The 827,360-nt window shown below is 40.5% G+C and overlaps 266 protein-coding genes and 8 non-coding genes across 274 annotated transcripts; 132 read left to right on the forward strand and 142 right to left on the reverse strand.

The window, feature by feature from the left end:
* Window positions 1-1,043: 1,043 nt before the first annotated feature.
* ATC70_001735 (uncharacterized protein) lies at window positions 1,044-2,054 on the forward strand (the record flags this gene model as incomplete). The annotated part of the gene is made up of 1 exon (XM_064821128.1): window positions 1,044-2,054. One exon carries the CDS (start codon window positions 1,044-1,046, stop codon window positions 2,052-2,054), a length of 1,011 nt encoding a protein of 336 aa, XP_064680814.1.
* A 33-nt stretch (window positions 2,055-2,087) lies between these two features.
* Window positions 2,088-4,117, forward strand: rga1_1 (Rho-type GTPase activating protein Rga1; the record flags this gene model as incomplete). Its single annotated transcript, XM_064821129.1, has 3 exons — window positions 2,088-2,090; window positions 2,170-2,197; window positions 2,250-4,117. 3 exons carry the CDS (start codon window positions 2,088-2,090, stop codon window positions 4,115-4,117), a joined length of 1,899 nt encoding a protein of 632 aa, XP_064680815.1.
* A 1,699-nt stretch (window positions 4,118-5,816) lies between these two features.
* ATC70_001737 (uncharacterized protein) lies at window positions 5,817-6,848 on the forward strand (the record flags this gene model as incomplete). The annotated part of the gene is made up of 1 exon (XM_064821130.1): window positions 5,817-6,848. One exon carries the CDS (start codon window positions 5,817-5,819, stop codon window positions 6,846-6,848), a length of 1,032 nt encoding a protein of 343 aa, XP_064680816.1.
* Window positions 6,849-7,732: 884 nt separating this feature from the next.
* On the forward strand, window positions 7,733-8,977 carry ATC70_001738 (uncharacterized protein; the record flags this gene model as incomplete). The annotated part of the gene is made up of 1 exon (XM_064821131.1): window positions 7,733-8,977. One exon carries the CDS (start codon window positions 7,733-7,735, stop codon window positions 8,975-8,977), a length of 1,245 nt encoding a protein of 414 aa, XP_064680817.1.
* A 3,898-nt stretch (window positions 8,978-12,875) lies between these two features.
* SDH1_1 (succinate dehydrogenase flavoprotein subunit) lies at window positions 12,876-13,592 on the forward strand (the record flags this gene model as incomplete). The annotated part of the gene is made up of 2 exons (XM_064821132.1): window positions 12,876-13,031; window positions 13,098-13,592. 2 exons carry the CDS (start codon window positions 12,876-12,878, stop codon window positions 13,590-13,592), a joined length of 651 nt encoding a protein of 216 aa, XP_064680818.1.
* A 1,312-nt stretch (window positions 13,593-14,904) lies between these two features.
* Window positions 14,905-18,221, reverse strand: SDH1_2 (succinate dehydrogenase flavoprotein subunit; the record flags this gene model as incomplete). The annotated part of the gene is made up of 8 exons (XM_064821133.1): window positions 14,905-15,247; window positions 15,325-15,999; window positions 16,077-16,591; window positions 16,658-16,786; window positions 16,855-17,008; window positions 17,100-17,583; window positions 17,661-17,909; window positions 17,966-18,221. 8 exons carry the CDS (start codon window positions 18,219-18,221, stop codon window positions 14,905-14,907), a joined length of 2,805 nt encoding a protein of 934 aa, XP_064680819.1.
* Window positions 18,222-18,673: 452 nt separating this feature from the next.
* ATC70_001741 (uncharacterized protein) lies at window positions 18,674-19,734 on the forward strand (the record flags this gene model as incomplete). The annotated part of the gene is made up of 2 exons (XM_064821134.1): window positions 18,674-18,905; window positions 18,962-19,734. The coding sequence occupies 2 exons, from the start codon at window positions 18,674-18,676 to the stop codon at window positions 19,732-19,734; spliced, it is 1,005 nt and encodes a 334-aa protein (XP_064680820.1).
* Window positions 19,735-22,461: 2,727 nt separating this feature from the next.
* On the forward strand, window positions 22,462-23,773 carry ATC70_001742 (uncharacterized protein; the record flags this gene model as incomplete). The annotated part of the gene is made up of 3 exons (XM_064821135.1): window positions 22,462-22,601; window positions 22,679-23,429; window positions 23,489-23,773. The coding sequence occupies 3 exons, from the start codon at window positions 22,462-22,464 to the stop codon at window positions 23,771-23,773; spliced, it is 1,176 nt and encodes a 391-aa protein (XP_064680821.1).
* Window positions 23,774-27,248: 3,475 nt separating this feature from the next.
* On the reverse strand, window positions 27,249-27,893 carry ATC70_001743 (uncharacterized protein; the record flags this gene model as incomplete). Its single annotated transcript, XM_064821136.1, has 1 exon — window positions 27,249-27,893. The coding sequence occupies one exon, from the start codon at window positions 27,891-27,893 to the stop codon at window positions 27,249-27,251; it is 645 nt and encodes a 214-aa protein (XP_064680822.1).
* Window positions 27,894-28,239: 346 nt separating this feature from the next.
* Window positions 28,240-28,557, forward strand: WBP1 (oligosaccharyl transferase glycoprotein complex, beta subunit; the record flags this gene model as incomplete). The annotated part of the gene is made up of 2 exons (XM_064821137.1): window positions 28,240-28,414; window positions 28,472-28,557. 2 exons carry the CDS (start codon window positions 28,240-28,242, stop codon window positions 28,555-28,557), a joined length of 261 nt encoding a protein of 86 aa, XP_064680823.1.
* A 279-nt stretch (window positions 28,558-28,836) lies between these two features.
* Window positions 28,837-29,183, forward strand: ATC70_001745 (uncharacterized protein; the record flags this gene model as incomplete). The annotated part of the gene is made up of 3 exons (XM_064821138.1): window positions 28,837-28,881; window positions 28,964-28,971; window positions 29,033-29,183. The coding sequence occupies 3 exons, from the start codon at window positions 28,837-28,839 to the stop codon at window positions 29,181-29,183; spliced, it is 204 nt and encodes a 67-aa protein (XP_064680824.1).
* Window positions 29,184-29,421: 238 nt separating this feature from the next.
* On the reverse strand, window positions 29,422-29,964 carry ATC70_001746 (uncharacterized protein; the record flags this gene model as incomplete). Its single annotated transcript, XM_064821139.1, has 1 exon — window positions 29,422-29,964. The coding sequence occupies one exon, from the start codon at window positions 29,962-29,964 to the stop codon at window positions 29,422-29,424; it is 543 nt and encodes a 180-aa protein (XP_064680825.1).
* A 326-nt stretch (window positions 29,965-30,290) lies between these two features.
* ATC70_001747 (uncharacterized protein) lies at window positions 30,291-30,596 on the reverse strand (the record flags this gene model as incomplete). The annotated part of the gene is made up of 1 exon (XM_064821140.1): window positions 30,291-30,596. The coding sequence occupies one exon, from the start codon at window positions 30,594-30,596 to the stop codon at window positions 30,291-30,293; it is 306 nt and encodes a 101-aa protein (XP_064680826.1).
* An 839-nt stretch (window positions 30,597-31,435) lies between these two features.
* Window positions 31,436-32,942, forward strand: ALG6 (Glucosyltransferase-like protein; the record flags this gene model as incomplete). The annotated part of the gene is made up of 6 exons (XM_064821141.1): window positions 31,436-31,571; window positions 31,628-31,732; window positions 31,789-32,015; window positions 32,071-32,150; window positions 32,202-32,775; window positions 32,835-32,942. The coding sequence occupies 6 exons, from the start codon at window positions 31,436-31,438 to the stop codon at window positions 32,940-32,942; spliced, it is 1,230 nt and encodes a 409-aa protein (XP_064680827.1).
* A 324-nt stretch (window positions 32,943-33,266) lies between these two features.
* ATC70_001749 (uncharacterized protein) lies at window positions 33,267-34,644 on the forward strand (the record flags this gene model as incomplete). Its single annotated transcript, XM_064821142.1, has 7 exons — window positions 33,267-33,553; window positions 33,613-33,645; window positions 33,771-33,786; window positions 33,854-33,878; window positions 33,921-34,185; window positions 34,239-34,376; window positions 34,428-34,644. The coding sequence occupies 7 exons, from the start codon at window positions 33,267-33,269 to the stop codon at window positions 34,642-34,644; spliced, it is 981 nt and encodes a 326-aa protein (XP_064680828.1).
* A 404-nt stretch (window positions 34,645-35,048) lies between these two features.
* ATC70_001750 (uncharacterized protein) lies at window positions 35,049-35,724 on the reverse strand (the record flags this gene model as incomplete). The annotated part of the gene is made up of 4 exons (XM_064821143.1): window positions 35,049-35,082; window positions 35,151-35,498; window positions 35,563-35,607; window positions 35,669-35,724. 4 exons carry the CDS (start codon window positions 35,722-35,724, stop codon window positions 35,049-35,051), a joined length of 483 nt encoding a protein of 160 aa, XP_064680829.1.
* Window positions 35,725-35,968: 244 nt separating this feature from the next.
* On the forward strand, window positions 35,969-37,953 carry ATC70_001751 (uncharacterized protein; the record flags this gene model as incomplete). The annotated part of the gene is made up of 10 exons (XM_064821144.1): window positions 35,969-36,396; window positions 36,506-36,577; window positions 36,640-36,711; window positions 36,768-36,839; window positions 36,904-37,047; window positions 37,106-37,177; window positions 37,229-37,300; window positions 37,357-37,428; window positions 37,484-37,555; window positions 37,617-37,953. 10 exons carry the CDS (start codon window positions 35,969-35,971, stop codon window positions 37,951-37,953), a joined length of 1,413 nt encoding a protein of 470 aa, XP_064680830.1.
* A 2,475-nt stretch (window positions 37,954-40,428) lies between these two features.
* On the forward strand, window positions 40,429-42,166 carry ATC70_001752 (uncharacterized protein; the record flags this gene model as incomplete). The annotated part of the gene is made up of 4 exons (XM_064821145.1): window positions 40,429-40,477; window positions 40,533-40,688; window positions 40,749-40,838; window positions 40,899-42,166. 4 exons carry the CDS (start codon window positions 40,429-40,431, stop codon window positions 42,164-42,166), a joined length of 1,563 nt encoding a protein of 520 aa, XP_064680831.1.
* An 844-nt stretch (window positions 42,167-43,010) lies between these two features.
* On the forward strand, window positions 43,011-44,754 carry ATC70_001753 (uncharacterized protein; the record flags this gene model as incomplete). The annotated part of the gene is made up of 7 exons (XM_064821146.1): window positions 43,011-43,103; window positions 43,163-43,215; window positions 43,276-43,325; window positions 43,390-43,407; window positions 43,469-43,533; window positions 43,599-43,661; window positions 43,720-44,754. 7 exons carry the CDS (start codon window positions 43,011-43,013, stop codon window positions 44,752-44,754), a joined length of 1,377 nt encoding a protein of 458 aa, XP_064680832.1.
* Window positions 44,755-44,801: 47 nt separating this feature from the next.
* On the reverse strand, window positions 44,802-46,043 carry ATC70_001754 (uncharacterized protein; the record flags this gene model as incomplete). The annotated part of the gene is made up of 2 exons (XM_064821147.1): window positions 44,802-45,582; window positions 45,667-46,043. 2 exons carry the CDS (start codon window positions 46,041-46,043, stop codon window positions 44,802-44,804), a joined length of 1,158 nt encoding a protein of 385 aa, XP_064680833.1.
* Window positions 46,044-46,403: 360 nt separating this feature from the next.
* Window positions 46,404-46,683, reverse strand: ATC70_001755 (uncharacterized protein; the record flags this gene model as incomplete). Its single annotated transcript, XM_064821148.1, has 2 exons — window positions 46,404-46,447; window positions 46,509-46,683. 2 exons carry the CDS (start codon window positions 46,681-46,683, stop codon window positions 46,404-46,406), a joined length of 219 nt encoding a protein of 72 aa, XP_064680834.1.
* Window positions 46,684-46,751: 68 nt separating this feature from the next.
* Window positions 46,752-47,640, reverse strand: IZH3_1 (inc metabolism membrane protein; the record flags this gene model as incomplete). Its single annotated transcript, XM_064821149.1, has 5 exons — window positions 46,752-46,890; window positions 46,947-47,220; window positions 47,344-47,427; window positions 47,481-47,523; window positions 47,587-47,640. 5 exons carry the CDS (start codon window positions 47,638-47,640, stop codon window positions 46,752-46,754), a joined length of 594 nt encoding a protein of 197 aa, XP_064680835.1.
* Window positions 47,641-47,937: 297 nt separating this feature from the next.
* Window positions 47,938-48,420, reverse strand: ATC70_001757 (uncharacterized protein; the record flags this gene model as incomplete). Its single annotated transcript, XM_064821150.1, has 1 exon — window positions 47,938-48,420. One exon carries the CDS (start codon window positions 48,418-48,420, stop codon window positions 47,938-47,940), a length of 483 nt encoding a protein of 160 aa, XP_064680836.1.
* A 369-nt stretch (window positions 48,421-48,789) lies between these two features.
* ATC70_001758 (uncharacterized protein) lies at window positions 48,790-50,126 on the reverse strand (the record flags this gene model as incomplete). Its single annotated transcript, XM_064821151.1, has 5 exons — window positions 48,790-49,258; window positions 49,325-49,428; window positions 49,487-49,762; window positions 49,832-50,014; window positions 50,073-50,126. The coding sequence occupies 5 exons, from the start codon at window positions 50,124-50,126 to the stop codon at window positions 48,790-48,792; spliced, it is 1,086 nt and encodes a 361-aa protein (XP_064680837.1).
* Window positions 50,127-51,639: 1,513 nt separating this feature from the next.
* ATC70_001759 (uncharacterized protein) lies at window positions 51,640-53,916 on the reverse strand (the record flags this gene model as incomplete). Its single annotated transcript, XM_064821152.1, has 3 exons — window positions 51,640-51,713; window positions 52,560-53,708; window positions 53,772-53,916. The coding sequence occupies 3 exons, from the start codon at window positions 53,914-53,916 to the stop codon at window positions 51,640-51,642; spliced, it is 1,368 nt and encodes a 455-aa protein (XP_064680838.1).
* Window positions 53,917-56,638: 2,722 nt separating this feature from the next.
* On the forward strand, window positions 56,639-58,190 carry ATC70_001760 (uncharacterized protein; the record flags this gene model as incomplete). Its single annotated transcript, XM_064821153.1, has 5 exons — window positions 56,639-56,748; window positions 56,808-56,944; window positions 56,997-57,204; window positions 57,257-57,603; window positions 57,658-58,190. The coding sequence occupies 5 exons, from the start codon at window positions 56,639-56,641 to the stop codon at window positions 58,188-58,190; spliced, it is 1,335 nt and encodes a 444-aa protein (XP_064680839.1).
* A 181-nt stretch (window positions 58,191-58,371) lies between these two features.
* ATC70_001761 (uncharacterized protein) lies at window positions 58,372-60,374 on the forward strand (the record flags this gene model as incomplete). The annotated part of the gene is made up of 4 exons (XM_064821154.1): window positions 58,372-58,395; window positions 58,633-58,893; window positions 58,949-59,127; window positions 59,180-60,374. The coding sequence occupies 4 exons, from the start codon at window positions 58,372-58,374 to the stop codon at window positions 60,372-60,374; spliced, it is 1,659 nt and encodes a 552-aa protein (XP_064680840.1).
* A 796-nt stretch (window positions 60,375-61,170) lies between these two features.
* ATC70_001762 (uncharacterized protein) lies at window positions 61,171-62,604 on the forward strand (the record flags this gene model as incomplete). Its single annotated transcript, XM_064821155.1, has 1 exon — window positions 61,171-62,604. The coding sequence occupies one exon, from the start codon at window positions 61,171-61,173 to the stop codon at window positions 62,602-62,604; it is 1,434 nt and encodes a 477-aa protein (XP_064680841.1).
* Window positions 62,605-63,718: 1,114 nt separating this feature from the next.
* Window positions 63,719-64,210, forward strand: ATC70_001763 (uncharacterized protein; the record flags this gene model as incomplete). Its single annotated transcript, XM_064821156.1, has 3 exons — window positions 63,719-63,888; window positions 63,950-64,035; window positions 64,095-64,210. 3 exons carry the CDS (start codon window positions 63,719-63,721, stop codon window positions 64,208-64,210), a joined length of 372 nt encoding a protein of 123 aa, XP_064680842.1.
* A 499-nt stretch (window positions 64,211-64,709) lies between these two features.
* On the forward strand, window positions 64,710-65,133 carry ATC70_001764 (uncharacterized protein; the record flags this gene model as incomplete). The annotated part of the gene is made up of 2 exons (XM_064821157.1): window positions 64,710-64,898; window positions 64,957-65,133. 2 exons carry the CDS (start codon window positions 64,710-64,712, stop codon window positions 65,131-65,133), a joined length of 366 nt encoding a protein of 121 aa, XP_064680843.1.
* A 670-nt stretch (window positions 65,134-65,803) lies between these two features.
* ATC70_001765 (uncharacterized protein) lies at window positions 65,804-69,698 on the forward strand (the record flags this gene model as incomplete). The annotated part of the gene is made up of 8 exons (XM_064821158.1): window positions 65,804-65,971; window positions 66,027-66,465; window positions 66,527-66,622; window positions 66,682-67,031; window positions 67,097-67,493; window positions 67,577-68,704; window positions 68,765-69,051; window positions 69,108-69,698. 8 exons carry the CDS (start codon window positions 65,804-65,806, stop codon window positions 69,696-69,698), a joined length of 3,456 nt encoding a protein of 1,151 aa, XP_064680844.1.
* A 2,669-nt stretch (window positions 69,699-72,367) lies between these two features.
* Window positions 72,368-73,422, forward strand: ATC70_001766 (uncharacterized protein; the record flags this gene model as incomplete). Its single annotated transcript, XM_064821159.1, has 2 exons — window positions 72,368-73,126; window positions 73,309-73,422. The coding sequence occupies 2 exons, from the start codon at window positions 72,368-72,370 to the stop codon at window positions 73,420-73,422; spliced, it is 873 nt and encodes a 290-aa protein (XP_064680845.1).
* Window positions 73,423-75,093: 1,671 nt separating this feature from the next.
* Window positions 75,094-78,612, reverse strand: ATC70_001767 (uncharacterized protein; the record flags this gene model as incomplete). Its single annotated transcript, XM_064821160.1, has 9 exons — window positions 75,094-75,785; window positions 75,846-76,001; window positions 76,063-76,237; window positions 76,300-76,801; window positions 76,860-76,978; window positions 77,032-77,127; window positions 77,187-77,203; window positions 77,265-77,642; window positions 77,700-78,612. The coding sequence occupies 9 exons, from the start codon at window positions 78,610-78,612 to the stop codon at window positions 75,094-75,096; spliced, it is 3,048 nt and encodes a 1,015-aa protein (XP_064680846.1).
* A 143-nt stretch (window positions 78,613-78,755) lies between these two features.
* Window positions 78,756-79,475, reverse strand: SMC5 (Structural maintenance of chromosomes protein 5; the record flags this gene model as incomplete). Its single annotated transcript, XM_064821161.1, has 1 exon — window positions 78,756-79,475. The coding sequence occupies one exon, from the start codon at window positions 79,473-79,475 to the stop codon at window positions 78,756-78,758; it is 720 nt and encodes a 239-aa protein (XP_064680847.1).
* Window positions 79,476-79,558: 83 nt separating this feature from the next.
* On the reverse strand, window positions 79,559-80,951 carry ATC70_001769 (MFS domain-containing protein; the record flags this gene model as incomplete). The annotated part of the gene is made up of 4 exons (XM_064821162.1): window positions 79,559-80,614; window positions 80,663-80,748; window positions 80,824-80,839; window positions 80,913-80,951. 4 exons carry the CDS (start codon window positions 80,949-80,951, stop codon window positions 79,559-79,561), a joined length of 1,197 nt encoding a protein of 398 aa, XP_064680848.1.
* Window positions 80,952-83,705: 2,754 nt separating this feature from the next.
* Window positions 83,706-84,176, forward strand: ISM1 (isoleucine-tRNA ligase; the record flags this gene model as incomplete). The annotated part of the gene is made up of 3 exons (XM_064821163.1): window positions 83,706-83,756; window positions 83,815-84,015; window positions 84,084-84,176. The coding sequence occupies 3 exons, from the start codon at window positions 83,706-83,708 to the stop codon at window positions 84,174-84,176; spliced, it is 345 nt and encodes a 114-aa protein (XP_064680849.1).
* Window positions 84,177-84,206: 30 nt separating this feature from the next.
* KCTD18 (protein homooligomerization) lies at window positions 84,207-84,888 on the reverse strand (the record flags this gene model as incomplete). Its single annotated transcript, XM_064821164.1, has 4 exons — window positions 84,207-84,257; window positions 84,317-84,481; window positions 84,548-84,706; window positions 84,778-84,888. The coding sequence occupies 4 exons, from the start codon at window positions 84,886-84,888 to the stop codon at window positions 84,207-84,209; spliced, it is 486 nt and encodes a 161-aa protein (XP_064680850.1).
* Window positions 84,889-85,220: 332 nt separating this feature from the next.
* On the reverse strand, window positions 85,221-86,768 carry NSA2_1 (Ribosome biogenesis protein; the record flags this gene model as incomplete). The annotated part of the gene is made up of 6 exons (XM_064821165.1): window positions 85,221-85,517; window positions 85,576-85,981; window positions 86,033-86,307; window positions 86,366-86,408; window positions 86,473-86,606; window positions 86,667-86,768. The coding sequence occupies 6 exons, from the start codon at window positions 86,766-86,768 to the stop codon at window positions 85,221-85,223; spliced, it is 1,257 nt and encodes a 418-aa protein (XP_064680851.1).
* A 1,184-nt stretch (window positions 86,769-87,952) lies between these two features.
* ATC70_001773 (uncharacterized protein) lies at window positions 87,953-89,534 on the forward strand (the record flags this gene model as incomplete). The annotated part of the gene is made up of 5 exons (XM_064821166.1): window positions 87,953-88,115; window positions 88,171-88,281; window positions 88,348-88,840; window positions 88,896-89,043; window positions 89,109-89,534. 5 exons carry the CDS (start codon window positions 87,953-87,955, stop codon window positions 89,532-89,534), a joined length of 1,341 nt encoding a protein of 446 aa, XP_064680852.1.
* A 403-nt stretch (window positions 89,535-89,937) lies between these two features.
* On the forward strand, window positions 89,938-91,752 carry NAS6 (putative ankyrin-repeat protein; the record flags this gene model as incomplete). Its single annotated transcript, XM_064821167.1, has 7 exons — window positions 89,938-90,279; window positions 90,333-90,479; window positions 90,535-90,589; window positions 90,651-91,031; window positions 91,085-91,186; window positions 91,242-91,340; window positions 91,400-91,752. The coding sequence occupies 7 exons, from the start codon at window positions 89,938-89,940 to the stop codon at window positions 91,750-91,752; spliced, it is 1,479 nt and encodes a 492-aa protein (XP_064680853.1).
* Window positions 91,753-91,814: 62 nt separating this feature from the next.
* On the reverse strand, window positions 91,815-92,524 carry ATC70_001775 (uncharacterized protein; the record flags this gene model as incomplete). Its single annotated transcript, XM_064821168.1, has 3 exons — window positions 91,815-92,280; window positions 92,340-92,459; window positions 92,514-92,524. 3 exons carry the CDS (start codon window positions 92,522-92,524, stop codon window positions 91,815-91,817), a joined length of 597 nt encoding a protein of 198 aa, XP_064680854.1.
* A 2,738-nt stretch (window positions 92,525-95,262) lies between these two features.
* On the forward strand, window positions 95,263-97,179 carry ATC70_001776 (uncharacterized protein; the record flags this gene model as incomplete). The annotated part of the gene is made up of 3 exons (XM_064821169.1): window positions 95,263-95,479; window positions 95,542-95,787; window positions 95,843-97,179. 3 exons carry the CDS (start codon window positions 95,263-95,265, stop codon window positions 97,177-97,179), a joined length of 1,800 nt encoding a protein of 599 aa, XP_064680855.1.
* Window positions 97,180-97,249: 70 nt separating this feature from the next.
* Window positions 97,250-99,063, reverse strand: ATC70_001777 (uncharacterized protein; the record flags this gene model as incomplete). Its single annotated transcript, XM_064821170.1, has 6 exons — window positions 97,250-97,453; window positions 97,506-97,854; window positions 97,918-98,316; window positions 98,376-98,615; window positions 98,679-98,841; window positions 98,907-99,063. 6 exons carry the CDS (start codon window positions 99,061-99,063, stop codon window positions 97,250-97,252), a joined length of 1,512 nt encoding a protein of 503 aa, XP_064680856.1.
* A 2,313-nt stretch (window positions 99,064-101,376) lies between these two features.
* Window positions 101,377-103,250, forward strand: MgSsk1_1 (Two-component response regulator SSK1p; the record flags this gene model as incomplete). The annotated part of the gene is made up of 6 exons (XM_064821171.1): window positions 101,377-101,568; window positions 101,620-101,757; window positions 101,820-101,905; window positions 101,967-102,375; window positions 102,435-102,676; window positions 102,734-103,250. The coding sequence occupies 6 exons, from the start codon at window positions 101,377-101,379 to the stop codon at window positions 103,248-103,250; spliced, it is 1,584 nt and encodes a 527-aa protein (XP_064680857.1).
* Window positions 103,251-103,556: 306 nt separating this feature from the next.
* On the forward strand, window positions 103,557-105,382 carry ATC70_001779 (uncharacterized protein; the record flags this gene model as incomplete). The annotated part of the gene is made up of 7 exons (XM_064821172.1): window positions 103,557-103,793; window positions 103,851-103,969; window positions 104,034-104,086; window positions 104,140-104,668; window positions 104,719-104,784; window positions 104,878-104,921; window positions 104,979-105,382. The coding sequence occupies 7 exons, from the start codon at window positions 103,557-103,559 to the stop codon at window positions 105,380-105,382; spliced, it is 1,452 nt and encodes a 483-aa protein (XP_064680858.1).
* Window positions 105,383-105,518: 136 nt separating this feature from the next.
* ATC70_001780 (uncharacterized protein) lies at window positions 105,519-107,897 on the reverse strand (the record flags this gene model as incomplete). Its single annotated transcript, XM_064821173.1, has 4 exons — window positions 105,519-105,527; window positions 105,597-107,370; window positions 107,427-107,692; window positions 107,757-107,897. The coding sequence occupies 4 exons, from the start codon at window positions 107,895-107,897 to the stop codon at window positions 105,519-105,521; spliced, it is 2,190 nt and encodes a 729-aa protein (XP_064680859.1).
* A 1,717-nt stretch (window positions 107,898-109,614) lies between these two features.
* On the reverse strand, window positions 109,615-110,694 carry TIF32 (eukaryotic translation initiation factor 3 subunit A; the record flags this gene model as incomplete). The annotated part of the gene is made up of 3 exons (XM_064821174.1): window positions 109,615-110,350; window positions 110,410-110,618; window positions 110,671-110,694. 3 exons carry the CDS (start codon window positions 110,692-110,694, stop codon window positions 109,615-109,617), a joined length of 969 nt encoding a protein of 322 aa, XP_064680860.1.
* Window positions 110,695-111,340: 646 nt separating this feature from the next.
* On the forward strand, window positions 111,341-112,444 carry ATC70_001782 (Homeodomain-like protein; the record flags this gene model as incomplete). The annotated part of the gene is made up of 3 exons (XM_064821175.1): window positions 111,341-111,370; window positions 111,433-111,641; window positions 111,706-112,444. 3 exons carry the CDS (start codon window positions 111,341-111,343, stop codon window positions 112,442-112,444), a joined length of 978 nt encoding a protein of 325 aa, XP_064680861.1.
* A 159-nt stretch (window positions 112,445-112,603) lies between these two features.
* YUH1_1 (ubiquitinyl hydrolase 1) lies at window positions 112,604-115,820 on the reverse strand (the record flags this gene model as incomplete). Its single annotated transcript, XM_064821176.1, has 5 exons — window positions 112,604-114,676; window positions 114,733-115,040; window positions 115,115-115,297; window positions 115,352-115,379; window positions 115,437-115,820. 5 exons carry the CDS (start codon window positions 115,818-115,820, stop codon window positions 112,604-112,606), a joined length of 2,976 nt encoding a protein of 991 aa, XP_064680862.1.
* A 10,341-nt stretch (window positions 115,821-126,161) lies between these two features.
* On the forward strand, window positions 126,162-127,877 carry ATC70_001784 (uncharacterized protein; the record flags this gene model as incomplete). Its single annotated transcript, XM_064821177.1, has 1 exon — window positions 126,162-127,877. One exon carries the CDS (start codon window positions 126,162-126,164, stop codon window positions 127,875-127,877), a length of 1,716 nt encoding a protein of 571 aa, XP_064680863.1.
* Window positions 127,878-128,185: 308 nt separating this feature from the next.
* Window positions 128,186-129,511, reverse strand: ATC70_001785 (uncharacterized protein; the record flags this gene model as incomplete). The annotated part of the gene is made up of 5 exons (XM_064821178.1): window positions 128,186-128,260; window positions 128,317-128,417; window positions 128,489-128,957; window positions 129,015-129,144; window positions 129,243-129,511. The coding sequence occupies 5 exons, from the start codon at window positions 129,509-129,511 to the stop codon at window positions 128,186-128,188; spliced, it is 1,044 nt and encodes a 347-aa protein (XP_064680864.1).
* A 2,331-nt stretch (window positions 129,512-131,842) lies between these two features.
* ATC70_001786 lies at window positions 131,843-131,914 on the reverse strand. The gene has a single exon. It is a non-coding gene; the product is annotated as a tRNA-Glu (tRNA).
* A 129-nt stretch (window positions 131,915-132,043) lies between these two features.
* Window positions 132,044-133,387, forward strand: VMA4 (V-ATPase V1 sector subunit E; the record flags this gene model as incomplete). The annotated part of the gene is made up of 1 exon (XM_064821179.1): window positions 132,044-133,387. The coding sequence occupies one exon, from the start codon at window positions 132,044-132,046 to the stop codon at window positions 133,385-133,387; it is 1,344 nt and encodes a 447-aa protein (XP_064680865.1).
* A 32-nt stretch (window positions 133,388-133,419) lies between these two features.
* ATC70_001788 (uncharacterized protein) lies at window positions 133,420-137,076 on the forward strand (the record flags this gene model as incomplete). Its single annotated transcript, XM_064821180.1, has 1 exon — window positions 133,420-137,076. The coding sequence occupies one exon, from the start codon at window positions 133,420-133,422 to the stop codon at window positions 137,074-137,076; it is 3,657 nt and encodes a 1,218-aa protein (XP_064680866.1).
* Window positions 137,077-137,728: 652 nt separating this feature from the next.
* ATC70_001789 (uncharacterized protein) lies at window positions 137,729-143,608 on the reverse strand (the record flags this gene model as incomplete). Its single annotated transcript, XM_064821181.1, has 1 exon — window positions 137,729-143,608. The coding sequence occupies one exon, from the start codon at window positions 143,606-143,608 to the stop codon at window positions 137,729-137,731; it is 5,880 nt and encodes a 1,959-aa protein (XP_064680867.1).
* A 1,090-nt stretch (window positions 143,609-144,698) lies between these two features.
* On the forward strand, window positions 144,699-149,645 carry SEC6 (SNARE-binding exocyst subunit S6; the record flags this gene model as incomplete). Its single annotated transcript, XM_064821182.1, has 1 exon — window positions 144,699-149,645. One exon carries the CDS (start codon window positions 144,699-144,701, stop codon window positions 149,643-149,645), a length of 4,947 nt encoding a protein of 1,648 aa, XP_064680868.1.
* Window positions 149,646-151,453: 1,808 nt separating this feature from the next.
* On the forward strand, window positions 151,454-152,419 carry ATC70_001791 (Phospholipase D; the record flags this gene model as incomplete). The annotated part of the gene is made up of 1 exon (XM_064821183.1): window positions 151,454-152,419. The coding sequence occupies one exon, from the start codon at window positions 151,454-151,456 to the stop codon at window positions 152,417-152,419; it is 966 nt and encodes a 321-aa protein (XP_064680869.1).
* A 3,014-nt stretch (window positions 152,420-155,433) lies between these two features.
* On the reverse strand, window positions 155,434-157,147 carry ATC70_001792 (uncharacterized protein; the record flags this gene model as incomplete). Its single annotated transcript, XM_064821184.1, has 2 exons — window positions 155,434-156,586; window positions 156,663-157,147. The coding sequence occupies 2 exons, from the start codon at window positions 157,145-157,147 to the stop codon at window positions 155,434-155,436; spliced, it is 1,638 nt and encodes a 545-aa protein (XP_064680870.1).
* Window positions 157,148-157,354: 207 nt separating this feature from the next.
* TPO5_1 (polyamine transporter tpo5) lies at window positions 157,355-158,185 on the reverse strand (the record flags this gene model as incomplete). Its single annotated transcript, XM_064821185.1, has 5 exons — window positions 157,355-157,648; window positions 157,718-157,842; window positions 157,923-157,943; window positions 158,006-158,075; window positions 158,126-158,185. The coding sequence occupies 5 exons, from the start codon at window positions 158,183-158,185 to the stop codon at window positions 157,355-157,357; spliced, it is 570 nt and encodes a 189-aa protein (XP_064680871.1).
* A 205-nt stretch (window positions 158,186-158,390) lies between these two features.
* Window positions 158,391-159,048, forward strand: ATC70_001794 (uncharacterized protein; the record flags this gene model as incomplete). The annotated part of the gene is made up of 3 exons (XM_064821186.1): window positions 158,391-158,522; window positions 158,589-158,695; window positions 158,745-159,048. 3 exons carry the CDS (start codon window positions 158,391-158,393, stop codon window positions 159,046-159,048), a joined length of 543 nt encoding a protein of 180 aa, XP_064680872.1.
* A 354-nt stretch (window positions 159,049-159,402) lies between these two features.
* ATC70_001795 (uncharacterized protein) lies at window positions 159,403-159,840 on the forward strand (the record flags this gene model as incomplete). Its single annotated transcript, XM_064821187.1, has 1 exon — window positions 159,403-159,840. One exon carries the CDS (start codon window positions 159,403-159,405, stop codon window positions 159,838-159,840), a length of 438 nt encoding a protein of 145 aa, XP_064680873.1.
* A 274-nt stretch (window positions 159,841-160,114) lies between these two features.
* Window positions 160,115-161,146, forward strand: ATC70_001796 (uncharacterized protein; the record flags this gene model as incomplete). Its single annotated transcript, XM_064821188.1, has 1 exon — window positions 160,115-161,146. One exon carries the CDS (start codon window positions 160,115-160,117, stop codon window positions 161,144-161,146), a length of 1,032 nt encoding a protein of 343 aa, XP_064680874.1.
* Window positions 161,147-161,242: 96 nt separating this feature from the next.
* Window positions 161,243-164,931, reverse strand: AKR1 (palmitoyltransferase akr1; the record flags this gene model as incomplete). Its single annotated transcript, XM_064821189.1, has 6 exons — window positions 161,243-161,388; window positions 161,443-163,935; window positions 163,997-164,237; window positions 164,298-164,426; window positions 164,489-164,686; window positions 164,749-164,931. The coding sequence occupies 6 exons, from the start codon at window positions 164,929-164,931 to the stop codon at window positions 161,243-161,245; spliced, it is 3,390 nt and encodes a 1,129-aa protein (XP_064680875.1).
* Window positions 164,932-165,338: 407 nt separating this feature from the next.
* On the reverse strand, window positions 165,339-169,366 carry MRPL2_1 (54S ribosomal protein L2 mitochondrial; the record flags this gene model as incomplete). Its single annotated transcript, XM_064821190.1, has 12 exons — window positions 165,339-165,489; window positions 165,551-165,990; window positions 166,054-167,217; window positions 167,271-167,487; window positions 167,562-167,683; window positions 167,739-167,900; window positions 167,958-168,069; window positions 168,134-168,498; window positions 168,553-168,592; window positions 168,644-168,713; window positions 168,773-169,092; window positions 169,146-169,366. The coding sequence occupies 12 exons, from the start codon at window positions 169,364-169,366 to the stop codon at window positions 165,339-165,341; spliced, it is 3,384 nt and encodes a 1,127-aa protein (XP_064680876.1).
* Window positions 169,367-171,193: 1,827 nt separating this feature from the next.
* On the reverse strand, window positions 171,194-172,840 carry ATC70_001799 (uncharacterized protein; the record flags this gene model as incomplete). Its single annotated transcript, XM_064821191.1, has 2 exons — window positions 171,194-172,572; window positions 172,630-172,840. 2 exons carry the CDS (start codon window positions 172,838-172,840, stop codon window positions 171,194-171,196), a joined length of 1,590 nt encoding a protein of 529 aa, XP_064680877.1.
* A 2,791-nt stretch (window positions 172,841-175,631) lies between these two features.
* On the forward strand, window positions 175,632-179,349 carry ATC70_001800 (uncharacterized protein; the record flags this gene model as incomplete). The annotated part of the gene is made up of 15 exons (XM_064821192.1): window positions 175,632-175,850; window positions 175,906-175,978; window positions 176,034-176,103; window positions 176,160-176,223; window positions 176,289-177,048; window positions 177,100-177,280; window positions 177,337-177,425; window positions 177,479-178,111; window positions 178,165-178,274; window positions 178,329-178,410; window positions 178,465-178,724; window positions 178,775-178,875; window positions 178,929-179,014; window positions 179,069-179,170; window positions 179,228-179,349. 15 exons carry the CDS (start codon window positions 175,632-175,634, stop codon window positions 179,347-179,349), a joined length of 2,952 nt encoding a protein of 983 aa, XP_064680878.1.
* A 119-nt stretch (window positions 179,350-179,468) lies between these two features.
* On the forward strand, window positions 179,469-181,064 carry ATC70_001801 (uncharacterized protein; the record flags this gene model as incomplete). Its single annotated transcript, XM_064821193.1, has 9 exons — window positions 179,469-179,766; window positions 179,819-180,010; window positions 180,064-180,089; window positions 180,139-180,229; window positions 180,282-180,379; window positions 180,432-180,463; window positions 180,517-180,560; window positions 180,620-180,664; window positions 180,724-181,064. 9 exons carry the CDS (start codon window positions 179,469-179,471, stop codon window positions 181,062-181,064), a joined length of 1,167 nt encoding a protein of 388 aa, XP_064680879.1.
* A 108-nt stretch (window positions 181,065-181,172) lies between these two features.
* SEY1_1 (Dynamin-like GTPase that mediates homotypic ER fusion) lies at window positions 181,173-182,150 on the forward strand (the record flags this gene model as incomplete). The annotated part of the gene is made up of 4 exons (XM_064821194.1): window positions 181,173-181,175; window positions 181,241-181,308; window positions 181,377-182,050; window positions 182,113-182,150. The coding sequence occupies 4 exons, from the start codon at window positions 181,173-181,175 to the stop codon at window positions 182,148-182,150; spliced, it is 783 nt and encodes a 260-aa protein (XP_064680880.1).
* Window positions 182,151-184,324: 2,174 nt separating this feature from the next.
* Window positions 184,325-185,429, forward strand: ATC70_001803 (uncharacterized protein; the record flags this gene model as incomplete). The annotated part of the gene is made up of 2 exons (XM_064821195.1): window positions 184,325-185,104; window positions 185,172-185,429. 2 exons carry the CDS (start codon window positions 184,325-184,327, stop codon window positions 185,427-185,429), a joined length of 1,038 nt encoding a protein of 345 aa, XP_064680881.1.
* A 472-nt stretch (window positions 185,430-185,901) lies between these two features.
* ATC70_001804 (uncharacterized protein) lies at window positions 185,902-186,970 on the reverse strand (the record flags this gene model as incomplete). The annotated part of the gene is made up of 7 exons (XM_064821196.1): window positions 185,902-186,157; window positions 186,213-186,280; window positions 186,339-186,369; window positions 186,420-186,507; window positions 186,572-186,599; window positions 186,717-186,818; window positions 186,875-186,970. The coding sequence occupies 7 exons, from the start codon at window positions 186,968-186,970 to the stop codon at window positions 185,902-185,904; spliced, it is 669 nt and encodes a 222-aa protein (XP_064680882.1).
* Window positions 186,971-187,792: 822 nt separating this feature from the next.
* On the reverse strand, window positions 187,793-188,242 carry ATC70_001805 (uncharacterized protein; the record flags this gene model as incomplete). Its single annotated transcript, XM_064821197.1, has 1 exon — window positions 187,793-188,242. One exon carries the CDS (start codon window positions 188,240-188,242, stop codon window positions 187,793-187,795), a length of 450 nt encoding a protein of 149 aa, XP_064680883.1.
* Window positions 188,243-188,426: 184 nt separating this feature from the next.
* ATC70_001806 (uncharacterized protein) lies at window positions 188,427-190,184 on the reverse strand (the record flags this gene model as incomplete). The annotated part of the gene is made up of 1 exon (XM_064821198.1): window positions 188,427-190,184. One exon carries the CDS (start codon window positions 190,182-190,184, stop codon window positions 188,427-188,429), a length of 1,758 nt encoding a protein of 585 aa, XP_064680884.1.
* A 2,659-nt stretch (window positions 190,185-192,843) lies between these two features.
* Window positions 192,844-194,217, reverse strand: ATC70_001807 (uncharacterized protein; the record flags this gene model as incomplete). Its single annotated transcript, XM_064821199.1, has 1 exon — window positions 192,844-194,217. One exon carries the CDS (start codon window positions 194,215-194,217, stop codon window positions 192,844-192,846), a length of 1,374 nt encoding a protein of 457 aa, XP_064680885.1.
* Window positions 194,218-194,717: 500 nt separating this feature from the next.
* AMN1_2 (Antagonist of MEN (Mitotic Exit Network)) lies at window positions 194,718-199,511 on the reverse strand (the record flags this gene model as incomplete). Its single annotated transcript, XM_064821200.1, has 4 exons — window positions 194,718-195,785; window positions 195,836-195,960; window positions 196,023-198,297; window positions 198,351-199,511. The coding sequence occupies 4 exons, from the start codon at window positions 199,509-199,511 to the stop codon at window positions 194,718-194,720; spliced, it is 4,629 nt and encodes a 1,542-aa protein (XP_064680886.1).
* A 179-nt stretch (window positions 199,512-199,690) lies between these two features.
* On the reverse strand, window positions 199,691-200,521 carry PRE7 (Proteasome subunit beta type-6; the record flags this gene model as incomplete). The annotated part of the gene is made up of 6 exons (XM_064821201.1): window positions 199,691-199,783; window positions 199,838-199,970; window positions 200,030-200,157; window positions 200,233-200,294; window positions 200,347-200,395; window positions 200,456-200,521. The coding sequence occupies 6 exons, from the start codon at window positions 200,519-200,521 to the stop codon at window positions 199,691-199,693; spliced, it is 531 nt and encodes a 176-aa protein (XP_064680887.1).
* Window positions 200,522-203,544: 3,023 nt separating this feature from the next.
* ATC70_001810 (uncharacterized protein) lies at window positions 203,545-205,008 on the reverse strand (the record flags this gene model as incomplete). The annotated part of the gene is made up of 2 exons (XM_064821202.1): window positions 203,545-203,861; window positions 203,910-205,008. The coding sequence occupies 2 exons, from the start codon at window positions 205,006-205,008 to the stop codon at window positions 203,545-203,547; spliced, it is 1,416 nt and encodes a 471-aa protein (XP_064680888.1).
* Window positions 205,009-206,238: 1,230 nt separating this feature from the next.
* ATC70_001811 (uncharacterized protein) lies at window positions 206,239-209,399 on the forward strand (the record flags this gene model as incomplete). Its single annotated transcript, XM_064821203.1, has 2 exons — window positions 206,239-206,290; window positions 206,353-209,399. The coding sequence occupies 2 exons, from the start codon at window positions 206,239-206,241 to the stop codon at window positions 209,397-209,399; spliced, it is 3,099 nt and encodes a 1,032-aa protein (XP_064680889.1).
* Window positions 209,400-210,611: 1,212 nt separating this feature from the next.
* On the forward strand, window positions 210,612-211,700 carry ATC70_001812 (uncharacterized protein; the record flags this gene model as incomplete). The annotated part of the gene is made up of 2 exons (XM_064821204.1): window positions 210,612-211,547; window positions 211,614-211,700. The coding sequence occupies 2 exons, from the start codon at window positions 210,612-210,614 to the stop codon at window positions 211,698-211,700; spliced, it is 1,023 nt and encodes a 340-aa protein (XP_064680890.1).
* A 675-nt stretch (window positions 211,701-212,375) lies between these two features.
* XDJ1 (DnaJ-like protein xdj1) lies at window positions 212,376-213,425 on the forward strand (the record flags this gene model as incomplete). The annotated part of the gene is made up of 7 exons (XM_064821205.1): window positions 212,376-212,441; window positions 212,502-212,513; window positions 212,571-212,622; window positions 212,678-212,905; window positions 212,959-213,089; window positions 213,151-213,279; window positions 213,336-213,425. 7 exons carry the CDS (start codon window positions 212,376-212,378, stop codon window positions 213,423-213,425), a joined length of 708 nt encoding a protein of 235 aa, XP_064680891.1.
* Window positions 213,426-215,315: 1,890 nt separating this feature from the next.
* Window positions 215,316-217,151, forward strand: IMP4 (snoRNA-binding rRNA-processing protein imp4; the record flags this gene model as incomplete). Its single annotated transcript, XM_064821206.1, has 4 exons — window positions 215,316-216,099; window positions 216,160-216,261; window positions 216,312-216,851; window positions 216,907-217,151. 4 exons carry the CDS (start codon window positions 215,316-215,318, stop codon window positions 217,149-217,151), a joined length of 1,671 nt encoding a protein of 556 aa, XP_064680892.1.
* A 2,840-nt stretch (window positions 217,152-219,991) lies between these two features.
* On the reverse strand, window positions 219,992-223,366 carry ATC70_001815 (uncharacterized protein; the record flags this gene model as incomplete). Its single annotated transcript, XM_064821207.1, has 13 exons — window positions 219,992-220,369; window positions 220,432-220,589; window positions 220,649-220,750; window positions 220,816-221,060; window positions 221,119-221,368; window positions 221,421-221,558; window positions 221,613-221,739; window positions 221,801-221,909; window positions 221,980-222,143; window positions 222,218-222,409; window positions 222,466-222,585; window positions 222,653-222,879; window positions 222,940-223,366. The coding sequence occupies 13 exons, from the start codon at window positions 223,364-223,366 to the stop codon at window positions 219,992-219,994; spliced, it is 2,637 nt and encodes an 878-aa protein (XP_064680893.1).
* Window positions 223,367-225,921: 2,555 nt separating this feature from the next.
* On the forward strand, window positions 225,922-225,994 carry ATC70_001816. Its single transcript has one exon. It is a non-coding gene; the product is annotated as a tRNA-Phe (tRNA).
* A 1,634-nt stretch (window positions 225,995-227,628) lies between these two features.
* Window positions 227,629-228,285, reverse strand: ATC70_001817 (uncharacterized protein; the record flags this gene model as incomplete). Its single annotated transcript, XM_064821208.1, has 2 exons — window positions 227,629-227,978; window positions 228,087-228,285. The coding sequence occupies 2 exons, from the start codon at window positions 228,283-228,285 to the stop codon at window positions 227,629-227,631; spliced, it is 549 nt and encodes a 182-aa protein (XP_064680894.1).
* A 5,020-nt stretch (window positions 228,286-233,305) lies between these two features.
* ATC70_001818 (uncharacterized protein) lies at window positions 233,306-234,326 on the reverse strand (the record flags this gene model as incomplete). The annotated part of the gene is made up of 6 exons (XM_064821209.1): window positions 233,306-233,456; window positions 233,522-233,839; window positions 233,918-234,000; window positions 234,066-234,092; window positions 234,154-234,207; window positions 234,267-234,326. 6 exons carry the CDS (start codon window positions 234,324-234,326, stop codon window positions 233,306-233,308), a joined length of 693 nt encoding a protein of 230 aa, XP_064680895.1.
* Window positions 234,327-234,783: 457 nt separating this feature from the next.
* On the reverse strand, window positions 234,784-237,672 carry GLG2 (glycogenin glucosyltransferase; the record flags this gene model as incomplete). Its single annotated transcript, XM_064821210.1, has 4 exons — window positions 234,784-235,217; window positions 235,273-237,093; window positions 237,151-237,542; window positions 237,596-237,672. The coding sequence occupies 4 exons, from the start codon at window positions 237,670-237,672 to the stop codon at window positions 234,784-234,786; spliced, it is 2,724 nt and encodes a 907-aa protein (XP_064680896.1).
* Window positions 237,673-239,402: 1,730 nt separating this feature from the next.
* ATC70_001820 (Aminoacyl-tRNA hydrolase) lies at window positions 239,403-240,986 on the reverse strand (the record flags this gene model as incomplete). Its single annotated transcript, XM_064821211.1, has 5 exons — window positions 239,403-239,509; window positions 239,569-239,732; window positions 239,795-240,056; window positions 240,112-240,257; window positions 240,319-240,986. The coding sequence occupies 5 exons, from the start codon at window positions 240,984-240,986 to the stop codon at window positions 239,403-239,405; spliced, it is 1,347 nt and encodes a 448-aa protein (XP_064680897.1).
* A 278-nt stretch (window positions 240,987-241,264) lies between these two features.
* On the reverse strand, window positions 241,265-243,559 carry ATC70_001821 (uncharacterized protein; the record flags this gene model as incomplete). Its single annotated transcript, XM_064821212.1, has 2 exons — window positions 241,265-243,208; window positions 243,266-243,559. 2 exons carry the CDS (start codon window positions 243,557-243,559, stop codon window positions 241,265-241,267), a joined length of 2,238 nt encoding a protein of 745 aa, XP_064680898.1.
* Window positions 243,560-245,262: 1,703 nt separating this feature from the next.
* Window positions 245,263-248,407, forward strand: ATC70_001822 (uncharacterized protein; the record flags this gene model as incomplete). The annotated part of the gene is made up of 13 exons (XM_064821213.1): window positions 245,263-245,468; window positions 245,534-245,594; window positions 245,655-245,666; window positions 245,732-245,833; window positions 245,901-245,976; window positions 246,032-246,146; window positions 246,210-246,322; window positions 246,378-246,454; window positions 246,529-246,795; window positions 246,861-246,936; window positions 246,993-247,167; window positions 247,231-247,867; window positions 247,925-248,407. 13 exons carry the CDS (start codon window positions 245,263-245,265, stop codon window positions 248,405-248,407), a joined length of 2,400 nt encoding a protein of 799 aa, XP_064680899.1.
* Window positions 248,408-261,861: 13,454 nt separating this feature from the next.
* MSS4_1 (Phosphatidylinositol-4-phosphate 5-kinase) lies at window positions 261,862-264,185 on the reverse strand (the record flags this gene model as incomplete). The annotated part of the gene is made up of 9 exons (XM_064821214.1): window positions 261,862-262,356; window positions 262,416-262,660; window positions 262,719-262,835; window positions 262,896-262,952; window positions 263,011-263,266; window positions 263,323-263,470; window positions 263,532-263,591; window positions 263,660-264,026; window positions 264,077-264,185. The coding sequence occupies 9 exons, from the start codon at window positions 264,183-264,185 to the stop codon at window positions 261,862-261,864; spliced, it is 1,854 nt and encodes a 617-aa protein (XP_064680900.1).
* A 3,521-nt stretch (window positions 264,186-267,706) lies between these two features.
* On the forward strand, window positions 267,707-269,702 carry ATC70_001824 (uncharacterized protein; the record flags this gene model as incomplete). The annotated part of the gene is made up of 8 exons (XM_064821215.1): window positions 267,707-267,751; window positions 267,806-267,945; window positions 268,004-268,218; window positions 268,280-268,653; window positions 268,716-268,764; window positions 268,851-268,883; window positions 268,939-269,291; window positions 269,355-269,702. 8 exons carry the CDS (start codon window positions 267,707-267,709, stop codon window positions 269,700-269,702), a joined length of 1,557 nt encoding a protein of 518 aa, XP_064680901.1.
* Window positions 269,703-272,681: 2,979 nt separating this feature from the next.
* APL2_1 (beta-adaptin) lies at window positions 272,682-274,877 on the reverse strand (the record flags this gene model as incomplete). Its single annotated transcript, XM_064821216.1, has 2 exons — window positions 272,682-273,703; window positions 273,758-274,877. 2 exons carry the CDS (start codon window positions 274,875-274,877, stop codon window positions 272,682-272,684), a joined length of 2,142 nt encoding a protein of 713 aa, XP_064680902.1.
* A 1,562-nt stretch (window positions 274,878-276,439) lies between these two features.
* On the reverse strand, window positions 276,440-277,522 carry ATC70_001826 (Phosphotransferase; the record flags this gene model as incomplete). The annotated part of the gene is made up of 1 exon (XM_064821217.1): window positions 276,440-277,522. One exon carries the CDS (start codon window positions 277,520-277,522, stop codon window positions 276,440-276,442), a length of 1,083 nt encoding a protein of 360 aa, XP_064680903.1.
* Window positions 277,523-282,646: 5,124 nt separating this feature from the next.
* On the forward strand, window positions 282,647-283,844 carry ATC70_001827 (uncharacterized protein; the record flags this gene model as incomplete). Its single annotated transcript, XM_064821218.1, has 3 exons — window positions 282,647-282,824; window positions 282,880-283,037; window positions 283,086-283,844. 3 exons carry the CDS (start codon window positions 282,647-282,649, stop codon window positions 283,842-283,844), a joined length of 1,095 nt encoding a protein of 364 aa, XP_064680904.1.
* An 81-nt stretch (window positions 283,845-283,925) lies between these two features.
* Window positions 283,926-286,381, reverse strand: ATC70_001828 (uncharacterized protein; the record flags this gene model as incomplete). The annotated part of the gene is made up of 7 exons (XM_064821219.1): window positions 283,926-284,500; window positions 284,548-284,660; window positions 284,711-284,775; window positions 284,834-285,030; window positions 285,084-285,339; window positions 285,398-286,149; window positions 286,210-286,381. 7 exons carry the CDS (start codon window positions 286,379-286,381, stop codon window positions 283,926-283,928), a joined length of 2,130 nt encoding a protein of 709 aa, XP_064680905.1.
* A 4,907-nt stretch (window positions 286,382-291,288) lies between these two features.
* On the forward strand, window positions 291,289-291,886 carry MCA1_1 (Ca(2+)-dependent cysteine protease; the record flags this gene model as incomplete). Its single annotated transcript, XM_064821220.1, has 3 exons — window positions 291,289-291,403; window positions 291,476-291,642; window positions 291,701-291,886. 3 exons carry the CDS (start codon window positions 291,289-291,291, stop codon window positions 291,884-291,886), a joined length of 468 nt encoding a protein of 155 aa, XP_064680906.1.
* Window positions 291,887-291,950: 64 nt separating this feature from the next.
* On the reverse strand, window positions 291,951-295,316 carry ATC70_001830 (F-box domain-containing protein; the record flags this gene model as incomplete). Its single annotated transcript, XM_064821221.1, has 5 exons — window positions 291,951-292,523; window positions 292,579-293,138; window positions 293,196-293,666; window positions 293,729-294,717; window positions 294,784-295,316. The coding sequence occupies 5 exons, from the start codon at window positions 295,314-295,316 to the stop codon at window positions 291,951-291,953; spliced, it is 3,126 nt and encodes a 1,041-aa protein (XP_064680907.1).
* A 647-nt stretch (window positions 295,317-295,963) lies between these two features.
* On the reverse strand, window positions 295,964-297,027 carry ELO2_1 (Fatty acyl-CoA elongase/Polyunsaturated fatty acid specific elongation enzyme; the record flags this gene model as incomplete). Its single annotated transcript, XM_064821222.1, has 2 exons — window positions 295,964-296,508; window positions 296,568-297,027. The coding sequence occupies 2 exons, from the start codon at window positions 297,025-297,027 to the stop codon at window positions 295,964-295,966; spliced, it is 1,005 nt and encodes a 334-aa protein (XP_064680908.1).
* A 437-nt stretch (window positions 297,028-297,464) lies between these two features.
* On the reverse strand, window positions 297,465-299,702 carry ATC70_001832 (uncharacterized protein; the record flags this gene model as incomplete). Its single annotated transcript, XM_064821223.1, has 8 exons — window positions 297,465-298,122; window positions 298,185-298,400; window positions 298,466-298,514; window positions 298,575-298,711; window positions 298,761-298,810; window positions 298,862-299,320; window positions 299,378-299,500; window positions 299,553-299,702. The coding sequence occupies 8 exons, from the start codon at window positions 299,700-299,702 to the stop codon at window positions 297,465-297,467; spliced, it is 1,842 nt and encodes a 613-aa protein (XP_064680909.1).
* Window positions 299,703-301,014: 1,312 nt separating this feature from the next.
* On the reverse strand, window positions 301,015-301,085 carry ATC70_001833. Its single transcript has one exon. It is a non-coding gene; the product is annotated as a tRNA-Gly (tRNA).
* Window positions 301,086-307,533: 6,448 nt separating this feature from the next.
* Window positions 307,534-310,752, reverse strand: ATC70_001834 (uncharacterized protein; the record flags this gene model as incomplete). Its single annotated transcript, XM_064821224.1, has 12 exons — window positions 307,534-308,037; window positions 308,092-308,318; window positions 308,374-308,512; window positions 308,564-308,688; window positions 308,748-309,117; window positions 309,173-309,353; window positions 309,409-309,527; window positions 309,579-309,696; window positions 309,757-310,173; window positions 310,230-310,376; window positions 310,431-310,444; window positions 310,636-310,752. The coding sequence occupies 12 exons, from the start codon at window positions 310,750-310,752 to the stop codon at window positions 307,534-307,536; spliced, it is 2,478 nt and encodes an 825-aa protein (XP_064680910.1).
* An 835-nt stretch (window positions 310,753-311,587) lies between these two features.
* On the forward strand, window positions 311,588-314,342 carry ATC70_001835 (uncharacterized protein; the record flags this gene model as incomplete). Its single annotated transcript, XM_064821225.1, has 12 exons — window positions 311,588-311,731; window positions 311,794-312,054; window positions 312,108-312,229; window positions 312,295-312,407; window positions 312,472-312,609; window positions 312,670-312,836; window positions 312,905-312,973; window positions 313,048-313,141; window positions 313,194-313,696; window positions 313,763-313,894; window positions 313,976-314,161; window positions 314,226-314,342. The coding sequence occupies 12 exons, from the start codon at window positions 311,588-311,590 to the stop codon at window positions 314,340-314,342; spliced, it is 2,046 nt and encodes a 681-aa protein (XP_064680911.1).
* Window positions 314,343-314,869: 527 nt separating this feature from the next.
* ATC70_001836 (uncharacterized protein) lies at window positions 314,870-316,354 on the forward strand (the record flags this gene model as incomplete). The annotated part of the gene is made up of 2 exons (XM_064821226.1): window positions 314,870-315,072; window positions 315,130-316,354. The coding sequence occupies 2 exons, from the start codon at window positions 314,870-314,872 to the stop codon at window positions 316,352-316,354; spliced, it is 1,428 nt and encodes a 475-aa protein (XP_064680912.1).
* Window positions 316,355-321,644: 5,290 nt separating this feature from the next.
* PRP46 (pre-mRNA-splicing factor prp46) lies at window positions 321,645-322,566 on the reverse strand (the record flags this gene model as incomplete). The annotated part of the gene is made up of 2 exons (XM_064821227.1): window positions 321,645-321,907; window positions 321,960-322,566. The coding sequence occupies 2 exons, from the start codon at window positions 322,564-322,566 to the stop codon at window positions 321,645-321,647; spliced, it is 870 nt and encodes a 289-aa protein (XP_064680913.1).
* A 2,368-nt stretch (window positions 322,567-324,934) lies between these two features.
* ATC70_001838 (uncharacterized protein) lies at window positions 324,935-327,096 on the reverse strand (the record flags this gene model as incomplete). Its single annotated transcript, XM_064821228.1, has 6 exons — window positions 324,935-325,306; window positions 325,373-325,582; window positions 325,634-325,709; window positions 325,775-325,859; window positions 325,928-326,007; window positions 326,066-327,096. 6 exons carry the CDS (start codon window positions 327,094-327,096, stop codon window positions 324,935-324,937), a joined length of 1,854 nt encoding a protein of 617 aa, XP_064680914.1.
* A 5,190-nt stretch (window positions 327,097-332,286) lies between these two features.
* Window positions 332,287-334,351, forward strand: CDC15_1 (Protein kinase of the Mitotic Exit Network; the record flags this gene model as incomplete). The annotated part of the gene is made up of 8 exons (XM_064821229.1): window positions 332,287-332,410; window positions 332,467-332,585; window positions 332,643-332,727; window positions 332,793-332,932; window positions 332,989-333,088; window positions 333,162-333,217; window positions 333,281-333,696; window positions 333,763-334,351. 8 exons carry the CDS (start codon window positions 332,287-332,289, stop codon window positions 334,349-334,351), a joined length of 1,629 nt encoding a protein of 542 aa, XP_064680915.1.
* A 337-nt stretch (window positions 334,352-334,688) lies between these two features.
* On the forward strand, window positions 334,689-335,942 carry ATC70_001840 (uncharacterized protein; the record flags this gene model as incomplete). Its single annotated transcript, XM_064821230.1, has 1 exon — window positions 334,689-335,942. One exon carries the CDS (start codon window positions 334,689-334,691, stop codon window positions 335,940-335,942), a length of 1,254 nt encoding a protein of 417 aa, XP_064680916.1.
* An 826-nt stretch (window positions 335,943-336,768) lies between these two features.
* Window positions 336,769-337,579, forward strand: ATC70_001841 (uncharacterized protein; the record flags this gene model as incomplete). The annotated part of the gene is made up of 3 exons (XM_064821231.1): window positions 336,769-336,845; window positions 336,914-337,103; window positions 337,154-337,579. The coding sequence occupies 3 exons, from the start codon at window positions 336,769-336,771 to the stop codon at window positions 337,577-337,579; spliced, it is 693 nt and encodes a 230-aa protein (XP_064680917.1).
* Window positions 337,580-337,670: 91 nt separating this feature from the next.
* Window positions 337,671-338,096, reverse strand: ATC70_001842 (uncharacterized protein; the record flags this gene model as incomplete). The annotated part of the gene is made up of 1 exon (XM_064821232.1): window positions 337,671-338,096. One exon carries the CDS (start codon window positions 338,094-338,096, stop codon window positions 337,671-337,673), a length of 426 nt encoding a protein of 141 aa, XP_064680918.1.
* A 235-nt stretch (window positions 338,097-338,331) lies between these two features.
* Window positions 338,332-339,552, reverse strand: TRM9 (tRNA methyltransferase, has a role in tRNA modification; the record flags this gene model as incomplete). Its single annotated transcript, XM_064821233.1, has 4 exons — window positions 338,332-338,602; window positions 338,654-338,965; window positions 339,017-339,264; window positions 339,328-339,552. The coding sequence occupies 4 exons, from the start codon at window positions 339,550-339,552 to the stop codon at window positions 338,332-338,334; spliced, it is 1,056 nt and encodes a 351-aa protein (XP_064680919.1).
* Window positions 339,553-339,719: 167 nt separating this feature from the next.
* On the forward strand, window positions 339,720-340,350 carry SNU23 (U4/U6.U5 snRNP associated protein; the record flags this gene model as incomplete). The annotated part of the gene is made up of 4 exons (XM_064821234.1): window positions 339,720-339,722; window positions 339,795-339,901; window positions 339,966-340,036; window positions 340,160-340,350. The coding sequence occupies 4 exons, from the start codon at window positions 339,720-339,722 to the stop codon at window positions 340,348-340,350; spliced, it is 372 nt and encodes a 123-aa protein (XP_064680920.1).
* Window positions 340,351-340,462: 112 nt separating this feature from the next.
* ATC70_001845 (uncharacterized protein) lies at window positions 340,463-341,943 on the reverse strand (the record flags this gene model as incomplete). Its single annotated transcript, XM_064821235.1, has 4 exons — window positions 340,463-341,569; window positions 341,658-341,702; window positions 341,763-341,777; window positions 341,872-341,943. 4 exons carry the CDS (start codon window positions 341,941-341,943, stop codon window positions 340,463-340,465), a joined length of 1,239 nt encoding a protein of 412 aa, XP_064680921.1.
* A 653-nt stretch (window positions 341,944-342,596) lies between these two features.
* Window positions 342,597-343,774, forward strand: ATC70_001846 (uncharacterized protein; the record flags this gene model as incomplete). Its single annotated transcript, XM_064821236.1, has 6 exons — window positions 342,597-342,599; window positions 342,659-342,767; window positions 342,826-342,906; window positions 342,959-343,356; window positions 343,443-343,608; window positions 343,674-343,774. 6 exons carry the CDS (start codon window positions 342,597-342,599, stop codon window positions 343,772-343,774), a joined length of 858 nt encoding a protein of 285 aa, XP_064680922.1.
* A 362-nt stretch (window positions 343,775-344,136) lies between these two features.
* On the forward strand, window positions 344,137-345,130 carry ATC70_001847 (uncharacterized protein; the record flags this gene model as incomplete). The annotated part of the gene is made up of 5 exons (XM_064821237.1): window positions 344,137-344,232; window positions 344,287-344,382; window positions 344,441-344,762; window positions 344,822-344,908; window positions 344,970-345,130. The coding sequence occupies 5 exons, from the start codon at window positions 344,137-344,139 to the stop codon at window positions 345,128-345,130; spliced, it is 762 nt and encodes a 253-aa protein (XP_064680923.1).
* A 210-nt stretch (window positions 345,131-345,340) lies between these two features.
* Window positions 345,341-347,746, forward strand: ATC70_001848 (uncharacterized protein; the record flags this gene model as incomplete). The annotated part of the gene is made up of 5 exons (XM_064821238.1): window positions 345,341-345,436; window positions 345,502-345,540; window positions 345,599-345,649; window positions 345,706-347,573; window positions 347,671-347,746. 5 exons carry the CDS (start codon window positions 345,341-345,343, stop codon window positions 347,744-347,746), a joined length of 2,130 nt encoding a protein of 709 aa, XP_064680924.1.
* Window positions 347,747-347,894: 148 nt separating this feature from the next.
* SVF1_1 (putative cell survival pathways protein) lies at window positions 347,895-350,026 on the reverse strand (the record flags this gene model as incomplete). The annotated part of the gene is made up of 3 exons (XM_064821239.1): window positions 347,895-348,914; window positions 348,976-349,839; window positions 349,895-350,026. The coding sequence occupies 3 exons, from the start codon at window positions 350,024-350,026 to the stop codon at window positions 347,895-347,897; spliced, it is 2,016 nt and encodes a 671-aa protein (XP_064680925.1).
* Window positions 350,027-352,565: 2,539 nt separating this feature from the next.
* On the forward strand, window positions 352,566-352,648 carry ATC70_001850. Its single transcript has one exon. It is a non-coding gene; the product is annotated as a tRNA-Tyr (tRNA).
* Window positions 352,649-353,600: 952 nt separating this feature from the next.
* On the reverse strand, window positions 353,601-354,587 carry CTI6_1 (Histone deacetylase complex subunit; the record flags this gene model as incomplete). Its single annotated transcript, XM_064821240.1, has 1 exon — window positions 353,601-354,587. One exon carries the CDS (start codon window positions 354,585-354,587, stop codon window positions 353,601-353,603), a length of 987 nt encoding a protein of 328 aa, XP_064680926.1.
* A 329-nt stretch (window positions 354,588-354,916) lies between these two features.
* Window positions 354,917-359,527, reverse strand: ATC70_001852 (uncharacterized protein; the record flags this gene model as incomplete). The annotated part of the gene is made up of 7 exons (XM_064821241.1): window positions 354,917-357,227; window positions 357,317-357,458; window positions 357,534-358,176; window positions 358,237-358,569; window positions 358,629-358,812; window positions 358,876-358,978; window positions 359,056-359,527. The coding sequence occupies 7 exons, from the start codon at window positions 359,525-359,527 to the stop codon at window positions 354,917-354,919; spliced, it is 4,188 nt and encodes a 1,395-aa protein (XP_064680927.1).
* Window positions 359,528-360,987: 1,460 nt separating this feature from the next.
* Window positions 360,988-361,908, reverse strand: NOT5_1 (general negative regulator of transcription subunit 5; the record flags this gene model as incomplete). Its single annotated transcript, XM_064821242.1, has 7 exons — window positions 360,988-361,037; window positions 361,094-361,206; window positions 361,275-361,342; window positions 361,407-361,460; window positions 361,526-361,579; window positions 361,648-361,773; window positions 361,831-361,908. 7 exons carry the CDS (start codon window positions 361,906-361,908, stop codon window positions 360,988-360,990), a joined length of 543 nt encoding a protein of 180 aa, XP_064680928.1.
* A 1,780-nt stretch (window positions 361,909-363,688) lies between these two features.
* On the reverse strand, window positions 363,689-363,919 carry ATC70_001854 (SPX domain-containing protein; the record flags this gene model as incomplete). Its single annotated transcript, XM_064821243.1, has 1 exon — window positions 363,689-363,919. One exon carries the CDS (start codon window positions 363,917-363,919, stop codon window positions 363,689-363,691), a length of 231 nt encoding a protein of 76 aa, XP_064680929.1.
* A 468-nt stretch (window positions 363,920-364,387) lies between these two features.
* ATC70_001855 (uncharacterized protein) lies at window positions 364,388-365,958 on the reverse strand (the record flags this gene model as incomplete). Its single annotated transcript, XM_064821244.1, has 5 exons — window positions 364,388-364,494; window positions 364,549-365,180; window positions 365,238-365,268; window positions 365,327-365,416; window positions 365,487-365,958. 5 exons carry the CDS (start codon window positions 365,956-365,958, stop codon window positions 364,388-364,390), a joined length of 1,332 nt encoding a protein of 443 aa, XP_064680930.1.
* A 258-nt stretch (window positions 365,959-366,216) lies between these two features.
* ATC70_001856 (uncharacterized protein) lies at window positions 366,217-368,322 on the forward strand (the record flags this gene model as incomplete). Its single annotated transcript, XM_064821245.1, has 8 exons — window positions 366,217-366,707; window positions 366,775-366,805; window positions 366,862-366,941; window positions 366,995-367,109; window positions 367,194-367,349; window positions 367,399-367,809; window positions 367,861-368,169; window positions 368,227-368,322. 8 exons carry the CDS (start codon window positions 366,217-366,219, stop codon window positions 368,320-368,322), a joined length of 1,689 nt encoding a protein of 562 aa, XP_064680931.1.
* A 201-nt stretch (window positions 368,323-368,523) lies between these two features.
* On the forward strand, window positions 368,524-370,556 carry ATC70_001857 (uncharacterized protein; the record flags this gene model as incomplete). The annotated part of the gene is made up of 6 exons (XM_064821246.1): window positions 368,524-368,737; window positions 368,804-368,817; window positions 368,879-368,951; window positions 369,034-369,186; window positions 369,236-369,403; window positions 369,496-370,556. The coding sequence occupies 6 exons, from the start codon at window positions 368,524-368,526 to the stop codon at window positions 370,554-370,556; spliced, it is 1,683 nt and encodes a 560-aa protein (XP_064680932.1).
* An 846-nt stretch (window positions 370,557-371,402) lies between these two features.
* ATC70_001858 (uncharacterized protein) lies at window positions 371,403-372,781 on the forward strand (the record flags this gene model as incomplete). The annotated part of the gene is made up of 2 exons (XM_064821247.1): window positions 371,403-371,681; window positions 371,729-372,781. 2 exons carry the CDS (start codon window positions 371,403-371,405, stop codon window positions 372,779-372,781), a joined length of 1,332 nt encoding a protein of 443 aa, XP_064680933.1.
* Window positions 372,782-373,474: 693 nt separating this feature from the next.
* ATC70_001859 (uncharacterized protein) lies at window positions 373,475-375,075 on the forward strand (the record flags this gene model as incomplete). Its single annotated transcript, XM_064821248.1, has 4 exons — window positions 373,475-373,658; window positions 373,730-374,146; window positions 374,198-374,830; window positions 374,882-375,075. 4 exons carry the CDS (start codon window positions 373,475-373,477, stop codon window positions 375,073-375,075), a joined length of 1,428 nt encoding a protein of 475 aa, XP_064680934.1.
* Window positions 375,076-375,205: 130 nt separating this feature from the next.
* Window positions 375,206-377,078, reverse strand: KIN2_3 (Serine/threonine-protein kinase; the record flags this gene model as incomplete). Its single annotated transcript, XM_064821249.1, has 3 exons — window positions 375,206-375,666; window positions 375,721-376,798; window positions 376,854-377,078. The coding sequence occupies 3 exons, from the start codon at window positions 377,076-377,078 to the stop codon at window positions 375,206-375,208; spliced, it is 1,764 nt and encodes a 587-aa protein (XP_064680935.1).
* Window positions 377,079-377,996: 918 nt separating this feature from the next.
* Window positions 377,997-379,614, reverse strand: GCN1 (translational activator of GCN4; the record flags this gene model as incomplete). The annotated part of the gene is made up of 4 exons (XM_064821250.1): window positions 377,997-378,446; window positions 378,503-378,671; window positions 378,731-379,263; window positions 379,318-379,614. 4 exons carry the CDS (start codon window positions 379,612-379,614, stop codon window positions 377,997-377,999), a joined length of 1,449 nt encoding a protein of 482 aa, XP_064680936.1.
* A 270-nt stretch (window positions 379,615-379,884) lies between these two features.
* ATC70_001862 (uncharacterized protein) lies at window positions 379,885-381,780 on the reverse strand (the record flags this gene model as incomplete). Its single annotated transcript, XM_064821251.1, has 8 exons — window positions 379,885-380,331; window positions 380,394-380,492; window positions 380,544-380,633; window positions 380,698-380,731; window positions 380,833-381,073; window positions 381,129-381,233; window positions 381,304-381,427; window positions 381,484-381,780. 8 exons carry the CDS (start codon window positions 381,778-381,780, stop codon window positions 379,885-379,887), a joined length of 1,437 nt encoding a protein of 478 aa, XP_064680937.1.
* Window positions 381,781-383,754: 1,974 nt separating this feature from the next.
* MOB2_1 (Maintenance of ploidy protein mob2) lies at window positions 383,755-384,630 on the reverse strand (the record flags this gene model as incomplete). The annotated part of the gene is made up of 1 exon (XM_064821252.1): window positions 383,755-384,630. One exon carries the CDS (start codon window positions 384,628-384,630, stop codon window positions 383,755-383,757), a length of 876 nt encoding a protein of 291 aa, XP_064680938.1.
* Window positions 384,631-385,877: 1,247 nt separating this feature from the next.
* Window positions 385,878-386,942, forward strand: ATC70_001864 (uncharacterized protein; the record flags this gene model as incomplete). Its single annotated transcript, XM_064821253.1, has 4 exons — window positions 385,878-386,034; window positions 386,089-386,400; window positions 386,466-386,539; window positions 386,610-386,942. The coding sequence occupies 4 exons, from the start codon at window positions 385,878-385,880 to the stop codon at window positions 386,940-386,942; spliced, it is 876 nt and encodes a 291-aa protein (XP_064680939.1).
* Window position 386,943: 1 nt separating this feature from the next.
* On the reverse strand, window positions 386,944-387,720 carry ATC70_001865 (uncharacterized protein; the record flags this gene model as incomplete). Its single annotated transcript, XM_064821254.1, has 1 exon — window positions 386,944-387,720. The coding sequence occupies one exon, from the start codon at window positions 387,718-387,720 to the stop codon at window positions 386,944-386,946; it is 777 nt and encodes a 258-aa protein (XP_064680940.1).
* Window positions 387,721-387,855: 135 nt separating this feature from the next.
* Window positions 387,856-388,925, reverse strand: ATC70_001866 (uncharacterized protein; the record flags this gene model as incomplete). Its single annotated transcript, XM_064821255.1, has 6 exons — window positions 387,856-388,218; window positions 388,274-388,422; window positions 388,482-388,529; window positions 388,579-388,665; window positions 388,716-388,768; window positions 388,846-388,925. The coding sequence occupies 6 exons, from the start codon at window positions 388,923-388,925 to the stop codon at window positions 387,856-387,858; spliced, it is 780 nt and encodes a 259-aa protein (XP_064680941.1).
* Window positions 388,926-389,065: 140 nt separating this feature from the next.
* On the reverse strand, window positions 389,066-390,072 carry ATC70_001867 (uncharacterized protein; the record flags this gene model as incomplete). The annotated part of the gene is made up of 3 exons (XM_064821256.1): window positions 389,066-389,750; window positions 389,807-389,963; window positions 390,021-390,072. The coding sequence occupies 3 exons, from the start codon at window positions 390,070-390,072 to the stop codon at window positions 389,066-389,068; spliced, it is 894 nt and encodes a 297-aa protein (XP_064680942.1).
* A 369-nt stretch (window positions 390,073-390,441) lies between these two features.
* SRO7 (Lethal(2) giant larvae sro7) lies at window positions 390,442-391,020 on the forward strand (the record flags this gene model as incomplete). Its single annotated transcript, XM_064821257.1, has 1 exon — window positions 390,442-391,020. One exon carries the CDS (start codon window positions 390,442-390,444, stop codon window positions 391,018-391,020), a length of 579 nt encoding a protein of 192 aa, XP_064680943.1.
* A 1,437-nt stretch (window positions 391,021-392,457) lies between these two features.
* Window positions 392,458-395,458, forward strand: ATC70_001869 (uncharacterized protein; the record flags this gene model as incomplete). The annotated part of the gene is made up of 5 exons (XM_064821258.1): window positions 392,458-393,089; window positions 393,158-393,330; window positions 393,389-393,418; window positions 393,481-393,651; window positions 393,774-395,458. The coding sequence occupies 5 exons, from the start codon at window positions 392,458-392,460 to the stop codon at window positions 395,456-395,458; spliced, it is 2,691 nt and encodes an 896-aa protein (XP_064680944.1).
* A 1,422-nt stretch (window positions 395,459-396,880) lies between these two features.
* ATC70_001870 (uncharacterized protein) lies at window positions 396,881-398,323 on the reverse strand (the record flags this gene model as incomplete). The annotated part of the gene is made up of 1 exon (XM_064821259.1): window positions 396,881-398,323. One exon carries the CDS (start codon window positions 398,321-398,323, stop codon window positions 396,881-396,883), a length of 1,443 nt encoding a protein of 480 aa, XP_064680945.1.
* Window positions 398,324-399,229: 906 nt separating this feature from the next.
* Window positions 399,230-399,944, reverse strand: ATC70_001871 (uncharacterized protein; the record flags this gene model as incomplete). Its single annotated transcript, XM_064821260.1, has 3 exons — window positions 399,230-399,592; window positions 399,659-399,741; window positions 399,803-399,944. The coding sequence occupies 3 exons, from the start codon at window positions 399,942-399,944 to the stop codon at window positions 399,230-399,232; spliced, it is 588 nt and encodes a 195-aa protein (XP_064680946.1).
* A 656-nt stretch (window positions 399,945-400,600) lies between these two features.
* On the reverse strand, window positions 400,601-402,154 carry ATC70_001872 (uncharacterized protein; the record flags this gene model as incomplete). Its single annotated transcript, XM_064821261.1, has 2 exons — window positions 400,601-401,127; window positions 401,200-402,154. 2 exons carry the CDS (start codon window positions 402,152-402,154, stop codon window positions 400,601-400,603), a joined length of 1,482 nt encoding a protein of 493 aa, XP_064680947.1.
* A 1,855-nt stretch (window positions 402,155-404,009) lies between these two features.
* ATC70_001873 lies at window positions 404,010-404,083 on the forward strand. Its single transcript has one exon. It is a non-coding gene; the product is annotated as a tRNA-Asn (tRNA).
* A 5,478-nt stretch (window positions 404,084-409,561) lies between these two features.
* On the reverse strand, window positions 409,562-414,731 carry RIB4 (lumazine synthase; the record flags this gene model as incomplete). The annotated part of the gene is made up of 11 exons (XM_064821262.1): window positions 409,562-409,937; window positions 409,994-410,520; window positions 410,577-411,346; window positions 411,405-412,916; window positions 412,975-413,106; window positions 413,164-413,808; window positions 413,863-413,994; window positions 414,064-414,201; window positions 414,257-414,355; window positions 414,408-414,442; window positions 414,493-414,731. The coding sequence occupies 11 exons, from the start codon at window positions 414,729-414,731 to the stop codon at window positions 409,562-409,564; spliced, it is 4,605 nt and encodes a 1,534-aa protein (XP_064680948.1).
* Window positions 414,732-414,986: 255 nt separating this feature from the next.
* Window positions 414,987-418,937, reverse strand: ATC70_001875 (uncharacterized protein; the record flags this gene model as incomplete). The annotated part of the gene is made up of 8 exons (XM_064821263.1): window positions 414,987-416,362; window positions 416,418-416,535; window positions 416,589-416,741; window positions 416,799-417,694; window positions 417,748-417,879; window positions 417,942-418,668; window positions 418,721-418,803; window positions 418,862-418,937. 8 exons carry the CDS (start codon window positions 418,935-418,937, stop codon window positions 414,987-414,989), a joined length of 3,561 nt encoding a protein of 1,186 aa, XP_064680949.1.
* A 146-nt stretch (window positions 418,938-419,083) lies between these two features.
* ATC70_001876 (uncharacterized protein) lies at window positions 419,084-419,488 on the reverse strand (the record flags this gene model as incomplete). Its single annotated transcript, XM_064821264.1, has 1 exon — window positions 419,084-419,488. One exon carries the CDS (start codon window positions 419,486-419,488, stop codon window positions 419,084-419,086), a length of 405 nt encoding a protein of 134 aa, XP_064680950.1.
* Window positions 419,489-420,118: 630 nt separating this feature from the next.
* On the forward strand, window positions 420,119-421,008 carry ATC70_001877 (uncharacterized protein; the record flags this gene model as incomplete). Its single annotated transcript, XM_064821265.1, has 4 exons — window positions 420,119-420,369; window positions 420,428-420,518; window positions 420,574-420,821; window positions 420,882-421,008. 4 exons carry the CDS (start codon window positions 420,119-420,121, stop codon window positions 421,006-421,008), a joined length of 717 nt encoding a protein of 238 aa, XP_064680951.1.
* A 1,744-nt stretch (window positions 421,009-422,752) lies between these two features.
* RCY1 (F-box protein: endocytic membrane traffic, recycling ReCYcling 1) lies at window positions 422,753-423,575 on the reverse strand (the record flags this gene model as incomplete). The annotated part of the gene is made up of 4 exons (XM_064821266.1): window positions 422,753-422,928; window positions 422,983-423,096; window positions 423,160-423,493; window positions 423,549-423,575. 4 exons carry the CDS (start codon window positions 423,573-423,575, stop codon window positions 422,753-422,755), a joined length of 651 nt encoding a protein of 216 aa, XP_064680952.1.
* A 382-nt stretch (window positions 423,576-423,957) lies between these two features.
* PCL7_3 (cyclin-like protein interacting with PHO85) lies at window positions 423,958-425,937 on the forward strand (the record flags this gene model as incomplete). The annotated part of the gene is made up of 1 exon (XM_064821267.1): window positions 423,958-425,937. One exon carries the CDS (start codon window positions 423,958-423,960, stop codon window positions 425,935-425,937), a length of 1,980 nt encoding a protein of 659 aa, XP_064680953.1.
* Window positions 425,938-426,399: 462 nt separating this feature from the next.
* Window positions 426,400-428,301, forward strand: ATC70_001880 (uncharacterized protein; the record flags this gene model as incomplete). The annotated part of the gene is made up of 1 exon (XM_064821268.1): window positions 426,400-428,301. The coding sequence occupies one exon, from the start codon at window positions 426,400-426,402 to the stop codon at window positions 428,299-428,301; it is 1,902 nt and encodes a 633-aa protein (XP_064680954.1).
* Window positions 428,302-429,811: 1,510 nt separating this feature from the next.
* Window positions 429,812-431,027, forward strand: RPT1 (26S proteasome regulatory subunit 7; the record flags this gene model as incomplete). The annotated part of the gene is made up of 3 exons (XM_064821269.1): window positions 429,812-430,729; window positions 430,785-430,879; window positions 430,946-431,027. 3 exons carry the CDS (start codon window positions 429,812-429,814, stop codon window positions 431,025-431,027), a joined length of 1,095 nt encoding a protein of 364 aa, XP_064680955.1.
* A 2,009-nt stretch (window positions 431,028-433,036) lies between these two features.
* ATC70_001882 (uncharacterized protein) lies at window positions 433,037-434,142 on the reverse strand (the record flags this gene model as incomplete). Its single annotated transcript, XM_064821270.1, has 3 exons — window positions 433,037-433,150; window positions 433,211-433,505; window positions 433,559-434,142. The coding sequence occupies 3 exons, from the start codon at window positions 434,140-434,142 to the stop codon at window positions 433,037-433,039; spliced, it is 993 nt and encodes a 330-aa protein (XP_064680956.1).
* Window positions 434,143-440,644: 6,502 nt separating this feature from the next.
* On the forward strand, window positions 440,645-441,932 carry MET1_1 (uroporphyrin-III C-methyltransferase; the record flags this gene model as incomplete). The annotated part of the gene is made up of 3 exons (XM_064821271.1): window positions 440,645-440,657; window positions 440,726-440,954; window positions 441,029-441,932. The coding sequence occupies 3 exons, from the start codon at window positions 440,645-440,647 to the stop codon at window positions 441,930-441,932; spliced, it is 1,146 nt and encodes a 381-aa protein (XP_064680957.1).
* Window positions 441,933-442,356: 424 nt separating this feature from the next.
* ATC70_001884 (uncharacterized protein) lies at window positions 442,357-445,691 on the forward strand (the record flags this gene model as incomplete). The annotated part of the gene is made up of 2 exons (XM_064821272.1): window positions 442,357-443,098; window positions 443,164-445,691. 2 exons carry the CDS (start codon window positions 442,357-442,359, stop codon window positions 445,689-445,691), a joined length of 3,270 nt encoding a protein of 1,089 aa, XP_064680958.1.
* A 196-nt stretch (window positions 445,692-445,887) lies between these two features.
* On the reverse strand, window positions 445,888-447,626 carry ATC70_001885 (uncharacterized protein; the record flags this gene model as incomplete). The annotated part of the gene is made up of 5 exons (XM_064821273.1): window positions 445,888-446,801; window positions 446,863-447,128; window positions 447,183-447,330; window positions 447,387-447,557; window positions 447,623-447,626. 5 exons carry the CDS (start codon window positions 447,624-447,626, stop codon window positions 445,888-445,890), a joined length of 1,503 nt encoding a protein of 500 aa, XP_064680959.1.
* A 2,101-nt stretch (window positions 447,627-449,727) lies between these two features.
* On the reverse strand, window positions 449,728-453,298 carry ATC70_001886 (uncharacterized protein; the record flags this gene model as incomplete). Its single annotated transcript, XM_064821274.1, has 9 exons — window positions 449,728-450,482; window positions 450,541-450,695; window positions 450,752-451,761; window positions 451,823-451,993; window positions 452,051-452,533; window positions 452,589-452,754; window positions 452,815-452,917; window positions 452,982-453,224; window positions 453,292-453,298. The coding sequence occupies 9 exons, from the start codon at window positions 453,296-453,298 to the stop codon at window positions 449,728-449,730; spliced, it is 3,093 nt and encodes a 1,030-aa protein (XP_064680960.1).
* Window positions 453,299-454,621: 1,323 nt separating this feature from the next.
* Window positions 454,622-456,856, forward strand: URA7_1 (CTP synthase ura7; the record flags this gene model as incomplete). The annotated part of the gene is made up of 9 exons (XM_064821275.1): window positions 454,622-454,643; window positions 454,708-455,279; window positions 455,336-455,383; window positions 455,442-455,544; window positions 455,604-455,717; window positions 455,776-455,922; window positions 455,980-456,176; window positions 456,234-456,433; window positions 456,499-456,856. The coding sequence occupies 9 exons, from the start codon at window positions 454,622-454,624 to the stop codon at window positions 456,854-456,856; spliced, it is 1,761 nt and encodes a 586-aa protein (XP_064680961.1).
* A 2,261-nt stretch (window positions 456,857-459,117) lies between these two features.
* Window positions 459,118-460,833, reverse strand: ATC70_001888 (uncharacterized protein; the record flags this gene model as incomplete). Its single annotated transcript, XM_064821276.1, has 1 exon — window positions 459,118-460,833. The coding sequence occupies one exon, from the start codon at window positions 460,831-460,833 to the stop codon at window positions 459,118-459,120; it is 1,716 nt and encodes a 571-aa protein (XP_064680962.1).
* A 595-nt stretch (window positions 460,834-461,428) lies between these two features.
* RPL16A_1 (60S ribosomal protein L16A) lies at window positions 461,429-463,818 on the reverse strand (the record flags this gene model as incomplete). Its single annotated transcript, XM_064821277.1, has 2 exons — window positions 461,429-461,533; window positions 461,587-463,818. The coding sequence occupies 2 exons, from the start codon at window positions 463,816-463,818 to the stop codon at window positions 461,429-461,431; spliced, it is 2,337 nt and encodes a 778-aa protein (XP_064680963.1).
* A 7,362-nt stretch (window positions 463,819-471,180) lies between these two features.
* Window positions 471,181-471,532, reverse strand: ATC70_001890 (uncharacterized protein; the record flags this gene model as incomplete). The annotated part of the gene is made up of 2 exons (XM_064821278.1): window positions 471,181-471,356; window positions 471,412-471,532. The coding sequence occupies 2 exons, from the start codon at window positions 471,530-471,532 to the stop codon at window positions 471,181-471,183; spliced, it is 297 nt and encodes a 98-aa protein (XP_064680964.1).
* A 1,998-nt stretch (window positions 471,533-473,530) lies between these two features.
* Window positions 473,531-475,038, forward strand: ATC70_001891 (uncharacterized protein; the record flags this gene model as incomplete). The annotated part of the gene is made up of 4 exons (XM_064821279.1): window positions 473,531-473,614; window positions 473,685-473,750; window positions 473,810-474,008; window positions 474,071-475,038. 4 exons carry the CDS (start codon window positions 473,531-473,533, stop codon window positions 475,036-475,038), a joined length of 1,317 nt encoding a protein of 438 aa, XP_064680965.1.
* Window positions 475,039-475,740: 702 nt separating this feature from the next.
* On the forward strand, window positions 475,741-478,766 carry ATC70_001892 (uncharacterized protein; the record flags this gene model as incomplete). The annotated part of the gene is made up of 6 exons (XM_064821280.1): window positions 475,741-476,174; window positions 476,228-476,311; window positions 476,364-476,490; window positions 476,546-476,877; window positions 476,936-477,720; window positions 477,775-478,766. The coding sequence occupies 6 exons, from the start codon at window positions 475,741-475,743 to the stop codon at window positions 478,764-478,766; spliced, it is 2,754 nt and encodes a 917-aa protein (XP_064680966.1).
* A 327-nt stretch (window positions 478,767-479,093) lies between these two features.
* On the forward strand, window positions 479,094-479,777 carry ATC70_001893 (uncharacterized protein; the record flags this gene model as incomplete). The annotated part of the gene is made up of 3 exons (XM_064821281.1): window positions 479,094-479,409; window positions 479,472-479,527; window positions 479,580-479,777. The coding sequence occupies 3 exons, from the start codon at window positions 479,094-479,096 to the stop codon at window positions 479,775-479,777; spliced, it is 570 nt and encodes a 189-aa protein (XP_064680967.1).
* A 143-nt stretch (window positions 479,778-479,920) lies between these two features.
* ATC70_001894 (uncharacterized protein) lies at window positions 479,921-482,692 on the forward strand (the record flags this gene model as incomplete). The annotated part of the gene is made up of 5 exons (XM_064821282.1): window positions 479,921-480,178; window positions 480,245-480,551; window positions 480,652-480,987; window positions 481,053-482,216; window positions 482,271-482,692. The coding sequence occupies 5 exons, from the start codon at window positions 479,921-479,923 to the stop codon at window positions 482,690-482,692; spliced, it is 2,487 nt and encodes an 828-aa protein (XP_064680968.1).
* Window positions 482,693-484,974: 2,282 nt separating this feature from the next.
* Window positions 484,975-492,490, reverse strand: MCM6 (MCM DNA helicase complex subunit mcm6; the record flags this gene model as incomplete). Its single annotated transcript, XM_064821283.1, has 5 exons — window positions 484,975-489,927; window positions 489,986-491,370; window positions 491,425-491,987; window positions 492,086-492,284; window positions 492,346-492,490. 5 exons carry the CDS (start codon window positions 492,488-492,490, stop codon window positions 484,975-484,977), a joined length of 7,245 nt encoding a protein of 2,414 aa, XP_064680969.1.
* Window positions 492,491-496,317: 3,827 nt separating this feature from the next.
* ATC70_001896 (uncharacterized protein) lies at window positions 496,318-497,941 on the forward strand (the record flags this gene model as incomplete). The annotated part of the gene is made up of 3 exons (XM_064821284.1): window positions 496,318-496,900; window positions 496,954-497,379; window positions 497,442-497,941. The coding sequence occupies 3 exons, from the start codon at window positions 496,318-496,320 to the stop codon at window positions 497,939-497,941; spliced, it is 1,509 nt and encodes a 502-aa protein (XP_064680970.1).
* A 457-nt stretch (window positions 497,942-498,398) lies between these two features.
* On the reverse strand, window positions 498,399-499,371 carry ATC70_001897 (uncharacterized protein; the record flags this gene model as incomplete). The annotated part of the gene is made up of 5 exons (XM_064821285.1): window positions 498,399-498,646; window positions 498,706-498,833; window positions 498,892-498,985; window positions 499,043-499,284; window positions 499,349-499,371. The coding sequence occupies 5 exons, from the start codon at window positions 499,369-499,371 to the stop codon at window positions 498,399-498,401; spliced, it is 735 nt and encodes a 244-aa protein (XP_064680971.1).
* A 2,542-nt stretch (window positions 499,372-501,913) lies between these two features.
* On the forward strand, window positions 501,914-502,300 carry ATC70_001898 (uncharacterized protein; the record flags this gene model as incomplete). The annotated part of the gene is made up of 1 exon (XM_064821286.1): window positions 501,914-502,300. One exon carries the CDS (start codon window positions 501,914-501,916, stop codon window positions 502,298-502,300), a length of 387 nt encoding a protein of 128 aa, XP_064680972.1.
* Window positions 502,301-504,842: 2,542 nt separating this feature from the next.
* On the reverse strand, window positions 504,843-507,093 carry ATC70_001899 (uncharacterized protein; the record flags this gene model as incomplete). The annotated part of the gene is made up of 2 exons (XM_064821287.1): window positions 504,843-506,596; window positions 506,658-507,093. The coding sequence occupies 2 exons, from the start codon at window positions 507,091-507,093 to the stop codon at window positions 504,843-504,845; spliced, it is 2,190 nt and encodes a 729-aa protein (XP_064680973.1).
* A 689-nt stretch (window positions 507,094-507,782) lies between these two features.
* ATC70_001900 (uncharacterized protein) lies at window positions 507,783-508,950 on the forward strand (the record flags this gene model as incomplete). The annotated part of the gene is made up of 5 exons (XM_064821288.1): window positions 507,783-507,819; window positions 507,876-507,954; window positions 508,012-508,070; window positions 508,132-508,865; window positions 508,924-508,950. 5 exons carry the CDS (start codon window positions 507,783-507,785, stop codon window positions 508,948-508,950), a joined length of 936 nt encoding a protein of 311 aa, XP_064680974.1.
* An 11-nt stretch (window positions 508,951-508,961) lies between these two features.
* Window positions 508,962-509,685, reverse strand: ATC70_001901 (uncharacterized protein; the record flags this gene model as incomplete). The annotated part of the gene is made up of 4 exons (XM_064821289.1): window positions 508,962-509,126; window positions 509,208-509,295; window positions 509,352-509,626; window positions 509,683-509,685. 4 exons carry the CDS (start codon window positions 509,683-509,685, stop codon window positions 508,962-508,964), a joined length of 531 nt encoding a protein of 176 aa, XP_064680975.1.
* Window positions 509,686-509,872: 187 nt separating this feature from the next.
* Window positions 509,873-513,775, forward strand: ATC70_001902 (uncharacterized protein; the record flags this gene model as incomplete). The annotated part of the gene is made up of 8 exons (XM_064821290.1): window positions 509,873-510,013; window positions 510,092-510,164; window positions 510,227-512,081; window positions 512,134-512,216; window positions 512,274-512,429; window positions 512,481-513,231; window positions 513,285-513,451; window positions 513,504-513,775. 8 exons carry the CDS (start codon window positions 509,873-509,875, stop codon window positions 513,773-513,775), a joined length of 3,498 nt encoding a protein of 1,165 aa, XP_064680976.1.
* A 1,912-nt stretch (window positions 513,776-515,687) lies between these two features.
* On the forward strand, window positions 515,688-519,793 carry GUA1 (GMP synthase (glutamine-hydrolyzing); the record flags this gene model as incomplete). The annotated part of the gene is made up of 3 exons (XM_064821291.1): window positions 515,688-515,751; window positions 515,809-517,390; window positions 517,453-519,793. 3 exons carry the CDS (start codon window positions 515,688-515,690, stop codon window positions 519,791-519,793), a joined length of 3,987 nt encoding a protein of 1,328 aa, XP_064680977.1.
* A 3,966-nt stretch (window positions 519,794-523,759) lies between these two features.
* On the forward strand, window positions 523,760-524,479 carry SEN34 (tRNA-splicing endonuclease subunit; the record flags this gene model as incomplete). The annotated part of the gene is made up of 1 exon (XM_064821292.1): window positions 523,760-524,479. The coding sequence occupies one exon, from the start codon at window positions 523,760-523,762 to the stop codon at window positions 524,477-524,479; it is 720 nt and encodes a 239-aa protein (XP_064680978.1).
* Window positions 524,480-524,953: 474 nt separating this feature from the next.
* On the reverse strand, window positions 524,954-526,467 carry ATC70_001905 (uncharacterized protein; the record flags this gene model as incomplete). The annotated part of the gene is made up of 3 exons (XM_064821293.1): window positions 524,954-525,836; window positions 525,902-526,032; window positions 526,090-526,467. The coding sequence occupies 3 exons, from the start codon at window positions 526,465-526,467 to the stop codon at window positions 524,954-524,956; spliced, it is 1,392 nt and encodes a 463-aa protein (XP_064680979.1).
* Window positions 526,468-526,608: 141 nt separating this feature from the next.
* SNX3_1 (Sorting nexin-3) lies at window positions 526,609-528,320 on the reverse strand (the record flags this gene model as incomplete). The annotated part of the gene is made up of 12 exons (XM_064821294.1): window positions 526,609-526,658; window positions 526,719-526,956; window positions 527,009-527,061; window positions 527,116-527,286; window positions 527,340-527,378; window positions 527,440-527,511; window positions 527,577-527,643; window positions 527,698-527,882; window positions 527,938-527,988; window positions 528,046-528,119; window positions 528,171-528,211; window positions 528,270-528,320. 12 exons carry the CDS (start codon window positions 528,318-528,320, stop codon window positions 526,609-526,611), a joined length of 1,092 nt encoding a protein of 363 aa, XP_064680980.1.
* A 1,952-nt stretch (window positions 528,321-530,272) lies between these two features.
* ATC70_001907 (uncharacterized protein) lies at window positions 530,273-531,770 on the forward strand (the record flags this gene model as incomplete). The annotated part of the gene is made up of 6 exons (XM_064821295.1): window positions 530,273-530,356; window positions 530,411-530,740; window positions 530,820-531,009; window positions 531,065-531,143; window positions 531,197-531,323; window positions 531,408-531,770. 6 exons carry the CDS (start codon window positions 530,273-530,275, stop codon window positions 531,768-531,770), a joined length of 1,173 nt encoding a protein of 390 aa, XP_064680981.1.
* A 130-nt stretch (window positions 531,771-531,900) lies between these two features.
* ATC70_001908 (uncharacterized protein) lies at window positions 531,901-532,634 on the forward strand (the record flags this gene model as incomplete). The annotated part of the gene is made up of 2 exons (XM_064821296.1): window positions 531,901-532,083; window positions 532,230-532,634. The coding sequence occupies 2 exons, from the start codon at window positions 531,901-531,903 to the stop codon at window positions 532,632-532,634; spliced, it is 588 nt and encodes a 195-aa protein (XP_064680982.1).
* A 2,237-nt stretch (window positions 532,635-534,871) lies between these two features.
* PUP2 (proteasome component pup2) lies at window positions 534,872-536,117 on the reverse strand (the record flags this gene model as incomplete). Its single annotated transcript, XM_064821297.1, has 2 exons — window positions 534,872-535,846; window positions 535,998-536,117. 2 exons carry the CDS (start codon window positions 536,115-536,117, stop codon window positions 534,872-534,874), a joined length of 1,095 nt encoding a protein of 364 aa, XP_064680983.1.
* Window positions 536,118-546,526: 10,409 nt separating this feature from the next.
* On the forward strand, window positions 546,527-547,507 carry ATC70_001910 (uncharacterized protein; the record flags this gene model as incomplete). Its single annotated transcript, XM_064821298.1, has 1 exon — window positions 546,527-547,507. One exon carries the CDS (start codon window positions 546,527-546,529, stop codon window positions 547,505-547,507), a length of 981 nt encoding a protein of 326 aa, XP_064680984.1.
* A 626-nt stretch (window positions 547,508-548,133) lies between these two features.
* Window positions 548,134-549,313, forward strand: ATC70_001911 (uncharacterized protein; the record flags this gene model as incomplete). Its single annotated transcript, XM_064821299.1, has 5 exons — window positions 548,134-548,221; window positions 548,278-548,528; window positions 548,604-548,706; window positions 548,774-549,214; window positions 549,279-549,313. 5 exons carry the CDS (start codon window positions 548,134-548,136, stop codon window positions 549,311-549,313), a joined length of 918 nt encoding a protein of 305 aa, XP_064680985.1.
* A 245-nt stretch (window positions 549,314-549,558) lies between these two features.
* On the reverse strand, window positions 549,559-552,715 carry MMM1 (ERMES complex subunit mmm1; the record flags this gene model as incomplete). The annotated part of the gene is made up of 11 exons (XM_064821300.1): window positions 549,559-549,817; window positions 549,884-549,946; window positions 550,008-550,330; window positions 550,387-551,035; window positions 551,091-551,161; window positions 551,214-551,471; window positions 551,535-551,682; window positions 551,734-551,846; window positions 551,902-552,000; window positions 552,063-552,382; window positions 552,439-552,715. The coding sequence occupies 11 exons, from the start codon at window positions 552,713-552,715 to the stop codon at window positions 549,559-549,561; spliced, it is 2,580 nt and encodes an 859-aa protein (XP_064680986.1).
* Window positions 552,716-553,238: 523 nt separating this feature from the next.
* Window positions 553,239-553,958, forward strand: PRP40 (U1 snRNP protein; the record flags this gene model as incomplete). Its single annotated transcript, XM_064821301.1, has 2 exons — window positions 553,239-553,661; window positions 553,719-553,958. 2 exons carry the CDS (start codon window positions 553,239-553,241, stop codon window positions 553,956-553,958), a joined length of 663 nt encoding a protein of 220 aa, XP_064680987.1.
* Window positions 553,959-555,807: 1,849 nt separating this feature from the next.
* Window positions 555,808-556,881, forward strand: TAO3 (Cell morphogenesis protein PAG1; the record flags this gene model as incomplete). The annotated part of the gene is made up of 1 exon (XM_064821302.1): window positions 555,808-556,881. One exon carries the CDS (start codon window positions 555,808-555,810, stop codon window positions 556,879-556,881), a length of 1,074 nt encoding a protein of 357 aa, XP_064680988.1.
* Window positions 556,882-560,150: 3,269 nt separating this feature from the next.
* ATC70_001915 (uncharacterized protein) lies at window positions 560,151-561,843 on the reverse strand (the record flags this gene model as incomplete). Its single annotated transcript, XM_064821303.1, has 7 exons — window positions 560,151-560,168; window positions 560,222-561,083; window positions 561,143-561,377; window positions 561,455-561,536; window positions 561,614-561,651; window positions 561,714-561,755; window positions 561,816-561,843. 7 exons carry the CDS (start codon window positions 561,841-561,843, stop codon window positions 560,151-560,153), a joined length of 1,305 nt encoding a protein of 434 aa, XP_064680989.1.
* A 1,757-nt stretch (window positions 561,844-563,600) lies between these two features.
* PRF1 (peptide chain release factor 1) lies at window positions 563,601-564,864 on the forward strand (the record flags this gene model as incomplete). The annotated part of the gene is made up of 5 exons (XM_064821304.1): window positions 563,601-563,783; window positions 563,854-563,963; window positions 564,154-564,206; window positions 564,271-564,326; window positions 564,382-564,864. 5 exons carry the CDS (start codon window positions 563,601-563,603, stop codon window positions 564,862-564,864), a joined length of 885 nt encoding a protein of 294 aa, XP_064680990.1.
* Window positions 564,865-565,648: 784 nt separating this feature from the next.
* On the forward strand, window positions 565,649-567,289 carry ATC70_001917 (uncharacterized protein; the record flags this gene model as incomplete). Its single annotated transcript, XM_064821305.1, has 1 exon — window positions 565,649-567,289. One exon carries the CDS (start codon window positions 565,649-565,651, stop codon window positions 567,287-567,289), a length of 1,641 nt encoding a protein of 546 aa, XP_064680991.1.
* A 746-nt stretch (window positions 567,290-568,035) lies between these two features.
* ATC70_001918 (uncharacterized protein) lies at window positions 568,036-568,371 on the forward strand (the record flags this gene model as incomplete). Its single annotated transcript, XM_064821306.1, has 1 exon — window positions 568,036-568,371. One exon carries the CDS (start codon window positions 568,036-568,038, stop codon window positions 568,369-568,371), a length of 336 nt encoding a protein of 111 aa, XP_064680992.1.
* Window positions 568,372-571,496: 3,125 nt separating this feature from the next.
* Window positions 571,497-571,569, forward strand: ATC70_001919. The gene has a single exon. It is a non-coding gene; the product is annotated as a tRNA-Gln (tRNA).
* Window positions 571,570-573,806: 2,237 nt separating this feature from the next.
* Window positions 573,807-576,844, reverse strand: SCT1_2 (Glycerol-3-phosphate/dihydroxyacetone phosphate acyltransferase; the record flags this gene model as incomplete). The annotated part of the gene is made up of 2 exons (XM_064821307.1): window positions 573,807-575,971; window positions 576,022-576,844. The coding sequence occupies 2 exons, from the start codon at window positions 576,842-576,844 to the stop codon at window positions 573,807-573,809; spliced, it is 2,988 nt and encodes a 995-aa protein (XP_064680993.1).
* Window positions 576,845-576,990: 146 nt separating this feature from the next.
* On the forward strand, window positions 576,991-578,657 carry ATC70_001921 (uncharacterized protein; the record flags this gene model as incomplete). Its single annotated transcript, XM_064821308.1, has 4 exons — window positions 576,991-577,031; window positions 577,087-577,694; window positions 577,752-578,203; window positions 578,256-578,657. 4 exons carry the CDS (start codon window positions 576,991-576,993, stop codon window positions 578,655-578,657), a joined length of 1,503 nt encoding a protein of 500 aa, XP_064680994.1.
* A 190-nt stretch (window positions 578,658-578,847) lies between these two features.
* Window positions 578,848-580,603, reverse strand: ATC70_001922 (uncharacterized protein; the record flags this gene model as incomplete). The annotated part of the gene is made up of 2 exons (XM_064821309.1): window positions 578,848-580,376; window positions 580,435-580,603. The coding sequence occupies 2 exons, from the start codon at window positions 580,601-580,603 to the stop codon at window positions 578,848-578,850; spliced, it is 1,698 nt and encodes a 565-aa protein (XP_064680995.1).
* A 2,593-nt stretch (window positions 580,604-583,196) lies between these two features.
* Window positions 583,197-584,066, forward strand: ATC70_001923 (uncharacterized protein; the record flags this gene model as incomplete). Its single annotated transcript, XM_064821310.1, has 1 exon — window positions 583,197-584,066. One exon carries the CDS (start codon window positions 583,197-583,199, stop codon window positions 584,064-584,066), a length of 870 nt encoding a protein of 289 aa, XP_064680996.1.
* A 93-nt stretch (window positions 584,067-584,159) lies between these two features.
* On the reverse strand, window positions 584,160-585,173 carry ATC70_001924 (uncharacterized protein; the record flags this gene model as incomplete). Its single annotated transcript, XM_064821311.1, has 3 exons — window positions 584,160-584,611; window positions 584,940-585,078; window positions 585,156-585,173. 3 exons carry the CDS (start codon window positions 585,171-585,173, stop codon window positions 584,160-584,162), a joined length of 609 nt encoding a protein of 202 aa, XP_064680997.1.
* A 1,069-nt stretch (window positions 585,174-586,242) lies between these two features.
* ATC70_001925 (uncharacterized protein) lies at window positions 586,243-588,250 on the reverse strand (the record flags this gene model as incomplete). Its single annotated transcript, XM_064821312.1, has 10 exons — window positions 586,243-586,380; window positions 586,441-586,669; window positions 586,734-586,891; window positions 586,943-587,026; window positions 587,085-587,201; window positions 587,269-587,360; window positions 587,423-587,692; window positions 587,766-588,004; window positions 588,055-588,088; window positions 588,142-588,250. The coding sequence occupies 10 exons, from the start codon at window positions 588,248-588,250 to the stop codon at window positions 586,243-586,245; spliced, it is 1,470 nt and encodes a 489-aa protein (XP_064680998.1).
* A 398-nt stretch (window positions 588,251-588,648) lies between these two features.
* Window positions 588,649-590,478, forward strand: ERG2 (C-8 sterol isomerase; the record flags this gene model as incomplete). Its single annotated transcript, XM_064821313.1, has 6 exons — window positions 588,649-588,679; window positions 588,742-588,783; window positions 588,851-588,989; window positions 589,061-589,074; window positions 589,142-589,179; window positions 589,234-590,478. 6 exons carry the CDS (start codon window positions 588,649-588,651, stop codon window positions 590,476-590,478), a joined length of 1,509 nt encoding a protein of 502 aa, XP_064680999.1.
* Window positions 590,479-590,782: 304 nt separating this feature from the next.
* ATC70_001927 (uncharacterized protein) lies at window positions 590,783-591,619 on the reverse strand (the record flags this gene model as incomplete). Its single annotated transcript, XM_064821314.1, has 1 exon — window positions 590,783-591,619. The coding sequence occupies one exon, from the start codon at window positions 591,617-591,619 to the stop codon at window positions 590,783-590,785; it is 837 nt and encodes a 278-aa protein (XP_064681000.1).
* Window positions 591,620-591,940: 321 nt separating this feature from the next.
* ATC70_001928 (uncharacterized protein) lies at window positions 591,941-592,495 on the reverse strand (the record flags this gene model as incomplete). Its single annotated transcript, XM_064821315.1, has 1 exon — window positions 591,941-592,495. The coding sequence occupies one exon, from the start codon at window positions 592,493-592,495 to the stop codon at window positions 591,941-591,943; it is 555 nt and encodes a 184-aa protein (XP_064681001.1).
* Window positions 592,496-599,149: 6,654 nt separating this feature from the next.
* On the reverse strand, window positions 599,150-602,932 carry DPH2 (Diphthamide biosynthesis protein 2; the record flags this gene model as incomplete). The annotated part of the gene is made up of 7 exons (XM_064821316.1): window positions 599,150-599,913; window positions 599,977-600,271; window positions 600,327-600,666; window positions 600,726-600,803; window positions 600,861-602,076; window positions 602,129-602,807; window positions 602,864-602,932. 7 exons carry the CDS (start codon window positions 602,930-602,932, stop codon window positions 599,150-599,152), a joined length of 3,441 nt encoding a protein of 1,146 aa, XP_064681002.1.
* Window positions 602,933-604,829: 1,897 nt separating this feature from the next.
* On the forward strand, window positions 604,830-608,013 carry ATC70_001930 (Homeodomain-like protein; the record flags this gene model as incomplete). Its single annotated transcript, XM_064821317.1, has 8 exons — window positions 604,830-605,065; window positions 605,128-605,307; window positions 605,367-606,537; window positions 606,594-606,986; window positions 607,113-607,274; window positions 607,339-607,651; window positions 607,723-607,850; window positions 607,912-608,013. The coding sequence occupies 8 exons, from the start codon at window positions 604,830-604,832 to the stop codon at window positions 608,011-608,013; spliced, it is 2,685 nt and encodes an 894-aa protein (XP_064681003.1).
* A 488-nt stretch (window positions 608,014-608,501) lies between these two features.
* Window positions 608,502-608,927, forward strand: DIS3 (exosome catalytic subunit dis3; the record flags this gene model as incomplete). Its single annotated transcript, XM_064821318.1, has 1 exon — window positions 608,502-608,927. One exon carries the CDS (start codon window positions 608,502-608,504, stop codon window positions 608,925-608,927), a length of 426 nt encoding a protein of 141 aa, XP_064681004.1.
* A 4,286-nt stretch (window positions 608,928-613,213) lies between these two features.
* Window positions 613,214-615,482, forward strand: ATC70_001932 (uncharacterized protein; the record flags this gene model as incomplete). The annotated part of the gene is made up of 4 exons (XM_064821319.1): window positions 613,214-613,223; window positions 613,284-613,900; window positions 613,958-614,051; window positions 614,116-615,482. The coding sequence occupies 4 exons, from the start codon at window positions 613,214-613,216 to the stop codon at window positions 615,480-615,482; spliced, it is 2,088 nt and encodes a 695-aa protein (XP_064681005.1).
* A 218-nt stretch (window positions 615,483-615,700) lies between these two features.
* On the reverse strand, window positions 615,701-616,496 carry ATC70_001933 (uncharacterized protein; the record flags this gene model as incomplete). The annotated part of the gene is made up of 3 exons (XM_064821320.1): window positions 615,701-616,212; window positions 616,274-616,310; window positions 616,374-616,496. 3 exons carry the CDS (start codon window positions 616,494-616,496, stop codon window positions 615,701-615,703), a joined length of 672 nt encoding a protein of 223 aa, XP_064681006.1.
* Window positions 616,497-617,637: 1,141 nt separating this feature from the next.
* Window positions 617,638-619,108, forward strand: ATC70_001934 (uncharacterized protein; the record flags this gene model as incomplete). Its single annotated transcript, XM_064821321.1, has 8 exons — window positions 617,638-617,893; window positions 617,963-618,041; window positions 618,099-618,213; window positions 618,268-618,348; window positions 618,417-618,428; window positions 618,492-618,719; window positions 618,789-618,812; window positions 618,884-619,108. 8 exons carry the CDS (start codon window positions 617,638-617,640, stop codon window positions 619,106-619,108), a joined length of 1,020 nt encoding a protein of 339 aa, XP_064681007.1.
* Window positions 619,109-619,325: 217 nt separating this feature from the next.
* On the reverse strand, window positions 619,326-620,066 carry ATC70_001935 (uncharacterized protein; the record flags this gene model as incomplete). The annotated part of the gene is made up of 1 exon (XM_064821322.1): window positions 619,326-620,066. The coding sequence occupies one exon, from the start codon at window positions 620,064-620,066 to the stop codon at window positions 619,326-619,328; it is 741 nt and encodes a 246-aa protein (XP_064681008.1).
* A 1,765-nt stretch (window positions 620,067-621,831) lies between these two features.
* On the reverse strand, window positions 621,832-623,039 carry ATC70_001936 (uncharacterized protein; the record flags this gene model as incomplete). The annotated part of the gene is made up of 5 exons (XM_064821323.1): window positions 621,832-622,059; window positions 622,114-622,198; window positions 622,256-622,672; window positions 622,735-622,805; window positions 622,875-623,039. The coding sequence occupies 5 exons, from the start codon at window positions 623,037-623,039 to the stop codon at window positions 621,832-621,834; spliced, it is 966 nt and encodes a 321-aa protein (XP_064681009.1).
* Window positions 623,040-623,255: 216 nt separating this feature from the next.
* On the reverse strand, window positions 623,256-624,284 carry ATC70_001937 (uncharacterized protein; the record flags this gene model as incomplete). The annotated part of the gene is made up of 4 exons (XM_064821324.1): window positions 623,256-623,658; window positions 623,714-624,000; window positions 624,057-624,095; window positions 624,168-624,284. 4 exons carry the CDS (start codon window positions 624,282-624,284, stop codon window positions 623,256-623,258), a joined length of 846 nt encoding a protein of 281 aa, XP_064681010.1.
* A 2,616-nt stretch (window positions 624,285-626,900) lies between these two features.
* ATC70_001938 (uncharacterized protein) lies at window positions 626,901-628,568 on the forward strand (the record flags this gene model as incomplete). The annotated part of the gene is made up of 2 exons (XM_064821325.1): window positions 626,901-627,314; window positions 627,384-628,568. The coding sequence occupies 2 exons, from the start codon at window positions 626,901-626,903 to the stop codon at window positions 628,566-628,568; spliced, it is 1,599 nt and encodes a 532-aa protein (XP_064681011.1).
* A 3,706-nt stretch (window positions 628,569-632,274) lies between these two features.
* On the reverse strand, window positions 632,275-633,036 carry ATC70_001939 (uncharacterized protein; the record flags this gene model as incomplete). Its single annotated transcript, XM_064821326.1, has 3 exons — window positions 632,275-632,702; window positions 632,786-632,923; window positions 632,976-633,036. The coding sequence occupies 3 exons, from the start codon at window positions 633,034-633,036 to the stop codon at window positions 632,275-632,277; spliced, it is 627 nt and encodes a 208-aa protein (XP_064681012.1).
* Window positions 633,037-633,409: 373 nt separating this feature from the next.
* ATC70_001940 (uncharacterized protein) lies at window positions 633,410-634,840 on the forward strand (the record flags this gene model as incomplete). Its single annotated transcript, XM_064821327.1, has 9 exons — window positions 633,410-633,491; window positions 633,552-633,582; window positions 633,653-633,698; window positions 633,758-633,811; window positions 633,870-633,882; window positions 633,942-634,255; window positions 634,319-634,436; window positions 634,497-634,614; window positions 634,669-634,840. The coding sequence occupies 9 exons, from the start codon at window positions 633,410-633,412 to the stop codon at window positions 634,838-634,840; spliced, it is 948 nt and encodes a 315-aa protein (XP_064681013.1).
* Window positions 634,841-634,977: 137 nt separating this feature from the next.
* Window positions 634,978-635,460, forward strand: GDA1_1 (Guanosine-diphosphatase; the record flags this gene model as incomplete). The annotated part of the gene is made up of 2 exons (XM_064821328.1): window positions 634,978-635,077; window positions 635,135-635,460. 2 exons carry the CDS (start codon window positions 634,978-634,980, stop codon window positions 635,458-635,460), a joined length of 426 nt encoding a protein of 141 aa, XP_064681014.1.
* Window positions 635,461-635,677: 217 nt separating this feature from the next.
* On the reverse strand, window positions 635,678-636,470 carry gsk3_1 (glycogen synthase kinase 3; the record flags this gene model as incomplete). Its single annotated transcript, XM_064821329.1, has 4 exons — window positions 635,678-635,795; window positions 635,853-636,172; window positions 636,291-636,356; window positions 636,420-636,470. 4 exons carry the CDS (start codon window positions 636,468-636,470, stop codon window positions 635,678-635,680), a joined length of 555 nt encoding a protein of 184 aa, XP_064681015.1.
* A 714-nt stretch (window positions 636,471-637,184) lies between these two features.
* rrb1 (Ribosome assembly protein rrb1) lies at window positions 637,185-638,147 on the forward strand (the record flags this gene model as incomplete). The annotated part of the gene is made up of 1 exon (XM_064821330.1): window positions 637,185-638,147. One exon carries the CDS (start codon window positions 637,185-637,187, stop codon window positions 638,145-638,147), a length of 963 nt encoding a protein of 320 aa, XP_064681016.1.
* A 151-nt stretch (window positions 638,148-638,298) lies between these two features.
* On the reverse strand, window positions 638,299-639,344 carry ATC70_001944 (uncharacterized protein; the record flags this gene model as incomplete). The annotated part of the gene is made up of 5 exons (XM_064821331.1): window positions 638,299-638,566; window positions 638,625-638,683; window positions 638,813-638,923; window positions 638,981-639,175; window positions 639,249-639,344. The coding sequence occupies 5 exons, from the start codon at window positions 639,342-639,344 to the stop codon at window positions 638,299-638,301; spliced, it is 729 nt and encodes a 242-aa protein (XP_064681017.1).
* Window positions 639,345-639,671: 327 nt separating this feature from the next.
* Window positions 639,672-640,353, reverse strand: ATC70_001945 (uncharacterized protein; the record flags this gene model as incomplete). Its single annotated transcript, XM_064821332.1, has 3 exons — window positions 639,672-639,920; window positions 639,988-640,195; window positions 640,259-640,353. 3 exons carry the CDS (start codon window positions 640,351-640,353, stop codon window positions 639,672-639,674), a joined length of 552 nt encoding a protein of 183 aa, XP_064681018.1.
* A 295-nt stretch (window positions 640,354-640,648) lies between these two features.
* Window positions 640,649-643,088, forward strand: ATC70_001946 (uncharacterized protein; the record flags this gene model as incomplete). Its single annotated transcript, XM_064821333.1, has 5 exons — window positions 640,649-640,736; window positions 640,793-641,028; window positions 641,111-641,345; window positions 641,399-641,504; window positions 641,564-643,088. The coding sequence occupies 5 exons, from the start codon at window positions 640,649-640,651 to the stop codon at window positions 643,086-643,088; spliced, it is 2,190 nt and encodes a 729-aa protein (XP_064681019.1).
* Window positions 643,089-645,074: 1,986 nt separating this feature from the next.
* Window positions 645,075-646,319, forward strand: ATC70_001947 (uncharacterized protein; the record flags this gene model as incomplete). Its single annotated transcript, XM_064821334.1, has 4 exons — window positions 645,075-645,272; window positions 645,322-645,657; window positions 645,716-645,853; window positions 645,915-646,319. The coding sequence occupies 4 exons, from the start codon at window positions 645,075-645,077 to the stop codon at window positions 646,317-646,319; spliced, it is 1,077 nt and encodes a 358-aa protein (XP_064681020.1).
* Window positions 646,320-646,431: 112 nt separating this feature from the next.
* On the forward strand, window positions 646,432-648,746 carry AVO2 (Target of rapamycin complex 2 subunit avo2; the record flags this gene model as incomplete). Its single annotated transcript, XM_064821335.1, has 7 exons — window positions 646,432-646,470; window positions 646,526-646,618; window positions 646,675-646,894; window positions 646,949-646,994; window positions 647,049-648,363; window positions 648,428-648,598; window positions 648,663-648,746. 7 exons carry the CDS (start codon window positions 646,432-646,434, stop codon window positions 648,744-648,746), a joined length of 1,968 nt encoding a protein of 655 aa, XP_064681021.1.
* Window positions 648,747-648,993: 247 nt separating this feature from the next.
* ATC70_001949 (uncharacterized protein) lies at window positions 648,994-655,834 on the forward strand (the record flags this gene model as incomplete). Its single annotated transcript, XM_064821336.1, has 6 exons — window positions 648,994-649,257; window positions 649,327-649,566; window positions 649,622-649,752; window positions 649,812-652,815; window positions 652,874-653,007; window positions 653,068-655,834. The coding sequence occupies 6 exons, from the start codon at window positions 648,994-648,996 to the stop codon at window positions 655,832-655,834; spliced, it is 6,540 nt and encodes a 2,179-aa protein (XP_064681022.1).
* Window positions 655,835-655,939: 105 nt separating this feature from the next.
* ATC70_001950 (uncharacterized protein) lies at window positions 655,940-656,436 on the reverse strand (the record flags this gene model as incomplete). The annotated part of the gene is made up of 4 exons (XM_064821337.1): window positions 655,940-656,033; window positions 656,090-656,193; window positions 656,250-656,302; window positions 656,355-656,436. 4 exons carry the CDS (start codon window positions 656,434-656,436, stop codon window positions 655,940-655,942), a joined length of 333 nt encoding a protein of 110 aa, XP_064681023.1.
* Window positions 656,437-656,561: 125 nt separating this feature from the next.
* On the reverse strand, window positions 656,562-657,266 carry ATC70_001951 (uncharacterized protein; the record flags this gene model as incomplete). The annotated part of the gene is made up of 3 exons (XM_064821338.1): window positions 656,562-657,003; window positions 657,072-657,145; window positions 657,210-657,266. The coding sequence occupies 3 exons, from the start codon at window positions 657,264-657,266 to the stop codon at window positions 656,562-656,564; spliced, it is 573 nt and encodes a 190-aa protein (XP_064681024.1).
* A 753-nt stretch (window positions 657,267-658,019) lies between these two features.
* On the forward strand, window positions 658,020-658,487 carry ATC70_001952 (uncharacterized protein; the record flags this gene model as incomplete). Its single annotated transcript, XM_064821339.1, has 1 exon — window positions 658,020-658,487. One exon carries the CDS (start codon window positions 658,020-658,022, stop codon window positions 658,485-658,487), a length of 468 nt encoding a protein of 155 aa, XP_064681025.1.
* Window positions 658,488-661,352: 2,865 nt separating this feature from the next.
* ATC70_001953 (uncharacterized protein) lies at window positions 661,353-663,125 on the reverse strand (the record flags this gene model as incomplete). Its single annotated transcript, XM_064821340.1, has 5 exons — window positions 661,353-662,224; window positions 662,293-662,569; window positions 662,635-662,666; window positions 662,741-662,801; window positions 662,982-663,125. 5 exons carry the CDS (start codon window positions 663,123-663,125, stop codon window positions 661,353-661,355), a joined length of 1,386 nt encoding a protein of 461 aa, XP_064681026.1.
* Window positions 663,126-664,857: 1,732 nt separating this feature from the next.
* On the reverse strand, window positions 664,858-666,418 carry ATC70_001954 (Aa_trans domain-containing protein; the record flags this gene model as incomplete). The annotated part of the gene is made up of 7 exons (XM_064821341.1): window positions 664,858-664,999; window positions 665,051-665,113; window positions 665,165-665,240; window positions 665,299-665,537; window positions 665,591-666,105; window positions 666,172-666,286; window positions 666,339-666,418. The coding sequence occupies 7 exons, from the start codon at window positions 666,416-666,418 to the stop codon at window positions 664,858-664,860; spliced, it is 1,230 nt and encodes a 409-aa protein (XP_064681027.1).
* Window positions 666,419-666,717: 299 nt separating this feature from the next.
* ATC70_001955 (uncharacterized protein) lies at window positions 666,718-668,878 on the reverse strand (the record flags this gene model as incomplete). Its single annotated transcript, XM_064821342.1, has 5 exons — window positions 666,718-667,117; window positions 667,169-667,477; window positions 667,534-668,491; window positions 668,548-668,662; window positions 668,723-668,878. 5 exons carry the CDS (start codon window positions 668,876-668,878, stop codon window positions 666,718-666,720), a joined length of 1,938 nt encoding a protein of 645 aa, XP_064681028.1.
* A 3,675-nt stretch (window positions 668,879-672,553) lies between these two features.
* Window positions 672,554-677,560, reverse strand: ATC70_001956 (uncharacterized protein; the record flags this gene model as incomplete). Its single annotated transcript, XM_064821343.1, has 1 exon — window positions 672,554-677,560. The coding sequence occupies one exon, from the start codon at window positions 677,558-677,560 to the stop codon at window positions 672,554-672,556; it is 5,007 nt and encodes a 1,668-aa protein (XP_064681029.1).
* A 692-nt stretch (window positions 677,561-678,252) lies between these two features.
* ATC70_001957 (uncharacterized protein) lies at window positions 678,253-683,259 on the reverse strand (the record flags this gene model as incomplete). The annotated part of the gene is made up of 1 exon (XM_064821344.1): window positions 678,253-683,259. One exon carries the CDS (start codon window positions 683,257-683,259, stop codon window positions 678,253-678,255), a length of 5,007 nt encoding a protein of 1,668 aa, XP_064681030.1.
* A 575-nt stretch (window positions 683,260-683,834) lies between these two features.
* On the reverse strand, window positions 683,835-684,190 carry NSP1 (FG-nucleoporin nsp1; the record flags this gene model as incomplete). Its single annotated transcript, XM_064821345.1, has 2 exons — window positions 683,835-684,038; window positions 684,104-684,190. 2 exons carry the CDS (start codon window positions 684,188-684,190, stop codon window positions 683,835-683,837), a joined length of 291 nt encoding a protein of 96 aa, XP_064681031.1.
* Window positions 684,191-685,601: 1,411 nt separating this feature from the next.
* On the reverse strand, window positions 685,602-690,698 carry ATC70_001959 (uncharacterized protein; the record flags this gene model as incomplete). Its single annotated transcript, XM_064821346.1, has 1 exon — window positions 685,602-690,698. The coding sequence occupies one exon, from the start codon at window positions 690,696-690,698 to the stop codon at window positions 685,602-685,604; it is 5,097 nt and encodes a 1,698-aa protein (XP_064681032.1).
* A 5,659-nt stretch (window positions 690,699-696,357) lies between these two features.
* ATC70_001960 (N-alpha-acetyltransferase 40) lies at window positions 696,358-696,713 on the forward strand (the record flags this gene model as incomplete). The annotated part of the gene is made up of 2 exons (XM_064821347.1): window positions 696,358-696,444; window positions 696,510-696,713. 2 exons carry the CDS (start codon window positions 696,358-696,360, stop codon window positions 696,711-696,713), a joined length of 291 nt encoding a protein of 96 aa, XP_064681033.1.
* A 2,573-nt stretch (window positions 696,714-699,286) lies between these two features.
* On the reverse strand, window positions 699,287-699,961 carry ATC70_001961 (uncharacterized protein; the record flags this gene model as incomplete). The annotated part of the gene is made up of 1 exon (XM_064821348.1): window positions 699,287-699,961. One exon carries the CDS (start codon window positions 699,959-699,961, stop codon window positions 699,287-699,289), a length of 675 nt encoding a protein of 224 aa, XP_064681034.1.
* Window positions 699,962-700,201: 240 nt separating this feature from the next.
* On the reverse strand, window positions 700,202-703,342 carry ATC70_001962 (uncharacterized protein; the record flags this gene model as incomplete). The annotated part of the gene is made up of 8 exons (XM_064821349.1): window positions 700,202-700,989; window positions 701,040-701,408; window positions 701,467-701,738; window positions 701,831-702,134; window positions 702,200-702,549; window positions 702,605-702,716; window positions 702,779-702,924; window positions 702,981-703,342. 8 exons carry the CDS (start codon window positions 703,340-703,342, stop codon window positions 700,202-700,204), a joined length of 2,703 nt encoding a protein of 900 aa, XP_064681035.1.
* Window positions 703,343-704,503: 1,161 nt separating this feature from the next.
* ATC70_001963 (uncharacterized protein) lies at window positions 704,504-705,653 on the forward strand (the record flags this gene model as incomplete). The annotated part of the gene is made up of 4 exons (XM_064821350.1): window positions 704,504-704,728; window positions 704,800-705,046; window positions 705,109-705,596; window positions 705,648-705,653. The coding sequence occupies 4 exons, from the start codon at window positions 704,504-704,506 to the stop codon at window positions 705,651-705,653; spliced, it is 966 nt and encodes a 321-aa protein (XP_064681036.1).
* Window positions 705,654-706,189: 536 nt separating this feature from the next.
* ATC70_001964 (uncharacterized protein) lies at window positions 706,190-708,299 on the forward strand (the record flags this gene model as incomplete). Its single annotated transcript, XM_064821351.1, has 8 exons — window positions 706,190-706,536; window positions 706,587-707,263; window positions 707,313-707,482; window positions 707,556-707,608; window positions 707,668-707,752; window positions 707,804-707,915; window positions 707,973-708,062; window positions 708,151-708,299. The coding sequence occupies 8 exons, from the start codon at window positions 706,190-706,192 to the stop codon at window positions 708,297-708,299; spliced, it is 1,683 nt and encodes a 560-aa protein (XP_064681037.1).
* Window positions 708,300-708,898: 599 nt separating this feature from the next.
* On the forward strand, window positions 708,899-710,011 carry ATC70_001965 (uncharacterized protein; the record flags this gene model as incomplete). Its single annotated transcript, XM_064821352.1, has 1 exon — window positions 708,899-710,011. The coding sequence occupies one exon, from the start codon at window positions 708,899-708,901 to the stop codon at window positions 710,009-710,011; it is 1,113 nt and encodes a 370-aa protein (XP_064681038.1).
* Window positions 710,012-710,292: 281 nt separating this feature from the next.
* On the reverse strand, window positions 710,293-713,746 carry RPS3_2 (40S ribosomal protein S3; the record flags this gene model as incomplete). Its single annotated transcript, XM_064821353.1, has 11 exons — window positions 710,293-710,843; window positions 710,900-711,068; window positions 711,122-711,669; window positions 711,725-711,850; window positions 711,907-712,202; window positions 712,254-712,798; window positions 712,858-712,955; window positions 713,011-713,148; window positions 713,203-713,258; window positions 713,318-713,475; window positions 713,531-713,746. The coding sequence occupies 11 exons, from the start codon at window positions 713,744-713,746 to the stop codon at window positions 710,293-710,295; spliced, it is 2,901 nt and encodes a 966-aa protein (XP_064681039.1).
* Window positions 713,747-714,031: 285 nt separating this feature from the next.
* ATC70_001967 (uncharacterized protein) lies at window positions 714,032-717,656 on the reverse strand (the record flags this gene model as incomplete). The annotated part of the gene is made up of 2 exons (XM_064821354.1): window positions 714,032-717,009; window positions 717,083-717,656. The coding sequence occupies 2 exons, from the start codon at window positions 717,654-717,656 to the stop codon at window positions 714,032-714,034; spliced, it is 3,552 nt and encodes a 1,183-aa protein (XP_064681040.1).
* Window positions 717,657-718,053: 397 nt separating this feature from the next.
* On the forward strand, window positions 718,054-718,854 carry ATC70_001968 (uncharacterized protein; the record flags this gene model as incomplete). The annotated part of the gene is made up of 1 exon (XM_064821355.1): window positions 718,054-718,854. The coding sequence occupies one exon, from the start codon at window positions 718,054-718,056 to the stop codon at window positions 718,852-718,854; it is 801 nt and encodes a 266-aa protein (XP_064681041.1).
* A 431-nt stretch (window positions 718,855-719,285) lies between these two features.
* Window positions 719,286-719,594, reverse strand: ATC70_001969 (uncharacterized protein; the record flags this gene model as incomplete). The annotated part of the gene is made up of 1 exon (XM_064821356.1): window positions 719,286-719,594. The coding sequence occupies one exon, from the start codon at window positions 719,592-719,594 to the stop codon at window positions 719,286-719,288; it is 309 nt and encodes a 102-aa protein (XP_064681042.1).
* A 356-nt stretch (window positions 719,595-719,950) lies between these two features.
* ATC70_001970 (uncharacterized protein) lies at window positions 719,951-720,368 on the forward strand (the record flags this gene model as incomplete). Its single annotated transcript, XM_064821357.1, has 2 exons — window positions 719,951-720,287; window positions 720,340-720,368. 2 exons carry the CDS (start codon window positions 719,951-719,953, stop codon window positions 720,366-720,368), a joined length of 366 nt encoding a protein of 121 aa, XP_064681043.1.
* Window positions 720,369-720,670: 302 nt separating this feature from the next.
* On the reverse strand, window positions 720,671-721,243 carry ATC70_001971 (uncharacterized protein; the record flags this gene model as incomplete). The annotated part of the gene is made up of 1 exon (XM_064821358.1): window positions 720,671-721,243. One exon carries the CDS (start codon window positions 721,241-721,243, stop codon window positions 720,671-720,673), a length of 573 nt encoding a protein of 190 aa, XP_064681044.1.
* Window positions 721,244-721,654: 411 nt separating this feature from the next.
* Window positions 721,655-722,176, forward strand: PRO1_1 (Glutamate 5-kinase; the record flags this gene model as incomplete). The annotated part of the gene is made up of 1 exon (XM_064821359.1): window positions 721,655-722,176. The coding sequence occupies one exon, from the start codon at window positions 721,655-721,657 to the stop codon at window positions 722,174-722,176; it is 522 nt and encodes a 173-aa protein (XP_064681045.1).
* A 4,208-nt stretch (window positions 722,177-726,384) lies between these two features.
* Window positions 726,385-726,915, reverse strand: ATC70_001973 (uncharacterized protein; the record flags this gene model as incomplete). The annotated part of the gene is made up of 1 exon (XM_064821360.1): window positions 726,385-726,915. The coding sequence occupies one exon, from the start codon at window positions 726,913-726,915 to the stop codon at window positions 726,385-726,387; it is 531 nt and encodes a 176-aa protein (XP_064681046.1).
* Window positions 726,916-728,010: 1,095 nt separating this feature from the next.
* ENO1_1 (phosphopyruvate hydratase) lies at window positions 728,011-730,230 on the forward strand (the record flags this gene model as incomplete). The annotated part of the gene is made up of 1 exon (XM_064821361.1): window positions 728,011-730,230. One exon carries the CDS (start codon window positions 728,011-728,013, stop codon window positions 730,228-730,230), a length of 2,220 nt encoding a protein of 739 aa, XP_064681047.1.
* A 1,788-nt stretch (window positions 730,231-732,018) lies between these two features.
* Window positions 732,019-732,339, forward strand: ATC70_001975 (Aldo_ket_red domain-containing protein; the record flags this gene model as incomplete). Its single annotated transcript, XM_064821362.1, has 1 exon — window positions 732,019-732,339. The coding sequence occupies one exon, from the start codon at window positions 732,019-732,021 to the stop codon at window positions 732,337-732,339; it is 321 nt and encodes a 106-aa protein (XP_064681048.1).
* A 218-nt stretch (window positions 732,340-732,557) lies between these two features.
* On the reverse strand, window positions 732,558-734,044 carry ATC70_001976 (uncharacterized protein; the record flags this gene model as incomplete). Its single annotated transcript, XM_064821363.1, has 2 exons — window positions 732,558-733,837; window positions 733,897-734,044. 2 exons carry the CDS (start codon window positions 734,042-734,044, stop codon window positions 732,558-732,560), a joined length of 1,428 nt encoding a protein of 475 aa, XP_064681049.1.
* An 884-nt stretch (window positions 734,045-734,928) lies between these two features.
* AUR1_2 (Phosphatidylinositol:ceramide phosphoinositol transferase (IPC synthase)) lies at window positions 734,929-736,442 on the forward strand (the record flags this gene model as incomplete). The annotated part of the gene is made up of 6 exons (XM_064821364.1): window positions 734,929-734,983; window positions 735,058-735,257; window positions 735,317-735,400; window positions 735,468-736,010; window positions 736,065-736,251; window positions 736,309-736,442. 6 exons carry the CDS (start codon window positions 734,929-734,931, stop codon window positions 736,440-736,442), a joined length of 1,203 nt encoding a protein of 400 aa, XP_064681050.1.
* Window positions 736,443-736,662: 220 nt separating this feature from the next.
* On the forward strand, window positions 736,663-738,294 carry ATC70_001978 (uncharacterized protein; the record flags this gene model as incomplete). Its single annotated transcript, XM_064821365.1, has 4 exons — window positions 736,663-736,852; window positions 736,914-737,113; window positions 737,175-737,280; window positions 737,339-738,294. The coding sequence occupies 4 exons, from the start codon at window positions 736,663-736,665 to the stop codon at window positions 738,292-738,294; spliced, it is 1,452 nt and encodes a 483-aa protein (XP_064681051.1).
* Window positions 738,295-738,565: 271 nt separating this feature from the next.
* On the reverse strand, window positions 738,566-740,465 carry ATC70_001979 (uncharacterized protein; the record flags this gene model as incomplete). The annotated part of the gene is made up of 4 exons (XM_064821366.1): window positions 738,566-739,535; window positions 739,592-739,831; window positions 739,896-740,394; window positions 740,447-740,465. 4 exons carry the CDS (start codon window positions 740,463-740,465, stop codon window positions 738,566-738,568), a joined length of 1,728 nt encoding a protein of 575 aa, XP_064681052.1.
* Window positions 740,466-741,023: 558 nt separating this feature from the next.
* Window positions 741,024-741,818, reverse strand: ATC70_001980 (uncharacterized protein; the record flags this gene model as incomplete). Its single annotated transcript, XM_064821367.1, has 3 exons — window positions 741,024-741,142; window positions 741,193-741,674; window positions 741,727-741,818. The coding sequence occupies 3 exons, from the start codon at window positions 741,816-741,818 to the stop codon at window positions 741,024-741,026; spliced, it is 693 nt and encodes a 230-aa protein (XP_064681053.1).
* Window positions 741,819-742,105: 287 nt separating this feature from the next.
* ATC70_001981 (uncharacterized protein) lies at window positions 742,106-743,157 on the reverse strand (the record flags this gene model as incomplete). The annotated part of the gene is made up of 2 exons (XM_064821368.1): window positions 742,106-742,632; window positions 742,692-743,157. 2 exons carry the CDS (start codon window positions 743,155-743,157, stop codon window positions 742,106-742,108), a joined length of 993 nt encoding a protein of 330 aa, XP_064681054.1.
* A 174-nt stretch (window positions 743,158-743,331) lies between these two features.
* On the reverse strand, window positions 743,332-747,551 carry ELP4 (Elongator subunit elp4; the record flags this gene model as incomplete). Its single annotated transcript, XM_064821369.1, has 13 exons — window positions 743,332-743,419; window positions 743,482-743,591; window positions 743,643-743,733; window positions 743,789-743,869; window positions 743,923-744,131; window positions 744,180-744,306; window positions 744,357-744,702; window positions 744,751-745,438; window positions 745,491-745,644; window positions 745,696-746,678; window positions 746,740-747,098; window positions 747,147-747,327; window positions 747,393-747,551. The coding sequence occupies 13 exons, from the start codon at window positions 747,549-747,551 to the stop codon at window positions 743,332-743,334; spliced, it is 3,576 nt and encodes a 1,191-aa protein (XP_064681055.1).
* A 143-nt stretch (window positions 747,552-747,694) lies between these two features.
* On the forward strand, window positions 747,695-749,049 carry SNC2_1 (Vesicle membrane receptor protein (v-SNARE); the record flags this gene model as incomplete). Its single annotated transcript, XM_064821370.1, has 6 exons — window positions 747,695-747,809; window positions 747,864-747,939; window positions 748,000-748,090; window positions 748,146-748,361; window positions 748,418-748,525; window positions 748,582-749,049. The coding sequence occupies 6 exons, from the start codon at window positions 747,695-747,697 to the stop codon at window positions 749,047-749,049; spliced, it is 1,074 nt and encodes a 357-aa protein (XP_064681056.1).
* A 166-nt stretch (window positions 749,050-749,215) lies between these two features.
* On the forward strand, window positions 749,216-749,857 carry ATC70_001984 (Rab-GAP TBC domain-containing protein; the record flags this gene model as incomplete). The annotated part of the gene is made up of 1 exon (XM_064821371.1): window positions 749,216-749,857. The coding sequence occupies one exon, from the start codon at window positions 749,216-749,218 to the stop codon at window positions 749,855-749,857; it is 642 nt and encodes a 213-aa protein (XP_064681057.1).
* Window positions 749,858-750,441: 584 nt separating this feature from the next.
* Window positions 750,442-753,710, reverse strand: ATC70_001985 (uncharacterized protein; the record flags this gene model as incomplete). Its single annotated transcript, XM_064821372.1, has 2 exons — window positions 750,442-753,657; window positions 753,702-753,710. 2 exons carry the CDS (start codon window positions 753,708-753,710, stop codon window positions 750,442-750,444), a joined length of 3,225 nt encoding a protein of 1,074 aa, XP_064681058.1.
* Window positions 753,711-753,785: 75 nt separating this feature from the next.
* On the reverse strand, window positions 753,786-754,724 carry ATC70_001986 (uncharacterized protein; the record flags this gene model as incomplete). The annotated part of the gene is made up of 1 exon (XM_064821373.1): window positions 753,786-754,724. The coding sequence occupies one exon, from the start codon at window positions 754,722-754,724 to the stop codon at window positions 753,786-753,788; it is 939 nt and encodes a 312-aa protein (XP_064681059.1).
* Window positions 754,725-754,945: 221 nt separating this feature from the next.
* Window positions 754,946-755,018, forward strand: ATC70_001987. The gene has a single exon. It is a non-coding gene; the product is annotated as a tRNA-Ala (tRNA).
* A 2,291-nt stretch (window positions 755,019-757,309) lies between these two features.
* ATC70_001988 (uncharacterized protein) lies at window positions 757,310-758,149 on the reverse strand (the record flags this gene model as incomplete). The annotated part of the gene is made up of 1 exon (XM_064821374.1): window positions 757,310-758,149. The coding sequence occupies one exon, from the start codon at window positions 758,147-758,149 to the stop codon at window positions 757,310-757,312; it is 840 nt and encodes a 279-aa protein (XP_064681060.1).
* Window positions 758,150-763,764: 5,615 nt separating this feature from the next.
* ATC70_001989 lies at window positions 763,765-763,847 on the reverse strand. The gene has a single exon. It is a non-coding gene; the product is annotated as a tRNA-Tyr (tRNA).
* Window positions 763,848-766,097: 2,250 nt separating this feature from the next.
* Window positions 766,098-767,270, forward strand: ATC70_001990 (uncharacterized protein; the record flags this gene model as incomplete). Its single annotated transcript, XM_064821375.1, has 1 exon — window positions 766,098-767,270. The coding sequence occupies one exon, from the start codon at window positions 766,098-766,100 to the stop codon at window positions 767,268-767,270; it is 1,173 nt and encodes a 390-aa protein (XP_064681061.1).
* A 4,889-nt stretch (window positions 767,271-772,159) lies between these two features.
* ATC70_001991 (uncharacterized protein) lies at window positions 772,160-773,755 on the reverse strand (the record flags this gene model as incomplete). The annotated part of the gene is made up of 5 exons (XM_064821376.1): window positions 772,160-772,761; window positions 772,835-773,284; window positions 773,344-773,382; window positions 773,445-773,603; window positions 773,677-773,755. The coding sequence occupies 5 exons, from the start codon at window positions 773,753-773,755 to the stop codon at window positions 772,160-772,162; spliced, it is 1,329 nt and encodes a 442-aa protein (XP_064681062.1).
* Window positions 773,756-774,490: 735 nt separating this feature from the next.
* Window positions 774,491-774,742, forward strand: ATC70_001992 (Inositol-1,3,4-trisphosphate 5/6-kinase; the record flags this gene model as incomplete). The annotated part of the gene is made up of 1 exon (XM_064821377.1): window positions 774,491-774,742. The coding sequence occupies one exon, from the start codon at window positions 774,491-774,493 to the stop codon at window positions 774,740-774,742; it is 252 nt and encodes an 83-aa protein (XP_064681063.1).
* A 1,640-nt stretch (window positions 774,743-776,382) lies between these two features.
* On the reverse strand, window positions 776,383-781,422 carry RPS4_2 (40S ribosomal protein S4; the record flags this gene model as incomplete). Its single annotated transcript, XM_064821378.1, has 7 exons — window positions 776,383-779,163; window positions 779,225-779,350; window positions 779,437-779,478; window positions 779,549-780,661; window positions 780,722-780,911; window positions 780,991-781,291; window positions 781,380-781,422. 7 exons carry the CDS (start codon window positions 781,420-781,422, stop codon window positions 776,383-776,385), a joined length of 4,596 nt encoding a protein of 1,531 aa, XP_064681064.1.
* Window positions 781,423-789,915: 8,493 nt separating this feature from the next.
* ATC70_001994 (Methylmalonate-semialdehyde dehydrogenase (CoA acylating)) lies at window positions 789,916-790,212 on the reverse strand (the record flags this gene model as incomplete). Its single annotated transcript, XM_064821379.1, has 1 exon — window positions 789,916-790,212. The coding sequence occupies one exon, from the start codon at window positions 790,210-790,212 to the stop codon at window positions 789,916-789,918; it is 297 nt and encodes a 98-aa protein (XP_064681065.1).
* A 1,516-nt stretch (window positions 790,213-791,728) lies between these two features.
* ATC70_001995 (uncharacterized protein) lies at window positions 791,729-793,648 on the forward strand (the record flags this gene model as incomplete). Its single annotated transcript, XM_064821380.1, has 5 exons — window positions 791,729-791,732; window positions 791,791-791,853; window positions 791,912-792,793; window positions 792,854-793,122; window positions 793,175-793,648. 5 exons carry the CDS (start codon window positions 791,729-791,731, stop codon window positions 793,646-793,648), a joined length of 1,692 nt encoding a protein of 563 aa, XP_064681066.1.
* A 131-nt stretch (window positions 793,649-793,779) lies between these two features.
* On the reverse strand, window positions 793,780-794,364 carry GGA2_1 (ARF-binding protein; the record flags this gene model as incomplete). The annotated part of the gene is made up of 1 exon (XM_064821381.1): window positions 793,780-794,364. One exon carries the CDS (start codon window positions 794,362-794,364, stop codon window positions 793,780-793,782), a length of 585 nt encoding a protein of 194 aa, XP_064681067.1.
* Window positions 794,365-794,694: 330 nt separating this feature from the next.
* On the forward strand, window positions 794,695-795,549 carry ATC70_001997 (Ubiquitin-like domain-containing protein; the record flags this gene model as incomplete). Its single annotated transcript, XM_064821382.1, has 6 exons — window positions 794,695-794,736; window positions 794,794-794,891; window positions 794,947-795,129; window positions 795,182-795,303; window positions 795,360-795,399; window positions 795,456-795,549. The coding sequence occupies 6 exons, from the start codon at window positions 794,695-794,697 to the stop codon at window positions 795,547-795,549; spliced, it is 579 nt and encodes a 192-aa protein (XP_064681068.1).
* Window positions 795,550-795,584: 35 nt separating this feature from the next.
* On the reverse strand, window positions 795,585-796,642 carry ATC70_001998 (uncharacterized protein; the record flags this gene model as incomplete). Its single annotated transcript, XM_064821383.1, has 2 exons — window positions 795,585-795,725; window positions 795,782-796,642. 2 exons carry the CDS (start codon window positions 796,640-796,642, stop codon window positions 795,585-795,587), a joined length of 1,002 nt encoding a protein of 333 aa, XP_064681069.1.
* Window positions 796,643-800,927: 4,285 nt separating this feature from the next.
* RSM19 (mitochondrial ribosomal small subunit component) lies at window positions 800,928-801,731 on the forward strand (the record flags this gene model as incomplete). The annotated part of the gene is made up of 1 exon (XM_064821384.1): window positions 800,928-801,731. The coding sequence occupies one exon, from the start codon at window positions 800,928-800,930 to the stop codon at window positions 801,729-801,731; it is 804 nt and encodes a 267-aa protein (XP_064681070.1).
* A 261-nt stretch (window positions 801,732-801,992) lies between these two features.
* On the reverse strand, window positions 801,993-803,102 carry LYS2 (large subunit of alpha-aminoadipate reductase; the record flags this gene model as incomplete). Its single annotated transcript, XM_064821385.1, has 3 exons — window positions 801,993-802,136; window positions 802,194-802,778; window positions 802,833-803,102. The coding sequence occupies 3 exons, from the start codon at window positions 803,100-803,102 to the stop codon at window positions 801,993-801,995; spliced, it is 999 nt and encodes a 332-aa protein (XP_064681071.1).
* A 204-nt stretch (window positions 803,103-803,306) lies between these two features.
* Window positions 803,307-804,083, forward strand: ATC70_002001 (uncharacterized protein; the record flags this gene model as incomplete). Its single annotated transcript, XM_064821386.1, has 1 exon — window positions 803,307-804,083. One exon carries the CDS (start codon window positions 803,307-803,309, stop codon window positions 804,081-804,083), a length of 777 nt encoding a protein of 258 aa, XP_064681072.1.
* Window positions 804,084-805,986: 1,903 nt separating this feature from the next.
* ATC70_002002 (uncharacterized protein) lies at window positions 805,987-806,547 on the reverse strand (the record flags this gene model as incomplete). Its single annotated transcript, XM_064821387.1, has 1 exon — window positions 805,987-806,547. One exon carries the CDS (start codon window positions 806,545-806,547, stop codon window positions 805,987-805,989), a length of 561 nt encoding a protein of 186 aa, XP_064681073.1.
* Window positions 806,548-806,971: 424 nt separating this feature from the next.
* Window positions 806,972-808,136, reverse strand: ATC70_002003 (uncharacterized protein; the record flags this gene model as incomplete). Its single annotated transcript, XM_064821388.1, has 4 exons — window positions 806,972-807,356; window positions 807,428-807,637; window positions 807,697-807,803; window positions 808,107-808,136. 4 exons carry the CDS (start codon window positions 808,134-808,136, stop codon window positions 806,972-806,974), a joined length of 732 nt encoding a protein of 243 aa, XP_064681074.1.
* Window positions 808,137-809,478: 1,342 nt separating this feature from the next.
* LYS21 (homocitrate synthase lys21) lies at window positions 809,479-810,148 on the reverse strand (the record flags this gene model as incomplete). Its single annotated transcript, XM_064821389.1, has 2 exons — window positions 809,479-809,755; window positions 809,817-810,148. 2 exons carry the CDS (start codon window positions 810,146-810,148, stop codon window positions 809,479-809,481), a joined length of 609 nt encoding a protein of 202 aa, XP_064681075.1.
* A 1,974-nt stretch (window positions 810,149-812,122) lies between these two features.
* MVP1_1 (Sorting nexin mvp1) lies at window positions 812,123-815,842 on the forward strand (the record flags this gene model as incomplete). Its single annotated transcript, XM_064821390.1, has 3 exons — window positions 812,123-812,547; window positions 812,630-815,717; window positions 815,771-815,842. The coding sequence occupies 3 exons, from the start codon at window positions 812,123-812,125 to the stop codon at window positions 815,840-815,842; spliced, it is 3,585 nt and encodes a 1,194-aa protein (XP_064681076.1).
* Window positions 815,843-819,155: 3,313 nt separating this feature from the next.
* On the forward strand, window positions 819,156-820,704 carry POL30 (proliferating cell nuclear antigen; the record flags this gene model as incomplete). Its single annotated transcript, XM_064821391.1, has 6 exons — window positions 819,156-819,226; window positions 819,293-819,361; window positions 819,420-819,515; window positions 819,578-819,591; window positions 819,656-820,398; window positions 820,453-820,704. 6 exons carry the CDS (start codon window positions 819,156-819,158, stop codon window positions 820,702-820,704), a joined length of 1,245 nt encoding a protein of 414 aa, XP_064681077.1.
* Window positions 820,705-820,730: 26 nt separating this feature from the next.
* On the reverse strand, window positions 820,731-822,690 carry ATC70_002007 (uncharacterized protein; the record flags this gene model as incomplete). The annotated part of the gene is made up of 6 exons (XM_064821392.1): window positions 820,731-821,911; window positions 821,965-822,128; window positions 822,189-822,279; window positions 822,336-822,401; window positions 822,460-822,525; window positions 822,588-822,690. 6 exons carry the CDS (start codon window positions 822,688-822,690, stop codon window positions 820,731-820,733), a joined length of 1,671 nt encoding a protein of 556 aa, XP_064681078.1.
* Window positions 822,691-823,243: 553 nt separating this feature from the next.
* ATC70_002008 (uncharacterized protein) lies at window positions 823,244-826,997 on the reverse strand (the record flags this gene model as incomplete). The annotated part of the gene is made up of 6 exons (XM_064821393.1): window positions 823,244-823,888; window positions 823,945-824,417; window positions 824,486-824,709; window positions 824,765-825,019; window positions 825,077-825,366; window positions 825,423-826,997. 6 exons carry the CDS (start codon window positions 826,995-826,997, stop codon window positions 823,244-823,246), a joined length of 3,462 nt encoding a protein of 1,153 aa, XP_064681079.1.
* Window positions 826,998-827,360: the final 363 nt, after the last annotated feature.

Below are 827,360 nucleotides of genomic sequence, written 5' to 3' on the forward strand. Positions count from 1 at the left end.
AACCTAACCCTAACCCTAACCCTAACCCTAACCCTAACCCTAACCCTAACCCTAACCCTAACCCTAACCCTAACCCTAACCCTAACCCTAACCCTAACCCTAACCCTAACCCTAACCCTAACCCTAACCTTAACCCTTACCCTATCCCTATCCCTAACCCTAACACTAACACTAATGTTGATACCTCACACCAACACTAGTGCTTTAAAAATTTGACCATGAAAGACCCCTCTTGGCCTCATGAAGAACAAATTTTTCACTTACCTTACCCTTACTTACACTGTGGACATTCCTGGTTGTAAGATCCTGATCATGCTTTCTATTAAAAAAAAGAAAACTGTCAGAATAACTCCTGAAATCTGCTCATATTTTACCTTGTAATTACCTCGGACTTGTTCTGTGGGACAGCGGCTTCTCTTATGGGAAGGGTTATAAGTAATAAAATATATAGAGTGTTTTCAAAATAAAAAATGTGGGCGATAAAAATCCCCAATTTTTTCCAGGGTATTTATATTTTTTCACCATTAGTCTCGGCACTTAACACCGAGTCTAAAAAAAGGATCTCGGCACTTAACGCCGAATCTCGGCACATAAACGCCGAATCTCGGCACATAACGCCGAGTTTAAAGGGATCTCGGCACTTAACGCCGAGTCTAATCTTTCCTTAAATTTCCGGATCACGTCTTTCACCCGACTTATTCCGACTTTCGTGTGAAAAAATAATTTTTCAAAAAGATATATAAAGAGCTAGTATAATGCACCTGAAGAAGCTACATCTCTTGTAGCGAATAGATTCAATCTAAGTGTTTCTAGACTCTCTCCTTTGTTGCTTCTTTGGTTTTTGGATATATTTTCTATTATTATCTCTCTAACCCTAACCTCTCTCCAACAATCTGCTCTTTCTGGTCACCGCTCTCTCTTGCCGTCACCACTACAACTATATCTCTTTTGGATCTCTCTGTCTCGCTCGTCAAAACTTTTTTTCTCTCTCTCTCTCAAGTCAACCTCTTTTTTCTCCTGAACTGTCTTTTTTGGTATAACAAATGAACAATAATTCTGATAACTCATTGTATTCCAAGATTAATGAACAGGGCTTCCCGATTCTCATCCATCTGGATAATCTTCGCGTTGCCACTGAGGCTTTGATTTTCTTTCCTGCTGTTGCTTCTGTCTGGTCCTCGTTTCCCAAGTGGTGTCAAGAAGCAATCATGTACAGTATGAATGATGTCTTCAAGATCCATCATCATGCTCAAGTCGGTTTGGTCAAGGCTTTGGATAGTCTCAAGGCTCACCTGGTTAATGGTACCTTTCCACAAGTCGTTCTCGCTGCTGTTCCGGGAGTTAAGAATCTGCATATGGACAATTCCCTGTCTGATGCAGATAAATCGCTTTTTTCTTCTTCCATTGAAAATGCGGTACTTTCGGCTCGTTCTGCTATTCTTAAAACCCTTATAGAAAGCAAAGAACGTGCACTACAGGCTCATCAATTGCAAGCATCACCCGCTTTTGTCCTAGCACAATGCCGTGATAGAATTTTTGAGTCGATTTTGGCCATGGGTGGTTCGATTGAACATCTTACCGATACCCAGATTCATGATGTGGTTCGTTCCCTGTGTCATCTCAGACACAACATGAATAATGTGCTCGAAACCCAGGCTTGGGCTAGAGTACAGGCCGAACGTAAACAGCAAAAGGCCAAATCTGCCGCTGATACCGTTATGGAATCTTCCTCTGACCTCTCTTCTGCCCAGCTCACTGACTCCATCACCAAGTTGGTTAACAAGACTGTTCAGTCAAAAATCTCGGCTCTTGACAAGAAATTGTCAAAACTTACTGTCTCTGGTTCCTCTTCTCGTCCGTCTTCTCGTCGTCCTGCTGCTTCGTCTTCGTCAAGAAAGCAAGGCAACCCCAAGTCGTCCTCTTCTTCGGGAAAAGGCTCTCGACCTTTGTCCGGCCCCACCAAGGGTCGAATCCAGAAAGGGGCCCCCAACCCCAATCGTCGTCTTGCCCCCGGTCCCACCCCCTTCAAAGCTTTGAAGGGAAAAAGAGGTTAAACCCTCTTAGTGGGCGTCACTACTCTTGTGAACATGGTACGTATAGATCTCCTACTACTTGTAGACACTTTGATGTTCGTAGAGCACACACTTATCCTCCTTGGTTTTTTCATAGTGCTCGCCTCAAAGATCGTATCAACTTTGTCATAAAGCATTCGTCCCCTCTATGGGCGGATACTTATATTTTTAATAAAGCTGTTCACAATTATTCTTCTATAAATATTCCAACTTCTGTTAGAAAATATTTAGGATTTGGTACAAAGTTTGTTCCTAAACCCAAAGCAAATCCTCGCTTAATTTTACCAAGCGTAGAAGACTTTACAAGACGCATTCGTATTAAGGAAATTTTCAAAGATACTCGTGATAATCCTGACTTTGATATTAGATTCCATGTCAAAACCTCGACTTGGAAACCTAATCCTTCCTCAAATACCTTGATTGAAAAAGGGCTTAGACTTGTAAAAAGTAATGTCATGCCTCTTAATCATCCTACACATTATCAAGTTTATAATAATAGACTTAATGATATTGTACCCAAGTTCTTTAAGGATTTTATTAATAATCCTGATATACTCATTAAAGCTTCTGATAAAAATCTTGGACTTACTGTTCTCGACACTAGCTGGTATATTCAAGAAGGACTTCGACAATTAAATGACCCCCGCTTCTATAAGCAATTAGACAAAAATTTCTTTTCTCCTGAAAATTTTGATTCTAATATTCAGAACATTGTTAGTACTGCTAATAGTTTATTATCTTTACTATGTTCTCAATGGGGTACATCCATCTTTAATAAACAACATGAGAAATATCTTAGGCATCGACTCCTTAATGATAGAAAGTTACCTACCTTTCATCTGTTGCCAAAGATTCACAAGACACCTATGCAAGGTCGTCCTATTGTTCCTTCTCACAGTTGGGTCACGACTGGTTTCTCTACTTATATTGATACAGTCTTACAAAAAGTACTTCCACACTTGCCCTATATTATTAAAGATACTAAATCCCTTGTTAAATCACTTGATGGAATTTCTATTCCTCAAGACGAAAGACTTTTATGGCTAGTTACTGGTGATGTGTCTTCAATGTACACTAATCTACCTACTACCCCATATGCTTTCGATGTTATTGCTAAAACTGTTGACAAATATCTTCCTCTTTCTCCAAATGATACTACCCTTATCAGAGAAACACTCAAGTTTGTCATGAGCAATAACTATTTTACTTTTCAAGGAATACCATATCATCAGGTCTCAGGTATTGCTATGGGTACTGCATGCGCTCCTGCTTATGCAAATATCTTGATGCATCATTTCGAAGAACGTTTCTTTGAATTTAATCCTGATTTTACTCTGATCTTTTATGGTCGATATATCGATGATATCTTTTTCATGTTTAAAGGTTCTGAACAAGAACTTAAAACTTTCTTGACTACTTTTGATACCAAACGTGCTTTTAGTAATCAATTAAAGATATCTTGGGATTATTCAACTACCTCTGTTAGTTTTCTTGACCTTCAAATTCATGCAAAACATAATAAAGTTGAATTATCCACACATCAGAAAATGCTTAATAAATACTTGTACATTCCATTCTCTTCTTATCATCCCAAAGATAATAAAGTTGGTTTTATTAAAGCTGAACTGATCAGATATATTCGTAACAGCTCTTCCTATCGAAGTTTTGCTAACACTGCTAAACAATTTTTTACTCGTTTACGACTCCGTGGTTACCCGCCACGATTCTTAATCTGGGTCTTTAGCCAAGTGCGTTACGATGACAGACCGAAATATCTAGAAGATGCTCCTCTTAGTACAGATAATACTCTTGTTCCTTTTGTTACAATGTATAATCCTATTTGGGAGACTCCACATCTTCGTAAAGGACTTAGGGAATTTTTTACTTTAAATCCACACTACAGACCAGTAGTTGCTTTTAAAAGAAATAAAAACATAGCTGATTTATTAAATCGTGCCAATGTACGCAAGTTAACGGGAAAACAGTTCCATTCATTACAACAGGATGGACTTTGTTGGATTTCGTCTAAAAAACGTAAACCATAACCCTTACCCTATCCCTAACCCTAACCCTAACACTAACACTAATGTTGATACCTCACACCAACACTAGTGCTTTAAAAAATTTGACCATGAAAGACCCCTCTTGGCCTCATGAAGAACAAATTTTTCACTTACCTTACCCTTACTTACACTGTGGACATTCCTGGTTGTAAGATCCTGATCATGCTTTCTATTAAAAAAAAGAAAACTGTCAGAATAACTCCTGAAATCTGCTCATATTTTACCTTGTAATTACCTCGGACTTGTTCTGTGGGACAGCGGCTTCTCTTATGGGAAGGGTTATAAGTAGTAAAATATATAGAGTGTTTTCAAAATAAAAAATGTGGGCGATAAAAATCCCCAATTTTTTCCAGGGTATTTATATTTTTTCACCATTAGTCTCGGCACTTAACACCGAGTCTAAAAAAGGATCTCGGCACTTAACGCCGAATCTCGGCACATAAACGCCGAATCTCGGCACATAACGCCGAGTTTAAAGGGATCTCGGCACTTAACGCCGAGTCTAATCTTTCCTTAAATTTCCGGATCACGTCTTTCACCCGACTTATTCCGACTTTCGTGTGAAAAAATAATTTTTCAAAAAGATATATAAAGAGCTAGTATAATGCACCTGAAGAAGCTACATCTCTTGTAGCGAATAGATTCAATCTAAGTGTTTCTAGACTCTCTCCTTTGTTGCTTCTTTGGTTTTTGGATATATTTTCTATTATTATCTCTCTAACCCTAACCCTAACCCTAACCTTAAACCTAACCTTAACCCTAACACTAACAATAATGTTGATACCTCATACCAACACTAGTGCTTTGAAAAATTTGACCATGAAAGACCCCTCTTGGCCTCATGAAGAACAAATTTTTCACTTACCTTACCCTTACTTACACTGTGGACATTCCTGGTTGTAAGATCCTGATTATGCTTTCTATTAAAAAAAGAAAACTGTCAGAATAACTCCTGAAATCTGCTCATATTTTACCTTGTAATTGCCTCGGACTTGTTCTGTGGGACAGCGGCTTCTCTTATGGGAAGGGTTATAAGTAGTAAAATATATAGTGTTTTCAAAATAAAAAATGTGGGCGATAAAAAATCCCCAATTTTTTGCAGGGTATTTATATATTTTTTCACTATTAGCCTCGGCACTTAACACCGAGTCTAAAAAAGGATCTCGGCACTTAACGCCGAATCTCGGCACATAACGCCGAATCTCGGCACATAAACGCCGAATCTCGGCACATAACGCCGAGTCTAAAGGGATCTCGGCACTTAACGCCGAGTCTAATCTTTCCTTAAATTTCCGGATCACGTCTTTCACCCGACTTATTCCGGCTTTCGTGTGAAAAAATAATTTTTCAAAAAGATATATAAAGAGCTAGTATAATGCACCTGAAGAAGCTACATCTCATTGTAGCGAATAGATTCAAATCTAAGTGTCTCTAGACTCTCAACTTTGTTGCTTCTTTATCGGTTTTTGGATATATTCTTATTTTTATTCCTATCTAACCCTAACCTCTCTCCAACAAACGCTCTTTTTGGTTACCGCTTCTCTCTGCCGTCGCCATCTCTACAAATATCTTTTTGATTCTGCTACTACTGTACTCTTACAAGTTTCTCTCTCTCTTGTCTCTCTCTCTCTCTCTGATCTCTCCTCTTTTCGTACTTGACTGTCTTTCTTGGTATATATAAATGAATAACAATATTAGTAACTCATTATTTGCCGAGATTAATGAACAGGGCTTCCCTATCTTGCTTCATCTTGATAATCTCCGTGTTGCCACTGAGGCTCTGATCTTTTTTCCTGCTGTCGCTTCTGTCTGGTCCTCGTTCCCCAAGTGGTGCCAAGAAGCCATCATGTTCTGCATGAATGATGTGTTCAAGCCACATCATCATGCCCAACTTGCCTTGACCAAGGCCCTGGACTCTCTTAAGGCCCATCTCACCAATGGTAGCTTTCCCCAGGTTGTTCTCTCTGCTGTTCCGGGAGTTAAGAATTTTCATATGGACAAAACCCTGTCTAGTGAGGATCAAACGATGTTTTCTACTTCCATTGAAAATGCGTTACTTTCGGCTCGTTCTGCTATTCTTAAAACCCTCATAGAAAGCAAAGAACGTGCACTTCAGGCTCATCAATTGCAAGCGTCACCAGCTTTTGTCTTAGCACAATGCCGTGATAGAATTTTTGAGTCAATTTTGGCCATGGGCGGTTCGATTGAACATCTTACCGATGCCCAAATTCATGACGTGGTTCGTTCTTTGTGTCATCTCAGATACAACATGAATAATGTACTGGAAACCCAAGCTTGGGCGAAAGTACAGGCCGATCGAAAACAGCAAAAGGCAAAGTCTGCTGCAGATACTATCATGGACTCCACCTCTGATCTTCCCTCTGCCCAGATGACCGAGTCAATTGAGAAACTGGTCAACAAGACTGTCCAGTCTAAAATCGCGGCTCTTGATAAGAAATTATCAAAACTTTCTGTCTCCGGTTCTTCCTCTCGTCGCTCTGCTGCTTCCGCTTCCTCTTCCCGCCGTCCTCCTGCTTCCTCTTCTGCTTCGTCAAACAAGCAAGGCAAGTCCAAGACTTCTCCTTCGGGAAAAGGTTCTCGACCTTTGTCCGGCCCCGCCAAGGGTCGAATCCAGAAAGGGGCTCCAAACCCTCCTCGTCGTCTTGCTCCCGGTCCCACCCCCTTCAACACCCTGAAGGGCAAAAGAGGCTAAACCCTCTTAGTGGCCGTCATTATTTTTGTGAACATGGTACGTATAGATCTGCTACAACTTGTAGACACTTTGATGTTCGTAGAGTACACACTTACCCACCTTGGTTTTTTCATAGTGCTCGCCTCAAAGATCGTATCCACTTTATTATAAAACATTCATCACCACTTTGGGCTGATACATATATTTTTAATAAAGCTGTTCATAATTACTCTTCTATAAATATTCCTACTTCTGTTAGAAAATATTTAGGATTTGGTACCAAGTTTGTTCCTAAACCCAAAGCAAATCCTCGCTTAATTTTACCAAGTGTAGAAGACTTTACAAGACGCATTCGTATAAAGGAAATTTTCAAAGATACTCGAGATAATCCTGACTTTGATATCAGATTTCATGTCAAAACTTCTAATTGGCAACCTGATCCTTCCTCTAATACTTTGATTGAAAAAGGACTTAGACTTGTCAAAAGTAATGTTCTTCCTCTTAATCATCCTACACACTATCAACTTTATAACAATAAACTTAATGATATTGTGCCAAAGTTCTTCAAGGATTTTATTAATAATCCAGATATACTTATCAAAGCTTCGGACAAAAATCTTGGACTTACTGTTCTTGATACAAGCTGGTATATTCAAGAAGGACTTCGACAACTAAATGACCCCTGCTTTTATAAGCAACTAGACAAAAACTTTTTCTCTCCTGAAAACTTTGATTCTAGTATTCAGAACATTGTTAGTACTGCTAATAGTTTATTATCTTTACTATGTTCTCAATGGGGTACATCCATCTTTAATAAACAACATGAGAAATATCTTAGGCATCGACTCCTTAATGATAGAAAGTTACCCACCTTTCATCTGTTGCCAAAGATTCACAAGACACCTATGCAAGGTCGTCCTATTGTTCCTTCTCATAGTTGGGTCACGACTGGTTTCTCTATTTATATTGATACAGTCTTACAAAAAGTACTTCCATACTTACCCTACATTATTAAAGATACTAAATCCCTTGTTAAATCACTTGATGGAATTTCTATTCCTCAGGATGAAAGACCTTTATGGTTAGTTACTGGTGATGTGTCTTCAATGTACACGAATCTACCTACTACTCCATATGCTTTCGATGTTATTGCCAACACTGTTAATAAATATGTTCCTCTTTCTTCGAATGACCCTACACTTATTCGAGAAACACTCAAATTTATTATGGGCAATAACTACTTTACTTTTCAAGGCTTACCATATCATCAGGTATCAGGTATTGCAATGGGTACTGCATGCGCTCCTGCTTATGCAAATATCTTGATGCATCATTTCGAAGAACGTTTCTTTGAATTTAATCCTGAATTTAAACTGATCTTTTATGGTCGATATATCGATGATATCTTTATCATTTTCAAAGGATCTAAACAAGAACTTGAAACCTTTTTGTATACTTTTGACACCAAGCGTGCTTTTAGTAACAAATTAAAGATATCTTGGGACTATTCATTGACATCTGTTAGCTTTCTTGATCTTCATATTCATGCAAAGCATAATAAGATTGAATTGTCCACTCATCAAAAAATGCTTAATAAATATTTATATATTCCATTTTCATCTTATCATCCCAAAGATAATAAAGTTGGTTTTATTAAAGCAGAATTGATTCGATACATTCGTAACAGCTCTTCTTACCGAAGTTTTGCTATTACTGCTAAACAATTTTTTACTCGATTACGACTTCGTGGATATCCCCCTCGTTTTTTAATTTGGGTGTTTAGTCAAGTATGTTACGATGACAGACCAAAATATCTTGAAGATACTCCTCTTAGTACAGATAATACTCTTGTACCTTTTGTTACAACGTATAATCCAATTTGGGAGACTTTACATCTTCGAAAAGGACTTAGGTTATTTTCTGATTTAAATCCACACTACCGACCAGTAGTTGCTTTTAAACGAAATAAAAACATTGCTGATTTATTAAATCGTGCCAATGTACAAAAATTAACGGGAAAGAAGTTCCATTCACTACAACAGGATGGACTTTGTTGGACTTCGTCTAAAAAACGTAACCTGAACCCTAACCCTAAACCTAACCTTAACCCTAACACTAACACTAATGTTGATACCTCATACCAACACTAGTGCTTTGAAAAATTTGACCATGAAAGACCCCTCTTGGCCTCATGAAGAACAAATTTTTCACTTACCTTACCCTTACTTACACTGTGGACATTCCTGGTTGTAAGATCCTGATTATGCTTTCTATTAAAAAAAGAAAACTGTCAGAATAACTCCTGAAATCTGCTCATATTTTACCTTGTAATTGCCTCGGACTTGTTCTGTGGGACAGCGGCTTCTCTTATGGGAAGGGTTATAAGTAGTAAAATATATAGTGTTTTCAAAATAAAAAATGTGGGCGATAAAAAATCCCCAATTTTTTGCAGGGTATTTATATATTTTTTCACTATTAGCCTCGGCACTTAACACCGAGTCTAAAAAAGGATCTCGGCACTTAACGCCGAATCTCGGCACATAACGCCGAATCTCGGCACATAAACGCCGAATCTCGGCACATAACGCCGAGTCTAAAGGGATCTCGGCACTTAACGCCGAGTCTAATCTTTCCTTAAATTTCCGGATCACGTCTTTCACCCGACTTATTCCGGCTTTCGTGTGAAAAAATAATTTTTCAAAAAGATATATAAAGAGCTAGTATAATGCACCTGAAGAAGCTACATCTCATTGTAGCGAATAGATTCAAATCTAAGTGTCTCTAGACTCTCAACTTTGTTGCTTCTTTATCGGTTTTTGGATATATTCTTATTTTTATTCCTATCTAACCCTAACCCTAACCCTAACCCTAATCCTAATCCTATGTCTAATATTGATACTAACACTAACAGTGACATTAATACCATTCCTAATCCTAACCTTAATCATTATTCTAACCCTTATCGTAACCATAATATTAATCCTAATCCTATTATAACTTTAATCTATCTTTAACCATATGCCCGACTCTAGTTCTGACATTATGTCTAATTTAACCATATTCATCTTCAATATCTTAACCCGAATCTTAATCCTATTCCCTGATCTTAATTCCCATGTCATAACCCTAATCTTGTCCTTAGATGTAATTCTAACTCTGGCTTATCCCTATTATTATTCTCTAATCCTAATCCTAATACTATTCATAATTCTATCTTGATACTATTTCTAATCGTAATATTATCATTAATCCTATTTTAATCATAATTCTAATCATATATATATACCCTTAAACATTAATATTAACTGTGTCCTTATTCCTTATTATTAATTCTAATTTTATTATTATTCATATCCATAATTTTATATAGTAAATATTAATTTTAATCTTGTTTCTATCCTTATTTCTATATGTAATATTAATCCCCCTGTCATAATCATGACTATCTTACTATATTTAATCCTACTACTTTCCCTAATTTTAACTTTATTCATAATTCTAATGTTATCCATATTATAAACACTAAATATAATTTTATCCATAATCCTAATCCTATGCTTATCATTGGTTCTAAACTTATCCCTGGCTTTAATAATATCTCTATCTCTAATCGTAATTATAATAGTATTCAAAATTCTAACCATAATTATAATCCTTATCCTAAATTTAATCATATCTTTATTTCTAATTATAATCCTTTTTTTTCTTATAATCTTATTCCTAATTATCCTGTTTTATAATTTATATATATATATATATCCCTATTATTATCTATTATCCCTTATTTAAGTATATGTATTATGTGTATTCCTTTATTGTGTCTTCGTGCTTGTGAAATGTTGTTGTGCATTTATGTGTTCTATTGCTATACGAATATCATCATGTTCGCTCTATAGCAGTAGTTATTTTTCTCTGCTATGGTAATGTATTCGCTCCGCTATGGTAATGTATTCGCTCTGCTATGGTAATGTATTCGCTTTTTATTTTCTTTTATTTTATTTTTTTTCTTTACTGTTCTTATTCTCTCTTGTTCGTTTTTTTTTCTTTATTTCTGTTATTATTGTTATTATTTCTTTGTACTCTGTCTGTTTCTTTTCTCTACCCCTCTCCCCTTTTCTGTCTTTTTTTGTCTATTCTTCTCTCCTTTTCTGTGTATTTTTTTTCGTAGTTTCTTCGTCCTTTCTCTTTCTATAATTCTTCCTATTCCATTTCCTCGTCTCTGTGTATTTTATCCCCTATCCCTTTCCTTTTTTCTTGTTTGTTTCCCCGTTCTCTCTGTATATACTTTCTCTGTTTTTGTTATTCTGTATTTCCGTTCTTTCTACCCCCCTTTCTCTGTCTGTGTTTTTGTCCATCTTTCTTTTTTTCATATATCTTTTCTCTGTTTATATTTGCGCTTTTGCTTCTCCGTTTTTTCTTTGTTTGCTTGTTCTCCCGGTCTCTTCCTGTGCTTTGTCTTCATATTTCCCTTTTCTGTTCTGCTTATATTCTTTATCCTCCTTCTCGAACCTTTTTCTTTTCGACTTTTTTTTCTCTATTTATTCCTTTCTGTTTCTTTATCGCATTTTTCTTCCTTGACATTGTTTCTTTCGCCTTTCTTTTATCTTTGTCTATTTTCTTCTTTCATGTTTATTTTTTTTTTGATTTACTTCTCCTTTCGCGTTCTTTACTTCATTTCTCTTTTTTTTTCTCAGTTTATTCCTACTCTTTTCTTTACTTCTTATTCTTTACATTACTTCCATTTCTTTTGTCTCTTTGCTTTCCTACCATCTCCTGTTATATGCCTTTTTTTCTTTGTCTTATATATTACATTCTGTCTTTTCAAGGGTTTCTTTGCCTCCCTTTATTGATATTGACTATTATTTGTACTTTTGTTCCTAACTGTCTCAATTTTTCTATCTGTTTTGTTTTATTTACTCTTTTGCATTCTTTTCTGTTTATTTGTTTTGTTTAATTTCTCTCTCTTTCTATGTATTTATTTTTTATCATTTTAATTACTATTTTGTCGGGTCCTTGTTTATCCAGTATTCGTTCCCATACTTGTTGTTGCTTCTTTTCTTATTATCGCAGTCTTATCTTTTCCCTTCTTTGTTCTTTTCTTAGTATCACAACCTTTTCTTTTTCTTTTCATTGTTGCTTTGCTCTATTCTGTTTTGATTTGTTTCTTTTAATTGTCACTATTCATTTTTTTATCACATTCCCTCTTTTATATATACTTTGTTTAATATCCCAATCTCTTCTTGTGGTGTTCTTACATTTTGTCTAATCCCTCCTTTTTTCCCTTTGTTTATTCTTCTGCCCTAATATATCAACAGTTGTTTTGTCGGGTATCATATTGCAAGCCCATGATAAGTTGTACCTTGTTCATCATTTTCCTCAGTTGCTATTTTTCATTATTGATGAGTGATGTTGATGACTTATTTGAGATTTATGATAACATATCAAGGAAGTGAAATGCTAATTAACCATTGACGCTTGATAGCATATTTATAAGTTGGCTGGTGCTCTCTTACTACTGTTAAGAGCTTTCTATATTTTTTTTAATAGTAAAACTGAAATTGATTATAACGGTTTAATGATATAATGATTTCATTTTTTTTACTAATTATTCCAGAGCACGTTCTATGTGGTGGTATATATGAGACCGCTCAGTGAAGCAATCTCTGATGAGATAATTACTGGATAACATTTTCTATAAGTTCGCATACGCGAACTGAGCTATCTTCGGCTATCTTAGGCTACTTTCCCCTATTTTTCAAACACCGAGGTGCTCCGTGTTTGAAAAATGTTATTAGGAATAATACCTCATGTATCAAGGTATCCAAGCACCGTGAGTCTTGCTTCTGATTGGCCATTCAAATGATACCTGTAATAATAGGATATCCTATTCTTATGTATCACTTGCCTTTTGTTCTGATCGGCTTTTAGCATGATGCCCATGGTACCCATGGTACCTAAGGTACCATTTCTCGACGACTCACGCCGTGAGTCGCCCAAAAATGTTATTAGGCAATGGCGACAGGCGATCTTGTAGAAGTATCACATTTGATGTTGCATGGAGGAGTCTCCATTCAGTTTGGCTGTATGAAGTGCCTCATAGACACACAAGGAGGCCAATGCTTTACTCGCACAATCAGAAATTTCCAATACAGAACTCTCGAACAACTGAAAGCACCACTGCCTGTTGGCGTAAAACATGTGTTTGTAAGTGAAGCGATTTCATTAAACAATCATGTATAGTTCTTGTACCAACCATCATCTCTTCTATAGAACATCAAAGGACCATCCATGTTTACCATTCTCAAGTCTTTTCCTGCCAACCCATCGTTCTACGGTCTCGACACACTTCACCTACTGAGCATTGGATTAGCTAAGCATTTGTACGAGCTCTTGTCTTCTCCATTCCATCCATCCAAGTTCGATAACCGATACAAGCCCTCTATCGAAGAACTGAAAGAAGCAAAGCTTGATAAAGCAAGTGCCTGGCCTTACACCTTTGATTTAGATCCCAAAGTTCTGGCAAAGATCGGTCAGTATGTGGCTCAGTCAAAGAAGACCATTCCAACTACCTTCAATGCACCATTCAACGACATTCACTACGGCGAAAACCTTGGTGCAAATACACCAAGTTTAGAGCAAAAGCACCAAGACTTAGATCATTTGCACCAAAATTGGGGTTTTGAAGGTGCATTGGATTTTTTTTCAATAAAGAATTATCAGTGGTATCACAAAAAATGGAGGTACATCAAATGCTTAACCATTTGAGGAAGTAAGGACAAAATATATTACACAAAAACACATTTTTTTGAGTATATAAAACTTTGAAATAAAGATTGCAGCACGTATTGTTTGTTATAGCCTAACGAAGGTTTCAAAATCTATCTATAAACATATGTAAAAAGAAGCAAATTAGGCATATTTTTCGAGTAAATGTCAATTTATGAATTCCCAAAGGGTCATCGGGTGCTCAAGAATAATAATACGATTGCCCAATGTTTCCTCTTCTTATACATCTAGTTTGTTATATACGTTTCCGGAACAAATCTAAAGAGAATGGCCTCTAAACACTTTATCTCGCAGTTGAAAATTGATTGTTGCACATGCGGTGTTCAGGATAGTTTTTTTTTGTGTTTATCAAGGTGTCTAGTTCTTATATAGCTTTTTTGTTCTGCATGTTTAGGCAGGAAATTAAGCACAATATCAATATCTAAAGTTTTTCTCGGTTTTTTCGTAATACCTTCCTATGTGTACAATTGAACGGCAGATCTATCACTATTCTATCAAAACTAAGAGAGATCAAGTAAACATTCATTGAAGAATACCGTATAAACCATGAAGGAAAGGGGAAAACTGAAATTTATCAGAATCATATTTGCGTTGGATCTTGAAAGTCTTTTGTATTTAAAATACCGCTTCAAAGTAGGAGCTAGCAGCGTATTCAGCGCTAAAAGCAGTAGGAAACACCTATTTGATGCTAAAAGTGGTAAAAATCATCTTAGAGATACGGGAGAAACAGCTCAATAGAACCTTTCCGGTTTACAAGAGCAAAAAGATTGTTGTGGGCGGAATTTTAACCATCGTGGCCCTTGTGTTTCGTTGATATTTGCAAAAAATCAGTGTTCAAAGCCTTAAGTAATAGTAGGACGAGGGGAAAACAGAAGGAAGAATTCAATAAAGAATGGAAGGTGAGGGAGACGGCAAAAAAGAAGACATTTGTCGGAATCTGTTTTGTATACACGCTTAGGTTTTAATAGCAAGGGTGAGAATAAAAGCATTGGCAATTGAATGAAGGAAAAATAGGAATTTCATACAATTTTAAGATGCCATTGTCTGGTAACAGTGCTATTCGCACTAGTGTTTTACTCAAGTTAAGGTTGGGGCACCTACTCCGCAATTAATGGTGCTTTTCGGCACATACTAAAGGAACTGAGCGTTGTGTAGTGAGATGAATGGGATGTCTTTGATGTCAGAAGCTAAAAGGGAAGAAGCGAAGAAGAGGAGAACGACATCATGAAGCTGAATGTCTGTTAACTTGTTGGGGGTAATAATACGATGATAAAATCTATATTTATCTTTATTATTGAGGTAGCACAAATGAGTTTTTTCCAGGTTTATAAGTCTCTATCGAGGCCCGGAAAACCTTTTCCTTCGTTATCACTTTATATCTCTTGTCATTCTCGCTAAAACGCATCAGACCAACTTGGCAAATGACCTGCTCAAATGTGCACACCAGATATGCGGATGAATCCTGGTCATCATCCAGCTCCACTATGGGCATCGTCTTGTCTTTGTCGTCAACAGCATGAGTCTTTCCTAATCGAATAAGCAAGAACAACTCATCGCCAATCCCCTCAATTTCGAGCTTGAACATGAAAATAACAGCCCCTACATAGAAAGCTTTGACCTTGCGACGAGAGTTACTGTAGGAAATTCAGACGTCAATGTGGGTTTTGATGAGTAACGATAAAGGCAATAATGAACCTGTGAATTGGCATACCTCAAGTGTTCTGCCCATACCATGATGTAGTGGCTTCCTCTAGAATTAGCACCGGTGAGATCGCGATAGTATTCTGAACGATAAGTGCAGTTGTAAGCCCAGGCACTTCCAGAGACGACAATATCCAGTTGATCATTGATATGGACATTCTGCAGAACATTAGTTGAGTATTGCCGGTCGTAGTAGGACTGTATAGCCTTGACAAAAAGAGGTGTGTTGACGTTGATGGAGGTTGGGATACTTGAAACCGTTGTGTGGATGACTGGATACCAGAGCTGACTTCCGTTGCCATTGTCATTCTTTAGATTTACGAAGGTAGTTGGATCGTATCGTCGAGGCACTAAGAGATTGATTCGAGCATCCAGATCATTCAGTTTGTCTTCACCATCGCCTGTACCATCACCAGTTGTAGATGCCTTGATGGCTCGCATAATTGCCAAACGATCAATGATGTTTCCGGCATTTATACCAACATTTGTGCGAGCACTTATCAAGCGTTTGTACCTGCCGATGGATCTTTCGATAGATCGACTGGAAGTGGAAGCCGGTAAACCTTGCGCTTTGATCATGTAAGTCAAGTGTCCTAAATAATGGGCGTTTGGTCGAAAGGTCTTGATAGGAAGGCGTTTGGCTTTGATTTCAGTGATCAGCAGTTTGTGCCAATCGTTAACCTTACTGTGCAGAGATAGAAAGAAGTAAGTTTTTAGTCTGTGGATAAAACGGGTTTTGTTATTCAAGATGCCAATACTTACGCTTCTATGAATTGTAAGTCTGAAGCATGCAATTCATTCTTCTGCAATACCAAAGCTGCCACTTTAACGATACCCAGAAGAGGTTTTCTGATTGAGTCAGGATAGTGTGGTGCTATCAGGGCTGGAACAATGAAAATCATGAACTCTTCATAGTCAACTGCTCGGTAGTTGGTAACTCCTCCTGGTGCAAAAATGTCGTTGAATGGTGCATTGAAGGTAGTTGGAATGGTCTTCTTTGACTGAGCCACATACTGACCGATCTTTGCCAGAACTTTGGGATCTAAATCAAAGGTGTAAGGCCAGGCACTTGCTTTATCAAGCTTTGCTTCTTTCAGCTCTTCGATAGAGGGCTTGTATCGGTTATCAAACTTGGATGGATGCAATGGAGAAGACAAGAGCTCGTACAAATGCTTAGCTAATCCAATGCTCAGTAGGTGAAGCGTGTCGAGACCGTAGAACGATGGGTTGGCAGGAAAAGACTTGAGAGTGGTAAATATGGATGGTCCTTTGATGTTCTATAGAAGAGATGATGGTTGGTACAAGAACTATACATGATTGTTTAATGAAATCGCTTCACTTACAAACACATGTTTTACGCCAACAGGCAGTGGTGCTTTCAGTTGTTCGAGAGTTCTGTATTGGAAATTTCTGATTGTGCGAGTAAAGCATTGGCCTCCTTGTGTGTCTATGAGGCACTTCATACAGCCAAACTGACTGGAGACTCCTCCATGCAACATCAAATGTGATACTTCTACAAGATCGCCAAATGAACGCTTACTCGGGCAACTTCACCACCATTCACTCGAACCAGCATGCCATGTTCACTAAGATCACGAATTTCGTCCACAAAAATAGCCAAGTAGCTTTCAAGATCCACTGGAGCCTTCTTGCCGGGTGCAATCATTGTCTGAACAGTCCAGTCATCCAAGTATCTGTGGGTTGGTAGACATAAATGCAATATCGTTGGTGGTTAGAATCCGGTACTAATTGGATATTATACCCATACAAATAGAGATAACTCACCTGAGGTGTGGAGGGGCTGACAAAATTACAACGTGGAATAGCGTTAAGGTATCGCCAGCAAAAGAGTTGCTTTGGGGTTTGAAGCCGTCGACATACAAGGCAAGCAGAATAGGTTCCTCATCTACGTTGGTGCCATGTCTTTTCCGTCTTTGTTGAAAGTTAATGTACTCTTGACCGTCAAAGTAGTCTCGGTAAAAATGTGGATCATGTTGGTAGTTACGTCGATACGACATGAGCTCACCTCGTTTGGACTTGTCACTCAAGACTCTTGCTAGCTGATCACCGATGCTCAAGACCTTCATATTTTGTGCTTCGCTTTTGGGAGTTCCACAGTGATTGCACACTCCTTGGACTGATGTATCGTTCTTGGGATAAACTTTGCAGCCTTGAGGACAGACCTTGTAGATGAATGCTTGTACGCTTGTCTTCTTTCTCATGCGCGCCTCTAGAGTATCGAACTGAATCAGCTTTGGAAATACAATGCCTTTGTGCATTAAAGGGAGATGTCAATATGGTGAGTGCGTTTGAAGATACAATGCATAGTGGTATTCATATGCTTACCTCTTTCAGTGCCACCTCCTGCCTCTGCTATATTCTTAATGATTGTATTTGTAAAGTATATACTTTCACGACTCATTTCTCTCGATGCTGGATACTTGTCGAATATGTCACGGAGCTTCAATGAAAGCAATTCACTTTCATTAAAATCAGTGGCGTAAGAGAGGGTGTCAAGATCATATACATGTCGAAGGCCTTCCTTTTGTTCAAGAGTGAAGCTACTGTAGTATGAAAAGGACTCAATTGATGGCACTTAGATGGGAGTTAGAACGGTACGTCATGCATTGCTTATAGTTCACACAACTCACGTTCTATTCTTTGCTCTGCAGCATGCTGCTGTAATGACTGATTTCCTTGATTACTTGTGGTAGCCGTTGGAGTATCGTCTTGTGAATGCATGCTTGCCTGGGATCGTTCTTGACTATTCGATAAGGGAGTGTCTTCTGTTCTTGCTTTCTTGGGCTCGCAAAAAGTCGAGTTTGCATAGTGGGTCCTCAATGCTCTAGCAGAATTGTAAGGCATGTGGCACTTTTCGCAGTTTCCTGAAACTCGTCGTGCAGGCATTTTGAGAGGATAAGGTGATGTATAAATGAATGACAACAAGACCAAAGTGATGTGTAGTGAAGCTTAAATAGTAGTTTGATCGTCTCTGTGGTACATAGTAGCACCTATGACTAATAGTGATTTTTGACTCTTCAAGTTGCACAAAGGTGTCGGTTGTGTCTCAATGTTTGGATGTTTTGCTACTGTGAGTTTAAAGATGATTGACAGTTGACATTACACGAACTTACAGTCGCGTTATTACAGAGGGTGCTCACTTTGAACTGACTTAATGACTCATGAAGACTCTATCAAGTCCAAGTAATAAAGACAAGTAGTGAGTCATTAAGACACTTGGAATGGCAAAGATAGAATTCAAGAGCAGGATGGAACGTATAAAAGGGCAACATGTGTCTTGGTTTTCAGGAAAGTATCAACTATTATTTATAAGTTAAATTTATTATTTTTGCACTAAAATGGACAATAACTACAGAACCATTCGCACCCAAGCTTCTCCCCTCGATGCTATCAAGACAGAGATGCTGGAGCTCAAGGCTTTTGTTGGTGAACTCAAGGAAGAGTCTAAGCTTAATCGTGATCTTTTATTGGAACTCATCAAGCAGTTGTCTCCTACCTTTCCTCCCGTTCAACCCACGAATGATGGTGTTTTTGGCAATAAAACTGATGTCGGAAGAGTGATTGCTACAGGTAAACACTGATGTGCATTGAATTGAAATAGACATTGACATTGTTATTTATTTTAGCGCGTAACTTGGCTCCTGCTCCTGTAGGAAACCCTAATTTGCGTGGCCCTCGCGATATAAATCCAGTTGTCCCTGAGATTTTGGAATACTGGATCAACTCTGGCAAGGTTAACTCCCAAGGAAATGCCATTTACCCTGATGCCAGAACTCGTTTGCTTGGCCTCATTAACTTTAGTATGAAGTCAAGTGGGGACGTCAATGAAAGGGGTTACGCTTTCAATCATCCGATTGTCGTTGCTCAATACAAAGCCCTTCGCAAGATGTGTCTAGTTTATCACCAACGTCTTCTTGATGAATACTATTATGTCAACGATTTGGCCGTAGATGACAAGGTCGTTCCAGCTTGGAGTCGTGTGGATGAGGCATTAATCCTGAAGCATGCTCTGTATTTTGAAGCACATGCGCAGAAGTATGGGTTCATCTTGCATCGTTGTACCAACAGCTGGGGTGCCACTGCTCTGTTGGCTTCTGTCCACAAGACTCGCCGCCGTTCTGCAACAAGAGCTATTGGTAGTACTTCTGACAGTAGCTCTTTTGATGGTTTCTCGTCTTCTTTTTCTCTTTCTGGTAATGGAGCTACTGGCAATTGTCCTGGTGGTGATGATGGCCCAGATGAGGGTGAAGATGACGATGATAATGAAGATTTCCGCAACTCTACTGCTGGTCGCTTAGCTGCATCAAGAAGCGTACACGCAACCCCAATGGTTCCAAGAGACCCTAGTGAATCTTACCTAGACTATAGCTGGAGTTCCTGTGGAATACATCCACTATGATCTGCATTCCGACAGTTCATCCAGTTACCAGATTTAGATATAAACTGTATGTACACTGGATTAGATGTACGATATCGATTTATACTATGATCATGAGAAGATATGGACTTCAGATACGCTAGTACTATAAGATTCATACTATATAAGATATAGGCTATAGATGGCACCACGGACATGGATGGCACTATAGACTTATACTTGTATTCCGACATTGACTACGGATGTTTACCATATCTGGATAGGCACCAAGATTAATGCAATATGAGCTTGTTGCTTCAGATGTGCACTTCATGATCCACGCTATAAGACACATGCTTATATCCGTGATACTAGCTACAGATACTTTATGTACTACAGACTTGTACTATATATGAGACATGCTATAGACATGCATACGATATGCTATAGACATGCCATATATCCAGATACATGCTAAAGATGTATGCTTAGCGATATACACTCAGATATGTACTATTAATATAGACTAAGAAGACTGTACCTATCGGATACATGCTACTAGATCGATATTAATTATCCTTATGGAAAGGATAGATCAGGGTACTTCGGATGAGAGTCTAATTATTCATCCAGACAGAGCTAAATCATGATTAGCTTGCTGGAGTTGTCTTTTGGCATGATTAGACATTAGTTGATCTGAGTTGACTTATTTGTCAATCTAATTAATAGAACTTTTATCCATTGTTATAGTATATAAGAAGGATCATCTACCTGGCCAGTAGAGAGACTTCAGTTTACTTTACACCTGTCAGTTTGATAATAAAATATACCTTTATCAAGTTGACATTACTGTTTTTTTTATTCTTTTTTTTCCGTGAATTTTAGTCTGTAAAGCCTCAAATTCCACAGTTCCTGTTCCTCTGCAGATTTGATGAGGTTAGAATAGAAATAATACGTCATGCGAGTTCTTTGAATAAAGTATTAATTATCATTGCACATCTGTCTGTAGCACTGTAAAGCGCTTCGTTGAATATTACAAGTATCGCTTTGGACCTGCGCTTGATATTGAAAATAATCCAAGCTATCATTTCATGTACTACGCACGAGCTTGTGATTATGAAAGAGTGCTAACGAAGCGTTTGAATGATGCCAGTCTGGAAGGAAAAAGCAAAGTCAGTTATACAATGATGCAGTGTGTCTATTCTTCTCTTATAGTAGCAATGTGCTTTACAATGGAGGGGGAACACGTTGATGACTTTCAAAAGCTTTCGGATCGTTGGATAACGTATGTTTGGGGGGAGTGGGCTTTGAATGATGATGCTGATGACTATTACTACTCTGATGGTTATGACATGCTGTAATAAAACTTTAAATTTTGTCTATAAAAAGAGTATTTTTTTCGTGAATTATTTTAAATCCTTTTTCTTTTCTTTTCTTTCCGTAATTTCAATTCATTTTCTGGTACAAAGTAAGTAATTTATCTGACCAAATGTTTCTGTTGGTGGCTTTCTTATTAAAAACATATTATCGGCAGCATACGCCAGATGATAACGCAGTAGGTTCTCCTCGAATGTGGCTGTTGCCTATTAGTATCACACCGTTTTAATCATCTCTGTGGGAATAACGGTAGGTAAGGAGCATCATCTGAGAAGTATGGCAGTGACTAAACATTGAATATAGAATAGAACATCCTCCCCTGGTGCTGCTGCTGGAAGATCTTCGCTAATCAGCATATACTAAAGTATATTTGTAAGTTGTCAATCACTCTGTGCATCTTACATCGTGCCGTACCATCGTTGCTCACATTTCCTATCATCTCTTATAGTTTCTCATGACCGCCTCCTATCCTGTTGTTGTTGTTCTGCTTGTGTGTCAAGTTTACGATGATGGTACGTGGCAAATGTGGTATGCTGTTAAATATTTTTCAGGATTGAACTCTATGACTAACATTAGTTTTGCATTTAGATACTCGTGTGGTGGGTGCCAATCAACTCTAATCTGGCTGCTTATCTCCATGTCAATCCTCATCTCTGTTACTCTTGTATGGAACTCTTCGTAATGGGTAAACATGTATAGCTATTGCCGCTTTATCTTTAATACAATCAGGAGGCTCTTGAATGACAGGGTAGCTAGCTAACTGCTGTATAACGAGTCAAAGGAATTGCCTACCCAACGGAGCAACGTCCCATTACCATGTGTATAGCACGCTGCATGTATTTGAAAGCAATGATTCTATATTCTGCTATATTTCCATCAATAAAAGACAATTTTATCCATCAATAATCCTGCTTTCCATATCATTCTATCCAATAATCGCACGATTGCTGCCCCAACAATTGCCCCAGGAGTAATATATAGCGCATTCTATTAATAAAGATCCACCAATTATATCATTCCAATGTCATAATCCCCATGAGCAACTATTGGTCTTTTAGCTGAACAACGTTGCACGGTATAGGATTCAATTGTTGTGTAATGCAGTAAATATCATCGGCTATACAACAGTTTCTATTTTCAATAAGGTTTACTTTTGTGCCGCAATGTTGATGGAATATTTTCAATTTGTACCACTTAGCGCATTGACGCCAAATTTAGAGTGTTTTAATTTTGAAGCCTGTACCGAAAGCACCAACTTTTCCAAATACTTTGGCTGTAAAAAAGCACCAACAAAAACACCTATTTTAGAGCATTTCCGCTAAGTTTTTCGCGGTAGTGATTTTTGCACCAGGAGGAGTTACCAACTACCGAGCAGTTGACTATGAAGAGTTTATGATTTTCATTGTTCCAGCCCTGATAGCACCACACTATCCTGACTCAATCAGAAAACCTCTTCTGGGTATCGTTAAAGTGGCAGCTTTGGTATTGCAGAAGAATGAATTGCATGCTTTAGACTTACAATTCATAGAAGCGTAAGTATTGGCATCTTGAATAACAAAACCCGTTTTATCCACAGACTAACAACTTACTTCTTTCTATCTCTGCACAGTAAGGTTAACGATTGGCACAAACTGCTGATCACTGAAATCAAAGCCAAACGTCTTCCTATCAAGACCTTTCGACCAAACGCCCATTATTTAGGACACTTGACTTACATGATCAAAGCGCAAGGTTTACCGGCTTCGACTTCCAGTCGATCTATCGAAAGATCCATCGGTAGGTACAAACGCTTGATAAGTGCTCGCACAGATGTTGGTATACATGCCGGAAACATCATTGATCGTTTGGCAATTATGCGAGCCATCAAGGCATCTACAACTGGTGATGGTACAGGCGATGGTAAAGACAAACTGAATGATCTGGATGCTCGAATCATTCTCTTAGTGCCTCGACGATACGATCCAATTACCTTCGTAAATCTGAAGAATGACAATGGCAACGGAAGTCAGCTCTGTTATCCAGTCATCCACACAACGGTTTCAAATATCCCAACCTCCATCAACGTCAACACACCTCTTTTTGTCAAGGCTATGCAGTCCTACTACGACCGGCAATACTCAACTGATGTTCTGCAGAATGTCCATATCAATGATCAACTGGATATTGTCGTCTCTGGAAGTGCCTGGGCTTACAACTGCACTTATCGTTCAGAATACTACCGCGATCTCACCGGTGCTAATTCTAGAGGAAGCCTCTACATCATGGTATGGGCAGAACACTTGAGGTATGTCAATTCACAGGTTCATTATTGCCTTTATCGTTACTCATCAAAACCCATATTGACGTCTGAATTTCCTAAGGTAACTCTCGTCGCAAAGTCAAGGCTTTCTATGTAGGGGCTGTTATTTTCATGTTCAAGCTCGAAATTGAGGGGATTGGCGATGAGTTGTTCTTGCTTATTCGATTGGGAAAGACTCATGTTGTTGACGACAATGACAAGACGATGCCCATAGTGGAGATGGATGATGACCAGGATTCATCCGCATATCTGGTGTGCACATTTGAGCAGGTCATTTGCCAAGTTGGTCTGATGCGTTTTAGCGAGAATGACAAGATATATAAAGTGATAACGAAGGAAAAGATTTTCCGGGCCACGATAGAGACTTATAAGCCTGGAAAAAACTCATTTGTGCTACCTCAATAATAAAGATAATATAGAATTTATCATCGTATTATTACCCCCAGCAAGTTAACAGACATTCAGCTTCATGATGTCGTTGTCCTCTTCTTCATTTCTTCCCTTTTAGCTTCTGACATCAAAGACATCCCATTCAGCTCACTAAACAACGCTCAGTTCCTTTAATATGTGCCGAAAAGCACCATTAATTGCGGAGTAGGTGCCCCAACCTTAACTTGAGTAAAACACTGGTGCGAATAGCACTGTTATCAGACAATGGCATCTTAAAATTGTATGAAATTCCTATTTTTCCTTCATTCAATTGCCAATTCTTTTATGTTTTATCCTTGCTATTAAAACCTAAGCGTGTATACAAAACAGATTCCGACAAATATCTTCTTTTTTGCCGTCTCCCTCACCTTCCATTCTTTATTGAATTCTTCCTTCTGTTTTCCCCTCGTCCTACTATTACTTAAGGCTTTGAACACTGATTCTTTGCAAATATCAACGAAACACAAGGGCCACGATGGTTAAAATTCCGCCCACAACAGTCTTTTTGCTCTTGTAAACCGGAAAGGTTCTATTGAGCTGTTTCTCCCGTATCTCTAAGATGATTTTTACCACTTTTAGCATCAATTAGGTGTTTCCTACTGCTTTTAGCGCTGAATACGCTGCTAGCTCCTACTTTGAAGCGGTATTTTAAATACAAAAGACTTTCAAGATCCAACGCAAATATGATTCTGATAAATTTCAGTTTTCCCCTTTCCTTCATGGTTTATACGGTATTCTTCAATGGATGTTTACTTGATCTCTCTTAGTTTTGATAGAATAGTGATAGATCTGCCGTTCAATTGTACACATAGGAAGGTATTACGAAAAAACCGAGAAAAACTTTAGATATTGATATTGTGCTTAATTTCCTGCCTAAACATGCAGAACAAAAAAGCTATATAAGAACTAGACAATTTGATAAATCCAAAAAAAAACTATCCTGAACACCGCATGTGCAACAATCAATTTTCAACTGCGAGATAAAGTGTTTAGAGGCCATTCTCTTTAGATTTGTTCCGGAAACGTATATAACAAACTAGATGTATAAGAAGAGGACACATTGGGCAATCGTATTATTATTCCTGAGCACCCGATGGCCCTTTGGGAATTCATAAATTGACATTTACTCGAAAAATATGCCTAATTTGCTTCTTTTTACATATGTTTATAGATAGATTTTGAAACCTTCGTTAGGCTATAACAAACCATACGTGCTGCAGTCTTCATTTCAAAGTTTTATATACTCGAAAAATGTGTTTTTGTGTAATATATTCTGTCGTTACTTCCTCAAATGGTTAAGCACTTGATGTACATCCATTTTTTGTGATACCGCTGATAATTCTTCATTGAAAAAAAAATCCAATGCACCTTCAAAACCCCAATTTTGGTGCAAATGATCTAAATCTTGGTGCTTTTACTCTAAACTTGGTGTATTTGCACCAAGGTTTTCGCCGTAATGTCTACTTGCTGAGTGGATACAAATTGAACACTGCCGGCATTGTAAAGTATGGTTTTCTTCCCAAAGCCAGTGGAAAGTAAAATATCCCGGAATTCCACATTTTTCCTGTATCCGGAACATCTGAAACTTCTTCTTTTTGATATATTCGTACTGGAAAAGACCAGATTATTGCATATTTTTATCATAAATCGATTCATCTCGTTGCGTGCTATCACACTGTCTACTTACAACAGTATTTTTATTTGTATAATATATTCTTATGAAATCAAAACAGCACTCTTGCGATGCCATTTTTACATCAATAGTTTTAAAGTCAGTTTAATTTTGAACCCCGATTAAATCGGCTTAGCAGAGTCATTGTCTTTGAGGGAGTATTGTGCCGCGAGATACTTATAAACATGGTTTTTTTTGACATGGAAATCTTTTTTGAGACTTCAAAGTATTTTTATTCAAAAAGTCTGAGTCAAAAGATGCAGGATTGGGGTATTTGTAAGCGTTCAAAAGTAAGCAATTATTCCCGCCTGTCTGCTCAAATGCTTGATGCTTTTGCGTATTTTGAATGTTAATATCATTTGCACCACTATTAGGTGTAATAATTCTTTCTATTTATGCCTACAGTATGTGCAGTAAATAACTGATAGACGAACTTAACCTCTAAAAGTATAATTAGATTGCTGGTGTTAAGCACAAAGAATAAAAGGATTATTATTTGTAGCTTATAAAAAATGTTCAATATTATAAAAACAAGAAAAGACTTATTTGAATAAGATCAGACACAAAAACTAAAGATTTATTGATGAAGACAAGAGTTATTCTATTTATACTAAGTTCTGAATGCCAAAGTAGCAATTTATCTTGTACAACGCTTATCACATCTGGTGAACCTCAGTATTTAGATAGCTGAGATGCACTTCACTTATCATAGCTTGTCCATGTTGTTGCACAACACAGACATATCTACCCATCAAGAATACCTTAATCTTTAAAGACAGTTGTAGCCCTTCTGGCACAACAGCTGGTTCAGATTATTAATTCACAAAAAAAGCTATCGTGAAACGAAGAAATACCTCGAAATTCCGAGTGAATGAACTAGAAGACTAGATTCCCATCATAAAAATATCCAAAATAAATGTCATCTCAATCTAGCCACGCTGTCGTCAGCAGATAAGCATACATAATAATAGCATTAGCTTGATGATAATAAGGTGAAATACTTTGAAAGCAAGAGATGACAGATACTGAGCTGCAGTAAATGTCAAGGGTATTGTAGTGTGCTGTAACACAAATAAACGTTAGTAAAATACATGCTGTGGAATACATCCACTATGATCTGAATTCCGACAGTTCATCCAGTTACTAGATTTATATATAAACTGTATGTACACTGGATTAGATGTACGATATCGATTTATACTATAAGAAGATATGGACTTCAGATACGCTAGTACTATAAGATTCATACTATATAAGCTATAGGCTATAGATGGCACCACGGACATGGATGGCGCTATAGACTTATACTTGTATTCCGACATTGACTACGGATGTTTACCATATCTGGATAAGCACCAAGATTAATGCAATACGAGCTTGTTGCTTCAGATGTTGTGCACTTTATGATCCACGCTATAAGACACATGCTTATATCCGTGATACTAGCTACAGATACTTTATTGTTGTGCCAGAAGGGCTACAACTGTCTATAAAGATTAAGGTATTCTTGATGGGTAGATATGTCTGTGTTGTGCAACAACATGGACAAGCTATGATAAGTGAAGTGCATCTCAGCTATCTAAATACTGAGGTTCATCAGATGTGATAAACGTTGTACAAGATAAATTGCTATTTTGGCATTCAGAACTTAGTATAAATAGAATAACTCTTGTCTTCATCAATAAATCTTTAGTTTTTTGTGTCTGATCTTATTCAAATAAGTCTTTTCTTGTTTTTATAATATCGAACATTTTTTATAAGCTACAAATAATAATCCTTTTATTCTTTGTGCTTAACACCACCCTTTGAATTATTGATGATTGTCGAACTTGAAATTTCTGTCCCCCTTGTTGGCTGACCTGCTTCGATGTGAATAATGGTGGCCAAGAACTTGACATATTGCTCGCATTGGTTTAGCCATCCTTGTAGCGTTAAATGATTAGGCGTGCTGCCGTCCAAGCCAAAAAATCTCTCTCTAAGCTCTCGATTTGACAAGATATGGCGTGGGATGTACCCACTTGTCTTTGAATCGACGAGCGCTTCATTCTCGACATCGTTCAAGAAGGAGTACCCAATTCTCTCTGAACTCATTTTATCGACGTACTCGGTGTTGTCTTCGTCGACGGGATCACCCAAACAAGGCACATTGGCACCTAGTAAAAGATCATCGTGCATGATCAAGTTTGCCTGGTCTTTCAGCGAAAGTAGCAATCTTGAGATACTGTTGATGCTGATTTCATGGCCGTTATAAAATAACGACCTGTAATTGCTGGTGGCAGACCAAATAATCTTTGGGATCGTTGGTTGGTCGGCCCCAAAAACCTCTGCCTGACGCATTATACCGGTAAGCCTGAAAAACGCATTGTCTTTTGTTACCTGGACATACTCTAACGCTTCTTTTTCAGAGTTTGATGTGGGTGTCATTGTATTTAGACGTATATTTGGAGTAAGCGAAAAGACGGGGCTCAACCAATTAAATATGATATACTAATTAATTTTAATATGTTACACTCAGTTACCTCCTTGACACTCTGTTATTATCATGTCTGACAACTCTAACAACAAACGTTATTATGACCACATCAGATTGAAGTTGGATCATAAGAGAAGAAGTGTGCAGTACATGAGCTCGCACATGGACGAGGACGAGAAAAAAAAAGCTGCAAGACGTCGCTGACACGCTTGCTTCTATGGTCACGCGAGGTATGTCAAATTTCATATATATTTACAACCATGTCTTAACTTGAGATCTATAGAGAACGCGAAGGACATGTACCTGTTTCTTTACGATACAGAGACTTTGCCAACTGCTACTACAACCGCAGAAGACAACGATATTGTTGGTAACGACAATGCCAGCATAGTGTCCGATGAAACGAGATCAACCAAACGCTCCAAAACAATCAGGGACGGAAGGGAGTTCTTTACCAAAAAGGCTCTGAAGCGTATGTTTTTATTGTACTTCAAATCACATGCTAGTTTGACTCATGTTTGTTCTATAGAGATTGACTCCTGGAAAGCCGAGATGATCACGGCAAAGGAGGATCTGGCTGAAAGAGCTGCTCTTTGTACTGGCGATGATCGCTGAACTACTTTAGGCACCACCACAGAGTCCAACAGTACTGTGTCTACCGACTTGAATAGGGTATTCAACATATACCAAAACTACTCTGTCGAGAAAAAGTCTGGCATTAAGCAATATCTTGCCCTACATGCTGCCTACAATGCAGGCAAGATTATTCGCCGTGAAGTGGCTCGCCACAAAGATCCTGCTGCCAAGAAGGCAGAATTAATATCGATCCGTGTGGGTTTGTTTGTTAAGCATAAAAGTGTCTTTATTAATCTGGAATTTAGCCATTCAAATTCAATGTTCATAGGTAACAACAAAAATCGAGGAGCAGAATTTTTGAGGGTATGTGAGCGCTTGGTGCTGTTATCTCAACACGCTGGCCATTATGCTTTGTTAATTCCTGAGGTAGTCCCTTTATCATTAGTACGAAGAGTAAGTATGGGTATATTTCAAGTGTGGCATCAGCATTCTCTAAACAACATATATAAATTAGGCACATAAGCTTGAGATCCCTTTTTTTAATCGATCAATTGAACGATGAATTTGGGGATGAATTTGATGATATCAAGTTTGCGGATTATAGCTCTGATGAAGAAGAGTTGGATAGCCTTGATGCAGACGAGCTTTCTTCAGATGACGCTTAAATCCAATACAGATTAGGCTCAACGCAGTTACCCTACCTGCTGATCTTACAATACAATCCATAAACGTTTTAAACCAATTTAAAAGTACAATTTCATACATAGTGTCTTTACTCAATCATACCAGCCTAATCTCTGTTCACTGTGCTATATAAGCCCCACTGTTCATATAGTTTGCCGCATTTTATCAACACATAAACCAATTGATACTGTCAACAAAATACAAGTTAATTTCTATTATTCAATCATCTTCCAGGAACGCCATATCATCCTCCTCAAAACTGCCTTCGTCCTCATCCTCGCCGTCATCTTCTTCTCCATCTTCAACACTAGTTGGCACAGCCTGACGTTGATCGGCAAAATTCAGTTGGTTTGATTTAAGCAAAATGTCGTATAAAACAATACTACGAAAGCAGTATTTCAAACGGGCAGGAACAGACTTGACATATCTAACATTTTTCCATTTGCCGTGCATGTCGATTTGTGAACAGGCAGTGAATATTGTGATTGTTGATTTGAACTCTTCGTTTGCTTTTGGTGCCTCCTCATTGATCAAAGACATAAAAAACTCGTGCAATACAGGGTAAATATGCTCTGTCACTCTGTATCCATCCCAAGCTTGTGTCATTTCTGTAATTCTTCTGGCTATTTCCAAACCAAACGCCCGCGATGTAGATCCATTTGTGCCGTTAAAGATGACTTGACCGTACTTACGATATGTTGCATGCTTATCATCCCATTCATCTGTTGATCCAATTGAAGAAGTGCTAGCCATCACCATCATTTGTACATATTTTGTCCACAAGTCCCACTATTTTTTTCGAGATGATATTTCCAACGGATTTAGGCCACGGGTAGGCAATGGTTCGCTCCTGAGACGTAAATACCATGAGTTGCATTCTCATTTTCGTCTCAAATTCACATCTCTTATACTTACGGGTCCGGATGCTTAACCTCCAATCTATACATGTACATTGACGTTGAGCTGTCCCCAAGCTTTTCTTGCATGGAATCAAAATAATGACGCACCAATAGTTTCAGTCTCAAGTTGAACTCTATAGTCTCAGGAAGGGGGTCATCCACAAACGTATTTACCCATCGGCACAAAGATTAGCGAGTTTCGCGGTTGTCTTCACCTGCCACTGTAGATACCAAACCAAACCAATTTACTTGAATGTAGAAGCGAGAGTAGAGCCTTGAGTCTTCGATGTTGTCGTCTGGGTTGAATGTTATATGATAATCTTGATTTTGCTGCATAAATTGTTGAAATAATCCCTCATCCTCTTCAGTGATTGTTGATTGGAAGTAAGCGCTAGATGAGAGCAATTGTTTGGTACTATTCTGACCACCTAAAACGGCCTTGAACGCAAGAAAACGCAGCTGAAATGCACTCACATTTTGCTGTATTAGGCACATTCTTGACTAAAAAAGGATAATATCTGTATGATACTTGCCCGTATATGAAATAGCTACGTGTATATGGATGTAAAGCATTACATAAGAATCAGATCCACATATAATATAATGGGTTTTTATGTGTAAGTAGAGGATCAAAATAAAAGTAGCAGTATTTTGTTAAGATGGGCAAGGGTAATCGGTAGCGCGAGTTGCTGCTGCACAGGTTGGTTCTCACTGAAGCGAAGCAAAGGTAGAGAGCCATCCGAAGCATAAACACACTCGTATATTTACTGATGTTATCTACTACAGCTGAGACGATACAAAATTGTCTGTCATTCAGCAATCTTTACATGCTGCTAAATTGTTTCAATAAAATGGCCAAGTTTTTATCACTGTGTATAGGAAGCAGCCTATTCTCACAACCGAAAAGGCTCGTAGATTCAATCATGGGAGCAGATGTTGTGCTAGCGCATGAAACAGAGAAGCGATCAATAAATTGAGTAGATATAGGTTTTCTGTCGTTTCTCACGCCTTGCATATATTCGTTTAGTAGGACATAAGGCCGTCTTTCGTCTTTTGAAGGATTCGTGCTGACTCTGCTGTTTCTTGTTACCTATTACAACGCAAAAAAGTACTATTAGTTTGCATGGGATATGCGGGGCAAACTTGCCTTAACGATGCTGCATCCCCAATATTCCAAAAGAATATGTATTATGTTCATGAGATTGACAGAAAGGTACAAGACTACTGTATATGGTTGAATCCCAGTCAGCTCTTGTACCATGAGTCATGACATTTATATAAAAAAAAATAAAAAACTGGATACGTTTCTTTTCCACTTTTCTCACACAACTATCATGAGTTCAGACCGTGCCGCCTGGAATATCAAAGCTTCAAGAACTGCTAATCAAGCACACAACCCCATCAGAGCCATCGTCGATAAGCTCAAGTTGAATCCAAATGCCACAAAGCCTCTTATCAGCTTATCCATTGGTAAGATGACATACACACAGAGACAAAAAGAGTGCATTTTTTGACACAATACACAGGTGATCCAACTATCTTTGGTAACTTCAATGTGGATCCCAGTATCAATGATGCAGTTGCAAAGCAACTAAACAGCTTCAAAGCAAACGGCTATCCTCCAGCTGATGGTAAGTGTTCATATCCAAGCCGCGATGGTGGCATGAGATAAACTCTATGTTTTCAGGTACATTGGCTGCCCGTACTGCCATTGCTCAAGCCAACAGCGACCCTGCGGCACCTTTGACAGCGAATGATGTTATTTTGGCTAATGGTTGTTCCGGTGCTCTTGAAATGTGTATCAATGTTCTATGCAATGAGGGCCAAAACATCCTTTTGCCTCGCCCTGGATTCTCACTTTATGCTTCGTTAGCTGCTACTCGTTTTGTCGAGCCCAAGTATTACAACTTACTGGTAAGTGGATAGCATGGATCGTGTGTATGGTTTGATTGCTGATTCATCCATCTAGCCTGAGCAAAACTGGGAGGCAGATTTGGCACAAATGGAATCTTTGATTGATGATAAAACAAGCGCCATCCTTGTCAACAAGTAAGCACACACTACTTTCAGCGTTACTGTTACTAATTTACTGTTCATCAGCCCCTCCAATCCTTGTGGCTCTGTATATTCACGTCAACATTTAGAGGCTATTTTAGCCTTGGCAGAAAAGTACCATGTTCCAGTGATTGCTGATGAAATCTACTGCGATCTTGTATTTGAAGGAAGCAGCTTCTTCCCCATGGCCAGTTTGACATCTACAGTACCTGTGTTAGCAGTGGGCGGCCTTGCAAAGAAATGGTTGGTGCCTGGTTGGAGAGTTGGATGGATCATGATTCACGATCGTAACGGTGCCTTTGCAGAAATCCACAATGGCCTCCATCAATTGGCTCAGCTTATCCTTGGTCCCAATTCTCTGATCCAAGCAGCCCTTCCAGACATTCTGGAGAAAACACCAGCCTCCTTCTACCAAGAGACCATCAAGCAACTGGAAAGCAATGTCGAGCTAAGTATGAGAGAAGTCGCCAAGATTGATGGTATGGTCCCAGTGAATCCCCAAGGTGCCATGTACATGATGGTTCGCATTGAAGTCGAGAAATTCAAGGATATTGAGTCCGATGTTGATTTCAGTGCCAAGTTGTTGGATGAAGAAAACGTTGTTTGTCTTCCAGGAGAGGTAAATTGTGCTTTGTTCGGAACATGTGAAAAGAATGGCGACTAACAAAACCTCTATAGTGCTTCAACTATCCCAATTTTGTCAGATTTGTCATCACTCCCACTTACGATCGCCTTGAAGAAGCCTACAAGAGAATGAACGAGTTTTGTATTAGACATCGCAAATAAATTTGCCCTTGATAAACTGCACAGACCACTGAATAAAACCTTGAATAACACGATGCTTACAATGAGGAGCGTTTTGTTCGTATTCAGCTATTTTTGGGTTATAAAACAAAACCAAGGAGATCTCCCTCCTAATGAGTGAGAGATCTCGTAAGCCCCCCCCCCCTTTGAAGTGTCAGCTACTCCTAAGCTAAACCATCTTCAAATTAACTTTATGCACAGGAGTAACAACAAAATGTACATCAGTTTGAAAACAATCGTTATATACCTTGGATTCGTTTTCTTGGTTCTCTCTTCTTTTACTCTAAAATTTATTTGAAAAAAGACATGAAATTCTATCCCATCACAGTTGTTGCTACTGCTACTGCTGCCTTTGCTAGCTTGGCATGTGCGCAATCTGAAGGCAATACAGTGCAACCAGGTGCAGCAGCTTCTGCTGGCACTTACTCTTGCGATCCCAATGTCTGCAAACTTGCTAGTGGCTGTGTATGTGCTTCCAAGAATCCACCTAATGGATTAGCACCAAGTGACACACCTCAGTTTGTTACAGTGACATTTGATGATTCCATTCAACCTCAACTGTACAAGACAGCAAAGCGCATGCTGAATGTCACGTAGGTTGCCTTTCTTTGCATATCCGTACTATATATCTAATCACTATTATACCGTCTAGTAACCCCAATGGCTGCTCAGGTCGTGGTACATGGTAAAGTGGTCTAATCATTTCTACAGAGTGAGACACACACACACTCAATAATGGACTATACACAATGAGGTATGTCTCCATGCAGTATACAGATTTTTCCTTGGTACAACAATGGTATTCCTCAGGCAACGAGATTGCAGAGTAAGTGTCTTGTTCAAGTCTGATTCAAATGGACACCATTCACTTATACTTGCTCTATATATTATAGTCACACGTTCTCGCACGGTCTGCAGGTTAGATAGAGTGGTATACTTGTCCCAACAACGCATTCATAGCTCATTTGACTGGCTATCCTGGTTCGCCCGATCGTGCTCCCAAACTGGATGGTCTAGTGTCTTTAATCAAAACACTCTTAGAGAAGCCTGACGTATGGTTTGTGACAAATCAGCAATTGCTGCAATGGATGAAGAATCCTGTCAAAGCATCTGAACTAGGAAAGCAAGACTACATGCGTTGTGAACAGCCTGTTATCGCCAAAGGGATTTGTAACGGTCTTGACGATGATAACAATGCCAATGTTGACGATGGCCTTTTAAACAGGTAAGGCTCGTTTTCTCAGAGAATGTTCCGATATATTAACACGGATATGACAGCTGCAACTTTGGTACAACTCCCTTCAATACATGCTTCAACTGCTCAAGCACGGCACCTACATTAGATACACCCAAGCCTGCCACGGCAGCTCAAAATGGCTCAGCTGGGTTCCGTTATCCTCTTCCCAATAACTGCAAGTTGTCTTTCAAACATTGTAGGAAATCAATACTAATTACATGTATACATAGCACAAAATGGTGGGATCCTATTGGAAATTCCTGCCTCTGCACATCCACCGAATGTCAATACAAGGACACTGCTGTACCTGTCAACCGGACAGACGGCAGTAATGGCATTGCTACCAACAAATCAGGCTCGTCCAATGCTGCCAGTAATGGCATGCATAATCAACTGGAAAATGCCATCTTTGTTACCATTGCAATTGTAGTGTCATTACTATTTTAGATACAGGCTTTTCTAAAAAGCCAGCAAAAACAAAAGGCGGTAGGCCTTTATAGCACTTAATATTATAAATATTCTCTCTGTTATGATGTATTTGCAATGCTTGCCATGTGCTTGTCATGTAAGTTCTAAATACAAGCAGTCGTTTAAAAGCTCCCACTGTATGATAGACACAATACTCTCCACCATTTAGCCAAAACGTCTAAACTCTGTTCGATCCATTCAGGCACTCTATCGTGAAAGCGGTATTCCAACATGTAAATTGATTTAATCAACTGAGCTGCAAAGCCTAATGTGCAATGATGGTTGTACATTCAGCTCTAAAAATAATCAGGGAGGGTGTGATATACAAGTAAAGAGTGATAGAGGTATAAATAAGTGATATCTAAGCATGTGTATATGGCAGTCTAAGGATTCAATAGCTCCCAAGCATCAGCATATCTAGACAAGATACGGGTTAAAGCACGGCCCTCTTCTCATCACAACACTGCACACAATGGGCAAATTACCTTTTGACATCTCCAATGTGATCTTCCAGTATGCCAAACTTTAGGCAAAGGTCTCCCGAGACATTGTTCTTTTCACTCCTCTTTGCCAACTGAAAGTAGGCTTCGTAATTGCTGGGATCCTTGTAGTTTCGAGGTACACCGTCTGATACACCTTGGTTGTTTCTATCAAAAATGTTCTTGAATGGAATTGTCACTTCGCCGAGGAAATCTCTGCCAAATGTGTCCTTGTCCCAAACGGTGAATGACAACAAAGTAGGCGTCTTTTTAGGAGAGACTTTGATGTCAAAGTGAGCATCCCACACTGGATCCAATGTCTGTTTGATGGCTTTGGTCTTGTACTTTTTGTGGCTATCGACGAGTTGATTTGTTGAGAGCCTGATTTCTCCATGTGGAGTTGTGAGATGGGACTTACTTTACTCGCATTACAACATATGGATCTGAGAATCCAGTCTTATCACTATAAATAAGATAAACAAATAAGCATACAATGAGATAGTGTTGTTTGATGAATGCCTTACGCTGCAGCAAGGTTTTTAGCATTAAGAATACCAACTCGGATGATGATTTCGGACATTGTAATAGGGTCAAAGTGAGTGTTTGAAGAAAGAAAAGAGGTGTAGAGTTTTGGTGATTTGCTTGATATAAATAGCTCCCAGATCAAGCTATTTTCAGCACGTGTAGCCAGCTCGTCCCGGTCACAGGCTGGCTATTTTGATGTTTTCAGTTCCTGAATTGCCTTTCTCTGTTTAATCCCCCTTATAAGTTGTGTATCACTTGCTTTCTTTCTGATTCTCTTTTTTCCTAGTTCATTTCGCACAATGAAGAGTAACATTTTGCTTCTTCTGCTATTCCTAGTGGCATTTGCCATCTGTCAAGAGGACGACTCAACTGGAGATGAAACATCGGCATCAGACACATCCTCAGCCATTGCATCAGAGACGTCCTCAGCCATTGCAAGTGAAATCACTGCCACATCCACAGCCATCGACAATGAATCATCAGCAGTTTTAACAGCCACATCTACCGTATCATCAGACGCAACGTCGCAACCTACCTCCATCGAAACTGACCTCCCCACAGTGAACAAGACAGTAAACCCTACTGTATGTCAGAATTTGCAGCAATTGTACAATTCGCTGAATGGAAACACATGGATTGTCCGCACTGGATGGGATTCTACAAACATGTCAACTTGTTGTAGCTGGTATAACGTTCATTGTAACAGCATTGGACAAGTCTTGAAGCTGTAAGTTTCTTCGTTTTCTTTATCTCCACATGTAAAGATGAGCCCCCCCTTGCATTCGACACTAACAACCCCTCTTTCGCTCTTGTTTTTTTGTCTCCTTACGATACAGTGATCTTGCATACAATAACCTTGTTGGACAGCTCCCAAATAACTTTGACCAGTTTCCAGATCTCCAAAACATGTAATATTCGAAAAAGAATTCATAGAACCAGAGTCTAAAAAAATGCGGTCTATTTATAATAGTGATTTGAGTAACAACAACATCTCTGGATCTGTGCCCGCCAGTATTGGAAAACTTGCCAGTTTGAAATCCATGTAAGTGTATGCTTTAGGTTATTAGACAACCCACTCATAAGCTGATTTAAATGCAGTAATTTAGATGTCAATCAGCTCTCTGGTGGCCTTCCCGCTGGCCTCAGCACACTGGTCAATCTCACCAACATGTAAGTTATGGGCGTACATGACATAATAATGGACGATCCACTCACATAGTTGTGCCACATGCAGCCATCTTAAAAATAACTCTTTTAATGGCACCATCCCAGATGCATGGGCAAACATGAAGTCGCTTCAAAATCTGTATCTTAGCAACAACAATTTGACAGGTACATTTCCTACCGTGGTCACTCAAATGACATCGCTGCAGTCTCTGTATGTATATCAAGTGTGTAGATGTATGCATGATAAGCTGGTATTCATTTTCATATAGCTACCTAGATAACAATGCTTTGAATGGGTTTTTGCCCGCCAATTTGGGTAGTGCCTCTAGCTTGGTACAATTGTGAGTGAACTCTATACACGCATATGAATGAAATACTCATATCGTACACAGAAACATCAAGGACAATCATCTCCTTGGTAATATTCCTGCCTCGGTCGGCAATATGACAAATTTGCAATCCTTGTAAGTCGTATATAATTAGATTCTCGTACGCATGTAAGTTTATTAATCGAGTGCAGGGTCATGTCGCACCAAATGCTAAACGGATCTATTCCTGAAGAGATTTACTCGCTGCTAAAATTGGAAGTATTGTAAGTGTTGGCCTATGTCTTCGAGTATTTGGTGTCTAACAAATCCACACCACAGGGATCTGTCCAATAATAGACTGACTGGCAATCTATCTCCCAAGCTAGGCCAACTTGTCAATGTAAAGAAGCTGTAAGTGAAGCGCGTGTCATATGGAGTGTAGCACCTGAATATTAATCAAACACATCCTTAGTAACCTCGGACACAATGCCATCACCGGCCCTATACCCAGCCAAATCGACCAGCTCACCAAGCTCGAAAGTCTCAATCTCAACTACAATGCATTGAATGGACAGTTCCCCTCTTCGATGGCACCTCCTGCTCTTGGTTACTGCTACATGATCCCAAATCAATTCCAATCCTGTCCCGATCAGAGCATCATCAACAATCCTCAAAGTTTGGCGTTCCAATGTTCTGTTGATTGTGTGGTAAAGACCAACAAAAAGAAAAACAACGCCGTGGGCAACCAAACCAATCTATTTGTGGCCACTTTGATCACAATGATTGCAGCAGCTGAACTCTTGATGTAATTTTTTCAAAACCATTCATATATACAAATTAAATTATTGCAGTATTGCTTTTTAAGGACATGCATGGTTGGTTTGAAATTTTGGGGTTGTCTTTATTAACGCTTATAAAAAGCGCGCGTGGCAAAACAACTTGGTAGTGAGCAAATGCTGATAGATACCTGCCGTGATGTTTGAGAGAATATGATGCGCTATAGCAGACAAGAACTGTGACAATAATAATTCTGGAAAAGAAGAAATATCAAAGCCATCAATCAACCAATTGTTCACTGGAGCTTCATCCACATTATTAAGACCGGCATCATTTGAGATCAACCGCATTGCGTTGATTCAGGGATCGTAGTCAGACGTTCACACATCGATACATTTGCTCATTATCATAAGCATGCTGTGGGACATTTTATCAGCGTAAAGGATGAGTATTAAAGATTTTGTAAGCTAGAGTCGCTAGCATTTGGTCAGTACTTCAATCAATGCCCATTGGATGGCAAACAGCCAATTCTCATTACATTAACATGATTAATCTTGCAAGCTCATCCTACTAATAAACGCTGTCCGCATTTCAATCTTCCATTATCAAGTAAACAGCCTCCATAAACTACCCGTCATTGTGGCTCTGGCACTCCTGGATGTTGCACATCTGCTTGAATGAAAACAGTTCAAATACATGCGGATAATCGACTCGCATTGCCTCCAACTACCCAAGAGTAAGTAAAACACAGCGAAATTTAGATGCACTTGAGTCGCGTTTCCTCGCGTTAAAAGCCGTTTTAGACTTCCAGAATAGCAACAAACAGTTTTTCTCGTCTAGCACTTGCTCACTGACACCTCTGCTCAATTTTTATGGGATCGCCAAAAATCGACTCCAAACCATGAGAGGTACCTCATAGTTTTCATCGAAAATCAAACGATCGCGTTTTTGACTCCAAAAATGAAGACTTCCACTAAGGCATATATGAGACTAAAATGTTTCTCCCAATCCAACGCAACTCCTAAAAGTGTGTTTGTGAGACTTTCGTATTCAAAATCTCGACATTCTTGGCAAAACCCTCATTTCATGTTTTTACGAATTACTTGATAAGCTTTTTCAAAACAATTCTTTTGACCAGTACCGCTGGAAGCGCCTTGATAAGTACTTTCAGAAAGCATAAGGGCATATAGCACGATCATTGCGATTTATATAATCAAATCTGGCAAAATAGGTCTAATAGTGTCCAAAAAGTTTAAAAATTAGCAAATAAACAACAAAACGTCGAGCGGAATGTTAATCAATTTCTGGCTGGGGGGCTACTGCTATGCAGACAGCATGAATATTGCTTAATCTACGAAAGCAATCGATGTATTTGAAGCTAACAAGAAGAAATTAGGAGCTGTACTTTGGTTTTGCTACTTGGTCTTAACTTTCTCAAGAAATCTCATATCTGGTAAATATACTATTTGCAAAAAGTACATCTTCAAATGCTGGGTCAATGCAAAATCCAACATTGCCAACCTATCCACAAATGCCGTAAGATATCTTGAATGCAAAGCCTTTTTAGATAGAAAGTATTATTGCACTGGTAAGCAGGAATACAGTAGTTGATGAAGCAAATGAAAATTTGTCGCCATTTATAGTATCAGTACATTCATGAATGATGGCAACGCTGAATTTGAGAACCTCAAGTGTGATCTTTTTTTTTTTTTTGTAAACCTCAAATGTGATCCCTAGAGTTACCCATTCCTTGGATTTGCCACTTACTATATAGTTCCACGTCTTGTAGACGAAAATTACATCATCGACCAAAGGAGATGCCGCAATCACTAGTAGCAAAACGGCCGAAGTCTAAGCATAGTGTACAAAGAAGCTAAAAAAAAATGAATGTACTGCTTAGCAAATGCGATGATCATAGATATATATGGACACATCGATTCCTTCAAAGCCAAAATTACATGCCTTTGTGGCACAGTTGACACAATAGGCCGCCGTTCAAATTACCGAGCATTTGTCTGTGCGTAAACAAAAGCATGTTTGTCAGGTTGAGATGTTGTAGCTGGTCAATGTATTAGGTCACTATGATGATATGGCTCTTTAATAATATCCTTGACCGAGTACATCTCGCACAAACTAACTCTTACATTTCAAACTGTCAGTTTTCATTCTAATTTCAATTCAAATGCGTCCCTCACAGTATACACAAACAACTGATGCAAGTAAAGCTGTTACACATTTCACCAGCCTTGTGCAAAAAAAAAAAAAAAAAAAAAAAAAAAAAAAAAAAAAAAAAAAAACTTTTGCCGCTGCTCAGCATATCTCAGCTACATGCACAAAACGCAAAATAAAGGTACGAATCTTGACCAAGAAGGCAAGTGACACACGCAGCTTGTTCTTGGACTTCTTTTTACACTGTTTCTTGAGAGAAATGGAGGATTATAAATCTATTGGTTTTTCTATCCTCTTTTTCTTCTTCTCAATTGATACATAGAATTTATTCCTAAAAAATGAGATTGATGCTGAAAACAAGCATTGTGCTGATATATTGCACACTGTGTAAGTTGTTGTCATTCCAGAAAAAAAAATCTTACTCACATGGCAAGTACAACAGCCGTCCTTGCTAAAGGTGGAGGCGGTGGTAGAGGTGGAGGTGGTGGAAGCTCAAGTGGAGGCTCACGAGGAGGATCCAGCGGTGGATCCAGTGGAGGTTCTACAGGCGGCCGTGGTACTGGCAGCACAGGAAGTACAGGTGGCCGAGGTGTAGCAGGTAAACAGTAGACACACTTGCCAGCAACAGCATTCAGAGACTAATCCAAATGGTGTACAGGCACAGGATCTACCCCCAACAGTGTCTCGTCCAAGGGTGGAAGTGGAGGATTTGGTGGAGCACCACCCTCCTACTATTCTAGCACACGATGTAAGCCATTGCATCCCACGAGCGCATATTGCCATATAGACACTAATGACATTTTGCTAGCATCCTACACCAACTACCCTCCCGCTTATTCAGGTGGATACAGCCCAGCCTCTCGGTACGGATACACAGGTTTCTACAATCCAGCACTCACCTACTTTGCCATCATGCCGCCCTTCTTGTTTTATGGCTATCATTCAGCGTATCATCGTTACAATCAAAATAACGGCTATTACTACGCACCACAGCTTACCGAACAAGGTAGCAATACAAACAATGTCATCATCAATGGCACAGCCAATTCTGGCAAGGACGACAACTACCATATCTCGTTCAATATAAGTACCAACAACCAGTATCCTATGGTGGATCATGCATTCTTTGCCTCGTCAGATCACAATGCTCGCAATGCTGATTTCGTCTACCGTTTGCAGTTTTCTCAGGTCATTGAGTTTGAGGATGCCAACCAGAATGGATTCTACGATGCCAATGAGCAAATTTATTCAGTGACCTCGTTGCAGAACCTAGCATGGCAGCCATTCCAAGTGACCAACCTGACTGTGCCCAACAATGCCACTCAATCCTATCTCCAGACAGGCACCGCTGCTACAGTGGCATACAACAACACGGCAGGCAACACTACTGGAAGCCCCAATTTCACTGTTCGCATCACTTACCGCACCAGTAATTTGCAATTGAATAATACAGCACCTATCATTATGCAACCCAACTCGTTACAATACGATTTTAGCCTAGAAGGATTCCCTACCACAGTAGCCAATGCTCATCCCAATGCTCGCTTGGGCGTGGCTCAATTGCTGTCCACTCACGCTAATGAGCCGGTCAATTTTGATGTCAATATGACCACACCTCTCGATGTCGCTAATCAAATCAAGACCAACCTCACCTACGGCTTATCCATTGGCGATTACACAGAGGGCCGCTCAGAGTATCAACCCACTGTCAACATCTCTGACGCCTCCGGTGGTGTGGCTGTTGCTTGGACAAATGGTATCGATGCTAATACAGTGGCTGCTGCACCTGCCTACAGCACGGATGATTGGATTTGGGGAGCAGAGTCTGCGCCATCTACCAGAGTCAACAAGCTACTTTTGATTACTATGCCTGGTTACACTGCCAGTGGTAATACAACGGCAGTCGGCAGTGCTACTATGAACACCACCTTCTCTGGCTTTGGCTTTTTGGATACAGATGTCATGAATGCTTTGGCCAGTAGTGGTGGCTCATCATCATTTGGACTGATGACTACATCTAAAATTATGAACATTTTGGTGGTATCTACCATTGCCACCTACTTTATTGTACTTTAAATCAATTTATCACTACCATCTAATGTATATCGTTATTAATTAAATTGCATCTATGAAATAATGTATGTTGCCACGAGCGATTGGCCCTATAGCAAAAAGATCTGTGTATATGAGGTGAGAGCCATCACCTTACAACTATTATTTTAGAATGCATTAAAGTTGTTTTTTGAATCCTATTGGCATATAAACATTTGTCAACTTTGGCATACAGAAACCGCCAGATGAAAATTTTAAATGGTGGTATGTGGCAAACATATGGATTTTATTGAGTTAGGAAAGGTTGAAAGAAGGCCTTGCTCTACTGATCAGAGTAGACGTGAGTACAACATGGAAATATCAATGATTCTTACGTAAAAAGAAATTGCAATGCATCTATGCTCTTGATTTGACTCCATGCGTCTTGAAAAGATACCTCACATATGTACTCACATCATAGTATTATAGTAAAAAAAAAAAAAAATACAAATACTATGTAATTTCACATGACGCACAGTTGGCAAAGCTACGGCATTTTACCTGGATACAAGCAGGTGTTTGCTTCTAAATGAAGCAGGTTACACATCAGCCACTGCTTGCAATTTCATAACGTATACTGTTAGTTAAAAGGCATAAAGAGAGCAGATATCATCCTCTCGAGCAACACTTGCACATGCAAACCTTGGCAAATGAAGTGATACGTAATGGGATGATGGCAAGGCGTCAATACAAACTAATAATAAAAGAAAGCCCAACATGATATTGAATGGCCGCGCAAGGTCATGTAGTTAAAGTTTGAACACTGCTCAACAATTCACTCTTTTTTCTTTCTTTTACTCTTCTACTTTTCTGCAGAATTTGGTTGTAAATGAGTAATACGAGTATTTTTCCCGAAGGATATTTCTATATCCTGTCTCGCAAGCACGGTTTTGCTCTCGATGTATATGATGGTCAAACAAAGGTAATCTTCCCATTGTCAATCTTGTTTTGCCAAGAACTCAACGCTGTTTATTGCTATAGGAAGGAGCCAACTTGATTGTGTGGCCACAAAAGTTTCAGGACAGCGATAATCAGTAAGAACGGCAATGGAGTGTGTGCGTGTACATGGTAGTAATTCATGTTTCCTCGTCTAGATTGTGGTCTTTTGATAGTGGAAAATTGACCAACAAGAAGTCGGGTCACGGTAAGTAAGCATTGTGTGAACAGAGAATGATATCATCTATACTCAAGTATCACACAATTCATAGTGATGGACATTAGCTCTAGTAAGTAGAAAGCCTTTGCTGCTTAATTCAATGTTGCATGTATTCAAGTCTGTTTGGATAGGCGCTTTCAAATCTGACAAGACAATCGTGCAAAAGAAGCGTAAGGCCAGCAAGCAATCTCAAGAGGTAATGACATTGGATGCGTTGGAGAGCAGTGTTGTGTCAGTTATTAATCACCGTTCTATGTAAAGTGGATCTACGATCAAGGCTTTATTTGTTCTAAAGAGTATCCCAGTCTTGTGCTTGATATTAGAGTAAGCAATGCCTTGCTTTGCCACTCGCTCAAGAGACTAACATTATTGGCTTGCATAGGGCGATAGTCCCAAAGGTGGAGCTCAAGTATTATTGTACAAGAGAAAGGACACGGACAACTTGAATCAATTATGGCAATTTGAGCCTTATCAGCAATTTGAAAATGCACTCAACATGGCAACTACCAGTGTCCCATTGCATAAGAAGGAGGGCTTTGGTCAACCCAGACCTGGTTATGCTGCTGAACCCGGCGTCCCTCCAGAGTTGAAACAGGTACCAGAGAACAATAAGATTGCTGGCGTTGGAAACAACGTAGCACCCACTGCCACCACCAATGCTGCTGGCAATTCGCGCATCGATCCAGTGTTGGCCAACTATGGTTCTTTCTATGGTGGCACTACCACTGCTCCTCCTGCCCCCCAGCCAGGTCAAGCGCCTTCATCAGGCAACTATCCACCTCCACCTCCGCCCAGAAATGACAATTATCCTCCTGCCAATGCTCAACCAGGACAAGCACCTTCACCCTCCAGCTTCCCTGAGCCTATTCCTGCTAATGCGACATCTTCTTTCTCGCCTCCACCCCCACCACCTGCTAGCACCGGCGGATATCCACCTGCTCCAGGCTATCCACCAGCCCCTCAATCTCCCTCCAACTACCCACCAGCCCCTCGATCTCCACCCAGCTATCCTCCTCAGCAAATAGGCAGCAGTGGATATCCACCTTCGTCGCCATCCAATTACAACAGTTATCCAGGCAGTCAACATCAACAGCCTTCTGGCTATCCTCCTGCTCCATCCAGCAATCCAATGCCTACCTCGCCTCCAAGCTATCCATCCTATCCTCCCAGTAATGCCAATTCTGGATACCCACCACCATTACCACCACCATCAGCAGGCGCACATGGAGGAGCCCCTGGATTCCCTCAACCCGCACAAGATGGAGGCAACCATTTTTACCAGCAACAGCCTGGGATGCCTGGTAATGGTGGCCATTCCAGCCAAGGCTACCCACCTCCACCTCCATTGCCTGGAAACAGACCTAATAACAACCAAAGCCAACACGATCAATATGGTTATCCTAGTTATCCTCAATAATCACCATGTCTAGTACTTTTTAATGAATAAAATTGAAATACAGTAAATCAAACTGCAATAGAGGACCAGGCAGCATCAGCTACAATGCCAGACCACAAGATGGCACCAGCCCATGTATTGCTCTTGAATTTAGACCAGCAGCTAGCCGCGTCGTTGTAGTTGACCGTCTTTAGTTGCCATGCTAAATGACTGGCTGTGCCCAACACACTGATGGCGTAGAAAGGGAGTCCCTGACCATTCATGTAACCAGCAACAGCTGTCAAGCCAATGAATGCAGTGGAGAATCCTGACAGCCATTGTGGTGTCTTTTCTCCAAAACGAAGAGCAGTAGACTTGACACCCACCTTGATATCGTCCTTCTTGTCTTGATGGGCGTAGATGGTATCGTACACCAATGTCCAGCAGACACCACCGAGATAAAGTGGCCCAGCAACCGAGAGATCGAGGGCTCCAGTCATGGCAGACCAACCTAGCAACGCACCCCAATTGAACGCCAAACCCAACACTGTTTGTGGCCAGTAAGTAACACGCTTCATCAGAGGATAAGTGACCACCAACGACAATGAGCTGGCGCCAAGCAGGATGCTGTACATGTTGAGTTGCGTCAAGACAGCCAGACCTGCCGTTAATTGCACACCAAGAAAGGCAATGGCTTGTTTGGGAGAAATGGCACCCGAGGTGATGGGACGAATCTTGGTTCTTTCTACCTTGTCATCGATGTCTCTGTCCCATAAATCGTTGATGGTACAGCCAGCACCACGCATGATCAATGCACCGGTACCAAACAGGGCGATCATGGAGGCGGCATCCATGACGGAGGCACCTGTACTGTAAGCAGCCATTGAAATGCTCCAAGCTGGATACAGTGTCAGTTGTTGTGTGGTGCGAATCCGAGTGTATGCTCCTACTTACCACAAGGCCAGAACAGCAGCCAGGTACCAATGGGTTTGTCGATACGAGTCAGAAATGCATAAGGAGCCAGGAGCCACTTTCTTGGGCAAATGATCAAGCCAATTGTTGTAGGCCACTGGCTGTTTGCTTTTCTCGGTGGCTGTAGTGGTAGTGGCACTGGTTGCAGTAGATGTCCAGTGCTTTTGTTGATACTTGTGGCATAAAGAAGCAGACAAGAGGCGTGGTGTTGATTTCAATAATTGAGGTCGGGCGACAGACTGTAATGTGACATGGGTGAAGGCCAGAGACTGGAAGCGACGAGCATGTACCATTGGACTGACATTGGCTCGACATGGCACTCGTTTGAGTAGAGAGGCAATGGCAAATGAAGCAGACATGTTGACTTGGTGGATGAAATGTTCAAATGACAGGCAAAAAGAGAGTTGATATCAACAAAAAAAGGTGGGATCTCAATGTCTACATTGTCCCAGACGTCACAGCCCTAGCAAAATCAGGCACCACATCCTGCTACCGTATGTATGACAAGCTAAACAACGGACTATGCTCATGGTGGATCAATGAGATACTGGCACTTGCATGCTTGCTTATTAGGTTTGGTGGCGAATCAGTCATTACAAACTGAATGATAAAGTGGATATAGAACTGATGGATATATTTTATACCTAATAAATGGATTTGATGATGTCCTTCATCAAAATGATGGATATCCACTGGTTTATTCATTCAACATGCTATCATCAAGTATATTTTCTGGCAGTACCAACAACTTCCTTTGCATAATCTACATCGAGTCAGGTACATTAGCTGAAATGCTGTAAAATCAATTATTTACTTGTATTTACCCAATTGTTTGTGTATAATGTCAATCCTTGTTGATATATCAAATCTGGCAGAGATCTTGTTGACATAGCCCTCTAATTCAGGTTTTGCCCATTTCAAATCAGATGTACCCAGCAATCCATCTCGAGACCCTTTGACCACCCTTTGCTGAATGGACAGCAATTTTCCTACTAGCATTCGATTGTCCAATTGATTTCCATTGTATTCTTTATGACATAATGATGCCGGTATGCTGGCAATCTCTGTCAGATAGCTGTTGAGGGATTGCTCGGGCTACTCAGTTTGGCTGCTCGTCCAAGTCCATGCGAAAAGGCATTTTTCGACAAATCAACAGATGGGATGTATGGATCCAAAATCACGATATCACCCTTCATATCTGTCACCCTATTCACCCATGTTCAGCACAAGCATTCAACTAAAGGGCTTCTAATAACACCTACTCGTCCTCGTCAATTGTGTATTCTACCACTTCCTTTGATTCAACGGCTTTTGATGTAGATTGCTGCTGTCTAATGAAATGCAAAAATCCAGCCTGCTTCCCCTGATCACTTCCCCAAAATACCACTGTACCATTGCTGAACAGGTAGACATCCCCACCAGATTGTGCATTTGAGATGTGGAGCATGTCCTCGTAGTTGTTTTGTACAAAATAGCCGTCTATAGGAAGCTTCGTGCAGATACCATCCAACTCATATTCGTCTGCCAAGCAATAAGCTGTTCAGGTTTGTGTCTACATGGTGGCATTCAATAAATAATCTTCTTGGTGGTATCCCTGCTTACATTTGGCTTGAAATCGGCAACAGGTGTTTGTGTAATATCAGCATCAATTTCCATTACTCTGCGAAGTAAGTCCTGCAACGCTCCAGCATCCTTGTCTGTTCCAATCTAACGAAAGTTGCTTTGCTGTGACCTCGTAGTAACCTATCATGCTGTCCTGAGTCGTGTTGATCTCTAAGCGGGCAATGACAACTTACCCCTGATGATACATAGCGTCCATGTTGTAGAACCGCGAAAGCACTAGAAACAATCTAACATTCAGTCACTAACACACCCATTGAACAGTGATTTGCATTGTCTCACATGTTTGCTGCTGAAGGATGGCTTGTAATGAAGCCTTGCAAGGTGTCGCAGCATATATAGAATAAAAAAGCACGAACCTGGGAGGGAGCTTGATTTAAAATAAGAGCGGGACAGGTTAGCCCTTCTGAGAGAGCAGTGTCAAGAATGCCTTGTAGTGAGATTTCCCAAATAGCACATTTCATGATCTCTCTTTATTGTATTCAATGCTACTAAAGCCCTGAACATTTTTCAAACTGTTCACTAAACAGCCTTGCTCTTTATTTATTCGGTATCAATTTGTTTACTCGTAGATATAGGGCACAATTTATGAGCAGTGAGGCATGTACTATATATTTGTCATAAAAACTGGAATCAGTTGTTCACCGCTTGTCCTCGATGTTTGCCTTTGCTCCTTTTGCTGGTAGATACATTGCTTTTGGGTTGATGTTTAGGTTTTCTCTTGTGGCCTGGATTGTCATCGACTGTTCGGTTTGACTTGCGTTTCATTTTGTTAGAATCTCTAAGATTGACTCGCCTCTTGACCTTGGTCCCATCAGAGAGGATAGACACAACGAAATCAACTGTTTCCTTGGGCTCGGCTGTGCTAGTTGGTGCTATTGGACTTGTCAAGAAATGTTTTGGAAACAGAGCTGACCCAGTTGTTGGGATTGTGAAGGTTCCACGTACCCAATCTTTTACGTTCGCGCCCTGCTTTTCAAATGTTTCTTGAGCAAGGTTGTGCTTGCGAGGTGGACATGATATGGCTGTACAGATTGCGCTGTTTTTAAGACACATTGATCTTAACGATTTGAGCTTTCTGCACCAGATTGTCATTTCTTCACCAAATAGAGCCATGTTATTTGGGAGCGAGAGATTGAACATGACTGAGGTGACATACAATCCATAGTCTACAAGCGCAAAGCTGTTTGCTTGTTGTTGAGTCTGTAGCGGTTGCGGACATTCAGTAAGTCAGCAAGAGTCGGATCATGATTTACATTGTTTCTCACTGTTTACATTAGGACATTAGGTTCGACACAGAAGTGAATCATGTAATCGATTATGATGGTCTCTGATAGTGAAGGATAATGATGGCTACAGATCGTATCATCATGGCTGATTGAACGAATCGGATCCTTCAATTGACTGATATTAGATAAACATGATACGATGTATTGACTCAGTTGAAACCAGAAGATAGATTGATGATTCATCAGTAATGATCTCTTATAAATAGGATGTGTTTGAATCAGTTGATAAATCTTCAGTTTTTCGTATCTGGTTACTTTTTATAGTCTTCCTTTTTTTGAAGGTTGGGTGAGTTGATTTTGAGATAATGCTGTCTAGTGAACACTTGGTTTCAATGGCCAACTTGACTTTGTCATTTTGTAGTTTTGATTCGGTGCATGCAGTCTTTGACGCTTCTATGTGACATAAATCTATTGATTGATTGTCTTTATAAAGAATGCGACCGTCGATCTTGCAGCCAATTGTATGCGACTTGTTGTTGTTGTTGAGGAGCTCAATGGCAGTTGTTGCATCAGGAACGGATTCTCCCCATTTAGGATGTAACTGCGTAGTGCCGAACATGAGTTCAAAGACTTCGTACCAAAGTTTGGCCATGTAGTTACATTCAGTTGTAGTAGGATCGAAGCTGGGCTGAAAAATCTGCGCACGTTCGTTGTAGCAATTTATGCTGTGGAGAAAAGGATTGATTAGTTTCACATGTTCCAATTCATCTGTTGTAAAACTATCTACATACACATGTGCTAACACCTTGAAAAGCCATGTATCATCAGTGGATACTTTGGTAACATGCTTGAGACAGCGATTGTAAGCTTCGAGGAATTGGCCAGACGTTGTTAGCTATCAATCCGGTAAGAGTTTAGCTATGGGGCTCATTGATAAAATACAAAGCACTCACTTTGACAAGACCGAGGATTCTTCCCTTGACATCTTTAGACAGATGTGGAAGGTGATCTCTTTCTTTGAAACAATCTTGAATGTAACTCCATTCATTCTCTGTGAACAGTTGCTTTTGTAAAGAGGTTGATGATATATCGAGAATGCCGTTCAGGCAGTAACTACAGAGATTCTTTTGAAAAGCATCCAGTTTACTGTATTCAACAAACAGGCGTTGACCCTCTGTTTTGAGAATAGAGGCGAGTGATTTGCCATTGAACGATAACAATGTATCTAGCTCCATCACAGCCCAAGTTACCATGTGTTACTAGATGTAAAAATTAGTTGCTGACTATTTGTAACTTACATTTTGGTCTTGATACTTTTGCAGACTTGTAGTCAACGTTGACGAATTTTGACTTTCTATTATAGAGTGCATATTGCCTACGTACAGTGCCTTGCGACTGGCTTCCATAGTAGCCGCCATCACCACCTGTCTTTGCTCTTCTTGGGCAAACCAAAAAGCGTCCACAGCAGCCGTTTTCTCCAACTATCACAGATTGATTACTACTACATGATATATAAGCATGATGCCCTGATAAACTTACGGGAATACCGTTCTTTACTTGCTCGTCTAACCATATCTTAAGTTCATTGTTCATTGTAGATCTTATATCAAACACGCACTCCTCCAAATCTTTCAAGAGTTTTGCTTTTGTTTGGGAACGAGAGAACCCTTGACAAAAGTTCTGGTAGTAAACCTGATAACCAAAGCTTGAATTTGAGAGTAGCAAGTACTCCATGGAACTGGCACAACCATCTAGAGAAATAAGTAGAAGAAGATCATTAGATGGCTTTATATGGAACCTAACAAGCGTTGATACATACGGGGTAATGTCATTGTAAATGAGTGATAAAATTGAAAAGAGAAGAAAAAAGTGTGCTTACTGCTCAAACGTGTTTTTTTATATCATTGCAGGGTCAGTCACCACAGTGATTTGAAATATGTTTACAAACCTGTTTATCAATGAACGCCAAGCATCTTATACTGGCGTCTTGTAGCAAAACAAACTCATGTTGACCTTTTTAAGTTATGCTCTTGATTAGCACAGAAGCAAACGGTCCTTAGAAATCTACCAGCTAAAATATTTCTTCTTCCAATTGAGTGCATTCCATTCAAATTCGACATATAACTCATGTAACTCACACCACAGTGAGGTTCATCGAGATGTGCATATCATTCATGCAAATCAGTTGCTGGGCAGCAATTTTCCTGTGGCACCTTAAATACAAACTCCACGCGTATTTTTCATGCCTATATCACCAAAGCAACAATTAACAGCTCTTTGTTTCCAAGCGATTATTCACAATTCAAATTGATTGCATTAATGGTGTATCTGTTACTCAAGCTATGATTTTGCGTTGAACACGCTGAAACACTTCTGGTAGTGAATAACGATAGGCGATGATAACTTATGATTAACCTCCAGTCTTTCTCTTGTATCGCAATTTGGCGTTGAAAATTAGTGTCTACTTCATGGGCGTAATCCTCTGGCGCAGCGAGCCTCTTTATAACGAAACTGGTTCTTTCGATGCAAACATATTGCAGTTGGTATGTTTACTATCTGTAAAATTGTCAAATCCGAATCGCTAATTTCAATTTTATTATGTGTACACTGGTGCCTTGGAAGGCTAGCAAGTAGTATCAATGGCTGTTATCAGATTTAGCGGTATTATTCAGGGATTGGCCGTTGATACGCTAATGTCTTCATCTGATGAAAGGTTCCTCATGCCTAGAATTACCTGTTAATCATATCCTGGCGCGGACTGACCCCAGGCTTTGTCAATACTTGGTATTGACATAGAACTGTATGGTATATTCGGCAACTATTGATGCTATTTGCTATGGATGCTATGTGCTCTCTATCTATGAATTACCTGCTATTTTGAAGAGAATGTGTAGGGATAGCTATTACATGAGGGCAGCTATCTTCGTAAATAAGAGGGTATTTTGCATGGTATTGTCTCTGCTGGTCTATGTCTGTTGGTCTATATTTGTTTTTCTCAATCAATATTTAAATGTTGAAACCAAGAACTTGAATTGTCAAATGGACATTAATAAAGATGAGCCCTCTATTCTGTTTGTTGGGATCAAGATGAAAGCATGTCAAGCTTCTAGAGACTTTTGACTTGAACCATTTGTTGGCTAATGTTGAGTTCAGCAATAATGTGAGGTCTTGTAGCTGTAGCTTTTAGTAATCTATTTACGTCAACTTTAACTATCGTAACATGATAAATTTATGGTCCCTACTAGACACTTTCAAAGCCTCGAAAATGAAACTTGATCTTACAAAGTATTTTGGTGGACTGGCATTATTAAATATAAATCTTCGTATAAAAATAGCACTTCTAGCAATAATACTATATAATTTTCCACCTGCTATCCATTAACTTGATACTGCATCTATTTATTGTTGTCTTCAAGGTTAGAAGAACATTTTTTTTTAAGGAAGATTGTTTTATTAATAAAATTCTTTGTCTAAAGTCCTATTAACGTACCCGAAGTGGGGAAGAGGATAGTAAGACTGGATATAAGGTGCTTTGCTATAGAAGTGAGTGAACGTTGTCTTGGGAAACTAAAGTATATAGTGCCCTGTCTATGCAGAGCATGACTTGGAGGGGTTCAAAATGAAAGGAGTCGAAGATGGATCTGTAGTGGCAGCTCCAAATTGCTTGAAGAATGCAAGAAAATACTTGGTACGTGGTGAGAGTGGGGTAGGGTGAAGATGTTGAGACTGTAAGGGGGGAGCGAAGGAGGAGAAGTTCTTGAAATTGCTCATAAGTGGGAGATTGCAGACCTGGGTCTATGTATGTGGAGAGTGCTTGGGACCAGACAGTGTATTTGATGGGACAGGAAAAGAGAAAATATGTTGTCGTTTCTATGTTGGTAGTTCTAGAAGGGCAGATCGTGCAATGAGGAGCGAATTTATCAGATATACGAAGGTGTAGGAGTTTTTTGGTGGCTATTTTGTTGAGGAGGATTTGGTACCAAGTATTACGTGCATTCAGAGCTATTCCGAGCTTCCAAAACTGACGCCATTGAGTAGAAGAAAGGATAGAACTCGGGGTAGGGGGAGAGGAAGAGGTTAGGAGGCATTTGAAGTATTTGATAGAAGTAGCTTTAGTAGTTGGACGAATATTGTTGGGTTCTGGAGGTATAAGAAGAGTGGTGACAAAGGAGTGGAGAGCTGAAAATGAAGGAATGTTGGAATTTGGAAGGTTGTGAACCTCCAAGGCGTTGTGAGGTCGCGGTACATTGGGGAGAAAGTTGTAAAGGACAAAGTTGTTGAGAAGTAGTTGGTTAGAGCAAAGTAGAGAGATAGTTTTGTTGATTGATGGGCCGTGTGGCAGAGCTGGGGAGAGATGATTATATTCTAGGCAGAGTCGGTTGGGGTTGAAGATAAATATATCGGATCCTTTGAGCTGACGGATTGTTGGTTGGTTCTTGAGAACGTAGTGAGGGGATTGAAAGAGGTGAGCTATTGGGTGGGTTGGTGGGAGATTGTGGACGAGGAGTTCCATCAGTGGTAGGTGAAGGCATGTGGACATGGTGGCATGGCTGAAATGGTAGTTGTGGGGGGGGATCGAATCTACGGCTCGTAGTAAGTTGACTATGGGACCAAAAAGGCGAGGAATGACCAGTCGACAATGGGGAAATAGGAATGACCAATGATAGGAAGGATATTCGGCGGTGGAAAGAACAAAGTTGAGAGTGTATCTAAGGATGGGAATGGACGGCATAAGTGAAGGTGAGGCTTGTGGGGGGTGAATCAGGAAGTAGAGCCACCGCCATTGTAAGGCATTAGCTTGAGTGGCTGGATCGAGGAGTTCCAAGCCCCCTTGGTTGATGGGTTGGGTGAGGTGATCAAAAGCGAGGCGAGAGATTTTGGATCCGCGATTGATGAAGGTGGCGGCGAGTCGCTGGAGCTGTTTGAGTTCAGGGGATGAAAATGTAAAGAGGCGCATAACGTGCCAAAGTTTCGAATATAAGAGCGCATTGATGACGGTGACCCTACCTCGGTATGTTAGTGCGCGGGTGGAGTGAAGCTGGCAATAGGCACGAATCTTGGAGATGATGGAGAGGGCATAGGTTGCGCGTTGATTGGCACTTGAGCATATGGCGAATCCTAAGTAGGTGAGGGGTTCGGTAGCAGTGCGGTCGTGCCATGATGTGATACCCTGATCTTATAGGAAAGAAATCCAGGGTGGGTGTGGTTTACCGGATAACGAGGGTGCTTGGGTTTTACTGTAGTTGAGAGATGCATTGGATGCGGCCATATATTGGTTGATGATGTCTTGGAGGTGTTCAAATTCTGTGGGATTCCGGAGGACCACAAGAGCGTCGTCCGCGTATGCTAAAACTTTGATGGGAGGAGGGGAGGGCATAGTCATAGATTGATTAGTTTCCAGGAGTAAATGGAAACCAGTGATGTTGCTGTGATTGTTTATAGCACGAAGCAGTGGGTCGAAGGCAATGTTAAAGAGTAGTGGACTGATTAAAAGAACATTAAGTTTGCCAGCCGGCCCCACCAGCCAAAACTGATTCCAACCCAGACTTACAGTCTGTTCTAGATTGGCCAAATTTTGATAATTTTGGACTCGATCGAACTATTTCTGAAGATTCGACTAAGTAATATATGATAATTATCCTTTGCTTCTTTAAGCTGTCCCTGGTGGTAGGGCGAAGTGGTAGAAACTCCCGTATGCCAACGGGAGGATCCTGGTTCAAATCCTGGTGAACGCAAGTTGTTTGATTTTTTGAAGTAGTACTGATGTCCTCGTTTGGTGTTTTGTACTCTATCCATTATCTATATTTTGACGATTTCCGCAAGACTGTTTTGGCTCTAGGTGTCGCACCTTATTAGTAGTAGATTTCTTTCCCAACTTAATTCAAAAATATCTTATTCCCCTTCTTTGCAGACATTGGGTCCACCAACAGTCTTTTCTATCTCTCAGTATGACATTTAAAGGACTTTAAATAAAACCTGGAGCTCGACTCCCCTACAAAAAAAAATTGCTTCTTTAAGCTTTCTTGGAATGCTTTTCAAGACGCATCTAATAGTATCAAGTAAGATAGATATTTTGTGTAAAATTATTGAGCAATTTATGAAAGTATGAAAAGAGGTTTCTAGCCAAAAAGTCGAGATTTTATATATCAAGGTTTCATAAAAGTGGGTTTTGGGGTTGCTTTAGGTCGAGAGGAACATTTTGATTTAATACATGCCATAGTAAATGTCTTCGTTTTCAAGGTAAAAAAAAACCGCGATCGTTTGATTTTCGATGAAAATCATGAGGTACCCCTCATGCATTTTGGTCGATTTTTGGCCATGTTTTTTTTTGGCCCAAAAAGTTGAGCAAAGATGTCAGAAATTAACTGCCAGATGAGAGCAACTGTTTGGTGCTATTCTGACCATCTAAAACGACCTGAAACGCAAGAAAACGCGGCTCAGATACACTCAGACTTTGCTGTACCAGGGACACTAAGGACTGAAAAGGGGAAATACCAGTATACTACTTGCCTGTATATGGTGTAGCAAGATGGATATGGATATAGAGCATTACATAAGAACCAGATCTACAGATAATATGAAAGATATTCATGTGTAAGTGGAGGGTCAACATGAAAGTAGCAGTGTTTTGATAAAATACACAGGGCAATCGGTAGCGCAAACTGCCACTGCGCAGGCTGGCTTTCACCGAAGCCAAGCGAAGGTAGAGAGTCATCCTAAGTATAAACACACTCGTATTGGATAAAAAAGCATTCAAATAACACGAAAAAAAAAACTATTAATTTAAGCTATAATTACATTTACGCATAGATATAACATACTGTAAATGTATTAAGAGCACTTTGCGATCAGTAATAAACTATTCTAGATTTTATATTTCGAGAAAAGGGCCATTTTGAGGGGATATGCTAATACCTTGTTTATTTTTTGCCCTCATCACCTAGGAGAATCCTCAAGTTTTGGGGATTCCCAATAAATTGCTCCAAAAAAAAAACTCGCCATTTGGTGCACCTGGTTTCTGGCTACACATATTACTTTACTGATAGAGTTTGTTTACCTGATAGCTCTAGAGATAATGAAAAATTTTGAGCCTCAAAGTGTCATATTTGACCTGAAGTTGAGAGCTTGTTTCAATGATTGATTTCTCCATATCCTTCCTCTAAAAAAGACAACGGAAAGAATGTATGCTTCTTGAGGCATTAAGAGGCATAGTTTGATGGTTGCAGTTGGTTGAAAAAGCTATATTACTCAGCGTAAAAAGCTCTTAGATTTACCACACAAAAAAGACGGCGTATAAAGATCGTATGTGCAGCTCTCTTCACTTGATTTGCTTCCTAGTATCGTTCCAAGCTATCACATAAGAGTAGACTTCAAGGCATGAGGAAATATATATTAAGGGACATCAATGGGAGTTTAGGGTATTCTAAAGTAATTCTTTAAGAGAATAGCAACTGGTACTAACAGAGACTTTGTGATTTGTATCTAGAGGGGGTAATAACATTGGCGGGCATGCGTCGCTTTATTTCTGTTGATTTATTCAATATTATAACCTCTGAATTAGAGAAAGATGTACTTGGCTACCACAAGTAAAGTGCTTGCTAAAAGATTACCATTACATTCTCCAACAATGTGGTAATGCTGTCAAATAAACCAAATTTTACTATTTCCATGTACCGTAATCTTTGGCTCTGAATGCCTTTGTCGATTTGTATTGCAATGTTTTACAACAATGTATGCAGAGACCTTATGACTTCATGTATAGTGTGTGCACAACTGTCAATTCAAGAATATTATAAGCGCATATCTGGATCAAATCACTGTGACGACGACTAGGCTGTATCGTTTTTTGTCCATTTTTATTACCAAATGTATTTGAATAGATAATTATCAAGGAATACAATTAGTAATGTATGAATTTCCTTGCGGTAGGCTCACATACCTTATCAAAAGTCATTCATTTTGCATGAATCACGAACGCAATAAGCCACTAGCTTTGCCAGATGTTCTGATCTGCAGTAGAAGCGGTCACTGTTATTATACATATATGCTTGCCATTTTTTTTCTGAAATTCCAACATTGGTATATTTCTTGCCATACAATTCAACATGACTGAAGTAACAAAGTACGAAGACGATGATTTAATACAAGCACAACAAACTGTGATCATTCAAATGCCCAGTGGAAATGCTAAAATTATTTCTTTGAAGCCTGATACGTAAGATATACAGTGGCAGTGTTGGTTTGAATTTCTCTAAATTGTCTTTTTCTCGATAGGATGGTCAATTTGGGCAAATTTGGCTCCTTTCAATCAGATCATCTAATCGGAAAGCCTTTCGGTCTGTCATATGAAATCATTAGCAAACAAGGTGAGATTCGCCCTGTTGGCCATGTATCTAAGAACAACAACATTGGTAAGTGATAGTGTACCAAAATTCGAATCGACACTTACATGCGCAAAATCAGAGGAAACGGCTGCCAATAATCAAATGATCATTGACGACGCTTCGAACCAAACATTAACACACGAGCAAGTGTTGGCATTGAAAGAAAAGGGATTGCAAGGCGAATTGGCCACTGAAGAAATCATTAAAATGATGGTTGATTCTCACTCTGGCTTCTCCAAAAAGACCGAATATTCCAAGGCCAAATACATTGAGCGCAAAAAGAAAAAGTGAGTCTACATGCACATGAGGTGAAACAGCAAGCTTATCGCCACCATCTAGGTTCATGAAGACATTTACACCTGTACGACCTACTATCAGCACCATCAACGACTATTTCTTTTCCAAAAACCCTGATAAAATCAAGCACATGCGCATCGACACACTCTCTCAGCTATTAAGCATGGCCAACGTACATGCGAATGCAAAGTTGCTGGTTGTGGACGATACTCAGGGTCTGATTGTGTCCTCTTGTCTGGAGAGAATGGGTGGATTCGGTCAATTGGTAGCTATTCATGAAGGAGATCATCACAATTACGACATTTTACGATACATGAACTTTTCGAAATCTGTGCAAAGTGTATTCCACCCTGTGCCAATGACCATGATAGATCAAGGCATACCAAATGGTGAGTAAAAGTGATTGTGTCTGTCTGCGCAAACACTCAACAGGCATTGTATAGATCCGTTCGAGATTTTGACAGAAGAACAAGAGGCAGCATTGTCAGAGAACGACACAATTTCTTACAGCAGACGTAAAGCAGCCTGGGAGGCTCGAGTCAAGTGTAGAAAGACGTTGCACGAAGGCAACTTTGATGGACTCATTATATCATCCTCATTCCAACCCGAGACAGTGATCAAGGAATTATTGCAATATGTCAATGGATCACGACCCATTGTGGTGTATAGCTTCAACAAGGAAGTGTTATTACAAACAGCTTATTGGATGCGTAGATCAAGCAACTTTTTGAATGCAGAGCTGACGGAGAGCAGCATGCGTGAATACCAAGTCTTGCCTGGACGTATGCATCCCAACATGAACATGAGCTGTGGTGGTGGCTACTTGCTGTCCACACTCCGCGTCATAGATTGCCCATTTGATCCCTCTCTTGTCAAGAAGAGCGCTGCAGACAGCAATGATAGACGATTCAAAAAGAAGAAGGTGTCGCCTGCTGCCCCCCAGACATCTACCGAAGAAACAGCAAACGTGAATTAGAGCTGAAATCAATAAATGTACCATTATTTAAACCCTTCATCATTGGGTGCCTAGCTCAAAGAACAAGCGAGAAGGATTAAGGAAGTGACGATGTTTTAATTGATGTCAAATATCAAAATTTTCGACTTGAAGTTCACCTTTGTTCCCCTTACTTTTCTGTTTAAACTTTATATCATACACCATGGCACCTCCTTCATCCATGATGGTAAATATGCGTTGCAACGGTATAGCGCATGTGATGCGAGTTGGCAAGAGATACGCAAAGAGAGCAAGGCCTGACACCAGACTTATACGGCCGCATCATGTCACATTGCAACAGAAGCCTTCACGACGCGTTTGATGAATGCCTCGTGGATTGTCGTAGAGTCTAGCTTGATGATTTGCGTGCCTCTTGCCGTATGTATATATCGACCGAGTATTAACATGGTGTTGATTCCTGTAGCAACCACAAATCATCCTTTTAAAAGAAGGCACTGATACATCTCAAGGCAAAGGCCAACTTCTCTCCAACATCAACGCCTGTGCTGCCGTTGTGGACACTGTCAGAACTACATTGGGCCCCAGAGGTATGGATAAGCTCATGGTCGACAGCAGAGGCCAAGTGACCATCTCCAACGATGGTGCCACCATCATGAAATTACTGGACATCGTTCATCCCGCCGCAAAGACCTTGGTTGATATTGCTCGCTCTCAAGATGCTGAGGTACTAAATTAAGAAAATCAGAATGAGATTGTATATATTAAACGGCAAGTGATAGGTTGGCGATGGTACTACTAGCGTTGTTTTGCTTGCTGGTGAATTATTAAAGGAGATCAAGGGTTATATCGAAGAAGGTGTCAGCCCTCACGTCATCATCAAAGGCTACAGAGCTGCTGCCCGTTTGGCCATTAACAAGGTAAAGGAGTTGGCTGTCAAGATTGACAAGAACAATGAAGCGTAAGTGTCGCTTTGTGTATGTGCTGTTTGAATAGAGACTAATGCTAAATAGTGAATTCCGTGATTTACTCTCCAAATGTGCTTCCACCGCCATGAACTCCAAATTGATCTATTCCCAAAAAGACTTTTTCACAAAGATGGTTGTTGATGCTGTCATGTCTTTGGACCAAGAAGCCTTGAACGAGCGTTTGATCGGTATCAAGCGTGTTCCTGGTGGCGCTATGCAAGATTCCGTGCTTGTCAAGGGTGTCGCTTTCAAAAAGACCTTTGCCTACGCTGGTTTCGAACAACAACCCAAATCATTCAAGAACCCCAAGGTGCTCTGTCTCAATGTCGAACTTGAATTGAAGGCTGAAAAGGACAATGCTGAAGTCCGTGTGGAGGAAGTGTCTGAATACCAAGCCATTGTTGATGCTGAATGGCAAATCATTTTCCAAAAGTTGGAAGCCATCGTCGCCAGTGGTGCCAAGGTTGTCTTGTCCAAGTTGCCTATTGGTGATTTGGCCACTCAATACTTTGCTGACCGTGATATTTTCTGTGCTGGCCGTGTTGCTAAGGACGATATGGATCGTGTTGTTCAAGCAGTGGGTGGTTCTGTCCAATCCACCTGTTCTGATCTGCGCTCTGAGCATTTGGGTGAATGTGAGTCATTCGAGGAGAGACAAGTGGGTGGAGAGCGTTTCAACATCTTTGAAGGCTGTCCTCAGGCAAAGACCTGTACTCTTATCCTTCGTGGTGGTGCTGAGCAATTCATTGCCGAGGTGGAGCGCTCTCTTCACGATGCCATCATGATTGTCAGACGTGCTATCAAAAACAACTTGGTTGTTGCTGGTGGCGGTGCTACCGAAATGGAACTCTCTAAATACCTTCGTGTTCATTCTCGCACGATTGAAGGCAAGCAGCAACTCATTATTGGCGCTTACGCAAAGGCATTTGAAGTCATTCCCAGACAGTTGTGCGATAATGCTGGTTTCGATGCTACTGACATTTTGAACAAGTTGAGAATGAAGCACGCACAAGGCGGTCTTTGGTACGGTGTTGATATCAATAATGAAACTATTGCAGATAATTATGAAGCATTCGTTTGGGAGCCTGCACTTGTCAAGACCAATGCCATTGCTGCTGCTACTGAAGCTGCTTGCTTGATCTTGTCTGTCGACGAAACTGTAAAGAACGCTCAAAGCGAAAAGCCTCAAGCAGGCCCAATGCCCGGTGGTGGACGTGGCCGTGGTATGCCCAGACGATAAATCCTCAAAATTCTATTCTTGCTGTTGTATTCTTTATATAATTCTTCTTCTTCTTCTTCTTTTTTTTCTTTCAAACGCAAAGAAAATAGACCATTCCCTTCCTTTTTATTATTTCGTTTGAACATTAAACCTTTTTTTTTGAAATAACCACATCGATTGTCTTTCCAATGCAATAATTTTCATGCAACATCAGATCATGCAAAACTCAGCAGTGTCCTAATCTTTTGTCGATAGAGGGATCTAGTTGTATATGGAGCGTATATGTATAAAAGGTGTAGATACCAAATGATTTCCTCTGCAATAGAGATCATTAACTGGCTTAGAAGATGAGTGTTGTAAGCCATAACAAATACAGCAAGTCAAAATTTCCCTGTAAAGTGATAAAAATAAATCTATTTCATACAGCACTAAAACAATTAAAATTCAAGCTTCTTATACTGCAAACGTCATGTCTATGTATATGAACTTTCACGAGCATCATCTACCTTCATGATGAGAGCAACTGCATTGATGTTGTCAGGAACCAAGCAAGTGAAGACGGCAGACCCGATTAAATCGCCGCTCAGCATTCTGTCCTGATTTGTTCTCCTCTGTCCTTTTTAGACTTGATTCGATCTATTTTGCCAGATTCGACTATGTAAGTTGTGATGATCATCCTTTGCTTCCTAATACCGCTTTCCAGCAACTCTACAACAATATCCAACAATGCATCCATATTCACTCCCAACGGAACCTCTCCATTCGTGGAAGAGCTACCGTTCTCAACACACTCATTTTCTCGAAACTCTGGCATGTCATGCGCAACTTTATTTTCACCAAAGCTCAATTACTCTCCTTACGCAGCCTTGGGTCCTCCTTCATTAACTTTCGTATCTTCCCCAAACTTTCCTTTAGAACCCTTCAACAGCCTCGCCATCATGGCGGCCTCCAAGTTTTAGATCCCATTGTCCAACAACAAGCTCTCCAATGGCGCTGGATTTGCCCCCTCATTTTAGCCGCCTGTCATTCACCACTATTACCGACATACACCACCCCAAGCATTCCACTCCTCCAGTACTCCCTGCAATGGTATTTCCACTCTACCGCTTTCTCTGATTACTTTTACTACTTACTCTTTCCTGCTGCTCGACAAACCATCTGGTTCCAACATCGACCCAGTCCACACCAAGCTTTCCTTAACATACTCACCAATGTCATTACCACCATGGATCGAATACCTCGTTCCTTCACAACCTGTCACTTAGATTTTCATACAGGTTTATCATTACCTTTCCTTGAAATTATCTTACATACCCTCCCTTCTACTCACCCCCATTTCTCTTCTTTCACAGCTCCAGATCAACTGTTTGACCGACATCACGCCGTCCAGAAACTGCTCGCAATAGATGTGTTTACCTTTGACTTCGACTTACAAGTGATCCGTCTTAGAAACTGGACCTTCCTTGAGTTTTGCCATTATCCAAGAATATCTCATCGAGTTGCCCGTTGGATTGAGGAAGGCCAAATCTACCTCCAACCATTCTTTCTCGCTCTCTGCCGTCAGGCCCCTCGCCATTCATTTACCAGTGCCTCCTTTGGTGCTAACCCTCACAACATCCGCCCACTCATTCGCCGTCTTATCAAACCTATAACACCACTACCTCCAACAGTGCCACTCAACAGTATTCAATACTACAAACACTTGGTTTCCACTGAAATGCCCACCATCAACACCTCACCTCTTTCCCCATCCCAATGGCGCCTCTTTTGGAAACTACCTATTCTCCTTCAATCCCGAACTGTATGGTATAGACTTATCCATCGAAAAATTCCCTCCAAATCGACCCTCCACCACTTCATCCCCACAACTCACCCTTCACCTTCGTGTCCTCTCTGTTTGACCCAGAGCCCGGAGGATATCCAACATTTCTTCTTTACTTGTCCTCTCAAACTCGCTGTATGGCGGTTCCTTGCCACTACATACCTATCCCACACACCGATGACCGACGACGTCCTTCTCCCATTCCTCCACGGCATTCAAACTCTATCCATAGCTGAACCCACTCGCTCTGCCTCCTTACCTTTTCCAGAGCTTACCGTTTACCAAGTTTTCGCTACCAGTCTACTCTGTATATGGCAAGCCCACTGGCGCTCCATCTTCGACCATGTCCCTTTTGTCACCCTCAACGTTAACACATCTATTGCCCGTTCTCTGTCCCGCTTGGAATCGGAATTACAGTTTGATTTGTAAGTATGTATCCCCACGTATTTTATGGTCGTAATCCACTTCCTTGCTTCCCTTTTTCATTTCCTTGCCTTTAAAAATATATCCAGTCTTCTTCTTCCCTCATCATGACATTTAGAGGACTTTAAATAAAAAATGGAGTACAACTCCCCTACAAAAAAAAAAATTGCTTCCTAATACAATCTCAAAGTACTTTTCAAGACGCATCCAATAGTACCAAGTAAGGTAAATATTTTGAGTCAATCTATTGAGAAACTTATGAAAATATGAAATGAGGTTTTTAGCCAAAAAGTCGAGATTTTACATATCAAAGTCCCACAAAGATGTTTTTAGAGGTTACGTTAGATTGATAGAAGCATTTTGATTTAATATATACCATAGTAAAAATCTTCGTTATCAAGATGAAAAATGCGATTGTTTGATTTTTGATGAAAATCATGAGGGGGGTACCTCATGCTTTTAGGTCGATTTTTGGCCATGTTTTTTTTTTGGTCCTCAAAAAGTTGAGCAAAGGTGTCAGAAAGTAACTCCTAGGTAAGGGCAATGATTTGGCGCTATTCCAGCGACTTAAAACGGCTCCTAACACGAGAAAACACGGTTCAAATGTATCCAAATTTCGCTGTATTTTGCATAATATCGAGTAGTAGACAGCAATGCAAGTAAGCTATCTGCCCATTTTTGGCTTTCTGCTATTTATACAGGCTTGGGGTGCCTTAAAAGAGCCAGTTTTACAGTTACGAAGGCTTTTCATATGATAATGGAGATTGGCAGTAGGTTGATGAGTGGACGAAAGCAATCGGTAGTGCGAGCCTCCAAGTTGTGGACCCACATGGCGTAATCTAATTTAAAGGGGCTTGGATATCAAACAGCAGACGACGACAGTAATTAATCAAAAGCAGTTATATACATCTCTTGATTGATTGCTCTAGCTGCCTTCTTCCAGAGCGAGGATTTGACAGTAAGCGTGAAAAAATGACAGAAATGTCAAACAGCCATTGGGCTTATACGTTGGTAGTTGTATCCAAAAACCACAATAGTTCCATGAAATCTCCTCTTGAATAAAATCTACTTTTTTTATTTCTCAAAGTTTTTTTCTTGTTGGTTCAACAATCTACATGGTATGATTATAGGCGTAGGAGTTGACATTGTGCATTTACCACGCATTGCTGCCTTGATTGCACGACGAGGCAGTGATGGGCTTGCCAAGCGCATACTAAGTCCAACAGAATACACTGAATTCACCGCAAAACACAAGGATGATCCAAGCGAATTGAGATATTTGGGATCCAGGCAAGTTTGCGTGCGGTATATGTTTTAGTGATGAATAAGGCATTGACGGTCAGATGTGTAGATGGTGTATGAAGGAAGCAGTGTACAAGGCATTGTATCCAGTGCACAAACTAGAGTGGAAGCAAGTGTCCGTTATCAAGAAAGCAGGTAAACATAGTGCTGACGAGGGATCCCATGTGAGTAAACTAAATCAAACACGACTTTAGGCAAGCCCCATTTATCCATCTTAAACAGCAATTTATACGGCATACAAAAAACACATGTATCACTATCGCATGATGGAGAATACGCCATAGCCCAAGTGATTCTGGAGGGAGCATGAAGGATATCTCTTTATTGCATGCGCACATGTCTGAATAAACATGTGGCTAGTACTAGATGCTACCATCTTTAAACCATCCTTGTTTCAACTGCAACAGTGTCCCCCCTCATGTGTATACCTGATTCATGTCTCTGCTGCTGCCACTCTAAGGAAAGAGAGAGGGTCATCTAGACGAAACTTTGGATTTTTTTTTGCTGTCAAAGAGCTCGTTGACAGCGAGAATTTATATATTTTTTTTTTGGAACGATGATGAATACAGAGGTTGTAGATGTAATATGCCTATACATATGGAGGAAATGTCCAGGCTTTTCGCCAAATGAGTGTTCCAAAGACTCCAGCATGATTTATGCAATAAACCCGTGTCAATAATGATCAATTCATCATGGCGTTCATGCTTCAGTGTTGATGAGACGCTAAACCTTCTCTTTGCAGATAATTGGGCGGACGTGAACAAGGTCGTGGATGAGTTTTGGAAGGCTCCCACTCTGCGTGTCAATCCATGCCCAACAAATTCATTGAATGGCGTGTGTTGCGCATGAAAACTGGAGAATCTAGTCCTGCTCAAGGTATTGTCGGTCGCAGGCGCTCTTGCCGTGACGCTAGAGTTGGATTCAAGGTAGATTTGCGGCTGCTCCATGATTCATATGAAATGAACACGACCTATTTACCCTTGAAACTGCAAAAGAAGGTAGCTCTTCCAAATTGAGCCAAGATATTTGCAAACTGATGCGTGAAGCCAAGGATAGTTTCGATGCGACGTTACAGCACATCTTGAAGCACTACAGGCCTCTAAACAGGAATTCGTTATGCCCGTCTTCATGGTGTTTGATTTAGAACGAAATGCACTTGTCCCTATGCCATTTCCCGCCTGTTATCCACTAGACCAACCTGTTACGACCCTCCAAGAGACCAAGTATCAATAGCTGTTGTTCCTGATGGCTTGTTTGGCGTTGCAAACACAACCTCGGTACCCTCTCTATGCTGTCACCCCCCTCGCCGCACAGACGTGAACCTGGTGAATATGGTTGGGTCGCCATGGAGGATGGCTCGTTCTATAGCGTACACATGGACATCACTGCGGATGGCCATCCTTTTGACCAAGAAGCATGAACAGCTCCTCCAAGATGAATCAATATATACCGCATTTCCTTCCCTCCTCCTATTGTAGCAAAAAACATGTCTAAATAAGTAGGACCTACTATTCTTTCTTTCTGGTGAATAAAGTGTATATTCAGCAATTGGCACATTATTTCTTGTGCCAAAAAAGAGCGTACAAGACCGCGAGCTAGATTTGAGGAAGCGTCCATTTGGTACTAAAGGTTAGTGGGCTCGAGTTACAAGACCATTTTAGGTTATTTTGCGTTCCTTTTTGCACATAATAAAGCAGTTTGCCCTGCTTTTCCACCACTCGTCAAATTAAGTGCACATTTAAAAAACCCAATTATTTCGTTTTCCTTCTCTCTTTCTTATATTAAGTGATTTCCCCTATTTTCCCTCCTTTTTTTTCTCTCTCTTCTTTCTAGTCGGCATCTTTCTCTCACTCATTTATGAACCCATCTTTACTGTAGAAACCAGCAGCAAATCACATACATCATGTCACAACAGCAAGATTCACCTCCAACACCTACCACACCTACAGCAAGCTCCACTACAGACAATGCCAAACACGCACTCGTATGCTCAAAGTGTAATTTGCCTCTGGGCGATCAACTTGTGAGAGCACTCGACGGCGCATTTCATCCTGAATGCTTTACGTGCTGGGTAAGTTAGCACCGCTACAGTGCATTAAATATGGGCACTGAAACCATCTATACAGGACTGCAACACACCAGTAGCATCCAGATACTTGCCTCACCCAACTGAAACAGGCCAACCACTATGCGAGAGAGATTATTTTAAGCGACTGGGCCTCGTGTGTGCTCAATGTAACGAAGCATTGCGTGGAACCTACATCATTGCACTGGACAGAAAATACCACACAAATCACTTTACTTGCAACGATTGCTCAACAGTGTTTGGACCCGACGACTCTTACTACGAGCATGATCATAAAGTATACTGCCACTTTCATTATTCCACTCGATTCGCTGTTTCCTGCGCTGGCTGTGATATGTCGATCTTGAAGCAGTACGTGGAAATAGAGAGAAATGACATGGTTGACCACTGGCATCCCGAGTGTTATATGATTCAGAAGTTTTGGAGTGTTAAAATTGCGCATCCCACACAGAAAGAGAATGATCCCATTATCCCTCGTGGTACATATTTCACATTATTAATGTCAATTAATTTAATGTGTTTAACCCGCCTTCATTATAGAACACAAGCCGCAATCCCCACTGGAGCTGCTCAAGACACAAAAAGAGATGGAAGAAAAGGTCATTAGCATTTGGTCTGTACTGTCAGCCTTTGAAGGTAAGCTTATTTTGTCATTTCAGAATCAGGCACATTATGCTGATCCGCTCAATGCGTAGAATCCTCGGCTGTGTGCATCTCTGAAATGCTATTGCATGTGTCCAATGGCGCCTATATTGAGAGCATCTGTCTGTCTGAGCGATTTCTGGTGCATGTGGAGGCCCTGTTTGCGGGCATTGACAAGATCCAGTCCATCTACCAAGAATACAAGCAGCCCGAGTTCAAATACACACGAGAAGCCAAGATGCTGTGCAAAAAGATCATCAACTTCTTTTCGCTGCTCTCAAGAACGGGCGACATGGAAATGAAGAAGCTAGGCATCACGCAAGAGCTGCTGTCACTGGTAACTGGTTTGGCACACTATCTCAAGATTCTGATTCGTTTGGCTCTCACTTCTGCCTTGCGCTTGGTGCGTTTTGTTTACATGTATACACACAAACACACAATAGAAGCTAACTGTGTTACTATTTATAGGAAATCACTGTTGGCAAGCCTGTAGTGGTGTCTCGTTTACTTGCTAAATTGATGGAGATTCCCGGAAAGGAAAGACACAGTAGAGACTGCCAGCGTCTGATCAAGGCAAAGAACACAGATTTCTGCTATTCATGTCGAAACACCATTGAGGATCAGTGCATGCGAAGTGGCGACTACAGATGGCATATGACCTGCTTCAAATGTCGACAGTGCGCTCGTCAGTTGAACCACGATGATGCTGTGTTCAATACCGCCTCCTGTACCATTCACTGCGTTCAATGCGTTGGCGTGACAAAACGAGAAGCAACTCCATTTGAATACATTACAAAGCTTACTCAATATAGTTTTTTACTGAGAGTTGCGCTTAGCAGACTCTGTAACTTGCTTCAGATTACAGGTACAGTAGTCTATTTTTGACTCGATTTTTCTTGTTTCCACTCATTCCCTTTTTTTCCTCTCTTTTTGAAACAACCATGCTAGATACCCAACTTTCCTCTGTAGACTACTCGTCCAAAACCAAGCCAAATGCCTCCAGCAACAGCAACCATCTGATCAAAGACGCCGTGCAGCTGTCTCCTTCCGCAGAGAAGCAGCTTACCATCATGACGGACGACAAGTTCTATCCAACAGAGATTACGGATGCCAAAAATACAGTGTCTTCCTCAACAACGCACCTAGACAGAAAGGTCTCTCGATCATTCAAATCAGCAAACAAACGCTCCACCATCCTCGGTAATGCGGATCTGGCTGCTTCACTTAAAACACAGCCTCAATCTTCTAGCTCATTAAACAATATTACCACAATGAGGTCCATGCCACCCGCTCGCATGGACAGTCTGCAACGCACACGAGCTGGTCCAGCAGGTGCCGATCAACACAAAGACTTGCCTCAGTTGCCTGCCTCTCGCACCATAGCAACCAACAATGCCACTCGCCATAAGCCCACTCGCAGTGTTGGCCTGGACGATTTACCGCAACTCGCTGCTGCTGCTGTAGCCTCCAAAAAGCACATGATGACCAACTTGCCTCACAACATCCACATCACTACAGGCCCGTCGGGCAAACCACGCATCTACTTTTCTGAGCTCTCTGCACTACAATACATGATTATCCGCTACGTCGCTGTAGTACAGATCGAGCAATACGTCAAATCCTCCTTCTCATCCAGCGAATTGCTCAACCTGATCGAGTTCAAGAAATCATCCATTTGGGGCAAGTTCTTTATTCCGTTCAAGGCCAAAAAGAATTATGGGCCCAAAGCCAAGGAAGAGGGCACGTTTGGTGTGCCATTGGACATACTGACAGAGAGAACAGGTGTGGAATCCAATTTGGGATCTGGTCATTCTCCCCTCAAATTAGCCTCTTTTATCGACGATGCCATCACAGCCATGAGACAGATGGATATGACGGTCGAGGGTATCTTTAGAAAGAATGGTAACATCAGACGTTTGAAGGAGCTGGCAGATGCACTGGACAGAAATGCCAACGATGTGGACCTGACCCAGGAGAATGCTATTCAGGTTGCTGCCTTGCTCAAGAAGTTTTTGCGGGATTTGCCTGATCCGCTATTGACGCATCGATTACATCCTCTCTTTATGTGCGCAGAAAGTAAGTTGACATGTCATCTCGTTCAAGACACACATACTGATATACTCTACCACGGTATAGGAATCGAAAACCCGGTAGAGAGACGCCGTGCATTGCATTTGGCATGTTGCATGTTACCCAGATGTAACCGCGCGACAATGGAAGTGCTGTTTGTGTTCTTTCGATGGGTGGCTTCCTTTTCGCATGTCACTGGAGACGTTGGCAGTCGTATGGACATTCCCAACTTGGCTCGCGTCATTGCGCCCAATATTCTGACAGCCAACTCAAAGGATCCTCTTAAGGACGACTCATTTGCTTCGATCCGTGTGGTGGAGGTGTTGCTGGAATCACATGAAGAGTTTTGCTTGGTAAGTTGTGCAGGGAATCTTTGGCGTGTTGGATATTCATACAGCGTGTCGCTTAGGTACCTGATGATTTGGAAGTGTTTTTGCAAGATCCCAATCTGAGTGATGTGGATATTTCACCCAAAGAGTTTCTGAAAAGGGTGGAGCAAACTGTAAAGCACAAGCATCCTAGCAGTAGCAGCAACCTCACTAGTGGCGCTGGAGCAGCGTCTTCCAAATCTAGCATGCATTCAACCAACCCTGCCCCCACTCATGTGGAAGGAGTCAAGCTCTTTGATGGCACTGTCACTGATGGCCGCCAGCATCCTCCCACATCCATCTACGCACAGCAACAATATCTACCTTATACCAACAATCACCCTAATTCTGATTTCGTGCCACAGCAATTGAACATGAGATACCACCAGCCTGGCAGCCCTATCCCTGCTCCTCCTCGTCGCATGGACAGCCATGAATCCTTTGCTTCTATGAACTCGTATTATCCAAATAACCACATAGACCATCATTTGCCTTCACCGCAACATAGATTCGTGCCTCAGCATAATAACCACCAACAGCAACACCATCATCACCATCAGCAATCGCCTCTCAACACTGTCCCCACGTCTACTTCTTCTCCTGTTGCTAATGCTATTCCTTCGCCACTTTAAAAAATCGTTATTGCATCCATATTCCCCAATTCATCTTGTTTTTTCCTGTACAACTACATTTAATCGCTATTCTTAAACATGAATGATAGACAAGGAGATTTTTTTTTTTTTTATAAATACTATTAATTTACCATGGGTTTTACTTGGTGAGTGGATGGAGCATGTGTATTTTGCGATATTGACAGAGTATTCAGCTAAATTTAACTCGATTTGGCGTGTGTCTTTTCCAGAATGACACTGGATTTATGTAGCATTATAGAGCAGCCATTCAGAACGTACATTGACTACTTTTGAGACGTTGCAAACTGCAAGGACCATGTCAACACGCTTCATTAATTGAACAACATTTGACAAGTAGTCGATAAAACGGCCAACTGGATATTCAGGCACACAATTGAATACCCAATCATCATCAGTGTGTTCCACCTATGAAACATCAAAGCAATAGCACACAGTTCATGTCTCTTGACTTCAGTGAATGTCAAACAACACACAAATATAAAATGTGCCTACTTACTACAGCTGTGACCTCCTTGAAAGCGGGAAACATTAAGGAAGAATCGTATTTAGAAAATGATAATAGGTAGTGAAATGAACCAGAGCTCCCGGCTAGCCGGTCAATCAACCTGGAATATGAAAAAGTGGCCAGCTGCCATGTGGCACAAAGGAATCTTATTAGAAATTCAATACACAAAGATCGGGATGTACAAGAATTCAAAGCAAGATGTTGGAAATAATCTTATCAAACATGAATGTGATCAAATGAGCACTCTCAAAATGAAACTATACACATGAATCAAGCCAACGCCTGCTAGTTTCTGTCCCAGACGACAAGGTATCCTGAACGAACAAACGATGCTATTGATATAGGCCGCATTATGGTGTGATTTGGCTTTCATTTCATCCAACATAATACAAGTAAGGTTCATGGTATTTTGCAGATGGGAAAAAGTTGGTTTACACAGTTGATTGGTGTGTAATACGCTAATTTCGTTGGAAAACAACGGGCAATAATGCAAATTAGTAATCTCCTTAGAGCCACATTCATGATTTTCGTGAGTTGTTGCACATGCAATTGACACTTGATCAGTTTCACCCTATAGACTCGATAGTTTGGGAATGAACAACAACTTGATACTCGGCTCTTGTTGAATGACGCCCGCCATGTACATAGCATGCCTGTACGTCCATTCATCCAACTGACTGTTGAGCTATACATGGATTGCTCAAAGAGCAACCATGGCTTCCGCCGTTACTCAAGCTTGAAATCCACCAGTCTTAATTGGATTTGTAAACTTTATATAAAAGGTCAAAATATGGCATGTCGCACAGCAATTACATGTTGTCTAACAGCACAAATCGACATGTTGAACTTGCAGATGGTGCTTGCAGTCTGTAGGATGCTTGTAGTGGGTAGTTATTCAACGTTTTGCAGAACCAAACCCACTTTTAAACGCAGTTGATGTTATGTTGGACCACGAAATGCCTTTTCTCGGTGTTTAAGCAGCAAGTTACATGGATACAATGGCTGTCGGAAGTTTTAGGTTCATCATGTCCTCTGTGTTCCCCCCCTCAAATAAGCCCATAAAAATTGCGGGGAAGCCAGGAAATGTAGACATGATCTGACATAGTGTAGCAAGGTTGGCCGAGACATCTTTGAATTCAAATCTTGTTTGCTGTAACGTATGCTTATCTTTATCAACCGCTGGAACCAAGTGGTACTTGTTCAACAGCACACCTTTGTATACATGTGATAATCCTGTAGGGTTATCAGGGAAAGTTTTTTCAATTGAGACAAATGTGGGGTAAAATGGATGAGTCTGATTTTCTATCTTTTGTTTCCATTTAGTTTTAGCCCTGAATGGTACAATAGATAATAAGGGCAACAGGATTGATTGGTTTGTTCGATCAATTTTCGTGCAAGTGGCTAATCGTTTAATCGTTGGACAATAAAACTATGGATATACGTTTAAACATGGCATTTAAATGGAACTCAAGAATTTGAAATGTGTTTAGCTAAAGGCGCTACCGTAGCTTGCAGACAGACAGAGAGAAAGATGAAAGATGAAAAAACTGCGTCAATATCATATGTTACTATTTACTGTTTGTAATTAGCTCTACAATCACATGAGTCATGTTAAATGATTACAGTGCTGTTGCGAAGGTATGGCAAATTGCGGCAAATATTGGGTAAATAGTGATATTTGTGCCCAGCTAAAATGGAGAGGGGAGTTTGTCAGGGCAAATGTAAAATATAAAGAAGGTTTGAGTTACCCATGTGATACTAATTAAACAGTGGTAACTTGTATAGTATGATTTTTGAAGGAATGTGTATGCGTGTGTGTATACATGTATGCTCAAAATGCTGGCCATGAGCATCGTTTTCATCAAACAGCCAGAGAAATGTAGGCCCATGGATACCGTTGCTATGGAAACGCATCCATGATCAACAGCCTTTCATTGCCATTATACAGATCAAACTTGTATAGACAAGTCTATAAATCTGATTATAAATAAAAATTATCATCTTCTCCGTGGAAATTCCGGGTTTTAATAGAGTTGTGAGCCCCCCCGCGAAATAACCATAAAAAAGGGAGGCAAACAATTTGAAATGTATAGATCCATTCTCTTTTTTTTTCCTCTTTTCCACATTTTTCATCAAGCACATCATGACTGACATCACTCCAAATATCAACTTCAAGAATGACCCACCACTCTATGATCTGCAAAAAGTCATCCAACAATATCAATCACAACCTGAATTACTCAAATTGATCCTAACAAGCAAAGTCGAAGAGGATAAAAGAAGAGCTGAAGAGGCTAAATTACGTGCAAAAGAACTCGATCTCTACTTTCAGCACAAGGAAAAGAAATCACACAAAATACTGCCTTCCATCTCATCTTCATTAAGAAAGAATCGTTCCTCATCATTGTCCTCTCCATATGCCATTCCTCCTCTATCGTCTCACTCATCGCACCAAACATCTGCCTCCTCCGCTGCTGCCTATCGCAGTTACCACTCTTCCATCTCGTCTACATCTTCTTCATCGGGCTCAGTGTCATCTCTCTCTGAACTTGAGGAGGAAGAGGAACAAGACATCCACATGGATCATCAACAACGTAGACATTCTGCTGCTGCCGCCATGCTGGCCATGGGAGGTTCTGCTGCCAATGTTGAATCCTTCTCGAATGCCTATCCATCTCCCATAGACGAGCATTACAGTGATGAAAAGGAAGAGACTACAGCAGAAGAAGACGAAGACATGAACAAACCTCGTCGCAGAAGAGAAATGCAAGCCATCACCAAGATTGTTGAGACCAGAGAATTTCCCTACGTCGACAACTATTTCTGGAAGAACAATGGCAATACGGTGCAGAAAAAGACTGGCTGTAAGAGCATCTACTACAAGTGCTCTAATAGTAATAAGGTACGGTACACACAGTTCAAAGAGACGGGATTTGGCGGGGGGAAGTTGGATTAGCGGGTTTGCCCGTGAGACATCTCATTGGTCTTGTTGACATATGAAATTCATGCTTCAACTTGCCCTCTCTTTCAATTTCACACGATTTCTAATTGGTTGATTTGACTAATGTAAATTCATTTCTATAGGGATGCTCCGTTAATAAAACTGTAACTGCTAAACCCAATGGCGAGTATCTCATCAAGTACAGAGGCTGCCACTTGCAAGAATGTGGTAGAGTTGAGAGAATCAGAGATCTGTAACCAGATCCATCACCATGAAAAAATCAATTCCATATACCTGAATCATCCAATATGTTCATCAAGCCCAAACAAACAACACTGTATTTTATCTATGCTTCCTCCCTTTTTGTCTTTATCTATGACTAATATATATTCACATAATAAAAAATTACCGATCCACAATCTATTTTATACTTGTTGTTATTTGTAATCATGTCGTTGAACGATGGCCAGAAATTATCGAGGCTTCCGGGCTCTACGTTGGATCCTCAGATCCAGGTGATTTTGTTTGATAGTAGCACATCAGCATCTCGTACAGCATCGATATTACATATCCAACCAACCAAGCGATCCAAATCGCTTAGACGTCAAAATAAACCGTCGACCATCTTGACTAGCAGTGAAAAAGAGACTGGCCAAGCCAAGGATGAGATCTATTCGCCTTGGTCTGGATGACTGTACAGCCTTTAACTTGATTTAATCTCTATCGCTTCCAAATTAGTAAACTTAACTTTCGCACGCTAGCGAACATTGCAGAGCAGCATATCATTACACAATAAAGTGAGTCTACCAAAATAATAGCAACCCCTCCCCCCGCCTTTGTGCTCTATACAATTTTATTGCATTATCCGATTTGTGCTTCCGGGTGAGATTTAATGCGGAACATGCTATGCTACAGAGAGTACGTTTTGCAACGGAAGATATGATATGGATCATCTAGGAATTTGAACTACCGAGCTACGAGCCATCTATATTTCAGCTAGTTTGATAGTATAGTTTGTACAGGTTATTTATTGTATCTGAAATGTCCAGCGTGCCTTAAAACCACTAATAAGCTGTATCACTGTGCTATGGTGCAGCGACACAACAGTGCCACTCAATCTAATATCTCCAGCTGAATTTTTGGATGTAACAGCATGCTCTAAACCTAGATTTATGCATGCAATCTTTTTACGTCTTTCTATCATAACAAAAACGCGTCGAATGACAAGCAAATATATAAAATACAGATAAATTGGACAGCTTTTAAGCCCTAATATCTTGTCATGTAGTCCTTTCTGAGTCACCGGAATAACGCTCAACAATTGTACTCGAATTGGGATAACCTCCTGACACCTTTGCTCAACTTTTTGGGGACCAAAAAAACATGGACAAACTTCGACCAAAAAAAAGCATGAGGTACCCCTCATGGTTTTCATCGAAAATCAAACGATCGCGTTTTTCACCTTGAAAATGAAGACTTTTACTATGGTATATCTTGAATCAAAATGTTTCTATCGATCTAACGTAAGCCCTGAAATCATCTTTATGGAACTTTGATATGTAAAATTTCAACATTTTGGCCAGAAACCTCTTTTCATATTTTCGTAAATTACTCAATAAGTTTATTCAAAACATCTATCTTACTTTGTACCTTTAAATTCGCCTTGAAAAGCACTCCAAGAAAGCTTAAAGAAGCATAGAACGATCATCACATTTTATATAGTCGAATCTCACAAAATAGTTCAATCAAGTCGAAAAACAACAAAATCTGGCCAATGTTGAGCAAAAAAAAAAAAAAAAAGTTCTGAGTTTGAACCAACATTCGCGCTGCTGGCTGGCCCAAATGCCTTTCAGATTATGACAACGATGATTGAGATGCTAATACGTCCATCAAACTCTTATTGTACGCATTGAATTTATTGAAATAAACTATACTTGTTGTGGGAAGCAAGTGGGTCCATCATGACCACCACCATTGACCATCAATACACGTGCTCCAAATTCAAAAGGATTGCTATTATAAGCAACAAAATCAGCTTTACCACCCTTCTTTAGTACACCTGGTCCATTCAAAGTATCGTCATTGATCAAACCAAAGATGTCTGCTAGATTCCAAGTGATCAAACCAACAGCCTCCTGCGCAGTTAAATCAGCATTGTGTGCCAGGTTCCATCCAGCCTCCCAGATCAGATTACGAGCATCGCCATTATCCACATCAGTGCTACCCAGTCCAACACGCACTTGGTGTTTCAAGAGCACATCCAGCACGGTGCTAGGTGTCACGGGTGGACCTGTCAAACAAAAGCGAGATTGCCATGTTGTAGGGAAACAGCGAGCAGGCATCAATACCACAGGAACGTCCAGTCGACTCAAATGGTCAGCGACGAGATGCGATTCAGCGCCGCCCAAAATAACAAATTTGACATCGTGGCTGTGTTCCTTGGAAATCCATTGTTTGATGAGAAGGATTGATGCAATCTCATCCTTGTCGTCCACCTGAACAACCACTGGTATCAAGCCTCGAGCAGCACGTGCAAAGACATTATGAGAAGGATCTTTTTTGATGTTGGAAATCAATAAATCGCGAATGGTTGCAATTTGTTTAGATACTGTCATTGATCCTAGTAGATAAAATTAGTATAAAAGTGATAAGCAGGCTTGATGGAGAGTCATGCTTATACCCGAATGGTCAATTACAAAATTCAAGGCTGCCTCCTCCTTGACCAAAGCATCCACGGTGTCCAATATTGTATTTTCTACGCCTGTGCGGAAAGCAACAGAGATGCCAGCAAGTAAATCAGAGCCAACTTGAGGCTGTGATATAGCAGTAGTAACGCCTGAATATCATATATTAGCACATGCGTTTCTTTTTTAATCTGACATGTCCTATCCATTTACCTGCTTTGTATGCCTTTTGCAGATGCTGACCATTGAATTTAAGACCATCGACAGCACGCACAATCTTCTTGTACAACCCATCATCAGTAACATCATTTTTGGCATAACCATCTTGTGTTGTTTCCTCTGCTTGAATTTCATAAAGGCCCAAAGGGACGCCCATAGACACGATACCCTGTTTTTTTAAAAAAACGATATGAGCACTTGATGGCGAGCCCTCTAATACGTTCAACTTACTGGTATAACAATAGCACCTCCCATTTCGAAAACAGGACTCGAGTTTGGCCACTCTACATGATCGCGATCACAGTCAATGCCAATGCAAGCGACCTGCCCTTCTTTCACCACGATGTAGAGCCCTTGACCCAATTCACTGGCACTCAATGTCTGGCTGGCATTCATGTAGATTTCGCTAATGTTTCTCAACACAAACGAATCAACACCACTCGTACAGGCATCGTTGAATGACTCGGGATTGTCCAAACCGTGATCTTCTAAATGCATGACATTGGGCGAAAAGGGTGGTAAGTAGTGTCTTTCTTTTTCGGTAGATGCCTTCTTTGTAGATTCAGCTGCCATCATTTGCTTGAGCACAGTGTCTTGCTCAGTAACACTCTTTCCCCATGATTTCTTGAAATCAAGCTGTTCACCATCGATAATGACATGCTTTGGACGAGCACCCAAGCGCAGAGGATGGCGTTCCCAAATGACAATATCAGCATCTTTTCCCACCTCAATACTAAGCGTCATAATATGAGTTGCTTTGCCTTGGTAATGTAAATCAAGCTGGACTTTACCTTCCAATACGGTGACCGAGTTTCAATGAATCGGCTGGCACAGTTGTCAGTGCTTGCAGCGCCTTGTGTTGATCAAAACCATAGTGATAAGCCTTCTGTGCTTCGTGCATTAAATCACGCTATGTAGATGGTGAGTCCTCGGTCAGCAGCACTCCATGACAATTCAACTTACAGCGTTTGTCACTGGGTGATCACTCTTGAATGCAACTGGGATGCCCGCAGCATCGAGGATCTTTGGTGCGTGGACATTTTGATCCCAAGCCTCTGCCTATTGAAGCACAAATGAGTCCATTTCTGCCTTCCAATGCTCATATAAAAGACGCTCACCTTGTATCCCCACATGTCTAATAAAAGAAATAAAATCATAAATACTAGCACCACACTCCAAAAGAGCTCACTGCTTACCTGCAAAAGTAGCAATGGTGATGTTGTTCTTTGCTCGCTTGATGATATCAGGCACTTGCCAGGCACTCAATGCATGATGAAAGGCGGCAATTTCAAAACCAAACTCGAGTGAATGATGCACCATGGCTTCAATGTCTTGCGGCAAGTAGCAATGCACATTCAAATTGACCTGCTTTCGTAAAAGTGCTACCAAGCTATTCAAGTCGAGATCCTCAGGATAGCTCTCTGTGAGACGTGTGATCTTGTACTCATCGACAGGCTTGTTGGTAGGAAAGGTTTTGTGGATGCGAGTAGCAGCATCACACCAGTCGTCTTGCTTGTGCATGAGATTTCGTGCCTCTTCAAATTTGCGTCTAAACAAGTAGTTTTCACCGAGACCTTGCCAAAGAAAATAAGTCGATATATCATTTTGTCTGATTTATAGGCTTTACTTACGAGTCATGGGCATCTTGTGGAGCTCAGCACCGTAGTAGCCTTTGGGATTCTCACCGCAAGCCATCTTCATGTAACGCCAAACAATCTCTTGATCCTCCTCCGATACGCCGGCCCCAATCAACATGTCCTGATTTGAAAGTGTCGATACAGGACGAAGCTTGATCACAGCGGCCTCACCACCCATCAAGTTACCAGATCCAGGCAAGATAAGCGATGTTGTAATACCTCCACTGGCAACCACCTTGAGGCCAGGATCAGTAGGGCTGAGGGCATCAATGACACGCACGTAAGGTGTGGTGGGCGAAGTCATTTCATTCGTGTCATCTGAAGCAGTTAACCCCCCTAACGAATCTACGGTCATATGCGAATGCATATCAATGATACCAGGTGTAACAACGCGACCTTCAGCATCCAAGATGCGCGTATCTTTGGGCACCTTGAGATCTTTACCTACAGCTGCAATCAATCCATCCTTCAAGTAGACTTGACCTTCTTCAAGATAGCTGTTGCCTAACCAAACGTGACCGTTGCGAATCAGGATATCAGTGGCCTCAGGGGCTACTCGAGGGTTGCGATGCCGGGTTCGAGTGTTGTTTGTATAGGCTTGGTCTCTATCTACCACCGCTTGACACTGGGCCAAACCTTGTTCAAAGGAATTCAACGAAATTCCGGGAGAAATGACCTTGGCCTGGCTGGTACTGTCCCATAGTCCTTGTGCTTCTGCTGGGCTAGAGGTCAGTGCAATGGCTGGTAAATGGTGCGAAAGATAGACACAACTAGAACCAAAAAAGGCCAATGCGGACACCGTCAATAACAGCCGAGTTCTTTGCTGCTTTCTATTATAAGAGGAAGGGAAATCAGGAAGCAACAAGGGCTGAGTTTTGCCCTTGCTGTTATTGCTATCGCTAAACATGATGTTTATAAGAGAAAAATTAAAAAGAGGAAAAAAAAGACAAAATAGGATTTTTAAGCTATTTATGTGAAACGTGAAACTGACAAATAATCTTGTTGCCATGGAGATCAATTGCATAATATGCTATCACTTTAGTTATATGACTAATAGACACGAGCAAATGGAGGCACAGGCTTGCACTCCTTTTCATCCAAGGTTGTATCTGTGACATGGCGATACTTGATAGTGACATCGCCCTTGTCTTGATCTTGCCATGTCAGCGTGTGCTTCATCCAATTCACATCATCACGCTCCTTGAAGTCATCGCGAGCATGTGCACCGCGAGATTCAGTACGTACAGCAGCAGCATGCATGGTTTGGCTGGCACACGTCAAGAGATTCTGAAGCTCCAATGTCTCTACCAAATCCGTGTTCCAAATCATGCTTCGATCCGTTACTCCCACATCCTTGAACGAGTCCCACACCTGGTCAATCTTGCCGCGACCTTGATCCAATGTCTCTTGCGTGCGAAAAACAGCAGCGTCTGCTTGCATGACCTTTTGCATGTTGAGGCGGATCTCAGAGGTACGTTTGGGCCCTTGCGAGTTTCTCAGCTTGTCAAGATTGGCAATACTAGCAGCACCTGCATCGGCTGTCAAGGGTGTTAATGGAGTACCAGGTTCCAATGTGTCTGCAATATGATGCGCAACAGCGCGACCAAAGACGACGATATCAAGCAACGAATTAGCACCAAGACGGTTGGCCCCATGGACCGAAACACAGGCAGCCTCTCCAGCAGCATAAAGACCGGGCACGACCTTATCATCACCATTCTCGTCTTGAGTGATTACTTCACCTGTGTATTTGGTAGGGATACCTCCCATATTATAGTGCACTGTAGGCAGAACAGGGATAGGCTCTTTGGTGACCTATTTTGAGACGTTAAAACCATGATACTCTTAATTCACTACAGTTCACTTTCATCAATCCCTGCAAAAATTGCAGCAGTTTCTGAGATACCAGGCAAGCGCTCCTGAAGCACAGCAGGAGGCAAATGGTGCAGTTGAAGGTGAATATGATCCTTCTCGGGTCCAACGCCACGGCCAGCCTTGATTTCCAACGTCATGGCACGAGAGACAACATCACGCGAAGCTAAATCCTTGGCAGTAGGCGCGTAGCGCTCCATGAAACGCTCACCAGCAGAGTTGACAAGGTAGCCACCTTCGCCACGAGAGCCTTCTGTGATGAGACAACCAGAGCCATAGATTCCAGTAGGATGGAACTGTACAAACTCGGGGTCCTGCAGAGGAAGACCAGCACGAGCTATCATGGCATTGCCATCACCAGTACACGTATGAGCAGATGTACAGGAGAAATAAGCACGACCATAGCCACCAGTAGCAAGCACCGTCTTGTGAGATCTAAAACGATGCAGTGTGCCATCTTCCATGTTGAGTGCAATCACACCTTTACATTCACCATCCTCCATGATCAGATCCAGTGCAAAGTATTCAATGAAATAGTTGGTATCATGACGCAGGGAGTAACCGTACAGTGTATGCAGAATGGCATGACCCGTGCGATCAGCCACAGCGGCACAACGATACGCTTGTCCTCCCTTGCCAAACTTCAAGCTTTGACCACCAAAGGCACGTTGATAAATCTTACCTTCGGGCGTTCGAGAAAAGGGCACACCGTAATGCTCCAGCTCAATGACAGTGTGCGGCGCTTCACGGCACATGTAATGAATTGCATCTTGATCACCCAACCAATCAGACCCCTTGACAGTATCATACATGTGCCATCTCCAATCGTCCTCCGTCATATTACCCAGTGCTGCATTGATGCCACCTTGAGCTGCCACCGTATGCGAACGAGTGGGGAACAGTTTAGTGATACATGCTGTGTTGAAACCTGCCTCTGCCAAGCCAAACGCAGCGCGAAGACCAGCACCACCAGCGCCAACAACGACAGCGTCGTATTCGTGATCAAAGATGGGATAGTTTCCTGGGACATGCAATCCCTATGGCATCCCTGAGTTTAAATGGAAAAATTATGCTGTACTACTTACCTTGGCCTCTCTTGCGCAAAGGGGTTGATGAGCCATCACTTGCAACGCTGGTTTGGAAGAGTGCAATGCTCTCACTGCCATGGTGCCTATATAATTGCATGAAACATGAGTTGGAGTTTGTGTGCATGTGTATTCGGAATTCACATTTGTTGGCTACTTACGATCTGTTGAACGCGACTAAAAAAGATCAGAAGCACGAAATGGTGAGTAACACGTCAATTCAATGTGTATTCTTCCAAGTAGTATTTACCAATAGCTTCCTTGCGGGTGAGCCTATGAATCTCAACATGATTATATTTAGTGCAAGAATAAAGTGAGAAAGAAAGAAAAGAAAAAAGAAAAAATGTTAATCCTCTTGAATGTATTTCTGAAAAGCGCCGCCCACTTGCGCGATTTCGTTGATTTGATCTTATACAGTACACTAGTGTCCATTAACGTTGGCAGTAGTACTTTATCGTACATATTTTATGATGGTAAAGAGTTGATCGTTCTTGGTCGACCCGTCTAGACTATGAAATATTTGATTCATTAACGAGATCTATTTAGATCAACCCGCGTAGGCCGGCCAGTTGCTCGAAAAACAATTATAACACTATAAAAGAGGCCGTGAGATTAAACCTTGTCAACCATGTACACGGCATGGCACCTATAACGAACCAAGCAAAGAGGAAAGCTAAAGATCCCAATTAAAGAAATACGAACGTCATATTCTACCTAAGAATACAAAAACAAAGCTTTAATCCAGGTTTGCTGGGCACATATCATGTGCTACTACTTAGAACCAGACTTTGATAGATAACTTGAATAATAATTACAGACTGCCTTCAAAGAGACAATTAAATTCTAGGCATCTTAGTCTTTACAGTATAGAGAGAGACCAATGACCAAATAGTCTAGTATCCAAATAGCTTCAGCTCCATAGGCTGGCATCGAGAGAGGTTCATCCAAATAAAACTAATGAATCATAAGCATCTCGACCGATACAATATAGAGAAACCCCACTGACTAAAGAGTATGTCGTTCAAATGCTATTCAATAACAAAAGACGGTACCAGGGATAATAAAAACTAACAACTGTTACTTGTGACGAAAGCAGGCCATACAACTGTTGCTGTAGCAGCTTCAGAAAGGCACTTGGGATAGCCAGCAGCGCCAAAATTGATTCAAACTCCATTTATTTGCTCTGTTCAACATTGGCCAAATTGTGTCTTTCTTCGACTTGATTGAACTATTTTGCTAGATTCGACTATATAAACTGTGATGATCAGCCAGTACTTCCTAATACATTCCTGGAGTACTTTTCAAGGCGCTTCCAATAACGCTAATCATATCAGGTATTTTGAATAAACTTATTGAGCAATTCAGTAAGATATGAAATGAGGTTTTTGGCGAAAATGTCGAGATTTTTCATATGAAGGTTCCACAGAAGTAATTTCAGGGGTTGCTTTGGATCAATACAATTATTTTGCATCAGTATATACCATAGTAAAAATCTTTGTTTTCAAGGCGAAAAACGTGATCGTTTGATTTTCGATGAAAACCATGAGGTACTCCTTACGTTTTTTGGTCAATTTCTGGCCATTTTTTTTGGACCCCCAAAAAGTTGAGGAAACGTGTCAGGAAGTTACTACTACTCGAGTACAATTGTTTAGCGCCATTCCAGCGCCTCAGAAAGGTCTTTACGTCAAGATACTAAGGCTTCAAAGTTGTCCAATCTGGCTGTGTTTTGCTTTTGTTGGGCATTTTCATATCTGACAACGCTAACCCACCTAGCTCACCACCAAAATATATGCAAGAGGTGAATATGAGTAGCATTGGGGCCGTCCCTTGCAATTGCCTGCTTTAACTATTAATAACATTGTTGTTGATAATTAAAAGACACGAGGGAAAGAGGGTTATGAAAAGGATCAATATGAACAAGGGCAAGGGGTCGTTGAATCTCTCTTTTACTATTGATTGATTGTTAAAACCCACTTGATACAACAACTTATTATTGTGTTTCATTCGAAACGAGTTCAGTAAGATCCCGGAGGGCGACGTCGCCATCGAACGTAGCGAGACGAAACGGTTAGTTTATCTGCATTTATCTGCCATATATCCATCTGCCTGTACGAGCATCATGTCTGGCAAACGAGGAAATGGTTCTGAATAAGGCAATAAACGATCAACATGGAAAATGCATCCTAACCGCAGATGCAGAATCGTGCGTTGCTAGTACTTCCACATAGACCAAAGAGTTTTCTCATTCGATACGACCAGCACAATCGCTGGCAAGGACATACATGGTATAGAACTATCGTCTAGAGCCACATTGAGGAGCCAGACAAAGCTTGATTGATCAATGAGATCAAATCATGGTCCAAAACTTACGACTGTACTGAATTTTGGAAATGACGGGAAAAGGTGATAGCGAACATGACGATAGTGTCACCATCTTCTCACAAAGCACCAGTACAAGTACTGTCGCATATATCACTACTGCCGCCGACAACAACTAGCATGTCACTGACAGCAACCAGGATGCTGTTGACGCCAACCGCCTTCAAATCGACACCAATAAAGCCGCTATCATTTCAGCAACTGAAGAGAGTGGGGATACTGGATGGAATCGACAATTGCGGGCTCTTCAAAGACTATACCAAGCATTCGGATGCAATCCAAAAGCCTATGAATTTGGAAACTAACCTGCGGGAATACTGGTTTTGGCTGGGTGTTCTGTTTCTTGCACCTGAGCAACATTCGAATGTCGAAATGGATTTAGAGAAGCTCTTCAGAAAATTTTAACCCAACACCAGATTGATGCTTTGCACTGTCGTATTCCTGACATACCTAATTTCGACTTGTTGGAGCTTGCCGACATAATATCCGTCATGAACCGAAAGAGCATGAATCCCAAGGATGTATATGATTGAAACAGCATCCGTAGACTCGTTCTGTGCTGGCATCGGCCAACCAAATATTAGATGAAAATAAGCCATCCGTTGATCACACCTTCATTAATTCCTTTCTCTCCTCTTGTATTTTCTGCACACAAAAACCCATCATGTATTCCAAGCTAGTGGAAGATACCACCAGAAAGAATATTATTGAAGAAGTAAAAAGCGGCACTGGATGTAAGCAGGAGAGCCATGCGTTAATTCATTGACATCTAGGTCAAGGTGTTTGCCCCATCAGAGCAAGGTGAATTATGGAAATGTCCATTCTGTGACCCGTCAGAAACTGTATATAAATTATCTGTGCCGCCTGCCAAAGAAACAGAGCGATTATACCACATAAAAAGACTGATCAGAGAACATGTAGAACTGCATCAGAAAGATTTGCTGAGCAAAATGGACAGCAAAGACTATGATAAGGTACTTGCTCAACTAATGCAGATTCTTTCGAATGTACATGCTCACCCCTACACCCTCATTTAAACTAGTCAAGGGCAGAGAGCATCAAGCGAGTAAGATTATGGATTACGGGAACAATAGCAGATCGTAAATTATATGAGGAAAATCCACTTCAGCAATAAAAAAATCTATATACACACATCGTTTATTTCTTATTCTACGGGCACAAGGTTGTTCTTGAGTAATTCGACATCTGGCCAGACCTAATTGCACAATCAGTACCGTTTGATTCTCTAGACAGACAGCCTAGCAGCACACATACCTTGGCAAACACTCTTCCTTTGATCAATCCCATCGCGACCGGCCCATATGTTCGTGAATCTGTTGAATTGCTCAGATTGTCACCACCAACCCAAACATGGCCAGGAGGCACATTGACGTATTTTCTATCTTGTACTGTTGGATCCTCGCATATATTATCTCCAGGCTACGCATATCCATCATGTCATCAACACTGTGTCTCTGTTGTTTTGTAACATAGTATTGTACTTACTAAGCCTATCACTCGCTTTAACACAGATCTACCTGGTTTCGCTGGTGACATGCAAATAACAACATCGCCGATCTCTAAATCTCTAAAGTGATGTGTAATATGCTCTACTGCCACTATGCCTGACATGTTGAAACTAGGTAGCATAGAAGGTCCAACACACTATTGCAATGGACATCAATATCAAGCCTGTTGTCACAACCACTGCTGCCGTGGAGAGATTCGAATTTTACCCAAGTTACTTCGGCTACATAGGAATTGAAGCAATGTGCAAAACATCCAAATTGAAATGTGATTTTGGCGAATTTTAGTACGGAGGGTCCATGACGTCTAAAGAAGCTCATTTTGAATTAAAAGTAGGGGTATACAGAATATGGAAAAAGAGAATAAAAAGAGAGAGAGCATTCATGTGGCACCAGGACACCTTGAATGTCATGACAACGCTGATTTGGATCTCAGTTACAGAGGGTTGACTTGACATTTGCTAGCGTATCCTGTGTTGTATAGTCGTCGCTCTCGACAGGATATACCAATGCAATAGCGGAACAGTAGCTTGTATATTTGATTATTCACAATGCTGTTCTATATTTACATTATCTACAAGAGTTTATTTGTTCTCTACTAAATATATATGATATGGGAGGGTAAATGTTACAAAGAAGAAGGATATGCTTGATTAACGGTGAGCACTGAGCGCTGATGCATTGCTTGCTCGTCTAGTGTTTTGATTTGGACCCGAGATACTAAGTGCTCTCGCCATTCTACGTTGATTGATCTCTGTATTAAGCTCGTCAAGATCATCGTCCTCTTCCAGCCCGTCTACTAATTGAGATGTCGATTTCTCATCCACATCGTGTAATGTGGCCATGTTCACTACAAAAAAACCAGCAACCACCAATGTTGCACCAATGGCATATTGGAGTCCTGGCATAAAATGTTTGAAGACAACATCACCCACTAACGCTAATGGAATCTATAGTGTTGCGTCAGACATATCGAGAATGACGCTATGCCATGATCTGTGTTCTTACCGTCAGAGATATTCCCAATGTAACCACCAGGGGCGATGTCATTAACATGGCCAACAGCCACAGGTAATCTGATAAAAATGTACCCACAAAGGCATTCAATAACACCATGATCCATAGTGAGGGACTGAAAGGCAGTTCAAATTTCTCCAAACCCAAAAAATGCAGCAATGGAAAAGCTGGCCACATAAACAGCACATTGAAGGCCCCTACAAACCCAAAAAACAATGGCATGTCGACGCGAGATTCGTCTCCAATCTTGAGCTTGAGTAGGGTGGTATAACATCCATAAAATACAGCGCCACAGAGTGCTAACAAGTCGCCAATCAGTGGTGTCGGAATGGTGTATCCATTGGCATCATGTCGAGTGAGTTGATCCGAGTACGATACAAACACGACGCCCGCAAAACTTTCTGTATAGTTAGCTTTTGCTCATCCCCAACTGATCCAAGCGCTATACCTCAAACAGACGGATATCACCTTAACAACACTCAATTTCTCGACCTTGAATATAGCACCAATGCCTAGTGTAAAGAGTCCCGACATGGATGATAAAATGGTGCTGCTGGCGACGCTGGTGTATGCCAGACTGGCGTTGGTGGTGTAGTTGGCAAAGAACCATAGAAAACAGAATGCAAGACTGAGCTTTACTGTCTCCATGGTCGTCAGTTTTTCGGCATGTGTGCCTGTCGTTGTTTCTGCCAATTCATCCATTTGCTCCTCGTCATGATCAATCTAAGCCCATAAGAAATCAATATATACTTGATCAAATCCAGCACGTTATCCGCCCTACATCATGATCCCCTAATAGCCTAGCTTCCGTTTCCAGATGGACGCTATCAAGAAAGAAGGATTCAATATCTGCTTGATTTTCCATGTCATTGTCCATTTTCTTCTTACTCTTCTGGTGAAAAATCTTTGGGTTTCTTCTTTCTCGAGGTCAACAGCAGCGGTAGTAGGTATAGCGAGAATGTTGCTGTATTTACATATGTTACAAGAAACGGCTTATTGTATTTTAGGTCTGCAAAGATGCTCTACATGGCGAGAAAAAAGTTTTAGCAGTGGCCCTGTGATGGTATCATGACTCTGCTTACATTCATCACAAAGGAGGATGCCACCCATATGAACACCACGGCTAACAGAGCCAATACACCAGCCAGGTACCTTCTTCTCGGCTGATTAGGTGTTTCTGGCATGGTTGTTTAATCAAAAAGGGGTAAAAGGGTTCTCGCCAAAGATGGATTCTCTCTAATTCATTCTTGGATGGTAAGGTGACTGCTGAGATTCCTTTCATGTGCATGGATCTAGGTATCAGATGAAGGATGAAGACGCAGCAATGTCCAGTTGCACACTTATCTTTCTGTGTTTATGTATTTCAGACTGTCGATTGTAGATAGTTATCGTTTTCAGTTGTTGTGGGAGAGCGACGATTTTGTTGCTTGCTATAGTCCAGGGCGTGTAACCTGATGTTAATAGCGTCTGCATTACATTTGATCTTTCTCGGATCGTCAAAGTTTCAAGCTCGAGCAACACAATGCCAAACCAAAGGCGCGCACACTCCATACGGTTGTGTGCCTGAAATTGAAGTTTTAGTAGATATTAACTCGAATAGGTGCTTGTATACACAAGCCAGCAAGTTTATCCATCCATACCGCCTACTCGCATCATTCATCACCAGGAGTATCTCTTGCATGTTACAATTGCCATGAGTACCGTATTAGCTGCAAATCCACAACCATTGTCACATCTCGAGTGCTACATCCATCAATCATCATAAGCTTACCAAGCCCCTTCATAGACAGCCACACGCTTTTATAGACATGAGAACCTTTAAAGTGTACAGTATGCATATTTCGATGGCTAAAAAGGCTAATATGACTTGAATTACTACAATTCCAGAAGACTTTGTTACCTTACAACCGACGCTGCGTTTTCTGATGTCAATGGCATCAGAGATTGAGTTTTACAATTGTTGAATACTTTACTGCTGTTTATTCGGCTGTGAATAAGGCAAAAAAGAGTCTAAATCAATATGTTCATCAATGCCACACAGGTTGCCCTCTTGGCAGGTAGTGTCCTCCTGATCAATATCTACCTCTGCCTCTTCATTGCTGTCTTCAGTCATGTCTTCAACGATGCCATCGGCTACCTCCTCTTTGTCAATTGAATCTTCGCGGTCATTCCTGCGAGACTTATTTAAGCCAAAACTTGAAAAACCTACTTATGTAGTAAAAAGTACCATATATAGATGTTGGCAAAGTGTTGAATACTGAAATCGTCCTTGTGACACTCAGAGAGGTTTACACATGCTGGCTTTTCATTTGACTAAATACAACGCCATATTAATTGGCTCTCTTTTTCATTACAACATACTTTCATTATGAGAGGAATATACTCATTAACAACACTTGTCGTGTCTGGTTTAGCCTTGCTATCTTCGGCTGTTGTTGATGCCAAATCAGCCACAGGGGGCCGTGTTTTGGTCTTGTTGGACTCTCTAGCCGAAAAAGACGCATATTCACAATTCTGGCAGCAACTGGAAGGTAGGTGCAATGTTGCAGTATCCATTCGCGTTGTTGCTTATGCTTCTTGTACCAGATCGCCAGTTCCAGCTTTTGTTTAGAGAGGCACAAGATCCCTCTACTACATTGAACTACTTTGGTGAATCTCTGTTCAATCACATTATTCATTTCGCACCCAAAACCTCGCGTAAATAGACGGCTTCATCACTTGCTCTCTCTCTTTCTCTGCTTTGTACTCAACTTTTTTTCGTAGAACTAGGACAACACGCTTCTTTGAACAACATTCAGCTCGTAGATTTTGTAAAGAAGGGTGGCAACATTCTTGCAGCATCTGGTGTCGATGCCAGTGACAGCATGCGTGCTCTTGCAGCCGAATTTGATATTGAATTGGATACTGATGCCGTATTTGATCATACCCACTATGGCGATGAGCATGATCAGGTCGCTACCAGTGAATTTGTTGGTCCTGCCTCTATCATTGATGCCACTCAAGTTGGCGCACCTGTCTTGTATTCAGGCACAGGACTCACAGTAGGTCAGTTGCCTCTCTCCACTGCCATTTTAGCAGCTGGATCAGATGCTTTTGTTGCCGAGAGTTACAACAAACGCGCCAAGGCTTCAGACACTGTTACTTTAGTAGGTGCTTTGCAATCCCGTAACTCTGCCCGTGTTACCTTTGTTGGTTCTCTTGACGTATTCTCTGACAAATACTGGAGTGCCTCTGTCAACATTGAATCTGATAAATCGTAAGTCTGGTTTGATATAACGGGATTTCATGTTTCTAAATTTACAATCATTTAGTTTCAAGAAATCCGGTAATGAGGAATTTGTAAAGCAGTTATCTCAATGGACTTTCCAAGAAAAGGGCGTGTTGAAGGTGGTAGGTCATGCTCATCACAAGCAAAATGAGACTGAGCAATTGGATTGGTACCGTGTCAAGGATGACATTGTAAGTGTAGAGAAAGGAGAGGCTTATTGGCAATATGGTAGCTCATGCTTTCCTTTATGAATCAGACCTACCATGTCGACATTTCAGAGTACAGGAACGATCAATGGGTGCCTTATCATGCCAACGATGTCCAATTAGAAATTATCATGCTGGATCCTTACATTCGCACCACGCTTCACCAAGTGCCCACTGATACTAACTTTGGTCGATTTGAAGCCAATGTCAAGCTCCCAGATGTCTATGGTGTGTTTACCCTCAAAGTGAATTACAAGCGTTCAGGTCTTAGTTATGTGCTGGCCGAAGATCAGGTCTCTATCAGACCCTTTAGACACAACGAGTACCCTCGTTTCCTGACTGCAGCATACCCTTACTATGCATCCACAGGCTCCATGATTATTGGATTCCTTGTCTTTAGTGCAGTGTGGCTCTCCACCTGGGGTGGACGCAATAACAGCAAGACAGTAGCAGCATCCAAAGCCAAAGCAAGTTAAAAATAAACAGAAAAGTATATTTTAATGATGTATAAGCACGGGTTGTATGACGGATATTGAGAATGTAGCTTTTTTACTAGGTAAATAATAACCTTATATTGTACCATATGCATTTATAATTAAACGCATACAATTATGATATGATGGTTGCTATCGCAACGCTAATTCCTGTACAAAGCATGATTATTGTAGACCAAAAGTTTTTCCTATTGGCAGATGGCATAACTTCCCCCTATGTAGTCCGGGAATCTATCCGTCAAGATACTACAGTAGTATTACATAGTATATATAAAATGTGGGGTAGCAGATCAAACACATATAAAAGGGCTGCTGCTTTTTCCTTTCTTCTTGTCAAATGCTGGTTTAAAACAACATACTTCGACTCACTCAACTCACGCATAACATGAAATTTATTACAGATAAATTTCTCGGCCGAAACAATAAGGATATTGTTATAAATGATGACCGCTCATCAGAATCGGGGCGCACCACAGTCGTAGATCCATTCGTATTCCCACTAAAAACATATCCTCAAGCATGGATCGCTCTGCTGTTTCTTGTCATCCTTCGAACTGCCATTTCTGTATTCCAATTCACGTTCAGTGTGGTACCAACCCTCACTGGTGAAATATTTAATGTATCGCTCACAGCTGTCAATTGGCTGGCCAATGTGCAAGGTGTCATGTACGTCTTTATGAGTTTCTTTACTGGCTGGATCTTTCAAAAATTAGGTGTTAAACGATCCGTAAGTGCCTGTGATGCGTCTGTATAGCATTGTATATCTCACTGTATGTATAGCTCATACTGGCTGCTCTATTAAATGCAACTGGATCTGCTATACGTTCTGTTGCCGTCAAACTCAATCCGCCATCATTCATTATCACCATGCTTGGTCAAATCATTGGCTCTGCATCTGCTCCTTTAGCACTGAATATCATGACCACCGTAAGATGTGGATATCGCTGTTGATTTTGTGATTTATGCTAACATTTGCTCATAGTTTGCCGCTACCTGGTTTACCGATAACATGAGAGCTACAGCTGGCATGTTTGTCGGTAAGTTGATATAGTTGAAAATGTACTCATATATTCTATATCAACTCATTTTTTCTGATAGCCTCTAACTATGGTGCCATTCTAGGCATGTTTTTGATCCCCAACTTGGCTAGTGGGCTTGATAAAATTCCAATGGTAGTTCATATTGTATCTGGCATTGCAGTCGCTGCACTGATCCCTATTCTGCTAATGCCATCAAAACCACCTACACCACCTTCAAGAGCTACTTCTGAAGGCACAACACCGTCCTTTTTTACTGGTATTCGCATGCTATCCAAGAATTACAACTTTTGGATCTTGTTCTTGGTACATGGCTTTAATGTGGGTCTCAGTATTGCATTTGGGTCTATTTTCACTCAAGTTATCTCGCCCTACGGATACACGGATGCTCAAGCGGGCCAAATGAACGCAGTGGCATTTTTTGCTGGCACGTTGGGTTGTTGTAAGTTGCCGTAGCTATTGTCATCGTATAAATGAGGTAACACTTTTCCATAGCTATTGCTGGGCCCGTACTGGATACAACAAAACAGCACAAACTGTTCCTACGGCTAATTGCACCCATGGTGTTCGTCACAGATATTGGATTCATCTTTATCAGTAAGTCGAACACTGTACATCACATACTGGCCACCCATTTAAACTGCTATCTTAGTTCAAAGAGACTCTTACGCTGCTATTTTGTTTGTGCTGTCAATGAACCAGTTCTTCCTATCATTCCTTGTCCCTGTAGTGATTGAGCTTAGTAGTGAGAGTAAGCCTCTATAGCTCTGCCAATGACCACAGGCTGTAACTGACATGCACTTCATATAGCATCCTATCCTGTCGCTGACGCTACCACCAATTCCATCATGTGGCAAGGGTGCCAAACATTTGGTTTCCTAATTGTGCTGGCCATGGATCTATTAAGAGATTCAGAAGGAACTCCCAAAGATAACATGTACCGAGCATTGATACTACAAGCGGCATTAGCCGGATTAATGGTGCTGCTCTGTTTCGCATTTAGAGGGCGCATGTTGCGTACAGAAGCTATTGAGAAAATGCTGCAACTAGAAGCCGAGAATGAAAAAGGGACTGAATCACAGCAGCATCAAATCGATGATGTGCAAGATGAAGAGCTTCTTCTCGATATCCACACTCACACTACTACTCCTACTAGATCTTGATAATATTATTCTACTCTTATCTATTATATATATATATAAAAAGCACTCTTTTATTCCTATTACTAGTCGTCTTCCAACTCGGAATCAGTGTCATTGGATTGAAAAATAGATTTCTTTTGTTGACGGTTGGCTTCCTCCTTCTTTCTAACGACACCAGCATGAAGTAGTTTAAGCTCTAGAGCGGCTGTTTGGAAACTATCGGTACTTCCCAATTCATCAAAACCGACAATTTTAGTTTGTGCGTACCCGTTCACCCATGCCATCACACATGGCAGTACTTTGATTTGCAATTTCTCCACTAAAAATGGCGCATTTTGTACATCAATCTTGATGAAACGGGTATCATAGTACTTTTGCGCCAGCTTCTCCATATGTGTGTCCATAATCTTACATCTCCTAAAGTCCTGATGGTAGAAATGGCCAACCACATATTTCTCTGAAGTGGTGATGTCCATAAATTCCTTCTCCTTGGTGATATCGGTATAAAGTCCATGCTGATTCTCTACTCGAGCATGACGTCTTTCAAGTCTACCACATGTCTTTGAGTATCTATATCTGATTTAACAGGCATTGCACGCCACGCTTACTCGTCTTGAATCTCCTTGATTCTTCTCTCACGAATAGCAGAGGAAACATCGTTGTCTTCTTCGTTTTCGAGCTCTGCGAAAAGCGCCTCGTCGTCTGATAAGCTCTCTAAATCACGTACTCTGCCATTTGGCATGAGTTCATGTCCATGTTGCATATTTCACCTTGTACATTACCCTGATGACATTATTCTATAAAATGACAAGTCTAGAAAGGAAAAGGAAAAGAGAAGGGACAAGAAGAAAGCTTCATATGACTGGGTGTCAAAATGTCACTGCCACATTGGATACTTATAATGATCCGTACCTGATCCACTTTCTGAGTGAGCGTCGCAACACGAGCTACCTAATAGAAGAATTGAAGATCAAAGCAGAGTTTACACTATGATCTCTAGCAGTGTAACTTCTTTTTTGAGATAACAGAGCCATTGAATGTTGAAAGCTGTTTGAATGCGATCGGTCATAATAGCTATATTCTCCATGCGCTCTTATCAACGTCCTAATATATTGCGAAAACCCTTCATAAATGTAGATCGGGCTTTTTCCGAGTACTTCATGTCTAAATCCATGGAAATAATTTATCTGACAGCATATACGCTACTATCATTGCCTTTAATCACTCAAAAGTATGCCAAAATACAGCGAAATTTGAATGTATTTGAGTAGTGTTGTCTCGCGTTGAAAGTCGCTTTAGACCGCCAGAATAAAATCAAGCACATGCTCTGACCAAGCACTACCTTCCTGATACTTTTGCTTAGCTTTTTTTTTGAAATCGTCGAAAATCGACTCCAAACCATGAGGGTACCTCATGGCTTTCATCGAAAATGAAACGACCACATTTTTGACCTCCAAAACGATGACTTTTACTGTGGCATACAAGTATTTATGTTTCGGATGGCTCTCTACCTTTTCTTCGCTTCAACATGAACCAACCTGCGCAGCGGCAGCTCGCGCTACCGATTGCCTTTGCGTATTTTATCAAAGTACTGCTGCTTTCATTTTGATCCTCTACTTAGACATGAAACCCCTTCATATTATCTGTGGATCTAATTCTTATGTAACACTTTACATCCATATACACGTAGCTACTTCATATACGGGTAAATATCATACAAATATTATCCCTTTTTAATCAAGAGTATGCCTACTACAGCAAATCTGGTTGCATTTGAGCTGCGTTTTCTCGCGTTCAAGGTCGTTTTGGACCATCAGAATAGTACCAAACAGTTGCTCTCATCTGGCAGTTACTTTCTGACACCTTTGCTCAACTTTTTGGGGATCAAAAAAGCATGGACAAAAATCGATCAAAAAGCATGAGGTACCCCTCATGGTTTTCATCGAAAATCAAACGATCGCGTTTTTCACCTTGAAAATGGAGACTTTTACTATGGTATATCTTGAATCAAAATGTTTCTATCGATCCAAAGCAACCTCTGAAATCACCTCTGTGGAACTTTGATATGTAAAATTTCGACTTTTTGGCCAGAAACCTCCTTTCATATTTTCGTAAATTACTCAATACGTTTATTCAAAACATTCATCTTATTGGGCACTATTGTATGCGCCTCGAAAAGTACTTCAAGAATGTAATAGGAAGCATGGGAACATCATCACACTATATATAGTCGAAGTTGGCAAAATAGGTCGAATCGCGTTCATAAAATTCAGAAATCAACAAATCATAACAGAATGTCAAGCGGAGAGTTAATCGATTTTGGCTGCTGGCTAGTGGCAAAATCAATGCCACTCATCATGAAGTCTATCGATGATTGTGAAGCTAATAAGAAGGGGATTGCAAATCAAGTACTATTATACACAAGGCTAACTTTTATTTTTTGCTTTCATTGCATATACTTATATTTAATTAATTTGATTGTTGTAAATTATTCATCCATATGCAACCGTAATGCGAAATGCTATAGTGTGTTCGAAGTTGCCTATGTTACTTCCAGCGTTAGCCCTAGCCTAAGCATGGCAAACGCGATTTCCGATTAGCTATATATGACCCTTTCATCACTTAATAAGTCAGCCTTTCCTTATAACTGAAGAACCAGTAGGGTAAGGCTCATTAGTAAAACAAAGCATTTCTCGGGACGGATGCGAATAGCAGTTCGAATGATTGGTAATCTACAAATCATACCAACATGGCTCGGTGAACCATAACAAGCCCAAACTGTACAATTGTTTCCCATCGTATTGAAGAGCAAGTAGCAACGGTCATCTTGATTCGATCACATTTGAGTCGCATAAAGCGTATGTAGTCTGACGGACTCGTTGCAGTTTTGAAAAGTAGCGCATGCAATGTGTTGCTGCCAGGGCAGAAAACATCAAAATCCAATGGGTTGTATATATTGTATCAGTGCAAAGATAGTAGAGCTTCTAGGTCAATTTTCTTTTGTTTGAGCAAGATGTGTTACCGCAGCGATTCATGCTTTAATTTCGTGGCTGAAATCAAAGTGTCCCTCACAAAAATATCATTTTGCTACTGTAGCGCATCTCTGACGAGACTTTGAATAGCGTCCTGGTAGGATTTGGCGTGAATATGAAGTCAATGTCCTTTAAAGGCCACCTCATTCACCTTGCAATGACTGCCGTGATTTCAAGAAAATTTTCTGAATCCTGATGGTTGCCATGACGACCGTTTGCACTACCAAGGATTACTCGTTTTGGAATTCGCGAAAATGGAACAGACGCAGAATCACAGTAAAAGGAAAGGTACAATTATGTCGCAGCAGTAATAGAGAGTGGGTGTGTTGCTTAATATAGCTCATCGTTGGTGCTAATGCAGCAAGCCACGATTACTGCTGCGCCGTGCCTTTGAGTCTATTTTTGTATATAAACACCAATTTGTTTCGTTTCTATTCTTGCTTTCTTCATCTTTGCTTTTCTTTTACATTCACTCATAAAATAGAAAGCTTAATCACACATGCCTTCTACACATCTTACTAGAGGAATTGCAGCTACAACACCATTAGCAGGCACAGGTCGTTTGAATACATTGGCGGATCGCATTTTATGCTTGTTGGAAAAGGTGTCTGATGAAGCCTTTTGGAATGGTTTGTTTGGTGAACGAGTCTTGAATCTGATGAAGCGTTACTTTGGAAGCGACGTGGTGTTCTTGGGTTTTATTGTCTATCTTGCTCGTAAGTCTTGCCTATGTGGATGGGGGAATATCGGATTTGTTTACTGATTGTATGGATGATAGCTATTGTGGGCTATCAGTTGCACAGCTTGTTCTATTACCTTCTCAACTATGTCAAGGAGAGAATGTATGTGTCTATTCAAATCGCCAAAGACCAGACTGGATATGATGCCATTCAGCAGTTTGTGGCAACCAAAACTGCTCATATTCGTGATTTGCGTGATGTAGAGGGTCGATGCATTTACGATGATGAAGATGATGATGACATGCAGGGGCCTAGTCCTCCTCCCAAGCTTCATCTCTATCCTTGTAAGTAGCAGCATTGTAATTATGGATATACATATACTCATATTGTGCCTGATAGTGGATGAGATTGAACACAAGATTGTATACAAGAACCACACACTCTGGGTTACCAAAAAGAAGAATGGCGGCGTAGGCAATCAAAATGAGGGCTATTACAGCAACAACATCAAGGATCTTCTCGGCATGATGAACAGCAATCCCTGTATTCAAATTACAATGAGAGGACAAGACATGAATTTGCTAAAGACTTATGTGCAAGAATGGATTGACACCCATTTCGAAAAGGAATCTGGAAAATTAACCATCTACAAGTGCCAACCTACCCGCTATGAAGGCTTTGACTGGAAAACCGTTGGATCCAAGGAGCTTCGATCCTTTGAGTCTGTCATTCTGAAGGATGGTCAAAAAGAGCGCATTCTCAAGGATATTCAAACCTTCCGTCGTCGTGAGCACTGGTACTCCATCCGTGGTATTCCTTATCGTCGAGGCTATTTGCTCTATGGCCCTCCAGGTACTGGTAAAACCTCGCTTGTTCAGTCTGTGGCTAGCAAAGTCAACATGAATGTCGCCATCATCAGTCTTTCTGGCAGTATGGATGACGAGCAATTTAACGTGCTCTTGCAAGAAGTGCCTCGCAACAGTATTCTGGTCATGGAGGATATCGATCACTGTGTTATCAAGGACCCCAACTCTGAAAACGACACAAGCAATGCAAAAATTTCCATGAGCGGTTTGTTGAATGCTTTGGATGGTGTAGTAGCTCAAGAAGGATCCATGGTGTTCATGACTTGTAACAATGTCAACCGCATTCAGCCTGCTTTATTGAGACCCGGTCGTATCGACATGAAGATGGAGTTAGGCTATGCCGACAAGACTCAAATCAACAAGATGTTCTGGCGATTTATGGGCGAGGATGATGTGGAATTCTCTGATGACGAGATGGAAGAAAAGGATGCTGCTGAAAAGAAGAGAGCCAAGATGTACTCTGAGGAACTCAAGGCGCTTGCACAAAAGTTCACTGACATGATTCCCAATCTACATGTGACTCCAGCAGAGCTCCAAAACTTCTTTATCATGAACATGATGGATCATGAGGACTTTGATGTGGATGATAGTGAAAAGACAACCGACTATAGCTACTTGCTGGATGCTGTACCTGCCTTCCTGGAAACTGTCGCAAAGGATCGTGCACAAGCTTTGGAACATGTTGCTAACAAGGGACAAAAGTCTACCGCTAATACTATTACTACTTCTGCTGATGCCAATAATGATACCACCACTGTAAATAACACTGACGACAAGACTGAATCCACTGCTGCTGATGAAGAAGATAGTAACACTGTGGTCGATGATGTAGCAGCTACTGTCAAATCAGATACCCCTAAACCCGTTTAAAAACATAGAAAATCCCCTTCATCTTTGTATATATATAAAAAAAAACATATTCCCAATAAAAACCGCTTTATTACTGAGCTTTTGCTTTTGGTAAATTAGATGCTTGAATGAAGGGTGTCACTGTAAGTTGACGGTAAATGTAATATCCAAACAAGAGAGTGAACAATCCACAACTGATCAATACATTCAACACAGTGTAAATATCGGGTAAATTGGCTGGTGCCTCTATAAATTCTTCTGCGACATGCCAAATGATGAATATAAGGTGTACTCCCTAAGCGACATAGATTAAATAGCTAGATCCAACATTTGTTAAAAGAACTTACCAATGTACCGAGTCTTGTAGCCAAACATGTTGTGGGGCCATATCCGCCTGCAAGCCAATTCCACATAATGCTTGTAATAAAGTAAGGCAGGACCAGACCTTCTCTTTTGAGTAAGGGGAACATACTGAACATGGCTACATTCATAAACATGGTAGTTGCAATGGGCTCCTCCAAGACAAGCAGCGTAACAGGCATCAAGGGCAAGAGGATGGACTTTTCATGCACCTGGAAAGAGAACAAAAAGAACCCCAAGGACGAGTTGATCATGGCATAGAGAAATCGTCTTCTGGATGGTGCCAGACCCAAGTGAATACCAACAGGGATCACCACAGCCAGTGTAGCCAGTAGACTAGCAATGCAATTAACGCTGTCAATGGTCCTCTTTGCCTCCATGTGTATCTGTCTATCTTACCTCAATTGAACAGTGGATTCTACCGTCATGATTTGTCTCAACTTGATCACTACATTGACAGCACACCATACATTGGCCACCTTGTCCTCATACAAGCCACGCGCTACAGGGAATATGCGAGTAAACACCTGCTTGATATCATCAACAGATCCCAACCAAGGTGAAAACAACAATCCAAATGTTGCAATGACGGACGCTCCTAGTTTAACAAACAAGACGATGCCATTCTTCTCTGTAAAGCATCTCCCCAACAGAAAGGCAAACACGGCTGGTGCGTAATACAAGGCCATCTGCTTGAATCCCAATGACAGGCAGAAGAAGATGGATCCCAGTACAAAGTGCTTGGTCATGAAGCAATTGATAGCCCACAAGGCGAATCCTAGCATGACACTGTTGAATCTACGCAATTTAAGGTGAGTTCGCTATGCATCCTCTAGTTGGATCTCATTCAACATTACTGGAAATGAGCATGATCAATCATGATCAAGGCAGGCTGCATCAGTATCAGCACAGCAGCCATGTGCTTCTTGAGATAGCCGTTGGATCCATACACAATTTGGCAAAACACAAGTACAGCAGGCATATAGATCAGAGCTTCTGATACAAACACTGTGGATCTCATGAATAATTTACTTGATTCCGTCTCAATACCCCTTGATGTATCCAATGCAAACCACGACGCGTCTATCTTTGAGCCACTGTTATAGAGGTCAGTTGTTGAGGGCCTCTCCTCTCCTCTTCCATCATTTTTTGCTGCTTACATGATGCCGCATAGCCAGCTGTGGAAAGCTGTCAAAGGTGGATAATCCAACCCCCACCACTGCAAGTCGTACCTGTACCATTTGGAGGTAGGTAAATGTGTAGTGATTTCCATCCAGTGACGCTGTGCTTCATAGTCTCCAAACATGGGTGGTATGTTGAAGCCTAACAGAGATGTATGCGTGTTCAATGTGTGCCTATTAAGCGTATACAAAGTGCGTGCTTATTACCAGAATATGGGTTTAAAGCAACTATCCAACGTATCAGCGAAGCAAACAAAATGGCAATGATGGGCGCTGTCCATAGTGTCTCATTCTGCACCAGTCTTTGCAAAGATCGTCTCACAGGGCTGTTGACAAACAAGGATGGTGTGTTATCCTTTATCATGGAAATATAAAATAGGCTTTTAGCGAAAAGAGCATTACATTCAATGTTGAAATGGAGTAACATGAAAATTCAGCTTGCGAAACACTTGCAATGTGACTCTGTCAATAAAAGGAAATGGTGCTCAAGAGAACAATGAAAGCATTGGTGTGCTTGAGAAAGGCAGTGTCTCCTGTAGATTGCCTTTGGTCAATAGTAATAGTGCTGCGTAAAGATTACCATCTTAAAGTGTCACTATGTGCAAGGTAAAGCTCTTATTTTTGCGGCATCTAATCCAAACCGAGGTGGCAATCTCTGTGAAGGATATGATCCAATGTACAGATGTATACATACATTGCTTGCCGTAAAAGATGCTATGGATTCTGTTGCCATGGCAACAATCTTTGATATTTTGAGAATAAAATCAGGTCAACGACTTGGTGTTGCATCCAAACATGGCCAATTGGCATGGAATTCTGCTACTATTTGATCAAGCAGGTAAAAAGTTGCTGAATAAATATGATATACAGTACATCTTTTGCTCTTATTCGAGTAGTCCTCGCTTACAATGAGCCCACATTGTGCACCCAAGAAACTCTACCTGATTCGATTCAAAATCACACCGTTCAGGTTTGAAAGAGTGAAGCAGTTTGTACAATGGAGGAAAGATGACTTTTGCGTGTGCACATCGCATCTCGCAGCAGGTTACATTGTAGCCGAGTTGAATAATCCACCTCGCATTGCCAGAAATGCAAATCAGGCACGTAATATTGTATGTCCATAGCTGTCTATCTGTCGACACGACTCTACCATAGTCAACATGCCCAGTGGTGCACACGAATTGGATTATTGACAGGTGATTAATACTGACATTAGGCATCGGTATTCTATCCGATACCATTTATTATGGCAGCCTCTGCTCAAACAAGCTGCTAGATACAGAGAGATACATGATAGATGTATCAGCGGCGAGAACCGCTGATCTGCCATTGCCACATTAACCTCTCCCATTGGCGCTCCAATGCGACATCTCAATCGATCCATGTCAGGATTGTAATACTAAAATAAGTAGAAAAATAGGGTTGAGAAGCTATTATTCATGAAGAGAAAAGTTTTGTATACAGTATATTGTTCAGGAACATGAAAGATAGTGATGATTCAGAAGAGTATATGCCACCAATACAACGTCCACTTCCATGCTATACATCTATATTCAACCCAGCCGCCATCATGCATGCATTGTCTTCAATGCCTCTGCGTTCAGTAGATCGAAAACTCCAAGTCAATAGCAAATGACAACCTAAATGGAGAAAAACAGCTTTTAGAGTATGTATGTTCTCCAAGAAGTAGTGCGTTGATATGAACTAAATGCAGCTGTATCATTCGAGACATCCAGATGGATAACCCAAGGTATATTCAGTGGCTGATCTCCTCCTACCTATCAGAGCACTTCCGTATACTGATGGGGCTCCATGACCCGAGCATCATAGAGTGTTCAACCATCAGTAGCCAACTACCAGCGATAGTTGACCGGACGCAAGACCCAAAAGCTGCATTTAGAGAGAATCTGACCAGCCTTTCTCTCTAGCACTGCCATCTCCTATTCAACATCTCCAACGAAATATTGATCCGAAACGATGCGTACAATAATCGGTTGCACTGGCATGCAATATCCATATCATTGTCCGTACATCAGCAATGTACAGACGCACAGCAGCTGTCAGCCTCCTTTGTTGACCAAGTTTGAATATACCTTGATTGACCCAGTGAATGAGACAAAACTAACAACTGATTCAGCTCGTTTTGAACTTTCCTCCGTAAATGGTTCAGCTTGTCGTGTTGGTCCAGATTCAAGATGATATCCAATGGCTGATCTTCTCCTACCTATCAGAGCACTTCCGTATACTGATGGGGCTCCATGACCCGAGCATCATAGAGTGTTCAACCATCAGTAGCCAACTACCAGCGATAGTTGACCGGACGCAAGACCCAAAAGCTGCATTTAGAGAGAATCTGACCAGCCTTTCTCTCTAGCACTGCCATCTCCTATTCAACATCTCCAACGAAATATTGATCCGAAACGATGCGTACAATAATCGGTTGCACTGGCATGCAATACCCATATCATTGTCCGTACATCAGCAATGTACAGACGCACAGCAGCTGTCAGCTTTCTTTGTTGACCAAGTTTGAATACCATTGAAAACTGAAAAGAAATATTTGCTTGGACGCGCATCCCCCATTTATGTGGATGTGTCTGCTTAAAAGCAGTCACCTTGTTTGCAGAGATAGAAGCATGATTTCTCTCCTCTTTTGAACTTGGATCACACCTTCTTCATGATGAATTACTTTCTCAAAACACCCTCCAACGAGTGGGATGCAATAAAGGCATTTAGTGATTACTTACAGTTTTACGATGGCGATGAAATACTGGACAAAATGAAACAAGACCTCATCCAGCTGAAGAATTCTCAGAATGTAGGCATCAACATCAAACGCAAGGCAGAGAATTTTATTCTTACGTTGGATGTATGTATTTCGGTTTTACAGCGCAGCATTGCTCTTACGCTGTTTCGTTAGAAAAAGAAAGCGCAATTGCGTGCGGGTGAAAGCAGCAGTTCTGGAACACACAACATCTTCAACCAACAGAACAGCAGTGGCGTCATAAACAACCATATGGGAACTGTCAACATCAACAACAAGCGTGAATCAGTTACGGTAAGTGCTTTCTTCTTGATTCATGGGCACCAAAGCATTGCCCTTACTCATTGATCTTGAAGCCCACCTCATCCAGCAACACTAAGAAGAAGCAGAAGAGTACTTGCACATTGGATGTTCCTACTGGCACCCACGAAACTGAAATTGAGTAAGTTTAATGGCGATTGGCGATGCCACATTTATTTGAGTTTAACCACTGGATAATATAGGGATTTATTTAACCCAAGAGATGCCTCTGCCTCGGCCTCTGCTTCTGATCTCACCCTTTCGCACCTGCCAACTCGAATTGAGGACTTGGACCCTTCAGATTTCCTAGAAAATGTGACGAATCCCTACATGGTAAATGGCAAGAACATCAGCAGCTACTTTTGCCAATATCAACGAGCAGTCGTCTTAAAAAACAACAAAGAGGGGCTTCTTGTCGAGTGCAACACCTATGAACTACTAGCGCTAAACAACATTCTGCTTATAAAAAATGGTCAATGCAGCAATTTGATGAAAAAGTACTTTTCCAAAGACATTATATCTGAAATCAAAAAGGACCTGAAGAGAAAATTCAAAATCAACAATCAAGGCATTGACGCTACTATCAAAACCGGTGTTGACACTGTATTGAAGGTAAGTGCTGTACAACGAGGCTTTGACTGGCGCATCTAATGGTTATCATTGCTGGATAGGAGTACAAAGATGGAGACATCTCTTTCCGAACTGCAGCCAGTCGTGTGGGCAAATACAGATCTGATAGCACTCAATTTCACCCTCTTGACTCTATTCTTTTCGGCATCGAAAGTCTAATTCAAAAGATTCCCAAGCAGAAATTCAATGGACTGATCCGTGAAAATACCATCTCATGTTCCTATGTCGAGCCAGTGCTTGCTCCCATGTTTACGGACCCGGATACCAACAAACACTTGCAATGGTAACTTGTGACAGAATCAAACGCTTTGAGTCACATTAACATGAGCACGGTGCTTAGGCTTAACACAAAGGTACTGAGTGATAGTAGCAAGCAATTTGATTTCGCTGTTCGAGAGCTTGCAGGCTCTAACTGGATTGGTCCCATCTTGGTTGGGGAGGTGAAGGGTGAAGATCAGCGAGATGACAAGTACATTTGCTTATTAGATCTCATCCGCATCGGCTCGACTTCTGTAGACAGCATCAACTTTAATCTATATGAAGCAGTTCTGGGTGTGCATATCGTTGGTCTCCAAATGACGTTTTATATCACTACCTTGCAAGCAAGCGGATTGTACATCATGCTGGAGATTTGCACATTTACTTTTCCAAGAGACGCAACTGAACTCAGATCTTATCTGGCTAATGCAGACGAGTTGCTTACTGTTGCGCAATATGCCAACCATTGCAAAGTATCTGACGATAAGGAAAGGCTGCAATCCATGTCTGCTACTACTATTAGCACCCCCGAGTTTGAGAGATTTATCGCCTCGTCTCGCGATCGACAACGAGAGTGCCCTATAGTCTATCATCATTGATCAACAAGTGTATAGAGTATGAAACCGACAACCGTTCTTCATTTGATCTATAAAGCGCAACAAGCGTCTAGTTGTTTTTAAGAATGCGCAACGAACTGCAGCTTGCCATATACCAGAGTTATCACTGCTCTCATGTCTTTATTGTTGTCAATCAAACTGTGATTTATCCAAATTATGTAAATGTGCCTACGCCCAGTGCATGTTCATGCAGCAGATACACTGTTTATGTAATATCATACAAATAGCCATTATTGAAGTTTTTTTTTTTTTTTTTTTTTTTTTTTTTTGCTTTATTCCAGTAATACCATGTTCACCTCAACCTACTTTCTAGAACGCTTTCAAAAGTCCCGTTTTAACAAAGATCCCATCTTACCTGTAATAACAGTGGCTACAGCGGCTACTCTAATCTACACCACATGCAAATTTATTTCACACAAACAGCAGCAGAAGCAAAACACAGCAGTAAAAGAGATTCCCTCTCCCAAATGTGGTTACCCTTATATTGGCCACATGTGGTCTTTTGGGCCCTTGCCAGGCAAGACTGTCAGTGAATGACATTGAGAACTGGGACCTATCATCAAGCTCAAGCTAGGCAGACAGTTGTGGATTGTTGTGGATGATCCTGAACTGGCTCACAAGATATTTGTAACGCATGGTGCTGATACATCATACCGCCCTTATACAACCTACTCGAGCAAGTACTTTAGCAATGGAGCAAGGTAAAATGGATGAAATACATGAGTCAGTATTTCGGCTGTCTCACCAATACTGATATATACATAGAGATATCGCATTCAGTCAGCCAGGTAAGCATTGGGACAAAAACCGAGTTGCAGGTAGGTGTATGGCCATGTCTGCAGGCTAGTTTTTAACAGCATGATCCGTGTAGCTTTATCCGTGCTTGCGCCCAAACAGATCAAAAACTACCTGGACTCTATTTACCGCGAGACATCTGACCTGACCACTCGATTACTGGAATCAACCAAGAAGAACGGCTACACAGATCCCTACAAACACAATGAATTATGCTTCCTCAATGTGGTTTTCAAGATTGTTTATGGAAAGCGCTTTGATGCAGTGGATGACGCCGAATTTCTTCAGGTCATTGACATGATTGAGACCAGTATGACGTTTCTAGCCTTGGAAAAGGATATGCCAGACTTCTTACCCATTGTCGCTGTCTTTGATTATTTCGCTGGTACACAGGCAAAAATGAAGCATTTCACTGATACCATTCGTAATCCTGCATTTACAAGATTTGTAAAGGAGGCTTTGCTGCGAGACGGACCCAACGTTGTGAAATCGTTAAAGGAAGATGGCTTTGATTTACCAGATGAGGACATTCTTGTGTTGCTGGATAAAGGGTTTAATAATGCAGCTTTGCTCACTTATCTCTCTCTCTCTCTCTCTCTCTCTCTGTAGGTGATTTTGTCACAGGTGGCACTGATATTCTCTCAGCGACATTCAGTCGGAATCTGGCCATCATGTGTCATTATCCTGACTTGCAAGAAAGGGTCTCTCATGAAATTGACAAGTACATTAAGGTACATCGCAAACTTCCCACTTTTGATGAGCGAATCGAGATTCCATTGTGTGTTTCAGTGACCAAATAATGCATGAGATATAGGCCCACAACCTACTTGGGACTTTCTCACACGGCAGACAAAGACAGTAAGTTTTCCAAGAGATGGGTGTCAGGCGTCTTGTATTCACCGCAATAACATGCAGTTGAGGTTGATGGCTACGTCTTACCCAAAGGCTGCACCATCATTGCCAGCATGGACAGCATGCACGAAAATCCCAAGCAATATCCAGTGCACCCTGAATCCTTCTTGCCAGAGAGATACATGAACAATATGAAGACCATGCAAGCTGCCGTGAATGGAAAACTGGATCAACGCGATCACTTTAATTTTAGCTTTGGAAGACGCCTTTGCATAGGAATTTATTTAGCTGAAGTGGAGCTGTTCAATGCATTTATCCAAGTATTCGCTCGATGCAAAATCGAGCCCATCTCTAAAGATGAATATCCCGATATCTCAACTGCAAGAGAAAATGCGGGTTTGAACATCCTGCCACCTTCGTACAAGGTCAAGTTTATTAAGCGTCAAGATGCTCTGCTTCATGTATAGCTTGTCTATTCAAAAATCAAGCCTATAAAACTTCAAATCTATTGCGTTGTCTACTCATAGTATCATAATTTACAGTCAAAAGTTTATTGTATATACTATATATATATATATATATATATATATATATTAGTCTTGATTAAGCCCACTATTCGAGAAAAAAGAAATTAGCCTGATATACGCCAACCACAAATCATACTTGGCAAACTCCACTTACCAAATCTCTAATATATTTCTTTGACGAGATCCAATTCACCAAAGTCTTGTTTGCCTCCAACAGATCCATCTTTTGGTGTTCTACCAGCATCTCTGCCAGAGCATCTTGGACACCCTTTGCCATGCCCTTGGCATCACCACAAATGTAAATAGCTGCATCCTTGTTTACAATCAAGTCGTACAATGCGGCGGAATCTTTCTTGATCAAATCTTGAACGTACACTTTGGGTCCATCAGCAGCACGACTCTCTGCAATTCTCAAAAGTGAGATAGTGCCATCCGTTTCGAATTCACGGATTTCCTTTTCAAACAAAAAGTCCTTGCTCTTGTCACGGAAACCATAGTAGACATAAATGGGTCCAAACTGATCACGAATCTGTTGCGTGGGTTGATGGCCAAGACCGCCCATAGAGAGGCGGATATTGCGCTGTATTTGACGATGCTCCAAGAAGCCAATGAAGGGTGCAATGCCAGTACCAGGGCCAATCAATACCAAAGGACGCTCTGTTTCTTGAGGCAAAACAAAGGCATTTGCGTTTTGGCGGATGTACATGGGCACCTTGATGTCTTCAGTAACAGCGACTTCAACATTGGTAGGTGTGGTTCGACTGGGAATCAACTTGGTAATCTTGTCCATCCAAGGTGTGGCAACACCCTTACGCTCAGCCTTGCCAGCTGTAATGTACTCCACCACGTTGAAAGCAAATCGTACTTTGCCTTGACGCTTGAGAGGAGAGCTTGAGATAGAGTAGAAACGAGGCATATGAGCAGGCAAAAGATCCAAAAGACGGTCAATGGGAGGGTGGCAGCTAGGAAAAGTCTCCAATATATCGAGCAATGTGGGTGATTCATCACGGATAGCATTGAAAGCAGCAGCACCTTGCTTGCTGCAAATGTACATTAATGTCAGCTTTTCTTTGGGATCTGTAGTGTGATCAGCCAGCATTCTAAACAGTGCTTTACGAGGATGGCTAGTCAAATCCACTGCGTAACGGAACAGTTCAATTAGTGATGCTGAGGCGGCCTTTTGTAAATGAGTAGGCAGATTCTCGCCTTCGACCTTGTAAAGATGGTGGAATTCTTCTTCAGGTATATTTAGTCTGCCCAAAATAGACTCCACCAGATCCTCGTCATTAGGAGCCAACACACCAAATGCATCTCCAGGTTCAAAATGATTGTCCTCGCCAACATCAAGCTCCACTTCCAATGTTCGTTTAACAGCATTCGGGGCAGTCAAGCAAGACACCATGGTAACTGGAGCATAGGTGATGGGCACAGGAGTAGACACAAAATCAGGTACCTTTCCTGAGAAATCTTCTGCCTTTTGACCTTCTAATTTGGTCACCTTGGCAACAGGAACAGATACTCGAGGCAATCCAGTCAACTTGGCACCTGCTTCTAATCCAGCCAAGCTGATGGCAAGAGGGAATCCACTCTTGAAAATCTTCTTTTTGCCATCTACAAGTGTATTGTCTAATTGTGTATAATCAGCTACTTTGCTAGGCAACTTTTCTCTTCTAGCTTCCATGGTGAAATTATCGACTAATGTGTTTTCCAAGTCGGTGTACTTTTCCACTAGATCAGGGAGATTCTTTTTGCGATTTCTCATCGAATAAGGTACATCGATGGGATCGATAGCCAGTTCTGACATTTCCTTTTCCAATTCCTTTTCATGAGCAATCGATGATTCGATGGACGCATTTCCCTCTTGCTTTAGCACTGTAGGTAAGACTTCCCATAGCTTTTCGATCCAAGGATCTACCACATTCTCCAATCTAAAAAAGCCTAATTTAGTCATTTTGCTGACAAATCCACCCTTTGTCATAATCACCCTTCAGCATCGTCAGCTAAACCCTTTTCATAGAACACCTGGCCTCCCAAATCCTTGAATTTCTTTTCCAGTTTTTTACCACTGTTGTTGAAGTTGGAATAGTTGCTGTCACCCAAACCCAATACTGTAAATCGAGTGTTGGCAAAATAGGTCTTATCCTTGTTGCGGCGCAGAAATCTCCAAAACTTGAGTGCATTGTCAGGGGAATCGCCATCTCCGGTATTGGAACTGACCATAATAATCACGCCTGCCTTCTGTAAAGGTGCCTAGCATATTTAAATGTGTGAGTATCGATCATAAGGCAATTGAGAAAGCGAGCATAAATCGTACCACAGCAAACTCATCCATGACAAAGCATTCGCCCTTGTATCCCTTCTTTCCAGCCTCGGTATGGATGTTTTTGGCAATCCATTCAGCGTTACCAGTTTGTGATGCCCAAAGAATGAGATATTCTGAAGCAAGATCTGTCATATTATAAAGCGAGTAATAGAGGAACAAAAGAGAGGCTAATCAGGTTTTTTTTTTTTTTTTTTTTTTTAGATGCAAACTGATGTATTTAGATGAAAGATGATGGGTGCGATTGAATGTCAGTCATGACTGTCCAACAAAAGATAGCTCTGTTCCTGAAAACTTCAAGTTGAAGCATCTCTACTTGTACAGCAATACTGTACAGCTAGATTTCTATCTTTCTTATGCATCACAGCAATTCATCTGGCTCCAACTATAGTCTAATATAACTTTTGTCAATACATCAGCTAGTTGCTTGTAATTTTATTATGTTGTGAAAGTGTCCTCGACAAGTTTCGAAACAAATTACCCATTCTTTGTGAAAAAGTAGCTTCCATCAATGGCGATGAGATTCATGATAGAAATCGTACACATGCTTTGTAGAAATGAGCATAATGAGAGAGGTCCTGCGATATCAGCTCAAATTCTTAAAGGCTAAGTATTACTTTTAATACAGAGAAACAGCAAAGACAAACATGTAAGAGAATTGCTAACAGTAAGAATACATGCTGCAGAGAAGCCATTATAAGCACCAGCAGTACACAAATAATTAACGCCAAACCAAGTTTATAGCATGGACACCTACCTTAGGTCAAAATGTTGGTCAGCATGTATTGCAATGTAGTGCTACAATAAAAGCAATTATGGAAGAGATGTTCTAGAGTTCCTATACCATACCTTCAGTTCAAAATCACTCTTTTGCCGAGCTTCTACTGCAGCCATTCAGAGCAAGAGCGGCAGCTTTCAAAGCGCTTACTTGAGCAACACATTGAACCCAAAATCAAGTTGACGATTTTCTCCAACAGGCATTTCCAACTATACTTGCTTCATCTGAATGAAACATATTTTAGGGATGTGTTCCACATAATAAGTCTTTAAGAGCTGCAAAAGACACCCATTTTAATTCTGTACAAACTTATCATGGACTGGAAACAATGATCACTGTTGAAAATAGTACGTTTGAGTCTTAAAAAAGCTTAATCACTCATGATGCTGGTGTCCAGTCAATGACAGCTCGAAATGTTAGTCCCATCAAATGTGTGATGGACACTGAGCTTATTGTGTGCCACAATATCTTTAATAATTTGCTGTCATACCAGTTTGACTGTAGTTCTGCAAGAGATTTTATATCCATGTATTCCTGATCAGTAGGGTCAAGCTTTAAACGTACCATAATTCAATGTTGAGGTCCAATGCTCCTCATTTATCTTCAAATTTACATCAACATTAGCTTTTGTTGCTAATGGCTTGTTTGTCAATCCCACAGTTTTTCTTCATGTTGTGCTTGATTTTAGTAATGTTTATTCATTAGAACAACCCTTCACACTAGTGCTGCATTAGCCGTTTTTAACATGCAAAATGTTGTTCAGCCGTAGTAATCCTTTGATATTCTAGGCATGCGCATAATGTTTGTTTAGTGGCCGTCTAGCGAATTTTTCTTTATATTCTGTAAACAATCCTTACGCGATCTACTCTGATACTCCGTCAGCTTGAGCTTGCAATAAATTAAGAAGAAACGAGTGAAAAGCGGGTTTATACATTAGCTCTTGATAAATTTGCCAGTGGTATGAAACTGCATCCTGTTGCTGATTCGATACAATGGACGATTGAATATTCTCTCGCAGCAACATGTATTTCATTCATAATACATAGTGTCTTTTATTATTTGGTAAATAGTGCATTAGAGCTTGGGGGCTTGAGGCAGAACAACAAAACCAATAACAGGAAAATGGGTGTATGATGTAAAGCCATACTCATCTTGCTTATTCTCAATGACAGTTTCATGGATAGTGCTATGTACCAGTGTGCCTAAAGCAGGCACCATGCCAGTATCAGTAGGCAGAACGGCAACCACTTGGCCCAATTTCGCCTTCAAGGAGCCATCGTGCGCAGCATTTTCGAGCTTCCATGATTGCTCCTTGGCGACTACAAGTGCTTCTTCTTCATCTAATTGACTCAGCTTCTCAAGGTCGTTGAAACGGACAGTGGCCAAAGTCTTGGTCAAGTGTTCACTCAGAACAGGAATCTTGGATTCAAGCCATTTGCTGCCCACAAATTGACTGAGGAACCAAACATTCATGGCAATGTGAAGGTCAGCCAATGACAACTCCTTGGTACCAAGAGCCCACAGAGATCCATTTTGATGACGAGATTTGACAAGCTCTTCGACAGCTAAAAGCTCTGCAGTTAAACCTTGTAGCATGTAAGGGGCGGCGAATTTGAGTGATTCCGGATTAATTTTACGACCTGAGAATTGAGAGCGATCCTTGACAAATGCTTCGCCTAATTTACCCATAGGGATTTGGGTAACAATAGCTTGAAATACTGAGCTCTCGGTCCATCTTGCTAATGATAAGGTTGAATGTTCAGTCGAGTTTCCTTGAGCATCAAGCGGGTAGAATGTTGGTTCTGGGAATCTATCATAAGGCAAATGACAGTCAATTGGTATTACTCATGCAAACTCACAAGCATTTACCTCTTTTCAAGTTCAGCAAAGATGATCTTGGAATCACAGTAGGTATGATTACCAATTTGGAGCACAGGCGTCTTGCGGTATCCAGCATCAAGGGGTCTGCGAAGAGGACGAGGCTCAATGGGTGAAATCGTTACAAGCTTGAAGTCGACATTCTTGTATTGAAGGGCCCATGCAACTTTTTGAGCGAATGGAGAATTAGGATACCAATGCTGTTGATGTGTTAGATTAAAATTTGCAAAGAAAATCACTGATTACACATACCAAGATGAATTGAGGATTTGACATGTTTTCGAATAAAGTGAAATAAAGGGGAAATTTGATTTGAAATCTGATTCTTATGCTTTTCCTTTTGTCTTGACTCCGTGACCATGTTTCTTTTCAAGATGATCAAGCATAAATGACAATTTAGGAAAGAAGCGTAATTTTGCAATGGTTATAAATTAAACATTCATAGAAAAAGCTAAAAAAAAAAAAAAAAAAAAAAAAAAAAAAAGGAGCGTATTTGATGACAATCTATAGATTTAGCATTAATAATGTGGAGATAGTGCAGCATGCTGGTCGCAGCTGTCTCTAGAACGTTAATCAGCAAATGTTACATGTAATGGAGCGTCAAGAAACAGGGTTACTTTTCATTGAATGAAAACCAAGAATAGAAGTTAATAATTTTGAGTTTGTTCTTTACTAATAACCAGGCCTACACATCATGCAAAAGCCTGTCTTGCGCTGTGTGTGGGAAACAGACATCAGCTATTACTGCACTCAACTCCTGGGCTCCATCTCGTCTCGATATAGTAAGATTCGTCTGCCTTTGGGCGGGTTGCGTTTTGAATTATCAATCAGATAAACGGTGATTCAAAGACATGCTTATACATAATCTGTCGATCGATGAAACTTTTCATGACATTGCTCTCCTTTTCTCTCTGTTCATAAAATGTCAACTACTGTCCAAGACGTGATTTTGGTAAGAATTATACACAAGCGTGAAATACACCAACATGTTGTTAACGCCACGCATTTTAACAGCACTGGTATCCCGAGTCTCCTTTCTCCCAAAAGGTTGCTTGGGTCTTGAACTACAAAAAGATTGATTACAAGGTCGTTTTGATCGACAGATGCGAGCCTCGTCCTTTGCGCAGACCTCTTGATGGTGGCTACAGAAAGACACCTATTCTGCAAATTGGCAACCATGTCTATTGCGATACCAAGGCCATTTTCCTTGCAATAGAGAAATAGTAAGTACTAATCCCACTACCTTTTTTTGGGTTCAAGCTGTAACCTTTCCTGTATCACGCATAGTTTTCCCGAGAACAGCCTCTATCCCAAGCTTACCACTAACCCTGATGTCTCTTCCGAAGCTGTTGCTAGAGGCTTGACTGTTTGGATGGACAATACCTTGTTCTTCAATGTAGTCTCTCAGATCCCTCTTAAGGCACTTGATGAGACTTTTATCAAGGATCGCAATGATTTAGTTGGCGGTAGATTCAATGTGGATGTGATGGCAGCCGCTGCTCCTTTTATGAAGGCCACTCTCAAAGCTGAATTCAGTGTTGCTGAAAGCATCCTTGGTGACAAGACTTGGGTTTTGGATACAGAGACCCCGTCTCTCGTGGACTTCAGTCTCTCCATGCTGACCTTCTTCTGTTTGAATTTGGTAGGTGAAAAGTGGGTTCAAACCAACTTGAAGAGTATTTATGAGCATATGGCTCGAGTGATGAGTACTTCTAGTTGGGATGCAACCGAATCTCGCCTCAAGCTCACTGAAGAAGAGGCTGTTGAGGTTTTAAAGCGTCATGAGTCTGATACTCTTGCTGAAGGCTTCGAGATCCACAGCAGCATTCTCCCCATCGAACTGGGTCAATTGGTGTCTGTTACACCCTTGGATACTGGAAAGATCCCTGTGACTGGTACGCTGATCAGAAGCACCGTTGACGAAACTGTCATTTCCTACAAGAATACTGAGCACAACACCACCAGCATCATTCATTTCCCCACCATTGGCTTCATTGTTGTCCCCGCTCAAGCTCAAGCCAAATAAGAAGCGCTTAGATACGATTTGTTTATTAATTGATTGATTAGTAGATTAAATAAAGGAGGGGGGTTTTTTTTTTTTTTTAGTAAATGCAAAGATTAGTGTGATAGGTGCAATGCTGTATATGAAAAAAGTACTTGCTGTTGTATATACATGTTTGTTTTTCTAAATGTTGAATGTTTCTTCATACATGTTGTTTAGCCACCAAAATCTAGCATTGGCAGGCAGCAAGTTTAACACAATAGGCGCTTCTGTAGAGGATCCTGGACCACCAGCTGACGATGGTGGAACAGGACTGAGTGGTATATTATTAGCACCTTTAAGCATGTTGGGCAAAAAGTCTTTACTGAGATGGCTGATGTCTAGCGAGCCTATATTAGAAGGAAATGCGAATTTGTTGCGCTTGACGCGAGGTGGAGGAGGAAGAGACGAAAACGCCTGTGGTGGGGGTGGTTGAAGCGGGGATGGCTCTCCCTTTGGAGCAGGTCGATATGCCGTCAACGCGTGTTCGTTCAAGTGCTCATGTTGATGTTTGTTATCATCCTCATCCTCCTCGGTCTGGCCGTCTGACAATGCATCTTCGATATCCTCTATTTGTTGCAAATCCTTATTACGAGCAGCTGTGGACTGGTAAAGACGCTGTTGAGTGAGATAGGAGGCTGGTGTCTTGCACCTGCTTTCTTCAGCACGGTACTTTTCTAGTGCGATTTGAGTGATGTGGTGTGTGAAACTGCGGTACATGGGAAACGGCGTGCATTTGATGGTTTCTGTCAGTGTTTGGTTGATGGCAAATCGCGTGCCTGGTGTAGTGATGTGTGCTCTAAACAGGATCAGTTGACACTGACCTGCTCGCAATGAAAATGCTGGGATATCCAATACATCGCCATACAATTTTGCAGATGTAGCTAATGGCTTGCCATAGCTTGATGAGCTGATCAATGATTTCGCTGCAGCTTCCAATGACCGAATGAATTGCGCATTGGCATCTTCGATGTCCAATGTTGGTACAGTAGATCTACTAGAATTCGAGCCAAATGCAGGAAATGATGCATTATTACTGCTGAGAGACGTCGTGTCAATCAAAGTTCTGGCAGATCCTACACTCTGCTGCGTCGACACAGGCGAGAAGTTATTGCTATCTTGGGTGTGATCGTCTTCCGCAAAGAATTGCTTGCTCTTGTTGGGATTCTTAGAATCTATGCTGGATATATTCGCTAGCGATTGCCCACTCAGACTCAAGATGGTGTTCTTTTGTTGCCTAGTCAGCGTAGTGGGTTTGCTGCCGTTATCTAATGTAAGTTGGACCATGGGGAATGTGTATCTCTTTTCCTTGTCCACAATAAAATAAGGCACTTGATTCGAGGTTTCTTGATCTTCCACTAGTGCAAACAGACCCACAAAGACGCCACTGCGAATTTCGCTGTTTTTGAGGTCGAGTTGCTTTTTAAATGTAGGTGAGCTGTACATGGAGTAGCCGGATGATTTGATCGGGGTGTACATGGTAGCTGCTGCCTCTGTCATTTGCTGCATATCGCGAAAGTAATTTAGCATGTACTCTGAGGGCACTTTGAGCTTCTCTCCCATCGTCTTTGAAATGAATACAGGCTCTGCAAATCGAAAGCCTATCGACAGTAGATTGACGAGATCCTTGTTGGAATCAATCTTTTTGACCAGAAAGATATGGCGATCCTCAGAGTTAGCATCTCGTACAGTCAAGTTATTGTTTGCTGGCGATACTTGGTCTGAAGACGCGTTGAAAATATCAATGACTGTGGCATTTTCAGGAGTAGAAGCAGAGTAAGATGATGTGCGTCTTTGTTGTTGCTGTTGCTGTTGCTGCTGCACATTGGACTTGTGTGCATCTTTTGGATTCAAACTTGTGAGTAACCATGATGCTGTGCTACTCGTTCTTCGAATAACAGGTAGCTTCTTGGGTTCCTGAGAAAACATGCTCTTTTTTGATATAGTGTTTGTATTCATGACAGAATCAAACAAAAATCCAAGATCTGACAACTGTTGAAACCGCAATTCCTCCACTAGTTCATGTGCTGCTTGGATGAATGAATCGTTGATGGCGTTGTAAGCAGCTAAATTAGCCGTCGGCTGAGTGTCTTGAAGGTGATGGTCTGCATTGCTGTGCTGATAGTCCGCTTTATTCTCTGATCTCGACCATTGCATGGTAGTTTCGAATAGTCGTATGAACAGTGGATGGTTCGACGTCAAATTTTCCTGAAAATCCTGTAGATGGCGAGGTCAGCGACGTAAAATAGTAATTGTTCCTGACAAAAAGTTACGTTTTCAGGCAGTTCGCTCAATATTTCCTTCATTGGCACCACGCCATCGACTTTGACGAGGATTCTACCATTTGTATCAAAGAATATGGTATCCAAAATGAGTCGCTTTTGAGGTTTTTTTTGAAAGGGGAGTTTGCTGTTCTCCATCTTAGCTTTTGCCACAATAACAAACAAAATGATGCAGCCTGCTATAACAATCGCCGAGATGATGCCAATGAGAGCCGCTGTTGGGAGCACAGGCGTAGGTGGCCCGGTACGAGAGTCTCCAGGGTAGTACATTGTTCCTACCAGCGCTGTGTAATGCATGCCTATAAAAGGACATGTGGTATAATTTGATGTGAGCCAATTACATACATGTTGATGATGGATTTTGCATTCGTACCACAAACCGCAACGCCCATTAACATTGCGCACCCAAGACGCTTGTACCATTGGTTCTCCCACTGTTCGCGCAGTTTGAAGAAGATGAACAGAGCAGCTGTAACAGCACACACTGCGATGATTGAAGCGCCAATGACAAAAGCAATCTTATTCCTCATCTGAAAAAAATCGATCGCAACTTGACCTAATTGAAGAGAATGAGCACAAGTACCAGTTCATAAATACATCGATCATATACCTAAATAGTGCATAGACACAATACCAAACTATTAAAAATGGTATCAGTACTCCAAGGCTATCATCGAATAGATATTTAGATTTACCCCAGCTATGATACCACTAGGTATAATTCGCGCTATTCTCGCTTCTTCGGTAATACCGACAAATGCAAATGCTAAGAACATAGTGAGAATAGCCACCACCAGACTAGCAAACGTAAATCCAGCTGAATATGATAGTTGGTATTGATCCCCATTATTCAAAGTGATTCTCAAGCTGTTGTTTCCAATGAAATGCATTGACCAGATGCCAACACCACCCATTGAACATGCTGCAGCAAACAGTAGAAACCAATTGTAGTATCCTCGAATGTGTGTGCGCCTTTGTAGTAATTCCAACGTCGTCAGCGCACCAATCACTGCAATCAAATAGCTAACAAAGATGATGCCACCATTGTATGTTTGTAATGCTTCAATACTTTGATCCATTGATGTAATCGACTCGATTCAATGAATGCAGTTTTTATGTACGAGCGAAAGAGGGAAAAGAAAAAAGTAAGAGAGAAAGAGAAGTGTGAGTTACAATCGAGACTCTACATGCCAATATCCTGTATTCGATGAAATGAGAAAAGCTGGGTATATAAACTTTTTAGTACAGGAATGGTGCATTCAGGCGGGACAAATAACCTTAATCAATCATATAATTATCTGATATGTGGTAGTTGTTATCAATAGGTTTGGTGACCAAAACGAATCACGCTTTTGTGTGTGAGGAAGCGTATCACTTCTGTTAATTCAATATTTACAAGTGATACATTTTAAATTGAATGCTAATGAGACAATCTATTCTGCTCTGATTGTTCGGATCTATGAGGTGTAAATGAAGATCATTTTTCTTTCTTCTCCTTAATAGATGGTTTATTTTTTTTTTTTCTCGATGTTTATAATCACGGCTAATTCTTCGTGTCATTTTCTCGATGAATGAGCATGAATACATGGTTACACCCAAATCGTCATGGTGCACATTATAAAATTTTTATTTGTGTCACTTACCAAGAACAATACATGTATACGTTTCCCCCTATTTTATAACTTTTTTTAGGCGCATTTTCGATTATCAAAAGAATCGATCATCGCATGTCAAAATGTGCTGCCAGAAGATTTGGTTTGTGGGTGAGCAGTTACTATAGTGATGTAATGTACCTGCATATTTTCTGCATATCATTTGCATATTGTCTGCATATCATCTGCATGTTGTCAAATTTTTGCTTGTTTGACATAGTACCTATATTGTATTTTTGGTGTTAGTACAATATGATTATGAAACAACTTGTCTAAATGACAATCACATGAAGTGTTTCTTATTGAACAGTTTTAAATTAATAGTTTATTGTGAGGTACAACTGTGTTTTACAATGAATTACCCAACATTTTCAGTCTGTATATCATCTCATTTGGTTTTTAAGTAAATGCGTTATTTACTGAACCTACGCGTTTTTTGCACCAAATTCTTTGTGGTATATCATAGAAACTGAAACATCAAATGCCTCTCTCATTAGCAACAATGTATATTTAGAACCATTAAAGTTGGACACTCGTTGCACAAGAGCAATCCACTCATAACAGAGAATCAGTACCACATTACCAGTTATCGGGGCAAAGCTAATCATTCCTTCATAAAATAAGATAGCTTCTTCCTGCCCTTCCTGGCTCCACAAAAGAATACTCTATATTGGTTATAATTGGGTTTAGTCTAGTTTAATGGTTTCAGACATATTGCTACTGCTTTGTTTATTATTGTTGAGAGGGTGCGGTAACGGGATGTAAATTACCTGTGCTTTTAGTAAAGATTACGCTTATTCAACTATAAAGAATTTGGACACGTCAAGTAGCTATTACGATCAATACTACTTCTCTAGTGTACAAAATAAAGACTACACAGAAGAACAAAACTAAAAAGAGGGGATTTTTTCTCTCTGTTTATTGATATGGCATACGAGGGATATTTATATATAACGGCTTTGTTTACTTGCTTGCTTACTGATTTTGCTAACCTCCCAGATGTAGTCTCGATGCGGACATCACCGCTCACAACATTATCATACAGTCAGGCTTATGGAAATTGGCGTTTTCTAAAAAATAATTGACCGAAAGTCAAAAAAAAAAATTGATCGGCTTTTAAAAAATAAATGTCATAAGGTCAAATTATTTTTGGCACAAGTTGGTAACTAAAATTGGCATTTAATTGGCAGATGTTTTTGGCGGTTTTTATCAACATGAAACTCAATTGGGCCAGATCGAAAAGTGGAAAAAAGGGCATCGTAAAGCAACCACAAACCAGAGCACCAACACATACAATCATTGGTGCCATTCACTCCTCTAGCATTATTCACGTTGCTATCAGAAAACCACCACCAAAAAAAGAAATTGAGGCTGCTAAAAAAAAAAGAAAGGGAAAAAAAGAGCACTAACTGAAATTAGTGGAGAGAATACAGAGGTTAACGACGTTTCTGCTGATAATAATTCAGTAAAACAACTGCTCACTTCGTTAAGTTCATGAACAAAGTTCTTGCTGTACTGGATGCCGAAGAAGCTTTTAGAGGAAGTTATATAGTTCTAGATAATGCTTCTATTCATAAGTCTAAGCCGATGATAAGAAAGATTGAAAGTAAGGGTTATAGAGTAACGTATCTGCCTCCCTACTCGCCTGAATTGAACCCTATTGAACAGTTTTGGGCAATAGTTAAAGGAAAGATGAAGCGTGACAGACTAATGAATGAAGAAAATCTGTCCAGTAGAATTACTAATGCTTGTAATGATATACTCATCAGTGACCTTAATGGTTTCTGTAATCATTCTAAGCGCCAAATTGTTAATTGTTATAATAAGACACCTTTCTAATATACAGTCGTTCCAATGCCAAAGGGCAGTTTTTTTTTTTTTATATTTGGGAAAGTTGTGAACCGGGTTCAGTAAAAAAATGAACCGGGTTCAGTAAAGAAATGAACCACGTTCAGTGAAAAAATGAACCACGTTCAGTGAAAAAATGAACCGCGTTCAGTAAAAAAATGAACCGGGTTCAACTAGCTTCAGAACTAAACAATTGATCTGCTCTTTACTCCAACACCAGATGAACATAACTCGTGATCAAGCTATCTGTAGGTTTTTTGTGAAGATTACAGCAAAGAAAATGCAGCAAGATTGTCAAAAAAGATCGAAGAATTTGGCTCTTTTGATGTGTGTTATGAAAACGATCCTAAGCGACCTGTTATGGTGAATCTGAGTGTGATTCGGAACGATCCCTCAACCTTTAAACGTTATTTAACTGAAGAATCAGCTGTGGACATTGAGGAAGCAGTAGAAGCAAAATCTGAACTTGGTAAGCACTGAAAGATTATGTGTTATTCCTCGTATTTTGACACTAAAATTTTAAATTAGTTTCGGAACGACAAGTGGCTACGTTTCTGAATGAGGTTTATAAACCTATCGATCCTCAAAATGAAGCTGTCTATTGCCTTCAAGAAGTTGAAAACAAAGAAATATATAAGTCAGTTATTTCGAAAACTGAATGCATGAACAAGAAGTCTGAAATAGCGTTTGCAACTTGGTGTTCGAAAAGAAAAGTTAGCTTTATGGATCAGCCATTTACTAGGAAGAGGAGTAAAGGATCGAATAAGCGCTATAGGAGACTTTATGTGATGAAGAATGAATTTAGAGGTAATATACTATTTGAGTTTCTTAGAAATATCATTATTTATTCTCTACTGTTAGAGGGTGTTGTTAAATCCATCACTATTTCTATTCCGAGCTATCAAAACCATATAAGCTCTCTAAAAAAGCAAGGATGCACCATCATTGGATATGCTAGGAAGTCTGCTGGTCGCAATGATGAAGAGGACAGAAAAAGGCTTTTGAATAGCATGGTGCAGTGCTTAAAAGAAAGATCTTTATGTGACGAATGCAGTGAAATCAGGTTTCATGGATTTCACAAAAAAAAATAAAGCAAAGGTAAAATACAATAGAAATCAACTGTATTTTATTTTGTGTATAAAATGAACTGAAGATCCTCGAATTGAGTAAAAAAAAGAAGAGTATTTATACATTTGCATCTGGCTTGTAGGATTAGTGATGATAGAGAGCAATAGGTGCTGCTATTGCGATATCTGGCAAATGTTGTTGATGTTTGATTTAAAGTGGTAATCAATGCAGGAGCACTGGCCATAAGGGTCGATTTGAGTAACCTTGATGGGCTTGGGTGAGCTATCGTCATAGCATGATTTAATGTAACCTTGATGGTTTAAAGTGTGATGTTTGTTATTGAAGCATGGAATCCTTTATCTGGGATATTGTGCAACTATGGCAGCAGGGCATAGTTGTCATATTTGAATATGCTTATTATTGATTTAATTCTATTTGGATAAAGATACCATCACCTATTACGACCATCATGGGTGTGATTGAATACACTGTGATCAGGAGTGATTCATTCACACGATGTGCGATATAAGCGTGTATCTTTACTTTAGTATTTTAAATGGGTTTTTTGATGTACATTTGAGCGCTTTCATTAATAGATCCAAATAGCATGAATTTGAATGAGTGCTATTTGATGAACTTTGGTTTTCAATTAAGTTGCGTTTGGGTGGCTATTTCATTACAACGAAGTCTTTGTGTCATGGTCTTCTTCGGCCGCCGCCAATATCGCCTCAAGAGACATGAATGTCAACCCTGATTTACTCACTGATTTGATAGGTGTAAAAGGAGACACTCAATGTATTTGTTAATATGTGAATGATTATCAACAACAACACTGATACTGATATTTTTCTTAGTCATGATTTCGTATATCAATTCATCAGTAACAGTCATTTGCCTTGTAGCAATCGATTTCGCAGGACTGTCTACCAATGTTGGTGATCTACAAAATTTTTTCAAGCAAGTTAAATTGCATACAAACAAACCAGCTTTAGCCACGCTTCTAATACATCTTTGCTAGTACTCATAAGAATTTGAAGACAGTCCTCATCGACAAATTAGTTTATGACAACGAATTCCACGAATTCAAGAGAGAGAGGCCGTTCTGAGTGATCCAACAATTTTATCGTCTTTTGATTGCAGATCAAAACCAGTACAAAGATCCAGAAAAGTTTAAATACTCAACTGTCGCCCTATATTTATCATCAAGCTTGGCAGATATTTATGTACTAGCCGAGTTTTATTCATACCAAATACATCATCTTATTCAAAATTTGCATATTTTTATTGATCTTCTATGACTTTAAGCTAAATCCCGTCCCTATTGGGTCAATAATAAATTGGATGATAAATATAACAGTGTTAATTTTATAAGGCTGTGGTTAAGTGTAAAAAGAGTAAAAGAGTAAAAAGAATAAAATTAGGTAATAGTAAGAAAAATGAGCACCAGTTCCTGTTTTATAAGTAGAACGACTTAAGGAATAAAATAAAATAAAAGATTTAAGTAAAAAGTACAATGGAAGGTTAGATCCAAGGGAATTCAAGTACAATATAAAATAAAGTTAAAAGATAAAATAAAAGAGCTTGATTTAAAGGTCTTTTATAAGTTAAGAGAAGTATAAGATTAAATTGTTTAAAAAAAGTGAATTACATTTTATTATTGAAAAGATGTGAAGTATTTATACTATTTTTTAAGGTATTTCTATAACCCAGCCTCAGGCTTGATCATTTTTTATATTTTTTATCAAGTCTTCGACTTGACATACAATTATTTTTCAAATTTGGTAACTGTTAGTGTAACAACAGAAACTAGTGGATATAAATAACAAGTATAGTGCGTGAGGATTAAAACGGACAAAAATGTAAGTTGATTTATTTAGCCGAGCTACTAAATGGCATCGTCTTGCCATTACATGCTTCTTCATTCGAAGATTTGTAAAATTTATAAATTGAAGATTGAGAATGTACGTTAGCGAGATTGAGTAGAACAGGTCGCTTAGGATCGTTTTCATAACACACATCAAAAGAGCCAAATTCTTCGATCTTTTTCGACAATCTTGCTGCATTTTCTTTGCTGTAATCTTCACAAAAAACCTACAGATAGCTTGATCACGAGTTATGTTCATCTGGTGTTGGAGTAAAGAGCAGATCAATTGTTTAGTTCTGAAGCTAGTTGAACCCGGTTCATTTTTTTACTGAACGCGGTTCATTTTTTCACTGAACGTGGTTCATTTTTTCACTGAACGTGGTTCATTTCTTTACTGAACCCGGTTCATTTTTTTACTGAACCCGGTTCACAACTTTCCCAAATATAAAAAAAAAAAAACTGCCCTTTGGCATTGGAACGACTGTATATTAGAAAGGTGTCTTATTATAACAATTAACAATTTGGCGCTTAGAATGATTACAGAAACCATTAAGGTCACTGATGAGTATATCATTACAAGCATTAGTAATTCTACTGGACAGATTTTCTTCATTCATTAGTCTGTCACGCTTCATCTTTCCTTTAACTATTGCCCAAAACTGTTCAATAGGGTTCAATTCAGGCGAGTAGGGAGGCAGATACGTTACTCTATAACCCTTACTTTCAATCTTTCTTATCATCGGCTTAGACTTATGAATAGAAGCATTATCTAGAACTATATAACTTCCTCTAAAAGCTTCTTCGGCATCCAGTACAGCAAGAACTTTGTTCATGAACTTAACGAAGTGAGCAGTTGTTTTACTGAATTATTATCAGCAGAAACGTCGTTAACCTCTGTATTCTCTCCACTAATTTCAGTTAGTGCTCTTTTTTTCCCTTTCTTTTTTTTTTAGCAGCCTCAATTTCTTTTTTTGGTGGTGGTTTTCTGATAGCAACGTGAATAATGCTAGAGGAGTGAATGGCACCAATGATTGTATGTGTTGGTGCTCTGGTTTGTGGTTGCTTTACGATGCCCTTTTTTCCACTTTTCGATCTGGCCCAATTGAGTTTCATGTTGATAAAAACCGCCAAAAACATCTGCCAATTAAATGCCAATTTTAGTTACCAACTTGTGCCAAAAATAATTTGACCTTATGACATTTATTTTTTAAAAGCCGATCAATTTTTTTTTTGACTTTCGGTCAATTATTTTTTAGAAAACGCCAATTTCCATAAGCCTGACTGTATCATGACATGCGACGCATGATATGTTTAACAAACATACGTTTATGCTAATGACAGGGTCCACATTTACTTTTATATCGCTTCATCTAACCATCAATAGAATTCGGAGTTGTCTCCTCACATTATACCCACATCTCTGTAAGGAAAAGTGTGATATGTTTGTATATAGTGTGTCCAAATGAGTTAAACTTCTTATGATTCTGTTTTATTTTATCGTACGATTTTATTTCGACAGCTTCTTCGTAACATCAATTAATAAAATGATCGAAAGAAAGCCAATTTTTCTGCAAATTAGTTTGCATTAGGCTTGTATTTCATTCCCTGTGTCCTTTCTTGTATTCTATGACATGTCCATAATCGTATACATGGCCGAAAAGACTATATTCCATATTCAAGCTAACTCCATGACAATTCTGTCGATCACTCTAGGTATAAATAAGTTTATCTTACTAATATGTGCTGAAATTTTACGTTTAGCTTTCGACTGCCCCCTGCTATTCCTCCAAAAACGACCTGTAACTGTGGTTCTGGCTCTTCCGCGATGCTCCACGTCTGTATGGATAAAAACAATTAATATACGAGCACACAGCTACTTGCAATAGCTCTCACTACTCAAAAGTACGCAGACCACAGCAAAACTGGATGCATTTGAGCTGCGATTTCTCGTGTTTGAAGCTGTTTTTGGGACAAAATAGCATCAAACAGCTGCTTTCATCTAGTACTAGCTTACAGTCATCTTTGCTCAATTTGGGGCCCAAAAAACATTGCTAAACACCTTGAGGGGTATGTCGTGGAAATTATCAAAAATCAAACGGTTGCGTTTTTGGCCCAAAAAATGAAGGCTTTTACTATGACATACGAATGTTTATGTTTTGGATGGCTCTCTACATTCGCTTCACTTCGGTAAGAGCCAGCCTGCGCAGCAGCAGCTCACGCTACCGGTTGCCCTGGCGTATCATTAAAATACTGCTACCTTCATTTTGACCCTCCACGTACACATGAAATCCCCTCATATTATCTGTGGATCTGATTCTTATGTGATGCTCTACATTCATATATACGAGCAAGCGGCATACTGGCACTTCCCTTTTTTAGTCCTAAGTGCCCCTGATACAACAAAATCTGAGTGTATTTGAGCTGCGTTTTCTTGCGTTCAAGGCCGTTTTGGATCGTCAGGATAGCACCAAACAATTGTTCTCATCTGGCAGTTACTTATTGCCACTATTGCTCAACTTTTTGGGGATCAAAAAAACATGACCAAAAATCGACCAAAAAGCATGAGGTACCCCTCATGGTTTTCATCGAAAATCAAACGATCGCGTTTTTCACCTTGAAAATGGAGACTTTTACTATGGTATATCTTGAATCAAAATGTTTCTATCGATCCAAAGCAACCTCTGAAATCATCTTTGTTGTTGTATTCAAAGATACAGTATTAACAAATTAAGATAGATTTCAAAAAAGGAAGACTATAAAAAGTAACCAGATACGAAAACTTCTGATTTATTAACTGATTCAAACACATCCTATTTATAAGAGATCATTACTGATGAATCATCAATCTATCTTGTTGTTTCAACTGAGTCAATACATCGTATCATGTTTATCTAATATCAGTCAATTGAAGGATCTGATTCGTTCAATCAGCCATGATGATACGATCTGTAGCCATCATTATCCTTCACTATCCGAGACCATCATAATCGATTATATGATTCACTTCTGTGTCGAACCTAATGTCCTAATGTAGACAGTGAGAAACAATGTAAATCATGATCCGACTCTTGCTGAGTTACTGAATGTCCGCAACCGCTACAGACTCAACATTTGTGGGACTTTGGTATGTAAAATTTCGACTTTTTGGCCAGAAACCTCTTTTCATATTTTTATAAATTGCTCAATAAGTTTATTCAAAACATCTATCTTTTTTAGTACTATTGGATGCGCCTTGAAGAGTACTCCAATAATGCATTAATAAGTATAGCATCATGAGCACATTTCTAATAGTCGAATAAGGCAAAAAAGATCAAATAAATCGTTTTATAATCAAAATCAACGAATCGAGACAGAATATATAGTGGAGATTTAATCAACAATTTTAGCTGGCAGCAGCAATATTGCTGTTACCATGAAGGCAATCAATGTTTGTTAAGCTAATGTAAAGGGGATTGCGAGCTAAAATAATATAAATTCTAGTAGGTTTACTTTATTTACAGCGTTTTTGTATGTTCTCTCTATTTGATAGGTTGAATTATTTCTGACTATCCATTTTATATGCGAAATTCAAAGCGACATGCACCATTGTCATTCTATTCTAGTTACGTATGGTATCTTGAGCTCAAAGTCTACTTTATCTTTTAAGAGCATTTTTCTAAGCCCCCCCCCCCTTTTTTTTTTGTCCATTGTGGTTTTTGATCGTTGAATGGCGATATTTCCATTGTGAGATGTTTGTATAGTGTTTGTGCTGGAGGATCCGGCATTTGATGTTGGATTCCTCGCTTTGCCATTGTTTGACTAGATATACATATTGATCCATAGACTCAAGCTATATAAAAGGATGTGAAGATTTGAGAAAATGCTGCATTCAGTCATCACTTCTCGAATGCACAAACAGGTTTGTACCAGACCCAACGGCCGTTGAAATAAAATCAGGTACGCAGGAAATGCAAGATCATTGTATTTCATCAGCATCTGTAGTGAAATGAGAGCATGTTGTTGATCTTGCTTTGATTGCAATCGATGCGTAACATATTGTCTTACTTTCAAGGCATCTTGCTACTGTTACATAACTTGAGAACCCTTGAAAGTTTGAGTCATAGATGAAAGGATATCGGAATGCGGCATTCTATGGTAGTACATTTCCAAATTCCACAGATAAAAACATCTGCAATCTCGTAGGCGGTATGCGCAAATCATGAGTGTCAATCTGCAACACTATTCACTCAAGCTCGATGCTAGCCTTTGCTGACAAGTGCAGCTAATAAAATATTTGACAGTATTATTCATTGGTATCTCATCTGTGTATAGTTTATAAGCGATTGAGATCATGCTGTGCCAGTTACCCCTATAGCCTAATTCCATGTGTCACACATGTCTTGGCTATATTAAACACATTTGCAATCTTCCTCCTTATTCATTGAATCGAATAAAACAATGAAATGAAACCAGTACTATAATTGATCCAGGCTGTTTGATCGATTCATTGGTTTGCAATCGAGATCAATTGACGAGTAGCCTATCAGAACGATTCGCACTGTGCCTATTTAAGATGCAAACCACTAATTTTTATTACATGGGCGTAAATAATCCATGAGCCTAGTTTTACTTACATGTTTATATTAACATGCAGAGAGAAGAACCAACAAACCATTCCCTGTGTAAAAAAAAAAAAAAAAAAAAAAAAAAAAAAAAAAAAAAAAAGAGCTTTGGAGGGGAAATTATGTAAAGAATCTTTGTACATTTATAGCATTTCTTTTTTTTTTTTTTTTTTTGTTTAATGCTCTCTTAAAGGCTAAATCATGCAATTTGTATGCACTTGATTGGACCTAATCCCTTTCTCTCAACCTACAAAAGGTCTAGAGATCACGTCACATGGTAGTGGGGAGAGAAGGGAGAACACAGACTACTTAAAAAGGTGCAACTTTTTTATCTTTTTCTCTCATCCTTTCTTGTTTTTGATTTTATGAAATTGCGCACTATCCAAGATGCTACGACCATCAAAGATATTTGTGCCGTTTCACCAGCTCCGGCATTACATTGAAGCAAGGATATCAGAGCTGGTGGTCATAAAGCAGCCGCCACACATGAACCATCAGCCGGCTATTAAACGATTTATTACAACGACTACGCAACAGCAGCAGCAACAATCTATCGCATTCTTCTCTGACTTGCAGCGATCTCTTGTTCAGAAAGCTTATCTTCAACAATCACCACCATTCATCAAGCGAAATGCCGCCAATCAAAAGCTACTCCTCAAAGTGATTCAGCATCATTTTCCTGTCGTTAAGGTGTTTTCTGCACCTTCACTTCATGGACGAATGTGGGCTACCGCTGCGTCCGGTAATGGACAACAGCAATTCCGTACAATGATGTCTGGCACCTCGACATCCGGCGGTACTTGCACTGCTTCATCCTTTATGACATGGGGATTCCCAAGAACAACAGCTGCCACCGTTGGTTTTGGCCGTAGCCCAGCGTTTGCTCGGCAGTTTTCAACCACCAAATCACCCTCTTGTGTCACATTGTTCCAAAACACAACAACAAACACCACTTCAGGACAATCTAATGTATTTGCCCATATCTCATCCCGCATCTTTTCACCTGCTGGCACCAAGATGAACCAGCCTGATTTGAATGAAAAGCAGCCAAAATATGCCTCATTTCACCCTGCTTCCTCTGTTTCCTCGTACGATAGCGACCAAGAGTCATCATCCTCATTGAGCAAAAGCCGTCTCTTTGCTGTGCAGACCAAAGGAATGGGTGAATTAGTGGATCAAACTGAAAACAACGACCAAGAATGCTTTGTCCATGCCAACTTGGTGCGCCGTGAATCTGTCTCTTCTTGCAGAAGCAGATCATCCAAACAAAAGCTCACTAAAAAGCACACCAGCACCACCACCATCAATTACGATGACCTGGAGTCCATCATTCGCCATGACGATCTCTCTTCGTTGTACACCACCGATAACAGCATGTCAAGCAAGTCGTCTACTCTATCCAAACGCTCAAATAGCAGTAGCAGTAGGCCACATTATTTGAAACATCAACGACTAAAGCATCCGCCTGATCAGCAGCACCACGTGAGAAGACAAGATGACCATCCATTGACCACAGTGAAAAATGGAGGAGTAACGAAAAAGAAATCACCATCTCTCTCGACATCCATCTCATCCACCAATACGTATTTGTTGATCACGTTGGATACATTGCAGTTTCTGGACAAGAGAAAGGAATGGTCGACGCAGAGTCTCAGTACACCCTTCATCGATTCCATTGAGCTGATGGCGTATGATTACCAGGTACACATCAATTATGTATTGAAGCTGTTGGATACTTTGCAGAAACACGGCAAATTTCGAGTAGTTGCTCGTAAAAGCGAATTGCGCATCTACTTTCCTGTTCCTCCCAAGTCCAAACAAGAAGCAATTGAATTTTTACGCTCGTTCAATATTGTAGATTCCATGCTGAACTATTTCACTATTGTTGTAGAAGATCGTCAATTTATGCTTTCGCCTAGCGACTACAATGACGATTATTTCTCTTTTGTTCCTTCTTCAGCAGCAACAACAGTAAATGATACTATTCACACCAACACAACAGACGCTACCATTGGGCCTGACTACTTTAAGGATCTACAGATGTTTCTGGATCGCACTGATTATTTGATTGAAACGAGCCCTGCTTTTCGCTCATCATCCTAATCACTTTATTATCATTTAACGTTCATTTACAAGATGTTTACTTTCATTTATCCATGTTCGTCACTGTCTAATACAAACTTACTCTATACTAGTTTACTTTATCTATTAACGTCACATGTATACAATAAATCAGGATTTATATATGATAACACCAAGCATTCAGGGGCACACATGTTGGGTCTTGTATATCGAGAGATGTAGTAATCAGATCAAAGAGCATAATAGTTGATCATTTATTATGTGTATAAACAGTTTAAGGTTGTATCATTGGAATTTTACAAGGTGCAACTGCTGCACTCCTGGGTAGATTAATTTCTGGATATCATGTTACAGCCGTATGTATATCTATTGGCGTAGAAGCGCAAGGACGCCAGGTAGTGGAACTATGCATTGTGAGTACAGCTGATCAAAAAAAAAAATAGCCATTGTATACACTTACAAATATACCCAAGCATACAAATACATGCCAGATAGCATGACTTGTTAGACCAGCGAAATCAAACCTTCCTGGAAAGAATTTCTCAGGAAACCTGTTTGCATCTATTTATATACCCAATTTAATCAAATATACCCCAAAAAAAAAACCCCCCCGCCCAACATGGCATACTTACAAACAATGACACCAAGGATATACATGGCAACACTCACTGCAGCCAATTCAAAAAAGTGCCATGTCGATTTGAATCCATTGAGATAGGCCAAATGAAACACAGGTACGGCACTCGATACGGCCATCGACACAAACACGGCAATGCGGAGCGGACGCAGCGCTTTTGTGTCCCATTTCGGTAAAAAGGGTGCCAACACACCAATACTCCCCACAATCGTAGTGAATACCATATACCGACTCTTCATCATGGGTCTACAATAATATCCGTAGTATTCTGTCACGAGAACGGATGCAGTAATCAGGAATGATATCCCCATATAGTCCAGTGTGGCTGTAAATGATTTCACCTGTCGATGCGAATGGCATATGAATGTGTGGTATATTGATGAGCAGAACAAGCATTTCAATGCTGCTATGCAAAACGTCATGAATACGGTTCGATCGTTGAATGTTGCATCTGGAAAATGGCTCTAATAGATCAATACTTGTCAGAATGTGTAAAGTTCCATATGGCTCTGACGACATACATTAAATCCGTAGATGCTGAGACAGCTCATGAATATAAAGCCAAGCAAATGGCTCCAAATGTTCATGGTTTCATTGTGAAGCATGAAGATGGATCGAAGGCATGCATTGCTGCTCTGATAGAATCGGTACCTAGTGGATTATGAGATGAGTAATTCAGTTGATTATTAAACGGGGAAATTTTGAATAAGCGAAGGATAGAGAGGGGAGGAGGGCCAATGCACACATACCCAGTCAATACATATTCATTCTCTTGCCACTCTCTAGGCAGTTCATGGAATTGCAGTAGTCTCTGTGCTCCCACCATGGCTGCCTTTGCGTTATCCCAAGTGTCATGGACCTGATCATCCACGTATTGCAGAAATCCCGTTGAGTCTGCTTGTTCTATTGCCTTAAATTTCTCGCTGATTGTGTCTGTGATGGACTGAGATCGACCTCGTTTTTGACATTTAGGTGATGAAGGTGGCCTTTGCTTTCTATGGCGATTTGTTGATTTCATGATCTTTGGCAAAGAAAAAAAAAAGAGGGAAAGAAAGCAAATCGAATCTCAATTTAGATGAAAGAAACCTTGATTTAATCCATTACTACCATCGTCTATTGTTATACCACCTTGGCCAATCGGACATGGATGCAGAAACAGTCCAGGTGAGTTCACCCAGTTTTTGAGTAGTAAAGGGCTCATCACATGAAAAGATGTGCCAGTGTCCCTGAATCGTTGGTATTGTGAATGATATTGTTGTTGGCTAAACAATATGCTGAAAATGTTTGGAGCTGGCATGACGCAATGAGTCGAATGGCACTCTCCTGGAATTATAGAAATGTGGCCATATTAAGAGAGAATGGTTTGCGGTATTGTTTTCGCCTTGATTATATATTAGCTTCCAATGTGTTGTTGTAAATCAAGTTCCCATGAGTTATTCAGCCGCACTTTGATGTATGGAAGCCTGAATCCAAACATATAGCACTTTTTTTTGCTGTAAATTGACACATTGGATAATTCATTACATCAATTATACCATGCTTGTCTAAATCAGTGACAAAAACATCATCATTCACTAACATGTGTTTGCAGTAGCATATACAAAAGCAGCCTAGTCCGCTTAGATGTTTTGGATTCTGCTAATTTCAAAGTAAACATCTAGTTATCATCTGACTCGCTTCAACTTCATCATAGAAACCGTTTTTGCCACGAACGTGGTATATTTGCTGGATCAAACAGTTGATTAGGTAGTAATTTACGCAGGAAACAAAGCCTAAAGCGCAACTCGTAGCTATTACCATGTAAAAAAAATACAAATGCTACGTGAGTCCGAGAATAGACATACTTGATTATCTCTAATTTTAGCCATTGGTTACATCAGAAGGAAATTATTCCATTCAGGTTTTCATAAACGTAACTATAACTACTTGCTATTTCTTGATCAAAATTACTCAAAATATTACTGGGAGTGAGATACTTGCATGTAAAAGACGGAAACAATTGATTGAGCAGTATATTGATAATAAAGCTTTAATTTACTCGCGTTAACAACTATCAACATAAAATTGTTGAAAAAGAAGCTCATATCTCACATCTTAGCAGATGGTTGGTTAGTTGACAATCCTCATCATTCTCATATCGTAAGAGAATTGCGAATGAGAAAGATCTTCCCTTTGCAGATCAGAAATTAGCAGGATATTGTAAAACCAACTTTAAAAGAAACATGTGTAATCATCGCTCAATTGGCTGGGCAAGTATACCTTGGATCTCGAGCGTGGTTGAAGGCTTCGATAGATCTCTGATTTGCATAGTTTAAACATTGCATGCGAATCAATTTTGAATCAAGTATCTCACCACGACAGATGATAGCTACTGCTACAGCAGCACTAGCTTACCAGACAGGTACGTTGATTATGTTGAATTTGTGAATATTTTACGTTTTGGCAATCTACGTCTCAAAGTATCGTAGAAAAAATAGGAAAAAAGCTTGAATAGAGATAGTAAATTAGTCAAAGCAGATTCGTCTATAGAAATGAGCACCAGGTTTATAGTTGTCCAACTAGTAAAGAATATAGAAATAAAGTGATAAAAGTAAATAAAGTACAATGAATCGAGGTGTTAATGTATACAAAGGATTCAAGGGATCTTATAATTGATATGTTCAATGAAATAACAAAGACAATGAACTATAGGGTTATATGGATATGGATTTAAGTAGGAATAATATTCTATTTTATTGTTTGATATCATTTGAATATTTATATTAAATTGATTCTATGGATTATGTTTCCTGAATTCTGTTTCTATATGATATAATTTGTAATGAAGGGCTGATCCTTCTATAATTGATTTTGATACACTTAGTAATCCTAAAAGCTTGAACGATTTTTATAGCTGGAAAGCTATATTTGTTGTTGAAAGATGGTGAATGTTGATATTCATAATGTTACTGGAAGATGAAAGGTTGGATAATGTGGAGTTGCTTCCCATTTGTGTGCTTCCATTAGTAAAGAGAGATGTTTGAGAGTTTGAGTTGACATTTGTCAAAATAACACGAGACTGAGTGGTAACTGATTTGTCATTCTTGAGATAGGGTTCAGAGTATATTCGAATATAGGAAGCATTTAAGAGTTTAATGTCAAATTGTAATAACGGAGTAGGATCCAATATAGTAAGCAGTGAAGCGTAGTTTATTCGATAGTGTAGGCAATTTACAGCAAAAAGAGAGATTCAGTTACAAAACCAAAGTCGATTTGTAACTGTATAAAAGAGACAAGCAGGTTTCCAAAACATGAAATTCTAAAAAAAAAAAGGACTAGGTACACTATGTACCATAACAAAAGTAAAATGTTCCCCAACGGGGAGTCGAACCCCGGCCGTATCGGTGAAAGCGATAAATCCTAGCCGTTGGACCATTGAGGAGGAGATACTATCGACTCTACGCGTGTAGATATCAGCAGTATTTATACTTTTTCGGAAAAACCTCTTGCCATTCAGCCGCATTTTTAGCCGCTTAATCACCCCAACCATCTCAATCTTTCGCTTTTCCGAATGCCAGGTTCGCCGATCCCGCCGAATCTAAACTCTGCTCCACCGAGTTCTACCGGTGCAGCACAATCCATCGAGGCACCATCCTCCGATTGGACCTCCACTATGATCACCACCTCTGGATCTGCCTCAGCTTCTACCAATGCATCCACCTCCACCTCCAATAAGCGCCGCCGCGATTCAATGCAGCAAGACATTGCCGGCCGTGATTATTACAATAACTTGAAGCAATCAGAGTTGATTGATCTGGTAGTCAAGCTCCAAGAACAGAATCTGATTCTCACCCGTTTACTGGAACGATCCACCCTCACTGCTGCTACCAATAATACCTCTGCTGCCTCAGCCACTCGTCTGAATCTTACTCCAAATGTCAGCTTCACACGTACCAAATCTGGATCTGCTGCATCTCGTTATGCATCGGAAAAGGATTTCCCAACCTTGAATTCAGGTACCAAAAAGGGATCTGCCAATGCCAAACCTACTGCCAACTCTGCCACCACTACTGCCAACTCCAAGAAGAGCTCTGGTTCTAACAAGAAAACTTCCAAGAAGTCTTCTTCTAAAGCCAAAGTCCCCTCTGATGCTGCTGAAGCCAAGAAATGGGCTTTACGTCTATTTTCTACTCCTACTGCTGCTGACACAACTGATGGTGATGATATGCAAATGTCTTCCTCCTCTAATACTGCCACTTCAACTCTGCCTCCTCCTGGTTATACTTGTGTCTACCTTCCTTGTAGCCACAAAACCAAGCACGCCGATCTTCGCACTCGTTTAGAGTTGCTCAAAATCAACCTCAAACGTGTATATGCCATCCAACGTCCTGCCAAGCATGTTGTCTCTCTTCTGGTACACTCCCACTATGCTACTGAAATTCTTAAGATCTGTGAAAAGGACGAACTTTATCCCATCACTGATTTCAATCCTATCTCTGGTAAAAATCTGGGTGATCCCCATCTTTTGAAGACTTTTAATGCTCAACAACTGGATGATAAAGCTAAGGCCATCTACTACAACCGCATGCTCCAAGCTGCTACTCAACTTCGTGAATCCCGTATGGGTCTGATCATCCTCAAGTTCTTCAATGCCCTTGACAGTGCTGACAATCACTTTGTCCCGCCTGTCATTATTGATGAGTTCATCAAGCTGAAGCCTGATTGCGTTCGCAAAATCGGCGCTGCCAACACTGCTCGCTCTGTTCTCAAAGGCTTTGATGCCTCCAACTTGTTTGCCTCTCTTACTACCTCCACCAACAATGCCGATGCCAGCATTTCTCAACCTGGTTCAAATCCTCCACCTCTGACTGCTGCTAGTAACGCTGGCTCCAGCCCCATGGATACGAATCAATGATTGTAGACTCACAACCTACTCTTAACCTTGCAATGCTTAATGTTTCTGGTATCTCTACATCCTTGGATTTAGTGATACACTATATAGAAACACATCACATCGACATTTTACTACTCACGGAAACCTTCTTGCTCAAAGGCGATCTATTCACTCAATGGGCTCAACATCATCAATATGCTACCATCTCAGGTGATGCGTCCAAAGGCAATGGTGGTTTGACATTTCTAATTCGACCTCATTTTCCTCACTATGTTCACCGTAGCACTGATCCAACAACCACACAACACAACAAGCTCAGTATCGTGATTGGTAACTCGCTTACTGTCCATGGCTTCTATTTACCACCAGCGCTATCCTTTGCAGACTATCAAACTGTATTGGGTAGTGTTGACTTCAACTCTTCATCGTCAGTTATTTGTCTTGGTGATTTCAACACTCGTCTTGGCTCATTCACTGGTGATACTCGTAGTACGAACCCTCGTAGCAACTATCTCCTCAATTGGCTTACAGTCTATCAGGCTAATCTCTGGAATCGTATTTCTACATTTGGACAACCTACATTTGAGTCTAATCGAGGCACAAGCATCATTGATTTCGTGATTTCACGCCCCAATATATTCTCGGCTAATCCCTTGTTATCTATTGAAAGTGATATCAATCTCAACTCGGATCATCACCTTGTGCAATTCTCGTTTAAGCTACACCAACAACCTCAACTCCTCCCAACATCGACTTTGGCTGGCAACCGTCGTCTTTGGAACTTGCAACGTTTGGAAGAAAAAGACGTATTTGAATTATATCGCAAAAATTTCTTTTCCAACATTTTCAAACTGCAACAAGAGGTCAAGCACTTTATGGCTTTTCAACAACAGCAACACCCCAATTTGTTTGTGCTCTCTGGTGACACAGCAACTAAGCATCGGAAGGAGGCTACTATCAATCAACGGATCAATGCTACTAATGGTTTCTATTTCGAGGTTGTGGAATCTCCCAAGGATTTCATTAACCGTGTTGGCATCGAAATGATCCAAGCGATCCACTCAGCACTTGATAATTCAGTAACACCAAGAACACCTAGGCCTAAAACCTGGAAATTCTTTTGGGATGCAGAATTACAACATTTGGCTGATATTAGACAACAATGCTACACTGATTGGAAACAACACAAGCACCACAGAAGATCATTGATTGGCTCAACACACCTCTGGTCTCTCTATCAACAAGCTTGCAACAACCTCAAGAAGGCTATCAAGGCTGCTAAACGAAGACATTGGAAGAAATTTTGTAATGACATGAGTGATTCCTCTTCAAATCAGGTGTATTCCGTTCTAAAACGCTTAAGAAAGAAACACACTACTAATCATTGTTTTTCGCATAGTGAAGGACCTGAAGTAGCTGCAAATGTAATGGCAGATTATCAAAGACACATTTTTGGGGGAGATCAATTGGATTTTTCAACATGGAGAGCCAGCAGATCACCACTCCACCAGCACACCACTAAACCAACATTCTTTTCTGCTTCAGCAATCAAGCAACAACTATCAGCAATGGGTAATCGTAAGGCACCTGGAGATGATCATATTGTAAAGGAGATGCTCATGCCTATATGGTATCCTCTTTGTAATTTCCTCTCTGAGTTCTTTACTTTGTGCTATACATTTGCCTGGACACCTGCCTCTTTTCGATCTGGTCTTATTGTCCCTATCTTCAAGAAGGGTGATCCCAACTCAGCTGCAAACTATAGGCCCATCAGCCTCACCAACACTTTCAGAAAGCTCTATGAACGATGTCTCAAATTCTGTCTTTTGACCCACATGCCGTCTCTTGATGTTGCTCAAGGTGGCTTTCGAGCCGCTCGCAGTGGAATCAGTCAAGCATGGAATCTCTTGGCTTTACAAAAGCAATTTGAGCAGCAATACGGTGTCTCACCAGCACTCATCTTTATGGATATCAGCAAAGCATATGACAGTGTCACTCGATCCAAGATCTGGCAACTACTTCATCCTCATCTACCAAAGGCTCTGTTTTACACCCTGCGGCATCTTTTTGATCATGTCACTCTCAATGTAGTCATTAACAATGCTACATCACTGCCAATCCATCCAAAGCGTGGTTTGCTCCAAGGCTCCATCTTGTCTCCATTTTTGTATGCCATCTTTATCAATCAACTGCCTGCTCTGTTGCGTACTGCGCCTGTACGTTTTCCACTCTATGTGGATATCGCTACTCGTGCTCGTACTGATGGTGATGGTCCTTCAGCTGACATTACTGAACCTAGTTTTGCTCTTGTGAAATACGGTGCAGGTCCACGTTTGTCTGAAACTGCCAGCAGCTGCTCTCCTCGTCTTGGTATTGTTCGTCAAAAAACAGCTATCCACTCTCTCTTGTATGCTGATGATGTCTGTCTTATTGCCCATCGTCGTGATATGCCGTTACTGGTTCAACTGTGTGAGGAGTACTCGTTGCGATTTGATTTCAAGTGGAGTCCAACCAAGTGTGCTCTTGTCAACTATCACTCTAGGCGTAGGCCTATTCAATTGTATGGTATCAATGTCCCTATTGTTCCTAGCTATGAGTATCTCGGCGTGCCCTTCAATGCCTCTGGTATTGATAACATTGCGTTCCTCAATGCTAGCACAAAGAAGGCCAAGTCTACCATGGCTCTCTTTCGTCGTCTTGGTGTCCATCAGTATGGCTTTGGTCTCATGTTGGCACTTCAAGTGTATCGGGTGTTTGTACGCCCCATCATGGAATATGCTCTTGCTCTTCTTGGTCTGAATGCTACTTCTGCTATGGCTATTGATCGCACTCAAGCTAGCTGTCTGAAAATGACTCTCAATCAATCTGAACGGCACAACGCCCCGTCCATGGTTCTCAATATGATGGGCAATCTGCCTACCATGTATACTCGTGCCCAGATCTTGACTTTCAAGTTTTGGTATTCGCTTCAGTTGAAAGCTCGTCCTTTTACTTTGATGGAATGCATCCTGTATACGCATCAGCGTCTTAAAATTGCTCCTGCTCTGTGGCGTCGTCTTAGCTCCAACAAGATCTGGAAGTTGTACAAATCGTCCCCCACTCACACCACTCCCCGTCTCATCTGTGAAGAGTTTCAAGATGCTCAAATGTTGAGATGGACTAGTCAAAAATCATCGTGTTTGCGTGCTCTGCGTGAAGACACAACTGGATATGACCCTCTCTTGTTTTATCCGTGTACTCGGTTGGAGCGATTGCGTCTGATTCGATGGCGTTTTCATCATCTCCCAAGTTTCCCTCTCTCAGCTTGTCGTTGTGGCGCACCTAGTGCAAATAGATTTCGTTATCTAGCCGCCTGTCCTCTGGTTCAAAACATTGTCAACCGCATCCATCTCAATCTGCCTGATGACTCCATTCCTTTGGATGAATCCTATGATGACCAAGGTATCGCTACCACTCATATTCTGGATCGTATTCTGAATTCGCTACCTTCTAATCTGTCTTTCTGTCTGGGCACACACTGGGAGAGAACTTGGCCTCTTGTTCTTGAGCTGATTACTCAAATTGACATTGCAAACCATCCTGCTGGATCTTTTGCTGAGGAACCTCCTTCTGGAGAGCTTTTTGAACATTATTTGACTCAACAACATCACTTTCAACAACAGCAACGACAGCAACAGCAGCAACAACTCATTCAACATCTACAACATTGATCTTCTCCTTAAATTTACGCTTTGTATATGATGTCTAACACATTCTGTAGTCTATTTTTTGGAAATTCGCTCCCTGTGATTCTCATTGAGAGGTTGGGTGTTTTGATCCTACTTGTTTATGATATGTTTCGCTCGAGATGTTGAAGTTTCATGATTGGAAATTACTCTATTTTCAACCCTTGTTCTTTTATTAGGTGGTCGTGCTCTACCTTGTTTGTAGTACAAACCCTATTTTGGCTATTTCTTTGTTTCAGATCAAAGATATATCTTTCAATTTCTTTTTTTGGGTGTGCTCTACCCCACATTTTACACAACTTTATTTTGACATTTCTTTACTTTTTGGATGCAATTTTTCACTTCTCTACTAGTGTTTTTTTTTCATTGCTCCACCTTTTCAACTCAATTATCTTTAATTACTGGGATGGCCATTGTATTGCCCTACAGGGACGAAGCCTAAAATCCTCTCTTTTATAATAAATTAACATTTAAACTGGACCATTGAGGAGGAGATACTATCTGTCAGATGCGAATACGTAGAAATAGTATATGCAATCTGAGATCTGATCGAGATAGATATAGATATAGATGTAGGGATTATGCAGGAATGTATATAGCCTTTTAGTTGAATGGATAAAAAGGTACTTTATTAATATTAGATTTGAACATTGATTTTATCCAATATAGTTTGTGTAATGTTGTGCGCTATCCAGGTTAATCGCTGTTTAATGTTCCTGGTAGCTGGCGCTCTAGGTTTAAACCTGCGCTTCTTATTCTTGTTTGTGTTTAGTCTGTCAATGATATCCTGCAGATCTAAATCACTGTCAGAATACCCTTCAACCCTGACATCACCCCCCTTCGAGACAAATGTTCGACCCTGAACATCACTTGAACTTGATGAACCAGTGGCAGTGTTTGGCATGTGAGAAGAGAGATCGACGTTTTTTGCAGGTTGGGTGGTCTCATTTTGCGTGTGAATCTTTGGAATGGCAGGAGTTTTGAAGACAAAAGTACTTTTTGGTGGCCCAGGACGAGAAGTAAGTACAATGGGGGTTTGGTTTGTATCAGTAGGAGGGAAAAAATTCACAATAGTAGTGGAATCAGGTTCTGGCGTAGCTTGACTAACAGAAGGCGGGCTAGCAGGAGGAACAACATGAGGTTCATTTCGAAGATCTGGCACCATATCTGTATTTTCTGGCTCTGACACACGTTCATCCAGTTCGAGATCTGTATCCACACTAACTGTTTCGTTGATTGCGGCGTCATCACTTGTATTTGACACTGTAGATTGTGATGACATATAAGACGATGTTGTAGAGAATGACGATGATGGAACCATGACTGGTGGTGGAGATGGTGCTGATGGTTGATCTGGAATTTCAATATCGCTATCAGCCAACGACGAAAAATCGTATCCATCCGTAATCTGATCCAATCCATGCTCGTTGTCCTCGATTTCATCCATCACACTGCTGCCATGTAGAGAACTATCCTCGTCTGATATCTGTTGCTGTGCGACTATATGATGATACTGAGTGTTGTTTGGTGATTCCGTTGTAGTGGTGGTAATGGCGGTAGTAGGTGGTGTAGTTGAACTGTGTGTTGGTGTGCTGTGAATTGGGACAGGCATATCGATAAAATCATCTTGAGGCTGATTCAGACCTAGATTTGAGGGAAAACCCGGTGTTGATGATGAGGCAGTAGTGGTAGTAGTGCCATTGGGATCAATGGAATTGGTGTTTGAATCAATACGAAGACGATCAGCTTCACGAACCGCACGACGACTAGAAGTAGGATCATACCATGGCTCTGTTGGTTTGTCACCTTTTGCTGCTTTCAATCTGTCCACATGCACCAATGATTGCAATGGTTCACCAGTAACAGTCTCTAGTTGATAAGTACCAAAGTCAGGGAACACCTTTGTCACTATGTAGGGTCCTTTATAGCGAGGTTCCAAACCAAATTTGCCTTCATGAGTTAGCATAACCATGTCACCAATTTCGAAATTTGTAGGCTTGATCTTGGCATCCCAACGTTTCTTGTCAGCTTCCCCCATGGCTTTCAAACGGAATTCTGCAGCAGCACGATGTTGACCAAGTAATTCTAGTTCACGCGAGGTCAGGTCAGCTACAGTGCGTTTATTCAACAGCATTTCTTTGGTAATATATGGCCTCAAAATATCACCAGGCAGTCTAGGTTCGCGTCCGTACACCAGATAATAGGGTGAAAAACCAGTTGTTGAGTGCACTCGAATTCGACTTGCCCACAAAGCCGCATGTACAAAATCATCCCAGCGATGAATAGCACCATTGACGTACTTACGAAGCATTTGCTTGATCACGCCATTGTATCGTTCAACTTTGGAGTTGGTGCGAGGGTGGAATGCCGAGGTCAGCTTGTGGTTTGTTCCAACACGCTTGGTATAAGCTGCTACAAGGCCACTAGTAAAGTTGGCACCTCGATCCGTCACAATTTCAGAGGGACAGCCAAATCGCATGACAATCTCCTCATAGATGAAATCCGCTACCGCTTCCGTAGATGCTACAGGTACTGATCTTGCGATAGGCCAGTTTGTGAGGTAATCCACAGCCGTCAACAACCATTTGTTTCCATTTCCAGTTGTAGGCAATTCACCCACAAAATCCAAATGCCAACGATCAAAAGCTTGAGGTATTTGTAGAGGGTGCATGACATCTTGATGAACATGATCACGACGACTATTCAGCTGACAAGCAGTACAAGTTTTCAACCAGTCTAGAATATCCTTTCGCAAACCTGGCCACCAGTACCTTTCCGTGAGCATTTTCAGCATAGTCTTGATACCAGCATGCCCAAAAGCTTCATGATACTTGAACACTAAATCAGCACGATCCGAAAATGGGATGAATTTGACTTGCTTCACTGATCCCTCCTCGGTCTTTATTAATCTATATACTGTCCTTTGACGTACTACAAACTGATCCTCTTCCTTTTCCATGCGCTTCCTCAACACATCTGATTTCATCTTCTCATAGTTCTTGTTGACGTACAATATTGGCCAGTCCGATTTGATGGTGTCAGATAGCTGACCCCAAGCAGCATACAAGTATTCAGGTGCCAAAGAAGGAATATCCTCACCATTGTCCACAAGCAAATCTGGCTTTCTTGAGAGAGCATCGGCCACCTGGTTGTCCTTTCCGGCTTTGTATTCAATGTTCGGTGAGAATGCTTCATAGTCTGCAATCCAGCGAACAAGACGGGGTGTGGGGTTCAGTTGAGATTTGAAGTAGATCAGAGGCTTGTGATCACTATACACAGTATAACCACCTTGACAGCCATCAACAAAACAACGCCAAGTTCTCAAAGCATGAATAATAGCAATCAGTTCACGTTCTTGGGCAGGCAATTTCTGTTCAGCCGGAGACAATTTCTTTGATTCATACGCAATTGGCAACCAAGCAGAAGAATCAGAATCCTCTTGTAAGAGCACTGCGCCTACTCCAAAATCACTCGAGTCAGTTTCAATACGGTATGGCTTGCGCATGTCAGGTAGTTTCAATAAAGGAGATGATGTTAGCATTTGCTTGATGGCTTTGAAACTAACTTCACATTGATCATTCCAGACAATAGCGCGCTTCTTAGCACCATTACCATGGGTTAATTCAGTAAGAGGGGCAGCCACAGAAGAGAAATTCGGGCAGAAACGGCGATAATGCTGTGCTAATCCAACAAATTGACGCACCTCTTGAACATTGGTAGGTCGTGGCCAGTCTTGAATAGCTTTCACTTTTGACGAAGATGGCAAGATGCCGTTTGCCGAGACCTTGTAACCCAAGAATTCCAGTTCACGCTTACCAAACTCACACTTTTTCAGGTTGACAATGAGCCCTTCCTTTTCAAAGATGGATAATACTTGACGAACATGCTTGATATGGTCTTCTTTCGTTTTGCTAAAGATACAGCAGTCGTCCAAGTAAACCAGGGCGAACTTGTCAATGCAATCCTTTAAAACTCCGTTCATCCAAGTTTGGTAACTGGGTGGGGCATTTGAAAGCCCGAAAGGCAGCACAAGCCATTCCCATTTACCATATCGGGTATTAAATCCAGTAAGTGGGATATCAGAGTCTTTTAGCCTAATTTGGTGGTAGCCTGAACGAAGATCCAGGCAAGTGAACCAAGAAGCACCTTGCAAACGATCCAGACATTCGTCTATACGAGGTAGAGGAGTAGAATTACGGATAGTAACCTTGTTCAGCGCACGGTAGTCAATACACATTCTCATTTCACCATTTTTCTTCTTGACGAACAATACAGGAGCACCCCATGGTGACGACGATGGTCGAATGAGGCCCAGAGATTGCAATTCGGTCAGTTGACGCTGTAATTCATCAAGTTCAGCTGGACTCATACGAAAAGGAGGTCTATTGATGGGATTGACACCTTCAGGGACGTTGATCACATGCGAGAAATTTTGTCTGTTGGGTGGTAGGCCAGGTAATTTGTCTTGAAAAACCGTTGGAAAATCCTTCATCAGTTGATCTGTCCATACCACGTTCTCTTGAATAATTCCAGTGCTTGCGCCATCCTTCTCTCCTTTATCCATCATGTACAAGAAACATGCATTTGTGCCTTCCTCCTTCAACATTTTTTCTGCTTGAAGATGAGATACCAGATAGTTTAGTTCAGGCGGTTGTTGAGTTGGTGTGCTTGCCACACAGGAAGACGACGTAGGTGAGATAGTGGTTTTACCAGAACCACAACAAGACAAGGTCCATGTATCATCAAACCAATCTGCAACAGGTTTGTGTTCCTTGAGCCAGGATCTACCAAGAATGACATCAAACTTTGTATCAAAGACGAATGCTGACATTGGACTTGTATGACCTTGCAAATTCAAATCGTAGACAATCTTTTCATTGATAGGAGATACATTCCCACCTGCAGTTTCAACCTCTCTACCGTGGATCACGCTACGATGGCCCTCAATCATCCTTGCAATTCTGCTTGAGATATAGTTTTCACTCGCACCATTGTCAATTAGGCACTTGACATTGACTACACCCGGAGATCGGTTGAGTCTGATAGTTGCTCCATACAAAGGTAGAGTTGAGGTATTTGCTGCATTCAGTAGGTTTGTCAGGTACACCGAATCAGTGGTGAGATCAACGGTAGTTGACATATCCAAGTCATGAATTATAGGGGTCAATTCCACAGGACGACGGGCATTTGAGTTGACAACCACGGGGTTTGAGTCTACCTTCTCTTCCACGGTATTCGATACTAAGCCCTGATCCAACGAGGGTGGCGAAACGACATTTACCACTTTATTGTTGTCTGGCACAGGTACAGAGACATTATCAGGGGGAATAACAGGCACAGAAACCAAAACAGGAGAAGAAACAGCAGAGGCATCCATCATGGCAATGACTTGATTCAAATCATCCATCTGTGCATTTCTTTTCTCATCTGCAATTTTATCACATAAAGACAGCAAGTAAGAGGAGCCACTAGCTTTATTACTACTTTGACATTGGCTGCAATCACAACCATGGTTTTCCTCTTCCATGTATTCAACATCCAGAATACAGTTCAAAACACCAACATTCTTGAATAGCTTGCGTCTAGTGTCCAGATCCAATTTGTCGAAAGCATGCATGATTTCAATGGCACGAATGTAGCAGTTCTTGGTGGTGTGTCCAGTTTTCTTGCAGTGGAAACAAGTGAGACTGGGGTCATGTTGTCTACCACGGCCACGGTTGTTTCTGTTGTTGTTTCTGTTGTTATATCTGTTGTTGCTGCTATTGTGGTTGTTGTTGTTGTTGCGATGCATGATGGCATCTAAATCCATAGGCTGTACGTCGCTGTTGATGTTGTATCTGGTGTTTGTCTGAACACCAGCACTGATCTCCGGATGATGCGCAAATTCATACGCCAAAGCATCAGAGAACAGTCTCTCCAAAGTACGTGATTCGATAGGCATGGCACGCATCGAAGCAATCAAATCCTTGTCCTTCAAACCTCTCATAAAACGATCACACTGTTCACGTTCACCGATATCCTTGATGGGAATGACAGCATCCATGAAGCGATCCACATAATCACGAATTGAACTTGTTTGGCGAATGGTAACCAGAACATCACGAGCCAAATCTTGGTCATTGGAGGGACGGAAGTTGTTGATCAAGATTTCCTTGAGTGCGGTCCAAGTGGTAGGTGTCGTGAAATGACTGTTGGGGTCTTCATGATGAGCCACAATGGTGGCAGCACGCCCAGATAACAAGGAAGAAGCAAAATTGTAGGTGCGTTCGTCAGTCCATTCATTGTGCAGCTTTTGTTTATCAATCAAACGAATCCAGGCATCAATCTCGCTTGCATTGCGATTTCCACTGTAAGTAGGTGGTGTTGGCAACTTGACAGTAGGTGCATGATTTTGTGCCTGAATGAAAGCTTTCATCATGTTGGTGAGCATGACCTGGTTTTGTTCCATAAATTGAGAGTAATCTGGTGAGATTTGAGGTTGTTCTCCTTGAGGATTGGGTGCTTGCTGATCAGCCATGTTGGGTAATATGTTGGATGTTTGATCGAGAATGAGGGAGAGTATTGATTTGAGGTGTGAAATCTTGGTTGGTTGTATTGGTTGTATAGTAGTGTAGTTTGCTGAATGTTTGTGTCTGTGGAATACATCCACTATGATCTGCATTCCGACAGTTCATCCAGTTACCAGATTTAGATATAAACTGTATGTACACTGGATTAGATGTACGATATCGATTTATACTATGATCATGAGAAGATATGGACTTCAGATACGCTAGTACTATAAGATTCATACTATATAAGATATAGGCTATAGATGGCACCACGGACATGGATGGCACTATAGACTTATACTTGTATTCCGACATTGACTACGGATGTTTACCATATCTGGATAGGCACCAAGATTAATGCAATATGAGCTTGTTGCTTCAGATGTGCACTTTATGATCCACGCTATAAGACACATGCTTATATCCGTGATACTAGCTACAGATACTTTATGTACTACAGACTTGTACTATATATGAGACATGCTATAGACATGCATACGATATGCTATAGACATGCCATATATCCAGATACATGCTAAAGATGTATGCTTAGCGATATACACTCAGATATGTACTATTAATATAGACTAAGAAGACTGTACCTATCGGATACATGCTACTAGATCGATATTAATTATCCTTATGGAAAGGATAGATCAGGGTACTTCGGATGAGAGTCTAATTATTCATCCAGACAGAGCTAAATCATGATTAGCTTGCTGGAGTTGTCTTTTAGCATGATTAGACATTAGTTGATCTGAGTTGACTTATTTGTCAATCTAATTAATAGAACTTTTATCCATTGTTATAGTATATAAGAAGGATCATCTACCTGGCCAGTAGAGAGACTTCAGTTTACTTTACACCTGTCAGTTTGATAATAAAATATACCTTTATCAAGTTGACTTTACTGTTTTTTTATTCTTTTTTTTCTGTGAATTTTAGTCTGTAAAGCCTCAAATTCCACATTTTTTTCAACTCAAAGGTTATCACTTTTACACTATCCACTTTACAATCTTATTATATTATATTTTATCTTATTTTATTTAAATCACTATGAACCCTGAACAGCAAGATATCATCATGAACGAACCTACTGAAACTGGTCAGATCACTGTTGATGAGACCACTAACTCTGTTGTTGGCTCTACCACTGGATCGTTTTCTGGAATCAAGACTCCTAATTCATCCTGCCCTGAATCTGCTATCGAGAGATTGCAAGCCAGAATCAAGGATGCAAGAAAAGAGCTCGAAAATATTTATATTGGTGATGCTGCTTGTCCCGAGGAAACGTTGGAGGCTGCTGATAGGATCTCTAAAAGGATCTCCAGTTACGAGACCCACTTGAGTGCTCTTACTGACAAGGCTGAAAAGCAATTGAGACCTGTCAACCTGAGAGATATTCCTCGTTTTCAAATAGTCGGTCAAACCAAGCACTACGAAGGTTATCCAAGCTATAGTTCATTGGAACACTTCTTCAGCTCTTTTGAGACTGTGATGCATGCTTCGAGCAATGATGTAGAGCAGGTATGGAAGCAATACATCCCCGTTTCAATGCACTTTACATACAAGACCTGGGTGAATAATGATCTTCTCAAATGCTCCAACTGGGAATCTGCCAAGGCTCTTTTTGTCAAACACTATGGTGTCCCTGTCAACTCTATGGACCTGATCTCCAAGCTCTTCAACATGAGGATGAAGACTTCTGACACTCTTCAGAACTACACAAACAGATTCATGAAGAATGTGCAAGAAGCTGGTTTCCCCCTTGAAAGCAACACTCTGGCCAAGTTTTACCAATGCTCACTACTCAAGAAAAACCAGCAGATGATGGTGAATCAAATGTTGGTGAAGAGGGACTCGAATCATCGTTGGACTATTAATGAGATCTACGAGTGTGTGCTTCCTTTGTTTCTGGCGGATGAGCAAGCTCGCGGTGAATCAGAGGTGGTGGATCTGAAAGGAAAGCGCAAGGCTGATGCTGCTGGTATATCTCAATCCAAAAATACCAAGATGGCCAGCACTGGTTATTTCTGTCCGAAGCATGGTGGCAATGCTGCTAACCACAACACTGCTGACTGCAAATCACGATTGAAGCAATTTGGCTCTGAAAACAAGCCCAACCGGGCCACTACTGCTGCTCCTCGCACTGTGAACTCCTTACCTTCTGGTCCCAAAACCTGCAACTTTTGCAATAAGCCCCGTGCTTATGGCCATCGATGTCAAGAGTTCTACGACTGGAAGAAAGAAAGAGAGTCAAGAAGGAACATTGAAGTTCATACGGTGAAAACTACTGTTCCTGAGGACAACAAGTCTGGTTCTGGTTCTGGTTCTGGTTCTGTGACCAATGATGCTACCATTGAAAGTGGCACTGATTCTGACATTGGTGATGCTATTGGAGATGTCACCATGGAGGAGATAGATGCTTGCTTGGACGAGATTGAAGCAGAGGATGCCTCGCTCAACTGTAAGTCTAATGTGAAAAATGTACCTGAAAGTTTCAATCCATTTCAGTTACTGACTCCTATTATTTTAGAGAGCAAAGAAGGAAAACCAGTCCGTTTGATCGCGAAAGTAGATACGGGATCAGATTCCACCTTCTTAAATAAAAACATTTTTCACAATAAACTACTATTCACTTCCCAAGATATTATTTCTGTTGAAGGCAATTTGAACTTTCTGAGTCATTCAGTAAAGAGATTGGGTAAAACACCAGCTATCAAGATAAGATATCTTAATGACATTGCATTTGATCACTCGTTTGAGCTATCCAATTTTATTCAGGACCTAGGCGATTTTGATGTGCTACTGGGTGTAGACACATTGAGTCGACTTAGAATTGGGCTAACTGGCGTTGCTCACAAGTTTGCTGATATTGGACATCTTACAGAGGAAGAGAAATCAGAGCTTCTTGAAAGCATCGATTTCGAAAATGTCAATTTCGATACTAAACATTCTATTGATCCAGAAACCGCATCAATCTTTGAATCCCAAGCTGAGGAGAATAAGTATATGAGCAACATCCAAGATGCTATTGATGAGAATCAGAGAATCAAGCCTGGAACGTTTTGTAACGTGCCTGAATCTGAGATCACTATACCAATCAAGGAGAATGTTGATTACTACGTCAAGCAATATCCGATCGCACATCATGCAATGCCCGAAATCGAAAAGCAATTGAATGAATGGCTGGATGCAGGAATTGTAGAACAGTGTAGACCTAACGGCTTATTCAACAGCCCTCTCATTGCAGTATCAAAGAAGGACAGTGATGGCAAACCCACCAAAACTCGAGTTTGTATGGATGTGCGGAGGATCAACCAGCATATGCCCAACAATACAAACCAATTTGAGATACCAAATATACAGGATATCTTCACCCGGATCAAGCAGAAGGGGACAATATTTTCGAAAATCGATCTGAAAAACGCATATTTTTCATTTAGAATTTCTGACATATCAAGAAATGTGCTTTTGTTCAATTTTAGAGGAAAATCGTATAGATGGTTAGGCTGCTGTTTCGGGTTGCGCCCAATCACATCTGTCTTTAGCTCTGTCATGAACATTTTGTTTTCTGATATGCCCAACGTGGAGGTCTATGTGGACGACCTATGCCTCGTATCTTCATCCTTATCCAGTCATTGCGAATTGATTAAGGAGGTGCTGAGACGCTTGACACATGCCAACTTAAAGATTGGTGTTGAAAAGTGCTCCTGGTTTCGATCTAGCATCTACTTGCTAGGCTTTGTAGTTGGTCCTCATGTTTCCAAGGTTGACATGCGACGTCTCTCTGACATTGATCATTGGGGTCCATGCAAATCTGCCAAACAGGTTAAACAACTAGCTGGTGTTATTTCATATTTGAGACCACACATCCCAAATCTGTCAAAACTGATGGCGCCTATTGATGCTCTACGAAATGATCCAGATGCTGGTAGCAAATGGACTGATGAGCACACCAAACGACTTGAGATTATCAAGAAGGTCTTGTTATCTGAAGCTTTACTGACTGCACCAGACATGAATAAGAAATTTTATCTTGAATGTGATGCTAGCTTATATGCAGTTGCAGTCATTTTGACGCAGCGCGACGATCAAGGACGCACAGTCTATGTGGCGATGTTGAGCAAATCTCTGACCAAATCCCAACAGAACTGGCCTGTCCTCAGACGAGAACTGTATGCCGTGTTATTCGGTTTAGTTCGTTTGCGACCCTTATTGTACGGGCATCCTGAGATTGAGGTTATGACAGATCATCGAGCTCTGATTTATATCTACACATGTAAATGTCCTACTAGAGTCATTCAAAATTACATGGAGATTTTAAACGAGTATCCCCAACTGCAATTTACTCATATCAAGGGCTTAGACAACATCTTACCTGACAAACTTAGTCGCTTGTATGAACCTTTAGAAGATCATACAGAGCTGGCGGGAGACAGTGATAAGAAAATTGCTAAATTACAAAAGAATATCATGAGAAGCAAAGGCTCCAAGAAACGATTCATTGGCAACAATAAGCAAACAAAGCATTATCTAACCAAGAACAAAGTAGTCTATAACAAAGACAAGCACTTGAATGTACTTGCTATGAAGATCAAGGAGGGCAATTATGAAAGCGTTGCTTACATTGCACCACCTGACAATGAGAGAGACCAACTGCTTCGTGAAACTCATGAATTTGGACACTTTGGTGCCGCTAGTATTGTCAAGAAACTACATGAAGAAGGTATTCATTGGACAGGTCTATATGATGATGCAAAGGCAATTTGTCAATCATGTATGGAATGTGCAAGACACAATGTAGTTCAAAAGGGTTACCATGAACTGAGAAACGTTGTAGCGTATGGTCCATTTGATCACATAGGCATTGACTTTCTTGGTCCGTTAACTCCAACCAACAATGGCAATATATATATATTAGTTGTATACGACATTTGCACCAGATTTATTATAACTCGTGCATTGCCCAACAAACAAACCGATACTGTCGCTAGAGCTCTGACTACCATCTTTGGAGACTTTGGCGTAGTACAAATACTACAATCTGATAATGGACGTGAATTCAAGAGTGCTTTGATGAGCGAGATCGGTAAAGCACTTGGCATCAATCAAAGATACTCTACGGCTTTCCACGCTAGGGGCAATGGTGCATCCGAATCAGGTGTTAAAAATATTCTTAATGCACTTCGTAAGATGGTCAGTGAACACATCTATGACTGGGACTCGGTTCTACCTGGAACTCAACTGGCTATAAACACAAAAATTAGGTATCGCACTGAGAGTGCACCTTTTCAATTGATGTTTGCTAGACCATTGAATAGATTCGTAGACTACGATGATCCTAAGATCAAGGACAACTTACCAAAGAAGCCTATGACTCTCGGTGAGCTACGCAAGAAGGCAGAGATTATGAACCAGGTTGTCTTTCCAGCTATTAACCAAAGAACACAACGCATTATTGAAGAGCAAGCAACGCGATTCAATAAGCATCACAAGATTACACACTTCAAAGTTGGTGATTGGGTTATGGTAAGACTTCCGCATAGAGAAAGCAAACTTGAGGCCGCTTATGATGGACCTTATCAAGTTGTTCAAAAGAAAAGATCTACATATGTGTTGAAAGACGATATGAATGAACTACTACATCGCGACTATGTGCCATCTGAATTGAAGCTGGTAGCAATCGACGAGTCTATCATCGAACAAGAAGTATATGAGGTTGACGAGATCAGAGCGCATCGTGGTCCTGAACACAATAGAGAGTATTTGGTAAAATGGAAGACATTTGGAGAAGCTTCCAACTCCTGGGAAACTGCTGCATCGTTCAACAACCCTCAAACCATTCGTAAGTACTGGGCAAAGATCAAGGAATATGAGCTGCTTGAGAAGAGAAGACAGGCACTAAATAGTGACACTGCTTCCTCCAAATCAAAGCGTAAGCGTGATGATTCTGACAAGCGTTTGAGAGGCTCTAAGAGACTCAACGTTGCAGAACAGTAAAGTGATGTTTGTCATGGGATATATCAGGGCAACATGCAAATTGCAGTAGCACCTTTAGACTATCACATTGCGTTATATCTTTGTCAGCGAATGCGAAATACAGATCATTGATCGTTTACATAATTCTTTGAATTAGTCAACATGCGTTGAAACTGGTGGGGGCAAATGTGGAATACATCCACTATGATCTGCATTCCGACAGTTCATCCAGTTACCAGATTTAGATATAAACTGTATGTACACTGGATTAGATGTACGATATCGATTTATACTATGATCATGAGAAGATATGGACTTCAGATACGCTAGTACTATAAGATTCATACTATATAAGATATAGGCTATAGATGGCACCACGGACATGGATGGCACTATAGACTTATACTTGTATTCCGACATTGACTACGGATGTTTACCATATCTGGATAGGCACCAAGATTAATGCAATATGAGCTTGTTGCTTCAGATGTGCACTTTATGATCCACGCTATAAGACACATGCTTATATCCGCGATACTAGCTACAGATACTTTATGTACTACAGACTTGTACTATATATGAGACATGCTATAGACATGCATACGATATGCTATAGACATGCCATATATCCAGATACATGCTAAAGATGTATGCTTAGCGATATACACTCAGATATGTACTATTAATATAGACTAAGAAGACTGTACCTATCGGATACATGCTACTAGATCGATATTAATTATCCTTATGGAAAGGATAGATCAGGGTACTTCGGATGAGAGTCTAATTATTCATCCAGACAGAGCTAAATCATGATTAGCTTGCTGGAGTTGTCTTTTAGCATGATTAGACATTAGTTGATCTGAGTTGACTTATTTGTCAATCTAATTAATAGAACTTTTATCCATTGTTATAGTATATAAGAAGGATCATCTACCTGGCCAGTAGAGAGACTTCAGTTTTACTTCACACCTGTCAGTTTGATAATAAAATATACCTTTATCAAGTTGACTTTACTGTTTTTTTATTCTTTTTTTTCCGTGAATTTTAGTCTGTAAAGCCTCAAATTCCACAGTGTCAATGTATATAAACAATTCAGTATCAGGTTTGGGTTCTCCGAGCTGGTGGAATAGAAATCAACACGAGCGAGATGTATAGCAATGTATAGTGTTCAAAGATAGAAACTAGGAACGACTATGAATATAGGAGGGTTGACTATTATGATTCAGTAAATGCAAAGATCTAATATATCTGTTTCGATCTTTCCCTTTAATGAATACTTAGCCGGCGTGTCTTGCTGTTCAACTTTTGTTTACTATTCTGCTGTAGGCGACAGGATAGAAAAAAAGGAAATAAAAAAGTACGAAAGTTGCTACCAATTGTCAGATGCGAATACGTAGAGATAGTATATGCAATCTGAGATCTGATCGAGATAGATATAGATATAGATGTAGGGATTATGCAGGAATGTATATAGCCTTTTAGTTGAATGGATAAAAAGGTACTTTATTAATATTAGATTTGAACATTGATTTTATCCAATATAGTTTGTGTAATGTTGTGCGCTATCCAGGTTAATCGCTGTTTAATGTTCCTGGTAGCTGGCGCTCTAGGTTTAAACCTGCGCTTCTTATTCTTGTTTGTGTTTAGTCTGTCAATGATATCCTGCAGATCTAAATCACTGTCAGAATACCCTTCAACCCTGACATATCGACTCTACGCGTGTAGACATCAGCAGTATTTATACTTTTTCGGAAAAACCTCTTGCCGTTCAGCCGCCTGTTTAGCCGCTTAATCACCCCAACCATCTTAATCTTTCGCTTTTCCGAATGCCAGGTTCGCCGATCCCGCCGAATCTAAACTCTGCTCCACCGAGTTCTACCGGTGCAGCACAATCCATCGAGGCACCATCCTCCGATTGGACCTCCACTATGATCACCACCTCTGGATCTGCCTCAGCTTCTACCAATGCATCCACCTCCACCTCCAATAAGCGCCGCCGCGATTCAATGCAGCAAGACATTGCCGGCCGTGATTATTACAATAACTTGAAGCAATCAGAGTTGATTGATCTGGTAGTCAAGCTCCAAGAACAGAATCTGATTCTCACCCGTTTACTGGAACGATCCACCCTCACTGCTGCTACCAATAATACCTCTGCTGCCTCAGCCACTCGTCTGAATCTTACTCCAAATGTCAGCTTCACACGTACCAAATCTGGATCTGCTGCATCTCGTTATGCATCGGAAAAGGATTTCCCAACCTTGAATTCAGGTACCAAAAAGGGATCTGCCAATGCCAAGCCTACTGCCAACACTGCCACCACTGCCACCACTACTGCCAACTCCAAGAAGAGCTCTGGTTCTAACAAGAAAACTTCCAAGAAGTCTTCTTCTAAAGCCAAAGTCCCCTCTGATGCTGCTGAAGCCAAGAAATGGGCTTTACGTCTATTTTCTACTCCTACTGCTGCTGACACAACGGATGGTGATGATATGCAAATGTCTTCCTCCTCTAATACTGCCACTTCAACTCTGCCTCCTCCTGGTTATACTTGTGTCTACCTTCCTTGTAGCCACAAAACCAAGCACGCCAATCTTCGCACTCGTTTGGAGTTGCTCAAAATCAATCTCAAACGTGTATATGCCATCCAACGTCCTGCCAAGCATGTTGTCTCTCTTCTGGTACACTCCCACTATGCTGCTGAAATTCTTAAGATCTGTGAAAAGGACGAACTTTATCCCATCACTGATTTCAATCCTATCTTTGGTAAAAATCTGGGCGATCCCATCTTTTGAAGACTCTTATTGCTCAACAACCTAGATCGATATTAATTATCCTTATAGAAACGATAGATCAGGGTACTTTGGATGAGAGTCTAATTATTCATCCAGGCAAAGCTAAATCATGATTAGCTTGCTGGAGTTGTCTTTTAGCATGATTAGACATTAGTTGATCTGAGTTGACTTATTTGTTAATCCAATTAATAGAACTTTTATCTATTGTTATAGTATATAAGAAGGAGCATCTACCTGGCCAGTAGAGAGACTTCAGTTTTACTTCACACCTGTCAGTTTGATAATAAAACATACCTTTATCAAGCTGACTTTACTGTTTTTTTATTCTTTTTTTTTCCGTGAATTTTAGTCTATCAAGCCTCAAATTCCACAGTTGTGGTAAGAATTGGTAAGTAACTGTTTTTTCTTGTGGTCGCAATGTTATAAAGCTTCTTTGAACGTTTGTACTATTGCTTCCTTTCCCGCGATAATGCATTCATGCTGTTTGCTTTATTATTGCCATTTCTTTCTCTTTTGTTGGCTGTGATATGATCAGCTCAACAAATACTAGCAATGCTGTTGCTTCATATTTACGAACAACAAGCATGACACACTGCTATAAAATTGTATTGCCCTTGTAATACTTTTTCATATAGCTGTGGATTGTTAGTGTTGCCTCTGTCGCTTCACATGAAAACAACATTGGTCTTCATGTTGTATTACGCACTTATACTGCTGCTACCGTTGCTCCTGCAATTGTGCGCGTTTGTGTTGTTTTACATCATGAGACTGTTATCATGCACATTGCTCATGTATGCATTTTTGTTGCAATGACAAGAATATAATAATGTGAAAATTTTTAATAATGTTTGTTATATCAAATGTCATAGCAAGGTCTCACACTAAAGGTTTTAGGCTATTCTTAGGTCCTTTGGGTAAATCATGCTAATCATGATTTACAAATCAATTGTTGGGTAGATAGTATACCTATTTGTATTATAGTTCATCATCATGCTGTAAACCCTAGCATAATGAAAAGTATATAAATGCATCCTTGGGATGCATTCTCAATAAAAGTGTAATTCTTTGGCAGATTCAATTTTACATTGTATTTTGACATAACAGTTGTAGCTATAACATACTTTTCTTTGACTCACTTCGTGTGAGTATTCTTTTTTTCTTTTGCCTACATATATACTACTATACTCCTATAGTATTATTATGTTCGTTTCTTTTATTATTCTGTTTCTTTTGAAGCATACCTCTTTACGTTGTGTGGATGCGCCTATCCCTGAAGCTCAACAAGACTCTATCCGAGGCTAGGAGGCGGATAGGCTGCCTCCACTTGGTTATCGCTACTTACTTTAGTGACGATTCAGGGTCTCAATGCCAGTATTTAAAGCTAGGTGGTGTGGTAAGGCATGCTCTAGTACCTGGGAGGAAGTTTAATGATAGCACAGGGCTAGATTTGGTATACTTAGCGGTGCTTAAAATTTTGCCTCACATCAAAACAGGGGGAAACCCTCGCAATTTTTTTTAAGTCAGCGGAGTTTTCAAGCAATCTGATTGGCTCGGAGGATGAGGCACTAAAGGGTTTTAGCTAGTTGATCTTCTATTGATCCGTCATTTTTTAAGATTTCATGTTTGTGATAAAAAGGCGTCCACATAGTTACGACTTAGATTCTTCTTTATTCAAAAGTATAAGTCAACGTACAATCATTTAGTCTACCCATTCATGAAACAATTTCATGTGAAAGGTATTTTTTAAATTTATCCTCAATGTTTTTATGCCTTTGATTACTTTGATTTGTGCTCCAGCAGTTTATCCAATTATTACCTGTTTTACTATGCCTTGCAGCTGTATGCGTAATGTATTTACGAAAACGAGCAAAGTGCCAGGTATAAACTTGAAATGTATTAAAAGTGTCTAGGAGGGATGTACAACATGAAAGATATAGGCATAGACGTGTTTAGAATAACAAAATATAGACAGAGGAAATACAATTAGAACTGAATATATTTATTATGTTATTCCAAGATTGAATGAGGAACAAAACTAGTGTAGATTTCAAAGGTAGTATTTATAGTTATTTGACAGTGCCGCAGCAATAGGACCTTGATCTTGAATGCGGGATAATTGTGTAAGCCTTGAAGCAGTTAACGAGAATGTGCTGCATAAGAGCTCATGAACCACCAGTCAAGGATAAACAACAAAGATAATCCAGGATAGAATGTTCTTCCTAATAGCTTTGACGGAAGAACATTTGTCGGGATTGAAACCCACTTCCAGGGACGAAAGGCCATAAGCTACCACTCTAGGAACCAAGATATAGATTAGCCATTTGATGGCACCACTCATGTTCCTTCGTGCTGCTTGAATAAAGACCTCTCACTTCTGCTACGCATCTCTGCTCATTCTCAGATCCTCTTATGTAATATACAACGCCTAATACATCTGCCTCTCAGAGATGATCTATATCCTAAACAAGACGGAGCCATTTTATTAGTAAAAATGCTGATTTATCGAAAGGGTAATGTATATTAAACTCAAAATGGGACATATTATTTCTTATAATCAACAAAGAGATATGAATGGCCAGCTATTCGTACATTGGAACCACAGGAACATGAGTTTTTAGGAAAGGACTCTTTAGATGTGGCAGTAGACGAGTAATAGATGTCAATGTACTCTATAATAGGCGGAAACGACAGTTTATTAGCTGTATGTATATCCAATTGCTGTAATTAAGGTGCGATGATCTGTCAATCTTCTTTAAAATGCAGATGCTCGCCGATAATCATGTAATGTTCTTGATTTTATTTTGGGAAACAAAGGTTTTTGTGTCTAGCTGATGTGTTTAGCAATATGTTTCGACTTGTATATTTTTAATGAACAGTTTCTTATTAGTGTACAGCGTGTTTTACTTGTTATGAAAGAACAAGGAGTAGGAAAAATGAAATCATGTATATAATTTAGAGATTTGTTAACATTATGAGTAAGGCCGCGAGGTTTCTAGTCTATGTAGAGTAATATCTCAATGCAACCGATGATTTTTCAAGAAGAGCGAAGTGTTATTTCGAACCTTGAATCGCCATCGTTTTGCAGCGGAAGCAGGGGCATTAGCAGCAGTTGTAGAAGATGATGAAGATGTTGTTTCATTCGTTATACTGATCGAATACTGCTCATTGACCTGTATCTGCTGTGTAGTCGCTGATAGCATCATAATAGGCGGTGCATTGGCAGATGCTGATCTTTGCTGATTATGGAAACACGATCTACGTGTTGCTAAAGCTGATGGGGTAGATGTTGATCCTGTCACTGCTGTTACCGCTGCTGGTGATGGTGATGTTTGCCCAACGACTGGAATTTCAAGTAGAGGCAGCCTTGGCTTTGATTTTATAAACGACGTTGTTATTGCTACCGTTGCTGAACCCTTTTTACCAGAAACAGAGGTTGATGATGGAGACGCAGAGAACATGGCATATACTCTATCGGATTCGGCTGACCAGTGAGCCGAACATAACCGGTATTCCAAAGGAACCCATACATCATTTCTTTCAATCCAACGGCCTCTTTTCACATACGACTCAAAGTAAGGCCCTTGGCAATGGCTACACGCACTAAAAGTGGAAAGATACTGGTATAATGGATCCGTAATCAATGATCTCAAAGCCTCTGCAGCCATGGCTTTGTTATCAACTTGCTTCTTCTTACTCATGACTGATGACAAGATCTGATATTCATTTTTGATGATGTATCTTGCACATGTCTCTAATAAGCTCGGGGGGTTGTGGGTTAATTCAAACGGTTGATCAAGTGATTTGGTGAAGGGGCAGCCGTCTAACCGAAGCCGGCGCAGGAGCGGTAGTTGTGTGATCTCGGCAGGCAAGACATGTATGGGGTTGTAAGAGAGATCCAGCAGCGTTAAGTTGCCAAGGTGTTCCACAGATACCGTTAGCTCTTGCAGTTGATTATGTCCGAGTTGCAGTGTTTGCAGTCCTTTGAGATGGCAGATGAATGGGGTGACATGCTCTAATTGATTATGCGATAGGTTGAAATCAGTTAAATGTACAAGATGGCAGATGGTGTCAGGTATAAAGGTGATCTGATTGTGTGCTACAGATAGATTTTCAAGTTGCTGCAAATGACCAATGGCTTCTGGTATCTCTTTTAGTTGATTGTGTGATCTAGAATGTGGGTAATTAGTTTACTCCTTAAAAAAATTGCCACCCAACATTGTATGTATGAATGTGTTTATCTTACAAGTCTAATTTTCTCATCATTGACAGTAGTCCAATATTGGGGCTGATGAAGCCAACTCCTCTTCTGGTAAGATCAATGTCTTGCATATTGTTTTGGGACATACAATAGATATCTTTGAATGTCAATGTGTCTCCAATCAGTAAATCCTCTATCTCGGATTCATATGTCGCTTTCTGTCGTTCATCTGGGTAATACGTCTGATCTACATACATCAAATCTTTCCAAAGCTGACTATCTCTTCCAGTAAGCAGGAACCCTGAATCCGTTCTGCCTTGATTTTCTGTTACTGAATCAACCGAATGGTTTGATCCCGTAGACTGCAGACCGTATAAGAACGGCTTGAACAGCACATTGTCTTCTCGTTTGTCTTGATCCGCCTTTTTAATATATACTGGTGGAGCAGTTACTTTTGTGGATGTTGTATATCCAAATACAGTGGATCCAAGCTTGGGTTTACAGTTGCGGTGACTGATAGTTTGACCCATAATATGTCAATGTTGATTTCAGAAAAAGAGAGAGAAAAAAAAAAAGCAAAAAAAGAAGGGAAGAACAGTAGTAAGCGTATACGCTTGTTTATATATAGAGGCTATGTATAAATAAACGCAAAATGCGCACAACAAGCCAAAAAAAAAGGAGGCCAATCTGTCCATCATCACATTCATATATATAAATTTATTATAATGAGCCCACTTTTAGGCTGCTGGGTGAACAACCACGTTGATCTCGGCAGTTTCTTGACCAATTTGAACAAACACTTGATGTTTACCTAAAGATTTAATACGACCACCCTCGGACTTGACCTCGATGGTTGATTTATCTACATCCAAGCCAAATTCCTCCTTTAATTTACTGATCAAATCCTCAGCCGTAACTGATCCGAATGTGTGATCACTATTCGGCACAACTGCTCTATTAAATTCGAGTTGACGGACACCTTCTAAATGGCCCAGTAATTCCTTCTTTTTCAAGTCGAGTTGTGCGAGGTGCTGTTGATGTCGTGGTGGTTCAGTCAAATGTCAATGCGCGCGCAAGTCATGTCAATCAAGATGATTTACCTCTACTTTGGCGGCATTCTTTTCTAATGCATCTGCAACGCTGGTATTGATAACCTCGTCTTGTTGTTGTTTGGCAATGTAAGATGCTTTTCCAGTAGGATATAATATATTTCGCATTAATCCAGCTAATTGTGCGTATACAGTGTGTATTAATTTCATTGAAATCAAGACCGTTATTTAACTCGAGCAGCAGAAACCAACTTACGTCTGACGGCAACTACTTGATCTATTAAAGCGAATGATTAAACGTTAATTTCAGCTCTGTGTTTGCTTGATGTGGCATGTTACCTTGAAGACCAACACCTTCCACAAATTGATTCAATTTGACTTGGATATTGGCCTTTTTATGAGCTTGTCTCTAGTGCAGATGTTGGCATTTGGTAAATATTTGAAGCCATGTGGTATTACCTTGATGATTTGAGTGCTGCATAAGATGGCTCTCGAAGATGGACGTAAGATAAATGACATTTTTCTTTCTCGTAATGTGCGGCAAGCAAGCAAGGGGGGAGAGAGGAAGAAATGTCAAAAGAAGTAGTGGCACCCAGGTTAACACATTTAGGAGTTTCAACAAATCAAGCAACTGGGGTATGATGGCTCATTAGGTTGGATCTCTACAGTCGACAATCAGTGGCTTATCGATTGGCCCTTTTTCTTCTCCCCTCTCCTATCTTCCATGATATTTCAAAAATTAAGAAGCAATCCATACACTGCTTCGGTAATCACTGCATTAACCTGGGTTCCTGCTGCTATTTTCTTTGTAGATCATGGATACAGCTATGCTACCATCAGTGGCAGATCAATGCAGGTAGGGTTTGAATCTCGGGGTTGACATCTCACACAGTGTGCAGCGTATTCACACATGTCGCATCAGCCTACCTTCAATCCAGACTCCAGCATGATGCGAAAAGATGTCGTATTACTAGATAAATGGTCAACGACAAATCACAAATTTGAGAGAGGCCAAGTAGTGACACTCAAGTAAATATGCACCATCCGATTGAAATCCCTGCCATCTAATACGCAACAGATCTCCAATTGACCCAAAATGCATCATCACTAAGCGAATCATGGCATTGCCTGGTGATACGATTGTTCCGCTTCGAAAGAAAGACCAAGCTGTGCCAGTGCCTGAAGGACATGTGTGGATAGAAGGCGACGAAGCATTCCATTCTCGAGACAGCAATTCGTTTGGCACAGTACCCATAGGCCTCATTGAAGCCAAAGTAACCTACATATTATGGCCGCCCTCACGATTCGGCCCTGTAGACAAGAAGCCTGTAGACAAGGATCGTGTCAAGATGAACGCATTTAGACCAAACATGGTCGAATAAACACTTTGGAACACAAAAGTGCATAAAGATCTTGTGTTATTGGTGCATTTACTAACAGACTAAATAAGCTTTCCAAAGACATCCATTGGAAAAGAAACAGGGCATGTCTATTCTTGTTGATTTTTCCCTTTTGCCAAACTGCCTTTCTTTCCATCTTCCCTCGCCAAATGATACTGCCAAGAGAAATACTCGAGCATATCGCTGAATACTTGGATTCCAATGACCAATACAGCTGCTTGACAGTCTGCAAAGCGTGGCATCCAGCATATTTGTAGTGTTTGTATAGATACATTCATCTCTTGTCTAATGAAAAAATTGAGCCAGTTACAATCCACACTGCACAGCCATTGCCAGATGGGCAGTCTGGTACGACATGTCTCTTTTCAGAAGACAGCATCACTCAGATTGGGTCTGGGCGTACGCATCGTGGAGCATGAACAGTTGAAAGTAACTCAGGAAATGCTGGATACTCTGGATCAGGCTTGTCCGTGGATGGAAGCAATGAGGTTTGATCAGAATCAATGGGCTTCCAGTTCGCTGATGCTACCTAGATCTCTGCTGCTGAAGCTACGTCAGTTGCCCACGCTCAATTTCAGTTTATTCACGCACATCATGGCAGAAAATGGCAGTAAGCTGACTCAGCTCACACATCTACACATCAGAGGCAATGCGGACATGATCCAACATCCAACATCGGCTATTGACTTGCTCGCTTACACACCGCACCTCACTCAATTGATCTTTGAACGAGACGAACTGCACAACAAATACAAGACGCCAGTGATTTCTTAAGAGCACAAGGATAGATTACATCGACATCTACCTTGTCTGGCTGATCTGCAGTTCATCAATCACTTTAATTTTGGATTAAGCAACTCCTACATTCACCAGATACAGCCTGCTATTTCAACGATACCGCCACAAAAGAGCTTGAAGCATCTCAGACTGGAGGGTACCTTGCAATCGAATCAGTGGATGGTATATAAGGCACACATGTGCTCTTAAGAAATCCCTGACCTTGGATTTGGTCCATTCTCCTTTCAGTGGAGTATTTGCGCCCCCTCCCATGCAAGTGATAAACCACAGGATCAGAGAGTCCTTCCAGACGATATCAGAACAGTATCAGCATTTGCATGCCTTGCGTATTCGTGGCTTGAGTACACCTCTCTGGCTTACTCCTAGGTTTGTAGCAACACTGAGGAAGAAACCCTTCTTGACCGAAATCGATGCTCAGCTGTATGGCCTAGACTGTGAAGGCGTCGAGAAATCAATTCAGGCACTCACATCAGAGGAGAACAGCGTCAACTTGACTGGCATACGATTGCCCATCTGGCCAAGACACAACCACCATATGAACCCATTAGGCACGTGGCGAGATACCATTAGACCTCTGCATGACTTTGAGGGACTCACTCACCTGGAATTGGATGCTGTCAGCTTGTCTTATGTCAGTACGTTAAACGAAGGCGATGGCTTTGATTTGGATACAATATTTAATATCCTTCCGACATGGACAACTCTTAAACTGAGTGGATCTACCTTGCAACTATCTGAACAAGCATGTTTGCAGCGAAATCTCCCAACATCCACCAGACTACATGAGCTAGCCTTGCACAAAATTGCCTTTTCGACGTCCATCACGGACTGTCTGTCTCGGCACTGCCCTAAATTGAAGCGACTCATCATGTATGATTGCCAACAACAGCAGAGCCACGATAACCAACAGCTCAAAATCAGTATAGATTTGCAGCCCCTCGATCTTGATTTATTAGTACTCTATCGAGTACGACACCCATACCAATCGGCAGAAAGTCGTGCATCTTCTGGTGCTCGCTATTTGTGTATGAACGGTCAAGATTGGTTGCATCTTTCCGTCAAGCACGACAATGACACTTGCGAAGCGAGACCAGTGCGGGACCAATCCAAAATCAACCAAATCACTGGTTACAACGAAATCTCGCGGGAAAAATGGAATCCAAGCCGTGCAAGATACTACACCGAGGAGGGATGGCTGCAGGATGTGGTCTTTGGTTATATCAATGTGCGATGCAAAAGTGCGAACAAAGTCTTTTTGGACGAGAGCCGTGTTATATCATAAAGAATTTACATATTATTGTTTTGATATTATATAGCAAATTTTCCTTATATGGTAATGCTATGTTTCAATTAAATACAGCTTGTATAATATATACATTTAGTTGCTTCCAGTTGTATAGTAATCGAGATACACTTGTCCTTGCTGTGACTCATAGAAATCGATGGGTATGGCTGGTTTGAGATAATCTTGTTTTTGCTGTGCTAACTTTCGTCTTGCATTTTCACTGAATGGATTAAAGACATCTTCATGAGCAGTTTAGTATTACAATGACTGTCATTGAAGCATAGCAGACTTACCTCCAAACTGGACAGATGGATCCACCTTCATTGACTCCTTGAGTGCGATACACTCTTCCACTTCCTCCTTTGTCATGGACTTCTTCCACTGACGCAACAATGCTTTAGCCATAAGGAAGCCCTCGTTTTGCATTTGATGAAGTAAGCAGTATTTCAGCATAAACATCTTTAACTGGATATTGGAGTGATGCCAGCAATAGCTTCCCATAGCATCTACATCGCTTTGTGAAAGAGTGTCCAACTCCACATTCGTAGTTCCAAAGCAGAATTCCAACATGGTTGTGTAGGCTACTTCATTCTCATCCACAGGCTCTGGTTCAGCTACTGCAGGTTCTGGCTGTGTTATGGTAGTGTGAGAGGGAGTAGTGGCATACACATCAATATACATAAGATCACTAGTAGTGTCTTGCTCCGTGTTTAACAACCTCAACAAGTCCTCGTCTCTCACAGGGATATAGTCGATGGTATTTGCTGTATGGGGTTGAGGCAGTTGTTGCTGAGGTGTACTGCCATTAGAAGACTCATTCAGGTCCGAGAGTTCGCCACCAGAGACGAATTTGATGCTATCCTCCTCATTCAAGAGATCCTTGTCTTGAATAGGATCTTTCTCAAGAGCACCGCTGTCGTGGATTTCATCGTCTCCTTCTTCAAGATATGATGCTTCTCGCACATCTTGATCTTCATGAGTGTCGCTTTGAGTAGGATATGAAAATGCTTCTTCTTGCTGCTCCTCCTCCTGATCACCATCTTCCAGCTCGTCTATATCTTCATTCTCATCCTCGCTTCTAGCAATGACCATAGTAGTAGGCTCTTCCTTTTGAAATGCATCGTATGCTGCTTGGTTGAACATTCCTCTATTATCTTCTGCTTGATCGGCATAGTCCTGGCCATCACCATCTTGGTCATATTCAGGTCGCTCCTTGTCCTCATCCAGCATTTCAGTTTCACGAGTTGTCATGTCTGCATTTTCCTCCTCTTCAATGGCCATCTGACTATCTCTCTCTGCATGATCGTCGATAACAAGATTACCGTGATTATCCTCAATAGTAATGTCAATTGGAGATGCGTCTGCTGTCTTTTCTGCTTGTTCCTGGTCAGGCTGCTCGACGACAATATCACTCATAGAATCGTCGTGTTCTAAAAGTGCGTCCTCATCCATCGAATTCGTACTAGTTTCATCCTCCATTTGTCGTTCAAGAGGCAGATTCTCAGTAAGCATGACTTCTGGAATATCCTTTCTGTCGATCACCACATAGCCATCTTCAATTGCACTGCTTTCTTCTTCGTTGGACTCCTCCAATACCACATTCTCCAATATGGTCACTTCTAATGCGGTCAGTTGTTCTTGTACTTCCTCGCCAGCTTTGATGATATGCGTTTCCTCCATCTTGACGACAGCAGCCCCTTCCTCCTTGACAAGCGTATTGTCCACAGGCTCCTCCTCCACAGCAGCAGTGCCTGATGCTTGCTTTGTTGCCAACGTTGCAGTTTCTTCCAGTGATATGGCCAACTTCTTTTCAAGTAAGATGGTCGAGTTTGCCGCATTCTTGTTATTAGCGTCATGTAACTTTTGTCGCTTTGTACTCGACTCGTCAGCAGAAGTATTCTCACTCTCTCTTTTAGCGTTGGCCCCAGTATGAATGGGATTCTCTGCTACGACGCTCAGATTGTCTACACCTGTCGTCTCTAGCGGTTCTGTGCTTTCATCTACCGTATGCTGACCTTGCTCAATCTCTTCTAAATCTTCTACGATATTCTCTAGCGTATCTGTCGCTTTTTCTTTTTCGTCCTCGTCAGGCACATTCAAAGCCTCAGTTGCAACTGCATCCAACACTGCTACAGGTTCTTCAGGGGCTGATATATCCTCATCCATAGTGGATGGTTTCTCTGTATGCTGGTCAGTACTGGCTGTGTTTTCGGTAGCATGTGCCATGCTGTCGTCAGTAGCTGCTGCATTCTCGTCAATCACCAAATGACTGGTACTGTTGGTAGCTGCAGTATGCTTCACATCATCATCCTTGTTTTCCTCCAGTATAATATCAGCAATCTTTTGAGGCACATGATTCAAGTAGCCGTTGCTATCCAATTTGAGTGATTTGACGGTTTCTGATTTAGCCATGGTATCAATGCAGCTCTGCTGATCCATTGCCAGTATCAGTGCTTGATTGATCTTTGTTGGCGACACTTCCCAGATATTCAAATCATAGGTCTTGTCCCCATTTTGGAAAATAATAGAGAGTTGTAATGTGCTGTCTTCAACAGTGGTGGTGGAGGGTATTAATTTGGTCTCGAGTATTTTGGCGTGTGATTGAATACTCTCGGGTGGATTAATGATGGCTCGTTGTCTTCGTGTAAAATCGCCTCGTGTCTCTACTACTTTGATGTAAGATCGACGGTACTGATACTTGATCTCGTCTGGCTTTTCTTGAGCAAGAGCGACATTCATCAACAAGCTGTTATAGGAGCGTGCGCAGGACAACTGTGTAATGGGATCTGGATGTGTATTTAGTATCAGATACGTTGGCATTCGTTGCTAAACCCTATTTATACTTACATCCGGGAAATTCGGTGAACTCTGACAAGTCAACTGGCACTCTGATTCTGGAGGCCTTGTATGAGTACACATGGGCTCTGATTCTGTAGATCAGAATGGCACCTTGACTGAAGCCCAGCAGGATCTGAGGATCACTATGGCCCATGCGCTTATCTCCTTTATCCGCTGCCAGTATACAAATGGCTGTGATATGGCCAATGTCTGGTTTGTCTTTTCCAATTGTCTTGAAGGTCTCTGTCAACTGCGTATATATCAGTGTGGGTATTATTTGATTTCTATCGAAGCCCACGTATCAACTTACCTCAACTTGCATGACATCCTCTGCTGAATTTAGTGTTAATAATACCAAGGTAGCATCATCCTTCTTGGTACCAATCACCATGGCAAATGAGGGTTTAGTGTCTATTGTGTTAATTCTATCCACATAGGCCTATAACAACAGCAGGGGTATGTGAGAAGTTACCAAAATTAACAATCAATCATATACTGTACCACTGTAAATGGTGAGCATGTCATGTCTGTATGTGTTATATCACCGTTGATAGGCTTATTGTACTCCACAGCCTTGGATACCTTGGTTTTGACGTTATGGCTAAACATATAGTTGTTGTGGTTGTCATCACTGCAGATAATCAGTAAATAAGGATCCTGATTTGTTTTGCAGCACAAGACAGATTCAATTTTACGTAGCTGGTATGGCGGTTAATGACAATCGTAATTGTATGCTTGCTTGTCAAGATGCTATACTTTACCTCTGGCGAATTGTCAAGCGAATTCAGGGCGTTCAAGGTGATTGTGTCGTTTGTCTCGCGCACTCGATTGGCTTCTGTGTAGACATACTCGACAACTTGACTATCAAAGTTGAAGATCAAGTCAGGATCCAGCTCATAGTTGTATTTATGATGATTTATAGATATTTGTTGATAGTCGCTCATTGCTGGTATCAGGAATTTTTTTGTGTTTTCTAAATGAAAGAAAAAGAGTAATTGGAGCCTATTTTGCAAATTGTGACTAAATGTTTTGTTCATGCGTTGCAAATCTCACTATCGTCATTCCCATGTTGTCTCGTGTCAAGCACACATTACAGTCTGACGAAGGTGCTTTCATATTTTGAGCGTTCAGCAGAAAGCTCTTTGTTGAAAAAGGTGCATGCGCCTTACTGCAAAGCGCATGGTACTTCTCCATCGAAGCTCGCAAGGTACACTTTGAGCTGATTTCGAGGCCAGATTTCATAGCATCTCAATGAAATGTTGGTATACAGCGTTTTTATCATTAAAATTCGCAAATAAAGAGATGAAAAGAAAAAAGAGGGGAGAGGGAGGGGGGGGGTATACTATTCGAATCACAACACTCCAGTGGCTTTTGCATGATCTAGATAAGCTTGCAATGGCTTGATCTTCTCGGGCAACCATTCACTGTTATAAATACAAAGCACACGCATTCTATCATTGTAGAACAGATCAGGCAATAATTTGGGTGTAATCAAAAAGTACCTAAAGCAAGTGATGGTTAGCATAGGGTTGATTTTGCCTTCCATCCAACAAAGCTACTTACTGTGAGGTTCCTTCACGAGTGGCACTTTGTACAATTTGCTCATGAATCATACGTTCGTTACGAGGGTCCATACCCTGATTGATCTCATCTACCACACGGAAAGGAGACGCAGCCAAATCTTGCAGTGACATCAAGTAGAGAATAGTAGAAACGGATCTCTCACCACCCGATTGTCTTTGGCCAGTCAAGAGTTGCAGTTTCTCTGCATCTCTGAACTTGACAAGAATGTTGATACCCCACTTGTCAAAGTCTTCTGACTCTTCCAACTGAATGGCACCAGCACACTTGATACGGCTGAAGGCAGCAGAGAACTTTTCATCGATACGAGCGACCAGTTCCTTGATGAGCGGAGCCCATTGACCCTTGAGGGTTTGAATTTGATTACGCATATTCTCCAGAGTAGCTCTCGTCTGTTCTGCCTTGGCCTCATATGCTTCAATCTACGTATACAGTATGAGTGAATAATCAAGCCAATGACTAGGTTTCGCTGGATAGACACTTACACTCTTCTTTCTGTCTTGATAATGGTCCATGGCATTTGCATTAGCAAAACGAATACCAGCAACCTTGCCCTGTTCCTCTGCAATACGACTCTCTAATTCTATAAGGGTTGTCTGCAACCCACCTTCGGCTTGTCTCCATTTAAGCACGATTTCGTTATACTCTTCTATCAGGTCTTCAGGCAAATCTCTTCCAGCATTCTTTGTGGCATTCATGCACTCTTTGGTTTCTCTTTGAGCTTGCAAGAAGGCGTTTTTGAATATGTTCAAATTTCTTTTAGCTTCTTCCAGGTTCTCTGTTTGAGATGATGCGTATGCATTGATGGCATGGTCCTTGGAGTCCATAAAGTGGGACAGCATAGCGGCCTTATTGCGTTCTTCAAACAAGCCGATGACCTTGGTAACGTATTTTGCGTGATTCTTCAACGCAGCATCCTCTTCTTCAATCATGCGTTCCACCGATTGCTCCAATTGAGCGATTGCCTCTTTGTCTTCTTCGGGTCGCTTTCTCATCTCCACCAACTCTTTCTTGTATGTCTCACATCTTCGAAGTGCATGCTCATAAACCTGGATTCTCTTTTGCACATCTCTCTTTTGTGATTGTTGGTCTTCTTTAGCGTGTCTCTTCTCTGCCATGGCGGCTTTGATCGTGTCGTGCTCACGGCTGATTTCTTTGAGATTAATCTCACCTTGTTGCTGACTAGCTTGGATACCTCTCATTTCTTCCTTTAGAGAAGCCAGGGCTTCAGTGTCGACAGAGTTACCGAGAAAGTGAGGGGGTGGGATGACGCTGGTTTTTGTTTGCGTGGATTTTCTGCCGTACAGACTGGTCTTTACATTGTAAAATGTGTCACCAGTAGTAAACTTTTGAAAGAGACCACTATCAACGATTGCCTTTGCGTCAACACGATTCAAAGAAACGGGTATCTTGTCAAGATGACACTCTAGACACATTGTATCCACCACATATTTTGGCCCTTCAAGTATTTCAGAAATAAAGTGCTCCAAACCAGTTCTAGCTTTGAGTTGGTCTATATTTGCACAGGGCTTTTGATAATCATGATTAGGATCGAGGTCAGGCCAATTGATGTTGATCTTGAGCTTCATCTGATCGAACAAAATACTGGTCATGAATCTGTAATCGTCTTCTTGTTCGCAGATGAACGACTATCAAAATACGTCAAGCTGTGACACTCAATCAGGCACAAAATCAAGCTTACTCTAAGATGGGTACTTCTAGGGCCGCCCATAGCAAATTCAACCTGGCGAGCATATCTTGGATCCTTGAGATTGAGCAAAAGAATAGCTGGTTCATACACCCGACCTTTCAATTTGTCTCTGTTTTGCTTTAACCAATTGTACCCCTTGAGAACATCCGGATAGGCTGCGACCAATTTTTTTAAACGGGCTTGTTTAACATTTTCAAGCTTTTCCAGTCTATAGTGATAAAAAAAAAAAAAAAAAAGAATGAAATGTCAAATCACATATTGTGCAAAACGTCATTGACTTACTCTGCTCGCATGTATTTCATGCGTTCTGCAAGCTGATTCATTTTTCTCTTCTCGTCGTCACCTCTGCCATTAACGTCGTTCTGTTTCATGTTTAACTCTGAGAGTTCCTTATTGATCTTGGCCTATAACAGCAGTAGAGTCAGTATCCTTGGAGATGTACCACGGGAATGAGCTTACAATGGCATCTTCAAATTGGCTGGTGTCATCGTCGGGTCGATTGGCTAGTTGCTCTTCCATGTGTTTGATCTTTGCTTCGAGCCGTTCAATCTCACGTTCTTTCTCGGGAACTTTGGCCTTGCGTTCTTCGATAGAGCGCTTGGTACTGTTGATTTCAGCTCTCTATGAACTTTGTGTGAGTACATGCTTTTGCTTGGCCTCGATGCTTTGCAGCTTTACCTTTGTCTTGATCGACTCCATCACCTCTTTTACTTTTCGCATACCCGTCCTGTAGGCATTCTCTGCTTTATCCAACTCAATGCCCGCTTTTCTCTTTTCTGCTGCAACTTGGCTGCATAATTTCATCATGTTAGCTTACACGAGTCTCTATTAGATGTACAAGATGGTAGACCTACTCGAGTAGACTCTTGATGGGAGCAACTTCGTCCTTGGCACGCTGATAAGTGTCCTTTGCTGCCTCGTAATCAATCTGTGCTCGGTCATATCTAGCCTTGGATTCAGTGTACTTGACAAGAGGGATTTGTGATTCCAGTAGCTTGATGTTCTTTTGGAGTTTCTCTCGTTGTTGCATTCTTAACACATCTCTTTCTAACTCTTGGTTCTTTGCTTTTATTGACTTGAGATGCAACAGGTCGGATTCATGAGACTTCATCAATGCCTTTTCATCATCACGAAGTCGAACGAGCTTTTGTTGCATTTCATGTAATTCGGCTTTACCAGCTGCTGCTTGGGTTCTTTGCAAAAGTAAGGGAGGTGTCAACTAGTAACGGATGTTAGATCAAGCAAACAATTTGTTATTCTGTGGCAATTTTACCTCTGCAAACTCGGCAACACGATCCTGAGGCAAGAATTGACTACAAAAACAAATTCAGTATCTCCCACTTGAGCATCTAATGTCTAGTTACCATAAATTGTCCACCTGAATATTGAAACCGTTGACGATAGCCTGTACCTCTCTGGAGGGACAGTTTTTACCTAGTCAATCACACTATCAGGTGCCAACCCATATCATCCTGCTCCATCACACTACATACCATTAATTCTCCATATACTCGAATTACCACTCTTCTTGAAAGAACGAGAAATGGTGATATTACGGGTGCCTACTTTCTTGAGTTCAATCATGATGGTGGATTCATCTTCACCTGTCTTGACAAATTCATTGATATCCCTTGCTCTTCCTAACAAAGCAGGGGTACCACCCAAACCCAAAGCAATAGCACAGACAATAGTGGATTTACCAGTACCATTGGGGCCAATGATCATGTTCATGTGAGGGCCAGGTGCAATCTCACAATAGTCGTAGGTAACAAAGTTGGTTAATGTGAGCTTGACAATAGAACCCTCAACGAATCTATAGCAATATACTTAGCATTGGATCATAGGCTATGTTTGCAAAGTTTCTACCCATCCACATCGGCTTCCAAAGGCTTCAGATCCAAGTTACGCATCTCTGGTGCAGGCTCAGAAGGAGAAGCGTTGGCTCCCTCAGCGTCGTCGTTGTCGTCTCCAGATTCCATGCTGTCATCTCCATTCATCTCTGCATCGCCGTTGGTGATTTTGATGTGCTTTGCAGATGGGGCCTTCGTCTCATCATCACTGTCGCTTCTTGCTCTTCTGATCGTCATTGTTGAATGATTGTGCAGTAAGGATGATAAAAAGACTAAAACTTTTTTTTTTTTTTTTTTTTTTTTTTTTTTTTTTTTGCCTTTTTTGATTATTTAATGTGAAAGGAATACGCGATCTTTGACACCCAAATCTGGTGTTTGACAGTCTCCCATGCAATCCTCATTTCGCTTGTTCAATTCCTGTCAAATGACAATAGATGGTCTGACAGCAAGGCTATCATGTAAAATTTAGCAATTGTTGCGTGAAAGAACCTCATTTAATAAACACGTTCAAAGGTATGGCCTGTGTTATACGTCAGTTTGAAATCTGTTGCTGTGTTTACTTGCTGCAAACACCATCTTGTCATGTCGGATATTTGAGAACAATCATGCCATATTCTATGTCAGTGATACTGAGCTATAGCGTTTTTGAGGAAGAACCTGTTACCAAGTAACTAGGCGCAAGCCAGTATTCACTTTGGCAAAGCACCGACTATCATTTATGATAACAAATACACATGCACTATTACGCTCATATTTGGATTTGGATCAATGGTTTCTCTGAAAATAATGACCAGCTGCAAAAGAAGCCTCTCGAATCACACATACATGCTTCATTTTATGAGACAATATGCAGTATAGAGAGACATTGAATCTTTGGTTATGTGAGCATTATTCACTGCGTACAGTCAAATACGGATGCTATTTGCAAGAACCATAGTGGAAAAGTAGCTCTTGAGCTGCCCTCAGCGACTAGCTAATGCGATCTGGGCACGGATAATATTCGCTAGGGCTAAAATCTCTCCAGTATCATGTAAAACTCATATATATATACAGTCTGCAGCTATGGATCTAGCTCTTTTAGAATGCTCCCAGTTCGCACCATTGAGAAAACCTTATATACGGGTATATAGCATACTTGCATCACCTCTTACTACCTGAACGTGTGCAAAACACAGCGAATTGGTATGCCTTTGAGTCGTGTTTTCTACCGTTAGAAGCCGTTCTAGGCCACCAGAATAGCACCAACCAATCACTCTCAGATAGCACTAATTTTCTGACACCTTTGTTCAACTTTTTCAGGATCGTCAAAAATTGACCAAAAATTGATCAAAAAGCATGAGGTATACCTCATGATTTTCATCGAAAATCAAGTGATAGCGTTTTTGACCTCAAAATCGAAGACTTTTACTATAGTATATATTGAATCAAAATGTTTCTATCGATCCAAAGTAACCACTGAAACTTTGTTTGCGGGAATTTTACATGTAAAATCTAGACATTTTGGCTAGAAACGTCAATTCATATTTTTTGAAATTACTCAATAGGTTTGTTCAAAACGTCCTCAATAAATACCACCATTAGATGCGTCTTGAAAAGTACGCCAAAAGACAATTAGAAAGTATGGCATGATCAGTGCACTTTGTATAGTCAAATCTAACAAAAGAAGTCGAATCGAATCCAAAAAGTTCAGAAATTAACAAATCAAGACAGAATGCAGAGCGGGCTTTGAACCATTCTTGGCTGGATGGCCATTCGTACTATGCTTTTTGTATCTTGTGAGGGGGAATTATCAAGCCAAAAATATACAATGAATGAGTCTTCATTAAGTATTTTTTTTCTTTATTTAGACAAGAGTTGGGGTAAAAAAATAAAAGGAAATTAGATTGTATAATAAGTTTAGGTAAATTAAAGCAGAAACAGCCAGTGTTCTTGTGAAAGAGGATGAGTGTGAAAGAGAAGGGAGTATTTTGTAGTAATGTGTGTTAATGTAATGAGGAATAATGCAAATATACATAATATAATTTTGATAGGTGGTAATGATGATAGCATGAATACTGAAAGCGCTTATTTACCGTGAATGGAGTAAACAAAGAACAATACCCAAGCAGTGATGAGGGCAGCGGCAAAGAAACCGACGATAGGATAACTGAACTTTCTGACAGGAGTCTCAGAGTAAGGATCCTTGCCTCTTGATGTGAGCTCAAGTTCCTTGTCATTGATTTCTTGCATGCGAACAGTACGCTTAGCACGTCCAATTTCCAAAAGGTTACCATAAAAGTAGAATTGATTCCACCAGAGAGCACAAATCAAGACGAAGCCGAAGCCAGCCAAGATAATGAATACCAGCATGACATTGACATAAGATTGACCGGCGGTTTTGTCTTGAACAACACCAATGGCAACATCAAGAATGGCAGTACCAATATTGTTGGAACTCTTGTAGATACCCAAACCAGTACCAATGTACTCTGAAGGCAAGAGCATGCCAATAGAGGTAATCATAGCAATAGGACCGAAAGCAAGGGAGATGGAGTAGAATACCATACCGACCACAGCATCAACATAGGTCCAACCCAATAAACCAGAACTGAGAAGCAAGAAGATAGCAGAAACGAGCAAGATCACAACACGTTGACCATAGAAATCCATGATGAAACCAAGGACAGGTGTGGCAACGATGGGAACAGCTTGAGATGCACTAGCTTTATAACCGGCTAAACGATCTTCGGTACCGAAATGCTTTTGAATAAGATCAGTAGCAATAGTTTGGAAGGAAGACCAGACAGCAGCGTAGATGAATTCAATGAGGATAATGTGCCAAAAAATGAGAGGGAACTTGAAGATGGATCTCCACTTGAAGGTCTTTTTCTTCTTCAAGGCTTCCTTTTCCTTTTCAGTCAATACAACTTGTCCCTTGAGATGCTTCACTACAAGAGCATAGACCAAATTCATGGCAATGGAGAAACAACAGAGGATGAATGACAGCCAGAAAGCCCAGACCCAATCGCCAGTGGCAACGGCAACAGAGTTGGCAACCAATGTACCCAAGAAGGTGGACAAACGACTGATGGAGAGTTGAAGACCAATAGCAATGGACAAATGTTTGGTACGGAACCATTTAGAAAGCAGAGATTCCTGCATGGTGACAATCAAGCCACTACCAATACCAAATACAACACGAGCAACTACCATGAGGGCATATGATTCATACTTGGCAGCAAGAGCAGTGAGAAGAGAACCAAGAATAATCATGAAATTGATGGCAAGAGTACCCCAAACTGAACCAAAGACATCGATAAACACACCACCAGCAATAGGGAAGATTGTATTAATAATGGATACGGAGGCAGAGATGACACCGTATTGGGTATTAGAGATGGCAAGATTGCTTGTGATCTGCTTCTTCATGGCAGAGAGAGCACTGGCAGAGAAGTGAGAGCCAACTAGGATGGAAGCATGAGTATACTGAATCAATTGACGCATGTCTGGGCATTACTTACATGGAAACAACAATGCAGTGACCAAGGCAATAACCTTATACTTCCATGGGGCATTAGCAAGAGCAGTATCGCCACCATGTGTGATGATCTCCTCGCTTTTATCGTCTTCTTTGAAGCTTTCACCGTCTTGAAGGTATTTCTCAGATGCTACACCGGTAGGATAACCTTCATTGGAAGCAACTTGTTCCTTTTCACTTGGTTTTTGATCCATATTTGAAATGATGAAAAAAAAGAGGCGAAAACAAATTGGAAAAGGAAAAAGAAATGTTGCAAACAAAACAGAGCTTATTTAAATTCGAAAAAAAGGCTTGGGCATCAATGGACCCTATATTAGCAGTAGAGAGTAATCTGATCCAAATGCTAAATATACATGCCCTTGATATGGTGCCTCCAAGGGTAACTCCAAATTTATCTGATTGCAATTTTTTTAAATGTACGACCCTAGTCCTTTTTCTCCGTTACCGTTGTGTTGTACTCCAGCTTCATGATCCCCTACAACAGATGAGACATTTTTACATTGGAGTACTCAAGATCAACGTAAGGGAAGATCCAACACGAAGTTGCCGTCGTTTAAATTTATACTTTTTTGGAGCCATTGTCCTTGGATCAGATAAGTAAACCTGCAACTAGTGTATATCAGATTGTCGTGAAAATTATTTTGTATTTATTTATATCAGCTTTTGTTCTTATTCTAAATTATCGGTGATAGCCAAGTATATCAGATCGTACTCCGTTTACTCGAACTTTTTAGGTTTAAGCTAACCATCTTGTAGCACATCCAAGCATGTAAGTTCTGAGTGCGGAAATACGAGAGCATTTCAATCTGATATGTAATCTTAATTGGACACACACATGTGTATAAATATGCAACTAGTCCTTTTCTCGTGCGGTTTCCTGGTAATCCCAAGCGAGACGAGGTTTTAAACATATAAATGGAAATTAGACAGAAAATCATTGACAGCAACCTAGTGGATGATCCCTCTGTTAATTCACTATAAATGTATCTTTTAGTCATGCTTTGATGGAATTCCATTGCATGATGTTTGTCCAAATCTAAATTCTACTTTTTTGGTCTATTCACTTGAGATTTTCATACTAATCGAGCGGGTGTCCGAATAGATGGAATCCTCAGAAGACATCTGTATCATGTAACCACGGCTATTGAAAGCACGAATCTGATTCTCATGTCCTAAACTATAACCAGACAATTCAAAATTGCGGGGCGAAAACTGATAACCTGGTCATTGCTGACTACAACGGATGACTTTATTTCTAAATGTTGCCTTAAATGCGACCCCTATTAAGGAAGCATACTAATCAAATCAACAGGATTATACCTTTTAGATATACAAAGAACTGTACATGGTATTGTTCGTTTATCTACATTGACCAAGTGCCAATCTAACATTTATCCGTCTGTAAACTTAATTTGCTGCCCTGATTGGAAAAAAGGTGAGTTTAGTTGCATGGCTAGATGTTATACAATTTATCCAAGGCGAGCAACTTATTCTGATATGCATGCCATTGACTGGGAATATCTAGAATGCGGCTTTCCATATCAACAAAAGGTGGTGCAAATTGAGCATATACAGTACACTCAAGTCAATCGATTACCGCTGTTGTTACACACACACTTTAAATGTAGCTGAAGCATTTCAACACACTGCTCCTTGCACTCCATTCTAATTTTGTTGGTTAAATAGATGAAAGCTTACTTGGTATACACTTATTCTGTTTGTTGGACATGAAGATGACAATTTCGGATGATTCAGCACATGATACCTCTCTGAAATGGTGCGAGATGAAGCAAGTGATCGCCTAGAGTGTACAGCGAGCGTATGACTCTTCAAGTTCTACTGATGAAGAGGCAGTTCTCATCCGTCGTCACGGCATATGAACACAATTGGCTTGTTTACAATGCTTGGAAATGCCTAGACCTTACATTAAGGAAGCATCCTCATCAGCTCACAGCTTTAATAAATGACAAATGTTGACGTTGGCATCGGGTGATTTAGGCTCTGTCTTTGTGATTAGAAATCAGAAGCAAAAAGACGCAAACAACGGACAGATTGTCATATCACGTTGATTTCCATGCTTTCTGTTACCTAAAATCATATCCAGGTTTCGCTTTTCATAGGGAGAGAGATCGCTTGTCTGTTCGGATTGTGTAGACTTAATCTAACAGACCATGGAATGCGCAGAAACTGACCCTTTCTGCCGTTTGAAACATTTGATTCCATTAAGTATTGATGACCTGTTTTAACCGTTCATCCTCGATCTGTAGTGTGTTTGATATGAGAGAACTATGAGAAACCCAATCGTTTTCAGTTGTTGAGAACATTCTCGTATTTGAATACATGTTTTTCAAATGATACCTGAAAGCACTCATTTTAGTGACTGATCAAGCTCTAGAGCCATTTTACATGGCGTGATACAGATTGCCTTTAAGCAGACAAGATTGTGATCAGAACTGTGTACCTTTAAGGAATTTATTGAGCACAGCGCTTGCGCTGGCACGTTTCATAGTTGGAAATTTAGGATCCCACTTTGTGCCGGTGGTTTAAAGCGTCATCTTACTCTCTGATACAGCTTTAAAACGCACCAGACCCTATTTGATGAGATGCTACTGATTATGACTTATGCCTGCGTGCAATCATTTGCTAAAAAGATATATCACGATTAAAACTGGTCTTTTGAGAGAACTTTGAAGCTATCCAGCCATAACAAAATATCAATGCCGCAAGATCAAGACTGCCGTAGGAATTTCTGATTGCAGTAAGCATTAAAAGAATCTTTAAATGAGCAAAACTAACGAAATGAAATAAGGCGTGATAGTAACATACAACAGTGATCCATAACCTCCTTCATAAATCATGAGGATGTCTCAATGCCAGTGTATGCTGGGCATAATACGACCAATTAAACCCATCCAAAGTGACTGATCAGTAACAATTCAAAAGTTCGAGTCCCTGTCAATTGAGCTCATTTCACCACTTTCTGTCATGCCAACTATTCTACATGTGCGCACAATGCGCCTTTCTTCAGGGAGCTTCAGTAAGCGTAGTTTCTGGAATTCTGCCATCCTATCAGCCAAGGCATCCGAGAACCCATACACCAAGACAATTTTATTGCCCAAAACCAAGTTTCCCCTGAGAGCAGAAGCAGCCAAACGAGAGCATTTGTTTAGAGATCGATGCACAGAAGATTTGTATACTTGGCAGGTAAATAAACACATGGACGTCCAGGATTAGCGCATGCTTAGCAAGGTTTGTATAGCTGAAAAACAACCCAAAAGATCTGTTCATCCTTCATGATGGACCACCCTTTGCGAACGGAAATGTTCATTCTGGTAAAGCCGTCCTTTTAATTGCATGATTCCAAGCGCTTATGTTTTGTATTGACAGGCCATGCTATGAACAAGATTCTCAAAGATATCATCAATCGTTACAAACTACTCCAGGGCCATAAGGTCTAGTAAGTGCAATACAATTCATTAGTAGGAGGATTAAATGATTCATGAACTGCGTTAGTTATCGACCAGGATGGGATTGCCATGGCCTTCCAATTGAGATCAAGGCATTAGAGCAAATTCGTGTAAGTTTCCAGGCTGAAAATCAGTTTTTCTGCATGATTGATGGCATTTTTTTTTTTGCGATTAGAAAAAAGGAAAGGAAGCAACCCTATCACCCACGGACATTCGCAAAATTGCTCGAGAGAAAGCCCTGTTTGAAGTCGACAAACAACGCCATAGTTTCAAGAGTTGGGGCGTCATGGGCGACTGGGAAAACCCCTACTTGACACTATCAAATGATTATGAAATCCGCCAGTTACGAGTGTTGACAGATATGATCAAGAACGGCCACATTTACAGACAATTGAAGCCAGTATATTGGTCGCCATCATCCAAATCCGCATTAGCAGAGTCAGAATTGGAGTACAGGGAGGACCATGTATCGAAATCAATTCACGTTCGCTTTTCGTTGAGAGAATTAGCTCCTGCCCTGAAGAAAAAGTGGGATTCACACCTCAGAAACCAGAATTTATACGCATTGATTTGGACCACAACGCCTTGGACCATTCCATCCAACAAGGCCATCTCTGTGCATCCTGAACTGAAGTATTCGTTAGTGCAAGTGGCTGATGGAGACAAGAAGGGAACATACATTGTGGGCACGGACCGTGTAGAGGCTTTCAAGCAGGAAATAAAGGCCGCTGATGTCACTGAGTTGGATCAAGTAGTGGGCCAAGAGCTGCTAGGTTCAACATATCAACACCCCTTAAATGGTGCTACTATGCCAGTCATCGGCGGTAATCATGTTACTGCTGAATCAGGTACAGGTTTAGTTCACACTGCTCCTGGCCATGGTATGGAGGATTACGAAGCTTGTTTGGAACACAATATCGAGATGATGAGTCCAGGTACGATCAATGTCATTTATATGGTTTCAGTAGGCTGACTGGTTTGTGTAGTGGATGACGCTGGATGCTTCACAAAGGAAGCCGGCTCTGAGCTTGAGGGCAAGATGGCATTCACGGACGGCAATGATACTGTCATTCATTTGCTTGAAAAGAACGCGGCACTTGTGATTGCGCAAGACTACACACACAAATATCCCTATGATTGGCGTACAAAGCAGCCTGTCATGCTACGGTAAGTAAAAGGCGCCAAGGCTGTTTAGCATGGTAGTTAATTTTGACCTAATACAGTGCTACTGCTCAATGGTTTGCCAATGTTGAGCATCTACAAAAGCAAGCTGTGGAGAATTTAAAAAAGATTCGTATGGTTCCTGAAGTCTGTAAGTCGCCGCTCCACATTTATGTATGCGCCTCCTTCTCATTTTCGTATTAGCTATTCGTCGTCTGGAACAGTTTACCTTGTCTCGGAAGGAGTGGTGTATCTCTCGTCAAAGATCTTGGGGTGTTCCTATCCCAGCCTTGTATGATCAGGACGGCAAGGCTCTCCTGACCGAAAATTCGGTGGAATACATTATCAAGATTCTTCAAGAAAAGGGCACTGATGCTTGGTGGGAGGAGCAGGACGACAGTATTTTTGTTGCGCCTGAATACAGAGATAAAGGAAAAGTATACAAGAGAGGCTATGATACGATGGACGTCTGGTTCGATAGTGGTACCTCCTGGACGATGCTTCAGAATATGCCAGGCAGAGATCCTCAAAAGCCTGTTGCTGATGTCTATCTCGAAGGCAGTGATCAGCATCGTGGATGGTTCCAATCCTCTCTGTTGACCTCTATTGCTGTCACTGGTAAAGCACCCTACGGAACGCTTGTTACCCATGGCTTTGCCCTGGATGAACGCGGACAGAAGATGTCTAAAAGTATTGGTAATACACTGGAACCCATCTTGATCACAGAAGGCGGGAAAGACAAGAAAAAGAACCCTGCCTATGGTAGTGATGTGCTTCGTTATTGGGTTGCCAACTGTGAATACACAAGAGACGTCAGCATTGGTCCTTCCATTATCTGTAAGTATCGCTGTGCGTTTTGTGGTTGAATCGAGAAGCTTATTGTGGAATAGCCCAAATCTCTGACAATTTGCGTAAGGTGCGCACTACAGCAAGGTTCTTGCTCGGTAATCTTCACGATTTCAAGGAGGAACACTATGTTGACTATAGCAAACTGCAACAAGTAAGTGACATTGGCCTGCGCGTACTTGAGGAGCGGTTTTGCTTATTCCAGTAGGTAGATAAATACATGCTTCATGAGCTGTACAAATACAACGATCGTGTAACAAGTGCATACAATGATTTTGCTTTCAACAGAGGTAAATAGTGTGCTTCACATGTGTGGCATCTTGTTATTCAGCATCCATCTTTAGCTGTTCAAACCATCCAGAACTTTACAAACACCACCTTATCGTCCTTTTATTTCGACACCATCAAGGACAGATTGTATAACGAATCTGAATCATCAGATTCTCGTAGAATGGCACAAACAGTGCTATACGAAGTGCTGAAATCATATACCACATCGATCGCACCTTTCGTGTGCCATACAGCTGAAGAAATCTATGAAAACTACAAGGCAATCACAGCCAGTTCTGAATCGTCTGTATTCAAGGCAGGATGGCTGAAATCTGTAAGTACCTTCTCGGCATCATTCACACTGGCGTATTAACAGAGTACTAGGAGGAGCAATGGTGTAATGAGGATTTGAATGCCAAGTGGTCGACATTGCTGCATCTCAAGGGAGAAGTGAATCAAGTCCTGGAAGCAGCACGCCAAGAAAAGTAGATGGCACTCAATGATATGCAATTGCGCCAACAACTCACTCTTTTCATAGACGCATCCGAACATCGCAAGAGGCTGATATCTCTATATACTTGGACAGCAACTCAAAATTAGGAAAGTTGGTGGATTCCGTGGATGGTGAGTGTTTTCAAGATGCTAGCACTATACTGGATGCTGACACATTGCAACTAGCTTCTGAGCTATCGTCCCTGTTCATGACAAGTCAGGTGAATATAGTGAATGGACAATCAGGTTCCATCCAAGGAGAATCTGAGAGAGATGCTGTAGTGGAAGGTACGTTGAAAGAGACATTTACATCACACACAAAGATATTCATAGTACTGCTTACAGGCGACAAGTGCAAAATTGTGCTCTCCAAATCAAAGCATAGCAAATGTCCTCGTTGCTGGAACTATCATTCCACTCAAGAAGATAGTCTATGCTCAAGGTGCTCAAACGTATTGAGTAAATAAATAATGAAAGCATGACCTTGTTATTGCTCAAAAAGGGGTAACACATACATTTATATAAAGCATTTGTTTTGGTTTTTGTATGCTCTTTCTTTTGCACTTTTTTTTTCTCTATAATAAACATGTTGAACGATGATATGGACCCTATTGCTTTTTTCGATCATCTCGCTGCTACTTCACAGTCTTCCAATGAGGATGAGATGCAGTTATCTTACGGAGGAGTAGCTGATAAACAGCAGCATGATCACAGTAAACAGCTCTTGAACAGTCGTTCGCTAGAAACTATCAAGCCACTCAGAAAAGAGGAGGAAGAGCAAGAAGAAGACCCAGTACGGCCATCGTTATCACTTCAGCAACATCCAAACAACTTTGCTTCGAAATGGCTCGAGTTGGTATCAAGCTATAGGCTAGAAAAAGAAGGTAGGTCATCGTCTACATCAACTGGAAGAGCGCTAATGGTACCGACATATAGCTCTGAGTCAACACTTGAAAGATCAACTGATTGCATTAGAGGAAATAGAAGAGCATTTCGACAAAGCCAACATTGATTTACATTCCAAAATAGAGAATTCATACCATCAACTATCGAAACACATTGCTGATCATCAGCAACACATCATCGTTGAGAAGCAGCTGTTTCATAAAGAGCAAAGCATCATAAAAGGTAACAGATTCATCAAGTATGATGATTGCAATGATTAAGTGCGAACATATTAGAGATCAAACGATTCCAGGATGAAAAGGTACAAAAGCGTGCTGTAAATGCAACAACTGCTGACATTACAGTGATAGATCAAGCTCAATGTTGGAGGACAGTTGTTTGAGACTTCACTGACAACGCTACGGAAAGATCCCAATTCCATGTTGGCCTCCATGTTCTCTGGTATGGCAAAGTTATATTACATGCAACCTTACACTGACTCAGAAAATTGCAGAGGATAGGACTATTCAGCCCGATGCTGATAATTCATACTTCATAGACAGAGATGGCACCTACTTTAGATTAGTCTTGAACTATTTGCGTGATTTGAGGGTATATGGCACATCATCCTTTTAGGTATTTTGGATACTAAAGTACATTGTAGATACCTGCGGGCATTATTGATGACCCCAAAATGTGAGGCACAAACCGTCATGGTCGTTCATATCAGAAGCTGATCTAATTTATAGTATGGATGAATTGATGCAAGAGGCAAGGTTCTACAGACTGAATGGTAAGTTTAGCTTTTTTTTTTTTCTGTGTGATGTGGAGTATTGACCCTGATTTTGATAGATTTACTCAAATTAAAGTGGAATAATCTGCCTGTCATCACACAAGGTAACCCTGGATCTGATGCTTTCTGTATACATGTGAACTGACTTGAACCATCGCTCTAGATGAATTGCACCATTTGTATCCACCTCCGCCGAGAAATGCCAATGAAATCATGATTTACAGACCTACCGTGTTCCAACTGCAGAAGACGAACCTCTCTAACCTAGACTTTTCGCATTACCATATAGATCCGAGATCTTGCTTCAAGGATAGCTACCTGGAGAACTGCAAATTCCACAATGCCAAATTTGGATTCGATTTTGATCATCAAGTGGATTTTACGTACACGTATCTAATAGATGCGACATTTCCAAAGGAAGGAACAAACAACAGAGCATCAGGAGTAGAAATCAAGCTGGAGGGAGCGATCTTGAGCGAGCATGTCGAGGACATGTTTGTTTAATGATTGGTGATGCTCAGTGACCGGTTTCACTATTTTTTCACTATACCATGCCGCAAATTTTTATTAAATTCAAATCTCTCTCCTTCCCTTATCTACACATTAAGAAATATGGTACTAAATAAACATGGCGATCCTCAAGGAATTGGCAAAATACTGACCCATTGTTCATGAATTAGCCTCAAAACGAGCATATTGAAGAGCACATCAAGCGACATGGTCGTCGTCTCGATTACGAGGAGAGAAAGTAAGTGATTTTAGAATTTGACACACTCGAGATCTCAAAGACTGATGTGCAAATTTCCTTGATGACAGACGTAAGAGAGAGGCACGTCAAGCTCACAAGGCTTCACAATATGCTCAAAAGGTGCATGGTCTTAAGGCCAAGATGCTGAACAAGAAGCGTCATGCTGAAAAGATCCAAATGAAGAAGACCATCAAACAACATGAGGAGAAGAATGCCAAGCAAAAGTCAGCCGATGCTATTCCTGAAGGTGCTGTGCCCACCTATCTTTTGGATCGTGAGGGTGAAGATCGTGCAAAGATTTTGAGTAATATGGTCAAGCAGAAGCGTAAGGAGAAGGCTGGTAAATGGTCCGTTCCCTTGCCTACTGTGCGTGGTATGGCAGAAGACGAGATGTTCAAGGTTGTAAAGACTGGTAAACACAAGACAAAGCAATGGAAGCGTTTGGTCACAAAGGCTACCTTTGTTGGTGAGGGCTTTACTCGTAAACCACCAAAGTATGAACGTTTTGTTCGTCCCATGGGTTTGCGTTATAAGAAGGCACATGTTACACATCCGGAATTGAAGGCTACTTTTTGTCTGCCCATCATTGGTGTCAAGAAGAATCCTCAATCCCCTCTTTATACCCAACTTGGTGTCATTACAAAGGGTACTGTACTCGAAGTCAATGTCTCTGAATTGGGTTTGGTTACTACAGGTGGCAAAGTTGTTTGGGGTAAATATGCTCAAGTAACTAATAATCCAGGTAAGATTGTAAAGTGTGTTGGGCAAGGTGTGTATTGTGTTTCTGATGGACTTTGATGATAGAAAACGATGGCTGTATCAATGCCGTTCTACTAGTCTAAACTCTTGAATTCAGGAAAAGAATGGCTCTCTTTTTTGTACATTTTATCTGTCGTTTTTTTCTTGGTTTTTTTTTCATTCGTATCTTTTCATCCTTTTTTTATTCTTTTACCAACTCATGATATTAATAAAAAAAAGGTCTGTTTGTTTGCTTATTGTGTAGAAAAGCAAGGTGTTCTTTATTGTTTTGGGTTGTATCATCAAGTTGAGCTTCACCATTCACCAGATGTCGTGCTATATCTCGAAATCAAGACACCAATGATTGGCATTTGGAATTCAACTCGCATTTGATCGCTACTATCTAGTGTCATTTTGCAATTATCATGCATCACTCCTGTCAGTTGTAGCAACTACACACACTCACACAGCCCACATTGCACAAGGTAATAAGCCGAAGATGTCTGTCGCTAGCCAGCCTTGGCTACAAAAGAAGCTTATCAACGGCTCACTTATTAAATATCATGTGATCAGTCAATATTATCAGTCGATCAAACAAAGATAAACTTGAAATTTTGTATCAAACTATTAGCCACATGTCAAATGCTAGTTACAACAAAGGAGGCGTCTCTTCAGTTGAGCAAAATAAGCTTTATAGAAGCACAAATGGCTCTCTCCGCCAGAACGACACCTTGGTAGCTAATTGATATTTTTCAATATAAAGTTTGAAACAGTTCAATCTTGTAATATTGGCAAAGTTCGCAATGATGGTAGCGTGCTGATGTTTACACATCCCATTGACAGTAGGCTGATTACCGGCGTACATACAAAAATGCAGAGTGTTTGAAAAGCTAGCTATCATGACGCTCTGTTTCGAAGTTTTGTACTAAAGGACTTGATGTAAAACATCGCGATTCTTCAAATGCAAAACGTATGTGCATCTAGGTGAGTATTGTACATGGAAAAGGGCCAATAATTGGGAATTTGCAGGCATGTAGACATACAAAGATGCTTTTATAAAGTATGACTAAAGCAGGTGGTTGAGAAATGCAAAGGGATTACATTTGCAAATGTACCATGTAACGCATGAGTACCATGAATCAGACTAAGCTTGTATTTAAAGCTGCATGTGCAACGAAAGCTTTCGTTTTCATTGCTGCTTAATTACATTGATTCAGAGAATAAACTGCTGGTTTTCGGTAAATTCTGTTTTTTTTTTGGGGGGGCTAAACGGTAAATCTGGTAATCAAGATTACAGAAAACTATTTCTCCGTCCTTTTTTTCTTTCATACCAACATGGAAGGCCTGTTAGACGCTGTGAGATCAAGACAAGCAAAGAAAGCTTATGCCACATAAACTTGTCAGATGAAAGAAAGCTTAAACAAGAACATGTGCTAGCATATTTATGGACAGCAATGTGGTTTTATTAATGTAAATCACAATCCAACGTGTGCACCATGAATTCTGACGACGATCTCCGAAAACTGGCATCCACCTTCCGGATATGTGTGTGTTTCCTGACTAAACGGCGATCTTTTTTGGTTTGCAAATGTACCACGCACTACAGAAAAATCACCAATTTTATATGATGGTGATACAGAGGAAAACCCTATGTAAAAGATACGGTTTTTTATTGTAAAATGGACCGTCTTCCCGTTTTGAAAAATCGTACAGATGTTGATGAGATTTGGCTGAGGGGAGCTGTTCGGGTCAACATATTTACGGCCAACTATAATTCAGAACAACATGAGGTTCTCTGTTATGTTTGTGTATTGTGTGGCTGAACCGAGGGATGCGGGCTTTTTCTTCCTCCCAATCCCCCCCCCACTTTCTGCAAAAGAAAGACTCATCAACCAAATGTAATGTATAAGATCCTATTCTGCTTCCCTCCCCCCCTTTTAGACATTTCATGTTGTAAATGTGAATTTATTTGTTCTCCTGAAGGGATTTGAATATGAATAAATAAGCAATATGCTCATGATTGGACGAAATCTACATCATCGTCGTCATTTTACTACAGGATCTTGGGTGCCCAAGGCCCAAGGTGACCCGCATTTGCATTTGTGAAACTCTCCTTACGTCATGGACAGTTACTCCGATTATTATTATCAAGTATTTCCTGGTTTGGCCCCCCTTAAAAAAATAATAAATAAGAAAAATTTTATACCTGATTAAATTGATTTCCTGCTCTTTCCTCTCTTCTTCTTCTTCTTTTTTTTCAAGAACGCATCACTAAAAAATGGCACAACCTACCACAGCATCAGCTCCCACATCATACAATAACTTTACAGATCAAGCATCTCTCCTGGAAAGAAGACAGCAGAATGCTCCCTTTCTGCAGCAACTAGAATTGCCATCATTACCGCCTTTATCGCAGTTACTGACATCTGATTCTACCGCAAACAAAGACCAACCAACACCCAATACACAGGCAGCAACTGAAGCCGCTATCGCAGCTGCTACAGCAGTGACAGCATCCATGATCACATCTACCACACAGCCCATCATCCAAGAAACATTTTTACCTACTCATCAAAAACCTACAACTAATAATCTTCTCTACGGTTTCCAACAACAACCTACAACATCTACATCTCCCATCATGACATCCAACGCTCTTTTAAATGACTCAGTGGCTATCTTCCCAACTACAACGGATGCTTCATTAGATCAAACACTCATGGCTAGTGATCATCACTTTTTGGATCCGCAACAGCAAATGTTTAATGCAGCAGCTGCAGTGGCAGCAGCCACCGCGGGCCTGACCGATCCACATGGAGTAAATCCCACCATGAGTATGCCACCTTCTTTTATGGAGAGACAAAGACAATCCTCAGTATCGTCCACATCATCTGATAAAGTATATTCATTTGTAGCTATTCCTGGCACTAATCAAAGAAAGAGACCTCGCAGAAGATATGATGAAATTGAGAGACTCTATCACTGCAATTGGCTTGGATGTACCAAGGCTTATGGCACTTTGAATCACTTAAATGCACATGTGAGCATGCAACAACATGTAAGTAGAAATACACATTTTGTTATCGCATCCATGACTGATCCCTCTTTTCCGTTCCATTTTCCAGGGACCTAAACGTCATCCTACTGAATTTAAGGAAATGCGCAAAGAATGGAGACGTCAAAAGAAAGAGCGAGACGCAGCAAAGAAGTCAGCAGAGCAAGCTTATCGTAATCAACAAGAATCCATGATGCAGCAGCATGTCCAGCAGCAGCAGCAACATCAGCAACATCACCATCATCCTCAAACTCATCATCAAGCCATGCCATTCCCTTTTCAACAGTCCTTTATGCCCAACAACATGGCTCTTGGTAACTTTTATTAAGATATATGAAAAACTGGCTTTTTTTTATACATTCAACAACATATATATATATATTCTGTACATTTTCTTGTGTTTCAAAACAAGGAGAAACTATAAAAAAAAAGGGGGAATTTTTCCGCAAAACAAACAATTCACACAATACTCGCTTCCTCTTCTCCCTTACCTTTCCCCTTATATTTATTCACTGTATATTTCTCTCTTCAAAACCTTTACATTTTGATCTCTTTTTTTTTTTTTTTTTTCTTCTTTTTTTTCTCCTTAAATGTCATCAACAAAATCTTATAATAATAAACATAATGTTATTACATTTATTCTCACAAGCATCTTGTAGCACACAAACACAAAGAAAATAAAATTTTACTAAAAGAGGGATCACCATTAGCTGTTTTTGTTTTCTGAAAAATAGATAAGATGACGTTTTTTTATTAATGTTGTACGCCTCCAGGTGAAACTGTTTGTACATATCATCATTTTAGTCTTGTACAGCGTTCAAAATGAAAGATTTAACTTGGTTTGTTGGACACAGTTCAATAGGTGATTTGCCATCTGCGTTGAGAGTATCCAGATTGCCATTATGTTCGATCAAAAGTAACGCGCAATCACCGTGTCCTTCCTCACATGCATTGTGCAAAGGTGTATTGCCTTGAGAATCTTTAGGGTTAACTCTTGATTTCGCATCTAATAATAGTTGAATAATCTTTATGTATCCTCCGCAGGCAGCACGATGCCTGATACGATGATGAGTATTATGTCATGAGGATATGTAATCAAGTAGATACTCACAACGGAGTTTGCTTGTATCTGTTCAATTGATTCACGGGCGCTTGATGTTCAATCAACAATCTGGCAATCTATTGGGAATGATATCAGGTTTAGGTCCATACATCATCAAACAATGAATCGACTTGCCTCAATTCTGTTCTTGGATGCAGCGTAATGCCTAGACATGCATGTCAGTCCCGATCCAAGCATAAAGTTTACAGAACTTACAATACAGATTGCTTTGTCTCATTCTCCAACGATGGATCTGCCCCATTTTGCAATAGCAATTTGACAACTTCCAAATGACCGGCAGACACTATGACGTATAGACAGTTAACTTCATCATAGCTTCTTTTTTTTTCTCTGGTCAGTTTCTATACCAGCAATCATCAATGGTGTCCATCCCGCCTGTTGTAATGTATGGAAGGAGAGAGAAAAAGAGAGAGATCAGAAATTTGGTTAAATTAAATATATATATATAAAACAGATTAACAATGCACAGATACATGTAAGTCAATCACCTACCTCTTTATCTTGGCTGTTTACAACGGCTCCCTTCTTGATTAAATAATCTGCGATGTCTGCATGCCCTCCTGAAGCTGCCCAATGAAGAGCATTACGTCCATCCTATAAGACATAGTTTTACTGGAAATCCGAGATTCCAAGCACTGCATATTACGTACCTCATCAAAGGAGTTGATTAAACCTTCTTCCTTCTCGAGCATTTGTTGAACGATGAATAGCTTTCCCTCATATGCTGCTTGATATATGGACAACATTTTGTTTTATGCGAATTGAGGTGTGAATGCGTCGAAGGCGACGTAATTTCAGCCTTTTCCCATGATAAAAGAGTCACCCTTCCCTTGGGGGGGAGCTCATCTAATAGTTTATCCGTGTAATAAATCTGGTGAGGAGTTTCTACAATTTCAAAGTACGTATTAATAGGAAGCTCTTTAAGCTTTGGTATTACACAACCAAACCCATGAGTCATCCTATTCAAAGATAGCAATACGGTTTACTGCTACTATGCGGATTTATAACAAGGTTATTGAATAGAGTTTTTGTATATGACACAGTTGGAATAAAATTCTTTATACATTCATTGAAAGCAAAAAAAAAAATAAAATAAAATAAAATAAAAGCGATTACTCAAAGTATGCAAGTCCGTATGCAGAATACCAGAAATAGAAGTTCGGTTCCTGAAATAAGCAAGATCGGCATACTTTAAACCCAATCAAATAGGAAGTTGTCAAAATTAGTTTCCAAAAATAGAATAGCCAAAAAAGACAAATTGCGAACTAAGGTGTGCATTTTGAAATTTAGTTTTTTTTTTTTTTTTCTTCGAAAAAAATTTCACTGGTCAACATGCTGCTGTCAAGGTTTATTGGCTGCATTTCGCAGTAATGTAATGTATGGGACAATGGGAAAAAAAGTTCATTTAATTTGCAGAAATGGTACATTCGTTATTTACACTAATTTGTACAAGTTTTTTTTTTTTTTCTTGAATGAAAAAAAAAAAAAAAAAAAAAAAAGAAAAATAAGATGAATCTATATACGGTTATTTATATTTAGACAGGGAGGTGAGAAGGGGAATACTTTTTTCAATTGAGGTGGACTTGCAGTTGGTGCTGACACATTTTTTTTGTGAATGGATTGGCTTCTTCGAAGTCATATTCAGCAAAGATGTCATCCTCAAACTTTCGCTTGTTTGCTGTAGAATGAGGTTTAACAAGATATTCTTCTTCGCCTTCTGATAATTCCGGCATATCGTTCCAATCCAGTAGAGATAACTCATTGACAGGTGAGTTAACGGTGGTAGAGGCGGCACTGCTTGACGCAGATGCTGGCAAGCCCAAAATAGCCAATAATTCGTCATCATCGATGACATCGATGGGTGATAGTAATGCAGGATGCTGTGGCTGTGGTTGTGAGAATGGTTGCAATTGTATGGGATGTTGAGATAGCTGTGGTTGTGGCTGGTCATCTTCATCATCAATATCTTTGATGACAATATTAATATCATCGATTTTCAGAGGTTGAATCAACAGCATGCTTGATGTTGGGTGCAATGACATTGACGTGAGAGGAGGGGCAGGTAGGTGAAAGAAGGGTATTGAGATTATTTTTTTTTTTTAGTTTTAAATTTTTATTTAATTTTTTTATAACAAAAGAAAAAGATATCTTTTATTTATACTAAAAAGTTAAGCGGCCAATTCCTATTTTTCTATTACTTTTTTAGTTATTTGTGGTTGGACGAGTTGAACCTGATGGAATCGGCACACCGCGACAAAGTGGACACCTATTTTGGCCTTCCGTCAGCCATTTATCAATACAACCTTTGTGAAATCCATGGTGACATTCCAGTACACGGACATCATCTTCTGATTGGTAATTGTCCAAACAGACCTGACACCCTTCTGTATTTCCAATCATACTTTGTTTCAATTGTTGGGTATATTTCACAATTGGGGCGTAATTGTCGATCGCCTCTTGAGTGACAGTGGGTAATATGGCTGGGCCAAGCAATTCTGCTAACTGGATCAAATCTTCGTAGGTGGGATTGTCACGCATGAAGTTCCGTACACGAGGACCACTCAAAACCCATACAGTCCACTGTTCTCCTCCAGTTGGTGAAGTATCTGTTGATGTTGTTCTTGAGCGCTGTTGCTCCTGTCCTTGCTGTGCTCTCTCTTGTTGTCTTTGTTGTCTTTGTTGTCTTTGTCTTTGTTGTCTTTGTTGTCTTTGTTGTCTTTGTTGTCTTTGTTGTCCTTGTTGTCTTTGTTGTCCTTGTTGTCTTTGTTGTCTTTGTTGTCTTTGTTGTCTTTCTCTGATTCTCGCGCTTGATCTCGTACCTGGTCTCTGTGTGCTTCTATTGGTGTCTTCATTGGTATTCAAGAAATCTGGCAGAGGCATGGTTGTGGATGGATTTTCAACATTGGATGTTGTAGTTGGACTTGCAGATCTTCTTCCACATATCAACATAGGCAAGAACATCAACCGACTCACTTGACTACTTCCCCTATTCAATGTTGGTGCCTCTCCACCTGCATTTACAGCTGTTGATGTCGCAGATCTCGTATTATCGGCGCTGCTGTTACTATTGCCTGATGTGTTTCCAGTTGTGTTATTTGTAGATGCGTTATTGCCAGTATTCTCTTCATCTGTTGACGCTGCGATGGGAGTAATTAAAATAGGCAATCCAAGGGGTCGCAAGAATACATCTTCTGAACGTCCAGGTTCCATCAGACGAAACAAGTCTGCTGGTAAATGAATAGTCAACCGTTGCCTTGCTTGTGGATATCTGGATGCAGGAATTGATATTTGACCACTACGAACGGACGATAATACTGCTTCAGTCATGACTTGCGTAATCATTCGAGCAGACGAACTATTCACAGACTCTGCTGATTCCTCTGATGTAGTGGTAGTGGTAGTGGTAGTTATGTTTAATATATTGGTTGGAGAAGCAGAGGTAGGTCTATTTCTTGCTAATGCAGTCACAGCATCCTGGGTATCTATTTCAAAAGACACGAGTGTTGTAGAATCTGCTTCTTCGTTCTCGCTTTCCCCTTGTTGTTGTTGTTGTTGGCGTTGTTGTTGTTGTTGTTGCTGCTGTTGTTGTTGTTGCTGTTGTTGTTGTTGTTGCTGCTGCTGTTGTTGTTGTTGCTGTTGTTGTTGTCGTTGCTGTTGTCGTTGTTGTTGTTGTTGTCGTCGTTGTTGTCGTTGTTGTGTAGCCGCATTGAGATGTTCTTCTCGTATACGGGCCCTTCTCGTTCGTCTTTCGCTTCGGCTTTGGCTATCATTTAATGATCTCGAGACGGGGTTGTTTCGTTCGACGTTCAATCTAGCACTAGGTCGAAAGATTCTTCCACGTCTAGGTGTACTCTCGTTGGTATCATTAGTATTGTTGTTGCCGTTGATTTCGTTCATGATTATATCATTGTTGTTATTGCCAGTGGGGTTTGATGATTGAGAAGACTGTCTTTGACCCATTGTATCGTGCTACTTTCTTTGTTATGGATAAAATGTACAGGTAGTATAGAAAGCTAAGCAAAAAAAATAATATAAATTTTTGCTGCGTGCTCAATCAACATCCAATTGCCAGCACCTTCTAGTGGAAATGCACTCCAATTGGTTGATAATTATTGAAATACAGACATCTCTTGGCTCGAAATGAGGAGACCCAAGCCGGATGAGTCGAAGTGCTACATTCACTCACGACTCCCACCCTAAAATTTCAATGGATGATTCTCTTCTGAAAATATACCTGCATGAATGGGATAGCAAAACTCTAATATTAATATAGGGCATTTCACGGTAAGCTGAAATTTTAAGCTTTTTACTCTTTCGCTTAGCAACCATGGGTATTCAAGAACAGAGTATACAGTTTTCTTTTATGAATAAAGGTACTTTTATTCAAGAGGACCAAACTATATATCACCATCAACACTTATACAATTCATTTGAGGTAATATTTGTTTTCTTTTCTTTTCTTTGATGATGGCTTTGAGGTGGAAGCTGTTTCTGTTGAACTACTTGCTGCTGGCATTGGGGAAGGATTTTTGGCTGTGTAAAGCATATTCAAATGCCAATTGCACGATTCAAATAAACTGTTCTATACCATATCATCATAACGTAATAAATTTATCGTCCCTAGACACTTTCAAAGCCTCAAAAAGGAAAGAGGTTGATCTAACAAGCATTTTGATAGACTGGCATTATAAAAAAAATAGAATGCAAGGAGAATAGCATGACTAACGGTAATGCTATGTTTTGCCACCTACTTTCCATACGCTTCAAAAGCGTCTATTACTGTATTGCCTTCACGATGAAAAGGGCATTGGGCTACACCAGCCAAAATTAATTCAAACCCAGGCTCATAGTCTGTTCCAGATTGGCCAAATTTTGATAATCTTTGACTCGATTGGACTATGTTGCCAGATTCGACTATATGAAGTGTGATGATCATTCCATGCTTCCTAATACATTCTTGAAGTGCTTTTGAAGGCGCATCCAATGGTACCAGGTAAGATAAATGCTTTGAATTAACTTGTTGAGCAATTTATAGAAATATGAAAACAGGTTTCTGGCCAAAATGTCGAAAATTTACATATCAAAGTCCCTCAAAGATGATTCCAGGAGTTACGTTAGATCGATAGAGACATTTTGATTCAAGATATACCATAGTAAAAGTCTTTATTTTCAAGGTGAAAAACGTAATCGTTTGATTTTCAATGAAAACCATGAGGGGGGGTACCTCATGCTTTTTGGTCGAATTTTGTTCATGTTTTTTTGATCCCCAAAAAGTTGAGCAAAGGTGTCAGAAAGTAACTGCCAGATGAGAGCAACTGTTTGGTCCTATTATGACAATCTAAAACGGCCTTGAACGCGAGAAAACGCAGTTCAAATGCATTCAAATTTTGCTGTATTATGGACACTAAGGACTAAAAAGTGGAAATACCAGTATGCTACTTGCCCGTATATGAAGTAGCTACTTGTATATGGAGGTAGGGCATCAGATAAGAGTCAGATCCACAGATATTATAAAGGGTTTTCATGTGTAAGTAGAGGGTCAACATGAAAGTAGCAGTGTTTTGATAAAATACACAGGGCAATCGGCAGTGCAGGCTGCCACTACGTGAGTTGGTTCTCGTCGAAGCGACGCGAAGGTAAGGAACCATCCGAAGCGTAAACACGCTTGTTAGGTTAGTTGTATTGATCTGGGGTTACATTTAACTGCAAACGACAATGAAATTTGGTCGAGCCAACCAACACAGACTGTGTCCCTGCAAGATGACAACCCCGTTAGGATGTCGAGATGAGACCTTACTAATCACTGTTTCCATGCAACCATGATGATGAAATTATCCATTTAAGCGACTACCTCGGTAAATCACAAATAGAAACCATAGAAGTGCTTACATGAAATGTTTACAATGGCCGATTGACTGAAATCGAGGAACAAGGATACTTCTTGAATTCAATTGCATCTGCCGTATTCCATTTCCTTTTTCCAAATTGAAGTGGCATGACAATAACACAAGCTTTTTATTAGATTGAAACGTGCTGATTAAACTAAAACCTTGCGCTGTATGTCATCTGTTGGTTCATTCCTTGAATTTAAATGCATCGCTTTTGGGCTCAATAATACACCTCGTGAGGATTCAATTGAGAGCTTGTATAGCAAGTCCTGACTCCTCGTTCGTTTTCGTTAAGAACTGGACGTCTTATTTGCGCGGTCGTCTTCATACGATAAATAACAGGTGGAAATGTAGTATCTGAAACACATGCCCATTGACGATCAGATCTGATCAAGTTTCTTCATCATTGCAATACTAGTCATATCTATGACACGTAGCATCATTAAAATCCCTCATTAGCAGTAGTATCTCAAGATCTCTCAGATAAAGATCCAGCGACTGACTAAACCTTTCCAACGTGTGTGGCATTTTCACATAAAACATTACCTCACCTTACTACATTATAATATGTTATGATTATTTAGGTTTTAAAACATCTCACATATGACAGTTGAAATAACCATGAGATGTTTAGATAAGGCGTGTGTTTATTATAAGATTAAGAGTATTAAGAAAATTACAAGATGATATATATATATATGTATAAGAAATGCGAAATAGAGAGTGTTGATTTACTCTGGTAGTAAGGCAATACGATCGTTCAGCCAAAGACAATCACCAGCCCATCTGTCTCTCTCTTTGGCCAGTTGCTCCTTTCGATCATCCGATTGACGTTGATGAATAGCCTTTTCCAATTTGAGACGGCATTGTTTCTCTTCTTCCAGTTGAGACTTTAGCTTCATAATCATAGCGAGCAAGACTTTAGCATCTTCCGTATCCTTTATGGTAACAAGAGCAGGTCCTGATGATAGAGCAGGTGGACATGAAGGACGTCGAAGACGATTGCCTGTAGCAGCTGTGATGGGTTGGCGGCAGTGAGGACAGGCTTGCTTATCTGCTGAAGTGCCTGTACTGGAACCAAAAGACGCTTGCTTGTCAGTTTCGTCGTCAACTTCGTTTGTAGTTTGCACTTGAACATGTCGAAGTCTGACTGACCTCCTTTTCAAAGCTGCTTCAGGCACAGAGCGAATATGCGCGCTGGTGCTTGTACCACCATCAGAAGAGCACACGGACGTTGCAGTTGCGATGGCAGCAGATGCCAATGCAGGTGGCAGTGGTGCAGGGCGACGCGGGTTGTTTTGTTGCTGCTGTTGGTAATTATTAGGTGATGTTTTAAATGCATAAGGTGGGTGTGGAAATTGCAGCTCGCTCATGACAGTTGTGAATGGTGGTAAAGGGGGGAGCGGCCCATATGCTGTTGTTGTAGATGTTATAAATGAATCCTTTTCAGAATTTGTTTCGCTGTAGATGCCAGAATCCCTCAATGCGTTATTTACTTGCTGCTGTTGCTTCTTTGCCTTGCTCGCTTGATGACGAGAAGTTGTATTGGTGGACGTACTGGTTGTATTGGTGGACGTACTGGCTGTATTTGACTTTTTGCTGGATTCCTTCTTGGGCTGTTGAGGTGTATCAGCAGGATAATAATCGTATACCGGCAGAGGAATATAATTCATCTTTTTTTCTACTTGAGTTTGCAATGTTGTAGCGTTGTTGCTGGTAGGGAGTGCTGCTGCTGCTGCTGCTGCACCACCAGTTGCAGACCTGAGCACGGGCATTGTAGGTCTTTTACGCAATCTTTTTAGCAGACGAGATGCTCTTTTAAGCTGCTGTTGCTTCTTGGTGTCTTGCTTTTCATATTCCTCAGGGCCGGTGGTGGACAGGAACTGTGCCAACAACATGGATTCATTTCTCGAATCATGTGCTATAGCTGCCATTGTCCCGCTATAACTACTGCTGCTGTCATCCATGAAGGTCTCCTCCTCCAGCTCTGCATCCGTATCGTCTTCCTCCAGCTCTTCCTCTTCAAATATGGCCACGTTTTTCATTGGTTTTAGCACTGCTCTTTGCTGTGAATAAACCTTGCTGTTTGTATGGTTGTTGTTCATTAGTTTAAACATGATGCTTAATCAGAGCAATAAAAACAAGACGAGGAAAAGAATACAAGGAGAAGAAAAAGAAAAAGAAAGATAAAAAGATCCCAAGAAGCCATGTCCTTTTTATAAAGATACATGTCTCCATGACCTCCCTCCCTTTTTTTTTTATCAAAATGACAATAAACCTTGAGACATCATACACACATCTTTTATGGTATGGTTCAAGGAGGCTTTTCTCTAGATATGTGCGCTTTGATATGGGTTACACATCATGGATTCATATAAAATTCAAGGAGTAAGTTTAATACAACAACCCTATAATGGACGGATAGATGAATGAATAATGATGTGTGTGTGTGTGTGTGTGTGTGTGTGTGTGTGTGTGTGTGTGTGTATGTGTGTATGTGTGTGTGTGTGAAAAGAATCCCTTTTTTATGATGGCTCCTATAGAGAGCATGCTCCCCTTCCATGGACATTTGCATCTACTTTACATGTGGCATGGTTTATTAGACTCAAGGTTCGCTGCTATTAGTACTCAAGTCGTCATCGTCTTCCTGTTCATGTTCCCATTGCTGCAGCAGTCGCTGTTGTTCCAAAATACGCTTGTGTTCACGCGCTTCCACTTGTTTGGGAATAGACATCTCATGAGTATACATGTCAGGGTCAGAGGTTCTTTTGCGCAATCGATGATGGCCTGAATGATGAAATGTTGTCCTAGTAGGTGAAGCAGACAAGGGTGGTTGATGCTGCAATGGTGGTGTGCTGCTTCTACTGCTGCTATCCGCCCTAGTGATTACTATCGATCGATCGTCAAACATGCTCGTGCTGCTGCTCACTACTGTCGACATCCTACGCTTGTGAATGCCAACCAGTATAATGCCCTTGGATTCGTCTTTAAGCATCTCTTTCGTGCGCAGTGCCAGCATTTCCTTTTCGTGGGCCATGGCTTCGGTGGCTTCCTTGGTCATGATCTTGGCTGCCAGCCCATTCTTTGTCGCTGCAGTAGCTGCTGCAGTCGCTGCAAATGCCGCTTGCTTGGATGCTTCTGCTACGGCTGCTGGATTACTGCTTTTAGCACTCTTTGTACTAGCTGCAGAGCGTTTCCATTTTCGCCATCCCTCGAAATCAATTAAAGCTTGCATACAACCCCATTCCATAATCTTCTTTTCCAGCCATTCTAGACTAACTGGCTTTGTTAAAAAGTCGTTGCAACCAGCTGCCAATGCTGCTTGTCGATCTGATTCCAACGACGATGCAGTGAGTGCCACAATGATGACAGGTGACTGGAACGAAGACACATTGCTTGGCGAGGAAGCAGACGGTGTAGGTGATTCTTTCTCAATGTCCTCTTTCTTGATCTTTTTCTTCTCCTCCTCTTCATCCTCCTTTTTCTTGCTGGGCACTTCTTCTTCCTCTTCTTCTTCTTCTTCTGGCACGGCAGCCATCTCTGCTGTGTCTTGGTCTGCTGCCATTGCTGTGGTAGCATTGGATGGTAGCACGCCAATCTTTCTCTCCTTTTCAATGCTTCGGATCATTTTAGTAGCTGCGATACCATCCATGACAGGCAATTGAATGTCCATCTTGCAATCTGGTTAGCACATGTAGACACGCTTATCGACCGCTAACTTACCAAGATGAGGTGGAAACTTCCTCCTTTCCACTTTTCGACTGCCTCCTTGCCGTCTGAAGCAACAGAGAACTTGATGCTGTGCTTCTTCATCCAGGTTGATAAGATGGCTTGGTTAATCATATTATCTACAATCACACAAAAATAAGGAGTATGTACTAAAAGCACTCGTACCAATGTGTTACATTACCTTCGACAATCAACACAGTAATAGGAGGACTCTGTTTACCAGGCGAACTAGTTTTTTCCTTGCGCTTACGATTGCTGATCTTGAAGTTGAACTTGGACTTGGGTTTGGTCGTCGTTGTGGTAGCAGATGGTGGTGGTGGTGTGACAGCAGCAGAGATGGGTGTAGACACTGCTGTTGTTGTTGCATTGGAAGCGATAGAGCTTGGTGAGGCTGTGGGTGGCATTGATTCGTCCGTTATTACTGCTGAGATGGGTGAAGCAGAAGGAGGAGGCAATGGAGGGGAGAGAGTCGCTCTGGCTGCCTTTAATGGTTCGACCACAGACGCATTGCTATTTTTATTTGATCTTGATGTTAGTATCTGTGCGTGGGTTGGCATCACAGGTAATTCCATCGAAGACTGCTGGCCGCTTCCTCCCTCTTCGTTGGTTGATGGTGTCAATTGATCTTGGTTGATGCTCTTGAGAATGCTAGAGGGTGAGACAAAGTTCAGTGGCGGTGATGCTGCTGCTGCTGCTGCTGCTGCATCAATGGCGTCTTGCTCCTCCTGTTCAGTGGCCTCTGTCACAGGTGATGAAGTCGTCTTACCGGCAATGCCATGAGGTGACGATGTAGGAGATAGCGAGAGATCGACCAACGTGCGTCTTCCGGAAGGCACCATAAATGTACTGCTATGCGATCTTAATCGCCGTTTAATCTCGCTTGGTGTAGCGTTACTTCCTGCTGAACTGCTACTGCTGACACTGCCTTTGGTACCATTCGCACTACCAGGCGTAGCGAGTGGCGGATTGCTGACAGGGCTGGATATCATGTTGTTGGTATTCACGGCTGTCAATAGCGGTGATGTATTGAGTTTGGCAGGTAAATTGGGACCAGTAGGGCGAGAAGAGTCGAAAAAGTAGTTGGTCTTTTCAGATTCCATCTGAAGGTTACTAGGTGAATGCAATCCGCGTGCTGTAGAGATAGTTCTTCTGCCAGGAGAAAATCGGTTCATGTCGTGTGGTGTCATGAGCGGTGGTTGTGCGCCTATGCCAGGCGTCACGGCCGTGCTGGTGCCCGTAGTGGAGTTGCTGCCTGACTCTGCTGGTGAGTAGTGATGTTGATGATGGTACAAACTGCTCATACTGCCAAGACTAGGGGCAAACGGACTTAGGGGCGACGTCGCAATGGGAATAAACTGGGGATCAACAATAGCGTTGTTCCATGCTGTGTGAAGCGCTGTAAGGAATCGTCGAGGGCCAGCAGGCTTAGGCACCACGACCACGCGAGGCATGTAGGGCGTCTGGGTGAGACTGGAGAACCAATGGATGGTATCGCGCACACGCTTGTAGTTGTTCAATGATGTGAAAAAGATAACAGCCACCGTGCCATAAGCGCTCAAGTTCTCTGCTGTTCCACCTTGACGAGACCTTGATCTACGGTGTCGACGGGATTGTGAAGGGTGATGATGTTTTTCAGTCGCTGGTACCACAGGCTTATCACGGAACTCTCGCAGCTTCTTTTCCAGTGTCATGATATCATCATCAATCAAGATGAATGTGGGTGGGATGGAGTGAATATGGTCTTCCTCGATAGCTGGTGAAGGTACCTTTTTAGAGATATCGCTGCCAATGGACCGATTGGACGCAGGAGATAGATTCGCTTGTATGGTTTCGAGTGGTGTCTTGATGGGTGGCTGTTGAGAGCTTACAGAAGATACTTCTGAATCTGACCCAAATACGGTTTCGTTTTGCTGCAGTGTCTCCTCCTCGTCTCCATTGTAGGTCATCAAAACGGGCAAATGGCTGATGTCTGTGTTCCAACCGGTTAAGCAACTAGTTAAATGCTTTGCGAAAATGCTTCTCTCGGGAGCATACAAAATGATCTTGACGCCCTTGAGATTGTTGATAAACATGGAGAGGTCCTCCAGGGTGGGTTCGTTGGAGAAGCGAATGTTGGACAGCTGTTTCTCCAGAATTTGTGAGGGCTTTTCAATCAAGAGCAGCTTCTGGTCACTGTTGCGTCCAGGATATAGTTCCAGTGATACTTCCACTCTGGTTTTGTTTTTGCCCAAATCCTCTAGTTCCATCTTTCCCCCAATGTAATCCAATAGTCGAGCTGTGAAATTGGCGTTGGGTATCAGCGCACCAGAGGAGAGGCCCGCTGGAATGGCAGGTGAAGCAACCTGCACAATGTCGAATATTACTTTGACTTTGGGTGTTTCAGGGATCGAGGCAATGTAGAGTCCTAGTTCGATGCGGGCACCTGGTGTGCATCCTTCCAACAAATTTCGTAGTAACTATATAGAGCATTAATCAATGCACATTTCACCAGTTGCTATATTTGACTTACATTGATCAAGGCATGTTTGATGGCATCTTCATCGCCGATCACATTTGGATAGTACAAGCCATTGTCCATGTGGTAAATTATGAAATGAACACCCAATTTAGCAGACATACCAGCCAAGGCATCACCTACATTTTGCAGCAATTCTCCCACATCAAAATCTTGGCTCACATTGGATTTTACTCTCTCTTGTTCTGGTGTGTCATCCAGCGAAGTCGAGTCTCTCAGCATACGGGCTACAAGGTTCAAATGCGAGCTAATGTGGCAGGCTTGTTTGATGGTGGTATTGATGGCAGAGATGCTGGCAATGGGAACAGCGATAGAGCAAGCGCTCAGCAGTTCATGTGTGTTGGACAGGATGGAGCAAGGTGAGAACTGTTCTAATGTGGCTATGACCATCAATGCCGCATCTCGCATCTCCTGGGATACTGTAGATAAAAACATCGTTCTCTTGTCACTGTAGTCCTCCAATGCTCGGTCAATGGCCTGTTGTGTTGTTGTTTGCTGATCTGTCTGTAGTTGCATCATTTCAGTCTGCAATTGTTTGTATGCAATCGACAGTCGTTCTCCAATGTAGAAGAGGACACAAGAGAGCACGATTGGTAATGCTGTTTCGTTGTGTGACCAACCAGTTACGACCAGCATAACTATTGCACTATATCGAAAATACACAAGCGAATGGACCATATTATCGGATCGACAATCGCCCAACATGAACCACACCAACAACAGCATCCAGCCTCCCAGCAATAGTGAATGGAATGCGCTGGCTGTGGGTTTTAGCAGGGCGAGATAGGCTGCACTGGAAACACACAGCAGGGTAGCCACTGTCGCAAGCACTGATATCTCTCGTAATACCGACGTATATTTCACAGTGAGGGTGGGTATCGAGGGTAATTGGATGTCGATGACTTTGTCGTCTGCAAAGGCGTCTTCTTCAAAGCTCTGTTGTGATAGCCAAATGGACCGTAGATTGGACAAACGAGGCCTTGTTGCTGTAGCAGCTGCCTTTTGTTTGTTGGTAGCCAATTTGTCGTTAAGATTGGATGGCAGAGAAAATGTGGGCAAAGGTGCTGCTGTGGTTGCCTTCATGAACGCGTCTTGCGCCTTGCTGTCTATAAATCGAGCTTCGTTTTGTGATGTTGCCTCTTGTGGCTCAAGCATGTGGATTTTAGTGTGAAGAAACAAGAAGGAGAGAAAAAGGGAAATAATAAAATAATAAAAAAAAAAAAAAAAAAAAACTAACTAGCGACAACAAAATTAAACAGAAAATGATACATCGAACAAATTGGAAGAATGGGTAATGATGATGCTGTTGATTTTTTTTTTTTATTATTATTATTTCATAGGTGAACCTTGTCAAGCTGAAATCCTGGTTGCAATGTGTCGCCTTGTTGAACTACATTCAAATCGTGCTTGAGAATCGTCTTTTGATCCTAATGGCATCATCATGAGTCTTACATTCAGGGGGGGTTTGTGCTTGAATTTACCTCTCCAAAATGAAAATGACCACTAAAATGTTGATCATTCAAAACGAATGGGAACCAGTATCTATCGTCTGACCACATCTGATCAAATGGAATCTGGTCAAATGCGTACCATTCGGGCCGCATTTCCTCAGTTCTGTATATAAAGTGGAAGCCAAGTTTTTATGATTTAGATGAGGATGCTGTCAAACTTACTCTGTAGGTGTGCCCTTGTAGGAGGTGGTAATAAATACATGTGTCTCTAACCCAACAAGGTCCTTTTCAAATGTAAACATGAGCATGCCCACTCGCTCCATGTCAATAGCTTCGATCTCTGCCTCTTCCTGTGTATATATATATATATATATATATTTATGTTGAGACATTTGATATCAGTCTCCACAGCATAAATGCCTTACCACCAGCTCACGACGAGCTCCCTGTTCAATGGTTTCTCCCTTTTCAACCTTGCCACCAAATCCTACATCGACAGTGAGCAACGAATCCAGCTGGGCATGCTTCTTTTGACGTACCATTGAATTTTCCTGCCCCAAAACCTCGTTTCTTCATACCCAATAAAACCTGTAATTCAGGTCAGTGTGAGATTTTTTCACTGCTAAAAACTAAATCCAGCATATATACTCTGTGTCCATCTTTGTCTATTGTAAGGACCAATGTCAATAACTTTTTGCTTGTAACCAGCGCCATATTGGGTTGAAGAAATGAAACTGAATCCGCAGTGAGCCTATTCGAGTGTGGGGCTAAACAGGCCATGTTGACAGCTGACTGCCTTTTTGATCTGTGGACATGCTATCAAGGTATCGAGGTGCACCTCAGCCATTCATAGTATTGGTATTTATCAGATATGCATGCTTTTCTTCAGCTGTCAAACACTTTGAGGATGGTATCATGAGCATCTACTGAAGCATTGTTGATAAGCGTATTATTCGTAGTTATCTCGTCGTCTCTTTTAATGACACTAGAGCTTGGCATTTGGCATTTGCAATGTTACAGTATTATGAATGTTCACAATAGCGTATTAGCAATGAGCTGTTTTGATACACAGAAATTCAGTAACAGAGTAATGACAGAAAGCTAGCGTTTTAATCTAATCAAGCACCAAAGGTATTCCTCCACCCGTGTCGCTTTTGGATCCTCCATTGCGACTTCCCATTTAGATATAGAGTCAAGCTCGACATCATTAAGGATTTGGTCTAAAACGTGCTGCAAAATGGAATAACTGTTGTGAATGGAGAATTTGAATCTGTAATGAGGCATTATTTTTAATGTATTGATCATTTCATTGAAAAAGCTTTGGTTAACGTTGTCCTCGAAATATACTTCAACTGACTTCAAGTTGTTGAAATGTGGTACAATCAATTTGACGCAGGCTCCCAGATTGGTACATACTCTCGTCTTTTTTAATGGTGCTTGTGATTGATTGCTGATCCAAGCTTTGAAGTCTATTAATCAATGTATTCGAGCTGTTGTAACTGCTTGATATATACAGTGTGAGCTCTTTGATCTTGGGCAATTCAACAATGATATTCAGCAGAGTATTCAACATATCAGCATTGCCAATGTCTACAGCAAATGAAACCATGTTTTGAAATTGAATCAAATATTTAACAGCCTTTCTCATACTATTTGAGCCTGTCCACAAAGTGTCGTCGAGATAAAGATTCCTTGAGCATAAACACAACTTCTTTGTATATAACGGCGTTCATTGCGGGATGTGGTATAGCCTGTAAACTGCATTCGCCATGCAAGTCATTTTTTATGATATTGATCATGATGTCCAAATAGAAATCATTGCAGCAATGGTGGCCTAGATGCTGTTCATGTTTCGGGTGAAGACCAACCTCAAAATACGTTTTTTCAATTCAGCATTAAAAGTGCCAGCACGTCCAAAGTCAATACTCTTGATTTTTTCTCTCGACGAATCCATTAGCAAATATTCATGAAATTTCCAAGCTTGTCCAACATGTGAAATGTCTATAGCTTGATTGGACATGGCGCTGATTGCGAACGTATTCCACAGTTTGCAGACTCCTCTACATCTGGCAAGTGTTCCTGCTGAACCAATAAATCGGAAGATGCTGATCAAGGCTTCACTTTGTAATATTGACCTATAAGGGGGGGTTTACCTTAGCGAAGCGAAGATACAAAACTATAGCATCCAAGCAGCCAATTCAGCTTTTTATTTCTATTATTATTAAGCCTACCAACAATATAACGCATCAAAATTTGCATGAATTGGCTTTACCAAAATCAACACAGCAAAAACACAACCAAACTTGACAACTTTGAAGCCTTCATATCTTGACATGTAGACCTTTATGAACCACCGGAATAACGCCAAACAAGTGTACTGAAGTAGTAGTAACATCCTGACACCTTTGCTCAACTTTTTGGGCCGAAAATCAATCAAAAAGGATGAGGTACCCCGGGGGTGGCTAACGTACCAACAAAAAATTTCCTTTTTTGCTTAACGTACCAACAAAATATGATTTCCTATAGACACACTTTGGTCCGGCAGCGCTTGTTTTGCCTGGCATTCTCTTTTTTTTTTGGATAACGTACCAACAACATATAATTTCCTATACACACTTTGATTAACGTACCAACAAAGTGTTCTTAGCGTACCAATAAAATATTCTTAGCGTACCAACAAAATAGCATTTCCTACTACAGACACACTTGGGCTAACATACCAACAAAATATCCTCTTCATTCGCCATACATTTTTTTTTCGATCCTGACATGTCAACTAAATCTAACAATGTATTTGATCTCTTGCATAAGACAAGTAGCCGATCGATCTAGCTACGCTGGATGACGGCGTTGCCTTGCGGGCTCTCGCCGAAGACATTTCAATTCAGAGACATCACATAAACCTTGGACATTCAATTAATAGTGAGAGATTATTGTCATTGCAAAAGACGCTTTTACAGGGAAAAACTCTGAACAAAAGTAAATATATACATATATTTGGACCAAGTAACTGTTCTTTCAAATATATGGTCTCCATTGGGTCAATATCGCAATTATCATTGTCATCATCAGAAAGGCATTCGGGTAAGCCTGCATCAGCGAAGCCTGCCAAAATCGATTCAAACTCAGCTAATTCTTTTGTTCAAGATTGGTCAGATTTTGTTCTTTTTCGACTTGATTAAACTCTTTTGCGAGATTCGACTATATGGATTGTGAAGATCACCCTACGCTTCCTAATACATTCCTGGAGTACTTTTCAAGACGCTTCCAATGGCACTAATTATAGTACGTGCTTTGAATCGAGAGAAACGTTTTGAATTAATATCATAACATAATAAAGGATTGTTGCTATTGGTGGTGAATTGGGTGAAGTTTCCAAGTTTCGAGTAAGATGAAGGGAAGCCAAGATAAATCGACCCCCATCAATGCCTTCTGAGATGTATTTGAGTGTGTAATGAGTGTTGAGGGAAATGATGCCGCAATGTTGAGTCCAAAGACTCGACTTGCAAGTAAATTGAGTGTTGAGTATGTCTATAAATGTGTTGTCTGTTGCATGTGTTTCTTGAAGCACTAAGATGTCATATCCTAATGTTCGAAGATATCTTATAAATTGTTGTCTTTTTTTGGTGTTATCTGTTTTTTTTAGGCCACGGCAATTGAGGGTGGCTATTTTCACTGTATTTTGCTGATTAATCATATTAATGTTGGGGAGGTGAAGGAGGGCCTGTCAAGCCGAGTTAGTTTCCAGTCTCTACTTCATTAGATGCAGCTTGTTGTTTGGCAGAACTAACATCATCCGCGCCATTAAATTTACCGATCTTCTTCGCAGGGCGTTCAGGGCGCTCCTCTCGTTCATTGGCAGAATGGGTAGAAGAGTCGTACATGACAATAGCATTGGAAGCCCCTTTCCCATCGACTTCTTTAACTTGGAGTTCTGGGAGATCATCCATTTGAACATCTTTATCCACTACCTGCTTTCTAGCACCTGTTTGATTATCAGCGTCACCTTGAGAGCTACCTTGCTGGGTAGCAGCAGCTCGATTATCGGAATCACCTTGGGGACGACCAGATGCACCATCTTAGCCTTTTCTTTGGGCACCACCTTTGTTTCCAACTGGAGCACTACCAGGAGTTACTTTGGAGTCACCTTGAGTACCCTTTTTACCCTCTTTGACCACCTGAGAGCCCTTTCGGGGTTTGGCAGGAGTGTTTTCCACCGCACGGACCTTGTTTGGGTTGTCATTGCGACTGCAGTTCTTCACCACATGTCCAGTTTCATTGCAATGGTGGCAGCGAACCCACTTCTTGTAGTCAGGACAATCAGCCCGACAGTGTTCAGAGCTCTGACAATTACGACAGAAAGCCGGTATTTGATCCCATTGGAGTAAAACTTTTCGTTGATCCGAAGCTGTCAAATCCCAGACAATGACACGGCTGAGTTTCTCCAAATGGCGATGACCAGGGCAAGATTTACCATCGAGATGTAACTCTTGACATTCATAACCAGGACTGGAAGGAACCGTTAGGTTAAGAGTAGCATAACCCTCTCCTTGATAGATCCCATCAGTTCTCGAGATGCCGTGATCCAAGACATCCCCGAACGCAGAAAAACGGGCAGCCATTTCCTCCTTCAACTGAAGGGCAGGCAAAAAAGGGAGATTCTCCAGAGTCAGTTTCACAATCGTAACATCAGCATGGTACGAGGCAAACCCTTTCACAAAAGTGCCATCTTCTAGAGTGATACCTTCTTCAATGAGAGTCTTACGACCTTCGCTGTTGGGCAGCCACATGGTTTCCAAGAAGGCATGGTTGAGGTAGTGTCGAGGTTGTTTCCTGTATCCAAGAAATTCTTCATACATGTCTTCAGCATTGGAGGATTCGTTGAATTGAAGAAGAGCCTTGTTCAAGAGATTGAGATCCTTGATAGGTGTCAGATCGACGAAGACGGAATCCTGTTCCATGCCTTTGAGGAATGGACGGATGACCGCCTGAGGTGGTGGCAAAGTATCCCCATTGATGGCCTGTTGCGAGGCTTCTGCTTCAGTAACAGGTCGTTTGGCGATGGTGGGGTTGAAAGAGACGATGGATTGTTGTTGTCTGTTGTTGCCTTTGCGGCGTGAGTTAACCACATGAGTCCACCACAGTGGAGCCGCAGTATCAGCTTGCGAGGAACATGGATGTACTTGACTAGTGTCTGACATGCGATAATTGCTACAAAGTAGATTAAAGAAGTCGACAAAAGACAAAATCTGACCAATCTTGAACAGAAAAAAAAAACTGAGTTTGAATCAGTTTTAGCGGGTGGCATTGCTGCTGGCTGACCTAAATGTCTTTCTGTTGATGACAATGATGATTGCAATGCTGATTAAATGGGGATCATGGAATTGAAAAGACAATTGCTTAGCACAAATGCTTAGCACAAATGCTTTTTTTGGGCTGATTTGCCTCATGAAGGCGTCTTTTGCAATGACAATATCTCAAAAAAGTCGCTGTAGATCTTACACAAGTCCTGTATGTACTTATGACCAGCTTTATTTTGTCATCTTATTAAGAGCATCAGCAGCAGTGAATGATATGACAGTTCTACTATCAGAAAATGGTAATTGTGATGTACAAATGCTGCATAAATCTTGAGTTTTCTTTCACATTGTCCTAATAATAGGCTTTGTTTGATATTAGTGTGAGCAAAAAAGATGCTGAGGAAGGTGCTTCCTCTCCTCCTCCTGATGGCTCTAATATAACTTTTCTTTTACTAGCTAATAATTGGTTGTTTAGAATCTACTTGACATACCAAAATGTTATAATATCTGACTTAACATGTCTTTGGCGAGAGCCCACAGGGCGACGTCGATATTGAGCGTAGCGAGATAGATCGATTAGTACTTTGTATACTCATTTATGAACTTTTCTCAATGATACAACGTGGAGCTTCGTACATGAGTCAGAACTACACAGATAAGTTGTTATAGAGAGCTTTTAGGTGGTACTGGTAGGTTAAAATGTGAAATGCTTGTGTATACCAGTGGATCTACACAGTTCTATGTACACCCATCAACACATACATTGTGTATCAGCACTACCTTTCCCTCCAATCAACAAAAGTTCAAGGCAATTCTAGCAATTACCGAGTCAGTCCCCAAACTATCTTGTGTCTACTCAGGTTACATGACTTAAGGAAGCATTAGATGCCACTCCCAATTCTGCACGGTGGCATTTTCTGATCTGATTCTTGTGATCACGGACCAGTTGCAACTGGCATTTTGTTTGATCGGCGATAATTCATATAAGAACAATAAGCTAGCCCGGCTAACTTTACCACCGGATTATACACATACTCATCGAGCTCTGCGTCACACACGCTCAGGTGTAGTAACAACACTACAACAAAATCAAACTGCATCCAGCATAGTCAATTCGATACACTTTATACAATGGCACCCTTCTACGCTGTAAAGTCGGATAACGTCCTCAAAAGAGTTGAAGGTGAGACGACTAGATGGATGGATGGATGGATTAGATGAAATTAACATTTGGGATTACGTTAGAACTTCAATCTGTTGGACAAGATGAAGCTGCTTTGCAAGCTCTTCACGAAGTCGTACTCTCCAAGCGCTCTCGTAGCAACCCCATCACAGTGATGGAGCCTATCATGCTCAAGTACGTTGAGCTCTGTGTTGAGCTCAAGAAAGGCAAGATGGTTAAGGAAGGTCTTCACCAATACCGTAATATCGCCCAAAACACCAGCGTCAACTCTATTGAAACCATCATCAACAAAATGCTTTCTCTCGCCGAAGAAAAGGTCGCTGAAGCTCGCGCCAAAGCTGATAAGATTGCTGTTGATGTCGATGATTTAGAAGCCTCCGAGACACCTGAATCCATCATGTTGAGCACCGTTTCTGGAGACCAAAGCAAAGACAGAACTGATCGCGCCGTTGTCACTCCTTGGCTCAAGTTCTTGTGGGAAGCTTATCGCACTGTGCTCGATATCATGAGAAACAACTCTCGTTTAGAAACACTCTACAATGCTGTTACACTCAAAGCTTTCCAGTTCTGTTTGACTTACGATCGCAAGACTGAATTCCGTCGTCTTTGCGAGATCCTTCGTAACCACTTTTTGAACGTTGCAAAGTACTCTCACCAACCTCATGCCGTCAACTTGAACGATCCCGAAACCCTTCAAGCTTATTTGGAGTCTCGTTTTGCCCAGTTGAATGCTGCTGCTGAATTGGAGTTGTGGCAAGAGGCCTTCAAGTCTGTTGAAGATATCCACACCTTGTTGACCACCTCAAAGCGTCCTCCCAAGCCCGTCATGATGGCCAACTACTATGAAAAGCTCACCAAGATCTTCATGGTCTCTGATGACTACTTGTTCCACTCTGCTGCCTGGAACAGATTCTCAGCTATCGAGCGTGTCGTCAACAAGAACTTGACTGATGATCAACAATCCCACATGGCTTCCATTGTCCTGTTGTCTGCTCTTGCCATCCCCATCATCACCACCACCAAGACCCGTCCTGGATATGTCGAAGCTGATGAATACCGTGTTCAAAAGTTGAACCGTCTCTCCATGCTCATGGGTTTGAACGCTCATCCTACTCGCACTGGCTTGTTGAAGGAAGCTCTCAACAAGAACATCTTGTCTCGTGTTCGCCCAGAGATCCGCGACCTCTACAACATCCTCGAAGTTCAATTCCATCCCTTGTCCATCTGCAAGAAGATCAACCCCATTATGAACAAGATCTCTGAAGATGCTGATTTGGCCAAGTATGTCCGCCCTCTTCACCAAGTCATCTTGACCCGTCTTTTGCAACAACTCTCTCAAGTCTATACCACTGTCAAGTTGGACTTTGTGTTGAATCTTGCTTCTTTCCCTGCCCCCTTCAACTATGATGCTGCCACTATCGAAAAGTTCATCATGAATGGTTGCAAGCGCGGTGAGCTCAACATCCGCATTGACCACGCCTCTCAGAGTCTCATCTTTGAGACTGATCTCTTTGCACCTCCCAAGGATACTGTCACTGAAGGCATTCAATTACAGTCTTCTCCTGCTGATTTGATGCGCACACAACTGTCTCGTCTTGGTGTCAGCTTGCATGCGGTTGTTCAAATGATTGATCCCTCTGTCAAGGAAAACGCTGTCAAGGCCAAGCAACAAGTCGTCCAACGTGCTTTAGCTGGCGCTGAGGAGGAACACAAGCAAGCTTTGGCTCGCAAAGTCATCATTGAACGTCGTAAGGAAATCATTGAGTCCGAGATTGCTCGCAAGGAAAAGCAAGCCGCACAAGAAAAGGCTGCTGCTGCTGCCAAGAAGGCCGAAGCTGAGAAGAAGCGTGTTGCTGAGGAAATGAAGCGTCGCGAAGAAGAGCGTCTCAAGCGTATTCAGGATGAGGTTCAACGTGATCAAGCCAAGCGTATTGCTGAAGAGATCAGCAGCAAGACTGGTCTCCAATTGAAGCCCGAGGAAATTGAGCAATCTGACGTCAAGACCTTGTTGGACTTGAAGGTATCTCGTCTCCAAACCGAGCAAAAGGAATTGAGCGATCGTCTCAAGCAAATCAGCAAGCGTATCGACCACACTGAACGTGCTTACAGAAAGGAAGAAATTCCTCTTTTGGAGAAGGATTACGAGCAACAACAAAAGACTGACAAGGCATTCTATGAAGCTTCTCGCAAGGCTGAATTAGCTGCTTCTAAGGCCAAGTTTGAAGAGAACATGAAGCTCAAGACTCGCTTCTCTCGCATCATTGTCGATTATAGAACCTACAAAAACAAGATCGAAACTGCTCGCAAGGAAGCAACTGATGCCAAGCGCAAGGCTGCTGATGAGGCTATCGAAAAGGAGAAGCAAGAGAGAATCGCTGCATGGCGTGAAAAGAAGGCTGAAGCTGATAGAATCCGTGAGCAAGAGCAAGCTGAAAAGATTCGTCGTGAGCAAGAGGAGCGTGAGGCCGCTGAGGCCGCTGAGAAGGCTCGTCTTGAAAAAGAAGAGAGGCTCGCCAAGGAGAGAGAAGCCAATGCCAAGGAACGCGAGAAGCTTGATGAGATTGCCAGAAAGCAACGTGAGCGTGATGAAGAAATCGAGCGTAAACTTGCTGCTGAGAAGGCTGCTGCTCTTGCCAAGGTCAGCGCTCCACCTGCTAGAGCTGCTTACACTCCTAGTGCTCGTAATGCTGAATCTGGTGCTTCTGCTGGTGGATGGAGATCTCGTGAAGCTGGTCGTGCTGCTGCATCTGGTGGTGCTCCTAGTGCCTCTGAAGGTGGTGCCTGGCGTAGTGTTAGCCGCCCCTCCAACAATGATCGTTTCGGTCGCGATTCTGACCGTCGTGATGGTGGCAGTTTTGGTGAGCGTCGTGGATTCGGCGGTGAGCGTCGCGAAGGTAGTGGCTTTGGCGGTGACCGTGAGCGTCGTGATGGCGGCAGCTTTGGCGGTGACCGTGAGCGTCGTGATGGTGGCAGCTTTGGCGGTGACCGTGAGCGTCGTGATGGTGGCAGCTTTGGAGGTCGCCGTGAGGGTGGCAGTTTTGGCGACCGTCCTCGTGGTGGTAACAGAGGTGCTGGTGCAGGCTCTAGTAACACTGACAGAAAGTGGTAATTCCTTTTCTCAGTCATCCGTGAAAAATAAGTTGGATAGACATAAGCTCTATCTTGCTCTTTTTGTTACAATTTAGTACATTTTGTTGTTTTTTCTCTTTAATAAATCGATTCCATTGTATTTTTTACATTTAATACTAGCTGGCTTGGCTCATGATAATAGGGAAACGGAGCACATTGATGCAGCAGGGTCCATGCTTTAGCGTAGCATCGTGTTAATGTTCAATTCCCAGAGAAGGCCACTGAATCCCCAGGGTCGAGCACTAGAGCAATGTTACGTCAATGTACAGTAAGAAGGATGGCCGTTAAGCTATTTATGTGAACATGGACTAAACGTCATTCAATACAATTCATTACACGAAGAGGAAGTGGATAGTAGAGAGCATATAGAAAGATGTGTTATGGACGGATTTATACCACAAATAAATGTATGTTGTATCACAGTTGCTTGTCATACAAGACAACAATGAAATGAAGGCATTATTGTATACATATACGATAGTATGATGTCTAAATATCTGAGCTTCCCCGCCTCCCTTCTTTTTCAGCATACTGCCACAACAACCCCCTTAAACACACACACACACTCTCTCTCTCTCTCTTTTGCCAATACCAAAAGCCATTTGCCATGCAATTGTTCTTAATCACATATAGCTTGTTTGTATTGCTGTCTAGTCCAAACGTCAATATACAAGAGAAGAGGGCAAACGTGCCCCCTTGAATCACACAATTACACAGAAAAAAAGTTACTTGACATTGGCTGCTCCCTTCTCCTTTGCTTTTTTGGCTTCAACTCACCCCTTGAAAGTCAAGATAAGCCCATTCAGATTGATTCTAGATTGTCTTACATCTGAACAGAACGATCGCACGATGGCAGAGAATCTTTGTTATGAATGCAGTCTACTGGATTATTAGATTCAGTCATGATAGAGGCAAACAAACGTTACAAAGTTTCTCTCCTGACGTGAAATTCCCCTTTTACCTATTATGATCTTTTTTTGATTTGAACCCCCCCCCCCACCTCCTTCTCCTCAACATTCCCAATTCATTCAAAACCGAATAATTAGTATTTTACAGATCACATAGAAATCATTGTTTATAAAAAGGATGATCGCTTTGATTTATTTAACTGCATTTCTTTCTTTCTTTTCCTTTTTTTTTTTTTTTTTTTTAAAAAAAAACAAAGAATAGACATCAACATTGAAGCACCAGTATGTCACAGTTAGATAATTGCCGTATCCGGAAGTCATCGGGAACAAATCCGAATCAATATGAAGACAACAGCAGCAGCAAAAACTTTAGCCCAAACTTTTACAATCCTTTCGAAGTCAAGCACAGAAGACGCACTTCTCGCACTCAATTCAAAATTCTAGAAAAGGCATTTAGCAGCAACCCAAAGCCCAACAGTAAGATCAGACAGGGTTTGGCTGAGAGTCTGTCAATGACACCTCGAGGTGTGCAAGTGTGGTTTCAAAACAGGAGAGCAAAGGAAAAGCAAGTGAGCAATCATGTCAAAAAAGAAGCCTCTCATCCGCCCAAGCAGCAACATTTGAACTATGCGCCAATTACACTGTCTGCTTCCAACATGGTTCATAGCAGATCACAATCGTCATCGTCTTCATCTACAAACAAGCCTTGGATCAGCGACAATTCAACTGTAAATGATGAAGAAGAGGAACTCACAACCATCAATACTCCACCAAATAATCAATCTTCCCAGATCCCGTTGGAAGGAGATACTGAATGGTGGCTAAGTCATGCTGGTAATACGGCACCTTTCATCCATCACCAGACCACAGCGGCAGCAGCAGTGACTAAAGCTGATCCTGTTACTACAACCATGTCTTCTGCTGACAGCGCTGTTAATTTGAATGCATGGCCAGCTACCAGTACTTACTTTAGTCAGTCATTTTTGCCAATGACAGATATTCATAGTATGGCAAGTCATGATTGCACCATGAGATCTGTGCCTAATAACAGCAATGTCGTTGATTGGATCCAATCCACACAAGTGATGAATGACAACTTGATTTTGGATGATATGCTGAATGACAGTAGCAGCAAAAACTTCAACATGTCTCACAAACGATACTCTTATCCTCTGTCAATGCCACTTCAACAGGACGAGACATATTGGACCGGGCAGCAGGTAATCTTCATCAGCTTATGCTGTGCAAACATGGGCTAATTTTTTTTTTTTTTTTTTTTTTGATAGATTATGCGTCGCCTTTCCGAACCTAGTCAAGAGACATCCGAGCTTGAACTGATGGACCCCTATAACAACACTAACATTCAGCAATGATAATGTGAATATCATCTTATATGCTTCACCCCTTACTTTTTTTTTTTAACAGACAATATGCCACTTTTGATGAATCTCCTTTAACGCAAACTTTATTTCTTATACTTTCTTTATATACATGCTTATGCTACTTCATTTGCCACAAGCCCCGGCCGGGTCCTTCAACTATGTGTATTCTCAATTTTACCGAGCATCTATTCTGTCCCCTTTATTTTTATTTTTTTTTTTTTTAGTATGATGTGCTGTAATTATTCTTTCTGAACTGTGTATTGCATAGCTATATGCAGTGTACTCTGTCTCTCTCTTATTATTTCTCTGCTTTTAATTGAATACATTTGAATAAAGTGAAATATATAATCATCGAGTTGTGATATGACGTATTTCAATGTCAAGAATCCACAAAAAGGGTACAAGTTGCATCCATGGAACACATTTAGGAGTTACATGCTATACTAAGAAGTCCTTCTCCTTATCCCTTTTACAATAACTGAAGAAACCAAGTCTAAATCAATATTTCAGCTGTAGATGCTGTTTAACATTGGACTGTATACTCAGTTGATTTTGGTTTTCATGCAATATACCTATTTGATGTGGTACCAACTCCAAAAAAAAAGAGTCAAATAATACGCTTGCGTGTTCCAACGAGCACCTAGTTTCCTTTTCATTTCATCCAAAATGAGCATTTCAAACGACACCAAAAAGCAACAACTTCGATGGATCCCCCTTGAGTCCAATCCTGAGGTAAGCGGTTCCCTCCTCGCATCTGAATATGTCAATTGAAGTATCGCGCCATCAATATAGATATTAAACAAGGTAGACGTTGCGCAGTACGTAAGACGCCTCTATCTAGACTAATTTATGCCATCATAGATGATTCATAATCATGGCGTTGATTGCAAATGGGGGTTTATAGACATTTATGGTATGTAAAACGCATGACTTGTGTACAAGACAGACTATTCTCATTTGTTCAACAGGATTTGACGATGATGCATTGGCTGTGATCCCACGACCTGCCACAGCCATCATCTTCTTGTTCCCAGGAAGTCCAGCATATGATGAATTCCGGGCAAAAGATGAAGCACGTCTTGCGTTGAACAAGCAAGCCATCAGTGACAATGTCATTCATTTCAAACAAACAATCGAAAATGCATGTGGTATGATTGCACTGTTGCATAGCTTGTCAAATAATCGCCAGATCAACGGTTTGTTTCGTCTCCTTAAAAAAGCTCCTCTTTTATAATCATAAAATACGTAGGCGATGGATTGTTTAAACGTATCTTTGATGCAACTCGCGAAATGACATATGATAAACGTGGTGAATATTTGGAGTCTTGCTCCGAATTGGCAAACCTTCATCATGAAAGCGCTTGCTCTGGTCAGAGTTATGTGAGTTTTTTCGAGTGTTACCTTTCCCTTTTAGTAGACTGAAGCAATTTGAATCATGTAGACTCCAGATATTGCTGATCCTTGCTCAAATCACTACATTAGCTTTGTAGAAGTAGATGGAGAAGTTTATGAATTGGATGGTGGTAGACCGCTTCCTGTGAATCACGGAAAGTGTAATGATTTTATACAGGTAATCATAGAGCTATGAAAGTGTAGTGATAGTATATTCAATTTGTTTGATGATAGGACACTGCCAAAATCATGCAATCATTCATCGAAAGGGACCCAGAATTCAATGAATATAGCGCAATTGCACTTGCTAAATTGAAGGAATAGGTACTGAATAGTAGCTGTAACCACTGTTTTAAGCGTCAATTTTTGCTGATATCAATAATAAAAAAGGCTAGTATTACTGAACCCCGTAAGGTCCAATATAGCAAGCACCCTTTTCAATTATGATAAGCATTTGAGTGATTGACTCAAACTATATGAATGAGCTACAAGGTATCCACACAGTTTTCATATCATATGAAAATTGACCGCTCCTTCTCTTCTCTTAAGGTAAAAAGCAAACTTTTGATGCCTTTTCGGTGGAACTGTGCTTAGAATGGTTCCTTGATTTCAGGATTGAGTATTCAATTCTATTTGAATCGTGACAAGAGTTTACATAGTAGCTAATTGAATGTTATGATTCATTTCGCATGTTTTATCAATTGTATCGCAAGACAATTAGTGAGGAAAACGCAGCTCAAATGCGCTCAGATTTTGTTGTATCAGGGACTCTAAGGACTAAGAAGGGGAAAATCAGAGTGCATTTGAGCTGCGTTTTCTCGCGTTCAAGGCCGTGTTAGATGGTCAGAATAGCACCAAACAATTGCTCTCATCTGGCAGCTACTTATTGCCACTATTGCTCAACTTTTTGAGGTCCAAAAAAACAAGGACAAAATTCGACCAAAAAGCGACCTGTTGCGTACCACACTGTACTCAAAAAGAGTTACATGTTACATTAAACAAAGTGCGCAAATTTAACTATTACAGAGTTCAATCAGATTTCCCCCAACATCATGGATTTTTAGTCCAATGGAAACGTTGTTCATTTCAACCCATGAATACCTTTCTCGCCTACATTCATTTACACCTCTGCCCACTTTTATATACATCTCTGCCCACTTTAAGATACATCTCTGCCTACATTTAAATATATCCCTGCCTACTTTTATATAAATCTCTGCCTACGTTTATATAAATCTCTGCCTACGTTTATATATATCTCTGCCTACGTTTATATATATCTCTGCCTACGTTTATATATATCTCTGCCTATTATCAAATACACCACTGCCTATATTTATATATACCTTTGTCTACATTTATATATACCTTTGCCCATATCTAAATACTTCTCTGCCTACTTTCTGCCCACTTTCATTAACATCTCTGCCTACTTTCATTAACATCTCTGCCTACGTTTATATATATCTCTGCCTACGTTTATATAAATCTCTGCCTACGTTTATATATATCTCTGCCTATTATCAAATACACCACTGCCTATATTTATATATACCTTTGTCTACATTTATATATACCTTTGCCCATATCTAAATACTTCTCTGCCTACTTTCTGCCCACTTTCATTAACATCTCTGCCTACATTTAAAGACATCTCCGCCTACTTTCATATGCATCTCTGCCAACTTTCATATATGCCTCTGCCCACATTTAGATACATCTCTGCCCACTTTTCTGTGTGCCTCTGCCAACTGTCATATATGCCTATGCCTACATTTATTATGGCTTCGTTGTATTATTCGTCAAAGTAGCTGCTTAGTACAGTGATTGTCGGCATTTAAGCTGCACTTCTTAAATAAGCATAGGTTTTTTGCCATTCAGAACCTAGTTGATAATTAATGTTGGACAAAAGCGATGTTACGCAACTGTGGAACAACTCAAATTCTTATAGAACATTTTCAAGGAGAATGACGAGGTGTTGTCTGTTTATCATAAGGGAGAAGCACAAACGGGTTTGTACCATTTTTGAAATCTTCGCATGCTTCTATTTATGAATTGATCTCGCTTCATGCATGCGTTGTTAAAGCTGTGGATCATATTTTCTGTTGATAAGCCGTTGCAATTATACAGTTCTCGTTAAGAGCAAGCCATCTTTATAAATACATTTGAGATTTTCTTTGCTTTTGTTCTTTCTTTCTTTCTTTATACATTAAAATGAGTAAATTGATTAAAAACTATTTTGGCGCCTTAGAAGGAGAGATGGATTACGCGAGCCAGCAGACTGGTCGTGGTTCCGATGATGAATCAATCATTGAACAAGATGCTGGGGACGTTTGGAGTGATAACAGCGACGGCACTCGCCTAACTGTAGAGCCTGAAGATGAAGATGAAGATGAAGACGCAGATGAAGACAAAGATGAAGACGAAGATGAGGATGAAGACAAACACAGTCATACTGAGTCGTTCTTCATGTATGGAAGTGATGATGAAATCTTATTAAGACCATTATTCCAAAAAGTGGATCTCTTGATAAATGATTTCGCTGAAACAAATGCAGCCTTCACCAAAGACCAAGTGAAGCGATACCTTGGAGCACATGTGTGCTACGAGCATCACACAAAATTCATTGGAGAGTTCAAGCCTCCCCAAGCAATCAAGACAAAGCTCAGTGGCTGGAGTATGTATCAGAAGGAACATACTCAGGGCAAAAAAATTCTGAAATCAGAGCGCAAAGCCCATTTGCAGCAACTTGGAGCCCAATGGAAGGCGCTTAGTGCAGAGCAGCAACGGCCATACAAACTAGAGGCAGAGGAAGAGAAGAAGCGGTCCTCGAACATTGACATGTTGGCCAAGTACAAGTCTTTTGATAGACATTGGAAACAATTTCGCAGAAGTGCAGATTTCTTCAGAGAGAATTATCGCACACATTTGATGATTTACCGAGCAACTGACACCATTTATGATAAACTCTACGTACCATTGTATCAGCCAAATTCTGGTACAGTAAATCATTTTTTACGGTCGGTTATAAGGACATTCGTTAACATGTATGTCATAGATGAATCAAAAGAAGCCTTTAAACAAATCGATGAAACGCTGCCATCGATGAGTATCATCGGTTTTCTGGAAAGAGAGATGCGAAAAACTCGTATTACCCCAGGTATGTATTACACTGGTTTTTCAATGTCTAAAATTGATAATTTTTGGCAGGTAATACGAAGGCTCCCCATGCTGCTCACACTCCCCATGCTGCCCACGCTGCCCACACTCCTCACGCTGCCCATGCTGCTCACACTCCCCATGCTGCCCACGCTGCCCACACTCCTCACGCTGCCCACGCTGCCCTCACTCCCCTCGCTGCCCATGCTGCCCTCACTCCCCACACTCCCCACACTGCTACTCGCAGGTATCCCAAAATCCTGAAGGACTCTGATGACGATTATGACTCTGATGGCTCGTTCCAGGATGGTGATGATTCACGAGAGGATAATGAAGCACGAGGTTCTCAAAAAAGGCCTGCTGCAGCAATTTCAACACTGGACGATACACCAACGATCGCTGGATATTTTGCAGCTATTGCGCCTGTTCCTTCGAACTTTTCTTCCAAATCATCGAATGCTCTACTGGCTGCCTTTGATCCGAGCAATAATGCCATTTCAGCTGACCTTGTTCAAAAATCAAACAAGAAGCTTCGTGGAAGCAAAGAGCAAGATATCAAAGATTTACGAGTCGTAGCCAAAGATGCCTGGTGTGAGTATCGCACATCTAACCAATCCATGTAATTCATTTCTAATAATTTTTATAGCAAAGGCAATTGGCTTGTCTGACGAAAAAAAAGTGGCTCCTAGTTGGAAGAAGGTGTTTACGAAAACTAAATATCGTGATGGTCATGTGTATGGTCTCGTTGGATGGCCAGAGGACTTGCCATACCCAAAAACAAACCGCAAGGGCAAAGTTGATCATGATATTGAGGGTTTATCTACTGATGATGCAAAGAGGGTTTTAAAAGGCTTTCGCGATGGTGTTATTGACTTTAAAAGGCTCAATTGATGTGGTTTGCGTGTAATGGTCATTTGTAGTTGAAGTTGTATATCGAGTGTCGCCATCTTTATTTTGTTAATTGAATAAATGCTTTACAAAGACAGTTGATTAGCTTGGATGTAGTTTTGTATATGTGTTTATAAAGTGGTAAAAAGACGTAAATTCGAAAAAAAAGGGGGATTGTTAATTTAATATTGCGTGTATCTATATATACTTTGGGCCAGCACTCCTTTAATAAATGTTGCACAGATTATTAAAATGTATCACCTTGCTGATCAAAAGTGAGGCTTTCTTCAATAATTGCAGTCAACTGTTTTCATCTTTTTTATCAACGCTTCATTTCCAATTTACTTTTGATTGATCAAGATACATCATAAAATCAGTAGAGCAGCATTGCCATCCCATTTCATCATCCTCTTGCTGTCTAGCATTCAATTTCGGCGGTGTTGTATGGTCACGATATACGATTATTTGGTATGAGCTTTACCTAAAGCATAATGCGAATTTTGAAGTCAATCAACAAATAGACCACAACGTATAGATATTTTGATAGTCGCTGGAGGAGCTGGCACTTGAAAAACAGATCATACACAATATAGAATTGAACCTTGATCAAGATTGACGCATCTACAAAAGGGATTTCGTACTCGAGTACTTGTTCCGTGTGTTACACTTTTTAGTGTAAACAGATTGCTGATTTTATTAGCTTTATCCATTCCACGTACAGTATCAAGAGGATTTCATTGGACTTCTGGGGCGAACACAAAATGAAGCATGGGAATTATAGGCATTGCAGTCAAAATACCCTCTGGAATTCGTCATTTTCATGTTCGTTCCTAAATTTCATCATTCGATTTCAACAAAAGATTGAACTCAAGAGAGGGTTGTCTAATAAGACGAATAAAAAACTCTTCTGAGACGAAAGCTTGCCACTTTAAATCAAGCTATATGTGGTTGAACAAGAGTAAGTATGAGTCTTCCTTCAAAATATATACAACGAAAGCCGAGACAAGGGTATAACATCACAAACAGTGTCACCACTACCGTCTATATGACAGATATTACTATATTGCTTTATTAGCCAATTTATGGACCCTGCTACGACAATTCCATTGACTATACAGGTTGTTCAGTGTTTGAGACCATTAATCATTAAAAACTCAAGAAGCGCGTCGAAACCAAGTGCTGAATTTTGCTCTATTACTACATTATACAAAGACATAGATTCCCGTCAGCAAAATATACATGATACAAATTGCAAAAGCTGATTAACGCACAAAGGAGAAATTCAAGTATGGACAAGGCAATATTTCAAAAAGGACATTTCAAGCCTCAAAGTAAACCATCGCTGAATTACAGTATGGCAAAAACGGTGCTCACACAGAGCTTTTCTACTAGCAGTATGCTATATACAATAAATTATTGTGCCATTCATCATACACGAGACTAGTGGTAGCTTAACTTGACAAAGTACGAATGACTTTTGACTCATGACAAAGCAAGCGTGAATGCCTCTATGACTATGATTGCTACCTCAATTATATGACTATAGCCCACTTTGATCAGTTGTACTGAGAGCAATAGCAGCTAGGTACAAGTACTAAAAATATTTGTGTATGCAATAAAAGAACGTACCTTTATTGTTAAGAGGTGATAGTCAGGAGGAAGTGGAGGAAGAAGAGCTAAAGATAAAACCACTAGCTTGAATTGATTTGCTTTATCAGTGTATTGATATGACTAGGAAGCAAATGCATTCAGTTATTGGAATATGAGGATGTCAACTATGAAACGGTTTTCATACATCACAGTAGCTTTTTCATAATAGCGTTATAAATAATATATAATTGTACGTCAAATTATCTGCGAAATAGAAAACAAACGGAAGCACCTAGCAGCAAAAGTAATGTCAATGACGAGGTTCAGTTATAATACAACAGTGCTCTGTAATTCATAATCATATGTTGAATATATCTTGTTAGATAGCGTTAGTCACTGTTGAGGCATAAAACAACAACAGCCGTTCGCTGTCGTTACAGTACTTGTTCTTAATCAAACGCGATGAATGACACACGTGGCAAATGTATTCAATACTAGAAATGTTATTTCAAATAAAGAGAATCGTTGGAAACAGCTAATATTATTAATTCAATGATTTTATAGCAAAGTACAAAGCAAACAAGAAAACTTAGCATTACAGTAAGGTACCACATAGAAGCTTTCTGTGACAAAGTGTACTCACTACATTAATATATTATATGATCCAGTTCAACAAATACGCCATTTAAAAGCTTTTTACCATTTTATTGCTGTATTATTGATATGATTTAATACGATGCTATGTTGGGCTGACTGTATTAAAGATGATTCAGAAGATTCATAGTTTATTATTAGCTTATCGTTAGTTTAAGTCAATATGATCACTGTTTCTACATTTCTGATACATCGGAAATACCTTTGAGAAGCTAAAAATATTAGATTTATGATACTTTTACAAGAATACAATTAGTTTTGTATACATGTAAAGCTAGTAGACAATCAAGTTGATTCACATCACGTGAGTAGTAGTACAAAATATTGTAATAACTATAGTATTACCTAGAATTTTTGAAATTTCTTAAATTTTTGCTTTGCGAAATGGTAACTTTTTGTCGACGGAACAGACAAGATTACGAGTTCAAGTCCCTGCGTTCTCTTTTTTAGAGAAAATTGCCATTATTAGTGTTTGTAGCAACGTTCATTTAATTCAGGGATAATTTGATACAGGAACATATATGTTGAGATTTTTTCATACGATAAAGTTTTACTAGATAATATATATATATAAAATAAAAAAATAGGCACTTGATGCTTTATGATCCTTCCTCAATGTCTTGAAATGTGAGTAGAATTTCGTCTTCTGGGTTTGGCTCACCGCCTTCACCAGGATCTGCATCGTTTGGATCACCGGCGTCAACCACATCATCCTCAATGTTGTCGAAAATTTCATTCCCGTCATCGCTAAGATCCACCTCAGGAAAAATAACGACATTGTTTAGCAAGTCAGAGGCATCTCTGCTTGCAAGCAATACCGGAGGTTTGGATCTTGAAATATTTTTCAACAGTGACTTGGCACTGCGTTGACGGCGAGCAACGTCCAGAACTCTCATTCTGACAAAATGATTGTTCTGTTTTCCCCTCAACGATGACAACTCACTTTCGTAGTTGCCAAGAACCCTCTTTGCTTCACCCTTCATCGAAAAGTATCATTAGTATACATGCTTCTTATGCTATTGAGTTTACTCGAGCCTACTATCAAAATAGAAATTTCTTCGACGTTTCTTTTCAATATATGCCAGTTGTTCAAAGGGGTGGGCAAATCCAGACCATTTTCGGCAGCATACAGTCTGATCCGTTCCACTTCTTTTCCGACTGTCTTCTTCTTTCTTCTGTCGATCTCTGCCTGCGTACCTTCATACCATTATACACTAAGATATTGCTCTCGCTTGCGATTCAAAATTATAACTCACTGTATGAGGTTTCTACAAATTTGTTGATCATCGAAATGATCGCCTCTGCTTTCTTCTTCAATATTTCAAGCGACAAAATAACTCTGGCCGCCTTTGCAGTGCCTATCATTTGGGTTAGAGTTCAATCTAAGGGAAGTTTTCGTTCTCACAAAAGGCCAAGCCATTACCAAATGAGCCAGGTTGAGATATCTTGTGCTCTTTCATCAGAATTGCAAACAAGAGGTGTTTTACAAATGTATTCATTACATTGTATCGAACTTCAATGATCCGTTCTCGATGTTCTTGCAAGGCTGGATCATCTAGGCTGTTGATCATCGCATACCCATACACAGATTGTAATTGCTTGATTTGATCGACCAAAAAATTGTTTCTATTGATATCTTTCTTGGTAGTGATTTCAATTTTTCTTCCACTACATTTTAAAAATGGTTCAACAGTAATATTCCTCTATGCACATGTTTAAAAGTTACCTTTCATCTCTCAAGTCATTCAACAGCAAATATTCAACGGTTAATTTTAGGTAGTAAGAATACCTACTGACATGGGTTTCTTGTTCTGCCTTATCTATAAGGATTTGCACACCGGCAGGAGTTGCTGGAATCATCACGATCTCTACATGCTCACTCCACTGTTCTTCCAGTGCAAAAAATTTCTCATTTGTAATGTTGAGCTCGCTCACCTTCTTCATTGCATTGGTGTACTTTTTTAAGATTTGTCCCGCTGTTATAAATAGATTAGTAAGACAACAATATGAAAGCTATGTATAGCTTACGAATTTCCAACATTTTGTTCTGTCTAAAATGATATACGACATCTGTTAACAATGATTTGCGGTTGAATTTGCTCATCTGTCTGATCATGGAAATGAAGCGATTTGCTGTGCTCCAGAAGCGCTCTACACCTTCGCCATCTGATTATTGAGTCAGTATTTTGTTCTCCACTTTTATTGTTCATGCTTATTTACCGGTATTGCCACTGCCATTGACAACTCGTGGATGGTGTTGGACTTGACAATGCATGCTATGGGCATAGGCGTGGAACACTGTCACGAGATATAAAGGAGCCCTCTCCTTTAGCCCTGGTATACACGACTAATAGTTCGTTCTTGTGTTGGAATCGATGTATGCAGTCTCTGAATATGTATATGCCTACCTCTAATTTGCCCTTACACAAGCAAATAATGTCATACATAATTAGTAGTTTCTGAGAGTTACCCAATAAACTCATAAGATGACTGATAGCCGCAAGTGCGTACTTACGCCTGTTACAATCATTTAGGGGAATCAGAAAGTTGTTAGTCTTTTTTTTTAGCATTACCAAGATCTACTTACCCTTCGCCATTATAAATATCGTATAATCGAATAGGCACGCCATGTCTTGCACAATTCATAGAAAAAACTCCTTCTTCGTCAAAACGGTTACTCACCTTTCGATTTTTCTCTGAGCCAGCTTTGAACGTAGGGTTGTTGATGTTGTCTAGTTCTTCAAGACCACACTTGATGAAAATGTGATTAGTATGCACCATCAAGTACAAACATTTTAGTGCATCTATATTGTCAATATGCTTACCAGCTCTTCTTTCGCATCATCTTTTTCATTAGCAAACTTTTCAACTTCACCTTCGACTTCCCACAGCTGTGCAATGTCGTAGCTTGTTGAAAAGATACTAGGATAGAGATCTACATCATTTCGGTTTCGCTTGTTCATCTTTCTTTTTAATTGGAAGTTGCCATCCATTACAACTCCAACGGTATCACCATCCTAAAAGAAAGCCTGAATCAGTTTTTGCTAACGAGATGCCTTGCAACGCAACTCACAAAACACGCATGACAGTACAAAGAGTGGTTGACCAGTCGTAAATCATCCAAGGCATGGCTCTTCAAATTTCGATATATTACTTGTAGTGTGTTGAACAAGCCGTTATTCAAATTTTTAAACTAAAGAGAAAAGAGAACGGCGAGATATTGAGATAAACAGCACAATGGTCTGCAGCATTTAACTTACGTCGTTTTCACCATAGTTACTCAACAAGAGATTATCAACATTCTGCGTCTTCACGAATGCATAATTTGTAATGCTTCCATGTAGCTTCAAGCTCATCAGTTTTTCAAAGACGGCGAAATGGACCGCAGCTTTTGGTTGAATTGTGCTGCTTGGCAACATTTGCATCAATACCAATTTCTTTAGGATTGGTTGATGCATACAATAATCAACTTTGATTTTTTGATGGTCTGCAAATCAAGTGTCAGTTTAGCTTGTGTAATATTTGGAGTTTCACTAAATTTACTTACTGTGTAGCATATAACAATATACCTCCAATGTTTTCTTATTGCTGCAGTCGCATTGATATGTGCTTTTCAATTGATTTGGGACTTTGAGGGTAGGGTCAGCATGGCCATGAATCTCGTGAGATTCAAGATACCACTTCTTGAGCGAGACACTTTCTTGAGCCCAAAAGTCTTTTCTAATTCTCCTTTGTTTTTTTTGTCTGAAAATGGTTGTGAAACCATAACGCTGGTTAGAAGGCTCTATGTAGTCGAAGCCATGGTCGATGCTGTCATCGTCAAAATGAAATGCTCCGTTTGCATGGACAAGTTGTTTAGTGTTGTCGTTCAGCGAAGCATTAGGCTGGGTTACAGCTTGCCTATTCCGTTTCTCCAGCTCATTGATGTACTTGATGGCTTTCGCATGTGCAGTCTTTGCGCTCTTCTTCATCATCTGAGACTTTGTTATAGAGCGGCTACGTTGTTTGCGTGCTTTTTGTTTTTTTTCTTCAAGGCTATCTCCTCTGCATTCGTTGGCATTTTCTTGATAACCTTTTTGTTTGATTCCTTGTTTGCCTCTTCTTCAGTGGCTTTCTTGGCTCTCTTAGCAATTTTATAAGCTGCGTCGTTTTTCAACATTTGATGAATAGCGGACGAAAATAGAAAAGTGATGCTGGCTTCCTTATAAAGAGTATTTGGTGAGTCGACTCGATTGTTCCACAACCTACACAGTTACACAGTTGGGGAAGATGTTTGTGCTCTTTTCTAAACACCAATTTGCTGAATTACATACCAGCAGATGAAAGTGCTTTGCGTTGACTGCAATCAGAAATTTGTATTTGATGCGTGCTCATCAAAATTATTTGCAATGTTTTGAGGAGGTTGCGCATCAAATGCTTTCGCAAAAGAAACTACTGATAAAAACTGCCAATAGCATGCTTGAAACTATTGTTACAAAAATAATGCAGCGTAGAGAATGAAGCTAGGATTAGATAGGCAGGCAGGGCAATATAGTTAAGGGAAGAAGCTTCTGCATCAGTCGAAAGAGAAAGCTAAACCAAGCGCAACTAGTAGCGTGGGGGTACAAGTGAGTTGTGGAAGGCATGATAGCCTACTGGGATCAAATGATATTTAGAAGGTATTCCCCAATGATTGCGATCAATAAACAATTGGCAGCAAGGTATAGTAGAGGGCAGAACGCATTATAGGCAGCCATGTATAGGCAGCTAGGTATAGGCAGCTAGGTATAGGCAGCTAGGTTTAGGCAGCTAGGTATAGGCAGCTAGGTTTAGGCAGCTAGGTATAGGCAGCTAGGAATAGGCAGCTAGGTATAGGCAGCTAGGAATAGGCAGCCATGTATAGGCAGCCATGTATAGGCAGCTCGGTATAGGCAGCAGGGCCTATTAAGCCCAACAGCATTGGATTTTGATATTACATGTAATTTCGATATCATCTGTGATTGGTACAAAAATCCCCCAAGTGTTAATGGAAAAATATATAACTCTGAATGAGTACAAATAATGCTCATTTTTGTAGTGACACATGCAACTCTTTTTGAGTACAGTAGTGTGTAAGAGCTGAAAAAGCATGAGGTATCCCTCATGGTTTTCATTGAAAATCAAACGATCGCGTTTTTTACCTTGATAATGAAAACTTTTACGACGGTATATATAGAATCAAAATGTTTCTATCGATCCAGCGTAGCCTCCGAAATCATCTTTGTGGGACCTTGATATGTAAAATTTCGACATTTTGGCCAGAAACCTCTTTTTATATTTTCATAAATTATTCAATAGGTTTATTCAAAACATCTATCTTACTTGGCACCATTGGATGCGCCTTGAAAAGCACTCTAAGAAAGCTTAAAGAAGCATTTTTTTTGTAGGGGAGTCGACCTTCAGGTTTTATTTAAAGTTCTTTAAATGTCATACTGAGGGATAGAAAAAACTGTTGGTGGACTCAATGTCTGCAATGAAGGGGAATAAGATATTTTTGAACTAAGTTGAGAAAGAAATCTACTACTAATAAGGTGTGATACCTAGAGCCAATATAATCTTGCGGGAATCGTCTGTGTGGAATACATCCACTATGATCTGCATTCCGACAGTTCATCCAGTTACCAGATTTAGATATAAACTGTATGTACGCTGGATTAGATGTACGATATCGATTTATACTATAAGATATGGACTTCAGATACGCTAGTACTATAAGATTCATACTATATAAGATATAGACTATAGATGACACCACGGACATGGATGGCACTATAGACTTATACTTGTATTCCGACATTGACTACGGATGTTTACCATATCTGGATAGGCACCAAGATTAATGCAATATGAGCTTGTTGCTTCAGATGCGCACTTTATGATCCACGCTATAAGACACATGCTTATATCCGTGATACTAGCTACAGATACTTTATGTACTACAGACTTGTACTATATATGAGACATGCTATAGACATGCCATATATCCAGATACATGCTAAAGAAGTATGCTCATCAGCGATATACACTCAGATATGTACTATTGATATAGACTAAGGAGACTGTACCTATCGGATACATGCTACTAGATCGATATTAATTATCCTTATAGAAAGGATAGATCAGGGTACTTCGGATGAGAGTCTAATTATTCATCCAGACAGAGCTAAATCATGATTAGCTTGCTGGAGTTGTCTTTTAGCATGATTAGACATTAGTTGATCTGAGTTGACTTATTTGTTAATCCAAATAATAGAACTTTTATCAATTGTTATAGTATATAAGAAGGATCATCTACCTGGCCAGTACAGATACTTCAGTTTACTTGACACCTGTCAGTTTGAAAATAAAATATACCTTTACCAAGTTGACTTCATTGTTATTCATACTTTTTTTCCGTGAACTTTAGTCTTATAAAGCCTCAAATTCCACACACTAAGCATTAGTTAAGCTCTATTTCTTTGTTAACTTTATATATTACATTTATTTTACAAGGCGACGAAATATAGGAATTGCGGGTATAGCTCAGCTGGGAGAGCGTTAGACTGAAGATCTAAAGGTCAGGTGTTCGATCCACTTTAGCCGCATATTTTTTATCATTTTTCTCAAATGTAGTGTCAGTAGTGCTTTTGTTTTGTTTAATGTGTCAGGTACACACAGACTTCGTGAGTAACTTTTTAATTTAGTGTTACAAATCGATTTTGGTTTTGTAACTGAATCTCTCTTTTTTTGTTGTAAATTGCCTACACTATCGTATAAACTACGTTTCACTGCTTACTATATTGGATTCTACTTCTGTTACTACAAATTTGTTAAGCACAAAGAATAAAAGGATTATTATTTGTAGCTTATAAAAAATGTTCGATATTATAAAAACAAGAAAAGACTTATTTGAATAAGATCAGACACAAAAACTAAAGATTTATTGATGAAGACAAGAGTTATTCTATTTATACTAAGTTCTGAATGTCAAAGTAGCAATTTATCTTGTACAACGCTTATCACATCTGGTGAACTTCAGTATTTAGATAGCTGAGATGCACTTCACTTATTATAGCTTGTCCATGTTGTTGCACAACACAGACATATATACCCATCGAGAATACCTTAATCTTTATAGACAGTTGTAGCCCTTCTGGCACAACAAAATTGACATTAAACTCTTAAATGCTTCTTATATTCGAATATACTCTGAATCCTATCTCAAGAATGACAAATCAGTTACCACTCAGCCTCGTATCATTTTGACAGATATATATTCAAACTCTTAAACATCTCTCTTTCCTAATGGAAGCACACAAATGGGAAGCAACTCCACATTACCCATCCTTTCATCCTCTAGTAACATTATCAATATCATCATTCACCATCTTTCAACAACAAATATAGCTTTCCAGCTATAAAAACTGTTCAAGCATTTAGGATTATTAAAGGTATCAAAATCAAACATAGAAGGGTCAGCCCTTCATTACTAACTATAGCATATAGAAACAGAATTCAGGACACATAATTCATAGAATCAATTTAATATAAATATTCAAATTGTTTAGAATAACGAAATATAGACAGAGTAAATACAATTAGAACTGAATATATTTATTATGTTATTCCAAGATTGAATGGGGGTCAAAACTACTAGTGTAGATATCAAAGGTATTTATAGTTATTTGACAGTGCCGCAGCAATAGGATTTTGATCTTGAATGCGGGATAATTGTATAAGCCTTGAAGCAGTCAACGAGAATGTGCTGCATAAGAACTCATGAACCACCAGTCAAGGATAAACAACAAAGATGATCCAGGATAGAATGTTCTTCCCAATAGCTTTGACGGAAGAACATTTGTCGGAATTGAAACCCACTTCCAGGGACGAAAGGCCATAGGCTACCACTCTCCAAGAACCAGGATATACTGTAGGGGGAAAAACTGTCCCGTTCGTTTAAAATTTTGTCTTTTTGCACAAGTTTTTGGTCATTTCTTTGTATACAAAGTCGAAATATATATCGTTTGAATGAGAGAAAGTAGTGCTATCTATACATAATTATAACTTTTTCAAAAACTAAAATCCAATGATTTTATTGGTTAAAAAATAAATATAGAAAAATGTACATTTTACTATAAAATCATTAATAGTGAGTTGAACCACCTTTGCTCTTGATGACAGCCTTGATTCGGGCAGGCATACTATCAATATATTTCTGGCACTCTTTTTCTGTTATTTTTTACCACTGAATGTTAATACGCCGCTCTAATTCTTCTTTTGTTGAGGGCCTAGTGGGACACTTATTAAGACGAAGCTTTAGGAGATGCCAGACATGTTCAATGGGATTAAGATCGGGACTTTGGGGTGGCCAATCCATAATTTCGTCTAGGTTAAACCCATTGTCGGTGAACCATTGTTTAGTAATGCCCGATGTATGCGGTGTTGCTCCGTCTTGTTGAAATCGCACATCAGATGGTGTCTTCCCAAAGTGCTCAAGAGTATCGTTCAATGATGTCTTCGAAATATCGACATACAAGCCCGAGTTTATTGAGCCTTCAATAATGGTAGTACCATAACCAGGACTCTCCGCTGTTATGCAACTCCAGAACATGACCCCACCGTCATTTCCCTGCAACTGAGACTTGACTTAATACGACTGCATGATTCGGCCACCATTCATCCAGTAAAAAGAATTACCATCTGAGCCCCAAAGGTTTATTCTTGTTTCATCCGAAAACACCCAACGACTCCAATCAGCAATAGTAAGATGCTTATGCTTTTTAGCCCACGCCAATCGAAGCCGCTTGTTTGTCTTGCTAACAAAATTGGTCTTTACTTTTCTACGAGATTTAAGTCCATTTCGTCTCAATGACTTGCGGATGCCATTAATTGACATATCATGCCCCATCAATCTTAAACTTTCTTGCGCTGCTCCGGGATTATCTAAAGCACCTGATCAAAGTCCTCTTGACACTAGGGACATAGTTTTAGCACCAAGTTTTTTCGGTCTTCCGCCAACAAGAGGTCTAGCTGGGTCAGGGCAATAGAGTTTTCTGAGCCTTGTAAGAGTAGAGTTACCCACTCCTGGATACAAATTCTTTATCTTTGAGAGCGAAAGACCACGTTGGAGCAAAGATTGGAGAACGTTGCGCAAATCTTGTGTTAAACGAGCAGGCAAAATGAAAGTTTTGAAAAAAAATAAGAAAGCAAAGAAATAAAGAAAAAACATGAAGAAACTAGCTTCTTTTATACTTTTAGAGTGCTCCTGGAATATTAGATATCCTGAGCATACCGCGAGTAGTTTTTTAGATTTCTTCAATACGTCTATTTGAAGTAAAGATATCAACCATTTTATATCATCTAGAATTACCCACCTAACATTTTTGCCACGTCTCACTTTAGCTGGTTATACTGAGATTAAAATATAGTCCAGCCATAAAATTTTTATATTGCTGTAATCCCTATAGGCTGTTCTATCGAACGCAGTATGGGGTGGCTTTGTTTTCTGAGTTTTGGCAATATACTAGGTAAAAGTCAAGATTATTTGAACGAACGGGACAGTTTTTCCCCCTACAGTAGATTAGACATTTGATGGCACCACTCATGTTCCTTCGTGCTGCTTGAATAAAGACCTCTCACTTCTACTATGCATCTCAGCTCATTCTCAGATCCTCTTATGTAATATACAACGCCTAATACATTTGCCTCTCAGAGATGATCTATATCCTAAACAGCCAGAAGAGTCAATAAATTACACTTCTGTCTGGTGATCTAGAAATGCTCTGCATTGTACGGGGCACAATTCGCAAGTGATGGACACTTTTATTCTAATTCTAAGTGTGGAATACATCCACTATGATTTGCATTCCGACAGTTCATCCAGTTACCAGATTTAGATGTAAACTATGTGTGCACTGGATTAGATGTACGATACCGATTTATACTATAACAAGACATGAACTTCAGATACGCTAGTATTATAAGATTCACATTATATAAGACATAGACTATAAATGGCACCACGGACATGGATGACGCTATAGACTTATACTTGTATTCCGACATTGACTACGGATTTTAGTGAAATCGGGTTTAAATAGATTTCACAAAAAAATAAAGCAATAGTAAAATACAACAGAAATCAACTATATTTTATTTGTCTATAAAATGAACTGAAGATCTTGGAATTGAGTAAAAAAAAAGAAGAGTATTTATACATCTGCAACTAGCTTGTAGGATTAGTGATGACAGAGAGCAATAGGTTCTGCTATTTCGATATCTGGCAAATGTTGTTGATGTTTGATTTAAAGTGGTAATCAATGCTAGAGCACTGGCCATAAGGGTCGATTTGAGTAACCTTGATGGGCTTGGGTGAGCTATCGTCATAGCATGATTTAATGTAACCTTATGGTTTAAAGTGTGATGTTTGTTATTGAAGTATGGAATCCTTTATCTGGGATATTGTGCAACTATGGCAGCAGGGCATAGTTGTCATATTTGAATATGCTTGTTATTGATTTAATTCTATTTGGATAAAGATACCATCACTTATTGCGACCATCATGGGTGTAATTGAATACACTGTGATCAGGAGTGATTCATTCACACGATGTGCGATATAAGCATGCATCTTTACTTTAGTATTTTTAAATGGGTTTTTGATGTACATTTGAGCGCTTTCATTAATAGATCCAAATAGCATGTATTTGAATGAGTGCTATTTGATGAACTTTGGTTTTCAATTAAGTTGCGTTTGGGTGGCTATTTCATTACATTTAGTAATGCTTAACAAAATGTTCTGATGACAGATACTGATTAATCGTTAGAAAAAAGTCAAAAAATTGCAAAAACTATCGCATCATATATCAGTTTAACAATGTACACCAGACACTTGAAGCAAATACCATTGTATTTGTGGAATTTGAGGCTTGATAGACTAAAATTCACGGAAAAAAAAGAATAAAAAAAACAGTAATGTCAACTTGATAAAGGTATATTTTATTATCAAACTGACAGGTGTAAAGTAAACTGAAGTCTCTCTACTGGCCAGGTAGATGATCCTTCTTATATACTATAACAATGGATAAAAGTTCTATTAATTAGATTGACAAATAAGTCAACTCAGATCAACTAATGTCTAATCATGCTAAAAGACAACTCCAGCAAGCTAATCATGATTTAGCTCTGTCTGGATGAATAATTAGACTCTCATCCGAAGTACCCTGATCTATCCTTTCTATAAGGATAATTAATATCGATCTAGTAGCATGTATCCGATAGGTACAGTCTTCTTAGTCTATATTAATAGTACATATCTGAGTGTATATCGCTAAGCATACATCTTTAGCATGTATCTGGATATATGGCATGTCTATAGCATATCGTATGCATGTCTATAGCATGTCTCATATATAGTACAAGTCTGTAGTACATAAAGTATCTGTAGCTAGTATCACGGATATAAGCATGTGTCTTATAGCGTGGATCATGAAGTGCACATCTGAAGCAACAAGCTCATATTGCATTAATCTTGGTGCCTATCCAGATATGGTAAACATCCGTAGTCAATGTCGGAATACAAGTATAAGTCTATAGTGCCATCCATGTCCGTGGTGCCATCTATAGCCTATATCTTATATAGTATGAATCTTATAGTACTAGCGTATCTGAAGTCCATATCTTCTCATGATCATAGTATAAATCGATATCGTACATCTAATCCAGTGTACATACAGTTTATATCTAAATATGGTAACTGGATGAACTGTCGGAATGCAGATCATAGTGGATGTATTCCACAGTATTCTCCTTAAAATTGTCCACAAGTTTTTCATAAGCTTGAAGGTGTGTTTACTATTAAGAAACGTGTAATTTTAAGGTCGATAGATTTTGGAATCCCATGGATCCTCATTCAGAATATTAGAAATTGGATCTCCGTTGACCTTCCGCATGTGTACGCCATACAAGTATGAATTTGACTGAGCATGTTAAAAATCGAAGCGTACGAAGAGAGCCATATTAACTTGTCATCTTCCAGTTATCAATAGATACTAGACATGATGAAGAATCTTTGCTGTCGAAGCTGAACTGCAATTTGGGTGCTGGAAAGCGTTTTTCAAAGGAAGCATGGCAAATGACAAAACAAGGTCTCATTTTGTAGAGCAAATAAAGGGAAACATAATTTGATTAATGGAGAAGCCAGCTTGAGTTGACCATTGATCAAGATATAGCGTCCAAATATTGTTTTATATAAATATATATTGGTTTCGCTACAGCTTTGTTACCTAATTATCAGACAACCAATGTAGCGACTGAAATCCGTTCATATATTTAGTAACCTCTCAAATTGGGTATATACTGGTGATGACATAAAGGCTTTAGTATCAACATACAACTTGGAATAGCCGTTCCTCCCTTTCAGTAAAATGTGCAGCAAACCTTTGATCCTTTGCCAGATTAAAACGAGGCAAGTTTCTACCAAGCGGTTTTAAATACAACATTTTCCAAGATCTGATCCGTCAATCAATAATACGTAAACACTCGTGACTAACAAGTTCTTATATGAAGCTTATTACTCAAAGTTGGCTTGCTTCCAAAGTAGCTTATTTCTCTACAACAACCCCATACTGTCTAGAGTCAATCTACTACTACATCATCGTTTTTATCGCTCTAAAGTGGTATAGGAGTATGCTACTTTCAATGCTAGAATTTTAAAATCGAAATTCAAAGGGAAATCAAAAGAGAAACAAAACTCGAATAGAGAAAGGCAACGGGCGATGATTCCAAGGTATAGCCTCTGTTGCTAGCAATTCATATGTTGGACCGTCAAGTATTGCGCAAAATTCATGACCATAGCGAAGCCTAACTCTCTTTATTATGGTTGCAATCATGATACACTGTGTTCATAACTAAAAGACGTCTTTGTCTATGATAAATTTAACATAATTTTTTACCTAGAATCATCGTCTAGTTAGCCATGATGAATCAATCGACAAGAACGATTTTTGAAAGGTTGAGGGGTGCTTGGGTTATGGATTACGGATGATAGCTCTTTTTCGCTAGTCTTAGCCGCCTTGAATGATTTCAGAATGAATCGTTTTGTTTACAGACCTAGCTGTTATTGACTCATCTAATTTACCATGGAAAGGAGGCAAACTAACGTACATGTTGAATACATTTAGAGTTCGATGGGACACTTAGTCGCTTTTAGTATCATTGGAATTGTTTGATTAAACTGAGCAAATGACAAAATTAAAATGGTTTTGTAGACCATCTGAGAGGGACTAGTCTGTTATATTCGAATAGCAGAAGATTCAGTAGAACAGGTATGCTTAAGGGGTTTAAGCGGATTGATCTGAGGACAGCACACCAGATGCATCCAATGCTTTATAAACGTAATCGATTATTTCCCTACCTGACATTAGCAGTTTGGTTACTTTGCCCTTTATCTTCACTCCATTTCTTGGAATAAAATCCCTCCTAAGTTGCTTAAGCATGCATTACGTCTTCTATTTGAACAAATAGAGAAAGAATACAACTAATGCAGCAGCTACAAATACATTAAAAAGTATGAGACGTTTTCCGTCTGACAGTTTGTATGCAAAGACTGGTCAAGAGAGGTGATCTGAAACGCGCAGAAAGCTGACAGTCCTGAAGTAGCGCTCACCATCTCCTACAGCAATTATAATATTGCTCAACAATAGCCCCTCCCCTCTCACAGCGACGTCTTTGAAAAAAATCACGTACTATGCTTTATTCGAACCTGATTTCTTGATAAAATATCCATTTCCCTAGCATCAAGCATCTCCAAACGATGAAAGAGAAATGATCTGATAGGAAAAGTGGTTGTGGGGGGGGGGGGTAAAAAAAAAGAAAGGAGAAGGAAGAGATAGTTCAAACGACAAAAATATAGACATTTAGTTGAAGAAGGTTCTGTTGGGAGAGTGGTCAAACAAAGCAACACGAATTTGAGGCAGCATCTCTTCCTTGGCAATATCCAAACGAGCACCCAGACTATTGTCAACAGTAATCTTACCATTCAGACCAGTCATGATAACACCACCAGCACTATATAGATTTGTTAGCATGAGCTCTATATATATATATATATATATATCGAGATGTTTTCTAACCTTGATGCAGGAAGATATTCCTCGCTAATCTCGAAATTAGGCTTGGATTTCATGGTTTCCTCATACTTTTCAGCAGCACGTTCCTTGGCAGAATTTACTTGATCGACATCTTGTTCACGGCACTTGATAACAACGTCATCTTCCATAAGAGCATAGGCACCTTGAAGAATAAGGCCTTCCATCAAAGTAGCATATTTATCTTCGTCCTTTGAGATTTCATGAATGAGCTTATCTGTTTCTTGAAAGAGATCATCAAGCACTTGTTGGCGTTCTTGAAGGATTCTAAGACGAGCTTTGTTGATGTGGTTTGACTGGGCACTAAAATAGAGGGTGAAAGTAACGTGTTTGTTAGATACCATTTGGATTAAGGGATTTGATGTTTCATAATTTTCTTACATTCTCTTCTGAACCTCAGCTTGCTTAATCTTGCGCTCAAAGACGGCTTCAATGTTTAAGGATTCTTGACGAACGATCTTTGCCTGTCATGTAGTTTGAGTGGACTGAGATAAAGGCGCGTGTGTTTGTAGAGTGTTTCATGAGTTACCTTTTCAATATTGAACTCTTCATCGGCCTATAGCACATATGAGTCTACTGATGAAAAGGGTTTGCCAACATAATCTGCGCTTGCTTACCTTGACTTTGATTTCTCTGGCCTTTTCTAAAGCTTCTTGCTTGATGAAGGCAACCTAGACAAATAGGATTTAATCAACCCGTTTCGTCATTAGAAAGCTATCATCATGTATACCATCTTCTTCATCTCGTTGAAGACTTCATCATCGTTAAGGGGTCTAGCTGTGGAGGACATTGTATACTGTATGGAGCCTAGTCAGGTTGTGCAATCAAGAGATCGAGATGTTACTTACGAGATGTTTCTTTTGAAAGTAGAAGAAAAAAAGGGGAAAGGGAATACGTGAAAAAAAAAAAGAGTTTTAAAATACCAAAAACATCCGTCGAGAGATATCTGGAAACAGAAAAAGCATCATACACACACATTGCGGTTCTCCAATTGCAGATGACGTTGGTTTTGTTTGTCTCTCTGTTTCGATTCGATGATCACCATCTTTCACTTGAATACAGGGACACGAGTGCACTCAAGCGAAGGTTATATGGAAGCACTCATGAGAATAGCATTTACATGTCATGGACAAGAACAGTAAACTCATCTCAGCTGTATACCCAATCTTGTCGGATGTCATCCCGCCGCTGTAAATATATGCAACCACTGATGTGCCTGACGACAATGCAAACGAAAATTAGATTTATTAGAACTTTTCCAAGCGTATAGCGTCTCTCGGCAGATGATTAAACGCAGTAGGACTCGGTGTAGGTGCTGATAAGCGCAGCTGTGGTTGTGTGCGCTCTGTTTGCAGTCTGCCTTCTACGAGGCGGGATGTGATGGATATAATGGATGGAGGCTCTTCTTCAATGAACTCTCTTGCTGTGGATGACGCTGTGGATGTGGTGCCAAGATTGAGGTTGGGGAGCACCAGAGATGAAAGCGGCGGATGAGATGGCTCTTGATGCTGCTGCTGGATACTGCTTTGACAGCGCGTGCTACTAGTACTATTACTAATGCTGCTTTCTTGATCTACAATACGGATATCAGCTTGGCTATTAGCGCTTCCAATAAAGAAAGTAGATGCAAATTGTGTCACTCGATTTCGGATGGTTCTTGCAAGAGAGGGTTGTCCAGCCACTGTTCAAGGAGTGTGGTTAGTCAATATATCATTTGAATTGAATCCTGCATTTACTTGAATAGTCATCGCTGCTGGTGGAGTCCGATAGTGTCGTGGCAGTGGTCGATGATGAGGAGGATGTAGATCTGGATCTTTGCGTCAGGAGTGAATCGTGCTCTTGGTCATGCTGAGAGACATCGTCGTCATTTTGTATGGTGCCCAGAGTGCCATTTGTTTGAGTGGAAGCACGTCTCGCATTACTGCTGGAAAGCCCTACATGCCAGTAGTTCGTATTGACAGAAGGTACACTTTGAATGATGCGATTGGCAGTAGAACTTCTAGTGGCAGATGGTGGTGCTTGTGGCGGTGCTTGTACTAAAGTTGGCACATTGGACATTGGATTGACAGAAGGTAGGAGTAAAGTAGCATCGATATGGGCCAAGGACTGTCGTGTATGCCAGTCCATGGTGCTTTGGTACAGCTTGATGACCGCATCCAGAGTACATTCAATGGAGCACATGTGGAACCGAACTGGAATTTGCAGACGATTATTGCACAAGCGAGCGAGGTAACCTATCTGAAACGCAGATTGTGTATTCCAAGAATGACAGTAGTCGCATTGTCGTGCCAGTGCTTGTGCGTACTGGTTGATGTAGCTGGGCACGATGGTTGTATGTAAAGCACTGTCTATAAAATCGTAGACCTTTTCGGTATACTGATCGATGCGCTTGTTCGTCTTGAGATACCTGTGTGAGTGTGTCAAGTGGGTTCGTAGACATGTTTCTCGTAGGCTTGCTACTTGGGTCAGAATACGCTGTGTTTCTTTTTTGAGTGCTTCTTTCTCTTCATCCATGTCATCTTCATCACCACTAATAGCGTTTTCCTCATCGTCAATTTCAGAAAGCAAGTTGGGCATGGGATGATCTGATCTCCTGAATTTAGCATCACTGCAGTAAGGGATGTTCCTCTTGCTGTATAATGCATCACGCAACGCCTTTTTGTTGTTGGTTTGAGCTGTTTGAAGTACACTGTACGCGCTGGAGAGTGACATCACCTGTACTCCTTCAATACCGTCTTCTTCATCCTCAAAATTGTCCAATTCGCAAAGTATACCGTCCACATGTTCAATCGTGGTGTTCTCATAGAACAACAATGTGCGCAACGACCCACCATAGGGATGACAATCGGCACCAAGTTGGTCATTGCTGTGGCAGGGAGGGTTGGACAGCGTACTAAAAACCAAATGAGGCACAGCCAGATCTACATGAATATCCACCTCTTGTCTCGGTGCCAGTGCCAGGATGGAAGGAGGCATGTATTTCAGTTGGTTGCGACGGATATCCAGTTTTTGAAGTTCCAGCATGTGCAAAAACATGAATGGAGGCAAGATTTTGAGCTGATTCTGCACCAAGCCCAATTTCACCAGATGCGTCAACGATGATATGGTGTCTGGCAAGTGCGTAATGCGATTATCATTTAAATTAAGCCACTGCAATTGAGAAAGCAAGCCAATTTCAGGTGGCACCTCGGCCAGACGGTTGATGGCCAGGTTGAGTCTTCGCAGGTCTTTGCATTTGGATAGACGCTCAAAGAACTTGCTTGGAACTCTGGTCAATTGGCATGTGTGCAAGTCTAGACTGACTAGCTTTGAATATCCACAAGATAAGAATTTAGGTGGCAATTGTCCAAGCCTGTTGCCTGAGAGATGTAAGTGTGTCAGCGCATCGGGTGGTTGGTGGAGTAGCGTATTTGGAACTTGAGTCAATGTGTTAAATGCCAAGTTGAGTGTATGTAAAGTAGGTGGAAAGTTATAATTTGGAGGAATGACTTTGACCTTGTTTTTTTGAAACATGAGCACCTCAAGGCGAGTCAAATAAAAGATGATACTAGGAAAAGCTACTTTTTGTGTTATTCACTCTCTTTCAATGACATATTCAAAGGTTGTTTGCTTACATGAAAAGTTGTTGCTCTCTAGATCCAATCCTCTTAAATAATGACAGCAAACGATATCCACTGGAAGCTCTGTCAGTCGATTATGAGCCAGGTTGAGCCATTGCAGGTTGGGTAACTGCGACAAGATATCTTTATGTATTACTTCAAGCTGATTGTTGGCGAGCGATAAGGATGTCAAGTTCTTTAATACTAGGATTTCAATTGGAAATTGACTGAAGTTGTTCTCTCTCAGCGATAACTCTGTCAAATGTTGTTTGAACTGTAATAGTGCTTTGGCATACGTCTGCAGTGAATCCAATTGATTTCTTCGCAGCAATAATTGCTGTACGCCAGGTGTGGTTTGCTTGCGATTAAAAAATGAGTTTCTTGGCTGAAACAAGTTGGATGGAAGGCTTGCACAGTGTCAGTTAAGATCAAGGGTGCTGCTATATGAGGATATACTTACTATGAAGAACTATCTGATAGATCAAGTTTAGTGCAAATAGTAGGCAAAGTGGCTGAAGCACTGCTTGTGGAAGCCATTTTAATAGAAGCGAAAGAGTGTGATGAAATGTTGCTAGAGGCTAAAGCTTACGCTAATTCATTTCTTGATTTATAGGCGAGGGCCTAAATGTTTTTTAACAGCTTCGATTCAAACAAACATTGGCCATTCAAATTTGTTGACGAGGCGATTTTTCAAGCTTGGAGGGTAGGAGTGCCTTGTTCTCGATTTGAAATCGAATTTCATGCAAATCATGATATTCTATTGGCGAATTGGCATAAATTGGCATTTCAGGTAGCATGTATTGTTATTAGTCGCAACTATGAAGCGCTTAATCAAAGTCATACAAGTGTGTTTATGCTTCGAATAGCTCTCTACCTTTGCTTCGCTTTGGTGAGAACCAACCCCCGCAGTGACAGCTCGCGCTGCCAATTGTCCTTGCTCATTTCATCAAAATATTGCTACTTCATTTCAACCCTTCGCTGACACATGAGAGCCCATTATATTATCTGTGGGTCTGACTCTTATGTGATGTTCCACATATCGTATACATTTAAATGTTTCATATGCGGGGCAAGCAGCATACTGGTATTACCCCTTCCTAGCCTAGAGTACGCTTAATACAGCAAAATATGGGCGCATTTGAGCAGTGTTTTCTCGCGTTAAAGGCCGTTCTAGACCGCCAGAGTAGCATCAGACAGTTGCTCTCATCTGGCAGTTACTGGCTGACACTATTACTCAACTTTTTGAGGATCAAAAAAAAATATGACCGAAAATCGACCAAAAAGCATGAGGTACCCCTCATGGTTTTCATCGAAAATCAAACGATCGCGTTTTTCACCTTGATAATGAAGGCTTTTACTATAGTATATATTAAATCAAAATGTTTCTATCCATCTAATGCAACCCCTAAAATCATCTTTGTGGAACCTTGATATGTAAAATTTCGACTTTTTGGCCAGAAGCCTCTTTTCATATTTTCATGAATTGCTCAATAAGTTTATTCAAAACGTCCATCTTATTTGGTACCATTGGAAGCGCCTTGAAAAGCATTGCAAGAATGTATTAAGAAGCTTTTTTTTTTTTTTTTTTTTGTTGTAGGGGAGTCGAGCTCCAGGTTTTATTTAAAGTCCTTAAAATGTCATACTGAGGGAAAGAAAAGACTGTTGGTGGACTCAATGTCTGCAATGATGGGGAATACGATATATAATGAACTAAGTTGGGAAAGAAATCTACTACTAATCAGGTGCGCCACCTAGAGCCAATACAATCATGCGAATTGTCAAAATATGGGTACTGGGATAAGAGCACAAAACACCAAACGAGGACATCAATTCTACGTCAAAATAATCACCAAAAATGCATTCACTGAGATTTGAACCGGGATCACCCAGATGGCATGTTGGATGCTTAACCACTTCGCCCTACCACCATGGGCATATTAGGAAGCATCGGATGATCATCATATTGTATATAGTCGAATCTGGAAAAAAAAAAAAAAACAAATCAATCGAGTCGAAAATTATCAAAATTGGCTAATCTAGAGCAGACTATGCGTCTGAGCTGAAATAAATTTTGGCGGCTAGTGGGGGCAGGCTGGCAATCTCAATGCTCTTAGTTTTACATCTAATAACGCCCAGTTCATCGAAATACTTTCAAGATCAATTTTTTCCGTTTTGAGGCTTCGAAAATGTGTAGGGATAATGAATTTATTTAATTTATGATATAATGGCACAGGTTGAATGGATATGAAATCCTATATATAAGCAGATCAAAGCCGCTCCCCGATTATGGATTTGGCAAACTCATATATGTCATTGATGGATTGAGGCGACACTATTTTCAATAAATTCATTGTACAGCTGTTTGAATTGAAATCTAGTCAAACTGCAATTAGATAAACCAAGAAAATACACGCATTTTACTCGACAACTTACTGTAATTGTCCATGTAATCGCAGGAACATGTTTCCAACAACGACTTGCTAAGGGGACAGTGCTGAATTGACGATCGACTGTATCCAACCTCATTGAAGAAATGAACATCCTCCTTTCTCAAAAACATGGCAGCAGCTATCGATCTCACTGGCCCATCGCCCCACCTATGCATGCAAGCCTCATGTCAGTAATAGGGACCAACAGTATAGTGTATGTATATCCTCACCTCTCATAAAAGAAACCACCCACCAGATCAAGATAGTGAAAGAAGGACGTGTACTCTTGTGATCGCAAAAATGCCAAATCCACAATTTCAAAGTCTGACCACATGTAGCAAAAGTTGTATTCTCTCTCCTTTGTCAATAGCCAAGGCATGATGCTAGAATCTGCTTGTGTGATAAGTTGAGGATTCATTCGAATGAATTGCAGTGTTGCAGGCCATAAGCTAAAGCTTGTTGCTGAGTCTTCCTTGCTTGTGATGGTAAAGCCTATGGTAAAATGATGAGTTGTGTGCTGGTATATTTGGATAGAGGCTGAATTTACCCATCTTTTTGTTGTTGGCCTTCATTGTTTGGAATGGATCGTCCCCTTGAAACATATCGCAAGTATATTCGGATCCAGGCTCCACGCGCCAAGCATAATCGACCGTATTGAATAAAGAATGGTGCTGGAATAAGCCCGCCTTGTATCTAGACGTATTCAAGTAATGATAAATATATGCCTTGATAATCTCGCTCCAACAGAGCATACCTCATTTCTTGTCGCTCATAGAGGCTGTGCGATTTCTGGACGCGCAAAGAAATCATGCGTCTTATTGCATTTTCTGTTCGTTTGACATCAATCCACTCTGGGTAGGTAAATGCCTTCAAATCAATCTGGCCAAAGTACACTTTCCCGCTAGCTACTTTACGAATGTATTTTTTAAAGTCATGTGTATACTGCTGGCTGTTCAAGAGAACCCAAGGATAGCTGACATTATTGTGGGCATTGAATCTGTCCTCTATGCTACGTATTGCAGATCGTGCTGATTGTAATTCCTCGTTCTTTACAATCATATAGAATGCTCCCTTCACCGGTAACCCATCCCACACATCGTCGTCCATAAAGAGATCAGGTTGAACCGAGTCCCTGTATAAATGGCTGGCATGATCTCTCTCGGTCATGTAAATACTATCGACGGCAGCATTGCTAGGCACCCATTGTGGTTGCTTCCGAGAGTCCAACTGCAGAGGCTGATATGGTTTCCAGTTTTCTCGCTGATTACAAAACTTGCTCATCAAATCAAGATCTTGCAGGGCATTGGACGCTGCTGCTGCATTGGAGAGATAGACGTGTCTACATATGAATGTGATAATGACGCTGCTGATGATGACTGCAATCACCTTTCTACGATGCTTGTGAAGAAAGAATGATTTCATGAGGCTATAAAGAGAGATAAAAGAATGAAAGAGAAGCAAATTCTCTCTCTCATTTTCTTTTTACGTATTTATTAAATCAAAAAGTAAATAGTAACCGTAGTGATAATAACACAAATATAGTAAAGAATGTTGAATATGCAAAACAAAAGCACGGTTGTGTCGTCAGTATCGGTCTAAAGTCTATGAACATATACAGTAAGCCTACTTTTCACCGTTTGCCTCTTCATGTTATATTGACGAGCCATAGAAACTGCTTTCATTAAAATAGATCAGGGTGTCTACCACTTTATTCTACTAAAAATGGTTGGAGGGGTATTTGCATCAGGTTCATATTCACGGGCTTTGGCTTTAATGCCTTCCATGATGTCTTTGAGAGCCGATTTATCCAAATCATCACGTTTACTCAATATATTCTCAACAAAAGCCAGCGGCACATCAGGATACGCTTGTCTCAGTGTGTAGTAATCCACGAAAATCATGCGACGGTTACTCTCCAATAGTGTGTGCACCTTTTCAATGACATCGAAGCGCTCTTCCATTTCTTCCACAGAGGTGTATTTGGCGAAAAAGTTGAATGACAGGCGAACATCGTTTTCAATGCGTTCCAAGCAGGTTTCCATGTGAAATTTGGCATTCTTGTGTCGCATGGCTTCCAGATACAACATCAGAAATCTGTCCAGCATGTCGTGGATCAGTTTGTCAAAGATAAACTTGTTCAAATGCTGAAAGTCGTTGCAGTAGTCTTTCAATGTTTCAATGACGGATGGGATCAGAGGCTGTTCGTACCAGCGCGAGGTGAAGAGATCGGCAAACACGGGCTTGATGTCTGCAAATGTCACTTCTAACAGCGCTTCACGGGCACTTGCTGCGATTTGTAGGTAGCCATCAATGGCTGTGGAAAGCTTGTCCTCCACTTGCATCTTGTAGTTGGCGTCCACAATGGGAGGCACGCGCATCAGTATATCGTTGGCGAAATCAGAGCACTTGATTTGATCGTTTGCCAATGCCATGACATACTCGACCAGGCCTTCAGGCACATCCTCTGGCTGCTCCATTTGCTTTTGCAATTCTGACATGAGCAGTTTTTTCCAAAACACCTGCGAATCCTTCATGACCTTATGACACTCATTGACTACAAGGTAGAGCAACTTGCCCTGATTGGCGTCTGCGGCCACATCAATCTGCTGGTTGATAATTTGAAACAGATCCACAGCACCGGATAATCCAAATTGACCGTCTGGAGACATCTCGGGTGGATCTTGACGAGTGACGAAATCCTTGGATTCAGATTGCATCAAGTTGGATGTCCATTCAACCAGCTTTCTACGGACCAGCTTGAGATAATCATCGACAAGCGATTGCTCCTGACCATCCAGTAATTGAGGTTCCAGCAGTTCTTCGGTAACGCCAAGTCTTGTGCTCATGGTGGTATAGTAATCTCGCACAAACCTCAGCAATCTCAGTATAGTGCCTGCGTCCAGATCCTGTTGTACCATTTGATTCAGTAGGTCGTATGTATGGCGATGATACTCTAGTACGAAATAAGGAAAGATCTTGTACTTTTTGGGGAACTTGGGCACCACCTGATCATATACCAATTCCAGCTCATTGAAGATAAAGTCGGTTGAATCCAAAGCACCTTGCCAATCTTCACTGTCCTTGAATGGCGCAAATTCCTCCTCAAAGCGTTCTCTTAGTGATTGATGCAGTTGCTCGTAAAACTCGACTCGATACGACTTGATGGTGCGAGGATTACCTTCTGCTAAACGCCATTTCTTGTGGCCCTGTAAGTCTTGATGATTCGACTGTGCTTGTCTCGCGGCCAGGGCCTTTTCATCCGCTGTTTCTTCGCATTCGATAATCTTGATCAATTTGACAATGGTTGAACCACATCCGTTTTCCACCAGAGGGATCAGATTTCGAGCCAGCAGCCATAAATGCTGGGTAAAGTCGTCTGACAGCACATCAACTCGACGAAAGTATGTTTTGAGTGTAATAATCACATCGTGAGGCGAATCACGGGCTTGATGCATGGTTTGATCACGAAATTCCTCCAATTTAAACAGGTGATAATGCACATGTAATAGTGCTTCGTGTGGACTGAAAATATCGTTTTGCATTGGTGCAAATGCATCCTCTAAATCATCCAGTTGTTGGTATAGTTCCTGAAACGCTTGTACCTTGGCTTGCGTCGCCACAAAGTTTTGATGCACTTGAGATATCTATTGGTCTTGTTAGTGTACAACAAAGGGGCTGTTGCTTTCAGAGGTTCTTTTTACCATGTTGATTCTTGGGAAATCATGAATCATCGACTGAGCATCGTAGCATAGCTTGTCAATGTTTTGCATGTTGTCTTTGACTCTGTTGATGTTTCTGCTGGATATCGTCAGCGTCTCTAAACCTTCTTGTACATGGTCAAGCTGCGACTGAACGCCTGAATTGAGTTGGGCATCGATGGAGGCCTTCTCCTTGGCTAGTTTGCGAGTGAGAGGTCCCACTTTACTGGTGAGATCATCTGGGTGTTTGAGCAGTTCAGAGAGTTTGTTGATAGCAATTTCTCTTGCATCCTCCATGGTGTATACAAGTCGATATGTAAAGAAAAAGGAAAAGAAGGAGAGGAAAAGCTCGACATGGAACAACACCTTTAATTTCAAACACCATTCATAAATTGTAGCAAATCAGAGGCGCACAGTAGCTGATTGTTAGCCAAAGAATGCATTAAGCAGCGGCGCATTGTATTTGAGCTGCTCACCTATCCATCAGACACAAGTGATTGATATATAGTAAAAAAAAAAAAAAAAAAAAAAAAAAAAAAAAAAAAAAAAAAAAGCGACCAACATGAACATTTAGTCAGTGTGGATTGCTATTTCTATCATTTCAAGATTGTGATTTCACTATCAATGTGCCTCGATCACTCAGCATACAAGCAGTGGGTGTTTTTTGCAGCTCATATTTCTCGTTCTGTTTTGCCTCAAACAGTTACAATAGAAGCTGCTACATGCACCAGCAAGTAGGCGACTTATACAAATAGCAAAAGATCAATAAAAAATGATGCTTTTTAGCTATATATAGGCCCTTGATGGATCCACAAGAAAACTGACCTGTCTGAATTCTTGAATGAGTATATAAACCAAGCTACTCCCAGATGATACGATCGGGTACCCTCCAAACAGAACCTCCTAGGAAATATCAGTTCATCAAAGGGCTCAAGGATCTCGAAGACAGTGAGTATAGAGTGATGCGCCAAACTGCAACCATCATAAAGCCTTTCAGCCCAACAAGAGACGACCACAACGCTCTTCCTTCTGGATAATCCATGAACGAATGTGACATAAATGTTATACATGGCCAATGTATCAAGGCACTTTTTTTTTTTTTTTTTTTTTTATCATCGAGCCCACAGCCATGCATTCAGCACTTGTAAGCACCACCATGTCGTATAGAAGCCCTTTCTACTCAAGATCATATCCACATCAAATGGTTCACTGCAGCTTTCAGAACCAAGCAATCTAGCAGATCCCTACAAAGACGCTGTGTTCAGTGCATTTTTTGATATTGAACGGTCTATCCAATGGCTACGATAACCAGTTTGTGAATAGGCAGTGCCTTCTACCAAAGCTCAAAGCGGTGCACAATGGAATGCATTCATACAATCAACATAAAGCGCAAGAACCTACTGGGAATTCCATTGGAAACGTCGATAAATAAGCACAGCAAAAAGAACGAAGGGTGTTGCTATGTGTGAACATACTAAATTGCTTTTTTTGGAGCAAATAACTGACGTTGAGCTTGATAATAAATACCAAAAGTGATATAATCTTGGCGTCTGAATCGTCATCTTGACAAGTGCCAATCATGGAATACATTACTCAAACTTGCTCTTCGCAGACAGTGATCGTTATCAAAGCACTAGGACATGGCTGTATCTATCATCCATCATTAGACTTACTGATGAAGCCCAACAAAACCACACATATTTTATGAAAAAAAAAAAAAAAAAAAAAAAAAAAGTGAAAAACCAAATCTCAGTCTTTGCATTTTATCCTGTTTCATGGCACCTAAAATATACTCAAACATAAGGTTTTCTATAGGTGTAAGGTGTGTAAGGTGATGCGTCTGTTGATGAGTTGCACAACAATCTCAATGTCTATTTGAATAGGCGATTGGTTGCATCAAAGGTATATAAACAAGCCCAACTTGCTGTCTGTCCTCTGCTTCTTTTTTCTTTTTGTGAATATTAAAAACATTTTAGTCCCATTTTCTTTTATAAAGAGTAATGCCTATTTTGAACCATTTAGCCAACAAGGTCAAGCACAAATTGCGCCATGGAGTCAACAATGTCATTAGACCCAACACCTGCGAGGGAGGAGAAGACGATCGTGAAGAGGAGTACTTGATGGAGAAACACCGCTATGATTCATTCGCTCCCATCCGACAGGAAGCCATGGTAAAGTACTTTATCGATGGCCATGATTACTGCTGGTAAGCCCCATAATGCCTAGACGCCTCTTTATCGGGCCATATCGAGGCTAAGCATAGTTATTCAGGGCTGTTGCAGAGGCAATTGAAAGTGCTCAAGAGGTGATTTTTATCGAGGATTGGTGGTTGGTAAGGTTCCAGAGTTGTATAGAAATGTTCTCGGGCTAACATGATTCTTTTGCTTTGCAGTCGCCTGAATTGGTAAGTGGAGTGTGTGATGGCATTTCCATGGATTGGCAAAACTGATACAGAACAAACCTTAATAGTACCTTCGAAGACCTCCAGCCAAGTTTCCAGAATATCGTATTGACGCATTGTTGAAAAGAAAGGCCGAAGAGGGCGTCATGATTTACATTGTTGTGTACAAGGTAGGACAAAAAAAGGGCTTGATTGTGTTGATGACGTTTTTAGCATACCAACACACACATATCATAGGAAGTGGAAATGGCGCTTACCTTGGACAGTGCTCATACCAAGAAGGCGTTGCAAAATTTGCACGAGAACATTGTTGGTAAATAGTTGGGCCTTGAGAGAAATATGCACATTATGTAATTGACGCATTACAGTGCAAAGACATCCTGACCATGCAGTGGGAGGCACTTTCTTTTGGTCGCATCATGAGAAGTTTGTTGTCGTGGATAATCGCATTGCATTCTTGGGTGGCATTGATCTGTGCTATGGGTAAGTGGTCTCTATTGTTTCATATCAAAGGGATCATGTGTATGTAACTGTTTACTTTTGTAGTCGATGGGATACACATGCCCACCGATTAGCCGATTTTAATTACGCTGACCCTCACTTGGAAATCTATCCAGGTCAGGATTACAGTGATGCCAGATTGCGGGATTTCGAGAAAGGTGCGTATCAGAGTGTGTCTTGTGCGGGTATGTACATTGACACGATGCTATATAGTCAAGCATTGGGACATGAGACTGATTGACAAGACTGTTATCCCACGTATGCCATGGCATGATATTTCCCTGTGCATGGTAACATATATTCCTTTTTGTTTTTTACTTTTTTTTTTGTATTGTATTCCCCTTCTAATGTGCCCTTATTTTAGCTCGGTGAACCCGTATTGGATGTCGCACGTCATTTCTGCGATAGATGGAACTTTATCAAGCAATCCAAGTCCTTGGATAAGCAGCAGGCTCCCTTCTTAAAGCCCCCACTTGGCGGCTACAGCAATTACCAAAGCTTCAAGATCCCTCTTGAAAGCAAGATGCTCCGTTCCTACCACTTTGGACACAATACCTCGGGTATTCATGGTACATGCAAAGTACAGGTGCTTCGTAGTAGTGCAGAATGGAGCAGTGGTATTAACTTAGAGGTAGATTGTCTGGACAAATCAAGATTGTACATCCATGGATTGAAACACTAACCTTGTTTTATCAGCATTCTATCCAAAATGCCTACATTGATGTCATCAACAATGCACAACATTACATCTATATTGAGAATCAGTTCTTTAGTAAGTCAGTGATGATGTATGGTCAGGCAGCTCGCGCTAAACACATGTTTCAACAGTTACCACCACCGAAGACGACAGCAACTATATCTTGAAGAATCAAATTGGCGCTGCCATTGTGAATCGTATCAAGAGAGCATTTGATGAGCAAGAAAAGTTCAAGGTCTTTGTCTTGATCCCCTTAATGCCTGCATTCCCTGCCGAGTTGAGCTCAAAGGATGCTGCTACTGCCAGGTAAAGATATAAGACTGATCAAGCCATAGATGATATCATGCTCACACAGCACTCCTGCTCCAGGCTTGTCATGTATTACCAATACGTCTCCATTTGCAGTGGTCAAAAGAGTATTCTGGAGAAGCTCAAGGCACACAACATTAATCCTGACGACTACATTCGATTCTACAGTTTGAGAAGCTACGATCGCATTAATCGTCCCATGGTGGAGGAAATGCTGGCCCGTGATGCTGGTTACACGCCTCACAAGAATGGCGTCCCTTTGAAGGAACATGACGTTGAAGCAACTCAAGTGGGCCAAAACACTCCTACCCCTCCTGCTGGATTTGTCTCGCCTGAAGAATTGGAGCGTCACAGACAGCAATACCAGAGTCAGGAGCACCATAGCCACTATATTGCCTCTGACTCTATTGCACCTGACGCCATGAACAACCACCGTAACTCTGTTCGTGACGAACCCTGGGTCAGTGACACTGCTGACAGTGCTCCCCGCGATGAGATCTCTGAAAGGGAAGAAGTGCGTGATTATGTTACTGAGGAACTGTATATCCATGCTAAATTGCTCATTGCGGATGATCGTGTTGTCATTATGGGTTCTGCTAATCTGAATGATCGATCGCAATGTGGTGATCGTGATTCTGAAATTGCTTTAATTACCGAAGACAAGGACATGATTCCTTCTCGCATGAATGGCCAGCCTGTAAGTTGTAATAGAGAATGAATGAATTTTGTGCTAATCTGTGTACCTTGCTGTTAGTACCAAGCCAGTCGTTTTGCTGCCACGTTACGTCGTCAACTGTGGAAGGAGCATTTGGGTTTGATTGACGAGGAGCCCATTGATCAGGTCAACGATGCCATGCTGCCTTTGCCCGTGTTACAAATTGATAACACGCAAACCAAGGAGGATCACTGGGTGATGGATCCTTTGGATGACGAGACCTTGGGCCGTTGGAACCATACTGCTCATACTAACACAGTTTCCTTCCGCGAGGTGTTCCACTGTGTCCCTGACGACACGATTCTGACCTGGGATGAATACCACAAGTTTTACCCTCATCCTGAAAAAATTGAATTGGGCCATGTCCATGATCCCAACATGTCTGTAGATCAAGTGCGTCAGCACTTGAACAATATTCGTGGCCATCTGGTTGAATTTCCCACCAAGTTTCTGTCTTTTGAAGACCTTCAAGGTCAATCTATCCCTCTTGTCAGTGCTGCTACTCAACATTTGTACACTTAATCTGCTTATTTTCAATTCCCCCCTTTTTTTTTACCAACATTTATATAACTTTTAAATACATTATACTAATTTCACAACATGATCTTACATTATAACAACAACTGCATCAAGTGCTGCTTATTGAATAAATATGTCTTATTTTACCAGTATACATACACAGTCAAATTGACAGCTTTCAGCCTTCATATCTCGACATGCAGACTTTTCTGAGCCACCAGAATAGCGCCAAACAATTGTATTCGATTAGCAGTAACTTCTTGACACCTTTGCTGAACTTTTTGGGGACCCAAAAAAACAAGGACAGAATTCGACAAAAAAGCATGAGGTACCCCTCATGGTTTTCATTGAAAATCAAACGATCGCGTTTTTCACCTTGATAATGAAGGCTTTTACTATAGTATATATTAAACCAAAATGATACTATCCATCTAACGCAACTCCTGAAATCATCTTGATGGGACCTTGATATGCAAAATATCGACTTTTTGGCCAAAACCCTCATTTCATATTTTCTAAAATTGCGCAATAAATCCAATTAAATCATCTATTTTACTTGGCACCATCGGAAGCGCCTTGAAATGTACTACAAGAATGTATTAGGAAGCATAGGATGATCATCACAGTGTATATAGTCGAATCTCACAGAATAGTTCAATCAAGTCGAAAAAAGACAACATTTGGCCAATCTTTAGCAGAAAAATAAACTGAGTGTGAATCAATTTTGGATGCGGGCAGCGGCGCTATTGCTGGCTGACCAAAATGCCTTTCTGATGAAAGAGATGTAATAGAAGAATAGAATAGCAATGAATTTAAAACTAACAGAACTAGTTGAAAGTTACTGAAACTAACAAGTAGATAGAAAGAGCTTATATATTTATTTATGCTACTGCATTGGTTTAAATATAAAATATGATTCCTGAATGTGGTATTGTGATATTACGGAGAGGTCTAGTCACTCACATGCCACTTTATAATATTATAGTAGAAATACCATTGAAACATATCATCGTATAGTATACTGCCATCTTTTACTCATTTATTGTCACACTTAAGGAGTTCCAATCCATTCATTATTCTTATTACCCTGAATCCATTATTGTAATATCCACATCATATCCATCATAATAAACTGTACTTTTTATGCTGATGATTCAATTCACATTTTGTCGATAAATCATTTTCGAAATTTGCATTAGTTTTAGTCCTCATTCATTATTGGAACAGCAATAAATATATTCAGTTCTAATTGTATTTTCTCTTTCTATATTTCGTTATTCTAAAAAAGAAATCAATAATGTACATCGTATGCTTGACGGGGAATTTGTTACTGCTGAGAGAACCCTGTGTCCAGTATACTGATGTAGTACCTATTATACACTCGATACGAATTAGTCACCGTAACTGAGCTCAATTTTTTTTTTGGCATCAAGTAATTCATTGATCTTCGACATCAAATCATCATTAATAAAACATCGTAAGAAGTACATGAAATTTGGATATATGATATTTACAATAGTATTTTATTTATATTCAATGCTTTTAGTAGCGTGTTATTCCGCCTCTTGCATTTATTACAGCTTGACATCCAGATGGCATACTTGCAACTAATCTCTCCGCCAGATCAAGATCCAAGTTATTCCACTCCTCATGGATACACGCAAGCAATTGTTCTGCATTATCAATGCGATGCCTCTTGCTCTCAGTTCGGTTCTCCATAATGGCCCACAGATGTTCGATTGAATTCAAATCGGGGCTTTGAGCCGGCCAGAAGCTAAAACTGTTGACCAGTGGTTGATCCTCCTTCCAACTTGTAGAGATTCTACCTGTATGACAGGAAGCACCATCTTCTTGAAGAACGAAGTTGCCTTACTCATTCTTCATCACATCAGCTATCCGTGGCAAGTAGCTCTTGTCCAAACACTCGATGTATCTGTCCTGATTTACTCGGTCATCAAGTGCTACTAACAGTCCGTAGACTTCAGCCCAAAAGCATTCCCAAAACATCACAGAGCCGCTTCTAAACTTCTTGGTTTTGATGAGGTGATAATCATTGTAACTTTCACCTTCTTTTCGGATCATCCTAGAGCCACCATCATTACCGAGAACCATGAATTTGGACTCATCGGACCAAACAACCTTTCTCCACTGTTCTGGCCCCCATCCGACTTTGTCCAAGCACCAGGAGAGTCTTTTCAGCTTGTGCTCAGGTGTCAATGCTGGTTTGTGTGCAGTTTTATATGATTGAAAGCCAATTAGCTTCATATACTTCCTGAACGTATCCATTGAAATTGATGGGTCGGCGTCACACCATAACTTCAAATGATTCTTCATTGCTAACAACGGTGCAGAGCGAAGCTGACGTGCGAGCCGTCTCTGATTTCTATTATCCATCTTCAATGGTGCTCCAGAACGTTTTGGAAGCAATCCGATGCCTTTAGAGCCTGCCCTCTTGATCACGATGCTTACCGTAGACGGGGACAGGTTCACGGTCTTGCAGATCACACTTTCTTTGACGCCTGCTCTGCGGCAGTTTACTATACCACCAATTTGCCATTCTGAAAGACGAGACTTGGTTTGTCGATTGACCTGATCTTAATGTATACTCATTTAAAATTTTAAATTAGGTTAAGTAGCGAGATCTATGATTTTGAAGCATTCAAACATTTATTGGGATTTTTGAATTTCTTAAAAATAAAAGCAAACAATGACCATTTCGGTGACTGATTCGTATCGAGTGTATAATCATCCCTACATAAGAGATTTAATGAAACATTCCTCAAATAAAATTATTTAATGGATGATAAATCCAATGAGTGCACCTTATATTACTTTTGAACAAAGAAGGTTTTAGATTGCATCCATTTGGTTACACTTTTATTTTGCAAAAACAAAATTATATTAGGTGATAGATCAACTAGTTGAAACCCTTCGCCGTTTGGACCCCTCAGCCAATCAAATCGCTTGGAAACTCCGCTAACCTAAAAAAAAATTTGCGAGGGTTTCCCCTTGTTTTGATGTGAGGCAAAATTTTAAGCGCCGCTATAATATCAATATAGCAGATGCTATCATCAAACTTCCCTCAGGTGCTAGAGCATGCCTTACTTACACCACCTAGCTTTAAATTCTGGCATTGAGACCCTCAACCATCACTAAAGTAAGTAGCGATAACCAAGTGAAGGCGGCCTATCCACCTCCGAGTCTCGGATAGAGTCTTGTTGAGCTTCAGGGATAGGCACATCCACACAACGTAAAAAACGTATGCTTCAAAGAAACATAATAGAAGAAAGAAATGAAAGAACAGAACATGCTACTGTACTATAGACGTATAGTAGTATGTAAGCAAAGAAGAGACACTCACACGAAGCGAGTCAAAGAAAAGCATAACAAGCACAACATCAAAGATGTTCAGAACAGCTTCGCTGTTGTTGCAACAGAAATGCATACATGAGCAACGTGCATGATAATAGTCGGATGTAAAGCAACACAAACACGCACAGTTGCAGGAGCAACAGCAGTATTATAAGTGTGTAATGCAACATAATGACTAATGTTGTTTCATGTGAAGCGACAGAGGCAACACAAACAACAATCCACGACCATATAACAAAGTAGTATTACAAAGGCAATACAGATATATAGTAGCACATCATGCTTGTTGTTCATACATAAGAAGCAACAACATTGCAGGCATCCGTTGAGCTGATCATATCACAGCCAACAAAAGAAAAAAAAGCGCAACAAAGCAAACATTACGAATGCATTATCACGAGAAAGGAAGCAGTAATACAAACGTCCAGAGAAGTTTTATATCATTGCGACCACAAGAAAAAAAGGATACTTACCACTTACCACAGCCACGGATAGACCAGAAGAATATAAGCAATCATCAGAGATAGACCAGAAAACGAGCAGGCACCAAATACAGTAGACCAAAACAGACCATATTAGCAGCAGCAGCAGCAGCAGCAACACCAGCACCATAGAAAAACTAAAGAATGAACGCCATCAGCAGAGAGCAGACAAAGACCAAAGAAGTTACTTACCACTTCTCACCATCACAGACAGACCAGGAGAGTACAGGCAATCACCAGAGATAGACTAGAGAACAAGTATACAGCAAACGCAGTAGACCAGGAAGGACCATATTAGCAGCAGCAGCAGCAACATCAGTAGCAATAACAGCAGCAACGCCAGTAGCAATAACAGCAGTTTAGAAAAACCGGACAACGAGCGATACCAGAGACCAGGCAAAGATTAAAGAAGCAACCGCCAGAAATACAGACCAAAGAAGCAGCTACCGGACATAATAAACCAAAGAAGCAAACAGCAGAGATGTAATGGAATCAGCACCCACTTCAAACAGTCAAAAAAAAATTATCGAAACCTAATAGACAAATCCAATTAATGCTAATTCTACGTCTTCTAGTGCTCCTTATTGCATGGTACTTACTATATTTCACTTCAAAGAAGCAGTATCAAGTCTTTCTAACAATGCAAAACAGAGTTATAGAAGTTAGAGTGTTATTATCAACCAGACGGTTTCCAAAACGATCATGGTTTAATGCTAAACGCGTTTTGCAAAAGGGAAAAAAAATAAGGGTATGGAAAAAGGAGAGGTCACCTTGTCAGACGTCACCGCCTGTAGATTTAGTCTCAGTATTGTAATATAGCAGTGGTAATTGCGGCCATTTAATTTGAAATTGTGCAGTGGCATTTTCGTGTTCAAACTTGACTTGATTTCACATCCTTCTAACGTTTTTCCTAAATTTGATTATGAAAACTGTCATTATAACACCCAACTTTCTAGTACATCTGTAATGAAATAGCCACCCAAACGCAACTTGATTGAAAACCGAAATTCATCAAATAGCACTCATTCAAATTCATGCAACTTGGATCTATTAATAAAAGCGCTCAAATGTACATCAACAGCCATTTAAACATACTAAAGTAAAGATACATACTTAAATCGCACATCGTGTGAATGAACTGTTGAGGATATAGATCATCTCTGAGAGGCAAATGTATTAGGCGTTGTATATTACATAAGAGGATCTGAGAATGAGCTGAGATGCATAGTAGAAGTGAGAGGTCTTTATTCAAGCAGCACGAAGGAACATGAGTGGTGCCATCAAATGTCTAATCTATTTCCTGGTTCTTGGAGAGTGGTAGCCTATGGCCTTTCGTCCCTGGAAGTGGGTTTCAATTCCGACAAATGTTCTTCCGTCAAAGCTATTAGGAAGTGCAGTGAAATCAGGTTTAAATAGATTTCACAAAAAAAATAAAGCAAAGGTAAAATACAATAGAAATCAACAGTATTTTATTTTGTGTATAAAATGAACTGAAGATCCTGGAATTGAGTAAAAAGAGAAGAGTATTTATACATTTGCATCTGGCTTGTAGGATTAGTGATGATAGAGAGCAATAGGTGCTGCTATTGCGATATCTGGCAAATGTTGTTGATGTTTGATTTAAAGTGGTAGTCAATGCAGGAGCACTGGCCATAAGGGTCGATTTGAGTAACCTTGATGGGCTTGGGTGAGCTATTGTCATAGCATGATTTAATGTAACCTTGATGGTTTAAAGTGTGATGTTTGTTATTGAAGCATGGAATCCTTTATCTGGGATATTGTGCAACTATGGCAGCAGGGCATAGTTGTCATATTTGAATATGCTTGTTATTGATTTAATTCTATTTGGATAAAGATACCATCACTTATTGCGACCATCATGGGTGTAATTGAATACACTGTGATCAGGAGTGATTCATTCACACGATGTGCGATATAAGCATGCATCTTTACTTTAGTATTTTTAAATGGGTTTTTTGATGTACATTTGAGCGCTTTCATTAATAGATCCAAATAGCATGAATTTGAATGAGTGCTATTTGATGAACTTTGGTTTTCAATTAAGTTGCGTTTGGGTGGCTATTTCATTACAGGAAGAACATTCTATCCTGGATCATCTTTGTTGTTTATCCTTGACTGGTGGTTCATGAGTTCTGATGCAGCACATCCTCGTTAACTGGTTCAAGGCTTATACAATTATCCCGCATTCAAGGTCAAGGTCCTATTGCTGCGGCACTGTCAAATAACTATAAATACCTTTGATATCTACACTAGTTTTGATCCCTATTCAATATTGGAATAACATAATAAATATATTCAGTTCTAATTGTATTTACTCTGTTTATATTTCGTTATTCTAAACATGAACCACTCCTGATCACAGTGTATTTCAATCACACCCATGATGGTTGTAATAAGAGATGTTATCTTTATCCAAATGAAATTAAATCAATAACAAGCATACTCAAATATGACAACTATGCCCTGCGGCCATAGTTGCACAATATCTCAGATAAAGGGTTCCATACTTCAATAACAAACATCACATACACTTTAGACCATCAAGATTACATTAAACTATGCTATGACAATAGCTCACCCAAGCCCATCAAGGTTACTCAAATCGACCCTTATTGCCAGTGCTTTTGCATTGATTACCACTTTAAATCAAACATCAACAACATTTGCCAGATATCGCAATAGCAGAATCTATTGCTCTCTGTCATCACTAATACTACAAGCTAGTTGCAAATGTATAAATACTCTTCTTTTTTTACTCAATTCCAGTATCTTCAGTTCAGTTTTATACACAAATAAAATACAGTTGTTTTCTATTGTATTTTACTATTGCTTTTTTTTGGTGAAATCTATTCAAACCTGATTTCACTACTGCAACAAGAGCCATGCCAGAGCTTCAAGCAATAGGCCATTCGATAGGAAATTTTTTAGTCTACAATGTTTAGTAATGCTTAACAAAATGTTTTGATGACAGATACTGATTAATCTTTTAAAAACAGTGAAAAAGTCGCAAAAGTTATCAAAAATCAGTTGAGCAATGTACACCAGACACTTGATATGTATACCATTGTATTCTCCTTTGAATCTTTCACAAGTTTCGTATAAGTTTGAAGGGATGGTTACTATCAAGAAACGCGTAATTTTAAGGTCAATAGATTTCGGAATCCCATGGATCATCATTCAGAACAATAGAAATTGAAGCTCCGTTGACCTTCTGCACATGTACATCACACAAGGATGAATTTGACCGAGCATTTTAAACATCGGAGCGTACGAAAAAGGCCATATTAACTTGCTGGTTTCAAGTTATCAATAGATACTTGACATAATGGAGAATCTTGCTTTTAAGGTTAGATAGGTGTAGCTTGCTTTGTTCGATTATAATAAGACTTGCAATTTAAAGCATGCATATTCCCCCGCTTAAAAGTAGCATCTCTGATTTCAATTAACTCAAGAAATAAGCATTTCTAATACTAGGTTTCCCCTTAGAGGTTGATCCAATATCATTACTCTAAAACATATTTAAGTTTGACGAGATTCTAATTTTTCTGCCTATGAAGTCTTGGACGATCGAAAATCGATTTTTGAAAACGTAACGTTAGAGCCTTGAGACTAGCATGTTCCTATATTAGTTTCTTGCTAAGATGACGATGATGCAACCCAAATTTGCGTAGGTAGCATGGTTGTTGAGAAATCGGTGGTTTTAGAAAATGGTTAATTTTGAATAGATGCTGCTAGTAAAACTTTTTAAATTACTATACGAATGTGAGAGGTACGTGTAGTAGAAGTTGTCGAAGATGCTTTGGTTGACTAGGGTATGTTTGATGTGTGGTCATTGAGGGCACTGTCGATGAGTAATGAGGGAAAATGTTCCAAATGACCGATTTTCAAATGGCCATACCGTCAGATTTTACTAAGTGAACGAGAGCTTCAAGCTTAATAGCTTCTGTGGAATACACCCACTATGATCTGCATTCCGACAGTTCATCCAGTCACCAGATTTAAATATAAACTGTATGTATACTGGATTAGATGTACGATGTCGATTTATACTATAACAAGATACGACTTTCAGATACGCTTGTGAAATTTGAGGCTTGATAGACTAAAATTCACGGAAAAAAAAGAATAAAAAAACAGTAATGTCAACTTGATAAAGGTATATTTTATTATCAAACTGACAGGTGTAAAGTAAACTGAAGTCTCTCTACTGGCCAGGTAGATGATCCTTCTTATATACTATAACAATGGATAAAAGTTCTATTAATTAGATTGACAAATAAGTCAACTCAGATCAACTAATGTCTAATCATGCTAAAAGACAACCCCAGCAAGCTAATCATGATTTAGCTCTGTCTGGATAAATAATTAGACTCTCATCCGAAGTACCCTGATCTATCCTTTCTATAAGGATAATTAATATCGATCTAGTAGCAAGTATCCGATAGGTACAGTCTACTTAGTCTATATTAATAGTACATATCTGAGTGTATATCGCTAAGCATACATCTTTAGCATGTATCTGGATATATGGCATGTCTATAGCATATCGTATGCATGTCTATAGCATGTCTCATATATAGTACAAGTCTGTAGTACATAAAGTATCTGTAGCTAATAGTATCATGGATATAAGCATGTGTCTTATAGCGTGGATCATGAAGTGCACATCTGAAGCAACAAGCTCATATTGCATTAATCTTGGTGCCTATCCAGATATGGTAAACATCCGTAGTCAATGTCGGAATACAAGTATAAGTCTATAGTGCCATCCATGTCCGTGGTGCCATCTATAGCCTATATCTTATATAGTATGAATCTTATAGTACTAGCGTATCTGAAGTCCATATCTTCTTATAGTATAAATCGATATCGTACATCTAATCCAGCGTACATACAGTTTATATCTAAATCTAGTAACTGGATGAACTGTCGGAATGCAGATCATAGTGGATGTATTCCACAACGCTAATACTATAAGATTCATATTATTTAAGTTATAGGTTGTAGATGGCATCATGGACAGAGATGGCCGATAGGCTTATACTTATATTCCGGCGTTGACTTCGGATGTTTGCCATATCTGGATAAGCACCAAGATTAATGCAATATGAGCTTGTTGCTTCAGATGTGCACTTCATGATCCACGCTATAAGACACATGCTTATATCCATGATACTATTAGCTACAGATACTTTATGTACTACAGACTTGTACTATATATGAGATATGCTATAGACATACGGTACATACGATATGCTATTATAGACATGCCATATATCCAGATACATGCTAAAGATGTATGCTCAGCGATATACACTCAGATATGTACTATTGATATAGACTAAGTAGACTGCACCTATCGGATACATGCTACTAGATCGATATTAATTATCCTTATAGAAAGGATAGATCAGGGTACTTCGGATGAGAGTCTAATTATTTATCCAGGCAAAGCTAAATCATGATTAGCTTGCTGGAGTTGTCTTTTAGCATGATTAGACATTAGTTGATCTAAATTGACTTATTTGCCAATCTAATTAATAGAACTTTTATCCATTGTTATAGTATATAAGAAGGATTATCTACCTAACCAGTAGAGAGACTTCAGCTTACTTTACACCTGTCAGTTTGATAATAAAACATACCTTTATCAAGTTGACTTTACTGTTTTTTTATTCTTTTTTTCCGTGAACTTTAGTCTTATAGAGCCTCAAATTCCACACTGATAATTACTAGTGGTTTTCTGATGGTCATCTCGTCCCAATTAAACGATATGTTACATTCAAATTTGTATGATATTATTGATGCTCAACATTTAAGTCATTTTAATTGAGCATTTGAAAAAGAAAATCTAAGCCTTAAAACTGAAATAAAAGTGTCCATCACTTGGAAATTGAGTTCTGTACAATGCAGAACATCTGGATCACCAGACAGAAGTATATCCCACTTACTTGTATGGTAACACAACCGACTAAGCCTTATTTTTAGGTCGAATTCTGTTCAAACCTAGCCATTTTCAAGCACGAATAACTCATGCCACAAAGCCTTCTGAGCGCTTGGAATAGGGCCACACGCCTCCTCTTGGCCACGCTTTACTTCCTGATGCTTTATCTCAATTTTTTTTGGGTCGTTGCAAATGCATGGAAATCATCATTTTTTCATGCGTATTAGCAAGGGAAAATTCTCAAAAATCAAACGATCGCGTTTTTCACTCCAAAAATGAAGACTTTTTCTATGATACATATTAGATCAAATTTATCGTAAAGATGAAATGCAACACTAGAAGCTGTTTATATGAGACTTTTATATGCTAGAATTTGACATATTCACAGAAAACCTGTTTTCGTATTTTTGGAATTTTCTCATTATTTTCGGTTTAGAAGCTGAATGAAATTAGCATCATTCGATGTGGCTTTAGATATCCAAAAATGTATTAGGAAGTTGGATGTGACAACGACAGTTTTCATTGTTAAATTCGATAAAAACGTTCAAAGGATGTCAAATCAAGTCAAGTTTGAACACGAAAATACCACTGCACAATTTCAAATTAAATGGCCGCAATTACCACTGCTATATTACAATACTGAGACTAAATCTACAGGCGGTGACGTCTGACAAGGTGACCTCTCCTTTTTCCATACCCTTATCTTTTTTCCCTTTTGCAAAACGCGTTTAGCATTAAACCATGATCGTTTTGGAAACCGTCTGGTTGATAATAACACTCTAACTTCTATAGCTCTGTTTTGCATTGTTAGAAAGACTTGATACTGCTTCTTTGAAGTGAAATATAGTAAGTACCATGCAATAAGGAGCACTAGAAGACGTAGAATTAGCACTAATTGGATTTGTCTATTAGGTTTCGATAATTTTTTTTTGACTGTTTGAAGTGGGTGCTGATTCCATTACATCTCTGCTGTTTGCTTCTTTGGTTTATTATGTCCGGTAGCTGCTTCTTTGGTCTGTATTTCTGGCGGTTGCTTCTTTAATCTTTGTCTGGTCTCTGGTGTCGTTCGTTCTTGGGTTGTTCTATGGCGCTGGTTTTGCTGCTGCCGCTGCTGCTGCTGCTGCTAATATGGTCTCTTCTGGTCTACTATATCTGGTGCATGCTCGTTCTCTGGTCTATCCGTAGTGATGATGAGTGGTAAGTAACTTCTTTGGCCTTTGTCTGCTCTCTGCTGATGGCGCTCGTTCTTTAGTTTCTCTATAGTGCTGGTGTTGCTGCTGCTGCTGCTAATATGGTCTTTTCTGGTCTACTGTATCTGATGCATGCTCGTTCTCTGGTCTATCTCTGGTGATTGCCTATTCTCTGGTCTATCTTTGGTTGTGGTAAGTGGTAAGTAGCTTTTTTTCTTCTGGTCGCAATGACGTAAAACTTCTCTGGACGTTTGTATTATTGCTTCCTTTCTCGTGATAATGCATTCGTAATGTTTGCTTTGTTGCGCTTTTTTTTCTTTTGTTGGCTGTGATATGATCAGCTCAACGGATGCCTGCAATGTTGTTGCTTCTTATGTATGAACAACAAGCATGATGTGCTACTATATATCTGTATTGCCTTTGTAATACTACTTTGTTATATGGTCGTGGATTGTTGTTTGTGTTGCCTCTGTCGCTTCACATGAAACAACATTAGTCATTATGTTGCATTACACACTTATAATACTGCTGTTGCTCCTGCAATTGTGCGTGTTTGTGTTGCTTTACATCCGACTATTATCATGCACGTTGCTCATGTATGCATTTCTGTTGCAACAACAGCGAGCTGTTCTGAACATCTTTGATGTTGTATTTGTTGTTATGCTTTTCTTTTGACTCACTTTTTTTGTGTGAGTGTTTCTTTTTTGCATACATACTACTATACGTCTATAGTACAGTAGCATGTTCTGTTCTTTCATTTCTTTCTTCTATTATGTTTCTTTGAAGCATACCTTTTTTACGTTGTGTGGGTGTGCCTATCCCTGAAGCTCAACAAGACTTTATCCGAGGCTAGGAGGTAGATAGGCCGCCTCCACTTGGTTATCGTTACTTACTTTAGTGATGGTTGAGGGTCTCAATGCCAGAATTTAAAGCTAGGTGGTGTAAGTAAGGCATGCTCTAGCACCTGGGGGAAGTTTGATGATAGCATCTGCTATATTGATATTATAGCGGCGCTTAAAATTTTGCCTCACATCAAAACAAGGGGAAACCCTCGCAAAATTTTTTTTAGGTCAGCGGAGTTTCCAAGCGATTTGATTGGCTGAGGGGTCCAAACGGCGAAGGGTTTCAACTAGTTGATTTCATGATCTGTCATTTGACATTAAACTGTGTTTACAATAAAAGGGTCTCCTAGTAAATAATTAAATTTAACTCGCTCTTATATAAAAGTAATATGAGCCTTAAGGTTGAACTGATTTGCTAACAGAACATCGATGTGCTCTTCTGAGAACCCCTTTATTGTTGAAAGCACAGGGATGTTCTCATTTGATAAGTTGTGATTCTTCCTGTTGATCAAAAGTCTTCAGCAGCTCAAGTACGTTTTGTGGGCCACAAAACACGCTTTTTATCCGTGAGATTCTAAAAAATACCCAACGTTTTATAAATAACACGAGAAAATGGCAATTTAAATGCTTTTACAACCAAGTATTATCAGCTTAATAACAATAATCAATGACAGTTACAGAGAGTAGTTTATATGAGATTTGAGGTACGAGAAGCACAAATATGGGAGAACAGACACAGAAATAAATCTAGCAACAAATTAGCTTATACACTTCGACAAGAGACAACCAAGGCAACTGAAAAACCTACTTTCTGTATGTAAATTCTTGAGATTTGCACAGTATGATAGAGTAGCCAAGTACTCAACCAACTTCAATGTTTTGTATCAGAAAAAAAGGATGATGCTTCAGTATTCAGATTTGCAAGTCTTGAAGTATCTTTTGAAAAGTTAAAATGAGTTTCTAATCTATTCTCTAACCAAGTTTTAATTGAAGTACTCTACCATCTAACAGACATATTGTTGTGTCAATTGTAAAGGAGGTTGTATTTTGGCGTGTTGTTCGTGATAGTGGAAGTTACTAGTATTAGCGTTTCAGTTTTGGATTAAGTTGTACCGACTTTCTGCGTTGGACGTTACTTCATTGATGTGATGAAGTCCGTGATGCTAATATCTCGTTTTCTTAATTCAATGTCGATGATTTATGAAAAAATATAGGTGAAACGGTTAATTTTTTGTTGAAGTTCAATATATATTATGGCAATTACATATGCTGACAGAGCTTAGCTTTGTTTGGATTGTGTTTTTACAAAGTATTTAACATCTTGAAATGTTGAATATATGTTTCAGGCAAAATCAACCTTGAAATGATGAAATACTGCTATAACTGTAAGCATTTTTTGATTGTTTTATACATGGTATTAAGTTAATGTATTAAGCGCATCTCACTACTATACCTTCACTTTCCGTGATTGCATTCATTACTCGTCAAGTAAAATATATTTCTGTGCTTTCGAACTTTTAGATGCAGTATCTGAGTTGGACATTATCAATTTTGAAGCAAGGGAAATACTAAAGCTATAGAGTGTTTATTACATAGATACCAAAAATTAAGCGCCATCAGGTTTTGTTATATAAGTGATAGGCTGCTGGTTATCATGACGAGGAATATCTGGAAGATACGATTGTCGTAACAGCGTATCATTTGGGGAAAGAGGAGTTGCTAGGTTCATTAAAGGTGGCGACACAGCAGTGACAGTAGTTGCAGTTTGAGATGACACTTCGTATTTTGAGGTATTGTTGTAATCCATCGCTGGCGATTTTTCTCCTTGGCTAAATTCATTAGCAGAGGAATACAGATGGCTGTTTTCCAGAACAATATTACTATTGTTTATGTTGTTTATGCCATTGTATGGCACCATGTTCTTGCCGCTATTGTTCAATGGAAGGTTGGTTTCAACGAAGCCTCCCTCAATGGCATCCCAGTCTACAGATAAACGCTCCTCGTGTTCATCAGCATCTTGCCCTGCATTTTGTTGATTATGGTCATTGGATCTTTTACGTTTGTGCAGGAAGAATGCAACCAAGCCTATCACTAGAATACCCTAAAAAAATGAGTCAAAAATGTGTGGGTTTGATCAACTGTATCCAAAAGATCACTTACTCCAATGGTGCCTCCTACAGCACCTCCTATTGTTGCAGAGTTAATTCCGTTCTTAACGTCAGCTAGAACAGTTACATTAGGCGAAGAGTTGGGGTCAATCATAGCTTGTTGAGTGAGATCAAGGAAGGCTAATGCTGAGGGGCTTGACACATTTAATGCAATCAATGGTGTGTTTTGAGGTCCTAAGCTGTTGTCATAGAATCCAAACAAAATATACAGTCGATTGGTGATAGCGTCTAGCACAGCTTAAGTTATATTATGTGAGATGGTGAAAATTCAATCAAACATGATACTTCACTATACCTGAATGCCCCGCTCGAGCACCGGTTGCTCCATTGGCATTAGGTAGTTTCAGAGTGGCAAATTGCGCAGTCCAGGTAAAGTTTTGTAGATTTGCAACATAGCAAAAGTCATTCATAGCTATACAAAAGAGGCGCTTGAGTGTTCAGGTGTTTAACAACCCCTTTCAACAATAAATACCTTTCACGATGTCTCCAGAAGCGCCACCATACAAGAGCACATCCTCGTTGGAAGGCACTAGATGCAATATATTGTTAGTCTTGTCATCTAAAGAACTCTGATCCCGATACGTTACAGAGTGTTGCTGTATGGCCCATTCTACCGATAGGGACAGCTGAACCTGTAAACATCTGTGTGCCCCAGAACATATTTGATGTGTTAAAGGTCGTTACTTGACTGAATGAAGTCGTTGCCAAATTAAAATTGATCAGATCACGCACATAACCACCAAAGTAGAATATTGTAGTAGTACGAGGGTGGAATACAGCTGCGTGGCTAGATCCTATCAATCCTTTTTGAAAGTTGCCCAAGGGTCTCAGTTTGCTCCAAGACTGAATGCAACTGTAAGTACATACATGTTATCCTGAGAGCTTCTATTCATCCTTACATCGTAACCAATGATGGTCTCACTATAAGTAACGGCCTCGTAATATCCAATAGCAGAATCATTGAAGTTGCTATCTGTCAAAAAGAAGTTGACGAAGGTTTCGTTGGTATAAGAGTCGGTGTAGCGGATGATGTTTTGATTGCTAAAACTGTGGTATAGATCACTGTGTGTGAGTGTAGCGTGCGTTGGTGCTGATAGCTTCTACTTACGTCTCCTCGCCGCCATAGAGATAGTACTTTCCATTTACATCCACAGCACTGCCCTGGTATCTGTATCATGGTCAGTTATTAATTAAGTTTGTACTCTTTTAGATGTAGAGTAAAACTGATATCCTTACATTTGTCTTGTACCACCGAAACCAGCATCCGTGTAATCAGCAGCCGGGGTAGACCAAGAGTTGTCAGACGCTGTGTAAATGATTGTTTGATTCCTCAATTTGTACTGAGACAATCCGCCATGGATGAATAGACTGCTACCGTCAAACGATACGGCTGAAAATGCCCGTTCCCTTGCCTCCAAAGCAATGTTGCTGTTTGCTGCTGTGTGTGTAATGTTTTCCCATGTATTGCTGGCTGTAGCATTGAAGTCCATGATATCCAGTCGCATCAATGTTGCATCCCATTCGTAGTCTTGCTGATTCGTCTTGATAACTCCGCCATGACAGTAAATCCTTCTGTTGCCATTAGTCGATAGCAACCCGCAGCCTAGAAACAAGGTGAGTGTAAAATCAAGCTAATTAATGGGCCTGATCTACTTGGATATCTTCGAAAGCTTGGATTAGGCACTACACTCTGTGCAAAGATAATGGAAGCTAGGAAAGAAACTACTGCCCACAGCGAGATAGCGCGCTGATTTTTGTTCATTTCAGTTACAATTGCAAGTGAAAAAGAAATGTAACAATAAACAAGCAATTCATGAATTTTTATATGGATCATATTACTCTATTACTGTCAGTGTAACTCATGAACAGACACTACAAAAGCCACGTCTGGGTGAATCAAGATATTAACCTCAAATGATCTCATCTTAACCTTGTACACATTTGTAAACAGCCCAATTTTACAATGTATTTGTCGCCTTGCTTTAGACATTTAAAATCTTAACTCAAGATTCATGGTTTGTGTTAATGGCTAACATTCCTATACTCATGATAGAGATAAGAATTATGGGAAACTGCGAGATGGCGAAGCCCATTCAGGTTACACAGTGATGTGCTAGACAAACCGAAACAAGCATTTTGCTTACTACTAGACAGGTCGTACGTACATTGATGTCTAATTTTAGCTTCTGATCAATTGCAGCCCATGGAGTGATGTCTACTGTATATCCAGAGTTATGCGCTTTTTGCTTCAGTGTATGGAGAGTACCTGAACAGTGCTAAAGCTGTGATTTCAAGGGTGTATAGGCGTCTTTCTTGCTCAAGACCATCCTGAGCCAATGGAAAGATATTTTTTGTAGTTAGGTCAGTTGCGTTGATCTTGTTGATTTATCCGATTTGTGTCTTCTGCCGCGTCGACCTTTCAGGATAGGCGATATAATCATAGCGAAGTGAATCCTCTGCGGAAGCATTTGCGTCTATTCTTAATTTAAGGTCAATTGCTGACAAGTAGCTGCGTGGTGCGATCTTGACTTCTAACGGGAATGTGGCTGTAGCCTTCAATACTTCTACAAGAGATACAAAAGAATGCAGACCTGATATTATTGCAACGTTTATCTTGCAGGATAAGGCTGCATTAACGTTCTCCAATTCGGCTGTCATTAAGGCAAGCAATTTTATGAACTAATATGTAGTTATGACTGAATGCCATCATAGATGGGATAGATTTCTGTATCATATCGTATTAACTCGCTCGCTTCACAATAGGCTTGGATGGCATATTCTGGGTCAATGGCAATATAAAGCTTCTCGTCGATTGAATACTTTGCTTTCATTCGGTAAAAAAGGGGTTGTCAAAATCAAATTATAGTCTTGCTCTATTGATGAGACTTCGACGCAAAAATCTTCTTTAACCTGGTGTAATTAAGAGTTGTATGCACCGTAAGGAGTTATAATCAAACGATCTCACTTGCTGAAGACCTCTTGGTACTTTTCCAACTTGAAAGTGTTGTACTCCAATATAGTAGACTACTGCATCATTAAATGTACACGCAATTGCTTGTTATACAATTCTGAACTGATTGCTTTCTGGGGTTGACTCTATATGAATTATCAGCTTATTGAGTTTGCTTTCTCCAACCATTTGTATAAAAATTTGCCAGTTACGAGTAGACATGGTATCTTGTAGTTTTCCAATACTGCGATGGTTCTCAAAGATGCCAATGGCAGTTACTGAATTTACATCGCGCATTTTTTCAATAAGTTTGTTTTACAAAATTTTATTGTACACAACGCTGTGTACAAGGAATAATTATACTCTTCCTCTGTATTTTCGCTGGGAGGAGAGAAAAATAGAAACCACGTCAAGAAGAGATGATTGTTAAGTATCACCAAGAGGTGAGCTTCGTTGGCATCCCTGTGTAGACACAAACTCATATATTTACGGTGGCCAATCATGCAGTGGCACCAATTCTGCAAATTCAGGTATACCCTCACAGTGTGAGCATTGCAGCGTATATGCTAAAAATACCATGGATTCCGCATGTACATGATACTGCACACAGATGTCTTGTCTTAATGCCTGCAAAGCGACAATATAATGCAATGCAAATCTTCTCCAACTTTGTCAAATTCATCAAACAATTGGTTCAATCAACTTCAAAATGCGTGCCTTCTTCACCTTCATCATTGCTGTTACCTTTGTCCTCTCTGCTAATGTCGCGGCCCTGGGCAAGAAAGCTGTCTCTGCTCCTGTCTAACTCTGTATTGACGATATCAGCTCTGTTGCTGCTCATCTAGCAATTGTCAAAGCTGATGTAAGTGCCATGTTATATCTTAAAGTGCTGTTTCCCTAACATACAACCTACACATATTTCAGGCTGATAGTTTCGCCAGATCCGCTAGCTACTTGGGCGCTTTAGCTGCCTACAACAAGGTACAAGTTCTCGACCCGTCTTAAGAAGGCTGGTACTGACTGCCGTGCACGCTGGTACTGTTGGTGCTGTCACTGCCGAATAAGATGATGCTGTTATCGCTACTGTCAGCATGCTTGCTCATCAAGCAACTGATGCTGTGTTTTCCATCACTACCAAGAAGCCCAGTTTGATACCATTTTTTTAACTACTGCTTTGGTCACCCAAATCAGCAACTCCTTTACCTATGCCTTGACCGCTTATGGTATTTAAATGGTGCTATATTAGGAACCAATTTTGTATCATTATGAGATGATGAATTTATTTCTTGTTTAAATGTACTTGGTTCTAGCTTTACCTCTCATATTTCTTGTGTTTGATATAAATGATCAATACTTAGATGCATGCTTAACCGTCGTCGTAAGAGCCAAGCAAAAGGAGAGATGAATGGTATTGTTCTTGATTTGGATATTCCTGCTGAAATTTACGACAATATGGGGCAAAAAGCAATCGTAAAACTTTTTTGCTGGTGATATATTTGATGCTGATGGAAATGGCAGTCTGATATGGTGGTATGACACAATTGAAAATGAGTACTATATCCATTATCACAATGAAGCAGTCGATATGTAAGTGTGTTCTTTGGTGCAAGCATCAAATTTCTTTTCAGGTAGAATACTTGGAAACATTACCACACCAGCTAGAGATCATCTACATTACCAAAGCATTTGATAAGCCTTTTTCTGTTATCTCAATTGCGTAAATAATATCAAATGGTACAAATTAACTAGATCTGCTCTTCTCATATTGCAGAAAAAGATAAAGATAGCAATTCCACTTTCTCGGATTACTCTCGTTGTGGTACACTGCTGTCATCAAAAAGAGCTGTTGATTCACACGAGATCAACGCTTTGATACAAAAATAAATATTTACTCCACATCTCCATGCCACTATTATATGTTGAATCAATCGGGCCTATCTATGATTGGTATTTTATCAAGAAGAACTAAACATTTTTCACGTATGACGGAGCGTTTTTAGTATTTTGCTTTTGGCATACAACAACCCACGTCTATAAAAGATGTCCTTGAGCATCTCTTTTGGAAATAATCTTTGTCATCCAAGGTTACACGCAGGACATATAAAGAAGGTATATTAGCCAAAAAGGGCAATTTTCATACAGTGAACTTATGCCATGGACATTTTACGATTAGATACGAAAACTTGAGATATGCGAGGTTGAAACTTTATAGTTTATTCTACTGTGTGTATGTGAGTTTTTATCATATTACGGTATGTAATGTGAGATAGGAAAGTGGGAAACCACATATAAAAAGACTACTCTCTCTTTCTTTCACAAACTATACACAAAAAATGGTTGAGCACGATACAGCAATAGCTGAAAATAGCACTCAGATTGTAAATATACCATCTAAGCATTCAAATTACAATAGCTTAAATTTTATATCATAGAAAAATGAAAAAGACGGTCAATTAGACATCCAACATGTAGAATCCAGCAATCTTGACTATGATGCTCAACGTTTACATGATTTGGGCTACAAGCAAGAGTTCAAACGTGAGATTAGTCTGCTTGTTCAGACGGGCTTCAGGTAAAGAGACATTAGCAGTACATCACTCATCATGGTATATTAACAAAGCTTTTATCAGTATGGCCACTATGGGTGTGCTACCCAACTGGATGGTTGGTTTCGGTGGCAGTATGGTAGCAGGAGGTCCATCATCATTGTTTTGGGGCTGGATTGTTGTGGTGCCATTTGTATTATGTATAGCATTCTCAATGGCTGAGGTCATTTCTGCCTATCCGCTGGCCGGAGGCGTGTATTCTTGGTCATTTTTATTAAGCAACAAGAAATGGAGTCCATGTGAGCCTATTGCATACAAGTTGAAGTATATGTAGCGTTTGTACTGAAACACTTCCTGTAGTCATGGCATGGATCACTGGGTACGTCTATTGTATTGGCCTTGTTACAGCAAATATTACTCTTGCTTGGTCGAGTGTTGACTTCATATATGGAATTGCAAACGTTCTAAATGTCGCCCAAATTACCTCTAAAGGAGCCTATGTTGGGCTATATTGTGGCATTTTTGTTTTCGCTACATGTTGTAACTGGTTTGGCATGAAGTTTAGTTCCATCATGAACAAATTCATCGTCTTTTGGACCCTTATCGGAACACTGATTATTGTTTGCTGTGTGCCCGCAATGGCACCCACTCATCGCAGCGCAAAATGGGTCTTTCTTGAATTCCTGAATAAAACTGGCTATGACAACAAGGGAATGGCATTTCTGCTCGGATTGGTAAGTCTTGATGTGCTTGATTGTATAGAGATAGAACACTGAAACTTGCTCAACATTATTAGCTTCAAAGTGGCTGGACATTAGATAAGTATTCACGCAATTTACATGGCGGTCCATTGACAAATACAAAAGCATAAAAGGCTAACATTTCTTTTTGTTTCTACTGGGTTACGAATGTGGTGCTCAAATTGTTGAAGGAACCAAGAGAGCAGATGTTACAGCTCCTCGTGGTAGGTGGCAATGATAGCACAATCAACGCTTATATATTCTAATTTTACCTTGTAGGCATTATCATTTGTATTCTCAGTGCAGTTGTTCAAGGCTTTGCTCTCATTCTCATCACACTATTCTCTATCCAAGATGTTGAGGCCATTATTGAGTCTAGCATGCCTATTGCAACTTTCTTCACTCAAACTACAAATGACAAACTCTGCGTATTCTTCTTGGTCATTATGCTTGTCGCTCAATTATCTTCTCTTTGCAATTCAATGCTGGCAACAGTTCATATCTTTTGGGCTCTCAGCAGAGATGGCTGTTTTCCCTACTCTAAGGTTTGGTATAAGCTGAATCCCAAGACAAACGTCCCCACCAACGCGTTGATCTTGCAATTAGCCATTTCAATTATTCTCATTATGCCCGTAAGTATCATTATTGATGTATTGATTATCTACATGAGACTGATTTGACTGATGCATGCTCAGAGTTTTGGATCCGAAGTCTACTGGCAAGCTATCATGAGTGCTGCTGTTATTTCCATCAATGTCTCTTACGGTCTGCCGCTATTGTGTCGCCTCATTTGGGTGCGTCGTGACATGCCCAAGGGCCCTTTCAGCTTGGGCAAACTAAGCATCCCACTCAACATTATCAGTTGCATCTGGGTAGGTTTCTTTGGTGTCATCCTTTGTATTCCATCCGTCTCTCCTGTTACTCCTGAAACTATGAACTGGGCATCTGTCATGATTTGTGGAATCATGGGATTCTCAGTCATTTTCTGGTTTGTTTCTGGTCGTAAATCATACAAAGGACCCATTGAAACTGCTGATGAATGATCTTGCCCTTCATTCAAGGTGTATTTTTGATGCACTTATTGTAATTATATCCCATACCACTCGTCTTTCTTATATTATACATTATCCTGAAGAAATAAATTCGTATTATAGTTTGTGAGCACATATGCAAATCCTTTATAGTTGAACTGTGTTTACTAACTAGCATCCGCAGAAATAAGATTTTGAGACAAAAGCAGATAAAAGGGAATTAGGCTGAGCGATACTAATTATTAGCATGCAGTTCCCTCCTTGTGAGTTTTCAAAAGCATCGTTTTCATCCTTGTTCACAATGGCCAGCCAACGGCCGCCGCCAAAATCAACTTAAATTTCGTCTGACAATGTGTGTTCTAATTTGCTTTTTCGACAAGATTTGACCTATTTTGCCGTATTCGACTACTAGCCGATCTATCTCGCTATGCTCAATGTCGGCGTCGCCCTGCGAGCTTTCGCCGAAGACATTTTAAATCAAATATAGTATAATTTTGGTGTATATCAGAGCCAGGAGGAGGAGGAGGAGGAGGAGAGGAGATATCTCCCTCAGCACCCTTTTTGCTTACACTGATATCAAACGAAGCCTATTATTGGGATAATGCGATAGAAAATTCAAGTTTCATGCAGCAATTGTACACCACAATATCCAGTTTATGATAGTATAATTGTCATACCATTCACTGTTGCTGATGCTCTTAATAAGATGGCGATATAAAGCTGGCCATGCGCAAATATAGAAGTTGTGTAAAATCTACAGCGACTTTTTTGAGATATTGTCATTGCAAAAGACGCCTTCATGAGGCAAATCAGCCCAAAAAAAGTATTTGCGCTAATCAATTACCCTTTCAGTTCCATGATCCCCATTTAATCAGCATTGCAATCATCATTGTCATCAACAGAAAGGCATTTAGGTTAACCAGCAGCAATGCCACCGGCTAAAATCAATTCAAATTCAGTCTATTTTTTTCTCTCAAGATTGGACAGATTTTGTGCTTTATCGACTTCTTTAATCTATTCTCTAAGATTCGACTATATACACTATGATAATCACCCTACGCTTCCTAATACATTCTTGAAGTACTTTTCAAGGCGCTTCCAATGGTGCTAATTGTAATAAGTGTTTTGACTGAAACTATTGAGCAATTTAATAAAATATGAAATGAGGTTTTTAGCGAAAATAGACATATTTTGAATATGAAAACCTCATTTAAGTGGTTTCAGAGGTTGCTTTGGATTGAGAGAAATATTTTGAATCAATATATACCATAACAAAAGTCTTCATTTTCAAGGTGAAAAATGCGATCGTTTGATTTTCGATGAAAACCATGAGGTACCCCTCATGGCTTTTGTTCGATTTTTGACATGTTTTTTGGGTCCCCAAAAAAGCTGAGCAAAGATGTCCGCAAGTGAATGCTAGATGAGAGCAATTGCTTGGTGCTATTCTGGCGGTCTAAACCCGCTTCTAAAGCGAGAAATCACGGCTCAAATGCACTCTGGTATTGCTGTATTTTGCAGTAAAATTACATTGCAACTATGCTGTGCACCCATATATAATTTGTTACAATCAATACATACATAGAGTACCCCAAAAGAGTCGGACCCACAGCTATGAAAGGCTCACATGATAGTGGAAAGTTAAGAAACGTACTCCAGTAGGCTAACTGGTTTAGTCTACAGTCCTTAAACGAAATAAATGAGATAAAAGAGGGCTGTCAGCAGCAAGCTGCTGTCGTGCACGTTGATTCTCATTTAAGCAAAGGTTGAGAACCACCTGTAGCGCAGAGGCGCTCATATAATAAAACACCTGCCCACCTCCAGATCACAAATGACAGTTCTCATTGAGCTTTGTTTGTAAACCTGGATTCCTTTGCCTTTATACATGTACATGCGAAATGTGTAATCCAGTAAATTTCTGACTTGCCTCAAAAAATAATTTAATGATAGAGCTTGTAATAATGAACATCATAAGGCTACCAGCATGAATATCTCTGTACAGAGCTGATCTGAACCACATTATTGGGATAATGTTTACTTGAAAGTTAGTTTAACAGAGCTCTTTCAGATGACTACTATGCAGACAATCAATTCCTTTAGACTATCGTAGCGGTGGTAACTGTGCAATTTAACTGATTTATGGTGTTTTTTAAAAAATTAAATGCTGCTATCGTGATTCGGCACCTGTCAGAATACTATGTATATCTTTAATTAATACAAGAACGCTTGGTAAAAGTTTATTTTTATTGAGATAATTTGACAGCTTGAATCCAGCATTAATTTAATAGTTAGAGGGCCAAGCTATAGCCTATAAAAGCAGCAAATGCTGTAGCATGACAATATGGTCAGAAATCAACAACCCTACGAGACCATATATGGAATTCACTAGAGAGCTGTATTAAATATTGTGCTCGGTGGAAAATTTTATTCTTTCAGCAAGCTAATTAAAAGATCTATTTATACTTTACAAAAGAAGTTTGAGTCTGTTCCCAAGGCACTATAAGTATGTGCATGTAGTGTTCTAAATATGAGTTTTCTATAGATATACAGTATCTATATGAGAGATTGCAGACTGCTACGCATCACTGCCCCCAAATAAATACATCTAGCAAGTTTGGCCAAGGATTTACATCACATCTGTACGACTTTTTGGCTCCTAAACTACCTAGCCGTATCTTTAAATGAATACATGACGCCGTTTGGTATGTCTGCTGCTACCAGGTCCAACAAAAAACAGGAAATATACAAACAACTTGCAAGATATGAGGCTGGTTATGGCGCACAACCAACTTGTTTTTCTTCCTGGATCAGACAAACGATGATTTAAGGAGGTGATCTTGTTTTTAATAGACAATATTTATATTGTTTGTTTATTCGAAAAAGAAGAGAAAGAAGATATAATACACTACAAAGAAAATAGGAGGATTTTTTCTTGTGAGGGAGAATTGCGTGTAAGACAACACAACTACAGCATACAAATACACATACAAGATTTTAATTCATGTACAATTCACAAGCAATGGGCTCGCTGACGGGTTGACTGGGCCAATACATGTTGGGATTCATGAAGCCAGCAGCAGCAGCTTGCATTAATAAATGATCTTCGTTGGTGGGCGAATGTTGTTGAATGTGATGATGCTGATGTGGTTGATGTTGAATATGATGAGGGTGTTGATGTGCGTGATGATGAGGGTGTTGATGAGGATGAGAAGATTGTGATTCGACGATAGGCTGATACATCAAGTTGTATTGTTGGGGCTCAATGAAATGGACAAGACGTCTAGTTTCTTCGTGATTGTGAATTAACGCTAAAAGTTCTTGTTTCATGTGGTGAGCAACTCCTTTCAATGTATGTCTAAAGAATCTAGATGCTTGTTTCCCTTCTGTAAAGTCAGAACACTGAACCCACATAGGAGAGGGAATCTCAATTATCTTTTCTTGCTCGGTTTCCTCGGCTGTGGCAGTATCGTCTTTCTCATTCTTTTTGCTGTTGGTCTTCTTTTTGGTGGATGGTTCATCTAATGGTATAGTTGTAGTGGTGGTAGTAGTGGATTCCATGTAGAATAAAGGTGGTTCACTGATATCGAAATGAACATCAACCAAGGCTTCGTTTTCGTCCAGCACAAATTCTATGCTGGAAACTGCATTTTGAGCTACTTCCATCTTGAAATGGCAGCCGCCATCGACGATATGCCAAGCAAATATTCTGGTATCAGGTCGATATACACAGACGAGATCTGTTTCATGCATCTTGAGACGATGCCATGTACCAATAGTTAATGTAGTGGCACTGAGGTATAAATCTTTGGGCTCTTCGTCTTCTTCTTGTTGCTTTTGCTGTTGCTGCCCTGCTTCCACAGATTGCTGCTGTTGTTGCGAGGATTCATCTTTAACACTGGAATTATCAGGTGTTGCTGATGACTCCTTCTTTTCATTACTCTCATCTATTGAGCCAGCAGAAGGCATCATCAGATTAGAGGGATCAACAGTAGATAAGCCTAGGTTCGTTGTAGCTTCTAAACGTAACATTTAGTATAACAATACGTGAAATACAAGGATTATACTATTACCAGGTGATGTGGAGAGAGTAGCAGCAGGAGTTGGACTATTGTGGTTGGAAGCAGTAGTAGATTGAGTCAAACTAGTAGCCAAGATAGCGGTGGGACCAGCATCAGGGACAGAAACCAAGGTAGGAATGGTTGCGTTCAACTTTTGCTGTTGGTGAAGAGGACTGGGAGAGGGAGACACTTGGCCGTGCAAATATTCAGGGAATTCTATACCAATAGAAGAGGGCTCTACCGAGGAAGAATTAAAGTCGTAAGGATAGACTTGGGGAGGCATGCTTTGTCTGGTGAGTGGCAAGTCATCTTGGAGATGAGCAGGCCAGGAGGAGGAAGAGGAAGCAGCGGAACCAGGTTGATGATGACCGTAGTATTGAGGATATGACATTGGAGGAGGAGTGGCGCTGTATTGAGTGCCTGTAGTGGTAGAGGGAGGGGGAGGGACAGAAGAAGCAGGTGTAAACAGCATGTCTTGAGGCTGTGGTTGCGCTTGCTGATGTAAATTCAACACTCTAGCATTACTGTATTGGACAGCATCTACACTTTGAGCTCTGGTAGGGATCGCTAAACGAGTAGCAGCATTGGAGTAATAGTAGGGATGTTGATAGACACCAGCAGCAGCAGCGGCAGCAGCAGCAGCAGCAGCAGCGGATGAGTTGGGCTGCATTGGCAGTAATGGTTGGCCATACTGCTGTTGTTGTTGCTGATGATACTGATACAATTGAGCACGAATAGAGGCTTGATGCATTTGCATTTGAGCTCTCTTTTGCATATGCTTTACTTTTGCTCTTCTGTTTTGAAACCAGATTTGGATGGATCTTTCACTCATTTGAAGTTGCTCGGCTAATTGCTTTCTCAATTTAGAGTTTGGACTGACATTTACTGCAAATGTGTCTTCCAAAACGGATAATTGGTCAGCAGTAGCTCTTGTTCTTTTACGAACAGGCGGGGTCGAATTAGTGCCTGAGTTGTTATCTGGTTGATGGATGTCGTCTGCATCTTGACGGTCTGCTGCATCTTGATGTTGATGTTGATCAGCCTGAACCACATTCTCATCAGATAATTGCTGGGACCAAGACTGGTGTTGGTGATGTTGTTGTTGTTGTTGTTGTTGTTGTAAGGATGTCATTTGATATGTATGTATTGAAAACGAGAGTAAGAATAGTCAGGATGTGTAAATGTCTCTGTAAGGAAAGTATTTGAGTAGGGGACAAAGAGGAGGTGGAAAAGAGAAAAAGAGGTGACAATTAAGCAGAAAAAGAAAAAGGGAAGAAAGAAGGCAAATGTTTAAAAATATACAAGATAAAAGAATGGAGATATGAGAAAAAGCTTAACCGTTTTAAGCGATCCACTACCAAGAGCAGCGCGCAGAAAAACAGTAACGATAGGAGTAAAGAAGAAAGTGTACTACAAGGAAGATTTTTGTTTCCGCTTTTCCATCACTGAGTCGCTTCCATGATTGCATTTCGCAACCAAATGTAAGCAATGTATAATTTTCTATTTTAAATCAAGTCAAAAGCTTTTGTTTGGTTTTGAGGATTCCAACTCCCTAACAAAGCACATTTCGTAGCATAGATCCAGAATTGCTGTCTTGATCCACTATCAAGCCATTTTTTTTAAATGAATACATGTCATGATGTGAAATGTTGGTATGTGATGCACCGAAACGCTTGTTTGTATATGCCCGTAATTTATCTCGACTTATTGACCCAGAATAAAAAAAAAAAAGTGTCTGCTGACTTTTTTTTTCCATTTTTTTTTTTTTTGTTTTTTTTTTGTTTTTTTTGTTGTTGTTACAGTTTGAAGCAGCCTATATCCAATGAGATATATGGATAATTCTTGATTATCAGATTTATGGTCAGGATTTAGCGTACATTCAATCAATCATCTCTAGTCCGCGGTATATTCTCCTGTTTGCTACGCTACCAAGTTTTTCAAATGCTCTTCACACGAGCATGAAAAAGTCACAGGCACACAGAACATACATGTTTGGCATGTCAACACGTTGCTATGATACAATTTAAACTTTCCTTTTTTGAATTGGAGTTTATATTGTGCTACCCCTGAAGCAGATCTTTTCCATAAATAGACGGCGGTTTCTATTTTGGGCAAGTGGGTCAAATTATCTTAAAAGCCTGTTTTTTTTCTGGTTCCCTTTTGTTTGCGCGGAGGCAGCGGCGAGATAAAACTAACACAAATGGCGGCGGATCTTTGTTCTCTGTTGTAAGCTGACAAAATTCTACGCAAGAACAGGGGTCGTCATGTTATCTACCTCAATTTTTTTGTGGTTTTGTATACTCTCGTCATTTATCTCCTGAAGAACAAACATTTCAAAAAACCACGTTGCAGCTCCTTAATCATTCTTGAAACAAACAAACAGATATTTCGAGGGAAACCTGAACGCTTCGTTTATAGTTCTCTTTGATGTCATTTAGAATACGAAACTAAAAAGTTTATCGCATTAAAGTCCTTGATTGGACATTTAAAAATACTTGCCTTTTGGAAAAGGCAACTACTCATTAGCAGTGTTAGGCTCTTTTGTTGATAGCATATATAATATCAAATCAAATCAAAAGCACGGACAATTCATTTTTTTCTTTTTTTGGTTTGATGTGATCTTGAAGATGGGATGCAGATTATTTATTAAATTATTTACAATAAGAGGAAGAATGCAAAATTGAAATTGAGAGTTTATAAATAAGCATAAGAGGGAATAGGTGGTGGTTGAGATTTTGGCGGAGGCAATTGTGGAGGTAGCACTGTTGGCATAATTGTGTAATTTGATTGTGATGATATATTTGGCCTGGCAAGTCTCAGGGATGATTTCCTTGAGCCACTGAAGCTACTGTTTCGTTCCATAGGTGAATATTCTGATGAGGAAAATGACAGCACTGAATCATTTTCAATGTAATTGGTGTTGATAAATTGCGTTGGTGTTGGTGTTGCTGCAACCGCAGTTGCAATGAATGACGAGTTTAATGAGTGTGGCCAACTGTTGCTATCGCTCAAGGAGACGTTGCTCTGGCTAGATGCTGGAGAGCTGTAGATAGCTTGCTTTGCGTTATTCGCGATACGAGAATACTCTTCGTCTTCAGTAGTGATTTTTGTTAAACTGCCTTTGGTGATAGTACCACTAGTCCCATTACGGAGCCATCCAATAGTTCGTTTGATTCGATCTAACCAAAGCTTCATTGATTCTGCATCATCTGCTTGTAAAAACCAACTATACGTCTCGAGCTGGCCCATCTTTTTGATTTCAATGCAGTACAATTGACCAGCAAATTGATCCGTAACAAATGCGTGCGTATCCTTTGTCAATTCAAAGAATTCCCGATACATATCTGGCGTCTCTGACTTGAATGTATAAAGCAGGCGATCAACAAGCACAACATAGCGTCTTTTAGTGCTTTTCATGAAAGAAAATGTGGGTGCAACGTGCTTTGTCAACCAGCCTGAGCATGTAGCTTGCTGCAAAACCGCATCTACATTGATGCCATGCGCTTTGGGGCGAAATGTTCCAGGGTCATTCAAATCTAACATGCTGTCACTAGTTTCTACTTTTTTTACAGGTGTTGGTGCTAGGTAGTCGTCTTGATCAAAGAAAGGTATTGAACCTGACATTGGAGCTGTGTTGGAAACAGAAGCAAAAGCGTTTGTCAAAATTTTCAGTGGTTTTATATGGTTTTCTCTCTCCTGACGCTTATTTGATGGAGATGTTGTGGAGGACGAGGAAGAAGATGTTTGTGACTGAAATGAAAGGTTACCAAAAACCATAATGTGTTTATAATTTAGTGCTACGGGAAAAGGGGAAAAGAACAAGTAAGAAAGCAAGTGAGAGGATGAGAGAGAGAGAGAGAGAGAAAGATGGCTATTTCCGAGGTGATCACCATTCTTTTTAGTAACTATTTTTTTTTTTTTTTTTTTTACCCTACAGCCTGTGGAACGGGCCCCAGAAGGGAAGTTAAAATGAAACACAATCTGTCATCAAATGCTTTTTATTCAACAAAATACCTCGATTCCCACAGAGTTGATTTTGTTCCTCTGTAAACGGGTTCTGCACTTACCTGTTTCTATGTGTTTTACATGTATTACATTACCGGGAATGCTTTAAAACGAGATAATGAGTAACGCGTTATGTATCGATCCTTGACCCAGCCAAACCAAACTATAAAAAAAAATGATATTTAGCTGCATCGCATACCATTGGTACCTTACTTCAGTCTACTAACGTCAACAGAGCAATGCAGATGTTGTATATCGAGTTTTGTACTACGAGAACCTCGGTATTCTCGACATTTTTTATGAAAATTATTCGACATTTGGAAATATTAACCTTTCAGTGTTCATCATTTCAAACATCACAGATCAAGAATCCAATCATGGCCAACAGCCTTGTGTCAGAGGTCATGTGTGAAAACAGAGAATATGAAACCTTATTCTACCACACTGGTTTGTTTGTTATCACTGGGTATCACCAATCAGTCTCCAATGTCCTATAATCAAATACATCGATTGTCAGTGTGGGAGCTTCAACTAAACAATCTGGGGAAGCAACGGATCAAGTTCCAACTCCTAGCATGTGAGAAAAGCATGGCCAGAGATGTGGTACACATTAAAAATGCTTATGTTATGGTATATGTGTTTCAGATGCTGCCACGAGGCAGAAGACTCTGCATTAAGTAATGATTTGAGATCCTTCAATGACCTTTTTACTACTGAATTTTTGTGCTAGTTTCCCGATATGTGTTATCAATTATACAATATGGAGTACCCAGGAAGATCAAGAACTTCTAGAGCTTGGCGAAGCCCTATAGTCAATGATCCGTCCTTGTATATTATCTTGGATGTCAATCAAGTCAGAGCCATTGATAAAAATGAAGAAGATGCCATTGAGATGGATGTCATTTGCTAGCGAACAACCCAACTAAACAGTATCTGTTATGCACTGGTGAATGGTCCTTAAGTAGATGATGGAGAAGGACAGCTCCACAAAAGAAATGTCCCAGCCGCGTATGCTCATGAGTTACACTGACATAATCCATAGTGTTTTAAGCACAAGTTGCGCCTTGTATTCGACATGATAATGGCGTTCGATTTCCCGAAGCATCTATTTCATTTCATTGCATCGATATTACTGAATGATTGCATGTTTTATTTGAATAGGCCATCTCATTCAACATAAGCATTTGTCATACATTGATACCATATAAGCGTATCCATCCATCTTATCTTCAGCTTTGGCTTCATTACTGTACTTTCACGCAGTCCATTCGTGACCTACCAATAAATCTAATTGGCAGCCAAGATCTTATGATGCGGTAGTCTCTGTAATGTACATCTCATTACCTAAACAATGCTTGATGCTTCTCTAAATATCGGGATATGAACATTAACGGGAGACACCACGCATTGTTTGACCAAATCTATGTTTCATCCGAGGTAATTGATAAAGCTCAGTTGTGTCCAGCATTGGATCACTTATAACTGTACACAAGATTCTTATCTTTTCATCTGATGGTCTGTGTTTCGTACACTTGTTGTTCCCAATGCTAGCTTGGCCAGCTGGTAAATCAAGTTGTACACTAATTTCCTGATTCTGCTAAAAAAAAAGGGCTCGCCACTAAGACAAGCTAGGTTACAATAAGAAGGCTGCCAACAAACACTGGATACATTACTCCAGTGGTAGTGCAAATGATAAGCCTAAAGACAGCGTAGTATCCTCCAATTTTGGAGACTTTACGATGTTGTGAGAGTGAAATGTTGTATAATGAAGAAATCGACACCAAAGCATTTGCTTTAGTTTAACAATATACATCTCGTGTATTCATGCAATTAGGCGTATTTGAAACGATCATAACTACTGTAAATCTGTCAGTTATTGTCACATTGATTAATAAACAGAAGCTTTTTATTATCATACAAAAAACGAGGATCACTAAAGAAGAATCAGTGGTTTCATCGTCTGAATCAAAGGTAATGACAGGATTCGCAGTCTCCAATTCTTAGATTATTATAAAGAGATGGCTGTCTCTTGAAGGCAATTTTGATGAAGGAGTAACACAGGCAATACCAGTATCTTATTCTTTAGTTCGTGGGACAGCTCAATACTCTCCTTTGCCCTCTAATGACTTTTTGATGACTAGAAACTAGCGTCAGTAAAGTGCGTTGCCTGACAACTGTAAGCGCTATTATGTCGCATACTTTTTTTCTCGAGTTTCTGTGCTGCCGCAGTGAGCAACACAACTCGAGACATTTGACACAAGAGCACGAAGCAGGACATGACCGAGCGGCTTAGTCATGATGCAACGAGATATAAAAGTCTTCTTGGAACAAGAAGCTGAAATTACAAATGTTGATGGCGCCTTCTAGTAGCTCTACAAGAGTGTTGGTAAACAACATGTATTCTTTCAAGAATTTAAAGAATTGAGTACCATACAAGGTGAATAAACCACCGGTAAAGCCGGCATAGGTGAGGGGGTTTGGAGGAGGAGCTAAGCCCATCCACCAAGAATATAATTCATCAAATTCAACATTTGGTAACATTGACTTATGCGGCGGTTTTACCGTAGCATAGCAAAAGTGCAAAACCAGAGTATTCAACAAGCAGCAAATTTGGGTTTTCATCTCCATAACGCATCAAAATTTGCATGAATCAGCTTTACCAAAATCAATAGCCCTCTTTATTCGAATTAAAAATTGCTCAAGCTACAGAACTGTCTTTCCAGTAAATTGCGGCTACCAAAGGTGTGATTTATGCCGTATAAATAAACTCTACAAAGTAATACATAACCAAATTTGACAGTTTTCAAGCCTTCATATCTTGATATGTAGACCTTTAAAAGCTACCGGAATAACGCTAAACAATTGTACTCGAGTAGCAGCAACTTTCTGGCACCTTTGCTCAACTTTTTGGGGCCCAAAAAAACCATGGCCAAAAATCGACCAAAAAGCATGAGGGGTACCTCATGGTATGTGGTCCAGCAGATCAAGAACGAGCTCCTTCAACTACATGCCCAAACTGAAATTCACAAACAATTGTAATTCTCTAATCACAATTGTCATCTATCATCTGTTCCTGTCATCTATCGCTTTATCCTAAATATAATTGAATATCATATCAATTGCGCCCGCCTCTTGGTAGTGCCCTAGGGACCTACTTACACGGAGCAATCAATAAAAAAACAATTTTTTTTAAAAAAAAAGATACCTCATGGTTTTCATCGAAAATCAAACGATCGCATTTTTCACCTTGAAAATGAAGACTTTTGTTATGGTATATATCAGATCAAAATGTTTCTCTCGATCCAAAGCAACCTCTGAAACCACTTTTATGAGGTTTTCATATTCAAAATATGGCTATTTTCGCTAAAAAAAAACCTCATTTCATATTTTATTAAATTGCTCAATAGTTTCAGTCAAAACACTTATTACAATTAGCAACCATTGGAAGCGCCTTGAAAAGTACTTCAAGAATGTATTAGGAAGCGTTTTTTTTTTTTTTTTTTTTTGTAGGGGAGTCGAGCTCCAGGTTTTATTTAAAGTCCTTAAAATGTCATGCTGAGGGAAAGAAAAGACTGTTGGTGGACCCAATGTCTGCAAAGAAGGGGAATAAGATATTTTTGAATTAAGTTGGGAAAGAAATCTACTGCTAATAAGGTGCGACACCTAGAGCCAATACAGTCTTGCGGAAATCGTCAAAATATAGATAATGGATAGAGTACAAAAACACCAAACGAGGACATCAGTACTACGTCAAAAAAATCAAACAACTTGCGTTCACCAGGATTTGAACCGGGATCCTCCCGTTGGCATACGGGAGTTCTACCACTTCGCCCTACCACCAGGGACTATTAGGAAGCGTAGGGTGATTATCATAGTGTATATAGTCGAATCTTAGAGAATAGATTAAAGAAGTCGATAAAGCACCAAATCTGTCCAATCTTGAGAGAAAAAAATAGACTGAATTTGAATTGATTTTAGCCGGTGGCATTGCTGCTGGCTGACCTAAATGCCTTTCTGTTGATGACAATGATGATTGCAATGCTGATTAAATGGGGATCATGGAATTGAAAAGACAATTGCTTAGCACAAATACTTTTTTTTGGGGGGAGCTTTGCCTCATGAAAGTGTCTTTTGCATTGACAACATCTCAAAAAAGTCGCTGTAGATCTTACACAAGTCTTGTATGTACTTATGACCAGCTTTATATCGCCATCTTATTAAGAGCATCAACAGCAGTGAATGATATGGCAGCTCTATTATCAGAAAATGACAATTTTAATGCATAAATGCTGCATAAAACTTGAATTTTCTTTCACATTGTCCCAATAATAGGCTTTGCTTGATATCAATGTAATAATAAATTGTTTAAAATCTACTTGATATACCAAAATGTCATAACATCTGATTCAAAATGTCTTTGGCAAGAAACCACTGAGCGTCGCCGTCAGCGAGCGTAGCGAGATTGATTGGCTAGTGATAAAATACTAGATTCGCGTCGCAATATAGACGTTGTACAATGGACATTTGATGATGTCCCAAATTATGCACTTCATAAAATCAAATATTCAAATGGGATACTCATGATGCAATACGGTGTATGCTTCAGTATACTGAATTTGTTGGACCGGAAATGATCATCACTGATTGACAAAGTTACAAGAAGGAACAATATCAGTTTGACCAAACTTAATGGATTAACATACCTCATTGTACCTTACTGCCGGGCATTCAAGAAGCCTCTGTGTTTCATTGTCTTCTACATACACCCTCACACCAACGAGTCTTGATCAAATATATCAAGCAAGCTTTTCCTTCTTTACTTGATTATTATAACAACGCATCAACCACACACACACACACACACACACACACACACACAAGTGTCTCAAAAACATCATGAGTAGACGCGACGACATGGAGTTCATGGACATCGATGGGCCCGAGTTCATTGCCGATGTCAATAATCAAATTGCAGACATTCGTGCCAGCTATTCTTCTGTGCTCAGTCAAGAAACTAACATCAAAGCTTCAGCTATCTTGGAGTACACAAATGCTCAAGACGAACCACAGAATGGTAAGTAACATGAATATAGATTGCCAGATGAGATAACTGACGCAAAGAGCTACAGTGCTGGGGGCATTTCAGGAGATTTGCGTTCTAGATACCAATTTCTTGCTGTCAAAACTTGGCTTCTTGGATACTGTATTGGATTTAGCAAGCGAGAACCCAGGAAGCCTGTTGGTGCTGTTACCCTGGGTTGTGATTCGAGAATTAGATGGATTAAAGGTATGTTGGTGTGTTCTGCTTGCAGTCTTGGTGACTGACACAGAGTAGCAAGGAAATCCAGACATCAGTGCAGGAGCAAGGAAAGCCATGCGCTTCATCGAGTTGCGTTTGCGAGATAAGATTATATCTTTGAGAGGACAAAAGATGAACGAAGTGTGGAGTAAAGACATGCTCAAAAATCAAAACGTCAAAGGCGATGATCGCATTCTGGATTGTTGCATGTATTTCCAGCAAGTAACGCATAAACGAGTGACATTACTATCCAATGACCGGAACCTCTGTATAAAAGTCATGGTTCATGATGTGGATTCGATCTCGGCAGAGTCAGTGCCCAAGATGGAGGCATTACTAAATCGTATAGCCAAGAACTCTACCTCTCATTCGACAGATAACCCTCTTTCTAGGTACGCAGCAACTTCATGGAACCACCAAGCACCACAATTACAGCAACAGATACAGCAACCTACGTTGGGCGAGGATTATACCATGGAAATAGACGACGTTTACCCACCAGCAGCAACTAGCAGACCACCACAGCAACCACACCACAACACAACGGAAGAGGATTATGACATGATGGTAGACGACGATCTGGTAGCTTTTAACAACACACAACCAACAACAAGGCCATTGAAATTAGGAGGAACACAAGACAGCAAGTGGGCCAAGGCAACAACACCACGACATTCATATAGAGATACAGCATTATCGACCCCAGCATACCTCGACGACGATCCCACATTGACAGCACCAACAAGACCCTATCGCCCTCAACATACATCCATTTACAATTACAACCGCAACTAAACAGAATAACAATAAAAATGGCTCAATTTATTCATAAAGTACATTAATAGGGGGGTATTTTTATTTCTTTACAAGTATTTACTACACATCCAATGCTTGCTGTTGATGTTGTTTTTGCTTATAATTGATTTGATGAATGTCATAAATTTCGTAATAGTTGGTGCCACCTCCATCTGGTGCCCAGAAATCCATGCAATTGTTCCAACATCCATGATCAAACACATTGCCAGCCTTATTCATGTTGCCTTGTCTATTGCGAGCCTTATGTAGAGCTCTAGCGCCTGCAACCAATTGAAGGCAAGGACAAAATCCACCTTGTCCATGACCATGGCCATGATGATGACCAGGTTCCCCAACAGTAGCTGACGGGCCATCACTGCCTTCAATGCCTCCCACAGTCAGATTGGTGATCACGCCTTGATTCGCATTCATATAAGCATATCGATTGACATTGGCACTTTCATTGGTTGTCATGCCAACGGCCACTTGATAGAGCTGCACACCCAGTAAAAACATGGACCAAGTCAGTTGGAATAAGACCCAGATAGTCAATGCCAATGTCCATGTGTCATAGTCAAAATAGCCGCAGACGGTGGATCCCAATAAGCAAGTGCTGTCAGGCCCATGATCGTATATGGGAGCAGTGATAGAGAGATCTATCTATCGGTCAGTAGAGAACAACGCCAAACAGAGATCCACTTACAGTTGACAGACAACATGGAGAATGCAATAATGGCAATCACCATGTTGATCAAAAATACTAAAAAGGGTCTATGATTGTTGACACCAATGCAGTTGAAAATCCAGGGACAATGACTAGATGCATAAATTACTACAAGTAAGAAACACATGGAGGGCGTACTCACTGATCGAATTTGGCCACACAGCGATTGCATACTTTGCAGTGCTTGGATCGCAATGGTTTCTTGATCTATCATCCCCATATGTCAGCCTATTATCCATTTAGCCGCTCTCCATTTGCAACCTACCAAACAAGTCAAGCAGAAATGTCGAACATCCAGCATGTTTTCATCTGCCAATTCCTCGACTGCTCTGTGCTGCTTTTCTCTCGAAGAATCCTTCTTGATGAATCCAGGGTCTGCTGCCACTGCCTTGAAAAATGCAAACATGGCAGTAAAGAAGGTGGTCAAAAATATCAGATTGGTAAACAGTAAATGTGAAGTAGCTATTTGACATCAATCAGTTGCTGTTGCGCACATTTTACAGGACGGAACTTACATGGTACGAGCACAAACATCCAGGTAACAACGACCCAAAATGCCGAAGATTGGAATATACTCGAGAAATAGGGTGTCTTCCACACAGCGTCATGGCTGGGCACTTGAATCAAGTATTTGATAATGCCAATGTGTGTAACTGCAAATGACATAAGTGCTAACGGTAATCCAGCATACCAAGGGAACATGGCAAGACATTTTAGCGCTAATCCCAAAGAGAAGAAGGGTGCTAAATATGCAACAGTATTCACAGTGCGCTTCTCCATGTGTCAGCCCACCAGCTATCTCACTGACAAGTCATTGTTTCCAACGTACCTTTGATAATGGCTTTCCTTTTGATCCGGGGTATTTACCAATACGAGCCTCTTGAGCTGAATTTCCTTCTGCCAGCACATCAAATTCCAGTACAGCTCTGTCCCAGGTACGCTCAAACTTCTTTTCGTGGATGAAATCCATGACGGATTTACCCGTCTGATCGCGAGCATTGACATCTGCATCGTACTCGAGCATCTTGCGAATGCACATCTTGTTGCCTCGAACAACAGCCCAGTGAAGTGGCGTCAATTGCGAATGATCTGTGGCTGTAACACTAGCTCCAAACTTGAGCAATAAATCCACAGATTGTGAATGTCCCTGATAAGCAGCCCACATCAGCGGTGTATGTCCACCCACATTGTCCGATACATCAATCTCGATATCCAGATATAGTAGATACAGCACAAGCATAGCATGCGATGAGTGCACTGCTAAATGGAGTGCGTTGAAGCCTTGCCCATCCTTGAGAGAAGGGTTGGCTCCCTCCTTGATGAGACGGTGAACAGCACCCAAACGTCCCTGTCTACTAGCCCAATGCAGAGGAGTTGCTTGCAAATCACCAGCGGGTGCGTCCACAACAGCGCCCTTATCGATCAAGTATTTCACACAGACATCGTTGTTTGCCAATGTAGCGTAATGTAAGGCAGTGGCGCCTTGGTTATCCACGTCATGTACCGTTGCGATTTTGTTATCCAACAGATAGCGTATCGTCTGAAAAGAGCCTCTTTGAGCTGCGTCGAATATACTAACAGCTAATGATGATGGGTCTGTGAGTACACGCAACTACCTGTGTCCATGCCATTTACCCTTACATTCGGTATTTTCAGTGCCTATTTCAGCAGTAGCTTGCTCTGTGGATACAGTAGCTGTCGGCTGTGGTTGACTTGATTGCTGCTTTGAAATAGGTGGAAACGAGCTCACTGTAGCAGCTTGTGATTCAGTCTCATTCAACAAGGGTTCTTTTTGATCTTCTTCCAACGTCATGTTGCTGAGGAATAGCAGATGAAAAAGAGAAAGAAAGAGGAAGCTTGGCAAATAAGATTGCTAGGCAGATGTGATAATAAATGCGGAAAAAAAAGCCAATGGCCTTATTCTTTCTTCACTCAATTGGCTTTAAATTATCATCGCATCCCCTTTTCGAAACGGACACAAACATTACACAAAGAATTAGAGTCTCGGATAAAAGCTTACATGGCCGAACGTTGCTTTGCTGTGGATGTTGTTAAGCAGCCATCCTTGTTTTGTGCTTTGTCTTGAAAGAAACTTTGGAAGGACCCTTTCTCTGGCTGAGCCAACCTACTTGGTATGTACTCCTTGTCCAGTACAACATACACCATGCTCCTCTTCCACTACACCACTTGACATTGCTCATAGAATGGATACCAAGTAATGACAGTCATCTGATTTCAACAACAGCCTTTCATGGCAAATGCGTGTATAAAAGCCATGAAAATTTTTCAAATGTTTTAGTTTTCTTCTTTAACACAACGAGACTCTTTAACTATTTGTGCCTTACCCCATGGTACCTTCAGTCACTCAGTACTCGAATATAAACTATGCTTTGTCAGACAGCGAATCCTGATTTTAAAGGAGGAATACTTGTATTCTTTCTTTAAATATCTGAACGATTCGTTCGCAGACGAAACTTCATTGATCACATCAATCTTTTAAAACCAAAAATGAAATGAAAAAGGAGCATGTAGCACTAGATGTATTGTCTGATGGCTGATCTGCCTAATACTGGATCTGCATGCCTGCTGCTATTCAGTGCAAGCACGATTACTTTGTAATCGCCATGTTGCATCTGACATGTCGGGATGTTGCAAGATCTAATTGTATGGTATGGTACAGTACGTTGCTCTGTTGAAATAATTGTTGGCAAAAGTAGGAGGGGCGTTTTGCAAATGAAATAGTGTTCTGATCCTCGGTTGAAATATCCATACTGATGAATTCGTCGAGAGAGACTTATGCGTTCTGTGAGATAGAGTCTACTTGCTTTCAACTTCACGCGTTCCACCAATGAAGCTCTTTAGATGAACAAAAACCTTTTAGCAACCTTTCGAGCTGCTCAATTCTGTCGTCGACATTGTTGTCAATGTAAATATATTGCTGTGTCACACACTTGAGCTAGAGAATGTAAAAACTGACAGCTCGTGATAGAGTTTGTTTTCCGGACGATTGCGAGGAGCGTCTAATCCAACACTTGGTAACATTGATCCATATGAGGGCTTGGTCGCAGCGAAGCAAAAATGCAAGCCTATGACAACTAAGCATCCAATCCAGCATTTGATAGCATTGATCTATACAAGTGCTAGATTGTAGCGAAGCGAATATGCAAAGCCATAGTATCTAAGCAGCAAATTCGGTTTTTCATTCCCATTGTTAATAAGCTTACCAGCAACATAACGTGTCAAAATTTGTATGAATCAGCTTTACCAAAATCAATAGCCCTCTTTATTCGAATTAAAAATTGCTCGAGCTACAGAACTGTCTTTCCAGTAAATTGCGGCTACCAAAGGTGTGATTTATGCCGTATAAATAAACTCTACAAATTAATACATAACCAAATTTGACAGTTTTCAAGCCTTCATATCTTGATATGTAGACCTTTAAAAGCTACCGGAATAACGCTAAACAATTGTACTCGAGTAGCAGCAACTTTCTGACACATTTGCTCAACTTTTTGGGGCCCAAAAAAACCATGGCCAAAAATCGACCAAAAAGCATGAGGGGTACCTCATGGTATGTGGTCCAGCAGATCAAGAACGAGCTCCTTCAACTACATGCCCAAACTGAAATTCACAAACAATTGTAATTCTCTAATCACAATTGTCATCTATCATCTGTTCCTGTCATCTATCGCTTTATCCTAAATATAATTGAATATCATATCAATTGCGCCCGCCTCTTGGTAGTGCCCTAGGGACCTACTTACACGGAGCAATCAATAAAAAAACAATTTTTTTTAAAAAAAAGATACCTCATGGTTTTCATCGAAAATCAAACGATCGCATTTTTCACCTTGAAAATGAAGACTTTTGTTATGGTATATATCAGATCAAAATGTTTCTCTCGATCCAAAGCAACCTCTGAAACCACTTTTATGAGGTTTTCATATTCAAAATATGGCTATTTTCGCTAAAAAAAACCTCATTTCATATTTTATTAAATTGCTCAATAGTTTCAGTCAAAACACTTATTACAATTAGCACCATTGGAAGCGCCTTGAAAAGTACTTCAAGAATGTATTAGAAAGCGTAGGGTGATTATCATAGTGTATATAGTCGAATCTTAGAGAATAGATTAAAGAAGTCGATAAAGCACAAAATCTGTCCAATCTTGAGAGAAAAAATAGATTGAGTTTGAATTGATTTTAGCCGGTGGCATTGCTGCTGGCTGACCTAAATGCCTTTCTGTTGATGACAATGATGATTGCAATGCTGATTAAATGGGGATCAAGGAATTGAAAAGACAATTGCTTAGCACAAATACTTTTTTTTGGGGGGAGTTTTGCCTCATGAAGGCGTCTTTTGCAATGACAATATCTCAAAAAAGTCGCTGTAGATTTTACACAACTTCTATATTTGCGCATGGCCAGCTTTATATCGCCATCTTATTAAGAGCATCAACAGCAGTGAATGATATGGCAGCTCTATTATCAGAAAATGACAATTTTAATGCATAAATGCTGCATAAAACTTGAATTTTCTTTCACATTGTTCCAATAATAGGCTTTGCTTGATATCAGTGTAAACAAAAAGGATGCAGAGGGAGATACCTCCTCTCCTCCTTCTGGTGGCTCTAATATAACTTTTCTTTCACTAACTAAAATAAATTGTTTAAAATTTACTTGATATACCAAAATGCTATAATATCTGATTTAAAATGTTTTTGGCGAGAGCCCACAGGGAGACGCTGTCATCGAGCGTAGCGAGATAGATCGGCTAATATTTGTATACTCTTGAAACACTCTTGTCTCTGTCAAGTGTCACTTTCTGGATCACGGCCCTCTCTGCGACGAGAAAATATTTAACCAAACTTCCAATGTTAAGCAATGTCCATTAGACATCACTGTACACGACCAAACCTGTTATGAACAAAGATAATCAGAGAAAGAATGCCCTGCAAATCAGAGCTCTAATCAATCAAAGTCAAAGTTTGCCACAATCAGAGCAGCTGCTCCACATTCGATACACACGATTGACTCTGCAATAGCAGATCATTGGCGTACTGACCTAGCTCTGTCTTACTATTAGGACTTTGCATAAATTACGAGCCTATATAACACAAGACTTTTCAATAACTTTACTATGGTATGAACCACCTGTTGTATGGGTTGATCGAGATGGCATTGATGCTGCCAGCAGCCGCCAAAACTAGTTTAATCTCCGATAGACATTCTGTCCTGATTTGTCGATTCTCAAGCTTTTTGGATCCAATTCGACCTATTTCATCAGATTCGACTATACAAATTGTGCTGATCCTACTGTGCTTCCTAATATTTTTTTGGAGTACTTTTCAAGGCGCATCTAATGGTAAAGATTCTGATAAATGTTTTGAAGAAGCATTTTGAGCAACATTGAAAAATGTAAAATGAGGTTTCGGCGAAAATGTCGAAATTTCACATACCAGGGCTTCACAAACAAGCTTTCAGGGGTTGCTTTGAAACGATACAAACATTTTGACTTGATAGATGCTATAGCAAAAGTGTTCATTTTTGGGGCCAAAAACGTGATCGTTTGATTTTTGGTGAAAACCATGAGGTACCCCTCATGCTTTTTGGTCGATTTTTAGCCATGTTTTTTTGGGCCCCAAAAAGTTGAGCAAAGGTGTCAGAAAGTTAGCGCTAGACGAGAGCAGTTATATAGTGCTATTATGCCCGCTTAAAACGGTTTCTAACGCGAGAAATCACGGCTCAAAATACCCGAATTTCGCTGTGTTTTACATACGCAAGCGCAGTTAGGGCCAATACAAGTATGCTGCGCGCCTGTATATGAGTTATTCTCATTGATACAACCACGAAATATCGTGGAAGAGCCAGATCCACAGTTATAGGCCTTTCAAAGCTAGTGGTCATGGGATGGTGAAAGGTTAGAAAGTGCAATGATAATAGTATTTGAACTACAAAAGAAAGCACCGCAAAGGATCCAAACAACAAATGCTTACGCCTGCTTCTATACAGCATGCATTTGTTTGTTGGATTGCACTACGGTGCTACTCATTACATGCCGAAATAACCAAGTCGACCTCTGTAAAGGTCCAAGCTTAGGATATGACACTGACGGGACCTTTAGTCGCATCGATTTCAATTGGTACTACACATATCCGTTTATTGTCATTTGGCGTTATGATTATTACTGTCGTCGTCAAATTCCAAATCAAATTTAATACCAGTTATATCACCCTTCAACATTTGCAAGGATTTGCATTGGATAGTGATGCCAGCTAAGGCTTCGGAATACGATACATTATTCTGTTGAGACAACTGTAAAGTGATGGAGGAATGCATTGCGATGAAGTAGTGTTCTGATTGTCCAATCAACAGATGAAGTTGTCAATCTACACTGGCCATCCCAAAAATTGACATCTACTCCACTCTAAGAGCCTCCTAGAAAGGAACCTCATCAAATGCTTCGAGCAAAAGACGCTTTTTGACCAGTTTGAACAATTCACGTACTTGTTGAAAGCACTCTTCTATGATCTTGACACTCTCCATCTCGACTGGACATGTCAAAATGTGGGGGGTGTGGGGGCTGTTATAGGGAGCAAAGAACTGGGATCCAATGTGACTCCTTGAACCTTTTCTCTGGCCATGTTCACCCTCGTTTGAATTGAACTCAAACATTAAAACCAGGTTCAAAACTTTTTTTCTCCTCTACGTTATTACCAGCATGTCATTATTGAACCGCACATTGACACAATTTAGTGCAACAACCATCAGAACAAACGCATGGTCAACTACAACTCGACCCATGCTGACACCTCTTTTACAAAATACAACAACAGGTTGGTAGAATTGTGACAGACAGGACCCCTAGCACAAGTAAATAATAACCCTCTTCCCATCAACAACAACAGAATCCGTCCAAGTGCGTTGGGCTACAAAGAAATCAGGTGGTTCCTCGCGTAATGGCAGAGATTCTGCTGGTAGAAGATTAGGTGTCAAGAAATTTGGTGGACAAGAAGTGATTCCCGGTAACATTATTGTGCGTCAAAGAGGCACCAAATTCCATGCTGGAGACAATGTAAGTGTGTGGATAGAGAGTATATTGAGAAGAGTATGTCTTAACGCTGGATATACAGGTTGGCATGGGTAAAGATCATACACTTTATGCACTTGAACCTGGATACGTTCGTTTCTACAAAGATGCTCAACACCCCAAGCGCAGATTAGTCGGCATTGTTCATGATCGTGAAGCAACACTTCCTATTCCCATGGATCAACCCAAGCCAAGAAGATTTGATTTGGTCGATTTAACTACCTTGTAATCTTGAATTGGAATAAAACGGAAAAAAAAATAGATGTATATATAAAGTGAAATCAAGCGTTTATTTACAAAAATGTCATATCCCAGCCGAGAGCAGACGATTCATTCTTTTTGATATGCCACGTTGGCCAGTAATGTCTGTCTAGTTTGATGGCTTTCACTTGCACCATGTTGTTTGCTCTCACAAACTTGATCTGTATGTGGTTGTCATCATGGCTCAGCTTATCGTCTTCTATTTCGTCTTGAGTGGGGAGTGCAAGCAGTGATGCAGCATGGCCATCTTGCTGCTTTTCAAATACACCTTGCTTGACTTGATCCTTCTGTAGTTTCTTGCTTTGACGGATCGCAATGCTGGATGGATCTACTATTTGCAGGAATTCTTGCAGTGTCTTTACTGGTGTTTGGCCAACCTCTGTGATCCAGATGCCCGGCATTAAGCTAGCTTGAGCAGGTGAGCCATACAGACAGCAGGACAGGTATACCCCCTCTGGCACTTGTTTCTGAATTTGTTCCTTGGCTGATGCATACGTATCTTGGATGACCATGCCCTGCCAGCCAATAACCTCAGTAGTTTCCTTGCCATCAAAGCTTGTAGTAGGCACCACGAGATTCAGCTCTTGTCCATCTCGAAGAATAGTCTATATCATCTAGGTTAGTCATCTCGTCGGCAATGTACGGCCAGTTCCATCATACCAATCTCAATGCTTCTTGATCATGAAAGTAGCCAATGTCCGAGATATTGGTCACGATTGTGTCGTTGATTGTCAATAGTATATCGCCAGGCTTTAGCTGTTGACCAGAGAGACTGGAAATGTCAGTGATGCCCAAAACGTACAAAACAGAAGGCTGCTTGTCGGTTGCCTTGCTTTTTATCTTGGTAATCCAGTCATGAGAGACGCCAATAAGTCGAGCATGCGATATTTGCAGTGTACCAATCTCTACATCTAGTCCTCTCACGATAGGCGCCTGTCCAGATTTCAGCTTGCGGATGACGGGCATGATCAGTCTTGAGGATAATCCACCTAGCACGCTTGACAATTGTCGTTGTGCGTTTTCAATGGAGAAGCTCATCCAAAGCGCTCTCACTCCACCCGTGTGATCTGCAAAAAGCCCACCTTGACTAGCTAGCGTGCCATCGCTCACTTTGAATGCCTCGACGTTGATAGCTCTCCAGCGTGGAGGAGATGTCTCAGTGGTTCGAATGGCTCCTAGACTTGAAATGGTGGTCTTTTTGATATCAATATCACTGCGGCCTATGCAACATGGCTGTTAGTGCCATCCCAAACGATACCACGTGATGGAATACTTACCAGACAAGCCTACATACGTAACCTGATCCCCTACTTGAAAGTCTTGGTCATTCAGAGTCGCCGCCTTCATCTTGATACCCGCTTCGATAACGGGTGTCGGATCAAATTTCAGTACAGCAAAGTTGTAAAAGGGATGTAGGAATACGAGGTCTGCAGAGATAGTGAGCGAATTGTCAAAGGTGAGTGAAATGACATTAATGCTAATAGGTACTGTATCGCGATCACACACAATCAGCGGAGGGTTCAGGGACACAATTACACCCGCACCGTAAGAATGAGGGTTCTTGGAGCCATCTACAACAAATGGAGGGTAACAATCTACAGACACAATGCTCTTTTTCAGTGACTCGATAGGGTCTTCTAGTTTATCGTCTACTTGTTTGCACAGCTGATCATTGCGCATCAGACTGGCTGCAGAGGAGCGATGTAGAGGTGTCTCCAAGACCTTGTAGTCCCAGTAACCCGTGGCATCTAGAATATACACGCAGAATGAATACATGGATTCATGAAACCAAAAGCAACATCCTACTTACCATTTCGTGTGGCCATTTGAAATTTATGCCACCTCCAATCCATATGAACGATCATTATCCTCATCTTCATCGGCCTTGCCAACGTATAGAATCGAATGGGCACTCGCTTTCCTTGCTCAATCTCTGATACCACTGCAACAAAATCATCCAATGAGGTCACTAGTCGATTGTTGATACCCACAATGATGGAACCCCTTAAAGCACGCGCACTTCCCAGCAAGAAGCCTGCAGTGCCGACATAAACACCGGGATCCTTTAGTGATATTCCATATGATCTTGCCATTTGATACGATACATCATTCAGCACACCACCTCCAAATTCCAAAAATCGCCATGGTGTAATTGCGTGCAAATCCTGGACCGCAACAGTGATTTCTTTGAGCTCTCCTGCTCTACTCACGACCAGATGAATGTCTAATTGGCTCTCTATACAGTTGTCCAAGTGTTCCTCTAGATCAACAAAGAGTCGAGGCAGGAGTTTTCCATTGCAAGTCAACAAGATGTCACCTGGTTCCAAATGACCATACGCTGGGCCATCCAATAGCACTGACTTGACCACCAATAGCCCCTCATTGACCGTATTCTTATTTTGTTGTTGCTGTGATTGTGATCTTAGCCGTTGTTCTAAATGACGACTGAGACCTAGTTGTAGTAGGGCGTCGTATGATTGATACTCGAATGTGGTCTGGATCGTACCACGTGGTATTGTATTGCTGCCATCCTGAATCAAAGAAAGTGCGCGCTGAGCACGGTCGAGTGGCAAATAGTAGCTGGACGATGATGTTGATGCGCCGCCTGCGTTCAGCGCAATAGCTCTCCCTTGAATGTCCAGCACAGGACTCCCGCTTGATCCTGTACTCGTACTAGAAGCAGCTTGATAGTAAAATGTATTGAGATCATTGTATTCACCTAGACCATAACTAGGCGCATCTCGATCCAATCTCGCCAATGTGCCCGATAAAATGCTTAATTTCTCTCCAGCATCGTTTCTGTGTATCAATAGCAATGAGTCATTGTTATGACAAAATGACATGAATGACCACATGAATACTCACCCTACAACACGGATATCTTGCCCTACCTTGGCCCCTTTTGGAAATAGGTCAATACCGGGAATATCCAAGAATCTGACCTTGCAAGGATCATAGCGAAAGAAGCCAAAATCATGCTCAGGATCTCGGTAAATGGGTGTCAATTCAATCTCTTCATAGTTGCACAACACGGCATACGCTTTGATAGGAGATACAGAGACGACATGTCGGTTGGAGAGAATGATACCTTGTTCAGGGTCCACAACAAAACCAGTTGCTGTAAATGAGCCCGGTAGCTCTGTATCGAGTCCTCGAGTACGGCATGATTTGATAGAGACAATGCTCTTGATACACTTTTCAATCGTAATTTCCCAACTGACTTGTTGCTGTGGTTGCACGGGGGATCTCTGTTGTAGCTCCGGTCGAGGTAGGAATGAAGGCTGCTTTGACAAGTCTATTTTACCATCTAGTTTGAGATTGGCAGCTGGATAATGAGGGTGGTGGTGGATCATCAAAGGGTCTCTTTCAGTTAACACAGGTTCAAATGGTCTAGGCATTGTTTAATGAAAAGAAGAAAAAAAAGACAAGATGAGAAGAAAGAGTTTATATAAATGTGTACTATAAATGTGATGCAACAATGAGGTGTGTTCTAATTCAAAAGCTCAAGATTCAAAATTTCCTAATTGACTATTTTGATACAACCCAAGCATCACTAATTCAGACGTCCTTTTTTTCTCCGTAAGCTCTATTTGTATGACAAGAGATAATTCGGATGGCATCATGACGATAGGATACACAACAACGTGACATTGCGAGCATTTAGCTTGGTATATATGATCTACGCACACATGAGTCATTCTTGATGAACTATACATAGAGATAGCACTACCGTTTGCATAAAGGAAATAGTGTGACAAACATCCTCAACACACACACACACACATTGTATTCTTGTTTAGGAGATTCTCTGGTAAACAAATTGTTTCTCTCTCAGTCATTAGCTTACCATTGCAAAACCTCCAGGGGGGGGGGGATCATCAGATGAGTACATGAAAAACGTAATGGAACGACTGTGGAAAATGCGCTTATTAGCTAAAAGCAAGCAATATGAATTTAGCAACAATACGAATTTATAGAGAAATAGATTAGTGTGTGTCAATTTTTTGAAACTAATGTTATAAGACAAGGGAGAAAGATGGGTTTACTAGCCAACAAGGTCAATCAAGCCATACTCTTCATCATCATCATCATCATCATCATCATTACCGTCGTCATCGTAGCTAGAACTATCGTCGTTAAAGTCGAAACTGTCCTCATCATCGTCTTGATCAAACACATCCCAAATGTAATCAATCTCTTCAAACAGCTCTTGATGAATATGAGCAAACACAGTAAAGAATTCATCAGAGAGACTGACAAGAACGGTTGCCACCAAATTACAGTAATCTCTGAATTTCCAAAGGTTGGTGTATGTTTGGATAGAATTATCGCCATTGATAGTCATCCATTCAAAGTGGTTGCTCTTGTTGCTCAATAAGCTGAGATCTTCAAGGTTCGGCGACGCCTTTTCAATGAATCGCAGTACCTGGACGTCCATACAGGGCAAGTAGATTTCCAGCTTTTGAAGGCTCTCGACTGGGTTGATACGATAGACACGCTTGCTTGTTAAATTTATACCAATGCCCGCCAATGAAACGGACTCGAGTTTTTGCTGCTGGCTGTTCAGTATATCCTCGATGAAGACATCGGCTGGAAAGATGTTGGACTATCTTGCTGTGATTTTTGAAGCTTTGGCATGTCATATAAACGATCTTTGAGCGTAGAGTTGTTGCGATAAAATCCAGGAGTATTGATAAAGTCCAACACCACATGCAAATGCTTGATTGAGCTTCGAAATGCCGCAATGTCGGCACAGATCACACTGCTGGTCGACATGGATTCCAACGAATACACCTCATCAGAGTCGTCAAACTTGAACTCTTCAATGTAGGGTAAATCGTTGGCTCGTCTTATGTTTTCAGCTTGTAAAAGTAACTGGTAGAACTTGATGTAAAATAAGCTCTGTCCACCTAAATCCAACGCATTAAGGTTTGAGCAGTGACAAAGGATGGCGATGAAATCCATATAGTAGACTTTGCTGCGTACTGTAATCTGGTGAATGGTCGAGTTGAAGTTTCTGTTGTCTTTTTTCAACAGCTGCAAAAATTGCTTGGATTGGCGCTTGCTTGTCAAAGAGACCTTGATGCCTCGAGTACTCAAGATTTGCATACACAGTATGTTCCATTGCTTACAAACAGACCTGCAAGCTGCAAAATGGCTCAGACCCTCCTGATTTACATAGGTAAGCACCTTGGTCTGCAACTTTTGTGGAAGGCTTTCAAACTTGAATATAAGGTATTGAGAAAAGAGTGCGCTTTCATCAGTGATTTTTCTGGTGCGTTGTATATATACGCTACTAGCCATCAATCTTTTATGTTTCGTAGAGTCGTCATCGCACTGTGGCTGCATTAAAATGGATCCATCAGCTCTTTTTGTATGTGTGTGAATTGAAATAGACCCATGATACATGATATAGGGGAAAGACATTCTTAGCTTATTCTATCAGTTGGCTTGAATACACTTTCTTTTATTGATGTCTATATATAACCTAAATATATGCTAGTTTCTAGTCGCTTCTATCCTCGTCTTCATCTTTCTCCTCGTTATCATGATTCTTTTTTGCCCTCTTTATGATAGTGCTTCTTTTCCTCATCGTCATCTTCCTCATCTTCATCACCGTCTCCTCCCTCTTCACACTTCTCACCAGGTCCGTGATGGTGGCCATGGTAGTGACCATGATACGGCTCATCGGTGCAAGTTTCTATGCCACCAGTAACAATGGCAGTGGCGCAAATGTTTCCATTGCATTCAGTCTTGGTTCTGGTGACAGGCCTCAGCATAAGTTGTCTTCTTGTGCTTGTTGTGTACTCTGCAACAGACAAAATATTGTCCGTTTCTGTCGTTATAAAAATGTCTATTGTCACTATAACTGTGGTGGTATGAGCTGCTTCAGTCGCTGTAACGAAATCAGTAATTGAATCAAAGGTCTCTGTCTTGGTGGAGTCAATAGTGACAATATTCGTGTTGTCCTCGAGACATGTGGTATCAGAGATGGTCTCCAGAACCTCGGTTTCAGTGGTTGTCACTACTTTGGTTGTCTCGGTCGTCAAGATGGTGATGGTCTCGGCTGTTTCGCTGAATGTGGTGATGGTTTCTGAGTCAGATGTGAGAGTAACAGGCACACTTGTAGTTATTTCAGTAGTAATATCCGAAGTGGTTGTTAATGGTACGCTAGTGGTGATAATGGTGGTCTCTGTCGTGGTGCTTTTTTCAACATTTATAAGGGTAGCGCCAATAGTTGGGACCATAATGCCTTGATAGGTGACCGTGGTCGTTTGGGTTTGAAGGTTGGCAATCTTGTGAATGGCCAGATACGGGTTCTTGATTCGGTGATGGATGTTTGCGTAGGAGGCACAACAGGAGAAGGTGTGGTTGTTACATGATTAGGCACACAGCCTTTATATTGATCGCAATTTCCGCCTGCACTCTCGTATGCGTATATCTCGACTCCAGCCCCAAGGTTTTCCCAGGTATAGTCCAGACTAATTTAGTTCATCAGTTAGTTACATGTTCGTTAGTATGTGATATACAAGACTCATTACTTTACCCTAAAATGGTACCAGCAAAATTTCCAGTGGAACCATCAACAATGTGAGCTTGAAAATAAAAGTAAATAGGCTAGCGAACATAAAAGACATTTAAAGCAACTAAAGTACCTCTAGGAGCCAGAGAAAAACCACCAAGTTGACTTGCAGATTTACGCAAAAACGTAATTTCTCCTGCTGGCATATCATTGCCATTTTCCTCAACAGGATATACGTTCAGAATGACATTGCAAGGATTAAAACCATTACTGCGTTTGAGTTAGTATCGCCATTCTCTTTTGATTCTATGCAACACACCTTGGGTTATTCGATGTCAATTCAAATGTACCACCATTGGTAACAAGAATCTACAAGGTAATGTTATGATTCTGAAGGAAGGGCCTGACATCTGCACTTACATTCAAGACATAGGTCTTGGCAGGATTCAGCTCAGTGCCTTGTACCCCATTCCAATTACCAATGTTGAAAAAGATGGCGTTTGGGTCAGACTCAGTATCTCTGTCGGCACTGCAAGAAGCTGTTGAGCAAGTGTGGAACGTAAAGACTTCATACAAGGCAAGTTGGTGATCGCGGAGCTCAGTAATAGTATCATCAGATTCCAAAATAACCGTAGCAGGATGATTGGCAAAGTTTTGAGAAGATAATTGAAGCAAATCCTTGACCAAAGCAAAGTCAAAAATACCTGTATCTTTCTCGGAAGTAACAAAGCAGCCGTCATCCAACTGCAAGATTTCTTCAGTCGATCCACCACCGGCAATGTAGGCGCTTCCATGCACATGCGTGTTAAATGTATCGATATGGCCACCTACGACTAAACCGTACGAGTCCAGCGAATTGACGTTGCTACAGTCAGATCCCTAATTTACATTGACACAAGTCCATTAGCTATCCCATTTATACATATTATACCATACGTGGTTGGTATTCACAATATAATTAGGAGCGTGCATGTTGCCTTCAACAGCAAGAGCGCCCAAGATATCTTGAGAACCACCGGTATAGAAATCGCCAAAGAAGATACCAGTAAATCGGGCCAACTACAATATAGATTTAGGTTTGCCTTCATTTATTTCAAATAGGTTAATTTACCATGTCATTTTCCCAACTGACGCCTTTACATTCATCAAAATCCTCTAGCACATCTCTAAAGAACAAACGACTTCTTCCATCCAATGCACCAACGAGGGTAGTGGATGATACAAGCAAGACTGACAAAAGCAGCGATAATGCACGAACCATGGTATTTCGTGAAATAAGAAACAGAATGTTGTTCTTGCATTCCCAGAAAGTGGCTACTTTTATAATGTTTGTTGTATTTGGAGCGTGAAGATTAAGCAACTTGCAATATCGCCTGTCATTACAACAACAGAAACTATATACAATAGCCTTTTAAACCGAGAGTTTTGTCAGGCATCATTTTCATCCAGGAATGCCATTCCAAAATCAACCATCCACATTGTTATTGTGCTCAAATACGGTTTTTTATCACGATTATGAACGCTCACCAATGCAAACTTCAGCGGCTGGTGCATGTGGTCATTCTATACTGTATTCAATTCATTTACAACAACTTGATATATTGTTACGGGCGAGCCGGTAGTAGTGTGTATAGTTTTGGTAAAAAAGTTTGAATAGAGATAGTAAATTAGCCAAAGCAGATCTAACTATCAAACGAGCACCAGGTTTATAGTTGTCCAACTAGAATAAAAAAAATAAACAGAGGAAAAAGTAGAAAATAGAAAGTTATACAGAGTTGTATATAAAGAGTTTATAATGAATCGATTATAATATGGGAAATACAAGGGATCTTACAAATAACAGATGTTTAGTATAAGAAGTAAATATAACAGCTAATGAGCTTTACAAAAGATATGTATTGGAATATTGGTAAAGTATAAGATGATTTTATTAATTGATTTTGAGAGTTATGCATTTTATACTATTTTGCTATTCTTTAAAGAGGATTGAATTGAGATTTGATAATATTTCTGTACTAATATCTTTCGATGAACGAGGAATAGCTTACTTAATTTCCAAGGGTTAATGCATATAGTTTCATACGATCTGCTCATGTAATTTTATTTCATGTATTTAAGATGTAGGGGTTGATACATGGTTGTCCTTTTGGGTATAAGATACGCAAGGCATTGCAGCGCTGATCTGGGCCATTAATTCATGCCCGCTTGATATGCGGCATTTTTGACTCGAGATTGGGTTGTGGACAGAGTGTATAATTTAAGCGATACCAAATGTGATTTATTCTATTTGTTTAATGGTGAAGAGCAGAATAGATGATTTTATACAGTGACAGAAAAAGTGGATATTACGATTCGTAACAGTATCTCAGATGCTATCAGCATGACTGAGACATGTCTTTGATAAGCGAATGTTAAAAAAAACCTTAATTTTTGTTCTCAAAATCTCTTTTCGCAGCAATTTTGATGAAAGTTAATTCCTTGCTTTTCCTTTCACGCCTCTTCATCATTTCTTCTTTTTCATTCAAAAACAAAAAACAAAAAAATGCCTCTCTTCAAGAGAGGCAAAAGAGAAATGCGCGGTCGGGGAATCGAACCCCGGCCCTTCGCGTGGCAGGCGAAGATTATACCACTTAACCAACCGCGCTTTCATGTTATTGTCAGATGCTAATACATAGAGGTAGTATATGCAATCTGAGATCTGATCGAGATATAAATGGAAGTAGATATAGAGAGTGTGCAGGAAGATGTTATAGCCTTTTAGTTGAATGGATAAAAAAGTGTCTTTATTACTATTAGATTTGGATATTGGTTTTATCCAATATAGTTTGTGCAATGGTATGTGGTATCCAGGTTAATCGCTGTTTGGTATTCCTGGTAGCTGGCGCTTCTTATTTGTATTGTTCATCAGGAATAATGGGACCACTATAATATGTAGGAAGAAGAAAGACTCACGTTTATTGATGTGGATCCTTGGATCTTTATACCATTGATATGGCGTTACACAACATATTCTTGTTTGTGTTTAGCCTGTCAATAATATCCTGCAGATCTAAATCACTATCAGAGCACCCTTCAACCCTGACAGTTATGATACGTGTGTATTTTTCTTTGGTCACTTGGCTTAATCTCGATCATCATGATGATGCAATGCAATTGTTGTGCCAGAAGGGCTACAATTGTCTGTAAAGATAAAGGTATTCTTGATGGGTAGATATGTCTGTGTTGTGCAACAACATGGACAAGCTGTGATAATTGAAGTGCATCTCTGTTGCATACAAGCATGCATCTTAGGCTACATTCACTTTCTCCTCAAGCCACCTTTTACAGTGTAGCAGCATAGATGATGTTTATCGTATCACATCACATCTATGTTTACAAGTCCAGTCAATTGTGTGTGCACAGGTGCCTCAGGAACTACAATACATTCAATCTCCCCAATGTCAAGATATCGAGATCCACCTGTGGAATACATCCACTATGATCTGCATTCCGACAGTTCATCCAGTTACCAGATTTAGATATAAACTGTATGTACACTGGATTAGATGTACGATATCGATTTATACTATGATCATGAGAAGATATGGACTTCAGATACGCTAGTACTATAAGATTCATACTATATAAGATATAGGCTATAGATGGCACCACGGACATGGATGGCACTATAGACTTATACTTGTATTCCGACATTGACTACGGATGTTTACCATATCTGGATAGGCACCAAGATCAACGCAATATGAGCTTGTTGCTTCAGATGTGCACTTTATGATTCACGCTATAAGACACATGCTTATATCCGTGATACTAGCTACAGATACTTTATGTACTACAGACTTGTACTATATATGAGACATGCTATAGACATGCATACGATATGCTATAGACATGCCATATATCCAGATACATGCTAAAGATGTATGCTTAGCGATATACACTCAGATATGTACTATTAATATAGACTAAGAAGACTGTACCTATCGGATACATGCTACTAGATCGATATTAATTATCCTTATAGAAAGGATAGATCAGGGTACTTCGGATGAGAGTCTAATTATTCATCCAGACAGAGCTAAATCATGATTAGCTTGCTGGGGTTGTCTTTTAGCATGATTAGACATTAGTTGATCTGAGTTGACTTATTTGTCAATCTAATTAATAGAACTTTTATCCATTGTTATAGTATATAAGAAGGATCATCTACCTGGCCAGTAGAGAGACTTCAGTTTACTTTACACCTGTCAGTTTGATAATAAAATATACCTTTATCAAGTTGACTTTACTGTTTTTTATTCTTTTTTTTCCGTGAATTTTAGTCTATCAAGCCTCAAATTCCACACCACCTACACTACATGAAACATATCGACTTAGGTGGCCTCTCAACAAGCTATACCAACAATCCATAAGGCCCCAGTGGCCTGCTATTTATATACCATCTCAACGTAGTAGTCATTGACCAGGGATCTACCATATTTAAGCAAGCTAGATGCCCTGTAATAAAGAAGCTCTTTGCTTTTCGTTTTAGATACAGTTGACAACTGATTATTATCATCGACTTATTATTACGAATTCATCAATCTCAGCTATCTAAATATTGAGGTTCATCAGATGTAATAGGCGTTGTACAAGATAAATTGCTATTTTGGCATTCAGAACTTAGTATAAATAGAATAACTCTTGTCTTCATCAATAAATCTTTAGTTTTTGTGTCTGATCTTATTCAAATAAGTCTTTTCTTGCTTTTATAATATCGAACATTTTTTTATAAGCTACAAATAATAATCCTTTTATTCTTTGTGCTTAACAAGTTCTAATTGTATTTACTCTGTCTATATTTCGTTATTCTAAACACTGGCAACACAACCCACTATGCCGCAGTTTTAGGTCGAATTCTGTTCAAACCTAGCCATTTTCAAGCACGAATAACTCATGCCATAAAGCGTTTTGAGCGCTCGGAATAGCACCACACGCCTCCTTTTGGCCACGCTTTACTTCCTGATGCTTTATCTCAATTTTTTTGGGTCGTTGCAAATGCATAGAAATCATCATTTTTTTCATGCGTATTAGCAAGGGAAATTTCTCAAAAATCAAACGATCGCGTTTTTCACTCCAAAAATGATGACTTTTTCTATGATACATATTAGATCAAATTTATCGTAAAGATGAAATGCAACACTAGAAGCTGTTTATATGAGACTTTTATATGCTAGAATTTGACATATTCACAGAAAACCTGTTTTCGTATTTTTGGAATTTTCTCATTATTTTCGGTTTAGAAGCTGAATGAAATTAGCATCATTCGATGCGGCTTTGGATATCCAAAAATGTATTAGGAATTTGGATGTGACAACGACAGTTTTCATTGTTAAATTCGATAAAAACGTTCAAAGGATGTCAAATCAAGTCAAGTTTGAACACGAAAATACCACTGCACAATTTCAAATTAAATGGCCGCAATTACTGCTGCTATAATACACTACTGAGACTAAATCTACAGGCAGTGACGTCTGACAAGGTGACCTCTCCTTTTTCCATACCCTTATTTTTTTTCCCTTTTGCAAAACGCGTTTAGCATCAAACCATGGTCGTTTTGGAAACCGTTTGGTTGATAATAACACTCTAGCTTCTGATAACACTGTCTTGCACTGTCAGAAAGACTTGTTACTGCTTCTTTGAAGTGAAATATAGTAGGTACCATGCAATAACGAGCACTAGAAGACGTATAATTAGCACTAATCGGATTTGTTTATTAGGTTTCGCTAATTTTTTTGACTGTTTGATGTGGGTGCTGATTCCATTACTTCTCTGCTATCTCTGCTGTCTGCTTCTTTGGTTTATTATGTCCGGTAGCTGCTTCTTTGGTCTGTATCTCTGGCAGTTGCTTCTTTAATCTTTGTCTGGTATCTGGTGTCGTTCGTTCTTGGGTTTTTCTAAACTGCTGTTATTGCTACTACTGGCGTTGCTGCTGTTATTGCTACTGATGTTGCTGCTGCTGCTGCTAATATGGTCCTTACTGGTCTACTGTGTTTGCTGTATACTTGTTCTCTGGTCTATCTCTGGTGATTGCCTGTACTCTCCTGGTTTGTCTGTGGTGGTGAGAAGTGGTAAGTAACTTCTTTGGTCTTTGTCTGCTCTCTGCTGATGGCGTTCATTCTTTAGTTTTTCTATGGTGCTGGTGTTGCTGCTGCTGCTGCTGCTGCTAATATGGTCTGTTCTGGTCTACTGTATCTGGTGTCTGCTCGTTTTCTGGTCTATCTCTGATGATTGCTTATATTCTTCTGGTCTATCCGTGGTTGTGGTAAGTGGTAAGTATCCTTTTTTTCTTGTGGTCGCAATGATATAAAACTTCTCTGGACGTTTGTATTACTGCTTCCTTTCTCGTGATAATGCATTCGTAATGTTTGCTTTGTTGCGCTTTTTTTTTCTTTTGTTGGCTGTGATATGATCAGCTCAACGGATGCCTGCAATGTTGTTGCTTCTTATGTATGAACAACAAGCATGATGTGCTACTATATATCTGTATTGCCGTTGTAATACTACTTTGTTATATGGTCGTGGATTGTTGTTTGTGTTGCCTCTGTCGCTTCACATGAAACAACATTAGTCATTATGTTGCATTACACACTTATAATACTGCTGTTGCTCCTGCAACTGTGCGTGTTTGTGTTGCTTTACATCCGACTATTATCATGCACGTTGCTCATGTATGCATTTCTGTTGCAACAACAGCGAGCCGTTCTGAACATCTTTGATGTTGTATTTGTTGTTATGCTTTTCTTTTGACTCACTTTTTTGTGTGAGTGTTTCTTTTCTGCATACATACTACTATACGTCTATAGTACAGTAGTATGTTCTGTTCTTTCATTTCTTTCTTCTATTATGTTTCTTTGAAGCATACCTTTTTTACGTTGTGTGGATGTGCCTATCCCTGAAGCTCAACATGACTCTATCCGAGACTCGGAGGTGGATAGGCTGCCTCCAATTGGTTATCACTACTTACTTTAGTGATGATTGAGGGTCTCAATGCCAGAATTTAAAGCTAGGTGGTGTAAGTAAGGCATGCTCTAACGCCTGGGGGAAGTTTGATGATAGCATCTGCTATATTGCTATTATAGCGGCGCTTAAAATTTTGCCTCACATCAAAACAAGGGGAAACCCTCGCAAAATTTTTTTTAGGTCAGCGGAGTTTTCAGGCAATCTGATTGGCTCGGAGGTTGAAGCAACGAAGGATTCCAGCTAGTTGCTCTTCTATTGATCTGTCATTTAACATTATATTGTTTTTGTAATAAAAGGGTATCTAACAATTACAATTTAAGTTCTTTTATATATGTTAAGCACAAAGAATAAAAGGACTATTATTTGTAGCTGTGGAATTTGAGGTTTTATAGACTAAAACTCACAGAAAAAAAGAATGAAAAAAAACAGTAAAGTCAACTTAATAAAGGTATGTTTTATTATCAAACTGACAGGTGTAAAGTAAACTGAAGTATCTCTACTGGCCAGGTAGATGATTCTTCTTATATACTATAACAATGGATAAAAGTTCTATTGATTAGATTGACAAATAAGTCAACTCAGATCAACTAATGTCGAATTATGCTAAAAGACAACTCTAGCAAGCTAATCATGATTTAGCTTTGCCTGGATGAATAATTAGACTCTCATCCAAAGTACCCTGATCTATCCTTTCTATAAGGATAATTAATATCGATCTAGTAGCATGTATCCAATAGGTACAGTCTACTTAGTCTATATTAATAGTATATATCTGAGTGTATATCGCTAAACATACATCTTTAGCATGTATCTGGATATATGGCATGTCTATAGCATATCATATGCATGTCTATAGCATGTCTCATATATAGTACAAGTCTGTAGTACATAAAGTATCTGTAGCTAATAGTATCATGGATATAAGCATGTGTCTTACGGCGTGGATTATAATAAAGTGCATATCTGAAGCAACAAGCTCATATTGCATTAATCTTGGTGTTTATCCAGATATGGCAAACATCCGAAGTCAATGTCGGAATACAAGTATAAGCCTATCGCGCCATCCATGGCCGTGGTGCCAACTACAACCTATATCTTATATAGTATGAATCTTATAGTACTCGCGTATCTGAAGTCCATATCTTCTTATAGTATAAATCGATATCGTACATCTAATCCAGTGTACATACAGTTTATATCTAAATCTGGTAACTGGATGAACTGTCGGAATGCAGATCATAGTGGATGTATTCCACAATTGTAGCCGTTGCTTTTGAATTTACTATCTCTCTAATCAAACGTCAACAACATTTACCGGACGTCGCAATAGCAGCACCTATTGCATTCTATCATCACTAACGCTTTAAGCTAAATTCAAATGTGTAAAGACCCTTCTCTTTTTACTGAAATACAGGATCTTTTCATTTTACATACAATTAAGACACGTTGATTCTATTGACAGTAATCTACCATTGCTTTACGTTTTACTTTGTAAAATCATTAAATTTCAATTGCTATGTAATAGTTTGTAGAACATGTCAGTATTGGTCAGATTATCATTTCGAATGCTGTGGCATCCGAGTTCCTTGCGGTTAGCTTCCTTGGGGGGATGAAGTGTTAGGTGCAAATTCAGTAACAATTCCAGACGGTATCCTGCTTGGCTGAGGCGTGTTTGACTTAAAGGTTACTGAGAACGACGTCGATGAGTAATAAGGAAAAATAGTAGAAATGATTAAATTTCAAAGAGCCGTACCGCTAGATTTTACTAATTGAACGAGAGCTTCAAGCTTAGTAGCTTTTGTTTCGTTTTCAATTCTCTTTGTGGGAATGCTTTTACTTGTTGCCTTTTGACGATCTGCATTTCAATGATACATTGACTAATTATTTGATATGACATGAACTACAGAATTCAATTCAGCTTGCTTAAAGACAACACCTCTCAAAAAGAATTGATATTTCGTCGTAGATATTTTGCAAAGAGAATGAAAATTTGATAGTACCAGTAAGCGTTAGTACGTAGAAATTCAGTTTTGCTACGAAAAATATCCTCTACTGTTTATTTTTTACCAGGCTATTTATGTATCTTTAATCTACTGATCCTTCTTTTCGTTTATTTTACTGCTGTTTTTGCCTTGCTGTTGATGATGTGTTTGTTCTTTTGCGATTTCTACACCTTCTGCAATGCACTCCTTTGCAATTCTTGTTGCCTCGCCGACAACAGTTGATATAATACGTTCCAATGGACCCCACAAATTCAAAGCGAAGATGACATAACCAAAAGTGATGCACAATACAAACAAGATCATATACAATGGGTTTCTGATAACTGTCATAAACTCGTTCCAACCCAAAAATACCATGGCTGCAATTGCCCAGGTAGGGATTTTAGCAGTTGTTGAAACGACAGATCGTTTGGCTTCCAGATAAAATGCATCAGATTCTCTCTTGAAACGATTGGAAATGTCGATTTGCTTGGCTTCACTTAGGACGATGAGTGATTGTTCGAAATCGAAATCTTCATCATCCGATTCAACCTTGAAGTCTGGGTCATCTTTCAAATTGATTTTAGCAAATAAAGCGATGAGTGTCAATGTCTATCAGTCGAATAAATCAGTAACTGTTTAGGTTGCAAACAATGTTGAGCTTACATCTTCTTTCGCTCTCTTGAAAAAAGTGTCAATATCATCTTCTGGTTTCCAAACTCGGGGAAGTCCATGGTCGTCATATCTAAACTTTTCTTCAAACCTTGAGCGAAGCTTCAACAGAAGCATTGTATCAGCAAGCTCTTCGTCCACTTTCTTACGAAGCACAATCCATGCTTGCAGTCTGAGGTCAGCGATTGACTCTTGTATCTCGGCATCAGACGAGTTGAAACCTGTGCGGTTTGCTATTTGAACGTTTGTGCAAGAATCTTTTCCAACTATACTTACTTTCAGCAATCTTGTTGAGAGTAGTTTGGCCATGTTCAACTGTTTTTGAATAAGCTTGGAGGATCTTGTGCCATGGGTTGGGCCCTGGGTTGTTCAATGCCAATGTAATAGGCTCAGAAAGCTCATTCTCGACTTGTTTCTATATTTATGGATGTTAGAGCATTCCTAGTGAGCTCACAAAGCAACTTACTGTCAGAGATTTGGTCATCTTTCTGAATTCGTCCGTACGGGCCTTTGTAGACACTTCAGTGAACTCTTCTTCAAGAGAAGCATATTCACTGTCGTAAGACCAGTCAGTTTCAGGCAACAAGATAGCTACTCACAGTAAGTACTATCAGCCTTCATGTTCAGCCTTCGTTATAATGCACACAAACCTTTAGCACCTGTCAAAAAATAGTCAGTTGCAGCCTTCAAACAGTTTTCCACAGCAACTGCGAAATTGTAATTTGGTCTCTTCAATTCAGCCTTGAGATTCTCATCAAACATAACGACTGCCTTCTTGTGTAAATTCTTCAGCTGTCCAACAAACAATACATTGAGCTGTATGTTCAGTTTAGTTAACATTTCTGCTCGCTTCTTTTGATATACGCCTTGGTGATAGCGGGATGCGTTTTTGTCAAATGCAGCAACAGCTTCTTGTCGAATTTCAAGCATTTGTGGACCGAGGTTGTCGATGGTTTGAGCTTTTTCAAGAATGGGCTGTTTGAAAGGAGCAAGTTTGTTGGAAAACACCTCAAATGCAGCCTGAATATTGTATGTGGATCAGAAAATGCGTAGCATTAGGATATATGCAACTTACACTGGAGATTTCATCACATCTGTATTGAGCGAGCAACTCTTGCTGTGTGGGAAGATCCAAATCTTTGTTGGTGAGCACTTTGTCCCAAATACCAGAAGCATAGATATGATAGCCATCAGCAGGAATACGCTTATGATACTCTGGCTTAAATACAAAGTCGGGGTTTTGAGGGTCATTGAATCTATGCATCGCCGTTAGATCATTCGAATCGCTTATTTTCAGCCACGGAAAGGTACCTGGTACGCAGCTTGGCTACTTCTTCATTGAATTTCTCAGGCAAGAGCACTTTGTGAGGTAATCCAGTGTACATGAAGTCAAAGTAATCATGAATTTTGCAATCTTCAAGACCTTCAGGCTACAAAATATTAGCACTGAATGCCATTCGGCTTGATATGGCATAAGTTACCTTTGATAAACCAACCCATATTTTCTCCAAATCAGATTGCAGTGTCTTTGCCAAGTTAGCCAATGGTGTAGACCCAACATGGTCTCTAATCACAATCAACAAGAGTGTCTTTTCCTTGCTGCAAGATCCAAACACGTCAATATTTGCATGGTTTCAGCAAGTTTCAGCAGATACTAACCTCTTTTGTGTCTGAAATAACTGCAGATTCACTTCAAATACGGTCTTTAGTAACCCCATGTTTGCACCTTGGTAGAGACCCACTTGATGTTCCCATAAATTGAGAATGATCACTTCACTGGTAGCCATGGAAAACAAGGCTGATTTGCGCTCAAAGTCTTGATCTTCACCGCGTTCACGACCGTCTGTGCCCTCTACATCCATTACAAGCACATGCATACCTCTGCCACGAGACATCCAGATACCTTTGGTTGTTTGGCTTCTTTGGTTCTCATCCATCACATCGAACGAGGTGCCAAATAGGCCGTTAAGCAAGGTGCTTTTACCTGTGCTCTGAGAACCGAACACGGCAACTACGTTGTATTTGAATCCTGCTTCGCCCAAGTGCCACTTTGAAAGATAGTTTGGTAGATCATCGCTTTGTATCCGTATTAGCATCTATGCCTAGCATATGCGATAATGTGCGTTGCTTACGTGAACTTTTGATTTTCATCCACAATCTGAAGACGTGGAATAGTCAAGGTGTCTTGATCCCAGTTTGTAGTGGAGATGGAGTCTTTGTTGGAGTTGGAATGAGGTGGTGTGATTTGATCAACTGGAGCTTCAACCTCTTCAATAGTCCTGCCGATGCATGTGTTGGCTGCAAATCATAACATAGTTGCTTATCACACTTACATTTGGTATATTTTCTAATCAGAAAGAAAGGGGTAACAAAAAGAAAAGTGAGGAAAGAAACAAGTAAAATATATGAGACGATTAAAAAGGAGGAGTAAGTACATGCAATAAAGCAATTTCCTACACAAAAGTGACGACACGGCGAAGCTCTGGATATGTTCATATCGCAAGGAATTCAATTAAGCATGTGAAATTGCTGTGTCACCTGGATTGAAATCACAAACAGGCTGATTAAAAGCTTTGTAGAGATTTTTGGTACGAGTATATCATGACTTTTAAGCAAGGAAGTAATCTCCCAAGGGTGGTATTCAGTATTATCCATCAAAGATAGCTTTATATAGACTGTTCCTGAGCATATGCAATGACAATAAGGTTTCGAAATCGGACAGGGGCTTAGTGCGTGTCGAATATGTTGTTTGTGTCTCGCGTGTGGCAACATATCTTGTAATCAATATTTCATGCACGCCTCCAAATACGTTTCAGGCACAGAATTATCAAGCAGTTTGTATGCCTGATCAAAGGGCACATTTCTTTCGGTTACTTGCCAAAAGATCAAGCCTATAGATGGATTACACCCGTGCAAAAGGAAATCGGCGTTTGAGGTACACCAAGCGCAGTTTACAGACACTGTTTGTTTATGGATGTGTCGATCCCATTCATTTTTGAGCCAAAAAAAAGCTGACCACGGAGACACAACCGATAGATTAGACAAACAAACAATTGAAATGTGGTTAGTAAAAAAATAATCAACGAAGGGCCATGTCCTCCATCCTATATAGCAGAGCTTTGCGTACTCCATTCCAGTCGCTTATTGTGCAAAACTACGGCCTCATGGCTCGGGATTCCTTGCTTCATGCGCTGTGCCAAATTCTGGTGATCATGAACAAAATTCATAGTCAAGTATTGGTAGCTTACTGTGAGAGTTCATCATACGATAGCACACTATAGCAAACACTGCTTGAGCACTGAGCATATCTGAATGTGGTCCTGTGCTTTTCATCCACATTCACGATGAAGCAGTAATGAAGCAGTGATGGTAGTCAAATTCGGCTGCATGACCCGAACAAGCCACTGAACTATTTTTTTCATTCCAGGTGAAATATCAAAAGTATCGTGCTTTTAATCAAATACAATTTCTACTCTTCATAGATACTACTATGGGCAAGCTAAGACAAAAGAAGAAGAACAGCAGAAGACGCATCAATCCCATTCAAAGAAAGGGCATCCAAGCTGGCATCAACGAAGCCAATGTCAATATGCCAGTGCCAACAAGTGAGCAAGTTGCGCCTGTCGTAGAAAGAGTAAATATATTTGTATTTATGCAAAAAGCAGAACTACGAATGTCTAACACTGTGATCGATAGCTTTCATCTGAAAACCCTACTGAGCGTGCTTGGGCAGCAGCATGTATTTCAAATCTCATCCTCGCAAATGGTAGCACCCGCAAACTTTTGCTGTCCAAAGGCATTGTGCCCATTCTGATCCAAAGATTAAGCGATCCTCAGCAAGAAGTTCGAGATGAATCATTGGGCGCCTTGAGAAACATTGCTTCAGTGGACAATACAGTAGCAAAAGAATACTACACTCGAAATATTATGGAACCGCTATCCGCATTGCTTCCTCAGGTTTGTTACAGGACCCCTTCACACTTATGTTCGTCATCTAATCTTGCAAATAGATCACTCGCACGATTGATTTGGTATTGAAAAGAGCACCACTCGAAGACGAAGCAGATGGAGATAGAAGAAAGTCGATTTGGGATGTCACTGAAAACTTCATCTACATTATCTGGTGTATATGGTAAATGTCAAGGAGACACAGAATGTGCTGCACACGGCAAATGGACTGATAGGACGTTGGATTAGCGAGGCATCTGATAAATACATCAAAGCCATCAACAGGATGAACATTGTAACGTTTTTATCGTCATTTCTTTTATCTGGAGAGCAATGCCCAACCCGGGTTATCATTGCTGCAGGTGAGTTTCACGATTCAAAGCTTAGAGAGATAGCCAGATCACTGATAATAACCGCGAATCAAAGGGCAATGTTTGAATACGTTGACAGATGACAACAAGGACCTCTTGATTGAATTCCAAAACCACCCCGAGTACACGCAATCTCTCTTGAACATCATCAATCATCAAAACGACAACACTCTGATACAAGTTCTAGCATGTGGTAAGTTGGTGATTAGATGCAAATGAGAAAAGGACCCTGGATACTGACGATAATAATTAGCCATTTTAATGAATGTCCGTGATGTGGTACGTTTATCATCCTCGTGGGATGACGAACAGCAAGATATGGGCGAGTTGAACAAGCTATTGGTTCCTGTGCTTATCAAAGCATTAGATTACGACATCCAAGATGCTGCGACGAATACGATTTCCGCAGTGCAGAGTGGGGTATGGTTATCTAATGAGAAAAAAAAAAAAACGAGAAATTATCTAATTGACATACAAACAAATACTAGAACGTTCATACACAAGACGAATCAAACGAGATTACACCCAAACCAAAACAACCCTTGACGAACGAGGAGGTACGGGAAGGGACCAAAGAAGACATGGAAGAATCCAGGGTTCTAACTTTAATTTCTTGTCATGCGAACGATAGATTTATGTCCAGGGCGTCGAGGATAGGTTATCTATTACTCAATTAGCGCTAGAATTGTTGGCTGATATTTGTGTCCAAGATGACGATTTAGACGGTAATAGAGAAAGAGTAATGGAGGTTGCCATGGTAACTCACTGTGACATTAGACGGCTTCCAAGAGTCAGATCAAGTGATGCAAGACGATGAAGACAACATGGAACAGCAGCCTGATGAAACGGACAACGACAACGAGGACGACATAGACCCTGCCATTTTCAACAACTCAATTCAGGAAGACGAAGCCCTGCAATCGAACCCTGTTTTGCATGCTTACATACATCAAATTTTCCCACAACTGATCCGTCTTGCCACTGCTACTCCGATTTCGTATCATCAAACAAACCTTTGTCCGATTGTATCACATCATTTGGTAATAACACATCAGCGTTCGTTGGAATGTCTCAATAATTTCTTATTGGCCATGCACGATATTGGTAACAAATACTGGTTTAAGCACTACAGACAAGACGCTGTTCAGCTGTGGCGATGGTTGTTTGACATTGCCAATAGCGTGGCCGCTGCCAACACGGTGGAATGGGCGAGAAATGCCATTTTGGAGGTGGTAATTGGTTGTCTATGGGCATTAGGTCGAGGTATTATTCAGGATATCGTAAGTCTTACATCCATTCAGGGTTATTTTAAGGGTAACTATGAAGCTGATTTAATAATTCTATAGCCGTTGGATCACATGGATGTGGGAGCCTTGTGTGGGACCTATGAAATGATCCCACTGGAAACCATGCGAGTAAAAATAGTCGGCTGTTTGGGTCCAATTGCGATGCGAACAGGAGCTGTAGAGACGAATAAGGTAAGTAACACACACCTTGTGCAATTATCTAATTACGTTTTTATTGTGTTTGTTTTACTAACCTTACCAAAAACCATAAAGACAATTGGTGTATTTATCATGAAGCTGCTCGAATCCAAGGCGACAGAGGCCAGCGTCGTGGTGGAAGCATTGAACCTCATATTTGATGTGTACAGCGATTGCGCATTTGATTATGATTTCCCTGTGTTTGTTCAGGGCGGATTCTTAAATGGATTGAAACAGGTGGTTCCTCGAGTTCGTTCCATGGTAGGTTTTTATAGTTTACCCCACATATCCAGCGTTCCATCTTACGAAACTGAGTTATTTTTAGGTGAAATCCATTGATCGAAGAAAGAATTTCGACTTGAGAATGCGGGCAGATGAAGCACTTGATAATCTGAATGCGTTTATAAAGTACAAGAGAATAGAGAATAATAAAAAAAAGTAGACATGTAGACATGTCGCCTTGAAAAATCAGAGAGAGAGAGAGAGAAAATGATACAGTGCTCCATGTACCAATCAATGGTTTTCCATGGAATTATTTGCACTGAAAAATGTATACAAAATGTGCAATGTGTGTAGCATTCTTCTGACGGCTGTCTCTTTTCTGACATGTTGTGTAAAAATGTATCAAAAACTATATCTGTATTATATAATTTCAGGGTTCATTTTTAGACATTTTCATGAAAAACAGGGTTGTTTGATACAGCACAACAATTTTTTTACAGTTGCGTGGGAATACAAGCAAAAAAAAAAAAAAAAAAAAAAAAAAAAAAACATGAAACTTTACAAATCGAGGGTTACACTTATTAGAGGAAAAGAGGGAACCCTTTTCCCTCCTCTTCGTCTTTTCTCTCCAATTAAACTCCCGTGTATTTGATATAAAAAGGCCCTCTTTTTTCTCATCATTCCTTTGATATCATTACCTTATCTTTCTTTCGCTTTTTCTGTCTTTTTTTTTTTTTTTTTATATATATGGGATTCAAATTGCCTTTTCGCTACAGTGATCCAAATGTCCAAGTCTTCTTGGTCGGCTTCATTTGTTTCTGTTGTCCTGGTATGTTCAATGCCTTGAATGGTATGGGCGGTGCCGGTCAAGCTGATCCAAAGACTACAAACGATGCCAACACTGCTTTGGCTGTTACATTCACTGTCTGTTCCTTAATTGGTGCTCCTGTGTAAGCCGATGTTGACATGTCATGTATACCACAAATATCCTAATTTGATTACTATAGTTACAACATCTTTGGTCATCGTATTCTCTTGCCTGCTGGTCTCGCATATGTCTTGTATGTTGGCTCTTATCTCACCCCTAATCCCGCTTTCACTATCGCTACTGGTGCCATCCTTGGTATTGGTGCTGGTTTCTTATGGACTGCTCAAGCTGGTATCATGATGTCCTATCCTGATGAAAAGGATAAGGGTAAGGCATTCTCTATCTTTTGGATGATCTTCAACCTTGGTGCTACTGTTGGTGCTGCCATTCCTCTTGGTAACAACTGGAGCAACAATGGCACTGGCACCGTCAATCAAGGAACTTACATTGGTTTCATGGTCATCATGGCCTTCGGTGCTTGTTTGTCTCTTGTTCTCTTGCCTGCTTCCAAGGTCATTCGTGCCAACGGATCTCCTGTCTCTCTTCACAAATTCTCAAACTGGAAGCGTGAATGTATTGAAGTTTTCCGCTTGTTCATGGACTGGAAGATGCTTATCTTGATTCCCCTTTTTGCTGGTTCAAATTGGTTCTACACCTATCAATTCCAAGTTTACAACGGTGGTGGATTCTTCTCTCTTCGTGCTCGTTCTTTGAACAATCTCCTCTACTGGCTTTGTCAAATCGTTGGTGCTGGTTTCTTTGGTTGGTTGCTTGATTGGAGCAAGCTCGGTAACCGTAAGATGCGTGCTCTTCTCGGCAACACCTTCATTCTCGCTGTCTTGGTTGCCTCTTGGATTGGTGCTATTTTCGTCCAAAAGAAGTTTACTTTTGAGAGCGTCAAAGAGCCTGGATTTGTTCAAGTTGATGTCTATTCTCCTGGATTCGCTGGCTATATCATCTTGTATGCCGTCTTTGGTTTGATTGATGCCATCTATCAAGGTTTCATCTACTGGTTGCTTGGTACAATGACCAACGATAACGAACGTGCTGCTCGTTATGGTGGTTTCTACAAGACCATTCAAAATGCTGCTGCTGCCATTGCTGCTCAAGTTGATGCCATCCACACTCCTTTCATGACCCAAATCTACATCAATTTGGCTATTGAAGGTGCTGGCTTGCTCTTGGCTTACATTGTCTGCTTCAGAGTCTCTGATGTCACTGTTGAACATGTCGACAACTTGATCGATGGTCAAGCTTCTGAAGTTATGGTCGGTGGCCAAGTTGATACCATTGAAGATGGCAAGAGAGATGTCAAGGTTGAACATGAAGAAAAGGCCTATGCCATCTCTCATACTTCCTCTTAAAAAATGCCTAATTATCCTCTTTCATTACTTGTATACTATCCCAATTCACTATCACTCTTTATTACCTTTTTTTTTCTGTATAATAATCGTATTAATCCTTAATAAATCACTTATTCCCTTGAATCAAAACACAAAGCTGGACCCTTCCATTGAAAAAATCTAATTTTAGATGAGGAAAATCTCTTTCAAATGTTTCACAGAAGCAGAGAATATCTGAGTTGAACCACATTTTAAGTTCTTTGATTGTGCTACAACAACAAACCGCCATCGTTCCTACATTCAAGCGCCGTGCTCCGAGGAACAAGCAGTAAAAATAAACCATCTTGAGCGCGCGCTGTTGGGTTTGACTACAAAAGTAACATGTCTTGGTGCCATGAATTGATAAAAATGTCATTTTCACACCGAGGAATATGAACCGGCTTTAGAATATCTCCATTCTGATGGCCAAAAGATCAGAATCACAGATCAGAAAATGGGTCGAGTTTCAATGGTAGTGCCTTATTTGAGGTATGGTTGAAATTTACTGCATCTAATAATTGCGTGCTGTGTACAGATGCTACTGCAGCAATTAATGTTAGTTTAAACAAAATGCTGTGGTGGTAAAATGTTGTAATACCTTTTTGTATCGTTTTAGAAATGAAGCACAATTTTATCGAGGTGTTACAGATCTTGGTAAATATTCACCTTTGGTGCGTGTGGCAAGCATTGCAACGACTATAATTCAATAACGGAGTTGAGTGATTATATGGTAATTACAGTTCCTTTTTCTTGAATGAAAGCACACACCCGAAAAAGTTGCAATCCCGTGATTGTTGACTGATACTAAAGGATATTGTGTTAAGTGTTTTGCCTGCAGTCTGCATCACTGAAAAACCAGACAATTACAATGGTTCATAAGCGCCAATATTAGCATTGCTTGCGGTAGCATATTAATCTTTACAAATTGATCGGAAAAGACCAAATTTCGCCATTATCAAGTAGATCAGAACCCAACGGGTAATGCAAGCTGACTCATCTGCAAAGAAAAAAATTATCGAGTGAAATGCAAATGCCATCTGATCTACCAACTAACTGGTTTACAAATGTATTATGGTACCTCATAGTCATTGAAACGGAAATCCAGAATACTCATCTAGTATGCGGTCTCCAGGAGATTGGAAGATATCTGAACGCAAATCATACGCACACATGTGAAGCTACAAACACGCTATATGTCGTAGATTTGACCCGAGCTATAAACAATAGCTTTGATTCATATGTATACGCCGTATACCTAAAGACTGAAAGAAATGATCACATTACGAGGCGAAGTATTCCAATCCGTACAATAAAACTAGAAGTTCAGAGTGATTCGAACGACAAATGAGCCTCTAAATGGAAAGTGAAGCAATATTGATGGACAGCGCACTTCAAGTTACAAGAGCATAATTTTCGATATACTACTATATCCCTGTTTGTTAGAAAGTTATAATTTGTTATCGCCGTAAGCTGGTGTTATTGTACACAATCCGATTTTTGTTACAAACATGGCTGATTAGTCATTTCTTTGCAAATACATCAGCTGCACAGGTCTTTTAGAGTTTGATTACATATACTATCATAAGCTCATGAATTGTGATACCTTATCAATTAACAATGGCTATAGTAATGCAGTAAAGGAAACTAAGACTCACATTTGAAGTATATCAAGAGTGGACAATTCTACATTTTGTATTAGGATTCGCTTTAAGAGGACAATGCAATCTGCCACACTTAAACCTCTCAGCGAAAGCATTTCACAACAAAATACAAAAACAGTAACCAGACCAACTCAGAGTACCTTTTTAAATTGCAGTTGTCTTTCTATGAGCCTCCATAAGCAGCGTTATCTTTATGAATAGAATAGCATTGATTTCGCCAGCAACCACTAAAATTGGTTAAAAGTCCGATTGTACATTTCTGTTCTGATTTGATGATTTTTCAATCTTTTTGGATTCGATTCGACCTATTTTGCCAGATTCGACTATATAAACTGTGATGATCATGCCATGCTTTCTAATGCGTCCCTGGTGGTAGGGCGAAGTGGTAGAACTCCCGTATGCCAACGGGAGGATCCCCGGTTCAAATCCTGGTGAACGCAAGTTGTCTGAATTTTTGACGTAGTACTGGTGTCCTCGTTTGGTGTTTTGTATTCTTATCCATTCTCTATTTTTGACGATTTCCGCAAGATTGCATTTGGCTCTAGGTTTCGCACCTTATTAGTAGTAGATTTCTTTCCCAACTTAGTTCAAAATTTCTTATTCCCCTTCATTGCAGACATTGGGTCCACCAACAGTCTTTTCTATCCCTCAGTATGACATTTAAAGGACTTTAAATAAAACCTGGAGCTCGACTCCCCTACAAAAAAAAAAAAAAAAAAATGCTTTCTAATGCATTCTTGCAGCACTTTTTGAGGCGCATCTAATGATGCTAGTTATTGACAGTGTTTTGAATGGGCATTTGGAGTAATATCTAATAATGTGAAATGGAGCTTTTGGCAAAAATGTCGAGATTTTACATATCAAGGTTTCACAAATGTGATTTCAGGGGTTGCCTTGGATCAAGAGGAATAGTTTGATCTAATATATGCTACAGTAAAAGTCTTCATTTTTGGGGTCAAAAACGCGATCGTTTGATTTATGATGAAAACCATGAGGTATCCCTCACGGTTTTTGGTCGATTTTTGACAATCTCAAAACAGTTGAGCAAAGGTGTCAGAAAGTTGGTGCTACTTGAAAGTGATCGTTTGGTGCTATTCTGGCAGTTTAAAACGGCTTCCAACACGAGAAAACACGCTTCAAATGCATCTGAATTTTGCTGTTTGCACACTTTTGAGTAGTAAGAGGCGATTCTATTATGCTGTCTGCCTGTGTATAATTTGTTCTTGTTGATACAACCACGGAGCATCGAGGCAGAGTCAAATCCGCAATTACAGGAGAGTTATAAAGGACTTTCGAGTAGTAGTAAAGTTTCAAAAAGTGAATTATCAGTAATTGATAGCATGGCATATTCACGGCTCAGCTTCTGTGAGACTAATACAAACATATGAAGCTTGGCTTTTGTCCGTATCATACGACCAATAAGCAGTACCAGACTGTCAACGACTACGCCTTTGTTGGATCACACCTAGAATCGCAATGTCACAATGGTTACCTCTCTCATCAGCAGCTCACTAGAGCTGAATCGATAAACACATGGAATGATCGACGATCATATATTATATGAAAAGTCTTTCGAGCACCTAAATATTCTACCAGCTTCGGTCTCACATTGAGCAGCTGTCCATCCAAGCTGAATCTAAAAAGCATTGTTGTAACCTGAAAACAAATCAAAAGCCCCACGCATTACAAACAACACGAACATTCATTGTTTGATCGATCCAATAGTCGATTGTCATATGAAATGCTGCACTATCCAAGAAAACTGTATAAACATTGTGTTTGTGCGTCTATTTTGAATAACCAAAATACCTTTGTTACATATTGTGTCATGTATACCTAACTTTTAGGATATGTGGTAAAAATAACGCAGAGGCTTCCATCGATCCTATCCAAAACTGCCAAGTAGACTGTACGTTGGCATGATTGTGAGTGAGTACAGCTGTGTGCGGATGTAAACAGCATGTCATGAGGCTGTTATGCAGCCAAGAATATCCAAATGTGTCCCTCATTGTGGTACAGAAATGATCAGAGGCTTTTTAACAGCAAGAAATGCAGCAGCAAGAACAGCAAAAGCATAGTGGTTTATCAGCTGCGGTGATTACGTGTATTCTTAAAACAAATGCTATCGTCGACTTGTTATTCGTACGTTATTTGTAAAGAAATGTAAGCGCTGATGATCCAAGTTAATCAAAGCTGATCGGTAGAGTTTAATGGTTGCGAACCAGTTGAAACTTTTTTACATGCATTTTTTTTTGGGTTACTTCAAAGCCCAAACGGCTTTTTTTTTTAAAGTTTTCGCTATATCATATATGCGTGTACGCTAAATTTAGTTGGCAATCTCGATTGGTTATGGTCATGATGTAGCAATTTCTTTTTCCTTTCATTTTTGAGTAAATGAATGCAAATTCAAACGACATTTGTATTTTTTTTGAGTAAAACAAATTATTATCTTGTCACCTCATTCTATATCTTATGCAACAACAGAAACGCACCCAGACAAATGACATTTTTCAGGCACAGTCATTGTTGTGAAACTCTTTTGCATCAAAATTAGCTTATGTTTTTAAACTCTCGGTAGTACTAGAGAAAAAAAAAAGTAAAACTTCGCATTTAATGCAGTTTTTAGACTCTTGCGACCTCAATTGGCCGGAAATACTACCTTTTAATAGAGATTTCTGGCTGCTTTGCTGCTGCCCTGAAGAATATATGGTTAGACAGTCGTTCCTGAGATCTGTTTCGGAATTTGAATCATTCAATGCTTTCTCTCCTTTCTTCCTCATGCATGTATGCAACCTAATTATTTGCAAAATACGATGATAAACAACATTTCAAAAAGAGGAGGGTATTGAGTGAGAGAAAATATAAACAAGGTCAATTAATCTTTGTTTATAAATGAATTACGACCATCATGGTGGTAATGTATTTATTTATTTAAGTATGTCGCACCCATAGTCTGATCTCCGTTTTCCGAAGATTTTTTTTTAATCTTATTAGTAGTGTGGCTGTCTGTGATGTTAAAGAATCCTCGTACGATGATTACATATAAAAAAAAATAATAACAAGTGAAAATTTATTACAACCTTATCCAGTTACACATGAGGAAAGTTTAATATACACTGTGTATTCAGTCGTTGATAAAGAGACCAAATGTAAATAAGAATCGAGCAGATATTAGTTGTAATTAATTTGTATCGTGCTGTATATTTTATTTATGTATGTATATATATATAACACATATACAGTACATGACCCTGTGACATTGGACGTGCTTAGTTTGATCTCTGTAATTTTTTCTTGCGTACGTGATGAAACAAAACAATATGACGAATGAGTTTTATGGTTGTTAAAATGACAAATTAAAACACATTTTCTTTATTAGTAGGAAAAAGGGGGGGATAGAAAAAAAGGGCAATAAGAGAAGAGATAGATAAATTATGGGTGGAAATAGTGAGTAATAGGGTAAGATAGATAATTTTATATTTTCATGTTGGGTTTTGGTTCTTTGCACAGGGGAGCGAGGAGGAGAGAGGGGAAGGGGAATAGTTATATAAGTAAGAATAAAGAGGTATACATAGTATTTATATATATAGTATAAACATGATTGATTTCATTCAGATGGGACCATCAAACCAACCCAATTGACCAAAAGCTGTCCAAAGAGCACTTGTCTTATTGACATCTACTCGACACAACTTTTGTGCGACCGATTTAGTAAAGGGGATCTGTTGAATTTTCAGTGTTCTTGCAGCCAAGATCAGAGTACGTTTGCACCTCAAGTATTGCACAGGTGATAGCCTTAATACAGAAGCCATTGTAGATTCAATTTGATGTAAATGATCAAAATAAGGTTGATCATTGATAGGCAAAGGGGCACCTATTTTCAAGTTAGTTTTTCGAGTTTAACAAGAGATCAAAAATTCAATTACCTTTCCAGTTGACCTTCACAGGTACATGATCCAATGCTTCATTATTGGGTGCCCAACCTTCAGGATAGAACAAGATGTCGATAGTATCGATATCAATAGCATCAAATGCTAATGCAGCGTCTTTTCCAGAGGGTAAAACGGATGAAACGCGCTTTCTTTTAATACCATCCTCTGCCACCATCTTTCTCTTTTTAGTATGTGGCACGACATTGTCCAACCTAGCACAATGATTATACTTGGGTTTTTCTTGCTGTTTCTGCTGCTGTTGTCGCTGTTGCTGCTGCTTGAGTAAGATATCTCGATACACATTTAATGCAAATACGCCATGAGCATTTCTCTTGTTTTTACGCAATGAAGGGACCATACGAGCATAGTTTTTGATGAATTGCTTTCTATCTTTTCTTGTAGCTTCAATTAATGGCATTGGGAGTTCTTCTACAGAGGCATTGTAATGCCATAAATCATTCAATGGAGCATCCGTTGGAGTTAAAGGGGGTGACATTAGGGAATCATCTTGATTCTTTGTATTTGCTTTTAAATGGGTATAACTGTCTTGCATGATTCTCAATTGATGAGATGAGCGTTGGCAATGTTGTTGGAAAGACATTTTAATATTGTAATAATTACAAAAGAAAGAAGGAAAGAAAAAAGTGGGATCACATAAAAATCAAGTTTTATACAAACAAGAACTAATTTCTCTTTGTGCATCACACAAAGGAAGGGATGAGACCCGATACGCTAGGCGGTCTCAGAAACTAATTAGGTTTTGGTTGATTCACATTTTTGTGCTTGCTTCTATTTTGCAAGCTTATAGTGTGTCATATTCCCAATTACCAGCTGCAATCTCAAGATGGATACGCTCTATGATCTTAATTCGAGGCATCGTTGTTACCATGGTAACGAAATCCATTTCATAGATAGATTGGCGCAAAAAAAACTGTTGCTTGGTAACAAAACGTCATTTAGTTTTTTTATGGTTTCTTTCTGGGTTACAGCGAAAAAAGTAACATGACTCAAGAGGGATCACAGGAACCCAAGGTTTATTTATTTATATACACGATAAAAAATCAACAACTACTGTAACTAACAGCAATGGTAGGCCAACCCCATGCACGTACTATTCCACGTCGATCGGTAGTAATAATTGAGTTATCTATGTATACAACATCTACATATGGATCAGGGCGTATAGTTTGCTTTGCGATGGGCTGCAGAAAAGGTACCTGACATTTCTTTGGTGCGGGATGAATAGTCGGGAGTTTTACATGTTGTGTAGCTTCAATGGGCTGCAGTAGCAAGATAGGTTCGTTATTCCTAATCTTTTTTTGCATTATTTGGAGGATGAAGGTGATTGTAATGGCTCGTTGGATACGAAATCTCGGGTAGGTATCTGGCAGATGCTGGAATGTTTGCGCAATATGACAATGTGTGCTATTCTTTAATGCAATTTTACAGTGTGAGGTATCCATCTGTACACAAACCAGAAGGAATGGGTTTTACCTATTTAGGTTTATGTAACGCGTTGCCTGAAAAGTCCTATAACAAAATCTTGCAATCTTCTCCAACAGTTGCATAGCGATAATCCTTATCATCACAATGCAAAAGATCAAATGCAACACCTGTCAGCTGCTTAACATGCGTGTGTGTTTATTTTAGTCCTGATTTATGATGATTACAGTTATAAAAGGATTCATACCCATGATCTATGACCTTGACACCAAGCAAATAATCTTAATTTCTTTTAAAAGACCAGATAGTAACCAAATCATTCTGTCTTTCCGTCTTTTGGGTAGTTGATTTCAACTCAATTGCATTCCAATGGCACGCATTACTAGTACATATTCATCCATCAGGGCTCTATGCCGGCTACAGTCGCTTTATAAAGCATCCAACGGATACATCACTTCATCTAGTTTATATAACAAGAATAGTTCTGTGCAACAATGACAATAATCACTCGATAATATGCACCTTTCATTTGTGTAATCAACTGTTCTCAATAGCCCATCCCTTCCAGCTGTCGTAACGTATTGATTACTCGGTGAGAAAGCAAAGGATAATCATATATGCATAAATTTCTCTGTCTGGATCATGGCACATGCATAACCCCTTTTTGACTTTTTTTGCCAATGCACTGCTGAATTGTGCTTGCTATTCTGGCTGGATTTTGTGATCTGATTGCGCGACATTTAAAAGAGTTGAATATCAACACCATACATATAGATAGAGCAGCTCGTTTGTCCATAATTGCGGCTCCAAATGAATAAAAGTCTGATCATTTATGACTTTATTAAAATTCAAAACAGAGCCATCATCAAATGAGGCCATAAATATATCTCCTGAACCGGGTCTCCATCTCGCCATTGTTACACTTGATCCATTCAATATGCCACTTTCAATCAGCTCTAAACATTGATTGCAGATACCAGATAGAATCAACCAAAAATGACATACAAGTGATTCATATTGTAAGTAATCATACTGGTTATACTCTAGAACGCTGCGTTTCATGGCTGGTTCACGTCATCCTTATATGTTTCTCAAGCTAATTGATTGTCTAGATTTATTAATGTGCTTTATTAATTTGCTTTATATATGCTTGCTTTACTAGGTGATCAGTAGTTTGCATGGAGACAGTTATTGCTTGTTATCCTGTCCATTAGTCCACGGGTCAGGCTATTTCTTCTGATAAACGGAAACGTAGCTCATAGCGTTCCGACTACTTCACTTGAAAAAGAGAAGGGCTGGTAATGTACAGAGTTATTGAAATACCAGTTGTCTAAATAACTTGATGGTTTAATGGCTTTGAGCTAAATCTTGTCACCAAAACTGTGAATTATATGCGTGCCTTTATAGACCTGCACCGTATACATATAGCTCCCACAACGACATATCAATACAAAGAACCTTTATTTGATGCGAAAAAATGAACTGCTTTTATTCAAAAATTAGATGACATCAAAATCAGCAATCATTCAGCTAGAAACAGTATTGCTAGGTCGACTCCACACACGTACTCTACCGCGTCGATCGGTGGTTATGATTGAATCCTCTCTATATACAATATCTACACATGGATCAGGGTGTATCGTTTGCTTGACAATGGGCTGCAGAAAAGGTACCTGGCATTTACTGAGCGCGGGATGAATGGTTGGAAGTTTGACATGTTGTGTAGGCTCAACTGGCTGTAGTAGCAACGTGGATTCACTGCTTCCAAATATGCTGGATCTCTTTCTAAACTTCTTGAGAGGTGAAGGGGGTTGTAATGGCCTGTTGAATAAGGAATCTTGAATAGGTATTTGATGGCTGCTGGAGTGTCCAGGCAGTGTGATAATGGATGCTCTTCTCTAATAAAAACCCATAGGACATTAGATATTGATTTATGCGCAAACGTAGTGAGATGGAGGTTTTACCTGCTTGGGTTTATGTAATGCATTCACTGAGAAATCCCACAGCAATATCTTGCAGTCTTCTCCTACACTTGCAAAGCGATAATCTTTATCATCACAGTGCAGAGGATCAAATGCAACACCTGTCACCCATGATCTATGACCTTGGCACCGAGCAATGATCTTGTTTTCTTTGAATGACCAGATTGTCACCAAATCATCTTGTCCGCCCGTCTGTTTCTACGGTTAATTTCAATTTACTGACACTTTTATGCCACACATTACCAGTATATATTTGCCATCAGGACTCCACGCCACACACAGGAGTCGGCCAAAGTATCCAACAAACACATCGCACAATCTACGTGCAAGCGTCTAAGTTAGTTCTGTGCTACAATGCCAATAATCACTCTATAATATATATACCTCTCATTCGTATAATCCACCGTTCTCATTAGCCCATCTTTCCCAACTGTCGCAACATATTGATTATCTGGTGAAAAAGCAAAAGCTACAATCATATATATATATATATATATCAGTTTCCCTGTGTAGGTCATTCTACATGAAAACACTTACCGGTAACCCCCTTTTGACTCACTCGCCAATGCGCTACTGGGTTGTGCTTACTTAATTTGTTGGGTTTGGTGATTTGAAAGCTATACATTTTAAATAACATGAGTGGCACTGCATTGCCTCAAGCGCACCCACACTTACTGTTCTTCTGCCCATGATTGTGGCTCAGGCAGTATGAAAGCCTGGTCATCTCTGTCTTTGTCCAGGATCAAAATAGAGCCATCATCGAATGAGGCCATAAATAAATCTTCTGAACCGGGTATCCACTTTACCATTGTTACACTTGATCCATTCATGATGCCGTTCTTGTTTACTCTTGTGTATCGATTACAGACTGCATCATACCAGACGAAATCACCTGAAGAGAATCCAATAATGACATCCAAATGGTCCATACTGCTTGTCACTGCATTGACATCATGGCAAGTAGGGTACGCTTTGCCAAATGTAATTTTGGACAATGCGTCTCTTGGCTGTCCCTTTTCATCCTGCCAGATTAGGTTCAATCCAACGTTGTAAAACACATTACAGTTCTGTGGCGTGCGTTCGCTGAGCATCTTTTGTAGTTGCTCATGCGGCGTCATATATTCAATGAAGCCAGACTTGAGCTTTGACAAGCTGTTCTTGGGTTTTTTGTGATGGTGATGGCCTCGACCGGAATGCCAGAATGAGCTTAGTGAGCTAGAGTTTGTTGAGGAGGTAGGTTCAATGGCGATGTCTGCTGTGGGTGGTTTGGGCGAGGGTGGCCCTGATCGGGTTGTTAACGAAGAAAAGAGCTCAATTGGCACAGAGAGTGTATCTGACGGACTATTCTGAGTGCTGTTATTACTGCTGCTGCTGTTGTTGTCTAATTCTTCCTCCTCGACAGAGCTCAGGAAATCGCCACCATCTTCAGAGATGGAAGATGTGGTTGTGCTACTATAGTTGTAAGAGGGTATTGATAAAAACTGTGTATTCTGTTGCTGTTGTTTAGGGGTTGCACTAGATGCAGTAGGACAGAAAAGCGAGACATGTGTACCCGAGTTGAATTGAGGCTGTGTGTTTTCCTGATACAATTCATGCAGTAATGTATAAATCCCTTCTGGTGTGTGTATTTCTGAGCAATGACAGTCTGGATTTGACGGTGGACATGGCTTGACAAGCTTTTCTGGGTAAAATCGTTTGCTTGCCATGATGATGAAAAATGACCAAAAGCAAGAAAAAACCCAAATGTTGATTGATTAAACGTCAAATCCTTAATCAAGGGAAAATGTGGAAATAGAAAAAAAAAAAAAGGTTTTAAAAATGTGACCTCCGTGGAAACCACTGAAACTTTGATGTCGACACAGAAGAGATGTGTTTCAAACAGAAGAAAACAAGATAATTGCCTCCAGTATCAGTGAGTAACACAAATAGAACAGCAATGTCCCTGTCATCTAGTGATCACTGTTCCATTCGAGATGTCCATGTCTTTTTCCATTTCCATGGTTAATTTCCATATTTGATTGGTTTGTCATTTTGGATCCGTTCATCCTGAATTTTAGAATTTTGAGTTTATTGACTATAGTGCATATGTGGCAAACAATAGAACAAGTTTTATGGCACCATTTTCTTACCAATACAACGTGGGCTCGCCTGCGTCAATTAGCATAATCATGAGCTTGTTACTGTAAAGCTTATTCGCCTGCTTTAAACACAAATAATTTGGAACTGATGAAAGCGAGCTGCTTGGGCAATACGGTCCCTACCTGAAGCTGTGGTTCCCCAATGAATTCCTCTTCAGAAATGCTTACAAAGCTTTGATGTCTTAATAATACTTGAAGTAGTGCTATCTTTGTTTTAAGGTATACATGGCATAAGGTTGGAGAAGATGTCCTTGAGTTATGCTGAATTCGATTTGTTGAGAACCGTATTTTCCAAAAACTCAGGCTTAAGCGTTTTGATCTATCGTTCTGTTCTGATGGTTGCTGTTGCTGTTTCAAGTTATTCGTGCAGAATTGGTTCAAGCTGATACAGTGACGGAACACTTCGCTCAAGACTACATATATATGTTGTGTTTATTCGTCATACTCAACAATGCATTTGCATAAACGACGGAATTTGACACCTTTAAAGTGTATCCTTCCTTGATAGATGCATAAGGTAGGATAATATGCCCCTGATCATTACCTGTGGTTGTGGTTGTTGCTGTACCTTTTTGCGGCTGACACTTGACAGTTAACCCTGTAAAAGTGCAATTGTTGATTGTTCTTGAAAGCCTTTGGAATATTATCAAGCTCGGTCAAAGAGCTGATCAAACACTTTATAAAGATACTATCCCGACAGCCCATTTGATCAAATGATTGAGCAAGAGAGTCCTGCAAGGCATCCCTTGATTTTTTTTCATAACACTACTAAAAGGGCCGTGCTCTGATATGAAGCTATCTGTATAGCTGTTTCAGACCATCGCAAGTGGATCTTCATCGTCTGTGCCATAATCAGCACACATTTTTCTGTTTAATTAAATCCTCAGACAACGTCCCATCTTACGTTTGCACTTGTACTCCAACCAGTTTGGATCCTTTTCTGCCGTTCCTCTACTATAACCCTCCCCCCCCCCATTCATTGTCAAAATCTTTCTCGTCTGAGGGCGATATCACATCATTATCCTCCTGATTTGAATTGTCGACGTCCATCGGATCACTCTTGTCGTCACCATCTAACAGGGCCGCAGGTGGTTTCCTGTAGCTATAGTCAAGGGCACCATCAGCAGTTTTGATGTACAGATAATGAACAGGATTCCTGATCTGGATTTGGGTTAAATTGTTCATTTTTCTGAATGTTCTCTTTTGAGAGGTAGATTGTTCTAGTTCCACGAGTTTGACTCGGTGAATTTATGCGATGTTGTACTCGGTTAAAAGGTGGCTAGCGCATCAGTTGCAATCTGACATGGTGGTCTCCATCAGCGATGGGGCTGATTGAATGAACGGCAAGGCTAATGAAAGCTTTGATTCCGCTTTATGGCACTCTGAGTTGTGCTTTCTCTTCAATTCGACTCAATGCATGTTAAGTGTTGATAGCAGTGGCGTATGTACCTCAACTAAACGAAATTAGCGGCATCCTTTGGCAGTCAAATATATCAAGTGATGGTAAAAGTATATATGCAGTGCTGCGGAAAATGTGAGTGAATGCTTTATTAGTGCCATGCCTTACATGTAGACCTTTTCACTGATCAGTTTAGTCTATTTATATGGAATGAGTACTAGAAAAAGTGTAAAACAATGTAGTAGAAGAAACTGCTCTATATTGAGCAGGCGTGAGTTTTCAGTAATCCTTGGTGGCGCCTTGTTTTGCTGTTAAGATTTTACTAAATTAAAACTTCACTTTTTCACACTTCATCATTCGATGAAAATCCTTCATAAATGATCTGTAGCTGTAAGTTCAACTCTCCTGCTATGCTCCGTGTCTGAATCGTTGAAAACAACTCACAGAGTATCTAACAGCATAATAGAATCGCCTCTTACTACTCAAAAGTGTGCAAACAGCAAAATTCAGATGCATTTGAAGCGTGTTTTCTCGTGTTGGAAGCCGTTTTAAACTGCCAGAATAGCACCAAACGATCACTTTCAAGTAGCACCAACTTTCTGACACCTTTGCTCAACTGTTTTGAGATTGTCAAAAATCGACCAAAAACCGTGAGGGATACCTCATGGTTTTCAGCAAAAATCAAACGATCGCGTTTTTGACCCCAAAAATGAAGGCTTTTACTGTAGCATATATTAGATCAAACTATTCCTCTTGATCCAAGGCAACCCCTGAAATCACATTTGTGAAACCTTGATTTGTAAAATCTCGACATTTTTGCCAAAAGCTCCATTTCACATTATTAGATATTACTCCAAATGCCCGTTCAAAACACTGTCAATAACTAGCATCATTAGATGCGCCTCAAAAAGTGCTGCAAGAATGCATTAGAAAGCATGGCATGATCATCACAGTTTATATAGTCGAATCTGGCAAAATAGGTCGAATCGAATCCAAAAAGATTGAAAAATCATCAAATCAGAACAGAAATGTACAATCGGACTTTTAACCAATTTTAGTGGTTGCTGGCGAAATCAATGCTATTCTATTCATAAAGATAACGCTGCTTATGGAGGCTCATAGAAAGACAACTGCAATTTAAAAAGGTACTCTGAGTTGGTCTGGTTACTGTTTTTGTATTTTGTTGTGAAATGCTTTCGCTGAGAGGTCTAAGCGAGGCATATTGCTCATTCCACTGCAAATGCAAGGTGTTCCGTGTCCAGAATTGTATATATGGACCCTAGGTTTTACAATATGACTTGGCTGCCTGCTCGCACAAATTATCGACAGGCTGCTCACATGTCTTGTTACTGTCAGGTTGTCTCTTAATGGCAAATGAACATCATAACATAATAAATGTTCAGTCCCTAGACACTTTTACGACCCTAATATGAAAACTGAGTTTCTAGGCATGTGTCTGGCCTGGCTCATATATGATTAATGATTTTACAATCAGTCAACAAAAGCCACTGTTATGTATACCCTCTTTCCTTTGCCCAATGCTGCCAACGTTTTCTTTGAATGACGACCCGAAACCTCAGAGATTTCACTGCTTACTGTAGACATGTTATGCAGCCCGTGAATCGTCAGTGTCCAGACTAACGTAATTAAATATAGAATGCAAGTAAATAGCACAATTAACGACAGTTCTATGATTTACCACCTACTTTCTATACGCTTTAAGGGCATTTATTACTGCATTGCCGTATGAAAAGGGCATTGAGTTTGCCTGCCAGCCCCACCAGCCAAACTTAATTCAAACCCAGACTCATAGTCTATTCCAGATTGGCCAAATTTTGATGATTCTGGACTCGATCAAACTATTTTATCAGATTCGACTAAGTAAGAAATGGTGATTATCCTATGCTTCCTTAAGCTGTCCCTGGTGGTAGGGCGAAGTGGTAGAACTCCCGTATGCCAACGGGAGGATCCCGGTTCAAATCCTGGTGAACGCAAGTTGTTTGATTTTTTTGACGTAGTACTGATGTCCTCGTTTGGTGTTTTGTGCTCTTATCCATGATCTATATTTTGACGATTTCCGCAAGACTGTACTGGCTCTAGGAGTCGCACCTTATTAGTAGTAGATTTCTTTCCCAATTTAGTTCAAAAAATATCTTATTCCCCTTCTTTGCAGACATTGGGTCCACCAACAGTCTTTTCTATCCCTCAGCATGACATTTAAAGGACTTTAAATAAAACCTGGAGCTCGACTCCCCTACAAAAAAAAAAAAAAAAAATGCTTCCTTAAGCTTTCCTGGAGTGCTTTTCAAGGCGTATCCAATAATACCAAGTAAGATGGATGTTTTGAATAAACTTGTTGAATAATTTACGAAAATACGAAAAGAGGTTTCTCGCCAAAAAGTCGAAATTTTACATATCAAAGTCCCACAAAGATAATTTCAGAGGTTGCTTTGGATTGATAGAAACATTTTGATTCAAGATATACCATAGTAAAAGTCTCCATTTTCAAGGTAAAAAATGCGATCGTTTGATTTTCGATGGAAACCATGAGGGGTACCTCATGCTTTTTGGTCGAATTTCATCCATGTTTTTTTGATCCCCAAAAAGTTGAGCAAAGGTATCAAAAAGTAACTGCCAGATGAGAGCAATTGTCTAGTGCTATTCTGACAATCTAAAACGGCCTTGAACGCGAGAAAACACAGCTCAAATGCGCCCAGATTTTGCTGTATTAGGCACACTCTTGACTAGAAAGGGATCATATCTGTATGATACTTGCCCGTATATGAAATAGCTACGTGTATATGAATATAGAGCACCACATAAGAATCAGATCCATAGATAATTTGATGTATAAGTGAAGGGTCTAAATGAAAGTAGCAGTATTTTGATAAAATACGCAAGAGCAATCGGTAGCATGAGCTGCCACTGCGCAGGTTGGTTCTCTACCTTTGCTTCGCTTCGGTGAGAACCATCCAAAGCATAAACACTCATATGGCTAGTGATTATATATCAATCAACAATCAGGATTCTTCTAACATTTTAGCTATATTAATTTTGCGATATCAGCCAAAGGGCTATACACCCTAATGATGGTCATAGCGTATAATGTATCTTCTCTAAACATGAGTGTATCATTCCCACTTTACGGAGAGTTCAGATTATCACTAGCAAGGAAAAGTATTTCTCCCTTGACTTTTTTTTTTTTTCACATTCACAGTTTTCCATTGTAGACTGATTTCCATGACAAATAAATTATCCCACGTATTGTACTCTCACTGTAACACCCGCGTTGTCATTTAAGACTTTCAAATGCGGGATTTGATGTGTATTGTACCTTTTTTCCCTTTTCCACTCTACAAATGTCTAAATTGAGCATATTGAATGAAAAGAACGAAGCCATCGTTGGTATTCTCGAAAAGAAGCCCGAGATTGATGAGGGCAGACCTCAGCCGAGAGTGGTGTTGATTGTGCATGGCATCTTGGGTTGGTTTGCATGCCTGTTGAAACGTGTTGGATTTACAACTAAAAGCGTACAACAGGACACAAGGATTATCTGTTCCAAAGAGTACTTGCTGAAACACTCCCCATCACTTCATTTCGATTTGATTTTAGAGGAAATGGTGAGAGTGGTGGCTCGCCTGGATACTGTAACATTCTGGTATGTGTGTGATATACGTTGTCATTTATCGTTGCCGCTTCTCACACTCTATCACAGGAAGACACAGACGATATCCACACTGTTGCAAAGTATTTCGAAGATTTAGGGTACGAGATTTATGCAGTGATTGGGCATTCTCGAGGTACGTTGTATAGACATCTCTGGCGTGCAAACAGTTTCCATTAATTTGACATTGGCTATGTATAGGCGCATTATCAGCACTCAAGTTTGCTACTACCTGTGAGAAACCATTGCCGATCGTAGTCAACTTATCAGGAAGATACAAAATGAATGACAACCAATTAAAGACGAGTCGACCTGAAATTGGGAAGGCCTTGGAAGAACATGTAAGCTCATTTGATTTTTCATTTGAGCAACAGGAATTCATTAGATTATAAATTAGGGATACTTTGATTGGCATGTAAAGCAAAGGGATCGCATTGCTACTGTCAAAGTGACTCTGCCCGAAGTTGAGAAGTTTTACAACTGGTCAAATGAGCATGGTATTGAATAGCAAACACACACACACACACACAAAATATCAATGAATTGCATATCTAACGCTCTCGCCTATAGTCTCGAGAATGCCACTTTCCACCTGTGTATTGACATGCCATGGCTTGAAAGACAAGGTACATTTTATATGAATGCTGCTGAAATTAATCACCCTTCATATTTTAATTTACCATTTATAGACTGTACCCCCTTACAATGCCGCCATGTTTGCAAACAAAATTCCTAACCATACACTCGTTCTGTTACCTGAGGGCGATCACAACTTTAGAGGCCAGTTTGAACAGGTGACAAAGGTGGTGGTGGATTTCTTTGCCCAGCATGAACATAACAATTACCAGAGAGCACTTGCCATGGGACAAACCGCAAGTCTCGTGCTTCCTCGCTGGGTGGACATTGATGGTGTCAACAACTTTCGCGATATCGGTGGCTGGCCATTGAAAGACGGCAGTGGCTATATTCGAGAACGGCTCGTATTCAGATCTGGTCATTTGTCCAAGTTATCGTCTCAGGGCAGCGCTCAATTGAGTAAATTAAACATCAAAGCTATATTTGATTTTAGATTGGATCATGAAATCAAACGAGATGGTGTTATGCAGTAAGTACATGTCACCCCCCCCCCTCTACGGACAAGCTAAATGCTCATTGGCATTTGGTCACATAGAGAACTGCCTGGTGTCACTCGATTCGGATATAACTTGTATGAAGATGTTGTCAAATCGGATGGCGATCTTTACAGAGCAATGATAGTATTCCTGGAGGGCGAAGAGGGATTTGCCAAAGGGTACATGACCATCTTGGAATCTGGTAAAAAGATGATTGGCGATGTCTTTAGATACATGATCAAGGAGTTGTCTATTGAACAGAGATCTGCCATGATCATTCATTGCACAGCAGGCAAGGATCGCACCGGTGTCTTTGTCATGATACTGCTGGGCTTGTGTGGTGTCGATGATGAAATCATTGCCAAAGAGTACGAGTTGACAAACCTGGGCTACTTTGAATTCGAAAAGCACTTGACAACAAGAGCAAGGCAGCTCAACATCACAGAGGATGCCATGCGCGCATCATTGTCGGCTTCAGTAGGCGGTATGCGATTGACCATCCGTCAAGTCAAGCAGAAATATGGATCCTTTGAAGGCTATGTTCAAGATGCGTGTGGGCTATCAAGCAGTGAAATTCAAGAAATTCGAAATTTGATGATTGTACCTATTCGCTTTGAGGAACGTCAGCTGTATAGACCTAAAATTTAGAAATTAGCTGTAGCATATATGAATAGGAATGTGGATGAAATGATATGAAAAACCTCCGTATATTATCATCTTTCCCCCCCCCCCCAAAATAAAGTTGAAGCACACACACACACACACACACACACACACACGCACACACACACACACACACACACGCACGCATAAACAGAAACTCACGCATTGTAATGCCAAACAATAAGAAACACCCCTTTTGTGATTTATACATATTTAAATATAATTTAAACCCTTCTTTCATATTTGCTTGTTTTTTTTTTCTCTTGTCTCCATCTCTCTTTTTTCTTCTTCTCTCAATTCAATTCAGTACACATAGATATCAATGGACTATCAATACACACAGCAACCTCATTTGGCAGTATGCTTACCAGAGATTGTCAGTCATATCCTATCATTTCTTGTGCCCGCACACTGTCAAGAGGAGCCCAAGAAAAAGAGTTGCGTCGATCTCTATCCCTGTTTACTGGTAAATCGTTTGTGGCATGACAGTGCTTCTCGAATTGTTTGGAGAAAGGCTTACTTTGAGGACACCAAGGAGGATCTGGCTACATTTCTCAAGTTTGCTTCTGTAATCTATGATGTACCCATTCCAATGCTATCTCCGTCTACCTCCTCCTCATCCACAAGTGCTGCACAACTAGCCATTGGTCAGTATTCAGATATGCTTGCCTTGGTGAACTACCCAAGTAGATCCTCCTCTCTATCCAGTGTGTCCACCATTGATACACCCACTGAATATGCTGCCGACGAGAACATATCAAAAATAACAACTGACGATTTGCTTGCTGAAATGGATGTCCGAGCTCAAAAACACATGGACACAACGGCCCGACTCTCAACCTACCGTAATGCATTGCGAGTGCTATCCATTCGAAAGATGAAGGAAAAAACCATCAATGAACCACTGTCGCGCATTGGACAAAACGCAACCAAATTGGAGCACCTGGACATATACATCTGCGACCACTTTTCCAACGAAGCATTGAATCCCTTCCTGGTGCATTCAAACCTCACCTTTCTATCGCTGGCAGGCTGTCATCATATCTCCGATAGTGCTATCCTCAAAGTAGCAGAGTATTGTGTTGGTTTGGAGCATTTGGATTTGCGTGCATGTGGGCTAGTTTCAGATGTCTCCTTGTCCGCTGTTGCCATGCAGTGCCCTCGCTTGAGACATCTCAATGTGGGTCGTATCCGGGATCGTGACAAAGTCTCTATTAAATCCATTGCTCTCATTGCTCAGTATACACAAGCGGCTGTATTGGGCCTGGCTGGTTGCGACATTGATGATGCTTGTATGCAGGTGCTGGCAAAGTATAGAACAACAGGCTTAGAACGAGTGTCGGTCAACAGCTGCTTCAAGATATCGAATGAAACCGTGTACGCCTATATCAAGTATTGTCCAAATCTATCGGTTTTTGAGATGAAGGAATGCCATAATGTGAATGATTGGGAAGCAGTGGCTGAATTGGTGCAGAGAAAGGTGCTGTTGACTCTGTGCGATCAACAGAACAAAGCCTGTGCTGATTGGGCGAGGTTACGTGGAAGAACCTTGGATGTGAAAGCACCTCTCAAGTAAAGAAATTAGAATATGATACCCAACGCCACTTTGTATATATACAATAATACCCTTTCCTTCCTAATTCAACCCTCATATGCGATAGTCCTTTGGTGTTTGGTTTATCGAACGGATTCTTTTTTTTTTTTTTTTTTTTTTTTTTTTTCTTTTTAGTAAATGGGAATACCTTTCAGACATTGCAGCTTTAAGAATGTGTATTCATCATGTCGGTCATTGAGCTGGATTTCGAGTAAATAATGCAGCCCCACAGCTCAGGCAAAATGCACATGTAGAATTTTTGATGCTTGTTCGAGTATGTGCGCGTTAAGGTTGACCTAGAAAAGAACTGTAAATACAACTAGAGGTCCACACACGTTGATTGAAATACCAGACTACTGAATAATGTTCATCTTTTCAAGTCAATTCATTGAATCATGCGGTCTTTTCAACGGTCTATTCACTACAACAGAGGCTTTGGTTCGAGTAAAGATGCTTTTACAGGCACACACTCAGGCCAATGTCGAATGAAATGGCGTCACTATGCAACAATCCATCTGGATAAATCCACATAACATCCCATTCAACACTAACAGCAGATGATGGTTGGTCGTCTGGTGGCTACGCATTTGCTGATCCAGAGATCTTGCTGATAGGATACATTTGACAGCATACATCAAACTGGATTAGCAACTCAGTGATGTTCATCACTTAGATGACGTACGCGGCTCTATACGTCGGAACTTGCACTACAGAAAGTCGTAATGTAGAGTACTTTGGCTGCCGCGCGTCCATACTCTTTTTCTTATTTTACCTTTTTTTTTTTCTGTATCCCATATCAAACATCAATATGGAATTTGCCAACCCAATGGAAGCTACTTCAGTACCTATCGAACACAGATTTGAACCTTATGACGATAATGGAGGGTAAATGCAACATGTGGATTTGAAGCTGGACATCTCGAGCTGTGTGTCATTAACTCTTATTCAAACAGTACCTCTTTAGCTATTGCGGGAAAGGATTTCTGTGTCATTGCTTCTGATACCAGACAAAGTACTGGATACAGCATCAACTCTAGATATGCACCCAAGGCATACAAGCTGTCAGAGACATCTGTGATTGCCATGAACGGTTTTCATGCTGATGGTTTAACTTTAAAGAAGGTGCTTGATCAAAGACTCAAGGTAAGTTCATACTACAAGCAACATACTGAGATGACTTAGGTTTGATATAGTGGTATAAATTCAGCCATGAAAAGGACATGTCTGTTACTGCAGTAGCACAAATGTTATCCATCACACTGTATCAAAAGCGTTTCTTCCCTTACTATAGTTTCTGTGTATTGGGAGGTGTTGATGAGAACGGTAAAGGTGCAGTCTATTGTTACGATGCTATTGGATCATTCGAGCGTGAAATGTGTCGTGCCAACGGTTCCGCATCAGCACTCATTCAACCTTTCCTGGATAACCAAGTCGGCAAGAAGAATATGGCAAATAGAAAGTTTGAAGATATGGAATTGGATGAAGTTCTCAAGATTGTGAAGGATGCATTTACTTCAGCTACGGAACGTGATATTTATACTGGCGATAACCTTCAAATTTTTATTATTCGTAAAGATCAACCTGTTGAAGTACAACTTCATCCTTTAAAGAAGGATTAAAGCAGGCAGAGCAAGATGGAGAAATAAAATACGTGAAAAAAAAAAAAAAAAAAAAAAAAAAAAAAAAAAAAGTATAGTGAGGTGGAGCTTGTCAGTAATCGTACATGATGTTGTTGTCCATGTAATCATACGGTTTTGAAGTGAATGTGTATGAGCTCTTTGGCTGGGATGTGGATGCGGATGATGATGGCAGTGCATTTAAGGATTTCTGTCTTTTGGATGGCATGCTTTCATGGACAGATAAGGGCCGCTTTGTGCTGGGTGGTTTGATGTCTCCAAATTGGTTATATTCATTGCCTGCATAGAAGTTGTTTACATCGTCATGGATATGGCTATCAAACGGATAGCATGGTCTATTTTGCAAAAGTGGAGGAGGAGGAGGAGGAGGAGGAGGAAGGTTGCTATGATTGTTGTTTATCAGTAAAGAAGGGCTGTGCTGGTAAGCTGACGATAGCGGTAATGGTGTAGCGGGTTTGACGGATATAACATCAACCATCATTCGCTCTCGTTTCCACATATTGCTTGTTGGTAATAGGTATCAAAAGAAAAGGACGCAAGATGCTTGTCCCTGGGTTTAAATAGCCTGTGAGAGGCCAACCCAAGCTACAACTAATCAATGAGTGTCATTTGTCCATTACTAAAACTCTAAATCCTAAAGCATTGCTCTGCAGAGGCCCTACTGAATCTGATTTCATATAGGATGGATTTGTTCACTGTAGTGCAGCCATACTTTATTACATGAAAGCCTACATTTATTTCAGCATATTCTGTATTTCATCACGAGGCACCCAACAGACCAAAGGCGTACTCCCACCTCGATAATGTGCTTGTCTGTGATAAAACAAAAGACCATCAATGTCATACGAGAAGCCTTGGCTTTTCACGTATTGCTCAGGATCTTCAACGACTTGCTGTGTATTGGTTGTCAATACTGGTTTTAGAGGTATAAATTTGTAAAACTGATTGTGTCCATCAGATCTATCTAATTCATTCGGTTCTAGTTTGGTTTGGAGCCAAAAATGTCTGCTAACGTACTAAGTATCATGTTAAAAGAGTTCCATCAGAGGAATGTACCTGAAATTTGTATCACAATCAAAAATGGGGTATCCTCGCCAGCACATGATATCCAGTACGTAAAATGTCCAATGCACTGCATCATAGACACAGTCCAGAATACAGAAATCAGATGTACGGTTTGTTCTTGATCCGTTGGGCAATCGCGACTGAAAACGGGCCAAAATGTTGCCAGCTCTGGACCGTGCAATCGTCTCTCCACTGCCTGACGTTACCATGCATCGCTTGCCCTTTGGACAGATCATCAATACCCAGTCTGTCAACAAATCTCGAGGCACAGACTCCATTGTTTCCGAGTACATGATTTGATTCCTAAAGTAAAGTGAATAAGAGCCCACGTGTGGTGAAAGAGTATATACCTACGCATGAAGGTTCTTTTTCTTTTTATGCTTGTTCTTGCTCTTCCTCTTTGGCATAGTTTTGACGTATTTACTGACTTCTTCCATTTCATCGTCTGAATCTCTCAAACGCTTAGCATGAGCGACCACTGTTTCCTGCACTTCCACTTGCTCCTCCTCTTCTTCTTCCTCCTCTTCATCAGATGTTGATTCATCTTCTTCAGCAGTATTTAATGCAATCTGTCGAGCTTTGTTGATGGATGTCTGTCTTTGCTAACCAACAATTCTATAGGTAAATTACACATGCCACACACGCACAATGGACCCAAATCCTACTTGTTTCTGTAACTCCAGTGCTTCCAGTCGTCGCTTTTCTTGCGCTTCTGACCGGGAGCGACTTGCAATAGGAGAGCGAAAGTTCTTGAATGAATCAAGTCGACTACCATTGTCGTCTGTCGAGATGCGATTGAATTTCAAAGACAAGTTTGTCAGATGTGGATCTTGGGATTCACTGTCATGCTTGATGGGCTTCTCAAATGTGAATCCTTTGAACTCTGACATTGCAGCTAAAGCAGAAAGAGATTGAGAAAAGTGCAAAGCAAATATATTTAGACCGCCTTCATTTTAGTTATAGGCTCAGGTGTGCATTTAGTACGCTTGTTGAACTACAAATAGTGGGCCAAAGCTTCCATCCAAAGTGAAAAACTCTTTTTCTTCTCTAATACACAATGGTAAGTGCAAGGGCTCTGTTGCTCAATGTGATTGACCCCTAGGATAACTCATATCAACATTGATAAAATCAGGGTAAAAGAAAGACCAAGAGAAAGCCTCAAAAGAAGCTCAAGGACAAATTAGACACACAATTCAACTGTCTCTTTTGTAATCATGAGAACAGTATTGAATGCAAAATGTAAGCTGTCAAAATGATCATACTCTTGCGCGTTGTATGTGGCTAACCCATAAGCTCGCTACAGTGATTCTCCCAACAAGGTCGGTATCTTGACTTGCAAGATCTGTAGTGTGTCATGGCAATGTCCTGTTACATGTAAGTTGTCGTAGTGTGTGTGTGTGTGTGTGTGTGTGTGTGTGTGTGTGTGTGGAACAAAAAAAAAAAAAAAAAAAAAAAAAAAGAACGCATCTCGGATATATTAAGTTTGCTTGACTACAGATTTGGATGAGCCTGTGGACGTCTATTCAGCCTGGATTGATGCTTGTGAAGACGTAAATCAACAGAGACGCATGAAGACAGCACAAAAATCAAGAGAAAGTAGAGACGATTCAAGATCACCACCGCCTCAAAGCTATTCAGAAGATCGACTGGATCCCTTTGACGAAGACGACGACGATGATGATTACTAGCTTTTTTACAATAAAAACTTCTTTTGTGTGTGTGCATTTATTCTTAATTTTGTTCGTAAAAGGGAGGGAAAGAGGGGTAAAAAAAAAACTATCTATATAAACACAGGCTATTTTACTGTTGAGCACAACGGACACCACCATGGTCCTCTTCTTCACTGTCATCCTCATCATAAGCATTGCGTGATTGACCTGAAGCACCAAATGCTTCCATACTGGCATCCATCAGACTGCATTCGTCAATAATTTCTTGCTTGGAAGCCTTATTTTTGCGCTTTGGTAAGATGGATTCTAATGAAGCGAAATCAGCAGTAAAGTTGTCAACAGGGAATTCGACGTCAAACTTGATGTAGAGATCACCGCGACTATCAGGACGCTTATAAGTGGGCATACCCTCATTGGGAATACGCTTGATCATGCCAGGCTTGATAACTTGACCAGCAGGTTGTTTGACTTGAATGCCACGGCCATCCAAATGTGTAACAATGACCTTGTCAAAACCACAAAGAGCTTCAGTCAAAGAGATCTTGACCTCGACAAGCAGGTCATTGCCTTCGCGAGTAAACGTAGCATGCTCCTTTTGATTCAGGACCAAAATGACATCTCCAGGCTCGACACCAGGCTCTTGATCACCTTCACCCTTCATGGCAATCTTTTGACCATCTTCCATACCCTTCTCAATAAAGACCTCCAAGTACTTCTTCTCGACTGTCACCTTCTTGCCCTTACACTTCTTACACTTTTCCTTTGCGATTTCACCAGTGTGATCACATTCACCACAAGGCACTTGCATTTGCTGAATCATGCCCATGCCAACTTGACGCATAGCAACTGAATAGCCTTTACCCTTACAAGCACCGCACTTTCTAGTAGCACCTGTCTTGCCACCCCTGCCTTCACAATTGGAGCAAATGACATTCTTCTCTAATGCCAACTTTGTCTTTTTACCGAGATACAAGTCTTCCAGAGTAACAGTGAGAGGATATCTCATGCTTTCACCCTTACGAGGACGACGAGGCATGCCATGACCATGGAATTCACCACCGAAATCAAAGCCCATGCCTCCACCTCCACCACCAAACAAATTGGCAAACAAATCATCAGCAGACATGCCATAACCTCCACCAGCTCCTCCACCAGGTCCATCTTCACCAAATCTATCGTAGCTGGCACGGCTTTCAGGATCAGAAAGGATCTCGTAAGCATGAGAAATCTCTTTGAACTAGAAGTCAATAGAGAAAATGGCGAATATTAGATATATATCCATCTACTAGGGGGGGGGGTTGGAATCGTGGGAGATTCGATCTTACTCTTTCGCCTTCATCAGGGTTTTTATCAGGGTGATACTTCATGGCCTATGGAATGGGTTAACAACATATGCTTTGGAATGAGTGTATGTCATTGTCATTGTGTACCAATTTTCTGTAAGCCTATATCAATGAGGAAAGCATGGTGAGTGGAAAAAAAAAAAAAAAAAAAAAAAAAAAAAGTTCATACTGCCGATGGCTAGAATCAACAATTTACCCTCTTGATCTCATGATCGGAAGCGTCAGCCTCTACTTCGAGAATCTCGTAATATCTGGTTTCGACAGCCATATTTGATTGCAATATCTAAATCAACTACGCAGAAGAAAGAAGGAAAAGAAAAAAAAAAAAAAAAAAAAAGATTTTACCATTTTTTATACTTAAAATGTGTAGTAGCGATGCTTCTAAATGAAGCTAGAAGAGAGTCACTGCACTAGCATTGAAATGTAAAATTCAGGACAGGTTCACTGTAGACTCATTGTGCTCCATTCAAGGGCGATTGTGATGGCAGTATGGAGCTACTGGGTCAATATGATACTGGGCGCATGAAGGAAATACCCTTTTTTAAGCGACCCTCTCAAGATAGCAAGTGCCTCGCTTATGAATGCGAGCATCATTGGAGATGTCATTTCGACATTTGCCATTTACTCTATGCCAGCGATGCCTGGATATCTTGGATATACATCTGCTTAGACTTCCTGATCCAGCGACTCATCAGAGCATGTCCTGTGCATAAACAGGGAGGGCATCTTGAGCTACCTCTAAACATGATTGGATACCTACATCCCAATGCCGTGCTCACCTCCAAATTGATACAAGCAACCTGAAGAACAAAGAGTCACTTTTTTTTTTTCGGTTGAAATAAAACTGGAAAAAAATTGCTATCCATCAACTTGACATTTTCCCTCATTAGAAGCTTATAGATCCATACATTAGAAGATACAATGGTAAGACGCATTACAGCGTTGCACTCATCAAAGAATAGCTGCTAACTCGAGGTGATTAGATCCGCAGAAATACTCGTCTTCGCAGAGAATATCTATACAAGAAATCCTTGGAGTCCAAGGAGCGCACCATCTATGATCGCAAGCAAAAGATCAAAGAGGCCATTGAACGTAAGTGACTACAAAGATCAGCAGATGTATGTAAACTTGTACTCATGACACATAATAGAGGGAAAGGCTGTGCCCACTGAATTGAGAGATATGGATAAAGCAAGCAAAGAAGATCTCGGCTACGATCAAGCACAAGAAGGTAATTGGACATGCTATACAGGGATCACTTGGGTATTGACTCTATACACTAGCACCATCTACTCACGAGGACGATGAATATGCTCGTGGAGGTGTCTACGATCCCAAGATTTTGATTACAACATCCAGAGATCCCAGCAGTCGTTTACAGCAATTTTCAAAGGAAATGCGTCTTGTATTCCCCAACTCTCAGCGCATCAACCGTGGTGGACATGTGATGAAGGAAATTGTGGATGCTTGTAGAGCCAACGAGGTGACAGATCTGATTGTGTTGCACGAACACCGTGGCCAGCCTGATGGTATGATTGTCAGTCATTTCCCTTACGGTCCTACAGCTTATTTCTCCTTACACAATGTGGTGCTTCGTCATGATATCAAGGATCAAGGCACTGTGTCTGAAGCATTTCCTCATTTAATATTCGAAAATTTCAACTCAAAATTAGGTGCTAGAGTGAGTATACATTGGGTAGGGGGGGGGGGTGTGGGAGGGGGGGATCATATAATAGTGGATGGTTTGACTCATTGGCCTCTTCTTAGATTACAAACATTTTAAAATTTTTATTCCCTGTTCCAAAAGATGACACAAAGCGTGTGATGACATTTTGCAACGATAACGATTACATATCATTCAGACATCATGTGTATGTAAAGGCAGCTAATCAAGTGGAGTTGGCTGAAGTGGGTCCTCGTTTCGAGATGCGACGTAAGTGTGCCTTGTTGATTTGTGTAAAGAGGAAACAGCCAAGACTAACTGCAAGGAAATATTAGCATATGAAATCAGACTCGGTACAGTTGATTTGACAGACGCTGATGTAGAATGGCAATTGGCCTCATTCACCAGAACCGCAGCCAAAAGAATGGAACTTTAGATCAATACATACTCACTCTTTATCTTGTACAAATAAAATCATACTGAAATACAATCATGCTGTCAGACATATAAAACTTGGTAGGGAGTATGAGGTGTTGCACCAGCTAGCATCACTGTGAAGGTTCAGTTGAAGCTCATTTAGCATAAAATGCGTAATCTCGGCTCCAAATTCTAAACGGCAACTCCTGAGTTACCATTTGTAGCGAACAAAAGAAGCATGCTACCTATATATATATATATATATAAGCAACTGAACATTAGATTGCTAAATCATACTACATCTTTTTCACAGTCTTACTATGCTTATTAGCGGCTATCTTTTTATCGTTACTGGGGGGTATGTTTTGTACACAAACGTGTATGTTTCGATGCATCAATGCCAACATATCATCTAGAGCAAGAGGATTAGGCGAACAAGTCGTCCGCTCATTGATAGAGCATGGCGCATTTGTATCTGTTAGTATCCCTCCTTGGGCTTACACCAACAGCCATATTAACTTTGATGACTAGATTTTAGATATCAATGTTGAACTAGCCGAGAAACTAGTTGAGGAACTAGGCCATGACAAATGCTACTTTCATGGCTCCACCGATGTCTCTAAAGAGGTAATGCTAGCATCTGTATATCTGTGCATTACTGGAGAAACTGAACATTTGCATCTAGTCTGATGTAGACATTGCTTTGGCTAAAACGCTGGCTTATTTCCCAAAGGCTACTGTAGGAGGCGCTATTCTGTCTAGCGGTATTGTCACACCCCCATCATCTATCAGCGGCTATGGACCTGATTTTTCGTTGACCAGCTACCAACAGTTTGAGCGTGTCATTAAGGTTAATCTGCTGGGTACATACTGCGTTGCACAAAAGGTTAGCGAATTGCTCTTGAAAAACGAACCAATGAATCAAGATGGTGAGAGAGGTATCATCATCACTATATCGTCTATACTTGGACTGGATGGCTTGATGGTTGGATACGGTACATCGAAAGGTAAAGTGCCATGTACAGGACCATAATCAGCACAGACATCATTGATGCCATCTTTGCAGCGGGCATTGCTGGCCTCACTCTGCCACTTGCAAAGGAATTGTCTCCGTTTGGTATTCGAGTTATGAGTGTAGCGCCTGGTGTATTTGGTAAATCATAAACCACACATTTGCAATTTGTCATTTGTCATTCACGTTTTCCAATCTATAGATACACCTATTGTCGATAGATCCTCTAATACCACACCTTTGGGTTTGTTTCCCAAAAGACTAGGCACGCCAACTGAATTCTCGGATCTCGTATTACAAATCATTCAAATGCCCATGCTGAATGGCTCTGTGATAAGGCTGGATGGTGCGTTGAGAGCTTAATAGAGTGTGCACTGATGTTCACATGTCGGACTTGCGCTTTCCCCAGCTTTTTCATGACTAATAAAATCTGCGTATTTCTCACAATCGTGAGCCACTCCTATTTAAACTTGGAAACGGTAAACGACAAGCACTTGAGAGTGTTTTCCTCTTTTTCTTCTTCTTTTTTTTTTAAACTTTTTCTTCACTACTTGTATTATATTATCAAACGGCATGTCTTTTATGGGTGAAGCAAGTGCTGACTGTGGACCAGTCAATCCAATGGCCGGCCTCATGAAGCAGTTTGGACAGGATAGATCGCTTCAACAGGTATAAACTTAAGCAGACAACAGAGACAGACACCAAGTACTCATTCGACGATATGGTGTATTTAGGATCGTTTTGGCCCTGAGCAAAGAGGAGAAAGCTCCAAGGTAATGGATCCAAACACCTTTAATTTCATCGAGAGATATTAAAGTTTTCCTATTTTAGCCATCGTTTCGTACTAGAAATGCAAACTTTGCGCCAGGAGCAGGCTCTTCGGTAAGTAGAGAATATGGATGATAGAGAGACCGCGGCGCTGATAGATCTCAATGCAGATGAGCGAAGAGTTCTTTAGAGATGGCGCTAATATGGAGAGACCAGACACCAATGTCTTTGAATTCAACGGTCTCAACCGAGAATTAGAAATGATGCAACCTCATCAACCACCACCACAAGCATTACAAGCACCAGCACCAGCAGCGGCAAATTGGGCTGCAGATTTCATGCAACATCAACCTATGAATCATGGCTCACAACAATTTGATGAATTCGAGAAAATATACCAGCAACGAGGCCATCCACGCCAACAGATTGTGCACGGTGCCAACTGGAACGAGGAGTTCGAGGCATTTCAAGCAAGCCATCCAGGCCATGTCTTGACTCATCACGAAAGAGCTGCTTTTGAAAGAGCCTTTGACGAAGCAAAACAAGGAGCACCACAGGCAGTGAATTGGGAGCAAGAGTTTGCAGCACAGGAATCATGGGCCACCGAATTTGAGCAAGAGAACAAACCCACAGTAGTCAATAACGATAACGATGCACTTGCCAGAACAGCTGCCATGCTACTGGATTCCGTGGATACAGAAACCAACCCCAAGTTTAAAAACTCACAATTCATGAATTTGATGCGAAAATTACGAGACAGTGAAGTGGCCATTGAAGGCGACAAAATGGTGGAAACTGGTAAATCAACAAACGGTGTTGCAGGCAATGATTGGGCCAGTGAATTTACACAACATGCTGGCTCTGCTCGTAGTGGCAACATGTGGTCAAATGAGTTTGCTGCCAAAGCAGAACGAGGCTGGACATCTGAATTTCATCGTGAACAAAATCAGCACCAACAGCCTGGAGATTGGGCGTCTGAATTCTCTGCTAAACAGCCTCAAATGCAACAGGTCTTTGGCAAAGGCAGTGAAATGGACGACTGGGTTCAGCAATACAACCAAAATATTGCTCATCTAAAAGATGCTCAAGATCACGAATGGGACTCTATGCAAAAGGATTGGGAGCGATTCAGACCTGAGCAAGGCATGGGATACCGTGCCACGAATCCTGAATACAACATCTACAACTTTACCACCAACAACCCCTATTTATTGAACCCGAGTGCCATTGACAGTGTGGATCACAGCAATTTGGCAGTGTCCATCCTGGCTTTAGAAGCTAAGGCTCAATTACAAACATCCGATGCTGGTGCTTGGAAAATGCTGGGTCTCCGACAACAAGAAAATGAACGAGATGGTGCTGCTATTGCTGCTTTACGAAAGGCATTGGAAATGAACCCTTCTCTGTTAGATGGCTGGTTGGCTCTGGCTGTCAGCTATACTAATGAAAACTGTCGTGCTGATGCATACGACGCCTTGGAGCAATGGATTGCTAATCATCCTCACTACAAGCATTTAGCCAGTGGTAAAGGCAAGATGGGACCAGAGGGTCGCCATGGTTACATTACCAACATGTTTTTGGAAGCTGCTAGAAGCTCTCCTGGTGAGGAAATGGATGCTGATGTTCAAGTCGGTTTGGGCGTCTTGTTCAATGTCTCTGAGGAATACGAAAAGGCCATTGATTGCTTCAAGGCTGCTTTAGCAAGTAAACCACAAGACTACCTGTTGTGGAACAAGCTGGGTGCTACACTGGCCAATTCAAGAGACTCTGCTGGCGCTATTGAAGCTTATTTCAATGCTTTAGAGATCAGTCCTACCTATGTCCGTGCAAGATACAACTTGGCCATCAGCTGCATCAATCTTGGTCAACACCGTGAGGCAGCAGAACATTTGCTCACTGCATTGGCATTGCAGCAATCAAACGATGGTAGCAACGGCGCTGGTGGATCAGTCATGATTGATGAGCACGGTAACCAAGTCAGTGTGCCTGGTGGTATGGGTGATAATGTATGGGGCAGTCTTCGTATGCTCATGTTAAAGTAAGTCTATTTTAATGAACCTACCTTGTCTTTTTTTTTTTTTTTTTTTTTTTTTTTTTTTTTTTTTTTTTTTTTTTTTACTAACTCTACCTGACAGTATGAACCGTGAAGATTTGGCTAGACACTGTGACAATCACAACTTGAACGCCTTTCGTTCAGAATTTGAGTTTTGATCAACCGCACCTCACAGCGACGCCAACACACAATAGAACATACCAGCTAACAGCCACTCAATCGACAGCCAATTACATATGGAAGCCACCTTTTACATGTATATTTCCAAACCATGATTTTGTTTGAATAAAATCCCTTTTGCTTTTTTTAATACAAAATTTGCTCTGGATCATCGCTGGTGAAAATGGTATAAATCTTTCTGGACATGAGTCTATTGATCTTTCTATCTCGTTGTCGAAGCGCACTTCTTTCCACCTCTAATGCTGCCAGCAACAATTCGCCATCTGATGCGTTTTTACGTTGATATGCTCGATGTAATGACTGCAATGTTGGATAGGCCCAAGCAACACTATCAGCAATGGCAGGTGTACATAACTGAATCTCTTGTAGCATTTTCAGATACGTGTCTTTGGGATCAGATCCAGATTTGCCCACCTTGTATGAGTCGTTGACATTTTTTGATTTGTATCTTCCTAGTGCCAAATCCGTTGTTAGGCTCTCGATCCAGCTTGCAGTGTCCTCGTCGTCTTTTGTAGGCACCAACATGACACCACGCACTAACTGCAAGTAGTTTAGACATTCCTCAACATCGCCCGGCTCCAGACCATCATCGAGATTGGCTAAATTGTTCTTTCGCTTGCTGGTATTTGTTGTATTAGAGGATCCCTCGTCTGCATTGAAAGCGTCGCGAACCTCTGCATCAAATTGGCGTCGTTTCAAGAGCATTTTCTTTTTGTAATACGCTTCCAACCCTTCAATCAGCAACATGATTTGACGTCCATCACAATCTCGTTCAATGACATCAATGTATTTATCAATAGTTTTTGCTTGTATGCGTTGGGTAAATTTGGGTATATCCACATAGACAAGTACAACGGGCTCTTGAATAATTTTGGTTTTACAAAGGGGAATAAATGCTTGGCTACTTGGATCCCATTCAGAATTAGTTTTGCGTCTCCAGCTAAGTGTATAGGACGGATCTGGATGTTGCAGCAAGAGATTTTGAAATTCTACTTCTTTCTTTGTCAATACAAGCTCCAGCAACTCCCCAGGCTTCGTCTTGAGGAAATTTGGGTGAATATCGACAATGATCTCCTTTAAAATCTCATTCCTATCCGCTCGAATCCTATTCTCTTTCTCAAACAATGTCTTGCGCTCCTTTTCCAACTAGATAGGATGCGTGTATCAATGGCTGTAAAATGGTCTACACAAAAAGCTTGATCCGTACCTGCTTTTGCTCTTTTTGTCTTTGCTTTTCCTCTAATGCCTTTGCCTTTTGTCGCTTTTTTTCTTCAGCTGCTAACTCTCGTTGAAGTTTCTTCTCTTCCTTTTCCTTTTCTCTTCTTTCCGCAGATGTCGTGGGTACAGCATCGTCAAGAGGGTCCTCATCTAAACGGCGGCGATTGCTGGGAGGAGGATCAACAATTGTATCAAAATCAAAATCGTACTCGTAAGCTCGTCGTTTTCCCTTTCGATCTATTGATGAAGATTTGTTTGTTGGAGGCGATGAAATAATCTCAATCGCATCATCGTCATCGTCATCGTCAAGTTCTACTATCGGTGTTGCAGGTTTCTTCAACAAAAGTTCGTCGAAAAAGTCTGTAGCAGATGGTAATTCATCTACATCATCATCATCATTGTCAAAATGTGCTCCAAAGATGCTATTCGTCTTTTCTTCTTTACGCATGGTGAGTTGAACAGGTGAAAGTGGTGTCATTTTATCATCATCGAGTGATAAGAAGGATGGTGATGATGATGGTGGAGGTCTTCCAAAGTCGTTTTCATCATCATCCTCCAAAAGTAAGAAAGTATCCTCTTTATCAGCAGGTGGTGGTGTATTGAAAAAGTCATCAAGCTCATCCCTCGTTTGCGGTTTCCTTTTGGGCGTTGGCATTTGGCTATCGTTGCTATAGCTTGCTTTGGGAGAACCCCTATCAAACGACAATTCCTCAAAACTGTCTTGTAGTGTAACTGCTTGAGGTGATATTTGCCTTTGCTTTGGCGGCTCTTGATCCAGAGTATCGTTGTCATCATCAGAATCTATGATAAGAAAAGCTGATTTGGAAAGATCGCGCTCTGTGCCGTTTAGAAACTATAAGTTTATCATGTCAATTCACTGTAGCAACCTAGTACTCTCTTGAGCTTACATCGCCATCGAAAATTCTATTAATTGTTGTCTCCACACTTTTCGTATGCTTCAAATCGATTAAGATATCAGATCGGCTCTTGGAAGAGTCAATTGCAAGCACTTGATCGACGAGTTCGTCCATATTCTCCATTGTGCGATGATGACAGTAGAGAAAAAGAAAGAGTAAAGTCCAAGAAACTTTTCATGGCTGCGAATGAATGGCGCATTGCAGGTGTAAATAGTCACCCATTTAGGTAAATCACTGCCTGAGATCTGGTCTGCAGGAAGTTTAGGCACAACTTTGATAAATTTCTGGATCTGGTATCCATGTGTTGGCTACTGCAACAAACGTTTGTAAAGAATTGTTTACTAAGGTTATACGCTAAACAACATAAAGTCGCCGGTCTCATTGAACTAATTAAAGCTCTTTTTTGATGATGAAATCACGGATGAGAAAAAGCCGCTACAACTGGTATAAATTATGCTCGCTTGAATTCATACATGGCAACACTTGAGGCAATGAATGGTAAAGCAAAAGACAACATTCAATACAATCAGACTTGGCTTCAATTACTGCAAGAAAGACAAATTGAATTGAAAAGAATATCAAGAGCTGTCGCTATATTCCTGAAAGACAAGATATCGCAAAAGATAAAACCGAGTATATAAGCGTCAAAAAAGATGTCTTCTAGCGCTATATACGAAACGTCAAGTGTGCTGACTAAAATTGCCAACAAAATGCACTTTAGATGCGAACAATGCATCTACATAAAGGATACACGATACTTGTAGATTATATCATTTCTTCTATATACTCTGAAGCCCTTAGTCCTCAATAACTCTAATAATAGACGACAGACTACAGCTGAATCTATGGTTCATTTACTCAAAAACCAATGTTGTACCAATTTTACTTCTCATCTGGAGAAGCTCTTTATACGTATTAACCAAGTATGAGATGCTTTTTTCACGAAATCACGGTGATTCTTATTGATAGATGTTCTTCCAATGAAATATAAGAAATCAGAGATTTTAAAACTCAGATACCGGAGTTTGTTTGATTTGATATCCCGCTCCTGCCAAGATGACGATGGTGCAAACCAAGTTCATTTTGAATAGATGCTGCTAGTAAAACTTTTTAAAATTACTATATGAATGTGAAATGTATGTGTACTGAAAGCTGTAGAGGGCAATCTTCTTGACTAGTATAGGGTATGTTTGATGTGGGGTTATAGAAAGTGATGTGAATGAGTAATGACGGAAAATGTTTCAGATGACCGATTTTCAAAGGACCATACCGCTAGATTTTACTAAGTGAACAAGAGCTTCAAGTTTAATAACTTTCAATTCTCTATACGATGGTATGGTTATTATACCGTGACCCACAAAACTGTCCTAATGTTTAGCAGTTTTTACTTTCAGACCTTACCACCGGACGGGGCGTTATCCAATAATAATGAATTTAGTATTTTCTAAAAGCTAAAACTGTTTTCTTTATATCGTTTAATTTTTATAAGCACATAGCTGTAGAATCACAAGCTGTAATTGGCCAAAGTCATAAGGTACATTGGGACAGTATTGTGAAATATTTGGAAAAATCAAGTTTTATTATTTTATAAGACTTTAATACTCTGTCTATTTCCCTTTTGCTTTGATAACGGCCGCAATACGTCGAGGCATACTTTCTATAACCTTTTGGCACTCCTCCGGCTTCATCTGGTCATACCAAATATCAGTTACTCGCTCATAATATAATTCATTCATACCCTTGGTTGCGGCTTCATACTCATTGAGACGCCTTTTCAACAAAGCCCATGTTGTGCCAGAAGGGCTACAACTGTCTATAAAGATTAAGGTATTCTTGATGGGTAGATATGTCTGTGTTGTGCAACAACATGGACAAGCTATGATAAGTGAAGTGCATCTCAGCTATCTAAATACTGAGGTTCACCAGATGTGATAAGCGTTGTACAAGATAAATTGCTACTTTGGCATTCAGAACTTAGTATAAATAGAATAACTCTTGTCTTCATCAATAAATCTTTAGTTTTTTGTGTCTGATCTTATTCAAATAAGTCTTTTCTTGTTTTTATAATATCGAACATTTTTTATAAGCTACAAATAATAATCCTTTTATTCTTTGTGCTTAACAATACGTAATCTGAGATCTGAGCGAGATATAAATAGAAGTAGATATAGAGAGTGTGCAGGAAGATGTTATAGCCTTTTAGTTGAATGGATAAAAAAGGTCCGGCTTTAGCTCAGTTTAATATCGGTTTTTTTATTTATTTACAAATGTAGTCAACAGCGGAATCGGTATGATCATATATTGCAAGACTAACAGTGATTCGGCGGGAAAAAGCATGTTTTTAAATTAATGGTTAGGGGAGTTGCTAAAAGGGAGGGGACCAGTAGAGTAAACGGCATCAAAACCCACCAGAGAGGAGGAGAAACAGAGGGAGGAATGGCAATGGCCGTGCCGCAAGACGGCGGAGACGAACAGGACTCAAGGTAGAAACCGGCCAGACGCACCGCAGCACACCTAAACGTGCAAGCACAAATACCGAGTAACATGCCAGGTTAGAAAGGCGGAAAATATGAATGTGAAGGTGGGATTCGACTCACGACCTTTCGGCATAATCATTGCTTCCGCATAAAACTTTAATCAAATAAGTCATTTAAGCATCAATCCGGCTTTAGCTCAGTTGGTAGAGCGGAAGACTGTAGTGAATCTGTCATCTTTAGGTCACCTGTTCGAATCAGGTAAGCCGGAAATATTCTTTTTGCTTTTCTTCGGAAAAGCAGTGCTTGTAGTCTTTTTGTCTGGTTGTTTCGTTGTTTTGAATGAGATAGATCAACTTATTTTCGCATTATTTTAAAATGTCATGATCTGCACTACGTACTGAGGTATTGTTACGGGCGAGTCGGTAGCAGTGTGTATAGGTTTGATAAAAGAGTTTGAAGAGAGATAGTAAACTAGCCAAAGCAGATCAAACTATCAAATGAGCACTAGGTTTATGGTTGTCCAACTAGAATAAACAAATAAACAGAAGTAAAAGTAGAACATAGAAACTTATACAGAGTTGTATATAAAAGAGTTTATAATGGATCGATCATAATATGGGAAATACAAGGTATCTTACAAATAACAGATGTTTAGTATAAGAAAAGAAGTAGATATAACAGTTAATGAGCTTTATAAAAGATATGTATTGAACTATTGGTAAAGTACAAGATGATTTTATTAATTGATTTTGAGATTTATGCTTTTTATAATATTTTGTTATTCTTTATATCTGAAATAATGTCCTGGTTAACAGAGGATTGAATTGAGATTGGATAATATTTCTGTACTAATATCCTTCGATGAACTAAGGATAGCTTACTTAATTTACAAGGACCACTGTATTTAGTTTCATATGATTTGGTTATGTAATTATATTTCATGGACTTAAGATGTAAGATTTGATATATGCTTGTCCTTTTGGATACAAGATACGGAAGGCATTGCAGCGTTGATCTGGGCCTTTAATTCATGCCCGCTTGATATGCGGCACATTTGAGTTGTGGACAGAGTGATATTTAAGCGATACCAAATATGATGTATTTTATTCGTTTGATGGTGAAGAGCAGAATGAATGATTTTATATAGTGACAGAAAAAGAAAGTCGATATTACGATTCGTAACAATATTGAGCTTTATTGGTATAATACATAATTGTGATTTAGCTAAGGCTCATTGAAGGATTCAACGCCTTTGCTATAAGTTTCTCAGAAAGATCCCAAAGCCGCTTAGCCATCTCCTTGTTGTCTGCTTGTTCATTGAGAACCGTCCTATTGATCACATTATCTGCATAAAACTCGCCCTTCTTGACATCTGGAGACACACAGCAATAGATACTAGTAGAGGCACCTATCTTGACATTTTTGTAACTCACCACCTCTTTCACGAGGCTAAAAAAATCTCTTGCATGTCGAAAACTATCCCAAGCGGCAGACAGATTGATATGACGGCCTAAATTAGATACAACAGCGCCTGGATGAAGACTGGTTACTGTAATGTCTACGCCTTCAGCATCGAATCGTCGTTGTAGTTCTTTTGCAAACAAGATGTTGGCAAACTTGGCTTGACCATAGGCAACACTTGGACTATAGCTTTTCTCTGCATTGAGATTATCGAAATCAAGACCTTCTTTGCCCAAAAAGTGATAATTAGCAGCAGAGCTGACACAAACAACACGAGCACCAGTGGAAGCTTCGGCTTGGAGTTTACCAAGTAGGGATTGTGTGAGGTAAAAATGGCCCAAGTGATTGACCCCGAATTGAGTCTCGAATCCATCTTCAGTGAATGATTTAGGGCATCCCATGATACCGGCATTATTGACGAGTAAATGAAGAGGCAGATTAAGTTGGTAAAACGAGTTACTGAATTCACTGATGGAGGATAAATCAGATAACTCTAATTTCATCGGAACCAGGTCAGCATTAGGTACTGATTTCTTGATGGTTTTAATTGCATCCTCAGCCTTTTCAAATGTTCGACAGGGAATAATAACTTTGGCTCCAACTGAGGCAAGCACACGCGCGGTTTCCAAGCCAATACCAGAGTTTGGGCCAGTTACTATAGCGATTTTGCCAGTAAGATCAGTTTTGTATAGCTTGACAAGGTCTTCTCCAGTTGTGTTCCATAGAATTTGATTATTATCTGCCATTGTGTGTAAGAAAATAAAAGGGGAAAAGATAATGAATTGGCTTTTGGCCAGAATCTTTTACTGCTTTTAAGCGAATCCTGTACTCGATTCCCGGTGTTACACTCTTCACTCAATGCGTAGTTATTCGGATTTATCCTCAAATATGGTGCCATAGATAGGACAATAAAGCTGTTTTTGAGTTTATTTCAAATACTGAAAACATTTATATCTATATTTTTTGCATCAAGGACATTTTCGATTTACACTAGGTAGCCACACACGTATTATGCATGAACATTGGTGATACTAGTTTTTATTATGTCAGAAAGAGGGAAGAATTACAAATACATTTATTTTTTACTGGTTCTATTAGATAGAGAAGAGGCATTGCTTTTTTTGGTGGTTGTTTGGGATGCTTCTTTTGTGGATGTTACAGTATAAGATGTGAATGAGTGTCTAGATGTTGTAGTTGAGCTGCTAATGTTTGAGGTAGATAAGGATGAGGATGCTTGATGAGTGAGAGTAGGCTGCTTTTTGTTGACCGTTTGAATGGGAGTAGGTGACTCAAGAGATATAATGCCAGTGTTGGCAGGAACATCTGGGATTTCTAATGTATTAATTGTCAGTGTAGACTCTGTGGCCTTGCTCTTGTTCGACTTGATGATGTCTTCAAGGTCTTTCGTAGGTGTTGTAACAATTGTGGTAGTGATTACAGATGAGTTATCTTCGCTTTTGCTTTCTTTCTTTGGTGGGTTATCTGACTTGCAGAGAACAGAATCAATCTTGGTTTCATCCAGTGTTAAGTTGGCATCATCAATGTTGGCTTTAGCATTCTCCTCGTCCTCCATCTTTTCCTCTGACAATCTCTCCTCCTCTAGCTTTTCTTGCTCTGCCTTTAATTTTCGCTCTTCCTCCTCCTTTGCAAGTCTATGCTTCTTCGTATAGGGATCTTCCTTTATAACAATTTCAGCACTCAAAGACTTGATTTCTTCAGCAACATCTTCGGCTGGTATCAAATCAGATTGGTAGATGGGTAGCTTATGCTTTGCGTCAAAGCCAAAATTAGATGTATAGGATTGACTGTTCCATAATAAACTCAATGGCTGAGGCTCCTTGGCTTCACCGTATTGATACATATGAGATGGTCTCTTGCTTTTCATGTTGTCGTTGTTGTTGTATTTAGGTCCACCGATGGGTTCAGGCATCTCTGTGGAAGTATCGACTTCCTCACCAGTGACCAAGGCTCTCAGTCTCTTTTGCGCTTCTTGGATCACATAATCGTCATAATAAGCAATGAAATCAGTAGCATCTTCCTCATCATCGCTTTCGCTTTCAATAAGCTCACTTGTTTCTTGCGTGATGCGTTCAGCTGACTGGATGGCATTGACTTGATGATCGTTGGAAGCATCATAGTAACGTCTCTTGAATAGTGTACCTCGAGATAAGTCTAGTTCAGCTTCCAGCATGGATGCAACAGCAGCTTGTGGTTGAGCCAACATGAGAGAAGCACGTTGCTGCTTGTAACGCTCCTTTTCCATTTCAATTTCCTTGGTGAGGTCCGAGGATGACATACTACGAGCAATAGGAGTGCGAGGAGAGGACTCACCAGAAACAAGCGCACTGGGTAGATCATATTCTTCATCGTCCCAGGTAGATTTGAATGCGTATTTTTTCTTTTTGCTAGGTGTCTTGTTGATGGGAATGAATTCAGAGGAGGCAGGAGCTTCAGTAGTAGTGGCAGTAGTAGTGGTTGCCATGGGAACAAGCTCGTCAGCAGTAGCAGTAGTAGCAGCAAGCTCTGCTTCTTCCTTTTCTTGTTGTTCCTTGGCTGTTTTAACCAGGGCCTCTTGCAACGACTGGCGAAGCACCATACTCTCGCTATGTTCCTTGAGCTTGTTCAATGCGTTTAAGGGATCCCATTCTTCACTGGTGGTAGATTCAAACAAAGATTCATTCAAAGAGTATTGAGCCTCGTTCAAAAAATCAGGCATAAAAGTGAAATCTTCTTGCTCTCGTCCCTCTTCCTCTTCTGGATCATCAAAGTAGCCATCAGCGCCAAATTCTTCGGGTGTCAAGCCAATGGCCGGTGTAACAGCAGCAGATGTGTAGGGCGTTTTACGACTGAACATGGCAGATGAAGCAGCAAACAGCTTTTGTGATTGTTGAGCAGTAGTATCGTTATCATCAGGTATCGTGAATGTGGGAGCAGCAATGATACTGCCTGACAAGAATTGTTGTGGTTGTGTCAGAGAAGGTGATGGCTTATTAATGGCAATGACCGAGTTGCGCCTACTACTGGATACACTGGCTCGTCTACTGCCACTTCGACTATTGGATCGACTACCTGCACGACTATTCACTCTGCTTCCAGAGGGAGATGGTGTAAACATGCCAGACAAACGGCTTGTCGGCTTGAACTTGATGGGAATCAAATCACGGTCAGAGATTTCTTCATCCTCGCCCTCACTCAAAGATGCAATAAATTCATCGATTTTGCTTTGAGCAGATGGACTCATCATAGCATCGATAGCAAACGTGGGTTGTTCATTTTCCTCCCAGAACTCCTCATCTTGCTGTTGTCGTGGTTGTTCAATAACAGGCGATGGCGTCTTTTCTTCCTCTTGTGCTCGTGCATGGTGATGAGTTTCAGATGCTTGTTGACTAAGAATGTATACAGTAAACATTAGTGATCTCTGTATTTTTTTTCCCTTGCACCACAAGCGCCACCTTTTTTCAGCAACTAAACTTACACTGCATGTTCAGTATCCTGTCTGTCATGATGGTCAATGACAATACTAAGATTGTGCTGTTCGTGATGAGGTTCTGGCGGTACCTCTTGGTGCTCTTCGTGATGCTGTTCTTGATGATGATGGTCTTCATGGACATGATTATCTAAACATGGTAAACAATAAGATAAAATTAAGATTTTTCCTTGTGCAACAAGAAACATCTATGGCAATAGCTTACCATGATCTTGATGATGATTAGGTTCTTCTGGTTGGTGATGATACACTGGTTCCTCTGGCTGTGGCGGAGGTTGTTCATCTTGCCAAACACGAGTAGGAGGTGGGAAATGTTCAGGTTTGTTGTCCCAGGGAAAACAAAAAGGATATTGAGGCTCTTCATAGTGTTGATGATGATGAACCACTGGCTCTGGTTCAGGCTCAGCTGGAGCGGGAGGAGGATTAAATTCATGGTGAATGGGAGCATAATAGGCATCAGGGGCGTAATCATGAGGGTTGTAGTGAGCATACTCTGGCTTTGTCATGATTCGGGGTTCAGGTAGATGCAGTGGTGCTACCCAACGACTTGGCTGCTCGTTACGAGGTTGGTCCCACACATTTCTAAATGATGATAAATCGGGAATATCAGCTCCAAGACTTCCCGTGTTGGGTGGTTCCTGATGTGCGGGATCCCATTCAATCATGGAGTATTCTTTAGGTGCTTGATGCTCTTGATGATGATGATGCTCTTCATAGCGGTGATGATGCTGTTGGTCTTTATGGCGCTGTTGCACATGTGAATCATCTTCACCCTGGTAATTGTCATGATGATGGTCGTGATGATAATGCTCCTCGTGGTGGTGGTCGTGATGATGCTCATGGTTTCTCTAGAAAGATACAATCACTATCAACACCTGGTCCCTTTGTGCTTGATATGTTTGACGTACCGTTTCTTGTTCTTCCCGAGATCTTTCCTCTTCCTCCCGACGTCTGTTTTCCTCTTGATGTCGTCTTTGCTCTTCAGCTTCATGTCTAGCCTGTTCCTGTTCCTCTAGCTGTCTTCTGCGTTCAGCTTCCTGGACTAGCCAATCTGGTTGACCAATGGTGATGGATGAGATGGGTGGCATAGGCTGAATCTGTCTACGATGATGATCCCAATCCACTGGCTGATCATCCCAGGCATTCTTGACGTTTTCGTCGAAAGGCACAATAGGGCGAGTCTGAAAACCATCATCAAACGTGTCATCTAATTCACCGGAGAGTAAATGGTAGGGTGAAGTCTATCGCATGATGTGAGCTGAGTTGCCTTTGAGCAAGACATCCAAGTTTCAACACTTACTTGACCGTAATACGTGTCCCATGTGTTCCACCATGCTTGGATCATATGCTTCGTCCCCTCCCAAGTGCTCCCCAAGGGCAATACTCTACCGTCCGCAAATCTCTGGTACTTCCAGGGCTTGTTTTCTCCAATGAAATGCACAATGGATATGTTTTGACCAAATTCGTTTTGGGCAGGTGCATATCTGTTGTCATACAATGAGTAATCCCACCACTTTTTTTCCTTTAACAGTACTACATTATCTTACCCATATTGCGATGTTGGCGTTGTGTTGAACGTGAATGGCAGACGATGCTCCGGCGACGTTGGCCATGTACTGAAGAAACTGTTTAAAAGTCCTTGATCGCCGCCTAAAGGGAAAAAGGAGGACAAGGTGTAAGCACGTACGATTCCTCTTCAAGTGTGGGATGGATCATGAAACATTTACCGTCAAAAGACCCTTTGTCATTAGCCAGTTGACACAATCCATTATAAACGGCATCACTTGGTTCCGCAACAAACACGCCACTGTTGAAGCAATCAGGCCATCCAGCATCAGGTGCAGCTGAAAACGATGGTCTCTCAAACAACTGATCGATATTTTGAATTGGGTATGTATCCGCATCCAGAAACACAATCTTCTTGTACTGTGTCAGCTTCCACAGCTGTATCTTGGTGAAGGTAATGTCCAATTCAGGTCTCCCAAGCAGTTGGAGGTTCTTATGGTCGGATGAGCGCAATGTGTCTACTTGAACAAGCGTGCAGATATTTGACAATATCTTCTGAACTTGACTCGAAATAGTGGGTGTCACCAGGCAGACGATTTCCTTGCTTGAGCCGAGATCTCTCAATCGATGAGCCAAAACGAGTGCTCCAGCAGCGTACGAATCAGTAGCTACTAGAGTGACATAAGCTTCCATGTTCTCTGGATATTGGTGTTCAAGATGGATTAGAAAGGAGAAAAAGAAAGAGCGAAAAAGAGTGAGATAAACAAGAAAGAGAAGCAAGTTATATTTTTCGGTTTGTGTTACTAAACGCTTTTATTCTGTTTGCGTGTGTGTCCATTTCTGTTTGTGTGTGTGAGGCCATCTTTGAATCATTCAGAAGAGATCTACCCGCAACCCAATTTTACCCGCCTACTTTGTGTCAATCAGATTGGGCGTTAAATAAAGGGCGTTTGTCACCTGCTTTAAATTCTGTTGATCTGTCTCTTGTACAGGCAGACTGGAATGTTACTAGGAAAGATGGCATATCCAAGCTGCTAAGACAATATCGGAATGGCCTAGCTCGTGAGGTGTCTGTCATCCCAATCTCTATATGAGAAAGCAGTCCCGCAGGCTAAGTGTGGCCAAGAGATATGCAATTGCAATGACTTGAATAACATAATCAACTTGACCAGCCACAGTTCAGACAACCATGGCAATGCCAGCTTTTTGTACAGGAAGAAAGGGAAATTTTCAGTGCTAGATGGAAAAAAGATGAAAAATGGGATGAACTGGATGATAAAAAAAAAGAAGCAGACTCGAGGAAATCGGAAGAATTGCGTTTTCGCATTAAAGAGCTTTGCGTTTACGAATGAGACAGCATGCTACTATATATGCTCTTGTGTCAGCAGCTGCGGGACGCAATCTATTTTATTATGGTGTGAGTTTTATCTCTGACAACATCAAGCCTTTCATTATTGCACAAGAAGCAAGACACGATGATCCGTCCACCAGACAAGACATATAATGAGGGTGGCTACATGGCAAATGCATGGTATGTGTCTTTAAGGCGACCTCTGAGGACCTCGAGCATGCAAGTGGTTTGTATCTGCAGAAGCTTATCAGTGAAAACAACCTAAACATCAACATATATCTATACACGCAATCGCCACAAAGCTCTGCCAATGAAAGCCCCTCCAAGGACCAAACCACAAAGGAAGAGTATGCAGCATGGGTTCGTGGCGATTGGCCTCCTCCTTCACCAAAGCAAGATATTGTCTATAAGGGTGCTTGATACGATTATCTCTTTTTCTAGCCATCAAAGACAATGGTATGCTTGCCTGGGATTCTGTGAAGAAGCTCAAGTTACAAGTGTCTTTTTTTTTCAACGTTAGGGTCAGACAGCCTTACAACACTCTGAGCCATTTACTTGAGCTTTTAATAACAATCTTCATGGATCTACACTGCACCCATCCAGTCAATTCACCTTTTTCAGTAAAGTCGTTTCTCATTTTCTTCAATTGACGTCAATCTGACTTGGTTCACGATGACAAAGCGATACCACAACTGTTATTCTCGGTAGAGCCGTTTTATTTATCAGAATGAGCACAATAATTTAACAGAAAAGATCTCCTGAAACGTGTTTTCTGGATGATCTCCGCGAAAATGTCTTGCATCTATAACAGTTTCAGACTTCCAGTAACTTGGTCAATCAATTCAGCAGGTCCTGATGATACAAAAAGAGGCATTAGTATGTATTCCATCCAAATAAGAGCATCTTACCTGGTCCAACGCCGAGAACTGTACGAGATCCAGGGGCAATCTGTGTACGACCAGCATCTTGAATGGTCTGAGCGGGTAAACCGAGGCTAAGAGCGATTGCTTGCAATTCCAATCTACGAAAACGTCGTTTTTTTAAGATTCTATTATACCACGTTGTGCCCATTACCCCTTTCAGACTTACAGTTTGTCCTCGCTATCACATTTCAAGGCAACTTTGGCCTGTCCAGATGTTTCCCAAGCTCTCAACAACTAGATCAACCATACAATGAGACGTCTCGGCAAACTACTTACAAGTTTGCATCTCAATACTTACCATAGGATTCACCTTTTTGGCTGCTTTATAACATGCCAATGTCGCATGTCCGCACTATTGCATCCCGCTTTAGTCAAGACGCACTTTTGAAAGAGATGAAACCTTGTTATCAAATGTACCTGAGCTGCAATTTTGCCTTTAGTCATACCAAGATCTGAGCGAACAACCAATGTCTATCATGAAAAATGTTGCATGTCAAAAACTGTGTAGATTTAAACAAAGATGCTAGATAAGCACTGACCAATTTAAAGTTGTCGTACTTGTTGACATCGATTTGGCCTTCAGGCAAGACATCCAACTCGTCATCGCTTTCCTCATTCTCTTGCTTGTTGATGGCCATCTTTTGAGCAGTGGCAGGAGCAGCTTCCTAATGGTCATCTAAGTTGAATAGCATGTTGTTGGCTTTTTCAAGATGTGATTTTACTTGTTGCGAGGTATATTTTCCAACCAGATAACCTGTAATGAGAGAGGCAATGGTGGTGATGACTGTAGCCGAGACCATGATTCTTTGCTGCTTCATGTTTTAACTGATATCAGACAAAAATGTGTAAATGATTGAACGCCTGAAAAAATTGCAGTAAATGGTGCAACAACGGGGCCTAAACCGTCACAGAGATGGCATTGTGCAAAGGTTGATCCGATAGTATTATTGCATTTGGAGTATTGGTAGCATAAAGATTGCAAGAAGATATTGCCGAATCAGAACAGATCAGTATGGCACTGGATCACATACATTTTCCTGTAACCTTCTCATTTAAGATCCCTTCAAACTTAGTCATGTGTGGTTTAAAATGGCCATATGACTATGTCAGTAGTGATCTATCAAATGAATATAAATGGCACTTTTTTATCATTCTGATACGTTCTTTTTCTTTTGTTTTATCTTCGCTATATGTACTGGGAAACAATGTTTTTAAATAATAGACAGGTCAATCACATTCTTTCAAATATAATTCTAAAGAATTGAGAGCTGGACAAAGGTGAACAAAACCACCGGAGAAGCCGACAATGGGGAGGGGGGTTACCATAGCGAAGCAAAGGTGCAAAACCTATGACAACTAAGCATCTAATCCAACACTTGGTAGCATTGATCTATATGAGGGCTTGATCGCAGCGAAGCGAAGGTGAAAAACCATAGTATTCTAGCAGCAAATTCGGTTTCTTATTTCCATTATTATCAAGCTTACCAGCAACAAAATCCAACAAAATTTGCATGAATTAGCTTTACCAAAATCAATATGCCTCCTATTTGGATTAGAAGTTGCACGGGCTGCAGAGCTGCCCTTCCAGAAGATTTCAGCTATCAAGGATATGATTCATGTCGTGTAAAAAAAAAAGCCATAAAGCAAAACATAACCAAATTCGACAGCGTTCAAGCGTCCATATTTTGACATGTAGGCTTTTCTGAGCTGCCGGAATGACACCAAACAATTGTACTTGAGTAGTAGCAACTTCCTGACACCTTTGCTCAACTTTTTGGGGACCCAAAAAACATGGCCAAAAATCGATCAAAAACCATGAGGGGTACCTCATGGTTTTCGTCGAAAATCAAACGATCATGTTTTTGACTCCAAAAATGAAGACTTTCACTATAGTATATACTAAACCAAAATGACTGTATCGATTCAGGGCAGCCCCTGAAAACCTGTTTGTGAAAATTTGATTTGAAAAATCTCGACATTTTCGCCAAAAACCTCATTTTATATTTTCTGATATTACTCAAAATGCTTGTTTAAAACATCTATCAAGAAAATTACCATTAGATGCGTATTGAAACGTACTCCAGAAATGCATTAGGAAGCATTTTTTTTTTTTTTTGTAGGGGAGTCGAGCTCCAGGTTTTATTTAAAGTCCTTTAAATGTCATGCTGAGGGAAAGAAAAGACTGTTGGTGGACCCAATGTCTGCAATGAAGGGGAATAAGATATTTTTGAATTAAGTTGGGAAAGAAATGCATTAGGAAGCATGGCATGAGCATTACATTTTATATAGTCGAATCTGGCAAAATAGGTCGAATTGTGATCAAAAAGTTTCAAAATGATCAAATCAGAACAGAAACTGTCAGCGGAATTTGAAATAATTTTGGCTAGTAGTTGGTATCAGCTTTAATACCATCCTGATTATGAAGATAATAAGCAATGCTTGGAGGCTCATGAAAGGGGATTGCGATTTTTTTTTAAAAAAAAGTACTATAGCATAGCTTGAAAAATTTATTTTTCCTTGCAAATATACGTTTATTGTTTCATGATATCATTACTCAAGGCCAACAATAAAATATGCTCATTATTTGGGACCAGGACCTGTCTGCATAGTAGCACTCTCGCTGGATCCACTAGCAGAGCTCATACCGCCACTGCCGTTTAGTTCAGAGCCTGGGTTTCCACTACTTTGTCTCTTGATTTCTCTCAAAGTAGTTCTCTGGGAATAAGTTTGTTTCTTTGTAGCAGATACCAAGTGGAAGCAGTTCATGGAAAAAGTAAGTACTGCAATGGCAAAAATGGCACTATTTCGCATTTTATTTTCATAAATTGCAAATGCATGAATGATCAAGACATGTTGGCTTCTACTACTCCTTGAATTCTGCAAAAATCGTTATAACAGAAGCAAAAAAAATTGCAGATCCTTGTCGATTTCTGTTGTAGGCTAGGTTCTTGCAGCCATCATACATGGCGCTTCGCCTTTATCTCTATGGTTAATTGTACAAATATCATTTATTTGTGCTATTCCGTTATCATCGGTGCTGTCACTGGACAATCGACTCTATCTTGTCTCTCTTTTCTTTGCATTCTCCATACTGGACCATATTTAAGTTCTATATACAAGCAAATTCTCGAGAGAAGAATAGCAATAGAGATGATGGTGAATGTTAGGCCTACGCCTATCGCCTCTGTACCTGGCGCCACAGTTAAAATTGCCAAAGCTGCTGTAAAGCATCTGGAGAGGGTTTAGATAAATAATTATTAAAGGTATCTAAAGCAGCGCTTACCTTGTAATGTTATTCAATGCTACAACAGATGCTGAGCTCTTTGGAAATAGATCCACCAAAATTGTACTGGTTACGTTGAACAACAAGGAAGTAGCAAATGCCACTATAAAACTGATGTAAGCGCTAAACATGCAATCTTGTCAATAAAACCACGTACGCGCAAAACTGATGATAATGGGTATAGCCATGTGCACCTTGTAATACAAACACCATCCATAAGCAATTAACAACACATTAAATGCAATGCCAAAATACCACGCAAGACTCAATCTCGCCTTTTCAATAGGAAACTCTGGATCCAAATCACTTCTTTTCAGCTGTGTCATGCCCATGGCCATTGCTAGCTTTTTGAACTTCCAGTCCATCACTCTGCCTGAAGCATAAGAACCCAAAAAGGCACCAAATCCAGGCGATAAAAAGGTTAGCCCTATTGTCAGTTCATCCAATCCGTATACGGAAGCAAAAAGAGGGCCAATGCTGGACAGCACACAATGAAGACCAGCAAAATCAGCAGAGTTGCAAACAAGTACACATAGCACATCTTTTTCTTTAATATAGATCAATGATTTGCCCATTTGTCTGAGCACAGCGAGCATTGATTTTTTTGGCTGATGGCGAATTACCACATGTTGCTTTTTGCCTTTCTTGAGATGGTGGATGAATTGAGTCGGCGTAGGGTTGGCATACAATGATCCATTGCCAACAAGCGATCTCAGAGTCTCTGGTAAAAAGAAGATTTGTGCAATCCATACAGTGGAGGCCATAACGACCAACATCCAGAAGATCCATCTAAGTAAACAGTTCAGCATGTGATGTATGGCATATGCAGGTGGAGCATTCACTCACCTCCATCCAAGCTGAGATGTCAATACACCCCCTTTCAATCATGCAGCATATCAGAACATACTCAACGAGATGGATTTACCCCCACTTACCTAGAAATGGCCCTAGTAATGGACCAAGCATCATCCCCATGGACAAAGTACCCATGTAGCCACCTCTTTCTGAAGGCGTTGAAATGTCGCCTATAAAAAATATGATCACCATTTCAATACAGAGCCATTACGAAATTTCAGTTGAGTAGTCCATATCTACCAATTGTGCCAGCACCTACTGCAATGGCAGAACTAGAGCCGAATGATTGCAGCATCCTCAGTATCAGCAATGTGGCGTAATTCCTGCTACAAGCCAGCCCAATACAGGCAACAATGTAGACAAAGAAGGTGGCAATAAATACAGGTCGTCTTCCCCATAGATCAGCAATGCTTCCCCAAAATGAAGGAGATATGCCCTGAAATACCATATACATTGTGATGGTGAGGTTGATCATGTTGATGGTGGTGTGCATTTCCTTTTGAATCACTTGAATGGCTGGATAGTAGACATTGGAAGAAAGTGGGCTGAAGAGAGCAGAGCACGATGCAATCCCTACAATCACAGCCTTTTTCCGCTTTGTGAATATAGAATATGGTTCTACAACGGATGGTAGAGCTTCTTCTTGTTCGTTTACTACTTGCTCGATATGCACATTTTCTGATAGAACGGAATCTTTGGTATTGCCAGACATAGGAAAAAGAAGAGAAAGAAGAAAGACACTAGGAATCATGAGAGAGTTAACAAGTCATAATACATATGCAGTGCATGATCCACCGGATCCAATGTTCGGCAATTTCGTTTAACCGTTTGCTGCTTTATCAGATTGCTTGTCCCTCCAAACGAACAATAGTCACTTGCAATGGCTAATGTAGACTCTCCATCCCATCTCCTTTTCCTTCTCTCTCTCTCTCTCTTTCTCCTATATACACTGATTGCAAATAATCAAGACATGTTTGCAACAACATCGATATCAACAGCAGACGAAGCACAACTCTCCGGCGCTGTAAAATCCATTGGCAATGACATTGGGCCACTTGATATGGAGTCAGCATCACCCACAGGGTTATGGCCCAATTCTAGAAAGCCATCTATACCTGATTCGCCCATGCTATACCCACTGGAATGCATACAATCCAATCCATTACCACCGGCACATCATAGAAGGTCATCCATAACCTCGGATATTCGACTTCGACAACAGCCTTCACAATATCAAGCACGACGTCGCACAACTACACCTGATTTAGGAACATTGAATGCTGAGGAACAAGCGGCATTGGAAGCAGAGATCACAGCGAGAAGACAGGCTCGTCGTGCCTCTAAACGATTACAGAGTGGATCATATGTAGATTGTGATGGTTACAGGGACAATGATGAGGATGAGGATCAAGTAGTGATTGGTACTCGTGTGTCAGAGGGCCATCGTAACTACCAACTGATGTGAGTGTATTTCGTCGTCGTCGTTGTCGTCGTCGTCATGGACTGAATCTAATGTGTGTTGCATCAGGTACGACATGTTGACAGGCATCCGAATAGCAGTAAATACTAAGTTATGAGATATACAAATACACATGGCGCTAATACACTAATTTAGGTTGGTCGCGTATCTGCAAAGATACGTAAAGAACTAGTCAATGATGATTTCTCTGCAGCGCATAAACTAGTGTTTGATGTGTAAGCTGCGTCTTTGCTTTAGAGATGGAATCATGTACTGACGCTTCTCGTAGCACTGGAAACGAACTAACGCCAGGTGTCAAGTACGATTTTAAATTCAAGGATTATGCTCCTTGGGTATTTCGATATCTTCGAGAAAAGTTCCATATTGATGCTGCTGATTACATGGTAATTACCAGCTTTTTTTTTTTTTTTTTTTTTTTTTTAGAAAGGAATCTTGTGTGTACAAAACTTACTAATATATAAAGATAGATGTCCTTGACCAACAAGTACATTTTATCAGAGCTTGGCTCTCCTGGAAAGAGTGGTAGTTTCTTTTACTATTCTAGAGATTATCGGTTCATCATCAAGACCATTCATCATTCGGAGCATAAGTTTATGCGCAAAATACTAAAGCAGTATTATCAGGTAGTAAGCAAGAAAAGTAGAAAATAATTGTTACTGAACGTTCAAGTAGCATGTCTGCGAAAATGCCAACACACTGCTCTGTCGCTTCTACGGCTTGCACAGAATCAAGTTGCCGCATGGAAACAAGATCCATTTTGTAGTCATGGGCAATGTGTTTCCTAGCAACAAAGATGTCCATGAAACGTACGATTTAAAGGGATCCACATTCGGTCGAGTGACAACAGAGGAAGAGATACAAAAGAACCCGCATGCTGTCTTAAAAGACTTGAACTGGGTGGAGAGAAACAGAAAACTGGAGTTTGGCTCCATCAAAAGAAACTTGTTTATATCACAACTACACAAGGATATTGCATTGCTGGCAAGATTGAACATTATGGATTACAGTTTGCTGATTGGTATCCACGACAATGTGAGAGGAAACACAGAAGGCATTCGAGATACGCACTTGCACGTTGTGATGGTAAGCATATGGATGTGGGTTATCTTGGTTGTCTACTTATCAAAATAGCAGCCTCACACCAAAAGCCTGGAGAGATCATTGCCCACTCGCAACGGTCGAAGGGAGAGTAAAGCGGATATTGTAAGAAAGGCCATTCGACAGGCTAATCCTGTGCAGTTGGATTCTTCGCAGTTGCCAGAAACACCGTCTGATGAGAGGAAATATTGCGTTTTTTACTCGGAGGATGGTGGATTCAAATCAACAGACGACAATAATCAGACGACAGACAAGCTCTATTTCTTGGGCGTTATTGACATCTTAACACCTTATAATTACATTAAAAAATGCGAGCATTTTATAAAGAGCTTTACACAAAACAAGGTAGGCTTGATAAGAAATACCAAGGAAATGTTAAATGTTGAGAATCATCTTGAATAGAATACCATCTCTGCTATCAGTCCTGAGCTGTATGGACAGAGATTCATTCACTTTATTGAAAATGCAGTTACCAGCAATCACAAAAAGCTCAATTAGATCTATTTATTCATTCATCATGTATACCAAATGCTCGGTTACTATACTATTACTGCTGTGCCCAAGAAATTATAATACACAAGAGACCTGGGCCTATTTAAATAAAACCAAGCACATGAAATTCAAATCTAATTTTTCCCTTTTTCTCTCTTTTTTTTTTTTTTTCTCTCTCTCTCTCTCTATTATTTATACAAAACCAACATGTCTAGACTAAACAGATTCCCTTGTCGATGGATATCTTGTGAAAGAAGCTTTGATAATCCAGAAGACCTGTTTAATCATCTTTCAGACGATCACGTAGGCAGAAAAGCAACAAACAATCTGTGTTTACAGTGCCAATGGAACAGCTGTGGAACGGTAGCTGCTAAACGAGATCATTTAGCCAGCCACTTACGAGTGCATTTACCGTTGAAACGTAAGGACGCCATTCACACATGAGTAGACCATGATGTATACTAACATAAACACTACCTGTATATAGCACATCAATGCCCAGTAAGAAAGACGACATTCAATCTCAATGACAAGTGAATGAATAACATGGCATGATCTTTAGCTTTGTAGTAAAGGATTCAAACGACCTCAAGATTTAAAGAAGCATGAAAGGATTCATACAGTAGAGCATCAAGGTACTCGTGTCTCAATATACCCTTATCAGATCAGAAAAATTAAGCTTTTTTTTTTAAAAAAAAAATATAAATATATATATAGCCTCTCTGCTTAGCAACCAACCTGGATACAAACCCGTGCGTAGAAGAAGAAAGACAACGACAGAACCCAGTAACAAGACAACTACTAATGCTACTACTACTACTACTACTACTACCAGCCACCAGCAAACAGCCTATGCCTCTCCTCCCAAAGGTAAATTGTGTTGATACTATGCTGTAATCTTTCTGACCTTGATTATCAGATGCCTCAGAAATGTCATCTTCCGATCTATCTTCATACAGTCCTAGTTACTATAGTATATCATCCAATCCCAACAACTACTTGCAACAACAACAACTACAACAAGATGCACTCCAAGACTTCATTGTCGATGTATTGCAAAATCACTCTTTACCAACATACGATGAAGGTAAGGCAAAGAAAAAAAAAAAAAAAGTTATAAAAGTCTTGGCAAGTGGATGTAGAGAAAGATACTCAAACCCAGAAATCCTTACTTTATAGACATGATGAACAGACTCAACTCTATTGCGCCTGCATTGCATTATCAACAACAAGATACGAATTGGTCTCTGCCTTGTGAACCTGACGCTATACCTGCCCTGCAAAATTGGCTCGAACAATTGTCAGCCAACATTCACACAGATGAAAATATCTATCCTGATATCACCGTGTCCTCTTCCACCCAACAGCCACAGTCATCCATGCCTTCTACTGATTTACTTACGACAGACGATTACGACTTATATCCAAAATTAAACAGCACTGATAACGCATGGACCTCCCCATCACCCAACATGGCAGCAGCAGCAACTGCTACGACGAGCCTGAGCCCGTCTCTTTATCCTCACCACAATTCAGCAACCAGCGAATCCTCTGCTGTTCATACACCTCCTTCCTCTGACCTACGCCGTCCATCATATCCACAACAGCAAACTGCACCCAAATTTTGGTCTCCTGGTTATATTCATTCACCAGCATTCAATGCTAATGCCTTTTCTTCTGCCTCTGCTACCACAGCTTCCTCCTCCACCTCCTCCTCTTCACCTACCTCTTTCATCAAGCCATCTGATGCTATCGATTTCTCATCACCTACGCATAGCAATCACTCAAACGAGCCCAACAAAGTCTTTGAAACAAGTGTCACTGAAGCCTTTACCTTGACGCCCGTCTACGATAAAGCATCAGCTGTTTCTTTTGACAACAAAAAGGAACTGATGCACATGATGAATGTGTTTTCATCGTCAAAAGATGATCAAAAATACAAATCAGAGCAAGGATCCAAGCAAGAGCAACAAGAGGAGTCTGACCAAGATCAGCATGATTCAGAAGAGAAAGGTGCATCAGAACAAGAAGACGGTGCATCAGACGTCGATGATGATAGCACAGACTCGATTCCATTTGCTCACCACATTCAAGACGATGACGACGAAGAAGAAAAATCACCTTACGCTGATCTCGTTGGACTCATCAAGAACCTCAAGGTAGAAGACGAGGAGACGATCCGCAAACGCCATGCATTATTAGTGGATCAACTTTGGAAAGCTGTTTCACGAGTTGCTTAATGGAGTTGATTTGTGTGACTCGAGTGAATCCTGCTGTCATTTATATTAAACATGTATATCATTTTTGTTTCTGCCTTCTTGTTTATCTTGTCTTTTTATATATATATATAATAATAATAAAAATCAACTGCAGTCTACCATGAGTTGCCATAACCGCTTTTTCACTACGAATAAGAAGGGTATATATGCCTCACAAACAGGGCATGGCAGATACTGACACCCACATTTGACAGGCGATATCTACAAGCTAAAAAAAAAAAAAAAAAAAAAAACTCAACAGTGAATACCGTCAAACACGGAGCGATGCTGTCAAGAAGGTCATTGCGAGCATGACAGTAGGCAAAGATGTCAGTGGCTTGTTTCCTGATGTCTTGAAGAATATGCAAGCAGAGGACATTGAGCTCTAGAAATTGGTGTATTTATACCTGATGAACTATGCCAAAACACAGCCCGAGTTGGTGATCCTGGCTGTCAATACATTTGTCAAGGTTTGCTGTGGTTACCTGCTGTTGTATCTCCAGTATCTCATCACTAGAACAGGATTCAGATGATCCAAATCCTTTGATTAGAGCCCTATCGATCAGAACCATGGGATGTGTCCTTGTTGAAAAAATCATTGATTATTTGACTGAGCCATTGCGTCGAGCTGTCAAAGAAAGAATCTTTGCAGTATATACCATTATATGCAATTATACAGATGGGGCCAAATTGCCATTCTGAATGCCCTGATAGACTACAAACCACATGACAGCAAAGAAGCGGAAGCTATCTGCGATCGCGTGTTGTCTCGTTTACAGCATGCCAATGGTGCCGTTGTTTTGTCTGCTGTCAAGATTCTGCTGATCAATGCGCTCTATCAAAGAAGAAGAACCTATTTTGGTGTTTTGCCAAAAGATGGCACCGTCTCTTGTCACGCTCTTGAGTGGTCCTCCTGAATTTCAGTACATTGCTCTGCGTAACATGGACATTGTGCTCCAAACGTATCCGCAAGTACTGAACAACGAAATGCGTGTGTTCTTTTGGAAATACAATGATTCCTTGTATGTTAAACTGGAGAAATTAGAAATCTTGATTCGCCTCAGCCTTAGCAAACAACATGGATCAGTTACTGAGCGAATTAAAAGAGTAAGTTATCTGACATGCTAGCTTGGCCCCTTGATGAGCTCATCAAGCTCCCTCTTAGGTACGCCAATGAAGTCGATGTCGAGTTTGTAAGGCGCTCCGTAAACGCGATTGGAAGATGCGCCATCAAGATTGACGACGCTGCAGAGCGTTGCATCCATGTATTATTAGATCTCATCAGTACCGGTGTCAGTTATGTCGTACAGGAAGCCATCGTTGTCATCAAAGACATGTTTCGAAAGTACCCTCAAACTTACGAATGCATCCTTCCTCAATTATGCGAGAATTTAGATGTGCTGGATGAGCCTGAAGCCAAAGCAGCACTCACTTGGATCATTGGCGAGTATGCAGAGAGCATTGTAAATGCAGACAAGCTGATTCGCTTCTTTCTAGACAATTTCAAGGAAGAGAATTCCCAAGTGCAACTGCAACTACTTACTGCTACTGTCAAACTGTTTTTGGAAAAGCCCAACGAGAATCAAGCACTAGTACAGGAAATCCTCCAAGTGGCCTCCATGGAATGTGATAATGCAGATATACGTGACAGAGCTTACATTTACTGGCGACTGTTGTCCACAGATCCACAGGCAGCCAAAGCAGTAGTTTTGTCAGAGAAGTCACCTATTGCAGGTGAAAATCAGGAACTGTCGCCTGCTTTGCTGGATACTTTGATTTCAGAGATCGGCACCTTGGCATTTGTGTACCACAAGCCTGCGGAAACGTTCGTTGCTGGCAAGAAATATGGAGCAGACCATGTAGCCAAGGCAGTGCATAAACAGCAGCACATGGACGGCGACAACGATGATAAAGGAAAAGACGAGGCCGAGAATATCAAGCAAGCAATCGAAAACAATGACATTGGTGATTTGCTAGATTTGGACTGGAGTGATGCGCCAGTTGTGAATAATTCGCCTGCACCTCACACCAACACTGTGCTGGATGATTTACTATCACTCAGCAGTACTAATACTACAAGCATCAATAGCAGTAATACACATGATCGGGATGATGTTATGAGGCTATTCAGTTCTCCTCCATCTGCACCTATCAGCACAGTAACAACCCAACAACCAGCAGCAGACCCTTTTGCTCATCTTTTCTAGCCTTTTTACTCTCACACAAATACACGTGAGTGATACATGATTGCTTTTTTTAGTGTTGCGTCTCCAAAAAAGCAATAAATCATAACATTTTGTATTATCTCATGTAATCAAGGTGCTATATATTTTAGCATGTAAATCTGCAGACTGACGACTCAATTCTACGGACGAGCGCTAGGCGGGGGGGGGGGGGGGGGAGGGGGGAGGAGAGGAACTAGGCTGGGTGTTTGAATTTAAGTGGGATGACAGTCGAGGTTATCTATCCTGAATGTAATGCAGCAACGTACCAATAAAATGGTAAAAAGATGGAAATTTCCATGCTCAATCCTTCTGATGCACTTGCATCGTTTTTTTTTTTTTTTTTATGGCAGGAACAGCAATAGCAAATCCCCTCCAGGGCCATTGGATTCAACACAGTCTGAATCAAGACCACCAAAAGATGTGTTGCTTATATAAAATAGAAGTTTGTGTAATTGTCCATGATGGGACCACAGAGGGAAAAAAAATGCCTTGCCCTTCCATTTTTTCCTTTCCTTTTTTTTTTTTTTTTTTTTTTTTTTTTTTTTTTTTACACCACAGATTTAATATCTCCTATTGTATCCAAATATTAAATAGTGTTTCTTTTTCTTTTTTTTTTTTTTTTTTTTTTTTTTTCTCTCTCTCTTTTATTGCAAATACACACATACAACACTAGCAATGAACCCTCATACCAACAGCAAAAAGCAGATACTATCGAGGATAGAAAATGCTTTTCGAGTTACAGACAGCCAACTAAATGACCTTGTGCTCGGTTTCAATGAAGAAATGAAAGCTGGTTTAGACATTACAAACCGTGCAACGAAGAGCAGTGAATTAAAGATGATCCCATCCTATGTTACAGGTAAATGAGAGTCGAGTAACTGTAGGTAACAATGAGACCGATGTCTTAACTGACCCCTTATTATATCACAGGCTACCCCACAGGTAATGAAAAGGGCACTTATTTGGCACTCGAAATCAGTGGTGTGGATATCTATGTCTGCCAAGTGAAATTAAAAGGTGAAGGTGGAAAGCTCGCTATCAATCAATATCAATACAAAATCCCGGATAACTTGACGGCAGGCGACGATATTGGTGTCCTGATCGACTATGTTGCTGATTGTGTAGCTGATTTCCAACAACGCGTAGGCACACACAAACAAACCGTCTACAGTATGGCTATCAGTATTGGCTTTGCCGTGTTGCAAACAGGCCTTGACAAGGGAATCATTATTGCACTTGAACATGGCTTTGAGTTTCCAAATGTCATTGGCTGCGATGCGGTGGATCTATTTGATAGACGATTTAGAGCCAAGGGACTAGCTGTCAAAATTGTAGCTATAGCAAACGGTGAGTTTTTCCTTGTGAAATACAGTTGTCCAAGCTAACTCGCTCCAATAGACGGCGTCTGTACCCTCCTGGCCCACGCATATCAACATCCATCGACTCGTATTGGCGTCATTCACAGTGCAGGCACGAATTGCGCGTATTACGATAAAATGTCCAATATTGGGCAGTTTCGAGACGTAGAGCATCAGGAACACGACATGATCATCAACACAGAATGGTGCAATATTGGCTCCAGACATTTACCCAAGACAGAATTCGACGCATTATTGGATCAGCAATCAAACAATCCCGGCATACACAGCTTTGAAAAGATGACAACTGGCATGTATCTCGGCGAAATCACTCGTCAAGTCCTGGTGCACTTGATCAATGAAAAAGTGCTGTCGTTTGACTTGGATCAAGAAGAAGACGACGAATGCCTGCTGTTACTGCCTTACCAGTTTGACACAAGCTACATGTACGTATGCGAAGCAGATGTTGACGATTTGGAGGATACACGATTGGTGTTGGAGGACATGTGCCGAGTGGGTGAAACGACGCTGGAGGATAGAAAAATTGTGAAAAAGGTGTGTGAGCTGGTTGGACATCGTGCTGCTCTGTTGCTGGGCGCAAGTATCGCAAGTGTTGTGAAATATATGGTGGAATATGGTATTGGAATTGATGATGATCAAGGATTTGCGATTGGTAAGTTATCAGCAGTGGACTAGTGTGTAATGGCTCTGACTCTTTGTATAGCCATCAGCGGCGATGTCTACAAAGATTACCCATCGTTTCATCCTCGTGTCTGTGAAGCCATCAAGGACTTGATCCCTGAGCAAGTGGCATCCAAACTATCAGTCGGTATCGTGCAACACTCACGTATTGTGGGTGCTGCCATTGTAGCCATGATGGCAGAGAAAATGGATCAACAAGATACAGTCATGGACTAATAAACAAGGCATTTGAAACGAAAGAAAAGGAGACAGGGTGATTTTATTTTTTATATGCTTTTTATATATAATATGCGTACACGGAATGAGAGGAGAGGGAGAGGGGGGGGGGGGGGGGAGAGGATCTATTTTACTTTTGGTTTGTGCTATTGAGGGCACCTCTTCCTTTGCCACCTTGGTTTTGTCGATTTTGTTGTTGGTTATTATTAGCGTTGGTTTGTTGTTGTTGCTGACCTCTACGATTACTACTGTTTTGATTGCTGGTATTATTGGATCGACGTTGCTCGAAAGGTGTATTTTGGTTATTTCTGTTTTGATTACTATTGTTGCTGTAACGGTTTTGGTTTTGGTTGCTGTTTTGATTATTGTAGCGACGTTCTTCAGCTAATACAGTGTGTCCATTGACTGGGAATTTGTGTTGAGCCAAGGCTTTTTGGCAGGATTCGGGTGAATAGAAATCAACAAAAGCACAGCTTCTGGCGCGAGAAATGGTGCACGATTTAACTGATCCAACCTTGGTGAATACCTCGATTAATTGATCCTCATTGATTTGGTCATTGACCAGTTTGACGAAGATTTGAGTGGCATCGACTAATAGACATGTCAGACCCCTTTCTTTGTATAACACATGTCCAGATAACTTACCTTTACGGGCCTGATTTTTGTTCTGATGTTGATGTTGATGCTGTTGGTGTTGTTGGTGTTGTGCTTGGTGTTGCTGAGGTTGAGCCTGCTGCTGTTGAGCTTGAGCATGGGTAACAGAAGGCTTTTCGCTGGTCACAGTGGATGCTGAAGAAGTACCAGCAGTTGCAGTGGTGGATGCCTTATCCAGAGCACTACCATTGACAGCAGAGGCAGCGGCAGCAGCCGCGGTCAAGTTGGCCCAGGTCTTGGGAGCAGCAGGTTTAGCAGGGGCAGGCTTCTCAGCTTGTTGTTGTTGTTGTTGTTGTTGTTGTTGCTTTTGAACCTTATCAGCCTTTTGTTGCTTGGAATCAGCCTTCTTTTTCTTTTCCTCGACAGCAGGGGCAGGTTCTGTAGTGGTGGAAGTAGCAGGAGTCGTAGCGCCGGATTCAGAAGGCTTCTTGTTCTCGTTTGCAACATTGACCTCCTCTGCCCACTTTTTCACCTGTTCCGTCTTGATATCCTCTTCAGACTTCTTTGTAGGTTCCTCTTTCTTTGTAGCAGCAGGAACAGGAGCACCGGTAGCAGCAGCAGCGGCAACTTCGGCTTCCTTCTTGGCAGGTGCCTGAGCAACAGGAGTAGCAGGTGTTTCAGATTTTTGTTGAGTGGGAGCTGCTTTTTGAGCAGCAACTGGTGAAGCGACTACAGGCACATTGTTACTGACGACAGGAGAAGCAGTAGCTTGAGCAGGTGGAAGAGTGCTTTGATGAACCACAGGAGAAGCAATGTTGTTTACAACGGGAGCAGCGTTTGAGACAGGTGCAGCAGCATTAGCAGCAGCCTCTCCTTGATCAACAGTGTAATAATCAATTTCCACTTCATCCTTCAAGAATCTAAAGATGTCGTTGAGCACATAATAGCCGTTGGGTTGGGTAGCCAAGAAGAAGGTTTGACTGAACTTTTGTGAAGGGCCGTTTTGATTGCACATTTCACCCAACACTTGAATCAAGATACCATTGTTGGCAGAGGTTTGACTGTCGACTTGAGTGATCAATACTTTGCAATCCTCGAATTTACACTCTTCAATCTTTTTGCGAATTTCCTATAATGTGGGTTTAGTCATCTACACCCATCTATACAACTACAAAGCACCTTACCTCTTGTCCCTTCATGGTGGCAGTAACAGTGCCTTCATCGCCTCTGACCAAAGTGGAATCCTTGTTGTAAAAGGCATGGAGTCTGCTGGGCTTTTTGTTCAAGAAGGTATAGTACTCACGAACAAAGATCAAACCAACATCTTGAGAAGCAAGTTGAGTGTTGTTTTCTTTTTGTTGTTGCTCGGTGGATGGAGTGGATGTAATAGTGGTAGTAGTGGTAGCCATAATAAGAATTATCTGATTCTCCTTTATCCAGTTGTTGTAATCTTTTGGATTGGATATTTACAATGAATAAACAAAATGGAAAAAAAAAACAAAAAAAAGGGCAAACGCGTTTCGTCCCAGCTGTCTGCTGGTTTATTAATCAGCATGTCGCAGCAAGCAGTAATCGATACTATAGCACTGGGAGTTGAGATTCAGACTTCACCAGATGTGAGAGCCTTTAATAAAGTGATCTACATCCACAGTAAATGGCCGGCATTGATACTTGATTAGGTGGCCTGTGAATTCGTTGGAATGATACTAGCTACAGATATAGCAGTGCTGGTAATGACGAGGCATTGTATTTCTTAAATGCATCATTGATTCAAAGTTGGATATCGAAATTCAGAGCAGTTGGCTTCAGTAATAGGGACACATACGTAACGCTGAGATGGCCAAGACACAAACTATTCGTGAAGCTTACCAATTCATGGTTGCTTTGAAAAGCGGTCGATCCTCATCTTGTGCGAATCGCATCATCCAAACCATGCCAATAACAGCACCATCGCTGCTAATGTCCTCAGTTCCCAATCCCTGTTCTACGGTTGCGTCTTTTACCACTCAGATCTGAGGGATATCTTTGGCTCAACTGCATGAACGTAGATGCGAGGTCCAGAATTGATTAGGGCATCATCATTTGCATCTTGTGGGAGATACAATTCCATGAGCATATTCAGCATCGTCAATAGATTTACCTCGATGATTTGTTGGCTTTTACTGCAACTAATTTATCATAGAGAGAAAAAAGATACATGATCCGACTTTTATGCCATCTTAAAATACTAGCCACAATGATTGCTGGTACCAAGAGTACTCAATCCTTGTACTAACAGGCAGAATCCAGTATGAATAATAATGCATGCATGATGCAATAACACTTTATTATGCGGCCAGCTCTTTCTTTTTAGAGCTCTCGCTAGTCTCTTTGGTAGGAGGTGGTGTGATGGATGAAGGCACACTTTTTACTGGTGCTAATATTTGACTTAGTCTGGATAATTCTGAATTCACGTTGGCTGTATCCGATGAGAAAGGTGCTGCCTCTGGTTGCGCTAAATTTCTGCTTGGTGGTGGTGCCTGTACCGGCACAGGCGATGGCGTCTTGTTGTAAATGCGTTCATCTCGCACAAGTTGCGAAAGTTCGTTTTCAATCTCGTCGTCGTCTATACCAGCAATATCCTCGTTTCCCATCCTCAAGGCATCCTCAATTTCCTTTTGATCCTCAAACGTGTCTTGTATCTTTTGCATCACATCATCCACCGATTCGATAGAGAGACCATCTTGGTCTAATAATCCTCGTAATGCATCTGCACCCATATTAAATGCTTGTACGACCTAAATCAAAAAATGATTATTACACTAGCTTTACAGTGCCTTCAAAATGCACATACTTGTAGATCGTCCTGTGATGACTCAATTTTCATGAGCACAATATCCATTGTTTCCATTGACTTGAGACGTTTCTCCAGAATCTCCTGTAAACTCTTTTTTCTCTTCATACAATATAAGGCCTTTGCTGTATGCCCACGTTTCTTTTCATCCAATGCTTGACGTCCTAACCTACAAGAACAAGAGATCAGCACAAACAGCACACATATCAATCTAGAAAATGACCCTACTCTTCTGATTTCTTCTGCAACTCGTCAACCTGAACAGAAAGTGCATGACATGTTGTACGAATACTAATGAGGGCCTCATCATGCTGAGTGATAGTAGCGATTTGATCCTCTCTCTGAGGAAACTTGATCACCATGTAGTGTGTACCATAGCCTTTCACATTATCTGCCAATGCAACACCATGCTGTGAGTGCATATATCTCAATAATAGGGTCATGTCTGACTCGGTCAAATTAATTTCGTTGACAAAATGGTGGGCATATGCTGATCTGAACTGTGCCAAAGTCATGATGTGTGTGTCTGCTGGGTTGTGGTAATGCTGTGCCATGATTGCCTTTGCCAGTGCCTTGACAGTGGGTAAAACGACGTATTGTGTTGCAGGATGTGTCAGTGAGGCCGGCAATGCTCTCCACCGCCATTGCCATGTATTCTTTACGACCGTGTCCACAATCCAACCGAGCCATGTTGTAGGCGGCGCAAACTTCTCGTTGAACGCTTCCAGAGTTATCAGTTCCTCTTGCTTCTCCATCGTTTCCTATAAACCTGTTTGAGTGCCATCATTTAACATGATGCCATATGGAACACTTACCAAGACGCAGTCGAATGAGAGAGGCTTTCCAATGATGGGTCTTTGGAACTTTTCAGCTAGGGTATCTTTGTCAACGATGAGCGAGTAATCTGGTGTCTCCAAATAGCCTTGTTGACTGCAATCCAAGATCACTCTGCGCCAGTAGCTGATGTTGGTATCGTACGCATATTTGTTCAACAGCCACAGCTTGGAAAAATCAGAATACAATGCTTTCAAGCGCTCTGAGTCTTGCTGACCAAACTCTGCAAAGTTGGACTCTACAAATGTCTTGAGTTTCGACTGTTTCTTAGTGGCCATGTAGCTTGGGTAGTGGAAAAATGAAAAGAGAGATGTGGAAAAAATATTTTTCGGGCATCATGTCTCTCTCTCTCTCTCTCTCCCTCTCTCTCTCTCTATAATAGGAGTTCGAAATCCCAAAATGATCCACATCTCAATCCCTCACCATGAATAGGTGAAGGGCAGTGATTACAATGAAACCACAAGCATACAAAAGAAGCTCATCATAGCAGGGTCGCCTTGTTGCTTTAGCATTGTTGAGAAAAACTTGTCGGTCAAGGATACATTTTATTAAATCAAAAACAGCAAATTCATGTCCATTGGATGTGATGATGACAATTGAGGTCTTTGTTGGTACTTTTGTCGAAGCAATTGTCGGATATTGTTTAGTAGCTGCAGATACGATTGATTCTTGTTTTGTCGTAATGCTGTTGTAATCGCCCAACTCATGGCGCCAGTTGCTCTACCTGCTTCCGACGCATCTGCTGATGTTTGGTCATCTTTACAGCCAGAGAACATGATCACATCTGCTGGTGAGCCTTTTTGCTGTCGAAGAAATTTCTTCTTTTCTTCGCTCTGGCCAAAGCCGCCATTCAAAATCCTAGATCCCAGGGACATGACACTAGAAATTGCTCTTGAAGGATCACCACTAACATAGGCCAAACCCGCATTCTTCAGGTTACTGCCTGCCTCTTTGAAAAAACTGGATTCTTTAATTGCACCTTGAGTAGAGTATACCTATTGCAGATCAAAACAGTTGGTTGCTGCAATGAAGGCGACGTCGACAAATATATACTCACGTAGGGTAGATCCAAAGCGGTTCCAGAGTGACATGAATCGAAAATAGCTGTTAATCTGCTGCCAGGAGCGAGTGGTCTAACCATAATGTCGTTCATCATCTACCATCACCAATGAGCCACTGAATCAAGATAATCTGACAATCTACTTACATCATCCACAATCTGCCCATACATTGAATGATCTACTGGATATATGGTCTCATCGTAGCCATCGTCTTCATCGCCGTCGTAATCCTTCATCTACGTAGCAATAAAATGATGAGCGAAAACGGAGTCTCACACCAGCCAGCTACGCATTACTTACTCTTCCACCATGACCACTAAAATGGAAAAAGAATCTACATGTGTCCTGAAGCATTAGTCATTTCGCTATAAAATCCCTAAAAAAAAAAAAAAAAAAAAAAAAAAAAAAAAAAAAAAAAAAAAAGAAAAGACTTACGAATCGTTGGGCCGGGAATCCCTCACCAGCCATTGCATTGCATCAATAATATTTCTCTTGGTTGGTACATGTCTAGGATCGCTTTGATCATCCGTCAAGATCACCATGTCTGCTTCACGAAAGTTGTATAGTTGAATCAAGAAGGCCTTGATGTTATGGACGTCATTAATGCACCCTTTGAGCTCATTGGAGGTCCCGAAATAGTTGATGCCAATCAGCAATGCTCTTTTCCGTCCTTGACCTAATATCCGAAAATCAACATTTTGGCTCTCTGGGCCGAGACTTTTTAAACTTACAGTTGGATAATTGAAAGTTGGGTGGTGGCATATTCCTGTATTTAGGATCCACATGCATCACAAATTCATTTGCGTTAATGTTGTTCTGCTGATGTCCATACGGAACTGAGGCATATTTACATGATTAGCAATTGACAATTTTTCTATAAAAGCACACACACATTTGCCGTTTTACCTGGATTTGGTGATTGATTATGGTTAGAATATGGTGGTTGTGGATAATTGGCTTGTGCAACTGTCGGGTCATGAGGTGAAAACATAGGATCTTGACGTGGTGGAGGAGGATACTGTTGTGGTACCTAAAAGTTTGAATCATTGAGTCTTTTGGCGTACTTGATTTGACTTGATAGCTTACATTTCTAGAACCTGGTGGTGGAGGTCCAGGGCTTGACGGAGGAGGATAGCTCTGTCTATTTGGTAATGGAGGCGGTTGTTGATACCCTTGTTGAGGAATGGGCGGATATCCTTGTTGCATTGGTGGTGGTGGTGGTGGTGGTGGATATCCTTGCATTGTGGGCGGATAACCCATCGGTTGTGGCTGTGGAGAAAAGTTGTTGAATGGGGAAGGTGGATACTGCGATTGAGGAGGAGGATAGCCGCCAAATTGTTGTGGAGGATATCCACCAGGGGATCCAGTGCCGGGAAAATTCATTATAAAGATTTGGGAAAAGAAAAAGAGAAAAGGCAATCTACAATTCTTGGCTAAATATAGCTTGAACAAATCATGTGAAACCATAGTAGACATTCTGCTCAGCTGTTGTTTATATTAATAAAACATGCGGTTAACATACATCCATTTGACAAACACTCTATTCCCATTTCAGGACACTCAATCAGTACCGATGGCAGCAACCTGCTCGTAGTCGAGTATTGTGATACACATTCATCTCAAGACAAAATATGCATCTGGCTCGGTTGTAGTCAAATTGACACACTGTGTTAATAAAATCTTGCTTGACAGGATGGTTTGTGTGTGTTTTGCAGAACTAGTCAAGGGAGATTGGCGTGCTGTGTCCTGGTTTATATACATTGTGCAATGTACAAATCAAAGCATAATCGGGATGAGATATAAGCTCTCCTCACCAATAGCATGTAAAATTGCCATTCTTGCTAGCAAGGAAATTCAGGATGCTGATTTGGTCTGTTGATGAGGATGATGAATTAAGCATTGAAATAGCCCCAACTTATATGCCAGGAACCCATGCCATGCATTGCACAGGATCAATCTTCAAACTTTGACAGTAATTGCAATTTTGCTCTATCAAGACATACTGAATTTCACTTTTTAGCTTACAGTTATTGAACATAGTTTTTAAGAGTTGATCTGGCACTTCCACCATGCTCCACGTCTGTATCAATGGGAACAATTCATATACGGGCGTAGGGCATACTCAAAATGCTTTCAACTACTCAAAAGTATGCATAGCACAGCGAAATTTGGACATATTTAAACCGTATTCTCTCGTATTGAAAGCCATTTTAGACTATCGGAACAGCACCATACAACTGCCCTCGTCTAGCAGTAACTTTCTGACACCTGTGCTCTACTTTTTGGGGCCAAAAAAAAAACATGGCCAAAAATCGATCAAAAAGCAGGAGGTACCCCCTCATGGTTTTCATCGAAAATCAAACGATCACGTTTTTCATCTTGAAAATGAAGACTTTTGCTATGGTATGTATTGAATCAAAATGTTTCTATCGATCTAACGGAGCCTCTGAAATCATCTTTATGGAATCCTAATATGTAAAATTTCGACTTTTTGGTCAGAAACCTGCTTTCATATGTTTGTAAATTGCTCAGCAAGTTTATTCAAAGCATTTATCTTACTTGGTACCATTGGATGTGCCTTCAAAAGTACTCCAAGAATGTATTAGGAAGCATCGGATGATCATCACACTTCATATAGTCGAATTTGGCAGAATAGTTCAATCGAGTCGAAACTGTTCAAAATTTGACCAATCTGGAACAAACTATAAGCCTGGATTTGAATTAATTTTGGCTGGTGGGGCCCAATGCCCTTTTTCGTAATGAAGGCAATACAGTAATAGATGCTTTTGAAGCGTATGGAAAGTAGGTGGCAAATTATATAACACTATCGTTAGCCATGCTATTTTCCTTACATTCTATGTTTAATAACGCTTGTCTATCAAAATACTTATTAGATCAACCTATTTCCTTTTTGAGACTCGGAAAGTGTCTAGGAACCATAAATTTATTACGTTACGATGAGCATTTCGACTCTTTGGTTGGTTTCCTGACCTACGCTTGGCTTTGATGGAAACCGACCTACGGTCAGGTATCTCGCGCTGCTGCGAGCCTAGCTAATATCCTAAAATTAATAATAATAGCTACAATATCAGGAGAAACTTAATTGTTGATTGTTAGCAATTTAATATAAAATCTCTAATCATATACGAACCATGCCTGACAAGTGCCTGCCAGCTCAGTTTTTATATTAGGGGCTGAAAAAGTGTCTAGGGACTATAAATTTATTATGTTATGATGATTATAGAATAACCATGTGCAAGGGGTATTGAAGACACAATGTAAAGGTTCACACAAGAGATGACTTGAATTTAGCGTCTTACTTTAACAATGTAAACACCATTACCCTGTTCAACTCTGTTACCAAAGAACATACTCGTCTCCAGTCTTGATACACTGGTGATGGATGCGGATCTGCCAAATAAAATCCTCAATTTCCTTTTTGCGCATGAGCCCATCTTTGAGGACTATAAATGAGTAATTGAAGCAGGGCACCGGCTTTGCTACAAGCATGACAGCATAAGGTATCTCCAATTCATCGTTTTCGACTTCCAGATCTAACTCCAAGCTTTCTAAAGAGACAAATTTAGACATGAGTACACACATGATTGCTGCTGATGTGGTAGTGATTTTCAGTCTTTTCAAAACATGATTCTTTGGGATATGTTCTAAAAACTCTATGCCACGCTGCATTGCCCAATCGTCAGCCTCAGCAGTAATATGAAGCTTGATTTTCTTCACTTGTGGTAACGTGTCGAGAAGCACATCAATATATTTAAGACATACGATGGAAGAGAAATAGAACGCAAAGGAGGTCAAGCGCTTGAACTGCTTTAAATACTTTACATCGTTATCACCAGTGTGCAGCATGTCTAAATCAAGTACGAATGCATCTTGCAAGGTGTCTTTGAAAAGCATTGCTGAATCTCTGTAGCTCTTGGTGAAGCTCAGTGGGTGTGGAATAACGTTGAGTTTCCTGAACGTTGTAGGCGATTCTTTTGCGATTCTAGTCATTTCATCATAGTAGTCTGATTGGCAGTTTTGGCCCCTCAAAATTTCAAGGTTTGGTGTAAATATCAATCTCAAGAGCCTTTTGTTCAACTCGTGTGTGCCAATGTCAAGTTTTCCAATGTCCAAATGCTTTACCAATCTACCTTTTGAAGGGCTTTGTGCAATGTAACCGTAAAATGCCCAGGCTGTTTCAATTCTCCAAATGCTGATTCTACGGCCAAGCATAGCTTTTTCAGCAAAGGGACCCCCACAGTCGACAAACGAATCTACAGTTGGCCAGTTGGCTTGTTGTATCAATGAAACTGAATATAATCGGCAGGATGTCAATAGGAATGCTGTTCATTGTGAATTGTGATGTTTCAGAGAGGAAGAAGGAGGGGAAAAAAAAAAGACCAAAAACCTCTGCGTGGAGAGTAATGTAAAATAATCGCCTCTCCGTGTAGCGATTGTTATATCACTTTTGATGTAGCATTCTCTTTTCGTTTTGATTTAAGCGGCCAGTGCAAAATCTCTGCTGCCATTTTATGTAGTTGTGCGTGTAGTTTCATTGAGGGTTAGTCTCTTAAAACCATACGGTAAAGCGGGATTATGCTCTAGTTACGTGAACCTTGAACATACAAACGCTACTGATCTACTTTAGAGCACATGCGCATCAGCCCAGCTTTTCGCTCTCATTATGAATTTGGTTACTTGGCACAAATACACATGCATGCTTTATGCCCTGCAATGATAAGAACAAGTTTGCTGATGAATAATGAAATCATTGGCACTAATGAGCTATTTAAAGCGCTTACCTTGAAATGAATACAATGCCGCTTGTAATTTATCGTGTAAACGGCACAATTGTTTGATCCATTTCTTGATCCATACATTATCTACGTGGTATATTCACAGTATGCATATACGCTGCTCTGCCATCTATATGTATACATACATAATAAACTCCCTCACTTATGCATCTATGATATGCCAATAGCACAGCACTAGAGCACTGCGTTCATGTGGTAAATGCCCAACAACTGTACACTTTTCACAGACCACCACATTGTGTTACACACATACAATACAGACAGGGAACAAGGGGGAAAGGGACAGATCGACGACTGCAAATGTACCAACAAAGAAGCAAGCCAGACATCTTGATGAGCACCTGAAAAAAGCAAATAAATGCACACATCATTCAAATATGTAAACAAAGTTTCAGCAGATTGACATTTACAATACGATACAATGAGAAGATGGTTGTACAACAATAAAAACAAGCCTACAACATTCTGCCAGGACCACCGTTATCATATATTTAGGCAAAAAAAAAAAAAAAAAAAAAAAAAAAAAAAATTGGTCCCTGAATTTGTAACATTTCTAAACAAATCTCTGGCCTCAATTGCTTTCTCTCTTTTTTTTTTTTTTTTTTTCTCTCTTTTTTCTCCTTCTCAAATTACTCAAGCAAAAAAAAAAAAAAAAAAAAAAAAATGGCAGCTGCACTATTGAACAGCGTGAGTGCTGAGAGGCCCTTTGGCATCTACTTGTTTGATTATTTCGACAAAGCATACACATCCATTGTTGGTAAATCAGCTACAGAATTTACATTTACTCAGGGTTATACCCCACTTTCCACTTTACCCGAAGGTAGGTTTCAGTCAGTCAGTCCGCTGGAATGCGTGTTTTAATCGCTCAATGCAGTATTTGTTGGTTGTATTGCCTACTTCACCATCATCTTTGGTGGTCGCTACCTGATGACCAATGTCAAGCCATTGCCCTGCAAATTCTTATTCCAGATCCACAATGTGCTCTTGACACTGGTCTCAGGTGCATTATTAGCACTGCTGTTTGAACAGCTCTTTCCTCAGTTATATCGCCAAGGACTCTATTTCACAATTTGCTCTGAGGATGCCTGGACACCCCAATTGGAGTTGATATATTATTTGAATTATTTGGTGAAATGGTGGGAACTGGTAGACACTGGATTCTTGGTCATCAAGAAGAAGAAGCTCGGTAAGTTTGGCAATGTTTCTGCTTGTTTGCAGTAATTTTGACACTCTTTTGATTACTGGATCTAGAATTCTTGCACTACTTCCATCATAGTATGACAATGGCATTGTGTTATACGCAATTAGTTGGTAAAACAACAGTGGTAAGTGGAATACACGGAAAAATGAATGGGAAAATCTAGATCTGGTTGAACTCACATTTGGCTGTGCTAGTCCTGGGTGCCTATCATCTTAAACTTGACAGTGCACGTATTGATGTACTACTACTACTTCCGTACTGCTACTGGTGCCAAAATCTGGTGGAAGCAGTATCTGACTACCATGCAAATCATCCAATTTGTGATTGACCTCGTCGTAATCTACACCGTCACCTATAGCTACTTTGCATATACCTACACGGATTCCTTGCCCAACTTTGGCTCGTGCGCTGGAACAGAGGAAGCCGCTGCATTTGGATGTGCCATCTTGACCTCTTATTTATTCCTATTCATTAACTTTTATAGAATTACATACAAGCAAAAGCAACAAAAGCAAAAAACCACATAAATCAATAAATTTTATTTTCATTCACGAATGCAACAATGTTGGGGTCGAGGATGGTGTTGAGCTGGTCTGTATGACGCTGTTGAATCGCCTCTCGTGCTAGTGTGCTTGAGAATTGGCTTGTGATGGGGTCCAACTGAATACGCTGGATGAGGTCGCGATCAAAGGTGTTGTAAGTCTTGACCCAGAAACCCACATCTTCTGTGCCTCTGTCTGCACAGATCAAGCGACATGACTCAAAGAAGGGCGTCAAAGCGTCCTTTACAGAGGTGCTATTGTAGTATTTTGGATCCAACAATCTGATCATGGTGTCGTATCCCACGATAAAGTAGAGCTCCAGTTGGCTTGAGGCGTGTGTCTCTGCAAACCAGGAATTAATGTATTTAGCCTTGTCCATAAAACGCCCATGAGGTGTGAATCCAACCGCTGTGCTTGGGCACTGCATTGCAATCATTTCCATCATTTGGGCCCGTTGCAATACGCTCGCTCCTGTTAGCGTTTTATCGACATTGTTGGTAGAGAACAAGAGTAAAGATCCATCGAAATAGCCGGTAGGATAGGCCTTCAGGGATGTCTCTAACAGTTTAGCGTGTGCTTTGGTTGGTGGGTTGAATGAAGAATCCAAGACAAGTAGGCGACACTTCTTGGACGTGGCATCTTTGAATGGCCAATGTGTGGAAGGCGTAAAAGTGGTATAAAAGTCTTTTTGTGCGCTTGTTTCCAGGATGTCTTGGATCAGCTGTTTACGTTCTGTTACTCGAGTAAACACTGATTGTAGCATCGTAGGATACACGGAGAGAAAAGAAGCTGAACCCCGTCTTCATTCTTCACATTCCAATTTTGGGACCCTAAACGTGGTATTTCACAAGAGAAATGCTGATATAGACTCTGACCGGCACATGTTTATTTACACTGCTTAAGCTTCTACCAACAAGACACCCGTGTTCCGTTTTAAATTATCGAGAATAGTGATATGTTCATCTGTGATATCTAATACGCAGCTTGCACCAGCGAATTCGCTTCCTCGCTCGGATCCAATACGGTTACAAGCTACAAAAATGGTATGTTTGCCAGGCTCTGCTTTATGATACAACGGTAGCAATCGCGTAGCCCAATATCGAACGGTGCTACTCACTGGATCATCTCTGCTCTTGAGCCAAGCCATGCTGCATAGTATAATGTCTGTCTTTTCTTGCACATGGTAATTTGCAAATTCGCAGGCATAAAAATCCGATTTAAATTTGTATGGGTTTATGTCCATGCAAATACCAAACCCAACCTATGTTACTGCATCAAAATCACAAGTGATGGCTTGAGGATCGTGTGATTTTTACCTTGCCTAGGCCTTCAATGTGAGTGGATACAAATCCTGGCCCTTCCTCTGCCCAATTCTCATCTGTCTCATATAAAAATGCCTTTTGATAGGTATGTAACAGTCGTCCCTTTGGGTCCACACAGCAGATGCTATTGTAGTTGCATTGATCTATGGCCCTCGTCTTTTTGAGTTTGGCTGTATCATGGTCTAGTCGCTTCAAACTCTACCTGTCTTTTGAGGGTATCCTACAATGACATAACATTCCAGTCGCATGGCTGCATACACATATTAGCTAGTACTAGGGTCGATTTAAATGAGCTATACCTTGCTTTTTGGCCCACATCACACTTGGCCCGGTTTCACAATCCTCAAGAAATGGTGAAATCTCTTGCAAACTCTTAAACACATAGCCTTTTGACACTCTTAGCGTCATTGATTACAACATCATGCTATACAAGTACCTGTAAAAGCCATTTCGGGTAATAGCAAAATATCCATGTCTCCCTTCTTATATCTAATCGAGCATACATACACACGCAGGGTCATTACTTATGCAACACTGTACGAAATTCAAGTAAAATTTTACATTACGTTTCGAGCAACTTTGAGGCTGTTTGCATATTTTCTTCCACTTGACCCCACTTTGGATCAAACTGACAGCAAGCTTCCATGATATGTAAGCTTTTAGTTATCACTTTTTTTTTTTTTTTTTTTTTTTTAATACCTATTTTCATATTTTATTTTATAAGAAAAAGGGATGGGAAAGTGAAAAAGCACGAAAATAGGTCAATGTGATATGGAAGACACTAGACTACTCCGCCTTTTGCTTCTTGTTTGCAGCGAACCTCTCGGCTCTCTTTCTCTTCTTTTCCTCTTCAGCAGCATCAAATTTAACAGGAACCTTACCCTTGGATGATGCGATAGCAGCAGCTGTGTTTGAGATGCCAAATCTCTCTGCACGTTTCTTGAGAACTTCAGGATCAATGCCTGTCTTCTTTTGCTGTGGTGGTGCAGTAGCTGCTGCTTTATTTGCAATGCCAAATCTTTGAGCACGAATGTCCTTCTTGGCCTTTTCATTCAATTGAATTCCAAATCTCTTTGCACGCTCTAATGCCTTTTCAGCGTCGTCTATTGATTTCACTTTAGCATCTGCAACAGCAGTTATAGGCTGGCGAGAAGATGCGGGTTCTTTTGCTGTGGTAGTTGGAGCTGTGCTGGTGGTAGTAGTAGCAGTAGATGCTGGTTTATCGAATGTGATGGGGGTGAATTTGAAGTTGGAGTTGGGCTTCACAATGGGCTCGTCACTAGGAGTGGTAGTGCTAGTGATTGTGGCAGCAGGTGTAGTAGTGGGAGTTGCAGGCGTCTCAGCAGAAGTGGTAGAAGCCTCTGGTTGTTTCGTTTCTGCGGTAGTTGCCTCGGGTTGTTTCAAAGCTTCATCAATATCCTCAATATCAGCACTCAAATCTTCAATAGGCTTAACAGACTCGGTGAGGTCGCTAAAATTCCCATTAATCAATGCAATCCATCTCCAAATATCTCGCTGTGCACTCACTCTAAATTGACCTTGGACTCATCAAAATCATCTAAATCTCCAAACTCGTCATCTAAAGAAGCGAGTTCTTTGTCTTGCTTTTCATCATGCTTTACAAGACGTTCAATGAGCTCCTCCTTCTTTCCAGTATGAGGCAATCCGCTCTTGGTCAATAGCTCTAGTAGACATGCTCAATTGCCATGCTATCCACTGGGATCCATTTGATGCAACATACCTTGCAGTTCCTTGACCTTTAAGCTCTTGTACTTTTCAGCGCCTGTTGACATGTTTGAATATATAAAATGTAGAAAGACTTGGTAGTTAAACGCGTACTAGAGTTCAGCCCAGCTCCTTTCTTGGCATACACACACACACACACACACACACACTAATCAGAGGTCCATCACATCATCACATCCAAATGAAAGCAGTCCATGAAATGCGGACCTTCTCTACTAGAGACTGATAAATGCACACGCATGTAAAACACATGCCAACAAGAGACGATTAACAAGCCATGTTTCATAAAGGCATTAAAACAATAGCATCATCAAGACATCAGAAGATGATGGGTTTCGCATAATATCAAATGCGTATATAAAGGATTGATTTCAACCGTAGATTTCGTTCAGATTTACATCATTTATCTATTCAATATGCCTTACAACACTCGTAGCAGATCCACCGGTGACCAAATCAATAACCAAGGCCAATTTGCGGGTCAAGGACAATTGGCTCCAGGCCAATCTTTTGATCCAGCCTTATCTGGTGGTCAACAAGCACAACCAGGAGGATATGATGCATCCCAACAAAGCTACGGCCAACAGCCCGCTGGCTACAACAATACTGGTTACGATAATAATACTGGTTACGGTGACAACAACACTGGCTTTGCTGATAACAATATCGGCTATGGCGATAACAATACTGGCTATGGCGATAACAGTACTGGTTATGACAACAACAATAATAACATCAGTAGTCAACAAAACTACGGATCAGACCAACAAAACTACGGATCAGACCAACAAAACTACGGATCAGGCCAGCAAAGCTACGGATCAAACCAGCAAAACTACGGATCAGATCAACAACAATCCAACAACCAAGGCGATGATTCCTTGGCTGACAAGGTTGAAAACATGTTGGAGAAGTTGGCCAACAAGATTTCTGGAAGCAGGAATGCCCCGTCTGGCAATAACAACGCTGGCACTGGTGGCTTCAGCAACCACTAAAAAGTTTAAATAAGCCTTTTTTTTTTGTATATGTTAATAACGAAATAAATATATTTTCTCTGTTGCTCCATAATGTGTTTCGTTGTACTAATCATATTACATTGTTTCGTCTGTTTTACTGCATGTTGACTGTCCTCGGATGGTGTCAAATTTGGCATTGCAAATGTTTGGATACAAACAAAAAAGTGCCACCCTGACATTGACATGGCTGCAAGTCATTTGATGATGTTTGCTGTGCATTCACTTTACTGACAGGCATGCATAAAGACTCTTTACAAACAGCAGTGGCCATCACATCATTTCATATATAGTCATTTTAATTCCAAGTACGACATGAATAAAGTAAGTATTGTAGAATGTGATTGTGCTACAGCTAGAGATTTTGGGTAACATTTCGTTGCTTCTCTGTAGATGTAATGCCTGCAAACAGTTGTTATACAGGCTTACTTGGCAAACAGCACAATGTGGAATAGGTAGATGAAGAGTGGAAAAAAAAAGGCATGCGTTCGCTCGAGTATCAGACATGCTAGAGCTTTTATATAGGTGTGATTTGGTGATTTGGCACAATTAGAATATCAACTCCTTTCAATTTCTATATAAACCAAAAACACACGTGCTTTGTCAGATATGTATACACTCTTTTTTTTTTTTTTTTCCAACAAGAAACAAAAAGGCAGGGTGATCTACGGTTATAAATAGGCATCATGAATGTAATTACAATCTTATAAATAAATTACAACTTGTGGTGATAATAGCTTGTTTTATTAAAATGATAGGACGGGATGCTAAAAAGCCATTTTAATTAAACTCACCGTAACCGTCTGTTTGGCACTAAAATATAGCTTAAAGATGTTGCGAACCAACCAAAGCCTATTTGCTAGTCAGATAGAGTCAAAGAGTAAGCGAGAGAGAGAGAGACAAAGAAGCGGGCAAAAGATACACAAAGAGTCTCGGCCTGCATGGTGTAAATCAAATAGCAATTGATTCGATCTCCACTTTGATTCTGTGGTATACATCATGTCCTACCTCCTAATTCCACAAACTAACTTGATCAAAATGAAGCTTTTTATTGTTACGGGTACCCAGCTTATTAAAATACACACACACACCCCTATCATGTCGCTTTCCTCTCTGTGTGCCTCTCCCTTTGCTTCTTGTGTTCCCCTGATTTTATTTATATAAATATATATTATCGTTTTTATATTCACCACCTCCATCTCCTCTCTTTTTTTTCAACTTTCTTTCTTCTCTCTCTCTCTCTCTCTTATACAGTCATTTAATCCCTTTCTTTCTCTCTTTTCTCTCTTTTTTCTTTTTGTATTCAACTAGCTACCTTTTTACTTAGAATTTATTGTTTCACAGTTGGATAAACATCGAAAATAAGAAAGAACGGCCAACATTTAGAGTGGAAAAAATCAGCCCTGAAAATACCAAATCATGAAAAGTTCGATACTTTTTTTAACGACAGCCATCTTGGCCTATGTCAACACAGCACAAGCATACTTTTATGTTCCTAGTTTCATGAACTCGCTCCCTTTCAAGGGCGGCATGGCATACGCACGAAAGAACGATTCATTGTATCTCTTTGGTGGCGAAAATGCAACTGTACGATATACGAACGATCTCTATAAACTGACACAAACAGCTACATCTTACAACTGGGAAATCGTTCCTCAAATCAACGCACCAAACGGTACAATCTACAGTCAATCCTATGTTACCGCCGATGGTCAGAACATGGTGTTGATGGGCGGCATGTCCAATGCCACCAACGGCAGAGGCTTACCTCTTCAGATCCACACCTACAACTTTGCTTCTCAAACATGGACCGAGTTTTCTGGAAATAATGCCAACGTCTCTTCACCTCCACCTGCTGAATTCATCTACAACAGAGAATACTTCAGCGCTACCTATGACAGCAAGAACCAGCTCACTTACATCTTGGGTGGTGCTGTCTCTGCTGCCAATCAGGTCTTTAGCGACTTCCATGTCTTGGATGCCAACTTTAAATCAACTGCACTCGTCTCTCCACCTTACGGTCGTTATGGTCATTCTGCTTCTATTTTAAGGTAAACTAACAGACAAAAAAGAGGATGAAAAAAACTTATTTATTTTGTGCTACATTCAATAAATATAGTGATGGTAAGCTGGTTGTTATTGGTGGTGTTACAACCAACGGCTCTCCTGCACTCGCAAGTCTTCAATCTGCCTGGGTTTACGATCCTGCAACAAAGGGCTGGGTGGAGCAGAATCTCTCGACCACTGCATCTCGCTATCCCTCTACTACTTCTGATCACACAGCCGTCGTTAGTAAGTTGTTTGTCAGATTTCGCAGGAAGAGTCCGTACTGACCACATTTCCGAAACAGCCTCTGATGACAAGATTATCATTTTTGGTGGTATGCACTGACGATGCGAACAATGCATGTGTATTGACACTAACTTTGATTATCCACCATAGGTGATAGTGCTGATGGCCAAAGAACCAGACAATACTTGAATACCATTGCCGTGTTGGACTGCAAGACCTGGTCATGGTCTATTCCTAGCATTGGCGGTATTCCTCCTTCTCGCCGTTCATTTGCTGTTGGTGGTCTTTTAGACGGTGGTAAACACCTCACGGTTGCATTTGGTAAGGACCTGTAGATTGTTTGTAGGATGGGATAATTAGATTAACATATTCTACCCCCCTTCTTCTTCTTCTCCCCTACCTATCACCACCCCCCTCTCTATTCTACCCTCCCCTCGTTATAGGTTCTTCATCAAATTCTTATTATAACGACATCAACACCTTTGATTTGACTGCAAGCTCCTGGTTGCAATCATTCAACGAATCATCCAACAATGGCGATGGTTCCGTTTCAAAGGGCCTTATCGCAGGTGTCACCGTAGCAGCTGTTGTATTACTTGTCATCATCTTGTTCTTGCTCTGGAAGTTCCAATCCTACATTCGTTGGTTGGTTGTTCGCATTCACAACGACATTTGGAAGCCTCGTACTGGTGAACCTGTGTGGGCTGAAACTTCTCGCATCGTCGCTCAAGTTTTCTTCCTGTTCATCTTTGCCATGTTCTTGTATTTCGTCATTCGACAAGCTGTGGATAGCCCCAATGTCACTCAACGAATCGAATACGCTGCTGCTGAAGTCGATGTTCCTGATGTCCGCTTCTGCTACGACGGTTATCCCAGCCAAAGTGCCACTTATGGCCCTCCCGGCGTCTCTTGTCAAACAGACAATGGCTACTCTTGTACCGAACACATCAAGCAGCTCAACATGTCTGTATTCCAGCCTACTTTCTCTGACAACTTGGGTGCCGTCAACTGCTTCCTCTTCCGTGCCCCTAATGACTTTAAGATGACCTCCACTTCGGGTAAGAACAATGGCTCTCGCTTGCTCTTTACCATGTTTGGCGATCAGACCACTACCTATGGCCGTGTTCATGTCTCTGTGTTCCCCAAGGAAATGGACCCCAATGCAAAGATCTATGGCTACGATGATGGCATGAGCAACTACTTGAGTGAGGCTGATGTGCTCAACTGGCAAAATTCCGAGCGTAACGATTTGCAAGCTACCAATGTCTACACTATTCAACCCTTCACCTACAGTGCTCTCAGCTACGACATTGTCGATCACCGCTATTTGCAACCTGTCGGTTGGAACTATGTCGGTTTCTTACCTGTTACCAACAGCACACCCGAAATTGAGTCCAACTTCCGTTCTGAGGCCCCTAACCCTACTTACACCAATGGCCATATCGATCTCGGTGTATTGGCTGTGTTCCCCGAGAATTTCGCCACATTGGTCGACCGCGAAGTCAAGATGTACACTCTCGTCAATGCGCTTGGTTTTGTTGGTGGTATCTTTGGTCTATTGATTGCTGCTCAAGCCTGGCTCTTTGGTTATCGTCCCAGATCTCCTTGGGGTGTTGTTCATCGTTGGTCCACTGGCAGCCGCAAGCAGTCTTTGCTCCAAGGTTTGCAACAAAAGTTCAAGACCACAGACTCTGGTATTCCTCTTGTCCATCCCGTCCACCACCGATTCAGCGTCAATGAATTCCAAAACTTGGGACAAGAGACTGAAGCACAAAGAGTGTCTCGTGTTGAGGAGCGCATGCAAATTTTGGAACTCTTGTTCAAGGCTTACTATGTCGATGATGAAGTCTTCCGTTCATTAGATAACGCAGCCGCTGTTGGAGACCAACACAAGAACCATCCTCATCAACAACAACAATTTGGTGTCGCTACACCTGGCACACAAGCCAGCGCTAATCCCTTTTTCGCTTCCACTGAAAAATTAAGTCCTTACCAACAAAAGGAAGACCAGAATGGGTTTTCCCACATGTTTAGTGAGAGACAAAGTCGTGGAAGCATCAGCAGCGATGCCAACTCTCAAGTCAACTTGCATTCGGCTCAAGATGTTCATTTACGTGATATGCGATAATTATTTAAATAAACTTATACACCATTTTATTATTATTATAACGAGTGTTTATGCTTCAAATGACTCTCTACCTTCATTTCGCTTTAATGAAAACCAGCTTGCGCAGCAGCAGCTCGCGCTACCAATTGCCCTTGTGTATTTTACCAAAATACTGCTACTTTCATTTTGACCCTTCACTTACACATGAAGCCCCTTTATATTATCTATGAACTTGATTCTTATGTGGTACTTTACATTCATTTACACGTAGGTACTTTACATACGGGCAAACAGCTACTGGCGTTTCTTCTTTTTAGCCCCTAGTACCCCTGATACAGCAAAATATGAGTGCATGTAGGTCGTGATTTCTCGCGTTAAAAGCCGTTTTAGATTGTCAAAATAGCACCATACAACTGCTCTCGTCTAGCAGTAACTTTCTGACACCTGTGCTCAACTTTTTGGGGGCCAAAAAAACATGGCCAAAAATCGATCAAAAAGCAGGAGGTACCCCCTCATGGTTTTCATCGAAAATCAAACGATCACGTTTTTCATCTTGAAAATGAAGACTTTTACTATGGTATGTATTGAATCAAAATGTTTCTATCGATCTAACGGAGCCTCTGAAATCATCTTTATGGAATCCTAATATGTAAAATTTCGACTTTTTGGTCAGAAACCTGCTTTCATATGTTTGTAAATTGCTCAACAAGTTTATTCAAAGCATTTATCTTACTTGGTATCATTGGATGTGCCTTCAAAAGTACTCCAAGAATGTATTAGGAAGCATCGGATGATCATCACACTTCATATAGTCGAATCTGGCAGAATAGTTCAATCGAGTCGAAAGTGTTCAAAATTTGTCCAATCTGGAGCAGACTATGAGCCTGGATTTGAATTAATTTTGGCTGGTGGGGCCCAATGCCCTTTTTCGTAATGAAGGCAATACAGTAATAGATGCTTTTGAAGCGTATGGAAAGTAGGTGGCAAATTATATAACACTATCGTTAGCCATGCTATTTTCCTTACATTCTATGTTTAATAACGCTTGTCTATCAAAATACTTATTAGATCAACCTATTTCCTTTTTGAGACTCGGAAAGTGTCTAGGGACCATAAATTTATTACGTTACGATGAGCATTTCGACTCTTTGGTTGGTTTCCTGACCTACGCTTCGCTTTGATGGAAACCGACCTACGGTCAGGTATCTCGCGCTGCTGCGAGCCTAGCTAATATCCTAAAATTAATAATAATAGCTACAATATCAGAAGAAACTTAATTGTTGATTGTTAGCAATTTAATATAAAATCTCTAATCATATACGAACCATGCCTGACAAGTACCTGGCAACTCAATTTCCATATTAGGGCTGTAAAAAGTGTCTAGGGACTGAACATTTATTATGTTATGATAATTTTAGTATGCTTGTTGGTTATTACAGCTTTTTATTGATAGAAATCAGAATCTTTAACAGCATTTTCATCCTCCTTGTAAATCTTGATGGTTTTGTCTGCTTCGCCAGTGATAAGACGAGATCCAGTTTTATCAAAAGTACTGCAAAATACACCGGCTTCAGCATCTAATGAACCTGGCTGCACTGTGGTATCCATGGATTGGAAGTTGTGGCCTGATCTCCAGTCATTGAAGCTCAAAGAGCCATCATCAGCGCCAGAAAAGATGACACCGTCTTGATTCACAGCCAATGTATTGATGATTGCCTTCTTTCTATCAAAGTTTTGCATGAAGGTGCCTTCAGGACACTTCCAGCCCTTGACAGCGTCCGCACTACCACTCACAAACCCGAATTCTGTAGGATGAAGTGCCAGTGCACGAACACTCTTCTTGTGATGAGTCAAGACCCCCATTGTTTTACCAGCTGCTAAATCCCATAATCTAATTGTGTTGTCCATAGAGCCTGTGATGACTTGTGGATCTGCTTCTTGACATTTGACAGCAGATACTGTGCTTGTATGACCAGTCAAGACATGGATAGCTTGCTTTGTTCTCATATCCCAGACACGAGCAGTGGCATCGCGACCAGATGTAACAAGCACGTCCAAAGTAGGGTGTAGACTAAGTGAATAGACACCCGAGAGATGACCATGATAATGACGGATCACCTTATTCTGTTCCAAATCCCAGCATTTCACCATTTTATCCTCACCACAAGAAAACAAGTATGGATGCCTTGATGATACTTCCAAACCACGCACCGTAGCAATATGACCTGTAAGTGATAGCTTCAATGTGCCCGATGCCATGTCCCAAATCTTGATTGTACGGTCACCAGCGCCAGTAGCAAACCATTTGTTTCCAGGCTCTACAGTAACAGCACGTACCCAACCCAAATGACCACTGATAACACGCATCAACTTCCAAGGAGCATGCCAGACGGGTCGAATTGTCTTTGCTCTAGCACGACGAACAAGTGATCCACTGCCGGCTAATGTATCTCCAAAAATGTCGCTTGTAAACTGATCTTTGCCGCGCAGAGCAACAACGCCTTCGTTTTTATCCAATGTGGATTTCTCAGGTATAGAATCGATCAATTGAGAAACAGCTGTCTTTTCATTGTCGTCGTCGTTGGTCACTTCCTCTACTGTGGTCGACTTTGCCTTCATACGGGCTTTGGCTGCCTCCTTTTGCTGCTTAATCAGTGCCTCTGGAAGTGTGCGAAGATCTTGATATTCGTCGTGGATTTTGCTAGTAAGTTTGACACGTTGACTCTCTTGTTCGTCCATGGCTGCTTGACTGTAAGCTGTTGAAAACATAATTCTGGTCTTTTTAGCAGAGTTGGATAACATGTCGTCGAGTTGATCGTTGATTTTGGATGTCTCCATTACCACATCAGTCTCTTCCTTGGGTGCTGAACGTTTAGCTGCAACCATTTTTGTGTATAATATATGATGAAATGACAAAAGTGAAAGAAAGAGTTTTTCTTTTTCACGTAAAAAAAAAAATTGTAGGTTAGGTTGATTGGGTTGGAGTCGAGTTGAGGTCAGATTTCATGTTGCGTTGGTTTGTACAGGCAGCGTCACGTCATCTACAGTGCTAAAATTTAGATTTGCTCTGCCTTTGACAGTTGTATCTTGGCGAGTGGTAGAGTACAACATGCCTTGCTTCGGCAACAGATCAGCATGTCGCTTGTGGCCGCAAAATACATGTACAGACCATCGCATTCCAGTGAAAGTCAGATCCAATGTAGCTGGATCTTCTGAATAATCAATTTCCCCATTTGATGTGCTCTCTGCAACCATATTTATCAGATCTTGTTTGATGCTTATACTTGTAGATAAACTATATACGAAAGCTATAGAGCAGCACTTGAGCATGATTTGTTAGTTTGTAATTTTGTTAGCATCCTCTTCAAATGTCAAACATTTGTTGTTGGCATTGATGCTCTTCCTGTCCAACAAGTCCTTGGCCGCTTGAATAAATAAACTTTTTTTTTTTTTTTTTTTTTTTTTTGCTGCTCCTCACTCCACACATGAATGATCGAAATGTCAAGCCGCAGGGACACTACGAAGAAGGGATTTTTGTTTAAAAGAGTAAGAGAACGGCTTGCATGCAGTCATGCTGAATTGAACACAGAAAAACGTGCAATATTGTTTAATATATTATATAAAAAACGAGTTTGCGATCAAAAAACGGAGAAATTATATATGTATATCATGAATTTTATTCAAAACATGATCAAAGAGATATTATATTATATAGTGAAAGATAGAGTTGTTGTTGATAGAAAGGATTAGAATTTGATAATACACAAAAAGGGCAAAAAAGAAGGGGTTTTTTTAAAGGATAACACAACAAGAATCCTTGTCTGGACTACTCTGCTGCTGTTGCTTGGCTTTTCTATCTCTAATTTGTCTCATCAACATGGTGTAGACTTCCTCAACATTTTGTCTGGTCTTTGCAGATGTCTCGACATAGGGGCAATGCCATTCACTTGCTAATGAGCTTGCTTCTGTTGCAGGTACCTTGCGCAAATGTGCTAAATCCACCTTGTTTCCAACCAAAATGAAGGGAATCGTCTCGTCATCCAGCACTCTCAAAATTTGATCACGGAACTCTTGTGTATGCTCAAGAGATTCTTGCTCGCAAACAGAGAAAACACAAAGAAAACCTTCGCCAGATCTATAATAATTATCGCGAATCTAATAATAACACAATAAACATAAATATTTCTGGTGTACAGACATGATGAGAGAATAACACTTTACTGCTGCATATTCTTCTTGGCCTGCTGTATCCAGGATATCGATTTGACATTCTTGGCCATCCAACACAACCTTCTTGCGGTAAGCTATGCAATAAAGCGTGCGTCAGTATATACCAACAAAAGATGTCGTCCATTCATTTCTTACAGTCAGCCTTGGTTGGGTCGTATTCCTCGACGAAATCGCCATACATGTACTGCAATGTAAGGGCTGATTTTCCTACACCACCGGAGCCTACCATAATGATCTTATGGAGTGGGAGAGATTGTTTTGCTTTAGCCTTGGCCATGTTTCTTTATTAATTGAAATAGTAGTAAAGGGAAAAAAAAAGAGAAAAAGAGAAAGAAAAAAAAAAAAAAAAAAAGAAATCCCTCTTTCTGATAATTTAATGAAATTCGAGTCTACTATGTGGTCCATTGATTTATTCATGTTCCGAATACCACCAGAAAGAAACCAACAACTCCTGTAAATCAGACTACATTATGCTGCATTGCTCTTCTTTTCCTCCTCCTCCTCCTCCTCCTCCTCCTAATTTCATCAGTTTCTTTGTTGGTTTATTGTTCATAGATTCAAGCAGTGAAGGGTTTTCGTAGAGGGCAATCTGCTCTTGTCTGCTCAGATTGAGAGCACGAGCATATTTCCTAATGTTCTCTGATTGCGGGTGATTACGCAAAGACAATGGCAAGGTTGCACTGCCATTGATCCGCTGCTTGACTTTTTTTGTATTGTACACTTTGGTGCAAAATGTCCACTATAAAAACAATGAGTCTCTCTCAAGCAGATCATGACTGAATATTTCCTACATCTTGATATGTAGGCTGTTGGTCATGATTTAATTTGGGTGGACATGAAAATGCAATTTTTCTACATTCTTTATGACATGCAAGTGTGCAAACTATGTATGCAATTGTTAGCATAGTGGCAGATAGGTTATGTGTCTTTTTGTTACTTGCCTTGGCAAAAGATGGATCCCTGGGTCATAATCTCATGGCAAACATTGCATTTACTTTTATCAAACGGTGTCTCAATAAATAGGTGGCTGTTTTTGTCGTTTATTGGTGCTACTGTGGATTCGTGAAGGTGTTGGTGTTGCTGTTGTGTTGTAGCGTTCAACGAAAAGTACTTTATGGAAGGTGTCATAGTGGAGACCGACGTGGATGACTCCCTCTTTTTCTGTTGCTGCTGCTTTTGCTGATTGTTGCTCGTTATCCATTCGTGGTGCTGCAATTCCAGACTTGATTTTCTGTCGTTGGGATCCTTCTGAAAGCAGCAAAGCAGAAAACTCGCCATATTTTGAGATATATTCTCAGGGAATGGTGGATACTCGTCTTCTACGATATGAAACATGGCTGACATGGCTAGCAAATCGCTGTAGGGCGGTTTACCACTCACTAATTCAATACATGTGCATCCCAATGACCATATATCTGATTTCGTTGTAGCTCCTTTCAGCTCAATGACTTCGGGTGCCACTTTAATTTTTGACGTGCAATTAATAAACATGTATGCACGCATTCATAAACAAACACATGTCCAAAACTTACTCCAATTTGGTGTACCAGATATGTCAGCAGCATCTACAGTCTTCTTAAGATTTAGTGATACGCCGAAATCTGTCAATTTGACTTCGCCTGTCTTTGTTGTCAGAATGTTGGCTGCTTTGAGATCGCAGTGCACCACTTGATTTTCATGCAAATAACTGAGGCCATTCAAGATTTTACTGCAGAATGACGCTACCAACTTTTCTGGAAACGCACCAAATGCTTTCAATGTAGACATCAACGATCCATTCTCGGCGTATTCCAGCACGATATTCAAACTGTACTGATTCGGAATGAAGCCAATGTATTTTACAATGTTTTTGTGCGATAATTTTTTGAGGATATTGACTTCCTTCATCATGTCTTTATACAGATCCTCGTCATCTACTTTGACTTGTTTGACCGCAACTACTTCGCCTGTAGCCAAATCAAGCGTTCTGTACACTGATCCAAGCTGTCCTTTTCCTATACAATTACCCAACTGATAGTTTGCAATCACAATCCTATCTTCGTCGCAGAGTGCCAGCTTCCTGCCGCTTTCTTCCTCCTCCTGGTGTGTCTCTTGATCTTTCTTGCTTGACTCTGCCGATGTGGTTACTGAAATGGATTTCCGTGCCATAATAGGCGTTTCTAGAGCAGGGTCATTGTATCGCTTACGGAGACTGAGTTTTTCAGAGCTTGTGGGCGTTGGTGGGCTCATGGGTGTCTTGATAGTAGAGGAAGAAGACGATGTTGTGGATGAAATTGAGCTTGATCTATGAGGTCGAGTTGGTACAGAAGGCTTCGCAATCAAGGTGCGTGGCCGTAACGGTGATTTGGGTGGTCTGGATGTATGATGTGCTTGTGGTTGACCCGTATTTACTTTGAGTGGTGGTTGTGGTGGTGCGTCTTCGTAAAAAATGTCTCGAATATGTCGATAAATTTTGTCATTTTCATTGGTTTCTTCAGGTATGGACATTCTCGATGGATTCCTTTTGACTCTCTCTGGTATATGTTTGGACATGTCTGGCTATACCTTGCAACAGTTGGAAAAAGAATTGCATCTCACTGATTTAATATTATCCTTGAACATTTTATACAAAGAAACCGCTCCCTAAAATCAAGGGTTTGTAAAGGCTATTATCATTGATGTGAGCTGCATATTCGTTTCAGGACGAATCAAGTGATAGATTATTTAAAAATACTATATATAACGGTTTTTATATAATTCGCAACATCTATTTTGAATTGCATTTCTGTGAAATTCAAGAATCCATGTTCGAGTTCTACGAATACATTTACTGGCTTCTCTTTTGTCAGTAGCACATACTCCTCCATCAACTGCCTCTATCCCCTTTCATAATTCACAAATAAACCGCCCAATCCTCCTATTTACTAGACCCTGGTTTTTTATTATTGTTGTCGTAGTAGTCTGTGTAGTTTGCCAGTGTAGATATGGACCCTGACACTATAGCTTCTTGGTTCCTCAAAGTTTTAAGTGTTAACGCTAGATATGACAGATATGCTACCACCAGAATGATTCGTAGATAGCAGCGAATTACAAATGACAATGTTCTTTACTTGTTCAGGATTGGGAACTACATTTGTAGAAGCGTTAACCTATTAATTAAGTGTTAACGAAATTGATGTTGATTGATAAAAAAAAATAATTTATTAGTTCCTCAATTCTAACAGAAATCGATACGAAAGGCACCCATCATTTTGTTAATTGCTATTTGCGGCTGGTTGAAAGGTCAATGCCGTGGAGCTGCCCCACTGAACATAAAATGGCTGAGCGTCTTTAGATCAAATTACTACCCATAACGCTACGTGCATGCATCAATTGAACCAGATCAGGATTATAAGAAACAGGCTGTAAGGCCTTCTAATGCCAATTGAACTAGGTCGTGTATGTTGCTAAATCTATTTCAGGAGACTAATGCTAATATGCCATGGCCCGCAAGAAGCAATGTTGAATAGATTACTGTGTGGTTATTAACAGTACTGATACTACCGCAATTTCCCAAGATTCGACCTTCGTTATCATCTTCCCTTCGCTATCACTTTTTTGTCATTAAATCATTGTTATCGCTTGATAAATTGTTGCCTAAAAATTTATATTGGTGTAAGGTATTCCTGAGTAACAAGATAATGTAACATTATCGGTAGAATGATCTAATGAAAGAAACTAGGCTCTTATGATTCTTTTATTCGTTATGACTTGAAATTAACGTGATTCATAACTGTGTCCAATTCGTTATACCTCATCACCTTCCCAATATCTAAAGTGGAATAAGCCATTAAAACACAAGGAAGCTAAAGCCTCCAATGTAAGCCAGAGCTGTCAAATGATCATCACCACTGCAATACACAACACATCACCACCATGTACGTGCAGAACCATAAAAGCTGTTTACTAGTCTTATTAAACATATCAAAGACAACAAATTGATACTCTGCGGTGCTGGTTTTGTGAAATGTGTAGTAGGGAAATGGGTGGAAGATCTTGCAGTAATAGCTGATTCCGAGACAAAACCAAGTAATTAAGGCTGTTTAAGTTGCGGATGTGTTGCAATAACCTTGATGTAGACAGTATCTCAGTGAGTAAATGTATATATAAAGTTATGTACTCAAAAGATTTAAACGTAAGAAAGTTCGATTTATTTCAAATGTGTTGTATAGATTCAAATATATATGTCAAAATAAAAAATGTAAGAATAAACAATTTGAACACCAGCTCAGGAACTGCACTCTGGTAGGCTCAGAGTTCAGATACCGCTTCTTGAAATCAGCACCACCACAAAATTCTTTTATCATCGTAGCAAAATGTCTAAGCTTCCGTGGCGCAATTGGCTAGCGCGTCTGACTGTTAATCAGGAGGTTGGTGGTTCAAGCCCACCCGGGAGCGTATTTTTTAAATCATTAAAAGCGGAGTTTTAACGTTTCCATTTTCGTGAAAGAGGTATAGTTTTTGGCAAACGTGTAGAAAAGAATGGAACTGGGATAAATGATCTTTATTATTTTGCAAATGGGCTTGATATTTATACTAACTAAAACGTTACGCACAGATCAAAATTTGTACTTGGCAATCTTTTTTTTATCCATCCATACTTGATTGAAGAATGTTAAGCACAAAGAATAAAAGGATTATTATTTGTAGCTTATAAAAAATGTTCGATATTATAAAAACAAGAAAAGACTTATTTGAATAAGATCAAACACAAAAACTAAAGATTTATTGATGAAGACAAGAGTTATTCTATTTATACTAAGTTCTGAATGTCAAAATAGCAATTTATCTTGTACAACGCTTATCACATCTGGTGAACCGCTGCATTTAGATAGCTGAGATGCACTTCAATCATCATAGCTTGTCCATGTTGTTGCACAACACAGACATATCTACCCATCAAGAATACCTTAATCTTTATAGACAGTTGTAGCCCTTCTGGCACAACACTGATGTAATACTTACATAATTTTTCTACCTAATAAATTTATTAATGAAATATTCCTCAAATAAAATTGTTTAATGAATGATAAATCCAATGATTGCACCTTATATTACTTCTGAACAAGGAAAGTTTTCGATTTAATCCATTTGGTTACGCTTTTATTTTAAATTACATTATAAAGGCAGATCAACAGAAAATCAACTAGTTGTAGACCTTCCGTGCTTCGAACCCTGAGCCAATCAAATCGCTCGAAAACTCCGCTAACCTAAAAAAAAATTTGCGAGGGTTTCCCCCTGTTTTGGTGTGAGGCAAAATTTTAAGCTCCGCTATATATAGCAATATAGCTGTTACTATCATCAAATTTCCCCCAGGTGCTAGAGCATGCCTTACTTACACCACCTAGCTTTTAGATTCTGGCGTTGAGACTCTCAATCATCACTAAAGTAAGTAGCGATAACCAAGTGGAGGCGGCCTATCTACCTCCTAGCCTCGGATAAAGTCTTGTTGAGCTTCAGGGATAGGCACATCCACGCAACGTAATAAAAAGGTATGCTTCAAAGAAACATAATAAAAGAAAAAAGGAACAGAAGAAAAAAACATGCTACAGTAGTACTACAGGAGTACTACAGGAGTATGAAGGTAAAAAAGGAATACTCATACGCAATGATCCAAAGAAAAGCATAACAAATACAACATCAGAGAATGTTCAGAACAGCTCGTTGTTGTTGTAACAAGAATGCATACATGAGCAACGTGCAAGGTAGTAATAGTCGGATGTAAAGCAACACAAACACGCACAATTGCAGGAGCAACAGCAGTAATATAAGTATGCAATACAACATAATGACTAATGTTGTTTCATGTGAAGCGACAGAGGCAACACAAACAACAACCCACGACCATATAACAAAGTAGTATCACAACGGCAATACAGATATATAGTAGCACATCATGCTTGTTGTTCATACATAAGAAGCAACAACATTGCAAGCACCTGTTGGGCTGATCATATCACAGACAACAAAAGAAGAAAAAAAGCGCAAGAAAGCAAACATTACGAATGCATTATCACGAGAAAGGAAGCAATAATACAAACGTCCAGAGAAGCTTTATATCATTGCGACCACAAGAAAAAAAGGATACTTACCACTTACCACAGCCACGGATAGACCAGAAGAATATAAGCAATCCTCAGAGATAGACCAGAAAACGAGCAGGCACCAGATACAGTAGACCAGAACAGACCATATTAGCAGCAGCAGCAGCAACACCAGCACCATAGAGAAACTAAAGAATGAACGCCATCAGCAGAGAGCAGACAAAGACCAAAGAAGTTACTTACCACTTCTCACCACCACAGACAGACCAGGAGAGTACAGGCAATCACCAGAGATAGACCAGAGAACAAGTATACAGCAAACGCAGTAGACCAGAAAGGACCATATTAGCAGCAGCAGCAGCAACATCAGTAGCAATAACAGCAGCAACGCCAGTAGCAATAACAGCAGTTTAGAAAAGCCGAACAACGAGCGATACCAGAGACCAGGCAAAGATTAAAGAAGCAACTGCTAGAGATACAGACCAAAGAAACAGCTACCGGACATAATAAACCAAAGAAGCAGACAGCAGAGATAGCAGAGAAGTAATGGAATCAGCACCCACATCAAACAGTCAAAAAAAAATTAGCGAAACCTAATAAACAAATCCGATTAGTGCCGATTCTACGTCTTCTAGTGCTCGTTATTGCATGGTACCTACTATATTTCACTTCAAATAAGCAGTAATAAGTCTTTCTGGCAGTGCAATACAGTGTTATCAGAAGCTAGAGCGTTATTATCAACCAAACGGTTTCCAAAACGATCATGGTTTAATGCTAAACGCGTTTTGCAAAAGAGAAAAAAAAATGAGGGTATGGAAAAATGAGAGGGCATCCTATCCGACGTCACCGCCTGTAGGTTTATTCTCAGTATTGTACTATAGCAGCAGTAATTGCGGCCATTTAATTTGAAATTGTGCAATGGTATTTTCGTGTTCAAACTTGACTTGACTTGACATCCTTTGAACGTTTTTATCGAATTTAACAATGAAAACTGTCGTTGTCACATCCAACTTCCTAATACACTTTTGGATATCTAAATCCGCATCGAATGATGCTAATTTCATTCAGCTTTTAGACCGAAAATAATGAGAAGATTCCAAAAATACGAGAACAGGTTTTCTGTGAATATGTCAAATTCTAGCATATAAAAGTCTCATATAAACAGCTTCTAGTGTTGCATTTCATCTTTACGATAAATTTGATCTAATATGTATCATAGAAAAAGTCTTCATTTTTGGGGTGAAAAACGCGATCGTTTGATTTTTGAGAAATTTCCCTTGCTAATACGCATGAAAAAAATGATGATTTCCATGCATTTGCAACGACCCAAAAAAAATTGAGATAAAGCATCAGGAAGTAAAGCGTGGCCAAGAGGAGGCGTGTGGCCCTATTCCAAGCGCTCAGAAGGCTTTGTGGCATGAGTTATTCGAGCTTGAAAATGGCTAGGTTTGAACAGAATTCGACCTAAAACTACGGCGTAGTGGGTTGTGTTGCCAGAAGAGTCAATAAATTACACTTCTGTCTGGTGATCTAGAAATGTTCTGCATTGTACGGGGCACAATTCGCAAGTGATGGACACTTTTATTCTAATTCTAAGTGTGGAAGACATCCACTATGGTCTGCATTCCGACAGTTCATCCAGTTACCAGATTTAGATGTAAACTATGTGTGCACTGGATTAGATGTACGATACCGATTTATACTATAAGAAGATATGAACTTCAGATACGCTAGTACTATAAGATTCATATTATATAAGTTACAGGTTGTAGATGGCACCATGGACATAGATGGCGCGATAGGCTTATACTTGTATTCCGACATTGACTTTGGATGTTTGCCATATCTGGATAAACACCAAGATTAATGCAATATGAGCTTGTTGCTTCAGATATACACTTTATTATAATCCACGCCGTAAGACACATGCTTATATCCATGATACTATTAGCTACAGGTACTTTATGTACTACAGACTTGTACTATATGTGAGATATGCTATAGACATACGGTACATACGATATGCTATTATAGACATGCCATATATCCAGATACATGCTAAAGATGTATGCTTAGCGATATACACTCAGATATATACTATTAATATAGACTAAGTAGACTGTACCTATTGGATACATGCTACTAGATCGATATTAATTATCCTTATAGAAAGGATAGATCAGGGTACTTTGGATGAGAGTCTAATTATTCATCCAGGCAAAGCTAAATCATGATTAGCTTGCTAGAGTTGTCTTTTAGCATAATTCGACATTAGTTGATCTGAGTTGACTTATTTGTCAATCTAATCAATAGAACTTTTATCCATTGTTATAGTATATAAGAAGAATCATCTACCTGGCCAGTAGAGAGAATTCAGTTTACTTTACACCTGTCAGTTTGATAATAAAACATACCTTTATCAAGTTGACTTTACTGTTTTTTTTTATTCTTTTTTTCTGTGAATTTTAGTCTATAAAGCCTTAAATTCCACACTGTCACTGATTTGAGAAGTCTTTCGTAGCGAGATCAATTGGCAGCAGGTAGTAATAGTTCACCTAAGTAATGTTACTTCAAGTGACAAATAGAATGATTGCCAATTAAACGATTATTATATTTTCTAACTATTTATTTTCATCTTACTACCACATTAGTTACGACTAACAAATGCAAACATCATATGATTAAGCAGTTTTGACTGCAGTGCTTACCAACGTCTTTTTATCAATGAATTTATTGCTTGTCATCAAACCATTCTAAATTGAAAACAAGAGCATATTCCCTGTCCACAGCACACTACAAACTTTAATCTAATGTAAAGGTTCTAGCATTAACATAGAGCTTGGAATAGCTGTTCTACCTTTTTCGTAAAATGCGCAGCACAGCTTTAAACCTTTACCACTCTACAACGAAGCGAGTTATCACCAAGCGGTTTTGAGTACAGCGTTTTCCAACATCTGATCCATCAATCTATTACGCGTAATCATTCGTAATTAACAGGTTTTTATATGAAGCTCATTACCCAAAGTTTGGCTTATTTCGAAAATCCTCTATTTCTCAACAGCAAACCCATCCAATCTAAAATCCAATTACACTATCGTTTTTCTCGCTTCAAATTGGTATAGGAGCATGCTGCTTTCAAAACCCGAAATTCAAAGTCGAAATTCAAAGAGAAATTCAAAGAGAAAAGGAAGAAATAGAGAAAAAGCAATGTTAACGATGATCCTCTTTTATAGGCAAACTTGCAGAGAAATTTTTTGGGACGCTGTATTTTTCATGGTCAATAGCAATAACCATTTGCTTTTCGCCGAGATAGCAAGATTACGTCTTGTAATTGCACAACGATCGTTTTGGACAGGAAACGTGTTTCGGTATTGAAGAATGTTGAGCGACTCATGACATGGAAAAAATGAAATGCAGAGGACAAAGAAAGAGGATATAGATTAACTCAAGTGAGATCGTTATTGGAACAATCATTGAGAGTTTTGTAAGGTTCACAATGGGCAGCTTGCAGTAAGAGGAACGGGACAGTAGTAACCAAGGGAGAGACGACAGAGCTAATGTTGGGTTGATTTTGCATTATTGTGCTCATTGTAATTCGGCATGAGATCGTTGCACCTCTTTACAATGATTCCAAGAACTCGAATCAGAGTGCCACGCTTCTGAGATGGGTCTAGCCGTCCATATCACAGAATTTGAATTGTTATCTACTACCATTTGACATTGCCACTTATAATTGTAGTGTGAATTTTATTTTTCTAAAATATGTACAAAAGCTAACGCTTAGCAAGAAAAGAGAAAAGGCTTGTTATTTATACACAAAGGGAGGAGGTTACTAAATTCCCAACAGCTTATCAAAATATTTGGCAAAACGATGTCTGCATGCTGAAGTCTCTGCGTATTTCCAAGCAAACGAATGCTCACCGTAGTTGATATCACTCTTCATACATCCAGTAACAAAGGGAAGATAGGGTTTGGATTGATCGTCCAGGTAGACAAACGCCTTGATGTTACCATTGATGGTTAATCCAACTTCGTTGCTCTCATCGATGTACACAATACCAACAATATCAGCGTCTTGGATGCACAGCTCAAACGACTTGGAACGCAGATGTCTACCAAAGATCAAACTGCACGATGTACTGCAACGATCATATTCAAAATAAAAGCTGCTCTCAGGATGTAGACTCTGTAATCCAAATGTAATGATGCTGAATAGAGACAGCGATTAGTATCTAAAATGTATGGAAATCTTGCGTCTTGTTACCTTTCAGTGGGTATAGGTTCTTTTTTAGCAAATCCAACTATCACTTCAAAATATAGCGATGGCAACGGTTTGTGGTAGGCATCCATGAGCTCGACGAGGAGTGAAGCTTGGTAATGCCGAGTATGTGATCTAGTTGCATTTGCTGTAGGTAATGTTACCTCTCTGACAGCAGATGTTGTTGAATCAATGGGCTTTAATTCAGGTTCTGTGTTTCCAGCGTTGGTAGCAGCTGCATTGAATTTGTCATGGTGTTGTGGAGAGACAGGTGAATTGCCTCTTGAGTCAACAGACATTTGTGCAAGTGCTTGAGACAAATCCATGATATCGGGTTCCTCAACCGTAGTTGGACTAATCACTGGTGCTGGTGATTTGGCTTTTGATACTTGTGGAGGCGGTAATTCGATGTTTGCTGGTGTCTTTTGTGCCAACGATGCCAGGGATGTATAGCCTTTAGGCAAATACCTCAAGGGATCAATAGCACCACCGAATTGAAACTTGCATTGCTGCCCAGTGGAAAGGGACATGGCCTACGACGCTTTATCATGAGTCCTAACTTACTGTATGATGGTCCATTCTTACTTACCGGGTACCAATTACGAGACACTAGAATCCCATAAAATGCCACACCCATATCTTTGCCATTCTTGTAGTACTTGATTTCTGCATCATCCATATCGATAGCGCAAGTAATTACATCACCTTCAGCCCATTTCAAACCATACAGAGTTTTCATATTGGTATAGGGTCCGTGCCATTTTTTGCATCGATTGCCATCGTAACCATATGAATAGGTGTCATCGCCCACGCCTTGGCCACCTTCAGCATCAAACTCGAAATGATCCGTAATCCATCCCACTTGCATGAGTCCACTGGATTCCAACACCACTTCAAATGCGTATTTGTGAGTGGCACCCTCCGTGTTATCCAGTACAGCAGGCACGTAGTGTGTTGCCTTGACTGTTTCAAATGTCCATGAATCGTTGCGCACTTGGAGGTGATTGACAAGACAGTACTTTGATTTGGAGGAAAGGTCAAGTTCGACAAAGTCAGCAGCGCTTGCATGGGACGACAGTTGTTGAGCAATAGACTGACTACAGTAAGACAAGACAAGACGACTATAAAACAACCAAGATTGCTTTCGCACTAGTGGGGATCGAATATCACGCCACAGCAAAACGACCAAAAGACGGAACGCTGACTCTGGTATGTCAATGTTGCTATCACTGTTGCATGACGAGAACAATCCACCTAAGCACGCCATGACACGATCAGTCAGCCCACTGTATCCTTCATATAGATAGATCAGGATGGGGATGAAGTGAGCCTCTTGTACAAGATACTGTTTGATAGACGCTAGCTTGGATGTTAGACTTTGTATCAACTTGAAGCCCTTGGACTCTATACTGCTTACCATGCCTAGCAAGTGAATTCAACAAGACAAGCGCTCGATTTGAGAAACCTAAATAGTATTCAGATGCATAAGAGATTGACAGAACGTCGTCCAGATCAAAATGCTCACCCTTTCTTCTCGCTTCCCCCATACGCTCAGCAGCAGATTCAATCCTTCTTCTTTGGGGATAAACATGGGCAGCAGTGGCATTGGTGCCAGCAGAGAGCATATGACGGTCAATGCCCTCCTCCTCTGAATCGCCATCATCCGTCATGGCACTACGGCTGCTACAACTGCTATCGTTGTCGCTTTGATAGAGTGGTCTGTATTGGTTGCCATGGTGACGACGATGGCGGCGGTGTCTATAACGAAACTGCTGGCTCATTACCGAATGTCGTTGTTTGCGAGGTTTTTGCTTATGAATAGTGACAAATCCAATTTGCTCTTCACCCGAACTCTGGCTGTCGTCAAGGCTGCTGCTGCTGCTGTTGCTGCTACTACTATCAACATCGTGATCATAAGTGTCATGCTGATAATACGTGGCAAGTGGCATCTCGGCACAGGAGCACATCCATTCAATCACATCATTGTATATGCTACTCGCTCTGGTTTCGGTGATTCTGTTTAAGGAGTAATTGCGGTGATGCATCGTGGCCCATTCTTCCAGGGCGGGGTAGGCCGATAACTGCACTAAATTCTCGACTAAATGACGGATATGTTCTGGCAAGGTAGTCTTGGTACTGGCAGCAGCTGTCTTAACTTTATGAGGTGGTGAAAAAGCCTCATCTTCCATGTCCATCATCATCTGGTCAACCATTGCTGCATTGGGGTACCTGTCTTGGAACACCATGTTGCGAATGACTTGATCGTTTTCCAGCAAGATGTTGAGAGCAGCCAGTGCGCCTATCAGGTGGTTTTTGGTATCCAGAGGCAATTCAAACTTCATGAGCAGAATTTCACGTTGACTGGATGGGATGTTGGTGTCAAACAAATACAATATATCGGCACTGGTCATGATGGAGGTGGATTTATTGGATAGTTTGTTCTTTTTCTTGTCCAACAAAACTCGATTTATACGCGATGCGTTGGAGATGGTGCCCTGTTCACTGACATCCACATAGTCGGGTGTGCGTGGGTATTCGTCCTCCTCTTCTTCAATCACTTGCTCTATCTCTTGCTGCTCGTCTTCATCATCATCGCGTTGCATGGCATCATGTATGCTGAATCCCGGCTTGGTAGTGGCTGCAGTGGCTGCGCTGGAAGGAGATGCGCCTCCTCCGCTAGCTTGTTTCGCCGCTCGCAATAAGGCTTGTGTGATCATGACAGGCAGGCTCAACTGAGATATTGAGTTGACCTTTTCCATCAGAGGCTCCGTTACTTGGTTGTTAACTTTGGACATGAGAAAGCGGTTTTTGATGGCCACCATCAGCGATCCCTTTGTGCATGTCAATTGGATTCTTTCATGGGATGCTGTTCTGCTCAGAGTTAACAATGTGTCGAAACAAGTATCACGCACTTTGCTTGAAAATGAGTCTATACAGAATGGTGAGCGTCAGCACATGCTTTAATTCATTCTTGTCCAACTACTTACGGCCCATGGTCATCACATTAAAAATAGCACCTGCAGCATTGTATTGCGCATCCAATTCACCTTCCACCAACAATGCGTTCAATGTCTTTACAATCAAAGATAAGTTGGGCTCCATATGCGTACTGTTGCTTGCTATCAAAGCCAAATATAAATCAATACCTCTTACTCTTCACTCTTTCATGCACTTACAGATACAACAAATCAACGAGAGTATATCCGACACGAAGATGGCCACCTTGATCTTGGGCGACAGAGCCAACTCCAATAAAATCTCAAACTCTGGCGCTGATATGATATCCTCATGCGCCTCCACTTGTCCTGCCACCACATGCATACACAAAATAGCCCAATAGCGCACATCCTCATCATTCAATGATAAACAGTGCATAATCTTCTTGACCATGCCCGAGCGCACCATTTCTCTTCTAAACTTTTCCTGTCCAAACGCCATGAATTTGATGGTGCGTAAAATGACGCGAGAAATGTACATTTCCTCTGCTGACAACAGACTGGCTAATATAGCATGAATGCCTTTGATGTCCCTAAACTTGTCTGCTGCCACATCCTTGAGCACAAATTCATGCATTAATCCAGCTGCCCAGTAAATCAATTCCACATCATCTCCTCGCAAGCAATTGGATATCAAATCCACAATGTTGTAGTCCAACAGTTCTTTTAAGACTCGCTTGGCTTCAGATACATCGACATTGGCAGCGATGCGAACGAGACTCTGCATACAGAATTTGGGCATGTTGGTGTTGCCGTAGGTCATGCGAGCCATGCGTGCTAGTAAACTGACAAATCCATTTTCGATGAGCACCTTGGGCAGAGGATCTAATGTCAAACTGAGTGAGTGCACCTCTTATTGGCTAATGTGTTGGATGTTACCACTGAGCGAGATTTGATACAAAATCATCAATGTCCAATATTTCAATTCATTGTTGCGAATGTCATCCGAGGTCAAGATGCGTTTGATGGGTTCCAAGACGCCTAATTCCAATATACAGTATTTGTTGATGTCTAGTCATAGAATATGTGAGATGTGTGTGTGTGTGTGTGTGTGGTTGAGTGTTTGGGTATAAAGCATACCACTGCCTTGAATCAAATCACAGATGGCTACTGCTACGTATCGTTGTGTCACTTCCTTCATGGCAGGATCTGTGCATTTCAATGCGTCTACTAACACACCCAATGCACCTGCTTCCAATAACGCCGCCTTGTTGTTTTCTAGCTGTCATGTTTAGATCTTCTCAAATGCCAGTGTAAATGGTGCTGTGTGTACCTTTTCGAGTCAACAGTTGTAATGAAGGCAATGCTTTTGATTTGATTTGAATAGGCTGGTCTTTATCGCATGCTGCAATGATCTTTGGTAAATAAGTAGCTACAAGTTGGAATCAGTGTCATGCTGAAAGAAATAGTCATTGCTATTTTACCTGACATGGCTCTTTCCAATATAATTTTGATGGAACTAGGAAATAGTGTCAGCTTTACTACTATCAAACACAATTGCTCACTCACCTGCTTTGGATGTTCACATTATGCGATTGCGTCAAATAAGCTAGTGATTTCAATCGAATGGAATCCTCAAGTTTGCTTCCAGGCTTAGTGGTAGATGTCTTTGGTGGACTTGTTGTGCGATCATGGAGTGTCTTGAGATGTGAATAAACTGAATAGCCCATCAGGACAGCAGCGATGCCTGTGACAAAGCATAGTACAGCAGGTAGTTCGCCATCTCGTTTACTGTTGGATGGGGGCATAGGGTTTGAAAGCAAAACAAGAGAAAAAAGATACAAAATTAAAATGCGTCAGGTTCGGCAACTTTTTGTATGTATTCGAGTACAGTAGCACTATATAGTGTGTGGTGCATAGTGTAAATTTCCTACTGCTGTATTCCAACACAGCCAGAGACTAGAAGCTCATTGTAAATGTTTCTCTCTGGTCGGCGTATAATGGAGCAACACAGATTCCCTTTATTAAAGCATATACACATTGTGCAACTATACTCCAATAGCTTAAACTTCCTTCATTACAGCCTTATTGGCTCTCAATTCAGAATTAGGTCCTTCACGCAACGCCTTGAATTGCTCTGTAAAGTAATCTTTGCCTCTAGACAACTGTCTCAAGAGCTGGTAATTGGGGATGTTTGAGTTTTTGAGACCATCTCTCATGGCATTCAAGTAGGTGGCAGTTTCAATCTCCATGAGTTGGTGTGATTTGGTGTTGGGATCACCTGCTGCTTCAGGAGGGGTACTAGGAGTAGCAGCAGATACGGATGAAGATGTACTGGCTTCAGAGATTCTTCTATTCGTGTTGTAAAAGTCGTATCCGGATGTTGATGCTGCGCTATTGCGATTGGCGTAGTTTGCAGGCACCGAGTGAGTGCTGTTACTTGATCTTCTGTCTTGCCGTTGACTCCTGAACACGTCAAAGCTAGTGGTAGGTGTGTCGCTCAATTTACGTTGTTGTGGCTGTTGACCACTTTGATGAGCAGCTGTCTGCATTATTTCTCCAGGAGTGGATGTCGACGCCATAGCAGCAGGCTGACTGTAAGATTCTGATTTAAAGACATCGAATTTGGGCACACTGCGTCCACTGTGGACATGGCCGTTCTCGTCTTGTTGTTGCAGGAGCTGCACCAGATCATTTCGCTGCTTCTCAGTCAATGTGGCCAAGGACATTTGTCTGGCATTGCGTTTCTTGTTCTTACTAATATCGATCAATGTACTTGCTCTTCTCTTGTTGTTGGCTCGTTGGCTCTTGTCCATTTGCTCCATCACCTGTTCTCTTTTGTCCTTGTCGATACCACAGGTAACAGGAACACTAATAGCATAGTTTTCAGAGCCCTCCTTCTGAATCAACAGATGAGCCTTCTCCCAAGCATCATCCTTTTGGAACGGATCAGCACCCAGCATATCTAGCTTGAAGCTAGGCAGCTGTGCATGCACAGGTGAAAAGCCAGGCACAAACTTGAGTCGCAATACAATTTGGCCATTGGGCCCATCCGATCCCCAGGAGAGTTCGTCGCGATTGCCATCACCGGTCTCTGGCGTGTAGTCATGCAATCCAAGCGTCAACTCTTGCCACTCATAGTCCACAATTTCCTTCATCCATAAACGGGCTGTTGCTTTATGAGCACCCATGCCTTGAAAGAGCTGAATGAAAACAGCTGTTTTATAGCGCATAAGGAGCGGAAAGTAGCTGCTATTTGCAGACCAGTCCCACGTACTGCCAGATTTCTCTTGTGTCAATGCGCTGGATTGCAAGTGTTTCTGGACCTTGGGTTCCACATTGAGTGATAAAGTGGCTCTGGTGTGCTTGAGATTTTTGTTGTCCATGGCGTTCTTGAGGTTGGTTAGCTGGATGCTTTCAATGACCAAGGTGCCGACATCTATATGGACGTGTCAATCTTTCTGGTGGAACACATTTGCATTGCTAAGGGCTACCTGAACCAGACAGCTCTCTGGGCAAGGTCAGCTTGATGGGCTTGTAGGTGAGATTGAGTAATACTCTGCCATAGCCAATACCATGTTTGAGTGTAATCCAACGCTCTGCTTCTTTGACCTACACAAAGAGTATTATGATTTTGGCCACCGAAGGAAATGACACTCAGATACCTTTCTGACAGGACCATCAAACAAATCACTGATCTTGAGTACATTGGTGCCAATGACAGGATCATGTTCTAGATCGATGTTTGTCTTGACGCTGATACGGATAAACGACGTATCATAGTTTTTGAGAAAGCACTCGGTATCCGCATTCCAATACTACATAGATACGAATTAGTAGGCATATTTCATTAAATACTATTGAGTACACTTTACAGGACAGCTCGTCTTCATCTTGGGTCTTGTTTGAAACACTTTTCTGTCATTGACATAAACAAGCGCATAGGGATTGACTGATTTGTCAGCGCTATAAGGATGTCTACGCTTCTTGAATGTCATAAGATCAGGATCGACAATCTCCAGGTCCTTGGCTTGGGTGATTGTGATGGACAAAATACCAGACTTGTGCTCGGGAAACACCGTTTCACCTGGCTCATAGTAGTTTAGTTCATCCTCCAACTCTGCTTCTGCTGCTGCTTGATCTGCATCCACCAACGTATCCGTCTCGCTTGTATCGTCTTTGACATACTCGTCTCGTATGTTCACCAATTCACTTTTACTCAGATCCGAGTCATTATCAGACTTCAGCGCAACTTGACCTCCTTGCAAATCATACTGCTCATCCTGAGCATGGTGAGCTTTACTCGATACCGTGTTTTCTTTGGTCTTTTCCGCAATCTCCCCCATTGCTTGTCCCAGTTGGTCTGCGGGTGTGTCAAATACCATACTAAATCGCACCTTTTTACTGGATTTGCGTTCTTGTTCGGCCAGACGCTTCTTTTCCTTCTTTTCTTGCTGTTGCTTCAATTTTTCTCTTTTAACTTGCTCGGTTTTGGAGCGCTTCTCTTCAGGGATCACATACTTGGGGTGAAATGTCAGCTTGAGATTCAACAAGGCTTCAGAAGCTTGCTTAGATTTGCCGTCAATAGGAACCCAACCATCGTACATGACGCGCTCAGATGTGCACCAGGAAGAGACGTTTTCATTTTTATCCAACTGGCCCAATGTAATATCCTTGACAGAAGCTGAAATAGAGCCCCAATATTGATCGTTCTTGACTTTGTCTGCTTTCATGACTTTAATGTTGAAATAGACATCGTTCTTAATGTCATCTAGCGTAGACAGTGAGAGTGGTGTATGTGTGTATCAGTCGCTAATCTCTTACCTGAGGTGACCAACTGATGTAAGTATTCATTCCAGATGGGATCCTTCTTGTTTGACAATACACGGGTGCTCTTGATGTTGTTCTTCATCGCTGCGCTACTTGATGCCAAGGTAACAAAGAGATTCTCGGGGTCTTGTAAGCCATTGTTTGTTAGATCGCGTACTCTTGTTAAGCAATAGACTTGCCGCACTCACCTTTGGATTTGGCCTTTAATCGCTTAACTTGTCTGATTTCGGCTTGAATAAGTCCAATAGCAAATGTATCAGATTGTGTGGCCATGATCTTTGCAACATCAATAGTGAGACTTTCTGGATCCACCAGCTGCTTGAATCCCAACTTGACACCTTCATTAACCAGAGTTTTCAACATGGGAAGTCTCATTACATTCAATCTCTTGCTGATGGGCATTACAGCCGTTTCGATAGTAGGTGCACTTGTGAATGAAATGGTCACTGTAGATACAAATGGAATTTGTGGTGAGGTCACAAGGTGGAACCGCATCTTGCCTGTAATTTTGGTCAATTCACCACGCACATCCAAAGCAGCATTGATACCGGTTTTGAAGCGGATTGAGGCACCTGGCGCTGTGACATGGCGTGCCGTGGAGCCTGGAGAAGGAGTAGCAGAGCTATCTGCTCGAAGGCTGAATTCACATTCACCAAAGATGCTTTCGGGTGGTTGATGGGGAGAAGGAGGAAAGATCTGAAGCTTTTCAATGCGAGGTGCTGCTGTGCCCAAGTCGAAGTCAGCCACACGAGCCGCTTTGATCACTTTGGGTGCCACTCTGGCTAAAGTATCTTCCAAGATGTCTTCTACAACCATGAAAATTCTAGGATCAACAGAACGCCAGACCTTTTCAGCAATGCCATTGAACCACTCCATGGTTTCACCGTTGTTTTCATGATTGCCCAGATCAATCAGCTTGTTTGGGTTGAGTCAAGTGGACCTGATGAATTCCAGTAATAGAACTTACCTTCTTTGCGCCATCAATCTTTTCAATTTGCCATTCAAAACCTTCCAATACGGTGCTAGACAGCATATAAAAGGCTGCAACTCCTGTTATCCCATTGTTTAGCGTGTGATAGAGTGCATACATTTGTCACAATGATTATACCTGTTGCACAGGCAAAGCAAAACGTAGTCAAGCTAAACCTGTAATGGCCAATGATAAAACAAGCAAAAGCAGACATTAGCAAATACTTGAAGCACATTCTCTCCAGGCCCACCGACAAGACATCTGGCTCACAAAGCGTCAATGGCTGTGGATAGTTCAATTTGAAACTGGCATGTTTCTTTTGATCTTTATTATATTTCTTATTAACATCTGCTGTACTAGCTATTCTAGCTTCAACTTGCCTTGACTAGGGTCCAAGCCAATTCTATCCTGATCTGGTTCATCCTGCCTTTTTTCTCCCAATGCGGGTGCTGTTGTTGACACAGAAGGATCAACAATGGGGTCTTTGTCTGCTTCATTTTGATCCACATGTTTGCCGCCTAAAACGGGAGCCAGTTGACGAGCAAAATGCTGTCCATGAGTGGGAGGAAAGCCGCCACTTGGGTTGAACCGTCCACTGGCATCATGATCTCCTTGGTTATGACTGTCCATATGGTTGGGTTCTGAGAAATCAGTAACATTGCTGCCAAATGTAGCAGTGTTCAAGTGTGGATTGGAGTCATCCCCTTGACGGATGTTGGCCAACTCTTGGTCTGAATGAAGCGGGCTATCTTTGTTACTTGACATTGTTGAGGAAACAAACAGGAAAGAAATGTAGAGATCGATGCTTGATCAAGATCTTCAAGTGCACGCCTCCATTGTTTGATCCGAAACTTTGTTTTGCATGAATTTTATGTCTTAAATGTCGTTTGCTTGCTTGTCAGTGACTGCAAAAGTCATAGGAACTGTTGTATACCCCTACGCTATATATTTTATCTTTTGTCTCGGAATACCGTGCAATTACCAAATTATGATATCAAACAGATTAATTCGACTAGGCATTGCTGTGGGCGTTGGTGTAGGTACTGGCGTATACATCTTTAAGCCTTTATTAAAGGAATACGAACAGTAAGTGCCATAATATCATAACAGACATGTCAACATGTTGACGCATCTTGTCAAAACAGGGACACCAATGGTACTTGGATCATGCCCTCGGACGAAGAGAGATTAAAGCAGCAATTTGAACAGCAACAAGTCAAGAAGCAGCAATAGACCTGACATGTCTAATTTACATCAACTATGCAAAAACTTGGATTAGGTGTGTGTATCTGCCCATTGCTCTTTTTACCTTCTTCCACTCCTCCTTTAATTGACCTGCGATTTAAAATAAAAACTTTTTTTTTTCTCTCTCATTTTTCTATATCCATACACATCATGACCAGCAAACCACAACCTGTTGCAGTTGAAACACCCGCAGAGAATCAAACAGATTATGAGCAAAAGAACGTCCATGAAGTGTATGAAGTCATTGCAACTCATTTCAGTGATACCCGCTACAAGCCATGGCCTGTTGTGGAAGATTTCTTGAACAGCTTAAAGATTGGAAGCCTCGGTGCTGATGTGGGATGCGGCAATGGCAAGTATATTGGTGTCAATCCCAAATTGATGATCTTGGGCTCTGACAGGTAAGGAGTCATGAGGCATCATGATTTCAATCCATTGACGCATAAAGCATGGAAACAGGAGCTCGAATCTCATCAAGATTGTACATGATCGCGGATTTGAAGGCATGGTAGCAGATGGTCTCAATTTGCCGTACAGAGACAATTCATTTGTAAGTTGTGCCAATAGGTCCATTATTGGACTACGTACTCAATTGAGGATACTAGGATTTTGCAATCTCCATTGCTGTCATTCATCATTTCGCTAGTCCAAACAGAAGATTGCAAGCTATTAAGGACATTTTCAAAATCATCAAGCCTGGAGGAAAAGTGCTGGTGTTTGTGTGGGCATTGGAGCAGACTAAATTTAGCAAGAGAAACTTTGAGCCTGGACAACAAGATGTGTTTGTACCTTGGAAATTGACGCCCAAGAAGGGACAAAAGGAAGAGGATGTGAGCGATGCAGTGTATAATAGGTAATATGCTGTCGTTTTATGACTTGGAATACAGCAGTAATCTTATGCGCTCTTCTGTAGATATTACCATTTGTTTAAACAGGGTGAATTAGATGATTTATTTAGACAGGTGGAAGGTGTGGAAATTGAGACAACTGGCTATGATAGAGATAATCATTATGTCATTGCATGTAAAAAAATAGAATAAATGTATACTAGGAATTACTTTTTTTTTTAACATTCAACCTTATCAAATATGAAAGAAAGTGATAGAAGGAAAGTAGCCAGGTCAAGCTACAGTGATATCTAATTTGCAATCCTCCCTGATGCTTCTTGAAAGCATCATTCATCTTCATAATAAGAATACAGCCCAAAATTTTCAATTTCCGCTCTGAGGTATTGCTCTGATTTGTTCATTTTTGAACTTTCTTGACACGATTCGACCTATTTTGCCGGATTCGACTAATAAACTGTGATAATTAGCCCGTACTTTCTAATACATTCTTGGAGTACTTTTCAAGGCGCTTCCAATGGTACTAACTGTAATAGGTGTTTTGACTGAAATTATCGAGCAATTTGGTAAAATATGAAATGAGATCTTTAGCGAAAATGGTCATGTTTTGCATATGAAAACCTCATAAAAGTGGTTTCAGAGGTTGCTTTGAATCGAGAGAAACATTTTGATTCAATACATACCATAGTAAAAGTCTTCATTTTCAAGGTGAAAAATGCAATCGTTTGATTTTCGATGAAAATCATGAGGGGTACCTCATGCTTTTTGATCGATTTTTGACCATATTTTTTTTGGCCCAGAAAGTTAAGCAAAGGTATCAGGAAGTTACTACTACTCAAGCACAATTGTTTGGCGTTATTCCGGTGGCTCAAAAAGGTCTACATGTCAAGATACGAAGGCTAGAAAGTTGTCAAATGTGGCTGTATTTTTGCTTTATGGCTTTCATTTACACTTCATGAATCACATCTCTGGTAGCTGAAGTCTTCTGGAAGGGTAGTTGCGCAGTCTGTGCAATTTTTAATTCGGATAGGAGGCATATTGATTTTGTCAAAGCTAATTCATGCAAATTTTGATGTGTTATGTTGCTGGTAAGCTTATTAACAATTGTAATAAAAACTTGAAATCGCTGCTTACTATATACTATGGTTTTGCATATTCTCTTCGCTACAACCAAGCCCTCATATAGATCAATGTTTACCAAGTGTTGGATTAGACGCCTGATTACCATGGCTTTGCACTTTTGATTTGCTACGGTAAAACCCCCCCTATATCTCAATGCTACCTAATGTTGGATTATATGCTTAGTTGTCATAGGCTTTACACCTTTGCTTCGCTAAGGTAAACCTTCCCTATAAATCAATGTCATCAAGTGTTGAATTAGATGCATTATTATGTTCTTGGTGGAGAGGCTGAGCCCCTTCCCCTAACCGCCTCCCCATTGCTGGCTTCGCCGGTGTGGTTTTATCCACCTTTGTTCTGACTCCCAATTACTATTAAATTTCGAAAGGATATGATTGGCTTGTCTATTTTTCCAAAAACATAGTTTTCCAGTATAATACTAGCCGATCCATCTCGCTACTCTCGTAGTTTTCCAGTATATATATTAGTGATTATAAGACTGAGCCAGTTCTTAAGCTGCATTTAATTGGTATGGACTGACAGTCTATGCAGATAGCCTTATAATGAGGTGCCATGCTCTCAACCATCTCTTTTGGCAGTCGTTGCGCATAGCAAAATCAAAATACGACTAGGAAGTCTGATGTTTGATGCGATGCTTAAGATGCGGTATGTTGGCAAGTATTCTATAACTATATCACCGCCTATGCAGATTTGCCAGTGCATTATTACTATTGTATTAAGGTCGTCCGCTGTATGCATTTGATCAAACAAAGTGATTTATTATTAAACACTATTTACAACATTTCCTCTATTGAATGTACTATGCTTTGGATGATCCAAAGCCAGAAAATCCCATCATCTTCGCCATTTCGTCTTCCCCATCGTCCTTTTCTGCAGGCTTCTTTTTATGGTCCTTCTTTTGCTTTTTCTTTTCTCGTTTCCTTTGTCTCTCCTCTTCCTCTTGTTGCTTTACTGCCGCTAATCTTTCATCCAAATCTAATAAAATTCGCTCAGTATGCATGGCTGGTATGTCTGCGCAATACAACTCACTGTATTCTTCACTTTGCGGGTTTTCTTTCTTTCGCTTTAACATGGCCAAACGCTCCTTGACCGAATTCAGATCAGCCTTCTCTACCTTGCTCGACACACCCACATTGTTCAAATCTATAGGTTCAAATGTGTAAACAACAGGACATTCAAGCATGCCTTTCGATCTCAACCACTTACGTTTTCTACCATTCAAATGATCAATCCAGGTAACACTGTCCTTGATGGTAATATCACACGCCTTACAGTAAAAACCAGGCTGCTTTCTTGAATCTGCAGCTTGAACCACTTGCACTTTACCCACATTGGACTCGATATCAACCTTCTCTTCACGCGCTTTTAGCGCTTCTTTGGATTCATCGTCATCGTCGTAGCGTCTTTTTGGTTTCAATGGTGGAAGACCGAGTTTCTTTCGTTCATCGTTCTTTTCAGCTAAACGATCGCGGTTTTCTCTTGCTTTGGCTTTGGCTGCGTATTCCTCCTTGTTCCATGTACGTCTGAAATCTGTGTCTTTCTATCATCTCATGTAAGCCGCAGTGCCGATAATGATATCATGTTTGATTACTTACAGCTTTTCCTGCACCGTAGGCACTCATTTTATTATGTCTAAAAAGTTTTTTTTTTTTTTTTTTTTTTTTGGTTGAAGTGTAAAAAGAATGTAGAGCTCCTCAACTTGAATCGCAGATCATCATCTGGCTGGAACAAATCTCCAACAGCAAATCAAGCACATTTAGGAACTAATGGATATACAGCTATTACGATAGTATGCCTACTTGAGCTACACGTAAGTTGCTATTGTAACAGCATGCTTCGGCGTCGCTATGGATGAATATCAAGTCCCTCCATCTCGTAATCAAAAAGTGCTTGCTTGGTTGACATTTCATGCAAATGCAAGTCATGTTTAATACATCATTTTATCTGGAGTCATGCCGTTTTTTGCTTTTTACACCTCTACTGATCTAAACACGAAAGCCTGCAATGGATCATTCGGCATGTTGGAGCAAGGTTCCTTACGAGCTGGCTCTCTGCATCTTCCAGAATGTAACTCAAAACCTCAGCTACGCTCAACAAAAGCAAAACCTCGCAAACTTCGAACTCGTATGCAAGAGCTGGAAAAGTCCTGCGCAGAGGTTGCTCTACGATGAAATTGTGCTGAGTGAAGATCGCCATGGACTTGCTCTAAATACGATCGAAAAACCTAATAGCACCATTGGAGCCCTTGTCAGGAAGATCAAGTTTAAAGCCTCATTTGACTCCTATAGAGTAGACAATGTTTTTGATGTTCTTGCTGACAAGTGTCCCAACATTGAGGAGCTATTGGCAGAAAGTACGAGCGAAAAATACAGCCTACTCAACAACTTGCTCTTAACAACAAAGTTCAGTCATTTAAAAAGAATCGACGAGGATTTGCACCATCGACAGGTCCTTCCCATCTATCCATTTGTGGCCTTCAAGTACAGAGAGACTTTGACAGAAATCTACATTGATGATGAATACGTACTTGGTGACTACGACTCAAAGGAGACCCTTATCCGCGAACTCGGGCACTTTAAATCTCTGAAGCAAGTAATCATCACCTTGTTCATGACTGGACAGAGAATGGAACGAATTTTGGGCAATTTACGGGGTACTGTGGAAACACTGATTTTGCAGCACACTCAGGATAGCGAAGGAAACTGGCGCGCGCTCGATTATAACAACATGGTGCCCAACACCACCATCAAGAAATTATCCATCACGGAAGGAGCCAGACACGGACCCCGCCACACAGAGTATTTCAAATTTAAATTTAAGGCTTTGGAGTGCTTCGAATCAGTTCTTACCGACTTGGAGCAAGAGGCCGATATTCCGTACCTGGATTTCATAATGTCCATCGACGCTTACAACGTCAATATCACAATCAATGAAAATGCTCGCAACAGAATTGACAACATCATTAAACATGCGGCCAAAAAAGAGACATCCCGCAAGAACAAAGAGTTTGAATTGGATTTCGACTATATGCCTCCACCTCCAGCATACGATGACCCATACCCATATGCGCAATACAATTGGAATCTGGACTTGATCAAGACCAAAAAGTCAAGTAGCGTCAAGTTGCATTATATCCGAGAGAACACAGATGACGACCCTCTGGAACGATCCATGTTTATGAACGATGTGTCCAACTGGCTCGCCGTATATTCGCCTACAGTGGTCAGGATTTACAACATTGAGCCCATGGCAGATCATTACGCGTTCTTGCTGGAAAACCAACACCGCCCTGAATTCAGCACAGTTGCTTATGTTAGAAGATATTTTGCTTGGCTGTGTCGAGACAAGAGTTGGCAGTTGCTGGATGACGCTATCTCTGCGTTGGTTGGTAAAAAGGGCTATGTTCTGTCGATTGGTGAATTGGTGCTCTGTGATGAACCTGCGTCGACTCAGCTCATGATGTCCAAATCAGAAACAGTAGATTACATCTCAAGAGTAGAAATCAGAAAATCGCTAATCCATTACAAGCTTCTCTCGCTGTTGTCTTGCAAATTACCAAGAATGGATACCTTGATGATTGATTCCAGCTGGATTTTGATGGACGATGATATTTACACGCTAAAAATTTTTTTGCCCTCAACACGATTGCGTAGAATCGGCGTTGTGATTGCGCCATTCAATTATGGTACTGGAGATCAGACAGAGAGAATCATCTTGGACAATGATCGCTTATTGGAAGCTACGACAAGCAATGGAAGATATATTCTCAAGATTGAATCTTCCAAAGAGAGATACATGAGCTACCGAAAGGGAAATGAAAACATTGGCAACGTGGATAAAGACAAGGACATCACCAAGGGAACTGAGCAAAACTTTTTGATCTGGATCAAATGCGAACATGTGGAAGAATTTACTATTGTTGGTGGATTGGATGAAGACGTCAACTGGCAGCCGACGTTTGAAGATGTCAACTCAATGAGATGAATAGCTAGTGTACAACAAATATATGTGGAATAAACGCTGTAGTATATAATGTGTATACGCCCTTGAGCAATATCAAAAAGTTTGGCATATGATATACCCTGCGAATGAAATTCAATTTTTTGCATGATCAATGCAAAATCCTTCATTTTCACATGTGAAAAAAAATGGTAGGCTTGTACCATAGTGGTTTCCAGCTTTCAAGCAAGCTTGGGAGGAAATCATCCCATTTTCAGGGTTAATAATCAAGAATATTTAGTATCGTGAGAGCAAGCCGTTGTATTTTAGGAACATAAATAAATATATATATATATATATATATACGACGAAGCACAAATTGACTTTTAGTATACTTTAAGCGGGACGATTTTTGGTCAAGGTTACATTGTTGTGGGAAACATAAATTTTACAGCGTTTTACCCGAGTCTATTGACCCTTTTACTCCAACATTTTCTACATCCAACTATGGCTTGCTTCAATCCAAATGACATTCCGTATGAAATAGCCATCCGTATATTCCAATGTGCTTTGGAAGATCTCAACTACAAGCAAGCCAAACACAACCTTTTAAACTTTCAATTGGTGTGCAAGAGTTGGCATAAACCAGCTCAAAAGCTTCTGTTCAAAGACATTCAATTGACGCCAACCAACAGTGCCAGTTTCACTCAGTGCATTCAGCACTGTAAATCACAGCAAGTGGCATTTGCTGTAAAAAGCCTGCTGCTGGTTGGCAATTTCTTAGCTGTGTGCTCTATAGCAGATGTGGTCAAGCCGATATTCAAGCATTGTCCTAATATTGAAGAATTACGCGCCATCAACACCTATGTAGAGAGACAGCTATGGAACTACCTCATGCTGACAGATGAACCATTGAAGCTGACAAAGATCATTGAAAACGACGTGGAAGACCAAATCCACTATAACCAGTACCTGACGGTAGCACATAAATTCAAGCAGCATTTGCATCAACTGTGCCTACAATTTGACGGCAGCGATGACACTTACCATGCCTCGTTACTAATTGGCAATCAACTACAAAAGTTCAGTTCTCTCAGGTGTTTATCCATACGAACACTCTGCTCTTTCAAGGTGATGGAGACGATGCTGGATCACTGTCCTCGAACAACACGAAAGCTGACCATAAATGCCATTGATGTGCGAGATCTTGTGGAGACACGACAGAGCTGGAGAAATCCCGATTTCAGTCGCATCACACGCAACGAAAGCATCCAAGAGCTCAGTTGCTTTCTCCTGATATTCACCTCGACCTTGCTTAAATACTTTGCTTACAAACTAAAGGCACTGAACAAGATTGATCTGAGGACAATTGACACCAATGAAGCGAGGAGCCAGATCATGCATGTGTGCGATTCCGTGGACAGCTACAAACTGACGCTGTTGTTTCGCCGTATGCCCATTATGCCAGAAGCAGCAATACAAGAGTGGCTTCGACATGTACTGGAACAGTCAAAGCATCAAAATATTGAACGATTTTGCTTGGATTTGGATTTCATTTCTGGCGTGATGGCTGCCATTTCGCCCTGGATACTGCAAATAAGCAAAACCATGGAAAGAAGCGAAATTGTCTTGAATTATATCAAGATGAACAGGCTGGTTGAAGTTGTGTCTGATGAAATTGAGCCTATCCTTTTGAGCCTGTTCTTGCACCAATGTAAACCGAGGCTGATTCAAGTCAAGGGCGTGGATAACATTGAGCAGCATCGACGCTGGTTGAAGGAAGGCAGAAGCGACTTGTTTGCGTACTCAGGTGAACGAAGCTGGAGGTTTTTTGATGCCGCCATCCACCAACAAGAAAATGCTGACATACAGATTAACGATATTCATCTGTCTCTATCTGATGCGTTTCATCCGCCTTTGCAGAGACAGGCTCAAAGCCATCGTGTATCAAAGCTACAATTCTACAACTCTATTCTACACAGCGCGTCATTCGCACTAATATCCCAAAGGCTCCCTGTACTAGGCACGCTCTTCATCGATACCTGTCATCTTATCAAACACCCACATCCATTCACATTGAAGATCTCTCTTCCTGCCACTGACATAGGCTTCTTAAGCCTAAGACTAGCTCCACTTGACGCCTACTCGGATCTGAGCCATAGACAGCTACTGAACGCAACATCTGAAAGTGGGCACTATACCTTGGTGATTGAAACTGAAATCAAAACCTATGTCAGCTACGTACAAGGGAATAGCAAGCTGTTGTTAGACTCGCATGATGGTTCCATACCCGTTCAAGGTACCAAAGATTTGTATCTTGTGTGGATTGAATGCAAGACACTGAAAGAGTTTACCCTTTCAAATGATACCAGGACACTTTACGTACAATTGGAAGCTACTGTTGAATAAACTTTGATGGCAAATTTTGTTGCTTTAGTCTGCTAGGAAAACATAAAAGATGTGTATGTCACAAGCATGAATGAAATGTCCTGGTGTGATACATAGAAGCCCTCCCTTTATAATTCTATTGAAAAAAAAAAGCAACACCACTAAAAGCAACAACCAAATTGCATGAAATCACACATCATTTAGTCCTTTCTGCTTTCAGATTGACAATCTTCAACTATTCATGTCTTCCGCTTTGCATGAATCCCTCTGCGCAAGCCAGTAGACTATACAGCTGATGTGGTGATACTGTACAGTATATTAGTCATCTATTCATCGCTTCTCAGGCAATCTGTATCCATATTTATTTAGTGAAAATAGGAGGTTACAGTGATTGATTTTAAATGCATGCATTAGACGAACACAAGTATCTTATCAAGTTGGCAATCAAGTACAAAGATTTCTCACCTCCAGCTAAATAATTTTGGAGCTAGTTGACGGCTTGGCTTGATGAAGTATTTCTTACAAAATCCCTAGAGTCTTGTAGACATTTCAACGCTCACCCTCTCTTGTTTCGCGATGGCAGAGTAGATATCATCGTCTCCTCAGTAATAACATCGTTTCGGAATTGTGGTAACAGTAATGCTCTGTGCGGACCCTCAGCCTGTTCTATTGCCTAAGCTGCCTGAAAGCGAGAGTATATAGAACAAAGGAAGCCTAATTACACGAGCCACTCAAAATATGCACTTGGCCTTTTACTTGACATAATGGCAAGCGCATTGTAAACGTTTCTTTGATTCAAGGAAAATGATATGGTACACATAGGCAAGTATTGACCTTACCCATAGCAGGTATGATAAAAATTTCTAACTAGCTATCAGAAAACTTGGACAATTGTTTGGTATACACAAGTGTCACCATGCGTGTTGCACAAGTCAATCAAAGATGCAACGAGGTGTTGAGATGCCTACTTTTCAGCACTTTAAAGGTATGAAGGTATTCAAGCATCAAGGTAGCAAATCAGTATTAAAAAAAATGGGGGAAACCCTTAGACATTTGTCTCTCCTTGGATGTCTATCACTATCTCTTCCGGGATTTACGTCAAACGTGGGGATAGAATCCTAATGTAGAAAAAAAAAGATGAATCTAGAATATAAACAAATATAATAACTTTGAACGCCAACAGTGTCTTGTAGTTTTCCAAACAAGGTAAATGTGGCCAAGTGCTTTGACAAAAGCACCACTCCAATCCAAGTGGCCAAGGGGAGAGATGATCAAAGTTGGCTTGCTTAGGTGCTGTCTCCAGAATTCAGCCGCTTCAGCAGAGGAACAAAAGGAGAGCATACAGTAAGGAGACCAAGAAATAAGGGATAGCTCACTGATGGAGGCTGAATTAATCAACAGATATATACAGTTGACATTATAGTTGGCACTAGTAGATAAATAGGAAATTCGCCATCCCCTTTTTTCGCTTTTCTTTCCTCTTCATTCTCTCGCTTTTTTTTTTCAAAAAGCCAAAAAGACAACAGCAAACATGGAATCTGGACAGTCTGTTATGCAAATCAACAAGTTTGCTTCTCAAGCATTAACTACAAGAAACTCAAATGTCATGTCCAATAGTCCAGCTGAATTTACTCGTAGAAAGAACTGGTCTCAAAATGTATTGGAGGAGCTTCGAGATGTAATCCATGTCCTGTCTTCTGATCTCAATGTGCTGTACTGCTCTCCTGCCTCGCGTGAATTCCTCGGTTATCAGCCTGCTGAATTGATGGGCCACAGCTTCTCTGAGTATATCCATGTGGATGATGTCGATATGTTCACTCGTGAATTCCGCGCTGCTCAGACAAACGGCTCTATCATGCGTGTTTCTTATCGCTTCCTGAGAAAGGATGGCAAATACGCAACCTTGGAAACCAGAGGCCATTTCTTCAAGCAAGGTTTCTTTGGTTCCGCTCGCAGTGTGCCTGCTGAAATGACTCGCATGATGGATACTTTTTTGGATTACAAGATGGAGAATGAGATCTTGAAGCGTAAGGTAGCTATTGCCAAGGCCAAGGCCAACCAAGGAAGAGCTGCTCCCAAGCAACCATCTCACCAAGAACCTTCACCTCAAGAGACATTGACCAATACCCCTGGCAGCAGTGTGCGTGATGATACCTCTCATAACCCCAGCTATGGCGATAATGAATATGATGAAGATGACTACGAGGACGGTTTCGAAGAACTCTTTGCTCCTTCTGCCAATGTATATACTCAAGGTGTACTCAATACTTATGGTGTGTCTGAATCCGTATCACTCTTCACTGGTCTTCACTTTGATTTAGGTGAGCGTTCTCGTGGTATTTCTATGGGCCTGGAGGGTGAGTTGTTCAACACCTTGGTGGCTCCTACCATTGGTGAGGAAGGTGGCGCTTCTAATGAGACAGTTGACAAGTTGAAGTCCGGTAAAAAGGTATATTGAAAGATGGCATCATACGGATTAGATGATTAATCAAACTGTACTGCAGAGACGTAACAATGAAGATGACGCCGAGCGTATCTGTACTGATTGCGGTAGAACCGATGCTCCTGAATGGAGAAGAGGCCCCAGAGGTCCCAAAACGTAAGTTGGCATTATGCGTGATCCTTAAAAGTGTATCAACTCTAATCTGTTTTTACGGATTTAAAGCTTATGCAATGCATGTGGCTTAAGATGGGCAAAGACAAACAAGGCGCAAGGAGGAGATGCCCACGATATGCAAGAGTCCTAAAAGCCATGGCCCTTTACTGAATTCCGCAATCCGTCATCATCAAACACAATCACATTCCACTCTCTTTCATTTGCTAGCAAAACACGATACATGCCTATACCAAAGATTGTTCAAAACCAATGAAAAATAAACCTTTCGTTGCAAATACACGATTTTTGTGTCTTGAAAGAGCCACAACATCATTGAATCCAAAGGATCAAGAATAATAGTTACCCCCCTAAACTAGTAACTCCTCTCCGCTGATGGGTATAAATGGAGCTCTGATCGCTGAGGTTGCTGTCTAACTTTCAATTATGCAGCTAGCATCATTGGCTCTTCCAATAGTCATAATGAAAGGTAAACGACACGAATGTTGGAATAGGGCTTTCGATTTGGTGACTACACGCTTAAAGGAGCTGCTGTCCTCATTACTAGCGTTGATCTCTTACTTCATTGCCACTTAGACATTGATGATGCCTCTCTCAACTTGAATTCTGTCGACTACTCTCACGCCAACTTTCCCTATCCGCGAAAAGTTATTCATTGGCAAAGTGCCCAAGAAAGTGCCAATTTTCTTTGGTTCTTATGAAGTGCTAGTGATTGGCGGCTACGTTTGTTGAGGCAACAGCAGTATTGTGCCCCTTTCTTGACTCTTCTCTAGGCAACGCACATCTTGATGACAGTAGCAGCAGCAACACTCGTATTTCCTCAATTCAGCAACCTTTTTCAATCACCAACGCCTGATGGATCAAAACCAAAAGCGAGCTGCTTTCAAACTTTGGGTTACTATTGCTTGTATTCGTATCTCAAGAAGTTCAAGCCCATCTCAAGACTGACGCCAATCAAGTTTAGTTGATATCGCTGGTGAATATTGCAGCATGGCTGGGGCAACAGGCGCTTGACTATGCTTCTGGAAAATGTCATTAGTTGTTTATCAGGGCTATATGGATATTGATGAATGAACACGGTGGCATCAGGCCAAACTCTACTCATTGCGAAAAAATCAACAATCAATAACAGCCACAATGACAATAAAAGATTATTTGCTAGATACTACAGCACATTGCTTGAATATAAATCAACAGATCGTTTTAAATTTAGTAAAAGGCCATCGCTATAGTATGGTTTGATAATTGTAGAATTTAGGTATTGTAATATCCAGGATGTTTCGTGAACTTGATGTTACCTTATTTGATCAGCTTTGGTTTTATCTTGTACTCGTAAGCAGTAGCTAATACGTTCTGAAACAAATGCTGTAAAAAGAGTTCAAATTGTAGGTATTTGAGATGAAAATAGCTTTAAAGACAAATCAAAGAGACATTTTATTGTATGTGCTATTTAGCAATCTGATTTAATTTTTGTTTCCAACAATCATCCTAAAGGTTTCGTTAATATCTGAAAGGTACACGTCGACAAGAGGGATACTCACTTTCCAGCACCAATAAGAGAACCAACAACACCTACACCGAGACCAGCAAATACAATTGTAACGATGAACTTGTCTCTTGGACCTCTGATCCAAAGGGGAGTTTTGGATGGGGCTTGAAAGTAACGTTGATGTGCAAGAACGTTATTGGGTCTGTTAATCATCATTGTAAGGTAAAAAGCGAAAAGGGATGAAAAGAGTGATAAAACATATGTTCAATGGGAAAAAACCAGATATTTAAATCACCTGAGCAAAAGCAACTTATTTACAAGCAATCCACTATACATCATCGTTTGTACTACTACCTTCCATTGTCTGTATGTTTTCGTTGCAAATATTATGACACTATTAATATTGGTAACTCTGTGAGCGTGTGAGGGGGGGGGAGGGGGGGGGGGGTAAATGATGATGACAGTGAATAGTTTTTATTTGTCTTTCGGTCAAGCGAAGATTGATATACATAGATTAATAATTGGCAACATATTTACATAGGAAATAATTTTGTGTAGTAATAAATAAGGTAAGGCGTAGATGATGGGTATTATATATAGAATATATATATATATATACTATGAAATTATATACAATTATCTAGTACTCTATATCACAGGTCTGTAATACGCTTGATACGATTGCATTCAGACAAATGCTGGCCTCTGTATTTGATAAGGTACTCGCCGTTATCTTTAAATGTTACAGTCTTGTTAACAGGACATCCCTATATGATGTGTATTTAGTATTTAGTATATAATGATTGTTGTTACAGAGTGAAGTTTACCTTGGCACTGTTGGAACATTTATAGTAAATGCTCTTGAATCCAGTCTTTTTATGCACAGTATTACCATTGTTCTTCCACAGATAGTCATCATTGTAAGGGAACTCCTTTGTTTCAATGATGGTGGAAATGGCTTGCATCTCACGTCTGCGACGCTTGGTAGTTGTAGCAGAAGAGGCAGCAACAGGCTCGATAGGGGGAGATGGAGGTGCTGAACCAGCAGCAGAGTACTCTTGATCTTCCTCGTATGAGCTGATGGACCGGGAACGCTTGCTACTGCTCAAGATGGGAGGATAACTATTGTTACATGTTAGGCTCATGCTACGACAAACTATTCAGTATACACTTACTGTAGCTGATTAATGTTTCTAATGGTAGATGACGAGGAAGATGGGGTCAAAGACAGCTCGGGTAATTTCAAATCTGATGGATTTGGAGATGGGCTTAAAAGCATTTCAATGCTACTGCTGTTTCTTCTTTTTACGGAAGAATTGAATTCTGAATTCTTCCACGGAGATGTAGCAGAGTGGCTATGGTGATACTGTTGTAACCGTGGTAATGCTGAATCGTTGGACCCGTTGGAAGTTGTGGAGGAGAGCGAATTGACTCTATGTTGTGAGATGGGAGGCAGCAATGTCTTTTGAGGTTGAGGTTGCTGTTTCTGTTGCTGTTGCTCTTGTTGCTGCTTTTGAAGCATGAAGTCAATTTCTTTTCTACGAAGTTTTGCTTCTTCAGCTCTTCTACGATCCTCTTCAACTTTGCTTGATAAAATAAGCTCTAATAACTCAGGCTGGTTTCCATATGTAGAAACCACCTTTTCAAGATTTAAGAAACCATTAGGTATTGATTTGGATGAAGAAGACATTGGAGGGGATGGAGGATAAGCAGAACTATTTGTGGATGAGGATAATAATAAGCTATTGCTTGTGAGCATTGTTTTTGTGTTTTGGCTAATGAAGAAAAGAGAAAGAAGAAGAAAAAAAGGGAGCAACGGGTCTTTTCATATGTTAAATACGACCAAAAAAAAAAAAAAAAAAAAAGAAACTGTTTCCAATTTTCCCGTCAATTACCTAAAACACACTTTCTTGGTTTATAACCAAGAGGCATGTGTCTGCACCTATAGTAATGAGCCATCACATGAATTTTTTTATTGTTCATCTTCCCGTACAGATCCCAAATTACAAACGGGAAATGTTATTCTGTATAAATTTTCCGATGTAGAGTGAAATATTTTATACTAAAGGGCGACTAGAGGCAGAGAAATGACAGATAGAAAGGCGGACTGGGGCATAAATACCTAGCATTTGATATGCCTGCGAAAAAACTCCAGGTGCAAATCATGATATTCTTGTTCAGCCAAGAAGGATGGGAATGACGGAGATGGCCTAGCAAAAAGCCTGTATTTCTCACGACTATTCTTCCGATCACCGGCGAAAGGTACTAGGCAAGCATCATTCTCCACTTTAGCAAGGCAAAAGCTTGTTCAATCAAAAAACATCAGAATAAAACAAGGTTATAGAGTATTTTTTAGGTGGTTTCGTAACTTCAATGGGAAATTCGAATTTGCTCATTCAATGATTTCCCAATCAAACTCAATACCCCGCTTTTCAAATTTCCCTTGATTTTCCCAGTTCCCACTGTCGGTTGCCTTGCATTTAGGGATCGAAGGGTCCTTTTATGATTAGCGCAGAGGGCATGAAATGTGAGACATTTTTAACGTTGTATTTTTAGTGTAGAAATTGCATGTAAAACAATCAATGTAAATTTAATTTCGTTTCTCAAATGTCGTTCAAATTTAAATGTTCATGCACTGATTCTATTTCTCTGTTGATTTCCCTATACTCATCATGGACTCATATAGAAAACTGTCATACACGGTTATATATTTATATATACAACGATTACAATAATATACTTTCTCTCACTTGGAAATTCGCCCGATTGTCTCCGTAGGGACTCAAGGGAACTTGATTATCAAATGAGCATACATTGGGAATTTGGTACTGTTGGTACCAATTGCTCCCAGTTTTCCCATATTACACTACACAATGTAGCCACCTGGATTACTGACAAAGGTCCCTCTTGATCCTTTTTTTCAGCTTCGTGAGTAAATCCACTAGGTTTGTCAGACATTGCTACATTACCCTTTTGCCCCTAATTCCGAGGTAAAAGCTACTTAAGTTCTTTTCTTTCTAATTAGATTCGCTCCTTCTATATTTGAGCGACTAGTGTCACCATACTATAAAAAAATTTACTTAATAATACCCTTTCATCCCTATTTTTCTCAAGAATACACACTCTGAATATTTGTGGTGTAGCCTCATTGGCTCTTGAATCTTTTCACAGTGAGACCCTTTCATCCCTACTTTTTTCGATAATGCATTTGTAATCCGGTTTCGAGATAGATAACGAGAGTTTTGTTACAAATTCATCCCTTTGAGCCCTTGGAAAAGCTGTAGACTGCATTACTATCTCCAAATGTCTGATACAAATGATTTGAAATCGTAAAAAACTGAGCATTCACCAAGATAACAATGTAGCGTGTTATAATACTTCTCTGTATCACTCAATGGAACATGTGGGGACAATGATAACAACGACAAAATGTGGGGTTACTTTAGCTAATAAGAACACCAGCTGAATGTATTTGAGTTGCACCTGTAGAATATCGTTCCAAACCACCTTTCATATGATTAGCTTTGTGTACCATGTAAACAGTTTACCTAATGTTATTTGCTTGAATGTGTTATGTAACTCTCTCATTGATCGGCTCGGGCATACGCACACGCCCTTTTCATTCTCTTTATTATGATGCCTAGAAGAATAGGTTTGTCTATCAATGCATTTCATCCGTTTGCCATTGGTTAAAACCTTAAAAAAGAATCCGGTAGATTGTTTAATGCTTTCCTCTCTCTCACACACACACATTGATCATGGAATCCATTATGACATAACAGGTTATTGGCTTGTCACTGAACAAGTGGCGTGCTTTTGTATATATAAAGTACAAGCAGATGTTTTTGTTACCGTGTGCAATAATAACAGCAATTAGAATTTACGAAAAGTAAATGTCACCATTCGTTATTAAATTTGGTCTGCAAACCTCAACGAAATATAAATTTCTTAAATTCATCCGTTCAATACATCTCAATAAACTAATATTATACTCTAGAATATTTTATAATCACCATATTATTAAGGTAATGATTGTTTTCATGATAGAAAGGCAGGATGCAGGTCGTCAACCAAAAGATAATTTTAACTTCGCCATACGTATGTCCGCATGCCTTGAATCTTGCGAGCATAATGTCTGACATCTGTCAACCATCATCATCTCTAATATATTTACCAGAAAACTATATAAAGAAACGTCGGAATGACCAATCAGAGGTTAGAGACGTAAAAATTTAAAGCACTGAGTACAGTATTACGCTCGAAAAAACTACCGGCGAAGCTGGCACTGGGGAGGGAGACTTGGCATCTAATCCAACATTTGGTAACGTTGACCTACAAGGGGATTTACCTCAGCAAAGCAAAGATGCAAAACCATAATATTCAAGTAGCAAATTTGGGCTTTCATTTCCATTATTAATAGGCTTATCAGCAACATGACCCCTCAAAATTTGCATGAATTACCTTTACCAAAATCAATATATCTTTTATTCAACTAGAATTGCACAGACCGCAGAAATGCACTTCCTCCAAAAGATTTCAGCTACCAAGGATGTGATTCATGCCATGTAAATAAAAGCTATAAAGCAAAACATAACCAAATTGGACAGCTTTCAAGCCTTCATATCTCGACATGTAGACCTTCCTGAGTTGCCAGAATAACGCTAAACAATTGTAATTTAGTAGTAGTAACTTCCTGATACCTTTGCTCAACTTTTTAGGCCAAAAAAAAAATATGGCCAAAAATTGACCAAAAAGCATAAGGGGTACCTCATGCTTTTTTACGAGAATCAAACGATCGCGTTTCTCATCTTGAAAATGAAGACTTTTGCTATGGTATATATCAAATCAAAATGATTCTCTCGATCCAAAGCAACCTCTGAAATCACTTTTATGAGGCTTTCATATGCAAAATTTCGGCTTTTTCGCTAAAAACCTCGTTTCATAGTTTACCAAATTGCTCGATAATCTCAACCAGAACACCTATTGTAATTAACACCATTGGAAGCGCCTTGAAAAGTACTTTAAGAATGTATTAGGAAGCGTAGGGTGATCATCACAATTTATATAGTCGAAGATCATAGAATAGATTAAAGAAGTCGAAAAAATACAAAATCTGTCCAATCTTGAACAGAAAAGACAAGCTGAATCTGGATTGATTTTAGCGGGCGGCACTGCTGCTGGCTGGTCCAAATGCCTTCCTGTTGATGACAATGATGATTGTGATGCTGATGAAATGAGGATCATGGAATTGAAAGGTCAATCGCTCAGCTTGAATACCTTTTTTTTGTATTTGTAGGAAATTTTCCCTTTAATAGCGGTGTTTTTACAATGACAACCTCTCAAAAAAGTTGCTGTAGATCTTATACAAGTCCTGTATGCGTAGCGAGATTCATCGGCTAGTCTAATATATACTGAATATCAAACGTACACATGGCTTAAATTACAGAGCTCTGGCGAAATTAAATACTTGCTTCACAAGTAGATACTCGGTGTCAGTTGTAATGCAGCTGTAAAGCAAATGTACGATTTTCCAATATTTCAATGTAATGTTAGCGGGTGTATTTGTACTTATTTGAATTGCACAATGCTTTGTTTACTTTTTATACAACTTTTTATTGATCAAGCTTGTATGTCTTCTTTTCCGGACATGATAGGTAACATTTGAATAATGTAAAGATAACTGCTGTCTAATATGAGGCGGTATATCTCTTCATCTGTCAAACAGTTATTGACAACATCATTTAAGGCACCCCAAACTTGCTCTAGATCTGGTATATTGGTGCCTGACCTGTAAACCCGCTTGAAGTACTTCTTCATAAAAGTTGTAGCCATTCTCAGTATGTATTTCTCTTCTCTCCGCCCTTTCTCGTTCCTTTACACTCTTTGTTTGCGTAGCATCAACACTATCTAAAACCATTTCTTAGTTCTCGTCGTATTTTTGTGTGTTGACAGCTCTTATTTATAATCAAATCTATAAAGCACTATTCTTGTTACAGTATGAATTGATCTGGTCAATCGCTGTACCATTACGAATACTCACGTTTTTCTTGTCTAGTTATTTGTGTCAAATGTCTAGTGTGCGAACAAAAGTAAAGCAAAGAGATCCGTTTATTGGCACTCAAACCAAACGTCCTCCCCAAAGAAGAGTTGTTGCTGAAGGAAAAAAAAAAGAGAATATGAAGCTGTAGCATACACAAGTGCCATGTCCACATCAAGTTACCATCCTGTTGCCAAAAGGCCCAAGTCATTCGTTGTCTCGCCGCAGCGTTTGATGGATAGTTTTTTTTTCAAACAATGAGGGAAATCATCGAAAACAAAGCAAGGCCCATCATTGACAAGCCTAGTAAACTGGATGCACTCATGAAGACATTAATTTTACAGTCCTAATATGGAAACTGGATTGCCTGGCATCTGTCAGGCCTGGTTCATATATGGTTAGAGACTTTATATTAAATTACTATCGATCAACAATCAAGCTTCATCTAACATTTTAACTATTAGTAACTTTGCAATATTAGCCAAAGTGCTGCAGCAGCGCGAGTCACCTGAAAGCAGGTTGGTTTCCACAAAAAAAAAAAAAGTAGGTCAGGAAACCAACCGAAGAGTTGAGATGCTCATCTTAACGTAATAGATTTATGATCCCTAGACACTTTCAAAGCTTCAAAAAGGAAAGAAGTTGATCTAACAAGTACTTTGATAGACTGGTGTCAATAAATATAAAATGTAAGAAAAACAGCATGGTTAACGATAGTGTTTTGATTTGCCACCTATTTTCTATACGCTTCAAAACCATCTATCGCTGTACTGTCTTCCTCATGATGAAAAGGGTATTGAGTTTGCCAGCAGGCCCCACCAGCTGCCAAAATTAATTTTAACTCAGACTCTTGGTCTACTCCAGATTGGACAGATTTTGATACTTTTTCGACTTGATTGAACTATTTTGTAACATCCGACTATATGAAGTGCGATGATCACCCCATGCTTCCTAATACGCTCTTGAAGTACTTTTCAAGGTGCATCCAATGGTACCAAGTAAGATAAATGTTCTGAATAAAATTATTGAGCAATTTTGGAAAATATGAAAAGAGGTTTCTGGCCAAAATGTCGAAATTTTACATATCAAAGTCCCACAAAGATGATTTCAGAGGTTGCTTTGGATCGATAGAAACATTTTGATTCAATACATACCATAGTCAAAGACTTCATTTTCAAGGTAAAAAATGCGACCATTTGATTTTCGATGAAAACCATGAGGGGTACCTCATGCTTTTTGGTCGAATTTTGTCCATATTTTTTTGATGCCCAAAAAGTTGAGCAAAGGTATCAGAAAGTAACTGCCGGATGAGTGCAATTGTTTGTTGCTATTCTGACGAGCTAAAACGGCCTTGAACGCGAGAAAACGCAGCTCAAATACACTCAAATTTCGCTGTATCAGGGGTACTGAGGGCTAAAGAGGGGAAATGCCAGTATGCTGCTTGCCCGTATATAAAGTAGCTACATGTATATGGATGTAGAGCATCACATAAGAATCAGATCCACAAATAATATGAAGGGTTTTCGTGTGCAAGTGGAGGATCAAAATGAAAGTAGCAGTATTTTGATAAGATACACAAGGGCAATCGGTAGCGCGAGCTGCAGCAGCGCAAGTTGGTTCTCACTGAAGTGAAATGAAGACAGAGAGCCATCCGAAGCGTAAACACTCGTTGCCAATTAAAATTATCTCCCTTTCCAAGCTATTCTTGAATCAAACCTTATTGAGATTTACCAAGATTGCAATTGCCCTATAAGCAAATTCAGCAGCTTTAATTTGTACAAAGCAGTAAAAAGCTTGTGGCATGTGAGAGTTTAACACAACATTGCAAGTGTTACCTACAAATACAGGTCTCGAAATAGCTATGGTTTACTTGTCCAATGCAACATCATGCGATGTTTTAAATACTTTGCTATAGTCAATGTCAACATCTCCTTTATCAGATCTACAATGAGCTACTCTGGATGAAGATTTTACTGTATACGCACGGATACGTCACTGTGTCATCAGAGCCATCTCTCTTTTCAATGTAGATGAAACTCTTGGAAGACACCTCTCGACATCAAATGACTTTAAATAGATGAGCACAAGAAATTTAAAAGTTTAAACCAATCAATACGATCATCACGTCACGATATAGAGAGAACAACTGCTACCAACACAAACAAAAACAAAATATAAATCTCGTATTTCTTTCCTCTCTTCTTCTTTCCATACTCAACTACTCAAAATGTCATCTTGGTGTAAGTATCATAAAACTGAAGAAAGGAGACATTTCGAGGGCAGAAAATTTACGCATGTCTGCATCTAGTTTCTCAACTCTCAAGCACTGTTTCCAATATCACTGGCGTCGGAACCACCGTCGATAGCATCAAGACTGTAGCTGATACCATCACGGATGGCCAAGCTTACACTGCCCTTGATGAGCACGATCTTGACTGGACGTTGGCCTCTGGTTCATCCACCGAGAATCAGGTCTTTTACCTCACCACCCGCAGCGGTGGTTTCGCATTTGTTCAATTGATTCACTCCAACATTGGGTAAGTCAGGGGGAGAGATTATAGAGGGACTAGAGGCACAAATTTTTAATTTACTGGATTTCAAATGTTTTTAGTCTCTGGAACCCCACCATTACAATGACATGTCGATTCTATGATCCCGAGAGCAGCACGAGTGTTTTCAAGAACATTACCATGTCCAAGTTTGAGCTCTCGGCCGACAAGCGCTCTGTGAAGACTGATTTCTTCAACATTCAGCTGGATGCTGCACAAAAGCTTTACAAGTTGAACATTACACATCCCGAATTGGTTGTTTCCTTGGACTTTGAACGTGTTGATCGTGGTTTCAAGGTGGGTGAAGGAAAAACTTACCTGGGCGGTGACAAATCCTCTGCTGCTGGTTTTGTGTCGCACAAATTCTGGCCTCGTTGTGCTGTGAAGGGTACTTTCATCGTCAATCAAAAGATCTTTGAGACCGAGGGCGATGGTATCTTTATTCATGCTATTCAAGGCATGCAGCCTCAGCTGATTGCCTCCAACTGGAACTTTGTCAACTTCCAATCTGACAAGGCTTCTATCGCCATGATGCAATTCCAGACCACCAAGCAATACGGCTCAGTCAACATCAATCAAGGTTCTTTGGTCTTGAACGACAAGCTGGTCTGTGTGTCCATTGACAATTCTGTCGAACTATTGGATCTGAAGAAGGACGAGGATACCCAATACGATATTCCACAAACCATCAAATTGACCTGGAAGGGAAAGACAATCAAGGAAGAAGGCCAAGAGCCCAAGGATGTTGTCATCACCATGACAACAGAGCCTAGAGGCTTGATTGAGAAGATTGATGTGCTGGCCGAGATTCCTTACGTTATTCGCAAGTTGGTTCAATCCTTGATCGTCAAGCCCTACATCTATCAATGGATTGATAAATCTACAGCAGAAATCACCATTGGCGATGAAAAGACAACTGTTGAAGGACACTGCTTTCAAGAGCTTGTTTTTGTATCTAGTTTTTAGTTTATTTATTCTACGTCTATCATTCATTTACAACATAATACACATTAATTACTTATACTCCTTTTTTTTTCCAACATTTCCCACATGAGCACATTTAATAAAGAATCGGGCTTCTTCCTACCTGAATCATACAGCATAGTTTGTTGGCAAGTGGCAGCCTATAAAGCAAGCGAGCCCCCAGTCTATTTTCTTTCTCTCTCTCTCTCTCTCTCTCTCTCTCTCTCTCTCTCTCTCCTCTCCTTCTTTTGCTGGACAGTTTCATCAACCTTTTACAAGTAATACAAACATGAGAAATATCTCAAACTATTTGCTGTCTCTAGAGGAGCAATTGGCACTTCATTTGAAACTCCCTGACACAATTATCATACATTTTTCGGTGCTCTGTTTCCTTTTCTTTTCTCTTTCCATCTATTTATTTTTCCTCATGGCAGATCCTTTTCGCGTTGAGCCAAAAGGAAAGTCCTGGGCTGATATAGTGGAGGAAGATGAACAATCCGACCTTTTGAACTCACAACATGAGGAGTGTCCTTTAATCTCTAAGGAGGATCCCAATGGGAAGTCTGAGGCTGCTCTAGAAGACGCTCATGCAGTCTCTGCAATACCTTCATTAGATCAACAGGCTGACAGCAACAAGGATGACATAGCTCCGCAAGAGCAGCCTCCTAAGGTAGAGGATAAACCTATTCTCACAGGCAGCAGAGCAAGTAAATGGGCTTCAGCACCGAGCGAACCTCGTGGACAATCAAAATGGCAATCGACCTCATCCTCTGCTGCAACGTCAAGTTCAACAAACGCTTTCAAGGGAGGATCCATGGCCAGCAAGTGGGCCAGTGCGCCAGATTCTTCATCTCGCTCTCGTTACGATAGCAATCACCATACACGCCATGACCGCTTTGGAGGCAATGATGATTACCATGGTCGCAACACTGATTTACGTCGCAATAATAGATGGCGAGAGGATCCCCCTAGTGGTGGAAGACTGAATCGCAGTGCATTTGAAGACGATGATGTGCGCAATGGTGGATTTAACAACAAGGCCAACTTTAGTAGAGAGAGGCGCTACCAAGAATACCATGAACTAACAAACAAGGAGGTGGTGAAAGACGAGGCTCCCGAGCACACGAAAGCTATCGAAGGCTGGAATGCATACAAACCTCCTGCTGAAGGTGCATATTCTTCTTGTGATCTTGTATCTGACAAAGTAGCCTAATTTCTCTGCTTTTTTTTTTAGAGAACGAAGAAACTGCCAAACAACTGGTAAAAGCAGCAAACGAGGTAGAGCAGACTTCAGCAGATCAGACTACCAAGGAGGAGCAGCAAGGTGTGCCCATCACACAAAGAGAGGACTTCAAGGAAATTGAGGTTTCACCAGCAAAAGTTGTCGAACCTGTCAAACCTACAGTGTCATCCTCACCTTCATTGAAACCAGTGTCTTCGTTTTCTTGGGCTGATGATATTCCTGATGACAATTCAGACGACGATAGTGATTATCCCATTCCAGCAGATTGGATTACGCCTAAAGTGGCCGCTCATGCTGGTACAACTGAAGTGCAGGAGGCATCTGCAGCCTCGCAAGCTGCTGAAAACGACATTACAGGTGATTTATCAGCTAAACCTGATCCAGGAGTTGCAGCCGACGCTAAAAACTCACTACCAGAAGAAGCAAGATCCGAGCAATCTCGATCAGCTGGGGATACTGGCCCCGTAGATACAACAACAACAGTAGCAGTAGCTGCATCAGAGACAACAGCCGCCACTTCACCAACAGAATCACCAAAAGAAGAGAAACCTACTTATACTTGGGGAGCATTGAATGATTACAAGGAGCCTGAGACTGTGATACCCAAATCAGATGATAGTGTTAAGATTGGCAAGGAACAAGAGGAGGCTGCTATTGCTGCCTGGAATTCTGTCAAATTACCTGAAGAACCAGAAGAAGAGGTCGCTGCTGGTACGACACAAGAAAAGAAGTTATCTACCAGTCAAGCTACTGAGGAGCAGCCTTCTTGGGATCAAAGTGTCGAGCAGGAGAAATCATCCTGGGGTCAGCCTGGAGAAGAGCAGCCCTCGTGGAGCCAATCTGCTGTGCCATCGTGGGGTCAAGCTGATAAGGAACAACCGAGTGACTCTGTGGAAACTCAACAGCAACAAGAACTTGTACCTGAACCCAAACCAACGTACACATGGGGAGCACTGGATGACTACAAGGAGCCTGAAATAATAGCACCTAAATCTCATATCATAAAGGTTGACAAGGAGAAAGAGGAGGCTGCCGTTGCTGCTTGGAACTCTGCCAATTTCCCTGAGGAACCAGACGAAAAAGCCGTTGCTACTACAATAGAAGATGAAAAGCCATCCTGGAATCAAGCGACTCAAGAGCAACCCTCATGGAGTCCAAACGTCGAACAAGTGAAGCCATCTTGGAGTCAAACCACTGAGAAGAAGCCATCGTGGAATCAATCTACAGAGTCATCTTGGAATCTACCCACTGAAACGTCTTGGAACCAACCTGATGACAAACAACCAAAAGCTCAGAGCCAAGAGCCAGCGTCTGAACCTAAGCCAATATACACATGGGCGGCATTGGATGATTACAAAACGCCTGAGGCGATTGCCAAACCTAAGCCTGACATTGTGGTTATCTCAAAGGAAGACGAGGAGGCTGCTATTTCGGCCTGGAACAATGCCAAGTTGCCTGAAGAACCTGAACCATTGGAGGAAAAGTTTTCAGAACCTGTGAATGATACTCCAACATGGAATTCTGCCGCTCAAGATTCTGCTCCTGTACAGCCTAAGCCATCATGGAATGCAAATGCTCAAGAATCTGAAGCTGTCAAAGCAGAGCCTTCTTGGAATGTCACGTCTGCAGAACCCTCATGGAACACTGACGCTCAAGCAACATCTTGGGGAGCTGTAGAACAGCCTTCTTGGTCTGAGCCCTCAACTACAGCTAAATTGAATACTCCAGAACAACAACAACAACAAGGTTGGGGCACTAACAGTTTCCAAGAAGGTTCATCTGTCACCAGCAAATCCTCATTCAAAGATACCTGGAGAAACAAGCTGCCCACCACAATAGATGATAACGCAGGTGGTTGGAAATCGTTTGCAGAGACTATTGCTGCTTCACCAGAGCCTGCTTCCAAACCCACAGAAAAAGAGCCTACTGCTGCTGCCCCACGAGAGTCTACTTTCAAGAGAACAGACAAAGGATCTGCTGCTTCAAAGTGGAGTCATGATAGATATAATGGTGCCGAATTGATTCATCCTAAACCCTCTCAAAAGAAGCCTCATAGCCTTTCATTCAAGTTGAATGACTTTAAAGAAGCTAATGGTAATGAAGTGCATGTCAGTTGGAATGACATCCAAGCACAAGACAGCCCCAAAATCTCCATCCAAGACGACAAATCGGACAGACAAGTAACAGTCGGCCTCAGTGGTTTCAGTCAAGCAAACCCACAGCAAGACATTGTGCTGCGTCTGAGCGATATCACAGCAGGAAGACCATTAAACAGTGCTCAGCAACAACAACAGCAACAACAACAGCAACAACAAGGGCCACAGGAAGTTGTACTTAGTTTCAGCGAGCTCAACAAGGGCAGAAACGAAGAAAGTAACTCATTTGCCTCGTCAAATCCAGCAGCTGATATCAGTGATTCCTCTTCCTCTGGACCCAAGGAGATTGTTTGCAAATTGAGCGATTTTGGTAAATCGGATAAACCGGATGGACCTCTGGACATTACGTTGAAATTGTTTTGATCTCGCTGTAATTTATTTGACATACATCTGTACATATTAAAGATCATTGATTTATGTAAATGTTGATTTTTTATTTTGTGGTTTGGCTGGTGTCAAGAGCGTATGATGCTCCAGGAAGAGAGAAATATATACACGATTTTGGGAAATACAATAAAAGAGAAAAGGGATATATGTAAGTTGACAAAAGGGGGAGGGTTCACCATCTGCTATGATGACTACTTCTGGTCACTGGACCATCGTCTTCGTCCATGTTATTCATATTGAAACCACCCAGAGAACCGAATCGCCGTTGAAAGGTAATGACTTTTCTAGTCAAATTGTCCATAATCTCCATAGATGATTGCTCTTTTGCACAGCTACTGCTTTTTTCCAGCGCTTCTTGTGCGACACTCTTTTCATGCTGGTAAGCAACATCGTCTAATGGGATAGTACTTGCACTGCTGAGAGAAGAGGAAGGGCTTGAGTGATCTAATTTACCAGGTATGAGAATGGGCGTGGGTCTACGGTTCTTCTTGGGTGAAGAACCGCTATCCTCATTGTGTGTATTATCATCGGCGCCTGCACCAACAAATGCATTGCTTGTCATGACTTGATTTATCTTTGCAGATACTAATTGACGTCTTTTACAAACTTCTCCTTCATCATCCTCTTCAGAGTCGGAATGACCATCATGACGATTGCGCTTGGTAGCTAGTTCGACTTGCATTGAACAAATGTATTCAAGGATCTGGCTTGCTCGCTTGTTCATTTCAGCAATGGTGGCTCTTTGTGATGGTAGTCGGACCTTGGCAGGTGGCGTGGATTCACGAGCAAATGGAGAGAAGTGCTCGAATATTTGGTTATTGCTTGTTGCCGATGTGGGTGTTTGTAGTTCAGGCTGTGGAGTGCTTGTTCGAGAACGGGAGTCCTTATTAGTATGACGACGCACCGCTGAGGTTGTAGCTGTGTTTGGTGATGCTGTAAAATGGCTGTTGCTAGTGGCGGATCTTGGGGTATATCTACGTTGAGTTTTCTTCTCTCTCTTGTTCGGTTTTACTTGTTCTTCTGCTGTAGTCGATTTCTTGGGCGATGCTCGTTTGGGTCGCTTTGCTTGGTGCTCTTGCTGTGTATCTACAACAAGAGAGTGAATAAAACAGATCATTTGACTACAAGACACAGTAAGAAGCATTACCATAGTTTTGTACAATAGTAATATTTTCATCCAAGGTATGCATAGCATCGTAATGTTGAACCTGAACTTGGCTTGCTGTAAACTCCATACCAGATGCATCGTAATTTTTAGATTGTTCAATAGCATTTCTAAAAGCCAAAACTTCCTCCAAGGAGATAGATGCTTCTCGACTGTTGAATGTGGTTCTTCTTTTGACTGTTCGCTTATCTGATGCAGCTTCGATTTCGGCAGATACGGGCAAACAGGGCTTGTAATATCTACGCGTCCTATGATATGGAGTGAGTATGATAATTCTACGAAATGGACTAGGCATTACATACTTGTCATAGCTCTTGACTTCAATATGGTCAGAGGGCCTACATAGTTCGCAAAAGTATTCATCTGGGATTTCGTCTTTTTCTAGCCCCATACACTCGCAATGTTGCCATACTTCACATTGATCGCAGCACACCATCAAGCCTAGACTATCTGTATACGAGCCTTTAGTTTTGTAGATGCATGGATGTCATAGATATTCAGCTTACGTGATTCACCACAGACACATCTCGTAATCGACTCATCTTGTTCATCTTCTTCCTCCTCCTCTTCCTCATCATCGTCTTCTTCCTCTTCTTCAACAGCCATGACAGGCTCAGGAATCTTTTGCTTTCTTTTTGAAGCTGTTGCGATTTTACGAACTGGAACTGTTGGCGCTACTGAAGGAACAAAGAGGAAATCATGATGAATGTGCTTGTCTTGAGATGAAATGAATATAACTTACTCATTGAGGATGTGGGATGTATGAAAAGTAAATAGTGATTTAGTAACTGAATGAAATGAATTGAAGGTGTGATTGAAAGAAATTTGTTTATAGGAAAAGAGAAAGAGAGAAAGCGAGAAACGAGAAATTAAAAGGATATATAAAAAAAAAAGATTTTTTTTAGGTCATTTTCAACAATCCATGTTTCTCTCTTTCTCTTTTCTCTATCTCTCGCTTTTTTTTTTGCAGGTCAAAATCGTATGTGATTATCCAATCAAAATCCAACTATTGCAAGTAAATAAAAGATGTAAATTACTGTACATTTGCTCTGCTTTATTTCTTTTTTTTTTGATATATATATGACAAATAACTGTACACTAGAGAATGGTATATTCACCGTAGGATGCGCTTCTCATCACTGCTGAGAGGTATTATTCTTCAAGATGGGCGAGGGGAGGAAAAGGGAAAAACAAAAGGGAAAAGGGAAACAGAAAAATTTTCTTCAGCAACAAAAAAGCACCCAGCCCCCCCTCTCTCCTCATCTTTTCACTCTCTCCTATGTGCAAATCTATAAATAACATATCTCGGTGTATTGATTAGCCATCAGTTTCATTGGTGATGCGTATATGCGAGAGAGAAGCACACACTTGGTATCACAATTATTCGACATCAAATGATCCATCAATGTATGTGTATTCTCGCTACAGAAACTAATGTATGCGGTGTGTATGCAATTTCCACATAAATGGTTCACCGCCAAGTGAGCCCAGAATAGAGTGAAATACGGCGTGTACACAAACGAAGAGAAGTAAATGTAACATGTAGTGTTTGTGGTAGCCTAGATCCAAGTTTGCAAGCACTTGAAAGACATATAGTAGATGTAAAATATCTGGGTGCGATGTAGTTCTGGCTCATCAGGCACCTTCAAGATTTTTTTTTTTTTTTTTTTTTTTATCAATCATTGACACTTTTCGAATGAGACGATTTAGTTGTCATTCTGCTGGGACGCAACTTCTATTGCTTTCTATATGCAATGGCCAATGCTCATCAGGATAAAAGTTTCTTGATCCAAATGTATGCCAGCATTGGACTGACGCTTTCTAACTGCAATGGGCCTCTTATCAATAATTTGAGATGTGCCCTTTGTTCTTTCCTGTAAGTATTGATGCTTACCAACTTGTCTCGTACTAGACATGGGCTGTATCAACGCCATTTCTTTCTTCCAAGAATAACCTATCTTTCACATGACACTCTTAATGCTCATAGCGCTAGACAGGATAATGAATTGCTGGTGAGCCCTAATCAGAATTCCACATTCTCTGCCGAGAACGCGGACAGTTTCCCCAACGGCAGTTGCCTTCATCTAATGTCAGCGATATTCGTACCAATGTTGCATTAAATTCAAATGGAGAAGCCGTGATCTTACAAACACTTGTTCGAAAGATACCGCCATGAAGCGAGAGCAGTAATTTATGTGATGATGACAGTTACATACACAGCATCTTTAAAAAGACATTATTAGACCGGAATTAGAGGATCAATCGACTGTTGAGATTGTACGTTTAATCAAAGACCTTAAATATGATAGCTTGGATGAAAATGCTACTCAAGATGGCAAAGCTAGTACAGCAGAGCTAGATGCATCTATATCTTTGAATGACAAGCAAAAGAAAACACCTGAAAGTCTTCAGAGCTACATAGAATGAGAGTCTATCAGATCAGCGATGTATTGGAGACTTATATCACTTCTAGAAATTGATAGGATGACCGCATTTTCACAGTTTGTATACCTAAAGAAATGAAATAAGCGTTTGCTATTGTGTAAAAAGGCTCAAGGTGATTATGGAATTTCAAGTAGAAGCTGCATTAGACAGCACAGGTAGTGTGAAAAATTCAACACATTTATTACAAATAGTACATCGTTATAGTGTTTATCATGATATTAAATCAAACAATCGTAAATTGCATGTTAGAAAGTATTTTTTTTAAGTGAGAAGGGGGTTATCGAGGAATAATACAAAAAACAGAGTGTATTATGAGGAGAAAGTCTCCCCAACATACAAAAAGATATATAATATATATAAAGCAAAAAAGAGAGGTAGAAAACAAATATACAATATTATTTTTTAATCGTCGTTATCATCCATGGCTGATGAACGAGGCAAAGCAACAGCTGTGGTTGCAGTAGGTGCTGTTGTTGATGTCAAAGGAGTGGTAGCAGGCTTTTTAGGCGTGATTTCGGTGGATGGCGTATTAGTGGGTTTAGCAGTTTCCGCAACAGGCTCTGCGTCAGACATGATCTCGTCTTCATCATCCAGTTTAGTTTCGGGTTCAGGCGTTGGTTCTGCCAATGCTAGCTCTGCTTTAGGCGCTGATTCCATGTCAGTTGCTGTGGAGGTAGTGGAGATATCCATTGGTTCAATGCTGTCTTTCTCTGGTGATTCCGCTCTTTCGACGTCCTGCATTGGAGTGGATGATCCCTCTGATTCATTTGTGTCTGGCTTCGATTTCTTGTCAACTTCTTGATCAGTGGCATGCTCATTGTCCCCCTCTTCATCGTCCTCCTCCTCGTCTTCCTCATCATCATCGTCGTCGTCATCATCATCGTCTTCTTCTTCCTCGTCTTGGTTGTAATGACTACTTTCCTCTGCCCTCGCTTCGATGGCAGCTTCAGCTATTTGAACAGCGGCCTGCATTTCCTTTTCTCGTTGTTTTTCGAGTATCTTAGGGTCCACAAATGGCATGACAAATGATCGAACGTCTCCGTCCTTGTCCAGAGCAAGACGATAGGTCATTTGATCCAGTGCATGTCCTGATTCGCCTGCTTGATTCACGGTTCTTGATGGAGCAGCAATCTCGCTCAGTTCTTTTCGGAAGGGTTCTATTGGAGAGAGATGGATTAGTTTCTAAAATGCGTTTTGTAATTGTTCGTATCTTACCGTTGGTATAAATAGTGCCGATAGCGCGAGAGGCTGCAATACGGACATTGACGACTGGATCATAGGCAAGTGGGGCTAATCGCGGTAAAAAGAATGATGCAAAATCAGAGGCACCTATGCCTGCTTCGATCAGGGCTCTGCAAATTTGAGCAAACCTATTTGACATATCGTGAGATAACGTTTAAAGAAGGTCGAAATTGCCACATCTTACACAAGTCTACCACGGTAGTTTTCAGATCGAGCAAACTCATCCAGGCGTTCCATGACATGGCTCAGCAAAGCTAGAGCAAAGTTGCGTTTGTTCTCTGTGATATCATCTCCGTAGCCCTCTGCCTGCGATAAAGATTCGCCATCTTCTTCCACGGCGTGCTTGACGACATCCAAGACCACAGGAAAGATATTGACGCCGGTTTCTCTTACAGCAGCAAATTCATCATGACAAGCACGAACAACCAAAGGTAAGATATGCTCCACCACTCTGGAAGCATCGAACAACAAGGAAATCTCCATCAACTGAGCTGCCAAGATGTTTCGCAAATGCCAGTTGCTTGAGACACCATCCCAGACTTCTGCCAAGATAGGAATGTATTCATTTCTTGAGCTGACAGCCAATGTGCTTAAAAAATCTGCCAAATGCTCCAAGACACCTTGCTTCACATCATCCAGGTCCATCAAATAGAGAGCAAAAATCTGCACCAAATCTCGTTCTGTGCGCTCAGGGCCAATGATACGGGCAATATCATGCAGCGAGTGAGCAAACGTACAGCGCACTTTGATCTGATAGTCTTTGGTAAGATTCAAATAAGTGTCCCGTAAGTGCGTGTTCCAGTAGCCAACGCCTGCTGTCAACACCACGGCTGGAAAGTTGTAAGCGCAAATGTAGGTGCGATCAATTTCCAACTTGAGCATCTGATTGTTGCTATTATTGACGTTGGATCCCAGGGACAGAAAGTACTGTAATAATGGCTCAGGCATCTTGCCAGGTTGGCCTGTTTGCTCCCAGCCTTCGGGCAAGAACTTTGCGACAAGCTCTCCAACGATATCAGCCATAGCATTGCGCACATTGCGAGATACGTCGTTTCGAAAGGTCTCCACGCTTGTCACTGTCAGCTCAGCTTTTGATTCTTCAGATAAGACACCACATAGTTGAGGTAATGTCATGACACAAGATCGTCGTACATGCCAAATTTGATCTTCAGCAAATTTACGGAACAGCGGCAACTAGAGAAAAATACCAATGTCAGTGATCAGGGCCAAGTGTCAAATGTGCAATCCAACATACAAGTCTCTCTTCTGCAACTTTCTGATCCACCACTTGAGCTAAACATCCAACGGCAGTAGCTGCTTCCTTTCTTACATAAAACAATGAGTCTGATGATAATTGCTCGATGATCGGCAAGCATTCTTCTGTACATTTCTGTGCGTCAAATGCGCCCACAATGGATGCAATCAACTATCAGATATCCGTTAGATCCATACACGCCTAACTCATCTTTAAACAATGTCTTACCGAAATACAAGTAATTTTGGCCAAGCTAATCTCTCCTTGGTCAAATTCGTCGTCTGAGGGTGGAGCATGATGTATGTTGAGGGAAGTCTCGAAGCCAGGCGTTGCTGATGATCTTCTACGCTCTGATGTAAGGCCGTCGTCGATGGAAACACGGTGGTATTTCAAAGCCTCGGCTCTATCGTCATGTGCATCCTCATCCTCCTCATCTCCTTGTCCCTTTGTTCTAGGCGGCTTCTTTTTGCCATCCACTATCAGCATCAAACCTTCAATGACGCCCTTGAATATTTCACAATTGATGACTTGTTGGAATAACGGGTCCTGATCTGACGATCTACGGAGTTCTGTCACTACTGATACAATGGCTTGTTGACCTAATGAGGCAACACCTGAGCTTTGATCCAGCAGTATTCTGATGATAAGAGGTGCAAACGTCTTTTCTTGTGGTGTAGATTGGTCTGATTTTGAGAACATGGCAGGTAGATTCTATCGAGAATACCTTGTCAGTGGCATACTACTATCTTGTTTGATGATATCCTACCTTGTAAAAGTAAAGCAATATCTGATCGAGTTCACTGGCAAATGTTTCCTTGACGGTATCATCAGTATCACACGCTAATTTGTCCATAATGGGCAACACATCCTCAATAGCCTCTGTCAAACTGATTTCCTCTAATGCACTTGACAACTCCTTTGCCAGTAAAAGTCTTTGAAAATTTCCTTTCAATACCGGTGGTCCCAGGATATGTCCGAACTACACAACTTACCTGTTTATCAAGGCATCATTTTCTCGAAATCCATATACACGTTCAATGGGCGTCACGTTCTCATCTGCCAGCAGTTCATCTTCCAGCTCGTCTTCTATGGGATCTGATCAAAACAATATAAATCAGCATTCACTTGCCTGGGTAATCAGACCTAACCTTGTACTCACCTTCAGACATAGTTTGTATCAGAGCAGTAGAGGTAGTACTGTTACTGGTGGAAGTAGGGGATGTTTCCTCTCTATCTGCAGACGTGTACTCTTGTTGAGCGTCAGCAATGTGTGGCTCAGAACTGTCGTGTTCTTGCTGCTGATTCTCCTTATTGTTCACTATGTCATCTTGGGTGTCGTCTTGATGCTCTAACAATGATTCATCTTGCTCGTAATCATCATCGGGGAAGTCGAAACCGAGATCTTTTTGAGTAAATGTAAGAAACATTGTCTATCCGAGATCTCTGTGTGTGTTATCATTTGATTTTACCAGCCATATTGTATTTATAAGCAGTTGCTTGTAATCCTTGGAATAAAGAAAGAGAGAAAAAGGAAAGAAAAGGAAAAAGTGGCCTTTATATTTTATTTTAAAAACTCCAACGTCCATGCCTTGTACACCATATCATTGGTTCGCTTTCATTTTTCTATTTACTTATCGTGTAGCATTGATTTACACATTCACCAATGTTCCGCTTGTTATGTACATGGCTCATTCTTGTGAGAAACATCATGTCAAATGCTTTAATAAAGGCTATCAACTCATCATGGCTGTGATGGATTTAATTCTCAGACCTTGGTAGAGAAGTTTTGTTCATAGTTCTATTGCTGATTAACTGCTTTGAAATGAAGAATAAGCCCGTTTAATCATGGACGGCATGGAGTTTGTGCCAGATTGAATACTTTGCATCCGATAAACCTTACCGCAATATGTTGGCCGTAGACTCTAATGTACAGATCGCTGCTTCATCGCATGCTGTAGCATTGCATCATTCTTTTTTGAAACTGCTCACTAGCTACAGCATTTAGATCATTTTCAATTGTTTTTCCGCGTGCTACAAGTCTTTGCAATCCATGAAATCTGCTTGGATTGCCTCTCAAGTGGGTTGCTCATCAAAATTTTCTCGAAAGTGTTTGTCCGGTACTGATACTCAACATGGAATGCATCATGCCCTCATTGCAAATTTTGAATGCTTTACTCAGCGGATCAATGCAATTGACAGGATACTAATTCCTTGGTATTGTAGCATCTCATTTTTTTCGCTTGAGATAACTGTCAAAAAAGCAGTGCTTGGTTACCATGGCAACGATAACTGTCAAAAAAAAACAGTGCCTGGTTACCATGGCAACGGAATTTCACTGATCGACGTGTTGCGGCATTGATGGATGTGACATTAATGCATAAAAGCTACATCCTCTTACACCTTGCTAAACGACTGTATTCTCGGGCAAGTGATACTTGGCTCTCTCTATTATAAGGTAGATTACAAATTTGTATGATTGGCATAGTTGGATAATAGCAATGTCTACTATTATTAGCCATGTATCTTGATGGATCTACTTCAAGAGCACCATTTGCAATTGGCACAAACAATACAAGCAAACCAGTCACTGCAAACGTGGGCTACCTGAACAACGAAACTTGCCAACAACGAAGCTGTCCTTTGTTGTTTGTTTTCAAACGGAAAATATCTTTTTTTTTCTTCTAGTAATAAGCTTCAAGAGATTAAAAATCTATTGTATATTCTTGCATTTCAATTTTGAAAAAGCTACATCTGTAAAAAAAAAAGAAAAGACTACAAACAAGAAGCAGACTTTGAAAAATGTCGATGAAGAAATTACAGGGTAAAACCATTCATGTAAAATTTTTCAATGGTGTATTCAATTAACTCAACATGCTGTATAACAGCCGAAATTGACCGGGTCTTGAAGAAAGTGAGTGAAGGTGTGGAGACATTTGACAACATTTACGACAAAATACAATCCACCAGCAACTCGAATCAGAAGGAAAAGTACGAGCAAGACCTCAAGAAGGAGATAAAGAAATTACAACGTTTGCGTGATCAAATCAAGACATGGCTATCATCCAACGATATCAAAGACAAGTCAGCGTTGATGGACAACCGAAAACTGATAGAATCAGAGATGGAGAGATTCAAAAATGTAGAGCGTGAAATGAAGACAAAAGCCTTTTCAAAAGAAGGACTATTGCAACGAGAGAGAATGGACCCCAAAGAAAAGGAAAAAGCCGACGCGTGCGACTGGATTTCGACGACAGTCGATGAATTATCTCGACAGATTGAAATGGCAGAAGCTGAGCAAGAGACGCTTCAAGGTACATCGAGAAAAGGCAAGAAAGATCATGCCAAAGTTGAACGAACAAACGAACTGGAGCACTTTATCGAGCGTGATCGATGGCATATCAATCGATTGGAGTTGATTTTGAGATTACTGGAGAACGACCAGCTATCTCCCGACAGAGTAACGTATATTATGCATCGATTATCCCAGTGCACTCAACTTATTATGCTGCTTAGGTGCTTGCTATCCAAGACGATGTGCAGTACTACCTCGAGTGTAACCAGGTAAAGTGTCATGCATACTGCTTTGTTTATCTGTTTGTTGCTAACACTAGGCTTCTAGGAACCTGATTTTGAAGAAGATGAGCTTGTGTACGACGACCTAAATCTCGAAGAAGAGGAAGAGATGTATAATGTGGGCACCGAAGAGCATTTCGTGTCAGAAGGTACCCTTTTTTATTATTATCTTTAGATGCCATTCATGCTTATATCAGTCGTTGAGTAGATGTAGAGGAAAAGACACTAAGCAAAAAGTCTAAAGACAAAGATCACGACGACGAGACATCTTCACTCAGTTCATCCACTCGAAAAACAGCAGCATCCAGTAGTCCAATCAGCTGTAAATGTGAACGCGGATACCTCACTGTATCACATAGTCTAACATGTATCTCTTTTAGCGAAATCAACAACGACAAGTAGTCCAAAAGCACCTGCAAGCGTGCCGCCGATCAAGTCTCCAGAAAGCAACACTGCAACGACAAACAATCTCAAGTATGCCCAAGCAGCTGGAGCAACAGAAGGAAGCCCAACTTCCTCTGCTAAAGGTGAGTTATGCAGCACATGCTGATCTGTGGACAGAAAAACTCATCCTTTTTGTGCAGTTCAATCACCCAAAGTGGTAGTACCATCCGCATGGGCGGAACCCATCAAGATTGCGGACCAGATCAAATCCAATGCTGCACCTACACCAGACGACAAGTCAGCATCAACGCCACCTTCCGAGAAATCAAAGCCCATGTCGTCTTCTGCGCCTGGTGCGCAAGTGAATAATAGTGTGACCAACGGCGCTGCGAAATCAGTAACGTATCAACATGCTAATTTGCATTATCAGATCTTTAACTCGTCTATATCTTAGTTACCGATGGATGCTTCCTTGACCCAACAACCCGGAGCAGAATTGGATTCTCGTCTGCCTTCTTCACTGCTTGACCTTGCAGCCTCATTTGAGGCCATCAAATCCAAAGCAGCAGCTGCTAACGATGACAATACACAGTACACAAATCGTATGCTGGATGCCAGCTTACAGTATGTTCCTGACCTGATAGACTCGGAAAGGTAATTATTGTAAATTCATGCGGCATGATTTTGTGATGGTAACTAATGTCGCACAACCTATATAGGCCCAAGGTGTATCAAGCACAAACCCCTCAATTGACACCAGCTTATTATCCCCAACAGCCTCTCGCTATTTTTGATAATCCCAGTCTTTTTGAAAAGTTTGATATGGATGCATTGTTCTTTATTTTCTACTATCAACAAGGCACCTATCAACAGTATTTAGCAGCTAAAGAGCTGAAAAAGCAATCATGGCGTTTCCACAAGAAGTACCTGACATGGTTTCAACGACATGAGGAGCCAAAGACGATTACAGACGATTATGAGCAAGGCACCTATATTTATTTTGATTACGAAGGTGCCTGGTGTCAGCGTAAAAAGACTGAATTTAGATTTGAATATCGTTATTTGGAGGACGCATGATAGTAGCTTGAATAAAGAGGTATTGTTAGTGGATTCTCGCATTATTTTGTTGAAACATGTCTCTGATCAACAGGCTGGTCAATGATGTCTCTTGTAATTGAGTCAGACTCGTTTCTTATTGGACACAAGCCCAGAGCATTTTAATAGCTGGGATTCGCAGTGCCCTGTGGCTATATTTGGTTTGAAATATTTCTTCGCTTCATCTAGATTATTATACCATAATAAGTGTTCAGTCCCTAGACACTTTTATAACCCTAATATGGAAACTGAGCTGCCAGGCATTTGTCAGGCGTGGTTCATATATGATTAGAGACTATATATTAAATTACTATCAATCAACACTCAAGTTTCATCTAACATTTTAGCTATTAGTAATTTTGAATATTAGCCAAAGGCCCGCGACAACGCCAACCGTCTGAACGTAGGCTGGTTTCCACCAAAGCCAAGCGTAGGTCAGGAATCCACCCGAAGAGTCAAAAGGCTCATCGTAACGTAATAAATTTATGGTCTCTACATTTTCAAAGCCTCAAAAAGGAAAGAAATTGATCTAAAAAGTATTTTGATAAACAGGCTTTATTAAATATAGAATGCAAGGAAAGTAGCATGGCTAACGATAGTGTTATATAATTTGCCACCTACTTTCCATACGCTTCAAAAGCATCTATATTATATTGCCTTCGCAACGAAAAGGGCATTGGGCCCCACCAGCCAAAATTAATTCAAATCCAGGCTTATAGTCTGTTCCAGATTGGCCAAATCTTGAACACTTTCGACTCGATCGAACTATTCTGCCAAATTCGACTATATGAAGTGTGATGATCATACCATGTTTCCTAATACACTCTTGAAGTACTTTTCAAGGCGAAACCAATGGTACCAAGTAAAATAAATGTTTTAAATAAACTTGTTGAGCAATTCACAAAAATATGAAAAGAGGTTTTTAGCGAAAGTAGCCATATTTTGCATATGAAAACCTCATAAAAGTGGTTTCAGAAGTTGCTTTGGATCGAGAGAAACATTTTGATTCAATATACACCATAGTAAAAGTCTTCGTTATCAAGGTCAAAAATGCGATCGTTTGGTTTTCGACGAAAACCATGAGGTACCCCTCATGCTTTTTGGTCGATTTTTGCCCATGTTTTTTTGATCCCCAAAAAGTTGAGCAAAGGTATCAGGAAGTAAATCCTAGATGAGAGCAATTGTTTGGTGCTATTCTGACGATCTAAAACGGCTTCTAACACGAAAAACCACGACTCAAATGCACCCAAATTTTGCTGTATTTCGCTTGTTTGTGAGTAGTAGGAGGTACTGAGATTGTGTTGTATGCCCATATATGAGTTGTTCCCATCTGTACAGACGTGGCGCATCCCAGAGAAGTCAGATCCACGGCTATAGGGGATTTATAGAGCTCTCACATGATATTCAGTGGTAGCAGAACAGTAGTAGGGTGATTGCAATCAGCCAGGCACACATTCTAATCGTCCACTACAAGATCAGAATGGGGTGGATATGATAAAGACGCACGCGGAAGAGATCGATTCCTCTACTAAACACAAGTTTCTGATCCGCACTGATGCCCTGTACATATGGCTATTCATTTAACAACAATTGAGCTTAATAAAGCTATTCGAGCATTAGGTTGACATGTGAAGATTTGCTTGCATATTGACAGGATACTTTAATTCAAGCTCGTTTTGAATAATGGGGTCATTTCATGTAATTGATTAATGCTCCGTTGATTTTCAGTACTCAATTTATCTTATGGCGTGGCCATCACACAACAACCATTATAAAATGTCCGCTTTGCCAAAATGGATCCAACAGTGCATTTTGCGCAGGAGCCGAGGATCCAAGCCATAAAAGCGTAGGATCGGCTTGTCTGCAACAATGCAATGATTGTTCAAACAGGGCGACACAAGGTTCACTCGTGATATCATGAGATGTCCTCATTCCGTTTTTTTTTTTTCAACCTCATGTATCACAAAAACTAAAATGTCTCGGGAGTACGCCAACAAAACATGTCAAGGAGATATCTTGGTTGTATGATTTTTTATTGTGATAAACGAAGAATAGTAAAGTATTGTTTGAGTAATTATTACTGTATATACATATCAAAGATATAGATTTTCTTTTTCAAGGCTAAAGTAAGAAAAAAAATTAAATGTGAGGGAGGGAGAAAGAGGAGAGGAAATGTATATAGTTTGTTGTAAGAGGAGTTTGGATGTAGTAATGTGTTTCTATCATGAATCTAAAGAATTTGCTTATTTGCTCTGTTGAGGTTGTTGTAAGGATGCTGTTGATGATGCTGCTGGTGTGCGACGTTTGAGATCGGTGTTTGGTGTGGGCTTGGTAGTTTTGTTGACTTCCTTGTTATCGTCATCCAGGCTGTTCACCTTAACACCAGGAACAGACTCGGTTTTAGCAACGTTGTTGAGACGACGTTCCTCAGCTTCCATAGCACGGCGGTATTGACCATCAATAAGAGGTTTGAATGACTTGGAGCGGGTTAAACCAAAGTTAGTAGCACGAGGCTTGCGAATGTCGATATCCATTTCAGGCAACCACCAAGGTAACAAGGGCATACGATCACGGAAAAAGTAGCAAGCACCATGAAGATACTTTGAGAAACGGGGCACTTCGTGTACCAAGTGGGAGTCTACCAACTTGGTCAACCACTCTGGGGGCTCTTGACCTAAATGAGTTTGTAATTTGGTCTCCAAAACAGCATAAGGGAAGCGACAAATCTCGGTTTCATCCAATTGAGGGAAAGGATAGTCGATGGCAACATCAGGACGACGCCACTCATTCTTTGCTCTGCGCACCTTATCATCCATATTGTCCTCACGAATGAAGGACAAATCCGTATCCAAACTTACTCTGACACGTTGATCACCAGGCAGTTGGAAAGCAGTACGGTTGTAGAAAGCACGTAGAACAGGGTTCAGGTTCTTTTCCTTGAGAGACTTCTGGACACCAGTAGCAATGAATTCAGTGTCTTTGCAGATTTGCTCATCTACGTTCTTGGCACGCAAACGCTCTGTAATTTCCTCAGGAGTCAGCTCATACTCAACATACTTTTCAACGTCATCGACATCCAGTCTGAAGCGATCTTTGACTGAAGCACCGTCCAACCAAGAAGCATGGTGGGTCTTGCGCTCAATAAAGACGTTCTTGGACTCCATAGGGCCATACCAACGGAAACGAATAGCCTCGGCACCCTCATCACGTTGAAGACGACCAGTATAGAGATCGAAATCCTCGTTATCGTAGTAGATACTGGAGATGGCGGAATCAGAGACCTCAAACTTCTTGTCCTTGTTGAAGATCAAGACGGGTAAATGCAACATGATGATAGACTTGACTTCAGTGACATTGTCAGGATGGATCCAATATTTGGCAGTAGCACGTTCAAAGGCGTTTTGATCACCACCAGCAGCAGCATTACCAGTACGAGGCTTTCCTTGGAGACGACAGAGATCGTGGAGAGCAGAAATGTAAACAATGGCGACATCGAAACGTTGTTTATCGAGAGGTTTGGCACGCAATTGAGGAATAAAGTTCTGTTGGAGACGGAGACCAGTCCATTTGTCATGTTTCTTGAGAATCTTTTGGAAGCCAATGTAGTTGAGACGAGTGAACTTTGCCAGATCGTTGACGTCAAACAAGACCTCGGTGAGAGCATCGTCCATGATGTTCCAGTTTTGCTCAGAGGACCAGGAAGGGTTGTTCATGAAGGTTTGCAACGTTCTTTCACAATAGCTGATTCTTGCCTCGACCTCGCCCAACTTTGCAGAGATGAAATCATACACCTTTTCCAATTCATTCTCCAGCAAATGAATGAAATCCTTCTCATCTTGATCAGTCCAGCCGTGATCGAGCTGTCTGGCCTTGAGCTCAGTCTTCAAGACGTCGTAGTTGATATAAGACAGACGCCAAGGAGCAAAGATACCTTTCTGGAGTTGATCAGCGAATTTCATGGTAGTTTAGTGGTAATGGACTAGTAAAAGAAGGGCAAGAAAAAAAAAAGAAGGAAAGAAGAAGAGGGAGCAAGGAGAGGTTTATTTATTTGTAGTGGGATTTTTTTTTTTTTTTTTTTTTTTTTTTGGTTTTAGAGATGAGGTGATTTAAAAATACTAGCAAAAAAAACCTATTTATAAAATGTTGTTGTTGTTGGTATTTTGGGTGGATTTTGTTCTTTTCCACTATGAAACCATGTCAAACTCCGTGCTTGCTTAGCCGTGGTTGGGTTTTCGAATTTTTGCGGTTAAACAGTGGTTGTGTATTTTTATAAAATGAAACGTGTCTATTCTCCGTTCTGCTTATTCACATTTAATTGAGCCCAAGATGAACTCGCTATTTAGGCATTGGTTTTGGGTAAATAGTTTTGGAATCAATCCTATTTTTTTTTTTTTTTCTCTTTTCAAATCAAGGGTCGATTTCTTTTGTCATGTCGCATTATACACAAGAGGAATGGCATGCGTGGAGTGTGTATTTATACATACATTGGATTACGTTTTTGTACATTATATAAATATACATTTATACTATGATTGGACTCCCGAAATCAGGTTTTCAGGCAGTGCTGTTGGTATTGCTCTGCTGCTCATTAGTTTTGTTGTTGATGCCCAGGTAGGTGTCCGAAGAGGAGGGATGCTGCCAACGAAGCACGAAATTGAGCTACAAACAATCAATCAGCAATGGCTACAACGTTCCCAATGTCTGTCTCTTACCACCATGGCGCTTAACAGCAAGCAACAAAGCCCGACAGGGCCGTAGAGATCATCATATCGTATGTCGGGTCGAGTGCTCATTTGATGTGCACGCCATCGATACCTAAAGAAGGCATACAACGCAATCACCATCGAAATACCAAAAAAAGTAGCGCCAGCGATTGTACTCACATGGTCTCCAAAATTGAGCAACGTCAAGGCAGCTGTCATGATCAATGCAGAGAATTGCAACCAGTTGATAAACGTACGCTCGTTGGCAAAGAAGAGTTTAGGCTCCATTGTGTGCTGTGGTGGTTTCAACTTCTTCTTCTTCTTCTTCTTCTTCTTTTTCTTTTCTTCCTTTTCCTGCCCTAATTCTGCAAGCACTGCTATTCGCATATCGTCGTTCTCCTTGATCGTATGTGGATCTTGCAACATGTAAGCCTGTGATCCTCCTTCTTCGGGTCGATAGAAATCATTAAAACGCTGCTTCTGACGCTGCTGCTTCTGCTGTTGTTGAGAGCTGATGCTGCTGCGAGATCTCAGACATTGCGTTTCATCATCATTTCCAGTAGGCATAGAGTACAATGTTAGCTTACTCGCACTTGCATCCTCGAGTTGCACAACATATTCTTGCTTATCCTTGGCATCGAGTACGGCCTGGTTCAAGCTCTCATCGGTAATAACAATACTTTCATGGCGAACGCTGCTGCTGTAGGAATTATGTCGACTGTTGGCATGTCGTCGCTGAGGATTGCCTTTCTGTAACTGTGCTTCCAGATAGCCTACACGATACTGACCATCAATCAGGAGTTTTAGACTGCGGGACCGAGTCAGCCCCGAGTATTCGCTCGCTCCCTCGACTAGCAGCTTGTCATTGCGCTTTGCTGCTCGAATATCAATGTCAATTTGAGATAGCCACCATGGCAGCAAAGGCAGTTGCGGACTCCAAAAAAGAGCAACTCCATGTAAACAGATGGAAAAGCGGGGTACTTCATAGACCAACCTGGATTCGAGTAGGCGAGATAGCCATTGAGGAGGGGCCTTGTCCAGCATGCGAGTCTCGAGTATAGCGTGCGGAAATACATGGCGCTTGTCCGTAATAGCATCATTGCTATGAAGCCATTCCATGCTAAACTTGTTTGAAGTTACATTCAACGTTACATTATTGTCGAGTGATACAGACAGCGTCTTGTCATGGGGAGCCTCAAACAAGAGCCGGTTAAAATGAATCTGTAGCTTGGGCTCTAACCGCTTGTCAATAATAGAGCTTTGGATGTTCTTTGCTATTGTGTAACTCAGCTCAACGTAATTCTGATCAAATCCCACATTTTTCAAGTCTTGCGCATATGCCTCGGCAGAATAGTTTTGAGTGAGTATGAAATCATACAGTTGATTCTTATCTATAGCTATCCCATCTTGTGTAGAAAACCCGCCTTTTACAAACACATGCCGCTCAACAAATACTTGACTTGCAGACTGTATATCGCCATTCCATCTACATGTAAGCAGCTCGGCTCCATCATCAGATTGCAATTGTGCTGTGTATTCGTCGAATGAATCGTTGTCCAAATAAATGTAGGACATGGCCCGTTCACTCTGTTCATATGAATCATTGCCGAAAATAGGTAAATTGAATAATAGGATTGCCTTGACCTCTGTGACATTATCTTGGTGAATCCAATATCGAGCGTTTATATAGTCTTGTCGATTGGGCTCTGTTGCAACGCTACTATCACCTTGATCCAGTCTACCACGACATGTGTCCAGCAAGGAGGACACTTGCACCAGAATACCATCAAACCGCTGACTATCCAAAGGTCGTGTTCTGCACACTTCTACCAAAAGAGGACGTCTGTTTGTGCTCGTTAATCGGTCATGTTGTTGAATCAGCGCCTCCAATGCCTTGAAATTGAGTCGAGTGAATTTGGTCAAATCATTGATGTCGGCCAAAATATCAGTCAGTGTGTCATCTGCTGAATGGCGAGTTCTTTCATTTATATCTTTCTGCTGTGATAAGATGCGTTGACAGTAACGTAATCTAGACTCGATCTCTCGCTGCTTACGAATGATAAATAAGTCGACTTTTCCTGCTTCAAGTCGAATGGCAGATTCAAAATCCTCTTCGTCTTGTCTTGTCCAATGTCCGCTGCTACAAATCTCGTTCAATCCGTTAGAAATAGACTCATAAGCAACGTATTCAGTCCTCCAAGGTTCAAAGATGTTCTGATTGAATTCTGATAGAAAAGACATGTTAGTTCGAGGGAAAAAGAGAAGAGAAATGGAAACATAACCCTTGCTTGAACCATAAAATACACACACACTAAGCATCATAGTGCCAAATGTGTCCATGTAAAATATCACCAACCAAAATAGATTTTCTTAATAATAGAAGTATTACAGTTTCGGGTTTATTGTTTCTGAAGAATTAAATAGATCGCATGAAGGATTGGTAGATGTTTCGATTGCTCTTCTTCTATGAATGATCAGTGTTGAATCATTATCTTTGGAATATCCTTCTGACATGGCGATCACCATCTTTCTAGCCTGAATAGTTTATTGTTGATCCTCTCACTGTCTGTCAACACAAGCACTGCTATCGGTTATAGTCTATCACTCATTTGATCTCAAACATCTTTTGCCTCAATGACCGGCATACCTTTTACTGAGCAAGTTGACTAATTGGCTTGAAATAATGATCAGTTTGATTTGGAAGCAAGATCTCCATATGGTTTGTTGTCATGACTACCAGATCAGCATGAAGATGAACATGGTGTCACAATATATACTCTCATCCACGACAGATTCTTGACTTGGATCAGAAATAAACACTTTTTTTTTGTATAGTTAATACAAATATACATTATGGAAAATGGAGAATCCTGTACCAGCTGTGGCAGTGCATCCTTGTTTTCTGGCATCTTTCTTTCCCTTTCTTGTCTGTACTCCGAAATTGTTTCGACTGTAAAATACATGAGATGTCGGATAAATTGTTTTTACATGTTTGTCATTGCAATCTATAATTTACCTCCCGGGTATCAGGATTACAAGTGATTGGCAGTGACAGGACCTTGATCCCCATTGGTCATGTCAATTGTTAGTTGAGGTGTATATTAATGTGATCATTTGAATATCTATAGAGTGCACATTGCTCTACTGTTCCTCGCTATGGCAGAATAGGGAATGCTGTGAAAATGGTACCATAATGCGCTTTATTGACCGTGTCGGAACGTTGATTAACACATCTAGCAACAACGTTTGGATTCATTTGCTTACCCTCCTGCATCAAACGTATTTTGCCCACTTTCTGAACGTAGCGATAAACTCATGCGCTAACATCAAAAAACAAATTGAATTCATGAGATGGTAACAAGGCCAAAGGCAGAAGGGTATCCCTCTCTCTTGATGATATACAGGTTTCTTTTAAATTTTGGATTACCAACTCCTCTAGTTTAAACCCTTGATCAACATACCATCGTATCATGTAGAGTCCAACTATTACATAGAGGTAATGCTCCGTATTGTCTCGAGTACTCAAGGTCAATTTTTGGTCCATCTTGAGCACTTGACATTTTTATCAGCCAATCTTGTGATAGCATGCAATAGCTGTTTTCATCGCCTACTTATAGTTCTCTTGAACAACTCGCGTTTATCCTGCCTTAAAATTTTCCAGTTGAGTAAAACTACAAAGTTAAAACAAGCGGTTTCAGCTGATAAATGTACCGAACTGACCATAATCAGACGTGCATTGTACCGGAAAATATTACGTTGCGAATGTGTGGAGTATGCAGCGCAGTCTTTATAGTAGGGCAGATGTGCCGCTGTATGATGGTACGATTCAACACCAAGCAGAGATTTCCTTTGGGTAATGAGCATCTGTTGCTGCAATGGTGGGTCTGTATTCAACAATTGTCGATCCTGCTGGAACTTCGGATCAAAGATTGTGCTGGGAGAATGCAACGGCGGTCTATTGAACGAGGTTCGTTATTAGTCACAGTATATGAAGTTCGCATTAATTTCAATAGAGTTTACCGAATTTATGTCAATGCAACAACACTTTCGTGCGAGAAGCATTAAAGGATCAAATTGTGGCCGTTACTTGCCTTCTCTGTAATAAGAAGCGGCCAATCGCGTTGATTCCTAGATGGTAGCAGCCTTGTCCCTGCATTCAAATACTACAAGAAGATATATTTAATTTCAATCACATATTATACAGTTTTATGCAAGCGATTTTTTTTAACCTTACAATCCTTTCGACACTTTGGGTGATTTCCTGTCCTACGCTTCGTTTCGGTGGAAACTAACCTACGTTCAAACGGCTCGCGCTGCCGCGGGCCTTTGGCTAATATCGCAAAATTGATATAGCTAAAAGTTGCTACTTCGTATACTGACAAGCAGCATACTGGTATTTCCTTTTTTTTATTCCTTAGTATCCCTGATACAGCAAAACTTGAGTGCATTTGAACCTCGTTTTCTCGCGTTTAAGGCTGTTTTAGATTGTCAGAATAGCACCAAACAATTGCTCTCATCTAGGAGTTCCTGATATCTTTGCTCAACTTTTTGGGATCAAAAAACATGGATAAAATTCGACCAAACAGCATGAGGTATCTCTCATGGCTTTCATTGAAAATCAAACGATCGCGTTTTTCATCTTGATAACGAAGACTTTTACTTTGGTATATATTGAATCAAAAATATTTTTTTTTGTATTTAAAGTTGTCTTTTATTGAACTGATAAATCGAAACTCTAAGAATTTTATATAAGAACTGTGGCCCGATGCCAGGAAACAAAGAAGGATTTACCGCCACCCGCGGCGCACGCAGACTTGACACTCTAGTAGGTCAGCTCGACCAAGATGCTCCTTACATGCAAAATTGCCATGAGTGTAATGAAATAGCCACCCAAACGCAACTTAATTGAAAACCAAAGTTCATCAAATAGCACTCATTCAAATTCATGCTATTTGAATCTATTAATGAAAGCGCTCAAATGTACATCAAAAAACCATTTAAAAATATTAAAGTAAAGATGCATGCTTATATCGCACATCGTGTGAATGAATCACTCCTGATCACAGTGTATTCAATCACACCCATGGTGGTCGTAATAAGTGATGGTATCTTTATCCAAATAGAATCAAATCAATAACAAGCATATTCAAACAAGACAACTATGCCCTGCTGCCATAGTTGCACAATATCCCAGATAAAGGATTCCATACTTCAATAACAAACATCACACTTTAAACCATCAAGGTTACATTAAATCATGCTATGACGATAGCTCACCCAAGCCCATCAAGGTTGCTCAAATCGACCCTTATGGCCAGTGCTCTAGCATTGATTACCACTTTAAATCAAACATCAACAACATTTGCCAGATATCGCAATAGCAGAACCTACTGCTCTCTATCATCACTAATTCTACTTACAAGCTAGTTGCAAATGTATAAATACTCTTCTTTTTTTTCCTCAATTCCAGAATCTTCAGTTCATTTTATACACAAATAAAATACAGTTTATTTCTATTGTATTTTACTATTGCTTTATTTTTTTTGTGAAAATCTATTCAAACCTGATTTCACTGCATAAAGTAATATTCAATACAAAAAGCCAGCAGTGTTTCGACGTTTCGACACTAGTAGTATTTTTACAACTACCAATTCAACCGGGCTTCTTTTCTATTAGTTAAATGTTTCTTTCATGTGTTTGCTCTACAAAATGAGACCTCGTTAGGATACCTATTGTGATGCATTCTTTCAAAAATAGTTTGCCATGGCAAAACTACGTTTTTCGTTAATACCAACGGCAGAGAAGCGTCCAAAAGTCGCTCAAATCTATAAATAAATCCAGGATGTATATTGACTAATGTTGGCGTACGACAGAAAACTTATATGCGCCAATACCATAGCAAAAGATAGCATTTGAGTGACCGATTTTGGATAATTTGCCATTTCGGCAGTGTAGCTCTGTGAAGCCATTCCAACCCGATTTTAATACAGCCTGTGGATGTCGTCTATTGTATTATAGAAATTGTACACATCACGGGCCTCTATTTGCTCAGATTTGATACAAAATTGCGTTGTTTACTCCCCTTCATTCCCCTCATTGTGCTGACAGCGACTCAGCGTGTTAGGCATTAGCTATTTCTCCCGAATTATGAGTGTCCGCCATTGTGAATAGGTTCCAAGTCTAATTTTACGTCTACATATGGCATCCTTGTTGTGAACGAGCATCAAAAGTACCCTGCTAACCTGATGAGCATCTAATTCAGTCCAAGCAAGACATTAGCTTCAAATCTACATAATATTATTGACGCGCAAGTGACAAGATTACTGAAATCGCGCATTTCAAAAAACAAGGTCTGAACATTGGTACTATAATAAATGCGTATACTATTTGCAAACTGAGTTCGGTACAATGCAGAACATTTCTAGATCACCAGACAGAAGTGTAATTTATTGACTCTTCTGGCAACACAACCCACTACGCCGTAGTTTTAGGTCGAATTCTGTTCAAACCTAGCCATTTTCAAGCTCGAATAACTCATGCCACAAAGCCTTCTGAGCGCTTGGAATAGGGCCACACGCCTCCTCTTGGCCACGCCTTACTTCCTAATGCTTTATCTCAATTTTTTTTGGGTCGTTGCAAATGCATGGAAATCATCATTTTTTTCATGCGTATTAGCAAGGGAAATTTCTCAAAAATCAAACGATCGCGTTTTTCACCCCAAAAATGAAGACTTTTTCTATGATACATATTTGATCAAATTGATCGTAAAGATGAAATACAACACTAGAAGCTGTTTATATGAGACTTTTATATGCTAGAACTTGATATATTCACAGAAAACCTGTTTTCGTATTTTTGGAATCTTCTCATTATTTTCGGTCTAAAAGCTGAATGAAATTAGCATCATTCGATGCGGATTTAGATATCCAAAAATGTATTAGGAAGTTGGATGTGACGACGACAGTTTTCATTGTTAAATTCGATAAAAACGTTCAAAGGATGTCAAATCAAGTCAAGTTTGAACACGAAAATACCACTGCACAATTTGAAATTAAATGGCCGCAATTACCGCTGCTATAATACACTACTGAGGCTAAATCTACAGACGGTGACGTCGGATAGGGTGCCCTCTCATTTTTCCATACCCTCATTTTTTTTCCCTTTTGCAAAACGCGTTTAGCATCAAACCATGGTCGTTTTGGAAACCGTTTGGTTGATAATAACACTCTAGCTTCTGATAACACTGTATTGCACTGCCAGAGAGACTTGTTACTGCTTCTTTGAAGTGAAATATAATAGGTACCATGCAATAACGAGCACTAGAAGACGTAGAATTAGCACTAATCGGATTTGTTTATTAGGTTTCGCTAATTTTTTTTGACTGTTTGATGTGGGTGCTGATTCCATTACTTCTCTGCTATCTCTGCTGTCTGCTTTTTTGGTTTATTATGTCCGGTAGCTGCTTCTTTAGTCTGTATCTTTGGCGGTTGCTTCTTTAATCTTTGCCTGGTCTCTGGTATCGCTCGTTGTTCGATTTTTCTAAACTGCTCTTATTGCTACTGGCGTTGCTGCTGTTATTGCTACTGATGTTGCTGCTGCTGCTGCTAATATGGTCCTTCCTGGCCTACTGCGTTTGCTGTATACTTGTTCTCTGGTCTATCTCTGGTGATTGCCTGTACTTTCCTGGTCTGTCTGTGGTGGTGGTGAGAAGTGGTAAGTAACTTCTTTGGTCTTTGTCTGCTCTCTGCTGATGGCGTTCATTCTTTAGTTTTTCTATGGTGCTGGTGTTGCTGCTGCTGCTGCTAATATGGTCTGTTCTGGTCTACTGTATCTGGTGTCTGCTCGTTTTCTGGTCTATCTCTGAGGATTGCTTATATTCTTCTGGTCTATCCGCGGCTGTGGTAAGTGGTAAGTATCCTTTTTTCTTGTGGTCGCAATGATATAAAGCTTCTCTGGACGTTTGTATTATTGCTTCCTTTCTCGTGATAATGCATTCGTAATGTTTGCTTTCTTGCGCTTTTTTTCTTCTTCTTTTGTTGGCTGTGATATGATCAGCCCAACAGGTGCTTGCAATGTTGTTGCTTCTTACGTATGAACAACAAGCATGATGTGCTACTATATATCTGTATTGCCGTTGTAATACTACTTTGTTATATGGTCGTGGGTAGTTGTTTGTGTTGCCTCTGTCGCTTCACATGAAACAACATTAGTCATTATGTTGTATTGCATACTTATATTACTGCTGTTGCTCCTGCAATTGTGCGTGTTTGTGTTGCTTTACATCCGACTATTACCTTGCACGTTGCTCATGTATGCATTCTTGTTACAACAACAACGAGCTGTTCTGAACATTCTCTGATGTTGTATTTGTTATGCTTTTCTTTGGCTCATTGCGTATGAGTATTCCTTTTTTACCTTCATACTCCTGTAGTACTACTGTAGTACTACTGTAGCATGTTTTTTTCTTCTGTTCCTTTTTTCTTTTATTATGTTTCTTTGAAGCATACCTTTTTATTACGTTGTGTGGATGTGCCTATCCCTGAAGCTCAACAAGACTTTATCCGAGGCTAGGAGGTAGATAGGCCGCCTCCACTTGGTTATCGCTACTTACTTTAGTGATGATTGAGAGTCTCAACGCCAGAATCTAAAAGCTAGGTGGTGTAAGTAAGGCATGCTCTAGCACCTGGGGGAAATTTGATGATAGCAGCGGCTATATTGCTATTATAGCGGCGCTTAAAATTTTGCCTCACATCAAAACAGGGGGAAACCCTCGCAAATTTTTTTTTAGGTTAGCGGAGTTTTCGAGCGATTTGATTGGCTCAGGGTTCGAAGCACGGAAGGTCTACAACTAGTTGATTTTCTGTTGATCTGCCTTTATAATGTAATTTAAAATAAAAGCGTAACCAAATGGATACAATCGAAAACCTTCCTTGTTCAGAAGTAATGTAAGGTGCAATCATTGGATTTATCATCCATTAAACAATTTTATTTGAGGAATATTTCATTAATAAATTTATTAGGTAGGAAAATTATATAAGTATTACATCAGGATAATAGCACTTTTTACAACAATAGTACTTGTTCTAGGTTCTGCTTTTACATTGTTTTGATAGGCCGCAATACTAAAGTTATTGTAATAATGTTTGAGGTATAATCGATTGCAGCAATCTCCATCGTTGTGCAAGCTTAGATAATGACTTTTGCTGGTATAAACTGTTTAACGCTACAAACGTTGCCCGTTGGTACACCATCAAAATAAAGTATACAATATCGCTTATCCACATACAATGAAAGTTCAGCTAAAAAAAAGATTTGGCTGCACCCTTACCATCTCTACATTCTATAAAGTATGCTTGATTTTGCCGTAAAAGGCACCCACTACATCGATTCGTATTGTATTACGAGCGGCCATGCCACCTGCATAACTTCCAATGCTGAAGGATGTCTTGCAGTCAACATGACTATTATTGCTTATTGCTGTAACACATTGAGCAGCATCATTCTTCATCATGCGATAAATAATGCGGAAAACATCAGAGAAGGAAATGTAGATTGGCAACAATGTCGAATATGAAATCCTTATGAGTATCTATACTTATATTTTTAGTTATTGATAGTAAATGCCTTTCGAAGAACGCTCTTTGTCATGTCAATGACATAGTAAGATTCATCCGAAAAGAACACATCCCATGACATGAAGCCATGGATGACTCCGTTGACCCGAAAAGATGAAACTGGCACATTAGCAGATACCAATTTACGTCCATAGATCTCTCCTTCTACAATATGGATGAGATTTCTTTCGTTGCATGCCACAAGCGTGCTAATACATACCGTCACGAAGTATATCGGCTTCACCAGTAATTAAAGATGCAGGAGGTAACCCAGCAAGATCCTCAACTGATGCTTTGTTGGGGGAATAAAAGCATATTCTCAAGTTCCTCCTTAGGAGCATAGCATTTCAGAAATTCATTGGCCATTTTCTTGGTGAGAAAGAATCCCTCTCCATATTTCTTGTATGATTCAGTGCTAAAGTCGTTTTCAACACAAGGATAATACAATATCTGATGCTTGATAGAGTTCTGCAGCTGATTGCATTGTTTAGCTAGTACTGTACAATACTGTCAGTGTTTGGAAAAGGATAGCCTAGCCATAGACTAACATGAGACAGCAGCAGAGATATTTCCGCCGGCTGAATCCCCACCTACAGCTACGGGGGGTATGGTCAATCTGGAGTTTGGTTGCAGTTGTAGAGTTGGTTACGTACTCGACAGCAGAATGAGCTTCATTGAGCGCAACTGGGAACTTGACTTCAGGGCTCAATGAATATTTGACAAATATAACAACACCATTCAGGTCGACAACAAACTGAACAAGTGAAATGTCAACAGTCGTTTTTGGGACAAATACAGTACATGCGGTACTTACAGTGCTCAACAAGAATATATAAATAAAATGACTCTTCAATGAAACAAAATCCTCCTCCAGGGCTTAATGTATCAAGTTAATACAATATCAATCGAGTAACAAACTGAATTGCTTACAAATATACAAGAGTAGGCAGCTTTTCATCGGACGAGGTACCCTGGGGCTTATATAAAGTAGCTTTGATAGAATGGCTATCAGTTTGATCAGGGATTTCAATCTTCTCGACATCGACTGAAGGGCCTTCAGTATTCGATTGCATAGTGTCATTGGATCCAGCGCGTGCCTGCTGAACAGTAACCTTGTCAAAATCAACTGCTTCAGGACATTTGAGCTACTAGAGCCTTGAAAATAGGACTCAAAAAGCTGGTATCTATAGTAGGCATTTGGTGCGAAAAGATAATGGAAAAGCAAATATATCGTGCTGTTTAGTGCACTTTTATGTTTATGCAAATAGTGACGCAGTAATGTTGATTAACAGACTATTTGAGGTCTTACACAGATGACATTGGCTATAGTTATGAAGTTGAAGATAAGCAAGAAGTGGTCAAAATATTATGCTTGGTAGGCTACCTTTTGAAAATATATGGACTCATTTTCTACGAATACTTACAATAAAGCCAGTATATTATCTTGCAAAGCAATGGATAAGCTGGAGGATGGAGTTCTGGGGTTTGTGGAGCACAATGAAAATACCACTCTTGTAAAAGACCACTTTGCCTAGTCTATCAGAAACGTCTGCAATCATCAGTAGTAAGAATATCGTTTTATTTGATATTTAAAGTAATTGATATGTAGAGAGCTCTATTCTATATATGCATTTTCTCAGTATTCATGCAATCCTTTTCATGATCTGAATAGGAAAACGCATCAATTAACTGCCTAGGGCCTATAAGGCGTATCAGCAGCACTCATAGATCAAATATACAGTAGAGTTTGATATTCTGCAGTCTGTGCTTTTATACAGCAGCGAATTCCAAGCGTTAAAAAGTAAGGCGATGCACTGAGCATGGATGACATAGCATCAACATCTGATGGATCTAGATTACATGTCATGTTAATTTGGCTTTTTCTGAAATGTTACACATCCAAATCGAATACCATTGGAATCCTGGTTCCTGCAGTGGGGTTGTCAAATATTATTAGCATATCCAGCAGCCAATGGACATGATGTATCCAGTAGCATTGGTGCAATTTACCAAAGTGATCGACAATAGCTAGCTCTAGAGATCTTGTGTATTTCATATAGTGTCATCCTGTATCATTTAGAACATGAAAACCTCTCAACTTTGATGGTACGACAAATTTTATGCAATGCTCTTTCAACAAATCTCACTTTGTTGTGGGAATAAAAGATGAGTAATGCAAATACTTGCTCTAATGCGGGGTAAGAAAGAATTTCACTCAGGCTAATAATAAGGTTATTTCAATAGAGTAAGCGGTATTACCAGGCTTGAATTTTTTGTATATAAATACGCTTGGTTTCTTTTGGCTCTTTTGTTGTTGTTAATACACCTTATTCATCAAAATGGCTACTCAATCTCTCATTGATATCACTACTCTTTCTCCCAAATTCCAAGATCTCTACGCCAAGGCTAAGGATTTTGTTGAGGTAAATCACGCACCTACAACATCAAAGCTCCTAGTTGCATGATATTAAACCACTCTTTCTCACTATATAGAATGAATGTATTCCTGCTGAAAAGACTTATGAGCTCCAAATGGGTCAAAACGAAAACAGATGGAAGGTAACTAATAAGACGACCTTACACGCAACATTTGATGCTAAATATTCAATCACGATAAGATCATTCCTCCCGTTTTAGAGGAACTCAAGACCAAGGCCAGAGCTCTTGGCCTTTGGAATCTCTTCTTGGGCCAAGATTACCCTGAGGGTGCTGGTCTGACTAACCTCGAATACTCTTTGATTGCTGAGGTTACTGGTCGTTGTCCCAAGTTGGCCCCTGAAGCCATGAACTGTTCCGCTCCTGATACTGGTAATATGGGTAAGTCATTTAATTATTGCGCCCGGATCAGGATCCAATGGATAACTGACATCTCCTTGCAGAGGTGTTCGCCAAGTATGGTACTCCCGCACAAAAGGAAAAGTGGCTCAAGCCTCTTTTGGATGGTAAGATCAGATCTGCTTTTGCCATGACTGAACCCAGAGTTGCTTCCTCTGATGCCACCAACATTGAGACCAACATCCGTCGTGTTGGCAATGAATACGTTATCAACGGTTTAAAGTGGTGGATCTCTGGTGCTGGTGATCCTCGTTGTGCCGTCTACCTCTTGATGGGTAAGACTGATGCCGATAACAAGGATAAGCATCGCCAACAATCCATCGTCATTGTTCCTGCTGATACTCCTGGCATTACTGTGGTGCGTCCCATGAAGGTCTTTGGTTTCGATGATGCCCCTGAGGGCCATTGTGAGATTATCTTCAAGGATGTTCGTGTTCCTGTAGAGAACATTATTTTGGGTGAGGGTCGTGGTTTTGAGGTCATTCAAGGCCGTCTTGGTCCTGGCCGTATCCATCATTGTATGCGTTGTATTGGTATGGCTGAACGTGGTTTGGATTTGATGTTGAACCGTGTCACTGATCCCACTCGTCGCACCTTTGGCAAGACCTTGGCTGAACACGGCACCATCGTTGCTGATATTGCCACTTCTCGTATTGAAATTGATCAAGCTCGTTTCTTGGTCTTGAGCGCTGCTCGCAAGATTGATCAAGTCAAGGCTAAGGGTGCTATGAAGGAAATTGGTATGGCCAAGATTGTTGCTCCTAACATGTTGCTCAAGGTCTTGGATCGCTCCATGCAGGCTCATGGTGCTGCTGGTATCTCCCAAGATACCCCTTTGGCTCATTTCTACGCCTCTGCTAGAACTTTGAGATATGCTGATGGTCCTGATGAGGTTCACCGCGCTCAAATCGGCAAGGTTGAGCTTCGTCGTGCTGCTGAAGTGTCTGCCAAGATCAAGGAACAAAAGGAGAAGGCTGACCGTCTTGCTGCTCAATCCACCAGCAAACTCTAAAAAAAAGAACTGTATTTTATTCAATCGCATTAACAACACCAATTATGAAAATCAAACGTAATTAATGTACCAAAAGGAAGAAGAGATGAAATCTTTTTTGTTCTTTGTAAAGCATGTACCAATAAATATTCCACTATTTCTCGACTTTTCTTTTTAAAAAGGCATTGCATTTGTGTTTGCTAGACGAGTCTCTACGGAGAGGGGTCGTTGATTGCAACTTGGCCACACTGCACTAATCTACGAAATCAGGTATTCAACAGTGGTATTTGGCTAGCCTGTTTGACACTAGTATAGATCCAGCTAATTGCCGTATCACACTTGAACTGAATTTCAAACGGTGCCTGGATGGCATTCATTAAAATGAAAAAACGTGCCTCTCCATGATGGCAAGGGCACACGTGTGTGATAAACTTGTGAGTCGAACAATGAAGCACTTATGATTCATGTAAATCAGGGCAGCGATCTCCACTACAATATAAACCATGGCTACTTTATGATTTGAATCGGATGCCTTGCCATGCCACAGCTTGTTTGTATACTGCTTGTAATTGCACCTGAAAAAATTTATCATCAAATATGTTGATTGTTACACTATTAATATAGACTATTCACATCAATATTTAACATTGTAAATTCTGCCTTTTCATCCTCTTTTGCTTCTTTTTCGCTCTTTATATATATATATATATATATATCCTCAAAATGAGAAGAAAACCATCATTGCCCATACCGCCCGCTCATTTACAGCAGGATCGCATGAACAAGAAGTTTTACCTGGACCGAGACAGTGGCATTGTTACAGAAACTGATTCTGAAATCGAATACAGCAACAATACCAAACGAAACTACATTTTCAGCGATGATGAGGAGATGCCCGCTGCAACCAGCACGCTCACTTCACAGCACAGCTTTTACTCACATCTGGCAGATCAAGCAGTGATGTCCGTGCGTCACTATCTCAGAGACGACAGCTGGAAAAAGGTGCTGAAACATAAAAGTGGCACAACTGTCTACATGATGCAGCAAACGAATAAGAATGAGAAGGTAGCACTGTTCCGTGGCGAGTCTATCATTCAGGGGTTCACGCCACAGTCCGTTTTTTATGTCATTGGCATGAGAAAATTATGGGATGAACAGTAAGTAATGGACCTTTGCCCTCACATGCGCATCGTATTGACTCAACTGATAGGTTTGACGATGGCAAATTAATAGAAAATCTCAACGATACAAGCTCATTGACATATGAATCATACAAATCCACAGCTACCTCCAAGTATGTTCGCCATATGCTGTCAATTGCTCGAGTGATTAACAAACAGCATTAGAGCTTATGATTATACACTGGTAGAAAAGATTGAATGCTCTGCTGATGGAGAAATCCTGTTTGCATGCACCAGTGTTGAAACTCCTCAGGTACCAAAAACACCCGGCAGAAATAGACATCAGATCAAGGTAAGAAACAAAGGCTACATTAGATGTACAAGATGTCTGATGTCGATGGCACTAGCTGCAAGGCTGGGTCCTGAAACAACTCAACACATTTCCAGTATCCACACATGTTACCTATTTAACTCAGGAGAATATCAAGGGATGGATTCCAGGATTGACCAAGAAATCATTGGCCAGAAAGCCCCTTATCATTGCATCCATTGACAGCTACTTGCAAAAAAAAGCAGAGAGAATTCGTGTACAACAGCAACAGCCCCAATCAAAGAAATCAATACCCGTTCCTATTCCTACTACTATTACAACTAATACAACTAATACACATGCTTCTTCCTCCATCTCATTGCCACAGACAGCCACCACAAGTACATCCTCTTTTGCATCGCCACCAACGTAAGCAGTGTGTTCAGGTCAATTGCTAGAGTGACTCATGTTTTGCCTTTATATATAGTAGCATTCTCCTCCAAAGACCATCAGCCGTATCCGCAACCAACCTATTCGAGGACCAAACATCGCCTACCTTGGGCCTATTCAACACCACCAGTACATCCTTATTGCTTGATCCCAACACCAACACCAACAGCAACAAAAGACCACATAATATCATCCTCTCCAACCCACCACCTAGAATATCATCACTCTCAACACAAACCAATAGCACCCCATCGACACAGCAACAAAAGCGAATCACATTTGCAGATCAAGTAGAGTCATCCTCTAGATCATCCTCACCAAGCAACACGTTCTCTTCGTCTTCTGCTAGATCATCATCAGCCAGCAGTAGCAGTGGCTCTGGTAATGATGGTGCCACTCCATCTTACCAGCAGCAAGCACAAGATGACAGTCTATTTGATAACCATAGTAAGACACCGACGCTATTCCCATTGCCACCATCTACCAGTAGCACGAGCCATCAGCTATCGCCTATCCAGGAAGCACCTATGCCGTTCTCATCCAAAGCAAAAGCAAGCAGTGTTGCTATTGCAGGGACCAAGTTGTATCCAGCAAGCCGACATCGAACCGCACGCAAGCAATGTATAGAAAAGCTACAGACGTATGCTCACAGTAACTTGAAGGAATGGAAACACGTTGGTGAAAAGAACAATACTCAACTTTATACACAGGCAGTGGAAGGCAGCACGCTTCCTATTATGCGCAGTGAAACAGCGTTTGTGGGCTCATGGACGCCTGAGCAGATTTGCTCTGTGATTCAATGCTTTGGTGCTCGCAAAGAATGTAAGTCTTGTTAGCTCTTCATTTCCACGCAAATTCACCTAATGTCATTTACAGGGGATGAATATTTCGAAAAGGGTGAAATAGTGGAGCGATTCTCTCAAAAGGAGTACCTGGTCCACACTCAAATGAAAAGCCTGTTCCCTATTCAAAGCCGAGATTTCTGTATGTTGACATGCATTGAAAGTGTAGTGGCAACAGGGGCCATTTACATTGGCTCCATCAGTGTGGAAGACGAGTTGATTCCGGAAACCTCACAGCATATCCGGGGCAAATTGAATACGTACGGATGGGCCCTGAAGCCTATTACACGCGGAAAAGAGGGCCAATGGACGGGCGTGCAGGTTAGCTTCATTGCGCACATGAACATGGGCGGCTTAGGCACAACACCTCTTCCCTTGCCATCAGCCATTGTGCGACTCTTGACGACACAAGCATGTGCCGACAGCATTCAAACCTACTTGGCAGTACATGGATGTCCTCCTTATATCCGCAGAGTAGCAGGCAAAATCATATTCGAGGAATTCAATGTGAGGACCAACCAATACACCATTCGCTACATTGCCAAGCATGCACCTTCTCCACGTCGCCACCATCAGCAACAACAACAAAAGCAAAAGATGATTGGTTCCATGTGGTGCACAGACGTGCGCACACACCAAAGCATGTATCCACTCGGTTATACGATAGAGACTCACCAGGATGTGCGTGTGGATGTGCGACCCAACATTGGCTTGAGGATATATACCGAAAAAGATGAATTGGATGGGCAAACGGTTGAATTGGTGATTTCAAAACATACCACCGGAAGTAAGCCGCAGTTCTACTGCAATGGTATCGAGGTCTGTGCGGTCGTAAAGGACGCTAAAAATCAAGGTATTGCCAAAAGTGAATTAGTGGATCACACACGATTTGTCCCAGAGGCTGCTCCTTCCCACAAGCTGCCTTCTGCTGCTGCTGCTGCCACTACAGTTGAGGCTACTTCCGTGGCAAAGCAGCAACAGGAACCTCAGGAGGAGGAGGAAACCAATGACAAGGTATGTGTATAAATAAATGGTGGTCGTACAACCGTTAATTGATTCGTTTTTTTTTTTTTTTTTTTTTTTTTTTTACGTCCTGACAGGCCTTTTGCCATCGTCGAAATAGCCACGTCGTTGTGTTTAGCGATGAACTGTCATTTACAGCACACCAATTTGCATTTGTTCTGTTATTGATGGGCATTTGCTATTATTTTGGCAAGTTTTCATGCCAATGTTCATGATAAAAGCTGCTGGTTTAAATTTTGTTTATTTGTGTTGCCCTCTTTTTTTTTTTTTTTTTTTTTTTTTTCTCTCTTCTTTTTCTTTTCTTTCTTTATCGCACCATCAGAATAAATCATGGAATCAAAGCCCAACAAGCATGAGTTGACAATCACAAGTTTGCTAGACGAAGACCAGCCACAACAAGCAGAATGCTCAACAATAGCAGCAGTATCAGTGAATAACACAGCGATTCCATTTCCGTTCTTGCCATTGTATTCTCAGTACAGTTTTGCCCAACGACTCAGGAGCAGCATACCCTTCTCAAAACTGTTCTTTTCCAACCACATTAAGCCACTAAACCAAACAAAAATGGCAGCGAAACAGCCTGCCATCCTACATGACAAAGAGCAGTGCATGTTTCTATTGAAATTAGACGCTGAAGGCAGAACAGGTAATGTAGAAAGAAAGCAAACAGAGTCCAGGGGTTCGCAATGTTTGACACTGGATGTATAGCGGCCATTTGCTACTTACCGACCCGAGTGAAAAATGTCATTGAAGTGTATCATACGGTGAGTTGTGTATCTTATACTCTACAGCAAATGCCAATTGAACAATCTATAGGAAATACCATCTCATCACAGACACAAAGGCATAGGCGATAAACTAGTCAGGGCATGCTTATTATGGGCAAAAGAGTCTGGAACTTTTGTGATTCCAACATGTAGTTTTGTGAGGCGGCACCTAGATTACAATGGGTTTCAAAATTATGATCCTGTCATCGTCAAAAACGAGCAAGAAGCTCAAAATAAAAGGCTGTAGAATATTTCTTTATAAAGCATGAGTTACACGGGGAAAGAGGGGAGGGTCATTCGACATTCTCTCTCTTTTGCCTCCTAATAGTATGCTCCTTTTTTTTTCCCCTCTCTTTCCTTTTTCCCTCTCTTTCCTCTTTTGAATACAAAATGACCACTGCCACAATGACTTCTCATCAACCGCAACCGTCTATACAAGACAACCATCATAGCCATTATCATCATCACCACCACCAGCAGCAGCAACATCCGCATTTTTCACAGCAACAACAGCAACAACAGCAACAAGCGCATCGCTATCATGTGCAGCACATTGGCAATTACGTTATTCACAGAAAAACACTAGGCTCTGGTAGTATGGGTACAGTGAAACTAGCAGAGTGTTTATCAGACAAGGATCATCAGCAGGTATACTATTCGTGGGGAGCCATGTGTTGAACATCCTATTAAAGCCATTCATCTCTCCCTCAACAGTATGCTGTGAAAATCATGCCCAAGGTGAATCTAAGTTCGGTCGCAGCGACGAGTGAATCAAAGAGTAAGGATCCAAAAGACACGCCCAGGGAAAGAGAGCAGAGAACGATCCGAGAAATGGCCATCATGCATTTGCTGAGACATCCCAACATCTGTCAGCTCAAGGAATGGGTAGTGCATGGTGACCATTACTATATGTTTTTAGAGTATATCGAAGGAGGCCAGCTACTGGATTATATCATCAGCCATGGCAAATTGAGAGAGAAACTAGCAAGAAAGTTTGCAAGACAAATTGTGAGCGCATTAGGTAATATTTGTGTGTGTGTGTGTGTGTGTGTGTGTGTGTGTGTGTGGGATGGGTGGATATTGCATGAGCATAGCATAGGATTAACATGGAAACACATTAGATTATTGCCATAGAAACTCTATTGTACATAGAGATCTCAAGATTGAAAACATCCTCATCACTAACCACGAGGAAATCAAGATTATCGACTTTGGATTGTCCAACATTTACTCGCCCAGTCGACTCTTGAACACGTTTTGCGGCTCTCTCTACTTTGCTGCCCCTGAATTACTACAAGCTCGCAACTACACTGGTCCAGAAGTTGATGTGTGGAGTTTTGGCGTCGTCTTGTATGTGTTGGTATGCGGGAGGGTGCCTTTTGATGACACAAGTCTGCCTGCATTGCATCAAAAGATAAAATCAGGTCATGTAGAGTATCCAGATCATTTGAGCAAAGGTAAGGACATGATGTCGTCGCTGTATACATATATATTCACACACACACACACACATATATTATAGACTGCGTTGATTTACTATCCAAAATCCTGGTTGTGGATCCCACAAAACGAGAGACACTGTCATTTGTGATTCATCATCCATGGATCAACAAGGGCTATGATGAGCTTATATTCAACCATTTACCTCATCGACAGCCGTTGACTTCAGTGGATCCAAGCGTCATTCAGGGCATGCGAGGATTTGGACTTGGTACACCTGAAGAAATTGAAACAAAGCTATTGCATATTATTTGTTCACCCGAGTACCAATATGCAGCAGCTCAAGTGGACCAAAACTACCAGTTGCAGCAGAGACAGCAGCATGATCAGCAACAGCAACAGCAAAATCAGCAGCAACAGAGCCAGAACGAGTCAGCATCTCATCGATGGCGTCGTACGCTCTCTATTCGACGCACAGCACCAGCCTCAGCCAACACCATGAGAAAAGACGACCCTCAGCACCTGCCAGCCATGTACGATCCATTGATTTCCATCTACTGCTTGGTCAAGGAGCGTAGACAGTTTGATGAAAAGTGTCGATTATTGGAAAGTGAAGGATATCAATCACCTGTTCAAATTGGTAGATCTGCCAGTACGTCATTGACTAAATCAGTTCGACACGCAAATAGTCATAGTAGCCTTATGCGTCGTAAGACAGAACGTGTGCCACCCTCACACACGCGAAACATGTTCAAGGATGACAAGACCGAGGATTGGGCTGCTCCTCCCACAACGTCAGGTACCACGACCGGAAACGCGCCTAAACGGTTCAACAGCGTCAAAAGCAATACAACCATACTGCAGAGAAGCAAGAGTGCTGCCAAACGTTTGGGTGCCATGCTACCCAATCGTCAACAACAACAATCATCATCGACTGCATCACAAGACGAAAATGTAGCACCACGCAAAGCCCACTCCAGTGTTGCAGTGCACATCATTGATCCTCCAGAGCCCACGTATTCGCTCAAGGAAAAGACAATGAATATACTTCGATCCAACTCACTTACGGATAGAAGATATCGCCATCAACAACAGCAACAGCAACAGCAACAGCAACAACTGCAGAAGAGGACATCTCCATCTTCCTCTTCTACTTCTTCTCACACTGAAGACGAATTAAATGTGATCTCGAGCTCAGCTCCATCATCAGGCTATAGTGGCAGTGGAGGAAGATTCATTGAAGAAGGTAAGATATACACTATATCATGTCACTTTGAGTTTTGTCTAACAATGGGATTAGGTATTCATCAGCAGCAGAGAGAGATCCAACAGCAGCAGCAAACACCCAAGATGAGCACCCATCCAAAGAGTCTGTTCAACTTTAGTAGACGCCATTTATTCAAAGTGACTACAGTCGACATGATGAAATACATTCAACAGGTGCTGCTCAAACTAGGCATTCGATACATCCCTTCACCACAGGAATCTTTCACATTGAAATGCGAGTTGAATGACTGGGCAAGATACCAAGAGTTTGAGCTGGATGATGAGGGTCTTGATCGAACGGAGGATCCAGTGTATTTTACAGTCATGGTTTATCAGGCAAGATGGGCAGGTGGTAGACTGGGTATCAAAGTGATTGAAGCAGAGGAAGATGAGAAATTTAGACACATTTATCATACGATACTCAATGAGCTTGACTTATTGGTCAAAGCGCAATGATTCCCCTTTTTTACTTTTCCAAATTATATCAATAATATGTAATGTTTATATCTGTATCTCTCAATGTAAAACACTTTTGTGGGGGGTATATTTCTGTTATATTTTGTTTAATTCCAATTCGTAATCACCTTTTCATGAGCCTTCAACAGCATCCATTAGTTTTTACAAAAGGCATAGCATCCATCTTGCCATCAGCCAAAAATCAATTAAATCTCTGCTTGACTTTCTGCTCTAATTTGTTCGTTTTCAAACTTTTTGGACCCACTTTGACCTATTTTGCCAGATTCGACTATGTAAACTATGCTAATCGTACGATGCCTCCTAAGACTTTCTTGGAGTTCTTTTGAAGGCGCATACAATGGTGCTAATTGCTATAGGTATTTTGAATAGACTTATTGAGCAATTTATAAAAATATGAAAAGAGGCTTTTGGCCAAAAAGTCGAAATTTTACAAATCAAGATCCCACAAACTACGTTTCAGGGGCTAGTTTGGATCGATACGATCATTTTGATTTAATATACGTTATAGTAAAAGTGTTCATTTTTTGGGTCAAAAAAACGCGATCGTTTGAATATTGATAAAAACCATGAGGGGTACCTCATGCTTTTTGGTCGAATTCCATCCATGTTTTTTTTTTGATCCCCAAAAAGTTGAGCAAAGGTGTCAGAAAGTAACTCAGAGATGAGAGCAATTGTCTGGCGCTATTCTGGCTGTCTAAAACAGCTTCTATCGCGAGAAAACACGACCCAAGTGTAGGTAAATTTTGCCGTTGTTTGCCTATTTTCGAGTGGCAAGAGGTAATGCCAGTATGCTGTCTACCCGTATATAAGTAATTTCCATTGATGCAAACGATAGACACACGAAAATAGCTGTTAGATCCACTGCCATGAAGGTATGAACCCGATTAAGCCAAAAAGAAAAAGACAATGCACTGGGGCAGCAATCCATATGCGTTGTCCAAATCCCATCGTACCAACCACAGATGCGTACCCAAAAGATAAACTGTGCAAACCATTCGATTTGTCTCTTGAGCTTTAGATCCCTAGCTGAAAGCATGAGCAAGTCCAAGAAACTCTTTTACAACACTATAACAGTTGAGGACATGTGTCTGTAGTGCTATGTGGAGACGACCTTACCACGAACATGCTGTAGTGTTAAAAGAGAAAAACTCCTCCCCAAGTAACATGAAGGAAATGGACTCACAAGACAATCAAAATTTGATTCAAGAAAGGAGAAGTTTTATGCGTATCTCCAAGCCTACGCATATTCAAAAACGGGTTCATCACATTTTGAAAACAGATGATGTTGCAAGCTACAGAAAGGTACGTAGAGTTTTGCATACTCTCTGGGATGCTGTATACTATACACGAGTGAGCGTGGTATGTATAGCCGGAAGGAACGATACAAGTTGACAACACTTATGTTCAACGATTTGAAAGGGAGCATTTGAAAAGCTCGCCAGAAAGCGACTTTTGGCTCTTTCTCCTTCCTCACTATCCATACCTCTTATGAATATTTATCGGTATAAATATAGACAGATATCTTTTGTTGCAAGAAAATAGGATTGTGCCCACACTGTTTTACTAAGCAATTATTAGGTCCATTTCATAATATTTGATCCATCAGAAGCACATAATAGTAATGTAACGTTTCTCTCAATTGGGGAGGTATTCTTATTGCTCATTTTTTTCTTTCTCGCACCTTATTGCTACAATTGATAGCTTTAATGTCTCGTTATTCTGTTGATCAGATGCTGTAGATGTTAAAAACCGATGCAGCATTCTCTTGTGGCACTACATTTACTCCAAATGTAGATGAGGAGTATTCCTGCTGCGCCAGACCATTTGTTGTCGCATTGCTCAATAGTGCATTTTTGACAGACGGGATTGGTAGAATGATATTGCCCATATTGATCGTTCAAGAACTTGCCATATCTTGGCACGTAAGAAGCCTCAGTACGAATGCTATAGATTTGATTGCTTTCATGTACTCGATTAGAGAAAATCCAAAGCAGGCAGTGTTTCAGTTGCTCTAGATCCCTCCAAACAAGATCCATGTCTCTCTCTCTGATTTAAGTGTTCATCTTGACGCCATGTTCCTTTCTTTCAACAATAAATGTATATCATCTCATAAACGTGAATGTTGATATTAGCAATAATTTTATTAACTTTCTATTAAATGATCAACCAGACTATGCGTGTGTGTATTGTGGAGAGGATAAAAAGAGAAAAAGAGGCTTAAATTACAAGTGTGTGCAGGATAAAAAGGAGAAACAGAGATTTTAAAGGTTTTCATTCTTGAGAATTTCAGCTACAGTAGGATCTACACGAGGTTGCAATGTGCTGAGGACCTTCAATGCAGCAGCAGCACGTTCACGCACAACATCACTGGTTGAATCAGAGTAAGACTTGACAAAGGTACGTTGAAGTTGAGGCAAGAAAAGCTTGAGATGCATGGGCACCTTATTCAACATCAAGCTTAATGTTTGCAAGATGGCTGCCTTGACCTCAGCAGGGTAACGATCACCCAAGATACGAATAAGAGGACCCGTAATTTGAGTAACAAATGGTTTGAGTGCAACTGCAGAAGTGCGATCAATCAAATCACCTACAGCAAGTGCTGCTTGTTCACGCACGTCAGTGGAGCCATACATCAAACCTTGCAAGAAGATGGGCAAAATACAGCTGATACCCTTGGGCAAACAGAAACCTGGAATGTCGACACCAGCAACGCCAATGGTGGTCAAGGCGCGACGTGTAGGAATGACCAACTCTTCGTATTCTTCCTTGGGCAAGGATTTGGTCACGGCTGTCAAAGCGTTCCAAGCAGATTCAATGACCTTTTCAGACGGATCGTCCAGAAGCAGCATCAACAAGTGGATCCAATCGGCGACGTAGTAAGTGGCATCCAATTCAGACTCGTTAAAGAACTGAGCAGTGATATCACAAGCAATAGCACGCTTGGCAGGGTCGTCATCACGAGCGTATTCCATCAAGGTGACAGTCAAGGTGTGCAAGCCATCTTCATCATCGACAGACAACAAGAAGGCTTCTGTAGTGGCCTTGAGTGCTTCAATGGTCTCTTCATCTTGTTCAACCATGAGTGTCTCCACCAAAGCTTCAAGAATGGCAGTTAAACGCTTGTTGAGAGCAGGTCCAGCCACAGTGACCAAGGAGGCCAATGCACGCGCATTAAAAGCACTGATAGGCACTGTGATGAGAGTGGGAATAAGGACAGGGAAGACAACATTGGAGCGAACAGACATGATCTCCTTGAGAGCAGACAAGGCATAAGCAGAGGATTCGTCAGAGGATTGCAGCTTGTTGAGCAAGGAAGGAAGGATATCATCAATGGCTCTGGCACCCACATTTTGGTGGAGGGTATCAAAGGCTTGAGCAGCAGCTTCGCGCACTTCATCCGAGGGATCACACAAGGCCTTTCTAATAACAGGTGTAATTTGATCAGCAAAGTCCAAGACTTGGAGCTTGCCAGCAGAGGTCATGATCTCACTGAAAGCAACAGTGACGCCCAATCTGATATCATCATCGTCGGAGGCCATGCCTTCTTCCAAGATGGGCAGAATTTCAGGAAGTACACCTTCACCCAACTTCTGTACAATTTCACTCAACGTACGGCCAGCAACAGCACGCTGTTCAAAGTCTTCACTGGACAGAGTCTTGATGATCATGGACATCATGACAGCCAAAATATCCTTGAGAGTACGAGGTGTGTTGGAAACAAGCACCTTCCAAACTTGAAGAGAGGCTTGTCTGACCACGCCAGAGGCATCTTGTCTGACAATATACAATGCAGCCAAAATACGGTCTCTTCTCTCCTTACCCAAGACTTCCACAAGTTGTTTCTTCTTGGTGTCAGCGCCATAGTCTTCATGCACGGCATCAGCGTCTTCGTCACCCAACTCCTCCACATTGCCAAGTGCCATGTCGTTGTTCTTGTTGGTGATACCAGTGATACGGAAGAGCAACTCGCCCACCAATTGAACGGAACTCTGGCGAATACGCCATTTGGGATCAAACAGACCCTTCTCCAATTCGGGCAACAACAAATCAACAGCCTTGATAGCATAGTTGGTGACAATCATTCGACCAGCACGAAGAGAGGCATCGCGAACGTATTCAGATTCATCAGCAAGACCCATAAGAATAGGAGGAATGATACGACCAAGATAAGGTTGGAAGCGAGCACCAAACGTAGCAGGCAAGTAGATCAACAGAGAAATGAAACCTTCACGGACATAGGCACGAGGAGAATCGGCATTGGAGATAATCTCTGGCAAGAGACCGTCCAGACGCTCCAAGCCAAGACCGGCAAGGACTTCAGAGAGACCTTGAGCAGCACCTTGTCTATCCACACCGCCAGAATCTGTCTTGAGGGTATCGAGCAAGTCGAGCACAAGACCAGGAAAGTTCTCTTCGCCCAACTTTTCAACAAGAGCACCCAAAGCCTTGGCAGCAGTACCACGGGCAGCAGGGACAGGATCCACCAAGACTTCATGGAGACCGGGCAAGATGATGTTGAGATAGGGAACAAGATCCTTTTGATCGGTCAAGGAGGCCATGTTACCAACAATTTGAGCTGACTTGGTCTTGATCTCGGTAGCACGTTCACGAAGACCACGTTCCAGGATGGGCATAACCAAAGCAAGAGAAGGAGGATCAATGTAATGCACAAAGGATGTTTGCAATAGAGCGGTAAGCGCAGGAGCTGTCTTTCCGTTGGGGTCAGAGAGGGCCTTTAGCAAGACGGGCACAAGCTCTTGAATCTCGGGATTGCTGATGACTTCACCAAATAGTTGCAAGGAGCGGTTGGCAGCAGCTTGCACTTGAGAATGTGTATCAGCCAGGACTTCAGAGATTCGAGGAATGATGTTGGGAAGCGAAACAGACAACTGCTTGGGAGCACAGTAAGCCATAGAACCCAGAAGCTCGACGGAGGCCTTCTTTGTACGCCATTGACGTTCATCCAAGCCCTCCAAGATAGAGGGCAAGATGAGCTTGACACAGTGGCCACTGATCTTACTCATGATCACACGAGCAGCATCAGTGGAGGCTTCACGCACATCCATGTTGGCATCACTGGAGCAGACCAACAACAGAGGAATGATTTGAATGATGTAAGGTTCAAACAAACGGCCCAGAGTAGCAGATAATGTCTCAAATGCGAAAAGAGCGCCTTGTCTGTATTCATAAGCACGCTTGTTGTCAATGGCATCCTTCAAGCTGTTCATAACATTGCACTCTTTCAAGGCAGTGATACCACGACCCTTGACGACACCAGCAAGACCATAGGCAGCACCACGACGATGAGCATACTTTTCACCCTTGAAGAGTTTGCTCAACAAAGCCTTGATAAGACGAGGCACTTCATCCTTGCACATTTTGATGAGAGGAGGGAGACAATCAGCCACAGCACTTTGCACAGTCTCTGAGGGTGTATCCAAGGTCTCGATCAACTTTTCTACAGCAGTACTGACCTTCTCATCGCCAGGAGATAAGTAGCCAGCGGCACCACCATACAGAATGACAACGGCTTGGCGGATATGATCTTGGACATCGCTGTTATCAGTCTCTGAGTTCAAGTAGTTTTCAAAAGTTTCCAGGAATTCCTCCACATCGACCTTGCCATAAGCGTTGATCACAGCCAAACCAGCTTCCAACATTTGCTTGCGCACTTGTTCATGACGATCACCCAGCGCATGGTCATTGATCAAAAACTTACAGAAACCAGAGGCATTTTCAAGTTGCATAAAGGGAGCCACTGCCTTCAAGGTCAAGGCAAGACCAACACGAGCCTCCCAAGGATCAGCACGGTCTAGGGTTTCAGGAATCACCATACCGTATTCATCGTATTCAGGGTCCAATGAAGCAGCCAACTTTTGGTATCTGGCATAAATGGCCTGCAATGTGTCGTAAACAGCCTCGGGATACTCTTCCACAGCATCGGCAAGAGCCTTGCTAGCAGCTTGACGCACATAATTACTGTCAGAAACGATATAGGTCAACAATTGATCTCTAAAGTTTTCGTCCACCTCCATAGCGTTATCCTCCCATTGTTGGTTAGCTAATTCAGCGTTGGATTCATTCTCATCATGACAGGCAACCCAGAGTTGAGGAGAGTAGTCGATGTCTGTGAGGTCCAGGAGCTCCAAGCCTTGAAGAGCAGCAGTACGTACAAGCACTTCAGAGGACAAGAGACCTTCAAGCAGGGTATTAATCTCGTCAGAGGAGACACTATCGGCCATGGTTTCGCAGAGAGTGACAAGCGATGTCTTGGCTGTTTTGCTACTGGCAGGGTATTCCTTGATACTACGCAACAGAATGTCAATCATCTCTTGACGAGGCATCATGAGAGAGTCGCCCAAAGTGCAGTGGAAGCCAATGATATCGATGGCCATCACAATTTGCTCTTGAGCAGCCTCATCGTTCTTGTCACATTCAATAGCACCTTGCTCAATGACTTGGTAGAGCACGGGGAAGACATAACCGAAGGAAGCAGGCGGCAAGGTACGGGATTCTGTAATGAAACGCAAGCGATACAGCACACGAGACACAAGCGCACCAAGAGGCTCATCTAACCAGCGAGATGGGATAGGATGAATCTTGTTGGAACGCAGTGCCGCCAAAGCAATAGCATCACGGATGGGTTGAATGTCCTCCACCACACAATCACCCAACTGAAGATAAGTGTCGACTAGCACGTTGCCCACCAAGAGACCCACATTGTGCTTGGCAGCATCCAACAGCATGCGAATAAGATCCACCAGATATTCCTCCACACCTTCAGCATTACCAGAGATAAGAGCACGCGTAATGTCTAAGCCAAGGGTCACCTTTTCAAAGATAGATTGCACATTGGCACGGATAGTAGCTTCCTTTTTCAATTGCGTATTAACAGCAAATTGCTCTTCCTTGGTCAGCTTTTGAGCCAAACCCTTCTTTTTAGCTAATTCAGCACGAAGCTCTTCTTCCCATTGATCGTCATTATTGCCCTTTCTGTTGCTACGACTTTCTGTCTTTTTGTCTTTCTTGAGCACGTCGACAAAGGCGATATCAGCAGGACACTTCCAAATGTTGCTTTCCAATTCGCCAATGTCCTTCATCAAATCGGGTGCGAGATTTTCGTTGGCTAATTCAATGAATTCAGGAATGGTGTCGGGCGAAATGAATGCCAAGGTAGAGATGGCAGAGAGTGCAGCCTTGTAAAAGAGTTCAGACTATGTGGACAGTATGTTAATAAGGTGTCATGGAGGGCGGCAGATTAAAGAGACTTACCTCACTGCGAGCCTCTAAAGTGCTCTTCAAGATATCAAATATCTTGCTGCTCTTTTCTCTGACCAACTTGCCGGGATCCACATTAGCACGTTGCACCAAAGTGATCCAGTTGTATCTGTTTGTGGGGGAGGCAATGTATGTGTGGTGTGCCAAGATAAGCATGTCAATCAATTCAACGCCCTTGACGGACTCTTGCAAATCCTTGTCGTAGGAAGTGATGGCATTCAGTACAGCAGCGAGACGGAAGGTAGCAGTTTCCTTGTTATAAGTGTCTGCATTGACAGCAGAAACAGCAGTGGAATCCTTGACATTGTTCTCGATATCCAACAGCCACTGCTTGATAGCTTGCTTCATGAAATGATCCAGTTTGACGGGTTCAGAGGCAGCCATACTGGACACTTCTTGATAGGCAGATCGACGCACAGTGTGATCAGGATGACTGGTGATGATCCAAACAAGCGCTTGAGCTGCTAAATGGCCAGCACCTGTCTTCTCCAATGATTCTTGTGTTTCCTCCATAAAGACACTGGTCAAAGCTCTCACAAGCCAAAGACCCTCTTCTGCAGTCAATGCCTTTGTGTAGATACGATCCCATAACAGATAACTGGGCTTGGGTTGAGAAATCATGACTTGAGAGGGATACTTTTGCGCCTTCAAGAGATCAACCACAGGTTCAGGAACAGTAGGCCAGTGCTGAATGCGGCCAGAAATAATGGCAATCATGACGTAGGCTTCCACAGGTCCATCCTTCCACATTAAGGGCTTGTCCACAATTTTGTTGAATGTCTTGAACAAAGCTTGCAAGTATTTGACGATATTAGCGCTCAACGTAGCACTTGTGGCATCCTTGTGATCCCACACTGTGGTACCGACGGCATTGGCCCAGCTCTTTCTAGCCAAGGGTTTAGCAGCATTCAAACCGTCTGTAGATGTCTTGACTACTTTATCCACAAATTCCTTGTTGGCAGAACAAAACTCGTCATTGTAGATCAATACAGTCAGGTGTCTGCCTACACCGTCTACAGCAGCAGCCATGGCTTGTTCATGTGCTTCTTTGGCAATCATGGTGAAATAACCCTCCAAGGCCTTTTGACTGACAGCAGGCTCCGTAGCTTGAGCAAGAGAAGATAATGCATTATACGTGATGACACGGTGTTCCCATGAATTGACCTTACCACTGGTCAAGAGCTTGGATACGCCCTCAGTAACCTTGATCAATGCATCGGCTTCACGACACACTTGTGCTAATGCTTCCCACAATGCCTTGGCTCCCTTGACAGTAGTGGGTGAGGTAGATCTGAGGTGGTTGAGCAAAGGTTCCAGCCATTTGGCAGCAAAGATGGATGAAGGATCAAATGAAAATGCAGGTGTAATGCGAGCCAAAGCTGCCAAAGGTGTTAGCTATTTATCGCCAACATAACCACAAAAGAAAGTCTTACCCAGCAATACAATCTCGGGAGATCGAAGCATCATCTTGTCAAGCACGGGCAAATATTCAGCTTCGAACTTTGGCTTGGTAACAATGTGCGTGATGAAATCGTTAAATGAATCCAATGCAGCTGTGTGAACAGCAGTTCTGGAGGAGACAATATTCTTGAGGTAATAGTCGGTTAAACGAGCTTCAGCGTCTTCCACCATGGATTTTCCATCTGAGCGAGTCTTGAGACGCAAGCTGACATCTATGATGATGCCAATCAAGACGGCGTTTTTGAATGAAGGTGTGCAAGTGGTGGCGTTGGCGAGAGCGACGTCCATCATGGTGGGAATTGCGTCGGCGTTGAGTCGAATGGTACGTCTGACATCTGCAACAGCACTCTTTCCGATACTCTTTCGACTGTCATCGACCAAAGAATCAATCAATGCTGCTTGTGCGTTTAAAATGGTAGCAAATATGGTGTTAGCCTTGGCTGCTTCCACTGTCACTTCTTTCAAAACACATGTTAGCAATACATTGACCCAATTCAACAAGACCAGACGATCTGATGCGGGTGAAACGCATTCACTACACGATGAAAAGAGAGAATTAGCCATCTCCAACAATGTAAAAACTGCGCCACTATACACAATCAGGGGCAACAGCAGGTGTCATGTCATTTTTACCCTGTAGGCTTGCGTTTGCCAAACTTCTCGGCTTCTCTGGCAATGACAGGCACAATCATCTTTTGAAATACAGGAGCGTTCCAGTTGTTGAGCTCCTTGATGACCTCAATGATAGCCATGCGAGATGCTCTGTCGTTGTAACGCGAAATGGTGAGAAAGATCAATTGCAATAATGGAGCGAGTGCTTCGACAGGAAGATCTGGTTGGTTTTGTAAGTACATTGCATCATTTGACCCAGCTAAAGTTGTTTCGTTCATTACCCTTTCTACGAAGTCTGATCAGTAGGGAATGATTCAAAAAGTCAAGTCTGTCAGAGACACCCGAGTAAGTGATGGTTGTCACCACTCTTGTCTTTATGAACTCTGGCCATCCGAGTTCACCTGTGTTTTCTTGTGATTCTGTCATAAAGAAGTTATCACAAACAGCTCTAAATGTTCAAGGCGTATATTTTAGAATGAAAGAAAAAGGTTTAGAGCCTGAGGTAAATTTTTTTTTTGAAACCACACCAAAACGCTGCGGCTAATTACATTCATCTAGAGTGTGTAATGTAGTAATAGCATTTCCCTACAGAACGAAAACCCGGACCACGGTCACAGGGATGTTTTCTATCCATGGTGATGCTTTGCATTGACAGATCAAATGCTATACATCTGTAGGAACCATTGTGGATTGCACTATACATTCGATGTCGTGATTGTATGCTGTTTACTTGTGATTTTGCTTGTAATTGCTCGATGGTGGTGGGTCAACTTCATGGCATGTTTCAGAACGGCATGTGGCCATTGTGCTGTTCCATCCCATCTTGCTGTCGAGGAGGTGGATGGCCTTTCAAATACAAAGCATGACACATTTTTTCCGTACTTCTACTCATATACACTGAAATATCACTTTCCAGTTTTTAAATATTAGGAAAGAACTGCCGTAAACAACCTGGAAGTGAATCTGCCTCTTCTAGGATGTCCAATGTCTGTATCAATGGAAATAATACAGATAAGAGCAGACAACATAGTGGCATTACCTCTTGCCACTCGAAAATAGGCAAACAACGGCAAAATTTACCTACACCTGGGTCGTGTTTTCTCGCGATAGAAGCTGTTTTAGACAGCCAGAATAGCGCCAGACAATTGCTCTCATCTCTGAGTTACTTTCTGACACCTTTGCTCAACTTTTTGGGGATCAAAAAAAAACATGGAAGGAATTCGACCAAAAAGCATGAGATACCCCTCATGGTTTTTATCAATACTCAAGCGATCGCGTTTTTTTTGACTCAAAAAATGAACACTTTTACTATAGCATATATTAAATCAAAATGATCGTATCGATCCAAACTAGCCCCTGAAACGTAGTTTGTGGGATCTTGATTTGTAAAATTTCGACTTTTTGGCCAAAAGCCTCTTTTCATACTTTTATAAATTGCTCAATAAGTCTATTCAAAGCATCTATCTTACTTGGTACCATTGTATGCGCCTTGAAAAGTACTTTGAGAGCGTATTAGGAAGCATGGGATGATCATCACACTTCATATAGTCGAACCTTGCAAAATAGTTCAATCAAGTCGGAAACCATCAAGATTTAGCCAATCTATATCAAACTATAGGTCTAGGTTTGAATTGATTTTGGTTGGTGGTGGGACCAGCTGGCAAACTCAAATGCCCTTTTCATCATGAAGGCAATACAGTAATAGATGCTTTTGAAGCGTATGAAAAATAGGTGACAAATTACATAGTACTATCTTTAGCTGTAGAGGGATTTTCAGACTGGCACCGGGCCTTAAAATGGCTATTTTGCCTGAGAAAACTTCGAGTCCAAAATCGACTCGAATGCAATTCCTAAAACGTTTTCCCTAAATTCGACTATATACGTCGTGAAATTCACACCCTATTTTCTAATACACTTGGGATAAACTGATTGAGGCGCATCTAACCATGTCGCTTATATTTAATATATGCTATAAAAGTAACGAAAATTTTTCAGAAATACGAAAAGTGGTTTTCTGCGAAATTGTCGAGATTTTGTATATCAAGGTCTTGCAATAACAGTTTCAGGTGTTGCATACAGCCTCTAGGATTGTTTTGATTCAATACATATCATAATAGAAAATGCCGTTTTGAGGGTGAAAAAATACGATCGTTTGATTTTCAACAATTTTCCCTTGCTAATACTCATGAAAAAATGAGGATTTTCATCGATTTGTCATGACCCAAAAAAAAAAAAGAAATAAAGCATTAGCAAGTAACTGCTATTCGAGCGCAATCGTTTGGTGTTATTCTTGTGGTCTAAAACGACCTACAAGTCGAAATATTTGTACTTGAAAATTGGCAGGTTTGGCTGTATTTTGCATATTTACGCGTCAAAAAGTGCCATTACAATATGGTGTATGGATACCAGTGCATTTTACTCGTTCATCTAAATGTAGAGCGTGCTTTGATATCCAGAATTCGGGTAGTACCCAACATTGTTATGCTTCTAGTGAGTGCGTATTACGGTAGCAATGGGCTGTAGCTTACTGCTGACTCTCTTTAACGAGATGCTAGAGAGGGAGTTGTTTGCTGGAGACTGTTAACAGGACAGATACCTTGTAAACAACTGTTATTTGGCTTCTGCAAACAGATTCTTAGAACAGATCATTGGAAGAGCGCGCTATAAATTCACAAAAGAGGCTTGGTATACTCATTTGTTGATGGCTGGACGCATTATATGTCAACTGAATTAGCACCTAAACCCCTCACACAACTATCGCAGCGACTTTAAGAGATATGTTCATGGGGTTTTGCTATGGTTTTTATCATATGTCAAAATCTGGGGTCGATTTCAAAAGCTTAAATTTGAAATATAATTTGATAATCAGAGCAGCATCAAAAGTGTGGTTCCAGGTCTAGAGACTCTCTGACAGATCTAACAGACAAGTAGGCCTCAAATGTCCAAATTGAAGAAATAGAAGACGTTTTGACTATCCCGACCCAAGAGAGCATGTAAATACAAATAGATAAAATGAAGCGTGATTCAGCTCAGTTCCAAAAGATGAGGAGCGGCATTAAGCACACTATCAAATCACTCGACTGTCCAAGAAATTGATTGCTCTATAAGTTGCACAAGAACCCCAAAATAACCATTTGTATTTATTTATGATGATTAAGATAGCAATATGCTTAATATAGTCAAAGCTTGGTTTTCGTCCCTTGCTGTGGCTATACTATAGACGCGGATTCAAGGCATGACTTTTTGCTTATTAGCAATATGATAGATCAAGACAGATAAGTGGTGCCGAGAGCATAGATCGTGTCAATGATTAAGAATGTGATTTCCGCCCAAATCCACGCTTAACCTATTTATAACATTTTTCATATGAAATGATAATTGACGCAGCCCATCAGATTGCTCGATGATTGCATCTCGAAGCTACCCCATTAGTTGTAATGTGTATAGCTCAATTAGAGTTTTTCTTTGTGTCTTCCGAGATAGTTATACTTTGTGTATCTATGGTATCGAAGACATGAAATATTCTCAACAGAGATTAATAGGGCCGTGCACTTAAACTAGCAACATGTCATGGAATGCAATGTTCATTAGCAGCAACTCGACCCGTACATCAGTGTAGATGACACCATATCAATCTGGCTTTTATCTCTCTTTACATGACATCTCCCATGACTGTTTTGCATTATCATTTTTCAGGGGAAAGGCGGATTTCCTCATGTAATAAAAGGGGAATGGATCACAATTTCCAGTTGTACGTTGATCTGGGGCTTCCACCGTCGGGTAGCACACATTATTTCACACTGATTGTTTAGGGTTCCGACTTACCGAAGAGCTTCTACAACGCCTATTTTTTCATCATGTTTGGGCAAATGCTCAATGAAAATGAAGCAGGGATCGCCCAACCAACCTACTGTAGATGTATGGAAATCCAGCGGATTGCATAGCTTGCCCTGTACCTCAAAATGCGCCTAATTCTCTACATCCGAACCCGCTATCTATGTCCCACCGAGAGGTTTCTAAATCGAAAGCGACTATTGTCAAAAAAAGACGAGATGATTTCCAACCGAAAATAGATGTTTTCTTTCGACTAATTGAAAGCTAAAGCAATTATCACATGCGAATGATTGAATTTCAATTCGATTTTCATTATACTTTATAAATTGGTAAAGAAAATGGCTCTAGCTTTCTTTTTTCCTCTTCTTTCCCTTTTTTTTTTCCTCTCCTTTTACATCAAAACAGACAAACAAACAAAGATGGCATCTTTTGTCTCCTCCATCTTGCACAATTCTGCAAACAAGATAGAATCCATGTCTTCAATGGGATCAAAACACAACCAGAAATCAAAAAGCAGGTCCAATGTGCGAAACAACAATACTCAGCCAAATCTGGGATCAAGGCTCGCCATGCACGCTTCAACCCCCATCTTGCCCGCAAATCAGTATTACCATCATCCTCAAATGAGTTACAGTGCCGAATACATACCCGCCCCTCCACCATATGACACCATGCAGCAGCAGCAGCAGCAACAGCAACAGCAACAACAACAACAACAACAATTGCATAGCCCCACACCCACTCCAAGTACCTCATGGACATCAGAGATGAGTGCTCTTGCCGAGAAAATCAAGGATGATGTGACAAACACCTTCAAGGGCAATATAAATAGCAGCAGCAGCAAGCAAATAGGCAATCTACCCAGTAACATTGACCGCCATAGTATCTCTCAGGGAATGAAACTTGTCTCTATCGCTGCTGATGAATATGAAGAAGGAAATGAGTCTGTTGCGTTGGACATCTATTTGACTGGTGTTGATAAGATTCTGATGGCTTTACCAAGTACGTATAAACGGCCTTATCCACTCACTATATATTCCTAACTATAATTATAGATAAAACTGATCAAAACACAAAACTGGCTATCAGAGAAAAACTCCAGAGTGTTGAAGAGCGAGTTGGTATACTCAATCTCGCAACATCCCAAAAGAAAATCCAGCAAGAAGAATTGCTTCAGGACGAAGAAATCAAGAGCTCAGCTGTCAATTCCTTTATACTGTCAAGAATTGCTTCTACGATAAGCACGATTAGCAGCAAGGCTTATCAAACTGCAACGACTTCTGCACCCATTGTTGAGATTACATTGGATACTTCGTCTACTGCCAACTCGGATATTCAGACTGCCAATGTTACGTCTGCAATGCCAACCATCTACATCGAAGGCGGAGGTGATCCTATGACTCGCTTTAAACGATTAGGTCAATATATGATTGATATCACAGTAACATGTGCTGTCTTGGTCAAGCAATCCCCACTTCCAGGTTCGTGAATATATTCTAGCTTCAAATTCTCGAGTCTAGTTACTTATTAGAGTCCATAATAGATCTGGTGTCGTTTCTTTTCAGCTACTTGATTCAACTGTTCCTTTGGTTCGACTCGCAGTATCATGTCATGCAAAAAGCTCAGAACTTCGGCATTCAATGCATCAAATTTGGTTTACAAGCCGACGAGCGCTATCATCTGCATGAATTTCTGTCAGAAGGCCTATACATGCTGATAGCTGCAGGCTTAAAAGCAGCTGTTGCATTCAATGAAACCCCACGCTATTCTGGAAATACAACTTCTGCGAGCGAGCAGAGGATATCAGGCACTAGTAGCAATAACACCAAGCATGCTCGCCATCGATCTGAACCAATCGATACCCAAGCAAATACATCGACTGCCAATAAGAGATTCGGCCAGCAGCAGCAGCAGCAGCAGCAGCAGCAGCAGCAACTACCACAAAGACCTACATCTTCCTTCTCTGCTTCTACAAGCAGCAGTACAATATGCTCACCACAATCAGCCCAAAAGACTAGAACTTCTTGGGTTTGGCCCTGGTGAACAAGATTGATATTAAATTGCTGTACCACTTTACACACATTATCATGAATGTATCACCACCTCTTTTATTTCTACCCTTTTATACCAGACCATCAAGTATATATCTTTTAGTTAAATACTTTTATAGACATCTCCTTAATTTACCCCCCAACCATTTGTTTCTTTTCTCATAAACATATTTCCTTTTGTAATATAGCTTAAATAAACACTCTTTCTGCGTAGAAAAATGCAACTGAATGCCGCCCTGAACAGTGATTTGCGCATTTCTGGCCCTTGTCGTCTACATAAAGCATTGGCTTTATCATTTGGAAATTGGTCTAATTAAATAAGGCTAAACATGTGAAAGATGATAATCTGAATGCAAAGAACCTGCTGGTACCAATGACGGGCAGCACACGTGAGACGCTTTTCGTTGTCCAACATTTGACATGAATACAAAGCAAACAATCTATTTTATTCAACAAATAACACCATTCCTTAACATCACATCGATCAGTTCGCTCAAAGGCTGAATCTCCTTTCTGTCAAGCAAATCAAACTCCCGTGCAAACGATATAAAATGAGCGAATAAAGAGTTGAAATGAGGTTCCTCGTTCAGGCACAGCACTTTGTCGTAATGAACGTGATAAATATGAGCAAACAGTCTAAACATTTGCGCAAACATCTTTTTGACAACAGACGGCAGTTCGCGTGGAAAGTCAGGGCCTTTGTTGCAACAAATATCAGATCCCTTTCCCACTATCTCGCTTTACACATCCTGTTACCTGCTTTGGTTGGAAATATTGATTCGTCATTCAGTGTGTTTTCTAAGCTACTCGTCATGTAATCTATATATTGAGGTGCTGGCAATTTGGCTTTTTTCGAAAGTGAATCCGACCAAGTATATTCAACGCTATAAAGGAGCCCAGCGTTAATTGACATGAATGGGTGCTCTTATCATCTTTTGTTACCCTGGACCAGCAGACATGGTTGGACATGTTTGTGATGTGCAAAAGTTTGTGATTGTTCCATAGAATAGATTAATATGGTTGAAAAACTCGAATGCTATGACAGTTGAACATGTCAGCCTAGGATAGTCAAGCGAGAAGCAAGGACACTTACTATTGAACGCCAACCACTCATTGATATCGACATACTTTGGTAATTCTGTAATCGTTTTAAAGTTTCCCCTCACCAGCATGTTGTTCATCTGAGGGCTGGATAAGTACAGTGGTTTTTGCTGCTGATGTTGTTGGTATTGCTGGCTTGGATGACCATGAGCTCCATTACTATTTGTTGGTAAAGACGAAGTAGAGGAGGTCACAGACTTATGCTTGGACGCCTTGTTCCCTTTTTTACCGAAGCTTTGTATATATGCATTATGGTAAATCTACTGTCAATTGATATTCTCCACCATGTTGCTTTTACCTAAAGCCCAAGAAATTCATCATGTCAAAATGTGTTGATTCTGGAAAGAAAAACTAGAAAATATGCCATTTCCATGCTTGAGTTAGGAAGCGAAAATTAGAGCACTAAATGATGTGACTAGTTTGCAGTGGTATTTCCTAATAGCATTTGATGGATACGATACAATATTGCCGTTTGATAATGCTAAATGTTGTTAGTCATCATTGTAATATTTCTCCAGGCTTGTATTTGAAATGAAACTAGGAAACACTAGCATTTACCTCTTGGTTTTACGGATTATTGCGTTAAAGAAATTGGAATGACGATAATGCGTATCTGAGATGTAATGAGTAAGTATCTGGCAGCTGCTGGTACAAGCATAAGATTTTGCTATTGACATGTGCTGTAGTTTACAGACGTAGAAGATAGCCAAGCTTCGACCCAATGCGATTGTTCGAGAGTATGCTTGTCATGGCCAGCTTTTAGTATCCAGTGAATCAGCTTCTACACAAACATTGAGGACAGCATTAGATTTAGTACATCTGAGAGTTGTAAAGCATAAAAATTGTTGAGTAAATCTAACAATGCATTCGGCATCATGAGTATCTTCAGAGAAGGAAATTTCGGTACGCCATCCGTGGTTGTTGTGTTACATATCTTTCGATATAATGTTGATGCGATGATCATTGGTGATTCTATTTACCACACATGTTCTAAATGGGCGTGAATAAATCTCGTATGCCCAACGATTACATAAAACACAGCTAAAATGAGTCGCATTACGAAACCGGACTTGATTGTGTCAATTCAGGCAAAGCACATTTGAAACATTCGCCCTATTTTTGGTGCGTTGTTTTGATCATGTTCATTGAGGGATAACTGAAGTGTCTTGCAAACTTGCAGGAATCCAAATTATGCAGTTGCATACAAGAGATGTCCTATTTTACACGTGTGTCCCTGATCTATCAAAGCTCTGTACCGCATTCCAACATGCAATCGCTTCATGTATACCCGGTGAAGTGTCTAGGTATGGAAGCGTATCACTTTTTTCGCAGTACGCCATATGTTTTGGGTTAACACGCAGAGAAAAGTTTAAAAATCACCAAATAAATTAAGCCCTCAGCCAGCTGCCGCGGTTTTTGCCATCTCATGGAATGTCGAAGGGGAAAAAGGACAAGTCTAGATTATGGCTTTTATCATTAGAATGAGGTTTTCTTCGTAGAAACAAGCATCTAGAAGTTTTATTTCAAGGAACTCATGTGCATGTGAATGTAGAAAGTAGAAATGCCATAAATCTAAATCATTTAATGAAATGCCACGATGCTATAGTAATGGAAACCAACAGATTTTCAATGTCTTTTGAGAAAACGTTGTCATAAATGCATTTCTTGAATGTCAGGATAACAGACTGGCCAAAATTACAAAAAAAAAAAAAATGTTTCAGACTAATATGGCGCCCCCCAGGTACCCATTCGTTGACATCAAGCGTGGGGCCACATCAGGCTTTTAGCTTCACTGAGATGCAGCATTGTTCAGTTACCGATTCGTGATAGATCATCACACAGAATTAAACGACTTGCCTTAAGGGGATTAGCCTGGCTGTCAGAAATCAAGAAATGGTAAACACTTGTACACATTTGGGTAAATTATATGTATTTGTGTATATTGGCAGTTACCTATATGCAGGACAATGCACGTATGATACAGATCAATTTGAGGCATCCTATTGTCAAAAAGAATTTGTCTGTTCAGAAACGATCTTCTCATGCCATATGCTTCAAAATGGCTGCAGATCATCAATGGGCTTGTTGTGTACAGGTTTAACGACAAAGTTTTGATCGGAGTAAGGTTTCAAATTATTTTACCGAGAAATATATGCTGTGGTAGATGGATAGAGATGTTGTTTACCCGCAAGCAACTTAAGGTAATGCGAGGCATGTCTTTAAAGTTTTCTTCAATGAGGAATGAACAAAATGGATGTCTCAATAATTTTCTCATTCATAGTGTCAACGCCATTGTCTAGATAATTCATCACATCACCTTTTTCCAAGAAATCTGGGCCCCATTATCCAGAATGATGTTGATGATGAACCATGGTCTCACAAAGTCAATCCTTTAGCACCGTGAATACAACCAATTCCTGTTGTGATCAGTGGCCCGGGCGTAAGGAGAGAGAAAAACTTTTTCTGCTTTCCGCAAATTTAGCATTTATTTGACATGTATATTCGATGAAATGTGGATCATCATTCGTGAATTACTTGCTTCAAATGGAAGGATTGATTGCATCCAGATCTCATTACAATCGACATCTAGCAGAGTAATTCATCCATTGCATCCCCTTCAATGCCTTTGTTTTTAATGATCCGAAAACGTGTTGTTGAGCTAACACACGCAAGCAAAAAAACACGGGTACCTTCACATGGAGGCCCATCTCCGATTTTGACAGAAAGAAGCTATGCTTGATTTACATATAAATAGAGGCCTGAATTCTACATCAAATCAGCTTTTTCTTCATTATTACAGTCATCTATTTCTTTTCTCATTTTTGCATCTAACGCTGGTCGTATTATTATACTCATTCTAAACATGTTCCACTCCAACACTCTCGTTTTGATCGCCACTGCCTTGTTGGCTGCTTTCGCCGTTGTCTCTCAAGCCGCTGTTATTGAGTCTCGTAGCTCCTCTTACTCTGGCACTGCCACCTTCTACTCTGTCAAGAAGTCTGGTAAGCCCTCTTGTGGTAACCACGCTGACAACGACGACATGGTCGCTGCCTTGAGTGAACACTTCATGAAGGACAAGTACTGTGGTGAGAAAATCAAGATCAAGTCTGGTCACAAGTCTATTACTGTCAAGGTTATTGATACTTGCGAGGGTTGTGGTAAGCACGATGTCGATCTCTCTCCTGCCGCTTTTGAGAAGCTCGGTAAGAAGAGCAAGGGTGAACTTGATATCAAATGGTCTTTCCACTAAATTCTATCAAACAAATCATTTCGAGTTTGAATCATTGTTATTTTGATAATCATAATGATTCATCGATGTCGCCATCACGCATTATATAGATAAAGCATTCATTTGTATCCACTTAATAAAAGTAGCAATTTGTAATTGTACCTTACTTTATTTATGCCTTTTGATCTCTCCTGACAAGTTCGACTTCGAGCATTGCCTTGCTTTGAACTTTATATAGTCAATATTGCATGCACCTTCGTTCTGTAAATAGCATTATCTGGGTCCCTAGCTATCAACAGGTCGATCTATTTGTGTGCATAACTGATTCAAATCAGGACTCTTTTCTATAATGCTACAACAGCAATGCATGTTACTAACAAACGTCATTGGATTGACATGCACTCACTGAAAGTACGTACGGCAAAAACTAACGAATTATCGTACATTGATTTGTATCAGGAATCTCTTTAAAAGCATCAATTGATGATAGTATACAGACTGATCATTGCACTGAGAGGTATCTAGTGTGCAACAGATCCTGTAGCACCTCGTTAAAGAGAGTCAGCAGTAAGATACAGCCCATTGCTACCGTAATACGCACTCACTAGAAGCATAACAATGTTGGGTGCTACCCGAATTCTGGATATCAAAGCACGCTCTACATTTAGATGAACGAGTAAAATGCACTGGTATCCATACACCATATTGTAATGGCACTTTTTGACGCGTAAATATGCAAAATACAGCCAAACCTGCCAATTTTCAAGTACAAATATTTCGACTTGTAGGTCGTTTTAGACCACAAGAATAACACCAAACGATTGCGCTCGAATAGCAGTTACTTGCTAATGCTTTATTTCTTTTTTTTTTTTGGGTCATGACAAATCGATGAAAATCCTCATTTTTTCATGAGTATTAGCAAGGGAAAATTGTTGAAAATCAAACGATCGTATTTTTTCACCCTCAAAACGGCATTTTCTATTATGATATGTATTGAATCAAAACAATCCTAGAGGCTGTATGCAACACCTGAAACTGTTATTGCAAGACCTTGATATACAAAATCTCGACAATTTCGCAGAAAACCACTTTTCGTATTTCTGAAAAATTTTCGTTACTTTTATAGCATATATTAAATATAAGCGACATGGTTAGATGCGCCTCAATCAGTTTATCCCAAGTGTATTAGAAAATAGGGTGTGAATTTCACGACGTATATAGTCGAATTTAGGGAAAACGTTTTAGGAATTGCATTCGAGTCGATTTTGGACTCGAAGTTTTCTCAGGCAAAATAGCCATTTTAAGGCCCGGTGCCAGTCTGAAAATCCCTCTACAGCTAAAGATAGTACTATGTAATTTGTCACCTATTTTTCATACGCTTCAAAAGCATCTATTACTGTATTGCCTTCATGATGAAAAGGGCATTTGAGTTTGCCAGCTGGTCCCACCACCAACCAAAATCAATTCAAACCTAGACCTATAGTTTGATATAGATTGGCTAAATCTTGATGGTTTCCGACTTGATTGAACTATTTTGCAAGGTTCGACTATATGAAGTGTGATGATCATCCCATGCTTCCTAATACGCTCTCAAAGTACTTTTCAAGGCGCATACAATGGTACCAAGTAAGATAGATGCTTTGAATAGACTTATTGAGCAATTTATAAAAGTATGAAAAGAGGCTTTTGGCCAAAAAGTCGAAATTTTACAAATCAAGATCCCACAAACTACGTTTCAGGGGCTAGTTTGGATCGATATGATCATTTTGATTTAATATATGTTATAGTATAAGTGTTCATTTTTTGGGTCAAAAAAACGCGATCGTTTGAATATTGATAAAAGCCATGAGGGGTACCTCATGCTGTTTGGTCGAATTCCATCCATTTTTTTTTTGATCCCCAAAAAGTCGAGCAAAGGTGTCAGAAAGTAACTGCCAGATGAGAGCAATTGTCTGGCGCTATTCTGACGATTTAAAATGGCCTTTAACGCAAGAAAACGCAGCTCAAATGCACTCGGATTTTGCTGCATCAAGCACACTAAGGTCTAAATAAGGGAAATACCAGCATGCTGCTTGCCCGGATGTGAAGTAGCTACGTGTATATGGATGTAAAGCACCACATAAGATTTAGATTCACAGATAATATGAAGGGTTTTCATGTGTAAGTGGAGGGTCAAAATGAAAGTAACAGTATTTTGATTAGATACGCAAGGGCAATTGATAGCGCGAGCTGCCGCTACGCAGGCTGATTCTCACTGTAAGTGGGGTGCATTCAAAGCGTAAACACTCGTATAAAGTAATGATACTTGTTGATATTTGACGAATAAGGTAATCTATTCTTGAAAGCATGATTCACCAACACCTCAAGTATACATCGGTTACTTGAAATTAGCAGAGAATAGGGAAGAACAGAGTAAAAGACTGATTAAAAAAGGTTCAATGATGTACAGTAGATTTATAGAATATTAACAAATGATAGATGGTGACGCCACAAGTTTTGTAAAATCAACACACTAGATAGATATATAAACAGGTTGGCTAATATAATAGGTAACTGCAATGAATCAAAGCTCTTCAAAGGTCACAATTGCTTGGTCTATAACGTTCAAAATTTTGGACAAGTCATCATTCGTTTCTTCAGATTGGTCATCCTTTTCATCTGCTGCTGCTGTCCCTAGGGTATCATCTGAATGCATAGAATCAGAGCTGCTGGTCCCTTCAGACTGGCAGTCAGTCATATCAATGTCTTGATCTACTGCTTGGTCTTCCTCTGTATTCTTGTGTACCTCCTGTACATGATGTTCAAGGGTTGTAGCATTCTCAAAATTGGCACCGCATGCACTGCAATTCGAGCTTCCAGCATCCACCTGTGGCGCATCTGGTATGGCTACATCTTGAGTATCGATCAATTCTTTGTGCGCAGATTTTAGATGATAAGCAAATCGTCGTTCAGACTTTACCCGTTTACTACACACTGGACACTTGTGAACAGTGAATGACTTCCTGGGCGACGGTGGGGTTGCAGCAGAGCCCTCATCAGAAGAATGTGCATGATGCAGCGTTTTGTTTCGTTGGAGCTTCGGCAGAATCATATGGTGAATGTTTTTCAAATGTTTACGATAGCGTTCCAATGTCGACTTTGTCTTACCACATGTACGGCAATGTAAGTTAGGATCGTCAGGGTCAGGCAGATAAGAAGGGACATGTGCTCTAATCTCGGAGGCCGCGCCTTGGACATGGTGTATGAGCTCTAAATGTTCACGGTACTTGATCGTGGTGGGATATGCATTGTCGCAAATGAGACAATGGTACTTTCTGTCGTTTTTCTGAAATGGCTTTTTTTTTGGTCTGGCTGAGGGATGTTTGAATTTTTTGACAGGCAAAAATATGTCGTGAAAAACAGCTAAATGTGTGCGGAAGCCTGCCCTGCAAGCCAGTTTCTTGTCGCACGCACGGCAGTAATGATTAGGATCGTTTATATCGGGCGGTAGGTCACTCACTAGCTTGGGTGTTCGTGTCGTTATGAAAGGAAACGTCTCTCCATGAACCAGCCGTCTGTGTCGCTTGTATCGAAATTCACTGGCATACGATCGGTTGCAATTGTTGCAGAATGGTTTAAGCCCCTTTTCTTTGAAATTCGTGATGAGATGCGTTTCGCGACAATGCTGCCAAAACGTGTCTTTATCCCCAAATGTCTTGTCGCATGGTTTGCAATGGAATGTGGGATCATGAACATTTGGCAGGTCCTTCTCATCAGGTACAACCACGTTGTGCCATCGCAAGCAGTGTTTTTTAAATCTAGCTTTGGTGCTTAGACCGCGTTCGCATGATCTGCAGTAAAAGTTGGGGTCAAAGATGTCTGGCAGTACGCCTTGCTTTTTACCAAACTTTGGCATGTCATGAAACTTGGCTAGATGTGAGCGGTATCGATGCTGGTTTACATAGAATTTCTTGCATGCTCTGCAGTAGTTGCTGGGATCATCACGGTCAGGCACGACAATCTCTTTCTCTATCTTGATGGCTTGAAGAGGTGTAATTGTGGGTGGTGATCGCGTTGTTTTGGTGATCATATAATGAACCAATCGAAAATGCTTCTTGAACATGTTGATGGAGGGATACGTCGTTTCGCAGACTCTGCAATAGAAATTTGGGTCCTGTGGATTTGGCTCGAGCTCAAGGTGCTTGTAGGTCCTGCTACGGTATGTGAATCTGTGTATTTTGCTGTGGTGATCCAGCAAATCCAGCAAAGTTGTCTTTAACTCTGTGCAAAGATGGCACTGGTAAAAGTAATCACGGCCACTTTTCTCGAATGCCTTGGCTGTATCAGGGCAAGCATCAGTTTACTCTGTCATCTGTGCGTGGTTCTGGAATAGACATACCTAAATCGTTTGTAGATGATGCGGTAGGCCTTTCTAAGACAATTGCTCGTTCGATCTGGCTATCTGATTCCTTCTGTTTCGCCTCAATGCGGAGGGACGCGCTTCTAATTTCAGCCTGATGTGATTTTGTGTCTAATTCTAGAGACGGACTCATTCTCATGGCTTCTTGCTTTACAATGTCAGATGTAGTTGAATTGCTCATGCCACTGTCTGAATCATCTGCCATCTTGACATCTTCGTAGCTTAATTCCGTCTTTACTCTGATCATGTCTGGCTGCTGAAATTCTTGTTTTGGAGTGTCAATGGCAACTGCATGATTTCTGAAATGTGGCTCTTGTTTGAGATGAGCCGTAGTATCTGATGTATCCAGCTCTTGCTTTAGTATGCAAACATCTATAGCTGAATATTCTTGCTTTGCTTTAAGGCGTGTTTTCATTCTTGCCAAAATGGGAAAGAGATATGTATCTGGTTTCATGAAACAACATTTTTTAATTCATTTTCCATAAGCCACCCATAGTGGGGTAAATGTATAGAACACACGATCTTGTAATCATGCAGATCTGCTTATCTTGATTGATTCAATAATCAAGCTGAATGGTGCGAATGGATGTCTGCTGAAAGAGCCCCAATGCTGCTTTTCCATCAAGCTGAGGGTTGATGTTGGTGGCGACCTCAAGTGCATGAGACCATTGATCTGCTCAATTGGAATCCTTAGGCCTAGTACTTGCAAGAACAATCAGAGCTAATGAGGGCAGTAGAGCAAGAGACTGCTGTAGTTGCTTGGCAACCCGAATTCTCCTAGACACGGCACGTTTTGGCATCATAAGTATGATGCTTTGGCTGTCTGATCCTACATTTGAATTTGATGCTGTAACTGCAATGAGAGCAGCTTTAACCAAGCTTCCTTGAATGCGCATCTAGCGATAAAATAGAGCCGTGCCAACATTTACGCCATCAGCATCCGTGCAAAGGAGATTCATTGCAGCATAAACGCTTGATGCACTTTCTCAGCAGTCCTTGACAAATGTTACCCAATGTGTTCACCCAAAGATTGAATTTAAAATTTTTCTGCTACTCTTTTCTTTCTCTTCTTTTATCTTTTCATACATAGCATCAAAACACATTATGAATCAAGCTTCAAGAGGCTCACGCGTTGTATTTGGTAACTCATCAAGGCTTGTAAACATGGTACAGTCTGATTAACATGCAGTTGCTTAGTTGGAAACATCCCATTCGAACTCTCAGAAGAACAACTCATCGAAGTGTTTAAAGAAGTTGGACCTGTTGCATCATTCCGGTAGGTTCATGATATGACAACACTATAGTGCAACTAGAGATGAACCTATAAGGATAGCCTTTTATTTGATCGTGAAACCGGTAGACCCAAGGGTTATGGATTCTGTGAATTTCTTGGTGAGTAAATCAAACGAGCAGGAGATGGTAACCTGGACAACTCGCTTACCCATCTGCATAGACGCCGAGACAGCAGCCAGTGCAGTGAGAAATTTAAACGATTATGAAATTGGAGGACGTCAATTACGAGTTGATTATGCTGCCATGGACGACAACCAAGGTAGACCGGGCCATCAAGGAGGAGGCAATCAGAATCAAAATAGACATCATAACGCACCTCCTCCACCCATGCCACAACAGCAACAACACATGCCACCACCACCACCACAACAACAACAAGCACCACCAACTCAATTACCACCACAACAACAAGCACCTCATGTCAACATGTCATCCGTAGACGAAATCTCCAAAGTGCTTGCCTCCATGAACTCTCAAGATTTATTCACACTCATGAGCCAGATGAAGCAAATGTCATTTGAAAGAGCAGACTTTACAAGAGAGTTTCTTACATCGAATCCTCAGGTAGCTTATGCGCTATTTCAAGCCATGGTGATGATGAACATTGTGGATCCCAATATAATCACTCGCATGATGACAGCTGCCATTGTACCTCCTGTTGTTGCTGCTGTTCCTCCTCAACCTCAGCCTATTGTTGCGCCTATCGCAGTAGCGCCTCCTCCACCTGTATTACAGCAAGCTCCACCTATGATGGGCGGTATCGTGCCTGGAATGCAACAGCCCATGGAAGATGAAACCGAGCAGCAAAAGGCACTACTGATGAAGGTACTGCAACTCACAGACGAACAAATCAATGCACTTCCTCCTCAGACAAGAGATCAAATTAGAACATTGGTAAGTGGTGTTTATTTGATGACAGAGCATGGCTGACTGACATGTGTTTTGTGTGTAGAAAAATCAATTGACTATGCAACAATAAAAAAATTCGATTTATCGTGAATATTTGACTTGTTGTCCACCTTTGTTTGCTCTTTTTTCCAATTTAGCTTGTCTCTTTGACTTGACCTCGCCTGGCTGTTCGCTTGATGGACCCTTTCCTTTACCAAAATAAGACATTGCCATGGGCACTAACTTATAAGCAGCATAGCCAGGAATCTAAAAGCAGTAAATAAATATATAAAAAAAAAAAGCATTAGAAACCATTCCAACATCCACACAAGCCAATCCACATCTTACCACCAAGTAAACCATCCAGAATTTGTTTGAAATGAAGGCAGTCGTGATATGAACAAACCAAGTGACATAGATGATATCAAACATGTACCTATATAAACGTTGAGAGACATGTCCATGGATACTACAGAACGCTGGTCAACGTACGCTGTCAACCCCTCTGCATTGAGGTCGTCGCCACTGCGAATCAAGTTGCCATCTGCTGCGTAAGATGGCGTGCCCGAGGACACTAGAATACGGTAAAACAAAAACGTCAAACCACCTGTTGTCAGGTACAAAAAGAATTGAGAGAAAGTGAATGATTGCCAGTGATAGACAACGCGCCATAAAAAGTAGACGGCATTGACAATGAGGAATCCGTTGGTGAGGTTTTTGAGTGTTTGCTTGTTGGTAGCAGCAATCTTTTTACTGGAAGCGTTGGCCTAATGTGTCTGTTTGTGAGCCAACACTGTCGAGTCTATTTTATCTGTTATTTTACCATGTTTGTGTTGAGAATAGATGGTAAAAACGTGTAACATGAAATCAAATTAGTTTTCTAATTATTTCCACAGTCCAAAACAAGCAGACAAAATGGCAGGACAAAATGAGGTTGGTGCTTCCTTTTCTTCCTTTTTTTTTCTTTTCATTCTTTGCATTTGTATACCCTTTTTTTTTCTTTCTTTTAGATCATGTCTCTGTTGGACAAGATATCAGGTTTGGCTCAGAAAGCCAAGGAAAACGTCGTATCCAAGACGTTTATATCAAAGGACAAGCGACTGGAGCACTCCCTCTCGGAGCACATTAAAGTCAACGACATCTACTTTGAAAAGGCAGGTGATTTAAGGGGGGGGCGGTGTGGAATAAGGTTTTAGTGCCATCATGTCCCTAACTTTAAACTTATTGTCTAGGTGTCCACCTATGGTCTACCTTCCACCATCAATGTAATTGCGTATGACTGCATTGCTGGTTTATTAGCTGTTGGTAGGTCCATCTGCTTGAATACTCGCTGATGTGGTACTGATCCATATTCTTCCTCTTATCAGCCGGTGATTCAACACATGCTTATATCAAAGTGTTTGGCAAAGGCATCTCGACTACCGTCAGCCTGCCTAAATCCACTGGCATCAAACACTTGCAGTTCAAAACTGGCTTTCCCATCCTGATTGTCATTGATAAAGCCAACACCATCATCACCATTGATCTACGCACCAAATCCGTCCGCCATGTCCTTCCAGCACCCGAGATCATCACCAGTCAAACTTACTGTACAGGCACGGATTGGCTGTTTATTGGATACGCCAACGGTTTTGTGGATGTATTTGATATCATGCAAGGCACCATGACACCCTACCAAATCCCTGATCTGCTGGAGAACCAAGAAGTCATTGATCCCGCAGAGATTTCTCATCAGCACATTGTCGTTGATCTGCAGATGCATCCAACAGAACTCAACACGCTCTTGATCGGATACGAGGCCATTGTGTTTGTCTGGAATATCAGAGAGAGCACTATTCGACGCTCTTACAGCTTGCGTAAATTGGATAAATCCAGCATCTACAGAAACGCTAATTTGACTTGCTTTGCTTGGAGTCCAAATGGCAGTCGATTCATTGCTGGCTACGATGATGGATGTACGCATTTATGGGATGTCAAGAACGAACAAAAGCCCATTACATCGCGTAGAATATCAGAGGCATTTTCAGCTTTGGCAGGTGAAGAGGGAGCTGCTGTGTCTGAGCCCATCTATCAAATGGCATGGTATGCCAATACAGCAGCTCACAAATCGTATGTCGTCGTTGCAGGCGGCTCCAGTGCACTGGACATCCAAGGCCTTAATGTGCTGGAGTTTGACTTGGATAGCGACTCGAGAGAAGCCAAGAAGCAATCCATTATGCCGCTGCCTACTGATCTCTCCCATTTCCTGATCCTGAGCACGGATCCTTACTATTTGGGCATGCACAATCCACTTGGTATTGCAGTCGTAGGCGCTGATCACTGCTTGCGAGTCCTCAGTTTGGAACATGGTTTCCCTCTATTCAAACTGCCTCCTGCTCTCGAATTTCTCGGCCCAACTATTCTCAATGCTTGCCATATCCCTCAGCTTCCTTTAGCTGCCTTCAAAAAGCTGGCTGGCATGACGGTCAGTGACAGACAGACTCGCTACTTACCCATCACAGGCGGTGTGGCAGGTCCTGAGCACGTTTACCATATCGATGCCAATGACTTACTCGTCACCATTCATCAGGGCGAAGTGGTCAAATTTTGGGATGCCTCCTATACTGCACTTCGACCTCTGTCTCATCTGACTATTCATTGCTTGGACGACTTGGTGGATCAAGAAGCCTTCCTGTGCTGTCTCGATGTCAACAAGACAAATGGCACATTGACCGTTGGCTTCAGCGATGGCTCTATCCTGATCTATGAGTACCAGCCTGACGCGCAGATACCCACTGACATTGATCCCCGGTTAAGAAAGAGAAACGAAGAGTTTATCAACAGCTGTGACGATACGCTCAAGGAGATTTCCGATCTTTTAGAAGATATGGGCAGTGTGTCTGATACACAAGAAGAGGCAGAACATACGGCAACAGCAAACACTAATCCATTTTTATCCGAGCAAGCAGTTCCTCCTCAACCTCCTACTGCTGAAACTGCAACAAATCCTTTCCTCAGTCCTTCGCCCACACATCAACATCAGCCTGAACAGCAACAGCAACAACAGCCAGACATACCCTCAGAGGCGTCCACTCCTCAGCTTCCTCTCCGCAATACATCAAGGCCTTCTCCCATCTTTCATTCCATCAACAAGCACGGCGACAAGGCTGGATTTTACCCTGTTGTTAGAGTCTCACTCGGTAAACTGCCTATCAAGAGTGTGGTCAGTGTTGGAGATGCCATGTGAGTAGGACAACCATTTTCTAGGGGATGTCAACTAATGCACTTTGTATAGCGTTGCTGCTGCGTCAGAAGATGGCACAGTACATGTCCTGGATATATACCGACAGCTGATTCTATTCTCGTGTAATATCGCTCGTAAGTGCCATTTCTATTTGCTAGTGTCATATGTATCACTCACCTCGTATACTGTAGTAATTGATTTCCAAAATACAGTGGTTGTTCCTGCCGTTCAACCGAAATCTGATATTGCAACTGAACTAGAAGAAGTAGATCCTTCCAAAACCGAGCAAAAGAAACCTGCATCCATTACATCTATTCACTTTTTCAATACCTATTCACCTACCAAAGGTAAGTTGTAATGCTGTGAGAAATGTTTAACGTATTGACATGAGCATCTAGTGATGGCCATCTCGACCCAGCTGTATGTGGGTCTCAGCAATGGCCACATATACCAATTCAACCTGGCTACGCTTGATAAAGTTACACCAGAGACTCTTAACGAACATCTCTCTATGCGTGTGGTTCCATCTGGTCCAGTATTGGACATGCACATGATTGACTTAAAGGGTGTTTCTCAGTCTGCCCTATCTCAGCATGTAAAGGAAGAACAGCAGAAGCTCTCCAAGCAACCTAGCTATAACTCTTCCAGCACCTCGGATGAAGAGACATCTCCTAAACCATCCAGCATCATCAGCAACAGCAGCAGTGTCGCTACTAGCGCCACCGCCACCACCTCCTCGAGCAACAAGGATATGCCATCAAAACGTATGGCTGCTATTGGAAAGGGCGAATATCGTCAGCAAGAGCACCCTCATCTCCACGTGTGCATCTCCACCTACAGTGTCCACATCTTTTTATCAGGCTTCAATGTCAAATTGTTTGCTCGTGAGTTCAATGTCAATGCTGCCAAGATCATTCGAGGTCAAGTGGTGCATTCGCATCAAGGTGTGTGTCTCGTCTTGTTGATGGACAATGGCAAACTTGCCTTTTATTCCTTGCCAGCTTTGGAATTGATGTTGGAAATGAGTTTGCCAAATCACTGTCTGTTGGATAGATTACCAGAAGCATCGCTGAGCAAAGATGGCCGCGTTGTGTTTTGGTCTGGAAAGTATGAAATGGAGCAATTCTCGTTTATTCCCAAGCCTGACATGTAAGTGCCATAACAATCAGATGATGACTTTCAGCTGACAAACATGTACGCAGGCATTTTGGAGAGTCAGTTATTCTGTTTGATTCATCAAGAGCAATGCCCTCGCACCCCTCATTGATAACCCAACAACAGCAGCAAAAGACGAAAAAGACATGGCTGGATACAGTAGCCGGCGCATTCCAAAAGGAGCCGTTGACTTTACACGATTTGGATTTACTCAGTAAGTTGCACATTCATCATGTATCCATGTATACTCAATTCTTCAATACTAGTGGGAAGAGTGCCGATGGAAGACTCCAATGAACTAAGACGGCAAAAGATTGATGCTTATAAAGCAAAAATGGAGAAAGAAGCCAATGGCAGCAGCAGCAAAGGCCCTGGTGGTGTATTTTCTCAACTGGGTGACAAGATGAATGAACGTGGTGAGAAATTGAATCAATTAGATCAAAAGTTCCAAGACATGAATGCTGCTTCAGGTGATTTCTTGAAAGCTGTCAAAGAATACAATGAACGCCAAGCGCGTAAAAAGTGGTGGGAATTTTAAGACTTCCCATCATTTGTATGTACCATAGAAGAATAAAGCACGGTTGCAAGCATGTTGCATGTAATATTACTCTGTCATAAGCTGTGTCAGTGGGCATAAGTAAAACCTGTTCATAATCGATGTATAATTCATTGATTTCAACCTTGATCCCACGGCATAATATTCTAACTGATTGTTGGATGCTAAGGTCTGCTTACGCGGTTGACAGCAAGCAGCTTGAGGTGCGAGAAACCACATTTAGTATAGACCATGCTTTACTCATGGAGTCTTGTTTCAGGAGGATGATGATTATTTCAAACAAGGTCGTCAACAAACACTTGTTGCTACGACTGCAGAAAGAACTTCAAAAACAAACAGGTATGCAACGTTTTTGAGTGCGATTCTGCTTATTAAGAACGGTATTTACAATTGCCTATTAAACCAAGATGAGCTTATTGCTGACATAATGACATGGCAAAAAAGAAACGTCAGTAAAACAAAAGGTTTACGGCAGAGATTCACTTGCGTGTGTGGAGCACAGCTTTCACGGCGTGTAGTAACTTGAAGCGCTGCGTCGGATATGTTATCAATGTTCAGTTTCTTGTCGAGATATTTATATAAGTCGTTGTTTTTAACTTCGTAATTAATCAAGTTTAATAGATGACGGAAAAGTCAATAAGCCAACGCAAGTGCAAAAAACAAAAACGAGCAATCAGCCGAAAGAGAAAGTATAAGCCGTAAACTCAAATCAAAATACAAGGCTAGTTTAAGTGTCAAAGCCAAATCAGACTTCATATGTAGTAGGCCAAACTCAATATCTGAAAAGAGTGGCTGGAATTATCATAGCCCTTGTAATTACATTGCTTGTAACCGCATGGCTCATTCTTTGATTTGCCCTTCATTCTTGAAATCCCCTTCCTTTATCATTGTTCTATAATAGCTGGCAATAGTGTCAGATTAATTTGTGGCTTTTTGGTGGCAATAAAATGTTGTGGGACACAATTGCATTCTATTAAAAACTTGTATATGTGCCCAATTTAAGAACAGAACAAGCTTTCATCCAAACATTAACATAAAAGGTGATTATTCTTCAAGCAGTGGTTTCATAGAGCTATAAATGGTGATTTTTGTTAAGACCTACCCTACTATGTTCAATAATGTTGGTTTGGTGCCTGAAAAAAGCTGCGAGATCTCTTGAAGTTAAAAAAAGAGGCATGCACTATTCAATAATCATGAAATGTGCCTCGTGTAAATGTTCAGGCAAGCAAAATACAAGGGCCTTGTCACTATCTAATAGCCATCATCAAGTACTGTGCTTATGAAATCAAGTACCATACTCTGTAACAAGGTATCATACGAAATCTTAGCTGTGGTAGAACAATATACACAATACATTGCCTATACGGTATTCCGCTATATGTCCAATCTCAGAGATGGTAATGTTATCCTCATCAATGCCAGCTTGATCTTTAGTACTTTGCATACACATCTCAAGATTGATTTGGAGATCAAAGTGCATTGCACAACAAAACACAGCATAATAGGGCATAGCATTGATCAACGAGCTCCCTAGTATACTGGTAGCATAATAGCCAAACAGCTCGAAGAGCAATAATTTTTACAATACATAAAGGCATAGTAGCTACACGATTTCCAATATAGACGATATTGAATTTTGGTAATTTCTATATGAGAAAGTATCAAAATCACCAAATTAGGTACCAGTATACGCAGATACAAGAACTTTTTGAATGATAGCATAGATGTCCTGATCAAATCAACAATACATCAGCTCTAAATATAACATTGCATGTTGCCAATTCATCTTCCTTTTTTCTTTTACACCAAACATTGTCTTTATCAATATGGCAAAGAGAGTGCATTCTAATGGTAATCTCTTGAATAGTGCTTGAACAATATCAAAGAAACTAACATGCACCTCTTTCATAACACACCAGACACAGAGTTAGAGTCAAAGAAACTCTCTACAGTCCGTAGTAAGTTTGAATCATGTGAAATGCAAAACTGCGGATAACTCATATGTCAATTGAAAGATACAAAGGCAATATTTGACATTGCATGCACATCACCTACTATGTTGGAAGCAAGCACCGATCTAGCCTTCTATGATACTATGATTTCGGCTCTTACCAACTGTAGTGTTTGTGGATTCAAAGAAAGTCTGCAATACACCATCAAGTTTTTACGGAAAAGTGGTATTTGCGTAAATGAGAACGGCTCAGACTTGTGTAGCATCATGAATGGTGTCCTTGAACATGATGTGCGCATTGGAACCAAACAACACTCGCACCAGGTATCTCCAAAAGGATTACTGCTGCTGTATTGCTTTGCCGAGTACTTCAATTGTACTGTGTTTCTGTTCTCGACAAGAAAGAAGCCAACAATCATCAAGCCTGCGGAAAGGGACGGTGCCACTAGAAAATTCGCAGCACTGTTATCTCATCAAGATTCTTACATGCAAAAGGCAACCTGGTTCTCCCTGACACGCAAAGATGGGTTCACTCCTAATCCTTCTGCCTTTAAAGCTCCTTCCTCTCATGCAAATGTCAGTAATGACATTGTAGCGACAAAGTTCATAGAAGGCTCCAAGAAAACAATACACAAGAGAACCTTTTCAGATGACGAGTTAGACAGGAAAGTCATGAAGCTGCTCAAGATTCAAGTTTATCAAGCATACCAGCGCAAATGGGAAGAGTTCCTGAAAAGGTCAGGGCCGTCCAATACCGTTGAAGACTTTAAGAAGTCTCTTTCCACTAAGTCATTGCCCAACAAGGTAGTGTCCAACGTGCATGTAGTGATGGAAAAGGAGCTGGGAGACATACAACCAGGTTGGACTCAAAAGGTAGTTGCCCGATTACGACAGGCGAAGCAACTCTCCACTACAAAATGCATTGAATCGTTCTGTGAAGAGTTGAAGAAGAAGCTAGAGACGGCACAAGCTGCTGAGCCAAAGACTGGTGAATCAAGTGCTAGTGGATCAAATACTGGTGAATCAAGTGCTGCTGAGCCGAAGACTGGTAGATCAAGTGCTGATAAATCAAGTGCTGATAAATCAAGTGCTGGTAAATCAAGTGCTGGTAAATCAAGTGCTGGTAAATCAAGTGGTGGTGGATCAAGTGGTGGTAAATCTAAGAACGATGAACCTGAAGTTGATGATGATAAACCCACTGGGTCAGAAGCAGGCGGTGCTGGAGCTGGTGGTGCTGGAGCTGGTGAGGCAACTGGTGGAGCGATGGTTGATCCAACCATAGAGCTTCGAAGTGTATCTCGTTCTCTGAAGGCCATAATTCATCCTCGTTTTAATTACGGAGTCTTTCTTGGAGTGATTACGGATTTCCAAGCTAATTGCCACTCATGCATTCGCGGCTTGTCGAAGGCTGTTGGTATGCTGGTCGATTTGGTCTTGGCTGGTCAACAAGCGACACAGAAAAAGATGTCTTTCTTTGACATCAAAGCTGTTGATTTATTTGATTGTGGTTTGAGCAAGAGTGCCAAGCCCATTGCAATTATTGACGACATCAGTGTCAGTGTTCAGGAATTATTCGTTTATAGTGGCTTCTGGAAAAGCTTATCATTTTGTATTGGACGAAAAAACGTGGACAAAACAAAAATCCCGTATGTATATACAAGGACATTTGACGGTAATGCATGAGGCACTAACTCTTCAATCCATGTAGCCTTCTCACAAGAATTCAAGAAGACTTGGAACGCACTGATTACGTCGACTTTACAACACGACCTGCCCTGCAAGAGGCATGTAGAATATATCACACAAACTTCTCAAACATTTACTCCAAAAGGAACTGCCAAGCGGTGCTGAAGACAGTGATCAACTTGGTGCTCAAGGTCAACTTGTGTCGACAGCGCATTTTTGGAGAGAAGAAGAAGAAGAAAACATATAATCGCAAGCAGAGAAAAAGATCAAAGCCGCAGTCAGAACAAGCAAAGAAGAAGCAAGCAATGGAAAAACTTTTTTGGCTTTTGGACTGTGATCATCGGGTGGATCAACGCATAGACAAGCAATTAGGCATCATCTTTTCAAACAACAAGAAGAAGCCAGAATCAAAGGAACCTGCTGCTGCCACAACTACTGGTGCATCATCTCCTGTTTCCCGTAAAGGCAAATCGCGCATGTCCGCAACATCTTCACCGCAACCATTGTCTACTACGGATGCTGCGCAAGACATTGAGTTGCTTGATAGTGACGACAGTGATTTGGAAAGTGTCTTGGATGATGAGCTACAAGAGGAAAAGGAAAATCGTGATTTGACAGCCAAGGAGATCAATGCTTTGACGTCTGTATCCGTGATGCTTTGCCAATCCCCCTCCATCAAAGGTGATACTTCCTCTGAATACATCAAGAAGCAGTTGTACCCCGACAAGAGAGACTCTATTCCAGCTAGTGCCCTTGATTGCTGCTGCACGATCATCAATGCCATCAAATCTCTTGTTCCTAAGGAAGATTCCCCCCCTCCATACAAGTGGTTTGGTTTGTTTCAGTTGCACAATATTCTTGTTACTTTCCACCCTGGCCTTACAAGGAAGAACGCGAGAAGTCTCTTTCCAACTATAGAGGACACGCCGAGTCAAAAAATGGCAATTGCGCTCGATCCCGTAACCTTGTACTTGTTATTCAGCAAACAGTACCACATTTACCTAAAGGACAAATCTGCGTTCACCTCCTGCTCAATGATCAAATCAATTGAAACAAAGCAGGATATCTTTTCAAATTTTTTTGACGTGCCCAAGATCAAGAAAATTCTGAAAGAACAAAAGCTCGACTTCAAGCATTATATCAAATTCAAAGACCAATACAATGTTCATCTGGTGGGTTCAAGAGAGAAAAAACACAATAATGGCTCCAATGGCTCCAAATCGGGTGAGAACAGGTCGAGTGCCTCCGAGTCCAGTGTAAACAGGTCAAGTGCCTCCAAGTCTGATGTGGACAAGGTGAAAAAACTCTCCAGTGATATCAAAGAAACAAAGAAGCAGTTGTCCTCACTGTCAAGGCAGCTTTCAAAACTGCAACGACATCGCATGGACTGTGGCAATGAATCGCGCTCCTGGGAGAAGAAGCACAACAGCATGAACTTTGAGCTATACAAAAAGTTGAAAGATGCTAGAAGTGATTACGATAAATTGTACATGAAAGTGTCAAGCTTGAAGTCATCGATAAAGCAAATGTCCAGTGAGATGTACATTTTGAACAAAAGGATCCACGGTCAACAAGTACATCAAGCTGCTGCTGATGCCATGCCAAAGCCATTGGCTGTTGACAGTAACACTATCGTTCAAGGCACTGACCCTGGTGTGGTGACCACCGCCAGTAGTGTATGGTGCTCTTCTCTCACTCTTTTTGAGTCGATCAATCGGTTTCAAATGCTGCAAGATTATTCTGACACTGCAACCTCTCTTGGAAACGAAGAAACATTCGTCAAGTATGAAATGACAGCCAACAAAGTCGATAATGCTGTCCTCTCCAATAGGCGAAAGAAGAGGAAGAAGTCATCAGTCAAGAAGCTACAGAAAGGAAGGGCAACTGGACGAATCCGCTTGAAGAAACTTCACCAACATTTGGTAGCCAGTGAAGCCAGATCTGCTGCAACCATGTCCACCTTCAACAAGCCAAAGATGATTTCCTTCATAGGAAACTGGCATCGCAATACTCAGTACCTCCGTGGCCACAGCACTCGAAGTATGAAGCCGTACATGTCAACGCTGTCCACAAGAAGCACAGTCAGATTGGTGGACGAATACAATTCTACAAAAATTTGCTGCTCATGTTTCAAGGAGACACAGAAACAACAGGTGCGTGGTGAGGATAATAGAATGAAGAGGAACCTCGGTGCCGTTACATGCTTTAACCCTGAGTGTCCAAAAAGGCTGGCTAAACAAACTACCATGAATCGTGATGAGCAAGGAGCGAGTAACATTGCCCTCATTGGTTTTTCGGCACTGGTCTCACTTGACAACAAGGTGTTGCCTCCTTTCAGTCGAGTTCAAAATCCTGATAAGTAAGTTGGCCTTTTCACTGGGATCTATCAGCAGATTTTTTGACCTCTTACTTTTTTTTTATAGGTACGTCTTATCCCCCACTTATTCACATGTCTTTGCACGCCAGACTGGCAATGTGAGGACACCCGCTTAGTCGGTGAATTATTGCAATAAAACCAATTTGTGGGGTAATTGGGATATATAAAGTCTATCAATCACCTATTTCTTATGAATGTTGACAGTAAAAGATGATGCTAAATTGTAATCACTAGATGACTGGATCTAATAAAAATATACTTAACCACTGGCTAGATTCAGATACTGAACATCCGTTACTATCAGTGCTGATATCTCATATCGTAAATTAAGCAGTATTCGATTGCTTGAAAATGTGTTTGCACGTTTTCAAATGTAAAATCTATTTTGGATGAAATGCAATGCTTTGTCGTTTTATCCATAAGAGCTACGCAGTTACATCAGATGCATTGTCGATGTAACTTGAGAGTACAAATTTTGCATGCCACCTTGATTATTCGAGTTGCTACGATGGAATAGCTGGGTCAGCAGCATTGATTTGAGAAATCATTTTACTTAGACATTCAAGTTTGCTGCCTTCCCAGGGATGATTCATACATCATCGTTTTGTTACCTCTGCGGTATACTCTTGATGATACGTTTCATCGTATATAGAAGCTCAAGGCGTTAAGGTATAACCTCCTCTTTTTCTCTCTTAATCAGAAATTGCAGGGTCAGATATTCGCTGTACTGAATGCAATGTAACTAATAAGGGCCAAAGAGATACTTGGACCATGCGTGTCAAAAACTATCACACTCTGGCGGCGAAGCTTGTATTGAATGGTGGAGATAGTAGCTACCATACTCAAACCTTTTTCAATAACTAACCATGGCTTTGATAGGAAGAAAAAAGCAAATTGAAGAAAATTGGGACACTCATTTCTTTGCGCTTGGGGGGTTAAAAGGGGATATGAGATCGAGACTGATTAAGAGATTTACTTTTCGCAGTTGTTCGTATTCTCAGGCTCTCGAAATAAAAATATATCAAGTATATAGTGATTTCTATTCATCAATTTACAGAGGTCTTTTTTATCGAGTAAAGCTACAAACAATTATCACATTCTGCGAAACATGTTACATACAAGTAAACGATGTCTGCATGCTCGGTTATTTGGATTTAAGCACATTTGTTGTTCACTTTACAATGTAACACCAAATCACGCTTTTCCCTGACATTTGTGAAACTATCACAACGGCATCTACTATCGCAAAGTATCGATTAAACCTCAGAGGATGACGGTAGGATCTTTCCACGTAAAAAAAAATGCAATTAACGATAGGTTCCATTTTATTCAATCTCTTTAGACGCGCGAATGTCAATCAAGGGCAAACTCGATTGTTTCTATGCTAATCAGTGCGAGAAAAACCATTTGATATGATTAGTAAAAGACGTGTACAAATATAGGAGCGAAAACATTCATCTTGGTCACAGCCAAGTTTGTACAACTAGAAATTGTATTAACTTTTAACAAGAGAAAATCAATATGCCTCCTAATCAAATCAGAATTTGCACAGGATGCAGAACTGCCCCTCCGGAAGATTTCAGCTACCAAAGATGTGCTTCATGCCGTGTAAATATAAGCTATAAAGCAAGATATAACCAAATTTGACAGCTTTCAAGCCTTCATATTTTGACATGTACACTTTTCTGAGTCGCCGGAATGACGCCAAATAACTGTACTTGAGTAGTAGTAACTTGCTGACACCTTTGCTCAAGTTTTTGGGGACCCAAAAAACATGGCCAAAAATCGACCAAACAGCATGAGGTACCCCTCATGCTTTTTATTGAAAATCAAACGATCATGTTTTTCACCTTGAAAATGAAGACTTTTACTATGGTATGTATTGAATCAAAATGTTTCTCTCGATCCAAAGCAACCTCTGAAGCTACTTTTATGAAACTTTCATATGCAAAATATGGCTATTTTCGCTAAAAATCTCATTTCAAATTTTATTAAATTGCTCAATAATTTCAGTTGAAACATCTATTACAATTAGTACCATTGGGAGCGCCTTGAAAAGTACTTCAAGAATGTATTAGGAGGCATAGGGTGATCATCACAATTTATATAGTCGAATATCACAAAACAGAGTAAAGAAGTCGGTAAATAACAAAATTTGTCCAATCTTGAGCAAAGCAAATTAACTGAGTTTGAATCAGTTTTTGCGGCGGCGGCGGCAGGCGGCGCTGCTGCTGCTGGCTGGCCCAAATACCTTTCTGATGATGACAATAAATGATTGCGATACTGATTAAATGTGGATTATAAAATTGGAAGGACAATTGCTTCGCCCAAATACTTTGTTTTTCTTGGTATTTTTCCCTGTAAAGGTGTCCTTTGCGAAAACACTATCTCGAAAAAAGTCGCCATCTCAAGAGCAACATCAGCGAATGGATACTTCCCTGTCCTGACTCTGATATAGCCCCTTTTTTTTTACTATTAATTGATTGTTTAAAATCTACTTGATATGTCAGAATTTCTTATCTCTGATTTGGAATGTCTTCGGCGAGAGCCCGCAGGGCGACGCCGTCATCGAGCGTAGCGAGATTGATCGACTAGTTTTTCTCTATACGCCAAAAACGTCATTTCTACTAGTTTAGCCATGACATCGTTGAAGGGATAGATCACATTGCTTGATTACGCCATGCAATGTCAACAACAGCAAATGAAGCATATCGCGACTTGATGCGAAATACGTTGTTATAATGCACGGAAAGTTAAATAAGGTTATACAGCTTGTAACAATTAGCACAAATGAGATCTGCAGCTGGAATAAACTCGCACAAGGGCTTTGATTAATGTTCATTGCTTATTCACCATCAATTAAAAGAGCCAATCATGTAGACGGATCAAGACGTTTTTTTCCAGTCTTGATAGGGGATATCAAAGGGTATATTTCATCTCACACAAAAACATGTGAAAGTACCTGGCACATTCAACATGAAAGTTCTATATTTCTTTCCATGCACTCTTGAGATAGACGAGATAATATTGCTAGTAGGCGCATTGACGATGGAAAACCAATTTGAATCATTTCAAACATCCTATGCCTTTTTTTTTTTTCTTTTTTTTTTTTACACGAAAGCCTACGTAAATCGCTTATTCCAATACGATGTGAAAACTTAATCTGCAATCTTTACTTTTGTAGCAAGGAGATAAGCGAAATGTATGAGAATGTCATACCAATGAGTCTTATTTCCGAAATTTCGGGGACATGCTCTCTCGATGTACTTTCATCAGACCAACATTTGAGCCGGTTTTATGTTTGTTTTCATAGCAATGTCAATTTTTATCATCTCCATCATGTCGCACTACATATTGTTTACGCTGCGTCTGATGCACTATATATATTTATAGTTAATCGCTTTGTTTGCAAAAGAGATAGACAGGTTCCTTGATTAAGACGGAGATGTTGATGTTTGATAATGATCATGTGCGCAAGATTATCATAACCAATAGGGGTGGGATGTCTTAGATAAGGGACAAGGGGAAAGGCCTGTTTTGGCAATGATCCCGGTAGTTCAGGCGTCAAAAATTGGTATAAATAAGCACTGAATTCTGCCAAAAAAGTAGCTCTTAACCCCTTTCACCTTTTAATTACCTTAACCTTTATATTTTGTCACTTTATTTTGCCCAAGATGGTTGCCGTAATTATTATTTAAGTCTTTTAATCCTGAACCCCGTATCATTATCCGTTATATTGTCTAAAATCATCATCGTTTGGAATATAATATCAGTATCTAATTTGTCAAAATTAATGTTAAAATCATCATCTATTATCAGTTACACCATGTCACGTAAACCATTCTTCTCTTATACTACAGACTCTTCAGCTACTACTTCACGCAAGAAACAGAATCCACCAGAAAATTAATATCTCGATTACAATTACACTATATATCACAGAACCCAGAAAATGAACACCTCAAGAAACACCACCAATAACTTTTATTTGGACACCATTGATCCATCTAATCTGCTCCAACCATCATCAATCGCTGCATCATCCCCTGAAAGCTTTTTCCCCAATGATTGCACCTCCATTGATGACTGGTTAGCCGATGAATTATGTAAAGAAGGTCTTTTGGCCAATGCCATGGACTTTAGTCCTGAAAAGATCCTTGCTTTACTTCCTCATACTCCCATCAGTCCTCCTACAAGTGTCAAGCACGAGCCTGCCTCTCCCAATGTGCCTCTCTTTCCCGAGATTGCCAAGCAAAAGCCCATCTTACCCAAAGTCAATCTGCCTCGCATTGCCCCGCGCCCATGTCCCACCGTAGCCATTGCTCCTGTAAAGCCATTGGTCGCTGCAAGTCCTGTCATGATGAGTCAACAGAAGCGCCGCTCTGATTCCATCAGTGGGGCTTCCACCGCGGATCAAGACGAAATTGCACTCAAGAGACAAAAGAACACGGATGCTGCACGTCGCTCAAGACTTAAAAAGTTGGTAAAGATGGAGCAATTGGAGCAAAAGGTGTCTGATTTGGAAGCAGACAATCATCATCTCACCACTCGTATTGCTGTATTGGAATCCGAAAAATCAGGTTTGCAAGTAAAGGATGTTTCTCTTGAGGAAAGAATTAGAGTGTTGGAAGCTCAATTAGCTGAAGCGCATCGCGCCTTAACCAAAGTTTAGTTTTTTTTTTTTATCATTATTATCATTATTATTATCATCAATTATCCATTATCAATAAAAGAATGTGCTTTTAATAGTACGTAAAATTATTTCTATCGTTTCAACGGGGGTCAAATGTTGATTGGAGCCTTGGATGTTTAAACTACTTCCAGGGCATGCATCTAATCAGCCGTCTATAATCTGCATCAGTTTCAGATAATATACCACTACCATTAAGGTATATCTTTTTGTTCATTGTGCACATGCTCATACCACGAAAAGTGGCCTGGCTTCATTTTCGATGTGGGTGATACAGATACCCATGATTGACATGCCACATTTTATCAATAAGTCATGCGTGATTGCGATATTGGATTAAAAAAAAAAAAAGATTTAATAACTAAGAAAAACATACAAGGCATAGAATGAGGGAAATGAGTGCAATGAGGGCATACTTGCACATGATATTTACATGTAGAGGATTACAGGGTTTAGTCAATCGACGTAACCATCTACGAAATCATAAATGGAATCCCAACAGGTAGGAGCAGTGGTAGCAGCAGCAACAGCAGCAGCAACAGCATCCGTTGAGATATCCATCGATTCTTTTAAATTAATACATGATGAGCTGGGTGATGATATAGGTGTGAGCATATTTGTGGCGGCTACAGTGGTGGTGGTGGTAGTCATAGGGGTATTGAGTGTGATTGGAATTAGGTTACTGACAGCAGGCTTTTGACCATAACAAGCAAACCAATACACATGGGATTGTCGCACAGTGCATTCCTTGATAGCTTCTATCAATAGATCGTCGATATCGACGTCGCTGCCATTGGCCACAGAAAGATCCTGTTTGATGTCTGGATGAATTGATAGCAGGTAGTTCTGCAGGTTTTGAGCATGGACTTCTCCCAGCTGACCACCCCATCCGATAGGTATATGAATGCGACGCTGATGTACATTGACAAATCCTCCATGCAAAGTCAATGCGGTGGATACATAGTGGCTAGGCATATGGTCGATTGTACCCAGCCTTTTGTGTAGACTCTGTGGTATTTGTCTATTGAGAATTTTGTCGCATAGAACACCAGGTCGATGAATTTGATATTCACAATCCAAAATTTCGAAATAGCCATCTGGTTTCAATATTCTGCGAATCTCTGACAAGAGATGAAAAAACTCCTGTTCCGTGATGAACACAAGCATGAGTCGCATACGAACAAACTCAAATGAGTTGTCTTCGTAAGGTAGATTGGACTGCAAAAAGTTGTGTTGGATGAATTTGGCGTTGGAAGGCTTGATGGTGGTTGGAAACATGGTACGAATATCAATGCCATGAAATTCTGTAAATGGGAATTCACTTGCCATTTCCAGAATCCTGTTGTCAGGGAAAATCGTAAGGTTTTTTCGCCATCGAAAAGCATAAATCTATATATACTTTACCAGGTGCCTGGACCGCAACCCACATCAAGTACTCGGGTTAAATATTTGTCATTCTGATTTGGCTTTACACGAAGCGATTGAATCACTGGAGCAACAATGTTGCCATTAAAGCCGTATTTGATGCAGAAATGCTAATTGTCAGAAATAGGTGAGCATGATGTCTGACGGCTGTCATGGAATGTACTCACAAGAACCACAATGCGGTCGGCTTCCTCGTCATCGCATGGCAAATAGAACCGATTCACGGGTGAAATCATGTACCGTCTGCCATTCTTGATCTCGTATTCAATGGGGATCGTATATTCCGGTGCTGTGTTCAAGGGAGATGGTGGGGATGATGACAGCAAGGAGGCAGCCGCATCCAGTACTGATGAGTCTTCTGAAGCTGAAGAGCGTTTGCTCTTTTCTTTCTTGATGCTAATGATAGAGCCTCTGGGAGAATATTTGTCAGTCGCAACTGATTTGGATTCAAAGTAATTTGTATAGGATTGATTGTATCTTTTCCGACTTTTACTTGATAGTGTTGCTAACACTTCTTCAGAAGGTCTCGAATTTACATTGCCCATCGTTTATAGTAGAGAGGAACAAAGAGAAGAAGAAGGAAGAAGGAAAAAAAAGGATTTACTCGATTTATATTTAACCACATTTGCAATTGGGTGTGATTCAAACTATAATTTTGGTGTGTAAATCAGAAAAAACTCCTCTTTCTAGTAAAGGATAGCAGCAATGGACTCGTATGTGTAGTCAAAATAGCCAACTACATGTATAAATATAGTAATTAGCCGAACATGTACGCAAATACAAGCAATCATCATACCGTTATTATGGTTTGCATGAATCAGCTCCACCAGCATTAAACGTGGTTTGCTGCGATCGATGGATTCATAGACATTGGCTTCGTTTGGAATTACGGTGAGCGTCACACGATTTGACTCTACCAAGGCATTGAGATTGTCTGTGCTATTGAGGGCATGTCTAAACAGAGCTTGCGAGTTGGAGATGGGGATCTCCACGTCATGCTTGCCGTAGACGATCAAAACGGGGCAATTTACGTCCTGCTATGTTGTCAATGTCATCTCTGTGTCCCCAAGTCTCAAGCGCACATACCTGAATCCTTGATAGAGAGTTGAATTTATGGTTTAATTTTGATAGCAACCACTCTATTAATCACTCTATTAATAACAATCATTCCAATGTGCAGATGCTAAACTTACTTTCAAGTGCTGGAAATTGTTTGATGGGTGATAAGATGGGCAATTTAGGAATGAGGTTGTACTCAAAAATGAGTGTGGTCATGGAACTGTAGCCAGCCTTCAGGATCAAGCTTTTGGGTGGATTGCCCGATGCAGACATGTCATGGGCCAGCGTCGTCGCTACGCCCGTGCCTACACGATGCTCGTTTAGTGCTGTTTGCTTTGCAAGCACTCGATCAACTTACCAAGAGAGTGGCCAATAAGAGAGATACGGTTATTGGGTACTACTTGGAAACTGTTTGGTTAAATTATGCCGGCTTATATTGTTGATAATGTGCCATGTACCTCCTTTCTTATTAAGCCAGTCCAAGGTTGACTGAGCATCTATACGAAGACCAAGCTCGGAAGGTGTTGACTCTATTGAATACAATTGGCTTCAAGTAAATAAAGTACTCCTTGATAGCCCAATTATGCATCTATACCTGAGTCTCCAAATCCACGATAATCAATAGCAATAAGATTAATATTACCAAATCGAAGCAGTAATTGCTGTAGAGGCCTGTGAGTGAGACGATCAAAAGGTACAAAAACGGAACATATTACCTTATAGAGATCTACTCTCCAAGGGGCAGCACGATGCAATGCATTGCCATGGAAATAGACAATTGTATCATACTGTGAGTCAGAAAGTGCGGCATCAAATATTTCATCATCTCGCGCTAAATTCTGGGCTAGACGTAGTTGTTGTTGCTTGTTATAGTATTCTGTAGGTAAGAATTGCCATGCACCTATTTTTGCTCTTGTCAAAACTCGCGTTTGTTGGTATTTGAACAGCCTTTATACCAATAGTGACATTATCAGATGTTGATATCTTGATGTTTCTTCCTTGGTTGTCTAGTTTATCTTCCAGGTCAGTTGCTACTTATATCTGGATGGCTGATAACGACCTACGTCCAAAACCATAGTATTCTGGCATCTCGAATCGAGGATAGAAAGGAAATTTGACCCAATGCAAAAACATGAGACTAGACAATGATCAGCCTACATGCATTACAGGACTATCAACAGGTACATACCATCGTTGAGGAGTGTCGATACTCAAAATGCCAATGATGGCCTACATTTCCACTATCAGTATTCATCCAATACAGAATCGATTGTGCTATTAGGCTTACGATGTAGAATGCCACGAGTAGACTTGAAATCTTGATAACCAAGTTAAGCATGGTTGTGAGTTATCTCGAGTATAATGAAATAAAGGAGGAGTTCTCGGTTCAAGGGTCCACTAATTACAAGCCTTGAAGCCCTGTATTTTGAATCTCGGCAGTGGCAATTATGCGTGTCCGATTAAAATTCAAGAAACCCAAAATAGATAATGAACATCTTGTTCCTGAAATTTAAAGCAGGCCAAGGCAACAGAGCAGCTTGGGATGCTATCTCTGCAAAAGGCTAATATCAGACTGTCAAACAAAGTACCCTCTACAACTGTTACTAAACTTGTAGCCAACATATATACAGACTTCTCTAGAAAAAGCTATGTGGATCATCACTCAAAGACGGGTGACAAAGTGCGATGCACCTGCCCCGAGTGTGGCAGAAGCTTCAATAGAATAGAGAGTTTGTGCCGATACACCAAGACACACAGTGCTAATGAGAAGATATGGATTACGCACTTACTATCGTATTAACATTAACATTCTTGCTAGATTCATCCTTATACATACAATAGTTGTACAGATTGTCTTTTTCAAAAAAAAGACAATTTGGCGAAACATATAGCTAGCAATAAGAGTAAGCGAATGTTGAGTTCCAGTGCGCATTCAGAGACTATAATAAACCGCCATTGGAGCCAAACAGCAAATGGCCTCACGCCGCACATTATCAAACGATCCATTTCGCTCAGTCTGGTCTTTTCCTATCAAGAACATTACTAAAGGTGGGCCCGTTAAGAGAGTGTAGAGCTGTATGGATGTCTGTTATGATTTGTTAATTATAACATGTGTAAGGTAACTGAATTCACTATTAAATGAGGATGCCATGAGTGCTATTCGTACGAACATCTTGGCTCGTCAATTTTGTGGCCCTAGAATGGATCACTTATTTCTGGGTGGAGACATTGAGGTTGGATGTGACTAATGTGTCCTTATTGGTGGTGTCAATACAATAAAGAATTCTAGATTTGAGTATTAGTATATTGATTATGAACATAGCAATAAAGATATATTTTAGCTGTTTGTAATATTAGTTCCACTGTTCATATATTGAAGATTTTCATTACGGCCCAACGGCCTTGCTCTTCCCAGCCTCCCAAAGATGCAAAATGTTGCTTGATGTACCTTTAAAAGACAAGTAAGCTAGCAGAAAGTCTTGCGGTGTTGGCAATGATATTGTATGGTAAATGTTATCAAATGCAACAGAGCAGGGAAGCAGCAGCATTCTTTCCTATTTTACTTCCATTAGCCCTTGCCGAGATAATCAATTGAAGTATGGACAACCTTCTTGCCAGTATCTCGAAAATCCATCAAACAATCAACATTTGGCCAAATCAGTGGAAGGATATCTCATGAACATGGCAGTTAGAACACAATACCTACATCTGAATATCCAAAAACGCTTGATAGTGGTCTAAGAGTGAGCTAACGGAGGAGTCCATAGTTCCTCTGTACTTGATGAACCATGATTGAATGGCAACCATTCAACGCTGTCATTTCTCGGAGCCGGAGCCAATGATGGAAGCCATCATCACACCACGACCATCTGTATGTATAGATTACAAGGAATTTCTTTGCCTGCACTAATGCAGTTGGTGATATTTTAAATGCCGTTGTAGCATTCCTTGGTACAATCTTGAGCCCAATGCCTGATTCAGTGCATGTCTATGCTAGATGTGTCATTGGCGAGAAACGTTGAGTATAGAATAGCGAGTACAAAAAAAGGGTTCGTACAACAGGCAATCAGCAGGTACGATGATGACTTGAACAACCCCATTCCATCACACTATTGGCAAATAGTTGATGAAGCACCAAAACTTGTCCAGTTATTTCCTCTGTGCACACAAAGCAATTTGAGGATGATCTGAACTTGAATGAGCCATATGGTTATATATCACAGAAAAATGACCCACTTATTTGGATGTCTCTCTTTGCTTCTTTTCTACTTTTTTTTCTTCGTCTCCAAAATGGCAGCAGCACCTCGAATACAGTTTACAGTGACGAATGTAGACTACAGACGAAAAGATCCCGTTTTCTGGATCGAAGTTCAGGTATAGCAAGCGACTTTTTTGCAGCTGGACCATTTCTAAGCAACATGTATATAGACCAACATTACGAAGTACAAACAAAAACAAAAGCGGTTTCCAAGATATTACAGCGAGTTGGTCAAGCTCCACGATTTCCTGAGCAGCACATGTGATGATGTCTTGATACCTGCTTTACCGCCTTGCCCCTCTCCCAGATTCGATAAAGATGGCCAGCTGGTGGGTCGGCAATGGTGGTTTACTATTCGATTGCCTGGAGAAAAACCGGTCATTGTAGGTGATACAGGCTCGGTGGAGAACAAGATACAACTGTGGTTTGATAGAATAGTGGAACATGATAGAACGAAAATGAGCGAAGGATTGCGAGCCTTTGTCGAAAGTGAAGTCGGGGTAGGTAAGAAGACATGGAGGCTTTTTGAGCGAGCACAAGGGAGAAATGGGATGGTCATTCATGTGAGCGACTCTATAGTTTCGACCCTCCATTGTGCCTCAGCAGCATTCACAGCAGAGAGTCAAACCACCAAAATACATTGTTGTCCATGTATCGCCGGATGATATGGAGCCAGAGTTTGGACATTGTATGCAAGAGTTGGATACATTCTCGCAGAATCTGCGCCATGCATCAGCGAGATTAGATAAGCTCGTGCAAGAACAACACTGTAACTATTTTCATGCATCATGACAACATGGCATGGACTTACACTACACACATAGCAATGGCTCGTTCCTGGATAAACATGGCTTCTTCATGGGTGTCTTATGGTGGTATTGAGAGAAATCCTAACTTGTTTATGTAAGATCCTCTGGGCTGCAAGGACAATCCTTCTATTACTGACATGTACACAGCCTTTACAAAACTATCGCCAAGGGACATCAGCAATTAGCTGATCTGGAGAGATCTCGAGCATCTACAGTAAATGAAACACTCTCAGACGAAATCTCGTATGAACTAAAGAACTGCGAATCAACACAGGTAAAAAAAAAAAAAAGATAAATTAGGCAAACATGGAGAGAGAGAGTGAGTGAGAGAGAGCCTAAATATCAGCGCTCTTCTTAGAATGCCATGCAAAGAAGACTGGATGCATTATCTGATTACTTATCAAGCAGAAAGCACACCGAGTCCAGCTTGAGAGGCGTGGAAAGGTTAAAATCATCAATCAGCATTGACCGAGATCAAGCAAGTGAAGCGATCGCCATATTAGAAGATGCACGCATTCATGAACGAAACAGTTTACAAAGATTTGAACGTATTGATACCAACTTGAGGCAAGATATTGAAAACCATTACAAGCCAAATACAGCTCAAGACATGTTACGCACCATCAAGGAATATGCTAAAAGCCAACTCTACCTGGAGAAGAAGAAGCTGGCAGTGCTGAACGAGATCATGATCAAACAAGATGACGTCCTAATTAATTAAAATACCGTGTTTGTTACCAAGCATTATTGATGTTTAGTAAGACACACAACTTCCATCTGTTTTTGGATTAAAATTAGCTCGCGTTTTCTTTTTTTTTTCTCCTTCTTTACGTTTATTTATATCAAAGAAAATGAGCGAACAACAAACATTTCAAAAGGGTGTTGCTGCACCAAAGGTAAAGTTGGATGGCACTGGTCTTCGTATCGCCATTGTCCATACACGCTGGAACTTTGCTCTGGTCGATCAACTTTACAAGAAGGTCTACGATACTTTGATTGAAAAGTATAATGTCAAGCCCGAGAATGTTTATACCGTAAGTGACTCATAGAGAGAGAGAGAGAGAGAGAGAGAGAGAGAGAGAGAGAGAGTATGTGTGTGTGTGTGCATGGGCGTGGAATCTGCGTGATATCCATCGCGCGATAGGGAGGATGACCTGTCAATTAACATATTGTTTGCTAGGACACTGTCTCTGGTGCCTATGAGTTACCTATGGCTGCCAAGCAACTCATTGAACTCTCTCAAACTCAAGCGTCTGCTACTGCTAGTGATCTGTTGGGCTCTCCTGCCTTGGGCGGTGCTGCTCAAAAGTCTGACCGCCAGACTGGTCCTTTCGATGCTGTCATTTGTATTGGTTTGGTTATCAAGGGTGGAACTGCTCATTTTGAATACATTTGTGATGCTGTCACTCATGGCATCATGAAGGTTCAATTGGATACTGGTGTGCCTGTCATGTTCGGTGTCCTGACTTGTTATAATGATGAACAAGCGATTGCTAGATCTACTACTGAGGATGGTTTTCATCATGCTGAGGAATGGGCTGCTGCTGCTGTTGAATCTGGTTTAAGAAAGTATCAAAAGTTGTAAATCAACTTTTCATGCGCTTTGTACTATATACAAAAAAAAAACAAAAAAAAGAGTGCCTTGTCGATTGAATAAATGTTTGGACTTGAAATGATTCAGCAGATATAAAATTCAAGTAGCAGCCACCGTATATCGAGCTGCATGCAATAGAGTTGAAGAGGATGCGTTTTGGGCCGAGATTTTGTAAAATTGTTGCTGAATATCGCGAAAGAGGGTGTCTACTTGGGCAAATTATGTTGCGAGATGTTGTTTGAATATTGCAAAGCAGTTGGAGCGCTCTAGTCACCCAATCAACAAGTGTGAATAGAACCGCATTGAGTAGAGCACTTGATTTACAGTAACCTGGCATTATTGACCTAAGAGGTGCCTCATTTTCTGCTTAATGGCTCAGCCAAATGCAGCCTTTTCGTTGTAAATTCATTAGGTTCAAGGAATATACCTGTTTTCTTATAATGCAGTACGCATCTACTAATAATTTTCACCACAACTATGCGTGAACCATGTGGATCTTCCACTTTTACGATGTCCCACATCTGTATTAACGCGAACAACTCATTTACGCGCAGATAGTATACATCTATCGCCTCTTGACACACAAATATATGCATAGAGCAGCGAAGTTTAGATATATCAGAAACCTTATTTGTCTTGTTAAAAGCCGTTTTAGACTGCCAGGATGACACCAAACAATTGCTCCCATCCGGGAGTTACTTTCTGACATCTTTGCTCAATTTTTTAGGATCACCAAAAAAATCTACCTCGAACCATGAGGGGTACCTCATGGTTTTCATCAAAAAACAAACGATCGCCATTTTCACCCTGAAAACCAAGACTTTTACTAAGGCATATATTATATCAAAATGATTGTATTGACCCAATACAACCCCTAAAACCTCGTTTGTTAGAACTTGTTATGTAAAACCTCCACACTTTAGCCAAAATAGCCTTTTTAGATTTTCAAAGATTACTCAACAAGTTTCTTCAGATTATCTATTATAATCGGCACCATTGAATGCGCTTTGAAAAGTACTTCAAATAAATATTGGGAGTATAATATAATGAGCACAGATTACATAGTCGAATCTGCCAGAATAGGTCGAATTGAATCCAAAAAGCTAGAAAATCAACAAATCAGGACAAAAAGCCAAGCGAACATTCAAATGACCATCCGCTGGAAAACATGATGCCATGCCGACGATCGTGATGAATTGATGCTGTTGGAAACTCATAAAAGGACGATTGAGAATTGAAAAGTACTATCGCTTAGTCTGGCTATTTTGCTTTGCTTCTAGTACTTGCTTTAGCATTTAATATATACAGTCGTTGCGTATTATTCATTCAAATGTGAAATTCAACGCAAAGCACGAGTTGGCACCTTCTTCAATATTGCACATGACATTTTAAAAAGTGAATTCTGACAATTTTGTTATGTCAGATACAGCAAAAGCTTGACAAAACGCAAGCTCCTCCAAACAATTGTTTTTGAATGAGTTACCGGTTAAAGTATTCAGAGTAAAACGTTCTCTTTGCATTATACAGACAGACATCCATCAAAAGCACGTGCATGTGAGAGCTTAGATTATCTGCAACATTAGGAGATGTAGTTACGGGTTGCTGTACATCTCGTAATCGTAATAATAAAATTGGAGTAACATTTAAGATATCTTCCACTTTCAGGGCATATCAAAAGTAAATAAAAAGCTATAATTTATCTGGATTGTCAAGACCAATTATAGAGATCTCCTCTCATTGAAATTATACTATTGTTTATGATAAACAATGTTTATATGTTTTGTGCTTCACTTAAAATATGCCCTGAATTTTGTGCAATGTTGATGTTGCAATGTAGCGTACTTGATTATATAAAGTCGACACGTGTGATTCCCTTGAGTCAATCATTTACAACTCGAATTTCGCATTACAAACAATCAAAAAAAGTTGCACCAAGTATTTTGTATATTGTAAAAGTTTATTATCAAGAAAGGATATGCATGTGTATGTTTGTGCGTGGTGTGGCTATGTACAAGATGTGGAATGAAAAATATACCCTCTCATAAGACTTTCGGATAGGTTACACTTTAATCCTGCTGTTTAGGATTACTGATAAAATCTTATCACCAAAGAAGACGAGGGAAGGAAGGAACGAATCAATTATCAATGATAACGATTAGATTTCACCAAATTCGGTTATAGGTAACCCAAATCACAGTGAAAAAGAATAAGCGGGCTCTACGATGCTGTTAAACCAAGATTAACTGTAGTGGGCTGGGTCGGTGCATAAATCTGTCTAATCTCTTCGGAAGCACTCTGCGTGGTCTCAAGGGACCAACAATCTTCTGGGAACGCATCATATTCACTTCGGCTACAATCATTCTCAAATAAGCTGCATTGGCTCGGGTATCGCGGTCATGGTAGTATCGATTCATGATAACAATGTCTTTTTGTTGTTCTTCCACTTTGACTTGCTCTTCTGGCTTTTGCTCTTCCCCTGGTTGCTCTTTTTCCTGTTGTTTTCGTGATTGTTGTGATTGCAATTTCGGTTGCAATCGTTTCGGTTGCTTTGACAATGTTTCTACCAGAGTCCATTCTCTTGGTGGTTCATCCAGCAGCAAAGAACCAATCATCCAGTTTTGATTGCCATTGGCGGAAGAGGAGTAGGAAGTGCAAGAAGATTGGGAAGGTGCCTCGAAAATGCGGAATGTTTCTAACGGCACATCAATAAAATCATCGCTGCTGGATGGTGTATTCATTTGTGTTTGAACGTAATGGTCACATAAGATGTCGGATAAAGCGGTGGTGCTCATGCAACTGTCATTTGTTAATCCGTTTCTAACTTGATCTCTGACATCGTCATCCATGTACATTGAGAACAAAGAGCTGTCCGAATTACTGCTACTGCTGCTAGTACTAAAGGAGCTACAATTGTCAAGATATGTGGAATCATTTCCTCTGTCGCTATAGTAGCAATCAATGGGGTTGCTGACTGGCACGGGTACAATTATGTCTAATTGGGACATTTGTGTCTTGCTGGTATGATGGGTATTACAAGGCATGAAACCTACAGGAATGCCCACCTCTTTACATTGCTGATCGCTGCCAAACAGGTTATTGATGAATGATAGGAACGATGTGGATGAAGGTGATTTCAGCGACGAGAAGAATGGATAGGGTGTGCTATTGACAGTGGCAGTGGAAGAGCTTTTTTTGCTGATGGACTAGATAAATCAAACCAAATTTACGATGAATACATTAAGTTTACATGACATGGATGAAGAAGTTTAATTTTTATTAATTCAATAATATGAGAATATATCAACTATCAAAGAAATAAAAATTACTTTCTTCATTGCAGCGTCGGTAACTTACATTTCGGTTCTTGTTGCTTCTGGTCTTGCTGCGTTTGGGTATTGTGCCATAAGGCGTGATAGGCATGCCTTTGATGAAGGGCTTTGAGGTATTTTCGTTGGGGTTGACTAGCGCAGGCATGATCTGTTGGTATATTAATGTATAATGAGAGTATCAGAAAAAGAGAATGCTCTTTTCTTTCAATAAGCCCTTTATATATAGGTTTCCTAATCAAATCGGGGTGCTAATCAGGGGAAAATGAGGAAGCGAAAAGGGGGGGGTGTTATGGCAATTGTGGGGGGAAGGCATTGATTAAGGAGTAAAGGAACCGGCAGGGCAAGCAAATACGCTTGTCTTGAAATGGTAAAATCAGAATGAATTCAATCACATGTGTAGTCTTTTCTTTATCAGAATAAAGGCAGCAGTTTTTATTCAAAAATGCTTAACCTTTACATATGACCCATTCTTGCCTTTTAGTGCGAAAATGACGTTTAGAAAGCCACACAACATTTCAAATTTACCAAAGCATTAGCCTGATCTGCAATTTATGTAATATGGATATGTAATTCTGATTGCAACCACTGTGTTCTATTATTATATATTCTTTAAAATGCAAGGAGAAACTTCTTTAGTAGTTTTTACCGAAAACACACTTTTGCATTTTAGCTTGTACATCCCGCATTAACACAGAAAAGGGAGAAAGGTCGTCATTTAGTAATTCATTCGGGAAAAGTGTAGGTTACTTCTAGTTAAAGAACTCACACGAGTACAGAACTCTTTTCTATCTATTGTAAATAAGCTTTTTTTTTATATATATATACTATGACGATAAAACACAACAATCAGCGTGTATAATCACATTGTATAAATAAAGCAGCAATTTCTTATTATGATCTGTGAATGTGGTACCATTGCAGATGCTCTAGTTTTTAGAGTGTACTGTGATTTTCGATTACCACTCAGGCTTTTGTTTGTTATCGCTTGTAAACGATAAATAATCAAAGTCGAATGGGAAAAAAGCTTATTATCATTTACAACAAAAGACATTCGTGCAACCTTTGTCTTTTATTAATAACGTCAAAATTTGACTATATATTGCTGTTGTGATACATTCCACATTGAATAAATGGGTAATTTGTTCCAACCAAGGTAAAAAATGGCACATTTTGACGAAGGCCCTTCTCTCTTTGACTCCAAGACAACATAGATATCCCTATCTATCGATAAAAGCAAGCATGTTTGGCTCTTCGGATACAAGCGTTCCGATTGCTGTAAATGTTTATGTGCAGCATCAAGACATGGCATCAGGAATATTCTCGATCTTGAGAGACATCCCGTTTCCAAATCTTGAAAACATTCTTGCTTCCAGCTCTGACAAAGCCTGAGCCCCGTTAGTGAGTCTTTTTTTTTTTTTTTTTTTTTGGTATGCAAATAATGTATAGCGACAGAATTGGGTGTCTTGCATTGGAATTATTTTGCATGCTGTTATGCATTTTAGGCCGAGGAACAACATCATGAATTAAGTGCCAAAATATATATGGCCGTATATAGTATAAAACTATAAGCTTCACTTGACATAGTTTGGCATCTAATTTCTTCCGGTACGGCAAACAATTTATACCTCATTACATTAATTGAGTATATCAATTCGACACAGCATGAGTTTTTTTTTACTAATTAGATATCCGTGTAACTGAAATGCCATCGTTTCATTCCAAATACAGTTCGCGCATGAATTCTATATGGTTGCATTAGCAACTCAGTTTTTTTTTTTTGTAAGCAAGACTCTATCCTTGAGCAGTGCTCGTCTACTATTTGAGTGAATGCAGTGCTGTGTTGCATGTAGCCATGTAACTAATATCAGTTCTATGATTTGAAACATGCTCGTGGCATTAGAAATATGGATTCCATGTCTTGGGCCACATTTGCTAATAACCGGAGACATTTTTTTTAGCTGAATATTGGGTCAAACGCTTACAGAATGATATTCTATTGCCGTTTCAACTATTCCATATAGTCACTTTTACGACTTTTACGCGATCGTTAACACAAAGATCTAAGGGTTTGCCTGCGGTAGGCCCGTTGGCCCTGCAGCTCAGATTTTTGTTTAATTTGACATAAGACTGCTTCAGTACCAGCTAGAGCATCACGATTTGATCAAACAAAATTTTTTTCAGCACATTACAAGTACAGTATATACCATTTTGATGGCATAAACATAAGGGCTGTTATAGTCTCTATCAATTTTCATCGCTGTGAATTCAAATTTCAGGCATCTCGCAAACGTTAAAAAGATAAAAAGGCTGTGATGAATACATCCTTTCATAATGTTGTTCGTGTTAAAAGAGTCCAACTGTAAGACCTACCTATGCTTCGTTCAGATGGCATTTTCATTCAGAGTAACACCAATACTTCCATCATGAAAATGCATATTAGTCTATATCAATAGTACACACCTGAGTGTATATCGCTGAGTATACATCTTTAGTATGTGTCTGGATATATGGCATGTCTATAACATATCGTATGCATGTCTATAGCATGTCTCATGTATAGTACAAGTCTGTAGTACATAAAGTATCTGTAGCTAGTATCACGGATATAAGCATGTGTCTTGTAGCGTAGATCATAAAGTGCATATCTGAAGCAACAAGCTCATATTGCATTAATCTTGATGCTTATCCAGATATGGTAAACATCCGTAGTCAATATTGGAATACAAGTATAAGTCTATAGCGCCATCCATGTCCGTGATGCCATCTATAGCCTATATCTTATATAGTATGAATCTTATAGTACTAGCGTATCTAAAGTTCATATCTTCTTATTATATATACTGTAGTATAAATCGGTATTGCACATCTAATCCAGTGCACACATAGTTTATATCTAAATCTGGTAGCTGGATGAACTGTCGGAATGCAGATCATAGTGGATGTATTCCACATAATTGTTCAATTGTGATGATAGGATGTGTCCGCAAGAGAAACGATAAAATACCAGTAATACCGGCCCTTGTAGATTGCAAAAGCTCTTGTTACTATGTAATAAAAAATGTGCTTCTCAACCATGGAAAGCAACAAGCGAATATGTTTATAATACGCTTAGATGATTTATGATGTGTGGATGACCATGAGCAATTCACAGCGCAATTTCAAACACACAACGAATCACAATATTGCGATTTGGGATGTGTCCGTAATTTCAGACACGCATTGAATCAGAATGTTGTAATTTGGGATGTGTGCACAATGAGACTGAAGTACACTCAAGAATTTATTTCAAAAATTGTAAAAATACATCGGTTAAAATTACCATGGTATACACATACAAATGAAATGAACTGCTCATACATGTTTAGAATAACGAAATATAGACAGAGTAAATACAATTAGAACTGAATATATTTATTATGTTATTCCAAGATTGAATAGGGATCAAAACTAGTGTAGATATCAAAGGTATTTATAGTTATTTGACAGTGCCGCAGCAATAGGACCTTGATCTTGAATGCGGGATAATTGTATAAGCCTTGAACCAGTAACGAGGATGTGCTGCATCAGAACTCATGAACCGCCAGTCAAGGATAAACAACAAAGATGATCCAGGATAGAATGTTCTTCCTAATAGCTTTGACGGAAGAACATTTGTCGGAATTGAAACCCACTTCCAGGGACGAAAGGCCATAGGCTACCACTCTCTAGGAACCAGGATATAGATTAGCCATTTGATGGCACCACTCATGTTCCTTCGTGCTGCTTGAATAAAGACCTCTCACTTCTACTATGCATCTCAGCTCATTCTCAGATCCTCTTATGTAATATACGACGCCTAATACATTTGCCTCTCAGAGATGATCTATATCCTCAACAATACATGCCCATTTCAAATTACAACACATTTTACCATTGACAATACATAAATTCCATGGGATGTACAGATGGCACACTCAAAAAAAACACATCATGTCGGCAGGTATAGAGCGGCGAGCACGTCTATTCTCTGCTTTTCAGTCATATAATATGGTATAATGCTAATGTTAAAACCATCTACTGAGTCAATGGAAGCTCTGTATCGATTTAATGAAGCCATTCTGAAGCACAATCACCAATGCTAAAAATTACTATATATGGATAACGGGATGTGTCCTTAAGGAATTTTGGGATGTATTCGCAGTTGGCCCCTGAGTATTAGCAAGGGAAATTTCGCAAAAATCAAACGATCGCGTTTTTCACCCCCCAAAATGAAGACTTTTTCTATGATACATAATTGATCAAATTGATCGTAAAGAAGCAACGCAACAATAAAAGCTGTTCATATGAGACTTTTATATGCTAGAATTTGACATATTCATAGAAAACCTATTTTCCTATTTTTGCAATTTTCTCATTATTTTCGGTCTAAAAGCTGAATGAAATTAGCATCATTCGATGCGACTTTTTTAGATTTTCAAAAATTTATTAGGAATTTGGATGTGACAACGACAGTTTTCATTATTAAATTTGGCAAAAACGTCCAAAGGATGTCAAATCAAGTCAAGTTTGAGCACGAAAATACCACTGCACAATTTCAAATTAAATGGCCGCGATTACCGCTGCTATAATACACTACTAAGACTAAATCTACAGACGGTGACGTCGGATAGGGTGCCCTCTCATTTTTCCATACCCTCATTTTTTTTCCCCTTTTGCAAAACCCGTTTAGCATCAAACCATGGTCGTTTTGGAGACCGTTTGGTTAATAATAACACTCTAGCTTCTGATAACACTGTCTTGCACTGCCAGAAAGACTTGATACTGCTTCTTTGAAGTGAAATATAGTAGGTACCATGCAATAGCGAGCACTAGAAGACGTAGAATTAGCACTAATCGGATTTGTTTATTAGGTTTCGCTAATTTTTTTTGACTGTTTGATGTGGGTGCTTATTCCATTACTTCTCTTCTGCTATCTCTGCTGTCTGCTTCTTTGGGTTATTATGTCCGGTAGCTGCTTCTTTGGTCTGTATCTCTGGCGGTTGCTTCTTTAATCTTTGTTGTCTGGTCTCTGGTATCGCTCGCTGTTCGGTTTTTCTAAATTGCTGTTATTGCTACTGGCGTTGATGTTGTTGCTGCTGCTAATATGGTCCTTCTTGGTCTACTGTGTTTGCTGTATACTTGTTCGCTGGTCTACCTGTGGTGGTGATAAGTGGTAAGTAACTTCTTTGGTCTTTGTCTGCTCTCTGTTGATGGCGTTCATTCTTTAGTTTTTCTATGGTGCTGGTGTTGCTGCTGCTGCTGCTGCTAATATGGTCTGTTTTGGTCTACTGTATTTGGTGCCTGCTCGTTTTCTGGTCTATCTCTGATGATTGCTTATATTCTTCTGGTCTATCCGTGGCTGTGGTAAGTGGTAAGTATCCTTTTTTTCTTGTGGTCGCAATGATATAAAACTTCTCTGGACGTTTGTATTATTGCTTCCTTTCTCGTGATAATGCATTCGTAATGTTTGCTTTGTTGCGCTTTTTTTTCTTTTGTTGGCTGTGATATGATCAGCTCAACGGATGCCTGCAATGTTGTTGCTTCTTATGTATGAACAACAAGCATGATGTACTACTACTATATATATGTATTGCCGTTGTAGTACTATTATGTTATATGGTCGTGGATTGTTGTTTGTGTTGCCTCTGTCGCTTCACATGAAACAACATTAGTCATTATGTTGCATTACACACTTATAGTACTGCTGTTGCTCCTGCAACTGTGCGTGTTTGTGTTGCTTTACATCCGACTATTATCATGCACGTTGCTCATGTATGCATTTTTGTTGCAACAACAGCGAGCTGTTCTGAGCATCTTTGATGTTGTATTTGTTGTTATGCTTTTCTTTTGACTCACTTTTTTGTGTGAGTGTTTCTTTTCTGCATACATACTACTATACGTCTATAGTACAGTAGTATGTTCTGTTCTTTCATTTCTTTCTTCTATTATGTTTCTTTGAAGCATACCTTTTTTACGTTGTGCGGATGTGCCTATCCCTGAAGCTCAACATGACTCTATCCGAGACTCGGAGGTGGATAGGCTGCCTCCAATTGGTTATCACTACTTACTTTAGTGATGATTGAGGGTCTCAATGCCAGAATTTAAAGCTAGGTGGTGTAAGTAAGGCATGCTCTAGCACCTGGGGGAAGTTTGATGATAGCATCTGCTATATTGTTATTATAGCGGCGCTTAAAATTTTGCCTCACATCAAAACAAGGGGAAACCCTCGCAAAATTTTTTTTAGGTCAGCGGAGTTTTCAAGCAATCTGATTGGCTCGGAGGTTGAAGCAACGAAGGATTCCAGCTAGTTGCTCTTCTATTGATCTGTCATTTAACATTATATTGTTTTTGTAATAAAAGGGTATCTAAACAGTTACAATTTAAGTTCTTTTATATATGTTAAGCACAAAGAATAAAAGGACTATTATTTGTAGCTGTGGAATTTGAGGCTTTATAGACTAAAATTCACCGAAAAAAAGAATAAAAAAAACAGTAAAGTCAACTTAATAAAGGTATGTTTTATTATCAAACTGACAGGTGTAAAGTAAACTGAAGCCTCTCAACTGGCCAGGTAGATGATCCTTCCTATATACTATAACAATGGATAAAAGTTCTATTAATTAGATTGGCAAATAAGTCAACTCAAATCAACTAATGTCTAATCATGCTAAAAGACAACTCCAGCGAGCTAATCATGATTTAGCTCTGTCTAGATGAATAATTAGACTCTCATCCGAAGTACCCTGATCTATCCTTTCTATAAGGATAATTAATATCGATCTAGTAGCATGTATCCGATAGGTACAGTCTTCTTAGTCTATATTAATAGTACATATCTGAGTGTATATCGCTAAGCATACTGTGGAATACATCCACTATGATCTGCATTCCGACAGTTCATCCAGTTACCAGATTTAGATATAAACTGTATGTACACTGGATTAGATGTACGATATCGATTTATACTATGATCATGAGAAGATATGGACTTCAGATACGCTAGTACTATAAGATTCATACTATATAAGATATAGGCTATAGATGGCACCACGGACATGGATGGCACTATAGACTTATGCTTGTATTCCGACATTGACTACGGATGTTTACCATATCTGGATAGGCACCAAGATTAATGCAATATGAGCTTGTTGCTTCAGATGTGCACTTCATGATCCACGCTATAAGACACATGCTTATATCCGTGATACTAGCTACAGATACTTTATGTACTACAGACTTGTACTATATATGAGACATGCTATAGACATGCATACGATATGCTATAGACATGCCATATATCCAGATACATGCTAAAGATGTATGCTTAGCGATATACACTCAGATATGTACTATAAATATAGACTAAGAAGACTGTACCTATCGGATACATGTTACTAGATCGATATTAATTATCCTTATGGAAAGGATAGATCAGGGTACTTCGGATGAGAGTCTAATTATTCATCCAGACAGAGCTAAATCATGATTAGCTTGCTGGAGTTGTCTTTTAGCATGATTAGACATTAGTTGATCTGAGTTGACTTATTTGTCAATCTAATTAATAGAACTTTTATCCATTGTTATAGTATATAAGAAGGATCATCTACCTGGCCAGTAGAGAGACTTCAGTTTACTTTACACCTGTCAGTTTGATAATAAAACATACCTTTATCAAGTTGACATAACTGTTTTTTATTCTTTTTTTTCCGTGAATTTTAGTCTGTAAAGCCTCAAATTCCACAGCATGTCTCATGATGTATAGTACAAGTCTGTAGTACATAAAGTATCTGTAGCTAGTATCACGGATATAAGCATGTGTCTTGTAGCGTAGATCATAAAGTGCATATCTGAAGCAACAAGCTCATATTGCATTAATCTTGATGCTTATCCAGATATGGTAAACATCCGTAGTCAATATTGGAATACAAGTATAAGTCTATAGCGCCATCCATGTCCGTGATGCCATCTATAGCCTATATCTTATATAGTATGAATCTTATAGTACTAGCGTATCTAAAGCTCATATCTTCTTATTATATATACTGTAGTATAAATCGGTATTGCACATCTAATCCAGTGCACACATAGTTTATATCTAAATCTGGTAGCTGGATGAACTGTCGGAATGCAGATCATAGTGGATGTATTCCACACATAGTGTAATGAAATAGCCACCCAAACGCAACTTAATTGAAAACCGAAATTCACCAAATAGCACTCATTCAAATTCATGCTATTTGGATCTATTAGTAAAAGCGCTCAAATGTACATCAACAACCATTTAAACATACTAAAGTAAAGATACACGCTTATATCGCACATCGTGTGAATGAATCACTCCTGATCACAGTGTATTCAATCACACCCATGATGGTCGTAATAAGAGATATTATCTTTATCCAAATAAAATCAAATTAATAACAAGCATATTCAAATATGACAACTATGCCCTGCTGCCATAGTTGCACAATATCCCAGATAAAGGATTCCATACTTCAATAACAAACATTCCACTTTAAACCATCAAGGTTACATTAAATCATGCTATGACGATAGCTCACCCAAGCCCATCAAGGTTACTCAAAACGACCCTTATGGCCAGTGCTCTTGCATTGATTATCACTTTAAATCAAACATCAACAACATTTGCCAGATATCGCAATAGCAGAACCTATTGCTCTCTATCATCACTAATTCTACTGACAAGCTAGTTGCAAACGTATAAATACTCTTCTTTTTTTTTTTACTCAATTCCAGGATCTTCAGTTCATTTTACGCACAAATAAAATACAGTGGACTTCTATTGTATTTTACCTTTGCTTTATTTTTTTTGTGAAATCCATTGAACCCGATTTCACTGCACATAGATCATCTCTGAGAGGCAAATGTATTATGCGTTGTATAATACAGGACAAGTCTTGAGCACGCTTACTTCTAGAGTTAATCGACAACAGAGATGCTATTTTTAAGCGGGGAAATATACATACTTTAAATTGGAAGACTTGCTATAATAGAACAAAGCAAGCTAAAACTCTCTAAACTTAAAAGCAAGATTCTTCATCATGTCAAGTATCTATTGATAACTTAAAACCAGCAAGCTAATATGGCCCTTTTCGTACGCTCCAATTTTTAAAATGCTTTGTCAAATGCATACTTGTGTCGCTTACACATGCGGAAGCTCAACGGAGCTTCAATTTCTAATATCCTGAATGATAATCCATGAGATTTCGAAATCAATCGACCTTAAAATTACGCGTTTCTTGGTAGTAACCACCCCTTCCAACTTATATGAAACTTGTGAAGAATTGCAAGAAAAATACAATGGCATCTATATCAAGTGTCTGGTATATATTGTTCAACTGATATATGATACGATAATTTTTGCAATTTTTTGACTGTTTTCTAAAGATTAATCAGTATCTGTCATCAGAACATTTTGTTAAGCATTACTAAACATTGTAGACCAAAAGATTTTCCATCGAATGAGCTAGTGCTTGAAGCTCTGGCATGATTTTATCATGAAATATTGAAAATATTGTCCTGACCAAAAAAAGGTCACCCAATTTTTTCGCTTGCTATTGTGGAATACATCTACTATGATCTGCATTCCGACAGTTCATCCAGCTACCAGATTTAGATATAAACTACAAGAAGTTGCTTTATAAATCTCGCACAATATAGTTATGTAATCATTGCGATAACTGGGAGAGGCTATATCGTAGTAGTCAAAACGTCTAGATATATTTGAAGGTTCTGGTTCGATCCCATGTAAGGTTGACCTTTTTTCTGGTATAGCATGAGGTGCTAGTAGATGCCTGCTATCCGGGATCATTTTTTTACGGCTTTAATTTGAAAATACCTCAAATCATTTTGAAAAAACGGCATATACCATTGTCTTTTATTCATTAAAGTACGACATCCATCCTTTCATTAACATGTTTCTGACCAGATGCGCTATCATGGGGTACATGGATAGAATGGCAGATCAAGCAACGACTCTAGGGCTACTAACTCATTGGATACCTGTGTTTTTTATTTGCATCTTGGACATTGAGAAAAAATGACATAGGTGCAGACTTCAACGAGAATAACAATCCAAGATGCGGAAATTAAGGATCACACACCACATCATTACTGTTCGTCAACTGACAGAATGGGAATAATTATCAGTTGTAATACTTGCCCAATGCGCTCTTTTGACATCATCAAACACAAGGATTGTACCGTTTAAAAATACAGGTAGTTCCCAAGTCAATCACTAGGTCTACTGATTTGGAAACTGGCAGAAATGTTATTTTGATGTAAAGGAGATGTACAAAAGACAAGCACATTGCGGATAAAATGGCTTTCATCCACTTTCGTTATCACATGATTTTCCATCGACATCTCTTTATTCAATAAACAATTGTACTAAATCGACGTCATGTTATATGGGAGATGATTGTTTTGTTGTTCTTTCAAATATAGTAGTTTTCTGATGATAAAAAAAAACTTTTTCTTCTTTTCCTTTCCTTCTTCATCCCATTACAATCGATGTTGAAAAAGATTTTTAACCCTAAAAGAAAACGTCAGGAACCAGGGCGTCATAACACCAACAAAATCACACTGGATCCAGCTTCTGCAGCAATTCTTTCTCGCCATTTCTCTCCATTGTCCTCTAGAGCAAAGTCTCCCTCTGATTTGCTTGATATCGTTGGCTATCCTCTTGCGACCAACGCTACAAACTATCACAAGTTTAGTCAATCTTCACCAGATTTATCAACTCCGTTGAACGAACAGGATGAAAATAGTATAACAATAACTTCGCCCAATGTTTCCACTGCAGCTAGAGTCGCAGGAGGAGATACTAAGGCACCCATATGTAATGAACCTATATATCGCCTTACTATACGAAACATGACTACACCACTGTCAACATCAACATCTTCCCCTGATTTGACCAGAGATCAATTATTATTGGAGACGAGTCGGGAGGATAAAACGTTGGTTGAAAAGGAAGCTCTAGATCATACCTTGGAAGTCTACCGCCTACAACAAAAGCTGTTAGAATTTGAAAATGAAAGGGAAGCATGGCATCAGAAACTGAGAGGCTACATTGAGCGTGAAGAGCAAATGAGGAAAATTATAAAAGAAAGTCAATTACAAATCAATCAATTAAAGTATGGGTATTACTCTTCAACTACCACACCGTCACGACATGATTCATATCGTACCATATCCACTCATTCTTCTTCTTGGCCAACAGAGACGGAAGAGGAAGAATTAGAGGAGGAGGAAGATCCAGAAGAAGAAGAAAATTTAGAAGAGGAAAGAATGCATTACGATGTTTATCAGCATCACCATCAACGTCCTTTATACCAATTGAATGATCAACATTTATACCAGTATTACGATAAAAGAAGATATTACGACTATCATTATTATCCCCAACAACATCAGCGTCAACAGCGACATCAAGCATGGTCTTCTCAGCAACAGCATTATCAACCACAAGATTTCTTCTATTACGAATGAACAATCAAAATCAAATCAAACCCAATTAATGCTGCTACTATGGCAATTCAGGCACGCATTTACCTTTTTAGGCTCCAGATCAAAAAAATAAAATTTGTTGCCATGATGACCAATACAATGTTGTGCGTTTTTGTCTTCTTTTTGATCGCCCTGAAATGTTCGTTCATCATTAGATTAGAATAAAAAAAAAATGTTAAATCGTGTACTATCATAGCCCGATTTCTGGGTTTCGGAGGAGAGGTAACAGATACAGAAAGGCAGAAGCAATTTATGACAAATCTGGATGTTCTGATAAGCTACCTCGAGTAATTTGGGGAAGTAAGAATATACAAATACATATATTTATCTTAAACGTGTGAAAAACAATGGACACAACGGTCTGTAATATCTACGGGAGAGCTTTAAATGTTTTTTTTTTTGGGTAGAATGGGGGAGGAAAATGATTGACAGTGAAATTAATACAGTGCTATTATGCGGATCGTTTTCCCAGTTTGGAAGCCTGACCGCGGCCATAGTGGTGGATACGGTCACATCAGGCATGAATACGAAAGCCTATATATATAGCGTTATGATGCTCTCACCTTGACTTTTACTCTCTTTTTTTTTTATCTTTTCTTGATTATAAAATGGCTCCTATTGATAGCACACCCGTTGATCCCAACGCTCCTTTAAAGAAGAAGCCCATCTCATACAAAAACTTGTTATTGGGTGCATGTAAGTAAATGTTACTTATAAAGCGGGATTTCATTGATTAATCTCGAGAACAATAGCTCTCAACTTGTTCGAAGTATCCACGCTTGGACAACCTTTCGAGGTCATTAAAACACAGCTTGCTGCTAATCGAGGACAATCATTGAAGACTGCACTCTCCAACATCTACAGCAGAGGCGGTGTCTTGGGCTTTTATCAAGGCTTGATTCCATGGGCATGGATTGAAGCTTCGACCAAAGGCGCTGTTTTGCTTTTTACTGCCTCCGAGTTCGAGTACCATGCTAGAGCTGCTGGTGCATCTCCATTTGTCGTAAGTTATTTTAGCGCAATCTTCATGTTGCAAGCAATCCAGATCTAATCATGTGTTTCGTATGATGTTCATCAGGGAGGTATCGTTGGTGGTATGGGTGGAGGTATTGCTCAAGCTTACACAACTATGGGCTTTTGTACCTTTATGAAGACTGTTGAGGTCACGCGCCATAAATCAGGTAATTTCTCGATAATTAGGGAGTCGATACACAAGTAGATCTAACAACAAACAACACACATGTATAGCTACCAAGGAATCTACGTTCAAGATTGCTGGTGATATATTCAAGAAGGAGGGTATTGCTGGTATCAATAAGGGTGTGAATGCTGTTGCACTTCGTCAATGCACCAATTGGGCATCTAGATTCGGTATTACACGTTTCGCACAAGAGTCCATTATAAAGAGTCGTTACGGAGATGCACCTGATGCTCATCTTCGTGCAACTGCCCTCGATAAGGCTCTTGCGTCGATCATTGGTGGTGCATTATCATGTTGGAATCAACCCATCGAAGTGATCCGTGTGGAGATGCAGAGTCAAGTCAAAGCAACTGGTCGTCCTGAAAATATGACTATCGCTACAGCAACCAAATACATCTATCAGCAAAATGGCATGAAGGGATTCTATCGTGGTGCTTTACCCCGTATTGGTTTGGGTATGTGGCAAACACTTTGTATGGTTGCACTTGGTAAGTTTTGATTTCGGGCCCCTTGAACGACGAATAACAACAAACACTAACATTTCATGTATAGGCGATTACTTCCGTGCTTTCTTTGGCACCAACTAAAAAACGATTATAATAGACTAGATGTACGTACCTCTTTTCCATCCCCATTATTACACATCCCCCCCCCAACAATCTATAGTTTTTTTTCCCGTTTAAAAATCCAAACCCAACAACCCGCATTTTCACGATTAGTAGTAGTAGTAGTAGTAGTAGTAGCTTTCTATGATACCAATTTATAATTCTGTTTCATGATTTCTCATTTATAATATACAAATAAAAAAGATATAAACACCATTTTATTGCGGCTACATAATGGAGCAATCCGTCATGTCTTTCTGAACGACCTTCTTGATGACCGGCCAATCACTTCTGCATGCTGCAAATTCAAACAAATCTTCCACCCTCATTAATCCGTGGTATCGCTCTAAATCATGAATCAATGATTTAATATCAGTTGCAGATTCAATGATGTAAAGATTAGCGAGCGATTTCAGTGCCAAAAAATAAGGTGTAATCGTCTTTTGTCGAAGCGATAGTATGAAATCATAGTAGGCATTCATATCACTAAATACAGTATGAGTTGAAATATTCACACAGCTTTCATTTTTAAGACTTTCATGCCATGTGTACCTGATATATCGGAATCCTCCCATTTCATTTACAGTTTGTAATTTCAAATGCTTGCACAGAATTCTGGATTTAGAAATCAAGAGGGTCAGCGCGCCTGTTGGATGGGTGTCTGATCCATACTCACTCGAAGAATCTTCGTCCAATTTCACTAAAGAACAAGTCCATTGTGCTCTTTTCTGCTGCACCAATCAACATGGATGTGTTTGTCTTTAAGCATTGGATTGTATCTCGACATGCCTTGGTCGGTTTGAGATCTGGCATAGAGTCTGTTGGCGGATTATAGTCTTCTTTTCTTTGTTCATGCGACAAAATAAACTCGACTTGCGATAAAAGCACTTGAATACCACGGTCCATTCCCTGCGCAACACAATCATCCAGCAATCTCTCAAATGATTTCTTTTCCTTGTTGACTTCGTTCATGAAATCCAGTTTGTCCACGTTTTTCGTCTAGTAATAAAGATGAGTCATCTGATCTGATACTGTGGCTGCCCTCTTTTTCTTACAATTTCCTCGTCGTAATACAGTTGGATCATTTGCTGAATGACATCAGCTACATGGACAAGCTCGAAAAACTCTGTCAATGGCGGCACATCATCATTGGAGGCGTCTGCATTTGGTTTGTAAGATGATAATCGACTTGCTGCACTGTCAAATCCAGGCTGAATATGGGTGTGTCCCAGTGTTTTTAGTAGCTGAATAAAGATTTGCTCGTATGTGTGATGTAGATCGGCTTTCATGCGGCCGGGAAATCCAATGTCAATGAATTGCTGCACACGGCGCTCGGACTCCTTGTTGATATGAATCAACTGCAGTGATGTCTCTAATGAAAGATAATTCTGTAACATGTCCAACTCTTGTCTAGCGAATTCTAATTGTCCAGTGACATCTTTGCCGTAAGTAGTGGGTGACCGAGGTGGCTGGTCCATCAAGGAAGATGAGGAGGACCGAGCCATTTGTGTGGATACTTTGGGCGTAGAGGGCGGTGTGGACTGAGGTGTTGCTATAGAATCTGTCGACATGGCGGATGCTCTTTTATTGGTGGCGCCTGAAATTGTGCTGGCTCGCTGGAATGGCGATGCAATTGTGGTGGCAGCTGTTGAAACAAGGTCGACAGGCAGTGTCAACACTTTTTTAAATGCAGCAAGGTAATTTCTAAAGTTATGCGTTAGGAGTCAAGCAGAACAATACCAACATCATGCTATCTTGCCTTTTGAATGTTTCACGAGACTGGTTGGTAAGACGAGCAGAAACGTCTGTGTGGGCAGCCGAGCGATTATTCTACATAACATGATAAATACAGTGTAGATGCGATTGCTGGACTCTAGATTACCCATTCTTCTATATATTGTTTGGTGATATTTTCGGCATAGGTGCTCTCCTCATACAGATAATCGTCCAGGAATGGCAAGAACAGTTTGAACAATAAATTGATACCCCGATCCTTTTCAATGCTTTTTGGCAGTTCATCACTCGTGAGCACATTGATGACCTTCTTGGTTGAAGTTAGAACTACAGACATGGTGCGCAGATAAAGATGCGTGCTGATCGACATGGCTCTTCCGAGTAGCTGAGCGACAAACTCTGCAATCTATCGAGAGCTCTGGTATCAATATACATCCTCCCTTCCTACATCTCCGCTGTAATATATTACCACATCCTCAAATACTCGATCTGCAAACATATAGAACGCATCCATTTTCTCGGGAAATACGTCAATTACTAGCGAAGATTGCTGCTTGAGTTCGTCAATGACAAGTGACATGAGCTTCTTGAAAGGTGCCAAATCGTCATGTGTTGTCCTATAGAGAGACGTTAGTTCTTCTTCATCTGCCTGTCAGTCCTAACTTTACACAAAATTGTCCTCTGGCTTGAACGGATTATCGTAAAATATAGGGTGCTTCTGAACATAAGTCTGCATACATGTTGAACCACCATTCAATGCAATCAGCGCATTTGCATATGACTAGATGCACAAAAAGGTAAACAATGCGTCCCCTCCCGGTATCCAGCAAACCTACCTTCATCTCAGTGGTGTTGTGTACATCGTAAGCTACTTCAAATTCATGAAGAGATGCACTCTCAAAGTACTGAGACAGCGCATTTACACCTTCGTTGATCTGGACGCAAACAATGCCATTGTATCAATAGCATGCAACACCCACATGTGCCAAATATCTACCTGCTTCCAATCATCCACAATATGGCACTGTCCAATACCCAGTAACAAGTTGATCACTTTACCACACTCTTCTGGACTATTGCCAAAATCACGAAGCACCTTTGTCGTCTCCTTGTTTCCGTCTCTCAAATCCACATAATAAGGCAGCAATTGTGTGTAAAGTTGTTTGAAATATTCTTTGGATTGTCCTGTAGATTTCGCTCTTGCTCGGGCACTGTACGGATCTGTCGACATGCCGGGTATCAAAGTATTAAGAGGCTTGCTGTTGATATAGATCGTATTTTCCGCGTCTATCAGAGACCCTTTGGAATTGTCTCCATCTAAACGAGGCATAAGCAGACGGAAATACCAACAGGCCAAGACAGCTATCTCTTACCAAGCATGGCAGCGAGTGCGCCAGTGTCATTTTCCAACATGATACGCAATTTCTCATCCCAAATTTCATCATCATAAGCCAGCACTTTGAATCGTCTCGAGGCCAACGCCACATTCGCTAGTGATGGCACAGGTAGATACTGGAAAATGCGAATCAGCACACTAGGTGGAATGGGCCGTCCCGACTTGCTTCTTGCTGCCTCTGTCAAAGAAACAGGTCTAATAGGTTCTTTTAAGGGTATATCGTTATGAATATCGTCGTCATCTATCAAGCTCATTTGAATGGAAATGTGTGTGTGTGTGTGGGAGAAAAAAAAAACAACAACAAAAAGCAAAAAAAAAAAAAAAAAAAAAAAAAAAATTGAACTTGAGTAAGGGAGAGTATCATATACAGAGGGCGGCTGGGATAACCTTAAACATGTAACCCTATTTTTGGGCTATATTGAAGGATCGGATAAAGATTACAACCTTGATGATTGGGTAATGGGTTTAATAAAAAAAAAGGATTTGGGTCAAACTTGAACATTTCAACATGACAAGGGAGTTTCCTTGTTGAGTTCGATTTACATGATAGAATGGCATTGCAATGCCACTTTCAATCATTGGTATATTTATATATAAAAAAAAAAAAGACAGTTGTATCCCAACAATGTCTCAAACATGATTGGGCAAAACAGAGATGGCTAGTGATGGCCAACAGGTTTCAATGGACTACATTTAATTGAATTTTTTTCAGCAAGCCCATATATCCCCTTGTTCCTTAACTTGTTCTTCTTTTCTCTCTCTTTTTCTTAATATAACATGGTTAGCAAATCGTTGCTCTCGCGGCAACCTCCCCCTTCTCCTTCTTCTGCTTCATCACCGAAATTTGATCTGGCAAACTTTCCAGTGACAGAAACCATCAGCATGCTGACCTGTTTGTTAAAGAAAATCACAACGGCTAATGACTCCATCCAACAAAAGCAAACCAACTATACATGCTTCCACGCTCGCTCCCTACCAAGCATCGATATCAATGCCTATCTCTTGAGGATTCTGAAATACTGTCCCTGTGCTAATGAGTGCTTTCTCAGTTTGCTGGTCTACTTTGATCGCATGTCTCAAAACAAACTGGATCCATTACGTATTGACTCATACAACATCCACAGGTTGGTCATCGCAGGTATCATGGTGTCTAGCAAATTCTTTTCGGACATATTCTACACCAATACAAGATATGCCAAAGTGAGTTGTAGTGATGGTTGTAAATCAATGTCTGTATATTGACTCTATTTCGCCAAGGTTGGTGGATTGCCTGTAAAAGAACTGAACGTTTTAGAGCTTGAGTTCCTTCGCATCAACAATTACAGCATCTTTATTCCTTTGGAGGAGCTGCAACAGTATGGAGATCAGCTATTGATGCATGCTATCAGAGAAAAAGACGCTCAATTAATGCAAGAACAGCATTTGATGCTGGAAAAGTACCATCAGCAACAGCAATCTTGTATCACTGACTATCCTTTCATGTATCACATTGGATAAATTAATTTAAATTTTTGTAACATACATTCTGTACATAGCTATTAACACATTCATATACATAATATCAATAAAAAAAATCGCTTCAAGTGTTTAACTACTCGGTGTTTGCTCTTATCTGAAAGACTCGTGTCATTGTTCAAGATCACTGTATATGTCACTGTTCCATATTGCTAACGTTGCCATGTTGGTACTGTCTATTCCACCTTGAGGTGGTGAGTGATGATGACAGGCTCTCGTAAATATATCTTGAGCCTAGTTGCTTACTGTGTAGTTCAGTAGCAATCATAGCTGTATCAATAGATATTCAATCCCAAGCAATAATAGATCCACACTCTACTGTCTGTCTGTCTGTCTCGACTTCAAATTATCACTTACGGGTGCTTGTATAGTAGCATTAAGGGTAGCTGGTAGGTAGCTAACAGATTGCTAAATATGCTGCTCAAAACAATGAGGTGCATGGGTAATTGTCCCTGAGAAATGAGCCAATTGATATGACAAGAAAGACGCGCAAGTGTATGATAAAGACAGGCAGCAAAGTCTTGAGTTGGCCAGCTGGACTCAATATGATGTGTATTCATACAATCCAAGAGTACCCTTGTGTGCCTAACGCTGTTCAGTGCTAAAATAGCTTATAAATGAACTGTTACTGTACTGATATCAAGCAGATTTGAGTGGTTTGCCTTCTGTCGCCAATTGACTCATATAGTACAATTGACATGCACATGGTAAGCTTGGCAGCCGTCCGCTTCTATCCAGCATAGAAGGCGAATTCGAAGATATTGTATCATTCTGTACTTCAGGCAAACTTTCAAACAACCATCTTTACCATCATGAATTCAACCAAGGAAGGTCCAGAGCCAATTTCTGAGTGCTCTGATGAATTCATGTAATTGCGTGATCACATTAGAGTATGCAACTCTTAAAAGTATGCACTTGAGTAAAGATGAATACCTCAAAAAGAAACAAACATCAATCATTTTTGAAGGCCAAGCCTACAAACAAGATGGCTGAATGTGCACAGACCGCCTCGAAAATGGACAAGATAGAATGGGGAAGCCTTGAAGGAGGGGTCTGGTCTACGAGCAGAACACAGATGAGCGCACTGTATCACAAATATAAAGACGATAGGAACAGAATATCTAAAGATGTTCAGAAATGTCCTCAAGAGATGGTGCAAGATGGTCAAATCTTCAGCCTTCTTGCTTGGTGAAACCCTGGTTACTTGGTTCTATTGCAACACATCTCGTTTCTCTTTGATTTGCCCCCCATCCCTCCCCACGTGCATTCAGCTTAGTGTAGACGGATATGTGTATATCTCAAGTCCAGACCCTCCCAAAGATCTGCCCCTCACTCTACATTGATGAGAAATAGGTCCTGTGCGTTCTTTCCACAAGCTTGTAAATTACTTACCTCTCGAGCGTGAAGATATCATGACTCGGAAGCCATTCGGATTATACAGCGTCTCGAACATGTGTCAATACCGATTGTTCGACATATGATTGCGTCAATAGTATAAAGTTTTCCTTTTGTACTGATAAAAGCTACCAAGCGCTAGTCGTGAGTAACATGTCCAGTGGTACAAAATCTTACTAACGTACTCTAAAGTGCAGGGTATTTAGGCCCAGAAGTCCATGTATGCACGCTTGCACACACACAGGCCCCCGATACAAATGCGAGCGAGAAGATGTTCTATTGATAGTTACACTTTGCGAAGAGACCATGTTCTTGATTTAGTAATGCACATCAAACCCTATATATAAAGGGCCCACGAATTGGTTCATGAGAGTGAGGGTATTCTTCTTTTCCACTATTCTCTCTCTCAATTGCGTTCTTGATATATACATATACAATGAATAGAATCAAGTCATTTGAGAAGCATATGGACCCTCATGTTTGCCATGACATTTACTACTCGACACCTGCCACCGTCAATGAGACATCATCCAACTACTCACAGCAGCGTTCAAAGAGAGGGGATAATAGCAGCATCAGTAGTAGTAGTGTAGAGAACAAGATCTACCCTTTGACATTGGAGAATCTGTCAAAAGTTGAATTAGCCGAGCCATCAAGCATGCCGCTCGCCCGTTACTGCAGCGAAATAAGGTCTGCCTCCTCTTACATCTCTGCCTATTCAGAATCCAACATATCTTCACAAAGAAGAAGCCCGCAGCGCCGAGTCCAGCAACAAGACAAAGTGATAGAATCGCCGAGATTACTGCCTTTCCCATATCACAATGATTCGCATTTCTTGCCTACAGCAGAGCATGATTATCCCGGAGGCTGCTCTACCACAGATGCTTCCTCTTCCTTGGTGAGCCTGTCTGTACACACAGTGGCTTCTCGTCAACATTTGGCAAGCCCGCCTAGCCTCACATTTCCTAACCGTGTGTACCATCGTCAATTAATCACCTCTCCTCGCGGGCAACACGAAAACTACTATAACGCACTTAGTTACAATGATGATGATATGACGAGTTCCATCAGTCAGAAACGTAGAGCAACCAGTGTTACACCATCATCGCCTTCAACATTGCGCGAGGATGTCATGGTGCCACAAAAGAAGCGCCGTAGCAATAATAGGTTTGCATCAAAGTTTAAGAAGAATTTGCTTCGTTTCAAGTCAAATAGCAGCACTATCATCGAGACCGCCAGCTGCCAAAATAGCTACTACTCTCCCTCCACTTCAGCTGTCTGGACAGCAACACTGAATGATCATCAGCAAACACAGCAACATCAAACAGCAACCAGCAATACCTCTTGGTTTGAAAAACTTTGGAAGTTCTTTCGACCTTCATCTGTCTCTTTTGTAAAAAAATCTCGTCAAAATGCCTCATCTGCTTCTTCAGCAACTGGTGAGCCTGTCTGGTACAGTCAATTTAGATGCAATCCACCTCCTCCTTCCGGTATCACTCTTTTGTCTTGAACATCCTTCTGTACATCCCTTCTCTAGCCCGCGGTTTCTTCGTAATCTGTTTATAATACTTCACCATCTACATAATCATCCCTTTAAAATTATGCACAGAAACTGTACATGATTTGTTTAAATACCTTGCCTTACATACAAATATGCCAATATGAAAATGTAAAATATCTATATCTTATTCCTGCTATCTATATTATATCCCTTCTATAAACTATACCTTAACTCATTCATTGTGTGTCTGATCAAATGCCGATGGTGTATTGCATGTGCTACATTTGCTAAAAAAATCTACTTTGATTGCTAATATTTTCCATTGATCTATTATACCATCTGCTTGTGTGATAAGAACTCATATTCAGGTCCATGGTTGAAGCACTTTGAAAGCACAATTGGAATCCAAACGTAGCATTTCAGGTTTGCATGTTGTATTTCTCTGATTATCCTTGCTTTCAATTAGCTTTCACCTGGTCATCTAAATAATCATATACATCCCTTTGATAGCTCTGTCATTTAAAATCAACAGGTATAGTTAATTTGTGTTCCATTCAGTGACTAAACATCTCGGACCGATATGATCAATTCAAGAGATACAAAGTGACAGTTGGGAGCTCCTGCTTTAGGCAACTCGAAACGTGGTAAATTGCATGATCTAGAACTCAATTGCCACCTTTAGCTTTATGTAAAAGCCACATTGTTGGCATACACAAATTGATGGCAACAGCAGTGCCTTGTTCCTACCAACAATGTTATGATATCATCTGTCAAACAGGCTTAAAGTTGACTGTATGAATTGACGCATGCATACAAGCTGCAACGCATGGAGCAAACCTCATGTGCGACACCGCGTTTTCAGTGTATATAAGGTTATGCGCTATCGCTTAGAGTTTCATGTCGTGTTACCGGCAAGTTTGTTTCAAGCAGGGACCACTTGCGTTTGTTACACATATCGATCCTTTTACTTCGTTTGTCTATTTGAGCCGATTTGTTTAATTGACCAGGCCTTATTATGAGTTCAAAAAACTAGAATGGGCATTCCGGTAGTATACGCATTGTGAGTCAGAGATATTAGAAGATGATTCAATGTAGGAGCGCGCTAGCCTTTAAAATTTATCCAAATATTCAGATGAAAAAAGTCTGATATGGTAGTCCTCCATGTCAAGGGAAATCCGGCCAAATCTCATATAGTTGTTTACATTCAATTTTTAATAGGAATAGAATTACACGTTGAAGCTACCATCCAGTTGAATGAAAGACATTGCATTGTATAAATCATTATATGCTAACGTTTAAAAAATGCTGTATACCACCATTAGCCGATCCATCTCACTACGCTCGATGCCGGCGTCGCCCTGTGAGCTCTCGCTAAGGACATTTTGAATCAGATACAATAAAGCTTTGGTATATCAAGTAGATTTTAAACAATTTATTATTAGTAAAAGAAAGGTTGTATTAGAGCCTGGAGAAGAAGGAGAGGGGGTATCTCCCTCAGCGCCCTTTTTGCTTACATTGATATCAAAAGAAAACTATTATTGAGACGATGTGAAAGAAAAGTCAAGTTTTACGCAGCATTTGTACACTACAATCTCCATCTTCTAATAGTAGAATTGTCATTATCATCCACTGCTGCTGATGCTCTTAAGATGGCGACATAAAGCTGGTCATGCGCAAATACAGGATTTGCGTAAGGTCTATAGCGACTTTTTTGAGTTATTGCCATTACAAAAGACACCTTTATGAGGCAAAACTCACCCAAAAAAAAGTATTTGCGCTAAGCAATTGTCCTTTCAATCCCATGATCTCCATTTAATCAGAATCGCCATCATCATTGTCATCAACAGAAAGGCATTTAGGCCAAAATCAATTGAAACTCAGTTTATTTTTTTCTGTTCAAGATTGGACAAAGTTTGTCTTTCTTCGACTTCTTTAATCTATTCTATGATCTTCGACTATATAGATTGTGATGATCACCCTACGCTTCCTAATACATTCTTAAAGTACTTTTCAAGGCGCTTTCAATGGTATTAACTGTAATACGTATTTTGACTGAAATTGTTGAGCAATTTAATAACATTTGAAATGAGGTTTTTAGCGAAAATTGCCATATTTTGCATATGAAAGTTTCATAAAAGTAGTTTCAGAGGTTGCTTTGGATCGAGAGAACCATTTTGATTCAATACATACCATAGTAAAAATGTTCATTTTCAAGGTGGAAAATGCGATCGTTTGATTTTCAATAAAAAGCATGAGGGGTACCTCATGGTTTTTGGTTGATTTTTGGCCATGTTTTTTGTGTCTTCAAAAAGTTGAGCAAAGGTGTCTGGAAGTTACTGCTACTCAAGTACAGTTATTTGGTGTCATTCCGGCGACTCAGAAAAGTGTACATGTCAAAATATGAAGGCTTGAAAGCTGTCAAATTTGGTTAGGTATTGCTTTATGGAGTTTATTTACACGGCATAAATCACATCTTTGGTAGCTGCAATTTACTGGAAAGATAGATCTGCAACCTGTGCAACTCCTATTTTGAATAGAAAACATATCGATTCTGATAAAGCTAATTCATGCAAATTTTGGTATGTTATGCTGTTGGTAAGTTCATTAATAAAGGAAAAAAACCGAATACTATGCTGCTTGAATACTATGATTTTGCACCTTCGCTTCGCTACCGTAAAACTGCCTCATAGGTCAATGTTACCAAATGTTGAATTAGATGCGTTATGTTCTTGGTGGATGGGCTTAGCACCACCTCCAAACCCCTTCCCCGGTCCCGGCTTCGCCAGTGGTATATTCACCTTGTACGGCACACAATTCTACAAAATTTTGAAATGATATGATTTGTTTGTCTACTTTTTTTCAATGTTTTGCAGTACGTATATTAGATACTACCATACCTGTTTCTTTTCAAGTAATCATAGATGAGATTAATATTATCGATTGCATCGAACCCGGTCTTCAGTCAACAGACATCGAATGGGTCCTCTTTGTAGTGTGATAGACTGAAATTCATGCAAGCTATTCTGTGTTTGAATAGAAAACCATCAATATCCTCAGGTCAAAAAGGATCAAGCATTGATTCTGTCACAACAGACTAATGCTTCCTTGCGACAATGCTGACAAGTAACGCCTAAGCCTATTTGGACACAAAAAGAACAGCTAAACTGTTGCCATAAACGCTTGAAAGCCACATTTGTTTTTCAATGTTTTTATTGATATTATTTGAATTTGAGTGTGAGAAAAGAGAGTGTATATGTATATAAAGAGAGAAAAACAACTTAATTCCACATGAGATACTACAAGAAACGTTAATACAGGCACGATTAGCAAACTCACTAGTATCACTAACCTTGGGAGTACTGGAGAACTTTTGGTAGCCCTTGATAACCTTATTGACAGATTCCAAGAAATCTTTCTCGGTAGCAACCTTTCTTCTAGCACGAATAGCAAACATACCAGCTTCAGTACACACACTTCTCAATTCAGCACCAGTTGCATTGGGACACAATCTAGCAATCAACTCATAACGAATATCACGCTCTACGCTCATACTCTTTGCATGGATTCTCATGATATGAGCACGACCCTCTAAATCAGGCAAGCCAAATTCGACACGACGATCCAAACGACCAGGTCTCAAAAGAGCAGGATCCAAAGTATCGGGTCTGTTTGTAGCCATCAGCACCTTGATATTACCTCTGGGGTCAAAACCGTCCAATTGATTGATCAGTTCCAACATGGTACGTTGTACTTCGTTATCTCCACCAGCACCATCGTCGAATCTGGCGCCACCAATGGCATCTACTTCATCAAAAAAGATAATACAAGCCTTCTTTGTACGAGCCATTTCAAACAATTCACGGACCATACGAGCACCTTCACCAACGTACTTTTGAACGAGTTCAGAACCAATGACACGGATAAAAGTAGCGTCGGTTCTGTTGGCTACTGCACGAGCACAAAGAGTCTTACCAGTACCAGGAGGACCATATAATAAGACACCCTTGGGAGGATCAATACCAAGATTAACGAATCTCTCTGGTTGAAGAAGTGGTAATTCAACAACTTCACAAAGACGTTCGATCTGCTCTTTACAACCACCAATATCGCTGTAAGTGACATCAGGCTTCTCCTCTACTTGCATCATGGTAACCGAAGGATCAATCTTGGGTGGTAAGGGGATTTGAATTTGATACTTTGTACGATCGACACTGTCGACAGATGTGTTAGCAGGACATGTACCAAATCCTTCCACTTGCTCATTACTTACCCCACACGCATGCCTTCTTCAATATCTGTAGGAGAAACATGTCTAACTAATTCGACAACAAACTTTGCAATTTGCTTGACATTGATGACATATTTTGGATCTTCGTTGTTCTCTCCTTGAATGATCTTTGTACAACGGGCAACTTGCAAAGGCTGCTCTTCTGACATTCTTTGTTTATCAGCAGGAATATCCCACAAATTGGGTGCAGCAAGACCTGTATCAGATTCCTTGACGCCTACATGAATCCACAAAGTACTGTAAGTTTTCATGCCGTTGATGCGTAATCCAATTCCACTGCTATTTTTTTTTTACCAATATGTTCATTGACACGCTTCTGAATATCCTTCAAGTCTTGCTCTAAAGATTTCAACTCTTTGGTATATGGACCTTGACCCTATACATTGTAGTCAAATATGTCGAATGAGTAAAAATGGATGATATGCTTTGATGTCATGTTGCGTTTATAGTTACATAGGTGGTCAGTAATTTAATATCTCCTTCGTCCAAAGCTATCGTGAATATTTAGTACAAGCAAAGAAGAGACAATGAGCTTGAGTTCTCAAGACATTACCAACAATCTTCTCTTCCTCCTTATCCTCGACGTTCTTTTCGTCTATTTTCATGTAACTGAATGTGAGTTCAGGTCCTTCTCTCTCAAATCATGTCAACTTACATTTTTCCCAATCGGCTTTAGGTGGCATATTTAATATTATTTGTAATTAACAGTGAGTCTATTGACAAGTTTGGTTAAGAAAGAAAAAAAAAGAAGAGAAATATCAGGCAGACCATTGTATATGTACACTGCAAAGTAACTTACGTGTCGCGAGGGCAAGTCCGCATCCTTCTTTTCAGTGCATCTTACGTCACGTTCAAGCGACTGGTTTTAATAAGCATCTTGTAGTAGACTCATTGGCAATGCTGCTTCATTGTAAAGCACATTCAATTATATAAGAGCTCTTGAAATGAGGGAATGGATCTTACATCTGTTTGCCAGGCTATGAAAGGCTACATCAGGCAAGTTGAAGCACTATCTCTCATCAAAAATGCGATACATCTACCCAATGTATTTTACCAATGCGTTGCACATGGAGATTAGATTGCTGTGTAGCGATTTTTGCATAGTTTCTTGCTCGCAAGTTTCTATCGGTGAGTACCTCAAACGCATCTATATGCTGTCAGCTATTTGGCAACCCAATGTCATTTGAAAGAGGAACATATGTGAGAGATGTTGCTTATTTGCGCAACATTGGACATTTCGACGTCGATTAGAGCTTCAAACTTGGACAGTGGATACACATTTCTGGCTAAGATGGCAACCCCTGGTGGTGCAGAAACTCTATCATGCTTTGTTACCTTTAGGTATGGAATACTACGAGCAACATCGCAACAGTAGGGCAATGATATGCCTTGACACTGCTATATCTACCGACTCAGATACGAAAAAATTGCCATTAAAGTAAATTTCTTGCATGACACAAGGTTTATACGGTTCTTAACATTAAAATCAATCAATACAATGCGCTTTCACTTACATCAAATAGTGGCACACCCTCTTGCTCCTCCATTATATACCAAAACACAGCAAAAGTTGGCTATTTTCAGGCGCTGATTTCTCATTGTACAAGCGTTTTTGGATGTTCAGAATGTCACCAAACACTTTCTCTTAATTAGCAGTTACTTCCCGATACTTTGTCTCATTTTTTTTTGGGGTCAAGAAAAATCGATGAGATTTGTCGATTTTGGACGAGGGATAGCAAGGCCTTTTTTTAAAATTCAATCAATGGCGTTTTTCGACCCAAAAATGAAAGTTGTGTATGTGGTGTTCTTAATATCAAAATGCTTCTGTCGGTCCAACGCATCATCCCAAATTGTTTGTGCAAAGTTTTCGTATGCAAAACCTCGACCTTTTTGCCAAAAGCCTCAATTCAAATTATTAAGAATTGCTCGAGACTTTTAGTGAAAAAATATGATAAAAATGGTACCATGAGATGCGCCTTCAAAGCATCGTCTAGATAGCTTACTGCAACAAGGTGCCTCAACTATGACTCATGTAGTCGAATTTCACAAAAGTGCTCAAACGATGTCATTTAAGTCGATTTTTGAACAGGAAAAATCATCGGAGGTTAAAGTAATAACGCGCTCCTATGATTGGATGGAGTACACCCCTTTATCTAGAAGCGCATTTTCCTTTCATTACGCACGTTTAGCTCTATCTTTTTTGTAGCAATAACCGTTTATTACCTATTATCAGAACGGATTTGTCTATTGTTTACGTATGACAGCAAACACAATAGAACCAAAAGCAACAGTAACCTGGTGGTTACCAAAGACAATCATGCAAATTCTATTTGTGAATTCTGGCTTGTTTTTCCAATCTACCTGCTGTGTATTAGGACAACTATTCTCTCTTTTCATATACCCGTTTTCGTTCAAGCTGTACAGACAGTATATTGCTTTTATGATGCAAACATGGTCCCAGAACCTGGTCGCTCTCATTCAATGGTTTGCACCCGCTGATTTTATCTTGACATTTGATGAGAATTGTGGTCCGATGCAAGATATTGTTCAAAGGGACATCAAGACTGGTGATGTGCACGGCCTCGTCTTTCCAAAGAGGATTATTGTCACTTCAAATCATCAGGTAAATATAAACAGGCTATACCTTACCGTCCGCTAGCACGCTGATCCATAAAATATATTTTCGCTATCAGATTTATGCAGATTGGGTCTACATTTGGTGTATAGCTTATCTTGGCAAGGCACATGGTGTATTAAAAATCTTACTCAAGTCGAGTTTAAAGAATCTACCAGTTTATGGGCAGTAAGTCGGTATCATGCACGGGTATATCCACGTAAATTTATGCGATAATATAGGGTAATAACAAGAGAAATAATCTATGACACTTTGGAATAACCATAAAGCGTCGGCAGGGCATGCGGCTTTTCGATTTCATATTTTTGCAGCGCAAACTAGCTATGGATAAGGACAACATTGTTTCAAATCTAGAAAGATCAAAGAAAGGAGATCAATCATTATGGCTAGTGTTGTTTCCCGAAGGAACAGGTAAATGTTGGCTGCTATCAATTGTTTGTTAGATAACAAGCAAACTGTATTTTTTTTTTTTTAGTTGTATCACCCAGCACTCGCAAGAGATCAAAGGATTTTGCTGAATTGAATAATATGGTAAAGCATGCTTGAAGAAAAGCCGAACGATAAACTGATATGAAGTCTTGTGAAGCATGATAACAGATACACATTATTACCAAGATCCACAGGTTTACGGCTTTGTACAACAACTCTTGCTGATAGCATTGACTACATTTACGATTTCACCATTGGATATTCTGGCATCAAGCCCAATGATATCCCTGAACAAGTGTATACTATCCAGAGCGTCTTTTTCTTCAACTTTTATCCAAAGCAAGTGCATGTTTACGTTCGTCGCTTCAAAGTCGATGCTATCCCTACTTCCGACGAAGCCGATTTCAATCAGTGGAACCTGGAGAGATGGAAGGAAAAGGACGAATTGATGGACCATTTTTATAAGCACGGCGTGTTTCCAAGCAATCCAGTAGTTGCTAGCACGGAGGAAAGTCGAGTCGTTGATGTGCCTATCCGATTGAATAGCTCTATATTTGATTTAGCTCGAATTTGGGTCTTTATTGTGCCTTATCTCTTGGTGCTGAAGAAACTATTATTATCCAGCAGTGGCACTGTCTAATTAAATTTTCTATCAATGTAGCTTGTTGCAAGTGATTACAGATATATTTAAATTGCCTAATCTGGATAACAAACAATCGATAAAGCATGCTACATATCTCACTGATAAGCTCATTTCCTTGGGTACAGTATAGACCACATCTCCTTCGATGCAGAAGCTCAGTTATACTCATTTTTAAGATGGCTCCCGAGATTAACTGGATCAAGGTTTCAGGGCCCTGGTCTAAATCAACTAAATGTTGACGATGAGTAACTGATTCTCGTCTTTCAAAGAGCCCTCCCGCTGCTGAAAGTGTACAATGAATGTTTCATACATCATTGAATCTCGGAACACAGGAAATCGATTATTTCCTAATTGGTTTAACAAACAAATCATTCCATTTTGATATCATGATAAGAAACGCTTCAGCGAGACATACTAGAGTCGAGATTAGAGAAGCTGACGAAATCACAAGCAATGCAAATAAGCTTTCATGTATACTCCATAGTCCAATAAAAATGTGATCCAGATGGATTACCAACATCAAGATGAATTGCTCATCTGGGCACGCCATAGATAAACGCCATGAGCAACCAATCATACGCAACTCGAGTGATTGGATGACAAAGTCGCCTCATCGCCTGTTAATTTGATTTGCGCATTTGTATAAAAAGGAACTGAGTTTCCGCTTGTATAATTCCTTATATAATCCATCAAACCTCAAGTCTTTTTTTTTTCTACCAGTTGCATTACCCCCCCCCCCTTTTCTTTTCATTGCATTCAATCAACCCCTACTCTGACTCCAATGTCTATCCAACCAAGGGTCCCTATACCTCAAGGAGGTGCATCGCTCATGCTGGCATTTCAAAGCAAGCAGAAGAGTGTCATTGTTATTGGTGACAGCGCTGTTGCTGCCAGTAGAGTTTTATCATGCCTCGAAGCAGATGCCATTGTATATCTCGTTGCCAATCCAAAGTTCATGTGCTCAGAATTGCAGTACAGAGTAGAACACCAGCAAGTTGAATTGCTCGCCCACGAATACAATATTAGCCTTTTGGACACACATCGCTTTGATTTGGGTTTCATTTGCAACATACCGTCTGATACAACAGCTGAATCCATTGTACAGCAATTCCGTCAACACCGCGTTCCAATCAACATTACAGATCATAGCGATCTCTGCGATTTCTTCATGACCTCCAACTACCGAGATCAATCACTTCAAATTGCAGTGTCGACCAACGGACAAGCATCCAAATTATCCAGCCGTATTCGTCGTCATATCACATCAAGCCTGCCTCCTCAATTGGGAGATGCTATCAACCGAGTAGGTGTATTGCGCAAAAAGGTCCGTGCTTCTGATCCTAGTTCTGCTGCTAGCATCAGACGTATGAAGTGGTTGGCTCAAATTTGTGAATATTGGAGTATGGATCGTCTAGCTCAGCTGTCAGATCAGGATATGGAAGAACTGTTGGATTCATACCACAACGATGAAGGATACGAAAGCTTGGAGGCCAATTCAGCGACAAACTCACCCGCGGCTTCATTAGACAATTTTGGCCTTGTCAAGCCCTCTGTCCCTACAGGAAGCATTGTGTTGGTTGGATCTGGTACGGGTGACCCTGAATTACTGACGTTGGCTGCTCATAAGGCCATCGAAGAGGCTGATCTTGTGCTGGCTGATAAGATTGTGCCTGCTGAAGTGGTCGCTTTGGTCAAGTGTGATTTGAAGATTGCTCGCAAATTCCCTGGAAACGCTGATGCTGCTCAAGAAGAATTCAACGAAATGGCCTTGAAGGCAATCAAACAAGGTAAAAAAGTGGTTCGTCTCAAACAGGGCGATCCTTATCTGTTTGGCCGTGGTGGTGAAGAGGTGTTGTTCTTCCGTAAGCACAGTATCGTGCCTCGCGTCATTCCTGGTATATCTTCCACAGTCGCTGCTGCTTTGTTGGCTGGTATTCCTCTCACACATCGTTCTGTTGCCTCCCAATTCTTGGTGACGACTGGCACTGGTGCTCGTAACTCGTCTGCTCCCTTGCCTACATTTGATAAGCACCGCACAGATGTATTCTTGATGGCTATTCATCGCTTGGAAGCTTTGGTTCAAGACTTGATGACACATCAGCAATATCCAGCCGATATTCCCTGTGCTATTGTAGAGAGAGCAAGCTGCAAAGATCAGCGTGTGATTTGGGGTCAACTTTCCAACATTGTGCAAGTCTTGGAGAGCTGTGGTGGCAGTCGTCCTCCTGGACTATTGATCGTTGGTCACGCTATCAATGTCCTGAAGCATGAAAATAAGGGTTTAGAAGGTGTTGCTGCCAATTTGATGACTGCATCTGGTTTAGCTTCTGATGTTGTCTATGGTGAAAAGATAACTCCTAGCCAAGATGTTGAAAAGAATGCCAATCTCTTGGGTCTGCATGATCCAGAAAGCGTGTATTAATCGCTTGATCCCTTCCACTCACATATACCACCGTTCTTAATAATTTGTACATATTATACACACATTATCTCGTTTAGCTTGATATCCACTTGCATCTTTATTCAATAAAAAAGTAAAATGACGCTCTACACCTAATTGATCTACTGAGCACTTTCCTTAATGCGCTTTGCGACTTTGTTGTTTGCTTCTTTTAAACGAGGTGCTAATCTCTCTGCGATATCAACGAGTACTCTTTCCAGATCCTGATTGCTAGAGAGTTTATTTTGCTGCTGGTCATCACTGTTCAGGTTTAAGGTTTTCTTGTAGCAGTCTTGTATATGTGTGAACTTGGAGCAGCAGCGAGCTAATTTGTAGGCACTCGTACATTCATTCACAAAAGGTTCGCAGGCTTGGGCCGTTTTCCTTTCTTACCAGTTAAGGATAACCGCATTGTGGATACCTCACCGCTTGTCTAAGCTGTTTTCTCCTCGTTGTCATCGACATCTCGTGCTTGCCAGTATCGTCTTTCCACTAAATCATACCGAAAACTTTGCTCGCAGCCATCAAAGCCTCCTCCTTTCAACCCATCCATTCGCCCATCCTGGTCAACCTTTTAGTCTTTGCCGTTATCACACTCATGCCGCAATGTTTGGTGCCGTTTTCTTCATCACCGGACTCCTCATCGTATTCGCTTGCATGAATGGGAACGGGCCCCTTCACCCTCTTGTGCCATTTGTCAACATCCGGCTGAATCGATTGAACATTTCATGCTCTCATGTCTTGCCAAACTGACTGTCTGGCAGCAGGTTCACAACAAATATTTGGGCGCAGAAACTTCCATCATTCCCCTAGGCCTTCACCATCTTCTTGCCACCGTTCGATCTCCTTATGTTCGTACGACGTCCGATCTTCGTATCATTGCTACCACATTGGAATCCATTTCGTTATCACATTGGTCCTTTATCTTCAATGATATGCCGTTTACCACTGACACTGTCTTCGCCCTGGTCGCTCAAAAGATGTGTCAACACAAACAAGAGTCATTCATGGCGACTGGCATTCCGCACTTACCTCCTCCTTTCTTCTTTGTAGATCCCATTTAAGGTTGGGTTGATCTCTCCTCTCCATTTGTCGTTCTGCTTCTACTGCAACATTTCGACCACTCAACCTCCAAAATAAACCAATCGGCAAGTTAAAATCCAAAAAAAAAAATCTGTAGGTACTAAGGAGTATGAAGTTTGAGCACACTTGCTTCAATTGAGCGTACTTGTCATGAACATTGACATGATCCCTTTTATCGATGAGTAGCTCGCTGACTTTGTTGAGCGAAGCACTTGGCAAGAATAATCGAGTTGCTTCAGTTGGATGAAAGTTAATCGTTGATGGCCCCAATTCAGGATCAGAGTGCTTGTCTAACCTGAGGCTTGATGTTACCAATGCTGTCATAGCGTGCGTACCAATAACCGGTTTATGAGGGCTGTCGTTAGCCATGCTGTGAGTTTTAAATGTGTGATAGAGCTCTTGTCCAGTAGGTAAACTATTGCTTCGTGGATTGTGTCGTTCTGAATGTGCATTTAGGTGTCTAGAACGGTTGTATGTCTCTATACAATTCACAAGGAGAACTTGTTCTTTTTCACTAGTATACATTCAGCTAAAATTTGCATACACGCAACGGCTCCGTCCTTGGCCTGGATTGAAAATGGTTGCATACCTATGCTACTCAATATGCCTTCAATCATTGTATGCTTGCTGTCATCTGGCCGTGCTTCATCTCCATACATTCGGGCAATAGCTTCTTTTGCTGTCTTGGCTCTCTTGGCTATCATTTGCTCAGCCGTGCCAACGCTGTCTGTAAAAGGCGCAATATCAGTTCGAATGGTTGGACGACTAGCCTGGAAGTACACTTGTAAATCTTGGGGTTTTGAACAGTCTGTATGAGTACAACTTACGATTAAGTCATAATCATCCACAGAGTGGATAGCACAAACAAAACAGCCATTGTATGTCTTTACGGCTACTCCCTGCTTCTCGTAATTCGCGACTTCTGAAGCTTTGGCAAGAACAATACCAAAAAAATATGAGAGATAACATTGTGAATAACATCATAGTCTGCCATTTCTCGATGCTACCCACCTGCAGCCATTTGTTGCTCACCTCACAACTGACGACAGCCTTGCAATGACTTCAACTGGATGTAAATCCAGCCTGTTTCAGTAGGCATGCTCTTCTGCTTCCGTTGTTTCTCAGCATTTGGCTGCCATAGCATCTTCTCAATAGTCCTTTTCTGGTCAATTTCCTTGACCATGATCTAAAGAAGTTTCGTCTAAAGATCACTGTTGCCTGGATGCTGCGTAAAGAATCTCATTCTTTCAAACTATTCTACAGCATTAGCCATCAAATCGATGGACTCTCGATCATCAAAATAGCTTGTTCCCAAACATGATATTTTACCAGCAATAATGATTATTACGGTATAATAACAAATGGATTGTGGAAAACATCCACTCTGATCTGCATTCCGATAGTTCATGCAGTTACCAGATTTTGATATGTACTATGTGTGCACTGGATTAGATGTACGATACAGATTTATAATATAAGAAGGGCATGAGCTTCAGATACGCTACTACTACTATCTTCACTGCAAAACCATAGTATACAACAAGCAGCAAATTCGGCTTTTCATTTCCATTATTAATAAGCTTACCAACAACATAACGCATCAACATTTGCATGAATTAACCTTACCAAAATCAATATGCCTTCTATTCAAATTAGAAATTGCGCAGGCTGCAGAACTACCCCTCCAGAATATTTCAGCTACCAACGATGTGATACATGCCGTGTAGATAAAAGCTATAAAGCAAAAAGGTAACCAAATTTGACAGCTTTCAAGCCTTCATATTTTGACATGTACACTTTTCTGAGTCGCCGGAATGACGCCAAATAACTGTACTTGAGTAGCAGTAACTTCCAGACACCTTTGCTCAACTTTTTGAAGACACAAAAAACATGGCCAAAAATCAACCAAAAACCATGAGGGGTACCTCATGCTTTTTATCGAAAATCAAACGATCGCATCTTTCACCTTGATAATGAAGACTTTTACTATGGTATATATCAAATCAAAACGGTTCTCTCGATCCAAAGCAACCTCTGAAACTACTTTTATGAAACTTTCATATGCAAAATATGGCAATTTTCGCTAAAAACCTCATTTCAAATGTTATTAAATTGCTCAACAATTTCAGTCAAAATACGTATTACAGTTAATACCATTGAAAGCGCCTTGAAAAGTACTTTAAGAATGTATTAGGAAGCGTAGGGTGATCATCACAATTTATATAGTCGAAGATCATAGAATAGATTAAAGAAGTCGAAGAAAGACAAAATTTGTCCAATCTTGAACAGAAAAAAAAATAAACTGAGCTTCAATTGATTTTGGCGGCGGCATTGCTGCTGGCTGACCTAAATGCCTTTCTGTTGATGACAATGATGATTGTGATGCTGATTAAATGGGAACCTTAGAACTGGAAACTTGCAGTGTACCATTGACAGGCTGATTACAAACAAGAATAAGAAGCGTAGGTTTAAACCTAGAGCGCCAGCTACCAGGAACATTAAACAGCGATTAATCTGGATGGCTTACAACATTACGCAAACTATATTGGATAAAATTAACATCCAAGTCTAATATCAATAAAGACTTTTTTTTATTCATTCAACTAAAGCCATAACATTTTCCTGCACACTCTCTATATCTACATCCATGTATATCTCGATCAGCAGTGCAGTGCAGACAGCAGGCAGCAGATCTCAGATGGCATATACTATTCTTACGTATAAGTATCTGACATGTCCTGATACCCTGCGGTGCTGGTTTTATGAAATGTGCAGCGAAATGGGTGGAAGTCCTTGCAGTAATTGTTGATCCCAAGACAAAAAAAAATAATTAAAGCTGTTTAAGTTGCTGATGTGTTGCAATAATCTTGATGTAGACAGTATTTCAGCGATAGAAGGTATATATGAATTTATGTTCCCAAAGATTTAAACGTAAGAACGTTCAACTTATTTCCAATGTGTTGTATAGATCAAAATATATAAAAATGTAATAGTAACCAGTTTGAACACCAGTTCAGGAACAGCATTCTGATAGGCTTCAAGTTTAAATACCGCTTATTGAAATTTATACAACAAAATTTTTTTAAAATCGCAACAGCCCGACAAAGGTTGCGTGATGTAATTGGTTAGCATGTAAGACTCTGAATCTTGACATCCGAGTTCGAGTCTCGGCGCGACCTTCTATTTTTTAAGTTCCTGATCCACGACCCTTATCCAACATTGCTGGTCTTAATGTCATTTTTGATACATATTGGTGTTACGAATCGTAATATCCACTTTCTTTTTTTTTGTCACTATTGTCGTTAATAGAGATATGGTTATTGAGTAGGCCTTGGCAAATGTATATAAAATAATAGAATTAAGATAAAAGATGTTCTTTATTATTTTATATACATTAGTCTAAGTCTACTCAAAAACTATATCTCTATTCACGACAACCCAATCTGCTCCTCTCCATTATACAAATAAAATATACCACATTTGGTATCGTTTAAATTACGCTCTGTCCACAACTCAATCTCAACTCAAAATGTCGCATATCAAGCGGACATGAATGCAAGCCCCAGATCAACGCTGCAATGCCTTCCGTATCTTGTATCCAAAAGGACAATTATATATAAAACCTTACATCTTGAATTCATGAAATACAATTAAATAAGCATATCATATGAAACTATAGACTTTGATCCTTGTAAATTAAGTTATCCCTCGTTCATTGAAGGATATTAGTACAGAAATAGTATCAAATCTCAATTCAATCCTCTGTTAATCAGGACATTATCACAGATATAAAGAATAGGAAAAAAAAATATAAAAAGCATAAGCTCAAAATCAATTAATAAAATTATCTTATGCTTTACCAATATCTCAATGCATATCTTTTATGAAGCTCATTAGCTGTTATACTACTTCTTATCCTATACTAAACATCTGTTATCTGTAAAATCCCTTGAATTCCTTATATTTCCCATGTTATAATCGATTCATTGTAAACTCTTTTATATACATTTCTGTATTGCTTTCTATTTTCTACCTTTTCTTCTGTTTATTTGTTTATTCTAGTTGGACAACTATAAACCTGATGCTCATTTGATAGTTAGATCTGCTTTGGCTAATTTAATATCTCTTTTCAAACTCTTTTATCGAAACTCAATTGCTTGCCTGTGAAAGCCTCTGATGGTCCTCCATCTTATTGGCCTACTTCGCTTGCTCTACTACATGCCATTAATAGTTTAGTGCATCCGTTGGCTGTCATTCCTGCTGATCTTGATCCAGGATCGCTATGGTTCTCTGCTAGACAGTCTCCCCATTGATGAACGTTTGCTGTTTTGTTTTCTCAGTGCGATACCACAGTGGTAAGTAATTATCAAAGTCCCCAACCGTTGGCCATTCCTCCAGATCAAATCACCAATACCAGTATTCATGCTGCTCCTATGCCACTACCATACGTTCCTTTTCCCTTTTTCATTTTGTTAGTGTCCTGTAAAGAGTTTTTGTACCTCTCTCTTGTTGACTCTGGGATTCTATGCTAATGCTCATACCGAATGCCCATTGAATCCATGTATATACAATAAAACTATCCTTAAACTGACCTATTTGTCCACTCTCATTAGTAGAACTTTTATCCATTATTAAAGTATATAAGGAGGATTATCTACCTGGCCAGTAGGGATTCTTCAGTTTATTTTACACCTGTCAGTTTGATAATAAAAATACCTTTATTAAGTTGACTTTTATTGATTTTTTATTCTTTTTTTCCGTGAATTTTAGACTTAACAAGCCTCAAATTCCATATGGATCATGAATTATGCCTTTCTTAAGGACCCTAGCCAATTCATTTTTCAAGTGCACTTCTGAAATGTTGAATAATGTCCTCGAGACTAGCATTGAAAATCTCATTTTCGCCACAAAGGCATTATCTGCCAACTGCCGAGTCTTCATCAATTACACATTAGGCAGATTATTTCCCCTGCCTGTAATTTCAGGCATTGTTGGCTTGGGGAAATATAATTTCAAGCAGTGTGACATGGGAACTATAGACTTGAGAAATATACCAAGTACTGTGAGCTTGCGATAATATAGTTGTTTGATAATACTACGGACCCCTCAAGGATAGAATAGTAGGGGCACCTCATGTTCTCCAAAACGCTGGACACCTCAATTCAACCAATAGTCCAATCCCCTACAGTACCAGAAAAATATAATGTTTCTGCTTATCAGGATTGGAAATAGGGCGAAATGGAGACCCTGTAATAAAGAGATCATGCCCATAGCCATTAAAAAACGAACGACTGCCTTCATTACGTTTAAAACCACTGGGGTAGCTTTCATGATGCAGCATTAGAGGGAGCTCTCCTGATTTGATTCGATTTCATGATTCCTTGATTCAAGTTTATTTACAAAAACAGCACACATATCAAGATGTCGCTAATAGTATCTTTTGTGATGCTTCATACAATGCCTGATCCGCCTTCTTTTTCAAACACTCGACGCTCAACTCTATCACTGTTTGGATATCTTCATGCAGGTCTTCAGGCTCACTGATGAGCTTATCCAGCTTGGCCAGCGGTTCATAGAATAAAGGGATTTCGACAAGCTCTCTTTGGATATCTTGCTTGATGCTAAGACAGCTATTGTTAGAATCGACAGTGGAGAACGTTGATGAATCATTTAGCAATCGCAGCAAAAAGTTAAACACTCTTTGGACCAGTGTGGTAAGCGCCTTGATGGCATTGTTGATCTTGGATGTGTTGTCGCTCAATTCCTGAAAGTACTTTTCCAGTTCTTCTTCATGCTTCTTCATGGTAGCACCTAATTTGAGTCGACTCATATGCTGTTTCTTGTTATATTTCTTGTTTCGCTTCTTGTAGATTTTTTTGGGATTGGGCCGTGGTGGCGGTAAATTGCTTGCAGATGCTAACACCAGCATTTCTACTTCCAGCTCCTCTGCTAATTCCACCAAAATGTGGATGATGGTCCAGTTGATGTCTCCAAAAGTGCGGCTTCCTTCTTGGCTGTAATACACATTCAACACAAGTTCAAACAAGCTATCTGGCTCTGGTGTATCGGATAGCAGGATCAGGTCCATCACGCGCTCTAAAAACGTTCTCCCTGGTGCCGTTGGCAGGATGCTCTGCCCTTGATCTGCTGCTGCTGCTGCTGCTGCGAGTGTACTCTGATGAATACCAATAGTCAGGAATTTCTTGATCATTTGCTTGACGAGCACCGGTGCTTGGTCGTAGAGCCCTGCGCACTGCAACACCCAGCTCACTGGCACTGTAAACTTGTAATCGTTGTTGGTTCTGGGCAATGTCCATAAATCAGACCAGACTTTGATCAAACGCTCCTTTTTTGCACCATCACCAAGACGCACCATTTCTTGCAACAAGGCTGCTAATCCCGTATGTTTAATGGCATATACATCGTGCGTGCTGCACAAATCCAGCGTGCTGAATGTCATTTGCTGTGTGGAGACCAGTGGTGTGGCGAAATACCACTCGAAATCACTACGCGTCTTGAGCAACTGTCGAAACACACCCGAAGCCACAGTCTTTCCCTTGGTATCTTCTCCCACCAGTAGTAGTAGGTTACTCAAAAAGTGGTTTCTAAACCATGATCTCGATCTCGGTAGTTTGGGATCCGTGCCTGACATGTGCTGTCTTAGGTAAGCAAGAAGTTGATCCATGTAGACCTTGCTCTTGGATGTGAATAGCGTACGCACCACAATATCTTTGGAGACTTGAGGACCATCGTCAAAGTAATGCAGTAGAATTGTTGCAAATGAAGTGTTCTTTTTCAGCAGCCATTCCAGCCCATGATCTGAAAATGTGTGCAGTAAGGTGGGCACCACATGCGCTGATTGAGATACACACGTCTTGAGCAGCACCTTCGTATACTGAGTAAATCTGAATGGCGTTTGTTTTGTAATCAGCTCCTTTTCTAGTCCTTGAGCAAGCCATTCAGCATATCGCTTTACAATGTCTGCACTGGCTGATTGCAGGCAGTCTGCCACCCAGTCTTCCACACTGCTGCTATTTCCACTCAGTGTCAGTTTTTGCAGTATTGAACAACATCCATCCATTAGCACCACGTCTGAGCAATTGCTGAATTCAGAGAGATCAATGTAGGCACCTGATTTCGTCTGGTACGAAGTGCTGCTGTCATTCAACGAGATATCTGATGTTTGCTGCTGCTGTTGCTGTTGATGGTCGTCAGGTATATTGAACAGCTGAACAAAGGCATAGTAAGGTGATGTGCGGCGATTGTATCGAGATTTCTGTAATTGTGCTATAATGACATCCATCACAAACCCCAAATGCCGGTGAAATCTATCTCTTGCAGTCCAGTCTGCTAGGGCAAGATCGAGAATTGTCTTTCTGTCTGTTGGGTAATGCGATTGAATGGCTTCTTTCAGGTGCAAATCGAATTCATGTGGATAGAGAGCGCCCATTTTCTGGAGCCAAAACAACGTAGCTTTTCTGATGGCTTCTGTCTGTAGATATTTATCGGCGGGTGTGCTGGCGAGTATGTCTGTGCTCAAGAGCGGATTGGAGGCTTCACCTGATGTGGCATGTTCAAGTGCTATAGGCAAGCTGATGAGTCAAGGGCAGAGGAGTGCATGTACTACTTACCTGTTTGGGCTTGCATCTGCTGGTATATTTTACGGATAGATGTGTATCGATTCGATCTACTGTTGCACGCATTATCCAAGCATATCTTGCCCACGATAAACTCATCCTTGGTGAAGGGTGGTCTTGCCAACGCACTGCCCAACTGCTGATTCACTTGCTCGGCCAACACATCAACCTGAAGCTCCTGAAGCATGCGAATCATCGTAATCACTGCATCTTCTGCTAGTTTGCCATTGCTGTAAGCAGCCTCTACCTTGACTAAATACAGTTCCTCGGCGTCTGATGTGGTGTTGACATCCTGATTCAGCATACAACAGCAATTCAGCCATAAATGCAGCATGACAATGGGCGAATTCGAGTGCACAAACTGCAAGATGCCTTTCATCCACTCTTCTCGGTGTCGTATCAGCTCAGGCTTATTCCAAATAGCCAATACAAGCCCATACAGATATACAAGAATGGTGATGTTGGCGCGCAAGACAACCCAGGTTTTGGTCGAAAAGTAGCTAGGAAACTCAATCAGCCATTCGATGCCATTTTGTCGCAAAAGCCCATTGATACAGCTTCGAAGTGAATCAATGACAATCGATTTAGACAGTTGTGCGCTGTAAGGATCGTCGTCGTGAATAATGGAGAGAATCACTTGAATAAAGGTATCAAAGAACACAAAAGTGTCTGCTCTGTTGATAGGCAAATCGTACGCGGTGCTGTTTTGGATCTTTTCAAATATGACGACACTGTCTCCTTGTGCCAGCAGTTGCTGCAGATCATTTAGCGAGAGTCGAGTGTCTTTCTGGTTATTGAGCAAGCTATTCAGATCCATGGTGAGCTGTGCTGTGCTGGGAGAAGGAATATAGACGAAAGAACTACCATTTCATGTCTACGCCTGGCTTTCAAATGACAGGCAAATGAGGTCTGAATTCCAAGCAAAAATTTTGAGAGTTACACGCTTTTATCCTTGTCAACACAATGTCGTATCCTTCACTTTGCTATGGAGAAGAGGGCGCTAGGTAGACCAACCCTTTGAATGCTCGTATTTGTACTAAACCCATTTAATTGCTATAGATTGACTCAAGCATTTCAGCTGGCATTTGAAGACAATGCACCTCCCTCCACCATACTACTTAGAGGAGACTCAGGCACAGGCAAATCATACATTATTCATCACCTCGCTCAAACATATCATGCAACAGTCTACACCGCCCTGCTTGGCGAACTAGCTGCTACCCAGCGTGGTCAGCTCAGCAAAGGGTTCAAACGACTCTTGTGGAAAGCCTCAACGACAACCAAAAGTCTTTTGTTAATCGAAGATTTAGACTTGTTCTTTCCTCGCCATGGTCAGAGCACACAGGATCCATCGTTAGCAGCTATTCTACAGTCATTGATGCAAGAAAACAAGGTGATGCTTGTCGCCACAACACGAAAACCAGATCACATTGCCATGGATGTCAGAACATTGTTCCAAGACGAGATAAGCTTGCAGATACCAACGCCTATAGAAAGGAAGCATATGATGTATCATACATTCACTGCCTATTTCCCTACAAGCACAGCTATTACAGAGCATGATATCGAGCAGCTGTCATCCAGAGCACACGCATTTGTCGCTGCCGATCTTGCATTATGGGTCAAGCTAGCAGAGCAAGAGGCCATCAAGAGCAAGAGTGCACAGGGTAAGTTGACATTGAAGCTAATGTCAGTCAACATGGCCTACTCAACACTTTTGATAGTCCACATGGATCACTTTGACAAGATATTCGATCACATTCGAGTCAGTGGCTTCCAGAGTTCAGCAATGGCAGAAAAACCAGATCCAGTCTATTGGCATGACATTGGTGGTCTCGTAGCAGCTAAAAATGCACTAGAGGAATCTGCTGTCTGGGTGTATAAGCATGCCGATGCCTATAAACGATTGGGCATTCGACCCTCCAAAGGTGTGCTGCTGTTTGGCCCACCAGGTACAGGCAAAACGCTTCTGGCCAAGGCAGTGGCTACTGAATCATCAGCCAATTTCTTGCCTGTGAGTATACCTGATTTGATCAAGGGCGAAGTAGGTGAATCAGAAAAGGCTGTTTCCAGGATATTCCAAACAGCCATTCGTTGCAGTCCATGTGTCATCTTTTTGGATGAATTGGAAGCTATTTTTGCTTCTCGAGAAAGCTCTGGAGATGTCGGTAGAAAGGTGAGTGCCTATCTCCTGTTACCAGCCTGATATTCTGAACATATTTTTGTAGCTGATATCTCAATTTCTGATTGAAATTGATCATTTAGACAAGATTGATCAAAGTGTCATTCTGCTGGGAGCTACGAATCACCCCGAATCCATCGATAGTTCCATTCTACGACCAGGAAGGCTCGATCGACTTGTGTATGTGGGCGCACCGAATCAAGATGAGCGCTTTCAAATTTTACAGGTATTGAAGCACAAAACAAAACTGGACGCCAGTGTTGATTTGCAGGTGATTGCATCCAAAACGGAAGGTTACACTGGTGCAGATCTCCAGGCTGTCATCCGAAAAGCAGGCCTTTTATCGCTCAAGAAACAGTTGCTCGAGATTGATCAAGCCAACATTGAACTTGCATTGACCTTTGTCAGTCCATCCATTATACCAGACCAAGAAGCTATGCAAGAGTGATTGATTTGTAATATATATATATGTGTATTTATTAAATGAATAAAAAACAAAGTTGATTTTTTATATGAAAAAAGAAAAAGGTGGGAAATATCTAAAGGGAAGGGAAGAAAAAAGTGTTCTAGTACATGTGAAGGGCTTTTTTTTTTGCAAGGAAAAGGGATGAAAGGGTGTATCTCTAAAGCATTATTATTTACAAGGAAGCATCGAGCTCACCAACGGCGGCCAAAATGAGACCCTTGAAAAGAGGACATGGGTTCAAAGGACGAGTGAGGTATTCAGGATGGTATTGGCAACCAACAAAGTAGGGATGTTCTTCCATTTCAACAATCTCCATACGCTGGCCAGTCTCATCCTTACCAACAAACTTGAGGCCCTTGGACTCAAACTTGTCAACGTGTTCAGGGTTGACTTCATAACGATGACGATGACGCTCATCCACAGAGGGCTTACCACCATACAACTTGCGAACACGAGACTCTTCAGTACCATCTTGGAAGACAGTAGCACGAAGACCAAGACGCATAGTACCACCCATATGAGTCTTGGAGATTTCAGGCATGTAAACAACGACAGGAGAAGGAGTATCAGGGTTCATTTCAGCGGAATCAGCATCTGCCATACCACAGACGTTACGAGCAAACTCAATGACAGCAATTTGCATACCGAGACAGATACCCAAGTAAGGAATCTTGTTTTCACGAGCCCATTTGGCAGCCATAATCATACCTTCAATACCACGACCACCAAAGCCACCAGGCACCAAAATACCGTCAGCGGCACACAAGTTTTGCCAGGATTCATGGAACTTGATAGGATCCGCCTTGAGTGCTTCAGACTCCAAGTCAGTAGCTTCAATCCACTTGATTTCGAGCTTGCGCTTACAAGCAAGAGCAGCGTGCTCAAGAGCCTTGTAGACAGAGATGTAAGAATCGTGGAGGTTGGTATACTTGCCGACAAGAGCAATAGTAACAGTTTCGTGAATGTGTTCGTAACTACCAGCCAAAGTAGTCCACTTGGTCCATAATTCCTCACCAGCCAAACGGCTTTCATCGCTGATCTTGAGGGCATCGAGGTTGAGACGACGACGGAAGAAATCAATGACACCGTGTTCACGCATCAAGATGGGGACGTGGTATACAGAAGAGACATCATGCACAGCCAAAACTTGCTCGGGAGCAACGTGACAGAACATGGAGATCTTGGAAGCGACAGAGGGATCCAAGATCTTGGAGGAACGGCAAGCAATGAGATCGGGAGTGAGACCAGCACCACGGAGATCACGCACACTCATTTGAGTAGGCTTGGTCTTTTGCTCACCCACAGAGCCAACGACAGGCACAAGAGAGACATGGATCAAACAGAAGTTGTCATGGCCCACACGGAATTGGAATTGACGCATGGCTTCAACAAAGGGAGCAGATTCAATATCACCCACAGTACCACCCAATTCAATGATACACACATCAGGCTTCTCACCAGAATCATCGATAGGTAAATCAGCGACACGCTCAACCCAGCTTTGGATGGCATCAGTGACATGAGGAACGACTTGAACAGTCTTACCGAGGTAATCACCCTTACGCTCCTTTTCAATCACTTCACTGTAGATTTTACCAGTTGTAATGTTATTGATACGGCTCAATTCGACATCGAGGAAACGCTCATAGTTGCCCAAATCCAAATCAACTTCACCACCGTCGTTCAATACAAAGACCTCGCCTAGTCATTTGATATCAGTCGTCTGTCTGGGCAATTCGCTTTTCCTACAAGGACTTACCGTGATCCAAAGGACTCATCAGACCAGCATCTATGTTGAGATAGGGATCGATTTTGATGGCTGTCACACGAAGACCCAAACTCTTCAAAAGAGTACCGGTACTGGAGGCAATGACACCCTTACCAATACCAGAAATGACACCACCAGAGACAACAATATACTTGGTCATTTTTTAACAATACAAAAAGATTTGTTGTAATAGAAAAAAGAAAAAAAAAAAAAAAACCCTTGGTTTGACATTTGAGCTTTTTTTTTTTTTTTTTTTTTTTTTTTTTATTAGCAATGCTACCAACCAATTTGGTCTCTGTGACATCTTGTGTATAAGCCACGCACGAATCTTTTATGCTCTCCATGGAAACTTGTTGTATTGAAATAAGGTGCACCACTACAAGCCACTGTGGTCAGCTCCGTTCAGCGAAATGGTGTGGACATTTGAAGGCTATAGCATAAGACTAATACAAATGTCAAGAAACGATAGATGTTGCAGTCTTTTGATTTGTCTGGATCAGAACGTGTTAGGTCCAAACTGAATGGCTGTATGACAAACAAAGATCATGTCATGCATACAAAATAAAGTTTCCATTTCAAGCACTATTCACCTGATAAAAAGAGTGCTGTGAGCGATGACTCTTGACAGATTGGCTTCATCGCATTTTTTCTATCAATTTCTGTTTGGCATTGCTTAATGCCTGTCTCTGATTAATAGTCTGTATATTGTAAATCCTAAAAATTCGATGATTTTGATTCAAAAATCATGGAATACAGACAACTCTTATCGAATTAACAGAGCAGCTGTTTATACTGTTCCATCATGAAAACCATTTCAATAATTTCGTATGCAATGAAGGCATTCATTTGTTTCTAGAAGGTCATGAGTTTGATCTCTCTATTGCAGGTTCTCTACTTTATCCCTTTTTATTTGCGAAATTTTATATCAATCAGTATTCAATCACTCTTGATATCCTGTATCTATTTTTTACAACGGCTTTTGGAGTATTCTGGAGGCAAGAGCAAACAAGCATCCATCGAAGAGATGTAGAAAAGCTGGCCTCAATTGAGAAAGACACGTGTGTATATGATTGTTATAAGGATACCATGCACTGACCCAGTCATGTTCATTTCAGGGCTAGTGAACGCCTCACCCACACCAGCAACATGCATACATAGTATAGCTTAACGGTCAAGAGGCGATAGTGATCACTAAAGAATACCTTTATGCAAGCCCTCGCGTCAACAGGCCGTGATTTTGTCAATATATATCTCTTTGAATGCCCATGCTGTTTTGGGTCGCATCAGCCAAACGAAATGGAAGTATTTGGCAATCAAGAATTGGAAAGGGCCCTTGCTGATACAGCAGAAACATTAACACTTCAATTCAAAGAAGCAAACAGCTAAGATGCAAAGCTCATCAAAGACAAGACTCAATAGAAAAGGGTATTGTTTGGACAGAAATATTTATGCTTCGGATGGCACTCTACCTTCGCTTCGCTTCGGTGAGAACAAACCTGCGCAGGGGCAGCTCGCGCTACCGATTGCCCTTGCGTACCTTGTCAAAATACTGCTACTTTCATGTTGACCCTCCACTTACACATGCAAATCTTTCATATTATCTGTGGATCTAATTCTTATGTGATGCTCTACATCCATATACACGTAGCTATTTCATATACGGGCAAGTATCATACAGATATGATCCCTTTTTAGTCAAAAGTGTGCCTAAAACAGCAAAATCTGGGCATATTTGAGCTGTGTTTTCTCGCGTTCAAAGCCGTTTTAGATCATCAAAAGAGTACCAAAAAATTGCCTTCGTCTGGCAGTTACTTCCTGACGCCTTTGCTCAATTTTTTAGGGACCCAAAAAACAGGGCCAAAAATCGACCAAAAAGCATGAGGTACCCTTCATGGTTTTCATCAAAAATCAAACGATCGCGTTTTTCACCTTGAAAAAGAAGACTTTTACTATGATAAATATTAAACCAAAATTTTTGTCTCGATCTAACGTAACCCCTGAAATCAATTTTGTAAGATCTTGATATATGAAATTTCGATATTTTGGCCAGAAACATCTTTTTATATTTTCTAAAATTGCTCAATAAGTTCAATCAAAATACCTATTATGATTAGCGCCATTGGAAGCGCCTCGAAGAGTACTTCAAAAATGCAATAGGAATTATAATGTGTTTATAACAATTTGCATAGTCGAATCTGGAAAATAGGTCGAGCCATGTTCGAAAAGTTCAAGATCTAACAAATCAGAAGAGAAACTAGAGCGGAGATGTAACTGTTTTTTTGGCTGGCAAAATTGATGCCATCCCTACTTCCAAGCTCAAAATTACATTTCTCCAAGCTTAGAGAGCTCCAAATTATATCCTACTACCAAGCTTGGAGCGCCTGAAGTTATATCCTATCAAGCTTGCTGTGCCTACTATTGAAGTATGCTAATCACCACTACCTTATAATGTCAGGATGCTTTAGGAAATCAGCACCATACAAAACAAATGATTGGATTACAACATAGAGCATGGCCTCAATGAGCAATGGTGAGGACAGGCACCCAATCATTTGTGCTCTGTCTATCACCCAAGCCTTGATGGCGCATTGTTTTGTGTAGTCTCTGAAATGGTCTTTGTAGTGTCCACCATATGTTGATTTCCATGTGATTCATTATTTGTGTCGCTGCTGCTTGTATCCCTCCAATAAATTGAACATGCGCGAGCATTGGTTTGAAATTCCTTTGCTTTCTTTTCGAAAATCATGACAAAAATGGCCTCAATAACACCCACAGTGCAAGAATTTTGGAGCAACCTATGTATGAATGCTTTCAACAACCATACACTTGCCAACGATTTCATTCTGTTCTTTGATGGCTGCAAGACAGTTATGCCTGATGGCTGTTTCTCTTGGAAGACATCCAATCCAGATTATCAGTACAACCTTCAGCAACTGAACTGCATTCAGCTCGACAAGGACACATTCAGCTTACCCATGGAGACAGTCAACATCTTTATAAATGAGAAAAGAAAGACACGCTCAGAGTGGCATGTGAAACGTCAAATGGAGCTGAAGAAGCATCTACAACAGACATTAAAAAATGTGAGCACTTCCCCTCTTGACTTGAATGACGATCAAAAGAAGGCTCTGGTGAAAGAGTTTGTGAGTATCCATGAAACTGACTTGGGATCTGTGCCATTCTTGAGCCGATTAGCAGGCTTTCTTCGGTATCAAATACAGCACAGGCACAATGTAGTGGAATGGCGAATGAGTGAATACATTCTGACCCAAAACGATGAAGAGGCTATGGAGTCTTACATCAGATTACTTCGAGGTGTTCTAGGCATGCAATTAGTATACCAGGACGACGACAATAAACACAGCCATGACACTGTCGCCATTGACATGCATAGCAACAACACCAACAAGACAGCAACAGACCCCGAGTTGATTTGGCGAATGAGTCCTGACATTGATGTTCATTTGTTGCAAGACATTTTGAAATACATGCCCAAACAAGCTCAGACATTTGCAGACTACACTGTAACAGATATACCCAGAGCTGAATCCTATGAACATAGAAATATACTTCAATGGATATTGGATATCCTGGGCCATTGTCTATCCTTTTTACACAAATAAACCAAACACATTCCCATCCACCTTAATTAAATGTAAAATCAAAATTTTATTTTCTCATTTTTTCATATAGAAAAAAAAGTTGGAAAAAGCAATTTAGTAACCGAGAGCGGCAATGGAAGCGTTAACATCCTTGATGGCATCAGCCTTGGACTCAACAGCCTTCTTTTGGATGGCAGCGAGAGCGGTCTTACGTTGATAGTAAGCAGCAGACTTGGCCTTACGCTTCTCTTCGAGCTTGGCAACAACGTCTTGGTACTTCCAACCGACCTCGTGAGAGATACGACCGATGGTGGTGTACTTACGTCCGGGCTTGAGACGGAGAACACGGAGAGCAGCAGGGATAACCATGCGCTTCATACGGTCATAAGGAGCAGGGACACCTTCGAAGAGCTTGATACGGTCCAAAGCAGCGGCACCACGAGCAGTCTTGTGGGGGATCATACCACGGATGGCCTTGTACAAGATACGAGAAGGAGCACGGAAATGGAAAGGACCACGGGTAGGGTTGACGAGACAACGCTTGTTGAGGTAAGCGTGGTACTTCACTATAAGAGATCACATAGCGTTAGTTTTTTGAAACAAGTAAGATGTTGAAAACACACAAAATGACACACACACACACACACGAACAACGCACACACAATATTCGTACATGATCGAATGTCATATCTACTCCTACCAACAGAATGAAGATGCGATATCGTCGTTTAGCGTTGCAAATGTCTCGAACCCAGGTAATGACAAAAATAAATTTTCTCGTGTCTCTCCTTTGCATGTGTCCATTGTATATGCGCTTGTGTGTTTGTGCTTGTATGTATATGCTTTTGCGTGATTTCACATTTCAAATGATAAAAAAAAAAATAGATTACATACACTTGTTACGGAAGAATTCACCAGAAACGTTCAAGGCTTCACATCTGACGACAACAACCTTTTGACCGTTAAGGGCTTGCTTAGCGATGATGGAAGCAAGACGACCAAGCAAATGACCCTTAGAATCAATGACCAATGTCTATGATTCGAGTAGTATGTTAATAAAATTGTTGTGGCTGATGATTCCTGTCATCTTTTTATTTTTATTTTTATTACCTTTTCGAAGGTACTCATAGTTGAAGTTGTATGAAATAAAGAGAGGGAGCAAAAATTTTACAGAATTGGAGTTTGTTTTTGATTATTTGGCCAAGCCACTAAAATAAAAAATTATATCGTTTACAATAGTCACTTGAATTGCGCTCCCGATGTCCATCCTATCAATGGGATGGTCATCTCCTTGACAGATCAGATCAAGCACAGAGAGTACATCACGCCCTTCAATCATCAAATTTTGCTCAGTCATTGACCACAGTCTATACTACATGTATACGTATGATTTATTCCGATGAATGTTAGGAGATCATTGAGCAATCACATGTGCCTTAATCAGTCCTGAGGTATCAGCATGTACTCGATCTGATATCAGATTTGCAGATGCATAGACGCTGGACAGATCAGCGAGTTTCCGTGTTTGGTATAAAGCTATCCTATCAACTAAAATATGTTAGGCTATAATTGGAGATGCAATTTCTCATAGATTCATCATTTTAAAGCTACATTTGTATAGTTGAAATGTTTAAAGCTATACATGAAAGCAATCAGTTTTAGAATATGGCATTAAACGCCAAATAACTAGAACGCACTGTATGTAATTGGGCCATAATTTCCTCGGGTCCGGTCAACAGATTCATTTGTTAGGCCTGTATATGTAGCAAGCAACAAGATGCGCCAATGCACCACTTCATCTCGATACTGTAGTTATAAGGGGGAGGGCAACATTGTGATTCAGAACCAGCGTTGTGGGAGACGTATCCCAACACATACATTATGTGTGTGCTTGTGAATCGATGCAGCTCCTTAGGCAGCTTTTCAGGATATAAGTTGGGCTAACCAAAGGTTTAATTAGATAATAAAAAAAAAGGTATATTGTATATATATATCATATGTAGATGAATGTAGAAATTTTTTTTTTCTGTGTGCTTAAATAAAGATATGAAATGAGGCGAGTAGATGGAAAGGAGCGACCGAGGAGCAGAAAATAATGAACAAGCAAGGAGAGTGAGGGGGGGGGGGGGTTCGTTTCGACAACGAGGAGAGAGAGATACAGTGATGTGGCTGCTTCAATATTAAAGCACATCGACATTTACGACCTTCTAATCTTTTGCTTCACTTTACTGAGCTGAGAGTCGACATGATCCAACATGGCTTCCAATTCTTCTTTGCGACGGCGAGATTGTGGTCCACCGCCAGTCAATGGAATTTTCGAGTAGTGAGATTGAAGCTATTGAAAATGATAAATACATATAAAACATGCTCGCCCCTTTTTATATATATTTCATACCGTTTCCTTTTCTTTCGTAAGTCTCATCAACTGATCATCGAGATCAACATCATCCATGTATTCAATAGACTCTTTCGGTGTTCTATAGCGATCTGAAGAATCCATTCTAGACATTGATTGTGGAGTGCTGTCATATACGCTTGGGTTATCGTACACATGTTGCTCTTCTTGCTGAGAGTCAGGCTGTATACGTGGAGATCCGTTGGGAGTTTGCAACGACCAAGAATTACTACATGTTGTAATACATAAATATTAGACATTGGACAAATAAATGACCTGTTTGCTCACATTACTTTTGGTTTTCCTTGTCCTGCTGCTGTTGCTGCTGCTGTTGTTGTTGCTGTTGGAGCTGAGCTGTTGTACGACTCAACTCGAGAGCATGGGCTTTTACAAGCTGGTCTATCGTCTCTTTCAATGTTTCTGATTGCTCTTGTGATTTACTTAATTTGAACTAAATAGCATGTTTTAGTTTGCGGTACCTTTCTATACAAAAATGATGTACCTTTAATTCACGGATGGCATTCTCTTTTTCGTCGATTTCTGACATCAATGATCTCTTTTCTTGTTCAGCTTGAGCTTGATATGCCTAAGCAAGTAGTATAAGTCTCTATGCTTACCAAACATAGACAGTGCCATTATAGTACCTCAAACTCTGATTTCGTTTGATCAACTGCAAAAGACTGATCCCTCGCATTGTCTGCAGTTGACTTCATCTTCTCTAAGAGCAGGTTCAAATCATCCAAATGATGCTGACTCTTTATCTGAGAGAATGACGACAAAGTAAACATAAATACGAGCTATGCATTTAATATATGTACAATTCTTTACCTTTTCATCCTCTAGTTGTTGCAACAGATCCGTCTTTTCAGTGAATAGTTCGTCTACGGTCAACTCGAAATAGTCCAAATCTTTTGTTACAGCTAGAAAGTTGATTATCCATTTGTGTTCAGTGCATTTTACATTGAAATGAAACCCGACTTACCTTCTTTCTGCTTCTGTAGTGCGAGAACGGTTGCCTTTTCCTTTTCCAACTCTTGCTTCAAGTTTGAAATGACAGCCAATAGCTCTTGATGTGAACTTGTTTTATCCAATACAGCAAAAGACGAAAAGCTTTTATTTGTGTCTTCTTCCTCTTCTTGTTCAGGATTATTGTCATCTGATTCTTCATACTGTCTAGGTGTAACATTCGGCTGTTCGGTGGAAATCATAGTTGTTGTCATATCCTTTTGCTCAATATCTTTTGCTGGTGTATCTAATTTTCATTGTAGAGAGCTTTAGTTCATATCACCTCATAGACAAGAAAAGGTATATTTATAATACAATACCAGCTGCGGATTCCTCTTGCTTCTGATGCTCTTCATTGTGCAGATCTGCAGTCGGAGTAGTAATGGGTCCATAGGACATGTCAACTGCTTTCAGATCTGATTGTGTAGATGTTGGTATCTTCTTTGCTTTTTGCAATAGCATCGTCTTTTTGTTGTCTACTTGGTGCTGCATTAAAGGCATCGGTTTAGGAGTGGGCGGTGGAGAGTGCTGATTCGGAGGTGGTGAGGAGTAAATGGTACTAGATGCGATGTGTGAGGTTTCATGCCACAAATTCACATTTGCATTTACCTGGCTCTTTTGCTTTTGATAGAATGTGCATCATCTACCCTTACACCCATTAGCACAGGCTTCTTCCTGTGATACACCCTGCCATACCTTGTTGTTTTTGAATCTCTGATTTCAACGAGGTCACTGAGCTCTTGTTCTTTCCTAGACCTAGTTTCTTCCAAAACGAGGACTTTTCCTTGTGTTGATTTTTGGACATTTCGTACTATCTAGATATCACAAAAAGAGGACAGAAAAAATAGAAAAGAAATAGAAAAGAAAGAGATTATAGGAGAGAGATGAAAAAAAAGGTGAAAGGGGATATTTATACAATGTAGAGAAAGAGAGAAAAAAAAGGGACAACAAGGATACCACACTAAAATTAATAATAAATAAGGTACCCGTGGTGCTCGCTGTCTATTCTTGCCCAAAACAACATTGAGTTGGTCGGGTGCCAATTTCATCGTTTTCTCGACCCAGCAAACCCGCCAAGCATCTCTTTCCATGCACTAGAAACAAAACAGAACGTTACCCAACATTATTTATGACGTTTCAAAACGTATTTTCTTCCTTTTCTCTTTCTTTTTTTTTCCCTTCCATTTTTCATTCCAACTATCCATGTCCAAGAGAAGCCCAAAAGAATTACAAGGTAAGGACATGGACACTAAATAGATGACATGTTTATTAAAACTCCAAGCAATACTTGATTAGGTGATACTCAACGTGCTGTACAAATCCTTCAATTGTTCACAGGTATGAACATGCATCGTATACGCATTACACTCTGTTCAACTTGCATCTCACCGCACATCAACTCCAGATCCAAGCAAAGGCCGAGATGTGAAAATGCTGATTCCTCCAAGCATCCTCCGGGATGCGCATGGTATTGTTTTCATTCGTCTCTACAGAATTGGTTTCATGCTGTCTGCAAAAAGCGGAACAGGCATTATTATTGCAAGGTGAGTTTTCTTCATCTGATGTGGGGGGGATTGCTGATACAAGAATTGCTTATCCATCTTGCTTATTTTAGATTGCCTGATGGCAGTGAGTATATTTTTTTTTTGCATGAAATGGGGGGTTTTTTTTTCCTGAAATATGTGTCTTTTTATAGGTTGGTCTGCCCCATCTGGTGTTTCCATGTCCTCGGTGGTAAGTGTAACAGACCTTGGCAGATAACAGAAGGCACTAAACAAAGATATACAGGGCTTTGGTCATCAAGCTGGAGGAGAGATGATTGATTCCATCATTGTGATGAATTACAGAGCAGCTGTGAAAGCATTCTTTGATGGTGGAGGACAACTACAATTGGGTGTGGGTGCATCATTAGCTGCTGGCCCGTTTGGAAGAGCAGCTGATGTGTCCGCCTCTGCTTCGAATACAACTCATGTTGCTGCTACTTACGCCTACAGTTCTTCCAAAGGTTTGTACCTTGGATATTCATTTGAGGGTTCCAAAATTTCCGAGAGAGTCAATACAAATCAGGCATACTACGGCAGGCCCATTACAGCTCGAGAAATTCTGACAGGCGTTGTCCCACCAACTCAAGATGCAGCGAAATTATACGACATGCTGACTGCAATGGGTGCGGGCCCTCGACCTGGATTACCATTTGCGCCCAAGAATGCCAAAGGGCAACCACTGTCTCCTACTGCAACCTCAATGTCCTCTCCTCAATCCAGCTTCCAACGGCCATTACCACCACTGCAACAGCAAGGACCTCCTCGTACATCGAATAACCAACGTCCCAACAATAAAGAAGATTACGAAGATCCTCCACCCCCTTATCAGGCCTATGATTCATCAAAGCCTCTTCCTCCATCATCGTCATCAATGAACAATGGCAGCTCAAGCACTCCTTGTACATCTCCTCAACAAAAAAACGGTGCCGTTATGCCACCTCCCATTAATGATAGTAGACGGCCCGTCATGAACAACGGACAATCTACTTACAACAACAAGGCAGAATCAAGTCAGTTTAGTAGACAAAACATCAATCAAGCGGCTGTCAACATTCACAACACAGGCAATGCCCAAGGTTTAGGGCCTGCAAGCAGCAGCAGTTACAGCAACACAGGCCCTTGGAGCCCTACCCACAACAGCAGTTTTGCCGCTGCGGGGCCCAGTAACGGTTTTGCCGGGCCTTCTTCCTCATCAACACAACCACCACCTATGAATGCCAACGCCAATACAATGCCATTGTCTGGACCACCGCAATCTTCGACTGATGTCAAGAAGCCAATCATGGATGAGCCACGAACCAACAGCTTAACTGTCGTTGTAGCCAAGTATGATTACACAGGTGATCAACCTGCTGATTTATCCTTCCACGCAGGCGACCATATTATTGTGACAAAGAGATTGGACGATAGACAGAGCTGGTGGGAGGGAGAGATTGGTGATCGCCGGGGTTTCTTTCCAGCAAACTACACTGATGAATTGGAAGAATAAAATTTTATTTGATTTTTTTTTGCTTGGTAAATATATAGTATATAATAGAGATATGTTGTATGTTGTGGGCAGTTACAAAAGAAATAGTAGAAGAAGAAAAGAAGAGTTGCTAATAGAAGAAAAAGGAAGAATAATAAAATGGGCAGTTTTTGTGTATATAAAATGTGGGGTTTTGGCATTGAGAAAAGAGAATAAAGTGCAGGATGGGGGGGGGGTGTGTGTGTTTGAGTGTATTTGCAATAGAGAAGGATATACTGTGATTATGTTCAAAAAAGAGCTGGGATAGAGAGAAAGGGAGGTAGTTTTACAATGCATAACCAAATGATTGCTGATGATGATGAGTTTTTCTACCCATGCCAATTGGCTGTTGACCATGCTTGTTGAGCATAGTGGGCTGTTGATATGAGTAATATTGCTGCGACTGTACATTGTGGCGACGACTCCACGGCGATTGATCTGCCCATAGTGAGTTGGATGATGAAGTCAAATCATCCATCATGGCGCCCTTACGCCAGTCACCTGTCCAGCTGCGGACGAATGCCAAGAAACGTAATTTCTCTTCTTCTGTAACAATTTGGTGATCAGAGAGAACTGAAGAGACATCAGAGTCTGACGAGTGAGTTGTATCTGGCGAATTAGAGCGAGAGATAGTGGAAGCAGTGGATGTAGGGTTGTTTGTGGCGTTAGAGGCAGAGGTAGTAGTAGATGTAGGAGAGGCAATAGTGGAGGTCGTGTTGTTGGTATTAATAAATTCGTTGTTCAAGAAGTTATGGTTATTGTTGGTATGATTAGATGTGGTTGTGGTTGATGTAGCTGTATTAGATGTTGTATTTGTATTAGTATTGGTATTAAATTTCTTCTCTAATGATGGTCGCTTCTTGTGCTGACTATCAGCAGGCACCTTGGGCACAAGCTGTTTCAGTCTTTCTATCTCTTGCTCGTAATCAACACAGGATTTCATACCAGCAAATGGATCATCAACACCATGCTGCTGCTGCTGTTGTTGTTGTTGTTGTAGTTGTAGTTGCTGTTGAAGCTGCTGTTGCTGCTGCTGATATTGCTTCTTTTTAGAAACTACTTCGGTCCATTTATTGCTATCGTCCTCCTTCCATCTTGTGGTTGTTGCGTTGTTGAATACCATTGTTAAATATATAAATAATTAAACCTATTTTCAATGAGCCAGGGCCCAGCTTAAAGATTAAGTTGTATTAAGAGAAATGTGGAAGAAAAAGAAGAGGTAAAATTTGAAAAAAGAAAAGTAAAAAGAGAAAACGTGAAGTTTTTAATGAAAAAGGAGTTTTTTTTTTCCTAGATAAACATGGCAAGATGGGTTCACATTTATATCGAATTTGGCCCAGGACAAACAATTTTTTTCTGTGGTTTAACCATAAATCAGAGTGGCTTTTTTTTTTTTTTTTTTTTTTTTTTTTTTTTTTTTTTCGTTTATTCTGGAACGTTGTGGTTAAATCCTTCTGCGTTTATTATTATTAATGGGTGTTTGATTGGTAGATGGCCTTTGTTCTAATTGTCTGTTAGGTTGCTGAATAGGGCCAATATATAGTGTTTCTTGTTTGCGATGAGTAGATGCTGTTGTCGACTTTCTCTTTTTACCAGATGGAAAATGACTGGACGCTAATTTAGAGTGTATTGATTCGAGTCGATCTTGAAACTTGGCTCTTGTATCATCAAATGTTTCGTATTCAGGTGCATAACCCACACGTAATAAATTTGTGAAGAATGGTTTATCATCCAATTTGCGCTTTGCCATCCGAGATGCTTTGATTGTATCATATTTTATCCAGTGGACATCTGTATATTCCGAACTCGAAGCATGCTCATCCAATATGCGATGCTCCTCAACGACTCCAAACTGCTGAAATCTTTCCACTAACTCATTGCTTACACCCAAATTGGGGACATTCTCAATTATCAGATACCGCGACTCTTGTGCTATCGTATAAACGCAAACCGCTTTTGGTACTTTGGGATCACGGTATTCTAGCCTTGTGCTTGACATGTGTAAATCGATAGTTAGCAATGAGTATAAGTTATCAAGAGGATTCTTTTATGCAAAAGTCGATTAAAATTGACAACATGTGACTCTTCCTGTACAGCGGAGAGGAGCAGATCAAAATGGACGACTTCCAGGAGAGCTACATTTAACATGTGCCTATCTATCATCGCATATCATATGCCAAGTTAATTAGTACTGTAGCTTAGTTGAAGAATTGCAGGGCTTGTAGTAAAATTTAAGATTGATTGACAAGCGTCTGTCTCTTTTAGTAATGAAAAGTAATTTGTATATCATGGACGAAGATGGCCAGATGATGCATACGAACACCGATTCTACATTTGCTTGTGCTATAATGAGATTACAAGTAGTACATCAATATGACTCTAAAAACATCGCGCTTCTTATGCATAGTACCATAGCTTGATTGAGTTCGCACATTGCGGCTTATATCAACGGCTCCCTCAACTGAAAAAAAGATCAATAATACATCGAAAAGGCAAAATACATCTCAATTGCAAAGCACTCTGATAGATGTGCAGATATAATTTTATTGTAAACTGGACTATATAAAATTTGTGGCGAGCGTATTGTAGCTTACATGTCATGCTGCAAAAAATTCGAAAGCTCCTAATTTATTATATTATTGCAGATAACTTTACAACAGTTTAAGCTACGTATATCATGATTAAATCTGAGGCACCATAACGACTGATATATAATGTCCCTGCCTTGATAAAATTTGACTATTACTATTAGTGAGCAGTGAGTATATTTGTCATTAAAATTACACATGATGTAGTATTATTTGTAGATGATTTGCCATTAATCTGATTATGGATGCCACATTTCCACCTTCCTATGGTTTTTTTAGACGTATTTTTTTCGGTAATTAGCATTGTCGCCAGGTTTAGGAGGTTTAAACAGAATTGAAATGCGCATCGAATGGTATCAGTCTTGACAATGACCCCAAAGCTTGTACACAAATATGTCTGTTATTATTATTATTATTATTTTTATAGCTATTTTAAGGGTCTCGAAAGTAAACCATGCACCAATTTAACTGTAACATTAGCCATTGTATAGACGTAAAAAACACTTATCGTTTGAGGTCTAATCCGAAGTTGTAGCATCCGGTTTCATGGATCTACAGCGGCCAATAGGTCATCCTCAGCCAAATTGTTGAAAGACGATCAATCAAGGCTAACTTTCGCTGTAATGGCGCATATAAATCTTTATAAACTTGAGCACCATACAGACAATTCCATGGTGTTATTAAAAAAACATGTTTTTGCCACTATTATAAACTCCAATTTGAGGGTTAAAAAAGCGAGTTTAACACGGAAGCAGCATAGTAGATGACCAAACAAAGTGTCATTGTGTAAAGCAAGCAAAGGGGAGCAAAGCTTGATTAATGGAGGAGAAGCCAGGTTGAGTTGACAGTGGATCAAGAAATAGCGTCCAAACACTGTTCTGTTTTAAACTGGTTTTGTTACATTTTGCTCAATAATTTGTCAACCAATCTAGGTACCGAAAATCTGTTTATATGCTTAAAAACCCCTCCTCAAAATATGCATATGACAGTTCTGATATAAAGTCTCTAGCATCAACATAGAGCTTGGCATAACTGTTGTCCCTTTCTCGTAATAAAATGCGCAACGCAGCTTTAAACGTTTTGCCACACTATAAAAAAGCAAGCTATCACCAAGCGGTTTTAGATAAAAACGTTTCTCAACACCTCATCTATCGACCTATTACTCTTAGCTGCTTTTAACTCCCATGTTCTTATTACTATATGATGCTCATTCCTCACCAAACTTGCCTTATTCCAAACAGCAGCAACCTTCTTTTTTCTCAGCAACAACACCACCATCCACTAATCTAAAACCCAGTTACACCATCATTTTTCTCGCTAAAAATTTGTAAAGGAACATGTTAGCTTCAATTCGAATAAAATTTCTGTAATAACAACAACGTAAACAACACTATGCTAAAGTAGTCCCTGCAATGTATAATCTGCCCACATAATAGATTTAAATGACGTTTTTCACATCAACTGTGCAATGGATGCCAGATTCAACAACTGCACCTTATCTTACTTTAGTATAACAAAGAATTTAAATTGTATCTATTTGAACACTCTTTTATTACAAACACAAAGTAATACAGATCAATATGAAATCTATTAGTTGTAACCCTTCGCCGTCTGGGCTCCTCAGCCAATCAAATCGCTTGAAAACTCCGCTAACCTAAAAAAAATTTTGCGAGGGTTTCCCCCTGTTTGTATGTGAGGTAAAATTTTAAGCGCCGCTATAATAGCAATATAGCCTCTGCTATCATCAAATTTCCCCCAGGTGCTAGAGCATGCCTTACTTACACCACCTAGCTTTAAATTCAGGCATTGAGACTCTCAATCATCACTAAAGTAAGTAGCGATAACCAAGTGGAGGCGGCCTATCTACCTCCTAGCCTCGGATAAAGTCTTGTTGAGCTTCAGGGATAGGCACATCCACGCAACGTAAAAAAGATATGCTTCAAAGAAACATAATAATAAAAAAGAAGGAAGAACAGAACATACTACGGCACTATAGAAGTATAGTAGTATGTATGCAAAAAAGAAACACTCACACAAAAAAGTGAGTCAAAAGAAAAGCAAAACAACAAATACAACATCAAAGATGTTCAGAACAGCTCGCTGTTGTTGCAACAAAAATGCATACATGAGCAACGTGCATGATAATAGTCGGATGCAAAGCAACACAAACACGCACAGTTGCAGGAGCAACAGCAGTATTATAAGTGTGTAATGCAACATAATGACTAATGTTGTTTCATGTGAAGCGACAGAGGCAACACAAACAACAATCCACGACCATATAACAAAGTAGTATTACAACGGCAATACAGATACATAGTAGCACATCATGCTTGTTGTTCATACATAAGAAGCAACAACATTGCAAGCATCCGTTGTTGAACTGATCATATCACAGCCAATAAAAGAAAAAAAAGCGCAACAAAGCAAACATTACGAATGCATTATCACGAGAAAGGAAGCAATAATACAAACGTCCAGAGAAGTTTTATATCATTGCGACCACAAGAAAAAAAGGATACTTACCACTTACCACAGCCACGGATAGACCAGAAGAATATAAGCAATCATCAGAGATAGACCAGAAAACGAGCAGGCACCAGATACAGTAGACCAGAACAGACCATATTAGCAGCAGCAGCAGCAGCAACAACACCAGCACCATAGAAAAACTAAAGAATGAACGCCATCAGCAGAGAGTAGACAAAGACCAAAGAAGTTACTTACCACTTCTCACCACCACAGACAGACCAGGAGAGTACAGGCAATCACCAGAGATAGACCAGAGAACAAGTATACAGCAAACGCAGTAGACCAGGAAGGACCATATTAGCAGCAGCAGCAGCAACATCAGTAGCAATAACAGCAGTTTAGAAAAACCGAACAACGAGCGACATCAGAGACCAGACAAAGATTAAAGAAGCAGCTACCAGACATAATAAACCAAATATGCAGACAGCAGAGGTAGCAGAGAATTAATGACAGTAACACCACCCACGTCAAACAGGCAAAAAAAATTATCGAGACCTAATAAACAAATTCGATTAGTATTAATTCTACGTCTTCCAATGCTCGTTATCGAATGGTACCTACCATATTCCACTTTAAAGAAGCAGTATCAAGTCTTTCTAACAGTGCAAGACAGTATCAGAAGCTAGAGTGTTATTATCAACCAACAAACAACTTCCAAAACGACCATGGTTTGATGTTAAACGCGTTTTGCAAAAAGGGAAAAAAAGATGGGGGTATGGAAAGATGAGACGGCACCGTATCCGACGTCACCGCCTGTAGATTATTTAGTCTCAGTATTGTACCATAGCAGCGGTAATCGCGGCCATTTAATTTGAAATTGTGCAGTGGTATTTTCGTGTTCAAACTTGACTTGATTTGACATCCTTTGAACGTTTTTGCTAAATTTAACAATAAAAACTGTCGTTGTCACATCCAACTTCCTAATACGTTTTTGGAGATTTAAAAAAGCCTCTTCGAATGATGCTAATTTCATTCAGCTTTTAGACCGAAAATAATGAGCAATTTGCAAAAACATGAAAACAGATTTTCTGTGAACATGTCAAATTATAGCATATAAAAGTCTTATAGAAAGAGTTTTCAATGTTGCATTTCATCTTTACGGTCAGTTTGATATAATATGTGTCATAGAAAAAGTCTTCACTTTTGGGGTGAAAAACGCGATTGTTTGATTTTCAAGAATTTTCCCTTGCTAATATACATGAAAAAATGATGATTTTCATGCATTTGCAACGACCCAAAATTTTTTGAGATAAAGCATCAGTAAGTAAAGCGTGGCCAAGAGGAGACATTTGGCCCTATTCCGAGTGTCCACAACGCTTTGTAGCATGAGTTATTCGTGCTTCAAAATAGCTAAATTTGAATAGAATTTGGCCAAAAATAAAGCGTAGTAGGTTGTGTTGCCAAAGGAGTAAGTAAATCACGATTCTGTCTGATGACCCCTGTGGAATTTGAGGCTTGATAGACTAAAATTCACGGAAAACAAAAAGAATAAAAAAAAAACAGTAATGTCAACTTGATAAAAAAGGTATGTTTTATTATCAAACTGACAGGTGTAAAGTAAACTGAAGTATCTCTACTGGCCAGGTAGATGATCCTTCTTATATACTATAACAATGGATAAAAGTTCTATTAATTAGATTGACAAATAAGTCAACTCAGATCAACTAATGTCTAATCATGCTAAAAGACAACTCTAGCAAGCTAATCATGATTTAGCTTTGCCTGGATGAATAATTAGACTCTCATCCAAAGTGCCCTAATCTATCATCCTTTCCATAAGGATAACTAATAATATCGATCTATTAGCATGTATCCGATAGGTGCAGTCTACTTAGTCTATATTAATAGTACATATCTGAGTGTATATCGCTAAGCCTACATCTTTAGCATGTATCTAGATATATGGCATGTCTATAGCATATTGTATGCATGTCTATAGCATGTCTCATATATAGTGCAAGTCTGTAGTACATGAAGTACCTGTAGCTAGTATCACGGATATAAGCATGCGTCTTACAGCGTGGATCATAAAGTACACATCGGAAGCAACAAGCTCATATTGCGTTAATCCTGGTGCTTATCCAGATATGGTAAACATCCGTAGTTAATGTCGGAATACAAGTATAAGTTTATAGCGCCATCCACGTCCGTGATGCCATCTATAGCCTATATCTTATATAGTATGAATCTTATAGTACTAGCGTATCTAAAGTTCATATCTTCTTATACTGTCGTATAAATCGGTATTGTACATCTAATTCAGTGCACACATAGTTTATATCTAAATCTGGTAACTGGATGAACAGTCGGAATGCTGATCAGAGTGAATGTATTCCACAAAAACCATACCATCGTATAGAGAACTGAAAAAGAAACAGAAGCTACTAAACTTCAAGCTCTCGTTCACTTAGTAAAACTTAGCGGTATGGCCCTTTGAAAATCGGTCATTTGGAACATTTTCCGTCATTACTTATCCATATCACCCTCAATAGCCCCACTTTAAACATGCTCTATTCAATCAAAGTGCCCTCTACAGCTTTCACTACACATACATTCCACATTCATATAGTAATTTAAAAAGTTTTACTAGCAGCATCTGTTCAAAATTAACTATTTTCTAAAATTTCCCTTTTCTCAACAACATGCTACCTATGCAAATTTGATTTGTACCATCGTTGAAAGAACAAAAGCGGGATTCTAATTGGAACACAAAAACGGAAAATGGAGTTTGAAGTTTCAGTTGGCGATTTCTTTCTGGTGTATGTTGAGGTAGCCTTATGCGTTTGAAAATAGCGATTTCTCATCATCATTTCTGTAAATTGAGGTATCATGAATGGTAGTATTAGCAAATGATGGGGTTATAAAAGACCACAGTTTAAAAATCTTGAAGGAGAAACGCAATACTATGGCGCAAACTATACCATCTTAAAAGTACAAGGATATATTAATTAATAGTACTGAACGTAGTATCAAAAGGCTACGGGATGATGTTGTATATTTTGGTATCGTGAATTGAGAACTACAGCACAACGATAAGCTATAATACAACCAGAGTTAGTATGATCCAGGAAGTAATCTGTTACTCATGGTCAGCGGCATAACCTATGCGGAAACCCCTTAAAATACCGTGAGACATATAATGTAATGTAAATCTCTATTACGACAATTGATATGGCATATTTTACTGCACGCATACTAATAATGACTTTATTTCCTATGATGGCAGTTCATGAGCTTCTATACAAGAAAAAAGCGAAAGAAACCGGATAGAAAAGAGGGGGGGGGGGGAGAAATGAAAATCTCGAAAAGTCTAGCGAGACAAGTAACCCATCTCATCGTTATTATCTTTATTATCTCTACATTGGTTCATCACTACAATCCAAACAGATGTATTCCCCAAACAAACAAAACCCACATATGATCACATGAAGCCCAAGATGGAAAACATAGTATGTAAATTATATCAGTGTACATATATATATATATATTAAAAAAAAAGGTAAAAAAGATGACAAGAGATATATAGGAAATTTTTAAGCGTAAGGGTTAGCAGCAAAGACACGAATCAAGGGAGGTGTTCTGACCATTTCGATTGTAAGCATGACTCTGATCTTATCCAGAGCCTTGATTGTTTGAGATGATTGTTCTGAGCTATAGCCTGTGCTAGCAGATAAACGAGAGCTGATAATAGAAGCTCTCTTTGTTGCAGACTTTTTGCTGCCACCGTTAGGAGAAGACACGATACCAGCCTTGGCAGCTGCAAGAGCAATGGCTTCAAATTGCTTGTTGTTCTCTAAACTCAAATTACTGCTGCTGTTGGTGGAGCTAGTGGATGTGTTGGATTGAGATTGTTCAGGGTATGTCGATAATAATTCTTCTTCCTCGTATTCATCGTCTGAAAGACTCCATTGTTGTTGTAAGCCTGTGGAGGGGATGACACCTTGCTTCCAGAACATGGTTAAAGCACGATCCTGGGAATCGTATTGATGGCGCCACAAGGGTAAATTGGCTAAATGAATACGTCTTTCCATGCCGAACTCGGGCAAAGATACATCAAAGTAATCCTCCATGACAGCAATGACACGAGCCTCGCCGTAGACTGTAGTAGTAACTTGAGTGCCTGTAACGACAGCTTGGTGTTGGTTGACTTGAGGTAGCTGTGAGTCCTTGTGCACAAAATATAAAGCAAGTGATAGTAGTTTGCTTTGTTCACGGGCTGCTAAGCTGGCTTCTTTCTTTACATTGCAGTGTTGAGCAAGCTTTTGCACTGTATCACGGTCCAAGTAAAAGTGTTTGTCTACAAAAGGTGATATAATATAAGTTGGCTTAGAGGGGCTAAATTAAATCAAGGTACACCTACCACCAGTCAATGCAGATTCCAGTTGACGATGAACGACGATATCTGCATAGCGACGCAGAGGTGCAGTGAAATGAGTGAAGAGAGGAACTCCAGTAGCGAAATGAGAGTACTTGAGAATATCAAATGTACCCGTACAAAAGTATTTGGGTGGTTGCATTGTCTTGAGTACCAAAATAGACACTAGTTGGCGAAGTTCGTCATCTTGGATCTCTTGTACTGATTCTTGAATAGAGATGGCATTTGAAATGTTTAATTGAACACCTAAATAGCGCAAAGCATAATCCCTCAATTCATGCTATTAAGGAGGTTAGACCATAACCAGTGAAACTAAACCAACACCCTCTACTTACAATCTTTCTACTATTAGGTGGTGCTTGACGACGTAATAAAGCTTGTTCTGGGTATTGGCTTGAAATCTTTTGAGCAACGCATTTGTTGGCCATGAATAAGAACTCTTTTACGATTTTAACAATGTCAGGTCTTGAGTTTGAAATGGTCACTTGAGTAGGTTGATTGGGATCATCGAATGTAAGATTTTGTCTGGAGAGAGACATGGCATCTTTGGTATATCTTGCTTTGAAAAGACATTGGGCAATGCTGTACAACAGGCGAACGTCGTTGTCGATATCATTGTTCTCATCACCATCAATCATTCGTTGAGCATCTTCATATGTCAGTTGGGCGCTGGACCTGATTTTCCATAGTGGTTTAATTATAGATGTTAAACACGCTCTATATGGGCAACTTACTTGACAACCGTTTTTCCAAACCATGTATCCAACAACATACCGTCCGAGCTGAGCTTCCAGATGACAGAGAAAGCCGGTCTAGCAACATTGTATAAGCATACGCCTACCTCTTAGATCTGACAGATGGGTACTTACTTGAGTTCATTTAACGTGAAATTGGCAACATCTGATAATTCAGTGGGTAGCATGGGTACCTCCTTTTGGTCAAGAGTTACACGAACCGCTCTTGCTCTAGCCTCTTTGTCCAACGGTGAATGGGGTTTGATGAAATAAGAAATATCAGCTACATGGACACCCACTTCAAATGTGTCATCACCGAGACGAACAATAGATAAACCGTCTTCAAAGATTGTACTACCAGCAGGGTCAATCGTAATCATACGATGTTGGTCCACTGTCAAATCACGGCGACTGCCATCTTGAGGAGGCGTGAACTGGAACGGACTGGGAGGAACACACTCCATGACAGCATCAGTAAAAGGCACATCGGATACATTGTTGTCTGCAAGAATAGCCTTGATCTGCACATCCAAATCAGTGAGAATACCCAACTCTCTCTCCAAAGTACCAAAGGGATGCAATGAGGTGATGGGCCAACGCTTGATGGATCCAACAAAGAGACGATTCTTGTAACTCTCGTTATTCTCGATGAAATCTTGAGGTACTTGTTCGATAGGGATGGCGATCAAAGGCACACGCTTATCTGTAGCCTTGAACCAAACGATACGAGGCGCCTCCTTTTTACCACTCTCCTCTTCTTCTTGTTGTTGCAAGGCGGCTCTCTTGTTGTTGGGTCTCATTAACGTCAAGGTACCTGAAAAGACTTGATTTTGAGCTCTCTCCAAGATAGCGACGACTACACCGGCATATTTGGGCTTCACCGCATCGATCTCCTCGTCGCCACCAAATACAATTTCGTTCTCGTCCTCCTCATCGGGTAAACGAGTCTTGGCTTGACCATGATTTCTGGCAAGCTTGGCATCTTCCTTTTCCTGCTTCTCGCGGATCACTTTCTCAACATTGACCAGACGCACAGCCACCACATCGCCTTCCAATGCTCTGTTACGGTCGCGGGAGCCACAAATATAAATATCGCCGCCATCCAATTCATCGCAAGAAACGTATGCATCACTACGGTTTCGCTTGTTCACACGCAAGATACCACGTACCAATTGTCTCGCTCTGAACAGAGGTGTTAAAGCGGAGAAGGGCAAATGAGCAATGAACAGAGGTCGACGTTGGTGAGGATTAGCATCATCTCGGGAGAAATTGACACGAGTAGGTGTGAAGGGTACAAGAGAAAATGATGATCTGTTACTAGCATTTGCGTTGCTATTGATAGAAGCGTTGCCTAGTTGCAGATCAGTACACACGCTCATACATCATCCCTGAGCTATACATACTGTTTCTCCACTCATCAAAGTTGCGAGATGAGCGGCGATTCATGGATTTTCTGTTATCCGAATTACCACCTCCACTGCCACCGTTGAGCGATAAGCTCAAAGACTTACTGTTCATGGAAGTTCTCTTGTTGATGTTGCTGTGATCCATGACAAACGCTTCGCCATTTTCGTTCAGTACAGGCAGTTGCTGGAGCGAGGCACGCTTCTTGATGCTGTTGTTGGTATCGTCACGCCTGTTGAAGGTGCCCATCAGCTTAGCCTCGGCTTCGGCTAGAGCAGCTTCCCTTGACAAGAAAATATTTTCATCGCTGGTTCTTCTTTCCAATCTACTGCTGCTGGTAGTAGTAGCAGGCGTGGGCGAAATGATAGGAGGCAGTGTCTTGAGTGTGTTGATCATGTCTTGCAAATTGTCCACCGTCATTTCTTCCTTGAGGGTATGTAGCCCAACAAAACTTCTTCTGTTCTTGCTGCTGTTACTGTTGCTGTTGGCATTCAAGAGCGAGTTTGTGGATTTGGATGAGGATACTACGATCTCTGAATTCACAGTCGAGCGAGATCTCTGATGGCGGGGCGAGGGCATCATAGATACAGGCTGCCTGTTCCTATTGCTGTTATCCAGCTGATTGGCGCTCAAGCCGTGAAATGTACGGCGCTTGTCAGAGAAGCTTCTGGATGGCATCTAAAAACAGTGATCAGTTGGGTGCGTGCATTTTACATGTCTCTAAGCTGCCGTACCTCTGGCACATCAAACAAGCCTCTTGTGCTTTCAGGAGCAGATTGCTGTTCTAAAGTCTCATGATTCATTCTCTTCTTTGTTGTGGTTCAACGAGATGTTGGAAAGGAAAGAATGGAAAGGAGGGAAAAAAGGGTAAAGAGGATGAAAGAGAAAAAAGAAAAAAAAAAAAAAAAATAGCTGTTGTGCTATGTTGTAATTTTGGTGGTTTGTTGTTCATTTATTTGAGTTTGTGCTTGTTTTGTACACCAGATTCGTCTTTTTGGGTTTGCTCTACAACATCTCATTCGCCATGCAATAACAAGGGAGTCTTAATGTCGTGTTACACTTTATCAGTTTTGCCACCTTTTGGCCCTTTTTCATCGCCTTGCAACTGTGTTTTGAAACCATGTCTCCGATGCAAATCAACATGTATCAAATAGATGCGATTTCTGGAGCGACAGGATGCCAGGGAGAAGGAGCAGTGAGATGGAGCAGGTCATTTAAGGTTTAAACAAGGCTTGTACTGTATATCCATCTGTGTATATTCTACATCCAACAGGAAAAGTTTAAATCTGCACATCTCCGAACAAAGGGGGGTAGGGGGGGGGCTAAGATGTTGTTTGATTTGAGCGAAAACGATGGGTTTATGAGCTGGCCCTATATACAATCATTGGCTTTGTACAATAGATTACATGGTGCATCAAGTGCAACATCAAAGCGCTGCATGGTTGAGTGTGCTCATTTGCATCTTTGTAGAACAAAAGTGGATAGATAATTAGATGGTGATACAAAATGAAATTGGCATTGCTTTTAGTTCAAATTTGATTTTAGGTTTCCTGCCGACACTTTATACTTGGTGAGACAATACGTGGTAATGATCATTGTTCGATTGCACTAAAATCGCAATATGAGCCGAGCCATTTCCTTTTGTTGCTGTGAAAAAGATCAAATATAGAGTGCTTGATATTTGGGTGTGATGGGATGCGGATCATTGACACATTTTGCAGGCACAGGCTTACAGTGCCAAATGGAACCAGCCATCACGTTGAGCCAAGCTTAGCCTCTTTCTGTACTATATTCTTACTCGTTTGGCCAGGACTTTTATCGTTCAAACCATAAACGACCTTACTTGAAATCATGCCTTCTCAGTATTTTTGTGATTAAGGTTCATGTACCTGACTACAACCGTTCGGAATGAAGAAGTAAGCAATTTCACGTGCGTTCCTATTTGACATTTGACACTGCCCATTCGTCTGTTTGCTGATATATCGATCGATAACCTGCTGAGCCTTGCACATTGGATATGTCTTGTATTCATAATAGGCTCTTGGAAATGTTGTATATTCAAATCTTTAGTGATGAGCAAGCCGACTTGATGGAATGAACGCTCTACCACAACGTATATGTCATGCTTGAACATGAAAGAGGTGCTCAGATGAATAGTAGACGTATACCTATCCGCAATTCCAGGAGCATGCCTTCAGGAGCAATCGACATGCTGGTTTTGGCATGTCAATGTGTCAACTGCTGATACATTTGCAACTTGAATATCTGCGGCTGTATCTCAGGTCACTCTCCAGTCAATTCCTACGGTTTACTCGTGAGTGGAGGTACAGCAATGAAGCTTCCACTATATCTCGAGTCTCGACATGTGCGGCAGTTTACATGGACGTGATCCCATGTCGATTTGTGCCTCGGAATCTGTTAGGAAATCATGGAAACGCCTTCATAAAGGCCCCTTATTTGAACGCTTCTAGTCTACATTACACAGAGAATGTTGACATGGATCAAGCACACTACGAATTCGAATAGACCTTGATCGACAACACACCCATTGCTGATCCAATGTGACAGCCAGAAAACGCGTTGTGAATTTTTTTTGTGACCAAACTATCGATTGATAATTTTTTTTCTACAACTCGCGTTCTCCCCCCCTTCTTTCTCATTTTGTTTAGTAGCAGACAAGCAGCCAACCTTTTTTCAACAATGACAGACCTTGCTAGCGACCAAAACATGAGCGGCATTCTTGACTCTCAAGCCATCCCTTTGGCCTCTGACATCCCAACACCTGCACCTGCCACCCAAATGGACATTGACGACACTCAGGTATCTCGCCCTGCTCCTCGCAGACCTCCAGGGGGATATGACGTAGAAAACATCCCTCGAGTCGTCGATGAGGCTGCCATGGCAGTAATGGAAGCATTTGAAAAGTTTTTGGAAACGTAAGTCGGGTGGATCTATAACCAGATGTCAGATTGGATCAATCAGCTAACACACTAAGCAGATTTAAAGATGATCAATCTTCGTTTGTCGCAAACAGCACATCCAGCTGGTTTGGCTATCCTTACATGATGCAGTTGGAGAACTTCAAGTATTCAGAAATCGACACCATCTTTGTAGATTTCGCTCACATTCAAGTGACTGAAGAGAATTTGGCAAGTGCCATCAAGGAACAGTATTATCGGTGAGTAAAGCAGTGGCAGTGTAGATGTGATGGGTGAAACTCACGCACAATACGCATAGTTTCCTTCCCTATCTTCGCCGTGCAGTTCACAACACAGTGCGCACTCATTTCCCAGACAGTCTCTATGTCAACGAACCTACGTTGAGCCCTGTTCAAGGCGGCACCTTTAGAGATTTCACGGTAGCATTTTATGGTTTTGAAAAACCCGACAGAGTGCGCCAGTTAAAGACCGAGAAGATTGGCCATCTCTTGAGTGTTAGCGGTACCGTCACTCGCACGACTGAAGTGCGTCCCGAACTGGTGTATGCCTCCTTCACCTGTAACGAATGTGGCAAAGTGATCAACGATGTGGAACAAGAATTTAGATACACTGAACCCACCATGTGTCAAGCCACCACCTGTTACAACCGTAGTCATTGGACCCTCAACGTCGAACAATCCAAGTTTGTGGATTGGCAGCGTATTAGAATTCAAGAGAATGCCAACGAAATTCCGACTGGTAGTATGCCTAGAAGTATGGATGTCATTGTGCGTAACGAGATGGTGGAAAGAGCCAAGGCTGGCGACAAGTGTGTGTTTACGGGTACCTTGATTGTTGTGCCTGATGTCTCTGCTTTCAGAACCCCTGGTACCTCTGTTGAAACCCAAAGAGATACCACTGTGCGCTCAAGAGAAGGCATTGCCAACGAAGGTGTTACTGGTTTGAAATCATTGGGTGTGCGTGATTTGACTTACAAGCTCTCCTTCTTGGCTTGTATGGTTCAGCCTGCTACTCACAACAAGGCAACGGGTTCAAATCTTCACGGTGAAGACACTACAGACGAGGATCAACGAGATGTCTACTCTGACTTTTCTCAAAAGGAAATTGAAGATTTGCATGCCATGGTGAATCTGAGATCTGCCGTGTACGGTAAGCTAGTCAACAGTATTGCACCTACTGTGTTTGGCCATGATACGGTCAAGAAGGGCATTTTGTTGCAGTTGATGGGTGGTGTGCACAAGGTGACCCCTGAAGGCATGAATCTTCGTGGTGATATCAATGTGTGTATCGTCGGTGATCCATCCACCAGTAAATCTCAGTTCCTCAAATACGTCTGCAGTATTATGCCTAGAGCTGTCTATACATCTGGTAAAGCTTCCAGTGCTGCTGGTTTAACTGCCTCTGTGATCAAGGATGAAGAAACGGGTGAATTTTCCATTGAAGCTGGTGCTCTCATGTTGGCTGATAATGTAAGTGGCCTTGTGGGAGGGTACATGGCAAAGGTGATACTTATCAGTTGTTTTAGGGCATTTGTGCTATTGATGAATTTGATAAAATGGATGTCAAGGATCAAGTCGCTATTCACGAAGCCATGGAGCAGCAAACCATTTCTATTGCTAAAGCTGGTATTCAAGCCAGTTTGAATGCTCGTACCAGTATCCTCGCTGCTGCCAATCCCGTCAGTGGCCGTTACAACAAGAAGTTGACCCTGAAACAAAATATCAACATGTCAGCACCTATCATGTCTCGTTTTGATTTGTTCTTTGTCGTGTTGGATGAATGTAACGATGTAACAGATTATAACATTGGTCGCCACATTGTCAACACACATCGTCTCAGAGATGATTTCATGCAACCTGAATTCACCACAGAACAGATTCAAAACTACATTCGTTACGCAAGAACTTTCAAGCCAAAGGTGAATACGATGTTTTAAGGGGGGGAGGGGAAGGGGATAAAGAGCTGCAACTGGAGAAAGATATGTTGAATCTAATGAAACAAAATATGAGCGGCTGTACTAACTTGACAAAAATGCCTCATACAGATGACGCCCGCAGCAGCCTCTAAATTAGCAGATTGTTACAGAGAATTAAGACAAGGTGATTCACAAGGCATTGGCAGAAACTCATATCGTATCACAGTCAGACAACTGGAAAGTATGATCCGTTTATCTGAAGCCATTGCTAGAGTGAATTGTCGTGAAGAGGTACGTCAAGACATTTGCCCAGGACCATACACACGATCTAAGATGCATGGAATTTTTAATTTAGATTACGGAAGCCTATGTAGCCGAAGCGTTCAATTTACTCCAAAAGTCCATTATTCGTGTAGAAGAAGACGATGTGGACATTGATGATAATTTGGACGATGAAAACGATGAAGTAATGACCAGTGCAGAAGCATTAGGTGGCATGTCATTGGATGATTCTGCTGCTGCTGCTGCTGCTGCTACACAAGACGAAGAGGCTGGAAATAGCTCAAGTGCACCCAGTGGAAAGATCTCCATTACATATGAGAAGTTTGAACAAATTAAACTCATGTTAGCGCACAAACTTCGCTTGGTCCAACAATCATCAGAAGAAGGTATGCACGCATTTTTCAGGAGGTGTTTGAGGGCCTTGTTATACTCACTCATTGTTGCAATGTATATGTAGATCCTGGAATGCGTCGTAGTGAACTAATAATGTGGTATCTTGAACAACGTGAGGCTGATATCAGTGAAGAAGACCTTGACTATGAGAATTTGCTCATCACCAAGATTATCAAAAAGCTGCTCAAGACTGTAAGTTCACGTTGTAGTTGGTAGCATGGTAATATAACACTAACGCACTCTTTTTATGCAGGATGAAACGCTGATCGAAATTAGACAAGAAGATGGTGAAGATGACTCCAACGATCCCATCATCATGCTTCATCCCAACTGTGTCCTTGCTGATGAAGAATAATGTTGCCTTGTACTCATTTCTCCCCTCTCACTCCTACTCCTCTGCCTCCCTCCCCTTGCTTTTTTCCATCCCTCCAACAAGCCGCCCCTTCTTTATCTATCATTATTTTCTATTTTTTTGTTTCTACTATTACTATATTACCGCGAATCAGGTGTAAATATTATTAATTTCTGCATTTCCAAAGGGGGGGGGGAAGGATCAAGGGATGACAAAGAACATTGTCAGTTAGTTAGCAATAAACATTTTTATTATAATTTATACAATATCAACGTCAAATTCTTGTAGGGGATCATGGTATGAGAGAATCCCTTTGCAAAAAAAAAAAAAATACAAGACAAGCCATGTCCAAAAGGTATAAATACAAAGACATCTTTGACCAATTCCAGTTTTTTTTCATTATCCTCATCTAATAAGATATCTTCTTATCACAGCTCTTCTCTTCTCTCAATCTCTCAACTCTATTCTTTGAACACTTTACTCTACTAAAAATGGTCCGTGCTACTATCTTCGTTTCTGCTCTCTTCGCTTTGGCTGCCACTGTTTCTGCCATCCCTCGTCCTGACGGTACCTTGGTTGATATTGACTCTGGTGATCATATCGGTACTGGTGACCTCAACTTTGACAATGCCTTGCAAAACGTTGTCAATGCCAACAATCTCCGAGTCCAAGATGTCGGTTATGATATCAATGCCTTGTCTGATGACTATGATGGCGCCCACTCTGGTAACAGGGGCTCTGACTGCGGTCACCACCACCACCACCACCGCGGTGGTCTTCTCCACGGTCTCCTCAAGCGTGGAGAAGCTCCTGCTGGCACTGTCAGAATCGCTAGAAAGAACAAGGGCAAGAAGATGATGAACAACAAGTCCAAGAAGGCTGCTGCTGCTGCTGCTGCTGCTGTCAAGATGGCTTAAATATCTGTGCATTAAATTCATACTTTCTCAGAGCATTTATAATTCATAGTATATTTTTCATTCTTACACATATTCTTTTTATAATCGTCATATCTACATGATCATCTCCTACTATCAACATTTAAACATAAACAAATTTTTCTAATTATCATTAATAAAATCACTTTATATCAAAGCTATACATTTTATTTTGTTCAAGTGGATGCTATTTCAGGATTATAAGGGATGTATGCGATAGCTAGTAATGTCTAATGTTATTTTGGATAAATACTGGTAGATAGAGTGATCGTCCTATAACCGTTGATTGCAGTACAATTGATGTTTTGATGCATGTTGGAGTGATGCCAACAACTTGACATAGCTAGCAACTTGAGGGGGGGGGGGGTAATGTACTCTCTTTCTTAATGGTAGGCTGCATTATCTCTACCTTAATTTCCTTGAGTTCCAGTAACGGATGACCTCCACAGCATTCATTGTACGAGGGATCTTTAAGACGGCATTTTTCTTTTGAATGTGATTGATGGCGGCATATATGCGATCGATGTCAGTCTTGAAAGGCTTCATTGCAGTTGAGCCGCTAGAATCCCTCAAATCAATCTCTTCGATAGTGGAATATTTGAGTGTGAGGTGCTCCACAAGATCCACATTAGAAACATTGTAAAGAGTCAATTTTTTTTACACCTTTCAACATTTACTTCTATCCAAGCGTGTTGCTCTTCTATTGGTATAATATCATTCCACATTTTGATTCGCAACTGTTGAATCTGTTTACCGTCTCGCAATAGTCTTTCCAATTCTGACATGGTGTACTCGTTTCCCAAAAAGAAAAAAGAGCTACACTGTTCAACTGATCCGCAAATTGGAGGACATTCGTCTTTTCTGTTGTATTTAATGTACTAGCCGATCTATCTCGCTACATTCCATCTCATGGTCGTCCTGAGGGCTCTCGCCAAAGACATTTTAGATTAGATATTATATCATTTTGGTATATCAAGTAGGTTTTAAACAATTTATTATTAGTTAGTAAAAGAAAAGTTATACAGTATCAGAGCCAGGAGGAGGAGAGGAAGCATCTCCCTCAGCACCCCTTTTGCTTACGCTGATATCAAACGAAGCTTATTATTGAGAAGATGTGAAAGAGAATTCAAGATTTATACAGCATCTGTACACCACAATCTTTATTTTATCATAGCAGAATTGCAATATCATTTGCTGCTGCTGATGCTCTTAATAAGATGGCGACATAAAGCTGGCCATTAGTAAATACAAGACCTGTGCAAGATCTACAGCGATTTTTTTTTGAGATATTGCCATTGCAAAAAAAAAACACACTTTTATAGGGAAAGCTCCCAAAAAAGTATTCGGGCTAGTTAATTGTCCTTTCAACTCCATTGTCCCCGTTTTATCAGCATTACAATCATCATTGCCATCATCAGAAAGGCATTTAGGTCAGCCAACAGCAGCACCACCGCCAAAACGATTCAAACTCAGTTTTTTTTTTTCTGTTCAAGATTGGACAGATCTAGTCTTTTTTCGACTTCTTTAATCTATTTTGTGAGATCCGACTATATAAACTGTGATGATCACCCTACGCTTCCTAATACATTCTTGAAGTACTTTTCAAGGCACTTCCAATGGTGCTAACTGTAATAAGTGTTTTGACTGAAATTATTGAGCAATTTGGTAAAATATGAAATAAGGTTTTCAGCGAAAATATAGAAATTTTGCATATGAAAACCTCATAAAACTGGTTCCAGAAGTTGCTTTGGATCAAGAGAAACATTTTGGTTCAATACATACCATAGCAAAAGTCTTCATTTTCAAGGTCAAAAACGCGATCGTTTGATTTTCGATGAAAATCATGAGGGGTACCTCATGCTTTTTGATCGATTTTTGGCCATGTTTTTTTGGGTCTTCAAAAAGTTAAGCAAAGGTGTCAAGAAGTTACTACTACTCAAGTACAATTGTTTGGCGTTATTCCGGTGGCTCAGAAAGGTCTACATGTCAAGATATGAAGGCTTGAAAACTGTCCAATTTGGCTGTATTTTTGCTTTATGGCTTTTATTTGCACGGCATGAATCACATCTTTGGTAGCTAAAGTCTTCTGGAAGGGCAGTTCTGCAGCCCGCGCAACTTCTAATTCGAACAGGAGTCATATTGGTTTCGGTAAAGCTGATTCATGTAAATTTTGATGCGATATATTGCTGGTAAGCTTATTAACAATGGAAATGAAAACTCGAATTTGCTGCTTGAACACTATGGTTTTACATCTTTGCTTCGCTGCGATCAAGCCCTCATATAGATCAATGTTACCAAGTATTGGATTCAATACCTGATTACCATAACTTTGCACGTTTGATTCGATACGGTAAACCCTCTCTATAAACCAATGCTATCAAGTGTTGAATCAGATGCATTATTATGGTCTTGGAGATAATAAAGTCGCATTCTTCTTAGCTCTGATATGAAAGCGGCATGTGCTCTCAGTGATCTTGTATATATGCTATAGATATACAGTATAATGATGGTTTATAGTGAGATTGCACGCAAACTTGATTTAAAAGCGAGAAAAGCATTGGCGAACACATCAAAGAATCTTTGATGAAAACTAAGCGTGAGCAACTTGTATTCCGTTTCTAATGTATTGTCAATGTCTGTTATCCATTCGAAAAGGCCTCTTCCATTTTTCCAGCAACGCTTCTAATATTTGGGTTAAATATTAGACGCAGTAAACGTTACATGTTTGCTACTGATTTGATTCCAATGATGAATTGAAGTATAAATAAAGTATCAAGTTGCATTTATATATGTCTTTTGATAAACGTGCATAAAAAGCCTGTGCTCGTTCATTTAATGCCCAGCTGTTTTTTTTTTCTGGTAAGCATTTTAGGTCTGCCAGGTGATCCCAACGTTTGCAGACCAATCTACACTGAGCCAGATCAACTACTACATCTACGTTTTCAAGGATCTTACAAAGAACTTGGCTTGAAATCGAGCTTATGGTAGGCACTGCTAGAAAAACAGACGAATTGAGCTAACGCTTCGGTTGGATCATTGGAACCGATGATTCAGTGATAAATCAATCTATGGGTTAGTTGAGCGACCTGAATGGCTCAATCGAAAACACACTTCACTAATCTAGAAGCCCTTCTGATACATCCAGGGCAACCACCTAATTTTAGCGGATTCCAACATCCAAATGACCAAGCGCTCCTTTTGCCCTCCTTTTTGGGATGACCTATGTAATTTCAGTTAGTTTCCCTTTGCATAACATGATGGAACATCTACATGTACATATTTTTCAAAAAGTAAAAATGAAAACAACTAAGCAGACAAGGCATTGCACTTGCTTTTACTAAATATATCCTTGAATAAATGACTACATTGATGCAGTATCCTGCTTTTCAGTTTCTTGTTGCTAGAAAGTCATTTTAAAAACAGGGCTCAATCACACTGACTCTCCTTTCATGCTCTGTGGATTTCCCTGTTTTTTTATTGATCTATTTAATAATCTGTCTATAGAGTGTAATAAGAGAGAAATAGCAAAAGATACACACAAGCATGGCTACACATGGGAGGTTGCATGAAACGAAATCAATAGAGTTGGTGACTCGGCCTAAATGCATATATAGTAAAGCTCGCATTCCGCCATGGCATATTTCATATAAACACAACATGTCGTACCTTGTATTTATAGAAACTGGAGTAGCAGCACACCCCAAGAAAGAAAGACATAAAATTTCCATTTCCATGTGTTGAATTCTACTTTTGAAATAATGAAATCATGATTTCATTTGATTTGTTTCATGCTGATTTGAATAGCATCTCCCTTTTTGACCTCCCTTTTTTCCAGTCTTGTGCCTGTGCGTGTGTGTGTCTGTGTAAGTAGTGTGTGCTTATGAAGAGCCATTCTGTGTGTGCCTGTGGGCGTGTGAGAAGCGTTTAATGACTTTTTTCCCTTAGTAAACATCAGGTTGTTTTATTGTCCCTCCTCATTTTTTTATTTATTATAATTTGGCTTTCTTTTAATCTTCTCTTTCTCTTTCTCTCTCTCTCTCTTTCTCTCTCTCTCTCTCTCTCTCTCTCTCTCTCTCTCTCTCTCTCTCTCTCTCTCTCTCTCTCTCTCTCTCTCTCTCTCTCTCTCTCTCTCTCTCTCTCTCTTTTTCTTCTTTTTCGGTACATTCATTGCACATCAGATCAAGGCGTTCTCTTGCAGCGTCTCATTCAACACCTATCAGACAGCACAACCTCAGTCAATCCATTCTACAATCCATACCGCTACCAAAATGTCAAAAGGTACGTTTTCAATAGGACAGTCGCCATGTTAGCAGGCATGTTAAAGCATGTTTCAATTAGGCTATTATGTCTGCCAAAGAGCAGCTCAAGCCATTATAGCCGAGATTGGACCCCTTCGCGTATCCAGCGATGCCCTTCAAGCCATCAATGTCTTTTTGGATGAATTTCTCGCGCTTCTAGTGATCACAGCTGTTTCATTGGATCTTGTCTTGTTAAAAGCAGCCGTTGTGCAGTTACTGCCCTATTCGCTTGGAAAGAATGCATTAGTTGAAGCCGAAATTGAGCTGAAGAATCGAATTGCTGAATCAGAAGCGGATGAAGACGAGTACCAAAATCAACTGGATCTGTCTACCTATGAAAAGATGCGATTGCTCAACGCTGAATCTGTCAACCAAATTATACCCATCCTGCAAGCAGCTTGTGCTGATTTTTGTACCTTGGCAGCAGAGACACATCACACGCAAGAAAAGCATCAAGACACGATTGCACCCGTTGTTGTCATTTATGTCACTGCTATTGTAGAACATATTGCCGAGTATATTCTTAATTCGGTAGCTATGACTGCAGATCAGACGGATGCAGAACATATCAGAGTTAAGGAGGTGCTACTGTGTCTACTCGACGACCCTCAAGCAGGCAGTTTGTTTAGACGTATGAATTTAAAAGAAACATTAGAGGTAGGCAGTATGCTTAGCCAGGAGACATGTTTTGATATCGATCAATGTCATTGATAGAAACGAGCTTCTACATATCCAAATTACTTGCCTTCGCCTGTGCCTAGTCCTGTTTCTATCAAAAGGGATCAACTCATTCAACGCCATTCTAATTGTAAGTTTATCAACCAATTTACATGGCCCGTGTTGTGAATAATGAGTTAAATTGGTTAATATAGCAACGACACCAACAAGTGCAGATATCACAATGGACTATCATAATGACCCTCTTCAGGGTGAAGACAGTAATGACCTCGATCCTCGTGTTACGCCTTCCTCAACATGCTCCATGCGCTCCAGTGAAAGTATCAGTGATCGCCCTCTCTCCATTATGAGCAACGGCACTGTCAAGTCATCTGGCAGCAAGAGTCGATTCAACTTTTTTGGCAGCAGCAGTAGCAGCAACAACAAGAAGAAAAAGCGTACTTCCACCATTTCACTCAGTTTTTCGTCAAATAAGCGCTCTACATCTAACCCTCCTTCAATTGCTTCACCAACTACGCCCTCCTATACAACTGCAAGCATGGATTTTGAAGATTTGATGAGATCAGGCACAACTAAAAAAGTGACATTGACTCCCAACCGTTTAAGGTCTATCGAGGTCAAAGAAGATGACGTTACGCCATGGAAGAAGCTAAACGATACCAAGAACACCAAGAAGCAGCATAGATCAAAAAAGAGATCTTCTGAATCCTCTTCTTTTTCTTGCTCTTCGCCAACCTCGTCTCCTCCTCCTCCTCCTCCTCCAATTCCACCACTTCCCAAGCTTAACCGTGACCATCACACAACCACCCTCACCTCCAGTCCCAGTGCCACTGCAGCTGCTACTCTTGTGCTTGATAACAACACCAATAGTCCGCCATTGACACCAGCATCCAGTGTAGCTTCTCGTCCATCTCAAAGGTCAAGACACTCGATCATTTACGAAGAGAAATCCACTCGCTCCTCCATGAAATCCTCTTATTCAACCAGCGAAGATTTGCTTGTAGAAGAAACAACGCACTTGATGAGAAACCCCTCCAAAATGTCTACCTCTAGCAGCGTCTATAGTCGGCGTAGCGGTACATCAGGTATTGAAAGACCTTCTAGCATGGTCGTCAAGAGAGCCTCTATGGGATCAAGACCACCCTCATTTCACGAAAATGCTGCCCTGGAAATCATGGGTAATACGCTTGTAGCTGCTGCCAATGGCATTTCCCTGGAAGACAAAATATCGCAGGTCGATCATCCACCACATCATCAGGAGCCTAGCATGATTTATGTTCTGCCGTCTTCTAACAATACCAATGCCAAATCCTTATCAGGTCGCTTTGCACCAAGCGCATCACTCAAGGCACGCACTGTAGACCGCGGCTGTCAAACGGAGCCAGTCAGTTTTCGCATGTTGCATAAAAACTCGGAGGTGTCAGCGGATGTTGAGGGTGTGGAAGATGAGGACGAAGAATGGTTCCTTGATCAATCTGAAGACGAAGAGGATTGGAGCGCAACACAGCAACAGGAACAAGAAGAAAAGGTCATGGTTGAATTTCTGCTTGGAAGTGTCTAGTTGCAAGTTCATTTCACCTCATTTCCGTGTAAAAACATTCTTATGCATATATTGTTACAAATATAAGGATTCCCCTCCCCTTTCTTCTCTTCTAGTATTCCCCTCTCTCTCCCCTTTGATTTCAAATCACCTATCTATTCATCTACTTATTACCTCTTTTCTTATCCCCCCAATTCATAATATCATAATAGTAATAATACAATAAACTCCATTTATTTTCATACAGTGAAAGAAGCCTTGACTTGGTTAAGCAACAACTTGGCATCAGCTTCACCTACTTGATCCACCAATGTCTGTTCCAAAGCTGACCAAAACTCGGGGCTTGACAATTTTTGTTCGGCTTGTGCAGAAATGCCAAAGCGGCCTGTACTGGATGCTGTTGATGCGGCAATAGGAGAAGAGGCAGGAGATGTTGAGTTGGAAGCTGTGGAAGCTGCTGCTGCTGGTGCTGCTATGACCATAAGGTGAATGACAGCATCTGATTGAATAGAGAGTTCTGCCAAGGTCTTTTGATCAGCCAAAACCTTACCCTTTATCAACAAACGTTGGCGATTGACTGGAAGTGAGCTTTGTTGTTGATAGATACGTTGCTTTAATTGATGCACTGTATCGTTCAAAGATAATCCGCCAATGGTGAATTGAGATGAAGGCTTCAATACCTTGACGGTTACTTGAATCTTGTCGCTGTTGGTGTTGGTGTTGGTGTTGGCAGGAGTAGGTGCAACGGGAGCTAATAGGAACATGACTATGAATACACTGCATTGACACGCGTAATTTTTAGTAGAAATTACCCTTTTCTTCAATATCAACGGGTGCAACAGGTACTCTCTGTTCAAAAATAAACATGGCTTTAATAATCGACTATCCCAAGAGGTAATTACAACCACAAACCTTCATTCTCAAAGGAGAGGGAAGCGTACGCGACATGTAGTCCTCGCCATAACGAACAGATTTGGAAGAAAGTCTTTCTAAATAGAGGTTGATAAAGTCAAGTTCGGTTTGAGCAGATTGCATAGCGAGAAAATGGATACAGGAGAGAAGGAGAAAAAAGATGAAAGGAGGCGAGATAAGTCATACGAAATTCGCCCTTCTACACACTCTAGTGCACCCTCAGTGATGTGAGGATTGATTCGCCTATGGAAAAATTATGGGCAGAGTAAGTAAATGAGGACTAAATAAGGAGAAAACAAGTTGACAAAGGGAATAAAGCAAAGCTCTCGAGCATCATCTTTTCACGTCTTTGAGGAGAGAGAGAGAGAGAGAGAGAGAGTAGAGAGTAGATCAGGGAGCTTGTAGAGTCTAAGCATTGAATAGTAAGATTAGTATCCAGTATCTCATCTTTTTGATCTTCAAGGAGATTGAAATGAGTTCAGTGCCATGGTGGAGCACTTGAGGCATGGTTAGACACACTCTTTCTATCCATGCGATTGTGTATATATGAATGAGAACATTTTAGTTTTGTTTAAATAGCATAATTCGTTGTGTATAGCGAAATCTTGCTGTTTGCTCCTCTGCAAGTGGCGTTTTCCTGAGTCTCTTTCCTCCTGCAGCGGTTCTGTTGCTGCAGTTGTGGTCGTTAGTAGTAGCAGTCGTCGTCAATCTTTGATGTAGTGTTGCTCCTATTGTTCTCATGCTACTATATGAATTATGTGTATGTTAGCAGTACCAACGCACAAAAGAGCAATATTGCGTTATATGGATGACCTTCTCCTTAAAATCTGGCATGAGTGCAACAACAACAACAACAAGCCAGAAAAAGTTGATTTGGCGGCTACATCTTGCCATGTATGTGGGATCAATAGATTGAATCAGATGGTTCCAATGGTAATTTATGAAATCAACGCAAACCCCCAAGGGGAAGAGTACAATGACTCTGTCTCACACGGCATGATGTACACCCTTTGATCTTTGTTCAAGGAAAAAGAAAAAAAGTTGGTTGAAGAAATCAAGGGATTGGCAAATCACAACAATATGAATCGATACACATGAACTCCAAAAGTTGTTTATATACTAGATTCACTTTTTTTTTTTTTCACAAATCTATATAAACACTTATAAATCCATGTACACTGTACTTGACTAGCCCCCTTCTCTCTCTATCTCTCTTTTTATAACTTGTCTTTTTTCTCTCTTTCTTTAAACAAAAAAGGTGAAAATGAGCAATACTACCGTACCGTCAAATGATGCCAATGTGATGCTTGATCTGGGTCTAGTCAACCCAGACGGGCTTGAGGTTGCATCTGAAGTAACATCGTTGGCATGTATTACCGTACTGGCATTGGCGCTAGGTGCCAAGACCTATGGTGAAAAACTGAAATCTTTAAATTATGGCCGTGTATTGGTCATTATGCTGTATACGCTCTCCTGGGCGTTTGCAGCGACATCTGTCATTGTGGTGTCTACTAATAATAGTACGTACATTGTAATTCGCACGATGATCGTTTATGTTTGCGGCCTCTATTGACAACGTATTACTACAGATAATCTGGTGTCTTGTACACTTGGCATGTTGGCTTGCGATTTCTTTTATGCTGGCAGTAAGATTGCAATTTATGCATGGTTGGTTATAATTTAAAAGCCTGTCAATAGACTTGTCATCTCATTGTCGTTGTATAGGCTGATTGAACGTGTGCACCTGGTTACTGCTGTAAAGACAACACGACTCAAGACTGCACAGTACAAATTTCATATCATCCTGCTCTGCCCCTATATCATTATCTTTGTGCTCATGGTAGGCGATCCAGACGCATGGCAGAAATCAGATTTTACTCATCTATCATCCTAGCTGAGCTTTAGAAACATCTATTTGGAAGCAGATGGCACATGTACGATTGGATTGCAAGACGTTGCTAGTATTCCATTGTTGGTAAAGCTCTTGCTTGTTGCAGAGTGGTATAAAACTTAACTAACGCCATGTGTTTGTCTCATATATAGGTATATGACTTTGTATGTTTGCAACATAATAGCAATTTGGCGTATTCTTCCTTCTAACTTGTTTTCTTTGGTTAGATTTTCAACTTGTATTTAACATGGCTTTTCATGAAGCCGCTTACAAACATCGGGCGAAATACCCGTCAAGACTGGAAAGTAACCAGATTATACAAATTAGCAAGACGAACCCTGGTAGCATCCGTCGTGTGTCTGTCTGTCTCTTTCATCAATGTGCTGTTTGTGGTGATCAGCCATGGCCATCAAAGAGGCTTGGTGTGCCTGACAATGTGTACTGTGGATGTCACGGTAAGTAATGATTGACAATGCATTTCGATATCAAAACTAACTATACTCCTTGCATCCCCCCCCAAAAAGGTCAATGTTGTCACTGTTCATTGGGTAATTAGTCAATGTGGATGCTAATTAGCAGCCATCTCTTTTTTATTGACACTTTTATCATGTAAAAATAGGTTACAACAAGTGGTACATCCAGTTCAGGTAATAACCGAACCAAGACTCACAATGACGAGCATATGACAGCCGATATGACATTTGATGGTGATAATCATGAAAAATCCATGAAATTTGACATACAGATGGTTCAACCTCACATCGTGGATGATGATGATGACAGTATTACCTCCGTTCAAGCATCCAACACTAGCAAAAAACCAATTAGCCACTATTACAACTAATTACATACCACTATCATACTTGTCAATAAAAGCAAATTCTTTTTTTGTTTTTGTTTGTAAGATCATGTTGTCAATTAAATTTCAATCTGTGGCCTAGTAAGGCATTACACAGGAGAATCACGTTTAGACTTGCATAAATGCCATCGTTGTTAGTGTTACATCTCAAACAAGGCATAATTGCATATGTAAATGGCATAGAATTCCTTGGTTTTTATTTTTAATACAAGTGAGTAGTAGTAGCCATGGTACTGGCAGCCATGGAGGCAGTGGGAGGTGAATGGATACTGTTTTGGTATTGCATTAATCGTTCATATTTCGCCTTGATTTCAATCTCACTCTTTTTAGTGATTGCAAGCTCCTCACGAAGATTCATGACCTGTGTGGCAAGCTGCATAATTCTATTCTGCATTGCATGTGTCAAGGCTTGTTTCTTGGCTCGATATTTAGCTGAAGCAAGCTTGTTTCGGGCTCTTCTTGTCGCTAGTGCATCAGATTTGCTACCCAGTGATTTTGATCTGCCAACGCCAACATTACTAGTGCTGCTGCCAAATGTCGATTCGAAATTAGAGAATAACGAGTTTTGCCTGCTGTGCTGATGTAAGTGGTGATGGACTTCATCCTCATCGTCGTGATCGGATGTGTGGGACGAAGATGAAGAGAATGAGGGGGATGGCAGGGAAATGGAGGGGAATCTCGATCTGTTGGATAAAGAAAAAGATGATGGAGTGCGCATCATTGGGTATGTAGCGTATCGGTCGGATGGAGCATTGGCACTAGTGTTGTGTATCCAATGGCCCACATATGTTTGTCTTTCCCGAGATGAGTCAACAGCAGCAGCAGCGGTTGCTGCATTGTCAGTCATCTCACAAAGCGACGGTAAATGGTATTCAGTGTGTGCAGAGTCTGGAGATGTGATTGCACCAATTGACATGACGCTGGTAGACTGTGTAGAGATCATTTTTCAAGTATGGATGAATAAACTAAAGAAGAAACAGAGCACGCAAAAGAGATGCGATATTTATACAATTTTTTACCCTTATGATGTAATAATGTGATTTGACGGATTATCGCAATACCTTGTGTTTAAATGGTGAATGTATGCAACTCTCTAAATAGAGACAAGGGGATCTCCTGAGTATCGCGGTAAAAGCTACCCGCTTCTTCAACGCTGAGATGTACCTGACTTGGCGTCATGGGGGGGGGAGGGAGGGAGGGAAGGGATGGACCAAGTTTGATTGTTTGCTAGCAAGGCTTTTTTTTTTATCACGAACCGTAGCATGGGCCGATGCACTCGTTCTCCATGCAAGATACACAGAATTGGGCACTACCATGGACTTTATGCGTTTGCTATTTACAGAAAATATCAAGTCTGTGTTGTTTGCCAGTTACTTCAACACGACAGCATGGCTAATGTTTCTCTGTTTGCTGATGGACCGGTGTATAGTTTGGTGTGTTTTCATATTGGCTTCTGATCTAACAAGTTGAAGACTTTCAAGTAACGCATGGGTCATGTCAAAAAAGCAAGATGCACAATGCTTTTGTTTTTTTGGGTCACAGAGCAACATGCAAAGATAACTTTATCTGATTTAAAGTTGCACATGTTGTTTGATAACATGTGTACACAATGTTTAAAAAAGTCAAATTTTCTTTTTCTAGCCAATTCCGTGGTATATTTTGTATGAATTTCAACTAAAAACCCCAATTCACGGCTACTGTAGAGAGTACAATAGAATAATTCATATCAATTCCTTGATTTATAGGGCAACAAAAGAAAAAAAGAGAAAGGCGTATCGACCACTTCCATGTATACATTGAATGCAGACATTTGGAGGTAAACGCTCTGTCAAGCCATCATCGCTCGCATATCAAATATCTTTTGATCGAGATTCAAGTGGGAAACTCTGATCGCAGCTTATTTCAATACTGTTCAGACCCTGACATTCTCAATGGCACTCTTAAATTTATGCCAGATAACAACTGCATGGTATCACTCTTCTCATGTGTTACTTTGGTAAATCTACATACTCATCAAAGGAATTCCCTTTTCTTGAAGCTTTTATACATGGAGCTGCATTACATGATACACTACTCGTTCAGAGTGATACTGTATAAAAGTTTCACCTTGCCATTCATTATATGGATCGAGTCTAAATACACATATTCATGTGCTACGAAGCGAGCGCTTGTTTTGAAGGAACAATAAACCCCAGATTAATTGCATGCATACCCCTGCCTCCTATTTAATAGGCTTCCTACCATTTTACAGAGGCTAGCCAGGGCCTTCTTTACGTTATTTCAAAGATCTGATAATGGCCACTGTTTTCCTGATCTGTTACTACCGCTATCTACAGTTTAAATCCAGGACCCCCCCCCCCCACTGCTCCTAGAAAAAGATGATTTTGGTTTCCTCCTTTTTCATGTAGCTCGTACTTATTCAACTAAAATCGCATAATTAATATGCACTATATCACGGATGTATAGGCCCACTGTATCTGCTCGTTGTGTTTCCATGCACGGTAAAAGCATCCATGTCTAATGCATCACGACATCAAAAACTGCCATCATCATTTTGATCAAAAAATGAAACAGAGATGTTGATCGTAGCAATCGTTTTATTAAGACTCTCGTCGGCAGTTTGTAATATAATGTCATGTCCATGTGCGTTTGCGTGTGTATGTGTGTATTGATGTAAATTTTTGGTTTTTGTATGATCAAATGAACCCTTAGAAATCGGTCCATTCATACCCTTCACATTCCCTTGCGCGTGGTAGCTCCTGAACCATCTTTCTAATTGTTGCAGATGATAACCCGTAATATTCAGTTCCTGAAACAGTGTTTTTGTAGACCTTCTTTCTCAATATATTGGATCTTCTAAGGACCTCTGCCCATGCGTCCGTAGGAGTAAGTTTTCTAATTTCAATCTCGGGAGCATCTTCGCCTTGTATACAAAACTGCAATAGAGTTGAGCTTTTTTTTTTTTCTTCTTTCTTCCACGTTAGACTTACCAATGGCTTGTTTAGTTCTTCGTCTTTTTCAATAGTGCAAGTATACAGTGTGAATACATCCTGTTGTACCATGCTTCGAAAGGTTCTAAGAATGAATGTCAGTACCCAAGGAAGCGTCGCTTCTCAGCAACAGCAAACAAACCTCTGTATCGCATATCCAACGGGAAAGATGTGGGTTTGTGAATAAAACTCTGGCTCAGGTATAATTTCGCCTAATGACAGCAATTTGACTCGTCCCAGTTGCACTGGAAGAATGTAATTACCATGCTCATCCTTTTTCACGTCAATAGGTTTGTTGGATCTTTGTCTCTTTTGTGGCGGTGCCGATTTGTCCTGTGATGAAGGTGCGGATGATGCTGTCTTTTTGCGTTTTACAGCAGTGGGTGCCTCTTCGTCCTTTGCATGTCTCTTCTTGGCTACTGTTGTTGTGGTTACTGTGTCTTCGTCAGACGAAAAGATGTCAGAATGGATATCCCCAGCGGACAAATCACTGCCATCATCGTCATCGTCGTCTGCATAATCATTCTTGTTGGCCTTGACAATCACGTCCAGCAATACACTGCCATGAACACGCACGTTTAATCCTTTTGCTATTGTACTCACAATCTAGTGCATTTTTACCTCCTTTGTTTCCTTAATCTTGAGATTTTCAATAATGAACTTTCAAGCTGTTTTGTAAGATCAGAGTTTTTCTACAGGGCCACGTCAAGATGGGAACATGGGTGTTGGCATCCTCTCCAGAGCCAGCATGCAAAACATACCTCTAATAAGCGTTGCATAGTTGCTTCAAGTGCCTCTGCTGTAGCATCGCTGCCGCTGTTGAGTGCGCGTTTCACTAGTGGTTGCTGTTGCTGCTCTTTCAAATCAGTCAAGGGCTTTTTAGCAAGTTGCGCCAAAGAATGTTGTGAAATTGATTGATTTTCCATTAGAGTGTGCTATCAACCTTACGCTGTTAAACAATGTCTTTCAAAGAAAAAGGAGAGAAAAAAAAAAAGAAAAAGAGGACAGAAGATCCGATTTGTTATGCCTTCAACAAGTACACTCAAAGATCAGCATCAACACCACTCATCCACCATGATTGCGACGTCACATTACACAACAACACAACATTGGATAGCAAACATTGCCTGTCAAACATTTATTCAAGAATAGTAGAATGGAGATGGCGTATGTGCCGGAGATACGTAGGCTCCTGGGAGAGCATTGCTAGCATTAGGTGGTGGATACTGACGAGCAAGCATCGAGTAGCGATCCACTTGCAGCCTGCTCAAATCGTTGCTATTGCGATGATCGTAGCTTCCTGGTAGCTCCAATTTCTCTCTTTGCGGTGCTATCGGTGTGGCGTATTTCTTTGCTGTTGAGGCTCTTTTGTTGCTTGCTAATGAGATTTTCCATCTGCCCTTTTCATGCTCGTTTGACAGTATGGGAACAATAGGGTCAGACATTCTTCTACTGGATTTTATCATAGAGCTGCTTATCACTAGAACGATCCACATGAGAGATACAGCGATGGACACGACGTAGGTACTATCCACTAGCAAACACCTAAAACTGAGAGTTAGATCCATGTTTGTGTGGCCTTCAGTGACATTTGAACTACCTTTGCATAAGCAATGGGTAAGTCGCATCATGATCTTGATCCAACATGGCACAATATGTAATAAATCCTTTTGCCGGTTCCTTGAACTCCACAAGACCATGTGTCCACGGCTCTTGGCCTCCCCAGAATGTAATTGCTATAATGATAACAGCGGAAACTGCAATGTTTACTGATCCCAAGCATTTATCTCCTCGCAAGATGTGTCCTCGTTTACAACATGTCGCATGTACACAAACAGCCAACGCACTCATCACTGACAAACTGAACAGGATGTACCAAGCTAAATACTATCAAACTTCTCTTTAGTTGATGTATATTTCTCGGGTGGATTGATGATTGTTACCTGCCAGTGCCCTACTGATATCCAGCTTGGTATGTTTGTCTGTATACTCGCGATGTTTAGCTTACACTGACAGTTTCATAGATGCGTTCAAAAGACTAGGCTGCTGCTTACTTTGTTTTGGTACACATGCAATAATGTGCATTGAGCAAAATGGCATCCTAATCCAATCAAACTGAACAGTAATGTAAAGAATCGCAGTGCATTGATGAATTTTATAGATTGCTTCATTCTATATAACTATGTGCTGAGGAAAGAGAAAGCCCTTGAAATTCATCAAACTTCATTAGACCGAGATTATAATAACAAATTAAGGAGTTATATCTTTTAGAAATGAGACAGAGGGAGCCATTAAATATATTCTACATCAGTTATTAAATACAAAATCGTGAAAAAGAAAACTCTCCTTCATTCATTTGCGTGAATCGGATAATTGATCCAGCTTGGAGTTATCGCAGTGAGAGGAAAAATTAATTAGTAGATATATAGCAAATACAGCTGTCTCGCACGTTGATCGTTCGAGCTTAATGATGAATCTCTCATGTTGCCAATATACAAAGACCGTATCAATTTTATAGTCAACCATTCGAAGAATGTGAAGAAACGGATTATTAAGGGTTGCGAGAATCCAATGCCATGCATGATGCAGTTAAACGCTATGTGGTGAACGTCAAATGGCTTTGTAGCGTGGTGGCTTACTTAACAGTAAGGTTTCTAGCCATTTGACTGTAATTTGAATCACTTTTTGATTGAGCCATACCATTTTATTATTTAGAAACCAAAGCGACAATGTATTAAGCGTGTTGCAAAAGTCAACATGTCGTCAACGTAAGACGCTCCCAAGGATTTGAGGTGCACGCATTTAGAGGATATCTTTCTGTAGAGAAAATTTTGAAATGAGCTTGCTCTGAAAAAAAGGCTGATAGTTGCAATAATCAGTTTATTGATGTGATAGTGTTTCTCAAAAGTGCGCTATAAAAGAAGTGTAAAAATGTGAATGAATCAAAAATTCTAAAGTTCGACAAGACTTTTGGAGGCCTCATTAGAGTATTTGATTGATCCTACCAATACCTACTTTTCAGCTGTTCATCATACATGAAAACTCTCTCTATAACGACCCGTACCTGTGACTCTGGCTCTTTTAGGATGCTCCATATCTGCGCTAATGGAAACAGTTCTCATACGGACACAGGACGTACTGATATTGCCTCTTACTACGCGAAAATATGCAAATAATAGCGAAATAGCCATACATTTCAGTCGTGTTTTCTCGCGTTAGAAGCCGCTTTAGACCACCAGATTTGCACTAATGAATTCCTCTCGATTAGTACTTACTTTCTGACATGTTTGCTCAACTTTTTTTTTTTTTGGAATCGCCAAAAATCGACCAAAAACCATGAGGGATGCCTCATGATTTTCATTGAAAATCAAACGATCGTGATTTTGACCGCAAAATTGAAGACTTTTGCTATGGCATATATTAATTCAAAATGATTGTATTGATCCAAAGCAACCACAGAAACTACTTTTGTGGAACTTACACATGCAAAATTTCTACATTGTGGCCGAAAACCTCATTTCATATTTTCTGGCTTTGCTCAATAAGCTTATTCAAAACATCCATTTTACTTGGTACCATGGGATGCGCCTTGAAAAGTACTACAAGGAAGCTTAAGGAAGTACAGTATGATCAGCACATTTTATATAGTCGAGTCTAGCAAAACAAGTCGAATTGGATCCAAAATGATCCCAAATGATCAAATCAAAACAGAATATGAAGCGAAGAATCAAAAATTTCTGCCTGCCTAGCAACATTGATGCTGTGATATATGTCATAGGACCAATAACCGTATATCATTACTGCATTATGCATGTTGACCAATTCAGCAACATGCCCGTTTCCTATTTAATATTCATGTCCATAACGTATTCATATATCCGTAGCAATTTACAAGAGTATAAATACCCCAATATATTTTATTCAATAAACATTATCTATCTATTTATTAATTACCTCTCATACATATTACAGATGCCATGTTTATGTGAGAGTAATTGGTACTTTTAGAAGCTCCTAAAAAAACATCTGGGGAATGAAATGTACTATAACCTAGATTGTATGCTTTCATTGAAATCGAGCGATGGTACCTCGATAAACAAGGGACAGTATGCAGATAAAGACACACTGGTCGATAAATTTTGTTAGTTAAAGGGATTGGTTCAATAGGACACCAAAGTTCGAAGCTTGCCTACAATTAATCATTGATTGCTTCCAAATGCAGTTGATGCAATTTTTGACAGTAAGTTCTTAGATACTCAAGAATGCTTAGACTCTGACTCTCAGATCAGGGACATTGAGAATTATAAAACCAAAGCCCTGTCGGGGATACAACTTACCATAGCAATCAGGAACCGAAAGCTGTCAGACCAATAATTAGTCGCCATGGTACACATGATCTTTCTTTCAGATATAGGAAGTATAATTGTGCTGTATTTCTTACAGCATCTGGTTTGCTATGATAAAGACACGACTTATCTATCAACCAGCAAAAGCAACTGCTATCTTGTAATTGTCAATTCTTTTTGGATTGAAAATCAATTGGTCATGATTGGTTTAATTGCACACTTTTAGATGGATGATCCGCAGCCGTAGACATGTATTGGAGTAAAACACAAAAACAGAAGCAACGAAAGAGTCATTAATGAGTCACATCACAGCTAAAAAATTTTCAAAGCCATATAAAAGAAGTGTGTTCTTTTCAGCATTTACAAATTTTCGGTGGTTCTATATCACCCTTTCATTTTTTTAAAATAAAAAATCCCCATTTTTTCTTTTTCTAAACCAACATGTCTGTCGAACATATGAATGAAGCCTTTGATACTATCCTCATTTTGGATTTTGGATCTCAAACCTCTCACTTGATTGCTCGTCGTATCCGTGAGTTTGGCATCTACTGTGAGCTTTTGCCTTGTACTCAAAAGATGGCTGATCTCCACTTCAAGCCCAAGGGTATCATTCTGTCTGGTTCTCCCTACTCTGTCTATGACAAGGATGCTCCTCGCGTTGATCCTGCCGTCTTTGATAGTGGCGTTCCTGTCTTGGGTATCTGTTATGGTCTTCAAGAAATGACCAACCTTATGGGTGGTAAGGTCGAAGCCTGTGACCATCGTGAATACGGTTATGCCATGTTGGACATTCACAGATTCCCTGATCATCCTTTTGCTGATAAGCTCTTGGCAGGCATTGAATCTCCTGTTCAGGTATGTAGTTGTTGATTTGGTAGAGGGAGAGAGAAAAAATTTTATTGACATGAGAATCGACACATTAAGGTCTGGATGTCTCACGGTGATCAAGTTACAGGTGCTGCTGAAAATTTCAACGTTATCGGTACAACCAAGACTGCTCCTTTCGCTGCTGTTGCTCACAGAGAGAAGCCTTTCTTCGGTATTCAGCTTCACCCTGAGCTCACCCACACTGCCTGTGGTAAGGAGATCCTTCGCAACTTTGTCTTGACCATCTGTGAAGCCAAGGCTTCTTGGACCATGGAGGAATTTGTTGAAAAGGAAATTGCTCGTATTCGTAAGATTGTCGGTCCTACTGGTCGTGTCATTGGTGCTGTGTCTGGTGGTGTTGACTCTACTGTTGCTGCCAAGTTGATGCACGAAGCCATTGGTGATCGTTTCCATGCTATTTTGGTCGATAACGGTGTCATGCGTTTGGATGAATGTGCCAATGTCAAGAAGATGTTGGTTGATAAGATGGGTATCAACCTCAAGATTGCTGATGCCTCTGATCTCTTCTTGGACCGTCTCAAGGGTGTCACTGATCCCGAGAAGAAGCGTAAGATTATTGGTAACACTTTCATCGAGGTGTTTGAAGATGAAGCTGCTATTGTCGACAAGGAATGTGGTGGTCAAATTGAATACTTGTTGCAAGGTACTTTATACCCTGATGTCATTGAATCCATCTCTTTCAAGGGTCCTTCTGCCACTATCAAGACTCACCACAACGTCGGTGGTCTTTTGGAAGACATGAAGCTCAAGTTGATTGAACCTCTCCGTGAACTCTTCAAGGATGAAGTGCGTGAGCTCGGTAAGATTTTGGGTCTTGATGATGAATTGGTCTGGCGTCACCCCTTCCCTGGACCAGGTATCGCTATCCGTGTTTTGGGTGAAGTTACTCGTGAACAAGTTCAAATTGCTCGTTTAGCCGACCATATTTATATTGAGGAAATCAAGAAGGGTGGTTATTACCGTCAAATTTCTCAAGCTTATGCCGCTCTCTTGCCTATCAAGGCTGTTGGTGTTATGGGTGACAAGCGTACCTATGAGCAAGTCATTGCTTTAAGAGCTGTTGAAACCACTGATTTCATGTCTGCCGATGTCATGATTGGTGCTGAATGGTTCTTGACTTTGAAGCGTATCTCTTCAAGAATTATTAATGAGGTTAAGGGTGTTAACCGTGTTGTGTATGATATTAGTTCCAAGCCTCCTGCTACCATTGAATGGGAGTAAATTTATAAATTTTGTATAAAATAAACCAAGCATAGAGAATAAATAAAGAAACCCTGATTATTTTTCAAGGAAGCATTTCATAATAAGTAAGCAGTTTATTTAAACTTTTAAAATGATTGAATAGTCTCTCGAGACCCATCATTTTCAATTGTAAGCAGCTTCAATGCTTTGCATCTGATCCAAATCAAGCTCCATGCTGTCCTTTTTGCTACGTTTGTAATCACACGTTTCTTTATCAGTCTCAATCTCGAGGGTAAAATTTTCGCTGGATACAACTTCAATTAAATCGAGGTTCTCAGGCGAGCAATCATCAGTCGTGTCATCCTTATCCGTTACAAATGTTTACGCTTCGGATGGCTCTCTGCCTTCCCTTCGCTTTGGTGAGAACCAACCTGCGCAGCGGCAGCTCGCGCTAACGATTGCCCTTGCGTATCTTATCAAAATACTGCTACTTTCATTTAGGCCCTTCACTTATACATGAAACCCCTTCTTGTGTGATGCTCTACATCCATATACACGTAGCTACTGCATATACGGGCAAGCAGCATACTGGTATTTCTCCTTTTTATTCCCTAGTATCCCTAATACAGTAAAATTTGAGCGCGTTTGAGCAGTGTTTTCTCGCGTTAAAGGCCGTTTTGGACCATCGGAATAATACCAAACAACTGCTCTCATCCGGCAGTTACTTTCAGATACCTTTGCTCAACTTTTTTGGGGATCAAAAAAAACATAGCCAAAATCGACCAAAAAGCATGAGGTACCCCTCATACTTTTCTTCGACAATCAAACGATCGCGTTTTTCACCTTGAAAATGGAGACTTTTACTATGGTATATCTTGAATCAAATTGTTTCTATCGATCCAAAGCAACCTCTGAAATCATCTTTGTGGGACTTTGATATGTAAAATTTCGACATTTTGGCCAGAAACCTCTTTTCATATTTTCATGAATCATTTGATAAGTTTATTCAAATCATCTATTTTACTTGGTACCATTGGATGCACCTTAAAAAGTACTCCAGGAAAGCTTAAGGAAGCATTTTTTTTTTTTTTTTTTTTTTTTTTTTTGTAGGGGAGACGAGCTCCAGCTTAAGGAAGCATTGGGTGATCATCATAGTTTACTTAATCGAATCTGCAAAAATAGTTTAATCGAGTCCAGAATTATCAAAATTTGTCCAATCTGGAACAAACTATGGTTCTGGGTTTGAATTAATTTTAGCTTGTAGGGCCAGCTGGTAAACTCAATGCCCTTTTAATCATGAAGGCAATACAGTAATATTAGATGCTTTTAAAACGTATAGAAGGAAGGTGACAGACTATAGCGTTATTGTTAGCCACTCTTTCTTTTTTTTGCATTCAATATTTAATAACGCCATCTTATCAAAATACTTGTTGGATTATTTTCTTTCCTTTTTGAAGCTTTGAAAAGTGTTTATGGACTGCGTTATAATATTCGCGGCCCCGAGCAAAGGAACAACATTCAAGACCAAACTGTGTAGCTTTCGACATGGAGAGAAAGATCTGCAAGATATGACATTCTCCATCAAGAAGCATGTTGTATTAAACACAAGCACATCAATTGCTGGTAAACGACGAGAGATTTCAGATAACACATAAAATGGAAAATAGCCTCGTATATATTCAATGTTGGCAGAACATCACTTCTGCAATGAACAGGCAGGTACGCCAGAAGCAGGGAGTCAGGACGAAACCAACAAGATGACACTCGGAGACTTGAGTTATATGGGATAGCCACCACTGAGATCTGCTATTACGGTGTTTTGTAAATCTGAGTCAATGAAGAGACCTCATTAACAGTAATGCTTTTGAGAGCAATACGTTGAACAAATTAGGCATAGCGCTGTTGATTTGCCAGATGACAAGCAATTCTGTCTTGAAACGAGAAGTGCTTGATGGAGGTGCCTAGTTGGCTGGGTCTTTGATCGTCGACCAAAGCATTCAAATGAATGGTAGCTCTTCCTTGATGCATTTAAACTTTGACATCAATGGCATACATCTTCTTAATCAAGCTGGTAATTCAACGGCTCCCAATCCCACACCCACTTTAAGATTGACAAACATTAAAACGTGGTGTATTACATGCTTCCAATAGTCGTCTTCAAATTCTTCTGGTTCGTTGATGTAACTGACACGTTTGATATGCAAGCTCTTGAGACGGAAATTTATGCCGAATACGTGGATGTTGCTAGGCAGGCAGAAATTTTTGATTCTTCGCTTCATATTCTGTTTTGATTTGATCATTTGGGATCATTTTGGATCCAATTCGACTTGTTTTGCTAGACTCGACTATATAAAATGTGCTGATCATACTGTACTTCCTTAAGCTTCCTTGTAGTACTTTTCAAGGCGCATCCCATGGTACCAAGTAAAATGGATGTTTTGAATAAGCTTAGTGAGCAAAGCCAGAAAATATGAAATGAGGTTTTCGGCCACAATGTAGAAATTTTGCATGTGTAAGTTCCGCAAAAGTAGTTTCTGTGGTTGCTTTGGATCAATACAATCATTTTGAATTAATATATGCCATAGCAAAAGTCTTCAATTTTGCGGTCAAAATCACGATCGTTTGATTTTCAATGAAAATCATGAGGCATCCCTCATGGTTTTTGGTCGATTTTTGGCGATTCCAAAAAAAAAAAGTTGAGCAAACATGTCAGAAAGTAAGTACTAATCAAGAGGAATTCATTAGTGCAAATCTGGTGGTCTAAAGCGGCTTCTAACGCGAGAAAACACGACTGAAATGTATGGCTATTTCGCTATTATTTGCATATTCTCGCGTAGTAAGAGGCAATATCAGTACGTCCTGTGTCCGTATGAGAACTGTTTCCATTAGCGCAAATATGGAGCATCCTAAAAGAGTCAAATCCGTAGTTGCGGATGGCTCTCACTGGAAAGAGAAACGTTAACAAACTACAGTAGCAGGATATTTGACAAAGCTCATGGTACCTCAATTTGATGGGCAAAGAGGATCGACCGGCATCGGCTTTAAGTAAGTCCTCAATGAAACGAAGGTAGAAAGTCATTTGAATCATAAAGATTCTCAAAATGATAATAATCTTACTGGTAATCGATGTCTGTATACATCTTATTGTCTTTAATTACAGAGTGTAGCTAGTATGTGTGTATCAAATGGCCGTCGCAACAGAAATGTGATCCCGAGTTCATGAGTGCTCCCTGAGGTTTGCACTATGAACAATTTGAGCATGAAACATCTAGATACAGGCTGGATCTATGTCATGTGCATCGTTGTAGTCAGCACTTGCTAGTATGTGGCCACCGTCATTCCTTGCCAATCGTTGCTTACTTTTCCAAACAGCTTGCATACAGCTAGAGTTTAGCTATCGGAACAAGGCTCAAAGAGAGTCATCATCTGACATGATACAGTTACAAAGGATTATGTGTTGCGTATCAGTAAGCATTGTGTATGTAGACAATACATGGTACCACTAACAAAAAAAAAAAAAAAAAAAAAAAACAGGAAAGCACAGCACACTAGCAGCAATTGTATCGGTTTCAGAGAGACCCTCATTTTTTTTATTGCATGCTACATTACATTGCGTTACATGTACAGTATGAAACGTGGTGAATACACAATGTGATGCAATGATGGTATATTGTTGTATAAATCTCTCGGATGCGAAGGGAGCAGTTTTGTGCTGATTTCAAAGCATACGCTGTGCACATGTGTTTCAAAAGCCTGCCCATTCTATCGAGTAACATACCATTTGGTTGGTGTCCTGCTCCTCCTGCTCCTCCTGCTCACCCTCTGCTTCTTTCTGATCTGCTGCCGCCACAAGCACGAATGTCTTTTTCACATTCGTTGCCGCTCTTCCCATCTCAATGATTTCTAAAGGCAATACCTCTTGATCTTTTGTCTGCTTGACGGAAACAATGTACTCACTGTGCACACACATGGGATCATGGGGGTACAGCAGGAACTGGCCGCCGAATTTGACACCACTGGTAATGTAAAAGCCTTGCGACCAAAAGAAATCAAAGACATCTGCACTCAGTTTCCTCTGTTTGTGCACTATTGCTGTAACGTGCGGTCCCTTGTTTTGCATCATTGTTGTGCTGGTAGTAGTTTTGGGTGGTTTTTGAATAATATGGGCCCAACCTGTCATAAGGAATTAAGTTTCTGATTTATTTGTTTATCAATGACTACCAGTCTAGAGCCTGATTGGTAAACGGCTAACTTACCTCTGTTTACTAATAATTCAACTTCTTCAGGTAACAGCATAAGCGGGAGGCCGTAAAATGTGTTTTGCAGAGGAAGCTGTGGAAGAGTGCCATTCAATGCTCCCACAATACGGTATTTGGTCCTGAGCTGTTCGACATCTTGCCTAGCCTTAGCCGTGCTGATACTACCAACGCATCTACACATGCTTACCTTTTGCGTCAAACACAAAGTATGTGTCGCCCATCTTTTTGATGGCTATCTTATCTGTCATGGTCAGTTGAAAACTGAAAAAGAGGAAAAAATATCCTAAACAAGACGATGATGGTCTAATCAACTTCCGAATGATGAGCCAAACAACAACAATTCCACGTGAGGAGGTACATTTGCATCTTTGTTGCATACAGAAAACGCTCAAAGTTCTTTTTCACCATGTGGCGCATCGATTGAAACATTTTCTACGGATTCTTATATTTTCTCTGGCCCTCTAGAGTCAGGATGATGATGAAAAATGTTGCTAAAAAACTAAAACATGGCGGGATTTTAAGCATTTTGGCATAAATCATCATAACATCACTTCATGGTGGCAACGTACATCTCTCTCTCTCTCTTTTTTTTTTTTTCCTCCTCATTACTTACAAATTACGATGCCAGCAAGAATTCCTGATATGAAGCTCGTTAGACAGCTTATTCCACCTTTATCTCATGAGATGCACAAGGGGCAAGCAGGTAAATATAAGAGTATATATGGATATAAGGACCACGAATTAAATGAAACACGAAATTCAGGAAGAGTGGGTGTAGTTGGTGGCTCAGAAGAGTAAGAAGCGTTATTTATTTATTTTAGAACCTGCATATCTATTATTCCAAACATTCTCATCCGAATATAGGTATACAGGTGCACCATACTACAGTGGAATCACTTCGTTGAAAGTAGCAAGTATCAGTGCTCAGATTTTTGCATGAATAAACATGTGTATTAACAGACTCTATAGGGCGTGGATTTATGCCACATCTTTTGCTCTCCTGGAGCCAGCACAGCTATCAAGGTAAACTATGGCATAGAAACCCATCAAATGAAGGATGTATACCAACTATTTTACATAGAGTTATTCACCAGGTATACAAACAAACAAGAGTATTAGAAAAAGGAGAATATATACAAATATATACAAATAGATTTGATTGTACATCCATATCTCAGAACACAAGACGCTGCTCAATCCACTTCTATCAAAGAAATTGTGGATAATGTTTCAAGTATCTTCTCAAGATTGCATGTGCTAGTTGTTGGACCTGGTCTATCTAGAGACAAGATCATGCAAGATACAGCCAAAGAGCTTATCAAGAAAGCTCGTGAAAACGACATGGCCATAGTCATTGATGCAGATGGTTTGTACCTTGTTCAACAACATCCTGAAACTGTGCAAGGCTACAAAAAAGCGGTATTAACCCCTAATGTCGTGGAATTTAAGCGCTTATGCGAGAAGATGGTAAGATCGCCGTAACTGATTTGAAAATGTGGATTTGCCTCATCTCCTTTTTTCTGTGTGTAGAATGTCCAAGCAGACAAGGAGCAATCCGATCAAGCAGCTAAAGACCTCAGTCAGTCTCTTGGCGGTGTCACGGTTGTTCAGAAGGGTTCTGTTGATATTATCACTAATGGAGACCAAGGTAATATATTATAAATGCTGTCTTTGTTTGTTTGGAGCTAATAAATATCAACAATTATAGTTTTGCAATGTGATGCTGAGGGCGGTTTAAAACGTATGGGTGGTCAGGGGGATGTCCTCTCGGGCGCTATTGCGGCATTTTTAGCTTGGGGAAAAGCTTACCAAGATGGTGTTTGGAGGTAATCAAAAACTGCTTGGGCATTTTCATTTAAACTAAAGCAATATCCGTCTAGTCATTCGAATGAAATCCCTGCCAAGGATATTGCCATGTACGCTACATGGGGAGCTTGTCAGATTACTAGAACAAGTTCAAATTTAGCCTTTAAAAAGTATGGCAGATCCGTTTTAACCACACACATGTTGGAGGAAATCGGTGCAAGTTATGATCAATTTATGAAACACTAACCATGACAAATAAATAAAATATTTGACTATAAATACAAGGCATTCAGTCTTGATGTTTTCCACTTTTTTTCTTCAACTACACTTCTCTCTCTCTCTCTCTCTCTCTCTTCAAACACACACACATATATACACACAAAATGAAAGTATCCGCTCTTAGACAAGAAACAACTATTGAAGAAGTCAAAGGTATTCCTGATTCCTTTTTGGAGATTGAAGTGAGAGCACCCCAAACCCATGGTAAGTTGATGCCAGACACACATCAGCATCAGATCACTAAATCAAAATACCAATCAGGTACCGGATTTGGCATGTACACGGATTACGAAATTGTTTGCAGAACAAATATGCCCATGTTCAACTTTAAACAATCCACAGTGAGAAGAAGATACAGCAAATTTGAATCACTGAAATTCAAGCTGGAGGAGAATGACTATGAGATCAAGGTCCCTAACCTACCTGGCAAGGTTTTTACAAGCAGATTTTCTGACAAGGTGATTGAGGAGAGAAGACAAAAGTTGGAGCGATTTTTACAGATCCTCTGCAGCAACATCACTTTAATACAAGAATATGAAGAGTCAAAAGCAAATCTAATCGTCAAATTCATTCAAGGCAAATACTAGTTGTCTCTTATCCTGTCAATATCATCTTTTGTCGCCTGAATTCTGTCCAGCAATCCCTCATATGCCACTGCTAGCGTTCTGAATTCGGGTCCAATCTCTCTGTATTCTTCTATTTTCCGTGTGGTGTCCTCTAACATTGTCTCTGCATCATTATATCTTTTATCCAAAAGGTTTCTATTATTATTATTATTACCATTTCTTATTAGTCATACATTTTTTATCTTATACAAGTGAAATAAAGAATTTGTTGTAAATCAAAATACCTTAGTGTTTCTAACGCTATAACGAAATCCGGGTCATCGTAAGTGCCGATAAGGATGGTTAATTGAAGGATTCTACATGGGGTCGATATAAATATGCATGCGTTGAGCAGAGATAGCAATGCCTCTTACTTGGTTTTTAGCAGCATGGTGTCCACAAGAGCGGCATAGTGATCATCCAATGCAATATTCTTGTCCCTCTGTGCCTTATATTTAAACTGCTCTATCACTGTCCATGTCACATCAAGCATCTCCAGTACCGTCTTTACATAGCCGGCCACTCTTTTACCAAGATTTGCTTGCTTGTCCCGTAGTTCGGATTTCATTTCGTTCATATGAATCATGGTCTGATGAATCGTGGTTAGACTGAGTGATGATGCGGTGATATATTCGGAAACTTGGTTATATTTTAATTTGATGGCTTCATCCAAGTTACGTGATAATGATCCTTGCTGTAGGATGGATCATCATTAATATGAATTATCTCGGAACTGTTTGAATATCAACTTGCCTGATTCTATGGAAGATGCTCAATACTCGCTTCTCTGATTTCCAAGCGTGTACACTCACCTCAACTTTCTGTATTTCTTTCAATAAGAGTTCATTTCGAAAACGAATGATATTGTTCTTCTTGGCCTACGTGTGTATCTATGCTGGTTAGTCAGAAGGCCGTAAAGTCAAGCCTTTATTTTCTATTACTTGGCTCAGTTGCTGCTCGATTTCCGATGCTTGCTCTTGGCTGCTAGACATTTTTTTTTTCTGTGATCAGGGAAGACAAAACGCGGAACATTCAGTCATTCCTCATCCTTATATGTCTGGTGCTTAAAATGAGACTCCTGTCAATCACTCCTCAGTTACCGAAATGTCAAACTTTCATTACCGTGTGCCAAGAGATCCAGGATCATTTGTTCTTTTGGAAATAGGAGAAGTTACTAGTATTTAATTTCGACATTTCAATTCCTTGCCGACCTATGGTATAAGCAGGCTACTGTACTTGTTGGTGCGGAATGCAGCAGATGCTCAGGGACCACTATGACACACAGCAATTGCCTGACTATAAGCGTGTGCGTCCGAAAAGAAGCATTTTGATACCACCTATGCACCGATGCTCTTGAATAAGATATGATGCTCTCATACTGAATCCGATCAGACCACATATATCCTCAACTTTTGACAACGGCGCCATGGATTATATGAAAATGACGAAATACAAAATACGGAGAGGAGAAATGCCATTCGAGTGTTGTATTTGTTTGGCTGCATCAATAAAGATACGCTTAGCAGAAGAGTATAAACGATGACAATATTCCGGCGACTAAATGATGCTCGGAAAAGTGCCATCAGAAGCAGTTGAAAAGTGAACATTGCTACCAACAAATAACCATAGCAAATGCATATAAAGAACCCGCTTATATTTTTGCAATGTGAGTTCAATCTGTGCCTCTATTGCGATTGCCATTCACTATGGACGATGTATTTATGGAAGAACCATGGGGCGAGTTTGGAGCAGAGGAAACAATAGAGATGGAAGAAGGGCCCAACGCACCATATTGGGGGGAGGAATACGAGGAAGGGCCAGTGATGGAAGGACCCAACGCACCATATTGGGAGGAGGAATACGAGGAAGAGCCAGTGATGGATCATCAACACTACCAACACGAAGATGACGAGTGGATCGAAATTGTTGAAACGGACGAAGGATTCGACACAGAGCCTCGCAAAGTGTCGCCTTCACCAGAACCACCATATGATGACTTGGAAGAGCCGTTTTGGGATTACAAAGAGGAAGATCAAAAAAGAGTGGATGATGCCCAAAAGGTTGTGGATGAACATTTAAATGGGCCTGAAGAGTATGAAGAGGATGAAGAGCCATGGCCTCAACAATCTGATGTACAAGCAGCAAAGAAGAAGAAGAAGGGAAAAGAATATGCTGATAAACATAGAAAGAAGAAACTCAAAGCACCCATGCCTCATACTTCAGTACATTCTCCTACCGCAACCGCTGCTACCCCAGTGCCTGTGTCCTCTGCTCCAGTTGCAACGGTTACTGTTACTTCGTCTCCACCACCACATCCACCTCCTCCACGGCAACAACCTCCTCCAACGCAGCCTCCTCAACAACCAGCACCAGCACCAGCACCAGCGCCAGGCCAAGCAGCTCGATCGACTGCTACAGGTTCAGCCTCCATGCCCACAGTTGGTGTTGAAAAACCCCCTCTTGCTGGCCAACCTGGAATTCCCGTACCTCCACCTGATATGGCAGCCAACATGCCTGCTCTGGGTTATTCACAAGATTTAGGCGGTTTGGGTCAAATTGGCGTCTTTTCCAGCGATGGCGTTGGATTCTCGCACCTAAACCATGGCATGGACTCATTTACTATTCTACTGACATTTTTATTTGTAGTGTTTTATACTCGTATTTCATAGTTCATTAAATAGAATTGCATAAAAAAAAAAAATAAAGATCATCATCTCGGTTCTACTGTTTTGGTTGTATACACCTTGCGCATTTTTTTTTGTACATTTCTTTTTATTGTTTCAAAACGATTGCAACTACATGCTTACAAGCATCTAGTTCTTACAATCTATCAATGACAACTTGTAATTCTTCCTCTGAATAGACTCTAAAGTTTTGCTCTGGTGTAACAGCTGCGATTTGGACATTGGTTTTGTTCAACTTTTCCTCCATGACAGACTTCAAGACAGTCAAGGCGAGAGTCTCTGCTTCCTTTAAAGTCATTGATTTGTGATATTCTTTTTGTAATTCAGTTTGGGCACCTTCAGAACCTGATCCAATAGCCTTTGCTTGATACTTCATAAATGTACCTGAAGGATCAGCATGGAAACTGTACGGAAAATGAATACAAAAAATAGATCAAGTAGGCACTTTACTATACAACTTACAGTTGAGGTCCATTTTCATCAACACCTGCAATGAGTAATGCAACACCAAATGGACGACTCTGAGTAGACATGTTAATACACATTGATTTTCATTCGCCCATCACACACACACACACACACACTCTCTCTCTCTCTCTCTCTCTCTCTCTTCTTCTCTTGTTTGTATCTATGCACCCTGATTCACTCACCATGATAGATTCTTCACCTTCGGCACCCTCACCAAATCTCAATGCCAAATCGCATACACTTTGAGTAGCACTTTCAACTTTGAGTTTCTCGTCGTATGTAAATCTGTGGTTCTATTATGCATTTAGATTAGTTTTCTTGACCATTCATCTCATTCAATCCGCACTTACTTGAGCAGCAACTCGTGCATGTTCAATCATGGTTCTGGCATCGGCAGTCATACCACTGACTGCACAGCCTAAATGTTCATCAATTTCCATAATCTTTTCAATAGAGCTAGGTTCCAATAAAGTGGAAGACACACGCTTCTCAACAGCCAAGACAACACCTTCAGATGTTTGAACACCAATAGCAGTTGTGCCAAGCTAGATGTATATATATATATATATATTTTAGCTGACATTTATCAAGATACATTGGAATGACAGTAGACTTTACCTTGATGGCTTCAATGGCGTATTCAACTTGGAAAAGACGACCTTCGGGAGAAAAGGTATTTACACCACGGTCATACTCGGAACGTGTTAAAAACATGGCTTATAATCGAAATGTGTGAGATAGAATGGATAAAGAGAAAAAGAAATGAAAATGAAAACGTAACTGCAATCCATTCAAGTGATATTGTCTAATTCACTTTGGAAGAGAAGGCGACGCGTACCTGCACTGCTCGACAATGACGGCATCCAAGTAGTCACGAACATTTGTTATAGTAACTATCAATCAACATGAATGCGAAACCTCCAATGTTGGTTTTTTTTTTTCTTGCAGGAATCGCAAATCACACTAGTAAAGCCTCATGTCATTTGTGCTTGGCACTCATTTCTCTTTATTCTGTACAAATCTATGGATGAAAACAAGGCTCTACTTCTTGTAAACTGTATGACATCTATCGACGAATGCATGCAGCATCATCTTTGATACCTGATCAAAGAAAACAGTGGAGGCTTGAGCATGTAATGGTGAGGCAAAGTCAAACGAAATGTCGAAATCCACCCAGCATGTAGGATGATCAGCAGCAGAAGGCATGCTCAGCTTGGCTCTAGGTACATTGGGCGTGAATTTCCATGTGGTTGTCATGTCGTTGAACAATTTGGCATCTGCAGCAACAGCCTACTCATCAAAGAAGATACAAATCAATCTTGACTGCAGTGGCAATGGATCCGTTTCAGTCGATTACCTGCACGAGTGATGGCTTTTGACATGTTACTTTTGACATGTACTTTTCTTGAAACAACTTGAACCCTACACCGAGCTCAGCTTCCATGACATTGGTGCCATTGCTCATGGGTGTGTTGGTATAGACTCGAGAATGGTTACAGAAAGGTATGAATTGGTAGTAATCATCGACATTGGATACGACGGCGTACAATTGGTTTTGAGAAAAGCTGTATTGGTTTGTTTTGATCAACACACTTTGCAGAAATCGATGCAGAAAGACAAAGACTCACCTGAGCAACTTTCGTTCAGAATACTGCTTTTTGGAGCTTAGTATATTTGGTATAGTGAAGAAATGACGACGTTGTGGTCTAAGGATCGTTGCCATGTTAAGTTACTGAAATTGAGAAAATATTCAGGGAAGGTGGCGAAACGGATGCCAACCCATAACATCGCAGCATATCTACTCAGCCAAACGACACACGACGCACACACACACGAGTCACCTCCTGGGGAAGCATCAAGTAGAACATGGCTGGATTGGAGAGTGTAACATGCTCAGGTCCAAATATAGAATGCAAGCAGTTTGTATTTAATCAGGTTCCTTTGAGTTTTTTTTTTTTTTTTTTTTGCTTTTCTTTTTCTCTCCTTCTTCTCTATCACTTTAGCCATTGGATTGAAGGATGACTGATTTATTCAAAAGTAAAGAAAATGAATTCTACATTGAGCTCTCCCAAGAGAGATACTACTTTCCTGGAGAGGACATATCGGGTAAATGGCATTGCGAAATGGCAATATAAACAAAGCGCTAACATAGAGATACACAGGCGATGTCATCCTCGATTTGAAAAAGGCTACCAAAACAAACAACATTCGAGTGACATTAGAGGGCATGGTTGAGATTGGAGGCAGAAGCATGCTCCTATTCACCAAGTCTGCTCTTATAGCCGAATCGCCAGAAGGAGATCAGAAATCGCATTATCTCGAGCCACATACACATCGATTCCCATTTCGAATGACAATTCCTAGCTCAAAGGACTGCAAAGTGCCCAGCACATTGGAAGTAAGTTTTAGGACATCATTCAGATGTATCCAGCATGACATGGCACACCTCAGGATCTAACACGTGAGGAATCTACTGTTAGATTACTAAACTGTTAAAAGTGAGTTATCGCCTGGTAGCCATTTACAACAAAGCATACACATTGGAGAAGTTTTGTCCAACAGCGAGTGTATCTATCAACATTTTGGAGGACATCAATGTGGATAAAGCAGAATTTGCAGGAGAACAACGAATTGAGAAGGAATTGCTTTTAAGTGGAGAAACGACTAGAAAAGTACGAGTTTCTACTGTGGTCGCTAAACGTGCTGCTGTGAAAGGTGAAAAATGACGCTATCGTGAGCATGGCAACAGAGACTGACAGACAGTGTAGGTGATGTGATTCCCATTTCTGTGACAATAGAGCACATTGGTGTCATGGTGAGGGACAAGGCACTGTCAATTCAATTATTAAGATCAGTCTATTACGGCAGAAACAAGTAAGTCGAGCTACAACATGTGGTGTATAAATAGTAACACTTGGTGCGACGCTTGTTAGATCTGAATTATTTGGTCCAAAAGTCATTCGTCAAATCACTTCGAATATTGAGATACCAGGCCCTATCAGTTTCACAAAGACATTTGATATGCAGTTGCCAATTCCATCCAGCATCTGCCCTACTGTTGATAAATCAGGTTCGACATTTAAGATTGAGTACAGTTTGCGAGTGACCATCAACCTAAATGAGGAAAACCCACACCGTCCCGAAACAGCGGGCGATATTGTCATCTTCAACGTGCCGTTTGTCATTGGAACATATCCTAAGCTTGCGTTCAACATTGACGACGATGATGATGAAGAGGAACAGAGAGTGGAGGAGGAGGCGGAGGAGGGCGCATCACAGCAAGATGACAGCAGCAACTCTTTGGAGTATGAGCAAGTAGCCGAGAAAATGAAGGATCTGGATTTGGGCTCGGATGTCAATTTACCTGCACTGTTGCAGCAATCGCCATCCATCAAGCATACCAATTCCATCACTCGCATTGATCCCACTATTGCATCTCCTCAGCCGTCTTTTGAGTCAATCCAGAAACCTGTCCCTGAACCTGCTGTGAACAAGCCAAATGAGATCTCACATCAAGCTCAAGCTATTCCACCGCCATTAGATAGAATGCCAAGTATGAGCACCGCCACCACTACACACCTTCCTACGCCTAAATTAGAAAACGCCTCAAAATCAGGAGAGCAAGTTGAGCCATCCTCACCAAAACCACTTTATTTACATGACCAGCCCACCAACAAATCGCCTCCACTCTACTGCAAACAAAATTTGGCCACCAGTGGTAACACACCTCCTCCTGAACACTCCACATTGGTACCATCATCTCCTTCCTACAAAGCTAAACTCAAGATTGCTCCATCAGAAATCTACAACGACTACCAGCCAATGGTATCTCCTACAGCGGGTAACCCTACTTCACCATTGGTATCGAGACATGATAGTGTTGCTTCGTTGCATCCCTCCCCCAGTACAACAACGAGCAGTACTGTGGGTATTGGAAGACAGGAATCTGTTCGTTGGATTGTCAGAAATCAAGATGCCCCCACACCCGCTGTTGTATCGCCTCAGGTTCCACCTCGACCAACGCCTTCGGTAAGCAATCAAGACAGTGCATTCATGATGCCTACGCCTTGCTTCAGCGAGTCAACATCGACACAGACAACGCATCATTCGCCATCTTATCATCATAATCATAATAACACTTATGGTGCCTCTCCTCTACCTCCATCCTTGTTACAGCAATTCTACAATCATGGTAACAATGCAATGCCAATGCCGCAACAACCACAGCCACAACACCATCAATTTCCTCCCTATACGAATAATCACTATCATTACCCAGATGCCAATTCATATAATCATCACACTTCTCCCCCACCGCCACCATCATACCCACCATCATATCCTGGCGCCACCGGATTTCCTGAACCGCAACCACAACCATTTTCAGGTGGTTTTATGGGTATGCCGTCTCATCAAAATTATCAACCTCAACCTCAATATCCGTTCTATAACAATTAGCCCGTACCAATAAACATGTATTTCATAGAGTGTTTTTGCTGCATTAAGAACAAGCCGACCAACCTCGCTACACTCGATGATGGCGTTGCCCTGGGGGTTCTCGCCAAAGACATTTTAAATAATCGATTAATAGTAATAGTAAAAAAAAAAAAAAAAAAATAGGCTATATCAGAGTCAGGAGGGGGAAGGGGGTTATCCATTCGCTAATGTTGCTCTTGAGATGGTGGCATAAAGCTGGCCATGTGTAACTACAGAACTTGCGTAAGATCTATAGCGGCTTTTTCGAGATATTGTCATTGAAAAAGGCACGTTTATGAGGAAGGACCCCCAAGAAAAAAAAAAGGTATTTGGGCTAAGCTGTTATTCTTTCAACTCCATGATCTCCATTTGATCAGCACTACAAGCATCATTGTTATCATCAGAGAAAGGCATTTGGGTCATCCAGCAGCAGCGCCGCTGTCAAAATTGATTCAAACTCAGTTTATGTTTTCTGCTCAATATTGGCCCATTTCGTCCTTTGGCGACATCTTTAATCTATTTTAGTACATTCGACTATATAAATTGTGGTAATCATCCGATGCTTCCTAATACACTCTTGGAGTACTTTCCAAGGCACTTCCAATGATGCCAAATAAAATACATGTTTTGACTGAACTTAATGATCAATTCCAGAAAATATGAACTAAGCATGTTGGCCAAAATGTCAAAATTCTGCATATGAAAACCTCATAAAAGTGGTTTCAAAAGTTGCTTTGGATTGAGAGAAACATTTTGATTTGATATATACCATAGTAAAAGTCTTCATTTTCGACATGAAAAACGCGATCGCTTGATTTTCGATGAAAACCATGAGGTACCCCTCATCCTTTTTGGTCGATTTTTGGCCACAATTTTTTTTTTTTTTTTTTTTTTTTTTGACACAAAAAGTTGAGCAAAGGTGTCAGGAAATTACTACTACTCAAGTACAAATGTTTGGTGTCATTCCAGCGGCCCAGAAAAGTGTACATGTTAAGATATGAAGGCTTGAAAGCTGTCCAATTTGGTTAGGTATTGCTTTATGGAGCTTATTTACACGGCATAAATCACATCTATGGTAGCTGCAATTTACTGGAAAGGTAGATCTGTAGCCTGTGCACTTTCTATTTTGAATAGAAAGCATATTGATTTTGGTAAAGCTAATTCATGCAAATTTTGAGGCGTTATGTTGTTGGTAAGCTTTTTAATAATGGAAATGAAAAGCTGGATTTGCTGCCTGAATACTATGGTTTTGCACTTTCGCTTCGCTACAGTAAAACCCTCATTAAGATTAACATTACCAAATGTTAGGTTAGATGCTTACTTGCTATGGTTTTTCACCTTCACTTCGCTACCGTAAAACCGCCTCATAGGCCGATATCACCAAATGTTAAATCAGATGCGTTATGTTCTTGGTGGGTGGGCTTAGCGCCTCCTCCAACCCCCTCCCCAATGCCGGCTTTGCTGTTGGTTTATTCACCTTGTACGGTATTCAATTCTTTAAACTTTTGAAAGGATATAATGTTATTTCGTCGTTCGTTTGAAAAGGGGGGGGGGGACGACAACTTTGCACTTTGTACATTAATATTCGTAGTTGTAGCTCTTTGATATATGAAATATCCTCAACATGGCACTACTGACTAACCTCCATGGTGCCTTGATTTATCCATGAATGCATGCCAATCTCTTTTAGATGTCTCGTAAAATACTTTGAATGATTGTTGTATACGGGCCAAGATATTTGGATCATAGCTAGAGGTGGTTATAATTGCGAACAATGAGATTTCTATTGACTCGTAAGATACAAGACGCACATGTATGGCAGTGTTTTATTATCAAAGCCAACACAATGGACTATAATACCACATTTGAGTACGTCGTAACTCGAATTGCTTTTTAATGCCCCCCGTTCATTTCATGTCTATTCTTCCATTCCTTTTTTTTTCCTGGACAAGATCAATATACTACGACATGGAAACAGCATCATCATCAATACCTCACATATCACAACATGATCAATTAGTATCCCTAATCAGCAACATTACATGTGCAAAGAGTAGTTCACTCTCATTTATAAAAGGCTTTATTCTCGGGCAACTCAGTGTCATTGTGGTGGTCGTCTTGGTATTGCGGTATTTGTTTACAGAGGACGTCAAGCGCGTGAACAAGGTAATTACAAATGGACACTGCATACATATCAGCCAACACTTAATTGTAGCGCTACATTCCATCGAGATTATCAACAACACCACCCTCACGAGCAGCCATTCCGTTACCGAATGACCACATTACATCGAAAACGTATTACGATATGATGCACCATCCACCAGAAAGCACAGATTGGCTCAATGTCCTGTTGGCACAAGCCATCTTACAGTACAGAGAGGATGCCAAGATCAATGGTCGTTTGATTTTAGCTGTGGATGATATCTTGAATGGTGGAGTCAAGCCAAATTTCTTGGGCCCTATTCATGTCACAGAGCTCAATTTGGGCGAAGAGTTTCCGATATTCAGTAATGCCAGAATTAGACGATCGGACGACGTGGGGTCTATGGTATGTAGTTTAGTATTTGTAGAATGAATAGTATGCTTACCATGTTGGGTTCTGGCAGAGAGCTGAAATAGATTTCGAGTACAATGATCAGGTAACATTGGGTATCGAGACACAGCTTATTCTCAACTGGCCCAAGCAAGCATTTGCAGCACTTCCCATCTCGCTGGTGCTGTCAGTGGTGCGATTTTCTGGCACGGTAAAATATATCCTCTTTGCACTGAAATTTGCATGCCATTCTCACAACTTTCGCTCTGTAGTTGACGATCGAGCTCATCAGTCCTCCAGCAACAACAACTCAACCCGAGATACCCCTTGAACGATACATTGCCATCTCATCCCACTCAGACTTTGTACTTGATCTCAAGGTGCAATCGCTGATAGGATCTCGCACAAAGCTTGAAGATATCCCAAAATTAAGAGATTTAATCCAGACGAAACTTAGAAATGTATATATTGATAAACTCGTGTATCCAACATTTGTAAAGATCAAGGTCCCCAACATGTGGAAGGATAAAATGGATACAGACAACGCAGCGACGTCGATTGACAATAGCAACATTACTGCTACCAATGCTACTTCCAAATCGGCAGGTGCTACTGAATTAGAGCCTACTGCTGCCGAGAAACTAGAGGAATTTGTAGAGGACATCAAAGAAGCTTAATCGACAGAGAGGGTGTATATAGACAAAATTGACCCGTTTAAATAAAGAATTTTCATCCTGAACTTTGATTACTTGTTTCTTACTTTTGCTTGTTCTTTTATTTATATAAATCATGTATAGACCACCACCCGGAAGCTATCCACCTGCTGCAGTAAGTAATACCAACGGAACATGGCATGGAGATGTTGCGTCTAACAGTGCAATAGTATGGCGGCTCACCCATACCACCACCACCACAAGCCATGGCGCCTAATGGACAATGGCAATCACCAGGCGGTATGCCACCTATGCCTCCTGCTGTAAGCTATACAACAACATTCATGTCAGATACAAAGCATCTCACTGTTTCGAATAGGCAATTTGGAAAGAACACACGACGCCTGAAGGAAGAAAATACTGGTACAATAACGCTACGAGACAAAGTACCTGGGAGAAGCCTGATGATCTTCTCACACCCGAAGAAAAAGTATTCAAGGGCTCCAACTGGAAACAATACACAACGCCTGAAGGCAAAAAGTATTACAGCAATTCTGTCACCAAGCAAACGGTATGGGAAGTGCCTGAAGAATTGAGAGGTAAGTAAGGTGATGATATCTTGATGTCTTGGTACCCAACGTGATGTATTGCAGAGCAACTCGAACAAGCAAGAAGAGCAGCATCCATGACGAATCAAATGTAGGTGTGGTTTCTATCAAAAAGTGAATAAAGAACTTACAATCTACTGGATAGGCCTCACCCTCCACCTTCACATACAATGCAAGCAGCTTTATCAACACCCTTATCCGCCCAGTTCATTCAAGCTGCACCAGAATATGCCACCAAAGAAGAAGCCGAAAAGGCATTTTTTGGATTACTAAAAGAGACCGGCGTCAAATCAGACTGGACATGGGATCAAGCTATGCGAGCCATCATCACGAAACCATTATACCGCGCATTGAAAACCATTGGTGAACGTAAAGCAGCATTCCATCAATGGGCGGATGCCGAAGCGAAGAGAGAGCGCGAAGAAAGAGAGCAAAAGGAGGCACGTCAAAAGAACAATTTTTTCAACATGCTGAAACAGAAAGATTTAAAGCCTTACACTCGATTCAGAACTGTGGTCAAGCTGTGTGGCCATCTATCCGCCTTCAATGCAGTGCCTGAAAGACAACGTGAGATTTACTTTGAAGAGTATATTCAAAACATGCAGCGCGAGGAAAAGGATAGAATGCGAGATTTGCGAAAAGAGAGCATGGACAAGTTTAGCCGACTGTTGCGATCAATTCCTGAAATCACCTACAAGACATCGTGGAAGGAAGCACAAGATTTGTACAAGCAATACCAACACAACACAGAGACATTTGAGGGCATGGATATGCTGGATTTCTTGTCTGTGTTTGAAGAGTACAATCGCCAGTTATGGGAGGAGCCTTTGCATGAGTTGAATAGCAAGATTCATGCCAGAAGAAGACGGGACAGAAAGGCAAGAGAAGGGTTCAGAGAACTGATGCATGAATTGGTGGCTCAACGTAAAATCAATGTGCGCACCTTATGGAAAGAGATATTCCCTGTCATCAAAGACGATCCTCGCTATCTAGCTGCTGTGGGATCTCCCGACTCTACGCCTCTGGACATGTTCTGGGATGTGATTGATGATTTGGACGAACAGCTGTACCACCAGAAAAAGACAGTATACAATGCCCTCAAAAAGGCTGATTTGGAAGTTGAACTCGACACGCCCTTTGAGGCGTATTCACAGGCTGTGCAAGCGGATGCGCGTGCGAGGGAAGAAGTCAATCAAGACAATCTGCGATTTATTTACGAGCACTTGCTGATCAAGGCAGAACAGAGAATCAAGGATGAAAAGCGTCGTCAAGAAAAGAAGCTGCGAAAAAAGCTGGACATCTTTAGACATGCCCTCAAACACGCGTTACAGCCACCTATTCAGTTGGAGGATACTTGGGAAATGGTCAAGCCTCGCGTAGAACATATGCCAGAATACCAAGATGTAGAGGAAGAAGCATTGAAACAAGAAGTCTTTGATAAATACTTGAAACGCCTTGCCGTAAGTTGTGTCTGTGTGTGTGTGTTTGTATTGAATGGGGTTGCTGATGCTCGTTGTTTGCTAGGAAAAAATGGAAAACGGTGATGAAGAGGAAGAAGAAGGCATGATCAGAGAAGACGAAGAAGGTATGATTAGAGACGATGAGGACATGAGGGGTGGTAGTAGTAGTCGACGACACCGTAGAAAAGATCATGACAGCGAGAGCGAAGAATACAGAAACAGAAAGAGAAGAAAGGTAGGTGCTTGTGTTTTTGCATTGCAAATGAGATGACTGATGCCCTGTCTTTTTTTTTCTGCAGCGACATTCATCTAAAGGCTTTTCGAGTGCTGAAGAAGGTGAGGCTCTTGATGACTATCAAAACGATCCTCGAAGAATGAAGTAAATTAGAGCCTTTAGATTAGTAGCAATAAAAGTGTAGTTTGTCTATAGTTTATTTTCATGCCATTGTACATAGCATCGGGTTTTGTTGATTGGATATTCAAGTATGAAGCTTGGCTGGCCACACACGGGGGGTGCATAAGCTAAACATTTTAAAAACGTCTCCAAATTTTGTGCCAGTGCAGCTTCCTCTTTCACCTCGAACATTTTACGGCCTCAACTCTCTCCCTATGGACATTGTATAAATCAACATGATTCCCTATTCAACTCAACAGCAAAGCCTGGACCGTGATATGCCTTCGTCCTTAAACGGAACTATCAACAGCGATAACAACAAAGCAGGGCCAAATGCCACCAGCTTGACTTATGATACCCCGAGTCCACAACAACAACACACCAATACAAGCTTCACTACCACATCAATTTCGAGTTCTGACTATGCCCTCAAAGTGATATTCAGTCAATTTGAACACATGGCAGACGCTAAAATGTCCATCATCTTGAATATGGGTGTCGTAAAGTGTATACTCTCAAAGCCAAGACGCTGCAGGTTGATGATAGTTAACGATTCATAATTGTTGTAGGATGCAGATGTAGATTTAAAGAGGATATTGGGCCAAGGCAGTGATCCAAACTTTGACAAACTGATTTATTCGCTCTCTTCGTTAGCAGCGACACAACAAAGTGGAGTGATTGACGCTGTCATGCGTTGGAGAAAGGTCAAGGTCGAACCTTTGGATCCCTTATTGATCAAACGAGTCAGTGATTCGGCTCCACTGTCCCGAAGTCGTGAGATCCAATCTGTGCTAAAGGAAAGACAATCAGTAAGTGCTGGCGAGAGGGAGACTGTATGAGTTGTTTGACTGAATGGCATACTAGCTTGCGTCTGTCTTTATTCTCTGCAGAGCCTTGATTGAAATCATCAAACGACTGACACCAGGATCATTGCCAGACGATCTCGGTGAGAATTTGGAGGAAATTGTGTTTAATCAGCTCAAAAAGGCCGATCCGTAAGTGTGTGCATATCTCAACAAAACGAGTGGGCCATCTCAATCCATGATTTGTATAGAGATGCCATCAAACGATCCAAAAACCGGACAGCCAGCATGGATCTATTTGCTGAATTGATTGGCGAGCTTTCCAATATTCGATTTGCCTCTGTCAGTGATCGATTTATAGCTGAATTAGAGAAATACAATAACCAAACCATCATGAAGGAGCGACAGGGACATATGGAGATGCTGATCAAGGGCATGCGCTATCTGAAGATCAAGATTTACCCAGTGGATGCACTGGAGGAAACAGCTGATTTCCTGTCCAGTTGTGCCAGCTTTTTCAAAAACGCACATGGCGCCAAAGTCAAGCACGCCTATGCCAAGCTGTTTATTCAATTATTGCTGCCCATTGCTCAAGTCGCTGTAGCCGAAGTCAATTTTCCATCATGGGCCAAAGCCGTGGATCTGATGTACCCACGTGCCATCAAGATGACGCTTAAACCAAGACACATTTTAGCCGGCTATCCGCTAGTAACAACACTGCTATGTGTGAGTCGAAAAGAGTTCTTTGCAGCCAATTGGTCTCATGTGCTGGAGAGTTGCTATCAAAAGTTCAACAAGGACAAATATACCCGTCTAGTGACACTCGGCTGTGTGTCTCGACTGACATGGACCTACCTATTTCGATGCACTGAAAGCACGGCCATCACCTTTAAAAAGATGGATCTTATTATCAAGACGCTGTTTCCGCCCTTTCGACGTGCAGTGAATCCAGCAGATGCACCATTGGAGCATCTCATTTTGATTGTCTATTTTTCGCTGATGCGCGATGTGGATTCAGGCACCAAAAAGATACTGTTTTACCTACTCAACACAGAAGCTTCTTCAGCAAGCAATTCTCACAATTGGGATCTGATCAATCCAGAGCGCATGATTGTAGCACTGACCGCCTTTCGCCTGATGCTGGCTGATCTGGAGAACAGTGTGCAGCAGCCACCGTTCCCTGTCGACGTGGACATGGCCGGATGCGATATTCCCATTATGTGCACCGCAGATGTGTTTTCAGGGCCTATTCGTGCTGTCAAACCTGAAGTGACGGAAAAGGTAGAAGAGATCATCTCCAAGACACTGTCCAGCTTGGATCAGACGTTTGGTCGATTGCTGGTGTTGGATGAAAAGAACATCATAATGCGTGCTGCCCAAATGGCAAGCAGTGTCAACAACAGCACCATCACCACCAATTACTCGGTGCCCATCTTTGCCAACACAGTAGGCTCCTCAGAAGGACCTCAAATCCACCACCAATATGCCAGTTTCAGTGTGTCTTACACCAAGGACAAACAAGCCTACTTTGATGTCATCAAGACCATCATTGACGGCATGCCTCGTATCATGCCAGCAGGGATCCAACTGCGTACCTTGGTAGACATTCTGTCCAGATACACGGTTCACACAGATCCTGAAATCATCAAATCAGCCTCCAAGGCACTACTCCGAATCGCTGCACAGATCGATAGTCAGACGGTAGTAGTGGGGTTCTCGCACTTTATATGCAAAATTGAAGACAAGTTTTCAGATGTGATACAGTCGCTAGCAAGTGGGCCACTGACCATGACATCGTCGGGTGGAAGTAGCTCCAGCCAAATGAATGGTGGTGTCATTAAGCTGTACGTGGACTTGCTGTCCATCTGGATCGACCAAGTGGACGAGACATGTCTGGATGACCAGAAGACCAGGTTGGCTGATTTAGTCAGAGAGACTGAGGCAAACGGTCTCTTGTTTCTATGCAACCAGTCTCCTTCCATTCGCAAATTTGCAGTACAAATCATCAAGATGGCAGCCAAGTTGGCCGGCAAGCTTAGCAAGGAAGAAGCACATCTCAGCCAACTACTGGAAACAGCAGGCCAGGGACTGATTCAATTCGACAAGGACACCAATGCATTGCGAGGCCATAAACTGACATCCGATGTGCGTAATCGTGTGCTTCAACATCAACGTCGTGGAATGGACCATGTGCTTGGCGTGATTGCAGAGAGCGACCATGTCGCCGATATCGCTATTTGGAACATGTGCCTACCGCAGGTATTCAAGCTGTGTTTTGAGAGGTTCCCCAAGGTGACAGCCGAATGTCGTCAAGGCATCTGTACTCGATTACTGCAAATTCAGCCTTCCATTTTGGCCTGGGTGGAGACCATGAAAGCGGGTGCCACGGGCACACTGAGCATGGCAAAGAGCAGCACGAATCACAACAAGACAGCGAGTCCTGAGACCATTGAACAGTGGCGCATCTACCTTGTGTTTGCCTGTGCTACTGCTGTGCGTGTCGACAGTCCAACCATCTCCATGCCCATATGGTCGCATGTGGGTCGCAAAGGATCTGCTAGCATTGAAAGGATCTCCAGTCCTCGCGACTTGTTTCGTTTGGTATCGCCCTATTTAACGTGTGAGCACCGTCCTATCCGCGAAAGTGCGATTGAAGGTCTAGGCAACATCAATCACAATGTCTACAAATCACTGATGTCTGAATTGGAGGGCTATGTCAAGATGATACTGGATGACGGCAAACAGCGCAACAATCAAAAGCCATATCAGAACAAGCGAAGCAAAAAGAATGACCGTCTGCGTATCTCTGTCATGCACGTGCTGGAACTGACTGCTGGCTGTTTAGCAGATGGTGAGGCTGTCAAGGACAAGGAGCTAATGAACATCATCATGAGCTATATCAAGGAAACCAAGGCGTTCTTGGGCGACACGGAAGTACAAATGGAGTGGGAGTATCAGCGTCTCAGGATTTATCTGTGTGGTTTGGTAGAGAAACTGTATCAGAGTTTGATGCAATTAGAGGATGCAACAGCATGGATGTCGTTTGAAACGAGGTTAAGCTTGTACAAGATGTTTGAGGAGTGGTGTGGTTACGGTGCTACAGCCAAGACGTCGCGGCAGCGCGAAGCTACCATGATGCGCGATGTATTAGAGCAGTGCAAAGATCCCAAGGAGAGAGCGAGTATGACGCAGTTGATGGAGGAAGAGCGAAAGGCTTTGGAAGCAGCGTCGCTCAGTGCCATGTCCACTTTGCTGGTAAGTGGTGATAGTCTGGCATGTACTATTGAAATAGTCTAGTAATGTATCCTTGTAGCGCGGTCCGTTGTATGCTTATCTAGGGCAAAAGAAGGCGAGACAGGCCATTATTCAATTTGATACATTGAATGTGCTACGCTGGATTGATGCCATCTTTGAGAGCCGTGATCCAAATTACCACACTATTGCTCGGTAAGTGTTGCAGCATGATTCTCTAACTGGCCAATGCTGTTAATGCTTCCAACACTCTAGTCGCTCACTGGAAGCTGTCATGATCTACAATCAAGACCAAACTGTCCTTTTAGACGACATCATTGAGCAATGCTATGCTGGCAATCCCAAACTGGAATTCACGCAAGGCTATTTTCAAGCACTAGCAGAGATTGTTACTCAAGTTGAAGATTACCCTTGCCACATTCATCAAATCATGAGTTTAGCACTGTTTAAATCAGGCGATGCGAAAAAGGCCATTCGAAAGACGGCCATCAACCTCCTGCGTGTCATTGAAGAGCGTGTGTTTGCCGATTCGTGTGCTAAAGAGTACGAGATTGGTATCACAAGCAGCCTACCTGCCATCTACAAACACACGCAAACACTGCTGTCTGCACGCTTAGCACTGGACCATCCTGAACAAACGTACTCGATGCTGTCTGAAATCACACAGCGCTTTGAACACATCAGCCCCAACTCACAACGCGAAGTACTGACCTACATGCTGCCCTGGCATCGTAAAGTGGATCTCAGTGTGGGCCCTCATGATACCGAATTGAGTGCCTCTGCTTACATGGTGCTGACCAACTTGTATTACATTACGGTCAAGTTTGGCGATATTTACGTCAAGGAAACAGCCGCTCTGTGGAGCCAACTGGTGGACTACGGTCGCAATGTCAGAGCCATCATCATGTACTTGCTAGATATGGGCCAGGAAACGCGCAATCCTTGGTTTTTGATTCATGCTAAACGCGTGTTTGTCTGTCTGGGCCGTACGCACGCTTTTGCCACAGTGACAGAGGAGGTCATTGCTGAAATCACACCGAGGTCTATGGTCCCTCAGCTCAAAGAAACAAGCAGTCGTCATGCGCACGCGTTTCCCATGCTGTTTGTAGCAGACACAGAGAAGGTGCTTCCAAGCTATCCCAAGCGCCCTGTGTTCTCAAGAGGCCAACTGGCCATGGTGTTTTTGGTGGATCTAGCCATTGAAGCAGGCGCTGATCTAGCACCCCATTTACCGTTGCTGTTGCATAGCATCTTTGTGCAACTAGATCATCTTACCAGCATCGTGTGCGATCAGTCTCGCTGTTTCTTGATCAACTTGATTCACTCAATTGTAGTGCGACAATCCATCGACTCGGAAGCGTCTCAAAAGGCATCTGAAATCATTCAATGGCTAGTCAGTAAAGAAGGCAAACGTCTGTGGGCTTACGAGAACATTACACCTGTGAATCGACGCATCACCAGCGCGGATGAGATCAAGGCATTACTGCAACAAGTCGTCAGTGTGTTTTCGTACGAGGATAAAGATTTACGTCAAAAGTGGGGAGAGACAGCACTCAAGTGGGCCACCTGCTGCTCGGTAAGACACATTGCCTGTCGCTCATTCCAGTGTTTCCGTGCCTTGATGCCTGCCTTTAATCAGCACATGCTGGCGGACATGCTCGCTCGTCTCTCCAACACCATTGCCGATAAATCAGAGGAAATTCGCGGGTTTGCACTGGAGATTATACTGACATTGACAGAGGTGGCTAAAGCAATGGACAAGACGCAAATGGAGCAGTTTCCACAGCTGTTCTGGGCTGCCGTGGCCTGTTTGTACAGTCCCTACGAATCGGAGCATTGTGAGGCATTGCTGTTGCTGGATGTGGTGCTGCAAAAGAACGACTTTAACCCCAAGCTGGCAGAAAGCTTTCCCAAGAACTGGTCAAGTGAATTTGATGGATTACAGCCGCTGTTACTCAAGGGTCTACAATTCTCGTCAGCTGAAAAGGAGACCTTCCATATCCTGGACTACATCTCCCTGCAAGACAATTTACCGCTTATTGATCCCACAGAGACCAGACTCATGTATTTGTTATTAGGCAGTATTCCGCGTTTGCTGCATGGATTAGATGAGCAGGTAGTGGATCCAGATGCTGTGGCGTGGTGCAACAAGCTGGTCAAACTGTTTGAAGATTACGGCTTGCCAGGTATTCAGCGTATCCTGGCTACATATCCCATCCAAAAATCCAAATTCCAAGAAGATTTCCTCAACCAAATCTTGGGCAGCATGCGTGATGTCTTTTTCACGCAGTATTGTCAGCAGGCTTTCATGTTTGCTTTGCTGATGGTCAAGAACAAGGATCCTCATTACCGAGACAAGACGCTGCTGTTGATAGAGAATTTGGTGCCCTATGTCACTGGTAAAATGGTGAGAACAAGTACCGTGGTCTCCATTGATATCGCTGTATTGGAGCCACTGCTACAACTCGTGCCCACAGAATACGCAGATCGTGCTCTGTTTGTGCTCAACTCGGGCATTCATGCCTTTATCACATCCAACGACGATAACAGCAGCAGCCTGACAAACGACGCTGAATTGATCTGGGGATTCAACAATTTTGCAGCAGCCGCTAAAATCACACGACACAACATTCACGCGGTTGTATTCGAGTGCTCATCTATTACCAATGAGGCGCCCATAGAACACAATATCCAATTCTCGGTGGAAGACTTTTCCATGATGACGGGCGAAGCAGCTTCTGTAGCTGCTGCTGCTGCAAATATGGGCTCGGAGCGTAGAGAAGAGATGCGCATGTCGACCATGGCTGACGGCATTCCCATCCTGAGTGGTACATCTCCTGCTACTGCTGCTGTTGTTTATGGCGATGATTTGATGAACGCTCTCAAGGATCTGGATGACTTTTTCAATGAAGATGGTGAACCTATCTCGCCTTCCAGTTCTAGTCAGTTGTATATGGGTGTGCCTCAGGGTGATCTTAGTGGATCATCAGGTCCTACTACACCAAATAACCTGAATGAATAAACGTGTTGTACGCAGTTGATCCAAATGCGAATAGAGAGGGAATACATGACATTTCTTTATTATTGTTGCTGTTCTGGGCAGAGTGTGCTTGTGTGTTGTGCGCTATTAGATCTTTCTACCTTGCTGTGATTGAGTAGAAACTACTTTTCGATGGTTGAATGTGACAAACGAAGGTCGAGTGTCAATCTTATCAATGGTCCTATTGAATGCATTGTGTCAATGAGCTGCATTTTTCCTATCAAACCAACCACCTACATCTTGGCTACTTCTGTTTCTACTGCAATAAGCTTGAACGCGTCTACTGAAAAGACAACACCCACAAGAGCTACAAGCGCAGATGCTAAGCATTCTGTCATAATCTATAAGAGCTAGTTAGCATCTAACAATTGACATGGAGTGCCCGATCGTCATTTACTTCTATAGGAAGGGTAGTGTTGACTTGGTCTACAGCTTTGATATATGCAAGATCTGGAATCCATAAGTTAGCTGTGAGTTCTTAGAGGCTTCATACGCTACATACGTTCATAGGTTGAATAAGCAGAATGAGCGAGGAATAGAGCACCTATTAAGGCTACCAACTTTCCTATCTGTTGAGAGTTCATGGAAGTATTTGATGTAATGAAAGAGAGAGAGAGAGAGAGAGAGAGTAAAAAAGAGAAAGGTAAATTTTATTGTGAATTGTGTGAGTGTTGATTACTGTTGTGATTGCATTTAGCTTCCGTTCAATTTAAGCTGAGGCCTCGACAGCAGACGAAGATCCCTGTTGCTCTCTCAAAAGACGTCTTTGCTTGACATCCCAGTTATATACACGAGCCGTGTTGACTTCCATGGTTGTGATTTGGCTTCTCAAAAACTCGAGATCCTCTAATGTGTTCTTGAGTGAATTCTTGGCTGTATCCAGCTTAGAGGTCAATAAATCCTTTGCCTCTTCACAAGTATATTCAAGCATGACATTAGCACCCAACCAAAGGTACACTGAGCCAGTGGCTTCGATCTTTGCCTTTGCATAGAGTGTGTCATTCAACTCAAAATCTGTGTATAAGGGTTCTTGGCTATCTTGTTTCTCGGTCAATAAGTCTACCATGGCAATCGTCTTTTCAATCTCGGGGATCTTTTCTTCCAACACCTTTCTACGTTGCAATAAATTGACTTCCATGAATTTATACTTGCTACATGAGTGTGTATGTGTGCGATGAGTGCCTTTTGCTTCTCAGAGTGCCGCATCACTTGGTTTTACCTGATGGCTTCTTGGAATTTCTTTAATACAACTTCAACGGGTTCTGCTTCAGAGACATAATCCTCAACGCGTTCCTGATCATGTTGACATTAGCTCGTTTAAATGCTCTGATGTCCATCTGTAATTTGAAAGACTTACCACAAAAGGAGAGCTTGGAATACCACGGGGATTAGACATTAACTTTTGGTCGCTCATCTTTGTATTTATGTTGGTGTAAAGTCGAGTTGAAATTAGATTTGCTTCAAACCATCAAATGAATGTGAAATTTTTTAAAGCCTTCTCTGCTGGGATTTAATGGGACAGGTGTGAAGAACGAGATGTTGAAGCATTGGAAAGGTTCAGAAGCTCGTTCATACGATGTACCAAGTGTAGGGCTTGAGAATAAGTGAGGGTAAGATGCTTGTGGATACACTTGGATAAGCAAGCAACAATATACTGAATTCAGCATTTGCATTCTATACAAGTATTGCTATTAGATGATTCTGATACATATGATGACCTTACTGTAGGCACACACTTGACACTCTACTCAATGCAACTAAATCAAGTATGCAAGAGAATTTAGAATTTACCAATTGCTGATAAATTTTTCCAGATTTCTCCTGGACAAGAGTAAGGAGACCATCGATGACTATACATCATAATGCAGCATTTACCACCGCCATCCATTTCCATCTACAGCAAGATAAGTCCAAAGGGTTAAAGATAAACGATAAAGTTTAGGGCTCATTACAAAAAGTGATCATCATCGCATAATTGCGTTTGAGAAGCGACGCTTTGACATGTCAAACACTGCAAACAAGCAGCTCATGATACGGTGAAACCAATGCCGTAATCCATATACTCATCGATTTACATCGCTTTGGTCCGAGGAGATTTGGCTTGGGAAAACGTATAAAACAGTGGAATTCAACGCACAGGCATTCATTGCATCATCTTTTATATCAAATGAGTCAAGATTTTAGTGAGATTATTGGCAGACACATTGTCTACAAATACGGTGAACTAGGTGTCTATGAAGCCTACTTTCAATCTGACCAACTGCTTGTATACTCCATCCATGGTGGCCCTATGAAAGGTAGATCCAACTACCAAAAAGCTTACTATCAAAAGGTGCGCAATCACATTTATAACGTCTCTTGGATTGAAGAAACTGGCACAATCGTTACTATTACAGTGGATCTAGAGCTGAGGAAGGTGCATTGCTTTATCGCTTTTAGTCAAGGACATTGGGAAAAAAACGAAGAAGCACACGGTGATAAGAGAAACCCTGCAGATCTGGAGAGATGGAGAGCGCTGGCCAGGATTGGCGATCACACTACAAGAGTCGTTCATCTGGATGAGGCACCTATCATCGATATCTATGATGGACCAGGAGAACTGAAACCAGTGACGATGGATATGCCATTTTTCTAGTTGAATAGCGTTCATTGGAATAATTAATAAAGGCTTTTTAGAGCAGTAAATATGACATTGACTTGTAAACTAGCATGAGGAGGCGGTTGTTTAGTTGTAAAATAACAACATCGGTTTTTAATGATATACTACAGCTGTTGTGTACGATGATAGTAGTAACAATTTACGTGTATCTATCAGATAAGTCGCTCCAATACCTTTCTCTGCTTCGCTGTGCAGTTGAAGAAATCTTTATTCGGGGTTGCTGCCTCAATCCAACTGAAAGTTCACTTTCAATTCTTCTATATCTCTTGAGAACCTTCCATAAACAATCTTTAACTGTGGATCCGGGTTTTCCAAGATGCCCCATATCTGTATCAACTAGCAAAATTCATGGACACGTAGACAACATTCTTGCACTGCCTCCCATTGCTCCAATGTATGCAAAACAAAGCCAAATTTGGGCACGTTTGAGTCGTGTTTTCTCGTGCCATTAGCCTTTTTGGGCCACCAGAATAGCGCCAAACAATTGCTCTCATCCAGCACTTACTTCCTGACACCTTTGCTCAACTTTTTGAGGACCTAAAAAACATGGTGAAAAATCAACCAAAAAGCATGAGGCACCCCTCATGGTTTTCACCGAAAATTAAACGATCGTATTTTTGACCAAGAAAAAACGACTTTTACTATAGCATATATTAAATCAAAATGCTGCTCTCGATTCAAAGCAACTCCTGAAACTCTTTTGTGCGATCTTTCGTATGTAAAATCTTGACATTTTGGCCAAAAACCTTATTTCATATTTTCCAAATGTTCTCAATAATTTTTTTCAAAACACCTATTGTAATTGATACTATTAGATGCGTCTTGAAAAGTACTCCAAGAAAGCTTAAGAAAGTTATTTTTTTTTTTTTTTTTTTTTTTTTTGTAGGGGAGTCGAGCTCCAGGTTTTATTTAAAGTCCTTTAAATGTCATACTGAGGGATAGAAAAGACTGTTGGTGGACCCAATGTCTGCAAAGAAGGGGAATAAGAAATTTTGAACTAAGTTGGGAAAGAAATCTACTACTAATAAGGTGCGACTCCTAGAGCCAGTACAGTCTTGCGGAAATCGTCAAAATATAGGTCATGGATAAGAGTACAAAACACCAAACGAGGACATCAGTACTACGTCAAAAAAATCAAACAACTTGCGTTCACCAGGATTTGAACCGGGGATCCTCCCGTTGGCATACGGGAGTTCTACCACTTCGCCCTACCACCAGGGACAAGCTTAAGAAAGTTAGGGTGGTCGACACAACTTATATAGTCGAAATTTGCAAAATAGTTCAAACAAGTCCAAATTCGAAGAGAATCTTTCTATTTTAGGTGAAAAAAATCTCGGAGATATAATTGATTTTGGCTGACCAAAGCAATGCCATGCTTATTGTAGGGCTATTTGATGCTGCTATGCTCATAAACAGAGAATTACGGATTGAAGCATACCATCACTTATCTTGAATACTTTTAACATTTTTATGTTTGGAGTGTACAGCCTATTTTATCAGACACAAATCGACAGCTTGTATCTAAGCAACGATTTAGAGCTCTTTTGTATTTAATATCGTCGTCGACATTCGAACCATTCTTGTTTGATGTATTTCGGATGCATAACCTTGTAAAAGATGTGGATTAGTTTTGGCACTGGCTTCTTTCAAGTGAGCCGCTTTAGAATGCCAGGATGAAATAACAGTTAACTTTATATTGCCGAGGAAAAAGCGATGAAAAGATATCATCATCTTCGCCACTAAAAGGGCTACCAAACCATTTATAATAAGAGCAGAGCAGGGTAACTGAAGCTAATTTGAACATCGGTCTTTGCGAATAAATGGTAGGATTGCAACAGCAATAGCTGTAAAAATTCTTAAACCCAATCAGTAATTTGTAAGCTGCAGACGACAAATTGCGATCTATAACGCACCAAAGCGTAGTTTTACTTATGCAGAAAGCCTTCGCAAGCTACATTATATTCTAAACTCGTTGATATATTTTTGCAGTCTATTATGGTCAGTCAATAACTACACTCTACTTGTGAAATTCATTCATCCTCTTGATAAGCAGGCAGCCGAGTATTTGATATCTCGAGACCTTTCCGGAAAAACCTCTAGTTCCAACGCTAACGTTTACTTAAAGCTTCCATAAAATGGCAAGTTACACCATGCAATACATAACACAGGCGCACAAGATGCTATTAATACCCGAGATGCGTTAAAAATAGGAATCGACGGGAAACTTGCTGAAAATGACAATTTTTGTCAAATCCACCATCACTGTAACATTGCCATTTTAATCGAGCATGGTATAGCAGTAATATGAACATTTGGAATGTAGCATGAATATAGGATCAATTTAACATACAAATTGTGTTCAAGATTGATGCAACACTAAAGATCCTGTACCTGCTCATACAAGTGCTACGACACAGACGCATCTTGCCATGTATATTTTCTTTTTTTAATTGTAAAACGAGTATGCAAACGTCTAAGGGGTTATGTGTACTCATTTCATTTCGATGGATACATGGTTGGCAATGGAACATGAGTTAAGAAAGTTTTTTTTTTTTTTTGTTAATTTTTGTTTTGACAAATAGTGAATACATAAGAGAGTATCAGGAAGAGGAGGGAGTAGAGGACAAGTAATGATTGCGTGCGATATATAATGATGATTTCAGATGAGAACAGTAATAACTATAAGAGATATTCATGTAAATAAAAGTGGCAATGATAGTAAAAGGACAGCGGTTTCTTCTTTTCAAGAATAAATAAATATTATTATTATTTTCACAGGTTGCATATTATATAATAAAGAGTGGAGGTTGTTGACAGAGAGCAAAAAGAAACTGGATGAATCTAATGAGACTTCTTGTAAACTCTGAGACCATCATCAGCTTGACCCTTCTTGATAGCGAAACCAACGGCCTCAGTGTCAGGATCAAAGGTGGTATAGAAAGCATTTGTCAAAGAAGTACCAAGGACCCAATCGCGATCAGAGTTACCACGGCTAATCTTGGTCTCACAACAATCACGGTTAGCATCAACAACGGCTGTCCAGTATTTAGCAGGCAATTCAACAATGTGGTCTTCGAGAGTCATCTTGAGCATAGGCAAGTTCTTGATTTCAGAGCACTTGATTTGATAACTCTTGGAGCTAGATTTGTATTCACCACCAAACTTCTCATGGAATTGATCAGCTTGATCAGGAGGCATAACAATCAAACTAGTAGAGGTACTGATGGAGGCAAGAGCATTGGCTTGTTGCTTCAATCTCAAACCACCAAAGCTAGCATGACGGATACAGACATCCCAGTTCTTGGCCTTGGCTCCAGGATCATCAGCGAGACGAATGTACTCAACCTCGCCCTTGATGATGGACTTGTCAATACCACCGAGAACCAAGTAACCAGCAGGCTCTTCTTCCTTGGGCTTAGTGTTGGAACGCTTGACGACACCGAAACCGCCACCAGTAACTGAACCAGAGGTATCACCACCAGTAGTAGGAGGAGTGGTACCGACGGAAGGAAGAGCAGTAGAACCAGCAGGCAAAGCGCTGGAGGCAGTGCTGTTGGTGACAGTGTTGGCGGTGGTGCTGCCAGATTGATCGAAACCAGGGCTGCTGGTGGTAGTGTACATACCAAATTGAGCACTAGCAAGACCAGAGCCAGATTGGAAAGCGTTGGGAACAAAAGCAGAGTCGGGAAGTGCAACATCACGCTTGCTCAAACCTAAAATGTTCACGTTTTGTGGTTAATGATACAGATGAATAATGATGATATATAATCTTTTTAGTTACCTGAGGCGGTAGAGCCGATCTTTGTGTTGTTGAAATCGACACTGCGACCGAGACCGAGGTAACCATCAAAGCCTTCGCCAAAACCAGACATACGGTAGGCACCACCAAATGGCATGTCCTTGACTTTGAGACCAGCAAATTCAAAAGTATCCATGTAGACGTGAGTATCAACGCAAGAATTACCGTACTCTACAGAGAACTTTCTGCCAACAGAGACGGCATCTGAAGACTTGCGAGCGTAGTAAGTACAACGGCCACGGCAGTTGTCAGTCTTACACTACAGAATGAAGGACATGTTAGTAGATGTTTTAACATTCTATTTAGCTACATGAATGAACTCACTCTAGAGCCACGAACCCAAGAATAACCGATCGCTAATTGAAAAGTAATGAAATTAAGTACAACCTGAGAAAAATAGATAAATAAGGGGGAGCAGAGTGCTACATACTGGTATCAAAGGCAAATGTGAACTCTTGAGGGGGATTACCGATCTTGACTTTACCGGCAAGCTATTGCTATAGGGTTAGTAAGTTGGCAAAAAAAAAAGAGCGAGCATGAAGAAGCAAGGGAACATGGTATTTTGATAGAAACAAATTTTTACATCTGAGTGGTACAGTAGTAATTAAAGATGTTTCTGTAATCAAATGTATAATAATAGTTTCCTCTTTCTCCATTTTCTAGGTACTTACGACACCGTTATCAAGTGCTTTTCCAGCAGCTTTGTAGATGCCTCCATCATCTGAACGTTTGTAGAGAGGGATGGTGATGGGTTCTGCTGCAGCATTGAGAGCAAGTTGGACGACAGCTGCTAAACAAAGAAAGGCGGCACGCATTGTTGTATAGGTTTATATGAGTGAGAAAAAAAGATTGGAAAGGGTTTTTCTGTTTCGATTCTAGAAAGATGTATGGCTGTTGATAATTCGAAATAAATTCCAAATGTTGAATAGAGTAGATCTAAATGTGGTTCTTTCTTTTTTTTTGTGATTCTTTAATGTTGATCTAGATGTGGTTTAAAGATATCTGTAGAATATTGAAAAAAAAAAGAAAAGAAGAAATGAAAAAGAAAAAGAGAGAAAAAAAGAGAGAAAGGGATGCAATAATGTTATAAATGAAATCAAAAGGAAGCTCAAATATATATAAATATAGGTTTGGCAAGCGAAAAGGGCAATCGAGAGCGAGCGAGTTCCAAACCAATATATTATTGTGGTGACAAATAGCTGTGCGTGCGTGGTTCTTTCAAGGTGCCTGGAACTATACAAGAGTAGCACTCTCCTAATTTCTGTGTAATGTCAGATTTGAAAATGCATTAGCTTCAATTAACTCAAGCTATTATTGTGATTTGTCTCCGCGCCAGTGGTCTATGGGCTCAAAAAGACCATACAGTCCTGACTGATTGGATAGCACCAGAGTATCTATTATTAAATGGCTCTCTGCTTGTCTCCAAGGTAATGACACCAAGTAAATATTAATAATTCAATTGAATTGCATATTACAAAAGAGCTGTAACATTACTTTTCCGTGGTATTTAGGCCCAAAAAACCAAAAATAGATCATTTTCTCATTTCAAAAGGCAACTTTTATATACACAAAAGGCGAGTTCGGGTAACTTGTATCTCCTTCTCCTCCCCCTCCCCCCCTCAATGTCTAAAACAGTGTCTATCCCCCCTCAAATCTCCTGGAGATTATCCCTGATCATATCGATATGATGGTGGTGATGATGCTGATTTCATCTCCTACTGAATCAAATGTCTGTTACAAATGTCATTGATCATGGAAAATATATAATGCCATGGCACCTAATAAACACAAAATTATGTAGATCTTTGTTTTGCATCATCTGATTGAAAATGTGATCAAATGTAGAATAAGGGTAAGCTACACACCCTTCCAGACGAAAATACCATCATTTCGTAATAGCCATCTGTCATTCCTATCTCTTATTTATTCGCGGATTCTAGAAGACTTTTAAAAATGACACTAAAAAAGAAGAGATAGTACTTCATCTTGTCTAGACACTAAAAATACCTGGGTTACCTTGAGGCAAATCACAGATGCCACTGATATCATGTTGGTTTTATATGAATTTTCGCCAAGAAAACAAGAATACAAAGAGGTTTGCTCATTCGATTTATGCGTAGGTGGTGGGGAAAATCAATCTTTGATTTAATCAGGGGCAGTTTCTCAGTGAGCTTTCTTTTTTTCATATAAGCTCTTGTATTATGTGCTTCATTATTTATTGGTGATTACCTATTGTACTTGATGTAATGATAATGAGATGGCCCAACACTTGGTGTTACCTTGCTTAATTGCTCGAAATAATTGCCTTTTATGTGATTTATCATTAGGATTGGGAGGCGGGGGGGGGGGGAGGAGTCTGAGGCGAGGTAAAATGAAGGGCACTTTAGAGTGTGCTTCAGCCTTTCTGAAAAGTAAAATGCATCAAGGCCGTATTTCCGTATGCTCAATTAATGAATTCCTGACATTCTATTTTGCTGCAGAGAATTATACATCTAACAAGTTTATTTCTCAAACTCGAGGTGTAACCATAAACTAGGTCACCATTTTTCATAAAGAACCAAATTTCCTTCTGCAAACATCACTGCCATATTCTAGGTATTCTTTGCGCTGTACAAATGTTTTCTGCAGCTCCTTTTCTGTACTCAAAGAAATCAGTCGATTTCCTCCTTCCCAGGCAAATGTTACTGGGCTATTCAGATGTGTCAGAGTGTGTTTCATTCAATGCAATTCAGCAGCTTACTCTTCCGGTTTGGCAATGCGAATTTCATAATCAATAGGCACAAATTGTCGAAGATCTTGTTGGCTAGTCAAAGTATGAATAAAGAGTGCATCAGGGTCAAGATAGTTTACTTACATTCTTTCCAAATAGCCTGGGATGTTGGTATTTCCGCCTACAAGCACGATGTTTGCATACAAAAGTCCATGAATAGCTTAAAATCGCAAGAATGTTAGGGCTGTCTTTTCGAACATCAACGGATCAGCGATTACCTGGATCGCATGCATTGACACTCTGCACAATGGCCTCTGGAATACCTGCTTGTTCCAAGCCGATGTCTGAAGGATGCATCAATATCTCGGGTATCATGAATCGCTCGTTATTCATTGCTAATATTTGCTGATCTGCTGTTGTGGTGGCTGTTCCCTTGGTTCGAATGTGTCCAGTTTTATTGTTGATGAAATCAGGCAGTACATACTCTTGTATGATTGTGTTTTTAGCAAGTGGTTTCCTAGGGATGTTCATCTAAGTACGTTGACTTGACATAGGCATCTGCCAACTTACTTGCAAATGTCTAAATCTTGATACACATCCTTGGAAACAAAGCAGCACTTTTCTTTCACATCGTTGATAATGAATGTTTCTTCCATCATATCATACGATCGAAATGATACCACTTCTTTCAATTGATTCGTCAATAACTTTCCACCCACGTTGATGCGTCGAACCCCTTCTGGTATCGCCTTGCCCTTTAAGAAGGGGACAATATGCGTAAATGAATACCCTGAGTCCACTATCAATGCGCAATCAGGGACTGAAGCCGCTACTGATCCTGACTGACTATCACCAAATAGTCCTCCTAGGTCATTCAACAAACAAAGTTCTGGCCCTATCGCACGGAAGCAGGCTCCAAATTCGAATTCCTCAAATACAATCTGATCATAGTTGTCTTGTATCGCTGGTAAATTAAAGCATGGCTCTGTGATCAATAATCGACTGTCTTTTGGCTCTATCTTGGAAACATTTTTGAATAGACTATCCCATATCGTGCGCTCAATACCCCAGTTGACGAGAAGCCCCTAATTTTGCAGTTAAACAAAAAGAGTTCAGTGGCAAACTATGTCGTATTTAATATATGTATAAACCTTTTCAAAGGGTAGTCGATAGTACAATGATGAGAAATCAGTGCAACTATCCATCTGATCGCCTACGTAGTGTCGTTTATCTGTTTTTCCACGGACAATGGCGTTGGGCACTAGTCTACAGAGGGAGGTTATTGGGTGATTCTCTTGCGGCATTGTCTATTATATACCGAGGAGATGCACCAGCAGAGGCAATTCCAACCTTCATACTGTGGGCGCCATTATCTAGAATAACGGTAGGTGGTGCCATAATATACAAATGCAAAGCTAAGAAAAGTGCAAGCCATTTGTCAAATTCTTTTTTTAATATTCAACCTGACACTGAAGTTTAGATTTAAATTCAGGCACTCGAGCCAACACGCTTTTCTATGTGTTGGCTTCAAGGTAACATATAACAGCTTGTCTTCAATGCTGATTAAGAGGTGACACTGTTTATACAAGACTATTGCTGATGAATAGCTTGATATCAAGCCGGTTTCTCATGGGAGAAAGCATATAAAGGATGGGTAAATAATTTATTGTTTCCAAGTATGCTGTGCTCTATGTGAATTAATGCATTTTTTTGTAGGATTCTGTATCACTCGCAGATGCTGAGGTGTTGGCAGCTGTAGTCTTATCTAGAAAGTACAATTGTTCGTCTGAATCCGACTCTTCTTCTTGCTTTGTCCAATTGAAAATAGTGCTGTCATTTAGAATGACATTTGCTGTATCTGTCAAAAATCCAGCAGCAATCTGTGAGAATGTGCGTCCACCTTCAGCCAGTTCATTGACGGATTCTCGGCTTGTGCTATCGTTTCTGAATACATTGTTCGAATCGAAATCGCTGAATACATCAGGCCCAATCTCGTTGATTACTTCCGTAATGTCTTGCGATAATTTCTCTCGGAGCTGACGCAGATTAGCTGTACTATCAGGATCCACCAATGCAACATATAGAGGTCGAAGCGATCTATAGCCCTTGTCAGTATGAGAAATAGTGTTATTCGGTGAAAGCACTCACTTGAATACATCCACCCCATTTTCTGCAAACCGCATGGACGCATAGCTGACAAAAGGAAGCATCGTCCACGTCAAGAGAGGGTACAGCATTGTTTGGAACCAGTCCAAATCCGATTTCATGCAAATCCACAGCACAATAAGAGTATATAATCCGTATAATGTTGGAATCAGTACCATACCAACAAGAAACTTCCATGTTGCTAGGACATCTCTACCGGCGACTTTGACGGATGAGCTTGCCAACGCATCTTTTGCTTTTTTGGTACTAATAGCCTTTGCTGTTACCACAATTGGTAAATTCAGAATGGATCTACCAAATTATACACATGAGCATGTCTTTTACTGCTATTCTTTGGCAGAACTTACCCAGGGAACGATAACAGACCCCACACAATCAAGACGCCCACACGATACCACAACAAGAAGAATGTTCTCCATCCTCTCAGGTTAATTTCCGGCACTTGATGATCTCTCAATCCATGATACTTGAGCAGCTGGTTGTACGCCAGCACTTTTTGTTTTAGATTGATCACTCGAGGATCGTTCTTGTACAAGTTGTATCCAATAACAAATCGTCTGTTCAAATCTACCACTTGAGCAATATGCAAACGTCGATGAGCAGGTTTATAAAGTCTTCTTGCTGCCTGAATCACCATTAATGTCTGATCATTGGGCACATTGACAGTGACTGATTTGAGTGCGTAGAAAATGGTATCCAACAAGTTCGAGCACGCTTCCCGCTTTTGCTGTCCTCCCTGCTTGAATTGCTCGACCAGATCTGCGGATATAGTAATGGGGTTGCCAAACTCGATAACTGCTCTTGAACGGAACCGATGTGCATGAAAGTAGTTCAAACCGCAAGGTACAATCTTGACATCAAGGCCAGGATACTTGGCCATTGCACCCAGAGCCATGATAGTAACACCTGCTTTGAAAGGCAACATCTCTGCACGGTCATGGCTACCGCCTTCAGGAAAGATGGTGATACAGCGACCATTGTTCAACTCCTCGTATACACGTTCGTATACAGAATCCTGATCAATATGGGGCAAGCATTTATAGGCTGTGCCAGATGATTTCGTCAAAAGTTCCAGTGCTTTCTTGTCGGTGACGGGGTTAGCGATCAAAAGTTCAGTGTCTGATATCACCCGAGTGATTTTGAAAATGCCAGCATTACGAGGGAGAATGATGGAGTCATGAGGTTGCAATTGAGTGGTAAATTTTGTATCCATGCCTTGAATCTTGAGCGGATCAGTCTTCGGATTGAGAAGGTAAATACGACCATGACCAGCCTCAGCTAAATCCTGAGGCCTCTTGACTGGAACTAAACATAGTAGACTGGTTAATACTGTTCTGTGTGGTGTGTGCAATGCATTTTACTTGGATGGAAAAAGCTAGCCAAGAACCCAATGGCCCACTGCTGCATTGATTTAGCCGCAATCAAGAAAGAGACTCGGCGGTTGCATTCCCGCATCACAATCAATGGATCTACAAACTACTTTAGTGTGTTAGAGATCAAGTCTGTCTGCCTGTTGGCTGAATTGCGATACTTTACTTGGTTAGCGTGAGGAGCAGCCACAAAAATTAGTGGACCTTCTAATGGGATTTTATGCGATCCTCTAGGTCTTATCTCTCGAAAGAAGACATCAAGCATAATGTTGAATAGCCAGAGAGCACCATCATAGAATATGTCGACCTTCTGTCTAGACATTTGAAATGATTATTAAATGATGTAAAAGAAAAGAAAAAAAAATGACATGTTGTGGAGAGCGAAAATTTTGTGCTTGTTGTTTGTAGATCACAACATTTCAGAAATGCAGATTTTGGTAGGCATTACGCGGCAGTCACTGGATGTGATCAAAGTGGCATGTAATGATACCAATATCCTCGGCTAAAGAGATGAAAGGCTGTTTCAACGGCTCTGAACTATACAGCAGTAAATTGTAGTTAGTCTGATGCTTAGCGTAGAGAAAGATATCGAATATTATTTTCCATCAATAAAGTTGCTGGATTCCATCCCCAGCAGTATACTTCTGATTGAACAGACCTACCCTTCAAAAGTATATTATAGGTACATCTTATTGCCCGATATCTTCTGTAACAGAATTTGCCTTACGACAGCAAAGTATAATACGAATATTGCTCGATCCGAAAACTGACTTGCAGCCATCAATGAGCTAATGCCGCAATGCCTGTAAATACTTTATTTGAACATCAATACCAATAAAAGAATTCTTGGAATCACTATGTAATAGGGAAAATTATTCTACCAGCCAGCACGCTCTAGCTATTTGAGAGAAATACCATCCTGCAACAAAGTGGGCCATATGGTTTCGTTGAGAAGTCTCAATGAATCTGCATTGATGATTGTGATTATTTGATATTTTGTAAATAAACGCTTCACATTGTCTTCGGCATGTTCCGCTGTGAGGAAAAGAAGAGTTGAGTAAAATGTTGCCTTCTTCAGTCCTTTGGCGATATAAGGAGAAATTGTTCCAAGATAATACCCAGTTGTAAGTGATTTTTATAAAATATTTTTGGTTGTTTTGCCAAAATGCCAAGTGTCTGTCATCAAAACTCTATTTGTAGTACTTTTTAAATTGTAGATCGAACAAAATCCTATAGAATGAGCCCTACCTCGAAGCTGTGGCATTAGTTCTTATGGATCTACAGTGCACAATAGGTCAGCTCCAGCCAAAATTGTCCAAAATCGATCGATTAAGGCTAGCCTTTGCTACCGTGGAGCATATAAAAACCTTGTTGTGCGTTCCTATCAATCATTCCACTTCCTAAATTTATTTTATAGACCTGAGTACCACATAGACGTCTCCATGGTGTGATTTTAGAAAATTGTATTTTTGCCACTGTAAATTACAATGTGGGAGTCGAAACCTCATTTTCGCAAGGAAGCATTGTAACAGCTAAAATGGGGTCTCATTTTGTGAAGCAAACAGAGGGAACAATGTTTAATAAGTAATGGAGAAAGAAGCTGGAGTTGACGGCTGAACAAGGAAGAGTATGCAAATACCATTCTTTATATATTGGCTTTTTTGTTACGTTTTCCAGGCCTAATTATGTAATAACAACCAATGTAGCGACTGGAAATCCCTTTATATATTTAGCAACCATCTCTCACACTTGTTGTAAATCTGAAAGTACGTGAGAATGGATATAAGCTTATTTTCGTAAAATCAGATGAAGAGGAGAGGGAAGAGTGAATGTCTACTGCTATTTATATGTATGATTTATGGATTGCTTACACGCCCGTCTAGAATGGTGTTCTCATGCTAAGTTTTAGTGTCAATTCTCACTTATGCTAAATGGTAATTATTTCAGATATAGATGATCAGTCTAAATATCTTTAGTTGCTCTTGGTAACGTTAATTACTTACATTCCTTATCTGCTATCTTTTGACATATAGAGAATAGCTTACTGAAACTTAGCTTATGTAAATATCATGGTTATCGTTTACATGTTGATACAGTTTATTTACATATGCTCCATATGTGCATAGTTTATTACTGAATTCAATCTACGATATTGTGATTCAGGAACAGTTAGATGTGTGAATACAACAACACTGGGTATACAAAGGTCCTAAAGTAAGTCTCCATCATTGACATAGGGCTTGGAATAGCTGTTCCCCTCCTTTGTCGAATACTCAGTACAGTTTTAAATTCTTGTCGCATCACAGCGACGTATCAAGTTATCACCAAGCGGTTTTAGATACAACGTTTCGCAACGCCTCATCTATCGATCTATTACTCTTAGCTTCTTTTAAAGCTCTTTGTCTTATTATACGAAGTCCATTCCCCATCAAAATTGCCTTATTCCCATTTATAACAAAGAATTTAAACTGTCTCTATTCGAAACCACTTTTATTACAAACACAAAGCCATACAGATCAACATTAGATCAACTAGTTGTAGACCTTCGCCGTTTAGACTCCTCAGCCAATCAAATCGCTTGAAAACTCCGCTGACCTAGAAAAAAATTTGCGAGGGTTTCCCCCTGTTTTGATGTGAGGCAAAATTTTAAGCGCCGCTATAATAGCAATATAGCCGCTGCTATCATCAAATTTCCCTCAGGTGCTAGAGCATGCCTTACTTACACCACCTAGCTTTAAATTCAGGCATTGAGACCCTCAATCATCACTAAAGTAAGTAGCGATAACCAAGTGGAGGCGGCCTATCTACCTCCTAGCCTCGGATAAAGTCTTGTTGAGCTTCAGGGATAGGCACATCCACACAACGTAAAAAAAAAGAGGTATGCTTCAAAGAAACATAATGATAATAGAAAAGAAAAGTAAATCACATGCTACGATACTATAGAAGTATAGTAGTATGTAAGCAAAAAAGGAACACTCACGCTAAGCGAGTCAAAGAAAAGTATAACATACACAACATTGAAGATGTTCAGAACAGCTCGTTGTTGTTGTAACAAAAATGCATACATGAACAACGTGCATGGTGGTAATAGTCGGATGTAAAGCAACACAAACACGCACAATTGCAGGAGCAACAGCAGTACTATAAGTATGCAATACAACATAATGACTAATGTTGTTTCATGTAAAGCCACAGAGGAAACACCGCCAGTAAAAGAAAATAAAGAAGAAAGCGCAACAAGGCAAACGTCATGAATGCGTTATCACAAGAAAGGAAGCAATTATATAAGCGTTCAAAGAAGTTTTATATCATTGCGACCAGAAGAAATAAGATACTTACTGCAGTAAAAAGGGGGTTAAAAAAGCAGGTAGAATACTGTTAAAATCCTTCTTTATTTGAAATTAGGATAATGTGCAATAAAATGTATATTCTACGTCTCTATTTATATTATTTGGTTTATATCTCTTATCTGGCAGCAGTTTAGTAGTTGCCAGTGATTCCATTACTTTATATATTTTTGTTGGGTCATTTAGTTGTTGATCTGATGGATCAAGAACGGTATTTCAATATATGGTTTTTGAATCATGCGTAAAGAATAGCTCTTTATTGTTGAGCCTGTATCCTTTTTAGGTATATTTATGTTACAACACATTACAATACCCTTGACATTTACTTTAGTATCTGTCATCTCTTATTTTAGAGCATTTAACCCTTGCTATCATCATGCTAATACTATTATTATGCATGCCTATCTGCTGATGGTAGCATGGTTTGATTGAGATGACATTTATTTTGGGTTTTGTTTATGATGGGAATCTAGTCTAGTTCACTTCATGCCTCCCCGCTAAACGCAAACAAGATTTGCGTTGACCCGGTATGCAGCAAATTTAGAAGACTTAAATTCGAAATGAAATCAGAGATATTGGAAAGGAAAAAATTATGTATTATGTATATATATATATATATATATATTTAAAGAGATATTTTAGGTAGGATATTATTTAGATTTCGTATTTCTTGCACGTTTTTGGCGGCGAGTATTTGTTTGAGGCAATTTTGTTTGGCGTTTCTTAGATTTGTTGATAGTATTCTTAATTGAAGTATCATTGATTTCTTTTCTAGATGCCTCTCGTCTTTCAAGTTCTTTCATTTTCTTCCAGTAATTGGTAATAGGAGTAGGTGTGGAGAATAGATCAGGGGTAAGCCAGTCATTCTCTCTTTCACCGTAACCACACCATTTGGTCAGATATTCGTATGTGCCATCGGGGAGCACTCGATGATCACGAATTTCTTCTACCTCATATACTTGCGCTTCCAATGCTGTTTCGTCTAATGAGACAACTTTTAATTCAGAGGGCGTATATTCACGATGTAGCAATTCGCTAGTATCATCTTTTAGTACATACGTTCCTGCTTGAGTACGTCGCACCACAATATATGGTCCTGAATATAGCGGGGCTAGTTTATTCGATCGACCTTCTGCGTAACGTACCATTACAGGTGTACCAGCTGGAATATCTTCGATTATGTAGTGTTTCTTGTTGAATTTCTCGCGATATATTTTAGCCAATTCATCAGTTCGTTGTTGTATAGCAGGAAAGACAATGTCATTCATGGTTTCAGCTCTTTTTTGTAGCTCTTCCAGTGTCAATGCTTTCCTGTTATTTCTATTAATTTTCTTAGGGTCCAATGTTACTTGTCTTGCAAACATCAAGCTGAAAGGGGTGCTTGCTGTGCGATCACGGACTTTCATGTTTATAGCTAGTTGTACAATAGGCAAACGGTTATCCCAGTTTCTGGTGCCATTCCCACACATTTTCCTTAGTGTTGCAGTTACAGTTTTCACAGAATTTTCACTATGACCATTTCCCTGTGCGTAGTAAGGAGTGCTTTGTATCATGCCAATGTTTAATGATTTATAGATGTATTCTGATAGTTGAGATTTGAATTCTCTTCCATTATCAGATAAGGTAACATTCACTGCTAAACCATAATCTCCATAGATTGAGACCAAGGTGTTAGCGATTGTGTCACTTTGTTTGTTTGGTGTAGGACGAGCAATGATGTATTTGGTACAGATGTCTACAACCACAAGAATATAACAATTGCCTTTTTCCGTTACTGGTAAGGGTCCAATCATATCCATGCTAATGAAATCAAATGGTTCATACGACACTACACTTCTTGCTGGGTTGAATCCTTTCTTTGCAATATTATGCAATTGACATTCCTTACAAGACAGCAAAAGTTCTTTGGCGTCCTTATAGATGGAGTTCCAATGAAGACCATGATAAGTGTGAATGTGCTTAACCACAGCCGCAATCCCAAAATGTCCTACCTTATGTGCATCTTGGATGATCTTTTTACGATCTTGTTGAGGTGGACAAACATAATCAGTTGTGGTTTGTTTAAACTCTTTGCTACTGAGCTTTATCGCTAGGACATTTAGATTGGGGTCTTTGGAATGAACTTCCTTTTGTTTAACGATTTTGTTCCCGGTAGTTCTTCGTAGCAGGATTAGCTTGTGTAGTTTCTTAATCTGTTGTTCATATTCATCAGCTAGCTCTTCATCTTCGGTTATGGCAGGGTACAATCTCGATAGTCGGTCAGCAAGAATGTTTTCCATTCCTTTGATGTGAGCTACTGAGAAATTGTATTCTCCTAAAATTTCCAGATACCCTTGAAGAGTGCTGTTCAGTGTTGATGATGTAAAAAGATACGTTAGGGCCAAATGATCACATAAAACAGTTATATCATTGTGCCCCCATAATAAAGCTTTGTATTTTTCAAAACCAAACACAATGGCTGCAGTTTCTCTTCGGTTAGTAGACCAATTTCGTTCTGCACTATTCAAAGATCTGCTTGCGAAGGCTATATGCTTAATGCGTCCCATTTCATCCTTTTGGAATAGACAGGCTGATATTCCCAGAACGCTGGCATCAGTTTGCATGAAGTATGGCTTTGATGGATTAGGTGCATAAAGGATTTGACTAGACATGAGTATTTGTTTGATTCTTTGGAGTCTATCAGTATGTAAGGATGTCCATTTTGCAGTGATTTTTTTCTCATTTCGTAGACTGTCAATAGGAGCAGCTATTTTAGACAGCATTGGACAGTAGTTTCTTAAATGGCTGATAATACCCATAAGACTACGGACCTGTTTCGTTGTCTTTGGGATTTCCCATGACTCAATGTTTGATAGTCTTTTTGTATCAATTTTTGTGGTATCTTTACTGATGATGAATCCAAGCAGATAGACACTTGTTTGGAAGAATGAACATTTATCTGTATTGATACGTAGATTTACTCTACTCAATCTCCTTACCACTAAATTAACCATTAGTGCATTAAATTCTGCGTTTCTAGCATACACCACGATATCGTCTAAGTAGTGGCAGACTCCTGCTTGGATTTCATTGCCAATTTGAGTGGTGTCTTTGTTTTGTTTTATGTATAATTTCTTTACTTCATCTTTCAACTCTTGTTCAATGCCATCGAATAAAACGCTCATTGTATAGACAAACTGGCTTACAAGGAATTTTAACCCAAAAGGGGCTCTGGTCCATTGGTACGTCAGATTGTTATGACTAAATATGAGGCAACGTCTTGATTCTGGTGATACAGGAAATGCAAAATAAGCTTGCTTTAGATCCAAAACACTTATGACATTAGCGTTACCAACAACCTTGCTGAAGATTTCATCTATTTTTGGTACAGCAAAGTTCTCATGACAGTCTTTATCCGAGATGGCAGCATTTATTCTTCTTAAATCGCAACAGATTCGAAGCTTGCTAGTTTTCCCGGTGAGTGGATCACGTTTAGGTACAGCCAATAAAGGTGAGTGAAAGGTTGGATCAGGTTTGGTACGCTCGACAATGCCATCTTTTAGCCATTCTTCTAGCTGTGATTTGATTTCTGCATTTGCATTTACCGCTAATGGATATTGTCGAACGAAACAATCACTGGGATCCGAAATTTTGATTCTTACAACTGATTCTGGCATTGTACATGCTGCATCACTTGGGATAGCCCTGTTTTCGTCCAAAGCTGATTGAATTTGTGCTAGCAATTCTTTTCTTTCGCTTGGAGTACCATAATCAGCCTTTTCAGGATTGAATTTGTTTTGTTGATCGTGATTTATATCCTCAAACTGCTTCATTTCTTTGTCCTTTTCTGAATCAGGAAATTTATATGCTACTCCTTGCAGGTAGATATTCAATTTGGGTAGAATATCGACACCAAGTAACACATCAAATTCAGTAGACAACTCATCATTAAATTTAATGACCTCGAATTCATGAGCGAATTTGATATTGTTTGTATAAGTTACTTCCATAGGTTCAGTTTTACCAATTCTTGTTACCGTACTGTTCTTGTTATCATCATTTACAGACAAGAAATTGAGAAAGCCATTTGTTTTATACGTTTGTATGTTTGAAAACGATTTATTTAATATGCTTTTATTGATGAAACTAATATCCGATCCGGGATCCACTTTTCCGATGATTCTTCTACCATTTAATAGAAGAGGCGTGATTAGTTTCATGTTGTTTTTGCTTTCGTTTGTCTTTTTAGACTTACATTTGTAAATTTCGTTTTCATATGCTTCTTTTAAAGCTTGGGTCATCACGTCAGTTTCATTTTCTTCTTTAGTATCAGAAGTAGTAGACACGGACAATACGTTGATTCCATCACCAGCGCCCTTTTGGCGTTTAGCCATTCGATATTCTTCACAAGTATGGCCATGCTTCCAGGGGCGACCACAATGGCGGCAAGGGTTAGGGTTCTTGGTAGTAGCCCTATTGGGCAGATTTCGATCACCAAGCATTCTTGCCTTTGGCAAAGCAGAAGATGTGGTGGCAGATGAGCCAGAGGTAGCAACAATAGGGGGTTCAACAGAGCCAAACTTGCGCTTGGTGTCCTTTCCCAGCATCAATGATTGGGGAGTCTTTTCACCAAGAAGATCTACGGCAGCATTGTGAATTTCCGTGGTAGTCCAGGCTTGTCTCTTGGTATTTGAAAGGAGCACAGTACAAATGTTCAGTTGCCAGGACTCGGGTAAAGACAACAAAAAGACATCACCAATTGTCAAATCATCACGATGATAGCCGGCCTCACCAACAGTGCGGAAGAAACGATTGGAATATTCATCGACAGATTCATGGAACCCAATTTCCATATTCATCACAGCACGACGCTTATGTATTCTTGAAACTACTGTCCCAAACTTCTTGCTGAAAACCAACTTGACATCGTGCCAGACATTGCACTTCATGACCACCGTCTTCATCCAGTCATCCAATTCATACGACAACGTGAGGGGAATGTACTTGCGCCATACGGTTTCGATGTCTTGGCCAGAAGAATACACAATTTTTTCGAATTCTGAGAGGAAATGATCAACAGAACGATATGCCTCCTCATGTGGAAATGGTTTAGCTTTGTTATCCTCCAGTTGGAATTTGGGAAGATCTCTCTTGGAAATTTTTAAGCCAGTGGACGATGAGTTAGCGGCAGCGGAAGCCTTGGTGGCAGCAGCAGTAGCAGCAGCAGCAGCCTTGAGACCATCGGTAAGTGTTTTGACATGCTTGTCTAAATTGTTTACTTTTTCACGGAGTAGGTTGGCTTCATCAACATTGACATTGGAATGGCTCAGAGCTTTCAAGTATGCTATTTGCGCATTTTCCTTTTGGAGTAGAACCTTCTTCAGAACTTCAGTCAACGTTGGCGGCTTCGTAACAGGTGGAGCAGGTTGTGGTGAGGTAGCGTCAGGGTTGACAATTTCTTCACCTTTAGTGGATATAGTGGGCGCAGGAGACGGGGTGCCAACGAGGTTTGTATATGGGTCAGCCGCGAGATCCATCTCATTGAGGCGTTCAGTTGTTGCAGAAACTGAGGCAGGTAAGGATGCGTTGCCATCCTCCATGATGACGTCCTCTTCCATGGGATTAGGTGAGCCAGCACGAGATGACAGTGGGGAGTTACCAGACAGAACAGACGACATAACGAAATCAATGATTGATTGTAACAGTAAAAAATGCAGTAAAAAGGGGGTTAAAAAAGCAGGTAGAATACTGTTAAAATCCTTCTTTATTTGAAATTAGGATAATGTGCAATAAAATGTATATTCTACGTCTCTATTTATATTATTTGGTTTATATCTCTTATCTGGCAGCAGTTTAGTAGTTGCCAGTGATTCCATTACTTTATATATTTTTGTTGGGTCATTTAGTTGTTGATCTGATGGATCAAGAACGGTATTTCAATATATGGTTTTTGAATCATGCGTAAAGAATAGCTCTTTATTGTTGAGCCTGTATCCTTTTTAGGTATATTTATGTTACAACACATTACAATACCCTTGACATTTACTTTAGTATCTGTCATCTCTTATTTTAGAGCATTTAACCCTTGCTATCATCATGCTAATACTATTATTATGCATGCCTATCTGCTGATGGTAGCATGGTTTGATTGAGATGACATTTATTTTGGGTTTTGTTTATGATGGGAATCTAGTCTAGTTCACTTCATGCCTCCCCGCTAAACGCAAACAAGATTTGCGTTGACCCGGTATGCAGCAAATTTAGAAGACTTAAATTCGAAATGAAATCAGAGATATTGGAAAGGAAAAAATTATGTATTATGTATATATATATATATATATATATTTAAAGAGATATTTTAGGTAGGATATTATTTAGATTTCGTATTTCTTGCACGTTTTTGGCGGCGAGTATTTGTTTGAGGCAATTTTGTTTGGCGTTTCTTAGATTTGTTGATAGTATTCTTAATTGAAGTATCATTGATTTCTTTTCTAGATGCCTCTCGTCTTTCAAGTTCTTTCATTTTCTTCCAGTAATTGGTAATAGGAGTAGGTGTGGAGAATAGATCAGGGGTAAGCCAGTCATTCTCTCTTTCACCGTAACCACACCATTTGGTCAGATATTCGTATGTGCCATCGGGGAGCACTCGATGATCACGAATTTCTTCTACCTCATATACTTGCGCTTCCAATGCTGTTTCGTCTAATGAGACAACTTTTAATTCAGAGGGCGTATATTCACGATGTAGCAATTCGCTAGTATCATCTTTTAGTACATACGTTCCTGCTTGAGTACGTCGCACCACAATATATGGTCCTGAATATAGCGGGGCTAGTTTATTCGATCGACCTTCTGCGTAACGTACCATTACAGGTGTACCAGCTGGAATATCTTCGATTATGTAGTGTTTCTTGTTGAATTTCTCGCGATATATTTTAGCCAATTCATCAGTTCGTTGTTGTATAGCAGGAAAGACAATGTCATTCATGGTTTCAGCTCTTTTTTGTAGCTCTTCCAGTGTCAATGCTTTCCTGTTATTTCTATTAATTTTCTTAGGGTCCAATGTTACTTGTCTTGCAAACATCAAGCTGAAAGGGGTGCTTGCTGTGCGATCACGGACTTTCATGTTTATAGCTAGTTGTACAATAGGCAAACGGTTATCCCAGTTTCTGGTGCCATTCCCACACATTTTCCTTAGTGTTGCAGTTACAGTTTTCACAGAATTTTCACTATGACCATTTCCCTGTGCGTAGTAAGGAGTGCTTTGTATCATGCCAATGTTTAATGATTTATAGATGTATTCTGATAGTTGAGATTTGAATTCTCTTCCATTATCAGATAAGGTAACATTCACTGCTAAACCATAATCTCCATAGATTGAGACCAAGGTGTTAGCGATTGTGTCACTTTGTTTGTTTGGTGTAGGACGAGCAATGATGTATTTGGTACAGATGTCTACAACCACAAGAATATAACAATTGCCTTTTTCCGTTACTGGTAAGGGTCCAATCATATCCATGCTAATGAAATCAAATGGTTCATACGACACTACACTTCTTGCTGGGTTGAATCCTTTCTTTGCAATATTATGCAATTGACATTCCTTACAAGACAGCAAAAGTTCTTTGGCGTCCTTATAGATGGAGTTCCAATGAAGACCATGATAAGTGTGAATGTGCTTAACCACAGCCGCAATCCCAAAATGTCCTACCTTATGTGCATCTTGGATGATCTTTTTACGATCTTGTTGAGGTGGACAAACATAATCAGTTGTGGTTTGTTTAAACTCTTTGCTACTGAGCTTTATCGCTAGGACATTTAGATTGGGGTCTTTGGAATGAACTTCCTTTTGTTTAACGATTTTGTTCCCGGTAGTTCTTCGTAGCAGGATTAGCTTGTGTAGTTTCTTAATCTGTTGTTCATATTCATCAGCTAGCTCTTCATCTTCGGTTATGGCAGGGTACAATCTCGATAGTCGGTCAGCAAGAATGTTTTCCATTCCTTTGATGTGAGCTACTGAGAAATTGTATTCTCCTAAAATTTCCAGATACCCTTGAAGAGTGCTGTTCAGTGTTGATGATGTAAAAAGATACGTTAGGGCCAAATGATCACATAAAACAGTTATATCATTGTGCCCCCATAATAAAGCTTTGTATTTTTCAAAACCAAACACAATGGCTGCAGTTTCTCTTCGGTTAGTAGACCAATTTCGTTCTGCACTATTCAAAGATCTGCTTGCGAAGGCTATATGCTTAATGCGTCCCATTTCATCCTTTTGGAATAGACAGGCTGATATTCCCAGAACGCTGGCATCAGTTTGCATGAAGTATGGCTTTGATGGATTAGGTGCATAAAGGATTTGACTAGACATGAGTATTTGTTTGATTCTTTGGAGTCTATCAGTATGTAAGGATGTCCATTTTGCAGTGATTTTTTTCTCATTTCGTAGACTGTCAATAGGAGCAGCTATTTTAGACAGCATTGGACAGTAGTTTCTTAAATGGCTGATAATACCCATAAGACTACGGACCTGTTTCGTTGTCTTTGGGATTTCCCATGACTCAATGTTTGATAGTCTTTTTGTATCAATTTTTGTGGTATCTTTACTGATGATGAATCCAAGCAGATAGACACTTGTTTGGAAGAATGAACATTTATCTGTATTGATACGTAGATTTACTCTACTCAATCTCCTTACCACTAAATTAACCATTAGTGCATTAAATTCTGCGTTTCTAGCATACACCACGATATCGTCTAAGTAGTGGCAGACTCCTGCTTGGATTTCATTGCCAATTTGAGTGGTGTCTTTGTTTTGTTTTATGTATAATTTCTTTACTTCATCTTTCAACTCTTGTTCAATGCCATCGAATAAAACGCTCATTGTATAGACAAACTGGCTTACAAGGAATTTTAACCCAAAAGGGGCTCTGGTCCATTGGTACGTCAGATTGTTATGACTAAATATGAGGCAACGTCTTGATTCTGGTGATACAGGAAATGCAAAATAAGCTTGCTTTAGATCCAAAACACTTATGACATTAGCGTTACCAACAACCTTGCTGAAGATTTCATCTATTTTTGGTACAGCAAAGTTCTCATGACAGTCTTTATCCGAGATGGCAGCATTTATTCTTCTTAAATCGCAACAGATTCGAAGCTTGCTAGTTTTCCCGGTGAGTGGATCACGTTTAGGTACAGCCAATAAAGGTGAGTGAAAGGTTGGATCAGGTTTGGTACGCTCGACAATGCCATCTTTTAGCCATTCTTCTAGCTGTGATTTGATTTCTGCATTTGCATTTACCGCTAATGGATATTGTCGAACGAAACAATCACTGGGATCCGAAATTTTGATTCTTACAACTGATTCTGGCATTGTACATGCTGCATCACTTGGGATAGCCCTGTTTTCGTCCAAAGCTGATTGAATTTGTGCTAGCAATTCTTTTCTTTCGCTTGGAGTACCATAATCAGCCTTTTCAGGATTGAATTTGTTTTGTTGATCGTGATTTATATCCTCAAACTGCTTCATTTCTTTGTCCTTTTCTGAATCAGGAAATTTATATGCTACTCCTTGCAGGTAGATATTCAATTTGGGTAGAATATCGACACCAAGTAACACATCAAATTCAGTAGACAACTCATCATTAAATTTAATGACCTCGAATTCATGAGCGAATTTGATATTGTTTGTATAAGTTACTTCCATAGGTTCAGTTTTACCAATTCTTGTTACCGTACTGTTCTTGTTATCATCATTTACAGACAAGAAATTGAGAAAGCCATTTGTTTTATACGTTTGTATGTTTGAAAACGATTTATTTAATATGCTTTTATTGATGAAACTAATATCCGATCCGGGATCCACTTTTCCGATGATTCTTCTACCATTTAATAGAAGAGGCGTGATTAGTTTCATGTTGTTTTTGCTTTCGTTTGTCTTTTTAGACTTACATTTGTAAATTTCGTTTTCATATGCTTCTTTTAAAGCTTGGGTCATCACGTCAGTTTCATTTTCTTCTTTAGTATCAGAAGTAGTAGACACGGACAATACGTTGATTCCATCACCAGCGCCCTTTTGGCGTTTAGCCATTCGATATTCTTCACAAGTATGGCCATGCTTCCAGGGGCGACCACAATGGCGGCAAGGGTTAGGGTTCTTGGTAGTAGCCCTATTGGGCAGATTTCGATCACCAAGCATTCTTGCCTTTGGCAAAGCAGAAGATGTGGTGGCAGATGAGCCAGAGGTAGCAACAATAGGGGGTTCAACAGAGCCAAACTTGCGCTTGGTGTCCTTTCCCAGCATCAATGATTGGGGAGTCTTTTCACCAAGAAGATCTACGGCAGCATTGTGAATTTCCGTGGTAGTCCAGGCTTGTCTCTTGGTATTTGAAAGGAGCACAGTACAAATGTTCAGTTGCCAGGACTCGGGTAAAGACAACAAAAAGACATCACCAATTGTCAAATCATCACGATGATAGCCGGCCTCACCAACAGTGCGGAAGAAACGATTGGAATATTCATCGACAGATTCATGGAACCCAATTTCCATATTCATCACAGCACGACGCTTATGTATTCTTGAAACTACTGTCCCAAACTTCTTGCTGAAAACCAACTTGACATCGTGCCAGACATTGCACTTCATGACCACCGTCTTCATCCAGTCATCCAATTCATACGACAACGTGAGGGGAATGTACTTGCGCCATACGGTTTCGATGTCTTGGCCAGAAGAATACACAATTTTTTCGAATTCTGAGAGGAAATGATCAACAGAACGATATGCCTCCTCATGTGGAAATGGTTTAGCTTTGTTATCCTCCAGTTGGAATTTGGGAAGATCTCTCTTGGAAATTTTTAAGCCAGTGGACGATGAGTTAGCGGCAGCGGAAGCCTTGGTGGCAGCAGCAGTAGCAGCAGCAGCAGCCTTGAGACCATCGGTAAGTGTTTTGACATGCTTGTCTAAATTGTTTACTTTTTCACGGAGTAGGTTGGCTTCATCAACATTGACATTGGAATGGCTCAGAGCTTTCAAGTATGCTATTTGCGCATTTTCCTTTTGGAGTAGAACCTTCTTCAGAACTTCAGTCAACGTTGGCGGCTTCGTAACAGGTGGAGCAGGTTGTGGTGAGGTAGCGTCAGGGTTGACAATTTCTTCACCTTTAGTGGATATAGTGGGCGCAGGAGACGGGGTGCCAACGAGGTTTGTATATGGGTCAGCCGCGAGATCCATCTCATTGAGGCGTTCAGTTGTTGCAGAAACTGAGGCAGGTAAGGATGCGTTGCCATCCTCCATGATGACGTCCTCTTCCATGGGATTAGGTGAGCCAGCACGAGATGACAGTGGGGAGTTACCAGACAGAACAGACGACATAACGAAATCAATGATTGATTGTAACAGTAAAAAATGCAGTAAAAAGGGGGTTAAAAAAGCAGGTAGAATACTGTTAAAATCCTTCTTTATTTGAAATTAGGATAATGTGCAATAAAATGTATATTCTACGTCTCTATTTATATTATTTGGTTTATATCTCTTATCTGGCAGCAGTTTAGTAGTTGCCAGTGATTCCATTACTTTATATATTTTTGTTGGGTCATTTAGTTGTTGATCTGATGGATCAAGAACGGTATTTCAATATATGGTTTTTGAATCATGCGTAAAGAATAGCTCTTTATTGTTGAGCCTGTATCCTTTTTAGGTATATTTATGTTACAACACATTACAATACCCTTGACATTTACTTTAGTATCTGTCATCTCTTATTTTAGAGCATTTAACCCTTGCTATCATCATGCTAATACTATTATTATGCATGCCTATCTGCTGATGGTAGCATGGTTTGATTGAGATGACATTTATTTTGGGTTTTGTTTATGATGGGAATCTAGTCTAGTTCACTTCACTTACCACTTACCACTGCCATAGATAAACCAGAAAAGTATAGGCAATTACCAGAGATAGACCAAAGAACGAGCATGCACCAAATACAGTAGACTGGGAAAGACCATATTAGCTACAGTAGCAGTAACACCAGCGCCATAGAAGAACCAAAGAATGAGCGACACCAGAGAACGAGCATGCACCAAATACAGTAGACTAGAAAAGACCAGATTAGCAGCAGCAACACCAGCAACACCGGCACCATAGAAAAACTAAAGAACAAACGACATCAGCAGTGAGCAGGCAAAGACCAAAGAAGTTACTTACCACTTGTCACCACCACAGATAGATCAGAAAAGACCAGATTAGCAGCAGCAACACCAGCAACACCGGCACCATAGACAAAATGAAGAACGAACGCCATTAGCAGAGAGCAGGCAAAGACCAAAGAAGTTACTTACCACTTACCACCAGAGATAGACCAGAGAACGAGCATGCAGCAAATACAACAGTAGACCAGGAAAGGCCAGATTAGCAGCAGCAGCAATACCAGCACCATGGAAAAACCAAAGAATGAACGACACCAGAGACCGGACAAAGGCTAAAGAAGCAACCACCAGACATGATACATCAAAGAAGCAGACAGCAAAGATAGCCGAGAAGTACTGGCAATAGCACCTACATATAACAAACAAAAAGAATCATCAAGACCTAATAAACAAATTCAGTTAGTGTTAATTCTACGCCTTTCAGTGCTCGATATCGAATGGTACCTAATATATTCCACTTTAAAGAAGCAGTATAAAGTACTTCTATCAGTGCACGACAGTGTTATTAGAAGATAGAGTGTTATTATCAATCAAAGAGTTTCCAAAACCACCATGGTTTGATATTAAACGCGTTTTGCAAAAAGGGAAAAAAAAAGGTGGTATGGAATAATGAAAGAACGCCGTATCCGACGTCACGACCATTAGAATTGGCCTCAGCCTTCTGCCGCGGCAGCCTTAATTGCGGTAATTTAATATGAATTTGTGCAGTGGGTGTTTAGAATAACGAAATATAGACAGAGTAAATACAATTAGAACTGAATATATTTATTATGTTATTCCAAGATTGAATAGGGATCAAAACTAGTGTAGATATCAAAGGTATTTATAGTTATTTGACAGTGCCGCAGCAATAGGACCTTGATCTTGAATGCGGGATAATTGTATAAGCCTTGAACCAGTAACGAGGATGTGCTGCATCAGAACTCATGAACCGCCAGTCAAGGATAAACAACAAAGATGATCCAGGATAGAATGTTCTTCCTAATAGCTTTGACGGAAGAACATTTGTCGGAATTGAAACCCACTTCCAGGGACGAAAGGCCATAGGCTACCACTCTCTAGGAACCAGGATATAGATTAGCCATTTGATGGCACCACTCATGTTCCTTCGTGCTGCTTGAATAAAGACCTCTCACTTCTACTATGCATCTCAGCTCATTCTCAGATCCTCTTATGTAATATACGACGCCTAATACATTTGCCTCTCAGAGATGATCTATATCCTCAACATTCGTCCCCACCAGAATCGATAATACTGCAAGAATTGTCGATTCGATAAACACTACACCACAGGAGATAGATCACACAAGCTTGGCTCGTTGAAATACTTCCTATGTGTTATCATGAATTCGGAACAATGGCCATTAAAACATCCCAATCAATGTAAAACCCAATGGGAAAAAAAAAACAATGATCAGGTAAAAAGGTACACTGCTACCACAACACATGACAACACCCTCTCGATCACCACTCTTACCTCGTCCCCACTGTCGCTCACCTTCCCACTTATCCTGTCTTCTTCCTAACATAAGTGGCCCGACGCCGCTTCGCTGGGGATTGAGGAGCCCCCGCCTGATCTGCTTCCCCAGTGGCAGCACGTTTCCTCTGTTGCTTACTCGGCATTTGAGCCACTCGCTCTCGGATGCGCCCTTCTTCTTGCTTCTGCAGCTGCACATGCTTTTGCCAATATCTTTGCAAAATATGGGGATCCGATACATCTTCTGCAGTTATCCACGAACACATGCGTTCACCATAGCCCTTCCATTTGATGAGATACTCACGATTCGCTGCTTTGCCCCTATGATCTCGAATCGCCTCAATTTCGAAATACTCATCATCAATGGCCTTTTCATCTATGTTCACCACCTTTAGCTCGGATGGTACATAGTTGCGATGAAGAATCTCATTCATTTCATCCTTCAACTCGTATGACCCGCCTTGATTTCTACGAATGACCGTATATGGACCATCATAAATGGGACTCAACTTGCTTGGTCGTTGACGTATCTTTACCATCACATGAGCACCCACTGGAATGTCCACGAGCATATGCTTGTCATTAAACCTCTTCTGCATAATCGCATTCATCTTGGCCTCTCGTTCATTGATCGCTGGAAATACCACCTTGTGCATGTAGTCAATACGCTCTTCAAGCTCTTTTACTGACATGATATCCTTAGGGATCGGGTATTTGTCTTTGTTGGCATAATCCTCTGGCAGTGTAACTCGCCTGGCAAACATCAGCGAGAACGGCGAAGTCATCGATTTACTCTTGATGTAACGATTACAACAAAGCTGCACAATTGGAAGGTAATCGCTCCATTCTCGCGCATTAGAGTTACACATTTTCCTCAGCGTATTCATCACAATTTTCACACTCGCCTCCGCACTCCCATTACCTCTGGCTGCGTATGGGGTAGAATAGTTGCGCTGCAAACCTAGGTTCTCACTGATTGCCTGAAGCAAGTGATTCTCGAATTCCCCACCATGATCGCTCTGCATAATAATAGGAAATGAGTAATCCCCAAACACCTTAATCAATTCTCTAGCAATGCTCGTTGCTTCCTTCGACTTTAATGGGCGCAAAATCACATACTTGGTACACAGATCTGTGACAACCATTATATACACATATCCATCAAAGGTCATCGTCATTGGGCCACCCAAATCCACTGACACATGCGACATCGGCTGAAGCGAAACTACATTCTTGAGCGGATGCCACCCTCTCTTTGCAATATTGTGCTTCTGACATTCTGGACAGCTACTGACCAACCTCTTAGCATCTTCATACACATTAGCCCAATGCAACCCTTGCGAGTGCAATTCTCTCACAATCGCCTGTGCGCCATAATGCCCAAACATGTGAATCTCTTGTAAAATCTCATCTCGCTCTTCCTCAGGAGGTGTCATGTAATCAAGATCTTCCTTCGCATTTTCAATCACTTGTGTAGCAAAGATATTTACTGCTTGATCTTTGCTATACCGCTTCTTCTTAATCATATTTTTTGCACCACGATTCTTGCGATTTTGCTCATGTCTCTCCCGACTACGCTCTTCACTTTCCTCCACTATTAACTGCGTACTCTCATTCTCCACAGGTGGATATAGTCTGCTCAATAAATCCGGAAAAATGTTCATTGCTCCTGGTAAATGCACGACTTCAAATGTAAAATCTAGGATAGTCTCAATCCATCCAGCCATCATAGGGTTTACCACTTTCTGAGAATGCAAATACACTAATGCTCGATGATCTGTCAGTACCCGGAACGCACGCCCATAAATGTACGTTTGAAACTTCCGCAACGCCAACACAATCGCATACAATTCTCGCTTCGTTGTGGACCAACGACGCTGCGCTGGACTCAGTGTGCTTGAAATAAAACCCACATACTTATGACGCCCCTTGTCATCTTCTTGGTAAATCACAGCCGCTACTCCATACAAACTGGCATCACACGCAATAATAAATTCCTTGTCGAAATCTGGGTAATTGATCAACAAATCCGCTTGCAATATCTTCTTAATTGCCTCAAAACACTCTGTATGTTGATTCGTCCAGTGCTTCATCACATTCTTGTTGTCTTTAATGAGGTCCGTGATCGGAGCCGCCACTCTATAGATCATTGGAATATGTGAACGCAAATAATTCACTAATCCCATAAACTGCTGCACTTGTTTCTTGGTTGAGGGTACAGGCCAATTCGCCACATTTGTACATTTGGATTTGTCTACTCGGATACCCTTTTCATCGACCACAAAGCCTAACAACCGCACCTTTCTCTGCATAAAATGGCACTTGCTCGGCTGTAAAATCAATTTTGCCTCTGTAAGCCGATCAATCACCGTTTTTACGGCTACCTTGTAATGCTCAAAATCCACGCCAGCGATAATGATATCGTCTAGAAAATTCTGCGTAGTAGATACCACTCGTCCTGACTCGTCACGCACTTGTTGCAATCCTGCTAGCAACGTAGATAGTGTAAATTGATACTGGCTTGGCAGCTGGCATAATCCAAAACAAGCCTTCAAGAAATAATATCCTTGGCCGTTAAAACTAAAGCTACATTTAAATTGGCTCTCTTTTTCAATGGGAAATCTGTGGTAAGCATCCTTCAAATCCGTGGTCCCAAAATACTTCATACCACTCAAGTTCTCAAAGATGTCTTTTACTAAAGGAATTGGGAAATTGTAGGGAGGTGGCAAAATACTATTCAACAAACGCACATCCAGACACACACGATGATCCACTACATTTCCCAACTTGTCACGCTTTGGTACTACCAGCAAAGGGCTATTAAAGGACGAATTGATTCTCGAACGTCCGATCGTCTTGGTATCCAACCACTTTTGAATTTGTCTCTCTACTACAGGCTTCAACGACTCAGCAATCGGATAGGGACGACGATGCGCCGTCGCTCCTTCTTTTGTAGGTAATTTCACTATAGCTTCTGGCAATGGACAACACGACTCGATAAGTATCTCTTCATTTCTCTTTAAGGATTCGCTAATATATGTCTTAAACTCCTGACGCTCTTCCTCAGTACCCGCAGGTGCGTTATCCGCCTCTAAATGTTTGCCCTCAAAGTCCAAATTGATATTCTCAAACATTCTTTCATTATGTTCTGTAGCATCTGAATGCTGATGCTCACTGTCGATGCGAAACGCCACACCAGTAAGCCCAATATTCATCTTTGGCAACACATCCACTCCCAACAGGACATCAAAGTCCAACCCTTGCTCAAACGGAACCACTTCTAATGCATGTTCAAATACAATGCCATTAGCATATTTAAATTTCAATGGAAATGTCATTGCCACTCGCTTCACAGACTTGGATAAAAATTTCAGGTACCCATCAACTTTTCTCACTTTTTTGATCTTAAGCACATTTATTAGAAACTTCAAACTAATACAACTAATTTGGGACCCGGTGTCCACCTTGCCAATGACCTTGATATTCTTAGATTCTACACATATCAACAACGGGGTCAACAACGCAAAGTAATTAGTTTCTGCTTTGTTCACATTCACACTAGGCAACTTACATTGGAAAGCCAACTCACTCATCAGCTGATCTTGATCAGCGACACTATTGGCATCGTCTGCATTGGCATCCCTCGAAGATGATGCCCCTAACGAGGACGAAGACTCATTATCCTTGGTGACCACACTTGCCGCGAAGACCTCATGATTCAGAGCCGTGTTGGACGGACCAACCCCAGGAGGACGACGAGTGCTGCAATCATGTCCCCTTTCAAATGGCTTCCAACACTTCACGCATTTGCCTTCACTCCTGGCCTTCTCGAACTTCAAAAACTGACACTCCTTAGACCCATGGGAATCATTCGGACCATGCTGCTTACAATGATACCTCTTGGTTCCACCACTGCTCTCCACTCGCTTGAACCCTCCATGGTTACGTCTTCCACTTGACGACATCCCTCTTGACGATCCTTGGTACCCACGACGCTCTTGACGATCCTCAAACGCAGCACCTGGCAGCAAAGCTGTTGCATGCGCATAGAAACGGTTGTCATCTCCCAACACATCGCGCGCCACTTGGGTAATTCGATCCACTGTCCACGACTCAGTGCCTTGTTCTCTCACCAAGGTAATGCGCACAGCCGTTTGCACCGGCAAGATTAACGACGCCATGAAGCGATCAGCCACTCTTGGATCATCCAACTGGAGGCCCGCATTGTACACTGCTTGCTGGAATCGACACGAGTAATCCATAATGGATTCAGACGCACTCATCACCATCGTAAATACTAAATCCGTATTGCGACGAGTAATCACTGCAGACCCAAAGCGTCTAGAGAACACTTGCTTCGCTTCCCACCACGAGCTGCACTTCAACAAAGTCTTGTCGACCCACGCACGATCCCCATTGGGCATACACAACGGAAGTAACTTGGCCCACTGCGCTTCCAAGTCCAACGATGATGAATTCAAGATGCTCTCAAAAGTACGCAAGTAATGATCTACGCTCTCAAACACTTCTTCGTTGGGAAAAGCCTTCACCGCTGCAGAAGCCAACTGGAATTTGGGTAAATCGCGACGATTCAAAGCCAAATTTTCACTACGCATCATTCCACGACTCATCGCACTTGTCTTGGGCTTGACCACATCCCGATAGCTACGCAATTCCACAATCGCATCCTTATTGCTGCTAATCACTCGCAGAGCCTCATGACGCTCTCTCGCAGTAGGTGCCGTTACTACCACCTTCAACAATTTCGCATTTTCTTCACGTAATGCCTTCAACGCATGCTCTAATGAAGCTTCTTCACTTGCTTCCATCGCCTCACTCAATGGCTCAGCTGCGGACTTCCCCCCAGATCCAACCTCTCCACTCACGCTCTCCAGAGGCTCAAACGCAGACAAAGCCGAAGAACCACCACCAAGTTCAGCCATCAATTCGTCTTCATCAAGCACTTGACCGTCTTGAGACAGAACCTCGGTAAGACCATCCATAGAAGGATTGAGATCGAAATCTTCCAGCGTAACAGGAAGACCAGCCGCAGTAGCCCCAGGGACTTGAATCGAACCATTTGCTGAACCAGCAGTAGAATTAGAGGACACAGAACCAGCAGACATTCTTGATTTAGGATTGGGATAATATAATGCAATATATAGAGGTACAGTAATTAATTGTAAAAAATGTTTAGAATAACGAAATATAGACAGAGTAAATACAATTAGAACTGAATATATTTATTATGTTATTCCAAGATTGAATAGGGATCAAAACTAGTGTAGATATCAAAGGTATTTATAGTTATTTGACAGTGCCGCAGCAATAGGACCTTGATCTTGAATGCGGGATAATTGTATAAGCCTTGAACCAGTAACGAGGATGTGCTGCATCAGAACTCATGAACCGCCAGTCAAGGATAAACAACAAAGATGATCCAGGATAGAATGTTCTTCCTAATAGCTTTGACGGAAGAACATTTGTCGGAATTGAAACCCACTTCCAGGGACGAAAGGCCATAGGCTACCACTCTCTAGGAACCAGGATATAGATTAGCCATTTGATGGCACCACTCATGTTCCTTCGTGCTGCTTGAATAAAGACCTCTCACTTCTACTATGCATCTCAGCTCATTCTCAGATCCTCTTATGTAATATACGACGCCTAATACATTTGCCTCTCAGAGATGATCTATATCCTCAACAGTGGGTATTTTCGTGTTCAAATTTGACTTGATCTTACATTTTTAAACGTTTTTCCTAAATTTGACTATGAGATTATCGTTGTTATACTTTACTTACTAATGCATTTAAAGAGAGTCATTAGAGGCGCATCAAATGATGCTGGTTACATTCAATTTTCAGACCGAAAATAATGAGCAATTTGCAAAAATATGAAAACAACATTTCTGTGAATATGTCAACATTTAGCATATAAAAGTTTCAAAGCAGTAGTTTCCAATGTTGCATTTCATCCTTACGATCAATTTGATATAATATGTATTATAGAAAAAGTTTTCGTTTTTTGGGTGAAAAACGCGATCGTTTGGTTTTCAAGAATTTTCCCTTACTAATACACATGAAAAAAACGAAGATTCTCATGAATTTGCAATGACCCAAGAAAATTTGAGATAAAGTATCAGTAAGTAAAGCGTGGCCAAGAGGAATCGTTTGGTGCTATTCCGAACGTCCACGACGCTTTGTAGCATGTGTTATTCTAGTAGCTTCAAAATAGCCAAATTTAGACAGAATTTGGCCTAAAAATAAGGTGTAGTAGGCTGTGTTTGTTGCATACAAGCATGCATCTTAGGTTACATTCACTTTCTCCTCAAGCCACCTTTTACAGTGTAGCAGCATAGATGATGTTTATCGTATCACATCACATCTATGTTTACAAGTCCAGTCAATTGTGTGTGCACAGGTGCCTCAGGAACTACAATACATTCAATCTCCCCAATGTCAAGATATCGAGATCCACCTACACTACATGAAACATATCGACTTAGGTGGCCTCTCAACAAGCTATACCAACAATCCATAAGGTCCCAGTGGCCTGCTATTTATATACCATCTCAACGTAGTAGTCATTGACCAGGGATCTACCATATTTAAGCAAGCTAGATGCCCTGTAATAAAGAAGCTCTTTGCTTTCGTTTTAGATACAGTTGACAACTGATTATTATCATCGACTTATTATTACGAATTCATCAGTGTTGCTAAACAGGCAAGTAAGTTACAGTTTCGTTTGATGACCCGGATGTTCTGCATTGTACGGAACTTAGTTTCTAAGTGATGGATGTTTTTATTCTAATTCTGAGGCTCTGATCTGTCTTTTTGAAATGCGCGTGCAGTGAAATCAGGTTTAAATAGATTTCACAAAAAAAAATAAAGCAATAGTAAAATACAATAGAAATCAACTGTATTTTATTTGTGTATAAAATGAACTGAAGATCCTGGAATTGAGTAAAAAAAGAAGAGTATTTATACATTTGCATCTAGCTTGTAGGATTAGTAGTGATGATAGAGAGCAATAGGTGCTGCTATTGCGATATCTGGCAAATGTTGTTGATGTTTGATTTAAAGTGGTAATCAATGCAAGAGCACTGGCCATATGGGTCAATTTGAGTAACCTTGATGGGCTTGGGTAAGCTATCGTCATAGCATGGTTTAATGTAGCCTTGATGGTTTAAAGTGTGATGTTTGTTATTGAAGTATGGACTCCTTTATCTGGGATATTATGCAACTATGGCAGCAGGGCATAGTTGTCATATTTGAATATGCTTGTTATTGATTTGATTCTTTTTGGATAAAGATATCATCACTTATTACGACCATCATGGGTGTGATTGAATACACTGTGATCAGGAGTGATTCATTCACACGATGTGCGATATAAGCGTGTATCTTTACTTTAGTATGTTTAAATGGTTGTTGATGTACATTTGAGCGCTTTCATTAATAGATCCAAATAGCATGAATTTGAATGAGTGCTATTTGGTGAACTTTGGTTTTCAATTAAGTTGCGTTTGGGTGGCTATTTCATTACAGCGCGATTCCAGTAGTAATTTTAAAGCTTGAGCATCAATGGTATGTTGCAAATTTGAATCTCACGACTTGCTCGGATTGACGAAGATGTTTGTCAGGTCAGCAGAGCACTTTTGATGGTCGTCAACAACAGGAATATTATGTTCAGTCATAAAACTAAGCTTAAAGTCTATTCACAACAAAATCAACGTTAGACAATTACAATCAAGGTGTGGAATTTGAGGCTTTATAGACTAAAATTCACGGAAAAAAAGAATAAAAAAACCGTATAGTCAACTTGATAAAGGTATGTTTTATTATCAAACTGACAAGTGTAAAGTAAACTGAAGTCTCGCTACCGGCCAGGCAGATGATCCTTCTTATATACTATAGCAATGGATAAAAGTTCTATTAATTAGATTGACAAATAAGTCAACTCAGATTGACTAATGTCTAATCATGCTAAAAGACAACTCCCGCAAGTTAATCATGATTTAGCGTTGCCTGGATGAATAATTAGACTCTCATCCAAAGTACCCTGATCTATCCTTTCTATAAGGATAATTAATATCAATCTAGTAGCATGTATTATCCGATAGGTACAGTCTTCTTAGTCTATATTAATAGTACATATCTGAGTGTATATCGCTAAGCATACATCTTTAGCATGTATCTGGATATATGGCATGTCTATAGCATATCGTATGCATGTCTATAGCATGTCTCATATATAGTACAAGTCTGTAGTACATAAAGTATCTGTAGCTAGTATCACGGATATAAGTATGCGTCTTATAGCGTGGATCATAAAGTGCATATCTGAAGCAACAAGCTCATATTGCATTAATCTTGGTGCCTATCCAGATATGGTAAACATCCGTAGTCAATGTCGGAATACAAGTATAAGTCTATAGCGCCATCCATGTCCGTGGTGCCATCTATAGCCTATATCTTATATAGTATAAATCTTATAATACTAGCGTATCTGAAGTCCATATCTTCTTGTAGTATAAATCAATATGTGGATGTATTCCACGAATAGATTCATATATGTATAATGTCATTGATGCTCGAGCTTTTAAATCACTGTAATCTCACATTTGAAAATACAGATCTGGTTTTGTGCAATGCAGAGAATCCCAGTAGCTATAAACCACTGCATTTTACCTACTTTTTCAGCAACACAGCCTACTACACCTCATTTTTAGGTCAAATTCTGTCCAAATGTAACCGTTTTTCAACTCGAATAACCCATGCCACAAAGCGTTTAAGACGCTTGGAATAGTGCCAAACGATTCCCCTTGGCTACGCTTTACTTGCTGATGCTTCATTTCAAAATTTTTGGTTCTGTGGAATACATCCACTATGATCTGCATTCCGACAGTTCATCCAGTTACCAGATTTAGATATAAACTGTATGTACACTGGATTAGATGTACGATATCGATTTATACTATGATCATGAGAAGATATGGACTTCAGATACGCTAGTACTATAAGATTCATACTATATAAGATATAGGCTATAGATGGCACCACGGACATGGATGGCACTATAGACTTATACTTGTATTCCGACATTGACTACGGATGTTTACCATATCTGGATAGGCACCAAGATTAATGCAATATGAGCTTGTTGCTTCAGATGTGCACTTCATGATCCACGCTATAAGACACATGCTTATATCCGTGATACTAGCTACAGATACTTTATGTACTACAGACTTGTACTATATATGAGACATGCTATAGACATGCATACGATATGCTATAGACATGCCATATATCCAGATACATGCTAAAGATGTATGCTTAGCGATATACACTCAGATATGTACTATTAATATAGACTAAGAAGACTGTACCTATTGGATACATGCTACTAGATCGATATTAATTATCCTTATAGAAAGGATAGATCAGGGTACTTCGGATGAGAGTCTAATTATTCATCCAGATAGAGCTAAATCATGATTAGCTTGCTGGAGTTGTCTTTTAGCATGATTAGACATTAGTTGATCTGAGTTGACTTATTTGTCAATCTAATTAATAGAACTTTTATCCATTGTTATAGTATATAAGAAGGATCATCTACCTGGCCAGTAGAGAGACTTCAGTTTACTTTACACCTGTCAGTTTGATAATAAAATATACCTTTATCAAGTTGACATTACTGTTTTTTTATTCTTTTTTTTCCGTGAATTTTAGTCTGTAAAGCCTCAAATTCCACAGGTTCATTGAAAATTCATGAAAATCATCGTTTTTTTACGAGTATTAGCAAGGGAAAATTCTTGTAAATCAAACGATCGCGATTTTCACCCAAAAAATGAAGATTTTTCCTATGATAAATATAAGATCAAATCGATAATAAATACGGGATGCAACACTGGAAACTCTTTCTATGAGATTTTCCTATGTGAAATTTCGACATTTTGGCAAAAAACACGTTTTCATATTTTTGCAAATTGCTCATTATTTTCGATCTGAAAGCTGAATGTAATGAGCGCCATTCGATGCAACTTCTTTAGTTCTGTAAAGTTATATTAGAAAGACGGATGTGATAACGAGAGTTTTTATAGTCAAATTGGGCAAAAACGTTTAAAAGACGTTAGATCAAGTCAAATTTGAACACGAAAATACCCACTGCACAAATTCATATTAAATTACCGCAATTAAGGCTGCCGCGGCAGAAGGCTGAGGCCAATTCTAATGGTCGTGACGTCGGATACGGCGTTCTTTCATTATTCCATACCACCTTTTTTTTTCCCTTTTTGCAAAACGCGTTTAATATCAAACCATGGTGGTTTTGGAAACTCTTTGATTGATAATAACACTCTATCTTCTAATAACACTGTCGTGCACTGATAGAAGTACTTTATACTGCTTCTTTAAAGTGGAATATATTAGGTACCATTCGATATCGAGCACTGAAAGGCGTAGAATTAACACTAACTGAATTTGTTTATTAGGTCTTGATGATTCTTTTTGTTTGTTATATGTAGGTGCTATTGCCAGTACTTCTCGGCTATCTTTGCTGTCTGCTTCTTTGATGTATCATGTCTGGTGGTTGCTTCTTTAGCCTTTGTCCGGTCTCTGGTGTCGTTCATTCTTTGGTTTTTCCATGGTGCTGGTATTGCTGCTGCTGCTAATCTGGCCTTTCCTGGTCTACTGTTGTATTTGCTGCATGCTCGTTCTCTGGTCTATCTCTGGTGGTAAGTGGTAAGTAACTTCTTTGGTCTTTGCCTGCTCTCTGCTAATGGCGTTCGTTCTTCATTTTGTCTATGGTGCCGGTGTTGCTGGTGTTGCTGCTGCTAATCTGGTCTTTTCTGATCTATCTGTGGTGGTGACAAGTGGTAAGTAACTTCTTTGGTCTTTGCCTGCTCACTGCTGATGTCGTTTGTTCTTTAGTTTTTCTATGGTGCCGGTGTTGCTGGTGTTGCTGCTGCTAATCTGGTCTTTTCTAGTCTACTGTATTTGGTGCATGCTCGTTCTCTGGTGTCGCTCATTCTTTGGTTCTTCTATGGCGCTGGTGTTGCTGCTACTGTAGCTAATATGGTCTTTCCCAGTCTACTGTATTTGGTGCATGCTCGTTCTTTGGTCTATCTCTGGTAATTGCCTATACTTTTCTGGTTTATCTATGGCAGTGGTAAGTGGTAAGTATCTTATTTCTTCTGGTCGCAATGATATAAAACTTCTTTGAACGCTTATATAATTGCTTCCTTTCTTGTGATAACGCATTCATGACGTTTGCCTTGTTGCGCTTTCTTCTTTATTTTCTTTTACTGGCGGTGTTTCCTCTGTGGCTTTACATGAAACAACATTAGTCATTATGTTGTATTGCATACTTATAGTACTGCTGTTGCTCCTGCAATTGTGCGTGTTTGTGTTGCTTTACATCCGACTATTACCACCATGCACGTTGTTCATGTATGCATTTTTGTTACAACAACAACGAGCTGTTCTGAACATCTTCAATGTTGTGTATGTTATACTTTTCTTTGACTCGCTTAGCGTGAGTGTTCCTTTTTTGCTTACATACTACTATACTTCTATAGTATCGTAGCATGTGATTTACTTTTCTTTTCTATTATTATTATGTTTCTTTGAAGCATACCTCTTTTTTTTACGTTGTGTGGATGTGCCTATCCCTGAAGCTCAACAAGACTTTATCCGAGGCTAGGAGGTAGATAGGCCGCCTCCACTTGGTTATCGCTACTTACTTTAGTGATGATTGAGGGTCTCAATGCCAGAATTTAAAAGCTAGGTGGTGTAAGTAAGGCATGCTCTAGCACCTGGGGGAAGTTTAATGATAGCAGTGGCTATATTGCTATTATAGCGGCGCTTAAAATTTTGCCTCACATCAAAACAGGGGGAAACCCTCGCAAATTTTTTTCTAGGTCAGCGGAGTTTTCAAGCGATTTGATTGGCTGAGAAGTCTAAACGGCGAAGGTCTACAACCAGTAGATTTCCTATTGATCTTTCATTTATCATGCTATAGTTTTTATAATAAAAGGGTATCCAAATAGTTAAAATTTATATTCTTCTTTATTCAAACGTATGATAAGTGTAATTATTCAACGTGTCTAATGTACATGTATTATTTAGCTATTTTACTATCTAGGAGCCGCAACGTTAACTGTCAGTTGGTCCGCAACGTGAGTTTCATTTGGGATTTTGATTTGCGCAATCAACTTGTTGGTTTACGGTTCAAGGTGTTGACATACCTCTCTATGAAATGCAGAGAACAATTGTACTTGGCCTATATAGTTGAGATGCCTCTTAATATATGATGATTCGGTTTATTTCGTTATCAATATATATTTGTCAATGCTCTGTTATTTCACAGTTAAATTCATTAATTGGCTGGATTCATTTACTACATTTGATCTGGAACTTATTACACTGCTTCTTGTGAGGGATGTCTTTCAAGTTAATTATGTGGGAAAGTAATATAGGCACGAATTCAGCACAAATGCAGCCAAGTTATGAACAAACTGTTGTGCTAGAAGGGCTACAACTGTCTATAAAGATTAAGGTTTTCTTGATGGGTAGATATGTCTGTGTTGTGCAACAATATGGACAAGCCATGATAATTGAAGTGCATCTCAGCTATCTAAATGCTGAGGTTCACCAGATGTGATAAGCGTTGTACAAGATAAATTGCTACTTTGGCATTCAGAACTTAGTATAAATAGAATAACTCTTGTCTTCATCAATAAGTCTTTAGTTTTTGTGTCTGATCTTATTCAAATAAGCCTTTTCTTGTTTTTATAATATCGAACATTTTTTATGAGCTAAAAATAATAATCCTTTTATTCTTTGTGCTAAACACAAACGTTGGAGACATTTGTTCAAAGGTCCTGGCATCATTTCCTGTTGTGCCATGATGAGGTTTTTGCCCCTCGAGAAGTGTTGTAGATTGCATGATCAAGACGATGATAAGGGAGCTTCGCACTATTGCATGGCCTACCAGCACCTAGGTGAAGCTTGATCTGATAACCCAACCTTGATATGAAAAACGTGAATTTTAATATGTGAAGCGAATGTATTTTTACATTAGGCAGAATCATCTGGGAATGGCGATTCTTGTCTGCAGTTGTTACCTGGACCTAATAAGGTCAAATGGATGCTTCTGTTGGGTGAAATAGCATTTGCATTTACACAATTGAAGTAATTCTCTTGTTATGGCGTTGCAGTATAAGCCTAGATTGGAATTATACTAGTTACAAGCTGATATAACTTGCAGCGCTGAAACTGTCAAGATGGATTATCATTGTTCAAATAACTAGATTGAATTCTTTTTTTTTTTTGTCATGGTTTAGATCTAGACGCTATTTTTTTTTTTTTCTTGTAAAAAAAAATGACTGACTAATACTTGTGGTTTCCTAGTGATAAAGTGTTATAGTAGATAATCCAACCTGATAACTGCTACGATCATATGCCCTGAGTTCAATGGTAACATCTCTTTTCATTGGTGAGCAAGTAATTTAAGCATGAAACAGACCATTTAAACACAGAGAGAATACCACTTTTAAACAATGGACAATAGCATGATGTTTTGCATGGATAAAAGGATTTTGTATGTATAAAATTACTTGAAGTTTATTATTAAGCGAGAAACATCATTCTATTAAAAGGTTTTTGGTGTATACAAGTGTAAGATGGTTCTAAAGCATCAATTCAATTTAGATCTTTCCCATGAGCAATTCACCAACGATGGCCTTGGCAGAAAGACGAATAGTGTTGACAATGGAGACGATATCAAGAGTGGAGAACATGGCATCAAAGAAACCGAAAGGCAACATGAGAGGAATCCAACCTTGGGCATATTCAAGGGCCCAAGCATGTTCAGGGATCTTGTAGTGTTGAGCATCACCTCTAGCCAAATGGTGCATCTCTCCAGGCTTAAATACAACTCTCTTAAGATCACCAGCATTAGCAGCCCATTGTTCACCCTCCAAAATAATAAAGTAGTCATCAGCAAAGTAACGTCCAGTGTGGCCTTCAGTTCCAACAGGTGTACCAAAGATAATGACATACTCAGTGATAGAAGCGTGCATGATATACATGGAACCCATAGCACCACCAGCGTTGTTGAATACCCATTCCTCCTTCAATTCAATGTGGCCAGGATATTCCTTCTCCAAATCCAATGCAATGTTTGTAATCATAGCGCGGGTATCATTGGCGTACAATGCAATGTTCTTTTGAGCCACTTGTTGAAGCACGTTTTGATCAAAGATATACCAACGTTCCTTGATTTGATCCAAACCCATAAAGACAGCAATAAGCAAGGTCGTGATGAAGAGGAACTTTGTCCAACAGCTCCTTCCTTGAGATCCTGATTCAGTCTTGGCCATAGTTGAGAATTAAAGGGAAAAAAGGTTAAGTTGTGGAATCAGGAAGCCCAATTCATTTGCTTTATATACGCAAAATTTTTTTGCACGCGGAGTTGGTGCACAAGGTCTGCAAGTCCATCCGTTGCTCTTCAAACGTATTGTGTAGCATTGTGCCTATTGTAACGGATAAAGGGGGGGGGGGGGCAGCGAGTTGATTTATTTAAATATATGGTAAAGATGACTATAGATGCTAGAAGAAGTTTACTTGTTGGAATCCATGAGAGGGCCTCCATCGACTTTAGCCTTTTTGGACTTGTTGGCCTTCTTTTGTGGAGCAGTAGTTGCTGATGCATTGTTGGAGGCCTCCTTTTCTGCTTTGGCTTTCAGGGCAGCTTCTTCTGCGGCTTTCTGTCTTTTCATAGCTCCTTCATGCACATCCTTGGCCCATATGGCAGCTTGCTCTGGAGTCAATGCTTCTGTAGGGACCACACGATGGTACCGAAGCGTGCCTGTTGCTGATTGTGCTTCTTTGGCATATGTTTGTTGTTTTAAAATAGCAACATGACTATCTGCCTCTGCTTCCTGGCCTTGGTTATATCGGAAAGGTTGTTGTGTGTTACCTGTCATTTCAACGTAGATGGTTAATAGTGTGGAATTCTGAGTGCGACCGCTGTTTTGAACTATCTCTGCCAACTCGGCTTCATGGAGTGGGAATCGAATGCAATCAATATCGAGGTCGGATTTCATACAGTCTGAACGATACCACTTTTTTCCTCCGTAGGAAAGATGCGACAGTTGAGAGAATTTGACAATGGAGATGAACAGTAAGCCGTATAATGCAATGCGTCTGATCGTGGCTGATAAACGGTTGGTGCATGCCTCTAAAAAGACTGCGACGAGGCCAATGCCGTAATAGATGGCTCCCAGAATATCGGGCATGGCAGTAACATGATCAGGCAAGAATCGAAGACAGCTGACATGAATGACAGAAGCAGAGTAGAACAAGACGATAGATTTTGTGTAAAAGTCATTGAACAGTGTATCCATGCCTGTTCTGGATTAGTATTCACGCTTGGATGCCAATGCCGCTATGACCTACCCGCGGAATGAAGCCACATCAAATAAGAGGGCAATTTGATTTGACGCTGTGCCAGGAACGCATTCAGGCCCAAGAAGCCAAAGTATGCTACCATGGTTGACAAAAGGAGACGTTGGACAATAGGATTGAGCACAAGATGAGCCGAGTAACCAGCCAATTCACTCCAAATACGAAGAGTAGCACGTTGAAAGAACCATTTGTTTGCAGTCTCTTCACTGTGGAGCTTGGGATTCGCAGCACCGTCGTTGTGTGATCCAGTCTGAAGACGATCGTAGACCACAACAGGATATTTTGCCATCAATTTGTGCACCTCGCTAAACTTTTGCTTGGTGGGGATTTGCCCGTATGAAATCATTTGCATGCCTTCCACTGTACAAGAAAGATGAGCACATGTTACATACAGCCCTTAATCGCGAATCCAACTTACATTGATCATGGTACGATGATTCTACAATCCAGGACGAGACATGAGCAGCAGCACCAACCATGCAGGTTACTTCTTGATGGTTCTCGCCGTTGGGAGGAGGATAGTACGAGTTATGACTGATCAAAGCGCAACCACGGACATGAGTGAGGCGAAACTTTTGGTTGAGTGATTTCCAGGTAATGTTCTTGTTCTTTTCATGGAGCCCATCATCGTCCAACACGCGCAATGTCCAATAATCATGCGAATCCTGAATGAGGCGATCACCATAGGCGCTTTTTATAGGTTATTTAGTCTCTCTCTCTCTCTCTCTTTTTTTTTTTTTTTTTGTTTGCACGCATACAGCCATCATCTCGGCGCTACTTACGTTACTTCATTGTGTTCCTTCTTGTTGGTCATTTGAGGGCGATGATCATGCGAGTGCAATTTACGAGTAGATGCAAAGTGCTCAAGGCGAATCTGATCCAAATTGCGCACAAATTCCACAGGCTGAGACGAGTTCCAGATCTGAGTGTTCTTGTGTACAGTCCAAATGTTGTTGATATCGATGTGAGGGTACAATGTCACTTCTTGCTGAGTGCTTCCGCCAGTGAATCTCTTTCTGTGCGAGTGAAGATACCCGCCCACAGTGCCATCGTGTCGAATCACAATTTGCGAACCATAGGCAATGTCTATTTTAGCGTTAATATCACGCTTTGTTTGTTTGGTTTCCAGTAAATGTTTGTCTAGTACATACTTGGTTGACTAGGCTCAAGCGAGTTGCCTTGAAGAGAGTACTTGAGATGTGGGCTTACCAGCAAATCATGGTCGCCAGCATTGGGAATCAAGTTGAAATGTATCTGGAAAATGGCTAAATAGACACACAAGGGTAGCAACATGGTGGAAAGCACATGTGTAACGATGTTTTTGACAATGCTCTTGATACTGTTGTGCTTTTCACATAATTTGTTCCAACTGTCATTCAAGATGGACACCCACAAGGCGGGAATCATCAGCACGCCTGTCCATTTGGCACTGATGGCACAACCAACAGAAATACCAGACATTATTTGCCAAAAGCCTGCTTGGGCAGTGAGCTTACCATGACTATGTCAAGACCACATCAGTATTTAGCAGCACTATGTGTATATAGCGAGCCTACCTCTCTTGCGTGAGCTTATTCATCAGTGCCCACGAACATGTTGCTAATGCGCCAAAGAATAGCACATATACCTCAGGTGTAGCATATCTTGATTGTGTTACAAAGCCATTCTCTGCCCCCCCCCATTCCAATCAGTACATTAATTAAACTCTGACACTTTTGATATACACTTACCAAATATTAACAATGCAGATGCCAATGTTGCTGCAGCGCGCGAATGGCCCATCGTGCGCATGGTAATATAGGTTAATGGCACAAGAGACGCTCCTAACAGTGCTGAGAATCGTCTTAATGCGACAATAGGGAAATCTACAAAGGGTCTTTCCAGTAGGGCGTCAGTTATGCGTAGAGATCTTTGGTGCGTTGAAAGACTTACTGTCCTGGATAAGCCAGTTCTTCAGTGCCATAGTAACCAGCAAGACGTGCTAAACCCGTTGACACAAGACCTGCTAATGGAGGGAATCTGCCAATAAAGAACTTTCCTGCCATATACCAATTCACTTGCTTTGTGGTTTCAATCTCAATGTCAGTGATGTAAGCTGGGAAACCTAGCTTCATGATGCGAAGATAGAGGCTCAGTGATGACAGCACAGCGAGACGCACTTGATCATGGATGGCAGCCACCCAAGTAGCTTCTTTGTATGCGATGCCCTTCTTTTCGTACTTTTCATCATTGTCATTGACAACAAACGGATCGTCTGTCTTTTCTGCAATCTTTCTAGACCGAACAGAGAACATGGTGTATATGAGAGAGAGAGAGAGAGAGAGAGAGAAAGAAAGAAAGATGAAGTTCAATGATTTATTATACCTGAAATGGGATTATTTCATTTCTATATAAAGTCTAATTTCATGCATTATTATTTACTAAATAGCACAACACAGTGTATTATTACAGCATTCTTCATTCTTTGCCGTGTGTGCTTGTTTTTAATATAAGCGACATTGTCTCTGATGATTCGTTCGGTGCAACTGACTGTTTGACAGCAAGGCAATCAAGCTCTTTAGCGCATCCCTTCTACAGTCATCTGTGTCGTAAAGCTGCTATTCAGCTTGTACCGAGGATGTTCTTTTGTGATCTCTGACCAAAGATGACTGATACGTCTTGACATGCAAGCAAGAGGAGCTCTAGCCATCGCATGGTTGAAAGTATACAAGAACTCTATGAGAGCAACAACATCTAGAGAAACAGTGCAATTGATCAGGCAAGCTGTTGTTATCGATTTGTATTGCACTATACATGACATGTAACGAACTTATTATATACGCTTTGCCTTGTCAAAGCATCTTATCCGCAATATACTTTTCTAAATGTCCTGGATGAATTCACTTTCTAACATGGTGTAAATGAACAACTTGAGAAGGTGTAGCTAGCCAAATCCTTCTAATAAATTATGAATTTCAAACGCAAATCATTGTGTACATTATAGCATCATTTCGTGTATTAGGTAACCTTGGATGTTAAATATAGCTCCTATTAGCCATGTTGCCTTTGTCGATATCACGCACACTATACACCTCTCTTCCAAGCACTCATTGTAACCGGTCAGCGGCTCCTCCATCCAGCTATACATTACAGAGGTCTCTTTGTTGAGTACATCCACAAATGAGCCCACATTCGATGGAGTTGCAATAACTCTTGGCTTGCTGGGCTTTGTGATCCCGCACTCAATTTGTGTGTGTGTGTGTGTATGTGTGTGCTTGCCGCTTGAGATAACCTCTCGCATCTTTTGGTTTCTTTGTAGTGTTTCTTTTTTTTCTCTCTTTTCTCTCTTTTCTCTCTACACTTTTTTCTTTTTATGTATACACTTTTTTATCTTTTTTACCTATAGATACAGTGTATAGCAAAACCAAAGCCACAAATCTACATTTAACACATCATAATACAACACACTACAAGACATGTCTACAGTTACAAGAAGAAGAGTTGGAGGACAAAGTGCCAACTCGGACGATGACACTCCAAACGATTCCTCACAACACTACCATCAGCAACAACAACACAGCAACAGCCCCATGGCTGACAAGAAAGTAGCCTATGACCCGCGTGATATAGACGAGAGTAAATCTACACCCAAATTGACATTGATGGAGGAGGTGTTGCTATTAGGTTTAAAGGATAAACAGGTAAGCAGGATGTACAAGATATACCCTTCTTTCATCTAGCCTCTGAAACACGTGTTTTTGCTCGTATATAGGGCTATCTTTCATTCTGGAATGACAGCATCAGTTACGCTCTGCGTGGTTGTATAGTCATTGAACTGGCTCTTAGAGGAAGAATCGCCATGGTCAAAGATTCAAACCGCCGAAAGTATCCTCTTTGTGATAGATACATTGAGGTGATCAACGAGAATCTGACAGGTGAAGTTTTGTTGGACGAAGCTTTGAAAATGATGAAGATGAGCGAAAAGATGAGCGTATCCAGCTGGATTGATTTGATGAGCGGTAAGTTTACCAAGGGTGTATTCTATAGCAAGTAGACTAACGCATTTAAACTAACTCGCTAGGCGAAACGTGGAATGTCATGAAGATTGGATATCAATTAAAGCAAGTTCGTGAGCGTTTAGCTAAAGGTCTTGTTGATAAGGGTGTATTGAGAACAGAGAAACGCAATTTTTTGTTATTCGATATGGCCACGCATCCAGTAGCTGATCCTGCAGTCAAAGAGGAAATCATCAAGCGAGCTTGCACCATGTTGATTACTCGAGTCTCACCTGCTTCTGTAGATGCTCAGTCAGATGTACCTCATGCCTATGTTAGAACTGTTAGCATGATCTGTGCAGCCTACGCAGCCAATGTGTTGGAAAATGCTCTGCTCTATCTTCAACCTGATTTGAGAGAACAAGCATTCAACAAGGTAGATGAGCTGATGAACGACTATTCCTCTTGGCCATTCACTGGTAGCAACGGCAAAGTTGAAATACCCTCTGGAACAGATCTCTCGTTGGAAGTCGTTGCAAGTGTTTTGAATGTGCTTGCAAAGATGGATGCTATTGTAAGTGTGCTGGTTCATTTATGTGTGCTCTTGTATTAATCCAACGTTTAGCTGTAAATCCTTCCAAGCCATGAATCACTCTAATTAACGCCATACAACTACATTTCCTAACCTCTTAATCCTCTTACCGTCGCTCTGAACCACCATCATCACCTCGACTTGAATCACCAACTTGTTTTGTTTATCATGTGCCATCATATCATATATATATATAAAGCACCACTTCTTTCGAAAAGAATTTGAATTAAAACATCCCTTGTAGCCCTTTACTTTGTATTTTTCCACTTCTAACGACATGAGTCATTGCTCTCTGTTGTGTGGATCCGATCACTCTACATGTTGTCCATCTCAAGTGTAACGCTCTTATTTTATTAGTGAACTCAATAGCATGAACTCATCCCAATAAGCAGCCGATGATTCAGATATCACCATGCATTTGCTGAGGAGGCTGGTTTATGCAACAGATCTACATGACAAGCGTACCTCGAGAGCAGTCTTAAATAGAGTCACCGAGAGCTTCAATGGACATGATCCGAAATGGTTTGTATTGGAAAACATTTTTTTTTTTTTGCTTGCACTATTATTAATCCAGCATGTCAGCAGCAAGTGGACCCACTAACTTTGCTGATGATGGCAAAGATGTCATTGAAAGACAAATACAAGTCAAGAGCGAAAAGCATCAAGACATTGAAGACCTATATGAAATCGATCGCACGGTAGCTCGTATCAAGGAAGGCAACTACAGGCGCATTGCACTCCAATTTCCAGACGAATATCTAGCAGATGCAGCCAATGTAGCTAAACAACTGGTGGAAAAGACAGGACAGGACATCTTCATCCTGGCAGATACATCGTATGGTAGTTGCTGTGTGGATGAAGTGGCTGCTGAACATGTCAGCGCTGATCTGATTGTACATTATGGTCGATCTTGCTTGAGTCCGTAAGTGTGGGATGCCATATATTGCGTGTACACAGAAACTAATGCTCAAGAAGCACCTCCCGCTCCCCTGTCTTGTACGTATTTGGTCAGCAATCCATCGACATGGAGCACTGTCAACAGGAGTTTTCGACCTTATTTCCCGATTTATCTCAACCTGTTATCATCATGTGCGACGTGGAATACTCTTATGCTGCAGAGCGTTTGACAGCTGAATTAGCAAAGACCTATCAGCACATTATTCCCACTGTGATTCAGACAGAATCCAAATTACAGCACACGTTGCACCATACACCATCCCGAAACAGTGGTGGTTGCGGCAAACACGAAGAGCGAAAGAAGAATGGAGAAGCTTGTTGTGGAAAATGCGATCGTGATTTAGAAGATGCATACAACGACGACGATGAGTCTCCTATTCTTGCACCAGCCACGCATACAGACGTGGAAGAACTCAAGGCAGAGAAGAAGAAGGGTGGCCGCTACTTTGAGTTACCCAAAGGCATCGATATCGAATCATGCGCCATCTTCTTTGTTGGAGGAGAGAGTCTGACGTTGACTAACATTATGATGGTGCACAACAAATGTCCCGTCTACACATACAACCCCAAGACCAGAGAAGCAAGACAAGAGTCAGTGCAAGTCAACAAGATGTTGATGAAGCGGTATTTCCTTGTGCAAAAGGCCAAGGATGCAGACACCATTGGTATCGTTGTGGGTACATTGGGCGTTGGTAAGTTGTTGATGGCGTTGGTACGACAGGCTATTGACACAATAGACAGCATCTTATTTGAACATTATTGATCATCTCAAGAAGGTCATCAAGGCAGCTGGCAGAAAATCCTACCTTTTTGTCATGGGCAAGCTGAATGTAGCTAAAATGGCTAATTTCATGGAAGTGGATTGCTATGTATTAGTGTCCTGTCCTGAAAATAGTTTGATTGATTCCAAGGTATGTTATATATATATTTATACACCTCTTTTAAGACAGGGGAAACACAAGCTAATCACATTGAAATGAGCAGGAGTTTTACCGCCCAATTGTCACCCCATTCGAGCTAGAAATTGCACTTATCAGGTATTATTAAAAACTTATATTCATGCAACTACACCACTCACCTCTACTCATCTTAAAAGGGATATGGAATGGACTGGAAATTATATTACTGATTTCTCAAAGCTTTTACCTCAATTGCGTTCAGATGACTTTAGTTATGATGAGGTATGTGGCACAGTCTACTTGTCCAATGGTAACTAAATGCCTTTTTTTCAGGAACAAGATCAAGATGCTTCCAGTGATGAAGAGCCCCATTTCTCCTTAATTACCGGCCAATACAAATCAGGTCCATTTCATAGAGCCAACAGTGGTGGACCAGCTCAAGGTGGTAAGAAAGCACTAGTTTGTATGAGTTTTAGATCAGAATGCTGATCCATGGATTTAGATTCTGGCGAAGTCTTGACAAGCACATTGACAGATTTGACATTAAGAAGCAAGGAAACGAGCATATCCATGCTTTTAAATAGTACTGCAGGTAGGTAGTCATTTCATTTTTTTTTTCTATCCCTCTCATCATCATGCCTCCTCTTCCCCTTTGTTCTTTTTGTTGATGCTTTATGTAGGAGAGTACCTTAAAAATAGAACGTATAGAGGCTTAGAAGCTAACGTGGGTCAAGATGAAGCAGCCGACGTGCAAGAAGGCTTATCGGGCATTGCTAGAGGATACGTCTATGAAAAGGACAATGATGCATCGTCGGAAAAGGAAGAGTAGTGGTAATAGTAGTATCGATTTTCATGCGCATGTAAATAATAATATCAACACGAGTGAATCCCTGGAAGAGTGTGTCTTACTGTGTGTTTGGTCTGTTTTGCAATTTTTACATCAAATGCACACATATCACGGCGATTCACTTGCCCTTATATGTACAATCATGATGCGATCTATCCATTCAATGGAGTGTGAGTGAGAAGGATATGTCGTTCAAGCGTCAACTGGCGCGCATAATATACACACATACCGGTGATGTTAAACTAGAGATTTTTCCATGATGTCTTTTTTTTTTCACTCTGCTGGCCTTATCATGTATGGTTGTGCTGGTTCCTTTGTGAATAGTCTATATATTGATGACTTGAAGATGCTGAAAAAAAAAAAAAAAAAAAAAAAAAAAGCCAAGGAACAACTCCTTCAAGGGGATGCGATGCTATCCTGAATTCGGATAAAAACACATACACACTGTCTTTTCTGATTGTCATTTATGTGTGGTATATCATTGGAATTTCTTTTTTTATAGCATTGCATATATATAAAATACTATAGATGAATCAATTCAAATTTTACTTCTTTTTCCTCTTGTTACTTTTTACCTGAAAATGACATTGGACACACTACAACCCTTTGAACAATTTTTTACTGTATCACCAGCTTCCACCTCAACCTCGACCCCCACCACAGCCAGCACAAAATCAGATGATAACTACCTTTTAGAGACATTTCATCAGTATCCTCATGGTGATTTTCGTCCCACATTCTACAATCCTTTCGAAATAAAGCATAGACGCAGAACATCTCGTGCGCAACTCAAAGTATTGGAGAAATCCTACCTAGAGAATCCAAAGCCAAGTGCTGCCATTCGACGCATTTTGGCTCAAAAACTTGAAATGACACCTCGTGGTATTCAGATTTGGTTCCAAAACCGAAGAGCAAAAGCAAAATTGTTGAGAAGAAAATCAAGCAGCACGCCGTCCGTCGTAGCGTCAGCAGTAGAGACAGAAGAAGAAGAAGAAGAAGAACAAGAGCAGCAACAAGCGCCATATCATTTTGATGATGGCATGAATGCAACCAATACATCCTTAAATACTGGTGATATAAATCAGTCTTCAATCCTATTTTCGCAGTTCTTTACAAACAACTATGCTGTAGCAGGTGTCGATTATGCCAATGTTACTGCTCCTATTGAAGCAGAAGATGAAGATTGGCGTGTATGGCAACTAAATGACAATATTCGCACAGTAGCTACTACGGCTGCTGCTGTGGCCGCTGCTTCATCCTCAGGTCAACAGCAACAACAGTCTGAAATGAGACGCAGGTCATGTCCTATAATGCCACCTGCACCTCGTCAACATCAGCATCAGCAAATCAACATGGCATTAAATCAACCACAAGCAAGCTATCTATCGCCGGTATGGTCTCCCAACATGCTATGCAATATCATGTCACCCATGCCACCACAGGCTCCACAGCAACAGTATAAAAGAAATTTTTCTTATGATTCCAGTAGTTTTGATTTTTTGGCCTACTCGCAACATACACCACCACTGACAGCATCGTGTTCTGCTTCTACAGTAGCTGGTTCACCCATTTCGCTAGATAGCCTATACATGAATGATCCAGTTGTGCTTCCAACAAATCAATACTACAATCAATCGCCACTATCAGCAACAACAACTTATATTCCAGACTATACTATGCCTCAATTCATTTAAACCAACAGTCGACTAAATTATACAAATATGCCCTACATACATATACATATCCTATGCTTTTCCACTATGCCCTTATCTCTCTCACATTATCTAGCAACAGCCATAGATTAAACCTCACCCCTTCTTATTGTTTTCCCCCCTTCTTTTCAACATAACACCCCTCATAAATCATCATATATACATACACATTTCAACATTCCTTCTCTGCATCTCAAACTATATGCCTCTTTTTTTTTTATTTCTGTTCTAAATTTTGAATAAAAAGAAACCCATTTAAGCGCTTATTTTTTGGATTTTTTAGCTTTTGTTTCCACGGCATCCTCATTCGATCTCTTTGTTGCGCTATTGGTAGCTGTGGTAGTGGGTATAACACTCACACCCTCAACATAAGGCTCTACCAGCTTCATGTTCATCTTTTGACGCATACCCTCTGCATCACCTTCTACTGTAATTTCCACCTTGACAGAGTCAAATGTCTTGAGCACCACTTCGCCTGCAACAAGGGATTTTGCTTCTTCATCATAGGTGAACGGCGATGGTCCATCTACAGTTGCTGATGTATATACAATGGTTTCAATACCATATTTAGGTACCAACACAATGATACCGTTCTTCAAAACACGAAGAATACGACCATCTTCCACTTCAATCTTGTTTCTAAAGTAGAGACTGGTAAACAGTTCAACAGAACTACGACTGGCTTGTTGTGCCATTCTGTTACGGAAGTTGAGGTTGTCGCAAAGGTCCTTCATCTTTTGTGTATCTGTGAGCTCTTGACCATATTCGAGATCGGGTTCAATGCAAGCTTGCAGTAGACGATGGACAATGACATCTATAAACGAACTATCAGTATGTGTATGCAAGCATAACAAATCAACATAAACGTACCTGCATAACGACGGATGGGTGATGTGAAATGTGTATAGATTGGACTGGCTAAACCATAATGCTTGAATTCTGACTCGATTTCAGTGCCTGAGCAAAAGTACTGGGCCTGCATCATGCAACGAGTTGTCATGATACGCACTAGTTTATTGAAATAAGGGTCCTCGGGAATCTACAAAAAGCATTAATCGCCCACCAAACTATAATATGATGGTTGCAACTTACCACAGCCTTATCCAACGAGTCGGCCAATTCTTTTGAGCTCCCTGTTTCCAAGACAAAGCCCTTTTCCATGAGAATTTGACGCAGTGAATCAAAGTTGTTGCTAGGAGGAGCAGCGTGTTTACGCAACATAGCAGAACTGGGGAATTTAGAATAGATTTTCTTGGCTACCGAGATGTTTGCCAGCAACATGAATTCCTCAACAAGTGCGTTGGTCTCTTTCAGTTCCTTCATCTCAACATCGACAGGATCTTGTGAATCGTTTTCCAAATTGAATCGAACTTCAGGGGAGGATAATGTCAAGGCACCATTTTCCATACGCTTTTGGCGAAGAATCTTTGCAAATTTGTTCAATACGCGGATACCCTTGGTGATGGGATCTTGCATGCGTTCATCGTCGATGCGAGTTTGTGCTTCGTCGTAAGTAAAGGAGTGTTTGGAACGGATGACACTCTTTGTAAAGTCGACACTGACAATCTCGGCATCTTCGTTCATTTCCCAGACACAAGAAAAGGCCAAACGCTCCACATTGGATCTCAATGAACACAAGTCTATCAGAATGGTGAGATAATTGAGCTAGTCGTGTTTAGTAAAAGTAATACTTACTGGTACCCAAGAGAGATGGCAACATGTCCAGACGTTTATCGACTAAATAGACAGATGTACCACGAGAAGCCGCTTCAACATCCATTGGCATACCATGTTTCACAAAGTAAGTAACATCAGCAATATCTAAATTTAACCAAAGTCAATACCTAATTCACAAATCTCCATAGCAACCAACTTACGAACACCCACTTCCCAATTACCGTTGGGAAGAATACGAGCATGAAGGGCATCATCGATATCAGTACATCCAGGGGGATCAATACTACAAATATCCAAATCTCTGAAATCTCTTCTCTTTTCTTGAGTTAAATGCTTGTCCTGAACAACCCATTGATCTCCCTCGACTGGTAAATCTTGCAGAACGCGCTGAGAGAATTCTTGATAAGGAACATCGTGCTCCAGCAACAATACTTCTGTCTCTGTTTCTCTGTCACCAGAAGAACCTAAAGTCTTGACGAAATGGCCCATAGGGAAGCTATAAATCAGTAGTTAGCTTTTGTCATTCTGCACAAACAATTGATATTACCTGGAATTGGTGGGCCAACTATCAATCGATACAACAATACGATTGCCAACCAAAGACTGTGCTTGGGAAGTTCTGATCTTGATGGGAGGAATACGCTTATCCATAGCACGAAACATGACACCAACAGGCCCACTAGTGGTGTTCTTTGGCACAGTCTTTTTGACAATAAAACCACAATAAGGTCTCCACTTTTTACGAATAATACCGACGACTTTGCCAGTAGGTTCAACAGGACTATCGCTTTCAGTCATTCTATCAATGACTTCCTCCTCTCCAAACATCTTTTCCTCATCATCGTCCTCCTCTTCAATAGCAATCGATGCTCCACGTTTCCACTCACTCTTGGGTAAAAGCTCCACAGCAACAATATCGCCTTGAATACAACGATTAAAGTGCTTTCTGCCTAAAATAAAGATGGTCTTGACCTCTCCTTCCACTTCACCCACCACAGTAGCTTCTTGGACGTTGTGTACACTGACATTGAAAGGTGCTTGAATCAGAGTTCCCTTTTTGATGCCGTTTTGGATCTGAGCAGGCGACAAATGCTGCAACATGTACACATCAGCATGATTCCTCTTATCGCTGCAATATCCGTATACCATACCTCTTCATAGACCACCTGTTCGCTTGCTGCTGCTTTGGGTGCGGAAACCATGTCTAATAATTCAGGAGTGTCTTTGATGCTCTCCACATACTCAATCACTAATAAGTCCCAAATTAGATCAACCATCATAACAGCCTTCCTATCAATCCATACCTCCACAAGATTTGATGCCTGTTGCCTTGGCCTTTTCTCTGTTTCCACGGTCATCACTCAACATAATTACATCAATGTTCTCGCCAGATGAATTGGCCTTCAAGTGATCCACAAACCATTTGGTGGCAACTCGAATGGCTGTTGACTAATCATTAGTATCGATGCAAATCTATAATGTTTTTCCTACTGTACCTCGATCATTTCTGTCGTTGGGTGTCTCTCCCTTTAATTTCTCAATAAATGTATCACTGTACACATATGTCATTAGAATTCATGAATTGATGATTGACATTGATCCACTACTAACCGCTGATGTTCATTAGCAAACATGTAGAATCGCTTGGTCTTGTCAGCCAAGATGGTGTTCAGCCTGTTGTATACGGGTGTGCTCAAATGACGGATCTCCTCTCTGACAGTTTGCAGTACAATGACATCCTTGATGGCAGGGTGCTCCATGATGTCCAGCTACATGATGCACACAGTTAGCTGCTGTCTAATTTTGAAATAAACAAGCATTTACCTGACTGATGAAGACATTGGTATCAGGAATGAGGTAGTGAGGCTTGAATGTACTGGTGCCTTTGGGTGTGCTTGAAAGTACTGGAGCAGATGTCTTGCTACAGACATTGCAGACCTCTGATGAACATGGAATATCGTCTCTCAAATAGTGCTCTTTAACGACTTTAACGACGTTTCCCTTGCGAGTACGCTTAACGAATGACTTTGATCGAAGCATTGATACAATGAAGAAAAAAAAAAAGCTTGGATTGACAAACCTTTTTTCTATGATATTTATACTAAATGCAAAGCAGTCCTTTTGAAAGTAGTTCGACTATCATGCAAGCGACCAATTGGAGGTTGATGCAAATGTATAAAGTTCTTGCTATGGAGGATTACAAATAATGAATGGAACAAGCGAGAACATGATTTTCAATCAACTTTATTTAACATATTTTCAAGGGAATAAAGAATAGTATTTAAAATATAATATGTATTTACATGGAGAAAGAAAGGCATTTTTTTACTTCTTTCTGCCCAACTTCAAGGCATCACCGAGGCCGAAACCTTCGAGAATCTTGTTCAGGCCAATACCGCCCAACAAGCTGTTGACAATGGAGCCAAGACCCAAGCCGTTCAAGATGTTACCAACGAGGCCGAGGACACCAGTCAACAAGAGACCAACAGCAGAGAGGATTTGAAGCAAAGGACTTTGCAAGATGTTCCAGAGGGGGCTCAATTCCTTCTTGGCATGAGGCATGTTTCTAACCTTCTTCTTGGCCCTATCGATAGTAGTGCTGACTTCACCAGAAAGTTGGGCCAACAGATCAGCCAAATGGTACTCTTCCGGAGTGGCCTTTCTAGCAGAGGTCTTTGCTTGAGCTTGCTTGGCGATTCTACCAGAGGGATCAAGACCACGAATAGCACCGTTGCATTCCTCAAGAATAGCAGAGCCTTGCTCAATGAGAGGCTTGACAGTATCAACCAACTTTTGTTCATCGCGTTCCTTTTGAGGCTTGGCTTCTTCATCATCAATGGTATCAGTAATGTTCTTGAGGATGGGCTTGATCTTGTCCAAGGAGGTTTGAATGGATTGAGACATTTGGTCAGCAATCTTGCGGTACTCCTCTTCTTCGGCTTCCTCCTTGAGCTGCTCTTCGGACTTCTTGCCATGCATCTTTGCTTTGCCAACAATATGACCTTCGTTATCGATAATATTACCGTCGTCATCGACAGGGAAACCAGCCAACTTGTGAGCAGAGCTCTTATCCACTTCACCGACAATGTTGTCATCTTCATCAACGACCTTGCCAGACTTTCTTACACGAGGAGAGTGCTCATCGACCATGGTATTAGGGTTGAAGGGCTTGTTGGGATCTTCTTCTTCTTTGTCAGGGATCATTTCTGCCTTGGCAACGATATGACCTTCGTTATCAATAACATTGCCGTCGTCATCGACCTTGAAACCAGCCAGCTTGGGAGCAAGACGCTTATCAACGGAACCCACAATATTGTCATCCATGTCGACCACCTTGCCAGAGCGCTTCACCTCAGGGGAGTTCTCATCAACAGCATCGTTAGGGTTGAAAGGCTTCTTCTCTTCTTCAGGCTTCTGGATCATTTCGGCAGTAGCAACAATATGGCCATCGTTATCAATCACATTGCCTTGGGGATCAACTTTGAAACCAGCGAGCTTAGCAGCAAGCTTCTTGTCAATGTGGCCAACGACTTCATCATCCATATCCATAATCTTGCCAGACTTCTTAACCTCAGGTGAATCCTCATTGACGTTTTCATTGGGATTGAAAGGCTTCTTCTCTTCCTCTTGCTCGGGCTCCTTAATCATTTCAGCAGTAGCAACGATATGGCCCTCGTTGTTAATGACATTGCCTTTGGGATCCACTTTGAAACCGACCAGCTTAGCGGCGAGCTTCTTCTCAATATGGCCAACCAGGTTGTCATCCATGTCGAGGATCTTGCCAGACTTCTTGACTTCAGGGGAGTCTTCGTCAACAGCTTCATTGGGGTTGAAACGCTTCTCTTCTTCCTTCTCGGCAGGAATCATTTCAGCTCTTGCGACAATATGACCTTCATTGTTGATCACATTACCATCAGAGTCTACCTTGAAACCAGCCAACTTGGGTGCGAGCTTCTTGTCAATGTGGCCCACAATGTTATCTTCCATATCGACAATCTTGCCAGATTTGCGGACCTCAGGAGAGTCTTCATCCACAGCTTCGTTAGGGTTGAAGGGCTTCTTTTCATCTTCCTCAGGTTCTTCCTCCTCGGGTTCAGGCTTAATCATATCAGCCTTACCAACAATATGGCCTTCATCGTTGATAACATTGCCAGTTTCATCGACTTTCATACCAGCAAGCTTAGCAGCAACACGCTTATCGACGTAACCAACGAGATTGTCATCCATGTCGAAGACCTTTCCAGACTTTCGAACTTCAGGAGAATCAGCATTTACCATTTCATTGGGGTTGAAGGGCTTCTCTTCTTCTTCAGTCTCGTAGAGATTAGCCTTGGCTACAATATGGCCTTCGTGGTTGATCACATTGCCATCCTTGTCAACCTTGAAGCCAGCAAACTTGGGAGCTTGCTCCTTGTCAATAGTACCAACGACATTATCTTCCATGTCGACAATCTTGCCCGATTTACGGACTTCAGGAGAATCTTCGTTGACATTTTCATTAGGGTTGAATGGCTTGTCTTGGTCCTCTTCTTCTTCTTGCTCAGGTTCTTCCTCCTCAGTCTTGTAGAGTTCTGCCTTGGCAACGATATGACCCTCGTGGTTGACAACGTTACCGTCCTTATCGACCTTAAAACCAACTAATTTAGGAGCCATGTCCTTGTCAACAGTGCCAACGACATTGTCTTCCATGTCAACGACCTTGCCAGATTTACGGACCTCGGGAGAGTCTTCGTCAACCAAATCATAAGGATTGGAAGGCTTCTTTTCTTCGTCTTCAGCGTCAGAAGCTTTATCGTCCTTGTCACCGATTTCGAGATCTTCAACTGCATCTTCTGCATCTTGCTTGATATCTCTGTCCTTAGTGTCCTTGACGGTATCTTCGGCATCGCTTACAGCATCCTCAGCGTCCTCCTTGGTATCTTTGGCATCATCAGCGACATCATCAGCGACATCATCAGTGGCTTCTTCAGTTGCCTTCTTTGCATCATCTGCATTGTCTTCAGCGTCACTGGCAATGTCACTGGTAGATTCCTTAGCTTCTTCTGCCTTGTCTTCAGCATCACTGCTTGCATCTTCAGCGGTTTGCTCGACGTCGTCGGTCTTGTCTTGAGCTTCATCAGCCTTGTCTTGAGCTTCATCAGTGACATCTTCAGCGTCCTTCTTAAAGCCATCAACAGCATCGTTGGCTTCATCAGTAACGTCGTCAGCCTTATCTTGAGCGTCATTGGCGGTGTTTTCGGCAGCTGATTCGGCATCATTTTCAGGGGCATCATCATCCTTGATGGCATCAGCCGCAGGCACATCTAAACAAATGGAGATTGAATTAGTTAAAATTACCAAATTAGGTTGACAGCAGAAGCGCAGATCAATTCTTACCTTCTTCAGCATTATCATCAGCTTCAGAGTCATCAGAGTCATCTTCGTCATCATCGCTGTCTTCTTGAACAGGCTCTACACGGCCAATGAGTTTGCCTTTGTCGTTGTAGACTTCACCATTGTCACGGACCTTCTTGCCAGTCATTCTTTTGAGTTTGCCTTCAGCAATTTTACCAAGAACAGCACCCGACTTTTTGTCAACGACGAGGCCAGCTTTGTTGATCTTCTTTCCAACCATGAGACGATACAGTTCTTCAAGTTCATCATCGCTATCAGACTCTTCCTCTTCCTCGGATTCTTCTTCGTCGTCATCTTCCTCCTCAGATGCTTGTTGTTCTTGTTCTTGGTTGTCATCCGATTGATCATCACCTTGATCTTGTTGGTCTTGTGAGTCTTCGTCATCACTTTGAGCGTTTTGACCTTGAGCAGCAGGTGCTTGCTGTTGCTGTTGTTGTTGTTGTTGTTGTTGTTGTTGTTGTTGTTGCTGACCTTCAACTGCTTCATCGCCACTATTAGCGGCGGCACGAGCCTTTGCGGCAGCTGCCTCTTGTTGCTTTGCTTGTTGGTTCTTCATTGCTCTACTTGTTAAATATGGTACAATAAAAAATAGTTCGAGAATCTTTGGTTATATATGGCTATTCTTTTTTTTTTCAGAAAATAAGAAGAAGAAAATGGGCCAAATCCTGAAAGAAGGGTCTTTTATACAGCGAAACGCTCATCGAAAATCCATGATCTCATGCGTAAATCATCGCTCAAAAAAGAAATTTTTTCTTACCCGAATCATCCCATTTTAAGGTTTCAATTTACTGTTGTTTATTGTCTCTTTCAAAATCTAAAAAAGAAACAACACTAAGTTGACATGACGATATATCAACGTAAATCCCAAAATCAAAAAACCCATTTTTTTGGGATAAATAGGGCAAAGGGAAGTATTCCCTTTTTTCTCCTAGTTTCTAATTAAAATCACAATTATGCCTTCCATCACTGAAAAAAAGAGCAAAAAATCTGGTAATAGCTCTTCCTCCTCCTCCAGCAAGAAGGCCAAAAAGGCACTTGCTCAACAGAACCTTCAAGATTTAGGTGAACCTGTCGTACCTACCAAATCGAAAAAATCCAAAAAGACCAAGACTCCTGTCATCGACCAAGAAGAGCCTGAAGAGCAACTTAATGATGTAACAGATGAAATCACTGAAGAAATAAACAATGCTGCTCAAGACGTTTCTGATGGTGTAAAGGATATTGCACAAGAAGCCCAAGCTGAAATAGACGACGACAGCGACGAAGATGAGGGTCCTTTTGCGGGCAATACGGACGCTATGACATTGATGAACGCCATCTCGGAATACAACCGCATGTTGATGCAACGACTCTCTTCATTGGAGAGCGAGGCCAAGGAACAAGGCGAGGAAGTCAGCAAGCAATCTGTCAAAGACACTGTGCAAGGCACATACAACGACATCAAGACCAAGTACGATAAAAAGTCTGACAGCAAGGGCACCCATCACTCTTTTGAGCTTCCTATTGGTGACATGATGAAGGGTTACGGCAACTTTGATACTACTCCATTGGAGGACGATGATCAAGACAACCAAGACTCTGAAGAGCATCAGAAGCAAGAAAAAAAGGACAAGGATGAAGAGTCCACTGTACATGATGGTGAAGAAAATTCTGGCAAGCTCAGCATCGGCAATGGCGACAAGGATGACATTGTTGTCAAGGTAGAGGCTACCAAGACAGGCATTACCTTCTGTATTCATATCCCTCGCAACTAAATTTTTAAATCTAATCGTACCTACTTCCCTGCCGTTCCTAACCCCCATTTCCTATCATTTATAAAATAATAATGTATATGTATCTCATCATCTATAAATAAAATATGAATTCACATTAGCTACTCGTGACCCAAATTCCGAATTGTACACAATGAGGCCATAAATTCACATTGGAAATCACAGTGGAAATTATACTGATCTAGATCTGTGTAATTCTCGAATTTCCCTGGTACTGTCATGTGTAACTTGCACGTCTCATATGTTACATGCTCACGAATTGCGATGTACTCCAGAAAAGTTTGGAAATCATTAGAAGCACACACAAGAATTCTCTTTTTTTTTAATATTTTGTAGTATATATGTGTGAATAGATTTACATTTATTTATATTTGTATATGTATATATATTATAATTAAGAAATTGTACATGAATTAAGATAAAAGTGTCAGAGTGACATCGCCCTTGGCCTTGGCCTTCAGGTACAGCTCTGCATCCAGATTGAGATCAAGACGCACCTTGGGCATGCTACTGTTCTTTCCACTGTTTTGAGCGGCTTGCTGATTCTGCTGCTGTTGTGCTAGCAATGCTTGCCTTTGCTGCAACATCTCTTCTTGACGAGCCTTCTTCTTTTTTGATGAGGATGACTTTTTATGCTTCTTCTCTCTGGTAGCGACTTGGTTCTCTTGTTGCTCTTCTTGTGGTTGTTGTTGATGTTGTTGCTCTTGCTCCTGGTCTGACATTTGGTAGATTTAAAGTATAATTTAGTAGAAATGAAGAGGAAAAGAGAAAATGGAACAAAAAGAAAATTCACAATATATAGCGCGGGATTGCAGTAACTAGAACTCGGATTCCCCAATTCAAATGGTGATGTAGTTGTTATGTAACTATGGAAACAAAGCTAAAAAAAGAAAACAAGGTTAAATGATGGATCATCATTCCATTAAATTGTTGATCCAATCCCAATTATCAAACAAAATGATGCTAATGCGGTCATTCTGTTGTCATGTTGGTTACGGATAGATCTTATAAACTCTCTTCATTCTAAATAATTGCCATTTTCTCCTCTTTTTTCAGCTAAATTACCAAAACAACAAAAATGGCACCCACTAAAGAAATGGAAAAACAGCAGGGAAAGATCAGAGAGGTCACTGAATCCGAGGACGAAGCTCCTGCCAAGTCAAAGAAGTCATCGCAAAAGAAGGAAAAGACAAAGAAGCCTAAGAAGAAGAAGTCGTCTAAATCCAAGGGTCTTGGCTTGATCAAGAATGATCCTTTAGAGACACTAAATGGTTTGGGTGATGGCGTTATCGGAGGCGGTCAACAACAACAACAAGGAGGAGGTGGTGGAGGTGGCAAGGATGGACAACAGCCCCTGAGTTTGCGTCTTGACCTCAATTTGGAAGTTGAAATCACACTCAAAGCAAGAGTACATGGTAAGTGGGTTTCTCCGTTAATTGACATGATCTTATTGACATTTCTCTGCAGGTGATGTTACCTTGGCTCTTTTGGCTTAAATATTATACTGTTCCTCCTTTTTTACTATATATATATATATTCGATACGTTTAAATAAATAAATTTTTCTTGTAATAATTCACAATTCATTCGCTTTGTTTCAATTTTGTGAATACTCTATAAATTAAAGACATATCAAATGAATCACTAGATCCACAAAAATTTCCCCTTGATGGCATCATAGCATGACAATTGGATCAAATTAAAGATTTCAGATTTATTTCAACAAGAGTATAATATAGATAGTTGCTGATGTAGATAATATATGTAGTTTACAAAAAAAATAATTGAGAGGAAGTAAATTAACGTAAAAGGGCCAATGTAACATCACCATGTACTCTGGCCTTGAGTTCAATCTCGACCTCCAAATTAAGATCAAGACGAAGACTAAGAGGATGATCACTGCCACTGCTTCCACCTCCACCACCACTGACTGCACCACCAACTGCTCCGCCTACTTGTCCAGCAGTATCAGAGACACCCTTTACTAGACCATTTTGCTTTTTGAGTTTAGCCAGTTGCTTTGGTGTCAATTCCTCTTCGTCAGAGGAATCCTCTTCTTCAGAATCGGTTTCTTCTTCAGAGTCAGTTTCTTCATCAGAGTCAGTTTCTTGGTCGGAATCAGTTTCTTCATCACTCGAGTCATCATCAGAGTCATCAGAGTCACCAGCAGAGTCATCATCAGAATCATCTTCATCACTGGAATCCTCCTCTACCTTGGCAGGAGCCTTCTTTTGTGGAGTCTTTGTGTCTTTCTTACCATCCTGCGCCTTGTTTTCTTCAGGAGTACCCTTCTTTGCGGCACCATCCTTTGGTTTATCATCAGTCTTTGCCTTCTGGGGAGCGTCTTTGGTAGGAGTAGGTGTTGGAGCCATGTTGTAAAACTAGAATTGGTTGATTGAGAAGAAAAAAGAAGAAGCTTTTTCTTTTTTTGAAAAACTATTATAATTATTTCTCGGATCCGAAAAAAAAATACTGACAGTATACAGACGTAATGGTGTTATGATGATGGGATAAAGAAATGATCTACACTAATTTTAGTGGTCTTTGGAACATGAAAAAATGCCATCATCCATTTCCCAATTTTTCCCCTGAGATGAATCTACCCTATCAAATCAACCATATGATCGCCGCATGAATACAATTACCTACTTAAGGTCCATGAGATCCCCTTTTTTAGGTTGACATGACGATAGAAGTGTCACCATTTTTTTCTAAACATTTGAATTCCAATTGCACCGAGAAAGAATCATCCTTTCCTTTGTACTTTACACTAATTGTTGGCCATGCAATCAACAAAAACGACACCATCAAAGCCTGCCAATCCTTTAAAATCATCTCCCATAAAAACTAGCTCCAATGCTACATCATCCACGAAAAAGAAATCTGTAACCGAGGATAAATCTAAATCTACTAAATCAGCAACAAGTAATACCCTAGACCCAAAAGAGAAGAAGAAAAAGAAGAAGAAGCCGACAGAAGAGAGCAGTAGCTTGGACTCGTCAGCCAAGGACAAAAAGAAGAAGAAGAAGGTTAAAAAAGTGGAATCCTCAAAAGACGATATGGGCAAAAAGAAGGAAACTCGAAAGAAAAAGGCCGAGGCAGCTCCAGAAACGCAGGAGGATAAGGCGATACAACAGGCAGAGGCACTGAAAAAAGCAGCCTCTAAAATGAAAAAGCCAGAGCTCGCCTCAAATCCCAATGCTGGTGGTAATTCTGCCTTGAAATTGAGACTAGATCTTAACTTGGATGTAGACATCAAATTGAAGGCAACGATTCGAGGTTCTGTCAAATTAACATTACTATAAATATTCAATATCATGTATATATACGCACTACCTAATTATTTGTAACTTTATAATTCGTTTCACTTTAATATGACAATAAATTCCTGTATAATTTCTCCCTCAAAATGGCGCCTTGTTCTGAATGTAGTACAAAATGAAGGGTCGTCCACAAGAAAGGATTGACCATCCAGGTCCTTACCTTCTGTAGCACACGAAATGGCTTCATCCTTGTTAAACGTAACACTCGAAATATCACCCGAATCACACCCAAGAGAAAGAATTACAACTGCAAATTGTACCTCCAAATACTAGAATTTCAGAATTTCAATTGAACAATAAGCCCTATAAACCGTGTGAACTTGAACTCTAAAACTGTTTGTGTATCATGCAGTACAAACTGCAATATATTATTGTAAATTAGCTGTACATGTGTCTTTACTTTATGTTTGATATGAGAAAATAATGACGACTCATTGCTAACCATACCAGATCAGAGTGTCTGGAACGACGTGTAGCCATCATTTCGTGCTAAGATGTCTACAGAATCAGCTCACTTTTTGAAGACAAACAAAATGTCAAAACGTTATTTTAAGCTCTTTGGCTAAAAAAGCAAACGCCTTGTACGTTACATCTAAACCATAAAGAAACGCACCTTTCCATTTCATTCTACTAAAGCCTGCATGATTCTCCTCATCAATGCAAGCTTAAATTGGCCCACACAAGTCATATGGTTTGACATGAAATACTGGAAACCTTACCAAAGATGCACATTTGTTATTATGTAGAAATGACATACATCGTTTCAAATGAATACATGCATTATTAATATGCATTAGTATACCAAAGATTGCCATGCTTGCAAGGCGTGCGATTTTCGCTGTATTGGGGAACGGCGCTCAGATGACGCTGTACAGGCTAGAAACATCACGATTTGAGTCAAGAAAAACCTATCATTCCCGTTGGGTATCGAGATTCGCATCATTTTTTTAGTTATAAAGAAGCTCATAGAATCAATCATATCATGTTTAAGCTTGGCAAGACGTAATTCAATTCGGTGTTTGTTATTGTTCAACGCCTCTATTTACGAAAAACAATTGATGCTATAAGCGAAAGTCCATACTCCAAACATTAATGATCAAATTCCTTACAATCATGTTCCTTTATATTTCTTATATGTTACCAAAGACCTAGTATTATCTGCAAGTGATAAACCTTGGCCTTCAGCAAACTTTCGTTAGTGATAATGGTCGACAATATCACCGTCTAGCAGATTTACAGAAATAGAAAGTAGGTACCGAGGTTCTGGTTTTGTAAGTCATTTGGGCTACCGCAAACAATGGCATTTTAATCTAACCATTGCAGTATCCGATAATGTATTTAAACAATAGCGCCTACCAGGACTCAGCAAGCTAATTAAAACAAGTTACATCCCTTTCATTCATGACTTCAGTGTATCAAAATATCGTACGATTCCTGCTGATTGATATTCACCAGGATTGAATGGTCATACTACGTATTAAAAAAAGAGTCTAATTGTCAGTATTGCCAGCGAATTCCACTCATGCACACTAAACCTAACTTTTTAATATTCCATAATAACGTGAGAGCCCTTTCTAACCTATCTGTAACTACTGATCTAGCTTTTCTCGAGTGTTCCAAGTCAGTTTAAATGGAAACAACTCATGCACGAGTAGATAACACAACAGTATCGCCTTCAATTGCTCAAAAGTTTGCGAAATGCAGCAAAATCTGGATGCATTTGGGTCGTAATTTCTTGAGCTAGAAGCCGCTTTGAAACGCCTGAATAGCACCAAATGCTCACTGTCAACCAGTAGTTACTTCCTGACACCTTTGCTCAACTTTCTGGGGACCAAAAAAAACATGGCCAAAATTCAACCAAAAAGCATGAGGTACCCCTCATGGTTTTCATCGAAAATCAAACGATCGCATTTTTCACCTTGATAATGAAGACTATTGCTATGGTATATATCAAATCAAAATGGTTCTCTCAATCCAAAGCAACTTCTGAAACCACTTTTATGAGACTTTCATATGCAAAATTTCGACATTTTCGCTAAAAACCTCATTTCATATTTTACCAAATTGCTCAATAACTTCAGTCAAAACACTTATTACAGTTAGCACCATTGGAAGCGCCTTGAAAATTACTTCAAGAGTATATTAGGAAGCATCGGATGATTATCACAACTTATATAGTCGAACGTCATAAAATAGATTAAAGAAGTCGAAAAAAGATAATATCTGTCCAATCTTGAACAGAAAAAAAATACTGAGTTTGAACTGATTTTGGCGGCGGCTTGCTGCTGGCTGACTTAAATGCATTTCTGTTGATGACAATGATGATTGCGATGCTGATTAAATGGGGATCATGGAATCGAAAAGACAATTGCTTAGGGCAAATAATTTTTTGGGGAGTTTTTCCTCATGAAGGGGTCTTTTGCAATGGTAATATCTCAAAAAAGCCGTTGTAGATCTTACACAAGTCCAGTATTCACTTATGACCAGCTATATGTCGCCATCTAATTAAGCGCATCAGCAGCAGTGAATGATATGACAGTTCTATTATCAGAAAATGGCGGTTGTAATGTATAAAATGCTGTATAGAATCTGTATTTCCTTTCTCATTGCCCCAAGAATAGGCTTTGTTTGATGTCAGTGTAAACAAAAAGGATGCTGAGGGAGATACCTTTTTTTTTTTCCTGACTCTGATATAACCTTTCTTTTACTAACTAATAATTGGTTGTTTAAAATCTACTTGATATACCAAAATGTTATAATATCTGATCTCAAATGTCTTCGGCGAGAGCCCACAGGGTGACGCCGACATCGAGCGTAGCGAGATAGATCGGCTAGTTTTTATATACGAAATATTTGAATAATGTAATATAGGCAACTCATTACACGATTACTGGTCTTTTCGAGTTCGTATTTACTGAATTTGTTGCACTGAAGACCGCCTCATGGTATAGGAAAAATGCACAGAGCACACATTTTTCTTGACAAAGCGACACCTTTAAGCCTTGGCATCCCATTCTCTTTCTATACGCACTTTGCTTGAAAACTAAAGACACTCACCGCTCATGTTGAATCATTGCGTTGCTGTATTCATCTTTATACTTTGTTTACCATTCTCCCGTGTTAATATAGTTTTTAGCCTGACTGAATTTTGTACTTTGTCGCTAGGATGCTGTTTGAAAAGGAGTGCTTTTTACAGGATCCCTTTAGGTTTGCTGATATATGGTAATCTAATTGTAATGTCTTCTCTTTTATAATTGCAGTATATTGTCTTTTACACAAATCTTAAATGTTCAAACATCTCGTTTAAGGTTAAAGCGAGCACAATGAATGCGATCATAACTTTCCATCGCATTAGATATCGCATTGAATGACCAGGTAAAGGCAATTGAAATTCAAGCTATCGCCACTGAAATAGCAAATGCTCTGATAATCAGGATAAACAACAGAAGTTAACAAGCTCTGCAGATTGTCTCATTTTAGGTTACGGATATACACTTGATACGAATTAGTCACCGTAACTGAGCTCAATTTTTTTTGGCATCAAATAATTCATTGATCTTTGACATCAAATCATCATTAATAAAATATCGTAAGAAGTACATGAAATTTGGATATATGATATTTACAATAGTATTATATTTATATTCAATACTTTTAGTAGCGTGTTATTCAGCCTCTTGCATTTATTACAGCTTGACATCTAGATGACATACTTGCAACTAATCTCTCCGCCAGATCAAGATCCAAGTTATTCCACTCATCATGGATACACGCAAGCAATTGTTCTGCATTATCAATGCGATGCCTCTTGCTCTCAATTCGCTTCTCCGTGATGGCCTACAGATGTTCGATTGGATTCAAATCGGGGCTTTGAGCCGGCCAGAAGCTAAAACTGTTGACCAGTGGTTGATCCTCCTTCCAACTTGTAGAAATTCTACCTGTATGACAGAAAGCACCATCTTCTTGAAGAACGAAGTTGCCTTCTTCATTCTTCATTACATCAGCTATCCATGGCAAGTAGCTCTTGTTCAAACACTCGATGTATCTGTCCTGATTTACTCAGCCATCAGGTGATACTAACGGGCCGTAGCCTCCAGCCCAAAAGCATCCCCAAAGCATCACAGAGCCGCTTCCAAACTTCTTGGTTTTGATGATGTGGTGATCATTGTACCTTTCACCTTCTTTTCGGATCACCCTAGAGCCACCATCATTACCGAGAACCATGAATTTGGACTCATCGGACCAAACAATCTTTCTCCACTGTTCTGGCCCCATCCGACTTTGTCCAAGCACCAGGAGAGTCTTTTCAGCTTGTGCTCAGGTGTCAATGCTGGCTTGTGTACAGTCTTATATGATTGAGATCCAATTAGCTTCATATACTTCCTGAACGTATCCATTGAAATTGATGGGTCGGCGTCACACCATAACTTCAAATGGTTCTTCATTGGTAACAACGGTGCAGAGCGAAGCTGACGTGCGAGTCGTCTCTGATCTCTATTATCCATCTTCAATGGTGCTCCAGAACGTTTTCGAAGCAATCCGGTGCCTTTAGAGCCTGCCCTCTTGATCACGGTGCTTACCGTAGACGGGGACAGGTTCATGGTCTTGCAGATCACATTTTCTTTGATACCTGCTCTGTGACAGTTTACTATACCATCAATTTGCCATTCTGAAAGACGAGATTTGGCTTGTTGGTTGACCTGATCTTGATGTATACTCATTTAAAATTTTAAATTAGGTTAAGTAGTGAGATCTATGATTTTGAAGCATTCAAACATTTATTGGGGTTTTCGAATTTCTTAAAAATATAAACAAACAGTGACCATTTCGGTGACTAATTCGTATCGAGTGTATAAGTGGAATAAGATCAGATTACTGAAGATATGGCGCCAAGATCACTGCACGCTGTTTTCAGGCACAAGTTTAGCATTCTAACATGAGATCCTCCCACTAATCTTTGGAAAACCTTGTTTGCACCAATGATCGTTCAAGGGGTATTCCTTATCGCTAAACCTTAATTTCTGTATCGACAATCCACCTTCTTATTTCGACTCGATTGCAGCATATTTGCAGCCGTCAATGGTAAGACGATGCGATTATGTAGGTATGACTAAGCAACTGTTCGATTTGAAACAAAAAAAAAGCCTTGATATTCTGTGAGCACCATATCTTTCCAATGTCTGTGCGACAGTGGCGACTATTTTACCACGGTAGAGAGGGCTGACCTACAGTTGTTGATGATGAGTCACTTTAGGTAGATCTGGCCCTTAAACGATAGCTGACAGACACTCCTGATATATTTAGTAGTTTGTTCTTAAAAGGTATCTAATGTTTAAAATTAATTTGTCTAATACAGCATGCTATTGCATTAGATCCATAGCTAATGCATTGGATGTGATGGATGTCAAAAAAAAAAAAGTAATCTTGCATCAGATCTACATCTTGGATAAGGCGTTTAGCAAATGACGCCTAGAAGATTGATTTGCAATATTAGGTGGTCAATGTGTATGTATCCTTAGATGGATGAAAAAGAAGAAGGCTGAATTGTCTTGAGCAGGGAAGAGGGACATGATTTCCCCGCTTTTATAGCCTTTTGAGTATGTCCGAGATAAACACAGCAACTGCCTCTTGTTGATTTTGATTCACGTGGACGGGTAGAAGGGCTGTTTTCATTTACAATTGAGCGTTTCATTTGCACCAATGAAACAACCGTCATTACGAAATTGAATAATTTCCTTTCTTCTTCTTGCTCTTTCTCCACACATTTCTGAAACAACATTTTTTATCATTTTATATAAACTTGTTTTGTATATGACATGGCAAACAAATCGAATGCAGCAACAGCAAAACGAAAAGGCCAAAATAGCAGTTCAAAGGCTAAAGAAAAGGCAACGACACCACATGATGACATTGAATCGCTCCAGATAACCTTTTATGAAATCGAATCATGGATTGAAAAGACAACGCCAGTGCTGACCCGTATGACAAAAGAGCTTGAAAAGGCATCTGGTAATTTTGATAAACGGCGTAAAGAGAACCAACAGAAAGCAGCAGCATCCGGTTTAAGCCAGACGTCGCAGCAACAGCAGCAACAACAGCAGCAGCAGCCGCAAATGCAAATTCAGAAAACGTTGGATACGAGAAATCTAGAGCAGCAATTACTTCAATTCCAACAGCAGCATCAACAACAACCGTTGTCATGGAAACGTACGTTACTAGCTGGCGATATTGCTGATGAATCGCCTCCTCCATCAACTTCTGTCAATGATCCCATGAAGTGGATCTTGTCTTTCCAACCAGGCAATCTGCTAAGGCTGGACACCAATATTACCAGTGTAGAGCAGTTGATTCAGGCTGTACAAAAGATTAGACTGCTACAGTCAGAAGAGGCAGGACCTTCCAATTCAACGAGCACAGCATCGACGACAGCACTCGCACTTGCTGAAGACGACGACATGGCATTGGAACTGCTATGTTCTTCACCGTCGAGCTCATCCACAGATCAGACACCAGATGCCTATGTAGAATATTGGCAGTATGCATTGGGAAGACGACCCAAGATTTGTCTAGAAAATTACAAGCACTGCCAGATGAACCTGAATGGCCTCACAAAGGACATATCACCAGCAGCACTCAACTATATGGGACAAGTATTTTGGGATTGTCTGCACCCCAAGTTTTCCTCTGATTGGAATTCCTTTTGGGATCGATCAGGCGACCCTAAACGAAACCAAGTATGCATCGATTCTGGCCTCGCTATGGTCTTTTTGCACGTTATGCGACACGACAAGGACATTTGTGTCAATTCACAAGAAATTGCTGGATTTTACTTTGACCGAGCAAGAGAAGAGCTGATGGAGTTTTTTGATGAAACACCTGACTGTTCGACGATCGAAGCACTATTGAACTTGTCCATGTTTTGCATTGTGTGTAAGCGGTATTCACAAGCAAAGATCTTTGTAGGGCTCTGTCTGCACATGGTAATGGAATGCGATATTCTCAAACTGCCAAACAACGACTTGATTCTACGGAAAAAGTACCTCAAATTACTGCTCATCTTGTATTACAACGACTCCACCTTATCTGTGTACGTTGGTGATCCACCACTGATCAACGACACCGAATTCGACATCAACTTTTATGAAATCATCACACTCAACGATACTTTATTTGAATTAAACAAGACAAAAGACGCCAATGACAGAATCGACTTTGACAATGGCAAAACGATAGTGAAGGAGTCCTATTTTGTGCACACGGTAGAATTGGTTCGACTGACGAAAAAGACAAATCAGCTTATCGAGAGAGGTGCCACTGTAAAGCAGCTTTTGGCAGAGGAGGCCTTATTGGAAGCATGGTACAAACGATTGCCAGAGATATTCAAACCTAAAAACTACAATTATGAGCAGCTGGAACAGCTCAAATTGAAAAAGGACATGGAAAAAGATCTCTTCACCTCGCTGGACGCAAAGACATTACAAGCACAAGCATCACTGCTTCTCAAAATACAGTACGACTCGCAATGGATTATTTTACACAAAGCAATTCTTAACAGTATCCGACGCTCCACGACAGCTGGTTCATCGCCTTCTCTCTCAGGGCAGGAACGCAGATCAAGCACAATTTGTTCGAATTCAGCCGATAGCATTGTCAAGATTTCGGAAGTGATTACTCGTTGTTTTGGATGGTGTGTGTGTCAGCAAATCATTACCTGCCTGTATCACGCATCGACGGTCTACTGTGGAAATGCATTGATAAAAGACGACTTGCAGCTCAAGAACAGAGCAAAGATTATGATACATAGAATCATGCGTATTCTGGAGTCGTGTAGAGTGATCTATGCTGGATTTCCAGATGACATGACTGATTGTCTATGTGAATTTTTAAAGAACCATGGGATGCACAATAGCCTGGAATGCTCCTGTAAATCAGGCGAGGAAACCTCTCCTCCAGATCTGGCTATGGCTGACATAAAGGAAGAGGATGAAAATACCCTGCTGGCATCGCTATTCAATCATAGCCATGACTTTACATAATGCTATTTAATCATGTACATTTAACCATATCTTTACATTTACAAACATCATATCTTTTTTACCCTACATCCATCTATGAACATTCATTATTCTTTTTTGATTCTGAATTAAATCTGTTTAGTCTTCTACATTGAAGCATAAAAATACCCTGAATTGGATAATCTGCAACAGTGGACATCGTTGACTCTTGTTTCTTTGGCAGCGCAACATTCTTATATATCATACGTTCAGCACTGTGGGAGTCTACAATAAAACCAAAAGGCAAGCTTTCATGTAAGCATCGATTTTAAATGGCTTGCTTCTCTTTCTTACTTTGTCCCTTTAAAACACGTACATACATTCGTAAAGCAATGTCAGGCAAGACTCAATACACCGCGATAGCAATGGATGAGCAACTCCTCAGACAAACTGCCTTTTAGAAAACAACGGATTTACGTTTCCTTTAGTTTACCAACCTGGCCCTGACCTTTTGGGCAAGGTTATCCTGTCCGACGAATATGTAATGAACGCCATGACCCAGTATCTCGTCAATGCTCACAAAGATGTCTATTCAAGTTGCTTCCACTGTATCTATGCATTCACGCATGCACTGCGTCTTGTATATTGTTAATCCCGGGTCTGCTTATTCTCCTATTATTAACGATGAGTGTATTTATGCTTCGGATAGCTTTCTACCTTCACTTCGTTTCGGTGAAAACCAACCTGCGCAACGGCAGCTCGCGTTACTGATTGTCCTTGCGCATTTTATCAAAATACCTGCTACGTTCATTTCAACCCTCTACTTACACATGAAACCCCCTCATGTTATCTGTGGATCTGATTCTTATGTGCTGCTCTACATCCATATACACATAGGTACTTTATATACGGGCAAGCAGTATACTGATGATATGTCTCCTTTTTAGTCCTTAATGTCCCTAATACAGCTAAATCTGAGCGCATTTGGGCTGCGTTTTCTTGCGTTCAAGGCCGCTTTAGATGGCCAGAATAGCACCAAACAATTGCTCTCATCTAGGAGTTACTTCCTGACACCTTTGCTCAACTTTTCTGGGGACCAAAAAAAAAACATGGCCAAAATTCGACTAAAAAGCATGAGGTACCCCTCATAGGGTGGCCAAAGTTGTTTTTGGGCGTTTTCTGGTTAAAAAACAACACCAACCGAATGCCCTACAACATTGGCCACCCTATGAGGGGTACCTCATGCTTTTTAGTCGAATTTTGGCCATGTTTTTTTTTTGGTCCCCAGAAAAGTTGAGCAAAGGTGTCAGGAAGTAACTCCTAGATGAGAGCAATTGTTTGGTGCTATTCTGGCCATCTAAAGCGGCCTTGAACGCAAGAAAACGCAGCCCAAATGCGCTCAGATTTAGCTGTATTAGGGACATTAAGGACTAAAAAGGAGACATATCATCAGTATACTGCTTGCCCGTATATAAAGTACCTATGTGTATATGGATGTAGAGCAGCACATAAGAATCAGATCCACAGATAACATGAGGGGGTTTCATGTGTAAGTAGAGGGTTGAAATGAACGTAGCAGGTATTTTGATAAAATGCGCAAATACACTCGTATAAAATAAAGGCAATAATAGATGCTTTTGAAGCCAATGGAAAGTAGGTAGCGAACCACATAGCACTATGTTTAGGTATGCTATTCTTTATTTGAAGTCTTGCATCTAATAACGCCAGTCCGCCAAATTCTTGTAAGATCAACTTCTTTCGTTTTTGAGGTTTTGAAAGTGTCTCGGGACCATAAATTTGTTATGTTATTATGAAGATATAACAGAAACGATGGACAACGATTTTATCAGTCAAGCGATTGAATGCTGTAAGGGAATCTACTTGCTCTATACGCTCCTTCCTCGCTGTATCATTGTTGGTACTGAAGAGATCGACCAGATTGTGGTGAACACCTCCATGAACCAGAACATTTCATTTGCAAGAGGGATTCGCTGTGATTTCTGGGCTATCAAGTGTTTATTAGTATCTAAAGATGCCATGCTCAATCACGACGATGCTCGTCATCCCTTGATCGAAATTCTCAATGGTATTGCCAAATACAACTGGGTTTCCTTGTCTAAAGAAGATTTGATAAAGTCTTCATACGAATAAATTCCCTTGGCTAACCAATATAAATACGTGTTACAGCAAAATTCATGTTCCCATTCTAATTTGTCTTGGGTACAAAGAATAGCGTGCTTTTTTTTTTTTTTTTTTTTTTCTCTCAACTAATAAAGTGGTAGCAATTTATTAGGAAAATGCCAAATGAAAGCATAAATGATACTATGCCATGTTTGAATGAAATGAATGTTTAAATAAGAGGGCAGTTTCTAGTTTCGCTGACACAAGTGATTCGCGTCGATCATGGCAATGGAGGCACCCAGACACCAGCCAGTTTCAGCATCACGGATCTTCTTGGCAGTACGCACCAAGCGCTCCGGAGGAACATCATAACCGATACGCAACAGAGCATGGGTATATGTCAAATCAAGGCAATACTCAGGAGAGCGCTTCAAGATGCTTAAAGCGTCAGGCACATGTCTGAATACCTCTGGATCTCCACTGCAGACACGGTTGGCCAATTCACCAAATTCACGCACTGTAAATTGCAATGGCATGCCCAAAGGTTGCGTCAAGTCATAAAAAAAGGAGAAAACATAAAGATCGCGATTGCCAAATGTCTCTGTCAAGGGGGGTTGATAGACACCGTCAAAGGCACAAGGCATTAATGGGCATTCCTTTTCCTTGGCAAACACCTTTTCAATCACACCACGACAAGCAGCATGGCCTGCGCCAGTGCCAATCAGCTCAACATTCTTGGTGACACTCTCGCTGGTCCATTTGATTGTCTCCTTGTGATCTTTGGGTAGACAGGGATGGTATACTTTGCCCGTAGCAAGCGCTTCCTCTTTCCATGTCTCGATCACTTGACTCTTGATCAGCTTGCGCGCTTCCTTCAAACCATAGCCCAGGTAAGAGTGCTGGTAAAGATTGTATTTCTGATGAGCATAATCCAATTCATACACATGATCGCCAGGGAGCATATGCTCCATATCCAATGCGAATTCAGGCTCAAACACGATCTGAGTAGATGCACCACCTAGATCGAAGGTGGCTGCTGATTTGCTGCGTTCGGATGCCTTGAAGTTGCCTAGCAGGTAATTGACAGTGATCCAGGCATAGACGCCTTCGTCTCTGCCGTCCATAATCTCGATATCAGCAATAGGGAATGGATACTTGTCTTGCAAGCGCGTACGCACAGCTTGCAGTATACGATCACTCTTTTCAGCACCCAGTAAACGAAGACCGGCGGTTGCTTTGACGGCAATGGGTGTGCAGTGTTGCAAGGCTTTAGGGACGCTGTCGACAGCAATTTGCAATAGTTCCTCCAAGGAATCAGCAGCGCCCTCTGCGTTATCATCAAATGAGGAGAGACCAGGCTCCAGCATGTGGAAAACCTCGTTTTCCAGCTCAGGTTCTTCTTTGCAGTGATTGAATTTGTAGACATGTACTCTTGAGCCAGATGAACCAGCATCAATCATGACAGCATACTGCACCAGTGGCTTTCCTGGGTGTGGTATTGAACAATGATCTGAAAGCAATTCCTGTGCTACTAAGAATAGATTAATTCCAAGTTATTTCTACACAAAAAGAAGCCACTGCTAGTACCTATATCGTTGTTCTTGTTGTTGTTGTTGTAGCTGGGGATGGATGAATACGTCTCTGTAGGCACCAAGACCCATATCAGAAATACAAACAGAACCACAGATGTGATGGAAAGCAAGAGCCTCTTTTTGTTCTGGAGAGTGAGATTCATTTTTTTTATCCAGTGCTGAAACGATCTTTGCTGTTGCTGCTGCTGTTTGACTTGAATAGAACTCTGTCGCTTATGTAGCGACGAAGAGGAAGGTAGAGGTGAATAATCTGTGGATAAAATGGTGGATTAATAAGTCTCTTTTTCTCTCCAAAAAGAAAAGGATGGCTTTGGAGAAAAGAGAGGAGAAGGTGAGCCTTTGTAGCTCAACAAAAAATGCCTCTGTTCGACGGTAGATTATCGTGCGGCTGTTGAAGCGACATTGGCCAGATTGTTTGATGAGGATAGCCGCTTAGCATTCTGCTGATCTGTCACTCTCTATGAGCAATGTCAAGTTCTCTGCTGTGCATCTTTTGGCACCCAACCTGAGCACTTGCCGCCTACCAGCATTGTATATAAAGATGCTCATCTGGTATGATGGCATACCATTGCTCTCTATGCCTGGATGACAGCCTATCAGCACGGCTACATTGGAGGGCATCTGATCAACTGAACACACGGTCCTCGATGGAACCAGATCAAGACCTTGCAACGAGCTTATCTTTGCAGATAGTAACACACCTATCAACGTGGTATTGCTTGCCATCACAGAACATGCTAAAGGGCTTTGAAATGAGGTGCTTATTGAAGAGTGCGTCACTTTGGAGTTGTACAGACAATACAAACAAATCCATCACCAATGAGAGTTATTAATAAATTTTGTTTTTCTGTTTGTCTTTCCCACTCTTTTTTCTCTTGTTTTTCACAGTTTGGACAAAAAAAAAATAACAGAGACGATTAATACAGTGAACGTTCGTAAAGTAGGTTGAGATGAGAGGTGTTCAGAGTGCACAAGACTGACATGAACATCAAAAAGCTTACATAGCATTGCTTGCCCCCCTCTTCATATGGAACAACAACCAGAAAAGACAATACATTTGGGGGTGAAACCTTCAATTCCAGGTAACTTTTTTTGCCCAACACAGCAGCACACAAGCAGCAGCTGTAAGCAGCAGCACACCAACACTCTAATATAGGTTCACCATTACCAACACATCATCTGCGACATGTCATTGTCGCTGCAAAAGATGGAAGAACCGGACATGACATGCAGCTTCATTACACTCATGAGAAAGTCATTGGCAATGGATCATTTGGAGTTGTGTATCAGGCAAAACTAATGCACACTGGCGAACTGGCAGCCATCAAAAAAGTGCTTCAAGACAAGCGATTCAAGGTGTGTGAGATGTCAGCAGAGGAAATATCGAACGATTTTTTTTTAATAGTGTCCACTAGAACCGAGAATTGGAAATGATGAGAATGATGCACCATCCCAATGTCTGTGCTTTGAGGGCTTATTTCTACAATCAGGGCGAAAAGGTAAAGGCACATGGTGTGTGTGTGTTGGTATTACTATGGGCCACTAACATGTGAGAGGGTCATTTAGAGAGATGAAATCTTTTTGAACCTTGTACTGGAATATGTGCCAGAAACAGTATATCGAGTAGCTCGCCATTATGCCAAAATTAGACAACCTATACCCGTTTTGCAGGTCAAGATTTACATGTATCAGTTATACAGAGCACTCGCCTACTGTCATAGTATCGGTATCTGTCATCGAGATATCAAGCCTCAGAACCTATTGCTAGAACCCATCACAGGCGTCCTCAAGTTGTGTGATTTTGGAAGTGCTAAAATACTGAACTCAGGTGACTCCAATGTATCTTACATTTGCTCTCGCTATTATCGTGCCCCAGAGCTCATCTTTGGTGCTGCTGAGTATTCGGTCAAGATCGACATTTGGTCTGCTGGTTGTGTCATGGGTGAATTATTGTTGGGACAACCCTTATTTCCAGGCGAAAGTGGCATAGATCAGTTAGTAGAGATTATCAAGGTACTCGGCACACCATCAAGAGAACAGATTGAACTGATGAATCCGGACTATGACGATCACAAATTTCCACTCATCAAACCACATCCATTTGCAAAGGTACATTTCTGGAGCCATGTCTGTACACCACTGATATACTAATGAGTGAGATAGATTTTTAGATTAAGAACACCACCAGAAGCGATTGATTTAATGTCGAATATACTACAATACAACCCGTTGGCTAGACCAACTGCTAGTGAGGCACTTATACATCCTTTCTTTGACGAATTGCGCAATCCCGACACCAAAATGCCCACAGGAAAACCACTTCCACCACTATTTGACTTTTCAATTGGAGGTAAAAAGTGAAAAAAAACACATGTATAGATCGAGTGATTAATGGGATATTTTCTAGAATTATCGATTCAACCTGAATTCATCAAAAAGCTTGTACCACCACATTGCTATGATGAATTGACATCCAGAGGAATCAATATTCATGACTTTGTGCCAATTCCTGCAGAAGGTTTACGTATATCATTGGATTGAGCATGACACCCATCAATATCATATAACTGTAAATAATAAAGATCGACTGATCAAAAGGTCAGAAAGATCTGATAACGACATAACCATGGAATTGAAAGCAGGCAATGCACTTAAGTACTAGTCACCTCGCAATGACTGTCAATCCTATTTTTTATAAAAAAAAAACCTCTGATAATTTTTTTTTTTTTTATCTTCATCTTTGCAAATATAACCACATCAAATGTCAAAGCGTCAAGCTGATCATTCCGATATTAGAGAGCAAAACAAGTCTGCTGCTTTTGGCAATGGCTCCAACAGACGTGCTCCCGAAGAAAAGAACGAAATGGGCGATTTTGAGGATGCTTGGGAGGATGAAATGGAGGAAGAAGAGATTGTAGAAAACAACGACATGGAGGACGAAGGAGAAGATGGTATGCAATGGTGGATCACCACTATGAGAGCCCTCTGTATTCTTACACTCGCTGTTATTAGGCATGGATGTTGATGAAAAGGAGGAGGAGGAAGAGAAGGAGGAGGATCTAAAGCTGTATTTGCCTGGTCAACCTTTGGCCGAGGGTGAGGTTTTGGAAGCTGATCAATCCGTATATGTTATGCTCCACAATCTGGATGTGCGTCTTCCTTTCTTGAGTTTTGATATCTTGGAAGACAAGCTGGGTGAGGAAAGAAAGAATGTAAGTGAATCTATTGTGTCAGCTGCATGTGTGTATGGTGGTGTCTAATGTCAATGACTAGTATCCTGCTACTGCCTATGTTGCTGCTGGTACTTCTCTTCCCGGCGATAGAAACAACGAAGTCTTGGTCATGAAGATGTCCTCATTACACAAAACCCAACAAGATGGTAATACTCATCACTTAGATCAGAGGGGAGAAGCGCATGGCATTTACATCCTCTATAGATTCTGACGACGAAGATGACCCAGATGCTTTAGATGAAGATCCAGTCCTCGAATACAGATCTCTCCCTCACAACGGCTGCGTCAACCGTTTAAGAGTGATGCCCCAACAACAAGAAAGGAGCATTGCTGCCACCTGGGCAGAAACTGGTAAGGTTCATGTTTGGGATTTGACCGCACCTATGGCCAGTTTGGAAGTTCCCGGTACTCCTTCACATACACAACAAAAGCCTTTATTCACCATCAATAACCATGGACGTGAGGAGGGTTATGCTATGGATTGGTCCAGTCTTGAGGCAGGTCGTTTGTTGACGGGTGACAACAATGGTCGCATTTATCACTCTACTATCAGCCCTTCTGGTGTCAACACAGACAATGTCGCATTCAGAGAACACAAATCATCCGTCGAAGATCTTCAATGGTCTCCCACTGAACGCAACGTGTTTGCCTCTTGTTCAGCTGATCAAACTGTCAAAATTTGGGACACTCGCAACAAGAAGCGCTCTGCTGTTGGCATTCATGCATCAAATTCCGATGTCAATGTGATTACATGGAACAAAAAGGCTTCTTATTTATTGGCAAGTGGTCATGATGATGGTGTGTTCAGTGTTTGGGATCTGCGTACCTTCAAGGGCGGTGCCTCTCAGCCTACACCTGTTGCTACATTCAAGTGGCACAATGGCCCCATCACATCTATCGAATGGCATCCTACTGAAGAGTCTGTCTTGGCTGTCTCGGGCGCTGATAACCAATTGACACTCTGGGACTTGTCCGTTGAACCTGATACTGAACAAGAGGGTCGCTTGACAAACGAAGGTGTTGAAGTGCCTCCTCAATTATTATTTGTTCATCAAGGTCAAGAAGACATCAAGGAATTACACTTCCATAGACAAATACCTGGCTGTATCATTAGTACAGCAAGTACTGGTTTGAACATTTTCAAGACTATTAGCATTTAGATTTTCTCTTTTTTTTATAATTATTTCCCCCTCCCCCCCCCCCACCTCCTCCATCTCAAACCCCTTTTCTTCTTGCTTGTTTCTTTTTCATTTGTAATACTCTATATCAAGCTTTTCACCTAAAATTATACATTAAAGAAATCGAGAAGAGTGTAAAAAGCATCACAATTGTCTGTTGATATGGGGTAGAGCGAGTTCTATTTCCAAGACTGGAATTGGTATGAAGTTTGTAAGCATTTTACAATGCATCAAGTCAATGGCAAGAAAGAGATTAATGTTTATTATAAAAGGCCAGAATATTAGCACTCTTTCTAGCTATGAAACCCTTGACACTCTCCATTGTAGTAGAGTTAGTCGGTCCGTTCAAGGATGAATCAAATGTCTGAGGAACATCGCTCCAATTGGTTCTGAATCCAGGGCCAAAAATAGGAGGGAAAGAGGTTGTACTGTTTCCATCACCACCAGCGCCTGGATCCATATTGTCCATGTTGGGTAGTTGAAATGTGCCCATACCAGGAAGAGTTTGATCCCATTCAATATCAGTGTAGATCATCTTGACAACACTGTCTATAAATGGATACATGGTGGTTGGATTGATCAATTGCTGTGTCAAGTTAAGCAGGACATGTTGATAGTGATCCAACATGATTTGATTGGAAAAGAGTTTGCTAGTCAATGGTCGAAGGTTGAAGCCTGGATGTTTGCTATAATCGCCACTCAATAGATAGTCCAGCTCATAGAGAGCAATACCGATGGTGGTATCGAGATCAGCAGGAATGTAGATGTATCTTCCTGGGTTTTTGGGGTCATTGTACACGTAGAAATTGTCCAGTAGAGTCATGTAAGCATCTGAAAAGCCCAACAGGTTCTCAACAGCCATGGCTCGAGTAAAGATCTCTGTGTCCAGGTGCTTCTCCCACTCGTCCACAGTTGTATTACTGGTGGTATCATTGATAAACTTTGTAAACTCTTGGAGATCTTTGAAATCGTCTGCTGTTTCGTTTTTGTCAGTGCCTGCTTTGATCTTGTATTGACCAAGACTGTATAGAGTAGTGTTCTCGCCATAGTATGATAGATCAGAGAATACAGGGACAGTTTGGTTTGGAGCTGCTATTTGGCCCTGGTACAAGTATCCTGATTTATAGTTGGCATCACCGCCACCAAACTCATTTGCCGTCCATGGGTCTTGGAATGTCTCTATCAAACCGTAAAGCCCAATAGGTTTTTGATTGATAAAAGCACTAGTAGGCACGATGAGTAAATACATGCGCTAATGTGGCATATGGATCGCACTTACCGTATGTAGGAGAATCCACTGGCAGGAATTCCTATTGCCTTCAATGTAGAATAAGAGACGCATTCTCGGACATAGGAGGGATCCATGCCAAGCGCTCGCAGCTTGAGCTTCTTGTAGCCATACAAGCTATCGCCACCTTTTGTCTTCATCTTCAAAGAGTAGGACAGTTTGGGAATCACTCTAGATGAGCGGCCAGACAAGGCTACCTTTACTTTTTCAAAATGTTGAACGTCACTCAAGCTATAATATGTATGCTGTCAGTTTACGCTTATATAGCTACCATGCGATGCTTATAAGTATTTACCCGTAGTAGGTGAGATTGAACTCAAACTCGAGATCTTCTAATTGATTCTTGTGCAAAAGATCAACTGCGGTTTGATTTCCCCAGATATGGATTGTCGGAATCTGGTCGAGATGATGGAGGTTGGAGTCTATGCGATCAATCACACGGGCAGGCTCATAGACTTGGGGTAAATAGGTGAGTTGATGAGTGCTTATGGAGCGATTAAAAAACTCGTTTGTCGTGCTTTCGTTCAAGACAGGCGCACGAGTAAAAGCCTCAGACGCATTTACTTGATTGGCGCTGTCCAGAATAACATAATGGTATTCGTTTTTAGCTGCCGGTGCACTTCCAGAATACAAGAGATCGCCAATCGTTGGAGCCTTCAAGCGGTAGGTGTTGTTGTCGACAACCACGGCAACAGACATGTCTGCAGTGGGCGGCGAGGCAATGACATTGTAGGTAACATTGCTGCTCTGTGCTGAAGCAAGTGACGCTAAGAATGACAATTGTAAATGAACGGCTGTTTCAACAAAGTTAGCATTGATAATGTCAGTATAAAAGAAGCGATTTACCTAGATGGCTTAATTTCATGTCTGATAAAGAGCTAAATCAATAAACAAACTGCTTGATTTTTTATAGTATGTTGATGCCAAGCTAGAAAAGGTACCATCTCTATCTGTTTGAGTCATATGCAAACTAACGGTACAAGAAAACATGCTAAGCACCAGGCGAACCAGCATTGTTGTTGTTTGCTAAGCACAGGGTCATGATGGCATTGGTCTCGGATCCATTTGGTTACATGAATTTCATTACAGACAGACACCGCTATGGATGCGGGTGCTTTACTGTTGTCATTGACTCAAATTGCAACTACCAAGCATTTCTTTGTTACAGATGTGTAACTGGAAACCAAGTAAAACTATTCGTTGAATCAGATCAGCGGCGTAGTAGAAGTTGCTGGCACAAATGGCATTTCAGGCTTAGCATATTTGGCACCATGGTCATTCAATGTGTAACCATGTTTTATCTGCAAGTGATGCTTCTTGGGAAAGAGACGTTGCATATTGATTTGAGTATGACACAGCTCTTCCTTTTATTGATCTTTTGTGGCAAAATTGACGCTTTTGAATCAACCTGAGATTGGATAGACTATTGCAGCAGATCAGCAAAATAGTCCTCGTATTCCTCTTCCTTTGATTTCTCTTCCTTCGTCTCCAAGGGCTTGCTCCATATAGACGATGATTCCTGTGCAAATGTATCGTGTTCACCTAGCAACAATTTAGCTTACTGGTATACTGTCTGCGTAGAGTTAACCTACCTTTATCCTTTCCAGTATCACCACACACATCATCCTCGTCATCGTCATCAGAGGCTGAGGAAGATGCACTGGAATGTCGTCTCTGCCTCTTGCTCTTGCTTTTCGATGTTTGCTCCTCTCTTGATTTTCGTTTGAGCGTCTTGGCCAATCTCTTCTTTGTCTTGTAGTTCAATTTGTCAGAGCATTCAGGGCATAATCTAACCTTGACCAGTTCGTTCTTCTTTTCGCCATCCTCCATATATCCAAAATTCACTTCCCAGCTCTGCAGCTTCTTTGTCTCATCACAGCGAGTCGATGCACAAATGAATTGGCCCTTGCCTACAATGACCTCTTTCTCTGTTCTCCATCTCAAGGCGATCTTGCCCTCTTTGTAGTACTTTAATTCACAAATGGCGTACTCTTTGAACAATTTGTCGTAGTATTTCTTGGCCACCCGTTGTCCCCATGTGAGTTCATCATCGTCTATATCTGAACGCACAAACCTGCCAGCTGCTCAGCATTCAACAGCCAGATACTGAAGCATTGGTTACTCACTTGTGGTTCTCTTGGATAATGTCTTTTTCAGTTTTATACACGGCAGGGATGTGTCGTGTTGGTTTTATCTGTCGTTGCAAGTACTCCTTCATGAGTTGCTTATGGCGACTTTGCTTGGAAGGGGGGAAAAAAAGCAGTTAGACGTGAGCTTCCTCGTCTATGTATTGTGTGTTCTCGTTACTGGATCATAAGTCTTGAATTCTTTCAACGTTTTCATATTATAGTTTGCTGTAGAGGAAAAAAGAAGTGCAAAAGCACCTTCTTCGGAGTCAAATCAGCTTATTCCAGCAGGCAGAGTATCAACCAGGCCAATGCAAGGCTCATTCATTTAACTTCAGTGTACATTTCATTTTTATTATTATAAATACATTGATAGCAGCTACTCTTCATCATCCGAATTGGAATGTTGCGTCTTCTTTCTCTTCACTTTCTTGCCCATCTGAATCTTTAAAATCTCCAATTTTCTCTTTTGAGCACCCTTGATGGCCTTTTCATTTTCAGCGTCCATCACCTCCTTTCTCACAAAAATGTATCTCTTGGGATCCGATGATAGAATCTCTGCATTTGCACCTTTGCTCAATCCCTCCTTGAATCCTAGTGTACGGCGATGTTCATAACCAGGAAAATCATCTGCAAAAAAGGGTGCTGTGCCGCGAACTGCCAGCACACCTTTTGCCTTGACCAAACTCTTGACGCCCCATAAGTTGTAAGGCGTACATGTCTTTAAGGTAACATGGATCTCGCCGTCGGGCACCACACTCTCCTCCACTTGCCTGCTTTCCGATTTGTGGGCTGGTATGTCGTCTTGGGCTTCTGTGGTTAAGAGAGGTTCAGCTGCATCAAAGAAGCCGTTCAATAACTTTTGGTTTGCAACAATATTGCGATCTTGATCCTTGATACCCAGACCTATATGATTGCACATCAGTCAACAGACATCAGCAAGTGCCTTAGAGCTCTGTTCTTACCGGCATGAGGAAAGTTGAACACAATCTTTGTATATCGATTCTTCTTGACATCCTTTGGTAAGTCAGTTCCATCCACTTCAAACAGCACAATGCCACCGAATTCACGCACAAATGCAATATTGTCCTTGGCTTCATCACCGTATTTTTCATACAACACTTTCTCGGAATCATAACATGTAGCTGTGAGGTTCTCTGCGCCTTCGTCCAAGTAGTTTTCGCACAAGGAACGAGCAAATGAGAAATTTCCCTCGCCAATCAACAGGATTTTGTCTTTAGAGCTGTACTGAGGACGAACACGGACTCTCTCCACGGTTTTGGGTGTTTTAGGCTTGACTTGATTCTTTTTGGCCCTTTCAATGTTGTCGTTGTAAGCATCTACTTTGACTTGTTGTACTCTTCTCTTTTCGTTTTTCTTGAGCATGCGATCAAGCGCATTTGCCAACTTCTTTCTCTTCAATTTACCCATGTGTATGTATAGAAAGAAAAAGGTAAAATTTTAAATTCGACATTTGCATTCTTTTTTGGCATGAAATTAGGCAAAGGAAAAAACAGACATTAGGACAAGCCACTCTGCCATTCAGGGTTTGACAGGTGAATTCAAAGGGGGGGTACTTTATGCGATTGTTTGACAGGTAGACATTTATTTCTTTACAAGAACTGGCTTGGGAACCTTCAACAGCGCATACAACTGGTCTCTTTGGGGCTTGATTTGAGACAGTGGCTCAGTCCTGATTCAGCATACACGTATTAGAACACACAATGGGCACGAGCAACTTGAAGAATGACTTACCAGTCAGTGCCTGTAATGATTTCAATAGCCTCCATCATATCCATGTCTTCGTCAGCCTCCTCAGAAACAGAAAATTGAGTGAACAGCTGATCGGAAGCTTCAATTCGGATCTATTCAAAGTGTTAATTCAGGTATATCTGTGAGGAGTGCTTACAACTTACTCTTGGGAATGCATGTACAAGATAGGAGAGCATTTGCTGTATCGCCTTCACTTTGACGTGCGAATTATCTATAGAAATCAGACCAATGTACCTGCAAGACAGGATCAGTATATCAATATGCCTATGTCAGACGCGAGATACACTACACTTTGATGGATGACAGCAGTTTGCGCACATTTCTACACTTGAACATTTCTTTTCTGACAATCGTAAAGAGCTTCAAATGCCTAAAACAAAAAGTCGGTGGTTAGTTGGCTAGGGCATGATGGTATATATTTACAAGGAGTTGTTGTTGATCTTGGTCAGTGTGCCAGACTCATACAAAAGACCCAAGACATCTAGCAAAGGTATAGTGACACGATCTTGCTTCTCATACTTGACAGCAATATCCAAAAGTGTTGTGAAAAGAGCCTCCAAAGAAGGATCTGCGGGCTCAGTGATGGTCAAGCTGTCCATGTATTCAATCAAGCATGAACTTGAGTGACGCACCTAATGCGAGTTGGTAAAAATGCCTTTCATATCTACAGTTCAACCTACCAATGACTCTGTTAAGCCTCCAGCACTCGATATCAGTCCAGTCAATAAATCAAGTCGGTACTCTTGTATCTTTAATATATGCACCATGACAGGGTATAAATCGGATGGCGAAGACCACTGCAGATTCCTTGAAGAAAATGATAAGAATCAGGTTTGCTCGTTTCTGATACAACTTACTGATGGATATGCGATTTCAAGTAGTCTTGACCAGGATACTGGAGCTGTTCCGCGTTCAAAATCAATTCACAAAGCACCTTACCAGCGATTGATCTCACTTTATCAATACGTTCAACACTTTGCTTCAGCAGAGCAGCTATCAAATTGGTTGTACTGGTCATTTCAAGGTAGCGCGGACTATGAGATTGAGCATCCAGCTTGGACATGCGAGGAAGGACATCATTCAAAAGCTCCATGGAAGGTATACGGACCCAAGAACCCACATCACCTCTTTGATCCGTACTATAATCAGTCAAACAAGCTTCGATGGAAGCCATAATGTATTGGAAGTCGTCGTAAGATACAGCTAGAAGCTAGTTAGCTCAGAAGCCACCACCAAGTTCATACAGCATACCTGATTTTATACCATCGCCCAGGTTATTCAAGATGTCATGGAGCCCAATTACCGCATTACGCTTAGATACAGCATCATTTGCCACTGGATTTTCCTGTTCCAAGTCGTATTCAGTTACATAATCCTTGCGTCTCGCTGCAAATGAGCCTACCTGCACTTGAGATGACTTGCACAGTTGAATAACAACCCGATGCACCCAATCCACATGTTGACGGTAGTCAATTGTGCCTAGAGCAAGACCATAGCCACGTCGACTATAGTAATTGGCATGTTGTGTGTCAACGTTCTTTAGTGCTTGCTCAATCTCTTCATTTTCGAGGCCGTAGGACTGAGCAATGGCTCCATAAGCAAGCACAGCAAAGCCTTGCACACTTTCCTCCTTACGCTCCAAAGACGTGTGCACCATTTTCTTCCAATCTTGCAGATGTGTCGCATCAATTACCAGTTTCATTTTAGAGAGGCAAGTGATGAGATGACAGGCAGCTTCTCGCACATGTTCCGATCCAAATGTGGTGAGTGATTTTGGCGGCAAATTCGACACAATAGGTGCTAATACAGAGGTGGTATGCTTGTGGTAAAATGCAATGATATCAGTATCCTTGGTCTCCACAAGGGCTAAACAGATCTCTGCAATGGCCAGCAAGGCACCGTGAGAGACCTGCATATCAGTGCTTGTGGCGTTGGGTATCTGTAACGATGATTGAGTACATGAAGCAAACTCGACTTGACGAGGATATTACCAGGTAGCTCAATGCCTTGTCAATAAAGTAATGAGGGTCAAGTGAAACCAATCTGTACAGTGCTTTGGATGCTAAAACGCGCATGGATTTGTCCCAATGTCTGGCTGTGACGAATATAAGGTGTTCGATCAAATGATAGCGGTATTCTTTAAACCTAATTACACAAGTTAGTCTACCCAACATCGATTACTATCCATCTCCTTACTCTGCAATGTCATAAGAAATGCTCAAGAATGCATTGTTTCTGTTTCCGAGGGAAAAATAGTCTGCCTTTTGAATGATATCAATGCCATGAGGGAAAATGCCTTGTCTGCCTACGTTTTCCTGGAAAGCCGCACTACTCGCTCTACGGACATTGATCTCTCTGTCAAACACAGAAACGACGACCAAATTTTGAGCAATTTCAGCGACAAAAGGTTGGATGATGTCAGGCGCATAGGCTCTTGCAAATGCCCAGCAAACGTAGCAACAAGCATCTCTGACATGAGCACCAATTGAGTGAGATCCACGCTTCAAATCAAACTTGAGGCCCCTCAAAATCCATGGTATCGCCTCCTTCAATCTATCAGGCAGCAATAATCCTCTTCTTGCTAGTTCTGCTACAGCCAAAGAAGCACCGTGCCATGTCTGATCTGATACTGCTGACAAATCTAGTTGGTCAGACTTGTTCAAAAAGGTGTTTTCTTGGAAAAGCTCAATGATGGAGCCTATAACGTCTTCGGCCAGCTCTTGAGGCAAACGCTGTGTAATTCTTCCAATGCCCTTTGCAGCAGACCATCTGACAATAGTGTCCTTGTCGCCCAACCCGTTCAGCAAAATTTCAATAACGACCTCCAAATTATCAGATATATCCTCATTGTCATCTTCATCTTCCAAGGTTCCATCTTTTGCAACCAACCCAGGCTTTGCTGACACAAGACCGCCATCTGTCAGTGATCCCTCTAGATTTTGACGCAGTGATCTATTGCCTCGTTGATATCTCCAAGCTGCTACTTTTGGTTTTAGATAACAGAGGCCCACTCGTTGTGTCAATTTGGTTTTCAGTTTGCGTACAAGAGCATTGTTGGCGTATTGATCAAAGAACGGCATGGTCAAGAGTGGGATGATACTGTCGTCTAATGTGGGCAATAATACTTTGCGAGGAGCTAGTTGGTAGGTAATGCACAGACTTTGAAGAATACCAGTTGTCTATCGTAGGGGCAAAAGCTTGTTAGGCACAATACATGGCAATCTCACCGAGAAGCATTACCTCAAATACATCAGCATCCGTACTCAGTCTCTGCTTTGCCCATTCAATGAAAGGCACCATATGTTCATCGCATAAATCCTGTCGAGACAGTAACCGGGCAATCAACAGACTAGCGCCATCTCTTTCTTTGCCAGTGGAGCAGAGGTATTTCTTGCATAGATCCAGCATGTTGACAATCAAAGACTGATGTGATTGATTGCTGTCGATTCTCTTGAGATCGAACGGAATCATGCAAATCAGAAACAGCCAAATAAAGCAGATGTAGCGAGCCTCCCATAGTTTAGTATTCTCTGAATCAATCTTGTTCAAAAACTCATACACCGGCTCTAAATCAGTAACCTCATGCGACATGAATTTGACTAATTTCTGTCAGAAAAGACGATTATATGTATATCATGTCTCCTTACCAATCGTTTTAAATCCTCGGGTCTTTGTCAATAGGTACAAAAATCGAAATAATATCATGATGTTCTCATTCAAGCCATCGCTGTCGCTGTCAATGTCTTTTCGTAGCCTTGTCATGACAGGTTGGACCATGCTCTCGAGACTGGGATCGAGCAAATGCGATTGCTCCTGATATGAGTCGAGCTAGTTTTGTTCAAATAATAATGTCAGTTTTTTGGCATTTTTCGGTGGTTCTAGGAGGGTTTTACAATTGTGCTCAACTGTGATAGTGCTTCGGATGCTTCTTTTTCATTGGATTCAGTACAAGTAATAGCATTTACAAAGCTCAGAAACTGGTCCTTGTGCTCAAAGTGGGATCTTTGAGACGCACAGACATGCTCTTGATCAAGCAGCTCGTTTTCTTCCATTGAAGATGAATGAGAAAAAGAAGCTTCTGTTGGCAGTATCGTGTTTGAAAGGGGTCAATAACTCGCTATTTTTGAATAACCGCAGGATAAACAGGAACTTGAGTGTTGCAGGAGGATGGTTTCTCTTTATATATGATACAAACATGATATTAAATACTCACCAAGAAAAGACGGTGCCATTTTGCTCCTTTTTTGATTTGCCTAGGGCAGCTATCATTAGAGATACACCTTCTGTTAGATTGAGAAAGGCGGCAAAAGGTATATTAATGTATCACATCTCGTTTTGTGCAGCCATTAATTTTATTGAAATAGAGGGTAATATAGCTGCTGTAAAGCGATTATTACGAAAAGTGTCAAACATACAAAACCCTGATCCAGAAACAGGATGGTAATGATTGGAATTGTGGAGAATAACTAAGAATCGATACTGAAATGTTGACTTTGATAGTACAACGCTCATGTATGCAACACAATTTGGCCACGTTGACCTTGTTGAATTACTCTTAGAGTTGGGTCATGAAGAGGAAGTAATATCAGTCGTAAGTGGTTGTTACTCAAGTGCTGGCGTAGATAGTTAACTATTTATGCTATCAGGACAATGAAGGAATTACTGTGCTTATGATTGCTGCCATGTTTAACCATGAAGAGGTAATTCTCAATTCAAAAATGCATACTACCAGCTCCTCACCGCAATTACAGATTTTTTTCTTGTACGTCAGTAAATATCCAGAATGCATTCATGCTATCAGTAAAAATGGATGGACAGCACTTTTGTATGCGGCACAGAATGGCAATGCAAATCTCGTTAGTGTGAGTAAAAAGCAGTTTCGCTCATCTATACACATCACAAACTAAAGTAGCAATAGTATCTTTTATCCATTTCTGCTGATTTTGATCATATCGACAATGTAGGCAATTCAGCTCTTCATTATGCATCGGCTTGGGGTCATATAACTGTCATGGATCTATTAGTGGTATGTTGAAACATCATTGTATTTGCTCTTGTAACTAATTCAATTACTCTTGACAGTCGGAGGGCTGCAATGTGGATCTTGAAAACGACGAACATGCAACAGCCTACGACTATGCGTACAGCACAGCAGTACAGGAACATTTGAAAGAGATATCGCAAATACCATTTAACGATGATTCGACATTGAGTGTATCATCATCACAACGTCAACAAAGTTTAATCAATGCACCCTACTCTTCATCTTATTCCAGTGGCATTCATTTAGGACCCACCTCCATGGCTATTTCTCGAGGACAATCTTATGCTGGTCATGAGAGTCCAATACCTCGAGCCTCCACCTCTTCCTCCTCCCTCGTTATACCCTCAGTTACCACACCAGGAGGCGGTCCGTTGACAGCTTCATCCAGTCCTCGGGGATCACACTACCAGCAACCTCCTATTGGAAGTCCCTCTTCATTTAGCGAATTGGAACGAAGAAGAGCGAGTAGTTTTGGGGATGCGAAACAGAAGGGTTATAGACCTTGAATAAAGCATGGCTTTTAGTTGACAATAAATGATGTAAACGTTGCCTCAACACTACAATGTCGTAATAATTCATCATTCGGGCCCTCGCGCATTAGATTTGGTATATAAATGCCAACAGTATATTTGCAACTGCTGATTTCTCTCATCCATACTTTTCTTTTAAGATATGTGCGATAACAGCAACGACAAGAGCCTCTTCACTAAAGCCTTTGATGCCGCTGGTGGCATGCTGCAAAGCTTCACACCAATCAAGCAAATCCATCAGCATGTTTGTGGACTCCACTTCTATGCCAATGACAAAAAGAGATCTGTTGAAGCACACCATTACTGTACTCATGTTGGTGAAGACATGCATCAGTGTGTCATTTACGATTCAGATTCTCCCAATGCAAAGTTAATCGGTATTGAATATATTATCACCAAAAAAAAATTTGACACCCTTCCAGTTGAAGAGAAGAAATACTGGCATTCTCATGTATATGAAGTCAAAAGTGGAACTCTGTTCATGCCATTCAGTGGGTTGGTTCCCAAAACGGTGCAAGATAACACAGAGCTCAAGGAAATGGAGCATTTGATAAACACTTACGGCAAAACCTATCACTTTTGGCAAGTGGATAGAGGTGATGAGATTCCATTAGGTGAACCTCAGCTTATGATGGCCTACACCAAGGATGGACAAATACCCGAGGAAAAGACAAAGAGCATTGAACAGAAATTTGGCATTAGCGTAAAAGAAAAGAGAAAACAAAGAGAGGGAATTGCATTCGAAGAGCCTGACGTTGCCGCTGATGTTTATGCCAAAATCTAGCTTTTATTTACAAAGATATTTAATAAAAAGGTTTGATGTTTTTTCTATCTAAAGTCTAGTTGACTGATTCCATTATGATATTTATACAAAATGATTATGCCCAGAATAGAATTAAACAAGGAAAGGTCAGTCGCTCCATATCGCTCAGCTTCGTCGTCATTTTACAAAATAAACTGCCTTTTATAGTAAAACTTAAAGAAATCACCTTCTTAAAAAGGCAAAAGGGTGTGTCTAGGGTCTAGAATTTACTATTTGGGATATAGTGTACTTTTTGGTCCTATTTTCACAGCAAATGGGGATGTAGCTCAGTTTAACGTTGATTTTTATTATATACATGAATTCAATGGGCACTCGATGGGAGCATTAGCCTAGAATTCTAGAAACAAAAGAGTAGCAGGTACAAAAAACCCTTATGAGGACACTAACGAAGAAAAAGGGAAAAAGGAAAGTGTGGTAGTTGCAGAGGATCGGCATGAGTACTGGTATTGTTGATTTGATCTGGAGGAATGACCAACGGATGGGAACTTTGATAATTACTTACCACCGTGGCATCGCACCGAGAAAGCAAAAACAACAAACGTTCATCAATGAGCAGAAAACCAGAGCGATCCAGGATCTGGATCTGGTGGGATCACAGCCAGAGGATGCACAAGGCAATCAATGGCATGCAACAAAAGGAGCAAAGCAGACCAAAAGTACGGTGGACCAGCTGAAGCTTTGTCTGGAAGACAGTTCAGAGCATGGTCAATGCGATGTACACCAGGTGGAGCAGGTGGCAAAGCATCAAAAAAGGTACGATCCAGAGCACGACATGTCAGAAAGTGATCTCGGGAGATAAACTCACCGGTAGTGCACGGACATTCTTCACGCATATTGGTGAAACGTCCAAGACGCCACCGCACAAGACGACTACGAGCAGATCGACCAATAGGCAGATACAGGATGGGATCTGGACGAGAGACAGACGGACGACAAGCACGAAGGAGAGTCTGAGCACCAGAAACAGCAGCAGCAGCAAGTTGACGATCTACTTGATCTTGCCAATACGAATCAAAGACTTCAGTAAGACCAGCAGTGGTGAATGGCGGCGGATCAGGCAGTGTTAGATACAACGGGTTTTGACAGATAAATCTGTCTAGACGAGTGTACAGTAAACCACGACGAAGCAGAACCAACAAGCAATCATCAGGGAGAGTATCAGCACGAAGGGCATAACGTGTTGTCAGAACGTTATATCGATGCTTCATGCTGGGAAGACAGGTCAAATGTTTGGCAACATTGTACCATGTACTACCAACAAACATACCAACCAATCGATTTTGCAGAGCATCAAGAGCCTTGAAGTCACGGAAAGAGAGATGAGATATAGCTAAGCCGTATTCCAGTTTGGGACGAATAAAGCTTTTATACAAACGAGCACAAAGCAACAGAGAAAAACCATTTCGATTGACACCAACCGAATTTAACAATGCCATTGTCTTGATAGCACCAGAAGCACGCAGATTGAGAATCCCAGGGGCATACAGACCTTTATATCTAAACGGCATACCAAGATACGTGAATTCCTCTACCACAGGAAGAGGTTCACCGTATAGAGACAATGGATGACGAGTAGAGGCAGTAGGAGCACAAAGTACAGCACATTTTGATGGTTTCCACCTGTAGCCAAGAGAGAACGAGTGATCTGAAGCGATATCCAACATGGTTTGCACATCAGTACGAGAGCCAAATATGGCCACATCATCAGCAAAGAGCAGGCTATTCACGCAAACACTAGGCATCCCAGGTGGTGATACCATAGTACCGCGACTGACAGCAGAACGAAGAACAGCAGGCAGAGAGTTGATGTACAGAGAGTACAAGTGAGGGCTGAGCACTGAACCCTGCAATACGCCAGTAGCAGGCGAAAAGGGAACAGAGGTGTGATTTGCAATCAACACAGACACGAGTACATCATCGAACATGTGGATGAGCAAACTGAGAACTGAACGAGGCAGAGAGGAACGAGAGAGAGCATCCCAAATCACTCGACGATCCACGGTATCATACGCTGATTTGATGTCTAGGAAAGCAACCACAGGGTAGTGGTGGTGGGTGAGGAAGTAGTCGTGCATCAAGTCATGTAAACAGAGGGCTTGATCCAGAGGACTACGCTGTGGGCGAAAGCCACCTTGAGCAACATCAAGTGCAGGCGAATGTTCATCAAGAGCAGGCATCAGAGAGAATTCGAACAATTTACGCATCACCGAAGTAAGCGAAATTGGACGAAAGTTTGCAGGATCAGATACATCACCTTTCTTGTAAATGGGAAAGACTTGAGCATGTCGCCATAGGGCTGGTGTATACGACCACTGAGAGCAGAGTGTAAAGAGCAGAGACAATACGGGTGCAATGTCAGATGCTAGAGCCTTCAGCATTTCAGCTTTCAAATGATCAGGACCAGGAGCTTTCCCATTTGGCAAACGCTTAATGAGGGAGACAAGTGTATCAGCATCAAATAGACCCAAATCAGCGGTGGACACATCATAAGGCAAATCAGAGAAATTGGACGGAGCAGCAAGGCGAGACGCATTATTCAACAGGGAGCCATCATAGACAGAGGCAAGATGGGACGCCATTGTGTTGACAGAGGCAGTTGGACCGTCTGGATGACTGTACGTTGCAGAGCATTCCTTGTTTCTTTTAATGCGCTTGATTGCAGCAGTAGCTTTCGAAAAATCCTTTTCCAAATCAGAGCAAAACTGATTCCACGATCGACGCTTAGCAGCTTGTACAAGAGAACGAAAACGCCTGTGAGCAGCTTGATAGAGATTCCATGTTTCGACTTTGGCAAAACGACTTGCCCACCTCCATCTACTATACATAGTATCTCTTTCACGAGCAGCATCCTCAATTTCCTGTGTCCAGTACTTTTTCCAGTGGCCAGGACGACCAGATTTCACACCAATTGAGCTATCCAGAGATTCATACAAACATTGATTCAAAGAATCGTTGATTGCATCAATATCTGGACAAACACCAGGGGGAGCAGACACCAAACCAGAGAGAGAACCAACCAAAGGAGCAACAGAAGTTCGAAAGGATTCACGAAGCAAGCCCAAAGGCCGCTTTTTCCTCAATTTCGAGAGCTTCCATTGCCGTCTAGGGGCCAAACCACCAGAGCTACCAGAACCAAGAGTATCATCGGGAGGGGGCACATACTCGAAAGTAAGTACCATCAGCCGATGATCAGAGCCAAGAGACAGATCAGATTCAACCACCAGTTGAGGATGTAACAGAGCAGCCTCGCCAATGTTTGTAAGAAACAGATCAATGATGCTATGAACCTCTTGTTGACGTCGAAAAGTTGTGAATGTGGGTGTACCAAATGCTAAAGACTCATTGAGAATGGAAAAAGAGGACTCCTCCAGCCATGGCAGTAGTGAGGTACCACGAGGATTAGCATTAGTATCACCCAGTAGAGATCCAAAGCGAGCATTGAAATCACCACAAAGGATGGTATCACTGGTTACGGGTAACGAGCGAAGAAGCGAGAGCACCTTATCCGAAGATAAGGGTGGAGGCAGATACACACAATGAACCGTAAGGGTGCCAACCTTAAGGGACAAAGTGTGTGCATTGTAAGACGGAAGTTGAGAGACAGAGAAAGGACAGGAAGGAGAGACAAAGGCAGTAATGCCACCAGAACCACGGTTAAATGCACCAGGTACTTTAGAGCCATAGAGGTGGAATTGAGACCAGTTAGTAGGGAAAGAACCAGAGGTTAGCCAGGTTTCAGTGACAAGCAGTACATGAGTGTTCTGAACATGATGGAGAACATCATGTACTGTTGATTGACGTAGACCATTGGCATTCCAAAGGGAGAGAGAGACTTGAAAGGAGTGGACTGGGTTGTTATTGGGAGTATGACTAGTAGCTATGTTACTCATTAGAGTTCCATAGCAGAGCCATTGCTGTCATGATCTTCCTTTTGACGCTTGAACAAGAATTTAGCCTTTTTGGGCTCCTTCTCGGCAAGACGACCGATAGCTTCAGAGACGGCTATATCTAGCTCTTCTTGAGAGATCCAGCCAGCAGAGACAAAGTATTTGCCAACGCCACTAACGTTGAGTGGACGAAGGAAAGAGAGGGTTTGCAGAGCACGGGTGTTGGTGAATTCATAGATCAATTGCTCACGCTCTTCAATGGCAAGATCAGCATATTTGGGATCAGCAATGTTGTTGGGATCCAAGGGTTGAAAGTTTTCAATGTGATCAGCTTCACATTTGCGCATACAGGCGAGAAACTCCTCTACATATTGGATGTGGAGCAAGATGCCAATGACGCCAGTGGCAGGGAAACAGATGTCTAACACACGGCCAGTATCAATACCAGCTCGGCGAAGTTGGTAACGAACCTCAGAGCGCAGGATTTTACCAGAGCGGCCTAGATACACATACTGGTATCCTTGTTGACCTTTGGTGGTGGCGGTTTGGAACATACGACCTGCAGCAAGACGTCGCTTGGTAGTACGGGCAGGGTCACGATGTTGGGCACCTTTACGGGCAGCAGATGCGTAGCTACCTTGAGTAGCATCGGGTTGGTGAATAGTAACAAGCTCTTGGGTTGGTGTTACCTGAGAGCTGGATTGAGCACCTTGATTGGTGCGGCGGGATGAGAGTTGGCCCTGTAATTTTTCAATTGCAAGGTCCTTGGCCTGTAACTGATTTTTCAATTCTCCATTTTCCTTTTCCAAAAGGTCCAGGCGAGCAAGGAGATTGTCATGTTGCTGTACTCGCTCGGTGAGAGAGACCAGTTGTTGCTGTTGTTGTTGAACAGTTTGGATGAGCTGATTCAAATCCATAGATTGCTGATTATTGTTGAGCATGGCTGAAAATATTCTATCAAACTTTGGAGATTCAATAAAATATGAAAAAGATGTCCAACAAACTGGAAGTTATAACACAATGTACGTTGACTAAATGCAAGTAAACTGGTACAACTGAAGGCTAGTTGGAGTGTTTGTTGTCGAGATAAACCGCTTTTATAGTGAGGAAATACTTTTTACCGGGGGAAGGTGGCAAAAAGTGATGAAAAACGGAAAGAGATGGGGATGTAGCTCAAATGGTAGAGCGCTCGCTTAGCATGCGAGAGGCACTGGGATCGACGCCCAGCTTCTCCATTTTTTTTACATATTTTTTGGTCTCGGAGTTACACTCCATACATTCTTGTTGAGTTACAGCCTTTCTTTTGGTAGCATTCTCAGTAGGAAATACTTCGGATGAAGATCAGATCCCAGAAACAAGTATTGTTGCGGATTGATAATATGGAGTTTGAGGCTCTTGTAAGTCTAAATTTACGAAAAAAAAACCAATATAAAACAATAGAGTCAACGATAAAAAAGATATATTATCAAACTGACAGGTGTAAAAATAAACTGAAAAATCTTTACTGGTCAGGTAAATGATCTTCCTTATATACTGTTACAAAGTGGTTTATTGTAGTGCGAATAGTAGAAGTTAAGATAGAGTAAATATATAAATAAATAGCCAAAGCAGATTCGTCTATAGAAATGAGCACCAGGTTATAGTTGTCCAACTAGTAAAGAATATACTGTGCGCGAAAAAAAAACGTTCCAGTGATTTATCAACTCGTAGTTTTACACTTACAGCTCTGTCAATTTTGCTTCAATTTTAAAATTAAAGTAAGGTTATTAAACCTTGGGTTTACAGCTATAAAATGAGCTACTAAAGTAATTGATATAATAATTATTGAGCGATTGCGACTGACGTAAAGTAAAAAAAATCGATTTTGTAAAATTTGAATTATCGTTGGATGATCTTATTGTTCGTATACATTCCACAAAAATGATCCGAGTGCAGTGAAATCAGGTTTAAATAAATTTCACAAAAAAAATAAAGCAATAGTAAGATACAATAGAAATCAACTGTATTTTATTTGTGTATAAAATGAATTGAAGATCCTAGAATTGAGTAAAAAGAAGAAGATTATTTATACATTTGCATCTAGCTTGTAGGATTAGTGATGATAGAGAGCAATAGGTGCTGCTATTGCGATATCTGGCAAATATTGTTGATGTTTGATTTAAAGTGGTAATCAATGCAAGAGCACTGGCCATAAGGGTCGATTTGAGTAACCTTGATGGGCTTGGGTGAGCTATCGTCATAGCATGATTTAATGTAACCTTGATGGTTTAAAGTGTGATGTTTGTTATTGAAGTATGGACTCCTTTATCTGGGATATTATGCAACTATGGCAGCAGGGCATAGTTGTCATATTTGGATATGCTTGTTATTGATTTGATTCCATTTGGATAAAGATACCATCACTTATTGCGACCATCATGGGTGTGATTGAATACACTGTGATCAGGAGTAATTCACTCACACGATGTGCGATATAAGCATGCATCTTTACTTTAGTATTTTTAAATGGTTTTTTGATGTACATTTGAGCGCTTTCATTAAGAGATCCAAATAGCATGAATTTGAATGAGTGCTATTTGATGAACTTTGGTTTTCAATTAAGTTGCGTTTGGGTGGTGGCTATTTCATTACAGTCCCTAGTGTCAAGAGAACTTCGATCAGGTGCTTTAGATGGTCCCCGAGCAGCAGCACAAGAAAGTTTAAGATCGATGGGCCATGATATGTCAATTAATGGCATTCGCAAGTCGTTGAGACGAAATGGACTTAAATCTCGTCGAAAAGTAAAGACCAATTTTGTTAGCAATGTTTAGAATAATGAAATATAGACAGAGTATATACAATTAGAACTGAATATATTTATTATGTTATTCCAAGATTGAATAGGGATCAAGAGTAGTGTAGACATCAAAGGTATTTATAGTTATTTGACAGTGCCGCAGCAATAGGACCTTGATCTTGAATGCGGGATAATTGTATAAGCCTTGAACCAGTTAACGAGGATGTGCTGCATAAGAACTCATGAACCACCAGTCAAGGATAAACAACAAAGATGATCCAGGATAGAATGTTCTTCCTAATAGCTTTGACGGAAGAACATTTGTCGGAATTGAAACCCACTTCCAGGGACGAAAGGCCATAGGCTACCACTCTCCAGGAACCAGGATATAGATTAGCCATTTGATGGCACCACTCATGTTCCTTTGTGCTGCTTGAATAAAGACCTCTCACTTCTACTATGCATTTCTCCTCATTCTCAGATCCTCTTATGTAATATACAACGCTTAATACATTTGCCTCTCAGAGATGATCTACTGTAGGGGGAAAAACTGTCCCGTTCGTTTAAAATTTTGTCTTTTTGCACAAGTTTTTGGTCATTTCTTTGTATACAAAGTCGAAATATATATCGTTTGAATGAGAGAAAGTAGTGCTATCTATACATAATTATAACTTTTTCAAAAACTAAAATCCAATGATTTTATTGGTTAAAAAATAAATATAGAAAAATATACATTTTATTATAAAATCATTAATAGTGAGTTGAACCACCTTTGCTCTTGGTGACAGCCTTGATTCGGGCAGGCATACTATCAATATATTTCTGGCACTCTTTTTTTGTTATTTTGTACCACTGAATGTTAATACGCCGCTCCAATTCTTCTTTTGTAGAGGGCCTAGTAGGATACTTATTAAGACGAAGCTTTAGGAGATGCCAGACATGTTCAATGGGATTAAGATCGGGACTTTGGGGTGGCCAATCCATGATTTCGTCTAGGTTAAACCCATTTTCGGTGAACCATTGTTTAGTAATGCCCGATGTATGCGGTGTTGCTCTGTTTTGTTGAAATCGCACATCAGATGGTGTCTTCCCAAAGTGCGCAAGAGTGTCGTTCAATGATGTCTTCGAAATATCGACATACAAGCCCGAGTTTATTGCGTCTTCAATAATGGTAGTACCATAACCAGGCCCCTCCGCTGTTATGCAACTCCAGAACATGACCCCACCGTCATTTCCCTGCAACTGAGACTTGACTTGATACGACTGCATGATTCGGCCACCATTCGTCCAGTAAAAGGAATTACCATCTGAGCCCCAAAGGTTTATTCTTGTTTCATCCGAAAACACCCAACGACGCCAATCAGCAATAGTAAGATGCCTATGCTTTTTAGCCCACGCCAATCGAAGCCGCTTGTTTGTCTTGCTAACAAAATTGGTCTTTAGTTTTCTACGAGATTTAAGTCCATTTCGTCTCAATGACTTGCGGATGCCATTAATTGACATATCATGGCCCATCGATCTTAAAATTTCTTGTGCTGCTCGGGGATTATCTAAAGCACCTGATCGAAGTCCTCTTGACACTAGGGACATAGTTTTAGCACTAAGTTTTTTCGGTCTTCCGCCAAGAGGTCTAGTTGAGTCAGGGCAATATAGTTTTCTGAGCCTTGTAAGAGTAGAGTTACCCACTCCTGGATACAAATTCTTTATCTTTGAGAGCGAAAGACCACGTTGGAGCAAAGATTGGAGAACGTTGCGCAAATCTTGTGTTAAACGAGCAGGCAAAATGAAAGTTTTGAAAAAAAAATAAGAAAGCAAAGAAATAAAGAAAAAACATGAAGAAACTAGCTTCTTTTATACTTTTAGAGTGCTCCTGGGATATTAAATATCCTGAGCATACCGCGGGTAGTTCTTTAGATTTCTTCAATACGTCTATTGGAAGTAAAGATATCAACCATTTTATATCATCTAAAATTACCCACCTAACATTTTTGCCACGTCTCACTTTAGCTGGTTATACTGGGATTAAAATATAGTCCAGCCATAAGGGTTTTATGCTGCTGTAATCCCTATAGGCTGTTCTATCGAACGCAGTATGTGGTGGCTTTGTTTTCCGAGTTTTGGCAATATACTGGGTAAAAGTCAAGATTATTTAAACGAACGGGACAGTTTTTCCCCCTACAGTATATCCTAAACAGATACAAATATCCTGCATTCAAGATTTAGGTCTTAATGCTGTGGCACTGCTAGATAACTATAAATATCTTCTTATCAGAATTACAATATCCGCACTTGGAAATAGATTGACAGATAACCGTACCCTAAATACCCAAGATGACAACAATGAAGCATCATACCTTATAGCAAAGTTACTATTGAAACATATCATATAGCATACTGCCATCTATTATTCATCTATTGCCAGATCTAATGGATCCCTACCCATTAGTTCATATCACCTGGAATCCATTATTATAAATATCCGCATTATATCCGTCATAATAAACGGTGCTTTTGATGCTGATTTAATTCACATTTTGTCCCTCATAAATTACCTTCAAATTTTGCACTAGATTTAATCCTCATTCACTCTTGGAGTAACTTAATAAACTCGTTATTCAAAACAAGAAATCAATGATGTACGTCACATGCTTGACGGGGAATTTATTACTGCTGGGAGAGCCCTGTATCGAGTGAATTACTGTAGCGTCTATTATATAATCTTCCCTATACAATAGATTCAATGAAACATTCTTTAAACAAAATTGTTTAAGGGATGATAAACTCAATGAATACATTTTATTTTACTTTTGAACAAGAAAGGCCTAATATTGTATTTATTTAGTTATAGTTCTTTTATTACAAACATTATATCATAATAAATGTCAAATCAACATGAAATCAACTAGTTGTGACCCTTCGCCGTTTCGACTCCTGAGCCAATCAGATTGCTTGAAAACTCCGCTGACCTAAAAAAAAATTGCGAGGGTTTCCCCCCTGTTTTGATGTGAGGCAAAATTTTAAGCTCCGCTATATAGCAATATAGCCTTTACTATCATCAAATTTCCCCCAGGTGCTAGAGCATGCCTTACTTACACCACCTAGCTTTAGATTCTGGCATTGAGACTCTCAGTCATCACTAAAGTAAGTAGCGGTAACCAAGTGGAGGCGGCCTATCTACCTCCTAGCCTCGGATAAAGTCTTGTTGGGCTTCAGGGATAGGCACATCCACACAACGTAAAAAAAAAGGTATGCTTCAAAGAAACATAATAATAATAATAGAAAAGAAAATCACATGCTACGATACTATAGAAGTATGGTAGTATGTAAGCAAAAAAGGAACACTCACACAAAAAAAGCGAGTCAAAAGAAAAGCATAACAACAAATACAACATCAAAGATGTTCAGAACAGCTCGTTGTTGTTGCAACAAAAATGCATACATGAACAACGTGCACGGTGGTAATAGTCGGATGTAAAGCAACACAAACACGCACAATTGCAGGAGCAACAGCAGTAATATAAGTATGCAATACAACATAATGACTAATGTTGTTTCATGTGAAGCGACAGAGGCAATACAAACAACAACCCACGACCATATAACAAAGTAGTATTACAACGGCAATACAGATATATAGTAGCACATCATGCTTGTTGTTCATACATAAGAAGCAACAACATTGCAAGCACCTGTTGAGCTGATCATATCACAGCCAGCACAAGAAGAAGAAAAAAGCGCAAGAAAGCAAACATTACGAATGCATTATCACGAGAAAGGAAGCAATAATACAAACGTCCAGAAAAGCTTTATATCATTGCGACCACAAGAAAAAAAGATACTTACCACTTACCACAGCCACGGATAGACCAGAAGAATATAAGTAACCATCAGAGATAGACCAGAAAACGAGCAGGCACCAGATACAGTAGACCAGAATAGACCATATTAGCAGCAGCAGCAGCAGCAGCAACACCAGCACCATAGAAAAACTAAAGAATGAACGCCATCAGCAGAGAGCAGACAAAGACCAAAGAAGTTACTTACCACTTATCACCACCACAGACAGACCAGGAGAGTACAGGCAATCACCAGAGATAGACCAGAGAACAAGTATACAGCAAACACAGTAGACCAAGAAAGACCATACTAGCAGCAGCAGCAGCAACACCAGTAGCAATAACAGCAGTTTAGAAAAACCGAACAACGAGCGATACCAGAGACCAGGCAAAGATTAAAGAAGCAACTGCCAGAGATACAGATCAAAGAAGCAGCTACCGGACATAATCAACCAAAGAAGCAGACAGCAGAGATGGCAGAGAAGTAATGGAATCAGCACCCACATCAAACAGTCAAAAAAAATTAGCGAAACCTAATAAACAACAAATCCGATTAGTGCTAATTCTACGTCTTCTAGTGCTCGTTATTGCATGGTACCTACTATATTTCACTTCAAAGAAGCAGTAACAAGTCTTTCTGGCAGTGCAAGACAGTGTTATCAGAAGCTAGAGTGTTATTATTAACCAAACGGTTTCCAAAACGACCATGGTTTGATGCTAAACGCGTTTTGCAAAAGGGAAAAAAAATGAGGGTATGGAAAAATGAGAGGGCACCCTATCCGACGTCACTGCCTGTAGATTTAGTTTCAGTAGTGTATTATAGCAGCGGTAATTGCGGCCATTTAATTTGAAATTGTGCAGCGGTATTTTCGTATTCAAACTTGACTTGATTTGACATCCTTTGAACGTTTTTATCGAATTTAACAATGAAAACTATCGTTGTCACATCCAATTTCCTAATACATTTTTGGATATCTAAAGCCGCATTGAATGATCCTAATTTCATTCAGCTTTTAGACCGAAAATAATGAGAAGTTTCCAAAAATACGAAAACAGGTTTTCTGTGAATATGTCAAATTCTAGCATACAAAAGTCTCATATAAACAGTTTCTAGTGTTGCATTTCATCTTTACGATCAATTTGATCAAATATGTATCATAGAAAAAGTCTTCATTTTTGGGGTGAAAAGCGCGAACGTTTGATTTTTGAGAGATTTCCCTTGCTAATACACATGAAAAAATGATGATTTCCATGCATTTGCAACGACCCAAAAAAAATTGAGATAAAGCATCAGGAAGTAAAGCGTGGCCAAGAGGAGGCGTGTGGCCCTATTCCAAGCGCTCAGAAGGCTTTGTGGCATAAGTTATTCGAGCTTGAAAATGGCTAGGTTTGAACAGAATTCGACCTAAAACTACGGCGTAATGGGTTGTGTTGCCAGAAGATTCAATAAATTACACTTCTGTCTGGTGATCTAGAAATGTTCTGCATTGTACCGAACTCATTTTGCAAGTAATATACGCATTTATTCTAATTCTAAGTGTGGAATACATCCACTATGATCTGCATTCCGACAGTTCATCCAGTTACCAGATTTAGATGTAAACTATGTGTGCACTGGATTAGATGTACGATATCGATTTATACTATAAGAAGATATGAACTTCAGATACGCTAGTACTATAAGATCCATACTATATAAGATATAGGCTATAGATGGCACCACGGACATGGGTGGCGTTATAGACCTATACTTGTATTCCGACATTGACTACGGATGTTTACCATATCTGGATAGGCACCAAGATTAATGCAATATGAGCTTGTTGCTTCTGATGTGATGTATCATTTCTAAACCGGATCTCCAAATGCGTAGAAACAATCAGTTCAAGCAGAGATCACATCAGATCATAATCTTTTACATGAAACAGGATTCAGTTACGATCCGTATCATGGCATGTTCAGGACAATAGATCCAATCTACTATCATATCACCCAAATCAACCTACCTAATACCTTATCCTCACATCAAATTCCTCAATTTGAATAGTATATAAGCCCTTTTATTTCCAGTGTAATAAACGATATTTTTTACCTGATTAATTTCATACTCTTTTATAAATAATCTATTTCTGATAAATCAAGATGCGCACTTTATGATTCACGCTATAAGACACATGCTTATATCTGTGATACTAGCTACAGATACCTTATGTACTACAGACTTGTACTATATATGAGACATGCTATAGACATGCATACGATATGCTATAGACATGCCATATATCTAGATATAGATACATGCTAAAGATGTATGCTTAGCGATATACACTCAGATATGTACTATTAATATAGACTAAGTAGACTGTACCTATCGGATACATGCTACTAGATCGATATTAATTATCCTTATAGAAAGGATAGATCAGAGTACTTCGGATGAGAGTCTAATTATTCATCCAGACAGAGCTAAATCATGATTAGCTTGCTGGAGTTGTCTTTTAGCATGATTAGACATTAGTTGATCTGAGTTGACTTATTTGTCAATCTAATTAATAGAACTTTTATCCATTGTTATAATATATAAGAAGAATCATCTACCTGGCCAGTAGAGAGACTTCAGTTTACTTTACATCTGTTAGTTTGATAATAAACCTGCTGCCTTTATCAAATTGACGTTATTGTTTTTTTATTCTTTTTTTCCGTGAAATTAGTCTTATATGTTTAGAATAACGAAATATAGACAGAGTAAATACAATTAGAACTGAATATATTATTTATTATTGTTAAGCACAAAGAATAAAAGGATTATTATTTGTAGCTTATAAAAAATGTTCGATATTATAAAAACAAGAAAAGACTTATTTGAATAAGATCAGACACAAAAACTAAAGATTTATTGATGAAGACAAGAGTTATTCTATTTATACTAAGTTCTGAATGCCAAAGTAGCAATTTATTTTGTACAACGCTTATCACATCTGGTGAACCTCATCATTTAGATAGCTGAGATGCACTTCAGTTATCATAGCTTGTCCATGTTGTTGCACAACACAGACATATCTACCCATTAAGAATACCTTAATCTTTATAGACAGTTGTAGCCCTTCTGGCACAACAAGTTGACCTTGGCAAATGTATACAAAAGAATATAATTGAGATAAAAGATTATCTTTATTGTTTTGCAAACAGATTTGATATTTATGCTAAATTAAAAGGTTACACACAAAGACTATGTGTACCTGACAGCATATATATCAAAGCATTTGGCAAAACATTAAAGGCCATCTTTTATCTCATTCACCTAAATCCATTATATCTGTATTTATGACACTACATGCACTGCATTTTGCAAAAAATGCAAAAATGATGTCCGGCTTACCTGATTCGAACAGGTGACCTAAAGATGACAGATTCACTACAGTCTTCCGCTCTACCAACTGAGCTAAAGCCGGATGGATGCTTGTTGTCGTGCCTAAATTTAGGTTTAAACCAAATTTGAAGAAAGCGACTAAAAGGCGCCAGCGTATACTCGAAGGTTCTGGAAACTGATAGCAAGCATTGATCTGATTATCAGTTGCTATATCAAGTACTATATCTACTCGAAAGTTCCATTGATTAAGTAATTATCGATCGCAGAAATAGTATAAATATAAGTTGTAAATGCATTCAATAAACAGCATCTTCGAACATAATCTCAATCTAATAGTTACACTCTAAGTTATTTGTTAACTCCTACCATTGGATCTATCTATCAAGACGACATTGTGATACGTGTGTATCTTTCTCTTGGTTACTTGGCTCTATCTCGATTTCCTAAAAAGGCAATATACCGCATATGGGAAAGGCGCAATGTGGTGGATTCAAGGTATAATTCTCCAACTTATCTACTATGTCTTACTTGAAGGGTTACTCCTCGTTGGTGTGGTGTTCTGGTGCATTGACACACTCATATAATTGTTGTAAAACTGTATGTTATCTCTTGATGGTGCGTTGATACTGTTATTCTAGTCGATGTGGTCTCTATTTGGTGTATTGCTAATCAATGTTGGTGCTTACTCAATTGGTGTCGCTTCTATTTTGTTGTTGTTACATATTCGTTTGATCGTGGTGCTTCTTGTCAAGTTTAGCCGAAATCTAATCAGTATTTGGAGCCGATAATGTTGAATCGATGAATTAGTCAGGGATCTAAATGAGATTGCGCGCTAATAGCCAAGCATTACTATTTTGAAATGTGGATTTGACTCTGGACTTTGACTCAGGATAGATGCAAACCAATTAATGTCGAATCGATGCAAGATTCAAGTGGAATTACAACAATGGAATTGGGGTGTTACTATTTTAAACGATAGGATCGACTCAAGAACGCGGGTACATGAAATTGACGTTAAATTGAAGGCAATCCAATTTGAGGTTACATTTGATCAGGGCACTGACATTCGGATCTGAATTGAGCCTGACAGGAGAATAACAATAGAACAATGACATATATAAATAGTATTTTGAATTGCATCTTAATAAACATCATCCATTTTTTTTCTTCTTATTCTAATCTGGAGTTTAGTTACTAGTGCCAATCTAGTACGAACAAACCTAAAGAACCCTTAAATTCATCTCTCATAATTATTGGGATAGTTCTTACAGTCTTCCTTTCCACACAACAATACTTATATCTTGATTACCAACTACCAAGGTAATCATTATAGAGAGCTTGATATTTATCACTTGAATGGCTCACTTGGTTAGAGCTTCATGCGGAAGCAGTGAGTATGCCGAGAGGTCGTGGGTTCGAATCCCACCTTCGCATCCATATTTTCCGCCTTTCTAACCTGGCATGTTACTCGGTATTTGTGCTTGCACGTTTAGGTGTGCTGCGGTGCGTCTGGCCGGTTTCTACCTTGAGTCCTGTTCGTCTCCCCCGTTTTGCGGCGCGGCCATTGCCATTCTTCCTTCTGTTTATCCTCTTCTCTGGTGGGTTTTGATGCCGTTTTCATTACTGGTCCCCTCCCGTTAGCAGCTCCCCTCAACTTTTAATTTAAACATGCTTTTTCCCGCCGAATCACTGTTAGTCTTGCAATTTTATGATCATATCGATTCCGCAGTTGACTACATTTGTAAATAAATAAAAAAACCAATATTAAACTGAGCTAAAGCCGGGACCTTTCTTTCTGTCGTCTTAATAGATAAATCCAATGGTAGGAGTAAAGAAATAACTTAGAGTGTAACTAATAGATTGAGGTTATGTTCGAAGATGCTGTTTATTGAATGCATTTACAACTTATATTTATACTATCTCTACGATCGATAATTACTTAATCAATGGAACTTTTTGAGTAGATATAGTACTTGATATAGCAACTGATAATCAGATCAATGCCTGCTATCAGTTTCCAGAACCTTCTTCTTCGAGTATACGCTGGCGCCTTTTAGTCGCTTTCTTCAAATCTGGCTTAAACCTAAATTTAGGCACAACATTTCCGCTAAAGGATTTTTTATATACTTTCATAGCCCGAATTATATCGAAAATTCCTATAACCCATCATCTCCCATCAAGTACTTGCTATATCAATACCATAACCGAGCAAGCCACTTTTAACAAGATTACACCTGCTGACACCCTTTCGTCCGGTCAAAAAAGGCCCATTTCAACCCTCTCTCCACCTTTCTTTGCTGCTGATACCTCTCAACATTTAAAAGCAAAGAAAATGCAACAACTTCAAGACCTCCCCAAAGCATCTCATTTCACATCCTCGATCGATGTTGACCCCTATTCAATTGACTTTGGTCTCACTTCCCTCCCACCTCCTGCTTCGCCCACTGATCAAACTGCGTTTTCGACCTTTATGGTTGAGGTCAGACATCGTTTGAGCAGATTAGAATCTGCCCATGCTAAAGTTGCGCAGTTGAAAACAGCCCTGGCTGAATCAGAGGCTGCTAGAGACGCCCTTGCGGCTCAATTGGCAGCTATCAACGCTCAATCCACCACCAATAATGTCGCTCCCACCACCATAGATGTTGTATCATCGGACACTCCAACACCACCATCAACAACATTTGCCTCCAAGTCTACCCCCAGCTACTCCCAATCTCAAGTTACAACGCAACCATCTTTCGCTCTCGTTGCATCCAAGAAATCTGGTAAGAAACGCAAGAATAAACCTGCTTCACCACCTCCTCCGTCTGCCACCAAGGCATCCGCTACTCTTGCTCGTCTTTTTGCTCCCCAAAGTGATATACCATCTGGTTATCAATTTATTTACTTTGCTACTCCTGTCCGCCGTCGTCTTTCTGAGCTGCGTCGCCTTGTACAAGGCGTAGGATTGAATAACTCTCGTGTGCTGGATATTCAATATCCTGTACAGAATGTGATTTCTTTTCTTGTTCATAATGACTACGTACTCACCCTTACCAAAGCCATGCATCTACATGGTCGTGGCTGCTCTCCGTTGATTGACTTTGATCCATGTGATCCAGTCAATCTCAAAGATCCCAAATTTGCTTCTCTCTCTCCTGATCTGCGTATCCAAAAGGCCCTCGAGGTCGAAAACCTTCGCTGTCTTCGTTCGCTGTCTTTTGTCCGTCGCTCTGTCCGTATTTCTGTTGCCCGTTCTCTTCTCTTGTATGATCGCATCAACCAAGCCCAATTTGATGCCATTTTGAAAGAAGAAATGCTTGCTTGTTCCTCCTCCTCTGCTGCTGCTAAACCACCATCCCGATCCTCTGATCAAGAGCGTTTAGCCAAGAAACAACGTCTAAGTTATCTTGGCTACCTCTTGCATCATGATGCTGAAACTGCCTCTCTCTTGGCTTATGCTGTCTTTCCAACTCTCTCTGCTACTACCAAGGATTTTGAAATGTCAAAGTCTTCTGATAGCTGATTGACACCTTGTTGTTGAAATTGTTTTGCTCTCTCATCCCCACTCTCATTGTTTCTGTTTCTGCTGCCTTTGTGGTAGTGTCTGTATTCACTTTGTTGTTGCATACAAGCATGCATCTTAGGCGGCTACATTCACTTTCTCCTCAAGCCACCTTTTACAGTGTAGCAGCATAGATGATGTTTATCGTATCACATCACATCTATGTTTACAAGTCCAGTCAATTGTGTGTGCACAGGTGCCTCAGGAACTACAATACATTCAATCTCCCCAATGTCAAGATATCGAGATCCACCTACACTACATGTGTTAAGCACAAAGAATAAAAGGATTATTATTTGTAGCTTATAAAAAATGTTCAATATTATAAAAACAAGAAAAGACTTATTTGAATAAGATCAGACACAAAAACTAATGATTTATTGATGAAGACAAGAGTTATTCTATTTATACTAAGTTCTGAATGCCAAGGTAGCAATTTATCTTGTACAACGCTTATCACATCTGGTGAACCTCAGTATTTAGATAGCTGAGATGCACTTCACTTATCATAGCTTGTCCATGTTGTTGCACAACACAGACATATCTACCCATCAAGAATACCTTAATCTTTATAGACAGTTGTAGCCCTTCTGGCACAACAACATGAAACATATCGACTTAGGTGGCCTCTCAACAAGCTATACCAACAATCCATAAGGTCCCAGTGGCCTGCTATTTATATACCATCTCAACGTAGTAGTCATTGAGCAGGGATCTACCATATTTAAGCAAGCTAGATGCCCTGTAATAAAGAAGCTCTTTGCTTTCGTTTTAGATACAGTTGACAACTGATTATTATCATCGACTTATTATTACGAATTCATCATTTGTCCTCCTTCTCTGCTTCTTTCTCGTTTGGTCCTTGTCTCTCTACTCATTTTGCTATATGCAAATGCCTCGTTTTTTCCTTTTTTTCTTGCTTTTTTTTGTGCCACTGAGGTTTGTGGGCTTATTTTGTCTGCGCTGCTGTCTGAACATCGAGGTATCCTCAATTGCATGTCTCATACACCATAGCTTCCTATTCTCTACCCTTTTATCTCACTTGTTTTACTCCTTTTTCCTTCCTGTACTTCTTTTTTACCAGTTTAATTTTTAGTTTAGGACTTATTCCTTTTTTGGACACTTGCATGTCGTCCCTGCATGTTGTTCCTGCGTGGAGATTAAACTATCAATTTAAGCTTTTTTGCTGTACGTCGCTTCTCAGGACTTGCAACTAATGATCCAAAGATCGCATGCATATAAGTCTATACTTTTTACATTGTGATTCATTGTAATCAATAAACAACCATAAATTTTTGCCTGAGCCAAAGCCGGGATTTCATATTTTGTCAGGGTTGAAAAGTATTCTGACAGTGATTTAGATCTGCAGGATATCATTGACAGGCTAAACACAAACAAGAATAAGAAGCGCAGGTTTAAACCTAGAGCGCCAGCTACCAGGAACATTAAACAGCGATTAACCTGGATATCGCAAAACATTATACAAACTATATTGGATAAAATCAATATCCACCAAATCTAATATTAATAAAGATACCTTTTTATCCATTTAACTAAAAGGCTATATACATTCCTGCACAATTCCTATATCTATATCTATATCTATCTCGATCAGATCTCAGATTGCATATACTATTCCTACGTATAAGCATCTGACAATTTTTAGAAATTTTAAAACAGATATATAAACACTTACAAGTTTTGAGTCACGTGATGTATTAAAGGTTACCTGCTTTTGTTGTTTGCACTATGTACGCTTGCTTTAAATACGTTATTAAAGAGACCATCGATAGGAATGAGCCTGTTTAAAAGCTAAGAAAGACTCTGATGAGAACGAACTGTATTAACTTAGTTTGACCGTCGGCAACAAAGCGACAGCAGTCAACTGTGCTCATTAGCACTACTCGAAAGAGTAGACATCTATTTCTGTTTATGATGATATCGATGGGTGGTATGTGGCATTGTCATAGAAAAAATTGTGCTTCATTTCATTGTGGATCTACTGCGCTATTAAATGTAGAAACATAGGGAGACATTTAGCGTCTAATATGCTTCTCCGCTGTTGTAATAAATCTTCTGGAGGGCACTAATAAAATTTAAATGAATTAAGAAATCGAATGTTTCTTAAAGGGATACTTGAGATGTCAGCTATGTATGATATACTAGAATAGAGTAATCAGTGAAATTAATCTGTAATCAGAAGGCGTCGTTTTATCGATACATATGATGATAGCCGTGTTTAAGATTATTGGGAGAATAATAGATTAAATAAATGAAGATGGAATTTATAAATCATGAGTAGCATGGAAATGAGCCGTGTAAATAAATGATTATTAGGAATGAAATATATCATCGCATATGGGAATAGATACGATGGTGGCATACACAATACCCTCACCACTAGTCGATCTATCTCGCTACGCTCGCTGTCGGCGTTGCCCTGCGAGCTTTCGCCGAATACACTTTAAATCAGTTATAATAAAGTTTTGGTATATCAAGTAGATTTTAAACAATTCAATCAATTAATAGTAAAAGAAAGATTCTATCAGAACCAGGAGGAGGAGAGTTATCTCCCTCAGCACCCTTTTTGCTTATACTAATATCAAACGAAACCTATTATTGAAACAATGTAAAAGAAAATTCAAGTTTTATGCAGTATTTGTACATCACAATCTCCATTTTTTGATAGTAGAATTTTCATGCCTTTCGTTGCTGCTGATGCTCTTAGGGTGGCGACATAAAGCTGGTCATGCGCAAATACAGGACTTGTGAAAGTTCTACAGCGACTTTTTTTTTTTGAGATATTGTCTTTGAAAAAGACACCTTTATGAGACAAAGCTTCCCAAAAAAAAGTATTCGGGCTAATCAATTGTCCTTTCAACTTTATTGTTCCCATTTAATCAGCATCGCAATCATCATTGTCATCAACAGAAAGGCAGTTGGGTCAGCCAGCAGCAGCGCCGCCGCCAAAACTGATTCAAACTCAGTTTATTTTTTTTCTCGCTCAAGATTGGCCAGATTGTTCTTTCTTCGACTTGATCAATCTATTTTGTGAGATTCGACTATATAAACTATGATGATCATCCGATGCTTCCTAGTACATTCTTGGAGTACTTTTCAAGGCGCTTCCAATGATACCAAGCAAAATAGATGCTTTGACTGAACTTATTGAGCAATTACAGAAAATATGAAATAAGGTTTTTGGCCAAAATGTCAAAAGTTTGCATATGAAGACCTCATAAAATTGGTTTCAGAAGTTGCATTGGATAGAGAGAAACATTTTGATTCAATACATACCATAGTAAAAGTCTTCATTTTTGAAGTGAAAAAAGCGATCGTTTAAATTTCGAGGAAAACTTTTTTTTTTTTTTTTTTTTTTTTTTTTTGGTGGATAATATTAAAGACTTTATTAGTAATCTGGCGCCCAATAAAGGCTTTAAATGTATCAAAATACGAGACAAGTGTATGTGAACAAAGTGACTTGCAAGAGAAAACTAGAGTGATAATAACTACATAACAACTATAGACGGAGGGAGATGTTTGTCCCAACACAAACTACCAGGCGAAACCAGACCGGATAGACTTCAAGATTGTAACTTCAGCGGAGATAGTTTTAATGGCTATCTCTCCGCGCGGGCACCCTTGTGTCTCGATTGCGCAGCTCACGACTGAAACGCTTCAGGTGCGAAAACCACTCTGACAGCGACCCCGAAGGGCAAATTTCGAGGAAAACCATGAGGGGTACCTCATGCTTTTTGATCAATGTTTGGCCATGTTTTTTGGGTCCCTGAAAAGTTGAGCAAAGGTGTCAGGAAGTTGCTATTACTCAAGTACAATTGTTTGGCGTTATTCCGGTGGCTCAGAAAGGTCTACATGTCAAGATATGAAAGCTTGAAAATTGTCAAATTTGGTTATGTTTTATTTTATAGCTTTTATTTACACTGCATAAATCACATCTTTGGTAGCTGAAGTCTTCTGGAAAGGCAGTTCTGTAGCTTGAGCAATTCTTAATTTGAATAGGAGGCATATTGATTTTGGTAAAGCTGATTCTTGCAAATTTTGATGCGCAATGTTGCTGGTAAGCTTATTAACAATGGAAATGAAAAACCGAATTTGCTGCTTGAATGTAACGGTTTTGCACCTTTGCTTCGCTATTGTAAGTCCCTCATTAAGATTAATATTACCAAATGTTGGGTTAGATGCTTAGTTGTCATGGTTTTTCACCTTCACTTCGCTACGTTAAAATCGCCTCATAGGTCAAAATTACCAAATGTTGAATTAGATGAGTAATGTTCTTGGTGGATGAGCTTAGCACCTCCTCCAACCCCCATCCCCAACGCCGGCTTCGCCCGTGGTTTATTCACCCCCTGTACGATACTCAATTCTTTAAGCCTTTGAAAGAATATGCTTTTTGAGTGCTTTACAGTATATATAATGACCAAGTTGTTATCCTGAAATGTTACTCTTTATGGATTACTGTTTGATAGCTGTGCTAAAATAAAAAATGCCGTGGTGATTTCTTTGATAAATCTATGTAATGTCCTTTCGGATCATGATCAACCTTTTGTATCAGGTACTAAAGGGAATGCAATGATCCGAAAAAAAATGAAATACACTTGCTGTTTAGTATTGCTGGAAGGTATCTTATATGACATTTGAGTACACGCGCAGCAGGATAATGCAAGTATCAATGATTTTAAACGTGTGTTTATTAATTTAAATTGTTAGATTTTTAATATATTGTACACATGAGATGCTCTATTCTCCTTCTATGATAACAACAATAGGGCAAATATCTACTAGATTACAATTTATAGGATATGTATATATATCAGATAGCATGAATTCTGTTAAGCGCTTTGGAAATCAGCTTTAAGAGCCTCAATAGCAGACTTTGTACCAAAGATCAGGCCAACGATACCAAGTAGCACAATAAAGAAACAAAGAATGAGTTCGCCCCAGTTCTTGTTACGCCAGCCAGTCAATTTGAGGTAAAACATCACAGGGAAAATCAAGACGAGTGCACAGTTGGAAAAGGCACCCAACAGTGACATGAAATCACCAAAGAAAGGAACAAAGACGGCAATGACAGCAATGACAACAATCATAGTCATACGAAGAGCAAAACGCAATGCATGCTCGACAATGCGAGAATGATTGAAGCTAGAGATACCAAACATCTTTTCTAAATCAAGAGCAAACGAGGTTATCAGAATAGGACAAGCCATCAACACATGAATAGTGATGATCACAGCACTTGCAACCTTAGCACCTCCATCGGGTATATTGTTGTAAATAGGAGATTCAGCCTTGTCGCCATATACATAATAACCGGGGATGGCAGTCAAAAAGTAGAGACATACACATGTAGTCAAACCACCAAATACCACCTTGTTCCAATCTTGAGGGCGGCGCATACCAGCTTCGACATGAGCATACACAGGATTACCACCTATTGGAGGCAGTGTGAGTCATAATTGTGGAATGGAAGAAATTCGGAGTGCATAAAATTTTGATCAACTTACCGAAACTAAAGACAATGGAACTGAGAGCAATGGGAAATTGATCCCAAATAACAGAATCATGATGCACGTTGACATGGTTGGGTTTATCCTTAATAGCCATCGCCAAAACAATCAGTACAACAATCACAGTAGCGAGCATACCAAAAGCACTGAGGAAGCCTACTTCCTTCATTGATTTGAAAAAGACAAAGGGAATGGTAACGATAGCAGAGCAAATGATGACCCAAATTGGGAAGGTTAATTCACCACTGGTACCTTTGCAGACAGCGTGCAAGTTTTGGCCTGCCAACAGAATATACAACACAGGCACACCGATCAAGGTAATTGCAGTGAAAAAGAAGGAAACCCATCCACCAATCTTTCCGAAAGCACTTTCAGCAACTTCTTGGTAGGATGACAAACGAGTGCGACCATTGTAGTATAAGCAGCGAATCAAGATGATACCAGAATCTAAATGACATTGCAATTAAAATATGATGATGCTATGTGATCAAGTAAGAGATGTTTACATGTCGAGAAGAGCCAACTTAGTCCGAGAATAAAGAGGCCTAAATTAATGGCATGTTAAACTTTGCATGTTGTATAACAGTTTTTGTCATGATGTAATTACCGATCCAACCACCTTGTTTTAACGCATAAGGTAAGCCTAAAGCACCAGTACCAGCAACAACGCACACAATGTTGAAATAAGCGAGAAAAGAAGAGCCTCCATCGCTATCACGATCTATGCCATGACTGAAGCTGACTTTGTCATGTTCCACATCTTCGCCTGGAAAGAAAAAGCACAGTTGGTTACTTCAATCATTTTCTTTTGACAGCTGTCAATTCGGGTGAGTATTTACCAACGATGCTGTCTGTTACTTGATCTAATGTAGGATCGTTATTGAACGATTTTTCGTTTTTGATGTGGTGTAATTCCATGGTAGAAAAGATGGATATGGCTTCCTACCGAAATATGTTGAAAAAAGAGAAAAGGAAACCTAAATGGCGAGGCGGGAATAAGAATCCTGTTTGATATTTAAAGGCTCTTGTCACCCAATGATCATGGCGGAGAAAAAGTTTATTTGGTTCGTTGCTTGGCTCACTGGGAAATCCAACATGGGCCGTGAGAAAGATCTTTGATAGATCTGGATCAAGTGATCGAAAGTCTATCTGTGAAAGTCCAAACATGTCGGTAGCTCATTCAGGGACCCATTCAGCCTAAAGAAAGATACACAAAGTCGTTTAAAGAATCAATTCAAGCTTACTCATTGTAAATCCAATCAAATGCCAGGCTGCATCAAATGCGCTTGGAGATTTACTCCAATCATTGTCGCTCATCATTGAATCCACAAGTCAAATCAGACATTTCCAAGATACTAGACTGGATTAGTTCACGGAACAGTAGCTTTTTCCTTTAAATGATCTATTGGTGAACCGATGTCTTTTATGGGACTGGTTGAACTGAAACAGTGAAGCACATCCATTAATGCATCAAAAGCTATCACGACTGAACACTTTCAACAGTTTGTATAGTATCAGCCAACAGTTCTATCAGAAACAAAGAGGCAAAGCTTTGATGCATGATATCAATGCCAAACGTATAACGACACAGCAGTATTTAAATCAGAAAGAAACTGCATCTGGCTTCCTTCAATCCATTTCAATCTTTCAAAAATGTTCAAGATGTACATTTACTGTTTGGCTCTCTTGGGGTTTATTTCACTCGTTTCTGCAGGTCCTTTGGCATATGGCATCTGCCAAACTGGTTACAACACTCTCGCTGTTGCATGCTACGCTGCTGCTGGTTTAGCCTTTGGAACGATTACCGCCGGCGCTGGTGTCCATGCCGTCATCCTTGGTTGTAACGCTGCTCTAGGTGCCTGCATGACTGGTTGTGTTGCTGCAGGCTGCGCACCTATTCCTTAAAATTTACTAGCATCTACAAACTCACAATGCATGATGAATAAAAAATCAGCAAACCAAATCCAATGCATTTAGCTATACATCCTAAATGATGAAATAATATTGATAATTTGCTTGCCAGTGATTGAGAAAATCTGTAATCCATGAGGCACTAAATGCCTACATTTGAGCAATTCGCTCCTCTGATGTACTACGGCTGTTGTTCATCTATCAAAAGAGCAGTTGATCTCTAGAGTGTGCCATACAAAAGGAGCTTGGAAGAAAACTTTTGTAACAATAGGAAATGGGCTGGATCCAAGTTCCCCCCCCCCCCCCCCCTCCCCTTCTTTTTCTTGTTTCATTATTTTTTTCTTACGTCTTTAATACGCCAACACATACATCATATATAGGAAGCATGCTGGTCAATCTGAAAAAGTAAAAATTAAGGATGAAATAGACAATAAAAACAACATATCGCGATGGTATTCGACTACAAGATTACTTTAAGCATCACTCAGTCCAACAACATGGGATGCACAACCATCTTATCGAGAAATACTACCTGGCTATCCCCACTGCTACGAGTAATGCTACATGGTATACAGCCATACTATCAAATGAAGCTTGATTCATTTCAGTAAGAGGTTGGTGAAACTTACCAGGATGTTATATATTAATACCCAATGGGATTAACACAGAGAAAGCAGAAAACACCTGCCCAAAGGTCCCCCCTCATGCCTATGCTTTGCCAGTATCATCATTTCAAGCAGCAAAATCCATATAAACAAATCCAAAGTTAGCCATGAACTCTGCCAAAGCTTTAAAGCGCAATGATTTACCATTTCACATTGCTCATTTATCTAGTGTAAGTAATAGTGAGGAAAATTCTTGGTGTATAGCGTTTTGATTCATAGAAGCTGTACGTAGATGCAGCATGCGGAAATATCTATCGACGTTGCAATATAATAGGAAGCCTGGAAAGTAGCCCAAACTAGCAAGTCTCTATTACAGCTCAGTATGGCCAGCCATGCTAAATCAATTCACATTCCAGCCGCACTGACACACTCGTTATGGATTCAAGAATGATTAAACATCCAAAGCATTCGTCTATTCCATCAATTTCAAGCATCTCAACGAGTGTTTTTCTTGATGGATATAGAATATCACTGATATGATCAAACCCGGCCATGACGAGCACCGCAAATCACTCTCAAGCCCAAATGCTACAGGACATCCAGCCTCCTGTTGTCCTGATGAAAAATCGAATTAATGAACCAGACATACATTTCAACAAAACACCCTCTTGATCCTCGACATCATAGCAGACTTGAGCAAAATTGTTGACCTATTTAGCAGCAGCAGCAACAGCCACTGCACAAGCATCAACAACAGGCGATACTACTTGGATCCAACGACAATGGGCCCAAAATGTGATCGCCATAACCGAAATCAAAGGCATATCATAAGCATTGCATCGCTTATAATCACTACCTCAGCCAACAATCACGCATTCCAGGTCCTCCCAAGCAACTACAATGATTGATGATCAGAGAGAAATATATTTTATTACAGCAATTTACAGTGTTAGGTGTATAGCGATAGATGTTGGGAAATAAGAATAAATATGTAAATAGATAAATAGATGGCAAAATAGATGGTTAGGTTTATACATAGTTGCCACTCATGACGCTCGCAGATCTTTGTTGGTGTAGCTGTTGATCCAGCTCCCATCGTTTCCTCAACTCATCCACACTGCTGCTGCTATGACGGTAGTTTATTTTGGCTCTAGATGCACGTGTAGGTGTGTGGGCTAACCGATCAAAGACAGAAGGTGTCGTTGGCCTTTCAAAGGTAGAAACGCTTGGCATAAGAGGGGGCAAAGGTCGTCTCATGAATCTTTGTTGTTGGCAAGATGTGGTAAATAAAGGTGACTGATGATCGTCCATCTGTTGATGTTGCTGATGTGGAGGAATGTGCGACAATAAAGGACTCATGGGAGGTGGTGGCGGAAGCGGCATGCTTCGTTGTGGGCGACGATTGCTGTTCTGAGACGATCCCGTGATGTTGATGTTGCTGGTGCTACTGGTACGATTCATTGATTTCTGGTTCCAAGAAGACAAAGAAGACATGTCAGACTGTATGGATGATCGTCTCAAGTGGCTACTGCGGATGGACGATGTAGAAGATTCATGGTCTGTCACGTAGTGCTCAAAATCAGGTGGGCTGGCAGCAGTTGTGGCAGCTTCTGCTACTGCAGCAGCAGCTCTCAATAGCTCGTCTTCCTCTGTTAGTGTTTCACCGCCGGAAACTCTTGCTTGCCAGGAGAGTCTCTTTTGTATCATGTTGTAAAATCTGTCAGGTGAAGGTGTGGACTCACGAGGTAAAATGGTGTTTTTGCTGATACTTTCCATCATCTGTACAGGCAAGGGTGGCTTGTTACTGCTACCCACATTGGCAGCCATTATAGCGGATGAGGGATATGCGTTGCTGATGTAGGGAGGTGAAGCCACTGGAGAATTGGGCAGGCTCACTTGTTGCTGCTGTTCTGGTGATGAGTACATGGTGTCTGAGGCAGGAGACTGGGACATGATGGGCGCTTCCTTGATCAAGCCACGAACGCCGTCTTCGTAAATCTTGTCAAATATAGTGTTGCCATTGTTCATGTATTCGTCCAGAGAGTGGGTATCGTCCATATCGTCGTCGGTGCTCATCATTAGCATATCGATGACACTGCTGTCGCTTGTCTTGAGATGGCGAATGCGGCGTTCATTCTCTGCGGTGCTTGAGATAGCCGTTCTTTTCATCACAATCAGTGCACGACGAAGATCAATGACAGTCTTTTCCAGGTTTTGCACAGTCAGTTGTCGGTTGCACTCGCTCATTCGCAGATCCATGATATCGTCCACAAGATTCTCAATGATAAGCTTACATTCATCCGATTCGAATGACTTGATAAGCTTGGAGGTGATGTCGTACGCCATTTCAGGGGCAGCATTGGCAGGCACAGTGAATTGGTCCTCAAATGTATCCACATCAGCCCAGTCGTCGTTGGCAACAGGCTCCGTGATAATCTCGTCAGCAAATGTAACGTGCTTGGGTGGTCGAGGGCTAGTGTGCTTGATGACATGCGCACCACTTTCCTCTGCTAGCATGGCTTCCTCTGCTGCCTCCGATTGCAATGTACGAATTCGGGCAGATAGGTACGAGATTTCCGCAGAGATGAGATCGACACGCTCATCCATCAGTTCAATAGCGATTGTGTCCATAGGCTGGCCAGTGGTTTCTTGGTGCTCCTTTTCAACACGGTAGACTTGATCACGCTCCTCTTCCAGTTCTAGTTTTTCTTCAACCAAACGTTCTCTACGTATCAAGAGTTGCTCCATTTCAACCACAGCTTGCTTGCCTTGAATGTATTGATACAAGGCCTTGTCCAGCAGTTCCTTTTTACGAGACACACGCACATCCAATGGGAGCGAGCTCTTCTTCTTGACCAAACGTCGCGGGAAACCATGGCCACCACCACGCGCAATGACAGCAAAGCTACCACCCATGATGGGCGTTACTTTACTGAGCATCTTTTCATCGAGAATACCGCCCTCACGCACAGCCTTCTTCATGATGGCAGTCAATTGCTTCAGTTGGGTTGCACTGATCAGCATCTCTTCATTTCTTTTTTTGAGCGTGGATTTCTGCTGCTCGTGTTCACGTTCCAATCGTCGTTTAGCCTGGTTGGATTTAGCATGTTGACGTTGCAGCTGCTGAATTCTTCGTTCTTGTTTGGATATTTGATCTCGGACTCGGTCAGCTTCCAACTTCATGCGGTGTACCAGCCTCTTTTTCTCTACTTTGAGCGTCTCTACATTGACCTTGAGCGATCTCAGTAAGGACTCATTCTGGTTTCGTGTAGATTGCATGGTGGTTGTGGCATGTGCGTACTTTCTTCGTAGTTCTTGGATTTCAGTCATGAGGTTCTTCATTTTCGTCTCGTAAGCTTGTCGAATGTCCTTGTCGCTTGTCTTTGATGGCTGCTGAGGATGTTGTTGCTGTTGCTGTTGCTGTTGCTGTTGCTGCATTTGATGATTGACAATGTCTGATCGGATAGCCAAGCCAGACTTGGTGCGCATCAATGCCATGTCTTTTTCCTTTTGGGTGTCTGCCAGTTGGGATTGGAGCATGCTGATCTTTTCATCAAACTTTTTGCGCATGAATGTAAACTCGGTTTCCGACTTTTCCAGATGGGAAACAAGCTCTTCCTTGACCTTGATGTCAGACTGTATCTGATGCAGCATGCGAGACAGCTGAGAGTTGTATTTGCTTTGATATTCACTAGTAGCTGCAGTTGTGTTGCTCTTGATGGAGATAATATCATCCTCCAATTCCTCTGATATCTCAGCAGCCAGTGGTCCGCGTGCATTGTGCTCATCGTTCTCCCAAGTTGGTACGGCCTGAATAGCAATGCATGGTTAATAACAAGAATTCAAACTAGCTCCTTAATTCATGTTTTACCAGAGTCTCAATTTCGTGAACGTATTTATCCGTAGGGGAAGGTGTGAGAGAGAACCTGCCTTCATCAGATGAAGTTCTCTGCATTTCTTTACAGTCATGCAAGCGTTTTTCCTCTGCTTCGAAAACCTAACAGCAAATTGAATGACAGGGTGATTTTAGTTTTTTTTTAAGGGGTTTGTTGTTGTTGTTTTCAAGGTGTTATTGTAAAATACCTTTAATTCTTCCTCCCAAGAGTTTGTAGTGTCATCTAAAGGCTATCATAACAAGTGAGTGAGCTTCTAAGAGAACAAAAAAAAAACAAAAAACAAAAAACAAAACCCTTACTTTGACTAGCTCTAAAACTTGTAAGCTTTTTCTAATATCTGCACGTACTTTTGCAATGCTCTCCTTGACCTCCTCATGCCGTACATCATCTTCTTGAAGATCATTCACATAGCCTTCGTCTTCCTCAAACTCATCGTCATTGGCTTGATAACGAGGCTGTCTAATCCGAACATGCTTCTTTTGACGATCGGCGTTGCGTGAGCCTGTGCTAGTGCTCTTAGTAAGAATGGGGCGTCTTGCGGTTACTTTAGCTGTGATTCTGGCTGCATAACCATTTGTCGTGGATGAGTTATTAGCACTAAGCCTGCCGCTGCTCCGGTGATTCTTCTTTTTGCCTTGTTGCTGACTGGTTGAAAATCGTTGCAGCATGCTGCTGGTCTTCTGTAATTGCAAGTTGTGTGATTCTACATGTCGTAATTTGTCCTTGGTATCGTCAAGTTGGGCTGTTAGTTCCTGGATGGTGGACATATATTTCTCAATGACGGGATGTATCTTGATTTTTCGAGTGGCACCAACCACGCTCTCCAAGAGATCATCATCTTCCATGCTCTCATTCTGCATAAATTCACCCAATTCACGCTCCATCAGCAGGGTGTCTCTCTCGCTTGTTACTTGCATCATACGGCTGGACATTTCATTGATCTTTTCACGGAGCCTGGTAGCCTCATTTGAATGGCTTATGCTGCTGGTAGTATCATGGCTGGCGGTCGTTGCGGAATGAGAGCTATCCGCTGCACGAAGAGATGCAATCTCCATGCGTAAACGAGAAACAAGTGCTTTTAGTTGATTAACCTCCATAGAGGAGCCCGCAAAATCCTGATTCACCGTAACTCGATTCTTGATGTTTCTTGCGCGATTTGCATATTTCAAAGTATTCAGGGTTTCCATGAAATTTGTATCAGCGGGCGATACACAGGCCAGCATCAGTGTTTGACTATTGCCACCTAGCGAATCCTGAAGCAATCGAGTTAATTTACTATCTCGATATGGTATATGTGTTGCTCTTCTCGTTTCATCGCCTAGTGCTGATATGACGTTTCCAAGTGCAAGTAAACCAGAATTAATGGCTATGCCTTCTTTGGCTCTGTCACCTTGAGCATGTGTTCGTTTCAACTGAATTTGGCCAAAATTAGCTGCAAAGCTTCAAAAGGTGGGGTGGTTAGCTTTACTTACTCGTTCAGAGCCTGCTAAATCGACAAAATGAAATTTGCTTGTTAATGACCTTGTCACTCGCTTTCCATCTTGGTCGTCTTCTGGTTTTTGTTGCTTTAAAATAACGGAAAAGATGGCATGTGAGCGAGAAGATACGGAATTCATTTCAGTTGATCCCGTTGTGCGACCTAGCGAACCTTGTGCGAGGAACCTTCATTTTGTGTTTGTAGAATGAAAACGTATGATGATTAATATGTGTAGTAGGTACGAGATATGTCTATTGCTTTTACCCTAATAATTCTTCCGGACTGTAGCAGAGTTCTTCTTTGACTCCACTCCAGTAAATGTTTCCAGCGATATCTTCTCTAATAGACACTTCATTTGGGTTGTTGTTTGCAGGAGCATTTAGGCTTTGCTGCGATGATGTTAATCTTCGCTTTGATTGCTGCTGCGGATTGTTCAATAGATCGATAAACTCTTCGTTGTATAATTCGAGAAAGGACACATAGACCTCGTATTTATAATCTTGATCTTGTGCTTCTCGAGCTTTTAATATTTGAAATAGCTCAATGATACAGCGCGGCACAATGCCTATTTGTGTAAGCAGTGCGTTAGTAAAAGGGGAGGAGACACTATCCCACAGGGAGGCAGAGATACAGGGACACATAACGAAACTAACCTTCATTTTCAGCACTGACACTGTTATCCAAGCTGGTACCCATACTAAATGTTTTTCCGGATCCAGTTTGGCTATATTGTAAGCAAAGTAGTGAGAATGCAATGTACATCTCATCTACTGGAATTGTCATTTCTTTACCCATAGGCTAATATAGTTGCATTAAAACTGTTTACATGGAGGGTGAATACTCAATCTTTCACACAACAAGCCTTCAAAACACATACCCATCAATGAATTTGTGTAGCAAAGGGGAGGCAGCATTTAAATAGACTTGTGCTTGGTCTGCATTTGTGCCAAATACGTAGTCGTATGTGAATGATTTATCGGTCCCAATTAATATTTGTGGTTCGTTTGGTATAAATGAGAGGCATTCTGTGCAATTGTTGATCTGTTCCTTTTCTGTTAAAGGTCTCACACGTAATCCAACTCTGTATCGATGCATTTAATAAAAGAAACATTCAACATGGAGGGCTTTATATTAAACCTCACCTAACTGCTGTTGAAGTCATGTTATGTGCGCAGTAGTTGCTTATGTACAAAAAGAAAAACTAAAAAGAGAAAGAAAGAAAGAAAGAAAGAGAGAGAGAGAAAGGAAGCAAAAAAAGGGGAACCTAATGTAAAGTTTTAAGAACATCCAACCTTGAATATAGGTGACACATACACGGTGTTGCTTCCGAATGGATTTGTTTGTGTAGCATCTTGTTGCCCCTCCTATTTTCATACACAAAGGCGAGCCTATGCTAAATGGCCGTGATTGATTCAAAAGCGGCATTGCTGCTTTTTCAAGCTCATTTTAGTGTCAAATGTATCATAGCATGCATGCAACATTAGATTGCGTGCAAAAGAATGCATCGAATAGCATTTGTAAAAAACGAATTCTCAAATGGGAATGTTACCATATCATATTTGAACATGCTTGGCTTGATCCAGTTTATGTATCGAAATAAAATCAATATACATTATCATCAACATTGCCTTTCATTGCTGATAACGCACTGCCACAACAAAGCAAATACTGGTTTTACAGCTCCAATCATCTTATTGCTAATCTTATATACTGTAGTATCAACCTACAACGGTTACAAAACACTGATTCAACTTTTAGTTTATGGTGGATGTGTTATTAACCACAATTAGAATTTCAATCAACATTCAGCTCTTTTGATTTCACAGCAGCTGTTATTACTATAGAATTGTTCCAAGCTCTTGTATGGCATGCGCTTACTCAAGCATCATAGCGCTTTGATCATTGGATTCATTCACTTGGCGATTTGCTTTTACAATGTTGTTTGTTTAAAGACGTCTTCTTTCTTTCTACACTATAATGTATATGAAGCACATCATCGCAATAGATTCAAACGCCATTGATATGCAGAGATTTCGAGGTCTTTTATGTTTATAAGTTGTTTTTAAGTTGTTTTTGAGCTAGCGAATGTACATTGTGAATGAACTTGGCATTAAAAGTAAACTTATACTGTCGGACAAGCTGGTCAACCAGATTCAGAACGAAACAGCTATACTGAACGCATACCTGTTTAAACTTCAAAACACAAGATATATCCTGATATTTTTTTCACATAAATTTAAGGGATCGAAATTATGGAGAATATTTCATCAGCACTATTTAAAATAATGAAATATATGCAGAGAAAATACAGCTAGAGCTGAATATATCTATTTTACTATTCCAAGAGTGAATGAGGATGATTTAGAATTACAACTTTCGCATTTGGAAGTAGATTGACAGATAATCGTTCCTGAAATACGCAAGATGACAGTAATGAAACACATTTTATAGCAGAATTCCAATGAAGCATGTTATATAACATACTGACATCTTTTATCCATTTACTGTCGCATCTAATGAGTTCCTACCCATTACCACCTATTACTACCCTGGATCCATTAGTATAGACAACTGTCCTCATATTATTCTATTCATTATATAAACTGTACCTTTCTTACAGATTCGATTCATACTGAAGTGAAATAGACTATATCTCCATCATAAACAGAGCCCAAAATAAATGTCATCTCAATCAACCTATGCTGCCATCAACAGATAAGCATATGTAATAATAATATTCTATCTGTTTTTTAACCCCTTTTTACTGCACTTACATTGTCCTTTGATAGATAAATCACAAACATCTTCTAATCCAACGCCTGATAAAAATGATCTTAGTAAGGGCTTTACAGTAGCGAAGCACAGGTGTGAAACTAATATAGTATTCAAGCAGCAAATTTGGCTTTTCATTTCTATTATTGTTGTAAATGGTAAGTAAAAGATAAGTCTTGCAGTGAAATCAGGTTTAAGAAATTTTACAAAAGAAAGATATAAAGCAATAATAAAATTTTATAGAATTCAACTGTATTTTATTTGCGCATAAAATGAACCGAAGATCCTGGAATTGAGTAAAAAAAAAAAAAAAAGAGAGTAGTTAATTTATAGCTAGCTCGTAGGATTAGTGATGATAGAGAGCAATAGGTGGTGTTGCTATTGTAATATTTGATTTAAAGTAGTATTCAATGCAAGAGCACTGGCCATAAGGGCCGATTACAGTAACGTTGATGGGCTTGGATGGGCTATCGTCGCAGCATGATTTAATGTAACCTCAACAGTTTAATGAGTATCTCAGGAGCACAAAGCAGCCTTCGTTCTATCTTGATCATTCCATATGACAACATTTTAATGATGAATGCCACTGCAGTACTTTGCTTATGTATGAAGGTCATGGCTTATTAACATTGGCTTATTTGAAATATTATCGATTTCTCATCAGTCATCAGCAACCGCCCATCCAACCTCCAATCCAACCACACTGTCGTTTTTCTCGCAACATTTCGCTATAGCACCATACTACTTTCAGAGTTCAGACATCAGAATTGGAATCATCTTTATACATTCAAACTTCGATATGAGGCAAAAAACAGCAACCAATGCAATAGAAACATGTTGAAATCAATGATAAACGACGCAGGGACATTTGGTACAGGAAAAAGCTGGCACCTAGTGCAGTGTTGCGCCTATTATATAACTTTCTTCCCTATATAATGAATTTAAGGAATGCCTCTTACATGAAACAGTTTAATAGTTACTAGAGCAAGTGCTTGCACCTTGTCTTACTTTAAATAAAGAAGGATATAGATTGTATTTATTTAGTTATAGTTCTTTTATTACAAACACAAAATTATAATAGATAACAGATCAATATGAAATCAACTAGTTGTGATCCTTCGCCGTTTCGAATCCTGAGCCAATCAGATTGCTTGAAAACTCCGCTGACCTCAAAAAATTTTTGCGAGGGTTTCCCCCTGTTTTGATGTGAGGCAAAATTTTAAGCTCCGCTATATAGCAATATAGCCTTTACTATCATCAAATTTCCCCCAGGTGCTAGAGCATGCCTTACTTACACCACCTAGCTTTAGATTCTGGCATTGAGACTCTCAGTCATCACTAAAGTAAGTAGCGGTAACCAAGTGGAGGCGGCCTATCTACCTCCTAGCCTCGGATAAAGTCTTGTTGGGCTTCAGGGATAGGCACATCCACACAACGTAAAAAAAAAGATATGCTTCAAAGAAACATAATAATAACAATAGAAAAGAAAATCACATGCTACGATACTATAGAAGTATGGTAGTATGTAAGCAAAAAAGGAACACTCACACAAAAAAAGCGAGTCAAAAGAAAAGCATAACAACAAATACAACATCAAAGATGTTCAGAACAGCTCGTTGTTGTTGCAACAAAAATGCATACATGAACAACGTGCACGGTGGTAATAGTCGGATGTAAAGCAACACAAACACGCACAATTGCAGGAGCAACAGCAGTAATATAAGTATGCAATACAACGTAATGACTAATGTTGTTTCATGTGAAGCGACAGAGGCAATACAAACAACAACCCACGACCATATAACAAAGTAGTATTACAACGGCAATACAGATATATAGTAGCACATCATGCTTGTTGTTCATACATAAGAAGCAACAACATTGCAAGCACCTGTTGAGCTGATCATATCACAGCCAACAAAAGAAGAAGAAAAAAGCGCAAGAAAGCAAACATTACGAATGCATTGTCACGAGAAAGGAAGCAATAATACAAACGTCCAGAGAAGCCTTATATCATTGCGACCACAAGAAAAAAAGATACTTACCACTTACCACAGCCACGGATAGACCAGAAGAATATAAGTAACCATCAGAGATAGACCAGAAAACGAGCAGGCACCAGATACAGTAGACCAGAACAGACCATATTAGCAGCAGCAGCAGCAGCAACAACACCAGCACCATAGAAAAACTAAAGAATGAACGCCATCAGCAGAGAGCAGACAAAGACCAAAGAAGTTACTTACCACTTATCACCGCCACAGACAAACCAGGAGAGTACAGGCAATCACCAGAGATAGACCAGAGAACAAGTATACAGCAAACGCAGTAGACCAGGAAGGACCATATTAGCAGTAGCAGCAGAAACATCAGTAGCAATAGCAGCAGCAACGCCAATAGCAATAACAGCAGTTTAGAAAAACCGAACAACGAGCGATACCAGAGACCAGGCAAAGATTAAAGAAGCAACTGCCAGAGATGCAAACCAAAGAAGCAGCTACCGGACATAATAAACCAAAGAAGCAGACAGCAGAGATAGCAGAGAAGTAATAATGGAATCAGCACCCACATCTAACAGTCAAAAAAAAATTAGCGAAACCTAATAAACAAATCCGATTAGTGCCAATTCTACGTCTTCTAGTGCTCGTTATTGCATGGTACCTACTATATTTCACTTCAAAGAAGCAGTAACAAGTCTTTCTGGCAGTGCAAGACAGTGTTATCAGAAGCTAGAGTGTTATTATTAACCAAACGGTTTCCAAAACGACCATGGTTTGATGCTAAACGCGTTTTGCAAAAGGGAAAAAAATGAGGGTATGGAAAAATGATGAGAGGGCACCCTATCCGACGTCACCGCCTGTAGATTTAGTTTCAGTAGTGTATTATAGCAGCGGTAATTGCGGCCATTTAATTTGAAATTGTGCAGCGGTATTTTCGTATTCAAACTTGACTTGATTTGACATCCTTTGAACGTTTTTATCGAATTTAACAATGAAAACTATCGTTGTCACATCCAATTTCCTAATACATTTTTGGATATCTAAAGCCGCATTGAATGATCCTAATTTCATTCAGCTTTTAGACCGAAAATAATGAGAAGTTTCCAAAAATACGAAAACAGGTTTTCTGTGAATATGTCAAATTCTAGCATACAAAAGTCTCATATAAACAGTTTCTAGTGTTGCATTTCATCTTTACGATCAATTTGATCAAATATGTATCATAGAAAAAGTCTTCATTTTGGGGGTGAAAAACGCGATCGTTTGATTTTTGAGAGATTTCCCTTGCTAATACACATGAAAAAATGATGATTTCCATGCATTTGCAACGACCCAAAAAAAATTGAGATAAAGCATCAGGAAGTAAAGCGTGGCCAAGAGGAGGCGTGTGGCCCTATTCCAAGCGCTCAGAAGGCTTTGTGGCATAAGTTATTCGAGCTTGAAAATGGCTAGGTTTGAACAGAATTCGACCTAAAACTACGGCGTAGTGGGTTGTGTTGCCAGAAGAGTCAATAAATTACACTTCTGTCTGGTGATCTAGAAATGTTCTGCATTGTACCGAACTCATTTTGCAAGTAATATACGCATTTATTATAGTTCTAAGGTTCAGACCTTGTTTTTTGAAATGCGCGATTACAGTAATCTTGACACTTGCCCGTCAATAATATTATGTAGATTTGAAGCTAATGTCTTGCTCGGACTGAATTAGATGCTCAACAGATTAGCAGGTTACTTTTGATACTCGTCCACAACAAGGATGCCATATGTAGACGTAAAATTAGACTTGGAGCCTATTCACAATGGTGGACACTCATAATTCGGGAGAAATGATAGCTCATGTCTAACACGCTGAGTCGCTGTCAGCACAATGAGGGGAATGAAGGGGAGTAATAAACAACGCAATTTTGTATCAAATTTGAGCAAATAGAGGCCCGTGATATGTACAATTTCTATGATACAAGAGACGACATCCACAGACTGTATTAAAATCGGGTTGGAATGGCTTCACAGAGCTACACTGCCGAAATGGCAAATTATCCAAAATCGATCACTCAAACGCTATCTTTTGCTATGGTAGTGGCGCATATAAGTTTTCTGTCGTACACCAACATTAGTCAATATACACCCTGGATTTATTTTATAGATTTGAGCGACTTATGGACGCTTCTCTGCCGTTGGTATTAACGAAAAACGTAGTTTTGCCATGGCAAACTCCATTTTTGAAAGAATGCATCATAGTAGGTATCCTAACGAGATCTCATTTTGTAGAGCAAACACATGAAAGAAACATTTAACTAATAGAAAAGAAGCCCGGTTGAATTGGTAGTTGTAAAAATACTACTAGTGTCGAAACGTCGAAACACTGCTGGCTTTTTGTATTGGATATTACTTTACACTTTATTCGCTCAATCATTTGACGACCAATACAGCTGTGTAATTTGAGGCTTTATAAGACTAATTTCACGGAAAAAAAGAATAAAAAAACAATAACGTCAATTTGATAAAGGCAGCAGGTTTATTATCAAACTAACAGATGTAAAGTAAACTGAAGTCTCTCTACTGGCCAGGTAGATGATTCTTCTTATATATTATAACAATGGATAAAAGTTCTATTAATTAGATTGACAAATAAGTCAACTCAGATCAACTAATGTCTAATCATGCTAAAAGACAACTCCAGCAAGCTAATCATGATTTAGCTCTGTCTGGATGAATAATTAGACTCTCATCCGAAGTACTCTGATCTATCCTTTCTATAAGGATAATTAATATCGATCTAGTAGCATGTATACGATAGGTACAGTCTGCTTAGTCTATATTAATAGTAAATATCTGAGTGTATATCGCTAAGCATACATCTTTAGCATGTATCTGGATATATGGCATGTCTATAGCATATCGTATGCATGTCTCATATATAGTACAAGTCTGTAGTACATAAAGTATCTGTAGCTAGTATCACGGATATAAGCATGTGTCTTATAGCGTGGATCATGAAGTGCACATCTGAAGCAACAAGCTCATATTGCATTAATCTTGGTGCCTATCCAGATATGGTAAACATCCGTAGTCAATGTCGGAATACAAGTATAAGTCTATAGTGCCATCCATGTCCGTGGTGCCATCTATAGCCTATATCTTATATAGTATGAATATCATAGTACTAGCGTATCTGAAGTCCATATCTTCTTATAGTATAAATCGATATCGTACATCTAATCCAGTGTACATAGAGTTTATATCTAAATCAGGTAACTGGATGAACTGTTGGAATGCAGATCATAGTGGATGTATTCCACAAATCATTTTCTAAAATCACCGATTTCTTCAACAACCATGCTACCTACGCAAATTTGGTTTGCAGTTTTGAGCTTCTGATTGAGTCGGGGTTTCAAATTCAAGTCCGAAACGAGTAGCGGAGTTACAAAACTTTAGCTGGGCTGCAAAAAATTCCTTATAAGGATGAACTTGTGGCTAGCCCTGATAATGATTTCGCTGGATCTCCAGGACGTATAATTGAGCAATGTTTTTTGAATCCGATATCAATTTTCACAAAGAAATATTTTTGAGAAGATTCGACGAACTGAAATGGATGTTGCCTTGAGGCAAAACTGACCGCGATGTTTAGATTACTTCTTGGATGCTGTGTAATAACATTTGGTCATTTTGTTGATCAACTCAACACTTTTATAACGTGCAGTGTGGTTGACTTTGCTAGACTCAATTGCTGATGGGCTCTATAGTTGTTTAAATTCCAAATATTTGCCATTTCACTTCTTCAAGCTATACAAGCTTTTTTTGTTTGCTTGTTTGATTAATAAGTATCTGCTTAAATTAGATCTGATGTCTCCCTAGCTTAGCACAAATCGTGTGATATCATTTTTATGGCAATTTTATGAATAGGGTATCACTGCAGAGTTTTTGACATCAGTAACGACTTGCAAATGAAATGGAGAGTGCAGGCATCGACCTTGTAGATTGCTTGATAGTAAAATTTTCTTCGAAGATTATCGAATCAAATAACGCAGTTGAATGTCTGCAATCATACTTGGTAGACTACCGTTCGCTAGGTTATCTCAAGGGTTGAATACAGTGATCTTACAATTGCTCAATTGTACAAGTCCTCGGTTGCATCTCTTATGCTATCAGCAAGCCTTGAATGATGTACCGAGTAGATATATGGAATCTCAACAAAATCTACTTGCACAAGGTAGGTAACATTTATAGCACTTTTACTACATCACACACAGACAGAATTTTGCTCGCCATGAATTTCTCAAATTGACACTGTAATACATATCGCTTTTGAACTGTGGCCCCACATCAGATATAAATGACATGTTGTAGTATATATATATATGATTTATTCGTCATGTACATGTTAATGAATATGGGTATTGAGCGTACTTGTTGCGTTTTAGTTCACTTGTTTGTAGGACTGAAGTTGAGTCTTTTTGTGTTCTAGCACCTTTAATTCTTCAGCTAAAAGGGCCTCTTGCTCCTCTTTTGTATATTGCAATCCAGGTAGAGAATCAAGCACTTGTTTTGCATTTTCAAACTTTTCCTCAAGTTGAGCAACAGATTTTCCAACAGCATCAGAGTTATTTCCAGTTAAAATGAGTTCAATGATTTGATTAAAATCTTCTACAAAAGAGAAGTCTGATTTTTTGAACGATATCGTGCTTGTGATTGCGTCTTTTTGAGGAGATTCCATTTCGCAATGTTGTGATGAAAAAGTTATATATTAGAATAAAGCGTGTTCTGTGGGAGCGTTTACAGATTAGTTGAGGGAAGGGTTAGGGAACAACTATGTTTCCGTGTGACGCCCTTTGTTGCGCCGAAGCGAGGATGTATGATGTGCATCACAGCGTTCATTTCCGAGAAATTTGCTTGTCAAATTTAGGAATGATTTGCGCAATTAAACGCATCTGCAGTAAAATGCGCATTGATAAGTATATCTGATTCAAGCAAAATTGACTCAAACAATGAAACACAAAAGGGCATAAAACAAGGAGACTCCTTGAAATGAGTCAATCAATTCTCTGCCAAAGAAAGAGCATTTGGATAGTAGAGCAGAACACATCTCGATATTAGAGAATGGAATCCAATCATCCGCAGAGTCAATTATTAAAATGTATCATGACGATGCCCAAAAAAAAGGAGCATAATATCTCCTCATTTTACTGTCTAAATCAGGAACGATAGCTCAAATCGCAAAACTGCCTCGTTTTTCAAATATCTGATTTGAGTTATTTTCTGAGGGGAAACGAGAGCAGCACAATAAACCAAACTTGATAACTTTCTACAGTTATAAAATAAGGGTTGTATACGCTTATCCGTTCTACTCTGCCTCTCTCTCTTTTCTACATCTTCTCATTCAATAAGTCACTGTATTTACATACAAAACCCCTTAAAACTGTTTAATAATTATTTACTCATACACATTTATATATACGCACACACGCTTCTATATACAATAACACACTCGACCCTCTTTTTTTTCTTTTGCTTTCTCCTCTCTTTCGTCTCATTCATATCATGATTGTCATTGATAACATAAAGTACGCTTGTCAAAGTAAGTCAAGTTTTTGTATCGATGTATGCTGTAGATGACTCATTTCTTGCCCCAATGTTGAACTTGAAATTTCCAGAATGCATCAAGGTAAGACGACGACAGATATTTACCGAGTGACCCACATATATTCAACCATGCGCAGGGCCATAGATCTTCTCGTTGCGATCATACTGAAAGACATTTGGTGATAGTCAAGAGAAAAGGAAGACCAATCAGTCAATGCGATGAATGTCGAGAACAGCGGCTAAAGAGACACATTCATCAGAAATGTGTATGTCCTAAACTGTCTAGCAAGAAAAAATACCTCACAAACCCAACATCCAATGCCACTAAAACCCTAAATACCTCACGCCACATCATGTCAATTGAAGCACTGCTATTATCTTGATTGATAAAATTGCACAAAATCAAATCTCTCTCTCTCTCTCTCGTTACAAACGACATGGCAAATCCATCAAGTCACAGCATAGCCGTAAACGTCACAGTTGCAAGAAGAAAATCTTGTTGCCAACATGAACGCGTTTTGACAAAATGAAAACAGTAGTCTTTCATTCTCTCTTTCTCTTTCTCTTTCTCTTTCTCTCTCTTTATATACCTATCCTTTGATATTCATTTCTTATAAATAAACCCATCTTACAAGAGAAAATTATAACAGATGTGTATGTTTGAAACAGAGGCCAATTTAATCAACATTTGAACTGACTTGATATCATGTAGCTTTCAGCTTTAACAATCAAAACAAGCCGGCCACTGGAGGATTTGGAGGATTTGGAGCTTCCAGTATGTCGCAATGATACACTTCAATTGAACGTCTAATCATTAAACGATTTGAATATAGCTCCTGCTGCTACTGGCGCTCCTGCTGCTGGTACCACTGGATTTACATTTGGTAGCTCCACCGCGCCTGCTGCCAATACCACTGGCACTTTAGGTGGATTTGGTGCTCCAGCTGCTTCTACTGCCCCTGTTACAGGTGGATTTGGTGGATTTGGCGCTGCTGCTGCTACTCCAGCTGCTGCCCCTGCAACATCTGCGTTTGGTGGATTTGGATCATCTAACACTACTCCTGCAACATCTGCTCCTGCAACTGGAGGCTTTGGTGGATTTGGCGCTGCCGCTGCTCCTGCTACTGGTGGATTTAGTGGATTTGGTACACCTGCAGCAACTTCAACTACTTCAGCTCCTGCTGCTTCCACTACTGGATTCGGTAGCCTCGGTGGATTCGGTACATCTGCTGCTTCCACAACTTCCGCGCCTGCAACAACTTCAACCAGTGGATTTGGTGGATTTGGTGCTGCTGCCTCTGCTCCTGCCAGCATTTCCACAACACCTGCTCCTGCTGCTACTGGCTTTGGTGGATTTGGCGCTGCCGCTAAGCCTGCTACTGGTGGATTTGGTGGATTCGGTGCTGCTGCTTCCACTCCTGCTAGTACACCTGCTACATCTGCTCCTGCTGCTACTGGGTTCGGTGGATTCGGTGCTACTGCTGCCTCTGCCACTGCCAGCACGCCTGCTTCTGGTTTTGGTACACCAGCTCCCACATCTGCAGCTGCCACTGCTTCTACTGGCCTTACAGGTCTCGGTGGATTCGGTTCAGCTACTGCTGCTAAACCTACACTTTCATTCGGTGCTTCCGCAGCCGCGTCTACTCCTTCAACCACAGCTTCTACAACAACTCCCTCTCTCGGTGGATTTGGTGGATTTGGACAAAAGTCAACTGGTAAGGATACAGAGATAAAAATGGATATAGAGCCATTATATTGATGCTGGGTTAACTTAGCTGCTACCACGACATCCACCACTGCCAACGCTGCCAGCACTACTCCAGCAACATCAGCACTCGGCACAGGCACCTCCACTCTCACTACACAACCTGCTGTCTCAGCTAAGCCAGTCTCTGTGCCTACACCATCTACATTAAAGAACAAATCCATGGAAGATATTCTCAACTTGTGGACAAAGGAATTAGAGAAGCAAACCAAGGATTTCCACAAGCAAGCCAACCAGGTTGCTCAATGGGATCAACAGTTGATTGAAAATGGCAGCAAGGTAATTTGGTTGTATCAGCTGGCTACTATGGGATACTAATGATATGTCCTAGATTTCCACCCTGCATGAGAATGTGACTAAAGTTGAAGTGACCCAGCGTGAAATTGATCAAAATTTGAGCTATATCAACGCACAACAAGAGGAATTGAACCTTATTCTTGACAACTACGAGAAGCAAATCAAGGACATCTTTGACGAATCCAATCTGCAGCAACCAATGCAAGCTGCTGATGAGCAAAGAGAAAAGGCATATGGTTTAGCTGAGAGCCTCAACTCCCAATTGGACGATGTCAACAGAAACTTGAATGTCATGGTTGAGGAGATCAACAAGATGGGCAACGCCAAGCAAGCTACCAGCAGCGATGATGATGATGTTGTCTCTCAAATTGTTCAAATTCTCAACTCCCATTTATCATCCTTGCAATGGATTGATACTCACTCTATTCAATTGCAAAACAAGATCCAAGAAGTGTCCAAGTTGCAAGAGGAAGTCGTCAGAGATCAAGAGCCCTCTTTGCGTAGATAATTCAAACATCCCCCTATATTCTAAATTACACACAAAACACTACCACACTCGCACACACTCACACTCACACTCACACATTTGTATAGCTTTTTAATAAAGATTTGAAAAAAAAACACATGTAGATTTTATTTTTAATGCCCAATTTCGAACAAAGCCTTCTTGAGTTCCTCACTCTCATGATCAAATCTCAAACCAGTTTGAAAAGCTTCAGCAGCTTCTTCAACTCTACCGAGACCAACCAAAGCTTTACCTTTTCTAAACCATCCTTTGCTCCATTCACGTTTTAAACGAGTGACCATTTCCGCATCAACATATGCATCCACGTAGTTTTGAAGTGACAAGTGAGCAGCAGATCTGTTGCTGAGAACAGGAGCCAATTCTTCCCGAACATATTGGAAAGCCAAAGGTTCCCAAAGTGGGCGAGACCAAGATAGATCGACAGCCATGGTATAAAAGCGAATAGATTCTGTATAGTTGTTTTGCTTGAAGTATTTGTTGCCTTCTTCCTTGAGTCTGGTGACTTGAGCATTGCGAGTGGGATTAGGCGCGTTAGGGGGTGGTAAGTCCTTTACGTGCTTTAAAGTAGCAGCCAGCAAATTGTGTTCTGTCCAGTCCACTTGACATTTGTTGCACTTTTCGAGTCCATGATCTTTGCATAAAATCTTGTCTCCATCATTGGAAACACTCACTTCTGGTTGTAAATAGGTGGTAGCCATACTGTTATTGTGATAAAGAAGAAGAAGAGAGTGTTTTTCTGTGAACAATCAGTTGAGAAAACATAGTGTGATCAAACACTCATTGAAGAAGCGCGCATAAAACGTCACTGATTCCCTTGCTCATTTTGTAGCTGTTCATCTCTTTATCAACCACTTAAAATATGCCAATTCATGAGGTACAAAAATATACAACTGTATATTTATTGAGCATAGTCATTCACAAAAGCTTCATTAGACCGAAAGAGACAGTTTGATTGATCGAGCCAACAAGGTTTGATCTGAAAAGAAAGATTTGCTGTCAAATATTTTATTCAAATCTTGACAGGAAAAATGCTTGGTCCAATTTTTAGATTCGCCCATCAAATACCAAAAGTAAGCACGAGTGCCATCCATGTGTGATTCAATAGTAACTCACCTTTGCATAGCCAGCAATTGGACCTAGTGATTGATTACTACTCTGTGGATGATTTGCCCCGAGAACTCCACGAATGGACATTTCAATTAGTGAAAACAAACCTGCAGGACATGTAAGCTTATAGTAAGAATCGCAGTTTTGACAGGTTTAATTCATTGCTATCTCAGGTATGAAAGATCAAAAGATGGATGGGATGAAGAAGAAAAGAGAAAAGAAATGCTGGCACCTCAAGCTCGTTATTTGATTGCTCGATCAGCGATAGATCCCAATGATATCAAAGGGTTTTTACACTTTCAAATGGTGCAGGAGGAGACTATGGATGATGATATTATGGCAAATTGTGCATATTGGTAATGATTGAGGCTTGTTGTAGAAAGAACCGTGTGCTTAGATTTGTTGCAGCTACGAGATTCAAATAACTGAAAGTGCCAGAGGCCAAGGCCTAGGCGAACATATGATGAATTTATTGAGCCAGATTGGATCCTACTGGAAAATGGATAAAGTGATGTTGACAGTTTTCAAAGGTAATGCTGCGGACGAATCGATACAGTAGCTGTGAGCTGATGCGATGTACATATAGCAAATGAAGGCGCATTCAAATTTTACATGAAAAAACTAGGGTAGGGAAGTGCACTCTATTGAAGGATAGCAGACAACTAACTTGGAATTGTGGTAGATTTGAGCTTGATGAAATATCCCCTGGTGCCTGCTTGCCACTATACAAAGCGAGGAAATTTGATTATGAATTGCTGAGCAAGCCATGTATTTGAATAAATATAATTTTATTGTACAGATTAAATAAGATTTATAAAGTAAGGAACTTTTCAATAGTGTCATGAACGGATTCCCATCGAGTGGACAAAACATTATGAGCTTGTTCAGGGTAAATGGCAAGCTGGGCCTTGGGGAGAAGCTGCTTGACTAGTTCAGGGTAATAAGGGCAAGTCTAAATAAGCGGGAAATATTAGTTTCAATTCAGCTGTAAGCACTATTGACACTTACTGTATCACGATCACCCCACACAACCAAGACATCCCTGTCTTGCTGACCCAATTTCTTGAATTTACCATGCAAACCAGTCAATGGATATGCTACAACGGTACCAGCAAATGCACGGATGAAGCCAGGATGGTGAGCGAATTGATAGGTGGCCACAGTGCTGATTTTCTTGCCTTGATCCAAGGTCTCTTGAGGATAGTTGGTCAGCTTGGATTTGGTAGAATTAGCGAATTCTTGGACATTTTTCAGCAGAAAATCACGGAAAACAGGTTGATTGATGATGAGTTGGTATACAAAGGGCAATCTGATGATTCTGGAGATCAACGGCATGTCAGTCTTACTGTTCATGATACCAGCAGGAGCAATGAGCACTGCTTTATCGACCATTTCAGGATAGTAGTTGGCGAATGACACAGCTGTAGCACCACCAAGGGAGACACCGACCACATCACACTTAGTCCAGCCTACCTTTTGCAGGAGCATAGCTAATTGAGAGGTATACAAAGCTTCGTCATAGGTAGCATTGGGTGCCTGAGTATAGCCTCTTCCCCAGGTATCATAGACCAATACATAGTGGCCTTTGTCAGCCAAGAATCTAGCCAATCTATCCCACACAACGGAACCAGTCGAGATACCGTGGACCAAGACGACCTTCTTACCTTGTGGATTACCAAACAACCAATAATGCATTCTGGCTACAGGCAATTCCACATCATGACCACCAGGATAGAAATCAGGAGTGTAGACATCATGCGGTGCAACAATCATGGAATCCAATGTCTGTTTGCGCTTGCTTAATGTGTAGATAATAGTAGTAAGCAAAGCAATGCCTGCCCATCGAAGTGTAGTCAAGATAACTCCCATATTGTACTAAAAGTTTGAAAGAAAGATGTTGAATTTCTCAATGGAAGGAAATCTGAAAGGGGTATTTATATCTTTTTTGTCTAGGCAGAAATGGATTTACCGGATGTTGCATTGCACACATTAATGTGAGCATCCAAATCAGTAGCACAAATTGAATGCATCGAGCTCTATATGAGGCTATGGGTGTATCCGTTTGTTGGCTTTATTGTTGCTATCCGCTGCTACACCTGCTCTGCTAAAACATTTCACACAGCAGCAAACCCACACTAAATGATTACACTTCAAGTGTTACACTGGGGCCATTGCGCTTAACACATGTCTTTAAATAATCGATAGGCATACGATTACAGGACATAAATATGTGTGCAATTGTGTTTCTCTGTCCATTTGAATGTAGGAACCTCGTATAGCTCTTCATACTTACTACAATGCAATTCGTATCCAAGTATATATTCTATTTTCACTGATCTGATAGGCTACCATAATAGGTAAAACACCGCACAATAGCTTGGAAGAACGGCCATTTTTACCCATATTTGGAGGATTATTACTGCTTACATTTCCATACTACAGAAGAAGCAAAAATCGATTTTCTGCTATGGTTATGGTTTAGCCGTACAGTTAGTGGAAGGCTCATGATAAATACGTGTGTATGCGCATTTTCACTAAAGATACTTGGTTGTTGACAAGATTGCATTGCGTAAAGTAACTGTTGCGCAAATGCAATGACAATACATATCATTCAAGGGATTCTACTATTATATTACATTAAGACAGTAAGAAGGGTTTTATCTACAAACTTTATTCCAAATAATATACACGGTTATATCATTGCTTGTATACTATATACAAATAATCTACTTTGTTTGTAATTCACCGTGTTTGGTGAATGTTGCACCAAATCCTTGTATTTTTTTCTTCTCATCATTACAGCATTTGTGTAAATATCAAGGTGCCTTTTTGCTATTAAGCCGTGTCTATAGCTGATCGTCTACCTGGAATTGTGGCCCATTGTTTACGTCGATCAAAGAAATATAGCTAATGAGAGATACATATTGGGTGCAAGACGATGCGTATGTTATATGCATGCATATAACCAATCTGCTGTGTCCTTCATGGATGTTATATACTTGTTAAGCATGTGTATCATACATGTTATTTATGATACAAAAATAACATGCGTTAGAAATGATGACAAGAAGAATAGTCATCATTTGGTATCTCTCTGATTTAAAGGGGTGCCGTTTTGGCTATTAGATTCCCGTCATGATTTGCGTGTTTTCAGTCATATAAAATCAAAAAATAACGCAATGCCAAACACAGGGCAGTACATTGCAATGGCATTTTGCTTAGAACTCTGTCTAATTGGCGCGATTTTACATCCTAAATGTCCTTTTTCTAATGGATATACCGTATTATTCTTGACCTCACATTGATTTAAATCTCAAGAAAACAAGGTTGTGCTCTACTCAAATGACTAAAAAGACCTATCATTGTCAATGGATCTTGGGCCCAAAACTTCGCCCGTAGAATCGTTGTTGCTGAAGACTTACAGGCCATGTTTAACAAGAAGCAGGGCGCTTATTTTGTCAAAATTTAAGCTTGAGAGCACTCAATACGACAGCTTCGTTCAACTCGATTATGTGACAAACGTGGCAAGAGAAGTATTGAATTCTTCAAGGACGACAACAGAACCACCATGAAAACAAAACAAAAAAGAGATTGAATTAGGTCAATTCAGTTTTTTCAATCTATTAGATAATAGAGACATAAAACAGATTGACCTTGTGAAGAACAAAGTCTTGAACAATTAATAACTCCATGTATATGTAGTATACTATCAATAAATATTATGTATTCTTCCGTAACATGAAAGCGTTAAATAGAGCCACAAGCTTTCAATGGTTGATGATATTGCCTAACGCTCGCTCCGATCGTTGCTATAGGGTAATTTCCATACAGAGAACAAGAACATCATGAGTCATCATATCCTTTCAAAATTTTAAAAAATTGTGTGCCGTACAAGGTGAGTAAAAGCTACCAGCAAAGTCGGCAATGGGGAGGGGGGTTTTGGAGGAAGAACATAACGCGTCTAATTCAATACTTGATAGCATTGATTTATAGGGTATTTTTACCGTAGCGAAGCAAAGGTGCAAAGCCATGGTAATAAGGCGTCTAATCCAACACTTGGTAACATTGATCTATACGAGGGCTTAATCGCAGCGAAGCGAAGATGCAAAACCATAGTATTCAAGCAGCAAATTCGGGGTTTCACTTCCATTGCTAATAAGCTTACTAGCAACATAGCGCATCAAAATCTGCAAGAACCAGCTTTACCAAAATCGATATGCCTCTATTCGAAATAAGAATTGCTCAAGCTACAGAACTGCCTTTCCAGTAAATTGCAGATACCAAAGAAGTGATTTATGCCATGTAAATAAAAGCTATAAAGCAATACATAGCCAAAATTGACAGTTTTCAAGCCTTCATATCTTGACATGTAGACCTTTATGAGCCACCGGAATGATGCCAAACAATTGCATTTTAGTAGTAGTAACTTCCTGACATCTTTGCTCAACTTTTTGGGCCAAAAAAAAAGACCAAAAATCGACCAAAAAGCATGAGGGGTACCTCATGATTTCCATCGAAATTCAAATAATCGCATTTTTCATCTTGAAAATGAAAACTTTTACTATGGTACATATTGAATCAAAATGTTTCTCTCGATCCAAAGCAACGTCCGAAACCACTTTTATGAGGTTTTTATATGCAAACTTTCGACATTTTGGCCAAAAACCTTATTTCATATTTTTTGGAATTGCTCATTAAGTTCATTCAAAACATTTATTTTACTTGGCATCATTGGAAGCGCCTTGAAAAGTACTCCAAGAGTGTGTGTTTTTTTTTTTTTTTTTTTTTTTTTTTTTTTTTTTTTTTTAAGGAAGATTATTGTTTTGTTAATAAAATTCTTTGTTTAAAGTCCTATTAACGTACCCGAAGTGGGGAAGAGGATAGTAAGACTGGATATAAAGTGCTTTGCTATAGAAGTGCGTGAACGTTGTCTTGTGAATCTAAAGTATATAGTGCCCTGTCTATGCAGAGCATGACTTGGAGGGGTTCAAAATGAAAGGAGTCGAAGATGGATCTGTAATGGCAGCTCCAAATTGCTTGAAGAATGCAAGAAAATACTTGGTACGTGGTGAGAGTGGGGTAGGGTGAAGATGTTGAGACTGTAAGGGGGGAGCGAAGGAGGAGAAGTTCTTGAAATTGCTCATAAGTGGGAGATTGCAGACCTGGGTCTATGTATGTGGAGAGTGCTTGGGACCAGACAGTGTATTTGATGGGACAGGAAAAGAGAAAGTGCGTTGTCGTTTCTATGTTGGTAGCTCTAGAAGGGCAGATCGTGCAATGAGGAGCGAATTTATCAGACATACGAAGGTGTAGGAGTTACTCCAAGAGTGTATTAGGAAGCATCGGGTGATTATCACAATTTATATAGTCCAATATCATAAAATACATTAACGAAGTCGAAAAAAGACAAAATCTATCCAATCTTGAGCAGAAAAATAAACTGAGTTTGAATTGATTTTGGCGGCGGCTTGCTGTTGGCTGACCTAAATGCCCTTCTGTTGATAACAATGATGATTGCGATGCTGATTAAATGGGGATCATGGAATTGAAAGAACAATTGCTTGGACCAAATACTTTTTTGGGGGGAGATTTTCCTCATGAAGGTGTCTTTTGCGATGACAATATCTCAAAAGTCGCTTTAGATCTTACACAAGTCCTGTATTTACTTATGACCAGCTTTATGTCGCCATCTTATTATTAAGAGCATCAGCAGCAGCGAATGATATGACAATTCTACTATCAGAAAATGGCGATTGTGATGTACGAATGCTGCATAAAACTTGAAATTTCTTTCATACTGTCACAATAATAGGTTTCGTTTGATATCAGTGTAAGCAAAAAGGATGCTGAGGGAGATACCTCCTCTCCTCCTGGTGGCTCTAATATAACCTTTCTTTTACTAATATTTGGTTGTTTAAAACCTACCTGATATACCAAAATTTTATTATATCTGATTTAAAATGTCTTTAGCGAGAGCCCACAGGGCGACGCCGTCATTGAGCGTAGCGAGATTGACTGGTTAGCGTTGCTATACCAAGAAACTGGCTCATTGTTCTTGTAAAGGTTTTCCATTGAGACAACAAACCCTCAAGTATAAATACAACCATAGTGTTATCTGCATTTCTTTTAACTGTGTACTTATCTTGAAAATAGAATGAAACTAACCACCATCAGCACTACCTTTCTTATATTACTGTCCATCAAGTACAGCCAACAACAAGAGCAGCAATTGCGACCATTGAATGAAGAGCTTGGAGCCATCTCTCGAATTTCATTAGATCATGGAATGTCAGTTTATGTCAATTTTACACAAGCACGCAGGGAATTGGTTTACAGCACATGGTTCAACAATCCAGAAAACTATCCTTATTGGGAGAACGCTCTCTGCCTGGCCATCGTTATCGGTACTCCTGGCTTGACTGGTCAAGATCATTATGAAAATCGATGTGGGTTCCTTCCTTCTTTTGATGCTTCTGGACGCAAAAATGTCTTTGGTTCATTTGGAGAAACTTGCATTAAGGATCAAATACCAATGGATCCATGCAGAGACAAGATCAAAATCAGCAACAATTGCGGCAGCATCATGAACCTCATTCCTCAATACGAGTCCTTGGCTTCCACTCGCTACCGCGGTCTTCATCGAATCACCAGCAGTCGTCTCAATATTACGGATGACATCAAGCTGAATCCAGACTGGTACAAATCCATCCATAGCCAATCCATACTCATTGCCTATACTGATCAAGCTGATATTCACTCTCAATGGCGCCAGAAGATTGCATGTAGCAACATTGAATTAGGAAATGGTACTGTCGAGGATTTCGATGTATTTCCTCGATATGACGATGGAAGCTATGATTTCAGTTACTTTCCATCACTAGGTAGTTTGAATCAGATAAGTGCTCCTATACTATTATGGGCCGTATTCTTGGTACTTTTTGCCATGTTTATAATTTAAGAATAAAGCATTGATACATACTTTGAACTGAGTTGAACTGTCAAATGCTTTCAGAATCAAATGATAATCCTTTACTGTACCCTTCATAACTTGAAACGGTCTACCTGAAATCTATCTGAACTATTTGGCTCAAAAGAGACATTGATGTCCACATACTATAGTCATCATCCATAATACAAATGAGCATAGTAGCCATAGGTATGTTTATTTCTGAGATTATACCATGTAAAGTGCATCATATCTTGAATAAAGTACCTAAATTTACACCATCAGGAAGTTCTCAATTTCCTCATTGACAGATTTCCATTTCGTGATCACCGCATCGTGCCCCTGGTCCTTCAAAACTACTAATTTCGCTTGAGGAATGAGTTTTTGTGCCTCTTCGCTATGATAGAATGGGACAGTCTAGAATCAACACTGTCAGTTTATGCAGCATTGTCTGCAAGCCTGTTGGCAACATACCGTGTCTTTATCACCCCAAATTATCAGAACGGGTTTATTCTTTAGCTGTCCAATCTTCTGGTATCTCTTGGCTAAACCTGTAAAGGAAAAGTCAACTACAGTACCCAAGAAAGCTCTGAAAAAGCCAGGATGATGCGCAAATTGGTAGGTGGCAATGTCAGTGATCTTTGCAATTGTTGCTTCGGTATCTTGATCCAAACCAGTTTGAGCCAGTCGAGTCGATTTAGCAAATCGCTGTATTGCAGCCACTATCAGGGGACGAACATAGGGTTGATTCACGATAAAATCATGAACAAACGGCAGTTTGACAACTTTTGAAATCATTGGCATGTCCTCGACTTTAAATAGGCCCGCTGGAGCTAGCAAGACTAGTTTATTCACCATTTCTGGGTAAAATGATGTGAAACTGCTGGCTATTCCACCTCCCAAACTGGTACCAATGACATCGGCTCTATCCCATCCAACTTTTTGTAAGAGCATGGCAAGCTGTGATGTATATAGCGCTTCGTCATATTTGGCTGCAGGCGCTTGCGAATAACCACGACCCCAAAGGTCGTACACAAGAACATGATGTCCATTGTCAGCCTTTGCTTCCAAAATGAGTCTCCATTGCTTATCATGTTTACATGGCCAACTTACCAAATCCCGAGCGAGTTTATCATAGATAGCAGAACCAGTTGAGATACCATGAATCAATACGACGCGGTTTCCATCCTCATTACCAAACTTCCAATATCTCATTGTGCCCTGAGGTAATTCCAAATCGGTGCCATTGGGATAGAAATCAGGCAGAAAGGGGCCAGGAGGACCATCGGCCAATGAGCCTAATGTTGTCTGACGTTTGCTACTTGTCACTAGGTAAGATGTGATAACAGCTAGTCCAGCCCACTTTAATGTATTTAACAACATGTTTTTGTAAAGAGATAAAGGAGTGGTTGTATTCTCGGTTGCTGAAATCAAAACTAATGCTAAATTTTCCCATCTTGTGATGGTGATACAGATTAGCATGATATTGCTTGTTCATTGTTACCTTTGGACAACATGCACACATCTCACATATAAATAGGCCATGTCATGAATAGCCTAACAAACACTATAACCACATTGACTGTCATGCTTCTCTCGAGGTCCATTCGTACATTTTTATTTTCATTGCTCGTCTACGTACAAGCCAGTCATCAATACAACCTGGGGGCGAAGGCCGAGGTTCAGTTAGATCATGGCATGTCAATCATCACCTATTTTTCACAGCAAACAGCAGATGACGTGGCATACGAGATATGGTTTAACAATCCAACAAACTTTCCTTACTGGGAGAATTCACTCTGCTTGGCTGTTATTGCTGGTACACCAGCTCTGAATGACCCAAGCACTGAGCGCTGCTCTTTCCTTCCTGTCTTTGATGAAGCCGGTAACAAGAATCCCTATGAGACATCAGGTGAAGACTGCATCCAGGAGCAAATCACTATCAATCCGTGCAGAGACAAGATTCAGCTGAACAGAAAGGCTGATTGTGGTGGCAAACTCAATCTTTTACCTCAATATTATTTTCTGGATGACACGCGTTACACTGGTTTGACAATGCTAACAACAAAAAAGTACCGCAAGACTTGGCTGAATCCAGATCATAACGACTCCATCTATCGACAATCCGTGCTTGTATCTTACACGGACAGAAACAATTCTATGGCCGAATGGGGGCAATTGTTGAAATGTCAAGACATCAATCTAGGATATGGTCCATTGAACGACTTTACGTTCTACCCTATCAAAAGCGATCATACCTATGATACTAGCAAATTCTTATCTAAAGCTGTTCTGGTGCAAATTAACATGTCTGTCATAGTCAGCGCAGTTGTGTTTACATTGATAAAGTGTTTTACTAATTAAACCGCATGAAGAATGGCTACATGCAGTGGTGTGTCTTTTTCCACAATCGACATCAACTAAAGAGTACATGATATTTCCAAATTTTGACTGTGCATTGGTTAAAACTGTGCTATTCGGATGCTCCCAGATCTTTGCGAAGAACCACACGCATAGTTCCATGAAGTGTTTGATATTATTTATAGCATTTGAATAAAGCGTGATTTTTTAATGCATTATATGCTATGTTGCTTGCGATGCTAATTATACATTTTGCATTTGAATTCGCAACGAGGTAATCAATTCAGAGCGACCAAGTCGACAATATACTAAAACTCACTACAAAAGTAGAGAAATAGCGACCAGAATAGGCTGCAGTCTTTGCTTACTTGCCAATTCTCTTCTCATTAGCTTCACAAACACTGCTTACACTCAAGATTTAGAGTGGCATTGATCTCGACAACAGCCGCCGCCAATATTAATTTAAGCACCGCTTTACATTTGCTCCAGACTGGGTAGATTTGATGAGATTCGACTCATCTTCAGCTTATTTGCGAAATTTGACTATGTAAAATGGAATGATTACCCCATCATTCCTAATGCATTATTGGAGTACTTTTCAAGACGCATCGAATGGTGCTAATTAAAAGGTACGTTTTGAACAAACTTACGGAGCTATTTCAGAAAATATGAAATGTGGTTTTTGAGGAAAAGGTAGAGATTTTGCATATCAAAGTTCCACAAAAGCAATTTCAAGGGTTGCCCTCAATCCATAGAAACATTTTGACTTAATACATGCTATAGTAAAAGTCTTCATTTTTGTGGTTAAAAACGCAATCGTTTGATATTTGATGAAAATCATGAGGTATCCCTCATGCTTTTGGGTCAATTTTTGGTGATGTTTTTCTTACCCCAAAAAAGTTGAGGAAAGGTATCAGGATATGACTACTAGTCGAGAGCAGTTGTTTGGTGCTACTCTGGCGGTCTAAAACTGCTTCTAGCGCAAGGAAACATTGCTCGAATACATCCAAATTTCGCTGGGATTTTCATATATTTGAATCGCTAGACACAATGCAGGCGTACGATGCATCTATATTTGAGTTCTTCTCGTTAATACAGATATGGAGTATTCGACAAGAGTCAGATACATTGTTATAGGTCTTTTATAGAGTTTCCACGATATAGTAAAAAAGCTTATACGAGTAGGATACTAGCTGACTCTTGCTCATCAATGATATAATGAACGCCTCAAAATCCCACCACCCTCAGGGACTGGTACTTCATTGAAAATGACGTTTTCTTCCACGGCTCTCATCAGATCAAAGTAATGTCAAAGGCTGAATGTAATATCTCAATTGTTTTGTATGTCTACTTTTGTGTACCATGTCTACAGTGCCATAAGAAATCTTTTGACGCTCTCTTCTTTTGGTGGTACCCCCTTTCTAACCACCTATTCTCATCCTTTTCATTTGCTGGAGATTGCTTCTCCATTTCAACTACTATTGTGATGGTACGCCTTATTACTAACACAAGTGAGTTATTGTTTATGCAGCTAGTAGTAGGGGGAGATGAAACTAAAAATAGACAAGACATGACATCTGCATCAAATACGACCGAAACACATTGCTCTACACTGTTCAGGCAACCAACATTCAACCAGATCACATCAGCACACGATCACTACATCTCACATACATGGCAATGCATTTATACACATTAATTGCTAGAACGAAATGCTAATATGCATTTGCTAGCATCTTTATGTAAAATGTTGTGCATATGTATAATATATATGATATGGGGGTTACGCTGTAGTATAGAAGAGAAAAAGAGATTGCTGTAGTGTACATTTGCGAATAGCGTCATTCGGGAAAAGTATATATTGAGTGATAAATCACACTTTATCCCATGATAAAGAATGACCATCTCAATAAGCTGATATCCACTCCCAACCATCAAGTCCAGCTGCTTTCATTTCCTCTTGAGTTGGCATGAAATCACTTGGCACAACAATATAGATATCTTCCTCCTCGTCTGCAATTGCTGATGCCGCATCCGAGATCTGTTGTTTTTGAGTCTTCTTCAAGTGGCTGTTGGTTTGTGCTATCATTCTTTTTCGGGCAACTATTTGTATACTCTTCTTTACTATGTCGTTGGTTTCCTCCAGCTTTTCCTTTTCTTTTCGAAGGTTGACAATAGTTTGCTTGAGGAATTCAATGTCTTCATCGTTTGCAGTAGCAAATGTGGCGGTGATTTGGTCTGGTAATCGAGGTGGAGTAGCAGACGCAACCTTGACAAACTGCTGCATGTTTTCTTTATCTTGTTCATCCTCTTCCGTGTTGTTATCTTCGATCCAAGCACCAGGTAAGGTCTGCAGCTTTACTTTTCTTCTCTTGAGCACAGTGCTCTCATTAGCATTATGAGGATATAGCACAGAGGATGCAATGGCCAATGAAGAAGAGTTCATGTTATCTTGCTGTGTCGACATTACAATATACAATGAAGGAAGAAAAAGTGTAGAAAAAAAAAGGAGTGATCCACCTTCCTATACTCTCTCTCTCTCTCTCTCTCTCATAGCAGTGGCGTAACTATAAAAAATTCTCCTCAAATCATGTATTGAAATGACTCGTGCATTGATCCGATGATGCCAATAGTGTGCACCACTTGTCAGCTGCTTTTCTTCCTCCAATGAATGCTACTCTTCAAGATATGCTTCTTTGTATATGCTGTCAGTCAGAAAAATCGGTGCCTTGTCTATAGTCCCAACAATCTCTGTAACAGCTATAAAGCACTCGTCTCTTGATTCACTACTGTCAAAGTATTTCCACTCGAACGTGTCTATAACCTACGCTTTTGGATGTTTGGACTTTTTTTAATGAAAAAGAGAGAGGAATATTTTGTTATAAATCTATTTAAGCCTCGACAGCAGCAGGCTCAGCAGCAGCAGGGGCAGCAGGAGCAGGTCTGAAATCTTGAGCAGAAGGTTCAGTGATAGCGGCTTCATCCTTGGGTTCGAGGATGGTGACAATATCAGGGAGACATTGCTTGGGACCGTTGCGACCAGTGGGATCGTTATCCAACATGATCTTGACCTTGATACCCAAAACACCTTGACGCAAATCAACGTGACGGACAGCAGTGGTGATGAATTCACGAGCAGGGTTACCAGAGTGAATCATGAAACCATCAGCAAACTTCATGGCCTTAGCACGGGCAGCACGAACCTTACCAGAGACAACAACTTCACAACCCTTGGCACCGGATTCCATAACGAAACGGACAACACCATAACAGGCACTATTTCCATATAACATAAATACCAAATGCCTCTCCACTACATACTTTTTTTTTTTTTTTTGCCAACTTACCGACGAACAGCCAAACCGTTGAGGAGCTTGAACTTGACAGACTCACATTGAGCAATGGCACAGAGACCACGGTTTTGGACACGTTCAGCGTAGAGTTCGACAGCGTTCTCAGGGAACTTGAAACGCTTTTGAACAAGAGTGGTCAACTCACGGATACGACGGCCCTTCTCACCAAGGACATTTTGAGTGTGAGTGGCACGGATGATGATTCTAAACACGTTGCATTAATTAACATTGACTGAGATTCACATATCGACATGGACACTTACTCGGTACGAGCAGGAGTGACACGGACCTCGACACCAGCATAGCCATCTTCAGCGAGCTCGCGAGTGAAGAACTCGTTGAGTTCAGCGTAGAAAACACCGTCAGCGACCTAAATAGGATTGTCTACATGTCAATATCTCCAAATGATGCTGTCTGTTGATTGTATATTGCCATTCAAGACACTTACGAACTACAGATTAAAGGAGTTAATATACAACATGTCTAATAAGCATATGTCTCAAAATCAGTCTGTCCCCACTACCACCCCTTGAATCTATATCTGATTTCCCCTCGCCTCTCCCATCAGGACATCCATCATCCATCCTGACCAACATCTCTATATTCAGCTGACCCATCCATTGACTCATTGCTACAATCCAACATCCACGTCCATGTTGATATTTCTACATACTTTTCTCTTCTTGGAAATTTGGGCAGCCATGATATGAAAAGAGGAGGATCTATAACTGGCCTGCTTACATTGTAGTTGTTAAGCTCACTTTCAGATTCAAGATATCAAAAGACTCCGGCATCCAGCTCATACAGGAGGTCTTCACCCGGACCGGCGGATACAAGAGAACCAAGCTAATTAGCACGCCTGTGCTTTGGTGGTGTGCAACATCGACATTTGGATACCGATACCATTTTGAAATCAGTATTACTCATCATGCGTAGATCTTTGATCTGTACAACTCACCACAAACAAAAACAATGCTTTCTAAACTACAGAATTTGGTACAAGTTGAGCAACATTATATGTATAAATGCTCTCAATGGTCCCTTCAACAACACAAGCATGATGAGAGGCATTTCAATATCCGGTCCTCAGGTTGTAAATGTAGCATTAACAGGTGATTCCCATGCATTTCATTGGTATCACAAATTTGAAAAATACACAAATGAGATGGCGAGTAAATTAGTTGATTTTGAGACAAAAAACAAAAAGAACTAAATAGACCATGGTCTATCTCATTCTTTTTTTAATTTAATTTATTGGCTGGGTGTTGTAGTAAAAGAGAAAGTGATAATTTTTTCTGGTTGATGAGATGGTAAAGGGGAAAGGTGTTGATTTTTTTTTTTTTGGTTTCTATTTTGTTTTGTTGTTTTTTCATCGTCCATAATGTGTCTAAACAAATAATCGACTGGAGAGAAAAAGGCTAAAAACAAAACTAAATGATCGAGGAGAAATTGGAAAAAAAGGATATCACAGAACAACGAATCTAGGGAAAAAATTATGAAAAAAGAAAGTTTCATGAACAAGAAACAAATGATTCAATGTGGATGTAGATATCAAAAAAAAAATGAAAGGAAAAAAAAAAACAAAAAGTGTCAAAATTCGGGATGTTGATGATGGGTTGAAAGATGGTATTCGGGAAAGAGGGATAGTAGGGGTAGAGAACAGGAAAAAAGCAAAAATTAAAATGAAAAAAAAAAAAGATAGAAAGCAAATATACAAATGTAAAAAAATGAAAAAGAAAAATAAGAAATAAAAGATAATTACAAACAGACAAAGACGTATATACAAAAAAGATGAAAGAAAATCAAAAAAAAAAGGGGTGTGGAGGGAGTAAATGTTGAGAGCGAGAGCGATAAAGAAATGGGGTATTCGGTTCAGTGTTTCTTTGTTTCTTCAAGCTTCTTTCTGTTGTAAATGTTGTTGTCGTTGTTGCTGTCGTTGTCGTTGTCAATCTGAAAAAGCTGTGGTTGTTGTTTGTTTCTAATTATATGTATAAAAAATGATTCCTTTTGTTTTTTTTTTACTTGAGTGATATGGACCTCGGGTTTTAGGATTCAATTTTGAGCATGGATCGAAGGCCTCGTTGGATTTCAGAAAGGGCCAAATTGGTCTTTTCAAGTTCATAAGCAGTGTTGACGGCCCTTTGAGGAGTAATCAAGTTCATGAGGTCCATGGATTGTTGTTGAAGAGAGGGATTTACAGAGTGATAAAGAGGTTGAGGGTAGTTGATAGGGGAACCACGAGCATTAAAAGCAGGGATAGGAAGTGCACTTGGAGCAGGAGCATTGTTGAATGTAGGACCGGCGTAAACTTGATCAACATAGCTAAATTGGGTTGTTATTAATATAGCTGCAACTATATTGAGAAAAAGGGTTATAGAAATACCTAGATTGTTGTTGCTGTTGATAGTGATTGCTTCGCTTATTTCTTCTGACAGGTTTGTCATCTTCAGAGGCCGATGAAGAAGAAGAGGAAGAGGAGTCTTCGTCAGTAACAGCAGCGTTGACCTTCTTTTGATTGCGGCGTTGGTGTTGCTGCTTGCTATGATGGTTGGTCGCCTGCAACTTCTTCTTGGAGGGTTGCTGTTGCTGATTGGTATGATGGCTAGACTTAGTGGCCTTGGAAACAGTAGCAATGGGCTTTATTTGTGCAGCATGAGAATGAGTTTGCTTGATGTTGTTGTTGAAGGATTTAACAGATACAGTACGAGTAGACATTTTGAGATTTGGGGGTTTTTTTATTTTTTTTTTATATGGTTTTTTGTAAAGGGAAAAGAGTAATAAGAGGATGGGGGGAAGTGCGTTAGTGAAGTTATAAAGGGATTTTTTTTTGTATATTTTTGATGGAAGAAAGTATTATATGATATAATAAAGAAGAAAAAGGAAGAAGGGAAAAAACGAGATGCTTTTATAGTGGAAAATTACACAATAACTATATTGTAAAATTAGGCCAAGCAAATGATTGGTGTTTACATTAGAAACATGAGGTTTAATGGACGGAAAACTACGAGTCAGCCGGATAAAATAGAAAACTAAACAGCACTAGTTCCATATATGGGTTTTGTGTACTTTCCTCAATGATTGAAAGCAGCTAAACCAGTACACAAAATAGTGGTGTGGTTGCCATGGAGATAAAAATAAATAAAAGGGGGTCATCTATACACATTCCCGTTTTAAGTAACTCATTTCGAGAGCCATAAAGATTCATCATCAATGATGAACATACCCATTATTGCAATCAATCGAAATTAAATAAATGTTGATCAACAAGAAGGAAAAAATTTAAACCTTCAAAGAATAGGTTTAGTTTTCTATCAAAAAGCATTAAACTAGGTTCTATCATCATCGTCTGATGTGATAGTTTTCTTCTCTGCTGTGATGCCCATATTGGGCCAGATCATCCGCGGACTCCGATGATCATGAGCTGTAGATTTGAACTTTTCTAAAGAAGTATATGCAGCGTGGACCAGACTAATCACTTGAAGCATACGTGTTATTTAGATGGCCCATCCGCAAGCAGTCTCCAATAGCTAGAGATTCAGGCAATGTTCTGATTGCTTTTCAGAAAACTTTCGATGGATTAATGCAATGGATTTCAATCACATATTAAAGCAAACATTTGAGCGCTGCGGCCATGATAACCTACTGCTTGTGATATTTTTTGAGCAGCTCGGTGAATTGACTAGATATAGCGTCTATCAGCATAAAAAGCAATATGGTATGCTCAAAAAGTGATTTTCCTTCATCAGTAGAAGCTGTTGGCATAGACATGCGTCAACAAGAAGAAACCGCATTTTGGAACAGTACCTTAGCGTGAGCTTGATCAATGGTAGGCAAAATTTCATGTACTTTCCTTGGAAACAGAGCTTGAATATCAATTTCAATCGATGCCATGTCCTTTTAGTATAGACGTATAATTGATCATTTGCGGCTTCAAGTTTAAGTGTAACCTCTAATACCAGATATAGAAATGGCATTTAGGTAAGGTTCACATGAAGATTTGATGCTGTGCCTGCGTATTTCGTGATCCAAGATCAGAAATTTAGATATGTATCAGATCTTGGGATTACTAAACGAATGCCTGGAATGATTCTAGGTCAAAGCAAGCTGTTATTCGATCCATCAATCAACATTCTGCGGCACAGAAAGTCGATGGCATAGCTAAACACAAACAGCTTGTCTACGTCAAGCGTGCATCTCAACATACTTTGGAACGCACTATAAAAAGCATAGCTGCCTCAGCAAAATAGCTTGTAGATAGTGTTTGCGAGCACAGCAATCACTCTGACTGATTCCGTACATACACAGAGCGCCTATGCTTCCCCAGGTACCGCCGCAATGCTCCAACATGATCTATGTTGTCTTACTGACGATGATCGTCAACAACAAATAGTATGCGAGGATACAGACACAAGAGAAATTATTATCAAAATTGGTCCTCATAAAAAGAACTATAGCTTTAACTATAAATGCTCATAGTAGACTCCTGAATTGTACGACACAATGTCTATTCCAAAAAACAAAAGTACACTGGTTTTTTAATATACTTTTAATTTATTATGTTCACAGCTGACTTTTTTCCACTATCTCTAAAATGCCTCTTTCTCTTTGCCTCTTTAACCTCTTTCTTTCTTTCTTTCTTTCTTTCTTTCTTTCTTTCTTTCTTCTTTTTTCTTCTTTGAAAATTACAAAATGTCTAGGTTGCCAACAGCTGGCTTAACTTTAACAAACAACCCAACCAGAAGGTTATCTAGAAAACCTTCCGCTGCAGAATTACGAAAGAGAAAGACCATCTCAGAAAATGTACCTCCAGTACCTAAATCATCCAAATCATTGACGAAAGCACGTTCACGTTCGTTTGTTGCCACCACCTCAGCAACCATGACTGAAAGCAACTACCAGCAACCAAACGTGCCCAACAGAATCATCACCTCTCCCAAACCATCATCTATAAATCGGCCTAAATCCCTCTATATTGGTGAAAGAATTGCAGTAGATTCAATGGGAATAATTGGTACCTTGAAGTTTTTGGGTGAAGCTGAATTTAAAGAAGGCGTATGGGCTGGCATCCAGTTGGATATTGTTGGCTCTGGCAAGAACGATGGATCGGTGAAAGGGTAAATGCATGAAAATTCCTCCCCTCTGCCCCTTTTTTTATGAGTGAAATGTTTCAAATCTCTAACGCACATTTCTCAATAGCGTACGTTACTTTTCGTGCCCTGCTCAGACTGGTCTATTTGTTTTAGCTTCAAAGGTAACACCTCTAGGTGATGACTCCGATTCCGTAAGATCGTTGTCTCCGCCCATTAATAACAACCGTAATTCGGTATCTTTGATCTCAAACGGGTCCAGGGCTGCTCGTTACATTGGGCTGACGGCAAATCAGCTATCTCAACAACAACAGCAGTTACAGCAGCAGCAGCCAAAGAAAAAGTCTCGCACGCCATCATTGTCTGTGCGCTCACCAGTTGCATCTCTTCAAAGTCCATTGACATCCCCTGTGTCCATGTCTGGTGGTCGTAACAGCCTTCGCAGATCACAGCCATTGGTTCAATCGCCGACGCCTACTCACTACAACCGTGGCATTCCATCACCTGCGATGACTCCAACAAGCCATAGCATACAAGACAACGCAGATGACTATTATCACGACTCTTTATTATCCTCTTCATCAGATGACATGTTGACTGAAACCCCTATTCCGGCCAATTTAGCTTTGTCCAAATCGATTACTACTTCCGCTGCTTCCGCCTCCCATCTTGGCAATGCCCCTTCGTTGACTTCTCCATCCACATCCTCCTCCTCCTTGAATGAGTCACCACAGGAAAGATTGGAGCGTATCCTGGGCGAAGCCATCTCTCAAGCCCCTGATGAAACTGTGATGCGTTTACAGCAGCTGCAGCTGCGTGTCGAAGTACTGGAAGCCGAGAACAAGTTTCTCAAATTGGAGAATACTCAAAACAAGACAGCGGAACAGATTTTAGAGCGATCTCTTGTGCTCAAAAAGAAAGATGATGCATCTAATGGTGAGGAGCTCTTTACATTGGACGGCCATAAAGCCATCGTGGAAGAAATCAAAGAAAACCACACGAACGAAATTGCAAAATTAACAGCTCAGCAAAAGGAGACATTGCAAGCAATTAAGCGTTTAGAAACAAAAGTACAAGAACTGGAAGCAGAGCAACAAAATCTCATCACAGAAAGAGATAGATCGCTGTTTGAAATCAGTACAGTGCGTAAAGAGAAATCGCTCGTTGAGCATCGTGTACATGAATTAGAGAGCAAGATTGCTGAAGCTGAAGCTGCAACTGCTGCTGCTCAAGCAGGCGAAAAACTCATGATGGAAAAGACAAAAGCTCTGCAACAGCAGCTTGCTTCATATCCCACATCTCAGCCTCATCAATTCTTTCAACCTGGCTCTGATTCGGATGCAATGGATCGTCAAATGAAGTTGGAAATGGAGATGGAGGAAGTTCATGAAAAGATGAGCTCTCTGCGTGACGCTGCTCGTGCTAAGGATATGTTCTTGGCGTCTCTTTCTGAACAGGTCGAAACCCATCGTAACGCTGTCGAAGAAAAGGAAAGAGAAATTCGTCGTATCAAGGCTGATTCTGAACGCCACACTCGTGAAAAGGATCGGCTACTCGAAGAACTGAAAGACGTTGAAACCAAATGGCTTGCTCATCAAGACTGTGCCTCCAAGGAAGCGTTTGACAAAGTCAAGAAAGAGCTTGCTGCTGTAAAAGCGAACCTAGCCAAGGAAACCGCTCTAGTGCAAGAATATCGCGAGCGTATCGCTAATCTCCAACAATCTGTGGATGAATTGAAGGTGGCCGGCATGGAAAGCATTGAACTCTATGAAAGCTCTGTTGAAATGAACCGAGTTGACCGTGAAGCTCTGAATGCTAGCTTAGCAGATGAGCGTCGCAAAGTTGCATCTTTGGAGGTGGAAAGAGAAGAACTGCGTAAAGCTGGTTTAGATGCCATTGAGGCCTACGAAGAGACTATTCAAGAACTCAAAAAGGAGCGCGCCTTGCAAATGGAAGAACATGAAATCAAACGTGAGGCCCTTCAATCTACGGTGGAGGCATTGAAACAAGAAATTGCCCAACTCATGAAGAATGTCGAGACAGAAGAGAAGCATGCAATCTTGCAAGATGTCTGGGAAAGCGAACGCAAGAGACTTACCGAACAGATTGAAGCTCTTGAACGCGAGAAATCTAGTCATGAAGCATTCAAAATTGAAGCCGAGGCATGGAAAGACCAATCAAAGGAAACCGAGAAACTCACCAAAGAAAAGACCAAGCTTGAAGAGCAGCTGGGTCGACTCCAAGCAGACTTTGATGAACAATTAGTATCTCGTACCAAATACCTTGATGAAGTGCGTGCAGCCGTAGAGAGTCAAAAGAAGACTGAAAGTGAACTCCGAAAACTATCTGAAGCCAAGGAGAAACTCGAGCGAGAGTTTGCAGAGCAAAAGCAACAATCCTCTCAAAACAATAGCAGCAATGTCGATGAAAAGCAGCACCAATTACAAATAGACACATTCCGTGGTGAAATCGAAAAGCTGCAAGCACAAAATGCCATGTTATTGAAGCAGAAAGAGCAAGCAGAACAAGGCCATCAAGATCTGAATCAATATCATCAATTGATCTCTTCTCTCAAATCAGACAACAAGAAGATATCCAAGGATTACGCCAAATTAGAGGAATCCCACAAACAAGCTGAAATGGAATGTCTAAAGCTCATGGAGGAAGTCGAAAAATTGCACCAGCAAGCCAGCCAAGATGAAGTAACCAAGCTTGTGCTCAAGGAAGATTTGAGCGAAGATGACAAGATTGCCAAACTCTTGCAACAAAATCAAAAGAAGCTGGAGAAACTGATTATTCAACATGCCACTGAATTGAGAGAAGCCAAAGAAAAGGCTGAGAAGCAAGAGAAGGATCAGAAACGTCAGGTTGCCAACCTGAATCGTGATATATCTGAGCTTGAGAGCCTCATCGAATCCAAGATCTTTAAAGAAGCTGACTTGGAAGAAGCGCTTGAGAAGGAACGCAAGCAGGTCAAGAAGTTACAGATGGAATTGCAAGATGTCAAAGAGGAAAAGAAGATATTGGTCGAATCTACAACATCCTCATCGTCCATCAGTAAAGTAGCCCAAGAAGCGCCCAAGAGGGACAACGTCGGAAAGGATCCTATTGCCTACTGTGAGCTTTGTGAGGTTAGTGGCCATGACTTGATCAGTTGCAAAGCAGTTACAGTCGCAAAAAGAGGCTCTGATAGGCCTGTAAGTTGATTTATTCATAGACGCTTCCTTGTGCTAACCATTTGCTTCTACAGTATTGCGAAAACTGCGAAGAATATGGACTTCATCTGACCAACAAATGTCCAAACCAAAACGAAACATTCTAGTTTTTATATTATACACGTATAGCAGCCCAATGTTAACTGTTTATATTTGATACCACACACTCACACACTCTATCTTACTCTGTATATCTCTTCATATTTAATCATATCTATACATTCCTTTTCACAATATATTGACTTCTATTTGTATATAATATACAACCTTTCCCTCACCTCCTTTGATTCCATCTATTCCGTATCATATATAAATATCATATATTTGTTGCATGCATTCAAATAAAAACATCCTCATTTATCAGCTAAAGATAGTTTGTTTTGGTTTGGATGATAACCCCTCTCTTTTCCACATAAACACTTTTTTTTTCTTCTCTTTAATAGTAAAAGAAAGATTATATCAGAGTCAGGAGAAGCAAGGAGGTATCCTTCCGAAGCTATTATTGAGGCGCTGTGAAGAGAGTTCAGCATTTATACACCACTATCTCCATTTTCTGGTGGTAGAATTGTCATACCATTCACTGCTGCTGCTCTTAAGATGGTGGCATAAAACTGGCCACGCGCAAATACAGGACTTGCGTAAAACCTTCAGCGACATTTTGAGAGATTACCATCGCAAAAGACACCTTTGTGAGGGAAAACTCCCCAGTAAAAAGTATCCCATTTAATCAGCATCGCTATCATCAGAAAGAAATTTGGGTCAGCCAGCAGCAGCGCCGCCTGCCTCCGCCGCCAAAGCTCATTCAAACTCAGTTAACTTTTCTGCTCAAGATTGGCCATATTTTGTCATTTTTCGACTTGATCGATTTATTTTGAGAGATTCGACTATATAAACTGTGATAATTATTCAATGCCTCCTAATACATTATTGAAGTGTTTTTCAAGATGCTTCCAATGGTACTAGCTGTAATAAGAATTTTGACTAAAATTATTGAGCAATTTAATAAAATTTGAAATGAGGTTTTTTAGTGAAAATAGCCATATTTTGCATATGAAAGCCCTATAAAAGTGGTTTCGGAGGTTGCTGTGAATCGAGAGAAACATTTTGATCTGATATATGCCGTAGTAAAAGTCTCCATTTTCAAGGTGAAAAATGCGATCGTTTGATTTTCGATGAAAACCATGAGGGGTACCTCATGGGTTTTGATCGATTCTTGGCCATGTTTTTTTGGGTCCCCAAAAAGTTGAGCAAAGGTGTCAGGAAGTTACTACTACTCCAGTACAATTGTTTCGCGTTATTCTGGTGGCTCAGAGAGGTTTACATGTCAAAATATGAAGGCTTGAAAGCTGTCAAATTTGATTATGATTTTGCTGTATAGCTTCAATTTACATGGCATGAATTACATCTTTGGTAGCTGAAGTCTTCTGGAAGGGCAGTTCTGCAGCCTGTGCAACTTCTAATTAGAACAGAAGGCATATTGACTTCGGGAAAGCTGATTCATGCAAATTTTGATGCTTTATATTGCTGGTAAGCTTATTAATAATACAAGTAAAAGACTGAATTTGCTGCTTGAATACTATGGCTTTGCACCTTCGCCTCGCAACGGTAAAACCCTCATATAGGTCAATGTTACCAAATGTTGAATGAGATGTGTTATGTTCTTGGGGGGGCTTCTGATCTCTGACCTGTCACTTTGACGTAGCTTTTCAGTAAAAACATTATAGATATTCTTGAAGAGAGTAGATGCACAAGTGTTGTTCAAAGTCTCCAACATGCTTCAAACAATCAAATCAACAAATTCACAAGCAAAATATGTGAAGTACATATGCGACTATATGTAAATGGGAGGGGTTATTTGTGTATTGTGCATAACAGGCTCTTCTTCATAGCATATCTATACATCTGGATCGGCCCCCAACTCTTCAACAAATCTTCAAGAAATAAGAACTCGGAGGCAGGCTACGTTATCAAATTTTGGAGTGTTGTACTTGAATCACATTTTCATAGCGCTAATTACATTGTCTACTGGGAAAAAACATGTTTATCTATGAGCATTTTTTGTCCTAGATCAGTGTATTACCATTTTACATAGAGGCGATGTGGTTTCACAATCATGCAAAAGGAACGCTCAAGATTTAAAGCCTATATGAGAATTGTAGTGATGTCTGAAATGGAAGCACTCGCAGATGTTGCTATGTCTAAAACCGCAAAGAAGACAGCCGCGAAGAAACTTTACAATAATAAGGCGCAAAGTGCCATAACAACAACTACTTGCGAAACACCCTTTACGTTCCTGACTACAACATCAAAGCTATTGTGGTCTCGCTAATCCAAATCATGGGTTTTGATGTCCACATCTATACTCTTCATCTATCAAAACAAGGGATTCGTGTCTTGCAAAATTATACTGCCTTCTCCTTCCATACTACACGGTGCTCTCAATCAAATTTACCAGAGATTGTCAACAGAATATCATCGGTTGAGATAAGTTCAACTATTTCATCCTTTGATCTATGAAATAGTATTTCCCTTTTATAGTCTATTGTTCTGACTGAAGATCCGTCAAGTCGTTTGGCCTCAAAATCATGCGACGCGTGATTGTCCTTGCTCATTCAGCTCAAGAACAATTATAACGTCTGGCTAAAGCTACAACGAATCCTTCCGGTTTCATGACACATACAGTCAAGGAAGAAGTCCATGATGAGACAGGCGTTGGCGTTAGATGCTTTGATGCTACAGAGAAGGTCAGTAGTCCATTAAAGCAACTTATATCTTTTGCTGTCAATGAAATACGCGAATGAAAAAATCAGATCCACAGCTCCAGAGCAAAGATACGGTAGCCAGTGGTTGGAATCAGCATTCCCACGCCAACAACATCTCATCAAACAGTAGCCAAGGAATATTATGAGACTCATGAAATCAGTTATATGATCAAGTGGAAAATGGACCCTGATTACGCGATTTGGCAAATGTAATAAACATGTAAGCCAATATCAAAAGGCATTATTTGGCAGTGAAGACAGTGGCAATGCACATGAATAGTCTGGATTCGGAGTATGCCAGTAAATTGCATTTATGTATACAAATAGAATCCAGATCAATGCTGTAATTAGCCGTCATTTCATGATCATACAAAATAGCTATCTATGGCACAGCTAAAGCAATAGACAGTGTACACAATAGCAAGATCCATGTAGGACCAGTTTAATTTCTATATTTTAGACGCTTTTTAGCAAATCAGTTTGCCTCATTGCAGCTCCCAAACGAATTCAATATCAGACTTGGTTCCAAAATTAGTCTCTAAACAGGAGGAAAAGGTGCCTTGAATAGTAAAGAAAGTGAGAAGGAAACAACTTTAATTCAACCCCAACTTATTGTGTTTTCTTCTTCTTTCTTTTTGCTTACTACTTTGATACCAACATGTGTGATTTAACGGATCCTCGTATTCTCGAAACTTATACCGCCATTGTGGAAGATGAGCCAACGAATTGGTAAACATGGCACATGTGCAGAGCACGAGATGGATTCCAAATTACTCATTGTTATCGAATTTATAGGCTCATTCTCGGCTACAATGATACCAGAGATGTTATCTCGTTGTATTCCAAGGGCACAGAGGGATTGGAGTGAGTTTATCGAGTATACGGATTGAAGTTCAAAACTAACATCGGATTGCATCCACAGCGAGTTCCGCAATCATCTTAGCGATGAAGTTTTGTACGGCTTCGTTAGAGTAGATGATCGCTTCATTTTGATTACCTGGGTATCAGAGCAAGTGAGGTGAGTGTTGGCATGCTTGTGTGAGTCGCATGCATACTGACTCGAGACATTGGTTATTTTAGCGGTGTTCGCAGAGGTAATTTATACAGAATGGAAATAACATGGATACAGCCTACTTATACAGGTGATTTCATAAAAAGCTAGAGCGCTGGTGCACAGTAGATCTGTTGCATCCACACTCAAGTTACACCATGCACAACTCACTGCCTCTACATTGAACGACTTGAGCGACATCAACATTCGCACTCGACTCAAGCTGGGGGATGGTAATCAATCCTCCTCTCGTAGATCATCTGCTTCTCTTTCACAAAAGAGATTATCTCGCAGACAATCCACACAATCACCTGTGCCACCTGCCAGCCCCACTGTACCATCTGATCCTGTACCTGCTGTCGTTGCTCAGCTAGCTCAAGAAGACGAGTTTGTAGAAGCAAGTGAGAATTTTGTTACACCTCCTGTATCCAACTCGTCTATAAGACATGTGGACGAACAGCAACAACAGCAGCAAACCGAAAGTGCTGCCAATGAAGCAAGACAGAGACAATTGGAAGAAGAGCAAAGACAGCAGCAATTATTGATTCAGCAACAACAACAGCAGGAGGCAGAAGAGAGAAAGAGAAGAGAGGAACAAGAGAGAGAGGCAGCTGCCATGGCCGCTCAAGCAGCTGAAGCAGCAGCAGCAGCCGAGAGAGAAGCCAAGCGACTTGCAGCAGAGGAAGCAACTGCAAAGAGATTGGAAGAAGAAAGACTCTTGAAGGAGAAGATGGAGGCTGAACGTTTGATCGAAGAAAAGAAAATGCTGCAATTGAGATTGCTGGAGGCAGAGAAGAACAAGGACATTGTTCTTTCTGGCTTTGTGTCAGTACAACCTTGCACAAGTCCAGTAAGTATTGCGTAAATATTACAAGGCGTGTATAAACTCACACGAGCGATTCAGTTTTGGAGACGCAGATACTTCACCATCAAGGGCAAGAGCATGACGTTTTACAGCGATGAAATGAACCCCAATCCCATCACAGTGCTCGATCTCAACAATGTCAAAAGACTGAGCAATGTCAACATTGACGTTGAGACATTTGTGCCTAATGCATTTGTGCTTGAAACGCAACAAAATGGAGCTTACCAGCTATTTGCAGACAACAGAAAGGAGAGAGACACCATTCTGACAGCACTTCAAACCGTTATCTAATAAATACACATAATTTACAATTTATTTCATGGCGATTTATCATCCCAACTGGCGTCAACTAATCCTCTTCTATCCTCTGATTCTCCACCATGGATTTGCATGCGATAGCTGCTCAAAGGATCCAGTTCGTTTTGTGCTCGATGTGTTGTTGTTGGCGATGAAAAAGATGCAGTGTGCTTACGCTTGAATACAGATGCGAACGTATTGTTTGTAGTAGATGGTTGTGCGCCCACTGTGTCCACGATGGACGCCTCTTGCGTGGTAGGTGGGCTGCTGCTATTCTCGTGTGGCTGTGTAGTAATATCGTGTGTTGGATGATCTCGCCATCGCATCTCTCGATTGTATCCCTCCTCACCGACCACAGTGTTTCCAATGGAGATGGTGTTGGAATGAGGTCTTGATTTGGATTGCTCAATAGAGCTATGCGGTGGTATGCTGTTGTCGGTAGCTGATTGTAATCGATGCTTTGTGATGATAGACTGGCTGCGTTTTGTCGTGCTGGCATAGCGACTGATACCTGAAAATGGGGCAGGGAATAGATCAGCAGCACTTGGATTGTGTGCTCCATGATGATCTGCCTGTTTGTTTAGATCTGCGTCGCTCTTGTTTTCAAACATTTGGAACATGCTGCGTCTACGAACGACGGGCTGTTGCTGTTCGGGTTGTTGTTCGTGTTGAAGATGGCGATCTTCTAGCAATATCTTTTCATCGTCGTCCTGCAGCTTTTCAGCCTCGTCTACCAAGGCAGACGGCTGGCTTTTGGAGTTGTGTAAAAGTGCCACGCCGGAGCAAATGCTGAGGAAGCCAAGTACGCAAGTGGCCACATCAACAGGAGATGCATCAAAGCCTCGGTAGAGCACAATGGAGCTGACAATAGTCATGGTAGTGAAGATCACATAATAAGTAGGCGTGACCAAGGCAGTGTTGAACAGGTTGAGTGCCTTATTCAGATAGACTATTTCAATCACTAGCGTAACAATCACAATACCCAAGACGACATAGATGAACCAATTCGTAAACTGGTTCTCTTGCGTGATGGAATGAACTATGGCAGAGCCTAGGCCTTGCGTAAACACCACAGAGATGGACCCAATTAAGGAGCATACAGATATATACACCAGCATGTTCTTTTTGCCCCATCTTGGGCCACAATAAAAGACCAAAATCAAGGAAATGGCAATTGCAATACCGCCGTACACCAAGAATCCTGTGAAATAAACATTTAGATTGTGTCATTCATTATGGATATCATATACATACCAACCGATAAGACGAGTTTTTTAAATGTTTCAATAGTTGTATCTGCTGAACTCTGTTCGGGAGCATGCAAGACAATTACAATGGCTCCTAATATACACTGAAGACAGCCTATTTTGCCCTGAAAACTAAGGCGCTCTTTCAAAAAGATGGATGAAAGAACCGCACTGTATGTATACTACTCATTAGCCTCTACATTGCCACACCTGTCCTTAGATATCGTATACCTTATCACCACACTGAGGGCGCCTAGTGGTGTTACCAAGATGGCTTGGGTAAAAGCGTACGCTATAAAGTTGCAGAGCTCGCCAACAATCACTATTTGGAAGCATTAAATGTCTGTATGCCCAAATGATGTCGCATGTAACACATACTGAGGATCATGCCAGACCACCACATTGCTGATTTCAAGTAAGTGTATCCTTCACCAGCAACACCTCCTGTGGTTTACATGTATAAGCAAAATAGAGCGTTTCGATTTTATCAATAAAAGCGTACCTGATTTCTCAATGGACTGCAGCAGACCTTTCTTTTTAAATACAAAACTGCTTCCAATGAACACGCCTACATAAACGAGCAAGTTCAATCGTGGATACACTGCGCTCATGACTACTGTATGTCCATACCGCTTGCTACAGCGAGTGAAACGCCGATGCCTTTATAAAGCCCTGCTTGTGCGCCTGTTGTATCGGGTGCAAATGGATTTGCTGTTCCATTTGTTGAACTCATATTCAATGTGCTGTGGCAGGCCGAGAATGCAGATGTGTAAAATACGAGAAAAAGAGGAAAAAGAGGAGAGCTGTAAAGTGATGCTATACAACTAATTTTATATATTTGCCTAAACCGAAAATAAACCCTTTTGTGGCTGATTAATCCTTCAGTGTAACCTTGGATCCGCGTTATTCGGGTCACATCTGTTCAGTTACTATAAATTCGGCCCTACCTTTATTGGGGCCGTGTAATGGATTGCCTTATTCATAAAGATCATCATCATCGTTTGAATCTGCTCAAGGTATTAAAATGAACATCATGGATCAAAGAGTGCTACTGAATTGCTTGCAAATAGGTCGCTTCCTACAGCCAGATTGAACGCTACGCCATACTCTAGAGCGCACACACAAAAGAATGGGCTAAAATATGCTGAAACGGGGGTCCAAGCCCAAGACATTGCATTCGGCGGGACAATCTCGATGTGCACAATGGCTGCTGCTCTACCAGCGTTGGCTTTTTAATTGACTTGTATTACACACTGTTTATTCAATCCTGGATACAACAAGTGCTCTCAGCGACCACCTAGCCCAAAATAGCCATCCAGATCATCACTATCATCATCGTCATCATCATCGTCATCGATACCTGTCAACGCTTGCCCAAATTGAATAGGCGGTGTATCCAATGCATTGTTGTAGAAATCATTGAAATCAAACGTTTTTGATCTTTTGACGACGGGTCTTGATGCAGTAGTAGCACTAAAGCTGGTGCCGTTGGAAAGAGGATTGGTATTCTCCTGATCCTCGTCCTCATCGTCGTCGTCGTCGTCGTCGTCGTCAGCAAAGATATCTCGTTTACGCTTGATCACGGGCCTGTTTCTTTCTTTTTCCTCTTCTTTCTTGATAATTTGGAATTTCATGGTGAGGTCTCTAGCAGGATTTCCTTCTGATCTATCAATACGGTCTCGCTCTCTTCTGGCTGCCGTGCGCGGTGTGTAAGGCGGTAAGTGGTTTTCTTGGCTGGTTAGTCGCACACTAAACTCCTCTAGGTCATTTTGATCATTCTCATGGCAATGGGGTGTTTTATCCATCATGATCTTTCTAAAACGAGATGAGGTGCCTTGAGGTGTTTTGGGTGCTTGAGGGTATTCTGATTGCAAATAGGCCGAGCCAGCTACTGTAGCAGAGGCATCAGGTGATGTTCTCGATGTAGGCGACTATACATACGCCATTAAATATCACGCATTAGAAGATCATGGCTAATTCTACTTACTGGGCATGCTTCTGAATAATCTGCAAATAGGTTGGTGCCAAGATATCGGTTTAGTGATGTACGGGGTGTTGTTTCTGGATTGGGTATGCTATTATCTCGACGCAGGATCACGGTACCTGTTTCTTGCGGTGCTTGAGACAGCATGGACACTGTGCGTTTGGGTCTTCTTGGCGACAAGGCACTCTTAGTAAAACTACCTGCTCGCTTCATGGTGGCTTTACCATGCACAGCTGCTCGCTTCATCTTGGCAATGGATTCTTTTGTAGCTTCACCGCGCTGAGGCTCATTGCTGGTGCTGGTGCTAGGGGCTAAATTGACCATACGCTTATAGAAGGAATCCAGTGTATTGCCGCTTGATCTGGTCATCTTTTGAGGCATGAATGTCTTGGCTAATTTGGGCTCCAAGTTGACAGAGGGTGTTGCATTGACAGTGGACTTTTTTGGAGGATGGTTTGGTTTGACGATACGAGTATCTATAGATAAAAAAAAAGAGGCATTCAATGGGCTGAGACAGCGCGGCATCGTATGTAGCAGGTCTTACTGGATAACGTGCGTGATTCAATACGAGCAGGTTTAGACGAGGATGAGATTGGTTGCGGTAATGGAGTAAAGGGCTGTGATAGGGGTTGTGGTTCTTGTTGCAGCTGAAAATCATTGTCATCATCAAGCACATCGTCAGCAAGGTCAAGAGAGGGCAATGATGCCATATCATCAGCACCAGCTGATTCCTTGAAATAGTCCACCAGCTCAGAGAGCTCGCTGAATCTACAGTAATTTACAGATCAGCACCTACGTTTGACGATACCATGATTGTTGCTACCTTTTTGCCACTACTTGCGCAAAAGCATAATCATTCAGTGTACATGGATCTCGCTTCTTGGTTGCTTGAGCACCCTGTTCGAAATCCAAGGAAGCCAAAAAGTCTGATATATCGTCATTCATACTAAAGATAACAACCACTTTTGAAAAAAACCTGCGAGCTTCTTCAAAAGGATCACGCGAATACACCTCCAACTGTCTTGGATCGTTGGTCAGTTTGCAAATGAAGCAATAGTTGATTGTCTGCAATTGAGCTCTATATAAGTAGGGATTAGCCAATGGTGGTATGTACAAGTGCATGGCCAAACTTTACTCTCTCAATTTCAGTGCTACACAGCTCATGCGTTCAAAGGCAGGACCCACATGCGCTCTAGATTTAATCTCGTTCCACCAAGCGTATTGGTACGTTTGCTCTAATGTGCAGTTACTGCTACTGGGTGCGTTTTTGGCATTGGGAATCTCATTCTGGTGCTTCATGTCAAGATCTGCCAATGGCATGGTATAATCAAAGATGCTGGCAATAATGTCCTGTCTGCTGTGGTTGTTTTGGAGCAAGTGATCGATACATTTACTAATGCGTATGATGGTAGCATCAATAAAAGTCTGCTTTTTATGCATCAGTATCCAATTAGATGTAGTTCATGTGCGCATGCATTTACCTCTTGGGTATACAGTGTCTCTAAATAGGCCTTCTTGAGCTCCTGTCCAAATGCATCCACAGTAGATGGGAAGTGAACGACTGGATCAGCACTATTTTCCACTTGGATCTCTGGTGTTTCTACACACTGTTGGTCCGTCTGTGTGTCCTGGCTACATGGCTCGTCGTTGTCAGTGAGTTTTGTAATAAAGCTTGGAATGGATGCAAATAAGCTGAGCGTACGGTGTCCTGGCTGCAATGGCGCTTTGGGTATGTCAGTGTCTACTTTAGTAGTATCCAAGGACGGCCCAATGGGGTAGTCTTGATCTACCAAGACATTCTTGAGGTGCAAGACGGGAGGAAGATTGTCGACATTCAGGAATCGAAGCGAAGCGCTGCATCTCGAGTAGGGCTCAATACACACTTTTCTAGCCTTATGCTCATTATCCACGATGGGAACCAAGTCAGCGATCAAGATGGACTGCTTGGCGTACAATTCATCTAGAATGACATTGAACGCACTGGATGACTCGCCCTGCTGGTACGTGAATTTGTAGTCGACAATTGCATCTTGAGCGCTTCTGTTCAGTAACCACGATACTGAAAACTGGCTGGCATGAACGACATCTACAGTGCGAATCTCTTTAATGAAGGCCAAGGTAGATGGTTGGTAGTTAGCACCACGGATCGACGGATACAGGGCGAAATTGCCCAAGCTTTTGCCTGTCTTTGTCTTGAATGGGCCCTTCCAAGAAGGAACTTGCGTGTGTACTGCTGCTTGTCGTTTGGATGGGAGGATGTTTGCAAATTCAGCAAAGAAAGAGTGTCCATACAAATCGTTTCTGCGAATCAGCTTTTGATACAAAATGTAGTTGCCACTAAACTGATCAAAACAGGACACAAATCCTTGGTGAATCAGTCGATTCATAAATCTCGTATGTGTATTACTGGATATAAACTTGAAGTCTGTGTCAATGATGTTGAGCGAGATGTGGCACTGTTGATAGCTTTTGAGCAGAGTTGTACTCAATTCATCCTTCAATCGCTGAAAGTATTTGGACACTTCAAATGATTCTACTGTTGATTTCTTGGTGTGCACTGCTTGTTTTTGGCTGCTGTCATCCACATTGTCGTCGTCATCATCATCTACAGGCGTAACGAAAAACCGAATCATGTCGATGCCATTGGATGGACAAGCTGTCAGGATGAAGAGATAGTTTTTCTCGGGACCAGAGGTACTGAGATCAGTGTTTTGCCATTGAAAATCACCCAGGATTTCCTTGAGTGCCTGCTTGATACGCATGATGGGAGCCCCTATGATGACTGTTTCAGGCCGGTCGTCGTTTCTCTTTTGGTATTCTTGATCAATCCGAGAAAACGACTCCTTGTCGTCCATGGTATAAAAGTGTCGAACACTGTGTGCTGAATACCTCGTCTGCGTACTAAAGAAACGGTATCCCCATAAAACTTGCTGTTGTTGAGAGCGATAGTATAAGAGGATACGCATGATGGACAGCTTGAGATGATCCAGTTGAATCTTGCCACTGATAATGGACTGTTCGTCAATTAAGAACACTATCTTGGATGCTGGTGCCATGCTAGAATGGAAGATAGGTTTTTATTGGTATCGATCAATGGTCAAAGGTTGTCCTATGGTACACATTTGAGAACACGAAGGCTGTAAAATGGGAGTTTGGAAAATTGTGACTCTATCGCGGGCTTGGTTTTTCCCAGAAGCAGCAGTAGCTTCTTTGATCTGACATGTCGAGTGCATAATCCATGACATGCCAACTGCAAAATTTGGTGATTTGTATCAACTGAGGATCAATTGCATAGTGAAAAGAAAAGCAAAAGATATATGATATGGCCTTCAAGTGAGACAAGACAAGCTTATCAAGGCCAATCTTCTTTGCTGCTCATTCAAGTGTTCCTGGCTGACATTTAGACAACTATACCACAC

Source organism: Mucor velutinosus (genome assembly GCF_035048745.1).
Source record: "Mucor velutinosus strain NIH1002 chromosome Unknown tig00000093, whole genome shotgun sequence".
Lineage (NCBI taxonomy): Eukaryota > Fungi > Mucoromycota > Mucoromycetes > Mucorales > Mucoraceae > Mucor > Mucor velutinosus.